At 42.0% G+C, this 1073071-nt stretch overlaps 6 protein-coding genes and 1 long non-coding RNA gene across 9 annotated transcripts in view; all 7 read left to right on the top strand.

The window, feature by feature from the left end:
- The window catches only part of LOC117519909 (CCR4-NOT transcription complex subunit 6), an 89882-nt gene extending 86231 nt beyond the window's left edge, over positions 1-3651 (top strand). Inside the window, exon 12 of the mRNA XM_034181182.1 lies at positions 1-3651. This exon is cut by the window's left edge and continues 872 nt beyond it. The gene's annotated coding sequence lies outside the window, so the exon portion shown is untranslated.
- A 22766-nt stretch (positions 3652-26417) lies between these two features.
- On the top strand, positions 26418-45243 carry LOC117520459. Its single transcript, XR_004563655.1, has 4 exons — positions 26418-26428; positions 36999-37005; positions 44056-44058; positions 45196-45243. It is a non-coding gene; the product is annotated as an uncharacterized LOC117520459 (long non-coding RNA).
- A 207220-nt stretch (positions 45244-252463) lies between these two features.
- LOC117519913 (A disintegrin and metalloproteinase with thrombospondin motifs 2-like) lies at positions 252464-802414 on the top strand. 2 transcript variants are annotated; one of them, XM_034181185.1, is made up of 23 exons: positions 252464-252599; positions 253498-253922; positions 513080-513251; positions 684330-684535; positions 765713-765796; positions 769394-769550; positions 776800-776905; positions 777065-777208; positions 778531-778663; positions 779373-779402; positions 780457-780570; positions 781624-781769; positions 782097-782272; positions 787920-788053; positions 788137-788260; positions 789213-789293; positions 789401-789564; positions 790798-790954; positions 791082-791217; positions 791434-791641; positions 792496-792625; positions 792738-792827; positions 798720-802414. In XM_034181185.1, the coding sequence occupies exons 1-23, from the start codon at positions 252512-252514 to the stop codon at positions 801158-801160; spliced, it is 5646 nt and encodes a 1881-aa protein (XP_034037076.1). In that variant the 5' UTR covers positions 252464-252511; the 3' UTR covers positions 801161-802414. The 2 variants fall into 2 exon arrangements, with proteins under 2 accessions (XP_034037076.1, XP_034037077.1); XM_034181186.1 differs by lacking the exon at positions 779373-779402.
- Positions 802415-809412: 6998 nt separating this feature from the next.
- Positions 809413-811710, top strand: si:dkeyp-72g9.4 (protein DEPP1). Its single transcript, XM_034182165.1, has 2 exons — positions 809413-809836; positions 810755-811710. Exon 2 carries the CDS (start codon positions 810757-810759, stop codon positions 811453-811455), a length of 699 nt encoding a protein of 232 aa, XP_034038056.1. The 5' UTR covers positions 809413-809836; positions 810755-810756; the 3' UTR covers positions 811456-811710.
- A 37031-nt stretch (positions 811711-848741) lies between these two features.
- Positions 848742-851077, top strand: LOC117520175 (C-X-C motif chemokine 6-like). 2 transcript variants are annotated; one of them, XM_034181488.1, is made up of 4 exons: positions 848742-849077; positions 849187-849304; positions 850497-850574; positions 850731-851077. In XM_034181488.1, the coding sequence occupies exons 1-4, from the start codon at positions 849014-849016 to the stop codon at positions 850795-850797; spliced, it is 327 nt and encodes a 108-aa protein (XP_034037379.1). In that variant the 5' UTR covers positions 848742-849013; the 3' UTR covers positions 850798-851077. The 2 variants fall into 2 exon arrangements, with proteins under 2 accessions (XP_034037379.1, XP_034037380.1); XM_034181489.1 differs by having other exon boundaries at positions 848750-849077; positions 850497-850578; positions 850744-851077.
- A 39579-nt stretch (positions 851078-890656) lies between these two features.
- LOC117520319 (putative monooxygenase p33MONOX) lies at positions 890657-928044 on the top strand. Its single transcript, XM_034181642.1, has 8 exons — positions 890657-890804; positions 894420-894511; positions 899656-899843; positions 901961-902063; positions 902276-902403; positions 910037-910176; positions 921111-921292; positions 927044-928044. Exons 2-8 carry the CDS (start codon positions 894484-894486, stop codon positions 927247-927249), a joined length of 975 nt encoding a protein of 324 aa, XP_034037533.1. The 5' UTR covers positions 890657-890804; positions 894420-894483; the 3' UTR covers positions 927250-928044.
- Positions 928045-992391: 64347 nt separating this feature from the next.
- On the top strand, positions 992392-1063016 carry LOC117520098 (glutamine--fructose-6-phosphate aminotransferase [isomerizing] 2-like). Its single transcript, XM_034181396.1, is given in 20 exon segments — positions 992392-992527; positions 994535-994642; positions 1009575-1009623; positions 1009625-1009680; positions 1016399-1016524; positions 1019562-1019620; positions 1020748-1020882; positions 1026372-1026433; positions 1038583-1038659; positions 1044185-1044302; positions 1044455-1044618; positions 1045397-1045492; positions 1046464-1046561; positions 1046702-1046822; positions 1046911-1047068; positions 1057710-1057824; positions 1059467-1059594; positions 1059712-1059879; positions 1060119-1060280; positions 1062795-1063016. Coding segments are annotated over 20 exon segments (2052 nt in total). The 5' UTR covers positions 992392-992520; the 3' UTR covers positions 1062840-1063016.
- The last annotated feature ends 10055 nt before the right edge of the window (positions 1063017-1073071 follow it).

Genomic DNA, 1073071 nt, shown 5'->3' on the forward strand with positions numbered 1-1073071 from the left:
GTGCTACAAGATAGTCTACACCTCTGATTCTGGCACTGGAGCGTTAGCAACCAAACCCACAGATGCCTCGAATGTGTCGTCTGTGAACTGCGTTACCCTGATTTATGAAGGAACGAGGTTACGAGCAACTGAGAGCAGCTACCATCCTCTTTCCAGACTTTTTTTTTTTTTAACCCACAGCTAGTATAGTTGTTAGGCTCGTCTTACGCTTCGGTGCTCAAATGTCCCATCTGCCACCTTGTGGGAAAGGGTTCATGCTGATAAGCAGCGCTGTTGTGGGGGGGCTTCCTTCTTCTTTGTCGTCTTGTTTTTTCTTGATTGCTTTTAGGCAGCGAGAGTGAGCGGTGGCTGATCCACAGGACTAAAACCAGCATTCCTCTCACTGTTTGGAGTTGCCATCCAACTCCTCACATGCAATCTGACACGGACGCAAACACACACACACACGCTCACATAATTTACAGGCAGATCTGTAGCACTGTCTCTGAGGCCAGTAGTGAGTTCCCCAGCCATACATCCCATACTCAAACGCAGTGGGTTTTTTTTCACAAGTGTTTGTACAGAATAGAAATCTAGACTCAGTCTTTACATGATTGTATATGAACCACAAAAGACCTGTTTTCTGGCGTTTTTTGTACTAAGAGTAAATTATGATCAGATTTGAGGAAAAAAAAAGATTGTATTGTAAACTATGGCTAAATTTTTATCCAGTTAATGTTGAGATGAATTGATATTACCAGCTTGTACAAAAGACGTAAGAAGAGGTTGTTCAGGGCGTTCGCAGTCAATTCTTTGCACTCCCTAGAGATAACTGTAATTAATATCAGTATTTTTTGTTTGTGCCCCCGCCCCTACCTCCGTCTCCACTGTTAGTTTAATTTGCCGGCATATTGCTGCAATTGTAAATAGACACTGAGTAAACGCTGCCTGATGCTTGTTGCCCATTAACAAAGCCATTGATCCACACTGCTGCCATCAGTTCAGACTAAGGAAGAGTCGCCGTGCGCCAGTGACTTATCATGACTGATAAAACCTAGAATTCTCACACGTACCAACAGAACATCGTGCCTCACTGTAGCAGTTGTCGTCTTGCACTATTTACATTTGATGAACGCCTGAACAACCTTTTCTCCTTTTATTTTTAAATACTGTTGAGACATTTGTGAAGATTTTATGTCCTTTTTGGATTTATTTTTTCTTTTTGTTAATGTTGATTTCCTTTTTTATGAGCTATGACAATGTAATGATGATGTGTATATCCTTGCTATTCATTGAGCTCTCTAGTAATCAGGTATGCTTTATCCACTGACCCTTTATTCTCTCCTTACGGAACATGAGCAGGACGTCTTATCCTTAAAACTCCGCTTTCTCTCAGATCATTGTGTAGCCCCTTTGTACCTTAGCACAGCTCCATGTCTGCACCCCAAAAGTATGGTCTGTCCATTACCGTCACACCGGAGTAGCCAGGCCAACCTGACACATAACGTTCCCACCATCGGACGTCGAGCTGTCTTTTCAATCCCCTTTGTCCATCCACTTTGTTCTCTTACCTTCGTCAATGCAGCTATCGTGCCATCAGTGGACGGTTTCCTCTACACTAGGAAGGCCGAAAGTCCGCTTTGGATTTACAAGAGATCAGGGGTACTGAGTGCAGCTCTTACTCTTGATGGCCAGATTAACACACTGATCAATCAGTTTTCTGAGGCAATGTTTTCAACACAGCAGTGATGAGCACTTATTAGATTCAGAAGCAGCTCTCCTCACACCTTGTCCTAACATATTAGTGAATAAAAATCTCCAAATTTTGAATTGAGTTAAAACCAAGAGGGGTATAAGTAAATGCAGATTATAAATTCATTTCTCAAATCAATTTGTCCCATTTATTTGCCTCCACATGCTTTTTTTGTGTGTTTCCCCCTCCCAGTGAAATCAGTGACTGTTTTTTATATATATATTTTGTACCTTGAATGGCATTAGTATTGTAGTCAGTTTGAGGATAGCCCTTCTTTATTTTTTCTCTTTTTTTGTAAAGTGTGAATAAAAGATGTATCTCATGTTTCCTTTCTAAAAAGATATTGAAATGTTGATGTGTAAATCATGAATTCTATGACAGTGTTATGTTTGCTACATTGTTTTTACTTTTTTTTTTCTCCATACTTTTTATCCCATCATAAATCAAAATCCTCTGTAGACATTGACATGCTGTCTCGATGGGTTGATTCGAGAAGTTGAATGTTCCTGATGATGCAATTTCGAATGAAGGATTGAGTGTTTAGTGGAAGAACAGAAACTGCATAATTGCTGTTGAAGTAACTGACAGGGATATTCCGCAGTCTTTTTTTTTTTTGAACATTTCGTAGCACTAGCTAGAGAGTGCTAGTGCCTCTCATTGAGGCAGCAGAGCTGTCTCATAGTACTGGAGAACTATGTTCCGACTGGTGTAAAATGTGTTTCTAAGACTAAGCTAATGATGTGCCGCTGGTCGCTGTGATGACTTTTTTTTTTTGAGTACTACTAGTCCATCTCACTTTGTTCTTGTGCATTGCAGTGGCTAAATCTGTTACGCTAGCTAGCTATTATTGATGGTCACTGATTGCACTCTTGTTTAATCGCGTCGCTTTTGATCAAGCAAAATTTTTCCAAATGCAAAGCTGAGAAAATGTCACCCTATGAGATTCAGCACGTCATCACATGTTGGCTTTATATTTTCCATTCATTGTGTTTTATAGCTGTCTTTTTAGACACAGCAACACCCCCCTCCCCAGGCTGCATCTCTTTGTAATGGTGCACACCAAAGCTTCTTATAGTTCATTTCTCTTGTAGAGCAACTTCTTTTCATAATTTTTTAAATCTGTAAGTCATAGTGTACATGAATTGTAGGGCTGTAAGGAAAGCACCTTTGTTCTTTTCCTTAAATTCCATTAAAAAAAATTTTGCATCCATATTCACACTTGTTACTGTCATTTGGGTTTGTGACTCATTTAAAATGCATCAATTTCCAAAAACATGGCAATAATGATGTCCTGAAATACACATTTAGAATGAGTTTTTAAACGTTTTATCTGGAAAATGTAGCCGTTTCACATTTCGAACTGTGCTAGTTTTTTTTTATATACATCTTCATTCTGACCTCCCATGCCTCTTCCACCACTCCCCCCCCCCCCCCCCCCCATCCATCCATTCATCCTGTATATTTGCTCATCACCTCTTCCCTGCCGACCTAGTAGTAATTGTTTAATGATCAGGATTTGTCTATCTGTAGTCAGCCGAGTACATATAATGATCTGTGTCACTGTGTTTATGCACTGGACCAACTATTGTTTACCATTCATGAAATACCAGCAAAAAAAAATATATATATATATATATGAAATGAAACATTTGCACAATGTTGTAGAATGTCCATTAACACAGATGAGAAATCAAGGCAGCTGTTTTCAGATCAACACATACTGTTTTCAGAAGAAACTGAATGGTAAACAATGCTATTTCTGTTGTACCCCTTAGCCATCCTCTCAGTACTCTTTGGACTAGTTTTGTTTTTTGTTTTGTTTTTTTATGTTGACTACAGGTTCTGCTTGTTTCCTTTACACCTACCTATGTATTTTCCTACTTCTGGTTGAAAATAAATTCTATATTATCTGTTTCAAACCGTGTCACCTCTTATTTACAGTGGATATTGAGAATAAATTCTGCATCTATTTTCCTTGTGGTGCCTCTTTGCTTTCTTACACTTTTGTATTTTCATTCTCAACCATGATTGCATCTGACTGTGTGTGGCAAGACGGTTCTAAAGTTTCTGTAGATTTTTATTTTGACCAAACTGCACCAGTCCTCGCTGCTTTCTCTCTGCCATGTTTACAACAGGGTGTATTAGAGAGATCATTTTTTTGTTGGAGCCTTCAAGGATGAACACTTGCTGTCTAAGTTGTCTGCTACTCAGGCACTAAGGTACGGTGCATCTGGAAAGTATTCAGAGCGCTAAACTTTTCTGCAATTTATGCTACAGCCTTATTCCAAAATGTAGTAATTTTTCCCCTCAAAATTCTCACAATACCCCATGATAACGTGTGTATGTATGTATATATATATATATATATTTTTTTTTTTACTTTTGCAAATTTATTAAAAATAAAAACTAAAGAATACATATTCACACCCTTTGCATAATACTTTGTTGATGTACCTGTGGTAGCAATTACAGCCTCAAGTGTTCTCAAATATGATGCAAGTTTGGTGCACCTATCTTTGGGCAGTTTTGCCTATTCCTCTTTGCAGCACCTCTCAAGCTTCAAAGCAGCAGAAATGTTTCTGTACGCTTTTTTAGATTTGTGCCTCGAAACAATCCTGTCTTGGAGGTCTACAGACAATTTCTTTGACTTCATGCTTGATTTGTGCTCTGACATGCACTGTCAACTGTGGGACCGTATATGTAGACAGGTGTGTGCCTTTCCAAATTATGTCCAATCAACTGAATTTACCCCAGGTGGAGTCCAAATAAGTTGTAGAAACATCTCAAGGATGATCAGTGGAAACAGGATAGAACTAAGCTCAATTTTGAGCTTTATCCTGTGAGGCTGTGAGTACTTAGGTACATGTGATTTCTTTGTTTTTATGGGTATTATGTGTAGAATTTTGAGTGGGAAAAGGGTATTTCATCCATTTTGGAATAAGGCTGTAACATAGCAATGTGGGGAAAAGTGACGTGCTGTAAATACTTTCTGGATGCACCGTATCACCAAAGCTGGGGTTTGACTTTCCTAGAGGAATCATAAATGAAAAGAGAATTTGACACAAAGGGCCAATTGCATTTAAGGTCCAAAGCTGTCTCAGGAGGACTTTTATAGTATTTGTAGACACATGGTGGAGCCAAAGGATTGCTCTTAGTAAGCACGAATTACACATCTAACAAACCACATCAACAGCTGAAGGTGTTTACCCAAACTGTTTGTGCCCAGTCACCAAGGCATGGTACAGAGTTCTTTGAAAGCAGGAGCCATCTGACAATTAATTAATTTGAAAACTAGATGTCAGAACTATCCAAATACATGACCTAATGTTTATAAGACTTAGTGGACCAAAAACAAGGCAAGATGGGGCATTATTTTTTCCCTCTCCTGTCCACATCCAAATGCAATGAAGTGATATGACTTAATTTTTGCACAAACCGATCTCACACGAAGTATACATATAGTTTGTCTGTATAAAACATGTTCAAATAAGACACCACCGTAAAGGGACAATACTTCAAAAGCTATTCCAATGTAGCAAAAATGCAATCCAGATTGAAGTATGTTCCTACAGCTTTGGTGAGTAGGTTGTCCCCCTTCTCCCGACCTGGCAGAACACTGGACTCAATGAGCAACAAGTCTGGCATTTGAATCCCACCAGATGCCCCAAAGATACGTCACTTGGTTACGCCAATAAGAACAAAACCAAAGAATGCAATAAAGAAAACTTACATCATTTCATTCTGAGGGTATGATAGTTCAATGGCCTGTTGAGTTCTCTGGTGTTTCCCTCTTGCTTAATGTTTGGAATATTCCTAGGCTTTGGAAAAGGCTAGGCATTTACCAGTTTAAATCAACTAACTGAATAGTAAGATAAATGAGTCAACCTCTAATTTGTTAAAACAATAACTCAAAAACAAACGCTATCATTTTGACTTCCACCCAATTAAAAAGGCATATAACGTGGAAAAACCTTTTTACATCTGGTGAACTTCAATGCACCATATCAACTGTAAAATCCACATTATTATGCTTATGTAATATCTCATAGGCACGTCTGCCACGTGGATGCTGGATTGATGTAGGATTAGGAGCAGGTGTGGCTGTCAGAGCATTTCCACACAACCCTGCCAGAAGGATTTTGTACAAATGTAGCCAAAGCAGACACTTCTTTTTCTCCCTGCATCTTTCATCATATTTGTGGTTTGAAAGTTCCATGCACCATGAAATAACTGTTTTGTCAGTTAAACTATGTGAACACTCATATGAATTTAACAAGAAACAGTGTCCTCCTGTGGCCACAAGGACCCTACAATTAGCCAAAGGGAATCACAAACAATTTGACAAGCTTGTCTGTTTTTATTTTGCATGTTAAATGATGCCAACATAGTCCAAAAAACAGCAGGATCACTGTTCTTTACCAGAACCCACAGTTCCAGAGCTGAATATGCAGTAGTTCTCATGCAGTTAATTCAGAAATTAGAAAAGCAGGAAATGTCCCCTGAGCAACATCAATCAAACCGTATAAACTGATGCAAATCAAAACGTGCTTAGATGTGATACCCAAAAACACATGACTCGGTTGCACATCCGGAAACTCTGCCTGTGAAGTCTTAGCAACGCTGGCTAAATAATCAACAGCTGGCTCCTCCTGGAGCAGACCAGCAATTCACAATGCATACGTGACATAAATGATATAAAATACAAAAATACCTGGTTTGTCTATGAGGTAGGAATAAATATCAGTATATTCAATGACCACCTGGCTGTTGTGTTTGCTGGGGATCATTTTTCCATTGTCCAGCTTTGACGAGATGCCAGTTCTGCTGCTGTTAATTTGGTTTTATATCGCTCCCAGGCAATATTATCCAAACCCTCTGAATAGTTGAAGGCCATACTAAGGTGGCGGTTTGTCAATGGGGGCACTAGGGCGCCGCCCCCTCTGAAATTTGACAGAGGAAAATCTACATAAAAGTCCTAACAACAGAAATATAACGAAATTCAAACTAATTACTTAAATCTGCAATTCAAGAGCAAATACAACTCCCACATACACACTGTATCTTGATGGTAAAACGCACCGACAGCCGCGGATTTTCACACCAGCGACCATACTTTCCCGCGCGCCACTAAGCCCAGGCAGTGGACGATCTCTTTTTGGCCGATCAATGATACACAGTTTCTGTATATTCGGTGTTAGTACGCGCCCGCGGCCGACGTGCTTGATGAATTCCTGTGCAAAAAGTCGTTCCCAGATAATTGTGATATACTCGTATTCCTGTGAGATAATGAGTATATCCCATCTAAATCAATTCTAAAATTTACCAGTAATAAAATTATAAAGATAACTGAAGTTTTAAGCGTGGCCGTAATAAATATTTAAGAAATTTAAAGTTTATGAGCAACTTCACCTATTACTGCTGAAGCACACTGTAAACACTGACACGATGGAGTATGAAACGGAAGAGTTCAGAAATATATGATCGGAATGGTTTGATTACTATTTACAGTTGGCAATGAAAGACTTGGGTGCTCACTTTGTGTTAAAGTCAGAACAAGAAGCTGCACTGAAAGAGATCTCTTTGGAAAAAGACACAGGTGAAAGTAGTCTGGCGAGCCATCTCACAATGCCAAAATAGCAGAGATGTCGCTCCAACGAGAGCGCCACGATGAGCAGTGTGACCAGCAACGGACCTGACACAGAAGTAAGCTGGCAGTGTCGTGGCTGTGACCAAGTCAATACTTGAAAAGGTATTGTGTGTGCGTGCATGCGTGTCCGTACACATGTATTTATTTTTTTAAATACTGATAAGGCTGTGTTTTGCTCATCTGAAAGTTCAACCAAGTCCGTCTTTCACCCATCTTGAAAATATGAGTTATCAATGAAAGGTGTGCGTTTGGAAAGTGTGCGAGCTGTTGCTCCATTACTGGAACTTATGTATTTATTAAAGAACAAAGTGGACGTTTTCACTAAATTGTTGCAGCTGTAACCATTAAATTAGTCCCAGTGTAACAGACTTGCAGAGGCATGAACCAATGCCCCTTCCCGATAAAAGAGCAGCACATGCCAGTGTGGCTTCAGAAGAAAGTTGAGAGCGAGTGTGTGTGTGCATGCATGCATGCGCCGGATACACAGCGCCTCAAGAAAGTCGGAATGCTAAAATAATAACAAACCGACTGGGAAAGTGCACTGAGCAATAGTTCAGCATATTAATGGAGTTGAATGTGTGTAAGGCTGCTGATGGAACTTAGAAGGGACTGTGAGGTTTTGAACCATCAGCTCCTCTGGGATCCAGTGTTCTCTATGGGAGAACCGTCGACTGATGCTGACTCTGGAGAAAAAGAAAGACATAAAGTTACACTTTGTGAAATTTTCGGATCTGGATCACCTCCCAAATTCAATGGAGTCTTCCATGGCTTAATATCTATCTGTGGTGAAAAGTTTGTCAAAATCCATGCAGTAGATTTAAGGTTCTGCTACTAGCCTATAAAATTGTTCACACACTGGCACCTCCCTACCAAGCTGACTGGATTAAACCCTACGTACCAGCCCGGCCTTTGCCTTCTCAGGATGCAGGACTACTTTGTGTCCCTAGGATGAATAAAAAGTCTGCGGGTCACAGAGCTTTTTCTTATAATACCCCTGTTCTGTGGAATGATCTCCCTGCATCAATAAAACAGTCTGATTCTTTCAAGTCCAGATTTAAGATGCACTTATTTTCCCTTTCGTATGGCTAGCATAGTGGCATAGTATGTTTCTATGCTTTTTGCTCTTTTAATTAATTTTATTAGGAAACAGAGCGGGTGCTGCCTTGACTTTATCTAAAGTCTGGATATTTTAGTGAAGCTTAGGCTAGTGGCCGGCGATCACCTTATATTTCTTTTGTTTTTCTTGTTACTTAATGCTGACAAATTATACTGTATTTGGGTGATTCTTTAACTACGGGCACTATTGGCCTTGTAAATGTAATTTCCACCACACCATTGCCTTACAATATAAAGTGCCTTGGGGCAACTGTTTGTTGTGATTTGGTGCTATATACATGTGCTCTGATGTCACTGTTTATCTCCATAGAAACTACCCAAACAATCTTTCATACAAACTGTTTAAAGGCACATTACAGTGTTGTGGTGGATATTACGGCAATAGTGTGGGACAACTACATTTTGTTTAAAAAAATCACAACAGTTGTATGACATTGAATACCCCAATTATGTTTTGATTATTTTACTGATATTTTATTAGAAAAAATGTTTTTTTACCATTCATTTTTATCATTGAAGATCAAAAGTCTGGGTGTGGGACAAGCACAAAACGGCAATATTTGCATATAATGATGCTGAAAAAAGGTGAAAAAGTCATCATAGACTACTATAACAAATTTCTTAAAACACTTTCATTGTAAAGATAACTATAAAAGTGTGAAATTTCCCCTTTTTTCTGTTTTTCATACAATATGATCAAAGGACATAATAAGTGCCCGTAGTCTAAGAATCACCCATTTATCTTTCTGATGCTTGATTATGCTTTTTTCTTTTCTCTCTGTTTGAGGTGCGGCTCCATCCAGAGATGGGTGTGGTATCTGTTCAGGAAACCATCCTGTGCACCGGCAACATTTCCTGTATGTTCGTTTTGTGAATTGTTTTGTAATTTGTGTCTGTAGTTTGGCCCAAGCAGATGGTCACCCCTTTGAGTCTGGTCTGCTTGAGGTTTCTTCCTCAGAGGGAGTTTTTCCTTAGCACTGTTGCTCTGGGGGTTGGTAAAGTTAGACCTTACTTGTGTGAAGTGCCTTGAGGCAACCTTCTTGTGATGTGGCGCTATAGAAATGAAAGTAAACTGAAATTGGAATTGAAATAGTTTTGACAGAATCCTGCTAACAGCCAGACAAATAAATAAACGGCGATGATTTTATTAGTAATAAAACACCGTCAATACAAGCAGTACCTTACATGAATCCCCCCACCCCTTTTTTTTAAAAGAACAAGTATAAAGATACACAAGTGGAAAAGCAATCATACATAAATAAATACAATTTATTAACAAATCAAGCAGACCAAAAATACCTCACTCACTCATCTCCAACCGCTTGCTCACAATTAAGCAGTGGTGGGCACAGATAACCAAAAAATTAACTTCGATAACAGATAATCAGATAACTGAAAAGTTATCTTCGATAAAGATAAAACAATAACCCCCCAAAAATGTATCGGAAGTTACAGATAACCGATAAATTCCAATATTATCTCTAGTACATTTACAACTACTAGTAAAACAAATTTAATAGCTTCTAATAATATTAAAATGAACAACAGACCTAAACAATAAGACCACACTTTTTTCTTTCAACATTCGGCCCCTGCTGGAAGCTCTTATTTATTACAGCCCTCCCAACACAGAGGCACCCTGAGAGCAGCCGTAAAGTCAGCTCTCTATCAACGCAAAAGCTCCGGTCATGCGGAGGGCTTGAAAAATAAAGTCATATTGAGTTATGGTGTTGATTTATAAATAACATTAATACTGATAGAATAACTCCATTAATTAATTAACATTAAAATGTCAAATCTTTTAATGTTGAATAATGCACTAATTCTGACGTTTTGTAACAAAGAGACAGATCGCAAAGGATTCTGGGTAAACGTGCCTCTGCTAAACACTGATTGGTTCAGTCATTCATTATGTAAACCAACACGTTAATGTGACGTCTGTCGTGTGTTGGTGTTTAAATGTGCTTTTGTAAAATATTCCATTTTTTTATTTGTAAAAACAGGCATTTTTACGGAGCTCTGGAAGTGTCATCGCAAGATTTTTTTGCATGTGGAGAGAATGTGCGCATGTTTGCGCACATTCTCTCCACATTCTCTCTTTACAACATTCATTTGATGTTGTAAAACGTGCTTTACAGTGTGCGAGATGATTTTTCATGCAGGAATTTTTTGGACCAAGTTTCAGGTTAATCGTGCGTCCTGCATCGTGTAGTGTTCATGGAGTATCAAGCTGCGGTCAACATCTGACGACCACCTCCTGATCGCTGATCGTATGGTCGAATGAGAATCAAACCTGTTTGATATATTATTGTGGTCGGCCGTCGTGAGGTTATCCTGCTGCTGAAAGCTACAAGCAGCAGCCAACCGTTCGCACTGTGCCTGTGCAAACACTGCAGAGCTGTCTTGTAATGTCATTATTATTATTATTATTATTTTGCAGTTGTTTTGTTTTTAAACTTCATTTGTAAAAAAAAAAAAAAAAAAGCCATTTGCAAAGCAAAAAAGTTGATTTGACAATCATCTGACATAACCGGGGTCAAAATAAATAGAACACTGCCATCTACTGGTTCCCAGACACTGCCATGAACACTACTTGCCAGTAGATGCTAGATGGCAGTAGAGGCTTTCAAAACAAATTCTAGATAATCCCTGTCTGCTCACATTTAAAATGCGTGGAATTTAACAAATGCAATTAAAAAATCAACGTCTATAAACGCAGAGAATATATTCAAGAGAGTTTTAGGCACTAGAGTTTAATGCTGTTGTCCGTAGAGCCTGAACAGAGTGTCTGAAATGCATTTGTCCTGTCGTGACGTACTGAGATTACATCATCCTACCCAAAATGCACAGCGGGGCAGAGCATGTGCTCACAAAACCTTAAAAATTAGCACATTACTTTAAAACTAAAACATATATCTGATATTTTTACTTTATGAAACTTCAGACATGACAGTAATTTTAAATAACTTGTCCAAAATTAGTTTGGTTAAAATTTGAACCATAAGTTAAAAATGTATGCCTCTGGATGACTTAGGTCATATTGCGAGCATATCAGTATGATGTTAAAGGAAATGATTTTTTTTCTTTTGGGACTGGTTTTTTTTTTGTTTGTAGAGAATTGAGATGCTTTTTATATAAGCAGTTCTCTTCTGTTTACAAAGGTTATAACTATGCGTCTGTTACAAAACTTTTAATAGGTGGGTGCTGAACTAATTTGAAAAATGCTTGTCGCTGTTCAGTTTTGTTTATTTTGTTTATCGGTTTAAAAGTTATCGGACAAAAATTAATTGGAAGATAATTGGTCCGGTAATGGTTTTTAAAGTTAAATTTTCTGTTATTGGATTATCGGAAGTGTGCCCACCATTGCAATTAAGAGTCGCAGGGGCTGGAGCCTATCCCAGCAGTCATAGAGCATGAGGCATGGTACACCCTGGACAGGACATCAGTTGACAAACAATTTATCACCATCAGATAAAATAAATTGGTCTCAAATATGATCAAAATGATCCTTTATGCCATAAAGCTGTTTTACTTGCTTTTAGAAACATACAGTAGTGTTCAGAATAATACTAGTACTATGCGACTAAAAAGATTAATCCAGATTTTGAGTATATTTCTTATTGTTACATGGGAAACAAGGTACCAGTAGATTCAGAAGATTCTCACAAATCCAACAAGACCAAGCATTCATGATATGCACACTCTTAAGGCTATGAAATTGGGCTATTAGTAAAAAAAAAAAAGTAGAAAAGGGGGTGTTAACAATAATAGTAGAATCTGCTGTTGACGCTACAAACTCAAAACTATTATGTCCAAACTGCTTTTTTAGCAATCCTGTGAATCACTAAACTAGTATTTAGTTGTATAACCACAGTTTTTCATGATTTCTTCACATCTGCGAGGCATTCATTTTGTTGGTTTGGAACCAAGATTTTGCTTGTTTACTAGTGTGCTTGGGGTCATTGTCTTGTTGAAACACCCATTTCAAGGGCATGTCCTCTTCAGCATAAGGCAACATGACCTCTTCAAGTATTTTGACATATCCAAACTGATCCATGATACCTGGTATGCGATATATATGGCCAACACCACAGTAGGAGAAACATGCCCATATCATGATGCTTACACCACCATGCTTCACTGTCTTCACTGTGAACTGTGGCTTGAATTCAGAGTTTGGGGTCGTCTCACAAACTGTCTGCAGCCCTTGGACCCAAAAAGAACAATTTTACTCTCATCAGTCCACAAAATATTCCTCCATTTCTCTTTAGGCCAGTTGATGTGTTCTTTGACAAATTGTAACCTCTTCTGCATGTCTTTTATTTAACAGAGGGACTTTGCGGGGGATTCTTGCAAATAATTTAGCTTCACACAGGCGTCTTCTAACTGTCACAACTGTCACAGGTAACTCCAGACTGTCTTTGATCATCCTGGAGCTGATCAATGGGTGAGCCTTTGCCATTCTGGTTATTCTTCTATCCATTTTGATGGTTGTTTTCCATTTTCTTCCATGCATCTCTGGTTTTTTGTCCATTTTAAAGCATTGGAGATCATTGTAGATGAACAGCCTATCATTTTTTGCACCTGAGTATAAGTTTTCCCCTCTCCAATCAAATTTTTAATCAAACTACGCTGTTCTTCTGAACAATGTCTTGAACGTCCCATTTTCCTCAGGCTTTCAAAGAGAAAAGCATGTTCAACAGGTGCTGGCTTCATCCTTACACAGGGGACACCTGATTCATGTTGTGTGGGCCGCTGGTCACTGTTTTTCGGCCGTTTTGACTTCCGGCCGTTTTGACTTCCGGATCACCTACCGCCCTGGGACCAAGAACCACAGGTCGGATGCCTTGTCCCGGGTGCATGAAAATGAAGTCAAAACCGAGCTGTCGGATCCACCGGAGCCCATCGTACCGGAGTCCGCTATCGTGGCCACCCTTACCTGGGACGTGGAGAAGACCGTCCGGGAGGCCCTGGCACGGAGCCCGGACCCCGGAACAGGGCCAAAGAACAAACTTTACGTCCCACCAGAGGCCAGGGCTGCCGTCCTGGACTTCTGTCACGGTTCCAAGCTCTCCTGCCACCCAGGGGTGCGAAGGACCATGGCAGTGGTCCGGCAGCGCTTCTGGTGGGCGTCCCTGGAGGCTGACGTCCGGGAATACATCCAGGCCTGCACCACCTGCGCCAGGGGCAAGTCGGACCACCAAAAGACACAGGGACTCCTTCAGCCGCTTCCTGTGCCTCATCGCCCCTGGTCCCACATCGGTCTGGATTTCGTCATGGGCCTCCCGCCGTCCCGGGGGTACACCACCATCCTCACGATAGTGGACCGGTTCTCCAAGGCGGCCCACTTCGTGGCCCTCCCGAAGCTCCCGTCGGCCCAGGAGACAGCGGACCTCCTGGTCCACCATGTCGTACGTCTGCATGGGATACCAACAGACATCGTCTCAGATCATGGTCCCCAGTTTTCCTCGCAGGTTTGGAGGAGTTTCTGCCGGGAGCTGGGGGCCACCGTGAGCCTCTCGTCTGGGTATCACCCACAGACCAACGGACAGGCAGAACGGGCTAACCAAGTGCTGCAGCAGGCCCTGCGCTGTACGACATCCGCACACCCGACAGCTTGGAGTGAACACCTGGCCTGGATCGAGTATGCGCATAACAGCCAAGTGTCCTCTGCCACCGGCCTCTCCCCATTCGAGGTGTGTCTGGGGTACCAGCCCCCTTTGTTTCCTGTGGTGGAGGGAGAGGTCGGTGTGCCCTCGGTCCAGGCCCACCTGCGGAGATGCCGTCGGGTGTGGCGCACCGCCCGTTCGGCCTTGTTGAGGGCCCGGACGAGGGCGAAGACCCATGCAGACCACCGACGGTCCCCGGCCCCCGCATATCAGCCCGGGCAGGAGGTGTGGCTATCTACGAGGGACATCCTCCTCCAGGTCGATTCCCCCAAACTCAAGGACCGGTACATTGGGCCCTATAAGATCCTCAAGATCCTCAGTCCCGCCGCAGTGAGGCTCTAACTCCCGGCTTCACTGCGGATCCATCCGGTGTTTTACGTGCCGAGACTCAAACCACATCACACCTCACCCCTCTGTACACCTGGCCCGGCGCCGCCTCCTGCCCGTATCATCGACGGGGAGCCGGCTTGGACAGTGCGCCGGCTCCTGGACGTCCGTCGAATGGGCTGGGGTTTCCAGTATTTGGTGGACTGGGAGGGATATGGACCCGAAGAACGCTCCTGGGTGAAGAGGAGCTTCATCTTGGACCCGGCCCTCCTGGCCGATTTTTACCGTCGCCACCCGGACAAGCCTGGTCGGGCGCCAGGAGGCGCCTGTTGAGGGGGGGGTCCTGTTGTGTGGGCCGCCAGAAGATTAGGTACTGCTGGCCCACCACCAGAGGGCGCCCTGCCTGAAGTGCGGGCTTCAGGCACGAGAGGGCGCTGCCGCCCCACAAGAGCGGTCGGGGTGACAGCTGTCACCAATCATCTGCTCCTCACCCCTAATAAAAGCAGGATGACACCTCCACCACGTCGCCGAGATATCGTTCTACCAAGGAGGTAACGTTCTCAGCCTGAGTGTTATCACTACTAACGTTGTTTCAGTGAATACGTTGTTGCAGCTGTTTTCCTGAGGAACCGGCGTATGCCGCGACTGCTTCGCTCTGCATCCCGCCAGTTAAGTGATTGACAGTAGCTACACGAGTGTGGATGAGAGTGGAGGTGGAATAACCACCATACTTGTTACGGGGTGTACACACACCCACACCTGACTGTTTTTGCTCTTCGCCAGCAGTACCAGATCCGACACGCGGAGACGGTGGCCACCTTGGGACTCGGAACTTGGCGGCTCCAGTATTCTCCTGGTTCGGTGGCGGAGGAAATCGTGTGGTTCCGGTTCTTCTCCAGACGGACGTCTCTTATCGTCGAGCCTGCCCACACGACACCTTGATTGATTGATTCTGTATTCGTTCTATAATCTGCTGTGTGTAGTTGTGGCATTCACAACAGTAAAATGTTCATATTTGACTTCTTCTATTGTCCGTTCATTTGCGCCCCCTGTTGTGGGTCCGTGTCACTACACTTTCACAACAGGATATCTCGGCCAGCGTCACGGACTCCGAGGGGCGTCACCCAGCAGTTGAACAGCCAATGGGAGAGCAGGGTGCACAGGCGTCTGCAGGAGACGTGATTGGTGAGTTGCAGCACATCCTCACCGCCTTTACTGCTCGGTTGGATCAGATGACCGAGCAAAACATCCTCCTGAACCGCAGGGTGGAGGCTCTCTCCACACAGGTGGCAGCGAGCGCTCAGGGCGCTGCTGCAGCTTCTCCTCCTGCCGACCCTGTGCAGGATATAAACGTTCCACTCGTCGTTCAACGACCCCTCCCACCATCCCCTGAAGCATACAAAAGCCCCCCAGAGCCGTACGGATGTTGTGTGGAGACATGCGCGGACTTTCTTATGCAGTGTTCGCTCGTCTTTGCACAACGTCCTGTCATGTACGCGTCTGATGCTAGTAAAGCAGCTTATGTGATTAATTTGCTTCGAGGAGAGGCACGCGCTTGGGCTACGGCGCTTTGGGAGCAAAATTCACGGCTCCTTCATATGTACACTGGGTTTGTGAGGGAGTTCAAAACCGTGTTTGACCACCCTAACAGGGGAGAGACCGCTTCAACTGTGCTGCTGTCAATGAGACAGGGACGCCGGAGCGCAGCCGCTTATGCAGTCGACTTCCACATTGTGGCTGCGAGGTCCGGCTGGAATAACGCTGCGCTCCGCGCCGCCTTCGTAAACGGACTGTCGTCGGTCCTGAAGGAGCACCTGGTGGCTAAGGACGAACCGCACGAATTAGATGGGCTTATCGACCTCGTTATACGGTTAGACAATCGGTTGGAGGAACGCCGTCGGGAACGAGACGAGGGGCGTGGCCGGGCACGCGCCGTCCCTCTTCCTTCCGGGTCCGAAATAGGTCCGCCCTTCCCATGCTCCACGGCCTCTACACTCCATGTGGCTACAGCTCCCCTTGCTGACGAAGCTATGGACACGAGCAGGGCCACATTCAGACCACCGAATAGACAGAGGAGGCTCGCCCGTTGGGCGTGCTTTGTCTGCGGCTCAATTGAGCATCAATTGAGAGACTGCCCCGAGCGGTTAAACACCAACGCCCGCCCCTAGAAACTGGGCTTCGGGTGGGCCAAGACATTCACGTGGGACACACACATATTTCCACACGACTCCCAGTTACAATCCTTAGCGGGGATTTAACCCTTCAGGCCCCAGCACTGGTAGACACAGGGTCAGAAAGGAATCTGCTAGACAGCAGATGGGCCAGGGAGGTAGGGCTCCCTCTGGTGGCGCTTCCTTCGCCATTGCAGGTGCGAGCACTGGATGGCACCCTTCTCCCTTTAATCACACACAAGACACTACCAGTAACTCTGGTGGTGTCAGGGAATCATCGGGAGGAGACAGAGTTTTTTGTGACTCCCTCTACCTCCCGTGTGATTCTGGGGTTCCCATAGATGTTAAAACACAATCCCCGGATTGATTGGCCGTCCGGGGTGGTGGTTCAGTGGAGCGAGACCTGCCATCGGGTGTGTTTAGGATCCTCGGTTCCTCCCGGTTCCCAGGCTAAGGAGCAGGTCAGAGTCCCTCCCAATCTGTCGGAGGTGCCGGTTGAGTACCACGATCTTGCTGACGTTTTCAGCAAGGATCTGGCACTCACCCTTCCCCCGCACCGTCTGTACGATTGTGCCATCGATTTGATTCCAGGCGTGGAGTTCCCGTCCAGCAGGCTGTACAACCTCTCACGACCTGAGCGCGAATCGATGGAGACCTACATCTGGGACTCCTTAGCTGCCGGGCTGATCCGGAACTCCACCTCCCCGATGGGAGCAGGTTTCTTTTTTGTGGGCAAGAAAGATGGCGGTCTTCATCCATGCATTGATTATCGGGGGCTGAACGAGATCACGGTTCGCAACCGATACCCATTGCCTTTGTTAGATTCGGTGTTCACCCCCCTGCATGGAACCAAAATATTCACAAAGCTGGATCTTAGGAACGCATATCACCTGGTTCGGGTCCGGAAGGGAGACGAGTGGAAGACGGCATTCAACACCCCGTTAGGTCATTTTGAGTACCTGGTCATGCCGTTTGGCCTCACTAACGCCCCCACGACGTTCCAAGCTTTGGTAAATGACGTCTTGCAGGACTTCCTGCACTGATTCGTCTTCGTATATCTGGACGATATACTTATTTTTTCTCCGGACCCTGAGACTCATGTCCGACATGTACGTCAGGTCCTGCAGCGGTTGTTGGAGAACCGGCTGTTTGTGAAGGGCGAGAAGTGTGTGTTTCACCACACCTCTTTGTCCTTCCTGGGGTTTATCATCTCCTCCAACTCCGTCGCCCTGCCTCCTGCCCGTATCATCGACGGGGAGCCGGCTTGGACAGTGCGCCGGCTCCTGGACGTCCGTCGAATGGGCCGGGGTTTCCAGTATTTGGTGGACTGGGAGGGATATGGACCCGAAGAATGCTCCTGGGTGAAGAGGAGCTTCATCTCGGACCCGGCCCTCCTGGCCGATTTTTACCGTCGCCACCCGGACAAGCCTGGTCGGGCGCCAGGAGGCGCCTGTTGAGGGGGGGGTCCTGTTGTGTGGGCCGCCAGAAGATTAGGTACCGCTGGCCCACCACCAGAGGGCGCCCTGCCTGAAGTGCGGGCTTCAGGCACGAGAGGGCGCTGCCGCCCCACAAGAGCGGTCGGGGTGACAGCTGTCACTCATCGGCTATGACAGCTGTCACCAATCATCTGCTCCTCACCCCTAATAAAAGCAGGATGACACCTCCACCACGTCACCAAGATATCGTTCTACCAAGGAGGTAACGTTCTCAGCCTGAGTGTTATCACTACTAATGTTGTTTCAGTGAATACGTTGTTGCAGCTGTTTTCCTGAGGAACCGGCGTATGCCGCGACTGCTTCGCTCTGCATCCCGCCAGTTAAGTGATTGACAGTAGCTACACGAGTGTGGATGAGAGGTGGAGGTGGAATAACCACCATACTTGTTACGGGGTGTACACACACCCACACCTGACTGTTTTTGCTCTTCGCCAGCAGTACCAGATCCGACACGCAGAGACGGTGGCCACCTGGGGACTCGGAACTTGGCAGCTCCAGTATTCTCCTGGTTCAGTGGCAGAGGAAATCGTGTGGTTCCGATTCTTCTCCAGACAGACGTCTCCTATCGTCGAGCCTGCCCACACGACACCTTGATTGATTGATTCTGTATTCGTTCTATAATCTGCTGTGTGTAGTTGTGGCATTCACAACAGTAAAGTGTTCATATTTGACTTCTTCTATTGTCCGTTCATTTGCGCCCCCTGTTGTGGGTCCGTGTCACTACACTTTCACAACAATTCACACCTTTCATTTTATATTTTAACAATAAATGAATGGATCATTAAAAATCTTCACGAATCAAATTCAAAAGACCTTTGCACAAGTAGAAGCTCTCCACTTATTGTGCTCAAATTCATATTTTAGAAATGACTCTGTCCTGATAATAACATTAAAGGCAATTACATATTTGGACGAAATTACAAGTTGAAATTACTATATAAAAAAAATCATCATGAGGTTTATGTCACAGAAAATCCTACTTTACAATCACACTGCAGTCATTGTTAAATTATTTCCTGTTGCATTTATAATAAACATTTGTATTTATTTAGTGTCTGTTTTTCTGGTTGAAATGAGATATAAATAATCTACCAGACTTAAAAGATGTATAATTTCCATGTTATTTTATTTGTCTAAAAATAAATGTCTGAGGTTCCTTATGTTAAACAAGAAATTATCTAACCTGAAATAACAGGTGGTTTTAATTTACAGATGAAAGGTTTCTAAATAACCATTTCTTGATTTAGTTATTTTAATTACAAGTGTTCTAAAAAATTTTTTAACAGTAATCAGAAATTTTGAGGTAACAAACAACAAAAACATTTCCAAGGATTTTTCTTCAGAAAACTACTCTATAAATAAGCAGTCCTGCCACATGTTTCTGTTTTGTACAGATCAGTGGTTTCTGCCACTAGTCTTCCGTGTTTTGGCCCGACGCATTGTTCCTATTGGACAGCGCGAAGGTACGTCACAGCTCAGAGCGTCGAAAGTTGGATTGGGTTGAACTTTGACCGCGTCAGCTTGCCGACAAGCGACAATGTGCTCTCCCATCAGAAGCATCGGTTTAGCTCGGCTTTTGATGCGACACTTCTGACGCATCTAAAAAGCAACGCGTCTCATTGAAAATAATGCTTTTTAGACCGATTTTTGACACATTTGACGCTTCCGACGTGTTCAGTGTGAAAGGCCCAATAGTCTACACTGCTAACCAGAGTAGCTTCATTTTCTCACCTACAAAACTGCCTCGACACGTTTGTGTCATAAACAAACCACAACACATGTCCACTTTCCACTGCATCGTCACTTTTTCTTTGCATTTTCACTTTGTTTGGGTGTAATTTGCTGAAAAAAAACATTGAAAATGCCATTGTTTTCCCCCAGAAGTAGAGAAATTACATCATATGCGTCATATTTTACCCCTTTAGCGCCCACCCTCAAACGAGACTACGGTGCCCAATTCTTGTAATAATATGATTTGTACAGTTAACTGGCCTAACAGATCACCCTTACTATAAACGGCCTTGTGCATGTGGCTCTTTTGTAGAGTGCTGCCTTTGCTGCAGATGTATGTACGCGTGCACACACACACACACACACACACACACACACACACACACACACACACACACACACACACACACACACACACACACACACACACACACACACACACACACAAACACACACCATTTTTAGATAACTGTAATTATGTTTCTTGTTTAATTGTAGTGTGATTTTTAAGGGCACACACTCACTGGCCACTTTATTAGGTACACCTCTTCAATTGCTTGTTAACACAAATAGCTAATCATCCAATCACATGGCAGCAGCTCTGTGCATTTAGGTATATAGATGTGGTGAAGATGACTTGCTGAAGTTCAAACCGAGCATCAGAATGGGGAAGAAAAGGGGATTTAAGTGACTTTGAAAGTGGTGTGGTTGTTCGTACCAGATGGGCTGGTCTGAGTATTTCAGAAAGTGCTGGGATTTTCTCACAGTCATCTCTAGGGTTTACAGAGAATAATCTGAAAAAGAGAATATATCCAGTGAGCAGCAGCTGTGTGGATGAAAATAACTTATTGATGTCAGAGGAGAAGAGGCAGACTGATTGAATGCGTGATGCCATCATGTCAGTATGGACCAATATTTCTGTTTCCAACACCTTGTTGAATCGATACCACGAAGAAGGTAGTTCTGAAACCAAAAGAGAGTTCAACCCGGTACTCGTAAGGTGTACCTAATAAAGTGGCCAGTGAGCGTATATAAATTTTCATCATGACGTTCAATAAGCAAGCAATATGCATAACACAGTTGTTAGCAGCACAACATATTTATGTCCTGCCTTTACACTTTGATGTGTTTTTATAGCATGTTTCAGTTATTAAGCCACTAATTATTTTTAGTTTAAGTGCACATTATGCATGTCAAAGTCATAAAATTGCTTGACCTCACCAAAACAAAACAAAACAAAAACCTGGCCTACAGCTGCAAAGCATTTTCTTAAACATGCTGCCTTAATTGAGCAGATTTAAACTGTTCAAAGTGTGTGTGTGTGTGTGTGTGGGGGGAGAAGAAGTGTTTGTATTTTGCAGCGCTGGAGGAGAGACAGATTCCTCTTTGCCTCGCTTCAGTGTCAGTGAAATATCTGTCTTGTGTTGACGTGGCAGGATGATTCCAAAGCCTGTAAAGTCCTTTGCAGATGTACGCTGTCTACCTCTCACTCGCTCCCTCACTCTCACTCCTTCCCTCTGGTCCCTACTTGTTTTCTTCCTGATTCTGGATCCTCTTTTATTCCTCCTTCTTCATTCAAACATCCTGTTCTTTCATCCTTGCCCTATGAAAGTCCCACTCATGCTTGTGTGTGTGTGTGTGTGTGTGTGAGAGGACGAGGCCAGCTGCCTGTGTGATGTTCAGCCAGCTCCCTTGAACATGCTCTCAGGATACTTGTTTGTGGATTCATGTTGTAAAAATTCAGAAATGAATACGTGAAATGACCTGAAATCTCCTCAGATGGCTCACTGAGTGGATATCACCAGTGCCGCCTGACCTCTGGCATGAGCCTGACCTTTGACCTCAGGACCATCCTGACATTGCTCTGCAGTGACAGAACAGCTTGGATCAGACGATGACTAACCTGAAGCAGATTTTTACTGTGGCTCTTCATAGAAACGTGGAGAAACACGACACCTCTTTTGGATCTGTTAAACACCACAGCCTTGAGTTTGTGAATATCTGTATGTGTGTTTTAGGAGCTTTCTTAAAGGGGCCATCCTATGAAAGCAATTCGGGGTTGGAAAGGCTCATTTTAGACTTCTGTGGCATATAATTCAAAAAGTATTTGACCTTCTTTTATCCCACTTAAAAAATGAAGCGTGCGAGCTGTCCTTTGGTGGCGAGGTGTAGGGAATCTTCTTGCACGTGTGAATTTTTCTCATCAGCAGTGCGCATCACTCGCGAGCAGTCAGCCTTAGAGTGAACATGCGTACTGAGCACTCTTCAGATTCTCATTTGCTATAACATGAGAGAACAACTTGAGCAAATGTATTGCATCAAATTTTGGCTTTGTGATACCCAAGTGGAAACCATTCGCAAGGTTCAGCAGGCTTTTGACGATAATGCCATGAGGATAATAAAAGAGCAGTATAACCGCTTGAAAAATGGGCACACATCAGTGGAGAGCGAAACATGTTCCAGTAGGCCATCCACAAGCAACTGATTGGCAGAAATGACAAGCGACTGACAGAATCTGGACTTTGGTCATGGATGTCCGTTGTGTCACCATCCAAGAACTTGCATTTGAGGTGGGGATAAGCACAGGTTCAGTACATTCCACTTTGATGGAGGATTTGTGCATTCAGAGAGTGTCAGCAAAATTTGTGTCGAAGCTGCTAACGGTGGAGCAGAACCAACTGCGTCTGGAAGTTTCACAAGACACACTGGAATGTGCAAACAGCTACACCGACTTCTTGAATGCCATCATCACTGGTGATGAGACATGGGTTTATGAGTAGGAGCCAGAAAACAAATTTCAGTCATCACAATGGAAACATCCAACATCACCAAGGCCAAAGAAAGCACAACTATTTCAAAGACATATTGACCTTTTTCTTTTGACTCCTTTGACTAAAGAGTATTATCGGGAGGTTCTACATCGCCTTTGTGATGCTGTGCACCATAAATGAGTAGATCTGTGGCCGAAAAATAGTTGGCAGCTCTCATGACAATGCACCTGCCCATTCTGCTCAGCTAATTCAGGCTTTCCTGGCCAAACACAACAGTCCTGTAATTCCTCAGACTCACTACTCTCCCGATGGCTCCCTCTGACTTTTGGCTGTTCCCCAAGATCAAAACAACACTAAAAGGGACACAATTTGAGTCCAGAGTAGACATCATACAGAACACAATGGCCGAGCTGGACACCATTCCAAAAGAGGCCTTCCAGAAATGCTTCCAACAATGGCGGAACTGCTGGGAGAAGTGTGTGCAGTACCAAGGAGACTCCTTTGAAGGGGATTAGGATTTCAGGTTCCCAGGTGAGTAATTGTATTTTTTACAGCCAAAGGTTGGATACTTTTTGAATGCACCTCACATGCAGCTCAAGTCCATATGTATCTCCCACAGACTGTATGTGTACTGGACGAACCCTCTGTTTTCTGAAGAGTAGGTTTGAAGCTCAAATGGGGTGCCTGTATATGTCACCATCATGGCTATGTCTGACTCCGCCTAACTCCCAGCCAATCCATAATTGGGTAAAGAGGTGGGGCTTGGGCAAGAGCAGTCTAATGACCACTCTGCGTGTTTGCGTGGGTTCCCTCCGGGTGCTCTGGCTTCCTCCCAGCCCCCAAACTCTGCAGACTGGGCGGTGTTTGTTTTATTATGGGTGATTTTGGTGTGGGCATTAACAGTTATGATCGACATACTGATTCAGTAACAGTGGAGTAACAGTGGTGTTAAGGTCACCAAGCTAGGGATACCTTAGAACTTGTGCTGATGGTGTGAACAGTGCTAACATGTTTAAAAAACACTAAAACTTCACTCAGTTGAAATAATAAAGCACATGCTTGTTAGATGGCACTTTAATTTTCTTTGAGTACTTTCAAGTCCAGATTCAAGACTTATTAGCTTTTGAGATTTTTATGTTTTTTTTTTTATTATTATTGCTTTATAGCACGTAGGGTGTTGGCCAAGTGGGTAGTGTGGAAGGCTCCTCGTTCAAACCCCACCCCTGTTACATTTCTCTATGTAATGTGGAGTTGCACCAGGAAAAGCATCTGGCCTAAAACTTATGCAAAGTCAACGTGTAAGGCTGATTCTTTAACTATGGGCACTATTGGCCTTGTAAATGTAATTTCCACCACACCATTGCCTTACAATATAAAGCGCCTTGGGGCAACTGTTTGTTGCGATTTGGTGCTATATACATGTGCTCTGATGTCACTGTTTATCTCCATAGAAACTACCCGAACAATCTTTCATACAAACTGTTTAAAGGGACATTACAGTGTTGTGGTGGAAATTACGGCAATAGGGTGGGACAACTACATTTTGTTTAAAAAAAAATCACAACAGTTGTATGACATTGAATACCCCAATTATGTTTTGATTATTTTACTGATATTTTATTCAGAGATATTTTAAAACATTAGAAAAAACGTTGCTTTACCATTCATTTTTATCATTGAAGATCAAAAGTCTGGGTGTGGGACAAGCACAAAACGGCAATATTTGCATATAATGATGCTGAAAAAAGATGAAAAAGTCATCATAGACTACTAGAACAAATTTCTTAACACACTTTCATTGTAAAGATAACTATAAAAGTGTGAAATTTCCCCTTTTTTCTGTTTTTCATACAATATGATCAAAGGACATAATAAGTGCCCGTAGTCTAAGAATCACCCGTAGGTCCACTTTGGAACTGCTGTGGTGACTCTGAGTGAAAACAAGGGAGCAACCAAAGGGTCTTACTTTTATTGCTGATAATTACATTTTATCTGTTTTAGTTATTTCATATGAGCATTATTGTATTGCAGTTTTATTTTCAAAATTTATCTTGTTCAGCACTTTGATTTATCCAAAGCACTATATAAATAAAGTTATTATTATATTATTAAGCTACACAAGTCATAATATCACAGATATAAAATAATCACAAAGGACAAACACAGTTGAGGTCACAGCAGCTACCATTCCCTTGCAGCAGAGCTGTCAACATCCCGGCCCTTAAAGTGATCTCATCCCTAATTATTCATGCTAAATAAAAAGTTACCCCCAGTACATTGTCATGAGTGGGGCAACTGGCTACAGAGACCAGAACAGTTTGGTACCAGGCTGTAAACATGTTTATTTATTGTTGTAATGTTGGAGATTTTAATATGGGCTTCCTCAGCAAGTGACTTGTTTTTGGATGCAGCCTCAAGTGGCTGTTCAAGGAACTGCAAGATTTGGCACTTCAGCGTTGGCTTCTTGTTTGAACACCCGAGGTTGCTGCTTCATTTGACCTCCTCTTTGCTGTGAGTCATGCCCACTGAGTTGCTCTGCTATTTGTGTGACATGCTCACAAAGACTGTGGGAAATGTAAATTTTAATCATTAAATTTTTTTATTTTTGAGCATTTCGAGAGTGTGCATGGGGCATTTTTAGGTACAGACTTTAATATTTGTTTTTAATGGATGTTCTCCTCTTTCCAACACCGGTCATATGAAAATATTGTGAGCAATTGAGCCTCTCAGTGCTCTCATCACTTTTAATGATCATTCCATTTGTGAAAATTTCCTTTTTTGGAAAATTTGTTGAGGAAGGAATGATGAGGGTAAACAGGGCAGGCGTACTGGGAGTTAAAAATCTATTCTAGCAGTGAAATAACACTGGTATTCTACTTCTCTGAACTCAAGGACAGTATGCAAAAAATACAGCGAAAATCTGTTCAATACCTTTTGAATTCATATGTACACAGACAGGGTAGCACGGTGGCTTAGTGGTTAGCACTGATGCCTCACAGCAAGAAGGTCATGGGAATCGATTCCCACCTGTGGGCTTTCTGTGTGGAGTTTGTGTGTTCTCTCCATGTTTGCGTGGGTTCCCTCCGGGTGCTCTGGCTTCCTACCACATCCAAAGACATGCAGGTTAGGTGGATGGGAAACTTTAAATTGTCCATAGGTGTGCATGCAGTTGTGAATGTGTTTGCTTGTCTACAACCCCAATTCCAATGAATTTGGGACGTTGTGTGAAATGTAAATAAAAGCAGAATACAATGATCTGAAAATCCTCTTCAACCTATATTCAACTGAATACACCACAAAGACAAGATTGTTAAAGCTTTGTAGGTGGAATTCTTTCTCATTCTTGCTTTATGTACGACTTCAGTTGTTCAACAGTCTGGGGTCTCCGTTGTTGTATTTTGCGCTTCATAATGCGCCACACATTTTCAATGGGCGACAGGTCTGGACTGCAGGCAGGCCAGTCTAGTACCTGCACTCTGTTGTAACACGTGCAGAATGCGGCTTGGCATTGTCTTGCTGAAATAAGCAGTAACGCCCCTGAAAAAGACATTACTTGGATGGCAGCACACCCCCATACCATCACAGATGCTGGCTTTTGAACTTTGTGCTGGTAACAATCTGGATAGTGTCTTACCTCTTTTGTCCAGAGGACATGACGTCCATGATTTCCTAAAACAATTTGAAATGTGGACTCATCAGACCACAGCACACTTTTCCACTTTGCATCTGTCCATTTCAAATGAGCTCAGACCCAGAGAAGGCGGCAGCGTTTCTGGATGTTGTTGATGTATGGCTTTCGCTTTGGATGGTAGAGTTTTAACTTGCACTTGTAGATGTAGCGACAAACTGTAATAACTGATACCTTTCCTTCTAACAACACTCAATAAGTATTTGGAAACTGAGGACACTAATTGTTGAAGCTTTGTAGATGGAATTCTTTCCCATTCTTGCTTGATGTGCAACTTCAGTTGTTTAACAGTCCGGGGTGTCTGTTGTCATATTTTGCACCTCATAATGCTACACAAATTTTCAATGGGTGACAGGTCTGGACTGCAGGCAGGCCAGTCTAGTACCCACACTCTTTTACTACAAAGCCACGCTGTTGTAACACGTGCACCATGTGGCTTGGCATTGTCTTGCTGAAATAAGCAGGAACATACCTGAAAAAGATGTTGCTTGGATGGCAGCATGTGTTGCTCCAAAACCTGGATGTACCTTTCAGCATTGATGGTGCAATCACATATGTGTAAGTTACATGGGCACTAACACACCCCCATACCATCACAGATGCTGGCTTTTCTACTTTGCGCTATTAACAATCTGGATGGTCTTTTTTCTCTTTTGTCCAGAGGACACAGCGTCCATGAGTTCCAAAAAAAATTGAAATGTGGACTCATCAGCCCACAGCACACTTTTCCACTTTGCGTCTGTCCATTTCAAATGAGCTCGGACCCAGAGAAGGTGACGGCGTTTCTGGATGTTGTTAATATATATCTTTCGCTTTGCATGGTAGAGTTTTAACTTGCACTTGTAGATGTAGCGATGAACTGTATTAACTGACTTTGGGTTTCTGAAGTGTTCCTGAGCCCACGCGGTAAGATCCTTTACACAATGATGTAGGTTTTTAATGTAGTGCTGCCTGAGGGATTGAAGGTCACGGGCATTGAATGTTCGGCCTTGCCACTTACGTGTAGAAAGTTCTCCAGATTCTCTGAATGTTCTCATTATATTATCGATGGTAGATGATGGAATCCCTAAATTCCTTGCAATTGAACATTGAGAAACATTGTTCTTAAACTGTTGGACTATTTACTCACGCAGTTGTTCACAAAGTGGTGATCTTCTCCCCATCTTTGCTTGTGAATGGCTGAACCTTTTGGGGATGGTTCTTTTACACCCAATCATTACACTCACCTGTTTCCAATTAGGTGTTCTTTGAGCATTCATCAACTTTCCCAGTCTTTTGTTGTTGCTGTTCCAACTTTTTTGAAATGTGTTGCAGGCATCCATTTCAAAATGACCAAACATTTGCACAAAAACAACAAAGTCTATCAGTGTGAACATTAAATATCTTGTCTTTGTGGTGTATTCAACTGAATATAGGTTGAAGAGGATTTTCAAATCATTATATTCTGTTTTTATTTACATTTTACACAACATCCCAACTTCATTGGAATTGGGGTTGTATATGTGGCCCTGCAACAGACTGGCGTTCTGTCCAGGGTGTACCCCGCCTCATGCCCCATGACTGCTGGGATAGGCTCCAGTCCTCGTGACACGTAATTGGAGTAAGCGGTTGAAGATGAGTGAGTGAGTGAGTGAGTGAGTGATGTACACAGACAGACAGCGGTAATCACATCATTTCTGCACCTCCACCTAAAATAAGGTAACTGAATTAAGTGGGATAAACTCGAAACAAATGGATGTGCAGGAGAGGCCGCGGAGGCATGTGTTCATGAAGTGTTTTTCTGAAGTGTATTGAAACAGTTTGCTTTTTCTTTTGGGTTATTTTTGGATTCCACCATGAAGATTTATTTTGACATCTGTAAGTTTCTATTTCCTGAACAAAATCTGTGAGAGAATCCTTCACCATGGCCGCCAGCTGAAACAAAATGGCAGGACAAACTCTGCTCTTTAGTATGTCATGAATGCTTTTCTGTTTGTTTATTTATGTTAACATACAAAAACTTTGTCAACACAGAATAAAAGGTGGACAATGACTTGACATATCTGTTGTACAATGACATGTATTGGAACTGGTCACAATTGTGATATAGAGCACCAAAGTGATGACATCACAGTCCCTTGACAACGGCTCGGTTGTTCTACACACTGTAGCTTGAGGGAAAAATTAATGTCATCACTACAGCCTCTTTAGCATCCCACTTTTCTGATGTGCTCTAATCACAACAGCAAAGCTGTGGAAAGCTGAAACTATTTTCTAGGTGACTGTGAGGTGACTGTGAGAGATTGTGTGAGCTAGCATAAAAGAAATAAGTTACAATGTTGTGATAAGTGTGGCCCTTCTAGATCGCTGTCGCTCTGAGTTTCATGATGACTGCAAAAAGTTGAGACACTCATGGCTAGAAGCATGTGAATGACATTGGGCTGCATCTGGCTGCTGCACATCATATCATTTTTCACAGTTATTGATTTAAATATTTTGAACTTGGCCAATGTGGGGTGTCAGAGTGCCAATCCCAAGCCCGGGTAAGTGAGGAGGGTACAAGCAGGAAAGGCATTTATTGGAAATTTTGACAAACCAAACAGGCAGACCACAAATTGAATTTCAATATCGGATCAGTCAAGGCCTGGATTTAACAACAACCAACACCGTTGCTGTTGTCCAACAGGGTGCCAATAGCAACTGGGCTTCTGTTGGGCAAATGGAAGAAGAGGTGGACAATGTATCCAGAGGCAGTGGAAGAGGGGGACTTTTTGCCATTATAACTAGTAAAGGGAGAGACTTGGCTGATATGATGGACAGGAGAAAGGTACATGAACTGTGTGTATGAGACCAAATAGAAAGTATGTAAGTGCAAGAGCATAGAAACTGTTGTGTTATGGTGTGGATGGGAGTACAAATGGTGTTTGGGTCATTCGAAAGGAAGAGTATATTAAGTGTGTTGGACGTGAAGTGAGTGAATGTGAACGTCATCAATGCATATGCCCCACGGGTAGATTGTACAAGAAGGAGAAAGAAAATTTCTGAAGTAAGTTGGATGAGGCAGTAGAGAGTGCATCCAAAGATAAGAGTGGTGATTGGAGCAGGTGTCAGTGGGCATATTGATGAAGGTAACAGAGGTCTCCTCCAATGAGACCTCTTCCACGAGGTCACTTTGATGGATGGCATGTTTTTTTTTAGCACTCTATACCTATAAACCTTGTTGGCATCCAACTTATTTTCCAATTTACTGTGTTGGGTAGTAATTGGAATGCATTTACATAAGATATAATGCCATTCCCATTTGCATTTTTGACTTCTGAGCTAAACGGAATATGGCATAAGTTATGTGCGAAACAAGAGCCAGTTGAGAGAGCCGCTAGTGTTGTGACTGGGAACTTGGTATTTTCAGCTCTGGGACCAAAATGCTGAGACTTTTCAGCCAATAATATGAATGAATGAATGAATGAATTTATCTATATTTTATTTATCTATCTATATCTGAGCAAGTTACTTTAAAAAGTAATTAGTTATAGTTACTAGTTACGTCTGCCAAAAGGAACTGAGTTAGTAACTAATAATTAGTTACTAGGGAAAGTAACTGTGGCATTACTTTTTTAATGTTCAAATATGTCAATGTATTTAGACCCCACCACCACCACCACCATCACCTTTAATGGTATTTTAAATTCAACTGTATGTTCAATGATCCATCCATCCATACATACATATGTCTTCAACCACTTATCCAGGATCCAGTTGTGGGGGCAACAGCTCCAGCAGGGGACACCAAACTTCCCTTTCCTGGGCCACATTAACCACCTCTGACTAGGGGATCCCGAGGCCTTTCCCCGGCCAGTGTGGAGATACAATTTCTCCACCTAGTCCTGGGTCTTTTCTGGGGTCTCCTCACAGCTGGATGTGCCTGGAACACTTCCCTACGGAGGCGTCCAGAAGGCATCCTTACCAGATGCTCGAATGACATCAGCTCCCTCCTTTCAGTGATTTCACCAGTGGATCGAGAGCTTCGCCTTTTGGCTCAGCTCCCTTTTCATCACAACAGTACGGTAAAGCAAACGCAATACTGTCACTGCTGTGCCGAATCTCCGGGCAATCTCATGATCCATTGTCCCCTCACTTGTGAACAAGACCCCAAAGTACTTGAATTCCTTCATTTGGCCAAGACTTCATTCCCTACACAGAGTAAGCAATCCATCATTTTCCTGCTGAGAACCATGGCCTCAGATTTAGAGGTGCTGATCTTCATCCCAGCCGCTCCACACTAGGCTGTGAACTGACCAAGTGAGTGCTGGAGGTCACAGGCCAATGAAGCCAACAGGACCATATCAGCTGCAAAAAGCAGTGATGAGACCATGAGCCCACCAAACTGAAGACCCTCCTCCCCTGACTATGTCTCAATATCCTGTCCAGGAATATCAAAACAAGATTGGTGGCAAGGCGCAGCCCTGGTGGAGGCCAACCCCCACCGGAAATGAGTCCAACTTACTACAGAAGACACGAACACAGCTCTTCCTTTGTGAGTACAGAGATTGGTTAGCCCTGTGAAGGGACCCCTCACTCCATACTTCCCAACACCTCTCACAGTATATCCCGGGGTACCTGATCATGCGTCTTCTTGAAGTCCACAAAACACATGTAGGCATACTCATGGGCCCCTTCCAGGATCCTTATGAAAGTGAAGAGCTCGTCGGTTGTTCCATGACCTGGACAGAACCTGCATTATTCCTCTTCAATCTGAAGTTCGACGATTGGCTGAATCCTCCTTTCCAGCACCCTGGAGTAGACTTTACCAAGGAGGCTGTTTTTTAACTATGGGGATGACCACCCTAGTTTGCCACTCTTTTGGCACTGTCCCAGACCTGCACGCAATGTTGAAGAGATGTCTCATCCAAGACAGTCCCTGCACAGCCAGAGCCTTCAGCAGTTCTGGACAGATCTTATCAGTCCCAGGGGCATTGCTGAGTTGTTTGACTTCCTCAGTGTCTTCAAGCAGGGAAAATGATGATGATCCCCCATCAGTTTCCAGCTGTGCCTCTATTATAGAGGGCACTCCAGTCTGACGCAGGAGTTCCTTAAAGTGCTCCTTCCAGCGCCGGATTACCTCCTCAGCTGAAGTCAGCAGTGTCCCATCCTTACTGTATGCAGTTTTGGATGGTTCCCTGTTTTCCTCTCCTGAGGTGCCTCACGGTCCTCCAGAAGCACCCTTGGTACCGACCAGAGCTAGTATGTACTGTCTCGTCTGGTCCGTCGAGGTCCTCGACTTTCACTGTCACCCATAGGACAATGTACTCGACACCAGCACTTCCCCCTGTGGGTGGTGAGCCGACAGGGTGGAGATGGAAGATCCAAGTTGCCTTTTCGGGTTGTGCCTAGCTGGGCTCTGTGGCAAGCCCGGCCACAGAGAAATTAAATTATGCTTGTTCACACATGTGTTTTTGCCTTTTATGTCAATGAGGGGAAAGTAATGTCTATAGTTCTAGTTGAAAAATACTAATCCTGAGTGTCTGTCTTGGCCGTTTGTGTGTGCCACCAACTTTGTGTGTTTGTGCATGAACTCTTGCCCAGCATTTTTGCTGTTTTTACCCCATTAACTCCAGAAAATTCAGTCATAGATAGTCCAAAATGTACCTTTTTGGAATCATTATGATCAGACAAATAATGAAGTATAGTTTTCAACATGACTGAAGCATTTTTACAGTTTGACCTCTGTGTAATTCTTCATTGACCCCTACCTGGCTACAGCTGCCACCCTGGGATGGTTATCACACATTTTTGTTTAGGCCATGGTACACTGAGGCTGGATTCTAAGTGTCGTTTCGTCACCTTACGTGGTGCGTAAATCTAGGGTGAGTAAGCGTGAATTGCCACCTCTGCTGTCGGCATGGGTGGCAAAGTGTTAAGTGCATATTTGTCCAAAGCACGTTCGAGTAGTGGATCTCGCAGTCTATTCCTCAAGACTTCGTTCTTCTACGATAGTCCAAGATTCAAAAATGGGCAAATTGTGAAAATGTGAAAATTCCCCCAACTTTAAGCAAAAAAAGCACTGCAAGCCATTTTTATTGTAATATTGAATGATTTTCATGAATAAAGCTGTGGAAAAAAATGTGTGCAGAGTGCATACAAGATTACAGCTGCCAGTGCCAATGTTCTTTACTAAATATTGTCTTATTGTTCTGATTGTCACATCTAGGACACGTTTAAGTGACTTTGTCCATCTTTCTTTGGGCAAGTTATACAAGTGAAGTGCCGCTCATGGTACACTGTATCCCAAACAGGAATTACCAAATTTTGAGTCCACAGTGAAACAGGACATGTCAAATGTAGAACACTTCCTGGATTAACACTTTGTGGATTGAGAGTAGAAGATATCCTGTGGAATCTCGTGGGAATTTAGTGGCAAGATGAGACTGAAACAGGAAGTGCCAAATTTTGAGCCCACAGCGAAACAGGAAATGTCAAATGTTAAACACTTCCTGGATTGACAATAGACGAGATCTTGGGGGATTTTACGGGAATTCTGTGGCAAGTTGAGACTGAAACAGGAAGTGCCAAATTTTGAGTCCACAGTGAAACAGGAAATGTCAAATGTGTTTAACTTTGGAAAGTTTTTTTTTTTTTTTTTAATAATTCTCCCCTAGTTTTGATCTGTTCTTTTGAATTAACTTGTTCTTTGGTATGTTGTTTACAATACAATAGTAAGATTGTATTTAATCCTCTGTAAGGTTTTTGTGTAATGTTTTGTTTGTCTCATTAAATTAAACAAAACAAACAAACAAAAAAAAAAAGTCAAATGTTGAACACTTGCTGGATTGACTCTTGTGAAACAGGAAATGGTGCTGTGTACCACAAAAAGTTCTAATCCACTTTAGTAGAAGAAGTAAAATGTTTGCCTCAGATTTGAAACTGAACACGTCATCTGAACCATGGACAAATGACACCAAATTTATATCATCAGTAAATGACCATATTTTATGCCAAAAATGAGGTCCAGGTTGTTAAAAGCAGCATTTTTTCCTTTAATTCAGGTTGCCTTATATATACGAGGGCTGTCAATAAAGTAACGGTCCTTTTTATTTTTTTCAAGAACTATATGGATTTCATTCATATGTTTTTACGTCAGACATGCTTGAACCCTCATGCGCATGCGTGAGTTTTTCCACGCCTGTCGGTGACGTCATTCGCCTGTGAGCACTCCTTGTGGGAGGAGTCGTCCAGCCCCTCGTCGGAATTCCTTTGTCTGAGAAGTTGCTGAGAGACTGGCGCTTTGTTTGATCAAAATTTTTTATAAACCTGTGAGACACATCGAAGTGGACACGGTTCGAAAAATTAAGCTGGTTTTCAGTGAAAATTTTAACGGCTGATGAGAGATTTTGAGGTGATTCTGTCGCTTTAAGGACTTCCCACGGTGCGAGACGTCGCTCAGCGCTCTCAGGCGCCGCGACGCTCCGCCACAGGAAAAACACCTCTGTTGAAAGCCTTAAGGACAAGTTGGAGCATGTCCTGCCTGTTAAACAATTTCTCATATACTCACTCCACTGAAAGCCATCAAAAGCCGCCTGGATTTTACAAATGGTTATCAACACGGAGGTGTTTTTCCACGGAGGTGTTTTTCCTGTGCCGCCGCACCGCGTCGGCTGCGTCCTGACGTGCGGATCCGTCCGCACGTCTTTCATTAAAAAAATCTCCTTTAACAGCGGAATATCCGGATAAAATGCTGAAACCGACTTCTTCTGAAACTTCTCTGTTCTCTCACGACGTCCTGGATCAATAGAGCCTGAAATGTGGAGGTTTTCAGCTTGAACAGGCTGACGACGGCGCCTGAGAGCGCTGAGCGACATCTCGCACCGTGGGAAGTCCTTAAAGCGACAGAATCACCTCAAAATCTCTCATCAGCCGTTAAAATGTTCACTGAAAGCCAGCTTAATTTTTCGAACCGTGTCCACTTCGATGTGTCTCACAGGTTTAGAAAAAATTTTGATCAAACAAAGCGCCAGTCTCTCAGCAACTTCTCAGACAAAGGAATTCCGACGAGGGGCTGGACGACTCCTCCCACAAGGAGTGCTCACAGGCGAATGACGTCACCGACAGGCATGGAAAAACTCACGCATGCGCATGAGGGTTCAAGCATGTCTGACGTAAAAACATATGAATGAAATCCATATAGTTTTTGAAAAAAATAAAAAGGACCGTTACTTTATTGACAGCCCTCGTACGTGTTTCTCCAGTGATTTTAAACGAGCAGGCAGCTGTTGATTCATAAGATATAACGTGAAAACACTCAGGCTGAAAGAAATACAGGTAATTTACTCCTCCTCTGTTCTGTATAAAACCTGTGTAACCTCTTCATTTTGCTCTCTGAAGGACTTATTTTTAAATAACCTCTTAATTTTGCTGTCTGAGTGACACACCAGTGACACAACTTTAGATAAATAAATCTAAAGTTATCTTCCTTAAAGTCAAACTGAAAGCAAATCTCTAAAACTTGATATAAATTAATTAAACATAAAATACAGCTTCCTGATGAAGTGGTGTAGAGGAGGATTTTCTTAAAAAGAAGACCCAGTAGTTCAGCTACAATTTGTCAAAAAGTACATCTGAGATGGAAGCCTAGATTTGAATTTTGCTGAAAGAAACATTTATATTTCTTCATAATTGATGTAAATAAAGTCCAAGACATATTCAGTGACTTGGAAATGTTCATATTGTCTGAAGAAATAAAACTGGGAATAAAACATTATTATTTACAGGTATTATCACGTTTTAGAGATTTGCTTTCAGGTTTAGTTTGAGGAAGATAATTTTAGAATTTTTTATTCTTTTTATTTTTAATATTTCTTGTATTCAAATGGCATAAAGAAAATAAATGTGTGAAATACCAAGTGTTCCAATACCTTTGGAGGGCACTGTACCCTAAATTTCTGATGATGAGTGCAAAATGAGTGTGGTATTATTACTGTTTTTTTTTTATAACCTCAAATTCCAATGAAGTTGGGACATTGTGTAAAATGTAAATAAAAACAGAATACAATGATTTGCAAATCCTCTTCAACCTATATTCAATTGAATACACCACAAAGACAAGATATTTAATGTTCAAACTGAAAAAACTTTATTGTTTTTGTGCAAATATTTGCTCATTTTGTAATGGATGTCTGCAACACGTTTCAAAAAAGCTGGGACAGTGGTATGTTTAACACTGTGTTACATCACCTTTCCTTCTCACACCACTCAATAAGCATTTGGGAAGGACACTAATTGTTGAAGCTTTGTAGGTGGAATTATTTCCCATTCTTGCTTGATGTACAACTTCAGTTGTTCTTAAACTGTTGGACTATTTTTTCATGCAGTTGTTCACAAAGTGGTGGTGGTGATCCTCACCTTATCTTTGCTTGTGAATGGCTGAGCCTTTTGGGGATGCTCCTTTTATACCCAATCATGACACTCACCTGTTTCCAATTAACCTGTTCACCTGTGGAATGTTCCAAACAGGTGTTCTTTGAGCCTTCATCAACTTTCCCAGTCGTTTGTTGCCACTGTCCCAGTTTTTTTGAAATGCGTTGCAGGCATCCATTTCAAAATGAGCAGATATTTGCACAAAAACAAAAAAGTCTATCAGTTTGAACATTAAATATCTTGTTTTTGTGGTGTATTCAACTGAATATAGGTTGAAGAGGATTTGCAAATCATTGTATTCTATTTTTATTTACATTTCACACAACATTCCAACTTCATTGGAATTGGGGTTGTAAGAATGTATAATTTTCACTGTTGCTGCACTTTGTGTGAAATCATAGTCATATCGTATATCATACTGAGACATGATAATTTGGCCATATTGTACAGCCCTCCTGTCAACTAGCTGAAATGTTTGAATATTAATTTACATCTACATTAAAAAATGCTTAAAGTGGCAGGGGGTTAAGAGGGCTGTAAATAGGGATGTCTGGCGGTGCGGAGTCATGCTCATGTTCCCCAGAACCATTTTACTGAAAAAAAGTCTGAAGGACCTAAATGACATGGTTAAATGGTGAAGAGCTTCCAGGCATGTGAGAGGCAAATAAAGAAAAAATGCTTCCCTCCACCTTCAGCTCCAGGCAGGTGGCCTGCAGCAGCCGTGAACTTCGCTGGCCGGACCTCCGGTCACTGCGTGTGCGAGGGAGGGAGGGAGGGATGTTTTTATTTCATTTTATTTCATTTCATTCATGTCATTTAATTAAGTCCTTGTTTACTTCCATGGGCATGGTTCTTCAACAAAAAGGAACAGAAGGACAATAATTTTTGTATTCTCTGCTCCTTATAACATGAATTTAATATTTTAGCAGACAAAAAGAAATCCATTTGTTTCAAGTCATCAAGCATCACTTAAACATCGTTACCAGTAACATGATTGTCTTACATTTCAACGGTACATTCATTGTATTGTCTAGACTACAGCCTATACCAGCAGTTACTGTATATAGGGTGAAAGGCAGAGTACACCCTGGACAGGACGGCAGTCTATCGCAAGGCCACATATAGACAAACCTCTGATCAATTTGAGGTTCTCACTTCACCTAACCTGCGTCTCTTTGGAAGAGAGAGGAAGCCAGAGCGCCTGGAGGGAACCCCCGCAAACATGGGGAGAACATGCAAGCTCCACACAGAAAGGACTAGGCGGGAAGTAATCCCATGACCTTCTTGCTGTGAGGAAACAGTGAAAACAGCACCTTCCTTGTATATCTCAACAACCAAGAAGCTTAGATGGATCAAACCTGATGGCAATATGACTTAGATAGAATTTGGAAGCAGGGGTGGTGGTCAAGTGGTTAGTCCACTTGGTTTCAGTGCGGTAGATTCCTGGTTCAAACCCCACCCCCGGAGAGTTGCATCAGGAAGGGCATCCGGTGTAAAACTTGTGCCAATTCAACATGCAAATCCACCTTGAATGTGCTGTGGCGACCTCGTGTGCAAACGAGGGAGCAGCCGAAGGGACTTACTAACAAGATGGTCCATTTGACTTTGGAGTAGTTGGGTCAAAGAACAAAGGTCAAGATTAAGAAAAACATGGTGTGAAAACACCTTCTTCATACATCTCAACAACCAAGAAACCTAGATGGATGATCTAAGACATATTGATCAGCAAAATACTTGCGATTGATTGTGTGACTTCACGGTCACATATGAAGTCATACATCATCCGAAACACCATTACATAAATATTTATGTTCACTTGAACACTTATAACTTTGTGGGTTGAGCACGCTGGATATGCATCAGCCCTCTGTTGGCTTTTATTTTAGGATTGTGCCACATGAGGTGCATTTGTTTTCCTTTTTGAACACGTGGCACCAACGACAGAAGAGCTAATCTCTTCAGCATGCACATGCTCCCAAGTGCATCTGTTTGCAAAATATTCCTGCTCACACGAACAGTTCCACACCATGAACACAGAGATTTAATTTCCCATGCCACGTACTGAGCTTCTCCTATTTATTTGTTGTTTTGGTGTCAGAGGTCAAACGTAGTGATCTGCTTGTCAGTGCTTTCATTGGTTCTGGCTTGTGGTTGGGGTTTTCCTTTTTTTTGGAATTCAAACTAAAACTTATCCATAATTCCTAAAATCTAAGTAGATGCAGGCTTCTGTTGGATGGATACAATGATGAGACACTTACGTATTTTGCATGCTTCTCTCAATAAATCAGTAATTGTCAAGTGACAGAGTCGCGCTTTCTCCCGTCTCCTCATCTGCCATTTAAGATGAGGAGTAGCCTGAGCCTTTTCAACAGGCGTCACGAAATTACATGTGAAAGTCAGAACTGCATCTGTTTTGTCACTGTTTCTGTTTTTCTCTGTTTTTGGTACTACGTCGCACAGCATCTGTCAAATGAAAACTTTCAGGAAGGGTCAGAATCCTTTGTTTCTCTGCAGAGAGATACCGCTACCTGACATCGCTCTGTCTCTGTCTCACTCAATTGCTGTGCTAATTGTTACTGAGGATGAGGAATAATTATCTGCCTCTCGAGCAGTGGTGTCAAAAGTACACACAATTGTTACTTAAGTAGAAGTATAGATACTGCAGTTTAAAAACACTGGTAAAAGTTGAAGTATCAACTTGACCTCTTTACTCAAGTAAAAGTGAAAAAGTATGTGCTCCAAAACCTACTTAAAGTATAAAAGTATAAAGTAACCTTTAAAAAAAAAAAAAAGGTAGATGCCACTATATGAATTGAAAGCTTAATTTAAAAACTGATTCGTTCTACATGTGGCCCAAGACCCAAAACCCAAAATTACTCCCCAACACCACCTGCACGAAAATGTTTCAATTCTAGAAGCTCTGAAATGCAATCTGGGACTATTCCAGACAATAAACTGCAGTGAGTGCAGCATCCATTTAGTGAGAAAAAAAACAACTTATTCAGATTCATTTCAGTAGTATTCTGCTCTTACTAGGATGCAGCAGTTTTCTAGTTTGGCAGATAGTTCTGGAGGAAATCACTGAAGAAATGAACACATTGACAATATGGTTTGACCGAAACAAACTGTCATTAAACTTAAATAAGACAGGAAACACTTATTTATTTCTGTATGTATGTATGTATGAATGTATGTATGTTCATTGTTGGTTGCTTTATATTTTATTTTCTGTTGTGTTTCTATTCAGGTTCTTTTTGTTTCTTTCTCTGAAATTGTATATAATTATCATTAGATTATTAATATATAAACAAAAATAAATTTAAGAAATATTACAATTTAAAAACAAATGCACCCGAACGTGATGAGAGCTGCAACAGCTTAATGCTAACTTTTAACATTGAAAATGCCATAGACATGCTAACGCGTTAGCGTTGCTCCCGTTTTTAAGTTATAAAATACATCTATCAACTGTTTCAGAAGACCATAACAGGTCGGTTTAACATAGAAAAGGTAAATAATACTCACAGAAGTATGCTCTTTAGGGTTTTAGCGGGGGAAAATTAAGCGAAAGAAAGAAAGAATAAACGAAACAATAGGTCGAAGCATTGCTTCAATCTGCGAACCACTGCTTCGATTGGTTCAAAATCCATTCCTTTATCTTCATTGATCCATGTTTCTGATATAGCAATTATGTTAAAAAAATGTTTAAAATTGACTTAAATATTCTTTAATGTTGTTAAAGTTTACATACAGACTTCTGCTGTTGAAATGGATTATTGATAATTTGTTATCCGTTTTAATGAGCCGATTAAACTGTTCATCTGTATAATAGCAACAACTGTCATTAATATCTGAGAAGAAATTATTGTCCGGGTCTATATCGTGCTCCAAGTCCAGTACATTGTGGTCTGTGTATTTAAATGTTCTCAGTTCTAGTTTTCCATGATCATCAATCCTGTGAGTTATATCTTTCTTGTCTCCAGATGTAGATGATGTAGTAGATGAATAGGTTCCTCTGGTCTGTGTCATGGTGTTGTGATGTGTTTGTGTCCTCATACCTTATTGATCGTATTTGTCCAGATCCTCGATGTTCCTGATTACCATAACCTTCGCTTGTTCTGGTGTTCCGTTCAGTTTGATGAATATTTTGCAGTTGGATGTCCATGTCTGTTGAATTTTTCCCTGCTTTTTTAAGAAACAAGCTTTCCTGGCGATGTCTGCGTTTCTTTTGGTCAGATGTTCATTGATGAATACGTTTGTTCCTTTGAGTTTCCGTCCCTGTTTTAACAATGCCATTTTATGTTTTCTGTTGACAAACCTCATTATAACTGCTCGCTTGTCTCCATCCTCTCTCCTGGGCAGGGTGTGGCACGCTTCAATGTTATTGCAGTCCATTTGAATACCTTTAGATTGCAGGAAGTCAGCCACTTCTTGTTCCACTGAGCTGGCCTCCCCTCCGCTGTCTTCTGAAACCGCCCGTATGAATTCCTGTAATAATAACGTCGTTCATCCTTGTGTACTGTTCCAACTCTGCAACACGGTTCTCCAGGTGCACCAGACGCCGGTCTTTCTCGGCATTCTGGATCCGGAGAGCCTTCACTTCTTCCACCAGCTCCATAATGGATTTCTGCTGCATTTTAACAACAGAGATGTCCTCAGACAAAAAGTCCATCGTCTCCCTCCTCCGCCGTCAGTGCCTTCTTCGGACCCATGGTCAGATAAATCCGCGCTGGCACCTCGGGCCTCGGTGAAGCCGCGCCGGTGGAACTGCGCTGACGCCTCGGGCACATCCACCGGCGCTGAAGCCAAGAGTAACGAGGCTGTTTGTTTTAAAAATGTAAGGAATAGAAAGTACAGATACTTGTGTGAAAATGTAATAAGTAGAAGTCAGAAGTAGGCAGAAAAATAAGTAATGGAGTAAAGTATAGATACCTAAAAAGTGTACTTAAGTACAGTATCAAAGTATTTGTACTTCGTTACTTGACACCTCTGCTCTCGAGGCCTGCGTATTCATGGAGAATGTGCATGCTTGATAGTGAGTGAGAATTTGAAAAGTCCACAGTTCTTGCAGGGACGATGACATTTTGCAATACTTTGTGTAAGTGCACGTGTGTACATAATAGGCAATCATTTTATTTTCCACCGTACCCCGAGAGTTCATGCAGAGAGAACACATCTTTCAACAATCATTATTTTCTTTACAACGTTTGCCAAATTATACAAATTTGTAGCATTTCCATTACACAACAACCTCTGGAATTTAGCAGTAGCTGGACTAATTTGTGAAAAAGAAGGAAAATCTAAAATGTATTAAAGAGCATATACCTCAACCAGGACCCAACAATGTGCAACATCTGAATCTAAACAAACAACACCATTTGTAGACAATAAATACACAAAATATATATTTTTGTATAATTATCTTGTGCATCAATCGTCCTGGTGTCACCGACCAAATGGTCCCCTTGCCTTCACTGCACCTTCACTGCGCATGTGTCATTTTGGAGCGTCAGCAGCAATTTTCTGATTATCACCTCATTTCTGCTTCAAACTGCACTCCAGTCATCATCTATTTCAGCGACAGATATCTGAAGCTTTTGTACAACAATCATTTCCACATGAATTCAGCATTATTTCATAATAAAAGAGGGAGGAAGTGATCAGAGCATCACAGCAGGACACAAAATGTTTGGTTTGGTTTGACAACAGATCTGCTGTGGCAATTCCTCACAAAATGGGAGAAGCTGATAGAAAGAAAAATTTCAGCAAGTGTGCCCTCCCTGCTGGACCAAAATGAGTTCTGATTCAAAAATGTTACAAAGGAAAAGATAAACTGTATCACAGTGTTACTTTGTTTTGAGCATTTTCTTATCTTGCACCGTGTTTGTAGAACATTTTGCTCATCGAGATAAGACAGTCCGATTCTCTCTGGCTGGCTCCCGCTGCCTCCTACAGTTACTCTATTTCATTGGTTGCAGAGCTTTTTGCACTGAGCACGTCTGTTTCCCTTCACTGCCTTTGAACTGTTTAACTTGCTACTGTGCTTATTTTTTGAATGTCTGTTTTTCGCCACATAAAATTCTAGTCATAAATAATTTTTAGCCCGTGTTTTTACTAACTAACATGGAAAACCTTATTTACTGTGCAAAAGGTGCGACTGTCACTGTAATTGAATGTGAGTAATATACATCAGCTTGAATTGGCGGCTGTTCAGAAAAACAAATATTCAGAAAATGCAGCTGTAATAAATGTACTGTATGATTTCATATACGTGAATTGCAATTTAAGTGTTTTAGGCAACACAGCATGTATAAAGTCCATACTTTTTTTGACAATATATCTGATTTGGATCAAAATGGGCAACGGCTATCAGTATTGTACAGTTAGGATGTGGAAAACAAAGCAGAATTAAGCAAAATTAAAGCAGAACAGCACCTATTTGAGGTCGTTAGCTGCATAAAGACACCTGTCCACCCCACACAATCAGTAAGACTCCAACTACTAACATGGCTAAGACCAAAGAGCTGTCCAAAGACACCAGAGACAAAACTGTAGACCTCCACAAGGCTGGAAAGGGCTACGGGGCAATTGCCAAGCAGGTTGGTGAAAAAAGATCAATTGTTGGAGCAATTATTAGAAAATGGAAGAAGCTAAACATGACTGTCAATCTTCCTCGGACTGAGGCTCCATGCAAGATCCCACCTCGTGGCGTATCAATGATTCTAAGAAAGGTGAGGAATCAGCCCAGAACTGCACGAGAGGAACTGGTCAATGATCTGAAGAGAGCTGGCACCACTGTTTCCAAGGTTACTATGGGTAATACACTAAGTCGTCATGGGTTAAAATCATGCATGGCACGGAAAGTTCCCCTGCTTAAATCAGCACACGTCCAGGCCCTTCTTAAGTTTGCCCATGACTATTTGGATGATCCAGAGGAGTCATGGGAGAAAGTTATGTGGTCAGATGAGACCAAAATAGAACTTTTTGGTCTTAATTTCACTCGCCGTGTTTGGAGGAAGAAGAATGCTGAGTACCATCCCAAAAACACTGTCCCTACCGTGAAGCATGAGGGTGGAAGCATCATGCTTTGGAGGTGTTTTTCTGCACATGGGACAGGATGACTGCACTGTATTAAGGAGAGGATGACCGGGGCCATGTATTGCGAGATTTTGGGAAACAAGCTCCTTCCCTCAGTTTGAGCATTGAAGATGGGTCGTCGATGGGTCTTCCAATATGACAATGACCCAAAGCACATAGCCAGGATAACCAAGGAGTGGCTCCGTAAGAAGCATATCAAGGTTCTGGAGTGGCCTAGCCAGTCTCCAGACCTAAACCCAATAGAAAATCTTTGGACGGAGCTCAAATTCCATGTTTCTCAGCGACAGCCCAGTAACCTGGCTGATCTAGAGAAGATCTGTGTGGAGGAATGGGCCAAAATCCCTGCTGCAGTGTGTGCAAACCTGGTAAAAAACAACAGGAAACATTTGACCTCTGTAATTGCAAACAAAGGCTACTGTACCAAATATTAACATTGATTTTCACAGGTGTTCAAATACTTATTTGCAGCAGTAACATACAAATAAATGTTTAAAAAATCATACATTGTGATTTCTGGATTTATTTATTTATTTATTTTAGATTATGTCTCTCACAATGGACATGCACCTAAGATGAAAATTTCAGACCCCTCCATGATTTCTAAGTGGGAGAACTTGCAAAATTGCAGGGTGTTCAAATACTTATTAGTATTTGAGCTCCCAGCTCTTTCGGCTGAGCTGGGAGGTCTATGAGAGACTCTGAGATGCTTTGTGAATTTGGGCCCAGGGGGCAGATCAGGGTCAACCAAATGAACTGTGAATTATCAACAAATATGTGAACAGTATCTCCTGAGTCATTGCCAGCATGTAATCATTTCATAAAAAACATGGATCCAGAAACCTTGACAGACCTCCAGATATATTACAGGTGACTGCTGTGAAAAAAAACCCATGGCTGTGAGAAATGATGCAGTCTTATCTTTTGTTCTGAATGTCAGACCAGGCTGCTGTGCCACCATGAACCTATTTATTAGCTTTCTATGAGGCTGATGAATGGCTTGCAATAGCGCTTGAGTTTCATGAACAGTTGCTGTTCGTTGCAGCTCCAAGACATCCCAGCAACACCGCCAGGCCTTCCTCCCAACAGCTACACCAGCATGTTTTAACACAGACAAACCAAACTCAATGAACTTCATGTGTGCGTGTAAGAATCAGTAAAAAACAAATAATCACCCTAATGACTGATCATGAATTCACATTCCCATAAAGTACAAATGAAGAACGTTGTGCAAGCTGGTTCTTTTGGAAGTCTCGGGGTGGGATGTTGTAAACGAAGATGACCTCAACATAACAGGCGCTCCATCGAGGCTGCATCTGTCATAAATAAATTTGAGGTGGATTTAATCGTTAGCATACGATTGTTGATCCTGTGAGAGTCTGTGGGAAAGAAGTGACGTTTAATGTGAGAAGAACCGCCATCTGCAGTTGTGTGTTTTACTGTTGTTTAGTCTGTAGTATTTATAGGTACAGCGCTGCACAGGTCGACTAATTATACTGTGAAAGTCAAAGGCGTGATTGCAATAATGACCAGTTGGCCTTCCAAATTCTTCCAAGCAGTTTGGTTCTCTGTTGGTCTTGTTAAAAGACACAATCAGGGCTTTTGTGTGTGTGTGTGTGTGTGTCTGTGTGTGCATATTTAGTTCTTTATGCATCTGTTTGCGTGTGTATTTCTTTTTTTAACTGTCTGCAAACATTCCTGTATGACCACTTTGTTGGGCACTGCATTTTTTTTTTTTTTTTTTGATTATGGAACACGTATTGACTTCTGCCGTGTGATCACCACCATCCCTGTACCTGTCTCCAAGAAGGATTATTCAAAAGATTTTAAAATGAAAAGTTGCATGATAGTTGCATGACAAATCTTTTAAGGAAGGAGAATCATTTAACCTTGGCCCTGAATCAATATCTGAATGTGGATTCTGGACAAAACCTTATGGAGCAACAGAGGATGAACCTATTAAATTTTGGCGTTGCTCGGGATCTGGATCTGGATTATGGATGCTGTCTTTCCTTTCTGTTACAGATGGGATATTTTCACCATTTTGATGAAATTCGTAAAAGGTTTTCATTTGATGATGAAAACACTTGCAGCAGTGAGGGAGAATCCATTCTGGATTCTCTTTTTTTGTTTGTTCTCAAAAATGTTGTTTTTAATATGAGGCATGAAGTGGTTTTCAACAAATCTGCACAAAACCTATTGGAATGATCAGCCTTATCAAAATTTTGGTGTCGATCTGGATGCAAATGTGGAATATGGATCATTTCTTCTTAGCAAAATGGAATATTTTCAGTGTGATACAATGACGCAATGTGATTTCTGCCCAGTACTCCAAATATCAAAGTGAAGAAATTCAATGAAGCGCGAGAGTAACTATGACTCTCTTAAGGTAGCCAAATGCCTCGTCATCTAATGAGTGATGCGTGTAACCCAGGTTCCACATCCTGTCTATTTCTCCTCTGCCTTTATCTCTCTCTCTCCCTCTGTCTGTCTACATTCTCCATTCCGTTTGGTAATCTCACGTTATTTATAATAATAGTAATAGTAGTAATAATAGTAGTAGTAGTCAGTCTCATGGGGTTTGGAGATACGTGTCTCTGACCAATCAGGGATCACTGTTCCAGTGACATCACAGGGCCACGTATGGAGCTGTGGCCAATTGAGAGTGCTTATTTACTCGCGGGTAGAGTGAATGGGGAAATGCTGTGGGGATACTGGAGGGAGCAGAGCTGCAGGTTAGTCTCGGTTATTTTAATTATCTAATCTTTGAAATTGCATCATGAAACTCATTGAACTCATGTTGTAACCTCAGGAGCCTTCTACTGCGACCTACGCTGGGTTACAAAACGTCTGCGTGAAGTATAAACTGCCAAAGGGGTGAGTGCTATTCTCCAGCTATGAGTGTTTTGCTAACGTTAGCCTAGCCGCTACCCCATTCATTTGTATGGGGTATGAGTAGCTGGCAGTCGGGAGGCTGCGTGTTATTTATTCATGTATTGACCCGTCTGTGCCAAAATGTATTTATTTGTACGTCTTGTTTAAATTATTTTAGGCACTAAGCACTTTATATTTGACCTTGAATGTGATTTTTGTCGTTGAATTAAATTGACTTTTGATTATTAGGAAAAGTTTCACTGCATTTAAGCTAATTTATGTAACTAATATTTATTGGATCTTAAAATGTATTTGATAAATTGTGAGTCATATTTGCATTGTAATTAAGTATATTTATAATGCTATTTTGCTAATTGTGTGTACACCGGATAGACTTGAACATTAGAAATACTAGTTGTTGTGTGGGCCGCCAGAAGAGGAGGTACTGCTGGCCCACCACCAGAGGGCGCCCTGCCTGAAGTGCGGGCTTCAGGCACGAGAGGTCGCTGCCGCCACGGACACAGCCGGGGGTGACAGCTGTCACTCATTATCTCATGACAGCTGTCACCCATCTACACTTCATCATACTACTCCCGGATGTCATCTTCACCTCGTTGCCGAGATATCATCTACCTGTGAAGGTAATATCCTCAGCCAGAAGCTAATTGTGTCTTAGTCTGAATTCATTTTGCAGCTGCTTTCCTGTGGAGTGCCTTATCAGTGAGGTTGGTGTAATCAGCGACGGCTTCGCTTCAGACCCCAGCCAGATAAGTGTTGAGACAGGAGCTGCACGAGTGTGTGTGAGAGGTGGAATCTCCACCATTGTTGTTACTGGGTGTACACACACCCACTTCTTATTGTTTCTGCTCCTTGCCAGCAGTACCAGATCCGACATTCGGAGATGGTGGCCACCTGGGGACTCGGGACTTGGCGGCTCCAGTATTCTCCAGGTTCGGTGGCGGAGGAAATCGTGTGGTTCTGGTTCTTCTCAGGACAGACGTCTTCTATCCTCGAGCCTGCCCACACATCACCATTGTGGATTGACTGTTTGCAAAATTCTGTATTCCTCTGTATTGTGGTTGTGCTCATTCACAACAGTAAAGTGTTCGACTCTTTCATTGTCCGTTCATTTACGCCCCCTGTTGTGGGTCCGTGTCACTACACTTTCCCAACACTAGTATTATTTGAGTTTGACTAATTTGGAGAACGTGTGACTAAGACATGGGTCCTGTTTTAAGCAGGCCACAATTTTTGATGGCAAGCTAAAGAAGGAGCAGGCCACGAGCCTAAAGACTGCACTTTTCAAGTGTGAAGATAGAGCCACTCCTGCCAGTCCGGTAGGGGGCTCCTTGCAGCCCACACACTCTATGAGCATTGAGCCCACTGCTCCACCTCACATAATTTGCCCTACAGACTTTTGCACTGAACTCCTCTGGATATTTTTTTTCCCTGCTCACTACAACCCCAGAGTGGGTTTGATGAACTTGGAGTGGGTGGGAAAATTTATTCTGTTGGGACTTTATCTCTTTATATGGATTTTGTTGTTATCCACCATTTCTGAATTATAGTTACAGATCCGTCGAGAATTTAATTATTTCTGTCGTGCGCGCTTGTGAATGGCCATTCGAATTTAAGTGTTTGTTATATGTTCTGTTTGTCTTCTTGTTTGTTGACTTTGCATTTTAAAAGAAAAATATATGGTACCAATCAAGCTAAACTTCCAGTCTCTGTCAACTCTCTCCCAGAATCGTTCATAGATCTTCTGGTCCACAAGCCCATATATATATATATATATATATATATATATATATATATATATATATATATATATATATATATATATATATACAGCTTGCATATATCATATGTGCTACATAAATCTTGGCGAGCCAGCCAGGAGCGAGTTTTGAACAGAGCTGAAGTAGTTTGATTGTGATTTTCAATTTATCATTTTAAAAATGGAAATTTTGGCAAAGTATGGGATTAAAATACCTAATGGTGTTTTAGTTAAATACTCAATGAATACAGATACGGACAAAGAAGTCATTGATTTTTTTTTTTTTTTGACACAGTATGGTGCGATGATGAAATTTGAAGTTGTTAAGGACTCTGATAGTGTTTTTCACAATTGCATTGTTGTTGAATTTCAATCCGGAAGTGCGTTGGCTGAATTGCGAAAAATTTTACCATACGAATATATTTGTCAAACAGGAAAGGTAACATATGAGATTGAAGAATTGTCACCTGTTTGTTTGAATTTGGAAACTGAATGTAAAATGCAAAGTTATCTCAGTGATTTGAAAACCATGGCTAAACTTGCGGGTCAGAATTTTTCAGACATCCATAAAAGTGTGATGTCTCTGTTGGGCCAGTCTGCTGGTGAGCCCGGACCCTTACAAATGAAGACTCCTTCCATTGAGGTTGGTGAGGAAACCGCAGCTGTGACATCACATACTGCTACCGTTCATATTGAACATAGAGTAACCACTGACCTGCAAGACAAAGGGGAGGAGCTGTCCAAGGCCCATCCTGATCCTGCTGTCCACGATATACCACGACGTTCACTGCCAGTCATATCCATGCCCAACATCAACCCACCTCAAGTGCAACGGTACGTGGTCGAGCATATTATGAAAAGTGACAATGCTGTAATGCATACATCTTCCCAAAGACTCAGAACATTTTCTGGCTGAATCCCTAGACCCCAACATGAGACAGATTATGAAACCTGGTGCTCTGGTGTCAATCTCCTGATGAAAGATCCTGCTGTATCAGATCTCCAGCACTCCAGGAGAATATTTAACAGCCTGTTGCCCCCAGCTGCTGACATGGTGAAACATCTCTGACCAGATGCACTCCCTTCGGACTACCTCCAAATTCTCGACTCTGCCTGTGGAACAGTCCAACATGGCGATGAACTTTATGCAAAATTTGTTGAAATGTTCCAAGATGCTGGGGAAAAGCCGTCCGCTTATCTACAGCGTCTGCAAGTGGCCCTGAACATGGCTGTGAAGAGGGGTGGCGTTTTGACCAAAGACTTTGAAAATCACCTGTTAAATCAATTCTGCCGGGGCTGTTGAGATATTGCCCTAATATCTGATCTCCAACTTAAACAGCGCAAGTCCCAACCACCATCCTTTGTAGAGCTACTGCTGTTATTTAGAGGAAGATCGAGAGGCCACTAAAATCCAGCGAATGAAGCAACATCTTGGCTCTAGCAAAACTCGAGCCGGCACACATGCTCAGTATGCATATGAATCCGCAGAAGAGAAAAGCACAAAGCACAAATTGACTACAATTACTCAACAACTCACACGTCAACTGACCAACATGCAGAAACAGTTGAATGCCCTCACCACTGCCCAGTCCAGGCAAACCCGGTCTGTTCCAGTTAAAGCCAGCAAATCCAGTCAGCACTCCGACCCCAGTCGATCTGCATCACGACCCTCTCAGTGAAACCCATCTTCAGGACCCAGGCTGGGATATTGTTACAACTGTGGCAAAGATGGGCATATAAAATTGAACTGTGACAATAATCCTAATCCATTGCTTGTTGCTGCAAAGAAGAAGCAGTTCAATGAGAAGCAGAAGAGATGGCACAGAATAAACCCTCATGGTTCTCAGTCATTAAACTAAATCAGGTTCTCGTTGAGGGACGAACAGGAACTGCAGAGGACCAACATAGTCCCACTATGCAGTCAATAGAGAAATGTATTGACTTGTCACATGCACCCTCTGCTAAATGTACCCGATGGCCACACGGGTTGATTGGTTTGAGATGTACAGGTCAAGTTAAAATAGCTGGTCAAGACATGTCCTGTCTTCTAGACACAGGATCACAAGTTACAACATTACCAATTTCCCTTTACAATCAACACTTTTTTCATCAACCTGTTAAGTCACTGAATGAACTGCTACAAGTAGAGGGAGCCGCCGGTCAAGCTGTCCCGTATTTGGGTTACATTGAAATGACAGTCACCTTTCCTGAAGAGTTCCTTGGCACTGACATTGATGTATGTACTCTGGCACTCGTTGTTCTGGATGTTCAGAGTGGATTCCAGTCTCAAGTCCTTATAGGGATGAACACTCTTGAGCCGCTGTATGATAAACATTTAAAAAGTGACTGTGCCAGTTTCAACCCCACCAAGCATGGCTACCGAGCAGTTCTTCATTTGCTCCAAATGAAGCACCAACAGACCCAAGGATCCAGTGATGCAATTGTGAGATTGGCCTCTAAGTCACCTGTTGTCATTCCAGGTGGCCATACCTTGGTCCTTGAGGGGGCTGTCTGTACCAGCATGCCACTCTTTGGTGACTGGGCTTTAGTGGAACAGCCATCCAACCCACTGCCCAGAGGCCTATGCGTGCAAAGTTGTCTTGTGTCTCTGTCAAATCATGCACCCCACAAGCTTCCAGTCATTGTATCTAATGAGTCAGAGCAACATGTAACACTCCCTCCACTCAGTGTTATTTCTGTTGTCACTGCCACACCACAGATACTCTCCCACAATATGTCTTCCAATCCTACAGATCTCAAAACTATAGACAAAGCCACACTCCACTTTGAATTTGGGAATTCTCCCATTCCTCCTGAGTGGAAGGATCGAGTCATCACCAAACTCATAGAAATATCAGAAGTGTTTTGTCATCAAGATCTAGACTTAGGCCACACCGATAGAGTTAAACATCATATCATATCATATCAAGTGCATGGGTGATTGACATATAAAGGAGGTCCTGGTATTTCTGGATGACTTGATCATCTTCTCCAACACTCTAGAAGAACGCGAAAGTCACTTGTTGAGGGTGCTCCATCGACTCAGAGACTATGGCCTAAAGTTGTCACTGGAGAAATACAAGTTTTTCCAATCCTTCATGCGCTACCTCGGCCATGTTGTCTCCAAACATGGAGTTGAAACTGATCCAGAGAAGATTTCAGCTTTAAAATCATGGCCTGTTCCGCAGACATTGAAAGAATTGCGGTCATTTCTTGGCTTTGCGGGTTACTATCGCAGGTTCATTAACGGTTATTCTGTTATCACTAAGCCTTTAAATGATTTGACAAAAGGTTACCCCCCTACTCGTCGTAGTGGCCATAAGAATCAAATTGCTGTAAAAAGACTGGAGGTGAAACAGCCCTTTAAGGGGAGATGGATGGAGCAGTGTCAGTCTGCTTTTGACACCTTGATTGCCAAACTAACAACAGCGCCGGTGCTTGGCTTTGCTAATCCTAGCCAAACTTACATCTTGCATACTGATGCGAGTACTATTGGCCTCGGCGCTGCTCTCTATCAGGAGCAGGAGGGGAAACTCCGTGTCATAGCTTATGCAAGCAGAGGGTTGTCCAGTAGTGAAGCAAGATATCCAGCCCATAAGCTCGAGTTTTTGGCTTTGAAATGGAGCGTAACTGAAAAGTTCCATGATTATTTGTATGGCTCCAATTTCATTGTGGTCACGGACAATAACCCTTTGACCTATATATTGACTTCTGCCAAGCTTGATACTGCTAGTCACAGGTGGCTTGCCGCACTGTCCACTTACGATTTCAAACTGCAGTACAGGGCTGGTAGTCAGAATAGAGATGCTGATGCGCTTTCCAGACACCCACATCCTGAGTCACCCGATCACTCCCAGAAGGGGTGGGATACGGTGCAACAGTTTACCAAAGAGCATGTGGAGGAGATGGGCAACGCCACCATTGAACTCGCTCCAGATGTGGTAGCGGCTATTTGCCACAGTAGTATGCTGAGAACTCAAAGTCCTGATAGCTCACCCATAGACTGCATTACTTTGGTGGAAACAATGAGTATGTCTGCTACAGCTATACAACCCCTGGCAAAAATTATGGAATCACCGGCCTCGGAGGATGTTCATTCAGTTGTTTAATTTTGTAGAAAAAAAGCAGATCACAGACATGACACAAAACTAGTCATTTCAAATGGCAACTTTCTGGCTTTAAGAAACACTATAAGAAATCAGGAAAATAATTGTGGCAGTCAGTAACGGTTACTTTTTTAGACCAAGCAGAGGGAAAAAAATATGGACTCACTCAATTCTGAGGAATAAATTATGGAATCACCCTGTAAATTTTCATCCCCAAAACTAACACCTGCATCAAATCAGATCTGCTCGTTAGTCTGCATCTAAAAAGGAGTGATCACACCTTGGAGAGCTGTTGCACCAAGTGGACTGACATGAATTATGGCTCCAACACGAGAGATGTCAATTGAAACAAAGGAGAGGATTATCAAACTCTTAAAAGAGGGTAAATCATCACGCAGTGTTGCAAAAAATGTTGGTTGTTCACAGTCAGCTGTGTCTAAACTCTGGACCAAATACAAACAACATGGGAAGGTTGTTAAAGGCAAACATACTGGTAGACCAAGGAAGACATCAAAGCGTCAAGACAGAAAACTTAAAGCAATATGTCTCAAAAATCGAAAATGCACAACAAAACAAATGAGGGACAAATGGGAGGAAACTGGAGTCAACGTCTGTGACTGAACTGTAAGAAACCGCCTAAAGGAAATGGGATTTACATACAGAAAAGCTAAACGAAAGCCATCATTAACACCTAAACAGAAAAAAACAAGGTTACAATGGGCTAAGGAAAAGCAATCGTGGACTGTGGATGACTGGATGAAAGTCATTCAGTGATGAATCTCGAATCTGCATTGGGCAAGGTGATGATGCTGGAACTTTTGTTTGGTGCCGTTCCAATGAGAATTATAAAGATGACTGCCTGAAGAGAACATGTAAATTTCCACAGTCATTGATGATATGGGGCTGCATGTCAGGTAAAGGCACTGGGGAGATGGCTGTCATTACATCATCAATAAATGCACAAGTTTACGTTGATATTTTGGACACTTTTCTTATCCCATCAATTGAAAGGATGTTTGGGGATGGTGAAATCATTTTTCAAGATGATAATGCATCTTGCCATAGAGCAAAAACTGTGAAAACATTCCTTGCAAAAAGACACATAGGGTCAATGTCATGGCCTGCAAATAGTCCGGATCTTAATCCAATTGAAAATCTTTGGTGGAAGTTGAAGAAAATGGTCCATGACAATGCTCCAACCTGCAAAGCTGATCTGGCAACAGCAATCAGAGAAAGTTGGAGCCAGACTAATGAAGAGTACTGTTTGTCACTCATTAAGTCCATGCCTCAGAGACTGCAAGCTGTTATAAAAGCCAGAGGTGGTGCAACAAAATACTAGTGATGTGTTGGAGCGTTCTTTTGTTTTTCATGATTCCATAATTTTTTCCTCAGAATTGAGTGATTCCATATTTTTTTCCCTCTGCTTGGTCTAAAAAAGTAACCGTTACTGACTGCCACAATTTTTTTTCCTGATTTCTTATAGTGTTTCTTAAAGCCAGAAAGTTGCCATTTGAAATGACTTTAGTTTTGTGTCATGTCTGTGATCTGCTTTTTTTTCTACAAAATGAAACAACTGAATGAACATCCTCTGAGGCCGGTGATTACATAATTTTTGCCAGGGGTTGTACCAGACTCCTATACCAATGAGTCACAAGGGTTGCCAGTTGTCCCATCACTGTCCTTGTCTGACATCAAGGAGAAGCAAAGATCTGACCTGGTTCTGAGAGAAGTTATCCACCAACTCAAAACTAGTGAGAAAGTTCCTCCCACAGTCAGAACTGCACTTCCAGACCTTCCTCTTCTGTTGCGTGAATACAACCGCCTTGAGCTCCAAGATGATATTTTGTACAGAAGGAGGCAGGATGGCGAACAGCAGACATTCCAGCTTGTGCTGCCTGAAGCGCTATGCCCAGTGGTTCTTTCCAGCTTGCATGACGACATGGGCCATATGCGAGTAGAGCGAACGCTTGACCTCATCCGATCTCGGTTTTTCTGGCCCTGCATGTCTGCTGATGACGAACCAAAGATCAAATCCTGTAACCGCTGCATACGGAGAAAAGCCCTACCAGAGTGAGCTGCACCGCTGGTGAACATCCAGATGAGTCGACCACTGGAACTGTTGTGCATGGATTATCTATCGCTGGAACCCGATAAGAGCAATACCAAAGATATTCTGGTCCTCAGAAGACCACTTCACTAAATATGCCATGGCTTTTCTAACTGCCAATCAAAAGGCAAAGACTGTCGCGAAATGTCTGTGGGAGAATTTCATTGTACATTATGGGTTCCCTGAGTGCCCGCATACAGATCAGGGGCCTGACTTCGAATCCCACCTGATTAAAGAACTTTGCACTATCTCTGGCATTAAAAAGTCCCACACTACGCCATATCACCCTCGTGGCAACCCTGTTGAGAGGTTCAACAGGACGCTCCTTGGGATGCTGGGTACCTTGGAGCCAGAGCAGAAGGCCAGGTGGAAGGAGGATGTTAAGCCGCTCATTCATGCTTATAATTGTACATGAAATGAGACTACGGGCTACACTCCATATGAGCTGATGTTTGGCCGCTGTCCGAGACTTCTTGTTGACATTGCTTTCCACTTACCAGTCAGAGATTTACCATCCCGCTCACACTCTCAATATGTGCAGAATTTACGTTCTCGGTTAGAGGAAAGTTACCAGCCTTTCGTTTAGAAATTCAGCAAAGTCGGCAGAAAGAAATGAGTCTCGGTTCGACCAAAGAGTAAAACCAGCTAGTCTGCAAGAAGGAGATCGAGTACTTGTCCGAAATGTAAAGCTGAGGGGCAAGCATAACTTGGAAGATAAATGGGAGAGGGACATCTACACTGTGGTTAATTGTGTTGGTGATCTTCCTATTTACTCTGTGAGGCCTGAAACTGATCCATCTGGGAAAATGCGCACCCTGCATCGTGACTTTCTTCTTCTGTGTGGGTTTCTCCCTGAAAGCAAAGAATCTGACCTGCCAGTCACTACATCTGCGCGTAGACCTTAAACCAGAAGTCTGCAGAAACTGGTTGAGGACCTGGAAGAGAGTCCGGATGAGGAAGAAGCAGCATGGGGTCCTTCGCAACTTCCGGCTCTACCAACTGTGAAGTTTAGTGTTGAAGGAACTCTTCCTGCACAGACAATACCCAGCACTGTTCCTGTTGAAGAATCTGAACCATCGTGTCACTCACCTGTTGAAGGGGAAGTGTCTCTGTCGTCTGAAGTTGTGGATCAATCAACGGCCATGGAAGAAGTTCTTCTGGAACAGGAAGATGAAGTGGAACAGGGATCTGCTCCTGAGCTGAGGCCATCTGAGGATTCTGAGCTAGGCGGCCCAGCAGAGACATCTCCTGACCCGATTGTCCAATCCCTTTGTTCCACTGAGACACCTATAATCATTCCAGAGTCTGAGGTTGGTATAGGGCCTGAGGAGGTTGTTCGTCGGTCTGTGCAGCAGTGCCAACCGCCCTCGCGTCTTCAGTATGCCACCTTAGGAAAACCCTTGATTTCGGCCGTGCAAGCTCTTTTTCATGGGTTAGCAGATGCTTTTGGTGAAGCTTTCACCGGGCCTGCATCCAATCATGTATGTTCTCGAGTTCATGTAGTTTGATCTGCACTGGAGTTGCAGGGATTTAAGGGGGGAGGGTGTAACCCAGGTTCCAAATCCTGTCTATTTCTCCTCTGCCTTTATCTATCTCTCTCCCTCTCTATGTGTACATTCTCCATTCCGTTTGGTAATCTCGCGTTATTTACAATAATAATAGTAATAATAATAGTTGTAATAATAGTAGTAGTAGTCAGTCTCATGGGGTTTGGAGATACGTCTCTCTGACCAATCAGGGATCACTGTTCCAGTGACATCACAGGGCCACGTACGCAGCTGTGACCAATTGAGAGTGCTTATTTACTCGCGGGTAGAGTGAATGGGGAAACACTGTGGGGATACTGGAGGGAGCAGAGCTGCAGGTTAGTCTCAGTTATTTTAATGATCTAATCTTTGAAATTGCGTCGTGAAACTCATTGAACTCATGTTGTAACCTTAGGAGCCTTCTACCGCGACCTACGCTGGGTTACAAAACATCTGCGTGAAGTATAAATTGCCAAAGGGGTGAGTGCTATTCTCCAGTTATGAGTGTTTTGCTAACGTTAGCCTAGCCACTACCCCATTCATTTGTATGGGGTATGAGTATCTGGCAGTCGGGAGGCTGCGTGTTATTTATTCATGTATTGACCCGCCTGTGCCAAATTATATTTACTTGTACGTCTTATTTAAATTATTTTAGGCACTAAGCACTTTATATTGGACTTTGAATGTGATTTTTGTCTTTGAATTAAATTGACTTTTGATTATTAGGAAAAGTTTCACTGCATTTAAGCTAATTTATGTAACTAATATTTATTGGATCTTAAAATGTATTTGATAAATTGTGAGTCATATTTGCATTGTAATTAAGTATATTTATAATGCTATTTTGCTGATTGTGTGTACACCAGATAGACTTGAACATTAGAAATACTAGTATTATTTAAGTTTGACTAATTTGGAGAATGTTTGACTAAGACATGGGTCCTGTTTTAAGCAGGCCACAATTTTTGATGGCTAGCCAAGGAAGGAGCAGGCCACGAGCCTAAAGACTGCACTTTTCAAGTGTGAAGATAGAGCCACTCCTGCCAGTCCGGTAGGGGACTCCTTGCAGCCCACAAATTTGTTCCATGCACTCTATGAGCATTGAGCCCACTGCTCCACCTCACATCATTTGCCCTACAGACTTTTGCACTGAACTCCTCCAGATATTTTTTCCCTGCTCACTACAACCCCAGAGTGGGTTTGATGAACTTAGAGTGGGTGGGAAAAAATTTATTCTGTTGGGACTTTATCTCGTTATATGGATTTTGTTGTTGTTATCCACCATTTCTGAATTACAGTTACAGATCCGTCGAGAATTTAATTATTTCTGTCGTGCGCGCTTGTGAATGGCCATTCGAATTTAAGTGTTTGTTATATGTTCTGTTTGTCTTCTTGTTTGTTGACTTTGCATTTAAAAGAAAAATATGGTACCAAACAAGCTAAACTTCCAGTCTCTGTCAACTCTCTCCGAGTCGTTCATAGATCTTGTGGTCCACTAGCCCATATATATATATATATATATATATATGTATATATATATATATATGACACATATACAGCTTGCATATATCATACATATGTGCTACATGCGCATGAATGGATGAACGAGATTCCCGCTGTCCCTACCCACTATATAACGAAACCACAGCAAAGGCTGAGCTCTGGATTTATTTATCCTTATTTTTTTACTTTTGTTTGAACATGATGCTACACATTTCTGAACACTATAATGAACTCCTCGAATGGTTTTCAGTTAATATGCACATAGCACAGTAGTCTAATCAGCCTTGTCTATGGTCAATCCATGCAATGTTCATCAGGATCCGGATGTGGAGGAATGGTACCTTGACACTTGCACAAATTTGATCCATGCACTGGCATGCAATCTGCCGTGTCAGAGAGTAAACTTGTTGTAAACTCATCGTAAACTGTGCGGGCTGCGTGCAAGTGTGCAAACAAAATTTTCAAATGTTAAAAATCTCTGGCATGCATTAATTTTGTGAACCACACGTGAACATTGTGCAAACAATTCAAAAACACTGTGTCACTATGTGTCACTGCATGTCGCTGCATCACAGCACAGCTCATCTGAGCGATTATGACGAGATGTTAAATCTATAATAAACAGAATTTTACAGATACTCATAAGAATAAATGAAAATGCAACTGTTATATCAAGCCATTACAATATAAATATTACAAATAATTACCTTTGAGATGATTCCAAATGCGTTCACCACATCATGAAGCACACCACAACAGCTGCAGCTGTGGAAAATTCCTCTCTGATTCCAGGGTGATTAGAGGGATTAGAGTGGTTTCATCAGCCAAGTTCTGAGAGCAAATGATTAATCCGCTACAAAATAATTATTTTATTTAACGCAGTGTCCAGCAACACAAAGCACAGCATCCAGCGGAACAAAGTAGGTCACACTGGTGTGATTAATTGCACAGCAGTGCAGGGGTTAAATGTGTGGAAATGTCAAGGTGCCTTACAGATAAGCTTATTAGCTCTCTTTTCAGTGCAAAATGGAATATTTTTCACACTGTGATCAGTTTCCCAGTCAATCTCAATAAGAGTAGTATCTCACTGTACGCGACTGTTGGAGAGCAGGTGGAGATGTGAATTTGAGACCAAACACGCAGATGAGTGACAGTTTTGCAGTTGGTATCTCACTGAAGTGGCTACTTGCACCTGAAATGATGACACGTTTGCATGCAGTGTTCAGCTCTTATTATCTTGCTATAATCCATGTGAATAGACTGTGGAAATTCCCCTGATTGTACCCAGTAATGACAAAATAAAATAAATAATAAAAAGTCAAACGTAGCTCCACAGAGATGGGGTTGGAGGGGGGGGGGGGTGACTGCAAGGTACAGTGCACTAATCGATTTGTGGACATAACAATGTCCACCTCCATTCTGACCACTGAGTGCGCAAACCTGTCGTCGTGTCTTCCATGCAAGTGGCGTTGAACATCCGTGAAAGTGCCACGCAGCATTTATGAGCAAATCCTTTACCTGTAAAGGACATGTCAGTGCTGCTCAAATTTCACGTGTGTGCTGCGCGGCCTGCCAGCGGCTCTCACACAGTATTTGGGTGGACTGCACAAGATTTGTGGCCGTAATTTGTACCGCCACTCCAGACAGCCTTCAGCGGACAGCCGGCCGCCATACGTGCACATGTTGGAGGACCAATTTAGTGAGATTGCACATGAAAAAGTTATCGCCTGTTTTCGTGCATTGTTGCATCTCCGCCTCCTCTCCACCAGTCGTGCGTCAGTGTGATACTACACTAAAAAATCTATTTGAAGAAGCTTGCTGTATTACAAGAGAAATTGCTACAAATAATAACTATCCTAATCCCAAAACACATTGCTCATGTTTCTACTGCAGCATTTGTTAAGGGACCAAGTCATCTGCAATGCCCACAGTTCACTTAACATGCAGAAACATACCCCGGGAATGTTTTTTTTTTAAAATCAACCGAAATTATAGTTTCTCAGAGCCTGCTGTTCCCCAGTCAGCTGTTAATCCAGGCCTCTGGTTCAGAGGTTCACAGTGTCATTGGTTCAGATAGTGAGGGCTTTGAAGGCCTCATGCCAAATACTAAGTAACTTAAATGCTGTTAGTACTTGTATTCATTGCATGTACACCCACTGTAACAACTTCTTGTTGTGAGTGCTTCTTTTTCAGTCATGTTCCTGTCATTGCTGAATGTCCCATTCATAATTAAAATAATAACAAGCTAAACCTATCAAAAACCCATGTGCTGTTGGATTCATGAAGATTAAACACAATTAAATTCAGAGCAAAGATGAAAAGATGACATTTAATGATTTTGGAAAGAACGGGCACCACCAGTGTGCTATTGTTCTGTTACCAGTAGCAGGAACAAATGCAAGTGTGTCTCCTAAATAATATTGGTAGCACATGTACCACTAGAAAGTATCCAGTCTGTAGTGTAGAGCATTTTTTTCCCCAGGAAAAAAACATTTAGGAAAGGCTCACATGGGTCGTATTTGAGAGTACCATATTTTTCAGACAACTTGGGCTTTTTTGTAACTTTCTTTGCTGATCCTGCAGTTTATATTTGAAAGTGATTTATATGTAAACTAGAGCACCACACTCAGAGAGTGCAAGCATCTTCCAACACTAGTTTCCAAATCCACAAATTTTTGCCTTGGAAAAAATTTTCAAGGTCAAAGACTTGTTAGAAGTGACTTTTCATAAGTTAAAACATAATACAAAATATAGATCAAAAGAGCTTTTTTATGTTAATATCAAACATCTGCTAAATCCACAATATGGATCAGAAGCTAGATGAAACTTAGTCTATTTATAGAGAGAGATACTTTACATGTCATTATCACATATGAAAGTGATTGAGGCACTTCTGACTGAGATATAATGTAAAAAGTACACCAAATACTTTTCAATATTAAATTCAAATGTCCACAAAAGCCACAATCCTGATCAGATCCGGATCAAATTTTGTCAGGTGATAGTGAATGCCAGTCTGCACCACACATTCAAATAATGGAGCAATTGGGGAATGTTTGATTAAGATATAATGTAAAATATACATTAATAGGGGTTTTCAATGTTAAATATAAATGGTCACAAAATCTGTAATCTGGATGAGATCCAGATCTGTCTTTGTCAGTTGATAGAGAATACCATTTTTCATAATGTTCTCACATATGAAAGAAATTTTATTTTTATTGCCAGAGTTATGAATTTTTGAAATATGTTCAATGTTAAAGATAGGGATTTTTTTTTCCAGTTTTCCAACTTTTTTCCTGACTGTATTTGACCTATAACCATGAAAATGAATGACTTCTTGCCTGTCACGATATGAATCTTCAGTAAAAAGTTCATAATGATGTATGAAAAACTGTGGGCTCCAGGCTGTTGACAAACAGGCAAACAAGCAAACGGGGCGAAAACATAACCTCCTCCAACTTTATTGGCGAATGTAAAAATACTGCATTATCGTCTATGACCACAAGATGGCACTGGCTACATGTATGACAAGCTGCTCTTGTATACTGATCAAAATGAAGCACTGACTGTCACAGGCTTGAAAGCAGAAGGTGGTGGCAATCCACTGTCAAGCTGGATGTCAGCCACCATAAAAGAAGAAGTTCTGGAGGAGGACAATGTGCTGGGTCTCAGAGAACAAGCAAAATTAATAAACCATGCTCTCAAACTGAGAGACCGCACTTTTGAATAAAGAGAGGGAATAACCTTAATACTATTGGGCACTCCACTTGTTTGCATTTTTGGGACACTCAGAGGACCACAAGGAGGACAGCCTGAGTAAGGTAAGGCTAGCTATAATGTTTTAAAAATATATAGTCATTTAAAAGTTGATTTACATTCAAAGAGCTAAACCTTCACACTTGCTCTTTCTTGATGTTTTCATCTATTCAGCAGCAACAAGAAGCAATTTACGCTTGCCTCATGCAATGACATGTATTAGCCCTTTAGTTTCTGCTCACTAATGTTGTGTTTCAAACTGGAGGTCAATGCCAGTGAGTATGGGGTGGTTGTAGTTTTACTGCCTAAAGATTACCAAGGTATCGAGTCTCACCACCTGGTGAGCAACTTCTCAAGGAAGCTTAAAAAGCACCAACTACACTACAGCTCTTATACTGACATTACAGTAGTTTGAAGTGAACTTTAGATGCATTGGTGTTGGTATTTTCAGGCTGTAATCTCAGTGTTTTTGTCTTGAATGCAAAACAGTAATTTGTGTTGCATGAGCATTTTGTCATTGCTTCTGCAGGACTTCAATATGGAGATCTCTTAGTAGTTTAAAAGCTGACACTTTGTTTGGTTGTGGGGAAAATAAAGAAGAAAGGAAGTGCTTAAAACTGGTTTTAACACCTCCCCACCTAAAGAAAGATTGATTTCTTGTGTTTGTCAGTACTTATATCATTATTATTACGTCCGCCAAGGACGTAATAAAATTTATTTATTTATTTGTCTGTTAGTCTGTCTGTGTCTGTTAGAAGGATTAAAACCACTGCACGGATTTTGACGAAATTGACACCACAGATAGATATTATGCCACAGAAGAACCGATTAAGTTTTAGAGGTGATCCAGATCCCGATTCTGGATCAAGTTTCACTTTATATGGGCTTTGAAGGTTTACTGTTAGCAGGAATACGTGAAAAATACTGCATGTATTTTGTCAAAATTTTCAATAGAGATACATATTAGACCATGGAAGACTCCACTGAATTTTGGAGGTGATCTGGATCCGGATCCGGACTCTGGATCAAGTTTCATTTTATATAGGCTTTGAAGGATTATGTTAAAACTGCTTCACAGATTCTCAATAAATTTGCACCATTGATAGATATTAAGGCATGGAAGACTCCACTGAGTTTTGGAGGTGATCAGGATCCAGATCTGTATTCTGGATAAAGATTTCACTTTATATAAGCTTTGATGGATTACTTCAAAACTACTTCACAGATTCTCACCAAATTTGCACCACAAATAGATATTAGGGGATGGAAGACTCCAATGAATATTGGAGGTGATCAGGATCAGGATTGTTGGACGTCAGAAATCTCTGATTATTTGTTTAATGTTAATTTACTGTCTTAATGTATTTATAAATTGTTTAGGTTCTTGTTATCATATACACACTATTATTATTATTATTATTATTATTACTTCTATTTTGTTATTTTTAAATGGACCACAATGTAAATAAGTGTTTTTCACTTTCTTGTGACATCCATGTATTTTTAATGTCTTTACACTTATGTTACTTACATTGAACTTACTAAATAAAATCCATGTTGAAACAGAGTCAGGAAGAGCATTGGAGGTAAAATGTTTGTCAAATCCCAATGAGGATCTGTACCTGGATCTGCTGTAGTGAACCTGAACTGGAAGCAGCCAAAAGACAAATAACAAAGTGGGCATCAGTGTTGAAACAAAAAAGGAGAGTTCTTCTCTGTACAGCTTCTGTACAGCACAAAAATCCAGTGCAACCAGGTAGGACCGACTTGTATAGAAGAGGAAAGAAGCTGATGTAACACACAGAAGTAGGTGCTGAAAAGTTTAATAAGGTGCTGAAAACATAGATAAAGACTAACGTTTCGATGTGCAAATCACATTTTCATCAGAGTCCTGAAAATACCTGGATGGTGCAGCCTAAATACTAACGAGAGCCAGGTTGCATAGAGTGCGTGACCATCCGTCAATCAAGGCACTCACTCAATTTATAATTAGTTCATAATTCGAGACACACCTTCCCAATTAAAAAAGAACAAACAAAATGACAATAATTGTCTTTACACATTATGACACCTGGCTCTTGTTAGTATTTAGGCTGCACCATCCAGGTCTTTTCAGGACTCTGATGAAGATGTGATTTGGACATTGAAACGTTAGTTTTTCAGCTAGTGCAGCAGACAAGTGAATATTTACTGAGGCATCCTTCAAATGGTGATTCAAGCACCAAATTTGGCACATATACTCCTTAGACATTACTCTTTTAAAAAGCCGGGTACCCACGTGAACTTTCAATAGGAGGCCAAAGAGGGGTCAATTGAAGTATTACACAGGGGTCAAAATTTAAAAATGCTCCAATCATATTGAAAGGTATTCCATATTATTTGTCTGATCATAAAGATTCCAAAAAGGTATAGTTTGGACTATCTGTGAATGAATGTTCTGGAGTTATGGGGTAAAAACAGCAAGAACAGTGACAAAGGTCAATTTCAATTTGTACAGGGGTCAAAAGTTAAAGTTGCTCCAATTTTGGTATAAAGTGATGCAAATTATTAGTTGGGTGAATACGGTTTTAAAAAAGAATAGTTTGCGTCATGTGTCATGCTTAGTTATCATGTTATAGGGTAGCATATGTCACATGTCATAGAATCTGTTGTGTGGGCCGCTGAAGAGGAGGTACTGCTGGCCCACCACCACCAGAGGGTGCCCTGCCTGGAGTGCGGGCTCCAGACATCAGAGGGCGCTCCCGCCTCACAGGAGCAGCCAGGACGACAGCTGTCATCCATCACGGGAGACAGCTGATCCCAATCAAGACGGAGGTATATCAGCAGGACGGCATCTCCACCTCATTTGCCGAGATATCGCCATACCTAAAGAGGTAACGTACTCAGCCGTTGTGTTGTCTTTCAGACAGTGAACATTGTTGCTTTGTGTTTTGACAGTAGTCAGTGAGTACTTGCAGCTGGAGACTGAGTTGGACTTTTCATCAACCTTTTGATAAGTACTCATACTCCTGCACATACCAGTTGTTGACGAGAGGTGGAGGTGGACTCTCCACCCTCCGTGTTGTGGGTGCAGCCGCATCCACACCTGACTGTTCTGTTTCCTGCCAGCAGTACCGGATCCGGCGAGCGGAGGCAGTGGCCACCTGGGAATTCGGGACTTGGCGGCTCCAGTATCCCCGGGGTCCGGTGGCGGAGGAGATCGGGTTGGTTCCGGTTCGACTTGGACAGACGTCTCCTATCGTCGAGCCTGCCACACGACACCTTTGAATTAGACTAAATCTCTCTATTGTTATCAGTTGTATTTGTTGTGCCCTTTTTCCACAACAGTAAAAACAGTGTTATTTGATTCCTCCATTGTCCGTTCATTGTCGCCCCCTGTTGTGGGTCCGTGTTCCTACACTTTCACAACAGGATATCTCGGCCAGCGTCATGGATCCCGAGGGGCGTCAACCGGCTGTTGAACGGCCAATGGAAGAACAGGACGCGCAGGCGTCCGCAGGAGGGGTAATCGGGGAGTTGCAGGGGATCCTCACCGCTTTCACGACTCGGTTAGATTTGATGACCGAGCAGAACGTCCTCCTGAACCGCAGGGTGGAGGCTCTCGCCACGCAGGTGGAAGCGCGCCCTCCGGGCGCCGCTGCGGCTCTCCCTCCCGTAGACCCTGTGCGTAGCGTTGACGTTCCACTGGTTGTTCAACGACCTCTCCCACCTTCCCCGGAAGCATACATAAGCCCCCCAGAGCCGTACGGAGGCTGTGTGGAGACGTGCACGGATTTTCTGATGCAGTGTTCGCTCGTCTTCGCACAGCGTCCCGTTATGTACGCGACCGATGCTAGTAAAGTAGCTTATGTTATAAACCTGCTTCGCGGTGAGGCACGCGCTTGGGCTACAGCGCTCTGGGAGCAGTCTTCACGGCTCCTTCTGACATACGATGGGTTTGTAAGGGAGCTCAGAACCGTGTTCGATCACCCTAATAGAGGCGAAACCGCTTCAACCGTGCTACTGTCAATGAGACAGGGGCGCCGGAGCGCAGCTGCCTATGCAGTCGACTTCCGCATTGCGGGTGCGAGATCCGGCTGGAATAGCGCTGCCCTCCGCGCCGCCTTTGTAAACGGACTGTCTTTGGTTCATAAGGAGCACCTGGTGGCTAAGGACGAACCGCGGGATTTAGATGGGCTCATCGATCTCGTCATACGGTTAGACAACCGGTTAGAAGAACGACGGCGGGAACGAGACGAAGGGCGTGGCCGGGCACGCGCCGTCCCTCTCCCTTCCGGTTCCGACCGCGCTCCGCCTCCCCCACGCTCCACGGCGCTTCTCGTCTGCACCTGTTCTGGTGCAGCCCGATCCTAGTCGCCAGTTGGTGGTTGAGGTGGATGCCTCGGACTCAGGGATAGGAGCCGTGCTGTCCCAGAGCGGGAAGACCGATAAGGTCCTTCACCCGTGTGCCTATTTTTCCCGCAGGTTGACCCCAGCCGAACGGAACTATGACGTCGGCAATCGAGAGCTCCTTGCGGTGAAAGAGGCTCTTGAGGAGTGGAGACATCTGTTGGAGGGAACATCCGTGCCATTCACGGTCTTCACTGACCACCGGAACCTGGAGTATATCAGGACCGCCAAGCGGCCTGAACCCCAGGCAAGCCCGCTGGTCACTGTTCTTCGGCCGTTTTGACTTCCGGATCACCTACCGTCCCGGGACCAAAAACCAAAGATCGGATGCGTTGTCCCGGGTACATGAAGATGAGGTCAAAACGGAGCCGTCGGATCCCCCGGAACTCATCATCCCGGAGTCCGCTATCGTGGCCGCCCTCACCTGGGACGTAGAGAAGACCGTCCGGGAGGCCCTGACACGAGACCCGGACCCCGGAACCGGACTGAAGAACAAACATTACGTCCCACCAGAAGCCAGGGCTGCAGTTTTGGACTTCTGTCATGGTTCTAAGCTTTCCTGTCATCCTGGGGTGCGAAGAACCGTGGCAGTCGTCCGGCAGCGCTTCTGGTGGGCATCCCTGGAGGCCGACATCCGGGGTTACATCCAGGCCTGTACCACCTGCACCAGGGGCAAGGCAGACCACCGCAAGACACCGGGATTGCTACAGCCGCTGCCCGTGCCTCATCGCCCCTGGTCTCACATCGGCCTGGATTTCGTCACGGGTCTCCCGCCGTCCCAGGGAAACACCGTCGTCCTCACGATAGTGGACCGATTCTCCAAGGCGGCCCACTTCGTGGCCCTCCCGAAGCTGCCAACGGCCCAGGAGACAGCGGACCTCCTAGTCCTCCACGTCGTCCGTCTGCATGGGATACCATCAGACATCGTCTCCGATCGCGGTCCCCAGTTCTCCTCGCATGTTTGGAGGAGCTTTTGCCGGGAACTGGGGGCCACGGTCAGTCTCTCGTCCGGGTACCACCCCCAGACCAACGGACAAGCAGAACGGGCCAACCAGGAGATGGAGCAAACCCTACGCTGTGTGACAGCCGCGCACCCGACGGCCTGGAGTACCCACCTGGCCTGGATCGAGTACGCCCACAACAGCCAAGTGTCGTTCGCCACCGGCCTCTCCCCCTTTGAGGTATGCTTGGGGTATCAACCCCCGTTGTTTCCGGTGGTTGAGGGGGAGGTCGGTGTGCCCTCGGTCCAGGCCCACCTACGGAAGTGCCGTCGGGTGTGGCGTGCCGCCCGTTCTGCTTTGTTAAAGGCCCGGACGAGGGCGAAGAACCATGCAGACCGGCGGCGGGCCCCGGCTCCCACGTATCGTCCTGGGCAGGAGGTATGGTTGTCCATCAAGGACATTCCCCTACAAGTGGACTCCCCGAAACTGCAAGAACGATACATCGGCCCCTACAAAATACTCAAGGTCATCAATCCCGCCACAGTGAGGCTCCAGCTTCCGGCCTCACTGCGGATTCATCCGGTATTTCACGTCTCCAGGATTAAACCCCATCACACCTCACCCCTCTGCACTCCGGGTCCGGCGCCGCCTCCTGCCCGGATCATCGACGGAGAGCCGGCCTGGACCGTACGCCGGCTCCTCGACGTTCGACGTGGGTCCGTGTTCCTACACTTTCACAACAGAATCCAATGGATGCTGATATTGTTTAACCTTTAGTTTGCAAACCAAGCACGCAACACAGTCAAAACTATTCCATTTATTAATCCTATTAGCTCAACCAGTAATTTGCACCACTTTTTACCAAAATTGGAGCAACTTTAACTTTTGACCTCTGTACAAACTGAAATTGACCTTTCTCAGTGTTCTTGCTGTTTTTACCCCATAACTCCAGACCATTCATTCACAGATAGTCCAAACTATACCTTTTTTAACCTGCAACCTCCCGAGTGCTTCTTTCGTTTAAAGAGTGATCAAACCCAGGACAGGTCCGGAGGATTCACAGCATGTTGATGATGTTTCTATCACAAGAGTGACGTGAAAGCAAAATAATATACATCAAACAGTGAAGAAGGGCCATTTACACAAAGATGCCAATGAAAATGTCAAACTGGAGAGATGACATTCAGGAGCATATACCAGTAAGGGCCAACAAAAACACCAGATAAATTAAAGAAAGACAGGAGTGATTTCCGCTACATACTTTTTGCATCATCTCGTGCCTCCTGCATGCTCTAATGAAGCATCACCCCGTCGCGTATACCAAACCGAGTATCTCTACTGGGTAAAAATTTCCTGTTGTCCTACACATGTGAAAGGTCAAGTTGACCCGAAGTCCAGAGTTTGTATTTTAAGATGGCTATAGTCGGACAGCTGCATGTAAACAACAAAGATTCCTGATCTAACCCCGCACAGGAACGCAAAACCCATTCACTAAGGTCTGGGCAGTAATTCAGGCCAGATCCAGCACATGTGCAGTGCGGATGTTATCAACATAGTTTGGAACTACAAGTGACACATTTTCAAAAACACTGCGTGCTGCGTTGAGTGTGTGCTGGATGGGTCAGTGGGGTTTAACAGCAGAAAAACAGTCTGCTGTGACCTAAAGATACACAATGCATCCTGCCTGTCTGTCGAGAAACTCACAACCTCAAGAGGTTCATCTGTATAAAACAGCCATGTATTTAGTTTTACTTCTGCCTGATACTTTTCATCAAAGGACCATCAAAATAGCAGAAAATGCAAAATAAACTTCCATAGATGAGTAATAATATTGATCATGCCTTGGCTGGCTTTATCCCAACTAGTTCTGTGGTGTGACTTAATGTGAGCATGTGGTGCAAAAAGGCATGTCAACATGAAATAAAACCAGGCAACAGATTTCTCAAATTATCTTACATAATGCCTGTAATGTCATCCTGTACAGAAGAGATCAGATTCTCTAATGTTTTGTTATTAACCTAAAATACTGAATGATTATACATCCCCTTATGTAGCAGATCTTATAAATTCTTATACTGTTGTGGTTCATGTCCCTGCTGTCTGTCCCCGGTGTTTTTTGGTATCTAGCGGTGCGTTCTCAGTGTTGTATTTATCCTACAGTAATTTCAGCTTTGGTTAAGTTTGTTCTAGAAATTGCTTCTGGGTCCATGCAACTCTTTAGTAGTTTTAGTTCCAAGTGTACACCTGTTTCAGTCTTGTTTACTCAACACAGGGGTTCTCAATCTGGTCCTCAAGGACCCCTGAACCTGCACATTTTCCATCTCTCCCTGTTCTGCCACAAGATGATTTACTAATTCAGGTGTTTGTTAGGAGTTGCTTGGCTGTGCTTAAAATTTTGGAGGTGATCTGGATCCGGATAGTGGATCAAGTTTCTCTTTAAAGGCTTTGAAGGATAACGTCAAAACTACTTTACGAATTCTCACCAAATTTGCACTACATATACATATAAGGGTAATGGAAAACTCCATTAAATTTTGTAGGTGATCGAGATCTGGATTCTGGATCAAGTTTCTCTTTATTGGTTTTTAAGGATTACGTCAAAACTACTTCATGGATTCTCACCAAATTTGCACCACAAATGCATATTAGGGCATGGAAGACTCCACTGAATTTTGGAGGTGATCCAGATTGGTGGATGTCAAGAATCTCAGATTGCTCTTGTTAGACAGTGTATTTGCAGGCTAAATCGTCCAGGTTTGACAGTGCCATTAGTGTTAATGAGGCTAGGTTTATTTCTAAATGTCCTAGTTTGGTTTTATTCTAATGGCTTGTCAGGTTTATCCTACATCCTGTTTTATTTTGAGACTGTATTTTCTGTTCTTGTTTGATTTGCTTTCTTCCTGTTTGTGCTCACATCTGAACTAATTTAGCCATTGCTGTTTCGATAAGCTTTTTTTTGCCATAGTGTTTCTGTGTTTGTCTTAAATGGTAAATGGACTGCACTTATATAGCGCTTTCCATCTGCATCAGATGCTCAAAGCACTTTACAATAATGCCTCACATTCACCCCGATGTGAGAGTGCTGCCATACAAGGTACTCACTACATACTGGGAATACTAGAGGATTAAGGAGCTTGCCCAAGGGCCCTTAATGATTTTCTGGTCAGGCTGGGATTTGAACCGAGGATCTTCTGGTTTCAAGCCCAACGCTTTAACCATTAGACCCAAGACCATCACTCTTCCAAGTCAAATTTCCTACTTTTGACCTGTATTTTCTTTTGTGACCTTTGACCCTGCTGTTTGATTTTTGAACTTTGTGCTTTAAAACAGTGATTGCCTGCATATGACCTTGTATGAAGATGGGCTTTGATTAAAGAGCACTGTTTGAGCATATCCTGCTGATTCTCTGCATGGGGGGGGGGGGGGGGGGGTGTCACATCAGAACCCAACCACAACATATACACTTCCTGAGAGCTGTATTTCATAACACAGGCTGACTTTGTACCACAAAGGTGAAAAAGAAGACAGGAGACCTTTGACAGCAGGCTTTTGTGGTGGCTGATGTTATGGTTTTGTACTTAAATAATAAACAGAAGTTAATTCAATATATGTGTTCCCTTTGAAATCAAAACTTATAATGTCTTTTCTCTTCAAAATAGGTGTTATGCATTATTTGCTATTCTTACGCCTAACATCTATCATTAACCTTGGTGGCTTAGGAGTTCAGTGTCAATGTACTCAAACTTTAAGCTGCAAAGCATCTGACTTTCCTGCTGAGAAGCAGGTTAAGACATTCTCCCACATATCTTTCATGCCCTCCTTTCACTAACATTGAGATTTGTACATTATAAACAGATGGAAATGTCTGGGATCTGTTTGTTGTGGTCCACCATGGCCACGTAGTCATCTGGACTTGTTCTTTTCTAATGAGTACCTTTTCTGTTTTTCTATTTTATGTTGTATTTCTGTTATTGATACAGTAAAACTCGCATATAATGGATTCAGGTAGACCACTGATTTATACTTCTGCAACTCCGTCACCATGCAATGAGACTGATGTGCGTGTTGTTGGGGAAAGTGAAATGCACGGACCCACACCAGGGGGCGTAAATGAACGGCCAATAGAGAATCCAATAAATACAATTTATTGCTGCAAATGTGCACAACAGGTCAAATAATGCTTTTAGTCTGTCAATATCAATAGAACCAAAGATGACGCGTGGGCAGGCCCGAGGGTAGGAGACGCCTAACCAGAGAAGAGCCGGGACCCACGATGTTCCACCGCCAACGGAGACCTGCAGCACACCGGAGCCGCCAAGTCCTGAGTCCCCAGGTGGCCACCGCTTCCAGCTGTCAAATCCGGTACTGCTGGCAGGAAAAGAGACAGGTTACAGGGTGGGTGTGTGTACACCCAGCAAACAAGTCAGCTGAAAATGCAGTTCCTTTCTGGGGGAAACCTCCACCTCCAAACACAGGAACACAGAGTACGTGCAGTGCCTTATGTATCACTTAATCAAGTCTGAAGTGAGGAGTGGAGACGCCAATTCCTCAACTTCCACAAACTCAGCTACAAGCTGTGTACAACAAGGTTAATGACTGCAAAAAGCTCAGATGCAAAAAACGTGTGCGTACGGCACAGAATGGCTGAGTTAGTTTACCTTCAGGGTAAGCTGATAACTCGGCAGAGTTCTGATGTCTCTCCCAGGCTTTTATGGGTGGTGGTGATGATATGATGAGTGACAGCTGTTAGCCCCTGGGCTCCTGGTGGACTCCTGCGGCAACTGTGCCCTCTGGTGCCTGAAACCCGAGAACAGGCAGGGTGCCCTCTGGTGGTGAGCCAGCAGTACCTCCTCTTCGGGCGGCCCACACAACACTTGTGACCCTTTTAAAGTTCTCTGTCATGTCTTTATGTAATTGGCTGCAGGAACAGTGGCTTTTTCTGGATTTTTTTTTTCTCTCAATGAGCTGCACTTCATTATACAATCATCGAGTTTCAAATCAGTGTTACGGTACGTTCAATTTCCTCCATGAATTGTGGGTCATTTAAGCGTTCGTGTTTAGAAGTTGGTCATATTTGCGGACTTTTCTGCCAAACGTATTTGATCCATGATTGAAGTGTATCTGATGGGCGCACTGCAAAAACTTTTAAAATGACAGGATAGGAAGGAGTGAAACCGGAAAAATGACAATCACATCCTTTTGTAGTATCTGTCATTTAACAGGTGCACGTCAGGCTTTAGAGAGTTCTGCAGAGGGCTGTGATCTAAAGTGGTTTGGTTTGTCATACCCAGGGATATGTGTCAAACTTAACACCATATTACAGTGCAGGCAACAAGCAGCATTTTGTAAATAATTGCCAGCCTTGAATTACACCCTGTCTCGTTTAAGTCCCATTGTAACAGTTTATCTTCCCCCCCGGGATACCTTACCTCCTGGAGGGAAGATGTCCTAGGATATCTCACCCCCCACCATGGATATCTTCCTACCCCCCCCCCCCACTCCGATATCTTGCCAAAACATGCACACGTACACGGCATTTATAATCATTAATATCTTCAATTTTTTTCCTTGTTTCCGGCTGTCATAATAAAATTATTAACTATCACTTGAATTAAATTACCTTAAAATCAATTATATGCTATAAAATTGTAGAAAAATATTTTGTACTGTACATATTATCTATATAGTAATAGCATTTTATGATTACATTAGTACTAGCAGAATATAGTTATATGATTACAAATAGATAAATCTTTAATTATAAGTAAAATGTTCATTACAGCAAACTATTGCTTTCATACTGGGTGTTGAAAAACTAGCACACATGTATTGTTTGTTTTGTTATCATACTGTCTGTATAATACAAAGTAAACAGAATGTTTGCAGGGTAGAGAAGGGTCTGTTCCAGGGACTTGTTCTTTTGAATACATTTGATCTTCACATAAACACAAACTCATTTTGGAGTTAATTCCAAGAGTGGAATATTGGAATGTTGCCTGTCAGGGGTGGGGGGAAGATTTCCAGGGTTGGGGGGGAAGTTATACCGTTACACCGTGTCTGAGCATGGTTTGAAAAACATAAATGGCTGGGCTTTTAATCAAGAAAACACAGTACTCACTTTTCCTCGAATCGGCAAATGTCAGTGCTGAACTTCACTTTGTACCTCTGTTACTGGGCACATATGTGAGGGAGTTTTAATGGAAATACATTACCATGGGGCCTGGACATTTTGTCTGATGTGATCGAAATTCGTTATGCAAAAAGCATTGGGACTTTTGCTTTTGTCCAGTGAGTGCGAATATCCATTTTATACGTTGACGGTTTAGATGAGTTTTACTGTATTAGGTTTCTTTATAACCATTTGTCTGTCCATAAAGATAATCTGGAATTTTCTGTCATTCCATGGAGACTTCCAGGGATAAAGAGTCTTGTATGCTGTGGACAGTGTAACATTTTGTGATTTTGGCCTATATAATTACAAATGAAGATAACTGAAAATTAGTGACAGATTTGACAGCGATAAAACAGTCCAGTTTGTGTGTTTAGTTCACTGCTATGAATCGGAGCAAAATGTTTAGCAGATGTACTGACAGCTGCCTGTGTGTCCTTTCATTTCTACATTTCATTACACTTCTTTGTTACTTTATCCTTTATGTGTGATCATCCTTGTCGGCTCATTTTGTCCTGCAAGAGTTATCGAGGCCAGTGTGTGAATGAGTTCATGTCGGTCTTCATCTGGATGAATATACACATTATTGTATTTACCACATGAACTTGAATCGCATACAGACCATTTTAATTTCATCGAATCTTACTCCTGCCAGAACATCTACATCTTACATCACTGTAGCACTAATTAATCTGCCCATCATGCATGCTCAAATAACACAGCACTCATTCTTTGGTACAGCATCAGCCTCTGCTTTAATGCTAGACAAATCCTCAGAATGCAACTTGGACACCATTACTGGTGTTATGATGGATGAGACACTGATGGTATGTTTGCAAAAGATGCTGCCAAGCAACATTCTCATACACCCCCACCCCCAAGGCACTGCCAATCACTCAATACTGTCTTTGGTATGATTAAGCACTATCTTTAGAGATCAAGCATGAAGACAACACTCCATAATTACAATCATCTTCACTTGTTTCAAAACAAAAACTAGATATTCTTTCAAAAAGGAGGGTCTGTCACTTCCCATTTCGTTCTTGGACAGTTGTGAAGGTAAGTTATTTTAAAGAGATCATCACGCTGGATTCATTCAGTCAAATCACAAAAACACCAAAGTGTCTTTTAGCCATGCAGACTAGTAACCACTGAGTTGAATGGCGATGTCACGAAACAATACAAGCTGCGACTGGACATGTACAATCGCTACATTAAACCAAATGTGTCAAGGAAGGATTGTATTTTGCATATTTTATTATTATTATTGTATTTTGTATTATTATTGTATTTTGCGTATAACTCCCAGTTTTGTACTAGTTTGAGAGCTCCTGCAACTTATATGTAGAACAATCCCATGTACATAATAATAATAATGATAATGACAATAATGACTATTTAGAAAGGACTTTCCAAGAATCAATGCACTTAAAAACCCCAATAATAAAATAATGAATGTCAACAATAAAATTACACTACAACAATGCACAAAAATCCCAGGTTAAAAAGTTGATTAAAAAAAAAGAAAAAGAAATCAAATGTACTCATGTTTTTATTGGTCTGCCATTTCTTTTTCTTTTGTCCATTTGAAACAGAGGTGTTAGGTAAATTAAATATGGCAATATTGTGATCAGAATCTATCTCCCCACCCACCACACACACACACACACACACACCACACACACACACACACACACACACACACACACACACACACACACACACACACACACACCCCTCCCATCTCAGGACTGAATCAAGGTTTATCAAGGTTTTAGTAATGGATTGATTAATTTTTCAGATCAGCCAAGAGAGAGAGACTCTTTGCTCTTGTGGTCCTAAAAACACCTAAGGTGTCCTATGTTTTAAAATGAAATGCATAGTGTAAAATTAAATATCACAATGAATATTCAATATTTTTCCCACCCCTATTGGGAGGGTCAAGACGCAGTGAGCCCATCCAAAACCTGATTCATAATAGCAGCATTAAATGGAGGTTGCCACTGTTATCTGTTATTAAATTGAGATTCCAACTCAATGTTTCAAGTGGACAGGCAGAAAAAGGGCACCCCCAGCAAGCACCCAACCATCACCCACCACACATAGCAACTATGGTTGTGCCAACACCCCCATAGATGCAAGGAACCTAGGACTTGAAATTCTATGGCCTTGAGCAGCCTGAGTGCTACAGAAAGGTTGTAGGTTCCAAAAGAGGCACATACAGGCAATCCCAAGGCACCGGAACTATCATCTGGGCACATAGTGGGTAGGCACCCCAAGATGAAGACCAGCCAAGAATTTAGGTTGAGGCAACAGTCTATAGTGTTGAGGGACATGTGACTCAACAGTCTCTGGATTCAACTTTCATTATTTTGTGTTTCACGTACAGCAACGCTAACGCTAAGGCGGCTGTTTATGTAATCATTGAGTCATATTTGCATTTCTTTTAAACCCAGGTCTGCATTCAGACAGACAGACCAACACTTTCTGGTTGCATTACACTCCTTGAAACCTACCGACATACCTTTCTTAGTTCCCATTGCAGTCTTTTAATTGGACTTCAGCTGGTAATGAACAGGTTGAGGTAAAAAAAAAAATCTTCTGCTGAATACTTGAGTTAAACTTTCAGTGATGATAGGACCAGTTCAGCTGATTATCAAAGTTAACATGTGTTAGCAGATTAGCTTTTCTGCAGATTAGCGGGAGGGTTTTTCAAGGTCAGGCAAAACCAAAGACATTTTTGTGAGTTTTAGGTAAAAGTTCATCATTTATAACCCCAGGCTAATAAATTTGAGATTTGTCATAACCCTAATGGACATCTTGATCATCATCTGATCTTGGAATGCTAAATCTGTACTGGGATCTTCCATATATACAATTTCCTCTCTTTAGGTCAGTTTTAAAGGTTTTAGAGGCAAATAAATAAATAAATAAAATCAAGTCAAGGCTAAATTCACAGAATAAAAGTCAATGGTTATTGTCATGGAGGCCAGCAGGAGTTGCTGTGCAATAATAGTCTATAAACCTCACTCCCCAAACAGCTATAAGGATTCTCTGGCCACAAGGACAGAGGCCCTGGATTTGGCCTTTTGGTTTAAAGAGTCTGCCTCCTATGCTGAAGATCGTGAGCTTGCTTCCCAAGAAGAGCAAGTGGGAGGAATCAAATACACAATGTAGTGCAAGCCACTACAGCATTATCAGAGCTAGCGTTTAGGTTAGGTGTGCCTAACCCTTCCATTTCAGGTTGATGCATTAACTCTTTTTCTCATGCTACCAAAAACGGTTTTTGGTAGAATGGCCTAGGCAGTGGGTCACCCCTTTGAGTCTGGTCTGCTTGAGGTTCGTCCTCAAATCATCAGAGTTTTTCCTTACCACTGTCGCCTGTGTGCTTGCTCTAGGGGTTGGTAGATTAGACCTTACTTGTGTGAAGAGAACTGAGGCAGCTTTGTTGTGATTTGGTGCTATATATACTAAATAAATTGGATTCTCCTTTTTGCATATACAACCCCAATTACAATGAAGAAGGGACATTGTGTAAAATGTAAATAAAAACAGAATATGATGATTTGCAAATCCTCTTCAACCTATATTTAATTGAATACACCACAAAGACAAGATATTTAATGTTCAAACTGACAAACTTTATTGTTTTTGTGCAAATATTTGTTCATTTTGAAATGGATGCCTGCCACACATTTCAAAAAAGTTGGAAAACAGGGCAACAAAAGACTGGGGAAAGTTGATGAATGCTCAAAGAACACCTAATTGGAAACACGTGAGTGTAATGATTGGGTATAAAAGGAGCATCCCCAAAAGGCTCAGCCATTCACAAGCAAAGATGGGGTGAGGATCACCACTTTATGAACAACTGCATGAAAAAATAGTCCAGTTTAAGAACAATGTTTCTCAATGCAGAACAGCGAGGCTTTGTAGTAAAGAGTTGCAGGTACTAGACTGGCCTGCCTGCAGTCCAGACCTGTCGCCCATTGAAAATGTGTGGTGCATTATGAAGCACAAATACGACAACGGAGACCCGAACTGTTGAACAACTGAAGTCGTACATCAGGCAAGAATGGGAAAGAATTCCACCTACAAAGCTGTCCTCAATTCCAATACGCTTATTGAGTGTTGTTAGAAGGAAAGGTGATGTAAGACAGTGGTAAACATACCACTGTCCCAGCTTTTTTGAAACATGTTGCAGGCATCCATTTCAAAATGAGCAAATATTTGCACAAAAACAACAACGTTTATGAATATGAACGGCTGATAGCTGTTCATATTCATAAACGGCTGTGATAGCTGTTTCAAGTCCCATATCCACGTAATAGCTCTCCCATTAAGATCACAAACAGAGCTGTCTGCTGTCATCACCCGCCGTCGCTTCCTCTCCAACTCTTCATGGTCACACTTCTCCAAAATCAGATAAACTTGTGCAGCTTTCTCCACAAGACACCCGGAGGAGTTTTCCACTGCAGTGACCACCCTTATCATGAGAATGTTTTTTTTTTGTTGTTGTTGTTGTTGTTTGTTTTTTTCAGCTGTGGGACCGTCATAGTCCTAAAAATGTTTTTTTTTCGCTCCTCCATGACGACAGCTTGGAGATAATGCACGTTAAATAACAGAAAACAAACACTAAAAGTAATCATTACAAAGTAATGCTAATAGCCAGGGGCTGCTAAGCAAAATGCACCACTGGAAGTGCATTTACTGGCCAACTTCAACACCACCCCCCCCCCCCCCCCCAAAAAAAAAAACCAGATGTTGATGATGCAATGCATTCTGGGTTGATTTTTTTTTTTTTTTTTTTTTTTTCTGTGTGCGGTAGGGAGAACTGGAGACATCTAGAGGAGAGCAAAGCCCCAAATTAGCCCAGTGGCGTGTCAAAAATGTCTATTTCCCACTTAGTGCTGCAGAGAAGCCCACGCAACACTCCGACAGGCAGCGCAGAGGTGGGAAATGTCTGTCGTGGAAGCAGCAGGAGCCTTTGAACTCACTCTTTCTGTTACACTACCGCCCAGGTCACCTGCAGTCGGTGCACCACCATCTGTTAACTCATGCCTGGTTACACCTGAGTGTTTGTTGTCAGAAACCAGTCTTATTAACTTTGACCCTGTCATGTTCGCTCACAAATGGCAACTTTCCATCTCAGCATCTCTCGCTACTGTAGCTTTTGCCGCGGCTTGAAGCACAAATGCCAGCTGAACACTGAGATGGCTCCCTCTGCTACCCTGACCTCCAAAAAGCTGAAAATGCAATGCTACAGAGAGCGGAGTCGGAGTGGAGGATGATGGATGGCTCTAAGGAGTCTAATAGTGTTGTCCCCCTCCATGGAACAAGAACAAATATCTGCCAGCGCTGAATGATGTGTGCGGCCTCTGCTCTCACCGTACGGAGCAGGAAGAAACAGAGCCAGAGAACGATGGGATACATTTCAGAAAAAGTGTAGAATAAGATGAGACCAAAAAGCAAAAGAAAATGCAGTAGAGAGAGAGAGAGAGACGGGGTTAGAGTGACATTGAGAGACGTGAGATCTCAGTCCATTCGTCCTGCTGCACTTCACACAGAGAGGGTAGAACTTGTTTTATCTGACTAATTTAACCCACAGACATCACACCTTTAAAGTGACACATGGTTGACAGTGGCCAAATTATTAGGACACACTCTGTGTGTGTGTGTGTGTGTATATATATATATATATATATATATATATATATATATATATATGTATATATAGTGTATATATATAATATATATATATATATATAATATATATATATATATATATATATCACCACACACTTTCTTATAATGTACGCCCAGGCCACAGTCTTTGATCTACATTTTCGACAGTCGGAGCTCGTGTCCAGAATACATAATGCAATCACAAGCTTGGCACGCCTGTCTCACACAGTAAATCCTGCAAACTTTGTTCATAAATTAATGGCCAAGTTGTGGCCCTGAGGGTTTAGGAGGAGACCTTTAGCTGAGCAAGGGCTGCGTCACACCTGTAATATAAATTAAGTGGGCAAGGGAGAGAGAAGGATGCACACCTGAAATGTTTCAAGCAACCGCTGTAATTTAAACTCTAATGATTTATTACTTCTGAATGGAGTAAAGCCAACATTTGAATCCTAAATTCCATCTCTGGTGACCTTATGGACAATGTGAACTTTTTTTTCTTTAAACAAAGTAGCAACGTGCGTTTCACTTCTGATCCTCTTTGTGCCTGAACCTTACCATGTCAGTGTACTGTTAAAGGTGAGATTTGCAGCAGAGCTCTGAATTTAAAGGATCATAATATGCAGCAGGCCCGGATGCAGGCATGGGCAGGGGTGGTTGGAGCCCCGAAATGAGGATCTTGCCCACCTAATCAATCAATACCTATTCTTATCATTGCATTCAGATTCAGCTACTGTCAGGGATTAAAGTGGACTGGAACAATCTGGAATTGCGTTATGGAACAGCAAACTAATAATGAATAATTCAATTCAAACTAGCAATAGTGCAACGCATTGTGAACATCTCATATTTTCATGTATTACATGGCCCTCCCTCAGCAGCATCAAGGTGTTCAAGAAATCAGAGTGTATTCTAATCCAGTTACATTTGTTCTGCAAATCTGATTGGTTAATTGTGTGAGATTTCAGACCATAAAATATTGCATTGACAGCAAAATCTTAAAACTGTTTCACATGTGATGTGTTACTCCGCCCCCTGTCTGCACGTGGTGCTACGCAGATGTAAATAATGGCGCTGCCAGCTGAAAGCGAGGGAAACTGCCGGAGCGACGCTGCCAAAATGGATTCATTTAAGCTACCATACGAAAGTATTGATGTGGATTCTGCTCACAGAATTTCCAGTTTGGAATGAAGACACTGTTCCTATGGAAGCTTTGACGAGCCGACCACACCCTTTGTCTGTGTAACAGTTTAATCGAACTATATTATTGCGAATTAAGATGTAGCCTTCAGTGGTGGACATGGATCCGTGCAAACGTTGGAATTGGATCAGAATGGGAATAGCCCCCTTGTGTCTGATTTGCGGATGTTAATGCTGGATTACGGTCAAAAATAGCCATTTTACCGGTTTAAAGTTTTACCGGCTAAGTGCCGGTAAAACTCAATTTGTGACCGTAAAATCCAGCATTAACATCTGCAAATCATCAGACACAACAGGGTTATACCCTAAATATCATCTTATGGGATGGTCCTGTCCCCTTGCCGTGCTTCATTTGAGTTGCATTCTTGAAAGGGTAGTTGTAAACAGCTAACTGATCATCTGCAGAGGAATGGTCTATTTCAAGAGTTTCAGTCAGGGTTTAGAATTCATCATAGTACAGAAACAGCATTAGTGAAGGTTACAAATGATCTTCTTATGGCCTCAGACAGTGGACTCATCTCTGTGCTTGTTCTGTTAGACCTCAGTGCTGCTTTTGATACTGTTGACCATAAAATTTTATTACAGAGATTAGAGCATGCCATAGGTATTAAAGGCACTGCGCTGCAGTGGTTTGAATCATATTTCTAATAGATTACAATTTGTTCATGTAAATGGGGAATCTTATTCACAGACTAAGGTTAATTATGGAGTTCCACGAGGTTCTGTGCTAGGACCAATTTTATTCACTTTATACATGCTTCCCTTAGGCAGTATTATTAGACAGCATTGCTTAAATTTTCATTGTTACGCAGATGATACCCAGCTTTATCTATCCATGAAGCCAGAGGACACATACCAATTAGCTAAACTGCAGGATTGTCTTACAGACATAAAGACATGGATGACCTCTAATTTCCTGCTTTTAAACTCAGATAAAACTGAAGTTATTGTACTTGGCCCCACAAATCTTAGAAACATGATGTCTAACCAGATCCTTACTCTGGATGGCATTACCCTGACCTCTAGTAATACTGTGAGAAATCGTGGAGTCATTTTTGATCAGGATATGTCATTCAATGCGCATATTAAACAAATATGTAGGACTGCTTTTTTGCATTTGCGCAATATCTCTAAAATTAGAAAGGTCTTGTCTCAGAATGATGCTGAAAAACTAATTCATGCATTTATTTCCTCTAGGCTGGACTATTGTAATTCATTATTATCAGGTTGTCCTAAAAGTTCCCTGAAAAGCCTTCAGTTAATTCAAAATGCTGCAGCTAGAGTACTAACGGGGACTAGAAGGAGAGAGCATATCTCACCCATATTGGCCTCTCTTCATTGGCTTCCTGTTAATTCTAGAATAGAATTTAAAATTCTTCTTCTTACTTATAAGGTTTTGAATAATCAGGTCCCATCTTATCTTAGGGACCTCGTAGTACCATATCACCCCAATAGAGCGCTTGGCTCTCAGACTGCAGACTTACTTGTAGTTCCTAGGGTTTGTAAGAGTAGAATGGGAGGCAGAGCCTTCAGCTTTCAGGCTCCTCTACTGTGGAACCAGCTCCCAATTCGGATCAGGGAGACAGACACCCTCTCTACTTTTAAGATTAGGCTTAAAACTTTCCTTTTTGCTAAAGCTTATAGTTAGGGCTGGATCAGGTGACCCTGAACCATCCCTTAGTTATGCTGCTATAGACTTAGACTGCTGGGGGGTTCCCATGATGCACTGAGTGTTTCTTTCTCTTTTTCCTCTGTATCCTCCTCCACAGCATGTCTTTTTCCTGGTTCTCTCCCTCAGCCCCAACCAGTCCCAGCAGAAGACTGCCCCTCCCTGAGCCTGGTTCTGCTGGAGGTTTCTTCCTGTTACAAGGGAGTTTTTCCTTCCCACTGTCGCCAAGTGCTTGCTCACAGGGGGTCGTTTTGACTGAAGTGGCTACTTGCACCTGAAATGATGACACGTTTGCATGCAGTGTTCAGCTCTTATTATCTTGCTATAATCCATGTGAATAGACTGTGGAAATTCCCCTGATTGTACCCAGTAATGACAAAATAAAATAAATAATAAAAAGTCAAACGTAGCTCCACAGAGATGGGGTTGGGGGGGGGGGGGGTGACTGCAAGGTACAGTGCACTAATCGATTTGTGGACATAACAATGTCCACCTCCATTCTGACCACTGAGTGCGCAAACCTGTCGTCGTGTCTTCCATGCAAGTGGCGTTGAACATCCGTGAAAGTGCCACGCAGCATTTATGAGCAAATCCTTTACCTGTAAAGGACATGTCAGTGCTGCTCAAATTTCACGTGTGTGCTGCGCGGCCTGCCAGCGGCTCTCACACAGTATTTGGGTGGACTGCACAAGATTTGTGGCCGTAATTTGTACCGCCACTCCAGACAGCCTTCAGCGGACAGCGGCCGCCATACGTGCACATGTTGGAGGACCAATTTAGTGAGATTGCACATGAAAGTTATCGCCTGTTTTCGTGCATTGTTGCATCTCCGCCTCCTCTCCACCAGTCGTGCGTCAGTGTGATACTACACTAAAAAATCTATTTGAAGAAGCTTGCTGTATTACAAGAGAAATTGCTACAAATAATAACTATCCTAATCCCAAAACACATTGCTCATGTTTCTACTGCAGCATTTGTTAAGGGACCAAGTCATCTGCAATGCCCACAGTTCACTTAACATGCAGAAACATACCCCGGGAATGTTTTTTTTTTAAATCAACCGAAATTATAGTTTCTCAGAGCCTGCTGTTCCCCAGTCAGCTGTTAATCCAGGCCTCTGGTTCAGAGGTTCACAGTGTCATTGGTTCAGATAGTGAGGGCTTTGAAGGCCTCATGCCAAATAAAGTAACTTAAATGCTGTTAGTACTTGTATTCATTGCATGTACACCCACTGTAACAACTTCTTGTTGTGAGTGCTTCTTTTTCAGTCATGTTCCTGTCATTGCTGAATGTCCCATTCATAATTAAAATAATAACAAGCTAAACCTATCAAAAACCCATGTGCTGTTGGATTCATGAAGATTAAACACAATTCAATTCAGAGCAAAGATGAAAAGATGACATTTAATGATTTTGGAAAGAACGGGCACCACCAGTGTGCTATTGTTCTGTTACCAGTAGCAGGAACAAATGCAAGTGTGTCTCCTAAATAATATTGGTAGCACATGTACCACTAGAAAGTATCCAGTCTGTAGTGTAGAGCATTTTTTTCCCCAGGAAAAAAACATTTAGGAAAGGCTCACATGGGTCGTATTTGAGAGTACCATATTTTTCAGACAACTTGGGCTTTTTTGTAACTTTCTTTGCTGATCCTGCAGTTTATATTTGAAAGTGATTTATATGTAAACTAGAGCACCACACTCAGAGAGTGCAAGCATCTTCCAACATAGTTTCCAAATCCACAAATTTTTGCCTTGGAAAAAATTTTCAAGGTCAAAGACTTGTTAGAAGTGACTTTTCATAAGTTAAAACATAATACAAAATATAGATCAAAAGAGCTTTTTTATGTTAATATCAAACATCTGCTAAATCCACAATATGGATCAGAAGCTAGATGAAACTTAGTCTATTTATAGAGAGAGATACTTTACATGTCATTATCACATATGAAAGTGATTGAGGCACTTCTGACTGAGATATAATGTAAAAAGTACACCAAATACTTTTCAATATTAAATTCAAATGTCCACAAAAGCCACAATCCTGATCAGATCCGGATCAAATTTTGTCAGGTGATAGTGAATGCCAGTCTGCACCACACATTCAAATAATGGAGCAATTGGGGAATGTTTGATTAAGATATAATGTAAAATATACATTAATAGGGGTTTTCAATGTTAAATATAAATGGTCACAAAATCTGTAATCTGGATGAGATCCAGATCTGTCTTTGTCAGTTGATAGAGAATACCATTTTTCATAATGTTCTCACATATGAAAGAAATTTTATTTTTATTGCCAGAGTTATGAATTTTTGAAAATATGTTCAATGTTAAAGATAGGGATTTTTTTTTCCAGTTTTCCAACTTTTTTCCTGACTGTATTTGACCTATAACCATGAAAATGAATGACTTCTTGCCTGTCACGATATGAATCTTCAGTAAAAAGTTCATAATGATGTATGAAAAACTGTGGGCTCCAGGCTGTTGACAAACAGGCAAACAAGCAAACGGGGCGAAAACATAACCTCCTCCAACTTTATTGGCGAATGTAAAAATACTGCATTATCGTCTATGACCACAAGATGGCACTGGCTACATGTATGACAAGCTGCTCTTGTATACTGATCAAAATGAAGCACTGACTGTCACAGGCTTGAAAGCAGAAGGTGGTGGCAATCCACTGTCAAGCTGGATGTCAGCCACCATAAAAGAAGAAGTTCTGGAGGAGGACAATGTGCTGGGTCTCAGAGAACAAGCAAAATTAATAAACCATGCTCTCAAACTGAGAGACCGCACTTTTGAATAAAGAGAGGGAATAACCTTAATACTATTGGGCACTCCACTTGTTTGCATTTTTGGGACACTCAGAGGACCACAAGGAGGACAGCCTGAGTAAGGTAAGGCTAGCTATAATGTTTTAAAAATATATAGTCATTTAAAAGTTGATTTACATTCAAAGAGCTAAACCTTCACACTTGCTCTTTCTTGATGTTTTCATCTATTCAGCAGCAACAAGAAGCAATTTACGCTTGCCTCATGCAATGACATGTATTAGCCCTTTAGTTTCTGCTCACTAATGTTGTGTTTCAAACTGGAGGTCAATGCCAGTGAGTATGGGGTGGTTGTAGTTTTACTGCCTAAAGATTACCAAGGTATCGAGTCTCCACCTGGTGAGCAACTTCTCAAGGAAGCTTAAAAAGCACCAACTACACTACAGCTCTTATACATTACAGTAGTTTGAAGTGAACTTTAGATGCATTGGTGTTGGTATTTTCAGGCTGTAATCTCAGTGTTTTTGTCTTGAATGCAAAACAGTAATTTGTGTTGCATGAGCATTTTGTCATTGCTTCTGCAGGACTTCAATATGGAGATCTCTTAGTAGTTTAAAAGCTGACACTTTGTTTGGTTGTGGGGAAAATAAAGAAGAAAGGAAGTGCTTAAAACTGGTTTTAACACCTCCCCACCTAAAGAAAGATTGATTTCTTGTGTTTGTCAGTACTTATATCATATTATTACGTCCGCCAAGGACGTAATAAAATTTATTTATTTATTTGTCTGTTAGTCTGTCTGTGTCTGTTAGAAGGATTAAAACCACTGCACGGATTTTGACGAAATTGACACCACAGATAGATATTATGCCACAGAAGAACCGATTAAGTTTTAGAGGTGATCCAGATCCCGATTCTGGATCAAGTTTCACTTTATATGGGCTTTGAAGGTTTACTGTTAGCAGGAATACGTGAAAAATACTGCATGTATTTTGTCAAAATTTTCAATAGAGATACATATTAGACCATGGAAGACTCCACTGAATTTTGGAGGTGATCTGGATCCGGATCCGGACTCTGGATCAAGTTTCATTTTATATAGGCTTTGAAGGATTATGTTAAAACTGCTTCACAGATTCTCAATAAATTTGCACCATTGATAGATATTAAGGCATGGAAGACTCCACTGAGTTTTGGAGGTGATCAGGATCCAGATCTGTATTCTGGATAAAGATTTCACTTTATATAAGCTTTGATGGATTACTTCAAAACTACTTCACAGATTCTCACCAAATTTGCACCACAAATAGATATTAGGGGATGGAAGACTCCAATGAATATTGGAGGTGATCAGGATCAGGATTGTTGGACGTCAGAAATCTCTGATTATTTGTTTAATGTTAATTTACTGTCTTAATGTATTTATAAATTGTTTAGGTTCTTGTTATCATATACACACTATTATTATTATTATTATTATTATTACTTCTATTTTGTTATTTTTAAATGGACCACAATGTAAATAAGTGTTTTCACTTTCTTGTGACATCCATGTATTTTTAATGTCTTTACACTTATGTTACTTACATTGAACTTACTAAATAAAATCCATGTTGAAACAGAGTCAGGAAGAGCATTGGAGGTAAAATGTTTGTCAAATCCCAATGAGGATCTGTACCTGGATCTGCTGTAGTGAACCTGAACTGGAAGCAGCCAAAAGACAAATAACAAAGTGGGCATCAGTGTTGAAACAAAAAAGGAGAGTTCTTCTCTGTACAGCTTCTGTACAGCACAAAAATCCAGTGCAACCAGGTAGGACCGACTTGTATAGAAGAGGAAAGAAGCTGATGTAACACACAGAAGTAGGTGCTGAAAAGTTTAATAAGGTGCTGAAAACATAGATAAAGACTAACGTTTCGATGTGCAAATCACATTTTCATCAGAGTCCTGAAAATACCTGGATGGTGCAGCCTAAATACTAACGAGAGCCAGGTTGCATAGAGTGCGTGACCATCCGTCAATCAAGGCACTCACTCAATTTATAATTAGTTCATAATTCGAGACACACCTTCCCAATTAAAAAAGAACAAACAAAATGACAATAATTGTCTTTACACATTATGACACCTGGCTCTTGTTAGTATTTAGGCTGCACCATCCAGGTCTTTTCAGGACTCTGATGAAGATGTGATTTGGACATTGAAACGTTAGTTTTTCAGCTAGTGCAGCAGACAAGTGAATATTTACTGAGGCATCCTTCAAATGGTGATTCAAGCACCAAATTTGGCACATATACTCCTTAGACATTACTCTTTTAAAAGCCGGGTACCCACGTGAACTTTCAATAGGAGGCCAAAGAGGGGTCAATTGAAGTATTACACAGGGGTCAAAATTTAAAAATGCTCCAATCATATTGAAAGGTATTCCCTATTTTTCTGATCATAAAGATTCCAAAAAGGTATAGTTTGGACTATCTGTGAATGAATGTTCTGGAGTTATGGGGTAAAACAGCAAGAACAGTGACAAAGGTCAATTTCAATTTGTACAGGGGTCAAAGTTAAAGTTGCTCCAATTTTGGTATAAAGTGATGCAAATTATTAGTTGGGTGAATACGGTTTTAAAAAAGAATAGTTTGCGTCATGTGTCATGCTTAGTTATCATGTTATAGGGTAGCATATGTCACATGTCATAGAATCTGTTTGTGGGCCGCTGAAGAGGAGGTACTGCTGGCCCACCACCACCAGAGGGTGCCCTGCCTGGAGTGCGGGCTCCAGACATCAGAGGGCGCTCCCGCCTCACAGGAGCAGCCAGGACGACAGCTGTCATCCATCACGGGAGACAGCTGATCCCAATCAAGACGGAGGTATATCCAGGACGGCATCTCCACCCATTTGCCGAGATATCGCCATACCTAAGAGGTAACGTACTCAGCCGTTGTGTTGTCTTTCAGACAGTGAACATTGTTGCTTTGTGTTTGACAGTAGTCAGTGAGTACTTGCAGCTGGAGACTGAGTTGGACTTTTCATCAACCTTTTGATAAGTACTCATACTCCTGCACATACCAGTTGTTGACGAGAGGTGGAGGTGGACTCTCCACCCTCCGTGTTGTTGGGTGCAGCCGCATCCACACCTGACTGTTTCTGTTTCCTGCCAGCAGTACCGGATCCGGCGAGCGGAGGCAGTGGCCACCTGGGAATTCGGGACTTGGCGGCTCCAGTATCCCCGGGGTCCGGTGGCGGAGGAGATCGGGTTGGTTCCGGTTCGACTTGGACAGACGTCTCCTATCGTCGAGCCTGCCCACACGACACCTTTGAATTAGACTAAATCTCTCTATTGTTATCAGTTGTATTTGTTGTGCCCTTTTTCCACAACAGTAAAAACAGTGTTATTTGATTCCTCCATTGTCCGTTCATTGTCGCCCCCTGTTGTGGGTCCGTGTTCCTACACTTTCACAACAGGATATCTCGGCCAGCGTCATGGATCCCGAGGGGCGTCAACCGGCTGTTGAACGGCCAATGGAAGAACAGGACGCGCAGGCGTCCGCAGGAGGGGTAATCGGGGAGTTGCAGCGGATCCTCACCGCTTTCACGACTCGGTTAGATTTGATGACCGAGCAGAACGTCCTCCTGAACCGCAGGGTGGAGGCTCTCGCCGCGCAGGTGGAAGCGCGCCCTCCGGCGCCGCTGCGGCTCTCCCTCCCGTAGACCCTGTGCGTAGCGTTGACGTTCCACTGGTTGTTCAACGACCTCTCCCACCTTCCCCGGAAGCATACATAAGCCCCCCAGAGCCGTACGGAGGCTGTGTGGAGACGTGCACGGATTTTCTGATGCAGTGTTCGCTCGTCTTCGCACAGCGTCCCGTTGTACGCGACCGATGCTAGTAAAGTAGCTTATGTTATAAACCTGCTTCGCGGTGAGGCACGCGCTTGGGCTACAGCGCTCTGGGAGCAGTCTTCACGGCTCCTTCTGACATACGATGGGTTTGTAAGGGAGCTCAGAACCGTGTTCGATCACCCTAATAGAGGCGAAACCGCTTCAACCGTGCTACTGTCAATGAGACAGGGGCGCCGGAGCGCAGCTGCCTATGCAGTCGACTTCCGCATTGCGGGTGCGAGATCCGGCTGGAATAGCGCTGCCCTCCGCGCCGCCTTTGTAAACGGACTGTCTTTGGTTCATAAGGAGCACCTGGTGGCTAAGGACGAACCGCGGGATTTAGATGGGCTCATCGATCTCGTCATACGGTTAGACAACCGGTTAGAAGAACGACGGCGGGAACGAGACGAAGGGCGTGGCCGGGCACGCGCCTCCCTCTCCCTTCCGGTTCGACCGCGCTCCGCCTCCCCCACGCTCCACGGCGCTTCTCGTCTGCACCTGTTCTGGTGCAGCCCGATCCTAGTCGCCAGTTGGTGGTTGAGGTGGATGCCTCGGACTCAGGGATAGGAGCCGTGCTGTCCCAGAGCGGGAAGACCGATAAGGTCCTTCACCCGTGTGCCTATTTTTCCCGCAGGTTGACCCCAGCCGAACGGAACTATGACGTCGGCAATCGAGAGCTCCTTGCGGTGAAAGAGGCTCTTGAGGAGTGGAGACATCTGTTGGAGGGAACATCCGTGCCATTCACGGTCTTCACTGACCACCGGAACCTGGAGTATATCAGGACCGCCAAGCGGCTGAACCCCAGGCAAGCCCGCTGGTCACTGTTCTTCGGCCGTTTTGACTTCCGGATCACCTACCGTCCCGGGACCAAAAACCAAAGATCGGATGCGTTGTCCCGGGTACATGAAGATGAGGTCAAAACGGAGCCGTCGGATCCCCCGGAACCCATCATCCCGGAGTCCGCTATCGTGGCCGCCCTCACCTGGGACGTAGAGAAGACCGTCCGGGAGGCCCTGACACGAGACCCGGACCCCGGAACCGGACCGAAGAACAAACATTACGTCCCACCAGAAGCCAGGGCTGCAGTTTTGGACTTCTGTCATGGTTCTAAGCTTTCCTGTCATCCTGGGGTGCGAAGAACCGTGGCAGTCGTCCGGCAGCGCTTCTGGTGGGCATCCCTGGAGGCCGACATCCGGGGTTACATCCAGGCCTGTACCACCTGCACCAGGGGCAAGGCAGACCACCGCAAGACACCGGGATTGCTACAGCCGCTGCCCGTGCCTCATCGCCCCTGGTCTCACATCGGCCTGGATTTCGTCACGGGTCTCCCGCCGTCCCAGGGAAACACCGTCGTCCTCACGATAGTGGACCGATTCTCCAAGGCGGCCCACTTCGTGGCCCTCCCGAAGCTGCCAACGGCCCAGGAGACAGCGGACCTCCTAGTCCTCCACGTCGTCCGTCTGCATGGGATACCATCAGACATCGTCTCCGATCGCGGTCCCCAGTTCTCCTCGCATGTTTGGAGGAGCTTTTGCCGGGAACTGGGGGCCACGGTCAGTCTCTCGTCCGGGTACCACCCCCAGACCAACGGACAAGCAGAACGGGCCAACCAGGAGATGGAGCAAACCTACGCTGTGTGACAGCCGCGCACCCGACGGCCTGGAGTACCCCCTGGCCTGGATCGAGTACGCCCACAACAGCCAAGTGTCGTTCGCCACCGGCCTCTCCCCCTTTGAGGTATGCTTGGGTATCAACCCCCGTTGTTTCCGGTGGTTGAGGGGGGTCGGTGTGCCCTCGGTCCAGGCCCACCTACGGAAGTGCCGTCGGGTGTGGCGTGCCGCCCGTTCTGCTTTGTTAAAGGCCCGGACGAGGGCGAAGAACCATGCAGACCGGCGGCGGGCCCCCTCCCACGTATCGTCCTGGGCAGGAGGTATGGTTGTCCATCAAGGACATTCCCCTACAAGTGGACTCCCCGAAACTGCAAGAACGATACATCGGCCCCTACAAAATACTCAAGGTCATCAATCCCGCCACAGTGAGGCTCCAGCTTCCGGCCTCACTGCGGATTCATCCGGTATTTCACGTCTCCAGGATTAAACCCCATCACACCTCACCCCTCTGCACTCCGGGTCCGGCGCCGCCTCCTGCCCGGATCATCGACGGAGAGCCGGCCTGGACCGTACTCCGGCTCCTCGACGTTCGACGTGGGTCCGTGTTCCTACACTTTCACAACAGAATCCAATGGATGCTGATATTGTTTAACCTTTAGTTTGCAAACCAAGCACGCAACACAGTCAAAACTATTCCATTTATTAATCCTATTAGCTCAACCAGTAATTTGCACCACTTTTTACCAAATTGGAGCAACTTTAACTTTTGACCTCTGTACAAACTGAAATTGACCTTTCTCAGTGTTCTTGCTGTTTTTACCCCATAACTCCAGACCATTCATTCACAGATAGTCCAAACTATACCTTTTTTAACCTGCAACCTCCCGAGTGCTTCTTTCTTCGTTTAAAGAGTGATCAAACCCAGGACAGGTCCGGAGGATTCACAGCATGTTGATGATGTTTCTATCACAAGAGTGACGTGAAAGCAAAATAATATACATCAAACAGTGAAGAAGGGCCATTTACACAAAGATGCCAATGAAAATGTCAAACTGGAGAGATGACATTCAGGAGCATATACCAGTAAGGGCCAACAAAAACACCAGATAAATTAAAGAAAGACAGGAGTGATTTCCGCTACATACTTTTTGCATCATCTCGTGCCTCCTGCATGCTCTAATGAAGCATCACCCCGTCGCGTATACCAAACCGAGTATCTCTACTGGGTAAAAATTTCCTGTTGTCCTACACATGTGAAAGGTCAAGTTGACCCGAAGTCCAGAGTTTGTATTTTAAGATGGCTATAGTCGGACAGCTGCATGTAAACAACAAAGATTCCTGATCTAACCCCGCACAGGAACGCAAAACCCATTCACTAAGGTCTGGGCAGTAATTCAGGCCAGATCCAGCACATGTGCAGTGCGGATGTTATCAACATAGTTTGGAACTACAAGTGACACATTTTCAAAAACACTGCGTGCTCGTTGAGTGTGTGCTGGATGGGTCAGTGGGGTTTAACAGCAGAAAAACAGTCTGCTGTGACCTAAAGATACACAATGCATCCTGCCTGTCTGTCGAGAAACTCACAACCTCAAGAGGTTCATCTGTATAAAACAGCCATGTATTTAGTTTTACTTCTGCCTGATACTTTCATCAAAGGACCATCAAAATAGCAGAAAATGCAAAATAAACTTCCATATGAGTAATAATATTGATCATGCCTTGGCTGGCTTTATCCCAACTAGTTCTGTGGTGTGACTTAATGTGAGCATGTGGTGCAAAAAGGCATGTCAACATGAAATAAAACCAGGCAACAGATTTCTCAAATTATCTTACATAATGCCTGTAATGTCATCCTGTACAGAAGAGATCAGATTCTCTAATGTTTTTGTTATAACCTAAAATACTGAATGATTATACATCCCCTTATGTAGCAGATCTTATAAATTCTTATACTGTTGGGTTCATGTCCCTGCTGTCTGTCCCCGGTTGTTTTTTGGTATCTAGCGGTGCGTTCTCAGTGTTTGTATGTATCCTACATGTAATTTCAGCTTTGGTTAAGTTTGTTCTAGAAATTGCTTCTGGGTCCATGCAACTCTTTAGTAGTTTTAGTTCCAAGTGTACACCTGTTTCAGTCTTGTTTACTCAACACAGGGGTTCTCAATCTGGTCCTCAAGGACCCCTGAACCTGCACATTTTCCATCTCTCCCTGTTCTGCACAAGATGATTTACTAATTCAGGTGTTTGTTAGGAGTTGCTTGCTGTGCTTAAAATTTGGAGGTGATCTGGATCCGATAGTGGATCAAGTTTCTCTTTAAAGGCTTTTGAAGGATAACGTTCAAAACTACTTTACGAATTCTCACAAATTTTGCACTACATATACATATAAGGGTAATGGAAAACTCCCATTAAATTTTGTAGGTGATCGAGATCTGGATTCTGGATCAAGTTTCTCTTTATTGGTTTTTAAGGATTACGTCAAACTACTCATGGATTCTCACCAAATTTGCACCCACAAATGCATATTAGGGCATGGAAGACTCCACTGAATTTTGGAGGTGATCCAGATGGTGGATGTCAAGAATCTCAGATTGCTCTGTTAGACAGTGTATTTGCAGGCTAAATCGTCCAGGTTTGACAGTGCCATTAGTGTTAATGAGGCTAGGTTTATTTCTAAATGTCCTAGTTTGGTTTTATTCTAATGGCTTGTCAGGTTTATCCTACATCCTGTTTTATTTTGAGACTGTATTTTCTGTTCTTGTTGATTTGCTTTCTTCCTGTTTGTGCTCACATCTGAACTAATTTAGCCATTGCTGTTTCGATAAGCTTTTTTTTTTGCCATAGTGTTTCTGTGTTTGTCTAATGGTAAATGGACTGCACTTATATAGCGCTTTCCATCTGCATCAGATGCTCAAAGCACTTTACAATAAGCCTCACATTCACCCCGATGTGAGAGTGCTGCCATACAAGGTACTCACAACATACTGGGAATACTAGAGGATTAAGGAGCTTGCCCAAGGGCCCTTAATGATTTTCTGGTCAGGCTGGGATTTGAACCGAGGATCTTCTGGTTTCAAGCCCAACGCTTTTAACCATTAGACCCAAGACCATCACTCTTCCAAGTCAAATTTCCTACTTTTGACCTGTATTTTCTTTTGTGACCTTTGACCCTGCTGTTGATTTTGAACTTTGTGCTTTAAAACAGTGATTGCCTGCATATGACCTTGTATGAAGATGGGCTTTGATTAACAGAGCACTGTTTGAGCATATCCTGCTGATTCTCTGCATGGGGGGGGGGGGGGGGGGGGTCCATCAGAACCCAACCACAACATATACACTTCCTGAGAGCTGTATTTCATAACACAGGCTGACTTTGTACCACAAGGTGAAAAAGAAGACAGGAGACCTTGACAGCAGGCTTTTGTGGTGGCTGATGTTATGGTTTTGTACTTAAATAATAAACAGAAGTTAATTCAATATATGTGTTCCCTTTGAAATCAAAAACTTATAATGTCTTTTCTCTTCAAAATAGGTGTTATGCATTATTGCTATTCTTACGCCTAACATCTATCATTAACCTTGGTGGCTTAGGAGTTCAGTGTCAATGTACTCAAACTTTAAGCTGCAAAGCATCTGACTTTCCTGCTGAGAAGCAGGTTAAGACATTCTCCCACATATCTTTCATGCCCTCCTTTCACTAACATTGAGATTTGTACATTATAAACCGATGGAAATGTCTGGGATCTGTTTGTTGTGGTTCCACCATGGCCACGTAGTCATCTGGACTTGTTCTTTTCTAATGAGTACCTTTCTGTTTTTCTATTTTATGTTGTATTTCTGTTATTGATACAGTAAAACTCGCATATAATGGATTCAGGTAGACCACTGATTTATACTTCTGCAACTCCGTCACCATGCAATGAGACTGATGTGCGTGTTGTTGGGGGAAAGTGAAATGCACGGACCCACACCAGGGGGCGTAAATGAACGGCCAATAGAGAATCAATAAATACAATTATTGCTGCAAATGTGCACAACAGGTCAAATAATGCTTTTTAGTCTGTCAATATCAATAGAACCAAAGATGACGCGTGGCAGGCCCGAGGGTAGGAGACGCCTAACCAGAGAGAAGAGCCGGGGACCCACGATGTTCCACCGCCAACGGAGACCTGCAGCACACCGGAGCCGCCAAGTCCTGAGTCCCCAGGTGGGCCACCGCTTCCAGCTGTCAAATCCGGTACTGCTGGCAGGAAAAGAGACAGGTTACAGGGTGGGTGTGTGTACACCCAGCAAACAAGTCAGCTGAAAATGCAGTTCCTTTCTGGGGGAAAACCTCCACCTCCAAACACAGGAACACAGAGTACGTGCAGTGCCTTATGTATCACTTAATCAAGTCTGAAGTGAGGAGTGGAGACGCCAATTCCTCCAACTTCCACAAACTCAGCTACAAGCTGTGTACAACAAGGTTAATGACTGCAAAAAGCTCAGATGCAAAAAACGTGTGCGTACGGCACAGAATGGCTGAGTTAGTTTACCTTCAGGGTAAGCTGATAACTCGGCAGAGTTCTGATGTCTCTCCCAGGCTTTTATGGGTGGTGGTGATGATATGATGAGTGACAGCTGTTAGCCCCTGGGCTCCTGGTGGACTCCTGCGGCAACTGTGCCCTCTGGTGCCTGAAACCCGAGAACAGGCAGGGTGCCCTCTGGTGGTGAGCCAGCAGTACCTCCTCTTCGGGCGGCCCACACAACACTTGTGACCCTTTTAAAGTTCTCTGTCATGTCTTTATGTAATTGGCTGCAGGAACAGTGGCTTTTTCTGGATTTTTTTTTCTCTCAATGAGCTGCACTTCATTATACAATCATCGAGTTTCAAATCAGTGTTACGGTACGTTTCAATTTCCTCCATGAATTGTGGGTCATTTAAGCGTTCGTGTTTAGAAGTTGGTCCTATTTGCGGACTTTTCTGCCAAACGTATTTGATCCATGATTGAAGTGTATCTGATGGGCGCACTGCAAAAACTTTTAAAATGACAGGATAGGAAGGAGTGAAACCGGAAAAATGACAATCACATCCTTTTGTAGTATCTGTCATTTAACAGGTGCACGTCAGCTTTAGAGAGTTCTGCAGAGGGCTGTGATCTAAAGTGGTTTGGTTTGTCATACCCAGGGATATGTGTCAAACTTAACACCATATTACAGTGCAGGCAACAAGCAGCATTTTGTAAATAATTGCCAGCCTTGAATTACACCCTGTCTCGTTTAAGTCCCATTGTAACAGTTTATCTTCCCCCCGGGATACCTTACCTCCTGGAGGGAAGATGTCCTAGGATATCTCACCCCCCACCATGGATATCTTCCCTACCCCCCCCCCCCCACTCCGATATCTTGCCAAAACATGCACACGTACACGGCATTTATAATCAATTATATCTTCAATTTTTTCCTTGTTTCCGGCTGTCATAATAAAATTATTAACTATCACTTGAATTAAATTACCTTAAAATCAATTATATGCTATAAAATTGTAGAAAAAATATTTTGTACTGTACATATTATCTATATAGTAATAGCATTTTATGATTACATTAGTACTAGCAGAATATAGTTATATGATTACAAATAGATAAATCTTTAATTATAAGTAAAATGTTCATTACAGCAAACTATTGCTTTCCATACTGGGTGTTGAAAAACTAGCACACATGTATTGTTTGTTTTGTTATCATACTGTCTGTATAATACAAAGTAAACAGAATGTTTGCAGGGTAGAGAAGGGTCTGTTCCAGGGACTTTGTTCTTTTGAATACATTTGATCTTCACATAAACACAAACTCATTTTGGAGTTAATTCCAAGAGTGGAATATTGGAATGTTGCCTGTCAGGGGTGGGGGGAAGATTTCCAGGGTTGGGGGGGAAGTTATACCGTTACACCGTGTCTGAGCATGGTTTGAAAAACATAAATGGCTGGGCTTTTAATCAAGAAAACACAGTACTCACTTTTCCTCGAATCGGCAAATGTCAGTGCTGAACTTCACTTTGTACCTCTGTTACTGGGCACATATGTGAGGGAGTTTTAATGGAAATACATTACCATGGGGCTGGACATTTTGTCTGATGTGATCGAAAATTCGTTATGCAAAAGCATTGGGACTTTGCTTTTGTCCAGTGAGTGCGAATATCCATTTTATACGTTGACGGTTTAGATGAGTTTTACTGTATTAGGTTTCTTTATAACCATTTGTCTGTCCATAAAGATAATCTGGAATTTTCTGTCATTCCATGGAGACTTCCAGGGATAAAGAGTCTTGTATGCTGTGGACAGTGTAACATTTTGTGATTTTGGGCCTATATAATTACAAATGAAGATAACTGAAAATTAGTGACAGATTTGACAGCGATAAAAACAGTCCAGTTTGTGTGTTTAGTTCACTGCTATGAATCGGAGCAAAATGTTTAGCAGATGTACTGACAGCTGCCTGTGTGTCCTTTCATTTCTACATTTCATTACACTTCTTGTTACTTTATCCTTTATGTGTGATCATCCTTGTCGGCTCATTTTGTCCTGCAAGAGTTATCGAGGCCAGTGTGTGAATGAGTTCATGTCGGTCTTCATCTGGATGAATATACACATTATTGTATTTACCACATGAACTTGAATCGCATACAGACCATTTTAATTTCATCGAATCTTACTCCTGCCAGAACATCTACATCTTACATCACTGTAGCACTAATTAATCTGCCCATCATGCATGCTCAAATAACACAGCACTCATTCTTTGGTACAGCATCAGCCTCTGCTTTAATGCTAGACAAATCCTCAGAATGCAACTTGGACACCATTACTGGTGTTATGATGGATGAGACACTGATGGTATGTTTGCAAAAGATGCTGCCAAGCAACATCTCATACACCCCACCCCAGGCACGCCAATCACTCAATACTGTCTTTGGTATGATTAAGCACTATCTTTAGAGATCAAGCATGAAGACAACACTCCATAATTACAATCATCTTCACTTGTTTCAAACAAAAAACTAGATATTCTTTCAAAAAGGAGGGTCTGTCACTTCCCATTCGTTCTTGGACAGTTGTGAAGGTAAGTTATTTTAAGAGATCATCACGCTGGATTCATTCAGTCAATCACAAAAACAACCAAGTGTCTTTTAGCCATGCAGACTAGTAACCACTGAGTTGAATGGCGATGTCACGAACAATACAAGCTGCGCACTGGACATGTACAATCGCTACATTAAACCAAATGTGTCAAGGAAGGATTGTATTTTGCATATTTTATTATTATTATTTGTATTTTGTATTATTATTGTATTTTGCGTATAACTCCCAGTTTTGTAATAGTTTTGAGAGCTCCTGCAACTTATATGTAGAACAATCCCATGTACATAATAATAATAATGATAATGACAATAATGACTATTTAGAAAGGACTTTCCCAAGAATCAATGCACTTAAAAAACCCCAATATACAATAATGAATGTCAACAATAAATACACTACAACAATGCACAAAAATCCCAGGTTAAAAAGTTGATTAAAAAAAAGAAAAAGAAATCAAATGTACTCATGTTTTTATTGGTCTGCCATTCTTTTTCTTTTGTCCATTTGAAACAGAGGTGTTAGGTAAATTAAATATGGCAATATTGTGATCAGAATCTATCTCCCCACACACACACACACACACACACACACAACACACACACACACACACCACACACACACACACCAACACACACACACACACACACACACACCCTCCCATCTCAGGACTGAATCAAGGTTTATCAAGGTTTTAGTAATGGATTGATTAATTTTTCAGATCAGCCAAGAGAGAGAGACACTTTGCTCTTGTGGTCCTAAAAACACCTAAGGTGTCCTATGTTTTAAAATGAAATGCATAGTGTAAAATTAAATATCACAATGAATATTCAATATTTTTCCCACCCCTATTGGGGAGGTCAAGACGCAGTGAGCCATCAAAACCTGATTCATAATAGCAGCATTAAAATGGAGGTTGCCACTGTTATCTGTTATTAAATTGAGATTCCAACTCAATGTTTCAAGTGGAACAGGCAGAAAAAAGGGCACCCCCAGCAAGCACCCACCATCACCACCACCACATAGCAACTATGGTTGTGCCAACACCCCCATAGATGCAAGGAAACCTAGGACTGAAATTCTATTGGCCTTGAGCAGCCTGAGTGCTACAGAAGGTTGTAGGTTCCAAAAGAGGACACATACAGGCAATCCCAAGGCACCGAGACATATCATCTGGGGCAATAGTGGGTAGCACCCCAAGATGAAGACCAGCCCAGAATTTAGGTTGAGGCAACAGTCTATAGTGTTGAGGACATGTGACTCACACAGTCTCTGGATTCAACTTTCATATTTTGTGTTTCACGTACAGCAACGCTAACGCGAAGGCGGCTGTTATTTAATCATTTGAGTCATATTTGCATTTCTTTAAACCCCGGTCTGCATTCAGACAGACAGACCACACTTTCTGGTTGCATACACTCCTTGAAACATACCGACATACCTTCTTAGGTTCCCATTGCAGTCTTTTAATTGGACTTCAGCTGGTAACTGAACGGTTGAGGTAAAAAAAAAAATCTTTGCTGGATACTTGAGTTAAACTTTCAGTGATGATAGGGACCAGTTCAGCTGATTATCAAAGTTAACATGTGTTAGCAGATTAGCTTTTCTGCAGATTAGCGGGAGGGTTTTTCAAGGTCAGGGCAAAACCAAATGACATTTTTGTGAGTTTTAGGTAAAAGTTCATCATTTATAACCCAGGCTAATAAATTTGAGATTTGTCATAACCCTAATGGACATCTTGATCATCATCTGATCTTGGATGCTAAATCTGTACTGGGATATTCCATATATACAATTTCCTCTCTTTAGGTCAGTTTTAAAGGTTTTAGAGGCAAATAAATAAATAAATAAATCAAGTCAAGGCTAAATTCACAGAATAAAAGTCAATGGTTATTGTCATGGAGGCCAGCAGGAGTTGCTGTGCAATAATAGTCTATAAACCTCACTCCCCAAACAGCTATAAGGATTCTCTGGCCACAAGGACAGAGCCCTGGATTTTGGCCTTTTGGTTAAAGAGTCTGCCTCCTATGCTGAAGATCGTGAGCTTGCTTCCCAAGAAGAGCAAGTGGGAGGAATCAAATACACAATGTAGTGCAAGCCACTACAGCATTATCAGAGCTAGCGTTTAGGTTAGGTGTGCCTAACCCTTCCATTTCAGGTGATGCATTAACTCTTTTTCTCATGCTACCAAAAACGTTTTTGGTAGAATGGCCTAGGCAGTGGGTCACCCCTTTGAGTCTGGTCTGCTTGAGGTTTCGTCCTCAAATCATCAGAGTTTTTCCTTACCACTGTCGCCTGTGTGCTTGCTCTAGGGGTTGGTAAGATTAGACCTTACTTGTGTGAAGAGAACTGAGGCAGCTTTGTTGTGATTTGGTGCTATATATACTAAATAAATTGGATTCTCCTTTTTGCATATACAACCCCAATTACAATGAAGAAGGGACATTGTGTAAATGTAAATAAAACAGAATATGATGATTTGCAAATCCTCTTCAACCTATATTTAATTGAATACACCACAAAGACAAGATATTTAATGTTCAAAACTGACAAACTTTATTGTTTTTGTGCAAATATTTGTTCATTTTGAAATGGATGCCTGCCACACATTTCAAAAAAGTTGGAACAGGGCAACAAAAGACTGGGGAAAGTTGATGAATGCTCAAAGAACACCTAATTGGAAACACGTGAGTGTAATGATTGGGTTATAAAAGGAGCATCCCCAAAGGCTCAGCCATTCACAAGCAAAGATGGGGTGAGGATCACCACTTTATGAACACTGCATGAAAAAATAGTCCAGTTTAAGAACAATGTTTCTCAATGCAGAACAGCGAGGCTTTGTAGTAAAAGAGTTGCAGGTACTAGACTGGCCTGCCTGCAGTCCAGACCTGTCGCCCATTGAAAATGTGTGGTGCATTATGAAGCACAAAATACGACAACGGAGACCCCGAACTGTTGAACAACTGAAGTCGTACATCAGGCAAGAATGGGAAAGAATTCCACCTACAAAGCTGTCCTCAATTCCAATACGCTTATTGAGTGTTGTTAGAAGGAAAGGTGATGTAAGACAGTGGTAAACATACCACTGTCCCAGCTTTTTTGAAACATGTTGCAGGCATCCATTTCAAAATGAGCAAATATTTGCACAAAAACAACAACGTTTATGAATATGAACGGCTGATAGCTGTTCATATTCATAAACGGCTGTGATAGCTGTTTCAAGTCCCATATCCACGTAATAGCTCTCCCATTAAGATCACAAACAGAGCTGTCTGCTGTCATCACCCGCCGTCGCTTCCTCTCCAACTCTTCATGGTCACACTTCTCCAAAATCAGATAAACTTGTGCAGCTTTCTCCACAAGACACCCGGAGGAGTTTTCCACTGCAGTGACCACCCTTATCATGAGAATGTTTTTTTTTTTGTTGTTGTTGTTGTTGTTTGTTTTTTTCAGCTGTGGGACCGTCATAGTCCTAAAAATGTTTTTTTTTTCGCTCCTCCATGACGACAGACTTGGAGATAATGCACGTTAAAATAACAGAAAACAAACACTAAAAGTAATCATTACAAAGTAATGCTAAATAGCCAGGGGCTGCTAAGCAAAATGCACCACTGGAAGTGCATTTACTGGCCAACTTCAACACCCCCCCCCCCCCCCCCCCCAAAAAAAAAACCAGATGTTGATGATGCAATGCATTCTGGGTTGATTTTTTTTTTTTTTTTTTTTTTTTTTTCTGTGTGCGGTAGGGAGAACTGGAGACATCTAGAGGAGAGCAAAGCCCCAAATTAGCCCAGTGGCGTGTCAAAAATGTCTATTTCCCACTTAGTGCTGCAGAGAAGCCCACGCAACACTCCGACAGGCAGCGCAGAGGTGGGAAATGTCTGTCGTGGAGCAGCAGGAGCCTTTGAACTCACTCTTTCTGTTACACTACCGCCCAGGTCACCTGCAGTCGGTGCACCACCATCTGTTTAACTCATGCCTGGTTACACCTGAGTGTTTGTTGTCAGAAACCAGTCTTATTACTTTGACCCTGTCATGTTCTCTCACAAATGGCAACTTTTCCATCTCAGCATCTCTCGCTACTGTAGCTTTTTGCCGCGGCTTGAAGCACAAATGCCACTGAACACTGAGATGGCTCCCTCTGCTACCCTGACCTCCAAAAAGCTGAAAATGCAATGCTACAGAGAGCGGAGTCGGAGTGGAGGATGATGGATGGCTCTAAGGAGTCTAATAGTGTTGTCCCCCTCCATGGAACAAGAACAAATATCTGCCAGCGCTGAATGATGTGTGCGGCCTCTGCTCTCACCGTACGGAGCAGGAAGAAACAGAGCCAGAGAACGATGGGATACATTTCAGAAAAAGTGTAGAATAAGATGAGACCAAAAAGCAAAAGAAAATGCAGTAGAGAGAGAGAGAGAGAGACGGGGTTAGAGTGACATTGAGAGACGTGAGATCTCAGTCCATTCGTCCTGCTGCACTTCACACAGAGAGGGTAGAACTTGTTTTATCTGACTAATTTAACCCACAGACATCACACCTTTAAAGTGACACATGGTTGACAGTGGCCAAATTATTAGGACACACTCTGTGTGTGTGTGTGTGTGTGTATATATATATATATATATATATATATATATATATATATATATGTATATATATGTGTATATATATATATATATATATATATATATATATATATATATATATATATATATATATATATATATATATATATATATATATACACCACACACTTTCTTATAATGTACGCCCAGGCCACAGTCTTTGATCTACATTTTCGACAGTCGGAGCTCGTGTCCAGAATACATAATGCAATCACAAGCTTGGCACGCCTGTCTCACACAGTAAATCCTGCAAACTTTGTTCATAATTAATGGCCAAGTTGTGGCCCTGAGGGTTTAGGAGGAGACCTTTAGCTGAGGCAAGGGCTGCGTCACACCTGTAATATAAATTAAGTGGGCAAGGGAGAGAGAAGGATGCACACCTGAAATGTTTCAAGCAACCGCTGTAATTTAAACTCTAATGATTATTACTTCTGAATGGAGTAAAGCCAACATTTGAATCCTAAATTCCATCTCTGGTGACCTTATGGACAATGTGAACTTTTTTTCTTTAAACAAAGTAGCACGTGCGTTTCACTTCTGATCCTCTTTGTGCCTGAACCTTACCATGTCAGTGTACTGTTAAAGGTGAGATTTGCAGCAGAGCTCTGAATTTAAAGGATCATAATATGCAGCAGGCCCGGATGCAGGCATGGGCAGGGGTGGTTGGAGCCCCGAAATGAGGATCTTGCCCACCTAATCAATCAATACCTATTCTTATCATTGCATTCAGATTCAGCTACTGTCAGGGATTAAAGTGGACTGGAACAATCTGGAATTGCGTTATGGAACAGCAAACTAATAAATGAATAATTCAATTCAAACTAGCAATAGTGCAACGCATTGTGAACATCTCATATTTTCATGTATTACATGGCCCTCCCTCAGCAGCATCAAGGTGTTCAAGAAATCAGAGTGTATTCTAATCCAGTTACATTTGTTCTGCAAATCTGATTGGTTAATTGTGTGAGATTTCAGACCATAAAATATTGCATTGACAGCAAAATCTTAAAACTGTTTCACATGTGATGTGTTACTCCGCCCCCCTGTCCGCACGTGGTGCTACGCAGATGTAAATAATGGCGCTGCCAGCTGAAAGCGAGGGAAACTGCCGGAGCGACGCTGCCAAAATGGATTCATTTAAGCTACCATACGAAAGTATTGATGTGGATTCTGCTCACAGAATTTCCAGTTTGGAATGAAGACACTGTTCCTATGGAAGCTTTGACGAGCCGACCACACCCTTTGTCTGTGTAACAGTTTAATCGAACTATATTATTATGCGAATTAAGATGTAGCCTTCAGTGGTGGACATGGATCCGTGCAAACGTTGGAATTGGATTAGAATGGGAATAGCCCCCTTGTGTCTGATTTGCGGATGTTAATGCTGGATTACGGTCAAAAATAGCCATTTTACCGGTTTAAAGTTTTACCGGCTAAGTGCCGGTAAAACTCAATTTGTGACCGTAAAATCCAGCATTAACATCTGCAAATCATCAGACACAACAGGGTTATACCCTAAATATCATCTTATGGGATGGTCCTGTCCCCTTGCCGTGCTTCATTTGAGTTGCATTCTTGAAAGGGTAGTTGTAAAACAGCTAACTGATCATCTGCAGAGGAATGGTCTATTTCAAGAGTTTCAGTCAGGGTTTAGAATTCATCATAGTACAGAAACAGCATTAGTGAAGGTTACAAATGATCTTCTTATGGCCTCAGACAGTGGACTCATCTCTGTGCTTGTTCTGTTAGACCTCAGTGCTGCTTTTGATACTGTTGACCATAAAATTTTATTACAGAGATTAGAGCATGCCATAGGTATTAAAGGCACTGCGCTGCAGTGGTTTGAATCATATTTATCTAATAGATTACAATTTGTTCATGTAAATGGGGAATCTTATTCACAGACTAAGGTTAATTATGGAGTTCCACGAGGTTCTGTGCTAGGACCAATTTTATTCACTTTATACATGCTTCCCTTAGGCAGTATTATTAGACAGCATTGCTTAAATTTTCATTGTTACGCAGATGATACCCAGCTTTATCTATCCATGAAGCCAGAGGACACATACCAATTAGCTAAACTGCAGGATTGTCTTACAGACATAAAGACATGGATGACCTCTAATTTCCTGCTTTTTAAACTCAGATAAAACTGAAGTTATTGTACTTGGCCCCACAAATCTTAGAAACATGATGTCTAACCAGATCCTTACTCTGGATGGCATTACCCTGACCTCTAGTAATACTGTGAGAAATCGTGGAGTCATTTTTGATCAGGATATGTCATTCAATGCGCATATTAACAAATATGTAGGACTGCTTTTTGCATTTGCGCAATATCTCTAAAATTAGAAAGGTCTTGTCTCAGAATGATGCTGAAAACTAATTCATGCATTTATTTCCTCTAGGCTGGACTATTGTAATTCATTATTATCAGGTTGTCCTAAAAGTTCCCTGAAAAGCCTTCAGTTAATTCAAAATGCTGCAGCTAGAGTACTAACGGGGACTAGAAGGAGAGAGCATATCTCACCCATATTGGCCTCTCTTCATTGGCTTCCTGTTAATTCTAGAATAGAATTTAAAATTCTTCTTCTTACTTATAAGGTTTTGAATAATCAGGTCCCATCTTATCTTAGGGACCTCGTAGTACCATATCACCCCAATAGAGCGCTTGGCTCTCAGACTGCAGACTTACTTGTAGTTCCTAGGGTTTGTAAGAGTAGAATGGGAGGCAGAGCCTTCAGCTTTCAGGCTCCTCTACTGTGGAACCAGCTCCCAATTCGATCAGGGAGACAGACACCCTCTCTACTTTTAAGATTAGGCTTAAAACTTTCCTTTTTGCTAAAGCTTATAGTTAGGGCTGGATCAGGTGACCCTGAACCATCCCTTAGTTATGCTGCTATAGACTTAGACTGCTGGGGGGTTCCCATGATGCACTGAGTGTTTCTTTCTCTTTTTCCTCTGTATCCTCCTCCACAGCATGTCTTTTTCCTGGTTCTCTCCCTCAGCCCCAACCAGTCCCAGCAGAAGACTGCCCCTCCCTGAGCCTGGTTCTGCTGGAGGTTTCTTCCTGTTACAAGGGAGTTTTCCTTCCCACTGTCGCCAAGTGCTTGCTCACAGGGGGTCGTTTTGACCGTTGGGGTTTTTCCGTAATTATTGTATGGCTTTGCCTTGCAATATAAAGCGCCTTGGGGCAACTGTTTGTTGTGATTTGGCGCTATATAATAGATTTGATTTGATTTTTGCATCAGTGATCCAATTTGTTGTGCTGCCTTGGTGTTTGCTCTGCCCTCTCTCTCCTTTTTTCCCGTGAGATGCACAATGGAGCTCCAGCACCTGTCAGAAATCATCCACACCTGTACTGAAGCCCTGGTTCTTCCACTCTACACTCACCAGAAACTCAGTTTGTGCCCTGTGGTAACCTGACCTCACTATCTCTTGTGATAGTTACTCCATGCTTACTCTTGTCTCAGCGTTATCAGTTTTTGATTCACTCTGGGATCCTTTTTTTTCCTGTGCTCAAAACTCACCAAACTTTGCAAAGTTGTCCCGCAGGATCCGAAATTCAATATTTGGGGTTTGCTCACATGCTTGCAGTGAAATGGCGAAATAGCGCCCCCTAAAAATTTCAAAAAACCCTCCCCATTATGGTTTTATGTCATAGCTTCACGAAATTCGGTACACATATTTACCATGCTGGGACGCACAAAAAAATCTCTTAACGTCATGGTGAAATGTCGACAGGAAGTCGGCCATTTTGATTTTAAGTTTCGATTTTGAGGTATTTTTTGCCATTTTTGGTAATTTCCACTACTTACATTTGAACAAATCCATCCTAGATATTTCATCCAATTGCCCTCAAATTTGGTATGCATCTTCATGACCCCATGCTGATCAAAAGTTATCAGAAGAATTTCTGTAGGTCAAACAACGTGGCTGCTAGGGTTCATCAAATTTTGGCGACCATTTCAGAGCATGCCTTTTCAATTCAAAAAGCTGTCACACCCACTTATATCATCATAGATCCTTCAAACTTGCTGGACATGAGGAGGGCTCCGCCCTGAACATCTGCATATACGAGGTCTGTTAGTAAAGTTAGAAAAGTATCCGACCTTATTATTTTTTTTAAAAACCATATGGATTTGAATCACGTGTGATTACATCAGCCAAGCTTGAACCCTTTTTCACGCCTGTCGGTGACGTCATTCGCCTGTGAGCACGCCTTGTGGGAGGAGTGGTCCAGCCCCTCGTCGGATTCCTTTGTCTGAGAAGTTGCTGAGAGACTGGCGCTGTGCTTCATCAAAATTTTTTCCAAAACTGTGAGGCACATCCGAGTGAATACCATTTGACAAATTAAGCTGGTTTGCGGTGAAAATTTTAACGGCTGATGAGAGATTTTGGATTGTTTCTATCGCTGTAAGGACTTCCCACGGAGCAGGACTCCTTTTGCACTGTTAAAGGAGATTTTTTTAATGAAAGACGTGCGGACGGATTGGCGCGTCGGCTTGCAGCTGGCGCAGCGCGCCCGCCACAGGAAAAACACCTCCGTTGGAAGCCTTAAGGACAAGTTGGAACATGCCCTGCTGTTAAACAATTTCTCAGATACTCACTCAACTGAAAGCCACCAAAAGCCGCCTAGATTTTACAAATGGTTATCAACACGGAGGTGTTTTTCCTGTAGCGGGCACGCTGCGCAGGCTGCGAGCCGATGCACCAATCCGTCCGCACGTCTTTCATTAAAAAAAATCTCCTTTAACAGTGGAATGTCCGGATAAACTGCTGATCCCGACCTCTTCTGAAAGTTCTTTATTTTCTCACGACGTCCTGGGTCAACAGAGGCTTAAATTTGGAGGTTTTCAGCTTGAAACAGGATGACGACGTCGCCACGGAGTGCTGTGCGACGTCCCGCTCCGTGGGAAGTCCTTACAGCGATAGAAACAATCCAAAATCTCTCATCAGCCGTTACAATTTTCACCGAAAACCAGCTTAATTTGTCGAATGGTATCCACTCGGATGTGCCTCACAGTTTTGGAAAAAATTTTGATGAAGCACAGCGCCAGTCTCTCGGCAACTCCTCAGACAATGAAAATCCGACGAGGGGGCTGGACCACTCCTCCCACAAGGCATGCTCACAGGCGAATGACATCACCGACAGGCGTGGAAAAACTCACGCATGCGCACGAAGGTTCAAGCTTGGCTGACGTAAAAACATATGAATCAAATCCATATAGTTTTTTTTTTAATAAAAAGGTCAAATATCGCCCCTTCGCCATGAAGTTACATTCTTCTTTTTGATGGCTTTAATTTTGTCATATCATCATGAAAATTGATACACAGGTCAAGCATGAAAACCTCTTACAGATCATAGGGGCGTTTCCCATGGATGGGGCAAAATGCCTCTATAGCGCCCTCTTACAACTTTGAAAAACCCCTCCCCATAGAGGTTTTTTGCAGTAGGGAAATGAAAATTGGTACACATGTGTAACTTGCATAGACATACAAAAAAAGTCTCTTGCACAATTGCTCTACTCCAAACAGGAAGTCGGCCATTTTGAATTTTCTTGTCATTTTTGCGTGATTTCCCCACGTTGTATTTGAAAAAACTCCTCCTTGGGATTTTGTCCAATACACTTCAAATTTCTTTCAGACCATCCACAGACTATACTGATCAAAAGTTACCAAAAGCTTTTTTCTATGTCGAAGGGTGTGGTCGCTATGTCGCCGCCATTTTGACCCTTTGCCGTGAAACATCAAGTAATGATAACTCCTTCATGCTTTGCCTAATTGACTTGAAACTTCACATGTGTAATGAGGGTCGGACCCTGAACACACCTGAGCGCCCCCTAGTGGATGAACCATCGACTTGTCATAACTCCTTAATGCATTGTCTGATTTGCTTGAAACTTGAACTGTGTGATACATGTCAGCCCCAATACATAACTGTGATGAGTGTCTGCCCATATGCACCTGCCCCCTCTGTTTGTGCTCTGAGCACCCCCTAGTGGATGACCCATCATCATGTCATAACTCCTTCATGCATTGTCTGATTTGCTTCAAACTTGAACTGGGTGATGGGGTTCGGCCCCTGAACAGAAATCGCGAAGGCACAGGGAGGTGGTGGAGTGGACACAAGGGCCTGTATATGACTGCTTGCACTCGTAGCTATTATTACTATTAGTATTCTATACTCTAACAATCTTAACACCAAATTTCACTTAAACTGGTTCAGGTGTTTTTCTGAGATATCTTGCTGACAGATAAACAAACAAACAAGCAAAATTTCTTATTATATTGGAACGAATTTCAAATCTGAACTCTTTAATGATAATGTTGTGTCCTGCTTTATCATTAATCTGAAAAATATTTGCTTTCAACCTTTAAATGATTTACAATTTTTGATTTTCAGCCTCAGATGATTTCAGTTAGAATTTTCACTAATGTAAGCAGAACTGCAGGAGGTCTCTCTTACCGGCCACATACCAGACGAACTTGTTGTGAAGGTTTCGTCTGGTTGTGTGCATTTGATGAACAGTGTTCCACCATCAGGCTGAAATCTTAAGCCTGTCCTCACTTTGACATCATGTTAGTTAGAGGACATTGCGTCCAAAGTCTGTTTTTCCTGTGCAGAGTTTAAGCTCCGTAGGGAGTAAGGCTGGTAATTCCACCCAAGTTCAGTTCTATTTTCACCACACAGATTCAGATTTCATGGGAAGAATCATCAGCAGTTTATTAAGATTAAACAGACATGCTAATATTTGTGCTTCAAGTTTGAGGGAAAAAACTTTGAAGTTCTTCATCTGAGTCGCATCTATCTCCTCAAATATTTGCTTGTGGTGACAGAAACAATCAGCAATTCTGGACACTTTCACAAGTTACATTAAATAATTATGAATCAATTTGGGCTTCTTCAAAATTTCACACAGAGTGCTCATGAAAAATTGACTTGAATTCTCTTTCTGTTATTTGTACATCATTGGCATTGCTGCTGTTGATGAGGGCTCCTTCAGAATAAACATGTGGCTTACACGCTTGATCTTTGACTTTGGATTCAAGGGCAAAGAAGCTTTAAGCTGTTTAGAAACCACAGGAGAATAATAATTATTACACACTTTAATAAAAAGTAGGTTTTTTTTCACTCCTGATTGGGCTATATTCCACCTGTGAATATACATTTTGGAAAAACGCACACAAGTAACAAACATAACGTAATTAATGCAAAAGTTAATTTGTTACTTCACCTCAAACAGTTCATGCATCCTGCAGGAGACCTGCATGTGGTAAACTGATCATAAGAGAACTTTAATTCCGGTAATAAACACTGACATTCTCTATACTCTCAGCTTCTCCTCAGTAACATATGGATTACAAATCTTTGTTTTGTTTCCCGTCTCTCAGTGATTCAGTCAGTGGCATTTTTGTGTCAAGTCATCAAGTAAACAGTTATGCAGTTAGCTTTTGCTGGAAATGTTTTTGCTTTTGTAAGGTCTTCTTACGGAGACCAAAACACTTCCAAATTAAGACAACATGAGTAAATGCAGTACACACTTGCAAATACAAAAACCCCCCCAAAAAACAACAACAACAAAAGACAAACAAACAAATGAAACACCTGCAACAAAATAATACTAGATAGTAGTACACAAACGTACGAAGTCATCACAAAATGTTTTGCATGTGGAGAGAATGTGCATACATTTTACTACAACGTGCGCACGTTTTACTGTATTGTGTGCAGAATTTACTATATTGTGTTCTCATTTTACTATAGTGTGCGCGCTTTTTAAGCATTGTAAAATGAACGCACAATTTCTAAAATGAGCGTACGATTTATTAAAATGAGGGGATGATTTAGTATAATGTGTACGATCTACTTAAATGTTGCCGCAATTTGTAAAACGTGCACTCAATATATTGTCTTGACACATGTAAACATGCTACAAAGAGTAGAATCCACTGCCACCACCTGTCTACATTGATCATCACTTAATGTGAACTGGAAACGTACAGAGTTAAGTTGGAATGATATTCAAAGATTAATTTAAATCTGTGCCAAATCAATGTGCAGATCCACCTTGAATTTGCTGTGGTGACCCTGAGTTCAAACGGGAGCAGCCGAAGGAACTTACCGTATTTTTCGGACTATAAGTCACACTTTTTTTTACATGTTTTGGCCGGGGGTGCGACCTATACTCGAGAGCGACTTATAAATGAAAATATACTGGTAGATTCTCAATTAATTTACCGTAATAAAACAATTTTACGTGACAGAGTCGCTCTATGTTTTAAAATGGCTACCAGAAACGGAAATGCAATGCATCATGGGCACTGTAGTATGGTGGCCGCCCTATAGGTCATGCCAGTCGCGATAACCAATCAGAGAACAGAACATTGGATGCCTATTCCTCACCTCACCCAGACAATGATTGTGAAACAGCATGTGAAGCAGACGAACACGGTGCTTGCTGTTATTCCGGGAAGGCTAACAAAACAGCTTCAGCCCTTGGATATCAGTGTGAGCAGAGTGTTTAAGTTGACGCTCAGAGCTGCGTGGGAGCACTGGGTGAGCGACAGCGGAGGATTAGAGTCTGCACTTTGAAGGAGCTGGCGTCGACACCACGGGGAGGTCATGAGCTGTGCAGGTAGGTGCTGCACCAACATCGGCAGCTGACACCTGGTGTGTACTATTGTCCACAGCGGGTAATATGTTAGAAAAGAACCGTTCAGTGATGGTGCGGGTTATGGTTCAGCTCGCAATGTGGTCCGCAAAATCCAAACATATCCTTAGATAAAATGCAGCTCACGAGAGGGCACTCAAGGCTTGTGTGACTGTTCCTGCGACCTCTGACTACCATATAAAATAAAAATTTCAACATTACTGATAACTTAAGACAACGGAGAAGGCCTGAAAAAATGCCACCAAAAAGAAAATCATACTCTGCAGATTACAAGTTGCGACTGGTGAATATGCATCCGAAAACGGTAGCCGTCACAATATTATCATCTGACTTTTCATGTTAACATACCTGTATGTCCATAGCAACTTATAGTCCAGTGCGACTTATTTATGGTTTATTTTTCTTTATAATGGATAAAGTGGCTGGTGCGACTTATACTCCGGTGCGACTTATAGTCCAGAAAATACAGTAATAACTTCAAAGTGAATCACTGTTTTAAATCAAATGAAACCTCTTTTCAAACATTGTAATAAAGACAACAAACAACAACCAACCAACACCGTTTTCCCCCCAAAATGAGATGTCCTCAGTTCTTTATGGATTTCAGTGAACTTGATGCACAGCCAGCTGCGACACCGAGTTTAGGGACCGTTGACAAATTACCACAGCGAAAGAAATGCTTTAATGAAAATTTAATGTCATATTCATGGTTTATTGTGCCACCAAACTCAATCACAGATCATGAGCTCCCTCTGTTTGTACTACAGCACTAACATTAGAAAAATGTGCGATTATATAATTTTGAAATTTTTTTATTATTGTAATACATTTGAATAAACAATCGTGTTTATTTAAAGCTGGAGTTTATTGATGTGTGAACTTAGTTTGGTGGCACTACAAGCTATAATTAAAAAGTTATGAGATTTTATTCAAATTTATTTCAATAAAAAAATCTTCAAAATTATATAATCATACATTTTTCCAATCAAAGTGCTGTAGTACAAAAAAAAAGGAGCTCGCTGATGTTTCTGTGTAGGCTCTCAGTTGTCCAGGTGGTTTCCATAGTAGAGAAGCTTGAATCTTCAACTGGACTGAGTTGCTTGACGCGAGGACGTTTTGCTTCAAATCGCAGAAGCTTCCTCAGCTAAAATTCTTGGTCTGGTAGTCCGACGTCTGGCTTGACTCTTGTAGAGAAGAACAAACAGAAGCCACAAAAGCTGGAGTTTTAAACCTAACCAGACCCCCCCCCCCCCCCCCCCCCCACCGAGAGGCAGACTGCTGTTGGCTAGTGACTAAACAATTGCTTTGATTAGCACCTATTGTGCTCTAGTTAGCACCCTCCTAATGACAGGGTAGCTGTCCCTCGTAACAATGGGACTGATGCCTCTCCTGAGCGTCTCCGGATGACGGTGAACTAACTCATTACCATGAACAAAAGACTGAAAACTGCTTTGACCTGAGTACCCACTTTTAAACAGGGGACAAAGCTTGTCTCAGACCCCCTCCCCGGTTAAGGCTGGTTTCAACTGTTTCACATACAATGCCTCCTTCACCCTCTCTCAAACCATTTCTTCTCTTGGCTAAGATTTTAGCTTCCTTGTCCTCAACGTGTGGTTAGTGTCTTTCAGGTGGAGATGACTGCAGACTGAGGTCCCCAGGTGGCCTCTTTGCGGTGCTGGTATAGCCTTTTGTGTAACGGCTGCTTAGTCTGACCTATGTAGTGTTCCTTACAGTTTTCATGACATCTGATAGAATACACTACATTGCTCTATTTGTAACTAGGGATCCTGTCCTTAGGGTGAACTAATTTCTGTCTCAAGGTCTTAACAGGTTTAAAGTAAACTGGGATTTTGTGCTGTCTGAAGATCCTCTGTAGTTTTTCCTCTACTCCTGCTAAATAAGGGAGAGACACTCCTCTTCTTCTTGGCTCCGTCTCCTGTCTGGTCTCTTTGTTCTCTGGGACTTCTGCACTTTATCCAGGGACCATCGTGGGTACCAACATATTGTGAGGGTTTTCCGGCCAATTTGCTGTTCTTTAGCCCTTCCCCCTGTAGTTGTGGGCACCTGTAGGGCTCTGTGTTGAAGAGTCCTGATCACCCTGAGCTTGTATTCAAGGGGGTGGTTTGAGCCAAAGAGCAGATATTGGTCAGTGTGAGTGGGTTTTCTGTAAACCCGTCTGGAGCTGCCTGTTCTCTCCAATCGTAACATCACAGTCAAAGAAGGCTAAATGGTTGTTTCTGGCATCCTCACGTGTGAACTTGATATTGGAGTCCACCTAGTTGATGTGCTCTGTAAAATCCTCAACTTCCTGTTGCTTGATTTTAACCCATGTGTCATCGACATATCTGAACCAGTGACTGGGAGAGATGACCATGAACGACGTCAAGGCTGTCTTCTCCACTAGCTCTATGTACAGATGTACTGTTTGTATTTCTTCATAATTCATGCAAATAATGTCCAAGATATAGTCAGCGTCTTGGGAATGTTCACGTATCCATCCCCTGACTTGTCCGAAGAAAACTGTATATAAAAGTAATGGTTTACATGTGCTATACTAAAGGGGGCACTTAATTATTCACACCATCATTTTGGCTTTTAGATTTTTGTTTCTTTTAATTCATGATGTAGCGATTACCTTTCACTTTAAGTTTAAAGAGCATGATTTTGGAAATTCTAATATACAAGGCCTGAATTTTTGTTTTGTTTTTTGATGTCCTAATAAAAATCGAAGATGTAAAGGGTCAAGGGGGCAAACACGTTTTCACAGCACTGTAAGTTAAAAGAAAAAACACATGGTCTCTGCATCTGTTTTTACTTTTATTGGACTGCTAAATAAAGTTTAGTGACTGCTGTCACCCCTCTCTAAGTGTAAACTGTCCTGTCTGCTCGTATTAGCGGCTCTTGGTGGGACTTTTACGGACCAGCCTGTCCCACCTTCTCCTTTGGAGTGGAATAAAACAACTCGGCTCTTCAGTGTTGCACTGCACGCACGTGTTAACCAGTCTGTCTGTCCACCTTTTTGTGGTGCAAATTTTGCAACACTTAGGCACCATTATTGTGGGTACTGTCTTCTCCAGCGGTTAGCAAAACTGCAACTTTTCAAACCACTTTTAACCGCTGAACTGTCGTATGCATCATTTGTCTGCTCAAAGGGGCTTTTATCATTGAAAATCATACTGTGCTCAAATTTTTAATGGGAACAACCAGGTGTTAAAATGAAGGAGCTGTGTAAGGTGCAAGCGCTTTACCTGCACACAGTCTCTCTCATCCTCTTCCGAACTCACAAGCTCCCTGCTTTCCTGGTTTCCATGGTAACCTGCGGTGAAGGAACAGAGAATCCAAGGACAGGTATGTTTGGAAATGAGAGTTTCTCGGCTCAAAGGTGTACTGAACCACTATCACTGACCCATCTCATCATCCTGTGGTCCAACGCTAATGGGGCTGGTGTTCATTTGAAGCACGGCAGCCTAAACATGACACACAGTTATTTGCGTGTTCGCCTGCTGTTAGTTGGTACATCTGCACACCATACTGTGTGAGTGTTTGCCACGTGTTTGGCTGCCTCACAAGAACAAACACAGACATACTCCAATATGGTGTCTGATTACTGTCCTGACTTCTCGCTGCAAAGCACGAACAAGTGCAGAGAAATAACAAGAGTAACATGACCAGTGTTTTATTATTTTTGTGAGAAAACCCCAAATCAACAAAAGAACTGAGAAGGGTACATCAAGGACACATTTTCTCCATTTTCCGGCTTACTTTGTGTCTTCTTGACGTTGTTACAGATATAATTTCAATTTTTTTAATATCTTATTTGCAGTGTTGTATAGTAACGAAGTAAAAATACTTCATAACTGTACTTAAGTACATTTTGGGAGACTTTGTACTTGAGTCTTTTTTTAATTTTGCTTACTTTCACTTTTACTTCACTACATTTCCAACCTTAATTGCATACTTCTACTCCGATACATTTTCTATGCGCCATGCCATTACTCATTTAAAAAACAAAAAAACAAAAACACACACGAAAAAAGTCATGTTTTCACCCAGAGACACCAACTGATTACTAGTGACTGCAACAAAGTCAGGCCGATTTGTCATGAAGCATGTCCGGTAGGCTTTTTTGCAGTTGCGTACTTGTGGGATGTTTGTCAGGAAAATGATGATTTCTCTGCATTGATTACAGACCTGCAGCGGGTCTGTAATCAACTTTTCTGCAGCGCGGCTTTGCTTTGAACCTTGAACCAATCAAAGCAGTGATTCGCAGGTCGAAGCAGTGCTTCGATCTATGATTCATGGATTTTATTTTGCTTTATCCTAATTTTTATCTCGCTAAAACCCTGAAGAGCAAATGTCTGTGTAATATTTAATATTTTTATGTTAAACCGACCTGTTATGGGCTTCTGAAACAGTTGATAGATGTATTTTATAACTTAAAAATGGGACCGATGCTAATGCGTTAGCATGTCTATGTCGTTTTCAATGTTAAATGTAGCATTAAGCTGTTCGCATCAGCACGTTTGTGTTGATTTTTGTTCGTTGTAAAAGAGTCCAATTGTAATTTTTTTAATTTATTTTTATTCATATATTATAGCAACATCAATAATAGTCTACATAATAGACAATAATAGTCAATAATAATAGACTAATAATGCTACAATACAATTTTAGAGAAAGAGACAAAAAGAACCTAATGAAACAATGAAAATAAATAAATACATATAGAAAATAAATGTTTCCTGTGAACACCTAGTGAGTAGCCTACTCTCGTTTAGGTTTTGAAACCTTGTTTCTGAAGTGTTTTTGTGTGATTTTCAGTATTTTCACAATTTTCAGTATTTTGACTAATACTACCAGTCATTTACAAGCCTAAACTTTTATATAAAAAAAAATGTCCGTTTTTGATTATTAACATTTACTTGTACTTTTACTTTCAATACTTGAGTACTTGAGTACATTTAGTACATTACTTGTCATACTTAAATACAATAAATACTAGATACTTTAAGACTTTTATTTGAGTAGCATTTCAATCGGTTACTTGAACTTCTATCAAAGTCATTTTTAATGGGTATCTGCACTTTTACTTAAGTGTGATTTTCTGGTACTTTATACAACACTGCTTATGTGGCGCACAGACGATTACATTTCTCAGACACATCTAGGTTTTGTAGGTTATATTTCAAATTGTTGTTAAACAGCATAAAAAAGGACTTTAACTTTTTTTTTTAGTTACTTGTTGAATACTTGGCTGCTTTTCAGCTACATACATAAAAACAAGAAAAACATCAAAAACTCAAGGAAAATTGTCAATACATGTCTGGAGTTTTGTCATGAAATTGCCTTCTGAATTTGAAGAGCATACTTGTATGTCATTTTGACTTTAAACATTTTTTTCCTTTAAAGGACAACTTTAACAGGTGTACATCTCTGACATATGCAGATCTAGATACATGAGGTGTGACAGAAATCTGGAGTGATCATTTTTATTATGGAACAATTCAATTCAGTGTCAATTTGAATTCTGTATGCTACTATGAAATCCAATGCCAGTCTTTTGTTTAATGTACAGTGAGGGAAATACACTCAACAAAAATATAAACGCAACACTTTTGGTTTTGCTCCCATTTTGTATGAGATGAACTCAAAGATCTAAAGCTTTTTCCACATACACAATATCACCATTTCCCTCAAATATTATTGACAAACCAGTCTAAATCTGTGATAGTGAGCACTTTTCCTTTGCTGAGATATCCATCCCACCCACGGTGTGTCACTATCAGATGCTGATTAGACACCATGATTAGTGCACAGGTGGCCTTAGACTGCCCACAATAAAAGGCCACTCTGAAAGGTTGCAGTTTTATCCACAGCACAATGCCACAGATGTCGCAAGATTTGAGGGAGCGTGCAATTGGCATGCTGACAGCAGGAATGTCAACCAGAGCTGTTGCTCGTGTATTGAATGTTAATTTCTCTACCACAAGCCGTCTCCAAAGGCGTTTCAGAGAATTTGGCAGTACATCCAACCAGCCTCACAACCGCAGACCACGTGTAACCACACCAGCCCAGGATCTCCACATCCAGCATGTTCACCTCCAAGATCATCTGAGACCAGCCACTCGGACAGCTGCTGGAACAATCGGTTTGCATAACCAAAGAATTTCTGCACAAACTGTCAGATACTGTCTCAGGGAAGCTCATCTGCATGCTCGTCGTCCTCATCGGGGTCTTGACCTGACTCCAGTTCGTCGTCGTAACCGATTTGAGTGGGCAAATGCTCACATTTGCTGCCGTTTGGCACGTTGGAGAGGTGTTCTCTTCACGGATGATGTGAAGGAGATGTGTTGCACTGCATGAGGCAAATGGTGGTCACACCAGATACTGACTGGTATCCCCTCCCAATAAAACAAAACTGCACCTTTCAGAGTGGCCTTTTATTGTGGGCTGTCTAAGGCACACCTGTGCACTAATCATGGTGTCTAATCAGCATCTTGGTATGGCACACCTGTGAGGTGGGATGGATTATCTCAGCAAAGGAGAAGTGCTCACTATCACAGATTTAGACTGGTTTGTGAACAATATTTGAGGGAAATGGTGATATTGTGTATGTGGGAAAAGTTTTAGATCTTTGAGTTCTTCTCATACAAAATGGGAGCAAAACCAAAAGTGTTGCATTTATATTTTTGTTGAGTATTTGAACATCCTGCGATTAGTTCTCCCACTTAGAAATCATGGAGGGGTCTGAAATTTTCATCTTAGGTGCATGTCCACTGTGAGAGACATAATCTAAAAAAAACAAAATCCGGAAATCACAATGTATGATTTTTTTAATAAATAATTTATTTGTTACTGCTGCAAATAAGTATTTCAACACCTGTGAAAATAAATGTTAATATTTGGTACAGTAGCCTTTGTTTGCAATTACAGAGGTCAAACATTTCCTGTAGTTTTTCACCAGGTTTGCACACATGGCAGCAGGGATTTTGGTCCACTCCTCCATACAGATCTTCTCCAAATCTTTCAGGTTTGGAGTTTCAGCTCTCTCCAAAGATTTTCTATTGAGTTCAGGTCTGGAGACTGGCCAGGCCACTCCAGGACCTTGATATGCTTGTTACGGAGCCCCTCCTTAGTTGCCCTGGCTGTGTGTTTGGGGTCATAGTCATGCTGGAAGACCCAGCCATGACCCATCTTCAATGCTCTTACTGAGGGAAGGAGGTTGTTGCCAAAATCTCGCAATACATGACCTCATCCATCCTCCCTTCAATACGGTGCAGTCATCCTGTCCCCTTTGCAGAAGAACACCCCCAGAGTATGATGTTTCCACCCCCATGCTTCACGGTTGGGATGGTTTTCTTGGGGTTGTTCTCATCCTCTAAACATGGTAAGTGGAGTTGATTCCAAAAAGCTCTATTCTGGTCTCATCTGACCACATGACCTTCTCCCATGCCTCCTCTGGATCATCCAGCTGCTCACTGGTGAACTTCAAACAGGCCTGGACATGTGCTGGCTTAGGCAGGGGGACCTTGCTGCCCTGCAGGATTTTAAACCATGACAGCATCATGTGTTACTAATGTAATCTTTATGACTGTGGTCCCAGCTCTCTTCAGCTCATTGACCAGGTCCTCCTGTGTAGTTCTGAGCTTTCTCAGAATCATCCTTAACCCACAAAGTGAGATCTTGCATGGAATCCCAGACCGAGGGAAGACTGACAGTCATCTTGCGCTTCTTCCATTTTCTAATAAATAATCATAACAGTTGTTGTCTTCTACCAAACTGCTTGCCTGTTGTCCTGTAGTCCATCCCAGCCTTGTGCAGGTCTACAGTTTTTTCTCTGGTGTCCTTAGACAGCTCTTTGGTCTTGGCTATGGTGGACAGGTTGGAGTGTGATTGATTGAGTGTGTGAACAGGTGTCTTTTATACAGGTAACAAGTTCAAACAGGTGCAGTTAATACAGGTAAAGAGTGCAGAATAAGAGGGCTTCTTAAAGAAAAATTAACAGGTCTGTGTGAGCCAGAATTCTTGCTGGTTGGTAGGTGTTCAAATACTTATTTGCAGCAGTAAAACACAAATTATTTTAAAAAATCATACATGATGATTTCCGGATTTTTTTTTTTTTTTTTTTAAGATTGTCTCTCACAGTGGACATGCACCTAAGATGAAAATTTCAGACCCCTCCATGATTTCTAAGTGGGAGAACTTGCAAAATCACATGGTGTTCAAATACTTATTTTCCACACTGTAGATACTAAATTTCCATGTTAAATTAGAATAAGAATACAAACCCAATTCCAGTGAAGTGGGACATTGTGTAAAATGTAAATAAAACAGAATACCTCGCCACGCTGTTGTAACCACGTTCACCCTGTGGCTTGGCATTGCCTTGCTGAAATAAACAGGAACGTACCTGAAAAAGACGTTGCTTGGATGGCAGCATGTGTTGCTCCAAAACCTGGATGTACCTTTCAGCATTGATGGTGCAATCACATATGTGTAAGTTGCCCATGCCATGGGCACTAACACACCCCCATACCATCACAGATGCTGGCTTTTCTACTTTGCGCTGCTAACACTCTGGATGGTCTTTTTCCTCTTTTGTCCAGAGGACACAGCGTCCATGATTTACAAAAACAATTGAAATGTGGACTCATCAGACCACAGCACACTTTTCCACTTTGTGTCTGTCCATTTCAAATGAGCTCGGACCCAGAGAAGGCGATGGCGTTTCTGGATGTTGTTGATATATATCTTTCGCTCCGCATGGTAGAGTTTTAACTTGCGCTTGTAGATGTAGCGACGAACTATATTAACCGTCTTTGGGTTTCTGAAGTGTTCCTGAGCCCACGCGGTAAGATCCTTTACACAATGATGTTGGTTTTTAATGCAGTGCCGCCTGAGGGATCGAAGGTCACGGGCATTCAATGTTGGTTTTCAGTCTTGCTGCTTACATGTAGAAAGTTCTCCAGATTCTCTGAATTTTCTTATTATATTATGGGCTGTAGATGATGGAATCCCTAAATTCCTTGCAATTGAATGTTGAGAAACTTTGTTCTTAAACTGTTGGACTATTTTTTTCATGCAGTTGTTCACAAAGTGGTGATCCTCACCCCATCTTTGTTTGTGAATGGCTGAGCCTTTTTGGGATGCTCCTTTTATACCCAATCATGACACTCACCTGTTTCCAATTAACCTGTTCACCTGTGGAATGTTCCAAGCAGGTGTTCTTTGAGCATTCATCAACTTTCCCACTCTTTTGTTGACACTGTCCCAGCTTTTTTGAAATGTGTTACAGGCATCCATTTCAAAATGAGCAAATATTTGCGCAAAAACAATAAAGTTTATCAGTTTGAACATTAAATATCTTGTCTTTGTGATGTATTCAATTGAATATAGGTTGAAGAGAATTTGCAAATCATTGTATTCTGTTTTTATTTACATTTTATACAACATCCCAACTTCATTGGAATTGGGGTTGTAGATAATAAAAGTGGTATTGCCTACCTTCAAATACATATTTCATGAAAAACCCAGAACCTTCTTCAGGTTTTTGCTATTTTGCTGCAACCACTGGGGGTGATTAAGCTGATTAATGTGGTTCTCAAAACTTTCATGAACACTTGCATGGCATTTCATGTTCATTTCATTTCATTTATATAGCGCCAAATTACAACAAAGTTGTTTCAAGGCGCTTCACACAAGTAAGGTCTAACTTTACCAACCACAAGAGCAAGCACACAGGTGGTGGTGGGTTGGAGTTCCTACTGGACACGAGCCTCGAGTGTCCTTGGTCCCACTGTGATAGGGTTTGCCAGGAGAGATCTTGGTATGAGGATGTTTCAAAAGAAACAAACCCCAGCTAAAACCTCCACAAAGCACCTATGCACCAGGACGTATGAAGAAAGCAATGGTGTAATTTCTCCCAGTGCTGTGGGGAGACATCTCTTCTGTGGCAGCACTCAGTTGGGTTATCCACCAGATCAGCGGTGTCATCCACCAGATAGTTCTGATCCTGGACCCCAGCAACAACACCATCAAAGGGCTAAAAGAATCCAGTGAAACTACATCATTGTAAAGTGGTCCATTGGGGAGAAGAAAAAGATCTTTCACTGCTTCGCTTACTCAGACATGAGAAGTGGGCAGGAGATCAAAGGCAGTATTTGAGGAGAGGATAGGTCACCATTATGAATGAATTTAAAAGGGTAAAAAGCATAGTACCATACTATGCTAGTATGCTAGTCATACGAAAGGGAAAATAAGTGCATCTTAAGTCTGGACTTGAAAGTCTCTACAGAATGTGACTGTTTTTGATGCAGGGAGATCATTCCATAGAACAGGTGCATAAGAGAAAGCTGTGTGACCTGCAGACTTTTTATTCATCCCAGGGACACAAAGTAGTCCTGCACCCTGACAACGCAAAGCCTGGGCCGGTACGTAGGGTATAATTAGGTCAGCTAAGTAGGGAGGGGCCAGTTCGTGAACAGTTTTATAGGTTAGTGGCAGTTGCAGAACCTTAAAATCTGATCTCACAGAGACAAGAAGCCAGTGAAGAGATGCCAAAATGGGTGTAATGTGGTCAAACTTTCTGCTTCCTGTCAAAAGCATGGCAGCAGCATTTTGAACCAATTGGAGACCCCTAATAAGGGACTGCGGTAAACCAGGAAATAGAACATTGCAGTTGTCCAATCTAGAAGAAATAAATGCATGAATCAGGGTCTCAGCATCAGCCATAGACAGGATGGGACGAATCTTTGCTATGTTTCACAGGTGGAAGAAAGCAGTCCTCGTAATATCTCTAATGTGGAGGTCAAAGGACAACGTAGGATCAAAAATTACCCCAAGGTTCCTCACTTGCCTCGGCTAAGCGTGAGCTGGTGAAATTGATGCTGATGTCTCACTGGACCAAGAACCATAATTTCAGTCAATCAATCAATCAATCAATCAATCAATCAATCAATTTTTTTATATAGCGCCAAATCACAACAAACAGTTGCCCCAAGGCGCTTTATATTGTAAGGCAAGGCCATACAATAATTATGTAAAACCCCAACGGTCAAAACGACCCCCTGTGAGCAAGCACTTGGCTACAGTGGGAAGGAAAAACTCCCTTTTAACAGGAAGAAACCTCCAGCAGAACCAGGCTCAGGGAGGGGCAGTCTTCTGCTGGGACTGGTTGGGGCTGAGGGAGAGAAACCAGGAAAAAGACATGCTGTGGAGGGAGCAGAGATCGATCACTAATGATTAAATGCAGAGTGGTGCATACAGAGCAAAAAGAGAAAGAAACAGTGCATCATGGGAACCCCCCAGCAGTCTACGTCTATAGCAGCATAACTAAGGGATGGTTCAGGGTCACCTGATCCAGCCCTAACTATAAGCTTTAGCAAAAAGGAAAGTTTTAAGCCTAATCTTAAAAGTAGAGAGGGTGTCTGTCTCCCTGATCTGAATTGGGAGCTGGTTCCACAGGAGAGGAGCCTGAAAGCTGAAGGCTCTGCCTCCCATTCTACTCTTACAAACCCTAGGAACTACAAGTAAGCCTGCAGTCTGAGAGCGAAGCGCTCTATTGGGGTGATATGGTACTACGAGGTCCCTAAGATAAGATGGGACCTGATTATCAAAACCTTATAAGTAAGAAGAAGAATTTTAAATTCTATTCTAGAATTAACAGGAAGCCAATGAAGAGAGGCCAATATGGGTGAGATATGCTCTCTCCTTCTAGTCCCCGTCAGTACTCTAGCTGCAGCATTTTGAATTAACTGAAGGCTTTTTAGGGAACTTTTAGGACAACCTGATAATAATGAATTACAATAGTCCAGCCTAGGAGGAAATAAATGCATGAATTAGTTTTTCAGCATCACTCTGAGACAAGACCTTTCTGATTTTAGAGATATTGCGTAAATGCAAAAAAGCAGTCCTACATATTTGTTTAATATGCGCTTTGAATGACATATCCTGATCAAAAATGACTCCAAGATTTCTCACAGTATTACTAGAGGTCAGGGTAATGCCATCCAGAGTAAGGATCTGGTTAGACACCATGTTTCTAAGATTTGTGGGGCCAAGTACAATAACTTCAGTTTTATCTGAGTTTAAAAGCAGGAAATTAGAGGTCATCCATGTCTTTATGTCTGTAAGATATTCCTGCAGTTTAGCTAATTGGTGTGTGTCCTCTGGCTTCATGGATAGATAAAGCTGGGTATCATCTGCGTAACAATGAAAATTTAAGCAATACCGTCTAATAATACTGCCTAAGGGAAGCATGTATAAAGTGAATAAAATTGGTCCTAGCACAGAACCTTGTGGAACTCCATAATTAACTTTAGTCTGTGAAGAAGATTCCCCATTTACATGAACAAATTGTAATCTATTAGACAAATATGATTCAAACCACCGCAGCGCAGTGCCTTTAATACCTATGGCATGCTCTAATCTCTGTAATAAAATTTTATGGTCAACAGTATCAAAAGCAGCACTGAGGTCTAACAGAACAAGCACAGAGATGAGTCCACTGTCCGAGGCCATAAGAAGATCATTTGTAACCTTCACTAATGCTGTTTCTGTACTATGATGAATTCTAAAACCTGACTGAAACTCTTCAAATAGACCATTCCTCTGCAGATGATCAGTTAGCTGTTTTACAACTACCCTTTCAAGAATTTTTGAGAGAAAAGGAAGGTTGGAGATTGGCCTATAATTAGCTAAGATAGCTGGGTCAAGTGATGGCTTTTTAAGTAATGGTTTAATTACTGCCACCTTAAAAGCCTGTGGTACATAGCCAACTAACAAAGATAGATTGATCATATTTAAGATCGAAGCATTAAATAATGGTAGGGCTTCCTTGAGCAGCCTGGTAGGAATGGGGTCTACTAGACATGTTGATGGTTTGGATGAAGTAACTAATGAAAATAACTCAGACAGAACAATCGGAGAGAAAGAGTCTAACCAAATACCGGCATCACTGAAAGCAGCCAAAGATAACGATACGTCTTTGGGATGGTTATGAGTAATTTTTTTCTCTATAGTTAAAATTTTGTTAGCAAAGAAAGTCATGAAGTCATTACTAGTTAAAGTTAATGGAATACTCAGCTCAATAGAGCTCTGACTCTTTGTCAGCCTGGCTACAGTGCTGAAAAGAAACCTGGGGTTGTTCTTATTTTCTTCAATTAGTGATGAGTAGAAAGATGTCCTAGCTTTACGGAGGGCTTTTTTATAGAGCAACAGACTCTTTTTCCAGGCTAAGTGAAGATCTTCTAAATTAGTGAGACGCCATTTCCTCTTCAACTTACGGGTTATCTGCTTTAAGCTACGAGTTTGTGAGTTATACCACGGAGTCAGACACTTCTGATTTAAAGCTCTCTTTTTCAGAGGAGCTACAGCATCCAAAGTTGTCTTCAATGAGGATGTAAAACTATTGACGAGATACTCCATCTCCCTTACAGAGTTTAGGTAGCTACTCTGCACTGTGTTGGTATATGGCATTAGAGAACATAAAGAAGGAATCATATCCTTAAACCTAGTTACAGCGCTTTCTGAAAGACTTCTAGTGTAATGAAACTTATTCCCCACTGTTGGGTAGTCCATCAGAGTAAATGTAAATGTTATTAAGAAATGATCAGACAGAAGGGAGTTTTCAGGGAATACTGTTAAGTCTTCTATTTCCATACCATAAGTCAGAACAAGATCTAAGATATGATTAAAGTGGTGGGTGGACTCATTTACTTTTTGAGCAAAGCCAATAGAGTCTAATAATAGATTAAATGCAGTGTTGAGGCTGTCATTCTCAGCATCTGTGTGGATGTTAAAATCGCCCACTATAATTATCTTATCTGAGCTAAGCACTAAGTCAGACAAAAGGTCTGAAAATTCACAGAGAAACTCACAGTAACGACCAGGTGGACGATGGATAATAACAAATAAAACTGGTTTTTGGGACTTCCAATTTGGATGGACAAGACTAAGAGACAAGCTTTCAAATGAATTAAAGCTCTGTCTGGGTTTTTGATTAATTAATAAGCTGGAATGGAAGATTGCTGCTAATCCTCCGCCCCGGCCCGTGCTACGAGCATTCTGACAGTTAGTGTGACTCGGGGGTGTTGACTCATTTAAACTAACATATTCATCCTGCTGTAACCAGGTTTCTGTTAGGCAGAATAAATCAATATGTTGATCAATTATTATATCATTTACTAACAGGGACTTAGAAGAGAGAGACCTAATGTTTAACAGACCACATTTAACTGTTTTAGTCTGTGGTGCAGTTGAAGGTGCTATATTATTTTTTCTTTTTGAATTTTTATGCTTAAATAGATTTTTGCTGGTTATTGGTAGTCTGGGAGCAGGCACCGTCTCTACGGGGATGGGGTAATGAGGGGATGGCAGGGGGAGAGAAGCTGCAGGGAGGTGTGTAAGACTACAACTCTGCTTCCTGGTCCCAACCCTGGATAGTCACGGTTTGGAGGATTTAAGAAAATTGGCCAGATTTCTAGAAATGAGAGCTGCTCCATCCAAAGTGGGATGGATGCCGTCTCTCCTAACAAGACCAGGTTTTCCCCAGAAGCTTTGCCAATTATCTATGAAGCCCACCTCATTTTTTGGACACCACTCAGACAGCCAGCAATTCAAGGAGAACATGCGGCTAAACATGTCACTCCCGGTCCGATTGGGGAGGGGCCCAGAGAAAACTACAGAGTCCGACATTGTTTTTGCAAAGTTACACACCGATTTAATGTTAATTAATTAATTAATTTAATGTCTTATCAGAGTTTAAAAGTAGGAAATTGCTGGACATCCAGCTTCTCACTGATGCAAGACAATCTTCTAAGGATGTTATGTGGATGCGATTACCAGCAGTTATTGGCACGTATACATGGTAAACATGTTTGGCTCCTTCTCACCTTATATTTCTTTCTGATTCTACAGGAGAATTTGGGGATCCCAAAAGTGACATCACATGCGTGACCCTGGGAATTCACAGAACAAGGCATGCTATAATAGTCTTATTTGAGGGTGGGCGATAAAGGGGTTAAATGAAAGAGCACATGACACAATAATTGTACTTCCCATCATTATTCACATTAAATCTCTCTAAAACTTACAGACACAACCTCTCCCATTTGCCTTGTCTTCCTTTCTCCACTGGGAACTGAAAAAACTGCACTTTTTGCTACTGCTTCGGTGATTGCCGCCGAAAAGCAAAACAATACGCCATCTTTATATGTGAAGTGATGCTGTGTTTGTGTTGTGCACTGGCAGGCTGTCCCGGGAAGTTGTCAAATCCCGCAATATCATGCAGGGGTTCAAATGAGACTGCACTGCCCTATTGTCATTTGCAGTGCAACACCATTACAATTCTTGTATTATTAGATGAAATTATGCCCGATGATTCAACATACAGCTACGCAAAGATAGTTCACCAAGCTGAAATGTGATAAGGTTTTGAAATGTTTTCCTGATCCATACCAATTTGAAGAGGCTGACATATAGACCTGACAAACTGAGTTTGAAATTTGGAAAAATTTGATCTTCAGTCCAGATTTATTCAGGCAAAGGGAAACTAGAAAAACCTGGAGGCCTAAAGGAGGTATGTATTGATTTTATATTTAATGGAGAACTTGTTTGGCTACATCTTTATGCTAAAAACAGACATGCTAAGTAATGGTGCACACATTTTATGAGACAGCGATTCATGCAGATGCTTTTTGTACATCACAGGTTTCCAATTAATATCCATAATGCCCTTGATCGTTAATTAAAATGCTTTTTGAAACTAAATTATATTTAAAAGACTTGTGTGAGTGAAATAGAGAATTTCCATCCTATTGGATATTGGGGACAGATTAAATATTAAATATTTATTGTATCTATCATCAGTTTGGTGACAGAATATTAACTTAGACACCACCGTTATTCATAAAGCTTAATACACCAGGGTTACACACTGAAAGGATACAGGTTTTGTAGCAGAGCAGCTGCTTTTACCACTCAATCGTCAATAACGTGAAAATGATACGACATGCTGCAACCAGAAGCAACCCAACAACTTTCACTGGTGTCTTCTCATGCATGTAGCATTTAACATTTAGCATGAAACTCAAAGCAGTACAGACATCAACAGGAGTCGGCACACACACACACACTCACACACACTGCAGAATAATCAGCAACACTTTCCACAATGTTCTAACTTCTTATAGCTCGCAGAATACCTCATAACCACCTGGAAAATAATTACAACTTTCCACATAAGATTTGTACTGATTTTCCCCTTCATGTCATGGTTTTGGCTCATTGACAAAGTATGACGCTGTTGTAAATGCAGCCCAGTCACATTTTTTTTTTTTTTTGTCCTTCCATCACGAAATGATTCAAATTTTCGTGACAGGGTTTTTTTTTAACTCACTATTACTAACCCTACTCCTACCCCTAACCCTCACCTTAACCATAACCTAACCCTACTCCTTCCCCTAACCATAACCACCCCTGCCCACCCTCCCCTGTACTTTTAATTACATGCAGCCATCACGGAATGAATTAGAATGAATTTGTGCTCCCATGACGACAATATGACAAACCAATAGATTAATGTATATTTCGTGCTGCTGAATCACGACAATCCGTGAGACTGGGTTGTGTAAACACATTAATATTAACCAAAGCAAGTTGTTTGCTTGGAACCAGCCGAGCGGTTCACAAGGACTTGTGATGTCATCACTTCTTTGTTCTATTAAATAATCTTTTAAGCCCTTCTGAATGTTCTGTATTAAATGGACACTGCTCGTGTTTACAAATGAAAATAATCAGATGTGAGATGAAGTCACCATCAAGTCACTCTCAAGTCATGAATCAGCAAGTCCCAAGTCAAGTCTCAAGTCAAGTCTCAAGTCATAATGACCACCAATTGGTTGGAATCAGATTGATGACTTGAGAATGACTTGACAGTGACTTACTCCCACCTCTGAAAATAATACAAAAGGACAGCATTTGTGGTAGAAAACGTAACTTTGAAGTGATCGCTATAAATATTCTCTCCCCATTCCCAATGGTTTTTTTTTTGTGACTGGGTTCCTCCTGTATTCGCTGTCAACGACTGCTTTCTCTTACTACTTAGGAAATCTGTGAAACGTCTTGGTTGTTTGTTTGTCTGTGTCCCTATTTGTAGAGCCAAAAGTGATGCATTCCTTCCCCATTGTCTGTTTCAATGTTTGATTGCTAAAATGTTGTGGAATCCTAGGGAGTACGGCAGTCCCAAATTGGCTGCGTTGACAAAACATGCTACTTTAGGAGTGGGATACTCGTGGAAATGACGTTCCATTGATTTCTTCTTCTACATAATACCTGCACAAACTGTACTGCCATTTTACTGGATCATCATCACTGTAAATAAATAAATAAATGCATGAATAAATAATAAATTGAAAAACACAAGTAATTTAAACATACCAGAGCTGTATATGCAGCCTTTTTTTTTTTAAGATAAATTGATTTGTGGTGATTACAATCACACAGCACATGAGAAGTCATTATATCAGGATTATATTTCAGTGTAAAGTAACAAGCTTTATTGCAATTCTATTGGCAGTAGCCCCAGATGCTGACACAGCCAAGTCATCACAGCAACAAAAAATCAAAATGTCAAAATAATAGAACCTTTGTTAATAACTATAAACCTAAAACATTATTTAATAAGGACTAACACTTATTGCATGCAGCTGTGCTGAGCTTCCAATGGCTTATTACGTCTGCCAAGGATGTAATAAAATCATTGTATATTTATTTGTCTGTCCATCTGTCTGTTAGTAGGATTACGTCAAAACTACTGCATGGATTTTGACAAAATCTTCACCACAGGTAGATATTGGGCCGTGGAAGACCCCACTGAATTCTGGGGGTGATCCAAATATGGATACAGATTCTGGCTCAGGATTTCACTTTGTAGGCTTTTAAGGATTAAATCAAAAATACTCCATGGATTCTCACCAAATTTGCACCACAGATACATATTAGGGTATGGAAGACTCCACTGAATTTTGAAGGTGATCTGGATCCGGATTGGCAGATGTCAGGAATCTCCATTTGCTCTTGTTAATTTTTTTATTTGTCTGCCTGTTAGCAGGATTACGTCAAATCTACTGCATGGATTTTGAGAAAACTTTCCCCACAGATATATATATTAGACCATGAAAGACTCCATTAAATTTTGGAGGTGGATCTGGATTCTGAATCAAGATTTCACTTTATATAGGCTTTGAAGAATTACATCAAAACTACTTCACGGATTCTCACTAAATTTACACCACAGATAGATATTAGGGCATTGAAGACTCCACTAAATTTTGGAGGTGATCTGGATCCGGATTGGCGTGCATCAGAAATCTTCGATTGTTCTTGTTACCCTGTGCACCACTACTAGTGCAGCAGACAGCTGAAACAATCCTGCAAATGGTGACAGAAGCTCCAAATTCAGCATAAATACTCCTCAGACATTAACTCTTTTGGGAAAAAAAAATTGGCTGCTTAAATCTTCAATAGGCATCCAGGTAGGGGTCAATTGAAGAATTACACAGGGGTCAAAATTAAAATTTGTTCCAGTCATATTGAAGTAGTTTGGACAATCAAAGACGGAATGCTATGGAGTTATGGGGCAAAAACAGCAAGAATGTGACAAAGGTTAATTTCAGTTTATACATGGGTCAAAAGTTAAAGTTGCTCCAATTTTGGTAAAAGTGGTGCAAATTATTGATTGGGTGAATAGGATTAATAAATAGAATATTTTTGACTGTGTTGGGTGCTTGCTTGGCCTGCAAAGTAAATGTCAATGTTGACTTCTGTTGGATTCTATTGCATGTGACATATGTTACCATGTAATGTGATAACTAAGCATGACACATGGTGCAAACATTCCTTTTAAAAGCCCCATTAACTCAACCAATAATTTGCATCACTTTTTACCAAATTAAAGCAACTTTAATTTTTGATCCCTGTACAAGCTGAAATTGACCTTTCTCACCATTCTTACTTTTTTATGCCATAATTCCATAACATTCAGTCACACAGTCAAAATATACCTTTTTTGGAATCATTGTTATGAGACAAATATGGTATATTTTTCAATGTGATTTTAATTTTGACCCCTGTGTAATCCTTTAATTGACACCTACCTGGATGACTATTGAAAATTCAAGTGGCCAATCCTTGTTTTTAGTTTTAAAAAGAGCAATGTCTAAGGAGTATTTGTGCTGAATTTAGTGCTTCTATCACATTTGCAGAATTCCTCTGTAAATAGTCTGTGAATGGTAAACTGACTACATTTATATAGCGCTTTTCCATCTGCATCAGATGCTCAAAGCGTTTTACACATCAATAACTCACATTCACCCCGATGTCAGGCTGCTGCCATACAAAGTGCCCATTACACACCTGGAGTAACTAGGGGATTAAGGACTTTTGATTTAATGATTAATAATCTTAATATTAATGATTAATAAGGGCCCTTAATGATTTTCTGGTCAGGCTGGGATTTGAACCAAGGGTCCTCTGGTCTCAAGCCCATCGTTTAACACTAGACCATCACCTCCCCTGTGATCTGCTGCACTATACATGATAAGGGTATTTAAATAATGTGCGTGCGTGCACACGCGCATGTGTACCATGCCTGCCACATTTCTCTGTGTAATGTGGAGCTGTGTCAGGAGGGGCATCTGGCGTAAAACCTGTGGCAAAAAATGGGCTTACTTTTTTTATGACAAAACATAGACTTGAACACACCGGCGTGTACATGGACCCCAGAGGGTTAACTGTCTATCATTTTCCGCTTCTTTCCTCCCCTCCACTTTTCTATTTCTGTTTTAACCTTTCCTTCCTTCTAATATTCTTCCCTGTGTCACTTCACACTTATTGCCTTCTTTCATCCTGCACAGGCGCTGTGTTTGTGTCAGGCCTTGGCATGAGTGGCACGTTTCCATATGGAAGTGATCAGGAGAAGATAAATAGCACATATGTGACCCCGGCTGAGGACTCTGTCGGGATAATGCCGTGTCATTAGTGGCAGTGAGAACGAAGCTCTGCTTTGCAAGGGAGGAGGACGGAGGATAAAGTTAGATGTAATTAGGTTAAGAAAAATGAGAGAGTGAAAGAGGAAAAGAACAAGCGATGGTGTTGAGTACATTGCGTCCTTTGTTTGTGTGTGTGTGTGTGTGTGTGTGTGTGTGTGTGTGTGTGTGTGTGTGTGTGTGTGTGTGTGTGTGTGTGTGTGTGTGTGTGTGTGTGTGTGTGTGTGTTCTGGCCCCTTGCTGATTAGGTCTCTGCTCTGATTTAAGGCGGACTTGGCAGAGAAGCAGGTACACGCTCACGCTTCAGTGTGCTTTAATGTTTGCTTTGAGCCTGACTCTATCGGGACCAACTTCAACAAATTGATTCTGTCAGAACATTTGGATAACAAGATCAGTCAGGATCCATTATGTTGTTATTCTAAAGTAATCCAACACTTTAATATACCTTCATAACATGTACTGAAATGACATCATGTTGAACTGCAAATCGTGTTTGGGAGAGTTTGAAAGACCAGTAATGGAAACATGCACAACAAAATAAATTCTCTTTTTTTTTCCACAGTGTATGAATCTATTTTGATTTTTACTATCATGGTGTGGCTGGTGGAATGGGTTTGTCAACCCACAGTTATTTTGGTTCTGCTTGTGAAAGTCATTGGAGTTTAACTTCATGTCCTTCAATGTATTTTCTATGCTTTTGTTATAGACAGGCAAGTAGTTCATGCTTATGTATGTATTTACTTTATTGGTGTTTTTTTTTTTTTTTTTAACTTTTTTATTTTATTTGCATTGCACTAAAGAGCAGAAGTCAGTTAAAGTCCTCTGGGCAGAAACCTTTTTTGTGTTGTTAATACTTGTATGCATTGTTGCAGTCCGTTTTGTTTTTTTGGTTTGTGAATGTTTTCCACAGTTGCAAGCACTTGAGTTTTGAAGTGTTACTGCCCCTATTGGCCTCTGTAAAATACCTTCTTTTATACAATATATTGAAGAATGGGTGAAAGAGATGGATGATAAACCTCTGAGCCAAACGATCATTTCATTTTGAGCATGCTTGCTATTTTCCGTTTCTGCTGCGTGTGTTTTAAGATCACTCTATTACATCAAGAGCAACTGTCATTCTGTTAAATACTAGATAATCATAATTGTGGACTTGAAGATGGCAATCTTACATTTGATTCAAATGACCTTGACCTTCAACCAAATGTTTGACCTTTGGCTGACCTTGCCATCTACCTAGGAATGTGTCACAATTGTTCCAAATTAGGTTCAAAATCAAAATCCTAGACCTTTGCCAAAATGAATTTTTCTAACAGAAATTTCCCTGCCAACCTTCACTTGCTCTGTGATCTTGGTCCCAGTTACTGACCTTTGGGAAATTTGACCTTGCCTGTAAAATTCCAAAACCTACCCCCATATTTGTTCCAGGTTTGATGCTGATTGGAGTGAAAGTTTTATTTTGACCTTTGACCCAAAGACCTTCACCCCAATGATTGACATGTGGTAAACCTGATGTTGCCTGGGCAATTCCACACCCCAACTCCATATGAGTGCCACTTTCCGTGGATATCTAAGTGGGTAAAAAATAAAAATCCTCATTTTGACCTTTCACCCCAAAGACCTCGACTTTTGCCAAAACAAACCCTTTTAAAAACAGTTTTGGGGTTGATCATTGTCCACATAGAAAGTTTGGTGGAACTCAATCACTCAAAGGATCCAGGAGATGTAGGGGACCAACCAGAGAGCTAAATCAAAATTTTGATCTTTGACCCTAATGACCTTGACCTTTGAAAAAACAAATCCCTTAAGGGCAGCTCTGGGGGTCAATGTAAAGGTTTGGTGAAAATTGGCTCAAGCCCCTTGGAGCAGTAATGGGGAAAACACACACACACACACACACACACACACACACACACACACACACACACACACACACACACACACACACACACACACACACACACACACACACACACACGGCACACCAGTCTTTATCTTGTTTTCTCCCATGGAAAGATCAAAATGTACAGGCACTGACTCCAGATGATGGTCCAAGAGACAAATTTCACAATGTTCATCTTATTTTTGTATTTATAATTAAAATCCTGCAAAAGTTTCTCTTTATTTTCCAGCATTATACAACAAAATCGATCGTTCATACATTCATTTTCCAGGTCTGCTTGCCCAGCCACATCTTCATCTTCCTCCAGGCATTTTATTGTGTTTTTTCCAGCTGCAAAATGACATGTCTAAAGTTGTCTTTTTTATTTCACATTTAAGACTTTACAAGTTGTTCTTTGGCCACAAAATGTCCCTTTCAAAACCAAGGCGCAAACAGTTAAATTGTTACCCCTCAGTGGATGAATGCCTCTGAAAAGTGTTTTATTATTATCATTATTACCATTATTATTATACAGGTTTGGCTGATTGTTTACACACATTTAGCAAAGGTTGGCTCACTGTATCAAAACTCTACACACAAGCAAGATAAGACACAACACTTGTAAAACCCCTCATAGCTCAAAATGAAACCCTACAATCAAAACCTAACAACCCCTTCTAAAATGTCATTCTAGTAACAAAATGTGACACACATGCAGCATTTTGGAACACTTTCAAATCAACAGCAACACACTGTGTTTTACACAAAACACCGACGTCAATATATTTTATGTATTTTTTTCTCAAACAAGAGCTCAAAGTTATATTTATCATAGTTATTCATCTTTTTTTTACAAAGAAATAGGAATTTCTTGCAAGTACCTAAAGAAAAGCAGAGTACTGTACAGTTCAAATTCAAAACACAAATCAAAACAATGAAAACAAGTGTTTACAGTGCTGTAGTTTACATACATGGTACGGTAACATCAGAATGGTAAATAGACTGCATTTATATTGTGCTTTCCATCTATATCAGAAGCTCAAAGTGCTTTACAGTGATGCCTCGCATTCACCCATTCACACTCATACACTGATGTCAGAATGATATTGCACTTGACAGTACTTCCCGCTGTGTGGTGGCTGAGGTTTGGGTGGACCCTTTGTCCAGCTTCCCTCAGTGTGAGGCCGTGATTCATCACATGGTCCACCAACGTTGCTCGAATTTCATCTGAATCATTTCTCCTTCTTGGTCTTTTTTGTCATTGTTCTTGTCCACATATCTCTCTTTGTCTTTGTCTTTGTCTTCCTCTGCCTCTTTCTCTGGGTCTTATTGACAAAATGTCTTACCTGAGCTGTATTTGTAGTGCCACTCGTCAGATTGGTGGTGAGTTTTCTGTGTGAGTGTTTTCAGATGTATACATAAGTATTTCCAATTACAGAAGTGTTTTGCATTTTTGTTAAAAATGTTTTCCCAGTGACAACAAGGTATTTTATCTTTGAGTTCAGTATCTACTTTAAGAAACTGTGTAATGTTCTGCAACAACTGTGTTGAAGATGTGCAAGCAATGTGCAAAGCAGAAAATGTGTTTAAGGTATTGTCACATTGTGTTTTAGTGACTGTTACAAGAAGTGTTGGATTTAAAGTTTTAGTCTAAGCATATGCTTTTTGAGTGTAAGCAGTTGGCAAAAACTGTAATGTCGGATGATGTCTGGAGCCAGACTGCCTTCAAAATTTTGTCAGTTTAAGTTTGTTATTTTTTGCACAAATGATGGAATCTCATAAAATGTCTATTTTGGGTCAAGGATGAATGCTGCAAAAATGGAATGTTAATAAGACTAATTTTTGGACAAATTAGCGATATTAGCTAACAATAGTGAACAATGGACATTGTGCTGCAATGCACCACGGGAGTTCAGGTTTTTGGGTTTTAAATGTTATTGTGGTTCATGTTAGTTTAACAGTGTTGTTAGTGTTATTGATTTATTGTGTTTTTGTAATTCAATTGGTTTAGTCAGTTTAGTGAAGTGTCATGTTGCTGTTACCATGAGTGAAAACTATAGTGTGTTTGATGTCTTCCGCTACCATCTCTGTTTGTCGGTGTGTGAAATTAAAGTATGTGCTTGCAGCAGAATGCAGAAAAGACAAAAAGCTTTCTGTGCGTGAGTGCATATGTGTGCATGCATGCATGCATGCGTATAACTTCCATCATGGACAAACTGTGGAGAGCTGACATTTGCTGTTTGGTATGCTTATGTATTTTGGGTCAGGATGAACGCAGCCAAAATAGACCAGTGGTAGGACCAATATTTTTGGAGAAATGACAGATACTACCTAACAACACTGAACAATAGATGTTGCTAATTACATTCTGGACTCACATGCCATTACAGCAGGCGGCAGTAAATCATCTATATATTGAAAGAGTGAGTGTGAGAGTGCATATAGAGAGTGCCAATCCCTTCCCCGTCCAGGACGCAGCGCGGCTTTAGCTGCAGCAGCTCCCCATTACCCCCAAGCTGGCTGCATGACCATGTGCTGCTGTGCGCTGTGAATACTTTCTGGATGCACTGTATATGCCCCCCCTTATCGATGATAGGTAATGGTAATTACACACACTTTCCCTAATGTCTGATGACTAAACACTGTAGAGATTGCAACATTCTCAATTTTTCCTTATTTCCACAGTAACTCTTTGAAATCTTGGATTTTGCTAGATACAGGTGAGGACCTTCCTATTTCAGCCATATTGGCATCTTTTAACAATAGTTTGCACTTATTCTTTTTATTTATATTTTTTAAACTTTTGTTCGCTGGCTTATGTTGCTGTCCATATGTTGGGGTCGCCACAGCGGATACAGCCAGAATCGCATTGGTATTTGGCACCAGTTTTACGCCGGATGCCCTTCCTGATGCAACTCCAGTGTAACCTGGAGAAATACACACAGCCCCGCTGGTGTTCCAAAGAGGTCTCCCATCCAAGTTCTAACCAGGTCCCGCACTGCTCAGCTTCTGGCGGGATCAGGCTTATACAGAGCAGATCGGCTGCAGCTGGCTTATACACATAAAAAAATTGTATCCAGCCATGAGGAAAAATACAATACAGTTATTAAAGACACATTTCTTTAATAATTATCATTTATTTAATAATTATAAGAAATTCATATCAAAATTTAATACTGGTCCAGTGCAACATGTCTGGGTGTGTTCAGACAGGCACATTTAAAGTAGGACTTTTGTTTGCATGCAATTTTTGAAGCTTTGTTGGTAATCACTGGGTCCTGGTAGCCGCCAAAGATATTGGAGCTACAAAAGATCACTGATTCACTTTATCACATCACACCACTTGCACAGTGTCTCAACAAAAATCTGCTGCTGCTACAAATACTGAATGGTTTGCACTACTGCACTTATCACTTTTACTATTACCTCAGACACTACACTGTAAATGGGTGATTCTTAGACTACGGGCACTTATTATGTCCTTTGATCATATTGTATGAAAAACAGAAAAAAGGGGAAATTTCACACTTTTATAGTTATCTTTACAATGAAAGTGTGTTAAGAAATTTGTTCTAGTAGTCTTTGATGACTTTTTCACCTTTTTTCAGCATCATTATATGCAAATATTGCCGTTTTGTGCTTGTCCCACACCCAGACTTTTGATCTTCAGTGATAAAAATGAATGGTAAAGAAACGTTTTTTCTAATGTTTTAAAATATCTCTGAATAAAATATCAGTAAAATAATCAAAACATAATTGGGGTATTCAATGTCATACAACTGTTGTGATTTTTTTAAACAAAATGTAGTTGTCCCACACTATTGCCGTAATTTCCACCACAACATTGTAATGTCCCTTTAAACAGTTTGTATGAAAGATTGTTTGGGTAGTTTCTATGGAGATAAACTGACATCAGAGCACATGTATATAGCGCCAAATGACAACAAACAGTTGCCCCAAGGTGCTTTATATTGTAAGGCAATGGTGTGGTGGAAATTACATTTACAAGGCTAATAGTGCCCGTAGTTAAAGAATCACCCAAATACTTGTACACTTGTCTGTCCTTATTGTCGAAATGTCTTGTCCTGTCATCACAGAGGGAAGGGGAGAAACAAAATTTTGATTCCTTGTATGTCTAGTACATGTGAAGAATTGACAATAAAGCCGACTTTGAACTGAAGTCACAAACCGTTTGAGTGTGGAACTGATGCCATGTTTGTTAATTATGATGTGAATTAAATTGGCTTAATTGCACTTTGTGTGACACAATCATCAGTGATGGTACAGACACAGAAAACCACGGAACAGAAGAGCAGAGAAAAGCACATTTATTGCCTGTGGGGCAAGACAGAAAAATCACGTTTTGACAAAATTAAGAGCATTTTAAAGGATGGTTCATTTACTGCCAGTGAATGTGAAAGTGTTAAAAATGGCATATAGGAAACAAAACAAGAAGTTCATAAACAACCTAATAAGAAGCTCATGCAGAAAGATGGCAGCAGAGAAGGAGAGAAAAAGAGCGAGCTGTTTGCTCAGACATTGATTTGGGGCCCCTCTGGGCTGCGCCTTCCATTTACCAATTTGTGTCTTTCCTTGCTCTCATCCTCACCTCCTCCCATCTTCTCTCGTTCTCTCAGCTCATTCGCAGGGAACAAACAACGTCGCTCGGGAACACCGGACCCTCGGTTGCCAGGCAACCACACACTGACTTGATGGAGTGGAAGCAACTTCAGAGGCCTCTGTGAGAACACTCTGAAGGTTATTAGACCTGAATTCCAGTAACTTCCACAAACCACATGGACACACATGCAAAGGTGGGAAATGTGTGATAAATGAACGCTTCTCACGAGGCGAAGTAAATGGGAACAGATGCATGAACCCACTCATCGTGTGTGCTCCTGTCACATATGATGACCTATTCAAAGTGAAGTTGATGTGTGATGGTTTTCCTGCCCTGTATTTTACTCCTGTGTCATGGACGCCAAACTTCTCTTTTACCGCCTCCTTTGGTTTTTTTTTTTATGAGGTACAGAGGGATGTCTCCCTCTGACCTCCCTGCTAAAGATGCGTGTGGTTTTGATAATAACAGAGTCACTTATTTATTAAAGGGGGAAACTGATTCACTGCTGCGCTCCTTATTTCACCACCATGCCTTCTCAGGCCGACGTATGGAAGGGCTGAAATCATGTGGCTCCTATAAAAATATATTTTTGCTACATTACTACTATAAATATTGAAGTTGGAAATTCTAATGTGGTTTGAATGCACAAACCACATCAAGATCGTGCTGGAACCTTGATTCTGTCTTGTGTATACATCTCAATGTGTGTCGTGTGGACCTAGATAGTGCTTTAAACTAGTTGTTTGTCAGTATTTGGTTTTGATGGCTTGTGCCAATTTTTTTTGAGAATTTGTGTTTGCTTTATGTGTGTGATCCAATACAACAATTAAATAATCAAGCTTCATACTGAATTGAAAGTTTTTCAAATTTCCTGTTTTCTCTGAGTGAGTGTTAATATTGGCACATTTACCAATGTTTCAAAATGTCAGTTCGACCATTAAGACTCAGGAGACTAGTGTTAGATAATATCTGTGCTAATTCCTTATTTTATGTTAGTGATCAAGTATTTGCTTTTTGTTATGTTTATCTGTCTCTGAGATCTGGTTTAAAGTTTAAACATAAGAGTTAAGTTTCACTTCCATCACGCATGTGCAAGTTTCAGATACAGGGAGGGCTCCCCATATCTGTAAAAGCCAGTAATATATAGACTAAACCACACCCACTGTAATGCCCACATTGTCTACAACTGTTGTACAAGCCATGTTCATTGTCTTTCACAAGATGGATGCCGTCTGTGAAGACCCAGGCCTGGTTTTCAACGTGACCTTCAGTAAATTCAAAATGAGGATTATAACATTTTGGTTCTTGGAAAGGGGCAAAATATTACATAAAGAATGGGGAGAAATTACATTAGAATCTGTTAAACATTTATTCCATAGATATAAATTTTTACAAAAGAGAGACAATATTTTGGACAGGTCCTGCACCTGAGAGCATCAGGGTACGTCAAACTCAAATCCTGCCATCAGAAGAAGGCAGGGGCGGAGCCTATCCCTCAGCATCCTTCAGGGACCAACTCTTGGTGGAGGGTGGAGGAGGGCGTGATGGTCAGCAACCAGGAGTGCCTAGCGACCCCAGTGGCAGACGGCGACCAACAGGAGGCAGTGGGGCAGAGGGGGGACAACCCTGCAACAGGGACCAACTGGAGGATGTGGGGTGGAAGAGGCAAAGTCCCGGACAGCGACTGCAAGCAGCATGAGAGGTGAGTCGGGATTGACATCTCTAAATGGCTTTGATGTTTCCTATTGGTTGCAGTTGATGACTAAATTGTGGAACAGCTGCTTCTGATTGGAGATGAGTTTGTTACCTATTAAGAGATGTGAATGAAAGCTTGAAACCTGAGTCTTACTTGTAGATTTTGCACTACACCAAATTTTTCATGGTTTTATGCAGCTTATTCTTATAACAAAAATTCATACATATTTATTCTTGTTTTCAAGCCAGAATTCGTACATGTCTCACACGTTATCTGCCGGGAGGTGGTGATGATGTCACAAATCAAATCAAAATCAAATCAGTTTTATTTATATAGCGCCAAATCACAACAAACAGTTGCCCCAAGGCGATTTATATTGCAAGGCAAAGCCATACAATAATTACGGAAAAACCCCAACGGTCAAAACGACCCCCTGTGAGCAAGCACTTGGTGACAGTGGGAAGGAAAAACTCTGTTTTAACAGGAAGAAACCTCCAGCAGAACCAGGCTCAGGGAGGGGCAGTCTTCTGCTGGGACTGGTTGGGGCTGATGGAGAGAATCAGGAAAAAGACATGCTGTGGAGGGGAGCAGAGATCAATCACTAATGATTAAATGCAGAGTGGTGCATACAGAGCAAAAAGAGAAAGAAACACACAGTGCATCATGGGAACCCCCCAGCAGTCTAACTCTATAGCAGCATAACTAAGGGATGGTTCAGGGTCACCTGATCCAGCCCTAACTATAAGCTTTAGCAAAAAGGAAAGTTTTAAGCCTAATCTTAAAAGTAGAGAGGGTGTCTGTCTCCCTGATCCGAATTGGGGGCTGGTTCCAGAGGAGAGGAGCCTGAAAGCTGAAGCCTCTGCCTCCCATTCTACTCTTAAAAACCCTAGGAACTACAAGTAAGCCTGCAGTCTGAGAGCGAAGCGCTCTATTGGGGTGATATGGTACTATGAGGTCCCTAAGATAAGATGGGACCTGATTATTCAAAACCTTATAAGTAAGAAGAAGAATTTTAAATTCTATTCTAGAATTAACATGAAGCCAATTAAGAGAAGCCAATATGGGTGAAATATGCTCTCTCCTTCTAGTCCCTGTCAGCACTCTAGCTGCAGCATTTTGAATTAACTGAAGGCTTTTCAGGGAACTTTTAGGACAACCTGATAATAATGAATTACAATAGTCCAGCCTAGAGGAAATAAATGCATGAATTATTTTTTCAGCATCACTCTGAGACAAGACCTTTCTAATTTTAGAGATATTGCGCAAATGCAAAAAAGCAGTCCTACATGTTTAAGATGCGCATTGAATGACATATCCTGATCAAAAATGACTCCAAGATTTCTCACAGTATTACTAGAGGTCAGGGTAATGCCATCCAGAGTAGGGATCTGGTTAGACACCATGTTTCTAAGATTTGTGGGGCCAAGTACAATAACTTCAGTTTTATCTGAGTTTAAAAGCAAGAAATTAGAGGTCATCCATGTCTTTATGTCTGTAAGACAATCCTGCAGTTTAGCTAATTGGTGTGTGTCCTCTGGCTTCATGGATAGATAAAGCTGGGTATCATCTGCATAACAGTGAAAATCTAAGCAATGCTGTCTAATAATACTGGCTAAGGGAAGCATGTATAAAGTGAATAAAGTTGGTCCTAGCACAGAACCTTGTGGAACTCCATAATTAACTTTAGTCTGTGAAGAAGATTCCCCATTTACATGAACAAATTGTAATCTATTAGATAAATATGATTCAAACCACTGCAGCGCAGTGCCTTTAATACCTATGACATGCTCTAATCTCTGTAATAAAATTTTATGGTCAACAGTATCAAAAGCAGCACTGAGGTCTAACAGAACAAGCACAGAGATGAGTCCACTGTCTGAGGCCATAAGAAGATCATTTGTAACCTTCACTAATGCTGTTTCTGTACTATGATGAATTCTAAACCCTGACTGAAACTTTTCAAATTATATTTAAGACCGAAGCATTAATTAATGGTAGGGCTTCCTTGAACAGCCTGGTAGGAATGGGGTCTAATAGACATGTTGATGGTTTGGAGGAAGTAACTAATGAAAATAACTCAGACAGAACAATCGGAGAGAAAGAGTCTAACCAAATACCGGCATCACTGAAAGCAGCCAAAGAGAATGATATGTCTTTGGGATGGTTATGAGTAATTTTTTCTCTAATAGTTAAAATTTTATTAGCAAAGAAAGTCATGAAGTCATTACTAGTTAAAGTTAAAGGAATACTCGGCTCAATAGAGCTCTGACTCTGACAGCACTGTAGCCTGGCTACAGTGCTGAAAAGAAACCTGGGGTTGTTCTTATTTTCTTCAATTAGTGATGAGTAGTAAGATGTCCTAGCTTTACGGAGGGCTTTTTTTATAGAGCAACAAACTCTTTTTCCAGGCTAAGTGAAGATCTTCTAAATTAGTGAGACGCCATTTCCTCTCCAACTTACGGGTTATCTGCTTTAAGCTGCGAGTTTGTGAGTTATACCACGGAGTCAGGCACTTCTGATTTAAGGTTCTCTTTTTCAGAGGAGCTACAGCATCCAAAGTTGTCCTCAAAGAGGATATAAAACTATTGACGAGATAATCTATCTCACTCATAGAGTTTAGGTAGCTACTCAACTCAACTTTTTTTTTATATAGCGCCAAATCACAACAAACAGTTGCCCCAAGGCGCTTTATATTGTAAGGCAAGGCCATACTCTACTCTACCCTGTGTTGGTATATGGCATTGGAGAACATAAAGAAGGAATCATATCCTTAAACCTAGTTACAGCGCTTTCTGAAAGACTTGTACTGTAATGAAACTTATTCCCCACTGCTGGGTAGTCCATCAGAGTAAATGTAAATGTTATTAAGAAATGATCAGACAGAAGGGAGTTTTCAGGGAATACTGTTAAGTCTTCAATTTCCATACCATAAGTCAGAACAAGATCTAAGGTATGAGTAAAGTGGTGGGTGGACTCATTTACATTTTGAGCAAAGCCAGTCGAGTCTAACAATAGATTAAATGCAGTGTTGAGGCTGTCATTCTCAGCATCTGTGTGGATGTTAAAATCGCCCACTATAATTATCTTATCTGAGCTAAGCACTAAGTCAGACAAAAGGTTCGAAAATTCACACAGAAACTCACAGTAACGACCAGGTGGATGATAGATAACAACAAATAAAACTGGTTTTTGGGACTTCCAATTTGGATGGACAAGACTAAGAGTCAAGCTTTCAAATGAATTAAAGCTCTGTCTGGGTTTTTGATTAATTAATAAGCTGGAGTGGAAGACTGCTGCTAATCCTCCGCCTCGGCCCGTGCTACGAGCGTTCTGACAGTGTGACTCGGGGGTGTTGACTCATTTAAACTAACATATTCATCCTGCTGTAACCAGGTTTCTGTAAGGCAGAATAAATCAATATGTTGATCAATTATTATATCATTTACTAACAGGGACTTAGAAGAGAGAGATCTAATGTTTAATAGACCACATTTAACTGTTTTAGTCTGTGGTGGAGTTGAAGGTGCTATATTATTTTTTCTTTTTGAATTTTTATGCTTAAATAGATTTTTGCTGGTTATTGGTGGTCTGGGAGCAGGCACCGTCTCTACGGGGATGGGGTAATGAGGGGATGGCAGGGGGAGAGAAGCTGCAGAGAGGTGTGTAAGACTACAACTCTGCTTCCTGGTCCCAACCCTGGATAGTCACGGTTTGGAGGATTTAAGAAAATTGGCCAGATTTCTAGAAATGAGAGCTGCTCCATCCAAAGTGGGATGGATGCCGTCTCTCCTAACAAGACCAGGTTTTCCCCAGAAGCTTTGCCAATTATCTATGAAGCCCACCTCATTTTTTGGACACCACTCAGACAGCCAGCAATTCAGGGAGAACATGCGGCTAAACATGTCACTCCCGGTCCGATTGGGGAGGGGCCCAGAGAAAACTACAGAGTCCGACATTGTTTTTGTAAAGTTACACACCGATTCAATGTTAATTTTAGTGACCTCCGATTGGCGTAACCGGGTGTCATTACTGCCGACGTGAATTACAGTCTTACCAAATTTACGATTCGCCTTAGCCAGCAGTTTCAAATTTCCTTCAGTGTCGCCTGCTCTGGCCCCCGGAAGACAATTGACTATGGTTGCTGGTGTCGCTAACTTCACATTTCTCAAAACAGAGTCACCAATAACCAGAGTTTGATCCTCGGTGGGTGTGTCGCCGAGTGGAGAAAAACGGTTAGAAATGTGAACGGGTTGGCGGTGTACACGGGGCTTCTGTTTAGAACTACGCTTCCTCCTCACAGTCACCCAGTTGGCCTGGTTTCCCGGCTGCTCGGGATCTGCCGGAGGGGAACTAACGGCGGCTAAGCTACCTTGGTCCGCACCGACTACAGGGGCCTGGCTAGCTGTAGGATTTTCCAAGGTGCGGAGCTGAGTCTCCAATTCGCCCAGCCTGGCCTCCAAAGCTACGAATAAGCTACACTTATTACAAGTACCATTACTGCTAAAGGAGGCCGAGGAATAACTAAACATTTTACACCCAGAGCAGAAAAGTGCCGGAGAGACAGGAGAAGCTGCCATGCTAAAGCTAGCGGATTCCTAAAAACACACAAAGTGAATAATGTGTAAATAATTTAGAGGTGATTCAGCAGAGGGAGTGCTTTAGTTAAGGCACGTGAAGATTACACTGTGAAACAAATCGTTATCTAGTTAACTAGATCAATCTAACTGCGCAGATTAAACAGCTAACAGATACAGCAAAACACCGCTGTGCTCCGGAACAGGAAGTGATACAATACCGCAGTGAGAGCCAACCACCAGTAGAGGCAAGCAAGAGCCAAGATGGTGGATTTTCCAAGTGAAAAACTTTTTTGTAAGTCATCCTGGACTTTTTATTATTGTTATTCTAACCCTAAACCTAATCCTAACCAAAACACACTTTTCTGAAAGTTAAATGCAAAATGCTCATTGTGCATGCCAGAAGAAATTTGAAGGATTATACATGAATTATCACGCTTAACCATATCATACGAAACATGACACAAGAATACATTGTTTTTTGGCACCTGTCTGCCTACAAATTGGCACAAGGGGGAGCTCTTGCTCACATTGTTTCATGGAATCCACTGAAGTGTTTAACTACAAACTTGTGTGAGTGACTGCAGATGTATTTTCTTAAAAAAGAAAAAAAAAAAAGCCTCATGTGTGTAGACATCAGTATTATGAAAAAACTGCACACGGCCATCCTTTTAATCAGTCAGTCAGTGCTGTAATTCATGAGGGAATACATGCTGAAGCTACAGAAACATGACAAATTAAAGGAAAGACATGAATAAATTGAAAGGCATGAGTGAGCTTATGAACTCAATCATACCAATCAAACAAACATTTTTATTTTATTTTATTTATTTTTTTTGGATGCTTTAGATAATCCAGGCTTCTTGGTTGTTGAAATATTCAAGTTTTTAAAAGAGGCATTTTTCAGACCATATTTTCCTTGACCTTTGATCAAACTACTCCAACATCAAATAATCTCAAGATATCTATCCAAGAAATATTCCCAAAAAGTTTAATTTAGTTAGGTTTGCTTGGTTGTTGAGAAAAAAAGTTTTGGTTTTTTTTCAGACCAAGTGCATTGTGAATGGTCACGAAATGTAAAAACCAATTAACATGGTAGTGAAGAAACACAAGAACTAAAAAAAAAAAAACAGTGAGCAGGAAGTAAAGCAACATGCGATAAACACTGAGGTGACATCATAATAAAAATAAATAAATAAATAATAAAAACTTACATGGAGGAGAATTACTTAAAGTGTGAGGAATATGCAACAGGGAAAAAGAGCATCACTATGGGAACGTGAGGAATGAATAACATAGAAGTAAACACGAGAGAGCAACAAACAACGTACAAGGAAATAAAACGAGAAACAGCAAAAAAACCAGAGACCAAAATAAAACGGCAGAAATGTAAACCATGACAAGGTGAGGTTTTTATAAAGTCTGGGAATTTGAGGATACTGTATATCAGTGTAATCTAAGAGGGTGTGGTCAGATCTGATGTCATATAGGAGAGAGAGGGAGTGATAGAGAGAGGCCTTCGAGTGGATGGCCCACACACACCTGCACCCCGGCTGTCACGGTCTGAGCACATAAAAGAGAATGAGAGAGCAGCAATGCCAAGTGGAATAGTCTGACCTGACTGTAATCCTGAAGGACTGCTCTCATCATAAACAAAGGCAATCACGCAGAGGTGTGTTACTTGTGTGTCTATCTGTGTGAGTGTGTATGTGTGTGTCTACATGTTCAGACTGTGTCTGCGTAAATGCATGGCTGTGTGTTTGACCCTGTGTGTGACCCTCAAACTGAGGCAGTTTGACTTATGTATAAGTGAACCATAACTCATCTGGAAGGGGAATCACCTTTTCCAATGTCTGTTATCAACATACGTCATGGACACCTTGGCTACAAACTTCCAAACTCAGTTTTGATATACTGCACATGTTCTATTTCATCAAACAGTGTGTGTGTGTGTGTGTTCCGTCAGAAAGTCAACTTTATTTTTATATGAAGTTATTTTAAATCAACAGCAACTAGATTAATTTAAGTTTTTCTTCACTATATCAGATATTCAGTGGGTCACAAGTTTATATAAATGGTTAATGGGCTGCATTTCTACAGTTAAGTGCTTTTCCATCTGAAGCAGATGCTCAAAGTGCTTTATAATGATGCCTCACATTCATCCTTTCATTCGCACATTCACACTGATCTGTGTCAACTGCACTTTGTGAGCAACTTTGGGACTAAGGACCCAGCCCAAGTGGTTTCGGGATTTGCGCACAGCCTGGGTGCATTGATACTTGCACAGTGTCCATAAATTGAGCGTTAAAAAAAGGCATCCGATGAGTGTAAACCAGACTGGACAAACTAAGTAATAAAGTAATAAATAATAAATACATGCCTTGCAATTCAGCTGTATCCCACTGATCTGACATCTCCTGAAGTGGCACACAGCAAGCACGTAGGATATCATCCTTCTGCCCAACGCTGCTTTGAACTTCACATGGCTTCGTAAGCTTTGAAACTAGTTCCCATGAGTTTGTGGACCGTCATTAAACATCTGCTTGTCATCATCAGAGTTCAACTGTAGGAACCCAACGGCCCTTCCTCTCCAAGCCTTCGAGGCCACAATATTCCAAAATCTGATAAAGCTGTGCGGCCGTACAGTTTATGAGATGGCTTATGTCTGAGGTTATGTAATTGAGGGAGGGCGCTCTCCTAGAAATAAACATTTGTTCTGAAGGTCCACCAGTACTTCAGGATCACAACTAAGGAATTGGTGAAGGGACTGGAGGCATCCAAGAGAAATGTGACATTGCCTATCTTTAAGAGTGCGCTCAATCACCATGTCCCAAAAAGACTCAACCATTGAGGAGGCATTCATCCAAAATTGACAAAGGATGTGGTCTTTGTCCTGGTGATCTATAAATGCAAAAGGCAATCTATGTATGTATGTATGTATGCACGGCCACAGTAATTATGCAATTGACACCAAACTTGGTATGGCGACTGGGAGCACCAAGGGGCAGTTCACTGGGGCCCTTAGGTTGAAAGCGCATGTGCACGAACACACATACACTCGGTCAGTCTTATATATTAGAATCACAACTGCTCACTGGAGCCCTTATTTTCACAGTTCACATGCTATTCAGGTCAGGTAGCAACCATCACACTTTACTTGCTGCATGGTAGTGGCTGGTGAGGATGGACTTTAATTACAATCCAAACAGGCCAGTGTGCACTGCATGCGAGTTAAGGTGTGCCTTTTTGACTTAAAGTGTACCTGTTGTGTACAGCATGCAGACTGGTGATATGGCTCCCAAGAAGCAAGGGACGTTCAGAGTTTGCCTGTGAATGTTATTGAAGCCTGTGGCAAGCTCTCTCGCTCCAGCTCTTTTTACCATATCAATGGAGCTATGGGGAGGGGCCGCTCCTCAGAGTGTAAATGGGCCTCGAAATGTGAAAGCTGCTTTCAGAGCAGGAGAGAACAAATGCACAGTCATCTTCGTAGAAGTATAAGTTTGTGATGTGATCTTTGTGTAATAGCAGACAGAAATTGCTTTGAGATGAAGACAAAATGCATAGACCATTTTGTATATATTGTTCAAAATGTGCATTTGTGTTTATTGTTTTAACCTTTTTGTTGTACAGTCTTTCACACAAGACCTCAAATTACCTTTAGAAAGTGTCAAAACAGTTGTTTATTACAGTTTGCTGTGTTTTGAATAAATGCGTGTGAAAATGATTTCTGCTTTATTTTTTCCTTTCTTATTTCTGATTGTAAACCTTTACTACACTTATAAAACATCACTATAGCATATATATTCGGAAAGTATAGGTTGCCCTGAAAAAAAGAGGCATAAAACTTGATTGTGGGAAGCAGGGAAGCTGTTAACAGCAATAATAAATCATTTATGCCAGGCGAGTGAACTGTCTAAAAAATGCCCTCGGACCCCATAGGGTTCATGTCTGTTTCGTGCTGCTGAATCACGACTTGCCGTGAGACTGGGTTGGGGCATTAGATTATAAAACCTCAAGTGCTAAACAGATGTAATGTAATACATTACATACTCCTGGTCCCCAATCGGACCGGGAGTGACATGTTTAGCCGCATGTTCTCCAAGAAATGCTGGCTGTCTGAGTGGTGTCCAAAAAATGAGGTGGGCTTCATAGATAATTGGCAAAGCTTCTGGGGAAAACCTGGTCTTGTTAGGAGAGACGGCATCCATCCCACTTTGGATGGAGCAGCTCTCATCTCTAGAAATCTGGCCAATTTTATTAAACCCTCCAAACCGTGACTATCCAGGGTTGGGACCAGGAAGCAGAGTTGTAGTCTTACACACCTCTCTGCAGCTTCTCTCCCCCTGCCATCCCCCCAATACCCCATCCCCGTAGAGACAGTGCCTGCTTCCAGACCACCAACAACCAGTAAAAATCTATTTAAACATAAAAATTCAAAAAGAAATAATATAGCACCTTCAACTGCACCACAGACTAAAACAGTTAAATGTGGTCTATTAAACATTAGGTCTCTCTCTTCTAAGTCCCTGTTAGTAAATGATATAATAATTGATCAACATATTGATTTATTCTGCCTTACAGAAACCTGGTTACAGCAGGATGAATATGTTAGTTTAAATGAGTCAACACCCCCGAGTCACACTAACTGTCAGAATGCTCGTAGCACGGGCCGAGGAGGAGGATTAGCAGCAATCTTCCACTCCAGCTTATTAATTAATCAAAAACCCAGACAGAGCTTTAATTCATTTGAAAGCTTGACTCTTAGTCTTGTCCATCCAAATTGGAAGTCCCAAAAACCAGTTTTATTTGTTGTTATCTATCGTCCACCTGGTCGTTACTATGAGTTTCTCTGTGAATTTTCAGACCTTTTGTCTGACTTAGTGCTTAGCTCAGATAAGATAATTATAGTGGGCGATTTTAACATCCACACAGATGCTGAGAATGACAGCCTCAACACTGCATTTAATCTATTATTAGACTCTATTGACTTTGCTCAAAAAGTAAATGAGTCCACCCACCACTTTAATCATATCTTAGATCTTGTTCTGACTTATGGTATGGAAATAGAAGACTTAACAGTATTCCCTGAAAACTCCCTTCTGTCTGATCATTTCTTAATAACATTTACATTTACTCTGATGGACTACCCAGCAGTGGGGAATAAGTTTCATTACACTAGAAGTCTTTCAGAAAGCGCTGTAACTAGGTTTAAGGATATGATTCCTTCTTTATGTTCTCCAATGCCATATACCAACACAGTGCAGAGTAGCTACCTAAACTCTGTGAGTGAGATAAATTATCTCGTCAATAGTTTTACATCCTCATTGAGCTCAACCTTGGATGCTGTAGCTCCTCTGAAAAAGAGAGCCTTAAATCAGAAGTGCCTGACTCCGTGGTATAACTCACAAACTCGCAGCTTAAAGCAGATAACCCGTAAATTGGAGAGGAAATGGCGTCTCACTAATAACTGTTGTAATTTGGCAGTATATAAATAAAATTGATTTGATTTGATTTAATAGAGCTGGGGAAACATCTGCAGAGACACTAAGAACATTATATATCCCACAGCATTGTCGTGACACACACTACATAAATGCCAATGCGTTGAAGCCAGTTTTCTGAGACTAGCCATGAATAGATTCATCTTTTCTTTGCCTTTGGGTGTTAAATTTGTATCTTTCAGGGATAAACTCCATTTTTAATCATAAAATGAGGGCGCAGGAGACTTATCAAGTTGGTCAACTTACATGCAGATGGTTTTAATGGCGAGCACAAGTCCATTAGCATGGTGTTCCATTTTCCAATGACTGTCAAAACACTGCTTTCTACTTTTTCATCAAAGTGGAGGTCTTCTCCATTCCCGAACGCAGTCGCCATTACGCATGCTCAGACTAGGGCTGCCACGACTAGTCGACTAGTCACAACTACGTCGACTATTGGAACCGTCGACAACTAATTTATTAGTCAACAAGTCGTTTATTTTATTTAAGTTTTTGTTTTTCTCTCAATTCATAGTTTTAGGCAGCGAGCCGTCCTGCCGTCATTTGGATGTTCAAATTTTGGGAAAGACGGCCGATTAAAACAGTAGCCGTCTTGTTCAAAGCTGTTTAAAATGCACAGTTTACAGACGGAGCTGTGTGTGTGTGTGTGTGCGCAGGCAGAGTCAACTGGCTGCAGACTGCGAGTGAGGAAACCATCAGTGCACTTGAGACAGCGAGGATTTTGAGACAGCAAGGATTTTAACCCGAGAGAACATGTAAAAAAAAAAATCTCACACACACACACACACACACACACAACAAAACCAAACAGTGGAGCTGCCTTTACTTCTCTTTCCACTTTTTCTACCCACGCGGTTCTGATGGCACTGACCTGTTCACACCATGTGTGCATTGTATACTGAATTTATGAGATCATGAGATGAAATAAACTGTCAAATATCCTTAAAACATCATTAAAAAAATGAGAATATATAAATGAACTGAGCAAAAATTACGCATACACGGGTTAAAAAGAAAACCCTGATGTGGAGAAGCTGATGTTCAGAGGCACAGATCACAAAAAGCAGCTGAGAACTCTGAACTTTAACAGCTGTTATTTTCCAAAGGTATGTATTTATTCAATCTTAAGCTTAATGCAGTGTTCAAGCACAAAACGTGACTGATGAGGAGAAAGAAAAATGACTTTTAAAAATGACTTCATCACACTAAAATGAACTGGAGTCAGAATAAAATACAAGCTGTTGATTTTTGTTATTTTTCAAAGTTATTATAAGCTGCAGCTATATGTTTTATTAATTTCAAAGTGAGTTACCTCTTATTTTATTCTGATTTATTTATACAAAAAATAGGGGGAGCCAAATCAGCCTGCATTGTTTTGTTGAATGAATGAATGAATGAATGAATGAATGAAAATGAATGAATGAATGAATGAAAATGAATGAATGAATGAATGAATGAAAACTGTTTATTTCGAACATTTGATACAACAACAATTACAAGATAGATCAGTAAAGACAACAACAAAAAAGTTCCTACTGTGTACCCAACATGTCCGAAAAGGGGTAGGGTGAAGCATCAGCTTATTTATCCCTACCCCTTCTTCCCCACAACCAGTAATACCCTTTGCCACATATACACATAAATTCCTACACACCTAAACCGATATCAATATATATATATATATATACATATATATACACATACACATACATATACACATCAACATACATACACATATACATATATACACATATATATACACAAACATAAATATACACCTACACATACCTACTTACATACAAAATACTATATATTTACAAGCCGAAGCAAAAAACAAAAACACCCTAACCCTCATTACCCTTCCTCCTCCCTATACCCAGAAAAAAACATATTTTGTACCGCTGTTTGAACTGGTTCATGCTTGGACATTGCTTGAGCCCCACTCCCAATCTGTTCCACATCCTCACCCCACAGACAGAAATACAGAAACCTTTTAATGTTGTTCGTGCCCACTGATGCTTTAAATTAAATTTCCCCCTCAGACTGTAATCCCCTGATCTGTTAAAAAACATATTTTTAATATTTGCTGGAAGTAAATTGTTTATTGCTTTATACACAATTTGTACTGTTTGAAAATGAACCAAGTCTGTGAATTTTAAGAATTTGGATTGTAAAAATAGTGGATTTGTATGATCTCTATAGCCAGTATTATGAATAATTCTTATAGCTCTTTTCTGCATTACTGATAGTGATTGTGTTGTACCTTTATAAGTATTACCCCATACCTCTGCACAGTACTGTAAATATGGTAAAACCAGTGAGCAGTAAAGAATGCGGAGTGAGTTGTGGTCCAGAATATGTTTCGCTTTGTTTAGAACTGAAATGCTTCTTGACAGTTTACTTTGTATATGTTTTATATGAGTCTTCCAGTTTATCTTATCATCTATTATCACCCCCAGAAACTTATTTTCATGTACCCTTTCAATATCTACCCCCTCAACTTGTAACTGAACCTGTATGTCTGTATTACAATAGCCAAATAACATGTATTTTGTTTTACATAAGTTTAATGATAATTTATTTCTGTCAAACCATATTTTCAATTTTCCCATTTCTATACTGATCCTCCTCAGTAACTCCTGCAAATCCCCCCCTGAACAAAAAATGCTTGTGTCATCTGCAAATAATACTAATTTTAATATTTTGGAAACATTGACAATATCATTTATATAAATTAGAAACAGTTTTGGACCCAATACTGACCCCTGTGGGACGCCACAAGCATTGTCCAAGCATGATGATGTATATTCCCCCAACTTCACAAACTGTTTTCTGTTACTTAAGTAGCTTCTCACCCAGTGCAACACCAACCCCCTAATCCCATACTGTTCAAGTTTATTGATTAATATGTCATGATTAATTGTATCAAAAGCCTTTTTAAGGTCTATAAATATTCCAACTGAATGTAATTTGTGGTCTATGGCGTTTGTAATCTTGTTCAGTTTATATCAAAGTTTTCCTGCACGTCTGAGTATTTTTTCCTTCTTTATAAGAGTTTGGTGTTTGCATTTGCTCCACAAAGTTTTAAAACAATAAAATGTTCACACTTTTCTTTATAGCAGTTTTGTAATTTCAGAAATGCAACAGAAACAACCATAAATCAGAAAAAGTTGGGACTACTGTATATGTAAAATGAAGATGAAAGTAAAAATGTTGCACTATTCCCAGTTTCTCCACTCACAGAAGTCAAAAGGTCTTCCAGAGTTGTGTCTTGGTGGCTTCTCTCACTTGTCTCCTTCCAGCATGGACATTTAGTTTTTGAGAACTGCTTACCTGACACAGATTTACTATAAAGTACCACACTGTTTGTATTTCTGAATTGTTGATGTAAATGAAGTCTAAGAAATAGTCACTGATTTGGAAATGTTCATGTTTTCATCCCCTGACGTTTCTCGGAAAATGCTGCAGGGTGAAAATGCACAGAGGGTGATCTACAGATATTCCTTGATTTGCATAACTTCTGCTTTTGTCAAAAGCTTATGTGCACACACATGCAAAGCCTCCTGCAGGTCCCGTTAAAATGTAAATATTGTGTTTGATTGACTAATTAATAGAGGGGCTTTATTGAACAAGTACAAATTGTATGTAAGACAACAGGATCTTAATAATTAATTAAACAACTGCAAATTATAAAGAACACAAGGCTCATACAGCTGAGGGTATTTTAGCAGTGCGTTAAATTTCAGTGTTGTGAGTCATCTTTTCACTCGTGACAAAAATTAATTTAATTAGTGTGTCTGGTTGAAAAGATCCATTTTGAAATCGGTGACACATATTGACTGCTACATCCCTCCTGTACAGTTGCTGGAGATGTGTTCCACAAAAAAAGTTCTAATTCATTTTAGTAGAAGAAGAAAAATGTTTGAGCTAGATTTGCATCTGAATACATTGTCTGAACCACGGTCGTTTTCTAATTTCTAAACTCATCTTCCTTAAACTCAGACCGATAGCAAATCTCTACAATTTGGTATAAATTTAATAAAAAATATAAAATACAGCTTCCTGATGGAGTGGTGTAGAAGAGGTTTTTCTTAAAATAAGACCTGAAAGTTCAGCTAATTTGGCCATATTCTGCAGCCCTACTGTGAATGAGCTGAACAGTTTGAATATGAATTTCAATCTACATTTAAAAAATGCTTAATCCAGGGTTTTCATGTATCCCATAAACCCTTGCGTGCCAGAGAGTCGCTGCAGTCAAAACAACATAGAGAATCCACATGATGACAATTGTAAATTAAAATTATACTACAAAAATGTATTTTTTAATGCTTTTCATCACGTTAATAAGAGACTGCATGCATGATACCCTGAAAACTTGCTAAAACAATTATAACGAATAATCCATGTCTGCTACGTTTAATCTGCGTGGAATTTAATAAACGCAAACTGAATTTCAGACATATATATTAGTCTTGAACAAAGAGGACAAACAGTGTTGTAAAGAACAATAATCAAGATGTTAAAGAGCAAACTTCACTTTCCCCCAGAATAACATGATCAGGAAGCAAGCGTAGCTCACAGCAGCTCCCATTGAAGATAACGGAGAGACAGCCTGATTATCGCATGTTTACATAAAACAAACGCAATAACAACGTCTATAAACCCAGAGAATATATTCATGAGAGTTTTAGGCACAATATAAAAATAGTTTTATGTTGTGATGTTAATGCTGTTGTCCGTGTGCAGCGGTTAAAGTGCAGCGTGATCAGAGCATCTCAATGCAGTTCTCAGTGTTACTGAGATCTCGCAGAGCGGCAACCTCGCCGAGGTTTTGCGGGATTTGAAACCTGAAAAGGGTGCATCTGGCAGGGGGTTAAGAGGGGAGCGAAGCCGCCCAGAAGCTGAAGATTTTAGCCATTCTTATGCTCCACAGAAGCATTTACTGAAAAAAGTCTGAAGGACCTAAATTACATGGTGAGGAGTTTTCCAGGCATGTGAGATGCAACTAAAAAAAATGCTTAAAATGGGGAGGTGGGGGATTAAGAGGGCCATAGTTGGGGGGGTCTGACGGGTGAAGGACCTAAATGACATGTTGAGATGCTGAAGAGCTTCACTCGTTTATCAATCAATCAATCAATTTTATTTATATAGCGCCAAATCACAACAAACAGTTGCCCAAAGGCGCTTTATATTGTAAGGCAAGGCCATACAATAATTACGTAAAAACCCCAACGGTCAAAACGACCCCCTGTGAGCAAGCACTTGGCAACAGTGGGAAGGAAAAACTCCCTTTTAACAGGAAGAAACCTCCAGCAGATCCAGGCTCAGGGAGGGGCAGTCTTCTGCTGGGACTAGTTGGGGCTGAGGGAGAGAACCAGGAAAAAGACATGCTGTGGAAGAGAGCAGAGATCAATCACTAATGATTAAATGCAGAGTGGTGCATACAGAGCAAAAAGAGAAAGAAACACTCAGTGCATCATGGGAACCCCCCAGCAGTCTAAGTCTATAGCAGCATAACTAAGGGATGGCTCAGGGTCACCCGATCCAGCCCTAACTATAAGCTTTAGCAAAAAGGAAAGTTTTAAGCCTAATCTTAAAAGTAGAGAGGGTGTCTGTCTCCCTGATCCGAATTGGGAGCTGGTTCCACAGGAGAGGAGCCTGAAAGCTGAAGGCTCTGCCTCCCATTCTACTCTTACAAACCCTAGGAACTACAAGTAAGCCTGCAGTCTGAGAGCGAAGCGCTCTATTGGGGTGATATGGTACTATGAGGTCCCTAAGATAAGATGGGACCTGATTATTCAAAACCTTATAAGTAAGAAGAAGAATTTTAAATTCTGTTCTAGAATTAACAGGAAGCCAATGAAGAGAGGCCAATATGGCTGAGATATGCTCTCTCCTTCTAGTCCCCGTCAGTACTCTAGCTGCAGCATTTTGAATTAACTGAAGGCTTAATGACATGTTTATGTCCGTGACATATACATATTAATTGCATTAAAATAAAAGTACACAAGTACTATCGAAATGTGTTTGTGAAAATGATAAACTTGACCATATTTGCGTGGTTTAAAAACTTTATAGCTGAGGAACTTGCATATAGGAAAAATTCAACAATTGTTTTCAGCTTTGGAAAAACAAAAAATCAGATAAAGCTAAAAAAAAAGAATGCAAATAATTTAAAGGAGAATTCTGACCTTTTTTTTAACCTAAGCTCTGTTTAAAGATTTTTGGGGGTCATCTTTTCACTCAATGTAAAAATGAATTTAATCACTGCATTATTAAATTAGAACCCAGATACCACTACAGAGTAACTGGTTAATTAAGGTTATTGGACGAGGGAATCAGAAACTGTGTAAATTGCTTCTTATCACCACTGACCAGGTGAATACGTCATGAGAAGTGTCACGCACAGTTTCCTTGTCAAAATGAAAGTAAACTTTTTAAGATGCCCAGTTATACAGGGAAACACTTATTTTCTTCATTCTCCACTGAGTTATTACAAGCAGATTGCCGAGGAGAGGCTCATTCCATAAGACCCAGCCCCTCATCATTCACAATCAGTATGTGTGTTGTCATTTCGGCTGTTCCCGTTTGTTCGAGGTCGCCACAGCTGAAATAGCCAGATCCGCATTGGTATTTGGCACAAGTTTTACGCCAGAAGCACTTCTTGACGCAACTCCAGTTTTACCCGGAAAAACACACACAGAGCCGCTGCTGTTCCAAAGAGGTCTCCCATCCAAGTAATAACCAGATATCGCACTGCTTAGTTTCTGAAATTTGACAGGATCAGGCTGACACAGAGCAGACCGGCTGCAGCATCATATAAAATCAGTAATGCACCAGTTAAATTCATTTTTGTCCTGAGTGAAAAGATGACATCGAAATTTAACACAATGCCAAAATACCCTCAGCTGTATGAGCCTTGTGTTCTTTATAATTTGCAAAATTGACAAAAGCCGAAGCTATGCAAATCAAGGAATTTTGTAGATAACCCTCTGTATTTGCTGGTGTTGAGACAAATTTAACGCCATAGGAAGTTAGCTACCAGTCTGTGACGTCACCATGCTAACGTCCGAGAAATATGTTCAGAGGTGTTATTAGGTTCCAAAAACTGCATTTTTGGTTTTAGAAGTGTTTATTTCTTGCTAGCTTTTACATAATATATGACAAAGAGGATATATTTACACACAAATGAAAGAGTTTTGCAGCTAGCTCCCAGCCTGTGGCATCACCATGCTAACGTCTGTGAAATAAGTTCAGAAGTGTTATTTGGTTCTATGGCGTTATTGGTTTTAGAACTGCTAGTTTTTACATTTGTGCGTTTATATACATTTGAGAAACATTTATATAAACACACAAAATGAAATGGTTTTGGAGAGACCAGCCACTGACGTCGCTGTAGAGTTCTACTCTGATTGGCTATCATGCCCGAAACTCAAAAACAAAACGGAACAGGTTCAAACAGAATGAGTTTTTAACCTCTGAAAATACCTCTTAAAAATATGTCAAGATTAGCCATCTTCAACCTTGTCCAGGGTCTGTGTCCCAAGAATGGTCCCTGTGAATTTGAAGACTGTGGCAGTAATACAACTGGACTTATGCTGTACACAGACAGATGGACTGACTGACAGACAGACAGATGGATGGACGCCGGGTCTCCGCAATACCCGATGGCCATTTGTTGGCCTCGGGTAAAAACAGGCTGAAAAATGTCCATATTGTCTTCTTACGTCCACGTTTATGCTCTCTCTTCTTTTAGGTTTTGTATGTTGCAGAGGTAGAGGGTTTTGGTTAATCTACATTAAAATACAGATTCAATTTAATGAATTTATACAGTGTAAAATCACAACAAAAGTGCTTCAAGCTGCTTCATACAGGTAAGGAGCAAGCAACCCCCTGAGCAAGCATGTAGGTGACAGTGGTAAGGAAAAATTCCCTCTGGCAATTTTTGAGGAAGAAACCTCAAGCAGAACAAACTCAGAGGGGTGACCCACTGCTTAGGCCATACTACCAAATCACAGAGACATAAAAATAAAACAAGTGTTGCACAGCACGAGGAGTTCATGACAGGTGGGTCCAGATAAGTCCAGAAAGCCTGTTTCTGGCTGTCAGTTCTGTGTTGTCCCGGGTATCATTGCCATTCACATGGTGCAGGACATGCCCCATCATCCATTCGTTCAACATGCAGCTCCAGAACTCCCTGGTCCTCGTCTCAGTGGTACCTCAGACAGAGAGAAAAAAAGAGCAGAATCAATCGGGCAGAGCTAACAGCACCTAAGACAGTTTTGCTAGCAACAAATCAACAGAGAAGCAGAGAAGGTACTAATGTGGTCACCGGCAACTGGCCCTATGAACATCTCTGGAGAGATCCGAAAATGGATGTGCATTGACGCTCGCCAACCAACCTGATGAAGCTTGAGAGGTGCTGCAAAGAGGAATGGCCAAAACTGCCCAAAGATAGGTGCACCAAGCTTGTGGCATCACATTTAAGAAGACTTGAGGCTGTAATTGCTGCCAAAGGTGCATCAACAAAGTATTGCACAAAGGGTGTGAATATTTATGTACATGTGATTTCTTAATTTTTTATTTTTAATAAATTTGCAAAAAATTCAAAAAGTTTCTTCATATTGTCATTATGGGGTGTTGTGAGTAGAATTTTGAGGGGAAAATTATTTTTCTCCATTTTGGAGTAACATAGCAAAATGTGGAAAAAGTGAAGCACTGTGAATATTTTCTGGATGCACTGTAAGGCACAGATGTTACCAGTGGTGTCAAAAGTACACACAATTGTTACTTAAGTAGAAGTATAGATACTGCAGTTTAAAAACACTGGTAAAAGTTGAAGTATCAACTTGACCTCTTTACTCAAGTAAAAGTGAAAAAGTATGTGCTCCAAAACCTACTTAAAGTATAAAAGTATAAAGTAACCTTTAAAAAAAAAAAAAGGTAGATGCCACTATATGAATTGAAAGCTTAATTTAAAAACTGATTCGTTCTACATGTGGCCCAAGACCCAAAACCCAAAATTACTCCCCAACACCACCTGCACGAAAATGTTTCAATTCTAGAAGCTCTGAAATGCAATCTGGGACTATTCCAGACAATAAACTGCAGTGAGTGCAGCATCCATTTAGTGAGAAAAAAAAACAACTGATTCAGATTCATTTCAGTAGTATTCTGCTCTTACTAGGATGCAGCAGTTTTCTAGTTTGGCAGATAGTTCTGGAGGAAATCACTGAAGAAATTAACACATTGACAATATGGTTTGACCGAAACAAACTGTCATTAAACTTAAATAAGACAGGAAACACTTATTTATTTCTGTATGTATGTATGTATGTATGTTCATTGTTGGTTGCTTTATATTTTATTTTCTGTTGTGTTTCTATTCAGGTTCTTTTTGTCTCTTTCTCTGAAATTGTATATAATTATCATTAGATTATTAATATATAAACAAAAATAAATTTAAGAAATACTACAATTTAAAAACAAATGCACCCGAACGTGATGAGAGCTGCAACAGCTTAATGCTAACTTTTAACATTGAAAATGCCATAGACATGCTAACGCGTTAGCGTCGCTCCCGTTTTTAAGTTATAAAATACATCTATCAACTGTTTCAGAAGACCATAACAGGTCGGTTTAACATAGAAAAGGTAAATAATACTCACAGAAGTATGCTCTTTAGGGTTTTAGCGGGGGAAAATTAAGCGAAAGAAAGAAAGAATAAACGAAACAATAGGTCGAAGCATTGCTTCAATCTGCGAACCACTGCTTCGATTGGTTCAAAATCCATTCCTTTATCTTCATTGATCCATGTTTCTGATATAGCAATTATGTTAAAAAAAATTTTTAAATTGACTTAAATATTCTTTAATGTTGTTAAAGTTTACATACAGACTTCTGCTGTTGAAATGGATTATTGATAATTTGTTATCCGTTTTAATGAGCCGATTAAACTGTTCATCTGTATAATAGCAACAACTGTCATTAATATCTGAGAAGAAATTATTGTCCGGGTCTATATCGTGCTCCAAGTCCAGTACATTGTGGTCTGTGTATTTAAATGTTCTCAGTTCTAGTTTTCCATGATCATCAATCCTGTGAGTTATATCTTTCTTGTCTCCAGATGTAGATGATGTAGTAGATGAATAGGTTCCTCTGGTCTGTGTCATGGTGTTGTGATGTGTTTGTGTCCTCATACCTTATTGATCGTATTTGTCCAGATCCTCGATGTTCCTGATTACCATAACCTTCGCTTGTTCTGGTGTTCCGTTCAGTTTAATGAATATTTTGCAGTTGGATGTCCATGTCTGTTGAATTTTTCCCTGCTTTTTTAAGAAACAAGCTTTCCTGGCGATGTCTGCGTTTCTTTTGGTCAGATGTTCATTGATGAATATGTTTGTTCCTTTGAGTTTCCGTCCCTGTTTTAACAATGCCATTTATGTTTTCTGTTGACAAACCTCATTATAACTGCTCGCTTGTCTCCATCCTCTCTCCTGGGCAGGGTGTGGCACGCTTCAATGTTATTACAGTCCATTTGAATACCTTTAGATTGCAGGAAGTCAGCCACTTCTTGTTCCACTGAGCTGGCCTCCTGCTCACTGGCCTCCCCTCCGCTGTCTTCTGACACCACTTGTGCGTAGGATCGAGGTTTAATATGAATTCCTGTAATAATAACGTCGTTCATCCTTGTGTACTGTTCCAACTCCGCAACACGGTTCTCCAGGTACACCAGACCCCGGTCTTTCTCGGCATTCTGGATCCGGAGAGCCTTCACTTCTTCCACCAGCTCCATAATGGATTTCTGCTGCATTTTAACAACAGAGATGTCCTCAGACAAAAAGTCCATCATCTCCCTCCTCCGCCGTCAGTGCCTTCTTCGGACCCATGGTCAGATAAATCCGCGCTGGCACCTCGGGCCTCGGTGAAGCCGCGCCGGTGGAACTGCGCTGACGCCTCGGGCAGCGCACATCCACCGGCGCTGAAGCCAAGAGTAACGAGGCTGTTTGTTTTAAAAATGTAAGGAATAGAAAGTACAGATACTTGTGTGAAAATGTAATAAGTAGAAGTCAGAAGTAGGCAGAAAAATAAGTAATGGAGTAAAGTATAGATACCTAAAAAGTGTACTTAAGTACAGTAACGAAGTATTTGTACTTCGTTACTTGACACCTCTGGATGTTACACTCTCTGAAAAAAAATACAGTTAAGAAGAGAGTGCTCCTTCTTACTTGTATTTTTTTTCAAAGTTATCTTATTGATATATGAACCCATCACATTAGAAGAGTCCAGGATTTAGCTCAAACTATAATTTGCCCATGTGCCTCTGGCCCATAAAGATACGTGTTACTAATCTATGCAGTACACGTGTGTCTGGGCTGTTGTGATAATACACCAAAAGCTAGTTTTGCACCTGATCGTAGTTCTGCTGGGGGGGATCTTGAGACAGCCATTCATGCTTTCATCAGCTCCATACTTGATTACTGTAATGCACTTTATTCGGGCATTAATCAGTCGTCTCTTGCACGTTTCCAGTTGGTTCAGAATGCTGCTGCTCATCTTTTAACAAACACTTTTAGATGTGAGCATATTACGCCCATCCTGTACTCACTCCACTGGCTTCCAGCGCATTTTAGAATTGATTTTAAAATTTTAATGTTTGTTTTTAAAGCTATTTATGGCCTTGCACCTCCCTACTTGTCTGAAATTTTAACTTTGCGCACCTACAGTAGGACATTAAGGGCGTCTGGCCAGCTTTACTTAGATGTTCCAAGGTCAAGATATAAACGCTGGGGTGATCATGCTTTCGCGGTAGCTGCCCCAGACTGTGGAATGAGCTACCTCTTGAGTTACGTACTATTCCTGACCTACCACTTTTTAAATCTAAGTTAAATACTTATTTATTTAAACTGGCTTTTAACACTTAGTAGGGAGGTGACATGTTCTGTTATTTTTATGTTCCTTTTTATGTGTTGTTTTAAAATTTTATTCTATATGTCTTTAATTTTTGTGAATTTGTGTTTTTAATGTTAAGCACTTTGGACACCAGTTGGTGCTGTAAGGTGCTTTATAAATAAATGTTGATTGATTGATTGATTGATTGATCCTCCAAAATGAAAGACCTACTTTGAAAGACATCCAGGGTACACCTTGTCACTGGTTAGCATCCAAGTCTCACATACAGACAGGAAGACATGAAGCACCAGCACCATCAAAATGTGGTGGACCTTCATTCTCCTACAAAGGTATCAACATCAGGAAACACCTCTGTCCAGTGACCTCATGACTCCATAAGTTCCACCCAGGCATCTGTTGACCTCAGTAACAGACAACCCAAAGATTAAATTCAGTTTCAATTTATTTTATTTATATTGCGCCAAATCACAACAAAGGTGCCTCAAGGCGCTTCACACAAGTAAGGTCTAACCTTACCAACCACTGGAGCAAGCACACAGGAATTTGGACTGGATAAATGCTCAAAATGCACAATGACAAAAGGAAAAAAGACAAAAACCGAAAACATACAATTGGATGAAGGGAGCTACATTGAAGACCTGGCTGCAGACTCCACATACAAATACTTGGGAATTGAACAAAGTAATTCAATTGAACACAAGAAAATGAGAACAAAAACAACAAAAGAATACCTAAATCGCTTAAAAAAGATCTGCAAAACACAGCTGACACCAAAAAATAAAATTACAGCCATAAACCAGTTTGCAATACCAGTGGTAACCTGTGGGTTTGGCATAGTGAACTGGCCACAATGCGAGCTTAATAAATTGGACACAAAAACCAGAAAAATGCTCACCCTCCACAAAATCACATACAGAAATCAGTGCATGGACAGAATATACCTACCTCGCAGAGAAGGCGGTATGGGTCTTACTGAAATCAACCAGGCCTACAGAGCATCGATAATAAGTATTGGACAGTACTTAAAGAGCTCTGAAGAAGAAATCATAAAAACGGTCACACAACACCACGAGGCCATAACTGAACGGACCTCAATCACTAAACTGGCAAAAAACTTTGGCGGAGAACTTCTATAAGAGAGAAAAAGCAACAGTCTCATGCCTGCAACAAAACTTGCAAGACAGACCAGAGAACAATACTGCAAAAGAGAAGGAAAACATCGAGTGGAAAGATGGAAACAACACAAAAGAGCCGGACGTTTCCAAGAAGAACTCGAAAAGGAATACATCGACAAAGTTGGATCAATGCAGTGGCTAAAAAATGGAAAACTTGGTTTGGATGGAGAAAGAATTCTGATTGGAGCACAAGATCAGGGACTTCTAACTAATGGCTTCAAAAAAATGGCAGGGATCTCACAAAATGATAAATGCCGATTCTGTCATACAGCTGTTGAGAGTGTAAACCATCTAACATCAGCATGCCAGATCCTCATGGCAGATGGGCATTATACATCCAGACATAACAAGATCTGTCAATATCTCCACTGGAAGATCTGCAAGGAACTGGAGATGGAAGTCAAAGAACATGTCTGGGAGCACGAGCCAACACCAGTCTCATCCAACGGAAAAGTAACGATCTTCTATGACAAAGAGATCCCAGCAGGAAGACACATTGAAGGAGGTGCAATCAAACCTGATATTGTCATCTGGAACAAGCAAGAGAAAACAGCCAAAATCGTTGATGTGACAGTCCCCAATGATTACGGCCTGAATCGAGCTGAAAGGGGAAAGATCTCGAAATACCAAGACCTGAAAAATGACCTAAGAACAACATGGTCATTGAAAGACATCGATATCATTCCAGTTGTGGTGCAACAGGCCTGATGAAGAAGAACCTGAAGAAATACCTTGATGCAATCCCCGGTCACCCAAGTGCACATGAGGTGCAGTTGTCTGCGAATAAGGGAACGATCACCATCTTGAAGAGAGCCCTCGGATACAATGCCAGATCTGGTTAAGATAACTATAGAACCTAGGGTGCAACTTTAGACCCCAGGTTTGGGGCCCATTGCATTCTACTAAAAAGACATCAAAGATAAATGAAAAACCAAGTGACAGTGGTAAGGAAAACACCCTCTGATGATGTGAGGAAGAAACTTCAAGCAGACAAGACTTAAAGGGGTGACCCTCTCCTTGGCCCATGCTATTGACAGAGTCGACAATATAAATATGCAGGAAATTTTTGGGAGTCCATGCTGGTGTACAGGACAAGACATGAATATTATTGCCAAGATGAGCAAATTATTCACTGCAGCCTATACTTCTGATGAAAGTCACTGAAAGCCTGGATCTTAGTCCTGATCCAGGACAATCACAAACTGAGACATTGCAATTCCTCACTCAACTTCTCAAGTTCTGACATTAGGAGATCCTTTGATTCTACAAAGATCACAGGATCGTCCACAAAGTCAAGGTCAGTAAAACCTTCCCCACTGACACAGGCACCGAAACCGCTGTCCTACACAACCCTACCCAATACCAAGTCCAGTTCAGTGAGGCAGCTAGTATGATATTATCATTATTGCCTTTTGACCATGTGGGAATAACCGGCTGAGTATGAATGAGAGAGAGTTTGTTCCAGTGAGGAGCAGACAGCTGACACGACTGCCAAATGACCCATGGACCTCTTGAAAGCTTCCTGCAGAGCACAAACAGACGTAGGAGGACAACATCTGAAAGTACATGCACCTTGAAGCCAAAATATTAACTGCAGGAGACTTTTCACTGCCGTTTATAGATGTAGGTCCACATTAGTGCACATGTGAATGAGTAGATGCGCTGGCCAAAACTTACATCCTGTGGTATTTGTTTGTATAATGAATACAAACTCGGGGTGAGTGTTTTTGTAACCACTCCTCCTGCCCGAATCCTATACTATTCAGCTGCAAAAATACTGGATCAATCCTGATGCTCATCCATCATATACTGTATCAGCTGCTGCCAAGATCCACACCATATTCACAAAAATCAGCTGCACATCATAGAAAGGACTGCAACAATAAATCAAAAAGACAAAGGTTTACCCCATCTACATGATGCAGGAAACAAGGAATTAAGAAGTCGCAGATTTCTTCGACACATCACAATCCTGTCGGAGAATTTTGTGGTATTAATCATTAATTTAATTAATTCGTAATTTATAATAATAATTAATAGTATTAAAAAGTAAATTAATGCTAATAATACTGATAATAATTAGTCAATAATAGTAATAATATTGTTAATTGATAATCATTAATTGATTGATTAGTAATTAATTCATTAATTAGTATTTAAACTAAATAAACACTTGAACTATATCAGTCTGTGTGGAATGAATGTATACATTATACAAGTTTCACTTTCTGAATGTAATTACTGAAATAAATCAACTTTTTCATGATATTCTGATTATATGATCAGCATCTGTATGTATGTTGTGGGCTGCATCTAGTTCTGTTAACCTTATATTTCTTTTTCAAATTCTCCCATTTTTTACATCCAGCACTATTTCCTTTAGAAATTTCTTTAACAAATAATATCAGTCTATTAAGACGTCAAGTTATGTTTTACACATATACGTGTGTGTGTATATATATTTTACAGCTTACTCCCATTGGTGAAACTTCTATTTTCTGCCTGAAAGCTTATTAGGAGACGAGTTTGCTCAGGGATCCCTGTTTGTTTACAAAATACACACGTGTTACAGACCTTGTAATCCAACAGCAGGGATCACTATTATCCAAAGATTCATGAACATACAAATTAACGTGCTTATTCTTTATCATGATTTTCTCCGTTGTGAGATAAAAAATTCTTATCGTAGCGTTCGTGTGTATATGCATTATAACGACTCAGCACGCGAGCGAAGTTACGATATTCTTCAGAACGACAATATACACAACATGCATCCAGCAGCATACACGTTACTGTCATAGGAAACTGCCTGTAAAGTTTTTTGGCAAGTTATAACTTTCTAAACAGTGCCATCCTCTGGATGGCATTTCCCTGATCTCTAGTAATACTGTGAGAAATCTTGGAGTCATTTTTGATCAGGATATGTCATTCAAAGCGCATATTAAACAAATATGTAGGACTGCCTTTTTGCATTTACGCAATATCTCTAAAATCAGAAAGGTCTTGTCTCAGAGTGATGCTGAAAAACTAATTCATGCATTTATTTCCTCTAGGCTGGACTATTGTAATTCATTATTATCAGGTTGTCCTAAAAGTTCCCTAAAAAGCCTTCAGTTGGTTCAGAATGCTGCAGCTAGAGTACTGACGGGGACTAGCAGGAGAGAGCATATCTCACCCGTGTTGGCCTCTCTTCATTGGCCTCCTGTTAATTCTAGAATAGAATTTAAAATTCTTCTTCTTACTTATAAGGTTTTGAATAATCAGGTCCCATCTTATCTTAGGGACCTCGTAGTACCATATTACCCCATTAGAGCGCTTCACTCTCAGACTGCGGGCTTACTTGTAGTTCCTAGGGTTTGTAAGAGTAGAATGGGAGGCAGAGCCTTCAGCTTTCAGGCTCCTCTCCTGTGGAACCAGCTCCCAATTCAGATCAGGGAGACAGATACCCTCTCTACTTTTAAGATTAGGCTTAAAACTTTCCTTTTCGCTAAGGCTTATAGTTAGGGCTGGATCGGGTGACCCTGGACCATCCCTTGGTTATGCTGCTTTAGACGTAGATTGTGGGGGGTTCCCATGATGCACTGTTTCTTTCTCTTTTTGCTCCGTATGCATCACTCTGCATTTAATCATTAGTGATCGATCTCTGCCCCCCTTCACGGCATGTCTTTTTCCTGTTTTTTTCCCTCAGCCCCAACCAGTCTCAGCAGAAGACTGCCCCTCCCTGAGCCTGGTTCTGCTGGAGGTTTCTTCCTGTTAAAAGGGAGTTTTTCCTTCCCACTGTTGCCAAGTGCTTGCTCATAGGGGGTCGTTTTGACCGTTGGGGTTTTTCATAATTATTGTATGGCCTTGCCTTACAATATGGAGCGCCTTGGGGCAACTGTTTGTTGTGATTTGGCGCTATATAAGAAAAAAGTTGATTGATTGATTGATTGAGTGTAATTTGTAATGAAAGCCATTTCATTTGTGCAGCTCTTTCGGCGCCATGTTTGTTTCTATGGAGACAGCAGTAAGCTCCTCCTACCCCTCTAAATGGAGTGTGCATCCAGATTCACTCTGTTTGAAGGGGTTTGTAGCCCTCCGCCTACCCCTCCGCCTCGCTCCAAAAAGACAACTGAGACACCCCTCTGTCTCTTGTGCCCGTGCAAAACGGAGGGGAAGGGGTAAGGGGAAGGGCTGAGGGGTAGAATTGAGTTTCAGCCTAAATTCTTGCAGGAACTGTGCTACCCAAAAAGGTTTTTTGCTCATGTTCTTCATGCGCTCCCATCATATTGAAGATATTAAAGACTGCTCTTAACCCACCTATGGCATTGAGCAGAGATGCTTGACGGGAAGACAATTATTATCAGCTTTAGGGCACAGGCAGGATCACTTTGTCAATACCTTCCAGCCGAGCTGAAATCATGAGCCAGGCGGATGTGCGACATGTTCTGCGCCGCAGAGGGTTTTCCAAGAAACGGTGAAGAAACGCATTACCAACGAGTTGCACTCGTTGCAGCAGAACATGACAACCTGCAAATTTAATGTCAAGTCCTTCAGCCCAGAACGACAGATGGTGCTCCACCAGTCTGTCACTGACAGGAACCTGAAGCTGGTAAAACTGCTGGTGTAATTTGGTGCAGATATCTGACTTGCCAACTGGGAAGGGTGAAGACCAGTCATTTATAGCAACACAGTTGTGCCAGATTTAAGGAAAATAAAAAGAAAATAAACAAGTTTGCAAGCATCACCACCACCAACCACTGCAAAGCAACCAAACACGGTGCTCTTCACACTCTCAAATCCAAAATGTGGCGCTGCTTTTACAAAGTGTTTCTTTGCCAAACAAATAAAGTAAATAAAACGAAACGGCCACATCGGCCAGTTTTGTCAGTGCTGAAGTGTTCCGCTTAAGTGTGTATTAACACTGATCATGCACTCCACTCCAGTAGAAGCCGATCTCTGTGTGTGTGCATCAGCGTGTGCACATTTGGAGGAGCCCAGATGGTCCCCTTTTCACCCTTCACAGTCTCCTCACACTCCGCACATTCAACCTGCCAACTTTTATTTTATTGTCTTTTAAACTTGTTTTATGTCACAGTCAAACATGGCACGTGATGCCCAGCATCACAGTCACTGCCAGTTCAGCTGGCTTTGAGATGCACTGACTCGCAATGCCTCTCATATAATGTATAATGATCATCATCTTAGCTGTAACATCATGTGCAGCTGTGCAGCGCCCTCTACATGGTGAGTCAAAGGCTCTGTGTGGTGCACCACTTTCTCCCATAATGTGCATATTCAGTGTGATTGCACAATGTTCCTGTCTAGTGCATATAATGATTGCATGCCACAGTCTTTGCACATTACAATATTTCCTTTGCACACCACGAACAGGATGCCAGTGAGTCCAGCTCATCGGGGGCACAATTAGGATGTGCCGACGTGATCAGACTGCTCCGAATGCCGGATGGGTTGCCAAGTTGGATGCCAGTTCGTATGCCAGTTTGAATGCCATTCGAGGAAGCAGTCACACAGCAGTGCAACCGCTGTACGAATATTCCCCATTTCAAATGCAGAATGACAGTAGTGTGCCTGTTCTCCGCATTCGTGCTGGTCATGGGAATTTGGTGTATTTTCTTAAATGCCACACGAATGCTGTCCGAAGAATTCGAATACAGCTCAATGCAGTTCGACTCCAGGTCGAATTGCACGAGTGATGTTCAAAGGACCATTTGCATGGCAGTACAAATGTAGTACAACTGCAGTGCGATGGCCATTCAAATTTTTTCCAGCCCAAGTGGAACACGAATGTGCCAACTGTTGTAGGAATGCTGAGGTCTTCGAGTGCAGTTTGCATGCATCACGAATTGCACGAATGTCGTTTGAATGTCAGCTTGAACGGCATTCGTGCAATTCATGCTCTAGTGTGACGGGGGTATTAACATAGTCAGGCGGCAGCCACGTGGCATGGAGTGGGGGTGTGCTACAGTTTCTTTTACCCAGCTCGACTGAAGCAGATACAGAGGTGTTGAAAAGGACTTTGTTTCAGCAGATGACACTAAGACATACATTGCAAAGATGAACAATGGCTGATCTTTTAATACATTACCTACCTGGTCCAGCTTTTTTTTACAGCTGCAGGTTGTGTGTTTTCTGTTATTTTGTTGCTCCTTTTTATTTTTATAGTTCCTTGTTGCAGTACTCCTTCCAGACGCTGAGCAGACTGAAATTACACTGTGAAAATGCCTTATTTGCACAAAGACTGTTTTGCCTGCAATACGGTGCATCTCACAGCGCTTCCCTTTTTCCACAGTTTGTTATGTTACAGCCTTATTCCAAAATGGATGAAATTCATGTTCCTCAAAATACTCAATGAGTAGCACGGTGACTTAGTGGTTAGCACTGTTGCACTTACTCACACCAGACCACATCTGCCAACTCTTGGAGATCTGTCTCAACACCACGTATTTCCTGTTTAGGGGGAATTACTACAGGCAGATTCATGGTTGTGCGATGGGGTCTCCGGTATCCCCCATTGTGGCCAATCTGTACATGGAGCGAGTGGAGAAGACAGCCTTGACGTCTTTCACAGGCATCTCTCCCAGTCACTGGTTCAGATATGTTGATGACACATGGGTTAAAATCAAGCAACAGGAAGTTGAGGACTTTACAGAACACATCAACTCGGTGGACGCCAATATCACGTTCTCATATGAGGATGCCAGAAACAACCATTTAGCCTTCTTGGACTGTGATGTTACGATTGGAGAGAACAGGCAGCTCCAGACAGGGGTTTACAGAAAACCAACTTACACTGACCAATATCTACTCTTTGGCTCAAACCACCCCCTTGAACACAAGCTCGGGGTGATCAGGACGCTTCAACACAGAACCCTACAGGTGCCCACAACTGCAGAGGGAAGGGCTAAAGAACAACAACGTGTCCGGAAAGCCCTCACAGTATGTGGGTACCCACGATGGTCCCTGGACAAAGTGCAGAAGTCCCAGAGAACAAAGAGACCAGATAGACAGGAGACAGAGACAAGAAGAAGAGTGTTGCTCCCTTATTTAGCAGGAGTAGGGGAAAAACTACAGAGGATCTTCAGACAGCACAAAATCCCAGTTTACTTTAAACCGGTTAACACCTTGAGACAGAAATTAGTTCACCCTAAGGACATGATCCCTAGTTACAAACAGAGCAATGTAGTGTATTCTATCAGATGTCAGGAAAACTGTAACGAACACTACATAGGTGAGACTAAGTAACGTTTACACAAAAGGCTATACCAGCTCTGCAGAGAGGGCACCAATGGACCTCAGTCTGCAGTTCATCTCCACCTTACAGACACTAACCACACGTTTGAGGACAAGGAAGTTAAAATATTAGCCAGAGAGAAGAAATGGTTTGAGAGAGGGGTCAAGCAGGCATTCTTTGTGAAACATTTGAAACCCAGCCTTAACCGGGGAGCAGTGTTGCCACAGTTACTTTGAGAAAGTAATCCAGTTACTGATTACTGATTACTCCTTGAAAAAGTAACTTAGTTACTTTACTGATTACTCAATTGTAAAAGTAATTAAGTTAGATTACTAGTTACATTTTTAGTTACTTTCCCCAGCTGCCGACAACAACCCACGTCAACATGACAATGATACCTGTTTTGCCAAAACTCACTTTATAGTCACCCTTTCTTGACTTCAATGAAAATAAATACTTGTTTTATAAAAAGTAAAATAAAGACCTCTTTCTTGACCTCATATTTAACTGCTGACAGCACTGTAACAGTAAAACTTGCAGTTTCAAACCTACATTGTTTATAAATGTAACTATTAAATTCTAACATTTTTCTAACATTTAAATTCTCTCTAAACATTTTACTTGTCAAAATTATTATTATTTTAAGCAATATTAGTAGTTGTAGTAAAAAACGGCTTCAAAACTGGACCTTTAATCTAGGGGTGTTGTGGGGGAGGGGGGCACATCCTTGCCCCACGCCCCCATTCCATCTGGATTTGCCCCTGCCTTGGCGTTTGAGCACAATGAATGGATAACATTTATTTATGCAGAAAACATGACCAGATTTACAGGTAAGAAAGTTTTATTGCGTTTTCACATCATGTGGTCCTCAGAAAGAGTTTAGGTGCATTTGAGTGGAAAATAGTGTTAGTTGTTGACGCGTCGCGGAGGATCACCTGTTTTTAACGAGACGATACGGAGCGGCTCAGCTCAGAATTCTAAATAAAGGAGGGAAAAAAGTATAAAAATGTCTTTGTAAAGCTCAGTGCAGGTGTGCTGATCACCGCGCTTTAAGAGGTGAGGACGAGTCGAGCAGCTGCAAAAAACCGTGGATGAAAAGCTCACAGCTCAATGAAAGTGGGCAGTTCAGTCGAACCCCGACACCCTGCCACACAGTGACATGGAGAAGTAACTTTAATCTGATTACTGATTTGGAAAGATTAACGCGTTAGATTACTCGTTACAAAAAAAGTGGTCAGATTAGAGTACGCGTTACCGGCATCACTGCCGGGGAGGGGGTCTGAGACACGCTTTATCCCCTGTTTACAATGGGGTACTCAGGTAAAAGAAGTTTCAGTCTTTTGTTCATGGTAATGAATCATTCACGTCATCAGGAGAGTCATCAAGGGAGCAATCAGGAAAGGCATCAATCCCATCATTAGGAGGGACAGCTGCCCTGTCATTAGGAGAGTGCTAACTAGAGCACAATAGTTGCTAATTAGAGCTATTTTTTAGTCACTAGCCTATAGCAGTCTGCCTCTCAGTAGGAGGGGTCTGGTTAGGTTTAAAACTCCAGCTTTTGTTGGCTTCTGTTTATTCATCTCTACAAGAGTCAGACAGAAGTCAGATTTCCAGAGCAAGAATTTTAGCTGAGGAAGCTTCTGCGATTTGAAGCGAAACGTCCTCGCGTCAAGCAACCCAGTCCAGTCGAAGATTCAAACTTCTCTACTATGGAAACCACCTGGACAACTGAGAGCCTACACAGAAATGTTAGCACTGTTGCCTCACAGCAAGAAGGTCATGGGATTGATTCTCACCTGTGTCCTTTCTGTGCGGAGTTTGCATGTTCGCCCCATGTTTGTGTGGGTGCTCCGACTTCCTCCCACATCCAAAGACATGCAGGTTAGGTGGATTGGAAACTTTAAATTGTCTGTAGGAGTGCTTGTTGGTGTGAATGTGTTTGTCTATATGTGGCCCTGTGACAGACTGTCTGAAGGTCTGTGTTTCCTTTCATATGCATGTGTGTGTGTGTGTGTGTGTGTGTGTGTGTGTGTGTGTGTGTGTGTGTGTGTGTGTGTGTGTGTGTGTGTGTGTGTGTGTGTGTGTGTTGGGGGGGTGTTGTAATTTTGTTGTTCAATTTTTAGATTTTTTTTTAATATATGTAAATATCAAAATATATCTTCATACTTGTACATCATTGTACCATTCATTGTGGTTTTCAATGAAAATATTTGGGGGAAAAAGATGGAAAATACAGGGGAAAATCCACTCCTTCAAGTTATTATTTTGCATGTGGGAAGTAATGCCGTGAAATGATAAGGTAAATTTCTAAACAGAGCAGATGACCCCTAGAGGGACGTGACATGGAGAATTCACCTAGATCAGCTTGCAGGCCTGAAGCTGACAAGATCTGGGCGTGGATCTGATGAAGAGTGGAACTGGAGTGGTGGAGACAGCTCAAATCAGTTTGACACTGAAATGACAGCTGACGGTCAAACAAGAAGGAACCGCTTTAAATTCAGACAGGTACAAGAGGATAACAAAGGCTGTGTATGAATCCATTTGCATGAAATAAATGAGCAGAAATGCTATCAGTCAACTGAGCAGCAGAGATAGAAGGAGGAAAAGGAAAGCAGAAACGAAAACATAAATGACTCATTTTTGTCAGTTGTTGCTTTATGAAGGAAATTTCACCACAAGACAAGATATTTCTGAGTGGAGTCAGCAGGGTTTTTCATATTCAAGGAGAATTTCAAATTTTTTGACTTTGGCTCTATTTTTAGATGTTTTGTGGCTCTTCTTTTCAGTAAGGAAAAAAAATAATATAATCAGTGCATTATTGATTTAGAACACAAATATGACTGTGGACGAACCAGCTACAACCCCTGGCAAAAATTATGGAATCACCGGCCTCAGAGGATGTTCATTCAGTTGTTTAATTTTGTAGAAAAAAAGCAGATCACAGACATGACACAAAACTAAAGTCATTTCAAATGGCAACTTTCTGGCTTTAGGAAACACTATAAGAAATCAAGAAAAAAAGATTGTGGCAGTCAGTAACGGTTACTTTTTTAGACCAAGCAGAGGGAAAAAATATGGAATCACTCAATTCTGAGGAAAAAATTATGGAATCATGAAAAACAAAAAGATGCTCCAACATCACTAGTATTTTGTTGCACCACCTCTGGCTTTTATAACAGCTTGCAGTCTCTGAGGCATGGACTTAATGAGTGACAAACAGTACTCTTCATCAATCTGGCTCCAACTTTCTCTGATTGCTGTTGCCAGATCAGCTTTGCAGGTTGGAGCCTTGTCATGGACCATTTTCTTCAACTTCCACCAAAGATTTTCAATTGGATTAAGATCCGGACTATTTGCAGGCCATGACATTGACCCTATGTGTCTTTTTGCAAGGAATGTTTTCACAGTTTTTGCTCTATGGTAAGATGCATTATCATCTTGAAAAATGATTTCATCATCCCCAAACATCCTTTCAATTGATGGGATAAGAAAAGTGTCCAAAATATCAATGTAAACTTGTGCATTTATTGATGATGCAATGACAGCCATCTCCCCAGTGCCTTTACCTGACATGCAGCCCCATATCATCAATGACTGTGGAAATTTACATGTTCTCTTCAGGCAGTCATCTTTATAAATCTCATTGGAACGGCACCAAACAAAAGTTCCAGCATCATCACCTTGCCCAATGCAGATTTGAGATTCATCACTGAATATGACTTTCATCCAGTCATCCACAGTCCACGATTGCTTTTCCTTAGCCCATTGTAACCTTGTTTTTTTTCTGTTTAGGTGTTAATGATGGCTTTCGTTTAGCTTTTCTGTATGTAAATCCCATTTCCTTTAGGCGGTTTCTTACAGTTCGGTCACAGACGTTGACTCCAGTTTCCTCCCATTTGTTCCTCATTTGTTTTGTTGTGCATTTTCGATTTTTGCGACATATTGCTTTACGTTTTCTGTCTTGACGCTTTGATGGCTTCCTTGGTCTACCAGTATGTTTGCCTTTAACAACCTTCCCATGTTGTTTGTATTTGGTCCAGAGTTTAGACACAGCTGACTGTGAACAACCAACATCTTTTGCAACATTGCGTGATGATTTACCCTCTTTTAAGAGTTTGATAATCCTCTCCTTTGTTTCAGTTGACATCTCTCATGTTGGAGCCATGATTCATGTCAGTCCACTTGGTGCAACAGCTCTCCAAGGTGTGATCACTCCTTTTTAGATGCAGACTAATGAGCAGATCTGATTTGATGCAGGTGTTAGTTTTGGGGATAAAAATTTACAGGGTGATTCCATAATTTATTCCTCAGAATTGAGTGAGTCCATATTTTTTTTCCCTCTGCTTGGTCTAAAAAAAGTAACCATTACTGACTGCCACAATTATTTTTCCTGATTTCTTATAGTGTTTCTTAAAGCCAGAAAGTTGCCATTTGAAATGACTTTAGTTTTGTGTCATGTCTGTGATCTGCTTTTTTTCTACAAAATTAAACAACTGAATGAACATCCTCCAAGGCCGGTGATTCCATAATTATTGCCAGGGGTTGTACTTAATGTTACTAGACAGGAAAATCAACACTCAGTAAATCGCTTCTTGTTGCCAATGAACAGGCAAAAACGTCATTAGAAGTGTGCCTCTGCACAGAAAGTTGCCCTAAGGATGTAAACATGCACATGTACCTCACTAAATGTATTTAAACGTTTTAAGACAACTGATTATACAGCCAGCTACTGACCCTTGCGTCTTAGCCACCAGCTGACGCCGGTGTCCATTAAGTGATTAGTGTTGGGAAAGACTAATTCTAATGGAGTTCTGCTCTGAGAAAACCACAATTTGGTTACCACCAATACCATCTTTCAACAAGTTAACAAGTATAAGACAACCTGGCTGGACCCTTGGTTGGATTACGTCATTGTCAGTCAAAGACTCATGATGTAAAGCTGAGTGTTGATCACAACATGGTCAGGAATAAAATGTCTCTCTCTGTCTAATTCCAAGGGTACAGAACAAAAGAGCCAAACCATTACTAAGAGAATGGAGGAAATATACATCCCAGATGACTTCAAGGGTATGGACATTAAAGCACAATGGAATCAGTTCAGAGATGCCACTTACTCTACCAGTGCTGATGTCTTGGGCTTGTTAAAATGTAGACACCAAGAGTGGGTTGATGAAAATGACAAAGAGATATCAGAGTGATTAGAAAAGATGTACATAAAACATAGATTGCAAACAAATTATTTGCCACAAAGACGTCATTATACCTTAATGTGAAGCACACTGTTCAGAAAATGCTGCATTAGATAAAAAATTCATGGTGGGATAGAAAGGCCAGTGAGCTTCAGGAAGCTGATGATAATCACAACAAAAAGCAATTTTATGAAACCCTCAGGGCTGTTTATGGTCCAAGTTCCAGTGGCACTTGACCCATTCACTCATCAGACAGTGACAATTTCTCAATGACAGGTCAGAGATTTTAAATTGCTGGGCAGAACACTTTAATACCCTACTCAACCACCCATCATCAGTGTCTGTAGAAGCTCCAGACATGATTCACCAGAGGTAATTACTGATGGAGCTAGAGCATGTACTGAGTGAATGAATTGACCTGCCAAAATATAGAGCAGGGTTGAAATTGTGCATACGTTACGTGTTTGTGGCCTTGGAAAAGACACTTTATCTGCATAGTCTCAGATCATCCAGCAGTTAAAGTGAGTACCAGCCTTGGCTGGGGAACTAAATGTGAGATGGAAAAGTGCCATACAAAATGCAGTCCTTCTTCTGTATCTACCACCATCACTGGACAAGGTCACCAGAGATATCAAACAGACCTTTTCAGGGAAGTCCTCTGGCACAGAAGGCATCCCTGCAGAGATATTAAATCATGACGACAACTACATGAGGTAAAAACTCATGCAACAGATTGCACGGATATGGGAAAAGAGATCAGTACCCCAAGAATTTAAGGATGCATCCATCTCTCACCAAACAACAAAGGTAACAATACCATATGTGACAATCACAGAGGCATATCTTTCCTTTCCATGACAGGAAAAATATTGGCAAGAATTTCCACCAAGTGCCGCCCCCGGTAGTGTGATCGCGCGTGGTGGTCAAGCCGTGCAATAGCACATTTCATATAGAGCCAAAATTGTATGCTAAAAAGCACTATTGCATGGTAAGTGAAACACAATGGCAAATGGTACAAATAATCCATGTCACATGACATACAAATCACCAATCAAATGACAAGGATCTACTTGGCCGTTATATAAATATAGCTGGTCAACAAAAGTGGTTCCATTTACAAGAATTAATTTGCATGACTATGTGTCAAACATGCAGGTATTGCACTCTCTCAGTGCCACCTTCTTGTTACAGTTGAAATGTGGTCATTTTTCTTATTTATATTCATTTATAAATACTACACATTTAGTGGGTTGTCAGTATGTATATAAAATAAGCCAAGACAATTTTGCACAATCTATATTATAATAGCCAAGTGGCCTCTGTGTGCCTGTGTATGACTTTGATTAATCAAAAACTGGGGGAGAGCTGACATTTGCCATTTGGCATAGTTATGTATTTTGGGTCAAGGATGAACACTGCAAAAATGGTAAGTTGACAGGACAAATATTTGTGGAGAAATTAGCAATTTTATTTACAAAATAAACAATGAATGTTGTGCTGCAATGCACCATGGGAGTTTGGGGTTTTGAGGTTTTAAATGTTGTTATTGTGATTTATGTTAAACAGTTATGTGGTTATGTTAAACTGTGCTAGTGTTATTCATTTATTGGGTTTTTGTAGCTCAAATTGGTTTAATCAGTTTAGATAAGTCTCATGTTGCTCTTACCATGAGTGACTTAAGTTTCATGTTGGTACCATGAGTGAAATGTTGTGTGGTTTTAATGTCTTTTGTCACTGTATTTTTTGTCAAATTAAAATCACTTGCTTACAGCAGCTGTGCATGCGTGCGTGTTGCTAACTACCTTCTGGACTCACGCCATTCCAGCAGGGTGCAGTAAGTCATCTTTATATTAAAAGCGTGAGTGTGGTGACTGATTTTAAGTTCAATGTAAGTACATAATATAATTTAAATAGGTTAAAAATACATGGATGACACAAGAAAGTGAAAACACTTATTTCCATTGTGGTCCATTGAAAAATCAAATGACAAAATAGCAGCAGAAATAAAATAATAATAGTCTGTATATGATAACACCAGCGGCTGTGTGTGTTTCTCCAGGTAACACTGGAGTTGTGTTAGGAAGGGCATCCGGCGTAAAACTTGTGCCAAATACCAGTGCGGATCTGGCTGTATCCGCTGTGGCGACCCCGAAAAAAAAGAAAACGGGAGCAGTCAAATGGACAACAACAGAACCTAAACAATTTATAAATACATTAAAAGAGTAAATTAACATTAAAATTCCATAATTAACAGGAAATAAAAGGGCTGAGTTCTTCTAAAAACTGTTGAGGTCTAAGGTTCTAAAAACATTCTGGACTCACACACCATTCCAACTCATTATACAAGCTTTGCTTAATTAATTACCACCCTTACCATAAAAATGTCAGTTACCTATTTTATAAACACTACCCAATCAAGATACCGTGGATCCCCATGGGCAACACACTAGTTCTGTATATTTGTCAAGTACTACACTGTAAAACTCAATGAAATAGTTGAACTCAAACCATTTGAGGAAACAGATTGCCTTAAACCATTTGAGTTTGCCAATGACTGAAAGAACTAGATTGCGGGTACAAGCGGCTGAAATGGGCTTCCTCAGGAGGGTGGCTGGTGTCTCCCTTAGAGATAGGGTGAGAGGTTCGGTCATCCGTGGGGAGCTCAGAGTAGAGTCGCTGCTCCTTCACATTGAAAGAAGCCAGCTGAGGTGGTTTAGGCATCTGGTAAGGATGCCTCCTGGGTGCCTCCCAAGGGAGGTGTTCCAGGCACATCCATCTGGGAGGAGACCCCAGGGAAGACCCAGGACTAGGTGGTGAGATTATATCTCCACACTAGCCTGGGAACGCCTTGGGATCCCCCTGTCAGAGGTTGTCAATGTGGCCCGGGAAAGGGAAGTTTGGGGTCCCCTGCTGGAGCTGTTGTCCCTGAGACCCAAACCCGGAAAAAGCAGTTGAAGATGAGTGAGTGAGTGTGATGAACTTAAATATAATTTTAAAAAATTTAATTGTTAAAGTTTTAATAATTTAATTTATAGTTAATTAAACTTATGTAAATCCAGTTTATGTTTGTTTTTTTTTCAATAAAATTTATGCCTAAAAATTCATTACATTTTGGATAAGATTTTTTGATGCATTCTTTGGTTTACTTGTTGACTCTGCGTTATGTTGTTATGACTCTGTCTACTTGCTCCCCTCGGGACGCAAACTCATGATCTCAGACATGGCAGTCAGACTCTTTATCCAGAAGGATAAAACCCAGGAGTCTGACCTTGTGACCAGAGTATTCTTTTGAGCTGTTGGGAGTGAGGTTTACTAACTACATACGTATGCAAAGTGACACCTGCTGGCCTCCGTTACATAAACTCAATTAAAATGAGTGAATGGAATGCACTGGAAATACATCACCAACACTTAAATGCCCCAAAACTTTAAATACACTTAAAGAAACTGAGTTGTTATGACAACAATTCATTTTTGAGTTAGTTTAATTAATGGAAATGAGTGACTATGACTTTTTTCAAAGTTTGAGTTACATTAACTTAATTATAGTATTAAAATTGAGTGTTTAGTTTAACAGTGTACACAATTTACAGATGGACATAAGAAAGGGAATAACAATTTCATTAAACTGACATTTAATTATCAGTCTGCACATTTAAACACCTGTCAGTCAAATCAGGAGTGATCATGGTTGTAAATACCTCCAAATCAAATATTAAAGGCCATGACTCACTCTGGAGAACTGTGCTTTGCTTGTACGAATGGCATTCAATTAAAATCCTTAAAGCCCCTATCTGCAGAGAGGGGATAGGGGACAATCACACAAGCACACAGCCACACATAAACATCTGCACATTTGGAGGGGATTTAGAGAGACAACTCCAGAGTCTGTCATCAATAAACTCAATTTAAACCGGATTTTATTCTGCTGCAGACGTGATTTCCATTAACACCTACCACTACAACGAGAACATGCCCTCTGTTGACCATTACAAAAAATGTGTGCACAGGCCAAAGATGAAGTCATAGTAACCATGCGCACACTCCTCTATCATGCACACAAACATTCTCTTTATGTACTCTGTCTGACAAACACACACACAAAGCAGGAACAAAAGAAATCCCTGCCTGTTTGTGCTGGCTGATCAGTAATGTATTCAGCTGCACACCTCTATTATTTACCAAGCTCCCTGTGTCTGGCATCTCCTTAAATGCCTCAGAATGTCCCAGCAAGAACCAGACAATTGCTCACCAGAATATGTAGAATGGAATAAAATGCGTAAAATCACAGCATGTCACAGAAGTAGTGATGGGCAACAACAGCAACAACTAGTATTAAATCAAATGGTGTAATCCATATCCATCGCTGTCGTTTTATAATGTTACATCTTTAATCTCCCTCGGGGTATAGATAAAGTGTCATCTTATCTTATGTAGTGGTGGTTGCGGAGAATCTTCCAGTATTGACAGAGAGGGCAGGATAAGCGTGGACAGGGAACAAAGCAGCTCAATACAGGATGATATCATTGGAATATGAGGCTTCTTCTTGATTGATTTCTTTCACAAAAGTCCAATATTTCTGTGGACAAATTTTCATTTTTGTTGTGGAGTATGAGAGTAAATTGAATAGAGAACTTCATCAACCTTGTCTGTGATTGTACATCATTAAGATATGTAAGGAAATACATCATCATTGTCAATTAAATAGAACCTTTTACACTGTTAAAAATACGGTACTCTCAAAAGTTATTTCAATAATACATTTGTATATTTACACTTGTATTTGGTCTTACATTACCTTATTAAAAACTATTCATACTAATGGCTAAAAAAAAAGGTGGAAATGCACATATCACAACAAAAAATTTTAAAATGAAAAAACTAAGAAATCACATGTACATAAGGAGTCACAGTCTTTGCCATGAAGCTCAAAATTGAGCTCAGCTGCCTCCTGTTAACACTGATCATCCTTGAGATGTTTCTACAGATTTGTTGGAGTCCACCTGGTAAATTCAGTTCATTGGACATGATTTGGAAAGGCACACACCTGTCTACATATAAGATCCCACAGCTGACAGTGCATGTCAGAGCACAAACCAAGCATGAAGTCAAAGGAATTGTCTGTAGACCTATGAGACAGACATGATTGTCTCAAAACTCAAATTTGGGGAAGGGTATAGAAATATTTCTGCTGCTTTGAAGGTTCCAAGGAGCACAGTGGCCTCCATCGTCTGTAAATCTTCAGATCTACCAGGACTCTTCCTAGAGCTAAAACTGAGTGACTGGGGAAGAAGTGCCTTAGTCAGGGAGGTGCCCAAGAACCTCCTCTGTGGAGAGAGTTGAACCTTCCAGAAGGATAACCATCTGTGCAGCAATCACTGAAAAAAGAGAATGTTTGAACCAACTTAAAAAGTGTTACCATTTGTAAAAAAAAACAAAAAAAACAAAAAAAAAAAAAACCTTGAATGAATTAAGTCCAAATAACTTAATTCATTCAGGTTTTTACAAATTCTAACAATTTTTTAAGTTGGTTCAAACATTCTCTTTTTTCAGTGATCCATCAAACAGGCCTGTATGGTAGAGTGGCCAGACAGAAGCCACTCCTTTGTAAAAGGCACATGGCAGCCCATCTGGAGTTTGCCAAAAGGCACCTAAAGGACTCTCAAACCATGAGAAATAATTTTTTTTTGGTCTAATGAGACAAAGATTGAACTCTGTGGTGTGAATGCCAGGCATCATGTTTGAAGGAAACCAGACACCATCCCTGCAGTGAAGCATGGTGGTGACAGCATCATGCTGTGAGGATGTTTTTCAGCTGCAGGAACTGAGAGACTAGTCAGGACTGAGGGAAAGATGAATGCAGCAATGTACAGAGACATCCTTGATAAAAAAAAACCTGCTCCAGAGCACTCTTGACCTCAGACTGGGGCTGTGGTTTATCTTTCAGCAGGACAATGACCCTAAGCAGATAGTCATGATATCAAAGGAGTGGCTTCAGGACAACTCTGACAATGTCCATGAGAGGTCCAGCCAGGGCCCAGAGCTGAATCCAGTTGACCATCTCTGGAGAGATCTGAAAATACTTTCTGGATGCACGGTATGTTATAATGGCAAATTATGCAAGACCATATTGGAATTCTGCTACTCAGCAAGACCTTGGGAAGTTTGCAAAGCCATTGCTCAGATGCAGAAGCATTCAATCTTTCATACTATTTTTGGATTTCAGAGAAGTTAACCCCAAACTATACCCATAGTCAATAGCAACCACAGAGTACAAATACAATAAAAACAAACAACAAAAAACAAAACACCAATTCCATAACAGGCACTTGCAGCTAAAAACATCTTGCAAATTTGAAAAAAGCTTTCAAACACAGGTAATACAAAAATGTAATTTGCAGCACATGTAACAAGTACTTCAAAGACATTAACGCATTATTCAGTACACTGCAGGATTCTCTTATTTGCATCAAGAGGCATCATTGGCCTTTCAAGAACATATGTAACGCTTATGTTCATGACTGGAGTTCACAAGAATACGACAGGGCAGGCTACACGGTATTTCTACAGGATTTGACAGAATATTTACAGATATGTCTATTTGCACAGGATTAGTATACACCGATGTAATTTCTATGGATGATGGCACATAAATTGCTGAATTTGTTAGTGACATGGACACAATCCCGAATACTGAAATAGTGCATTCAGACAGGACCAAAATCATGAAGAAACTCTGGTAATAATAATAATTACTTTGCTCCACAAGCAGCACAATGGCATAGTGGTTAGCACTGCTACCTCACAGCAAGAAGGTCACAGGTTCGATTCCCACCTGCATGTTCCCCCCGTGTTTGCGTGGGTTCTGTCCAGGTGCTTCCTCCCACATCCAAAGACATGCAGGTTAGGTGGATTGCAAGTTTTAATTGTATGTAGGTGTGCGTGCGGGTGTGAATGTGTTTGTGTGTCTATATGTGGCCCTGCAACAGACTGAAATCCTGTCCATTGTGTACCCTCCCTCATGCCCTATGACTGCTGGGATAGGCTCAAACCCCCGTGACCCTTAACTGGGAGTAAGTGGTTGAAGATGATTGAGTGAGTGAGTGAGTTTACTCCACATCTCTTATGTGTGGAATAGTTCAGGAGAGGTTTTACACACTAAAATCCATGCCCCCTGGCTAGGTCTATGCTTTATCAAATAATCCAGACAATTAAATAACATCTTGTCCCAACAGACTGGTTCCTTGCAGGTGATGAAACTCCATCTGCAAGAGTGCAGGAAAAAAGTAAACATTGTCAACCAGCAGCTCCAAAACACTAAGTGAGGAGTTAACACCCAGCACGAATTGCTTGCTTTGCCTGTCTAAACCTGTCTCGCTCCTGCAAATTCTCTACACTGGTAATAGACTAAATGAACCATTACCGAGAGGATTCACAGAATTGAACTTGGCTCCTGTCTGACACATATGAGGACAAACTGATCCAGAAAAACTTACCAGCATTTTCACCATCAATCTCATTAAATTCATTCCACAGTCAGATCTTCCAAATAATGTTCCAACAGGTCCTTTTTTGACTGTGGCCTGTCCACACCGGTGTGAAAGAAACACTAAATATGTGCAGACTGCTTCTGGCAAAGTGAGCAGGGTCACTTCAGATGAACACTGTCTTCCACTCAGCCAATTTTATTTGGTCACTTAAGCTGAGATGTTGCCCGTTATTTATATCAGATTTCAGCAGCATTTAGAAACATTGGACTGACACTTAAAGGAGCCATAATATGTCCTTCATCCAAGACTCACCACAAACTTCAGGGGGAAAGTGTTACTGCATTTTTCCCCGATCTAGTCAGGAAAATATGATGTTTACCAACACAGGAATGCCTTGATTACGTAGTTGTAGTTAATGACATGGAAAGTGACATGGTACATGTTTTACACAGTGGATTCAAGGTTAGCACTGTTGTCTCATAGCAAGAAGGTCATGGGTTCAATTCCCACCTGTGGCCTTTCTGTGTGGAATTTGCATCTTCTCCCCATGTTTGCGTGGGTTTCCTCCAGGTGAATTGGAAACTTTACAATTGTCCAGGTTTCCCTTGCAAAAGAGGTCTTGATCTCAATGGGACTAACCTGGTTAAATAAACAAATAATAATTACCACCTCATGCTTATATTGCTTAATTGATAAGTTGCTTCTTTTTCCATAGTAATGTCGGCTTTAATCTTGAATGATTTACTATAGGCATAGAACTGTGTGAGTGTTTGGTAACATATAGTAGATGCTGCTTCTGAGGATATTGGGAATTCATCTCGAGCTAAAATACAAATATGCTTATTTTCAGGTGGGATTAAAAACACGTGTGTTTTTGTTTGTTTGTTTGTTTGTTTGTTTGTTTTGTTTTTTAGTATTACATCCAAAAATAGAGATCTGATATGTGATGAAATTTAATTTATGTTCAACAAAGTGTCATTGTGGGTATCATAAGTCAACATGTTATAGGGGACTGCTCAGAAATGAGATTTATACAACTGTCTGAAGTGATGCTATAATTGTTTTTTAAGGGCATTTAGGTTATGTTTAAGGTTAAAGTGGTAATATTGTGCCACATTTTTATTGACCTTTTAGCAGGGGTGCCGAAAAGGGGAGAATAAGGAGACGGATTCTGGGGGCCCATGATTGACAGGGGCCCAGAGAGGCCCCTAATACAAATTTTAATACTGGCAAAATAATAAGGGGGGAGGGGGTGGTCCCGTAAGATTTCTTTTCATGGGTCCCAAAATCCCTGGAGGTGCCCCTACCTTTTAGTGATGAAAGTGTTATTGAAAGTGTCGGGCGGGATTTTACAGGGCAGTACTAACATGTAAATGTGTGACAGACCAAGAATGTAAACAGAAAAGCTCAGAGCACTGAGGGAGTGTTGTTTCATTCACTACACAGGATACCATTACCCTACTAAATCTTTACACAGAAAATACTTTGTAGGTATTATATTAATATGTCAAACTTAATTTAGGACATCTTTTAAAAACACAGCTGATGAGTGAATCATGATTGCTGCCCTACATGCCAATGACATAATGAGCACTAAGTAAGTAAATAAGTGAAGGGGATTACCAAAACAGTACGATAGCAACAATCAGTGACCTAATGTGGATGCTAGATGTTTTTGGTACGATGTCTCTTTGATTCAAAGCTTGAACCACAAAGCTTTTATAATTGCGCATGACAGTTGTCAGTGTAATTTATTTTATTATATCTTTTGGTTCATATACACTAGCCCAAATGAGTGTATCACATTGTTGTTCTTCTTCTTTCAACACTTCTGTAATTGCCACTGTCATGATTTGCCCCAGATCTGGCTTCTTATTTTGGTTTGGTCTCCGTTCTGTGTCCATGTCACCAGTCTTTGATCCTCTGTCTTTGATTTTCTGTTTGTTATATTGAGGTCAGTGGTTTTGTTTTCTGTTTATCATGCATTTTCTGTTTATCATACTTTAGTCACGAGTCAAGTTCCATTATAGTTTGTGTCCAGCGTTTGTTTTTCCCATCGTGTGTCCCATTAGTTGAATCACCTGTTTGTTTTGTTTTGTTTGTTTTTTATCATAGGCTGAATTAACTGTTTATTTTACTTTTGCCACTTGGGAGTTCCATTGTAGTTTAATCCAAGCCTTTATTTTATTGTTGATTTCCTTTAGTCCTTACTTTTGTTTGCTGGTTAATTCTTTGTTCTTTTGTGTTAGATCTTTTTTTTTTATTTTATTTCTTATTCATTAGAACTTGAGTTTTGTTCATCAGTGGTTTTGGCATTTTGTTTTGATCACGATGGTTTTAGGTTCACCTTTGAGTTGGGCCCTTTTCACTTTGCTTTTGTCTTACTGCACTCTCTTGTCTGGTGTTCAGGGTTTGGTATGGGCGTGTCCTGTCCTTTCTGTTTGCCACACCCCCCTTCCAGAATATTCTCCACACCTGTCTTGTTTCCCTAATTTCCTCCTGTGGATTTAAACCCTGCTTGCCTTATGTTCCCTGCCAGGTTGTTATGCTTGTCACCAAGTGTTTCAGCCCTCGTCCCAGCCTCAGTATCCGTGCTCTTATTTTGTGTTTGAGCCAACCAGCTGTGTATGACCTTGCCTCGTTTTTGTGACCTCGCTTTTGCCTCAGCTCTGATTGCTTGTCTCTCCACGCCACTGAACTCTGCCTGTTTTTGACCTCGCCATTGTCTGTACCTCTGCTTCGCCGACTCTCCACCCGTGTATTGACCCTGTGCCTGTTTTCAAGATAAAGCCTTTTTCTTACTCCAACGCTTGTCTCCGTCAGTTCTGCAGTTGTGTCCAGTCACTCTGTGCCTGTAAGCCTAATGCAGCCTGACAGCCACATGTGGAAAAATTAAAAAAACAAACAAAAAAGTCTAAAGTGCTCACATGGAACAAAAGAGGAATTTCAGGTGTTTTGTGAAAACAATGGAACATCCAGTTTATTGTCTGCCACAAACAGCCAGCATGTGAATGTAACATCATTTGCTTCTTCTGAATGAAGAATCTGGCAACACTGTATGCATTGATAAGCACAGATGCACAGGATGTGAAGACTTAGTTTGTATTGGGCGTTAAACTACATTACTTTTGCACCTTGGATGAGTAAAACATTCATTCATTTCCCAGTATTATCAGCCTAAATTAGGTTGCCATTAAAATGAGACATGAGATTTTACTGGGGCACAGCAGATCAGTACTGGGGCACACTCCCCAGTAAAAAATGGTCTGGCAACACCCATTCATTTTGATTTTGGTTGCGAAAGCACTGGTAATGGCACAATTTAAACCTGAAACAGTTGTTTAAGCCTGAAACAGTTATTTTTAGATTACTGTATATCACAGAATCCTACGTCTGGACTATTACTTGTTGGGTGAGACACGCACACTGAGCTGGTTTGCCTTCTGTGTGACACGGGTACATGGTCTGTGGAAGAGGGATAGAGAAACTCTTACCTCTCTCAGGGGGCATGGTGAGCACCAGCTACTTTCATTAAAATTAACAAGCACATAAAAGCCTTTTTATTAGATACTTTTGCCGACTCCTGGACCACAGCCATTGATGGCGGCAGCATACAGACCCAGAAACACAACAGGAACATGAAACACAACAATTGTTTCCAGCTACTGAGTGATACATTCGAGATTCTGTGCCATAAAAAGTGCATTCACATGTAGACTTTGTGCAGCAGACAGTAAAACAAATGTTCCAGTGAGAAGAAAATGACCAATTACAGCCACTGCTCACTGAAACAGCAACACACCATGTGCGTGTTATCGAAAGCTAAAATTCTCAACCTTTTCTGCTTACCACAACCGCAAGAGCGAACTGTACGTTCACTGAGAAAAGTGAAACACAGAGCACTTCATTCAAAGTACTTATTTACATTGGTCTAATGCAAAATTGTGGTTTCCAGTTTAAATCTGCTGGAATCACTTTACAAAATCATAAATATACATTGTGAGAAACTAAAAAAAACTTAGTTGTAACAAATTACATCAATTTTTTAAGTTGATCCAAAGTAGCATTTTTTTCAGTGTTGATTTGTGTTCCCCGATGGTCAAAAATGGACAGTGGGGTGTTAACTGTTTCACACCAGATCAGTAGATGAGATCGAAATTAAGCTGTAACATCACAAGAAGTGGCTTCTTTAAACAATCACAGTCAGAGCTTCCTTTTGTTAATGTTCTGCAAAAGCCTAAAACATGCATGGGCCAATTAAGTAAAGCAGTAAGTAAAGTTTTTGTCTATCAAAGTACAAAAAGCATAGAGCCTACACACTATGTATGACCTTTAACATGAACGTCCAGATCATGAGACATGATCTGGGTGCATTATTTCCCCTTATTTTTCTCCTTTCTGTATCTGCAGGAAATCTATACAATTTAATCAGATTTGCAAATCATTGTATTCTGTTTTTATTTACATTTTACACAACATCCCAACTTCATTGGAATTGGGGTTGTAGATCTCAATACACTGTCAACTTTAAAGTAGATCTCAGTTCAAAAAAGGTTGGCCACCCCTGCTATAAATGTATGCAGCTATCGCTTTCATCCTCGTTCACCTGCTTTGAACCGAGTTTATTTGAGCTGGGCCGCTCTCACACACTGCTGTGTGCTTTGGTCTGTCAGCCTCCTAAATATAATAAGGACTTTGTAGATGAATTTTATGATTTTCTGGTTGAAATTATGCCTAAATATGACCGTGTCCTTATTGTTGGTAATTTTAATGTTCATGTGTGCTGTCTGGATAAGTCAATGGCAAAGGACTTTTTAAACCTCATTAACTTAATCTTGTGCAGTTTGTGGCTGGTCCCACACAAGAACGCGGGCACACACACTTGATCTCGTTTTATCATGTGGTTTGCCTGTTCTTAACTTAGAGACTTGTGATGTTTTCGGATCACATGCCTGTATTATTTGAGGCTGCTCTGTCCTGTAATGCGATTAAACCTGCCGCTGCTGCTCGGTGCAGTCGCATCATTAACTCTTCCACTGCTGGTCAGTTCTCAGCCTCTTTTAACTTCAGCGTTGTCATTCCTGATGGTTTCATGGCTCATGGTTTCACTCCACCTGCCAGACTGTTAGACGCTGTGGCTCCATTAAAAAAAATCAGGCAGACTAAAACTAAAACTGAGCCCCGGCTAAATGACACGACTAGTGCTGTTAGACGCGAGTGCCGTAGAGCTTAACGCAAGTGGAAAAAGGATAAACTACAGGTGTCTTTTCAAATGCTAAGGGACTGCTGGCGTCGGTATCACACAACTGTGAAAATTGCTAAAAGAAACCATTTGTCTGATATTATTCTACGTGGTCTGTCCATAAATTAATGGTCCTTTTTATTTTTTTAAAAAACTATATGGATTTCATTCATATGTTTTTATGTCAGACATGCTTGAACCCTCGTGCGCATGCGTGAGTATTTCCACGCCTGTCGGTGACGTCATTCGCCTGTGAGCACGCCTTGTGGAAGGAGTGGTCCCGCCCCCTCGTCGGATTTTCATTGTCTGGAAATGGCGGAATGAAAAGGACTTTTTTTCCATCAGAATTTTTTCAGAAGCTGTTAGAGACTGGCACCTAAAAACCATTCGAAAAATGTATCTGGCTTTCAGTGAAAATTTTACGGGCTTCACAGAGAATAAGGACTTTAACTACAGCTTTAAGGACCCCTTTAAGGACGGTCGGTGCGCCGAGCTGCGACGATGCAGCACAAACCACTGGATCATTTCTAAGCTGATGGCTCTGTGGATACGAGACCGTCGTGTGCTTTTTCTCTGGTTATCACAAGACCTGGACATCAGCCATTTTCCGGCAGATTTCACTTTTAACAAGAGATTTTGTCATGGAAAGCCGCGCGGAGGGTTCGCGCATCATGACCGATTCGCTGATGAAGCGAGACAAAGGAACACCTCCGTTTCGGAGTGTTAGAGGACAAGTTGGGACATGTCTATCTCGGCTTTCAGTGCTTACCAGTCGAGTGAGTATAAAAGAACTTGTGGAGAGCTGGTCTCACAAGGCTCAGTTCTGGGCCCTCTCCTCCTCTCTCTATATATCCTTAAGAAGCATGGTATTCCTTTCCACTGTTATTTAGATGACTGTCAAATGTATCTGCCTCTGCACACTCTGTCGTTGCATTAGTCAAGTGTCTTGATGACATAAAAGCCTGGATGGCTCTGAACTTTTTAAATGTTAATGATAAGAAAACCAAAGTGATGGTTTTTGTGCACAGTAAAATCACCAGTATTAAATTAACACTACCAGTTAATTTAGTGTTAATTTAACACTGTTAGTGTTGGTTTTACACTGGTGACTGTGTGGCACCACTGGGACCTCCCTGCTAGATCTGGGTTTCTTGGCCCATTATATGAAGCCAACTATCACCTACCTAAGGGTTAGAGTGAACAATGATCTTAAATTCTACAGTCACATTAGGGTGGTTGTTAAACAAGTTTTTTTCATTTGAGACAGCTGGCCAAAATACAGCCAACTCTGTCGAGGCAACACTTTGAGGCAGTAATTAATGCCTTTCTTACTACTCGACTGGATAACTGTATTGCTTTGTATGTGAGCATTAATGTGTCCTCCGTCGCCTGTGTCCAGATGGTACAGAATGCTCTTGCACATCTTTTAACCGGCACATGTAAATATGAGCACATTTCCCCCATTTTAGCCTTACTCCACTGGCTGCCCATACATTTTAGGATTCATTTAAAAAAAATAGTTTTTAAATGCCTGAATGCTCTTGCCCAGCCCTACCTCTCTGAGCGCCTACACCCATATAAACCCTCTTGCTTTCTCAGGTCAGCTGATCAGCTGTTACTGAGTGTGCCTAAAACTAAGCGGAAGCTCAGAGGGACCTGGTATTCTCTGCTGCAGCTCCAAAATCATGAATCGACAGGCGTGAAACAATTCATGCATGCTCACGAAGGTTCAAGGTTGGCTGATGCAAGCACACGTGATTCAAATCCATCAGGTTTTTGCAAAAAATAAAAAGGTCCGATACTTTTCTAACAGACCTCGTATATTATATACTGTGCAGCACTTTGGTCCACTGTGATTGTTTTAAAGTGCTTCACTTCTTCCTACATAGAACTGCCTGATTTGTTGTGCATCATTGTCTTTGTAGTCAATGAAATTGAACCCATAATCCTGCGTGCAAAATAACGTGGTTGAGGCATACACATGCACACAAACGCACACTGTGAGCTGAGGCAGGTCCAAGCAAGGGCGGGAGAGCTATTGGCACCCCACTTCACTTCTTCTTCTTCTCTTTTTTTAAATGGGATCAAATTTACAATTGCGCTTGACCTCAGGTTTCTACAGCAAGTGAACAGGGTTGCCATGGTAAAACAGGCACCACCAATGTTGATCCGCCAGGGCCATCTTACAAGCAGACGAGCTGATCTATGCAAAGACAAAAATGCAATAAACAGGACATCAAACTGTGATTAATTTTATGTCTGTCACTGCAAAATAAGTGTCATAGTAAAAACATTTCTGAACACACATTTTACCAACAGCCGATGAGCTCTTTAGAGTTTTGTGTGAGCTTGGAGGGTGAGACAGCGAGAGCTGCATTTGTGACAAATGAAGAGTCTCTCACCTTCGTGTTTTGTGTGAAACAGTCTTAGTTTTAGCACCTCTGTTCACACAGTGACCTGTTTTTGTTTTTTCCCCAAGATGTGACTGACAAACATATCCCCCGTAATAGTGTATTGTCATCTTGATAAATCGTTTTTATATTATCCCATTCAAAATATTGTGCATTTAGCTTATGACATAATAACAACCACCTGAACATCTCTAAGGTCCCTTTCACACATAATGTGAATTTGGTCGAAGTGCGCATGAAGCAGGAATCGTATGCAAAACGTGTAAATTTGTAGCTGCCTCGAACGCCTCGCACACCTGATGCTAAAATTATTTGTGCACACCAGTGGCTGAAAGACAGAGTCTCCGCTGTGCGAGTCCATCGAACCCTCTCGTGGCAGGTGTCGGCCAAATTCCAGCTAACATGCACGAACATCTAACACCGCTTGTTTGGCACTTAGAAAATGTGTGGCCATTCGCACTATCATCATAAAAACATTCAGCAGACAATCACTGTCGAGCTGGATGTGAAATTTTCTAATTGCCCCACGACTGTGGAGTTGTCAAGTGCACATGTGACATGCCAAAGTTTCGGCTCCCCCCACAACACGTGTGCATGTGTCACATGCCCCCCACCCCGCACCCCCCCAACACATGCATGCATGTGGTTCACCCCCCCGCAGGTGAGGCATCTCTCATCTGATCACAGAGTGACACCTTGATCTGTGAGCTGATCGGATGGGGGCGTGGCAACTGTTGACAACTCTGGTCCTGGACATCAGAGCTGCAGAACACGCACCATGTTTTAACAGACACACGAGTGTGTGTGCTTGCTGTCCTCACAATTAAATATATAAAAACATATATTGCTTCTGCAACGGGCTGGAGAGCGCGCACATTGACAGGCTGTTCCAGCTGGACCGGACTGCCAGTTCATGTGGACATGCAGCAGGCGATCTGAATTTTACGTCTGTCTGACAGGACTAGAGTAGCGTATCGAGAACCGGTTCTTTTTGGGTGTTGTTAAGAATTGATTCGATCCACCCACATCAATAGCCTTTTTGCTTAATAATTCCCTTATCGGTCCTTCAAAGCGGCCGTTGTTTTTGAGGGTGTTTGTCGGGAAAATGTTCATTTCTCTATGTTGATTACAGACCCTGCAGTGGCTCTGTAATCATCCACATCTGCAGCGCGACTCCACTTTGAAGCGTGAACCATGAGCGGTGCTTCGATCTGCTGGCTCGTTGGTTTCACTTTGATTCACTGCTCTTCAGAAGTGGCAAGTCCGCTTCTTAACCCCTCTCAAAGCCATTAAAATGTCAATTGTGAGTCACTTTTGTGTGGATTAAAGTCACTAACTGGGACTCTTGTTGCAGTCAAGAAATGAGAATCGTGCTCTGTTCCATTGGCACAGCTCCAAACGCTGTGTGGCTCTCTGCTGAGACAGAGTCCAGTCAGAATTAATAACTTCAAAACAAACTGGCACTTTAAAATGACACCTCTTTCCTAACACTGTAATACAGACAATAAACTACAATCAACTATAAAACTTTTTTTTTCTCCCAAAATGAGCCGTCCTGCATTCTTTATGAATTACGTCCTGACACGCAGCACAGTCAGCTGCAAGAGCTCAGCTCAGATGTATGGAGCAGAGGTGGGATGAAGTCACCATCAAGTCACTCTCAAGTCATGAATCAGCAAGTCCCAAGTCAAGTCTCAAGTCAGCTTGCAAACAATTGGTCGTCATTATGACTTGAGACTTGACTTGGGACTTGCTGATTCATGACTTGAAAGTGACTTGACAGTGACCTCTGGTATGGAGAGACAATCATCCCAATAATGTCTGAAAGGAAATGCTTTTGACAAAACTGCAGATTTTGTTTATTTCTATTTATGTTCAGAGATCAAGGATCCACCATGTAGAGTTTATTATGTCCAGAGTTTAAGGATCAAGTGACCAATTTCATATATATTTACTTTAAGACTCAATAAAATGTTGTTGATGTAGAAAACCTGTAAAGCCTACTTTTAGTACACAGAAAATTCACAAGAGGTATCGATAAGGAATCGAATCAATAAGCGGAATCGATAATGGTACCGATATTGATAAAATCTTATCAATACCCATCCTTAGACAGGACAGTGAGTGGCATGCCGCAAGACTATATGACAAGCCAACAGTATGACAAATACACCACTTTCAGTCACATATCAGCAGAAATACATCGTACCAAATGCCGTTTGGTCAGTTATCACAGCACTTCTTTTTAGAAAATATGTTTATCTGCTTGTTGATTTTAACCATTTCACGCTCCTGTTATGAGACAGTGATTGTGGTGCAGTGGTAAAGTTTCAGGCTGGTAATTAACTAGGGTTATTTAACCATGGGTTCTGTATTGCATCCCCTTTTATATATTACGTATTAATATCAACCCAGTGATATTCATTAATTATACAGCTGGTTTTAATTTTATTTTCCTCCACATCAGCAGCGTGATGTGGTGCAGCTCATCCCACAGTGTGAGCAGCTGCAGCAGCTCGCACTGTGTTCCTGCTCAAAAGACACCATCACACCAGGAGGTTTCGTGGTGTGCTAATTTGAACTGTTTTGCACTGTTTCGCCGTAATTCGACCAAATTCGCACTATGAAGGGGCTGTAAAACTCCCTTAGTTTGCCAAACCACTGGATGAAGTTGTTGCTGAGGAGTAAATCATTTTCATGAACAAGAAAAGATGTACAAATATCTCCACCATTCTTTTCTTTATCATGTTTGGCCATTTCATGGAGGTCATTGTGTTGTCTTATCTGCCTCAAAGCTTATGTAAGATGTTGTTGGACAGTTAAGAGCTCAGAGAAGGTTGGGGTGGAAGAAGATTTGTTATGGTCACTTATGAAGCTACACTTTCCCAATAACTGAACTTGCATATTAAACGTGTTACCTGTGTTTATTACTGTATGGCCCTTTTTCCAGATACTTTTCACTTCACTCTTTCCAAATTTGCCACAAGGCAAACACCGGTCCAATATGACTCATTATTCTTTAATCCAAGATGCCGTTGTGCCAAGTCATGTTGATACATAAGCTTTCACTTGTGGGTTCATTCTGCAGAAAGTACATATGCCAAGGAGGGATTTATGATCTTTGAGCCCATAAACTCATTATAATCACATATATGTAAACCTGTCAAATTTTCTGGGGCCACACTTATCTCAGCTGTTACACACTCCAGGCAGCTCAACATTTGCATGTAGGCTTCTTATTCTATCCCATTGACAGTCCACATACTTAGATTACAAAATGAAAAATCTCTCCAATTTGTTGGCAAACAGAACAAATGATATATAAAGGATCATTCACCAAAGGTACAGCAAAAATTCCACATACTTTTGGCAGAATTTGCCTTTTGTTCTTGCAGATTTCAACCCAAACTGTTCAAAATGCTGGCATCCATTATGAGAAAACCCCTCATTGCTATGACGTGAAGGCGAGGATGGGGGTCACATGGTTTTGTTTATATTCTGTTGCTAAAGGGAATTCTCAGAAACCACATGGGTCTGACAGACAACAACAGAGCATATACCATTTTCACTTTTGGGCTTCAAAGGAAGAAAAGAGAAACAACAGAGGAAATCGACTATAAGGTGGGAGGGGGGGCAGAGATAAAGTCAAGGATCATTATGCCTAATAGATTATAATGAGGTAAGTGCTTTGACGCTCTATAAACAGCAAATTTCCTGTTGCATCTTTTGGAAAATGTAGACAAATGGTATGGCACTTAAGCAATAAACAAAAATAAAGAAAAGACACACACACATATGTATGTAAACGTATATATATATATATATATATATATATATATATATATATATTTTTTTTTTATATATATATATATATATATATATATATATATATATATATTTATATATAATATATACAGAGCGAAAGAGAGAGAGAGAAAATAGTTGAATTAAGTTGTTTGAACTTAATAAGTTTGATCTAACTTACAAAGAAGTTCAAACAACCTAATTCATTTAGACATTACCAACTGAAACGGGTCCGCGCGTCGGGACGCAGCCGGCGTGGTGCGGCGGCACAGGAAAAACACCTCCGTGTTGATAACCATTTGTAAAATCCAGGCGGCTTTTGATGAGTATATGAGAAATTGTTTAACAGCTGGACATGTTCCAACTTGTCCTTAAGGCTTCCAACGGAGGTGTTTTTCCTGTGGTGGAGCGTCGTGGCGGCTGCGAGCCGACGCTGCAATCCGTCCGCACGTCTTTCATTAAAAAAATCTCCTTTAACAGTGGAATATCCGGATAAAATGCTGAAACCGACTACTTCTGAAACTTCTCTGTTCTCTCACGACGTCCTGGATCAATAGAGCCTGAAATGTGGAGGTTTTCAGCTTGAAACAGGCTGACGACGGCGCCTGAGAGCGCTGCGCGACGTCTCGCACCGTGGGAAGTCCTTAAAGCGACAGTATCACCTCAAAATCTCTCATCAGCCGTTAAAATTTTCACTGAAAACCAGCTTAATTTTTCGAACCATGTCCACTTTGATGTGTCTCACAGGTTTAGAAAAAAATTTGATCAAACAAAGTGCCAGTCTCTCAGCAACTTCTCAGACAAAGGAATTCCGACGAGGGGCTGGACGACTCCTCCCACAAGGAGTGCTCACAGGCAAATGACGTCACCGACAGGCGTGGAAAAACTCACGCATGCGCACGAGGGTTCAAGCATGTCTGACGTAAAAACATATGAATGAAATCCATATAGTTTTTGAAAAAAATAAAAAGGACCGTTACTTTATGGACAGCCCTCGTACTTGCCATATTCCATAGTATATCAGTGTGCTTCAGCGTGCTCTTAACTTATATAAAACTTACCCATAACTTATTAGATGTATACCAACATATGTCAGTGTTTTTTCTTTTAAACCCGTTTTGGCTGTGGTAAATAATTTTTCAATTTATTTTCATTTATATAGCGTCAAATCACAACAAAGTTCCCTCAAGGCGCTTCACACAAGTAAGGTCTAACCTTACCAACCCCTAGAGCAGGCACACAGGTGACAGTGGTAAAGAAAAACTCCCTCTGATGATTTGAGGAAGTAACCTCAAGCAGACCAGACTCAAAGGGGTGACCCTCTGCTTCAGCCATAATACTGACACAATAGACAATACAGGAAATTATACAGGAAATTTGGAGAGATTTTGAATTTTGGGGATATTACAAAGAAGCTTTGTAATAATTATGCACACCATAATATAGGGTGTTAGTCGCTTTCAGACACACCCTTAGTGCTACACAAATGCATATACCTGAGAATGTTTACATCCAATAAGAATTTGGGTTTATAGCTTGGAATTGAAAAATATGCACAGAAATGATCATAAGGTCAGTTTGAAATCTCACCAGGACCTACAGAGGCTTTCATTATTTAAAAAAGGAAATAGTGGGATAACACTCTCTCAAAAATATTTTGGAAAATTCTTTCACTGTTAACCATCACAATGATATTTCCTTGTTGTGATCTCTGGGTTTCTGAAATATTAAAAAGAAGGAATGAAATTTGGTGCCGCGTCAACAAGAGTAAAAATTACATTCTTTTTGGTATGACTCAGTGATCAACACTACACGTGGACACATATAAGCGTGCATAAATCTGTGCAACAAGATGCCACATTCACAGCACACAAACACACTTGAATTGCAACCTTGGCAACTGTTTTTCTTTCTTTTTTTTAATTAGAGCAAAAGATCAGAGAAATACCAAGTGCCAATACCGCCGAGAATGAGAATATACCAACGGCGACCTTTTAGAGCTCCCTGATCTCTGATAATGTCATGAAGTAGCATCTTGTTCTTTTCTGCCACAAGTTTAAAGCCTCTGCCACGCCCCCACATGGACGCGTGCAGAACTGCAGACTAATAAGGAGCAGGGTATATTTATTTTTCTTAATTGTTGGAACAAGTGTGTTTGCACCAGACATGTGGCCAATCTGAAAATGGTTCAACCGCCTCATTAGACTGCGTCAACAGTTTGGGTTTTTTTTTTTACTGGATGCCAACAGTGTGTGGATACAGCAACATCAAACACTTAATAAATATCTCATATTTGCCATACATTGCAGTTGTAAACACCATGGTGGTTTTATGTCCTTGTAAAAAGCCCACCATGCACATTATAACACTGTTGAAGATGTGGATTTTGCGGAAAAAGTAAAATCTGTTGTTTTTTTCCCTCCCTTTAATTGGATCCAGTTGGAAAACAGAGATGTTACGAGGCACTCGCCACACTCAGCACCTGTAGCCACATACTGTTTTTCCAGAGTCTTACAGCATGCTGCTTTGGGTGATAAATCACAGTCTCTATGCCCACTGGGTGGAATCAACTTTTCTCTCTATGCGACCATGCTACGGTGAAAGGGGTTAGCGGTTAGCTGTAGACTTAGCCTCAGGCTGCAGGACAAAGGAGGATTTCTGTGTGTGGTGCTTGTACCCCGGTCAAGTGGAAATCATTTTTATCTCACTAAACCTGTTACATAAATGGGCTGCCTTTACACTGTCAGTTCTGGGAAGAAGAGGACAGAATAAGAAGATACACAATGGCCCACATGATAAAGGTGGCCTTTGAGTTTCCGTGCAGCTGGTAATGGCTGCGGTCAAATGACAGTCAAAGAAATGTTAGACCACTGAGACTGTTTATGACTTAAAGTAACACATTCACAGCATAAAAAGAACTTTATTTTTGTGTAGGCTGAAAGCATTTCCTTGCTAGCACACCTAAGTGCAGAAGCAGAAAAGTCGCTAAAAGATATGAAGATAATAGAAAGTGAAAAGGGCCAAATTTCCCCAAGGCTGTGTCAAAAAAGACTGGCAGAGAAAGAAAACCATGTTTTATTTTAGTAGACCAAGGGAAGAAAAGCAGAGTGTAAGTGTTACGTGTGTGCGCATAAGCAAGCTAGTTCATGTGCATGCTCATGTGTGCGAGATCTCACGCCCATGCATAGCTGCCAGGGTTGGCCTGGCTGGTGGCTTATGTTTATTTAGCTGTGAATTCTTCCTTCTGATCCACTGACTCACAGACTAAGGCTTAGGCAGACTTTGTGCTCCGAAAAAAACACTAAACTGGAGCATACATGCCCAAGACCACAGCATCACTGCAACATCATCTCTGGGCTTCCTGATGAGAAAAGAGATGCTAATGAGCCGTAAAAGTGGAATTTTCAAACCACTGTGGGTAAAACTCAATTCATATCATATTGTGGAGATGCTCACCACAAATAATTCGTAGTTACACAGAGATTGTGGTTTTGCCAGTGACCTTTGTGCCCCAAACACCACACAAGCCCAAGAGCGCCTCTTTATTTGCACACACATGCTGCTAGTTGTCTCGGCCTCACAGCTACTGTGTGTTGCTCCTCTGGCTCCACCGCTAGCGTAAGCTGCTCCTCAGATCTCTGGACAGCTTAGGAGTGCTGCTACTCGTCCATTGGGCCTGTTCTTGTCACTTTGACTAGACTGGAGGGCCGCAATCTCTGTGTCAAGAGTGATGTAAGTCTTGTGCCTAGTCAACAGGTACACATTTATTTTGGAAAAATGTAGCTTCTACCATTAAAACTCAGGAGCTAAGACACTTGAATATTTATTTAATAGATTTACATTTTACGAATACAAGATAGTCTTTTGGGGCGAATCCCCATTCTTGATGTGTCGGGGAACACTGAACCAATTGAATCCTGCCTTCGGAAGAAGGTGGGGCGGAGCTCTCCTCTCGATGCTGGACATGGTGGTGGTGAGGTGGAAGGCACGGTGCAGGATAGTGACCACAGTGCATACAGGAACCAAGTGAAGGTGACAAGAGGAGGCAGAGGCGAGGCCAGCGACAGACTGGTAACAATGGGAGGTAGCGGAGCATGGAAGTGCCACAGGAATCAAGGTGGGGCAGAAGAGGCAACGCCTGCAAACAGCCAAGAGGTGCATCAGGATTGACATCTTTAAATGGCTTTGATGTTTTTTAGTGGTTGTTGTTGATGACAAAATTATGACCAGCTGCTTCTGATTAGATGTGCAGGTGTTATTAATTAGCAAATGTGAAGGAAAGCTAAAGCCTGAGTCTTCTGGGTACAAGCTACGCTACGAGGAGATATCAAAAAGTTTTGAGTCTCAAACAGAAAGAGCAAGATATTTGGATTCAGAATGTTTTATTTTTCAACATAGTCCCCTTCCAAGTCCATACACTTGTTCCATCTAGTTTGCTAGTCATTATATCCGATTGGTACAACTCAACATCTTGGTCTCCTAACCAGCCCTCCGCTGCAGCAGTCAGCACATCGTCATCCTCAAATCTCAGGCCTTGAAGGTATTTTTTCAGCTTAGGAAAGAGGTGGAAGTCAATAGGGACTGGAGAATAGGGTGGGTGAGGAAGAAGTTCATAGCCACACTCGCGCAGAGCGTCCATGGCAACCCGGCTGGTGTGAACTGGTGTGTTGTCCTGGTGAAGCAGAATGCCACGACTGACACTGGAGGGTATGTCTCTTCCACACAGTGTTATGACTCAACAAATCAACTGAGCAATATGATCCTACATGTACTAAATAGCTAAGCCATTGATGTAGATCAGGTGTGATGTATTGTAATATCCGACTGGGAAAAATGTGCCAGGCTCAAAACCTTTTGACATCCCCTCGTACACTATATATTGTATATACGAGGGCTGTCAATAAAGTAACGGTCCTTTTTATTTTTTTCAAAAACTATATGGATTTCATTCATATGTTTTTACGTCAGACATGCTTGAACCCTCGTGCGCATGCGTGAGTTTTTCCATGCCTGTCGGTGACGTCATTCGCCTGTGAGCACTCCTTGTGGGAGGAGTCGTCCAGCCCCTCGTCGGAATTCCTTTGTCTGAGAAATTCATATAGTTTTTGAAAAAAATAAAAAGGACCGTAACTTTATTGACAGCCCTCGTATTATATCTGTATATTTCTTCTACCCATTTTGGATTTTCATCCACACCAAATCTCAGTTTTAGGTCGCTGACACTAGCGCTTGTACAAATCTCCAGCCAAGGAGAAGAATTTGGAAAATGCTGGTTTCAGTGTTGGCATGTAGAGTTTTTGCCTTTTTTTTCCAGGCTTCTGATTGGCCAGCATGGCTATATGGTAATGCTGCATTCACTTGTTGACTGCTGGAAAACCCTTTTGATCTTAAAACCACCTTTTTTGCCATCATTTGTAAACCAGATCCTCTACTTTACTGAAAAATCACACAATTGTTCCTGAAACTTGTATTGTTCACCTCAAGGACTGTGCCCGTGCACTTTTTTTTCCAGCTGCACACAATAAAATAATTCACTGTATAATCAGACAAGTTCTAATTGTTTTTGGCAAACATGTTGGGCTATTAGTCTACTTGTTTCTGAAAGGAAAAAAAAAATCTCTGCTTTACACCAAACTTTTGTGTGTTCAAAACACGTTTCTTCCATGTAATGTGTTTCACCAAACCATTCCACAAACACTTTTCAATAAGTAATGCCAGCAGCAGACAACATTACTTAATGTGCAAGTGCATGATGATGCTGCCGTGCGAACCGGAGAAGTACGTTATTACGGAGGGTGGAGGAGAAATGGGAATGTTTGATTTTATTGTATTTGCCCTTTTTTATTTTAAATTGGGAACTTCCTGCTGGGGTTAATCAAATGTTCTTGGAGGCTATGTAAGGGCTAGAGGCCAGACATTCTCCACCCATGATCATGATACAAGACTGCTCTGCTGATCTGTCTCAGTTTTTCGTGTCTTTGCTTGCTGCCGTCCATAACACACACACACACATGCACGCATGCACTTGTAAATCCACAAGCTCTCAACAGGTACTTGGTTACAAGAACAAAAACATCCACTTGCTTTATGTCGTGAGACGGCTTTTGCATTAGTGCATCTTGCCATCCTCGCACTTTTATGGCAGTTCTGAGTTCTGCTCCCACACAGGCATTTCAGTTTCCCTTGCTGATGTCAGACATTCTGCCAGTAATTTCCCAAACTTTAGCAGTAAAGACGATGAAACAAAGCCAGGATGGAAAGTTGCATAGTTCTGCTCTCAGTTCAAAGGGATGCTGCCAAAACTGTCGAGCTGCCTTGGACTTGTACATGTGAATTTATTGTCTGATATCAGGAACAAGAAAAAAGAAATTATAAATACTGTATGTGTGTGTGTGTGTGTATATATGTATATATATATATATATATATATATATATTTAAGCTTTTACATTAAACAGAACTCAAGTGCTTGAAAAGTGTTTGAAATGCAGATTTAAAATTTAGAAATCTGTTTAATTTTTGGGATGTTATGAACAGTAATAAGGTTATGTGTTAGAGGAACTGTGTTGAAAATGAAATATGTATATTATATTTTGATGTTATAATAAGTTACATATATTTATATAATGTCACTCATACCATTTGATTAGTAATAGTTTACTGATTGATATGAGCCTCACCTCAGCTTTTGAACTGTATTATTTGTGGAAATATCATAGGAAATGTGTTTTTTGAACAATATTTTTGATGGCCTTGACCTTGACATTTTACCAAAATAAATAAACCGGAGTCACTCACCTAAAGTATATTCCTGCCATTTCTTCTTAATTCTGCAACAGGACATATAGGTTTGCCAAACAGAATGTTGACCTTAAGAAGTCCAAAAATGGCCTTTTTGTGTCACAGGATTCTAAAATTAACTATTTCAGGCTTCACTTTTGCTAAAAGTGGGAAGATTTTGTCTGCACATTCATGGAACAGTGAGACTTTGAGGTGTTTTTAACATGAGAAGCCAACAATATTTAGCAGTTAAAGTTTGCACAACATGAATATTTCAAATGAGGAAGGAGTCTGTTGTGATATAACTGAACATGTTTCAACTGTTCTGCAGGTCTAGTTGTTAGTGGGGAATCACAGGTATTTAAACTGACTGAGTCTTAGATACATGGATGTGAATCAACATGAAACTAAGACAGAGAAACTAAACCACTAGAACCAAATGATGTAAATTAAAGTAGCATCACTCTTTTGCTTTTTGATGCCTGAAATATGATGCATAAAATGTTTGCAGCAAGCAAGAGGAGGAAAAAGATAATGAAAAGAGCAAAAATTTATAATCTTATTTTCTTTCAACATTTGTACTGGGTCATTGTGTTCTTGGCAAGAGCAGCTTTTGAGGTTTGGAGTCTTGCAGAAGAACACTTTAGCCACAAGAGATTGAAAACCAGCTTTCAGTTATTGGCTAGCCAATTCTCCCAAATGAATGATAGCCAATAATAAAACCATGAAATCATCTCTCTGTCATCCAACAGAAGAAAACTCCCTTGGCAAATGATGGGGTCATGTTATTCATTTGTACTTGTACTGAGGACCAAGATTAGAGTTCTTTATGCGTCCGGGTTTACTGTATGGCTGTGAGACTTGAACCACTGATTTAAGGTGATGACTGGATGGCTTTGGTACAAGGTCTCTTCAGAGGATCCGTAGGTGCTACTGACTTTGTGTCAAACGAACTGTTGCTTAGGGAGACACAGGGGGAAGGTGATGTACTATAGATTAAAGCGGGAGGGCTTGTGTATAGAGGACCCTTGGTTTAAATCCCTGTCAGTCTGGAAAATCTTCTCTTCTGTCTCTTGCGCAAGGTCCTTAATCCCCAAGTTTCTCCCAGTGCATAGCTTGCATGGCAGCACGCTGACGTCAGTGTGTGTGAATGGGTGAAGGGGTGAGGCATTATTGTAAAGCACTTTAAGTGTCTTCGGATGGAACAGTGCTATAGACATGAGGGTACTTCAAACAGTTCTTGGCCTCACCCGAAAACAAAAGTATCTGGAGACTCAAGATGTAACCTTCTTCTGCAAAGTCATAGCCAAGCCTGAACATTGGTGGACCAAGTGCCTTGAAGTTAGCGAGACTATGTTTAAAAATAATACAAGAACAATCTTCTTCTTGTGATGTTTTCCAGGTGAGGCCAAAAACATTATAAGGTGTATCACCTGCATTATGAGGAATCATCAGCTACAATCATTTTGGCCATGTGGGCCATTTCTCTAGGTATGATCCAGCAAGCGCCTGTCTCAGTGTTGAGGACCCCAGCATCTGGAGATGGACAAGGGGATGCCTACATTTTGACTGGCTGTGATAGACAGATGATTAGTTTCAAGATTTGGGGATGGGCCGGATTGTCTGCCTGGGTGGCTGCCATCCAAGGCCAAAGGTTGTACCATAGTTTGGTGAATCCAGCGACACGCTGCACTAGAGCAGGCTCCCAGACCTAAGCTGGCCTGATGTTATTCACCTTATAAGTACATTAGTATGGGTCAACAAGTGTCTTAATAATAGACAGGAGGGTGTTAATAACTCAACTTTTTATGCAACTCTAACCAGCTTTAAGTTCTGAATAATTATGGGTATGGCCTCTTTGAATAACAGCTAGTGTTCCAGCGAGTCGAGGGTCCTGCTAGCAGAGGCTGCTAGTGTCTGTGGACCCGACCGCATTGGCATGTGCATTTTCTTACAAATATCTGTGATAATACGGTTTACTTTGTGATTAAGTGCAAGACCAGACCATCGACAAAGTCTGCGTTCTAGTACCACCCCAATTCCAATGAAGGTGGGGCATTGTGTAAAATCAGTGGTGTAGTCTACATTTTTGAAGTGGGTAGACTGTGTTTTTTGCCCGTCATCAACCCTGTGCATATGCGCCCCCGGTTATTAACATTTTTAACACCATAACAACAAATAGATCTATACTTTCCATCTGATCATTTATATTCTATATTTGCCACTATAAATGTGAGAAATGTGTCAGAATGTAAGTAAGTAATTTGCACAAATTGCAAAATACAGTATACAACAGTAAATCTAAAAGAGTGATTAAAAAATACAAAGATCAAATACATTTATTTTTTGGCATCTGAAAACCTAATTTAACAAAGAAATATAATCAGGTGATAAACCAGGAATAAACAATGTTTAAATCCAGCCAAAAGTATCATATGCAAGCTACTGCAATTTTGTTGTATCACTTGTACAATGACAATAAAGCCTATTCTATTCTATTCTACTGTGTGTTGTTTAAAAGTAAATAAGAAAACTTTAAGTCACAGTCACTCAAAAAAAAGTGACTGTGACTCCTTGTTATTAAGAAAGAAAAGTTCTCTTAACAGTAATAAGGAGCAGATTATTGCCTCCCAACTAAGTATATTGCAAGAGTTCACTTTTCCTCCCTCTATTTAGTACGGGATATGAGCCTGTACTGCCAAATTCAGCAGCTGCAAGATTCACCCTTCATATAATCCGCATGCCCCCATGTTGTTTGTGTACAGTTTAGACGCATAAACAAAAACAAAACAGAACACACACATGAGCATGCACTGGCTGCAGAGCCTCACGCCTCCTACCACAATGTCTGTTGAAGTTGACAGTCCATCACCAGGTCCAGACGGGGGACTGGAACCTGTAGGCTTTGTGGTCCATAAGGAAACCTACCCAGTATAAACAAGCTAGTATTAGTATACGTTAAGTTCTATTAAAACAGCAGCTAGGCTGAAGGACAGAAGCTAGCTCCCAGAAAATTCACATACAACAATGAAAATATGGTAGATGCTTTACTTTGCAGAAACCTTTTCAACCCATGACAAAAACATTGTAGACCAAATCAGTGGCACAAAAGTATAGTATGAAGACAACCATGCAACTAATACCGGAGAGTATGTCACTTACCAATTCCAGTCATTTTAAAACTACACTATCCAACAGCCAACGGGACTCAAGCTCAAAAGACATCTGTAGATTACGGGCAAAACTCTATTATTTTTTAAAAAGCTGTTTCATTTTATATTTTAACAACAAATGAACGGATCATTAAAAATGTCCATGAATCAAAGTCAAAAGACATTTGCACAAGTAGAAGCTCTCCACTTATTGTGCTCAAATTCATATTTTAGAAATGACTCTGTCCTGATAACAACATTAAAGGCAATTACATATTTTGGCGAAATTACAAATTGAAATGACCATTAAAAAAATTCATCATGAGGTTTATGTCACAGAAATCCTACTTTACAATCACTGCAGTCATTGTTAAATTATTTCCTGTTGCGTTTATAATAAACATTTGTATTTATTTACAGTGTCTATTTATATCTCATTTCAACTAGAAAATCAATCTACCAGACTTAAAAAAATGTACAAATTTCCATGTTATTTTGTCTAAAAATAAATGTCTGAGGTTCCTTATGTTAAACAAGAAATTATCTAATCTGAAATAACAGGTGGTTTTAATTTACAGATGAAAGGTTTCTAAAGAACCATTTATTGATTCATTTAGCTATTTTAATTACAAGTGTTCTAAACTTTTTTTTTTTAACAGTAATCAGAAATTCTGAGGTAACAAACAACAACAAAAAACATTTCCAAGGATTTTTCTTCAGAAAACTGCTCCATAAATGAACAGTCCTGTGACACCTTTGTTTTGTATAGATCAGTGGTTTCTGCCACTAGTCTTCCGTGTTTTGCCCCGACACGTCGTTCCTATTGGACAACGCAAAGGTACGTCACAGTTCAGAGCATCGAAAGTTGGTTTGGATTGAACTTTGATGCGTCAGACTGCCGACAAGCAGCAACGCGCGCTCCCATCAGAAAAAACAATCTAAAAAACAACGCGTCTCATTGAAAATAATGCTTTTTAGACCGTTTTAAGGCCCATTAGCTGCAGCAGGTGGACGTTTTCGAAAAAAATCTAAGACCGTTTTAAGCCTGTTTTCATTTTTTCGGGTAATAATCACCATTGATACTTTCTCTAGCATTCTTCTTGTTTGTGTGCGGCTTTCGCGCTGATTAGCTGGTAGCCCAGCCCCCATCTATCTATGAGCCAATTAAAACTGTTATCTAGCAGAGCGAGCGGGGGGGGGGGGGGGGGGGGGATGGGACACATACGGTGCACTCTGCAGTGATGGACGCCTGATGGCTGTCTTTTAAAGGGAGAAAATAAAATTACAGTCAATAAGCGCTCATTTTATTGACACTGTCACATTCCTCAGGGCAATTTGAAGTGGGTAGACGGAAATTACGGGTCTTTTTAGGTGAGTAGACGGCGTCTACCTGCGTTCCACGTAGACTACACCACTGTGTAAAATGTAAATAAAAACAGAATACAAAGATTTGCAAATACTCTTCAACCTATATTCAATTGAATATACCACAAAGACAAGATATTTAATGTTCAAACTGGTAAACTTTATTGTTTTTGTGCAAATATTTGCTCATTTTGAAATGGATGCCTGCAACACGTTTCAAAAAAGCTGAGACAGGGGCAATAAAAGACTGGGAAAGTTGCTAAATGCTCAAAGAACACCTGTTTGGAACATTCCACAGGTGAACAGGTTAATTTGAAACAGGAATTGGACTTGCACTGAGGAACTGGGGTTGTATTTCCATTAAGTGAAATTTTTGTGCTATTCAATTTGTATGTTAGCACCATTACCACTAATTGCAGACTTGGTGACGTTAACTTTGCTCATGTTGCCACAGTTACTGAGCCTTCATTTGTTCCACACAGGTCATGCTGGTCTTGCCCATACTACATATATCCAGTGGTGGGCACAGCTAACCAAAACGTTAGCTACGATAACTGGTAATCAATTAACTGAAAAGTTATCTTTTATAACGTTAAAACTGGTAAACAATCAATTAACTGAAAAGTTATCTTTTATAACGCTAAACTGAACTAAACCGGAAGCTACAGCTAACCAATAACTTTAAATTTTGCCTCCCATACACTCTCAGCTACTAACAAGACAATTTTTAGTTTAAACACCGCCAAAGCTTCTAATAGAATCAAAGGCGATCACAAACCCAAACACAGCCAATGAGCCAGCACTTCTATCTTTGTGCATTCTGCCCACTGCTGTAGGGAAGCGTCATTACCTAAGTGGTCCAGCGATGAGGCAGAGGTCTTGAAATGGAAAGCAGGTTTGAATTATGGTTTTGATTTATAAATCAAATTTTTCCGGATAGAATAACTACATTAATGTAAACTCTTAAAATGTACAAAGTGATATATAACACATATCGGTTCGTTTTAAAGTAATGCACTAATTCTGAAGATTTGAACATTAACACACAGATGCCCAAAGAGATTACGGGTAAACCTAGCCCCGCTCATACTGATTGGTTGAGTCATTCATTCTATGTAAATCCAACACAAGTGAATCAATGTAACATGTTGGTGTTTACAAATAAATGTGCTTTTGTAAAATATGTCATTTTTTTTCATTTGTATAAAAAAAGAAAAAAGAAAGAAGATCGCGCTAGACAGCGCCTAAGCGCACGCGTGATGACATCACAACTCTATCCAGTTAGGGACACAAGGTTTCCTTCAATAACAAGAACTGTCAAAAAAACTTTCTTGTGTGTGGTTGGAGTTGTGTGGCGATAGGAATAGCCTTTTGAATGCTTTAATAACGATGTCAGTCACATAAAGAAATTAAATAATAGTGAAAACATGTTCATTGTGCCCATTTGGTCGTTGAACTTTGCGGTGCGGTGTCATAATAACACATCAATCAGTCACTCCGTGCAGCATCATAACAATGAATCAATCAGTCGCTCCATGCGTTGTCATAACATCCGATCGGTTAGCGGCTCCATGCGGCGTTATAACGGATCAATCAGTTGCTTTGTGAGGCATCATAACATCCGATTGGTTAGCAGCTCTGTGCGGTGTCATAATGGATCAATCAGTCACTTTGTGAGGCATCATAACATCCAATCGGTTAGCGGCTCTGTGCGGCATCACAACGGATCAATCAGTTGCTCTGTGAGGTATCATAACATCCGATTGGTTAAGCCTGGCTCACATGGCAAGATAATTAGGCCGATATCGGACCCAATCCTCCCCTTCCAACAATATTAAGGAGGCCCCGACAATCGTGATGACCCTAAATATAATCTTATCACATATTCCTGCCGTGTGTGGTGTGTTAAGAGTGCTTTGATCTGCTCGGAAGGATGTGAGGAGCTAAATGTGACGTGCAGCCAATCAGAAAGCGAGGTGTTTGACCTGGGAATGTTTGTGTGTGAAATCTGCTCGTGTGTGTTGGTTTTACCCGGTGGCTGACACCACACACTGTACAACTAAACCTGTCAGATCTGATTTTTTTTTTAATCTCCATGTGTGTGGTCTCTCAGGTTTTGGAAACCTACAGATAATTTTAAAATCCTGCGGTCGATAACACTGTGATATAATCGGTCGCCAGTAGATGGCAGTGTTCTATGCATTTTGACACTGGTTATATCACACAGTCTGAATCACAATTTAACAGAGTTTTCTGCTTTGCAAATGCTTTTTTTTAACACAAATGAAAAAAATGACATATTTTACAAAGGCACATTTATTTGTAAACACCAACACATGTTACATTGATTCACTTTTGTTAGTTTTTACATAGAATGAATTAGCCAACCAATCAGTATGAGTGGAAGTTTACCCATAATCCCTTTGGGAACCTGTGTGTTAATGTTCAAATCTTCAGAATGAGTGCATTATTTTAAAATTAAGAGATATGTATTATATATCCACTTTGTACAGTGGTCCCTCGTTATTGCTGGAGTTACGTTCTAAAAATAACCCGCGATAGGCGAAATCTGCGAAGTAGTCAGCGTTATTTTTTACAATTATTATAGACGTTTTAAGGCTGTAAAACCCCTCACTACACACTTTATACACTTTTCAAAGAGGCATTAACATTTTCTCACTTTTCTCTCCTGTGTAAACACTCTCAAAGTTCAAACCTTAGTAGAAAAATAAGTCCAGTATTATAGAATGAAACCAAAGATCAAAACCTGTTTTCAGGCCCAAACATTTGTTTGAGAAATAAAAATAGAACATTTTCCTATAAATATGATGGCTTTTAGAACTAACGAATTTAATTGTAACAATCAACCTACGAGGTTGGACACATACGAAATTATTAATAGTGACTCACCAGTATTTCACAGTTCCTCTGATTGTGCCTCTGCGTCCTGGCGCCGCTCCGCAGCGTGTTTTTCCACTGAGTGACACCTCGGTGCAGGTTTCTTTTTCCAAGTGATGAACACAGTTATGGGTAGTTGTTGGCGCTCTTTTTTCTTCTGGGCGAGAAGATTCTTATAAACAGACACACGCAGAACACAATGCGTGTCCTGTTTCTTCGCTCACTGCCTCCGGTGTTACCGTTGCGGGACGGATGCGGGACCCGCAAAGAATCCAAGTCATTAAAAACATGCAAACCTCTCTCAATGGCCACGGAGCTCTGCGGCTGCGGTTACCGAGACCATGCAGCGCTGTGGATTTTTCCGCAAGAATTCTATCCTTGTGGGCTAGTGGAGCACTCTGCATCAAAATAGCGAGCGTAGTCTCTGGACCTGTTGCCAGATTTTGGCCGCAACTCCGCACACTCGGTAAGCGCATCGGAGGCAGTGAGAGCAATCGTGGTGATGCCGACCTGCCTGTCTGATGAGGACGCAGAACACAATGCACTGTTAAAAAAAAAGAAGCATGCAAAATTGTACTAAAAAAAAATCTGCGAAACTGCGAGGCCACGAAAGGTGAACCGCGATATAGCGAGGGACCACTGTACATCATAAGAATTTACATTAATGTAGTTATTCTATCTGGAATAATTTGATTTAGAAGTCAAAACCATAAGTCAAACCTGCTTCCCATTTCAAGATGGTGACATCTGGAGCCATTTGAGCTTTTTCAGAGAACCTACAAGTGATGTCACTGAGGGTTTGTCCAATATACCTCCAGACTATGGCCTCTGAACCACCTACTGTGTGTGCATGTCTCACAGCACAGATGGCATATGTCACGGAAGTCTAAAAAAGTTGTTTCAAGACTAAATATACTCTCTGCTCCAAGCAGTGCACTTCATGTACAGTCACAGCATTGCTGTGTGACTTTTTAGATGTTTCCCTGAAAGCACCAACCATATTTTTTCTTCAAGAGGTAGATAAAAACAGATTTTGCACAACATGAGTCCTTTGTGTAAAACTCTACTGCACTTTGCATGGAGGTTTTGACCATGCAAACACACCCAGGCGTTAAAAATTGCTCGCTGTTATACAAGTGGCCGGCTGGGTAGAAATCAATCAGATAAAGTAGGTCAGGAGAGGAGAGGGAGATGCAAGAGGTCTCAAGGGAGAAGGCCTTTGTTCCACATGCACAGTGAATACAGAGGAATGCATCAACAGAACGCCTCTCGCCTCCCCCTAAGGAGCAGGAGCCACATCAGGTACCTGCTGCATGTCTGCGTGTGATGCATGAACACACACAGACGCATCATTTCTCCCATGGGTTTGGCGGTGCAAGCACGTGAGCTACACATCTGATCGTGGCGTCAAGCGAAGCGTGACAGTGCTGACCATTCCATCTCCACCAAAACCACCATGCTAGAGCTGATCCAGATGGACATGTGACTACGGTACGCCCTCAGTAACACAATAAAAATGCATCAGTGTTGGTCACTCAGAAGCCTTTTCTTCATATCATCTCTAACATGGTGAAATAATGAAAGACCCAATTAAATCATCTACTTTCCTAATTATGGAAAGATGCATTGTTGGTGTACATGGTTATTCATGCTGATTTTTTTTAATTATGCATCATTATGTTCTCACTCAGCATTTATCAATATTTATTTTTAGCTGTTCAAGTTTATGCAGCACGGTGGATAAGTGCGTAGTACTGTTGCCTTGCAGCAAGACGTTTGTGGGTTCAATTCTCACTTGGGGCCTTTCTGTGTGGAGTTTGCATGTTCTCCCCCGTATTTGTGTGGGTTCTCTCCGGGTGCTCCAGCTTCCACCCACATCCAAAGACATGCAGTTTAGGTGACTTGAAAACTTTAAATTGACCGTAGGTGTGTGTGTGAGTGTGAATGTCTTTGTCTGTCTGTATGTGGCTGTGGGATCCAGAGTGTATCCTGCCTCACACCTGTGACTGCTGGGATAGGCTCCAGCCCCCTGTGACCCTTACCTGAGTAAGCAGGTACAGCAAATGGATGGATGGAGGTGTCGAATTTGAAATCATAAGTTATATAACAATTTGATTATGCCTTGACACAAATTATTTTGCATCTTCAGTTGTTTGTGTATGTATTTGTGTGCATGTGCACATAAGACAATCTGCTTCTCCGGATGAGCTGCAGGGTAGTTCCATAAAGTTTAATTATATGTTGCAGTCCCAGTGGAAGGGCTGAGATTAAACTAAATTAAATTGTGTTGGGGTGCATAAAATGTTTCTGTGCTGCAGAGGATACACACACATGCACACACAAAGGAAGTGTGGTGTGCTCTAATGGTGGGAGAAGCCATGGCACCGTTGTTAACCGTGCTTCAGTTGCTGTTATTCTGATCCTCATTATATTTGCCTCTGTGGCTGCTCTGTGTCTATTGTTGAGAATGTGCATGCAGAAAAACCTTCAGCTATATCTTAAATAGTCATCTAAAAGTGCAGAAGAATCTACCGCATAGGACTGACAGAGATCCTTTCTCAATTCTTTATTACACCTGTGTGCTGTAGCAGTTCATATATACAGCAGCAGATAAGAAAATATTCAGAGCGGAATCCTGCATATGGTGTATAAGCATCAAATTCGGCACAAATACTCCTTATGCCGCGTTCACACCGGATGCCACGCGACGCCACAAAGTCATCATTTGCTGCAGGAGCTGCATCTGGATGACAGCCGCCTCTCCAAGACCCAGTTTGAGGACCTTCTGTCCCGTTCGCGCACGCACATGTGAAGAAAAAAAAACTGGCTGCTGCTGCAGTTCCTCGCTCTCCTCTCCAACTCTGTCATAATTGTGTTATAAACCAGTCACCATTTGTTTTATTATACATCTGTGTAGTTAATAAAATTATCTTCACCGACGATTCGTTCGTTCGCCCACATGTCAACAAAGAAAAACTGGCTGCTGCTGCAGTTCATCGTTCTCCTCTCTCTAACTCTGTCATAACTGTGTTAAATAAATAAGGGACAAATGGGACATAAGTCCTGATCAAAGGCTGATTGCCAGAGACAGGACATGTCCACATCAAGTTTAAACTCCAGACATCTCCATGTCACTACAGTCACTACTACCAGGCCCTGATTAGTTATGGCGGCACGACAAGATGAAAAAGTTCAGATTTTTCAATTGGGGGAAGAGGGCGACGCGACGCGACGCTTTATTCGCGTTGCTTGATTTGCATCCATCGCATCGCATTGTGTGGCGTGAACTTTTGTGGCGCCACAGCGCGTTCTTCCATAGGGAATACATGGCAACCTGTCACCGCCGTCACTCGCGTGGCGTTCGGTGTGAATGCGGCATTAGACATTAAATGGACTGCAGTTAAATGGACTGCATTTATATAGCGCTTTTCCATCTGCATCAGACCCTCAAAGCACTTTCCAAATAATGCCTCACATTCACACCGATGTTAGGGTGCTGCCATACAAGGCACTCACTACACACCGGGACTAAAGACCTTGCCCAAGGGCCCTTAGTGATTTTCCAGTCAGGCTGGGATTTGAACAGAGGATTTTCTGGTCTCAAGCCCAACGCCTTAACCACTAGACCATCACCTTCCCTATCAATTGAAGAATTACACAGGGGTCAAAATTAAAAGATGCTGTAATCATATTGAAAACTATACCACATTATTTGCTTGATCATAAAGATTCCAAAAAGGTATAGTTTGGACTATGTGTGACTGAATGTTATGGGGTAAAAACAGCAATAATGGTGACAAAGATCAGTTTCAGTTGCTACAGCGGTCAAACGTTAAAGTTGCCCCAATTTTGGTAAAAAGTGATGCAAATTATTAGTTGAGTTAACAGAGTATTAAAAAGGAATAGTTTGGACCATGGGTCATGCTTAGTTATCATGTAACGGGTTGACATATGTGACATGTCATAGAATCCAATGGACGTTGACCTTGTTTGACCTTTACTTTGGAGACCAAGCATTCAACACTGTCATAACTATTCCATTTATTAATGTTATTAGTTCAACCAAGTTGGCTGAGTTTTCGGTCGACTTCCACATGCTCGCTGCGGAGGTTGGCTGGGACTCTTCTGGCGTCTCTTCGGAGTATTTTTGTTAGGGGGCTCTCTGATCCTCTTAAGTATGAACTAGACATCCAAGACAAACCTGAGGATCTTTACAAATTAATTTCTTTGATAATCCGTTTAGACACTCTGTTAAGAGAAGGATGCTGGGAGAAAGGCAGTGGGCCAGATAGGTCCACCTCCGTTCGGGCTCCTCCCCGTTCTTGCCTGACTCCGTCTGTTCTGCCATTCCCTGAGCCCTCTTGCTGTGACTCATCAGCTCCCCCTGCCGAGGAACCTATGGAACTCTGGAGGGCCAGATTATCCCAGAAGTAGAGAAAACGGAGACTGGAAGCTGGAGCATGCATTTATTGCGGATCTCAGGGACATGTCCGCCTTAACTCCCCCATTCGGCCTGTTAGGATGGGCTCACTCGTCATGTCCGGGTTGCGAATGAGATGTGCTAAATTCACGGGTGGGTCATCGGGGTGGGTGCAAATCCTGGCCACGGTTCTTATCAGAGAGTCCTCCATTTCAGTTCCTGCACTGGTGGACACTGGGGCTCAGGGCAACTTTCTCAGTGAGAAGGTTGTTACTGAAGGCCAAATTCCTGTTTTTCTGTTGTCTATCCCTCTTTCGGTCACATCCCTGGATGGGACTCTCCTTCTGTCAGTGACCCATGAGACTGAACCTGTCACTCTGGTAATCATCGGGAGCAAATCCAGTTTTTTGTTGTTCCATCCATGTCTCCCTTAGTTCTTGGGCACCCCTGGGTAATCAAGCACAGCCCCCAAATTAACTGGCCATCCAGGGCCATTAACCAGTGGAGTGAGGCTTGTCACCATGGGTGCCTGCGTTCCGCAAATCCTCCCAGTGAGACCATCCCAAAATCAGTCTCCTGAGTGGTTCCTAGCTCCTCCTGAGTCGCATGACTTTCACGGGTTCATAGCAGCTCCTTGCCATAGTGATCCGGTCCCCTCTAAGGTAACTGCTGTCACTGATTGGCCCATTCCGTCCACCCGCAAGCAGTTGCAACAATTCTTGGGGTTTGCAAACTTATTGACTGTTTATCCACGGGTATAGCCAGGTCACAGCTCCGCTCACTGCATTAGCCTCTTCAAAAGTCTCCTTTCACTGGTCATCTGCAGCAGACAATGCATTCAACACTCTAAAACACCGCTTCTCCACAGCACCTATTCTCACTCAACCTGACCCTGAGAAACAATTCTTCATTGAAGTAGATGCCTCAGAGTTAGGGCTAGGTGCAATGTTATCTCAGAGGACTGTGGAGGCCAACCGGATGCACCCATGTGCCTTTTTCTCCCAGCGCTTAACGCCACCGAGAGAAATTATGACGTGGGCAACTGGGAATTGTTAGCTGTTAAAGAAGCCCTGTCAGAATGGAGACACTGGCTGGAGGAAGCTACAGTCCCATTTATTATGTGGACAGATCATAAGAACCTGGAATACATCATAACAGCTAAACGCTTGAATCCCCGACAGGCCAGGTGGGTGCTTTTCTTCACCCGGTTTAAGTTCACCATTACCTTTTGTCTAGGCAAAAAGAATGGCAAACGAGATGCCTTGTCCTGGATTTACCTGCCCACTACCTCTATGACAACTGAAGCCCCGAGTTCCATCATTCCGCAATCCACAGCAGTGGGGGCCCTAACATGGAAGGTGTGCAAAGTTGTCCAGGAAGCTCTGACTCGCCACCCTGATCCTGGCAGGGGACCTCCTGGACATACCTTTGTGCCCCCTGAGGCACGCTCAGCTGTGATTCAGTTTTTCACACCTCCAAGTTGGCATGCCACCCGGGAATTCACAAAACCTTAGACCTAACCTGCCGCCACTAGTGGTGGCCATCCTGTCAAGCCGATGTCCGTAGCTTTGTTCTGGCCTGTACAGTCTCTGCCCATGGGAGGGCTCCTCACCGGCCCCCCGCTGGCTTACTCCAGCCTCTTCCTCTCCTAGGACGCCCTTGACCCTGCATTGGACTGGACCCCTCACTCCTGAGGGATTTCTACCAGTGTCACCCGGATGAGCCAGGGAAGGCGCCGGGGGCTCCCATTGAAGGGGTGGGGGGTAATGTCAGAGTTTCTCCCAGATCCTGGTTTTATTCTGTTTTCAACCAGTTGTCATGTGTGAGTTTTTTTCCCCCAAATGGCACTCTCTGTGTGTGTGTTCCACACCAGTTGCTCTTCTCCACTCATCTTTGCCGCTCATCTGGAGCGGATGAGTGGCTGATGAGTGACAGACTATATAAACTTTGACTTTCAGATCAGTAGTTGCCAGATTCTTGTGTGGAATTCCATGAAGCCTGATTCTTCAAGGAGCCATGCCAGATACTTACGTTGCAATTTGCATTGCATGTTCCTTGAGATTGTAGATTCCATGCTCCTTGATCCAGCCACCTAAGCTCTTCATGATCCAGGACCCAGACTGTTTCCAGGAGAACCAAGCCTGATTGCCTCTCTGTGACCTTGGCCGCATCTTCCTTCTGCTCCCATGCACTTAAGACGTCAGCGCTTCCCGCAGCTAAACCTCAGGTAACCTGGCCAACTCTCTAATTCCCCACATGAGAATGAACTGTCTTTCCTGGTGTTCCAGATGATTCCTGCGCAGCTTCCACGCTGCCCTGGTTCTGGCTACCTGCACAGCAACATCACTTTGGAAGTCCTCGGCTCTCTGCTCAGAGCACGGCCAGTTAAGTTCCTTCTTGTCTCAGTGGAACCATGTTCTCACTTGTTCCTGTCTGTGACTGTGCTATGATAAAGAACTGTTCCAAGAACTCTTCCTAAGAACTGCATGAAGTCTGATATCAAACTGTATTGAGCCCAGCTGTTTATGTCCTGCTTAATTGGACCTGCATCACAACACGCAGCACTTGACCTCTGACCTCTGGATACAAATTAGGAACTGTGGATACAATTTATGAACTGTTAATGATTCCTGAACAGTAAACCTTATTTCCTAAGAAGAGAACTTTATTTCCAAGCTTCTGAAGAATCCTGTGTTAAGCCTTTTGTGAACAGTGACTGTTGGTGGCTTCAGTGTTATGAGCGCATTCACTCACCATCTGTGTCTTCATTCCCCTAGTTCCTGGTCACAGAGGCGAGCGTTCCACCTAGTCCTGGTCCCTGAATCACCTTCCTCAGTTTATCTTCAAGACTGGCTCGGGATACTGCAGCTCCCTATTTTCATCACCAGGAGGCGGGCCATCTCTCATTCTGCAGGCACCCCCAGCGCAGCATTAATTATTTTATTGTTACCAATAAATATCTTTTCCTTTGTAATCCTTCCCGTGCCCTGCTCCCTAGCATTTGGGTCCATTGCCTGATACGGTCCGGTTCTGCCCGGACCTCTAACCATAACAAATGTGTTCCTTTAAATGCAGATTCTGGAACAGTGTATAAAACTTGAGTGTTTCAAAGGTTTCACAACAATGTAGAGCGTTTTTTTGAATAATTTGCAATACAGGTAAAAACAGTTGTTGTCATCCTCAGTCACATGATCCACCCACACATATGTTCATGATGGCAATCATCATCTGCACCAAATCTCACCTGTTTTTAGAATTTAGCATTCTACATATACCTATTTTTTTTCCTTCAAAAATCTTGCAAAATTCACAAAAATATTGAAAAATACTATATGTTTCAGTGGAGGCATGGGTTCTCTGAGTACCGTTTGAGTTAGTTTGTGACATTACTTATTTAACTTGGGCCTGTATTTTTGCTATCCAAGACCATCGTTGTTTCCAGCACAGGGAACCTTCATGAAGTGACGCTCAAAGAGATGTTATTCCCACATAAGAATAAATGCAACTGTTTTGTTAGAGTAGAGGCTTGCTGATCTTTTCCCCTCCATATTTTGTTTTGTTGTTTCTGCATGTTCAGCAAATCATATTAATTGACACTCTCAGGGATTTTATTTGCTTAAAGTTTAGTTCTTCCGTCAGCTATTGTATTTTGTCAGATGGTGTCTTAATTTTGCATTGCTTGCCAAACATTGCTGATAATGTTCACACTTATCTTAATGAAATGAATCTATGTTTGCAGTGGGAAGCTCCAGATATCATTTGTAGTGTTCGGGTTTTGGCTCTGTCTGCAGTTTAACTGACTCTCTGTTTCCAAATAGCATCAAAACACTCCACCAGCTTAATTAGGATTAGAGTGGTGATTATGCTTTATTATCAAAGCAATAATAGTACAACACATCTTACATGTAGCTTTGTTAATCCGGAGATAAGTGTTTGTAACAGAGACAAAAATAGTCTGGAACACTGTGGGGAGTTTTTTTAAAATCCACATTCTTATTATTGGCTTCTTTTTATTCTTTTCTCTCTTTTTTGCAGGTGAACTTTGTCTTTTTCTGTTTGTATTTTTTCACATGTGACATTTGTGTTTTCTAAAAGTGATACAAATCAGCAAACTGCTGCCTGGTTCATGTTTTCTTTCTCCACTGTTTGTATGTTTCTCTTTCTCTTCCTTTGTCTCTCCCTGATTCTTTTTCCTCTCTCTTTTTGCCATATCTGCACTTCTTATCAGTGTGGTCCTGCATGTATCATTGTCAGTCTTCAGTTATTTGTTAAGATACCCCCTGCACCCGCAATTACCCTTTGCCCCCTTTTTTTTTTATTCTTTGACTTCACACCTTTATGCTGAGTCTGGGAGCATGCGCTAGCGCCACGTGTTGTCACATCCACCAAACCTCGGAACCACCCTGGGTCCTGGATGGCAACCACCCAGGCAGACAACCGGTCCATCCACACCTCTCGAAAATAAACATCTATATGCCACAGAAAGGTGCAACGTGGACATTCCCTTGGCTGTTTCCAGCCGCTGGTGTCCTCCACAATGAGGCAGTTGCATGCTTGTTCATGTCCAGAAAAAGATGCCACATGGTCCAAACGCCAAAAGATGACGCCATGTCACAATGCAAGGAATCCTCTTCAGCTGAGTCTCCTTAAGTAACCACTCATTTGACACAAATTTCAGTGGTACCCAAGGATCCTCTGTAAAGACCTAGTACCAAAAACATCTAGTTGTCTTCGTAGGTCACTGATGAGCATCCACGTCTCACAACCATATAGTAAGACAGGAAGCACTAGAACCCTAAGCACTTTTACCTTCATTTTGCAAAGATCACAGGCCGAGGACTCAGAGAGATTTCAACACTTTGGCCACAAACAGATACACTATTGATGGCCGGGTCTAACAAATCTTTAAAAGCCTGGATGGGGTCACATGTTTCACCTGATTGCAGTAGATAGATGGTTACTTTCAAGAGGCGGTGATGGACCAGTTGTCCGCCTGGTTGGTTGCTATCCAGAACCCAAGGCAGTTCTGTGGTGTAGTGGGTGCAGTAATGCAATGCATGCTCCCAGACCTATCATAAACCTGGCCACATTTTAGAGCATGCCTAGAATTTTACAAAGCCTGCAATCTAAAGATTAACAATTACTAATATCCTGTATGTTAACACAAAAGGAGTATTACATTATAAATGTCATGTAGTCTATGGACAGCAACCCTCGTGCTAATACATACTGCATCAGTAAAAGCCTTTTGCAGCCATGCGTCACTATAACATCAATATCACACCAATCTCTGTAGAAATGGATGGATCAGATGTGAGTGTGCCGGTCTCGGCCGTGACCCCATGTTATGGAGGTGAAAAATAAGGATTCCATTCAATTACTAGACCCTCACTCCTCCTTGCACTCTGCCAAGCTCATAATCTATCAACAATACGGTACAGAAAGTATTCACAGCACTTCACTTTTTCCACATTTCATGTTAGTCTTATTCCCAAATGGATTAAATTAATTTTCCCCCTCAAAATTCTACAGACATAATGACAAGATGAAAAAAGTTTTTTTTGACATATTTGCAAATTTATTAAAAATAAAGCGGAATAAAATGGAAATGGATAAAAATAATTAAAAAAAAAAACTCTAAGACATCACATGTACATAAGTATTCACAGCCTTTGTCATGAAGCTAAAAATTGAGCTCAGGTGCATCCTGTTTCCACTGATCATCCTTGAGATGTTTGTACAGCTTAATTGGAGTCCACCTGGAGTAAATTCAGTTCATTGGACATGATTTGGAAAGACACACACCTGTGTAGATATAAGGCCTCATAGTTGAGAGTGCATGTCAGAGCAAAAACCAAGCATGAAGTAAAAGGAATTGTGTGTAGACCTCCGAGACAGGATTGTCTCGAGGCACAAATCTAGGGAAGGGTACAGACACATTTCTGCTGCTTTGAAGGTCTCAATGAGCACAGTGGCCTCCATCAGCTGCAAATGGAAGAAGTTCAGATACACCAGGACTCTTCCTAGAGCTGGCTGCCTGTCTAAACTGAGCGACTGGGGGAAAAGGGCCTTAGTCAGGAAGGTGACCAAGAACCTGATGGTCACTCTTTCAGAGCTCCAGCATTCCTTTGTGGAGAGAGGAGAATCTTCCAGAAGGACAGCCATCTCTGCAGCAATCCATTCAGGCCTGTATGGTACAGTGGCCAGATGGAAGCCACGCCTTAGTAAAAGGCACATGGCAGAGTTTGCCAAAAGGCACCTGAAGGACTCTCAGGCCATGAGAAACAAAATTCTCTGGTCTGCTGAGACAAAGATTGAACTCTTTGGCATGAATTCCAAGCATCATGTTTGGAGTAAACCAGGCACCATCCATACAGTGAAGCATGTTGGTGACAGCATCATGCTGTCGGGAAGTTTTTTCCAGCGGCAGGAACTGGGAGACTAGTTAGGATTGAGGGAAATATGAATGTAGCAATGTACATCCTGACATCCTGGATGAAAACCAGCTCCAGATCGCTCTTGACCTCTGGGACGATGGTTCATCTTTTGGCAGGACAATGACCATAAGCACACAGCTAAGATATCAAAGGAGTGACTTCAGGACAACCCTGTGAATTTCCTTGAGTGGCCCAGCCAGAGCCCAGACCTGAATCTGATTGAACATCTCTGGAGAGATCTGAAAATGGCTGTGCACGACACTCCCCATCCAACCTGATGGAGTTTGAGAGGTGCTGGAAAGAGGAATGGACAAAAGTACCCAAAGATAGGTGCACCAAGTTTGTGGCATCATATTCAAGAAGACTTCAGGCTGTAATTGCTGCTTGAGGTACATCAACAAAATATTGAGCAAAGGGTGTGAATACATGTACATGTGATTTCTTAGTTTTTTATTTTTAATAAATTTGCAAGCATTTCTAAAAACCTTTTTTCATGTTGTCATTATGGGGTGCTATGAGTAGAATTTTGAAGGAAAAAATGAATTTACTCCATTTCGGAATAAGGTTGTAATATAAAATGTGGAAGAAGTGAAGCGCTGTGAATACTTGCCGGATGCACTGTATGCGCGCCTCTCTTGTTGTTCAATCCATACCCTCGCTCTTCTGAAAGCTAGAAAGGTCTCTGAGGGATTATCCCACCTCCTGAGCAGCATTGTGACTAAAAGTGCTTTTGCCTGCTGTAAAGAAATGTTAGCTGTGTCTGTATCTGCTTCGATAATGCAGTACGCTCAACTTCATAGTGTTAAGACACTTATGGAGCAAAAAACATGTACTTTAATGTATTCATTTTACTTTTAAGTGTTTTTTTTATCTTCATTGTTATATTGTTATTGTTAATACTACTGTACATATTTGATTTTATTGTTAAGTAATTGTTTCAAAGGAGTTTGCATTTTCACTTTCACATTGTTTATTACTTGAAACTGCTTTTGTAAAATTTGTGAAATTGTACATGGAAAAAAAAATATGGCTATAATCTTGACTTCTGGGGGTGCTTTAAAATTTCAAGTCTTTTTAAGTGGACAGTTGACTAGTTTATTGATGACAGTGTGGACATGGTTCTAAAGATTATGGACCTGTGTTTGATTTTAAAGGTTAAAGGTGGTCAGACTATGTTAGAGTACAACTGAAGAAGCAACACCTTTATCCTTTCAAGCCCTGTCAGTTAATCAATTATTCACTGATTGCTCCATTAGTCCATTATTGAATTAATTAACAACTGTTCTGATGATTAGTTAACTGTTTAGAATAATTTTAAAAAATCCAAATTTTCTGATTTCACCTTCTTAAATATGAATATTTTCAACAACCACAAATCAGAAAATGCTGAAAAGATGAAAAATGTAAATGCAAACATGCCTTAAAGGTTTGCAACAGTACAGAGTTGTTGTTGCATTATTTTATTTCAAAATTATTGGGGACAGGTCATGTCTGCAGTCAGGCCACTCCAGCACCCATATCCTCTTCTTCCACAGCCATGTCTTTGTAATGTGTGCAGAATGTGGCTTTACATTGGCTGGTTGAAAAATGCATTGACTTCCCTAGAATATATGTTATTTTAAAGGGATCATATGTTGCTTTAAAATCTCAATGTGCTTTTTTGCATTAATGCTGCCATCACACAAGTGTAAATTTCCGTATCTAAAATCCAGGGTCTGTCATGGTATGGGGTTGTGTCAGTGCTTTTGGCAGCTGTTGATAACAGTCTGGATGGTCCTTTTCATCGTTGGTCTAGAGCTCACGGTGTCCATTTCTTATCAAAAAGATCAAAAATACTGATTCATCTGACCACAATCCACATTTCCACTGTGTGGTACTCCAGCACAGATACCAGAGAAATCAACCTTCTGATCAAGGTTAACGTAAGGCTTCTTTTGTGCACAGTAAACTTTTAACTGGCATTTGTGAATGCATCTGCATATTGTAGTGCTTGACAAAGGTTTCCCCAAGTAATTACGTGTAGTTATTCAGTTATTGATGAATTCAGGTTCTTGACTCAGTACCATCTGATGGATTGGAGTTCACAGCTGTTCAGCTTTTTTGTTGTTTCTTTTTTGTTGTTTCAAATTCAGCAGTTGCTTGTGGCAAAATAATTAATTATATCCACACAAAAGATTAATTCTTCCCTATATACACTCAACAAAAATATAAACGCAACACTTTTGGTTTTGCTCCCATTTTGTATGAGATGAACTCAAAGATCTAAAACTTTTTCCACATACACAATATCACCATTTCCCTCAAATATTGTTCACAAACCAGTCTAAATCTGTGATAGTGAGCACTTCTCCTTTGCTGAGATAATCCATCCCACCTCACAGGTGTGCCATATCAAGATGCTGATTAGACACCATGATTAGTGCACAGGTGTGCCTTAGACTGCCCACAATCAAAGGCCACTCTGAAAGGTGCAGTTTTATCACACAGCACAATGCCACAGATGTCGCAAGATTTGAGGGAGCGTGCAATTGGCATGCTGACAGCAGGAATGTCAACCAGAGCTGTTGCTCGTGTATTGAATGTTCATTTCTCTACCATAAGTCGTCTCCAAAGACGTTTCAGAGAATTTGGCAGTACATCCAACCAGCCTCACAATCGCAGACCACGTGTAACCACACCAGCCCAGGACCTCCACATCCAGCATGTTCACCTCCAAGATCATCTGAGACCAGCCACTCGGACAGCTGCTGAAACAATCGGTTTGCATAACCAAAGAATTTCTGCACAAACTGTCAGAAACCATCTCAGGGAAGCTCATCTGCATGCTCGTCGTCCTCATCGGGGTCTCGACCTGGCTCCAGTTTGTCGTCATAACCGACTTGAGTGGGCAAATGCTCACATTCGCTGGCATTTGGCACGTTGGAGAGGTGTTCTCTTCACGGATGATGCGAAGGAGATGTGTTGCACTGCATGAGGCAAATGGTGGTCACACCAGATACTGACTGGTATCCCCCCCCAATAAAACAAAACTGCACCTTTCAGAGTGGCCTTTTATTGTGGACAGTCTAAGGCACACCTGTGCACTAATCATGGTGTCTAATCAGCATCTTGATATGGCACACCTGTGAGGTGGGATGGATTATCTCAGCAAAGGAGAAGTGCTCACTATCACAGATTTAGACTGGTTTGTGAACAATATTTGAGGGAAATGGTGATATTGTGTATGTGGAAAAAGTTTTAGATCTTTGAGTTCATCTCATACAAAATGGGAGCAAAACCAAAAGTGTTGCGTTTATATTTTTGTTGAGTATAAGATGCCTGAGCCCATTGAAGCTGACCCCCCACCCAGATTAAAAAAAAAAAAAACTCCAAGCAAGCAGGCTGAGTTTGCCCTGTAATTTCTGACGGTACATGAACGCAGCTGCAGCAGCAGCACTCAGAAGCAGCTTCTGCACTGTGTGAAAACATTCAGCTGGTCGAACAAAGTCAAACTGAACCCAAACATTACAAAAACTAAGCAAATGATTAAAAAAAAAAACATCAAGAATGACAGCAAAACAAAACACGGACAAAGTGAGGTCTTCGTTGCTCTTCGTTCAAATTTTTCAAGTTTGAAAATCCTGATGAAGCGCCAGCTGCAGGAATGAAGCTGAGTGAAGGTTAAACGATGCCAACAAAAGTCAACGAAAGTCCAGATTTCATGTTTCGTTAGGGCTTCGTTGCCCTTCGTTAAGTGCCATGTGACTGGGCCATTAGGCTTACACCTTTGCCCTTGACAAACAAAAATTCCTCCAGATTCCTTGAATCATTTAAAATCATGCACTGGGCACGGAGGAATATGCAAATCCCTTCCAATCTTTCTTTAAGAAACATTGATTTTAAACATTTCAATAATCTTCTCATGCAGTTGTTCACAAACTAGAGATCATCTGCTCATCTTTGCTCCTCAAATTACAATTTCAACCACCTTTTGACATTACCTGTTTGAAATTATTCCACTATCTATTTATTTATTTATTTATTTTTATCTCATTGCGAGAACTTAAAATTGCCACATGGGTGGTGGCCAAGTAGTTAAGTATGGTTACCTCCACTGTAGAAGCTTCCTGGTTCAATGCCACCCTGGTGACCCTGAGTGAAACAAGGGAGAAGCCAGAGGGACTTACTGGAACCTAAACTGGGCTTGTCCATATGCTTTTTTGTGTGTAATGTGTTGCCAGCCTGAAATACAGAAATGGATGTATATTAACAAAATCTAGTTGACCACACAAATATGTTGTGTTCATGTTCTCTGCAATGAAATAGCCATCAAATGAAATATTATATAAGTGCATTTTTATATTTGCATTTTCAGTTTGTCCCAACTTGTTTTGATTTGTGGTTGTAGTTTATTTTACTAGTTTATTTACTCATCTCTGGCAGTAAACTGAATATTGTTGTACTATGGACACAACAAGATGTTTGAAGGCATCATCTTGGGTTCTGGAAAACATTGACATTTTTCATTATTGTCTGACATTTTCTAAACCTAACAACTAATCACTTAATTTATCAAATAATTGATTGATTAATTGATTATGAAAATAACTGTTTATTGCAGTCCTGATATCCTTTTAGGTCAATTCCTGTGGCTTGATTTCTTACTGTGATGGTTTCAAGAAATATTCTGAAGCACATTTGAATTTTCCTCAAAGCCTAATCGACTCTCGCCCAACCTGAGGACCATCGCTTTAGAAAATGTTGTCATAATCTGTTCATTACTTTTTGAGATGTCTTGATGACACACAGATGGGAGTGATCACATAAACTCCACTCACCTCTGTGTGCTGCCACATTTTTGTGTGTGTGTGTGTGTGTGTGTGTGTGTGTGTGTGTGTGTGTGTGTGTGTGTGTGTGTGTGTGTGTGTGTGTGTGTTTGTTTGTTTGTTTGTTTGTTTTTTAATAAAAGTGAATTCATGTTTTGTCTTTGGGCTTCACAAAATAAATGTGGCTACCAGATTTCTCAGCAAACTGTTGTATGATTGTTGGTCCAACTGTCAATATCCAGCAGCTTGTGTTATGTAGCAGAGCGGAAGATGTTTTCAATCTCTTTGTGAACTCTGTGACCTGGTTTTTGAGGCAAGAGCTCATGTGCAAGAGATTCCTTCTTACTTTCTTACATAAACACTTCCTTTGATAATTACAGTAGCCTTTCTTGGGCAGGACTGTAAGCTTCCTGTGGTCAGGTTAAATTTGGTTGCCACAGTGCCACAGTTGTCAGAAGCACAGTCTATCTCTGCAGGCGTGCCTGCTTCTTTGTGGACCGACAGAATGCCGAAAACACAACCAGAATGGACCTCAGTTATCCAGTACCATTTAATTGGAGGAAAAATGTCCACTGACCTGGGCACTGGCACAAGTCAGGTTAGACCAGAGATTTTCATCATTCGGATTTAAAATAAGATTTAATCTTATGAAGTGAGCAAAAGATTAAGAAATAATCATTTCCTGCTGAGAGAGCAGAGGAACTTAGATGAGTAAACAAGCTTAGTTACAGTGCATCCAGAAAACAGCGCTTAATTCTACTCACAACACCTCATAATGACAACATGAAAAAAGTTTTTGTTGAAATTTTTACAAATTTATGAAAAATAAAAAAACTAAGAATTCACATGTACATAGGTATTCATGTAACAGAGGCCAGCCGGAGTCGCTGTGCATATGTAGTTAGTCAACCTCACTTCCCAATCAGTAGAGGTGGACGATACCGGGAATTTTTGGTATTGATTCGATACCAAGTAAATACAGGCCCAGTATCGCCGATATCGATACCAATACTTTTTCATATTTAAGCTTCATAGATCCAAAGGATCCAAAAGACCTAGGATAGAATTTCGCCAAACATTGTATATGACAACAGAATACTTTATTATCACAATCAACATTTTTGTTTAAAAAAATATCACTCAACACAACTTAAAGCAAAATCTCCTGAGGTAGAGGGCTGACAAACCATAATACAAGGGTGCGCTGCTCCGTGTTGTGTGACACAGCACAGAGCTGCTCTTACAGACAGAGAGTAGACTTTGATGAATCTGCATGCGCAGCAGTGTGTGTGGGAGAGAAAAAAGCTTGAGTATCAATCTTTTTACACAAGAATCATTCAATATCAATACCAGCGTTGGTATCGATATTATTGATATTAGGATCGATCTGCCCACCTCTACCCAACAGGCTCAAAAGGATTTGGGGTTTTAATGTTCTGGTTAGAGAGTCCGACTCCCATGCCGGAGATCATGAGTTTGCATCCCGAGGGGAGCGAATGGGCAGAGTCATAACAACACAACGCAGATTGCAGTTGCTACATTCGCACCCTTTGCTCAATGCTTTGTTGATGCACCTTTGGCAGCAATTACAGCCTCAGGTCTTTGTGAATATGATGCCACAAGCTTGGTGCACCTATCTTTAGGCAGTTTTGTCCATTCCTCTTTACCGCACCTCTCAAGCTCCATCAGGTTGGATGGGGAGCATTGGTGAACAGCTATTTTCAGATCTCTCCAGAGATGTTCAGTTAGATTCAGGTCTGGGCTCTGGCTGGGTCACTCAAGGACAATCACAGAGTTGTCCTAAAGCCACTCCTTTGATATCTTGGCTGTGTGCTTAGAGTCATTGTCCTCCTGAAAGATGAAGCTTCGCCCCAGTCTGAGGTCAAGAGTGCTCTGGAGCAGGTTTTCATCCAGGATGTCTCTTTACATTGCTGCATTCATCTTTCCTTCAATACTGACTAGTTTCCCAGTTCCTGCTGTTGAAAAACATCCCCACAGCATAAATGCTGCCATCACCATGCTTCACTGTAGGGACTTTCCTCCAAACATGATGCCTGGAATTCATGCCACAGACTTCAATCTTTGTCTCATCAGACCAGAGAATTTTGTTTCTCATGGTCTTAGAGTCCTTCAGGTGCCTTTTGGCAAACTCCAGGTGGGCTGCCATGTGCCTTTTACTAAGGAGTGGCTTCCGTCTGGCCCCTCTACCATACAGGCCTGATTGGTGGATTGCTGCAGAGATGGTTATCCTTCTGGGAGGGTTTCCCTTCTCCACAGAGGAATGGTGGAGCTCTAACAGAGTGAACATCGGGTTCTTGGTCACCTCCCTGACTATGGCCCTTCTCCCCTGATTACTCAGTTTAGACGGTTGGCCTTCTCTAGGAAAAGTCTTGGTAGATCTGAACATCTTCCATTTATGGATGATGGAGGCAGCAGTGCTCATTGGGACCTTCAGAGCAGCAGAAATGTTTCTGTACCCTTCCCCAGATTTGTGCCTCGAGACAATCCTGTCTCAGAGGTCTACAGACAATTCCGTTAACTTCATGTTTGCTTCATGCTGTGACATGCATGGGAGCTTATACAACCCCAATTCCAGTGAAGTTGGGACGTTGTGTAAAATGTAAATAAAAACAGAATACAATGATTTGAAAATCCTCTTCAACTTATATTCAACACCACAAATACAAGATATTTAATATTCAAACTGATAAACTTTATTGTTTTTGTGCAAATATTTGCTCATTTTGTAATGGATGCCTGCAACACGTTTCAAAAAAGCTGAGACAGTGGTATGTTTACCACTGTGTTATATCACCTTTCCTTCTAACAACACTCAATAAACATTTGGGAACTGAGGACACTAATTGTTGAACTTTTGTAGGTGGAATATTAATCTGTCTACAAATCATGTGCAATAACAACTTGTTTATAAATTCTAGCACTAGTGTCACCTTATGCTCCTATTTTTTAATCCCAATTATTGTATATATAGATATATATGCATATATATTTCTGTATATGTATATATATTTTTTATTTCTTAATTATTGTATTGTGTGTATTATTACTATTGTTTTATCTTTGCACACGCTGTCTAACGCACATTTCCTTTCTACGTGCACTCATTTTGTGTGTTTATTAAGAGCTGATGTAACAAGTGAATTTCTTCATTGTGAGATCAATAAAGTCTTATCTTATCTTATCTTACCCATTCTTGCTTGATGTACGACTTCAGTTGTTCAACACTCCGGGGTATCCATTGTCGTATTTTGCACTTCATAATGCGCCACACATTTTCAATGGGTGACAGGTCTGGACTGCAGGCAGGCCAGTCTAGTACCTGCACTCTTTTACTATGAAGCCACGCTGTTGTAACACGTGCAGAATGTGGCTTGGCATTGTCTTGCTGAAATAAGCAGGGACGGCCCTGAAAAAGACATTGCTTGGCAGCATGTGTTGCTCTAAATCCTGGATGTACCTCTCAGCATTGTTGGTGCCATCACAGACGTCTAAGTTGCCCATGCCATGGGCAACTTAGACATCTGTGATGGTATGGGGGTGTGTTAGTGCCCATGGGCACTAACACACCCCCATACCATCACAGATGCTGGCTTTTGAACTTCGCGCTGGTAACAATCTGGATGGTCTTTTTCCTCTTTTGTCCGAAGGACACAACATCCATGATTTCCAAAAACAATTTGAAATGTGGACTCATCAGACCACAGCACACATTTCCACTTTGCGTCTGTCCATTTCAAATGAGCTCGGGCCCAGAGAAGGCGGTGGCATTTCTGGATGTTGTTGATGTATGGCTTTCACTTTGCATGGTAGAGTTTTAACGTGCACTTGTAGATGTAGCGTTGAACTGAGTTAACCGACAATGGTTTTCTGAAGTGTCAGTTTTTAATGCAGTGCCGCCTGAGGGATCGAATGTCACGGGCATTCAATGTTGGTTTTTGGCTTTGCCGCTTACCTGTAGAAAGTGATTACATTATGGACTGTAGGTGATGGAATCCCTCAATTTCTTGCAATTGAACGTTGAGAAACATTGTTCTAAAACTGTTTGACTATTTTTTCATGCAGTTGTTCACAAAGTGGTGATCCTCGCCCCATCTTTGCTCGTGAACGGCTGAGACTTTTGGGCACGCTCCTTTTATACCCAATCATGACACTTACAGTTAGTGTCCTCAGTTCCGAAATGCTTACTGAGTGTTGTTAGAAGGAATGATGATGTAATACAGTGGTAAACATACCACTGTCCCAGCTTTTTTCAAATGTGTTGCAGGCATCAATTTCAAAATGAGCAAATATTTGCACAAAACAATAAATATCAGTTTTAACATTAAATATCTTGTCTTTGTGGTGTATTCAGTCGAATATAGGTTGAAGATGATTTGCAAATCATCGTATTCTGTTTTTATTTACATTTTACACAACGTCCCAACTTCATTGGAATTGGGGTTGTATGTAGACAGGTGTGTGCCTTTCCAAATCATATCCAATCAACTGAATTTACCTCAGGTTGACTCCAATTAAGCTGTAGAAACATCTCAAGGATGATCAGTGAACACAGGATGAACCTGAGCTCAATTTTGAGCTTCAAAATTGGCAAAGGTTGTGAATACTTACGTGTGCATGATTTCTTAGGGTTTTTGTTTTTTTTTGTTTTTTGCAAAAATCTAAAAAAAAGAAACAAACCTTTTTTCACATTGTCTTTATGGGGTATTGTGTGTCGCCATTTAAGGGGAAAAAATTAATTTCATCCATTTTGGATTAAGGCTGTAACATAACAAAATGTGGAAAAAGTGAAGCACTGTGAATACTTTCCGGATGCACCGTAATTGGGAGGTCTAGCTGCTTTACTGAGGTCTGGAAGAAAACCAACTCTATCACCCTGTCCAAGCCAATTTCCCTGAGAGGAAATTGACTTGGACAGACAGTAACAACCCAGGAACCATCAAGTCAAAGGCCTGCCATGAACTGGAAGCTGCTGAAAAATCAGTGTCACTATTTGCAGTCAAGCAAACTTTACATCACCATGGACTGAGATGATGCCATCCAAGAGAAAAGCACCATTTCCAAAATCAACACAGTGAAGCTCAACTACAGTCTACAACTGACCACAAATTCCTATGCTTAACATTTGGAAAGCAACCAATTTCTGTTATGTGTCGGACGCAGCTCGGAGAACCGACCAGCGTTTGAAGGACCCAGTATGAAATAAGCAGAGCACGGTACAAAGGCTAACTGAATTTAATACATAACAGTGATACAAAAAATAACAAAAGAAAGTGCGGTCTGGCGTGGTGCGCTCCCAGCAGCGCTAACGGTCCGGAGCCAGAAGCTGTTTGGACCCAAGGACCCCGCCGACACCCCCCAGGTGGCCGCAACAAACCGAGTCTGTGAAAGAAGGAACCATTATGTGAGTCCACACTCTACACACAGAGAGAACACTTAAAGGTGTACACAAACAGCAAACACTTCCTGGCTTGATTACTAATCAGCTTCCCAACCTGCAGGCATGGAACATCCAGTTCACAAAACTCCACTGCAGTGGAAGCCGATACATGACTAACATACAGCTCAATATAAAAAGGTGTGAGGGACACCACATTTACTGACTGTATAAATGTTAGTCACAAAATCTAACGTACCTCAGGAAGTGTGCTGACGAGCGTGAGACCTCACCCCCTCCTCTTTCACAGACCGTGCATCAACCCTGGACGTTCTCTGCATCCACTGATGATGAGATGGCTCCCGAGACGACGATCTCACCTGTCTGGTCACAAGGTCGAGTCTCTGGCAAATACACACTGTATACTCCAGTCTTAAATGCCACCATGTTCCAATCCATATAGATGCACCTCAGCTGTGAGTCCTGACGAGCCGCAGGTGATCAGGGTGAGGTCCTGATAACCTCAGCAACACAGCCACTCAGTCCCAAATGCAAGCCACCTGGAAGGAAAAACAAAAGACAGAAACAAAAAGGCAGCCAGGCCCCCCAGCCATACAACACATTTCACTGAATTCCACCAATTCTGCAAAGAAGACAAGTCAAATATCAAAGCAGAATTCTGCAAGAAGCTACTTGATGGCTACCACAAACGTCTGAAGAAGGTAAATCATTTTATTATTTTTGTTTTATTTCCTTTATTGTAGTTGTATGTTCATACAACAAAATTTGTCCTGTCCATTTAACCCATCCTAATTCAAGTTAGACACAATCCAACCACAGTGGGCAGCCACAGTTTGGCGCACGGGGACCAACTCCAGATGTAGAGACACTGCTATGGTCAGGGGCAGAGAAGGAAGCAGACCCAAAATAAGCATGTTTTTTGATTGTGGGAGGAAACCGGAGCACCCGGAGGAAACACACACAGGTGTCTCTGTATGTGGGAGATTCAGTCAAATAAATGGTAAATGGACTGCATTTATATAGCACTTTTCCATCTGCATCAGACGCTCAAAGCGCTTTACAAATAATGCCTCACATTCACCCCAATGTGAGGGTGCTGCCATACAAGGCGCTCACTACACACCGGGAGCAATAGGGGATTAAAGACCTTGCCCAAGGGCCCCTCGTGATTTTCAAGTCAGGCTGGGATTTGAACCGAGGATCTTCTGGTCTCAGTCTCAAGCCCAACACCTTAAACACTAGACCATCACCTCAAATATTACTTGTGCTGCTTGTATAATTTTGACTTTGTGTTCTTTTCAGAAAACTGAAAATAAATTACAATTTGTGCACCAAATTCTTTTTCTTTTTAAAAGCTGTATCAGTTGGACAGGGGGACAATTCAAAGAAATAACCAAAAAGCCAGTATTGCTGTGACATTCATACCCATGAGTGTGTAAATTTCTGACAAAAAAGTATCCACTGAATGTACCCACCTAGAGCATGGACTCAATATGACATGTAATTAGTTAATGCAACAGTATAAATGATATGTGTGTGAAAGATGGAGAAACCAGCTCAACACTCACCTGAGGGTGGTCCTGCAGCGAAGGGTGGCGTATTGGCTTTGCTCGAGCATAAGTAAAAGTGTTATTGACCTTTGGGTCAAGCTCTATGGGCTTTCACAGTACTCCACCAAATGAAAAGTGAAAGGTATTGACATACTCACTCCGTAAATCTCATTGAGAAAGCACAAAATAGTGAAAACAGCGCTGCTGAAACCAATGGGTTAAGATGGTAAAAATCATTAGTGCATTGTTTGTGTTTAATGATTGACAGTTGTGTCTGTTTCGCAAGCTGTCTTTCCAACCTTTGTAACATAATACGTAGTAATTATACAAATAGTTTTCCAAATGCATAATGATTTTTGGATTCATATATCTGGTGACACACATCATGCCTGATTTTCCACATGGCACAAAGGAGCATACAGCACAACATTTTTCAATGGCACAATGAGCCACAAACTAAACAAAAACCTGATCTAAAATCCACTGCACTGTTTCTGGTAAAGGCTGTCATCAATAGTCAGTTTTGCACGGTAGGTTCGCAGCACTCCTACCCTCTGCACACAGTGATGCACATTATTGCATAGTAACATGAAACAGAATTGATTAAAAATTGTCACTGAAATAAAATTAACTAATTAAAAAAAAACCTTTAATACTGTATCTCTGGTTTACACCTTTTATTTTTTGTCCCCTTGGTTTTTTTTTACTCCCCTTACTGAATGGCGGACAGCAACAACAGAATGATCATTAGGGGCATTAAATTTTAACAGGGTCCAGCCTTACACATGGTTAAAACAAAGATGTAGACTGTTGACAATACTAAATTAACACAAAACACATAAACACTAGTCATAGACTGCACCCTTTAAAAAACAACAAAACAACTCACTCAATCCGTCTGCATCGGAATATAGGGTGTACAGTGTACACCAGAGTGTAAATGTGAACAGTTATTACCTTATCATTACCAGTGCTGCATGTGAGGCCTCACAGTGTGGACTTCCATCTATTCATTCAATATATGTAAATAAGTATAAAACAGGGTGAGAAGCTCAAATATCCGGGAGGGACTCAGAGTACAGCCGCTGCTTCTTCGCATTGAAAGCAGCCAGCTGAGGTAGTTCAGGTACCTGGTAATGATGCCCCCTGGTCGTTTCCCTGGGGAGGTCTTCCAGGCATGTCCAACTGGGAGAAGGTCCAGAGAAGACCTAGGACATGCTGGAGAGATTATATTTCCCAGGTGGCTTGAGAATCCTTGGGATCCCCTGAGAAGAGTTACAGGACTTAGCAGAGGATAGGGATGTGTGGGATGAGCTGCTTGCTTTGCTGCCACCGTGACCCAGACCCGAATAAATGGTTGAAATCAATGAATGAATTGATCTATCCAAATGCTGGTCTTTAGTGCTGCATGTTCCAAACTTTCATATCTGAGTTGAAAAAACATATTACCCCAAAGCAGAATAAAAAAATGTTCCTGATACCTTATTATTTCTCCCCTTATTTGTGCTAGTTCTGAATCTGTTAAAACCATTGTCATTGGTTACTTTTTCAGAATTTGCTTTAACTTATTGTTCATGTTGATTCCAAACAAAGTCTATTTATACTTTGTGAATGAACTGTTATTTATTATCTGGCTAAACCATGTTTCATTACTACCAATGGTCAGCATCTTCAGTGTTCTGCCCACTTTGTTCTTTTATCTCCAACTGTCTCCAGAGTGCACCATCCTCTTTGAAGGTGTCATACCTTTTTATCCAAATTTGGTTTTCTGTTCAGTTTCCTTCAAATTACTCAGGATGTGTCCAACTGAAAGCATATACAAAGCAAACAAAATAGGTCCCAGGACAGAACTTTGGGACACACCACAGGACAGAATGGCAGAAGAGGAAACAAAGTTGGTGTCAGCAATTGAGAAACTCCTTCAAAGGATCGGTTGCATGTTATTTAACGTCCCGGCTAGCAACACAGTATCCAAGTATTCATGATTGTAAGTCTATCTGCACACATGCTGTAACTGGTTGCTGATTTATTTTTTTGGTAAATATCCTTCTTACTCAGCGAGTCAGCAGGTGCATTTCCGAAAAAGATCTTATTCGGCATTTCTTGCCATTTCTCGGCGTGTGACATACATTTTAGCAAATGTTGACACATCCCTATGGCTGACATACATAAAATGAATGCTGGTACATCTGATAACAAAGCTTCTGAGCTTTCATTCAAAAGTGATTGCTCGGATTTACATATGCTGTAAAGACAGGAGATGACATACTTCACCCAAAAACTCTTAATTTTTTGAGAGTCTGTTGGATTTTGGATCCTAACGTGTGGTGACTCTGCTGTGTCACAGGATCCTATTTTATTGCTGTCATGAATGCGTACGTGGAATGTTTCCACAACACTGTTTTTGCAGGCTGCCTGAACAAGCAGATGTATTTCTTACACTGGAAAACATCAGAATACATTATTTTCAGGAGATAATGGACTTTCTATCCACCATGCTAGAATCGTGAGAGAACGTTGTGAGGGGCTGATGGCGGAGCTACCATGGGAGCACACCAAAATTGCAGAGATGATCAGGGAGACAGCCACTTTTGGAAATGGCCAAGAGAGTCAACAAGCTGTGGCTCATGAGGAGTGATCTGGACACAGCTGTCTGCACCAGCTGAGATTACCCTTTTTCTTCTTTCTTTTCTAAATCAATGCGAAAATGTCTCATGCTGATGGCTGTGGTCTGTCCCCGCATACAGAGGTGGGCTTAATCACAGCGGAACCGTGGAGGACATCTGTCCACAGGAGGATGGCGTGGACCTGGACATGGTTCTCCACAGTGGTCGGCAGAGTTAACCAAAAAGTTAGCTTCGATAACCATTAATCTAATAACTGAAAAGTTATCTTTTATCATGCTAAACCGATAAACTGCTAAAAAATTTATCTTTATTTTTCTAAATCAGTGGAAAAATGTCTCATGCTGGTGGCCGTGGTCAGCCCCCGCACACAGAGGTGGGCTTAATCACAACGGAACCTTGGAGGACATCTGTCCATAGGAGGATGGCGTGGACCTGGACATGGTTCTCCACAGTGGTGGGCACACCTAACCAAAAAATTAGCTTTGATAACCATAATCCGATAACTGAAAAGTTATTTTTATGACGCTAAACCGATAAACTGCTAAAAATGTATCTTTATTACAGATAATCGATAACCGCTGCTGGGTAAATTCAAGGATCACAAACACATAAGAATGCAAAAAAAAAAAAAGAATAAATAAAAATAAAACCCCAAACACTGTCATCATCTTTCAAAAGCAATAAAACATAGTATTATAAGTACGAACTAAAAAGCTGCTGCTTTTTCACATGCTTTGAACCCTGCGGCTTAAACAACCGAAATACATCCATTAATGCATTGACTTGCAGAGTAAAAGACACGTAGTAAATATAAATTCTTACCTGTTAGTTTCAGTGGGATCCATCTGAAGAAATAATCCACATAAATCATCCTTTTTGTGTCTAAATGGTGAAGAAAAAGTCCCTCTGTACACAGCTGCGCCATGAGAGCTCCTCTCCCCCACCAAGTCTTGGCGATTAAATTATACCATCAGCCACAAAGAAATAAAATAAAACAACATTAAAATTAGTCCATTTTGTTTTTGTGTTGAGCGGACGATAACACTCACTGTAACGTCCAAAGTGAACCTGAACTACACTACCCACAATGCTCCCTGCATCGACTGGCCAATCACGTTTTGTGCTTAATGATGATGTCATCAGCAAGCAACAGGCAGCCAGTCTGCCACAAATGCACAACAGACAGACTAAAATTTTGATTTTAGGGTTTACAAACGTTTTTGACCATTAAACTTTGCTCACTTTACCAGCAAAAAAATGTTATTGTAACGAAATTTGTCGGAAGATAATTGGTCCGATGATGGTTTTAAAACTTATCTGAAAAGCTAATCTGCTAGCAAAAACATTAGTTTTGATAATTATATGTTATCAATTAGCTGAACTGTACCCACCACTGGGTCTCCAACTGGCAATCGTGCACCATCCGTGCGTGACAGTGCCAGTTGGAACCTCTTTGATGGAGTGGACCTGGACATTATTCTCCAGCTGGCAAGCACCCACCACCCGTGTGTGACAGTGCCAGTTGGGACCTCTTTAATGGCATGGACCTGGACATTATTCTCCAGCTGTCAATTGTGCATGATCCATGTGTGATGACGTCTTTGATGGTGTGGACTTTACATATTTAATCTTGGAAATCATTCTACAAGTGGGTGAGTGCCCTGTTCAGTTTTTTCCTTTTGTATTTTGTTCTCATCAGTGGAGCTGGTAGGCTTTGTTATTTTTATTTTACTTTGAGAGAGTCTGTCAGATTTTGGATTGGATTGGATCTCGACATGTGCAGAGTCTACTGTTTAATGAAGCAGCACACGGTTTTAATCCCGTTATAGCTACCACTGTGAACATGCATGCAGAGCTCTCTGCTGTTATTCAGGCTGCCTGATCACACAGATGTATTTCTTAGGTTTTTCGCAGTTATATTGATAACAACACTTATAAGTGTGCACAAAGCTGAGCCTCTAGCAGAGATTGTTTTTTGGGCTGTGTTCATGATTAATGGATGTGCACACATACTAAGTCTTCTCACAGTGGAGTGGCTGCTGCTTTTACCATGACTGCATCAAAATGTACAGTTATCACTTAAAAATGTGTCATCATAAGACATCATCACACTTTTGTTAATTATGCAGTTAATCTGCAATTAATCTCTGTTCTTAACTTTAGCAGCTACATTCCATTCAACTGCACAAGACCATAAACACCGGTGGTGGGTTCAACCTGTTCTAGAGGTGGGTGATACCGGGAATTTTGGTATTGATCCGATACCAAGTAAATACAGGCCCAGTATCGCCAATATCGATACCGATACTTTTTCATATTTAGGATCCAAAAGACCTAGGATCGAATTTCGCAAACATTGTACATGACAACAATACTTTATTATCACAATCAACATTTTTGTTTAAAAAAAATCACTCAACACAACTTAAAATCTCCTGAGGTGGAGGGCTGACAAACCACAATACAAGGGTGCACTGCTCCATGTTGTGTGACACAGCGCAGCGCTGCTCTTACAGACAGAGAGTAGACTTTGATGAATCTGTGTGCGCTGCAGTCAGTGCGTGCGGGAAAGAAAAAAGCTTGAGTATCGATCTTTTCACATGAGGATTGTTCAGTATCAATACCAGCGTTGGTATTGATATTATCGATATTAGGATCGATCCACCCACCTCTAACCTGTTCTACCAAGGTATGAATGGGAGGAGAAATACTGCAGAGGTTATCTTGCAAAGAGTTTTGGGTGTCCAACAGAGTGATGAGTGTGAAGATGAAATTCATCAACTTTTCAAAGTAATGAAGAGTGTCGAGAGGAGAAGGAAAGTGTGCGGGCCGGCTGAAATAGGTGGAGTAGAGTGTCAACAGTGATTTGCTATGTAAGTGTCTGCAAGGGTGAAAGGGAAAATTTAGCGACGTGTTCTGTCATGGAATTTTCATACCTTATCATGTAACCACTCAGAGTCACTATGAACACCTGTCCTTGCTCTCATAAAGCATGCTAATACATGCAAACACATGGTGGCCTGCTGCCTGACCTTGCAAGGCAAGCAGAAGTCATTGGAGAGACAGGCTGTGGTGGCTCTGCGGGATGCAGTATGGCATATGTTCATTCCATATAACCCTGAACACATGCAGTGAGTGAGAAAAAAGTGCATCAGGAATATGCATTTGCGCACCAGTTACTCAAGCCAGTAAAACTTTATATTTCACCATCCGAGCACTAATTCTCCCTTTCATTTTAATACAATTTATTAAGCACATTGCTCTGAAATAATATAGTGGGGGGAAAAAAATTGTAATACAGTAAGGGGCAAGCATGGCTGTTATTTGTGATCCATTGTTGCTAAGTTCACATTTTTAGAAAACACTTGTTTTCTGACAATGTACTTGAACACTAATGTACCTGGCAACTTATTTATGGAAACACAGGCAGCCAGCTAACATAACAAGTTGTAATTAGAATCCATATTACCATTTAAAGAACTGCAGCGGAACAAAAAATATATATTTTCTGCACTTTTCTGACTGCGTGGATCTAATGTATTTCTTCACACACAATCTGTTTGCAAATGCAAAAGCAACACCCACCTCACAGACAAACATGCACACATGTGCCTGCACACACACACACATGCACAGCATAAAACATTGCCCTGCCAAACCTTGCTATAATAATCTCCACAAACACATGACTTTGTTTGTCTGGAAAAAGGGATATTATTATCTGTCTCTCCCTTGCTCCTTCCTAGCGTACTTTTTAAGGTACAGGGCTTGGTATCTCCATAGCAACAGCACAGCATCCAGGAGCGTTTGGTCGGGGAGGAGGTGGTGGGCGTTGTGGAAGGAGGCACAGGTCGGGGAGTGGGGCGAGATGAGCGATGGTGGTGGTGGGTGTCGTCTGGTCATAGATGTAGATGCACTGTGATGTTTTCATGTCTGTAGGACTACAGGCAAACAGGGTGTGACTTTGTGGTTTGCGCGTGTGCACGGGTGTTGCTCTGTGTGTGGATCCACGGAGTATGCCAGCCTGATGTGATCGCAATACTTAGATGAAGAATGATGTCTCACTTTCGAGCCCATTCGCAGGCTGTGCCCCTCATTCTCCTGCACTTGAGGGTCAGTATCTGCGTTTAGACAGCAGACACCTCCAGGTATTCCGTGTGTGACTGAGTTCAGGTGTTCAAACTGTCCCAGAAACGTCCACTTCTACACTTTTCTACCATTTCACACTCCCTCTCTCTGTCCTTCAGTCTTTTTGGCCTTTACTTTGTCTTTCTTCCCTTCATCTCTCTTTTTACCTTTACTTTTAGTTCTTTCTTTAAAGGGGTCACATTGTGAAAAGTCTGTTTTTTATCTAAATTTCATGTTTAAATATGGATGGTATTTCATGTTAAAGATCATCCAAGTCCCTCAAAATTACACAGAAATCTGTCACTACAAGAAAAAGTGGATGTGAAACAGCTCATTTGATACTGCTGTGACATATGTCCCACTCTGTGTCGGAACAGCAGCTCATTTTCATTTAAAACATAAAGCACACAAGCAGTTTGTTTCCCAAACTAGATTCACATGTTGACAGTGCAAAAATAGTATTTTTTCTATTTCTTTGTGATTGATTAAAAGTGAACTTCAAGAAATATTCAGTGTCTTGGAAATGCCCTTGTACCCATCCCTGGACTTGTAGAAAGCCAAATGTTTGGAAGAGTGATGATACAGTTGTGTTATATTAAATATTGTACATATGTACTTATTCAGTCCGTTACTTTGGTTTCAACATTTGTGAGATTAAAGAGGATCCTTTTTGAGGGACTTTTATACAGTGAAATATAGATGAACGAGTGAATGAGTGAGTTTGTCCATCCTAGTGAGCTTTTGTAGGCAATAACTCAATATCGATAAAAGCCATCATCTTGTAACTCAGTGAATGAGAAAAGCACATGAGGATGAAGCCGTTAGACAGTGAATACTGTATTTTCTGCAGTGTAAGTCACACTGGAGTTAAGTTGCACCTTTTTTCTGCATTATCAGCTTTTTAATGCAGGATTTCTGTGCATTTAATCTTTTTCATTGGATTTTTTTTTTTAATTTAGTGATTTGATTCTTGGGAAGGCCCTGTATAAATAGTTATTATAATTACTATTAATAACAAATACATCCTTTTTTGGTGTATTAGTCACACCTGGATATAAACCACAGGACCTCCCAAACTGGAAAAAACAAAACAAAACAAAACCCTTTACTTTCCAGAAAATACAGTAATTTTGATTCACCACATCAATCATTTTTATAATATTCACGAGATGTGTCTGCTACCTGCTGGATGCGGTTCAAGCCTTCACTTGAACATCAGAAAAGCCAGGAACTGTGCCATCAGAACTTTTCTTTGGTACTGCGAATTATTGATGTCAACCTCGAAATGCTGTTTCATTTCAGAACCTTTGCAAACTGGAACATTTTTTTTTTTCTGGAGTCTGTATCAAGAGGAAGACATTCTGAATACTGACACCTGTTGGAAGGTCTGTGAAAGTGCATCCATATCCAATTATGAATTTCATATTTAAAGGCTACATATTTAAAGGTTAAAAGGAGGAAATGGTCGAGAGCAGCCTTTATGAAAGAGCGGTCTGTGGACCACTGGTGGTCCGTGAGGGTCCCCTAGTGATCCATGAGTATATTGGTAAAATATCATATTTTAAATTAATATCATATTCTTACTAAAAAAGTGTTTCTCAAACTGTTTAACAATGACTCCAAAGTCCAATAGATAGTAGCATATACATATTATTTTCATTGTTATTATATTATTAACTCAACTTGTATGTAAATTGTTTTTGTTTTTGGGTATTTGGGGAGTTAGGTGGGAGTTTTTTTTTTTACTGGTTAAGTAGTTAGATAGTGGGTTAAGTGGTTAAGTAGGAGGGCTCCAGGTGTGCAGTTCAGTGCCTTGCATGACCCTTTAGTATTTGCTTCCGATGGAAAAGTGCGATAGAACTGCAGTCCATTTACAGTTGGCAGAGAGACTATGTGTTCTTTTATTTGTTGCAATGACAAAATAAAGATATGTAACAGGTCAAGGGTGTGTAGACTTTTGCAAAACTGCAAATAGACACAAATGCAATATAATTAAAGAACACAGTCATTCCTAAATGACCGTTGCTCTCATTAATAGCTTCCTAACAAATAATAAAACAATAATCAAGGAAGGTAGTCTTAAATAATCACTCAGTCTTCATTCTGGTTACTTAGATTGTTTTGTAGCATCTCACTATACTATACTCACTATTGTGCACCAATCCATATTTAAAGTTGTCATCACTGCCTTCTCTGTCTCAGGATAACGTTTATCATCATTATCATAACTAACAGCTATGTCAAGCATGTCTTTCGTAACCTGTAGTCTTAACTGACATGTAGCCTTGTGACATGGTGAACAAGTAAAGAGAAAAAAAAAAAATATATATATATATATATATATATATATATATATATATATATATATATATATATATATATACTTTACTAGATACAGTCCTGGTAATTGTTGTGTGGGCCGCCAGAAGAGGAGGTACTGCTGGCCCACCACCAGAGGGCGCCCTGTCTGAAGTGCGGGCTTCAGGCACTGGAGGGCGCTGCCACCTTCCAAGAGCGGCCGGGTTGACAGCTGTCACTCATCGGCTATGACAGCTGTCACCAATCATCTGCGCCTCACCCCGCATAAAAGCAGGACGACACCTCCACCACGTCGCCGAGATATCGTTCTTCCAAGGAGGTAACACTCTCAGCCTGAGAATTCCTAAACGTTGTTTGTGGATACATTGTTTGCAGCTGTCTTCCTGAAGGACCGGCGTATGCTGCGACTGCTTCGCTCTGCATTCCGCCAGATAAGTAATTAGACAGGAGCTGCACGAGCGTGTGATTAGAGGTGGAGGTGGAATAACCACCATCCTTGTTACGGGGTGCACACACACCCACACCTGACTGTGTTTGCTCTTCGCCAGCAGTACCAGATCCGACACGCGGAGACGGTGGCCACCTGGGGAACTCAGGACCTGGCGGCTCCAGTATCCTCCTGGTTCAGTGGCAGAGGAAATCGTGTGGTTCCGGTTCTTCTCCAGACGGACGTCTCCTATCGTTGAGCCTGCCCACACGACACCTTTATTAATTGACCTTGTATTCATTCTATAATCTGCTGTGTGTAGTTGTGGCATTCACAACAGTAAAGTGTTCAAATTTAACTTCTCCTATTGTCCGTTCATTTGTGCCCCCTGTTGTGGGTCCGTGTCACTACACTTTCACAACAGGTAATACTTGGTTTGTAGTGTTTAGTGGATGGTACAGGCTGAAACCACCATTCCAGATTGTTCGAGGTCAGCCTGGATCTCTTTAGGTGTCTTGCATAGTGTTTTTGAACACCAATCTTCACAAATTTATCTCATTTTCTTCTTGGCACCGCATCATGGAAGCATCTTAACATTTTCCTGACAATGAAGATTCTTAATAACATAACTGTATAATAAAGATGAGACGGACGCTGAGGTAAATACAGTGTACACTTTAATGATCATAACCGGAACTTCCTTTACAGCCACACACTGCAAAGTATTCTGGGTAGCGTAGTCTACCCCGCTACAGCTCCTCCTTTTAGCTAAGCACATCAACCATGTAAATGTCTCTGGAACTCTTTTCTTTACATATTAAACTTTCTTATGGTTTATTTTATCAAAACACATTTCTCTCTTAAACCCTGTATTAGACTGAAACATTCAGATTACATTTCTCTCTTAAACCATGTAATCCATATCAAAACCTGTAAATGTGACGCTTTAATGTAAACCATGAACCATGTTACAGCTGTAATACAAACTAAACAGACATCTCATTCACATTCCATACATTGTTTTCTTTCTTTTTTTTTTTTTTTTCCACAGGTCAAGCCTCTCTGGAGCCTTGGAAACTCTGCCTGACTTGGTGGTGGTTACAGAGGGATTCTCCGTGGCTCTCAAGTGAAGTCTGTTTCTCCTTAGAACCCCCTTGTCAGTTTCCACCAAGTATGATCTTGGCATGTCTGCAGTCCCAAGCACAGTCCCTGGAGCTTTCTCTGTGGTGATCCACACCTTTTGTCCTGCATTGAGCTCTTGAAGTGGTCTGCCCCGGTGGGGACGATTGTAGTGTGATGCTTGTTTACGTCGTCCTTCCTCATCCTCCCTGCAGAAAGCCTCCAAGTTGAGACGTCTCACATCTTCCACGCATGTAGGCTCAGGCATCTGTAGGATAGCCTTCACCTTGTTTGGATCTGGCTCAATTCCTTTTGAGGACACCTTGTGACCGACGAATGTGATGTTCTCTTGTGAAAACTCACACTTCTCATTAAGCGTAAGTCCTTCCTCCTGCATCTTATGCAGCACGCGGTGTAGTCTCTCGTCGTGTTCCTGTCTGTCTCATCCATACACCAACACATCATCTGCATGACATAAGACCCCCTCAAAACTCTCGAACATCTGTAACATTCTTCTCTGAAAATGTTCAGGAGCGGATGCAATTCCAAACGGGAGTCTGTTGAAAAAGTATCTCCCGAATGGAGTGATGAAGGTTGTGAGGGCCCTAGCCTCTGGAGTTAACGGAATCTGCCAAAATCCTGACCTTGCATCCAGTTTTGTGAAAACTTTGGCGTCTGACATCATTGCCAGTGTTTGGTCTACAGCCGGAAATATGTTGCGTAATCCGGATGCAACGTGGAATCTATCAAATCTTCGGATCCATCTCGGCCAATCAGACGGCCTCGAGAAGTCGAATGGTTCTGGCTGTGTTATTTGTACTGAAACCGCCATGACAAGTCTTTTCTGTTTCACGTTTTGGAATGGCTAGTAAGTTCCCTGTAGCTTAGCTGAGTTTCCCACTCACCAGCTTGTGCAGCTTCACTGGCGTTCCCCTCGCTTTTGTGTGCTTATCAAACTCCACCGTTTCTTGCAGGTATATCCCTCTTTCGCCGTGTCCGCAAACGACTTAGCTTTTCATCTAACTCCGTCTAGGAGATATGTGTCCTTTGCCACTTTCTGACACCATGTATAATAAAGATGAGACGGACACTGAGGTAAGTACAGTGTACACTTTACTGATCATAACCGGAACTTCCTTTACAGCCACACACTGCAATGTATTCTGGGTAGCGTAGTCTACCCCGCTATAATAACTAACCGTTGAAACAGAATCTTCTAGTTCTTTGGCAACTGTCCTGGGCCCTTTGGTATTGAATTCATTTTGAGAGTATTTCTGATGCTCTCAGGTAGCTCTATCAGTTTTGTTGTAAGGTAAGAAAAACTACAAACATTCTGTTCCTTTTTATACAGTTAGGCCATAAATCTCACAATCCCTTTCAATCATGGTTCCACATCAGTTCTTAATGGCCCCATCACACATACACCAGTTGAGGCCCAATGGCGTCAGAATGACACATCCGGCCACAGTCGAGAAGTATTGAGGTGCAGTCTGAAGACTGACGGATGGCAATCTCTGAGCAGTGTACATATTAGGTTCCATTCGCTCGGCTGTCCCATTTACAGTTTTTGCATCATCTGATCTCAGTCTACGTCAGGGGTGCTCAAGTTCGGTCCTCAAGAGCTACCTTCCTGATACTCTTAGTTGTCTCCCTGCTCCAACACACCTGAATCCAATGAAAGGCTCATTAAAAGCCTGCTAACGAGTCTTTCATTGGATTCAGGTGTATTGGAGCAGGGAGACAACTAAGAGTATCAAGAAGGTAGCTCTCGAGGACCGAACTTGAGCACCCCTGGTCTACATATTCTGGCAGCATCATAACAGCTTTTTAAACTATCTGATCGTGGTTGATTGAGCTCTGAGATCAATCGGTCACAGCAAAGCCTGCCAGCATGTTGCGCCACGTGTGTCCATCTCCACTGGACCCCGGCCAGGGAGGGCAAAGGAAATGTTGATATGTAATAACATGTATGTGGCACGCATTCATCATGTGCAGTGGGTGTGAACAGTGTGCAATCAAACCAAAAGCACTGTGTGCTGCTGCGCAGTAATGCGTCATTGCACGCATCAAAGGTGAATGGCTCTCACCGCTGCAATATACGAGGTCTATTAGAAAAGTATCCGACATTATTTTTTTTAAAAACCATATGGATTTGAATCACGTGTGATTACATCAGCCAAGCTTGAACCCTCGTGGGCATGCAAGAGTTTTTTCATGCCTGTCAGTGATGTCATTCGCCTGTGAGCACGCCTTGTGGGAGGAGTGGTCCAGCCCCCTCGTCGGAATTCCTTTGTCTGAGAAGTGCTGAGAGACTGGCGCTGTGCTTCATCAAAATTTTTTCAAAAACTGTGAGGCACATCCGAGTGGACACCATTCGACAAATTAAGCTGGTTTTCGGTGAAAATTTTAATGGCTGATGAGAGATTTTGGATTGTTTCTATCGCTGTAAGGACTTCCCACGGAGCGGGACGTCGCGCAGCGCTCAGAGGCGACGTCGTCATCCTGTTTCAAGCTGAAAACCTCCAAATTTAAGCCTCTGTTGACCCAGGACGTCATGAGAGAACAGAGAACGTTCAGAAGAGGTCAGAATCAGCAGTTTATCCGGACATTCCACTGTTAAAGGAGATTTTTTTTAATGAAAGACGTGCGGCGCGCCCACCACAGGAAAAGCACCTCTGTTGGAAGCCTTAAGGACAAGTTGGAACATGCCCTGACAATTTCTCAGATACTCACTCAACTGAAAGCCACCAAAAGCCGCCTGGATTTTACAAATGGTTATCAACACGGAGGTGTTTTTCCTGTGGCGGGCGCACCGCGCCGGCTGCGAGCTGACGCGCCAATCCGTCCGCATGTCTTTCATTAAAAAAATCTCCATTAACAGTGGAATGTCCGGATAAATTGCTGATTCCGACCTCTTCTGAAAGTTCTCTGTTCTCTCACGACGTCCTGGGTCAACTGAGGCTTAAATTTGGAGGTTTTCAGCTTGAAACAGGATGACGACGTCGCCTCGATGAAGCACAGCGCCAGTCTCTCAGCAACTTCTCAGACAATGAAAATCCGACGAGGGGGCTGGACCACTCCTCCCACAAGGCGTGCTCACAGGCGAATGACGTCACCGACAGGCGTGGAAAAACTCACGCATGCGCACGAAGGTTCAAGCTTGGCTGACGTAAAAACATATGAATCAAATCCATATAGTTTTTTAAAAAAATAAAACGGTTGGTTTCTTTTCTAATAGACCTCGTACATATTATTACTTGATCACCATCTAAACTCCGTAGGAGGTGTGACGTGGAACTGTGTCGCCAGTCCATGACAACATGAATAAACATGAAACTCGCCTCGAGCACGGAACCAGGATCATTGCACAGCGCAGGGCGCACAGGAGCCAAACCACAGTTGGTGGTGAAAAACCTCTCACCCGGCTGCTGTGTGCTGCAAACTACCACAGCAAAAAAAAAATCCCATGTGATAATCCATCCGACGTCAAAGTGTACAGAGATGCATTGTGCTGCTGAAGTGAGGAAAAAAAAAATTTAAGTTCGTCGGAAAAGCTGCGTCTGATGCATGGTGTGAAAGCTTAGCCCACTGCCAGCAAACTTTCAGCAAAGGTGTCCAGTGGCTGGCATTGGCATGCATGTGCATCCCATGCACATGCTTAGCAGCTCATTCAGCTGATATAAACACACACACACACACACACACACACACACACACACAGCTGAGTGATCATTTTAGCATCTGTTCTAGCACGCACACGCACATGAGGTCAGTAGCACTGGGACAAGGAGGACGAGCACAGATGTGATTGCATGAGTGAGTGAGTGACCACAACAATGCCAGCTTTGGGTCCTGTGCAAAGGAAGGACACAGTGCTACCTCCCATTCTGTCCTGTGTTTGCCATCCAGACGTTTGGATATCAGGCAGTCTTCAGCACCTTTTATGGCTGTCTGACACCAGTCTGTGTCATCTAAACTGTTGTCTAAATATGCTTTGGATATGATCGTGCAGGTGTGAACAAGGTTAGTCTGGATGGGAACCGCCCACAGTCTACATGCCTGATGCCACTTTTCCTCCTGACTGTGTCCGGATTATGGCCATATTTGCCGTGTTGGGCTTGTTCCTGCACATTCTTGCTATGTGTGACGGGGGCTTTAGCAAGAATCAAGCCGACCCAGGCCGAGTGTCAAACCCCCCCCCCCCCCCCCAAAAAAAACAGGATTCCTGCCACATCGGGGAGGGAATAAGGATTGTGGAGGACAGCCATCTCACTATACTCAGACTGCGCTTTGACCTGCCCCAACTGATTCATGCACACGCCATGCACATTAAGCCTCTGAGCGCAGTACAAATGTAGGTGGAACACATTAGGATACCTGGACAGCTATCAGAATGCAGTGAGAATATGACGAATGCACTTACATTGTGTACAAGTGAGGTCCGATTGTGGGTCGAAGAAATATAATCCAGCAGCAGCCTTATTACAAAATGTATGAAATTAATTTTTTTCCTCAAATTTCTACACACAATAACCCCATAATGATGATGTGAAGAAATTTTGAGAGTTTTACAAATTGATTAAAAATAAATAATATAATATAATAAAAATAATAATAATAAAAAACCTAAGAAATCACATGTCCATAAGTAGTCACAGCCTTTTTGAAATGAAGCTCAAAATTGAGTTCAGGTGCATCCTATTTCCACTGATCATCCTTGAGATGTTTCAATAGCTTAATTGAATTGTCCACCTGGGCTAAATTCAGTTGAACATGAAGTCCAAGGAATTGTCTGAAGACCTCTGAGACAGGATTATCTTGAGGCACAAATCTGGAGAAGGGTTCAAAAACATTTCTGCTGCTTTGAAGATCCCAATGAGCACAGTGGCCCCTATCATCCGTAAATGGAAGAAGTTCAGATCCACCAGACCTCTTCCTTGAGCATGCTACCCATCTAAACTGAGCAATCTGGGGAGAAGGACCTTAGTCAGGGAAGTGACTACGAACCCAAAGGTCACTCTGTCAGAACTCCAGCATTCCTCTGTGGAGAGAGGAGAACCTTCCAGAAGAACAACCACCTCTGCAGCTATCCACCAATCAGGCCTGTATGGTAGAGTGGCTGGACAGAAGACACTCCTGGGTAAAAGCCACATGGCAGCCCACCTGGAGTTTGCCAAAAGGCACCTGAAGGACTCTCAGACCATGAGAAACAAAAGTAACTGGTCTGATGAGACAAAGACTGAAATCTCTGCGTGAATGCCAGGTGTCATGTTTAGGGGAAACCTGGCACCATCCATACAGTGAAGCATATTGGTGGCAGCATCATGCTGTGGGGATGTTTTTCAGTGACAGAAAAAGTGACAGAAACTGTGAGACTAGTCAGGATTGAGGGAAAGTACAGAGTACAGAGGATACAAGAGGCATCCTGGATGAAAACCTGCTACAGGGCGCTCTTGAAATCCGACTGGGGTGATGGTTCCTCTTTCAGCAGGACAATGGCCGTAAGCACACAGCCAAGATATCATAGGAGTGGCTTCAGGACAACTTTGTGAATGTCCTTGAGTGGCCCAGCCAGAGTCCAGACCTGAATCCGATTGAACATCTCTGGAGAGATATGAAAATGGCTGTGCAGCGACGTTCCCCATCCAACCTGATGGAGCTTGACAGGTGCTGCAAAGTGGAATGGGCAAAACTGATCAAAGATGGGTGCACCAAGCTTGTGGCATCATATTTAAGAAGACTTGAGGCTGTAATTGCTGCCAAAGTTGCATCAAAAAAGTACAGAACAAAGGGTGTGAATACTTATGTACATGTGATTTGTTGTTTTTTATTTTTAATAAATTTGCTAAAACTTCAAAAACAAAATGTTGTGAAAGTGTAGGAACACGGACCCACAACAGGGGGCGCAAATGAACGGACAATGGAGGAGTCAAATAACACTGTTTTTACTGTTGTGAAACAAGCACAACAAATACAACCGATTACAATATGGAGATTGAGCTTAATTACAACGGTGTCGTGTGGGCAGGCTCGACGATAGGAGACGTCTGTCCAAGTCGAACCGGAACCAACCCGATTTCCTCTGCCACCGAACCCCGGGAATACTGGAGCCGCCAAGTCCCGAATTCCCAGGTGGCCACTGCCTCCGCTCGTCGGATCCGGTACTGCTGGCAGGAAACAGAAACAGTCAGGTGTGGATGCGGCTGCACCCAGCAACACGGAGGGTGGAGAGTCCACCTCCACCTCTCGTCAACAACAATCAAGAAATGTAGGAAGGTGAGTACTTATCCAAATGCTGTCTGGTAGTCAGCTGTCCTACAGATAATCAACAAGAATACACTTAAAGTCACACGTATGTGTAAGCTGAGATTGTTACCTCTTTGGTAAGGCGATATCTCGGCAAATGAGGTGGAGATGCCGTCCTGCTGATATACCTCCTTATTGATTGGGATCAGCTGTCTCCAGTGATGGGTGACAGCTGTCATCCTGGCTGCTCCTGTAAGGCGGCAGCGCCCTCCGGTGCCTGGAGCCCGCACTCCAGGCAGGGCACCCTCTAGTGGTGGTGGGCCAGCAGTACCTCCTCTTCAGCAGCCCACACAACAGGACCCCCCCCTCAACGGGCGCCTCCTGGCGCACGACCGGGAGGGCCGGGTCCAGGATGAAGCCCTTCTTCACCCAGGAGCGTTCTTCGGGGCTGTACCCCTCCCAGTCCACCAGATACTGAAAACCCCGGCCCATCCGTCGGACGTCGAGGAGCCGGCGCACGGTCCAAGCCGGCTCACCGTCGATGATCTGGGCAGGAGGTGGCGCCGGACCCGGAGTGCAGAGGGGTGAGATGTGATGAGGTTTAATCCTAGAGACGTGGAATACTGGATGAATCCGCAGTGAGGCCGGAAGCTGGAGCCTCACTGCGGCGGGATTGATGACCTTGAGTATTTTGTACGGACCGATGTATCGTTCTTGCAGTTTTGGGGAGTCCACTTGAAGGGGAATGTCCTTGGTGGACAACCACACTTCCTGCCCAGGACGATACGTGGGAGCCGGGGCCCGCCGCCGGTCTGCATGGTTCTTTGCCCTCGTCCGGGCCCTTAACAAAGCAGAACGGGCGGCACGCCACACCCGACGGCACTTCCGTAGGTGGGCCTGGACCGAGGGCACACCGACCTCCCCCTCAACCACCGGAAACAATGGGGGTTGATACCCCAAGCACACCTCGAAAGGGGAGAGGCCGGTGGCTGATGACACTTGACTGTTGTGGGCGTACTCGATCCAGGCCAGGTGGGTACTCCAGGCCGTCGGGTGCGCGGCTGTCACACAGCGTAGGGTCTGCTCCATCTCCTGGTTGGCCCATTCTGCTTGTCCGTTGGTCTGGGGGTGATACCCGGACGAGAGACTGACCGTGGCCCCCAGTTCCCGGCAAAAGCTCCTCCAAACATGCGAGGAGAACTGGGGACCGCGATCGGAGACGATGTCTGATGGTATCCCATGCAGACGGACGACGTGGTGGACTAGGAGGTCCGCTGTCTCCTGGGCCGTTGGTAGCTTCGGGAGGGCCACGAAGTGGGCCGCCTTGGAGAATCGGTCCACTATCGTGAGGATGACGGTGTTTCCCTGGGACGGCGGGAGACCCGTGACAAAATCCAGGCCGATGTGAGACCAGGGGCGATGAGGCACGGGCAGCGGCTGTAGCAATCCCGATGTCTTGCGGTGGTCGGCCTTGCCCCTGGCGCAGGTGGTACAGGCCTGGATGTAACCCCGGACGTCGGCCTCCAGGGACACCCACCAGAAGCGCTGCCGGACGACTGCCACGGTTCTTCGCACCCCAGGATGACAGGAGAGCTTAGAACCATGACAGAAGTCCAGAACTGCAGCCCTGGCTTCTGGTGGGACGTAGAGTTTGTTCTTCGGTCCGGTTCCGGGGTCCGGGTCTCGTGTCAGGGCCTCCCGGACGGTCTTCTCCACGTCCCAGGTGAGGGCGGCCACGATAGCGGACTCCGGGATGATGGGATCTGGGGGATCTGACGACTCCGTTTTGACCTCATCTTCATGTACCCGGGACAAAGCATCCGATCTTTGATTTTTGGTCCCGGGACGGTAGGTGATCCGGAAGTCAAAACGGCCGAAGAACTGTGACCAGCGGTCCTGATATACTCCAGGTTCCGGTGGTCAGTGAAAACCGTGAATGGCACGGACGTTCCCTCCAACAGATGTCTCCACTCCTCAAGAGCCTCTTTCACCGCAAGGAGCTCTCGATTGCCGACGTCATAGTTCCGTTCGGCTGGGGTCAACCTGCGGGAAAAATAGGCACACGGGTGAAGGACCTTATCGGTCTTCCCGCTCTGGGACAGCACGGCTCCTATCCCTGAGTCCGAGGCGTCCACTTCAACCACTAACTGGCGACTAGGATCGGGCTGCACCAGAACAGGTGCAGACGAGAAGCGCCGTTTCAACTCCTTGAACGCGGCATCGCACCGATCCGACCAGGTGAAGGGGACTTTTGGTGAGGTCAGGGCTGTCAGGGGGCTAACTACCTGACTGTAGCCCTTAATGAACCTCCTGTAGAAATTAGCAAAGCCGAGGAACTGTTGCAACTTCCTACGGCTTGTGGGTTGGGGCCAGTCTCTCACCGCCGCAACCTTGGCCGGATCAGGAGCGACGGAGTTGGAGGAGATAATGAACCCCAAGAAGGACAAAGACGTGCGGTGGAACTTACACTTCTCGCCCTTCACAAACAGCCGGTTCTCCAACAACCGCTGCAGGACCTGACGTACATGCTGGACATGGGTCTCAGGGTCCGGAGAAAAGATGAGTATGTCGTCTAGATATACGAAGACGAACCGGTGCAGGAAATCCCGCAAGACATCGTTAACCAACGCTTGGAAAGTCGCGGGAGCGTTTGTGAGACCGAACGGCATGACCAGGTACTCAAAGTGACCTAAGGGGGTGTTAAATGCCGTCTTCCACTCGTCTCCCTTCCTGATCCGAACCAGGTGGTACGCATTTCTAAGATCGAGCTTGGTGAAAATCTGGGCTCCATGCAGGGGTGTGAACACTGAATCCAACAGGGGCAACGGGTATCGGTTGCGAACCGTGATCTCGTTCAACCCCCTATAATCAATGCATGGACGAAGTCCGCCGTCTTTTTTACCCACAAAAAAGAAACCTGCACCCATCGGGGAGGTGGAATTCCGGATCAACCCGGCAGCTAACGAGTCCCGGATGTAGGTCTCCATTGATTCGCGCTCAGGCCGTGAGAGGTTGTACAGCCTACTGGACGAGAACTCACTGCCCGGAACCAAATCAATGGCACAATCATACGGACGGTGGGGGGGAAGAGTGAGAGCCAGATCCTTGCTGAACACATCAACAAGGTCGTGGTACTCCACCGGCACGTCCCCAGACTGGGCGGGACTCTGACCTCCTCCTTAGCTTGGGAGCCGGGAGGAACCGAGGAACCTAGACACACCCGATGGCAGGTCTCGCTCCACTGCACCACTACCCCGGACGGCCAATCAATCCAGGGATTGTGCTTCAACATCCAGGGAAATCCTAAAACCACACGGGAGGTGGCCTGGGTCACAAAAAACTCGATCACCTCCCGGTGATTTCCTGACACCACCAGAGTTACAGGAGATGTCTTATGCGTGATCGGAGGGAGTAGGGAGCCATCTAGCGCCCGAACCTGAACAGGCGAGGTAAGCGCCACCAGAGGGAGCCCTATCTCCCTGGCCCATCTGCTGTCCAACAGATTCCCTTCAGAGCCCGTGTCCACCAGTGCTGGGGCCTTCAGGGTTGAGTCCTCATAAAGGATCGTGACTGGGAGTCGTGTGGCAATGTGGGTGTGTCCCACGTGAATGTCTCGGCCCACCCCTAGCCCAGTCTCTAGGGGCGGGCATTGGAGTTTTAACCGCTCGGGGCAGTCTCTCACATGGTGCTCTATGGCACCACAAACAAAACAAGCTCCGTGGGCCCGTCTCCTCTGTGCATCCGGTGCCCTAAATGTTGCCCTACTCGTGTCCATAGCTTCGTCAGTAGGGGGAGCTGTGGTCCCACGGAGCGCAGGGGCCGTGGAGCGTGGGGAGGGCGGAGCGCGGTCGGAACCGGAAGGGAGAGGGACGGCGCGTGCCCGGCCACGCCCTTCGTCTTGTTCCCGCCGACGTTCTTCTAACCGGTTGTCTAACCGTATGACGAGATCGATGAGCCCATCTAAATCCCGCGGTTCGTCCTTAGCCACCAGATGCTCCTTAAGAACAAATGACAGTCCGTTTACGAAGGCGGCGCGGAGCGCAGTGCTATTCCAGCCGGACCTCGCAGCCGCGATGCGGAAGTCGACTGCATAGGCAGCTGCGCTCCGACGCCCCTGTCTCATTGACAGTAGCACGGTTGAAGCGGTTTCGCCTCTATTAGGGCGATCGAACACGGTTCTGAGCTCCCTCACAAACCCATCGTATGTCAGAAGGAGCCGTGAATTCTGCTCCCAGAGCGCTGTAGCCCAAGCGCGTGCCTCACCGCGAAGCAGGTTTATTACATAAGCTACCTTGCTAGCATCGGTCGCGTACATGACTGGACGCTGTGCGAAGACGAGCGAGCACTGCATAAGAAAATCTGCGCACGTCTCCACACAGCCTCCGTACGGCTCTGGGGGGCTTATGTAAGCTTCAGTGGAAGGTGGGGGGTCGTTGGACGACCAGTGGAACATTGCTGTTACGCACAGGGTCGACGGGAGGGAGAGCCGCAGCAGTGCCCAGGGGGCGCGCTTCCACTTGTGCGGCGAGAGCCTCCACCCTGCGGTTCAGGAGGACGTTCTGCTTGGTCATTAAATCCATCCGAGTCGTGAAAGCGGCGAGGATCCGCTGCAACTCACCGATCACCCCTCCCGAGGACGCCTGCGCGTCCTGGTCTTCCATTGGCCGTTCAACAGCCGGTTGACGCCCCTCGGGATCCATGACGTTGGCCGAGATATCCTGTTGTGAAAGTGTAGGAACACGGACCCACAACAGGGGGCACAAATGAACGGACAATGGAGGAGTCAAATAACACTGTTTTTACTGTTGTGAAACAGGCACAACAAATACAACCGATTACAATATGGAGATTGAGCTTAATTACAACGGTGTCGTGTGGGCAGGCTCGACGATAGGAGACGTCTGTCCAAGTCGAACCGGAACCAACCCGATTTCCTCTGCCACCGAACCCCGGGAATACTGGAGCCACCAAGTCCCGAATTCCCAGGTGGCCACTGCCTCCGCTCGTCGGATCCGGTACTGCTGGCAGGAAACAGAAACAGTCAGGTGTGGATGCGGCTGCACCCAGCAACACGGAGGGTGGAGAGTCCACCTCCACCTCTCGTCAACAACAATCAAGAAATGTAGGAAGGTGAGTACTTATCCAAATGCTGTCTGGTAGTCAGCTGTCCTACAGATAATCAACAAGAATACACTTAAAGTCACACGTATGTGTAGGCTGAGATTGTTACCTCTTTGGTAAGGCGATATCTCGGCAAATGAGGTGGAGATGCCGTCCTGCTGATATACCTCCTTATTGATTGGGATCAGCTGTCTCCAGTGATGGGTGACAGCTGTCATCCTGGCTGCTCCTGTAAGGCGGCAGCGCCCTCCGGTGCCTGGAGCCCGCACTCCAGGCAGGGCGCCCTCTAGTGGTGGTGGGCCAGCAGTACCTCCTCTTCAGCGGCCCACACAACACAAAAACTATTTTCATGTTGTCATTATGGGGTGTTGTGAGTAGAATTTTTAGGGAGAAAAATAATTTACTCCATTTTGGAATAAGGCTGTAACATACCAAAATCTGGGAAAAGTAAGGCGCTGTGAAATTGACAGCGCTAATGCTTTCCAGATGCACTGTGTCATCACTTCTACAGCCAAGGTGTCTTCAGACAACTCAGGGGATGGATACTGAATATTTCCAAGTCACTGAATAGTTTTTTTTTTTTGTATAAAATCTCATTGCACAACACTGTCAACAGTATCAAAAATTCCTATGCCATGATCCCCTACAGCAAAATGTAGGTGAATCTACACTCAATGACCACTTCATTGGGGACACCTTGCTACTAGCATGTTTGTCTTTTTCCCTATATTGAAAGTCCCTGCTTTAATGTGAAGATTGCATATGATGCTTCATATGTTTTTTTCTTACTTTTCTCTAAGTTTTACTTGAATAGGATCAAGAAAAATGAAATGAGCTGTGCAAAAGTTTTAAGTACTCTAGAATTTGGACAAAATGCAATGTTTTCCCACTCATAAGAGTTCAAATGTCATTTGAAATAAAATAGTTCAGATTTTTTTTAAGATGCATAGCGGTCACACACTTGTATCTTTTTTAAACCATTGTTTATTAATTTCCAAATATTACATATATTTATTACATTTTCCTGATTTCATTTGTGCCTAAAACCTTTGCAAACTGCTGTAATTTTCTTTTCTATTAGTGCACATCATTATAATAGTGGTCAGAAGGAGTAAACGATGTGCCGAATGAGGGCAGCGGAGGTTACAGGGCCTGTGGTAGAACGTTTTTCTTCTTGCTGTAAATTGGACCCCTGGGCCTTGCAAACGTGGATGAACTTATCCGCTGCGCCACAAGGGGCGCTGCTGCTGCGTATCTAACCTGGGACGACTTGACGGGATGTTTAAAAGTTTATTACAAGCCGTGCGTGACACGCGTACAGCAGTTCGGATGATCCCCGGAGAGAGCCGTGGATTTTTTTAAAATGCAAAAAAAAAAAAAAAAAAAAAAAAAAAAAACAATGAAAAAGAAGACAAAAAAAAGAGAAAAGAACGCTGTCATCTTCGAGGAAGAGAACTGCACGTGGAGTGTGTGCGCGTGCCGACGGCGCGAGCGGATTTGTGTGTATGTCGGGGGAGGGTGCGCGCTCGGAGTTCAGAGAGAGAGAGAGAGAGAGAGAGAGAGAGGAGGAGGAGGAGGAGAGCTCCGTCTCTCCCGGTGCACTTGGCAGGCTTGTTGCGGGCTGCCGTGCTGTTGCTGTCGTGGCGGGGCTGCTCGCGCCAGGCGGGGAACTTCACCACACTGGAGTCCGGAGTCCCACTCTCTCACCTGCGCAGTTCGGAGCTGCCATGGCTCTCCTGCCTGGATTTACTGTCCTAATCATCCTGCCGGCCTTCCTGCTGCGCACCCACGGCCTTTACATCACCAGTAGCGTCGGTACGTCCACTTTAAACCTGCTCTGTGTTTGTGTTGTTTGCTGTCAGCTGTGCGCGCTCGCCCGCTGGAAGTCTGTCCGGGCGAACTGTCCGGTGTCTCCTCATTTTTTCTTTCTGTGTGTGTGTGTGTGTGTTTTTTTTGGGGGGGGGCTTTACGCAACTTCTGTACGTCCCGCCGTGGCGCTTGCAGGGACTTTCCAGAGATAATGTTGCATCTCAAGGTGCAGAAGTAACGTTTCCTGATTCGGCATCTATCGATCTGTCACGTGATATCAGCCTATCGATCACAGACTTATCAAATCGTTCTGTTTCACAGCAGAGTTAAGCTCACCTTAAGTTCACTTCAGTCTGGTTAGAAATGTAATAAACAGGAGCTGTGAAACATCATTTACACTTTTTTATGAGAAACTGCAGTTTTTGGCAGTTGGAGCAGGCTGACGGTGAGAAATCCCTAATTAGCAGTTTGATCTTGTATCTTGGCTCTCTTGTTGCCTGTGGAAGGGCACAGAAGGTGTCAGGATCGCAGCGTGCACTGCTGAGGCTGCCGTTTCCAAACGCACCAGGTTCGTTTCTAGGTTCATGGGTGGGGCTGTGCGTGTGTCAAATATTGCACAGTTAATCTTCACTGATTTGTTGCTGTGTTCCCTGTGAATAAAGAATTCCATGACATCCTTTATTTGCACACTCACCTGTTTTCCACCCCCTTGATTAAACCCACAGTTCTACATTTTCTCCACTGTTTATGACTCCTCTCCTCTCTGATGGTTTCTTGTTCATCAGCCTTTCTCCCTTTATCTCCATTTATCCTCATAAAAGTGAATTCTCTCTCCCTGCTCGATCCTCCCCTCTCTACTCGCCCCCTTTACCCTCCACCCTGTCCTCTGCTGGCCTTTCCCTAGACTCCCTGCAGCACGTCCTGGGGGAGTATGGACTGGTGAGGCCCATCAGTGTGGATGCAGAGGGTCGCTTTCTGTCTCACACAGTTTCGGCTGACCACATGGCAGGAGGACAGTCCCGTAGGCGCCGGAGGAGGGAGGTAGGAATAGGCGACGACAAGTGGGAAGATGCGAGGTGGCTCTATGAGGATGAAGAGCCTATGGCCCGTCGGGAAACGCTTTATTACAATGTCACTGTCTTCGGCCGGGAATTCCACCTGCGCTTGCACCACAACAGCAGGCTGGTGGCCCCCGGAGCCAAGATGGTGTGGCACGATGACAGCGACAGCACACAGCACTCTGAGCTGCTGCATGATGACTGCTTGTACGTGGGTGACATCACAGACACGCCAGGAGCCACTGTGGCCATCAGCAACTGCGACGGCCTGGTGAGTCCATGACCTGTGTTACTCTTTGCTGTTTGCTTTAGTGTTGTTGTGAACATGCTGTGACACAACAAGAGAGCAAATCATGCATGGCTGAGCTCCTGTTGTGCAACAAGAGGTCACTGACCCTTGACCCACTAGCCCAAAGGTCATCAGTGGGCCATATATAGTTAGATTTGTACTAGTGTTGTCCTTAATGTCTGGTTGTAACACACTGTCTGCCATGTTTTCATCCCTCTGTCCGGAGTCCCTTTGGGTTTCCTCATGCACAGGGAGATTATTAAAGGAATGCACAGTTGTTTCACAGATAATGTTTCATGTTTCTTCTAGTGTACGAATAATGCTTTTGCAATAAGATTCCGTTTACTTGTGCAGCCTACTGCTTTGTAAATGTGCGCAGTACATACCAAGTATGGCTCAGCATAAAAATGTCCAGCGGTAATACATTGAGGACACTTCGCCTGGTGCCACATCCATGCTAATCCCTCTGATTTAAGGTGGGCTGGTTCCTGTGAGAGCTCTGCATGGCATTTTCCAGTTTAAAGGAATCAAACCAAATGACGAACACTTCCTGATTTGTGTTTTTTGACATCAGTTTGACTGCAGAAGCATATTTGTGGCATGGGCACATTTTCCTGAGCTCAGTCCAACTTGCAAGTGTCTCATTGTTAAGGATCCCATCGGTTGGGTGAGGCCAAGGACATGCCCACATTTCACCTGGTAATGAAATAAGCTAAAAACTCAAAAAAAGTTGGCAGAACTCAAATAAATTTAGGTAACAGATAACCTTATTTTAAAGTCCACATACTTAAAAATAAGTTATTAGAACTCACATATGTGAAGTTGTGTACATTTTCATTGCACCTAATTAAAAAATTAAAATGACTAATTACACTAACCCATATATTTTCAGTCCACTTACAGTGAATAGAAGTTAACATTTTTAAATGTAAAAAACCCACAATATTCACATGGTACTCAGGGCTGAATTGCAGAGTCAACACAGTTCTTTGATAGATTTGGGATTTGAGCACACTGAGGCTTACCCTCTTTTTCATGGGTACTTTGAGATACTCTGAGATCAGTCCTCCAACTTTCCTGTTTCAGAACAACATGTGCTACCATCTGCCTCAAAGTGGTTTACTTTTTCTCATAAATTAAATGAATTAATTTAGTTAAAATAAGTTTTCAGTTAACTAAAGTTTAATAACTTGGTATTTTTGGGTGCATAATCTTAAAAAAAAAAGGTTATCTCAATTTTTTTTTTTTTGTTCTGCCAACTTGCGGTGTAGTTACAGTGTGGATGGCTGCTCGTTTGCCTGGGATGAGGATTTTGCATTGGCTGTAATATGAAGAGAAGAACCTGCAGTAAGTGGAGCAGGGGTGCCATGATTGTCGTTATGCATGTGTGCAGTTGGCGAAGTTGCTACCATGGGAACTGGTGTGCTTGGCTTGGTTTGGCTTGGTCTGCTTTATCTTGTAAATCCATTCATGATAGTTGAATTCAAAGTGGGTCTGTCCTGGATCAAGATGACGATGAGTTAAAAAAAAAAAAAAGAATTTGCTGGATGGCTGAGTGTATGAGACTGAAGTGAGACAGTAATAGTGTGGGGAACACACATGAAAACTGCTGAGAGGTGACGGGGACAACTGTGAAGCTGCAGCTGCATTTAGAAAAAGTAACGGAAAGATGTTCATTAGTCAGCCAGATCAGCAGCAACTGGATCTGTTTAGGGTTGAGGACACTGGGGACTGAGCCCACAGCTGAGAGAGCAAGCAGGGAGCCAGGATAGCTCGGGTCTGACATGCCCACTTAGTGTGACACCAGCCGGCGGCAACTTATTACTGCTGCTGCTGCCCACTCTGACCTGCTGGCACTTTGTAGGAATGGTTACTTTGCTGTGAGTAACAGATGATCAGTCATCTTTGGCACATTGTAGCTGATTGTTCTCAAGACATGACACCGTCTTTCTTCAGCAATTGGTGCAATTTTTGGAATTGCTGAAACTTGTGTATTACACTTAAAGCTATTTTAATTTAGCTTAACTAGTGCACATAAATTACTGAGACTTCTTCAGTGGCTTCTACAAACAACTAAAGCTGTTTTTGTTTGTATTTTTCACACAGGTGGCCCTCTTGTGTTGTGCTGTTAGTGATGTCTGTTGCTCTTTCTCTGCAGCTACTTTTACACAAAAAGTACGAGACTTACTTAGGAACTAAAGTATGTGGTTCTTTTGTGGAGTGGAACTGTGTTGACTTGCAGTGTTTCTCACTCTCAAATTTCATTTTAAATATCGTAACGATAATATAATTTCCAGAAAGTGACTGATATTTTTTCCTCTCTTGGAGCTCGATTGTTGAGATGTTTAAATTTTTGGGGCGTTGTTGCATTATTTATTTATTTTTTTGTTTCTTTCTTTCTTCTCCTGGAATGCTTCCAGTTGTCTGATGTTCTCTGATATTCTGTGCTTCTATAAAACATCAAACACTGAAAGGCTTTGATTTTGGCTCAACGTGTGTTTGCATAAGCCTACTGACTCTTATCATTTTCTGTTTTCTATGAACCACAATTGTGCTGTTTTAAAGCTAGAAAACATTTAGCTTTTTACTATTTTGAGAAAATTATGGATTGCTCAGTATTAACAGCCCATCCAGAAGTTCATGTACCACTGGAGAGTACCTACACTGGACTAGGAACTAAAAATAAAACCTCAAACAATTGTAGCAGTGTCATGTGAACTTTTTGACTTGTATAACTTGGTGAGAACTGTGCATTCATGTGAGCAAAGGACATGCACGTGGCCTAAGGTGGTAAGAATTATTATTATTATTAACAATGTGTTAATCAGTAGTAATGCAGTACTGCAGAAAATGGTGATACTGCTTGGTATTTAAGCTCTAAGTATGTCTCAAATGCAGTGAAATGGTAAATGGACTGTAAGGCTGCAGCTATCGATTGTTTTAGTAATCGAGTATTCTATCGATTATTCTGGCGATTAATCGAGTAATTGGATAAAAAGTACTTTTGCGTTTTAAAACATTAACAGTCCAGGACTCTCCCTAAACAATGGCACAATGTCACTCCGTCATCATGGAGATTGTCAAATTTAGTGTATCCCTTTCTGTGTTCCTGGGTAATTATTTATTTTTTCACATCTTTACAAGTTTTGGATCTTTCCTGGTGTCAGGAGCTCAGCCAAAGTTGGGCCAAAGTCTTGACATTTTGTTGAAATGGCGATGGGTTGTGGCTTTCTGGTTTTTGTTTTCCCCAACTTGTAAAATGTAACCATTTTTATTTATTGATTGATTTATTAAGGTGGTGGACTGGGTCCCTGCATGAATTTCTTTTTAACACTCTCTCTGTGATTCAGCCAGTGCATTTCATTTTCAGCTGGAGGTTGAACATGCAAGCCTCACAATCACTGTTTTTTTCTTATTATCATCATTTCGAGTTCCCATGTTTGTGAAGCATTGTGTGTTGCCCAAAAAAGTGAAAATTAAAAAAACGAAACACTCATTTGCGAGTCTAAGCAAAACACAGAAGAAAGAGTGGACTTCTTCCAGAGACTGTCTGTGGCCAGGACGTATGAAGGGTCAAAGTGATCAAAATTAATTGAAATATTGAATGTGGTAAATATGAATGCAGTAAAACATAGATTGTGGTAAAAATGAAAGCAGTAAAACTTTGAATGTGGTAAGTATTGACTGTGGTTAAAAAATCAAAAGGGTAAAACTGGACTTGATAAAAATGGAAGGTGTGAAGTACTAAACATCAAAATGAGTGACGTAAAAAACAACATCTGATTAATATTGCCCCTTTGAAAATTAGAATCGTTAAATTTGGATGCCATTAAAATCACATTATGGTAAATATTAATCTTATAAATATGTCTTAAAAATATAACATTGGCTAATTTAATTCACTGCCTCGATTTTAGTACCTCTACGTCACCCACTTCCATTGTATCATATGCTGTACTCGATTTAATGTTGAATGTTTTCATTCACTGCCTCAATTTTACCACCTCCACTTTACACACTTCAGTTTTATCATTCACCGCATCAACTGTGCAATTTTGCTCACTTCCGGTGGATCGGAATACGGCAGCAGCCACTGTTGCAACAGCGGAAATTTGTAGTCCAGAGCCACTGCGCATGTCACTGACCGCGGGGTGGCGCCATTGGGAGTCGCAGGCGAAGAGCGCCCAAATGTGGTGTAGAGTTCAGTCACTGAACTATAGTGTATAGTAGTGAGTTCAGTGGCTCTATTCTACTCAGTTTGGTTCCAGGCGCGTCCTTTTCCACTACAAATAGTACCTCCTCAACGTGGGCGGGGTCAGCAGAGCAAACTGCAGTGACGTTGTTTTATACGCGACACAAACATAAACAATGGCGGACTCCGTGTGTTTGCTGCTCTGTGAGTTTTTAAGAGAAAGTTGCTGGCGACGAGACGAAACACGCTTGAGAAGTACAGAAGACTTTGGGAATTCATACAACAATATGAAGACAAGAAGATACGAGCTGTTAGAGAAGAAGAGAAAGCATGATGGTAAGCTAATCGTCAGCTCATAAATAAGTAATAACTGCAGGCTGTCGCTATTAAGTATTAAAATTGTTGTCAAAATAAAGCGTTAATTTAGATTAATTAAAGCACCTATCACACTTTGCTCAATTTTGTCTAGACGTCAGTGACTTGGTCTGTAAATGAAGACACGTTTCTGAGAGCAATAAATGTGTTAGATGTCAATACTTTTTACACTGAAGTAACTTGCTTTGATAACTATTGTTAAAAATCAAACTTGGGAGTTTGTGCATTTACTGACGTTCATGTACAAAATGTTAATTTGGTTTTAATGACCGTTAATTAACGTCGTCACTGAACTCGAACAAGTTAAAACGCATTAAAAACGTTTGATTTGTTTTTCATCCAGATTTTAATGTTCAATGGACAAATTTAAATATGAAATCTCACAATTATTAAAGGAGTCATATTGTGCAGAAAGAATCAGCTTCCAAACTCCCACAATTCTGTTTTTATAGACATTCTTTATAAGACAGCCTTTTATTGTCATTGTACACATAAATACAATGAAATTTGTCTGCATTTAACCCATCCAAATTACAGTTACACACTTCTCCCAATTTAAGGTCAATTTACAGCTTAATACCTGCTTGATGTGTAACAGAAATAACCCACACCGTTTACCAGATTATTAAATGCCCCAAACAGATTTTTTAAAATATACTTGCAATTAAATGATTCATTTTGATTAACTAATCACAAACCATGTAATCAATTACATTATTTTTTTAATAACCTGACAGCACTAATTAAAATATGTATGCTGTATGCGTGTGTTTCAGATGGTTTTCTCAGAGACACTGCTGCAAAAGCTCATGCCACGGAATGGGATACCTGTCATTTGCCTACACGTCATACACCGCTTATGTTTCACTGTGAATTTTGAATAAACTTTTGTACTTTTTGCTAAAATGTCTCCACTTTTGTGTAACATCAATTTGATTTGTAAAAGTTACCAAGGTTTACTGATTTAAATTAAATGCTCACAATTTGAAAAGCTGTTTAAGCAAAATCCAGTAGTAAAATAAGTTTTACATTTAATGGGGTCATAAATGTAAATGGAAGTAAACAGACAGTAAAACTGGTTGTTCAAAATATCTGAATTAATTACTTCTGGTTTGGTATAAGTCATCCAGCAGAATTATACACCACAGTACAGTGGTTTGTGGTAAAATGTTACATCACATCAAACCCTAAACCGAGTATAGCCAGAATTCCTTGATGTAATGGTGCCTTCACTGAAGTGACTAAACCTTTTCATGTTGAATACCATTTGCTAAAATATCAGTTTAGACATGATTATTCCAGCATCTTTGTAAAGATTTAGCCAGGTGTAATGTGCAGTGTCTTCTGGAGTAGCAAATCCCAAATTAAAATTCTTAGAAATGAACCACCAAAACATCAGTGACAAAATGTTTATTATTGTTGACCCAGCCAGAAATGACGAATTATGATACAATCACATAAGTCAAATTGTTTACTGCAACTAAAAGAAGAGCAAATACTAAAAATAAATCTGTGCAACACAAACTATACAAAAATTCCATGTGTCTATAGTCCTGGGGTGGGGGCGAAGGACACACACCCCAGTCATGCATCGCGTGGATAAGCTTGCCCAGCACGTCAAGGATTGCCCGATTAAACGCAGCTTCCACCTCCATTGCTTCTTCGAGGATCAGTCGGATGTGTCGATCACACTGAACCCAGTTCAGCTTCAACCTCAACATCGCTGGATGGACAGATTCTCCTGCTGGAACAGGCTCCTTTTACTCTTGCCTGGACAATAATGAAGGTAGAAATGGGAAGTGATTAACAAAAGCAAGTTTAAAAAAAATTATATATACACACACACACACACACACACATATATATATATACCATTCAGAAGATTCAGACGGCTTTCGGTGGCTTTTCAGTCGTTTGATTATCCGAGAAATTGTGGACGAGCTGGGCATGTCACAGCATGTCCTGTGAGGCTTCAACACGGTGGCGCTTTTGCTGCGTCATCAGCTTCATGCCGATGAATTTCACTGCAACTCTTTTCATGGCCAAATCTTCTGTCACAGTGGAATGTGCCGAAAAAGTGCTGATGTCCACCTCTTCCGCAATTTCTCGGATAGTCACACGACGGTCCCACATTACCACAGCGTTCACTTTGGAAATGATCTGGTCATTTCAGCATGTTGATGGCCGACCGGAGTGTGGCGCGCTCTCCACCATTGTGCGGCCGTCTTTAAACTGGTTGTACCGCTCCTTAATCTGTGTGATGCCCATAGGATCGTCACCGAAAGCCGTCTGAATAATCCGAATGGTTTCCACCTGGCTGTCGCCCAGTTTCTGGCAAAATTTGATGCACTCGTGCTGCTCCAGTCGTTCTGCCATTTCCTTGCAAAGAAAAAATGACGAGAAACTCCACCCGTCCTCACACAAAGGCTGCTTACCAGCAAATGACGCAATCGACAGGCGTGAAAAAATTCACGCATGCGCACGAAGGTTCAAGGTTGGCTCATGCAAGCACGTGATTCAAATCCATCAGGTTTTTGAAAAAAAATAAAAAGTTCCGATACTTTTCTAACAGACTTTGTACGTACATGCAGAGTGACACCCCCCCCCCCCCCCCCCCAAAAAAAGAACTGTAATAAATAATAAAAAAAAAAACTTTCAGTTTCTATATGATCATTCTCCAGACTTTCAGTTATCTTGGTCACTTTGTATAAAAGTTATGTTTTTTTCAAAATTTTGCTCCAACAAATAGACCATTTGGAGCATAATTTGAAAGAAAATGACTTTCATGCAAAGCAACTAGGATAACTGAAAGTTTCAGTTTCAGTTTTTAGTGGGATTTTTTTTTTTAACAATATTTTTATGGCTTTTTTTTTCTTTTTTTCATGGCTTTCTTTCTTTTTGTGTGTGTGTGTGTGTGTGTGTGTGTGTGTGTGTGTGTGTGTGTGTGTATATATATATATATATATATATATATATATATATATATATATATATACACTCAACAAAAATATAAACGCAACACTTTTGGTTTTGCTCCCATTTTGTATGAGATGAACTCAAAGATCTAAAACTTTTTCCACATACACAATATCACCATTTCCCTCAAATATTGTTCACAAACCAGTCTAAATCTGTGATAGTGAGCACTTCTCCTTTGCTGAGATAATCCATCCCACCTCACAGGTGTGCCATACCAAGATGCTGATTAGACACCATGATTAGTGCACAGGTGTGCCTTAGACTGCCCACAATAAAAGGCCACTCTGAAAGGTGCAGTTTTGTTTTATTGGGGGGGATACCAGTCAGTATCTGGTGTGACCACCATTTGCCTCATGCAGTGCAACATATCTCCTTTGCATAGAGTTGATCAGGTTGTCAATTGTGGCCTGTGGAATGTTGGTCCACTCCTCTTCAATGGCTGTGCGAAGTTGCGACGACGAACTGGAGTCAGGTCGAGACCCCGATGAGGATGACGAGCATGCAGATGAGCTTCCCTGAGACGGTTTCTGACAGTTTGTGCAGAAATTCTTTGGTTATGCAAACCGATTGTTTCAGCAGCTGTCCGAGTGGCTGGTCTCAGACGATCTTGGAGGTGAACATGCTGGATGTGGAGGTCCTGGGCTGGTGTGGTTACACGTGGTCTGCGGTTGTGAGGCTGGTTGGATGTACTGCCAAATTCTCTGAAACGCCTTTGGAGACGGCTTATGGTAGAGAAATGAACATTCAATACACGAGCAACAGCTCTGGTTGACATTCCTGCTGTCAGCATTGTGCTGTGTGATAAAACTGCACCTTTCAGAGTGGCCTTTTATTGTGGGCAGTCTAAGGCACACCTGTGCACTAATCATGGTGTCTAATCAGCATCTTGATATGGCACACCTGTGAGGTGGGATGGATTATCTCAGCAAAGGAGAAGTGCTCACTATCACAGATTTAGACTGGTTTGTGAACAATATTTGAGGGAAATGGTGATATTGTGTATGTGGAAAAAGTTTTAGATCTTTGAGTTCATCTCATACAAAATGGGAGCAAAAACAAAAGTGTTGCGTTTATATTTTTGTTGAGTGTATACGAGGGCTGTCAATAAAGTAACGGTCCTTTTTATTTTTTTCAAAAACTATATGGATTTCATTCATATGTTTTTACGTCAGACATGCTTGAACCCTCGTGCGCATGCGTGAGTTTTTCCACGCCTGTCGGTGACGTCATTCGCCTGTGAGCACTCCTTGTGGGAGGAGTCGTCCAGCCCCTCGTCGGAATTCCTTTGTCTGAGAAGTTGCTGAGAGACTGGCGCGTTGTTTGATCAAAATTTTTTCTAAACCTGTGAGACACATCGAAGTGGACACGGTTCGAAAAATTAAGCTGGTTTTCAGTGAAAATTTTAACAGCTGATGAGAGATTTTGAGGTGATTCTGTCGCTTTAAGGACTTTTCACGGTGCGAGACGTCGCGCTGCGCTCTCAGGCAGCGTCATCAGCCTGTTCAAGCTGAAAACCTCCACATTTCAGGCTCTATTGATCCAGGACGTCGTGAGAGAACAGAGAAGTTTCAGAAGAAGTCGGTTTCAGCATTTTATCCGGATATTCCACTGTTAAAGGAGATTTTTTTAATGAAAGACGTGCGGACGGATCCGCGCGTCGGGACGCAGCCGACGCGGTGCGGCGGCACAGGAAAAACACCTCCGTGTTGATAACCATTTGTAAAATCCAGGCGGCTTTTGATGGCTTTCAGTGGAGTGAGTATATGAGAAATTGTTTAACAGGCAGGACATGTTCCAACTTGTCCTTAAGGCTTTCAACAGAGGTGTTTTTCCTGTGGCGGAGCGTCGCGGCGGCTGCGTCCCGACGCGCGGACCCGTCCGCACGTCTTTCATTAAAAAAATCTCCTTTAACAGTGGAATATCCGGATAAAATGCTGAAACCGACTTCTTCTGAAACTTCTCTGTTCTCTCACGACGTCCTGGATCAATAGAGCCTGAAATGTGGAGGTTTTCAGCTTGAACAGGCTGATGACGCTGCCTGAGAGCGCTGAGCGACGTCTCGCACCGTAAAAAGTCCTTAAAGCGACAGAATCACCTCAAAATCTCTCATCAGCCGTTAAAATTTTCACTGAAAACCAGCTTAATTTTTCGAACCGTGTCCACTTCGATGTGTCTCACAGGTTTAGAAAAAATTTTGATCAAACAACGCGCCAGTCTCTCAGTAAATTCTCAGACAAAGGAATTCCGACGAGGGGCTGGACGACTCCTCCCACAAGGAGTGCTCACAGGCGAATGACGTCACCGACAGGCGTGGAAAAACTCACGCATGCGCACGAGGGTTCAAGCATGTCTGACGTAAAAACATATGAATGAAATCCATATAGTTTTTGAAAAAAATAAAAAGGACCGTAACTTTATTGACAGCCCTCGTATGTATATATATATATATATATATATATATATATATACACACACACACACCATATTTGGGAAATACATTTTGGAGCTAATAGCTACGTGATGTGAGACATTATTCTTACCAGTGATGACACATTGCTGTGTGGTGCTGGACGTTGATGGTCGAACCCTCCTTGCTTATGGAACTGGATTCTTCAACAAAAACACAAAATCACAAAATGTTAAAAAAATACAGTAATGGCACTAAATTAGATGTAAACGTTTGTTGTCATGCTGACTTTAGGTGTTTTTCTGTCAGAAGTTAATACTTAAAAGCGGAGCACAGAGTTAGCTAGCTCCCTAGTTAGCAGTCAGCTAGCTCACTGTGTCTGCATACACAAGACAACGATGTTACTTTAACACAAGTTTAGACTCAAAATCATGGTTTGTTAAAGTGTGCTTCCCACCAATAGGATAAGTAACGTTAAACGGTGCTTTCAAGCAGACTACAGACAAAGTCACAAAAACACTTACCATCCGTTGCTTCCAACAAAGCCGTGGGCGAGTCGCAGTCATCCTGCCTCCGGGTGCTCATCGGTTGGTGTCCGTAAACAGCGTTCCTGTGGTCGAACCGTTTCCAGCCCTTACAGTCTGACCTACTCCGGTCGTTGTGGTCCTGTAATCACTTTTAAGCTTTTTTAGCTGTTCTCTGCATTGCTGTAATGTCCGGTGAGCCGGGTGCTGCCAAAAACTGGGAGATTTTCTCATTTCAGGTTGCTTCATCCACCTCTCTGTATTCTCTCCTCCGCCACCAAACACAAACGTCCACAACTCATCCACGGACCAGTGCGAGTAAAAAAAAAAAAAAAACCTCGCCGTGAAACTAAAGGAAAAAACGGTTTCTGTAACGCCGCTGTGACTATTTAAAAATGGCGGGTTTGATTCTCGTCTCGGACGGCGTGCTCATGACTCATCCAGTGATGACATTCTCTGACCAATCAGTGGCTGGCAGCCTGTTGACGTCACATTTTAGTATCGGCTCCGCTTGCTTGGAACCGCTCCTGAGCAGGTACTAAAAAAAGCACTCAGTACCAGGTATTAATCCTAATAGAAAAGCAAAAAAAAAACGAGTAGAGTCGAGCCGAGTAGTGCTACTTTTGTGAAGTAGAAAAGCGCTTTTAGATTTGGGCACTCTTCGCCTGTGACTCCCAATGGCGCCACCCCGCGGTCAGTGACATGCACAGTGGCTCTGGACTACAAATTTCCGCTGTCGCAGCAGTGGCTGCTGCCGTATTCTGATCCACCGGAAGTGAGCAAAATTGCACAGTTGCCACGGTGAATGATAAAACTGAAGTGTGTAAAGTGGAAGTGGTAAAATTGAGGCAGTGGATGAAAACATTCAACATTAAAACGAGTACAGCAAATGATACAATTGAAGTGGGTAAAGTAGAGGTACTAAAATCGAGGCAGTGAATTAAATTAGCCAATGTTATATTTTTAAGACATAATATTTCTAAGATTAATATTTACCATAATGTGATTTTAATGGCATCCAAATTTAACGATTCTAATTTTCAAAGGGGCAATATTAATCAGATGTTGTTTTTTACGTTGTTAGATAAAATGTACTGTACAAACATGATTATCATTTATTATCTTTTATTACATCTGCTCCTTTTGTATCTTAAATTCTGCAAACTGTTTACAAACAGGAGCCAGGTCAGCCTGTTTACGGTTTGACATTTAGCAAGCTTCAGCAAAACCACTCACTCTGTACCTAAGATCGGAATGATTCAGTTGATTGCAAATGTATCTGCATATGACTAATAGCACATGTTGTAACCATGGACTCAAGCTCTGCTGTGTCTCCCCTGTGCAAAGCTCATTAAAGACATCTCAACTCTCTGAGTTCTTTCTTGTATGTCTAGGCGAGGTCAAACCTGACATATGTCACTCATTTTCATGTTTAGTACTTCACACCTTCCATTTTTATCAAGTCCAGTTTTACCCTTTTGATTTTTTAACCACATTCAATATTTACTGCTTTCACTTTTAACCACATTCAAAATTTTACTGCTTTCATTTTTACCACATTCAAAGTTTTACTGCTTTCATTTTTACCACATTCAAAGTTTTACTGCTTTCATTTTTACCACATTCAAAGTTTTACTGCTTTCATATTTACCACATTCAATATTTCAATTCATTTTGATCACTTTGACCCTTCATAGGGACGGAGCTGTGTGAGGGCAGTGCTGAGCCGCTTACGCCGGGCAGAGAGAGGCAGCACCCGACTGCCGTGCCAAACTGTTTTTTTTTTTAAAAAACAAACACACTGCTTTGCTTTAAATGCACAGTAAGCTATTTCAGATGATCAGTGTAGACCATCTTTTTCCTAAAAGGCTTGATTTCACTCTGTTTGTCGCGTTGGAAAGCTGTAGCTTTTGTGCTAATTTGATTAGCGCTTCCTCTAGTCTTCTTCTGTTTGTTTTTCTGGGGACATTACAGTGCCACACACAGGCCTGGCATATGTACTACAACGTTAAACGAAGCTTCGAGGCACATAATTTGCCTCGAACATTTTTTGTAATCGAATTATTTGAATTACTCGACTAATCGTTTCAGCCCTAATGCACTGTATTTATATTAGAGCCCGACCGATATATCGGCCGTCCAATATTATCGGCCGATATAAACCCTTTTCAAAGTACTCACTATCGGACGAAATTTTGCCGATAGAACGCCGATAATTTCTCATAAACAACAGTTACTGAGATAATGATTGTGTCGGCAGTGTAAAATGTCCTTGCACCATTTGTCCAATAGATGGAGCTCTGATGCCATTCAACTGAGAGCTGCTTACACCCATGCTTAAATGTGTTCATCACCGGCCCCTGTAGTTCACTGTCACACTACACTGATCGGCTGACAAAAGCATACAAGTAAGTTTATAAGGATGTTGTTTGTAATAACTTTGCGATTACATTCACCCCACATTTCTCCTGTTTCAGTTCAACTAAGTTTGATTAACTCAGTTTATGTACTCAACAAAAATATAAACGCAACACTTTTGGTTTTGCTCCCATTTTGTATGAGATGAACTCAAAGATCTAAAACTTTTTCCACATATACAATATCACCATTTCTCTCAAATATTGTTCACAAACCAGTCTAAATCTGTGATAGTGAGCACTTCTCCTTTGCTGAGATAATCCATCCCACCTCACAGGTGTGCCATATCAAGATGCTGATTAGACACCATGATTAGTGCACAGGTGTGCCTTAGACTGCCCACAATAAAAGGCCACTCTGAAAGGTGCAGTTTTATCACACAGCACAATGCCACAGATGTCGCAAGATTTGAGGGAGCGTGCAATTGGCATGCTGATAGCAGGAATGTCAACCAGAACTGTTGCTCGTGTATTGAATGTTCATTTCTCTACCATAAGCCGTCTCCAAAGGCGTTTCAGAGAATTTGGCAGTACATCCAACCAGCCTCACAACCGCAGACCACGTGTAACCACACCAGCCCAGGACCTCCACATCCAGCATGTTCACCTCCAAGATCATCTGAGACCAGCCACTCGGACAGCTGCTGGAACAATCGGTTTGCATAACCAAAGAATTTCTGCACAAACTGTCATAAACTGTCTCAGGGAAGCTCATCTGCATGCTCGTCGTCCTCATCGGGGTCTCGACCTGACTCCAGTTCGTCGTCGTAACCGATTTGAGTGGGCAAATGCTCACATTCGCTGCCGTTTGGCATGTTGGAGAGATGTTCTCTTCACGGATGATGCGAAGATGTGTTGCACTGCATGAGGCAAATGGTGGTCACACCAGATACTGACTGGTATCCCCCCCAATAAAACAAAACTGCACCTTTCAGAGTGGCCTTTTATTGTGGACAGTCTAAGGCACACCTGTGCACTAATCATGGTGTCTAATCAGCATCTTGATATGGCACACCTGTGAGGTGGGATGGATTATCTCAACAAAGGAGAAGTGCTCACTATCACAGATTTAGACTGGTTTGTGCACAGTATTTGAGGGAAATGGTGATATTGTGTATGTGGAAAAAGTTTTAGATCGTTGAGTTAATCTCATACAAAATGGGAGCAAAACCAAAAGTGTTGCGTTTATATTTTTGTTGAGTATAGTAATGTGTCAAATGTGCTTAATTGCGTCGGTCACGCTTTTTATTAAGCCCACGTTGTGTAGGCCTTATTTCTAGCATGAAAAACTTTCGTTTACTGCTAAGAGGTTGAAACATTCAGATTGACTTGTCGTCCGGAAGGGTTCTGGGAATTACTGCCGTTTGCCATTAACCCTCTGGGGCCAATGCTGTTGTGTACGATGGCTGGGACCAAGCTTTATTAAATTGTAAATACCTTTTTAATGATATGAGATAGAAACTTACTTTTTGCTGAAAAGTTAACTCCGCGGACTTTCAGTCCACCGGTGGCCATCTTGGTACTCCTCATAGAAGATGCGTGATGACGTGCGCAATGTGAGTGTCCAATCAGAATTGGTTCTCCGTCACATGGTTTTCCAAAATCCAGTCGTAGGGCAGATTTACCTCATGTGATATCGCAAAGATCATTTTCTTACTAGTTGGCCCGTTTGAATAGCCCCATAACTGCTCCAGTTGCATTTTTGCATTTTTGAACTTGGGAATTCTTCTCTGTTATAAAGTTAATCAATATGAGGACAAAGCTTCAGCTTTTAGGTCATACCTTTTTGTTAAAGGTCCAAAAAAGAACATTTTATTCATTAAAAAAAAAAAATAATAATATCAGCTGATATATCGGCTATCGGCAAATCAGCCGATTTAACGATTATCTGCATTTTTTCATCCAAATATTGTTATCGGCATTGGCCTCAAAAAATCCATATCGGTCGGGCTCTAATTTATATAGCGCTTTTCCATCTGCATCAGATGCTGAAAGCGCTTTACACATCAATGCCTCACATTCACCCCGTTGTGAGGCTGCTGTCATGCAAGGCACCCACTACACATCAGGAGCAACGAGCAGGATTAAGGACCTTGCCCAAGGGCCCTTAGTGATTTTCCTCTGCTCTCAAGCCCAACACTTTAACCATGAGGCTATCACCTCCCCAGTGGTGGGCTATGCATTTTACAGTGAGATATTTGAGCTATTCTTCTGCAGTAAAATTCATCATCACAAATAGACATGGGATATATTCCAGATCTCTGTCATTGCCAAAGAAATGAGAGAAAACACAACAGCCAAACACATTTGCTCATACAACCACCAACCACACAAAAATGCCATAAACATAAATAACACAATCAAATTTCAACACAACCACAGAGCCAGGTTACAGAATCCTTCACTCCACACCAGCGGCAAAGATCTGTAGAGATCAAAAGAAAGTCAAGATTCATAAAGTCTATTACATTAGCCACATCTGCTCTTTACTTGATGATAAAGTCTGTTTGTCATTCTTTCTTTATAAAGAGATTAGTGCTGTCAGGCAATTTAAAATATTAATCTAATTAATTACAAGGTTTACAATTAATTAATCTAAATTAATTACATATATAATTTTTTTAAAATATCACCCCTCAATTTGCAAAACACATACACAGGCTCTCAGAAACAGGAAAACGAGGAAAAAAAATTCACTCTTAAAAACAATTACAAAAATATTATAATGTCTAAAAATCAGCTGTGCAGTCTATGAACTTTGCAAAAATTTGGCATCATGATTTATTGATGCACTACAAATTGTATTTTGAAAATAATTATCTCTTCAATTAAGGTGAATGGTGTGTGCGTGTGATGTGTCAATTTTGACTTTGCATATAAGGGTTTGTTTTTGTTGTGATTTTGGAATACAGCTATGTGTGTATGTGTGTATGTGTGTGTGTGTGTGTGTGTGTGTGGGGGGGGGGGGGTGACATTTAATAATCTGAGGTAAAATTAGAGGATCTGAGGGTTGTTTCCGTTAAACAAGCTGTGACATAATTTCTGCCTAAATCAGGAAAATATCTGTGAAAACACTCATCGAAATGTCAGACTTTGGAGATGTTGAACATTAAATATCACACACACACACACACACACACACACACACACACACACACACACTCATCTTCAACCGCTTAGACCAAGGGTCGCGGGGGGCTGGAGCCTATCCCAGCAGTCACATAGCGCGAGGCGGGGTACACCCAGGACAGGACGCCAGTCTGTCACAGGGCCGCAAACAGACAAACAAACACATTCACACCCACTCGCCCACCTACAGACAATTTAAAATTTCCAATCCATCTAACCCGCATGTCTTTGGATGTGGAAGGAAACCGGAGCACCCGGAGGAAACCCACGCAAACACGGGGAGAATATGCAAACTCCATACAGAAAGGCCACGGGCAGGAATTGAACCCATGACCTTCTCGTTGTGAGGCAACAGTGCTAACCTCTAAGCCACCGTGCTGCCAAATATCAAACACATGAAAATGGAAAAAGCGATTTGGGAAAATATGACCTCTTTAATAGTTATCTTATTGAATCCAAAACCATAAGATGGTAACAGTTATTAAAGCACATTACTTTGATATGGAAAGTATTTAACAGATATATATTTCACCTACATGTGCCACTGAGTAGCTTTTATTCCTCATGTCAAAGGTCAAAGGTAATCCATGCACTGCGAATGTAGTGAAAGCGTTACTTGTCCTTCCTGCTATGTATTGAAAATAAAGGCACAGACATCCAAAGCAATAATTGCTCTCAAAAACACTCTTTATTTCCAGACCAAGTCAGTGACAAACAAAAAGTATCCAAATGTGATTACTCAAGATCAAAAAATTTACATGCTGTGGGTGCTATAATTATTTAATCTAATTTGTCACATTATTTTGACAGCTATTCACCTTATTCAGGAAGTCAGGGTAGGTGGCTCCATTTTGTCAAATAACTTCCGGTTTGCCACTGCGTCTGATGATTAGCTACGTGGGAACACAGTACGCTAGAATTGTCCAAACATGAGCAGCATTATTTGTTCAGTTCTTGGGTGCCACAACAACTGGAATAAGAGGAAACTATCTCTTTCAGAACAATATTTTTAACATGGAAAGTAGAGATCTGAGTGCTGTGGATGAGCATTTAACTTGTTCCCTCCTTCATTGAAAGACGAGGATCTCTGGTGCTAGCTAAAGGCGCTGAATTTGAAAAATCCACCCAAACATCCCCATGTCTGTTGTTCTGTTTATTTTATGGAGAAAACCCCACACCACTGGATCTTTACCCAGAGAAATGGTTGGACTACAGCGCTCCGTTGAAGAAGCCACGGCGGATGCTATTGAGATAAACAGGTAAGCTGTGTTTGTAGCTTTAGCTGCTGTCTAATTTACTTATTTTTCTGGCGTTTGATACAACCAAGCACTGCATGAAATATCACCATATGTATATTAATGTTGCGTAATCTTGGCATTACGGTGATACTACTTGTCGGGTAGTTTTTTTTAAGTTGATTGTGCTTTTATACAAGCTCCGCGCCGCTGTGCAGCACGGAGCTCGTAGTTCCTCATAGTCAAACTGTCCACGCCCAGTGACAACACAAAGAAGTTAAAAATAATCGAGAGCCACTTTTTCATGTCATCTTCCCACTCTGTTATGACCCGTGGATAAGCCAGAGTCGATCCCTTTGAGCTTTTCAAAAAGGTTTTTGCTTCTACCCATGTAATATCTTCCATTGTTCTATATTGAAAACACCGCTCACCGGAAGTCCTAAGACAAAACGGAAATACCTTTGTTGTAAAAGTGGGCTGGGCTGAATAAGGTGAATAAAAGAGATTAATGACATGGTTGTATAGTACACATCCATCTCAGTAAATTCACAGCAAATTTCTTTTCATTTCTCTCTTGTGCAATAAAAAACATAGCTCATTTAAAACATTTACAAAAAAAAACCCCTCTACATCTAAAATCTAAATGCCAAGAGAGAGAGAGTTTAGATTAATTTGGACTTGAATTACAATGCTGTGTGCTTCATCTCAGTTAGCTAACAATATTTTAAATCTAACTATTCAACAATAGGGCTGAAACGATTAGTTGAGTAACTCAAATAATTCGATTGGAAAAAATGTTCGAGGCAAATTCTGTGCCGCGAAGTGTCGTTTAACATTGTAGTACATCTGCCAGGCCTGTGTGTGGTGCTGCCACGTCCCCAGAAAAAAAAAACAGAAGAAGACTAGAGCATAACAGCTAATTAACAACGGTAGCGACAGCTTTCCAACGCGACACACAGAGTAAAATGGATCCTTTTAAGAGAAAGAGGGTCCACACTGATCATCTGAAATAGCCTTACTGCGCATTTAAAGTGAAGCAGTGTGTTTGTCTAGTTTTAAAAAACACACGGTCCGCTCCACGTGGGGAGTGACTATTGACCCGGTGGCCGGCTGCTGTCTTTCTCTGCTTGGTGCGAGTCACAACTTCATTCCCGGCTACACTGACAAAAGGCAGAACTCCAGTCTTTCTTCTGTGTTTTGCTTTTTAATTTTTGCTTTTTTGGGCAACAAACAACACTTCACAAACACGGTAGCTTAAATAAAATAATAATAATAATAATAATAAAGAAAAATGGAATGGGAGGCTTGAATGTTCAACCTTCATCTCAAATGCATCTGCTGAATTGCAGAGAAAGAGGGATTTTAAAAGATCATGCAGGGACCTAGTCCACCAACCTTTATAAAAAAAAAAACTTAAAAATGGTTAAATTTTACAAGTTGGAGAAAACAAAACAAAACAGAAAGCCACATCCCGTCAGCATTTCAGCAAAATGTCAACACTTTGGAGCAGCGATATTGTACCATTGCTTAGGGAGAGCCCTAGAGTATTGATGTTGTTTAAAAACGCAAAGTATTTTTTATCCAATTACTCGATTAATCGCCAGAATAATCGATAGAATACTTGATTACTAAAATAATGGCAGCTGTAGCTTTATTCAACAAACATGGCTCTACGATCAAACCACTGCTGACCATCCGCAAGCTAGCTAGCAGGCCACAGTGTCAAAGAACACACCCAACTTAGCAAACAAAAAGTCTGATTGGTTAAAGAATACAGCGGTCCACAGCATTGTCTCCACTGGTTTAAACAATTGAGGTTTTCACTCAGAGAAGAGTTTTCCACCCAAAGATAGTAGAGAGAACTCTGATTGGATAAAATGAAGCTCTCATCTGCATGAGCTGATCTGGAAGCAGCACAGCTCAGGAAGCGTAACAATGTAAACATTTTGTTTCTATGAATAAATGTCAGTAAATCATAAATAATTGGTTGGAATAATTTTTTTGTAAAATATATGTAACCTGAATGAAAATATTAAATTCTGGAAATAATTTTTCTGATTCTGACAGTATCTAGGCCAACACACAAGGCCTTATGGCTCACTTGTGCTCAAAGCATTTTAGTTTGAAGTAAACAAATATATAATATAAACATTCAAGTCAAGACAGTCTACAGGTTTTTTATACTGCCAGAGACTTATAGCTTGGCACATTTTGATTAAAACTTAGAAAATGTCCTTAATCCAGTTAAAAAGAAAATAATGGTGTAAGAACAGCTAGTGTTTTCATTGTTGCCACTTAAATCCTTCCAAGGCTGTCCCAAAACATGCTATGATGACTAAATGATGTCCTTTGTCTTTCCCTGCTCAGTTACTTTGCATTCCAACTGAAGCCATGTGCACTCATGTTTCCTTTGCACCTTGGGTGCTAATTAATTGATGTCTGACATCTCCCATGGGCTAAGTCAGAAACTCTGCAGAGGTCATTCTTTTTAAACACTGGAGCCAAAATAGCTTCTGTCTTGTGCTTTAAAAGATACATTTGTTACAAAAGATGTTTGTCATGCATGAAAATACAACCCCAATTCCAATGAAGTTGAGACCTTGTGTAAAATCTAAATAAAAACAGAATACAATGATTTGCAAATCCTCTTCAACCTATATTCAGTTGAATACACCACAAAGACAAGATATTTTGAAATGGATGCCTGCAACAAGTTTCAAACAAGCTGGGACAGTGGTATGTTTACGACTGTGTTACATCACCTTTCCTTCTAACAACACTCAATAAGCATTTGGGAACTGAGGACAGTAATTGTGAGTGTCATGATTGGGTATAAAAGCAGCATCCCCAAAAGGCTCAGCCGTTCACAATCAAAGATGGGGCGAGGATCACCACTTTGTGAACAACTGCATGAAAAAATAGTCCAACAGTTTAAGAACAATGTTTCTCAACATTGACTTGCAAGGAATTTAGGGATTCCATCATCTACAGTTCATAATATAATCAGAAGATTCAGAAAATCTGGAGAAATTTCTACACGTAAGCGGCAAGGCTGAAAACCAACATTGAATGCCCGTGACCTTTGATCCCTCAGGCGGCACTGCATTAAAAACCAACATCATTGTGTAAAGGATCTTACCGCGTGGGCTCAGGAACACTTCAGAAAACCATTGTAGATTAACACAGTTCGTTGCTACATCTGCAAGTACAAGTTAAAACTTGACCATGCAAAGCGAATGCCATACATCAACAACATCCAGAAATCCCGCCGCCTTCTCTGGGCCTGAGCTCATTTGAAATGGACAGATGCAAAGTGGAAAAGTGTGCTGTGGTCTGATGAGTCCACATTTCATATTGTTTTTGGAAATCATGGATGTCGTGTCCTCCGGACAAAAGAGGAAAAAGACCATCCAGGTTGTTACCAGCACAGTTCAAAAGCCAGCATCTGTGATGGTATGGGGGTGTGTTAGTGCCCATGGCATGGGCAACTTAGTTGAACATGCCTAGAAGATCTAGAAGACCTCCTTAGGAAGACGACCACTGGACATCCTCGCCAAGTGCCTGAGCCACCTCAGTTTGCTCCTTTTGGGAAAAATGTAGAGGGTCTGCAGTATTCCATCACTGTGCCGTGGTCTTGTTTAACCACGATGGGATTTTCAAAACTCAGCTCATCTGTTGTGAACTTTGACATACTTTGGTAATCCATTGGATTTCCATGGAGCCTGTAACATTGTTATACATACTGTGACATCACTGGAACATTTTCCAGAAGCACCAATATTGTGCTAAAGTTATAAAACAGGCATGCTGTTGTTCTTGTTGCACATGTCACATGATACAAGTCTGGTTTGTTACATCATCAGACTAAATGCATCACACTTATGGACAGCTGTGATCTTCACACGCTGGTTTGTCGCGCTTGTAAACTGTGACCTTCTCAGATGCATATCAGAGAAAGTAAGAATGAATCTTTATGGATTAAATACTTCACGACAAGGTTATGTATGTAAAATTCTCAAAATATTACACCATTATTAATGGCCTTCTAATGGCTTTCAGTTGAGAGAGGTGTCTCTCTTGTAGGAATACCAGTGGTCATGTTCTGTTTCGTCCCTATCTGTAAACTTTCAGAAAATGGACAGAGATAGAGACAAAATCTGAACAGAATCTGGACAGAAGGCTCTGGCTGTATCTGTATGTTACTGGCTGTATCTGTATGTTAACACTGAGCATAAATGAGTCTTTAGCTCTGCAAAACTGCTTTTTTTTTTTTTTTTTTTTTTTTAAACAAGGCAGAGCCACGTAGCTCCGTCCTGCTGTGTCCACTTCCTCAGGGACCCAGACACCTGGTTAGAATCTTTTCTGCCATTCACAGCCCATTCAGTCTCCAGTTGGCCGTCATCCAGGCTGTGTGTTGAGGGGAGGAAGAGCCAAGAAAGGGGAGATACAGTTCAGACCAGCTTACAACAAAATAATAAAATGACAGGGGAAGGAAAATGAAGAGGCCAAGGTGTATAGATTTTAAGAAGCAACAAATGAGCAGAATGAAGAGCGGGAGAGGGAAGGAGAAAAAAAGAATATCTTTGAATACACAGCCTTGGAGAGAATCGGGTGATTCTGAGCAAAGGCCATGACCAGCTGTGGATGTTTAAGAGGAAGCAGCACACTTTGCTGTACAGCATGAGAAGTGTGGTTGGTGCATCTGCAAGCGTTTTAGTACTAAATATGTGCAAGATGAAATTAAATTAAATTGCTGCTGAGGCACCCGCATGCACACAAACGCATAACAACGTGCAGAATGCAGGAGGAGTGGAACTTGTTTTAATCAGACAAGAAAATCTCATAAGCCCTGCAGGTTTCCACTGCATTATGTATAATGTATGCATGTGTGTATATGAGGACTGAATGCTTTCTCATGACTTTAAAATATTTACTGGGAATAAATTACCTCTTTTTCCTAGAAACCATGGTTTCTAATCATAACCCAGAATAATTTTTTGAAACACATAAGTATTAATTTGTAATCAAGTAAATTGCAATAGTTTTAGGCACCCTAGAATTTCAGTTAAAAAATGGATTCTGTGATAGTATTTATGAATAGACTTATGTATTTATATTTGTGGGTCAACAGAAAAAAATCTAATATTCAAACATCTTAACAAAACCCAAATGTGAGATTTTGTTTCATTTCTTTAACTAATTAATTGTTGAGTAATGAACCTAATTTTCCATAAAAACAAAATAAAGGCTTAATTTTCTTCCTAGTATATGGCATCACTAAGAAAGCTGTGGATGATCACTCAAGTAGTAAAGCAGTTGTAACATCCTGTTTAAATACAACTTGATTTTTTTCATACTATGGAGCCACTGAATAACAAAATGCATCGTTAAAGATGAAAAGTAATTGCATGTTTTATTGACCTCGGCTCCAAATAAGAAATTGCTGGGACAGCAGGGAAAATGGAAATAATAATAATAATAAAATCTGGAGTGACTCTCACATTTACCTGGACTTCCGTTCAGTAAAAACCCACATTTTTCATGTTTTGTGTGGCTAACTTCATTTCATTTGTTAACAGGGTGAACACAGAAACACTCCTTGGTTTCATATATTTATAATATCAAAAGTCCCATGAATTATTTTACAGTTTTGAAGAAGAATCTGCAAAAGAGAAAAATAAAACCTTGACGAGTTTCTGCAACTGTTGATATGAAAATATCAAAATTACTCATGTGACTTTTGATATGATACATATTTGAAACCAATGAGTGTTTTTGTGTTTACCCTGTATATCCATTCCTGCATTTCAAGTCTGCAACACATTTCCAAAAAAAAATAAAAAAATACACTGAGATTTTAGAACAACATACACAGCATTCAAGATAATATAATATTCAAGATAACAGTGATTGATTGTTTCAACAAGACAATGGAAAACCAAATTCTGCACACATTACAAAGGTGTAACTATGGAAGAAGAGGGTACAGGTAGTGGACTGGCCTGCCTGCAGACCAAACCTGTATAAAACAGAGAATGCGTGGAGAAATTTGAAACAAAAATGCAACAATGACAACCCCATACTGTTACACACCTTAAGATGTGTTTGCAGGAAGAATGAGGCAATGTAACACCTGACATGCTTCTTCTCCAAAATATTGTTTAAGTGTCATGAGAACGAATGGCAACATTACAAAGTGGTTAAAGCTTTTGTGTCACAACTTTTTTGGGATGTGTTGCATGCCTTAAATGCAGATGAAGTTGACCAAACAAAATAGGAAATCTTGGGTTCATACTGTCTGCAATTAAACAAAAGTCAAAGTAAATGTAAACATCACTGCATTTTATTTATTTATTTATTGTACCTTTGCATTTCCATACTGTCATGACTTTTTTAAAAAACGGGGGTTGTATTTTTTCAATATTAAAATAGTAACTGTTTTTTGTTATTTTTTAAATACTTCAGGGACATCTAAGATGCATACAATTGGGTATCGAGAACCGGTTCCTTTCAGGTATCGTTAAGAAATTATTCGATCCACCGACATCAGTAGCCTTTTTGCTTAATGATTCCCTTAGCGGTCCTTTAGAGTGGCCGCTGTTTTTGGGGGAGTTTGTCAGGAAAATGATAATTTCTCTACATTGATTACAGACCCTGCAGCGGGTCTGTAGTCAACTTTTCTGCAGCGCGGCTTTGCTTTGTACCTTGAACCAATCGAAGCAGTGATTCGCAGATCGAAGCAGTGCTTCGATTTGCTGCTTTGTTCATTCATTGTTTTATTTCGCTTTATCTTAATTTTTCCCCACTAAAATCCTAAAGAGCATATGTCTGTGAGTAATATTTACCTTTTTTATGTTAAACCAACCTGTTATGGTCTTCTGAAACAGTTGACAGATGTATTTTATAGCTTAAAAACGGGACTGATGCTAACGTGTTAGCATGTCCATGGCATTTTCAATGTTAAAGTTAGCATTAAGTTGTTTGCATCTCAGCATGTTTGTGTGCGTGTTTTCTGTATAATAATTAATGGCTCAGCGTTCGTTGTCGTAAAATTCAAATTGTATTTTTTATTTTTATTCATATATTAATAATAATAGCAACAACAACAATAATAGAAATAATAACTCGTAATAACTAATAATGCTACAATACAATTTTAGAGAAAGAGACGAAAAGAACCTGATGAAACAAAACACAACAGAAAGATGAATGAATGAATGAATGAATGAATGAATGAATGAAAACTGTTTATTTCGAACATTTGATACAACAATTACAAGATAGATCAGTAAAGACAACAACAAAAAAGTTCCTACTGTGTACCCAACATGTCCGAAAAGGGGTAGGGTGAAGCATCAGCTTATTTATCCCTACCCCTTCTTCCCCACAACCAGTAATACCCTTTGCCACATATACACATAGATTCCTACACACCTAAACCGATATCAATATATATATATATATACATATATATACACATACACATACATATACACATCAACATACATACACATATACATACACATATATACACATATACATATATACACATATATATACACAAACATAAATATGCACCTACACATACCTACTTACATACAAAATACTATATATTTACAAGCCGAAGCAAAAAACAAAAACACCCTAACCCTCATTACCCTTCCTCCTCCCTATACCCAGAAAAAAACATATTTTTGTACCGCTGTTTGAACTGGTTCATGCTTGGACATTGCTTGAGCCCCACTCCCAATCTGTTCCACATCCTCACCCCACAGACAGAAATACAGAAACCTTTTAATGTTGTTCGTGCCCACTGATGCTTTAAATTAAATTTCCCCCTCAGACTGTAATCCCCTGATCTGTTAAAAAACATATTTTTAATATTTGCTGGAAGTAAATTGTTTATTGCTTTATATACAATTTGTACTGTTTGAAAATGAACCAAGTCTGTGAATTTTAAGAATTTGGATTGTAAAAATAGTGGATTTGTATGATCTCTATAGCCAGTATTATGAATAATTCTTATAGCTCTTTTCTGCATTACTGATAGTGATTGTGTTGTACCTTTATAAGTATTACCCCATACCTCTGCACAGTACTGTAAATATGGTAAAAACCAGTGAGCAGTAAAGAATGCGGAGTGAGTTGTGGTCCAGAATATGTTTCGCTTTGTTTAGAACTGAAATGCTTCTTGACAGTTTACTTTGTATATGTTTTATATGAGTCTTCCAGTTTATCTTATCATCTATTATCACCCCCAGAAACTTATTTTCATGTACCCTTTCAATATCTACCCCCTCGACTTGTAACTGAACCTGTATGTCTGTATTACAATAGCCAAATAACATGTATTTTGTTTTACTTAAGTTTAATGATAATTTATTTCTGTCAAACCATATTTTCAATTTTCCCATTTCTATACTGATCCTCCTCAGTAACTCCTGCAAATCCCCCCCTGAACAAAAAATGCTTGTGTCATCTGCAAATAATACTAATTTTAATATTTTGGAAACATTGACATATCATTTATATAAATTAGAAACAGTTTTGGACCCAATACTGACCCCTGTGGGACGCCACAAGCATTGTCCAAGCATGATGATGTATATTCCCCCAACTTCACAAACTGTTTTCTGTTACTTAAGTAGCTTCTCACCCAGTGCAACACCAACCCCCTAATCCCATACTGTTCAAGTTTATTGATTAATATGTCATGATTAATTGTATCAAAAGCCTTTTTAAGGTCTATAAATATTCCAACTGAATGTAATTTGTGGTCTATGGCGTTTGTAATCTCCTCAACTGATTCTATTAATGCAAGTGATGTTGAACTATGTGCTCTGAATCCATATTGACTATCAGTAAGTAATTTATGTTTATTTATGAATTTGTCTAATCTATTATTGAATAACTTTTCTAATAATTTGGAAAATTGTGGAAGCAAAGAAACAGGTCTATAATTTGTGAAGTGGTGTCTATCCCCAGTCTTATACAGTGGCACAACCTTAGCTATTTTCATTTGATTGGGAAATTTACCGGTTTGAAATAAGTTACAGATGTATGTTAATGGTTCTACAATCCATTCAATGACCTGTTTTACCACCACCATATCAATTTCATTTAAATCGGTAGATGTTTTATATTTACAATTATTCACAATGTCTATAATTTCATTTCCATCCACTGCTGTGAGGAACATTGAACAGGGATTTCTTTCTATGAGATTATTATCCCAATCCTCAGGTTGGGAATCGGGAATTTTTTCTGCCAAGCTTGGTCCAATATTTACAAAAAAATTATTAAAACCGTTGACTACCTCATCCTTATTTTCCTTCTTGACATTATTATCAATGAAATACTGAGGGTAACTCTGTTTTTTATTACCATTTTTGATAATGCTATTTAATATATCCCATATTCCTTTAATATTGTTTTTGTTATTATATAATATGTTACTGTAATATTCCTTCCTACATACCCGTATAATATTAGTTAATCTATTTTTGTATTTCTTATATCTATTTTCTGCCTCTTTAGTCTTTAGTTTTATGAATTCTCTATACAGTGTATTTTTCTTATTACATGCATTTCGTAACCCTTTCGTCATCCATGGTCGAGCTTGGATTTTTTGTTTTCTGTAGTCTTGTTTAATTGGACAATTTTTATCATATAATGATGTAAATATTTGTAAAAAAGTTTCATATGCACTATCAACATCACTTTCACTGTATACCTTTTCCCAGTTTTGCTCCTGTAAATCCTTCTTTAGTGTGTTCATGTTTTCCTCTGTCCGCACTCGCCTGTATTTTATTTTCTCCTCTGGCTGATTCCGCCGATGGTTTCTATTATAAACGATGAAAACTGGTAGATGATCACTAATGTCATTGATTAATAATCCACTCACAGTGTCATTCTCAATATCATTGCTGAATATATTATCAATTAAGGTGGCACTATGGGATGTAATTCTGCTTGGCCTGGTGATTTTTTGGATATAAACTCATACTGTACATTATACTGATAAATTCATCTGTTATTTTATGCTTATTTGGATTGAGCAGATCAATATTTAAGTCACCACAAATGAACATCCTGGTGCTCTATATATACAGCTGACTAATACATTTTTGCTTTTTTCTTCACATATTTCAATAGTTATACATTCTAATAAGTTATCAATCACAGTTGTCATATTGTCTACTATTTTATAATCCATGTTCTTATCCACATACACAGCCACTCCTCCTCCACTCTTATTTTTTCTGTTTACACAATTAAATTCATATCCATCCAGTTCAAAATCCATTCCTTTATCTTCATTGATCCATGTTTCTGATATAGCAATTATGTTAAATATTTTTTTAAACTGACTTAAATATTCTTTAATGTTGTTAAAGTTTGCATATAGACTTCTGCTGTTGAAATGGATTATTGATAATTTGTTATCCGTTTTAATGATCCGATTAAACTGTTCATCTGTATAATAGCAACAATTGTCATTGATATTTGAGAAGAAATTATTGTCCGGGTCTATATCGTGCTCCAAGTCCAGTACATTGTGGTCTGTGTATTTAAATGTTCTCAGTTCTACTTTTCCATGATCAGCAATCCTTTGAGTTATATCCTTCTTGTCTCCAGATGTAGATGAATAGGTAGTAGATGAATAGGTTCCTCTGGTCTGTGTCATGGTGTTGTGATGTGTTTGTGTCCTCATACCTTATTGGTCATATTTGTCCAGATCCTCGCTTTAAGAAACACTATTGTTCATATTTGTCCAGCTCCTCGATGTTCCTTATTGCCATGACTTTTGCTTGTTCTGGTGATCCGTTCAGTTTGATGAATATTTTACAGTTTGAAGTCCATGTGTGCTGGATTTTTCCCTGTTTCTTCAAGAAGCGTGCTTTCCTGGCGATGTCGGCATTCCGTTTGGTGAGATGTTCATTGATAAATACGTTTGTCCCTTTCAGTTTTCTTCCTTGTTTTAACAGTGCTGTTTTGTGTTTTCTGTTGATGAATCTCATGATGACGGTTCGTTAATCACCGTCATTTCTCCGGGGCAGAGGGTGGCACGCTTCAATGTTATTTAAATCCATTTCTATACCTTTAGATAGGAGGAAATCAGCAACCTGTTTTTCCACAGAGCTGACCTCCTGTTCACTGGGCTCCCCTCCGCTCTCATCTGTTACCGCCCGTGCGTAGGACCGTGGTTTGATATGAAGACCTGTGATGATGACGTCGTTAATTCTGGTGTACTGCTCCAATTCAGCCACTCTATTTTCCAGCTGCACCAGATGCCGGTCTTTCTCGGCATTCTGGAGCCGTAATGCCTTCACCTCCTCCACCAGATCCATAATTGATTTCTGTTGCTGCTTCACAACAGAAATCTCCTCTGATAGAAAGTCCAGAGATTTTTTAATATCGTCACCTTCCTCCGCTGTCAGAACCTTCTTAGGCCCCATGGTCGGCTTATGAGCAGCTTGTTGATCGCCGATGTTAACAGCCTGCGTTGTTTGTCACCGGGATGGATCTGCACTGCGCTGGTGCCGCGCGGCCTCGGTGTTTCCGCGCTGATGGATCCGCGGTGGCTGCACGAGGCCTCGGGGAAGCGGCACTCGTGACGCGCGGCTCTAATGACGCAGCGCGCGGCCTCAGTGAATTCACCACGTTGGGCGGGCCTCGGACGTTGTTGCTGTCCAGTCGCGGGGCTAAGTTGCCGGTTGAGGTGGTATTCCCACTGTCCGGGTTGGCAAACACCGGCGTGGCAGATGGCAACTACAAACACCACCTCTGAAAACTCAGGTACAAACTTTTTGCAGCTCGCTCTGACGACACGCAGCTCTGACTGACTGTCCGACTGACTGACACAATGCACAATGTGACTGGTTTGGCGAAAAGCAACTAACAATGAAAATAAATAAATACATATAGAAATAAATGTTTCCTGTGAACACCTAGTGACTCTTACACCTCCACTTCATCCCTGTTTTATTTAAGTTTAATGACAACTTGTTTCTTTCAAACCATATTTTCAATTTGTTAATTACTTCAGTGACTTCGTCCAGAACTATCTGCCAAGCTAGAAAACTGCTGCATCCCAGTAAGAGCAGAATACTACTGGAAAGAATTTGAATAAGGAAAGTTGGGTTTTTTCTCACCTAAATGGATGCTGCACTCACTGCAGTTTATTGTCTGGAATAGTCTCAGGTTGCATTTCAGAGATTCTTGAATTCAAACATTTTCATGTGGGTGGTGTTTGGGGGTAATTTTGGGTTATAGCCTTTTTTTGTTTTTCACCACTTTCATCCCTGAATATGTCAATCGTGAGTCACTTTTGTGCGGATTAAAGTTACTAACTTGGACTCCTGTCTTGTTACGAGAAAGAAATGAGAATCGTCCTTCGTTCTGTTCACACAGCTCCAAATGCTGCGCGGCTCTCTGCCGAGTCAAGTTAGAATGATAGAGTCCAGTCGGAATTAATAAATTCAAAGTGAAACGCTGTTTAAATCAAATGATACCGCTTTCCAAATGCTGTAATACAAACAAACTGCAATCGATCAAAACGTTTTTTCCTCCCAAAATGAGATGTCCTGTGCTGACGTGCAGCAGCCAGCTGAGCTCAGAGGTATGGAGAGACATTCATGCCAAAATATCTGAAAGGAAATGCTTTTGACAAAAACTACAGATTTTGTTTATCTCTATTTAAGTCCTGAGATCAAGGATCCACCATGTAGATTTTATTTAAGTCCAGAGATAAAGGATCCGGTAACCATTTTCATATTTATTTACTTTAAGACTCAATGAAATGTTGTTGATAATAAAATTATAAAATAAAATTGTTATCGAAGTGAAGATATCGGTATTGGTACCGGTATCAAAAATCTTTGATTGATACCCAGCGCTAGATTGATGCAACACTCTGAGCAGTGACATTAATCAGCCTTTTCTGCAGAACTTTAACTCAGATTGCATCATTGTTTGAGTGAGAGTAGGATTGTTTAGTCCTAGGAGTATTTAACTGTGGCATTGAAGATGTGTTCTGGACTCAAGGCTACCTGTTGAGTGCTCCTATGCACTCAGTTTTTGAAGATGAAGGCTTGCGTGGCATAGGTTATCTGAAGCAAACTTGTATCAGCACAGTCAAACTGAATCACATCTGCATCCCTGACCTCTATGTATTTACTTCTTTGAAATACCTGCACTCAGAGATGGGAAGAGACAACCTGTCATCATCAAAGTGGTTATATTACATAAAAAAAAAATTGTGGCTATGTTTTCTCTTCATTCAGATGTTATTTTAATTAATGTGTATTTGTGTGCATCCACACATAATGTAATGTGAGTAAGGTTTAAGATAGGAAGGAAATAAAGAATGTACCTGGACCATTGATGCAAACACAACAGTGTCACCTGTTGTTGAAGTATTACTGTCTAAGGATCTGTCCACATAGAGATGAGTTTAGGTGTATCAGCGTTTGGTACACACGGAACCGGCATTTTTGGAGTCTGTAAACTACTTTTTCAAAATGGACCCCAGAGTGGATAAATCTCAAAATGCCACCTTTGCATTTTTGTGTATAGAATCAATATGCAGCTTTTGTGAAATGAAGATGTCATAGCCCCACCTCTCTAACCTCAGCCTTAACCCTGGCTGCAAGACGTCATGTCTTTCTTTGTTGGATGTATCGGATACTGCGTCTGAAACACGTCCATTATATTGGTGTCTTTGAATTGACATGATTCCCATTCATTTCTCTTGTCGTTTAGTTGACATATAATCCAGCAAGCAGAAGTTCAACCTCTGTGTGTGCATGCTTTACATATAAATCTGTTTTTTTTTTAGGGATTGTTACAGCTCCACATTCAGGCCTGGCATATCTGTTACCGCATTCTAAATATTTTTCAGTTGTTTCATATGTAGTATGGAGAAAGTTTCTTAAAATGGTGCCATGTTTACCGAACACTTTTTGAAAACAACAAAGAGCAAGATTGTATGGGGAAAGTTCCATTTCTATGTGAACAAGATATAAAAGTTACAAGGTTTATCCAGCATAACCTCTTCTCTCTTTATCACTGAAATGAGGGCTGTTTAGTCATTCAACAATCTCATCATGTTAAATGAAGTATGCTGTTGCCTAGCTGAACTGCTTGCTTGTTATTTGCAGACACTGGACCTTGTCAAGATCATGAATTCCAATCAATTCAGCCACACATGCAAACTATAAGCTGACATTTTAGCATTTATTCAAGGAAACAGTGCAGCTGTTCTCCGTGTAAATAACATACACTTTGGACAAGGCAGATTTAGTACAACCCCAATTCCAATGAAGTTGAGACATTGTGTAAAATGTAAATACAAACAGAATACATTGATTTGCAAATCATCTTCATCCTATATTCAATTGAATACACCACAAAGACAAGATATTTAATGTTCAAACTGATAAACTTTATTGTTTTTGTGCAAATATTTGCTCATTTTGTAATGGATACCTGCAACACATTTCAAAAAAGCTGGGACACAGATGATGTAACACAGTGGTATGTTTACCACTGTGTTACATCACCTTTCCTTGTAAAAACACTCAATAAGCATAATTTGGAAACTGAGGACACTAATTGTTGAATCTTTGTAGGTGGAATTCCTTCCCATTCTTGCTTGATGTACGACTTCAGTTGGTCAACAGTCTGTGGTCTCTGTTGTCGTATTTTGCGCTTCATAATGTGCCACACATTTTCAATGGGTGACAGGTCTGGACTGCAGGCAGGCCAGTCTAGTACCCGCACTCTTTTACTACGAAGTCATGCTACTGTAACGTGCAGATTGTGGCTTGGCATTGTCTTGCTGAAATAAGCAGGGACATCCCTGAAAAAGACGTTGCTTGGATGGCAGCTGTGCTGCTCCAAAACCTGGATGCACCTTTCAGCATTGATGGTGCCATCACAAATGTGTAGGTTGCTCAGGCCATGGGCATGAACACACCCCCATACATCACAGATGCTGGCTTTTGAACTGCGCTGGTAACAATCTGGATGGTCTTTTTCCTCTTTTGTCCGGAGGACACGACGCCCATGATTTCCAAAAACGATTTGAAATGTGGACTCATCCAACCACAGCACACTTTTCCACTTCGCGTCTGTCCATTTCAAATGAGCTCGGGCCCAGAGAAGGCGGCGGTGTTTCTGGATGTTGTTGATGTATGGCTTTCGCTTTGCATGGTAGAGTTTTAACTTGCACTTGTAGATGTAGCGACAAACTGTGTTAACTGACAATGGTTTTCTGAAGTGCTCCTGAGCCCACGCGGTAAGATCCTTTACACAATGATGTTGGTTTTTAATGCAGTGCTGTCTGAGAGATCGAAGGTCACGGGCATTCAGTGTTGGTTTTCAGCCTTGCCACTTACGTTTAGAAAGTTCCCCAGATTCTCTGAATCTTCTGATTATATTATGGACTGTAGATGGAATCCCAAAATTACTTGCAACTGAACTTTGAGAAACATTGTTCTTAAACTGCTGGACTATTTTTTCATGCAGTTGTTCACAAAGTGGTGATCCTCACCCCATCTTTGCTTGTGAACAGCTGAGACTTTTTGGGGATGCTCCTTTTATACCCATTCATGACACTCACCTGTTTCCAGTTAACCTGTTCACCTGTGGAATGTTCCAAACAGAGGTTCTTTGAGCATTCATCACCTTTCCTAGTCTTTTGTTGCCCCGTCCCAGCTTTTTTGAAATGTGTCACAGGCATCCATTTCAAAATGATCAAATATTTGCACAAAAACAATAAAGTTTATCAGTTTTAACATTAAATATCTTGTCTTTGTAGTGTATTCAATAGAATATAAGTTGAAGAGGATTAGCAAATCATTGTATTCTGTTTTTATTTAAATTTCACACAACGTCCTAAATTCATTGGAATTGGGGTTATTATTGTTGATACACCCAGGCCCCACACTCCAACTTTAAAATAAAAAGAAAGCTCACTCAACCCATTGGTGTCAGAATGCACACATAGTGAGAGTGCCATTACAGTTACAATGATCTATAACCAGAATTCTGTTTTTCTTCCTCTTTTGCATGTTTGAGTCATCGTTGTTCTTTATTTGATCTCTGTTATTGTTAGAATGCTTCAGGTTTCTTACTAAAAAAACAAAGCAAAAAATCCCGGGGGGTGGCATCCTTTGCTTTTTCTTCACTTCATGTAAAGTAATAAAAAAATTGATACATTTTTCTTTGTTTTGATTTGAAATAGAATGTGCAGTGTTCCCAATGCATTTGTGTTCAGAAAATAAAAGCTGTTATATGGATTTTGAGCTTTACTCAGTTTTTTGAGCATACTGCTATTATTTTGAACACAACAGTACATCTTGGCTTATGCACGATTGTTACTAAGCCGTCTTCTCTCATAGTAACATAGCAGTGGATGAACCAGGTGTATATCCAACTGTCAAAGAATTCATCACACATCCAGCCTTATGTCTCTTTTGTCTGCTGATTGCGTATGTGTGTGTGTTGTGCATACAAACTGTTTTCAGTGCCAGAAAGCCTGTCACTTCTAACGGAGCCTTCTTAATAGCAAGATACAGTCGCTTGACGTGTCCTAAAGACAGTAGCAGGTGTTACTTTGATTGGCTGATTTTTTTTTTTTTTAAACCCACAACACGTCGGTGAATGATAAATAAGACTTTCTGTCACCCCTTTGCTCTGAGTACTCTGGTTGTGCAGAGAATTCCTACTGCCTAAATAGCAATATGTGGGCAAACATATGCCCAAATGATTTTGCGCTATGCCCGGTCTATGGCTCTAATTTGCCACGGAATGTGAAGATAGGTCCCTCAGACTAAGAGGTTGAACATGTAAAATGCAGTGTTGTTTATCCACCTGATTTCCCTCATTTGGAAAAGAAATGGTTTTGTTGAGGAATCCGTGTTTCTCAGAGGATCATTTTGTTCCTGGGCTTCCTTCTGCTAAGGCCTCTGTGTCTGAACCCTTGCGACTACTTTTAGCCTTTTTTTTGCCTTATCTATAGTATTTGTTTAGATATTTGTGAGTTGGTATCTGCATTGGCCTCATCTTATTTGCTTGTGTGTGCGGTCAGATGCACTGGTGTGTCTTTGGGATTGTATGTGGAATGTTGAGTGTCAGCAGAGCTTGTGTCCACAGAGAGGCAGAGATGAGGTGATAGAACTGCTTAGAAAAATCACTGTGTAAAATATGCCACAACTCCACCGTTTGATTTCCTGATTTAATTTTTTATTTCCGTCTGGATCCTTCCGTTGTAAGGCAACAACAACAGCAGATCAGGTAGAGAGCCACTCTGGGATTTGGCACAAGTTTTTCGCCAGATGCCTTTCCTGATGCAACTCCAGTTCTAAGTGTAGAAACACATGTACAGCTCCTGGTGTTCCAAAGCAGTCTCACAGCCAAGTACTCATCAGGACCGACTCTGCTTGACGTATGATCAGGTGTGGTCTGAGCAGCATGGATGCATAATTCCTTGATTTAATAATGATGTAATTTATTCATTCATTTATTTTCGGAAACTGCTTGTCCTGTTAAAGGTCACTGGATGAGAGTGGGGGTCTATCCCAGAGGACAGTGGGAAAGACGGGGTACGCCCTGGTCAGGATGCCAGTCTATTACAGGGCCAACACATAGACAGACAAACTCATTCACACTCTCATTCACACTTTCAGTGCATCCAGAAAGTATTTGTAGCACTTCACTTTTTCCACATTTCATTATGTTACAGCCTTATTCCAAAATGGATGAAATTATTTTTTTCCCTCAAAATTCCACACATAATACCCCATAATGACAATGTGAAAAAAGATTTTTTTTTTTTTTTTTAGATTTTTGCAAATTTATTACAAACAAAACCAAAAACAAACAAAAACTAAGAAATCACATGTACATAAGTATTCACAGCCTTTGTGATGAAGCTCAAAATTGAGCTCAGGTGCATCTTGTTTCCACTGATCATCCTTAAGATGTTTCTACAGCTTAACTGGAGTCCACCTGGGGTAAATCCAGTTAATTGAACATGATTTGGAAAGGCACACACCTGTCCACATTTGACAGTGCATGGCAGAGCACAAACTAAGCATGAAGTCAGAGGAACTGTCTGTAGACCTCTGAGACATGATTGTCTTGAGGCACAAATCTGGGGAAGGGTACAGAAACATTACTATTGCTTTGAAGATCCACAAAACACAGTGGCCTCCATGATCTATAAATAGAAGAAGTTAATTTCCACCAGGACTGTTCATAGAACCAGTGCTTAATTTGTAAAGTGGGAGGTCCCGGAGCACAGAGGATGGGTGGCTCCGGTGCAGAAAAAACAAAGAAGGGTGGGGGGGTGGGGTGGGGGGTTGGGCGGGCTTGCGAACAACGCTGTGCGCCACGCCGAAAATAAACTTGGCATGTATTGTAGGCCTAATAACACTAGTCACACCAAATCCGGATAGAGTACAAATTCCTGTACAGTGGTCCCTCGTTTATCGCGGGAGTTACGTTCCCTGCATTCACACCGGGCGTGACACGAGCGACTGCAGCCACAGGTTGCCATGTAATTCCTATGTAATGACACATTTTGGCGCCAAACCGCGCAGCGCGACGCGATGGACGCGAGTGAAGCGATTTTGAGCATTTTGCGCGTTTGTGGCACGATATTGCGTGGCGTCACGTTGTTTTGCCCTCCTCCCCAAGTTGAAAAATCGGAACTTTTTCGTCTCTTCGCACCGCGATGACCAATCAGGGACTGGATATGTAGTGACGTGGAGATGTCTGGAGTTTGACTGAGGATGTGAACATGTCCTGTCTCTGGTAGCAGCCTGTGAGCAGGACTTATGTCTCTTTTGTCCTTTATTTCACAATTATGAGAGAGTTTTTGGAGTGAGCAGCAGCACACAACAGCGGGAGCGGAGTTTATTTTTAATTTTATTTTACGTGCGCGCGCGAGGGAATCATCCATGGAGATTATTTTACTTATTAACTACACAGATGTATAATAAAGCAAATGGTGACTGGTTTCTAAAGACAATTATGACAGAGTTTTTTGGGAAAGAGCGAGGAGCGGCCTCACAGCAGGCCGCGGTGTTTCTTTCTTTCTTTTTTTTTCAATGTGTGTTTTTCATTTTTCATGCGTCCTAATCCTGGCTGAAGACAGACGCGGGCTGTGTGTGTAAGAAATATCTCTTTGCTTTTTCTGCCTCATACACCGGCGCGGCTCCACCTGAAGCCTGAGGCGTCAGCGCAGTTCCACCGGCGCGGCTTTACCGAGGCCCGAGGCGTCAGCGCACATCCACCGGCGCGGCTCCACCTGAAGCCCCAGGCGTCAGCGCAGTTCCGCCGGCGCGGCTCCACCTGAAGCCCGAGGCGCCAGCGCACATCCACCGGCGCGGCTCCACCTGAAGCCCGAGGCGTCAGCGCAGTTCCACCGGCGCGGCTTTACCGAGGCCCGAGGCGTCAGCGCACATCCACCAGCGCGGCTCCACCTGAAGCCCGAGGCGTCAGCGCAGTTCCACCGGCGCGGCTCCACCTGAAGCCCGAGGTGTCAGCGCAGTTCCACCGGCGCGGCTCCACCTGAAGCCCGAGGCGTCAGCGCAGTTCCACCGGCGCGGCTTTACCGAGGCCCGAGGCGCCAGCGCGGAGTTATCTGACCATGGGTCCGAAGAAGGCACTGACGGCGGAGGAGGGAGACGATATCAAGAAGTCCCTGGACTTTTTGTCTGAGGAAATTTCTGTGGTTAAAATGCAGCAGAAATCCATTATGGAGCTGGTGGAAGAAGTGAAGGCTCTCCGGATCCAGAATGCCGAGAAAGACCGGCGTCTGGTGTACCTGGAGAACCGTGTTGCGGAGTTGGAACAGTACACAAGGATGAACGACGTTATTATTACAGGAATTCATATTAAACCTCGATCCTACGCACGGGCGGTGTCAGAAGACAGCGGAGGGGAGGCCAGTGAGCAGGAGGCCAGCTCAGTGGAACAACAGGTGGCTGACTTCCTGCAATCTAAAGGTATTCAAATGGACTGTAATAACATTGAAGCGTGCCACCCCCTGCCCAGGAGAGAGGATGGAGACAAGCGAGCAGTTATAATGAGGTTTGTCAACAGAAAACATAAAATGGCATTGTTAAAACAGGGACGGAAACTCAAAGGAACAAACGTATTCATCAATGAACATCTGACCAAAAGAAACGCAGACATCGCCAGGAAAGCTCGTTTCTTAAAAAAGCAGGGAAAAATTCAACAGACATGGACATCCAACTGCAAAACATTTATCAAATTGAATGGAACACCAGAACAAGCAAAGGTTATGGTAATCAGGAACATCGAGGATCTGGACAAATATGACCAATAAGGTATGAGGACACAAACACATCACAACACCATGACACAGACCAGAGGAACCTATTCATCTACTACCTATTCATCTACATCTGGAGACAAGAAGGATATAACTCAAAGGATTGCTGATCATGGAAAAGTAGAACTGAGAACATTTAAATACACCACAATGTACTGGACTTGGAGCACGATATAGACCCGGACAATAATTTCTTCTCAAGTATCAATGACAGTTGTTGCTATTATACAGATGAACAGTTTAATCGGATCATTAGAACGGATAACAAATTATCAATAATCCATTTCAACAGCAGAAGTCTATATGCAAACTTTAACAACATTAAAGAATATTTAAATCAGTTTAAAAAAATAACATAATTGCTATATCAGAAACATGGATCAATGAAGATAAAGGAATGGATTTTGAACTGGATGGATATGAATTTAATTGTGTAAACAGAAAAAATAAGAGTGGAGGAGGAGTGGCTGTGTATGTGGATAAGAACATGGATTATAAAATAGTAGACAATATGACAACTGTGATTGATAACTTATTAGAATGTATAACTATTGAAATATGTGAAGAAAAAAAGCAAAAATGTATTAGTCAGCTGTATATATAGAGCACCAGGATCTAGTATTGAAACATTCACTGACTGTATGGGAAAAATGTTCTCAAAAACTAATCAAAAAACTGTGTTCATTTCTGGTGACTTAAATATTGATCTGCTCAATCCAAATAAGCATAAAATAACAGATGAATTTATCAGTATAATGTACAGTATGAGTTTATATCCAAAAATCACCAGGCCAAGCAGAATTACATCCCATAGTGCCACCTTAATTGATAATATATTCAGCAATGATATTGAGAATAACACTGTGAGTGGATTATTAATCAATGACATTAGTGATCATCTACCAGTTTTCATCGTTTATAATAGAAACCATCGGCGGAATCAGCCAGAGGAGAAAATAAAATACAGGCGAGTGCGGACAGAGGAAAACATGAACACACTAAAGAAGGATTTACAGGAGCAAAACTGGGAAAAGGTATACAGTGAAAGTGATGTTGATAGTGCATATGAAACTTTTTTACAAATATTTACATCATTATATGATAAAAATTGTCCAATTAAACAAGACTACAGAAAACAAAAAATCCAAGCTTGACCATGGATGACGAAAGGGTTACGAAATGCATGTAATAAGAAAAATACACTGTATAGAGAATTCATAAAACTAAAGACTAAAGAGGCAGAAAATAGATATAAGAAATACAAAAATAGATTAACTAATATTATACGGGTATGTAAGAAGGAATATTATAGTAACATATTATATAATAACAAAAACAATATTAAAGGAATATGGGATATATTAAATAGCATTATCAAAAATGGTAATAAAAAACAGAGTTACCCTCAGTATTTCATTGATAATAATGTCAAGAAGGAAAATAAGGATGAGGTAGTCAACGGTTTTAATAATTTTTTTGTAAATATTGGACCAAGCTTGGCAGAAAAAATTCCAGATTCCCAACCTGAGGATTGGGATAATAATCTCATAGAAAGAAATCCCTGTTCAATGTTCCTCACAGCAGTGGATGGAAATGAAATTATAGGCATTGTGAATAATTGTAAATATAAAACATCTACCGATTTAAATGAAATTGATATGGTGGTGGTAAAACAGGTCATTGAATGGATTGTAGAACCATTAACATACATCTGTAACTTATCATTTCAAACCGGTAAATTTCCCAATCAAATAAAAATAGCTAAGGTTGTGCCGCTGTATAAGACTGGGGATAGACACCACTTCACAAATTATAGACCTGTTTCTTTGCTTCCACAATTTTCCAAATTATTAGAAAAGTTATTCAATAATAGATTAGACAAATTCATAAATAAACATAAATTACTTACTGATAGTCAATATGGATTCAGAGCACATAGTTCAACATCACTTGCATTAATAGAATCAGTTGAGGAGATTACAAACGCCATAGACCACAAATTACATTCAGTTGGAATATTTATAGACCTTAAAAAGGCTTTTGATACAATCAATCATGACATATTAATCAATAAACTTGAACAGTATGGGATTAGGGGGTTGGTGTTGCACTGGGTGAGAAGCTACTTAAGTAACAGAAAACAGTTTGTGAAGTTGGGGGAATATACATCATCATGCTTGGACAATGCTTGTGGCGTCCCACAGGGGTCAGTATTGGGTCCAAAACTGTTTCTAATTTATATAAATGATATTGTCAATGTTTCCAAAATATTAAAATTAGTATTATTTGCAGATGACACAAGCATTTTTTGTTCAGGGGGGGATTTGCAGGAGTTACTGAGGAGGATCAGTATAGAAATGGGAAAATTGAAAATATGGTTTGACAGAAACAAATTATTAAACTTAAGTAAAACAAAATACATGTTATTTGGCTATTGTAATACAGACATACAGGTTCAGTTACAAGTCGAGGGGGTAGATATTGAAAGGGTTCATGAAAATAAGTTTCTGGGGGTGATAATAGATGATAAGATAAACTGGAAGACTCATATAAAACATATACAAAGTAAACTGTCAAGAAGCATTTCAGTTCTAAACAAAGCGAAACATATTCTGGACCACAACTCACTCCGCATTCTTTACTGCTCACTGGTTTTACCATATTTACAGTACTGTGCAGAGGTATGGGGTAATACTTATAAAGGTACAACACAATCACTATCAGTAATGCAGAAAAGAGCTATAAGAATTATTCATAATACTGGCTATAGAGATCATACAAATCCACTATTTTTACAATCCAAATTCTTAAACTTCACAGACTTGGTTCATTTTCAAACAGTACAAATTGTGTATAAAGCAATAAACAATTTACTTCCAGCAAATATTAAAAATATGTTTTTTTAACAGATCAGGGGATTACAGTCTGAGGGGGAAATTTAATTTAAAACATCAGTGGGCACGAACAACATTAAAAGGTTTCTGTATTTCTGTCTGTGGGGTGAGGATGTGGAACAGATTGGGAGTGGGGCTCAAGCAATGTCCAAGCATGAACCAGTTCAAACAGCGGTACAAAAATATGTTTTTTTCTAGGTATAGGGAGGAGGAAGGGTAATGAGGGTTAGGGTGTTTTTGTTTTTTGCTTCGGCTTGTAAATATATAGTATTTTGTATGTAAGTAGGTATGTGTAGGTGTATATTTATGTTTGTGTATATATCAATCAATCAATCAATTTTTTTTTTATATAGCGCCAAATCACAACAAACAGTTGCCCCAAGGCGCTTTATATTGTAAGGCAAGGCCATACAATAATGATGTAAAACCCCAACGGTCAAAACGACCCCCTGTGAGCAAGCACTTGGCTACAGTGGGAAGGAAAAACTCCCTTTTAACAGGAAGAAACCTCCAGCAGAACCAGGCTCAGGGAGGGGCAGTCTTCTGCTGGGACTGGTTGGGGCTGAGGGAGAGAACCAGGAAAAAGACATGCTGTGGAGGGGAGCAGAGATCGATCACTAATGATTAAATGCAGAGTGGTGCATACAGATCAAAAAGAGAAAGAAACAGTGCATCATGGGAACCCCCCAGCAGTCTACGTCTATAGCAGCATAACTAAGGGATGGTTCAGGGTCACCTGATCCAGCCCTAACTATAAGCTTTAGCAAAAAGGAAAGTTTTAAGCCTAATCTTAAAAGTAGAGAGGGTGTCTGTCTCCCTGATCTGAATTGGGAGCTGGTTCCACAGGAGAGGAGCCTGAAAGCTGAAGGCTCTGCCTCCCATTCTACTCTTACAAACCCTAGGAACTACAAGTAAGCCTGCAGTCTGAGAGCGAAGCGCTCTATTGGGGTGATATGGTACTACGAGGTCCCTAAGATAAGATGGGACCTGATTATTCAAAACCTTATAAGTAAGAAGAAGAATTTTAAATTCTATTCTAGAATTAACAGGAAGCCAATGAAGAGAGGCCAATATGGGTGAGATATGCTCTCTCCTTCTAGTCCCCGTCAGCACTCTAGCTGCAGCATTTTGAATTAACTGAAGGCTTTTTAGGGAACTTTTAGGACAACCTGATAATAATGAATTACAATAGTCCAGCCTAGAGGAAATAAATGCATGAATTAGTTTTTCAGCATCACTCTGAGACAAGACCTTTCTGATTTTAGAGATATTGCGTAAATGCAAAAAAGCAGTCCTACATATTTGTTTAATATGCGCTTTGAATGACATATCCTGATCAAAAATGACTCCAAGATTTCTCACAGTATTACTAGAGGTCAGGGTAATGCCATCCAGAGTAAGGATCTGGTTAGACACCATGTTTCTAAGATTTGTGGGGCCAAGTACAATAACTTCAGTTTTATCTGAGTTTAAAAGCAGGAAATTAGAGGTCATCCATGTCTTTATGTCTGTAAGACAGTCCTGCAGTTTAGCTAATTGGTGTGTGTCCTCTGGCTTCATGGATAGATAAAGCTGGGTATCATCTGCGTAACAATGAAAATTTAAGCAATACCGTCTAATAATACTGCCTAAGGGAAGCATATATAAAGTGAATAAAATTGGTCCTAGCACAGAACCTTGTGGAACTCCATAATTAACTTTAGTCTGTGAAGAAGATTCCCCATTTACAAGAACAAATTGTAATCTATTAGACAAATATGATTCAAACCACCGCAGCGCAGTGCCTTTAATACCTATGGCATGCTCTAATCTCTGTAATAAAATTTTATGGTCAACAGTATCAAAAGCAGCACTGAGGTCTAACAGAACAAGCACAGAGATGAGTCCACTGTCCGAGGCCATAAGAAGATCATTTGTAACCTTCACTAATGCCGTTTCTGTACTATGATGAATTCTAAAACCTGACTGAAACTCTTCAAATAGACCATTCCTCTGCAGATGATCAGTTAGCTGTTTTACAACTACCCTTTCAAGAATTTTTGAGAGAAAAGGAAGGTTGGAGATTGGCCTATAATTAGCTAAGATAGCTGGGTCAAGTGATGGCTTTTTAAGTAATGGTTTAATTACTGCCACCTTAAAAGCCTGTGGTACATAGCCAACTAACAAAGATAGATTGATCATATTTAAGATCGAAGCATTAAATAATGGTAGGGCTTCCTTGAGCAGCCTGGTAGGAATGGGGTCTAATAAACATGTTGATGGTTTGGATGAAGTAACTAATGAAAATAACTCAGACAGAACAATCGGAGAGAAAGAGTCTAACCAAATACCGGCATCACTGAAAGCAGCCAAAGATAACGATACGTCTTTGGGATGGTTATGAGTAATTTTTTCTCTAATAGTTAAAATTTTGTTAGCAAAGAAAGTCATGAACTCATTACTAGTTAAAGTTAATGGAATACTCAGCTCAATAGAGCTCTGACTCTTTGTCAGCCTGGCTACAGTGCTGAAAAGAAACCTGGGGTTGTTCTTATTTTCTTCAATTAGTGATGAGTAGAAAGATGTCCTAGCTTTACGGAGGGCTTTTTTATAGAGCAGCAGACTCTTTTATATATATGTGTATATATGTGTATATATGTATATGTGTATATATATGTATATATATATATATATATTGATATCGGTTTAGGTGTGTAGGAATCTATGTGTATATGTGGCAAAGGGTATTATTGGTTGTGGGGAAGAAGGGGTAGGGATAAATAAGCTGATGCTTCACCCTACCCCTTTTCGGACATGTTGGGTACACAGTAGGAACTTTTTTGTTGTTGTCTTTACTGATCTATCTTGTAATTGTTGTTGTATCAAATGTTCGAAATAAACAGTTTTTCATTCATTCATTCATTGTTTATGTGCGCGCGCGAGCGAATCATCTGTGGAGAATATTTTATTAACTACACAGATGTATAATAAAACAAATGGTGACTGGTTTCTAAACACAATTATGACAGAGTTTTTTGGGGGAAGAGCGAGCTGCAGCAAGCAGCAGTTTCTTTTTTTTTTAAAAATTGTTTACATGTGCGTGCGTGAACGCGACAGTTGGTCCTCAAACTGGGTCCCGCAGAGGCAGAAGGACCGCTGAATGCAGCCGTCATCCAGACGCAGCTCCTGCAGCAAATAATGATACTCTCTGTATTGGGAGCTTTTCACAACAACTCGCTCCATGTGATCAGGATCCGTCATGATGACTCGACGCCGAGCGGAATGGAAGCTCCTCCTCTTTGATGATGCACCGGGGCGAATTTTCGCAGCGAAAGTCCACCCAAGCAGAGCAACACACCGGGCGAAGGAGGCGTGTCCGTCGCCACGCGACCCCCGCGAATTTGTAGCGTCTGATCGCGCCCGGTGTGAACGCGGTGGAAATCCGCGAAGTAGCGCTATTTTTTACACTTATTATAGATGTTTTAAGGCTGTAAAACCCCTCACTACACACTTTTCTCAAACAGGCATTAACTTTTTCTCACTTTTCTCTCTTGTGTAAACACTCTCTTTTTTCTTCTGTGCGAAAAGATTATAAACACACACACGCAGAACACAATGCGCGGCTCTCCCTTCACTCACTGCCTCCGGGGGTACGGATGCGGGACCCGCAAAGAATCCAAGTCCTCTCTCGGTGGCCACGGAGCTCTGCGGGTACAGTCAACTTCCGGATCAAAACAGCGAGCGTAGCCTCTGGACCTGTTGCCAGATTTGGCGCAGTTCTGCACAGCAGACAGGAGGGCGGCGGTGTGATTGGCAGTGAGATCAATCGCTGTGATTTTTTTTTTTATATTTTGTTAGTCAAGAGAGGTGGCGGATCTCGGATCCAGTATAAATAGCTGGCGGAGCCAACGTCACAGGTTCCGGAGCGCACGTCCGAGGTTCCGGAGCACGCTCCGGCTTGCTCCCCCTCAAATTATGCCCTGCATAGAACTGTCTAAACTTAGTGATCGGGAGAGAAGGGCCTTAGTCGGGGAGGTGACCAAGAACCTGTCTGTCTGTCAGAGCTCCAGCATTCCTCTGTGGAGAGAGGAGAACCTTCCAGAAGGACAACCATCTCTGCAGTCAGGCCTGTATGGTAGAGTGGCTGGACGGAAGACACACATGGCAGCCCACCTGGAGTTTGCCAAAAGGCACCTGAAGAACTCTCAGACCATGAGAAACAAAATTCTCTGGTCTGAAAGGTGCATTTACACATAGGCATGATGCATTATGAATGTCATATTTGCGTCATTTTTGCCACATTCCTGACATTCTTAACATGACTTAATGCATCTGAATAGGTTTCTTAATAGTGCGTGTTGGTTCGTGATATTCGTGATTTCCGTGGAGCATGTTTTTGGCTGTCAAAAAATCTTCCACAAATGTTATGCACCACCCTCATTTCGCCTCATGACGTGGAGGTCGCAACTGAGCGTGTTGATCCGTCTTGATTAGTGATGATCCTTAATAGAGCGTGAAAGTGTTCTTTTCTGACGTGCACACAATTAAACCCTGCTGCCCTGCATTCACTTTCATTGCTGCAGTATTCTGAAGGAGGACAGTGATGCCAAGTCCGCTAAAAGTCTCGTTCCAATGCTCCTGAGCGCGCTCCTGCAGGTGTTACACCTGCTGCATGTGCCTGATGTCTGGGAAAACGAGCAAGGCGAGAGCCGCGTGAAGCCACACATTTGGCTCTCTCCGTCTCCTCCTCCTCTCTGCGCCACTCCGTGGCACAGAGCCTAACAAAGCAAGCAGTCACAAAGTTCTTCTGCTGTGGCTGTTGAGGAAAAACTGCAGTGATCTGAATTGTTGGGTGTGTGTGTGGAGACAATTATTCGCCTCATTCACAACATGACAGAACTTAACGATGCGCTGTTAACGTGTGATAACGCGCAACAATGCGGAACATTATTCTTGACCATGCGTAATGGTTCCTGATAATTCTTCAGCAACACGTGCCATTAATCGTAATGCGTGGTAAAAGGTTGCAGCAGTTCCTGAGGAGACCTGACGCCTCTGCCCCAAATCATCACATTCGTGATAAGCGACCAAGAATGTATACTTCATGGCATTCGTGACGTACTGTCATTATGTGTAAACACAGCAGAAGAAACAAAGATTGAACTCTTTGACATGAATGCCAGGCGTCATGTTTGGAGGAAACCAGGCACCATCCCAACAGTGAAGCATGGTGGTGGTGGCGGCATCATGTTGTGAGGATGTTTTTCAGCAGTAGGAACTGGGAGACTAGTCAGGATTGAGGGAAAGATGAATGCAGCAATCTGCAGAGACATCCTTCATGAAAACCTGCTCCAGAGCGCTCTTGACCTCAGACTGGGGCGAAGGTTCATCTTTCAGCAGGACAATGACCCCTAAACACACAGCCAAGATATCAAAGGAGTGGTTTCACGACAACTCTGTGAATGTCCTTGAGTGGCCCAGCCAGAGCCCAGACCTGAATGTGAGTGAACATGTCTGGAGAGATCTGGAAATGGCTGTGCACCAACACTCCCCATCCAACCTGACGGAGAGGTGCTGCAAAGAAGAATGGGCAAAACTGCGCCAAGTGGCACCAAGCTTGTGCCATCATTTTCAACAAGACTTGAAGCTGGTAATTGCTGTAATTAGTGCCAAAGGTGCAACAACAAAGTACTCACACCCACACCCAGTCTACTTACGTACACATGAATACTTATGTACATGTGATTTCTAAGTTTCTCTATTTTTAATACATCTGCAGAAAATTCCCCAAACCTTTTTCATGTTGTCATTATGGGATGTTGTGAGTAGAATTTTGAGGAGAAAAATATATATTTTTTTCATTTTGGAATAAGACTGTAACTTAAAAAAAATGTAGAAGATGTGAAGCACTGTGAAATGGAGGTCGACGGAAGTTGGAGCACTGGGAAGGAACCCATGGAAACATGAGGAAAACTTGTAAATTCCACACAGAAAGGACTAAGATGGAAATGATCCCAGTACCTTCTTGCTGCAGATCCATATCAGATCTGCATGTCATTTTGGCACAGGTTTTCTGCTGGATACCCTTCTTCATGCAGTTTCAAATCAATAAGTGTTTGAACAAGTGGTCTTGAACCAGAAACTTTCCATGGTGGAAGCAAGCACACCAGCTTCTTGTACCACCATGCTGGATGTAATTTATTGAAGCTTGTAAATTGTCATGTTTGGTTATAAATTCACTATTTAAAGTCTGGGTGACAGATAGTAGTTATTGAGCTCATTATTGTCCATATCTATGTTCTCCTCTAGTATCAGACTCTATACTTTCAGAAGGACTGCAGCATTAATTAGTAGTTTCTGAAAATGTCAGGGCAGCTTTAGGCTTCTGTGGGAACAGAGCATCACAGGACAGAAATGAGATCTGAGAAATAGTTGTCATGTTGCTGGATGGAGGAGAAACGGTAATTGCCATTATGATGAGGTTGGCTGCAGAAATCCAGGTGGTTACACACCTGGTTGTCCAGGTAGGTGTTTCTACAAATGCGATTTTCGCCTGCATGTGCACATGAACGCATCACAAGCTTGTGAATCAGGTACTCCAAGAGGAACACATGATTAGTGCTGAATTGAAAGGATTGATTTGCTGATTTTAAATCGATTCTCATTTTAATTACCACAGATTGATTCATATTCATATTTTTATATATATATATATATATATATATATATATATATATATATATATATATATATATATATATATATGCACTTTCCACTGTGTGCCTGAAAAAATGACACTGCAGTTGGTCCGTTACACTGTTTCTGATCGTGTGAAAATGATAATTTCTCTACATTAATTACAGAAATTACCCGCTGGTTCTGATTAAAAAAAAAAAAAACAACAAAAAAAAAAACAGGGCGTCCCCAATGTATTCATCAGCCTCTGTCAAAGCTGTTTAAAGATGTCAATCATGACTGCCTGGACTCTTCTCTGTTGCGGACAAGAAAAGACAATCGTTCACCGTTAAACAGAAAAAAAACTACTTAAACGGTGACCGTTTAATTCACACAGTAGTTTTTTTTTCCATTCCTCATAACCTGCCTTTTCCGTGAGGCAGTGCGTGAATGCTCTTTGGTGTGGACTTACTTTTCAGTCAGTCTTTTCCATCAGCACTCGCTGCGCAGCTGTGGGAAACGTTCTTCTGCAGCGCGTCGTGCTGCTGATGCAAGTATTTGTAGGGGAGATCGGGACCGTTGTGCCTGGAAAATTTTTAAATTTATAACCCTCTGAAACACTGTTGCCTGCATTTTGAGGGCCAAATTTTGTGAAGTAAAGCCATAGGTTTTTTTTTTGTTGTTCTTTTTATTACAGCCTTACTTTAAAGCCAAAAGAAACAAGGCATCAGGCCAAAACATGGAAGCGTGTAGAAATGTGCATGTCAGGAGCAATGAACCAGGTGTAGAGACCTCTGGCACCCCCTTTTGGCTGCCCTGGATGTGTTCTGTAATTCTGCTCAGCATGTTTTTAAAATAAACATGCTAGACTATCATTCTGGGAGGGGATTGGTCCATCCCATCAGTGTTTTAGCCATCATTATTAATTACCAATACTTCATTAATTTGCTGTCAAATATCAATATAATACTAGTATTAATATGTTGCATAACTAGACAATCAGTTCACAGCCCAAAAACGGTTTTTAATAACACGAACCCAAATCAATATTGAATCGAATCGAAATAATCGATTCTGAATCTTAAAAATCGGAATCCAATCAATTCTTGAAATTTGAATTGATACCCAGCCCTACACATGATAGCGTATATGAAATATTCCATAGACAGGGAAAGGCAAAACCCCTGAACTCTCTTTACAGGCTTCATGACAAAACCCTTTGTGAGCATTTCTTTTATTTTCTCCTTTCCTTTCTCCTCTTGCTCTCACTCTTTTTCTGTGTTTCGTGTTTCTTGGCCAGCAGCGGTAGCAGCAAGCAGGCGAGATCTCCTAATGATGGGATTAAAAGAGTCAGGAAAATGACAAAGAAGAAGAAAAAGATGGAGACAGACAGCTTTTTGCACTCACAGCTTCAGAACTCCAGCAAAAAAGAACAAGGCAGACATAGGCAGTGTTCCTTCACTGAGCAGTTGTATTCTGTTTTTAGCAGCAGTTCTGTTCCCAAGCGTTGATCAGACAGTCGGTTTTACACGGTTAAGGGTGTTGCCCAGTGTGCCCGCTGTCTGTGCAGAAAATAAAGTTTGGAACTAAAGATGCAGAGCATTCACTTTAACTTTCTCCCTTTTTCCTACTTTAAGGGAATTACCTTTTGTTGGCTTCAGTCTGTTCTGTTATTACTGCACAGCGCTAGTGGGCAGCGTTTGAAGGATTTTCTTAAAAGGTAGATGTGAAATTTCAGCTGCAGCTTGCCAGAAGGCGCATGGGGGGATTTGAGTCTGTACCTGATCAGTTTTCTTGAATAAAATCCTTTCCTGGTCAGTTACACCATGAAGGTGTAACTGGTGGTGCAACAGACAAAATAAGGTCATCCTTTATTAGTCCTGAATGGGTAAATGTGCAGTGACACAGCAGCAGTAGTTACAGAATTGTGCAGCAGTAGGGCAGAGTAAAAGAAGAAAAACACAAATACCTAGGCATGTTAAATCTAGAGAATGAAAAATAGAACTATGGACATTGTAAGCATGATGCAAATAAGAAAAGTTAAAAGTTTGCATACCCTGGCAGAATTTATGATTTATTTTTTGGTCATTTTTCCGAGAATATGAATGATAACACAAAAACTTTTTATTCACTCATGGTTAGTGCTTGTGTGAAGCCATTTGTTGTCAAACAATTGTGTTTACTCTTTTTAATCATAATGACAACAGGAACTAACCAAATGAGACAACAGACACTAACCAAATGACTCTGATCAAAAGTTTATACGAGGTCTATTAGAAAAGTATCCGACCTTATTATTTTTTCAAAAACCATATGGATTTGAATCACGTGTGATTACATCAGACATGCTTGAACCCTCGTGGGCATGCGAGAGCTTTTTCACGCCTGTCGGTTACGTCATTCGCCTGTGGGCAGTCTTTGAGTGAGGAGTCGTCCACCCGCTCGTCGATTTTTTTCATTGTTTAGGAATGGCTCAGAGACTGTTGCTTTGTTTGATAAAAATTTTTTCAAAACTGTAAGGCACAACTGAGTGGACACCATTCAATAAATTCAGCTGGTTTTCGGTAAAAATTTTAACGGCTGATGAGAGATTTTGGTCTGGTAGTGTCGCTTTAAGGATGGTCCACGGCGCCTGACGGCGATCTGCGCTTCGAGGCGGCAGCGTCTCGCCATTTCAAGTTGAAAACTTCCACATTTCAGGCTCTGTTGATGCAGTAAGTTGTCAGAGAACAGAGAACTTTCAGAAGAAGTCGGCATGAGGAGTTTATTCGGACATTCCATTGTTAACGGTCATTTTGTAATGAAAGAACGTGCGGGCAGAGTCGCATGTCGGGCTGGACCCGACCGCGGGGGGTCGCGGCAGGAAAAACACCTCCGTTGGAAATCTTAACGGGCAAGTTTGAACATGCCCAAACTGTTAAACAATTTCTCAGTTACTCACTTGTTGAAAGCCATTAAAAGCCGCCTGAATTCTACAAATGGTTTTCAACACGGAGGTGTTTTTCCTGTCGCGGCGCACACAGATTTGCCGAGTCATCACGGAAACGACTCGGCGAATTTGCGCGTACGTCTTTCATTAAAAAAATGTCCTTAAACAGTGGAATGTCCGCATAAATTCCTCATGCCGGCCTCTTCTGAATCTTCTCTGTTCTCTCACGATGTCCTGGGTGAATTAAGCCTTAAATTAGGATGTTATCAGCTCGAAACAGGCCGACGACAGCGCCTGGAAGCGCTGCAGGACGTCCCGCTCCGTGGGAAGTCCTTACACCGACAGAAACACCCCATAATCTCTCATCAGCCGTTAAACTTTTCACGGAAAACCAGCTTAATTTCTCGAATAGTGTCCACTCGGATATTCCTCACAGGTCCAGAAAAAATTTTGATAAAGCAACGCGCGCCGTCTCGAGCAGCGTGTGAAACAAAGGAATTCAGCCGAGAGGGCGGGACCACATCTCACTCAAGGCCTGCCCACAGGGAAATGACGTCACCGACACGCGTGAAAAAACTCATGCATGCGCACGAGGGTTCAAGCATGATTGGTGTAATTGCATGTCATTCAAATCCATATAGTTAAAAAAAAAAATAAAAGGGTCGGTTTATTATCTAAGAGACCTCGTATACCCTGGTGATTTTGGCCTGATAACATGCACACAAGTAGACAAAGGGCTCCTAGGCTTTTCCAGTACCTACCTTTTTGAAGGTAGGTACTGGAATCATCCACCCTGATGCCAGGCTGGTAGGCAAACTGTAGCAAGTTCAGTGATGATCACTCTAGGGACCTCAGGTAAAGAAGGACCAGGTGCTGCAGAGTCTTCATTAGGTGAGTTATTGGGCCGGCCTGTAGCTGCTGAGAACTATGGGGTGTGGGATCTGTGGCACCAGTGCCATACTTTGAGTTTCTTAATGATTGATATACCTGAAGCCGAGCATATATTAGGTGACATAGAAATGATTATCAAATCAACCAAATCAATTTTATTTATATAGCACCAAATCACAACAAACAGTTGCCCCAAGGCACCTTATATTGTAAGGCAAGGCCATACAATAATTACGGAAAAACCCCAACGGTCAAAACGACCCCCTGTGAGCAAGCACTTGGTAACAGTGGGAAGGAAAAACTCCCTTTTAACAGGAAGAAACCTCCAGCAGAACCAGGCTCAGGGAGGGGCAGTCTTCTGCTGGGACTGGTTGGGGCTGAGGGAGAGAACCAGGAAAAAGACATGCTGTGGAGGGGAGCAGAGATCAATCACTAATGATTAAATGCAGAGTGGTGCATACAGAGCAAAAAGAGAAAGAAACACTCAGTGCATCATGGGAACCCCCCAGCAGTCTAAGTCTATAGCAGCATAACTAAGGGATGGTTCAGGGTCACCTGATCCAGCCCTAACTATAAGCTTTAGCAAAAAGGAAAGTTTTAAGCCTAATCTTAAAAGTAGAGAGGGTGTTTGTCTCCCTGATCTGAATTGGGAGCTGGTTCCAGAGGAGAGGAGCCTGAAAGCTGAAGGCTCTGCCTCCCATTCTACTCTTACAAACCCTAGGAACTACAAGTAAGCCTGCAGTCTGAGAGCGAAGTGCTCTATTGGGGTGATATGGTACTATGAGGTCCCTAAGATAAGATGGGACCTGATTATTCAAAACCTTATAAGAAGAAGAAATTTAAATTCTATTCTAGAATTAACAGGAAGCCAATGAAGAGAGGCCAATATGTGTGAGATGTGCTCTCTCCTTCTAGTCCCTGTTAGCACTCTAGCTGCAGCATTTTGAATTAACTGAAGGCTTTTCAGGGAACTTTTAGGACAACCTGATAATAATGAATTACAATAGTCCAGCCTAGAGGAAATAAATGCATGAATTAGTTTTTCAGCATCACTCTGAGACAAGACCTTTCTAATTTTAGAGATATTGCGCAAATGCAAAAAAAGCAGTCCTACATATTTGTTTAATATGCGCATTGAATGACATATCCTGGTCAAAAATGACTCCAAGATTTCTCACAGTATTACTAGAGGTCAGGGTAATGCCATCCAGAGTAAGGATCTGGTTAGACACCATGTTTCTAAGATTTGTGGGGCCAAGTACAATAACTTCAGCTTTATCTGAGTTTAAAAGCAGGAAATTAGAGGTCATCCATGTGTTTATGTCTGTAAGACAATCCTGCAGTTTAGCTAATTGGTGTGTGTCCTCTGGCTTCATGGATAGATAAAGCTGGGTATCATCTGCGTAACAATGAAAATTTAAGCAATGCCGTCTAATAATACTGCCTAAGGGAAACATGTATAAAGTGAATAAAATTGGTCCTAGCACAGAACCTTGTGGAACTCCATAATTAACCTTAGTCTGTGAAGAAGATTCCCCATTTACATGAACAAATTGTAATCTATTAGATAAATATGATTCAAACCACCGCAGCGCAGTTCCTTTAATACCTATGGAATGCTCTAATCTCTGTAATAAAATGTTATGGTCAACAGTATCAAAAGCAGCACTGAGGTCTAACAGAACAAGCACAGAGATGAGTCCACTGTCTGAGGCCATAAGAAGATCATTTGTAACCTTCACTAATGCTGTTTCTGTACTATGATGAATTCTAAAACCTGACTGAAACTCTTCAAATAGACCATTCCTCTGCAGATGATCAGTTAGCTGTTTTACAACTACCCTTTCAAGAATTTTTGAGAGAAAAGGAAGGTTGGAGATTGGCCTATAATTAGCTAAGATAGCTGGGCCAAGTAATGGTTTGATTACTGCCACCTTAAAGCCTGTGGTACATAGCCAACTAATAAAGATAGATTGATCATATTTAAGATCGAAGCATTAATTAATGGTAGGGCTTCCTTGAGCAGCCTGGTAGGAATGGGGTCTAATAGACATGTTGATGGTTTGGAGGAAGTAACTAATGAAAATAACTCAGACAGAACAATCGGAGAGAAAGAGTCTAACCAAATACCGGCATCACTGAAAGCAGCCAGAGATAACGATATGTCTTTGGGATGGTTATGAGTAATTTTTTCTCTAATAGTTAAAATTTTATTAGCAAAGAAAGTCATGAAGTCATTACTAGTTAAAGTTAAAGGAATACTCGGCTCAATAGAGCTCTGACTCTTTGTCAGCCTGGCTACAGTGCTGAAAAGAAACCTGTGGTTGTTCTTATTTTCTTCAATTAGTGATGAGTAGTAAGATGTCCTAGCTTTACGGAGGGTTTTTTTTATAGAGCAACAGACTCTTTTTCCAGGCTAAGTGAAGATCTTCTAAATTAGTGAGACGCCATTTCCTCTCCAACTTACGGGTTATCTGCTTTAAGCTGCGAGTTTGTGAGTTATACCACGGAGTCAGGCACTTCTGATTTAAGGCTCTCTTTTTCAGAGGAGCTACAGCATCCAAAGTTGTCTTCAATGAGGATGTAAAACTATTGACGAGATACTCTATCTCACTCACAGAGTTTAGGTAGCTACTCTGCACTGTTGGTATACGGCATTACAGAACATAAAGAAGGAATCATATCCTTAAACCTAGTTCAGCGCTTTCTGAAAGACTTCTAGTGTAATGAAACTTATTCCCCACTGCTGGGTAGTCCATCAGAGTAAATGTAAATGTTATTAAGAAATGATCAGACAGAAGGGGGTTTTCAGGGAATACTGTTAAGTCTTCAATTTCCATACCATAAGTCAGAACAAGATCTAAGATATGATTAAAGTGGTGGGTGGATTCATTTACATTTTGAGCAAAGCCAATTGAGTCTAATAATAGATTAAATGCAGTGTTGAGGCTGTCATTCTCAGCATCTGTGTGGATGTTAAAATCGCCCACTATAATTATCTTATTTGAGCTAAGCACTAAGTCAGACAAACGGTCTGAAAATTCACCTAGAAACTCACAGTAACGACCAGGTGGACGATAGCTAATAACAAATAAAACTGGTTTTTGGGACTTCCAATTTGGATGGACAAGACTAAGAGTCAAGCTTTCAAATGAATTAAAGCTCTGTCTGGGTTTTGGATTAATTAATAAGCTGGAATGGAAGATTGCTGCTAATCCTCCGCCTCGGCCCGTGCTACGAGCGTTGTGGCACTTATTGTGACTCGGGGGTGTTGACTCATTTAAACTAACATATTCATCCTGCTGTAACCAGGTTTCTGTAAGGCAGAATAAATCAATATGTTGATCAATTATTATATCATTTACTAACAGGGGCTTAGAAGAGAGAGACCTAATGTTTAATAGACCACATTTAACTGTTTTAGTCTGTGGTGCAGTTGAAGGTGCTATATTATTTTTTCTTTTTTAATTTTTATGCTTAAATAGATTTTTACTGGTTATTGGTGGTCTGGGAGCAGGCACCGTCTCTACAGGGATGGGGTAATGAGGGGATGGCAGGGGGAGAGAAGCTGCAGAGAGGTGTGTAAGACTACAACTCTGCTTCCTGGTCCTAACCCTGGATAGTCACAGTTTGGAGGATTTAAGAAAATTGGCCAGATTTCTAGAAATGAGAGCTGCTCCATCCAAAGTGGGATGGATGCCGTCTCTCCTAACAAGACCAGGTTTTCCCCAGAAGCTTTGTCAATTATCTATGAAGCCCACCTCATTTTTTGGACACCACTCAGACAGCCAGCAATTCAAGGAGAACATGCGGCTAAACATGTCACTCCCGGTCCGATTGGGGAGGGGCCCAGAGAAAACTACAGAGTCCGACATTGTTTTTGCAAAGTTACACACCGATTCAATGTTAATTTTAGTGACCTCCGATTGGCGTAACCGGGTGTCATTACTGCCGACGTGAATTACAATCTTACCAAATTTACGCTTAGCCTTAGCCAGCAGTTTCAAATTTCCTTCAATGTCGCCTGCTCTGGCCCCCGGAAGACAATTGACTATGGTTGCTGGTGTCGCTAACTTCACATTTCTCAAAACAGAGTCGCCAATAACCAGAGTTTGATCCTCGGTGGGTGTGTCGCTGAGTGGGGAAAAACGGTTAGAAATGTGAACGGGTTGGCGGTGTACACGGGGCTTCTGTTTAGGACTACGCTTCCTCCTCACAGTCACCCAGTCGGCCTGCTTTCCCGGCTGCTCGGGATCTGCTGGAAGGGAACTAACAGCGGCTAAGCTACCTTGGTCCGCACCGACTACAGTGGCCTGACTAGCTGTAGAATTTTCCACGGTGCGGAGCCGAGTCTCCAATTCGCCCAGCCTGGCCTCCAAAGCTACGAATAAGCTACACTTATTACAATTACCATTACTGTTAAAGGAGGCCGAGGAATAACTAAACATTTCACACCCAGAGCAGAAAAGTGCAGAAGAGACAGGAGAAGCCGCCATGCTAAATCGGCTAAGAGCTAGTAGCTGCGCTAAGCTAGTGGATTCCTAAAAACACACAAAGTGAATAATGTGTAAATAATTTAGAGGTGATTCAGCAGAGGAAGTGCTTTAGTTAAGGCACATGAAGATTACACTGTGAAACAAATCGTTGTCTAGTTAACTAGATCAATCTAACTGCGCAGATTAAACAGCTAACAGATACAGCAAAACACCGCTGTGCTCCGGAACGGTAAGTGATACAATACTGCAGTGAGAGCCAACCACCAGTAGAGGCAAACAACAACTTTATGCAGCCTATGAAGATCTCCATGGCTGTGATGGGAGAAACTGTGCATTGTGCAAATTTTGTCTGTCGTATCACCAGTTATATAGTTTAATGTTGGCGTGGCACACAGAAGGATTTATTTAGACATGATATTTTAGCTACGGTTTGCCAGAAGGCACATGATACACTCATGCTAAAGTTTGATCAGTCTTCTTGCATTGTCTTGGTGGAATCCCTCACTTGTCTCCTTGCACATTCAAACAGTTTTGAGAACTTCCTACTCCGGATAGGTTTACCATGGAGTACCATACTGTGTGTATTTCCTAATGATGAATTTAAATGAAGCCCAAGACATATTCAGTGACTTGGAAGTGTTCACGTATGCATCCTCTAACTTGTCTAAAGAAAACTGGCTGTAAAAGTGTTGATTGGTATTCCACACAATCTGTATTATTAACCCTTTAATAGTCTCACATTTTTCAATAGAATGTAGTAGATAGCAATATGCTGAACCAAATGGTTAAATTGACCATTGAAGGGTTAAAATTTAATTTGTGAAATTACCTGTGATGTTGCAAAATGAAAATGCCATGAAAATTTTATGGATGATTTTAAAGTTGCCGCTTAAGCAGCGCCTGCGCACATGCGTGATGACTCTTTCTGGTAAGGGAGACACGGTTTGCCGCTATTTTTTCTGCATGCATTGCTTTTCGTCCCACACATGGACGAGTTACGTACAGCTTGTTCGATCTTTAGTTGTTGATCCGTTCAGATATCGTCAACGTTCATTCAACATGTTGGATTTGGGAGGTTGGACGACAGTCAAACGGAACACTGATGGTACATAGGGATGGGTATTGATAAGATTTTATTGATATCGATGCCATTATCGATTCTGCTTATTGATCCGATTCCTTATCGATTCCCTTATCGATACCTCTTGTGAATTTTGTACTAAAAGTAGGCTTTACTTTTTTTTATGTATTTCATTAAGTCTTAAAGTAAATAAATATGAAAATGGTCACTGTATCCTTGATCTCTGAACATAAATTAAAAAAATAAAAATAAACAAAACGGTGTTTCGCTTCGAAGTTATTAAGTCCGACTGGACTCTATCATTCTAACTTGACTCAGCAGAGAGCCGCGCAGCGTTTGGAGCCGTGTGAACAGAACGGAGGACGATTCTCATTTCTTTTTTGCAACAAGACACGAGTCCCAGTTAATAACTTTAATCCGTACAAAAGTGACTCACGATTTCACATATTCAGGGATGAAAGTGGTGAAAAACAAAAAGCTGAAACCCAAAATTACCTCCCCAACACCACCCGCACGAAAATGTTTGAATTCTAGAAGCTCTGAAATGCAATCTGGGACTATTCCAGACAATAAACCAGTGAGTGCAGCATCCATTTAGGTAAGAAAAAAAAACAACTTTCCTTATTCAAATTCATTCCAGTAGTATTCTGCTCTTACAGGGATGTAGCAGTTTTCTAGTTTGGCAGATAGTTCTGGAGGAAATCACTGAAGAAATTAACACATTGAAAATATGGTTTGACCGAAGCAAACTATCATTAAACTTAAATAAGACAGGGATGAAATGGAGGTGTAAGAGTCACTAGGTGTTCACATGAAACACTTATTTATTTCTGTATGTATGTATGTATGCATTTATTTATTTATGTATGTTCATTGTTAGTTGGTTTTATATTTTCTGTTGTGTTTTTATTCAGGTTCTTTTTGTCTCTTTCTCTAAATTGTATATAATCAGATTAGTTATTATTACTATTACTGTTGTGTTTGCTATTAATATATAAACAAAAATAAATTAAAAAAATATTACAATTTGTAATACATTTGACTCTTTTACAACAACAAACGCTTGACAGCTGCAACTGCTTAATGCTAACTTAACATTGAAAATGCCATAGACATGCTAACGTGTTAGCATCGGTCCCGTTTTTAAGTTATAAAATACGCCTACCAACTGTTTCAGAAGACCATAACAGGTCAGTTTAACATAAAAAAGGTAAATAATACTCACAGCCATATGCTCTTTACGGTTTTAGCGGGGGAAAGCGAAAGAAAACAATTAATCAACGATTCAATGATCGAAGCACTGCTTTGATCTGCGAATCACTGCTTTGATTGGTTCAAGGTTCAAAGCAAAGGCGCGGTGCAGAAAAGTTGATTACAAACCCGCTGCAGGGTCTGTAATCAATGTAGAGAAATTATAATTTTCCTGACAAATACCCCCAGAAACAACTGCCACTCTGAAGGACCGATAAGGGAATCGTTAAGTAAAAAAGTTATTGATTTCGGTGGATCGAACCATTTCTTAATGATACCCGAAAGGAACCGTTCTCGATACCCATCCCTAATGGTACAGGAACTCCGCAAATGATGAGGAACTGTCAAGACAGAAAGCAAAATGGAATATGGATGAATTGAAGTTGCTGTCGGGATTCGTACACATTTTTCAACAGTTTGAAAATTCTGACGAAGCGCTGGCTACAGGAACGAAGCTGGACGATGGTTAAACGATGTCTCTGAAAGTCAATGTACAACCCCAATTCCAATGAAGTTGGGACGTTGTGTAAAATGTAAATAAAAACAGAATGCAATGATTTTCAAATCCTCTTCAACCTATAGTCAATTGAATACACCACAAAGACAAGATATTTAATGTTCAGACTGATAAACTTTTTTGTTTTTGTGCAAATATTTGCTCATTTTGAAATGGATGCCTGTAACACGTTTCAAAAAAGCTGGGAGAGTGGTCTGTTTTCCACTGTGTTTCATCACCTTTCCTTCTAACAACACTCAATAAGTGTTTGGAAAAGAGGACACTAATTGTGAGTGTCATGATTGGGTATAAAAGGAGCATCCCCAAAAGGCTCAGCCATTCACAAGCAAAAATGAGGTGAGGATCACCACTTTGTGAACAACTGTGTGGAAAAAACTGTCCAACAGTTTAAGAACAATGTTTCTCAATGTTCAGTTGCAAGGAATTTAGGGATTCCATCATCTACAGTCCATAATATAATCAGAAGATTCAGAGAATCTGGAGACCTTTCTACATGTAAGCGGCATGGCCGAAAACCAACATTGAATGCCCCTGACCTTCTATCCCTCAGGCGGCTCTGCATTAAAAACCAACATCATTGTGTAAAGGATCGCACCGCGTGGGCTCAGGAATACTTCAGAAAACCAGTTCGCTGTAGAAGTGCAAATTAAAACTCTACCATGCAAAGCGAAAGCCATACATCAACAGCCTCCAGAAATGCCGCCGCCATCTCTGGGCCCGAGCTCATTTGAAATGTACAGATGCAAAGTGGAAAAGTGTGCTGTGGTCTAATGAGTCCATATTTCAAATTGTTTTTGGAAATCATGGATGTTGTGTCCTCCGGACAAAAGAGGAAAAAGGCCATCCAGATTGTTACCAGCGCAAAGTTCTAAAGCCAGCATCTGTGATGGTATGGGTGTCTGTTAGTGCACATGGCATGGGCAGCTTACACATCTGTGATGGCACCATCAATGCTGAAAGGTACATCCAGGTTTTGGAGCAACACATGCTGCATCCAAGCAATGTCTTTTTCAGGGACGTCCCTGCTTATTTCAGCAAGACAATGCCAAGCCACATTCTGCACATGTTACAACAGCGTGCTTCGTAGGAAAAGAGTGCGGGTACTAGACTGGCCTGCCTGCAGTCCAGACCTGTCGCCCATTGAAAATGTGTGGAGCATTATGACGCGCAAAATACGACAACAGAGACCCCGGACTGTTGAACAACATCAAGCAAGATTGGGTAAGAATTCCATCTACAAAGCTTCAACAATTAGTGTCCTCAGTTCCTAAATGCTTATTGAGTGTTGTTAGAAGAAAAGGTGATGTAACACAGTGGTAAACATACCACTGTCCCAGCTTTGTTGAAATGGCATCCATTTCAAAATGAGCAAATATTTGTTCAAAAACAATCAAGTTGATTAGTTTGAACATTAAATATCTTGTCTTTATGGTGTATTCAATTGAATAAAGGTTGAAGAGGATTTGCAAATCGTATTCTGTTTTATTTACATTTTACACAACGTCCCAACTTCATTGGAATTGGGGTTGTAAGTCCAGATTTCTTGGTTCATTTTGGCTTCAGTGTCCTTCGTTAGCCATGTGGCTTTACATCGACATTCACACCACTGCAGCACTCCTTCTCATTCCTTGTGGGTTAACAACAACAATGACAACAAAATTACTTACTGATATGGTGTGGAATTTGCCTCCAGTGGCCATTTCATTCCCTGGAAATCTGACAGCTGAGCCGTTGTTTCTAACGACGCCAAACACATGAGCAAGAGGCTCCCTAACCGGAAGTCTCGGCTTCAAGAAGCTGGCGCAACTGGAAAATTAACCGTTCCACAATATTTTTTATTAAACCCCTTGAGTTAAAGCTGAACGTCTGCACCACAAGCACATCTTGTTTGTTAAACCTTATCTCTGTTGTGGTAGTGTGCAGAGAAAAGACCACAAAAATTGTCTGAATGGTTGTTAGTATCTGTCATTACTATTAAAGGTTTTATGCACATGTAAGATTTTTGACCACTTTTGCATAATTGCGTCAACATATTTTAATTAGAATTTCACTGTAAATAAAGTATTTTGAAAGCACCTCAGCAATACAATGGCACCACAAAAACATGGATAACCACAGTCTAGTATTCGCATACTCTTCTGTAACAGCATTGTTGGTGAGAGTGTGTTGTCAGAGGGGCAGACCAATCACAGTCATAGCCCCAGTACTGTATTAAATGGCAACGACAAGGACACTTGTGCTTGTCGTGGCCCTGGAACACGCTCAGTCATTAGCTCGGCTTTAGGAGTCAATAGAGGAGGCAGCCCTGGGCTGAGTCAAACCATCCATCTATCTGGCCAGTGTGGCGGTTAAGCTCAGTCAGGCGTGGAAATTCACTGGGCCCTACAGTGTGTTATTCCACCCTGGGTCACAAGATAAGCAGCTCTCAACTGTAATCAGCTCAAATTGAAATGATGACATCAATTACCGCACGGCACACAGCTGTTATTGACCCCGGCCTCACTGACTGTGTGCGGAAACCAAGCGAGTGGAGCGGTGTGTGAGTGGCGGAGCGCCTGCAGGAGCCGCAGGGATGGAGGGAGGGCCCGGTGCGGAGAGAGCCGACTGCTGGAGCATGATATGAATGGAGAGACAGACAGAGAGAGAAACGTATTCTTGGTATTTGATTGTAGGTTCCACCCCGCAGTGTAGCTCCACTCAAATACGCAATTACTCAATCTAGCACTATTATCGGACACAAAGAGAAATAGAGTAAGAGAGTCAGAAAGAAAGCGGGCACATTCCGAGGAATACAAGCAAGGAGTGCTTTTACCAGAGCTGTGATTACTGCCACTCACTCAGGGCACTTTACTAGTCCGCGGTGCCGCGGTGCGCTAATGCTCTGTCATTCACAGAGGGCTGGCTGTGTGAGTGGGAGAAATTACAGGATTCACCAAAGAAAACCCACGTCAGTGGATCCCTAATGATTATAGGGAAATTCTTCCATGATGTCACAAGTACAGCAGGTTATTTTCGTTTGATGCTACCATCATGCGGTCTGGAGAAGCACACTAAAAGGAAATCCCATGGGTACGGCAGAATCTACAGTATCTGTGATGCAATAGTGAAATACACATTTCCTCATAATAAATTTATTGTCATTGTTATAACAGCACATTCATTAGTGATCATGTGGGTGGTATGTGGAAAAAATAAGTGCAATTGTATTTTTTGTTTTTTTATCCGAGGCCAAAATTTGGCCTTCTGGTATTGCGAAGGCCTTGCACCCATCCGTCTGCCCACCTGCCCGTTTGTCTGTCTGTCTGTGCTCGGCATAAGTCCAGTGCCATAACTGCCACAGTCTTCAAATTCACAGACAGCATTCTTGGGACACAGACCTTGGACAAGTTCAAAGATGGGTAGCCTTAACTTATTTTAAGAGGTCAAAAGGTCACATTTTGTTTCCTAATTTTATGCTCATACAGCCAAGGGTATTTTAGCATTGTGTTATATATATATATTTTAAGATTCTTTTCAGATATTTTCACTGTGTATCATTGTATTTTTTATTATTATTATGGATGTTCAGATTCAATCGCAGCAATTAGATTCCAGCCCAATCAAGGCATTTTTTTTTGATTGATCAGTATTGGATATATTCAACACTGGTCACACAAATCAGAGCTTGTCCCATCTGACTCCATTTCATAAGCTTCACACCATCACAGTGACAGAACTTCACCATGCTTATGACTTATTATGCTACTGTTGTGGAAATTCCAGGACAGTGTCCTTGAACACCACACAAACCATTTAAGTATTTTAGCAGCGCTCAATTGTTCAAATATCACCTTAAAACTGTTCAGAGAGTCAGAGAAGCTTCAAAGTTCCAAAACAACAATTTTATTTGCTGGAAAAGGAAGCAAATTCAGAGTCCCCTAAAAAAACAAACAACAAAAAAAAAACACCAGGACTGCTTCGAGACACAGTGGGTGACGGTCATTTTTACCCATGGTCATGAAATATGGCCGTCGGGTATTGCGAAGATTTTGCGTCTGTCCGTCCGTCCGTCTGTCTGTGCTCAACACAAGTCCAGCCCTATTACTGCCAGAATCTTAAAAATCACAGGGATCATTCTTTGGACACAGACCTTGGACAAGTTCAAAGATGGGTAACCTTGATGTTTTTTAAGAGGTTAAAAAGTCACATTCTGTTTCATTCTGTTCGTTTTTTTCCAGGGGTGGGGGTGACAGGCAATCAGAGTAGAGCAGCGCCATGATGTCAGTGGCTGGTCTAGCTAGCTGAAAACTCTGTTTCTTTTGTGTGTAAATATAACCTCTTTGTCATATATTATGTAAAAGCTAGTGAGAAATAAGCACTTCTAAAAGTGAAAACCCTGTTTTTGTAAACTGATAACACCTCGAGTGATTTGCAAGACATTTCATGGACGTCAGCGTGCATGCTAACTCAAAGCTAACTTCCACTCTTGTCAAAAGCTAATGTATGGGCACATGCATGCCCTCCGACAGACACCGTTAAAACGTAAATATTGTTTATGATTGATTGCTTGACAGAAGGGCTTTATTGAACGTGTACAAATTGTCCATAAGACAATACGATCTTAATAATCTAAATAACAATAAAGTGAGCTGTGTCTAAATGGGGTCTCCAACATGTCACTCATGAGCTACCAGTAGTTGGCAGCACCTTTAGAAGTAGCTCACCAAAGGGTTTGTGAATTTTACATAAATATGAAAACTTGATTGGTCACTTTGTAAACTTACTTAAGAGCCCTTCAGGACTCACGGCAAAATGGCTTGTATGAGCAAACGGTGTCTTTTGAACAGGAACACAGTGCGAGCAGCTGCACCACATCATGCCGCTGATGTGGAGAACAATAAAATAAACCCAGCTGTATAGTTAGTGAATATCACTGGGTTGATATAAATAATACATAAAAGGGGACGCAATGCAGAACCCCGTGGTTAAATAACCCTGGTTTTAAAAAAAGTCACTCACAGGATTTGAACCCGTAAGCTCTGATTACCAGATGGAGACTTTACCACTGCGCTACCATCGCTGGCCTGTAATCAGTGCGGAAAAATGCCTGAAATCAACAAAGACATAGCCGAGGTACGCTGTGTCCGGCTGCTGTAGCCAGGCACAAAGGCGAAAGATGTTTTATATATTTCCACGTGAGGACGGCAGGCAGAGACACGCGCCTCATGGAGGAATGTTGTAAGTTCATATCCTTCCAAACACGCAACGTGTTCTCAAGTTGTGACGTCTAGGAGCAGAGATCTTTACATCCGCAGCTGTGAGCAGACCCCCCCGTTTATTCAGCGCCCTGACCAACGTGTCACTCTGTGTTATGTGATCATTCATTTTCAGTGGTGGGCACAGTTCCACTAATCCGCTAATTATTGAAGCTTATGTTTTCATTATCGGATTAGCTTTTAAGATAACTTTGAAAACAATCATGGACCAGTTATCTTCCTCTAATTTTTAGATCGCTAAGATGTTTTTGTAGATGAAGTGAATAAATCATAAATAGTTAAAAAACATTTGTCGAGTCTGATATCAAAGATTTCAGCACTTATCTGTTAAATGTTTTGTAGCACATAAACAGCCATATTCTCTGTAAACAGAAGAGAGCTGGTTTCAGGAGAAACTGCTCTATCCTCTGCAGTCAGAGAAGAGCTGGTCACAAGATAATTGCTCTTGACACCATGCTAACTCACTGGCAATATCAACCAAGTCATCCAGAGGCATATAGATTTAACTTATGGTTAAAATTTTAACGTAACTAATTTTGGACATGTTATTAACGTCACTTCTGAAGTTTTATAAAGTGAAAACATCAGCTATATGTTTTAGTTTTAAAGTATTGCACTAATTTTGAAGGTTTTAGTGTGGACATGCTGTGTCCAGGTGCATTATGGGTAATCTCAGGACAGTCACGACAGGAGAAATGCATTTGAGACACTCTGATCAGGCTCCACACGAACAACAGCATTAAACTCTTTGTATATTGTGCCTAAAACTCTTGTGAATATATTCTCTGGGTATATAGACATTGTTATTGTGTTTGTTTTATGTAAAAATGCCAGAAGAAGCTCAGGTTGCTTCTCCACCCAGATTAAATGAAGCACATGGATTATTTGGAATATTTTTTTTGGCAAGTTTTCATGGTCTCTACTGCCAACTACTAGCCAGTAGTGTTCATGGCAGTATTTGCCCTAAGTATTGAGATATCCCATAATCCTTTGCACGCCTGAGAGTTGTTGCTGCCTCTTGTAGCAGCTAAAGAAATAAAAATGTACATTTTTGTTGTATAATGTTCATTTACAATTGTCGTCGTGGATTCTGTTGTTTAAACTGCAGCAACTGTCTGGCGTGTGAACAAAAAAAAAACAAAAACTGGTATGCAAATGATTATGGGTAAAGGTCTGAACATCTGGGCACCAATAGATGACAGTGTTCTATGCATTTTGTCTCCGGTTATATCAGATGGTTGCATAATCACAACTTGACTTTTGGCTTTTGCAAATGGCTTTTTTTTTTACATATTAATAAAATGGCATATTTTACAAAAGTACATTTATATGTAAATACCAACACACACGTCACGTCACATTAACGTGTTGGGTATTTACATAGAATGAGTGAGTCAACCAGTCAGTGTTAGCGGAGGCTCATTTACCCATAATCTCTTTGGCATCTGTCTGTGTTTGTTACAAAACTTCAGAATTTGTGCATTATTTAAAATGAAAAGATATGTGTTATATTTTACCTTTGTACAAATGACAGAATTGACATTAATGGTGTTATTCTATCCGGATTAAATTTTTTAAAATGAAAACCATAAGTCAAAACTGCTTTATTTTCCAAGACCTCTGCCTCATGGTGACAGTGCTGTATCCTGTTAAGGAATAATGGCTTGTTTTGTTGTGTAGAGTTGAGCTTAGCTCCTCTCAGGTGCTTCACTGCTGCAAAATATGTAGTAAACAGGAGCTTCCAGCAGTGGGCAGGGTGCACAAAGACAGAAAGGCTAACTCTGTGTCTGTGGTTGATCATGGTGTTAAAACTCAAAATCAGCTTGTTTGTAGTTGTTGCAAGTGTACCGGAGACAATAATGAAAGTTATCGGTTAGCTGTAGCTTCCGATATTTATGTAATTGCATATGTAGGTGTTGTCATAATTATTTGTATACCTGTCCTGGCGGTGGATTCTGTGTTTGTAATGTGTGCACTGAGCTGTCATCCAGCTGTTGGTGTGCTGTGATCAGCAACATGCACCTCCCTGTTCTGTGTCTTATCAGACCTCACGGTCCGGCCCCCATGTGATCTGATCTGTATATGTATATAAGCGTTTTATGCAAGGGTGCTCCCTTGCATACATGTGAGACACATGCACCACGTGTGTGGCTTTTTGCAACTCCACAGTCGTGGAGCACTTAGACAAATTTCACATCCAGCTCGACAATGATTGTCTGCAGACTGTTTTCATGCTAATAGTGTGAATGGCCACACATTTTCTAAGTGCCAAATGAGCAGTGTTAGATTTTCTTGTGTGTCAGGTGGAATTTGGCGGACACCTGCCGCAAGAGGGGTCGATGTGCTCTCACAGCACACACTTTGTCTTTTCAGCCGCTGGTGTGCGCAAATAGTTGTAGCAGCAGGTGTACGAGGCGTTAAAGGGAGCTAGGATGTTACACGTTTTGCATACGATTCCTGTTTCATGCGCACTTCATGCTCAGTTTGACTGCATCCGCACTATGTGTGAAGGGGCCCTTAGATTTATATCCAGTTAAATTCACATGTGTCCTGTCCCCCTTCTTACACATAATGTTTATTTGCCAATTAGCTGTCAATCAAACAGTTGCGCTGCTGTCAATGAGTCATTGTTGGGTTGATGTTTGTCCGCTTGACACTGGCGAGTGAACAGTGCTGTTGGATTCGTGCTTCATGTCCCTCTCTTGCCTGACATGGCTAGCGAATTTTCACCCACATTTAGAATGAAATCTGCTTTAAAAGCAACGTATTTCAGTGATATTCATGTGGTGGCAGACACGCTTTTGCTGATTCAGGGTTCGTGTTGGTCCTGAAGTGAAATCAGCAAAGCTTGGCACCATCTATTATATGTACCACATCCCCCCGGGATGTCCAGCTCCGAGTTGGTGGGGAAGTAAGCGTTATCTCGCTGTGTCTCACAGCGCAGTGATGACATGAGTTTTACAAACTTATTTACTTTTTCTTTTTCTTTTAAAGTCTGTGCACCTCCAATGTCTGTGTAAAAGCCATACCTGTGGCAAGTAAAATAAAACTAAACTATACTAATGATTTTTTCCCATATACACCTAAAGTCTCTTTCTGAGGACGACATGAGATACACACATGGATAAAACCTTGTTACCTGTCAATCAGAGTGTATTTTCCATATAAGTAAAGTCGTTTATCCGTGTGGGTTATTTTCCTGCTCACAGACAGTGAAAATCTGTCACATGGCTATAGACAGTGGGGCGAGGGATGGGAACAGCCCTCCTCACCCCCTGAGGGAGTAAAGAACCACTTTTGAATACAGTTTTAAGGCATTTTGCACATATTAATACTGCTACAATAACCAATAATAATAACAATATATTTAAACAACTAAAACTTTCCGTCAGTATTACGCTGAGTGTCCACGTTTTTACATCTACAGTTCTGTGCCCAGTGGAATTGAGGAACCATCTTTAAAAAATTGGTTTACTTTGAAAAACAAATTAAACGGAAAGCAGGAAAAAGCAGCAAAGAAAAAAATGCATATGTAAAAGCAAAATGCACATGGGAGTGAATTAAATGTTTGTGATGTTTAATGCAAAATGTAAGATATAAACACCAACAATTTGTAAATTTTCAGGCAAAACAAGCATAGTGAACTTCTTTGGGTTAAAAATAAGGTACGAAAAGAAATGTTACAAAACATGAGTAGCTCTCGCCCATTTTCCATCCATTTTCTTCCGCTTTATCCGGAGTTGGGTCGCGGGGACAGCAGCTCAAGCAAAGCCGCCCATACCTCCCGATCCACAAACACCTCCCCCAGCTCCTCCGAGGGAACCCCGAGGCATTCCCAAGCCAGCCAAAAGACGTAGTTCCTCCAGCGTGTCCTGGGTCTTCCCCAGGGCCTCCTCCCAATGGGACGTGCCCAGAACACCTCTCCAGCAAGGCGTCCAGGGGGCATCTGGAAAAGGTGCCCGAGCCACCATAGCTGGCTCCTTTCGACATGGAGGAGCAGCAGCTCGACTCCGAGCTCCTCCCGAGTGACTGAGCTCCTCACCCTATCTTTAAGGGAGCGCCCAGCCACGCTGCGGAGGAAAATCATCTCGGCCGCTTGTACTTGCGATCTCGTTCTTTCGGTCGTGAGCGCAAATCTCATGACCATAGGTGAGGGTCGGAATGTAGATCAATTGGTAAATCGAGAGCTTTGCCTCCCTGCTCAGCTCTCCCTTCACCACGACAGTCCGATACAGTGACCGCATCACTGCAGACGCTGCACCGATCCGTCTGTTGATCTCACGCTCCATCCGTCCCTCACTCGTGAACAAGACCCCGAGATACTTAAACTCCTCCACTCCTCCACTGATGGAGGATGTAGAGCTGGTCCAGTGTGCCGCGACCAGGATGAAAACCACACTGCTCCTCCTGAATCTGAGGTTCGACTGTCGGTTGGATTTTCCTCTCCAGTACTCTGGAATAGACCTTAACGGGGAGGCTGAGGAGTGTGATCTCCCTATAGTTGGAACACACCCTCCGGTCCCCCTTCTTAAACAGAGGGACCATCACCCCAGTCTGCCAATCCAGAGGCACTGTCCCCGACCACCACGCGATGTTGCAGAGGCGTGTCAACCAAGACAGTCCCACAACATCCAGAGACTTAAGGTACTCAGGACGGATTTCATCCACCCCAGGAGCCTTGCCACCGAGGAGCTTTCTGACCACCTCAGTGACTTCGGCCTGGGTGATGGATGAGTCCGCCTCTGAGTCCCCAGTCTCTACTTCCTCTTCCTAAGACGTGACGATGGGATTGAGGAGATCCTCGAAGTATTCCTTCCACTGTTGGACAACATCCCCAGTCAGGGTCAACAGCTCCCCACCCACACCGTAGACAGTGCCAGTGGAGAGTTGCTTCCGCCTCCTGAGGTGTCATATGGTTTACCAGAATTTCTTTGAGGCCGACTGATAGTTGGTATGGCGGCGCTGGGGCCCCACCCTGGAGGCAGGCCTGGGGTTGGGGATTGCGCGCGAACACCTGGTGGTCGGGCCTTAGCCCATGTGGCCCGGCCGGGCTCAGCCCGAAAGAACAACGTGGGCCCGCCCTCCTGTGGGTTCACCACCTGCAGAGGGGGCCATGGGGGTCGGGTCCAGAGAGGTTTGGGTGGCAGTCGAGGGCAGTCGCCCATTTTCATTTTGAAAAAATAGCTCTCAGAGGAAAAATGGTTGGAGACCCCCGCTATAGACCCACTAGGGTTCTGTTGGAGGCATGCTCCCTCTATCAGAAAATTTGGCACATTTTAAAGTTAAATGCATCAATCTGGTAATCTTTGAGAGCAAAATTATGTTGCGAGAACTTTGAAGAACTTTGTTCTCTTTTAAAATTGTGCTCTAGAAGTAATTTAATTGTAAACATATTAGCAGTATAGACATGAATGATGATGATACAGTAAAAACAGGAATAAACCGAGATTTCTGACATCCCCCAATATGGATCTGCATCACCTCCAAAAATTCAGTGGAGTCTTCCATGCCCTAATGTCTGTCTGTGGTGGAAATTTGCGGAGAATCCGTAAAGTAGTTTTTTTTTATTTTTTTAAACATAATCCTTCAAAGCCTATATAAAGTGAAATCTTGATCCAGAATCTGGATCCTGATCACCTCCAAAATTTAATGGAGTCTTCCATATCCTAATATCTATCTGTGGTGAAAATTTCATCAAAATCTGTGCAACAGTTTTGATGTAATCCTGATTACAGACAGACAAATAAATAAATGCCAGTGATTTCATTACATCTTTGGTGGATGTAAAAAAAAAAGAAAAAAAAAAGAAAAGAAAAACACTGTTCACAAATGGTTAAGATACAGAATCAAATATTGCTGTTATGAACCAACAGCAATGGACAAGAGACAGCTCCAGGGGGTGGATAATTCATAGTACTTAATATTACGTACAGCAGTCTTTAAGCACACACAATAGGCAGAAGTGGTGGCCAAGCAGTTAAGTGTACTTCTTTTTAGTGCAGAAAGTTCCCATTTCAGGGCCTGTATTGTCCATGTAATATGGAGTTGTCAGGAAGGGCATCTGGTGTAAAACCTTTGCCAAATCAAAATGCAGATCCAACTTAGATATGCTGTGACGAAAAGGGAGAAAGAAGCTTAGGGACTTAACGAAAATATTGTATGTACAAAATACCACCCGATTTCATCCTCTATTATGTTTGTTATTATGTATGTTTGTTATGTCAAAAATGTTTTTAACATTTCAGTGGATATCAGAAAGTTGACTTGGTATGGAGCTGTAGAATAACCATTAAAAAATGTTTTCAACTCCAGCTGTTGTACAGCAAAAACAGCTTAACTTCCTTCAACATCCACATCTTATGTGCTACTCTTTTCTTGTGTGCTTGTTTTGGCTTTTTGTGGAAACATCGCTGCGTTATTAACAAACATTTTTAGTCTTTAATTAAAAGGAAAAAAGAAAATAAGAAATAACAAGAAAACGCCTTTTGTTTCTATTTTCAGTTTAAGGATCAATTAATGATCCTTAAACTGTCCTCTAACACTCCGAAATGGAGGTGTTCCTTTGTCTCGCTTCATCAGCGAATCGGTCGTGACACGTGAAGCCTCCGTGCGGCTTTCCATGACAAAATCTCTTGTTAAAAGTGAAATCATCTGGAAAATGGCTGACGTCCAGCTCTTGTGATAACCAGAGAAATTGCACACGACAGTTCCGGCTCCACACAGCTATCTGTTTAGAAATGATGTGGTGGTTTCTGCCTCTCGATGGCGGCTCGGAGCACGTGGGCCATCCTTAAAGCTGTAGTAACACTTCTTATTCTCTGTGAAGCCCGTAAAATTTTCACCGAAAGCCAGATACATTTTTCGAATGGTTTCCAGCTGCCTGTCTCTAACAGTTTCTGAAAAAATTCTGATGGAAAAAAAGCCCAAATCATTCCGCCATTTCCTCGCAATGAAACAACGACGAGAGGGGTGGACCAGTGCTCACTCAAAGCCTGCCCACAGGCGAATGACACAACCGACAGGCATGAAAAAACTCACGCATGCGCACGAAGGTTCAAGCTTGGCTGACGTAAAAACATATGAATCAAATCCATATAGTTTTTGAAAAAAATAAAAAAGGTCCGTTACTTTTCTCACAGACCTCTTATTTCACTTTCAGTGCATGACATGGGCACACCAGTACACAACAGGAACATACAATACATATTTAAATGTCCAGATTGTCATTGAAACATTCTTGGCCAACTGATACAGGAAAATACCATTGATAGTCTTCTGACCACTGTGGACAACCACGTATTCCATGGTCAAATGGTGTGATGATGTCATATGAGTGAATACAGACAAACAGTGTTTCTCTTGACCTTTGTGTTGTGTTTTGCCCATGCCATGTTTTTTGTTGTGTTTGTGTTGTTTTTGTCTTTGTGCCTCTATTCATGTTCTCTCTTCTATATGCTTGTCTCTATTCAGGTGGGTATTGCAACTTGTGGGTGCACCACATTCATCTTATAAGTGTTTAAAATTCACATGCAGTTTGACAGCACACATGGGTTTGTTCCATGGGTCAAGATGGTCTAGAGCAGGGGTGGCCAAGTTCGGTCCTCGAGAGCCACATTCCTGACACTCTTAGTTGTCTCCCTGCTCCAACACACCTGAATCCAATGAGAGACTCGTTAGCAGACTTTTAGTGAGCCTTTCATTGGATTCAGGTGTGTTGGAGCACGGAGACAACTAAGAGTGTCAGGAAGGTGGCTCTCGAGGACCGAACTTGGCCACCCCTGGTCTAGAGGCTAGAGAGTCTAATGGCTTGTGTCCAGAGGATCCTTGGTTTGATTCCCCGCCAGAGAAGAAAATCACTGAGGTCCCTTGGGCACAGTCCTTAATCTCCAAGTTGCATCTGGTGTGCAGTTGAGCACCTTGCATGGCAGCATTGGTGTGTGAGTGTTTCGGACCAAAACTTATCGGAAAACAATTAGTCCGATAATGGTTTTCAAAGTTATCTAAAAAGCTAATCCGATAATGAAAACATTATCTTCGATAACTAGCAGTTAGTGGATTAACGGAACTGTGCCCACCACTGTTATAGGTGAATGTAAGGCATCAATTTGAAGTGATTTGAGCTTCTGATTCAGATGGAAAAGCACTGTATAAATGCAGCCCATTTTATTGTAGTGTTTCCTAAGCTCTGGGCCAGCAATCCATGTTTATCTGCATCAAATAATGCCCAGTATGTTGTCCAATACATTTATTTGTCCATGTAGCCTTTTTTTTTCAATTTAAAATTCCTTTTGATACACATCACAGGCTGAGGGATTTGTGTTCAAAATGATATCCAATATGTTTTCCAGTGCACATTTATTTCTTTATCTTCCTGATTTTTACCTCTGCCAATGTAGTTGGGCTGAGGTTATGTTTTTGCCCCTGTTTGTTTGTTTGTTTGTTTGTGAACATCCTGGAACCCACAATTTTTCATATATTGTTATGAAATTTTTACACAGGATTTATATCCTGATAAACAAGAACTGATTCACTTTTCAAGGCTGTAGGTCAAAGGTCAAAAGTCAGGGAAAATATTGGACAAATCCCTATCCTTCAACACTGAACAATTTGCAAAAGTTCATAACTGTCAAAAAAGATCAAATTTCTTTCATATTTGAGAGCATTGTGTAGGATGGTATCCTTTATCGACTGACAGTTTGATCTGGATCTGATCCGGTTTACAGATTTTGTAGCCATTGAAAATCCCATTTAATGTATATTTTACATTATATCTTAATCAAACATGCCCCAACCATGCTCATATTTCAAAGTGAGGTGCAGACTGGCACTCACTATCACTTGTGTCAGTACTAGGGATGTCCCGATCAGGTTTTTTTGGCCCCGATCCGATTCCGAGTCATCTGATTTTGAGTATCTACCGATACCGAGTCCTGATCCGATACTTTAAAAAACTGAATGAACAATGAACAAATGCTAAATATATAATATTTTCATTTTAATCACCTTATTTTATTATTTATCCCTTAAACAGTGCACTTCTCCTTGAGGTAGTTTGAACAATCAAGTAATAATCTACAAGACTTAAAAAATGTACAAATTTCCATGTTATTTTATTTGTCTAAAAATGAATGTCCAAGGTTCCTTATGTTAAACAATAAAATATCTAATCTGAAATAACAGGTGGTTTTAATTTACAGATGAAAGGTTTCTAAAGAACCATTTATTGATTTTAGCTATTTTAATTACAAGTGTTCTAAACTTTTTTAAACAGTAATCAGAAATTTTGAGGTAACAAACAACAACAAAAACATTTCCAAGGATTTTTCTTCAGAAAACTGCTCTATAAATGAGCAGTCCTGTGACACGTTTCTGTTTTGTACAGATCAGTGGTTTCTGCACCGATCTGTTTTGTACAGATCAGTGGTTTCTGCCACTAGTCTTCTGTGTTTTGGCCCGACGCGTCGTTCCTATTGGACAACACGAAGCTACATCACAGCTCAGAGCATCGAATGTTGGATTGGGTTGAACTTGTTCTGTTTTTTCTTTTGTTCAATAAAAAAAAAGATTGGGTCGAAGTTCGGCCACGCCAGCTTCCTGACCATTGGCAATGCGCGCTCCCGTCAGATGCGTCGCTTTAGCTCGGCTTTTGACACGATGCTTCTGACGCCTCTAAAAAGCAATGCGTCTCATTGAAAATAATGCTTTTAGACCAATTCTTAACGCCTCTGACGCTTCCGACGCATGAAAGGCCCATTAATCTGCAATAATGAGCTTGAAATAGCGCTGGTCAAAATAATGAGGATAAAATCTATATCAGATTCCTGATCGGGATGCAACGTCCGATTTCGATCAAGTCTGAAACCACGTGATCGGGCCCGATTTCCGATCACGTGATTGGATCAGGACATCCCTAGACAGTACACACTGAGATGTGCACAACTGCTACTGAGTTGTGTGCTGTGTTAAATTGAGGTCCATGAAGCAAGGATAGTCGACAAGTGGTTAGTGTAGTTGGTTTCAGTGGGGACCTTCAACAAACTGGGGACCAGTCCTGCTCTTTTCTCCATGTAATGTGAAGTTGCGCCAGGAAGTGCATCTGGTGTAAAACTTGTGCAGATTCACCTTGGATTTGCTGTGGCCACCCAGAGTGAAAAAACAAGGGAGCAGCTGAAGTGAGTTGCATGTATAGAAAGGAACATGAGACTTACACTCGGGAAAATAAGTATTTGATCCACTGTCCATTTTGCAGGTTTTCCCACCTACAAAGAATGGACAGGTATGTAATTTTTATCATAGGTTCACTTCAACTGTGAGAGACAGAATCTAAAAAAATCCAGAAAATTACAGTGTATGATTTTTAAATAATTAATTTGCATTTTATTGCATGAAATAAGTATTTGATCACGTACCAACCAGCAAGAATTCTGTCTCTCACAGACCTGTTATTTTTTTCTTTAAGAACCCCTCTTATTCTGCACTCTTTACCTGTATTAATTGCACCTGTTTGAACTCGTTAACTGTATAAAAGACACCTGTCCACACACTCAATCAATCACACTGCAACCTATCCACTATGGCCAAGACCAAAGAGTTGTCTAAGGACACCATGGTCAAAACTGTAGACCTGCACAAGGCTGGGATGGACTACAGGACAACAGGCAAGCAGCTTGGTGAGAAGACAACTGTTATGATTATTTATTAGAAAGTGGAAGAAACACAAGATGACTGTCAATCTCCCTCGGTCTGGGATTCCATGCAAGATCTCACTTTGTGGCCTAAGGATGATTCTGAGAAAGTCCAGAACTACACAGGAGGACCTGGTCAGTGACCTGAAGAAAGCCGAGACCACAGTCACAAAGATTACATGAGTAATACACGACGTCGTCATGGTTTAAAAACCTGCATGGCAGCAAGGTCCCCCTGCTCAAACCAGTACATGTCCAGGCCCATTTGAAGGCCCAGTGGCCATCTGGATGATCCAGAGGAGGCATGGGAGAAGGTCATGTTGTCAGATGAGACCAAAATAGAGCTTTTTGGAATCACCTCCACTCGCCGTGTTTGGAGGATGAGAACAACCCCAAGAACACAGTTCCAACCGTGAAGCATGGGGGGTGGAAACATCATTTTTGGGGTTGACAGGATGACTGCACCGTATTGAAGGCAGGATGGATGGGGTCATGCATTGTGAGATTTTGGCAAACAACCTCCTTCCCTCAGTAAGAGCATTGAAGATGGGTCGTGGCTGGGTCTTCCAGCATGACAATGACCCCCAAACACACAGCCAGGGCAACTAAGGAGTTGCTCCGTAAGAAGCATTTCAAGGTCCTGCTGAGCCAGTCTCCAGACCTGAACTCAGTAGAAAAGCTTTGGAGGGAGCTGAAACTCTAAACCTGAAAGATTTGGTAAGATCTGCTGCAGTGTGTGAAAATTTGCTAAGATCTGCTGCAGTGTGTGAAAATTTGGTCAAGAACTATCTGTTTTTCTCGTGGATCAAATATTTATTTCATGCAATAAAATGCAATGAATTATTTAAAAATCATACAACGTGATTTTGTAGATTTTGTTTTTAGATTCTGTCTCTCAGTTGAAGTGTACCTGCGATAAAACGTACAGACCTCTCCATTCTTTGTTGGTGGGAAAACTTGCAAAATTGACAGTGGATCAAATACTTATTTTCCCCACTGTATACTCTGGGGCAACTTATATATGTTCTTTTCTTCTTCAAGAGGTGTTTCTTTTTTTTTCTTTTTTTTTTTTGGACAGGTGCAACTTATGCCCCAGAACATACAGCAGTAGAAAGCCTGAGCGCAATTTGTGGTTGAATTTGTTTGACGAGCAACAGAGGTAGTGGGTGGTGGACAACACACACCTCTTTGTGGGTATGGTTCTCTCTTGCTATGTTTTGTCTATTATCTGCCACATCAAAGCAAATCAGTGCTGAGTTGATGTTTCATGCAAAATTGGGTTTCACTTAAAATTTGTCTAAAGATGCATTGTCTCCATGTTGGTGTGACTTAAAGGTAGGAGAATAGCTAATCTCGTATTATACAACAGCTGAGTGGATCCTTGTCATTTGATTGGTGCTTTGTCACGTGACTTGGATTATTCGTCCCGTTTGTGTTAATTACATCTAGAGTGCAATTTGGTTCCATGTAGTGTGCAAATTTGGTTCCATATGTTTGGTACCATTGCACTCTGCGCACGCACACACACACACACACACACACACACACACACACACACACACACACACACACACACACACACACACACACACACACACACACAACAAATCCAATGCGCTGTAAGCCGTCTGGAGGACCTTGAAATTCATGACGTGTTTTTTTTCACTGTACTGAGGAAGTACACAGTTTTTTTTTTTTTTTTTTTGAAGTACATGCGCGCCCAAGCGCCATCCTGTTTGCGTGCGTGTGCGAGCGGGACGGTGCTTATCTTTAAAACAAACATGGCGGAGTTTGTAAAGCTGAAAAGCTGACATGATTTTTCGCTGGACTGAGGAACTGCACAAAGTATTTATTTATTTATTTATTTTTTTGACTCCTATTTAAAGTTCGTGTTGGACTTTAGCAGCAGTGGAACACCAAAATGAAAGTCCTTTTTCTGTTGTTTATAAATTATTAAAATATCAAATGGCAAGGATTTATTTTAGCCCTTATATAAAACAAATAATGAATGTTTTTACATTCTTTCAGTGGAATGAATGGTATGTTCCAGCTTTCATCTCATGAAAATTCATACCATTGAACTCATAAACATTCATTATTTGTATATTCTGTAATATGAAAAAAGCATCATGTCTAATGCTGATTGAACAGTTTGGAGATCAGCTATGGTTATATTGCTTGAACTGTGCATTATGTCTAAAGTGAAGATGGATTTAGTGAGCAATAGAGCACAGAATGGGTAATAGCTTCATTCAGAGCCAGTGAAAATACAATAGAATAAAAACAACTCAGGTCAGGCCCTGCTGGAAATTTCTTCTTTCCTGCCAGACCACCGGCTCACCTGTCATTCAATCAAACAGCCAATCCCGTATGGCCTCAGGCACATGCAGAAGACTGATCGATCTTGGCCACATCAGCAGTTCTTCTGCTAAACAGACCTCAGCAGCCTCAGTAGCGCTTGAAAACAGGACAAAACATCTTCCCTCGTCTTAAAAAGCCTCCTACCTTCCTGCCCGGCCGTGCTGACCCGCGCATGTCTCTTATGACAGGACTGTTTCACCTCACAGACACCGCATAGGGTGACTTTGTATTCTTAAAGTTTACGAGCGGCAGGAGGTATTTCCAAACACGATCTTCATACAGCACGAGAGCATGAAAGTGAGAAGATGAGAGGGAATGAGGTGCAGAAACAGAGCAATATGAGGCAGGATGGATGGTGAGTGAGGTGGGATCTTAATATGCCCAAACTGAAACAAGAATAACAGCGAGATCTTAACTATCATCATGTGCTCGGAGCAAAGTCTGAAGGTGTGGAACGTGGAGAGAGGACAAGACAAGAAAGAAAAAAGAAAAGAGGTTCTTCTTTTTTAACGTGAAGAATTCTTTCACTCAGCTAAGGTCACTAGCTGACCCTTCCGTGAGGTCATGCACTTGCCTGAACAGCAGCTTTCTTTGCACAAGCATATATTTGAACCAGCTGCCATCAAACCATCTCTGCATTTTGTCTCATCCTGATAAACCTTCTTCTTTTTGTTCTTGCTTTGCTGTCTTGCTTGTATAAATGTTTCTAAACGGAACATGGTTTGTATGTCTGCCTCTCTGTCCGTCTGCATACAGTATCTATGGTTGAAAATCATTTTCCTTAGTGCTTGGTGCAGGCAGCTAAGTGGCAAGAATCACACTTCATAAGAGAAACTTACACCCTCCTCATCTTACTAAAGCTGCTTGATCCCCCCCCAACGGTACAGGAATAATCACTTTTCCGCTCTAAGTATGTTTGGGGAGGGTTTCGTCATTGCATGAAGACCTGGGGAATTGTTAATGTACCAGCATATGTAATAGATTATATAATAATATATTGTATTCTAATAACTGACTCTGTGGGGGCTGGAGTGAAGCTGCAGAAACAAAGAAACACATCTCGTGCTTTGATCATTGTGACTGATCATCTGCCAGTGTGAATAAGGAACACTTTGGATTCTGCCTTACAATTATATAATTTGTTTGCCGACATGCAATGAAAAGTTTGAGATGACCGTGCCCATATGCATATCACTGTGTTCGGAGTGAATTGTCGTGTAGCTGGTAGGGACACAACACATCGTGGCACGGTACAAAGATACAAGGTCTATTAGAAAAGTATCCAACCTTATTATTTTTTTCAAAAACCATATGGATTTGAATCACGTGTGATTACATCAGACATGCTTGAACCCTCGTGGGCATGCGAGAGTTTTTTCACGCCTGTCGGTTACGTCATTCGCACGTGGGCAGTCTTTGAGTGAGGAGTTGCCCACCGTCTCGTCGATTTTTTTCATTGTTTAGGAATGGCTCAGAGACTGCTGCTTTGTTTAATCCAAATTTTTTCAAAGCTGTAAGGCACAACTGAGTGGACACCATTCGATAAATTCAGCTGGTTTTTGGTAAAAATTTTAACGGCTGATGAGAGATTTTGGTCTGGTAGTGTCGCCGTAAGGACGGCCCATGGCGCCTGACGGCGATCTGCGCTTCGAGGCGGCAGCGTCTCGCCGTTTCAAGTTGAAAACTTCCACATTTCAGGCTCTGTTGACCCAGGAAGTCGTCAGAGAACAGAGAACTTTCAGAAGAAGTCGGCATGAGGAGTTTATTCGGACATTCCCTTGTTAACGGACATTTTGTAATGAAAGAACGTGCGGGCAGAGTCGCATGTCGGGCCGGACCCGACCGTGGGGGGTCGCGACAGGAAAAACACCTCCGTTGGAAACCTTAACGGGCAAGTTGGAACATGCCCAAGCTGTTAAACAATTTCTCAGTTACTCACTTGTTGAAAGCCATCAAAAGCCGCCTGAATTTTACAAATGGTTTTCAACACGGAGGTGTTTATCCTGTCGCGGCGCACACAGATTCGCCGAGTCGTCACGGAAACGACTCGGCAAATTTGCACGCACGTCTTTCATTAAAAAATGTCCTTAAACAGTGGAATGTCCACATAAAGTCCTCATGCTGGCCTCTTCAGAATCTTCTCTGTTCTCTCACGACGTCCTGGGTGAATTAAGCCTTAAATTTGGATGTTTTCAGGTCGAAACAGGCCGACGACGGCACCTGGAAGCGCTGCAGGACGTCCCGCTCCGTGGGAAGTCCTTACACCGACAGAAACACCCCATAATCTCTCATTAGCCGTTAAACTTTTCACCGAAAACCAGCTTAATTTCTCAAATAGTATCCACTCGGATATTCCTCACAGGTCCCGAAAAAATGTTGATAAAGCAACGCGCGCCGTCTCGAGCAGCGTGTGAAACAAAGGAATTCAGCCGAGAGGGCGGGACCACATCTCACTCAAGGCCTGCCCACAGGGAAATGACGTCACCGACGCGTGAAAAAACTCACGCATGCGCACGAGGGTTCAAGCATGATTGGTGTAATCGCACGTCATTCAAATCTATATAGTTAAAAAAAAAATTAAAAGGGTCGGTTTATTGTCTAATAGACCTCGTATAATCACATGTATCATGCAGCTGAAAAATGGATATGAAGTAAATTAAATTAATAAATGCATCTGATTTACAGTGGAGGCTTTGATGCTTTAATCTCGAGATGTGTGTAAAATTGGTGTGACATGCTACATGGTGGCACCCTGTCAGTACAAACTACACACAACGTGGAACAAGATTTGCTTTTAATATCTAAACTTTACATCAATGCCTCACATTCACACATGCTTATACAGCAGTTTGAGCGTGCAGCCATTCAAGGTGTCCACCTGTTCACCAGGAGCAACTTGGGAATGAAGGAAATGGCTCAAGGGCACCTTAGTGGTTTCATTTCCTATGTGATTGGGAAATTGAACTGATGATCTGCTGACCACAAGCCCGCTTGTCTAACCTCCATGCCACTACCTCCCAAGTACCTCAACACACAACTTCTGCATGCAGTACACACCACAAACATAACTTGTGAAAGGCATTGGAGAGCCAAAACGTACCCTGTGTGCCCATGAAAATAACTTTTTTTTTTTTGGACAATAGTGATGTCAGCATGATGTCACTTATAATGTTTAATGACAAATAATTAGGTGATTGGTATATGCTCTATAAGATCACCTTTCTGGCCCTGCTGGTATTATGGAAATATTTTGGATTTTTTTTTTTTTTGGACAAAATTTTTGATGATCTTGACCTTGGTCTTTGGTCTTTGACTGATCTGTTCCTAAAGACAATCATTTAGAAAAACTCACTCAAGTTCATTCATTCATAGCATTCATATTAGAGGTGCACCGATCAGGATTTTTTAGGCCGATCACTGATCACTGAAATTTTGATCGGCCGATACCGATCAAGGCCGATACCGATCAAGTACATATTTGGATCATGCCCAAAATAAGAATATAGGTCTAATGTATAGGACTATTTTTGCATTAAAACTTAATGATGAAAACAAAAAACATGCATTCAAATAAAGACACTAGAATAAACTGCCAACTTTTGTTTTATTACACTGACTTTGTTCTGCCAGCAAGCTTTTTATTTTCCATGTTTCATGTTGCTCAGGTTACAGCCTACAGAGAATACGTTGAGAATGTAAAATACAGCCCTCATTCTATGGGGTTAAAATTGTCTCAATATTTGTAAATGCACACAGGGTGATCTACAAATAATCATTGATTTGCAAATGTGTTCAGATATCCACAAATGCAAATTTCATATTTGTAACTTGTAAATTGGTCTTTGCAAATAATGTTGTATTTGCAAATATAAAACTTAATTTGTAAAAAAAAAAAAAATTACATTTGTAAAACTGGAAATTGTATTTGTGAATTGAGTTTCAGCATTTGTGGATCACCAATTACATGCATTCATCGCTTTCCTCTGTGACGTAATTTTGAGACATTCTTTTCGCGAAATCCACAGATCCACAAACAAATGCCTACTGATTCACAAATACACACTCACGCACACTGGATATCCACTAGATGGCATTGTGGTTCCATTCATTGCACAGCAGTCTATTTAGATCTCTCAGAGCCATTTGACTCATTTTGATTTCTGATATGAGCTGGATGGACATGGACTACATTAGATGATGGCGACTGCTCTCCTTGTCCGTCCAGCTCATATCAGAAGTCAAATTAGTTTACGTCAAAGAGGAAAGCAAAAACAAAAATAAACAAAATGATGTTTCACTTTGAAGTTATTAATTCAGACTGGACTCTATCATTCTAACTTGACTCATCAGAGAGCCGCGCAGCATTTGGAGCTGTGTGAACAGAACGGAGGACAATTCTCATTTCTTTCTCGCAACAAGACAGGAGTCCCATGTTAGTAACTTTAATCCGCGCAAACATGACTCACGATTGACATATTCAGGGATGAAAGTGGTGAAAACAAAAAAAGCTGAAACCCAAAATTACCCCCCAACACCACCTGCACGAAAATGTTTGAATTCTAGAACCTCTGAAATGCAATCTGGGACTATTCCAGACGATAAACTGCAGTGAGTTCAGCATCCATTTAGTGAGAAAAAAACAAAACAACTTTCCTTATTTAAATTCATTCCAGTAGTATTCTGCTCTTACTAGGATGCAGCAGTTTTCTAGTTTGGCAGATAGTTCTGGAGGAAATCACTGAAGAAATTAACACATTAAAAATATGGTTTGACCAAAACAAACTGTCATTAAACTTAAATAAGACAGGGATGAAGTGGAGGTGTAAGAGACACTAGGTGTTCACAGGAAACATTTATTTCTGTATGTAAGTATTTATTTATTTATGTATGTTCATTGTTAGTTGCTATTAAATATTTTCTGTTGTTTCTATTCAGGTTCTTTTTGTCTCTTTCTCTAAAATTGTATATAATAAGCATTAGATTATTAATATATAAACAAAAATAAATTTAAGAAATATTACCATTTGAAAACAAATGCACCCAAACGTGATGACGGCTGCAAATGCGTAATGCTAACTTTTAACGTTGAAAATGCCATAGACATGCTAACGCGTTAGCATCGCTCCCGTTTTTAAGTTATAAAATACATCTATCAACTGTTTCAGAAGACCATAACAGGTTGGTTTAACATAGAAAAGGTAAATAATACTCACAGACGTATGCTCTTTAGGGTTTTAGCGGGGGAAAATTAAGCGAAAGAAAGAAAGTATAAACGAAGCAACAGATCGAAGCATTGCTTCAATCTGTGAACCACTGCTTCGATTGGTTCAAGGTTCAGAGCAAAGCCGCGCTGCAGAAAAGTTGATCACGGACCCGCTGCAGGGTCTGTAATCAATGTAGAGAAATTATCATTTACCTGACAAACACCCCGCAAAACAACTGTGCACTGTTGTGATCGGTCCTTTTGATTGGCGCATTTTGCCGATCACCGATCAAACCGATCAAGGCATGGTCGGCCGATAATGATCAGTGGCCGATCGATCGGTGCACCTCTAATTCATATCAAGTGTTTTGTGAAAGTTGGCCTGTGACCTCACATCTGGCGGACTGGTGCAAAGCCTGGAACCTGACTGTGTGGTATTGTTTTGAAACACAAGGTTCAGTCAGATCGGCACACAGAAATGATCACACAGACTGCATTTTGCTAGAATAAAAAGGCGTATATTTATTCCCCACAAAAGCAGTTACATCAAACACAAGTGGTTGCAGCGCATTTTTCTCTTACCGTGACGCCTTTAAGGTGGAGAGCCAACACCTTCAGCAGAGTGCGCCTGTCAACCGGCTGGGCGTTCGTACGTTAACCCGCAGCAGACTCTGTTGAAGCATGGTTCTACTCCCTCTTTTCTAGTGTGTCCGCGAAGGGAGGGTGAGTGGCCAACTCAACCTCCCTGGCGCACATAATTTCTTTAATCAACAGGCATCTGAAAGTTATTTTCTCTATTACAAAGACATAATAAAAGCAGTTCTTCACTCCCAGTTCAGAATGATCCCAGCATGCTTCACTCCCAGTTCAGAATGATCCCAGCATGCTTCACTCCCAGTCGTTAGTGGCTACAAAAACAAAGTCGTGCTATCAGTGTAATAATAACAAGTACATCCAGCTCTTCGCTCCCAGTTCAGACTGACCCCAGAGTGCTAAAACAAAATTAAATTCTCAGGGTTACGTTAAGACAGGTGCAAAACAGCACAATAACATTTATTATACAGGTATCCTCCTCTTGTTTTGGATGTTATGAAGTGCTACATTCTTATGCTATATGATGAGTTGGAGGTGCAAATGTATAGAAATAGAGCTCCTCCACATAGTGTAATTTAGAGAACTAAAAACTTTGACTGGAGGAAACCTCAACTTTAATCAGTACCTCTGTCTATTACTAATATTTTTACTTGTATTTTGTAGCTACATGAGAAATATAGGGGTTCCACATTCTCAGTTACTTAATTGTGGCTTCCTTTTTATCACCCCAGTATGAAATATGGGGAGATATTGCAATCAGCATCTCCATCTGCTTTCGCTTGTTAGAACCATTTCATCAGTTTTGCTCATATTTAGTATAAAGGTGTACTTGGGTGATCTCTGACACCAGTCAATTATGATGATCTTGAGGTCAATTTCAAGGTCACCGCGAGATATTCAAGATATTGTCATTACCACCCTTGTTAGTGTAATATCTCAAGAACCAGTTGACCAGTTTCATTCATATGCAGCGTATCATCCACACAGCAAAGAAGGTGATCGACTGCAATCTGCCATCCCTTCAGGACCTGTACACCTCCAGGACCCTGAGGCAAGCAAGGAAGATAGTGGCCGATTGCTCTCATCCAGGACACAAACCTTTTGTCAACCTCTCCTCTGGCAGATGGCTGAGGTCCATCAGGACCAAAACCTCAGACGCAAAAACAGCTTCTTTCCATCTGCAGCTAGAATAGTAAATAATGCGAGACCCCATTTACCCCATATACTTTTGCACAGCCCCATCTCACTACGTTATATTTACGAGGTCTGTTAGAAAAGTATCCAACCTTTTTATTTTTTTCAAAAACCTGATGGATTTGAATCACGTGTGCTTGCATGAGCCAACCTTGAACCTTCGTGCGCATGCGTGAATTTTTTGACGCCTGTCGAATGCGTCATTTGCTTGTAAGCAGCCTTTATGTGAGGATGGGTGTAGTCTCTTGTCGTTTTTTCTTTGCAAGAAAATGGTGGAACGACTGGAGCAGCGCAACTGCATCAAATGCCAGAAACTGGGCGACAGCCAGGTGGAAACCATTCTGATTATTCAGACGGCTTTCGGTGACGATGCTATGCTATCACACAGATTAAGGAGCGATACAACTGGTTTAAAGACGGCTGCACAACGGTGGAGAGCGCGCCGCACTCCGGGCGGCCATCAACATGCTGAAGTGACCAGATCATTCTAAAGTGAACGCTGTGGTGATGTGGGACCATCGTGTGACTATCCGAGAAATTGCGGAAGAGGTGGACATCAGCACTTTTTCGGCACATTCCACTGTGACAGAAGATTTTGCCATGAAAAGAGTTGCAGCGAAATTCATGCAGATGGCTTGAGCACAAAGCTGATGGCGGAACAAAAGCGCCACCGTGTTGAAGTCTCACAGGACATGTTGTGACATGCCCACCTCTTCCACAATTTCTCGGATAGTCACACAACTGAAAAGCCACCGAAAGCCGTCTGAATCTTCCAAATTGTTGTGTGTGGGCCGCCAGAAGAGGAGGTAATGCTGGCCCACCATCAGAGGGCACCCTGCCTGAAGTGCGGGCTTCAGGCACGAGAGGGCGCTGCCGCCATGGACACAGCCGGGGGTGACAGCTGTCACTCATTACCTCTTGACAGCTGTCACCCATCTACTCAACGTCCTCTCACTCCATAAAGACCAGACGTCATCTCCACCTCGTTGCCGAGATATCATACTTCATTGGAGGTAATATCCTCAGCCGTTTTACAATATTGTTTGTATATTGTGAGTGTTTGCAGGAGTACCGGTACCGCTGTCAGTGGAAGCTGAGAGAGCGCTAGAAGGCACTCTTTTCCCTGAGGAATCTTCAGTACTCTGCAAGTTATTGAGTGAGAGGTGGAGGTGGCATTCCCACCGCTGTTGTTACTGGGTGTACACACACCCAGACTTGACTGTCTTTGTTCTCGCCAGCAGTACCAGATCCGACAGTCGGGGACGGTGATCACCTGGGAATTCGGGACTTGGCGGCTCCGGTATTCACTGGGTTCTGTGGCTGGCGGAAATCGTGTGGTTCCGGCTCTTCTCAGGACGTCTTCTATCCTCGAGCCTGCCCACACGTCACCTTTTTGGATTGACTGTAATGATATTCTGAGATTGTCTGTATGTTCGTTGTGCACAATTCACAACATTAAATTGTTATATTTTGGCTCATCTAGTGACCGTTCATTTGCGCCCCCTGTTGTGGGTCCATGTCACTACACTTTCCCAACACAAATGGCGATTCAAATCCATCAGGTTTTTGAAAAAATAAAACAGACCTTGTATTTAACAGTAAACATAGTCTTGTCTATTTGACTCTTTTACTTCTTACAGAAGTATTTTTTCCTTTTCTTTTTTCATCATTGTTGTTTACATGGTCTATTAGAAAAGTATCCGACCTCATTATTTTTTTCAAAAAACATATGGATTTGAATAACTTGTGATTGTGTCGGACAAGCTTGAACCCTCGTGCGCATGCGTGAGTTTTTCCATGCCTGTCGGTTGCGTCATTCGCCTGTGAGCAGGCTTTGAGTGAGGAGTGGTCCAGCCCCCTCGTCGGATTTTCATTGCCAGGAAATGGCGGAATGATTTGGGCTTTTTTTCCATCAGAATTTTTTCAGAAACTGTTAGAGACTGGCAGCTGGAAACTATTCGAAAAATTTATCTGGCTTTCGGTGAAAATTGTACGGGCTTGGTAGAGAATAAGGAGTGTTACTGTCGCTTTAAGGACGGCCCCCAGTGGCTGTGGGGTGCGCCGCGCTCCGAAGCCGACATCGACAGGCTGAATGACCATTTCATTTCTAAACGGATGGCTGTCTGGATCCATGACCATCGTGTGCCATTTCTCTGGTTATCACAAGAGCTGGACATCAACCATTTTCCGGCAGATTTCACTTTTAACAAGCGATTTTGTCATGGAAAGCCGAGCGGGGCTTCGCGCGTCAAGATGGATTCGACTCAGCTCCGCACCGTGGAAAATTCTACAGCTAGCCAGGCCCCTGTAGTCGGTGCGGACCAAGGTAGCTTAGCCGCCGTTAGTTCCCTTCCAGCAGATCCCGAGCAGCCGGGAAAGCAGGCCGACTGGGTGACTGTGAGGAGGAAGCGTAGCCCTAAACAGAAGCCCCGTGTACACCGCCAACCCGTTCACATTTCTAACCGTTTTTCCCCCACTCAGCGACACACCCGCTGAGGATCAAACTCTGGTTATTGACGACTCTGTTTTGAGAAATGTGAAGTTAGTGACACCAGCAACCATAGTCAATTGTCTTCCGGGGGCCAGAGCAGGCGACATTGAAGGAAATTTGAAACTGCTGGCTAAGGCTAAGCGTAAATTTGGTAAGATTGTAATTCACGTCGGCAGTAATGACACCCGGTTACGCCAATCGGAGGTCACTAAAATTAACATTGAATCGGTGTGTAACTTTGCAAAAACAATGTCGGACTCTGTAGTTTTGTCTGGGCCCCTCCCCAATCGGACCGGGAGTGACATGTTTAGCCGCATGTTCTCCTTGAATTGCTGGCTGTCTGAGTGGAGGTGGGCTTCATAGATAATTGGCAAAGCTTCTGGGGAAAACCTGGTCTTGTTAGGAGAGACGGCATCCATCCCACTTTGGATGGAGCAGCTCTCATTTCTAGAAATCTGGCCAATTTTCTTAAATCCTCCAAACCGTGACTATCCAGGGTTGGGACCAGGAAGCAGAGTTATAGTCTTACACACCTCTCTGCAGCTTCTCTCCCCCTGCCATCCCCTCATTACCCCATCCCCGTAGAGACGGTGCCTGCTCCCAGACCACCAATAACCAGTAAAAATCTATTTAAGCATAAAAATTAAAAAAGAAAAAATAATATAGCACCTTCAACTGCACCACAGACTAAAACAGTTAAATGTGGTCTATTAAACATTAGGTCTCTCTCTTCTAAGTCCCTGTTAGTAAATGATATAATAATTGATCAACATATTGATTTATTCTGCCTTACAGAAACCTGGTTACAGCAGGATGAATATGTTAGTTTAAATGAGTCAACACCCCCGAGTCACAATAACTGCCAGAACGCTCGTAGCATGGGCCGAGGCGGAGGATTAGCAGCAATCTTCCACTCCAGCTTATTAATTAATCCAAAACCCAGACAGAACTTTAATTCATTTGAAAGCTTGACTCTTAGTCTTGTCCATCCAAATTGGAAGTCCCAAAAACCAGTTTTATTTGTTATTATCTATCGTCCACCTGGTCGTTACTGTGAGTTCCTAGGTGAATTTTCAGACCGTTTGTCTGACTTAGTGCTTAGCTCAAATAAGATAATTATAGTGGGCGATTTTAACATCCACACAGATGCTGAGAATGACAGCCTCAACACTGCATTTAATCTATTATTAGACTCAATTGGCTTTGCTCAAAATGTAAATGAATCCACCCACCACTTTAATCATATCTTAGATCTTGTTCTGACTTATGGTATGGAAATTGAAGACTTAACAGTATTCCCTGAAAACCCCCTTCTGTCTGATCATTTCTTAATAACATTTACATTTACTCTGATGGACTACCCAGCAGTGGGGAATAAGTTTCATTACACTAGAAGTCTTTCAGAAAGCCCTGAACTAGGTTTAAGGATATGATTCCTTCTTTATGTTCTCTAATGCCGTATACCAACAGTGCAGAGTAGCTACCTAAACTCTGTGAGTGAGATAGAGTATCTCGTCAGTAGTTTTACATCCTCATTGAAGACAACTTTGGATGCTGTAGCTCCTCTGAAAAAGAGAGCCTTAAATCAGAAGTGCCTGACTCCGTGGTATAACTCACAAACTCGCAGCTTAAAGCAGATAACCCGTAAGTTGGAGAGGAAATGGCGTCTCACTAATTTAGAAGATCTTCACTTAGCCTGGAAAAAGAGTCTGTTGCTCTATAAAAAAAACCCTCCGTAAAGCTAGGACATCTTACTACTCATCACTAATTGAAGAAAATAAGAACAACCCCAGGTTTCTTTTCAGCACTGTAGCCAGGCTGACAAAGAGTCAGAGCTCTATTGAGCCGAGTATTCCTTTAACTTTAACTAGTAATGACTTCATGACTTTCTTTGCTAATAAAATTTTAACTATTAGAGAAAAAATTACTCATAACCATCCCAAAGACATATCATTATCTTTGGCTGCTTTCAGTGATGCCGGTATTTGGTTAGACTCTTTCTCTCCGATTGTTCAGTCTGAGTTATTTTCATTAGTTACTTCCTCCAAACCATCAACATGTCTATTAGACCCCATTCCTACCAGGCTGCTCAAGGAAGCCCTACCATTAATTAATGCTTCGATCTTAAATATGATCAATCTATCTTTATTAATTGGCTATGTACCACAGGCTTTTAAGGTGGCAGTAATCAAACCATTACTTAAAAAGCCATCACATGACCCAGCTATCTTAGCTAATTATAGGCCAATCTCCAACCTTCCTTTTCTCTCAAAAATTCTTGAAAGGGTAGTTGTAAAACAGCTAACTGATCATCTGCAGAGGAATGGTCTATTTGAATAGTTTCAGTCAGGTTTTAGAATTCATCATAGTACAGAAACAGTATTAGTGAAGGTTACAAATGATCTTCTTATGGCCTCAGACAGTGGACTCATCTCTGTGCTTGTTCTGTTAGACCTCAGTGCTGCTTTTGATACTGTTGACCATAAAATTTTATTACAGAGATTAGAGCATGCCATAGGTATTAAAGCCACTGCGCTGTGGTGGTTTGAATCATATTGATCTAATAGATTAGACAGCATTGCTTAAATTTTCATTGTTACGCAGATGATACCCAGCTTTATCTATCCATGAAGCCAGAGGACACACACCAATTAGCTAAACTGCAGGATTGTCTTACAGACATAAAGCCATGGATGACCTCTTATTTCCTGCTTTTAAATTCAGATAAAACTGAAGTTATTGTACTTGGCCCCACAAATCTTAGAAACATGGTGTCTAACCAGATTCTTACTCTGGATGGCATTACCCTGACCTCTAGTAATACTGTGAGAAATCTTGGAGTCATTTTTGATCAGGATATGTCATTCAATGCGCATATTAAACAAATATGTAGGACTTCTTTTTTGCATTTGCGCAATATCTCTAAAATTAGAACGGTCTTGTCTCAGAGTGATGCTGAAAAACTAATTCATGCATTTATTTCCTCTAGGCTGGACTATTGTAATTCATTATTATCAGGTTGTCCTAAAAGTTCCCTGAAAAGCCTTCAGTTAATTCAAAATGCTGCAGCTAGAGTACTGACAGGGACTAGGAGAGAGCATATCTCACCCATATTGGCCTCTCTTCATTGGCTTCCTGTTAATTCTAGAATAGAATTTAAAATTGTTCTTCTTACTTATAAGGTTTTGAATAATCAGGTCCCATCTTATCTTAGGGACCTCATAGTACCATATCACCCCAGTGGAGCGCTTCACTCTCAGACTGCAGGCTTACTTGTAGTTCCTAGGGTTTGTAAGAGTAGAATGGGAGGCAGAGCCTTCAGCTTTCAGGCTCCTCTCCTGTGGAACCAGCTCCCAGTTCAGATCAGGGAGACAGACACCCTCTCTACTTTTAAGATTAGGTTTCCTTTTTGCTAAAGCTTATAGTTAGGGCTGGATCAGGTGACCCTGAACCATCCCTTAGTTATGCTGCTCTAGACTTAGACTGCTGGGGGGTTCCCATGATGCACTGAGTGTTTCTTTCTCTTTTTGCTCTGTATGCACCACTCTGCATTTAGTCATTAGTGATTGATCTCTGCTCCCCTCCACAGCATGTCTTTTTCCTGGTTCTCTCCCTCAGCCCCAACCAGTCCCAGCAGAAGACTGCCCCTCCCTGAGCCTGGTTCTGCTGGAGGTTTCTTCCTGTTAAAAGGGAGTTTTTCCTTCCCACTGTCGCCAAGTTCTTGCTCACAGGGGGTCGTTTTGACCGTTGGGGTTTTTCTGTAATTATTGTATGGCCTTGCCTTACAATATAAAGCGCCTTGGGGCAACTGTTTGTTGTGATTTGGCGCTATATAAATAAAATTGATTTGAATAAATAATAATAAATTTTATTTGTATGCTAGCCATATCAAAGGAAAAATAAGTGTGGCTTAAGTCTGGACTTGAAAGTATCTACAGTATCTGACTGTTTTATTGACGTAGGGAGATCATTCCACAAAGCAGGTGCACGATAAGAAAAAGCTCTGTGACCCGCAGAATTTTTATTCAATTAATACAGGTAAAGAGTGCAGAATAAGAGTGCTTCTTAATGAAAAATTAACAGGTCTGTGAGAGCCAGAATTCTTGTTGGTTGGTAGGGGGTCACATACGTATTTTATGCAATAAAATGCAAATTAATTATTTAAAAATCATACAATGTGATTTTCTGGATTTTTTTTTTTTTTTAGATTCTGTCTCTCACAGTTGAAGTGTACCTACAATAAAAATTACAGACCTCTCCACTCTTTGTAGGTGGGAAAACCTGCAAAACTGACAGGGGGTCAAATACTTATTTTCCCCACTGTAATATGAAAATTTAGTATGATAATGTAAATATCAATTTGAAACAGCTCCAGAAAAGCTTAATATCAGTCCGCCCATTTTCTAATCACCCTTACACTCTTATTTCAGTTAAGAGTCATTGTGGGTGGGGGGGTGGGGGAGCCTATCTCAGCAGTGGTGGTGCAAGGGAGGCGGGGTTCACCCTTTACAGGCTGCCAGTCTTTTGCAGGGCTGATACATACAGAATGGCAGTCACACCTATGGTCATTGTGGAGTCACCAATTCACCTAACCAGCATGTCTTTGGAAGTGGGAGGAAGCCAGAGCATCAGTCGGGCACCAATGCGAACACAGGGAGAACGTGTAGCATTAGTACAGGCTTTAGTGTGTTTGTGTTATTAAAGATGAAATTGTTTCGATTTGTACTAAGTACGAGGCTTGATTTGGACCAAACCTGTCAGAGTTTCCTTGGGTGACCGTGACACAAAATTATATTATCTGTTCCACAAAATTCCTTATCTCATTGATAGAATTACAAAAGGTACATATACAGCAGGTTACGCAAGTTTGCTAGACAGAGGTGTTTGTCCAGGTGATGCCTATATCTTTGCAGGAGAATGAAGGTCCAAGTCTTTTAGGTCCTGGTGCTTCCCGTCTTACTGTATGGTTTGTGAGACTTGGACTCTTAATCAGTGATGTAAAGCAACAACTGGATTACTTTGGAGGCTTCTTGGGTACCATTGGAATGGCTTTATGACCCCTGACTTGTATGGTGAGGCGTCATCAATTACACAATTTTGGCCATGTGGTGCATTTCTCTTTGAATGATACACCATGTAGGTACCTCAGTGTTGGTGACCCCAGAACCTGGAGAAGGCCAAGGAGACGCCTAGCAGCGAGAGGCTAGATGGCTATTTTTGAGAAGACGAGTTGGACTGGATGTCTGCCTGGGTGGTTGTAATCCTCGAAGTGAAGCATGGCACCAGTGCATGCTCCCACACACGCTCCATCTCCTTCCTCAGTTCCTAAGCTATGATCCTGAGGTCACGGTTGAGGTTGCCGCTTAGTGTGGTTGAGGTGTGGCACCAGCAAATGCTTCCAGACTTGATTTGACCTGTACAGTAGGTTTTGGGTGGGACCTGACAAACGCACCAACATGACGATTCGAGAGGAATCAGCGCTTTTACACTCAAAACTGTTACAAATGTTTGACATGAAGCGTCTTCAGCCATCAGTATGGATAATGACAAACAGCTGTTGGTATTTATTTTATTGGTCATATCCAGAACTGTTGACCTTTAAAGCTGATACCTCCCTGCCAAATGATGGCCCAGCTTCCCTTACTGTGTGATGATTGACAGCCTGACTGCTGTCACAAAGGGGAACCTTTTTTCCCCTCACAAGCTCATCACCTGCTTTTCTCTTTCATACATGCCGACGCTCAGACACACTGGGGAGATGGGTGTTATTGTCCAGTTGTGCTCTATCTCTGTAGTTCATTTCTAATCCTCTGGTAGCTCTTTACTTCCCCTGCACTGGGATTCACCAGGCAAGTCCACATTGTGGTCAGATCAGGAAGACAGACAGCATGGTGATGGAGTTGGGCTGCTGGAGGTGAGGCAGAAGAGATGATGAAGGGATAGAACAGAATATCTTCTTTCAGCAGCTGGGTGTATGCTAGCAGGGCAGGCGTGGCTGCAGCTGATTGTGATGTGAAGTGACAAGGCCCTCTTCGCTGTCCTTTTTATTGGTGGGTGACAGCGTGAAGCTGCCATCCTCCAATTCTTTCTCACTCCATCATTTTGGTTCTCTGGCTCTAGCCCTTTATTTATCTAGGCCCCTCACTGTCTTTTTCTTATTTCACACATGTAGGCATGATTTTGTGCAAAGACATGTTTACAGGCGTGCAAACCATTCATTTAAATCCATTTTGTACAATTAAAATTAGCAGGAAACAACTGTTTGCTAAGGAGGACAATAAGGACTAGACATTTTCAGCAAATTAATATAGATCAGTTAGTATTTTTGAAACAGATATTAGCGAGGATTCAGCACAGTGATTTGCGCTATTGCATGAAGGTCCTGGGATCGCTTTTCACCTGGACCTTTCTGTTTGCATGTTTACATGTTCTCCCCGTGTTCATGTTGGTTCCCTCTGGGTGCTCCAGCTTCCTTCTGCTTCCACAGACATGCAGATTAGGTCTATCTATTCGTGGCGCTGCAATAGATTGGTGTCCTCCAGTCTGTCAGACATCGCACAATTGGTCAAGTACTTCTTGTCTTATGACTGCTGGGACACCCCCTCCCTCACCCCCCATGATCCTTGTTTGGAGTAAGCGGTATTGGAAATCAAGAAATGAATGTGGAGTTCATGGGTTCCCGTCATCTTTTCAACAGCAATGTGATTTCATATATATATATATATATATATATATATATATATATATATATATATATATCTATATATATATACGAGCTCTATTAGAAAAGAAACCGACCTTTTTATTTTTTTTCAAAAACTATATGGATTTGAATCATGTGCGATTACATCAGACAAGCTTGAACCCTCGTGCACAACCCTCGTACACAGCCGCTCATCGCACGGCGCCACAGAAAAACACCTCCGTGTTGATAACCATTTGTAAGATTCAGGCGGTTTTCGATGGCTTTCAGTCAAGTGAGTATCCGAGAAATTGTTTAACAGCTGGGCATGTTCAAACTTGTCCTGTGAGACTTCCAACGGAGGTGTTTTGCTGTGGCGCCGCGCCATGAGTGGCTGGGTGCCGACGCGCGAATCCGTCTGCACGTCTTTCATTACAAAATCTCCTTTAACAGTGGAATGTCCGGATAAACTGCTGATCCCGACCTCTTCTGAAACTTCTCTGCTCTCTCACGACGTCCTGGGTCAACAGAGACTTAAATTTGGAAATTTTCAGCTCGAAACAGGCTGACAACCGCGGCTCAGGGTGCGGCGCACCGTCCGGCGCCATGGGCTGTCCTTAAAGCGATAGTAACACTCCTTAATCTCTCATCAGCCGTTAAAATTTTCACCGAAAACCGTCTGAATTTCTCGAATGGTGTCCACTTGGATGTGCCTTACAGTTTCTGAAAAAAGTTTGATCAAGCAAAGCGCCAGTCTCTCAGGAAGTTCTCAGACAAAGGAATTCCGAAGGGAGGAGTGGACCAGTGCTCACTCAAAGCCTGCCCACAGGCGAATGACGCAACCGACAGGCGTGAAAAAACTCACGCATGCGCACGACAGTTCAAGCTTGTCTGACGCAATCACACGTGATTCAAATCCATATAGTTTTTGAAAAAAATAATAAGGTCGGATACTTTCCTAATAGACCTCGTATATGTGTATATATGTATGTATGTATGTATATATATATATATATATATATATATATAAATAAGAATAACCTCAGGTTTCTTTTCAGCACTGTAGCTAGGCTGACAAAGAGTCAGAGCTCTATTGAGCTGAGTATTCCATTAACTTTAACTAGTAATGACTTCATGACTTTCTTTGCTAACAAAATGTTGACTATTAGAGAAAAAATTACTCATAACCATCCCAAAGATGTATCGTTATCTTTGGCTGCTTTCAGTGATGCCGGTATTTGGTTAGACTCTTTCTCTCCGGTTGTTCTGTCTGAGTTATTTTCATTGGTTGCTTCGTCCAAACCATCGGCATGTTTATTGGACCCCATTCCTGCCAGGCTGCTCAAGGAAGTCCTACCATTATTTAATGCTTCAATCTTAAATATGATCAATCTATCTTTGTTAGTTGGTTATGTACCACAGGCCTTTAAGGTGGCAGTAATTAAACCATTACTTAAAAAGCCATCACTTGACCCAGCTATCTTAGCTAATTATAGGCCAATTTCCAACCTTCTTTTTCTCTCAAAGATTCTTGAGAGGGTAGTTGTAAAACAGTTAACTGATCACCTGCAGAGGAATGGTCTATTTGAAGAGTTTCAGTCAGGTTTTAGAATTCATCATAGTACAGAAACAGCATTAGTGAAGGTTACAAATGATCTTCTTATGGCTTCGGACAGTGGACTTATCTCTGTGCTTGTTCTGTTGGACCTCAGTGCTGCTTTTGATACTGTTGACCATAAAATTTTATTACAGAGATTAGAGCATGTCATAGGTATTAAAGGCACTGCGCTGCGGTGGTTTGAATCATATTTGTCTAATAGATTACAGTTTGTTCATGTAAATGGGGAATCTTCTTCACAGACTAAAGTTAATTATGGAGTTCCACAAGGTTCTGTGCTAGGACCAATTTTATTCACTTTATACATGCTTCCCTTAGGCAGTATTATTAGACGGTATTGCTTAAATTTTCATTGTTACGCAGATGATACCCAGCTTTATCTATCCATGAAGCCAGAGGATACACACCAATTAGCTAAACTGCAGGATTGTCTTACAGACATAAAGACATGGATGACCTCTAATTTCCTGCTTTTAAACTCAGATAAAACTGAAGTTATTGTACTTGGCCCCACAAATCTTAGAAGCATGGTGTTTAACCAGATCGTTACTCTGGATGGCATTTCCCTGATCTCTAGTAATACTGTGAGAAATCTTGGAGTCATTTTTGATCAGGATATGTCATTCAAAGCGCATATTAAACAAATATGTAGGACTGCCTTTTTGCATTTACGCAATATCTCTAAAATCAGAAAGGTCTTGTCTCAGAGTGATGCTGAAAAACTAATTCATGCATTTATTTCCTCTAGGCTGGACTATTGTAATTCATTATTATCAGGTTGTCCTAAAAGTTCCCTAAAAAGCCTTCAGTTGGTTCAGAATGCTGCAGCTAGAGTACTGACGGGGACTAGCAGGAGAGAGCATATCTCACCCGTGTTGGCCTCTCTTCATTGGCTTCCTGTTAATTCTAGAATAGAATTTAAAATTCTTCTTCTTACTTATAAGGTTTTGAATAATCAGGTCCCATCTTATCTTAGGGACCTCGTAGTACCATATTACCCCATTAGAGCGCTTCGCTCTCAGACTGCGGGCTTACTTGTAGTTCCTAGGGTTTGTAAGAGTAGAATGGGAGGCAGAGCCTTCAGCTTTCAGGCTCCTCTCCTGTGGAACCAGCTCCCAATTCAGATCAGGGAGACAGATACCCTCTCTACTTTTAAGATTAGGCTTAAAACTTTCCTTTTCGCTAAGGCTTATAGTTAGGGCTGGATCGGGTGACCCTGGACCATCCCTTGGTTATGCTGCTTTAGACGTAGATTGTGGGGGGGTTCCCATGATGCACTGTTTCTTTCTCTTTTTGCTCCGTATGCATCACTCTGCATTTAATCATTAGTGATCGATCTCTGCCCCCCTTCACGGCATGTCTTTTTCCTGGTTTTTTCCCTCAGCCCCAACCAGTCTCAGCAGAAGACTGCCCCTCCCTGAGCCTGGTTCTGCTGGAGGTTTCTTCCTGTTAAAAGGGAGTTTTTCCTTCCCACTGTTGCCAAGTGCTTGCTCACAGGGGGTCATTTTGACCGTTGGGGTTTTTCATAATTATTGTATGGCCTTGCCTTACAATATGGAGCGCCTTGGGGCAACTGTTTGTTGTGATTTGGCGCTATATAAGAAAAAAGTTGATTGATTGATTGATTGATATATATATATATATATATATATATATATATATATATATATATAAAGCGCCTTGAGGCAACTCTGTTGTGATTTTGCACTACACTTACAGAAATATTTAACCCTAGCTTTTAAGATTTATGTAATTTTATTATATGACAAATTCCCATTTACTTTTTTCAATAATTTAAATACAAACCTACCAAATAAACCTTACATGATGCATATTCATTACTGTAATAAATCCTATTCATTTGAAATGCATAATCCTCAGCTTTATGTATTTAGTATTAATAAAATATAATTACTCTAAATCAATAATAATGACAGTATTTATTTAAAATACATAAAGTATATTGTTTCAGTTGCATAATAATTATGTTACCTATGCCATTCATCTTGTATAGGTAACATAATTGTTGTGTGGGCCGCTGAAGAGGAGGTACTGCTGGCCCACCACCGCCAGAGGGCGCCCTGCCTGGAGTGCGGGCTCCAGGCACCAGAGGGCGCTGCCGCCTCACAGGAGCAGCCGGGGTGACAGCTGTCACTTATCACCTACGACAGCTGTCACCAATCATCTGATCAGCAGTGGTATATCAGCAAGACGACATCTCCACCTCTTTGCCGAGATATCGCTCTACCTAGGAGGTACAGTACTCAGCCGACTGTGTTGTCTTTTTGACATTAACACTTTGTTACTTTTGTGCGTTGAATAGCAGACATTTCTTCCGACGAGAGGTGGAGGTGGTTTTCCTGCCATACGTGTTGCTGGGTGCAAACGCACCCACATTTAACGGTTTTTGTTCCTCGCCAGCAGTACCAGATCCGACACGCGGAGGCAGTGGCCACCTGGGAGTTCGGGACTTGGCGGCTCCAGTATTCCCGGGGTTCGGTGGCGGAGGAAATCGTGTGGTTCCGGTTCTGCTTTGGACAGACACCTCTTATCTTCGAGCCTTCCCACGTGACACATTTTGTGAATTGACTTCTTTGTCTATTATTGTAATCTGTTGTGTTTGTTGTGCTTATTCACAACAGTAAAGTGTTGTTATTTGACTTCCTCCATTGTCCGTTCATTTGCGCCCCCTGTTGTGGGTCCGTGTTCCTACACTTTCACAACAGGATATCTCGGCCAACGTCATGGACCCCGAGGGGCGTCAACCGGCTGTTGAATGGCCAATGGAAGAGCAGGGCGCACAGGCGTCTGTAGGAGGAATGATCGGTGAGTTGCAGCGAATCCTCACCGCTTTTACGGCTCGGTTGGATCTAATGACCGAGCAGAACGTCCTCCTTAACCGCAGGGTGGAGGCTCTCGCCGCGCAGGTGGAAGCGCGCCCTCAGGGCGCTGCTGCGGCTCCCCCTCCTGTCGATCCTGTGCGCAACAGTGACGTTCCACAGGTCGTTCAACGACCCCTCCCACCTTCCCCTGAAGCATACATAAGCCCTCCAGAGCCGTACGGGGGTTGTGTGGAGACGTGCGCGGACTTTCTTATGCAGTGTTCGCTCGTCTTCGCACAACGTCCCGTCATGTACGCGACTGATGCTAGTAAGATAGCTTATGTGATTAATCTGCTTCGCGGTGAGGCACGCGCTTGGGCTACAGCGCTCTGGGAGCAAAATTCACGGCTCCTTCTGACATATGATGGGTTTGTGAGGGAGTTCAGAACAGTGTTCGATCACCCAAATAGAGGAGAGACCGCTTCAGCCGTGCTGCTGTCAATGAGACAGGGGCGCCGGAGCGCAGCTGCTTATGCAGTCGACTTCCGCATCGCGGCTGCGAGGTCTGGCGGGAATAGCACTGCCCTCCGTGCCGCCTTCGTAAACGGACTGTCGTTGGTCCTGAAGGAGCTCCTGGTGGCCAAGGACGAACCGCGGGATTTAGACGGGCCTATTGATCTCGTTATACGATTAGACAATCGGTTAGAAGAACGCCGTCGGGAACGAGACGAAGGGCGTGGCCGGGCACGCGCCGTCCCTGTCCCTTCCGGTTCCGACCAAGTTCCGCCCTCCCCACGCTCCACGGCCTCTACGCTCTGTGTGGTTACAGCTCCCCCTGCTGATGAAGCTATGGACACGTGCAGGGCCACATTTAGGCCACCAGATAGACAGAGGAGGCTGGTCCGCGGAGCGTGCTTTGTTTGTGGCTCAATAGAGCATCAAGTGAGGGACTGCCCCGAGCGGTTAAACACCAACGCCCGCCCCTAGAAACTGGGCTAGGGGTGGGCCAAGACATTCACGTGGGACATACCCATATTGCCACACGACTCCCAGTTACAATCCTTTATGAGGATTTAACCCTGCAGGCCCCAGCACTGGTGGACACGGGCTCTGAAGGGAATCTGCTAGACAGCAGATGGGCCAGGGAGGCAGGGCTCCCTCTGGTGGCGCTTACCTCACCTGTGCATGTGCGGGCACTAGATGGCTCCCTACTCCCTCTAATCACACATAAGACACCACCAGTAACTCTGGTGGTGTCAGGGAACCACCGGGAGGAGATCGAGTTTTTTGTGACTCCTGCCACCTCCCGTGTGATTCCCCTGGATGTTAAAACACAATCCCCGGATCGATTGGCCGTCCGGGGTAGTGGTTCAGTGGAGCGAGACCTGCCATTGGGTATGTTTAGGTTCTTCGGTTCCTCCCGGTTCCCAGGATAAGGAGGAGGTCAGAGTCCCGCCCAATCTTGGGACGGTGCCGGTGGAGTACCATGACCTTGTGGATGTGTTCAGTAAGGATCTGGCGCTCACCCTTCCCCCGCACCGTCCGTACGATTGTGCCATTGATTTGGTTCCAGGCGTTGAGTTCCCGTCCAGCAGGCTGTACAACCTCTCACGACCTGAGCGCGAATCAATGGAGACCTACATCCGGGACTCTTTAGCCGCCGGGTTGATCCGGAATTCCACCTCCCCGATGGGTGCAGGTTTGTTTTTTGTGGGTAAAAAAGACGGCGGACTTCGTCCATGCATTGATTATAGGGGGCTGAACGAAATCACGGTTCGTAATCGATACCCGTTGCCCTTGTTGGATTCAGTGTTCACGCCCCTGCATGGAGCCCAGATATTCACTAAGCTAGATCTTAGAAATGCGTATCACCTGGTTCGGACCCGGAAGTGAGACGAGTGGAAGACGGCATTTAACACCCCCTTAGGTCACTTTGAGTACCTGGTCATGCCGTTCGGCCTTACAAACGCCCCCGCGATGTTCCAAGCATTAGTTAATGATGTCTTGCGGGATTTCCTGCACAGATTCGTCTTCGTATATCTAGACGATATACTCATCTTTTCTCCGGATCCTGAGACTCATGTCCGGCATGTACGTCAGGTCCTGCAGCGGTTGTTGGAGAACCGGCTGTTTGTGAAGGGCGAGAAGTGTGAGTTTCACCGCACCTCTTTGTCCTTCCTGGGGTTTATCATCTCCCCCAACTCTGTCGCTCCTGATCCGGCCAAGGTTGCGGCGGTGAGAGACTGGCCCCAACCCACCAGCCGTAGGAAGCTGCAACAGTTCCTCGGCTTTGCAAATTTCTACAGGAGGTTCATTAAGGGCTACAGTCAGGTAGTTAGCCCCCTGACAGCCCTGACCTCTCCAAAAGTCCCCTTCACCTGGTCGGATCGGTGCGATGCCGCGTTCAAGGAGTTGAAACGGCGCTTCTCGTCTGCACCTGTTCTGGTGCTGCCCGATCCTAGTCGCCAGTTTGTGGTTGAAGTGGACGCCTCGGACTCAGGGATAGGAGCCGTGCTATCCCAGAGCGGAGAGGCCGATAAGGTCCTTCACCCGTGTGCCTATTTTTCCCGCAGGTTGACCCCGGCCGAACGGAACTATGACGTCGGCAATCGAGAACTCCTTGCGGTGAAAGAGGCTCTTGAAGAGTGGAGACATCTGTTGGAGGGAACGTCTGTGCCATTCACGGTTTTCACTGACCACCGGAACCTGGAGTATATCAGGACCGCCAAGAGGCTGAATCCCAGGCAAGCCCGCTGGTCACTGTTCTTCGGCCGTTTTGACTTCCGGATCACCTACCGCCCCGGAACCAAAAACCAGAGATCGGATGCCTTGTCCCGGGTGCATGAAGACGAAGTCAAAACGGAGTTGTCGGATCCACCGGAACCCATCATCCCGGAGTCCGCTATCGTGGCCACCCTCACCTGGGACGTAGAGAAAACCGTCCGGGAGGCCCTGGCACGGAGCCCGGATCCCGGAACTGGGCCGAAGAACAAACTTTACGTCCCACCAGAGGCCAGGGCTGCAGTCCTGGACTTCTGTCACGGCTCCAAGTTCTCCTGTCATCCAGGGGTGCGTAGAACCGTGGCAGTTGTCCGGCAGCGCTTCTGGTGGGCGTCCCTGGAGGCCGACATCCGGGATTATATCCAGGCCTGCACCACCTGCGCCAGGGGCAAGGCTGACCACCGCAGGGCATCGGGATTGCTCCAGCCGCTGCCCATGCCTCATCGCCCCTGGTCCCACATCGGCCTGGATTTTGTCACGGGCCTCCCGCCGTCCCACGGCAACACCGCCTTCCTCACGATAGTGGACCGATTCTCCAAGGCGGCCCACTTCGTGGCCCTCCCTGAAGCTCCCGACTGCCCAAGAGACAGCGGACCTCCTGGTCCACCACGTCGTCCGGCTGCATGGGATTCCAACAGACATCGTCTCCGATCGCGGTCCCCAGTTTTCCTCGCAAGTCTGGAGGAGCTTCTGCCGGGAACTGGGGGCCACGGTGAGTCTCTCGTCCGGTTATCATCCTCAGTCCAACGGGCAAGCAGAACGGGTCAATCAGGAGGTGGAACAGGCCCTGCGCTGCGTGACGGCCGCGCACCCGGCGGCCTGGAGTACCCATTTGGCCTGGATCGAGTATGCCCATAACAGCCAGGTGTCTTCAGCCACCGGCCTCTCCCCTTTTGAGGTGTGTCTGGGGTACCAGCCCCTGTTGTTTCCGGTGGTTGAGGGAGATGTCGGTGTGCCCTCGGTCCAGGCCCACCTGCGGAAGTGCCGTCGGGTGTGGCGCGCCGCCCGTTCTGCTTTGCTAAAGGCCCGGACGAGGGCAAAAGCCCATGCAGACCGTCGGCGGACCCCGGCCCCTGCGTATCGGCCAGGGCAGGAGGTGTGGTTGTCCACAAAGGACATTCCCCTAAAAGTGGACTCCCCTAAACTACAGGATCGTTACATCGGTCCCTTCAAAATCCTCAAGGTCATCAGTCCAACCGCAGTGAGGCCGGAAGCTGAAGCCTCACTGCGGATCCATCCTGTTTTCCATGTGTCCCGGATAAAGCCGCATCACACCTCACCCCTCTGTTCTCCGGGTCCGGCGCCGCCTCCTGCCCGGATCATCTATGGCGAGCCGGCTTGGACTGTGCGCCGGCTCTTGGATGTCTGTAGGATGGGCCGGGGCTTCCAGTATTTGGTGGACTGGGAGGGGTACGGACCCGAAGAACGCTCCTGGGTGAAGAAGAGCTTCATCCTGGACCCGGCCCTCCTGGCCAATTTCTACCGCCGCCACCCGGACCAGCCTGGTCGGGCGCCAGGAGGCGCCCGTTGAGGGGGGGGTCCTGTTGTGTGGGCCGCTGAAGAGGAGGCACTGCTGGCCCACCACCGCCAGAGGGCGCCCTGCCTGGAGTGCGGGCTCCAGGCACCAGAGGGCGCTGCCGCCTCACAGGAGCAGCCGGGGTGACAGCTGTCACTTATCACCTACGACAGCTGTCACCAATCATCTGATCAGCAGTGGTATATCAGCAAGGCGACATCTCCACCTCTTTGCCGAGATATCGCTCTACCTAGGAGGTACAGTACTCAGCCGACTGTGTTGTCTTTTTGACATTAACACTTTGTTACTTTTGTGCGTTGAATAGTAGACATTTCTTCCGACGAGAGGTGGAGGTGGTTTTCCCGCCATACGTGTTGCTGGGTGCAAACGCACCCACATTTAACTGTTTTTGTTCCTCGCCAGCAGTACCAGATCCGACACGCAGAGGCAGTGGCCACCTGGGAGTTCGGGACTTGGCGGCTCCAGTATTCCCGGGGTTCGGTGGCGGAGGAAATCGTGTGGTTCCGGTTCTGCTTTGGACAGACGCCTCTTATCTTCGAGCCTGCCCACGTGACACATTTTGTGAATTGACTTCTTTGTCTATTATTGTAATCTGTTGTGTTTGTTGTGCTTATTCACAACAGCAAAGTGTTGTTATTTGACTTCCTCCATTGTCCGTTCATTTGCACCCCCTGTTGTGGGTCCGTGTTCCTACACTTTCACAACAATAATAGGATTTATTACAGTAATGAATATGCATCATGTAAGGTTTATTTGGTAGGTTTGTATTAAAATTATCTAAAAAAAGTAAATGGGAATTTGTCATGTAATAAAGTTACATAAATCTTAAAAGTTAGGGTTAAATATTTCTGTGAGTGCATATAAATGGAAAAAAAAAATCTCTCTCTCTCTCTCTCTCTCTCTCTCTCTCTCTCTCTCTCTATATATATATATAAGGCATGTAGAGATTAATCAATACAAATTGGTCTCTAGATACAAACGTGCGCAATACGAGTGCATCGATTCAGAGTGCATTGATTCATTTGACGGGTTGAATCATGTTGCATTGCTCACTGCCTGCTTTTTTCGATGCACATTGAATGCACCGTGGACAGAAGCCAGAAAGCCCATTTCTACCACAACAAACATGATGACATCAGTAGCCTTTTTGCCTAACTTTTCCTTTATCGGTCCTTCAGTTTGGGACACCGGAGTGGCCATTGTTTTTGAGAGTGTTAATCGGGAAATGATAATATCTCTACGTTGATTGCAGAATGCACTGGGTCTGCTTGAAGCTCAAAACAACGAAGCAGCGCTTCGGCCCACTGTTCAACGATTAGTATGAACGATTTGCTTCCTGCGGCAGGTCCACAATGTCTTCATTAACCCCTCTCAAAGGCATTTGTGTGGATTAACGTCATGAACTGGATCTCTTGTCTTGTTGCGGGCAAGAAATGAGAATTGTCTCTGGCACGAGCACCAGCCGGTGTGCGTAAACTGAAGTTGTCCATCAGGGAGTGAGGAAAATAAGTATTTGAACACCCTGCTATTTTGCAAGTTCTCCCACTTAGAAACCATGGAGGGGTCTGAAATTTTCATCTTAGGTGCATGTCCACTGTGAGAGACATAATCTAAAAAAAAAATCCGGAAATCACAATGTATGATTTTTTAATAATTTATTTGTATGTTACTGCTGCAAATAAGTATTTGAACACCTGTGAAAATCAATGTTAATATTTGGTACAGTAGCCTTTGTTTGTAATTACAGAGGTCAAACGTTTCCTGTAGTTATTCACCAGGTTTTCACACACTGCAGCAGGGACTTTGGTCCACTCCTCTATACAGATCTTCTCCAAATCTTTCAGGTTTGGAGTTTCAGCTCCCTCCAAAGATTTTCTATTGAGTTCAGGTCTGGAGACTGGCCAGGCCACATCTTTACCCCACAAAGTGAGACCTTGCATGGAATCCCAGACTGAGGGAGATTGACAGTCATCTTGTGTTTCTTCCACTTTCTAATAAATAATCATAACAGTTGTTGTCTTCTACCAAGCTGCTTGCCTGTTGTCCTGTAGTCCATCCCAGCCTTGTGCAGGTCTACAGTTTTGTCCCTGCTGTCCTTAGACAGCTCTTTGGTCTTGGCTATGGTGGACAGGTTGGAGTGTGATTGATTGAGTGTGTGAACAGGTGTCTTTTATACAGGTAACAAGTTCAAACAGGTGCAATTAATACAGGTAAAGAGTGCAGAATAAGAGGGTCTTCTTAAAGAAAAAATTAACAGGTCTGTGAGAGCCAGATTTCTTGCTGGTTGGTAGGTGTTCAAATACTTATTTGCAGCAGTAACATACAAATAAATTATTAAAAAATCATACATTGTGATTTCTGGATTTTTTTTGTTTGTTTGTTTGTTTTAGATTATGTCTCTCACAGTGGACATGCACCTAAGATGAAAATTTCAGACCCCTCCATGATTTCTAAGTGGGAGAACTTGCAAAATTGCATATATATATATATATATATATATATATATATATATATATATATATATATATATATATATATATATATATATATATATATATATATGTATATATATATATATATATATATATATATATATATATATATATATATATATGTGTGTGTGTGTGTGTAAAATCTCCCTCTCACCCCCCTGGGGAGCTTGGTATGTGTGTTCCTCAAGCTTGAGTCCTCAAATTTGAAGGATCGGTGCAGTGTCTTAGCTGTTCCCAGGACTGCGCACTTCTGGAAAGAGACCTCTGATGTTGTGCCTGAAATCTGCTGAAGCCACTTTTCCAATTTGGGAGTTACAGCTGCTAGCACTCCTATTGGCACTGGGGCCACTTTGGACTTAACCTTCCACATCTGCTCCACTTGCTCCTTCAGCCATTGGCACTTCTTGATTTTCTCGCACTCCATCTTTCTGATGTTGCTGTCAGATGGGATTACTGCAACGATCCCAACTGCGGTCTTTTTTCCCTTGTCAACCGCTACTATGTCTGGTTGATTGGCCAGGAGCTGCTTGAATTGGAATTGGAACTGCTGGTCTGTCTGGAATTTGAAGTCCTACAGGTAGAGGGCAGGTTATTTCTGTTACATATACCACAGAGATGTTAAACAAGCTGTTTCAGTCATGAATTCTGCAGAAGAATATGTATCTGTAAAAACACTATAGAATTGTGGGACTTTCGAGATGTTGAACATTAAATATCAAACACTTAAAAATATGAAAAACAGATTAAAAACTGATTTGACATAATCTGATCTTTAACAATTACCATACTCGTGCATCTGAGTGCCAGGGCATTCCATGCACACTTCTGCCTGAAGAAGGGGTGGGCAGATACACAAACATGACAATACTACATTTGTCAGAACGTCCTTTTCAATAACATCTCTGACAGTCACAAGTAAAGACTAAATCATAACTCAACTTGTTTGTGTCCGTTTTTGTACAATTCCTGTACAGATCCTCTTTTCATTCATTGAACGTGTTCTTCTCAGCTGATGTCTGCCGAGTCTGTTGGGAAAGTTGTGTACATGCTCAAAACTTTTTTTCAGATGGTTGTTTCGTCCTGTCCTTGTTTATAACTTGCCAGTGGATGTCAAGTCGACGTTAAGCTGCTTTCCAATGTCGGCTGCAGAAAAACCTTCACATACAGAATTCAGACGTAACCTTCTCAAAGCTGGCCATTGTTCTGGAGAGTGTTGCCACAGTAACTTTGAAAAGTTACTTAATTAGTTACATTTCACAGTTACTTTATACAGTAACTAAATTAGCAGCTGCAGACAACTTATCGGCAGCTGCACGTCGAAACATAAAGTATCAAAGTGTGATTAATCGAGATTAAAATAACGTGTTATAGGTGCTGGAATTAATCTAAATGAACAGATTATTTTGATCTCTCTATCTACCTAACCAGCAATTGATTGATTGACCAATATTGTTATATATCTGGATCTATAAATTGGTTAATGTGTGACCTTAAGTGCCATAATTATTGTGTCATATGATCAAGGCCTTGAGCTTAACCACTTTGCTTCTGATGCTTTTTTCTCATGGTATTTTCTTCCACAACTCTCTTGTTCCCACCCAGTGCATAGAGGTCATAACCCCAGCTGAGTTCCAAGCTGTTGCTGCTTTATACTGACTGTTCTTTCTCCTTGAATGACCAGTGAGCTCAGTCTCACTATGAGGATGTCAGCTGTACCCCGGGTTGGATATTAAAATAATGCAGCTCACAGTTAAATGATATAACAAACAAATGTGTGCATATGGATGGTTCACAGAAAGAACCTCTGTGGTTCATAGAACACCTGGTGACTAAGGGCATGATTGTTGGATGTTTTTTCCGCTCAGTGCTCTTAGGTCATCCAGTCCAAACACATGAATTTGTGACTGTAAAATGGGCAATTCTATGGTAATGAAATTACAACAGCAGCAAAATCTGGACATATGGCATCTAACCACGACAGATTAGCTCAGATTGTAATTCCGTTACCATAGAATTACCCAAATGTCTGAGGGGGCAATTGAATGGGGATCCCTACTCAGATGGTACTGTGCAGTGGCTTTACTTTTTACTTGCTATCCTGTCAGAGTTCACTGTCACTCTTGCAAAAACAACCCACTTTCTTCTAACATCTACTGGTTTCTGTTGCTGCAGGCACCAACTTAAATTAGGGAATAACCCTGTTGTGTCTGATGATTTGTGGACATTCATGCTGGATTAACCATCCCATTGCTGGTAAAACTCAATTTGCGACAGCATTATTCCATTCTAATCCAATTCCATTGTTTGCACGGTTTACTTTTCTGTAAGTAAGTTTGTCGGTGAATCGTTGTGAAAGGGTGTGGTTGGCTCGTTAGAGCTAACTGACGCAACAGTGTCTTCATGCCAAACTGGAAATTCTGTGAGCAGACCCACAGATTTCTCCATCTCATCAGTTGCATTGAGTGAAATCCATCAATCAGTCCAGTTAAATCCATTAAATCCACGCATGTCGAGTTTGTCGTCGCTGCACTACTTTCTGTCGGTCTCAGGTGAGAGTGCCATTAGTGACACCTGTGCAGCAATGCAGTTAGGGGGCGGAGTAACACATCAAATGTGAAACAATTTTAATATTTTGCCACTGTTCACGCGATGGTCTGAAATCTCACACAATTAACCAGTCAGATTCACTGAAAAAATGTAATTGGATTACAATGGGATATTACTGCTTACAACTCATTTTCCAGAATGTACATTTCACAGTACAAGTATTTTAATATCAAAATATCTGCACAGCAAGACTTTTACTGTTAGTGGTGCATCTTAGCTAAAATTTCCATAAAAATTGTTAATTTTGTGATAAAAGCATTTTGCCACACATATTCTAAATTATCCATCCATCTATCTATTTTCTTTTGCTTATCCTAGGTCGGGTCGCGGGGGCAGCAGCTCAAGCAAAGCCGCCCAGACCTCCCGATCCACACACACCTCCCTCAGCTCCTCCGGGGGAACCCCGAGGTGTTCCCAGCTGAGAGACGTAGTCCCTCCAGCGTGATCTGGGTCTTCCCCGGGGCCTCCTCCCAATGGGCCATGCCCGGAACACCTCTCCAGCGAGGCTTCCAGAGGGCATCCGGAAAAGATGCCCGAGCCACCTCAGCTGACTCCGTTCGATGTGGAGGAGCAGAGGCTAGACTCTGAGCTCCTCCCGAGTAACAGAGCTCCTCACCCTATCTCTAAGGGAGCGCCCAGCCACCCTGCAGAGGAAACTCATCTTGGCCGCTTGTACTCGCAGTCTTGTTCTTTTGGTCATGAGCCAAATCTCATGACCGTAGGTGAGGGTTAGAACGTAGATCGATCGGTAAATCGAGAGCTTTGCTCCCCCATGCAGCTCTCTCTTCACCACGACGGTCCGATACAGCGACTGCATCACTGCAGACGCTGCGCCGATCCGTCTATCGATATCACGCTCCATCCGTCCCTCACTCGTGAACAAGACCCCGAGATACTTAAACTCCTCCACTTGAGGCAAGGACACTCCGCCGACCTGAAGAGGGCAAGGCACCTTTTTCCGGTCGAGAACCATGGCTTCGGATTTGGAGGTGCTGATCTTCATCCCGGATGCTTCACACTCGGCTGCAAACCACCCCAGTGCATGCTGAAGGTCCTGGTTTGATGAAGCCAACAGGACCACATCATCCGCAAACAGCAGAGATGAGATTCTGTGGTTCCCAAACCGGACCCCCTCTACACCCTGGCTGCGCCTAGAAATTCTGTCCATAAAGGTAATGAACAGAACTAGTGACAAAGGGCAGCCCTGGCGGAGGCCAACGTGCACTGGAAACAGGTTTGACTTACTACCGGCAATGCGAACCAAGCTTCTGCTGCGGTTGTACAGGGACCGGATAGCCCTTAGCAAAGGACCCCAGACCCCGTACTCCCGGAGCACCCCCCACAGGGTGCCTCGAGGGACACGGTCAAACGCCTTTTCCAGATCCACAAAGCACATGTGGCCTGGTTGGGTGAACTCCCATGAACCCTCGAGCATACGATGGAGGGTGTAGAGGTGGTCCAGTGTGCCGCGACCAGGACGAAAACCACACTGCTCCTCCTGAATCCGAGGTTCGACTATTGGTCGAATTCTCCTCTCCAGCACCCTGGAATAGACCTTACCGGTCTGAGAGGTACTGACTAGAGAGAGATATTCTAAATTAACTAATGTTTATTTTCAGATATGGAGCCATCCTGGAGCTGACCTCTGAGCTACAGGGGTCAATAAAGAATTACACAGGGGTCAGAATTTAAAAATGATTTTTTTGGACTATCCAAACTCTACCCTATTGGAATTGAAAATTTTTACCCCTGTGTAATTCTCAAATTCCATGCTTTTATCACAAAATTAACAATTGTTTTGCTATGTTACGGAAGTTACTGAAACGTGTGGTGAACACTGCCATCTACTGGCCAATAGATGGCAGTGTTCATGGCAGTGTGAAGAGCATTTGCCACACATTCACTAAAAGTGATGAATCTCTTAGCAAACAGAATTTCATTTTCAGTTTCCAGATTCCCCTTTTTTTTTACAAATGAAAAAAAAAACATGACATATTTACAAATACAGATTTATTTGTAAAACACACCACACGTTTCAGTATAAGGTTATACAATAAACCAATCACTGATGTCAGGAAACTAATGTTCCCATAATGCATTGCGGCATGTGTGTCTAAACGCCAAAATCTTTCAAAATTAGTGCATTACTTTAAAACTAAAACATATGGCTGATATTTTCACTTTGTAAAATGACAGATGTGATGTTAATTTCAATAATTTGTCCGGAATTAGTTTGTGTAAAATTCTAACCATAAGTCAAAACTGTCTGCCTGTGCATGACTCCAGTGATATGCCGGCAGGCCTGTATGGTGTGAAGATAAATGATCTTTTTTTTGTCCTCCCTCCTTTCTCTCTGGTCACCAGGTTTCTTTTGCTGAGAGAAGGCTGATCTGAGACAGAAGCGCTGACTCATTGTTGTGTCAGTAGCTGCCAGTGTACTGAATTCAATACTGAAAGTTATTGGTTTAGCTTTTATCTGTAACTTCCGCTAATTTTTTTAGGGATTTATCAGTTAGCTTTATTACAGTTAACTTTTCAGCTAGCAGATTAAAGTTTATCAAAGCTAAGTCTTTGGTTAGCTGTGCCCACTACTGGTTCTGACAAGAATAGTTGTTTTGGCCAAATGCATTTGTCTTGAAACTCGTGACTAAAATGTACAACGTACGGCCGTATGCCACCCACTCGATTGCCCTCTCCACTCACTTGGTTGCTCCTATACTTTGAAAAATTGTCCTGTACACAGATATAGACATAATGCATAGATTCACTACATACTGATCAATTACTCCGATGTTAGCACAATGTACTTTTAAATGATGGGCTAAGAACCTCTTTTGCTTAAGTTTGCTTTATTTATTTAATCCAAGTCAGTCATTGTTGTGGCCTTGAACTCCAAAAATGACATATTTTCCACATCCCAAGACAAGCGGGACCATGGAACAACTACATTCTCTCCTGAAAAGTACATTTTTCAGATGTACCCTAACAAGCACACAGTAAGCTCCAGATGTGTGCCTTATGGGCTATCACACAGTTTTTGATCTGGTAAGAATAAAATTTGTTCCATTTCACTGTGACCTGAAGGTTTACAGAAGTCATTTATGATAAAACACTGGTTGTGGCAACTGGAAGGTTCAATCAATCAATCAATCAATTTTTTTTTTATATAGCGCCAAATCACAACAAACAGTTGCCCCAAGGCGCTTTATATTGTAAGGCAAGGCCATACAATAATGATGTAAAACCCCAACGGTCAAAACGACCCCCTGTGAGCAAGCACTTGGCTACAGTGGGAAGGAAAAACTCCCTTTTAACAGGAAGAAACCTCCAGCAGAACCAGGCTCAGGGAGGGGCAGTCTTCTGCTGGGACTAGTTGGGGCTGAGGGAGAGAACCAGGAAAAAGACATGCTGTGGAGGGGAGCAGAGATCGATCACTAATGATTAAATGCAGAGTGGTGCATACAGAGCAAAAAGAAACAGTGCATCATGGGAACCCCCCAGCAGTCTACGTCTATAGCAGCATAACTAAGGGATGGTTCAGGGTCACCTGATCCAGCCCTAACTATAAGCTTTAGCAAAAAGGAAAGTTTTAAGCCTAATCTTAAAAGTAGAGAGGGTGTCTGTCTCCCTGATCTGAATTGGGAGCTGGTTCCACAGGAGAGGAGCCTGAAAGCTGAAGGCTCTGCCTCCCATTCTACTCTTACAAACCCTAGGAACTACAAGTAAGCCTGCAGTCTGAGAGCGAAGCGCTCTATTGGGGTGATATGGTACTACGAGGTCCCTAAGATAAGATGGGACCTGATTATTCAAAACCTTATAAGTAAGAAGAAGAATTTTAAATTCTATTCTAGAATTAACAGGAAGCCAATGAAGAGAGGCCAATATGGGTGAGATATGCTCTCTCCTTCTAGTCCCCGTCAGCACTCTAGCTGCAGCATTTTGAATTAACTGAAGGCTTTTTAGGGAACTTTTAGGACAACCTGATAATAATGAATTACAATAGTCCAGCCTAGAGGAAATAAATGCATGAATTAGTTTTTCAGCATCACTCTGAGACAAGACCTTTCTGATTTTAGAGATATTGCGTAAATGCAAAAAAGCAGTCCTACATATTTGTTTAATATGCGCTTTGAATGACATATCCTGATCAAAAATGACTCCAAGATTTCTCACAGTATTACTAGAGGTCAGGGTAATGCCATCGAGAGTAAGGATCTGGTTAGACACCATGTTTCTAAGATTTGTGGGGCCAAGTACAATAACTTCAGTTTTATCTGAGTTTAAAAGCAGGAAATTAGAGGTCATCCATGTCTTTATGTCTGTAAGACAATCCTGCAGTTTAGCTAATTGGTGTGTGTCGTCTGGCTTCATGGATAGATAAAGCTGGGTATCATCTGCGTAACAATGAAAATTTAAGCAATACCGTCTAATAATACTGCCTAAGGGAAGCATATATAAAGTGAATAAAATTGGTCCTAGCACAGAACCTTGTGGAACTCCATAATTAACTTTAGTCTGTGAAGAAGATTCCCCATTTACATGAACAAATTGTAATCTATTAGACAAATATGATTCAAACCACCGCAGCGCAGTGCCTTTAATACCTATGGCATGCTCTAATCTCTGTAATAAAATTTTATGGTCAACAGTATCAAAAGCAGCACTGAGGTCTAACAGAACAAGCACAGAGATGAGTCCACTGTCCGAGGCCATAAGAAGATCATTTGTAACCTTCACTAATGCTGTTTCTGTACTATGATGAATTCTAAAACCTGACTGAAACTCTTCAAATAGACCATTCCTCTGCAGATGATCAGTTAGCTGTTTTACAACTACCCTTTCAAGAATTTTTGAGAGAAAAGGAAGGTTGGAGATTGGCCTATAATTAGCTAAGATAGCTGGGTCAAGTGATGGCTTTTTAAGTAATGGTTTAATTACTGCCACCTTAAAAGCCTGTGGTACATAGCCAACTAACAAAGATAGATTGATCATATTTAAGATCGAAGCATTAAATAATGGTAGGGCTTCCTTGAGCAGCCTGGTAGGAATGGGGTCTAATAAACATGTTGATGGTTTGGATGAAGTAACTAATGAAAATAACTCAGACAGAACAATCGGAGAGAAAGAGTCTAACCAAATACCGGCATCACTGAAAGCAGCCAAAGATAACGATACGTCTTTGGGATGGTTATGAGTAATTTTTTCTCTAATAGTTAAAATTTTGTTAGCAAAGAAAGTCATGAACTCATTACTAGTTAAAGTTAATGGAATACTCAGCTCAATAGAGCTCTGACTCTTTGTCAGCCTGGCTACAGTGCTGAAAAGAAACCTGGGGTTGTTCTTATTTTCTTCAATTAGTGATGAGTAGAAAGATGTCCTAGCTTTACGGAGGGCTTTTTTATAGAGCAACAGACTCTTTTTCCAGGCTAAGTGAAGATCTTCTAAATTAGTGAGACGCCATTTCCTCTCCAACTTACGGGTTATCTGCTTTAAGCTACGAGTTTGAGAGTTATACCATGGAGTCAGACACTTCTGATTTAAAGCTCTCTTTTTCAGAGGAGCTACAGCATCCAAAGCTGTCTTCAATGAGGATGTAAAACTATTGACGAGATACTCTATCTCCCTTACAGAGTTTAGGTAGCTACTCTGCACTGTGTTGTTATATGGCATTAGAGAACATAAAGAAGGAATCATATCCTTAAACCTAGTTACAGCGCTTTCTGAAAGACTTCTAGTGTAATGAAACTTATTCCCTACTGCTGGGTAGTCCATCAGAGTAAATGTAAATGTTATTAAAAAATGATCAGACAGAAGGGAGTTTTCAGGGAATACTGTTAAGTCTTCTATTTCCATACCATAAGTCAGAACAAGATCTAAGATATGATTAAAGTGGTGGGTGGACTCATTTACTTTTTGAGCAAAGCCAATAGAGTCTAATAATAGATTAAATGCAGTGTTGAGGCTGTCATTCTCAGCATCTGTGTGCATGTTAAAATCGCCCACTATAATTATCTTATCTGAGCTAAGCACTAAGTCAGACAAAAGGTCTGAAAATTCACAGAGAAACTCACAGTAACGACCAGGTGGACGATAGATAATAACAAATAAAACTGGTTTTTGGGACTTCCAATTTGGATGGACAAGACTAAGAGACAAGCTTTCAAATGAATTAAAGCTCTGTCTGGGTTTTGGATTAATTAATAAGCTGGAATGGAAGATTGCTGCTAATCCTCCACCCCGGCCCGTGCTACGAGCATTCTGACAGTTAGTGTGACTCGGGGGTGTTGACTCATTTAAACTAACATATTCATCCTGCTGTAACCAGGTTTCTGTTAGGCAGAATAAATCAATATGTTGATCAATTATTATATCATTTACCAACAGGGACTTAGAAGAGAGAGACCTAATGTTTAATAGACCACATTTAACTGTTTTAGTCTGTGGTGCAGTTGAAGGTGCTATATTATTTTTTCTTTTTGAATTTTTATGCTTAAATAGATTTTTGCTGGTTATTGGTAGTCTGGGAGCAGGCACCGTCTCTACGGGGATGGGGTAATGAGGGGATGGCAGGGGGAGAGAAGCTGCAGAGAGGTGTGTAAGACTACAACTCTGCTTCCTGGTCCCAACCCTGGATAGTCACGGTTTGGAGGATTTAAGAAAATTAGCCAGATTTCTAGAAATGAGAGCTGCTCCATCCAAAGTGGGATGGATGCCGTCTCTCCTAACAAGACCAGGTTTTCCCCAGAAGCTTTGCCAATTATCTATGAAGCCCACCTCATTTTTTGGACACCACTCAGACAGCCAGCAATTCAAGGAGAACATGCGGCTAAACATGTCACTCCCGGTCTGATTGGGGAGGGGCCCAGAGAAAACTACAGAGTCCGACATTGTTTTTGCAAAGTTACACACCGATTTAATGTTAATTTTAGTGACCTCCGATTGGCGTAACCGGGTGTCATTACTGCCGACGTGAATTACAATCTTACCAAATTTACGCTTAGCCTTAACCAGCAGTTTCAAATTTCCTTCAATGTCGCCTGCTCTGGCCCCCGGAAGACAATTGACTATGGTTGCTGGTGTCGCTAACTTCACATTTCTCAAAACAGAGTCGCCAATAACCAGAGTTTGATCCTCGGCGGGTGTGTCGTCGAGTGGGGAAAAACGGTTAGAAATGTGAACGGGTTGGCGGTGTACACGGGGCTTCTGTTTAGGGCTACGCTTCCTCCTCACAGTCACCCAGTCAGCCTGCTTTCCCGGCTGCTCGGGATCTGCCAGGGGGGAACTAACGGCGGCTAAGCTACCTTGGTCCGCACCGACTACAGGGGAAATAGATGATTTTCTCAGTTATGCTCAGTGGTAATGTCATTGTTTACTGTGTACTTTCTATTTGCAGATTGTGGATTCATAATGGCCTTTATAAATTATCTGTAAATATATATTTGCAAAATATCTTGTACAGGGTGAATTGTTTTCATCTGCTACGTGTGAATGTGCTCAGAGATAATTGTGTTGCAATTGTGCAGACAATAAGCTGAGCCAGGCGATATAAAGCTAAGCAACACTTATCTTACAGTGATGAATAAGACAACTAAAGTGATATCAGGGATAATTCATCTGTGAAAATTTACCCAACTCTTTCCTTAAGCAAGGACCATCTTCTCTTTGCATTCACTCAACTGCATGGGAAAACAGTTACAGTTGTGCTCATAAGTTTACACACCCTGGCATTATTCTTGAATTTTTGGCCATTTTTCAGAGAATATGAATGATAACACAAAAGTTTTTTGTTCACTCATGGTTAGTGATTGTGTGAAGCCATTCATTGTCAAACAACTGTGTTTTTGCCATTTTTAAATCATAATGACAGCAGAAACTACCCAAATGACCCTTGTCAAAAGTTCACATATCCCAGTTCTTAATACCATGTATTGTCCTCTTTACCATCAGTGACAGCTTGGAGTCTTTTGTGGTAGTTGTGGACGAGGCTCTTTATTTACTTTGATGGTAAAGCTGCCCATTCTTATTGGCAAAAAGCCTCCAGTTCCTGTAAATTTCTGGGCTCTCTTGCATGAACTGCACGTTTGAGATCTCCCCAGAGTGGCTCAATGATATTGAGGTCAGGAGTCTGAAATGGCCACTCCAGAACCTTCCCTTTATTCTGTTGTAGCCAATGACAGTTCAACTTGGCCTTGTGTTTTGAATTCTTGTCATGTTGGAACGTCGCAAGTACATCCCTTACACAGCTTTCGGGCTGATGAGTGCAAATTTTCCTCTAGTATTTTCTGATAACATGTTGCATTCATCCTGTCATCAATTTTGACCAGGTTTCCTGTGCCTTTGTAGCTCACACATCTCCAAAACATCAGCGATCCACCTCCATGCTTCACGCTAGGAAGGGTGCACCTTTCATCATAGGCCTTGTTGACTCCTCTCCAAATATAATGTTTATGGTTGTGGCAAAAAAGTTCAGTTTTGGTCTCATCACTCCAAATAACTTTGTTCTCTGTGCTGTTTGGCGTATTGTAAGTGGAATACTTTGTAGCATTTGTTCTGGCAACTCGACCATGCAGCCCATTTTTCTTCAACTGCCTCCTTATTGTGCATCTTGAAACAGCCACACCACTTTGTTTCAGAGAGTCCTGTGCTTCAGCTGAAGTTATTTGTGGGTTTTTCTTTGCATCCCGAACAATTGTCCTGGCAGTTGTTGCTGAAATTTCTGATGTTGGTCTACCATGGTTTGGTTTCCCTCATTTTGAACACTGCTGATGGGCATTCTTAGGCACTTGGATATCCTTTCATGTCCCTTTCTTGTTTTATACAGTTCAACTACCTTTTCCTGCACATCTTTTGATAATTCTTTTGCTTTCCCCATGACTGAGAAACCAGAAATGTCAGTGCAGCACTGGATGAAAGATGCAAAGGTCTGTCAGGAGCCCAGAAACTCACTGACCTGTTATACACACACTGATTACAAAGAAACAGATTATACATGAAGATGGTTACCTTTAGTAGCCATTCAAACCTGTTTATGTCAACTTGTGTGCATGTTAGCAGGTCAAAATCACCAGTGTATGTAAACTTGTGATCAGGATCATTTGAGTAGTTTCTGTTGTCATTATGATTTAAAAAGTGTAAAAACAGTTGTTTAACAATAAATGGCTTCACACAACCACTAACCATGAGTAAAAAAAGAGTTTTTGTGTTATCATTCATATTCTCTGAAAAATGGCCAAAAAAAAAAAATCATAAATTCTGCAGGGGATGCAAACCTATCAGCACAACTGTAATCCAGGAAAGGATTTTGTCACAAATGAAAGCATAAACCAACAAGTGCATTCATAAAATAAATGAGCATTGTTGAATTTGTCAAGAGGAGTTAAACAATTGCAGAAAAAACTGACTGTTGCGTGGAATGTAGATGCTGGATAGTTTGATTAATCATCTTATGACATGTAGCACTGCAAAGCCCCATGCGGAGAGTTTGGATTTTGTGTTGATGCGTTAGTAAATCTTTGAAATTCATATCATTGCTGAGGACTGAGGACACTAATTGTTGAAGCTTTGTAGGTGGAATTCTTTCCCATTCTTGCCTGATGTACGACTTCAGTTGTTCAACAGTCCGGGGTCTCCATTGTCATATTTTGCGCGTCATAATGCACCACACATTTTCAATGGGTGACAGATCTGGACTGCAGGCAGGCCAGTCTAGTACCCACATGCTTTTACGACAAAGCCATGCTGTTGTAACACGTGCAGAATGTGGCTTGGCATTGTCTTTTTGGTAAAAAACAAACCAAAACAAAAATAAATAAATTAATAATGCAGTGCTAAAATACCCTTGGCCGTTGTGTTCTGTATTGTTTGCAGTTGTTAAGTAATTATTAGGTTCCAAAAACTGAGTTTGCAGTGAGCAATCAGACTGTGACGTCACGGTGCAGCTCTACTCTGATTGGCTGTCACCCTCGCCACTCACGCTAATGTCTGCTATATGTCTTTTAAATCACTTCAGAGGTATTACTAGGTTCTAAAACAGCGTTTTCAGTTTTAGAAGTGTTATTTCTTGCTCACTTTTACATAATATATGACAAAGTTTGATTAATCATCTTATGACGTAGCACTGCAAAGCCCCATGCGGAGAGTTTGGATTTTGTGTTGATGCGTTAGTAAATCTTTGAAATTCATATCATTGCCACTGTTGTCTGTTTTTATTCACTATTCTTGGCAGAATTACTGTATAACTCCTGTTTGACCTTTCCATAATTGCGTAGGGTGAAGCTCCAGTAACAAGCAACCCTAAAGATACCATTCAAAGTGCCATTCTGTTCTTTTCTGGAGGTGAAAATTGAGATTTATTTGTGTCACTCTTGTCTTTCACTTATCTGCATTCTTTGTTACTGCAGTGCAAATTAATGTACGTGTTTGTAATTGTCTGTGAGCTTTAATGAAGTGGGTATAAATGACTGTAATGTTTTACGAATCGCTGACAAGCAATTTTAAAAGCGACACTAATTTATGTGAAGTTGTCTGAGATTTTCACTTTCATTGAATAAATTTTGCTAATCCACTTTGTAATTGGCATTCAGTTTTATATAAAAGCCATTATCTGTTTGAGATAGTATTATGCCTCATGCTGCAGGACATTGCTGCTGTCTTTGGGAGGCAGCTATTTCTGACGCCAATTTCTCAGTGTCTTTGGGAGAAGGGGGCGGGAGCAGCGTGGATTGAGAGGTAATTTGGTTAGGAGAGGTAACTATGAGATATAGCAGAGACGAAGGCAGGCTTTTTGACATTGCCACTCGCTGGTGCTGTGCTGTGATATATAATGGCAATACGAGAGAGAACACACACAGCAGATGAAAAATAACACACACACACGTGCATATAATGTGAACATATTACAACCCCAATTCCAATGAAGTTGGGACGTTGGGTAAAATGTAAATTAAAAACAGAATATAATGATTTGCAAATCTTCTTAAAAACCTATAAAAATCTATATTCAATTGAATACACTGCAAAGACAAGATATTTAATGTTCAAACTGATAAACTTTATTGTTTTTGTGCAATTATTTGCTCATTTTGAAATGGATTCCTGCAACACGTTTCAAAAAAGCTGGGACAGTGGTATGTTTATCACTGTGTTACATCACCTTTCCTTTGAACAACACTCAGTAAATGTTTTGGAACTGAGGACACTAATTGTTGAAGCTTTGTAGGTGGAATTCTTTCCCATTCTTGCCTGATGTACGACTTCAGTTGTTCAACAGTCCGGGGTCTCCATTGTCATATTTTGCGCGTCATAATGCACCACACATTTTCAATGGGTGACAGATCTGGACTGCAGGCAGGCCAGTCTAGTACCCACATGCTTTTACGACAAAGCCATGCTGTTGTAACACGTGCAGAATGTGGCTTGGCATTGTCTTTTTGGTATAAAACAAACCAAAACAAAAATAAATAAATTAATAATGCAATGCTAAAATACCCTTGGCCGTTGTGTTCTGTATTGTTTGCAGTTGTTAAGTAATTATTAGATTCCAAAAACTGAGTTTGCAGCGAGCAATCAGACTGTGACGTCACGGTGCAGCTCTACTCTGATTGGCTGTCACCCTCGCCACTCACGCTGATGTCTGCTATATGTCTTTTAAATCACTTCAGAGGTATTACTAGGTTCTAAAACAGCGTTTTCAGTTTTAGAAGTGTTATTTACATAATATATGACAAAGTGAATATATTTACACACAAACGAAAAAAGTTTTGCTACGTCACTGTGACGTCACCACACTAACATCCACTAAATGTTTTGTAAATCCTTCCAGAGGTGTTATCAGGTTACAAACACAGCATTTTCAGTTTTACAAGTGTTTATTTCTCGCTAGCTTTTATATAATGTATGAAAAATGTGTTATTTCTAGTCAAATAACGAAGCCAAATTAGCACCTTTCAATAGCAGGAAGCGTTGTCACCACGCTCATGTGCTAACGTCCGTGAGATCATGCCATAAAAATTAGGTTCAGAATGGGACATTTTAACATCTTAAAATCGGTCAAGGTTAGCCAGCTTTGAACTTGTCCAACTACAACCCCTGGCAAAAAATTATGGAATCACTCGCCTCGGATGATGTTCATTCAGTTGTTTAATTTTGTAGAAAAAAAGCAGATCACAGACATGACACAAAACTAAAGTCATTTCAAATGGCAACTTTCTGGCTTTAAGAAACACTATAAGAAATCAAGAAAAAAAGATTGTGACAGTCAGTAACGGTTACTTTTTTAGACCAAGCAGAGGAAAAAAATATGGAATCACTCAATTCTGAGGAATAAATTATGGAATCACCCTGTAAATTTTCATCCCCCAAACTAACACCTGCATCAAATCAGATCTGCTCGTTGACATTGACCCTATGCCATGACATTGACCCTATGTGTCTTTTTGCAAGGAATGTTTTCACAGTTTTTGCTCTATGGCAAGATGCATTATCATCTTGAAAAATGATTTCATCATCCCCAAACATCCTTTCAATTGTCCAAAATATCAACGTAAACTTGTGCATTTATTGATGATGTAATGACAGCCATCTCCCCAGTGCCTTTACCTGACATGCAGCCCCATATCATCAGTGACTGTGGAAATTTACATGTTCTCTTCAGGCAGTCATCTTTATAAATCTCATTGGAACGGCACCAAACAAAAGTTCCAGCATCATCACCTTGCCCAATGCAGATTCGAGATTCATCACTGAATATGACTTTCATCCAGTCATCCACAGTCCACGATTGCTTTTCCTTAGCCCATTGTAACCTTGTTTTTTTCTGTTTAGGTGTTAATGATGGCTTTTGTTTAGCTTTTCTGTATGTAAATCCCATTTCCTTTAGGCGGTTTCTTACAGTTCGGTCACAGACGTTGACTCCAGTTTCCTCCCATTCGTTCCTCATTTGTTTTGTTGTGCATTTTTCGATTTTTGAGACATATTGCTTTAAGTTTTCAGTCTTGACGCTTTGATGTCTTCCTTGGTCTACCAGTATGTTTGCCTTTAACAACCTTCCCATGTTGTTTGTATTTGGTCCAGAGTTTAGACACAGCTGACTGTGATCAACCAACATCTTTTGCAACATTGCGTGATTATTTACCCTCTTTTAAGAGTTTGATAATCCTCTCCTTTGTTTCAATTGACATCTCTCGTGTTGGAGCCATGATTCATGTCAGTCCACTTGGTGCAACAGCTCTCCAAGGTGTGATCACTCCTTTTTAGATGCAGACTAACGAGCAGATCTGATATGATGCAGGTGTTAGTTTTGGGGATGAAAATTTACAGGGTGATTCCCTAATTTTTTCCTCAGAATTGAGTGATTCCATATTTTTTTCCTCTGCTTGGTCTAAAAAAGTAACCGTTACTGACTGCCACAATCTTTTTTTCTTGATTTCTTATAGTGTTTCTTAAAGCCAGAAAGTTGCCATTTGAAATGACTTTAGTCTTGTGTCATGTCTGTGATCTGCTTTTTTTCTACAAAATTAAACAACTGAATGAACATCATCCGAGGCCGGTGCTTCCATAATTTTTGCCAGGGGTTGTATGTCCCAAGAACGTTCCCTGTGAATTTGAAGACTGTGGCAGTAATAGAACTGGACTTATGCCGAGCACAGACAGACAGGCGGACAGATGCCAGGTTTTTGCAAAACCCGATGGCCATACATTGGCCTCGGGTAACAAACAAACAAGTGAAGTTGTATGAAATCATTTTCTTGATGTTCTTAAGTAATTTATTGTTTCTTTTCTACCGATGGTGTTGTACATGACATTTGCTGAGTAGCTCTGCAGTTTGCAAGTCAAACCAAAGGTGCATCAGCACTGATACCCCCGCTCCCCGCCCCGACATTGAGACAGTAAAATTGAGTCTGTGGACTCCACTTCCAGGCTCTAGTAAGTGGGGGTAATATAGAATCCTGGTGTGTTTTCCCAGTCGATGAAATTTCTGGTTTGGCCCATATGGGGTGTGAATTACAATGTGTTCCTCAGTCTGTGCTCAGTGCACATCTGTGTGCGTGCGGATGAAAGCTACATCTGAGAGTGTCTGTTGGAACAGATGCATATATTTATTTATTTGAAAGTGGAGGGATTCCCCTGCAATCATTGTTTAGATATCTTGCCTTGTATTTTATGTTTATCCTGGTGAGTTTTCTCTAAGGAAACTGGAAAACTGTGTGTACTTGCATGTGTACAATGTGAGTAATGTTGAAAATGGAAGTACAGGCTTTGGATGTGTTTCTTCCTATTTGATAGTGCTTCATTGATTCATTGTTTTATTTCGCTTTATCTTAATTTTCCCCGCTAAAACCCTAAAGAGCATATGTCTGTGAGTAATATTTACATTTTTTTATGTTAAACCGACCTGTTATGGTCTTCTGAAACAGTTTATAGATGTATTTTATAACTTAAAATGGGACCGATGTTAACACGTTAGCATGTCTATGGAATTTTCAATGTTAAAGTTGCATTAAGCTGTTCGCATCTCAGCAGGTTGTGTGTGCATTTGTTTTCTGTATAATAATGGCTCAGCGTTCGATGTCGTTAAAGAGTCAAATTGTATTTTTTTCATTTATTTTTATTCATATATTAATAATAATAGCATCAACAACAATAATAGTAATAATAACTCTTAATTAATAATGCTACAATAGACAAAAAGAACCTGATGAAACAAAACAACAGAAAAGATAAAACCAACTAACAACGAAAATAAATAAATACATATAGAAATAACTTTCCTGTGAACACCTAGTGACTCTTACCTACACTTCATCCCTGTTTTATTTAAGTTTAATGACAACTTGTTTTGGTCAAACCATATTTTCAATTTGTTAATTTCTTCAGTGATTTCCTCCAAAACTATCTGCCAAGCTAGAAAACTGCTGCATCCTAGTAAGAACAGAATACTACTGGAATTAACTTGAATAGGGAAAGTTGTTTTTTTTCTCACCTAAATGGATGCTGCACTCACTGCAGTTTATTGTCTGGAATAGTCTCAGGTTGCATTTCAGAGATTCTTAAATTCAAACATTTTCATGTGGGTGGTGTTGGGGGTAATTTTGGGTTGCAGCTTTTTTTGTTTTTCACCACTTTCATCCCTGAATATGTCAATTCTGAGTCACTTTTGTGCGGATTGAAGTCACTAATTGGGACTCCTGTCTTGTTGCAAGAAAGAAAAGAAAACCGTCCACCGTTCTGTTCACACAGCTCCAAATGCTGCGCGGCTCTTTGCCGAGTCAAGTTAGAATGATACAGTCCAATCGGAATGAATAAATTCAAAGTGAAATGCTGTTTAAATCAAATGACACATCTTTCCAAATGTTGTAAAACAAACTGCAATCGATCAAAATGTTTTTTTTTTTTTTTCCCCAAAATGAGACGTCCTGCACTGACGTGCAGTAGCCGACTGAGCTCAGCTCAGAGGTATGGAGAGACATTCATGCCAAAATGTCTGAAAGGAAATGCTTTTGACAAAAACTACAGATTCTATTTATTTTTATTTATGTCCAGAGATCAAGGATCCAGTGACCAGTTTAAAATGTTGTTGACATAGAAAACCTGTAAAGCCTACTTTTCATGCACAGAAAATGTACAAGAGGTATCGACAAGGGAATCGATAAGGAATTGGATCAATAAGAAGAATCAATATCGCTAAAATTTTATCAATACCCATCCCTACTCATTTGTAGGTCTTAAAAAAATATTGAAGGGCCGTATTACACCCTGGGGAAGGCAATGCACAGCATAAGTGTCATTGATAGTTTCCAACCAAGTTGTCTTTTTTTTGTAAGTGCTTTAATGCTTCTGTGGATGCATGAGTGTGTTGGTCTTAAATGAGGTATGGTCAGGTGCTGTGCACATTGCTGCCATAAGGCATCAGAAATGAATTGCATCATAGATGAAGAAAAAACATGTTTATATGTTGCATTATTCAGACACGGCATATGTGGGCAGTTTCATGAAGGCAAATTAATATAGTATGAAATTACCATAAAAGGGAAATGGAAAAAAAAATCAGAATGAAATAAAAGGCATCAGAGGGCTGATGCCTGCCCTGCTTACTATACACACCATGATATAAATGTACACAGTAAATTTTGCAAAGTAAATTTTACTCTGCCGGGATTGGGTCCCAGTCCAGATACAGTTACATACTGTATACTCTACCACAGCTCTAATTCAGCTCTATCACATTGTAAAATCAGCACTTGTTGGAGTAGAAACACTTGATTTGACAAGACGGCAGAGCTGATTTCACTCTATAATAGAGTGTATTTTGCTCTATTTACACTGGGACCAAATGTTATCCCAGCAGAGCATATTTTACTCAGCAAAATTTACTGTGTACAAGTAAATATACAGTGGGGGAAATAAGTATTTGATCTACTGCCAATTTTGCAGGTTTTTCCACCTACAAAGAATGGAGAGGTCTGTATTTTTTATTGTAGGTACACTTCAACTGTGAGAGACAGAATCTAAAAAAAGAATCCAGAAAATCACATTGTTTGATTTTTAAATAATTAGTTTGCATTTTATTGTATGAAATAAGTATTTGATCACCTACCAACCAGTAAGAATTCTGGCTCAGATGTTTCCTGTAGTTCTTGACCAAGTTTTCACACACTGCAGCAGTGATTTTGGTCCACTCCTCCATACAGATCTTCTCCAGATCTTTCAGGTTTGGAGTTTCAACTCCCTCCAAAGATTTTCTATTGAGTTCAGGTCTGGAGACTGGCCAGGCCACTACAGGACCTTGAAATGCTTCTTACAGACCAACTCCTTACGTGCCCTGGCTGTGTGTTTGGGGTCATTGTCATACTGGAAGACCCAGCCATGACCCATCTTCAATGCTCTGACTGAGGGAAGGAGGTTGTTTGCCAAAATCCTGCAATACATGACCCCATCCATCCTCCCTTCAATATGGTGCAGTCATTCTGTCCCCTTTGCAGAAGAGTATCCACAGAGTATGATGTTTCCACCCCCCATGCTTCACGGTTGGGATGGTTTTCTTGGGGTTTTTCTCATCCTCTAAACACGGCAAGTGGAGTTGATTCCGAAAAGCTCTATTTTGGTCTCATCTGACCCATGACCTTCTCCCATGCCTCCTTTGGATCATCCAGATGGTCACTGGTGAACTTGAAATGGGCCTGATCATGTGCTGGCTTGAGCAGGGGGACCTTGCTGCCCTTCAGGATTTTAAACCATGACGGCATCGTGTGTTACTAATGTAATCTTTGTGACTGTGGTCCCATCTCTCTTCAGGCCATTGACCAGGTCCTCCTGTGTAATTCTGAGCTTTCTCAGAATCATCCTTACCCCACAAAGTGAGATCTTGTATTGAATCCCAGACCGAGGGAGATTGACAGTCATCTTGTGTTTCTTCCACTTTCTAATAAATAATCATAACAGTTGTTGTCTTCTCACCAAGCTGCTTGCCTGTTGTCGTGTAGCCCATCCCAGCCTTGTGCAGGTCTACAGTTTTGTCCCTGGTGTCCATAGACAGCTCTTTGGTCTTGGCTATGGTGGACAGGTTGGAGTGTGATTGATTGAGTGTGTGAACAGGTGTCTTTTATACAGGTAACAAGTTCAAACAGGTTAATTAATACAGGTAAAGAGTGCAGAATAAGAGGGGTTCTTGAAGAAAAATGAACAGGTCTGTGAGAGTCAGAATTCTTACTGGTTGTTAGGGGATCAAATACTTATTTCATGCAATACAATGCAAATTATTTATTTAAAAATCATACAATGTGATTTTCTGGATTCTTTTTTTAGATTCTATCTCTCACAGTGGAAGTGTACCTATGATAAAAATGACAGAGCTCTCCATTCTTTGTAGGTGGGAACAGCTGCAAAATTGGCAGTGGATCAAATACTTATTTCCCCCACTGTACGCTCGTCTGTAATGGTGTTTTTGACAACATATGAGTAAATCCTATGACTTCTGTTTGACTTGGGGTTTCTTGGTTGTGGAAATGTACAAAAAAGTTGTTTTTTTTTTTTTGCTATATTTTCCTTGACCTTGACCTGTGATCTTTGACCAAGCTACTCCAAAATGTTATCACATCTAGATATCTATCCAAATGATGGTCCCACCAGGTGTGAAAGAAATCAGTCCAGCCGTTTTTGTGTTAGCTTGTGCGCGCGCACACACACACACACACACACACACACACACACACACACACACACACACACACACACGTATGTGTAGTGCAGATAGCTAAGTAGAGTTCGACACGAGCTTGTGCTGCGTGCTTTAGTCTGTGTGCATTATTAAATCATGAAGATAGGGCCCAGAATGTTTAAAGGAACCCTTTGTTGTGTCAGCCTTTTGTTTAAATTCTTGCTTATTTGTTTTTACAAGAAACAAAAAACATTATCCTTATCTTAGCCTTAATTTAACCTTGCGGTTAACCTTCAGGTCACAGCTTTTTGTCGCCAAATATGAGCTGAGAGTGAACAAAATAATTGAATAAACACGTTTTTGTGATACAAACCTGCACCCAGACAGAGGGGCCCATGGAGCATGCCTGGGAATATTGTTTCTCAATTTGTGTGTGAGGACGGTGGATACACAGGTGCTGGCGGAGGCCCTCCTTTGTCATGGAAACACCAATTTTTAATCTGTTCTTCAAACCAATGAACATTTCACATCAGATAACTAACTCTGATGAATGCATGCACCATCATATAATTGAAAAGTGTAAATTGCATGCTAAATGCAGGTGTGAACATTTCATATAGTATCTAGATGTGTATGAAAGACAGAATAAAATTATCTGAGGTGCAAAGGATGAAATAACACCTGGATTGTTATTAATATGTGGTTGGATAGGTGTTGTGCTGAAGTCAGCATGCTACAGTGGGTCTTGGAAATGAATAATACAACCTTTATTTCACACGTGTAGAATCCATGTTTGTGCATGTTTGAATTTTGTGAATTTGTCTGATTCATGTCAAAGGAAAACGATCAACTGCCTTCATAACATTCATTTACCTATTCATGTTTTATAAATTTAAAATATAACAAAGTGAAAATGGAGAAGTTAACTCTTATTTGATGTGACAAATAAGTCGTTGAGAAACTTGGCCACACCTATTTTATAGATCATTACAGGCGGCTCCCACCGTATCCTTGGCTACCAGTAGTAACCTTGGTGATACTGGTGGAGATATGCTGCAGTCAGTGGGCGTTGCCAGGGCGTGATATGAAAGCATAGATAGAGCGGTGTGCATGCGTGAGCATGTGCATGTGTGTTCATGTGTGTGCATGTGTATGAGTGCCTGTCTCAGAACCAAATAGCAGCCGCTGCCTGAGCTGTCGTTTTGACGTATCCTTTGATGACGACGCCATTGGCATTCGAGCAGACACACACACACACAGGAAAGGCACAGACACACGGGAAAGGAGACGGAGGAGAGTTTGAAGGGAAAAAATATTAAATATGCAAGTGGAACGTTTTAGTTCAGGTTCACTATCTAATGTGTAATAATTAATAAAGGCCATAAGAGGAGAGGCTGTTCAGCTCTGAATGAAATATCATATGTCCGGGGCCCAGATCAATTGATCGATTGATCTATTATCCTTTTAAAGCGAATTTGTTACATTGATATGAATTTTAGGTCGTGGGGGGGTTGAACACATGGATATTGAAGAGGCTTCACATAATGATACTTGCTCATTTTTTAATGCTTCCTTGTTCACCAAGCAGGTTGTGATTTTTCCAATATTTTGTCTGTATGTGGCTCGGACAGCACAGTTAATGGATTTCTTTATTCATTTGTAAGTGTGTAATGTTTTATTGTGAAGAAGGGCTTTAATTCTGGGAATGACTTGGATACAGGAATTGTTTTTTCATTATCATCATATGATGTGCAGTGCCATATACGCTCTAATCATTGCCCACACATTATTTGGTGTTGTTTTAGCTTTCATTTTGTTTTGTTTTTTAATTTTGTTTATATTTTATTTTAAACTTTATTGTGAAGTGCATTCTATACATTGATGCGGTGGTTAAATGTTTTTGATGATTGGTGCCAGTTTATTAATGGAGCACACCTTTTAATGTAGCAAATGATAATTTATAGTTACAGCTGTGACGAATATATTGATGTCTTGGGTGCTATAAATAAGCAGCATGTCTAATAGCTATGTCCTCTGCTGTTGTTAGACCATGGTAATGTGATTCTTTGAATTTTTGCTTCTTTTCTACCTTTCTTTTTTGTACAATATGCAAATGGCTGATTGAGGGTATATTTGAAGTTGTGGACAGATGTTTACGTAAAACCTCTCAAGACAGTTTTCCCCTACGGCACATATTCCATCATTAAGGGCCCCTTCACACTTAGTGTGAAGTTTGGACGAAGTGCACATGACGCAGGAATCGTGTGCAAACCGTGTGTGTTGTTTATATCCGTTTTATTGTTTTTTGTACTGTTTTTCAATCTCAATTTATTTATAAAGCACTTTAAAATGCACCAACAACCAAAGCGCTGTACACAACAAAAACAGGCAAGTTAAAATAATTTAATAAATAAAAAGTTACAGTTAAAAGCAAAAACACACACACACACACACAAAAAAAACAGTGTCAAGCTGTGTTAAAAGCCAAAGAGAAAAAATGTGCTTTAAGAGACAATTTAAAAGCAGAGAGAGAATCAGCCTGCCTAATGTGCAAAGGAAGATCATTCCACAGTCTCGGGGTAACGACTGAAAAAGCTTGGTCACCTCTACGCTTCCTCTTTGACCTTGGGATAACCAACAGTGACAAATCAGCTGACCTGAGTGAGCGTGAAGGGGCATATAAATGGAGCAGGTCAGACAGATATAGCGGGGCAAGGCTATGAAGACATTTAAAAACAAATAAAAGAATTTTAAAATCTAAAACGAACTGGGAGCCAATGAAGTGAGGCCAAAACCGGTGTAATGTGCTCGCACCTTCTAACACCAGCCAAAAGTCGAGCAGCAGCATTCTGCACCATCTGTAGGCGAGTAAGCAGAGTCTGATTCAGCCCAATATAAAGTGCTGTTTTTAAGCAATATGTAGCACTGTGCCCAGGACAAATTTCCCTTTGTTGACAATAAAGTTTTTTTTTCTATTTCTAATGTCGTCCCTGCCTCTAACGCCTCCGACACCTGTTGCTACAACTATTTGTGGACACAAGCGCCTGAAAGACAAAGTGTGTGCTGTGCGAACACATCGCACCATCTCGCGGCAGGTGCCAGCCAAATTCCAGCTGACACGCATGAACATCTAACACCGCTTGGATGACACTTAGAAAATGCGTGGCCAGTCGCACTCTTGGTACGACACCAGTCTGCAGACGACCACTGTCATACTGGGAGTGAAATTTGTCTAAGTTCCACACGACTGTGGAGTTGCCAAGATGTGGCGTGCCGTCGGCCTCCCCCCTACAACACGCCTGTATGTGCCCCCCCCCCCCCCCAACATTTTCATGCATGTGGTTCTCCCCTGCAGGCGAGGCGCATCTCATGTGATCACAGAGGTACACTTTGGTTTGTGCGCTGAACGGACAGGGGCGTGGCAGTTGTTGACATCTCTGGCCCTGGACATTAGAGCTGCAGAACAGGCACCGTGTGTTGACGGACACTTGCTGTGCTTACATCGAAAATATAAAAACATACATCGCTTGCAACGGGCTGGAGAGCGCGCACACTGACAGGTCCAGCTGGACCGGAGCGTCAGTTTATGTGGACACGCAGCAGGCAATCTGAACGTCACATCTGTCTGACAGGAGAGTGAGTGGGGCACCGCAGGACCATATGACAGGCCAACAGTATGACAAATACGCCACTTTCAGTCACATATCACAATTCAGTCACATATCAGTCACAATCTCTACTTTTAAGATTAGGCTTAAAACTTTCCTTTTTGCTAAAGCTTATAGTTAGGGCTGGATCAGGTGACCCTGAACCATCCCTTAGTTATGCTGCTATAGACATAGACTGCTGGGGGGTTCCCATGATGCACTGTTTCTTTCTCTTTTTGCTCTGTATGCACCACTCTACATTTAATCATTAGTGATCGATCTCTGCTCCCCTCCACAGCATGTCTTTTTCCTGGTTCTCTCCCTCAGCCCCAACCAGTCCCAGCAGAAGACTGCCCCTCCCTGAGCCTGGTTCTGCTGGAGGTTTCTTCCTGTTAAAAGGGAGTTTTTCCTTCCCACTGTAGCCAAGTGCTTGCTCACAGGGGGTCGTTTTGACCGTTGGGGTTTTACATAATTATTGTATGGCCTTGCCTTACAATATAAAGCGCCTTGGGGCAACTGTTTGTTGTGATTTGGCGCTATATAAAAAAAAAATTGATTGATTGATTGATTGACATATCAGCAGAAATACACTGTAGCAAACGCTGTTTGGTCAGTTATCACAGCGCTTTTCTTCTTTTTTTGAGAAAATTCCTTGGTCTGCTTGTTGATTTTTAGCCTTTTCACGCTCCTTTTACAAGAAAGTGATTGTGGCGCAGTGGTAAAGTTGCCGTCTGGTAATTAGGATGTGCGGGTTCAAATCCTGTGAATGTTGTTTTTTTTTTAACCAGGTTATTTAAACGTCGAGTTCTGTATTGTGTCCCCCTTTATGTATTATTTATATCAACCCAGTGATAATCACTAATTATACAGCTGACTTTTATTTCATTTTCCTCAAAATCAACAGTACCATGTGGTGCAGCTCGTCCCATGGAACACAGTGTGAGCTGCTGTTCCTGCTCGACTGACACCGTCGTGTGCACGAACCGTTGCACCGTCGTGCACGCCTGCTCATCGACGTGATGTTTTGTGGTGCACTCATTTCGAACCGTTTAATGCTGTTTCATCATTTTTGTCCACACTTCGCACTATGTGTGAAGGCGCCATAAGCAGTATATGATTTATGTTTTCCTTCACTGAGTGTCAAAGGTTTGAATACACCAAGATGAATTCCTCCTTATCCAACAAGCAAAATTCAGCATATTGGTGAAATTACCTTTAAAAGCTTCTGAGTGGCTAATTCACATAATTTGGGGTCAGTTGGGGAGCCTTTGATTGTATATGTGACCTCACTATAGAGGCAGTAGGCGGAAAATATTAATATTTAAGCCAAGGCCTCTGGAGAAATATTTTAGATCTTAACAGGTTCTCTAACTCCTTACGCACCATTTCCTAAACAGCCACATATTCACGAGCAGCTGTATAGTTGGTTATAGGAGGCCCTAATTGAACAATCAAGAATTAGTGAATTTTTGTGATTAAAATGGTGGGTTTGTGAGGATCCTGGATTCAAATACCCATCAGACTGTAAAATTACTAAGGGCCCTTGGGCAAGGCTCTTAATCCCCAGGTTGCTCACAGTGTGTAGTTGAGCGCCTTGCATGACAGCATTCTGGCATCGGTGTGAGTATGTGAATGTATGAATATGAGGCATCATTGTAAAGCAATTTGATGTTCTGATTCAGATGGAAAAGCGCTATAGGAATGCAGTACATATTGTTCTGAGGGTGTGCCAGGGTCGTAATGAAAGAACTGATGAGGGAGATGGAGCAAGTCTGCTCCAGCCAGGTGAAGAGTGGGCATTCCCTAGGCCTTCTCCAGCCACTGGGGTCCTCATCACTCAGGCACCGACAGTATGTGCTGGATCATACAGTACTTTGAGAGATGCAAGTTGGAGAGATCAAATATAAATGTGGCCATCATCCTCCTTTAAGAGAGCACTTCATCACCACAGCATGAAAGTCTATTGACCAAGCAGGATCCCATAATCTAAAATTGTCTTCAAACAGCAAGACAAATGTTTACCGTTGATCACCAGGACAAAGGCCAAGCCAAGCCTTTTTGTAATGTTGATTTATAATCATACAGATATCATTTTTCTGTAGAAGGTCAGAAGAGCTGAGTTTCACATGGGAAGGTGATGCAATATAGTTATTACCAGAGTTTCTCAGTGATTGTAGTACCTTGTGAATGCACCATTTGAGTCATTTTTACAGACTACACACTCCCATCAAAAAAGATTGCCTTCTGTCAAACAGTTTGTAGAAATTCCCTCAGGTTATACTACCCCTGTGTGAATAGACACATCAGTAAATATTCCATCACATCCTGTGGAAAAGGAGTTTGTACAGTTTTTCTCAAGTATGAAGGTGCTTGATGAGGCATTTGAAGCTCAATCAACCCAGTCACAGTAGTATTCACACCTGAGTTTAGTTACAGAAAATTTTGCATTAAATCTGTTCACAGAAATTGTAGCTACAGTCTCTGAAATTATGATCCTGTTTATGTCATCATCTCAGCTTGAAGTCTACTTGTGCATTTTGATGCAGATGTTTGTTAGACATCACTTGTTTTCAGTTTCACAGATGTGACCCTCCCAAGTGTAAAATGAACAGCATAAGAAGGGCAATGTGAGAGTGTCCAGACTGTTCAGATTTAATTATGCAGTTGGAATCAGACAGGATCAGAGTGCTGGAAGAAGGATGGGCGGCTGAGAGGGGTGAGACAAAGGAGGGGAACGGCAGAGACAAGACTCGTGCGTGAAATTTGCTCCTAAAGCCTTCCACTCAGCGTGTTGTTTCTTGTCAGGTAATATTCCACAGGCTTCCTGAAAGTCCAGGGCTTGTCTTCTTATAATTTATAGTAAGGGTGAAGGTGTAGTCTCTTTCAATTTTTCACATCGCCAAAATTTACTTTGTATTGAAATCTAGTTATCAGGGCTGTGAAAACTCCGTGGATACGAGGAATTCTGCAGATTTCAACATGGGGGGGGTATTGGTGTTGTACTCTGTAATCGTGATTGTCACTGAGGTTTTTAAAATGCCTATCGCAAAGCGGTCTTTTTTACGACATCGTGCAACTGTTATACGTCCGCGGACACTGATCTGTGTGTTACAAATACAAATCTGTGTTCTCAAATCTGCGGAAGTCCATGGAAAAAAATCCCTCTCTCAAACCGTGGCTGTTGTGGCAGTTTTGTCGTAAAGAGGGACTGGTTGGTTGCTACAGCGATGATCCAAAACACTGTTCTTTAAGCTAAACCTAGCATGTGGACATCACATACTTTAAGAACCATCAAGTTTTTAAAAGAAGAATTTTGCGGCATGTCTGTGTCATGGAGCGACGTCGGAGAGAGGGAAGATGGCGAGAAATGCGGTTTGAAAAAGTTTAATAAGGACAAGAATCTGTGGAATTGGCGCTGGGTTGAATTTAAAGTTCATCGTCATGAACACAGATAAAAGAAACGGGAAAAGCTCACTGCATCTTGTGCCCTCAAGAAACACGGTAAGAATTTTTTGTCTCTGGAAAATATACATTGTGCTGTTCAAACAGGATTTCAGACAAGATTATGTGACGTTTTCGAATTAATGTAGACTTTCTTTCATGGATTTATAGGAAATCACACAAGGATATAAGTGACTTTTTTACTATAAAGTATGTTATTGATATTGTACCATGATTTTCAAAATATTCTACAAGCTTTAGCTGTGGTTTTTGAAATGCTTTAACAGTCTTTTCAGTCTTCATGAATTTCAAGCAGTTTAATTGTTCTGACTTAATGCATAATTTGGTTTACAGTTAAAAGGAAAATCATTCCCGGTCCTAGTTCCACATCATATTCTGTTATTTCAACATTATCATTGACAGTTCAAATGAAAGGTTGAATCTAGGATCATTTAAATATGCACTTCTTTTGAGATTTTTTCTTCCAGGAGATGCTGAAAATGGATCATTAGATACAAAACTAACTTGGTTTCTGGGGTCCCGCTGGCCCTAAACCCCGGCCTGGGCCCCCCCAGACCCCTGCAAATTTGACTCAGATTTCACAATTTTCATTTCACAGCCTTGAGTTGTGCTTGTTAGGTAACTTTATTTCTGTGGTATACATCAAAATGAAAGCTAATTTTATCAAAAAGGTATATATTTTGGGGGAATGCCATGGCAGATGTAGTACATTTATTGTGTGTGGTGTTGCAGACAGCATGGAGGAGGAAGATCACCTGTGCATGTGTAAATTCATGATGCATTCAATGGTAACTGGAATATCAAAGCTTCTGATTTGCAAGGAAAAATAATCAAAAGCTATGATAAATTGTTAGTCTCCTCAAATCTCATTTTGGCAAACCAAGTAAAATTATTGTAACTGTAACAAATGGTAGTATTGACAACTGACACAGCAGACATGTGTTACTGTTGTCTTTGTTGTCCAGCAGATATCCAGCAAAATTGGTCCAGATTTTAGTTATAATTCTTTCCAACAGGATCTCTGGTCATCCGTGTTTACTAGCTGGTTTTCTTCTCTGTTTTTTTGATTAAATTTTCTTCTTTCTTTTTTACCACTTTCAATCATAATTTCCATACAAACAAATTTTGTTCATACTAGTGATATGTTTGTGAAGTTTTATTTGAATAATAAGGAACGAAATCATCATGTTGCACAAGAAAATCCTTTTGATAAATTGTCAAATTTGAAAGGGACAACACCTTTAAAGTCAGCCTGAAATGGAAAAAAACAAAACAAAACGATTCTTCACTTTCCTATATTATGTTCACTGCTGGCAAAAGTAAATGTCGAAAACATACCCAAACAAAATTGCTTGATTTATGTTTATAATGAAAAAAACAAGAAAGTAATTTTGATGACATGCCCTGTGCTCAATGACATATACATGGTATCCTATGAAGTTGTACCTGTCCATTACACCCTCAGTTGTAGTATCTCTTGCAACCAGTAAATATTGTTACCAGAGGTGAGTTACGATGTCATTTGACAAAATTATTTCCACTACAGAAAGTGTCACATGACTGAATTTATGTGTAACAAAGGTGATGTGGGTGGAGGCGCTCATACAGATCATGCACCACTCCAAATAAAGGTAGTAGACAGTGCCGGTTCTCTGACAATGCTCAGTCAAATTAGCAATAACCCAGATCTTTAAATGTGGAAGATCTCCCAGTGGCATACATGTGCTACTCCGCACGTTCTTACGTCATTGCTTTGATTTCCAGACAACAATAATTTTGTATCTTTGATTTTTGTAATCAGGTCAATCTGTGAAACTGGGCTCAAAGTGTGACAGAGCTGAAAACAACACTGACGTAATGATGGTTCCAAGGATAACAAAGTGGACACAATATAGACTAGAACCAATCAAGAAGGCAGGTGTTTGCTTTGTAGAGTGTAGGATCAGGAGCTGGCCTGCCAATATGTAGACTCATGTTTGAATCCCGCTCATGCTGCCTGTGTCCTTGGACAATACACTTCATTTTTTCTCAGTCCACCCAGCTGTTAATGGGGGAGACTGGTGTCCTGTCCAGGGGGAGTCATAGACTTTCATCTGCTGGACGCAGCAGAATCTGTAGGTAAGCACCGGTTTCACCGACCGAATGGTCCCCCCTAAAAATGGCCCGCCCTGCCTTCACTGCAAATGCGTTATTAGCCGCAGTTCACGATAATCACCTCGTTTTTGCTTAAACCTGCACTCCAATCATCATCTATCTCAGCAACAGATATCTGAAGCTTTTGTACAACAATCATTTCCACATAAATTCAGCATTATTTCATTATAAAAGACAGATGAAGCGAGCAGAGTGCAGTGGCTACACAAGCTGCTAGCTGATGCATTCACTGCGCGCTTGTCATTTCAAAGCTTCACCGAGTTTCGCCTCGTTTCTGCTTAAAACAGACTCGTTTCTGCTTAAAACTGACTTTAGAATGATTTACGATTTACAGGGCTTGACAATAAGGCAATTTATGCAAACACAAAATTCTTATACTACATGATAAAAACCTTAAAGTGAGTAACCTTTGAAAAAAATGTCGGTAGGTATCTGATAGGAATTTTTTCAACACTCAGACATTAATACAAAAATAAATTTATTTCTTGATCATTTACAAAATTAATATGTTAAATTTCATAAACCAAGTTCCCTTGCTAATGTTGTCACCGTGGGGTTTCCACAAGGGCATACTGATTAGACTTTTAAACTGGCGTATGAAATCATACCACATTGTCTACCAGGACATGGTATATTTATACTTACTTGTTAGCATATTCTGGCATGGCCCTACAAGTTCCACAGAAGACAACCTCACTCTCCTCATCACGCTCCAGCTATGGCCGTCTTTTCTTCCAGGAAGTTTGCCAAGTTTTCCTCACCCTTTTCTTCTCATATTCAGCATCAGCAGCCTTCCTCTTCTGTGCTTGTTTTGAGGGTGATAGCTGTTCTTTCCTTTGCTTTCCTGGTTTCTGCCCAGGGGCAGGAGGTTTCAAGAAATTCATAATATTCACTGCGCTCGATCTTGCTTAAGCGAAAATGACGCGTCGATGTTGAAGCGAAATTTGTGCCACATCAGAAGATGCGCCTGCAGACGAAGTTTGTCTGCACCGAAGTCGTGCAACATGTCCTGTCTCTGGTAGCAGCCTGTGAGCAGGACGTATGTCTCTTTTGTCCTTTATTTCACAACTATGACAAGAGTTTTTGGAGGAGCAGCAGCCCCACAGCAGCGGGAGCGGAGTTTCTTTTTCTTTTTTTTTCTTTTTTTTTTTTAATTGTTTACATGTGCGCGCGTGAACGGGACAGTTGGTCCTCAAGTTGGGTCCTGCAGAGGCAGAAGGACCGCTGAAAGCAGCCGTCATCCAGACGCAGCTCCTGCAGCAAATAACGATACTGCCTGAATTGGGAACGTCTCATGACGTTTGTCAGCTTTCCACAACAACTCGCTCCGTGTGATCAAGGTCTGTCATGTTAACTTGACTGACAACCGGAGCCGGCGAGCTGAATGGAAGCTCCTCCTATTTGATGACGCACTGGGGCGAATTTTCGCAGCAAAAGCAGAGCGACACACCGGGTGAAGGAGGCGCGTCCGTTGCCACGCGACCCCCACGAATTTGTAGCATCTGATCGCGCCCGTTGTGAACGCGGCATTAGACTAATAAATCTGCCCAAAGCGATTTTAATTCTTACTGGCCCATACGGACCAGTGAAATATGAACTTCACTGGCCCGTGGTGGCCCGGAACATGTAAAAAAGGCCACCGGGCCATCGGACCAGTGCTATTGTCGAGCCCAGATTTACCTTGTCATCTGATGGTTAATAATCACATTATTCCCTTTGATCTCTTTGGGTGAAGAGACTCAGACTCAGACGAGCTGCTGTGGTCCAAAATGACGCATGCACAGTGAACCCATTTTTTTGGGGGGGGGGGGGGGGGGTTCGGTCTACGACACCGGCACCAATGACCTCAGGGCTGATATGAGACTTACTTCGTCTCGCAATGCTACCAAATGAAAGGTCATAAACTGTGATGTTCCATGTGTCATAAAACCAACATTGGCAGTGAATAAATTTAACTAATTTCACCTACATAACCAAGTGAATTTTCAACACAGAAATCTTCTGAAATGTTTTTACAGAATACTTTGTTTTACAAATGATTATTTCTGGGGAAATTTCCCTGGTATACTTGCATTACAGCCTACTGGAACACTGCAAAATTATTATTATTTTTTCCTGATTAAAATTCTTCTGTCCTCCTGCAGATATTTTGAAATTATGGACAGATAAACCACAAAAAACTAGAGCACCGCGGTCGTAGCCATAAACCTCCACCAACACTAGTTTCCAATTCCACAAAATTTTCAATGTCCAAGTCCTGTTAGAAGTGGCTTTTCCTAAGCTAAATTAGATGTGATAAAATTTCAGGTATGTCAGTTCATGCACTTGAATCAAAGTTTGTTTGTGGTTTTTGCAATTTTTTTGGTTTCTGAATTCTTTTTCAGATAATTTTCACAGAACTTTGGTTATCTCTGCTATGCCATAATTTGTCATTGCTTTTTGGGGCTTAGTTTCTGACTGATAACTGGAAGATAGACAAACAATTTATAGATCAGTATGTCTGATATTTATATTTGCAAGCTGTTTTTCTTTTTTACTTTCACTTTTAATACTCTGTGTGCTTCTTGCCCTGTGTGCTGCTATACTATGCTGCTGGGACCTCAATTTCCCTAATGGAGTCTTTCCAAGGGATCAGTAAAGTTCTATCTAATCTCTAGTCTAATCTAAACAGGCATCCGATTTTGGTGGTGTAGGTAAATCCATAACAGAAAAATGAGAGTGATTGAGGCACTTCTGATTGAGATGCAAAATGTACACCAAATGGGCTTTTCAGTATTAAATTCAAATGTCCACAAAATCCACAATCCAGATCAGATCCGGATCAAACTTTGTCAAGCGATAATGAGTGCCAGTGTACACCTCATGTTCAAATATGACAGTGATTGGGGCATATTTGATTAAGCTCTCTGACCGTAACTCAGAGGATTCCACTTGATGCGGAGCCACTCGCTGTTGTGTTGGTGCTGTGTCTGGAGTATTTCAATACAAACAATTGGAATAATACGGCTTGTGCAGTGAAACCTCATAACAGATTTTTTTTAATACAGCTCTGTTGCAATATTCACTCATCTTATTTAATGTTGTATGCTTATGGTGTTACTTTTAGCAGCTGTCAGTAGTCTGATCCGGTAGGTCCACTTAATGAACAATAACTGAGGACATACATGGCTCATAACTTTTACTGGCCACACCAAAGTAAATCATGAAAAGAACCACAGCACAGTCTCCAAAAATATGATGTAATAAACACCGAACCAAGGTTACCCTGTTAGCTGGTGCTTCGGACTCAAAGAGAAGGGTGTGTTCAGGCTCCACCCCTTTATGTATTAATGAGTTCATCGTGAATCAGCGTGAGCGGGGCTCTCCACATTCCCCAACATTGCCCGAAATGACACCAGACAAGGGTGTCTTCCGGGTCTCTATAGAAAACCAATGAATGATGTCATGTAGGATTTGTCCAGTATATATACGGTCTATATGGTCTTATGCAATCATGCAGATGGACCATAGTGTGAGGTTTTGAGATTACTTCTTACCTGACGCACTTGCTTATTAATGCACGATCACGCTAACATCCTTAAGATGTCTTGTAAATCACTTTGGAGATGTCATCTGGTTTCTAAAACAGCATTTTTAGATTTAGGGTTAGGGTTAACCCTAACCCATGTCCGAAATTAGTTAAGTTAAAATTTTAACCATAAGTTAAAACTGTATGCCTCTGGATGCCAGCGTATCAGTATGGGTTCAGAAGAAATTAGCTTTTTTCTTTTTTGTGACCAGTTCTCCTTTGCTTGCAGAGGATAGAGCGTTTTCTTCTGGAAACAGCTCTCTTCTGTTTGCAGAGGATAGAACTGCACATCTACTATAAAACATATAACAGGTAGGTACTCAACTGATTTTAGACTTCATAGATGTTTGTAACTGTTAAGCTTTGTTCACCACACCTGCAAAAAGATGTTAGCGGTCTAAAAATTATCGGACCAAATTTTTTTTGAAGATAATTAGTCCTCTGATGGTTTTCAAAATTATCTGAAAAGCTAATCTGATAATGAAAACATTAGCTTCAATAATTAGCAGTTAGCAGATTAGCGGAACTGTGCCCACCACTGATATTGGATGCACTTTCTGACACAATTCCAGGTGTACATGGAAGCTAAAAGCTTGCACTCCTGTGCCGCTTTTTATCCACTTTACAATGATCTTTTATTTCCTGCGCATTGCTCCTACCTCTGCTATCTACACCAAATCCCCAAGGTCTCATTTTATCCTGCCATTCCTGCCTCTCTTTCCTGATGATTGATTGAATATGATGGAAATTGAAAAGATGTGGCAGTTTTCCCAGTCCTTCTCCCTGGCCTGTCCAACAGTGGTTAGGCTAATTCAAGCTAATGAGGGAGGTTGCGTTTGATGTATAGATGTAGGCAGCCAGAGTGAGCGTATCTGGGTCATGATGTACACATGTGACATGAATAGCTGCTAAACTGTAAAACATGGTCTTGACCTTTTGACTGCTTTATCACCATGGTTTAAGAAGAAAAAAGTCCTGCTGCTGGTGTTCATCCCCCCGACACCATAGTGTGAAATCGATAAAAGTCTGCAACCCCCCTGGATCGGTCAACAGTCCAACACAGATTATTTCCCCAGCCAAGGCTGGTACCCAGTTACACCTGGCTGGACAGAGGACACAGCTAGGTAACCTGATCGGGACTCAAACCCAGGTCTGCATCAACAATTTTACCCCACTGAGCTCCCTACTCCCCAAGGAGTGGTCAAATCCTGATTCTGTTAGTGTTGCATGAATTTCAAGATATGTTTCTGCATGTTCCTTGCTTTATAACTCTGTTTTTCTAATGCAGACTTTCACCTGAGCCCTGTGAAACCCATTTATAATCAGCCATGTAGCCATGTAGCCATGGATCTGGAAACACCTGTGTTTCTGTTCTCAGTGTCAGTAAATCTTTCCTTTCAAAGATGCCAGTTTTATTTGAAAGCAGTTCTGTTACATTATAGCATTAACACGGCACTTTCCTTGACACATCTTGACGCGTCTTCGCAGAGCAAGTGAAAAATTGTGAGAGATGTTGTGAGGCTTTTCAAATGGCTGGCCGATCTGACACAGCTTCAGTGAACACGCCATGTCCTTCTCTCTAGTGTCTTGTCTGCAGTGCAGAGCAGTTCTATTTACTAATCACTGTGTGGCCTTCTGCAAGGTTTCTGGCATAAAGGCAAGTTGACCTCCAGAATGCTTCTCTGTTTTGTGAGTGTGTGTACATGGTTGATCACTGAGTGCTCAAGGGCACAAGGGTGAGCAGAAATGCAGAAAGTCAGTGTTTCTGTCCTGGCAATTGGCAACACCACCAGTTTGTGCTGCTCATTCAGTGTAAAGTTAATGCCCCGGCCGTAAAACCAGCTGTTAATGATTCATAAAATGTACTTTATATTTATGCGTCATGTGACTATCTGTTTATCACCTCTCAGTCTGATTGGCTGTTTGGCCACGGATGCTCACAGCTGGTGAGATCTGAGTGGACAGGGTTGTGGTATTGAGTGAGCTTGTGAACAAGTTCTAAACCAGATAATTAACTTTTTCTGGTACAAATATGACTTCACCATCACAGAACCATCTTGTTAGGAGCCTCTTTCACACAGAGAGATTTGCTGATAATGTCTGTTACTTTGGTTAACATCTACAGTCAGATGCTTCATTGTTTGGACAGTGACACAATTTCTGTAATTTTTTCTCTCAACACCGCCACAATGGCAATGGAATGAAACAATGAAGATGTGCTTGAATTATAGACTTTTATCTTTAATTCCACGGGTTGAATAAAAATATCACTTTAGACATGGGATTGCAGGCATTTTTGTGGCCAAGTGGTTAATGCGCTTGGTTTCAGTTCAGAAGGTTCCGGGTTCAAATCCCACCCCTGCCACATTTCTCCATGTAATGTGGAGTTGCGTCAGGAAGGGCATCCGGCGTAAAACCTGTGCCAATTCAACATGCAGATCCACCTTGGATTTGCTGTGGCGACCCCAAGTGCAAACAAGGGAGCAGCCGAAGGGACTTACTTTTTTTCAGAGGTCAAAGGTCGGTGGTTCTGTCCTTTTTTTTCCATGAAGCCACCCCCACATTTGTATGGAAGAAAGGTTAACTCCCCCCCCCACCATCACCGCTAGCCTCAGCAAATCCTTCCGTGTATCGCATCAAGGAAAACAGTGATTCTCTCCTTTTTGCGTATTGACTAGTTTGTTGTTTTTGGCAGAAATTAACTTTAACACACATATAAATTTATGTGCTGTTATAATTTTAACAACTTCAGAACAGACACATCCTCACTGCCCCCCCAAATTTTCCATGAGATTTGCCTGACTTTGGAATGATGGACCAACCAGAGCAGGCAAGTTATTAATGTGTCTGTTCCTTCACAATATAAAGACACAATCTTGTGGGTTGAAGCTGATGTAAAGTGGGTGTGTACTGGGTTGGTCGATCACTTGTTCAGTATCCAGTGAGTTATAAGATACCACCATCCGGTGTCCGGCACTAAATATTGCCCCCCCAGCTGTCAAATCATGCCTATACTCAAGCGAGAATCTTTTACACCTGAGAGCGTAAATGAGGACTCTTTCAAAGACAAAGGATGTTAACTTACTTTGTGAAATACAACCCCTGGCAAAAATTATGGAATCACCGGCCTCAGAGGATGTTCATTCAGTTGTTTAATTTTGTAGAATAAAAGCAGATCACAGACATGACACAAAACTAAAGTCATTTCAAATGGCAACTTTCTGGCTTTAAGAAACTCTATAAGAAATGAAGAAAAAAAGATTGTGGCAGTCAGTAACAGTTACTTTTTTAGACCAAGCAGAGGAAAAAAATATGGAATCACTCAATTCTGAGGAAAAAATTATGGAATCACCCTGTAATTTTCATCCCCCAAACTAACACCTGCATCAAATCAGATCTGCTCATTGACATTGACCCTATGCCATGACATTGACCCTATGTGTCTTTTTGCAAGGAATGTTTTTGCAGTTTTTGCTCTATGGCAAGATGCATTATCATCTTGAAAAAATGATTTCATCATCCCCAACATCCTTTCAATTGTCCAAAATATCAACATAAATTGTGCATTATTGATGATGTAATGATCTCCCCAGTGCCTTTACCTGACATGCAGCCCCATATCATAAGTGACTGTGGAAATTTACATGTTCTCTTCAGGCAGTCATCTTTATAAATCTCATTGGAAGGCCACCAAACAAAGTTCCAGCATCATCACCTTGCCCAATGCAGATTCGAGATTCATCACTGAATATGACTTTCATCCAGTCATCCACAGTCCACGATTGCTTTTCCTTAGCCATTGTAACTTGTTTTTTTCTGTTTAGGTGTTAATGATGGCTTTTGTTAGCTTTTCTGTATGTAAATCCCATTTCCTTTAGGCGGTTTCTTACAGTTCGGTCACAGACGTTGACTCCAGTTTCCTCCCATTCGTTCCTCATTTGTTTTGTTGTACATTTTTCGATTTTTGAGACTATTGCTTTAAGTTTTCTGTCTTGACGCTTTGATGTCTTCCTTTGTCTACCAGTACTGTTGCCTTTAACACCTTCCCATGTTGTTGTATTTGGTCCAGAGTTTAGGCACAGCTGACTGTGAACAACACATCTTTTGCAACATTGCGTGATGATTTACTCTGTTTTAAGAGTTTGATAATCTCTCCTTTGTTTCAATTGACATCTCTCGTGTTGGAGCCATGATTCATGTCAGTCCACTTGGTGCAACAGCTCTCCAAGGTGTGTTCACTCCTTTTAGATGCAGACTAACGAGCAGATCTGATATGATGCAGGTGTTAGTTTGGGGATGAAAATTTACAGGGTGATTCCATAATTTTTTTCCTCAGAATTGAGTGATTCCATATTTTTTCCTCTGCTTGGTCTAAAAAAGTAACCGTTACTGACTGCCACAATCTTTTTTTCTTGATTTCTTATAGTGTTTCTTAAAGCCAGAAAGTTGCCATTTGAAATGACTTTAGTTTTTGTGTCATGTCTGTGATCTGCTTTTTTTCTTACAAAATTAAACAACTGAATGAACATCCTCCAAGGCCGGTGATTCCATAATTTTGCCAGGGGTTGTATACACACTCAAAAAAGGTTGCATATTAAAGCATTATTTTCAGGCAGCGGTGGCCAGGTGGTTAAGTGTGCTTATTTCCTGTGCAAAAGCTTCCTGGTTCAAGAGCACCCCCTTCTGTTCTCCATGCAATGTGGACATTAGGGATGTGGAGATTAATCGATACGAATCAGATACAATCGGGTGCGATGGGAGTGTATCGATTCATTCCGTGTGCATTGATTCAATTGACGGATAAAATCGCGATGGATCGGTTGCTGCGTGCTTGCATAGATTTTTCCGACACACATTGAATGCACTACGGACGGAAAGCCTGAAAGCAAAGCACATTTCTCCCACAGCAAATCTACTACAAAATGGAGGCCCGGGGCAGCGGTGCAAGCAGTTTTAGGAGATTTTGGCGCATCTAAAACATTTAAATCAGGTGTTTGGAATTATTTTGGCTTTTTTTTTTTAAAAAAGATGGGAAACTTGACAAGACACAGGTCATTTGGAAAGAATGCCGTGGCTGCCGCCGCGCCCCTAACTCGCAAAAGTGGTGAGGAAAGTATCTCAAATTACTTTTGCGAATGTGGCACTCTGTTAATGAGTGACTCACTTTGTCACTCATTGAGAGTGATGTTGTCTTAAGCCCCGTTTACACATAGACGGTAAGAGGTCCCGGAAGCGTCCCGGAAGAGTTTTTGGCCGTCTTAAGGATCACACGCCGTTGCTAACGCCGGCACTAGGGGGCGTGGCTTAGTTCCGGCTTTACCGGGAATCGTTGAAAAAATTATTCAACATGTCGAATAATTCCGGGAGCGCTCCCGGAGAATTCGCGTGATGATGGAGACAACACGAACAATGGCGTTTGATACTTCTTAATCACCGTTACATCTTGTCCCTTCCTGTAGTGCCGCAGTTTACGCCGCCATAATTGGTGGCCAGCGTTGTATCCCTAATCAACGGCGTGTAAAACGGCGATAGAGCCCACATCGGCGTCCTCAAGGGCGTTTTAACCGGCGACAGAGGCAGACAAAACGGCAGCGCTAGCGGACAGTACGTCGTTCTAAACGCCACCTCCCGGTTAATGGCGTTCCAAACAGCCGATAGGCGGCGGTCAATATAAAAACGCTAGCGCGCTGCATGCAGGCCTCTCACTCGCGGCCAGCTCCAGATATTTTTGCAGAGAAGCTCCAGTAAAAGAAAATTGGCAGTGGCAAGGACTTACCAAGAGGTCTGGTTCAGAAGTAGAGGGTAGCCCTGTGGTGGAGACGGAGCAACACTTTGAGGAGGGTAAAAGGAAGGAGAAGAAAAGGCTGAGTATGATCTCCCTCCCCCTGCAGTGACAGAGGCTTCAGCCTATTATACTCTGGGGGCGGTGCCTATATGCAAAAGTTCCTGGAGTAACGCAGGATTTGCCTGGATAAATCCAGCGGTACACAGGGCATTATCGGTGGCAGCAGACCACCGCCGTTCTCACGCGCGTCTTAACCTGCGATTGTAAAGGATAGAACTGGGTATTAACCCCCGTTGCCTGATGTGTGCCGGATGCTACGGCGTCAAAACGCCATTTTATTCGGCGGATTTAGCGGTGTTTTATCCACGTATTTGTGGATAGTACGGCGGCCAAAACGCCGGCGAAATGCTCCGGCCCTTTCCACCGCGAAAACAGCCGGAACTACCGCGAACTTTGGTCTACGTACTGCCCGCCGACAAAACCGTCTATGTGTAAACTAGGCTTTAATGTTTACTGTTTAAGTTCTGACAGTGTGATCAAACAGGTTACAAATATGAGGGAACTGATTCCTGTTCCTTAATGTTGAATCTGGTAAATTTGCTGCTTATAAGGAGTAAAACAAATTCTCTGTCTCTAGTAGAATCAGTATAAGACCATAGTATCAATCGATCAATCAATTTTTTATATAGCGCCAAATCACAACAAACAGTTGCCCCAAGGCGCTTTATATTGTAAGGCAAGGCCATACAATAATTATGTAAAACCCCAACGGTCAAAACGACCCCCTGTGAGCAAGCACTTGGCTACAGTGGGAAGGAAAAACTCCCTTTTAACAGGAAGAAACCTCCAGCAGAACCAGGCTCAGGGAGGGGCAGTCTTCTGCTGGGACTGGTTGGGGCTGAGGGCTGAGCTACTTATTTTCTCTTTAAATTTTTGGTATAATTTCTTTGCTTCATGTTGAATTGCATCATATTGCACCAAATCGCATTGCATCGTATCTCTTTGTGAGGAATTGAGTCGCCATCAAATACATATCAAATCACATCGAATCGGGAACAGAGGTGAATCGTATCGTATCGCATCGTATCGTCATGTATCGCTATACAGTGAGGAAAATAAGTATTTGAACACCCTGCGATTTTGCAAGTTCTCCCACTTAGAAATCATGGAGGGGTCTGAAATTTTCATCTTAGGTGCATGTCCACTGTGAGAGACATAATCTAAAAAAAATCTGGAAATTACAATGTATGATTTTTTAATAATTTATTTGTATGTTATTGCTGCAAATAAGTATTTGAACACCTGTGAAAATCAATGTTAATATTTGGTGCAGTAGCCTTTGTTTGCAATTACAGAGGTCAAACGTTTCCTGTAGTTTTTCACCAGGTTTGCACACACTGCAGCAGGGATTTTGGTCCACTCCTCCATACAGATCTTCTCTAGATCTTTCAGGTCTGGAGTTTCTGCTCCCTCCAAACATTTTCTATTGAGTTCAGGTCAGGGCACTCCAGGACCTTGAAATGCTTCTTACGGAGCCCCTCCTTAGTTGCCTTGGCTGTGTGTTTGGGGTCATTGTCATGCTGGAAGACCCAGCCATGACCCATCTTCAAGGCTCTTACTGAGGGAAGCAGGTTGTTTGCCAAAATCTCGCAATACATGACTCCATCCAGCCTCCCTTCAACACGGTGCAGTCGTCCTGTCCCATTTGCAAAGTAGTAGTAGTGTATCGAGATGCGTATCGAATTGTTGTCAGTGTTGAGATTCACATGCCTAGTAGACTTGCATCACGAAGGGCATCCGGTGTATATCTGGTGCCACAACAACATTGATCACCTTGGATCTGCTGTGGTGACCCTGAGTGAATTCAAGGTAGAAGCTGAAGGGACTCACTCATTCAAAATATTCAGAAACAGTTTCTGAGCTCTTGACTCAAACAGCAGTGCTGTTATTTATGGAGTTTCATTTGTTGGTTACAGATTCTGGATTTGGGGTTTTGGTTTCTCAGTATACAAAAGTGTCCAAAGTTTGGCTGTGAAAATACAATTTCTTTCCTCTGGGTCTGAAATCCTAATCCCCTTCAAAGTACTTTCCTTGGGACTGCACACACTTTTCCCAGCAGTTCTGCCATTGATGGAAGCATTTCTGAAAATCCTCTTTTGGAATCGTGTCCAGCAGGGCTGTCACGTTACACCTGATGTCTTCTCGTGACTCAAATTAAGTCATATTTGTGATGGTGTTTTGATCTTGGGCAACAGCCACAAAACAGAGGGAGCCATGTCAGGGGAGTAGGGAGCCTGATGAATCAAGGAGTGTTGTGTTTGGCCAGGAAAGCCTGAATCAGCTAGGCAGAATGGGTGGGTGCATTGTCATGATGGAGCTGCCAACTTTTCACCGCCTACCCATCTGGGCATTTGCAGTGCACATCATCACAAAGGTGATGTAGGACCTCCTGATGTTGGCGGCTGTTGTTTTTGAGGGTGTTGGTTGGGAAAATGATAATTCCTCTACGTTGATAACAGACCCGCTGCAGGGTCTGTAATCAACCGTTTCTGCAGCACGACTCCACTTTGAAGCGTGACCCAATGAAGCAATGCTTCGAGCCGCTGGCTTGTTGGTTCTTTGATTCGTTGCTCTTCAGAAGCGGCAAGTCCGCTTCTTAACCCCTCTCAAAGCCATTAAAATATGCTAATCATGAGTCACTTTTGTGTGGATTAAAGTCACTAACTGGGACTCTTGTTGCAGTCAAGGAATGAGAATTGTCCTCCGTTCCGTTGGCCCAGCTCCAAACGTTGCGTGACTCTCTGCCGAGACAGAGTCCGGTCGGAATTAATAACTTCAAAACGAATTGCCGCTTTAAATAAAATGACACCTCTTTCCAAATGCTGTCATACAGGCAATAAACTACAATCGACTAAAATGTTTTTTCCTCCCAGAATGAGACGTCCTGCCTTTTTTATGAATTACATCCTAACATGCAGCACAGCAGCTGCAAGAGCTCAGCTCAGATGTATGGAAAGACATTAATGCCAATAATGTTGGAAAGGAAATGCTTTTGACAATAACTACAGTTTTTGTTATTTCTATTTATGTCCAGAAATCAAGGATCCACCATGTAGAGTTTATTATGTCCAGAGTTTAAGGATCCAGTGACCAATTTCACATTTATTTACTTTAAGACTCTATAAAATGTTGTTGACATAGAAAACCTGTAAAGCCTACTTTTAGTACACAGAAAATTCACAAGAGGTATCGATAAGGGAATCGATAATGAATCAGATCGATAAGTGGAATCGATAATGGTATCGATATTGATAATACCCATCCCTAGTTGTACCTGTTAGCCCATATCTCATTATCAGTTGTGACAGTGTTCAGGAAGTCAGGGTCATTGTTTCCACATTCCAGTGTGTCTTGCGAGACTTCCAGATGCAGTTGCTTCTGCTCCACTGTTAGCAGCTACGACACAAATTTCGCTGACACACTCTGAATACCCAAATCCTCCATTAAAGTGGAATGTACCAAACCTGTGCTTATCCCCACTTCAACTTCAATTTCATGGCCGCTGACATGATGATATCCAAGACCAAAGTCCACAATCTGACAAAAACTTGGTCATTTTGGCTTGTGGGTGGCCAACTGGAATGTGTGGAGCGAGTGGGAGGAGTCAAAATTACAACGCAGAGCAAGCCGCTACACTTATCCAGACAGAAACGCCAAGGTGCCATTTTCAGATTTGTCCACTCTGGGACCCGGTCTCAAAAAGTAGGATCAGTGTGGACAAAATGCCTATACAGGGTGGTCCAAAAAAATGCCCTATTTTCTTTTTGATCTCATTTTTTACTCAGATGAGATATTTTGAAAACATTAGCACAATGATGGGAGATTATGTCCTTCAAATCTGATAGAAATTGAAACATTTTTGGTGGTCTGTCCTTAATAGTTGATAATATGTTCTTTCCAGGCTCCTCTTTGACGAATAACTTCAGCAACACGAACGTTGAAATTTTCCAGTGACTCGTCCAATCATGTCAGCTGGTATGTGCCTGATTTCCCTTCTTATGTTGTCTTTCAAAGCTGCCAGTCTCCCGAAATTTGGCCACCAAACGTTCAGTTGTCCTTCTATCAGGTACTTTGTTCCTGCCAAAATCTCTCCTGCATTGTCTTTGTGACAGAAGCACAGATTTTGTGGCAAAGTAGGCCTCAATGATTTTTATCCGCTGCTGCTTAGTATACTGTCCAGCTTGATCCATATTGGTGTCTCCCAGAATCTCCCAGAAAAGAATCTCCCAGGCCCGCTGTCTACACCACCTTGAAAAATACGGCAAAATGTTGTAAAACACAAATTTGGGAGGAAATACAAAATAGGGCGCTTTTTTTGGACCACCCTGTATAATTCCTAACTTTTGCGGATATGCCTAAACTCGTCTCTGTGTGGACGGGGCCTGAGGGAGTTGATTCTTGTTGGTGCAGGAGTCTATCCAGCCAGCAGGCAGCTTGGCCAGCAGACCACTGAGCTGAACAAGAAAAATAAATAAATCACCAACTGAACCTGTCCAGTTCTCCATCTGCCAGAGCTTCAACAGCTGCTAAAGATGTCCCCATGAACACTGTTGCTGCAGGATTTAGCATCCTCATATCATGGAAGCATTTCGTGAGAAGCTAATAGAGCCGTGCAATAATGCGAAAAGGACGGGAGAAAAATGCACACATAGTAGAAGATGATAGCATTTATTGTTTTTGAGTTATAATTCTAACAAGCTGGAGGGGATAGATTCATTCTTTTATGATTCTTTCACTCCATTTTAGAGGCTGAATCGTTTTTTCTGACATTTATGTTATTATTACTGTTAAACATGAAAATGTCTAAACCTGAAGCCAATTTGAAAGCTTGATGGTTCTCACCAAATGCCATGAAGTAAATAATGTGTATCATATGCTCAGGAGTAATTAGGCAAAAATTGCTGAAAAGGCCATAAAGGGTTTAAACAAGCATGTTGTTTTAAGGCGTCTCAGTTATTCTGTTATGTAAGAGGAAAGCTTTTGTTCCTTACAAATGGTAATTTGTTCACCAAATTAAGAACACATTACAGCATTATTGTTAGATGTTGCTATGTAACGGTTTTTCACATGAGGCAGCACCCATAAATGATCTTACAGACACTTTAATGAGTTTCATTATTGAAAAACAACAATGAATAAGATGAGTTAAATGTTTAGGTAAGTATAGAGGGTTTTCAATCACGTGACCGATTTGCTGCAGGACAGGTGTCGTCTCCATTCTGGATTACAAGGAGGCTGGCACGTGATAGAAAAGTGGAGAGAATGTACAGTTATTATGATGCTTTAAATGCTCAAGATAAAGCTATTTATCGTGATAGATGTGTAGCAGTTGGTTCTGTTATGTGTCGGACGCAGCTCGGAGAACCGACCAGCGTTTGAAGGACCCAGTATGAAATAAGCAGAGCACGGTTCAAAGGCTAACTGAATTTAATACATAACAGTGATAATAACAAAAAGGTGCGGCCTGGCGTGGTGCGCTCCCAGCAGCGCTAACGGTCCGGAGCCAGAAGCTGTTTCGGACCCAAGGACCCCGCCGACACCCCCCAGGTGGCCGCAACAACCGAGTCTGTGAAAGAAGGAACCATTATGTGAGTCCACACTCTACACACAGAACACTTAAAGGTGTACAAACAGCAAACACTTCCTGGCTTGATTACTGATCAGCTTCCCAACCTGCAGGCATGGAACATCCAGTTCACAAAACTCCACCGCAGTGGAAGCTGATACATGACTAACAAACAGCTCAATACAATAAGGTGTGAGGGACACCACATTTACTGACTGTATAACTGTTAGTCACAAAATCTAACGTACCTCAGGAAGTGTGCTGACGAGCGTGAGACCTCACCCCCTCCTCTTTCACAGACTGTGCATCAAACCTGGATGTTCTCAGCATCCGCTGTTGATGAGATGGCTCCCAAGACGACGATCTCACCCGTCTGGTCACAAGGTCGAGTCTCTGGCAAATACACACTGTGCACTCCAGTCTTAAATGCCAACATGTTCCACTCCATCCAGATGCACCACAGCTGTGAGTCCTGACGAGTCGCAGGTGATCAGGGTGAGGTCCTGACAGCCTCAGCAACACAGCCACTCAGTCCCAAATGCACGCCACCTGGGAGGAAAACCAAAAAACAGAAACAAACCGGCAGCCAGGCCCCCCCCAGCCATATAACAGGTTCAGTGGATCCGTATCTTATACCAGTTAGTGAATTTAGTGGTGATGTAATGAACTGGCCGACAGTGTCACACTGCGATATTGTGAACTAGGAAGCTGCCGACCAGGTCAGCCTCGCTGGCCTCCTGCAGAGCATCACAGCGGAGCTCTGAAAGCGGAAGTCGTCTTGAAGTCCTGAGCGATTTCTCTCACCAGGTGTTAGAAGGGCAGCTTGTGGATCAGCAGCTCGGTGCTCGAGGACCACAATGTAAATAAGCATCCGTATTGGAAGCGTTCTTGTGTTATCCTCAGCGGTATTTTTATGTACGAGGTCTGTTAGAAAAGTATCCGACCTTTTTATTTTTTGCAAAAACCATATGGATTTGAATCACGTGTGATTGCATCAGCCAAGCTTGAACCTTCGTGCGCATGCGTGAGTTTTTTCACGCCTGTTGGTTGCATCATTCGCCTGTGAGCAGGCTTTGAGTGAGCACTGGTCCTCCCCCCTCTTCGGATTTTCGTTCTTTCAGGGATGATTTTATGGGCATCACAGAGATTAAGGAGTGGTACAGCTGGTTTAAAGACAGCCCACAGCAGCTGAGGGCGCGCCGCGCTCCGAGCGGCGATCGACAGGCTGAAACGACCAGATCATTTCCAAAGTGAAGGCTGTGTTGATCCGGGACATCGTGTGCCTACCAGAGAAATGGCAAGAGAGGTGGACATAGCACTTTTTCGGCACATTACACTGTTACAGGAGATTTTGTAATGAAAGACGTGCATCGGAATTCACGCGTCAGGACAGAGCCGCGTAATGGCGCAGAACAAAAAGCACCTCCGTGTTGGATGTCTCACGGGACATGCCCAGCTATTCCACCATTCGGAAGATTCAGACGGCTTTGGGTGGCTTTTCAGTCGAGTGAGTATCCAAGAAATTGTCGAAGAGCTGGGCATGTCACATGTCCTGTGAGACCAACACGGAGGTGCTTTCATTCCGCGCCATTAGCGGCTCCGTGGCGAATTCCTCCGCTCCTGTTTTCATGACAAAATCTCCTTTAATAGTGGAATGTGCCGGAAAAGTGCTATGTCCACCTTTTCTGCCATTTCTCTGGTAGTCACATGACGTCCCGGATCAACACAGCATTCAGTTTGGAAATGATCTGGTCGTTTCAGCCTATCGATCGCCGCTCGGAGCGTGGCGCGCCCTCTGCCATTGTGCGCCGTCTTTAAACCGGCTGTAACACTCCTTAATCTGTGTGATGCCCATAAAATCATCCCTGAAAGCCATCTGAATTTTCCGAATGGTGTCCACCTGGAGGTCTCTCACAGTTTCTGGAAAAATTTGATGCAGCACTGCTCCAGCCGTTCAGACATTTTCCTCACAATGAAAATCCGACGAGGGGGGACCAGTGCTCACTCAAAGCCTGCTCACAGGCGAATGACGCAACCAACAGGTGTGAAAAAACTCACACATGCGCACGAAGGTTCAAGCTTGGCTGATGCAGTCACACGTGATTCAAATCCATATGGTTTTTGCAAAAAATAAAAAGGTCGGATACATTTCTAACAGACCTCGTATTCTTATATAATTTTATTGCAGAATAAATAAAATAAAATTCTGGGAGCAGTGGATTTCTGGTAGCGGCGGATCTCTCTCACCGCCACTGTGCCGTGAGGCTTCTTCACACGATGTTGAAGCTTCTGCAATTGTTCGCCAAATGCACGTAGCATATTACAGCAGCCACCGCGTCGTAATCCAGAATGGCCACGGGAAACAAATGACGTGACCGATACATCACATGAAAACCCTCTATTGCACTACATCAAATAATTATTCATCCTTATGTTTGGAAATTTTTAATTGTATTTATTTATTTGATGTATCAAAAGCATTTTAAGATATGATAATGACAGCAAGAGATGGAGGCTTAGTCGTAGAGTTCCTAGGTTCGATTCTGTGACTCCTCGTGGGAAAAATCGTATCCAGGATCAGTGGGAAGGGATCATTTTAATCACAGATTCTTTTGAAGTTGTACATGCTGGGTTTATTTTTTTATAGGGTGGGCATTTCTTAACAGCAGATGGCTTAGGCAGGTCACAAACTAACCCAAGCAGAAGACGTTAACTATGAGAAAATAAAATGTCCTCATTACTGGAATTTTCTTTGTTGGAAACATAAGTATCTGCTTCACATAAAAGATGAATGAGAAATGCTTTGTTTTGTTTTTACTGACTTCCACTCACTCCTTTGTCCATTTTATTGCCCTTCTGTCCTCTTTTTCAGACTTGTTCTCACAAACCACAACATGAAACTCATCTCACGTAGCCTTTTTATTGCCAGCACTGACAAAAGGAATGAATTCCTTTCAATTCGTGCCATAGACAACTACACACACACACACACACACACGCACGCACGCACACACCCACACACATACCTGCATGCATGTCATCTCAGTATCCAGTCCAATCTGCCGCTGTGCCAAGGTGGCACCACATCTCACGTACATGCACCGTGCTATGAGATGCTTGTTCTGTTGAACATGTAGATCATGGGGAGTCTTTGCTTGACAGCAGGAGTGAGAAGGTTGGGTCCAGTGAGATTGTTTACAGGAAATAGAAAAAAAACTCATGAAAGTATGAACATGAAGAAAAGCTGAGTATGTGGCACTGGTAGCGCACCTTGTTGTGATCAAAACAGGGAAGCTGAGTGTCAAGCAAAATCTCATCATTCTGAATCCCTTTTGGTCTTCATTTTGAGCCGTGTATCATCTTACACTGATTTTCTTCTCCTAATCTTTCTAAACATTGTTTGCTCTTCTCACTGTCATTTATATTAGCTTTGAATTTACCATTCACTCTTTCTCTCTCCCCCCCTTTTTTTTTAGTTGGAATCACCTTTTCTTTTCATTGTACTTTTTTGCTGTTTAAGGTCCTCATCAGCAAAGAGAGAACAGTTTAATTTACACCCCAACACACAATTTGCTGTAATCTGACAACACAACCCTTAAAGTGTTGATCAGGTGCTTGTCTACATCTTCAAGTTAAGTCAACACTCGTTCTCATTCCACAATATCGTCGGAACATACAGTGGAGTGAAAAAAATGTGTTCTTTGCCAAAGGGCAACACAGAGGTCAGGGGAAAAAGTGTTGACACTTGTGAAGTCTGTCTTCTTCATGAATGTGTTGCAGGATTTAGAAGAGCTGGTTTGAATACTGTGTTTACTGTGGGCTGTAGGATTTTTTTTGCAAGACTTTCACCAGATGGTGGCGTAGCTCATCAGAACGTTTTCATTGGTGCATCTGTATTTTGACGTCAAAATGGAATGCTGAGAAATTTTCAATTTTATTCAATTTAAATATGCTTATAATTCGCCAAATCACAGCAAAAGCCGTCTCAAGGTGCCTTACACAAAACAATTCAACATAAAATTTAAATAAATAATTAAAAATGAATAAAAAATTCAAATACATAATTAAAACAAAAGTAAAAGAATAAAACAGATAAAAAAAAATTAAAACTAGTCATAAGAAAGAGAATAAAATAGGTTTTCAGTCTTGACTTAAAGGTGTCCACGGACTGTGACTGCCTCACGGTTGCAGGAAGACTGTCCACAGCGTGGGTGCATGATGAGAAAAGGCTCTTTGACCTGCTGACTTCTTCTTCACCCTGGGAACACAGAGAAGTCCCACATCCTGTGACTGCAAAGCCCGGGCCGGCACGTAGCGTTCCACCAGATCAGCCAGATAAGATGGCGCCATGATTGTGAAATGATTATGTTCAGTAGTAATCATTATGAATTTAAAATGATTATCAGTGGAATTGGGTGACACTGGTTCAAGTTGTATTCACATTACAGGAGGGAAAATAACTTGATTATTTGATTCATTATGATGCAGACATTGGGCGATTCAGAATTTATTCACAAATGTCAAAAATCAGTATCCGTTTTATGATTGTTAATTGCAGGGGTAGGAATGTGGCTGCTGGCCATTGTCAACAAGCACTTTTTATGTTACTTATGTAAATCTGTATTTCTTCTTTTACTCAAGTCATTTTGTGGTTATGTCCTTTTTACTTAAATACATTTGCCATATGGCTTCTTTACAGCCGGAGACAACAATTGGAGCAGGTGCAGATCTGCTATGAATCATTGAAACCACTTGCCTTTGGATTGTGATAAATGTGACAAACCATACCATACCCTTTATTTATATAGCACATTTCACAAACATAGTTTCCAAAGTGCTGTACAACAAAACACACACACACAAAGAGGACCACACACTCACGCGGTGTTAAAAGCCAAAGCATAAAAATGGGTCTTTAGACGAGACTTAAAACACTTTACAGTGGGGGCTATTCGGATGTTAAGGGGCAAATCATTCCACAGCTGAGGGCCCACCACAGAAAAAGCCTTGTCCCCCCCGGTTTTAAGTCTCGTCACAGGCACCACAAGCCAGAGCTGACCCTCGGACCACAAAGCACGGGGAGGGTGATAAATTTGGATGAGGTCCGAAATGTATGTCGGGCCATTCCATTCAAAGCTTTAAAAACAAACAATAAAATCTTAAAATCAACTCTAAAACAAACTGGAAGCCAGTGCAGAGATGCCAAAACCGGAGTGATGTGCTCTCGCTTTCTGCTACCAGTTAAGAGACGCGCAGCAGAATTTTGGACCAACTGTAAGCGAGAAAGTGCATTGTGGCTGATGCCGATAAAAAGTGCATTACAGTAGTCTAAACGAGAGGAGACAAAAGCGTGCATGACTTGTTCGAAAGCATTAAAAGATAAAAAAAAGGTTTGACAACCACGTTTACCTGCTTGTCAAATTTAAAATCTTTGGCAATAATGACGCCGAGGTTGGTGACAGACTGTTTCACGTGCTGTTTAAGAGGGCCCAAGTCCAAGAGGGGGTCAATATTTCCAAATAAAATGACCTCTGTTTTATCCTCATTTAGACTTAAAAAGTGGGCCCACCAAGCCTTGACATCACTCAAACAATTCAGAAGAGGCGCCAAAGGGGCAGAAGCAAGTTTTTTGAGTGGCAGGTAAATCTGGCAGTCATCTGCGTAAAATGATACTGTAAGCCATGATTTTTAAAGATTTGACTCAGTGGGAGGAGGTGGAGGGCGAAAAGAACAGGTGCTAGGATTGACCCCTGCGGTACTCCATAATTTAGAGACACAGAGACGAGGTGAAATCCCCCATCTGACAGAGCAGCTCCTCCCACTTAGATAAGACCTGAACCACTCCAGGGCGCTCCCCCTAACCCCCACACAGTTTTCCAAATGATTTAAACAGTTGTGTGGTCGACTGTGTCAAATGCAGCTGACAAGTCTAAAAGGACTAAAATGGCAGAATCACCAGAATCATCACTAAAACAAGTCATTAAAAACCTTTAAAAGTGCCGACTCTGTACTATGAAGAGCTTTATAACCTGACTGAAAAATATCAAAAATGCCATGTGCTTCTAAGAGAAACTGCTGCTGCATAAGAAGACATTTCTCTTAAATTTTAGCCAAAAAAGGCAGTTTGGTAATTGGCCTAAAATTACAAACATTCGCAGAATCAAGGCTAGGTTTTTTTCAGAAGGGGCTCAATAACTGCCTCTTTATGAAACAGAGGAACAACACCAGACAACAGACTGCTATTTATAATGTCAAGGACATTAGGGCCATAGTTCTCCAGACTTCTTGAACAGTCGAGGAGGAACAGGGTCAAGTGGACTTGAAACAGGCTTAAGTTCACAGACAATTTTAGACAGACATGCAAGAGACACTGGTTCAAAATGACAAATAATAGAGGAGCATGGCATGTCTGGAAAAGGGCTACATGAAGACGTCTGAATATTGGCTCTAATTCTTTCCACTTTCTCAGTAAAAAAGTGCAAAAATGCATTACAGGTGTCAGGTGTTGATTTTAACGCGGGGGGGGGGGGGAGTTTAAGCACTGTCTCAATGGTTTTAAAAAGAACATGTGGATTATTAACATTATTGGAGACCACCTCAGAAAGATATTTAATCTTTTCATCTTTCACCATGTTCTGATATGTGAGCCAAGTCTCCTTTAAAATATCATGATACTTGCAGTCCATCTTTTTTCCACATGCGCTCAGCTCTTCTACACATGCGCCTGGCTTCACGTGGCCTTTCATTCATCCACGGCACCCATTTCATTTTAGGGCACACGGCTTTAAGTGGGGCTACAGCACTGAGAACATTGCTGCAGGTAGAAAGAAAGTCTTCCGTTAGTTACTCCGTATTTCCACTGGCAGTTACTTTCACCCTCTCAACAACAAAGAGCGAGGAGAAACGAGCCGCTGTTTCAGGCTTAAGAGTGCGACACAAGCATGCAGGAGCAGGTACATTCAGAGCATCACCGTCACTTAAAATCAAATCAAATAAAATGGGAACAGTGGTCCGATACAAACGTGTTACCCACAAATAAATTTTCAATCTGTACATTGTATGTAAGAACAAGATCCAACGTATGTCCATGAATATGAGTGGCACCCGTAATATGTTGGATGAAGTTAAAACCATCAGTTAAATCTAAAAACTCTCTAGACAAGGGTTTAGATGAACAGCAAACATGCAAATTAAAATCACCAATTAAAATCTTGTCATAATCTGACATAAAAGCAGCAACACACTCAGCGAATTCTCTGATAAAATCCTTATTATATTTAGGAGGCCTATAAACCACGGCACACAACACTGGCTCCTTTCGTCGCAGGGTGAAACAACTCAGTTCAACAGAGGAAAACCGAACGTCCGACAGTGGCTTGAAACATAAACAGCTATCCAATAAAGTAGCAATCCCTCCACCCCGACCAGAAACTCTCAGGGTGTTAATAAAAGTACATGACAGAGGTAACAGTTTGGAGAAAACGGAGGACTCACCCGCGTTTATCCACATTTCCATCAAAAAAAAAAATCCAAATCTTTCGAGGTAAAATAGTCCTGGAGGATGAAAGTTTTATTAGCCGCAGATCTTACATTTACAAGTCCACACCTCAGCGAGGTGAGCCCCTATGCTGTGATTTGGATCCCCTACTCTATAATTTAACCAGCATTGGGGGGGCTTTTTTTTCCTTTTTTAAAGGACATGTTGCATGTTATTTAACATCCCCTTTAGCAACACAAAGTGGCCCTCAAAATGCAGGAAATGGTGTTTCAGAAGGTTATAAATTTCAAAATTTTCTTGGGGGGATGCCCCCAGACCCTCCGACAATGCTTGCGTGTACAATGCTCGTTGCACAGCTATAGCTGAAGCCCTACACTGTAAAATCCCACAGTGTAGGTGTTCATTTGGTTAGTCTGTTTTTTCTTTTAAAAGCATAAAGCTGTGGAATTCATTGCCGCCCGAGCTCAAGAACGTATCTGATTTTAGGATGTTTACCTCCAGGCTCAAGTTTTGGCTTAAAAGTCACCAGTGTTGCTCCCACTTGCAAATAGCATTGTTAGTGAAAGAGTGAGTTAAGGAAGGATTGAATGGAGGAGTGAGTGTATTAACCCACAGAAATTCAGTTTTAAGTTTTTGTAAATTATGAATGTGTGTTGGTAAGTGTGGAAATGTAAGAGAATTTTACATGTGAGAAGGTGGATTAATGATTGAATGAAATGGTGAATTAGGTTGTTTATTATGTACATTGTCATTTATTTACATTTTAGAATTATAAATTATGTAAACTGTAGAATTATGTATCAGGTAATTTGTAGAAAGACCCAGCCAAGGACAACAGTTGTGAATTGAAGCTGAAACCCTTTGGGCATCGCATCAGTTGCAGATACTGCTTGACCTATGTTGACTGCATTGTCCCTGTCAAATAAACAAATAAATGAAATGGAATGAAAAAAAAAGTCCCACTAAGTTCCCCCCTATGCTGTGAAAAAATCCTGGTGAGAACCCTGGTTATGTGACAGAGCAGTTGTTGAGCTTTTAAGAAATTTTCCCCATATAATAATAAGCACATTGAAGGCTCAGCTGCAGGTTCCATTGAAAGTAGACAGATATTGTGCTTCATAAAGGGCTTAGAAAGAATCCAACTAAATTATTTGCTGAGTATCATGGCTGTTATTATAGTTAATCACCTAAAATAGTCTCCACCACAATTTTGTTTTATTATGCACTGTAGCAGATTGTGTTAGAGTGCACTGTGCACCCATGTCCCGCTGAACTCAGTCTATCATCATAAAAGATAGCTAGATCAGATTAGCTACAGCAAAGTAATAAGTAACTTTTCATATTCTCATAAATGAACATCACAAACACAACTTGGTGTTTCTCCCACACTTTAGATCACATCACTCTGCTGAGAAAGCTGAACCATAACCTTCTTCAATAATTACAACCCAGGTGGGATTTGAATCCACAATCCCCAACTCCAAAGGCTCAAAATGAAGACCAAAAGGGATTCAGAATGAGATTTTGCTTGACACTCAGTCCTCTTCCCTGTTTTGATCACAACAAGGTGCCCTGCCAGTGCCACATACTCAGCTTTTCTTCATGTTCATACTTTCATGAGTTTTTCTATTTCCTGTGAACAATCTCACTGGACCCAACCTTCTCACTCCTGCTGTCTTGTCCATTAGTCCACTGGGCAAGGCTGGATTTTCAGCAACCTTACTATCGTAGTGGTTACTGTACCAACTTTGGGAGAGTTTCTACATATTAGTGTGTGTGCATTTAACACAATAGAATAAGTGCAAGAAGTGGATTTTTTTTTTTATAAGTTTTCTTGAAATAAGTCAGGCTAAAATTTTGAAATTAGAACAAAGACTATTTTCAATAAATCTTGTTTACATTGGTATCTTAAATTAATAGTTCTGTAACCTTTAAGCAAGTGTTTTACAGATATCACCCTTGTATCTCATTAACTCAGCCACATGACGTGTGCAGCCAGTACATTCTGAGTGCTTGTCCCAATCCCAGAAAAATGAGGAAGGTAGAAGAAGGCAGGGCATTAACCTTAAAGTTTGTCAAATCTCAGCCACATGGGGTTGTGCAGCCAGTGCACTCTGGGTGCCAGTTGCAAGTCCGGATAAATAAGTAAGGTTGTGTCAGGAAGGGCATCTGAAGTAAATAAAGCCAAAAACAAAGATGCAGAGTACAGATTGAATTTCCATACCGGATTGGTTGAGGCCCAGGTTAACAACGACTGCCACAGGTGCCGTTGCCCAACAGGGTGCCGTCTAAAATTTGGGTACTGCTGGGCGAAGAAGAAGAGGAGGAAGAGAATGTGTAGTACATCCAACGGGAGTTCAATGATGTGTGATGTGAGTTTGTTGGCACTTCAGACCATAAATGTAACTCTACTGAGTTTTTTTATCAAACCATTTCCTTTTGCCTTGGTAATTTGTTGACAATTCCTGAGCATTTCCTTTCACCGTGTTAATTTTTGACAGTCCCTCAGCTGCAGTCTGGCACCTGGCTGGACGTCAAGATCAGTGTAATTCATAAAGAACGGAGGACATCTCATTTTGCGTTAAAAAACGGTTTTGGTCAGTTGTAGTTTGTTGTCTGTATTACACCGTTTGGAAAGAGGTGTCATTTGATTTAAAACGGCGGTTTGCTCTGAAGTTATTCATTCCGGAATGATCTCCAACTTTACTGGGCAGCAAATCCCACAACACGCACACGGAGCAGAGGATATTATATTATTATTATTGTTTTGTATATAACGGCTGAGTGGATCCTTGTCATTTGATTGGTGCTTTGTATGTCACATGACATGGATTAATTCATCCCATTTGTGTTGCATTGCATTTAGAGTGCAGCTTGGTTCCATTTAGAGTGCAAATTTGGTTCCATACATTTCGTACCATTGCATTCTGCACACACATGCACACGCACACCCGTGATCACGCGCACACGTGATCACGCATGTACACACAAAACAAATCCACTGTGCTGTCTGGAGGCTGTTGGCAGGAAGTTGGAAGGAAAAGCTGGAGTCATTTCTACTGTGATTTTTTTTTTTTGTTTTTGCTGCACTGAAGATGTACACAGTCTTTTGTTGGTAGTACACGCACACACACATGCCGACCAGGTTGCATGTGTGTGCGCGACGGGTACAACGACTCTCCCGAGACATAATTTGATTGAGTTAACTGATGCTGCTAATTCTTTAACACACACAAAACAAATCCACTGTGCTGTCTGGAGGCTGATAGCAGGAAGAAAGACTGAAAAGCTGGACTCATTTCTGACGTGATTTTTTTTTTTCGCTGCACTGAGGACGCACACAGTCGACCAACATGGTTGCGTGTGTGTGCGCGCGCACGGGGGACAATGACACGATGACTTGATTGAGCTAACTGATGCTGATAATTCTTGTAACAAACACAAACACACACACACACACACACACACACACACACATACAAAATCCACTCCACTGTAAGCCGTCTGGATGCATGAAGATCTGTTCACATGAAATGCTGATGTGATTTTTGGCTGGACTGAGGAACTACATAAAGTCTTTTTTATTGGAAGTCCAAAGTCAGTGCACAGCATCACTGGACGACACGTTAAAGTGGAACACCAAAATGTAAGTCCCTTTTCTGTTTTTTATAAATTAATAAAATATCAAATGACAAGGATCTATTTTAGCCATTATATAAATCAAATAATGAATGTTTTTACAATCTTTCAATGGGACGAATATTTAATTCAGTTTGCCGAGTTGAATGGTTTGTTCCAGCTTTCACCTCATGAACTATTCATACCATTGAACTCATAAACATTCATTATTTGTATACTATTGCATGAGGGACAGTAACTTCAGTTTATGAACTGGCGAACCAGGAGATATTAATGGTCCAGACCATGCCAGAGAACCGTGTCATGGGTTGCCTGACTAAAAAAGTCATGTTCATGAGGAATGAATAAAAACTCTGGTGTGAAACTGTGGATGATTCTTGCTTCTGCCTGCAACAACAGAATAGAGTCCTGTTTAGTGACTTTAATCAGCAGAAAGATGAGTCACGATTAACATCTTTAAATGGCTTTGACAGAGGTTGAAGAATAAATTGTGGACTTGCTGCTTCTGAATCACAAAAAATGTAAGGGCCCAGTTGCAGTGTTTTTTTTTTCAGGTTATAACACTAGCAAGAACCTTGGGCTTTGACGAAGGTTGATGAATCAAATCAAAAAAACATTGCGAGATGGCGCCACAGTATAATGGCACTATGATGAGACTATCACAGCGTGGTGCTGTTATTCCATTGTCTGGGGAGAACCCTGTTACATGTATAAAGTAAAAGCGTCTCCCGTAGAATGCAGGAGATGTAAATTCTAATGCCCACCTCTCGGGGAGGTGATGGTCGAGTAGTTAAGCATTGGGCTTCAGACCAGAGGATCCTTGGTTCAAACCCCATCTTGAGTGAAATATCACTAAGGGCCTTTGGACAAGGTCCTTAATCCCTGAGTTGCTCCAGGTGTGTAGTGAGCACCTTTTATGGCAGCACCATGACTTCGGTGTGTGAGTGTGTCTGTGTGAATGTGAGGAATAATTTTAATGCACTTTGAGTGTCTGATGCAGATGGAAAAGAGCTATATAAATGCAGTCCATTTACCCTTTCCATCACTCCTGACCAATGCAAAGAAGAGAATTATAGGCAATAAAATGATGTGGTGGCTTTTTGATGGGCTGGCGTGCACTCATAATGTGGTGTCATCTCTGCTGCACAATAGCCTTGAATCTCTGCAAATTAAGAATTGAGAAGTTCAGTGTTGACAGCAGACACCAAGAAACGAGATAAATTTCAGGACATAGAAAAAATACATTTCACCATTACTCGAACAGGGTGGAAACTGTTGGCTTCTTCTTTGGGGCTTTTTCTATGCCACACTTTCTGGGCTGTATGTGAGGCTGCCCCCAGTGGCTTGAAAATAGGCTTGAGTTGTTTGATACCCCATAATTCTCAGCATCAGCCAGAGATTAAATACATAATTAATAAGATGAGAAAATCCATGTGGTAGGATTGTGGAAGACTTCCTAAAATCAAAGTAATTGTACATTAATGATTTTAACATCTTCCAGAGATTTGAAAAATAATGCTCATGGTGGTGTTTCAGTTGGCCTCTATCAAAACCTTCATATTCACAGACAGAATGTACAGACGGACTCACACATCTTACAAACACACACCACACACACACACACACACACACACACACACACACACACACACACACACACACACACACACCCACACACACACATACATAGAGGCAGACAGAGAAAAGATCAGAGATCAGATGTACACAGAGGGTTCAGTGCAGACAGTGTTGCTCACATCTCTATTGGTGTCTGGACCAGAGTAGGAGACATCAGGTAATTAAAAAGAAAAGTGAGAGAAAGAACAAGAGGGGGAGTCAGAGAGAAGGGATAGTGGGAGGGAAAGAGCGAAAGAGGCCAGTAGGGAAAAAGATAATGGACGACCTCATGCAGCTTTGTCTGAAAACAAAAATTGTCATTAGCGGTGTTGCCAGCAACTGCCATGTTAATCCTGTAAAGTTGGCATTCTTCAGCTGTACATTTTTTTAATTACTGCATATCTACTGTAGACTCTATATATGTTTGGTTGAGCATCGATATCGAAGATGTCAAACTTGTGCATTCCTTTGTTGGTGGGTGTGGATGCGGCTGGGTAATATCCAATCTGGGAGGCACACATGCAAGACAATGTGTGTGTGTGTGTGTGTATGTATATATATATATATATATATATATATATATATATATATATATATATATATATATATATACACGAGGTCTGTCCATAAAGTATAGGTCCTTTTTATTTTTTTCAAAAACTATATGGATTTCATTCATATGTTTTTACGTCAGACATGCTTGAACCCTCGTGCGCATGTGTGAGTTTTTCCACGCCTGTCGGTGACGTCATTCGCCTGTGAGCACTCCTTGTGGGAGGAGTCGTCCAGCCCCTCGTCGGAATTCCTTTGTCTGAGAAGTTGCTGAGAGACTGGCGCTTTGTTTGATCAAAATTTTTTCTAAACCTGTGAGACACATCGAAGTGGACATGGTTCGAAAAATTAAGCTGGTTTTCGGTGAAAATTTTAACGGCTGATGAGAGATTTTGAGGTGATACTGTCGCTTTAAGGACTTCCCACGGAGCAAGATGTCGTGCAGCACTCCCAGGTGCCGTCGTCAGCCTGTTTCAAGCTGAAAACCTCCACATTTCAGGCTCTATTGATCCAGGACGTCGTGAGAGAACATAGAAGTTTCAGAAGAAGTTGGTTTCAGCATTTTATCCGGATATTCCACTGTTAAAGGAGATTTTTTTAATGAAAGACGTGCGGACGGGTCAGGAAAAACACCTCCGTGTTGATAACCATTTGTAAAATCCAGGCGGCTTTTGATGGCTTTCAGTGGAGTGAGTATATGAGAAATTGTTTAACAGCTGGACATGTTCCAACTTGTCCTTAAGGCTTTCCTCCTATATGGTCTTATGCAATCATGCAGATGGACCATATTGTGAGGTTTTGAGATTACTTCTTACCTGACGCACTTGCTTATTAATGCACGATCACGCTAACATCCTTAAGATGTCTTGTAAATCACTTTGGAGATGTCATCTGGTTTCTAAAACAGCATTTTTAGATTTAGGGTTAGGGTTAACCCTAACCCATGTCCGAAATTAGTTAAGTTAAATTTTAACCATAAGTTAAAACTGTATGCCTCTGGATGCCAGCGTATCAGTATGGGTTCAGAAGAAATTAGCTTTTTTCTTTTTTGTGACCAGTTCTCCTTTGCTTGCAGAGGATAGAGCGTTTTCTTCTGGAAACAGCTCTCTTCTGTTTGCAGAGGATAGAACTGCACATCTACTATAAAACATATAACAGGTAGGTACTCAACTGATTTTAGACTTCATAGATGTTTGTAACTGTTAAGCTTTGTTCACCACACCTGCAAAAAGATGTTAGCGGTCTAAAAATTATCGGACCAAATTTTTTTTGAAGATAATTAGTCCTCTGATGGTTTTCAAAATTATCTGAAAAGCTAATCTATATGAAAACATTAGCTTCAATAATTAGCAGTTAGCAGATTAGCGGAACTGTGCCCACCACTGATATTGGATGCACTTTCTGACACAATTCCAGGTGTACATGGAAGCTAAAAGCTTGCACTCCTGTGCCGCTTTTTATCCACTTTACAATGATCTTTTATTTCCTGCGCATTGCTCCTACCTCTGCTATCTACACCAAATCCCCAAGGTCTCATTTTATCCTGCCATTCCTGCCTCTCTTTCCTGATGATTGATTGATATGATGGAAATTGAAAAGATGTGGCAGTTTTCCCAGTCCTTCTCCCTGGCCTGTCCAACAGTGGTTAGGCTAATTCAAGCTAATGAGGGAGGTTGCGTTTGATGTATAGATGTAGGCAGCCAGAGTGAGCGTATCTGGGTATGTACACATGTGACATGAATAGCTGCTAAACTGTAAAACATGGTCTTGACCTTTTGACTGCTTTATCACCATGGTTTAAGAAGAAAAAGTCCTGCTGCTGGTGTTCATCCCCTGACACCATAGTGTGAAATCGATAAAGTCTGCAACCCCCCTGGATCGGTCAACAGTCCAACACAGATTATTTCCCTAGCCAAGGCTGGTACCCAGTTACACCTGGCTGGACAGAGGACACAGCTAGGTAACCTGATCGGGACTCAAACCCAGGTCTGCATCAACAATTTTACCCCACTGAGCTCCCTACTCCCCAAGGAGTGGTCAAATCCTGATTCTGTTAGTGTTGCATGAATTTCAAGATATGTTTCTGCATGTTCCTTGCTTTATAACTCTGTTTTTCTAATGCAGACTTTCACCTGAGCCCTGTGAAACCCATTTATAATCAGCCATGTAGCCATGTAGCCATGGATCTGGAAACACCTGTGTTTCTGTTCTCAGTGTCAGTAAATCTTTCCTTTCAAAGATGCCAGTTTTATTTGAAAGCAGTTCTGTTACATTATAGCATTAACACGGCACTTTCCTTGACACATCTTGACGCGTCTTCGCAGAGCAAGTGAAAAATTGTGAGAGATGTTGTGAGGCTTTTCAAATGGCTGGCCGATCTGACACAGCTTCAGTGAACACTCCATGTCCTTCTCTCTAGTGTCTTGTCTGCAGTGCAGAGCAGTTCTATTTACTAATCACTGTGTGGCCTTCTGCAAGGTTTCTGGCATAAAGGCAAGTTGACCTCCAGAATGCTTCTCTGTTTTGTGAGTGTGTGTACATGGTTGATCACTGAGTGCAAGGGCACAAGGGTGAGCAGAAATGCAGAAAGTCAGTGTTTCTGTCCTGGCAATTGGCAACACACACCAGTTTGTGCTGCTCATTCAGTGTAAAGTTAATGCCCCGGCCGTAAAACCAGCTGTTAATGATTCAAAAGTACTTTATATTTATGCGTCATGTGACTATCTGTTTATCACCTCTCAGTCTGATTGGCTGTTTGGCCACGGATGCTCACAGCTGGTGAGATCTGAGTGGACAGGGTTGTGGTATTGAGTGAGCTTGTGAACAAGTTCTAAACCAGATAATTAACTTTTTCTGGTACAAATATGACTTCACCATCACAGAACCATCTTGTTAGGAGCCTCTTTCACACAGAGAGATTTGCTGATAATGTCTGTTACTTTGGTTAACATCTACAGTCAGATGCTTCATTGTTTGGACAGTGACACAATTTCTGTAATTTTTTCTCTCAACACCGCCACAATGGCAATGGAATGAAACAATGAAGATGTGCTTGAATTATAGACTTTTATCTTTAATTCCACGGGTTGAATAAAAATATCACTTTAGACATGGGATTGCAGGCATTTTTGTGGCCAAGTGGTTAATGCGCTTGGTTTCAGTTCAGAAGGTTCCGGGTTCAAATCCCACCCCTGCCACATTTCTCCATGTAATGTGGAGTTGCGTCAGGAAGGGCATCCGGCGTAAAACCTGTGCCAATTCAACATGCAGATCCACCTTGGATTTGCTGTGGCGACCCCAAGTGCAAACAAGGGAGCAGCCGAAGGGACTTACTTTTTTTTCAGAGGTCAAAGGTCGGTGGTTCTGTCCTTTTTTTTCCATGAAGCCACCCCCACATTTGTATGGAAGAAAGGTTAACTCCCCCCCCCACCATCACCGCTAGCCTCAGCAAATCCTTCCGTGTATCGCATCAAGGAAAACAGTGATTCTCTCCTTTTTGCGTATTGACTAGTTTGTTGTTTTTGGCAGAAATTAACTTTAACACACATATAAATTTATGTGCTGTTATAATTTTAACAACTTCAGAACAGACACATCCTCACTGCCCCCCCCAAATTTTCCATGAGATTTGCCTGACTTTGGAATGATGGACCAACCAGAGCAGGCAAGTTATTAATGTGTCTGTTCCTTCACAATATAAAGACACAATCTTGTGGGTTGAAGCTGATGTAAAGTGGGTGTGTACTGGGTTGGTCGATCACTTGTTCAGTATCCAGTGAGTTATAAGATACCACCATCCGGTGTCCGGCACTAAATATTGCCCCCCCAGCTGTCAAATCATGCCTATACTCAAGCGAGAATCTTTTACACCTGAGAGCGTAAATGAGGACTCTTTCAAAGACAAAGGATGTTAACTTACTTTGTGAAATACAACCCCTGGCAAAAATTATGGAATCACCGGCCTCAGAGGATGTTCATTCAGTTATTTAATTTTGTAGAATAAAAGCAGATCACAGACATGACACAAAACTAAAGTCATTTCAAATGGCAACTTTCTGGCTTTAAGAAACTCTATAAGAAATGAAGAAAAAAAGATTGTGGCAGTCAGTAACAGTTACTTTTTTAGACCAAGCAGAGGAAAAAAATATGGAATCACTCAATTCTGAGGAAAAAATTATGGAATCACCCTGTAAATTTTCATCCCCCAAACTAACACCTGCATCAAATCAGATCTGCTCATTGACATTGACCCTATGCCATGACATTGACCCTATGTGTCTTTTTGCAAGGAATGTTTTTGCAGTTTTTGCTCTATGGCAAGATGCATTATCATCTTGAAAAATGATTTCATCATCCCCAAACATCCTTTCAATTGTCCAAAATATCAACATAAACTTGTGCATTTATTGATGATGTAATGATCTCCCCAGTGCCTTTACCTGACATGCAGCCCCATATCATAAGTGACTGTGGAAATTTACATGTTCTCTTCAGGCAGTCATCTTTATAAATCTCATTGGAAAGGCACCAAACAAAAGTTCCAGCATCATCACCTTGCCCAATGCAGATTCGAGATTCATCACTGAATATGACTTTCATCCAGTCATCCACAGTCCACGATTGCTTTTCCTTAGCCCATTGTAACCTTGTTTTTTTCTGTTTAGGTGTTAATGATGGCTTTTGTTTAGCTTTTCTGTATGTAAATCCCATTTCCTTTAGGCGGTTTCTTACAGTTCGGTCACAGACGTTGACTCCAGTTTCCTCCCATTCGTTCCTCATTTGTTTTGTTGTACATTTTTCGATTTTTGAGACATATTGCTTTAAGTTTTCTGTCTTGACGCTTTGATGTCTTCCTTGGTCTACCAGTATGTTTGCCTTTAACAACCTTCCCATGTTGTTTGTATTTGGTCCAGAGTTTAGGCACAGCTGACTGTGAACAACCAACATCTTTTGCAACATTGCGTGATGATTTACTCTGTTTTAAGAGTTTGATAATCCTCTCCTTTGTTTCAATTGACATCTCTCGTGTTGGAGCCATGATTCATGTCAGTCCACTTGGTGCAACAGCTCTCCAAGGTGTGTTCACTCCTTTTTAGATGCAGACTAACGAGCAGATCTGATATGATGCAGGTGTTAGTTTTGGGGATGAAAATTTACAGGGTGATTCCATAATTTTTTCCTCAGAATTGAGTGATTCCATATTTTTTCCTCTGCTTGGTCTAAAAAAGTAACCGTTACTGACTGCCACAATCTTTTTTTCTTGATTTCTTATAGTGTTTCTTAAAGCCAGAAAGTTGCCATTTGAAATGACTTTAGTTTTGTGTCATGTCTGTGATCTGCTTTTTTTCTACAAAATTAAACAACTGAATGAACATCCTCCAAGGCCGGTGATTCCATAATTTTTGCCAGGGGTTGTATACACACTCAAAAAAGGTTGCATATTTAAAGCATTATTTTCAGGCAGCGGTGGCCAGGTGGTTAAGTGTGCTTATTTCCTGTGCAAAAGCTTCCTGGTTCAAGAGCACCCCCTTCTGTTCTCCATGCAATGTGGACATTAGGGATGTGGAGATTAATCGATACGAATCAGATACAATCGGGTGCGATGGGAGTGTATCGATTCATTCCGTGTGCATTGATTCAATTGACGGATAAAATCGCGATGGATCGGTTGCTGCGTGCTTGCATAGATTTTTCCGACACACATTGAATGCACTACGGACGGAAGCCTGAAAGCAAAGCACATTTCTCCCACAGCAAATCTACTACAAAATGGAGGCCCGGGGCAGCGGTGCAAGCAGTTTTAGGAGATTTTGGCGCATCTAAAACATTTAAATCAGGTGTTTGGAATTATTTTGGCTTTTTTTTTTTAAAAAAGATGGGAAACTTGACAAGACACAGGTCATTTGGAAAGAATGCCGTGGCTGCCGCCGCGCCCCCTAACTCGCAAAAGTGGTGAGGAAAGTATCTCAAATTACTTTTGCGAATGTGGCACTCTGTTAATGAGTGACTCACTTTGTCACTCATTGAGAGTGATGTTGTCTTAAGCCCCGTTTACACATAGACGGTAAGAGGTCCCGGAAGCGTCCCGGAAGAGTTTTTGGCCGTCTTAAGGATCACACGCCGTTGCTAACCCGGCACTAGGGGGCGTGGCTTAGTTCCGGCTTTACCGGGAATCGTTGAAAAAATTATTCAACATGTCGAATAATTCCGGGAGCGCTCCCGGAGAATTCGCGTGATGATGGAGACAACACGAACAATGGCGTTTGATACTTCTTAATCACCGTTACATCTTGTCCCTTCCTGTAGTGCCGCAGTTTACGCCGCCATAATTGGTGGCCAGCGTTGTATCCCTAATCAACGGCGTGTAAAACGGCGATAGAGCCCACATCGGCGTCCTCAAGGGCGTTTTAACCGGCGACAGAGGCAGACAAAACGGCAGCGCTAGCGGACAGTACGTCGTTCTAAACGCCACCTCCGGTTAATGGCGTTCCAAACAGCCGATAGGCGGCGGTCAATATAAAAACGCTAGCGCGCTGCATGCAGGCCTCTCACTCGCGGCCAGCTCCAGATATTTTTGCAGAGAAGCTCCAGTAAAAGAAAATTGGCAGTGGCAAGGACTTACCAAGAGGTCTGGTTCAGAAGTAGAGGGTAGCCCTGTGGTGGAGACGGAGCAACACTTTGAGGAGGGTAAAAGGAAGGAGAAGAAAAGGCTGAGTATGATCTCCCTCCCCCTGCAGTGACAGAGGCTTCAGCCTATTATACTCTGGGGGCGGTGCCTATATGCAAAAGTTCCTGGAGTAACGCAGGATTTGCCTGGATAAATCCAGCGGTACACAGGGCATTATCGGTGGCAGCAGACCACCGCCGTTCTCACGCGCGTCTTAACCTGCGATTGTAAAGGATAGAACTGGGTATTAACCCCCGTTGCCTGATGTGTGCCGGATGCTACGGCGTCAAAACGCCATTTTATTCGGCGGATTTAGCGGTGTTTTATCCACGTATTTGTGGATAGTACGGCGGCCAAAACGCCGGCGAAATGCTCCGGCCCTTTCCACCGCGAAAACAGCCGGAACTACCGCGAACTTTGGTCTACGTACTGCCCGCCACAAAACCGTCTATGTGTAAACTAGGCTTTAATGTTTACTGTTTAAGTTCTGACAGTGTGATCAAACAGGTTACAAATATGAGGGAACTGATTCCTGTTCCTTAATGTTGAATCTGGTAAATTTGCTGCTTATAAGGAGTAAAACAAATTCTCTGTCTCTAGTAGAATCAGTATAAGACCATAGTATCAATCGATCAATCAATTTTTTATATAGCGCCAAATCACAACAAACAGTTGCCCCAAGGCGCTTTATATTGTAAGGCAAGGCCATACAATAATTATGTAAAACCCCAACGGTCAAAACGACCCCCTGTGAGCAAGCACTTGGCTACAGTGGGAAGGAAAAACTCCCTTTTAACAGGAAGAAACCTCCAGCAGAACCAGGCTCAGGGAGGGGCAGTCTTCTGCTGGGACTGGTTGGGGCTGAGGGCTGAGCTACTTATTTTCTCTTTAAATTTTTGGTATAATTTCTTTGCTTCATGTTGAATTGCATCATATTGCACCAAATCGCATTGCATCGTATCTCTTTGTGAGGAATTGAGTCGCCATCAAATACATATCAAATCACATCGAATCGGGAACAGAGGTGAATCGTATCGTATCATCGTATCGTCATGTATCGCTATACAGTGAGGAAAATAAGTATTTGAACCCCTGCGATTTTGCAAGTTCTCCCACTTAGAAATCATGGAGGGGTCTGAAATTTTCATCTTAGGTGCATGTCCACTGTGAGAGACATAATCTAAAAAAAATCTGGAAATTACAATGTATGATTTTTTAATAATTTATTTGTATGTTATTGCTGCAAATAAGTATTTGAACACCTGTGAAAATCAATGTTAATATTTGGTGCAGTAGCCTTTGTTTGCAATTACAGAGGTCAAACGTTTCCTGTAGTTTTTCACCAGGTTTGCACACACTGCAGCAGGGATTTTGGTCCACTCCTCCATACAGATCTTCTCTAGATCTTTCAGGTCTGGAGTTTCTGCTCCCTCCAAACATTTTCTATTGAGTTCAGGTCAGGGCACTCCAGGACCTTGAAATGCTTCTTACGGAGCCCCTCCTTAGTTGCCTTGGCTGTGTGTTTGGGGTCATTGTCATGCTGGAAGACCCAGCCATGACCCATCTTCAAGGCTCTTACTGAGGGAAGCAGGTTGTTTGCCAAAATCTCGCAATACATGACTCCATCCAGCCTCCCTTCAACACGGTGCAGTCGTCCTGTCCCATTTGCAAAGTAGTAGTAGTGTATCGAGATGCGTATCGAATTGTTGTCAGTGTTGAGATTCACATGCCTAGTAGACTTGCATCACGAAGGGCATCCGGTGTATATCTGGTGCCACAACAACATTGATCACCTTGGATCTGCTGTGGTGACCCTGAGTGAATTCAAGGTAGAAGCTGAAGGGACTCACTCATTCAAAATATTCAGAAACAGTTTCTGAGCTCTTGACTCAAACAGCAGTGCTGTTATTTATGGAGTTTCATTTGTTGGTTACAGATTCTGGATTTGGGGTTTTGGTTTCTCAGTATACAAAAGTGTCCAAAGTTTGGCTGTGAAAATACAATTTCTTTCCTCTGGGTCTGAAATCCTAATCCCCTTCAAAGTACTTTCCTTGGGACTGCACACACTTTTCCCAGCAGTTCTGCCATTGATGGAAGCATTTCTGAAAATCCTCTTTTGGAATCGTGTCCAGCAGGGCTGTCACGTTACACCTGATGTCTTCTCGTGACTCAAATTAAGTCATATTTGTGATGGTGTTTTGATCTTGGGCAACAGCCACAAAACAGAGGGAGCCATGTCAGGGGGTAGGGAGCCTGATGAATCAAGGAGTGTTGTGTTTGGCCAGGAAAGCCTGAATCAGCTAGGCAGAATGGGTGGGTGCATTGTCATGATGGAGCTGCCAACTTTTCACCGCCTACCCATCTGGGCATTTGCAGTGCACATCATCACAAAGGTGATGTAGGACCTCCTGATGTTGGCGGCTGTTGTTTTTGAGGGTGTTGGTTGGGAAAATGATAATTCCTCTACGTTGATTACAGACCCGCTGCAGGGTCTGTAATCAACCGTTTCTGCAGCACGACTCCACTTTGAAGCGTGACCCAATGAAGCAATGCTTCGAGCCGCTGGCTTGTTGGTTCTTTGATTCGTTGCTCTTCAGAAGCGGCAAGTCCGCTTCTTAACCCCTCTCAAAGCCATTAAAATATGCTAATCATGAGTCACTTTTGTGTGGATTAAAGTCACTAACTGGGACTCTTGTTGCAGTCAAGGAATGAGAATTGTCCTCCGTTCCGTTGGCCCAGCTCCAAACGTTGCGTGACTCTCTGCCGAGACAGAGTCCGGTCGGAATTAATAACTTCAAAACGAATTGCCGCTTTAAAAAAATGACACCTCTTTCCAAATGCTGTCATACAGGCAATAAACTACAATCGACTAAAATGTTTTTTCCTCCCAGAATGAGACGTCCTGCCTTTTTTATGAATTACATCCTAACATGCAGCACAGCAGCTGCAAGAGCTCAGCTCAGATGTATGGAAAGACATTAATGCCAATAATGTTGGAAAGGAAATGCTTTTGACAATAACTACAGTTTTTGTTATTTCTATTTATGTCCAGAAATCAAGGATCCACCATGTAGAGTTTATTATGTCCAGAGTTTAAGGATCCAGTGACCAATTTCACATTTATTTACTTTAAGACTCTATAAAATGTTGTTGACATAGAAAACCTGTAAAGCCTACTTTTAGTACACAGAAAATTCACAAGAGGTATCGATAAGGGAATCGATAATGAATCAGATCGATAAGTGGAATCGATAATGGTATCGATATTGATAATACCCATCCCTAGTTGTACCTGTTAGCCCATATCTCATTATCAGTTGTGACAGTGTTCAGGAAGTCAGGGTCATTGTTTCCACATTCCAGTGTGTCTTGCGAGACTTCCAGATGCAGTTGCTTCTGCTCCACTGTTAGCAGCTACGACACAAATTTCGCTGACACACTCTGAATACCCAAATCCTCCATTAAAGTGGAATGTACCAAACCTGTGCTTATCCCCACTTCAACTTCAATTTCATGGCCGCTGACATGATGATATCCAAGACCAAAGTCCACAATCTGACAAAAACTTGGTCATTTTGGCTTGTGGGTGGCCAACTGGAATGTGTGGAGCGAGTGGGAGGAGTCAAAATTACAACGCAGAGCAAGCCGCTACACTTATCCAGACAGAAACGCCAAGGTGCCATTTTCAGATTTGTCCACTCTGGGACCCGGTCTCAAAAAGTAGGATCAGTGTGGACAAAATGCCTATACAGGGTGGTCCAAAAAAATGCCCTATTTTCTTTTTGATCTCATTTTTTACTCAGATGAGATATTTTGAAAACATTAGCACAATGATGGGAGATTATGTCCTTCAAATCTGATAGAAATTGAAACATTTTTGGTGGTCTGTCCTTAATAGTTGATAATATGTTCTTTCCAGGCTCCTCTTTGACGAATAACTTCAGCAACACGAACGTTGAAATTTTCCAGTGACTCGTCCAATCATGTCAGCTGGTATGTGCCTGATTTCCCTTCTTATGTTGTCTTTCAAAGCTGCCAGTCTCCCGAAATTTGGCCACCAAACGTTCAGTTGTCCTTCTATCAGGTACTTTGTTCCTGCCAAAATCTCTCCTGCATTGTCTTTGTGACAGAAGCACAGATTTTGTGGCAAAGTAGGCCTCAATGATTTTTATCCGCTGCTGCTTAGTATACTGTCCAGCTTGATCCATATTGGTGTCTCCCAGAATCTCCCAGAAAAGAATCTCCCAGGCCCGCTGTCTACACCACCTTGAAAAATACGGCAAAATGTTGTAAAACACAAATTTGGGAGGAAATACAAAATAGGGCGCTTTTTTTGGACCACCCTGTATAATTCCTAACTTTTGCGGATATGCCTAAACTCGTCTCTGTGTGGACGGGGCCTGAGGGAGTTGATTCTTGTTGGTGCAGGAGTCTATCCAGCCAGCAGGCAGCTTGGCCAGCAGACCACTGAGCTGAACAAGAAAAATAAATAAATCACCAACTGAACCTGTCCAGTTCTCCATCTGCCAGAGCTTCAACAGCTGCTAAAGATGTCCCCATGAACACTGTTGCTGCAGGATTTAGCATCCTCATATCATGGAAGCATTTCGTGAGAAGCTAATAGAGCCGTGCAATAATGCGAAAAGGACGGGAGAAAAATGCACACATAGTAGAAGATGATAGCATTTATTGTTTTTGAGTTATAATTCTAACAAGCTGGAGGGGATAGATTCATTCTTTTATGATTCTTTCACTCCATTTTAGAGGCTGAATCGTTTTTTCTGACATTTATGTTATTATTACTGTTAAACATGAAAATGTCTAAACCTGAAGCCAATTTGAAAGCTTGATGGTTCTCACCAAATGCCATGAAGTAAATAATGTGTATCATATGCTCAGGAGTAATTAGGCAAAAATTGCTGAAAAGGCCATAAAGGGTTTAAACAAGCATGTTGTTTTAAGGCGTCTCAGTTATTCTGTTATGTAAGAGGAAAGCTTTTGTTCCTTACAAATGGTAATTTGTTCACCAAATTAAGAACACATTACAGCATTATTGTTAGATGTTGCTATGTAACGGTTTTTCACATGAGGCAGCACCCATAAATGATCTTACAGACACTTTAATGAGTTTCATTATTGAAAAACAACAATGAATAAGATGAGTTAAATGTTTAGGTAAGTATAGAGGGTTTTCAATCACGTGACCGATTTGCTGCAGGACAGGTGTCGTCTCCATTCTGGATTACAAGGAGGCTGGCACGTGATAGAAAAGTGGAGAGAATGTACAGTTATTATGATGCTTTAAATGCTCAAGATAAAGCTATTTATCGTGATAGATGTGTAGCAGTTGGTTCTGTTATGTGTCGGACGCAGCTCGGAGAACCGACCAGCGTTTGAAGGACCCAGTATGAAATAAGCAGAGCACGGTTCAAAGGCTAACTGAATTTAATACATAACAGTGATAATAACAAAAAGGTGCGGCCTGGCGTGGTGCGCTCCCAGCAGCGCTAACGGTCCGGAGCCAGAAGCTGTTTCGGACCCAAGGACCCCGCCGACACCCCCCAGGTGGCCGCAACAACCGAGTCTGTGAAAGAAGGAACCATTATGTGAGTCCACACTCTACACACAGAACACTTAAAGGTGTACAAACAGCAAACACTTCCTGGCTTGATTACTGATCAGCTTCCCAACCTGCAGGCATGGAACATCCAGTTCACAAAACTCCACCGCAGTGGAAGCTGATACATGACTAACAAACAGCTCAATACAATAAGGTGTGAGGGACACCACATTTACTGACTGTATAACTGTTAGTCACAAAATCTAACGTACCTCAGGAAGTGTGCTGACGAGCGTGAGACCTCACCCCCTCCTCTTTCACAGACTGTGCATCAAACCTGGATGTTCTCAGCATCCGCTGTTGATGAGATGGCTCCCAAGACGACGATCTCACCCGTCTGGTCACAAGGTCGAGTCTCTGGCAAATACACACTGTGCACTCCAGTCTTAAATGCCAACATGTTCCACTCCATCCAGATGCACCACAGCTGTGAGTCCTGACGAGTCGCAGGTGATCAGGTGAGGTCCTGACAGCCTCAGCAACACAGCCACTCAGTCCCAAACGCACGCCACCTGGGAGGAAAACCAAAAAACAGAAACAAACCGGCAGCCAGGCCCCCCCCAGCCATATAACAGGTTCAGTGGATCCGTATCTTATACCAGTTAGTGAATTTAGTGGTGATGTAATGAACTGGCCGACAGTGTCACACTGCGATATTGTGAACTAGGAAGCTGCCGACCAGGTCAGCCTCGCTGGCCTCCTGCAGAGCATCACAGCGGAGCTCTGAAAGCGGAAGTCGTCTTGAAGTCCTGAGCGATTTCTCTCACCAGGTGTTAGAAGGGCAGCTTGTGGATCAGCAGCTCGGTGCTCGAGGACCACAATGTAAATAAGCATCCGTATTGGAAGCGTTCTTGTGTTATCCTCAGCGGTATTTTTATGTACGAGGTCTGTTAGAAAAGTATCCGACCTTTTTATTTTTTGCAAAAACCATATGGATTTGAATCACGTGTGATTGCATCAGCCAAGCTTGAACCTTCGTGCGCATGCGTGAGTTTTTTCACGCCTGTTGGTTGCATCATTCGCCTGTGAGCAGGCTTTGAGTGAGCACTGGTCCTCCCCCCTCTTCGGATTTTCGTTCTTTCAGGGATGATTTTATGGGCATCACAGAGATTAAGGAGTGGTACAGCTGGTTTAAAGACAGCCCACAGCAGCTGAGGGGCGCCGCGCTCCGAGCGGCGATCGACAGGCTGAAACGACCAGATCATTTCCAAAGTGAAGGCTGTGTTGATCCGGGACATCGTGTGCCTACCAGAGAAATGGCAAGAGAGGTGGACATAGCACTTTTTCGGCACATTACACTGTTACAGGAGATTTTGTAATGAAAGACGTGCATCGGAATTCACGCGTCAGGACAGAGCCGTAATGGCGCAGAACAAAAAGCACCTCCGTGTTGGATGTCTCACGGGACATGCCCAGCTATTCCACCATTCGGAAGATTCAGACGGCTTTGGGTGGCTTTTCAGTCGAGTGATATCCAAGAAATTGTCGAAGAGCTGGGCATGTCACATGTCCTGTGAGACCAACACGGAGGTGCTTTCATTCCGCGCCATTAGCGGCTCCGTGGCGAATTCCTCCGCTCCTGTTTTCATGACAAAATCTCCTTTAATAGTGGAATGTGCCGGAAAAGTGCTATGTCCACCTTTTCTGCCATTTCTCTGGTAGTCACATGACGTCCCGGATCAACACAGCATTCAGTTTGGAAATGATCTGGTCGTTTCAGCCTATCGATCGCCGCTCGGAGCGTGGCGCGCCCTCTGCCATTGTGCGCCGTCTTTAAACCGGCTGTAACACTCCTTAATCTGTGTGATGCCCATAAAATCATCCCTGAAAGCCATCTGAATTTTCCGAATGGTGTCCACCTGGAGGTCTCTCACAGTTTCTGGAAAAATTTGATGCAGCACTGCTCCAGCCGTTCAGACATTTTCCTCACAATGAAAATCCGACGAGGGGGGAGGACCAGTGCTCACTCAAAGCCTGCTCACAGGCGAATGACGCAACCAACAGGTGTGAAAAAACTCACACATGCGCACGAAGGTTCAAGCTTGGCTGATGCAGTCACACGTGATTCAAATCCATATGGTTTTTGCAAAAAATAAAAAGGTCGGATACATTTCTAACAGACCTCGTATTCTTATATAATTTTATTGCAGAATAAAATAAAATAAAATTCTGGGAGCAGTGGATTTCTGGTAGCGGCGGATCTCTCTCACCGCCACTGTGCCGTGAGGCTTCTTCACACGATGTTGAAGCTTCTGCAATTGTTCGCCAAATGCACGTAGCATATTACAGCAGCCACCGCGTCGTAATCCAGAATGGCCACGGGAAACAAAATGACGTGACCGATACATCACATGAAAACCCTCTATTGCACTACATCAAATAATTATTCATCCTTATGTTTGGAAATTTTTAATTGTATTTATTTATTTGATGTATCAAAAGCATTTTAAGATATGATAATGACAGCAAGAGATGGAGGCTTAGTCGTAGAGTTCCTAGGTTCGATTCTGTGACTCCTCGTGGGAAAAATCGTATCCAGGATCAGTGGGAAGGGATCATTTTAATCACAGATTCTTTTGAAGTTGTACATGCTGGGTTTATTTTTTTATAGGGTGGGCATTTCTTAACAGCAGATGGCTTAGGCAGGTCACAAACTAACCCAAGCAGAAGACGTTAACTATGAGAAAATAAAATGTCCTCATTACTGGAATTTTCTTTGTTGGAAACATAAGTATCTGCTTCACATAAAAGATGAATGAGAAATGCTTTGTTTTGTTTTTACTGACTTCCACTCACTCCTTTGTCCATTTTATTGCCCTTCTGTCCTCTTTTTCAGACTTGTTCTCACAAACCACAACATGAAACTCATCTCACGTAGCCTTTTTATTGCCAGCACTGACAAAAGGAATGAATTCCTTTCAATTCGTGCCATAGACAACTACACACACACACACACACACACGCACGCACGCACACACCCACACACATACCTGCATGCATGTCATCTCAGTATCCAGTCCAATCTGCCGCTGTGCCAAGGTGGCACCACATCTCACGTACATGCACCGTGCTATGAGATGCTTGTTCTGTTGAACATGTAGATCATGGGGAGTCTTTGCTTGACAGCAGGAGTGAGAAGGTTGGGTCCAGTGAGATTGTTTACAGGAAATAGAAAAAAAACTCATGAAAGTATGAACATGAAGAAAAGCTGAGTATGTGGCACTGGTAGCGCACCTTGTTGTGATCAAAACAGGGAAGAGGACTGAGTGTCAAGCAAAATCTCATCATTCTGAATCCCTTTTGGTCTTCATTTTGAGCCGTGTATCATCTTACACTGATTTTCTTCTCCTAATCTTTCTAAACATTGTTTGCTCTTCTCACTGTCATTTATATTAGCTTTGAATTTACCATTCACTCTTTCTCTCTCCCCCCCTTTTTTTTAGTTGGAATCACCTTTTCTTTTCATTGTACTTTTTTGCTGTTTAAGGTCCTCATCAGCAAAGAGAGAACAGTTTAATTTACACCCCAACACACAATTTGCTGTAATCTGACAACACAACCCTTAAAGTGTTGATCAGGTGCTTGTCTACATCTTCAAGTTAAGTCAACACTCGTTCTCATTCCACAATATCGTCGGAACATACAGTGGAGTGAAAAAAATGTGTTCTTTGCCAAAGGGCAACACAGAGGTCAGGGGAAAAAGTGTTGACACTTGTGAAGTCTGTCTTCTTCATGAATGTGTTGCAGGATTTAGAAGAGCTGGTTTGAATACTGTGTTTACTGTGGGCTGTAGGATTTTTTTTGCAAGACTTTCACCAGATGGTGGCGTAGCTCATCAGAACGTTTTCATTGGTGCATCTGTATTTTGACGTCAAAATGGAATGCTGAGAAATTTTCAATTTTATTCAATTTAAATATGCTTATAATTCGCCAAATCACAGCAAAAGCCGTCTCAAGGTGCCTTACACAAAACAATTCAACATAAAATTTAAATAAATAATTAAAAATGAATAAAAAATTCAAATACATAATTAAAAACAAAAGTAAAAGAATAAAACAGATAAAAAAAAAATTAAAACTAGTCATAAGAAAGAGAATAAAATAGGTTTTCAGTCTTGACTTAAAGGTGTCCACGGACTGTGACTGCCTCACGGTTGCAGGAAGACTGTCCACAGCGTGGGTGCATGATGAGAAAAGGCTCTTTGACCTGCTGACTTCTTCTTCACCCTGGGAACACAGAGAAGTCCCACATCCTGTGACTGCAAAGCCCGGGCCGGCACGTAGCGTTCCACCAGATCAGCCAGATAAGATGGCGCCATGATTGTGAAATGATTATGTTCAGTAGTAATCATTATGAATTTAAAATGATTATCAGTGGAATTGGGTGACACTGGTTCAAGTTGTATTCACATTACAGGAGGGAAAATAACTTGATTATTTGATTCATTATGATGCAGACATTGGGCGATTCAGAATTTATTCACAAATGTCAAAAATCAGTATCCGTTTTATGATTGTTAATTGCAGGGGTAGGAATGTGGCTGCTGGCCATTGTCAACAAGCACTTTTTATGTTACTTATGTAAATCTGTATTTCTTCTTTTACTCAAGTCATTTTGTGGTTATGTCCTTTTTACTTAAATACATTTGCCATATGGCTTCTTTACAGCCGGAGACAACAATTGGAGCAGGTGCAGATCTGCTATGAATCATTGAAACCACTTGCCTTTGGATTGTGATAAATGTGACAAACCATACCATACCCTTTATTTATATAGCACATTTCACAAACATAGTTTCCAAAGTGCTGTACAACAAACACACACACACAAAGAGGACCACACACTCACGCGGTGTTAAAAGCCAAAGCATAAAAATGGGTCTTTAGACGAGACTTAAAACACTTTACAGTGGGGGCTATTCGGATGTTAAGGGGCAAATCATTCCACAGCTGAGGGCCCACCACAGAAAAAGCCTTGTCCCCCCCGGTTTTAAGTCTCGTCACAGGCACCACAAGCCAGAGCTGACCCTCGGACCACAAAGCACGGGGAGGGTGATAAATTTGGATGAGGTCCGAAATGTATGTCGGGGCCATTCCATTCAAAGCTTTAAAAACAAACAATAAAATCTTAAAATCAACTCTAAAACAAACTGGAAGCCAGTGCAGAGATGCCAAAACCGGAGTGATGTGCTCTCGCTTTCTGCTACCAGTTAAGAGACCGCAGCAGAATTTTGGACCAACTGTAAGCGAGAAAGTGCATTGTGGCTGATGCCGATAAAAAGTGCATTACAGTAGTCTAAACGAGAGGAGACAAAAGCGTGCATGACTTGTTCGAAAGCATTAAAAGATAAAAAAAAGGTTTGACAACCACGTTTACCTGCTTGTCAAATTTAAAATCTTTGGCAATAATGACGCCGAGGTTGGTGACAGACTGTTTCACGTGCTGTTTAAGAGGGCCCAAGTCCAAGAGGGGGTCAATATTTCCAAATAAAATGACCTCTGTTTTATCCTCATTTAGACTTAAAAAGTGGGCCCACCAAGCCTTGACATCACTCAAACAATTCAGAAGAGGCGCCAAAGGGGCAGAAGCAAGTTTTTTGAGTGGCAGGTAAATCTGGCAGTCATCTGCGTAAAAATGATACTGTAAGCCATGATTTTTAAAGATTTGACTCAGTGGGAGGAGGTGGAGGGCGAAAAGAACAGGTGCTAGGATTGACCCCTGCGGTACTCCATAATTTAGAGACACAGAGGACGAGGTGAAATCCCCCAGTCTGACAGAGCAGCTCCTCCCACTTAGATAAGACCTGAACCACTCCAGGGCGCTCCCCCTAACCCCCACACAGTTTTCCAAATGATTTAAAACAGTTGTGTGGTCGACTGTGTCAAATGCAGCTGACAAGTCTAAAAGGACTAAAATGGCAGAATCACCAGAATCAGTCACTAAAAACAAGTCATTAAAAACCTTTAAAAGTGCCGACTCTGTACTATGAAGAGCTTTATAACCTGACTGAAAAATATCAAAAATGCCATGTGCTTCTAAGAGAAACTGCTGCTGCATAAGAAGACATTTCTCTTAAATTTTAGCCAAAAAAGGCAGTTTGGTAATTGGCCTAAAATTACAAACATTCGCAGAATCAAGGCTAGGTTTTTTTCAGAAGGGGCTCAATAACTGCCTCTTTATGAAACAGAGGAACAACACCAGACAACAGACTGCTATTTATAATGTCAAGGACATTAGGGCCAGTAGTTCTCCAGACTTCTTTGAACAGTCGAGGAGGAACAGGGTCAAGTGGACTTGAAACAGGCTTAAGTTCACAGACAATTTTAGACAGACATGCAAGAGACACTGGTTCAAAATGACAAATAATATAGAGCATGGCATGTCTGGAAAAGGGCTACATGAAGACGTCTGAATATTGGCTCTAATTCTTTCCACTTTCTCAGTAAAAAAGTGCAAAAATGCATTACAGTGTCAGGTGTTGATTTAACCGGGGGGGGGGGGAGTTTAAGCACTGTCTCAATGGTTTTAAAAAGAACATGTGGATTATTAACATTATTGGAGACCACCTCAGAAAGATATTTAATCTTTTCATCTTTCACCATGTTCTGATATGTGAGCCAAGTCTCCTTTAAAATATCATGATACTTGCAGTCCATCTTTTTTCCACATGCGCTCAGCTCTTCTACACATGCGCCTGGCTTCACGTGGCCTTTCATTCATCCACGGCACCCATTTCATTTTAGGGCACACGGCTTTAAGTGGGGCTACAGCACTGAGAACATTGCTGCAGGTAGAAAGAAAGTCTTCCGTTAGTTTCCGTATTTCCACTGGCAGTTACTTTCACCCTCTCAACAACAAAGAGCGAGGAGAAACGAGCCGCTGTTTCAGGCTTAAGAGTGCGACACAAGCTGCAGGAGCAGGTACATTCAGAGCATCACCGTCACTTAAAATCAAATCAAATAAAAGGGAACAGTGGTCCGATACAAACGTGTTACCCACAAATAAATTTTCAATCTGTACATTGTATGTAAGAACAAGATCCAACGTATGTCCATGAATATGAGTGGCACCCGTAATATGTTGGATGAAGTTAAAACCATCAGTTAAATCTAAAAACTCTCTAGACAAGGGTTTAGATGAACAGCAAACATGCAAATTAAAATCACCAATTAAAATCTTGTCATAATCTGACATAAAAGCAGCAACACACTCAGCGAATTCTCTGATAAAATCCTTATTATATTTAGGAGGCCTATAAACCACGGCACACAACACTGGCTCCTTTCGTCGCAGGGTGAAACAACTCAGTTCAACAGAGGAAAACCGAACGTCCGACAGTGGCTTGAAACATAAACAGCTATCCAATAAAGTAGCAATCCCTCCACCCGACCAGAAACTCTCAGGGTGTTAATAAAAGTACATGACAGAGGTAACAGTTTGGAGAAAACGGAGGACTCACCCGCGTTTATCCACATTTCCATCAAAAAAAAAAAATCCAAATCTTTCGAGGTAAAATAGTCCTGGAGGATGAAAGTTTTATTAGCCGCAGATCTTACATTTACAAGTCCCACCTCAGCGAGGTGAGCCCCTATGCTGTGATTTGATCCCCTACTCTATAATTAACCAGCATTGGGGGGCTTTTTTTTTCCTTTTTTAAAGGACATGTTGCATGTTATTTAACATCCCCTTTAGCAACACAAGTGGCCCTCAAAATGCAGGAAATGGTGTTTCAGAAGGTTATAATTTCAAAATTTTCTTGGGGGGATGCCCCCAGACCCTCCGACAATGCTTGCGTGTACAATGCTCGTTGCACAGCTATAGCTGAAGTCCCTACACTGTAAAATCCCACAGTGTAGGTGTTCATTTGGTTAGTCTGTTTTTTCTTTTAAAAGCATAAAGCTGTGGAATTCATTGCCGCCCGAGCTCAAGAACGTATCTGATTTTAGGATGTTTACCTCCAGGCTCAAGTTTTGGCTTAAAAGTCACCAGTGTTGCTCCCACTTGCAAATAGCATGTTAGTGAAAGAGTGAGTTAAGGAAGATTGAATGGAGGAGTGAGTGTATTAACCCACAGAAATTCAGTTTTAAGTTTTTGTAAATTATGAATGTGTGTTGGTAAGTGTGGAAATGTAGAGAATTTTACATGTGAGAAGGTGGATTAATGATTGAATGAAATGGTGAATTAGGTTGTTTATTATGTACATTGTCATTTATTTACATTTTAGAATTATAAATTATGTAAACTGTAGAATTATGTATCAGGTAATTTGTAGAAAGCCCAGCCAAGGACAACAGTTGTGAATTGAAGCTGAAACCCTTTGGGCATCGCATCAGTTGCAGATACTGCTTGACCTATGTTGACTGCATTGTCCCTGTCAAATAAACAATAAATGAAATGGAATGAAAAAAAAAGTCCCACTAAGTTCCACCCTATGCTGTGAAAAAAATCCTGGTGAGAACCCTGGTTATGTTGACAGAGCAGTTGTTGAGCTTTTAAAGAAATTTTCCCATATAATAATAAGCACATTGAAGTCTCAGCTGCAGGTTCCATTGAAAGTAGACAGATATTGTGCTTCATAAGAGGGCTTAGAAAGAATCCAACTAAATTATTTGCTGAGTTCATGGGCTGTTATTATAGTTAATCACCTAAAATAGTCTCCACCACACATTTTGTTTTATTATGCACTGTAGCAGATTGGTGTTAGAGTGCACTGTGCACCCATGTCCCGCTGACTCAGTCTATCATCATAAAAGATAGCTAGATCAGATTAGCTACAGCAAAGTAATAAGTAAACTTTCATATTCTCATAAATGAACATCACAAACACAACTTGGTGTTTTTCTCCCAACTTTAGATCACATCACTCTGCTGAGAAAGGCTGAACCATAACCTTCTTCATAATTACAACCCAGGTGGGATTTGAATCCACAATCCCCAACTCCAAAGGCTCAAAAATGAGACCAAAAGGGATTCAGAATGAGATTTTGCTTGACACTCAGTCCTACTTCCCTGTTTTGATCACACAAAGGTGCCCTGCCAGTGCCACATACTCAGCTTTTCTTCATGTTCATACTTTCATGAGTTTTCTATTTCCTGTGAACAATCTCACTGGACCCAACCTTCTCACTCCTCTGTCTTGTCCATTAGTCCACTGGGCAAGGCTGGATTTCAGCAACCTTACTATCGTAGTGGTTACGTACCAACTTTGGGAGAGTTCTACATATTGAGTGTGTGTGCATTTAACCAATAGAATAGTGCAAGAATGGATTTTTTTTTTATAAGTTTTCTTGAATAAGTCAGGCTAAAATTTTGAAATTAGAACAAAGACTATTTTCAATAAATCTTGTTTACATTGGTATCTTAAATTAATAGTTCTGTAACCTTTAAGCAAGTGTTTTACAGATATCACCCTTGTATCTCATTAACTCCGCCACATGACGTGTGCAGCCAGTACATTCTGAGTGCTTGTCCCAATCCAGAAAAAATGAGGAAGGTAGAAGAAGGCAGGGCATTACCTTAAAGTATTGTCAAATCTCAGCCACATGGGGTTGTGCAGCCAGTGCACATCTGGGTGCCAGTTGCAAGTCCGGATAAATAAGTAAGGGTTGTGTCAGGAGGGCATCTGAAGTAAATAAAGCCAAAAAACAAAGATGCAGAGTACAGATTGAATTTCCATACCGGATTGGTTGAGGCCCAGGTTAACAACGACTGCCACAGGTGCCGTTGCCCAACAGGGTGCCGTCTAAAATTTGGGTACTGCTGGGCGAAGAAGAAGAGGAGGAAGAGAATGTGTAGTACATCCAACGGGAGTTCAATGATGTGTGATGTGAGTTTGTTGGCACTTCAGACCATAAATGTAACTCTACTGAGTTTTTTTATCAAACCATTTCCTTTTTGCCTTGGTAATTTGTTGACAATTCCTGAGCATTTCCTTTCACCGTGTTAATTTTTGACAGTCCCTCAGCTGCAGTCTGGCACCTGGCTGGGACGTCAAGATCAGTGTAATTCATAAAGAACGGAGGACATCTCATTTTGCGTTAAAAAACGGTTTTGGTCAGTTTAGTTTGTTGTCTGTATTACAACCGTTTGGAAAGAGGTGTCATTTGATTTAAAAACGGCGGTTTGCTCTGAAGTTATTCATTCCGGAATGATCTCCAACTTTACTGGGCAGCAAATCCCACAACACGCACACGAGCAGAGGATATTATATTATTATTGTTTTGTATATAACGGCTGAGTGGATCCTTGTCATTTGATTGGTGCTTTGTATGTCACATGACATGATTATTCATCCCATTTGTGTTGCATTGCATTAGAGTGCAGCTTGGTTCCATTTAGAGTGCAATTTGGTTCCATACATTTCGTACCATTGCATTCTGCACACACTGCACACGCACACGTCCTCATGATCACGCGCACACGTGATCACGCATGTACACACAAAACAAATCCACTGTGCTGTCTGGAGGCTGTTGGCAGGAAGTTGGAAGGAAAAGCTGGAGTCATTTCTACTGTGATTTTTTTTTTTTTGTTTTTGCTGCACTGAAGATGTACACAGTCTTTTGTTGGTAGTACACGCACACACACATGCCGACCAGGTTGCATGTGTGTGCGCGACGGGTACAACGACTCTCCCGAGACATAATTTGATTGAGTTAACTGATGCTGCTAATTCTTTAACACACACAAAACAAATCCACTGTGCTGTCTGGAGGCTGATAGCAGGAAGAAAGACTGAAAGCTGGACTCATTTCTGACGTGATTTTTTTTTTTCGCTGCACTGAGGACGCACACAGTCGACCAACATGGTGCGTGTGTGTGCGCGCGCCGCACGGGGGACAATGACACGATGACTTGATTGCGCTAACTGATGCTGATAATTCTTGTAACAAACACAAACACACACACACACACACACACACACACACACACATACAAAATCCACTCCACTGTAAGCCGTCTGGATGCATGAAGATCTGTTCACATGAGAATGCTGATGTGATTTTTGGCTGACTCGAGGAACTACATAAAGTCTTTTTATTGGAAGTCCAAAGTCAGTGCACAGCATCACTGGACGACACGTTAAGTGGAACACCAAAATGTAAGTCCCTTTCTGTTTTTTAAAATTAATAAAATATCAAATGACAAGGATCTATTTAGCCATTATATAAATCAAATAATGAATGTTTTTACAAATTCTGTCAATGTGACGAATATTTAATTCAGTTTGCCGAGTTGAATGGTTTGTTCCAGGCTTTCACCTCATGAACTATTCATACCATTGAACTCATAAACATTCATTATTTGATACTATGTGCATGAGGACAGTAACTTCAGTTATGAACTGCGAACCAGGAGATATTAATGGTCCAGACCATGCCAGAGAACCGTGTCCTGGGTTGCCTGACTAAAAAAGTCATGTTCATGAGGAATGAATAAAAACTCTGGTGTGAAACTGTGGATGATTCTTGCTTCTGCCTGCAACAACAGAATAGAGTCCTGTTTAGTGACTTTAATCAGCAGAAAGATGAGTCACGATTAACATCTTTAAATGGCTTTGACAGAGGTTGAAGAATAAATTGTGGACTTGCTGCTTCTGAATCACAAAAAATGTAAGGGCCCAGTTGCAGTGTTTTTTTTTTTCAGGTTATAACACTAGCAGAACCTTGGGCTTTGACGAAGGTTGATGAATCAAATCAAAAAAACATTGCGAGATGGCGCCACAGTATAATGGCACTATGATGAGACTATCACAGCGTGGTGCTGTTATTCCATTGTCTGGGGAGAACCCTGTTACATGTATAAAGTAAAAGCGCTCCCGTAGAATGCAGGAGATGTAAATTCTAATGCCCACCTCTCGGGGAGGTGATGGTCGAGTAGTTAAGCATTGGGCTTCAGACCAGAGGATCCTTGGTTCAAACCCCAGCTTGAGTGAAATATCACTAAGGGCCTTTGGACAAGGTCCTTAATCCCTGAGTTGCTCCAGGTGTGTAGTGAGCACCTTTTATGGCAGCACCATGACTTCGGTGTGTGAGTGTGTCTGTGTGAATGTGAGGAATAATTTTAATGCACTTTGAGTGTCTGATGCAGATGGAAAAGAGCTATATAAATGCAGTCCATTTACCCTTTCCATCACTCCTGACCAATGCAAAGAAGAGAATTATAGGCAATAAAATGATGTGGTGGCTTTTGATGGGCTGGCGTGCACTCATAATGTGGTGTCATCTCTGCTGCACAATAGCCTTGAATCTCTGCAAATTAAGAATTGAGAAGTTCAGTGTTGACAGCAGACACCAAGAAACGAGATAAATTTCAGGACATAGAAAAAATACATTTCACCATTACTCGAACAGGGTGGAAACTGTTGGCTTCTTCTTTGGGGCTTTTTCTATGCCACACTTTCTGGGGCTGTATGTGAGGCTGCCCCCAGTGGCTTGAAAATAGGCTTGAGTTGTTTGATACCCCATAATTCTCAGCATCAGCCAGAGATTAAATACATAATTAATAAGATGAGAAAGAATCCATGTGGTAGGATTGTGGAAGACTTCCTAAAATCAAAGTAATTGTACATTAATGATTTTAACATCTTCCAGAGATTTGAAAAATAATGCTCATGGTGGTGTTTCAGTTGGCCTCTATCAAAACCTTCATATTCACAGACAGAATGTACAGACGGACTCACACATCTTACAAACACACACACACACACACACACACACACACACACACACACACACACACACACACACACACACACACACACACACACACACCACACACACACATACATAGAGGCAGACAGAGAAAAGATCAGAGATCAGATGTACACAGAGGGTTCAGTGCAGACAGTGTTGCTCACATCTCTATTGGTGTCTGGACCAGAGTAGGAGACATCAGGTAATTAAAAAGAAAAGTGAGAGAAAGAACAAGAGGGGGAGTCAGAGAGAAGGGGATAGTGGGAGGGAAAGAGCGAAAGAGGCCAGTAGGGAAAAAGATAATGGACGACCTCATGCAGCTTTGTCTGAAAACAAAAACTTGTCATTAGCGGTGTTGCCAGCAACTGCCATGTTAATCCTGTAAAGTTGGCATTCTTCAGCTGTACATTTTTTTAATTACTGCATATCTACTGTAGACTCTATATATGTTTGGTTGAGCATCGATATCGAAGATGTCAAACTTGTGCATTCCTTTGTTGGTGGGTGTGGATGCGGCTGGGTAATATCCAATCTGGGAGGCACACATGCAAGACAATGTGTGTGTGTGTGTGTGTGTATGTATATATATATATATATATATATATATATATATATATATATATATATATATATATATATATATACACGAGGTCTGTCCATAAAGTATAGGTCCTTTTATTTTTTCAAAAACTATATGGATTTCATTCATATGTTTTTACGTCAGACATGCTTGAACCCTCGTGCGCATGTGTGAGTTTTTCCACGCCTGTCGGTGACGTCATTCGCCTGTGAGCACTCCTTGTGGGAGGAGTCGTCCAGCCCTCGTCGGAATTCCTTTGTCTGAGAAGTTGCTGAGAGACTGGCGCTTTGTTTGATCAAAATTTTTTCTAAACCTGTGAGACACATCGAAGTGGACACGGTTCGAAAAATTAAGCTGGTTTTCGGTGAAAATTTTAACGGCTGATGAGAGATTTTGAGGTGATACTGTCGCTTTAAGGACTTCCCACGGAGCAAGATGTCGTGCAGCACTCCCAGGTGCCGTCGTCAGCCTGTTTCAAGCTGAAAACCTCCACATTTCAGGCTCTATTGATCCAGGACGTCGTGAGAGAACATAGAAGTTTCAGAAGAAGTTGGTTTCAGCATTTTATCCGGATATTCCACTGTTAAAGGAGATTTTTTTAATGAAAGACGTGCGGACGGGTCAGGAAAAACACCTCCGTGTTGATAACCATTTGTAAAATCCAGGCGGCTTTTGATGGCTTTCAGTGGAGTGAGTATATGAGAAATTGTTTAACAGCTGGACATGTTCCAACTTGTCCTTAAGGCTTCCAACGGAGGTGTTTTTCCTGTGGCGGAACTTCGTGGCGGCTGCGAGCCGATGCTGCAATCCGCCCGCAGTGATGTAATTGGTGACCACATCAGTAGCCACATCTAGGCTGTTTCTGTGTTATGAGTTTCCTGCAGATGTTAAATGGCCACAACCTCCTCAGAAAGTACAACCTTCTCTGTCCCTTCCTGTACAGGTGGTTGGTGTGAGTTGTCCAGTCCAGTTTGCTGTCCAGTCACAGTCTGAGGTTCTTGTAGGAATTCACAGCCTCCACCTCAGCTCCCTCGATCAGAATTGCTCATGGACTTAGCCTGGACTTCCCAAAGTTAATGACCAGCTCCTTTTTCTTTGAGGTGTTGAGCTGTAGATGGTTTGTGTGACATCAGGCAGCAGAGTCCTTCACTAGGCTCTTGTACTCCTCTGTCACCCCTGATGCAACAAACAATGGCTGTGTCATCTGCGAACTTCTGAATGTGATACAGCTCAGAGTTGTAGCAGAAGCCAGAGGTATACAGGGTGAAGAGAAGAGGGACCAGCACTGTGCCCTGGAGTGCTCCGGTGCTGCTGATCAGAATGTCAGACATGGGGTCCCTCAGCCTGACATACTGTGGCCTGTCGGTGAGGGAGCTGGAGCTCCAAGTAACCAGGCAGGGGTCCACTCACATCCTCTTCAGTTTGTCCTGGAGCACAAGGGGCTGGATGGCGTTGAGGGCACTTGGGAAGTCCAGGAAGAGAATCCTCACTGTACCATTTCCCTTATCCAGGTGCGAGTGGACTTGTGTAGAAGGTAGAAGATGGCATCCCCCACACCAACACCTGCCCTGTATAGTAGAGAAGCTTGAATCTTCGACTGGACTGAGTTGCTTGACACGAGGACGTTTTGCTTCTAATTGCAGAAGCTTCCTCAGGTAAAATTCTTGCTCTGGTACTCTGACTTCTGTTTTGACTCATGTAGAGAAGAATAACAGAAGCCAGCAAAAGCTGGAGTTTTAAACCAAGCCAGACCCCTCCTACCAAGAGGCAGACAATTGCTCTAATTAGCACCTGTTGTGCTCTAGTTAACACCCTCCTAATGACAGGGTAGCTGTCCCTCATAACGATGGGACTGATGCCTGTCCTGACGCCTCTCCTGACAACGTGCATGACTCATTACCATGAACAAAATACTGAAACTGCTTTGACCTGAGTACCCCATTGTAAACAGCAAAGTGTGTCTGACACCCCCTCCCCGGGTTAAGGCTGGGTTTGAACTGTTTTACATACAACGCTTCCTTCACTCCCCTCTGAAACCATTTCTTTTATCTGGCTAAGAGAAAAGAGCAAGAATTTTAGCTGAGGAAGCTTCTGCGATTAGAAGTGAAATGTCCTCCCATCACGCAACTCAGTCCAGTTGAAGATTCAAGCTTCTTTACTATGGAAACCACCTGGACAACTGAGAGCCTTCACAGAAACCTGCACTGTATGCAAACTGCAGACAGTCCTGGGTGGGTTGCACCTGGGATTTGAGGAAGTTAAGGAAGAGCCGCTTCAAAGTCTTCATCAGGTGTGAAGTGAGTTCCTCTGGTCGGCAGTCATTCAGCTCACTGGGCCAGTTCTTCTTATGAACTGAAACCATGCATGAAGTCTTCCAGAGGGTGGGGACTCTCCCTAGCTGTGGTTTTACCAGTTTAGTTGCGCACGTCTACAGTAGTCTGAGACACACCTTGTCTGGGCCTGTCGCTTTCCTGGGATGAAGATTCCTCAGCTGTCTTCTGAGCTAGTCCACAGAGATGTATGGAGGAGGTTATGTTGAGGTGTGGGAGGAGGAGACTGGGGCTGCTGCTGTGATGTCTGGGGGAAGATGTGATGAGGGAAGCTTGTGTCAGGTGAAACACAGTCTGCCCATGCCTACTCACAGTGTACTGGTACAGTTTGAGCGGAGTTCCGAATCCATCCAGAGAGAGCTCTGAGTCCGTAGTTGTATTATCCAACCAGGTTTCATTAAGACAGATCAGGTTTGCTTGTCTGTACTCCCATTGGCAAGTTATGTTTACATGTAGTTCATCTAACTTATTCTGTAATGAGTGAACATTGGCCAGTATGATGGAGGGGTGCCGCGGGCATTTCGATGTGCTGGTGAGCCTCTGCCGAACTCCTCCTCTCCTGCCCCACTTCTTTCTTGAAGTATCCCACTGACAATCGAGGTTGGAGTAATATTGTCTCAGTTCTCCACAGTTATAGAGATTCGGTGCTGAGTACTCTATATTCCGCAAAAGCAGTAGATCATCTCGGGAGTTCTGCAAGATTCCAATTCCAAGTCTCCCAACTGTTATGAGCAATCCAGCTGTCCAAAGTAGCAGCAGTAACAGAAGTAAACACTTCATCACTTCAGCCTTGCTGGAAACTCTTTGATCAAACTGCTAATTTAAGTAGGTGTACAACATACCATTTAATCAAGCACTGCAACCAAACAAATACAAGACTAAAGCTTAGACAGACAAAATGCACGACAGGATGCATGAGAGACATTCTCCACCTGTCACCATTACAGCACCAGCCACACACCTTCATGCTAGCCAACGGTAGCATGAAGGCTACCTTGGTTTGGGTGTTTGATTAATGCATATTTTTGTGGACTGGGTGGTGGGTCTTAAAACAGGTGGCTGGGATGTAGGTATTAAAAGTTAGGACTGTCATATTGCCTCAGTGACCGTGGCACCAGCGGAGCTAAAGTCACCAAGCTCTCAATACCTCCTAATGAGTACTAATGGTGCTAAAATACAAATTAAGTAATAGAAAAATTTCACTTACCAGAAATACTGGAGCACTGACTTCTTAGGTGGTCCACTGGCACAATTAACCATCCAGGAAGCCATGTTATGTCATATATTTTTAATAAAATGCTAAGAAAGGACAAGCACAACTGAGTACACAGCAGCTAGCAGCCACCTACTAGCAGAGTCTGCCGCTACCCGTGGTTGTCTGCACCTGACACACCCCATCTGTCACTAAATGCAAACACGCTCCTAATTATTCTCAATTTTATGGGGAGTAAAATGCCTTATGCATTTGAGTCATACAAAACGTGACCCCCGTTGTAATAAACAGGAAACCAACTTTTGTGCTAGGCTGTAAAACACATTTATTTCTGCTGTAAATTTTGGATAATTTACTATCATATATCATATATATATCATCGGGTGCTCGAGGGTTCATGGGAGTTTGCCCAACCAGTCCACATGTGTTTTGTGGATCTGGAGAAGGCGTTCGACCGTGTCCCTCGGGGCACCCTGTGGGGAGTGCTCTGGGAGTACGGGGTCTGGGGTCCTTTGCTAAGGGCTATCCAGTTCCTGTACGACCGCAGCAGGAGCTTGGTTCACATTGCCGGTAGTAAGTCAAACCTGTTTCCAGTGCACGTTGGCCTCCGCCAGGGCTGCCCTTTGTCACCGGTTCTGTTCATTATTTTTATGGACAGAATTTCTAGGCGCAGCCAGGGTGTAGAGGGGGTCTGGTTTGGGAACCACAGAATCTCGTCTCTGCTGTTTGCGGATGATGTGGTTCTGTTGGCTTCGTCAAATCAGGACCTCCAGCGTGCACTGGGGCGGTTTGCAGCCGAGTGTGAAGCGTCCGGGATGAAGATCAGCACCTCCAAATCCGAGGCCATGGTTCTCGACCGGAAAAAGGTGCTTTGCCCTCTTCAGGTCGGTGGAGTGTCCTTGCCTCAAGTGGAGGAGTTTAAGTATCTCGGGGTCTTGTTCACAAGTGAGGGATGGATGGAGCATGAAATCGATAGACGGATCGGTGCAGCATCTGCAGTGATGCGGTCGCTGTATCGGAGAGCTGAGTAGGGGGGCAAAGCTCTCGATTTACCGATCGATCTACGTTCCCATCCTCACCTATGGTCATGAGATTTGGCTCATGACCGAAAGAACGAGATCGCGAGTACAAGAGGCCGAGATGAGTTTCCTCCACAGGGTGGCTGGGCGCTCCCTTAGAGATAGGGTAAGGAGCTCGGAGTCGAGCCGCTGCTCCTCCACGTCGAAAGGAGTCAGTTGAGGTGGCTCGGGCATCTTTTCCGGATGCCCCCTGGACGCCTCACTGGAGAGGTGTTCCGGGCATGTCCCATTGGGAGGAGGCCCCGGGGAAGACCCAGGACATGCTGGAGGGACTACATCTCTCGGCTGGCTTGGGAACGCCTTGGGGTTCCCCCGGAGGAGCTGGGGGAGGTGTGTGTGGATCGGGAGGTCTGGGCGGCTTTGCTTGAGCTGCTGCCCCCGCGACCCGACTCCGGATAAAGCGGAAGAAAATGGATGGATGGATGGATACTATCATATACCTATAAATGATACGCCAATATGATTGGATAAAACACTAAAGAATAAATAGCAATACACCGTTTTTGCGGATGGGTAATATTTTTCATACCACCCGAGTAAAACCCACAAAATGAATGTCGCCTTGGTAATCAGCCAATCCGGACAGCGGAGCGGCGCCACGATGAAGAGGCACAGTCAGAGGAACTGTGAAATACTGGTGAGTCACTATTAATAATTTCTTACGTGTCCAACCTTGTAGGTTGATCATTAAAATTAAATTCGTTAGATCTAAAAGCCATCATAATTATTTATAGGAAAACGTTCTATTTTTTTCTACTAAGGTTTGAACTTTGAGTGTTTCACAGGAGACAAAAGTGAGAAAATGTTAATGCCTGTTTGAGAAAAGTGTATAAAGTGTGTAGTGAGGGGTTTTACAGCCTTAAAACATCTATAATAATTGTAAAAAATAACGCTGACTACTTCGCAGATTTCGCCTATCACGGGTTATTTTTAGAACGTAACTCCCGTGATAAACGAGGGACCACTGTATATGATAATGATAAAACCATATATATATATATATATATATATATATATATATATTTATATATTTATATATGATAAAACCATACATGTATGTCTGTATGGTTTTCTTCAGGGTGTTTAAAGCAATATTCATTGGTGATCGACTTGATAACTGATAATATTTGGGTCAGTGGCAATTGATTCTCTTTTGGAACCAGCTTGAAGCAACCTTCTCAAAAAACTGCATGTTTTGGCATTTCTGTCTCGTCTTAATTTTTTCAACACAGGAGGATCCTGCTTGATATTTTACAAAAATAGGTTTGAACTTTGAGTGTTTCACAGGAGACAAAAGTGAGAAAATGTTAATGCCTGTTTGAGAAAAGTGTATAAAGTGTGTAGTGAGGGGTTTTACAGCCTTAAAACATCTATAATAATTGTAAAAAATAACGCTGACTACTTCGCAGATTTCGCCTATCACGGGTTATTTTTAGAACGTAACTCCCGTGATAAACGAGGGACCACTGTATATGATAATGATAAAACCATATATATATATATATATATATATATATATATACATATATATATATATATATATATATGATAAAACCATACATGTATGTCTGTATGGTTTTCTTCAGGGTGTTTAAAGCAATATTCATTGGTGATCGACTTGATAACTGATAATATTTGGGTCAGTGGCAATTGATTCTCTTTTGGAACCAGCTTGAAGCAACCTTCTCAAAAAACTGCATGTTTTGGCATTTCTGTCTCGTCTTAATTTTTTCAACACAGGAGGATCCTGCTTGATATTTTACAAAAACAGTTTATCACTTTCAACATGCATACATTCATATGTGCATGCATGTGTGTACATGTCTATAATTGCCTGCACAGTATTGATGTGCATGAGTATCTCTCTCGTGGTTAAATATTAAGCTGGAGCTGTCAGACTCGCTCGGAATGAGTGTGGCTTCCACACTTGTCCACCTCGGGCTCCCAAGAGCAAAAAGACAGGGAGCCGGTAGGGAGCGGGTAAAAAAAAAAGCACACACACACATGACAACAGAGTGTTCAGTTCATATTTCACAAGCGAAATGCTAACAGAGTTCAGTCTCTCTTCCCACATCGCTTGTCCAGTCATCTGTCTTGTCAAGAGAAGACAGACAAAGATGGACGCAGCATGTTTTCATTTTCTGTTTGTTTTCTGTTGTCATGGCAGCAGAAAGCAAAGTTATCTTGTGTCAGGTGAGTGTTGGTTGACCCTCATCTTTGAAGCCGAGGAGCGCTTCAGCAACACGTTGATGGTTTGGACGGTTCACATTCACACACCCACACAGGCTCACACACATGACAGGGACACACACACAAACATGCATAAACACACACGCACACATCTCAGATCATAAAAATTGATGGAACCCTGCCAGTCCCGAGACCATCGTCCCCTTTAACATCCAGTCATTACCACCATAGACAAAAATACGCGTTTCATATTTGATGGCACTTAGTCAGCAATTAATGCCTTTCTGTTGGGAGATCAAAAACGACGCTTCAAATCCATCACAAGGTTCAGGCCTGTACATCAGGAGCAACTTGAGCTTCAGTGTCACAGAGAGAAGAAGCGAGGGATCAATCAATCAATCCATCCACCCTATGATTGATGAACAATTCATAGCTGTCACTTACACTCAGGTCCACAAGTAATTGGACAGTGACACAGTTTTTGTAATTTTGCCTCAGTACACACCACAGTTGAATTGAAATGAAACAGTCAAGATGTGCTTGTAGTGTAGCTTTAAGAGGTTTACAAAAATATCACATTAACTATTCAGGAATTACAGCCGTTTTTATACACAGTGCCTCCGTTTCACATACTTGACTGGACTAACTAAATTTTAGTATTTTTGTTTGTTTTGTTAAAACAAACAACAACAGCAAAAATTAACACTTATGCTACCAGGTTTCTTTACACAAACAGTTGACACAATCTGGATTGACAGATCAGTATCGTGGCCACTGAATATGGCTTGGACTTCATTCACAAAAATCATTAAGAAATACAAACAATATAGTCAGGTTTGCTATGTTCAGGTACTAGCTTTCATTGAGATTTGTAAAACTATACATTTTTGAAAAGTGCATACAATAGCCAATCAGAAAATAGATTATTACCTTGTACATGTGGGTCATGCTATATTTATGGGTGGTTATCTTGGATTTGTATATGTGACTTTGTCCACGTGTACATTTTTTACCATTGGCCAAAATATGGCTATTATGTATTGCGAAGACTTTGCATCTGTCCGTCCGTCTGTCCGTCTGTCTGTGTGTGCTCAACATAAGTTCAGTCCTATTACTGCCAGCGCCTTCAAATTCACAGGGAGCTTTCTTGGGACACAGACCTTGGACAAGTTCAAAGATGGCTAACTTTGACCTATTGTAAGGGGTCAAAAGATCACATTTTTTCTACACTACACACTCTTTCATTGATTATATGCTCATATGGCTGAGGGTATTTTAGCATTGCGTTATAGTTAGCATCAATCGATTCCTTATCCCTGAAAAGTGCATTTAGTCACTAGGATCAAGATCCTAGATCGTCCGGAACCCCAGATTTTGAAAAAGTCAGATTTTATGCCGCCATTTTTACAAATCCAAGATGACTACCATGGTGGCTTCTAGGGGAAAGGGAATCATCCATTTTTTGATTGGCTACAGCATTCACTTTCTAAAAATTTACATCCATACCATTTTTTAGTCACGACAGGGGATCCAATAAAGATCCACATCAGGATTTCGCACGTTTTACACCAAATGCCCTTCCTGATGTAACTCCAGTACTACCCCGAGAAATACACACAGCCTCTGGTCTTCCAAATAGTACTTAGCCTGGACTTAGCCTGTTCAGCTTTGAAGAACTGATACAATCCAGTGTACAAAGAGAAGATTGGCTGTGGACATGACTAAATAAATATTCTATGGAATGAGTGATTGGAGTAAGCAGTTTACAAAGATTGGCAGACCATTCAAGAAGAAGACTATTGAGGGAAGCCAGCAAAACGCTCAAGACACTTCTGAAGGATTTATCGGCTTCTACGGCTGTATTTGGAGAAACTGTGCAACTTTTGTTCATTGCACAACCCGTCACAGTGTTATGGTGGAGAGGAATAGAGACTTGTTTTCACAGAAGAAAATATAACACAATGCTAAAATATCCTCAGCCGTATGAGCATTGTCTTCTTTAAATTGTAGTTTTTTAATCAGTATCTCAGTGCAAACTATATATATGAACTTAATTATATATTTATTGTTATTTACATTAATTAGTAAGATCCTGTTGTCGTATTTACAATTTTAACATGTTCAGTCAAGCCCCTCTATTTTGCCATGTGATAATTTCACAAGGACCACAATAGAATAGACCACAATATACCACAATAAGCCTTTATGCTTTATTGTGTTATTCGTGTATCATTGATATATTCACCTCTGTATGTTTATATTGATGTTGCAGAATAAACTCCATCAATCATAACCAATATTTTATTTCCCTTTTAACAGCATCTGCAGGAGGGTGTGTGTGGGCTCATACATGAGCTTTTGACAAGAGGGGAAGTTACTTTTGACCGCTTGTGATGTGCGTGCATGCTGACATCTGCAAGATGTCTTGTAAATCACCCCCAAAAAACAAAACAGACAGATTTGCATGATTCATAGCATAAAAATAGGAAACAGAATGTGACCTTTGAACTTGTCCGAGGTCTGTGTCCCAAGAATGTTCCAAGACCCTGGCATTTATAGGACTGGACTTATGCTGAGCACAGACAGACAGACGGACAGAAGGATGGATGACCGGACAGACGCAAAGTCTTTGCAATACCCGATGGCCATATTTTGACGGCCTCGGGTAAAAACACATCAAATCAAGGGTGCTGTGTGCCTTCTGACATACTGTCATTGAAATTCCACATCTTTTTAAGAATCTCTCTGTGCCGCTCCCCTGTGAAGCTGTGTAACTGGTGATGCAACATGCAGAAGCTGCATGATGCACGGTTTTTCCAGTCACAAATACAAAAGCAGATAATTCCTTTAGAGGTGTCGTGGTGTCTTGTTGGCTTCCCTCACTTGCCTCGTTATTGCATGGTTACTCAGTTTTTGAGAACTGCCTCCACCTGTCAGATTTATAGCCCTTCACTTTTGAGGTAAATGAAGTCCAAGACAGAATTAGTGACTTGGAAATATCCATGTGTTTATTCATTGTTCAATTACTTATGGGCTCTAAAAATGGAGACACTACATATTCAAATGGCCATAATTCCTTAATGGTGAATGCAACATTTTTGGTAAACCCATTGTATTATCGCTGACAGTCTACGCTGCAAGCACATCTTCATTGGTCCATTTCAGCTCCACTGTGGTGGTTTAGAGGCAAAATTACAAAAATGGTTACGCTCTAAATACTTACGGACCTGACTGTATAAGGAGGGAAATGGAAGGATAGAACGTGGAGTCAGGGAGAATCATTAAAATAAAAGTTTTCTTGTCATGAAAAAAGCATAAGGCAGTACCTGAAGCAAATATGGGAAAAGAGGCACTTGCTCATGCTCATAGTTTCTTCTGTCAACAAAGTGAAGAAAAAGGTCTTACATGCTGGGCCAATCATGAATTAGTAAAATACAGTCACACATACACATTATTCACACAGTGCTGTCCATTTGAAGTGCACTCTACCTAGTGCAGAAACGATGTAGAAAAGTGACATGGCCCTCTCGCTCTGTCTTTTTCCTCGGCTGCAGCTGATTTGATGTGAGCGACTTTCTAATTCTGTACATTTGCTTAATATTTCAACAGCTGAGGTGCCTGTGCTTAACCTAGCCACTGCACTAACATGTCATTGACCATTAGTGCTAACCTGCTGCTTCTGCTGCTCTGCTTTAGCCACATCTCCCAACTTAATGGTCTTCATTTTTCACCTTCCACTCCTAATCCCTTTAAAAGCATCATTTTACAGTTTCTCTGTTCATTAATTTGATTGCATAGAAAATATCAACTCTTGGTCATCAAGAATTGTTTGTGATTTATCAAGAAAAAGAGATTTTTCACTTCTTCCATCTTCTGAAATGTATTTTCTTTTATTCTGTGTTTTAAACTGATTTTAAATTATTGCACAAGTGACAGTAGAGTGATTTAAAATATTTCACAGGTTTTAAGCATTTTTTATGGCCGTATACCAACAGCACATTGTTTTAAAGGAATCATGTTATGCACCTTTTCAGCAAGCTAATTTAACTCATCAGATGTCTTAAAAACAGGGACATCTGTCCAACTGTCTCATAAACCACGTGGATGTGTCAGACAGAGTCCAGGCTGGGATTTTGGGCATGTCTCACAAAGCTAGTAGAAGGCCAGATGTGGACTTTGGTTACATATGTTACAGAAGTTTAAAACGAGATCTTTCCAGCCTGAATTTTACATTCTACATGCACAGGTGGCTGAGTTTTAGACCCCTGCCACACATAACAAGAATGAGGCCGAATGGTGTCAGAATGAAGTGTTGAGGTGCGGTCTGAAAACGCTGGACAGCCGTCTCAGAGCAATCAACATGGGCAGGCCCATTCGCGCAGCTGCCTCAAATGTTTTGCACATGTGCAAAACACTCAGGGCACAGTCCAGGTGGGACACCCATCAAACGGCAGTCAACGTGCAGTCTGAGTCCAATCCCACTGCAATCTACATATTCGTAAGGTGTCATAACAACATTCGGAACAATCTGATCGCGGTCAGTGGAATCCCAAAATGGATCTGGCACGTCAGAACCTGCCAGCATGTCGTGCTTGTTCCACGTATGTGTACCTCCACTGGATCCCGTTCAGGAAATGTTGATATGCAACATGTATGTGGCACGCATCCATCATATGAAGTTGACTGTTGGGAAAGTGTCGGTACACGGACCCACAACAGGGGGCGCAAAGGAACGGACAATGGAGTAGGTCAAATAACAACACTTTACTGTTGTGAATGTGCACAACAAATACAACAGATTACAACAATAGATCAGAATCAATTCACAAAGGTGTCGTGTGGGCAGGCTCGAAGATAGGAGACACCTGTCCAAAGCAGAACCACACGATTTCCTCCGCCACCAGACCCCGGGAATACTGGAGCCGCCAAGTCCCGAACTCCCAGGTGGCCACTGCCTCCGCGTGTCGGACCTGGTACTGCTGGTGAGGAACAAAAACACAATTAAAGGTGGGCGCGTTTGCACCCAGTAATCCGCATGGCAGGAAAGCTACCTCCACCTCTCGTTGGAAAAAAGGTCTGTTATCACTCACAAAAATCACAAAAGGTTACTGTCAAGCAGTCAGCTGAGAATATTACCTTCCAGGTAGAACGATATCTCGGCAAAGAGGTGGAGACGTCGTCCTGCTGATGTACCCCTGCTGATTGGTAATAGCTGTTGCAGGTGATGCGTGACAGCTGTCACCCTAGCTGCTCCTGTGAGGCGGCTGCGCCCTCTGCTGCCTGGAGCCCGCACTCCAGGCAGGGCGCCCTCTGGTGGTGGGCCAGCAGTACCTCCTCTTCTGGCGGCCCACACAACAGGACCCCCCCCCTCAACGGGCGCCTCCTGGCGCCCGACCAGGCTTGTCCGGGTGGCGGCGGTAGAAATCGGCCAGGAGGGCCGGGTCCAGGATGAAGCTCCTCTTCACCCAGGAGCGTTCTTCGGGGCTGTACCCCTCCCAGTCCACCAAATACTGGAAGCCCCGGCCCATCCTACGGACATCCAAAAGCCGGCGTACAGTCCAAGCCGGCTCGCCATCGATGATCCGGGCAGGAGGCGGCGCCGGACCCGGAGTACAGAGGGGTGAGGAGTGATGAGGTTTAATCCGGGACACATGAAACACAGGATGGATCCGCAGTGAGGCCGGCAGCCGAAGCCTCACCGCGGCTGGACTGATGACCTTCAGGATCTTGAATGGGCCGATGTAACGGTCCTGTAACTTGGGGGAGTCCACTTGGAGGGGGATGTCCTTTGTGGATAACCACACCTCCTGCCCAGGCCGATACGCAGGGGCCGGGGTCCGCCGACGGTCTGCATGGGCTTTTGCCCTCGTCCGGGCCTTTAGCAAAGCAGAACGGGCGGCACGCCACACCCGACGGCACTTCCGCAGGTGGGCCTGGACCGAGGGCACACCGACCTCTCCCTCAACCACTGGAAACAACGGGGGCTGATACCCCAGACATACCTCAAAAGGGGAGAGGCCGGTGGCTGAAGACACCTGGCTGTTATGGGCATACTCGATCCAGGCCAAATGGGTACTCCAGGCCGCCGGGTGTGCGGCAGTCACGCAGCGCAAGGCCTGCTCCACCTCCTGGTTTACCTGTTCTGCTTGCCCGTTGGTCTGAGGGTGGTACCCGGACGAGAGACTCACCGTGGCCCCCAGTTCCTGGCAGAAGCTCCTCCAGACTTGCGAGGAGAACTGGGGACCGCGATCGGAGACAATGTCTGTTGGAATCCCATGCAGCCGGACGACGTGGTGGACCAGGAGGTCCGCTGTCTCCTGGGCTGTTGGGAGCTTCGGGAGGGCCACGAAGTGGGCCGCCTTGGAGAATCGGTCCACTATCGTGAGGATGGTGGTGTTACCCTGGGACGGCGGGAGGCCCGTGACAAAATCCAGGCCGATGTGGGACCAGGGGCGATGAGGCACGGGCAGCGGCTGGAGTCAACCTGATTCCCGGCGATGGTCAGCCTTGCCCCTGGCGCAGGTGGTGCAGGCCTGGATATAATCCCGGACGTCGGCCTCTAGGGACGCCCACCAGAAGCGCTGCCGGACAACTGCCACGGTTCTTCGCACCCCTGGATGACAGGAGAGCTTGGAGCCGTGACAGAAGTCCAGGACTGCAGCCCTAGCTTCTGGTGGGACGTATAGTTTGTTCTTCGGCCCAGTTCCGGGGTCCGGGCTTCGTGCCAGGGCCTCCCGGACGGTTCTCTCTACGTCCCAGGTGAGGGTGGCCACGATAGTGGACTCCGGGATGATGGGTTCTGGTGGATCCGACAACTCCGCTTTGACTTCATCTTCATGTACCCGGGACAAGGCATCCGATCTCTGGTTCTTGGTCCCGGGACGGTAGGTGATCCGGAAGTCAAAACGGCCGAAGAACAGTGACCAGCGGGCTTGCCTGGGGTTCAGCCGCTTGGCGGTCCTGATATACTCCAGGTTCCGGTGGTCAGTGAAAACCGTGAATGGCACGGACATTCCCTCCAACAGATGTCTCCACTCTTCAAGAGCCTCTTTCACCGCAAGGAGTTCTCGATTGCCGACGTCATAGTTCCGTTCGGCCGGGGTCAACCTGCGGGAAAAATAGGCACACGGGTGAAGGACCTTATCGGTCTTCCCGCTCTGGGAAAGCACGGCTCCTATCCCTGAGTCCGAGGCGTCCACTTCAACCACTAACTGGCGACTAGGATCGGGCTGCACCAGAACGGGTGCAGACGAGAAGCGCCGTTTCAACTCCTTGAACACGGCATCGCAACGATCCCACCAGGTGAAGGGGACTTTTGGTGAGGTCAGGGCTGTCAGGGGGCTAACTACCTGACTGTAGCCCTTAATGAACCTCCTGTAGAAATTTGCAAAGCCGAGGAACTGTTGCAGCTTCCTACGGCTAGTGGGTTGGGGCCAGTCTCTCACCGCAGCAACCTTGGCCGGATCAGGAGCGACGGAGTTGGGGGAGATGATAAACCCCAGGAAGGACAAAGATGTGCGGTGAAACTCACACTTCTCGCCCTTCACAAACAGCCGGTTCTCCAACAACCGCTGCAGGACCTGACGTACATGCCGGACATGAGTCTCAGGATCCGGAGAAAAGATGAGTATATCGTCTAGATATACGAAGATGAATCGGTGCAGGAAATCCCGCAAGACATCATTAACCAATGCTTGGAACGTCGCGGGGGCGTTTGTGAGGCCGAACGGCATGACCAGGTACTCAAAGTGACCTAACGGGGTGTTGAATGCCGTCTTCCATTCGTCTCCCTTCCGGATCCGAACCAGGTGATACGCATTTCTAAGATCCAGCTTAGTAAAGATTTTGGCTCCATGCAGGGGGGTGAACACGGAATCTAATAATGGCAACGGGTATCAGTTGCGAACCGTAATCTCATTCAGCCCCCTGTAATCAATACATGGACGAAGTCCGCCATCTTTCTTGCCCACAAAAAAGAAACCTGCCCCCATTGGGGAGGTGGAGTTCCGGATCAGCCCGGCAGCTAATGAGTCCCGGATGTAGGTCTCCATTGATTCGCGCTCAGGTCGTGAGAGGTTGTACAGCCTGCTGGACGGGAACTCAGCGCCTGGAACCAAATCAATGGCACAATCGTACGGACGGTGCGGGGGAAGGGTGAGTGCCAGATCCTTGCTGAAGACATCAGCAAGATCGTGGTACTCAACTGGCACTGCCGTCAGATTGGGAGGGACTTTGACCTCCTCCTTAGCCTGGGAACCGGGAGGAACCGAGGATCCTAAACACACCCGATGGCAGGTTTCGCTCCACTGAACCACCACCCCAGACGGCCAATCGATCCGGGGATTGTGCTTTAACATCCATGGGATGCCCAAAATCACGCGGGAGGTAGAAGAAGTCACAAAAAACTTAATCTCCTCCCGGTGGTTTCCAGACACCACCAGAGTTACTGGTTGTGTCTTGTGTGTGAGTAAAGGGAGGAGGGTGCCATCTAGTGCCCGCACCTGCAATGGCGAAGGAAGCGCCACCAGAGGGAGCCCTACCTCCTTTGCCCATCTGCTGTCTAGCAGATTCCCTTCTGACCCCGTGTCCACCAGTGCTCGGGCTTGAAGGGTTAAATCCCCGCTCAGGATTGTGACTGGGAGTCGTGTGGCAATTTGTGTGTGTCTCACTTGAATGTCTTGACCCCCCCTAAGCCCAGTCTCTAAGGGTGAGTGTTGACGTTTTGGCCGTTTGGGGCAGTCTCTCTGTGTGTGCTCTGTTGAGCTGCAGAGAAAACACTCTCCACGGATCAGCCTCCCCATTTTGGCCCTGTGCGTTTCCCTAACAACGTCACCAGGGGGAGCTGTTGCCCCACAAAGCGCTGCGGCTGTGGAGCGTGGGGAGGGCGGCCCCTTTCGAACCCGGAAGGGAGAGGGGCGGCGCGTATCCGGTCACGTCCTTCGCCTCGCTCCCGACGGCGTTCCTCTAACCGATTGTCTAATCGTATAACGAGATCAATAAGCCCGTCTAAATCCCGCGGTTCGTCCTTGGCCACCAGGAGCTCCTTCAGGACCAACGACAGTCCGTTTACGAAGGCGGCACGGAGGGCAGTGTTATTCCAGCCGGACCTCGCAGCCGCGATGCGGAAGTCGACTGCATAAACAGCTGCGCTCCGGCGCCCCTGTCTCATTGACAGCAGCACGGCTGAAGCGGTCTCTCCTCTATTTGGGTGATCGAACACTGTTCTGAACTCCCTCACAAACCCATCATATATCAGAAGGAGCCGTGAATTTTGCTCCCAAAGCGCTGTAGCCCAAGCGCGTGCCTTGCCGCGAAGCAGATTGACATAAGCTATCTTACTAGCATCAGTCGCGTACATGACGGGACGTTGTGCGAAGACGAGCGAACACTGCATAAGAAAGTCCGCGCACGTCTCCACACAACCTCCGTACGGCTCTGGAGGGCTTATGTATGCTTCCGGGGAAGGTGGGAGGGGTCGTTGAACGACCTGTGGAACGTCACTGTTACGCACAGGGTCGACAGGAGGGAGAGCCGCAGCAGCGCCCTGAGGGCGCGCTTCCACCTGCGCGGCGAGAGCCTCCACCCTGCGGTTAAGGAGGACGTTCTGCTCGGTCATTAAATCCAACCGAGCCGTGAAAGCGGTGAGGATCCGCTGCAACTCACCGATCATTCCTCCTGCGGACACCTGTGCGCCCTGTTCTTCCATTGGCCGTTCAACAGCCGGTTGACGCCCCTCGGGATCCATGACGCTGGACGAGATATCCTGTTGGGAAAGTGTCGGTACACGGACCCACAACAGGGGCGCAAAGGAACGGACAATGGAGTAGGTCAAATAACAACACTTTACTGTTGTGAATGTGCACAACAAATACAACAGATTACAACAATAGATCAGAATCAATTCACAAAGGTGTCGTGTGGGCAGGCTCGAAGATAGGAGACACCTGTCCAAAGCAGAACCGGAACCACACGATTTCCTCCACCACCAGACCCCGGGAATACTGGAGCCGCCAAGTCCCGAACTCCCAGGTGGCCACTGCCTCCGCGTGTCGGACCTGGTACTGCTGGTGAGGAACAAAAACACAATTAAAGGTGGGTGTGTTTGCACCCAGTAATCCGCACGGCAGGAAAGCTACCTCCACCTCTCGTTGGAAAAATGGTCTGTTATCACTCACAAAAATCACAAAAGGTTACTGTCAAGCAGTCAGCTGAGAATATTACCTTCCAGGTAGAATGATATCTCGGCAAAGAGGTGGAGACGTCGTCCTGCAGATGTACCCCTGCTGATTGGTAACAGCTGTTGCAGGTGATGCGTGACAGCTGTCACCCTAGCTGCTCCTGTGAGGCGGCTGCGCCCTCTGGTGCCTGGAGCCCGCACTCCAGGCAGGGCGCCCTCTGGTGGTGGGCCAGCAGTACCTCCTCTTCTGGTGGCCCACACAACATTGACGTGGACATTGCACAATCAAACTGAAAGCACCATCTGTCACGGCGAGTGAGTGCATCATTGTGCACGTCAGAAAAAAAGTACTCACCATTAAACTGGTTAAGTCTTATTTAGGTTCCGATGCCCATTGGTGCTCATCTCATAAGCAGGATTTGAACCCAGGTCAACATTTTGGCACGCCAGCTCCTGCTTCACTCAGCAACCCACTCTGCTTACTGTACATTCTGTCGTTAATTCACTTTAAATGTCTTTTAAACCATTAGCTGTATCAAGGTTTTAAACTGCTGTAATCCAGTGGCAATTTAGTTTAAACTAGATTAACTCTAATCATATTAATTCCAGTAACCCGGGTTTAAAGTGTAGGTGACACCAAAAAATGTGCACAAATAATCACTAAAAAATGATGAAATGTTGAGATTTTAAAAAATCCTGAGCGATAAAAGTTGATAATTGCGCAGGTGGAGGATAAACAACTGTCTGAAGCCTGCACTCTATTTCAGCCCTCAGGCGCGCATTTTTTTTTCTAGTGGGGAGCTTTTTGTTGAAGTCCATTCTGAAGGTGATTTTGTCTGACAACAGTGATGCGTTCAGAACACAGAATGGTGATTATAAAAAACTTAATAAATAAATAATGCAGGGGATTTTGGCATGCAGGTGGAGATGATAAACTGTTCTTTTTTGTTTTGCATTTTTCCATTTCATTGGTCGTAATCAACTAATTTTAAAAAATAATTTGTAAAAAAAATAATCATTCTTGTTTGAAGAAAGTTGGTTAAACACCCACACAACATTTAATTATTTTTAAATTAAAGTTTATTAAATACCCACCGGAAGTAAATTAATTCCATGACCCCCAGCACATTGTAAAAAGCAAAAACTGATGTTTTTCACCTCTTCCATGTTTGGCTTGTGAGGATGTCATCCATTTGGTCTGCCCTCCACAGAGGACGCTATCACCACAGCTCTCCACACCATGCTGAGCCACCTGGAACACCAGGGGAGCTATTTGAGGATGCTCTTCCTGGACTTCAGCTCAGCCTTCAACCACATCATCCCAGAGATCCTGGTCCAGAAACTGACACATCTGCGCATCTCCACCCCCATCTGCAAGTGGATCAAGGACTTCCTCACAAACCGCCCACAGTCCGTGAAACTTGGCCCCCACCTTTCCTCCACCATCACACTCAGCACCGGTTCCCCTCAAGGCTGTGTACTGAGCCCCCTCCTGTTCACCCTTTACACTCATGACTGTTCTTTGACCCATCTCTCAAACACAATCATAAAGTTTGCGGATGATACCACCGTGGCTGGGCTCATCTCAGGAGGGGATGAGTCTGATTACAGAGATGAGGTCAATCGACTGACAGCGTGGTGTTCAGCTAACAACCTGCCACTGAACATCACAAAAACAAAAGCAATAATCCTGGACTTCAGGAAGGGCAGGGTGGACCCAGCCCCGCTCTACATCCATGGGGACTGTGTGGAAAGTGTCAGCTCTATCAGGTTCCTGGAAGTGCAGCTCTCTGACAGCCTCTCCTGGACTGCCAACACCACAGTGGTGGTGAAGAAAGCCCAGCAGCGACTCCACTTCCTGAGGGTGCTCAGGAGGAACAATCTGGAGGAGAAGCTGCTGGTGTTTTTCTACAGAGCCACCATTGAGAGCATCTTGATGTACTGCATCACAGCGTGGTATGGGGGGTGCTCAGCAGCAGACAGGAGAGCACTGCAGAGGGTGATCAAAACAGCCCAGGAGATCACTGGTTGCTCTCTGCCCAGCCTGGAAGACATTGCCAGCTCTCGCTACCTCAGCAGAGCTGCCAGCATCAGCAAAGACACATCCCACCCCGGGAACCACCTGTTGACGGACTACCCTCCGCCCAACGGTATAGGTCAATCAAAACTAGAACAAACAGACTCAGGGACAGCTTTCTCCCCAGAGCGATCACTGCTCTGAACAATAACAAACCACTTTAACCTACACTTTTCAAGGTCCTTGTGCAATATCTGTAACCATGTACAATATTTCCAGTGCAATATTATTCCACAGTTGTAAATAATTCTCATTTTATATTTTACTTTGGTCCACATTTTATTTAGTTGTGCATATATTTAAATAATTTATTGTTAATATTCATGATCTTTTATTTGGCGAACAATTACTCACACCTCGGAAAAGCACCTTTTGGAGCTGCATTCAAATCTCGTTGCAATGCAAATTACAATGACAATAAAGGCATCTCTGATTCTGATTCTATTGTGAAAGACTCTTTTACATGAAAGAGGAAATGTTCTGTGACGATGTGGCTAGCTTTGTACAATTCCTTGTCACAGTCGTGGTCAAGGAGCTACTATCAGTTTATGTTCATTTTTGTCTGACAAAAGTCCTTTTTCCATCCTGCAAAATGAGTTCCTTGTTAGCTGATGTCTGCAAAGTTCGTGAGAAAGTTTTGTGCATGTTCAAACTTTGATGGGAGTTCAGACAAATAGTCTCTGCTGACTGGATGTTTGTTTGCCATTTTGAGTGTGAAGAAGTGTTGCACAGTGAGACACATGCAGCATTTCTGGACCGAACACGGTCCACTGTTTTCAGGGAGAATTTCAGTTTCAATTTATTTTCATTTATATGGCACCAAATCACAACAAAGCTGCCTCAAGGTGCTTCACACAAGTAAGATCTAACCTTACCAACCCCTAGAACAAGCACACAGGCGGCAGTGGTAAGGAAAAACTCCCTCTGATGATTTGGGGAAGAAACCTCAAGCAGACCAGACTCAAAGGGGTGACCCTCTGCTTGGGCCATGCTTGCCACACAATTGACAAATCAATTTATAAAACAAACATACAGGAAAATTTGCTGGTGCACAGGACGGGAGGGTTGCAGAAGTAGACACCACACCCATCTCTGGATGGAGCCACACCTGAAACAGAGAGAAAAAACACAATCGGGCATTGTTAAGACAACAAATACAGTATAATTTGTCAGCATTAAGCAACAAGAAAAAAACAGAATAAATAATAAGGTGATTGCCGGCCACTAGCTCTAAGCTTCACGAAAAGACCCAGACTTTAGATAAAATTGAGGCCGCGGCCCGCTCTGTTTACTAATAAAATGAATTTAAAAGGTAAAAAGCATAGCGCCATGCTATGCCAGTATGCTAGCCATACGAAAGGGAAAATAAGTGTGTCTTAAGTCTGGACTTCAAAGTCTCTACAGAATATTTTATTGACACAGGGAGATCATTCCATAGAACAGGGGCATGATAAGAGAAAGCTGTGTGACCCGCAGATGTTTTATTCACATTAGGGACACAAAGTAGTCATGCACCCTGAGAACATAAAGCCAGTATGTAGATTTTAATTAAGTCAGCTAATTCATCATCATCTATAGGTTAGTTGCAGAACCTTAAAATCTGATCTCACAGGGACAGGAAGCCAGTGAAGAGATGCCAAAATGGGTGTAATGTGGTCAAACTTTCTGCTTCCTGTCAAAAGACTGGCAGCAGCATTTTGAACCAATTGGATACCCCTACTGGTGGACTGTGGTAAACCAGAAAATAGAACATTGCAATTGTCCAATCTTGAAGAGACAAATGCATGAATCAGGGTCTCGGCATCAGCTATAGGCAGGATGGGATGAATCATCACTATATTTTGCAGGTGGAAGAAAGCAGTCCTCGTAATAGCTCTAATGTGGAGGTCAAAGGACAACGTAGGATCAAAAATTACCCCAAGGTTCCTCACTTTGTCAGTGTGATGTATGACACGAGCCTAGGCTAAGTGTTAGCTGGTCAAATTGATGCCGATGTCTCACTGGACCAAGAACCATCATTTCAGTCTTATCAGAGTTTAAAAGTAGGAAATTGCTAGACGTCCAGCTTTTCACTGGCAATCTTCTAAGTATTTTATTTGGATGAAATTACCAGTAGTTATTGGGACAAGCTGATGAGAATTTCTGCACTTTTTTTATCTTAATGAGCAGGAATCGTGGAGAGCATGGATTATTGCCTGGATTTAAACAGGTGGGAACTTTTTGAAGCTTTCATGAGTTTTCTGTTTTAATATAAACTAGGTTGGCCAGATGTCCTCCTTTTTGCCACAAATTGAGATGGTTTCCGGCATGATATTGGCACTCCGGTTTCATTTTTGAAATACGTGTTTGAAACATGCATTTTTAAAAGACGCATTTCAAAAGTGAACATGAAAACAAATTGACACAATGCCTTGCATCAATTTCTTTGACTTGTTCCAGCATGTTCAAGGATTTACCGTCCACGTCATGAGGGAACAGGTGACGTATGTGGTTTTAATTACAGACGGGCATTTTTAAAACTTCTCAAACATACATCGCAAACATGCAATGAACATAAATGTCTTCCTTTAACTCCTACTCAGTGTCTTCCACTCATAGAGTTCACCCGCTGGCAGACACAACACACGACGGCTGGATCAATGGTGAGAACAACAGGAACGGCCTGTCGACTGAGGCACAGTCTGAGCTCAATCGATCCACAGGCGGTTCTTATTGGTGTACACTCTGTTTTGGCTGGCTGGAACACACACACATTGTACATCTACAAAAACTCCACAGACAGACTGACACAGACGTGAGTCATAAGCTCTTGGAAGGCATCTTTTGTAGTGGCTTTGGTTCTCGTTGCTAATTCGTCTCCATCACATAGATGTTGTGGGGATGTCTGTGTATGAGTCGTCTCTGAGCATAGACGTGAGCGTCTCTGGAAAATATAGAGGGAGTTGACAGATAAAACAGACACTTTTATGAGTCCCAGTTCTGTCCTTAACCTTCCAAAGATTCACACTGAAATAAAATGATGCAGAAAAATATGCAGAAGACAGGAAGGTTTGGTGGGTGGGCAGATGAGGACCACCTTTGCTTTTCTGTGCTGGGTCTGAATGACCGTTAAAGTCTGTCAGTGACATCCAGGTAGGAGAAATGCTGACATGTACTTGAAAGCAAAAGCAGCTTGACTTTTTCAAGATGTTTCATCCAAGTGACCTCATCATTGAAAACCTATCATGTCAAGAAACCAAACAATATGCGAGGGAGCGTATCATTTCTCAGTGATGACACGGTGTGCAAAATCAAAGTCCTTTCCGTGAATTCAAGATTTTGTTCATCGGATCAGCTTTCATGATGTGATAGTTTCTCTGAGCACCTAAACAGCAATGTAAAACTTTGATATACAGTAGTGTTCAGAATAATAGTAGTGCTATGTGACTAAAAAGATTAATCCAGGTTTTGAGTATATTTCTTATTGTTACATAGGAAACAAGGTACCAGTAGATTCAGTAGATTCTCACAAATCCAACAAGGCCAAGCATTCATGATATGCACACTCTTAAGGCTATGAAATTGGGCTGTTAGTAAAAAAAAAGTAGAAAAGGGGGTGTTCACAATAATAGTAGTGTCTGCTGTTGACGCTACAAACTCAAAACTATGTTCAAACTGCTTTTTTAGCAATCCTGTGAATTGCTAAACTAGTATTTAGTTGTATAACCACATTTTTTCATGATTTCTTCACATCTCACATCATTGATGGTTGTTTTCCATTTTCTTCCACACGTCTCTGTTTTTTTTGTCCATTTTAAAGTGTAGATGAACAGCCTATAATTTTTTGCACCTGCGTATAAGTTTTCCCCTCTCCAATCAACTTTTTAATCAAATTACGCTGTTCTTCTGAACAATGTCTTGAACGTCCCATTTTCCTCAGGCTTTCAAAGAGAAAAGCATGTTCAACAGGTGCTGGCTTCATCCTTACATAGGGGACACCTGATTCACACCTGTTTGTTCCACAAAATTGGCGAAGTCACTGACTGAATGCCACACTACTATTATTGTGAACACCCCCTTTTCTACTTTTTTTTAATTAATAGCCCAATTTCATGGCCTTAAGAGTGTGCATATCATGAATGCTTGGTCTTGTTGGATTTGTGAGAATCTACTGGTACCTTGTTTCCCATGTAACAATAAGAAATATACTCAAAACCTGGATTAATCTTTTCAGTCACATAGCATTACTATTATTCTGAACACTACTGTACTATAGTTTGAGCAAAGGCTGTCTTTCTGTCTGTTTCCTTACTCCTCCCTTGTATTTTCATTGACTTGGCAAAGGGTAAAGTCATTGGGTTGAAAGGGCAAAATTGCGTTTTTTTTTTGTTTTTTTTTTTAACTCCAGTGTCCACCAAACTTGGCACACATTTCTAGGTGGGTTCGGGAACTGTCCAGGCCAAATCAGGTTTGCAACATGTCAGTTACTGAAGTCAAAGTCATTGGGGTTAGTGGTCAGATTGTCATTGGCCTTACTGTCTTCATGCCCATGGGTCCTATTTACCTAAATTTGGTGGCTGCTGGATAAACATGATGAAAACATTCTTTTGCTTTGAAAAGTAGTGTGTGCTCTCACAATATGGATGGTTGGAGGAGCTCTTCAGAAACAATGCATGCACACAGATATCCATGTGCTGCGGTTCTGCCATCACATAGCTGTTACAAACAATCAAAAGTGGCCATGGGGGCCCTACAACTGTCAACAAGGTTTCACAAGCACATTGATAGGCCTGTTTGACTTTATTTTGTGTTATGGCCATTTTGTATATTAAAAGATCGCAGCATGGCCTAAAATAGGTTAACTGGCCCTTACCTGTATCTATCAAAACTCAAATCTCAACTCATTCATTGACTCGCCATCTCACTCATTGTCTAACTTCCTCTCTCTCACTCACTCACTCACTCACTTACTTATTGTGTCACTCACAGACTCACTCACAGATTCGCTCACTGACATCCTGCCTCACTTACTGACTTACCGACCTACCCTCTCATGCAACATCTCACTCACCAACTCTGTCTCATTCATTGTGTCACTCACAGACTTATTCACCATCTCACTCACCAGTTTACTCACATACTGAGAGTCATTCAGAGTCACTCATGAATTCACTCACTGGCTCATCAACTGACCGACTCGCTCACCATCTCACTCACTGAATCGCATAGTTAAATGTGTGATGTGGATTTATAGTGGTGTTAAGGTGGAGTAGAGCCTGCACCCATAGCTGCATGCACTGTGTAGCCTCTGCAGCAACGCAGCACTGATGTAGTAGTTTTAATTGTAAACATAAAACCCCAGTTCCAATGAAGTTTGGACGTTGTGTGAAATGTAAATAAAAACAGAATACAATGATTTCCAAAACCTCTTCAACCTGTATTCAATTGAATACACCACAAAGACAAGATATTTAATGTTCAAACTGATAGACCTTTTTTTGTGCAAATATCTGCTCATTTTGAAATGGATGCCTGCAACACGTTTCAAAAAAGCTGGGACAGGGGCAACAAAAGACTGGGAAAGTTGATGAATGCTCAAAGAACACCTATTTGGAACATTCCACAGGTGAACACCATTTTGTGAACAACTGTGTGGAAAAAATTGTCTGACAGTTTAAGAACAATGTTTTTCAACGTTCAGTTGCAAGGAATTTAGGGATTCCATCATCTACAGTCGATAATATAATCAGAAGATTCAGAGAATCTGGAGAACTTTCAACACGTAAGTGGCAAGGCCAAAAACAAACATTGAATGCCTGTGACCTTTGATCCCTCAGGCGGCACTGCATTAAAAACCAACATCATTGTGTAAAGGATCTTACAGCATGGGCTCAGGAACACCTCAGAAAACCATTGTCAGTTAACACAGTTCCTCGCTACATCTACAAGTGCAAGTTAAAACTCTACCATGCAATGTGAAAGCCATACATCAACAACATCCAGAAACGCCACCGCCTTCTCTGGGCCTGAACTCATTTGAAATGGACAGACACAAAGTGGAAAAGTGTGCTGTGGTCTGATGAGTCCACACTTCAAATTGTTTTTGGAAATCATAGATGTTGTGTCCTCTGGACAAAAGAGGAAAAAGACCATCCAGATTGTTACCAGCACTAAGTTCAAAAGCCAGCATCTGTGATGGTATGGGGGTGCGTTAGTGCCCATGGCATGGTCAGCTTACACATCTGTGATGGCACCATCAATGCTTAAAGGTACATCCAGGTTTTGGAGCAACACATGCTGCCATCCAAGCAGCATCTTTTTCAGGGACGTCCCTGCTTATTTCAGCAAGACAATGCCAAGCCACATTCTGCACGTGTTACAACAGTGTGGCTTCATAGTAAAAGAGTGCGGGTACTAGACTGGCCTGCCTGCAGTCCAGACCTGTCACCCATTGAAAATGTGTGGTGCATTATGAAGTGCGAAATATGACAACAGAGACCCGGGACTGTTAAACAATTGAAGTACATCAAGCAAGAATGGGAAAGAATTCCACCTACAAAGCTTCAACAATTAGTGTCCTCAGTTCTCAAACGCTTATTGAGTGTTGTTAGAAGGAAAGGTGATGTAACACAGTGGTAAACATACCACTGTCCCAGCTTTTTTGAAACGTGTTGCAGGCATCCATTTCAAAATGAGCAAATATTTGCACAAAAACAATAAAGTTTATCATTTTGAACATTAAATATCTTGTTTTTGTGGTGTATTCAATTGAATATAGATTGAAGAGGATTTGCAAATCATATTCTGTTTTTAATTACATTTTACACAACGTCCCAACTTCATTGAAATTGGGGTTGTATGTACTCCAAGCCTCAAATTTGCTTTTAAAAACTGAATTAAATTATGTAAGTATGATTTTGTAAGTGTATACTCTTCTGGTTGACATGGCTTCATAAGACGCAATCTGTGTATGTGACAGCTCAGTGGTGCTTTCATTTGGTTAAGTCCAATACCGAACCATAAATCTGGGCCACGCTAAATTAATTAATGTGAGTAAAGCAGCTCTTCCACCTGGCTGAGTTCAGTGCCGAGGTTTCCCAAGCAGCTCCTCAGCATGGCTTGTGTGTGTCCTGGAGGGACGTCAGCATGCTGCTCAGAATAGATGAGCACAAATCAGGAAGGGTTGGTTAAACTTGTCAAAACATTCATTGAACTAGGCTGGACCACTAAAGCTCATGCTGAAGTACCTGGTAGAGGCTCAGCGGACTTTAGTGTCCAGTTTTCATGGAAAGAATTACCCTGAGGTATCAAAAGCTGAAGACAGAGAGTACACAAAGTTTGCCCAAAGTTACACCAAGTTGTGCCGGGCCTGCCAGCAGCTGGAAGTCCACCGGGCTCACAACCACCCCACCCTTTTTGTTGAGTGTTGTGTTGCTTAGGAGGACTAGCTTGCAAATATGACTTGGCAAGAACTTTTTGCAGAAATCAGACATAGGTGCACTGAATTGTAGCTCGGCCTCTTAATGCATGAAAGAGCACCAAACCCATACAGGTGTAACAGCGGCTTCATAATATATTTCAACTAAAACAACGTCACCATCACCTTCAGTAACTTCATGTCACCCTAGTAATAATACTAATAATTAAAATCAATTTTTAAAAAGTTGTTTACTTCAATCCTTGCTGGTCGTGTGTGGTAGTGCATTTTTAGGCCCTTCAAAACTAGTCCACCTTTGCAGGTGGTGACAGTGTTTGATTTTTGGTCCACGTTAAATTGAGATCCGAGCCTATTTTGTGTGTCTTCGTTAATTAAAGCTGAATTATTGATACCGCTGTGAATAATTCAAAGGGGATAGTTAGATATAGAACTCATGGTAAACATAGGTGCAGCAAAACAGCAGAAAACCCAGGCAGAGTAAATTAAATGGAAACAAGCGGGGACAGCGTGGCCTTTACTCCGCTGGCTTTTTGCCAGCTCTCTTACTCTCGTTGCCTTGCCCCCTTCCTGTTTCATTCCCTTCTCTCCACGTTTATTCCCATCACTTCACACCTGATGTCTCTGTCCTTGACTGCAGAGATCTCTGTCTCTCTTCATTCCTTACCTTCTGCCATGCTCCCTTCCTTCCTTCCTCGTCTTCCTCAAGTGCATCCTTCCTTGCGCCCTTCCTCCCTGCACCTGCTTTCTACTCATATTTTCTGTGCCGCACCCATTATAAGCCCCCACCTTCCCCTGTTGCTATGACATTACCTAGATGTAGCAGTGTCAGGTTTGTCTTGAGGGATGAGACTAAAGAGCTAAGTCTTGCTCTTTTCATTTAATTACTCCTCCTTCTCCTTCTCCTGTGTGCCTCACCCCATCCCTCTAAGCCTTGTTCCGCTGTATATCACACCCTCCTGTCCTCTCTCCCTCGTCCTTATGCCTCTTTGTCTATTCCTCTGTTTCTACCTGTCTTTCCCATTGGCTCACTTTGTGCAGCTCTTCTTCATGCTCTTCATGCCAGAAAAAGACAGAAGAAATATAAAACATCATGCCCACGTCCTTTCTTTCAAACTATTTGTACTATGTCTTATCTTGCAGAACTCCACCTATTAGTCTCTTCCCTTTGCTGTTGTTTTCCTGTTTCTTTATGTATGTAAATCCTTATGAATAAATATGTGGATAAATCCTGCTGTACACACAGTAAATACAGAACGCTGGTTGTCTAGTGCTGTTTGTGTGTGTTTGGCCTAGGTTTGACCTCGATTACCACAACGATGGTGAGGGTCCTCATTAGCGTTTGACTGGCGGAAACAGTCAGGTAATGAGGGAGCAGCATTGTCCTTAGGCACATGCACGGAGGCATGCACGTATACACGCCAATGCACCACTTTGTGCGAGTAATTGCGTGCACCTGCAGACACCTGTGCTTATGCATAACCCTCACATTTACTCTGAGTACATCTCAGACTCATGGCCCCCCTACTCAGTTGATCTTCCTCACCTTCTGTTTAGTGTTTCCTCTCTAACACACAATCCCCCCCCCCCCCCCCCCCCCCCTCACATGTTCCACCAGACAGACCTGGCAGACCACACTGCCCACTGAGTGCACGAAACTTCACAGCGTCGCCCTCTGGTGGTACCACTCACACCTGTGTGAGAAATGACGTTCACGCTCCATGTGGAATTTCATGTTTAATTTGCTACACTTTTACATTAAAGTAGTTGGTACATAAAATTGAGGTTTTTTTTTTATTCTGATTGTATACGTGCAGCTAGGAAATAGTTCTTTTCAGTATGTTTATATGTAATTCTGCAGCTGAAAATTCCTGTTGTCTTTACTTTAACACGCAGACAGCCAAAAGATAAAGATTACTTTTTTCCATTTAGTCCAAAATCCCAACAGCTGGTGTTTGAAAACCAGTCAGAACTTCTTTTTTTTTTTTTTGTTAATCTTGTTTACACCCGCTTTTCATTGGTTCAAAACCAGCTAAAAAGCAGTTGTGTCATTTAAACTTTTTAAAATCCCATTTCATTGTTATATAAATGTGTGATCATAGGTGTAGAACTCTTAAAATAGTCAAATTCTTATTATTTGTTTTTTTTTTCTGAACTAATGAAACAATACCTTAAAGCATTGTAGAAATTGGATACTTCACAACCAAGTTAAGTCTAAGAGCATGTGTCGGTGCCACACTTTGCTGCATCCACAACACCACAGACCGGCCTTGGGGTTGGACCGGTTGTTTGCCAGGGTGACTGCCATCAACGACACCATGGAACCACCTTGGGTCTTGGATGGCAGCCACCCTGGTAGCCACCCTGTCTGTCCCCACTTCTCGAAAATAACCATCTATCTACTACAGCCAGGTGAAGAATGGGCATCCACTTGGCCTCCTCCGGTCACTTGATTCCTCGATACTTAGGCACCTGCGTGCTGGATCATGCACAGAGAAGCATGCAGCATTGCCAGAATGTCAAAGCTGATGCTCCCTCACAATGCAAATGATTCTTTTCATCTTAGTTTCTCTAAGTAACCCTTCGTTTGACACAAAGTCATGAGTTACTTACTAACAAAGCAGAAGAACGAGCCCCTCATTGACAGTTGGTTTCCACGGACTAGGGAGCAACGTCCTCACAAGCAAGTAGCTGTGAGTGTAATCAGTGGTTTTCAAAGGTTTCTTTACATTTAGTGAGCTAAACATGCTCATGATCCTTTCTATGCTACCAGATAATTTTAATGACATTTTCGCCTCTTCATTGTCCATCCAAAGTGCTGAACTGACTGTTTTTAGCTTGGCCTGAAGGCCTACATTCTATAGCTGTTTAAGCCATGATGGTGTAAGTCTTCTTATTCAATAATGGGCATATTATCATCATTTTTGTCCCAAGTGAAAAGTTGAACCTACAGTAAAACCATATTTTAAATAGGGCACAGGTTAAAAAAATGTGTAATTTAATTGAAATGAGGTAACCAGCCATCCTTTTGTGAGACCTGCTTACTCCAGTTAAGGGTCACTGGGGACTGGAGCCTATCCCAGCAGTCATATGGTGTGAGGCTTTGGGGTAACCAGTTTCCTCAAATTGTTTGAGTTGAACAAACCAGTCTTTTCCGTCTGTGTAATTGCCATCCAGGATCCAGGGCGGGTCTGTGGTCTGTGGGCTGACTCCTGGCCAGGCAAACTGTAATTTTGTCATTGCAGCTGTGTATAGAATAAGTATTGTCTTTATTTTCGCACACACACACACACACACACACACACACACACACACACACACACACACACACACACACACACACACACACACACACACACACACAGAGTGGTACACTGAGTTTCATACCCTGCACTGTAGTACTGTAAATGTAGGCCTTGGTCATTTTTGCAAAAAAAAACTAAAACTATTGTTGGTACCATCACCAGCTGCATTTTTTTGAAAAAATTGTAAGGTCAAACTTACCCTCAATATCTCACGACAAATGGACTGGGGATTTTGAAAATTTGTGCTGTTATCACACTTTAATGTTTTTATGGTTTCTTTCAGTGGTGATAACTGCCTCTACAAGCAGCAAGGAAAATTCCAGTTTAATTTGAATTGTTTCTGAATGATTAATCGTCCTGATTGATTGGGTTGATTGAGGAACGTTTGGTTGCATTTAAGGACTTAGCTGAAGAACCTTTGCTTTCTTAATTTTAAGAGCAAGAGGAAGACTATCAAAAGATTTAAGATGAGGCTTCCAGAGCACAATTTTTGATCAAATCAGGTTCCTCCTTTGGAGTCATCTCATAAAGATTCACGATGCCACAGGAAACTGAACAGTCTATTATACAAAAATTTTGGAACCTTGGGACCACACAGACTTCACAACATTGAGGAAGAAAGCCAGGGGGCACCCTCACCAGATTCACAAACCACCTCATCTGGCTTCTTTCAATGCAAAGAAGCAGTGGCCTACTCTGAGACACTCTCGGATATTTGAGCTCCTCACCATGGCCCTGAGAGTACGTCCAAATACCTGACAGAGGAATGTTATTACCACTGCTTGTATCTGTGACCTTGTTCTTTTGGTCATTACTCAAAAAAAATGATCATAGTTGAAGATAGCAGAGTAAATCCACTGGTAAATCAATAGTCTTGCGTTATTGCTCAGCTGTGTCTTGACAGAAGTACACAGAGGTTTAGACGCAGCCCTCATCTGTCTATCGATCTTGCACACCATCTAACTCCCACTTGTGAACAAGACCCTGAGATACTTGAACTACCCCAACTCGTGGCAGTAACTCTCCCCTGACCCAGAGGAAACAATCCACACTTTTCCAACAGAGGACCATGGTCTTCATGGTGTTAGAGTTTGAGGTGTTAATCTTCATCCCAGTCACTACACACTCTGCCTCAGACCTGCCCAGTGCACATCAGAGGTCACTGTCTGATCAAACCAACAGAACCACATCATAGGGAAAAAGCAGAGATGTGATTTTGGGGTCACCAAATTGTAGATCCTCCAGTCCCTGGCTACACCTTGAAATCCTGCCCATGACATCACAAACAAGATTGGTGACAAGTGACCGGCCTGGCTGAGTTCAACACCCACCGGGAACAGCTGCCAAAAATGGGGACAAAACTTATACTTTGGCTTTATTAGAGACCAGATTGCATGATGCAGTGGTTCCGGCACCCTATACTCCTGCAGCACCCTCCAGAGCACACCTCAAGTTACTCGGTTGTAACAAATGTACACTGGTTGGTCATACTCCCAAGCCCCTTCTAATATTCTTGGAAGGGTAAAGACCTAGAGGTAAGGGTAAAGAGCTTCCATGAGCAGGATGGAACCTGCTTCACTTTTTCTGAATGTGACATTTGAGTAGTGCTCTAAGTCTCCTGTCTAGTACCCTAGCATAGGCTTTCCTGATTCCTTTTTAGTTGGAACACACTTGCTGGTCCCCCTTTTTTAAAGATGGGGACCCCCCCCCCCCCCCCCCCCCCCCCAGTTTGCAGCTGTTGGCAATTGGCAATTTGGTCCCAGTGTCAGGAGACAGACAGAGGGCAGCTGAAGAAGACTGTTTATGATTGACAGCTAGAAGGGAGAGAGTCACTTCACCTGGAATAGGGAAACAGCGGCCTGCTGCTGGAGCTGGGTTTGTTGGCGACAGGGAGAGAGCTCGCAGGTGTGTGCCTGGTGGTTGAGTCTGCAGCTGTGGGGCTCAGTCAGGCTCAGCCCCAAAAACAACAACATGGTGTCACTTGCATGTGGGCTCACCACCTGTCACCTGGGCCTGGTGTAGCACTCTACAGATTGTGGACAGGGCCAAAAAGCCTATGCAATTTTTTTTTTTTAACAGTTTTGCACAAATTGAATTGCACTCATGCAGATGTATTTACAGCTTTCCCAATTTTGCTGCTGTCGGAACATTTGAGCTGAAATCCAGAGGCCTGTCACCCCAATCCCAAAATATCTCCTTTGGCTTTAACCAGCTTGTACTGTATGTGTGTGTGCATGTGAGGTTGGTGTGCAGAGCTGTGTGCTGTGCCATGAATGTGCATGCTAATTCCTTTGCTTGCATGTGGGGTCAAAAGGGTGGAGAGCAGGGGGCAACTCCCAGTCACAGCAAACATTTGGTTGGTGGTTGTTGCTTCCCTGGGAAAACCTGATTGGCCATCAGGTCCAGCAGTCAGCATGTTGAGCAGGTAGGGGAGGCTCTTCACTCTGCTCTGTTGCTAGGTTACAGGTATACCCAATAGATGTGGAGATAAGGAGATAGAGTAGAGATAAGGATGGTGATGGGTGTGGATCTGTGGACGTGTCGCTGCAGCTGTGTATGTTAGGAAGGGGTCGATGTGACGGAGGGTCAGGAGCGTGGAAGAAAGAGCGAAACGGAAGAGGAAAGACGAGTCAGAAAGGACGGCTTTTAGAGTTATTTCACACAAGCAAACATCATTACCTTCATTATGATGAACAAAAACTTGACCAAATAATTGTGGTATAAATATAGGGATGTGAATTTGGCACAACAAATATTTTGAAACAGTTGTTCATATATCTTACCTAAAATTACAATATCATGTAGGTACAATCTTTTTTTTCTCCATGCATTGTAGTTATAATTACAGACTGACGGATCCCAGGCCAGTGGTTGGTTTGTAATTCAACAGAGTGCTGCGTATTAATCATAGGCTGCTTTAAACAACGGTGCTCTGAGAACAGCTGTTCCACTGCACTTAGATTGCAATCATATAGTGGTCAGTCGCCACTAATCGAGGTCATTTATCAACCCAGAAGACCACACACAAATCATGTGCACTGACTGACATCCACCCATGCGCGCGCGCACACACACACACACACACACACACACACACACACACACACACACACACACACACACACACACACACACAAGCTGATCGATGGCAGGCTTGGGCCGGAAAGAGGGATTGATGGGTGTTTGGCTGGTCCTCTGTGTGTGTGTGTGTGTGTGTGTGTGTGTGTGTGTGTGTGTGTGTGTGTGTGTGTGTGTGTGCGTGTGCGTGCGTGCGTGCGCTGGCGTGATTATATTGATGGTGCACACACAGGTTAAATATCCCATCACAACCATGTTGTGTTGGACCACAGTTGTTTCTACAACATGAGCTCTGAGTGCTGAGCTTCATGATGCACACTGCTTCATAGTTAATTTCTCACCCCAGTGTAGTACAAGCATATGGAAACATTTTGGTATATCATGAGTTGTATATATTACTTTTTATGACTATATAAATGAAAGAATTTTGGTTTCTTAATGGCCTCTTCACATATATCACAAAGTTGGGTGAATGAATGGCCAAAAAAGGCAGAAAAACACCTACAGTAGTGTTCAGAATAATAGTAGTGCTATGTGACTAAAAAGATGAATACAGGTTTTGAGTGTATTTCTTATTGTTACATTGGAAACAAGGTACCAGTAGATTCAGTAGATTCTCACAAATCCAACAACACCAAGCATTCATGATATGCACACTCTTAAGGCTATGAAATTGGGCTATTAATAAAAAAAAGTAGAAAACGTGGGTGTTTATAATAATGGTAGTATCTGCTGTTGATGCTACAAACTCAAAACTATTATGTTCAAACTGCTTTTTTAGCAATCCTGTGAATCACTAAACTAGTATTTAGTTGTATAACCACAGTTTTTCATGATTTCTTCACATCTGCGAGGCATTAATTTTGTTGGTTTGGAACCAAGATTTTGCTCGTTTACTAGTGTGCTTGGGGTCATTGCCTTGTTGAAACACCCATTTCAAGGACATGTCCTCTTCAGCATAAGGCAACATGACCTCTTCAAGTATTTTGCCATATCCAAACTGATCCATGATACCTGGTATGCGATATATACGAGGTCTATTAGAAAAGTATCCGACCTTATTATTTTTTTCAAAAACCATATGGATTTGAATCACGTGTGATTACATCAGACATGCTTGAACCCTTGTGGGCATGCGAGAGTTTTTTCACGCCTGTCGGTTACGTCATTCGCCTGTGGGCAGTCTTTGAGTGAGGAGCCGCCCACCCTCTCGTCGTTTTTTCATTGTTTAGGAATGGCTCAGAGACTGCTGCTTTGTTTGATCAAAATTTTTTCAAAACTGTAAGACACAACTGAGTGGACACCATTCGATAAATTCAGCTGGTTTTTGGTAAAAATTTTAACGGCTGATGAGAGATTTTGGTCTGGTAGTGTCGCCGTAAGGACGGCCCACGGCGCCTGATGGCGATCTGCGCTTTGAGGCGGCAGCGTCTCGCCGTTTCAAGTTGAAAACTTCCACATTTCAGGCTCTGTTGACCCAGGAAGTCGTCAGAGAACAGAGAACTTTCAGAAGAAGTCGGCATGAGGAGTTTATTCGGACATTCCATTGTTAACGGACATTTTGTAATGAAAGAACGTGTGGGCAGAGTCTCATTTCGGGCCGGACCTGACCGCGGGGGGTCGCGACAGGAAAAACACCTCCGTTGGAAACCTTAACGGACAAGTTGGAACATGCCCAAGCTGTTAAACAATTTCTCAGTTACTCACTTGTTGAAAGCCATCAAAAGCCGCCTGAATTTTACATATGGTTTTCAACACGGAGGTGTTTTTCCTGTCGCGGCGCACAGATTCGCCGAGTCGTCACGGAAACGAATTTGCGCGCACGTCTTTCATTAAAAAATGTCCTTAAACAGTGGAATGTCTGCATAAAGTCCTCATGCCGGCCTCTTCTGAATCTTCTCTGTTCTCTCACGACGTCCTGGGTGAATTAAGCCTTAAATTAGGATGTTTTCAGGTCGAAATAGGCCGACGACGGTGCCTGGAAGCGCTGCAGGACGTCCCGCTCCGTGGGAAGTCCTTACAGCAACAGAAACACCCCATAATCTCTCATCAGCCATTAAACGTTTCACCGAAAACCAGCTTAATTTCTCGAATAGTGTCCACTCGGATATTCCTCACAGGTCCAGAAAAATTTTTGATAAAGCAACGCGCGCCGTCTCGAACAGCGTGTGAAACAAAGGAATTCAGCCGAGAGGGTGGGACCACATCTCACTCAAGGCCTGCCCACAGGGAAATGACGTCACCGACACGTGTGAAAAAACTCACGCATGTGCACGAGGGTTCAAGCATGATTGGTCTAATCGCATGTCATTCAAATCCATATAGTTAAAAAAAAAATAAAAGGGTCGGTTTATTATCTAATAGACCTCGTAGACCCAAAACCATAGTAAGAGAAACACGCCCATATCATGATGCTTGCACCACCATGCTTCACTGTCTTCACTGTGAACTGTGGCTTGAATTCAGAGTTTGGGGGGTCGTCTCACAAACTGTCTGCGGCCTTTGGACCCAAAAAGAACAGTTTTATTCTTATCAGTCCACAAAATATTCCTCCATTTCTTTTTAGGCCAGTTGATGTGTTCTTTGGCAAATTGTAACCTCTTCTGCATGTGTTTTATTTAACAGAGGGACTTTGCGGGGGATTCTTGCAAATAAATTAGCTTCACACAGGCGTCTTCTAACTGTCACAGCACTTACAGGTAACTCCAGACTGTCTTTGATCATCCTGGAGCTGATCAATGGGTGAGCCTTTGCCATTCTGGTTATTCTTCTATCCATTTGGATGGTTGTTCTCTGTTTTCTTCCATGCGTCTCTGGTTTTTTGTCTATTGCAAAGCATTGGAGATCATTGTAGATGAACAGCCTATAATTTTTTCCACCTGCATATAGGTTTTCCCCTCTCCAGTCAACCTTTTAATCAAACTACGCTGTTCTTCTGAACAATGTCTTGAATGTCCCATTTTCCTCAGGCTTTCAAAGAGAAAAGCATGTTCAACAGGTGCTGGCTTCATCCTTAAATAGGGGACACCTGATTCACACCTGTTTGTTCCACAAAATTGACGAACTCACTGACTGAATGCCACACTGCTATTATTGTGAACACCCCCTTTTCTACTTTTTTTTTACTAATAGCCCAATTTCATAGCCTTAGGAGTGTGCATATCATGAATGCTTGGTCTTGTTGGATTTGTAAGAATCTACTGGTACCTTGTTTTCCATGTAACAATAAGAAATACGAGGTCTATTAGAAAAGTATCCGACCTTATTATTTTTTTTCAAAAACCATATGGATTTGAATCACGTGTGATTGCGTCAGACAAGCTTGAACCCTCGTGCGCATGCGTGAGTTTTTCCACGCCTGTCGGTTGCATCATTCACCTGTGAGCAGGCTTTGAGTGAGGAGTGGTCCAGCCCCCTCGGCGGATTTTCATTGTCAGGAAGTGGCGGAATGATTTAGGCTTTTTTTACATCAGAATTTTTTCAGAAACTGTTAGAGACTGGCAGCTGAAAACCATTCGAAAAAGTTATCTGGCTTTCGGTGAAAATTTTAAGGGCTTCACAGAGAAAAAGGACTGTTACTACAGCTTTAAGGACGGCTTTAAGGACGCTCGGTGCGCCGCGCTCCGTGCCGCCATCGAGAGCCACAAACCACCGGATCATTTCTAAACGGATGGCTCTGTGGATCCGAGACCGTCATGTGCACTTTCTCTGGTTATCACAAGAGCTGGACATCAGCCATTTTCTGGCAGATTTCACTTTTAACAAGAGATGTTGTCATGGAAAGCCGAGCGGAGGCTTCACACGTCACGACCGATTTGCTGATGGAGCGAGACAAAGGAACACCTCCGTTTTGGTCTCACAGGACGGCTTTGAGATGGTGTTCAGACAGCTGTCGGTGGTTTTTCCATCGAGTGATTATCCGAGAAATTGTAGATGTGCCTGGACATGCCAGAACATGTCCCGTGAGGTTTCATCACGGCGTTGCTTTGCGCCATGCTGCACCTCCGCGACTCGCGGAATTCCTCCGCACGTCTGTCTCAATGTGCCGAAAAAGTGCTGATGTCCACGTCTTTTCACAATTCCTGTGCTAGTCAGACGATGTCCCAGATAAAACACAGCGTCCAGTTTGGAAATGAACGGCACATTCGACTGTTACAGGAGTTTTTGTCATGGAAAGAGGAACGCAGGCTACGCACGTCGCCGCGGTGCCACATGGCACACAGCAACGCTGTGATGAAGCCTCACGGGACATGTTCTGGCATGTCCAGGCACATCCACAATTTCTCGAATAATCACTCGATGGAAAAACCACCGACAGCTGTCTGAACGCCATCTCAAAGCCGTCCTGTGAGACCAAAATGGAGGTTTTCCTTTGTCTCGCTCCATCAGCAAATCGGTCGTGACGCGCGAAAAAAGTTTCTGAAAAAATTCTGATGGAAAAAAAGCCCAAATAATTCCGCCATTTCCTGACAATGAAAATCCGCCGAGGGGGTGGACCACTCCTCACTCAAAGCCTGCTCACAGGCGAATGACGCAACCGACAGGCGTGGAAAAACTCACGCATGCGCACGAGGGTTCAAGCTTGTCTGGCGCAATCACACGTGATTCAAGTCCATATGGTTTTTGAACAGAATAATAAGGTCGGATACTTTTCTAATAGACCTCGTATACTCAAAACCTGGATTAATCTTTTTAGTCACATAGCACTACTATTATTCTGAACACTACTGTAATTGATGAACTTCAAAAAATTCCAGTCACAGCCAAATTCCAGCCACTGTTCAAATCATACACAGCCACAGCTGTGTATGATTCAGTGGTGACGGTTTCATGCACACTCTAGTGCACGCACACGAACACAGTGTGACCATGTGAGGGATGTTACACCACATCGCGCTCACTAGGGATGGGTATTGATAAGATTTTATTGCTATCGATACCATTATCGATTCCACTTATTGATACGATTCCTTATCGATTCCCTTATCGATACCTTTTGTGAATTTTCTATGAACTAAAAGTAAGCTTTACAGGTTTTCTATGTCAACAACATTTTATTGAGTCTTAAAGTAAAAAAATGTGAAATTGGTCACTGGATCCTTAAACTCTGGACATAATAAACTCCACATGGTGGATCCTTGATCTCTGGACATAAATAGAAATAAACAAAATCTGTATTTATTGTCAAAAGCATTTCCTTTCAGACATTATTGGCATGAATGTCTTTCCATACCTCTGAGCTGAGCTCTTGTAGCTGACTGTGCTGCACGTCAGGATGTAATTCAGAAAGAATACAGGACATGCAGGACAGGAATGCAGGACAAAGATGGCGGTATGGCGGTAGATGGCGTCACTGCGCATCGATCATTTCAGTGTGTCACAGAATTTCGCTGAGTTTTCTGATTAAAACAGTAACAGTAAGTAAGAAATCAGTAAGAAAAATAGAAAGTAAGTAAAGTAAAGATCGGACTGGCCACGAAGCTAACGGCGACCTACCCAGGCCGGCTGCGTGCCATCCAGGCAGCGGCGTTAGCGGAGGTGAACCATCCAGGCTCGCGGCGTCGGCGGAGGGAACCATCCAGGTCCGCTGCGTCGGCAGAGGGAACCATCCAGGCCCGCGAGATCGGCAGAGCGAACCATCCAGGCCCGCGGTGTTGGCGCAGGAGGCGACCCATCCAGGCCAGCGGCATCAGTGGAGAAGGCGAACCATCTAGGCCAGCGGCGTCGGCGGAGGAGGTGATCCATCCAGGCCGACGGCGTCGGTTGCATCCGGGGTGGCGACGGCTGCACCTGAGGCTGGAGACGGCTGCATCCGAGACTAGCAACGGCTACATCCGAAGCTAGCGGAGGCTACATCCGGGGCTAGTGTGGCGACATCTGAGGCTGCGGCGGCTGCAACTGAGGCTGACGGCGTCTACGACCGAGGCTGGTGGCGGCTATATCTGGGATCAACATCGGGGAAGGTTGGTGTGTGGCGACCGAATTTGTGGTGGTGGAGGTGGTGGAGATCACGAGTGGGAATTGCTTTCCAATTAATAGTGGCCTGTACTGAGCTACAGGAGTTAACATGGCACCAACCAGGAAGACAGAGAAATTGGAGGAAGACTTGGAGGAGATAAAGACCTCATTGAATCGTATTTCAAAAGACATGTCCAATTTAGACAAGTTGATGAAGGAGATTAAGGAGCTCCAAAATCTTGTTAAAGAAAAGGACAAGATTATTAAGAAACTTGAGCAATGGGTGGATGAACTTGAACAATATACTAGAAAAGATGATGTTATAATAACTGGTTTGGAAACAAAACATCTGTCGTACGCAAGGGTGGTGGATTCTGGTGGAGCCAGTGGGGAGAATTACAAATATTAGAACACCAAGTTACAAATTTTTTAAATCAAAAAGGTGTTGTCATACATCAAGACACTATTTCAGACTGTCACACAATTCCATCCAAAGACAGTAAAAATAAACTACCAAATATAATAATATGATTTATAAGCAGAAAATACAAAAATGAATTATTAAGCCAGGCAAAGAATCTGAAAGGAACAAATGTATATATAAATGAGCATCTAACGAAAAAAATGCAGATATTGCCAGTGAAGCAAGACTATCAAAAAAACAGAAACATATTGTTGCTACATGGGTCTGGAACTGTAGGGTTTGGATTAGAGTGAAAGAAGGAACAAAGGATATACAAATCAGAGACATGGAGGGCCTTACAAAGTACAGACCTGAGCAGACAAATGAATATGACGTCAGTTGGTAGTATGACCAACAACAAATCAGATTATACATGGAAACAGATGATAAAATATATGACATAGACACCAATATTGATGAAAGTATATTTGACTTGACTACAATTGGTTGTGAGTATTATACGGAAAAACAGTTAAATAGTGAAAAAATTACTGAAGATACCCTGTCACTCATACATAAAAACATTCGAAGCTTGTACTATAAAATGTCAAAAATAAAAGATTATTTAAACCAGTTTAAAAATAGATTCAGCATTGTTACAATCACAGAATCTTGGCTTAAAAATGACCTCATGGCTGATGTTCAAATGGAGGGATATGAGTTATATTTTGTAAATAGAAGAGAAAAAAAAGGCTGGAGGTATTGCTTTGTACATAAAAACAGATCTGACATGTAAAATTATAGATGATGTCATAGAAATTGTGACAGTGGAAATTGTACATGAAACATCTAAAAAATATTCTAATCAGTTGTGTATACAGAGCACCAGACTCTTGTGTTGTGAAATTTACAGATAAAATAATAGAATTATTCCATCAAATCAAAAACAAAACGCTCTTTATGTGTGGAGACTTTAATGTTAATGTGGAAAGCTCCAGTTGCCAAAGAGTAAGTTATTTTGTAAATTCAATGAATAGCTTGGGTTTATTCCCTTTGATAACAAAACCAACCAGAATTACATCGCAAAGTGCAACTGTAATTGACAATATATTCACAAATAGAACAGATGGAATTATTAAGAATGGGATATTGATGACAGATCTCATTGATTATTTACCAGTTTTTCAATATTTAAATATAAAAATAGGTACAAAAAAACCTGTTATAACTTTAAAAGAGATAAGTCATTAAAAGCCTTAGAGGCATTAAATTATGATCTTTAAAATCAAAATTGGGAAGAGGTTTATGTCGGTGACGTTAATGTAGCATATAGTTCATTCATGAAAATACTGATGAACTCATATAATAAAAATTGTAAATTAATAAAAACTAGTAAGAAAAGAGTAAATAAACCATGGCTGACCAAGGGAATAAAAAACACTTTTGTAAAGAAAAACTATTTATATAAGTGTTTTTTAAAAATGCAAACAAAGGAAACAGAACACAGATACAAAAAATATAAAAATAAACTATTGACAATAATTAGGAAACAAAAAAAAGATTATTATAGTGAACAATTGAATAAGAGTAAAGATAATATGAGGGCAACATGGGGAATTATAAAAAGTGTGATGGAAAGTGACGGAGTGAAATCAACTTTTCCGAATTACCTTGTCAAGGAAAATAAAGAGATAAATGATATAAAAGAAGTTGTAAATGAGTTTAATGACTATTTCTCAAAGGTGGGATCAAATCTGGTGGGAAATAAACCAGTAGTAGAAGATAAATTAAATACAATTGTAAATACGGTCAATAGTATTTTCCTTGACAATGTGGAAAAAGTTGAAATAAGGAATATTGTAAAAAACTGTGTAAGCAAAAGATCAACTGACTATGAAGATTTAGACATGACTGTAAAACGTATAATAGAAACTGTTATTGAACCATTCACTTACATTTGTAATCTGTCTCTGTCAACAGGAATTTTCCCAGACGAAATGAAAATTGCCAAGGTAGTCCCATTATATAAAAATGGAGACAAACATAACGTTTCAAATTACAGGCCAGTGTCATTGCTTCCACAGTTTTCTAAAATTATGGAAAAGGTTTTTGTGACAAGGTTGGATAAATTCGTTGAGAAACATATTTTAAATAATGCTCAGTATGGATTTAGAACAAAACATTTGACAGCTATGGCAATTATGGAATTAACAGAGAAAATATCTTCAGCAATAGATAATAAGGATTATATGGTAAGTGTTTTTATTGGTTTGAAAAAAGCTTTTGATGTTATCAATCATTCAAGATTGCTTCACAAGTTACAACAATATGGAATAAGAGGGATTGCACATCAGTGGGTAAAAAGCTACTTAGAAAATAGAAAACAGTTTGTTCAGATAAATAATACTTAATCAGAATTGTGTAATATTATGTGTGGAGTACCACAAGGGTCGATACTTGGACCCAAACTGTTTATTTTGTATATCAATGATTTTGTGAATATATCTAACGTACTTGGTAGCATTTTATTTGCTGACGATACAACATTATTTTACTCTGGATCAGATATACAGGAAGTAGCACAAGTGATAAATACAGAGTTGGAAAAAGTGAAATATTGGTTTGATATAAACAGATTGTCACTTAATTCTAATAAAACAAATTTCATATTGTTTAATGACAGAGTTAAAAAAATGATTGTGTCATTAAAAATAGATGGAATGGACATTCAAAGGGTAAAAGAAACGAAATTTTTAGGAGTTATGTTTTGATGAAGATTTTAAATTACGTAAAAGGAAAGATAGCGAAAGCCATTGCTGTTTTGCATAAAGTTAAATATTCATTAAATAGTTATGGATTATTAACATTGTACAATTCATTAATTGTTCCATATTTGACTTATTGTTTAGAAATCTGGGGATCAACATGTACAACTTATACACAACCTTTATTTATTTTTGCAGAAAAGAGCTTTAAAAGTGATTGGCAACAGTCGATTTAGAGATCCATCTAATCCATTGTTCATTAAGTATAGGGTACTTAAATTTCATGATTTAGTTGATTTGAAATTACTACAAATAATGTACCAAGCGAATAACAATACCTTACCAATAAACATTCAAAATATGTTTGAAAAAAGAGTAAGTAGTTATAATTTGAAGGGCATAGAAGTCTTTAAAAAACCAAGATTCAGAACCAAGATAATGGAACGGAGTATTGCAGTGAATGGTGTAAAATTCTGGAACAACCTCAACAAAGAAATCAAAGAATCAAGGTCGCTTAAATTATTTAAAAAACGTATTAAACTTGATGTATTTCGTAAGTATTAAACTATGAAATAAGTCAGTGGGCTGTGACAAAGCCAAAAATGTAATCTGTTAATAATGTTTAGAATGTTTGAAGTTTAAAATGTAATCTATTAGGGATGTAGTCTTTTAAATAATGGTTAAAATTAGGAAAGAAGTCGGTGGCATGTGACAGAGTCATAGAAATGCAATGATGTCGATTGATGATGCTTTGCAAGATTGTATTGTAAAAAAGGGGCAGAATATATGACTTGTTCTTCCAAACTGCTCCTTTTCGTTCAGTGGTTTGTAATGTTTTGTTAATTTTGCTTTTCTGTTTTTCTTTTAAATGAATGAAATAAATCCTCAATACAAAAAATAAAAAAAATCTCATTTTGGGAGGGAAAAAAGATTTTAGTTGATTGTAGTTTATTGTCTGTATTACAGCGTTTGGAAAGAGGTGTTATTTTATTTAAAGCGGCAATTTGTTATGAAGTTATTAATTCGTTCGTATTCGTATTAATTCAATCGTTTCTTGATTGCAACAAGACAAGAGTCCCAATTAGTGACTTTAATCTACACAAAAATGACTCACGATTAACATATTTAGTGGCTTTGAGAGGGGTTAAGAACCAGACTTGCCGCTTCTGAAGAGCAGTGAGTCAAAGAACCAACGAGCTAGCGGATCGAAGCACTACTTCATTCGTTCACGCTTCAAACTGGAGTTGCACTGCAGAAACTGTTGATTACAGATCCGCCGCAAGGTCTGCAATCAACATAAAGGAATGATCATTTTCCCGACAAACACCCTCAAAACAACAGCTGCTCTGAAGGACCGATAAGGGAATCGTTAAGCAAAAAGACTATTTATCGGTGGATCGAATCATTTCTTAACAATGCCCGAAAAGAACCTGTTCTCGATACCCAACCCTCGCGCTGGCTGATGTGCTGATATCATGAGCACATCAGCCAGCTCCGTGCCTCCAGCTGTCCAGCGCTCCAAAGGACACTGCGTCATGTGGACTATAACTCACGTGGTTGATGTGACATTTGGATTGCCAGCTGACCGTTCACATGATCAGATGGATATATTCACATGGGGCAGCCTGACTGATGGTATCTGCAGTGCGCACTGAGGTGTTGCTGGACACATTGAAAAGGTGATATGTGTTTTTATTTTTTACCATGTCAGGAGAGCATGCCGACACATGCATTACAAAACAGATACATAACTAAAATAAAACAATAATTAAATACATACATTAATTAAATAAACACATTAAATACATGGGCCTGCATTTTCTAAGTGTCCTGCAACTGCTGTTGGACGTTAGTGGGTGGACTCTGGCCGAGTGTGGGTTGAATGGGCATTCGCCCGCCATTCGCCCTCGTTCAGCCTGTTGTGTTAAAGCTGACTTGATCTGGATATTCGGCCAAGTTTTGACGTTGCTGAACATTTTGTACAGCCCCTCGGCTGCAGTCCGAGGCATTTGAATGCAGTTTGAATTTGCATACCTGTCGTCTGAATCCTCTTTCATGCGCCATTCTGCCTCATTCATGCTATGTGTGAAGGGGCCTTTCTGGATGCACTGTAGACAGACAAACACATTCCCACTCACACCTTTAATTTAGTTTCCAATTCACTAAACTGCATGGCTTTGGAAGCGGGAGGAAGCTGGTGCTCCCAGAAGGAACCCACACAAACAAGGGGAGAACATGCAAACTCCACACAGACAGGACCATGTGGGAAGAGATTCCAGGTCCTACTTTCTGTGAGACAACAGTGTTAACCACTAACTAGACATTCAACTGTCTTAACCCTGAGTTTTATCGAGGAAAAATTGCTTTCCAATTGAACTTATGATAAAGGCATGTTTTTTCCTTTTTTTTTTCTTTTTGTTTATTTTTACAAAAGCTACAGGAATGTGATCAACAGCACTTGAAGTGTCATCACAGATCTTATGATAAAACTTGTTCAAAATATTTTCTGTAGCTTTTCCAGAAAAAAGACATTATTCTTTTAATATTACAGTACATCAACAAAAACTCTCAGCATTTACTAAGCAGAGATGCACATTTATGTGACAGAATATGTCATTTCCATACATAAGTTCAGGTTTTATTGTTGTGCTCAAACCTGGGTATTCTTCAGATGTAATTCTTACTTCATGAGTTTATAACTGGGATTCACCTGTGTTTTGTGTCCACAGCTAAAGCGAGTAGTTGACTCACTCAGATACAACACAGAATCTTCTGCTGCAAAAAGTATGGAAGATTTGGGACACGATTAACCCTCTGGGGTCAGAGGGCATTTTTTGGACAGTTCACTCACCTGGCATACATGTTTTATTATTGCTGTTAACAGCTCTCCCTGCATCCCACAATCATGTTTTATGTCTTTTTTGTTTTTCTGTTCTTTCATAGTATATATGCTTTTGTTGTGTTTTATAAGTGTAATAAAGGTTTACAACATAGGTGTCAAACTGATTCCAGAAAGAGCCAAGAGGGTGCAGGTTTTCTTTGTCACCACCCACTGCACCAGGTGATTTCACTGATTAACTGATTCCATCTGCTCAAAGTGATGTTAATCAGTGAAATCACTGAGGAGGTGAGGAGCAGTCCCTCTCCCTCACCCCATTGATATGGTAAACAGTGCTTTACACCAGAGGGAGAGAGCCACAGAGTAATCCAATAACATTCAAATGCAAACTAGTGGAGCAATCCTGATAGTTACACACTCTTTGTTTGAGCATGTGAGATTGTTATGCGAGGCTCTCCGTCTGATTTCACTTTCACTGTGCGTAATGGCGCAGAGCGCATTGGAGGAGTTAGGGGGCTATTCAAACGGGCCAACTAGTAAGATATCACTCCTGAAAACGATCTTTGGTTTATCATGTGAGGTAAATCTGCCCTACAATTGGATTTTGGAAAACCATGTGACGGTGAACCAATTCCGATTGGACACTCACATTCTGCACGTCATCACACAGCTTCTATGAGGAGTACAAAGATGGCCGACGGTGGATCAAAAGTCCACGGAGTTAACTTTTCAGCAAAAAAGTACGTTTCTATCTCATATCATTAAAAAATTATTTATAATTTAGTAAAGCTTGGTCCTAGCCGTCGTATACGACAGCGTCGGCCCCAGAGGGTTAGACACTAAAACTAAAAAAAAAAAAAACACAAACCAAAAAAATCTTTGCAAGATGCCAATCTTAGTTGTCTACATTTAAATGAATAAAGATAAGATCCATCCTGGAAGCACGGTGGATCAGTGGTTAGCATTGTTGCCTCACAGCAAGATGGTCACGGGATTGATTCCCACTTGTGGCCTTTATGTGTGGTGTTTACATGTTCTCCCCGTGTTCGCATGGGTTCCCTCTAGGTGCTCCGACTTCCAGATGACATGCAGATAAGGTGAATTAGGAACTTGAAATTGTCTGTAGGTGTGAGTGTGTGTTTGTTTGTCTATATGTGGACCTGTGACAGACTGGTGTCCTGTCCAGGGTGTACCCCTGCTTCATGTCCTGTGACTGCTGGGATATGCTCCAGCCCCCTGTGACCCTTAATTTGAGTAAGCAGTTGAAGATGAATGAGTGAAGATCCATGTGTTCCATATCAATATTTCTGGCTTCTTTTTGTCATTGCTGTCTTCATCTGCTGTATGGCTGTGACTTTACACTGAGCCAGTGTCAGCTTCTCCAGCTGCTTTCTCAGGAAGGGGGCCCACAACATCCTCCTGATCTTAAGCCTGATGGAAAGAAATTCTCACTCTGTTCTGTACAGAAATACAACAGCTACCAGTCATGTCCCTTTATGTCTTTGATGTGCTATGCATTTCTCACTGTATGTTTGTCTCAGTGTTTCACTTTTTTTGCACTTTAATTTTGCCAAAAGGACGAGAGCAGCACAAATAACTTTGAAACACATTCCCAGTACACTTTTTACAGGCCCATTGAAACATGCAAAGTAATCTGTGTACTAACTGCAACTCCATCTGTGCACACAGCGACAAGCTTCTTTTTCCACTGATCTCCTCGAACCACTGCCACCAAACTGTCTGAGGTAATTTGGCTTCATTACATAAGCTGTGGAGCGAATAAACATTTCCACTTTTGCTAAATGGCCGCCTACCGGAGGTGGATGCATGAAAATTAAAATCCTAAAATTAAATTGAATTTTCTGTGAGGCGCTTTAACAATAAACTGATCTTTACAGTTTTGGCTCCTGCTGCCACGCTGCGGGAACTATAGAAAGTAGTTACTTCTGTTTGTGCCTGTGTATGTCCGTATATTGTGTTTTCTGTGCAACACATTTAAATAAATATGAAAATTAAGTTTTTTCTGAAGTTTTTAAAAGTACACAAAGTGCTTGTACAATGAAGATTGTAAAATATTTTCAGTGGTGTATCTTTGGTGAAATGTATTTGCCTTAATGGACAAGAAATTGGACATACATGACCCCTCTGTGTAAAATGTGGCCCCTAAATGGCAAAATCATTCCTCCACTAGACTCAAGATACTTTGGATATATAGTCAAAGGTCACCAACCTTGATGCTGTTGGATGGAATGTTCCATGACGTTTGTCCTCAGACCATTTAATGACACAGAGTGGATTTGACCTGAATGTTTTGCGTACATACCCAAAAGATGTCATCATTTGTGTACAGTTTAAACTGATAAAACTAAGATCTTCATATCTCTGTCTGGGACAACAGGCGCCATGAAATATTCTGTTCTTTGCTTTTCATGCTGACACAGACACATCCAGCACAAAGTTTTGATATAACACATACCGCTCACATATAACAATGTGAGGATTTCACCTGCATACAATGTCAAATGCAACACTCTTCATCCAATCACATAACCGCACTGATCCACGCAGCAGTGCAAGGCCCGCCCACCTGGGGATTGGCCGAGCGCAGGCTTAAAATGCAGGCAGACCTTAATGTTGGGGCTCTTGTTTGCAACATTGCATGGGATTCTGCTTCACTTTTTCAGAGTTGAATCAGAAGAATGCAGATCTGTAGGATAGGAGACAGACTACTAATATATAGACTTGATTCCAGGTGTTTGCTTTAGGGTCCTTGTCTGTGTCTTTGGACAAGGCATGTCAACTGAATTGTTGACAGTCCACCTTGTTGTAACTGGGTGCCATACTTGGTTGGGGAACCTTGTCATCGACTGGCATGCTGTACAAGGGAAGTCTAGCTTCTGCTTCACCTTGCAGTATTTGGGGCCTATACAAGATCAAATCAGGGAGGACGAGTGCCCAAACATGTGGCCCTTTCCTCTGGGGTACTAATTCAGCAAGGGATACTAGTCTGTCATTTCTGTGTTTGAACCCTGGGTTTCAAACACTAAACCTACAAAGTAGAAGTAGATTTTAAGTTTTATTCCTTATTTCACCTTATCTCAAGGTAAAATTAGGATTTTCAGGGATTAAACAAACAGCATCCTAGGCATGCAGTTCCTTGGGGATTACTGGGAGTGCACAGCCCCAGGGGATGATGGTAGTGTTGAGCATTTCTTTGGCATTGTCACACACTGCTCTCCGCAAGCCATCTCCTGTCTGGAATACACTTTCCAGTGTTGATGATGTAGCTTTGATCCAACACTGTAACTGCTGTGGTTGTGACCTGCCATCCTTGGCAGCAAAACAACTGCAGGTGCTTCAATGCGACATTGTGCAAATGCAACAATCGTGACAGGTGAAGATGCTAACACTGACTAGATCGTTTAACCTTCCTCACAGTTCTTCTTCCATTTCCTTGCTGGGCAGTCTAACAATATCACTCTCTGGGAAAGGTGTTTGACTCAGATAGGTGGAAATGGAACTGGATGACTTGGAGGAAATGTTTTGCTGTCATCCAGTGAAGAGCTGATTACAGTGTGGTTGTCGTGCATTAATAAATTGTTCATTTTCTAGTTCTGTTATCACATGCTTTAAAAAAGAAACAAACATTTTTCCCTCTCAACACTTGTTTTCAGCATCACGTCTCTCAAGTTGACTTGTTACAGTTTCTTCTTCAACGAGTCTCTTCATTCTTATCTTTTACCCTTTCGTCTGTTTCCGATATTTATGTTCTTTTTTGTGGAAAAAATTAGAAGGAGAGAATTCCTGTCCTGATGAATAACAGCAGGAATCTTCAGAGAAACTGTGAATGGAATGCTGAGGCATCCTGCCTTGCAAACTGTCCATCTTGCCTGTGTCGTCTGTCTCTCCTGTTTCAGACGGCCTCACTGAGACAGCGCTCTCAGCCTGAACCTGATTTTCCACAGATAATGTGGTCAGTCTAACCAGGTCTGAGATGCTCCTGCTATTCTTAGTGCCATCACATTGAAAGTCTGTATGCTGTGATGTGGTTTGAGCTTTGTTTGTCTTTTTCCCTCTACATCTGGACTTACGCACGTCTTCCCTCTCACACTTCACCGCTAAGCATGATGGGAAACAGAACCAGATTGAGTATGGGCAGATGGGAACGGCGGACGAAAAGAGTAGGAGAAACTGGTTAAAAGGGAGTTTTTCCTTCCCACTGTAGCCAAGTGCTTGCTCACAGGGGGTCGTTTTGACCGTTGGGGTTTTACATAATTATTGTATGGCCTTGCCTTACAATATAAAGCGCCTTGGGGCAACTGTTTGTTGTGATTTGGCGCTATATAAAAAAATTGATTGATTGATTGACTGGTGAGAAAAAAATAAAGACATTCAGACTGTGTGGGAGCCAAAGAGTACAGAGAGCAGAGTACCGTGGAAAGGAGATGATGGAAGAGTGGAAATATGGAAAATGAGACACAGCACTTAACTCTTAAGTATTTTACTGGGGGTCAAATTCTTAAGAGGGAAGATGTTCATGGAGATAACTGACTCAGGCATTGCAGGTGAAGGAGCTTTCTCCCTGTTTGTTGACCCGTTCCTTTTGGGACTTCATCAGTTTTACCTCCTGGCATACACAGAATTTGGCAGAGGGTTTTTGTCAAACCTCTTTCTGTCTGCCCCCCAAATTTACTGAAATAACTCTGGGGGGAAAAAATCAATCAATCACACTCCAACCTGTCCACCATGGCCAAGACCAAAGAGCCGTCTAAGGACACCAGGGACTAAACTGTAAACTTGCACAAGGCTGGGATGGGCTACAGGACAACAGGCAAGCAGCTTGGTGAGAAGGCAGAACTGTTGGCGCAATTCTTAGAAAATGGAAGAAACACATGACTGTCAGTCTTCCCCGGTTTTGGGCTCCATGCAAGATCTCCCCTCGTGGGGTAAGGATGATTCTAAGAAAGTCCAAAACAACATAGGAGGACCTGGTCAATGACCTGAAGAGAGCTGGGACCACAGTCACAAAGATTACATTAGATTAGATTAGTAACACATAGGGTTGGGTATCGAGAACCGGTTCTTTTCGAGTATCGTTAAGAAATGATTCGATCCACCGACATCAATACCCTTTTTGCTTAACGATTCAATTATCAGTCCTTCAGAGCAACCGTTGTTTTGGGGGGTATTTGTTGGGAAAATGATCATGTCTCTACTTTGATTACAGAACCCCTGCAGGATCTGTAATCAACTGTTTCTGCAGTGCGGCTCTTCTTTGAAGCTTGAAGCAATGAAGCAATGATACAACCTGCTCCTTCGTTGGTTCTTTCTTTTATTTCGCTTTATCTTTATTTTTTCTTAAAACCCCAAAGAGCACATCTGTGAGTAATATTTACCTTTTTTTATCTTAAACCGACCTGTTATGGTCTTCTGAAACAGTTGATAGATGTATTTTATAACTTAAAAATGGGGCCGATGCTAATGCGTTAGCATGTCCATGGCATTTTCAATGTTAAAGTTAGCATTAAGCTGTTCGCATCTCAGCGTGTTTGTGTGCATTTGTTTTCTGTATAATAATTAATGGCTCAGCATTTGTTGTCATAAGAGTCAAATGTATTACAAACTGTAATGTTTTTTAAATTTATTTTTGTTTATATATTAATAATAATAATAATAACAACAACAACACCAATAATAGTAATAATAACTAATAATGCTACAGTACAATTTTCGAGAAAGAGACAAAAAGAACATGATTAAAACACAACAGAAAAGATAAAACCAACTAACAATGAACATAAATAAATAAATACATATAGAAATAAATAACTGTTTCCTGTGAACACCTAGTGACTCTTACACCTCCACTTCATCCCTGTTTTATTTAAGTTTAATGACAGTTTGTTTCGGTCAAACCATAGTTTCAATTTGTTAATTTCTTCAGTGATTTCCTCCAGAACTATCTGTCAAGCTAGAAAATTGCTGCATCCTAGGAAGAGCAGAATACTACTGGAATGAATTTGATTAAGGAAAGTTATTTTTTTTTTTCTCACCAAAATGGATGCTGCTCCTCTGCACTTTGTCTGGAATAGTTCCAGATTGCATTTCAGAATTCATTTCTAGATTGCATTTCTAGAATTCAAACATTTTCGTGCAGGTGGTGTTGGGGGGTAATTTTGGCTTACAGCTTTTTTGTTTTTCAGCACTTTCATCCCTGAATATGTCAATTGTGAGTCATGTTTGTGCAGATTAAAGTCACTAACTGGGACTCCTGTCTTGTTGCGAGAAAGAAATGAGAATCGTCCTCCGTTCTGTTCACACAGCTCCAAATGCTGCGCGGGTCTCTGCCGAGTCAAGTTAGAACGATAGAGTCCAGTTGGAATTAATAAAATTCAAAGCGAAAAGCTTTTCAAATCAATTGACACCTCTTTCCAAATGTAATACAAACAAACTGCAATTGATCAAAACGTTTTATTCCTCCAAAAATGAGACGTTCTGTGCTGACGTGCAGCTGCCAGTTGAGCTCAGCTCAGAGGTATGGAGAGACATTCATGCCAAAATGTCTGAAAGGAAATGCTTTTGATAAAAACTACAGATTTTGTTTATTTTTATTTATGTCCAGAGCTCAAGGATACAGTGACCAATTTCATATTTATTGACTTTAAGACTGAATAAAATGTTGTTGACATAGAAAACCTGTAAAGCCTACTTTTAGTACACAGAAAATTCACAAGAGGTATTGATAAGGGAATCATTAAGGAATCGGATCAATAAGCAGAATCGATAATGGTATCAATACGATAAAATATTATCAATACTCATCCCTAGTAACACACTACGGTGTCATGGTTTAAAATCCTGCAAGGCACGCAAGATCCCCCTGCTCAAGCCAGCACATTTCCAGGCCTGTTTGGTGACCATCTGGATGGTCCAGAGGAGGCATGGGAGAAGGTCATGTGGTCAGATGAGACCAAAGTAGAGCTTTTTTCCTCTACTTGCACCCACCTTGTGTGTTGTCTTAAGAGCTGACGTAAGATGTGAATTTCTCCTCTGTGAGATCAATAAAGTCTGTCTATCTATCTATCTATCTATCTAGCTATCTTTTTGGAATCAACTCCACTTACCATGTTTAGAGGATGAGAACAACCCCAAGAACACCATCCCAACCATGAAGCATGGGGGTGGAAACATCTTTTTGGGGGGTGCTCTTCTTGAAGGGAGGATGGATCGGGTCATGTATTGCGAGATTTTGGCAAACAACCTCCTTCCCTCAGTAAGAGCATTGAAGATGGGTTGTGGCTGGGTCTTCCAGCATGACAATGACCCCAAAACACACAGCCAGGGTAACTAAGGAGGGGCTCCGTAACAAGCATTTCAAGGTCCTGAAGTGGCCGAGCCAGTCTCCAGACCTGAACTCAATAGAAAATCTTTGAAGGGAGTTGAAACTCGAAACCTGAAAGATCTGGAGAAGATCTGTGTGGAGGAGTGGACCAAAAATCCCTGCTTGCAGTGTGTGCAAACTTGGTCAAGAACTACAGGAAATGTCTGAGCTCTGTAACTGCAAACAAAGGTTTCTGTACCAAATATTAAAGTCTGTTTTTCTATTGTATCAAATACTTATTTCATGCAATAAAATGCAAATTAATTATTTAAAAATCATACAATGTGATTTTCTGAATTTTTTTTACATTTCTGTCTCTCACAGTTGAAGTGTACCAAGGATAAAAATTACAGACCTCAACATTCTTTGTAGGTGTGAAAAGTGGCAAAATTGACAGTGGATCAAATACTTATTTGTACTTAAAAATACATCATGGTCAAAAACCATGTCACCATGATAACTCATGCTCACTTCCAGGTGTCGCTTTCATATCAGATGCACAAGCTCTCTGGACCAAAATCTTGGACGAGTTTGCATGTGTGCACTCGCTAACCTTTGTCACCCATTTAACTATTCATGACTTTTGGGGTCCATTGGACCCTATGGAAATTGCTTTCTCCATATTGTGCGCACTGAAATCCTGAATTGGGTTAAAAGAGTCCACGATCAAAACCCTATCACCACCATAATGCACACACATGCACAAAAATGTAGGTATATGCTTTCATATTTTTATGTATTACTAGCACTTTACACCGGCGGGGTACACAAACGTGTGCCACTTCTTAACTGATATGTTTAAGAGAGAGTACATAATGTGTATTTATATGTAGGTCTGTGGCTGCACTATATGATCAAAAATACTGGACGAAGAGGAACACTTTGTAAATGAGGTGGAGAAAACAGGGAAAGTGAAATGAAGAGAGACTGACAGAGGGATGCCATGTGTGACTGTGTTTGTGTTCTTACAATACAAATGTGCATGTGTGAATGTGTTTTCGCTGGTGTGGCAGATTTTAGAGACCACTCTATAAAATGAGGTGAAGCCGGTGACACGGCTGCTTCGCTAAATCCACCGTGGCTTAAATTACTGCAGAGCAAAGACGACAAAGGCATGATAAGGCACGTCAGCTCGTCTCCATGTTTACGGAGCACAAATATTGTTGGCCTCGTTGCATTTATTCTACTCATTCTCACAAATTTATGATTAACATACTCAGGCAATCCCCTCATTCTTCAGGACATTAAACAAACAATTAACACCACTTTGTGAATCTGTTATCCCTAATTGCGGCTGTCTTGTTTTTTTTCCTGTTGCTTTTTATGTTTTCCTAGGAGAGTACAGAGTAAATGCTTGCCAAGGGTCATAAATATCTGATATATTTAGCATCGCTCAATGTTTTAAGGAGCTTTCCTTCAAAGTGCCGCCATAAAGGCCACATAAATCTACATTACTTCTAGAACCATATTTGTAATCCAACAAAACAAAACGGTTGGCTTTCTGTGAGCTTGGCAGGAGAGCATAAAGTACAATTTGTTGCTGATGTGATTAAGCATAACGCCATAAATAATTTTGCAGTGATGTGTCTTCTTTTCTCTTTCTCTGAAGTGTCTTATTTTGTGAATCAGCCTTCCTCATAGTCTCAATGAAGTGTAGGGCAACACCGTATGAGCGATTCAGTATTAAAGCTGTTTTTGTGCTCGGATCTCTCTGTGGTTGTTTGATTTTTTTTTTTTTTTTTGGTCTGGCCTGCATGCCTGTGGATGTGTGCCAGCAATTGTGTGTGAAGTTAGCCAGCAGTAGCAGAATGATGAATCACATCAAACACACAGACACTTTGGACTGCAGCTGAGGGGCCCAAACCAAGTGTTACTTTGATCCACGCCACAACATCCACCATTCCACTTCAGCACAGTTTTTGTGCTGCTCATCTGTCCCACGTGTCCCACAGGACACGTATGCAGGATACTTTTGGATCTTCAAGTGGAGCTTAGTGTCCTTTCCCACACAGACGGTAGTGCTGCTGGAAGAAATTTTGAGGAAAGGTTGTGGGTCTTGAACTATATCACTGCTCCTTGAAGGTAACGTATGGTCCATAGGTTTGGTTGCCAGTGACACGGTTTTTTATAATTTATACATTTTATACCAGTATAAATATATTTTATACCAGTCATTAAGAAATGTAAAGAGTATGGTCTGGAGGTGGCAATTCTCAGAAACTGACTGTGCAAAAAGAAGACGAGTGAGGGCAGCCACCAAGACACCCATGACAACTCTGAAGATGTTTCAGGCTTTGATAACTGTGATGGGAGAAACTGGGCACAGTGCAGATTTTTCAGTTATGTCGTCAGTAACACTTTCATGGTGTAGTAGAACAGAGAATGATTAATTATAGGTAAAACCAACATGAAGCACAATATCTTCAACCTGCTATCATGTTATCATCTATAATCATGCTATTATCTCCTCCTCGCTTGCGGGAGGAGTAACAGGAAGACAGCGGCCAGGAAGGAGAAGAACAGTAGGAGCCAGTATTCTAGTACTGATCCGTATGTCTGGTATTCCTATTTGTGAATTTATATTTATATTTGCAATATTTATTTTATTTTTTTACTTCCGCTTTTGATGCTCTGTGTGCTTCTTACCATACAATGCTATTGAAACCTCAATTTTGGGATCAATAAAGTTCTGTCTAATATAATCTAATGCAGAATCAGAAAGTAGTTTCATCATAGAAGAACAAAAACCTTGTCTGAAGTAGAGTGCAGTGTATGAAACAGAATTGAAAACAACCATTAAATAAAAGTAAATACAAATTCTCATTTTACTGCTTCACTGTGTCTGGGAACCTTGATGGCTGCTCTCTCTTTTTGATGCACTACAGCCAGAATGATTAATGCTTCAGAAACCTCTCACTTCAGTCTGCTGATGAAATAGCAGTGTGGCAGGTTCCAGCGCGCCCTGGCTGCTGAAGAGGATAGTATTGTGTCATATTGTGAAAAAGCATGTTGAATAAATGAATGAATGAATGAAAGTTTTATTTGGACATGCAAAACAAAACAAATAATGAAGGGGAGGTGATGGTCTAGTTGTTAAGGTGTTGGGCTTGAGTCCAGAAGATCATGGGTTCAAATCCCCGCCTGACTTGGGCAAGGCCTTTAATCCCCTATTGCTCCCGGTGTATAGTGAGCGCCTTGTATGGCAGCACCCTGACATCGGGGTGAATATGAGGCATAATTGTAAAGCGCTTTGAGCGTCTGATGCAGATGGAAAAGCGCTATATAAATGCAGTCCATTTACCATTTATGAAAAATAACAAGAACATATAAAAGCAACATAAACAAAACAAAAGAACAATATCAACATCATGTGTCCAAAAGAAGCATGTGCTTATTCAATCCTGCCCCTTGTCCTATCTAAGTCCTTTTATCATCATTTGATTTCAAAATACTCTATCAAACAAATTTGCAACTAATAATAAACAAGCTCATCTTTCTTCATCAGACATGTTATTGCTTTACCTTTTACAGTTGAATATAGTTTGGGTTTATGTTAACCATTCATTCATTTGGTCATTTTGTGATCCTGCTTATTTCAGTTGAGGGTCACAGGAGGGGGCTATGCCAGCGAAATTCAGGTTTTACCCTGGACAGGCCACCAGTATATTGCAGTGCCATATTAAACCTGCTCCACCTAAAGCTTACTGTGTGCATGTAAAATATAACCTGCTTTAAACACATAGTCACACATAGTACGAATAAGTACAATTTAGGGTGAATCACGGCAGAACAGCGTGTTTGAGCGAACCACCAACACATTTAGCCCACAGGCAGGCGCAAACGATGCCACTGCGATGGTTTTGTGCACACGGGAACATAGTGTGAGCAGCTGCGCAATGTGTAACCACATCGCTCCGCTGCTGTGAAAATAAAAAATATAACAAATGCATGCCACCCACGAGATTCGAACCTGCAATTTCCAAAAGATCTGAGTTCCAGCCAGAAACATTACCACTGAACTACCATCGCTGTCCTGTAAAAGGTGTGGAAAAATGCCTGATATCAAGAAGGACATGGACGTATTCAAGAAAAAGTAAAATCACACACCATATAAAAACACCGCATTTTATTGAATCCCTCTTATCAAGGGGGTAATACAAATATGATCCGTCTGTTCCTCTGTAGATGACCCATGGGCACAGATGTGCAATCATGAAATGACATGAATGAGAAGCAGGACACTCTTATCATGTCCACATGTGCTGGCAACAAGTCCTGCCGGCGCTGCATGCGTGTCCTGCCCAACACGTGTGGCATTGTGACATTCATATCACCCGCTGTGTGTTATGATCTGATGGTCTGTTTCACTTGGGGTAGCCTGTCAAACTGCAGCCTGTCGCAACAGCGATATATGTTTTTATGCATGTCCACGTGAGGACAGCAAGCAGACACACGTGTGTCACAGTGGACAGTTGTTAGTTCATGTCTGTCCAAACATGGTACGTGTTCTCCAGCTGTGACGTCCAGAACCACAGGTCTCCACAGCTGCTCCTGTCAGCGGACACACCCCCTGTCAGTTCAGCGCGTACACACCAATGTGTCACTATGTCTGTTTGCAAAGCCACACTCATGGGGCACTTAAGCCTCTTTCACACCGGGCCCACTTCGAGTTGTGTCGTGTGGCGTCATGACAACGCCACGTGGAAGCAACCCAGTGCCGAGACGATATAGCTCAATGGCACAGCAGTGCAAGGGACGCAAAGGACAAAGCGAATCGGACGCCAAAAATTAAATGTTTAATTTTTTCTACGTCCTGTGCTTGATGCAGAAATTAAGTGGTTTCAGCGCAAGTCAGGGCAACGCGACGGTACTCAATGTGACTGGAAGCCACACCCTCACAATACAACATTACCCGACGCCAATTTATGATTTATGATTATGAATGCAGTGAAACTACACACTCAAAGAGCACAGAAAAAAATGCTGCTGAATGCAGCTGCTGCAGCAGCTCCGCGCTCTTCTCTCACAAATGTGTTTAAATAGAGTCCATAAAAGTCCTGCTCACAGACTGATTGCTAGAGACAGGACATATGTCCACATCCAGTAAAAAGTTCGGAAATCTCCAGTCCACTGACGGATGATTTGTTTGTGCGCGCACATGTGAACAATTAAAAGAAAGAAAAAAAACTGTCTGGCTGCTGCAGTTCGTCACTCTCCCCTCAAATTCTCTCATCACTGTGTTAAATAAAGGACAAAAAAGGACATAAGTCCTGCTCACAGACTGATTGCCAGAGACAGGACATTTCCACATCAAGTATAACTCCAGACATCGCCACATTTACTCATGGATGGTTCGTTTGCACACGTGTGCACACGCAGCTCACGGTCAAAGGAAGAAAGATAAACTATAACAGAACTCAGAGCGCAGACCTGCAGCTCAGCCCAAGAACAAATATAAACTAGAAGAGGAATCAGAGTGCACAGTCTGGCTGCAGCCAAACTGTGCACACTGATTTCGCTGTGCAGAGGACCTGCAGGCTACGTCCTCACCTCCTCTCTGCCCCCCCGCTGGGCGCACCTGACGCAGACATTCCTGCGTTGTCATGTCGCCACACAAAGCAACTCGAAGCAGCCCTGGTGTGGAAGGGGCTTTAGACAGATTTCACATCCAGCTTGACAGTGATTGTCTGCTGACTGTTGTCATGCTAATACTGCAAATGGCCACACATTTTCTAAAGCCCCTTTCATATTGGCGTATTCGTAGAGCTGCTCATTGCAGCATATCATGTACGCTGAGTTGAGCAGTTCTACGCCCACTTTTAGCAGCTCTACATTAAGTTTTTGCTCCCTACACAGTAGTATTCTACGCCCACTTTTAGCAGCTCTACATTAAGTTTTTGCTCCCTACACAGTAGTATGTTGAGGGCTACACGCGTAGGATGGAAGAAATTAAACATGTTTAATTTTCTTCGGCGCGGAGCGCTGAACACAGTTTTAAGTGCGACTGCGCAACACAGCGTTACTGCATGCAATCTGTGCAACACAGCGCTCCTGTACACAACCAAAAACTGAGTGCGTGAATCCAGAGGAATCAGCTGAAAACATGATCACACAGCCCACAGCACCTGTGTGTGATCAGAACAGGGAATCAAACCTCAAACCAGAAATCCAGAAACACAACAGAAACAGCATGTTGGTCGCTCACCCTCTCTCTCGCGCGCGCGCGCTCTCCCTTACTTTCTCTCTGTCTCTCTCTCTCTCTCTCCCTGTGTCTGATCAAACCTGTGACTTTAAAATAAACGCGCACTCGCTGCATGTCGGTGCACTCATCAAACGCCCTGATCGATCAGGTCTGATCAAACCTGAAAAGAGCTGTGACTCTTTAAAATAAACGCGTACTCGCTGCATGTCGGTGAGATCATCAAACGCCCTGATCGATCAGGTCTGATCAAATCAGCGGACCTGATCGGAGCAACCAGAGGTTTAAAAGTTTAACGAGTCATAGTGTTTCGTTTAGGGCAGCCTTTACCACAGCCAGACTCAGCAGCATCTGGACACAATGAAAGTGATCCACCACGACAAAATAATAATAATAATAATAATAGCTGTAGTAATAAATAGTTGTAGCAACAGGTGTATGAGGCGTTGGAGGCAGCTATGATTTTACACATGTTGCATACGATTCCTGCTTCATGCACACTTCATGCACAGTTCGACCACATTCGTACTATGTGTGAAGGGGCCCTAAGGCCTGAGACCGTTCATGACACACATCTTATTTTTCAGTCAGTCTGAAGTTGATCCAAGAGACCTCTACAGACCTCTGCAATTGTAGTTGATCATTGTTTAATCTGTAACACTGCCTTAGGCCAACCTTTCCAGTCAAGTATGGGAGCATGCATTGGTGCCGATCTTTGCTGCATCCATGACACCTCAAAATCGCCTTGAGTCCTGGATGCCAAAAACACAGGCATACAGCTGGTCCATCCCTACATCTCTAAAATAACCATCTATCTACTGTAGCCAGGTGAAACGTAAACATCCCATGACCTTCCTCAGCACTCAGGAACCTATGTGCTGGATCTTGCATAGTGAAACGGTCTGCATAGCCAAAGTGTTGACACTGATACTATGTCACAATGCAAGTGATATTCCTCATCTTAGTCTCTGTAAGTTACTGCTCGTTTGACATAAAGTCATTCCAGTGGTACCCAAGGATCCTCCAAAGAGACAGAGGACCAAAGACATCCAGTCCTTGCCTTAGGCCACTGGTTATTGTCTAAGTCTCACAACCCTATAGTAAGACAGGCAGTACCAAGACCCTGAAGACTTGGACCTTCATTCTCTGCAAAGATATCTGCATCATTAAGCACTTCTGTCCAGCAACCTCATGACTTCCTAAGTTCTTCCCAGGTGTCTTCTGATCTCAAAGGTCAAGGAACTAGAGTCTTGAATGTCACTCCTGAGATAAGTGAATGTGTCTGCAAGTTCAACACTTTCACCACATACAGGTACACTTCTGATGGCTGAGTCCAGGAAGCCATTAAAAGCCCAGATCTTAGTCTTGATCCCCGACAGTTGTAAACCCAGGCACTCTGATTCCTCCAACCTGTGCTGCTTTTTGAAACTGGTCATGGGGAGGTGATGGTCTAGTGGTTAAGGTGTTGGGCTTGAGTCCAGAAGATCATGGGTTCAAATCCTCGCCTGACTGGAAAATCACTCAGGGTCCTTGGCAAGGCCTTTAATCCCCTATTGCTCCCGGTGTGTAGTGAGCGCCTTGTATGGCAGCACCCTGACATCGGGGTGAATGTGAGGCATAATTGTAAAGCGCTTTGAGCGTCTGATGCAGATGGAAAAGCGCTATATAAATGCAGTCCATTTTACTCCAGGTGTTTGGAAAGCTTTTTCAGTTGTTCTAGACAAAATGTTTGGACAAGTCCACCCATAATGCCTTCAGCTCAGATTTGGCTACTCCTGCTGTAGAGGAGAATCACACAATGCTCCTTGCCATGGGAATGTGTGCAGATGCTTTGATGGTTTATTCACATTGGTTTTTCAGTGTCTAGTTCTTCAGCTCCCTCACACCTTCCTCTCCCTCTAACCCCTCACCCCCAACTATGCCTTGTCTGATCGATCCAACCATGTCTCCCAGCTCCACATGTCATTTTTTTTTCTATGACACAGCTCTCCCCTCCTCACTGCTTGGTATTCTGGAGCGAGAGCACATGCACCATCGCAGATCCGTCAGCTCAGATCATCATGCTGCACCACAGCTCTGAGAAATGGAAGGATGAGAGAGAGGTGGAGAGTAAAAGAGGGGGGAAAATGGGTAAGGAAGGGAGAGAAAGGGCAGGTCAGCGGCTTGTCGACATCCTTCCGGGACCAAAGCTTGAGACTGACAGGGAGAAAACAAAGGAGGGGGAGAGAGAGAGACACAGAGACAGAGACAGATAGAGAGAGCAGAATGGAAGAACACAAGAAGAAAGCAGGAGAAACAACCTTTTTATTTGAAGGGCCACTTCTCTTATTATCAATTTCCTTTAAAATCAGCCTCTTGGAGATATTGATGGAGCATGAAAGTTCTTATTCTCAATTTTCTTTCTGGCTCAAAGGATTTAATTGGGAGTATATACACTTATATCCGCACAAGAATGAGTTGCTAAAGTGGAAGCGTTTTCGTCAATCTTATCCTCATATTTGCTGTATTTCTTACAATCAGAATTCTGATTGTAAGGGCCCTTGTCCCACTGGCGTTTAGGAGGATTTGCGCATGGATTGCGCACAAAATTGGCCCATATTCACCAAACATCCGCAATATCCGTGTAACATGCCTGTATGAGTCAGCCGTCATCCAAACACGCCCGTGATCATCCGCAGAGGCACGCATGTCCGCAGCCAGGATTTTTGAGCTGTTCAAAAATCTGAATGCTGATGACATCCGCCTTACATACTCCATATATACTCAATTCATACACAATACATACTCACTCTGTGTGCTGTATATCTGCCGTTAACTGCTGATATCCGCACCTGACAGGGATTTGCGGCTTGGCAGTGGACCGGGACAGTGTGTAAAACAGATATACATCGTGCCCATCATGTCCACATCACAAACTAAAATATGTTGTAGCGAATGCATACAAATTGGCCACGAATAAAGTGTTTTTGTTACATCTGCTTTGCAGCTTATTTGCGGACAATCTGTGAATGCAAAACAAACACGTCACGTAAACCCAAAGTACTATATGTGGCAGAAAGCGACATACCTGTCAGTCAGTGCTGGTCCGGCTGTGTAAATCCTAGCTGCTGCAATCCCCGACTTTTATTTAACACCAACAAAAGGAAGAGTTGCTGTTATAGCCACAACTCACGCTGCAGTCTGTTTTCTGTGACACTCTCAAAAAAAAAAAAAAAAGAAGAAAAACACTGTCTCACACCCCGAGCAGCTTCCCCCCTCCCGCTCCCCAAACTCATGAACAGTTAACCCTCGCATGACAACACTCTGTGATCAACTGCTCCAGAGCCTGTATTGTTGGTGTGAATAGTGATGCCGACGGCCCGAGTGCGCTTATTTTATGACCACAGTGCAGATGCCGTGCACGTGCAACACGTGCGCGATGCATTCATAATACACCCGTAATACTGCCGTGATAATCTCCATGTGTCGGATCCGTAACATGCGTTATATAACCGTGATTGTTCATCATATATTCGCTCTATATTATTAATATATCCGTAATTCATACTGGGACATTTGTCATTTTTGGCCATTTTTGTTGCGGACGACAACGAACGCCCGCAATTTCTGTGCTCAATTCATGCGCAATTAATCCTCTCCCCAGTGGGACAGGGCCCTAATGCTGATGATCCTGTGCTGCACAGATGCATTATGGATACAGATTTTTTCTGAGAATAGAAAAGGTGTGTCATAGTCTGTTCATTTGGACAGGAGTGTTCGCTGAACACAGGTGCAACCGTGATGTAGTTTGGTTTGGCTCTTATGGACCTTTCACAGTGCACGCATTCAGGGCATTACACACGTCACGCATCACTCTAAAAGCCATTATTTTCAATAAGAAGTCTCGAGCTAGCACAACGCGCCACCAGGAGTGCGCATTGCCGCTTGTCGTCAGGCTGCCACGGTAAAAGTTCAACCCAGTCCAGCTTTAATTGCTGCACACTGTGACATAGCTTCATGCTGTCCAATAGAAACGAGGCATCAGGCCAAAACATGGAAGAGGACAGTTGTTTTTGTTTTTGTTTTTTGTTTTTTTTGTGGCAGAGGACACAGTGTAGAAATGCATCGCAAAACTGCAGTTTTCTGAAGAAAATCCTTACAAAAGTTTTTTATTTTTTATTTATTTTACCTCAAATTTAATTTCTGATTACTATACATTTTGAAGTAAAAAATCTTTCATCAGAAAATTTGTAATTAATATAGTTTTAAGTAAACAAAAAAGATTCTTTAGAAATCTTTGTTCATCTGTAAATTAAAATCATAACTTACCTGTTGTTTCACATGAGTTGATTTCTTTTTTGACAGTACAAGGAACCATGAACATTTATTTGTTGACAAATAAAATAGTATGAAAAGTAACTTGTACATTTTTAAGTCTGGTAGATTCATTCGTTCATATATGCATTTCAACCAGGAAAAATAAACACCGTAAATAAGTATTCATTGTAAACACAGCAGGAGATCATGTAACAATGAATGCAGTGTGTCTTTTAATTAGGATTTCTCAATGTGACATAAACGTCATCATGAAATCATTTTATTTTTGTAATTTCAACATTTAATTACATCCTCATTGACTATGTGATTACTTTTAATGCTGTAATCAGGACATAGTAAATTCTAAAATATGAATTTGGCTATTCTAGTGATTGTGAAGGCTTTGAACTTATGCACAATAGGGGCGGGGCTTCTTTTACCTCTGCAGATGTCTTTTTGACTGAACCTCGACTTCATGGGCATGTTTAATGATTCATTCATTTAATGTTAAAATATAAAAGGAAACAGCTTTTTCAAATAACAAAATAGTTGCTCTTTAAAGAGCCTTTGTTTTATTTAGAAGCGTAGCAGCAGCTGTTGATTTTCAGAGACGACAGGTGAGCTGGACTCTCAGGACATTTAACCAAATTAAGGTCTCCTCTGCAGCTTGGACCTCTTAAGTTTTTGAAGCCAATTATCTCACATTTTGAAGAGCAGAAATGTTCTCTTCTTCTGTCTGGGCTTCAGGTTTTGGTGTTCAGCTCCATCACTGGAAGTTTTTGAAGGTTCTCTGCACGGCAAATGTTGAAATGTTCCTTATGTGGGACAAGTGAGGAATTATATTTCTTAAAATATAAGAAACATGAAACATCCATCCATCCATCCATCCATCCATTTTCTTCCGCTGTATCTGGAGTCGGGTCGCGGGGGCAGCAGCTCAAGCAAAGCTGCCCAGACCTCCCGATCCACACACACCTCCCCCAGCTCCTCCGGGGGAACCCCAAGGCGTTCCCAAGCCAGCCGAGAGATGTAATCCTTCCAGCGTGTCCTGGGTCTTCCCCAGGGCCTCCTCCCAATGGGACGTGCCCAGAACACCTCTCCAGCGAGGCGTCCAGGGAGCATCCAGAAAAGATACCCGAGCCACCTCAACTGACTCCTTTCGATCTGGAGGAGCAGCGGCTCGACTCCGAGCTCCTCCCGAGTGACCGAGCTCCTCACCCTATCTCTAAAGGAGCGCCCAGCCACCCTGCGGAGGAATCTCATCTCGGCCGCTTGTACCCGCAATCTCGTTCGTTCGGTCATGAGCCAAATCTCTTGACCGTAGGTGAGGATCAGAACGTAGATCGATCGGTAAATCGAGAGCTTTGCCCCCCTACTCAGCTCTCTCTTCACCACGACGGTCCGATACAGCGACCGCATCACTGCAGATGCTGCACCGATCCATCTATCGATCTCACATTCCATCCATCCCTCACTCGTGAACAAGACCCCGAGATACTTAAACTCCTCCACTTGAGGCAAGGACACTCCACCGACCTGAAGAGGGCAAAGCACCTTTTTCCGGTTGAGAACCATGGCCTCAGACTTGGAGGTGCTGATCCTCATCCCGGTCGCCTCACACTCGGCTGAAAACCACCCCAGTGCACGCTGAAGGTCCTGATTTGACGAAGCCAACAGAACCACATCGTCCGCAAACAGCAGAGATAAGATTCTGTGGTTCCCAAACCAGACCCCCTCTACACCCTGGCTGTGCCTAGAAATTCTGTCCATAAAAATAATGAACAGAACCGGTGACAAAGGGCAGCCCTGGCGGAGGCCAACATGCACTGGAAACAGGTTTGACTTACTACCGGCAATGCGAACCAAGCTCCTGCTGTGGTCGTACAGGGACCGCATAGCCCTTAGCAAAGGACCCCGGACCCCGTACTCCCAGAGCACTCCCCACAGGGTGCCCCGAGGGACACGGTTGAATGCCTTCTCCAGATCCACAAAACACATGTGGACTGGTTGGGTGAACTCCCATGAACCCTCGAGCACCCGATGGAGCGTGTAGAGCTGGTCCAGTGTGCTGCGACCAGAACAAAAATCACACTGCTCCTCCTGAATCCGAGATTCGACCATCGGTCGAATTCTCCTCTCCAGTACTCTGGAATAGACCTTACCGGGGAGGCTGAGGAGTGTGATCCCCTATAGTTGGAACACACCCTCCGGTCCCCCTTCTTAACAGAGGGACCACCACCCCGGTCTGCCAATCCAGAGGCACTGTCCCCGATTGGCACGCGATGTTGCAGAGGTATGTCAGCCAAGACAGTCCCACAACATCCAGAGACTTAAGGTACTCAGGACGGATTTCATCCACCCCAAGAGCCTTGCCACCGAGGAGCTTTCTAACCACCTCTGTGACTTCTCCCTGGGTAATGGATGAGTCCGTCTCTGGGTCCCCAGTCTCTGCTTCCTCTTCGGAAGATGTGACGTTGGGATTGAGGAGATCCTCGAAGTACTCCTTCCACCGCCCAACAACATCCCCAGTCAGGGTCAACAGCTCCCCACCCGCACCGTAAACAGTGCCGGTGGAGAGCTGCTTCCGGCTCCTGAGACGTCGGACGGTTTACCAGAATCTCTTCTTCGAGGCCGACCGATAGTTCTCCTCCATAGCCTCCCCGAACTCCTCCCAGACCCGAGTTTTTGCCTCTGCGACCACATGGGCTGCGGCACGCTTGGCCTGCCAGTACCTGTCAGCTGCCTCTGGGGTCCCACCTACCAACAAAGATAAGTAGGACTCCTTCTTCAGCTTGACGGCATCCCTTACTTCCGGTGTCCACCACCGGGTTCGGGGATTGCCGCCGCGACAGGCACCAGAGACCTTGCGACTACAGCTACGAGCAGCTGCATCAACAATGGAGGTGAGAACATGGTCCACTCGGACTCCATGTCTCCAACCTCCCCCGGGATCTGGGAAAAGCTCTCCCGGAGGTGGGAGTTGAAGACCTCCCTGACAGAGGGTTCCGCCAGTCGTTCCCAGCAGATCCTCACAATATGTTTGGGCCTGCCAGGTCTGACCGGCTTCCTCCGGTCAGACCTGGCAAGCCGGAAGCCGGTCAGAAACATGAAACAGATTAAAAATAAAAATCAATGCATTTTAAAATGGTAATAAAAGCCATAATGTAATGCCTCCTAATATTTAATTAACCCCTTAAGCCCTAGAACCTATTTCACCAAAATCACATACCCATACAGGTCAAAAATGCAAAGGTTTTGATCAGCTAAAAGACAGGTCCTAGGGGATGCCGTGGATGCAAAAAAAAATGAAATTTGATTTATGTCTTTATTTGCTTGGCGTTTCAGCTGTGGTTAGTTGATATGTGATTGAAGTGGATACTTTTGTAGAGGAGACTTCGCTTGACATTTTGATGTATAAAAAGTGTATGTTGGTGTCAGCATTGGTTAGTTATGAGTGTTCAGATGTTCCAAAACAGGGCAAGTCCCCAAATTTGGGGACTCTAGGGTTTAAGAGGTTAACCAAATCAAATAGGGGAGATGATGGTCTAGTTGTTAAGCGTTGGGCTTCAGACCAGAGGATCCTTGGTTCAAAACCCAGCCATACCGGAAAATCACTAAGGGCTCTTGGGGAGAGTCCTTAATCCCCTAGTTGCTCCCGGTCAGCAACCATTGGTGTGTGTGTGTCTGTGTGAATGGGTGAGTGCGAGTCATAAGCTTTGAGCTTGTGATCCAAATGGAAAAACGCCATATAAATGCAGTCCATTTATCACCAAAATACCACATATCCTATTACAGACCCCAGAATTTTAGTCTTTCTCTCACACTTGCACACACACACACTTTGCAACTTTTCCATGTCACGTTCAGGCAGGTTTTCTAAATCACGGTTTGCTGAATTTGAATGAAGCTAGCCACAAGAATGTATTGTTGCAAAAAACAGAAAATATTTAGAGCACAATTTGGCTCAAGGTAGCATGTGGGTGGGGCGACGTCAAAATATGCAAATAACACGTGCAATGTGAAAGGACCTTTACTTCTTCACTGTGAACACTTTGGTTTGTCAGGGATTATCAGGGATGTGCTCTTGTCTCAAATGTCTTTCGTGCTTGCATAGACTGGGTGTTGACTAGGGTTGTGGAGTGTAGTGACATGGGTGCCTTTAACAGAGTGGAAAGGTTCACTGACCTTGACTTTGCAGATGATGCTGTGATCTTTGTGGAATTACTGAATGACCTGGCTGGAGCTATTGATAAATCAAGTGAGGAGTGTCTGGCTTTGTGCCTGTCCTGCATCAAGAATAAAATCCAGGCTTTCAGTGTTTTCTTGGATTCAGCCATCTGGGGTGTGTGTGTGTGTGTGTGGTGTGTGTGTGTGTGTGTGTGTGTGTGTGTGTGTGTGTGTGTGTGTGTGTGTGTGTGTGTGTGTGTGTGTGTGTGTGTGTGTGTGTGTGTGTGTGTGTGTGTGTGTGTGCGTGCAATTGGTCAGAGTATCAAACACTTTGAGATAACTTACTGTTAGTGACATTCATGTTTCAGAGAACACAGTCTTTGAGGTTGGCTGTGAGACCAAGACACTAACGCAAATCTTAAGGCACCTTGACACTTCCACGAAATTGATCCCTGCACTGCCATGCAGTTCGTTGTGCCACTGTGTCCTGCTTTGTCCCACTGGACGTCCCACTGGATGCCATGCTTTGTCCCGCTCTTAGAACTTGGCTGATGAAACCATTCCCTCATTGCTCCGACAGTCACAGAGAAATTATCTACAGCAACGGGTTGTCTCGTGTGTGTCGTGCCGTGGAGAACGCATTTGGAATCTTGTCTCAAAGGTCATTATTTATTATATACACATTGTAATGGATTGGTAAAACAGTTGCATGTTCATTCTTTCTTATGAGTTAGATAATGTATCTGTCAAAGTATGTTTATCAAAGATGTAACATCTCATAATCATTGAGATGCACTGCGCACAATGACATGCATTGACACACAGTGTTTTTAAATAGGTTGCACAATGTTCACAACTAGTTCACAAAATTAATGCGTGCCAGAAGTTTTGAATATTTCAAAATTTTCTTTGTGCACTGGCACGCAGCTGCGCACAGCTCATGCACAGTTCACAACAGTTTTTGATGTGCCAGTGCGTGCCAGTGCAGGGATCAAATTCATGCAAGTGTCAAGGTGCCTTTACACTTAGCTGAATTCTGCTCCGAGTCAACCATGCAGCATCACGACATGCTGCTCAGTATAGACCAGTTCCAGTTGGGAACATTCGTGAAAACGATCTGTTTTGAACAAAGGGATGCTGAAGCAGTTAGAGAAAGGTGTTTTCACATCCCTTCTGCATCTAGGCAAAGTTTTAGAAGACACAATGGATTCACAAATGCGCAATATACCTGGTTATACATGTCTGACAGACTGCAGCTGTGTCTTGAGCTTTCAGGACTCCCAGTGCAGTTCTATGTGGTGGCGGATTTGGCAGCATTCAAGTTCACACAAGTGGATGCTCCCAAACTAACCTCCAGTGCAAAAATTTTATGTTCATCTCAATATCTGACATATGCTGTGAGGCTTAAAGCGTGATTCATTTAATGTTCTATCCCTTTTATAAAGCTATAACATCAGTATTAAATCAGACTGCAGCTTAAAAGTGATATATATGTATTAGGGTGGTCCATAAAAATGGTCAGTTTTTTTTTCAAAAAACTTCAAGTCTCACCCTCTAAATTTGTTGTACCTAACATAAAAACACATCATGTACAATTTCATAAAACTCACAGCCCTTAAAGATTTTGCTCGCAATAAGTCATATAGTATGGTCATTTCCAGATATTTCCAAATGATTTCTGTCAGTTTAATATTGATATGTAAGGACAGAAATTATGGCAATACATTGGAAAATCAAATCTTTTCATATCCCATAAAATAGTTAACACTAAAACATGAATTGTGAGATGCAGTTCTTCTCGTACATGTATCATGCTCCTACAATACCTACATACTGGGATAGCGAAGATTTTGTAACAATCAAACATTGCATTTTCATTTTATTGATGAAATACTGTTTCATTATTGATAAATTTAAATAAGTCTATGCTTTATATATTTCCACATATATTTTGATCTAGCTCCAAACAATAATATTCTTTATGCCTTGCAGTACTTAATATTCAAAAATGTATGAATCAGCACAAGAACCAATTATACAGCTGTGTAACATAAGAGAACATCCTTTACATGATAATGATATTTAAGTTGCTTGCATCATGACCAAGACTTGCTGCCGTTTCAGTCAGAATATAGGTGGCACTTCTGTCTGTTGTTTTGGTCCTATCCAATGCTGCTGCAAGTCCTGGTGTTACAACAGCTTTAATTTTACTGGCTTTTTGTGGCACTGGCATAACAAATTCTTCATCTGGACTTTCTGTGTTCTCTTCACTCTGGCTGGAGACAGTGTCAGGTAGTGAGACATTAGATGGTCCAGGCTCCTCCAGTTTCTCTTTGTATTTTGCTTCTGCAGCTTTCCTTTTTTTCTGCTCTTTGTTCTTTGGCAGTTTGTATTTTATCGATGCCTGTCATGCATCCTCTACCTTTCTCTCGCTGAGCAAGTAGGAACTGTCTGTCATCTTCAAACTTTATCATTGTTAGGACATCCTGATGTGCCATGTCAAACAAGTCCTCCAAAGATTCACAAAACACTGTTTCATCTTTCTTCTGCTTGTCTGTATTGCGATTCTTGGTCTTTTTCAATGTTTTCCATTTTCCGAACACCTTTTCTAACTTTGTGATCAGATGGCTGCTTTGCCCTCAGTGGGATTCTAGCTCTCTCCCAAAAAGGAATTGCCATGTCTATAGAGGTCACAGCAGCATCATGGACAGTTTTCTTCAAATCAGTGTGTTTGAAGAAAAATACCTTGAGTATTTGCCCATTTGAGGGCAATTTGTTTCCCTTTATTTCAGTCTATGGAACCAATAAGGTATACAAATGTTCTACTTCTAGTAGCTGACATGTTTTACTGAAGTTTCCAGTTAATGGTTAAGCATGTTAAGTCAGCAAGTGTCTCTTTTTACATTTATCTCATGTTAGATTCACCATCACCAAAGATCTGAAAGAAAAGAAGCTGTGAATTGAAGCAAAATTTTCAGCTTGTAGCCTAAAATAACATTTTTGAAAGTATGTTGTTTGTGAGAAATATTTAAACCCAGGTATAGTTTTAAATTGAATATAAAATTATACTTTAGTTACACTCAGGTGGTTAACTTCTATCCTCTTTATAAGTGTTGTGATTAGATACTGGATAATGGATAACCTATTGCACGGGCACTCGGGCAGCGATAATTGATATATTTACAACCTTCAGCTATGATGTGCTACCTCTAAATATTAATGTATGACAAAAATATTTGGCAGGCTTTTTTTTTTTCCCCAAAGCAACATAAAATGAAGGGGTGAGAGTAATGAATTTCCAACTTTTATTTTTTTGAACCACCCTAATATATATATATATATATATATATATATATATATATATATATATATATATATATATACTCCCACTCATTTAATAGGATAATGTAGTCAGGGCATTTGTGGCAGGTCATTATGCTCCGAGGGGGGATTTCCAACTTGACTTTCTTTCAGTTGAGTCCACACATAACTTTTCATCACACATTCCTCGCTAGTGCAGAGAATATTTTTTTGATTTATTTCATAATAAATGTTCACTTTCCACTCCTCAACACGACCATCATCGCTTCACAGTCAAGGGAAAAGTGGAGGAGCCTTGATCATATCAATGTCTTTCCTCATCTTCATTTATTGCTCTTTAATTTGCACTCCTCTTCTCCGTATCCTCTCTGCGGGTTCCCCCCGTTGGATTCCCTCTACAGCAGTGCATTGCTTTGGTAATTACCGTTATCTTAAACAGACAGATGGAATAAAAGAGAGTGACGGGCAATTTTCCCTGTACTTGCTTTCTCTGTGTTTGCGTGCAACATTTATATTTATTTTTTTGTTTTTGCACACATGAATTGTCAATGTGTGCTTCTTTTCTTCTTTTCATCTCTTTAAGGGGACATGCATGTCACTCCCTGTGAATTTGAGCTTGTATACACTGATGTGCATTTGCAGGCGTGCCTGCAGGCTGAACATTCGGAATTGCCTGACAAAATGCGTTAGTCCTGGATGGGAGTGGGATAGTTTCATCTCCTGCTGTTATGTTGGTGCCAGGTGTCACTCAGAGCCTCTGTTGAGCCCCAGGAGGAGTCTACTGTTCCCTCCACATCTATTTTTTTTTTCATTATTTTTTAGCCGAAACCAAGTATTTATTTCTTGAAATTGTTAGAGCCCCCCTGCAAAACAGAATGAAAAGGAAGGACAGAAAAGAAGGGGAGCTGCAGTGGTTTGATAAGGGCCTAGCATGCATTAACATGATGTCAGAGTTCGTGTCTAGGCATTAATGCCCTCTAATTAATTTTCCACACGCTCAATCCTTCTCTCTCTATTTCAGGCTGGTGTGATCAGAACGGAGCAAGAGGAGTTTTTTATTGAGCCCATAGAGAAGGGTGATGGCAAGATCCAGGAGGAGAAGGGAGGAGGCGGAAGGACGCACGTGGTGTATCGTTCTTCAGCCATAAAGAAAAGGCCAATCAGCAGCACGGCGGCAGACTATCACTCCAGAGGTCAGTCTGCGGCTCCCACTGTCCTATCCTTCACTTGGTGCCTCTCATGCACACTTCAGCACTTCAGCAGTGCATATTCAGTGATAATCCTGTGAAGGCCTTCTACTCTGTAATTCCTGTGTTTTAAATGTAACCGTCAGATTGTGTGATTATACACATGCAGCTGTGTGCGAAATGACAAATTCACACTCCAGTACACTCATGTCACTTTCTGTTCCTCATCTGGTAGCATGTATGTCTTCTGCTTGCTTGTAGAACTGCCAACTACGATAGATTCCTTGCATACCCTTGGCAAATTTGGGATGCTGAGCGGCTTTTTGTTTTCCTTAGGATAACAAGTTCCATACAGGTTGCACGAAAAAAAGCATTTTAATATCAACTCCATGAAGGCTGCACAGTGCAAATACTTCATTGTGAACGGTGACATATGTTAGCAGACAAAAGGTTAAAGATAACAGTTTTAAATATTATAAACACGTACATGTTAAAGTAGGGCTTGGTGAAATGGCAGTCATTTTGATCATGATTTTTTTTTTCCCCTTTCGATCAATATCGATATTTATCATAACATGCAACTGTGCTGTGAGTTTGAAGCATATCCTTATAATGTCTAAAACCAGAGGGTTCCTTAAACTTTACACTATAGTTTATAAAAAATAGAATAGCAGGGTAAACATTAAACAACATGCGTAATTTGTAGAAACAAGTTATCTTAGTTTATAACATTAAAATAATTTTCAGCTGTTGGAAAAGATTTAGGTTTCTTAATTGGCACAGATCAATGACACATTTTGCATATTATGTTAAGCCACACTTTCTTGTTTTTAAGGATATGCATTTTCTCACAGTCGCACTTGTACACAACCCAGCATAAAGTATTTTGCTCGAGTTTCCCTGTGCAGCAAACAGAGTACTAGAAAAATGGGTGACCTTAGTACCGAGAGACGTGGTGCCAACCAGACATAGTGGTGGTTGACAAGGGAAAGAAGACCACAGTTGTGATTTGTTAGCCCCGTTGTTCTCCCTCAGGACTTGCAGACTTCTAATCTGTATGTGGCACAGATGTACACAATTCCTAACACTTAGTTGTGCCTCTCAGTGTAGGTTGTCCCACATTGCATTTTGCATCCTGCCACTATGTGCTGGACTGTCTCTGGGGCGCATTTGCACAGCTTGCAACTTGGGTCCTTTCAGGTGTGGTAGACGCTTGCCTCTATGTTTCTGGTGCTTAGGGCTTGTTCATGTGCTGCCATAATCTGCTTTAGTCCAACCTTTTCTAGCCACTGGTAGGAGTTTTTGATGCCAATCACTTCCTCTATCTGTTGATGGTATACTTGATCTTTCATGATATTTCCTCCTCCTGTTTCTTATCATCATCTATCTTCAGCTGTCTGAGACACTTGTAGCAGTTGATCTCACATCCCAAAAATGCTCAATGGGTGACATGTCTGGTGAGTATGCTGGCCATGCAATAACTGGGATGTTTTTAGCCTCCAGGAATTGTGTACAGATCCTTGCAATAGGGGGCCGTGCATTATCATGCTGCAACATGAAGTGATGGCCGTGGATGAACGGCACAACAATGGGCCTCAGGAGCTCGCCAGAGTATCTCTGTGCATTCAAAATGCTATTAATAAAATCCACCTGTGTTCATTGTCCATAAAATACTCATGCCTATACCATAACCTCACCGCCACCATGGGCCACTCAATTCACAATGTTGACATCAGAAAATCACTCACCCATACAATGTCCACATGTTGTCTTCCATCTGCCCTGAACAGTGAAAACGGGAACTCAAACGTGAAGAGAACACCTCTCCAATGTGCCAGACGCCATCGAATGTGAGCATTTTCCCACTCAAGCCAGTTACAACGATGAACTACAGTCAGGTCGAGACCCACATGAGGATGACGAGCATGCAGATGAGCTTCCCTGAGATGTTTCTGACACTTTGTGCAGAAATTCTTTGGTTCTGAAAACCGATTGTTGCAGCAGCTGTCCGGGTGGCTGATCTCACACAGTCTTGGAGGTGATCATGTTGGCTGTGGAGGTCCTGGGCTGGTGTGGTTAGACATAGTGTGCGGTTGTGAGGCCTGTCTGTCCTGTACTGTACTGTCAAATTCTCTGAATTGACTTTTGGAGAGATTTTGGAGAGACTTTTGAGATTGGCGCGTGAGATCGATAGACGGATTGGTGCAGCGTCTGCAGTGATGCGGTCGCTGTATCGGACCGTCGTGGTGAAGAGAGAGCTGAGTAGGGGGGTAAAGCTCTCAATTTACCGTTCGATCTCCGTTCCGATCCTCAACTATGGTCATGAGATTTGGCTCATGACCGAAAGAACAAGATCGCGGGTACAAGCGGCCGAGATGAGTTTCCTCCGCAGGGTGGCTGGGCGCTCCCTTAGAGATAGGATGAGGAGCTCGGTCACTCGGGAGGAGCTCGGAGTCGAGCCGCTGCTCCTCCACGTCGAAAGGAGTCAGTTGAGGTGGCTCGGGTATCTTTTCCGGATGCCCCCTGGACGCCTCGCTGGAGAGGTGTTCCGGGCACGTCCCATTGGGAGGAGGAAGACCCAGGACACGCTGGAGGGATTATAGCTCTCGGCTGGCTTGGGAATGCCTTGGGGTTCCCCTGGAGGAGCTGGGGGAGGTGTGTGTGGATCGGGAGGTCTGGGCGGCTTTGCTTGAGCTGCTGCCCCCGCGACCCAACTCCTAATAAAGCGGAAGAAAATGGATGGATGGATGGATGGATGGACTTTTGGAGACAGCTTTTGGTAGAAAATGAACATTCAATTCACGGGCAACAGCTGTGGTGGACATTTCTGAAGTCAGCATTATCTCAGCAAAGAAGTGCTCACTAACACAGGTTTAGACAGATTAGTGAACAATATTTGAAAGAAATAGGTTTTTTGTGTGTCTAGAAAATGTTTTGATCTTTGAATTTAGCTCATGAAAAACACGAAGCAAAAGCAGTGTTGCATTTATATTTTTGTTCAGTGTATATACATATAAACGGGATTTAGAATCTGGAAAATAGAGTAGTTGTATATACAAGCTGAGTCGCACCTGTCCATCTTTGCACTAATGATTCAGTGCAGTGATATATGGAGATATATGTCTGATGGTTAAGGCAGCGCTAGCTTATTAAGCTGCCTGGCTGATTAACAATTCACAGCTGGCACACTTTTCAAGTAAATGAACTGAATCAACGTGACGGGTCATTATTTTAGATGACTATAATGCTTAGATTTTAACACAGTGTGTCAGCTTATGGGTTAGATCAGAGGAAGAAGATTTTGCTTTCAGTATAGCTTTTAATTCTTTTAATCACTGCTCCAGGAGCTATGAGAAACGCAGCATTCTGTGGCAACAAAATGTTTTTTTAATTTGACATTTCTCAGTCTATTATTCCTCATTAATAGACACCTAGTTAAGCTGCTCCCGCTCAGTGACTCACTTTAGTAAGATACAAAAAGCACAGAGACACGTTCTGTGCTTTTGATCTTTTGAAAGTTTCGTAAGGCCTGATTGCAGAACACGGTGTGCATGCACAACAAGGATGTCAAAGACAGCAGCAGGTGAGACAGTAGATGTGCTTTCACGCAGGACATAACACACTTTTTTTAAATTTTCAAAATGAAATGCAAATCACTTACCGCATGTTGAAATTCTTGCAGCATACAAAAAAATTCATTCAGAGGTTATTGTTTGTTGTTCACATTGTTGAGTCCTGCAACTTATTTTTAGCCCATTTGCTATGGTCACTAACTGGACAACAGCACACACACACGGTTTCTTTCGTATCAATGAATCTTCAGATATATTACTTAAGTTAAAGTGATTGCACAGAATCATCATAGAGACACACCTTAGGGCCCCTTCACACAGTGCAAATTTGGTTGAATTGCACATTAAGGGCACATGAAGCATGAATCGTATGCACTCCGTGTAATTTCGTAGCTTCTTCCAAAGCGGCTGAAAGACAAAGTGTGCGCTGTGTGAATCCATTGATCCCTGTCGCGGCATGAACAGCTAACACCACTCGCATGGCACTTAGAAAATGTGTGGCCATTCGCACTCTTGGCACTACAACAGACTGCAGACAATCACTGTCATGTCTAAGTGCCCCACGGGTGTGGCTTTGGTGTGTGCGCTGAACTGAGAGGAGGTGTGGCCGCCGACAGAAGTGGCTGTGGGGATCTGTCATTCTGGATATCCCAGCTGGACAGTACTGTGTTTGGACATGCATGGACTAACAACTGACCACTGTGATGGGCGTGTGTCTGCTTGCTGTCATCAAGTGGACAAAAATAAAAACATATATCACTGTGGCGACGGGCTACAGCAAGCACACATGGACAGGCTGCCCCCAGGTTGAAACGGACCGTCAGATCATAACACGCAGCTGGCGATCTCACTGTCACATCACCCACGTGAGCTCTGTGCCACATAATGTGGTGTCCTGTGGCGCGCCATCCACAAGACACGCATGTCAGCAGGACACATGTGCGGGCCGGCTGGACGCCACCAGCAGATGTGGACATGAATGAGATGAGCAAAGTGCTTCTCATTCATGTTATTTCATGACTGTATGTGAGTGACTATGGGTCATCTACAGAGGAACAGACGGATCATATTTGTATTGCCCTGCTTGATAAGAGGGATTTAATACAATGTTATGTTTTTATATGGTGCGTCATTTTTATTTTTTCATACGTCCATGTGGTTCCTGATATGAGGCAGTTTTCAGCACTTGGTAAAGTTTCTGACTGACAATCAGAGCTTTTGGAAGGTGCGGGTTTGAATCCCGTGGTTGACGTATTTATTTTCTTATTGTTTCTTCAGCTGCGTGATGTGTAACCACATCACACAGCTGCTGGGTAAAAGCTGCTGTGTTTCTGTGTGCACGAAACTGTCGCAGCATGTATTTTTTTTTTTTTTTAATTCATTATTTTATTCATTATTACTTATTTTTTCCAGCTGCATGATGTGTAACCACATATCACTGAATGAACCGTTGCACCCGCATCGTGCGCGCCTGCCCGTTGGCGTGATGTTTCATGGTGCGCTCATACCAGCTGCTCTGACAGGTGTCGCCCTGGAGTTGTACATATTCACACTATGTGTGAAGGGGCCTTTAGCTTATAGCATGGAGATGGTGTCTCTAAAGCCCCTTTCATGGACTAGCCCCTCCCTACTTTGTTGACCTACTTAAGCCCAATGTACCGGCCCGGGCTCTGCGTTCTCAGGGTGAAAGGCTACTTTGTGTCCCTAGAGTGAATAAAAAGTCAGCGGGTCAAAGAGCTTTCTCTTATCATGCACCTGCTTTGTGGAATGATCTCTCAGCATCATTAATCATCTGTAGAAACTTTCATGTCCAGACTTACTGATCTCAGTGGGACAGCTGTGGTGTGGACACTGAACTTTGAACCACCTAGCAACAGTACTAGCTTTTATCAATGTCTATGCTTCCCGTCTTATTGACTGTTTTTGGATCCGTTTAAAAATCAAGCATAATCAACACAAATTTCATGATGGTAGTTGGACATTTAATGAATGGCATATGGAACTTTTGGAACTTGGAAATATCAAAGTTTGCAAAGCAGTGAGAAGCCCAAAGCAGCTGTGTGTCACTTCTCAGCCCAGTCTCACTTTTTTTTTTTCATCCTCCCGTCACAAAATGATTCAAATTTTTGTGACAGGGTTTTTTTTAACTCACTATTACTAACCCTATTCCTTCCCCCAATCCTAACCTTAACCATAACCTAACCCTACTCCTTCCCCTAACCATAACCATAACCACCCCCCACCCCCACTGCACTTTTAATTAAGTGCAGCCATCATGGAATGAATTAGAATGAATTTGTGCTCCCATGATGAAAATTTTGCACTTTCTGTGACAATATGACAAACCAATCGATTAATGTATATTTCATGCTGCTGAATCACAGCAATCCGTGAGACTGGGTTGCACTTCTCCTGCTGCAAACGCCTCAGCTTGCAGTCTCAACAGGAACAAATGAAACAATCAAGAAACAGTCAGATTTTAAGGTTCTGCTACTAGCCTATAAAATTGTTCACGGACTGGCACCTCCCTACTCAGCTAACCTAATTAAACTTTACATACCGGCCTGGGCTTTGCGTTCTCAGGGTGCAGGACTACTTTGTGTCCCTAGGGTGAATCAAAAGTCTGTGGGTCACAGAGTTTTCTCTTATCATGCACCTACTTTGTGGAATGATCTCCCGGCATCAATAAAACAGTCAGATTCTGTAGAAACTTTGAAATCCAGACTTAAGAAGCACTTATTTTCCCTTTTGTATGGCTAGCAAACTGGCATAGTATGTTACTATGCTTTCTACCCTTTTAAATTAATTTTAATAGTAAAGAGAGCAGGCCACAGCCTCAACTTTATCTAAAGTCTGGGTCTTTTAGTGAAGCTTAGGGCTAGTGACCGGCGATCACCTTAGTATTTCTTCTGTTTTTCTTGTTGCTAAATACTGATAAATTATACTATATTTGTTGTCTTTCTGCCACCAGATTCTGTTTTTTTTCTCTCTGTTTAAGGTGTGGCTCCATCCAGAGATGGGAGTGGGTGTTTTTCTTCTACAGGCCTCCCATCTTGTGCACCAGCATGGACTCTCAAAATTTCCTGCATAAATTCCTGTATTGTCTGTTGTGTTGATAGCATGGCCCAAGCAGAGGGTTGCCCCTTTGAGTCTGGTCTGCTTGACATTTCTTCCTCAAATCATCAGAGGCAGTGTTTCCTTACCACTGTCACCTTGTTTGCTCTAGGGGTTGGTAAGGCTAGATCTTATGTGTGTGAAGCACCTTGAGGCAACTTTATTGTTATTTGACACTATACGAGGTCTATTAGAAAAGTATCTGACCTTATTATTTTTTTCAAAAACCATATGGATTTGAATCACGTGTGATTGCGTCAGACAAGCTTGAACCCTCGTGCGCATGCGTGAGTTTTTCCACACCTGTCGGTTGTGTCATTCGCCTGTGAGCAGGCTTTGAGTGAAGAGTGGTCCAGCCCCCTCGTCGAATTTTCATTGTCAGGAAATGGCGGAATGATTTGGGCTTTTTTTCCATCAGAATGTTTTCAGAAACTGTTAGAGACTGGCAGCTGGAAACCATTAGAAAAATTTATCTGGCTTTCGGTGAAAATGTTACGGGCTTGGTAGAGAATAAGGAGTGTTACTGTCGCTTTAAGGATGGCCCCCAGCAGCTGTGGGGTGCGCCGCGCTCCGAAGCTGCCATCGACAGGCTGAACGACCATTTCATTTCTAAACGGATGGCTGTCTGGATCCGTGACCATCGTGTGCCATTTCTCTGGTTATCACAACAGCTGGACATCAACCGTTTTCCAGCAGATTTCACTTTTAACAAGAGATTTTGTCATGGAAAGCCGAGGGGAGGCTTAGCGTCACGATGGATTCGCTACTGGAGCGAGACAAAACCACCTCCGTTTTGGTCTCACAGGACAGCTTTGAGATGGCGTTCAGACAGCTGTCGGTGGTTTTTCCATCGAGTGATTATCCGAGAAATTGTGGATGTGCCTGGACATGCCAGAACATGTCCCGTGAGGCTTCATCACGGCGTTGCTTTGCGCCATGCGGCACCGCCGCGGCGCGCGGAATTCCTCTGCACGTCTGTGTCAATTTGCCGAAAAAGTGCTGATGTCCGTGTCTTTTCACAATTCCCAGCTGTTAAACAATTTCTCAGATACTCACTTGTTGAAAGCCATCAAAAGCTGCCTGAATTTTACAAATGGTTTTCAACACGGAGGTGTTTTTCCTGTCGCGGCACAGACGGATTTGCGGCGTCGTCACAGAACTGACTCGGCGAATTTGCCCGCACGTTCTTTCATTACAAAATCTCCTTTAACAGTGGAATGTCCGCATAAACTCCTCATGCCGACTTCTTCTGAAACTTCTCTGTTCTCTGACGACGACCTGGGTGAACAGAGCCTTAAATTAGGATGTTTTCAGCTCGAAACAGCCAGACGGACGCCACCTCCGACCGCGCCGCGCCGATCCGCTTTGTGAGCTGTCCTTAAAGCGAAAGAAACTCCACAATCTCTCATCAGCCTTTAAACTTTTCACCGAAAACCAGCTGAATTTCTCGAATAGTGTCCACTTGGATATCCCTCACAGGTCCTGAAAAAATTTTGATAAAGCAACGCGCGCCGTCTCCAGCAGCGTCTCAGACAAAGGATTTCAGCCGAGAGGGCTGGACCAGTGCTCACTCAAAACCTGCCCACAGGCGAATGACGTCACCGACATGTGTGAAAAAACTCACGCATGCGCACGAGGGTTCAAGCATGTCTGGTGTAACCGCACGTGATTCAAATCCATATAGTTTGTTTTTTTTTATAAACTGCCGGTTAGTTTTCTAATAGACCTCGTATATATACACTCAACAAAAATATAAACGCAACACTTTGGTTTTGCTCCCATTTTGTATGAGATGAACTCAAAGATCTAAAACTTTTTCCACATACACAATATCACCATTTCCCTCAAATATTGTTCACAAACCAGTCTAAATCTGTGATAGTGAGCACTTCTCCTTTGCTGAGATAATCCATCCCACCTCACAGGTGTGCCATATCAAGATGCTGATTAGACACCATGATTAGTGCACAGGTGTGCCTTAGACTGCCCACAATAAAAGGCCACTCTGAAAGGTGCAGTTTTATCACACAGCACAATGCCACAGATGTCGCAAGATTTGAGAGAGCGTGCAATTGGCATGCTGACAGCAGGAATGTCAACCAGAGCTGTTGCTCGTGTAATGAATGTTCATTTCTCTACCATAAGCCGTCTCCAAAGGCGTTTCAGAGAATTTGGCAGTACATCCAACCAACCTCACAACCGCAGACCACGTGTAACCACAACAGCCCAGGACCTCCACATCCAGCATGTTCACCTCCAAGATCGTCTGAGACCAGCCACTCGGACAGCTGCTGAAACAATCGGTTTGCATAACGAAAGAATTTCTGCACAAACTGTCAGAAACCGTCTCAGGGAAGCTCATCTGTATGCTCGTCGTCCTCATCAGGGTCTCGACCTGACCCCAGTTCGTCGTCGTAACCGACTTGAGTGGGCAAATGCTCACATTCGCTGGCGTTTGGCACGTTGGAGAGGTGTTCTCTTCACGGATGAATCCCGGTTCACACTGTCCAGGGCAGATGGCAGACAGTGTGTGTGGCGCCATGTGGGTGATGTCTGATGTCAATGTTGTGGATCGAGTGGCCCATGGTGGCAGTGGGGTTATGGTATGGGCAGGTCGAAGAACACAGGTGCATTTTATTGATGGCATTTTGAATGCACAGAGATACCGTGACGAGATCCTGAGGCCCATTGTTGTGCCATACATCCAAGAACATCACCTCATGTACAGCAGCATAATGCACGGCCCCATGTTGCAAGGATCTGTACACAATTCTTGGAAGCTAAAAATGTCCCAGTTCTTGCATGGCCGGCATACTCACCGGACATGTCACCCATTGAGCATGTTTGGGATGCTCTGGACCGGCGTATACGACAGCGTGTACCAGTTCCTGCCAATATCCAGCAACTTCGCACAGCCATTGAAGAGGAGTGGACCAACATTCCACAGGCCACAATTGACAACCTAATCAACTCTATGCGAAGGAGATGTGTTGCACTGCATGAGGCAAATGGTGGTCACACCAGATACTGCCTGGTATCCCCCCCAATAAAACAAAACTGCACCTTTCAGAGTGGCCTTTTATTGTGGGCAGTCTAAGGCACACCTCTGCACTAATCATGGTGTCTAATCAGCATCTTGGTATGGCACACCTGTGAGGTGGGATGGATTCTCTCAGCAAAGGAGAAGTGCTCACTATCACAGATTTAGACTGGTTTGTGAACAATATTTGAGGGAAATGGTGATATTGTGTATGTGGAAAAAGTTTTAGATCTTTGAGTTCATCTCATACAAAATGGGAGCAAAACCAAAAGTGTTGCGTTTATATTTTTGTTGAGTGTATATATATATATATATATATATATATATATATATATATATATATACGAGGGCTGTCAATAAAGTAACGGTCCTTTTAATTTTTTTCAAAAACTATATGGATTTCATTCATATGTTTTTACGTCAGACATGCTTGAACCCTCGTGCGCATGCGTGAGTTTTTCCACGCCTGTCAGTGACGTCATTCGCCTGTGAGCACTCCTTGTGGGAGGAGTCATCCAGCCCCTCGTCGGAATTCCTTTGTCTGAGAAGTTGCTGAGAGACTGGCGCATTGTTTGATCAAAATTTTTTCTAAACCTGTGAGACACATCGAAGTGGACAGGGTTCGAAAAATTAAGCTGGTTTTCAGTGAAAATTTTAACAGCTGATGAGAGATTTTGAGGTGATTCTGTCGCTTTAAGGACTTTTCACGGTGCGAGACATCGTGCAGCGCTCTCAGGCGGCGTCATCAGACTGTTCAAGCTGAAAACCTCCACATTTCAGGCTCTATTGATCCAGGACATCGTGAGAGAAAAGATAAGTTTCAGAAGAAGTCGTTTCAGCATTTTATCCGGATATTCCACTGTTAAAGGAGATTTTTTTAATGAAAGACATGCGGACGGGTCCCGACGCGGTGCGGCGGCACAGGAAAAACACCTCCGTGTTGATAACCATTTGTAAAATCCAGGCGGCTTTTGATGGCTTTCAGTGGAGTGAGTATATGAGAAATTGTTTAACAGGCAGGACATGTTCCAACTTGTCCTTAAGGCTTTCAACAGAGGTGTTTTTCCTGTGGCGGAGCGTCGCGGCGGCTGCGTCCCGACGCGCGGACCTGTCCGCACGTCTTTCATTAAAAAAATCTCCTTTAACAGTGGAATATCCGGATAAAATGCTGAAACCGACTTCTTCTGAAACTTCTCTGTTCTCTCACGACGTCCTGGATCAATAGAGCCTGAAATGTGGAGGTTTTCAGCTTGAACAGGCTGACGACGCCGCCTGAGAGCGCTGAGCGATGTCTCGCACCGTGAAAAGTCCTTAAAGCGACAGAATCACCTCAAAATCTCTCATCAGCCGTTAAAATTTTCACTGAAAACCAGCTTAATTTTTCCAACCGTGTCCACTTCGATGTGTCTCACAGGTTTAGAAAAAATTTTGATCAAACAAAGCGCCAGTCTCTCAGCAACTTCTCAGACAAAGGAATTCCGACGAGGGGCTGGACGACTCCTCCCACAAGGAGTGCTCACAGGCGAATGACGTCACCGACAGGCGTGGAAAAACTCACGCATGCGCACGAGGGTTCAAGCATGTCTGACGTAAAAACATATGAATGAAATCCATATAGTTTTTGAAAAAAATAAAAAGGACCGTAACTTTATTGACAGCCCTCGTATATATGGGTCAAGGTTCAAGGTTTCTTTATTGTCCCCGTGGGGCAATTTGTTTGCAGCAGTAATTACAAACTCAAACAAACACAACAACAGTACAACTAAAAAATTTACAAATGTGCATTGAGACAGCGAATAGCATTTGGAATCAAGGACTTTTTGTTATGTTTCGGACGCGGTTGGAGCACCGACCCAGCGTTTGACAGGACCCAGCATAAAATAAGCAGAGCACGGTTCAAAGGATAACAGAATTTAATAAACATAACAGTGAGTGACGTGCTAAACAACTAAAACGTCCGCGGTCTGGTGAGGTGGAAACACGGCGCGCTCGCAACAGCGCAAACGGTCCGGAGCCACAGCAGTTCGGACCCAGGGACCCCGCCAACACCCCCCAGGTGGCCGCGACAAACCAAGTCTGTGAAGAAAGAAAACATGGAGGTGAGTCCAACTCCACACAGAGAGACACAACTCAAAGGTGCACGCAATCAGCAAACACTTCCTGGCTTAAATCTATACATCAGCTTCTCACCCTGCAGGCATGGAACAACTCAGTTCAAATCTCCACTGCAGCAGAAGCTGATTAGACAATTAGCATAACATGACAGCTCACTAACACAAGGTGTGAGGGACACCAAATCCACTGTCATTACTCATAAAAGTCACCAAAACCAAATTACCTCAGGAAGTGTGCTGAAGAGCGTGAGACCTCACCCAATCCTCCTTCACAGACTGTGGCGTCAAACTGGAGCGGTCTCTGCGTCCGTGATGGTGAGATTGTTCTCCTGACGTCGATCTCACACGTCTGCTCACAAGGTCAAGTCTCTGGCAATCACACACTGTGCATTCAAGGTTTAAATGCAGCAATCTCTGATCAAGACAAAATACACCACAGCTGTGAGTCCTGATGACCTGCATGTGATAACAAGCCTCAGGTGTTCAGGGTGAGGTCCTAATGCTCAGCCACTCAGTCCTGAATGCATACCACCTGTTGGGAGAAACAGAAAACAGAAACCAAGCCAGCCAAACACCCCAGCCCACAACAGTACCCCACCCTCACGGGAAGCCTCCCGGCGACCACACGGACCTGGGCCAGAAAAAACAAAGCCCCCCTCCAGGGACCATGGCTGGAATGTTGACTGGGAACAAAAAACACCTCCTGCAGCTTCAGTTTCAGCTCCTCGTGCTGACGATCCAGGTGGGAAAGGCCCGTCTCCTGGAGCTGTGCGTTACTGTGCTCTGACGACAGCTCCATCATCAGCTGCTCCACCTGCAATGTTAATTTCTTCATGCAGTCATTGATCATCTCAATGTTGAGCTTCTCTAGTTCTTCCTTCAGCTGGATAATGCACGCTTCCAGCCGCCTCTTCTCTGTCAACAGGGAACTTTGTGCCGAGACTATCACTCTCATCCTGGAGCTCATCCTTTCTCACCCTGAGCCTGTCTGCAGTAGACTGCTCCGCAGCTGACACTCCAGTGCAGAGATATCCTTTGTTGACTTTAATGGTCTTGCCCTCTGTTTCATTTAGCAAACCTGTTAGAGTCTCCACCTCTGACTGCATCTTTGCGTTCATTCCTGTCGACTCTTACTTTAGTTGTTCACTTTACATATTTTTGGCCAGGAGTTCTTGAACCTGTGCACTCAGCCTTCTTCCGACTGTGTGTTAAAGTCTGCTTAGTCATAAAACAAAAAAAGAAAAGACAAACACAAACAACCATACCAACCCCCCCCCCCCTCCCCAGAGGACCGTCCCATCAAACCCCGGGAAGAGGAGAAGAGAAAAACAACCCAAACTTAAGCTTGCAAAAAAAAAAAACTTTAACACCCCCCCCCCCCCCCCCCCCCCCCGGACAACATGTAGGGACCAACACCCCCCAGAGGACATCCCGCCAGCTCCAGGAGTAATAACCACAGCCGAGGTCCCTCTGGGATCCAAAGTCACCCACGGGGACTCCCAGCGCCTCCCAGAGGACCGTTCCATCAAACCCCAGGAGACGCCCCCCCTCATGACTAACAGACCCAGCCCCGGCTGTCTACAGCTAGATGGACCCACAGCCCTTTCCCCCCCAGAGGACACCACAGTCACACCCTGAGGGTGGAAACTGGGGGAAAAAAAAAACATACAAACAAAACAACAACCCCAACCCCACCCCCTCGGCACAGTGGAAACTGGAAGTACGTCCAGTGTCACCAACCACGACTATACCCCAAAAGTCAACCGGGAGGAGTGGAACAGCGGTAATGGCGTACGGCACAAGACGGCGCCACCCCTCCGACTTTTAAACCAGCCACCAGCTGCGGGTATATTCCACTGCCCCAAACCTCAGCTACGCCGATGGCTTACGGCTCAAAGGTGCGCTGATTCCGGAGGTGGAACAGGGAATCAACAAAAAAAAACACCCCGAACCCCCCCCCCCTCCCAGATGCAGAGGTTACCTGGGAAACGCCCAGCACAACCAAACTGCACCACCCCAACAACACCGACAACATACAGCTCACACGGCTGGGGCCAGAGGAGAAGACAGGGAACAATAAAAACAAAGAAAAAAAGAAAAAAAGAAAAAAACAACCCAATTACCCCCCCCATCACCCCCCAGAGGACCGTCCCATCAAACCCTGGGAGGTGAAACCAAAAGAAATAAAAAAGAAAGACCAACAGACAAACATAAAGTCACCTGGGTCCAACTATGCTCCAGACAGCCTGTATTTCAACTCCACCAGACCACTGACAGTGCTATAATCCACAAAAACAACAAATTAACCCCTGATAAAAACACCACATACTAAAACAAGAAACAGATAATAGACCAATTAAAAAAAACTAACATTGGCCTCCATTGTCAAGTGCAAAGAATGGAAAAACGTATTTTCCATCCTTTGAACCTAGACGGTAATGTGACTCTGTCACCAACAGAGGGAGCCAAAGTGCCAAATAAGAAAATCCCTGTGGTAACAGAGTAAAAACCAATACACACTGCTGTAAACGACAGCAGGTTATACCAAACAGCTTAAAGTGCAAACTAAATACCACCATGGCTGCTACAACAGGCGTCGGAGCCAGCTGCACGGGAGGAGACGGGGCTACAACCGTAACAGCGGGGTGCGACGCGACCCAAGCTGTAAACTCCACCATGCGCGCACCAACGCGCACAACCAGGGCGGAGAGTACCCGCAACTGATCCCGGATCAATTCCAACATCTGCTGCAGCCTTCCCGGCAAAAATACCGTCTCTGCTTCCGCTGGTCCATTGTTAAATGGCCAGAGACTACTGTTATGTTTCGGACGCGGTCAGAGCACCGACCCAGCGTTTGACAGGACCCAGCATAAAATAAGCAGAGCACGGTTCAAAGGATAACAGAATTTAATAAACATAACAGTGAGTGACGTGCTAAACAACTAAAACATCCGCGGTCTGGTGAGGTGGAAACACGGCGCGCTTGCAACAGCGCAAACGGTCCGGAGCCACAGCAGTTCGGACCCAGGGACCCCGCCAACACCCCCCAGGTGGCCGCGACAAACCAAGTCTGTGAAGAAAGAAAACATGGAGGTGAGTCCAACTCCACACAGAGAGACACAACTCAAAGGTGCACGCAATCAGCAAACACTTCCTGGCTTAAATCTATACATCAGCTTCTCACCCTGCAGGCATGGAACAACTCAGTTCAAATCTCCACTGCAGCAGAAGCTGATTAGACAATTAGCATAACATGACAGCTCACTAACACAAGGTGTGAGGGACACCAAATCCACTGTCATTACTCATAAAAGTCACCAAAACCAAATTACCTCAGGAAGTGTGCTGAAGAGCGTGAGACCTCACCCAATCCTCCTTCACAGACTGTGGCGTCAAACTGGAGCGGTCTCTGCGTCCGTGATGGTGAGATTGTTCTCCTGACGTCGATCTCACACGTCTGCTCACAAGGTCGAGTCTCTGGCAATCACACACTGTGCATTCAAGGTTTAAATGCAGCAATCTCTGATCAAGACAAAATACACCACAGCTGTGAGTCCTGATGACCTGCATGTGATAACAAGCCTCAGGTGTTCAGGGTGAGGTCCTAATGCTCAGCCACTCAGTCCTGAATGCATACCACCTGTTGGGAGAAACAGAAAACAGAAACCAAGCCAGCCAAACACCCCAGCCCACAACAGTACCCCACCCTCACGGGAAGCCTCCCGGCGACCACACGGACCTGGGCCAGAAAAAACAAAGCCCCCCTCCAGGGACCATGGCTGGAATGTTGACTGGGAACAAAAAACACCTCCTGCAGCTTCAGTTTCAGCTCCTCGTGCTGACGATCCAGGTGGGAAAGGCCCGTCTCCAGGAGCTGTGCGTTACTGTGCTCTGACGACAGCTCCATCATCAGCTGCTCCACCTGCAATGTTAATTTCTTCATGCAGTCATTGATCATCTCAATGTTGAGCTTCTCTAGTTCTTCCTTCAGCTGGATAATGCACGCTTCCAGCCGCCTCTTCTCTGTCAACAGGGAACTTTGTGCCGAGACTATCACTCTCATCCTGGAGCTCATCCTTTCTCACCCTGAGCCTGTCTGCAGTAGACTGCTCCGCAGCTGACACTCCAGTGCAGAGATATCCTTTGTTGACTTTAATGGTCTTGCCCTCTGTTTCATTTAGCAAACCTGTTAGAGTCTCCACCTCTGACTGCATCTTTGCGTTCATTCCTGTCGACTCTTACTTTAGTTGTTCACTTTACATATTTTTGGCCAGGAGTTCTTGAACCTGTGCACTCAGCCTTCTTCCGACTGTGTGTTAAAGTCTGCTTAGTCATAAAACAAAAAAAAGAAAAGACAAACACAAACAACCATACCAACCCCCCCCCCCCCCTCCCCAGAGGACCGTCCCATCAAACCCCGGGAAGAGGAGAAGAGAAAAAACAACCCAAACTTAAGCTTGCAAAAAAAAAAACTCTAACACCCCCCCCCCCCCCCCCCCCCCCCCCCCGGACAACATGTAGGGACCAACACCCCCCAGAGGACATCCCGCCAGCTCCAGGAGTAATAACCACAGCCGAGGTCCCTCTGGGATCCAAAGTCACCCACGGGGACTCCCAGCGCCTCCCAGAGGACCGTTACATCAAACCCCAGGAGACACCCCCCCTCATGACTAACAGACCCAGCCCCGGCTGTCTACAGCTAGATGGACCCACAGCCCTTTCCCCCCCAGAGGACACCACAGTCACACCCTGAGGGTGGAAACTGGGGGAAAAAAAAACATACAAACAAAACAACAACCCCAACCCCACCCCCTCGGCACAGTGGAAACTGGAAGTACGTCCAGTGTCACCAACCACGACTATACCCCAAAAGTCAACCGGGAGGAGTGGAACAGCGGTAATGGCGTACGGCACAAGACGGCGCCACCCCTCCGACTTTTAAACCAGCCACCAGCTGCGGGTATATTCCACTGCCCCAAACCTCAGCTACGCCGATGGCTTACGGCTCAAAGGTGCGCTGATTCCGGAGGTGGAACAGGGAATCAACAAAAAAAAACACCCCGAACCCCCCCCCCTCCCGGATGCAGAGGTTATCTGGGAAACGCCCAGCACAACCAAACTGCACCACCCCAACAACGCCGACAACATACAGCTCACACGGCTGGGGCCAGAGGAGAAGACAGGGAAGTAAAGAAAATAAAAAAAAAAACTAACCCAAACCCCCTCCCCCTCCCGGGTGCAGAGGTTACCTGGGAAACGCCCAGCATAACCAAACTGCACCACTCCAGCAACGCGGACAACGTATGGCTCACACGGCTGGAGCCAGAGGAGAAGAGAGGGAACAATAAAAACAAAGAAAAAAAGAAAAAAAGAAAAAAACAACCCAATTACCCCCCCATCACCCCCCAGAGGACCGTCCCATCAAACCCTGGGAGGTGAAACCAAAAGAAATAAAAAAGAAAGACCAACAGACAAACATAAAGTCACCTGGGTCCAACTATGCTCCAGACAGCCTGTATTTCAACTCCACCAGACCACTGACAGTGCTATAATCCACAAAAACAACAAATTAACCCCTGATAAAAACACCACATACTAAAACAAGAAACAGATAATAGACCAATTAAAAAAAAACTAACATTGGCCTCCATCGTCAAGTGCAAAGAATGGAAAAACATATTTTCCATCCTTTGAACCTAGACGGTAATGTGACTCTGTCACCAACAGAGGGAGCCAAAGTGCCAAATAAGAAAATCCCTGTGGTAACAGAGTAAAAACCAATACACACTGCTGTAAACGACAGCAGGTTATACCAAACAGCTTAAAGTGCAAACTAAATACCACCGGGGCTGCTACAACAGGCGTCGGAGCCAGCTGCACGGGAGGAGACGGGGCTACAGCCGTAACAGCGGGGTGCGACGCGACCCAAGCTGTAAACTCCACCATGTGCGCACCAACGCGCACAACCCGGGCGGAGAGCACCCGCAACTGATCCCGGATCAATTCCAACATCTGCTGCAGCCTTCCCGGCAAAAATACCGTCTCTGCTTCCGCTGGTCCATTGTTAAATGGCCAGAGACTACTGTTATGTTTCGGACGCGGTCAGAGCACCGACCCAGCGTTTGACAGGACCCAGCATAAAATAAGCAGAGCACGGTTCAAAGGATAACAGAATTTAATAAACATAACAGTGAGTGACGTGCTAAACAACTAAAACGTCCGCGGTCTGGTGAGGTGGAAACACGGCGCGCTTGCAACAGCGCAAACGGTCCGGAGCCACAGCAGTTCGGACCCAGGGACCCCGCCGAAACCCCCCAGGTGGCTGCGACAAACCAAGTCTGTGAAGAAAGAAAACATGGAGGTGAGTCCAACTCCACTCAGAGAGACACAACTCAAAGGTGCACGCAATCAGCAAACACTTCCTGGCTTAAATCTATACATCAGCTTCTCACCCTGCAGGCACGGAACAACTCAGTTCAAATCTCCACTGCAGCAGAAGCTGATTAGACAATTAGCATAACGTGACAGCTCACTAACACAAGGTGTGAGGGACACCAAATCCACTGTCATTACTTCATAAAAGTCACCAAAACCAAATTACCTCAGGAAGTGTGCTGAAGAGCGTGAGACCTCACCCAATCCTCCTTCACAGACTGTGGCGTCAAACCTGGAGCGGTCTCTGCGTCCGTGATGGTGAGATTGTTCTCCTGACGTCGATCTCACACGTCTGCTCACAAGGTCGAGTCTCTGGCAATCACACACTGTGCATTCAAGGTTTAAATGCAGCAATCTCTGATCAAGACAAAATACACCACAGCTGTGAGTCCTGATGACCTGCACGTGATAACAAGCCTCAGGTGTTCAGGGTGAGGTCCTAATGCTCAGCCACTCAGTCCTGAATGCATACCACCTGGTGGGAGAAACAGAAAACAAAAACCAAGCCAGCCAAACACCCCAGCCCACAACACTTTTTAAACCTGTTAGTTCTACACCGAGGGACAACATAACGGCGGCCAGATGGGAGCAGTGAAAACTCATGCCAAAGAGGATGAGAAGGGTCAGCTATAATAGTCTTAGCTTTTTTAAGACATCTGACCTTAAAAATTTTATTAAGATCATTAAGTGAGCCTCTGGTGATTTTACAGCACACCTTCACAATGTCCATAAGACAGTTTCGCTGCTTGATGGATAAACAATGAAACCAACAAATGTAAGAAAAGGTTAAAATAGATTCGATAAAACATGACTAAAATATTTTCATAAAGGAAGTGTCCACATGAAAGTTCCGAAGCTTCCGTAAAAAATACATGCGCTGGTTGGCTTTTTACAAACTGCATCCACTTGGGGCTCAAAGCACAGTTTATCATCAATGATGGTCCCCAAGTATTTGTACTGTTGGACCTGCTCTACACACTGGTCATTTATGAGAGCTATGTATGTATATATAGAGATATGTACGTATATATAAAATTTTCTAACTGGTTAATAATGTTGCCTGTCAACTGTGGGACACTGAAAACACTGTATATGCTAGACCTGTCAGTGGCACTGTAGTGCTCCCACAAAATGATGGTACAGTGTACTGTATCAGGCAGCAGAAGCTAGAACATTTCAAAACAAGACACTGAGTAAAGTAATGCCTTTGAAGAGAAAGAGGGTCTGTACTGATCACCTGAAATAGACTTATTGTGTATTTAAAGTAAAACAGTGTATTTCTTGTATTTTTAAAAGACATGGCATTGTGATGCTCTCAGCCTCGCAGAAAAGCCTGTGGAAACCCACTGCTCCACATTGATTGGCTCAGCAGCAAAACCTACAGTCCTTACACAAACCTTCAGACAGTTTGTGTATTTAAGATATTAAAACCATTCACACACTGAGTAAATATAAAGTCTTAATCTGACCTTTTACATCATTTCAGTCAGATTCATCATCACAGCCTGACATGAAGACGTTCTTGATTTGGAAGATGATGTCTGGGAAATACTTTAATTCCTTATTGTGGAAATTATTGAAGAAACGAAGCTTTTTTAAAGAAGTGCCTCAGTGTTGGTCTGTTCTGGGTGCGTTTCTCAGCTTGAACCAGAGAACCCCAGCTCTTTGTCCACTCAGCAACAAAAAATATTTCATTTAAAAGTTGAATTATATTCCCGCCATCGTTCAGCCATCTGATGTATCTTCAGCCTTGTTTGCGACGAAAATAAATCCCATTTGATCCACCAAGAAAACAAACAAAAAGCATAATAATGATCCGAACAAATACAGTGTTTTTAAGGATGTCCATCAATGTTTGTCTTTTCCGGGTGCGTTTCTCAGTATGACACACAGGACGCCAGTGCTTTGTCCCACCAACAACCAAAATATGTGACGGGCAGAAGTGAACCTCACAGGGTATACTTCTTCTGTTGAGTTCATTGGCGGGTTGCAACTGACACGGTGCATTACTGCTCCCAACTGTTTGGGTATGGAGCATTCATGGAGTCTTCACTGCGTCATTGTCAAGAATGGAAAAAACATTGTTTTAAATAAATAGTTCTGTCCCGGAACATAAAAAAATAAAATAATGTTTCTGGTTTTGTTTTCATTCCTAGAAAAATACCTAAAGTTTCTGGTTTTCATTTTCATTCCACTAACTGGTTCAAAGCCTTGATTTATGTCATTATATAAGCAATGACTACTTTTTATACATCTTTCACTGGATTGCATATATAAATATATATATACACTGGGGCAAATAAGTATTTGATCCACTGCTGATTTTGCAAGTTTTCCCACCTACAAAGAATGGAGAGGTCTGTAATTTTTATCATAGGTACTCTTCAACTGTGAGAGACAGAATCTTAAAAAAAATTGAGAAAATCTCATTGTATGATTTTTAAATAATTCATTTGCATTTTATTGCATAATCCAATAGAAAACCAGACCCTAATGTTTGGTACAGAAACCTTTGTTTGCAATTACAGAGCTCAGACTTTCCTGTAGTTCTTGGCCAAGTTTGCACACTGCAGCAGGGATCTTGGTCCACTCCTCCATACAGATCTTTCAGGTTTGGAGTTTCAGCTCCCGCCAAAGATTTTATATTGAATTCAGGTCTGGAGACTGGCTCAGCCACTCCAGGACCTTGAAATGCTTCTTACAGAGCACCTCCGTAGTTGCCCTGGCTGTGTGTTTCAGGTCATTATCATGCTGAAAGACCCAGCCATGACCCATCTTCAATGCTCTTACTGAGGGAAGGAGGTTGTTTGCCAAAATCTCATGATACATGACCCCATCCATCCTCCCTTCACTACGGTGCAGTAGTCCTGTCCCCTTTGCAGAAAAGTATCCCCAAAAATTATGTTTTGGGGGAGGTGATGATCTAGTGGTTAAGGTGTGGGGCTTGAGACCAGAAGATCCTGGGTTCAAATCCAGCCTGACTAGAAAATCACTAAGGGCGTTTGGGCAAGGTCTTTAGTCCACTATTGCTCCCAGTGTGTAGTGAGTGCTTTTATGGCAGCACCCTGACATTGGGGTGAATGTGAGGCATAATTGTAAAGCACTTTGAGCGCCTGATGCAGATGGAAAAGCGCTATATAAATGCAGTCCATTTGCAGTCCATTTACGAAGGTAGGCTGAAAAGTTCTATGGCTCACTATAATGCAGTTAATGCATTACTCCTTCATGGGGAGCTTTTCAGCCTACCCTCGTAAGTTTCCACCTCCATGCTTTACAGTTGGGACTAGGGATGGATGTTGATAAGATTTTGTTGATATCGATACCATTATCGATTCCGCTTATTGATCTGATTCCTTATCGATTCCCTTATCAATACCTAGGGATGGGTATCGAGAACCGGTTCTTTTCGATTAGCATTAAGAAATGATTCGATCCACCGATATCAGTAGCCTTTTTGCTTCACGATTCCCTTATCGGTCCTTCAGAGCAGCTGTTTTTGAGGGTGTTTGTCGGGAAAATGATCATTCCTCTACGTTGATTACAGACCCTGCAGCGGCTCTGTAATCAACCGTTTCTGCAGCGCGGCTCCACTTTGAAGCATGAACCAATGAAACAGTGCTTCGATCCACTGACTCATGGTTCTTTGATCTGCTGCTGTTCAGAAACGGCAAGTCTGCTTCTTCAATCAATCAATCAATTTTTTTATATAGCGCCAAATCACAACAAACAGTTGCCCCAAGGCGCTTTATATTGTAAGGCAAGGCCATACAATAATTATGTAAAACCCCAACGGTCAAAACGACCCCCTGTGAGCAAGCACTTGGCTACAGTGGGAAGGAAAAACTCCCTTTTAACAGGAAGAAACCTCCAGCAGAACCAGGCTCAGGGAGGGGCAGTCTTCTGCTGGGACTGGTTGGGGCTGAGGGAGAGAACCAGGAAAAAGACATGCTGTGGAGGGGAGCAGAGATCGATCACTAATGATTAAATGCAGAGTGGTGCATACAGAGCAAAAGGAGAAAGAAACAGTGCATCATGGGAACCCCCCAGCAGTCTACGTCTATAGACTTAGATACTACTATACTACTTTTAATACACAAAAATTCACGAGGTATCGATAAGGGAATCGATAAGGAATCGGATCGATAAGCAGAATCGATAATGGCATCAATATCGATAAAATCTTATCGATACCCATCCCTATCGATACCTCTTGTGAATTTTTTTTCTAAAAGTCGGCTTTACAGGTTTTCTATGTCAGCAGGTCAAAGATCTTTTTGTTATTGTGCACCCGCTCTGTGGACCGGTCTTCCTGTGACCGTGGGGCAATCAGAGTCCGTGGACATTTTTAAGTCAAGACTTAAAGCCTATTTTTATTCTCTTTCTTATGAATATTTTTATTTTTTATCTATTTTATTTTACTTCTGTTTTTAATTATGTATTTGAATTTTTTAATTTTTATTTATTTTTATTTTTTTATGTTGAACTATTGTATGTGAAGCGCCTTGAGATGGCTTTTGTTGTGATTTGGCGCTTTATAAGCCGATTAAATTGAAATTGAATTGAAATTGAACAACATTTTATTGAGTCTTATAGTAAATAAATATGAGATTGGTCACTGGATCCTTAAACTTTGGACATAATGAACTCCACATGGTGGATCCTTGATCTCTGGACATAAATAGAAATAAACAAAATCTGTAGTTACTGTCAAAAACATTTCCTTTCAGACATTATTGTAAAGAATGTCTTTCCATACATCTGAGCTTAGCTCTTGCAGCTGGCTGTGCTGCACTTCAGGGTGTAATTTATAAAGAATGCAGGGCGTCTCATTTTTGGAGGAAAAAAAAAACTTTTTAGTCAATTGTAGTTTCTTGTCTATATTTCAAGGTTTGTAAGAGGTGTCATTTTATTTAAAGCAGCAATTCGTTTTGAAGTTATTAATTCCGACCGGGCTCTGTCTCAGCAGAGAGCCGCACAGCGTTTGAAGCTGTGCCAACAGAACAGAGGACAAGTCTTGTTTCTTGACTGCAAGAACACATGAGTCCCAGTTAGTGACTTTAATCCACATAAAAGTGACTCACAATATTTTAATGGCTTTGAGAGGGGTTAAGAAGCAGACGTGCTGTTTCTGAAGAGCAGCAAATCAAAGAACCAACGAGCTAGTGGATCGAAGCATTTCTTCATTGTTGACGCTTCAAAGTGGTGTCGTGCTGCAGAAACGGTTGATTATAGAGCCACTGCAGGGTCTGTAATCAACGTAGAGGAATGATCATTTTCCCGACAAACACACTCAAAAACAACAGCTGCTCTGAAGGACCGATAAGGGAATCGTTAAGCAAAAAGGCTATTGATGTCGGTGGATTGAATCATTTCTTAATGATACTCGAAAAGAACCGGTTCTTGATACCCAACCCTACTTGGGACGGTGTTGTTGGGGTTGTTCTCATCTTCCAAACACAGCGAGTGGAGTTGATGCCAAAAAGCTCTATTTTGGTCTCATCTGACCACATGACCTTCTCCCATGCCTCGTCTGGATCATCCAGATGGTCACTGGTGAACTTCAAATGGGCATGGACATGTGCTGGGTTGAGCAGGGGGACCTTGCTGCCCTGCAGGATTTTAAACCATGACAGCATCATACAGTAGTGTTCAGAATAATAGTAGTGCTATGTGACTAAAAAGATTAATCCAGGTTTTGAGTACATTTCTTATTGTTACATGGGAAACAAGGTACCAGTAGATTCAGTAGATTCTCACAAATCCAACAAGACCAAGCATTGATGATATGCACACTCTTAAGGCTATGAAATTGGGCTATTAGTAAAAAACGTAGAAAAGGGGGTGTTCACAATAATAGTAGCATCTGCTGTTGACGCTACAAACTCAAAACTATTATGTTCAAACTGCTTTTTTAGCAATCTTGTGAATCACTAAACTAGTATTTAGTTGTATAACCACAGTTTTTCATGATTTCTTCACATCTGCGAGACATTAATTTTGTTGGTTTGGAACCAAGATTTTGCTTGTTTACTAGTGTGCTTGGGGTCATTGTCTTGTTGAAACACCCATTTCAAGGGCATGTCCTCTTCAGCATAAGGCAACATGACCTCTTCAAGTATTTTCGCATATCCAAACTCATCCATGATACCTGGTATGCACCACCATGCTTCACTGTCTTCACTGTGAACTGTGGCTTGAATTCAGAATTTGGGGGTCATCTCACAAACTGTCTGCGGCCCTTGGACCCAAAAAGAACAATTTTACTCTCATCAGTCGACAAAATATTCCTCCATTTCTCTTTAGGCCAGTTGATGTGTTCTTTGGCAAATTGTATCCTCTTCTGTACACGTCTTTTATTTAACAGAGGGACTTTGCGGGGGATTCTTGCAAATAAATTACCTTCACACAGGCGTCTTCTACAACCCCTGGCAAAAATTATGGAATCACCGGCCTCGGAGGATGTTCATTCAGTTGTTTAATTTTGTAGAAAAAAAGCAGATTAATCAATCAATCAACTTTTTTCTTATATAGCGCCAAATCACAACAAACAGTTGCCCCAAGGCGCTCCATATTGTAAGGCAAGGCCATACAATAATTATGAAAAACCCCAACGGTCAAAACGACCCCCTATGAGCAAGCACTTGGCCACAGTGGGAAGGAAAAACTCCCTTTTAACAGGAAGAAACCTCCAGCAGAACCAGGCTCAGGGAGGGGCAGTCTTCTGCTGAGACTGGTTGGGGCTGAGGGAAAAAACCAGGAAAAAGACATGCCGTGAAGGGGGGCAGAGATCGATCACTAATGATTAAATGCAGAGTGATGCATACGGAGCAAAAGAGAAAGAAACAGTGCATCATGGGAACCCCCCACAATCTACGTCTAAAGCAGCATAACCAAGGGATGGTCCAGGGTCACCCGATCCAGCCCTAACTATAAGCCTTAGCGAAAAGGAAAGTTTTAAGCCTAATCTTAAAAGTAGAGAGGGTATCTGTCTCCCTGATCTGAATTGGGAGCTGGTTCCACAGGAGAGGAGCCTGAAAGCTGAAGGCTCTGCCTCCCATTCTACTCTTACAAACCCTAGGAACTACAAGTAAGCCCGCAGTCTGAGAGCGAAGCGCTCTAATGGGGTAATATGGTACTACGAGGTCCCTAAGATAAGATGGGACCTGATTATTCAAAACCTTATAAGTAAGAAGAAGAATTTAAATTCTATTCTAGAATTAACAGGAAGCCAATGAAGAGAGGCCAACACGGGTGAGATATGCTCTCTCCTGCTAGTCCCCGTCAGTACTCTAGCTGCAGCATTCTGAACCAACTGAAGGCTTTTTAGGGAACTTTTAGGACAACCTGATAATAATGAATTACAATAGTCCAGCCTAGAGGAAATAAATGCATGAATTAGTTTTTCAGCATCACTCTGAGACAAGACCTTTCTGATTTTAGAGATATTGCGTAAATGCAAAAAGGCAGTCCTACATATTTGTTTAATATGCACTTTGAATGACATATCCTGATCAAAAATGACTCCAAGATTTCTCACAGTATTACTAGAGATCAGGGAAATGCCATCCAGAGTAACGATCTGGTTAGAGACCATGTTTGTAAGATTTGTGGGGCCAAGTACAATAACTTCAGTTTTATCTGAGTTTAAAAGCAGGAAATTAGAGGTCATCCATGTCTTTATGTCTGTAAGACAATCCTGCAGTTTAGCTAATTGGTGTGTATCCTCTGGCTTCATGGATAGATAAAGCTGGGTATCATCTGCGTAACAATGAAAATTTAAGCAATACCGTCTAATAATACTGCCTAAGGGAAGCATGTATAAAGTGAATAAATTTTAAATATTTTTTTCCTCTGCTTGGTCTAAAAAAGTAACCGTTACTGACTGTCACAATCTTTTTTTCTTGATTTCTTATAGTGTTTCTTAAAGCCAGAAAGTTGCCATTTGAAATGACTTTAGTTTTGTGTCATGTCTGTGATCTGCTTTTTTTCTACAAAATTAAACAACTGAATGAACATCATCCGAGGCCAGTGATTCCATCATTTTTGCCAGGGGTTGTAATTGTCACAGCACTTACAGGTAACTCCAGACTGTCTTTGATCATCCTGGAGCTGATCAGTGGGTGAGCCTTTGCCATTCTGATTATTCTTGTATCCATTTTCTTCCATGCGTCTCTGGCTTTTTTGTCCATTTTAAAGCATTGGAGATCATTGTAGATGAACAGCCTATAATTTTGTGCACCTGCGTATAAGTTTTCCCCTCTCCAATCAACTTTTTAATCAAACTACACTGTTCTTCTGAACAATGTCTTGAACGTCCTATTTTCCTCAGGCTTTCAAAGAGAAAAGCATGTTCAACAGGTGCTGGCTTCATCCTTAAATAGGGGACACCTGATTCACACCTGTTTGTTCCACAAAATTGACGAACTCACTGACTGAATGCCACACTGCTATTATTGTGAACACCCCCTTTTCTACTTTTTTTTACTAATAGCCCAGTTTCATAGCCTTAGGAGTGTGCATATCATGAATGCTTGGTCTTGTTAGATTTGTGAGAATCTACTGAATCTACTGGTACCTTGTTTCCCATGTAACAACAAGAAATGTACTCAAAACCTGGATTAATCTTTTTAGTCACATAACACTACTGTTATTCTCAACACTACTGTATGTTACTAATGTAATCTTTGTGGCTGTGGTCCCAGCTCTCTTAAGGTCATTGACCAGGTCCTCCTTAGAATCATCCTTACCCCACGAGGTGAGATTTTGCATTTAGCCCAAAACCGGAGAAGACTGACAGTCATCATGTGTTTCTTCCATTTTCTAATAATTACGCCAACAGTTGCTGCCTTCTCACCAAGTTGCTTGCCTGTTGTCTTGTAGTCCATCCCAGCCTTGTGCAAGTCTACAGTCTTGTCCCTGGTGTCCTTAGACAGCTCTTTGGTCTTGATTGATTGAGTGTGTGAACAGGTGTCTTTTATACAGGTAACGAGTTCAAACAGGTGCAATTAATACAGGTAAAGAGTGCAGAATAGTAGGGCTTCTTAAAACAGGTCTGTGAGAGACAGAATTCTTGCTGGTTGGTAGGTGATCAAATACTTATTTTATACAATAAATGCAAATGAATTATTAAATCAAACAATGTAATTTTTCAGAATGTTTTTTAGATTCTGTCTCTCACAGTCGAAGTGTACCTACGATAAAAATTACAGACCTCTGCATTCTTTGTAGATGAGAAAACTTGAAAAATCAACAGTGGATCAATTACTTATTTGCCTCACTGTTCGCAAAAATCACCTGCCTTTTACTGTTTATGTGTAATGTCCTGAAAGACATTTTACAAAGTTGCCTCTGTACCCTACCACAATGGAGTTGAAGTGACACCATCATGAAGTGCTTGTAGTGTAGAATTTCTTCTATAATTCAAGGGGTTTTACAAAAATGTTCCATTCACCATTTACAAATTACAGCTATGTTTAAACACAAATCCTCACTTTTCACAGGCCATAAGTAAAAGTAATTCGACAAACTAATTATAAGGGTTATTATGAACACACACTTTACAGCCATTTTTCTTGAGACAAGTCAGGGGAAAGATGCATGACCATTTTCAAGCATTTGCATCATTCATTAAAAAATACAAGCAGTATGGAACTGGATGGTAAATCTGATCACGGAAGGAGACTGGTGAGGGAATCCATCAAAACACCCATGTCAACTATGGAGGAGTTCTAAACGTCTATGATCAAATCTACTATAGGCTCAAGTCTCCTTCAGAGTTGGCTGGCTCCCGTCATTTGTCTCCATTTAGCGCAGTCTTTCAGTTTTTGAGATCTGCTGACTCCATACAGATTTACCACACAGTACTATGCTGTTTGTATTTTTTTAATGGTTATATAAATTCAGTCTTAAAACATATTCAGTGACTTGGAAATGGCCATGTAGCCATCCTCTGACTAAGACAACTGGCTGTAAAAGTGATGATTTTCATGAAAATTAATCCTAATGTTTATTTTTTGGCCAAGGCCATCAAATATGGCCATCGGATATTGTGAAGGCTTTGCATCCGTCTGTCCGCCTGTCCGCGTTCAGCATGTCCAGTCCTATTACTACTAGTCTCTTCAAATTCACAGGGAACAATCTTGGGACACAGACCTTGGACAAGTTCAAAGATGGCTCACCTTGACATATTTTCAGAGGCACCGTTACGTCTCTGGCTGGTCCCCCTGTGGCAGCTAATTCAACATGGCGGAATCCGCTCCGAAACTGCTGCGTTTCTGTGTAAATCTAACATGTTTCTCAAATATTATGTAAAAGGTAGCAAGAAATAAACAGTTCTAAAACTGAAATTGCTACTTTTGTAACTTGATAACACCCCTGGAGTGATTTACGACACATCTCACGGATGTTAGTGTACACGTGCATCAGGCATGGCAGAATCTGTTCCAAATCTGCTGCATTTCTGTATAAATCTAACATGTTTCTCATATATTATGTAAAGCTAGCAAGAAATAGACACTTCTAAAACTGAAAATGCTGTTTTTGTAACCTGTTAACACAGCTGGAGTGATTTACAAGACATCTTGCGGATGTCAGCATGCATGCGCATCACACAATGTCAAGGGTAACTTTCGGTCTTTCCAAAATTTCATGTATGCGCACACGCACGCCCTCCTGCAGATGCTGTTAAAAGGTAGATGCTCATACGGCTGAGGGTATTTTAGTATTCCATTATATTTCCAATTACTTATGGCCTATGAAAATGCAGTGACTATGAAGATAGATGGCAGTAATTTCTAAATTGTTAATGCTGTATTTATTATTAAACCCAATGGTTTTAAGCTAAAACTCTTATCGCCACTGTAAGCACATAATTGTGTCACTCTGCAAATACTTATGCACGTGTCTGAAGGTGATAGTGGTGCAGCTTAGCTAAAATTTCCATATAATATGTTCATTTTGTGATAAAGGCATGGAATTTGGCGCACATATTCTAAACTAACTAATGTTTATTTTCAGATATTGAGCCATCCTGGAGCTGATCTCTAATGAGCTACAGTGTTATGTGCAGATGCGAGTTGAGGAGCGGACCAGCGTCTGACTGAACCCAGCGCTAAAATAACCAGAAAGCGGTTCCAAAAACAAAACAAGTTTATTTCCCGTCTGTGCAATAATTGTGTACGACATAAATGTGCGGTTGTCTGGCGAGGTGAAGGACGGCACGCTCTCCAGCGCCCAAATGGATCGAAGCCCGACGCTTCTGGACCCAGACTCACCGCCGAACACCCCCCAGGTGGATACGACAAACTGACTCTGTGAAGGATGGAAAAGGTGAGGTAAGTCAACAGCTACAACAAATATCCTTCAAAGGCACACACTATCAGCAACACATTCAGGTCTGAATTTAAGCTTTATGTAAATGAGCAGCTTCTCACAACAGGTGGAGGATCATCATTCCGTACGCCACGGCAGTGAGAAGCGAGCTGCACAATTCTTATCAATGTTCAAATATACTGCGTAACAAAATACCAAATTACTGTTAACACTTATTCAGACAATCATCACCTCTGATGTGTGCTGACAGACTGGATTAAAAACACTGGATTAAAAACTACTGTGTGTGATTTTTGAAGAAGAGAGTAAATGCTATGTCCATTAAATATTAATGTTTTTAACATTTTCAGTTATTTAATTTAATAAATTAGAAAGCACCCCAAATTAGTTAAAATAAGGCTTGCCAAGAATGTTTTAGTGGTATAAAACCCTATAGCTTTGGGGTGCAGCGGAAACTATGAGACTCCATCACAAAATTTTCCCGACAGTAAAATACTAAAATAGTCCTAGCTTGGACCCTGATTCAGTCATAGATAGTCCAAACTATACCTTTTTGGAATCATTACGATCAGACAAATAATGTGGTATTGTTTTCAATATGATTGGAGCATTTTTAAATTTTGACCCCTGTGTAATTCTTTATTGACCCTGTAGCTCATTAGAGGTCAGCTCCATGATGCCTCCATCATGTCTGAGTTAATTTAGAATATGTGTGCCAAATTCCATGCTTTTATCACAAAATGAACAATTCACTATGCTGCCCCAATATAAGTAACAGTTGATATTTACATGTTTGCTGGGGAAAACCTTATTCCTACATGAGTCACAAGTGATCTGAAAGAGTGCGACGATCTGTTTATCAACCAATCCGTGAGGCTAAAATATTGCTAATGATTTGATCCTCTCTAATCATACAGGTGTGAGTCAAAGTGCTTTCTTGGAAGTATACTGCGATGGCTTGGATCTGCGTCTTTCTGTTGTGAGCTAGTTGACTTGAATGTCTAATAATATACAGACAGAGAGAGTTTCCATAGGAACACCCAGCGAGAACACACACACTGCAATAGAGTAACACAGATCTGTTCCCACTGTTACTGATACATGGAGGCACATCCGCATTCTCAATGCATGGTCGCGCACGCACTGAAACATGCGCCGAAGCTTGCAAACAGCCACGTGTTCAACATGCATCTTGCAGACACGCAAACGCACACACAACGCACCTCAATACTCCTTTTTGCTTTTGAATCTTTCTAATGAAGAGTGGGGTGCAGATCAATAGCGTAGGATAGAACAGGCGACACTGTGTCTGTGTGTGTGCACACATTTCTGCGCATGCACGTACAGCGTGGGCATGAGTTCTGTGGTCGTCTGGCTTGGAGAGCTGGGATTTTCAAGGCTAAGCTGACAGACTTTAAGTTTTTTCATTTTTTTACTGTGCTGATCTCTTATCACAGCTATTCTAGACCACCACATTAGGTAAACAGATGTTTACCTGACAGTTGTTTAATTATATCACAACAATAACAGAGGGAACATATTCTAGATCTTCTTGTACTCTTTACTTAGACAAACTATTCTCCCTGCAGACCAATCAAAGACCTTTAGCAAATTAATTAATAATCAGTCAATCATTTCTGGATGTCTCTGTTTGCCAGGCCTGCCTAATTCACAGCTAGTTATTGAATGTTGGATTAAATTCCTGGCCACGGACTGAGGGAAGGAAGTTATATTTAGCAAGGTAATAGAGGAGCTGATGAAGGAGAGAAAGAGCAATAAAGATGGACTGAGATGAATTGGGTTCTTACACCTTAAACTGAGGAGGTGTGAATCAATGTCCTAAGTGGACAGGGCAAGCTTCACTATTAATGTGGCACATTTATCAATTAATTGCTGTGGTGATGGAAAATGAAAGATTGCTGTTCATTTTTGCCAGGTGAAGAGCTCTCCATCATTCTTTGTCTTTTATTTCTCTGAAAACTTCTTACATTTCATATCTTGTTTTTTTATCAGCAGTTTTTATCTATGTCTTGCGGTTTTACATGTTTCATTTCCTTTTCCTCTGTTGCCTCTTTTCCTCACACTGCGGTTGTCACTTGTAAGCAAAAACCCTCATCTTTCTTTTTGCAGCTCTTTTTTCTCTCTGACACCAGCAGGGGTTACATGAAGCTGGACAGTGAGGGTGCAGTTTAACACAGTGTTTTGTCTGCATGTGTCTTCCACCTGCTACGTACTATTACGAAGTATGTTTGTCTACAAATGGAGTGGTGATAGGATACTAGAGGGCTTTTTCCATAAATCCCATTTCCATAACCAAATTCCTGACTAAGGGCCCCTTCACACACAGTGCGAATACGGACAACTCCAGGGCGACTCACGGCGGTAGACCTCATATGAGCGCACCACAAAGAGTTTGTGCACATGGGAACACAGTGCCAGCAGCTGCTGTGAAGAAAAAAAAAATTAAAAAAAAATACATGCTACAACAGTTCCATGCACACAGGAACACAACATCTTTTTCACAGCAGCTGCGCAATGTGTAACCAAATCACGCAGCTGTGAAAATAAAAAAAAAATAAAAATTACATGCCACCCATAGGAATCGAACCCGTATCTTGCAAAAGCTCTGATTGCCAGTCAGAAACATTGCCACTGAGCTACTGTTGTTATACTGTGAAAGCTGTGGGAAACTGTTGTAGCGCCATGGCCTTGATGCGCCTAATTAAATAAAGTACATTAATGTTTCAACAACAAAAACAACTAGGAGACAGACTGTGCTTTCCACTCTCTGGAGAAATTCCTAAGTCATCTGGAGATCTTCAGATTTTGGAGACTTCCCCCGATGGTCCAACACTGCTTTCCAGAGGAAAACAAAACCGTAATTCAAAGTGTTTCAAAGGGGAGCCCTCAGCTTTTATCAGTGAATTTTCGGTCATTATGAATTACATGACATTATAATTGCTTCATGTCAGAATCTGAGCTTCTCCAGGCCAGGAAAACCCAAAGTTTATGATCAAACTAAGGCAGGAACCTCTCAAGCCTGCAAAACCTTCCCCCCATGATAACATGTGGTCATAAACGTTGTCTTGACAATCAGCTTTTATCTTGAGTTTAGATAACCCATGGTCACTGACATACAGTCATGAAATTACATGAATGAGGTGTTAGATGTTCGTGTGTGTCACCTGGAATTTGGCCGACACCTGCCGCGAGAGGGCTTGATGGGCTCGCACAGGGCATACACTGTCTTATTTGCGCTGGTGTGCACAAATAGTTGTAGCAACAGGTGTACGAGGTGTTAGAAACAGCTATGATTTTACACGTTTTGCACACGATTCCTGCTTCATGCACAAATTGACCAAATTCGCACTGTGTGAAGGGGCCCTAAACATCATGCAAAAAGTGACCAATTTCTTATGAAGACATGTTTTCACGATTGCTTTTTATTTTTTTAAACAAGGAAGGGTGGATGGTGGACGGATGAAGGAAATCAGGAGCAGGTGTGGTTGATCATGGATCTTGAAATGATCTATGAATGTTTACAATCCACCTAACTTGCATGTCTTTTGGATGTGGGAGGAAGCCAGAGCACCCACAGAGAAGCCAAGCAAACACGAGGACAACATGCAAACTCCACACAGAAAGGCCACACACTTTCCCACAGAAAGGTGGGAATTGAACCTACAAACATCTTTCTGTGAGGCAACAATGCTAACCACTAATCCACTGTGCTGCCCACACTGATTGAAGCTTGAGGTTTCTGAGCGTTTATCAGAGGCAGGTGAAACCAAGCTAATTTCCACATTTGTATGACTTAATTTCTCTGAGCATATGGCAACAAAAATAAAACAAAATCCATCAGTATTTTCATAATTCTTTATTTGGAATTGTCAGCCCACTTGACATTTTATTTTCTAGTGATACGCACTTTAAGTTTTTCTATAATGTCATACACGACACGTCATGAGAATACTTTGTTGTTTTTGAGATATTTAAAAAAAAGCAGAGGGGATGGATTAATTCACTGGCTGCATTCTGTTGGAAACAAACAGCTTCGTAAATAATTTTACACCCTTGTGTTGGAGCATTGTGATGTTTTGTTTAGTCTTGTGTTTTGTTGTTGACTTGTTTTCATGTGATCTCTGAGATCTGCATTGTTCTCAAGGCATGAAAGCTCCCTGCAGCATTTGGAGCAAGACAGTTGTAATCAGCTGGTGGGCTGACGCTGGGCGGAGGAGCGAGGCAGCTAGACAGGACATAGGCACAAAGCTACTGTTTGTTTTGCCCCTCAGGCTTTGCTGGTTTGTGCTGTTCTCCTATATTTTATGCTATGCCAAGTTGCAGATGTGGGCAGTTGGGAGCCATTCTTAGTTTTGTGGTGTTCTCCTGCCTGAGTACATCATTACAAGTCATCCAGAATGTTTCGGTGAGTTATTTTAATTTGTTCCTCGGCAAAGGTGTTATGACACTTTTTCTTTTTTTTGGTTCACCTACACTGGTACCTTGAAAAATTCAGAGTTATTTTAAGATTCCAATATATCACAAAAAAATATAAATGCAACACTTGGTTTTGTTCTCATTTTTCATGCATTGATGTAAAAGGTCTAAGATTTCTTCATTGCACACAAAAGCTTGTTTCCTCTGCCAACAAAGATGGAGGAGGTTATGTTTACCCCCATTTGTTTGTTTGTTTGTGAACAGCCTGGAGCCCACAATTTTTACAAACATTATATTGTATTTATATTACATTTTTACAAACATTACATTTTTACTGAAGATTCATATCCTGATAGGCAAGAAGTGTATTTTCAAGTACAAAGGTCAAAAGTCAGGAAAAATCTTGAAAACGTGGGAAAATCCTTATATTTTATTCAAAAATTCATAATGCTGTCAAAAAAGATAAAATTTCTTTCATATTTGAGAGTGTTATGTAGGAATGTATCCTGTATCGGCTGAGTTTGACCTGGATCTGATCCAGATGACAGATTTTGTGGCCATTTAAATTTAACATTGAAAACCTCATTTAATGTATATTTTACATTATATCTTAATCAAATGTGTCCCAATCACTCTCACATTTGAAGGTGAGGTGCAGACTGGCACAAACTATCACCTGACAAAGGTCTGATCTGGATCTGCTCCAGATTGTGGATTTTGTGGGCTTTTGAATTTAATATTGAAAAGCCATTGCATTATATCTCAATCAAAAGTAGAGAAGCTTGAATCTTCGACTGGACTGGGTTGCTTAATGTGAGTACATTTCGCTTCTAATCGCAGAAGCTTCCTCAGCTCAAATTCTTGCTCTGATAGTCTGACTTCTGTCTTGACTCTTGTAGAGAAGAAACTAGAAGCGAAACATACTCACGTTAAGTAACCCAGTCCAGTCAAAGATTCAAGCTTCTCTACTATGGAAACCACCTGGACAGTTGAGAGCCTTCACAGAAACATCTCAATCAAAAGTGCCTCAATCACTCTCATTTTTACCTTTGCCAATGAAGCTGGAAGTGGTTATGTTTTTGCCCCTGTTTGTTTGTTTGTTTGTTTTTGTTTATTTCTTTGTGAACAGCCTGGAGCCCATAATGTTTCACATATCATTATAAAATTTTGAACATTCATAATCTGATAGGCAAGATGTGATTCCATTTTCAAGTTCAAAGGTCAAAAGTCAAAGTCAGGAAAAATGTTGGAATATTGGAGAAATCCCTATCTTTAACATTGAACAAATATATAAAAAAAATCATAATTCTGTCAAAAAAGGTCAAGGTTCTTTCATTTTTAAGAATGATATGCAGGATGGTATCCTTTATCGACATCAAAGTTTGATCCGGATCTGATACAGATTACAGATTTTGTGGCCATTTAAATTTAATACTGAAAACCTAATTTAATGTATATTTTTACATTATATCATAATCAGACAAGACCCAGTCACTCTCACATTTGAAGGTGAGATGCAGACTGGCACTCACTGTCGCTTGACAAAGTTTGATTCGGCTCTGATTGCGATTGTAGATTTCATGGACTTTTCAATTTAATATTGAAAAGCCCATTTGGTGTACATTTTGCATTATATCTCCATCAGACGTTCCTCAGTCACTCTCATTTTTCTGTTACGGATTGATCTACGCCACCAAAATTGGAGAGAGGTTCCAATTTTTTGCCTATTTGTCTATCTTCCACTTTTCAGTCGGAAACCAAGTGCCAAAAAGCAATGGCAAATTGTGAATAGCAAAGATAACCAATGTTCTGTTAAAATGATCTGAAAAAGAATTCAGAGATCTTAAAAGTTGAAAAAAAGAAAACCCTGACAACACCACAAGAAAACTTTCATTCAACTGCATGAAGTAAATACATACTCCTAACATTTGATCACATCTAATTTAGCTTATAAAAGTCACTTCTAACAGGACTTTGACCTTGAAATTTTTGCAAGTTAAAATTTTGTGGAATTCAAAATGAGTGTTGGTGAAGGTTTGTGCTCTAGGAGCGCAGACGGGATGTCAATGCAATTCAAGTTCCTCTTGAATTGCATTGACAAATGTGTTAAAATATGTGTTAGTGAGTACTTTGCCTTTGTCAAGATAATCCATCTGCCTGGTAGGTGGATGGACTATCTTGCTGCTGATTGAACAGCATGAGTATTGCACACTCGTGTGCCTTGAAATGATATCACTAAATGCCCTCTCTAAAATGTGACGTTTTATCACTCAATACAATGCCATAGAAATCACAGGTTTCGGGGGAGCCGGTAGTTGGCATTTTGACTGCATGAATGTGCACCAGAGCTGTTGCACATGAACTGAATAGTCACTTCACTACCATAAGCTGCTTCCAATGGCATTTCCAATCAATCTCACAACTGCAGGCCCCCACATTCAACTTCTCAGGATCCACTGCACATTTCAAAGTGGGCTTTTATTGTGGCCAGTCCATCACACATCTCTGCAATAATAATGTTGTTTAATCAGCATATTGATATGCCACACAGCCGGGTGGATGGATTATCATGGCAAAGGTGAAGGGCTTACTGCTGACATGGATTTAAACAAATTTGTGAGCAAGTTTTGAAATAAATAAGCCTTTTTTTGCACATAGAATAAATCTTAGATCTTTTACTTCAACTCAATTAAAATAGGAGCAAAAACTAAAATGGTGCATTGATATTTTTTTGAGTATGAGTTAATGAATAATAGTACATCCTTTGACCTCCAAATTGTTCTCTGAGAGATACTAATTGGAAAATCAGTTGTTCCTTGCTCTAGCCTCAAAACTACATGAGACTTGTGCTTTTGAGTTTCTGGCTCCAAAACTGTGGAAGACTTTCCCCACTCCACTTAAACCCATTGACTTAAGACTCACCTCTTCATAATCTTCCAAAACAGGCTTCACCCATGCCAGGAACACAACTTAAAAACACATGCGTATTCTACAATGGAGACAGCATCAGGAATGTTTGAAATATTACAAGACATACCATGACATGTTTTCGAACATGCTCGCAACAACAGGTGATGTTTGGAGATATTGTTTGAGTTGGGAACATTTTTCAGACAGTATTGGTGGTTTTAAACACAATAGAGTTGTGATTTGCTACATTTAAGATGGTGTTGTCATAATATATTTTTGCACAACACATGTACAGTAGTGTTCAGAATAATAGTAGTGCTATGTGACTAAAAAGATTAATCCAGGTTTTGAGTATATTTCTTACTGTTACATGGGAAACAAGGTACCAGTAGATTCAGTAGATGCTCACAAATCCAACAAGACCATGCATTCATGATATGCACACTATGAAATTGGGCTATTAGTAAAAAAAAAGTAGAAAAGGGGGTGTTCACAATAATAGTAGTGTGGCATTCAGTCAGTGGGACGTTCAAGACATTGTTCCGAAGAACAGCGTAGTTTGATTAAAACGTTGATTGGAGAGGGGAAAACTTGTACGCACGTGCAAAAAATTATAGGCTGTTCATCTACAATGATCTCCAATACTTTAAAATGGACAAAAAAAACAGATACACGTGGAAGAAAATGGAAAACAACCATCAAAATGGATAGAAGAATAACCAGAATGGCAAAGGCTCACCCATTGATCAGCTCCAGGATGATCAAAGACAGTCTGGAGTTACCTGTAAGTGCTGTGACAGTTAGAAGACGCCTGTGTGAAGCTAATTTATTTGCAAGAATCCCCCACAAAGTCCCTCTGTTAAATAAAAGACGTGCAGAAGAGGTTACAATTTGCCAAAGAACACATCAACTGGCCTAAAGAGAAATGGAGGAATATTTTGTGGACTGATGAGAGTAAAAGTGTTGTTTTTGGGTCAAAAGGGCCACAGACAGTTTGTGAGACCAACCCTAAACTCTGAATTCAAGCCACAGTTCACAGTGAAGACAGTGAAGCATGGTGGTGCAAGCATCATGATATGGGCATGTTTCTCCTACTATGGTGTTGGGCCTATATATCGCATACCAGGTATCATGGATCAGTTTGGATATGTCAAAATACTTTGAAGAGGTCATGTTGCCTTATGCTGAAGAGGACATGCCCTTGTGTTTGGGTGGGTGTTTCAACAAGACAATGACCCCAAGCACACTAGTAAACAAGCAAAATCTTGGTTCTAAACCAACAAAATTAATGCCTCGCAGATGTGAAGAAATCATGAAAAACTGTGGCTATACAACTAAATACTAGTTTAGTGATTCACAGGATTGCTAAAAAAAAGCAGTTTGAGAGTTTGTAGCATCAACAGCAGATGCTACTATTATTAGCCTTAAGAGTGTGCATATCATGAATGCTTGGTCTTGTTGGATTTGTGAGAATCTACTGAATCTACTGGTACCTTGTTTCCCATGAAATATACTCAAAACCTGGATTAATCTTTTTAGTCACATAGCACTACTATTATTCTGAACACTACTGTAATCAGTGGTGGGCACAGATAACCAAAAAATTAACTATGATAACAGATAATCAGATAACTGAAAAGTAATCTTTGATAAAGATAATCCGATGAACCACCCAAAAATGTATCGGAAGTTACAGATAACCAATAACCGATAAATTCCAGTATTGTCTCTGGTACATTTGCAACTGCTAACAAGCTAAATTTGAGTTTTAACACCATGATTGCTTTTGGAAGCATAAAGAGCTACATTAAAAGACATATGTCGCCAAACAATGAGTTAGCACTTCTATGTTTGAACATGCTGCCCCCTTCTGGAAGCTAGAGGGCTGCAGCACTGAAGCACCCTGAGAGCAGCCACAAAGCCAGCTCTTTACCAATCACAATGCTCCGGTCAGGCGGAGGTCTTGAAAAATAAAGGCATCCTGACTTATGGTTTTGTGTGAATACTGATAACTCCATTAATGTCAATTCTGTAATTTGTACAAAGTTAAAATATAACATACTGTATATCTTTTAATGTTGAATAATGCACTAATTCTGAGGTTTTGTAACAAACACAGCCAGATCGCAAAGGATTCTGGGTAAAAGTGCCTCTGCTAAACACTGCTTGGTTCCATCATTCATTATGTAAACCAATACGTTAATGTGTCGTGTGTTGGTGTTTACAGATAAATGTGCTTTTGTAAATTATTCCATTTTTATTTGTAAAAACAGGCATTTTTATGGAGCCCTGGAAGTGTCATTGCAAAATGTTTTGCATGTGGAGAGAATGTGCGCACTTTTTATTAGTACCGTGCGCACGTTTTATGATGTTATAAAACGTGCACTCAATATTGTGTTGACACATAAATGTTGGCTTTACACTGTGTGAGTTTTGGCCCTTTTTCAGATGATTTTTCATTCTTGTGAGAAATGTTTGGACCGGGTTTCAGGTTAATCGCGCATCCTGCATCGTGTCTTGTACATGGAGTAACAAGCTGCGTTCAACATCTCACGACCACTTCCTGATCGCTGATCGTATGGTCGAATGAAAATCAAACCTGTTTGATATTATTCTGGTCGGCCGTCGTGCGGTTATCCTGCTGCTGAGGGGCTACAAGCATCCAACCGCTCGCACTGTGCCTGTGCAAACACCGCAGAGCTGTCTTGTAATGTTTTTTGCTGTTGTTGTTGTTGTTTTGTTTTTAAACTTAATTTGTAAAAAAAAAAAAAAAAAGCTCACAAAACCTTAAAAATTAGCACATTACTTTAAAACTAAACATATATCTGATGTTTTCACTTTATAAAACTTCAGGCATGACAGTAATTTTAAATAACTTGTCCAAAATTAGTTTGGTTAAAATTTGAACCATAAGTTAAAAATGTATACCTCTGGATGACTTGGGTGATATTGCCAGTGTATCAGTATGGTGTTAAAGGAAGTGATTTTTGTGTGTGTGTGCATGTGCAGTTCTTCTTTGCCTACAGAGAGTAGAGTGATTTCTCCTGAAACTAGCTCTCTCCTGTTTGCAGAGGGTAGAACTATACATCTCTTAGAAAACTTTCAACAGGTAGGTCTCAACTGATTTTAAATTTTAAAAATGTTTGCTGCTGTTCAGCTTGGTTTACTGCATTATCGGTCTAAAAGTTATCGGACGACAATTCATCGGAAGATAATTAGTCCGATAATGGTTTTTAAAGTTATCTACAAAGATAATCCGATAATGAAAACATTATCTTCAATAATTATCTGTTATCGGATTATCGGAAGTGTGCCCACCACTGACTGTAATAAGGAAATGTTAAAAAAGCATCTGAAAGCTGAAAATCAAAGTTTAAAAAAAAATGAAAGATATCAAATTATTATCAAGCAGCAATGTCATTCCTGGCCCCAGGACACTGCAATTAGTGACAAGCCTTCATAAATCACATGCAAACAAAAGGTCTGTAGTGTTTGCACTGAAATTTTTTTTTCAGACCCAGTGATACTCACAGCAAAAATTTACATCATGAAGTGCATACAGCAAAATGGCATATTGTGAACACCATGAGCATGATTTATTGCTACACTTAATATTATATAATAAAGATTATATCAATTAATAAATAACAGTGTGTGATTTCATCATTATTGCCTGCCAAAAAAAAATACTATAACAAAAGTATGCTAAACACTGAGATGAACAAATTTTAACTTAGGTAGCGCACTACTCTGATTCCCAGCAAAATTGACATGGTTTTCCTTTATTTTGAAGGCTTGCACTCGAGCTTCCTTCTCCCCCTTCCTCTCTCCCCTCTCTACCTTCTCTCTCACGGGCCATTTGTGTCTCTCGTGCCCTTTCTCCTCACCTGTGTTTTTCATGTCTCCAGAATTTTAGAGAAAAATGTCTCTATATTCAGCTTCCATCACACACATTGTAATGTTTTTACCTTTTAGGCAGCGGCATGCTTACTTATAGCTGACTTGCATCTTATTCAATTAAATGTACATAATTTAAAATTTAACCCTCTGGGGTCGACGCTGTCGTATGCGACGGCTAAGACCAAGCTTTACTAAATTATAAGTAACTTTTTAATGATATGAGATAGAAACTTACTTTTTTTTGCTGAAAAGTTAACTCCGTGGACTTTCGAGCCAGCCATTGGCCATCTTTGTACTCCTCATAGAAGCTGTGTGATGACGTGCGCAATGTGAGTGTCCAGTCCTTGAATTGGTTCACCGTCACTGGTTTTCCAAAATCCAATCGTAGGGCAGATTTACCTCACGTGAAAAGCCAAAGATCGTTTTCAGGAGTGACATGTTACTAGTTGGCCCGTTTGAATAGCCCCCTGGGTGCTCCAATGAGTACATACTATTAGTACATACTCAGTGTGCCCTGCGCAGTTATGCACAGCGATCAGTGAAAGCAGGAGCAGACAGAGAGCCTCTGATGACGATCTCACGTGCTCAAACAAAGAGTGTGTAACTATCAGGATTGCATGTGAATGTTACTGGATAACTCTGTTGCTTTCTCGGCGTAAGCACTGTTTACCATATCAGTGGAGAACAAAACGCATAGACCATTTTGTATATATTGTTCAAAATGTGCATTTATGTTTATTGTTTGAACCTTTTTGTTTTTCAGTCTTTAAAACAAGATCTCAAATTACCTTTATAATGTGTCAAAACAGTTGTTATTATAGTTTGCTGTGTGTTTGAATAAATGTGTGTGGAAAATTATTTTTCGCTTTATTTTTCCTTGCCTATTTTTGATTGTAAACCTTTATTACACTTATAAAACACAACAAAAACATATATAACATATATTTTTGCCTTCTTGCTCTCAGTCGGGACGTTCGCATTTTTCTCTCCTCCTCCCTCCCCAACTTTCCTGCTACTGTAGCATGTTTTGTCTGTGAGGCTGCCAGCCCTGCTCCTCTGGAAAACGGCAAAATGGATCTGATCAAGTGGTCTCTGAACGCAATTGATACTGTTTTTTCTACAAGGCACTCGGGAGCGGAGGACCCGACCTGTCCTGCCGGGACACATGTGGCGGGTTATGTGATGGACAGCTGGCGGAGGTGGCAAGTCATGTGCCTGTACATGTTGTCTGTGGAGGACGTTGAAGATGTTTACTTATTTGGAGCTGTGGTGACCGGGTTTCTGCTGTCTGGAGCGGCCGCAGCACTGGTTTACCGGAAAATTAAGAAGGTGGAGGCGGCATTAATTGGCCCATCCAGGCTGCCCCACATGATTGATTCGATTGGAAGGGCAGTGTCAGCTCAGTTGGCGGGTGTCAACCACATGTTGGAATCCATCTCGGGGAGAATGGCTGCACTGGAAAACCGCTTTGATCATCAGTAATGACCACATCTCTCCTCTATTCAGATGTATTTGGGAGCCACTCTGAAGTTTCAGACTGTGGATTCTGCCAGGCGTCTGTTAATCTGGATATCTATTTGGTTCCAAAACAGCAGCTGTCCTTCAAGGCTGCTGGGATAAAATCCTCCCCCCGAAGAACACTCCTGATAGCCTCGCTCCTCGTCTCCCCCGCCTCCTTGTCTTCCACTGCCACCCTCCCTTCCCAGTCCTGAGATGTTGAACTGTGGGACCTTGAGACTCCGGTGGACTGATTCAGGACTGGATCCCCCCCAGGATGGACAGATAAGGCCTGATGGCGCCTCAAGGGCGGCCTTTCCGGGCTGTCTGTCTGGACACTGGACACATCCAAGTCTCAGCTGTTGTCTGTCGTCTGTTGTGTTTTTTTTTTTGTTTTGTTATGACTGTTTTCTGTGCTATGGGTTTTTTTGCTCTCCAGTGGGGCTGCGGGTTCAACGCAACAGCAATGGAGGTTTTTTCTTCCCAATTCTTTCCTTGTGTGTGCTTTTATATGTGTTCATGTACCGGACCGGCTTATGTGTGTTGTTGTTTGTTAAGTGTGTCATGAGGCCGGTCAAGGTTTGCTCAGTCCTGCTCGTGACCTACGGCAGGGATATACATCTGGAGCTGGTCCCCGGGCGCCAAAAAGGTGACCTCTGCTCCTAACTGGCAGTTAGGATGGGTAAAATGCAGTAAACTCATTTAATTGTGCAGGGAACATGTTCCTATGTGCATATGACAATAAACTTCTTTTGAATCCTTTGAATCCTTGAATCCTTGAATATATATTCTGAAAGCACAAGTTGTCCTGAAAAAAAGAGACATAAAACTTGATTGTGGGATGCAGGGAGAGCTGTTAACAGCAATAATAAAACATTTATGCCAGGCGAGTGAACTGTCCAAAAAATGCCCTCGGACCCCAGAGGGTTAAATGGGCTTGCATCTCCTCAAAGACACAGAGGTGGACTCACGTTTATGAGCAGTGGCACACAGTGTTCAAAGTGCAGAATTCACCTAAATGAGTTTTGATTCGGCTGATATCAGCCTTTCGCAAATATCGATATGTGTTTTTTTTTTTTGCTGTTATGACAACTTTTATTTTACAGAATAAATAATGCAGAAAAAATGCATTAAGCATTGGAAATGGTGTGAATACATCTTAAATAGGCATTTTTTTTCTCTTATATTTGGTAAACATTAGCGAGAAGTAAACACTTTGTCCCATTGTGCGAACATTGCTATTCAAACTAATGTATTGCATTCATAATAGGTAACATAAGTATTTAACACGTCACCATTTTTGTCAGTAAATATCTTTCAAGCAGTGCTATTGACACAAAATTTTCACCATGTCAGTAACAACCCAAATAATCCATACATAGAAATGAATCAAAACAAATAAGTACAGAAATAGTGTAATCATGTGAAATACCACAGGAAAAAGTATTGAACACATGAAAAAGGGAGGTGCAAAAAAGGCCAACACACAGCTGCAATCTATCAGTAATTAGAGCACAGCCCTGCCCTTGTCAGTGCAAATTAATATCAGCTGGTTCAGTTCCAACTGATGGCCTATAAAAAGTCATCCCATTACCAAGGTATGACACAAGAATTATCTTGTGATTGGTGAAAGAGCTCTCTGAAGTTCTTTGCAACCTTATTGTTACAAAACATACTGATGGCATGGTTACAAAAGATTTTCTAAACTTCTTCTAAATGTTCCAGTGAGAAATGTTTGGGCTATAATCCATAAGTGGAAAGAACATCATTTCACCATAAACCGGCCACGACCAGGTGCTCCTTGCAAGGTTTCTGACAGAGGAGTGAAAAGAATTATCAGAAGAGTTGTCCAAGAGCCACCACTCATGTAGAGCAACTGAGCAATTGTTTCAAAGAAAACAATAAGTAAAGCACTCAACCGCCGTGGCCTATATGCACGCTCACTACAGAAGACTCCATTGCTGAAGAAAAAGGCATGTTGAAGCTCATTTAAAGTTTGCTGCACAACATTAGACAAGTCTGTGAAATACTGGGAGAATATAGTCTTGTCAGATGAGACCAAAACTGAACTCTTTGGATGCCATAATACACACGATGTTTGCTGGTCAAATGACCTCAAAAACACCATTCCAACAGTGAAGTTTGGAGGCGGGAACACTGTGGTGTGGGGCTGTTGTTACCAACATCTGGTGAAAATCTCATGTCCTTAGGACCTTTAGAAATATATATTTACAGAGACAAATGGTGCTGTGTTCAATACTTATTTTACGCACTGTATGTGTGAATGGCTCTTGATTCAAAATCAATTGATCAAACAGTGTGAGTGTTGGTTTTTGTTGTAATCTCAAACCTTGTAACTTGTACTGCAAAGAAAAAAGGATGTTCTCACTGACAGCATCATTTCTGTGAGTGAAATTCAAAACAATTTTTCCAAGCATCCTCATTTCAGTGTTGCCTTGGTTCTTTGATTTGTACTCTGAAGATACTTATTGAATGTAAAATGTTGTGGTGCATGTTGAAATCCATTACATTTGAATCTAGCTTCATTGTCATAGAGGAATCTATGGCCATGGTGTCAGATACAGAATTTAATATAGTCCAATTGCACTGGAAATACAACTGTCAACAGGTCATTAAGGTCAGAACAGTCCGACCAGACATTGAAGTCTGCAGTGTGTGTATGTCTAGTTCTACACAGTACTTCGTCCTGAAACCAGGAAACAAATCACAAGTCACCTGACTCATCTTTGGTGTCAAAGGTAAGCTTCATCAGATATTCTTCTTGTTAGACTCCCCAAAATACACTGCAAACCCATTAAAGCTGCCGGTTTGTTGTGACATCATAAGGTGTCTTTATTTGATGTGGTTAAAATATCCTTTAGGCGAATATACACAACTCTGTCCCACCCAACATATCCTTACCAAAGTGAGGTCCTCTCTGCAAACAAACTCAGAAGGCGTATGTCTTGTGTATCCCTCGACTGCTGTTTTAAGCCCTTAGATGAGTAGTTTTAAAGGAAAATTCCTTCACTGCATTTAGACTAAGTAAACAATGCCATTTGCCAAGGGCTGTGTGAAGCTGTGCAGCTTTAGCAGTGAAAACCACAAGCTTATTGTGAATTCCAAAGTCTGGAAATAAACTTTGTGTTGTGTGTTGGGGGGGGGTTTGGCTGGACAAGGTTGGGTTGTTTTGTGTTTATTTTCCTTCCCAGGTGATTTGGGGCTGTTCTCTGAGGAAAATGTGGTGCAGAAGAGTCTCTCTCCTCTGTTACGATGATTGGCTGCACCTGTTGCATTCTCGTGCGGCTCTCTATCAGGACAATCCACGACACCTGTGATGTTCACGTGCAGATCTGAGGACTTCCAGCTGGTACCAATGTAGTGATGAAGAACTACATTTAAACCAGCAGTGAGTTGGATAAGATTTCCGGAGAACACGACCTTGTGACAACCGTGTGGGGACGCTGAGGGCTGTTTCAGAGTCTGACATCGTGCCTGTGAAGGAGGACGAGGGTGAGAGGCAAACGTTGTCAGCACACGACAGAGGTGAATATTTTGAAAGGTTTATCCGTGAATGTAAATTGGCGTTTATACGCAGCTATAAGTAATTATTGGTGGAAATTGTTTGGCGTGCTTCTCACGGCAGTGGCATGCGGATTAATGATCCTCCACTAACTAAGTTTTGAAAGCAGACCTAAACGTGTAGCTGATAAGTTTGCCTCTAAACAATATTTCGTAGTAATAAGTGTTGAATAATCTCATCTCTGTTCCTCCTTCGCAGAGTACAGTCTGGGAAAGTCACCTGGGGGGGGGGGGTGTTGGTGGAACTCCTGAGTCCTGAACGTTCGGACTCCGACTGTTGAGACGCTGAGAGAGCGCGCCGCCTTTTCACCTCACCAGAACTATAATTATTTAGTATTTCATGTATAGCACAAAGGGAGAAAAATAAATGTGTTTTCTTTTTGGAACTGCTTCTGATTATTTCATGCTGGGTTCAGTCAGATACTGGACCGCTCCTCAATCCGCGTCTAATCCATAACAGAATTCTCCGGCCAAACCAATATGGACCCAGCGGCAGAAGCAGTTCCATTTCAGGAGAAAGTCCAGAAGCACCTGGAGATGATTCGGGAGCAATAAATCATCACTGCTAGAATCCTTTGATGAATTTTCCCGTGAACTTCGTTTGGTTTTTGATCATCCAATGAAAACAAATATCGTGGTTCAACGATTGCTGAACCTCCGACAGGGCGACGAAGCGCAGCTGATTATTCTGGGATTTCGAGTCTTTTCCACTCAGTCTGGTTGGAATGCTGCCTGCTTGAGGGGGGTTTGTAGACGGGTTGAATGACTCCCTGAAAGACAAGCTAGCCGTCCGTGACGAACCGAAGGATTTAGATGAGTTAATATCCTTGGTTATTCGTCTAGACGATCGGATTAAGGAGCGTGGACGAGAGAGAGGGCGAGTGTCCGAGCGGGGTGTTTTGTCTCGGGTTTTCCCCGACACAAGTCCGGACCGCCTCTTCTTCGTTCCTCTGAGACTCCTCCGAAGGGACCTCTAGCTCCTCTAGTGGACGAACCAATGCAACTTGAAAGGGTCAGAACAGCCATATTGCCCGGTCAAACGAGCGTCAGGAGACAGCATCATAACATGGCTCCAGGTGTTTTGTGGACATTTTTGTGGGATATAAATGGGAGTTTTGTAAACCAGGTTTTGTGTATAGCACTTGAGGTAGTTCTGGTGGGGTGAACAGGCTGGCTGTCGGAGTTCGTTTGGACTCAGCTAAGCATGTGGTTTTTTTTTTATTGTTTATAGTTATTTAATTTTTGTTGGTGGAATGGGTCGTTTTATTTTGTTGGTTTTTATTTCCCTGTCCCCTAACCCCAGCCTCACACACTTCTGGCCGTTCGTCTTTGGTGTTGTGAGGTGGTGCAGGTTGGTTGCTGGGCATTCCCATGAGGACCTCTGCACCTGGGGGGGCCCAGGGCTCTTTTCTTAGATTTAGTTGTTTCCCGGTTCCTCTCCAGCCTCAGCGTGCCTCTGACCATTCGCCATTGGCATTGCTGAGGTGTCGGGCAGTGGGGATATACTCCAGTCGGAGTGGTGGGGCCGATCAGTGCCGTACGCCTTTTCCGCTGCCCACCCCTCCCGGTAGGCTGGAGTATAGTCGGGGGGTCGACACCGGCCGTCTTGCCGGTTTTCCCCTGCCCTTGGGGGTGGAGCTGGGTTGTGTTTTTCCTATTGGCTTCTCCGGCTTAGTAGTCCTGTGCCGATTGCCACGACGTGTTTCCCGACAGACCTGGAGGGTCTTTCGGGCTGCTGGGGAGGTCAATGGGGCTTTCTGTAGTTTTTGTTTGCTCCTGGGGTGGTTTTTGGAAATCCCTGGGGGTTTGGGGTTTTTGTTTCCTCCTGTTTCCCCCCGGGGTTTGATGGGAGGGTCCTCTGGGGGGGAGGTTGACTGTGGGGCCGACCGGCCATGTTGGGCTGGGGTGGGGTTCCTGGGTTGTGGGGGTGTCTCCTGGGGTTTGATGGGACGGTCCTCTGGGGGACGTTAAGGCTCCCGTGTATGCCTGGGGATTCCTGGATGGCTCCTGCCGTGGTCGTTGCTCCTGGGGTTGACGACGATGTCCCCTCGGGGAAGTCTTTGGAGGACTGTAAAATACAGACTGTGTTGGTGTTTCATGTCCAAAATGGAATATGTCTAATTATGAAAAGGATGTTACCCAGTTATTTTTTAAAGATCTATACGGGTGTCTTTGTCTATTACATCACGCCACTTTGTGCACTCCCTTCCTCACTGTCTTGCTCCATATATACTCTTTGTTCACTAGCCACATCCCCTTTCTAGACCCTTCTCCTCACGTGCACCTTGTTAACACTAGCTTATTTAATCTCCTCCCAGCTACCACCCCTTTGCCAGTTTGTTGTCGCTTTTTGCACACATCCCAGCATTTTGTTCTCAGTCCTGTTTTGCCAAGCCATGTATCGATTGTTGCTCTGCTTTTCCTCGACCATGTTTTTGCCTAGTCCTTGATTACTGTGTTTGCTCGTGCCTTGACCCCTGCTTGATCATGACTGCATTTTTGTCTGACCCCAGTTGTACCTCTGCTTCGCTGCTTGACCACCTGTGCACCGAACCTAAGCCTGAAATAAAGACCATGTATTTTCCTACTCCAACAAGTCTGGAAGTCTGCATTGCAGATCCAGCTGCTATGGATGTTGGGCAGTTGCCCGTCCTGACAACGGGAAGTACAGTGTGACCAGTTACTTGTTGATTTAGGAAATGTACTACTTTTTCAACTGAGCTGCAGTGATCATTTTTATTTATTTAGGTTCAATTTTGTTACTGTTATCAAATGTATGATCTTTAGTATTTCTTGTTTGGTAAATAAATATATATATATATATATATATATATATATATATATATATATATATATATATATATATATATAATGTTAATTCTACTCATTTTTCTCAGTGAAAGCTGGTGTTCATCAGGGACTTGTTGCTCTCAGGCTGTTTAGTGCTTGCATGGACTGGGTGTTGTGTCCGTTTTTGGCAACCAGCAGCAAGATGCTTTACAAGAATATGGTCTAACCTTAAACCAACCAAATAAACAAAAACAAAAAAACTAAAAAATTAAAAGTGGTTTTTCACCATTTAAGAACCTCTTTTTTTGGAGGGGGGGGGGGGGTGTAGGGCTGGCTGTGTAGATCCTGGATGTGTGTGTGTGTGTGTGTGTGTGTGTGTGTGTGTGTGTGTGTGTGTGTGTGTGTGTGTGTGTGTGTGTGTGTGTTGGAGGGGGGTGAATGATCACAAAAGAAACAACCAGATGATCAGAAACACTGCTGAAATGGGGAGTTCCAAAATCTTTGAAAACTTATAATAAAAGCATGAATTGGGGTCATCCAAATTTACATTTTGTATTTATCTTGGTTTTATATACAGTAGTGTTCAGAATAATAGTAGTGCTCTGTGACTAAAAAGATTAATCCAGGTTTTGAGTATATTTCTTATGTTTCCTGGGAAACAAGGTACCAGTAGATTCAGTAGATTCTCACAAATCCAACAAGACCAAGCATTCATGATATGCATGCTATGAAATTGGGCTATTAGTAAAAAAAGTAGAAAAGGGGGTGTTTGAACATAATAGTTCTGAGTTTGTAGCGTCAACAGCAGATGTTACTATTATTGTGAACACCCCCTTTTCTACTTTTTTTACTAATAGCCCAATTTCATAGCCTTAAGAAACCTGGATTAATCTTTTTAGTCACATAGCACTACTATTATTCTGAACACTACTGTATTTGAAATGGCATTTGCACTGTTTTTAGCAAAAGACCAAATGTGGGTAAAAATGTCCAGTGATGGACTAAAGACTAACAACTATTAAATATTTTGTCCACCAAGAGTCAGAAGTTAGTGTTCTGATAAAAAAAATAAAATATAATGTTAAAATAGGTTTTACTAGGATTATCTCTAAATTTAAATTATATGTATTTTCAAATATTGAATGCAACATTAGCTGCTTTCTACATAATCTGACAAATTATGCAAAACTGTCAAAAATATGTGACACAGCAATCGAGTATTAGTTTTTATTTCACATTCATTTTCCTCACTACGATCATAATTTTATAAAAAATGCATAATTTTAAAAAAAAATGCTGTTTCAGCCAGTTGACACATTTCAATTACATCAATGTAATGCTATATAATAAAAATGCCATTACAACGGGTTTTACATATAGTCACTTGATCAGCAATGTGGAATAAAACATACCTGCATAAACATAAATATGTGCGCACACACACACCGATACATTACACATATGTGTGAGTTTGTGTTGGCTCAGGTGTGCCTCTGGGAGGAAATTACAGTCCTCAGAAGGGAAGTATTTCAGCAGCCAGCTGCTTCTTCCTTCTTTGTGGCCAGTGGCTCCATCCCTGGAGAGCGTGTATAGGTTATTACAGCTGTCAGCGTGCACATGCAGTCATGCATTCCTGCATACGTGTGCATCCCTCACCTGTTTTGCTCATGCTGAGTGACAGTATTTGTGTGTAATTGCAACCCAGTCTCACGCCATTTCATGATGGCATCACGAAAGTAAATTAATCTAAGGATCGTGATACTGTCACGAAACGTACCACATTTTTGTGATGGGAACACAAAATGCGGGGTGATGGGGGTGTCTGTGGGGGTTAGGAATTAGGTATGGTAAAAAAAAATAAAAAAAAAACGCAAAATGTGACTCACGAAAAAAAAGAGTGACTAGGCTGGTAAGTGACATGTGGCTGCACTGCGCGTTAGTGTGTGTGTGTGTGTGTGTGTGTTCTCCCTCTGGCTCGTCTGAGTCCTCACCTACTACTCTGCTCCCAGTAGGCCTTGCATTGATCCATCACTCAGCGCACCTCAGTGGTGCCTTTACACAGAGCGGGACTCCAGAAATAATAGCAGGGTGCGGCCGACCTCCCCTCTGCTTTGCAGCCACCGCTGCTGCTTTGTCCAACGTGTTCTCTCTGTGTGTGTTTGTCTGCGAGACAGCGAGAGTGAACGTGGCAGGGATGAGGTGATCCTCAGCTGGATGAAGGGATGTAGCTTTATTATAGCCTTAATAATTGCAAGAGTGAGTCCCTGTAATCATGGTGATTACAGTGTTTTGACAAGATTAGCACCTTTCTTACCCTTTGAGGTTCAGGCTTCATGTGGCAAGCTGTTTATGTTGGGAGACCGCCACATCTCTAAGTGTGTGCATTGAAGATCACCATCATGCTGGCTTGACAAGGGTGACGAGTCAAGGTTGGAAATGGCATAAGGCAAATGTTGGAGTAGATTATAGCGGTGTAGTGGAGTAATGAAGGGTGGGGTGATTGCAATTAATATGTGTGTGATGACTTTACAGAACCACTTCAGACATTCCAATTAACCATCTAAGCCTTGTGAAGTTCTGAAGCGACACAAAAACTTGTGCAGCTCATCCTTTGAAATTAATGCTGTGCATGTATATTAAGAAAACCCCCAATGCAAATATTCTGATTTGATCTTTGTAGACATGATATACAGTGAGCATAACTTTGGAAAATTAAGAGAAAATGCAAATATTATGAAATACATATGCACACAGTCAGTATTCATTTTCAAATGTCCTTCAAAATGATGGAAAAAGTATTTACAAGGATCAAGGAACAGGATTCAGTCCCATGTTCCTTGCCACTCTGTGACCAATGCAGTCTGGCTTCACATCCAAGAAGTCAACCACTGACTGCATCCATGCTTTCTGAGTACTTATTGAAAACAAGTAGCAACATCAGGAGCCAGTGCTTCTTGTAGCAGGTACCTCAGTCGATGAGAGGTCTGCCAATATATATGGCCCGGGTTTGAATGTCACTCATGCAGCCTATGTCCTTGGACAAGTCACTTCATTTGCATTGTCTCAGGTCACCGAGCTGTAAATGGGTACTGGCCTTGGCTGGGGATGTAACCTGCCTCGGCCTGACGGTACATCCACTTCACGCTGTGGAATCCGGAGATGAGCACTAGCACCAATGGGCCTCAGGGCCTGTATAGGACTTGCTGCTTCTTTAAACCTGTGTGTATTTCAACAAAAGATATGTTTCAATTTATTGGGCTGCATTGTAAGACATCCTGAAAATTTGCAGGATCAAAACAAATTTGCTGGTCATTGTAGCCAGGCTGTACTCAGGTACTATGTATAATTAATTCTCGCATTTATAAGGGATGTGTTCTTGCTCATACACTATGCTTGGATAGAATAAGTGTTTGGTAGAGTTGTGGAGTTCAGCAACTTTGATGTTTTTGTTGTTTTAGTGAACCTAAATGCTCTGACTCTTTTCTTAGAAATAGGTGGAAATTTTATATTTATAATTCTATAAAATATTAATTTAATAATGCAGATTTTAAAACTGAAATAACCAACAACAAAAATAGTCTGGAGGTCATAAATTTGAAGATTTCTAGGATGAATTTACGGATATGACTTTTTTGTGCACCTAATCCCGTCACATCTCAGAAATTAAACAACGTGAGTCTTGATCTGTACTTGGTTACTTCAAAAGTACCAATTTTAAAGCTTGGCGAACTGTGACAATGCATGGGAAGTGCCTTGTCTAAGGACAAAGAAACATACCATGAATGGGAACTGGCCATCATGTGAAATTGTCCATAGTGGGTGCCCAGTAGTGAACGATCCATCGCATTGCTGTTTACTGTGTGCAGAAAACATAAATGATTCACAGCTGTAATTCCTTTTTTGTCAGGTTTTGGCCCTGTTTATGCTCCAGTTTTCATTTGTCCCCTTTTCTTTTTCCACTGTCTGCCCCAGTGTCGCCAACCAAATGGTTCCCCTAAAAATCGGTCCGCCCTGCCTTCACTGCGCATGCGTTGTTAGCCACAGTTCACCGATTATGACTTTGTTTCTGCTTAAAACTGCTCTCCAGTCATCATCTATCTCAGGGACAGATATCTGAAGCTTTTGTACAACAATCATTTCCACATGTATTCAGCATTATTTCATCATAAAAGATGGAGGAAGCAATCAGAGCGCCGTGACTACACAAGATCCTAGCTAATACGTTCTCTGCGCGTCCGTCTTTTCAAAGCATCATGGAGTATCGCCTCGTTTCTGCTTAAAATGACCTTGTTTCTGCTTAAAACTGACTTTAGAATGATTTCAGAGGGTTTACCTTGTCATCTGATGGTTAATAATCCCATTAATCCATTTGATCGCTTTGGGTGAGAAGACTCTGTCTTAGACGAGCTGCTGAGCTCCAAAATGATGTATGCGCAGTGGAGTCAGAGCGGACCAATTTCTGTGGGCGGACTGTTCGGTCTGCGACACCGGTCTTGATTTAATAGTTGTTTTATTGTTGTCACTTGTTTAGTATTATTCCCTCTCTGTGTATTATACTTTGGTCACTCGTTTTGTTTTCTGTTTATCATTTATCTTCAGTGTTTTTATAGTCTGGGTATGTTCTTTTAGTCTTTGGTGGTATTCTGTTTATCTTTTATTTTGTGTTCAGTCTATTGCATTATCTGTTATACTGTTTTGTTTTCTGTTCATCATTTATTCTCTGTTTTGCTTATAGTTTGTTTTGCCAATTTGTTTTCTCTGGTGGTACCCTTTAGCCATTGTCAGGTCCATTCTAGTTTTGCTTTAGTACTTATTTTCTGATTGTCCACTTTTCAGTTCTTATATTTATGCTTCATGCATTGTTTTTCATATTAGTATTTTATTCCGCCTTTGGTTTTTGATTTATCTTTGTTCTCATTTGTCTTCGTCCCACTTGGTTGTTTTATCACTTCATTCTCTTGCACCTGCTCTTGTGTTTTTGTCTTTCACTCTGATTAAGACTGCTTAGTGTTTTCCTTTCTTCACTCTCTTGCACTGGCTCTTAACTCATCTTAGTCCTCCTGCCACACCCCTTTTCCAGACTCTTCTCACGTGTTTCTGGTTACCTAATCACCACCTTTTCTATTTAAGCTGTTTCCATTCACCACTTCCTTGCCAGTTTGTTGAACTTGTTCACTTACCAGCCTTCTTGTCACAGTCCTGTTTTGTCCAGCCTTGTTTTTGATCCAGCGCCTTTTGCCTCAGCCCTGATTACATTGTTTGTTCATGCCATTGGATCCTGTTGTTTTTGACTACATCCAGAGGTGTCAAATCCAGCTTCAGATAGTAAAAGTCCAGCCACGTATTTGTTCCAAACCAGCTGATTGTAATTAGTTCAGCTCTTCAGACAGGTGGATGAGCTAATTATTGATTGCCTGTTTTAGTTGCACAGGTAGAAGCAACACATGGAAGGGTTTTTACTTTCTGAAGCCGGATTTGACACTTCTGATTACATCTTTGCCTAGCACCTGTCTGTTACCACTACCCCACTGACTGCTTACCAGTGTACCGAACCTTGGCCCGAATTAAAGATTAAGTCTTCTTTTACTCCTATGCCTGGTCTGATATTCTGCATGTTGTGTCTGCTAACTTTCTGTACCACACATCCTTGGTTCCTGACATTTTTAATATAGTCTGCTGTGATTTTCACTGGGGACTCGGCTCAATGTTATTTCCATTGGTCACATCTTCTTTTTCTGCCATCTTTGCTAACCATTGATATGTCAGTGTCAAAACTGGAAGTGCCTCTCATGAGTGAGTGCTCACACCCTATATTGTGAATCACTCCCAGCCACTCCTATTTTTGTGTTAATGTGTTGTAGAGTGTGTGTGTGTGTGTGTGTGTGTGTGTGTGTGTGTGTGTGTGTGTGTGTGTGTGTGTGTGTGTGTGTGTGTGTGTGTGTGTGTGTGTGTGTGTGTGTGTGTGTGTTATACCGTATAGTCTCAAGTATAAGACAGGCCTGATTGTAAGACCCCCCCCCCCCCAACAACGAGTTGTTAAACAGTATGTATAAACTCTGTGGGAGGAGCTATGACTTAAACCACATACAATGTGGGATGATAGTGTGGCTCCCTTTATTTAGATTTAAAAAAATCTCTCTTGATACAGTTTGAGCAGCAAAAGTAATGTGGGTCCAAAATTACTGGGGGGAAACCACTACTTTATGCCAGTAGGTGCAGTCAGGGGAGGAGCTCGCTTCGATGCAGGAACACATAGGGGTACAAAGTTTCATGGGAGGATGTTAATAATGATTAACAATTGTGATTTCTTCTGGTATTTGTAAATGATTTATGTAGTTCCCATGGCGATGTTGTTAAAGTTGTGTAGACAGGTTATTGTCATGTTAAAATGCAGAGAAACAGTATTCAGCAGCATAGTGCAAGAGAAGCACACATGCTTTTCAAGGATTTTTTTTATGGCCACTGGCTGTTTTAATCTGCAGGTGGTAGAGAATTCTCCAAGACATAACCCAGCTCAAAGTCATGAGGTGAACATTGTGGTTTGAAGATCTCATCCCTTAGAGATGTGGCAACAACGTGACAAAAATTGTTCAGTCTTTACTGAAGTCTGAGCTCTCTGAATGTTTTATTGTTTAAAAAGCAAACTGTGCATCACTGCTTGATTAAAAAGCTTTGGTTTTAAGAATCATATATAGAAGTTGCAAACAGGACTTTTATTTTTCAGGTTTAAATTCAGAGTCTACATGTACCAGCAGGTACAACTTGATGACTACAATGAATAGACCTCCCTAGAGGTGGCCAGTGCTCTGCGTTGGCATCAGTTATATAACCAGACAACTTTGGGGACAGAAGCTCATGGAAGATGAGATGGTGTGTGACTTCCTACCTCCCACTACTGTCACAATAACGCATGCACGCTATTCTCATGCACACACGCACACATGCAGTGTTAAATCCTGTGCTCCTCTGTGAAGTGTGGGAGCCACTGCTGTTGCTGAATACTCCTGTTAATGTGTCCGCTTCAGCAGGAAAAACATGACTTTGTTTTCTCCCGTTAAAAACCTTGATTAACCCTTGGTTAAAATGCAGGTTTTATTACTGGGTATGACAGATTGGATCTGTTTCTAGGACTGTGTGGGCGTGTACAAACTGTACTTGACTGACATTCCGCTGAGGCTTCGAATAGTTTTGTTGCATTTCTCAGGTTTGGACAATGTGCACATTTATCTAGTTTCAAGTGCTTGGCATGGCTCCACCCAGGTTTAGCCTGAGCAAACGTCTAAGCGACTAGGATGGAAAACAGCTGTGTGGGTGTGAAATGTGAAATAATGCTGGCCAGAATGAGAACCCACTCACTGAAACATGGTGCAAGTCGTAATGTGCATGTAAAGAGGATGTAAAGCTATGGCAGCTGATTCAGAGGTTAATGGAGCCTCTCAGGTGAATGAGGCTTTCATCGCCCTGGAGACCCAATATGTTCACCCACTGTTACATCAGTTACCTCATTTTATGTGCGCTGACGCGTGCAGTCATTATCTACATCACTGAGGAAGAAGAAACAAATCATTACCGGAAAGGTAAAGTGTTTGATTTTGTCCTTTCAATAGTGTTCAGTGATCAAATATAGATTTCTGTGATGAATGAGATGGATCTGAGATCTTGGGGTTTGCATCTCTCCTTTATATGCTTTTAATATATAGATGTTTTACCACCTCCTGCTGGAGTGGTGTGTGAGTCCAGAATGTAATCATCAATGTCCATTGTTCAGTTTTGTTAGCTAATATCCCTAATTAATATTAGACCAATAAACTTTACAATTTGGCAGTGTTCATCCTTGACCCAAAATACATAAGCATACCAATGGTAAATGTCATCTCTCCACAGTTTCTTCATGATCAAAGTGATACACAGGCAAATTCTCTTTTAATATATTGTGGTGAGCTGCACGGAACAACGAAAACCAAGCCAGAGCTTTTTGTCGTTTTGTCTACATTCTGCCCCAAGCAGGTGCTTTTATTTGTATACACCCACATACAGAGACAGTGTCAGAAGACATCGAACACACTACACATCTCACTCATGGTAACGGCAACATGACACTTAACCAAACTGACTAAATCAATTGAGCTACAAAAACACAATAAATCAATAACGCAAACAACGCTGTTAAACTAACAAGAACCACATTAACAACATTCAAAACCCCAGAATTTTAAACTCCCATGGTGCATTGCAGCACATCCATTGTTCACAGTTGTTAGATAATATCACTAAGTTTTCCAAAAATATTAGTCCTATCAACTTTCCATTTTCGCAGCATTTATCCTTGACCCAAACTACATAAGCATACTAAATGGCAAATGTCAGCTCTTCCCAGTTTCTCTGTGATCTAAGCCATACACACACATGCATACATGCACACAGAGGCCACTTGTCTATTATAATATAGAATAAGCAAAAAGTGGCATTGCTTACCTTCAAATACATATTTAATGAAAACCACAAACCTTCTTCAGGTTTTTTTTCTACTTTATTGCAGTACATTGGCAGGGGTGGTGGCCAAGCGGTTAAGTGCACTTATTTACACTATGAAAGGTTCCCAGTTGAAACCCACCCCTACACATTCTCCATGTAAGATGGAGTTGCATCAGAAAGGGTATCCGGCGTGAAACTTGTGCCAAATCAACATGCAGATCCACCTCAAATCCGCTGTAGTGACCCCACTAGAGAGCAGCTGAACGGATTAACATTGCAGTACATTGCATCTGCTTGCCCTTTGTTTACCACTGGGGGCATCACCACATGCAGTAATAGAAAGTTGTTGTTGTTGTTGTTGTTGTCCATTCGGCTACTACCGTTTTGTTCAGGGTCACCACAGCGGATGCTGCCAGATCTGCATTGGTATTTGGCACAGGTTTTATGCCGGATACCTTCCTGACGCAACTCCAGTGTTACCTGGAGAAACACACATAGCCTCTGGTGTTCCAAAGAGGTCTCCCATCCAACTACTAACCAGGTCCCACGCTGCTTAGCAGAGAAAAAGCCCAGAAAAAGAAGCCAGTAGTTGTTAACATAGCATAGCTTTCCTGATTTTAAAGTTTAAATGGATATATTTATCCATTGTACCACCTACCATTACCAGGCATGTTGATTTTGTTTTTACCTCACAAGAGACTCTCACCAACATTTAAACTTTTACAAGAGATTGAGGACATGGAAATAGCCCCATAACAGCCAATCCACCAATTTAGAAATCAAGCCAGTGACTGATTCATAGTATATTTAGATTAATACAGGGTATGTATCCATGTATCAATGTATCTTTCACTTTATAATTGATTTTTGATCAAGTATCGTACCTTTTTATTTTTTTTAACTATATGGATTTGATTCATATGTTTTCACGTCAGACAAGCTTCAACCCTTGTGCGCATGCGTGAGTTTTTCCACGCCTGTCGGTGACGTCATTCGCCTGTGAGCACGTCTTGTGGAAGGAGTGGTCCCGCCCCGTCGTCGGATTTTCATTGTCTGGAAATGGCGGAATGATTTGGGTTTTTTTTCCATCAGAATTTTTTCAGAAGCTGTTAGAGACTGGCACCTGGAAACCATTCGAAAAATTTATCTGGCTTTCGGTGAAAATTTTTCTGGCTTCACAGAGAATAAGGACTGTTACTACAGCTTTAAGAACGGCCCACAATGGCGCCGCGCTCCGAGCCGCGACGACAGGCACGAACCACCGGATCATTTCTAAATGGATGGCTGTGTGGAGCTGGGACCGTGCACTTTCTCTGGTTATCACAAGAGCTGGACATCAACCATTTTCCGGCAGATTTCACTTTTAACAAGAGATTTTGTCGTGGAAAGTGCGCGCTGTTCGAGCGAGACAAAGAACGCCTCCGTTTCGGCGTGCCAGAGGACAAGTTCAGACATGCCCAGCTCTCCACAATTTCTCTTATAACTCAGTCGACTGGTAAGCATTGAAAGCCGAGATAGGCATGTCGGATGATGTTGATGTTGAGTCCTGACAGGTCATGTTGTGATTGTCCACAAGCTGTCAATTCCTGACCTTTAGTGGTGTGTGTACTACCATCTGACGTGTGTGCTCGTGCTTGTTAAAACTGCAACAATTGGAAATGCAGTATTGCTGGTACCACTTCATCATATTAGCTTTGTTAGTGCTCATTTTTCAAGGTGTAAATTGAAATAATTGGCTTTATGTCTCATCATTAGTATGCCAGACATTATGCTGTGTGTGCCTTCTTCTGAATACAATAACTAAATGCTAGTACATGTTACACACATGGTGTTGACTTCATAGGTAGTCCTTTAAGCCCCGGTCACACGGCACTAAAGAAGGACACCAAAGCCAAAACGAAACAAGAAATCTGGGCTTATGCTGACTTTCAGAGACATCCTTTAACTGTCGTCCAGCTTCGTTCCTGCAGCTGGCACGTCATCAGAATTTGCAAACTGTTGAAAAATGTGAACGAATCCCGACGACAACTTCAGTTCGTTCGTGATCTGTTTTGCTTTCTGCCGTGATGGTTCCTCATCGTTTGCATAGTTCCCTTACCATCAGCGTTAAGTTTGATTGTCGTCCAACCTCCCACGTCCAACATCTTGCACGAACATTCACGATATCTGAACAGATCAGTAACTAAAGATCCAGCGAGCTGAACGAAAAGCAACATTGTCATACAGAAACAATAGCGGCAAGAACGTTTTATCAACTACTTTAACTATTTACGCACGTTCACATGCCGTCTGTGGCTGGAGAGGCTGTGCACACACACACACACACAAATGGCTGTGCGCCATAGACGGCTGTGCGCACATCCACATGCCTTGGCTGGAACGTTCCAGCCACAGACAGCATGTGAACATGGGTGTTGCCACACGTTGTTTTTGTGAAGACAGACCTGTGGTCAAGACAACTCTCGCACCTGCAGGTGCTGTTGAGAGCGCATGTTGGCTGCATACGTGATCACAGGCTGGCGCTCGGTCTGATACCAGCTGTCAGGTAATGTCATCATGAATGTTTTTTGATTTTGTTTAAAGCATCAAGGTTGGCATTCGATTCGTTTTTCTTTTGTTAGTTTCAGTTTTGTGCCGTCCTTTTATGCGCTCTGCACTCGCAGGCTTTTCGGCAATGGGAGAGGTACCCGCTCATTCGTCCACTTTTTTTGTGACTTTAGGACTTTTTTCCTTCGTTCAGCGATCACCATGTGCCGTGTGACCGGGCCATAAGGCATAGATGAGCTGTATGTTTTTGGGGAGTTCTGTGCATGAAATTGTACTGTATGTAAATGAGGAGAACATGGATGTGACAGTGTCCACGAGCAGCCCTGTCTGGACAGTAGATCTTGTCTGCACCTGCACCGGAGCCAGAATTAAATGTAACAGAACTTACATTAATTTATGTTGGTCAGCCACATAATAACCATATCAAAGCAGATCAGTGTTCTGTGACAGCCATAGTTTGGGAATATCTGTTCTGCTGTGGAATGATCAGCATCTAATGAGTGTGTAATTGATAGAACTGTGCACATTAGTGGAAGCCCTTTGCTTTTATGTAGCGTGTCCTCTGCAGCTGTGGTCACAGTCATGCTGAGACAATTATCCAGCATGCTGGTGTGTCTTCACCACCATGGCCTTTGTGTGCGTCACAGTGCAGTTCTGTGTGAACTCTACCTCTCTGTCCATATGCATCATCCTACAGCAGTGAGAGAATGAGATGGATCATTCTCCACTGCAGATGTGCTGACGGCAGAGAAAAGTTTGTTCATTGGCATATTACCCACATTCCCCCTGTGATTCTTTCTCTCTTCCGACATCTTGCTCCCACTCTTAACTCTGGGAGATTTCTGTAAAGATTCCCAGTCAGGTTGACAAGCCCCAATGTTCTGGCTTGTGATGGTTTGTGTGTGTTATCTACCTGCCATCCATACAGTGCACATATACTGTGTCATCACTGCACTCTCCATCCTGCACTTTGTCTTTTTATTCTGTATTACATCATTGATTCTAAATAATCATTGAAACACTCACCACTTTCCTCTCTTCATCCAATTTTTGTTTCTCTTTTTCTTCTGAAGAATTTGATGTCCATTGAGTGGTTATGCAGAAATGTTTACCCTCTCCTCCTTCTTTAGCATCAACCTCTCAACCCTATTATGCCAGAGCTCTTGGTGAGAGTCTATTGTACCTCCATTAATGGAAAATGTCTACCAGGTGGAGATATTGCTCTATTTCAAGAACCTTGAGTACAGGCTTCTGTGGGGCACAACAGCAACCAAACCTTTTGCTTATGTTACTGGATTTATAAATCCATCAGGTATGTTTGGCCGTAATGGGTGGCTGGTGCAATGGTCAGTTCTTGTGCCTACAGTCATGATAAAGTGAGTTTTTGTATGCAAGCTCCTTATGCATAATTTGAAAAGGTGTTTAACCTAGAATGACTAATGTCCAAAACTGGTGTATTCCCACACTGTTTAATAATGATTGGTGTAAATGAAGTCCAAAACATATTCAGTGACTTGGAAATGTTCATGTATCTATCCCCTGACTTATCTAAAGACAGCTGGCTGTAAAAGTGATGGACATAGGGTCTTGAACTCTCTGTGTGGATTATTTATAATCTGAAAGAAAGAAGATAAACTTGCATTTACAAATGTGTAGATAAACGGTTACAACACCAAGCTGTCTGGAGCCTGCTAATTAAAACTTGAGAGGATGTGAAAAATAAATTGTTCTATGCCAGATAGTTTTTTCTTATTTGTATTACTGTTATAAATAATTTTAAATTTAATTTAATTGTTGATGTTTTTATTTTTTAATTTAACACCTCTATATAATACTGGCACGCAGACGCAGTATAACAATAACATACTGTATTATTTTTCATGTTTATGCATAATTATCTGATGTTTCCTTCATACTGTGATTGAGATTGAATGATACCAAGAGAGAAAATTTTTCTGGAGGACATGGAAAACACGCAGCAGCTGATGGTGTCTGCCTGTGGCAAGCATGTTATTTTCTCTGTGTGGATAGTTAGGGATGAGATTGCCAATAAATAGTAGCCAGTGGCCTTCAGTATCACCAGTGGTGAGAGATTTGCAGGGAGCCCTCGTACCTGATTGGTCCAGCCTCGAGGAAGAGAACAAGCCATCTCGTTAATCAGGGAACACTGTGGGGACACAGTGTGTCTGTCTGCCACACACCCTCCAGAGGCTCTGTGTGTGTGTGTGTGTGTGTGTGTGTGTGTGTGTGTGTGTGTGTGTGTGTGTGTGTGTGTGTGTGTGTGTGTGTGTGTGTGTGTGTGTGTGTGTGTGTGTGTGTGTGTGTGTTCCATATTATGTCAGGCAATTGAGACAGCAGCAGCACCGAACTGATGGATGACAGCTGACTTGGCGTTAAAGGCCACAGGACCAGCCGTGGCTAAACTTGTCACATCGCAATCCTACCTGCGCTCACATTCCTCCTAGCACCATTGTTCACCTTCAGGACTGCCAAATAAAGTCTAGTGTGTTGTCAAGTTAAAGTTGTCACTCTGCCATCTCAGATAATGTGATAAATTAGGAACTTTTTCAAACATATGAGCTGTTTTTTTCATTGACATCACATAGCCAAGCACATTGGGTTTTGTTTTTTTGTTTGTTTGTTTTTTCTTTCAAGCTTGTGATGAGATTTATTTGTTCTGCAGATGTACAAGACCCAACAGTGACAGAGGTTTTTACGAACCCAGGTCCAAAGTAATTATATGAGCCAGTTCAGATCAGGTCAGGTCTGGGAGCATCCATCGAACCATAGAACTGCCTTGGGTCCTGGATGGCAACAACCCAGGGATACAGCTGTTCCAGGACAGCAATTTAGCTTCTTCATGAGAGCAAAGGTTGAAAATAAATGAAACCTGAATGCTTTCAGATGGTGAGAATGCAGACACGATTGTGCTTTGCAGCGGTTATGGTAGTCCATCCTCCCACAGCAGCCACCACAGGACATTGATGGACTCAACAGCTAAAGCGAAAATCTGCAGTCCTCGTGGAAACAGTTCTGGCTGTTTCAAATATTAAAACCATTTGCACACCGAGTAAAAATAACGTCTTAATCTTACCTTTTTCATTGGTTTCATGATCACAGCCTGACAAAAATGAAATGTCCTGATTTTGGAAAATGACATCTGGAACATAAGTCCTTGTCATGGCTGAAGAAATGCAGCGTTTTTAAAGACGTCCCTCTGTGTTTGTCTGCTCCCGGTGATTTTCTAAGCCTGAACCAGAGAATGCCGGCACTTTATCCCATAACAAGATAATTAACTTTTTTAAAAGTGGAGAGCATCACAGCTCCTGATCACAATGAAAATAAATCTTGTGATCCAAAATTAAATTAAAAATATTTTAAATTACTTGGTTTGGCCTCTGTGTGACAGGGGTGAGGACACGTGACAGCGTACACATGCTCAATTATGTGCATGTAAACATCTGCATGCTCCGCTTACCAAACAAGAGGGTAGCACTGGCGGTGTAAATGCAAGCCAAGCCAGACTTTGATCGTTCCAACCCATACCATGCCGGGCCGTACCCCGACCTGGACTGCTCAGTGGAAACAAGGCTGTCCGTCAGCATACGCGTGCTAAATCGTCATAGTGTGACAGGCCCATAACACCTGATTACATTGGAAGAAACAACTAGTTATTGGCTTTGAACAAGAACCCATAGTTTTTTTTATTTTATCTTTATGTACATAATGACACTCACCTTGTATCCTATGTGAAATACAGCAAAATAATGCATTTGAAGTGGCGATGAAGTGGATGCATTAGGATTTCGGCAATGCATTCGGGACTTGACGCACATTAGTGGAAATACCCTGGATCTGGTTCTTGCACGTGTTATTGCTGTCACGAATATTGACATCATGTCTCTTACATCAGTGGTCTCTGATCACTCACTTATTAAGTTTACAGTTTTGCTGCTGTCTTTAGTGGAACAACAACCTTATATATCACTACGGCAATGCATCAACTCCTCAACTAAGACTGAACTCGAAGCAAGACTGCCTGATGTCTTAGCTTCACATTTGGCAAATACCCAATCAGTAGACAGACTTGTGGATAGTTTAAACTCAGTGCTCAAAACTACACTTGACATGATTGTGCCACCTGTGTTAAAACCACGCTCTCCCAAATCATAGTCACCTTGGTTCAATGATTACCTGCGTGACCTCAAGCATAAGGCAAGAGGTCTAGAACGGAAATGGCGTTGTTCAAAATTAGAAGTATTGCATGGCGTGATGTTATCTTAGACTATAAGCATGCACTATTGGCTACAAAGCGGACCTATTACTCTGATTTGATCAACAAAAACAAGCATAACTCGTTCGACACAGTGGCAGCACTTATTCATGGACAACCACCTGCAGTTCGGCCTCCTTTTACAGCATTTCCTGGATTACTTTGAGAAGAAAATGGAACACATCAGGTTAAACATATCCCGGCATGCCTTAACCCAACCACTACACCCTTCTATTGAGGTGGGCGCCATTACTGAGGTATTACCTAGATTCCATAGAGACGGCTCTCACTAAAGTGGTGAATGATCTTCTGCCTCCAATCGATTCAGACACCATCATGGTTCTGGTGCTGTTAGATCTCAGTGCTGCATTTGATACTGTGGTTCATCATATTCTACTTGATAGGCTGGAAAATCATTTTGGGATTACTGGGAGTGCCCTTGCATGGCTGACATCATACTTGACCAGTCGTTCTCACTGGGTTTTGTACAGTAACACTACCGCTAACCTTAGTGACATGAAATTTGGGGTTCCACAGGGGTCCATCTTAGGCCCCCTGTTTTTCTGCCTTGGGCACATATTATGGTGCTTTGGGATTACCTTTCACTGCTATGCTGATGATACTCAGTTATACATGCCGATAACTGCTGGTAATCTCGTTCACATAAAATCCTTAGAAGATTGCCTTGCAGCAGTGAGAAGTTGGATGTCTAGAATCTTCCTACTTTTAAACACTGATAAGACTGAAATGATGGTTCTTGGTCCAGTGAGACATCTGCATCAATTTGACCAGTTAACACTCAGCCTAGGCTCGTGTGTCATACATCACACTGACAAAGTGAGGAACCTTGGGGTAATTTTTGATCCTACATTGTCCTTTGACCTCCACATTAGAAATATTACGAGGACTGCTTTCTTCCACCTGCGAAATATAGTGAAGTTTCATCCCATCCTGACTATGGCTGATGCTGAGACCCTGATCCATGCATTTATCTCTTCTAGACTGGACTACTACAATGTTCTATTTTCTGGTTTACCACAGTCTAGCATTAGGTTCTCCAATTGGTTCAAAATGCTGCAGCCAGACTTTTGACACGAAGCAGAATGTTTGACCACATTACACCCATTTTGGCATCCCTTCACTGGCTTCCTGTCCCAGTGAGATTAGATTTTAAGGTTCTGCTACTAGTCTATAAAATTGTTCATGGACTGGCACCATCCCCACTTAGCTGACCTAATTAAACCTTACGTACCGGTCTGATCTCCTTGAGGTTTCTTCCTCAGAGGGAGTTTTTTCCTTATTACTGTTGCTCTGGGGGTTAGTAAGGTTAGACCTTACTTGTGTGAAGTGCCATGAGGCAACTCTGTTGTGATTTGGCCTATATAAATGAAAAAAAAAATTGAAACTATGAAACGTGTAAAGGTTAACACTGAACTGGCACAGCTTTTGTTTTGTGTTGAACATGTGAGTAAGTAAGTAAAGTAAGTAAAATTTATTTCTAAAGCACATTTAAACTGTTTACACTGACCAAAGTGCTGTACATAGTTAAAATTAATTAATTAAATAAATAAATAAATAAGCAAGAAATATTCAAAGAAACAAAACAACTGATTACAACATCAGCAGCAAGATACAAACACAACAGTCATTGACATGACAAGACATGGCATAACCAGTTAACGGTTAATTAGTAGGGAATGCTAGTGTAAAAAGGTATGTCTTGAGCTTGGATTTAAAAACAGTAATAGATGGGGTATCTCTGATATCAGGAGGCAGATGGTTCCACAGTCGGGAACCAGCGACTGCAAAAGCTCTGTCCCCTTTTAACTTGAGACGAGTTCGGGGGACATGAAGGAGACCTTTACTGGAAGATCTCAGAGACCTGGGAGCAACAGCAGGATGAATGGCATTAGCTATGTAGTTAGGGGCCAGGCCATGAAGAGCTTTAAAAACCATTAACAGTAATTTAAATTGGATCCTGTAGTGTACAGGAAGCCAGTGTAATGTGGCTAGGACAGGTGAAATATGTTCATGTTTTTTCCTGTTAGTAAGCAACCTAGCAGCAGCATTTTGGACCATTTGAAGCTGTGACACCAGTGTTTGAGGGAGACCAAAGTAAAGAGAGTTACAGTAGTCTTGACGTGAAGTTATAAAGGCATGGATAACTTTTGTGTTATGACAAAAGTCTACACTTTCACTGTGAATCGCAATAAGTGGAGAGCATACCCGAGTCTTTGGCATTCAGCAAATACCTGAATGAAATCCAGTATTAGATCAAAGAAATTATGCAGCACTGTGGCCCAAGCAGGTAATAGGCTTACTTCTCAACCAGACAGACCCTGGTTCAAGGCCATCCATGCCCCATTCTCCTTGTGCGTTTGGAGTTGCATCAAAAAGGGTATCCAGTGTAAACATGTACCCCCAATCAACATGTGGATCTGCTGAGGTGACCCTGAGCAAAGCAAAAGAATGCAAACGCAGGCTTTCAGTATAAGATCACCATAATTATATATATTTTAGGGCAGCCAAAATTAACACAAACTCATTTTAACACACCTACTTTTTTTTAATGTGCAACTAACCCTCACTGTGCCCTGGAGTTTGGGAAATCAGGAAGCGATGTAACAGTCATGGTGTGCACAGTAGAAGAAACAAACCTCCCTGTGCAGAAATGCCCAATCAAGGCATTTTTTTTTAGATTGATCATTTCGGAATTACTTTACACGAGTTCCCATTTATACAAATGCATGTGCGCTGTCTCTGTTTCACTATAAGCCTGGTGTCAGCTCTTTCAACTGTGCACGTCAGTGTTGCTCTGCTTCATAAGCATGGAGCGGTAACAGGCTCAAAGCTGCTACGGTCAAAGCTTGAAAAAGTATTTGACTGTTGTTGTGAACTGAGTTACCACAGCCCGAAGTATGTTGAGTTTCAAATACCACTTGCTGGCAAAGCACACGGGTGATACAGAGAGCCCTCCTCCACTTCACCAAAGGCAGACCACATTTGATAGTTTGCAACGGAGACACCTGGACAATTCTACAACCTATAAAATTTCAACACTGACAGCTAAATGGGTAGCTACAGCTTGCAGACTGAATAACAGTGTGTTGGATGAAGATCTGCTTGAAATAATTCACATCATATCCAACAACTGCTCATTTATAACCTATTTGTCTATTTCCCATCTTGATAAGTGTATTAAGGTGCATTTACGAGACCAAAAAAGTGTGAATAATATGCGATGACTATCTATGGATAACCATGCGATTAAATATTTTAAGCGATTGACAGCTTTTATTTTTATATAAATCAGCAAGACAGTGTAACATTTATGAAACAAATACATTTTATGTTTATTATTCAAGTTTCTTTTAACTTGTTTGTCTCTGCTTGTTCCCGTCCTACCTTCAGCTCCATCAGCTGCTCTGTCCTGCAGGTAGCCCTGGGGCTGCCAGGTGTGCGTGGATGTGTGCTTTGGAGATGCGCTCATTGTCTATAAATTACCACGTTTGTGTTTTTTTGGACATCTGCATGGTCCCTCTGCATGCACCACCATCGCATGTTTCCCAGCAACAAGCAAACACTCCGCTCCCATAAGTTTGCCTTTTTAACTTCTCGCTGTGCAGAAAGTAAGACTGTGTCTCACTGTCTTTGATTGAACTATACTTTTTGCTGGGTACTTTCCACCTGTGTTTTTACAGATACCAAAATTTTTGTAATGTAATGCATAGTGTGGGAAACGACAATAATTGTGAGAAAACAGACTTTCTTCTGTAGGAAGCGTACAAATGTGGACAGCTTGTTAGATCAGAACTCCCGCCGAGTGGCCGTGTCGAAGCAAAATGATTATTTGCCAGAAACTGAATACACTCCACACTGCTCCATTTGTTCACAGGACACGCTTTATGGCAGTGTCAACATCCAAAACTGGCTTTCACTTTGACAAATACTGTCAGGGTTTAAACAACTGTATGTGTTTATATTGAATAAAGTATTGATTGAAATATATTTACATTGCCAGCCTGTACAGTTTTCCCTGTACATATTAAAATATGAATACTTCTTAATGGAATTACAATGGCGTGAATGTGGCATTAATGTTACGAATCAGTGATGCAGACAGCTAACCTAAAAAGGTAAAAGCTAATTCACTAAGCTTAAAAGTTGGCACCATAAGGCTAAACCAATAAACCAGTAAAACATTTAACTCAGGCTACTGATAATTGCAAACTGTGTTCTTGTATGATATAAATTACCTTTGGGTGGGGGTTGCTTGTTTGTTTTTGGCTCTAAAACCCTGACAAACAGGCGTAACAAGCTGAAAATTTTGTTATATGTTAAAAGTATTAACATGGAGGATCCCAAAACGACTTAGCCTGCCAATATCCACAACCCTAACTTCAGTGAAAAGCCTTGCTACATAATTGGGCCATCCATACATCCATTTTCTATGCCTGCTTACTGCAGTTATGGGTCACAGGGGGGCTGGAGCCTATCCTAGCAGTCATAGGGCAGGACACCAGTCTGCCGCAAGGCCACATATAGACAGACAAACTCATTCATACCCACGCGCACGGTCGATTAAAAGTTTCCATTCACCTAAACTGCATATCTTTGGAAGTGGGAGGAAGCTGAAGCACCTGGAGGGAACCCATGCAAACACAGGGAGAACATGCAAACTCCACACAGAAAGGCCCTAGGTGGGAATTGAGCCCACGACCGTCATGCTGTGAGATAACAGTGCTAACCTCTATGTCACCGTACTGCCACCACACTAAACCAGCTGACTCTAATTTGTTGATCTCTTCAGGCAAGTGGATGAGCTAATCAGGGAAATCACCTGTTTTAGGTGCACAGGGAAAAGCAGACATGGTAGTAGGACTTGATAATTTTAATAATAATACTCGGGTTTGATCTCCTGCTCCCTCACCTCCTCGAGGTAATTCTGCCTTCGCACAATGTGTCGGTTTCTCGTACCCGATTATTGTATGAGCTGCATTGGGAACAAATAAATTTTAGGGTTTACAAATATTTTTGACCACTTAACTTTATTATAAAAATAGCTAGCTGATTTAAAGGTATAGGAGCTAAATATAGTACAAGGTAATAACCCACTAATGGTTTTCAAAGTTAGCTTAAAAGCCTACCCACTAGTGAAAATGTTAGCTTTGCTAATTAGCTGTTAGCTGATTAGCTGAACTGTGCCCACCACGGATATACTGGTTGCTTTTGTCATTCAGCATTCTAATTTGGCTAAGTATGCACCATGCAATATTCACAAATAAATGTATGTATAAAAACTATTAAACCAGTATTATGGTAGGTCACAGCGAAAATAATTTTCCCATCTATATTCTTGGTGACATATCGAGGAGCCGTCCACAGGGTCAGAGGAAGTGAAGGGAAAGATGATGTGCTGTATTTAAACGAATGAAATATGAATAGAGTCAGCCAATTAAAGTAAGGCCAGTCAGAGTGTCCCAGGAATCTAGAGCAGATATTAGCACGGCGTTAACAAGATGATTTCCATCAGATATAGCCAGACAATGCAGGTAACAACAGCCGAAGCCTCAGAGACTCGGGGTGGGTGGGCAGCTGGCTCGAAGCTCAGCACAACTTTCTGTCTGTGTTTCAGAAAAGAGCAGACAGGCCTGAAAAGATGCACAAAGCAGGATAGTGATGACCATTATTTTTAGAAGACATTTTGCTCATGCAAATACTTCTGTCTCTGCACGCTTTTTTGAGTGCAGTGTCAAAATTGTTGGACTCAAAACTTCTCAATTATTTGGGTAAATGTTTCCTTTTAATAAAAATGGTGGTGTTCCCTAATTCTATAATAGTGTCAGGCTAACTTGAACGGCATGGCTGGACACAAATGCAGGATTCAGATGTCAATAAAACAGGGTTTAATAAGAGTTAAGGCAGGGTTCGGTATACAGGTAGGCAGGCTAAGACAAGCAACTGGATCTGAAGCATTTAGGCAGAGACAATGTAAAAAAAAACAGGCAGGCAGGTCAAAAAACATGGGTAGGCAAAAACAGAACAAAATGCTGAGAAGAAAAAGTGCTCAAAAGTGGCTCAAGGCTCAACAATCTCTCAACTAGGTATGGTGAAAGGTGTGGCTTAAAGAGATGGAGTGATTAGCAGGAAATGCAGGGCAGGTGTGTGTGGAAAGATTTGGAAAGGGGTGTGGCAAGCAGGAGAGAGGATCACAAGGGAAATGCCCATCACCAAGCAGAAGACAGCAGACAAGAAAAGTCTCTCCACTAAAACCCAAAGCAAACATGACAGTGACAGAAAATCGGCAGAAACAAAATACAGAAAAGACACTTTGAACAAACCCCAATATAACAGAAAGTGGCTTCCATTCTTATATGTATAATATGAACACAACTTCTTCTGGGTATTAACACTGTTTTCCACAGTAGTCTTCAGCAGTGTCCAGCAGGTAGTTTGTTAGTGGTTGTGGTTAAAGGACTTAAGGAGTTGACCAACCAGTAGGCCTGGGTTCAATTCCTAGTTGCAATATCTGTCTGTCTCCTTGAATAAGGCTGGGCATACACTGTACAATGTTTTCAATCGTTGTACTTGGCTCCAGCCCAAACTGTGCGACAAAACCGCAGGGTTTAAAAGTTCAGAGCGCACAATTCATGTTCTCACACTGTACGGCCCAATGCTCTGATGTGATCTGACTGCTCACATTGTACATTCAAAAACCACACGTCAGAAGCTTTTTTTCTTTAAAAAAAATTATTTCATGCCTGTCAGTGCACACAGTGGGCCTCATGTATCAATGTTGCACACTTGTGGCGTAAATTTACGGCGTAAACTTGAAATACACCAAAGTCTCCGAGACGTGTATCAAGCAGTGCGCACCTGCCCATTTCTGGCGTACGCCTGACGTGATCTTGATAAATATGGCGGGTGGAAATGATCGTAATTATAATAAACACGCCCATAAATATTCAGACTCTGCTTCAGACACACCCTCATTTTACGACATGGAAGCCGGAAAGACGGCAATGAAAAAGAACTCCACCAATCACGACGCGTGCCAATAGAGCGTCAAAAGCGGCTGTCGTATCAATTGTTTTGTAGTATATAATCAAAAAAGTGTTACAGTGGTCCCTCATTAATCGCTGGAGTTACGTTCTAAAACATAGCCCGTAATACACGAAACCGCGACGTAGTCAGCGTTATTTTTTGCAATTATTATAGACGTTTCAATGCTGTAAAACCCCTCACTACACAATTTATACACTTTCTCAATCAGGCATGAACATTTTCTCACTTTTCTCTCGTGTGTAAACACTCTCAAAGTTCAAACCTTAGTAGGAAAATGATACCAAACTGTTTTCAGGCCCAAACATTTGTTTGAGAAATAAAAATAGAACGTTTTCCTATAAATAATTATGATGGCATTTAGAACTAACGAATTAATTTTAACGATCAACAAACGAGGTCATACACATAAGAAATTATTAATAGTGACTCACCAGTATTTCACAGATCGGGCCTCTGCGTCCTGGCGCTGCGCCTTTTCCACTCACACCTGGCTGCAGGTGTCTGTTTCCGTGTGACAAACACAGTTATGAGTAGTTGTTGGCACTCTTTTCTCTTCTGGGCAACAAGATTCTTATAAACAGATATGTAGAACACAGAACACTGTAAAAAAAAAAAAAGGCATGCAAAATTGGACTAAATACTCCGCGAGACTCCGAGGCCATGACAGGTGAACCGCGTTATAGCGAGGGACCGCTGTATTCTCTTTTCACATGTCAATAATTCTTGACGTGGATATTTGCTTGCTCAATTAATAAGACACGTCTAATCTGTCAGATTTCTTTATTTTTTAAATGTATTTCTGTATTTATTTTATTGTGACAACCGAATGGAGACGACAAAACCTGGTTGCAGCACGGGCAAATTAAGGGAATGACAAAACTACAGTTGTTATTATCAATTTCATTGTCTAAAATGATCACACCACATGAAGTTAAGCTCAGCGCTGCTCTGGCTCCAGGCTCGAAGTCTGGAGAAAAAGGCGAGCAGTGCTGTCTTTGCAGTCAGCGCTGTGGCCACGGAGCGTGCTCCATAACAATCCCGCAAAGGCGGGATTTGTATTGATTATTATGTAGTATAATCAGGAAAGTGTTATTTATGTAACATATGCATTGATTTGTATAATGGCACTGTTTATCATGTTGATTATCTTCATTTTTATGTGGATTCCAGCGCTGGTTCATTTTGGTGTATAATTTACGCCACCTCTCGACCTGGTGTATATTTTCAGCGCAGCGTACGCCAATGACCACATTGATAAATGCCAAGTACCGCAGCCCTTTTGGCGTACACCCCATATACGCTCAAATATCGCCGTACGCAACAATGATACATGAGGCCCAGTGAGTGAAATCAGGTGAGGGGAGACTGAATGGTTGGCTGGTGGTTGGCTCTCACTGCGGTATTGTATCACTTCCTGTTCCGGAGCACAGCAGTGTTTTTCTGTATCTGTTAGCTGTTTAATCTGCGCAGTTAGATTAATCTAGTTATCTAGATTACGATTTGTTTCCCAGTGTAATCTTTACGTGCCTTAACTAAAGCACTCCTTCTGCTGAATCACCTCTAAATTATTTACACATTATTCACTTTGCGTGTTTTTAGGAATCCGCTAGCTTAGCGTAGCTACTAGCTCTTAGCCGATTTAGCATGGCGGCTTCTCCTGTCTCTCCCGCACTTTTCTGCTCTGGGTGTGAAATGTTTAGTTATTCCTCGGCCTCCTTTAGCAGTAACGGTACTTGTAATAAGTGTAGCTTATTCGTAGCTTTGGAGGCCAGGCTGGGCGAATTGGAGACTCGGCTCTGCAACGTGGAAAATTCTACAGCTAGCCAGGCCCCTGTAGTCGGTGCGGACCAAGGTAGCTTAGCCGCCGTTAGTTACCCCCTGGCAGATCCCGAGCAGCCGGGAAAGCAGGCTGACTGGGTGACTGTGAGGAGGAAGCGTAGCCCTAAACAGAAGCCCCGTGTACACCGCCAACCCGTTCACATCTCTAACCGTTTTTCCCCACTTGACGACACACCCGCCGAGGATCAAACTCTGGTTATTGGCGACTCTGTTTTGCGAAATGTGAAGTTAGCGACACCAGCAACCATAGTCAATTGTCTTCCGGGGGCCAGAGCAGGCGACATTGAAGGAAATTTGAAACTGCTGGCTAAGGCTAAGCGTAAATTTGGTAAGATTGTAATTCACGTCGGCAGTAATGACACCCGGTTACGCCAATCGGAGGTCACTAAAATTAACATTAAATCGGTGTATAACTTTGCAAAAACAATGTCGGACTCTGTAGTTTTCTCTGGGCCCCTCCCCAATCAGACCGGGAGTGACATGTTTAGCCGCATGTTCTCCTTGAATTGCTGGCTGTCTGAGTGGTGTCCAAAAAATGAGGTGGGCTTCATAGATAATTGGCAAAGCTTCTGGGGAAAACCTGGTCTTGTTAGGAGAGACGGCATCCATCCCACTTTGGATGGAGCAGCTCTCATTTCTAGAAATCTGGCCAATTTTCTTAAATCCTCCAAACCGTGACTATCCAAGGTTGGGACCAGGAAGCAGAGTTGTAGTCTTACACACCTCTCTGCAGCTTCTCTCCCCCTGCCATCCCCTCATTACCCCATCCCCGTAGAGACGGTGCCTGCTCCCAGACTACCAATAACCAGCAAAAATCTATTTAAGCATAAAAATTCAAAAAGAAAAAATAATATAGCACCTTCAACTGCACCACAGACTAAAACAGTTAAATGTGGTCTATTAAACATTAGGTCTCTCTCTTCTAAGTCCCTGTTGGTAAATGATATAATAATTGATCAACATATTGATTTATTCTGCCTTACAGAAACCTGGTTACAGCAGGATGAATATGTTAGTTTAAATGAGTCAACACCCCCGAGTCACACTAACTGTCAGAATGCTCATAGCACGGGCCGGGGCGGAGGATTAGCAGCAATCTTCCATTCCAGCTTATTAATTAATCAAAAACCCAGACAGAGCTTTAATTCATTTGAAAGCTTGACTCTTAGTCTTGTCCATCCAAATTGGAAGTCCCAAAAACCAGTTTTATTTGTTATTATCTATCGTCCACCTGGTCGTTACTGTGAGTTTCTCTGTGAATTTTCAGACCTTTTGTCTGACTTAGTGCTTAGCTCAGATAAGATAATTATAGTGGGCGATTTTAACATCCACACAGATGCTGAGAATGACAGCCTCAACACTGCATTTAATCTATTATTAGACTCTATTGGCTTTGCTCAAAAAGTAAATGAGTCCACCCACCACTTTAATCATATCTTAGATCTTGTTCTGACTTATGGTATGGAAATAGAAGACTTAACAGTATTCCCTGAAAACTCCCTTCTGTCTGATCATTTCTTAATAACATTTACATTTACTCTGATGGACTACTCAGCAGTGGGGAATAAGTTTCATTACACCAGAAGTCTTTCAGAAAGCGCTGTAACTAGGTTTAAGGATATGATTCCTTCTTTATGTTCTCTAATGCCATATACCAACACAGTGCAGAGTAGCTACCTAAACTCTGTAAGTGAGATAGAGTATCTCGTCAATAGTTTTACATCCTCATTGAAGACAACTTTGGAAGCTGTAGCTCCTCTAAAAAAGAGAGCTTTAAATCAGAAGTGCCTGACTCCGTGGTATAACTCACAAACTCATAGCTTAAAGCAGATAACCCGTAAGTTTGAGAGGAAATGGCGTCTCACTAATTTAGAAGATCTTCACTTAGCCTGGAAAAAGAGTCTGTTGCTCTATAAAAAAGCCCTCCGTAAAGCTAGGACATCTTTCTACTCATCACTAATTGAAGAAAATAAGAACAACCCCAGGTTTCTTTTCAGCACTGTAGCCAGGCTGACAAAGAGTCAGAGCTCTATTGAGCTGAGTATTCCATTAACTTTAACTAGTAATGACTTCATGACTTTCTTTGCTAACAAAATTTTAACTATTAGAGAAAAAATTACTCATAACTATCCCAAAGACGTATCATTAACTTTGGCTGCTTTCAGTGATGCCGGTATTTGGTTAGACTCTTTCTCTCCGATTGTTCTGTCTGAGTTATTTTCATTAGTTACTTCATCCAAACCATCAACATGTTTATTAGACCCCATTCCTACCAGGCTGCTCAAGGAAGCCCTACCATTATTTAATGCTTCGATCTTAAATATGATCAATCTATCTTTGTTAGTTGGCTATGTACCACAGGCTTTTAAGGTGGCAGTAATTAAACCATTATTTAAAAAGCCATCACTTGACCCAGCTATCTTAGCTAATTATAGGCCAATCTCCAACCTTCCTTTTCTCTCAAAAATTCTTGAAAGGGTAGTTGTAAAACAGCTAACTGATCATCTGCAGAGGAATGGTCTATTTGAAGAGTTTCAGTCAGGTTTTAGAATTCATCATAGTACAGAAACAGCATTAGTGAAGGTTACAAATGATCTTCTTATGGCCTCGGACAGTGGACTCATCTCTGTGCTTGTTCTGTTAGACCTCAGTGCTGCTTTTGATACTGTTGACCATAAAATTTTATTACAGAGATTAGAACATGCCATAGGTATTAAAGGCACTGCGCTGCGGTGGTTTGAATCATATTTGTCTAATAGATTACAATTTGTTCATGTAAATGGGGAATCTTCTTCACAGACTAAAGTTAATTATGGAGTTCCACAAGGTTCTGTGCTAGGACCAATTTTATTCACTTTATACATGCTTCCCTTAGGCAGTATTATTAGACGGTATTGCTTAAATTTTCATTGTTACGCAGATGATACCCAGCTTTATCTATCCATGAAGCCAGAGGACACACACCAATTAGCTAAACTGCAGGATTGTCTTACAGACATAAAGACATGGATGACCTCTAATTTCCTGCTTTTAAACTCAGATAAAACTGAAGTTATTGTACTTGGCCCCACAAATCTTAGAAACATGGTGTCTAACCAGATCCTTACTGTGGATGGCATTACCCTGACCTCTAGTAATACTGTGAGAAATCTTGGAGTCATTTTTGATCAGGATATGTCATTCAAAGCGCATATTAAACAAATATGTAGGACTGCTTTTTTGCATTTACGCAATATCTCTAAAATCAGAAAGGTCTTGTCTCAGAGTGATGCTGAAAAACTAATTCATGCATTTATTTCCTCTAGGCTGGACTATTGTAATTCATTATTATCAGGTTGTCCTAAAAGTTCCCTAAAAAGCCTTCAGTTAATTCAAAATGCTGCAGCTAGAGTACTGACGGGGACTAGAAGGAGAGAGCATATCTCACCCATATTGGCCTCTCTTCATTGGCTTCCTGTTAATTCTAGAATAGAATTTAAAATTCTTCTTCTTACTTATAAGGTTTTGAATAATCAGGTCCCATCTTATCTTAGGGACCTCGTAGTACCATATCACCCCAATAGAGCGCTTCGCTCTCAGACTGCAGGCTTACTTGTAGTTCCTAGGGTTTGTAAGAGTAGAATGGGAGGCAGAGCCTTCAGCTTTCAGGCTCCTCTCCTGTGGAACCAGCTCCCAATTCAGATCAGGGAGACAGACACCCTCTCTACTTTTAAGATTAGGCTTAAAACTTTCCTTTTTGCTAAAGCTTATAGTTAGGGCTGGATCAGGTGACCCTGAACCATCCCTTAGTTATGCTGCTATAGACGTAGACTGCTGGGGGGTTCCCATGATGCACTGTTTCTTTCTCTTTTTGCTCTGTATGCACCACTCTGCATTTAATCATTAGTGATCGATCTCTGCTCCCCTCCACAGCATGTCTTTTTCCTGGTTCTCTCCCTCAGCCCCAACCAGTCCCAGCAGAAGACTGCCCCTCCCTGAGCCTGGTTCTGCTGGAGGTTTCTTCCTGTTAAAAGGGAGTTTTCCTTCCCACTGTAGCCAAGTGCTTGCTCACAGGGGGTCGTTTTGACCGTTGGGGTTTTACATAATTATTGTATGGCCTTGCCTTACAATATAAAGCGCCTTGGGGCAACTGTTTGTTGTGATTTGGCGCTATATAAAAAAAATTGATTGATTGATTGATTGATTGATTGAATGTATATGCGCGCGCGTGCACACACAGCAGACAGCAACATGATCAATGAGAGGACGGTAAAAAAAGAAAACATAAACATTTATCACAGGTGTTGCTACTTACACTGTTGTATAAATAAACTATATTTCATACAGTCATACAGTTGTACAAGGTGCAGCAACTTACTCCCTCATCTGTCATAAATCCTGTTGTTGTCTGCTGTGTGTGTGTGTGTGTGTGTGTGTGCGTGCGCGCATATATGTTCAGTCTCCCACCGCCTCATTCCACTCTGTGTGCGCTGATAGGCATGAACTTTAATATGATATTAGGTTATTGCGAGGGAACACACACAAAAAAAACCACAAGACTTTACATGAGATCACTGTTTGCTCTCTCCGGTGTTTGCACATGCACAGTGAGCGAGGTAATCAGCGCGTAGACACTGGTAGTGCTGCTTCAACAGCGCGCAACCCTCACGAGTCACGACGGCCGACCAAAATATCAAACAGGTTTGATTTTCATCCGACCATACGATTCCTGATCGGGAGGTGTTCGTGAGATGTTAAACGCAGCTTGTTACTCCATGTAGACTGCACCATGCAGGACGCACGAAGCTGAAACTTGGCGCGATCCAAAAAATTCTCGCACGAGTGAAAAATCGGCTGAAAAAGGGCCAAAACTCGCACAGTGTAAGCCCGCCTTCAGACACTTCTTCTGTGTTGTCCCAATCCACCCATCTGTACTTGGGTACCAGCCTTGTCTAGTAAACTAATGTGTTGGACTGGTGTCCTCTTTTTGAGGAGTCAGAGGATTTCATCCACTTCACAGTATGGTAGCCCTTGATAAGCACTAGCCCGATAGGCCTCACAGACTGAATAGGACTTTCTTTCTTTCTTTCTTTCTTTCTTTCTTTCTTTCTTTCTTTCTTTCTTTCTTTCTTTCTTTCTTTCTTTTTCTTCTTCTTGTAATGGCTCCACATCAACCTCTCAGCAAACAGTGGCCGCCAAAGCTGCCTGAGGTGAAACATTGTTGGAGTAAGTTGAAAATTTTGCTGAAGATTGTGCCCTTTAAATTCCACAAATGCGCCGTACTTGACTATAGTCCAGGATTTTACTGGTGTATGGCACAATCACTTTCTGCATCCACGTGATAATTTAAATTTTTAGACCAGTGTGCCCATAGGTGCACAGATGAGCACACTTGTACTTCTGATTTAAAGGACTGGGCACTTAGTATACAAACCACAAATAACACTAGTGTTGGGAGGAAGATAGGGCCCTTTTTGTTGGTGAACATGAACTCTGAATGTGCAGACATTTCTTTCGATTTGGATTTACAATAAACTGTGCAAAGTTATACTAACTATGTAAGTACATCACATCCATAAAGATCACGAGTGTTGCTTGCACAGTACACTGTGCATGCTACAACTGTAACCTGCTGACTCAGCAGTACTGAAGGACACACAGCACGTGGTATCACACTCCTCCTTCTACCCACAGCCGCTCTTTCTGTCCTTTTTCATAAGCTATCTAATGGCATTCTTAGCAGTAGGTTGCAGAGTTATCCATTACACTCCGGTGGATGTTGATATCTGCCCATGTTTTTATCCCCTGCTGGCTGAAGGCCTGATGGGGGATTATGTCTTGGCGACTTCCATCTGCCTGTCTGTCTCTGTCTGTCCGGCTGTCCGTCCGTCCCAAAAAGGGTATAAGCATTCTGAAATCAGCTCCAGGGGCAGATCTTTTCGTGTACTAAATAAATTAAAATCCCTGTCAGTTGCCACTTCTGAATGCTCTTTTCAGCAACAAGCGTGTCTCAGCCAGATACATTCATACCAGACCATGATTCAGCAAGATGTATCAAAGGTGTTCACTTTTTTAACCACAGGAATTTCAAATGTTCTCTGTTACTTGTCATCGTAATGTCATAGCATCACATTTAAGACTGTACAATACAAGTTCAAATGAATAAAAACACGTTGTAAAGGGTTTTTTTCTCTGTGGTGTATTTTGTGGGAAAATAGGCACTAAAATGCAGAAAATAGCACCTAAAAATTTACATATATCTGAGTTTTGGGGGGTGCAGACCCCCAGATCCCACAATCACACGTTCCTAATTCACAAATTCACTCCCCCTTTTATAAAATCCTGACTCTGTCCCTGACCTCCTCTCACTTTTTTCTGAGTAATTTCATGAAACTCGGTACAAGTCCTTGTTATAGGTTGGTAATACGCATATTATCATATTGTTCAAGTTGTGCCCATTTTACCAGAGTGATGGCCCTGGAGTAACAAACTTAGACACTGCCAGTTTCATGAGTTGGTGTCTACATTCTGAAATCAAGAGCACTCTTGTTGTATTGACCACAGTGTGTAGCGTTTAGTGCTAAGCTATCTTAAGCCAGCTGTGGCTAACATGCCTCGTGCTCGGCTTAACTGAGCCCGTCTGTGTGGGTGATTCTGTATATTTGTGAGCCCGTGCACACGTCTGCTTCTTATCCATATTTAATTCATTTTATATGGCTTCTTCTGTTGTCTATTCACACAATAGTCACATTTTTTTTCCTTTTTTCACCCTCACGTACTAAAGCATACCTTGACAAAATCTGACATGGGATTTATCACCATATATTAACCTTTAACATTTTTACCGTTATGTAATTCAATATGATTCAATTTACTCCAGTAATGTAATATCAGTAATCCGTTTGGAGCAATTCACGGTGTAATACGCCAGTGACAGGCAGAACAAATACTTGGCTCACACTTTTTGTGTAGGCAAGCTTCCATATGCGCACACGCACGTGTCAGCATGCACCCACATTCACACTGCGGTATACAGAGAGTAATCAGCGCCTCTGTTATTAATGAGAGACGATCAGGTCATTAATATTTAAGCAGTGTCACGGGGGCTACTGACACTGGAGCACGCATGTGTCTGTCTTTGTATGTGTGTACACATATAGAAGAGGGGCACAGAAAGTTTCCTCAGGCAGTGTACTGAGACCTATACTCCATTGCAATAGGATGGAAAGAGATGGAGACATATAATACAGAGAGGGGAGGAAGACAGTATAGAATCTGTATTTTCTTGTCCTTTTTGGGAGAGCTGCAACTAATAACATACTGTCATTGTTGATAAATCTGTTGATTAATGTTGTGATCACTTGGTTTATTGACTGCAAAAAAGGAAGAAGCCCATTTTAGTTTTGCAAAGATCAATTCAGCATCTTCATGCTTTGCTGTAATACCAGTATATGCACAAATGTGTATCTGAGGCAGTAAGTAGTACTGCTGGTAAATGGGCTGCATTTCTGTATTGCTTTAACCTCTGATGCAGATTCAAAAGTGCTTTACAGTGATTACCCATTTTATTTCAGACACACACACATTGATTTTTGGTTAAAGGTTATAAAACATGATGCACAAAAGTATGTTTTATGTGGATTTTGCACATATCCCATGTATTTTCGGCTGGGGGGGGGGGGGGGGGGATGACATCACAGGCACAACAATGGCAGATCATCCAAACGAAAATAAAACGTGGTAAGTCGTCTTTTCTGTTTTGTTATGTTTATTCTAACCCTGAATGGGCCTTAAAGCCGCGGTCCCACCGAATAATGAAGGATGAAGAAGGAGCCACGCACCCTGTTTTTTTTTTTTTTTTTTTTTCGTGAGCTATCGTGGTAGTATAATGGCTCAGAGTGGCTCTTAGAAGCATTATCTTCAGTTAACGAGGCTGCTGTCTGAGCGTGGCGCTAATTTCAAGATGTTCAAAATTTAGCAACAACAGCATGGCGCAGTTTGTGTTCAAGTTACTGCGATGGCTTAGAGGCATTTTCGTGGTGCTTACGAGTCTGCAAAAAGTCCATTATTTGTGCGCCTGGCACCTTTGCAGGACCTGAGAGGCTATTTTTGGAACAGCTCTCCTCTTGCACACACAATTCCACCTGCTCTGTGCACTGGACTCTATATAAAATAATTATTTTGTAGTGGATTAATCATTTTCTGTCAAACCTTGGATGCTGAAAACACCTCTAATCACTTCTAGAATCAGAGGACTGTTTCATCTGGACACTTTTTTCCTCTTTCCTGCTCCATGTGGAATATATTTTGAACAGCTTAAGGTAATTATTTTTAATGTTTTTTGTTGGGAAAGTGTAATGATGCGGACCCACAACAGGGGGGGGAAATGAGTGGACAATGAATGAGCCGAAAATAGAACACTTTACTGTTGTGAATGTGCACAACGAAATACAGACAATTACAGAATTTTGGTATGTAGTCAATCTACAAAGGTGACGTGTGGGCAGGTTCGAGGATAGAAGACGTCTGTCCAGAGAGGAGCCGGAACCCACACAATTTCCACTGCCACCGAACCCGGAGAATACTGGAGCCGCCAAGTCCCGAGTCCCCAGGTGGTCACCGTCTCCGGCTGTCGGATCTGGTACTGCTGGCAGGAAGCAGAAACAATCAAGGGTGGATGTGAGCACACACCCAGCAAACAGTCAGCAAAAACAGTCTTTAGTTTCACACGGAGGGAAAACCTCCACCTCCAATCCAGAAACTCGGCACGTGCAGTATTTGTGAGTACTTATTAAGTTTGGCGTGGGGAGCGAAGACGTCAGCCCTCCACGTACCACAAACCCAGCCTCCAGCTGCAAGCACTCACAGGAATGACTGCAAAAAGTACAGAAGCAAAAACTGTATGCGTATGACTCATAAATGGCTGAGCTGATTACCTTCTTGGCTTGAAGATATCTCGGCAGGGAGGTGGAGTCGCTGCCTGGCTTTTATGGAGAAGATGATGATGAGGTGGTGATGAGTGACAGCTGTCAGGTGGTGATGAGAGACAGCTGTCACTCCCGGCTGCTCCCGTGAGGCGGCTGCGCCCTCTCGTGCCTGAAGCCCGCACTTCAGGCAGGGCGCCCTCTGGTGGTGGGCCAGCAGTACCTCCTCTTCAGCGGCCCACACAACAGGACCCCCCACTCACCGGGCGCCTCCTGGCGCCCGACCAGGAATGTCGGGATGACGGGTGTAGAAGTCGGCCAGGAGGGCCGGGTCCAGGATGAAGCTCCTCTTCACCCAGGAGCGTTCCTCAGGTCCATACCCCTCCCAGTCCACCAAGTACTGGAACCCCCCGGCCCATCCGACGGACGTCCAGGAGCCGGCAAACCGTCCAAGCCGGCTCCCCGTCGATGATCCGGGCAGGAGGCGGCGCCGGTCCGGGAGCACAGAGGGGTGAGGTGTGGTGTGGTTTGAGCCTGGAGACGTGGAATACCGGGTGGATCCGCAGTGAAGCTGGGAGTTGGAGCTTCACTGTGGCCGGACTGAGGACCTTGAGGATGTTAAATGGGCTGATGAATCTGTCCTTAAGTTTCAGGGAGTCCACCTGGAGACAGTGGCAGAAGACACCTGGCTGTTATGAGCGTACTCGATCCAGGCCAGATGGTTGCTCCAGGCCGTCGGGTGCACGGATGTCACACAGCGGAGGGTCTGTTCCAGTTCCTGGTTGGCCCACTCTGCCTGTCCATTCGTCTGTGGGTGATACCCGGACGAGAGGCTCACGTTGGCCCCCAGTTCTCTGCAGAAACTCCTCCAGACTTGTGAGGAGGACTGAGGACCACGATCCGAGACAATGTCAGTTGGTATCCCATGCAGACGGACGACGTGGTGGACCAGGAGGTCTGCGATCTCCTGGGCCGTTGGGAGCTTCGGGAGGGCCACGAAGTGGGCCGCCTTGGAGAATCGGTCCACTATTGTGAGGACGGTCATCATGCCCTGGGAGGGCGGAAGGCCCGTGACTAAATCCAGGCCGATGTGGGACCAGGGGCGACGAGGCACCGGAAGCGGTTGAAGGAGTCCTTGAGTCTTAGTGTGGTCTGCCTTGCCCCTGGCACAGGTGGTACAGGCCTGGATATATTCCCGGACGTCGGCTTCCATAGACGCCCACCAGAAGCGCTGCCGGACCACTGCCACGGTTCTTCGCACCCCTGGGTGGCAGGAGAGCTTGGAACCGTGACAGAAGTCCAAGACCGCAGCCCTGGCCTCTGGTGGGACGTACAAATGGTTCTTCGGACCGGTTCCTGGGTCCAGGTCCGTGCCAGGGCCTCCCGGACGGTCTTCTCCACGTCCCAGGTGAGGGTGGCCACGGTAGTGGACTCAGGAATGATGGGCTCCGGTGGATCCAACAGCCCTGTTTTGACTTCGTCTTCGTGTACCCGGGACAAGGCATCCGATCTCTGGTTCTTGGTCCCGGGGCGATAGGTGATCCGGAAGTCAAAACGTCCGAAGAACAGTGACCAGCGGGCTTGCCTGGGGTTCAGCCTCTTGGTGGTCCTGATATACTCCAGGTTCCGATGGTCTGTGAAAACCGTGAATAGCTCCGAAGCTCCCTCCAACAGGTGTCTCCACTCCTCAAGAGCCTCTTTCACCGCAAGAAGTTCTCGATTGCCCACGTCATAGTTCCGTTCAGCCAGGGTCAACCTGCGAGAAAAATAGGCACAAGGGTGAAGAACCTTATCGGACTCCCCGCTCTGGGACAGCACGGCTCCTATCCCTGAGTCAGAGGCATCCACTTCAACCACAAACTGGTGGCAAGGATCGGGCTGCACCAGAAGTGGTGCAGTCGAAAACCGACGTTTCAACTCCCTAAACGCGGCTTCGCACCGATCCGACCAGGTGAAGGGGACTTTTGGGGAGGTCAGGGCTGTCAGGGGACTACTAACCTGACTGTAGCCCTTAAAGAACCTCCTGTAGAAATTTGCAAAGCCGAGGAACTGTTGCAGTTTCCTACGGCTTGTGGGTTGGGGCCAATCTCTCACTGCCGCAACCTTGGCCGGATCAGGGGCGACGGAGTTGGAGGAGATGATGAACCCCAGGAAGGACAAAGAACTCACACTTCTCGCCATTCACAAACAGCCGGTTCTCCAACAACCGCTGCAGGACCTGACGTACATTGTGGACATGGGTCTCAGGATCCGGGGAAAAAATGAGTATATCGTCCGGATATATGAAGACAAATCGGTGCAGGAAGTCCCGCAAGACGTCATTTACCAAAGCTTGGAAAGTCGCGGGGGCGTTAGTGAGACCGAACGGCATGACCAGATACTCAAAGTGACCTAATGGGGTGTTAAATGCTATCTTCCACTTGTCTCCTTTCCAGATCCGAACCAGGTGATACGCATTCCTAAGATCTAATTTGGTGAAGATTTGGGCTCCATGCAGGGGCGTGAACACGGAATCCAACAGGGGCAAAGGGTATCGGTTGCGTACCATAATCTCGTTCAGCCCTCTGTAATCAATGCATGGACGGAGTCCGCCATCTTTCTTGCCCACAAAAAAGAAACCAGCACCCATCGGGGAGGTGGGGTTCCGGATCAGCCCGGCAGCTAATGAGTCCCAGATGTAGGTCTCCATTGATTCGTGCTCAGGACGTGAGAGGTTGTACAGCCTGCTGGACGAGTACTCAACGCCCGGGATCAAATCAATGGCACAATCGTACGGACGGTGCGGGGGATGGGTGAGCGCCAGATCTTTGCTGGAAACGTCAGCAAGATCGTGGTACTCGATCGGCACCGCCGTCAGATTGGGGGGGACTTTAACCTCCTCATTAGCAATTAAACCGGGGGAACCAAGGATCCTAAACACTCTCAGTGGCAGGTTTCGCTCCACTGAACCACAACCCCAGATGGCCAATCAATCCGGGGATTGTGTTTTACCATCCACGGGAAGCCCAAAATCATGCGGGAGGTAGAAGGAGTAACAAAAAACTCCTCCACCCGATGATTCCCAGACACCACCAGAGTTACTGATTGTGTCTTGTGTGTGATTAAAGGGAGAAGGGTGCCATCTAGCGCCTGCACCTTCAATGGCGAAGGAAGCGCCACAAGAGGGAGCCCTACCTCCCTAGCCCATCTGCTGTCCAGCAGATTCCCTTCTGACCCCGTGTCCACCAGTGCTGGGGCTTGAAGGGTTAAATCCCCGCTCAGGATCATAACTGGGAGACGTGTAGAAATACGTGTATGTCCCACGTGAATGTCTTGGCCCACCCTTAACCCAATTTTTAAGGGCGGGCGTTTGTGTTTAACCGCTTGGGGCAGTCTCTCTGCAGATGCTCACTTGAGCCGCAGAAAAAGCACTCCCCGCGGGCCAGTCTCCTCTGTCTGTTAGATGATCTTAATTTGGCCCTGCTTGTGTCCATAACATCGTCAGCAGGGGGAGCTGTTGCCACACGGAGCGCCGAGGCTGTGGAGCTGAGGGAGGGCGGAACCTTTTCGGACCCGGAAAGGAGAGGGACGGCGCATGCCCGGCCACGTCCTTCGTCTCGCTCCCGATGGCGTTCTTCTAACCGATTGTCTAATCGTATAACTAGATCAATAAGCCCGTCCAAATCCCGCGCTCATCCTTAGCCACCGGGTGCTCCTTCAGGACCGACGACAGTCTGTTTATGAAGGCGGCGCGGAGCGCAGTCGTATTCCAGCCGGACCTCGCAGCCGCGATGCGGAAGTCGATTGCATATTCAGCTGCGCTCCGACTCCCCGTCTCATAGACAGCAGCACAGTTGAAGCGGTCTCGCCTCTGTTAGGGTGATCAAACACCGTTCTGAACTCCCTCACAAACCCAGTATGAGGTAAGGAGCCATGAATTCTGCTCCCAAAGCGCCGTAGCCCAAGCGCGTGCCTCACCTCGAAGCAAATTAATCACATAAGCCACCCTACTGGAGTCTGACGCGTACATCACGGGACGCTGTGCAAAGACAAGCGAACACTGCATCAAGAAGTCAGCGCACGTCTCCACACAACCTCCGTACGGCTCTGGGGGACTTATGTATGCTTCAGGGCATGGTGGGGGGGGTCGTTGAATGACCAGTGGAACGTCTATATTCGGCACCGGGTCAGCAGGAGGAGGAGCTGCAGCAGCGCCCTGAGCGTGCGCTTCCACCTGAGCAATGAGAGCCTCCATCCTGCGGTTGAGGATGACATTCTGCTCGGTCATCAGATCCAACCGAGCAGTAAAGGCGGTGAGGATTTGCTGCAGCTCACCAATCACGCCTCCTGCAGGCGCCTGTGCACCCTGCTCTTCCATTGGTTGTTCAACAGATGGTTGACGCCCCTTGGGATCCATGACGTTGGCCGAGATATCCTGTTGGGAAAGTGTAATGACACGGACCCACAACAGGGGGCATAAATGAATGGACAATGAATGAGCCGAAAATAGAACACTTTACTGTTGTGAATGTGCACAATGAAATACAGACAATTACAGAATTTTGGTATGTAGTCAGTCTACAAAGGTGACGTGTGGGCAGGCTCGAGGATAGAAGACGTCTGTCCAGAGAGGAGCCGGAAGCCACACAATTTCCACCGCCACCGAACCCGGAGAATACTGGAGCCGCCAAGTCCCGAGTCCCCAGGTGGTCACCGTCTCCGGCTGTCGGATCTGGTACTGCTGGCAGGAAGCAGAAACAATCAAGGGTGGGTGTGAGCACACACCCAGCAAACAGTCAGCAAAAACAGTTTAGTTTCACAGGGAGGGAAAACCTCCACCTCCAATCCAGAAACTCGGCACGTGCAGTATTTGTGAGTACTTATCAAGTTTGGTGTGGGGAGCGAAGACGTCAGCCCTCCACGTACCACAAACCCAGCCTCCAGCTGCAAGCACTCACAGGAACGACTGCAAAAAGTACAGAAGCAAAAATTGTATGCGTATGACTCATAAATGGCTGAGCTGATTACCTTCTTGGCTTGAAGATATCTCGGCAGGGAGGTGGAGTCGCTGCCTGGCTTTTATGGAGAAGATGATGATGAGGTGGTAATGAGTGACAGCTGTCAGGTGGTGATGAGAGACAGCTGTCACTCCCGGCTGCTCCCGTGAGGCGGCTGCGCCCTCTCGTGCCTGAAGCCCGCACTTCAGGCAGGGCGCCCTCTGGTGGTGTGCCAGCAGTACCTCCTCTTCAGCGGCCCACACAACAGTTTTTTTATAGCTTGATAAAACAGTTCCTAGCTGTAAAAGTATGTCTGTATGTTGATGTTTGTTGTATGTAAAAGTATGTTGATTTAATATCTTGTTAATGGATCACATGACCTCCGCTGTGTGTGCTCACTGAGGCAGGACCTGAGAGGCTATTTTTGGAGCGGCTCTCTTGGGCACACAATTACACCTGCTCTGTGCACTGGACTCTATATAAAATAATTTCAATTCAATTCAATTTATTAACTTATATAGCGCCAAATCACGATAAAGTTGCCCCAAGGCGCTTCACATAATTCACAACAACACAAATTAATCTCAAATCAAAATTAAAAGCAAGAAAAGCACAGTAAAAAGATAAAACACAGTAGAATAAAAAGAAATTACAAAGCAAACACAAACAGATTAAATAATTAATGATAAGACGGTCTAAAAAAGTGGGTCTTCAGTCTTGATTTAAAAATCTCCACCGTGTCAGACTGCCTAATAACAGCAGGTAGATCGTTCCAAAGAGCCGGACCACTGTAGGAGAAGGCTCTATACTCCACAGACTTTTTGTTCATCCTTGGAACACACAGAAGCCCTGCGCCCTGCTAACGCAAAGGCCTCGCAGGTACGTAGGGCTTAACCAAGTCTGCCAGGTAGGAAGGTGCCAGTCCATGAACAGTTTTATAAACCAACAATAAAACTTTAAAATCCGATCTGGCAGAAACCGGTAGCCAATGAAGGGATGCCAGAATGGGAGTATTGTGGTCAAACCTTCTCCTTTGTGTCAAAAGTCTGCTAGCAGCATTCTGTACCAACTGAAGTCCTCGAATGCTAGACTGCGGCAGGCCAGAAAATAAAGCATTACAATAATCCAATCTAGAAGAGACAAACGCATGAATCAGAGTCTCAGCATCAGCCATAGACAGGATGGGGCGAATCTTTGCTATATTTCTCAGATGAAAGAAAGCAGTCCTCGTAATGTCCCTAATGTGGAGGTCAGAGGACAACGTAGGATCAAAGATTACCTCAAGGTTCCCCACTTTGTCAGTATGATGTAATACATGAACCTAGGCTAAGCGCCAGCTGATCAAATTGATGCCGATGTCTTGCTGGACCAAGAACCATCATTTCAGTCTTAACAGAGTTCAAAAGTAGAAAGTTGCTAGACATCCAACTTCTCACTGCTGCAAGACAGTCCTGTAAAGATTTTATGTGGCCAGGATTTCCAGCAGCTATCGGCATATACAACTGAGTATCATCAGCATAACAATGAAAAGCAACCCCGAAACGCTGCAAAATGTTCCCAAGGGGTGCCATATACAGGGAAAAAGCAGGGGACCCAGAACGGATCCCTGTGGAACCCCGAACTTCATGCCCTTAAAGTCAGAGGTAGTGTCATTGCACAAAACACAATGGGAACGACCAGACAGATAAGACGTCAGCCATGCAAGAGCAGTTCCAGTAATCCCGAAACAGTTTTCTACCCTATCAAGTAGAATATGATGATCAACTGTGTCAAATGCAGCACTGAGATCCAACAACACCAATGCTGTAGTAGTATCCGAGTCCATTGCTCGCAGAAGATCATTAACTACTTTAATAAGTGTTGTTTCTGTGGAGTGATGTCTTCTTAAAGCAGACTGCAGTGGCTCAAAAAGGTCATTCTCAGTAAGATAGTCCACAAGCTGCCGTGAAACTACCTTTTCCAGAATTTTAGAGCAGAATGATAGATTTGATATCGGCCTATAATTTTTCAATACACCAGGATCAAGATTAGATTTCTTGAGTAGTGGTTTAACCACGGCAGATTTAAAACAATTTGGAACAGATCCAGAGTTTAAAGAAAGGTTAACAATTTCCAGCACAGTCGGCCCAAGAATGGGCCAAAGATGCTTAAACAATTTTGTTTGTATAGGATCAAATAAACAAGTTTTGCTTCTAGTAGACATCACGAGCTTCGTCAGCACACCTTGTGAGATACTGTTAAATTCCGTGAATCTAGGTAGCACCTCAGTAGTAGTCCCCAGCTCAGTAGCTGAATACAACGATTGGACCAAAGTATGCTGAGATGTGCTCAACCTAATATCTTCTGTTTTCTTTTCGAAATAGTCCAGAAGGTCCTGTGCTGAAAAAGGAGAACGGCCAACAGGTGGCTGTTCATGAATAAGAAATGCCACCGTATCAAACAAGAACTTTGAGTTATGCTTGTTTTTGTTGATCAATTCAGAATAATACGCTTGCTTTGTATCCAATAAAGCATGCTTATAATCTAAAATAGCTTCACGCCATGCAAGGTGAAACACCTCTAGTTTGGAACTACGCCATTTCTTTTCCAACCCTCTAGCCTTCTGCCTAAGGTCACGCAAATAACTGTTGAACCAAGGTGTCTGTGCATTGGGAAGGCATGGCTTTATTAGAGGAGGCGCAATCTTATCTTGCCTCTACTGGTGGTTGGCTCTCACTGCGGTATTGTATCACTTCCTGTTCCGGAGCACAGCAGTGTTTTGCTGTATCTGTTAGCTGTTTAATCTGCGCAGTTAGATTGATCTAGTTATCTAGATAAGGATTTGTTTCCCAGTGTAATCTTCACGTGCCTTAACTAAAGCACTCCTTCTGCTGAATCACCTCTAAATTATTTACACATTATTCACTTTGCGTGTTTTTAGGAATCCGCTAGCTTAGCGTAGCTACTAGCTCTTAGCCGATTTAGCATGGCGGCTTCTCCTGTCTCTCCCGCACTTTTCTGCTCTGGGTGTGAAATGTTTAGTTATTCCTCGGTCTCCTTTAGCAGTAACGGTACTTGTAATAAGTGTAGCTTATTCATAGCTTTGGAGGCCAGGCTGGGCGAATTGGAGACTCGGCTCTGCACCGTAGAAAATTCTACAGCTAGCCAGGCCCCTGTAGTCGGTGCGGACCAAGGTAGCTTAGCCGCCGTTAGTTCCCCTCTGGCAGATCCCGAGCAGCCGGGGAAAGCAGGCCGACTGGGTGACTGTGAGGAGGAAGCGTAGTTCTAAACAGAAGCCCCGTGTACACCGCCAACCCGTTCACATTTCTAACCGTTTTTCCCCACTCGACGACACACCCGCCGAGGATCAAACTCTGGTTATTGGCGACTCTGTTTTGAGAAATGTGAAGTTAGCGACACCAGCAACCATAGTCAATTGTCTTCCGGGGGCCAGAGCAGGCAACATTGAAGGAAATTTGAAACTGCTGGCTAAGGCTAAGCGTAAATTTGGTAAGATTGTAATTCACGTCGGCAGTAATGACACCCGGTTACGCCAATCGGAGGTCACTAAAATTAACATTGAATCGGTGTGTAACTTTGCAAAAACAATGTCGGACTCTGTAGTTTTCTCTGGGCCCCTCCCCAATCGGACCGGGAGTGACAAGTTTAGCCGCATGTTCTCCTTGAATTGCTGGCTGTCTGAGTGGTGTCCAAAAAATGAGGTGGGCTTCATAGATAATTGGCAAAGCTTCTGGGGAAAACCTGGTCTTGTTAGGAGAGACGGCATCCATCCCACTTTGGATGGAGCAGCTCTCATTTCTAGAAATCTGGCCAATTTTCTTAAATCCTCCAAACCGTGACTATCCAGGGTTGGGACCAGGAAGCAGAGTTGTAGTCTTACACACTTCTCTGCAGCTTCTCTCCCCCTGCCATCCCCTCATTACCCCATCCCCGTAGAGACGGTGTCTGCTCCCAGACCACCAATAACCAGCAAAAATCTATTTAAGCATAAAAATTCAAAAAGAAAAAATAATATAGCACCTTCAACTGCACCACAGACTAAAACAGTTAAATGTGGTCTATTAAACATTAGGTCTCTCTCTTCTAAGTCCCTGTTGGTAAATGTTATAATAATTGATCAACATATTGATTTATTCTGCCTTACAGAAACCTGGTTACAGCAGGATGAATATGTTAGTTTAAATGAGTCAACACCCCCGAGTCACACTAACTGTCAGAATGCTCGTAGTTTTATTTGTTATTATCTATCGTCCACCTGGTCGTTACTGTGAGTTTCTCTGTGAATTTTCAGACCTTTTGTCTGACTTAGTGCTTAGCTCAGATAAGATAATTATAGTGGGCGATTTTAACATCCACACAGATGCTGAGAATGACAGCCTCAACGCTGCATTTAATCTATTATTATACTCTATTGGCTTTGCTCAAAATGTAAATGAGTCCACCCACCACTTTAATCATATCTTAGATCTTGTTCTGACTTATGGTATGGAAATAGAAGACTTAACAGTATTCCCTGAAAACTCCCTTCTGTCTGATCATTTCTTAATAACATTTACATTTACTCTGATGGACTACTCAGCAGTGGGGAATAAGTTTCATTACACTAGAAGTCTTTCAGAAAGCGCTGTAACTAGGTTTAAGGATATGATTCCTTCTTTATGTTCTCTAATGCCATAGACCAACACAGTGCAGAGTAGCTACCTAAACTCTGTAAGTGAGATAGAGTATCTTGTCCATAGTTTTACATCCTCATTGAAGACAACTTTGGATGCTGTAGCTCCTCTGAAAAAGAGAGCTTTAAATCAGAAGTGCCTGACTCCGTGGTATAACTCACAAACTCGTAGCTTAAAGCAGATAACCCGTAAGTTGGAGAGGAAATGGCGTCTCACTAATTTAGAAGATCTTCACTTAGCCTGGAAAAAGAGTCTGTTGCTCTATAAAAAAGCCCTCCGTAAAGCTAGGACATCTTTCTACTCATCACTAATTGAAGAAAATAAGAACAACCCCAGGTTTCTTTTCAGCACTGTAGCCAGGCTGACAAAGAGTCAGAGCTCTATTGAGCTGAGTATTCCATTAACTTTAACTAGTAATGACTTCATGACTTTCTTTGCTAACAAAATTTTAACTATTAGAGAAAAAATTACTCATAACCATCCCAAAGACGTATCGTTATCTTTGGCTGCTTTCAGTGATGCCGGTATTTGGTTAGACTCTTTCTCTCCGATTGTCCTGTCTGAGTTATTTTCATTAGTTACTTCATCCAAACCATCAACATGTTTATTAGACCCCATTCCTACCAGGCTGCTCAAGGAAGCCCTACCATTATTTAATGCTTCGATCTTAAATATGATCAATCTATCTTTGTTAGTTGGCTATGTACCACAGGCTTTTAAGGTGGCAGTAATTAAACCATTACTTAAAAAGCCATCACTTGACCCAGCTATCTTAGCTAATTATAGGCCAATCTCCAACCTTCCTTTTCTCTCAAAAATTCTTGAAAGGGTAGTTGTAAAACAGCTAACTGATCATCTGCAGAGGAATGGTCTATTTGAAGAGTTTCAGTCAGGTTTTAGAATTCATCATAGTACAGAAACAGCATTAGTGAAGGTTTCAAATGATCTTCTTATGGCCTCGGACAGTGGACTCATCTCTGTGCTTGTTCTGTTAGACCTCAGTGCTGCTTTTGATACTGTTGACCATAAAATTTTATTACAGAGATTAGAGCATGCCATAGGTATTAAAGGCACTGCGCTGCGGTGGTTTGAATCATATTTGTCTAATAGATTACAATTTGTTCATGTAAATGGGGAATCTTCTTCACAGACTAAAGTTAATTATGGAGTTCCACAAGGTTCTGTGCTAGGACCAATTTTATTCACTTTATACATGCTTCCCTTAGGCAGTATTATTAGACGGTATTGCTTAAATTTTCATTGTTACGCAGATGATACCCAGCTTTATCTATCCATGAAGCCAGAGGACACACACCAATTAGCTAAACTGCAGGATTGTCTTACAGACATAAAGACATGGATGACCTCTAATTTCCTGCTTTTAAATCAATCAATCAATCAACTTTTTTTTTAAATAGCGCCAAATCACAACAAACAGTTGCCCCAAGGCGCTTTATATTGTAAGGCAAGGCCATACAATAATTATGAAAAACCCCAACGGTCAAAACGACCCCCTGTGAGCAAGCACTTGGCTACAGTGGGAAGGAAAAACTCCCTTTTAACAGGAAGAAACCTCCAGCAGAACCAGGCTCAGGGAGGGGCAGTCTTCTGCTGAGACTGGTTGGGGCTGAGGGAAAGAACCAGGAAAAAAAGACAGGGGGCAGAGATCGATCACTAATGATTAAATGCGGAGTGATGCATACAGAGCAAAAAGAGAAAGAAACAGTGCATCATGGGAACCCCCCCACAGTCTACGTCTAAAGCAGCATAACCAAGGGATAGTCCAGGGTCACCTGATCCAGCCCTAACTATAAGCCTTAGCGAAAAGGAAAGTTTTAAGCCTAATCTTAAAAGTAGAGAGGGTATCTGTCTCCCTGATCTGAATTGGGAGCTGGTTCCACAGGAGAGGAGCCTGAAAGCTGAAGGCTCTGCCTCCCATTCTACTCTTACAAACCCTAGGAACTACAAGTAAGCCTGCAGTCTGAGAGCGAAGCGCTCTAATGGGGTAATATGGTACTACGAGGTCCCTAAGATAAGATGGGACCTGATTATTCAAAACCTTATAAGTAAGAAGAAGAATTTTAAATTCTATTCTAGAATTAACAGGAAGCCAATGAAGAGAGGCCAACACGGGTGAGATATGCTCTCTCCTGCTAGTCCCCGTCAGTACTCTAGCTGCAGCATTTTGAATTAACTGAAGGCTTTTTAGGGAACTTTTAGGACAACCTGATAATAATGAATTACAATAGTCCAGCCTAGAGGAAATAAATGCATGAATTAGTTTTCAGCATCACTCTGAGACAAGACCTTTCTGATATTAGAGATATTGCGTAAATGCACAAAGGCAGTCCTACATATTTGTTTAATATGCGCTTTGAATGACATATCCTGATCAAAAATGACTACAAGATTTCTCACAGTATTACTAGAGGTCAGGGAAATGCCATCCAGAGTAAAGATCTGGTTAGAGACCATGCTTCTAAGATTTGTGGGGCCAAGTACAATAACTTCAGTTTTATCTGAGTTTAAAAGCAGGAAATTAGAGGTCATCCATGTCTTTATGTCTGTAAGACAATCCTGCAGTTTAGCTAATTGGTGTGTGTCCTCTGGCTTCATGGATAGATAAAGCTGGGTATCATCTGCGTAACAATGAAAATTTAAGCAATACCGTCTAATAATACTGCCTAAGGGAAGCATGTATAAAGTGAATAAAATTGGTCCTAGCACAGAACCTTGTGGAACTCCATAATTAACTTTAGTCTGTGAAGAAGATTCCCCATTTACATGAACAAACTGTAATCTATTAGACAAATATGATTCAAACCACCGCAGCGCAGTGCCCTTAATACCTATGACATGCTCTAATCTCTGTAATAAAATTTTATGGTCAACAGTATCAAAAGCAGCACTGAGGTCCAACAGAACAAGCACAGAGATAAGTCCACTGTCCGAAGCCATAAGAAGATCATTTGTAACCTTCACTAATGCTGTTTCTGTACTATGATGAATTCTAAAACCTGACTGAACCTCTTCAAATAGACCATTCCTCTGCAGGTGATCAGTTAGCTGTTTTACAACTACCCTCTCAAGAATCTTTGAGAGAAAAGGAAGGTTGGAGATTGGCCTATAATTAGCTAAGATAGCTGGGTCAAGTGATGGCTTTTTAAGTAATGGTTTAATTACTGCCACCTTAAAAGCCTGTGGTACATAGCCAACTAACAAAGATAAGTTGATCATATTTAAGATTGAAGCATTAAATAATGGTAGGACTTCCTTGAGCAGCCTGGCAGGAATGGGGTCTAATAAACATGTTGATGGTTTGGATGAAGTAACTAATGAAAATAACCCAGACAGAACAATCGGAGAGAAAGAGTCTAACCAAATACCGGCATCACTGAAAGCAGCCAAAGATAACGATACATCTTTGGGATGATTATGAGTAATTTTTTTCTCTAATAGTCAAAATTTTGTTAGCAAAGAAAGTCATGAAGTCATTACTAGTTAAAGTTAATGGAATACTCAGCTCAATAGAGCTCTGACTCTTTGTCAGCCTGGCTACAGTGCTGAAAAGAAACCTGGGGTTGTTCTTATTTTCTTCAATTAGTGATGAGTAGAAAGATGTCCTAGCTTTACGGAGGGCTTTTTTATAGAGCAACAAACTCTTTTTCCAGGCTAAGTGAAGATCTTCTAAATTAGTGAGACGCCATTTCCTCTCCAACTTACGGGTTATCTGCTTTAAGCTACGAGTTTGTGAGTTATACCACGGAGTCAGACACTTCTGATTTAAAGCTCTCTTTTTCAGAGGAGCTACAGCATCCAAAGTTGTCTTCAATGAGGATGTAAAACCATTGACGAGATACTCTAACTCCCTTACAGAGTTTAGGTAGCTACTCTGCTCTGTGTTGGTATATGACATTAGAGAACATAAAGAAGGAATCATATCCTTAAACCTAGTTACAGCAAACTCAGATAAAACTGAAGTTATTGTACTTGGCCCCACAAATCTTAGAAACATGGTGTCTAACCAGATCCTTACTCTGGATGGCATTACCCTGACCTCTAGTAATACTGTGAGAAATCTTGGAGTCATTTTTGATCAGGATATGTCATTCAAAGCGCATATTAAACAAATATGTAGGACTGCTTTTTTGCATTTACGCAATATCTCTAAAATTAGAAAGGTCTTGTCTCAGAGTGATGCTGAAAAACTAATTCATGCATTTATTTCCTCTAGGCTGGACTATTGTAATTCATTATTATCAGGTTGTCCTAAAAGTTCCCTAAAAAGCCTTCAGTTAATTCAAAATGCTGCAGCTAGAGTACTAACGGGGACTAGAAGGAGAGAGCATATCTCACCCATATTGGCCTCTCTTCATTGGCTTCCTGTTAATTCTGGAATAGAATTTAAAATTCTTCTTCTTACTTATAAGGTTTTGAATAATCAGGTCCCATCTTATCTTAGGGACCTCATAGTACCATATCACCCCAATAGAGCGCTTCGCTCTCAGACTGCAGGCTTACTTGTAGTTCCTAGGGTTTGTAAGAGTAGAATGGGAGGCAGAGCCTTCAGCTTTCAGGCTCCTCTCCTGTGGAACCAGCTCCCAATTCAGATCAGGGAGACAGACACCCTCTCTACTTTTAAGATTAGGCTTAAAACTTTCCTTTTTGCTAAAGCTTATAGTTGGGGCTGGATCAGGTGACCCTGAACCATCCCTTAGTTATGCTGCTATAGATGTAGACTGCTGGGGGGTTCCCATGGTGCACTGTTTCTTTCTCTTTTTGCTCTGTATGCACCACTCTGCATTTAATCATTAGTGATCGATCTCTGCTCCCCTCCACAGCATGTCTTTTTCCTGGTTCTCTCCCTCAGCCCCAACCAGTCCCAGCAGAAGACTGCCCCTCCCTGAGCCTGGTTCTGCTGGAGGTTTCTTCCTGTTAAAAGGGAGTTTTTCCTTCCCACTGTAGCCAAGTGCTTGCTCACAGGGGGTCGTTTTGACCGTTGGGGTTTTACATAATTATTGTATGGCCTTGCCTTACAATATAAAGCGCCTTGGGGCAACTGTTTGTTGTGATTTGGCGCTATATATAAAAAAAAAATTTTGATTGATTGATTGATTGATCAAGTGTGATTTTTAGCACTAAATTCAGGCTATCTGCAAGACTGTCTACCGACTGAAATTTCATCAAGCTTGAAGTTAGGATTTCAGGTAGTCTCGCTTCGAGTTCAGTCAAAGTTGAAGGTTTAATTTGTCGCCGCAATGATAGGCAAGGTTGTTGCTCCACTAAACGCGGCAGCGTAATTGTAAACCTAATAAGCGAGTGGTCAGAGACCGCTGATGCAAGAGTCAGGATGTCGATATTTGTGACAGCAAGGCCACATGCAAGAACCAAATCCAGAGTATTACCACTGATATGCGTTGAACCATGAATGAACTGCCGAAATCCTAGTGCATCCCTGATTTCCATAAATGATTTACTGAGGGGATCAGAGGGCTTATTTATATGAATGTTAAAGTCACCAATAATCAAAATGTTGTCTATAGTAGTTGAAAGACTAGAGATGAATGCGCCAAATTCATCTAAAAAATCAGAATATGGGCCAGGAGGCCTATAGACAGTGACAATATAACATAGCTGATTTCCAGTTTTATGACCTTGAGAGTACTTAGCATCATGGGCATAACGGAGAATCAGATGCTCAAATGAATTATATTTATGACCCCCAACAGTTACTAAAGTAAACCTGGATTTATAAATAAAAGCAACACCCCCACCTTTCCTCACATCACGTGAAACGTGACTAAAAGTGTACTCCGGTGGGCAGGCCTCATTCAGAGGAAGGACAGCTGTGGATTTAATCCAGGTTTCACATAATCCAAGCATATCCAGGCGATGATCCACAATTAAGTCATTCACCAGCAATGACTTCAGAGACAATGACCTGATGTTAATGAGACCCAAACTAAGGATCTCGGTGGGATCAGCTGATTTTAACGAAGTCATGCAGAAATCCTGCTCCTCAACAGCCAGTGACGCAGCATGTTTCAGCGGCCGGAGGAGCTCAGGTGAAACGCCGCATCTGCGAGCCCGCAGACAACAGCACCGGCGTAAAAACTCCGCAGCCCGGCGAGAGGCAACAGCAGGAAGCTGCGGCACAAACGGGCACAGCTTTAGCAGAGCCGGTCCGGTCATCAGAGAGGACAGTTCAGGAGCAACAGGACGAATCCAGCAGCCTCTCGTGCGCGACGCGCGCTCCCACGCCCAAAAATATCGTCCATCCCACAGGAGGCGAGGATCAAACCCTCTAGGGAAGGCTGCCAGGTAAAACTTAAATTTCACTGATGCACCGCTCCGCTTTCCGTGCCTTCTAAAGAGCCTCCTCCGGAAAGGAGCGCAAGGAAAACAGCAGGTGAAGCAGGACGTCCGCGAGCACAGGTGGCAGAGCAGGGGGGGCCCTCCCAGCCCGGACCCAGACGACAGCAGCGGCTCACAAAGAGCATTAATGTCCAAGAGAGACTGGTGACCATACACAAGCAAGGCAGAGGTGAACACACAGAGCAAAAACTCAGCACCAAATAACGAAAAAATCGACGAGCGGTAAACACAGGGCTGATGGCATGCCAAACACACAGGTGCCATCTTGCCACCAAACAAAACCAAACCATTAATTATTTTCTGTCAAGCCTTGGATGCTGAAAATACCTCTAATCACTTCTGAAATTAATGGATCACATGAGCTCTGCTGTGTGTGCGCACTGAGGCAGTGACTCATCATCACGCTTCAAACGAGCATTTAGGCAGAACACCAGCTCACAAAAGAGTGATATTTCAGTCAATATTGGACGAACACAAAGTTAAAATTTGGGTGACTGTGTGAAAGTGGATGTGTGTTTAAAGCCATGGAAGATAATAACTCCAGTGGAGCAGCTAAGAGCAGGAGCTGTGCAGCAACACAGGTGGAGAGCGCGCAAAAGCCCGATTTTGAAGACATAACTCAAAGTTAAAGTTAAAGAAATAAAGAAAGATATATATATATATATATATATATATATATATATATATATATATATATATATATATATATATATATACTGAAAACGATCCACCGGTGTATATAATAAAACGGCCACCTCATTCTATATGCAGAACGGCACCGCGCGCAAAAGAGCGCTTTTGCAGAATAAACGGACGAACACAAAGTTAAAAGTGGATTCACGCTGTAAAAATGATTGTGTTTAAAGCCAGGGAAAAAATAAAGCCAGCAAGCCACAGATGGAAAGGAAGCCACTTAGAAAGAGCACAGAGGCAGCTGTCCATGAAAGGACAACAGCTGCGTGCGTGCAAAAGAGCGATTTTGCAGAAATAAAAGGACAAACATAAAGTTTTGTGTGTTTAAAACTGCAGAAGAAAAGCCAGAGAGCCACGGAGCCAGCGAGGAGCACCGAGGTGGCTCTCCAGGAACCCGTGGTTCGGGTCTAGCTAGTCTGGTGCATTACAGGTGGACAGCAGCCTGGTGCACAGCGCACGACTGCGGAACTGTGCTGGAGTGTCTATTTTTGGACTGCGTTTAAAAAAAAAAAAAAAAAAGAAGGGACATCTTTAAATGCTGCTGTGAATCTGTGAATTGAAAACCCACACTTTGAAGGGACCAGGTGTGGGAGGGCTGGAGGTTTGAACCAAACTCATGCCTAAACGTGTGCCAACATGGCGTTATCATGGCGCTATCATGGCACTACGTGGCTTAGTGTGGCTGATGCAAGCCATTCGAGGCTGTAATGCCAGGTCGGTCGTGGCTCACTAGAGGCTGCTACGCGGCACATGCGGGGTACAGAGAGGCACATAGTGGCACCTTCTTAGTGGATACGTGATAGATCAAAACGTGGGTCATTCTTCGAATAATCACCCCACACCCATGCGTGGCTCCTTTTTCAGCCTTCATTATTCGGTGGGACCGAGGCTTAATACTAGCACACGAATGAGCCCAAATCCCATCCGAATGAGGACTCGAGTCACATTTGGGCAAATTCGAGCTGCATTCCAAACAGTCAGGCAAATTCGTGTAGCCGGCTCAAATACAGTAGTGTTCACAATAATAGTAGTGCTATGTGACTAAAAAGATTAATCCAGGTTTTGAGTATATTTCTTATTGTTACATGGGAAACAAGGTACCAGTAGATTCTCACAAATCCAACAAGACCAAGCATTCATGATATGCACACTCTTAAGACTATGAAATTGGGCTATTAGTAAAAAAAAGTAGAAAAGGGGGTGTTCACAATAATAGTAGTGTGGCATTCAGTCAGTGAGTTCGTCAGTTTTGTGGAACAAACAGGTGTGAATCAGGTGTCCCCTATTTAAGGATGAAGCCAGCACCTGTTGAACATGCTTTTCTCTTTGAAAGCCTGAGGAAAATAGGAAAATGGGACGTTCAAGACATTGTTCAGAAGAACAGCGTAGTTTGATTAAAAAGTTGATTGGAGAGGGGAAAACCTATACGCAGGTGCAAAACATTATAGGCTGTTCATCTACAATGATCTCCAATGCTTTAAAATGGACAAAAAAAACCAGAGACGCATGGAAGAAAACGGAAAACAACCATCAAAATGGATAGAAGAATAACCAGAATGGCAAAGGCTCACCCATTGATCAGCTCCAGGATGATCAGGATGGTCTGGAGTTACCTGTAAGTGCTGTGACAGTTAGAAGACGCCTGTGTGAAGCTAATTTATTTGCAAGAATACCCCGCAAAGTCCCTCTGTTAAAAAAAAGACATGCAGAAGAGGTTAAAATTTGCAACTGGCCTAAAGAGAAATGGAGGAATATTTTGTGGACTGATGAGAGTAAAAGTGTTCTTTTTGGGTCCAAGGGCCGCAGACAGTTTGTGAGATGACCCCCAAACTCTGAATTCAAGCCACAGTTCACAGTGAAGACAGTGAAGCTTGGTGGTGTAAGCATCATGATATGGGCATGTTTCTCCTACTGTGGTGTTGGGCCTATATATCTCATACCAGGTATCATGGATCAGTTTGGATATGTCAGAATACTTGAAGAGGTCATGTTGCCTTATGCTGAAGAGGACATGCCCTTGAAATGGGTGTTTCAACAAGGCAATGACCCCAAACCCACTAGTAAACAAGCAAAATCTTGGTTCCAAACCATCATGAATAAAAAAAATAATGAATAACTGTGGTTATACAACTAAATACTAGTTTAGTGATTCACAGGATTGCTAAAAAAGCAGTTTGAACATAATAGGTTTGAGTTTGTAGCGTCAACAGCAGATGCTACTATTATTGTGAACACCCCCTTTTCTACTTTTTTTACTAATAGCCCAATTTCATAGCCTTAAGAGTGTGCATATCATGAATGCTTGGTCTTGTTGGATTTGTGAGAATCTACTGAATCTACTGGTACCTTGTTTCCCATGTAACAATAAGAAATATACTCAAAACCTGGTTTAATCTTTCTAGTCACATAGCACTACTACTGTTCTGAACACTACTGTATGTAGCTCTTGTCCAAAACAGTCAAGGTGCAGTCGAGCTGGAAAAATATCGTACAGCAGTCGAGATGGACTCCAACTGCAATCTGACTGCATACTAAATAAACCCATGGCATCAAAATAGCATTTGAAACAGTCTGACCGCGTCCGAGAGAAATCCGCCATGGGCACGCATGCCTAATCCTGCTGGCATGTCCAACACTACACCCCCGTGCATCCCGTTCAGGGTGCGCAAAGGAAATATTGTAATGTGCAATGTCTGTGGCACGCATTCATTTTGTGAACTAGACATCAACGTGCAGCTGGACACGGTGTAAGGTCCAGAATGAGCATGATATCATGGAGCCATTGTCAGTCCACCTCATGTGTCAGAGGATGTGTAATGTCATGTTCTCATGGCTGGTAGACCCTGACCAGATGGCCGCCGTGCACGACATGCGGTGCCTGTGATCACCGGTGTAACGTCCAGAATAACCATGATATCACAGAGCCATTGTCAGTAAGTCATCCATGTGACATGGGTGTGAAGTGAAATGGTGAGACCGCCATGATTGGAGGGCAGATGCGCCGTCCACTATGAAATAATTATTCCATATGACGCCCAGGGTTTGCCTTTTAGAATAAATAGTTGTGTGTCTTAAAGGCACCAAAATCTGAAAAGTTTGGTGCCCCTCAAAAAAGTTCAATGCCAAACCTACCGCTTTGCAGCTTGCCCCCCCAGAAAATTTTGATATAAAAGGATGCAAATGGTGCATTCTGGTGATATCTGGGGCAGAATTGGGGTGAAATTATGGGAGGGAATTTTTGTGTTTTTGGAGTAATGTTTTCTGAAATTTAGAAATTTTCTAACCTTGTCAGAAGCTGAGATGAGCCCATGCCAATATGCACAGGCAGATTGGCATGGGGTCATCTAAGCTGCCGATGTTTTATTAAACATCCAGCCCATTAACAATCATGTCTGCCATGAGTGTTGATTACACTTGTGATTACAGAAAATCTATTAGCAGTCATCATGGTCATCTGCCATTCTCTGCAGCACTTCACTGTGTTCTTCCTCAGAATCAGAATTAAACTCAGAATCTAAGGCAGAATCTAAGCCAGAGTCAGAGTCTGAGTCTACATTAGAGGCTTCAGCTGTATAGGCAGCAGCAGGATCACCAGCAGCCTCTTCATCAGCATCCACTGCCACCGTCACAGAACCAGAACTGGTGGTAGTGGCAGCAACCTGCACGTGGGTGTCCTTGAAGGCTGGCCGCCTTGATCTCTCCCCTGATGACAGGAAGAGGTTGATGGCAGGAAGTTGTTCGAAGTCACAGATGTCAGGGGTGTTCAACTTGACATTCACCACATCTGTCATTGTTTCTGCAAGAGAGTTTAATCATGAGTTATTAAGCATATGACAAAATTTGGGAGATGGCAGACAGTATATACAATTCCTGTACAAAACTTCACCAAAGAATAATTATAAGCAGATTCATAATTGTAGAGCTGTGAATTTATAGTGCAAATAAAATTACCAATATGAACATTTGCCTGATTTCAGTTTGTTCCTGGTGTCCGTCTTCACCAATTTCATCACAAGTCCCATTCACTCTCGGCAGAACTCCGGGCAGTGTAAGAACCAAGTCCATCAGGGCCAGAATAATTGGGCACTTATCCTTTTAGGAATTGTTTACCATTTCCCAGTCCAGATCAGTAATTTTATAGCTGAAATATACGAGGTCTGTTAGAAAAGTAACGGACCTTTTTATTTTATGCAAAAAATATATGGATTTGATTCATATGTTTTTATGTCAGCCAAGCTTGAACCTTCGTGCGCATGCATGAGTTTTTTTCATGCCTGTCGGTTGCGTCATTCGCCTGTGGGCAGGCTTTGAGTGAGCACTGGTCCACCCCTCTCTTCGTTTTTTCATTGCGAGGAAATGGCGGAATGATTTGGGCTTTGTTCCATCAGAATTTTTTCAGAAACTGTTAAGAGACAGGCAGCTGGAAACCATTCAGAAAATTCAGATGGCTTTCGGTGAAAATTTTATGGGCTTCACAGAGATTAAGGAGTGTTCCTACCGCTTTAAGGACGGCCCACAGCGGCTGAGGGCGCGCCGTGCTCCGAGCCGCGATGGACAGGCAGAAACCACCAGATCATTTCTAAACGGATGGCTGTGTGGATCCGGGACCGTCATGTGCAGTTTCTCTGGTTATCACAAGAGCTGGACATCAGCCATTTTCCGGCAGATTTCACTTTTAACAAGAGATTTTGTCATGAAAAGACCCGCGGAGGCTTCGCGCATCATGATGGAACCGCTGATGGAGCGAGACAAAGAGCGCCTCCATTTTGGAGTGTCAGAGGACAAGTTGGGACATGCCTATCTCGGCTTTCAGTGGCTTACCAGTCGAGTGAGTATAAGAGAAATTGTGGCGAGCTGGGCCTGTCCTAACTTGTCCTCTGACACTCCAAAACGGAGGTGTTCTTTGTCTCGCTCCATCAGCGAATCCGTCGTGACACGCTAAGCCTCCGCGCGGCTTTCCATGACAAAATCTCTTGTTAAAAGTGAAATCTGCCTGAAAATGGCTGATGTCCAGCTCTTGTGATAACCAGAGAAATTGCACACGATGGTCCCGGATCCATACAGCCATGCGTTTAGAAATTAAATGGTCATTTCAGCCTGTCAATCATGGCTCGGAGCGCGGCGTGCCCTCAGCCGCTGTGGGCCGTCCTTAAAGAGGTAGTAACACTCCTTAATCTCTGTGTAGCCCATAAAATTTTCACAGAAAGCCATCTGAATTTATCGAATGGTTTCCACCTGGCTGTCTCACACGGTTCCTGAAAAAATTTTAATGCAACAAAACGGCAGTCGTTCAGACATTCTCCTGACAATGAAACAACGACGAGAGGGGTGGACCAGTGCTCACTCAAAGCCTGCCCACAGGTGAATGACGCAACCGACAGGCATGAAAAAAACTCACGCATGCGCACGAAGGTTCAAGCTTGGCTGACGTAAAAACATATGAATCAAATCCATATATTTTTGCATAAATAAAAAGGTCCGTTACTTTTCTAACAGACCTCGTATGCAGAATAAAGTATAACTTTTTAGAATTTTAACTCCTGCCAGGACACTGACCCCCTCCCAGATATATAACGGCCAGGCCCTTAAAGTTGAAATTTTATTTATTAGCAGACAGTATAGATATAAACAGATATATATACTAAATATACTTGTACACAGTACTGAATGAAAAGTCATAAACATTCTTGTTATATAAGAATGTTTTCAGTTCTGTGCACTCATGTTCCACCTGGGTTATGTCCACTCCATTCTGCTCCAGCCGTCTCTGAAGTGGTCCCCAGTACCTCTATTTCATTGTCACCAAATTCTACAATTATACATTTTAAATTTTATTTAATGCACAGGAATCAAAACATTCAAAACACCTGAAATTAATGGTCAGTAAGTATTTCTAACAATGTTAACCAAAAAGGCAAAGTCAGTTAATTGTCACAGTCAGCAAATTTGCATCAGCATCAGCATACCCTCATCAAAAGTAGGGGGCCCTGTGGAGAAATCTGCTATTCTGCAGGCAGCTAAAACTCCACTGTCCACATCTGCGAACCAGTTCTCTATGCACCCAAGAAGACTGTCAACAACAGTCCCCACAGTCTTCTGAAACTGCTCCTCCTTCAGCTCTCCCTCCAGCTTGTGTCCTTTGAATTCGGACTGGTCAATTATAGTGCATAGCTGTGGGCCTGGCCTATAAACATTGTGCGGTGTTGAGAAAGCAGTGAAGCATTCAAGCGTGACTAAAGTTAGTACCATTTCAAACCATATTTATAAACAAATCCATAGCCCAAGTACCAGTGCCAAGTACATTTGTAGAGATAGAGTTAAAAGTAAGCCTTCTACACAGCCCAAAGCACCAGTTTAAAAAATAAAAAAAAAACTGTCCACAACCAACAAGCAATTAAAATTATATTAGGAACTTTTATTACCTGCTTTTGTATTTCTTGATGGTGTTAGTTGTTGCCTGGATCTGCTCATAGCATGTGTGTACACTAGCGTCGCGTCGCTGAAGAACCTGAGACAGTCGGCTTAGTGCTTCCAGGATGTCTAGTAGGAAGTGGCTAAATGTCACCAAAGTTCCTGATTTCAGCAGCTTGCTGTAACACCTGGCTTTCACAGCAAGGTTGTCACTGCCCTTTGAAGCCTGACATTTGTTAAACAGTTTTCATAATATATTTATTTTGACTGGTTAAATAGCAAAAATAAGCATTCAATTACTTGAAACAAATTATTTATTACAAATTATTTATAGAAATTATTTATATTTATATATAAATTATTTATATCATTTATAGAAAATACTGCCTAAAGATGACCATTAATAAGGCTAATGCCAGTATGAATCGCACCTGATCCAGATGCAAGACAAAGGCTGGATAACCAGCTAGCATCTTCTTTAGGGCCAAGACTGTGTGCATAACCCATCTGGGGTGAGTAGGCACAACAACTGATAGGTCCAAGGCCATGAATGCGGTCTTCAGGTTTGATCTCTGAAGTGGACTCTTATGATAATAATAGTAGAGACCTGATAATACAGGAGTAATTTGTTTTATAACTATAAAATGTTGTGTTTTTTTGTATGTGCATTACAACAATAAGATCTACAGACTACAGTCTTACATAAGACAAAAATCTACTAATTAACTGTACATATGTATATAAGTTCGACATATGTAAATGCGTTCTGACAGCACTGTAAGCACAATATTGCCTCCTTCACACATCTGTACACTTTGCAGGATGTCATCCAATGGTTTTGCAAAGTTAACCAGATACAGATACAATAATATTTTACCTGAGAGCAGTGTGATGAGTTTGTCATACAGCTTGACTGGCTGGAGAGCTTCTTTGTATGCACTTTCCAGTCTGTGCACAAGGCAGACCACCAAGTAAACAGATTCTGATATGTCTTGCCGCATGAAGGAGATAACACCACCAATCAGTCCAGTATTGACTCTGGCTCCATCACAGCCATAGCCACAGATCTTCTGGAGTATAGTGTCCATGGGCATCCTGCAGAAGGCATTTCCCAATGCTTTTTTTATGACCTCATAGATCCCAGCTGCATTAGCTTTGCTCACAGACACCAAGCCAATAAAAATGACATGGATTACACCATGGTGAGCAAAGCGTATATACACAATCTCGTTTTCCACCACGGACACATCAGTTGACCCATCGCTTAAAACAGACGTGAATTTGGCTTCCTTTACCAGATCTTAGATTTCATAAAGTCTTCACCTTGCTATGGCACCAACAAATTCTCTGCACTTCTTATCAGTTCTGTAGGTGGAACCCATTTCCAGTCCCTTCATGCTGTCCAGTTCGGCCATCCACACATAATCTGTGAATGGCCGGCAGTGATGCCGGTAACGCGTTACTTAGTAACGCGTTACTCTAATCTGACCACTTTTTTTAGTAACGAGTAATCTAACGCGTTAATCTTTCCAAATCAGTAATCAGATTAAAGTTACTTCTCCATGTCACTGTGCGTTACTATTATTTTTCATTGTGGGTCGATAGCAGCATTAAACTTGGTCTGTGGGCAGGAGGTCGGGGTTCGACCTGAACTGCCCACTTTAAGCGAGCTGTGAGCTTTTCATCCACGTTTTTGCAGCTGCTCGACTCGTCGTCTCCCTCTTAAGCACGGTGATCAGCACACCTGCACTGAGCTTTACAAAGACATTTTTATACTTTTTTTCCTCCTTTATTTTAGAGCTGAGCTGAGCCGCTCCATATCTGCACGTTAAAACAGCTGATCCTCTGCGACGCGTCAACAACTAACACTATTTTCCACTCAAATGCACCTAAACTCTCTTTCTGAGGACCACATGATGTGAAAACACAATAAAACTTTCTTACCTGTAAATCTGGTCACGTTTTCTGCATAAATAAATGTTACCCATTCTTTGTGCTCAAACGCCAAAGTAGGGGCGAATCCAGATGGAATGGGGGCATGGGGGAGGGATGTGCCCCCCTCACAACACCCCTAGATTAAAGGTCCAGTTTTGAAGCCTTTTTTTACTACAACTACTAATACTACTTAAAATAATATTAATTTCGACAAGTAAAATATTTAGAGAGAATTTAAATGTTAGAAAAATGCTAGAATGAATTTAATAGTTACATTTATAAACAATGTAGGTTCGAAATTGCAAGTTTTACTGTTACAGTGCTGTCAACAGTTAAATATGAGGTCAAGAAAGAGGTCTTTATTTTACTTTTTATAAAACAAGTATTTATTTTCATTGAAGTCAAGAAAGGGTGACTATAAAGTAAGTTTTGGCAAAACAGGTATCATTGTCATGTTGACGTGGGTTGTTGTCGGCAGCTGGGAAAAGTAACTTAAAAAAGTAACTAGTAATCTAACTTAGTTACTTTTACAATTGAGTAATCACTAAAGTAACTAAGTTACTTTTTCAAAGAGTAATCAGTAATCAGTAATTGGATTACTTTTTCAAAGTAACTGTGGCAACACTGATGGCCGGCCATGCTTCATAAGTGCATGGGCATTTCTGAAGTACTTAACAAGTTTGTCCACATTTGACTTGTGCATCTTCAGAATTCCTTCCACTGCCACACTTTCACCTGGCTTTGCATGCTTAGCTTTTTGTCTGGCAGCAACCCTCTTGTGCCCATCACTGTTGGCATGCTTTGCCAGGGGTTGATGATGGAAAGTCTTGGACCCAGTTACATACGAACCTGAAGCAAGCTTGGCATAGTTGTTCACCATCCCTGACTGATGAACTTTCTTGGGGTCGAGATTCCCATACTTGGCTCGGCAGATCTTGCAGAACATCTGTTCACCATCATACAATAGCCATTTAAATATTTCCTGCCAGCTCTGTTTGAAATTTCTCGGTCGGATCTTCTTGTATTCCCTTTGTTTCTCCTTTTCCTCTTCTGTTCTAGCACATGTTTTGGCGATAGCTGACCCCCTGTGTCCACATTTTGTGGATTTTCTGTCCGAAGTTTACCGGTTTTCAGCCACGCATCCAACATGTTTGAATGTCTCTACAGAAGTAGTTGCTTTCAAACTGCCTTTCATACACGGGTGCTGATTGGCCGAATCGAGTGGCTGCAGCCAATAAAATTGCGTGTTATGCCGCGTTCACACCGGGCGCGACCAGACGCCACAAATTTGCGTCGGTTAGGCGGTGACGGACGCGCCACCATCCGCCCGGTGTGTCGCTCTGCTTTCGCTGCGAAAATTCGCCCCAGTGCGTCATCAAATAAGAGGAGCTTCCATTCCACTCGCCGGCTCCGGTTGTCAGTCAAGTTAACATGATGGACCTTGATCACACGGAGCGAGTTGTTGTGGAAAGCTGACAAATGTCATGAGACGTTCCCAATTCGGGGAGTATCATCATTTGCTGCAGGAGCTGCGTCTGGATGACGGCCGCTTTCAGCGGTCCTTCCGCCTCTGCGGGACCCAGTTTGAGGACCTCCTGTCCCGTTCACGCACGCACATGTAAACAATTAAAAAAACTCAACTGCTTGCTGTGGGGCTGGTGCTCGCTCTTCCCCAAAAACTCATAATTGTGTTTAGAAACCAGTCACCATTTGCTTTATTATACATCTGTGTAGTTAATAAATAAAATAATCTTCATGGACGATTCTCTCACGCGCGCACGTATAGAAATAAAAAAACTCTCCGCTCCCACTGCTGCGGGGATGCTGCTCGCTCTTCCCCCAAATACTCTGTCATAATTGTGTTTAGAAACCAGTCACCATTTGCTTTATTATACATCTGTGTAGTTAATAAATAAAACAATCTTCACGGACGATTCGCTCGCGCGCGCACGTAAAAAAAAAAACTCTCCACTCCCCCTGCTGCGGGGCTGCTGCTTGCTCTTCCCTCAAAAACTCTGTCATAATTGTGTTTAGAAACAAGTCACCATTTGTTTTATTATACATCTGTGTATAGTAAAACGCGGCATTACAAGCAGAGGAGATGACGTTTTGTGTATGTGTCGGTCTCAGAAAGACGAATTCTGCACAAATTTTGTCCAAATTTGATCGATTTCTGTACAGTTATCTAATAAAAAAGGTGGATTCCAATCGGGAATGCAAGTCTAGAGAGTTGTGTTCCCGCCCCCAAAGTAGCGTGCCACGGGTTCCCGGGTAACCGTTAAAATCGAACCCTGATGACGCCGCGGTGCTCTTGCGTGTGCCCACATCATGTGATTGCTTCAGTGCACGTGCATGTGGCTGGATCATCTGATCACCTCGGTGCACCTGCGTGGGCTCACATCATCTGATTGCTTCGGGGTGCGTGCATGAATCAATCTGGACAGCAGGAGTCTGGCTGTCTGCTAAACAGCTGATCACCTGGAGAGAGAGAGAGAGAGAGCATATGCGATGGATGTAGTCCTATCTCACATATATGGATCTGTACACATGATATAATCCGCAGAATACATATTATGTCAGCAACTGATATACGTCAGTGAATGATGGCATTTGTAATGATGTTGTGATGATGACAATTGTACCCTGCAGCTGCAGTGGCGGCGGAGGACCATTCTGACTGGATGTGACGTGGCGTGCTTCAAATTCACCACAACTGTGATCAGATTGTTTCGTACGCTGTTTTGACGCCATGAGAATATACTCAGGTCACGCTTTCCACATAAATACACAAATTCTTGATTGTTCCTGCTCAGACTGAAAGCCAGAGTCCACCTCGATATATTTCAATCTCATACGCACCTCAACATTAGAGAGCACATGCTTTACATTTGGGCAGGCTGCGGCGACTGTGCCCGAATGTTTAGACAGTGGGCCGAATTTCCAATCGTTTGCCATTCTAGTGTGATGGGGTCTAATGGGGTATTCTTCTTACTGCTTTCTGACAGCATGTTGGGATACATACTGTGTTCCACCTGCATTTGAACTGCATTCAGGAGCTGTTGCACACTGCATGTGCATGGATCATTCGAGACGGTTCGGGGCATGCTCTAAGTATTCAGGCGGCCTTATTAATTGTGGTTTTCCTTATTCGGCCTGATTCGGCCTCATTCATGCTCATTCGTGCTAAGTGTGAAGGGGCCCTAAGCAACACGCAAATGTGCATTTGTGAGTAAAATGAATTTTGCACATGCATGGATAGAATCCATAGGAATATACAGGAAATGTCATGCTTAACTTTCATATTATGCCATTTGAAATGCGCCATGAGAATATGTTCTCTTGGGAGCAGCCAGGAATTACGGTCCTTACATAATTGAAAAGGAATTGAAATTATGGTCCTCTGGTTACAAGCCCGATGGTGTAACCCAGAGGTGGGCAATAAATGTGCCATGAAGTGTCCAAAGTATTCCAGAAAGGGCCAAGAGTATGCAGGTTTTCTTTGCAGCCACTGACTCCACCAGGTGATTTCACTGATTAACATTAATTTGAACAGATGGGATGAGCTAATCAGTGAAATCACCTGCTGGAGTCTGTGGCTGCAAAGAAAACCTGCATCCTCTCAGCTCTTTTTGGAATACTTTGGACACCACTGCTCTAATGTATAGATTCAATATAATACACCAGTTTTGGATTCCCAACCTTTTTTTGTCACACCTCCTTTTCACGTCTGGAGCTTGTGTTGATGCTGCATGTTCATCACATTATAGAACTCGCCCTGGTACTGATCAGCAGTCCATTCCCATTTCCCAAAATTAGCCTTTACCTGTTGCAGTCATGTCATACATGTGTTTCCCCCTTGGCCTTGTCCATTTGTTGGGGGACTCAAGACACAAGCACGTTGAATGCTCAGTAAAATGTACCATACAATCTATAGTGTCATAATCAGAATCAGAAATCAGAATCAGAATGCCTTTTATTGTCATTATACATTGGTACAAAGAGATTAATTGATACTTCCTCTGCATTTCATGGTAAAACATTCCATTTGTGCTTTCTTGGTTAACAGCTTATTTAATGCAACAACATTCCAGCAGTACCCAATAATTTTCCAGAGAGATCTAATACTAGAGACAACCAGGCTTGCCTTAGGTCACTGGGTTCCAGGTTTTGCAACCTTACAGTTTGACTGGAAAGACCACAACTCTACAGTGTTGAATCGTCATCTTCTCCTAAAGGTATCAACATTGCCATATACCGCTGGTTGGCATCCTCATGGCTGCCCTCTTTTTGGGGCAGAAAAAACATGTTGATCTGACACATCTTAATGTCTTGAATCGTTCAGAACCAGTTGCACCCAATGTTTAATTTTGCTTTCATAGTTTAAGTGGCCTGGGTGTTGATGGTTTTTGATGCATAGGCTATGCTCAATACACTCATGAACAATCCTGTCAGAATTCACCTGGAAGACGTTGTCCTCAATGTTCCTCAGGTGATTTTATCTTTGGCTTTCCGTTCTTATTTGGAAAGGTGCTATCAGCTGTGTGCACTAACCCCATGCTTAAAGGTCACTTGGCACATATTAAGTGTACATAAATATGTGCTCCTTGTTAAAAAAATGTCTTTGTGACCTTTGTCATTATTTTTAATGTCCTACTGCTGTACAAACTGTTGAAGAGGAAGAAAATTTTTGGATGCGTTGCCACAGACCTGTTATGATTTTGTCCGTGACATCTTCATTTCATAAAATTGCATATTCTCCTTTCCCTGGTCAGTCAGCACACTGACATCATTGCTCCACAAAACAGAATTTGCTCTGTGATTACTATTATACTTTAGCACTGTAAGTAATATTATTTTATAATGATTTTAATGACCTGCAAACAATATGTCTCACACTTTTCCAGATTTGCACGTACTTATGTTCTTAATAAGAGCTTTGTTTATTATTATTATTTTAGCAGTTCTTCCTACCACATGCTATAGTCACATCCGTATCACCTTAAGGGGTGCTCTATTATTGTTTCCTTATTTTGGCAAGAGTTACCATCAGCTGTACCACCGCTTATTTTGTAACTGGTGCAGCATTCATAAAATGAGCATTAAAAATATATCCAATTAGCGTAAACCAGACTGGACAAACTAAATTGTGTATAAATAATAAATACTTACCTTGCAACACAACTGCATCCGACTGATTTTACTTCTCCTTGGTTGGCCCTCAGCAGCCACGGAGAATTCTGAGCTGCTGTCCGACGCTGTTTGTTGCTTCACATGGCTTCGAAAGCTTTGATATTTCCAAGTTGCACAAGTTCAACATGAAGGTCATTCAATGTCTAATTGCCATTGTCATATTTGTGTGTCTTGATTGTTTCGTTTGTTCCTGTTGAGATTGCAAGTTGAGGCGTTCACAGCAGGAGAAGTGACACACAGCTGCTTTGGGCTTACACACTGCATTGCAAACTTTTGATATTTGCAAGTTCCAAGAGTTCCATATGACATTCATTAAATGTCCAACTGCCATTGTGAAATTAGTGTTGATTGTGCTTGATTTTTAAAAAGGTCCAAAAACAGTCAATGAGACAGAAAGCATAGACATTGATAAATGCTAGCAGTGTTGCTAACTGGTTCAAAGTTCTGTGTCCACACCACAGCTGTCCCATTGAGATCAGTAACCTGACGTCTCCCCCTCACCAACCCTTCCAGGTCATACTCTTGCAAATCATATAAACCCAGCTTAAAGTTCTCCAGCGCTATGTTGAATTTCCGTTAATTGGGCTGCCAGAAGGCAGCGTTCGCACTGATGCAAAATCAAAGCTGTGCACAAGATATAAAATGTAACGCATTCAAAATGTTTGAAATTGATTTTTACAATAACATCTCTATTTTTTTGTTTGTTTAATTTTTCTGCTAACAGCGAGGCCCCATGTCTGTCTGTGTGTGCTCCGCCAGAGGTAGGAGGGGTGCGGCGGGTCAGCTTGCTGTGTGTTTGAGTGTCTCACAGCATGGTGACGATACAGTGAGCAGAGTGCAGTGGTTTACAAACATATTTTTAAACTTTTCTTTTCTTTTAAAGTCTGCTTTGAGTGTCTCTGTGAGTGTCCTCACTGTGCTTAAAACACAGCTGCAGAACCCGAGACGCGTTAACAACAAACACTAACGCTTTTTCTTTTCCTTTCCCAAATACGCCTAAAATCTCTTCCTGGTTATGGCATGACATAAAATATGCTCAGAAAACCTTATTACCTCTCAATCAGGTCACGCTTTCCACATAAATACACAAATTCTTGATTGTTCCTGCTCAGACTGAAAGCCAGAGTTGAATCCAAACGGAAAGAGGGTGTTGTGCCATCTACAACACCCTTGATTAAAGGTCCAGTTTTGAAGACATTTGTCATAGTACTACTACGTAATAATGATAATGATAATAATAATAATTTTAACAACTAAAATGTTTAATCAGTATTTCTCTGGGCCTAAGTTTTACTGTAGTTCTGGACTAAGTCTAATTGATGAGCCATATAAAAATAAGATTACTTAATTGAACTTTTCTGCATAGCTAAGGGCCCTGTCCCACTGGCGTTTAGGAGGATTTGTGTATGGATTGTGCACAAAATTGACCCATATTCGCCAAACATCCTCAATATCCACGTAACATGCCTGTATAAGTCGGCCGTCATCCGAACACGCCCGTGATCATCCGCAGAGGCACGCATGTCCACAGCCAGGATTTTTGAGCTGTTCAAAAATCTGAATGCAGATGACATCCGCCTTACATACTCCATATATACTCAATTCATGCACTCTATGCGCTGTATATCTGCCGTTAACCACTGATATCCGCAACTGACGGGGATTTGCGGCTTGGCAGCGGACTGGGACAGTGTATAAAACAGATATATTGCGTGCCCATCATGTCCACATCACAGACTAAAATATGTTGTAGTGAATACATACAAATTGGCCACGAATAAAGCGTTTTTATTACATCTGCTTTGCATTTGATTTGCGGACAATCTGTGAATGCATAACAAACACATCACGTAAACCCAAAGTACTATATGTGGCAGAAAGCGACATACCTGCCAGTCAGTGCCGGTCCGGCTGTGTCAATCCACAAAGACGTAGCTGCTGCAATCCAGGACTTTTATTTAACACCAACAAAAGGAAGAGTTGCTGTTTACCCACAACTTGCGCTGAAGTCTGTTTTCTGTGACACTCTCAAAAAAAAAAAAAACACCATCTCACACCCCGAGCGTCTTCCCGCGCCCGCTCCCCAAACTCATGAACAGTTAACCCTCGCATGACAACACTCTGTGATCAACTTGTCCAAGTCCAGCAAATGCTCCAGAGGCTGTATTGTTGGTGTGAATAGTGATGCCGATGGCCCGAGTGCACTTATTTTATGACGGCAATGCAGATGCCGTGCACGCACAACACCTGCGTGATGCATTCATAATACACCCGTAATACTGCCGTGATAATCTCAATGTGTTGGATCAGTTTCCTCACTACATGCGTTATATAACCGTGATTGTTCATCATACATTCGCTATATATTATTAATATATCCGTAATTCGTACTGGGACATTTGTCATTTTTGGCCATTTTTGTCGTGGACGACAACGAACGCCCGTAATTTGTATACTCAGTTCATGCGCAGTTAATCCTCTCCCCAGTGGGACAGGGCCCTAAAGTTGGATGTGAAGCAATTTCTTTTTTTTAATGTACTATAGTCTTGTTCACCAGGAGAAGAATTTGCTGTTTTCTTAGTTCTCTCCACCTTGTTTTACCTTAAACTCTAGGACACGATCACAAAAGGGTTTCTATAAAAAGGTAGATGGTGAACAGCTTATAATTTGGCCATGTAAAGAATTTCAGTCAGAAGACTTCTTTTTTTTTTCTTTTTCTTTTTTTTTTTTTGCTTTAATCCTTGTAAACCTATGTGACTTTCTTTTAAAACGTGCCAAAATAATAAAACAAAGGAAGCTTCAACTGTGGCATTTTTGGCCTTGTGGCACGTTTCTTTGGGCATGACCCTGTGTGCATGTTCTTATTGCATCCATCTTAAAAATAGGGCACAATAAATTGATTTAAAACTATTTAGCATGTATTTTTCTGTCATTGACTAATCATTCAGCTCGACTCCGCTTCTTTACTTTGCTGTTTTTGTTTTGTGGAGGATGAAGAGGCGTGAAGAGGAAACAGCAGAAATCCTATTACAACACATTGAATAGGACAGGGCTTGGAGATTCCTGTGTGCATATTTCCACATTGACCGCGTGAATTATTCGAAATGAACACAATTGGAGATTATGACTGTTTGGACTGTCTTGTCCTCCACACTGAAGTGATTGTTGATAGTGGATACATAAAAACAACAATATAACAGTCGAAGGATACGGAACATAAAGGGAAGACTCCTATTCAAGAGTTCAGTAATGACCTGTAAATAATGACATTAGCTCTTGCTCTTTCTTCTCTCTCACTCTTTCTTCCCCAAAGCCTCTTTCTGCAGGATTAGTGGGCATTACTTGCTCTGCTGAGCGACGTGAATGAGGCAGGATTTAGAGCCAGCCCCTAGATTGGGAATGCAGGGTAAATATTCCTTTATAACTTCTTTATTAAATCGTGGCTCTGCTTCACCCCTCTGAGCTGGTCAGCTTAGTACCTGTGACCAGCTGCTCAAAAGCCAGCATGAAGGATTTAGTGTGGTCGGCACAGTTCAGGTCATCAGCTAACAGATAATTGGCGAAGCTAAATTTTCCATGAGCACGTAAGCTTTTCAGCCATTAATGGTGGCCATAATTGCAAGTCTTCCACCTAAGTTGAGTGCAAACTTCCACATAACTGTCTGATATTGAAGTCAAGCACAAGTTAATCTTGGGCACCGAGCAGTCAGCAGTCTGCGGGACTTCAACTGAACCCCAAAGGAAGTCACAGTTTGTTATTAATCTGAGTTCACAAACTGAGCACTTCTGTTGACCTGAACATTCTGCAGACATCTCAAGCATCTTCCCACAAGAACATTAGTTTAGCTGCACCACCAGAATTAGGATACTATATCCAGTACTGCCAATCTGGACATTTCAACGGGGTTGTCACAACTCATATCTCAAGACTCATGTTTGCAAAAGTCTTCTGACGTAAGTCAAAGTCTTTCTGGGAAAATATTATATAGATGAAACCAAAGTAGAGTTGTTTGGGAATAGGGTCCATCAGTTTGTTTATAGGTGACAGGAATGAAAATAACACCTTACCTACAGTGAGACATGGTAAAGGATGTATCATGCTTGGAGCTGCTTTTCAAAGCTCACATCCATTAACTGAAAAGAATTAAGGAAAGGATGAAAAGGGTTCATATGCAAACCCAAGTAATCCAGTTTTTTAATGGAGAAAAATGCAGTTTAAAATGGGAAATTAAAGGAAAATGCATTCAAAAATGAAGATTTTCATAAATAAAACGAAAATGGTATATTCAAATTGTTTCATATTTTGCACACTGATACACTACCAGTCAAACATTTGGACACACTGAATGGGAAAGTGTGTCCAAATGTCAGACTGATACTGCAGTTACCTCAGAGGCAAAGGGCATGTTGGCCTCAACTAACATTTGTGGTTTTGAAGATCCTGGGTTTTGCATCTGAACCCTTCACAGATTGTTTTAAACTGGTCAGCAGTGAATTCTAACCTAAATGCTATTGAAACGTTTTGGAGACTGTTGAAATCTGCCTTTGCAGACTGTACTTCTGTAAACATAGAAGAGCTTGAAAGTACAGAAACAGCAAAGTGGCAAAAACTACCAGCAAACAGGTGCAAAAAACTTCTACATGTCTGCAGCCCAGCAAACATTTTTAGGATGCCACTGTTGTAAAAGGCAGAGCAGACAGCTCTGTGGGATAGTAGTGAGGCTTCCAATATATACACCCCAGTCTGATTCCAGATGTGTGCTCTAAGCTGATAGTCCGTGTCCTTGGAAAAGATCTTCCATCTGCAGTCCAGTGAGAGTCATTTACTTATTTTATTTTCATTTATTTCTCATTATAGTATAAGCATCAGCCTGATGGGCCTGTAGGACTTGTTCAATGCATCTATTTTCAAAACCCATTTGTTCCAAATAAAGGTTGTGGGGAGGGATTTTTTTTTTTTTTTCATCAGTAATCTTTTGTTCGGTTTACCTAGAAGCAGTTTATCATTTTGAAACCAAACAATCTCTGCAGAGTTGTTTAGAGAATCACGCTGAGGTTTTTTCCTTTCACTCTATCAGGAGGATGACACTGTGATAAATGTATGATTTCACAATCTGTCATTTCACTTTCACACCTTTAATTTGTTGTGAATCATCTTATTGTTTGAATGTTATTAGATGTCATGTGACAACCCCCAACTGTATGAATGTATTAACATACTGTAAGCAAAATTTGGACAATTAATAGTTGGTGTATCTGAAAGAATTAACTATAAGTTGATGTGTATATTAATTCATCTTCAGAAATAAAATATTTTCTTTAACTCGAATAATTCAAAGTCTTAAATATGAGATATTAAATTTGTTGTCAAACTGTTTTGTCAGTGCAAATGAACACATTTTAATTCTGTTTTGCAATGCTATTACTGTTGGGAAGGTGTCGTAGCACGGACCCACAACAGGGGGCGCAAAGGAACGGACAATTAATAAGCCAATAAGTAACAATTTAATGTTGTGACAACACACAACTAAATTCACACAAAAATATAAATTGACAATTAACACCAGGTGACGTGTGGGCAGGCTCAAAGATAGAAGACCCCCGACGAGAGATGAGCCGCGTCCCACACGGCTTCCACCACCAACGGTCTGAAGAACACCGGAGCCGCCAAGTCCCGAGTCCCCAGGTGGCCTCTGTCTTCGGCTGTCGACCCTGGTACTGCTGGCAGAAACAAAGACAGGATGGATGAGTGTGAATTCGCACACTCAGTAATCCCACAGTCTGTACACAGTTAGGAGGGAGAACCTCCACCTCCCAGTAGGAACACACTAGCAGCTCCTGTTACCACTTATCTGATTGGAGTGTGAAGCGAAGCCGTCGCTGATCACACCAAACGCCAATCCCACAGATAAGGCAGACACAACAGGATAACGGCTGCAAAAGAAGTTCAGATTATTACTCAACGATTTGAGTCAGCAGAGAAAATTACCTCTTCGGTAGTTGATTTCTCGGTGGGGAGGTGGAGTTGCAGTCCGGCTTATGTAGGTGGTGTGAATGAGTGACAGCTGGTGTGATGAGTGACAGCTGTCACTTCTTCTGGGTCTGGCGCCCTCTCGTGCTTGGAGCCCGCACTCCAAGCAGGGCGCCCTCTGGTGGTGGTGGGCCAGCAGTACCTCCTCTTCAGCGGCCCACATAACAGGACCCCCCCTCAATGGGCGCCTCCTGGCGCCCGACCTGGCTTGTCCGGGTGTCTCTTGTAGAAATCGGCCAGGAGGGCCGGGTCCAGGATGAAGCTCCTCTTCACCCAGGAGCGTTCTTCAGGTCCATACCCCTCCCAGTCCACCAGATATTGGAACCCCCGGCCCTTACGACGGACGTCCAGGAGCCTGCGGACTGTCCAAGCAGGCTCCCCGTCAATGAGCCGGGCAGGAGGCGGCGTAGGTCCAGGTGTACAGAGGGGCGAGGTGTGGTGTGGCTTGAGGCGGGACACATTGCACACAGGGTGGATCCGCAGTGAAGCTGGGAGTTGGAGCTTCACTGCGGCCGGGTTGATGATTTTGAGGATTTTGAATGGTCCTATGTATCTGTCTTTCAACTTCGGGGAGTCCACACAGAGAGGGATGTCCTTTGTTGAAAGCCACATCTCCTGCCCGGGCTGGTATGTGGGGGCCGGGGAACGCCGGCGGTCCGCATGGGTCTTGGCCCTCGTCCGGGCCTTTAACAGGGCAGAGCGGGCGGTCCGCCACACCCGGTGGCACCTCCTGAGGTGGGCCTGGACTGAGGGCACACCGACCTCTCCCTCCACCAGCGGGAACAATGGGGGCTGGTACCCCAAACATGCCTCAAAAGGGGAGAGGCCGGTAGCAGACGAGACTTGGCTGTTATGGGCATACTCGATCCAGGCCAGATGGTGACTCCAGTCCGCCGGGTGCGCGGAGGTGACGCAGCGAAGGGCCTGCTCCAACTCCTGGTTAGCCCGCTCTGCCTGGCCGTTTGTGTGGGGGTGGTACCCGGACGAGAGGCTCACGGTGGCCCCCAGCTCCTTACAGAAACTCCTCCAAACTTGCGAAGAGAACTGGGGACCACGATCTGAAACAATGTCCGATGGTATCCCATGCAGCCGCATGACGTGGTGGACCAGGAGGTCTGCCGTCTCCTGGGCCGTCGGGAGCTTCGGGAGGGCCACGAAGTGGGCCGCCTTGGAGAACCGGTCCACTATCGTGAGAATGACGGTGTTGCCCTGGGACGGCGGGAGGCCCGTGATGAAGTCCAGGCCGATGTGAGACCAGGGGCGGTGAGGCACCGGCAGGGGTTGGAGGAGTCCTGAGGTCCTTCGATGGTCTGCCTTGCCCCTGGCGCAGATGGTACAGGCCTGGACGTAGTCCCAAACGTCGGTTTCCAGGGACGCCCACCAGAAGCGCTGCTGGACCACTGCCACGGTCCTACGCACTCCGGGATGACAGGAGAGCTTGGATCCGTGACAGAAGTCCAGTACGGCAGCTCTGGCCTCTGGTGGGACGTACATTCTGTTCTTGGGGCCGGTCCCCGGGTCCGGGCTCCTTGCCTGGGCCTCCCGGACGGTCTTCTCCACGTCTCAGGTGATGGAGGCCATGACAGTGGACTCGGGGATGATGGTCTCGGTGGGGTTCGACAGCCCCGCCTTGGCTTCTTCTTCGTGCACCCGGGACAACGCATCCGATTTTTGGTTTTTGGTCCCGGGGCGGTATGTGATCCGGAAGTCAAAGCGCCCGAAGAACAGAGACCAGCGGGCTTGCCTGGGGTTCAGCCGCTTGGCGGTCCGGATGTACTCCAGGTTCCGATGGTCCGTGAAAACCGTGAAAGGCAACGACGCCCCCTCCAGCAGGTGTCTCCACTCTTAAAGAGCCTCCTTCACCGCGAGGAGCTCCCGATTGCCGACGTCATAGTTCCGTTCAGCTGGGTTCAACCTGCGGGAAAAATAGGCACAAGGATGGAGAACCTTATCAGCCTCCACGCTCTGGGACAGCACGGCTCCTATCCCTGAGTCAGAGGCGTCCACTTCCACTATGTACTGGCGATCAGAACATTCTGCTCGGTCACCAAATCCAGCCGAGCCGTGAAGGCGGTTAAGATCTGCTGCAGCTCACTCAACACGCCTCCCGCTGACGCCGGCGCTCCTGGCTCTTCCATTGGCCGTTCAAGCTCGGGTTGACGCCCCTCGGAATCCATGACGAATGGCCGAGAAATCCTGTTGGGAAGGTGTCGTAGCATGGAACGGACAATGAATAAGCCAATAAGTAACAATTTAATGTTGTGACAACACACAACTAAATTCACACAAAATATAATTGACAGTAACACCAGTGACGTGTGGCAGCTCGAAGATAGAAGACCCCCACGAGAGATAGCCGCGTCCCACACAGCTTCCACCACCAACGGTCTGAAAGAACACCGGAGAGCCGCCAATTCCCGAGTCCCCAGTGGCCTCTTCTTCGGCTGTCGACCCTGGTACTGCTGGCAGAAACAAAGACAGGATGATGAGTGTGAATTCGCACACTCAGTAATCCACATCTGTACACAGTTAGGAGGGAGAACCTCCACCTCCCAGTAGGAACACACTATCAGCTCCTTTACCACTTATCTGATTGGAGTGTGAAGCGAAGCCGTCGCGGCTCACATCAACGCCAATCCCACAGATAAGGGCAGACACAACAGGATAACGGCTGCAAAAGAAGTTCAGATTATTACTCAACGATTTGAGTCAGCAGAGAAAATTACCTCTTCGGTAGTTGATTTCTCGGTGGGGAGGTGGAGTTGCAGTCCGCTTATGTAGTGGTGGTGAATGAGTGACAGCTGGTGTGATGAGTGACAGCTGTCACTTCTTCTGGGTCTGGCGCCCATCTCCGTGCTTGGAGCCCGCACTTCCAAGCAGGGCGCCCCTCTGGTGGTGGTGGGCCAGCAGTACCTCCTCTTCAGCGGCCCACATAACAATTACTGTTATTTCAAAAATACTGTTAATTTGAGAATATCAGCTTGTTTCTCTTGTAGTCATACAGAAGTGACAGGCGTAATCAAAATAATCTCATTTAAATAATATTAACATTAAATAGATAAGATAATTATAGTGGGCGATTTTAACATCCACACAGATGCTGAGAATGACAGCCTCAACACTGCATTTAATCTATTATTAGACTCTATTGGCTTTGCTCAAAAAGTAAATGAGTCCACCCACCACTTTAATATACTTAGATCTTGTTCTGACTTATGGTATGAAATAGAAGACTTAACAGTATTCCCTGAAAACCTCCCTTCTGTCTGATCATTTCCTTAATAACATTACATTTACTCTGATGGACTACCCAGCAGTGGGGAATAAGTTTCATTACACTAGAAGTCTTTCAGAAAGCGCTGAACTAGGTTTAAGGATATGATTCCTTCTTTATGTTCTCTAATGCCATATACCAACACAGTGCAGAGTAGCTACCTAACTCTGTAAGTGAGATAGAGTATCTCGTCAATAGTTTTACATCCTCATTGAAGACAACTTTGGAAGCTGTAGCTCCTCTAAAAAAGAGAGCTTTAAATCAGAAGTGCCTGACTCCGTGGTATAACTCACAAACTCATAGCTTAAAGCAGATAACCCGTAAGTTTGAGAGGAAATGGCGTCTCACTAATTTAGCCTGGAAAAAGAGTCTGTTGCTCTATAAAAAAGCCCTCCGTAAAGCTAGGACATCTTTCTACTCATCACTAATTGAAGAAAATAAGAACAACCCCAGGTTTCTTTTCAGCACTGTAGCCAGGCTGCAAAGAGTCAGACGCTATTGAGCTGAGTATTCCATAACTTTAACTAGTAATGACTTCATGACTTTCTTTGCTAACAAATTTAACTATTAGAGAAAAAATTACTCCTAACCATCCCAAAGACGTATCATTAACTTTGGCTGCTTTCAGTGATGCCGGTATTTTGGTAGACTCTTTCTCTCCGATTGTTCTGTCTGAGTTATTTTCATAGTTACTCTTCATCCAAACCATCAACATGTTTATTAGACCCCATCCTACCAGGCTGCTCAAGGAAGCTCCTACCATTATTAATGCTTCGATCTTAAATATGATCAATCTATCTTGTTAGTTGGCTATGTACCACAGGCTTTTAGGTGGCAGTAATTAAACCATTACTTAAAAAAGCCATCACTGACCCAGCTATCTTAGCTAATTATAGGCCAATCTCCAACCTTCCTTTCCTCTCAAAAATTCTATGAAAGGGTAGTTGTAAAACAGCTAACTGATCATCTGCAGAGGAATGGTCTATTTGAAGAGTTCATCAGGTTTTAGAATTCATCATAGTACAGAACAGCATTAGTGAAGGTTACAAATGATCTTCTTATGGCCTCGGACAGTGGACTCATCTCTGTGCTTGTTCTGTTAGACCTCAGTGCTGCTTTTGATACTGTTGACCATAACATTTTATTACAGAGCTTAGAGCATGCCATAGGTATTAAAGGCACTGCGCTGCGGTGGTTTGAATCATATTTGTCTAATAGATTACAATTTGTTCATGTAAATGGGGAATCTTCTTCACAGACTAAAGTTATTATGGAGTTCCACAAGGTTCTGTGCTAGGACCAATTTTATTCACTTTATACATGCTTCCCTTAGGCAGTATTATTAGACGGTATTGCTTAAATTTTCATTGTTACGCAGATGATACCCAGCTTATCTATCCATGAAGCCAGAGGACACACACCAATTAGCTAAACTGCAGGATTGTCTTACAGACATAAAGACATGGATGACCTCTAATTTCCTGCTTTTAAACTCAGATAAAACTGAAGTTATTGTACTTGGCCCCACAAATCTTAGAAACATGGTGTCTAACCAGATCCTTACTGTGGATGGCATTACCCTGACCTCTAGTAATACTGTGAGAAATCTTGGAGTCATTTTTGATCAGGATATGTCATTCAAAGCGCATATTAAACAAATATGTAGGACTGCTTTTTGCATTTACGCAATATCTCTAAAATCAGAAAGGTCTTGTCTCAGAGTGATGCTGAAAAACTAATTCATGCATTATTTCCTCTAGGCTGGACTATTGTAATTCATTATTATCATGTTGTCCTAAAAGTTCCCTAAAAAAGCCTTCAGTTAATTCAAAATGCTGCAGCTAGAGTACTGACGGGGACTAGAAGGAGAGAGTATATCTCACCCATATTGGCCTCTCTTCATTGCTTCCTGTTAATTCTAGAATAGAATTTAAAATTCTTCTTCTTACTTATAAGGTTTTGAATAATCAGGTCCCATCTTATCTTAGGGGACCTCGTAGTACCATATCACCCCAATAGAGCGCTTCGCTCTCAGACTGCAGGCTTACTTGTAGTTTCCTAGGTTTGTAAGAGTAAATGGGAGGCAGAGCCTTCAGCTTTCAGGCTCCTCTCCTGTGGAACCAGCTCCCAATTCAGATCAGGGGAGACAGACACCCTCTCTACTTTTAAGATTAGGCTTAAAACTTTCCTTTTGCTAAAGCTTATAGTTAGGGCTGGATCAGGTGACCCTGAACCATCCCTTAGTTATGCTGCTATAGACGTAGACTGCTGGGGGGTTCCCATGATGCACTGTTTCCTTTCTCTTTTTGCTCTGTATGCACCACTCTGCATTTAATCATTAGTGATCGATCTCTGCTCCCCTCCACAGCATGTCTTTTTCCTGGTTCTCTCCCTCAGCCCCAACCAGTCCCAGCAGAAGACTGCCCCTCCCGAGCCTGGTTCTGCTGGAGGTTTCTTCCTGTTAAAAGGGAGTTTTTCCTTCCCACTGTAGCCAAGTGCTTGCTCACAGGGGGTCGTTTGACTGTTGGGTTTTACATAATTATTGTATGGCCTTGCCTTACAATATAAAGCGCCTTGGGGCAACTGTTTTGTTGTGATTTGGCGCTATATAAAAAAATTGATTGATTGATTGATTAATTGTGTGAAACACTTGACTGCATGTTTGAAAATCATCTGTTAATATTTGGTGTTCGTTTACATTTTAATTGCGCTTTGGATTTGTTTATACCTTGTAACTGATTAATTAAAATGCTCTGGATCACACACGTCATGACACCATACATTAAGAGTAATTTTCTCGTCTCTCTCGAGGGAAATCCATCATCATTGAGTCATCTTCTGTAAACAACACAGGGAAATTAATGACACCTTTAGTGCTTTGAACATATTTGAACATGGAGACGTTATAAATGACTCATTATTAGGTTTAAAAAAATTTGTGATTATCCCATCAAATAATCACAGTGATTGCTCCCATATTGGCCATCTGCCTGTGTGTACAGTGATTTGATTATCTGGGAGCTTCATTAGGACAGAGAGATGGGGGCTGCTGGTTGCTCCCCTAATCCTCCCTGCTAGAGTATAGAGTTACCTTTGTATGGAAGAGATTGCATTGATTAGCTCTGTGCCTGTGAAGTTTGTGTGTGGGGGGGGGGGCATTCGTGTTTCCTCAACTTGTGTGCTATACAGTAGTGTTCAGAATAATATTAGTGCTATGTGACTAAAAAGATTAATCCAGGTTTTGTGTTATGTGTCGGACGCAGCTCGGAGAACCGACCAGCGTTTGAAGGACCCAGTATGAAATAAGCAGAGCACGGTACAAAGGCTAACTGAATTTAATACATAACAGTGAAAATGTGATAACAAAAAGGTGCGGCCTGGCGTGGTGCGCTCCCGGCAGCGCTAACGGTCCGGAGCCAGAAGCTGTTTCGGACCCAAGGACCCCGCCGACACCCCCCAGGTGGCCGCAACAACCGAGTCTGTGAAAGAAGGAACCATTATGTGAGTCCACACTCTACACACAGAACACTTAAAGGTGTACAAACAGCAAACACTTCCTGGCTTGATTACTGATCAGCTTCCCAACCTGCAGGCATGGAACATCCCGTTCACAAAACTCCACCGCAGTGGAAGCTGATACATGACTAACATACAGCTCAATACAATAAGGTGTGAGGGACACCACATTTACTGACTGTATAACTGTTAGTCACAAAATCCAACGTACCTCAGGAAGTGGTGCTGACGAGCGTGAGACCTCACCCCCCTCCTCTTTCACAGACCGTGCATCAACCTGGACATTCTCAGCGTCCGCTGCTGATGAGATGGCTCCCAAGACGACGATCTCACCCGTCTGGTCACAAGGTCGAGTCTCTGCAAATACACACTGTGCACTCCAGTCTTAAATGCCAACATGCTCCAATCCATCCAGATGCACCTCAGCTGTGAGTCCTGACGAGTCGCAGGTGATCAGGGTGAGGTCCTGACAGCCTCAGCAACACAGCCACACTCAGTCCCAAATGCACGCCACCTGGGAGGAAAACAAACAGACAAACAAACCGGCAGCCAGGCCCCCCCCAGCCATATAACATTTTGAGTATATTTCTTATTGTTACATGGGAAACAAGGTACCAGTAGATTCAGTAGATTCTCACAAATCCAACAAGACCAAGCATTCATGATATGCACACGCTTAAGGCTATGAAATTGGGCTATTAGTAAAAAAAAGTAGAAAAGGGGGTGTTCACAATAATAGTAGCATCTGCTGTTGACGCTACAAACTCAGAACTATTATGTTCAAACACCCCCTTTTCTACTGATCTACAGATGATCAGAAACACTGCTGAAATGGGGAGTTCCAAAATCTTTCAAAACTTATAATAAAAGCATGAATTGGGGTCATCCAAATTTACATTTTGTATTTATCTTGGTTTTATATACAGTAGTGTTCAGAATAATAGTAGTGCTCTGTGACTAAAAAGATTAATCAAGGTTTTGAGTATATTTCTTATGTTTCCTGGGAAACAAGGTACCAGTAGATTCAGTAGATTCTCACAAATCCAACAAGACCAAGCATTCATGATATGCACACTCTTAAGGCTATGAAATTGGGCTATTAGTAAAAAAAAAAAAAAGTAGAAAAGGGGGTGTTCAACAAGGATTCAAAGGATTCAAAGAATTTTATTGTCATATGCACAAAGGAACATGTTCCCTGCACAATGAAATGTGATTACTGCATTTAACCCATCCTAATTGCCAGTTAGGAAGCAGAAGTCGCCTTTAGGCGCCCGGGACCAGCTCCAGATGTATGTCCTGCCTTAGGTCAACAGCAGGGCTGAGCAAACTATTAACAATAATAGTAGTGTGGCATTCAGTCAGCGAGTTTGTCAATTTTGTGGAACAAACAGGTGTGAATCAGGTGTCCCCTATTTAAGGATGAAGCCAGCACCTGGTGAACATGCTTTTCTCTTTGAAAGCCTGAGAAAAATGGGGACATTCAAGACATTGTCAGAAGAACAGCGTAGTTTGATTAAAAAGTTGATTGGAGAGGGGAAAACCTATACACAGGTGCAAAAAAAATTATAGGCTGTTCATCTACAATGATCTCCGATGCTTTAAAAAGGACAAAAAACCAGAGATGTGTGGAAGAAAACGGAAAACAACCATCAAAATGGATAGAAGAATACCAGAATGGCAAAGGCTCACACATTGATCAGCTCCAGGATGATCAAAGGACAGTCTGGAGTTACCTGTAAGTGCTGTGACAGTTTAGAAGACGCCTGTGTGAAGCTAATTATTTGCAAGAATCCCCGCAAAGTCCCTGTGTTAAATAAAAGATGTGCAGAACTGCTTACAATTTGCCAAAGAACACATCAACTGGCCTAAAGAGAAATGGAGGAATATTTTGTGGACTGATGAGAGTAAAATTGTTCTTTTTGTTGTGTGTTGGAGGGGTGTGGCTGGACATTTTGGTGTTCTTTTCTTTTCTTTGCTCTCCAGGTGGCATGAAAACTGATTTGTCTGTGGAGAAGGTGCTGGCTGAAGAGTCCTTCACCCTCATCAACATCATGTGCAGCACCTGTGAATGGTGCTCACGTGCAGCCTTAAAGACTTTCAGCTGAAGCAGATAATTGGATGGCGTTCTGCATTTAAGTCATGTGTGATTCAAGCAGAACTGCCGGGAACTCGACCTTGTGATGTTCGTTTGTGAGACGCTGAGGACCGCGCCTGGGTTTGACACATCGAGCCCGTGAAGCAGGAAGGGTGAGGGACACATGCTGTCAGCACACATCAGAGGTGATTAAGTGTTTGACTAATTGTTGATAGTAACTTGGTATTTTGTTACGCAGTATACTTGAATTGTGATGAGAATTGTGCAGCTTTCTTCTCACTGCTGTGGCGTGCGGACAATCAATCAATTTCAATCAATCAATTTTTTTTATATAGCGCCAAATCACAACAAACAGTTGCCCCAAGGCGCTTTATATTGTAAGGCAAGGCCATACAATAATTATGTAAACCCCAACGGTCAAAACGACCCCCTGTGAGCAAGCAGTTGGCTACAGTGGGAAGGAAAACTCCCTTTTAACAGGAAGAAACCTCCAGCAGAACCAGGCTCAGGGAGGGGCAGTCCTTCTGCTGGGACTGGTTGGGGCTGAGGGAGAGAACCAGGAAAAAGACATGCTGTGGAGGGGAGCAGAGATCGATCACTATGATTAATGCAGAGGGGTGCATACAGAGCAAAAAGAGAAAGAAACAGTGCATCATGGGAACCCCCCAGCAGTCTACATCTATAGCAGCATAACTAAGGGATGGTTCAGGGTCACCTGATCCAGCCCTAACTGTAAGCTTTAGCAAAAAGGAAAGTTTTAAGCCTAATCTTAAAAGTAGAGAGGGTGTCTGTCTCCCTGATCTGAATTGGGAGCTGGTTCCACAGGAGAGGAGCCTGAAAGCTGAAGGCTCTGCCTCCCATTCTACTCTTACAAACCCTAGGAACTACAAGTAAGCCTGCAGTCTGAGAGCGAAGCGCTCTGTTGGGGTGATATGGTACTACGAGGTCCCTAAGATAAGATGGGACCTGATTATTCAAAACCTTATAAGTAAGAAGAAGAATTTTAAATTCTATTCTAGAATTAACAGGAAGCCAGTGAAGAGAGGCCAATATGGGTGAGATATTCTCTCTCCTTCTAGTCCCCATCAGTACTCTAGCTGCAGCATTTTGAATTAACTGAAGGCTTTTTAGGGAACTTTTAGGACAACCTGATAATAATGAATTACAATAGTCCAGCCTAGAGGAAATAAATGCATGAATTAGTTTTTCAGCATCACTCTGAGACAAGACTTTTCTGATTTTAGAGATATTGCGGAAATGCAAAAAAGCAGCCCTACATATTTGTTTAATATGCGCTTTGAATGACATATCCTGATCAAAAATGACTCCAAGATTTCTCACAGTATTACTAGAGGTCAGGGTAATGCCATCCAGAGTAAGGATCTGGTTAGACACCATGTTTCTAAGATTTGTGGGGCCAAGTACAATAACTTCAGTTTTATCTGAGTTTAAAAGCAGGAAATTAGAGGTCATCCATGTCTTTATGTCTGTAAGACAATCCTGCAGTTTAGCTAATTGGTGTGTGTTCCTCTGGCTTCATGGATAGATAAAGCTGGGTATCATCTGCGTAACAATGAAAATTTAAGCAATACCGTCTAATAATACTGCCTAAGGAAGCATGTATAAAGTGAATAAAATTGGTCCTAGCACAGAACCTTGTGGAACTCCATAATTAACTTTAGTCTGTGAAGAAGATTCCCCATTTACATGAACAAATTGTAATCTATTAGACAAATATGATTCAAACCACCGCAGCGCAGTGCCTTTAATACCTATGGCATGCTCTAATCTCTGTAATAAAATTTTATGGTCAACAGTATCAAAAGCAGCACTGAGGTCTAACAGAACAAGCACAGAGATGAGTCCACTGTCCGAGGCCATAAGAAGATCATTTGTAACCTTCACTAATGCTGTTTCTGTACTATGATGAATTCTAAAACCTGACTGAAACTCTTCAAATAGACCATTCCTCTGCAGATGATCAGTTAGCTGTTTTACAACTACCCTTTCAAGAATTTTTGAGAGAAAAGGAAGGTTGGAGATTGGCCTATAATTAGCTAAGATAACTGGGTCAAGTGATGGCTTTTTAAGTAATGGTTTAATTACTGCCACCTTAAAAGCCTGTGGTACATAGCCAACTAACAAAGATAGATTGATCATATTTAAGATCGAAGCATTAAATAATGGTAGGGCTTCCTTGAGCAGCCTGGTAGGAATGGGGTCTAATAAACATGTTGATGGTTTGGATGAAGTAACTAATGAAAATAACTCAGACAGAACAATCGGAGAGAAAGAGTCTAACCAAATACCGGCATCACTGAAAGCAGCCAAAGATAACGATACGTCTTTGGGATGGTTATGAGTAATTTTTTCTCTGATAGTTAAAATTTTGTTAGCAAAGAAAGTCATGAAGTCATTACTAGTTAAAGTTAATGGAATACTCAGCTCAATAGAGCTCTGACTCTTTGTCAGCCTGGCTACAGTGCTGAAAAGAAACCTGGGGTTCTTATTTTCTTCAATTAGTGATGAGTAGAAAGATGTCCTAGCTTTACGGAGGGCTTTTTTATAGAGCAACAGACTCTTTTTCCAGGCTAAGTGAAGATCTTCTAAATTAGTGAGACGCCATTTCCTCTCCAACTTACGGGTTACGGGACAAGTGATCCTCCACCTGTTGTGAGAAGCTGCTCATTTGCATAAAGCTTAAAATACAGACCTGAATGTGTTGCTGATAGTGTGTGTCTTTTGAAGGATATTAGTTGTAACTGCTGACTTACCTCACGTCTTCTATGCTTCGCGGAGAGTCGGTTTGTCGTGTCCACCTGGGGGGTGTTTGGCGGTGGTAGTGGGTCCAGGAGCGCCGGGCTTCGATCCTTTTGGGCGCTGGAGAGCGTGCCAGCCTTCACTCCACCAGAAGGACGCTATTTTGGTTTTTACACTTTGTTGTGCACCAGCGGGTGAAATAAATAAATTGTTTTTGTTATTGGAACCGCTTTCTGGTTATTTTTAGCGCTGGGTTCCGTCTGACGCAGGTCCGCTCCTCAACCCGCGTCGACACATAACACTTTTTGGGTCCAAGGGCCGCAGACAGTTTGTGAGACGACCCCCAAACTCTGAATTCAAGCCACAGTTTACAGTGAAGACAGTGAAGCATGGTGGTGCAAGCATCATGATATGGGCATGTTTTTCTTACTATGGTGTTGGGCCTATATATCGCATGCCAGGTATCATGGATCAGTTTGATATGTCAAAATACTTGAAGAGGTCATGTTGCCTTATGCTGAAGAGGACATGCCCTTGAAATGGGTGTTTCAACAAAACAATGACCCCAAGCACACTAGTAAACAAGCAAAATCTTGGTTCCAAACCAACAAAATTAATGCCTTGCAGATGTGAAGAAATCATGAAAAACTGTGGTTATACAACTAAATACTAGTTTAGTGATTCACAGGATTGTCAGATAGCACTACTATTATTCGGAACACTACTGTAAGAGCTGTCTGTGGTTGACAGAGAGATGAAGAAGGTATGCAGATTTATGCTTTATACAGGATTGTGTCTTGATTTCATCCTTGTGCAAATAAAAATTTGGAGGAGTATTTAAGAATCACCCTGTCTGTCCCTCTGTGTCACCCTGTCCATTAGTGTAGCCTGAAGTTTTGTCTGGCCTGTGTGGGTTTTGTGATATTTATTACTCATTCTGCGCAGTACTACTCTGTTTCTGAGACATTGTGCAAACTTGTATGGTGCACAGCTGCATTTTATTGTAGTTTGGGTACCAAAAAAAGTAGTGGTAATTTGGATAATAAATCCTTCATTCGTGTTTTCCAGGAAAGTAGCAAAGCAGGAAATTGTGTCAGTAAACAGAATGCACACAGATGCACGCTCACAGGGTGACAAGCAGACACATGCTGTACTGTAGCAGTGTTAGCACAGAGATGTTTGCCAAGTTGCCAAAGGATGACCTTGTTTGTGTGACTTCCTCAGCACGTTTGGACGTTTCTTCTGTTCCTCGTCCCCATTGTCACATTTTCCGCACAGATGCGGCTTTCTTGTGTTTGTTTGTTGGCTGTTCTGTCTCGTAGCGCTAGTTGGAGGTGTGATCATTATACAAACCTCTGTCAAAGAACGCGACAGCCGATGATGGAGTAGAATACATTTGATGCACTTCTTTGTCAGCGCTGCTCTCTGTGCAGAGCTGGCTTTGTAGGAATGATGAATGGCTCTTTTAATTGTTTCTAATTGATAACTGCTCGGAAAGAGTGTTACGAAACACTGCCAATTTAGTAACACCGATACACTGTAGTGCCTTATTAATTCTCGCCCGTCTGGCTCAAGCACTGTGCAACTGAAAAGAACTCTATCTGTGCATCCGTGGGCTGACTAAACAGTAATATTTTTTGCTGTAAGAGCATGCCAGTGTTTAGATGCCAAAACACTTTTATTTTTATTCAGCTCACTGTGTCCAATTCTTTGGCATGTTTCATCTCTCTCCATGCTTTATTTTTTTGTAATGTTACAGGGTGATCTGCACTCATTGAGTATGATGTCAAGGTGCTCGGGGTTTGTAGATCTGGGTTGTTTCCTGGCTTATGTATTTCTCATTAACAGTTTGTAATCAGATTTTACTGTATGATAAATCCTTGTCTTTGCTTTCCTTTTAGCGTTAAAATTCTGGCTTTGCTCTGCTGGCGAGCTACTTGCTGAGACCATTTGCATACATATTGTCTCATACCTTAAGATGCACTTTATCTTTCACCAACTCTTACACTATTTCCCCCTTCTCATGCACTCTCTCAGAGGCACTGAATTAGAAAAGAAGAAAAGTATGAAAAAAGGAGAACTTTGGGGTATTTTTTTTTTCCAATGTATGTATGTGACACTGCTTTTGAGTCGCCTCAGATGAGTTAATTGGTTATGTGACTCGTCGACGCCAAAGCATTTCCATTTGCACTGTATGACTGTAATATATTTTAGTATGATATTTGTTTTGAAATTGGCTTGTAGTATCTAACACCTCATGCTGAACATGCTGAATGACCAGATCATTCCAAAGTGAACGCTGTGGGTAATGTGTCGTGTGACTATCCGAGAAATTGCGGAAGAGGTGGACATCAGCACTTTTTGGGCACATTCCACTGTGACAGAAGATTTTGCCATGAAAAGAGCGGCGGCGAAATTCATCAGCACGAAGCTCATAGCACAGCAAAAGTGCCACCGTGTCTCACGGGACATGTTGTGACATGCCCAGCTCTTCCACCATTCGGAAGATTCAGACGGCTTTTGGTGGCTTTTCAGTCGTGTGACTATCTGAGAAATTGTGGACGAGCTGGACATGTCACAACATGTCCTGTGAGACTTCAACACGAAGGCGCTTTTGCTGCGCCATCAGCTTCGTGCCGATGAATTTTGCTACAACTCTTTTCATGGCAAAATCTTCTGTCACAGTGGAATGTGCCGAAAAAGTGCTGATGTCCACCTCTTCTGCAGTTTCTCAGATAGTCACACGACGGTCCCACATCACCACAGCGTTCACTTTGGATCTGGTCATTTTGTCATTTCAGCATGTTGATGGCCGCCCGGAGCGTGGCTCGCTCTCCACCATTGTGCGGCCGTCTTTAAACCGGTTGTACCGCTCCTTAATCTGTGTGATGCCCATAGGATCGTCACCGAAAGCCGTCTGAATAGTCCGAATGGTTTCCACCTGGCTGTCGCCGTTTCTGGCAAAATTTGATGCAGTCGCGCTGCTCCAGTCGTTCCGCCATTTTCTTGCAAAGAAAAAACGACGAGAGCCTACACCCATCCTCACACAAAGGCTGCTTACAAGCAAATGACGCAATCGACAGGTGTGAAAAAATTCACGCATGCGCACAAAGGTACAAGGTTGGCTCATGCAAGCACGTGATTCAAATCCATCAGGTTTCTGAAAAAAATAAAAAGGTCCGATACTTTTCTAACAGACCTCGTACATGTCTGTTTGTTAATAAAGAAATATTTATTACAATAAACAGGACGTTAAAGTGCGAACTTCACGTTCCCCCGAATGACATGAACAGGAAGCGATCGCAGCTCACAGCAACTCCCATTGAAAATAATGGACAAACAACCTGATCTGACATTTTTACATAAAACAAACGCAATAACAACGTCTAAAAACCCAATTAATATATCCAGGAGAGGTTTAGGCACAATATACAAAGAGTTTTATGTTGCGATGTTAATGCTGTTGTCCGTGTGCAACGGTTTAAGTGCAGCCTGATCAGATCGTCTCAGTGCAGTTCTCAATGTTAATGACAGCACGCCTTTTTTGTTTGGAGCCGGAAGTTAAAAATCACATGATGCATTACATCACACTTAACAACCAGATATGTTATGGGTGACTTTTACATAAGTTAAGAGCATGTTGGAACATGCTGATATATGTCGTAATACAGTGAGTACATCGAAAAATTTTGGGAGTGCGCAACATTTTTGATGCATGCCAGTGTATCGAAAAATTTGGGGCGTGCACAACATTTTCGATGCATGCCAGTACATCATACATCCCACATACACGGGCCATAGGCTGTAGGTAAGTTAAACGATTGTTGACACAGGTTTTTTGTAAGTTATGCTGTAAGTTGAAATACATCCATTGAATTGACATTTGAATGCCATTCGTGCAATTTGTGCTGCATTCGAACTGCACTCGAACGCCTCGTACAGCATTCCTACAGCAATCGGCACATTTGTGTGTCGCCTGTGCTGGGAAACATCTGAACAGTGGTGGAGTCAGTTGTACTGCATTCGTACTGCAATCCCATAATGCCGCAGAATATGGCCAAGGGGTGCTATATAAAGTGAGAAAAGCAAGGGGCCTAACACAGACCCCTGTGGAACCCCAAATTTCATTTCCCCAAAGCCAGAGGTAGTGTTATTATACACAACACAATGAGAACGACTGAACAAGTAAGACGTGAACCAAGCAAGGACACGTCCAGTCATCCCAAAGTAATTTTCCAGTCTATCAAGTAAAACACGATGATCCACAGTATCAAACACAGCACTAAGATCTAAAAGCACGAAAACCATCATGGTGTCCGAATCCATTGCACGCAGAAAATCATTCACCACTCTAATAAGCACTGTCTCTGTGGAGTGATGTTTTGGTTAAGTTTAGGGTTACAACAATAATAATAATAATAAGAAGATAAGTGGTTAGCACTGCTACTATACCTGACAGTAAGAAGGTCTCAAGTTTGCATCCCACCTGGCCCTTGTGTAGCTCGCATGCTGTCCCTGTTTTTTGTGTGGGTTCTCTCCAGATACTCTGACTTCTTCTCACTTCCAGTGACATGCATGTTAGGTGGATTTCTGACTATAAATTGATCATAGGTGTGAGTGTGAATGAATTTCTCTGTCTACGTATATGTGTCCACCCTGAGACAGACTGCCAGTCTGTCCAGGGTGTACACCACTTGCTCAGTGACTGCTGGGTTAGGCTCCAGTGCCCATAACTGGAATAAGCTGTTTCAGAAAAATTGATGGATGGACTTAGAACATTTTTTTCCTTTTGTCAGTGACATTATCACAGCCTGCTGGTAAAGGAACGCGTGGGATATGTATACATTTGCCTGAAAAATACAGTGGAGCAAATAAGTATTTGATCCACTCTGGATTTTGCAAGTTTTCCCACCTACAAAGAATGGAGCAGTCTGTAAGTTTTATCATAGGTACACTTCAGCCGTGAGAGACGGAATCTAAAAAAAAGCAAAATCAGAAAATCACATTGTATGATTTTTAAATAATTCATTTGCATTTTATTGCATGAAATAAGTATTTGATCCACTAGAAAAACAGACCTTAATATTTGGTACAGAAACCTTTGTCTGCAGTTACATAGCTCAGATGTTTCCTGTAGTTCTTGATCAAGTTTGCATGCTGCAGCAGGGATTTTGGTCCACTCCTCCATACAGATCTTCTCCAGATCTTTCAGGTTTGGAGTTTCAGCTCCCTCCAAACATTTTCTATTGAGTTCAGGTCTGGAGACTGGCTCGGCCACTCCAGGACCTTAAAATGCTTCTTACGGAGCCCCTCCTTAGTTGCCCTGGCTGTGTGTTTGGGGTCATTGTCATGCTGGAAGACCCAGCCATGACCCATCTTCAATGCTCTTACTGAGGGAAGGAGGTTGTTTGCCAAAATCTCACGATGCATGCCCCCATCCATCCTTCCTTCAATACGGTGCAGCCATCCTGTTCCCTTTTCAGACAAGCACCCCCAAAAATGATGTTTCCACCCCCATGCTTCACGGTTGGGACAGTGTTCTTGGGGTTGTTCTCATCCTCCAAACACGGCGAGTGGAGTTGATGCCAAAAAGCTCTGTTTTGGTCTCATCTGACCACCTTCTCCCATGCCTCCTCTGGATCATCCAGATGGTCACTGGTGAACTTCAAACCGGCCTGTACATGTGCTGGAGTGAGCAGGAGGACCTTGCTGTCCTGCAGGATTTTAAACCATGACAGCATTGTGTGTTACTAATTGTAATCATTGTGACTGTGGTCCCAGCTCTCTTCAGGTCATTGACCAGGTCCTCCTGTGTTGTTCTGGACTTTTTCAGAATCATCCTTACTCTACGAGGTGAGATCTTGCATGGAGTCCAAAACCAAGGAAGACTTACAGTCATCATGTGTTTCTTCTATTTTCTAAGAATTGCGCCAACAGTTGCTGCCTTCTCACCAAGCTGCTTGCCTGTTGTCCTGTAGCCCATCCCAGCCTTGTGCAAGTCTACAGTTTTGTCCCTGATGTCCTTAGACAGCTCTTTGGTCTTGGCCATGGTGGATAGGTTGGAGTGTGATTGATTGAGTGTGTGAACACGTGTCTTTTATACAGGTAATGAGTTCAAACAGGTGCAATTAATACAGGTAAAGAGTGCAGAATAGGAGGACTTCTTAAAGAAGAACTAACAGGTCTGTGTGAGCCAGATTTCTTACTGGTTGGTAGGTGATCAAATACTTATTTCATGCAATAAAATGTAAATTAATTATTTAAAAATCAATGTAATTTTTCTGAATTTGTTTAGAAACTTACAGACCTCTCCAATCTTTGTTGGTGGGAAAACTCGCAAAATCGACAGTGGCTCAAATACTTATTTGCCTCACTGTACGGATGGGTTTTTGTGCATTACTTTTTTGTATGTTTTTGTGCAAACTGGTTGTGAGAATAGGCTAAACAGTGATGTTTGCTGCATCTGGTCAAAAAGATCTCATGTGATGCCTGTTTAATTCATTCCTGCTGTTGTCTGTGTAAGCCGCTAACTGTTGCCACACTGAATACAGTGAGGTGTCACTGTGCACATGCGTGGAGTAACAGGAAGTGGAAAGCGCTTATGTGAGGTGTAGTAGGAGTCCTCTTGGACTGGTGCTATGTTAAGGGAAGTACACATCATTTGCTAATGTTTGGGTTTCTGACCAGTTACAGTAGTGGCTTTTGTAATCCCTTACAAACATTCTGCCTGTCTGAACTGTACTGTCTGTGCAACCCCTGACCTCTACTGGCATTTATAGACACTTACTTCACTAGAATAATTGTATACTTCTTTTACTTTCTTTTTCTTTTGCATGTAGCCCGCCTCGTGAAATAAAATGAAATAACTTTTCTTAAAGTCGATATGATAAAATGTGAATTAGAAAATCAGATAATTTTATCCTGTCACTTGCCTATGAGTTGTGTTATGTTTTCATTGGTTGTCTTCTTTTCGTTGCTGGAGATGGTTTTCTCTCCTGGTTTCATAAGAGACCTTTATAAATGCCTGGGTGCTGTTGATTTTTTTTTTTTTTTTTTTTTTTTTTTTGCCTGACAGAGACAGACACAGTAAAGGACAGGCAGACAAGTTTCAGTCGAGATGAGACCTGCCGAAAGCTCTATATCAGCCTGGATTTGCTGTCTTATTGCACACTGAGGCTCTCCAGTTTACACTGAGCTCGTTGGATCCAACCACAAAGGAGACTGTGAATGGCATTGATTGAATTATCTGAGATGTGTTTATGATGTTTATATAATCTTGTTAATCTATGATGCAATTGTGAGGAGTAGTGAGGGGTCAGAGAAGAATTTATCAATCTGGTTTTGACTGTTGTGGCAATTTTTGCTAATTATCTTCATTTCAAACCACGCATAAGGTAAACTTTATGAACAAATGGCTAAGATACAGTCGGCGGGGCACAATAGGACACAGGGGGAATCAATGTGTGCTGCAGCATCTTCCTGACAGCAATAGCCCTGTGATTTTTCTGACTGACACACAGTTATGTAAGAGATGAGAGCTAAAGGTTGCTTCGACTCCAGCCACCATAAATCTACCCAGACAGTAAGCCTCGGTGAGGATAGGTTGCCCTCTGGCCTGTTGATTAAAAATGCCTCTTCATGCAATATTAAAAATGGTCATCTACTCAACTTTAGTGAGAACGATTCATCAGCCTGGATATTATAGATCTTGAAAAACATCACGTGACAATTACAGGATTGGTGGATAAAACTAAATGGTTCTAACCTGAAGCAGGTATGAATAAATAGGTAAAGTTCATTGCTCAATGTTTGAATAATTACGATGGTCTTCTGAGAGCTGTCCGTGTAAAAATGAGCTTGCCAATGCAAATCTCGGTCATTAATTGTAGTATGATTGGAAACGTGTTTAGAAATGATGAGTCTTCTGCAAGGGGGTGAAATCTGTGAAACCGTTGCTTATCTAACCAGATGCTAATAAAGCTTTAATATTTTGTTATTCAGGTGGGAAATTGGCAAAAGAAAAAAAAATCTGAAAGAACATCAAAGAACATTAGCAAATTCGTTCATGTTCTGACACTTATCCTGGTCTGGGTCGTGGTGACAGAAAATCAAGCAGCTCTCCCCACACTTCCCTATCCTCGGCCATGTCACAAACCACTAACAGATAACTATCAGAAAAAAATTCTCCAAATCAGGTGGTAATGATAATCCTTTCTGCTTTCAAATTTAAAAATTTATAGCAGCAAGGAACAGTTACATGGCAATAAACAGGAAACAGGAAACTAATATACTCAACACAACACTAACCAAGATAATCCATCCACCTGTCAGGTGTGGTGCATCAACATGCTGATTAAACAGCATGATTATTGCACATGTGCCCTGGACTGGTCACAGTAAAAGCACCCTCTAAAATGTGGGCTTTTATCACACACAATGCCACAGATGTCACAGGTTTTGAGGGGCTGTCCAATTAGTATGCTGACTGCAGGAATGTCTACTAGGTCTATTCCCTGTAAATTGAATGTGCATTTTACCAGCATCATTTTACTAGCAAGTCACCTTCAACGTCTCACAATTGCAGACCACATATAACCATGCAAGTCCAGGACCGCCACATCCGGCTTCTTTGCCAAATAATGATATATTTTCAAGATCCATAGCAGCTTTTAGAGTGGCCTATTATTGGGTACCGCAGTCTTGTTTGATCTTGGGCGCTAAAGGTTTAAAAAAATTACACATATGATGCAATAATCCAGCATCTGAGGACAGTCCTCGTATGTCCCCATGAGAAACATACCAATTTCTCAGAGTTTTTGGGCAAATTACACAGCAAGCAAAGTGAAAATGCAAAGAAAAAGTGACGACGCGGTGGAAAGTGGACGTGCTGTGGTTTGTTTATAACCCAGAGTTCAAAGATGTCAAGGCAGTTGTGCAGGCGAGATAACGCAGCTACTGTGGCTAGTGTGTAGGCTCACGCTCACCAACACGACCTCTCCCATTTGACTTGTCTTCCCTTCTCCACTAGGAATCGGATAAACCTGCACTTTTCGCAACTGCTTCGGTGATTGCAGCCTAAAACAAAACAGTACACCATCTTTCCATGTAAGTTATGCTGTGTTTGTGTTGCATAATGGCAGGCTGTCCCCAGAAGTGGTCAAATCCCATACCACCACACAGGCAGAGGTGATTCTAGGGTCTGTTGGGGCCCCAAGCAGAAATTCACTTGTATACTATTCACTTGTAAATAGTATATATACTATTTACAATTTGTTGTAAATAGTATATTTACAACAAATTAGTATATAGTTTTTTTCACAAGTTACAAATAGTGAAGTTACAAACACATGAATTTTTCACCATTTGAATAATTCTGTTATGTGTCGACGCGGGTTGAGGAGCGGACCTGCGTCTGACGGAACCCAGCGCCAAAACAACCAGAAAGCGGTTCCAATAACAAAACAATTTATTTCCCCCCTTCTGTGCAATACAAAGTGTACAAACGTAAAATGCATCTGTCTGGCGGAGTGAAGGACGGCGCGCTCTCCAGCGCCCAAAAGGATCGAAGCCCGGCGCTTCTGGACCCACGTTCACCGCCAAACACCCCCCAGGTGGACACGACAAACCGACTCTGCGAAGGATAGAAAAGGTGAGGTAAGTCAGCAGCTACAACTAATATCCTTCAAAGGCACACACTATCAGCAACACATTCAGGTCTGAATTTAAGCTTTATGTAAATGAGTAGCGTCTCACAACAGGTGGAGGATCATCAGTCTGCACGCCACGGCAGTGAGAAGCGAGCTGCACAATTCTCATCAATATTCACATATACTGCGTAACAAAATACCAAGTTACTGTTAACAATTATTCAGACAATCAAATCACCTCTGATGTGTGCTGACAGCATGTGTCCCTCACCCGTCCTCCTTCACAGGCACGATGTGTCAAACCCAGGCGCGGTCCTCAGCGTCTCACAAACGAACATCACAAGGTCGAGTTCCCGGCAATTCTGCTTGAATCACACATGGCTTAAATGCAGAATGCCATCTCATTATCTGCTTCAGCTGAAAGTCTTTAAGATTGCACGTGAGCACCATCCACAGGTGCTGCACATTACGTTGATGAGGGTGAAGGACTCTTCTGCCAGCACCTTCTCCACAGACAATAAATCAGTTTGCATACCACCTGGAGAGCAAAGAAAAGAAAAGAACACCAAAATGTCCAGCCACACCCCCCCAACACACAACAAATTCGGTAATAATAATTCAATAATAATTCAATGATTATAAAAAGAAGAAGAAAAAACAGAAACTTGGCATTAGACCTTGACATTAAATGTACATTAGACCTTGACATTAAATGTAAATGTACTGTACAAGTTACACTCACAGTCATCAGCTGGCAAAGATGAAACATCATCGCATTGGCTCTCTTTACTAGGCACCACTGGTGTAAAACACTTCAGCAATGATCCTAAATAAATGTATATAAAAGGGAAATAATGGATGATAAATAGGCTATAATAGTCACATATCCATTACATTGATTTAATATTTCCACATTATTTTAACAATTCTTCAGAAACACAGTTCTTTGTTTATTGTAGACTAAAACCAGTGGTTTAGTTTCAACAAAGGATTTGTGAAATCGGCAGTGGTTGGTTGCTGAAAAATACTTTTGGTTTATGCCAAGATGCACAACTTAAAATGCAGTTGCAACTAAAACAAACAAAAAAAAAAGCCAGACTAGTGGCCTGTCATAGCTTGGCTGATAACAGCTTTCATCTCCAGTTGACAGTTTAGCCCTTTCCAAACAACTAGTGTGTGTGCTGTAAACCAATAACATGCCAAATTTAAAAACAATACATAAATTAAGTTTTCTGGTCTGAAAGTATTCAAGTGTCTTCAACTTTTAGCTACTGCCTGCGTTCTTCCAGCCTGATAACGACAGTGGTAGTTTATCTGCTGCGCGAGGCTGACCACTCATGGCATGCATGGCACACAGTTCGGTGTGTGGGGGGAGCCGAACTTTGCTGTCAAGTTAAACCAAGCAACTGTAGTACTGTAGTACTGTAGTACAGTCATTAAAATCAACATAGAAAAGTATGGCCATGCCAAAGCGAATTAAGCTAGACTAGCACCATTCTATATCATTTGTTATATTTCGACTGACTTACCACTATCTTGCTTTTTCCTCTCCTCTTCCTCTTTTTTCTTCTTTCTTTTCTCACTCCCGGAAGGATAGTTCCTCTTCATTTTCTTATAGCTGTCATTATCTTGTTTTGATAGTTTGTTAATTTGCAGGTGCAGAGACAATTTGCATACACACGGACGTGCAAGTCAATGACTTTTCAAAATGCAAGTGTCTACTTTCGACTCACGACTCGCAAATCCCGACTCTCTTTCGCCACCTAGTGGATCGGGGGCCCCAAGCAGCTGCCTGCCTTGTCTGGTGACAAGATGCGCCTTTGCACACAGGGGTTTGAACGAGACTGCGCTGCACCATTATCACCAGTCCAAGCCATATCCGTGCAATGATCATGCTGCTTAATCAGCATGTCAGTATGACACACCAGCCAGAAGTATTGAATATCTTGGTAAAGGTAAAGTTGTCATTAACATGGATTTGAAAAATATATTTACACAGAATTTGAGGAAAATAGTAAATTTTGTGTGCCACAGAGGCCATCTTTGGTCTTAAACTCATGAAAATTGGGAGTAAAAACAAAAATGTTGCATTTATATAGTTGAGTATAAAAATGCAATGTGATATAGTGCAGACATTGAAAACAATAAGCACAGAAGTCAAATACACAGCATTTGTCAACCTAATGATGAGTCTGTTAATTAAATTAACATTCTTAAAAATCACAGTGATGCTTTTCTGTGTGTTCCATTAGTCTGCAGGATTCTGTGTCCTCTCCTGGTGAGTTGGCAATTTGGATTTTGTCATTGCTGGTTGCAATTTGGTGTCCCTTCAGGGTTTCACTTCTTTGGTGAAGGGGATTCATCTTCCCCTGCTTTCTCAACCTTGTTAGCTTGCACTAGCAACCGGGAGACAGTGGGAGCAACCAGATTGCTTTTCTTTTTTCTTCAGTCTTCCAGTCACGCGCAAAATGTGAAAGGCCATTTTGGCAGCTGTGTTAATATGGCGGTGCAACGTGGTGACATCCATGAGAGCACCTGCTCACATGTAGATATGAATGGTCCATCCAGTTTTAACTTCTGTAAAAGCACTGATTCATTATTGAAGGCAGTTATACACTAATGACCAGATGGTTATGAATGCTATATTCCCTTTCTGGTAATAGGCTCCCCCCAAATCCTAAACACTGTAGCTTTAAACTAATCTCTGCTGACATTAAACAGAGTTCTGCTTTTTACAATAATGCTCTTTTAGTGTGCAACCTTCGCTGCTTTGATGTTAAAATGCCTTTATTGTAAAGCCTGTTCAGAAATCAAGGACAACAGAAAGCACCTTGGAGTGTCAAATATGTAGCAGATACCCATGGTTGTTGACAATTCTGAAAAAGAAAGAAAAGTAGGAGACATACATAAAACAAGACTCTGAATAACCAAGGACATGAGCTTATCAGACTGCAAATTTGCCATTGGCCAGTCACTATTAAGAAAGCTGGCAGTACTTGCCCTTTTTAGAAATTTAATTTTGAATGTATCTATTTTTTATGAGTTGTCTTTTGCTTGGGTAAGCACCATTTTTTAATCAAAATAGGGATTTTGTTGCTTTCTTATTATTGTTTATAGTGATATGATATAACTCTAATGCTTCTCCACTTGGGTATGCTGTAATGTACAAACATGATTCAGTAGCAAGTAACGATTGCTTTGACATTTGTTTGCACTCCAGAGATACCTTGAACTGTACCGTTGCTGCCCGTCACAATTAATTGAAATCCTTGAATGTGCAGATGGCTTTCTGGGGTTGGATTAAAGCCCTTATTGAGACCTGAAACCATATCAACCCCATATTACTGAGCATGGAATGGGCATAATAACACAGGTACATTGAAGCAAAAATGGTTTTAATCACTAACAGAAGAACATGTTTGTGTGTGTGTGTGTGTGTGTGTGTGTGTGTGTGTGTGTGTGTGTGTGTGTGTGTGTGTGTGTGTGTGTGTGTGTGTGTGTGTGTGTGTGTGTGTGTGTGTGTGAGATGATGGTATTGTGATCACTTCAAAAGATTATGCAAGTTGCATTGGATTTGGCATAAAGCATTCTGCTTGTAGAGCTAAATCTCAAATGGCACAACATATATGAACATTTGATCTTAGAACATAAATGACCAGAATCTCATGAGGATGGAGCATAACATGGAAAATGGTGTTTGCATAAATACAAAGTTTGTTAGAAAAACTGGTTGTGTAGTTGATATATGAGATAATTATTGAGAAACAACTTATGCTATTCAGCGAGTGCAGCTGCAACATCAGTGGTCTTCTTAATAAAAAAGGAAGTTCCTTTGTGTTTCTCTGCATGCCTAATTCATAATTTATGGAAGATTGTCATGAATTTTTTTTTTTAGAAAGATGGCCATCACCATGGTTCAGATGTTCAGCATCAGCAAGATCTAAACTACAAATGTTAACCAATGGGCATGAAATAATCAAAACTTAATATTTGTCAGTCTGGTGAGCAGAAATGCATGATGTCATGCTGCAGAGCTGGTATGCTGTTCTAAACAGGGCGACATACAGTAATCTTCAAAAGTATTAGAATGGCATTTTTAGAAAATTATTATTGCTATGCCCAGTGTGTGTGCAATGCCTTCAATTCTTCATACTGCATATAATCACCTATGCACCAACGTAGGGGGCACACTATTGTTAATGTCTTATTTTGCTGTCTGTCCCTCTGGTTGCATTGTAATCTACACGGTGTAGACTAGACTGAACACACTAAGTAATAAATAGTAAATACTTACTCGCAACACAACCATATCCTACCGATTTCACTTCTCCTGAAATGTCACACAGTAACCACGTAGAATACCATCATGCTGTCTGACACTACTTCAGGCTTCACACGGCTTTGAATCCTTGCAACTCCCAAGTACCGAGAGTTTGACAGCCAGCCAGTATAAATCTGATTGCCATCATCACATTTGTGTTTCTTGATTCATTAATTTACCCAACCACAGTCAACAAATAGTTAAGCATCGACGTCGCTAACACAAAGCAGCGATAACTCCTTTGAAGTTCCGTGTCCACACCACAGCTCTCAGGTTGAAATCGGGAACAGAGCCATACACTGTCGTTACTTGCTGCTGCTTCCTCTCTGAGCCTTCATGGTCACACTCTTCCAAAATCAAATAAACATGTGCAAGACTGCTTTTCTCCCATACACAGCTCTCTGGTATTAATGTTGGCTTCTCCTGTTTAACAGCTCCTGCAGTCTTCACAGGTAAACCTCAAGGCTAAATCCAACAGTAGAAATTCAAAGCTATTTAATGCAAAAACATCAGTTTATAATGATTAATCAGTCATATGACCCGCAAACGTGGGTCAGCTGAAACACTGTTCACTCACATGTTCCTCTCTTTCGGCGTGCCTATAAAATGGCTGGACTAATACATAAGATGCTGTGTTGTTTTACACATCCAGATGTAAGTACTAGGAAATAAAAGCCGACACGCTCAAATTTCTTTTTATTTTTATATTTTAGGGACAGCTCCAAAAGTCTTCAGTGAACAGCAAAAACAAACAAATTGGCTTCACTGTTGTTGTGGATCAGTGGATTTCCTGATTGCTGCATTTGATAAGCTGAGTGAGGAGTCGTGTGCCTGGGTTTGCGATAGTCCTGGATCAAGACTAAGATCCAGGCTTTCAACGATTTCCTGGACTCAGCAATTAAAAGTGTATCTGCATGCAGTGAATGTGTCAAACTTGAGAGATTCACTTTTTCATGTTTCTGGGTCTTTGGTCTTTGAGGTCCAGAGATATCTGGGAAGAACTTCCCTGCTTCCAGCCTTCTTTAGCTTTTTTTTGTTTGTTTTTTAGCTTTTTTTTTTTCTTATTGGAAAAGCGCTAAGAAAGCACCTGCAAATGCTTCATCTCAGTGGTTTTGACATTTTCAGTGGGAGGGGAGGGACAGCTTTCCTTGTGGCATTTGTTTCTATGACAATAAACAGTCAGTGATGAGCATATAATGTACTGTGACAAAAAAGTACCCGCCCTCAGCAAAGACTCAAATACTGTTCAATCTGCTATCACAGATATGTTGTTTTGTCTCAATTGTGATAGATTTTGAGTGACAAATCAGCAAAAAAACAACCTCTTCTCCCAGTTGTCTGAAAGTTCAAGGTTTTTCAACTTAAAAGCACTTGGAGCTGGTGCACAAAAATGTGGTCTGCTCTGGTGCCCAGAAAAAAATGCATGTGGACATGGGGCAGTCATGACTTAGGAAGTATGACATCATGTTTGACAGAGGTATTTGGCGATTCTGATCTCTTTGCAGTTGAACATTTAGGGCATAGGTGTCAAACTAATTCCAGAAATGGCCAAGAGCGTGAATCAGAATCATATTTATTGCCAAGTAAGTTCTCACATACAAGGAATTTGATCTGGTGTCATTGGTGCATAAACAACAATAAAAGAAAATACTTCTGTGAGAAGTAATAGGTGCATAAACAACAATACAAAGAAAAGGAAAAAAAACTTCTGTAACAAGCAAAGGAGCCAAATAGACAAATGGCAAAGCTAAGTTTCCTGTCAAATTTGACAGGAATATATTTATAGATACACTGGAATGGTGGAATAGGGCTGTGCGGGCATGCAGATGAACAGTTAGGGATGATCAGTCTGTACTTTGTGGGAGTGGGGGCAGGGTAAATGGGGGTCTCTGGGATTATTTATAAGTCTAGGCACGGACAGAATGAAGCTGTTTTTGTGTCTTGGGGTTTTAGCCCTGATGGACCTCAGTCATCTGCCAGAGGGGAGGGCAACAAAAAGTTTGTGTCCTGTGTGAGAGGGATCAGCCACTATCTTCCTTGCTCGCCTCAGGGCCCTGGAGGTGTACAGGTCCTGTAGGGATGGCAGATTGCAGTTGGTCACCTTCTCTGCTGCATGGATGATACCCTGCTCCTGTCCTTAGCAGTGGCAGCAGCAACACAGACGGTGATGGAGGAGGAGATGATGGAACTCAGTGTTGGCAGTGTAGAAGTTCACCATCGTTGTTTTTGTCAGGTTGAATTTCTTTAGCTGCCACAGAAAGTACATCCTCTGTTGTGCTCTTTTGGTGAGACAGCTGACGTTCAGCTCCCACTTGAGGTCCTGGGAGATGGTGATCCCCAGGTAGTGGAAGGACTCTACAATGGCAACTGGGGAGTCACACAGGGTGATGGGGTTGGCCGGGACTGGGTTCTTCCTGAAGTCAACATCCATCTCCACTGTCTTGAGGGCATTGAGCTCCAGGTTGTTCTGTTTGCACCAGGACACCAGGAGATCGATCTCTCGTCTGTAGGCAAACTAGTCCCGATCAGAGATGAGTCTGAGGAGGGTTGTATTGTCGGCGAACTTTAGGAGGTTTACAGACTGGTAGCTCGAGGTGCAGCTGTTGGTGTACAGGGAGAAGGGTAGAGGGGAAAGAACGCAGCCTTGGGGAAAGAACACAGCCTTGGGAGATCTGGTACTGATGGACCGTGTGTTGGAGACTTGCCCTCCCAGCTTCACATGCTTCCTTCTGTTGGACAGGAAGTCAGTGATCCACCTGCAGGTGTAGTCAGGCACACCAAGCTGAGAGAGCTTGTCCTGCAGCAGGGCCGGAATGATCGTGTTGAAAGCAGAACTGAAGTCCACAAACAGAATCCTGGCATAGATGTGTGAGGACAAGGAGCTTGAAGGTCTTCATCACCACAGACGTCAGGGCAATGGGTCTGTAGTCATGAAGTCCTGAAGTTCTTTGTTTTTTTGGAATGGGAATGATGGTGGAGGTTTTGAAGCATGCCAGTAGCTGGCATGTCTCCAGTGAGGTGTTGAAGACGTCTGCAAACACCGGGGACAGTTGGTCTGCACAGTTCTTCCACATGGATGAGGAGACAGAGTCAGGTCCGGCTGCCTTGCATTGGTTTTGCGTTCTGAAGAGTTTGTTGACATCTCTCTCATGAATGGAGAGGGGGTGGTGGGGGAGGGGGTGCTGGTAGGTTGGAGATATTGGTTGTTGCTGGGGATGGTGGTAAGACTAAGAACATTTTCTTTGCAACCATCTACTCCACAAGGTAGTTTTATTGATGAACTCATCCCATCTGCTCAAAGTGATTAATCAGTGAAAAACCTGTTAGACTGGTTGGTTCCAAAGAAAACTTGCACCCTCTTGGCACTCTCTGGAATCAGTTTGACAGTGGTAATTTAGGGTCTTCATCATCATCTATGACATTTTGTCCGTGTGGTGAAATTCTCAGGCTATGATCCACCACGCAGGTGCCTCAATGTTGAGGATCCCACTAACTGGAAAAGACCAAGGGGGCGCCAATGTTTCACCTGACTGGCAGATAGATGGCTACTTTCATAAGGTGGTCATGGCCTGGTTGTCTACCATGTGGTGGTTGTCATCCAGGACCCAAGGTGTTTCCACAGTGTGGTGAATGTCTTGAGGCATTGCACCAGCACATGCTCCCGGTCCTCACGTGACCTTGCTGTTCCAGTGCCATCAGGGTGGGCTGTAAATTTCACACTTGCTTTTCTCTTTTCTGGCTGACAGTGTCCATGGCCAAACTACAACTAGTCATTATTGCTGTGGAATGTGGAGCACAACGACGTGCCACACCTTTCACCAAACTCTCCTGCTCAGTAGTAAAATGTGGCTTGACCTGAATTATCATCATCATTCTGTCTCTCTCATTGTGGCCCTTACTCTCTCGACCCCATTCTCCTGCTGTATGCATCGAGAAAGCAGACATTCTTGACATTTTGTAAAGGTTGAAAGACAAAGAGCCTTTGTCTCCTAATGAGGCTGTGCTCTGTACCCCACCTGAATGAGAATACTGGAAAGGACTCAAAGAGAGGGGCTGTTGTGTGTGTGTGTGGAGATGTCCAGGAAAAGGATCGAGGAAGAACACATTGACAGTTCAGCTGCGGGAAGGACAGTTATCACGAACAGCTCCTTAAATAAAGTATCCGTGAATATTGTTTTATTCAGTTCCATAGAAGTATGTGAAAAGTTATTGCATTCTGATTTGCAGGTGAACAGCAGAAAGTGCAAGGTATTGCCATGAGAAGCATATATTCTCATATTTTGCCTACAGTCACAAAGACGTGGACAAAAGACTCATATCCTCCATCACTGCAGAAGGAACATGCAGGGTCTTTCTGGTGGTTTCTCATCTCTCGTTCTCTCATATTGCTTTAGCTCTGTGTCTCACCTCCTTCATTGAGTCTTTCAGTCTCTTATGCACGTCTTTCTTCCACTTTTTTCTGCAAAAATTCATTCCAAAAGAGCTGAAACAAGAGAAAAAATAGAGTTACAGAGAGTTTAAACAAAAGCAGGAGGTGTGGTCAAATGCAGAGGGTTGAACAGGAAGAGCTCACCACCTTGTCCTGCACCGTTCAGTGTTTGGTTTAGCGGCTTCTCCTTTGCTGGTGTTACTTTAATTTATTTCTACTTTAATCCATCCACATGGAATACAGCTGTAGCCCCATGTTATAAAAATGTTCCTGTAGTATTTCATTTGTCATTTAAAAGACACTCAGATTACGTCTACAATCGCCAGTAGGAGCCACACCACTTCAAAATCAGCATAACACTGGCAAATGCACAATGTTGTTGGTCTTTCTGCTGTATCCATTTCTTTCTTTTTTTTCCTGATACAACCCTAGTTTTAGCCCCTGGTCTTCCTAAGAGATCTGATGGGATCAGGCTCACACAGAGCAGAGGGGCTGCACAGCACTGGCAAATGCACAAATCATTGACAAAGACAAAAAAAAAAAAAACTCCCACTTGCATCAATTCAACAACTGGTAGCTACATCAAAAGTAAAAATCCTTGTAAACATAAAGAACGTACATGTATAACTTTCAGCACATGCAACAATTTAAGTTGGTAATTGCTGCAGATTCAGACAGCACACACAAACGGCAAAAGGCTTTGCCAAGTTTCACGACACAACATAAGTACCAACAACATAACGGAAGTACTGACAAAACTACAGAAGTACTAACTATGGCATCAGGTCAAGTTGTAGCGCCTACCAGCTTGCAGCACACTAACTCGTAGCACCCGCTTGGTCAACTCGTGGCACCTTTTCATTGGTCAATTCAAGAACCCGGCAGGCATTTCTGTCCAAATCCTACCCGAACCACACGCTGTTAAAGTTGCTATTGTTTCCATCCTAAACAAATCCTGCAAACAGGAAGAAAGCTGTTAGAGCCTGTATTATTATTATTTTTTATTATTAACAGAAATGACCGTTTGCATCATGTGAAGCACACATGTTGGCAGCACCCAGAGTAAATAAAGAAATTTAATTTTACCTGTTATTTCGTCCTTTCACCTGGATTCATCATCACAGCTTGACGAAAACTCTTATCTACATAAGACGGTCTTGTTTTGGAAGATGACATCTGCAAATACTTTAATTCCTTATCATGGAATTTTCTTGTGAAAAGTGCTACAAGTTGACCAAGGGGGTGCAATGAGTTGGTGTGCTACAAGTTTGTAGGTGATATAAGTTGACTATAAACCCTAAGAACACAAACAGCAGTTTCTGCCTGGAAGACTTTAACTGACTTCTACTCTTTGGTGCAATGCAAATAAGGATGCAGGATAGGTTAATGACACAATTCCAAAATGCTCTGTGGGCTGGACCATCTAATTTCAGAATGGTTGGTTCTGCCTTCGCTGTCTCAGAAAGCCATTCCTTCATAGTATGTAGCTTTTGAAGGATGTGGCCTTTGGATGAGACGCATCCAAAGATTGGAGCATTGTAGTGCACTGAATGTTTCATCACTTAAAGTCCTCCGGGCAGACACCGTTGATTGTGTTGTTAGTCATGTGTTGTGAAGCTTTGCAGAGCCTTTCTGTGTTTGGGTGTGTTGCATGTCTTTGTAGCAGACACACTGTCAAATTAAATTATGTTCTCTGTGTTTTCAAGCTGTTTTTTTTTTTTTTTTGCCAATCTACAATGTGTTTTTTGTGCAGTAACCTTTGGTTGTATTTAAGCACATATTTTTTGCTCTTGTCGTGGTTTGGAAGTGTTCGGCCATCAGCCACCGTGTAGGTCAGGTCTAGATGCATGCACCGCTACAACACTTCAGTGCATCTACCACAATACAGACCTGCTTTGTGTTCTGGTTGGCAACCACCCAGGCAGATATTGTAATTTTTTATTTAAAAAAATATTTTCTTACAATTTTTGTCATGTTAGCTCTGTATTTTATGTATGTATGTCCTTGGCATGGAATTATTCTACATCTATACATGCAAACATGGTTCTCTAGCCTACACATAACTCCTTTTTTGTTTTTGGGGTTTTTTTTGGGGGGGGGGGGGTGATGGTTGGATAGGTATTTCAGCTGCCTTGAGGCACTGGTCAAAGGTTGACATGAGAAAAGATCTCCATTGCAGAAATTCTGCTGATGCTGGAGGGTGGCATGCTTCATGAAGAGGATGAGGGGCCATTTGGAGTTTCCTGTCTGGAAAAGATGAAACCACAGGATGAATGGTGCAATGGTGCATTGGCGAATGGTCGTCACACACTTTTAATTTTTAAAAGAAACTTCAATTTTGCATAACCATTTGAAAAGTTACATGCCATTTTATGTTTTGTGTCGACGTTACATAAGCAAAAGTAAAAAAAAAATAAAAAAAATAAAAAATCAAGATGTCTTTAAAAGCAGGTGGTGTGGTTATGACATCAGGGTCGTTAAAGATGGCTCCGACTACAACGAGCCAAGGGCTGTTATGATGTGCACGGCCCTAAATCAGCCTTCCTCCACTAACAAGGAAACAGTAAGAAATCTTGTGACTCAAGTTGTTAAACAGATGAAATCCTGTGTTTAATAATGACCCTGTTTCTGTGTTTTTTCTGGCTGCTCTGTCAGTGAAATGTAGGCAGATATGGGATCATATTCAGACTTCCAGATTCATTCTCCTAGCGACTCAGGAGCCATTATTAGCCAAGCGGTCGTTGTTTTACCCATGAGCCCGTTGCCTTGGAAACCTTGCATAAGAGGGAGTGGGAAAGCGGGATGCCCCTTGCTGATTGGGAGACAAGGTGGCAGATTTTGCTTTCGCTTCCCTCTTTCGCCCCTCATTTTCACCATAGCTTTCGCTTACGCCGTGTTCCTTTCCCTCCTTTCAGCACTTATTCTAAGTGCATGTGTCAAAACATTGCAGCTGCAAGTGTCCCCACATGTCACATGTTGAATCAACTCACCATGAGTGCCACCAAATAAAGCTCAGTAGTCAAAAAGCAGCCAATCTATTACAGTTAGAGAGCTCTCCCTGCAAGCAATCTTCAGCTAAATTAAAACTCCTGTTGGAACAGTGATTTATAGCCCAATTGGCTGTTTGTCCACACACTGTGTATACACCCTCATATACACTGACACACCTGCGTGCACACCACAGGATGCATGCACACTACAGCAGTATTGTGTATCACCGTTTGCTGCAGGAGGCCTTGGTTGGAGTCACAGAGAATGCTGCTTTGTCAAATCCTCTGAGGCCACATGTTCAAGAGTCAGACCTGGCATCACGAGGGAGCGTTTGGGGGCGACGCCCCCTCACGTCATCAACCCCGCCCCTTCGGATGTGAGCGTTATCAAAAAATAAAAAAGAAAGAAAAAGAAATACTGGAAAATATAGCAAAATATTAGTTATTCAATAATATCACGTATTTAACAAATAAACCAAATTAATTAACTAAAGTAATTAATTTTAAAACAAACGGATATGGCGTGTGTCTGTGTTCAAGCGATTTGGTAGGTTGAGGGTTGCGCTTGTCAGTGCGGCAGAGGGCAAGGATCCTGAGTCCAGCGATTATGGCAAGGTGGACGAACTAAAGCATGCTCGATTTATTCAAGCAGTGTCAGAGCTGGAGTTCCTGGGATTCGTCAAGTCCACCAAGCAAAAGGCAGATCATGCAGAACGACTCACTTGGGGAGGGTGTTAAAGCTGCGTTTACACATAACGATGACAAGTCACGAATGCCACGAAGTGCACATTCTTGGCCGCTGATCACGAATGTGATGATTCAGGGCAGAGGCGTCAGGTGTCCTCAGGAACTGCTGCAACCTGTTACCACACGATACGATTAATGGCACGTGTTGCTGGAGAATTATCAGGAACCATTACGCACGGTCATGAATAGTGTTTTGTGTTGTTGCGCGCTATTGCGCGTAACAGCGCATCGTTAAGTTCTGTCATGTTGTGAATGAGGTGAATTGTCTCCACACACACACCCATATTCATCCAACCAAATTCAGATCGCTCCAGTTTTTCAGAAGAACTTTGTGATTGCATGCGTAGTTGGGCTCTGTGCCATGGAGTGGCGCACATGCACAATTGCGCTGTGTTTGCGCTTGTGATGGAGGGCTGTATGTGGGGTTAATCTACTGTCTCGTGTCGTTTCTCAGATCAGTTGTTGGTTTGGTTTTGTGGTATGTAGGAGATCACTTGACCGAGGGTCAATACATTCAAATAATAATTAAAAAATACTGTCATCACTCTTTACTCTTAAGCCCCGGTCACAGCCCACCGTGCGTTTTTTTTCGCTGTACGTTTTCTGCGGATGCTACGGCAACTACGTTTTTGTGAAAACGTACGGCGGTAGTAGCAAGAGGAGGGAGGGAGTACGTTCAACGCACGTCTCTAGGAGTGTAACGATAAAGAGAGTTGACAATAAAGCAGTGTGTGTGTGTGTGTGTGGGGGGGGGGGGGGGGGTCACTTTTCTTTTTTATGAGCGGGACCGGAGCGGCAGGTGTTTTCGGTGTCGGCGATGCATGAGCATGTCCAGCCTGCAGCGGTCAGTTGTACGAGTGTTTACTTGCCTCGAAAAGTTACAGCTAGTTAACAGACTGAAGCTGTGGAGTGTGTGTTGCTGACGTTTGGAAATAAAGTCCAAGTTCAAGTGAGAAGCTGCGTTGTGCATGCAAGTCAAGCTGCAAGCTTTTTTGCATTTGCGCAATATCTCTAAAATTAGAAAGGTCTTGTCTCAGAGTGATGCTGAAAAACTAATTAATGCATTTATTTCCTGTAGGCTGGACTATTATTATTTTATTTTATATTATTTATTCTGCTATTATTTCACATAATAGCAGGATAATAATAGGATGATATTAGCTAAACACTTTGTGTGCAAACATGTCATCATTTCAGCTGCGAGTGGCGTTAGACATCCGTGAGAACACTTTGCATCTGCAAGGCTGTGCTCAGCATTCTCTTGAGTGCTGCTTGAATGTTGTGTGGCACTCATGCAATATGTAATGGCCTGGTCACATGGCACACAGCATTTGCTGAACGAAGGAAAAAAGTCACAAAGCCACAACTCGTCATGAAAAAGTGGACAAAGGAGCCGGCACATCTCCCATCACCGAAAAGCCTGCGAGTGTAGAGCACATTAAAGACCAAAAAGAAACTAAAATTAACAAAACCGCACTTGGTAAAGTTTCTGGCTGCAATTACATATATATTTATTATATATTTGCACAATATCTCTAAAATTAGAACGGTCTTGTCTCAGAGTGATGCTGAAAAACTAATTCATGCATTTATTTCCTCTAGGCTGAACTATTGTAATTCATTATTATCAGGTTGTCCTAAAAGTTCCCTGAAAAGCCTTCAGTTAATTCAAAATGCTGAAGCTAGAGTACTGACAGGGACTAGAAGGAGAGAGCATATCTCACCCATATTGGCCTCTCTTCATTGGCTTCCTGTTAATTCTAGAATAGAATTTAAAATTCTTCTTCTTACTTATAAGGTTTTGAATAATCAGGTCCCATCTTATCTTAGGGACCTCATAGTACCATATCACCCCAATAGAGCGCTTCGCTCTCAGACTGCAGGCTTACTTGTAGTTCCTAGGGTTTGTAAGAGTAGAATGGGAGGCAGAGCCTTCAGCTTTCAGGCTCCTCTCCTCTGGAACCAGCTCCCAATTCGGATCAGGGAGACAGACACCCTCTCTACTTTTAAGATTAGGCTTAAAACTTTCCTTTTTGCTAAAGTTTATAGTTAGGGCTGGATCAGGTGACCCTGAACCATCCCTTAGTTATGCTGCTATAGACTTAGACTGCTGGGGGGTTCCCATGATGCACTGAGTGTTTCTTTGTCTTTTTGCTCTGTATGCACCACTCTGCATTTAATCATTAATGATTGATCTCTGCTCCCCTCCACAGCATGTCTTTTTCCTGGTTCTCTCCCTCAGCCCCAACCAGTCCCAGCAGAAGACTGCCCCTCCCTGAGCCTGGTTCTGCTGGAGGTTTCTTCCTGTTAAAAGGGAGTTTTTCCTTCCCCGTGTCGCCAAGTGCTTGCTCACAGGGGGTCGTTTGGACCGTTGGGGGTTTTCTGTAATTATTGTATGGCTTTGCCTTACAATATAAAGCGCCTTGGGGCAACTGTTTGTTGTGATTTGGCACTATATAAATAAAATTGATTTGATTTGATTTGAAGTCTGTTGGCCTCCATAGTATGTGGTGAGTGCCATAATCCGTACTGCCCACGTACGGATTTGGTTAATTCAATAGTAATTGAATGAAAATGTGCTGCTTTGAATCCGTACTGAGGCAGTACTCACAACGTGCGTCATCTGTATTGCTGGTGAATCCGCAGCCTGACCGCAGCGAAAGTTCTGCGTGCACTAAAACCTCTACGGCGTGTCTGCGTGTGTCTGCGTGCTCCTACATTCGTACTGCGGCAGTACTTACGACATACGGATCTCCAAATTTAGCCCACGTTTTTGCAAGTAGACTGCACGCACGTGCAAGTATGGCAGGTTGTGACCACGGCTTTACTCAGTCAGTCTCTTACAACGGTGTAGTCTAAATACATGAGCTTTCCAGGAGCGCACCCAATTCATTACACACGGTCAGAGGCACGTCCCCTCCGGTGCGCACTTTTTGGTGGGGGGGCCGACCCCGCCCCGTGATAAACTCATCGCCCCTTAATATTTTTTTTTCTGGCGCTGGGCTTGTCAAGAGTGCATGACGTGGCCTTCCATGGCTTCTGTACAAGTAAGGCTGAGATGTGTCTACATACCAGAGGATGAGAGAGGGAGGGATGATGAGGGAGGACAGCAAGTGTGGGATGGATGGCCTTGGATCTAGAGACAGAACAATTTATCTTCTCTGTACTCACTGACTTCAGCGATTTGCCTTGCTAAACCAGACGGTTAAAATTTAGTACAGTTATTTAAAAGCCAAGATTGTGGTTTATGCAAAATGCCCAAAGAGCATAATACACATTTTCATTTAAATGTCTTGTAACATGAAATACCTGATTGTGTGGTGCAGCTTTGCTACTTGTTGTTACAGACCAGGAAATGCGAGGAGGAAAAGGAGAAGGTGCTCCCATCACCTGAACCTGTGCTTCTAATTTTTTACTGTATGATGCCTTTGAGAGATTAATTTTGGAATTACAGGGGGAAGATGTGGCAGGTTAGTTTAATTTTTTAATGCCCCATGTAAAGTGCATCATGTTACTGTGTTGTTCAGGAGTATTCCACCTGCTGTGAGGCATTAACCCTGAGGTTTTGTATCGCAGGTGATATAAAATTTTACTTTTGGGATGAATAGTGGTACACATGAGTTCAAATAGCAAATAACACAGACATTTGATGCCAGTCTTGTACATTATTATCATTGAATATTGAAAGGTACATCAATCTGTGTTGCCATAATACATTTATTTATACCATGGTCAGTGAGAATTCCATGTTTAACTGGCGTGCATTATTTTTGTGTATATGCACACGTAGTTCGGCGAGTTAAGTCACCATAGCAACGCGCAAATCAGTTGGTGCAGATCAGCTGTGTTTTGACAGGTGAATGACAGAAACACGATAAAACATGGATTTCCACATTAATTTTAATATTTTTGACCAAACTAAAACTTTGAGGAATGGAAAGAGGAGGAGAGCAAACGAGAAGAACAGCAAAAGCAACGGCGTAACGATTTAACATCGGACGAACCGGACAAGATTGAACATGGGAAAGAAGAAGAGAACAGTTCTACCCTTGCGGGCTGCCGGAGCGCTCCGCATCAAAACAACGAGCGAAGTTTCTGGACTTGTTGCCAGAGTTGGCCACAGCTCCACAAAGCAAAGAGGGGGGCAGTGTGAGTGGCCCGCTGCCGCGCGAGCCCACAGACATGGTAAGCACATCGGCGGCAAAATGTCTTGAGACTGGCATAAAATAGTCCCAAATACTTACGCATTTTTAGCAAGTTCTGTTAACTTAAATAAATATTGTGTGTTAACTCACTGTATGGGACCATGGTATAAGCGAATTAAACAACTCAAAGCCATGCATTATACAGTTTGAATGCACTTTGCGGAGTAACACCACTCCGCTTCGCATCGTGTTGTTTTAGACTCCGCGTCGTGCATTCAAAACGTATAATGCACGGCTTCTCTCTTAATCCTTACATACAGTACATACAAGTGCATACAAGTGAAGTGTGCCTGACACTAGCTTGACAACATCACAATTTTAAGGCTGTTCACAATTATGAATACATGTTTTGTGACAGCCAAAAATAGCTGCAGAAGAAAACATAAAACCCACGCCTCATGCGCTGCATTCATGCTCCATCTGTGAAGCATGCAATAATGTCCAAGGAGCACAAACACAACGTATAATGTATGACCATCTTTAATGACAATGATAAATGACACTCTGATCAGTATAATTCACATTACACCCAATACACAATTAACTGAGTAAATGCAACTCCATTGTGCTGTGTGTCTTACTTTGCAACAGTTTAGCACCGTGTGAAAAGTGGAGTTGGACATGCCCCAAATGCACTTCCACTATGCATGTTATTCCATGTGCTGTCCTTCCTTCATCAATACAGGGCCCCTTGATTCTGTTTATTCAGTTCTGGCCAACAACAATATCAGCTACACCATCAAGATTACCAATCAAGCACAGAAACTAGGATGTATTCTCTGTTGTGGACAGTCACTATTATTTGTCATTTAATCCAAAATGTCACCCACCATTATGTCACACTAACTCCTAGACTATATACACATTGGCCGTGGTTTTGCTGTGTGGGGAAAATGGAGAAAAATAAGGGTCACAATATCCAAAGAAACATTAATCCTCTGCAATGCTGTCTATTAGCAGGGTTATTTGTAAAAAAAACAAAACAATAAATACATAAAAAACAAGAGCAATCAGAGATTTCTGACATCCGCCAGTCCGGATCCTGATCACCTCCAAAATTCAGTGCAATCTTCCATGCCCTAATATCTATTTATGGTGCAAATTTGGTGAGAATCTTAGCACTTTGAGAGTCCATGGAATGTAAAGTGTGTTACAAATAAAATGTATTATTATTATTATTATTATTATTAGAATTTGTGAAGTAGTTTTGAAGTAATCCTTCAAAGCGTATATAAAGTCAAATCTTGATCTAGAATCTGGATCCAAATCCAGATCACCTCCCAAATTCAGTGAAGTCTGTCATGCCATAATATCTATCTGTGGTGCAAATTTGGTGAGAGTCTGTGAAGCAGTTTTAATGTAATCCTTCAAAGCCTATATAAAGTGACATCTTGATCTAGAATCCAGATATGGCTCCAGATCACATCCAACATTTAATGGATTCTTCTGTGGCCTAATATGGATCTGTAGTGAAGATTTCATCAAAATCTGTGTACTAGTTTAGACGTAATCCTGCTAACAGACAGATAGACAGACAAGTAAATAAATAAATAAACACTGATGATTTTACTACGTCCTTGGCGGACGTAATTATTGTCTTAAAATATGAATAAATTCACTCTTGGTCATGGTGCAAATGTAAAGGCCCCTTCACACATTGTGCGAAGTTCGGTCGAATGCGGCAAAACAGCGCGAAACAATTCGAATTAGTACACCACGAAACATCTCGCCGACGGGCAGGCGTGCACGATCCCAGTGCGTGGGTTCATGCACACGATGGTGTCTTTTGAGCAGGAACACAATGCGAGGTTCACCACATCATGCCGCTTATGTGGAATAAATAAAAATAAAAACCAGCTGGTACCCGTGGAACCACATCACACCACTTATGTGGAATAAATAAAACATAAAAACCAATTGGTACCTGTGGAACCACATCGCGAAGTTCGGGCGAATGCGGCAAAACAGCGCGAAACAATTCGAATTAGTACACCACGAAACATCTCGCCGACGGGCAGGCGTGCACGATCCCAGTGCGTGGGTTCATGCACACGATGGTGTCTTTTGAGCAGGAACACAATGCGAGGTTCACCACATCATGCCGCTTATGTGGAATAAATAAAAATAAAAACCAGCTGGTACCCGTGGAACCACATCACACCACTTATGTGGAATAAATGAAACATAAAAACCAATTGGTACCTGTGGAACCACATCGCGCTGCTGATGAGGATTAAATAAAACATAAAAACGAGCTGGTACCTGTGGAGCCACATCGCGCTGCTGATGTGAAATAAAAAAATAAACATACCACCGACGGGATTTGTACCTGTACTTTACTGATTGCCAGCCTGAAACTTTACCACTGAGCTACCGTCACTGGCCTGTAAACGGTGCATGGAAAATGCCTGAAATCAACAAAGAGATGGATGTATTTTAAAAAAAACATACACCATAAAACACACAGCATTTTATATTGAATCCCTCTTATCAAGCAAGCACTGCAAATATGATGCATCTGTTCCTCTGTAGATGACCCATGGTCACAGACATACAGTCATGAAATGACATGAATGAGAAGCAGTTTGCTCTTCTCATGTCCACATCTGCTTTCACGTGTGCAGCTGGCTCACACCCATGTCCTGCCCGACACGCATGTCTTGTGGACGGTGCGCCAGAACTGACACCACATCATATGGAACAGAGCTCACATGGGTGACATGAAAGTCAGATCGCCTGCTGCGTGTTCTGATCTGATGGTCCATTTCAACTTGGGGGTAGCTTGTCAGTGGGCTGCAGGGATGGAGCGCGCGCACGCTTGTTGCAGACCACAACATATATTGCCACAGCGATATATGTTTTTATTTATGTCCACGTGATGACAGCAAACAGACACACGTGCATCACAATGGGCAGTTGTTAGTCCATGTCCGTCCAAACACAGTACGTGTTGTCCAGTTGGAATGCCCAAAATGACAGATTTCCACAGCTGCTTCAGTGAGCGGACAGACCTCTTGTCAATTCAGCACACACACCAAAGCCACACTCGTGGGGAACTTAGACAAATTTCACTGCCAGCACGACAATGATTGTCTGAAGACTGTTGTCATGCCAAGAGTGCGAATGGCCACACATTTTCTAAGTGCCAAGCGAGCGGTGTTAGATGTTTGTGTCAGATGATATTTGGCCGACACCTGCCGTGAGAGGAGTCGATGGGTTCACACAGTGCACACTCTGTCTTTCAGCCACTGGTGTGCGCAAATAAGTTGTAGCAACAGGTGTACAAGGCATTCGAGGCAGGGACAATTTTACACATTTTGCACACGACTCCAGCTTCGTTCGCACTTCGACCAAACTTCGCACTGTGTGTGAAGGAGCCCTAAGCTACTACATTTCCAAGCAATTAACATGTAAGCAGTTAGCCAAGCTAGCTGATAGGAATGTCTATATTTCACAATATTTTGATGAAATAAATCTTTCGGAACATACTGTATGTTCAGGATTTTGCTGCACATACGGTCTGAGAATTGTTGTGTGTAAATTGCTGTGTAAAAGGTTAAGCTAGCTGGGTTTTTCAGGCTGACCGCAGCACTTTTCACAGAGAAAGAAGAAATATGGGCTATGCTATAATAGATGGATTCTTTGTGTAAGTTGCATGATTTCCAATATGTAACAAGCAAAGCAAAGAGTAGGATGGGTGGCCCCTGTGTGAAGCAGACATATTATTAATCCATGTGTTTAGCAAGCACCATCTGCTGTTTTTATTCTAATGGGACTAGAAATATTTGGTTGATTAGGAGAAGGATCTGTGAAGGGTAGCAGCACCGTTACAACCATAACAAGGAACACACATGCTCAGGTTTGTCAACTGGTGTCTTGGACAGCAAACAGACACCGTCAACACTGCTCAAATAATTACATGTTCATATGGATGAGAGTGTGTAGCATAGGTACACGTGTTTAAACAAAACATACACTAGCCAAACAGATGCAAAAGAATGCAAATATTGTGTTGAACCTGTTGAAAATGTTGATTTTCACAAAGTGTTTGATTCAATCAGGAATTCATGGGATCCCTAAGAAGTTGTTCAACATCATATCTACCCAATACACAGGTACTGAGTCCTGTGTAGAACGGGGCAGGGGTTAGAATCTCTGAATTATTCCCAGTGAGTACTGCCATTTGTCAGGGGTGTTTTGTGGCCCTTTACACTGTTTAGGGTGATTCTTTAACTACGGGCACTATTGGCCTTGTAAATTTCCACCACACCATTGCCTTACAATATAAAGCGCCTTGGGGCAACTGTTTGTTGTGATTTGGCGCTATATACATGTGCTCTGATGTCACTGTTTATCTCCATAGAAACTACCCAAACAATCTCTCATACAAACTGTTTAAAGGGACATTACACTGTTGTGGTGGAAATTACGGCAATAGTGTGGGACAACTACATTTTGTTTAAAAAAATCACAACAGTTGTATGACATTGAATACCCCAATTATGTTTTGATTATTTTACTGATATTTTATTCAGAGATATTTTAAAACATTAGAAAAAACATTTCTTTACCATTCATTTTTATCATTGAAGATCAAAAGTCTGGGTGTGGGACAAGCACAAAACAGCAATATTTGCATATAATGATGCTGAAAAAAGGTGAAAAAGTCATCATAGACTACTAGAACAAATTTCTTAACACACTTTCACTGTAAAGATAACTATAAAAGTGTGAAATTTCCCCTTTTTTCTGTTTTTCATACAATATGATCAAAGGACATAATAAGTGCCTGTAGTCTAAGAGTCACCCTTTAATGCTTGCATGGACTTGGTGATTGGGTAGGGTTGTGGAGACAAGTGGCTTAAGCTTTTTTGACTTTGACTTCACAAAGGTAGTTGTAAATCTTTGCAGAGCCCATGGATGTCTTGATTACAATAATTCAGAAGCTGAAAGAGGAGTTTAAGTGTCTGGGTTTAAGATGGTCCTTGATCAAGACTAAGAGCCAAGGTTTCCATGACTTCTTGACTCAGGCATCAGAAGTTATCTGTCTGCGGTGAGAGTGATGAACTTAAAGAGAGTTACTAATCTCAGCAGTGACAATCATGTCTTTGTCCTTTGTCTTTGAGGTTGATAGATGCCTGGGAAGGATTTATGGCAAGATGACATCCTTGGACAGAGGTGTTTGGCAATGCAGTATCTGCAATACAATGTGCAGTATCTTTGTAGGAGAACAAAGGTCCTGCTGCTTCTCATCTTACTGTATGGTTATGAGACTTAAATAATAACCAGTGACCAATGGCGATGACTGGATGGTACTGGATGGTCTTTGGTACTAGGTGTTTTCCTTCGATATGTTCGATTAGCACTTTGAGATTTCTTTGAAATGTAAGGTGCAATACAAATAAAATGTATTATTATTATTTATTATATCATTGAAACACTGGATACAGCTGGTTACGTTTGGAGACTCAGGTGAGATGTATCACTTGTTTAGTGAATGAATGCCAAGTTCAGAATTTGGGCCATGTGGCAATTTTCTCTCAGCATGTTGGAACACACAGGCGTCTCAGTGTCGAGGGGGTAGCGGAGACAAGGGGACGCCTACATTTCATTTGGCTGTGACAGATGGCTATGTTTGAAAGGTGAACATGAACCTGTTGGCTGGCTGGGTGTTTGCTATCCAGGACCTGGGGCAGTTTTGTGGTGTGGTGTGGTTTTAATGGTGATGCACAGCATTGTCACATTCATGGACCTGACTTGACTAGTTTGGTACATATATATATATATATATTAGTGTAGAGTACGGTGCCGGGGTTGTTTCCGATGGTGGGAGAGATCATCTGGACAGTTGCCGCACGCCTTAACCTGGGCATCCCCCGCCACAGTCTGCCTGCTCCACTGGGTGCGTGGGGCTTTAGGGCTGTGACCAGCCTGACCAGCAGACTGTAAACTCTGCACCAGACAAACCCAGAAGCATCAAGAAAAAGAAGCCAGCACTCAGAGTGAGCTGCTGGAATGTTAGAACTATGATCCCCGGACTGTCGGCAGACCTCCAAGAGATCGATGATGCGCGGAAGATGGCAGTGATCAACAATGAACTTCTGAGGCTCAGTGTTGACATCGCCACACTGCGGGAGACTCGCCTGGCAGAATCCGGTACACTGCATGAGAAGGATTACACCTTCATCTGGAGGGGGAAAGCCGCAGACGAAGTTGGCTTTCCCATCAGAAACTCTCTGCTGCAGATGATACAGCCTGGTGAGAATGGAACAAAGTAAATCTACACCCTCCGTCTCGTCAGTGTGTACACTCCCACCCTCTACTCCCCACAGGATGTGAAGGACAAGTTTTATAACCAGCTGCAGACCGTCATTCGTGGAACCCCCAGCCAGGAACCTCTGATGATACTTGGCAATTTTAACACCAGAGTGGGTGCTGACCATGACTCCTGGTCCTCCTGTCTTGGTCCTCAGGGTGTTGGCAGCATGAACAAGAATGGGCAGTGGCTGCTAGAGCTGTGTATTCTCAATGAACTGTGCATCACTAACTCTTTCAGACCAAGGTGCACCACAAGGTGTCGTGGCGCCACCCCTGCTCCAAACACTGGCACCAGCTGGACCTGATCATCACACGGCGATGCCACTTGCAGAATGTGTTGCTCACTCGCTCCTACCACAGCACTGACTGCGACACTGACCACTTCCTCATCTGCTCTAAAATCAGATTGCAGCCAAGAAAGTTGCACTGGTCCAAGCCCCCAGGAAAGCCACACATCAACACCAACTCCACGCAGTCCCGAGATGTGTCCGAGTTGTTCTGCCGGTCCCTCAGAGATGCCCTTCACTCCGACCCACCAGATGGAAATGCACAGCTGAGGTGGAGCCGCCTTTGTGACACCATTCATGACACTGCCTTCTCCATCTTTGGGAGGAAAACTAGGAAGTCCCCAGACTGGTTTGAAGACAACTCCATTGAGCTAACTGCTGTCACTGAGAAGAAGCATGCGGCAGCCCTGGACTACAAGCAGAACCCCTCCCAGACATCACTGCAGACTCTCAGAGCAGCCAGAAGTGAAGTACAGAGGACAGGCAGGTGCTTTGCCAACGACTTCTGGTTAGAGCTGTGTGAGAGCATTCAGCTTGCTGCTGATACTGGCAACATCACCGGTGTCTATGATGGCATTAAGAAAGCCATAGGCCCGACCAAAAACAAAACAGTGTCAGTCAAGGCCATAACTGGCGAGACCATCACAGATAGAGGAAAGCAGATGCAGCGATGGGTGGAGCATTGCTCAGAGCTCTATAGTAGGGAAACCATCATCACAAGTGGAGGAGTTGAGTAAGGCTATTGACAGGCTACCCGCCGGAAAAGTACCAGGCATGGATGGAATCCCACCCGAAATCATCAAGTGTGGTAAAGATGCTCTGCTTGACCAGCTGTATGAACTCCTCTGTCAGTGTTGGGAGGAAGGCGAGGTACCTCAGGACATGAGAGACTGCAACATCATCACTCTTTACAAGAACAAGGGGGATAGGAGTGATTGCAACAATTACCAAGGTATCTCCCTCCTCAGCATTGTTGCCAGGGTCCTCTTGAACCGCCTACAGCAGCTGGCTGACAGAGTGTGCCCAGAGTCACAGTGTGGCTTCAGATCCCAACATTCCACGATTGACATGATCTTCTCACTGAGACAGCTGCAGGAGAAGTGCCGAGATCAGAGGCAGCCCCTTTACATCACCTTTGTTGATCTAACTAAGGCGTTTGACATTGTGAGCCACGATGCATTATTCAAGGTTCTTGCTAAGATTGGATGCCCCCCCAAGCTCCTTAGTCTTTCCACACGGCATGAAAGGCATTGTCCAGTTTGACGACTCGTCATCGGAGGCCTTTCATATCAACAGCGGCGTGAAACGGGTGTGTCCTCGCTCCAACATTATTCGGCAATGATGCTGAAGCAGGCCTTTGGTTTGTCGAATGAGGGAATCTATCTCCACACCAGGTCAGATGGCAAGCTGTTCAGCCTGTCCCGACTGAAAGCAAAGACCAAAGTCCGTGAGGTTCTCTTCAGAGATATGCTTTTCGCTGACAACGCTGCCCTAGTAGCACACTCGCACACACACAGTTGCAGCACCTGTTGGACAGCTTCTCAAGTGCCAGTTCAGGATTTGGTCTGACAGTCAGACTGAAAAAGACCTATGTGATGGCTCAAGGCGTTGATGTTGCCCCACAAATCAGCATCAGTGACTATGAGTTGCAGGTGATTCAGGAGTTCACCCACCTTGGTTCCACTGTGACTGACAACCTCTCCATGGACCCTGAGATTGGCAGACGGATCAAGCAAGCATCAGTCACCTTTGCCAGACTATCAAAGCGTGCATGGGAAAACCGCAAGCTGACAGTGTACACCAAGGCTGCCATCTACAGGGCCTGTGTCCTCAGCACCTTGTAGTGACTCTTGGACCCTATACTCCAGGCAAGAGCAGAGACTCAACACCTTCTACATGCGCTGGACATCAAGTGGTCAGACAAGGTGACCAACAATGAGGTGCTCGCCCACGCTGGACTCTCCAGTCTTTACACACTGCTTCAGCAGCACCATCTCCGCTGGCTCAGACATGTTTCCCGTATGCCTGATGGGAGGATCCCAAAAGATCTGCTCTACGGCAAGCTTGTCTCTGGCAGCCGTGCGCAGGGACGCCCCCATCTGCATTTCAAGAACGCATGCAGATGAGACATGAAGGCGCTCGAGTTGGACCCCAACAACTGGGAGCAGGCTGCCACACATAGAGGCAAGTGGAAGAAGGAGCTGCACCAGGGTCTCCAGACTGGCGAAGCTAAACTCCAGCAGGCAGCCAACGAAAAGCTTGCTTGTTGCAAGCTCCGCCAGCCTACATGCCCCAGTGATCCAACAACCTTCAAATGCAGCCACTATGGCAGAGACTGCCACTCCCGTATTGCTCTCTACAGCCATACCAGGAGCTGCTTCAGCTCCAATTGACACCATACGGACCCTTACTGACCCTTACGGACCCTCAGAGCTGCGTCAGTCACAGTCAGTCAGAGCTGCGTGTCGTCAGAGCGAGCTGCAAAAAGTTTGTACCTGAGTTTTCAGAGGTGGTGTTTGTGGTTGCCATCTGCCACGCCGGTGTTTGCCAACCCGGACAGTGGGAATACCACCTCAACCGGCAACTTAGCCCCGCGACTGGACAGCAACAACGTCCGAGGCCCGCCCAACGTGGTGAATTCACTGAGGCCGCGCGCTGCGTCATTAGAGCCACGCGTCACGAGTGCCGCTTCCCCGAGGCCTCGTGCAGCCACCGCGGATCCATCAGCGCGGAAACACCGAGGCCGCGCGGCACCAGCGCAGTGCAGATCCATCCCGGTGACAAACAACGCAGGCTGTTAACATCGGCGATCGACAAGCTGCTCATAAGCCAACCATGGGGCCTAAGAAGGTTCTGACAGCAGAGGAAGGTGACGATATTAAAAAATCTCTGGACTTTCTATCAGGAGATTTCTGTTGTGAAGCAGCAACAGAAATCAATCATGGATCTGGTGGAGGAGGTGAAGGCATTACGGCTCCAGAATGCCGAGAAAGACCGGCATCTGGTGCAGCTGGAAAATAGAGTGGCTGAATTGGAGCAGTACACCAGAATTAACAACGTCATCATCACAGGTCTTCATATCAAACCACGGTCCTACGCACGGGCGGTAACAGATGAGAGCGGAGGGGAGCCCAGTGAACAGGAGGTCAGCTCTGTGGAAAAACAGGTTGCTGATTTCCTCCTATCTAAAGGTATAGAAATGGATTTAAATAACATTGAAGCGTGCCACCCTCTGCCCCGGAGAAATGACGGTGATAAACGAACCGTCATCATGAGATTCATCAACAGAAAACACAAAACAGCACTGTTAAAACAAGGAAGAAAACTGAAAGGGACAAACGTATTCATCAATGAACATCTCACCAAATGGAATGCCGACATCGCCAGGAAAGCACGCTTCTTGAAGAAACAGGGAAAAATCCAGCACACATGGACTTCAAACTGTAAAATATTCATCAAACTGAACGGATCACCAGAACAAGCAAAAGTCATGGCAATAAGGAACATCGAGGAGCTGGACAAATATGAACAATAGTGTTTCTTAAAGCGAGGATCTGGACAAATATGACCAATAAGGTATGAGGACACAAACACATCACAACACCATGACACAGACCAGAGGAACCTATTCATCTACTACCTATTCATCTACATCTGGAGACAAGAAGGATATAACTCAAAAGATTGCTGATCATGGAAAAGTAGAACTGAGAACATTTAAATACACAGACCACAATGTACTGGACTTGGAGCACGATATAGACCCGGACAATAATTTCTTCTCAAATATCAATGACAGTTGTTGCTATTATACAGATGAACAGTTTAATCGGATCATTAGAACGGATAACAAATTATCAATAATCCATTTCAACAGCAGAAGTCTATATGCAAACTTTAACAACATTAAAGAATATTTAAGTCAGTTTAAAAAAATATTTAACATAATTGCTATGTCAGAAACATGGATCAATGAAGATAAAGGAATGGATTTTGAACTGGATGGATATGAATTTAATTGTGTAAACAGAAAAAATAAGAGTGGAGGAGGAGTGGCTGTGTATGTGGATAAGAACATGGATTATAAAATAGTAGACAATATGACAACTGTGATTGATAACTTATTACAATGTATAACTATTGAAATATGTGAAGAAAAAAGCAAAAATGTATTAGTCAGCTGTATATATAGAGCACCAGGATCTAGTATTGAAACATTCACTGACTGTATGGGAAAAATGTTCTCAAAAACTAATCAAAAAACTGTGTTCATTTGTGGTGACTTAAATATTGATCTGCTCAATCCAAATAAGCATAAAATAACAGATGAATTTATCAGTATAATGTACAGTATGAGTTTATATCCAAAAATCACCAGGCCAAGCAGAATTACATCCCATAGTGCCACCTTAATTGATAATATATTCAGCAATGATATTGAGAATAACACTGTGAGTGGATTATTAATCAATGACATTAGTGATCATCTACCAGTTTTCATCGTTTATAATAGAAACCATTGGCGGAATCAGCCAGAGGAGAAAATAAAATACAGGCGAGTGCGGACAGAGGAAAACATGAACACACTAAAGAAGGATTTACAGGAGCAAAACTGGGAAAAGGTATACAGTGAAAGTGATGTTGATAGTGCATATGAAACTTTTTACAAATATTTACATCATTATATGATAAAAATTGTCCAATTAAACAAGACTACAGAAAACAAAAAATCCAAGCTCGACCATGGATGACGAAAGGGTTACGAAATGCATGTAATAAGAAAAATACACTGTATAGAGAATTCATAAAACTAAAGACTAAAGAGGCAGAAAATAGATATAAGAAATACAAAAATAGATTAACTAATATTATACGGGTATGTAGGAAGGAATATTATAGTAACATATTATATAATAACAAAAACAATATTAAAGGAATATGGGATATATTAAATAGCATTATCAAAAATGGTAATAAAAAACAGAGTTACCCTCAGTATTTCATTGATAATAATGTCAAGAAGGAAAATAAGGATGAGGTAGTCAACGGTTTTAATAATTTTTTTGTAAATATTGGACCAAGCTTGGCAGAAAAAATTCCTGATTCCCAATCTGAGGATTGGGATAATAATCTTATAGAAAGAAATCCCTGTTCAGTGTTCCTCACAGCAGTGGATGGAAATGAAATTATAGACATTGTGAATAATTGTAAATATAAAACATCTACCGATTTAAATGAAATTGATATGGTGGTGGTAAAACAGGTCATTGAATGGATTGTAGAACCATTAACATACATCTGTAACTTATCATTTCAAACCGGTAAATTTCCCAATCAAATGAAAATAGCTAAGGTTGTGCCGCTGTATAAGACTGGGGATAGACACCACTTCACAAATTATAGACCTGTTTCTTTGCTTCCACAATTTTCCAAATTATTAGAAAAGTTATTCAATAATAGATTAGACAAATTCATAAATAAACATAAATTACTTACTGATAGTCAATATGGATTCAGAGCACATAGTTCAACATCACTTGCATTAATAGAATCAGTTGAGGAGATTACAAATGCCATAGACCACAAATTACATTCAGTTGGAATATTTATAGACCTTAAAAAGGCTTTTGATACAATTAATCATGACATATTAATCAATAAACTTGAACAGTATGGGATTAGGGGGTTGGTGTTGCACTGGGTGAGAAGCTACTTAAGTAACAGAAAACAGTTTGTGAAGTTGGGGGAATATACATCATCATGCTTGGACAATGCTTGTGGCGTCCCACAGGGGTCAGTATTGGGTCCAAAACTGTTTCTAATTTATATAAATGATATTGTCAATGTTTCCAAAATATTAAAATTAGTATTATTTGCAGATGACACAAGCATTTTTTGTTCAGGGGGGGATTTGCAGGAGTTACTGAGGAGGATCAGTATAGAAATGGGAAAATTGAAAATATGGTTTGACAGAAACAAATTATCATTAAACCTAAGTAAAACAAAATACATGTTATTTGGCTATTGTATTACAGACATACAGGTTCAGTTACAAGTCGAGGGGGTAGATATTGAAAGGGTACATGAAAATAAGTTTCTGGGGGTGATAATAGATGATAAGATCAACTGGAAGACTCATATAAAACATATACAAAGTAAACTGTCAAGAAGCATTTCAGTTCTAAACAAAGCGAAACATATTCTGGACCACAACTCACTCCGCATTCTTTACTGCTCACTGGTTTTACCATATTACAGTACTGTGCAGAGGTATGGGGTAATACTTATAAAGGTACAACACAATCACTATCAGTAATGCAGAAAAGAGCTATAAGAATTATTCATAATACTGGCTATAGAGATCATACAAATCCACTATTTTTACAATCCAAATTCTTAAAATTCACAGACTTGGTTCATTTTCAAACAGTACAAATTGTGTATAAAGCAATAAAAAATTTACTTCCAGCAAATATTAAAAATATGTTTTTTAACAGATCAGGGGATTACAGTCTGAGGGGGAAATTTAATTTAAAGCATCAGTGGGCACGAACAACATTAAAAGGTTTCTGTATTTCTGTCTGTGGGGTGAGGATGTGGAACAGATTGGGAGTGGGGCTCAAGCAATGTCCAAGCATGAACCAGTTCAAACAGCGGTACAAAAATATGTTTTTTTCTGGGTATAGGGAGGAGGAAGGGTAATGAGGGTTAGGGTGTTTTTGTTTTTTGCTTCGGCTTGTAAATATATAGTATTTTGTATGTAAGTAGGTATGTGTAGGTGTATATTTATGTTTGTGTATATATATGTATATATATATATATATATATATAAACCGATATATTGATATCGGTTTAGGTGTGTAGGAATCTATGTGTATATGTGGCAAAGGGTATTACTGGTTGTGGGGAAGAAGGGGTAGGGATAAATAAGCTGATGCTTCACCCTACCCCTTTTCGGACATGTTGGGTACACAGTAGGAACTTTTTTGTTGTTGTCTTTACTGATCTATCTTGTAATTGTTGTTGTATCAAATGTTCGAAATAAACAGTTTTCATTCATTCATTCATTCATTACTAGGTGCATTTTCATGGTCTTCTGAGACCGAAGGATGCCATATATACACTCAACAAAAATATAAACGCAACACTTTTGGTTTTGCTCCCATTTTGTATGAGATGAACTCAAAAATCTAAAACTTATTCCACATACACAATATCACCATTTCCCTCAAATATTGTTCACAAACCAGTCTAAATCTGTGATAGTGAGCACTTCTCCTTTACTGAGATAATCCATCCCACCTCACAGGTGTGCCATACCAAGATGCTGATTAGACACCATGATTAGTGCACAGGTGTGCCTTAAACTGTCCACAATAAAAGGCCACTCTGAAAGGTGCAGTTTTGTTTTATTGGGGGGGAGGAACCAGTCAGTATCTGGTGTGTCCACCATTTGCCTCATGCAGTGCAACACATCTCCTTCGCATAGAGTTGAAGAGAACACCTCTCCAACGTGCCAGACACCAGCGAATGTGAGCATTTGCCCACTCAAGTCAGGTCGAGACCCCGATGAGGATGACGAGCATGCAGATGAGCTTCCCTGAGAGGGTTTCTGACAGTTTGTGCATAAATTCTTTGGTTATGCAAACCAATTGTTTCAGCAGCTGTCCGAGTGGCCGGTCTCAGACGATCTTGGAGGTGAACATGCTGGATGTGGAGGTCCTGGGCTGGTGTGGTTACACGTGGTCTGCGGTTGTGAGGCTGGTTGGATGTACTGCCAAATTCTCTGAAACGCCTTTGGAGACGGCTTATGGTAGAGACATGAACATTCAATACACGAGCAACAGCTCTGGTTGACATTCCTGCTGTCAGCATGCCAATTGCACGCTCCCTCAAATCTTGTGACATCTGTGGCATTGTGCTGTGTGATAAAACTGCACCTTTCAGAGTGGCCTTTTATTGTGGGCAGTCTAAGGCACACCTGTGCACTAATCATGGTGTCTAATCAGCATCTTGATATGGCACATCTGTGAGGTGGGATGGATTATCTCAGCAACGGAGAAGTGCTCACTATCACAGATTTAGACTGGTTTGTGAACAATATTTGAGGGAAATGGTGATATTGTGTATGTGGAAAAAGTTTTAGATCTTTGAGTTCATCTCATACAAAATGGGAGCAAAACCAAAAGTGTTGCGTTTATATTTTTGTTGAGTATATATATATATATATATGCGTGTGTGTGTATGTATACTTGAGGGTATTGTCTTATTAATTTATCAACGATTCACATACTGCATTTTTCAGAATACACGCTGAGCAATATAGTATGTAGCATGTATGTCTCGTTGCATATGCTTATTTTTTGTGTGTGTTTTTTCACTCCTAGGGTCAGACCTTGGTGGTCTAATGGAGCTGGAGACTTTATACCGCGGCATAGAGCAGAGTATCAACCATACACGAGCAAGGCGCACACGCAGACAGAGCCTGGACAGGGCGTACAACATCGAGGTGCTGCTGGGTGTTGATGACTCAGTTGTCCAGTTTCATGAGAAGGAACACGTCCAGAAGTACCTGCTCACACTCATGAACATCGTAAGTGCTTTTGTCACACACAGTAACATTGATAGATGTAGCAGAGTAGAATCAGCATGATTGAATGAAAAGCACCTAATTAGATGGCATGTGTTGTTTGAAGGACTGAAGTGATAAATCCTCAAGTATCACATCACGTAACTATACATCCACAATGTACAAATGTATTTGCAAATGTTAAGGACAAATGTTAAGCTTATAGTTAGGGCTGGATCAGGTGACCCTGAACCATCCCTTAGTTATGCTGCTATAGACGTAGACTGCTGGGGGGTTCCCATGATGCACTGTTTCTTTCTCTTTTTGCTCTGTATGCACCACTCTGCATTTAATCATTAGTGATCGATCTCTGCCCCCCTCCACAGCATGTCTTTTTCCCGGTTCTCTCCCTCACCCCCAACCAGTCCCAGCAGAAGACTGCCCCTCCCTGAGCCTGGTTCTGCTGGAGGTTTCTTCCTGTTAAAAGGGAGTTTTTCCTTCCCACTGTAGCCAAGTGCTTGCTCACAGGGGGTCGTTTTGACCGTTGGGGTTTTACATAATTATTGTATGGCCTTGCCTTACAATATAAAGCGCCTTGGGGCAACTGTTTGTTGTGATTTGGCGCTATATAAAAAAAAAATGATTGATTGATTGATTGATTGATTGGTGTATAACTGAATACAGTTGTGGTCAGACATTTACATACACTCATCATTGACATGGTCACGTTGTGCTTTTAATGGTTTTTTTTAACTGTTTTCTCATCAGGGTGGAATGATTCTACAGCATACATCATTAATGCCTCTAAAAACCAAGAAATGGGTTTGCTGCTTCACAGCTGCATGAGCTGCCTACTTTTATGTTTAGGAAGTGGAGCTTGTGACAGCATTACAACAAAAAAGCATGAAACTATTATTTGACTGATATTTAGAAAAGTTTCTCAGAGCATGCCTCTAAACTCCTAAAGTTAAAAGTAGTTGAAACTTCATCTATGGCAGAATGTTTTATAATGAAATCAGTATAGTTCTGAGCATGACGTTATACTACTTTTGCAAATGTAAGTGATTCTCCAGTTTACAGAGGATTTCTCTTGGGCATTTGTGACATAATTAAGGGCCCCTTCACACATAGTACGAATAAGTACAAATCAGGGCGAATCACGGCTAAACATCTTGTATGAACAAACACATGGAGCCGACATCAACAGGGACACATGGTCGGGCAGGTGTGAACCATCCCGCTGTGATGCATGCATGCCTACATGCATGAATGTGTGGTTAAAATCCTAAAGCCTGATTTATGCTTCAACAGCTCCGTAATTCTGTGGCCATGCAATGATGTCAGTGTGCGCGTTACCCTTTTAAAGTTCTCCATCATGTTGGTGGCCAACTTATTGCAATTTTCCACAAGAATAGCGGGTTTTTCTGGATCAGTTTGTCCCTCAACGAGCGCCACTTCTTTATACAATCACCAGCCTCAAAACCAGTGTTACAGTATGTGTAATTTCCCTCCATGAATTGCAGGTCATTTGAGCATCTTTGTAGTTTTTATACTCCATATTATAAAGTTGGTCGTATTTGCAGACTTTTCTGCCAAAAATATTTGCTCCATGAAAATTAATCAGCGAGCACACTGCAAAAACCTTTAAAATATGATGGGAGAGGAAGGAGTTAAAACGTAAAAGTGACAAATCACAGACCTTTTGGTCTGTGTCATTTGGGAGGTAGAGGCCTCTGATCTAAAGCAGTTCTCTCTGGTTCGCCACACCCAAGGATGTGTGTGAAACGTAACACCATATTACAATGCAGGCAGTGTGTAAAGTGGATGAGAGCTAAGACAGGACATCAGTCCATTGCAGGTTACTTCTGCAGCTAAGGCCGTTACCCATTTACAGCTGGGTGGACTGGGACAATGCAAAGTAAGTGTTTTGTCCAAGCACACAGATGGGTAGCATGACTGGAAATTGAATCCAGGTCTCCAGATTGGCAGTCCAAGTCCTTCATGACCTCCTGTACACAAATTGTCTTATAATCAGGGGACATGTTATAACTGAAGCATTATGCAATTACTGTTCATTTACTGACGTGTTAATACTTGCAAAGGTTTCAAAGAACATCAATAGAAAGTCATAAATTTAAACATTTGTTAAAGCTTCATCTATGAGGCAGAATGTTTTATAAGGAAAAACAAGAACTAGTCCTGACTTTGATGTTAAATTAGTCTTCCAGCCAATGGAAAACATACTGGGCATTTGTGGCATAATTAGCACTGCAGTCTTCATGAAACATGGTGTACTTGAAACCAAAACAGAACTGCCCAGTTCCTTATTCCACTGAGCTACCTGCCCTCCAAAAAAAAAAAGAATTTAGGGGCGAAGGTCATCTTGTATATGCTCTTACTGATCAGTTAAGCCTGGGTCCCACCGAATAATGAAGGATGAATTATGAGCCACGCAGCGGGTTTTCTTTGCTATGAGAGGGTTTCTTCAACTATCGTGGGAGAATGGTGGCTCTGTGTGGCTCTTAGAGACATTATCTTCAGTTAACAAGGCTCCTCTCTGAGGGTGGCGCTAATTTAAACAAGTTCAAAATTTTGCAACAACTGCGTGGGGCAGTTTGTGTACGAGTTACTGCGATGACTTAGAGGCATGAGCGTGGTGCTTACGAGTCTGCTCAAAGCCCATTATCCGTGCACCTGGCAGCTATGCAGGACCTGAGAGGCTGTTTTTGGAGCGGCTGCGCTCTTGCGCACAGAATTCTACCTCCTCCTCTGTGCACCGGATGCTGTATATAAAATAATTATTTTGTAGCAGATTAATCATTTTCTGCCAAACCTTGGATGCTGAAAACACCTCTAATCACTTCTGGAATCACAGAGGACTGTTTCATCTGGACGCTTTTTTTCCATCTCTTTCCCTGCTCCATGTGGAATGTATCTTGAACAGCTTAATGTAACTATTTTTAATGTTTTTATAGCTTGATAAAACAATTCCTAGCTGTTAAGGTATGTCTATGGTTGATTTAACCAAGGCATTTTTTGGACAGTTCACTCACCTGGCATAAATGTTTTATTATTGCTGTTAACAGCTCTCCCTGCATCCAACAATCAAGTTTTATCTCTTTTTTTTTTCAGGACAACCTGTGCTTTCAGAATATATATGTTTTTGTTGTGTTTTATAAGTGTAATAAAGGTTTACAATCAAAAATAGGCAAAGAAAAAATAAAGCGAAAAATAATTTTCCACACACATTTATTCAAAACACACAGCAAACTATAATAAACAACTGTTTTGACACTTTATAAAAGTAATTTGAGTTCTTGTGTGAAAGACTGAACAATAAAAAGGTTCAAACAATAAACACAAATGCACATTTTGAACAATATATACAAAATGGTCTATGTGTTTTATTGTCCATTGATATGGTAAACAGTGCTTTACGCAGAGAAAGCAACAGAGTTATCCAGTAACATTCACATGCAAACTAGTGGAGCAGTCCTGATAGTTACACAGTCTTTGTTTGAGCACGTGAGATTGTCATCAGAGGCTCTCCATGTGCTCCTGCTTTCATTGATCGCTGTGCGTAATGGCGCAAGGCGCACTGAGTATGTACTAATAGTATGTACTCATTGGAGCACCCAGGGGGCTATTCAAACAGGCCAACTAGTAACACATCAATCCTGAAAACGATCTTTGGCTTTTCATGTGAGGTAAATCTGCCCTACGATTGGATTTTGGAAAACCATGTGACAGTGAATTAATTCCGATTGGACACTCACATTGTGCACGTCATCACACAGCTTCTATGAGGAGTACAAAGATGGCCGATGGCTGGTTCTAAAGTCCGCTGAGTCAACTTGTCAGCAAAAGAAGAGTAAGTTTCTATCTCATATCATTAAAAAGTTATTTATAATTTAGTAAAGCTTGGTCTTAGCCGTCGTATACGACGGCATTGACCCCAGAGGTTCAATATCTTGTTAATGGATCACATGAGCTCCGCTGTGTGTGCGCACTGCGCACTGAGGCAGTGACTCATCACGCTTAAAAGGAGCATTTAGGCAGAACGCCAAGACACAAAAGAGTGATTTTTCAGTCAGTATTGGACAAAGTTAAAATTTGGGTGACTGCGTGAAAGTGGATGAGTGTTTAAAGCCATGGAAGAAATAACTCCATTGAAGCCACAAAAAGCAGAGCAGAGTTATGCAGCCCCACAGAAGGAGAACGCTCAAAAGACCGATTTTGAAGACATAACACAAAGTTAAGTTGTATCACGGTGACTTGTAAGCTGCTGAAGATATATATATATACACTCAACAAAAATATAAACGCAACGCTTTTGGTTTTGCTCCCATTTTGTATGAGATGAACTCAAAGATCTAAAACTTTATCCACATACACAATATCACCATTTCCCTCAAATGTTGTTCACAAACCAGTCTAAATCTGTGATAGTGAGAACTTCTCCTTTGCTGAGATAATCCATCCCACCTCACAGGTGTGCCATATCAAGATGCTGATTAAAAACCATGATTAGTGCACAGGTGTGCCTTAGACTGCCCACAATAAAAGGCCACTCTGAAAGGTGCAGTTTTGTTTTATTGGGGGGGGGATACCAGTCAGTATCTGGTGTGACAACCATTTGCCTCATGCAGTGCAACACATCTCCTTCGCATCATCCATGAAGAGAACACCTTTCCAGTGTGCCAAACGCCAGCAAATGTGAGCATTTGCCCACTCAAGTCGGTTACGACGACGAACTGGAGTCAGGTCGAGACCCCGATGAGGACGACGAGCATGCAGATGAGCTTCCCTGAGACGGTTTCTGACAGTTTGTGCAGATATTCTTTGGTTATGCAAACCGATTGTTTCAGCAGCTGTCCGAGTGGCTTGTCTCAGACGATCTTGGAGGTGAACATGCTGGATGTGGAGGTCCTGGGCTGGTTTGGTTACACGTGGTCTGCGGTTGTGAGGCTGGTTGGATGTACTGCCAAATTCTCTGAAATGCCTTTGGAGACGGCTTATGGTAGAGAAATGAACATTCAATACACGAGCAACAGCTCTGGTTGACATTCCTGCTGTCAGCATGCCAACTGCACGCTCCCTCAAATCTTGCGACATCTGTGGCATTGTGCTGTGTGATAAAACTGCACCTTTCAGAGTGGCCTTTTATTGTGGGCAGTCTAAGGCACACCTGTGCACTAATCATGGTGTCTAATCAGCATCTTGATATGGCACACCTGTGAGGTGGGATGGATTATCTCAGCAAAGGAGAAGTGCTCACTATCACAGATTTAGACTGGTTTGTGAACAATATTTGAGGGAAATGGTGAAATTGTGTATGTGGAAAAAGTTTTAGATCTTTGAGTTCATCTCATACAAAATGGGAGCAAAACCAAAAGTGTTGCGTTTATATTTTTGTTGAGTATATATATATAATATAGAAAGTGATCCACAGGTGTATGTAATTAAAGCGTCCACCTCATTGTGTATGCAGAATGGCACCGTGCGCAAAAGAGCGATTTTGCAGAAATAAATGGATGAACACAAAGTTAAAAGTGGGATCACGATGTGAAAATGACTGTTTTTAAAGCCAGGGAAAAAATAAAGCCATCGAGCCACGGAGCCAGCGACCAGCACAGAGGCAGCTGTCCAGGAACCCTTGGTTTGTTTCTAGCTGGTCTGGTGCATTACAGGTGGACAGCAGCCTGGCGCACAGCGCACAACTGTGGGACTGTTCTGGAGCATCTATTTTTGGCCTGCATTTAAAAAATGGGACATCTTTAAATACTGCTGTGAATCTGTGAATTGAAAACCCACACTTTAAAGGGACCAGGAGTGGGAGGGCTGGAGGTTTGGACCAAACTCATGCCTAAACATGCGCCAACATTGTGTTATCATGGCGCTATCACAGCACTACGTGGCTTAGTGTGGCTGATGCGAGCCATTCAAGGCTTTAATGACAGGTGGCTCACTCGAGGCTGCTACGTGGCACATGCGGGGTACAGAGAGGCACATAGAGGCACCTTCATAGCAGATACGTGATAGATGAAAACGTGGTTCATTCTTCGAATAATCGCTGGCACACCCATGCGTGGCTCATTATTCATGCCTTATTATTCGGTGGGACTCAGGCTTTACTGAGTTAACAGTTTAAAAATGTTACCATTATTACTTCCGCCAAGGAGATCATGTTTTTGGTGCTGTTTGTATGTCATTTAGCAGGATTACACATAGACTATTAAACCCATTTTCTTGAGCCACTGGAAGAAACATTAACTTTTAGAGTGTATCCAAATTTGAATCCAAATAAGGAACAAATCTTTATGAAGAAAAAAAACTCAGGCCTATGTAGAGTACTAATATCTACATCAGGGGTGCCCAAGTTCGGTCCTCGAGCTCTACCTTGCTAACACTCTTAGTTGTCTCCCTGCTCCAACACACCTGAATCAATCAATCAATCAATCAACTTTTTTCTTGTATAGCGCCAAATCACAACAAACAGTTGCCCCAAGGCGCTCCACATTGCAAGGCAAGGCCATACAATAATTATGAAACACAGTCTACGTCTAAAGCAACATAACCAAGGGATGGTCCAGGGTCACCCGATCCAGCCCTAACTATAAGCCTTAGCGAAAAGGAAAGTTTTAAGCCTAATCTTAAAAGTAGAGAGGGTATCTGTCTCCCTGATCTGAATTGGGAGCTGGTTCCACAGGAGAGGAGCCTGAAAGCTGAAGGCTCTGCCTCCCATTCTACTCTTACAAACCCTAGGAACTACAAGTAAGCCCGCAGTCTGAGAGCGAAGCGCTCTAATGGGGTAATATGGTACTACGAGGTCCCTAAGATAAGATGGGACCTGATTATTCAAAACCTTATAAGTAAGAAGAAGAATTTTAAATTCTATTCTAGCAATAACAGGAAGCCAATGAAGGGAGGCCAACACGGGTGAGATATGCTCTCTCCTGCTAGTCCCCGTCAGTACTCTAGCTGCAGCATTCTGAACCAACTGAAGGCTTTTTAGGGAACTTTTAGGACAACCTGATAATAATGAATTACAATAGTCCAGCCTAGAGGAAATAAATGCATGAATTAGTTTTTCAGCATCACTCTGAGACAAGACCTTTCTGATTTTAGAGATATTGCGTAAATGCAAAAAGGCAGTCCTACATATTTGTTTAATATGCGCTTTGAATGACATATCCTGATCAAAAATAACTCCAAGATTTCTCACAGTATTACTAGAGATCAGGGAAATGCCATCCAGAGTAACGATCTGGTTAGACACCATGCTTCTAAGATTTGTGGGGCCAAGTACAATAACTTCAGTTTTATCTGAGTTTAAAAGCAGGAAATTAGAGGTCATCCATGTCTTTATGTCTGTAAGACAATCCTGCAGTTTAGCTAATTGGTGCGTATCCTCTGGCTTCATGGATAGATAAAGCTGGGTATCATCTGCGTAACAATGAAAATTTAAGCAATACCGTCTAATAATACTGCCCAAGGGAAGCATGTATAAAGTGAATAAAATTGGTCCTAGCACAGAACCTTGTGGAACTCCATAATTAACTTTAGTCTGTGAAGAAGATTCCCCATTTACATGAACAAACTGTAATCTATTAGACAAATATGATTCAAACCACCGCAGCGCAATGCCTTTAATACCTATGACATGCTCTAATCTCTGTAATAAAATTTTATGGTCAACAGTATCAAAAGCAGCACTGAGGTCCAACAGAACAAGCACAGAGATAAGTCCACTGTCCGAAGCCATAAGAAGATCATTTGTAACCTTCACTAATGCTGTTTCTGTACTATGATGAATTCTAAAACCTGACTGAAACTCTTCAAATAGACCATTCCTCTGCAGGTGATCAGTTAGCTGTTTTACAACTACCCTCTCAAGAATCTTTGAGAGAAAAGGAAGGTTGGAGATTGGCCTATAATTAGCTAAGATAGCTGGGTCAAGTGATGGCTTTTTAAGTAATGGTTTAATTACTGCCACCTTAAAGGCCTGTGGTACATAACCAACTAACAAAGATAGATTGATCATATTTAAGATTGAAGCATTAAACAATGGTAGGACTTCCTTGAGCAGCCTGGCAGGAATGGGGTCCAATAAGCATGTTGATGGTTTGGATGAAGTAACTAATGAAAATAACTCAGACAGAACAATCGGAGAGAAAGAGTCTAACCAAATACCGGCATCACTGAAAGCAGCCAAAGATAACGATACATCTTTGGGATGGTTATGAGTAATTTTTTCTCTAATAGTCAAAATTTTGTTAGCAAAGAAAGTCATGAAGTCATTACTAGTTAAAGTTAATGGAATACTCAGCTCAATAGAGCTCTGACTCTTTGTCAGCCTGGCTACAGTGCTGAAAAGAAACCTGGGGTTGTTCTTATTTTCTTCAATTAGTGATGAGTAGAAAGATGTCCTAGCTTCACGAAGGGCTTTCTTATAGAGCAACAAACTCTTTTTCCAGGCTAAGTGAAGATCTTCTAAATTAGTGAGACGCCATTTCCTCTCCAACTTACGGGTTATCAGCTTTAAGCTACGAGTTTGTGAGTTATACCACGGAGTCAGACACTTCTGATTTAAAGCTCTCTTTTTCAGAGGAGCTACAGCATCCAAAGTTGTCTTCAATGAGGATGTAAAACTATTGACAAGATACTCTAACTCCCTTACAGAGTTTAGGTAGCTACTCTGCTCTGTGTTGGTATATGACATTAGAGAACATAAAGAAGGAATCATATCCTTAAACCTAGTTACAGCGCTTTCTGAAAGACTTCTAGTGTAATGAAACTTATTCCCCACTGCAGGGTAGTCCATCAGGGTAAATGTAAATGTTATTAAAAAATGATCAGACAAAAGGGAGTTTTCAGGGAATACTGTTAAGTCTTCTATTTCCATACCATAGGTCAGAACAAGATCTAAAATATGATTAAAGTGGTGGGTGGACTCATTTACTTTTTGAGCAAAGCCGATAGAGTCTAATAATAGATTAAATGCAGTGTTGAGGCTGTCATTCTCAGCATCTGTGTGGATGTTAAAATCGCCCACTATAATTATCTTATCTGAGCTAAGCACTAAGTCAGACAAAAGGTCTGAAAATTCACAGAGAAACTCACAGTAACGACCAGGTGGACGATAGATAATAACAAATAAAACTGGTTTTTGGGACTTCCAATTTGGATGGACAAGACTAAGAGACAAGCTTTCAAATGAATTAAAGCTCTGTCTAGGTTTTTGATTAATTAATAAGCTGGAATGGAAGATTGCTGCTAATCCTCCGCCCCGGCCCGTGCTACGAGCATTCTGACAGTTAGTGTGACTCGGGGGTGTTGACTCATTTAAACTAACATATTCATCCTGCTGTAACCAAGTTTCTGTTAGGCATAATAAATCAATACGTTGATCAATTATTATATCATTTACCAACAGGGACTTAGAAGAAAGAGACCTAATGTTTAATAGACCACATTTAACTGTTTTAGTCTGTGGTGCAATTGAAGGTGCTATATTATTTTTTCTTTTTGAATTTTTATGCTTAAATAGATTTTTGCTAGTTATTGGTGGTCTGGGAGCAGGCACCGTCTCTACGGGGATGGGGTAATAGGGGGATGGCAGGGGGAGAGAAGCTGCAGAGAGGTGTATAAGACCACAGCTCTGCCTCCTGGTCCCAACGCTAGACAGTCACAGTTTGGAGGATCCCAAAAAATTGGCCAGATTTCTAGAAATGAGAGCTGCTCCCTCTAAAGTGGGATGGATGCCGTCTCTCCTAACAAGACCAGGTTTTCCCCAGAAGCTTTGCCAATTATCAATGAAGCCCACCTCATTTTTTGGACACCACTCAGACAGCCAGCAATTCAAGGAGAACATGCGGCTAAACATGTCACTCCCGGTCTGATTGGGGAGGGGCCCAGAGAAAACAACAGAGTCCGACATTGTTTTTGCAAAGTTACACACCGATTCAATGTTAATTTTAGTGACCTCCGATTGGCGTAACCGAGTGTCATTACTGCCGACGTGAATTACAATCTTACCAAATTTATGCTTAGCCTTAGCCAGCAATTTCAAATGTCCTTCGATGTCGCCTGCTCTGGCCCCCGGAAGACAATTGACAATGGTTGCTGGTGTCGCTAACTTCACATTTCTCAAAACAGAGTCGCCAATAACCAGAGTTTGATCCTCGGCGAGTGTATCGTCGAGTGGGGAAAAACGGTTAGAGATGTGAACGGGTTGACGGTGTACACGGGGCCTCTGTTTAGGGCTACGCTTCCTCCTCACAGTCACCCAGTCAGCCTGCCTTCCCGACTGCACGGGGTCTGCCAGGGGGGAACTAACGGCGGCTAAGCTACCTTGGTCCGCACCGACTACAGGGGCCTGGCTAGCTGTAGAATTTTCCACGGTGCGGAGCCGAGCCTCCAATTCGCCCAGCCTGGCCTCCAAAGCTACGAATAAGCTGCACTTATTACAAGTACCGTTACTGCTAAAAGAGGCCGAGGAATAACTAAACATTTCACACCCAGAGCAGAAAAGTACGGGAGAGACAGGAGAAGCCGCCATGCTAAAACGGCTAAGAGCTAGTAGCTACGCTAAGCTAGCGGATTCCCAAACAGGGAATCCGACACTAGACAGGCTGTGGAGCAGCACAGGTAACGCACGACAACAGTGCTAAAATAAAATAAAATCCACTAGACAGGCTGTGGAGCAGCACAGGTAACGCACAACAACAGTGCTAAAAAATAAAATAAAATAAAAATAAAAATCCACAGGACAGGCTGTGGAGCAGCACAGGCAACGCACGACAACAGTGCTAAAACAAAATAAAAATCCACTAGACAGGCTGTGGAGCAGCACAGGTAACGCACGACAACAGTGCTAAAAAATAAAATAAAAATAAAAATCCACTCGACAGGCTGTGGAGCAGCACAGGTAACACACGACAACAGTGCTAAAAAATAAAATAAAAATCCACTGAACAGGCTGTGGAGCAGCACAGGTAACACATGACAACAGTGCTAAAAAATAAATAAAATCCACTGAACAGGCTGTGGAGCAGCACAGGTAACACATGACAACAGTGCTAAAAAATAAAATAAAAATCCACTGAACAGGCTGTGGAGCAGCACAGGTAACGCACGACAACAGTGCTAAAAAATAAAATAAAAATCCACTGAACAGGCTGTGGAGCAGCACAGGTAACGCACGACAACAGTGCTAAAAAATAAAATAAAAATCCACTGAACAGGCTGTGGAGCAGCACAGGTAACGCACAACAACAGTGCTAAAAAATAAAATAAAAATCCACTGAACAGGCTGTGGAGCAGCACAGGTAACACACGACAACAGTGCTAAAAAATAAAATAAAAATCCACTGAACAGGCTGTGGAGCAGCACAGGTAACGCACGACAACAGTGCTAAAAAAATAAAATAAAAATCCACTGAACAGGCTGTGGAGCAGCACAGGTAACGCACGACAACAGTGCTAAAAATAAAATAAAAATCCACTGGACAGGCTGTGGAGCAGCACAGGTAACACACGACAACAGTGCTAAAATAAAATAAAAATCCACTAGGCAAGCTGTGGAGCAGCACGACAACAGTGCTAAAAAATAAAACAAAAATAAAAACGAAAGCGTTAGCAAGCTAGTTAGCCTGCCAACGCTGATGAAGGCCAGCTGATAAAAGAGCTCCGTCGCGATGCTTCGACCGTTAGAGGTCTTCCTTAGGCGTTGGAGCACGGTGAAAAAGTAAAAAAAAAAGTAAAAAAGTAAAAAAGTCTTGAAAAAGACTGTTAATTCAAAGAACTCAAACAGCTCAGCTCTACATTATCTTCCATGTTAATGGTTTCTTCCTTGGCCTATACCTCACCCTTTCAAGTTTTCATAGTTTTTGCATAATCCTGCTAAAAATTTATCTCTAAAACGTAAAGATATGTGTCAAGTGTTGGTGGAGGTATGTGCTCTCAGAGCACTCTCTAAGAAAAACTGAACAACATCTGTGTACAACTTAACTCTTTCTTTTCTTCCCAGTCTGCATGCATCTGTTGTCTGACCCCAACACTGAGATCATGCAAAGTGAATATTACTTAAGTTACATATTGTGAAGTTGGCTTTATGTGAGCCTGAGCTTCTCAGATATCAAAAGCAAAGGAGGGTAGGTCCTAGCTTGTACTTGGACGGAAGACCTTGTAGGAAGACCAGGGGCTGTGCATGTGTTTCTCCCAATAAAACCTGAGTTGGCATGTTATGTGTTGACGCGAGTTGAGGAGCGGACCTGCGTCAGACAGAACCCAGCGCTAAAAATAACCAGAAAGCGGTTCCAACAACAGAAACAATTTATTGTTCACCTGTGCATAATAATGTGTACAAAACTGAAACAACGTCCTTCTGGTGGAGTGACTGTTGGCACGCTCTTAAGCGCTCAAAAGGATAGAAGCCCGGCGTTCCTGGACCCACTACCACCAGACAAACACCCCCCAGGTGGACACGACAAACTGACTCTCTGTGAAGCAAAGAAGAGGTGAGGTAAGTCAGCAGTTACAACAATATCTTTCAAAAGACACACGCTATCAGCAACACATTCAGGTCTGTATTTTTTTAACTTTATGCAAATGAGCAGCTTCTCACAATAAGTGGAGGATCACTTATCCGCACGCCACAGCAGTGAGAAGCAAGCTGCACAATTCTCATCACAGTTCCAGTATACTGCGTAACAAAACACCAAGTTACTATCAACAATTAGTCAAACACTTAATCACCTTTGATGTGTGCTGACAGCAGGTGTCCTCACCCTTCCTTGCTTCACGGGCTCGATGTGTCAAACCCAGGCGCGGTCTTCAGCGTCTCACAAACGGACATCACAAGGTCGAGTTCCCGGCAGTTCTGCTTGAATCACACATGCCTTAAATGCAGAATGCCATCCAATTATCTGCTTCAGCTGAAAGTCTTTAAGGTTGCATGTGAGCACCAGTCACAGGTGCTACACATGATGTTGATGAGGGTGAGGATTCTTCAGCCAGCACCTTCTCCACAGACAAATCAGTTCTCATGCCACCTGAAGAGCAAAGAAAAGAAAAGAACACCAAAACATCCAGCCACACCCCCCAACACACAACATGGCATCTGGCATAAAATGGGGCAGTCTAAAGAGAGTGCAACACATTGTAATATTTGGCTTGTGTCCCATGTTAAATTTCTGACCATGTAATTAGTAAATATATCAAAAGACTTTTTTCGTGTAACTGTTCAAGCCTACAGGTTTTCAAATGTCCAAGAGCGATCGAGTGGCAGCTGCGGTGAAACCATTAAATGGGAAAAGTGCTCCATTTAAGTTGAATAAAATAAGTCACAGAGAGGTCACAGACAGAGGGTAACACACATGCACACTCTCGAATGCAATGAGGATTCAATTCCCCCCTGACATGTTCTCATCCAGCAATCAGCTGGCAGTAATCCTTTCTTCTCTATCTGAATATGATGAGATTTCATTTGTGTGTGTGCTGGTGAGCCCCGCCTTCTGACGGGAGTCCTACATAATGTTTCATCAGGCTTTGTGTCATGTCATCGTTCATCTTGTGTGTGTGTGTGCGTGTGTGTGTGTGTGCGTGTGTGTGTGTGTGTGTGTGTGTGTGTGTGTGTGTGTGTGTGTGTGTGTGTGTGTGTGTGTGTGTGTGTGTATGTCAGAGTGAGTGAGTGAGAGACAGAGAGGTTTGGAAACAGCAGGCAGTGTGCTCCAGGCTCCAACACTTAACCAAGCAGTTCCACTCCCAGGTGTGTGTGTATGTGTGTGTGTCCTGGTGACTGCAGACTTTTTAATCTTTGCAAATTAAACCCAGAGTGAGAGAACTATTCAAACACAAACACATGCGTCTAGCACTGCACCCACACTGCTTGTGTGTGTTCGCATGCACGCTTCTGTTTGCTTTTTTTTTTTTTTTTTGCTCTTTGTTGTGACCCACTGTGCAAGGAACCAATCTCCGACTGTTAAGCAGGTGCGAGCACACTGCAACAAATCCTTCCACACCTCTTTGTCTCAGCTCTCAGTGCTTGAGAAAGAACAAGAACTGCTGTGCTCTCTGCCTCCAGTTTTAGATATTTGTTAGACAATATAGGAGAAGGGAAAACGCAGCGCTGTCGCAGCCCCACTCTAATCTGTGGGGAAGATATAGAGAGACGGAAGGAGACAGAGTATTTTAAACAGCACATTTGGAATAAATTACTGACAGTCAGATAAACAGAAATAAATAAGGGCTGCCTCCCACGCGTGGCATCTGGGCGACTTTCTTCTTGAAAGTTTGCTTTGCTCACTTCAGGTTGGGTGTGCTTGCTCTCCCCTCTCTCGCTCTCTTTCTCTCGTTTATTTCATTCCTTCTCCGTCTTCCTATCACTTAGTTTCTCAGCAGCACTGACTCGCTCCACACTGAGCTCTTTTGCATTGTTACTCCACACTGACTTGGATATGTTATACCAACAAATCTTCAAAATAAAAAAAACCTTTCTGTTATGAGTAACAACAAAGATTTATGAGAAGTCACACTTTAGGTATATTCTAGGGAGAGATTTGCACATACATCGAGAGAAGACTGCAGCTGCATAACCATGTCTGAGACACAATCACACATTGTTGAAGTTGTACTTGAATGATTTAATTCATTTTGTTGGATTTGTTTTTAAAGTCTGTGAAAAGAAAGGATGTCCATAGCTGATCCGAGGGAATTGTTATCAGGGTCAATCGAAGTGTTTTCCAAAAGTTTGTATCTGCATTGCGAAATCTAGTACTTTTTCGTTCATTATTTGTTTACTCTGGGTGCACCAGCTGTCATAAACAGCTTGGATTGCTCTATTAAAATGTCACTTGCACACAATGTTTTCATGTTCAGATTTTCAATAACTCAACAGCAGTGCAGCACTGCAGGAAGTCCATGAGCGACTACTTACCGACAGCAAAAATCCATTAAGAAAGGTGTGATAATGGTGTATTATGTGATTGTTATAAATGTATAGCCTTATTAACCAGAAAAAAGACATTCTTATTAAAGGAGTCATATTGTGCTTACCTACATTTTCTACGAGCAAAGTTACACATATATAAGTTATGCATATACACCATAAACTGTATATATACTGGACAGTTCTCTGTCACACCATGGGCGGTCCAAATGTTGCTTTCTTGGCTGTATCTAAAGCTGCCTAACAATCCTGCCAACCCGTAAATGAGCAAAGAAGTGGAGCATGGGCAAGACAGGCATGAGATGAGTGGGATGAATGAAGCACAAAAACACACCCAATTTTGCTATTGTCATACAAGTAAAGTGAAGCAGTGGCTAACAGACTACCTTTGATTTGGGTATTTTATTAACATATTTTTTGTGGACTGAGTGGTGGTGGGGAGCGGTTATAAAAACATGTGACCAGCATACTGCCTTAGTAACCATTGCACCGTCAGTGGACCTAATGTCACCAGGCTTCATACTAGTTCGTTCTAACCTGGTGGTAATGGTACTAACATGAATTAAATATTAGTATGAGTGAAGTGTCGCGCAGCGGTGCAAAGCTCACTCATGGTACAGGGCGTCCTAAACAGGAAGTGCCAGTTTTCAAATCCACATTAAAACAGGAAATGTTCAAATGTCAAACACTTCCTGGATTGACAGACGAGATCCCATGGAATCTCGTGGGAACTCAGTAGCAAGCTCACAATCAAACAGGAAGTGCCAACTTTTCAGTCATAATGAAACAGGATGAAAACAGGATGTTGAACACTTCCTGGCATGGGTGGAGCTAGAGTGAAGGCCAGGGTGTGACTGGACTCCCCTGAAATCTGATTGGACACAGATGATTGACATGTCACAGCACCACACGTCTGGTTGAAAGACCTGCATTTTCAAATCAGTGAGTCACATTGACTGCTAGGTTCCTCCTGTCGAGTAGTTTATGCTGTGTACCACAAAAAGTTCTAATCCACCTTAGTAGAAGAAAAAAATGTTTGCCTCAAATTTGAACTGAACACGTCGTTTGAACAATGGACTTCTAATCACACCAAACTTATATTGGTGAGTAAACAACCATATTTTATGCCAGAAATGAGGTCCAGGTTGTTAAAATAAGCATTTCTCCTTTAATTCGGGTTGGCTTATGTACACATGTTTAAGCTAACAGACAGCAGCTGGTTCATGCTCTGTTGGTTTGTTAGTGCAGCAGATAACTGAAATAGTCCTTCAAATGGTGATACAAGCATCAGATTCAGCACAAATACAGCTGGAGCAAAATTAATGGAGCAACTTTAACTTTTGACCCCTGTACAAACTGAAACTGACCTTTGTCACCATTCTTGCTGCTTTTACCTCATAACTCCATAACATTCAGTAACAGATTGTCCAAACTATACCTTTTTGGACTGTTTATTATCAGGCAAATAATGTGGTGTAGTTTTCTATATGATTGGAGCATCTTTTAATTTTGACCCTTGTGTAATTCTTCAGTTGACCCCTACCTGGCTGCCTATTGAAAATTCAAGTGGCCAATCAGTTTTTTCAAAAGAGTTAATATCTATGGATTATCTGTACCAAATTTGATGCTTGTATCACCATTTGCAGGATTCCACTCTAAATATTCTCTTATCTGCTGCACTATATATGAGATGTAAGATGCTGTTCCTCGGTGTTTCTCAATTGCCCTCAAAAGTGTTGGAACACTTGGTATTTCACACATTTTAATTTGTTTATTCCATTTCAGATACATTTTTTTTTCTAAAATTATCTTCCTTAACTCAAACTGAAAGCAAATCTCTACAACTTGATATAAATTCATTAGGAAGCTGGATTTTATATTTTAATTAAGTAGTGTAGAGGAGGAAAAGAAGATCTGAAACTTCAGTTACAATTTGACAGAAAGTACATTTGAGATGAAAGCCTAGATTTGATGTTTTGGTGAAAGAAACTTTTGTATTTCTTCATAATTGATGTAAATAAAGTCCATGACATATTCAGTGACTTAGAAATGTTCATGTTTCCATCCCCTGACTTGTCTAAAGAAAACTGGCTAGTAATCTAACTTAGTTACTTTTCCAATTGAGTAATCAGTAAAGTAACTAAGTTACTTTTTCAAGGAGTAATCAGTAATCAGTAATTGGATTACTTTTTCAAAGTAACTGGCAACACTGCTGTCCAATTTCACACCAACGTATACATAAAACAGCCATGTGTTCATCCCACATGTAGACGAATCTGAAATCAGTACTGACACTCATTGATGTACCCAAAGTACATCTAGAGAGTCCTGTTCAGTTTGACCACAGGAGACTAACATTGCATATATCAATAAATATGATCCATCCCACTAAGTGAACCATCCAAAGAAGTAATTTCACCGTTTCTTTGAAGTAGCAGGAGGTGGAAAAATCACAAGTCAGAATTTCAATACATCCACTTGGGAAATGATTCACAATATTAATACCAGCATTTTGGCATCAAAATTAATCCTATATCTTGAAAATAACCCCCCCACCCTTTGAATGTAACAAAGTATGGTCTATTTTCAATTATCTGGCTATTCCGCTTTGTGTAAGGTTTGTCCATACTCTTCAAAATCTTTATAAACACAATTCTTTCACAGAGGTTTTATTTCAGTAACACTGTGTGAATAACAGAACTTAGGAGAAGGCCATGCTCTTCAAAAACTTTTAAAACATAAACCATTGTCAAAGGTTTTATTTCAGTCACACTGTGAATAACAGAACTTAGGAGGAGGCCATGCTCTTCAAAAACTTTAAAAACATAAACCATTGTCAAAGGTTTTATCAAATTCTTTAGCCTGAGATCTTGTTTTTGGCTTGGCCATGACACTTGATTTACGACAACTTGCCATGCTGTGACTTGAAATTACATGTGTAATTGCATAATCACTGTAATAATATCAGTACTTACGAGGTCTGTGAGAAAAGTATTGTACCTTTTTATTTTTTTCAAAAACTATATGGATTTGTTTCATATGTTTTTACGTCAGCCAAGCTTGAACCTTCATGCGCATGCGTGAGTTTTTCCACGCCTGTCGGTTGCGTCATTCGCCTGTGGGCAGGCTTTGAGTGAGCAGCGGTCCACCCCTCTCGTCGTTGTTTCATTGCGAGGAAATGGCGGAATGATTTGGGCTTTTTTTCCATCAGAATTTTTTCAGAAACTGTTAGAGACAGGCAGCTGGAAACCATTCGAAAAATCTATCTGGCTTTCGGTGAAAATTTTACGGGCTTCACAGAGAATAAGTAGTGTTACTACAGCTTTAAGGACGGCCCACAATGGCACGCGGCGCGCTCCGAGCCGCCATCGAGAGGCAGAAACCACCACATAATTTCTAAATTGATGGCTGTGTGGAGCCGGGACCACCGTGTGCAATTTCTCTGGTTATCACAAGAGCTGGACATCAGCCATTTTCCGTCAGATTTCACTTTTAACAAGAGATTTTGTCATGGAAAGCCACGCGGAGGCTTCGCGAGTCACAACCGATTCACTGATGAAGCGAGACAAAGGAACACCTCCGTTTCGGAGTGCCAGAGGACAAGTTGGGACAAGCCCAGCTCTCCACAATTTCTCTTATACTCACTCGACTGGTGAGCACTGAAAGCCGAGATAGACATGTCTCAACTTGTCCTCTGGCACTCTGAAACGGAGGTGTTCCTTTGTCTCGCTCCATCAGCGGCTCCATCGTGATGCGCGAAGCCTCTGCACGGCTTTCCATGACAAAATCTCTTCTTAAAAGTGAAATCTGCCGGAAAATGGCTGATGTCCAGCTCTTGTGATAACCAGAGAAATTGCACACGGTGGTCCCGGCTCCACACAGCCATCCGTTTAGAAATGATGTGGTGGTTTCTGCTCTCGATGGCGGCTCGGAGTGCGCCGCGTGCCATTGTGGGCCGTCCTTAAAGCTGTAGTAACACTCCTTATTCTCTATGAAGCCCGTAAAATTTTCACCGAAAGCCAGATAAATTTTTCGAATGGTTCCAGCTGCCTGTCTCTAACAGTTTCTGAAAAAATTCTGATGGAAAAAAAAGCCCAAATCATTCCGCCATTTCTTCGCAATGAAACAGCGACGAGAGGGGTGGACCACTGCTCACTCAAAGCCTGCCCACAGGCGAATGACGCAACCGACAGGCATGGAAAAACTCACGCATGCGCACGAAGGTTCAAGCTTGACTGACGTAAAAACATATGAATGAAATCCATATAGTTTTTGAAAAAAATAAAAAGGTCCGTTACTTTTCTCACAGACCTCGTATGTAGCTTTTGTGACTTCTCTAAAACAAGTACGACCAAGTCAGGAGCATTATACGAGGTCTGTTAGAAAACTATCCGACATTTATTTTTATTTCTTTTAAAAATGCATGCGCAGATGATTCAAATCCATATAGTTTTTAAAAAAAATAAAAAGGTCGGATAGTTTTCTAACAGACCTCATATATCATAAAATTGAATGTTGTGTTCAATGCAGGGTTCATCAAAACTAATCATGAAGTCAAAACAATTACATTCTAATATTTCAAAAGATGTTAAAATTACAGTATATATTGCAGTTTTCTTTTTTGCATAGGGTGGGTTTTTTTTGTCATGGTAGACACCCACTTCCTATATGAAATATCTCCCAAATTACACAATGCACAATCTCTGAAGTGGATGTAAGCATATTTGAAAAAAAAAATATTTTCTACCATTACCACCTCCTGCTATCGAAGCCTTCATTTTGCTATGGGGCCCGTAGCCATCCGGCTTGAGACACCTGGATGAACAACTCACACTTGCAGCCCTTCTCTAACCCACCATAGCCACAATGATGGACTTTGTTGAGAGAACAGAATAGAAATTAATGAGAAAGGCAAATCACATTACCATCAATTTAACACCCATTTGTGTTTGTCGATAGAAGAGTCCTATAATACGCTATTACTTCCAAAGAATTAGAGTTAATAAATAAATAAAACTGAACCCTTTCCCATGGGAAATGTCACTAATAGAAGCAGTAGGCAAGCCAGTGAACCAATACAGCTAATTATAAACTAATTAGAAGTCAGAGAGAACATATAGGCTTTAGTTTGGATTTAAAATACTCAAAAGAATCAGTCATATCTCAGTGGGTAGACTATTCCACAGGAAAGATGTACAATAAGAAAAAAGCTCTGTGACCTGTATTCTGAGAACACAGTACACAGGTGGGTACATAAGGCTTCATAATATCTACCAGATAAGATGAGGCAATGCCATTTAGAATTGGAATTAGTGGAATCAGTGATCCATCATTGTCTTTCTGTGCATGTGTAGCTGCAATTACATGTTTGCATTTCCAACACACCCATTCAGTGGGTAACTTCCCACCAGTCCTAGGGTCCACTAGTCCAAGGGTCCACTAGTCCTCATTCTAGTGTTAAGGAGAGCATGTTGAAGTTGTTTTTACATTTATGGTAGGCTATATGCTGCACTAAAGTAGGCTAAGTAATGTTACAAAGTGTGACAATAGAAAAAATAAACATTTAATTATGGTGAATTACCATTCTTTGTTTATTTTCAATTCAAAAGTTTTATAGGCAACAGTACAATTAAAGGTGATTAATGGTATGTTAACAAAATCATGTTTTATTTTTGTAAAGTGAACAAAACTGGATCTGGTTTGTTAGCTTTTTGTAAGTATTACATTTATTTGTGAACTTTAAAATCAGTTTAGGGTTGTAATACAGTGGGGAAATAAGTATTTGATCCCCTGTCAGGTTTGCAGGTTTTCCCACCTACAAAGAATGGAGAGGTAGGTAATTTTTATCGTAGGTACACTTCAACTGTGAGAGACAGAATCTAAAAAAAAATCCAGAAAATCACATTGTATGAGTTTTAAATAATTAATTTGTATTTTATTTCATGAAATAAGTATTTGACCCCCTAGAAAAACAGAGCTTAACAATTGGTACAGAAACATTTGTCTGCTATTACAGAGGTCAGACATTTCCTGTAGTTCTTGACCACACTGCAGCAGGGATTTTGGTCCACTCCTCCATACAGATCTTCTCCAAATCTTTCAGGTTTGGAGTTTTAGACCCCTCCAAAGATTTTCTATTGAGTTCAGGTCTGGAGACTGGTCAGGCCACTCCAGGACCTTGAAATGCTTCTTACGGAGCCCCTCCTTAGTTGCCCTGGCTGTGTGTTTGGGGTCATTGTCATGCTGGAAGACCCAGCCATGACCCATCTTCAGTGCTCTTACTGAGGGAAGGAGGTTGTTTGCCAAAATCTCGCAATACATGACCCCATCCATCCTCCCATCAATACGGTGCAGTCCTCCTGTCCCCTTTGCAGAAGAGCACCCCCAGAGTATGATGTTTCCACATCCATGCATCACAGTTGGGATGGTTTTCTTGGGCTTGTTCTCATCCTCTAAACATGGCAAGTGGAGTTGATTCCAAAAAGCTCTATTCTGGTCTCATCTGACCACATGACCTTCTCCCATGCCTCCTCTGGATCATCCAGATGGTCACTGGTGAACTTCAAACGGGCCTGGACATGTGCTGGTTTGAGCAGGGGGACCTTGATGCCCTGCAGGATTTTAAACCATGACAGCATCATGTGTTACTAACTCAGCCACATGGGGTGTGCAGCCAGTACATTCTGAGTGCCGGTCCCAAGCCCGGATAAATGAGGAGGGTTGCGTCAGGAAGGGCATCCGGCGTAAAACAAGCCAACCCAACTATGCAGACTTAGAATCAAATTCCCATACCGGATCGGTCGTGGCCCGGGTTAACAACGTCCGCCACCGGTGCTATTGCCCAACAGGGTGCCGGTGGAAATTGGGCTACTGCTGGGCGAAGACGATGAAGAAGAGGAGGAAAACGTTGCCACGAACAGCGGGAGAAGAAGAAAACTAGAAGGGTGGAAATGAGAGTGGGGACTTTGAATGTTGGTAGTATGACTGGTAAAGGGAGAGAGCTGGCTGATATGATGGAGAGGAGAAAGGTAGACATAATGTGTGTGCAAGAGACCAAGTGGAAGGGAAGTAAGAGCAGGAGCATCGGCGGTGGGTACAAGTTGTTGTACCATGGTGAGGACAGGAAGAGAAATGGTGTTGGGGTCATTTTTAAAGGAAGAATGTGTTTAAAAGGTGTTGGAGGTTAAGCGAGTGTCTGACAGGGTGATGAGTGTGAAGTTGGAAATTGAAGGGGTGATGATGAATATCATCAGGGCATATGCCCCACAGGTAGGTTGTGAGATGAAGGAGAAAGAAGATTTCTGGAGTGTGTTAGATGAGGTGGTGGAGAGTGTGCCCAAGCATGAAAGAGTGGTGATAGAAGCAGACTTCAATGGGCATGTTGGTGAAGGGAACAGAGGTGATGATGGAAGTAATGGGTAGATATGGTATCAAGGATAGGAATGGGGAAAGGACAGATGGTAGTTGATTTGCAAAAAGGATGGAAATGGCTGTGGTGAATACCTACTTTAGAAAAGGGGAGGAGCAAGGGTAACATATAAGAGTGGAGGAAGGTGCACACAGGTGGATTACATTCTTTTATAGGAGATGCAAGCTAAAAGAAAATCACAGACTGTAAGGTGGTAGCAGGAGAGAGTGTCACTAGACAGCATAGGATGGTTGTTTGTAGGATGACTTTAGAGGTAAAGAAGAAGAAGAGAGTGAGAGCTCAACAAAGGATCAGATGGTGGAAGCTGAAGGAGGAAGACTTCCACCTGGAAAAGTACTGCAGATGTGGTGAGGGAGACAGCTAGGGCAGTACTGGGTATGACATCTGGACAGTGGAAGGAAGACAAGGAGACTTGGTGGTGGAATGAAGAGGTCCAGGAAAGCATAAGGAGAAAGAGGTTGGCGAAAAAGTTTTGGGATAGTCGGAGAGATGAAGAAAGTAGACAGGAGTACAAGGAGATGCGGCGTAAGGCGAGAAGAGAAGTGGCACAAGCAAAGGAAAAGGCATATTGCGAGCTGTACAAGAAGTTGAATAGTAAGGAAGGAGAATAGGACTTGTACCGATTGGCCAGACAAAGGGACAGAGCTGGAAAGGATGTGCAGCAGGTTAGGGTAGTAAAAGATGCACATGGTAATGTGCTGACAAGTGAGGAGTGTGTGCTGAGAAGTTGGAGGGAATATTTTGAAGAGTTGATGAATAAAGAAAATGAGCGAGAGAAAAGGCTGGATGATGTGGTGAAAGTAAATCAGGAAGTAAAAGAGATTAGCAAGGAAGAAGTGAGGGCTGCTACGAAGAGGATGAAGAGTGGAAAGGCAGTTGGTCCAGATGACATTCCAATGGAGGCATGGAAATGTCTAGGAGAGATGGCAGTAGAGTTTCTAACCAGATTGTTTAATAAAATCTTAGAAAGTGAGAGGATGCCTGAGGAGTGGAGACGAAGTGTGCTGGTTCCTATTTTCAAGAACAAGGGTGATGTGCAGAGCTGCAGTAACTACAGAGGCATAAAGCTGATCAGCCACAGCATGAAGTTATGGGAAAGAGTAGTAGAAGCTAGGCTTAGAAAACAGGTGAAGATCTGTGAGCAGCAATATGGTTTCATGCCGAGAAAGAGCACTACAAATGCAATGTTTGCTCTGAGAATACTGTTGGAAAAGTACAGAGAAGGACAGAAAGAGTTACATTGTGTGTTTGGGACTTAGAAAAGCTTATGATAGGGTGCCAAGAGAAGAGTTGTGACATTGTATGAGGAAGTCTGGAGTGGCAGAGAAGTATGTTAGGGTAGTGCAGAACATGTACAAGAATAGTGTGACAGCGGTGAGATGCGCAGTCGGAATGACAGACTCATTCAAGGTGGAGGTGGGATTACACCAAGGATCAGCTCTGAGTCCTTTCTTGTTTGCAGTGGTGATGGACAGGTTGACAGATGAGATCAGACAGGAGTTCCCATGGACTATGATGTTTGCAGATGACATTGTGATCTGTAGTGAGAGTAGAGAGCAAGTTGAGTCTAGTCTGTAGAAATGGAGATATGCTTTGGAGAGAAGGGGAATGAAAGTCAGTAGAAGCAAGACTGAGTACATGTGTGTGAATGAGATGGAGCCCAGTGGAATAGTGCAGTTACAAGGAGTAGAAGTGGTGAAAGTAGATGAGTTTAAATATTTGGGGTCAACTGTTCAAAGTAATGGAGAGTGTGGTAGAGAGGTGAAGAAGAGAGTGCAGGCAGGGTGGAGTGGGTGGAGAAAGGTGCAGGAGTGATTTGTGACCGAAGAATATCAGCAAGAGTGAAGGGGAAAGTTTACAAAACAGTAGTGAGACCAGCTATGTTGTATGGTTTAGAGACAGTGGCACTAACAAAAAGACAGGAGGCAGAGCTGGAGGTGGCTGAGCTGAAGATGTTGAGATTCTCTTTGGGAGTGACAAGAATGGACAAGATTAGGAATGAACATATCAGAGGGACAGCTCAGGTTGGACGGTTTGGAGACAAAGTCAGAGAGGCGAGATTGAGATGGTTTGGACATGTGCAGAGGAGGGACCCAGGGTATATAGGGAGAAGGATGCTGAGGATGGAGCCACCAGGCAGGAGGAGAAGAGGGAGACCAAAGAGGAGGTTCATGGATGTGCTGAGAGAGGACATGCAGGTGGTTAGTGTGACAGAGGAAGATACAGAGGACAGGGTGAGATGGAAACGATTGATCTGCTGTGGCGACCCCTAACGGGAACAGCCGAAAGACAAAGAAGAAGAAGAAGAAGACAGCATCATGTGTTACTAATGTAATCTTTGTGACTGTGGTCCCAGCTCTCTTCAGGTCATTGACCAGGTCCTCCTGTGTAGTTCTGAGCTTTCTCAGAATCATCCTTACCCCACAAAGTGAGGTCTTGCATGGAATCCCAGACCGAGGGAGATTGACAGTCATCTTGTGTTTCTTCCACTTTCTAATAAATAATCATAACAGTTGTTGTCTTCTACCAAGCTGCTTGCCTTTTGTGCTGTAGCCCATCCCAGCCTTGTGCAGGTCTACAGTTTTGTCCCTGATGTCCTTAGACAGCTCTTTGGTCTTGGCTGTGGTGGACAGGTTGGAGTGTGATTGATTGAGTGTGTGGACAGGTGTCTTTTATACAGGTAACAAGTTCAAACAGGTGCAGTTAATACAGGTAAAGAGTGCCGAATAAGAGGGCGTCTTAAAGAAAAGTTAACAAGTCTGTGAGAGACAGAATTCTTACTGGTTGGTAGGGGGTCAAATACTTATTTCATGCAATAAAATGCAAATTAATTATTTAAAAATCATACACTGTGATTTTCTGGATTTTTTTTTTTTTTTAGATTCTGTCTCTCACAGTTGAAGTGTACCTATGATAAAAATGACAGACCTCTCCATTCTTTGTAGGTGGGAAAACTTGCAAAATTGACAGGGAGTCAAATACTTATTTTCCCCACTGTATACACCATCAAAAAATACAAAGATGTTAGGACCAGTGGAACCTCCCCATGCAGTGTGTGAACAGTTTTTATTATATTGACTGTTACACACCTTTTTTCTCAGCATCTTGTTTTGTTGCTGTTGTGTCTTTTTCATGTTTTTGCTCTTTCCTGCTGTGAATGGCTACAGAAATGAGAAATTTGTTGAGGCCAGACCCTTGTGTGTGTGTGTGTGTGTGTGCGCGCGTGCGTGTGTGTGTGTGTGCTTGTGTGTGAAGGCTAGGGGGCATCTGAAGGACATGTCTGAAGGACAACAAAGCACTCTACAGAAAACCACGAAACTGTCTACAAAGTTCAGCTGAAGTGTGTGCAGATGTGAGTGCATGTGGGTGTGTGTTTTGTAGGTTTAGATGGGTCTACTTCCCACTCCTTTCCCAGTGTTAACTTTTTTAACAAAGATGCATCAATAGACAAATGAAGTGTCTGAACGATGAACAAGCGTCTCAATTAATTATAGTTCATTTAACATTCAGATGAGGTTTTTTTTACAAATGTAATACTGTAAAACAAATTAGCCTAAAAAAATGTGCAACAAACACAAGAAACATCAATAATTTTTTTTTTTTTCCCTGTCTGCATATATAGTAATGGTAATTGCCACAGTGGCAGAACCATTTATGAACATTAATACACATATATCAATCAATCAATCAATTTTTTTTTATATAGCGCCAAATCACAACAAACAGTTGCCCCAAGGCGCTTTATATTGTAAGGCAAGGCCATACAATAATTATGTAAAACCCCAACGGTCAAAACGACCCCCTGTGAGCAAGCACTTGGCTACAGTGGGAAGGAAAAACTCCTTTTAACAGGAAGAAACCTCCAGCAGAACCAGGCTCAGGGAGGGGCAGTCTTCTGCTGGGACTGGTTGGGGCTGAGGGAGAGAACCAGGAAAAAGACATGCTGTGGAGGGGAGCAGAGATCGATCACTAATGATTAAATGCAGAGTGGTGCATACAGAGCAAAAAGAGAAAGAAACAGTGCATCATGGGAACCCCCCAGCAGTCTATGTCTATAGCAGCATAACTAAGGGATGGTTCAGGGTCACCTGATCCAGCCCTAACTATAAGCTTTAGCAAAAAGGAAAGTTTTAAGCCTAATCTTAAAGTAGAGAGTGTGCCTGTCTCCCTGATCTGAATTGGGAGCTGGTTCCACAGGAGAGGAGCCTGAAAGCTGAAGGCTCTGCCTCCCATTCTACTCTTACAAACCCTAGGAACTACAAGTAAGCCTGCAGTCTGAGAGCGAAGCGCTCTATTGGGGTGATATGGTACTATGAGGTCCCTAAGATAAGATGGGACCTGATTATTCAAAACCTTATAAGTAAGAAGAAGAATTTTAAATTCTATTCCAGAATTAACAGGAAGCCAATGAAGAGAGGCCAATATGGGTGAGATATGCTCTCTCCTTCTAGTCCCCGTCAGTACTCTAGCTGCAGCATTTTGAATTAACTGAAGGCTTTTAGGGAACTTTTAGGACAACCTGATAATAATGAATTACAATAGTCCAGCCTAGAGGAAATAAATGCATGAATTAGTTTTTCAGCATCACTCTGAGACAAGACCTTTCTGATTTTAGAGATATTGCGTAAATGCAAAAAAGCAGTCCTACATATTTGTTTATATGCGCTTTGAATGACATATCCTGATCAAAAATGACTCCAAGATTTCTCACAGTATTACTAGAGGTCAGGGTAATGCCATCCAGAGTAAGGATCTGGTTAGACACCATGTTTCTAAGATTTGTGGGGCCAAGTACAATAACTTCAGTTTTATCTGAGTTTAAAAGCAGGAATTAGAGGTCATCCATGTCTTTATGTCTGTAAGACAATCCTGCAGTTTAGCTAATTGGTGTGTGTCCTCTGGCTTCATGGATAGATAAAGCTGGGTATCATCTGCGTAACAATGAAAATTTAAGCAATACCGTCTAATAATACTGCCTAAGGGAAGCATGTATAAAGTGAATAAAATTGGTCCTAGCACAGAACCTTGAGGAACTCCATAATTAACTTTAGTCTGTGAAGAAGATTCCCCATTTACATGAACAAATTGTAATCTATTAGACAAATATGATTCAAACCACCGCAGCGCAGTGCCTTTATATATATATGCAATTTATTCTTGCAGGACAGAAGGTATGTAGCGCGTGAGTGAATGTGGTGTGCGTGTGTGACCCCCATTCGCCCCTTCCCGATCACCCTACAAGATCCTACTCAAAACCGACTTACAACGTCTATCAGGAGGAACTGACCACCAAAACAACACGAAGATAGACAAAAATGAAAGACAAGTGGTGAAAGCAATAACTGTGAAGTGAGACACAGAGGAGACGGGGCCCCAACATAAAACATGCCAGAACAAGCCACCACACATGAACAAGCAGTGACAGCGACAATCTGTTGTCTAGTTAGTGAGCATTCATTCCCTAATCTAGGACATCAGAGTCTTGATCCCCTTGAGAGCACCCAAAACCGAATTGTGGTGTCGGCCACGAATACATAACCAGCCACACACAGAGACCTAGATCACAGCTATATATCCGATCACAACTGTGGCTGGTGTGTTGGGCCAAGATAAAAGTACAGAACCCTACCATAAGACATGGACCACTCCGGCGCGTCGGAAGCCATGCGGCCGACTGCAAGCGACAACGGAAAAGGACGCAGGGCCCCAGGAGGAACCAGGTGAAAAAGGGAGGCGGAAGGGCACAGGGGCCAGGAAGGGCAGCCACCAGAGCCACCGGGGCAGCACGACAGACCAACAAGGGAGCGGACCGACGGCACCGGAACGCACCCCCGACATTCCCCCACTCCCCCCAGCGGAGGCACAGGAAGTAACCCCACACCCGAGGGAAGCACGCAGGGCACCGGCAGGGCCCAACAAGAGGGGAGAGCCCAGAACCGCACCACCCTGCTCACAGCCCCAGAGGGAGTAGCGAGCGGCGGCGGGGACGGGGGGCAAAGGAGCCACCGCAACTGAACCCAGAGCGCAGGCAGGGACCACCGTCACACGAGGGCGGGGCCCGGCCCCCATGAAAGAGGCGAGACCCACCCCCCGGGCCACAAAGCACACGAGGTCCCCCCGACACCCGAGAACCCCCAGATAACCCCAGCCCCCAAACCACCCCCACACCAGATCCCACCCCGGAACCAAGCCCAAGGTCAGGAACCGCCTAAGCGAGAACAGGGCAACTCCCCACCCCACAGAAACCGCGGCCCCCAAACCCACGCAGCCATCCGCTCCCCGTGCCAGACTCCTGTGCCCCACCGCCACCACCCAACCCCCCCAATGAACCGCAGAACCCCGGGCCCCACAAGTCCCAGAGCAGGGCTCCAAGACCAAGGCACAGCCGGCAAGGCAGACCCTCCACCCCAGGCCCCAGACCCCTACAGCCATCCAGGGCCAACCCCACGTGCCACACTCACTCTTCCTACTAACCCCACCATAATTGTTATGGTTAACTCACTTGTTGTGTGCAACCCCCTAAGTGAGCAAAGATATACATCCATCCATCCATCCATCTTCTTCCGCTTATCCGGAGTCGGGTCGCGGGGGCAGCAGCTCAACCAAAGCTGCCCAGACCTCCCGACGAGATTCTGTGGTTCCCAAACCAGACCCCCTCTACACCCTGGCTGCCCCTAGAAATTCTGTCCATAAAAAATAAAAAATAATGAACAGAACCGGTGACAAAGGGCAGCCCTGGCGGAGGCCAACGTGCACTGGAAACAGGTTTGACTTACTACCGGCAATGCGAACCAAGCTCCTGCTGCGGTCATACAGGGAACCGGATAGCCCTTAGCAAAGGACCCCGGACCCCGTTACTCCGGGTGTGCCCCCCGAGGGACATGGTCGAACGCCTTCTCCAGATCCACAAAACACATGTGGACTGGTTGGCCGAACTCCCATGAACCCTCGAGCACCCGATGGAGCGTGTAGAGCTGGTCCAGTGTGCCGTGACCAGGACGAAAACCACACTGCTCCTCCTGAATCCGAGGTTCGACCATCGATCGAATTCTCCTCTCCACTACTTTGGAATAGACCTTACCGGGGAGGCTGAGGAGTGTGATCCCCCTATAGTTGGAACACACCCTCCGGTCCCCCTTCTTAAACAGAGGGACCACCACCACGGTCTGCCAATCCAGAGGCACTGTCCCCGATCGCCACGTGATGTTGCAGAGGTGTGTCAGCCAAGACAGCCCCACAACATCCAGAGACTTAAGGTACTCAGGACGGATTTCATCCACCCCAGGAGCCTTGCCACCGAGGAGCTTTCTAACCACCTCGGTGACTTCGGCCTGGGTAATGGATGAGTCCGCCTCTGAGTCCCCAGTCTCTGCTTCCTCTTCGGAAGACGTGACGACGGGATTGAGGAGATCCTCGAAGTACTCCTTCCACCGCCCGACAACATCCCCAGTCAGGGTCAACAGCTCCCCACCCGCACCGTAAACAGTGCTGGTGGAGAGCTGCTTCCGCCTCCTGAAGCGTCGGACAGTTTGCCAGAATCTCTTCAAGGCCGACCGATAGTCCTCCTCCATAGCCTCCCCGAACTCCTCCCAGACCCGAGTTTTTGCCTCTGCGACCGCACGGGCTGCGGCACGCTTGGCCTGCCGGTACCTGTCAGCTGCCTCTGTGGTCCCACCTACCAACAAAGATAAGTAGGACTCCTTCTTCAGCTTGACGGCATCCCTTACTTCCAGTGTCCACCACCGGGTTCGGGGATTGCCGCCGCGACAGGCACCAGAGACCTTGCGACCACAGCTACAAGCAGCCGCATCGACAATGGAGGTGGAGAACATGGTCCACTCGGACTCCATGTCTCCAACCTCCCCCGGGATCTGGGAGAAGCTCTCCCGGAGGTGGGAGTTGAAGACCTCGCTGACAGAGGGTTCCGCCAGTTGTTCCCAGCAGACCCTCACAATACATTTGGGCCTGCCAGGTCTGACTGGCTTCCTACCCTCCCAGCGGATCCAACTCACCACCAGGTGGTGATCGGTCGACAGCTCTGCCCCTCTCTTTACTCGAGTGTTCGAGACACGTGGCCGAAGGTCAGATGATACGACTACAAAGTCGATCATCGACCTCCGGCTCAGGGTGTCCTGGTGCCACGTGCACTTATGGACACCCTTGTGCTCGAACATGGTGTTTGTGATGGACAAACTGTGACTAGTACAGAAGTCCAACAACTGAACACCACTCGAGTTCAGATCGGGGAGGCCGTGCTTCCCGATCACCCCCCTCCAGGTCTCACTGTTGCCGCCCACGTGGGCATTGAAATCCCCCAGGAGAACAATGGAGTCCCCAGTCGGAGCACTATCTAGTACCCCTCCCAGGGACTCCAGGAAGGTCGGGTACTCTGCACTGCCGCTCGGCCCGTAGGCCGAGACAAAGAGCAAAGATAGTGTTGCATTAAAGCAGGGCAGGAGACGGCAAGTGGCAGACTGCCGTGGGAGGCTGCGGTACACTGGTGCACCACAGCCTGCCCTGCAAACGCACCACCGACTCTGAAAAGTGAGTGTGTTTACTACTTGTGTTGAAATATAGTGTGTGCATTAAAATGGCAGGGCAGGAGTGGCGGATGGAGATCAATCCATACCCAACACCTGGCCGCAGAATAATATGATCCCTATAATGTGCTACTTAAACCCCAGTATGATGTGCGTGTGTGTACTGTGCTGGCATTAAAAGGGTGTGACATGTGAGCCCCAACCCCAAGCGGTCGGCGGAAGGAGAGGCGCGGTGCAGGGGGCGGGCCACACACACCGGCCCCACCGGGCACCACGGCCCAACTCCAGACCCGCAGAGGCACCAGAGAGACCACGAGACGTAGGGGAGGCGGGCAGCCCCGGAGGAGCACTGGAAACACCGGGAAAGAACAAACCAACAGGGGGGAAAGGGGGCCAGGCAGCCAGAGATGGGTGAGCCACCCCACCTGGCGGCCCCAAGCCAGGGAGGCACCAGATGAGACCCAGGAGAGACAGGGGCAGCCGAGGAGCCAGAGGGAGACAGGTGGGCCCCACAAACACGGGGGAGAAACAGGGGCACGGGGGGCCACGTGCAATCCGGCCACGGGGAGAGGCGCCCACCCCCCCCAGGCACCAGACCCCGGCCCACCAATGGACAGGCGAAGGATTCCATAAATCCTCAGTTAAAGGAAGTATCATTGATTTTGACCAATTAATAGAGTAATCTGATAGTTGTGAGAACGTAGTGATCAATTTAAATACTTCTTGTAGTGATTTTGAGGGTTCTTGGAGATATAGTATGATATCATCATTGACATAGACATTGACATAGACATTGCAGAGTTGATACCCTTTATGTTAGCACTCTGATGTATTGCAGCCACAAGTGGTTTGATAAATATTGCGAAAGCAGTGATGAGAGTGGGCACCCTTGTCTAGTCCCTCTTTGCAATGTGAAACTTTGAGAGGTAATCTCATTAGTTGTGACTGTGGCCTTTGGTGAGTTATATAGCGTTGTGATCCAGTGAATAAATGATTCTCCAAAACCAAATTTATGGAGGACTCTAATCAGGAAACTCCAGCTGACTTTATCAAAGGCTTTTTTTGCGTCCAGTGACACCACTATTGCCTTTATATTGCTACGCTGTGATTTGTCAATAAGAATGAGAAGTCTTCTGACGTTACTGGTAGAATGTCGACCCTTAATGAACCCAGTTTGGTTGTTATGTATTATTGATGGTAATATTTTTTCTAAGCGAGATGCCAGTGCCTTACTGATGATTTTTATGTCAGTATTTATTAATGATAGCGTGCGGTAATTTGAAGTCAGAGTAGGGTCTTTTTCTGGTTTTAATATAAGTTTTATTGCTGCAGTATTCATATGAATGGGAATCTGGCCTTTAGTCCAGATTTCTGAACAGTCCTAAAGATTAGTGGAGCCAGTATCTGCCAAAAATGTTTCAGGAATTTGGGAGGAAAGCCATCTGGGCCCGGAGCGCTGCCAGTCGGCATTTTGTCCAAAGCTGCATGTAGTTCTATGATAGTTAGAGGTGTGTCTAATATATCTGTGTGTTCTTTAGATAGCTGAGGTAGGTTTAGATTGTCGAGGAATGACTGGATATCTACTGGATTAGGTGTATTCTCCGATGAATATCGATTACTGTAGTAGTCCTTAAATATCTGATTAATTTATTTAATTTTATTTAATTATTTAATTCAGACAATGTTTGATCACTTGCTTCTGCAGCATATTTATTTGTTAAATGTTTAATTTTTTCTTCAAGGTCATTTTCTAATTTATGTTCCATTTTACTTTTATAAGAAGAATATGAGATAATTTTCCCTCTGATTACTGCTTTTCCTGTTTCCCAAAGCAAAGAAGGAGAAACACTCGGAGAGTCATTTCTTTCTATAAAGTCTGCCCACTCTTTCCTTATGATTTTGTCAAATTCGCAGTCCTTTAAAAGTGAGGTGTTAAAGCGCCATGAGTGAGATGGTTTAATAGTGGATTCTATTTGTATTGAAAGTGACACAGGAGCATGATCGCTGCTAGTGATGGAATGAATTTTAGAATTTAGAAACATCAAGTAATTAATTATTCACTGTTAAACTAATACCTATGTCAAACCTGCACAGCATGCAGAATTCTAACTCATACATGTGACTCTTTGAATTCCTTCATTGCACTGAGCTGTTTTTGAGGGTGTATGATGTTCAGCTGATGAAACACACATATACCAAACAATTCTGATCCAGCTCAGCACAGACCCAGATGCACTGTTTTTTTAGTTCATGCAGAGCAGGTAGCTCAGTAGATAAGGAGTTGGTCTGCCAATATTATATGTAGATCTGTGTTTGATTCCCAGTCACACTGCCTGTCTGTATCCTTGGAAAAGGCAGTTCATCTGCATCATCTCAGTCCACCCAGCTGTAAATGGGTGCCAGTCTTGAACGTGGAATTACACTCCATCAGACTGGCATACCATTCACGGGGATAGGGTCCTTTTACACTTACATAGTTGGGTTTGGACCTTCATACTTTTCAGTTTGGTACAAACCAAAATGGCAGTTGTGAAAGCTGCCTCAGACAGCAGGACCAAAATTTGTTTTGACCAAAAGAGGTAGTTTTGGTCTACGGTCTGGTTTGTTTGCCACATGAAAACACTTTTTTGGTAAAAGTAATATTTCAGTAAAAGTTGAAAACTGTTTGCTTTTGATGCCAAGTACCGTCGCTTACAACAGTGATAGTGTAGTTGCAATGTTGCATTCATTTTCTCTATTCAAATGGAACAAGCCATCAAATTGACAACAAGCCAATGTCAGAAGCATGCACATGTACAACCCCTGGCAAAAATTATGGAATCACCGGCCTCGGAGGATGTTCATTCAGTTGTTTAATTTTGTAGAAAAAAGCAGATCACAGACATGACACAAAACTAAAGTCATTTCAAATAGCAACTTTCTGGCTTTAAGAAACACTATAAGAAATCAAGAAAAAAAGATTGTAGCAGTCAGTAACGGTTACTTTTTTAGACCAAGCAGAGGAAAAAAATATGGAATCACTCAATTCTGAGGAAAAAATTATGGAATCACCCTGTAAATTTTCATCCCCAAAACTAACACCTGCATCATATCAGATCTGCTCGTTAGTCTGCATCTAAAAAGGAGTGAACACACCTTGGAGAGCTGTTGCACCAAGTGGACTGACATGAATCATGACTCCAACACGAGAGATGTCAATTGAAACAAAGGAGAGGATTATCAAACTCTTAAAAGAGAGTAAATCATCACGTAATGTTGCAAAAGATGTTGGTTGTTCACAGTCAGCTGTGTCTAAACTCTGGACCAAATACAAACAACATGGGAAGGTTGTTAAAGGCAAACGTACTGGTAGACCAAGGAAGACATCAAAGCGTCAAGACAGAAAACTTAAAGCAATATGTCTCAAAAATCGAAAAATGTACAACAAAACAAATGAGGAACGAATGGGAGGAAACTGGAGTCAACGTCTGTGACCGAACTGTAAGAAACCGCCTAAAGGAAATGGGATTTACATACAGAAAAGCTAAACGAAAGGCATCATTAACACCTAAACAGAAAAAAACAAGGTTACAATGGGCTAAGGAAAAGCAACTGTGGACTGTGGATGACTGGATGAAAGTCGTATTCAGTGATGAATCTCGAATCTGCACTGGGCAAGGTGATGATGCTGGAACTTTTGTTTGGTGCCTTTCCAATGAGATTTATAAAGATGACTGCCTAAAGAGAACGTGTAAATTTCCACAGTCATTGATGATATGGGGCTGCATGTCAGGTAAAGGCACTGGGGAGATGGCTGTCATTACATCATCAATAAATGCACAAGTTTATGTTGATATTTTGGACAATTGAAAGGATGTTTGGGTATGATGAAATCATTTTTTCAAGATGATAATGCATCTTGCCATAGAGCAAAAACTGCAAAAACATTCCTTGCAAAAAGACATATAGGGTCAATGTCATGGCATAGGGTCAGTGTCAATGAGCAGATCTGATTTGATGCAGGTTTTAATTTGGGGGATGAAAATTTACAGGGTGATTCCATAATTTTTTCCTCAGAATTGAGTGATTCCATATTTTTTTCCTCTGCTTGGTCTAAAAAAGTAACCGTTACTGACTGCCACAATCTTTTTTTCTTGATTTCTTATAGTGTTTCTTAAAGCCAGAAAGTTGCCATTTGAAATGACTTTAGTTTTGTGTCATGTCTGTGATCTGCTTTTTTTCTACAAAATTAAACAACTGAATGAACATCCTCCGAGGCCGGTGATTCCATAATTTTTGCCAGGGGTTGTACAAACCAATCAATATCAAGAACGGGGAGGCACAGGTAATGATATAATGAAAAGTTGTTTTGTGCAAACGCAACATCACTGTATCAAACCAAACAAACATGAACCTTGGTTCACACCTTGCTCTGGACTTTCAGGTGTGAAAACCATAGACTCTCATCTGTTTCATGCACCAATGAACCCCAGGGATTATATAGGACCTACTCTTCACTCCCACTCCCACCAGTTTTATTTGTTATTATCTATCGTCCACCTGGTCGTTACTGTGAGTTTCTCTGTGAATTTTCAGACCTTTTGTCTGACTTAGTGCTTAGCTCAGATAAGATAATTATAGTGGGCGATTTTAACATCCACACAGATGCTGAGAATGACAGCCTCAACACTGCATTTAATCTATTATTAGACTCTATTGGCTTTGCTCAAAATGTAAATGAGTCCACCCACCACTTTAATCATATCTTAGATCTTGTTCTGACTTATGGTATGGAAATAGAAGACTTAACAGTATTCCCTGAAAACTCCCTTCTGTCTTATCATTTCTTAATAACATTTACATTTACTCTGATGGACTACCCAGCAGTGGGGAATAAGTTTCATTACACTAGAAGTCTTTCAGAAAGCGCTGTAACTAGGTTTAAGGATATGATTCCTTCTTTATGTTCTCTAATGCCATATACCAACACAGTGCAGAGTAGCTACCTAAACTCTGTGAGATAGAGTATCTCGTCAATAGTTTTACATCCTCATTGAAGACAACTTTGGATGCTGTAGTTCCTCTGAAAAAGAGAGCTTTAAATCAGAAGTGCCTGACTCCGTGGTATAACTCACAAACTCGTAGCTTAAAGCAGATAACCCGTAAGTTGGAGAGGAAATGGCGTCTCACTAATTTAGAAGATCTTCACTTAGCCTGGAAAAAGAGTCTGTTGCTCTATAAAAAAGCCCTCCGTAAAGCTAGGACATCTTTCTACTCATCACTAATTGAAGAAAATAAGAACAACCCCAGGTTTCTTTTCAGCACTGTAGCCAGGCTGACAAAGAGTCAGAGCTCTATTGAGCTGAGTATTCCATTAACTTCAACTAGTAATGACTTCATGACTTTCTTTGCTAACAAAATTTTAACTATTAGAGAAAAAATTACTCATAACCATCCCAAAGACGTATCGTTATCTTTGGCTGCTTTCAGTGATGCCGGTATTTGGTTAGACTCTTTCTCTCCGATTGTTCTGTCTGAGTTATTTTCATTAGTTACTTCATCCAAACCATCAACATGTCTATTAGACCCCATTCCAACCAGGCCGCTCAAGGAAGCCCTACCATTATTATGGTATTATGTATTATGCTTCGATCTTAAATATGATCAATCTATCTTTGTTAGTTGGCTATGTACCACAGGCTTTTAAGGTGGCAGTAATTAAACCATTACTTAAAAAGCCATCACTTGACCCAGCTATCTTAGCTAATTATAGGCCAATCTCCAACCTTCCTTTTCTCTCAAAAATTCTTGAAAGGGTAGTTGTAAAACAGCTAACTGATCATCTGCAGAGGAATGGTCTATTTGAAGAGTTTCAGTCAGGTTTTAGAATTCATCATAGTACAGAAACAGCATTCGTGAAGGTTACAAATGATCTTCTTATGGCCTCGGACAGTGGACTCATCTCTGTGCTTGTTCTGTTAGACCTCAGTGCTGCTTTTGATACTATTGACCATAAAATTTTATTACAGAGATTAGAGCATGCCATAGGTATTAAAGGCACTGCGCTGCGGTGGTTTAAATCATATTTGTCTAATAGATTACAATTTGTTCATGTAAATGGGGAATCTTCTTCACAGACTAAAGTTAATTATGGAGTTCCACAAGGTTCTGTGCTAGGACCAATTTTATTCACTTTATACATGCTTCCCTTAGGCAGTATTATTAGACGGTATTGCTTAAATTTTCATTGTTACGCAGAAGATACCCAGCTTTATCGATCCATGAAGCCAGAGGACACACACAAATTAGCTAAACTGCAGGACTGTCTTACAGACATAAAGACATGGATGACCTCTAATTTCCTGCTTTTAAACTCAGATAAAACTGAAGTTATTGTACTTGGCCCCACAAATCTTAGAAACATGGTGTCTAACCAGATCCTTACTCTGGATGGCATTACCCTGACCTCTAGTAATACTGTGAGAAATCTTGGAGTCATTTTTGATCAGGATATGTCATTCAAAGCGCATATTAAACAAATATGTAGGACTGCTTTTTTGCATTTACGCAATATCTCTAAACCTCCGGTCCCCCTTCTTGAACAGAGGGACCACCACCCCGGTCTGCCAATCCAGAGGCACTGTCCCAGATCGCCACGCGATGTTGCAGAGGCGTGTCAGCCAAGACAGTCCCACAACATCCAGAGACTTAAGGTACTCAGGACGGATTTCATCCACCCCAGGAGCCTTGCCACCGAGGAGCTTTCTAACCACCTCGGTGACTTCTGCCTGGGTAATAGATGAGTCTGTCTCTTGGTCCCCAGTCTCTGCTTCCTCTTCGGAAGACGTGACGATGGGATTGAGGAGATCCTCGAAGTACTCCTTCCACCGCTCAACAACATCCCCAGTCAGGGTCAACAGCTCTCCACCGGCACCGTAAACAGTGCCGGTGGAGAGCTGCTTCCACCTCCTGAGGCGTCGGACGGTTTTCCAGAATCTCTTCGAGGCTGACCGATAGTCCTCCTCCATAGCCTCCCCGAACTCCTCCCAGACCCGAGTTTTTGCCTCTGCGACCGCACGGGCTGCGGCATGCTTGGCCTGCCGGTACCTGTCAGCTGCCTCTGGGGCCCCACCTACCAACAAAGATAAGTAGGACTCCTTCTTCAGCTTGACGGCATCCCTTACTTCCGGTGTCCACCACCGGGTTCGGGGATTGCCGCCGCGACAGGCACCAGAGACCTTGCGACCACAGCTACGAGCGGCCGCATCAACAATGGAGTTGGAGAACATGGTCCACTCGGACTCCATGTCTCCAACCTCCCCCGGGATCTGGGAGAAGCTCTCCCGGAGGTGGGAGTTGAAGCCCTCCCTGACAGAGGGTTCCGCCAGTCGTTCCCAGCAGACCCTCATGATACGTTTGGGCCTGCCAGGTCTGACCGGCTTCCTACCCTCCCAGCGGATCCAACTCACCACCAGGTGGTGATCGGTCGACAGCTCTGCCCCTCTCTTTACTCGAGTGTCCGAGACACGTGGCCGAAGGTCAGATGATACGACTACAAAGTCGATCATCGACCTCCGGCTCAGGGTGTCCTGGTGCCACGTGCACTTATGGACACCCTTGTGCTCGAACATGGTGTTCGTGATGGACAAACTGTGACTAGCACAGAAGTCCAACAACTGAACACCGCTCGGGTTCAGATCGGGGAGGCCGTGCTTCCCGATCACCCCCCTCCAGGTCTCACTGTTGCCGCCCATGTGGGCGTTGAAATCCCCCAGGAGAACAATGGAGTCCCCAGTCGGAGCGCTATCTAGTACCCCTCCCAGGGACTCCAGGAAGGTCAGGTACTCTGCACTGTAGGCCGAGCAGCAGTGCAGACTAGCCGACCTTCAGAGTACCCGACCAGTGCAGAGTACCCATTAATATGTATGGATGAACTGCAATTCATCCATACATATTAATGACAACACAGTTCACATATTTTGATAAACATCCCATCTCACTTGGCTGCAGCTGTTAGAGACACGAATTAGTGACCAGACACGCAAATGTGTGAGAAATTTGCAGTTTATATCTCACTGAAGTGGTACAAATGGCACATCAGCACTTGTAGGCTGTATTTCACATGGACTCTCGTCGAAGAAGCTAACTTAAGCCCCCGTCACACGGCACTAACGAAGGACACCAAAGCCAAAAAGAAACAAGAAATCTGGACTTGCGTTGACTTTCAAAGACATTGTTTAACCGTCATCCAGCTTTGTTCCTGTAGGTGGCTCTTCATCAGAATTTCCAAACTGTTGAAAAATGTGAGCGAATCCTGACGACAATCTCAGTTCGGCCGTATTCTGTTTTGCTTTCTGTCTTGATGGTTCCTCATCATTTGCGTAGTTCCCATACCGTCAGCGCTCTGTTTGATTGTTGTCCAACTTCATCCATCCTCCCAAGTCCGACGTCTTGCACGAACATTGACGATATCTGAATGGATTAATAACTAACTAATAACTAAAGAGCTGTATGAAAGCAACGTTTTCATACAGAAACAATAGCGGCAAGAACGTTTGATCAACTACTTTAACTATTTACATACGTTCACATGCCGTCTCTGGCTCCAACGTGCATGTGCACACACACGTTCAAACTTGTTGTCAAGACAATGCAGCTGCACTGCACAGACCCGCTGCAGAAATGTTTACAGCATCAAGGTCGCCGTTTGCTTTGTTTTTCTTTTCAAATAAAATCAAATCAATTTTATTTATATAGCGCCAAATTACAACAAACAGTTGCCCCAAGGCGCTTTATATTGTAAGGCAAGGCCATACAATAATTACGGAAAAACCCCAACGGTCAAAACGACCCCCTGTGAGCAAGCACTTGGCGACAGTGGGAAGGAAAAACTCCCTTTTAACAGGAAGAAACCTCCAGCAGAACCAGGCTCAGGGAGGGGCAGTCTTCTGCTGGGACTGGTTGGGGCTGAGGGAGAGAACCAGGAAAAAGACATGCTGTGGAGGGGAGCAGAGATCAATCACTAATGATTAAATGCAGAGTGATGCACCACAGAGCAAAAAGAGAAAGAAACACTCAGTGCATCATGGGAACCCCCCCAGCAGTCTAAGTCTATAGCAGCATAACTAAGGGATGGTTCAGGGTCACCTGATCCAGCCCTAACTATAAGCTTTAGCAAAAAGGAAAGTTTTAAGCCTAATCTTAAAAGTAGAGAGGGTGTCTGTCTCCCTGATCTGAATTGGGAGCTGGTTCCAGAGGAGAGGAGCCTGAAAGCTGAAGGCTCTGCCTCCCATTCTACTCTTACAAACCCTAGGAACTACAAGTAAGCCTGCAGTCTGAGAGCGAAGCGCTCTATTGGGGTGATATGGTACTATGAGGTCCCTATGATAAGATGGGACCTGATTATTCAAAACCTTATAACTAAGAAGAAGAATTTTAAATTCTATTCTAGAATTAACAGGAAGCCAATGAAGAGAGGCCAATATGGGTGAGATATGCTCTCTCCTTCTAGTCCCTGTCAGTACTCTAGCTGCAGCATTTTGAATTAACTGAAGGCTTTTCAGGGAACTTTTAGGACAACCTGATAATAATGAATTACAATAGTCCAGCCTAGAGGAAATAAATGCATGAATTAGTTTTTCAGCATCACTCTGAGACAAGACCTTTCTAATTTTAGAGATATTGCGCAAATATATAATAAATATATATGTAATTGCAGCCAGAAACTTTACCAAGTGTGCTTTTGTTAATTTTAGTTTCTTTTTGGTCTTTAATGCGCTCTACACTCGCAGGCTTTTCGGTGATGGGAGATGTGCCGGCTCCTTTGTCCACTTTTTCATGACGATTTGTGGCTTTGTGACTTTTTTCCTTCGTTCAGCAAATGCTGTGTCCCATGTGACCAGGCCATTACATATTGCATGAGTGCCACACGACATTCAAGCAGCACTCAAGAGAATGTTGAGCACAGCCTTGCAGATGCAAAGTGTTCTCACGGATGTCTAACGCCACTCGCAGCTGAAATGATGACATGTTTGCACACAAAGTGTTTAGCTAATATCATCCTATTATTATCCTGCTATTATGTGAAATAATAGCAGAATAAATAATATAAAATAAAATAATAATAAGTAAAGAATAAAGAAATAATAATAAAAAGCACAGAGGGGAGTGTGGACTGTGCACTCACTGACTTGCAGAATGATGTCCCTGCTGGATCCACTGTCTTCTCCTCCCTTGATTGTCCAGTATACAATCCCACACTTTGCCCAGAATGAACCGTCGGACAGCTGCAGGATTTTAAAATTATCTTTTATTGTGCTCCTCAATTAAAAAAAAAAATACAAAAAACATTCAATGCATGAGTCCGGAAACCGTGAACAGGAGTCCTGAAGCCTGCTGCAGCTGTGCGCACAGCCAGGCTGGCAGCAGCTCAGTCACTTCCAGAAGCAGCTGTTCCTCTCCAATCATCTCCACTATTTTGGGGTGTTTCTAGGGCAGCTTGTGCATGTCTGGTACCTGGAGTGTCAGATTTTTCATTTTTTTCCTCAATTCACTCACAATGTCCTTTCATGGCTCACCTGCCGCTCTCACAGTTCTCTCACGAATCTTGCACATTAGGACTCTCAGCAAGTACATTCGGAGGGTCACACGACACCAACGACAGCTCTTGGAGCAACGCTCTGCGAGTCAAGTGAGAGAAGAGCACTACCCAGTGAGTGTTGGGCGAAATCAAGGAATTTCCCTCGCAATTGCCGTTCGCACCGTCACAGCCCAGTGAGATAGCTCCCTTAAAGGCCCCTTCACACATAGTGCGAATATGTACAACTCCAGGGCGACATCCGTCGGAGCAGCTGGTATGTGCACACCACGAAACATCGCGCTGACGGCCAAGTGTGCATGATGCTGGTGCGACGGTTCATGCACATGGGAACACATTGCCACCAGCTGCATGATGTGGTTACACATCATAAAAAATAAATAACAAATTAAAAAAATACATGTGTCGACGGTTCCGTGCACGTGAAAACACAGCAGCTTTTTTCCAGCAGCTGCGCGATGCACAGCTAAAAAAAAAAAAAACGTCACCCACGAGATTCGAACCCGCGCCTTCCAAAAGTTGTAATTGCAGCCAGAAACTTTACCAAGTGAGCTACCATCACTGTCCTGTAAAAGGTGCTGAACACTGCCTCATATCAGGAAGCACATGGACATACTTAAAAAAATAAAAATGACGCACCATATAAAAACATTGCATTGTATTAAAACCCTCTCATCAAGCGGGCAATACAAATATAATCCATCTGTTCCTCTGTAGATGACCCATGGTCACCGACGTACAGTCATGAAATCACATGAATGAGAAGCAGTTCGCTTGTGTCATTCATGTCCACATCTGCTGCTGCGTCTTGCCGACACGCATGTCTTGTGGACGGCCGCAGGACACCACGTCATGTGGAACAGAGCTCACATGGATTCACATGTTATGATCTGATGGTCCATTTCAACCTGGGGGCAGCCTGCCCATGTGCGCACCGTGCATGCAAGCACACATGCGCTTGCTGCAGCCTGTCGCCACAGTGATATATGTTTTTATTTTTGTCCACTTGATGACAGCAAACAGACACACGCACCTAACAGTGGTCAGTTGTTAGTCCACGTCCGTCCAGACACAGTACTGTCCAGCTGGGATGTCCAGAATGACAGATCTCCACGGCTGCTTCTGTCATAGCCACACCTCCTGTTAGTTCAGCGCACACACCAAAGCCACACTCGTGGGGCACTTAGACAAATTTCACTGTGAGTACAACAGTGACTGCCTGCAGAGTGTTGTCGTGCCAAGAGTGCGAATGGCCATTTTCTAAGTGCCATGTGAGCGGTGTTAGATGTTTGTGCATGTCAGCTGGAATTGGGCCAACACCTGCCGCGAGAGTGTTTGATGGGCTCACACAGCACACACTCTGTCTTTCCGCTGGTGTGCGCAAATAGTTGTACAAGTGTACGAGGCATTCGAAGCAGCTACGAAATGACACGGTTTGCATACGATTCTTGCTTCATGCACGCTTAATGTGCAATTCAACCAAATTCGCACTGTGTGAAGGGGCCCTAAACTAAGGCCAGCTCAAGAGCATTATATCATTGCTCTTGTGTTGGAGTATTAAATAAAATATGCAGTGCCATAAAGCCCCGATTCAGGCTTTAATGAAAATATTTAGAGAAGTAAAGTGAGTGTGTGCAAAGTAAGTGAAGAAGGTACTGCTGATGAGGGGTGGAAAAAATTGTTTCCACACATACTAGTTGAGACTGAAGTGCACATTATTTGTGACATATGTCACCAGTATGCAGAAGGAGACATGTCTAAAAGTGAGGTGGAACTGCAGATCACCGAAATGCCTAGAAGGTGTAAAAAGTCAGATTAACAACCGGTATGAAGAGTTATAGATAAGGAAGGATGCTTCAGGTAATAATGGACATCTTGTTAGCTGACAGAGTCACAGCTCTAACGGCAACTGTCAGGCTGATATATCAAATTGTGACATTCAGTTTTTAAATATTCACATGCAACTTGGAAAAAGTACACATACAGCATGGCACTCTGTAGGCTGATCCAATAATGTATGTAAGACCCATGCCAGGTTTTAACATGATGACTCTGTTCTGTCTCATCAGCAGCTGAGAATGTTTTTATTGCATATTTGCAGTGATTTTCACCACCATAAGGAGTTGAATAAATTCCAAAGTACAGAGTGTAGTGTATGGTGCTGTGGAATATTAATATTATTTATTCATACAGACAAATATCATAAAATATTTTATGTGGAAATTTGCTGTGGTGTGTCTTTAAATGATCAGCAGATTAAAGAGAAAATGGCTTCAGCCTTATTTGGTTTCACTCAACTCCTTTCTTCATTTATGTCCCTACATGGAGGCATTTTTAATACTGTTAGAGTTTCGATGCGAAAGTTTTAGGCAGGCTATCTGTAAGTCATAAAATTAATAATATTAACATGACACAAGTTACTTATTATTATTATTATTATTATTATTATTATTATCATCTATGCCTGGAACTCTTCAAATTAGTGTTCATTACTTTCCATTTCATGAAGGCATTTTTTGGAAAAATCACAAAGAATAAAATTGTGTGCACCTGGTTAAATATCAGTAGAAAAGAGTATTCAGGAACGGCACATGTGAGTGGTAATATAGGGACAATTCACTTTAGAAATACTGGTTACGCCTCTTTGCCCCGAGTTACGCCTCTTTGCCCCGACTTGCGCTGGAACCACTTTCTTTCTGTGTCAAGCACAGGACGCCAAAAAATTAAACAGGTTTAATTTTTTGTCGCCCAACTTGCTTCCTCCTTTGCGCCCTCGTGCTGTTGTGGCACCGAACTGCATCATCTTGGCACTGAGTTGCTTCCATGCGGCGGCGTCATAATGACGCACGGCGCAACTGGGAGCAAACCGGGAGCACCCCCGGTATGAAAAGGGCTTTAGTAGGTGGAATTCTTTCCATTGTTGCTTGATGTACGACTTTAGTTGTTCAAGAGTCCAGGGTCTCCATTGTCGTATTTTGCGCTTCATAATGCGCCACACATGTTCAAGGTCTGGACTGCAGGTAGGCCAGTCTAGTTCCCACACTCTTTGACTACGAAGCCATGCTGTTGTAACATGTGCAGAATGTGGCTTGGCATTGTCTTGCTGAAATAAGCAGGGATGGCAGCATGCGTTGCTCCAAAACCTGGATGTACCTTTCAGCACTGATGGTGCCATCACAGGTGTGTAAGTTGCCCATGCCATGGGCACTGTCAGGAACTGTGAGGATATGGCACGACAGGCAGGTGGACACAAATGCAGACTCATCACTCAGAGGTGGGATTTAGAAAAAGCTTTAATCAAAAACAGGCTCCGGTCGATACACAGGGTCACAAGCAGGCAGGTGGCGGTACAGACCGTCATGAGGCAACAGTGTGGTCAATAACGAGCAGAGTTCCAGCATGGGCAAATAGGTGTATCACAGGAGGCAAAAACGGAGTCAAAAAACAAGCAGGGTTCAGACACAGAGAAGCAGGTTAACTGGCTCAGGCAAAAGGCAAGGTGAAGACAGGCGAGGGTCATACACGGTAAGAAAACAGACTATGGCAGAACAACGAGAGAACGAGGCAATATGCACAACAACAAGTGAGTGGTGGAAGACAAGGGGTTTAAAAGCAGCGGATAATCGGCGTGATGAGATGCAGGTACAGGAAAGAAGGCGTGGCTGGACGAGACAAGAGTGGAGTGATAGTTGGACGTGTCAGACAAAAGCAGCAAAAAGAGGAATATGACAGTGACAGAACAAATGTTAAACAATTAGGAAATAATTATACCTAAAATCCAAATGTGAGAAACAGAATAAACAAATGAAAAGGCAGAAACAGAACAACAGAAAATTAAAGGCTGGATCAAAACTAGAGAAGAACTCAACATGTGGCAGGAGTGTACAGAAAAACCTGAGGGACTAATGTGCTCAAAACAGAGCGACTGAATAACCAGAAAATAAAAGACGAAGACTAAACTAGAACAGAACTCGGTAAGTGGCTGACATGACAGATAATTCTCAAAACCTAACTTGATAACACAGAATGACTAAATAAGAAACAGAAACTAAACTAGAACCAAACTTGACGTGGCTGAAGTGTAACAGATCATAAAACCAATACTAAAGTGTAAGAAAACAGAAAATGAACACTCAGGGACAAACAGAAGGACAAAGAGAGGGAAACAAATGAAGACTGGGGGACAAAAGCAGATTCTGGGCAGGTCCAGGGCTAAAACATGACAGGCACTAACAACCCCCCCCCCAATACCATCACAGATGTTGACTTTTGAACTTTGCACTGATAACAATCTGGATGGTCTTTTTCCTCTTTTGTCTGGAGGATACAACGTCCATGATTTCCAAAAACAATTTGAAATGTGGACTCATCAGACCACAGCACACTTTTCCACTTTGCGTCTGTCCATTTCATTTCATGGGGGCGACCATGTGGACGGACACAGCCAGAAACTGAGGCAAGGGACCTATCAGGAGGATCACCAAAAACTGAAGCCGTGAGACCTGGAGGACTAGGAGCAGAAACAGAATCAAAAACAGTGGAATCAAGGGTCTTGCATAAACTGGCAAAACGGGAGGGACAAGAACCCCCAACAGGGCCACGAGCACAGTCAACCTGCTTCTGCTGGGAGCAACAAAAATGAGGAAACAAATTAAACAACCAAGCAATCAAAAGCATAAAATAAATAAACACATGAATACAATGAAAAGAAGGAACACAGATAAACGAGACAGGAAACAAAAACCAGAGTATCTCTGAACCCAAGAACCATAGTACCTCAAATACTAAGAAAAACTTAAGAACTAAACCAAGAGATATGCAAATGTTGTTTCGACAGATGGACACCATCCACTTGCTCATGGAATGCAAAAACTGAAAAAAATAGTTACAAAAAGCAATGTAGTGAGAGCTGTATACAGAAGATGGATTAGAAAAGGTGCCAAGTGGAGGCAAAAATTGCATTGGCCAAACACACAGAAACCCAAAAAATGTGCAAAGAGAAAAAACAAGAAAGCAAAACATATACAACCCCTGGCAATAATTATGGAATCACCGGCCTCGGAGGATGTTCATTCAGTTGTTTAATTTTTTAGAAAAAAAGCAGATCACAGACATGACACAAAACTAAAGTCATTTCAAATGGCAACTTTCTGGCTTTAAGAAACACTATAAGAAACCAAGAAAAAAAAATACTGTCTGACTTCTGTCTTGACTCTTGTAGAGAAGAATAAACCAGAAGCCAACAAAAGCTGGAGTTTTTTAACCTAACCAGACCCCACCTACCGAGAGGCTGACTGCTATAGGCTAGTGACTAAACAATAGCTCTAATGAGGCTAGCTCAGGGGAGGCTTCTGTCCTGTCATTAGGAGAGTGCTAACTAGAGCACAATAGGTGCTAATTAGAGCTATTGTTTAGTCACTAGCCTATAGCACTCAGCCTCTCGGTAGGTGGGGTCTGGTTAGGTTAAAAAGTCCAGCTTTTGTTGGCTTCTGGTTTATTCTTCTCTACAAGAGTCAAGACAGAAGTCAGACTACCAGAGCAAGAATTTTAGCTGAGGAAGCTTCTGTGATTTCAAGCGAAACGTCCTCACGTCAAGCAACCCAGTGCAGTCGAAGATTCAAGCTTCTCTACCTCACAGGTGTCAGGCAACAATGGAGCTCCTGCTCCTGTGTCAGATGTGGCCGGGTATTGCAGCAGTTGCACTCGGCGTTTACGTGGTATTGGCACCAGGAGCGGGGGCGTGGCCGAAGGTGATGCGGAGATATGCCTCGGTGCGGGTATGGGTGGCTGGCACGTCGAGTGTGATGTGAGCGCTGAAGGCTGACTGGGAGGCGGTGAGGACAATCAGAGAAATGAGGCAGCTGCGTCAGACAGAGTGATTGATGAGGGTGTGTCATAACAGAAGTCATTAAGCTCTGATTCAAAAAGGAAGTCCATGGGATCTTCAGTATAGGGAGGAACTCGACTCTGCTTGAACCCTCTCTTCATCTGAGCCAGATCCGGGTAAGCAGACACAATATCAGGTTCTGTTTGCAGGATCTGGTCAAGTGCAGACAAAATCCGTTTTCTGTTCTGCCCTGATATTCAAAAATAAGTCTTGAATCTTGAAAAATATATTTGCCGTGTCTTGGAGAGCCAGCCCTTCAGCTTCGGATGACGTGTCATCTTCAAGGTCAATCCATTCTGATTCACTTTCATTCAGCGGGGGGTGGGCCGGCAGGTGCAGAGCTGGTTCTTTAATCCAGTCTGGGAGCTTTTTTGCTAAGAATAAGTTGTCCAGATCTTCTAACTTAGGAAACAGATCAGACAGCCAGGAGTTTGCCTCTAGAGCTTCCCACGTTTGATCTAAATAATCAGATTTCTCCCTTGGAGAGATGCAGTCACGAAAGCAGACAAAAATGAACTGTTGATCTGAGAAAATCCTCTTGATTGCAGCCATATTCGGGTTTGAACTGCTTACTGGCATGACGGAATCTGAGTCCGCTGTGTCCGGGTTCTGGCTAGTTCGTCCTGTCAGGAACTGTGAGGACATGGCACGACAGGCAGGTGGACACAAATGCAGACTCATCACTCAGAGGTGGGATTTAGAAAAAGGTCGATACACAGGGTCACAAGCAGGCAGGCGGCGGTACAGACAGTCGTGAGGTGGCGGCATGGTCAGTAACGAGCAGAGTTCCAGCACGGGCAAACAGGTGTATTGGAGGAGGCAAAAACGGAGTCAAAAAACAAGCAGGGTTCAGGCACAGAGAAGCAGGTTAATTGGCTCAGGCAAAAGGCAAGGTCAAGACAGGCGAGGGTCATACACGGCAAGAAAACAGACTATGGCAGAACAACGAAAGGCTTGGAACGAGGCAATATGCACAACGAACTAGCAGTGAGTGGTGGAAGACAAGGGGCTTAAAAGCAGAGGATAATCAGGGCGTGATGAGATGCAGGTGCAGGAAAGAAGGCGTGGCTGGACAAGACAAGAGTGGAGTGATAGTTGGACGTGTCAGACAAAAGCAGCAAAAAGAGGAATATGACAATGACAGAAATAATAAACTAAAATTCAAATGTGAGAAACAGAATAAACAAATGAAAAGGCAGAAACAGAACAACAGAAAATTAAAGGCTGGATCAAAGCTAGAGAACTCAACATGTGGCAGGAGTGTACAGAAAATAAAGACGAAGACTAAACTAGAACAGAACTCAATAAGTGGCTGACGTGTGACAGGTAATTCTCAAAACCTAACTTGATAACACAGAATGACTAAATAAGAAACAGAAACTAAACTAGAACCAGACTTAATGTGGCTGAAGTGTAACAGATTATAAAACCAATACTAAAGTGTAAGAAACAGAAAATGAACACTCAGGGACAAACAGAAGGACAAAGAGAGGGAAACAAACGAAGAGTGGGGGACAAAAGCAGATTGTGGGCAGGTCCAGGGCTAAAACATGACAGGCACTAACACCCCCCCATACCATCACATTTGCTGACTTTGAACTTTGCACTGATAACAATGTGGATGGTCTTTTTCCTCTTTTGTCCGGAGGACACAACGTCCATGATTTCCAAAAACAATTTGAAATATGGACTCATCAGACCACAGCACACTTTTCCACTTTGCGTCTCTCCATTTCAAATGAGCTCTGGCCCACAGAAGGCGGTGGTGTTTCTGGATGTTGTTGATGTATGGCTTTCACTTTGTATGGTAGAGTTTTAACTTGCACTTGTAGATGTAGTGACGAACTGTGTTAACTGACAATGGTTTTCTGAAGTGCCCCTGAGCCCACGTGGTAAGATCCTTTACACAATGTCAGTTTTTAATGCAGTGTCACCTGAGGGATTGAAGGTCACGGGCATTCAGTGTTGGTTTGTGGCCTTGCTGCTTACATGTAGAAAGTTCTCCAGATTCTATGAATCTTGTGATTATATTATGGACTGTAAATGATGGAAACCCTAAATTCCTTGCAATTGAACATTGAGAAACATTGTTCTTCAACTGTTGGACTATTTTTTCACGCAGTTGCTCACAAAGTGGTGATCCTCGCCCCAGCTTTACTTGTGAACGGCTGAGCCTTTTGGGGATGCTCCTTTTATACCCAATCATGACACTCACCTGCTTCCAATTAACCTGTTCACCTGTGGAATGTTCCAAATACAGTAGGTGTTCTTTGAGCATTCATCAACTTTCCCAGTCTTTTGTTTCCACTGTCCCAGCTTTTTTGAAATGTGTTGCAGGCATCCGTTTCAAAATGAGCAAATATTTGCACAAAAACAATAAGGTTTATCAGTTTGAACATTAAATATCTTGTCTTTGTGGTGTATTCAATTGAATATAGGTTGAAGAGGATTTGCAGATCATTGTATTGTGTTTTTATTTACATTTCACACAATGTCCCAACTTCATTGGAATTAAGGTTGTACCTGTGACCTTGAAAAGACCTGTGTTACATGTTTGTCCACCAAGTTTGATTGAAAGTCCTCTTTGCATTTTGAAGATACGAGACGGACAAAAAAACAAAACAAAACATGGCCATTACAATAGACAGACACTAGCTTGAGTTTGTTTCTCCACAATAACTAAGAACACCTCATCTAATTGAAACATTTCTTGGTGGTGTATTGGGAGAGGCTTGGGGAATTATTACTTCCCTTCCTGACCACATGATGGCAGTGATGCAGTCTGTTCTGAACTGTTGTGCAGATGTTCACAGCAGATGTTCAAAGAAATGCATCCAGCTCAAACAGTAAGCTTTGGCAGTCCTAAATGAGGACATTTGGAGCATGAATAAGTTGCAGTTCTTTGACTGAGCAGAAATAGACATGTTTATAGACTGGTACCGAAAAATGGTTTTGGTCTCACGTATAGAGAGTTTCCCCATGGCAACTGTTCGGGGGGATTTATTTTATTTTTTTATAACTTCTTTTGTTTAAGACATTTTTAGGCGTAACTTTATCCATAATTAGGGACGTGGCCACTTTGAGTGATAGCTTATGTACTGTCCCTGAACCGAGAATTCATATTTAGAGCATTGGTCACTCAGAAGGGAAGGACTCACTAGTCCGAAGGATTCACTAGTTTAAGGTTTGCTCGTCCGAACGTTCAGTAGTCTGTGTGTGTATTTACTTCAAATTAAGCCAAATATCACAGTTCACAGAGTCACCTGTGAAGGTTGGATAATTCACTCTCGCATCACAGCTGAAAGAAATGTCTTTTTAATTGAAACAAAAAACACATGTAAGTATACAGCTAGTTGTGTAGCCTACTGACACTTGGCATCAAAATATATTAATTTATATAACAGCTGAGTGGATCCTTGTCATTTGATTGGTGGGTTCTGTGTCACGTGACATGGATTATTCATACCATTTGCCATTGTGTTTCATTGACCGTGCAATAGTTCTCTTTTAGCGTGCAATTTTGGTGCTATATGAAATGTGATATTGCCACTGCGCATGCTGACACTACCAGGTGCGATGTTTAGCTAAACATGGCAGAGTTTGTTTTGCTGGAGGACGACGAATTGAAGGAGCTAATTGATGCTGCTAATTCTTCTAACACGCACACACACTCACACACACACACAAAAACAAATCCACTGCACTGTAAGCTGCTGGAGTCATGACAAGCTGTTTAAAATGAAAAAGCTGGACAAATTTCTGATATGATTTTTTGCTAAACTGAGGAACTACAGAGTCTTTTTTTTTTTTGAAGTACACAAAGTCCTCACGGACTATATCGTTGCAATTTTGGACTCCAGTTTAAAGTTCGTGTTGGACTGTTCATGTCAAAGCACCAGTTAGAACACCAAAATGTAAGTCCCTTTTCTGTTGTTTATAAATTAATAGAATATCAAATGACAAGGATCTGTTTAACCGTTCTATGAAACAATAATGAATGTTTTTTCATTCTTTCAATGGTACGATATTTAATTCAGTGAAAGCTGTAATGTTCCATTCAACTCGGCTTGCCTTGTTGAATGGAACATTCCGTCTTCACCTCATGAAATATTCGCACCATTGAACTCATAAGCATTCATTATTTGTATATTATTGACCTGAACCTTCAGACGAGTGAACCTACGGACTAGTGAGATGTTGCACTCAAAGTAGCTAGCTGTGGCTGCTAGCTACTGCTTAGGATTGTGTCTGTCTATTTTTTTTTTTTACAGCATTTTCTTACAAATATCTGTAATCATATGGATTCTTGTGTGGTGAATTCTTCCAATGGATCATCTAAGACAGGGCTGCCCAAGTTCGGTCCTCGAGATCTACAGTACCTTCTGACACTCTTAGTTCTCTCCCTGCTCCAACACACCTGAATCCAATGAAAGACTCATTAGCAGGCTTTAATGAGCCTTGCACTGGATTCAGGTGTGTTGGAGCAAGGAGACAACTAAGAGTGTCAGGAAGGAAGATCTCGAGGACCGAACTTGGGCACCCCGATCTAAAACATCTGTGCTTCAGTATTGCCATCAAGTGAAATTATCATCTTATTTAATGTTGCATGCTCATGGCCTTAGCACTTTTAGCAGCTATCAGTAGCTTGATGATATTCAGGACAACTTAATCCATGATTACTGAGGAGCTAAGCAGGTTGGAATTTTTAATGTCCACACCAGAGCAAACCATTAAGAAAAGCACTGTGTAGTCCCCCAAAATATAATTTAATATAGACTCGAACAAAGGGTAGCTGTTGACTTAGCTTGTTCTGACTCAAAAATGGGGGTGTTCAGGCTTCGTTCGTCCTGCCCAGGTCTTACATCATCACACCCACGCACCACCTCCACCGCTTTACGGGTTGGTAGTGATGTAGCCAGAACAAGCACTGTCAACATAGTGACACCCAGAGCAGCAATTTTGGGCTTCATAATGGCTATTCCGGGTCTGGAAAACCCACTGGTGATGTCATCTAAGGTTTTCCAGTTTATACAGTATATGATCCAGATTAGTGAAGACCACATCATTTGGAAGAATCATCAGGCTTGAAATATGTGGTCTTCTGCTGTTGCCAGTGGTTTTAGACTGAGCAGTGTTTATCTGGACGTGGTCTCGGTAAAGAGTAATTTGTCGTCTTCTGTATTAGTGGTATGCCAAACAGTAGTTATTTGCATTACTGCCACCAATATGGGAAATCCGCAAATTCAAATCAATAATTTACAATACTGGAATTCAAAACAATGCATTGTGTGTGAAATGCTGATGCGCATTGTGGTTCTCCTTGTTACTCCATGGCCGCTGTTGGGGGCAGCTCTGGTTCCACGTTGGAGCAGGAGGTGCTTGGACCTGTAATATTTGCTCATAAATCCAGTTATAATTATGTTTGTAAAGCATCTTGTAATGCTTTCAATTGCTGATTGAGTTTTTAATACTCATACTATCTCTTTAATTTGCATGTTTTCTCAGTGTGCCCTTCTTTTTATCTGACGGTCATGTTTTTGTGGCCTGCATCACTTGCAACACAGACAGTCAAGTTCAGGCAGTGTGTATAATTGGAGGTCAGCCATGACATCAGGTGTGCCCTTCAGAACCTCAAGACTACAGCCAGATGCATTAACGAGATACACGCCTGTGCAGTTGTTAACGTGTGTGTGTGTGTGTGTGTGTGTGTGTGTGTGTGTGTGTGTGTGTGTGTGTGTGTGTGTGTGTGTGTGTGTGTGTGTGTGTGTGTGTGTGTGTGTGTGTGTGTGTGTACATTGTGTTAGTGTTTACGGGCAGCATGCTGAACACATCCCAGTAAATATATGTGTGAGTTTGGAATTATGAATTGCTCTGGCATTTATATCCTCTACCATGCAGCATCTGTGCATGAGCAGTCCAAATGTATGCAACCATTAAAGTGCACAAATGTGCATAATAAAGTATGAGTTTGGACCATATGACACTGCGTGGCATCTGCGTATGTGTGCGTCTCTCATTAGGGTGATGCTTGTAGTTGGATGGTCACATGGAAGTCAACCACTAGTAATTGGCCTAACTGTTGTCAAGGAAACAGACTGTATCTGGTCCCATATTAGATGACCCGCCTATGTGTCCCTGTTGTTTCAGACAAGCAAATATAATAAAATGTACACACTTATGCACAGATGTGTAATCTCACACCCCAAAGTCATATATACTTTGTTAGTTTGCCAAGACAATGAGGAAGTTAGCAAGAAGGGTTGGGCCCTACTCTCATGAGCGCCACTAGCTTAGCTTATGGCAAGCTTGTCAGGGCCTGACTGTTTATCTGGTTGGTTGCGGGGTTTTTGGTTTGTTTTATTCTCATTTGCTTTTGTATTATTTTTCTGTGTATTCTGTTCTTGTGGGATTTTTACTGCTGGGGTCTGTCTGTGGTTTTCTCTCCTCTCTGTCTCTCTCTCTCTGTGGCCACACCCCGCTTCTGGTTCTTACCATGCACACCTGTCTGTGATCTGCTGATTGCCACCTGGGGCTTTATTAGCTCACGGGTGTGTTGGTTCTTTGCCAGTTTGTTGCGCCTTGTGCCTTCATACCAGCTCTCGTTCTCGTGTTTCGTGTTTTTCTGACCACGTCTAGCCTGATGATCTTTGTACTGCTGCTGTGCCTTTTGGACTGCCTTCCTGTGTACCGACCATTGCTTTCCTTTTCATTAAGTCTTTTTGCAGCCAGAGCTGTGACAGTGAGCCTTGCCTTTGTCTCCTACCAAACCTGCCTGTCAAAGCTAAAAGTGGATGCTCATTTTGGCCAAACAACTAACCAGTTTCTGGGTATTCTGTGTTAGTACACACCCGCGGCTGACGTGCTTGATGTATTCCTGTGCAAAAAGTAGTTCCCAGACCTGCGATGACAAAAGCATCAGGAGTATATTTGGCACAAGAACTTGTGTATCTTGTGTGTTTTATGCCTAAATGATCGTGAGTCAATACTCATACTCATCCAGCAGCATCTTCTCGTTGGCAAATTCAGCGCTGGGTCAGTCGAAGTAGTCCGGTGAGCTATCCCACAATGCCAAAATAGCAGAGATGTCGCTCTGAGAGCGGCACGCTGCAGGGTGGGGTTGGGCACTCAACTGAAAATACATCGGAGGTCACAATTTGAACCTCTCACTGACTTAATCGTGTTCATGCTGGTTAATTCAGTTAATGCTGCAGGGCTTTCAATAGAAGCCATCAAGTATTGGTATTTGACGTAAACCCAATCGTATTTGATGCTTACATAATCTGTACCCATCCCTGACATAAATGGATGCAAATTCAGTCACTTGATTTGTGATGGGCATGTTTTGGATGTGACATATTAATCAAAGCGTCATCTGTCATCCCTTTTAACTGTGTGAGGTCCATGGATGCGCAGATGCATCAAAGCATACTTTTGTCATGTTTCTATTAATAGATCAGTGACGGAATGTCAAGAAGACTTTTGACCACTTCCTGAAACCAGAAATTCTCATCTGTAAAATTAATCTCTCTTCTAGTCAGTCTTTGCCTCACAGCCAATCTTCAAGGCCAGAGAATGTCCCATGGTCTGTGCCCTCTCTCTGCCTGCTGCAAGACGCTCCACTCTGGCTGCAGCATCTGTTAGTGTTAGATCATCACTCAAATGCACTCAAAGGCTCATAAACTCCAAAAGAATGGGTCTGTTGACCTGAAAACACTTTTTTTTGTCTCAGAGATGAAAATCATTGTGGAAAAACACATGGAAGTATTATTTTCCTCAGGAATGGTGCAGCAATTTTTGCTTTTTTTTTCAATGGCAGCAAAGGAATTATATGAAAGAGCATGTAAGTGATATTATTTCATAAATATACTATTTTAGAATGTTACTGATCACTGCCATGTAGTTCCCAACAGATGGTGTTTTTTATGATTATACATGTTTTTAAAATTGTTTTCATATATTTCACTGCTTTTGTGTAGAGCCCGACCGATATCAATCAATCAATCAATCAATTTTTTTATATAGCGCCAAATCACAACAAACAGTTGCCCCAAGGCGCTTTATATTGTAAGGCAAGGCCATACAATAATTATGTAAAACCCCAACGGTCAAAACGACCCCTGTGAGCAAGCACTTGGCTACAGTGGGAAGGAAAAACTCCCTTTTAACAGGAAGAAACCTCCAGCAGAACCAGGCTCAGGGAGGGGCAGTCTTCTGCTGGGACTGGTTGGGGCTGAGGGAGAGAACCAGGAAAAAGACATGCTGTGGAGGGGAGCAGAGATCGATCACTAATGATTAAATGCAGAGTGGTGCATACAGAGCAAAAGAAACAGTGCATCATGGGAACCCCCCAGCAGTCTACGTCTATAGCAGCATAACTAAGGGATGGTTCAGGGTCACCTGATCCAGCCCTAACTATAAGCTTTAGCAAAAAGGAAAGTTTTAAGCCTAATCTTAAAAGTAGAGAGGGTGTCTGTCTCCCTGATCTGAATTGGGAGCTGGTTCCACAGGAGAGGAGCCTGAAAGCTGAAGGCTCTGCCTCCCATTCTACTCTTACAAACCCTAGGAACTACAAGTAAGCCTGCAGTCTGAGAGCGAAGCGCTCTATTGGGGTGATATGGTACTACGAGGTCACCAAGATAAGATGGGACCTGATTATTCAAAACCTTATAAGTAAGAAGAAGAATTTTAAATTCTATTCTAGAATTAACAGGAAGCCAATGAAGAGAGGCCAATATGGGTGAGATATGCTTTCTCCTTCTAGTCCCCGTCAGTACTCTAGCTGCAGCATTTTGAATTAACTGAAGGCTTTTTAGGGAACTTTTAGGACAACCTGATAATAATGAATTACAATAGTCCAGCCTAGAGGAAATAAATGCATGAATTAGTTTTTCAGCATCACTCTGAGACAAGACCTTTCTGATTTTAGAGATATTGCGTAAATGCAAAAAAGCAGTCCTACATATTTGTTTAATATGCGCTTTGAATGACATATCCTGATCAAAAATGACTCCAAGATTTCTCACAGTATTACTAGAGGTCAGGGTAATGCCATCCAGAGTAAGGATCTGGTTAGACACCATGTTTCTAAGATTTGTGGGGCCAAGTACAATAACTTCAGTTTATCTGAGTTTAAAAGCAGGAAATTAGAGGTCATCCATGTCTTTATGTCTGTAAGACAATCCTGCAGTTTAGCTAATTGGTGTGTGTCCTCTGGCTTCATGGATAGATAAAGCTGGGTATCATCTGCGTAACAATGAAAATTTAAGCAATGCCGTCTAATAATACTGCCTAAGGGAAGCATGTATAAAGTGAATAAAATTGGTCCTAGCACAGAACCTTGTGGAACTCCATAATTAACTTTAGTCTGTGAAGACGATTCCCCATTTACATGAACAAATTGTAATCTATTAGACAAATATGATTCAAACCACCGCAGCGCAGTGCCTTTAATACCTATGGCATGCTCTAATCTCTGTAATAAAATTTTAGGGTCAACAGTATCAAAAGCAGCACTGAGGTCAACAGAACAAGCACAGAGATGAGTCCACTGTCCGAGGCCATAAGAAGATCATTTGTAACCTTCACTAATGCTGTTCTGTACTATGATGAATTCTAAACCTGACTGAAACTCTTCAAATAGACCATTCCTCTGCAGATGATCAGTTAGCTGTTTTACAACTACCCTTTCAAGAATTTTGAGAGAAAAGGAAGGTTGGAGATTGGCCTATAATTAGCTAAGATAGCTGGGTCAAGTGATGGCTTTTTAAGTAATGGTTTAATTACTGCCACCTTAAAAGCCTGTGGTACATAGCCAACTAACAAAGATAGATTGATCATATTTAAGATCGAAGCATTAAAATGGTAGGGCTTCCTTGAGCAGCCTGGTAGGAATGGGGTCTAATAAACATGTTGATTGGATGAAGTAACTAATGAAAATAACTCAGACAGAACAATCGGAGAGAAAGAGTCTAACCAAATACCGGCATCACTGAAAGCAGCCAAAGATAACGATATGTCTTTGGGATGGTTATGAGTAATTTTTTCTGTCATGAAGTCATTACTAGTTAAAGTTAATGGAATACTCAGCTCAATAGAGCTCTGACTCTTTGTCAGCCTGGCTACAGTGCTGAAAAGAAACCTGGGGTTTTTATTTTCTTCAATTAGTGATGAGTAGAAAGATGTCCTAGCTTTACGGAGGGCTTTTTTATAGAGCAACAGACTCTTTTTCCAGGCTAAGTGAAGATCTTCTAAATTAGTGAGACGCCATTTCCCCTCCAACTTACGGGTTATCTGCTTTAAGCTACGAGTTTGTGAGTTATACCACGGAGTCAGACACTTCTGATTTAAAGCTCTCTTTTTCAGAGGAGCTACAGCATCCAAAGTTGTCTTCAATGAGGATGTAAAACTATTGACGAGATACTCTATCTCCCTTACAGAGTTTAGGTAGCTACTCTGCACTGTGTTGGTATATGGCATTAGAGAACATAAAGAAGGAATCATATCCTTAAACCTAGTTACAGCGCTTTCTGAAAGACTTCTAGTGTAATGAAACTATTCCCCACTGCTGGGTAGTCCATCAGAGTAAATGTAAATGTTATTAAGAAATGATCAGACAGAAGGGAGTTTTCAGGGAATACTGTTAAGTCTTCTATTTCCATACCATAAGTCAGAACAAGATCTAAGATATGATTAAAGTGGTGGGTGGTCATTTACTTTTTGAGCAAAGCCAAGAGTCATAATAGATTAAATGCAGTGTTGAGGCTGTCATTCTCAGCATCTGTGTGGATGTTAAAATCGCCCACTATAATTATCTTATCTGAGCTAAGCACTAAGTCAGACAAAAGGTCTGAAAATTCACAGAGAAACTCACAGTAACGACCAGGTGGACGATAGATAATAACAAATAAAACTGGTTTTTGGGACTTTCAAAAACCAGTATAGTTTTTAGTTATAGCGGCCAGCCGATATTATTGGCCGATATAAGCCCTTTTAAAAGTACTCACTATCAGCCAAAATTTTGCCGATAAAATGCCATAATTTCTCATAAACAGAACAGTTACTGAAATAATGTTTGTGTCGGCAATGTAAAATGTCCTTGCACGTTTGTCCAGTAGATGGAGCTCTGACTCCATTCAACTGAGAGCTGCTTACACTCCTGCTTAAATGTGTTCATCACCGGCCCCGTCCTGGTGCCACGTGCACTTATGGACACCCTTGTGCTCGAACATGGTGTTCGTGATGGACAAACTGTGACTAGCACAGAAGTCCAACAACTGAACACCGCTCGGGTTCAGATCGGGAGGCCGTGCTTCCCGATCACCCCCTCCAGGTCTCACTGTTGCCGCCCTGTGGGCGTTGAAATCCCCCAGGAGAACAATGGAGTCCCCAGTCGGAGCGCTATCTAGTACCCCTCCCAGGGACTCCAGGAAGGTCGGTACTCTGCACTGTAGGCGAGCAGCAGTGCAGACTAGCCGACCTTCAGAGTACCCGACCAGTGCAGAGTACCCATTAATATGTATGGATGAACTGCAATTCATCCATACATATAATGACAACACAGTTCACATATTTTGATAAACATCCCATCTCACTTGGCTGCAGCTGTTAGAGACACGAATTAGTGACCAGACACGCAAATGTGTGAGAAATTTGCAGTTTATATCTCACTGAAGTGGTACAAATGGCACATCAGCACTTGTAGGCTGTATTCACATGGACTCTCGTCGAAGAAGCTAACTTAAGCCCCGTCACACGGCACTAACGAAGGACACCAAAGCCAAAAAGAAACAAGAAATCGGACTTGCGTTGACTTTCAAAGACATTGTTTACCGTCATCCAGCTTTGTTCCTGTAGGTGCTCTTCATCAGAATTTCCAAACTGTTGAAAAATGTGAGCGAATCCTGACGACAATCTCAGTTCGGCCGTATTCTGTTTTGCTTTCTGTCTTGATGGTTCCTCATCATTGCGTAGTTCCCATACCGTCAGCGCTCTGTTTGATTGTTGTCCAACTTCATCCATCCTCCCAAGTCCGACGTCTTGCACGAACATTGACGATATCTGAATGGATTAATAACTAACAATAACTAAAGAGCTGTATGAAAGCAACGTTTTCATACAGAAACAATAGCGGCAAGAACGTTTGATCAACTACTTTAACTATTTACATACGCATCATCACATGCCGTCTCTGGCTCCAACGTGCATGTGCACACACACGTTCAAACTTGTTGTCAAGACAATGCAGCTGCACTGCACAGACCCGCTGCAGAAATGTTTACAGCATCAAGGTCGCCGTTTGCTTTGTTTTTCTTTTCAAATAAAATCAAATCAATTTTATTTATATAGCGCCAAATTACAACAAACAGTTGCCCCAAGGCGCTTTATATTGTAAGGCAAGGCCATACAATAATTGCGGAAAAACCCCAACGGTCAAAACGACCCCTGTGAGCAAGCACTTGGCGACAGTGGGAAGGAAAAACTCCCTTTTAACAGGAAGAAACCTCCAGCAGAACCAGGCTCAGGGAGGGGCAGTCTTCTGCTGGGACTGGTTGGGGCTGAGGGAGAGAACCAGGAAAAACATGCTGTGGAGGGGAGCAGAGATCAATCACTAATGATTAAATGCAGAGTGATGCACCACAGAGCAAAAAGAGAAAGAAACACTCAGTGCATCATGGGAACCCCCCCAGCAGTCTAAGTCTATAGCAGCATAACTAAGGGATGGTTCAGGGTCACCTGATCCAGCCCTAACTATAAGCTTTAGCAAAAAGGAAAGTTTTAAGCCTAATCTTAAAAGTAGAGAGGGTGTCTGTCTCCCTGATCTGAATTGGGAGCTGGTTCCAGAGGAGAGGAGCCTGAAAGCTGAAGGCTCTGCCTCCCATTCTACTCTTACAAACCCTAGGAACTACAAGTAAGCCTGCAGTCTGAGAGCGAAGCGCTCTATTGGGGTGATATGGTACTATGAGGTCCCTACGATAAGATGGGACCTGATTATTCAAAACCTTATAACTAAGAAGAAGAATTTTAAATTCTATTCTAGAATTAACAGGAAGCCAATGAAGAGAGGCCAATATGGGTGAGATATGCTCTCTCCTTCTAGTCCCTGTCAGTACTCTAGCTGCAGCATTTTGAATTAACTGAAGGCTTTTCAGGGAACTTTTAGGACAACCTGATAATAATGAATTACAATAGTCCAGCCTAGAGGAAATAAATGCATGAATTAGTTTTTCAGCATCACTCTGAGACAAGACCTTTCTAATTTTAGAGATATTGCGCAAATATATAATAAATATATATGTAATTGCAGCCAGAAACTTTACCAAGTGTGCTTTTGTTAATTTTAGTTTCTTTTTGGTCTTTAATGCGCTCTACACTCGCAGGCTTTTCGGTGATGGGAGATGTGCCGGCTCCTTTGTCCACTTTTTCATGACGATTTGTGGCTTTGTGACTTTTTTCCTTCGTTCAGCAAATGCTGTGTCCCATGTGACCAGGCCATTACATATTGCATGAGTGCCACACGACATTCAAGCAGCACTCAAGAGAATGTTGAGCACAGCCTTGCAGATGCAAAGTGTTCTCACGGATGTCTAACGCCACTCGCAGCTGAAATGATGACATGTTTGCACACAAAGTGTTTAGCTAATATCATCCTATTATTATCCTGCTATTATGTGAAATAATAGCAGAATAAATAATATAAAATAAAATAATAATAAGTAAAGAATAAAGAAATAATAATAAAAGCACAGAGGGGAGTGTGGACTGTGCACTCACTGACTTGCAGAATGATGTCCCTGCTGGATCCACTGTCTTCTCCTCCCTTGATTGTCCAGTATACAATCCACACTTGCCCAGAATGAACCGTCGGACAGCTGCAGGATTTAAAATTATCTTTATTGTGCTCCTCAATTAAAAAAAAAAAATACAAAAAACATTCAATGCATGAGTCCGGAAACCGTGAACAGGAGTCCTGAAGCCTGCTGCAGCTGTGCGCACAGCCAGGCTGGCAGCAGCTCAGTCACTTCCAGAAGCAGCTGTTCCTCTCCAATCATCTCCACTATTTTGGGGTGTTTCTAGGGCAGCTTGTGCATGTCTGGTACCTGGAGTGTCAGATTTTCATTTTTTCCTCAATTCACTCACAATGTCCTTTCATGGCTCACCTGCCGCTCTCACAGTTCTCTCACGAATCTTGCACATTAGGACTCTCAGCAAGTACATTCGGAGGGTCACACGACACCAACGACAGCTCTTGGAGCAACGCTCTGCGAGTCGAAGTGAGAGAAGAGCACTACCCAGTGAGTGTTGGGCGAAATCAAGGAATTTCCCTCGCAATTGCCGTTCGCACCGTCACAGCCCAGTGAGATAGCTCCCTTAAAGGCCCCTTCACACATAGTGCGAATATGTACAACTCCAGGGCGACATCCGTCGGAGCAGCTGGTATGTGCACACCACGAAACATCGCGCTGACGGCCAAGTGTGCATGATGCTGGTGCGACGGTTCATGCACATGGGAACACATTGCCACCAGCTGCATGATGTGGTTACACATCATAAAAAATAAATAACAAATTAAAAAAATACATGTGTCGACGGTTTCCGTGCACGTGAAAACACAGCAGCTTTTTTCCAGCAGCTGCGCGATGCACAGCTAAAAAAAAAAAAAACGTCACCCACGAGATTCGAACCCGCGCCTTCCAAAAGTTGTAATTGCAGCCAGAAACTTTACCAAGTGAGCTACCATCACTGTCCTGTAAAGGTGCTGAACACTGCCTCATATCAGGAAGCACATGGACATACTTAAAAAATAAAAATGACGCAACCATATAAAAACATTGCATTGTATTAAAACCCTCTCATCAAGCGGGCAATACAAATATAATCCATCTGTTCCTCTGTAGATGACCCATGGTCACCGACGTACAGTCATGAAATCACATGAATGAGAAGCAGTTCGCTTGTGTCATTCATGTCCACATCTGCTGCTGCGTGTCTTGCCGACACGCATGTCTTGTGGACGGCCGCAGGACACCACGTCATGTGGAACAGAGCTCACATGGATTCACATGTTATGATCTGATGGTCCATTTCAACCTGGGGGCAGCCTGCCCATGTGCGCACCGTGCATGCAAGCACACATGCGCTTGCTGCAGCCTGTCGCCACAGTGATATATGTTTTTATTTTGTCCACTTGATGACAGCAAACAGACACACGCACCTAACAGTGGTCAGTTGTTAGTCCACGTCCGTCCAGACACAGTACTGTCCAGCTGGGATGTCCAGAATGACAGATCTCCACGGCTGCTTCTGTCATAGCCACACCTCCTGTTAGTTCAGCGCACACACCAAAGCCACACTCGTGGGGCACTTAGACAAATTTCACTGTGAGTACACAGTGACTGCCTGCAGAGTGTTGTCGTGCCAAGAGTGCGAATGGCCATTTTCTAAGTGCCATGTGAGCGGTGTTAGATGTTTGTGCTGTCAGCTGGAATTGGGCCAACACCTGCCGCGAGAGTGTTTGATGGGCTCACACAGCACACACTCTGTCTTTCCGCTGGTGTGCGCAAATAGTTGTACAAGTGTACGAGGCATTCGAAGCAGCTACGAAATGACACGGTTTGCATACGATTCTTGCTTCATGCACGCTTAATGTGCAATTCAACCAAATTCGCACTGTGTGAAGGGGCCCTAAACTAAGGCCAGCTCAAGAGCATTATATCATTGCTCTTGTGTTGGAGTATTAAATAAAATATGCAGTGCCATAAAGCCCCGATTCAGGCTTTAATGAAAATATTTAGAGAAGTAAGTGAGTGTGTGCAAAGTAAGTGAAGAAGGTACTGCTGATGAGGGGTGGAAAAAATTGTTTCCACACATACTAGTTGAGACTGAAGTGCACATTATTTGTGACATATGTCACCAGTATGCAGAGGAGACATGTCTAAAAGTGAGGTGGACTGCAGATCACCGAAATGCCTAGAAGGTGTAAAAAGTCAGATTAACAACCGGTATGAAGAGTTATAGATAGGAAGGATGCTTCAGGTAATAATGGACATCTTGTTAGCTGACAGAGTCACAGCTCTAACGGCAACTGTCAGGCTGATATATCAAATTGTGACATTCAGTTTTTAAATATTCACATGCAACTTGGAAAAAGTACACATACAGCATGGCACTCTGTAGGCTGATCCAATAATGATGTAAGACCCATGCCAGGGTTTAACATGATGACTCTGTTCTGTCTCATCAGCAGCTGAGAATGTTTTTATTGCATATTTGCAGTGATTTTCACCACCATAAGGAGTTGAATAAATTCCAAAGTACAGAGTGTAGTGTATGGTGCTGTGGAATATTAATATTATTTATTCATACAGACAAATATCATAAAATATTTTATGTGGAAATTTGCTGTGGTGTGTCTTTAAATGATCAGCAGATTAAAGAGAAAATGGCTTCAGCCTTATTTGGTTTCACTCAACTCCTTTCTTCATTTATGTCCCTACATGGAGGCATTTTTAATACTGTTAGAGTTTCGATGCGAAAGTTTTAGGCAGGCTATCTGTAAGTCATAAAATTAATAATATTAACATGACACAAGTTACTTATTATTATTATTATTATTATTATCATCTATGCCTGGAACTCTTCAAATTAGTGTTCATTACTTTCCATTTCATGAAGGCATTTTTTGGAAAAATCACAAAGAATAAAATTGTGTGCACCTGGTTAAATATCAGTAGAAAAGAGTATTCAGGAACGGCACATGTGAGTGGTAATATAGGGACAATTCACTTTAGAAATACTGGTTACACCTCTTTGCCCCGAGTTACGCCCTCTTTGCCCCGACTTGCCGCTGGAACCACTTTCTTTCTGTGTCAAGCACAGGACGCCAAAAAATTAAACAGGTTTAATTTTTTGTCGCCAACTTGCTTCCTCCTTTGCGCCCTCGTGCTTTGTGGCACCGAACTGCATCATCTTGGCACTGAGTTGCTTCCATGCGGCGTCGTCATAATGACGCACGGCGCAACTGGGAGCAACCGGGAGCACCCCCGGTATGAAAAGGGCTTTAGTAGGTGGAATTCTTTCCATTGTTGCTTGATGTACGACTTTAGTTGTTCAAGAGTCCAGGGTCTCCATTGTCGTATTTTGCGCTTCATAATGCGCCACACATGTTCAAGGTCTGGACTGCAGGTAGGCCAGTCTAGTTCCCACACTCTTTGACTACGAAGCCATGCTGTTGTAACATGTGCAGAATGTGGCTTGGCATTGTCTTGCTGAAATAAGCAGGGATGGCAGCATGCGTTGCTCCAAAACCTGGATGTACCTTTCAGCACTGATGGTGCCATCACAGGTGTGTAAGTTGCCCATGCCATGGGCACTGTCAGGAACTGTGAGGATATGGCACGACAGGCAGGTGGACACAAATGCAGACTCATCACTCAGAGGTGGGATTTAGAAAAAGCTTTAATCAAAAACAGGCTCCGGTCGATACACGGGTCACAAGCAGGCAGGTGGCGGTACAGACCGTCATGAGGCAACAGTGTGGTCAATAACGAGCAGAGTTCCAGCATGGGCAAATAGGTGTATCACAGGAGGCAAAAACGGAGTCAAAAAACAAGCAGGGTTCAGACACAGAGAAGCAGGTTAACTGGCTCAGGCAAAAGGCAAGGTGAAGACAGGCGAGGGTCATACACGGTAGAAAACAGACTATGGCAGAACAACGAGAGAACGAGGCAATATGCACAACAACAAGTGAGTGGTGGAAGACAAGGGGTTTAAAAGCAGCGGATAATCGGCGTGATGAGATGCAGGTACAGGAAAGAAGGCGTGGCTGGACGAGACAAGAGTGGAGTGATAGTTGGACGTGTCAGACAAAAGCAGCAAAAAGAGGAATATGACAGTGACAGAACAAATGTTAAACATTAGGAAATAATTATACCTAAAATCCAAATGTGAGAAACAGAATAAACAAATGAAAAGGCAGAAACAGAACAACAGAAATTAAAGGCTGGATCAAAACTAGAGAAGAACTCAACATGTGGCAGGAGTGTACAGAAAAACCTGAGGGACTAATGTGCTCAAAACAGAGCGACTGAATAACCAGAAATAAAAGACGAAGACTAAACTAGAACAGAACTCGGTAAGTGGCTGACATGACAGATAATTCTCAAAACCTAACTTGATAACACAGAATGACTAAATAAGAAACAGAAACTAAACTAGAACCAAACTTGAACGTGGCTGAAGTGTAACAGATCATAAAAACCAATACTAAAGTGTAAGAAAACAGAAAATGAAACACTCAGGGACAAACAGAAGGACAAAAGAGAGGGAAACAAATGAAGACTGGGGGACAAAAGCAGATTCTGGGCAGGTCCAGGGCTAAAAACATGACAGGCACTAACAACCCCCCCCCCAATACCATCACAGATGTTGACTTTGAACTTTGCACTGATAACAATCTGGATGGTCTTTTTCCTCTTTTGTCTGGAGGATACAACCGTCCATGATTTCCAAAAACAATTTGAATGTGGACTCATCAGACCACAGCACACTTTTCCACTTTGCGTCTGTCCATTTCATTTCATGGGGGCGACCATGTGGACGGACACAGCCAGAAACTGAGGCAAGGGACCTATCAGTAGGATCACCAAAAACTGAAGCCGTGAGACCTGGAGGACTAGGAGCAAGAAACAGAATCAAAAACAGTGGAATCAAGGGTCTTGCATAAACTGGCAAAACGGGAGGGACAAGAACCCCCAACAGGGCCACGAGCACAGTCAACCTGCTTCTGCTGGGAGCAACAAAAATGAGGAAACAAATTAAACAACCAGCAATCAAAAGCATAAAATAAATAAACACATGAATACAATGAAAAGAAGGAACACAGATAACGAGACAGGAAACAAAAACCAGAGTATCTCTGAACCCAAGAACCATAGTACCTCAAATACTAAGAAAAACTTAAGAACTAAACCAAGAGATATGCAAATGTTGTTTCGACAGATGGACACCATCCACTTGCTCATGGGAATGCAAAAACTGAAAAAAATAGTTACAAAAAGCAATGTAGTGAGAGCTGTATACAGAAGATGGATTAGAAAAGGTGCCAAGTGGAGGCAAAAAATTGCATTGGCCAAACACACAGAAACCCAAAAAATGTGCAAAGAGAAAAAACAAGAAAGCAAACATATACAACCCCTGGCAATAATTATGGAATCACCGGCCTCGGAGGATGTTCATTCAGTTGTTTAATTTTTTAGAAAAAAAGCAGATCACAGACATGACACAAAACTAAAGTCATTTCAAATGGCAACTTTCTGGCTTTAAGAAACACTATAAGAAACCAAGAAAAAAAAATACTGTCTGACGTCTGTCTTGACTCTTGTAGAGAAGAATAAACCAGAAGCCAACAAAAGCTGGAGTTTTTTAACCTAACCAGACCCCACCTACCGAGAGGCTGACTGCTATAGGCTAGTGACTAAACAATAGCTCTAATGAGGCTAGCTCAGGGGAGGCTTCTGTCCTGTCATTAGGAGAGTGCTAACTAGAGCACAATAGGTGCTAATTAGAGCTATTGTTTAGTCACTAGCCTATAGCACTCAGCCTCTCGGTAGGTGGGGTCTGGTTAGGTTAAAAGTCCAGCTTTTGTTGGCTTCTGGTTTATTCTTCTCTACAAGAGTCAAGACAGAAGTCAGACTACCAGAGCAAGAATTTTAGCTGAGGAAGCTTCTGTGATTTCAAGCGAAACGTCCTCACGTCAAGCAACCCAGGTGCAGTCGAAGATTCAAGCTTCTCTACCTCACAGGTGTCAGGCAACAATGGAGCTCCTGCTCCTGTGTCAGATGTGGCCGGGTATTGCAGCAGTTGCACTCGGCGTTTACGTGGTATTGGCACCAGGAGCGGGGGCGTGGCCGAAGGTGATGCGGAGATATGCCTCGGTGCGGGTATGGGTGGCTGGCACGTCGAGTGTGATGTGAGCGCTGAAGGCTGACTGGGAGGCGGTGAGGACAATCAGAGAAATGAGGCAGCTGCGTCAGACAGAGTGATTGATGAGGGTGTGTCATAACAGAAGTCATTAAGCTCTGATTCAAAAAGGAAGTCCATGGGATCTTCAGTATAGGGAGGAACTCGACTCTGCTTGAACCCTCTCTTCATCTGAGCCAGATCCGGGTAAGCAGACACAATATCAGGTTCTGTTTGCAGGATCTGGTCAAGTGCAGACAAAATCCGTTTTCTGTTCTGCCCTGATATTCAAAAAATAAGTCTTGAATCTTGAAAAATATATTTGCCGTGTCTTGGAGAGCCAGCCCTTCAGCTTCGGATGACGTGTCATCTTCAAGGTCAATCCATTCTGATTCACTTTCATTCAGCGGGGGGTGGGCCGGCAGGTGCAGAGCTGGTTCTTTAATCCAGTCTGGGAGCTTTTTTGCTAAGAATAAGTTGTCCAGATCTTCTAACTTAGGAAACAGATCAGACAGCCAGGAGTTTGCCTCTAGAGCTTCCCACGTTTGATCTAAATAATCAGATTTCTCCCTTGGAGAGATGCAGTCACGAAAGCAGACAAAAATGAACTGTTGATCTGAGAAAATCCTCTTGATTGCAGCCATATTCGGGTTTGAAACTGCTTACTGGCATGACGGAATCAGAGTCCGCTGTGTCCGGGTTCTGGCTAGTTCGTCCTGTCAGGAACTGTGAGGACATGGCACGACAGGCAGGTGGACACAAATGCAGACTCATCACTCAGAGGTGGGATTTAGAAAAAGGTCGATACACAGGGTCACAAGCAGGCAGGCGGCGGTACAGACAGTCGTGAGGTGGCGGCATGGTCAGTAACGAGCAGAGTTCCAGCAACGGGCAAACAGGTGTATTGGAGGAGGCAAAAACGGAGTCAAAAAACAAGCAGGGTCAGGCACAGAGAAGCAGGTTAATTGGCTCAGGCAAAAGGCAAGGTCAAGACAGGCGAGGGTCATACACGGCAAGAAAACAGACTATGGCAGAACAACGAAAGGCTTGGAACGAGGCAATATGCACAACGAACTAGCAGTGAGTGGTGGAAGACAAAGGGGCTTAAAGCAGAGGATAATCAGGGCGTGATGAGATGCAGGTGCAGGAAAGAAGGCGTGGCTGGACAAGACAAGAGTGGAGTGATAGTTGGACGTGTCAGACAAAAGCAGCAAAAAGAGGAATATGACAGTGACAGAAATAATAAACTAAAATTCAAATGTGAGAAACAGAATAAACAAATGAAAAGGCAGAAACAGAACAACAGAAAATTAAAGGCTGGATCAAAGCTAGAGAACTCAACATGTGGCAGGAGTGTACAGAAAATAAAAGACGAAGACTAAACTAGAACAGAACTCAATAAGTGGCTGACGTGTGACAGGTAATTCTCAAAACCTAACTTGATAACACAGAATGACTAAATAAGAAACAGAAACTAAACTAGAACCAGACTTAATGTGGCTGAAGTGTAACAGATTATAAAACCAATACTAAAGTGTAAGAAACAGAAAATGAACACTCAGGGACAAACAGAAGGACAAAGAGAGGGAAACAAACGAAGAGTGGGGACAAAAGCAGATTGTGGGCAGGTCCAGGGCTAAAACATGACAGGCACTAACACCCCCCCATACCATCACATTTGCTGACTTTGAACTTTGCACTGATAACAATGTGGATGGTCTTTTTCCTCTTGTGTCCGGAGGACACAACGTCCATGATTTCCAAAAACAATTTGAAATATGGACTCATCAGACCACAGCACACTTTTCCACTTTGCGTCTCTCCATTCAAATGAGCTCTGGCCCACAGAAGGCGGTGGTGTTTCTGGATGTTGTTGATGTATGGCTTTCACTTTGTATGGTAGAGTTTTAACTTGCACTTGTAGATGTAGTGACGAACTGTGTTAACTGACAATGGTTTTCTGAAGTGCCCCTGAGCCCACGTGGTAAGATCCTTTACACAATGTCAGTTTTTAATGCAGTGTCACCTGAGGGATTGAAGGTCACGGGCATTCAGTGTTGGTTTGTGGCCTTGCTGCTTACATGTAGAAAGTTCTCCAGATTCTATGAATCTTGTGATTATATTATGGACTGTAAATGATGGAAACCCTAAATTCCTTGCAATTGAACATTGAGAAACATTGTTCTTCAACTGTTGGACTATTTTTTCACGCAGTTGCTCACAAAGTGGTGATCCTCGCCCCAGCTTTACTTGTGAACGGCTGAGCCTTTTGGGGATGCTCCTTTTATACCCAATCATGACACTCACCTGCTTCCAATTAACCCTGTTCACCTGTGGAATGTTCCAAATACAGTAGGTGTTCTTTGAGCATTCATCAACTTTCCCAGTCTTTTGTTTCCACTGTCCCAGCTTTTTTGAAATGTGTTGCAGGCATCCGTTTCAAAATGAGCAAATATTTGCACAAAAAACATAAGGTTTATCAGTTTGAACATTAAATATCTTGTCTTTGTGGTGTATTCAATTGAATATAGGTTGAAGAGGATTTGCAGATCATTGTATTGTGTTTTTATTTACATTTCACACAATGTCCCAACTTCATTGGAATTAAGGTTGTACCTGTGACCTTGAAAAGACCTGTGTTACATGTTTGTCCACCAAGTTTGATTGAAAGTCCTCTTTGCATTTTGAAGATACGAGACGGACAAAAAAACAAAACAAAACATGGCCATTACAATAGACAGACACCAGCTTGAGTTTGTTTCTCCACAATAACTAAAGAACACCTCATCTAATTGAAACATTTCTTGGTGGTGTATTGGGAGAGGCTTGGGGAATTATTACTTCCCTTCCTGACCACATGATGGCAGTGATGCAGTCTGTTCTGAACTGTTGTGCAGATGTTCACAGCAGATGTTCAAAGAAATGCATCCAGCTCAAACAGTAAGCTTTGGCAGTCCTAAATGAGGACATTTGGAGCATGAATAAGTTGCAGTTCTTTGACTGAGCAGAAATAGACATGTTTATAGACTGGTACCGAAAAATGGTTTTGGTCTCACGTATAGAGAGTTTCCCCATGGCAACTGTTCGGGGGGATTTATTTTATTTTTTTATAACTTCTTTTGTTTAAGACATTTTTAGGCGTAACTTTATCCATAATTAGGGACGTGGCCACTTTGAGTGATAGCTTATGTACTGTCCCTGAACCGAGAATTCATATTTAGAGCATTGGTCACTCAGAAGGGAAGGACTCACTAGTCCGAAGGATTCACTAGTTTAAGGTTTGCTCGTCCGAACGTTCAGTAGTCTGTGTGTGTATTTACTTCAAATTAAGCCAAATATCACAGTTCACAGAGTCACCTGTGAAGGTTGGATAATTCACTCTCGCATCACAGCTGAAAGAAATGTCTTTTTAATTGAAACAAAAAAACACATGTAAGTATACAGCTAGTTGTGTAGCCTACTGACACTTGGCATCAAAATATATTAATTTATATAACAGCTGAGTGGATCCTTGTCATTTGATTGGTGGGTTCTGTGTCACGTGACATGGATTATTCATACCATTTGCCATTGTGTTTCATTGACCGTGCAATAGTTCTCTTTTAGCGTGCAATTTTGGTGCTATATGAAATGTGATATTGCCACTGCGCATGCTGACACTACCAGGTGCGATGTTTAGCTAAACATGGCAGAGTTTGTTTTGCTGGAGGACGACGAATTGAAGGAGCTAATTGATGCTGCTAATTCTTCTAACACGCACACACACTCACACACACACACAAAACAAATCCACTGCACTGTAAGCTGCCTGGAGTCATGACAAGCTGTTAAAATGAAAAGCTGGACAAATTTCTGATATGATTTTTTGCTAAACTGAGGAACTACAGAGTCTTTTTTTTTTTTGAAGTACACAAAGTCATCACGGACTATATCGTTGCAATTTTGGACTCCAGTTTAAAGTTCGTGTTGGACTGTTCATGTCAAAGCACCAGTAGAACACCAAAATGTAAGTCCCTTTTCTGTTGTTTATAAATTAATAGAATATCAAATGACAAGGATCTGTTTTAACCGTTATATGAAACAAATAATGAATGTTTTTTCATTCTTTCAATGGTACGAATATTTAATTCAGTGAAAGCTGTAATGTTCCATTCAACTCGGCTTTGCCTTGTTGAATGGAACATTCCGTCTTTCACCTCATGAAATATTCGCACCATTGAACTCATAAGCATTCATTATTTGTATATTATTGACCTGAACCTTCAGACGAGTGAACCTACGGACTAGTGAGATGTTGCACTCAAAGTAGCTAGCTGTGGCTGCTAGCTACTGCTTAGGATTGTGTCTGTCTATTTTTTTTTTTTACAGCATTTTCTTACAAATATCTGTAATCATATGGATTCTTGTGTGGTGAATTCTTCCAATGGATCATCTAAGACAGGGCTGCCCAAGTTCGGTCCTCGAGATCTACAGTACCTTCCTGACACTCTTAGTTCTCTCCCTGCTCCAACACACCTGAATCCAATGAAAGACTCATTAGCAGGCTTTAATGAGCCTTGCACTGGATTCAGGTGTGTTGGAGCAAGGAGACAACTAAGAGTGTCAGGAAGGAAGATCTCGAGGACCGAACTTGGGCACCCCGATCTAAAACATCTGTGCTTCAGTATTGCCATCAAGTGAAATTATCATCTTATTTAATGTTGCATGCTCATGGCCTTAGCACTTTTAGCAGCTATCAGTAGCTTGATGATATTCAGGACAACTTAATCCATGATTACTGAGGAGCTAAGCAGGTTGGAATTTTTAATGTCCACACCAGAGCAAACCATTAAGAAAAGCACTGTGTAGTCCCCCAAAATATAATTTAATATAGACTCGAACAAAGGGTAGCTGTTGACTTAGCTTGTTCTGACTCAAAAATGGGGGTGTGTTCAGGCTTCGTTCGTCCTGCCCAGGTCTTACATCATCACACCCACGCACCACCTCCACCGCTTTACGGGTTGGTAGTGATGTAGCCAGAACAAGCACTGTCAACATAGTGACACCCAGAGCAGCAATTTTTGGGCTTCATAATGGCTATTCCGGGTCTGGAAAACCCACTGGTGATGTCATCTAAGGTTTTCCAGTTTATACAGTATATGATCCAGATTAGTGAAGACCACATCATTTGGAAGAATCATCAGGCTTGAAATATGTGGTCTTCTGCTGTTGCCAGTGGTTTTAGACTGAGCAGTGTTTATCTGGACGTGGTCTCGGTAAAGAGTAATTTGTCGTCTTCTGTATTAGTGGTATGCCAAACAGTAGTTATTTGCATTACTGCCACCAATATGGGAAATCCGCAAATTCAAATCAATAATTTACAATACTGGAATTCAAAACAATGCATTGTGTGTGAAATGCTGATGCGCATTGTGGTTCTCCTTGTTACTCCATGGCCGCTGTTGGGGGCAGCTCTGGTTCCACGTTGGAGCAGGAGGTGCTTGGACCTGTAATATTTGCTCATAAATCCAGTTATAATTATGTTTGTAAAGCATCTTGTAATGCTTTCAATTGCTGATTGAGTTTTTAATACTCATACTATCTCTTTAATTTGCATGTTTTCTCAGTGTGCCCTTCTTTTTATCTGACGGTCATGTTTTTGTGGCCTGCATCACTTGCAACACAGACAGTCAAGTTCAGGCAGTGTGTATAATTGGAGGTCAGCCATGACACCAGGTGTGCCCTTCAGAACCTCAAGACTACAGCCAGATGCATTAACGAGATACACGCCTGTGCAGTTGTTAACGTGTGTGTGTGTGTGTGTGTGTGTGTGTGTGTGTGTGTGTGTGTGTGTGTGTGTGTGTGTGTGTGTGTGTGTGTGTGTGTGTGTGTGTGTGTGTGTACATTGTGTTAGTGTTTACGGGAGCATGCATGGCTGAACACATCCCAGTAAATATATGTGTGAGTTTGGAATTATGAATTGCTCTGGCATTTATATCCTCTACCATGCAGCATCTGTGCATGAGCAGTCCAAATGTATGCAACCATTAAAGTGCACAAATGTGCATAATAAAATATGAGTTTGGACCATATGACACTGCGTGGCATCTGCGTATGTGTGCGTCTCTCATTAGGGTGATGCTTGTAGTTGGATGGTCACATGGAAGTCAACCACTAGTAATTGGCCTAACTGTTGTCAAGGAAACAGACTGTATCTGGTCCCGTATTAGATGACCCGCCTATGTGTCCCTGTTGTTTCAGACAAGCAAATATAAATAAAATGTACACACTTATGCACAGATGTGTAATCTCACACCCCAAAGTCATATATACTTTGTTAGTTTGCCAAGACAATGAGGAAGTTAGCAAGAAGGGTTGGGCCCTACTCTCATGAGCGCCACTAGCTTAGCTTATGGCAAGCTTGTCAGGGCCTGACTGTTTATCTGGTTGGTTGCGGGGTTTTTGGTTTGTTTTTATTCTCATTTTGCTTTTGTATTATTTTTCTGTGTATTCTGTTCTTGTGGGATTTTTACTGCTGGGGTCTGTCTGTGGTTTTCTCTCTCTCTCTGTCTCTCTCTCTCTGTGGCCACACCCCGCTTCTGGTTCTTACCATGCACACCTGTCTGTGATCTGCTGATTGCCACCTGGGGCTTTATTAGCTCACGGGTTGTTGGTTCTTTGCCAGTTTGTTGCGCCTTGTGCCTTCATACCAGCTCTCGTTCTCGTGTTTCGTGTTTTTTCTGACCACGTCTAGCCTGATGATCTTTGTACTGCTGCTGTGCCTTTTGGACTGCCTTCCTGTGTACCGACCATTGCTTTCCTTTTCATTAAGTCTTTTTGCAGCCAGAGCTGTGACAGTGAGCCTTGCCTTTGTCTCCTACCAAACCTGCCTGTCAAAGCTAAAAGTGGATGCTCTCATTTTGGCCAAACAACTAACCAGTTTCTGGGTATTCTGTGTTAGTACACACCCGTGGCTGACGTGCTTGATGTATTCCTGTGCAAAAAGTAGTTCCCAGACCTGCGATGACAAAAGCATCAGGAGTATATTTGGCACAAGAACTTGTGTATCTTGTGTGTTTTTATGCCTAAATGATCGTGAGTCAATACTCATACTCATCCAGCAGCATCTTCTCATGTTGGCAAATTCAGCGCTGGGTCAGTCGAAGTAGTCCGGTGAGCTATCCCACAATGCCAAAATAGCAGAGATGTCGCTCTGAGAGCGGCACGCTGAGCAGGGTGGGGTTGGGCACTCAACTGAAAATACATCGGAGGTCACAATTTGAACCTCTCACTGACTTAATCGTGTTCATGCTGGTTAATTCAGTTAATGCTGCAGGGCTTTCAATAGAAGCCATCAAGTATTGGTATTTGACGTAAACCCAATCGATTATTTGATGCTTACATAATCTGTACCCATCCCTGACATAAATGGATGCAAATTCAGTCACTTGATTTGTGATGGGCATGTTTTGGATGTGACATACATATTAATCAAAGCGTCATCTGTCATCCCTTTTAACTGTGTGAGGTCCATGGATGCGCAGATGCATCAAAGCATACTTTTGTCATGTTTCTATTAATAGATCAGTGACGGAATGTCAAGAAGACTATTTTGACCACTTCCTGAAACCAGAAATTCTCATCTGTAAAATTAATCTCTCTTCTAGTCAGTCTTTGCCTCACAGCCAATCTTCAAGGCCAGAGAATGTCCCATGGTCTGTGCCCTCTCTCTGCCTGCTGCAAGACGCTCCACTCTGGCTGCAGCATCTGTTAGTGTTAGATCATCACTCAAATGCACTCAAAGGCTCATAAACTCCAAAAGAATGGGTCTGTTGACCTGAAAACACTTTTTTTTTGTCTCAGAGATGAAAATCATTGTGGAAAAACACATGGAAGTATTATTTTCCTCAGGAATGGTGCAGCAATTTTTGCATTTTTTTTTCAATGGCAGCAAAGGAATTATATGAAAGAGCATGTAAGTGATATTATTTCATAAATATACTATTTTAGAATGTTACTGATCACTGCCATGTAGTTCCCAACAGATGGTGTTTTTTATGATTATACATGTTTTTAAAATTGTTTTCATATATTTCACTGCTTTTGTGTAGAGCCCGACCGATATCAATCAATCAATCAATCAATTTTTTTATATAGCGCCAAATCACAACAAACAGTTGCCCCAAGGCGCTTTATATTGTAAGGCAAGGCCATACAATAATTATGTAAAACCCCAACGGTCAAAACGACCCCCTGTGAGCAAGCACTTGGCTACAGTGGGAAGGAAAAACTCCCTTTTAACAGGAAGAAACCTCCAGCAGAACCAGGCTCAGGGAGGGGCAGTCTTCTGCTGGGACTGGTTGGGGCTGAGGGAGAGAACCAGGAAAAAGACATGCTGTGGAGGGGAGCAGAGATCGATCACTAATGATTAAATGCAGAGTGGTGCATACAGAGCAAAAAGAAACAGTGCATCATGGGAACCCCCCAGCAGTCTACGTCTATAGCAGCATAACTAAGGGATGGTTCAGGGTCACCTGATCCAGCCCTAACTATAAGCTTTAGCAAAAAGGAAAGTTTTAAGCCTAATCTTAAAAGTAGAGAGGGTGTCCTGTCTCCCTGATCTGAATTGGGAGCTGCTTCCACAGGAGAGGAGCCTGAAGCTGAAGGCTCTGCCTCCCATTCTACTCTTACAAACCCTAGGAACTACAAGTAAGCCTGCAGTCTGAGAGCGAAGCGCTCTATTGGGGTGATATGGTACTACGAGGTCACCAAGATAAGATGGGACCTGATTATTCAAAACCTTATAAGTAAGAAGAAGAATTTTAAATTCTATTCTAGAATTAACAGGAAGCCAATGAAGAGAGGCCAATATGGGTGAGATATGCTTTCTCCTTCTAGTCCCCGTCAGTACTCTAGCTGCAGCATTTTGAATTAACTGAAGGCTTTTAGGGAACTTTTAGGACAACCTGATAATAATGAATTACAATAGTCCAGCCTAGAGGAAATAAATGCATGAATTAGTTTTTCAGCATCACTCTGAGACAAGACCTTTCTGATTTTAGAGATATTGCGTAAATGCAAAAAAGCAGTCCTACATATTTGTTTAATATGCGCTTTGAATGACATATCCTGATCAAAAATGACTCCAAGATTTCTCACAGTATTACTAGAGGTCAGGGTAATGCCATCCAGAGTAAGGATCTGGTTAGACACCATGTTTCTAAGATTTGTGGGGCCAAGTACAATAACTTCAGTTTTATCTGAGTTTAAAAGCAGGAAATTAGAGGTCATCCATGCCTTTATGTCTGTAAGACAATCCTGCAGTTTAGCTAATTGGTGTGTGTCCTCTGGCTTCATGGATAGATAAAGCTGGGTATCATCTGCGTAACAATGAAAATTTAAGCAATGCCGTCTAATAATACTGCCTAAGGGAAGCATGTATAAAGTGAATAAAATTGGTCCTAGCACAGAACCTTGTGGAACTCCATAATTAACTTTAGTCTGTGAAGACGATTCCCCATTTACATGAACAAATTGTAATCTATTAGACAAATATGATTCAAACCACCGCAGCGCAGTGCCTTTAATACCTATGGCATGCTCTAATCTCTGTAATAAAATTTTAGGGTCAACAGTATCAAAAGCAGCACTGAGGTCTAACAGAACAAGCACAGAGATGAGTCCACTGTCCGAGGCCATAAGAAGATCATTTGTAACCTTCACTAATGCTGTTTCTGTACTATGATGAATTCTAAAACCTGACTGAAACTCTTCAAATAGACCATTCCTCTGCAGATGATCAGTTAGCTGTTTTACAACTACCCTTTCAAGAATTTTTGAGAGAAAAGGAAGGTTGGAGATTGGCCTATAATTAGCTAAGATAGCTGGGTCAAGTGATGGCTTTTTAAGTAATGGTTTAATTACTGCCACCTTAAAAGCCTGTGGTACATAGCCAACTAACAAAGATAGATTGATCATATTTAAGATCGAAGCATTAAATAATGGTAGGGCTTCCTTGAGCAGCCTGGTAGGAATGGGGTCTAATAAACATGTTGATGGTTTGGATGAAGTAACTAATGAAAATAACTCAGACAGAACAATCGGAGAGAAAGAGTCTAACCAAATACCGGCATCACTGAAAGCAGCCAAAGATAACGATATGTCTTTGGGATGGTTATGAGTAATTTTTTCTGTCATGAAGTCATTACTAGTTAAAGTTAATGGAATACTCAGCTCAATAGAGCTCTGACTCTTTGTCAGCCTGGCTACAGTGCTGAAAAGAAACCTGGGGTTGTTTTTATTTTCTTCAATTAGTGATGAGTAGAAAGATGTCCTAGCTTTACGGAGGGCTTTTTTATAGAGCAACAGACTCTTTTTCCAGGCTAAGTGAAGATCTTCTAAATTAGTGAGACGCCATTTCCCCTCCAACTTACGGGTTATCTGCTTTAAGCTACGAGTTTGTGAGTTATACCACGGAGTCAGACACTTCTGATTTAAAGCTCTCTTTTTCAGAGGAGCTACAGCATCCAAAGTTGTCTTCAATGAGGATGTAAAACTATTGACGAGATACTCTATCTCCCTTACAGAGTTTAGGTAGCTACTCTGCACTGTGTTGGTATATGGCATTAGAGAACATAAAGAAGGAATCATATCCTTAAACCTAGTTACAGCGCTTTCTGAAAGACTTCTAGTGTAATGAAACTTATTCCCCACTGCTGGGTAGTCCATCAGAGTAAATGTAAATGTTATTAAGAAATGATCAGACAGAAGGGAGTTTTCAGGGAATACTGTTAAGTCTTCTATTTCCATACCATAAGTCAGAACAAGATCTAAGATATGATTAAAGTGGTGGGTGGACTCATTTACTTTTTGAGCAAAGCCAGTAGAGTCTAATAATAGATTAAATGCAGTGTTGAGGCTGTCATTCTCAGCATCTGTGTGGATGTTAAAATCGCCCACTATAATTATCTTATCTGAGCTAAGCACTAAGTCAGACAAAAGGTCTGAAAATTCACAGAGAAACTCACAGTAACGACCAGGTGGACGATAGATAATAACAAATAAAACTGGTTTTTGGGACTTTCAAAAACCAGTATAGTTTTTAGTTATAGCGGCCAGCCGATATTATTGGCCGATATAAGCCCTTTTAAAAGTACTCACTATCAGCCAAAATTTTGCCGATAAAATGCCAATAATTTCTCATAAACAGAACAGTTACTGAAATAATGTTTGTGTCGGCAATGTAAAATGTCCTTGCACCGTTTGTCCAGTAGATGGAGCTCTGACTCCATTCAACTGAGAGCTGCTTACACTCCTGCTTAAATGTGTTCATCACCGGCCCCCGTGGTTCACCGTCACACTGCACTGATCGGCTGACAAAAGCATACAAGTAAGTTTATAAAGATGTTGTTTGTAATAACTTTGCGATTACATTCACTCTATTCGTATACGGCAGCTGGGACCAAGCTTTACTAAATTGTAAATAACTTTGTAATGATATGAGATAGAAACTTCCTTTTTTTTGCTGAAAAGTTAACTCCGCAGACTTTCGATCCACTGTCGGCCATCTTGGTACTCCTCATAGAAGATGTGTGATGACGTGCGCAGTGTGAGTGTCCAATCGGAATTGGTTCTCTGTCACAAGGTTTTCCAAAATCCAATCGTAGGCCAGATTTACCCCACGTGATATGGCAAAGATCGTTTTCAGGAGTGATATCTTACTAGTTGGCCTGTTTGAATAGCCCCCTAACTGCTCCAATTGCATTTTTGCATTTTTTGAACTTGAAAATTCTTTTCTGTTATAAAGTTAATCAATATGAGGTCAAAGTTTCAGCTTTTAGCTCATACCTTTTTTGTTAAGGGTCCAAAAAAGAACATTTTATTAATTACAAATAAATAATAATAATATCGGCTGATTTATTGGCTATTGACAAATCAGCCGATTTATCAATTATCTGCATTTTTTTCATCCAAATATCGTTATCGGCATCAGCCTCAAAAAATCCATATCGGTCAGGCTCTACTTTTGTGACCTGAAGACTTTAGTAACAGTTCAACCACATGAATAAATATATTGTTTTTGTTTTGTTTTGTTTTTCTAAAAATATTCTTCATATTTTCTGTTGTAGTGCCAAATTATTTCTTTTCGACACTTCGCAATACAAATATATATCTCACATTCAGGAGACCTAGATTGTTTTGAATATTTTGATGTGCAACACATGGGCATTATACTAAAAAAAAGTACATTAAAAAGAGAATTACGGAATTATGGTACCATAAAGAAAAGGCCCTTGGACCCCTGAGGATTTAGAGACAAGTTCACCAACCAATGCCAACCAGTGCATAAGACAATATATCAAACAGGTGGCATATGTGCAACACAGAAACACCTGTCAAAGAAATCACAAAATGCTGGAAACCATGCAGATGCTGTGGTTGCTTCCAGAGCTGGATAAACACTTGATTAAACAACTGCAATCTGTAAAAATTCATTCTCAATATGCGGAATTCTTCCCAGTCCAATCCTCCATACGACATGAACATAAGAGCCCCATCACACTTAGTACGAATGAGCAGGAATCAAGCAGAATCAGCCAGAATGAGAAAAAAGCAAAACTTTGAGGTGCAGTCGGGAGGGACAGACAGCCAGACAGCCATGTACGAATGCCGTTCAACTACTTAGAATGTGGGCAGATCCCGCCTCGAATGAATCGTGCACTTCCAATGCATATGCTTATGAATGCAGTTCAGCTGTAGCTGGAACACAGAAGGAATATCCAGAGTGCTGTCAGAATGTACTGTAGTAAGAATAACAAGAATGCCCTTGAATGCCATGCGGGTGTGGGTCAGTCACGAGCGCTGTGGTCCGCTATCTTTTGGAGACCTGCCGTGTCTTCCTGTTGCCTGGTATATGCATCCCAGTACACACTTTAAACACCACAAATACATGGCCCGGGATGTGAAATCTTTTAAACATTAGTAAAACACCTCCGCTGTACCTGACCGCACCTCATTTTGAGAGGAAGATGCCCATGGGTGTACAGATGAGTGTATGTGTACAGCACTTGCATTGCGCTGTGCGCTGCTTTGCGCCAAGGTTTGATTTTAAAGTCGATGTGAGACATAGTATTAGCTTGCTCTAACTTTATCCTCTTTTTCTTTAAAAAAACACTCCACCTCACTAGCTGTTTGTTCCACTTGTTTTCTAAGAATTCACTATTCAAAGCTCCTCATATCTGCGCTCGCCACGCTGAGCTCCCTCACGCTCAGCTTCCCATCTCCTTCCCTCTTTCTCTCCTCTCTCTTTTCATAGCGTTCCTCAACTCTCTCAAACCTTTCTCTTACAGGATGGATCTACAGTTTTTATTCTGCGTCTCTGTACCTGTGTGTGTCTATACAGGATGTGTGTGTCGTCGTTTCCGCAGCGTGTCCATCAGCCGTCTCATTATGGCTGTCAGTTTTTACATCCCTTTGCCTCATTAAGCACCGCACACAGCCACTGAGGACAGCAAGCCCCAACTCCCGTGTTAATTTACCCTTCTGTCTGTGCTGTCAACCACCGCCCCCCCACATACACATACACACACAGAGTGTGTATGTCTTGTGCTAGATGCTCTATATCTCCCTTATCACACATTACCTTGTTTCCTTGCATTAGTGCTTTCCTTCCTTTGCCTGCTTTGTCCTTCATCCCCTATCCATTTATACTCCTGGGAAGCAGAGTTCCATGCACTCTTCTCGCTTGTTCCATTCTCTTTTATCACTGTGGTGATTGAGATATTGAGAAGCTTTAGACATGTCCTCTCGTCTTCCTCTTGCTTCCATTTTGCTGGTTTCCCTGAGACTTGTCTCAGACTCGTCTTTCCTCTTGTGTGCCTCCAGGTGAATGAGATCTATCACGACCAGTCGCTGGGAGCAAAGATCAATGTGGTGCTGGTGCGGATTATCATGCTTGGCTATGGAAAGGTAAGACACAACAGGATACGTGTTGTGCTGAGAAGTGTTTCCTGGATAGGCGATGCCTTGTCTCTGGCTTTTGTTGTTGTTTTGTTTTTTGTTTTGTTTTGCTACAATTGCTTTTAGTGTCTACTGTAAGCACAGCCAACAGCACTGCCACACACACTCATCAGTACGCAACTGCTGCCCGGAGCCTGTTATTCCAGTGGACTGAGCAAGAGAGGAACTAAAAGCATGCGGCATCTCAGGGGAGTGTTTTCAAGTCGCACACCTTCACAGTTCAGCACCAAAGCACACAAAAACCCCGGCCTGTTATGCAATCAGCCTTCCTCCCAGTACAGTAGACTGCAGTACAGGATCATGGGAAGTCCAGGAAAAGATAAACAATCAATGTTAACCCTCCCTTATTCATAAACAGACCGGACAGACGCGTAGCATCCTTTTGTGCTCCACTGTAACTCTATCTGCCTGTCTGTGCTAAAGAGAGGAAGAGATGAAGAAAGGGAACGAGAGATGGAGCGGATAGACGAGGGCAGGGTTTACCCCACAGGATGACAGAAATTACTTTACTGGTAGATATGTGCGCTGTTGTAGACTAATTATTCTGCTGTAGCCTTATCTCTTCTGTCTCCATGTCTACAGTCCCATTGGAGCTCCTAAGCAATCTCTCTCTTGCTCTCTCTTTCTGTCATACACACACTCACACACACACACACACACACTGTCCTGCATTGGTCATTCTGGGCCAGCCCTTATGGAGCTTCAGCCAAAGCTCCGGCTGTCCATCATCCCCAATTACCGTGGCAACAAAGCTGCACCCAGACAGCCTGCAGATTGGCTATGGGACCCTGAATACAGGCGCACCCACACTCCCACGCTTATACACATTGAAGCACAACATGTACATGATACGCCATGATGAGCACATGTGCATCTGAGCAACTTGTTTCATGCACACAGTTACAGTTTGTGCACGTGGACAAGCACCTGGTGAACATGATCTGGCACATGTACAGTGCACCCTGTCTGAGGCGTGTTTGTGCAGACTTCACGTCGCATCACATGCAAAAGAGGCAGACCATATATGTCTTGAGTGCAGCACTCTCACACATCATGTGCACGTGTATCCTTAGCTGTGTGAATCGACTGTATTTTGTCTACACCTGAAAACTGCAAGGAAAGAACACATTCGAAGAGAGAGAGAGAGAGAAGGCTGGAGGTACATATGAGGGTGAATGTATGGAAGGAGGGGAGCAGCTCCTTAAAAGAGGAATAGCAGACTGCAGATCCTCATCCAGCACCATGACCCAAACCCTTTTGGTACCCTCCTGGAAATGTTCTGCTTCATTTGAATCGTATGGCTCAGATTCTATCTGCTCTTCTCAGTACCAACATGTGTTTATGACCGTTCTGTGTTGCAAAAACTCATTGCATGTAACATAATGTCATGATGCCAAACTCTGTGTCTGGCAACAAGGAAAACAGCTACACTGAGTAAAAACCTATGTAGGCTTACATTGATCCCCATGGAACATTGATCAGAAATTGATAAAGATTCAAACTGATCAGCAGAATTGATAATGGCAATATTGATACAATTTTATCACTTCCTATCCCTATCTCAGAGTAGAACTGAGCCAAGGTGACATACTGATGTGTCTGTCAAATGTATAGAAAATGTTTTTGGATTGAAATAGTCCATCAGTCAATGTAAATATTTAAAAGAAATTGTCTAAAATCTTCAGAAATGCATTTAATTTATACTTAGCTGGTATAAAATAGGAAAAAGCTTGTTGCCAGTTTTACTGAGGTGACTTATGGTGTTTCAGGAGAAAAGGGACCTTTAAAAACAAAAGCAAAACAAAAATCATGCCCCAAATTTTTGTCACATTGTTTATTTGTTGATATAGTCTCTCAGCGTCACTAAGTTCATTCATTCATTCATCTTCTACCACTTAGTCCAATTAAGGGTCGCGGGGGGCTGGAGCCTATCCCAGCAGTCATAGGGCGCAAGGCAGGGTACACCCAGGACAGGACGCCAGTCTGTCGCAGGGCCACAAACAGACAAACAAACACAGACACACACACCTACGGAACACACACACACACATCCACCTAACCCGCATGTCTTTGGATGTGGGAGGAAACCAGAGCACCCGCAGGAAACCCACACAAACACGAGGAGAACATGCAAACTCCACACAGAAAGGCCAAGGGAATTGAACCCACGACCTTCTTGCTGTGAGACAACAGTGCTAACCACTAAGGCACCGTGCTGCCCCATCACTACGTTGCAGTATAATAATTATTGTGATCATACTTTCCTTGCTCCTTGTGTCCTTTATGAGCCCCTTTGAGGTTCTCGTCCTCACCTTCCTCATCATCCTCTGATTCTACTAAAGTTGTATTTCGTCTCCTCCACAATGACACAATTCTATACAAGCCAGCATACAGCTGGTGCAATTTTCATTAACATTTGTTTGAAGATGGTCAAAATATTATTTTAAGAATGTATTTAGCTTTTTTCCCCCTCAATCTGAAACATACAGATGGAACTTTTTGACATGTGATAAGCCAGTTGAATTCAAAACGAGAAAAATCTGCGTTTTATAACACTCCATTTATTGGATATCAGCAAACCATAAAATCATGACAGAAAAATTGGAAACAACAAATTTTGTGTTCAACATATTCCAAAGATGCATTTTAGTACTGTTTCAAAAATTCTACCCACAATTTATATAACATTAGCAAATGGACTAAAAAGGATAAATAAAAAAAATGGTTGAGAGCCATGGTGACAACTTAGTATGTCAAAACTTTTAATGCCAACTGGAATAATAGACTGAGTTATGGAAGCAGTCCTAGGAGGACACATGGATCTGACTACCCTCAGGGCACAATGGTGATGAGCACAAACATGAGAGATAAACATAAGGGATGTCTTGATGTATAAATTTGTGCCACAAGGTCTCATTAATAGGCTGGTATCTTCTGTATTTTTTTTTTATTCAATCATTGTTTTGTTGAGGGGCAGCACGGTGGCTTAGTGGTTAGCACTGTTGCCTCACAGCAAGAAGGTCGTGGGTTCAATTCCCGTGGTCTTTCTGTGTGGAGTTTGCATGTTCTCCCCATGTTTGCATGGGTTTCCTCCGGGTGCTCCAGTTTCCTCCCACTTCCAAAGACATGCGGGTTAGGTTGATTGGACTCTTTAAATTGTCCGTAGGTGTGTGTGTGGATGTGTCTGTGTTTGTTTTGTCTGTTTGTGGCCCTGGCCCGGGTGTACCCCGCCTCGCGTTCTATGGCTGCTGGGATAGGCTCCAGCCCCCAGCGACCCTTAATTGGACTGAGCGGTAGAAGATGAATGAATGAATGAATGATTTGTTGAGATTGCATGCTATATTGTTGTTTGTGAGTACTTTGTGCATGTGTTGCAGGCATCAACAACTCACAGGATGAGCTGACAGTGTGCAGCATTATGACACTGCCCCCTACGGAGCTAAATGATGCATTGTTGTATCAAAACTGATATTTCAAAAAGTTTTAATCCACCGTTTGTGCACAGTGTAAATTTCTCTAACTCACTCGCTCTCTTTTTCTCCTCAGTCCATGAGTCTGATAGAACTGGGGAATCCATCACAGAGTCTAGAGAATGTGTGTCGCTGGGCCTTTCTGCAGCAGAAGCAGGACACAGGGGACGCGGAGTATCATGACCATGCCATCTTCCTCACGCGACAGGAATTTGGCCCCACGGGCATGCAAGGTAATGAGACACTTAGAACTGTAACATACACACACTCACACACACAGAAAAACAAATCAGCATGAGCAGTAATCATTCTCCAAACCTTTTAAATTATTAGTTTAAACCTAATAATTACACATAGAAATCTGCCCTCAGTCTTCCCTTTGCTTGGTACAGCTGCACAGTGCGAGGTGGGTTTGGTGGTTGGTGGTTTTCTGTGCAGCAGAGCGCAGGCTAAAAGGCAGGCCCAGGGGAGAGGCCTCTAAAGGCAGTGGCCTAGCTTTCCAGAAACCCTTCAGCTGCCCTTGGGGTCAGCCTTCAGTAGCAGAAAAATCAATAGGCACAGCAGGGCCAGCCACAGTGCCACAATTAAAGGCACTATGGGACACAGCAGCACACCGGGAGCTGTTAACCGGCGTATGCAGAGGAGGAAGGAGATGTGTTAGGATGAGGTGCACATTCATTTACTCTACATGTGTACGTGTGGCTCTGACTGTATATCTTTCATTCAAGTCAGTGATATCTACATGTTTACAGCTCTTCTGTTTGGTCTTCAGCACACGTCTCCACTCATCAAAGTGATTTCTTCAGCTTTTGCTTGTATATTGTTGTGTGGATAATTCCCACTTTGTGCATGTTATGAAGGTAATTTCAAAAATGAACTAGAATAGCACTTGGTACACATAAAACAAATCTCTCTTGTTCTTAGATATTATCACTGTACTAATGCCAAACTTTTTTTTTAATCTTTGCCAAGGAGGTAATGTTGTTAGTGATGTCTATCTGTCTGTTTCTTTGACTGTTAGCAGGATTACGCACAACCTACAGAACTCATTTTCATGTAACTTGGTGGAAAGGTGGGGTAAAGGGCCAAGGAGGAAACCATTAACTGTTAGAGTGGATTACATGAAGGGGCAGATCCAGCAATTTAACACTATGAGACAGGCAGTTATAAAAAAAAAACAAAATGCCTGAACCTGCTACCTTAATCGGATCCACTCCAAATGTTAAGGGTTTCCTTCTTAGCCCATACCTGTCCCTTCCACCAAGTTTCAAGAAAACGGACTAAAGTGATTTTTGCAAAATCCTGACAAAAGTCAGTCAAACAGACAGCCAGCACTGCAGACATTCAATTCAATGCAATTTGTTCATTTCAGTTTATTAATTTTATATAACACCAATTCACAACAGTGTCACCTCAAGGCACTTCACACAAAACAATTAAAAGAAAAACCAAGATGAAATGAATTAAAAGATTAAAAAAGCACAATTAAAATATTAAAAAGCACAATCAAAGAGTAAAAAAATGAAAAGCATAGTTACACAATATGCTAACCATAAGAATGAGAAAACAAGTGTGTCTTGAGTCTAGACTTGAAAGTCTTCACAGAATGTGACTGCTTTATTGACGCAGGGACATCATTCTACAGAATGGGTACGATAAGAAAAAGCTGTATGACCCACAGACTTTTTATACACGCTAGGGGCACAAAGTAATCCTGCATCCTGCGAACGCAAAGCCCGGGCCGGTACGTAGGGTTTAATTACATCAGCTAGGTCAGGAGGTGCCAGTCCGTGAACAATATTCTAGTAGCAGAACCTTAAAATCTGATCTCACAGAGACAGGAAGCCAGTGAAGAGACGCCAAAATGGGTGTAATATGGTCAAACTTTCTACTTTGTGTTAAAAGTCTGGCAGCAGCATTTTGAACCAATTGGAACCCCTAATGCTGGACTGCGGTAACCCAGAAAATAGAACTTGCAATAATCCAATCTAGAAGAGATAAATGCATGGATCAAGGTCTCAGCATCAGCCATAGACAGGATGGGACGAATCTTCACTATATTTTGCAGATGGAAGAAAGCAGTCCTTGTAATATCTCTAATGTGGAGGTCAAAGGACAACGTAGGATCAAAAATTACCCCAAAGTTCCTCACTTTGTCCGTATGATATATGACACACGAGCCTAGGCTAAGCGCTAGCTGGTCAAATTGATGCCAATGTCTCACTGGACTAAGAACCATCATTTCAGTCTTATCAGAGTTTAAAAGTAGGAAGTTACTAGACATCCAGCTTCTCACTGATGCAAGGCAATCTTCGAAAGATTTTATGTGGATGAGATTACCAGCAGTTATCAGCATGTACAAAACATTACCTCCTTTCTGGTGGCAGTAATTAAAATGTGCACTTGGAGAGTACCCACTTCAGCTGGAATACTAACACTGGCCAACGCAGTTTTTCTTGGATGGAGTTTTTCAACGGATTTTGTGTAATTTGGGGGCACTGAATCCGAATCTGGTGTTAGTTTTTGCCAATCGTGTTTTTGAGATATGAAAACATATTTCTCATATCAAGCATTGAAGCAAAAGCTGCAGTCTTGCCCACCTCTTTGGCGCCATAAACAATATTACAGCTCTTGTACATATTTTGCAAACCTGGTTTAAAAACTATGCTTTTGAAGGTGCTTTGTGCATGATTAGTGGCATCAAACTCGTAAGTGAATGAGCAACGTTTGTGTCATCCATCAATACGGACCATGCAGACTGGAAAAAAAACATGATTTGATAGAGGAAATCTGAGCTCAGATTCAGATTCAGCACCCTAAAATGACCTTAAATCAGTTCTCAAAGTCCATGCAAGATTTTTTTTTTTTTTGACCAGTAATTGTCATGATTTCACCAAAAAGACTAATTCCAAATGGATCCTAAAAACATTTCTGTCTTCTTCAGTCTGTCCACTGTAGCATGATTTTCCATCTTTCTTTTTTGGTGTAACATCCTTACTGCCTTCTCATTACAAAGTCCACTCTCGGTGGTGATGTTCTTAGTCCATGCTGTTTTTGGATGGTGTCTTCTGTTATTTGTAGCTTCTTCTGCCTTATGAGATGGCCAAAGTATTTCATTTTACATATTTGATTCATTGTTCATTCCATGTAACTGTTTCATTTGGGAACTTTTCCTGCCATGAGTTTGGTAGCATCCTCCTGTACATCCACATTTCATATCTTTGTGCTATAGTTTCCTTTTACCACCTCTTGTAATAGGCATTCTCCATATGTCTTTCTCACGTTTTACATATTGTGTTGGTAAATTTCAAAATCTCACTCCATGTCTGTAAATAGTATTATTGCATTTGGTTGGTTTATTCTTTAATATATCATGACTTTTGTTGTCTTTCAGCTTGTCTTCATCACATGCTCTTTTTTCTGACTCATTTATTTGATCTGTTTTTATCTTGGAGTTGTTGGTTTTGAGCCAGTGGAACTGTAATACAGAATTTTGGCACAATCTGTTCTTTAACTTTTTAGTTGTTGCCTACACATCCAGACAGGCATAAGGCCCTATCGTACACCCACAGTGCAGCGCACAGAGTACAGCACAGTGCAAGTGTCATCGCCAATTTCCAACTAACACAGTTGTTATATTCGCACTCAGTGCCCATGTTGTGTAAGCAGCAAGAGCGCCTGAGCTCATCAGTGGACCCACGGACGTGTTTGTTTTAAAATCAGGTGTGGTCAGGTGCAGTAAGGCAACTTTATTAATTTCTTCTCCTCAGGGAGCTTTGGTGCCTGCTCCCATAAATGATCTGCTCATGCATGCTGCATACAGATCCTTTTCCTCACCACGGAACCTTTCACTTGAGTCTAAATAGCAATGCAACAGGTTGCAGCACAGCTTTTAAAGGGAATGACAGGTGAGAATCTGATTGCTGTAATTTACACCTCACTCAAAACACACCCATAGTGACTAAATACAACACATTTGGGCCCTGTGCTTTGCTCAGATTATATGCTGTGTAAGATCCCCCGACACTTGCACGACTTGGATGCACGCACTTGCACGCACATCGTGACGATCCCACCCGCTGTGTTCCCACCTGGACGCCGTGCTTTGTTCCACCGGCTGCCACGTGCTGTGCTCTGGACCCTGCGTACGAGGTCTGTCCATAAAGTATAGGTCCTTTTTATTTTTTTCAAAAACTATATGGATTTCATTCATATGTTTTTACGTCAGACATGCTTGAACCCTCGTGCGCATGCGTGAGTTTTTCCACGCCTGTCGGTGACGTCATTCGCCTGTGAACACTCCTTGTGGAAGGAGTCGTCCAGCCCCTCGTCGGAATTCCTTTGTCTGAGAAGTTGCTGAGAGACTGTCGCTTTGTTTGATCAAAATTTTTTCTAAACCTCTGAGACACATCGAAGTGGACATGGTTCGAAAAATTAAGATGGTTTTCAGTGAAAATGTTAACGGCTGATGAGAGATTTTGAGGTGACACTGTCGCTTTAAGGACTTCCCACAGTGCGAGACGTCGCACAGCGCTCTCAGGCGGCTTCATCAGCCTGTTTCAAGCTGAAAACCTCCACATTTCAGGCTCTATTGATCCAGGACGTCGTGAGAGAACAGAGAAGTTTCAGAAGAAGTCGGTTTCAGCATTTTATCCGGATATTCCACTGTTAAAGGAGATTTTTTTAATGAAAGACGTGCGGACGGGTCCGCGCGTCCCGCGACGCTCCGCCACAAGAAAAACACCTCTGTTGGAAGCCTTAAGGACAAGTTGGAACATGTCCAGCTGTTAAACAATTTCTCATATACTCACTCCACTGAAAGCCATCAAAAGCCGCCTGGATTTTACAAATGGTTATCAACACGGAGGTGTTTTTCCTGTGCCGCCGCTCCGCGCCGGCTGCGTCCCGACGCGCGGACCCGTCTTTCATTAAAAAAATCTCCTTTAACAGTGGAATATCCAGATAAAATGCTGAAACCGACTTCTTCTGAAACTTCTCTGTTCTCTCACGACGTCCTGGATCAATAGAGCCTGAAATGTGGAGGTTTTCAGCTTGGAACAGGCTGATGACGCCGCCTGAGAGCGCAGCACGACGTCTCACACCGTGGGAAGTCCTTAAAGCGACAGTGTCACCTCAAAATCTCTCATCAGCCGTTAAAATTTTCACTGAAAACCAGCTTAATTTTTCGAACGATGTCCACTTCGATGTGTCTCACAGGTTTAGAAAAACTTTTGATCAAACAAAGCGCCAGTCTCTCAGCAACTTCTCGGACAAAGGAATTCCGACGAGGGGCTGGACGACTCCTCCCACAAGGAGTGCTCACAGGCGAATGATGTCACCGACAGGCGTGGAAAAACTCACGCATGCGCACGAGGGTTCATGCATGTCTGACGTAAAAACATATGAATGAAATCCATATAGTTTTTGAAAAAAATAAAAAGGACATATACTTTATGGACAGCCCTCGTATATAAAATAATTATTTTGTGGTGGATTAATCGTTTTCTCTGTGAGTTAGCTGTTGAAAACAGTTCTAATCACTTCCTGAATCACAGAGGAGCACTCCAGCAGCAGCCATTCGCACGCACTGAACGAGACAAAGAAAGCATTTGGAGCCATCTAAAAAGGTCATTATTTGTCATGTTTACATTGTCATGGCTTGATAAAACAGTTGAATGTTCTTTCCTTCTTGTGTGCAGCTGTAAAAGTATGTTTATGATAGATTTAACATCTCGTTATAATCGTTCAGACGAGCTGCGCTCTGATGCGGTGCGCTGACACAGCCACTCACACTGTTCACTTCTTCTTTACTCTCCTGCACAACACAGTACATGCAAGTGGGGGCATCAAAGTCATGCAAGTGTCAGTGAGCCTTAAGTAACAAAGTAGAGATGGACATGCCCATTTGCCTACGATCCTATGATTCTTACAACATGTTCTATAGATTTTCAGGTTAGGGCCCATAATCTCTGCCCTCCTCTATCAGGTGTGGAGGTGATTAATGCTTAACATTCTATTTCACTTCTGCCCACATGTTTGTTGGATTGTTTGCAAGTTAACTCAAAATCTAAGGGCCCTGTCCCAGTGGGGAGAGGATCAATTGCACATGAATTGAATACACAAATTACGGGCGTTCGTTGTCGTCCGCAACAAAAATGGCCAAAAATGACAAATGTCCCAGTATGAATTACGGATATATTAATAATATATAGCGAATATATGATGAACAATCACAGTTATATAACGCATGTAGTGAGGAAACTGATCTGACACTTTGAGATTATCACGGCAGTATTACGGGTGTATTATGCATGGCATCTGCATTGCGGTCATAAAATAAGCACACTCACTCCTTTCAGCATCACTATTCACACCAACAACACAGGCTCTGAAGCATTTGCTGGACTTGGACAAGTTGATCACAGAGTTAATGTTCATTTTGTCATGCGAGGGTTAACCGTTCATGAGTTTGGGGAGCAGGAGGGGGGAGCCGTTCGGGTGTGAGACGGTGATTTTTTTTTTTTGTTTTTTTTGTTTTTTTTTTGAGAGTGTCACACAGAAAACAGACTTCAGCGTGAGTTGTGGCTAAACAGCAACTCTTCCTTTTGTTGGTGTTAAATAAAAGTCCTGGATTGCAGCCGCTATTACGTCTTTGTGGATTTACACAGCCGGACCGGCACTGACTGGCAGGTATGTCACTTTCTGCCACATATAGTGCTTTGGGTTTACGTGACGTGTTTGTTATGCATTCACAGATTGTCCGCAAATCAGCTGCAAAGCAGATGTAATAAAAACGCTTTATTCGTGGCCAATTTGTATGCATTCACTACAACATATTTTAGTTTGTGATGTGTACATGATGGGCACGCAATATATCTGTTTTACACACTGTCCCGGTCCGCTGCCCAGCCGCAAATCCCTGTCAGTTGCAAATATCAGCGGATAACGGCAGATATACAGTGCATTGAGTGAGTATGTATTGTGTATGAATTGAGTATATATGGAGTATGTAAGGCGGATATCATCCGCATCCAGATTTTTGAGCTACTCAAAAATCCTTGCTGCGGACATGCGTGCCTCTGCGGATGATCACAGACATGTTTGGAATGACGGCCGACTCATACAGGCATGTTACACGGATATTGCGGATGTTTGTCGAATATGGGCCAGTTTTGTGCGCAATCCATACGCAAATCCTCCTAAACGCCAGTGGGACAGGGCCCTAACTCAAAAGTTGAGTAAAGCCTCAGCCCTGACCTGGGATACACACATTACAATAATTACATTAAGTGAAAGGGTGACAAAATAATTAACATTGCAGAATTTGCTATTATGGGCTTGAGTGGAGGTATCGCTACTTCTACAGTATAATTCACGTCTCTACCATTGATTATTTTGCTCATAAAGTGCCACATGCAGTGATTCTGAGTTGCCCTTGTTACACAGAAAGCTGACTATGTATCTCTCTTACCTGTTGCCTAGGTTATGCCCCTGTGACAGGCATGTGTCATCCGGTGAGGAGCTGCACTTTGAATCATGAGGATGGCTTCTCCTCAGCTTTTGTGGTAGCACATGAGACTGGACACGTGTAAGTGCATTCTGTAACCATGTCTGCAGGAGCACTGTCTTTGTTTTGCTCTATCTGCCACTTTAGCTGCAGACAATACTTCCTCCCACACAATTCTGATTTGGCTCCTTTCTTTTTATTTATCTTCTCATCTACTCCTCTGCTTCTCTCTCTGGCCAGGTTGGGCATGGAGCACGATGGCCAGGGGAACCGCTGTGGAGATGAGGTGCACATGGGCAGCATCATGGCCCCGCTGGTGCAAGCTGCCTTCCACCGGTTTCACTGGTCCAAATGCAGTATGCAAGAGCTGGGACGCTACCTTCAGTGAGACACGCCCACATGCGCGCACACACACACACACACACACACACACACACACACACACACACACACACACACACACACACACACACACAAAATAATGACATTATAATAACTTTTAAAGTTCAGTATTGACAGACAGATTTTAGACTAAAATTAATTAGATTGGTTTGTACTTGAAAATGTAACATTTTACATTCCAGGTTATTTTACCTTACATGCCAATGTTTTGTTCTACAGACTGGTTCAGTGCTTTATTTGTAGCTTTGCTAACAAACAAATCAAAGGGCCGTGTTTTGCTGCATACACTGTTCGGCCATATCATTGTAACCACCTGCCTAATATTGTATAGGTTTCTTTTTTGCCGTAAAAATAGCCCTGATCCATCGAGGAATGGACTCCACTAGATCTCTGAAGGTGTGCTGTGGTATCTGGCACCAAGATGATAGGAACAGATCCTTTAATTCTTGTATGCTGCGAGGTGGGGTCTCTCTGGAATGGACTTGTTTATCCAGCACATCCCAAAGATGCTGGATCGGATTGTTCAGCTTTGGTTAAGAACTGACCACTACAGATGAAAAACATCCCACAAGAGTTGCCGTTTTGGAGTTTTGGTCTGGCTCACAATTTGGCCCTTGCTCAGTTCAAGGCCCACCATGTCCCATTCTCCTCCTACAAACTGAAGCTGTATTAGAAAAGCCAAAACAATATCTTGATCCCCATACATAGCCTCCCATGGTGAGTAAAATGGGAGCAGCCCAGAGAAATCTTACGTATTGGGATTCAGTTTGCAATAAGTGACAACTACATTCAGATTTTACACGAATAGTTAGTTTAAAAGCAGTATGGTCATGATAATTCAACAGAAAAAGGATGTTAGTTTCACTGGTTTAAAATAAAAAAAAAATCATATATAAATTACAACAGTTTTATCCCATAAAAATTACAGGTTGTTTATTTATTTGTTTTAAACAGGATTATTTTTGGCAACCACAGCTACCAATTGATTTTTTTTAATAAAACCTTTTTTTTTTTACAATGTTGCATTGACAATTGACTCAGGCTGTCGCTGAATCCCATCTTGTCCCTGTATTTTAACTCACATGGCTCAAAATCCTAAATTGTTTCCAGAATAGGCGCATTTTGATTGTGTTGGTGATACAAGATTGTGAAACCTTTAGTTGAATGCTGAGGAACAAATTTACAGTGGTGCAGAAGAAAATCTGTTTTGTGACTTAACTGGAAGAAAAGTTGAAATGGACCTTAACAAACCTACGCTAAACAGGCAGTAAATGAAAATTATTATTATATTATCTTTTTTACAGTTCCTATGATTGTCTCCGGGATGATCCTTTTGACCACAACTGGCCATCGCTGCCTCAGCTTCCTGGTTTGCACTACTCCATGAACGAACAGTGCCGCTTTGACTTCGGGGTGGGCTACACCATGTGCACCGCGGTAAGACATCTCAGTAGTCTGACATTGTGAGTGACACACTCTAGCACACTCAATTCAGTAGTTACAGTTTAGTTTCCAGAAACTTGTTGAAGCTCTGACATAATGTTAATTATTACGAGTCATAGGTTAACTCACTTTGAACTCAATCTGATGTTTCTGAGCTTTAGGGAAAAAAAACACCAGTCAGGGTCACAGTGTGACAGGTGCATTCATGTGGCAATTGTTGAACTCTTTCAAAGTGACACGACCCCACCGTTGACATCTGTCTCTGATCTCCACAATAAAATCAGACTCACACATATAGCAGCTATTCATATTCTTCTGATGTCCTCTGCTTTCCTCTCCTGGCCACTGGTGGGATTGACATCTTGCTTAAAAGCAGGTAATTGGTTTTGACAGCTATTGCTTTTTCCTAATTCTAATAATAATTTACACATTTTCTTGATACCACAGTGCCTTTACATGACCCAGACACATGCAGTAATATTTTGCTGGGGAGAAAAAAAAAAGCATTCCTCACTATAGACGAACTTGGCGACACTCACCTGCAGCATCTACTGTTCTGTGTTACACTCACGCTTTCTATGACTGTGAAGCCACTGTGGCACGCTGTTGGGGAGCTGTTGCTTAATAGACAAACGCTTGTTGGGGGGCTTTGCACACATTGCTAGATTACCCTCTATTTTCTTGTCAAACCCATTCCCCTCAGCTACAAAAGGCGGGCCAGTCAGGAACGCAGGTAAGGTAACTCCACCTCCTGGAAGACATGTGGCCCGTCATTTGTGTTCTCAGATTTTTGTTTCTATTTGTCCACTGAAAAAAGTAAATGTTGCTCCTTATTTTTTGTTTATTTGTTTATTTTACTGTACTTTGGTTCTCTGTTCTATCCATTGTCACATTATGGACACTAGTCTGCAGGATTCTAAAATATTAATATTTTCGGGAAAGAGGCAAAAATGGCCAAAAACTCTGATTTGTTTATTGGTTCAGAGGCTACGGTGCAGCTCACCAGCTGAAATAATAACATACCCAAACTGTTTGCCTGTGAATGTGTATTAAATCACTGCGGTACTGGCAGGAAAAACCTCATTACATTGGCACACTCGTGATTATAAATGAGTGGAAAAGCTTGGAAAGATGTCTTTCCCATTCCACGGAAAAAGGCTGAGACACAACAGAGGCAGTTTTTCCGTGACCAGATTTTAGGATCCTCCAGTCTGATGTCATTGGTGATTATCTGCCACTGTCTAGTCATTGATTGTAACTTGTGCTCTGACCTGCAAAGGTCTGGGGTTATGATGGGTTGGGTATTCTGTGGAAAGGAGGGAGGAGGGCATGACCCCTCAGACACTGGACTGCCGGATTTTTCCTCCCCAGTATCCTCATCAATGATTTATATCAGACAAGGGGAAGAAATTGATCCTGGGGGCATTATAGTCTCTGCGATCTCATCTTTTGGCCATTCAACCGTTGCCCTCTACCCTCTGAACCTGTAACCTAATTTAACTACAGGCTATGTCATTTTGAGAGTCTTGTCTCTCGCTCATCCTTTGGTTTAGTTTGCATGATTGGCTGTTTGTGGTACAGTACAAAGTTGTTGTTTTTCACTGATAAGAATATTAATGTTGTGGTTACTGTTCTTGTAATATGTATTTTATCATTTTCAGTATCCGGTCTCATTTCAGCTGTGTTATGATGGCTGAATGGTGTCGTTGATGGTCAGATTGTTATCCACTGTGTGCAATCGGTGTTACAGCTTGTCATTGTAAGGAGTCTGTCTCTGTGCCCCGCAGTATCGCACGTTTGACCCCTGTAAGCAGCTGTGGTGCAGCCACCCAGACAATCCCTTCTTCTGCAAGACCAAGAAGGGACCTCCCATTGATGGTACCATGTGTGGGAATGGGAAGGTATTCCAGCACTGCCATAGACAACCTGCCACTCTGCATTTTGTCAAGACTAGGGATGGGTATTGTTAAGATTTTATTGATATCGATGCCATTATCAATTCCGCTTATCAGTCCGATTCCTTATCAGTTCCCTTATTGATACCTCTTGTGAATTTTCTGTGTACTAAAAGTAAGCTTTCTATGTCAACAACATTTTATTGAGTCTTAAAGTAAGTAAATATGAAATTGGCCACTGGATCCTTGATCTCTGGACATAAATTAAAATAAACAAAATCTGTAGTTTTTGTCAAAAGCAATTTTTTTTTTTCTTTTGGCATTATTGTCTTTCCGTACCTCTGAGCTGAGCTCAGCCGGCTCTTGCACGACAGTGCACGACGTCTCATTTTGGGAGGAAAAAAAAAACCATTTTGATCGATTGCAGTTTATTTTTTGAATTACAACGTTTGGAAAGAGGTGTCATCATTTAATTTAAACAGCGATTCCCTTTGAAGTTATTAATTCCGACCGGACTCTGTCTCAGCAGAGAGCCGCACAGCACTTGGAGCTGTACAAACGGAACAGAGGACGAGTCTCTTTTCTTTCTCGCAACAAGACAGGAGTCCCAGTTAGTGACTTTAATCCGCACAAAAGTGACTCATGATTGTCATATTTTGATGGCTTTGAGAGGGGTTAAGATGCGGAGTTGCCACTTCGGAAAAGCATCAAAGCAAAGGGTCGGAGCACTGTTTCATTGCTTCAAGCTTCAAAGCAGATCTGCACTGCAGAGAACTGGTCATTTTCCCGACAAACACACCCAAAAATAACGGCCGCTCTGAAGGACTGATAAGGGAATCGTTAAACAAAAAGACTATTGATGCCGGTGGATCAAATCATTTCTTAACGATACCTGAAAAGAACCAGTTCCCAATACCCAAGCCTGGTCAAGACACATTATCCAGTTGAACCTTTAGACTTTTATTTAAACACCCATATTGACTGAGGAAATAATTTATATCTAATAATAATATCTAATAATAATTTTTATCTGGATCTTGTATTCTTGGCTCGTTGCAGCATTGCTTTAAGGGTCACTGCATCTGGTTGACCCCTGACCTCATTAAGCAGGATGGAAATTGGGGATCATGGAGTGAGTTTGGCCAGTGCTCCCGCACCTGTGGTGGAGGAGTACAGTTTCGCACACGCGACTGTGACAATCCGAGGTACGAAAGAATGTTTACGTTGGCATGAGAGAGATGAAATAACTAGAAATGATTGATCCTGGAAATTATTCCAAATTTAGCTGAAGCCCCCCCACCACCACCACCACCACCACCACACACATACACACACACACTCTGGTTAGCACTAACTGCAGCAAGGTAGTTGGCCCTGTTAACATTAGATATAAAACACAGTTTGTCTCTTTTAAGTGTGGTTTTCTGGGGGGAATAAGATAGAAAATTTGCTGACCTTTACTGTTCAAATACAAATGTGACTAAAAACACCCCCTTAGTATTGATGCTTCTTTTGCACTGTCAACCTTCCAGACCGGCCAATCAAGGCCGTACATGCATAGGCACTAGATACCAGTTCCAAATGTGCAATACCAATGAGTGTGAGGATATCTACAGCGACCCCAGAGAGGAACAATGCCATGCTTGGGATCCTCGTTTTGACATCCACAGCAACAAGCACCAATGGCTGCCTTATGAACACCCAGACCGTGAGTACACACACATATTTGGAAAATGACAGATACAACATTGGCACAAACACCCAAGAAAAAACTCCAAACTGATAGTGATGTTAAATTATTTGAAAATGCACCTTGTCAGGTCAAGTCTGGGAGCATGTGCTGGTGCCTTACATCACCATTTTCAACATACTATGGAACCGCCTTGAGTCCTGGAAGACAGCCACCCAGGCAGAGAACCGATCTATCCCCACCTTCCGAAAGTAACCATCAATCTACCACAGTCAGGTGAAGCGTGGGTATCCTCTCGGCCTTCACCTGGGTGCTGCGTCATGCCCAGATGACCATACCACGTCTAAAATATTACAGCTGACACAATGTTAGTGGTAATGGCTCATGCAACTATTATGCCATGAGTCATTCCAAAGTCATTCCAGTGGTACCCAAGGATCCTCTGAAGAGTTACTAAAGACAGCTATCACCTTAGGCCACTGGTCTAAGTTTAAAGATGTGTCAGGCCCCTAAAGACTTGGTCTTTTCTTCTCCTGCAATGGTACTGGCCTTGGCATTAGCATTGGCATTGACACCTCTGTCCATGGACTATGAATTAGAAGAAGAAGAATTATGTGCTATATACACTCATCCTTGAGGCACAGTAGTGCTGATGCTTATCTCTGGATTCTGTAGCAGGAAGTCTTTGACTTCCCCTGAACGGTACATCAGTCCAACTCAAGTTTTTTCCCTAGCCAAGATTAGTACCCATTTGGACTGAGACAATGCTCATTAAGTGTCTTGTCCAAGGATGCAGACAAGGACCATGATTGGGAATCAAACCCTAATGTACATGTTAGTTCAGCTCTTTGTCCATTGACCTACCTGCTCCACATGTGTATGTATGTACATATGTATTCCAGTTTATGTTAAGCACATCTCTGTGGATGAATTTTGCTGGCTACAAATAATTTTTTGAGTATTTTTCTTGTAATCTTTAAAATGTCTAAAAATTTTGCAAAAATGCCACTATTTCCAGTATTTTCAAAGTGTATTTTCAGCATTTTATCCGGATATTCCACTGTTAAAGGAGATTTTTTTAATGAAAGATGTGCGGACGGGTCCGTGCGGACGGGTCCGCGCGTCGGGACGCAGCCGGCGCGGCGGCACAGGAAAAACACCTCCGTGTTGATAACCATTTGTAAAATCCAGGCGGCTTTTGATGGCTTTCAGTGGAGTGAGTATATGAGAATTGTTTATCAGCTGGAGATGTTCCAACTTGTCCTCAAGGCTTCCAACAGAGGTGTTTTTCCTGTGGCGGCGGCTGCGAGACGACGCTGCAATCCGCCTGCACGTCTTTCATTAAAAAAATCTCCTTTAACAGTGGAATATCCGGATAAAATGCTGAAACCGACTTCTTCTGAAACTTCTCTGTTCTCTCACGACGTCCTGGATCAATAAAGCCTGAAATGTGGAGGTTTTAAGCTTGAAACAGGCTGATGACGCCGCCTGAGAGCGCTGCGCGACGTCTCGCACCGTGAAAAGTCCTTAAAGCGACAGAATCACCTCAAAATCTCTCATCAGCTGTTAAAATTTTCACTGAAGACCAGCTTAATTTTTCGAACCATGTCCACTTCGATGTGTCTCACAGGTTTAGAAAAAATTTTGATCAAACAAAGCGCCAGTCTCTCAGCAACTTCTCAGACAAAGGAATTCCGACGAGGGGCTGGACGACTCCTCCCACAAGGAGTGCTCACAGGCGAATGACGTCACCGACAGGCGTGGAAAAACTCACGCATGCGCACGAGGGTTCAAGCATGTCTGACGTAAAAACATATGAATGAAATCCATATAGTTTTAGAAAAAAATAAAAAGGACCTATACTTTACGGACAGACCTCGTATGTGTGTATGGGGGGGGGGTCGATACTGCTTACCTTTGACTTTATATAGTCAACTCAGTGTTCAGTTTGTATTTGATTGTTCATAACACTTTTCCATCTGTCACACACAAAGGGTTTTATGATGACACACACACACACATTGATGTCAGCATGATGCCATGGAAAGTGCTTAATTGCACACCAGGAGCAACAAGGATTTAAGGATCTTCCTCAAAGGCACCACCATACTCAGTTTAATGTTTAACCTCCAGGCCAACACCTCTCCTAATGAGGCATCACCTCGGACATAATGCAATTATTAAGTCAGGATACAAGTTGGAATACTTTGACATTTAAGCGATCTTCTGTTGTATACTGTATTTTGTATTTTGGGACAGGTCTTGATAAAATAGCAGTATCCTGACAGTTTATGATTTTTTTTTTTTTTTTTTTTTTTTTAAGCATTGTAAAATGTATGGAGATGCATGTGGTCTAATAGTTGGTCATCAAATGTGGTGGCAGAAAATATGAAGATAAGGGGGGTTTTGGAGGAGTTTTATGTGTAGGTTGTTTTTCTATAATGGTCATCTGGCTGTGCTACTGAGTCTGATTACAGCTTTCAGGCATGTCTACACCCTCTAATAAAAACAGACCATGCCTTTGAAAATCTCTTTTAAACCAAAATTCTTTGAACGTGTCTCCATGTGAGCTTCACTAGCCACTTGTTTCTCCACTGGGCTGCTAGCAGGGAGACGGTTCCAGACCGTGCCTCGTTAGAGCGTATCGTGTTCACAATGAGATCTAAATGTAAAGTTTTCCAGTTAATCTCTCAAATTGTCCGAAACATTGTTGAGAAGCGTGTCCATACACCTGTCAAACCCACACCGCCATCTCTAACTGTTGTAACTGCTATACTGATAAGTATTAAATTATCCACCAACTAAAGGGCAGCCCGAGAGGAAAGTGCTGAGCTGTGGCCACATCTAATCACAGGTCAGCACACACACACACTTTTCCGTCACTCTTATTTCTAAATGCCATATTTTTCACCAAACCTCATAGGGTTTTAATATACGAGGTCTGTTAGAAAAGTATCGGACCTTTTAATTTTTTTCAAAAACCTGATGGATTTGAATCACGTGTGCTTGCATGAGCCAACCTTGAACCTTCGTGCGCATGCGTGAATTTTTTCACACCTGTCGATTGCGTCATTTGCTTGTAAGCAGCCTTTGTGTGAGGACGGGTGGAGTCTCTCGTTGTTTTTTCTTTGCAAGGAAATGGCGTAACGACTGGAGCAGCGCGACTGCATCAAATTTGCCAGAAAGTGGGCGACAGCCAGGTGGAAACCATTTGGATTATTCAGACGGCTTTCGGTGACGATGCTATGGCATCACACAGATTAAGGAGCGGTACAACCGGTTTAAAGACGGCCGCACAACGGTGGAGAGCAAGCCACGCTCCGGGCGGCCATCAACATGCTGAAATGACCAGATCATTCCAAAGTGAACGCTGTGGTGATGCGGGACCGTCGTGTGACTATCCGGGAAATTGCGGAAGAGGTGGACATCAGCACTTTTTTGGCAACATTCCACTGTGAAAGAAGAATTTGGCCATGAAAGAGTTGCAGCGAATTCATGCTGATGGCTTTGGCATGAAGCTGATGGCGCAGCAAAAGCGCCACGGTGTTGAAGTCTCACAGGACATGTTGTGACATGCCCACCTCTTCCACCATTCGGAAGATTCAGACGGCTTTCGGTGGCTTTTCAGTCGTGTGACTATCCGAGAAATTGTGGAAGAGCTGGGCATGTCACAGCATGTCCTGTGAGACTTCAACACGGTGGCGCTTTTGCTGCACCATCAGCTTCATGCCAAAGCCATCGGCATGAATTTCGCTGCAACTCTTTTCATGGCCAAATCTTCTGTCACAGTGGAATGTGCTGAAAAAGTGCTGATATCCACCTCTTCCACAATTTCTCGGATAGTCACACTGTGGTCCCACATCACCACAGCGTTCACTTTGGAATGATCTGGTCATTTCAGCATGTTGATGGCCGCCCGGAGCGTGGTCCACTCTCCACCGTTGTGCGGCCGTCTTTAAACCGGTTGTACCGCTCCTTAACCTGTGTGATGCCCATAGGATCGTCACCGAAAGCCGTCTGAATAATCCGAATGGTTTCCACCTGGCTGTCGCCCAGTTTCTGGCAAAATTTGATGCAGTCGCGCTGCTCCAGTCGTTCTGCCATTTCCTTGCAAAGAAAAAAACGACAAGAGACTCCACCCATCCTCACACAAAGGCTGCTTACAAGCAAATGAAACAATCGACAGGTGTGAAAAAATTCACGCATGCGCACGAAGGTTCAAGGTTGGCTCATGCAAACACACGTGATTCAAATCCATCAGGTTTTTGAAAAAAATAAAAAGGTCCGATACTTTTCTAACAGACCTTGTACTCTTCCTCTGAGTGGAGCAGGTATACCTCAGTGGGATAAGGAGCTGGGAATATTTAGACTTGCGTTCAATTCCTGTCTGTGTCCTTAGACAAGAAATATTATCTATATTCTCTCAGTCCACCCACTTGCAAACAGGTACTAGTCTTGACTTAGGAAGCAACCAATGATGGACTGGTGTCCCATCCAGAGGGAGTCATTTGCTTCACGCTAATTTACCCGGTAATAAGCAACGGCAACTTTGGGTTTATAGATGACTTGTTTCTTCTTATTCTTCCTCCAGTGATTGCGTGAACATATGTAGACGGACATGTACATGAGAGTGAACAAAAATACATAACAGCTGGTGAAAGCGAATTCCATTCATGGCCTGTCATCTCCTGATTTCCGGATGATGTGAGGAATAGTGTCTGAGCTCAGTTTGAGATCAGAAAGAAATTACTAGTGTCCTCTGGGCAAGGTCCTTAATTCCCAAGTTGCTCCTGGTGTGCACCTGAGCACTTTGCATGGCAGCACGCTGACATCAGTGTGTCAATGGATGAATGTGAGGCATCATTGTAAAGTGCTTTGGAAAAAGGTGCTATATAAATGAAGTCCATTTTCCCAGCACCAGTGCTGCTCTGCGACCACCTGATCCCATCAGATCTCAGAAATGAACCAAAGTCGGTTGTGGTTGCTATTTGTCTGGAAGACCGCTCGGGAACAGCAGGAGCTGCGAGCAGGTTTCTCCACATAGACTTGAGTTGCATCAGAAAGGACAAAACTTGTGCCAAACCTTAATCCACATCTGTATTTGATGTGTACCCAAAGGTACTGGGGTGAGAAACATGAAGCGCGATGCTCCTTTGTGTGTTTGTTGTCATTCTGCTGGTCCGCCCGTCCTCTTTGGTCTGTCACGTTGTAGCTGTACATGTCAGTGTCGTCTTGGACTTTCAGCGTGTGAGTGATCGCACTGTTACCACACACAGCTTTGATCGATGTCTCCCAGGACTGCTGGCAGAGCTTTATTATTTCAGATCACTGAAGGGAAGGGTCAGAAGGGAATTCCCGTATTGTTCCTGTAAATTCTCAGTTTATGTCACTTAAAGTGTGGTTTTGCTGCATATTATTTCAAGCACATTTTCCACCTTCTAACTGGTGTCGGAGCCCTACAGAAAAAACAAAAACACTCCGTTTGGAAGGAAGTTGAGGAAATGGTTGTAGTATGACTCAGTCAGATAGACTGATAGACTGAGTCTTATTCTGACTCACTGAAATCTGATTCACAACACATACAAATTACAAATAAGTACACAGATTTTCTACGAGTGTTCAAGTCATTAAGAATCCTAACTTTCTATGTGTTTGTGCCTCCCAGCTAACAAACGCTGCCACCTGCATTGCCAATCCAAAGAAACACGAGATGTGGTGTATATGCAGAGAATGGTCCTGGATGGCACCCGCTGCTCATACAAAGACCCGCACAGTGTGTGTGTGCGTGGAGAGTGTGAGGTGAAGTGCTTTTAATTCTGTATGGGTACTGGAGCGAGGCTGTCTGTTCTCGTGTGCTAAACCCTCCGTGTCCTCATCAACAGAAAGTGGGCTGCAACGGTGTGGTCGGTTCCTCAAAGCAGGAGGACAAGTGTGGAGTTTGTGGAGGAGACAATTCCAACTGCAAAACCTTCAAAGACACAATCACTCGCACTGCAAAGAAACAAGGTACGTTTGCACAACCAGAGCAGTTCTCCAATTTTCAAACTGATGAGTACAGCAGCTGTCTATTATGACGGCAGGGACAAACTCAAGAGTTGGTTTGTGTTAAAAATCTGTACTCTGTCAGGTATTTGTTAGGTAAATGCCGCCCTCTACAGGGTGACTTGTATCACTGTTCAAATTTCATGTTTCAGTGTGAAAAAACAAAAATATTGTGCAGGAAACAGTCAGGAATTACAGCCATTTTTATATGGAGTCCCCTTGCTTTCAGAGTCCATAAATAATTGGACAAACTAAAACACAGGCAAATGAATCTATTTTACAACCATTTTTTCCAAACAAGTCAGAGGATGGCTACATGAACATTTCCAAGACACTGAACATCTTGGACTTCATGACCTTCAGTTGTTAACAGATATAAACAGTGTGGTAACTCTGTTAAGAGATGGCCATGCTCAAAAATCGAGTGAACACATAAACAGATGAATGAGGGAAGCCATCAAGACAACTAGACAAGAATATCTTTGTATGTGCCACTCCGTCATGAAGCTGTATGCATTATGCTGTTTTTCCATTCACAGCGACAGAAGCCTACAACCCCTTGAGAGTTGTCATCCATGTCTTGGTGGTTTCCGTACAGTAGTCTCCTTCTTTCATGGTCACTCAGTTTTTGAACTTTGAAATGCTCCTGTATCCAACTTCTACCTTGTTGACAGAAAACTGTCTGTAAAAGTGATGATTTTTGTTAGCAGTAAGTTTTATATTTAGTTTATTGAATTATTTATTACCTCTGAAACTACATATAAAAAGGCTTAATGTGATATTTGTACTTGGCCAGGGATACTTTCAACATTAAAATGTTTTTTTTTATGGAATATCTGAAATTGTACATCAGGAAATTGCTTAATAACATTTTGATGATGTTTCACTCATTTACCAGATGTGTATTCAATTTCAGCTTTCCTCAAAGTTCTTGAAATTCCCAGAGGAGCAAGACATTTGTTGATCCAAGAGCTGAAAGCAACCTCACACACTTTAGGTATCTGACAGAGTAGACTTCCATTCAGTATGCATGCATGTGTGTAATTACAGTAATGATTTGTATGTGTTGGAAGTGTACTGATCATGTTTCCCACCCATCTGCAGCTGTGAAGAACGTAGCATCAGGACTGTTCTTCTTGAATGGGGACATTGAATACCCAGAATCCCGCTCTGTTATAGAGAAGGGCGTGGAGTGGGAGTATGAAAATGACAAAGACAAGGAGACGCTTCAGACCACCGGCCCACTCAGACATGGAGTTTTGATTTTGGTACACATTGCAACAGAAGCACACATTTCCTCTGGAGATGTTTGCTAAGCCACACTGTACAGTATAATGTTATTATATAACGGCTGAGTGGATCCTTGTCATTTGATTGATGGATTGTATGTCATGTGACATGGATTATTCGTACCATTTGCAGTTGTGTTTCATTTACCACACAGCAGTTCTTTTTAGCATGCAATTTTGGTGCTATATGATGCTGAAATATGCTATTGCACGCCCCGACAACCACGCGCTCACACTACCAGGGGCGGTGTTTAGCTAAACATAGCGGAGTTTGTTTTGCTGGCAGAAGACGATTTGAAGGAGCTAATTGACGCTGCTAATTTTTCTAACACAAAAAAAAAAAAGCTAATTCACTCCGCTGTAAGCCGTCTTGAGGCATGAAGAGCTGTTAGGATGAAAAACTGAACAAATTTCTGACGTGATATTTGCTGGACTGAGGAACAACACAAAGTTATCACAGACTAACTGCTTTTCCAAGTTGACTGCGAACAATTTTGGACTCCAATTTAAAGTTCATGTTGGACTGTTGATGTCAAAGCACCAGTGGAACGCCAAAATGTAAGTCCCTTTTCTGTTGTTTATAAATTAATAACATATGAAATGACAAGGATCTATTTTAGCCATTATATAAAACAAATAATGTATGTTTTTTCATTCTTTCAATAGAACAAATATTTTATTCAGCGAAAGTTGGAATGTTCCATTCAACTCAGCTTCGCCTCGTTGAATGGAACATTCCATCTTTCACCTCATGAAATACTTGTGCCATTGAACTCATAAACATTCATTATTTGTATACTATCACTTGCAGTAAAATGGTAAATGGACTACATTTATATAGCGCTTTTTCCATCTGCATCAGAAGCTAAAAGCATTTTACATTTATGCCTCACATTCACCCATTCACACAGACACACTCACACACAAATGTCAGGGTGCTGCCATGCAAGGTGCTCACTACACACAGGGAACAACCAGGGGATCTAGGACCTTGCCCAAGGACCCTTAGTGATTTTCTTGTCTGGCTAGGTTTTGAACCAAGGATCCTCTGGTCTGAAGCCCAGTGCTTACCCACTAAACCATTACTTCCTTCAGTTACCAACACAAGTAATATCAGTTAATATTGTGCATTCAGGTTTGTTGCATGTAAGACATTTGTCACACAGATATAAATGGCCATTTTCCTGACACAATAACCATCTTTTTCTGTAGATGAAGCTGCACGGAGATGAAGATGTGAATTTATCTTACAAGTACATGATGAACATGGACAGTGACTCTGCCATTCAAGACAACATGCTGGTGGAAGACAGTGCCTACGAATGGGCCCCAAAGAAGTGGTCTTACTGCTCGAAGCCATGTGGTGGAGGTACAGTGGTGCAGACAAAATACTGCAATGTTCTGCTTTGATGTTTGAGCTGATGCATGCATTTTCTACAATTGCTTTTTTTTTGTATGTGTGTTTGTGTGTGTGCATGCTAAAATATGCACTGTAGGAAAGCAATATTTGCGATACGGCTGCAGACGGAAAGTAGATAGCAAGATGGTGCACAAGAGCTTCTGCAACAAGTCCAACATGAAGCCAAGAGGAGACAGCAGAGACTGCAACCAGAAACCGTGCCCCCCTCCGATGTATGCATTTTGTGGAAGCTTCCCTTTTTGAATACATTTGTGGAATTATTAACAGTTTAATATGATTGTATTTTTTGCTGAATGTGTACTAAACTGAAAATGAATTTCATTTTAATCTGGCACTTTTTGATGCAGGTCTCACCTTATGTCTGTTTGCACTCAGTTAACTCTTTCTTCACAGTTGTTTACTTAATCGTTTTGGCATTTGTCATCCAGTTGGGTGGCAGGGGAGTGGCAGAACTGCAGCAAACCATGTGGAAAGACGGGCCTGCAAGTCCGCTCCGTCAGCTGTGTTCAGCCATCAGATGACAACACCACACGCTCAATCCATAATAAACACTGCAACGACAACAGACCAGAATCCCGCAGGCCCTGCAACCGATACCCCTGCCCTACTGAGTGGAGAGTTGGACCCTGGTCACAGGTGCACAAATTGAATTTTTATGTTATTTAAGGTTTTGTTTGTTTTGCTTTCATGATAACTAGAAGGGCAGTCATGTGAGTGCATTACATGCACCGCATACCTCTACAGCTAAAAAATAAAAAAATAAAAAAATGCATGTGTCAAACAAATCTATTACATTTTACTTTAAATATCTGTTTCACTCTAACAACTGTAAAATATTTTTGATGCACTGCACTCAGTGATCTACACTGGTGACCTCATTTTGTAATGCAAACCCAAACTGTCTTTTACCTCCCACATCATATTACGTTATATTTATGTCATAGTAACTCACAGAGCAACAAGATGCTAACATCATGAGTCAAAATTGAAAATAAGTAAGCATTTGGAGGTTTTCTCCAGAATAGTTCTGGACATGTGGCTGCTCAGCCTTAAATATTTCAGGGCAGCACCTGTCTCCGGGGGCCAGAGAAGCAGGTTGCGAGGCAGGGCCCTGCCTCTTAGCCCCGCCTGGCCTTTCGGCCGCTTGCCCGCCCACATGCCTAGGCCCAGATGCTGCCGCCACCACTGCTGAGAGTCAGCCTACGTGGTTGATCCTGCCAGTAGCATATGCCTGTCTCTGATTATTAATCTGTCTCCATTTTCACAAAAGTCTGTCCACATTCAAACTGTCCAGTCAAACAGCATTAAGATATTGTGCAAAGTCTCATTTTACTTGGAAATACTGTCCAATAGATTGCTGGAAACGCTCCATCAATTCAATGTAACTTCAACTTTAATAAAATGCATTGCATAACTTTGGAATTCATGAGCCAGTGGGATCATTTTGACCACATTTCCACAGTAATTTGGTTTGTGTTTCTTGTGTGCAGTGCTCAGTGACATGCGGTAATGGGACCCAGCAGCGGCAGGCTCTGTGCCACACCAGGGACAACACCATTGGCCTGTGCCTGGACAGTAAACCTGAAACCATCAGAACCTGTCGTCTGGATCCATGTCCAAGTGAGTGCTATCACCATGAAATGCTGACCTCAAAAATATTCCAAGACATAGTGAAATAGACCTTGATGCCAATAAAAGAAGTAGGAAAAAGTTTGTCCTTCTTTCACCACAGAGGGCTCTTCTGATCTCAACAAGAATGGCAACATCCTGACCTACTGGCTCTCTCGCCACAAGAACTTCCCCATCCAGAAGATCTCCTCACGTAAAACCTCCCTCTATAGCTCCCAGCCCGGCCTCCACAGCTGCAGCCGCAGCTGTCTGTCTGTCCTCTGCTGGGCCCTGCCCATCTCTGTCCTCCTGTCTTTGCAGGGCCAGCCCCGACTGGCCCCCTGACCCGCCCCCCCTTAACCTACGTCCCATGCCTGTGCCCAGTTCATGAGTGGGCGGCAAAGCTTTCGCTTCTCTTTTTGGGGGGAGGATGTTGTGTCTCTCTCTGTCTCTGAGACGGCTCTGACTGGGGGAGGTCTCTGGCTCCTGTGTGTGCTGGTTGGTTCTCTCTTGCCCTGTCTTTCTCTCCCTGTCTCTCTCTCTTCCTCTATCTCTCTCTCTCTCTCTCCTTTGTGGAGCATTGTGTTGTAACCGCCGGCCAGTCGAAAACTCAAAAGATCAACAAAAAAAAAAAATATATATATATACATATATTTGGTGTGACGAGGAATCAAAAAGTGAGGTGAACAGGTGTTTTTACTGGCACCTGCCTGAAGAAGAGCCGACCGCGTGTGAGGGGCCCCTCTGCATATGGCGGCCAGGTTTTGCGCGAGCTAGCTGTGTTTTGACATGAGTTAGCACTCCTGAGATGCAGCTGCGTTCTTTTCTTTTTGTGGCGCACTGTTATCATTGGGAGAAACAGGTGTGAAAATAAACAGGAAAGGTATATAAATATATCTATTAAAAAAAATTAAAAAATATGAAAGCTTTATTGTGAATGTGATCTTGTCACAATGAGGACATCTTTGCTAAAGTGCTCATTTTACATCGTGGTTCCACCTGGAATGAGAACGTCTCATTCTGCGTTCTGCTCTCAGATTGACAGGAACTCAGCACAGGGACATGAAGTGACATCAGTAAACCTTTTGATTTTTTGGGGAAGAGGGAACTACGAGGTGAAAATTCTTGGAGTAAATGCTAATTTGATGGGTGGAAAAAACAAACAACAACAACAAAAAAAGGGTAGTTGGGTAGTTTTACCGCTTGAGGTTGCTTCCCATTTCACCTTATCATCAGCCATTCTCTCTTTGACTGTTATACTAAAGTTCAATAAATGCAGCTTATTTGTGCTTGCAAACTTTAAACAAATACAAATACATCTATGAATGAACATACATACATACATACATATACATATATATATATATATATATATATACATATATATATATATATATATATACATATATATATATATATATGTGTGTGTGTATAAACTATATATATATAAATTAAAATCTATATGAGTCACAATAATATTAATAATGTTTTACCACGAATAAGCTGTAGCTTATTTGCCTAAACCTTTGGACTGCTATTGATCGCTTCGATCCTTGACTGTTATGTGTATTTTTTTATTAATTTTACATAAATACAGATAAATATTTAATAAAGGTAAAGTGTTTTAGGGGAAAGGGTTTGACCTACATTATGCAGGACTTGGTCAGTTAGTTGCCTCTCCATTCTCTCAGATGGATCAGTGGTTTACTGTCGCTTCTTCTCTTCTTTAAGACTAGATTACGGTTTGTCATGCACATGTTGCAGCCATCACATGTATGTATGTATGTATGTATGTATGTATGTGCGTCTGCTTGTAAGCTCAGGTGACTGACTAATCGGATTTGTGAATGAGGGTCTAGTATCGGTTGTGAAAGTGCAATTTGTGTCTGTGTGTGTTTATGTGTGCACGAGTGTAAGGGTTCTTCATCCTTTAGGCTTTTACACATTGCGATACAGAAATACCTCATAAACTTTGATTTTAGAGCGTCAGATGATCTCATTTTATTTTGATGAACATTAACCACATGAACAATGCCTTATCTTGGATTGAATGTAATGGCATTTATCTGTGAAAGAGATGGCTTTACTCAGTCAAAGTTTCACTCCGAATAGAGGCAGCTTCAAACCAACGTAACAAACTCACACCCGCCAACCATTGAACCTACCAAGGTCATGTTGGACCAAAGTCCGGCTACTGGAAATGGTTTACAAAGGGCCTAGGGAATCAACTTATGTGGCATCAAGGAAAAAAAATCATTTAAGACATGTCATTGTATTGTGATCACATATTTCTGTTGTGACTATGTAGCGAGCTATCCAAGGTTTCCTTCTGCTGGAGTTGGACTGTTTGAGACCAAGCCAGACCTAGCAGTGCGACACTGTATATAACATTGGTGTTGACTGTATTTAATAATGTTCATGACTGTTATCTTCTTCTATAATATTCTATACTATGGGTAACTGTTTTGTGGCTTCACTGGCCTGCTGCGTGGGGCTGGCTAACGTTTGGCTAACGTTGAAGAAACTTTCAGATGGACTACGTGCACTGCGTCTATATGCACTTTGATTTTTCAGGGAAATTTTATTAATGTTTTGTAAATGTTTCATATGACACTTAACGTGCCATTACGGTTTTTACATCATCATGGAAATAATGTGTTTTATTTAACAGCAAATATCATTTATGTACTTCATATTTTTCCCCCAAATTGATAAACAGATTGACTGGTTGATTTCCAAGTAATGAAGTGTTTTACCAAAGTGACTGTGAACTTGTAACTTTCAATACAGTTGAATTATTTTTCTTAAAAAAAAAGAGTATATCTATATATTGAACAGGGGGTGGGAGCATACATCTCATTGTTTCAGTTCCTGTCATTCTCAACAGCAAAGTTGTATCAATAAAAATGTTTTAAAAAGTGTGATTTTTCTCTCACCAGGAATGTTCACTGGCTAAAGGAATTATAGAAACTGTTAGGAGCATATATTATGACTTTATTTAAAATTTTTATTTATTTATTTATTAGCATTACACAAGACATTGTACAGTATAAAAATGTAAATGATGCTCACTTGAAACAAGACCCGTGCATATTGTCATGAGCACATAGGGCTCAAATTACAGATTTTTTTAGGATCAAAGGTCAAAAAGAGTCTTACATAAAGATAAAGATCAGAAACAGTAACAATAGTTAGTTAAATGCATATCTTATTTATATGTAATGTACAGTAAGTCTGGCAACCTTCTTTTTCCTTTTCAGTTGCTCTGGAATTGTCTGACTGCTCTAAATGTTTGGGTTTTTTTTTTCTTCTTCTTCCTTCTTGCATCCTTTGCTAATGGTCTGGCTTTACTGCTGTACTCTGCACGGTGTGGAGCCTCGCACAAACTCTCACAGGTGTATGCATGTACTGTATGTAGCAACAAACATGCACACAAATGCAAATTTAACATGCTCCTATTGTCATGCATTCTTGCAAATGTAGTATGTCACAGTCCCTACAAAAAAAGTATTCATCCCCATTGGGAATTTTTCTATGAATTTGTTAATTTATAACATACCATCAAAAGGAAAAAACAATCAAGCTTCTTTATGCAGTTTTTTTAATTGTGCTGCTCAATCTCAAAGTGAAATATCTACATTAGCTACAATAAATAAAAATTCGAAATAATAGATTATGAATGTATTCACCATTTCATAACATCTGTTTTTCAGCTCAGGTTTCATGCAAACTTCATCATGAACATTAAAATGTGCACATGACATGAGGATATTCAGTGTCCTACATACAGCAAATATGACATTTAATATGAATGGTAAATGGACTGCATTTATATAATGTTTGTCCATCTGCATCAAACACTCAAAGCGCTTTACAATAATTTTCCGGTCAGGCTGGGATTTGAACCGAGGATCCTCTGGTCTCAAGTGACTGACTAAATGAAGTCCAGTTAAGACGTGTATTCATACTACACACAATTGAAAGTGCACAGTGAAACAAAGCTGATTTGCTTTTTACTAAATTTTTAACTTCTGAAGCCAAGTAACTGTAAAAGTGGTAATTTTGCCAAGTTATAACAGGTACAAGGGAAAAGTACTGTGCATATGAATTCTATTTTTGCCATATTTTATATTTTTGTCTTTTTTGGATCATGTTGTAGTTTTTTTCTTTGAGATTAAATCATATTTTTTGTCAAAAGAAGCTTGAGTTTTTTTTTTTCCTTTGATTTGATGTTATAAAACAATAACAACATGCAGATCCATATCAAATCTGCTGTGGCAACCCTGAGGAAAACGCAAGAAGCTGAAAGAACTTACTTTTTAATGAACAATGAGTTGAATACTTTTTACAAGTGCTGTATATGTACAACATTGTATCAGCACATACGGTGCATCCGGAAAGTATTCACAGCGCTTCACTTTTTCCACATTTTATGGTACAGCCTAATTGAAATGGAGTAAATTTATGGAGTAAATAAACAATTTTGCTCACAACACCCCATAATGACAACATGAAAAAAAGTTGTTTTTTTGGGGGGGATATTTTTGCAAATGTATTTAAAAAAAAAAGCGATCACATGTACATAATTATTCACACCCTTTGCTCAATACATTTTCGATGCACCTTTGGCAGCCATTACAGCCTCAAGTCTTCTTGAATATGATTCCACAACCTTGTTGCACCTATCTTTGGGCAGTTTTGCACATTCCTCTTTGCAGCACCTCTCAAGCTCCATCAGGTTGGATGAGGAGGGTCAGTGCACAGCCATTTTCAGATCTCTCCAGAGATGTTCAATCAGATTCAGGTCTGGGCTCTACCTGGGCTACTCAAGGACATTCACAGAGTTGTCCTGAAGCCACTCCTTTGATATCTTGGCTGTGCGCTTAGAGTCATTGTCCTGCTGAAAGATGAACCGCTGAGGTCAAGAGCACTCTGGAGCAGGTTTTCATCCACGATGTCTCTGTACATTGCTGCATATTCATCTTTCCCTCAATCCTAACTAGTCTTTCAGTTCCTGAAAGACTAGTTAGGATTCAGTTCCTGAAAGACTAGTTCCTGAAAGACTAGTCAGTTCCTGAAAGACTAGTGGACATGATGCTGCCGCCATGCTTCACTGTAGGGATGGTGCCTGGTTTCCTCCAAACGTGATGCCTGGCATTCACACCAAAGAGTTCAATCTTTGTCTCATCAGACCAGAGAATTTTGTTTCTCATGGTCGGAGAGTCCTTCAGGTGCCTTTTGGCAAACTCCAGGTGGGCAGCCATGTGCCTTTTACCAAGGAGTGGCTTCCATCTGGTCGCTCTACCATCCAGGTCTGATTGGTGGATTGCAGAGATGGTTGTCCTTCTGGAAGGTTCTCCTCTCTCCACAGAGGAATGTTGGAGTTCTGACAGAGTGACCATTGGGTTCTGGGTCACCTCCCTGACTAAGGCTCTTCTCCCCTGATCACTCAGTTTAGAACAGCTCTAGGAACAGTCCTGGTAAATCTGAAAGTCTTCCATTTACAGATGATGGAGGCCACTGTGCTCATTGGGACCCTCAAAGCAGCAGAAATGTTTCTGTGCTCTTCCCCAGATTTGTGCCTCGAGACAATCCTGTCTCTGAGGTCTACAGACAATTCCTTTAACTTCATACTTGGTTTGCGCTCTGACACGCACCGTTAACTGTCAGACCTTATATAGACAGGTGTGTGTCTTTCCAAATCATGTCCAATCAACTGAATTTACTCCAGGTGGACTCCAGTTAAGCTCTAGAAACACCTCAAGGATGATCAGTGGAAACAGGATGCACAATTTTGAGCTCAATTTTGTGCTTCATGCCAAAGGCTGTGAATACTTATGTACATGTGATTTCTTAGTTGTTGTTGTTGTTTTTTTTTAAATAAATTTGCAACAATTTAAAAATAAAAAAAACTTTCCACATTGTCATTATGGGGTTTTGTGTGTAGAATTTTGAGGGAAAAAAAATGAATTTCATCCATTTTGGAATAAGGCTGTAACATAAAATGTGGAAAAAAATGAAGTGCTGTGTATACTTTGTGTATGTACTGTACCAGTTATTACCTCCGGCTGTGCCAACTCTTAGCTCTTTATTCTTTCCTTCACAGGCCAACATTGTCATGGAGACCGATCGGTGTTCTGTGGAATTGACACCTTGAGGCGTTATTGCGCTCTACCAGACTACCGACGCATGTGCTGCAAGTCCTGCAGCAATATAACCGTCACAGACCTTTTAAACAATATCACCTTCAAACCTGCGCCAATACGGTCAACCAAGCCCAGTGTTACAGCACATCCACCTACCAACAGCCAGAACTCCACCATCCATGTCACCACAGCTGTCACAACCACTATTACTCATCCTTGGTTAACCATACATCCACCGGTGTCAACCATTCCTTTCCCTCAGTCCACTCTGACCTCAGTTGATCTGACAATTAGGTCTCATCTACCCACTTCCACAAGTGCTACTGTCCTCCCTACTACCTTTTCAGTGCTAACCGCCTCAGTTCCCACGATCTCACCCACCCTTACTGCTGATCTCCAACCTCTTCCTGCCCCAGATAGAGATGATGGCACAGACCCAGTGTCAGACAATCTGGCCACAACAGATGCTACAGCAATGCTCAGTCCAAACGGTTCACTTCCTGCAGAAAATGGTACAGACACTATAGTCACATTCACGTCTAATAACCCAGATCCAGAGGTACAGAATTATATCACAATAATTCCAGTTCTGACAACCACTGCAGACCCTTCAGCAATAAACAGCACAAATGTGATCAGTCCAACAGAAAATACTATAACAGTGGACACTGTGCTAACATCTAAGGCCAAAGAAAAAAGTCCATCAAAGAAAGTCCCCAAAAAATTGAGTCCACCAAAGACAGACTCAACAAAGCTTATTGCACTAAAAAATAACACAAAAAAAGATGGTACACAAAAGATGAATCCAAAAAAAGTGACTCCATCAAACACAACTCCTAAAAAGAATACTGTAGGAAACACTACTCCCAAAAACAATACTGCAGGAAACACTAATACAACAAGTATTACTCCCACAAAGAATATCCTATCAAACACCACTCCCAAAAAGAATACCCCACCAAACTCTTCTCCTAAAAAGAATACTGTCAGAAACACTACTGCAAAAAATGCTGTTCCCCAAAAGAATACCCCAGCAAATACTACTGCAACCAACAATACTCTCAAAAAAAGTATTGTGTCAAACACCACTTCCAAAAAGAATATCCTAGCAAACACTTCTCCCAAAAAGAATACTGTAGGAAACACTACTCCCAAAAAGAATACTGCAGCAAATACTTCTGCAACCAACACTACTCCCAAAAAGAGTACTCTAGCAAACAGCAATCCCAAAAAGAATAAGCCTGGAAACACAACCACAACAAACACGGGTTCCAAAAAGAAGACTGCAGGAAATACTACTCCCAAGAAGAATACTGCAGGTAGCCCTACTCCAAAAAACACCCTCTTAAACAATGTTCCAAAAAAGGAGGTTCCACCAAAGAGTACTCCCAAAAAGGACACAAAGCCAAAGAACAAACTTACAGAACAAACTCAAACAAAGACAAGCCCAAAAAAGAATTCCAAAACAGGGCCCAAAAAGGTCATAAACTCACAGGCCAAGGAGAGTCAGAAGAAAGCCAGTGTGAAAAAAGCTAACACAAAAAATAAAACACTTCCAAACATGTTGTCATATACTACTGTTCCATCTCCATATACAAAGCCAGAACACTTAAGAGAGCATGTTTCTTCCACGAGATCCTCCAGCATTAGTCTATATGCTACCGAACCAAGCACACTATTCCCTGAAACCAGGTTCAACATCACATACATTAGTAATGATACAGCAACCACAGATCAACCACCATTGTGGCACCATAATGATGGAGTTGTAACTCCTGGCACTTTTGGTGATGTGATGACATCCACTGGAAATGTTCATTATGAAGAGGTTACAATGCCAGGTGGAATCATGCCATATACTGATGACACAATGCTAAGCAGTGATGATGTTGCAGTGACCAGTGGGGCCATTCTTAGTGGTGATGGGGTTACAGTGTCCTATGGTGGTGTAGCAGTGGCCAGTGAAACCATCGTGCTAGATGATGGCCTCACCATGGTGATTCCGACCATCAACAGCAAGCCCGTGACAGATCTCACTTCCTTGCCATACTTAGAGCGGACTGAATACATTCCTGTAAATGCACCTGTTCCATCAACTATGTCTGATCCAACCTCTACCTCACCTCCCCCAACATTCATCCAAACAACAGAGAAACCAGTCGTCATAACCACTGCCAATACAGTGGCCCCTCAGAGAAGATCTGACGACACCAGTGAGAACAATTCCATTGATGTCTTAGACAACATCATCACAATTACAGCCAGTGACATCTCTCAAAACAACTTGATCCCAAGGCGCCGGGTCAACCTCCACGAGAGAACCAAGAACAAACGCATTCAGGAGCTTCTGGAGGAAAAACGGAACTTTCTCCTCAGGATGAAAAGAGGCCATGCAGTATGATTGACCAAACTATTTCCTTTCTCTTATAGAGATGAACATTTTCTGAACAGAATTGTGTTAAACCCCTTTGAACTCATGGTTGTTTGTATCGGGACTTTCTTACCTGCTGTTGTGCAGACAGATTATCAGCCAAATGTTTAAAGAATTTAGAAAACTGCTTTAAAGCTTGTATTTTACAGTATTTGGAGCACATCACCTTGCCTGCCAAAACACAATAATGACAGCTACATGTATAGATTGACCAGCACTTTACAAAGCCAAACTTTAACCCTCTGAACCACCCACAGTCAGTTTGAGGATGTCAGACACATTAAGAGAATCTGTAGATATGATTTTGTCTTGTATATGAAATAATATTAATTATTTCCACTTGAACATCAACAAATCCTCACTGGAAAATGCATGTTCATCCGGTCATATTACTGCCTGTGACTGCAGCCCACTTTCCCCCAAACAGAAATAAATACCTCTCAACCCAAAAGATCATGTAGTGGAGCACAAGATGACTACCCTATTTTTCAGTATAGTATTTTTCAGACTGTAAGTCATGTTTGGTTTATTTATGGGTTCTCCAGTGTGGCTTATACAGAAAAAAGTCATGCTTTCCTTACTAAGAATAATAATTATTTATATAGGGCTTTCTCAGGAATCAAAGCAGTAATTAAACTAAATTCCAATAATGAAAGAATACCTGCCAATAATAAAATCTGTAATTCAGAAAAAGGTGTATTTTATATATGCTCATAAAATTTCATCAAGATCCATTCATAACCTTTTGAGTTCAATGTTGCAACATTCTTCTGGATCCCGGATCCAGAATATGTTCTGATTAGACTCAAAAATGACAAATATTTCCTGGTACACTGATAAAAGAGAATAGTTGAATAAACTTAAAGTAATTGTTTTAATTGGTAACATCTAAATGAATGAAGCTGTTTGAACTTAAGTTTGTAAGTTAAAGTTGATATTTGGCACTATATAAATGAAAAGTTGAAATTAAAAATTGATATAACTTATTAACTTAGCGCCCGGTCCCACTTGCGGTTAGGAAGATTTGCTTAAGAATTGCGCACAAAATTGGTTCATATTCGCTAAACATCCACAATATCGGTGAAACATGCTTGTATGATTCGGCCGACATCCACACACGTCTGCAGGGATCTGCAGAGGCACGTTTTTCTGTTGAAAAGATTTTTGAGCTGCACAAAATTTTGGTTGCGGATGACATCCGCCTTACATACGCAATACATACTCAATCTATGCGCTGTATATCTGCCATTATCCGCTGATATCCGCAACTGACAGGGTATTGCGGCTTGGCAGCGGACTGGGACAGTGTGTAAAACAGATATATAGCATGCCTATCACGTCCACATCACAAACTAAAATAAGCTGTGGCGAATGCATACAGATTGGCCACGAATAAAGTGTTTGTATTACTTCTGCTTTGCATCTGATATGCGGACATTTTGCGAATGCATAACAAACAGAAATCAACATACCTGGCAGTCATTGCCAGTCCAGCTGTGGAGACGTACAGATGTAGTTATGGATCCCCAAAGATGTAGTGTGATAGCTGCTGCCATCCAACAACATACAAGTCAACGTGTCCAAGTCCAGCAATTGCTCCAGAGGCAGTGGTGTTGGTGTGAATAGTGATGCCGAAAGGCCCGAGTGCGCTTCTGTTATGACTGCAGTGCAGATGCCGCGCAGTACAACCGCTGTTGCCGCCACATGTGCATGATGCATTCTCAATACACGTGTTATACAGTAGTGTTCAGAATAATAGTAGTGCTATGTGACTAAAAAGATTAATCCAGGTTTTGAGTATATTTATTATTGTTACATGGGAAACAAGGTACCAGTAGATTCAGAAAAGGGGGTGTTCACAATAATAGTAGTGTGGCATTTAGTCAGTGAGTTTGTCAGTTTTGTGGAACAAACAGATGTGAATCAGGTGTCCCCTGTTTAAGGATGAAGCCAGCACCTGTTGAACATGCTTTTCTCTTTGAAAGCCTGAGGAAAATGGGACATAGTTTGATTAAAAAGTTGATTGGAGAGGGGAAAACGTATACGCAGGTGCAAAAAAGTATAGGCTGTTCATCTACAATGATCTCCAATGCTTTAAAATGGACAAAAAAAAAAAACAGACGCGTGGAAGAAAATGGAAAACAACCATCAAAATGGATAGAAGAATGACCAGAATGGCAAAGGCTCACCCATTGATCAGCTCCAGGATGATCAAAGACAGTCTGGAGTTACCTGTAAGTGCTGTGACAGTTAGAAGACACCTGTGTGAAGCTAATTTATTTGCAAGAATCCCCCGCAAAGTCCCTCTGTTAAATAAAAGATGTGCAGAAGAGGTTACAATTTGCCAAAGAACACATCAACTGGCCTAAAGAGGAATGGAGGAATATTTTGTGCGCTGATGAAAGCAAAATTGTTCTTTTTGGGTCCAAGGGCCTCAGACAGTTTGTGAGACGACCCCCAAACTCTGAATTCAAGCCACAGTTCACAGTGAAGACAGTGAAGCATGGTGGTGCAAGCATCATGATATGGGCATGTTTCTCCTACTATGGTGTTGGGCCTATATATCGCATACCAGGTATCATGGATCAGTTTGGATATGTCAAAGAGGTCATGTTGCCTTATGCTGAAGAGGACATGCCCTTGAAATGGGTGTTTCAACAAGACAATGACCCCAAGCACACTAGTAAACAAGCAAAATCTTGGTTCCAAACCAACAAAATTAATACCTCGCAGATGTGAAGAAATCATGAAAAACTGTGGTTATACAACTAAATACTAGTTTAGTGATTCACAGGATTGCTAAAAAAGCAGTTTGAACATAATAGTTTTGAGTTTGTAGCGTCAACAGCAGATGCTACTATTATTGTGAACACCCCCTTTTCTACTTTTTTTACTAATAGCCCAATTTCATAGCCTTAAGAGTGTGCATATCATGAATGCTTGGTCTTGTTGGATTTGTGAGAATCTACTGAATCTACTGGTACCTTGTTTCCCATGTAACAGTAAGAAATATACTCAAAACCTGGATTAATCATGTTAGTCACACAGCACTACTATTATTCTGAACACTACTGTACATCGATGATTGTTCGTCATATATTCACTATACATTATTAATATATCCGGAATTCATACTGAGACATTTGTCATTTTTGGCCAGTTTTGTTGCGGACGACAACGAGCGCCCGTTATACTCATTTCATACGCAATTAATCCTCTCCCCAGTGGGACCCAGACTTAAGTTCAGCCAACTTAATTGATTCAGGTGATACCAATTGAAACAACTTTTTAAGTTGGTTCTTTTGTCAGTGTACATTCACAAAATCTCTTCACAAAATGCTACCAAAGTTTGTTATTCATGCTTTTTTTGAATTAAATGCTTCTGAATGCTTTACACTTCTTCTGGATCAAAAATCTGTTCCAAATCAAATTCAAAATAAAGCCCCTCATTTTCTAGTTCATTATCTATCAGCTCATTACATTACAAATAAACATCTTACTACTTTTTGAGTTAAAAGTTGCTGTGTGCCAAACATTCTTCTATATCTTAGTTCCATGATATATTCTTATTGACCTCCAAAGATGAATCACTTATTTCCCATATTTATCTGCTCACCAAACCAAACTTCACTGAAATCATTCATTACTTTTTGAATTATCTTACAAGTTAAACAGACAAACAATGGTGACAACCTGACCTCATTAGGGGAGGTAATAAAAAATGATTACATGTATTCCCAAGAATTGGGAAATTTCCAGGATTCTCTTATTTTGAGGTTGTTTCCAGCAAAGAATCTATTGCAGATAATAAGAATCAATTTCAGTTTGCTGGAACTACACTGGCAGGCCTACGTGTAATATCTTCCACCTAGTTGTACCACAAACACATATCACTGTATTGATGCCATGGTTTCAACTGGCAGCTCTACAGTTGGAGTTTCACTGCTTAAACTTCCTAAATTGTGTCACATTATGCCCAAATTAAGTGATTAAATGCAACTGCTTTGCACCACTTTGCCATATAAACAGCAAAATGGAGTTGAACACATCCTGAGTGCACTTGCACTATGCACTTTAGACTGTGTTATAGAAGAGGCCCAGTGTGACTGTAGAGGGTCACCAGATCAGTTCAACTTAGACTTAAAATTCCACTTAGATGAGTGCTAAAACATATAAAGTACCCAGTAGCAAGTCTTGTAGTTGGTTTTGAATAAACTTCTTTATGTCTTCCACCTGGATGATTGACAGTCTCAGTTTATGAAAATCAATCTGCAGACAGACCTTGAATGTTCAGCACTCAGCAACTGGAGCTTTGGGTTACTGAAAAAAAAATAAATAATTCCATAAACCAGAATCTCCTTTGGGTTGATTTTAATTCCTGATAATACTCGTATTGCTATGCCTTGTCCAAATGTTTGACTTCATGTGGTTTCTTGTTTCTCAGGAAGTTAGCGTTACAAAAACCTTTGAGAAATAGTAAACCTTCGGTGCTTAAAGAATTTTGATTGTGCAATTTGATACCTCAGTAACAGAGATTTTAAAACTTAAATGATATTGTTGCTATTTTTGCAACTGTATGTAGATGATGTTGATGATTAAATCATCTTTTGAATTTGTGCCAAAGAGTTGTGGTAAAAATTGGTGTATGTGCACCTTGTGTATGACCATATTGTGATGTGGTGGCATGAGTGTTTTCTGCTGCCACAGTTCATGTTATGGCAGTTCCACCAGATGGCTCCAAATACATTCTGCTCAATATAGCAACTTTAATGATCGGTCAAGTTCAGTGTTTTGTTTTTTGTTTGTTTTTTTCTGATGACACCAGTGTTCCTGTCAAAGTCATCATCTATTCATTTACGTACAATGTGCAAAAAACTAAAAAAAAAAAAATATATATATATATATAAGTTTAGTAAGCCTTATTTTTTATGATTAATATTTTCTTTTAAAATATTCTCTCAAAGTTTTGTTACTGGTAAATTTTTAACTTGCAGAAACTGCAAAAGCACCTATGGCTTTCTCTGTATGATATGTGTACATATGGAAAAGAGCTTAATGTTTAATATTTATTAAAGTTTAAGCGCCATGGTATTTTGCAAATCAACTGTGTTGTGTAATTATTATTTTTAAATGGGCAAATATGCTGCTTCATCAACAGCCAAAAAGATTCACTCACTCAGATATTCTTGATTATAAACTAAAGGTACACTTGATTTTTTTTTTTTTTTTTTAAATTAACACTGGCAGTGTTAAAATCAGACTACCATGCTATGGTCCTACACTGACCCAGTGTGGGACCATATGTCACTGTTAATTTAACACTTGCGATTTTGCTGTGGAGCTGTATATACACACTCACACTCATCTTCAACCGCTTATGCAAGATTGGGTCGCAGGTGGCTGGAGCCTATCCCAGCAGTCACAGGGTGTGAGGCAGGGCTGCACCCTGAACAGAATGCCAGTGTCTCGCAGGGTCACATATAGAAAAACAAACACATTCACACCCGCAAGCACACCCACTGACAATTTAAAGTCTCCCATCCACCTAACCTGTATGTCTTTTGGATGTGGGAGGAAGCCGGAGCACCCGAAGGGAACCCATGCAAACACATAATTACAATATTGTGGAAAAGTTGATTTATTTCAGTAATTCCATTCAAAAAGTGAAACTTGTATGTTATATTCATTCAGTACACATAAGCTGATATATTTCAAATGTTAATTTATTTTAATTTTGATGATTAGAACTGACAACTAATGAAAATCCCAAATTCAGTATCTCAGAAAATTAGAATGTTACTTAATACCAATACAAAAAATGATTTTTAGAAATGTTGGCCAACTGAAAAGTATTAACATGAAAAGTATGAGCACGTACAGCACTCAATACGTAGTTGAGGCTCCTTTTGCCTGAATTACTGCAGCAATGCGGCATGGCATTGAGTCGATCAGTCTGTGGCACTGCTCAGGTGGTATGAGAGCCCAGGTTGCTCTGATAGTGGCCTTCAGCTCTTCTGCATTGTTGGGTCTGGCGTGTCGCATCTTCCTCTTCACAATACCCCATAGATTTTCTATGGGGTGAAGGTCAGGCAAGTTTTCAGGCCAATTAAGAACAGGGATACCATGGTCCTTAAACCAGGTACTGGTAGCTTTGGCGCTGTGTGCAGGTGCCAAGTTCTGTTGGAAAATGAAATCTGCATCTCCATAAAGTTGGTCAGCAGCAGGAAGCATGAAGTGCTCAACAACTTCCTGGTAGACGGCAGCATTGACCTTGGACCTCAGAAAACACAGTGGGGACCTTGATTTCCAAAGGAAATGCAAAATTTACTTTCATCAGAGAACATAAGTTTGGACCACTCAGCAGCAATCCAGTCCTTTTTGTCTTTAGCCCAGGCAAGATGTCAAGTCCGCAGTCTTCCCCATGATTGTGTAGCCTATGGAACTAGACTGAGAGACCAGTTAAAGGCCTTTGCAGGTGTTTTTAGTTAATGAGCTGATTACAGTGTGCCACCAGGTGTCTTCAATGCTGAACGTTTTCACATTCTAATTTTCTGAGATACTAAACTTGGGATTTTCATTAGTTGTCAGATATAATCATCAAAATTAAAAGAAATAAACATTTGAAATATATCATTCTGTGTGTAATGAATGAATATAATATACAAGTTTCACTTTTTGAATGGAATTACTGAAATAAATCAACTTTTTCACGATATTCTAATTATATGACCAGCACCTGTACAAGCTCCACACAGAAAGGCCACAGGTGGAAATCGAACCCATGATCTTCTCACTGTGAGACAGCAGTGCTAACCACTAAGTCACCATGCTGCCTGTAACTGTACACGTCCTTACAATTTAATTAAATGTTTTTTTTTTGTTTGTTTGTTTTGCATCACAAAAACAAAACAGACATCCCAATAATTAAATTCAAAATATTACTTTTAAAATATGGCACTTTCTTAAACTGCATATTTGAATAACATGTCCACCAAAAATACACCTACCAACAGAATTAACCTTACAATTAGGGAATGTAGCTTTCTGGGCATGTCAGTGTTGTAGTCAAGACCCAAACTCTCAAGGCCAAGACCAAGGTCAACACCAAAGCTTGAAGCCTCAGTGGCTAGGCACAACTTTTAAAAAAAATGGATGTCTAGACCTGTTATATTACATAGAACTTGCATTAGACTCATAATGTAACGTCACACAAATCAACCAAGCTGTTGAAAAGTTTACTTTGGAAAAAAATTGCAACATTCCATATGCCTTGAAAATGTGTTGAATTTTCTTGAGCTCCCCAAGGCTGTGAACCCTCAAACACAAGCCATCCAAGACCAAGACCTGGGTGGTGTTGAACAACTGCCTTAATGTAGCTAAAGGGCAAGGTTAAGCATTACAGCATTCCAACCCAGGTGCATGTTTTTGTACTATTAGTCATACTAGTCATGCTGTGTGAACACAGATCATTTTAAACACTCGTCGGGACACACATTCCTATTGTGAACCGTGTACATCACTGAAAAGCCCAATACAGTGACCAACCCAATAGAGTGAACAAAACACAGGTGTGTGTGTGCGTGCGTACGTGCCATTAGACATCTTTTATAGGGTGGATGCAGAGTGAATGGGTATTCTGCTGCTTCAAAGGTTCATGTGCACAAATGTTGACCTTTGTTGCTTGAGGTTTATTTATGATGATTGTTAAAATAGATGCCTTTGTGCCAACTTAAAAAAGAACTAATAAACTAAATATAGCACTACTTATTTGTTACTTACAGGATAGGTTGTACAGGAGAATTGTGATGGAGGGATTTCTGTGAGAGTGAAAAGGAAAATTTATGAGATGGTAGTGAGACTGGCTATGTTGTGTGGTTCATGGGCAGTGGCACCAAAAAAAAAAAAAAAAAAAACATGTTGGAAGTGGCAAAGCTGACAGGATGAAGGATGAGAACATCAGAGGAACAGCTCAGGTAGGATGGTTTGGAGACAAAATGAGAGAGGCCAGATTGAAATGGTTTCGACACGAGCAGAGGAGGGATGCTGAGGATGGAGTCACCAGGCAGGAAAAGCAGAGGAAGCCCAAAATTGGAGATCCATGGATGAGGTGAGGGAGGACAAACAGGTGGGTGATGTGACAGACGAAGATGCAAAAGACAGGGTGAGATGGAGAAAAATGCGGCGACGCCTAACAAGACCAGCCCAAAGATGAAGTTGTGAAGCACTTTGTATGTATGTTGAGAAAGTACATACATAATCTATGATTGATTGATTCTTATATATCTCTCTACTTCTGGCTCACTTTTGTCTGCGGGTGTTTTTCTCTCCATTCGTGCACTCAGCCAATGGCATTGCTCGGACTGTGGAAATGGATGGTGTGTCTATATTTAGAAGCAGGGAAGGAGGGCAAAGCAAAAGTAAGCCGTGGAGAGGGAGGGAGAGAAAGAGGAGGCAAGTAAGGAGAAGATCAATCTGCATTCTGCCGCTGACTGGAGTCGGAATCGGTTGGAGCTCCAGACTGATTTGAAGGAGAAGCATTATCACATCATCGATTCCAAACAACACACCATCACTGCACAACAACACCTGGCTTTGCAAGAGCAGAGCGGACAAGAAATTTATTTGGCCTCAAGGAAAACCAAGCAGGTAAGCCGAGCAAGCAAATTCTGCAGAAATATCTGATCATTATCTAATCATTAATGGTGAGAATGAAAGAAGAAAAATGACACAGATTCTGCTGTAGAGGCATTTTTAGTGTGTGTGCATAGAAGGTGTCTAAATTTAGCAGTGGCTACACCTTGGGAGTAAATGGGAGAGGCTGATAATTTTGGTTTGGCATGCACTATTTTTGGCATGTGGTAAAGCCTGAGAATACACTGTGGGCTGTACTCAGTTAAAACAATATGGGTTTGCAGAAGAAAACAGGCTGACACATGGTTTGGTTTTATATAGCTGACCTGCTTTTTAAAAATCCTCAGCTCTGCTTCATATTTGGGAGTGTTTGTATTTTTTATTTTTTATTTTTGGTGTGTTTGCACTGAGACTCCGTGGATGAGTGTCTCTGAAAGGCACAAAAAGACTAATATGTAATTTGAAAACAAAGCTCTAGATGTTACAGGAATGGACGTTGTGTGAGATCTGTGTCGGATCAGTGGTTGAGGAAGGTTCCAGTGATGTAAACAGTGCAGCTGCATTCATTCATTCATTCATGCGCTCATAACTTAAACTGACACGGTCTTCCTGCAGTCACTTCATCCACTCCGGTTTTGCCCACAACGAATACCGTAGTGTTGTATTATTTTTATTTTATTTAATGAATAAATTACACCTTTTTCTACATTATCAGAGTTCACTTACATTTTTTCTTTATTACTAGTAGATATTTTATTTAGTGCTTGATTCTGGGAAAACCTTTATAAATAGTTATTATTGTTGTTATTACCTAAGAATGCATGATTTTTGGGGGTGTAATACACACACACACTTTACTCTGGAAAATATGTTTTTTTAATTCAGTATATTAACGTGGCACTAATATGACAGACAAATCGTTTTTTCTCTCAGAGATGCGGCCAAAGTCCAAACTCTTGTTCAAGCGACGTCTCATGCTGCCCACGATCAAAGAAGGGGACACTGAGGAGACAGTGAGAGACTGGAAAGAGAATAACACACTCAGCATGACGGGTCATTCCGTCTCCTCAGATGACTACCTCCTCTCCATCTGCCACCTGGCCCACCCCACCTTCCCCATCAGGGATGTTTCCCCTGATAACGTGTGCACATGCCTGCAGCTGACACAGCACGGTGGGAAAAGGCCGTCGTCCTTCAGGGTCAGCCGCAGTGAGGAGAACCTGTCGTCCAGGTGCCTCGGCAACTCTGATCCTTTGGAGTACCTCTATGGACACCAGAGTCACCTCTCTGTCCTCTGCAGCAGCCAGCCAGGAGCTATGAGGAGGGCGTTTTCAAGACAGAATGGGCCAGTATGGGAGGCTCGCACCCGGGCTCACAGCATCCCAGCTGCTTCCCCCACAGATCTCCCGTGGCAAAGCAAGAGCAGCTGCTCTCAGCTGGACGCCATCGCCGATGCATCTCCTCTGAGCTCGGGGGAGGAGGAGCGACAGAATCCCACCATCAAACCATCCCTGATCTCTCGGTGGATCTCTGACTGCAGGTCGGCTTGGGGGGATGCACGTGCACGAGCCTGCATGCTGCCCTCCATCGCTGAAGTACAGACGGTGCAGAAACGCCACCCACCACTTCTTTAAAGATCTCACTGTTGTCAGCGTCACAGAGACACGAGATGTTTGATGCCGTTGCATATGAGGAAAAGGTGGAACATTTTGAATGGAGAATGATGTTGTAATGATCTGTGATGTTCTGATTGTTATTGTGGTTGTTTGATGTTATGAGCTATGATAGTGAACATGCAAAAAATAGTGAAAAGTGACAAACCTGCAAAATCATTTTATACCTTGCTGTTTTTGTGGTGTAATATGAATAAATACATTTATATATATATATATGTATATTGTCAAAGTGTGAGGAGTGTTTTTCTGCATGGCACAATCTGTGTTTTTGTGTAAACACTTAGCAGATGAACTCCGCTCTCAGCTCTGATGGTACCAGAGCTCTGGGGTTTCTATGGTAACTGTCGTGGGATCCGGCACGAGTAAACATCACTGTGGAGAAGCAGAAGCCGAACGATGACCACTGAGCCTCCGCATGCCATGAAAGATGTGGACTATCTGTCGGTGACAAATGCATGTCAAAATCGTAACGGTTACTGTTACGAAATAATCCTATTTCGACCTGAACTCAGACGTATGATGCTATACATTTTCTGTCATGAGAAAAGAAAATTCTGTTATTGTGAGAGCTAACTGAGAGAAAAACTAGTACTTCAACAGCACAAACCAAAAAAAATAAATAAATAAATAAATCACACACTAGATGTTGTTTAGCATTTGATACACTAGAGGGCAGGTTTTAACCCCCAAACCCTCACAGACTTAAATGACGTCACCTAGAAAGTGATTGAGTAAAAGAGGCTGCACATCACCTTATGCACTGAAAAAAAATTTACTCCTACATTTAAGATTGAACCATTTTAATTGCATATTAGATTTTCTTAACCATTTAGATTGCAGTTTTAACTTAATAAATTTAAGGCATATTATCGGTTCATATACGTGATACAAAATGAATTTCTTCATGATAAATATATTGTATAATGTATTTAAAACATCAGTAGCCTGCTATTACCTCTCATTTTTAGCTGTCTCATTTATACTTAACTGACATATTAACTTCACATGAAGTTTATGAATTTTTATATGGTTTTGTTTGTTTTTATTTTGTGACAGCCAAAGCATCTTCATTCATTTTATGCCACTGATCTTGGTTTGGGTCACGGTGGCTGTAGACCAAGCAGCTCATCCCAAACTTCCCTATCATCTGCCAAGTCCTCAAACTCTTACTGAGGGATCTTGAGATGTTGCCCAGGTCATAACCTCTGGGTTATTTCTGGTAAACTCAAGTTTGATGTCACAACACTATGAACTGTGGGATTCTCCTTATGCTGCTTCATTTGCATGCGGAAGTCAATAATTGGGACATCTAATGGAATTATGTTCCAGTGCATCTGCTCAGGAAAAAGACACTGAGCTCCTTTCTGAGGAGTACTGTGATGGGTTTGTGACACACTGCCATACTGACAATAACACCAAGGTCCAGAAATCAATTTTACCCGTCAGCAGTGTTGCCAAAGCAACTTTGAAAAGTTACTTTATTAGTTGCTTTATACAGTTATACAGTTATATTTTACAGTTACTTCATTAGCAGCTGTGGACAACTTATCGGCAGCTGCTGAATGTAACTAATAAAGTAACTAGTACTCTAACGTGGTTATTTTTAAGATTGAGTACTCAGCAAAGTAACCATTAGTTACATTCCTGATTACACAATCTTAAGAGTAACCAAGTTAGATTACTAGTTACCTTATTAGTTACATTACTTACTAGTTGCAAGTTGTCGGCAGCTGCTAGTAATGTAACTGCATAAAGCTGCTAATGAAGTAACTGTATCAACGAAAAAAGTAACTAATAAAGTAACTTTTCAAAGTTACTATGGCAACACTGCCCGTCAGATATGTTTATTGCAATAACATGGCATCAAACATGACAAAGGAGTAAAAATTAACAAAAGGGTTGTGTTCAGCACCCACTAGGTGCACAGTCATATTCCTGTGACTTAAGATCAGCAAAGTCGGTGAAGCGCATTGATGGCAGCGTTGTTGTGATTTGGCGCTCTCTAACTGAAATTTATTGAATTGAAATTGAAAGTCAGTCTATACAGATTCTGCCTGAGTGTCCGACTTGAACGGCTGTTCCATTACACTTGTCCAAGTTTCAGCTGGTTTATTTCCAAATTCAGAGTACAATCAAACAACATTACACAGCCGGTGACGAATGCACTGTGTGACCTGGAGTCGGTCCCCGGGCACCTCTCAGTGGCTGCCCACTGATTCTAGTGTGATCAGATTGTTTTGAAAAATGTCCATGATTAGGATTAGGATGGGTTAAATGTAGCGACACAAATTCCTTCAGGGGATTAATAAAGCACAAATGTATTATTGATAATTCCCTTAGCCAAAGTGTGCAGAAATGCCAACTTGTAGAAAGTGGGAAAACAAGGCTCAAAATGTCTGCCGAAGAGCCATTGTGCACTTGATGTTTTGACAGTGAGACAACCTTAAACCCTCACACAGTTAGTGCTTCAAAGTCTGTGAGTCCATAATGTTTTAAGATTATGGGGAGAAACCTCAAGCAGACCAGACTCCATGAGGTGAGCATCCACAGCTTAGCACATCAGTTGAACTTGTATTTGTTTTGTACATATTTAAAATTTTCAGGAGTTCAGGGCAGCTCGAGGCCCTGCACAGCAAAATTTGACATGTAACCCACCGGGTAAGCATGTCACTCTGGAACATCTGCTGTAGGCAGCATGCCAAGTGCACGATGTATGTACGAGGTCTGTTAGAAAAGTATCCGACCTTTTTATTTTTTTCAAAAACCATATGGATTTGTGTCACTTGTGATTGCATCAGCCAAGCTTGAACCTTCGTGCGCATGCGTGAGTTTTTTCACGCCTGTCGGTTGCGTCATTCGTCTGTGAGTAGGCTTTGTGTGAGCACTGGTCCACCCCTCTCGTCGTTTTTTTATTGCGAATAAATGTCTGAACGATTTGGAGCTTTGCTGCATCAATTTTTTTCCAGAAATTGTGAGAGACCTCCAGGTGGACACCGTTCGGAAAATTAATATGGCTTTCAGGGTTAAACCGTTTCCAGACGGTTTAAAGACCGCCCACAACTGCTGAGAGCGCGCCGTGCTCCGAGCGCCGATTGACAGGCTCAAACCCCGCTGAAACAACCAGATCATTTCCAACTAGCACAGGAATTGTGAAAAGACGTGGACATCAGCACTTTTTCGGCACATTGAGACAGACGTGCGGAGGAGTTCCGCGCGTCGCGGTGGAGCCGCATGGCGCAAAGCAACGCCGTGATGAAGCCTTCCAGGACATGTTGGGGCATGTCCAGCTCATGCACAATCACAATCGGATAATGCGCACGAAGGTTCAAGCTTGGTTGATGCAATCACACGTGATTCAAATCCATATGGTTTTTGGAAAAAATAAAAAGGTCGGATACTTTTCTAACAGACCTCGTATGTGTGACTGTCACTTTAAGGTGGCTTCAGGTCAACTAAAGTGTATTCAAAGATTAAACAGCGGCAGCACCTTAAAAAATGCTTTAATTTCTATTTGAAGACAAATGTGGTTGCTAAAGGTCATCTTGAGATGGGTGAGCATGATGGCTGCAGACATAAAATATCTTTTGAAACTTTCAGAACATTGAACCTGCAGCATGTTGGAGCAGGTGAATGTGGGTGGCAGGGACTTTGAGGATGGACTGACTGATGCTCGCACACTGTGGGAAGGCTCAGCTGGTGATATTAAAAAAAAAAAACTGTTTTTCCAAACAGCATAAAGCAAGTTTGTTAGTGAAGAAATCAAAAATGTGTAGAACTAGAGCACAGCACTAGTTTCCAATTCCACAAATTTTTACCCTGGAAAAATCTTCAAGGTCAAAGTCCTGTTAGAAGTGACTTTTCATAAACTTAAATATAATACAAAACATAGATCAAAAGAGCTTTTGAAGGTTAAAATCAACTATCCGTTGATCCACAGTATGGATCAGATGTGGATCTAACTTAGTCTATTCATTGAGTTGGCAGTTTGTACCTCATTCTCACAATGTCCACAAAATATACAATCTGGATCAGATCCAGTGTCGCAGACTGAACGGTTCCCCCCTAAAAATGTTTCCATCCTGCCTCCACTGCGCATGCGTCATTTCGGAGCTCAGCAGCTCATCTTAATCTGACTCTTCACCCAAAGCGATCAAAGGGAATAATGTCATTATTAACCATCAGATGACAAGGTAAAACCTCTTAAATCATTCTAAAGTCTGTTTTAAGCAGAAACTAAGTGATCTGTGACACTTTGAAATGATGGCAGTACAGTGAACGCAGCAGGAGGCTTGTTGTGACTGCAGCGCTCTGGTCGCTTCCTCAGTCTTTTATTTTGAAATAATGCTGAATTTATGTGGAAATGATCGTTGTACACAAGCTTTAGATATCTGTCGCTGAGACAGATGATGACTCAAGTGCAGTTTGAAGTAGAAACGAGGTGATAATCGGTGAAATACTGCCGACGCTCCAAAATGACGCATCACACTTTGTCAGGCGATAGTGAGAACATCTGCACCTCACTATTAAATATGAGAGTGATTGGGGCACGTTTGAGTAAGATATAATGTAAAATATACATTACATGGTGTTTTCAATGTTAAATGTCCACAAAAATCTGTAATCTGGATCAGATCTGGACCAAACTTTGTCAGCCGATAAAGGATGCCATCCTACATAATGCCCTCAAATATGAAACAACTCTGATCTTTTTTGACAGCGTTATTAATTTTTTAAAATTCATTCAATGTTAAAGACAGGGATTTTTCCAAGATTTTTCTTGACTTTGACCTTTGACCTATGACCTGGAAAATTTAATCAGTTCTTGCAGAGCCAGATATGAATCTTCAGTAAAAGTTTCATAAAAATATATGAAAAATTGTGGGTTACAGGCTGTTCACAAACAGACAGACAAACAGGGCTGAAAACAGAACATTCTATAACCTGATAACCTTTGTTGCCGGCGGATATAAAGTATACTGACTTATACAGTGACGTGTCACAGACAGAGCTGGTGAATTGTTATAGCTGACCTTTTGACCTCTCAGTCTCTGTGCCTTCTTTCTTTTTACACTTAAACCTTTATTAGATCAAACAGACTGAAAGAGAGAAAGGAGTGATGCAGCACAGGTCTCGTTAGTCAGTAATGAAACTGCACTCCGCACTACATATCATCATCATTGTCATCTTCTGAGCCACTATGGTTTAATTTTAAGAGATAATTCCCAGTACAGCTATAAGCAACAAATTCTCACCATACCAACGGACATTCACGGCAGAGGTCTGGGACGTTCTCCTCTTAAACTGATTAAAAGGACTCTTAATTCACGGCCTAACACTGGAGAGTCATTAAAGCTGTATTAACTGGCAGACAGACGGTGCCGATCATAACAGTTTTATCACTGTTATGTCTCTGTGACATCATAAAGTGCAACTGTTAAAGAAAGAAGAACTTCACATGATAGACAATAGGGGCATAATGATTTGATATGTTGTTTGGTACAGTGGACATGAGAACTACAACATTAAGATGCTTGTTTGTTTTGTTTTTTAGTATTATTATTATTATTAAATGACAGAAATTGGACTTCAAAACAGGGCTCAGTTACTTTCAGCATGCATTTAAAACGTGTTCTCATCAACAGCAGGGATTAAAGCAAACAAATAAATTAATCTTATGACTGAAATTCTTCTTAAATCCTGTGTGACTGCGTCAGAGGATTTAAGGTAAAATAAGGTGGAGACAGCTAAGAAAACAATCAGAATCAATCGAAATCTTTTAAAATACAAAAGATTTAATACAAGCTGTATTTATTTTTCCTGGTCAAAAAAGGATGAGCAGAAATTTAAAACTAGAAGCACTCAGAGAGTGCAAACCTCCGCCAAGGCCATAGGGTCACTGACCCTAAAGAGATTCCCTCCTTGGCACAGTGATCTATTCAACAATTCAGTGTTACAACCAAAACTATGATACATACACTTTTCTTTCCTGTATATTTGACATCCTTGACTATGAAAACATACCACTAGAACTTGGAATCACTTTTATGTCTTTATTAGTTGAAAAGTTATTGTATAAAAACGATTTTTCGGTAATGGCGGTTTTCTTCTGGATCTAGCTCCATAACAGTCAAATCTGATGACACCTTACTGAATCAGTACAGATTCAGCTCCAGTTTGGTGTTAGTTGTGCATCTCTAGCCTCATTTGTCACCTCACACTGACACATTTTCTATTTTCATATATTTTTGCATATTCTGGATCACCAGATCCGGAATCCGGATCCGATCATCACCAAACTTTGTTGTTTGATAGAACATTTGACTATGTTACACCCTAATTTTTTTCAAGCTTTTCTGCCTTGTTTTTGTGGAGTTAGAAACTAGAATGTCAAAATTCCCCCTATCCCGCAATGGTGAAGAATCCTTTAAAAAATTCCTGGATCCGGATCGTGATCTGGATCACCACTAAAATTTAATCACTTGTTCCTCTTGTCATTTCCAACCACTCCACAAAATTTCATCAAAATCCGTTCAAAATGTTTTGAGTTATCCTGCTGACAAACAGACAGACAAAAAATTTATTTTTGTCTCTTTCTCTAAAATTGTATATAATAATCATTAGATGATTAATATATAAACAAAATAAATTTAACAAATATTACAATTTGAAAACAAATGCACCCGAACGTGATGACAGCTGCAACTGCTTAATGCTGACTTTTAACATTGAAAATGCCATAGATATGCTAACGCGCTAGCATCGGGATCCGGATCGTGATCCGGATCACCACTAAAATTTAATCACTTGTTCCTCTTGTCATTTCCAACCACTCCACAAAATTTCATCAAAATCCGTTCAAAACTTTTTGAGTTATCCTGCTGACAGACAAACAAACAAACAAACACGACCGAAAACATAACTCCTTGGCGGAGGTAATAACACATAACACGACGCTAAAATGCCCTCGGCCATATAAGCATTGTCTTCTTTATAATTTGCAGTTGTTTAATTGGTATCCCAATATATATATATATATATAGTTATACATTTATTGTTCTTTACATTAATTATTATCATTATTAATAATTAAAGGCTATTGTCTTGGTGTCTGCAGGAGGGTGTATGCATGCGCATACATGAGCTTTTAACAAGAGGGGAAGTTAGCTTTGAGTTAGCATCCACACTGGCATCTGTGAAATGTCTTGTAAATCACTCCAGAGGTGTTATCATGTTGCAAAAACAACATTTTTGTCATGATTCTACCCGTTCTGACCTCTTCTTATGGTTTTGTTTCATGCCTGTATCTATGCCCTCCCTCTTTGATCCTCAGTCTTTGATTTTCTGTTTATTGGACACCACAGTCTCATTTGAGGGTGGGCACTACAGGGGTAAAATATGACGCATATGACGTAATTTCTCTACTTCCAGGGGAAAAAACATGGCATTTTCTCTGAGTTTTTGGGCAAATTATATGCAACCAAAGTGAAAATGCAAATAAAAAGTGACGATGCGGTGGGAAAGTGGACATGCGTTGCAGTTTGTTAATGGCTCAGAGCACAAACATGTTGAGGCAGTTTTGCATGCGAGAGAACGTAGCTATTCTGGTTAGCTGCGTAGCCTAACACTTACCGACCGACACAATGTCTCCCATTTGCCTCACCTTCCCTTCTCCACTGAGAACCAAAAAAAAAAAAAAAATTTGTGAGTGCTTTGGTGATTGTACCCGAAAACAAAACAGTACACCATTTTTCCATGTGAAGTTATGCTGTGTATATATTTGCACAACAGGCTGTCCCCATAAGTGCTCAAATTCCACAATATCATGCAGGGATTAAGCGAGACTGCGCTGCCCCATTATATTGTAGTCACTGGTTTGGTTTTCTGTTTATCATTTTCTGTTTATCATTCTTTACGCATGTGTTTATTGTTGTTTTATCGATTAGAATTTGCCACATGTGACTTCTGTTCTAGTTTTGTCTTGGCCTTTATTTTCTTGTTGATCCCTTTTCAGTTCTTACATTTGTTTCCTGGTTTAGTTCTTTGTTCCTTTGTATTGGGTCTTCTTTATTTATTTATATATTAGGTCTTGGGTTTTGTTTGTCTTTGGTTTTGGTATTTTATTTGGATCACTGTGGTTTTAGGTTCATCTTTTAGGTTGGGTCCTGTTCACTTTGCATTTGTCTTACTGCACGCTCTTGTCTGGTGTTCAGGGTTTGGTATGGGTTTGTCTTGTCCCTTCTGTTTGTCACGCCCTCTTCCTGATTGTTCTCTCACACCTGTGTCTTGATTTCCTAATCACCAGCTGTCCTATTTAAGCACTTTGCTTTCTCTACCTCTCTACCAGTTTGTTGAATGTGCAGTTGTGTTCCAGCTGTTTCCACAGCCTTGTTTTTGCCTGCCCATTCTGACCTTGCTTTGTTTTTAACCTTGATTTTGTCTCTGCCACTGAACTCCACCACGCTGTGTATTTTGAACTCTGCTTCCTTCTTGGACCATGTCTCAGCCTCTTGCTTGCTTGTTATCTCCACAGGGCTGCTCTGCTTGTCTTCAATATTAAACCTTTTTTCCTTACTCCATCATCAGTGTTTGCAAGTTTGCATTTGTGTCCTACTCCGTTTGAGCCACACCGCTAAACCTGACAGTTTTCAGTTTTAGAAGTATTTATTTCCCGCTAGCTTTTACATAATTTATGACAAAGAGGTTATATTTACACACAAACCAAAAGGGAGTTTGCAAGTAGCTAGACCAGCCACTGACATCACGGTGCCACTCTAGTCTGATTGGCTGTCACCCCTGGTCCTCAAAAAAAAAAAAATAAAACGAACAGAATGAAACATAATGTGACTATACCTCTTAAAATAGGTCAATGTTCGCCATCTTTGAACTTGTCCAAGGTCTGTGTCCCAAGAACGTTCCCTATGATTTGGAAGACTCTGGTAGTAATAGGACTGGACTTAATTCTGAGCACAGACAGATGGACAGATGGATGGACGGGTGAAAAGACTTCCATTACCAAAAAATAGTACTGATAAGTATATAAAAAGTAAACTGGAAGTATACTTGAAACATACTTGCATGTACTACTTTTTGGTAAGGGTGGCCATATTTGATGGCCTCGGGTTTAAATGGTTTGATTTTCTCTTCAATTTAGAATAGGCTAATAAAAAATAAACAGTAAATACAATACAATGCTAAAATACCCTTGGCTGTGTGAGCATTATCTTCTTTATAATTTGCAGTTGTTTAATTGGTATCCCAGTGCAAAGTATATATTTTGACAAGAGTATAAGTTAGCTCTGAGTTAGCGGACGTTAGCGTGCACACTGACATCTGCGAAATGTCATTTAACTCACTCTAGAGATGTTATCACGTTAGAAAAGCTGTGCTTTCAGTTTTAGAAGTGTTTATTTCTCACTAGCTTTTACATAATATATGACAAAGATGTTATATTTACACACACACACACACAAAACAGAGCAGCTAGCTACCGGCCTATGATGTCACCACGCTAATGTCTGCTAATTTGTCTTGTAAATGACTTCACAAGTGTTACTAGGTCCCAAAAATCGCGTTTTCAGTTTTAGAAGTGTTTATTTCTCACTAGCTTTTACAGAATATATGAGAAACATGTCATATAAACACATAAATGAAGCGTTTGTAGAGAGACCTGCCAATGACATCACGGTGCCGCTCAAGTCTGATTGGCTGTGACCTCTGCCACTTAAGAAAAGAAACAGATTGAAACAGAATGTGACTTTTTAACCTCTTAAAATAGGTCAAGGTTAGCCATCTTTGAACTTGTCCAAGGTCTGTGTCCCAAGAATGTTCCCTGTGAATTTGAAGACTCGGGCAGTAACAGGACTGGATTAATGCTGAGCACAGACAGACGGATGGACGCAAAGTCTTCGCAATACCCGATGGCTATATTTGATGGCCTCGGGTAAAAATAAAAATGACCCTATTTCTCTTATTCCAGACATGTAGGGTGAGGTCAAAAATCTGAAACTGTCAGAGTGTGAGCACCAACACTGGAAGGGTAACCCCGTCCCACAGGTGGGGATCTGGGGGGGGGGATTCCCTTGGGAAATTTTTTTGAAAATGGTGCATTTTTGAGCACAATTGCAAGGATGAATCAAACAAAAAGTCCATATTTGCTCACAAATATTTTTGTGTTTTACATGCACAGAGTGAGGGTCATGGTAGCAGGAAAAAACTACTCATTTCCATTACAACAACTTTCCATTCATGACGTAGAAGTCAAGCAACAGCTGGGACACAGTTATATAAACTTTGAAACTGCACAACAATGCATGTAAACTGAATGAACAATATTCAGTTAAACTTATTTGAAATGATATTCAATAGTAGAATAAATGTGTCATTCATAGTTGTGCAGATTCAAAACATTGAGGTTTTAGATGATGTGAGGTAAAATATAACTTTTAAAATTGCATGCCTGTGCTGCTTTATCATGTATCAGTGAGAATGAAATAGCTTAGATTGAACTAAGTTATTATTGAGCCAGTATGACACCTGAACCACTTGGGGACCCAAATCAACACTCTGAATTTAATGCGCTCGGTGCATGCATCACTTCCTTGTTTGTTGCTAGGATGGTACACTGTTTCTGGTTTTGGAAGTGTCGGTGTTATGGCTGAGCCCGTGAAGTTCACTTGGTGTCTCTTGGAATTCCCAAATTCACTGTTAATGATGTGCGTCGTATCGTCAGAGCATCAAGTACAACGCCACAGAATAAACTTGAAAAAGGATTAAAGTTTTACGTTTCGTCCCACCTCTGCAATTTTGAAGGTAAGTCGCTGACGCTAATTGAAGTTAGCCTGAGGTGGGAGTTAGCACCTGACTGTTGTTTTTTGGTCACGAACCAAATAACCATCCTGTTTCAGGTTAACCATGTTTGTAGAAATGCCCATTTTTGTATATTTGTATATTTGATTGAAGTATCAGGCAAAAACAAGGCCAACGAGGTAACAGTGAGGGTCCACTGCTACAGGTCTATGAGGAAAACAGATGCACCACATCAGCTGAGAGTAGGACTGGTTAAAATGGCACAAGTTCTGTTCAGTGTCAATGTTCAAAGTTCTGTTGAACATGTTCAGAAGTTCGTTCAACACAAGTTCTACCTTTTTACCCTTGCTCTAACTTAACATTAACAACTTTGTTAATCATAGGCAAAGATGTTGGTAGCCGATGCAGGTGAGTAGCTGAGATGGAATCAATAAGCAGGTGAGGCAATTTGGTCCATTTGGCAAAGCAGTAGAGAAATAATAAACAAATGGGAGGGATTTTTTACATTTTGAGCTATTAGCATCTACCTCTATGCCTCAAAAGCAGAAAATAGTCCACCTCAACTATTAACTATTGTTAAAAGCAGAAAATAGTCCACCTCAACTATTATTAAAAGCAGAAAATAGTCCACCTCAACTATTAACTATTGTTAAAAGCAGAAAATAGTCCACCTCAACTATTGTTAAAAGCAGAAAATAGTCCACCTCAACTATTATTAAAAGCAGAAAATAGTCCACCTCAACTATTAACTATTGTTAAAAGCAGAAAATAGTCCACCTCAACTATTGTTAAAAGCAGAAAATAGTCCACCTCAACTATATTAAAAGCAGAAAATAGTCCACCTCAACTATTAACTTTGTTAAAAGCAGAAAATAGTCCACCTCAAACTATTATTAAAAGCGGAAAATAGTCCACCTCACTATTAAACTATGTTAAAAGCAGAAAATAGTCCACCTCAACTATTATTAAAAGCGGAAAATAGTCCACCTCAACTATTAACTATTGTTAAAAGCAGAAAATAGTCCACACTCAACTATTGTTAAAAGCAGAAAATAGTCCACCTAGCTATTGAACTATTGTTAAAAGCAGGAAATAGTCCACCTCAGCTATTGTTAAAACGCAGAAAATAGTCCACCTCAACTATTAACTATTGTTAAAAGCAGAAAATAGTCCACCTCAACTATTGTTAAAAGCAGAGAATAGTCCACCTCAACTATTAACTATTGTTAAAAGCAGAAAATAGTCCACCTCAACTATTAACTATTGTTAAAAGCAGAAAATAGTCCACCTCAGCTATTAACTATTGTTAAAAGCAGAAAATAGTCCACCTCGCTAATTGTTGATAATAGCAGCAAATAGTCCACCTCAACTATGTTAAACGCAGAGACTAGTAGCACCTCAACTATTAACTATTGTTAAAAAGCAGAAAATCGTCCACCTCAGCTATAACTATGTAAAAGCAGACAAATAGTCCACCTCAGTATTGTTAAAAGCAGAGAAAATAGTCCACCTCAACTCTTACCTATTGTTAAATGCGAAAATAGTCCCCACTCCAACTATTAGGAGAAAGCAGAAAATAGTACCCCCTCAACTATTGTTAAAAGCAGAAAATAGTCCACCTCAAGCTATTAACTATTGTTCAAAGCAGAAAATAGTCCCCCTCACCTATTGTTAATAGCAGAGACTAGTCCACCTCAACTATTAACTATTGTTAAAAGCAGAAAATAGTCCACCTCAACTATTGTTAAAAGCAGAAAATAGTCCACCTCAACTATTAACTATTGTTAAAAGCAGAAAATAGTCCACCTCAACTATTGTTAAAAGCAGAAAATAGTCCACCTCAACTATTAACTATTGTTAAAAGCAGAAAATAGTCCACCTCAGCTATTCTTCAAACTGCATGTTCTAACTTCTTGTCACCTTAACTTGTAAACACATTTCCTACTGTATCAATGAATGTCTTATCTTTTCATGGCTCCAACTCTTATACTTAACACATTATGATGACACTCTTCACGAAGCAAAATCTGCACTGTTCTGTTTTGGTGGCACAAAATAAATAAATAAATAAAATAAAATGAAGGCTTATTTCACCTCTGTGTGTAAGTATTTCATCTGGACTGAAAATTACATTCAGATTGAAAAATATGTTTCACTTACAGACCTAGATATCTAACATGAGCTTGCTCAGTGAACTAGTAATGTGAAGAGTAATGAAGAAGAGTACAAATGTTACATGAGACAACAGATGAGTGGCCTACACCACTGACAACAGGACAGGGCAGGTTTTGCTCCTATTGCCATTGCAGTCCATCCTTTCATCCATCAATTTTCTTCCGCTTTATCCAGATTCGGGTTGCGGGGGCAGCAGCTCAAGCAAACCCGCCCAGACCTCCCGATCCACACACACCTCCCCCAGCTCCTCCGGGGGAACCCCAAGGTGTTCCCAAGCCAGCCGAGAGATGTAGTCCCTCCAGCGTGTCCTGGGTCTTTCCCGGGGCCTCCTCCCAATGGGACGTGCCCGGAACACCTCTCCAGCGGGGCATCCAGGGGGAATCCGGAAGAGATGCTCGAGTCACCTCAACTGGCTCCTTTCAACATGGAGGAGCAGCGGCTCGATTCCGAGCTCCTCCTGAGTGACCGAGCTCCTCACCCTATCTCTAAGGGAGCACCCAGCCACCCTGCGGAGGAAACTCATCTCAGCCACTTGTACTCGCGATCTCGTTCTTTCGGTCATGAGCCAAATCTCATGACCATAGGTGAGGATGGGAACGTAGGTCGATCGGTAAATCGAGAGCTTTGCCCCCCTACTCAGCTCTCTCTTCACCACGACGGTCCGACATAGCGACCGCATCACTGCAGATGCTGCACCGATCCGTCTATCGATCTCACACTCCATCCATCCCTCACTCGTGAACAAGACCCCGAGATACTTAAACTCCTCCACTTGAGGCAAGGACACTCCACCAACCTGAAGAGGGCAAAGCACCTTTTTCCGGTCGAGAACCATGGCCTCGGATTTGGAGGTACTGATTTTCATCCCGGACGCTTCACACTCGGCTGCAAACTGCTCCAGTGCACGCTGAATGTCCTGATTTGACGAAGCCAACAGAACCACATCGTCCGCAAACAGCAGAGACGAGATTCTGTTGTTCCCAAACCAGACCCCCTCTACACCCTGGCTGTGCCTAGAAATTCTGTCCATAAAAATAATGAACAGAACCGGTGACAAAGGGCAGCCCTGGCGGAGGCCAACGTGCACTGGAAACAGGTTTGACTTACTACCGGCAATGCAAACCAAGCTCCTGCTGCGGTCGTACAGGGACCGGATAGCCCTTAGCAAAGGACCCCGGACCCCGTACTCCCGGAGCACTCCCCACAGGGTGCCCCAAGGGACACGGTCGAACGCCTTCTCCAGATCCACAAAACACATGTGGACTGGTTGGGCAAACTCCCCTGAACCCTCGAGCACCCGATGGAGCATGTAGAGCTGGTCCAGTGTGCCGCGACCAGGATGAAAACCACACTGCTCCTCCTGAATCCGAGGTTCGACCATCGGTCAAATTCTCCTCTCCAGTACTCTGGAATAGACCTTACCAGGGAGGCTGAGGAGTGTGATCCCCCTATAGTTGGAACACACCCTCCGGTCCCCTTTCTTAAACAGAGGGACCACCACCCCAGTCTGCCAATCCAGAGGCACTGTCCCCGATCGCCACGCGATGTTTTAGAGGCGTGTCAGCCAAGACAGTCCCACAACATCCGGAGACTTAAGGTACTCAGGACGGATTTCATCCACCCCAGGAGCCTTGCCACCGAGGAGCTTTCTGACCACCTCGGTGACTTCGGCCCGGGTAATGGATGAGTCCTCCGCTGAGTCCCCAGTCTCTGCTTCCTCTTCGGAAGACGTGACGATGCGATTGAGGAGATCCTCGAAGTACTCCTTCCACTGCCTGACAACATCCCCAGTCAGGGTCAACAGCTCCCCACCCGCACCGTAAACAGTGCTGGTGGAGAGCTGCTTCCGCCTCCTGAGGCGTCGGACGGTTTGCCAGAATCTCTTCGAGGCCGACCGATAGTCCTCCTCCATGGCCTTCCCGAACTGGAGCTGGAGACAGTCTTTTCAAGATAATCAATTTTGCCTCTGTGTTTTTCACATGACATTACGTGATTCAAATCCAGTTGTTCTGATCAACAGCATCTGCTCCTGTGTGGCTGGTTGTGGGATCTGCAACCACTTAGTTGCATTGCTTTTCCAGACAGCCCATTATTCTGAATGTGGCATGTCTGTCGCCCCTCCTGTCCTGTCGTGCACAGAGATTCAAGATTCAAAGATTCAAAGAAATTTTATTGTTATATGCACAGAAGAACATGTTCCCTGCACAATGAAATGTGTCTACTGCATTTAACCCATCCTAACTGCCAGTAGGAGCAGAAGTCGCCATTAGGCGCCCGGGGACCAGCTCCAGATGTACATCCCTGCCTTGGTCAACAGCAGGGCTGAGCAAACCAACACCGACCCATAACAAACAACACACACACAACACACAACACATAGGCCGGCCCGGTACATAAAACATATATATGAAAGCAAAACACGAGGGAAAAGGAGAAAAAAAACCCTCATAGCCTCTGCATTACACAGCGGCAATGAGGAAAAAAAATCCCCATCAGCACAGAAAAACAATAATCACACAGACAAAAACAAGGACACACGATGACAACCGAGATTTGAAAAGGACCAGTTTATCAGAACACTCCGGAGGCAGCCTGTTTGGCACCGTCAACGGCCTTGTCTGACAATCCTGGAGGGGGAGGGAGCAGCCCTGCGCAGTCTGAGTAGTCCTGAACAGTTCTAACACAGTCAACGTCAGAGCTGGAGAAGCTGAAGGGAGGGGGGAAGACCAAGAAGCGAGGCTTAAGTGTTGATCTTCTGAGGAGGTTTTATCACAGCGACCTTGAAGTGCAGCTGTATTTGGGGAAGCCAAATGAATAGCCAGATTAGCAGACGCCTGAAAGATTCCACAGTTCTGAGAACAGAGTGGCTCTCAATGCATCTGAATGTAGAATGTGGTCTTCACAGACGGTCAGAGCGGGTTTCCAGGGCTGCAATCCTGCTCGAGATATTTTCCAACGCGCGGTTAACCCCCGCTGACTACGCAGCCACTGCCTTCCCAATCGAATCAATCATGTAGGGCAGCCTGGAAGGACCAATCAAAGCTGCTTCCACTTTCTTGATTTTCCGGTAAACCAGCAAAGTGCCCGCTCCACACATCAGAAAGCCGGGCACCACCAAGCCAAATATGTACACATCTTCGACGTCCTCCACAGAAAGCATGTAAAGGCACATGACCTGCCATCTCCTCCACGAGTCCATCACGTAACCCATCACATGCGTCCCGGCAGGACAGGTAGGGTCCTCCGCCCCCGAATGTCTTGTAGAAAAAATAGTGTCAATTGCGTTCAGAGACCACTTTAACAGATCCATTTTTGTCGTTTTCCAGAAGAGCAAAGCTGCAGCCTCACAGACAGCACGCCACAGAAGCAGGAAAGATAAGGAGGGAGGGAGAAGAGAAAAGTGCGTCCGTCTCGGCCGAGTGCAAGCTGGCAAAAAAAAAGACAGAGCAGAAATGGCACAAACCCAGAACAATGGTTTGTCTCACTTGAATTTTAATTTATCTTTATTTGTCACAGGTGCACACATAGCACATGCATCAGTAGACACCATCAAAGACAACAGTTACATTAGCATGCAGTCTTGCCGAGTCCCACACACACAAAATCCACAGCAACAAACACACTCTTCACAGAAGTGCATCCTATAAATAAAGTACGTGTTTACACCACAATTATTGCACCATTGCCCTGATATTGCACAGCCCTCTATCAAAGTTTGGATAAGTCATAAAATGCCTTTGACATTCACATTATCATGTTATGTTGCGTTGTTGCCTTATTGCTCCATTGCCCTGTTAAAATATTGCACATCCCTCTAAGAATAAATGAATGAATAAATACACTCAACAAAAATATAAACGCAACACTTTTGGTTTTGCTCTTTTTTATGAGATGAACTCAAAGATCTAAAACTTTTTCCACACACACAATATCACCATTTCCCTCAAATATTGTTCACAAACCAGTCTAAATCTGTGATAGTGAGCACTTCTCCTTTGCTGAGATAATCCATCCCACCTCACAGGTGTGCCATATCAAGATGCTGATTAGACACGATGATTATTGCACAGGTGTGCCTTAGACTGTCCACAATAAAAGGCCACTCTGAAAGGTGCAGTTTTATCACACAGCACAATGCCACAGATGTCGCAAGATTTGTGGGAGCGTGCAATTGGCATGCTGACAGCAGGAATGTCAACCAGAGCTGTTGCTCGTGTATTGAATATTCATTTCTCTACCATAAGCCGTCTCCAAAGGCGTTTCAGAGAATTTGGCAGTACATCCAACCAGCCTCACAACCGCAGACCACGTGTAACCACACCAGCCCAGGACCTCCACATCCAGCATGTTCACCTCCAAGATCGTCTGAGACCAGCCACTCGGACAGCTGCTGAAACAATCGGTTTGCATAACCAAAGAATTTCTGCACAAACTGTCAGAAACCGTCTCAGGGAAGCTCATCTGCATGCTCGTCATCCTCATCGGGGTCTCGACCTGACTCCAGTTCGTCATCGTAACCGACTTGAGTGGGCAAATGCTGACATTTGCTGACGTTGGAGAGGTGTTCTCTTCACAGATGAATCCCGGTTCACACTGTCCAGGGCAGATGGCAGACAGTGTGTGTGGCATCGTGTGGGTGAGCGGTTTTCTGATGTCAATGTTGTGGATCGAGTGGCCCATGGTGGCGGTGGGGTTATGGTATGGGCAGGCGTCTGTTATGGACGAAGAACACAGGTGCATTTTATTGATGGCATTTTGAATGCACAGAGATACCGTGACGAGATCCTGAGGCCCATTGTTGTGCCATACATCCAAGAACATCACCTCATGTTGCAGCAGCATAATGCACGGCCCCATGTTGCAAGGATCTGTACACAATTCTTGGAAGCTGAAAATGTCCCAGTTCTTGCATGGCCGGCATACTCACCGGACATGTCACCCATTGAGCATGTTTGGGATGCTCTGGACCGGCGTATACGACAGCGTGTACCCGTTCCTGCCAATATCCAGCAACTTCGCACAGCCATTGAAGAGGAGTGGACCAACATTCCACAGGCCACAATTGACAACCTGATCAACTCTATGCGAAGGAGATGTGTTGCACTGCATGAGGCAAATGGTGGTCACACCAGATACTGACTGGTATCCCCCCCCCCAATAAAACAAAACTGCACCTTTCAGAGTGGCCTTTTATTGTGGGCAGTCTAAGGCACACCTGTGCACTAATCATGGTGTCTAATCAGCATCTTGGTATGGCACACCTGTGAGGTGGGATGGATTATTTCAGCAAAGGAGAAGTGCTCACTATCACAGATTTAGACTGGTTTGTGAACAATATTTGAGGGAAATGGTGATATTGTGTATGTGGAAAAAGCTTTAGATCTTTGAGTTCATCTCATACAAAACGGGAGCAAAACCAAAAGTGTTGCGTTTATATTTTTGTTGAGCGTAATTTGGAAAAGTTGATTTCTCTCCATCACTTTCAATCACACTATTTATAATGCCCCATGTTGCCTTTATATTATCTTTATTCTTATTTAATTGTTCACTATAATAATCTTTTTTTGTTTCCTAATTATTGTCAATAGTTTATTTTTATATTTTTTGTATCTGTGTTCTGTTTCCTTTGTTTGCATTTTTAAAAAGCACCTATATAAATAGTTTTTCTTTACACAAGCATTTTTTATTCCCTTAGTCAGCCATGGTTTATTTACTCTTTTCCTACTAATTTTTTTATTAATTTACAGTTTTTATTATATGATTTCATCAGTATTTTCATAAATGAATTATATGCTACGTTAACATTTCCGACATAAACTTCTTCCCAATTTTGATTTTTAAGGTCATAATTTAATGCCTCTAAGGCTTTTACTGACTTATGTCTTTTAAAATTTATAAGTTTCTTTTTTTTCTTGTACCAATTTTTGTATTTAAATATTGAAAAAACTGGTAAATGATCACTAAGATCTGTCATCAAGATCCCATTCTTAATAATTTCATCTGTTCTATTTGTGAATATATTGTCAATTACAGTTGCACTTTGCGATGTAATTCTGGTTGGTTTTGTTATCAAGGGGAATAAACCCAAACTATACATTGAATTCACAAAATCACTTGTTCTTTGGCAACTGGAGCTTTCTATATTAATGTTAAAGTCTCCACACATAAAAAGCGTTTTGTTTTTGATTTGATGGAATAATTCTATTATTTTATCTGGAAATTTCACAATGCAAGAGTCTGGTGCTCTGTATACACAACTGATTAGAATATTCTTAGATGTTTCATGTACAATTTCCACTGTTACAACTTCTATGACATCATCTATATTTGTCATTTCTTCTACAATTGTACATGTCAGATCTGTTTTTATGTACAAAGCAATACCTCCGCCTTTTTTATCTCTTCTGTTTACAAAATACAGCTCATAACCCTCCATTTGAACATCAGCCATGAGGTCATCTTTAAGCCAAGATTCTGTGATTGCAACAATGCTGAATCTATTTTTAAACTGATTTAAATAATCTTTTATTTTTGACATTTTACAATACAAGCTTCGGCTGTTTATATGTATGAGTGACAGGGTATCTTCTGTAATTTTTTCACTATTTAGCTGTTCTTCCATATAATACTCACAACCAATTGTTTTTAAGTCAGATATACTTTCATCAATGTTGGTGTCTATGTCATATATTTTATCATCTGTTTCCATGTTTGATCTGATTTTTGTTTGTCAAATTACCAACTGGCGTCATACTTAATTGTCTATTCAGGTCTGTATTTTGTAAGTTTCATCATGTTTTTGATTTGTATACCATTTGTTCCTTCTTTCACTCTAATCTAAACCCTACAGTTCCAGACCCATGTAGCAACAATGTGTTTCTGTTTTTTTAGTAGTCTTGCTTCCCTAGCAATATCTGCATTTTTTTTCCGTTAGATGCTCATTTATATAGACACTTGTTCCTTTCAGATTCTTTGCCTGTCTTAATAATTCATTTTTGTATTTTCTGCTTGTAAATCGCATAATAATGGTAGATAGTTTATTTTTACTATCTTTGGATGGAATAGTATGACAGTCTGATATAGTGTCTTGATGGATGACAACACCTTTTTGATATAAAAAATTTGTAATTTGTTCCAATGTTTGAAGTTCTTCAGGTGGTGCATCCTCCCCATTGGCTCCACTAGAATCCACTACCCTAAGACCAATGTTTTGTTTCTAAACCAGATATTATAACATCGTCTTTTCTAGAGTATTGTTCAAGTTCATCCACACGTTGTTCAAGCTTCTTAATAATCTTGTCAATCAATCAATCAATCAATCAACATTTATTTATAAAGCGCTTTACAGCACCGACTGGTGTCCAAAGTGCTTAACATTAAAAACACAAATTTACAAAAATAAAACACATATAAAATTAAAAAAACAACACATAAAAAAAGAACATAAAAATAACAGAACATGTCACCTCCCCACTAAGTGTTAAAAGCCAGTTTAAATAAATAAGTCTTTAACTTAGATTTAAAAAGTGCTAGGTCAGGAATAGTACGTAACTCAAGAGGTAGCTCATTCCACAGTCTCGGGCCAGCTACCGCGAAAGCATGATCACCCCACCGTTTATATCTTGACCTTGGAACATCTAAGTAAAGCTGGCCAGACGCCCTTAATGTCCTACTGTAGGTGCGCAAAGTTAAAATTTCAGACAAGTAGGGAGGTGCAAGGCCATAAATAGCTTTAAAAACAAACATTAAAATTGTAAAATCAATTCTAAAACAAACTGGAAGCCAGTGAAGTGAGTACAGGACGGGCGTAATATGCTCACGTCTAAAAGTGTTTGTCAAAAGACGAGTAGCAGCATTCTGCACCAACTGGAGACGTGCAAGAGACGACTGATTAATGCCCGAATAAAGTGCATTACAATAATCAAGTCTGGAGCTGATGAAAGCATGAATGGCTGTCTCAAGATCACGTCTACTGAGAAAGTGCTTTATTTTAGCCAAAAGGCGAAGTTGGAAAAAACTAGCTTTGACAACAGAATTTATCTGTTGATCGAACCTCAAACAGCTGTCAAATGTCACTCCCAAATTCTTGACAGCTGGTTTTACATAGTTAGCCAAAGCACCAAGCTTTGGCTAACTATGTAAACTCTTTAATCTCCTCCGTCAACTTGTCTAGATTAGACATGTCTTTTGATATACGGTATAGTGAGGTCTTTATCTCCTCTATGTCTTCCTCAAGTTTATCTGTTTTCTTAGGTGGTGCCATGTTGACTATCGTGGTTTAGTACTGGCCACTATTAATTGTGAAACAATTCTCACTTATAGTCTCCACCACCACAGGTCTGGTCGCTGCACACCGACCCGCCCCGATGTTAACCTCGGATATAGCCGCCACCAGCCTCGGTTGTAGCCGCCGTTAGCCTCGGATGTAGCCACCGCCAACCTCGGATGTAGCCGCCGCTAGCCTCGGATGTAGCCACCGCCAACCTCGGATGTAGCCGCCGTTAGCCTCGGTTGTAGCCGTTGCCAGCCGCGGATGTAGCTGCCGCCAGCCACGGATGTAGCCAGCTCTCCACAAGTTCTCTTATACTCACTCGACTGGTAAGCACTGAAAGCCGAGATAGGCCTGTCCAAACTTGTCCTCTAACACTCCGAAACAGAGGTGTTCCTTTGGCTCGCTTCATCAGCGAATCGGTCGTGACGCGCGAAGCCTCCGCGCGGCTTTCCATGACAAAATCTCTTGTTAAAAGTGAAATCTGCCGGAAAATGGCTGATGTCCAGCTCTTGTGATAACCAGAGAAAGAGCACACGATGGTCTCGTATCCACAGAGCCATCAGCTTAGAAATGATACAGTGGTTTGTGCCGCGACGTCGCAGCTCGGAGCGCGGCGCACCGACCGTCCTTAAAGGGGTCCTTAAAGCTGTAGTTAAAGTCCTTATTCTCTGTGAAGCCCGTAAAATTTTCACCAAAAGCCAGATAACTTTTTCGAATGGTTTCCAGGTGCCAGTCTCTAACAGCTTCTGAAAAAATTCTGATGGAAAAAAGTCCAAATCATTCCTCCATTTCCAGACAATGAAAATCCGACGAGGGGGCGGGACCACTCCTTCCACAAGGCGTGCTCACAGGCGAATGACGTCACCGACAGGCGTGGAAAAACTCACGCATGCGCATGAGGGTTCAAGCATGTCTGACGTAAAAACATATGAATGAAATCCATATAGTTTAAAAAAATAAAATAAAAAGGACCGTTACTTTATGGACACACCACGTATATACAGTTGGGGCCAAAAGTTTATATACCGTGGCAGAAGTTTAGTTTTTTGGCCATTTTTCAGAGAATATTAATGATAACACAAAAAACTTTTTTTTCGCTCAGGGTTAGTGGTTGAGTGAAGCCATTTATTGGCAAAAAACAGTGTTTACTCTTTTCAAATCATAATGACAACAGAAGCTACCCAAATGAACCTGATCAAAAGTTTACATACCCCTGTTCTTAATACTGTGTATTGCCCCCTTTAACATCACTGACAGCTTGGAGTCTTTTGTGATATTTTGTGGACGAGGCTCTCTGATGATAAAGCTGCCACTGAATATGTTTTGGAGTTTATTTACATCAATTATGTGGAAATGCAAACAGTATGGCACTCTATTGTAAATCTGCATGGAGTAGACAGTTCTCAAAAACTGAGTGACTATGCAAGAAGGAGAAGAGTGAGGAAAGCCACCAAGACACCCAGACAACCCAGGAGAAGTTATGGGCTTATGTGGCTGTGATTGGAGAAATTGTGCACAGTGCAAGCTTTGCATTTTGTATTACTACTTTAGCTTCATAGTGGAGTAGAGCAGAGTAGGATTGTCTTTCACCAGAACAGATCAAATCCAGGCTTGCATCTCAGATGTGCCTTCTGACAAATTATAGCTAAATTTTCAGGTCTTCTTTTTAAGAAAATCCTCTTGGGGGCTATGTCTAGGTTAGAAGGCTGTCTAATACTCAACAAAAATATAAACGCAACACTTTTGGTTTTGCTCCCATTTTGTATGAGATGAACTCAAAGATCTAAAACTTTTTCCACATACACAATATCACTGTTTCCCTCAAATATTGTTCACAAACCAGTCTAAATCTGTGATAGTGAGCACTTCTCCTTTGCTGAGATAATCCATCCCACCTCACAGGTGTGCCTTAGACTGTCCACAATAAAAGGCCACTCTGAAAGGTGCACTAATCATGGTGTCTAATCAGCATCTTGATATGGCACACCTGTGAGGTGGGATGGATTATCTCAGCAAAGGAGAAGTGCTCGCTATCACAGATTTAGACTGGTTTGTGAACAATATTTGAGGGAAATGCTGATATTGTGTATGTGGAAAAAGTTTTAGATCTTTGAGTTCATCTCATACAAAACGGGAGCAAAACCAAAAGTGTTGCGTTTATATTTTTGTTGAGTGTAAGTCACTGTGCTGTACGTGTGTGTGGGGGGGGCAATGTGCTGTGTGTGTACTGTAAGTATGTTGAGGAGACTTACTATTGACAAGCAGTGTACTGTGTGCATGTGGGAGAGGTGGGTGCTAATCTATTAGGATAAGGGCAACAGGAAAACATTTACCATTACACTGCCACAGTGAGGGACCAGATCAGTCTTTGCTGCACTCCGTGCTCTTGTAACCCGTACAATGTTGACTGTGGCTGGCTCAATTTGCTTCCAAAGCCCATGAGATGGGCATGACTTGCAAACCTGTTGAATATATTTAATGTATTGGTTATGTCCAAGGACACATGAGGATGTATCTGTAGAAAAAATAATAATTATTATTATTTTTATTGCAGAATGGGCATTTGTATTGCTGTAATTGTGTTTGCTGCCATATCCAAGGTTAGGCTATAGGCCTATGACATACAGAATACAACAGCATAGGAAAGCTATGGTTAGACCTCAATATTGGCATCTGAATTTCCTATGGGACAAATAAAGTACTATCTTATCTTCTCTCATCTCATCTTAAGGACATTTAAAAAATAGGCTATGGTCAGTACTTGGACCACACACACACACACACACACACACAAACATTGTTTTAAGCCCTAGCCTATTGCTCTATGGAGTCAGACACGGTGGATATTTTATTTACCTGGTATAGAATCGTATATCCTCATCAGAGGTAGAAAACCGCTCTAAACTGAACTTGCTGCTAATGGCTATCTCCTCGATTTGTTTCCGGAGCCTTGATACCTCCTCGCGTAGCTCATCACTCTCATTGAGGGACGCTCTGTTCTTTCCCATACTCCAGGTCGTGGCATTGGGATAGTATAGTTATTCCAATGGAAAAGGAGAGGAACAGCTCCAGGTCGTAGTCGTTGTCGTCCAGCAGAAGTGGGAGGTTCGATCAAATCAGCAGTGACAAAGTGTCGCGGACACACTCAGGAAGTACTTGTGATAATAAAATGGTCTCTCCTGATCTTAACAACCCACTGTCTCTGCAATTCCGAGTCCTTTGGAAAATTGTGGAAACTCAGTAGTGAATTGCACCTACTTGATGCTGTGCAGAATGGCACACAGCAGTGGTGATTAGCCCGACTATCTGTGCGTTGCTGAAATGATAACTTTGTCCGTTTACATGTCATGTTTGCCTAGAACATGTAAACGGAAAACATGACATGTAAATGTATGAAGGTAGGTAGAAGCAGAAGTACAAGTACACGGCTAACGAGCACCAAAGTGCCGGCTGTCTTGCTATGGCCACCGGCACCAGATGTTTACAACCATCCTGACACCTCAGCGGAAGTTATGTCACATTCTGGTGTGCACACAGCCCATTGTTTCATTGTCATTTTAAGTTGTTAGCAGTCATTTCCAGGTTTCTCACAGTAAAGTCAGGACGCATTAAGTGAGTGGGTGACCAGCTTTTTAAGTACTGTCAACACATAGAAAACAAAGGGATTCATCTTTCAGCTAATACCCAGTACCAAAGGAAAAAAACATCAGTTCATGAACAGAAAAAATTAAGGAAATTATATTTTTTTTCAAGAATCAATTAATTTTTGCAAAGAGCTGACCATTGATTGTTGCTTTGGTTTGGTCTGAACTGTTCACTGTAGGCTGCTTAAATGCCACATGAGTTCGCATTGCACACACATTTTTCTTGTACGACGACTAATGTTCACTTCAGGAGATGTACAACCAGCTTCATACCTGACTGTAAATGTGTCAGCACATAGCTTTAGTCTGATCCGCATGTCTTTGTCCAACCAGCTCAGTGTACATAAAATAACATGTGGCCCTCGGCTAAAGTTGCTCAGGGGAAACGAAGACTTACAAAGTGAGTTCCACATTTACAAAAATGTTCCACACGTGCAATACCTGTAAAAAGACCTGTACCAAAAATTTGTGGTACAATTACGTGTATGTTACACCCCAAATATACCCACATGCAGCTACAAGAACATTCATACATTTAGATTTTTTTGTATTTTGCATAAAAATTTGTGTAACAGACAATGGAGCGGGAACATAAGAATTTAAATTTTCTGTGCCACTACCAGTGAAGCACCAACAAAAGACATTATACTTTATCCTGTGCTTTTCTTTTCTTTTTTAACATTTATTTTCAAATTTTCTTCTGTGGAATTTTGAATTTTGGGAGTTTTGTTGATTTTTTAAATTATTTTTTTGCTGTTTTATTTATGATAGTGAGACACCTGAAAGAAAAATAAGTGAACGTGTTTCAAACCTTTTATGTAACCAGGGCACTTAAAAAAAGACATGTTGAGTCATTCTGAGAAAATATACACACGAAGAACAAAGTGAAAAATGAAAGCCAGAAAGAATAGCAGTAGCAATGATCATGTTCCTTTTATTCCTCATCCTTGATCTTTGAGCGACCTTTGAACCTGAACACTAACCTTTGATATCACTCTCTAATCTTTGATCCTGGCCTTTGAACCTGAACACTAACCTTTGATACCGATCTCTAATCTTTGATCCTGACCTTTGAACCTGAACACTAACCTTTGATACCGATCTCTAATCTTTGATCCTGACCTTTGAACCTGAACACTTTAAGCTACAACAGCCACATATAATGCATCTTTTTTGTTTTTCTGTTTATTTTGTGAATTGTAAACTGAAGTAAAACTATTATGTTCCTTTGTAATGCATACTACAGAGTAATACTGCTTCTTCATTTATCTGCGTGCTCACGACTGCAGAGTGATTTAACCACACTGGGAAGTGAAACATCCATTAAAAAACCTGAAACATATTTTTACTCGTGAGCTTAAAACATTTGAGGAGCACAAAAAGTCATGCAGTTATCACTGAAGTTTCTCCAGTAGTTCTTCACTTTATGTGCAGTTACAGACTACAGATTTACACATAAAACAACAAATAAACATACAAAAGAAATTGTGCAGCAAGAACTCATCACAGCGGCTGAAACAACACATAATGAGACTGTCTCTTAGTCTTCATATCTTTATCATTCTTTTTTTGGCTTATCTTTTTTCAATCTGCTCTTCATATCTGTGTTTTCTCAGAAAGAATGACTGAAAATGAAAAGAGAAGTGCAACCACAGCCTGGAGTAGCCTCCAGTCTGCAGAGGAAGAATCTCTTCTGACGCTATAGTTCCTGTTCGTTTAACGCGTTTATTTGAGAGGTGTTGATGATGTCGTTCCTCATAAAGGAAATACGTTTTAAGCCAGTAATCTCCCATACCCACATTCACCCACTATGCTACAAACAGTTAGAAATTTTCCACCCATGTTGGTCACAGATATCTGACGCCACCGGACACCACGCTCATTCTTTTTTTTTTTTTTCTATGAGACCTTTCGTTCTGATGTGACCTTTTCCCAACTCAGATGTACTGCCACCTCTGCAGTGAAAGGAAATATTAACATTTATTAATGCCAATCAGCCCGATGAAACATAAGCTGAGATTGTCACATGCTGCATGTGGTGTTCCACTGATCAACCACAGAGAGAAAGCTCCAGTGTGACTCACACATGCTTCACACACACATTTTCTGTGTCGCAGGATGGCAAAATGTAATGACAAGCTCTCATTTATAAACAAAGAGAAGTCAGTCGTCTGCTGACCAGCTGACAATGACAACAAAGTAAGTACAATATGCAGGAAGATCCTGAAACAGACGAGGAACAACCATCTTAAAACAGCATTTTGTCTGTTATCTCAATTGCTACAATGTAGAAGCATGAAGTTAGACATGTAACATCAGCCAAAAAGGAAACCTTATTGGAAAAGATGTAACTGGGGAGGTGATTTGTGTTGGAAAAATTGAGTACAGTAATTAGAGCAAACCATACATACATACATCGTCAACCGCTTATCTGGGATCAGGTCGCAGGGCCATCAGCTACAGCAGGGGGCCCCCAACTTTCCTTTGCTGTGCCACATTGACCACCTCTGACTGGGGGATCCCGAGGCGTTCCCAGGCCATTGTCAAGATATAATCTGTCCACCTAGTCCTGGGTCTTCCCCGGGGTCTGCCCCCAGCTGGACATGCTTGGAACACCTCCCTAGGAAGGCCCCCAGGGTGCATCCTTACCAGATGCCTGAACCACCTCAGCAAGCTCCTTTCAACGCGAAGGACCAGCAGCTCTACTCTGAGCTCCTCACGAATGACCGAGCTTCTGATCCTATCTGTAATGGAGACACCAGCCACCATCCTAAGGAAGCCCATTTCGGCCACTTGTACCCGCAATCTAGGTCTTTGGGTCATGACCCAACCTTCATGACCATAGGTGAGAGTAGGAATGAAGAGTGACCAGTAGATCGAGAGCTTCGCCTTTTGGTCCCTTTTTGTCACAACAGTATGGTAGAGCAAATACAACACCATCTCTGCTGCACCGATTCTCCAGCCATTAGGCCAGTCTCACACTCCATTGGCCCCTCACTCGTGAACAAGACCCAAAGGTACTTGAACTCCTACACTTGGGGCAAGATCGCATTCCCTACTCGCAGTAGGCAATCCTGCTGAAAACCATGACCTCAGATTTAGAGGTGCTGATTCTCATCTCAGCCGCTTCACACTCAGCTGTGAACCAATCCAGTGAGTGTTGGAGGTCACAGGTCAATGAAGCCAACAGGACCACATCATCTGCAAAAAGCAGTGATGAGATCCTGAGCCTACCAAACTGGAAACCCTCCTCCCCCTGGTCATGCCTCGATATCCTGTCTGTGAATATCACAAACAAGATTGGCGACAAGGTGCAGCCCTGGCGGAGGCCAACCCCCACCGGAAATGAATCCGACTTCTGCTGAGAACCTAAACGCAGCTCTTGCTTTGTGAGTACAGAGATTGGATGGTCCTGAGAAGGGACCCCCACACTCCAAACTCCCGCAGCACCTCCCACAGTATCTCCCAGGGTGCCCGATCATACGCCTTCTCCAAGTCCACAAAACATATGTGGACGGATAGGCATACTCCCAGGCCCCCTCCAGGATCCAAAGCAACTGCACTGATACCCTTGAGAGGAGTTGGCCTTGGTCCTGCCCCAGACAAATTCTGGAGTGGTTAAGTTCCAGTGACAACCAACCAAGGTCAGCTCCTCTCAAGCGTATCAGTGCAGTTGTGTTGCTCTAATTGCTCTGTGAACCCCCCCCCCCACACACACACACACAGACACACACTGTCCTGGAGTGTAGGCCCAGATTCCCCAGGAAGGAATCTCATTTCCGCTGTTTGTATCTGCGACCTTATTCCTAAGGTCATTACTCACATTTCATGACCATAGGTGAGAACAGGAGTGTAAATCAACTGGTAAATTCAGAATCAGATAGATCAGATCACGTATTGCAGTGGTTCTGGTACCCCATACTCCCACAACACCCCCCTCCCCCAGGACACCTCAAAAGACCCGGTCATATGCCTTTTCCAAGTTCACAAAACACATGTAGACTGGCTGGACATACTACCAAGACCCTCCAAAATCCTTGCGAGGGTAAAGAGCTGGTCCACCGTTCCATGACCAGGATGGAACCAACATTGCTCTTCCTGAATCTGAGATTCAACTAACGGTCTAAGTCTCTTCTCTAGTACCCTGGCACATGCTTTCCCAGGGAGGCTGAGAAGTGTGATTCCTTGATAAATGGAACATACTCACTGGTCCTGTTTTTTAAAGATGGGGCCACCACCCTAGTTGGCCAGTCCAGAGGTACTGTCCCCGACTTCCACGCACCATTGTAGAGTCATGTCAGCCATGACAGCCCAACAACATCCAGAGACTTCAGCATCTCAGGGTGAACCTCATCCACCCCCGGGGACTTGCTACCGAGGTTTTTTGACTACCTTGGTGTCTTCTGCTTGTGTGATGGCACCAAATCCACCTGTGTCTGACATCCCTGCTTCCTCAGTGGAGGGCATGTCATTTGGGTTGAAGAAATCCTCAAAGTGTTCTTTCCACCATCTGATGATATCCTCAGTCTGGTTTAGCAGCTCTTCTCCCCCGCTGAACAAGGCCTGGGCTAAAAACTGCCTCCTTTTCCTGAGTTGCCTGACAGTTTGCCAGAACTGCAATGAAGCTGACCAAAAGTCATTTTCCATGGCCTCTCCAAACATCTTCCACACGAGTTTTTGCCTGAACCACCACTGAGGCTGCTGTTCTTCTGTCCTCTCTGTACCCATTCGCTGATTCTAGAGACCTCTGTGCCAACCAGACACAAAAGGCCTCCTTCTTTAGCCAAACACAGCCACAGAAGTCCATCACTCCTGAATATGTCCAAGAAATAATGCGTGACTTGGAAATGCCCATGTATCCATCCCCTGACTTGTCCAAAGAAAACTGGCTGTAAAAGTGACGATTTACAATAAATTTATCAAAGGGTGCCAATAATTGTGTCCAGCATACATTTTAAGTTAGGATTTTTTGTTTCACTTTATGAACACCATTTTGTTTTCTTCTTGTTGCCAAATAACTTTGGACATTTTTTTTTAAATATATTGATTAAACAAAATTGCTTTCTTTGCATTTATTTCTGATCATATATTAAAATGTCTACATAAAATATAGTTCAATTTGTCCATGTGTGTATCTTATTCCTCAACAATACTTTGTTCACAATATCATATTATAACTTATCAGATCATTTTATAAATGTAGTGTTTCTGAAGTCTTGGCATGTTGGAAAAAGATCTGCTTTCAGAATTAACAGACAATGTACTGTCCTTTGTCTTTTTCATCCTTTGTGTCCTGGGGGTGGACCAAATGACAAAGTAGGACTCATTTTTTTATTATTGTTAAAAATAAATTAAATTTAAAGGAAACGCTGCTTTTTCATTTTTTTCTTGTTTCATTTCCTGTTCTGTGATGACACAGAGAAGAGCGGTTCTCTGAATGGACTTTCCCTCTGTCCAGAACAGAAAGTGGACATTTAAGTGAAAGTCACATTAAACCAACCTTTCTGCTGAAACCATACTTATCCTTGCAGAACCAGAGACCTCAGACACTTCATCGACCCAGATGTTAACAATTACATCCATATTATAAGTTCACACCACAAATGTCATGACAGTACCTCATATCTTCACTGGAAATAAATTAAATCATTCCAGCCTTCATTTTCCCCTCTTGAGTTTTGGTACATTTAATTTTCTGCTACATGCTCTAAATGTGTTAACCACAGGTGGAAATGCTACAGTATACATGCTATCTGATGCTGCAAAGATCACCAGCCCCCACGTGGTGCAAAATACCAGAGTGAAGTTGGTTATCTCTTATGAATAGTTTTTATTTTTTTTTCTGTTTTATTATTTTACTTCTGTTTTTAATTATGTATTTTAATTTTTTCATTTTTATTTAAAAAAAATTTATCAATCAAGTTTCAATCAAGTTTTATTTCTATAGCACTTTACAACAGTTTTCACTGAACCAAAGTGCTTTCCAATAGCACCAGCTAGAGATAAAAAAAACAACAGTACGAAAAACACAATAAAACACAATAAGAGCATCCAAAATAGAATAAAAATAGACAATAAAGTGTCAAAGTAATTATGTGCAAAAAGCTGCCCTGAACAAATATGTTTTTAACTTAGCTTTAAACAGAGGCAAGCTATTAATGGACCTCAGTTCAGGAGGTAATGCATTCCACAACTTAGGACCTGCTACTGCAAAAGAACTGTCACCCCATTGCTTGGACCTGGACCTGGGAACCTCCAGAAAGTTTTGGTCAGCAGACTGAAGTGCTCTGACATGGTTGTGTGTTTTTAACAGGTCACATAAATAAGAAGGTGCAATGCCATTTACAGCTTTAAAAACAAATATTAACAGTTTAAAATCAACTCTAAAACGGAATGGAAGCCAGTGCAGGGAGTAAAGTACAGGAGTGATGTGGCTGTGCTTCCTGGTGTTGGTCAACAGGCGAGCAGCAGCATTCTGGACCAGTTGGAGTCGGTTTAGAGAGCCTTGAGTGATACCAACATAAAGTGCATTGCAATAGTCAATCCGGGAGCTGATAAAAGCATGCATAGCCTTTTCAAGGTCATTTTGGCTTAGAAAGGGTTTGACTTTTGCCAGGAGTCTCAGCTGGATAAAACTGGCTCTTACCACACTGTCAATTTGTTTCTCAAATCTTAAACAGTCGTCAAACAGCACACCAAGGTTCCTTACCACAGCCCTACAATAAGGAGCCAGGGAGCCAAGATCTGGATCAGAGTTAGTTTTAGCTCCAAACAGAATACACTCTGTTTTGGCTTCATTAAGGTGCAGAAAATTCTGAGCCAGCCAGTCCTTAATATCCTTAAAAAAAGCTATGTATGGAGTCCAAAGCACTTGTATTATTAGGCACAACTGGCATATAAATCTGGAGGTCATCGGCATAAAAATGAAACTGAAGATTGTGTTTGGTGATGACTGAACTCAGTGGAAGCATGTACAAAGAGAACAAGAGCGGTCCGAGGATACTGTCCTGGGGCACACCAGTGGTCAGAGGAACTGTGGAGGAGGAGAAGTCATTAACCATCACCCTGAAAGTCCTGTTGGTCAAATAAGACTGAAACCACTCCAAGACAGTCCCCCGGAGGCCAACCTGCTGGGACAGACGTGTGAGGAGGATTGAGTGGTCCACAGTATCAAACGCAGCTGTTAGATCCAACATCACCAGCAGCACAGGTTTTTTAGAGTCCAACGATAAAAGAATGTCATTTTGTACTTTTAAAAGAGCTGAGTCAGTGCTATGTCGAGATCTAAAACCCGACTGAAATTAATCTAAAACAGAGCTGTGTTCTAAAAACGATTGCAACTGATTAAAAACAACTTTTTCTAAAACCTTAGATAAAAACGATAAGTTTGATACTGGTCTAAAATTAGATAAAACTGAGGGATCTAGGTTGGGCTTTTTAAGAAGAGGCCTAACTACAGCATGTTTAAAATGGGCTGGAACTGTCCCGGAGCTGAGGCAGCTATTAATAAAAGAGAGCAAGCTCGAGCAAGCTTTTATGTTGAACTATTCTATGTGCGGCGCCTTGAGATGGCTTTTGTTGTGATTTGACGCTTTATAAGCTGATTAAATTGAAATTGAATTGAAATTGAACAACATTTTATTGAGTCTTAAAGTAAATAAATATGAAATTGGTCACTGGATACTTAAACTCTGGACATAATAAACTCTACATGGTGGATCCTTGATCTCTGGACATAAATAGAATAAACAAAATCTGCAGTTTTTGTCAAAAGCATTTCCTTTCAGACATTATTGGCATGACTGTCTTTCCATACATCTGAACTGAGCTCTTGCAGCTGGCTGTGCTGCACGTCAAGATGTAATTCATAAAGAATGCACGATGTCTCATTTTGGCAGCGTTTGGAGCTGTGCCAAGGGAATGGAGGACGATTCTCGTTTCTTGACTACGAGAAGACAAGAGTCCCAGTTAGTGACTTTAATACACACAAAAGTGACTCACGATATTTTATGGCTTTGAGAGGGGTTAAGAATCGGACTTGCCGCTTCTGAAGAGCAGCAAATCAAAGAACCAATGAGTCAGTGGATCGAAGCATTGCTTCGCTGGTTCACGCTTCAAAGTGGAATCGCGCTGCAGAAACGGTTGATTACAGAACCGCTACAGGGTCTGCAATCAATGCAGAAAAATGATCATTTTCCTGACAAACACACTCAAAAACAATGGCTGTTCTGAAGGACTGATAACGGAATCATTAAGCACAAAGGCTATTGATATTGGTGGATCGAATCATTTCTTAACGATACTTCAAAAGAACCGGTTCTCGATACCCAACCCTATGCATAATTTCGGAAATCGGACTGAAATTGCGAATATCTGTTGAAATTTCTGTCCAGCCCAGTCCAGACACTTAATGGCCAAAAAAAAAAAAAAGTTCAGTATTTGGTCAGAATGGTGTTCATTTGGTCAAATGACATGAGTAAGGGCCCCTTCACACATAACACTAAAGATGCAGAAACCGGAAGAAAATCCGCCAACCAAAAATGAAATGGGGATCCGTGAAACATTCCACCTGCTGTCGGGATGGACGCACAGTCAGACAGGCGTACGCAATACCGCGGTGATGGTTTTGTGCATGCTCGTGTTCGCGTGCATGAACACAGTGCGAGCATGTGGAAAGTCATGCACACAGCAGTGGAGCAAATCAATTAATAAAACACCACAATTTATAATATTTAATTCCTGTTATAACGAGCAGATTTAGCCTCCGTCTAGATGTACACCAGGAAGTAATGAAATGACGTGGATTACTGTTCTCTCTTTTATGTTTTACATGAATTACCTGATGCGCTCCTCTCATGAAGACATCAGCCGGGCTCCCGTCTCATGAAGTGTTGGCTCCCGTCTCATGAACACATCAGCTGGCATGGTGTGTCCAGCGCACAGTGTTCCGCTGGTGACGGGGTTATTATTACAACCCCTGACAATAATTATGGAATCACCGGCCTCGGAGGATGTTCATTCAGTTGTTTAATTTTGTAGAAAAAAAGCAGATCACAGACATGACACAAAACTAAAGTCATTTCAAATGGCAACTTTCTGGCTTTAAGAAACACTATAAGAAATCAGGAAAAATAATTATGGCAGTCAGTAACGGTTACTTTTTTAGACCAAGCAGAGGGAAAAAAATATGGACTCACTCAATTCTGAGGAATAAATTATGGAATCACCCTGTAAATTTTCATCCCCAAAACTAACACCTGCATCAAATCAGATCTGCTCGTTAGTCTCCATCTAAAAAGGAGTGATCACACCTTGGAGAGCTGTTGCACCAAGTGGACTGACATGAATCATGGCTCCAACACGAGAGATGTCAATTGAAACAAAGGAGAGGATTATCAAACTCTTAAAAGAGGGCAAATCATCACGCAATGTTGCAAAAGATGTTGGTTGTTCACAGTCAGCTGTGTCTAAACTCTGAACTAAATATAAACAACATGGGAAGGTTGTTAAAGGCAAACATACTGGTAGACCAAGGAAGACATCAAAGCGTCAAGACAGAAAACTTAAAGCAATATGTCTCAAAAATCGAAAATGCACAACGAAACAAATGAGGAACGAATGGGAGGAAACTGGAGTCAACATCTGTGACCGAACTGTAAGAAACCGCCTAAAGGAAATGGGATTTACATACAGAAAAGCTAAACGAAGGCCAACATTAACACCTAAACAGAAAAAAACAAGGTTACAATGGGCCAAGGAAAAGTAATCATGGACTGTGGATGACTGGATGAAAGTCATATTCAGTGATGAATCTCAAATCTACATTGGGCAAGGTGATGATGCTGGAACTTTTGTTTGGTGCCGTTCTAATGAGATTTATAAAGATGACTGCCTGAAGAGAACATGTAAATTTCCACAGTCATTGATGATATGGGGCTGCATGTCAGGTAAAGGCACTGGGGAGATGGCTGTCATTACATCATCAATAAATGCACAAGTTTACGTTTGATATTTTGGACACTCTTCTTATCCCATCAATTGAAAGGATGTTTGGGGATGATGAAATCATTTTTCAAGATGATAATGCATCTTGCCATAGAGCAAAAACTGTGAAAACATTCCTTGCAAAAAGGCACATAGGGTCAATGTCATGGCCTGCAAATAGTCCGGATCTTAATCCAATTGAAAATCTTTGGTGGAAGTTGAAGAAAATGGTCCATGACAAGGCTCCAACCTGCAAAGCTGATCTGGCAACAGCAATCAGAGAAAGTTGGAGCCAGATTGATGAAGAGTACTGTTTGTCACTCATTAAGTCCATGCCTCAGAGACTGCAAGCTGTTATAAAAGCCAGAGGTGGTGCAACAAAATACTAGTGATGTGTTGGTGCGTTCTTTTGTTTCTCATCATTCCATAATTTTTTCCTCAGAATTGAGTGATTCCACATTTTTTTTCCCTCTTCTTGGTCTAAAAAAGTAATCATTACTGACTGCCACAATTTTTTTTCCTGATTTCATATAGTGTTTCTTAAAGCCAGAAAGTTGCCATTTGAAATGACTTTAGATTTGTGTCATGTCTGTGATCTGCTTTTTTTTCTACAAAATTAAACAACTGAATGAACATCCTCTCAGGCCGGTGATTCCATAATTTTTGCCAGGGGTTGTACAATGTGGGGAAATCCCGCAGTGACACGCGCCTCACAGTCATTCTCAGCATGGCACGATATTCACCAACATTGCGGTGCGCTGACGCAGCAGTCAGCTGAAGCGATATGTTTTAATTTATTCCCACGTGAGGACAGCAAGCTGACATCCGCGCTTCATGGTGTAGTGCGATGTCATATCCTACATGCCACTACAGGTGTTCCCCAGCTGTGACTTGCGAGCACAGATATCTGAACAGCTGCAGGTCACAGGGAGACACCCCAACCCCCCCTTTGTCTGCGGACGTCATTGCTGTGGGGGAAAATAAAAAATAAAAACCACACACCATAAAACAACACCGCAATTTATAATATTTAATTCCTCTTATCGAGCGGACAATACAAGTATGAACCTCCTGTTCCTCTGTATATGACCCATGGTCACAGATGTACAGTCATGGCATGACATGAATGAAGCAGTGCATTCTTATCATGTCCACATCTGATGGCCCGGCATGTCCAGCCGGCCCCACGTGCGTGTCCAGTGAGCAGCACGCATGTCCAGTGAGCGGCGTGCGTGCCCAGCTCAGTTTCCAACTGCAACGCAATTTTTTCAGTCAAAGCCTATATTACCCATGTCATTTGACCAAATGAATGCCATTCTGACAAAAATAAAATAAAATAAAGGAATTTTTTTTTTGACCGAATAAGTGTCTGGACTGGACAAATAGATATTCAGACAGATATTTGCAATTTCAGCCTGATTTCCAGTTGTAACGTAGTTTTTTCAGTCAAAATCTACATTACTCATGTCATTTGACCAAATGAACACCATTGTGACCAAAAATTATTATTTATTTTTTTCAGCCGAATAAGTGTTTGGACTGGACTAGACAGAAGTTTAGACAGATATTTGCAATTTCAGTCCGATTTCCTAAATTATGCATCTCCGTGGATCCACTGGACATCATTCATACCAAAAATAATAATAATTAAAAAAATTGCAGAATAAGTGTCTGAGTAACTAGTAACTGGTAACCAACTTCACTCTGGTGTGCAACCTAGGTAACATTCCACACACACACACACACACACACACACACACACACACACACACACACACACACACACACACACACACACATAAACAAATTTGATTTACAGTTCCATTCATAAATCCGGTTACCACATGGTGGAATTTAGTGCTAGTACTTTGCTTTTATGCATCTAATTATTATTTATATTATTTAAAGAAGTGCAAACTAATGTTTAAAATGACCATAGACATGATCATACAGGCTAACTAGCACAGTATGTTTTGGGGCAAAAATGTGTCTGTTGATTTTCTTTTGTAGTATTTTGTTTACTTTATACTGTCTATGTCTGATGAATTATTTGAGGTGTTGAGGGCTGCTGGCATATCACAAAGATTTTCAATGAAATATAACCAAATGGGTAGAATTTGATAAGTACACAGTTCTTCCTACTTCTTTTCTCACTGAAAGTGTGCTGTTACTTTTGGGGATTTTCCAAAAAAACAAACAACAACAACAACAAAAAAAAAACGCTGACATTAATATTGTGATATTTTACTTATTATAAATATCACATGCCTTTGTAGAAACCATGTAAAATGTTTACTGGTAAAGACACATCGTCTTACATTCAACTGATATGTGAAGTATTAAATATGAAAAGTACAGCAATCTAAGAGAAACATCAGAAATAAAACTAGAGGATGTAGAGTGGGATGTGTGAATGATCTAAGAAACCTCTTTTCTGATTACTTGTGGTTGTGAAGTTTCATTTTCCACTGTCCAAAAATTCCCTCAATCACAGGAAGGATATGAGGCGTACGCTTCAGTGCATATAAGATGACCTTCAGTCTGTACCCCTCACAGTGCACTGCTTCTCCTTCTATCTTCAGCTCAAAGAAGATTTGCAGTGTCAGTGTCATCTCGGCCACAGAGGCAACGAACTATGTGCAGCATCACTAAAGTCCTTCTGCTCCTGGCCGTCATGGTCTGCATCACTGCAGCTCAGCGTAAGTTATTATCCTTTATCATTACATAGGACTTTTAATTAATATAAATAAACTGAAAAATCTAGAATTGTGATTAATTTTCTGTCTGTCTCTCTTGCTGTCTCTCCAGGCCATGGAGGAGAACAGTGTCTCTGTCAAGGTCTCAGGAACATGGTTAACATGAAGTCGGGCGTAAAAAGCATCCAGATGTACCCAGCAAGTGTCTTCTGCAGCACAGTGGAGATTGTGTAAGTTATGATCAAAACAGTTTTGAGAAATAGAGAGCAATGTAATATTGCTCTTACAGGAATTTTTGATGAACAGGTTGAAGTACTTGATAATACTATTCTTTCACATAAAATCATTCATATCCTCTTAAATCATGCATACAGGATTTGTGAAATTACTCAGGGTACTAAACCCTAAAGCACCATGAAGCCCAAGCGGGAACATCCCACCAGTCCAAAGGTTCACTAGTCCGAAGGTTCAAGTCAATATATGAATATATTTTAATGCCAAGTAGGCTGCACTACTAGCTGTGTGCTTTTCGTTTTAATTAAAGAGTTTCTTGCATCTGTGATGTGAGAGTGAATGTTACTTTAATTTAAAAAAACTTTGCTGGTTGTAAAGATGCACCATACAATGAAAATGTCATACACAATATCCCATAATTAAGACTTTGCCTTTTAATTAAAATGCCAAGTATCCAGCCTTCATGGGTGACTGAATTGTGATGTTTGGCTTAATTTGGCGTAAATACACAGACACTAGTGAACCTTCGGACTACTGTGCATTCGGACAAGTGAACCTTCAGACTACTGAACCCTTCCCAAATTTGAATAGGAAAGTCTTTTTTGCGCACTCTAGTCTAGTGCTTTACAATTAGCTTTTAGTTAGCTTGATATTCAGCTCTATATTCTGTCAGCTTTTCTACTGTTCTCTTTTCTGTTAGCATAGCAGAGATTAGTTTTAGGTTTAATTTTATGTTTGCCATATTTTATATTCAGCTTTTCAGTTAGCTGTGTATTTTGCTACCTTTCAGTTAGCTTGATATGCTCTTAGCCTTTCAGCTTTATATTTATGAAGGTATTATTTGTATTTGCTTGTCTGTTAGCCTTAATAGTTATTTCATTAACAGCACAGTAAAATACTGGTTAGCACACTTGCATCACACCAAAAAAGGTTGAAGGAACCTGGTTTCACCAGTTTCTGATGAAAAGTGTTTGTTTTGCATTAGGGATCCAAGCTACCATATAGACAGATACAGATTTATTTATTGTCATTGTAATAAGTACTATATATATGTTTGGGTCTGGGATGGCATCTTCCAGTTTTTAAGATAATATGATCATATTCAAACATTTAATTACCTCTGCTAGCCTTGATGGTAACAGAGTGCTTGAATTCATGTCTACTGTCCATTGTGTGTTTTTTCAACAGGATAACCCCCATGAGAGGCATGCAATACTGCCTGAACCCGAACACTAAACAAGTGAAATTCCTCTTGTCAAAGCTCATGTGAGTTTATAGCAACAATCCAACCACCATTGTCAGAATTCACTGACTGACAGTCAATATTTGTGCCAAAATTTGACTGAATCAGTGTTCAATAACAATAAGAAATGCATGATGCATCAATGTGTCTTACGTTTGTGTCATTGTGTTTTTTTACAGGGAGACAAGAAAGAGTTCTACCACAGCCAGGCCTAATGAGCACCGTTCTACGACGAACACCAACTAAATATTGTCAGTCTGTCTTTGGCTCACATGACAACCCCAACAAAGCACCTTCTGTTTGATAATGTGAAAACATTGAATGCTTATTTTATGGAACTACTTTTTAGAAAAAAGTATTTATCTATTTATCTTGTGCTTATCTGCTGTTATGTGTATATAGATACCTATGGTGTTTATATAGATACCTATGTCTCTGTTACTTGTCATGTCACACAATTTGTTTTTGGAAATAGTTTATATTTTTGAAAATAGCAATAAAGAGTTCATATTTTTTAAACTTAAAATGTGTAGAATTTTATTTCATTTACACAGTATGTCAAAAATGGTGCTAATTGTGAACAGTAAAGAAAAATGGGAACCAAATGAAACTGGAGGATGACCAAGCCACAGTGGCATCTACCATAAATCAAAGCTTCAAGTCAGACTTTGATACAGCTTGAGACAGGCACCATTCATTTTTAAAAATGGTTTCAAAATTAGCACTGTTGCCTCACAGCGAGAAGGTGATGGGTTTGATTCCCACCGGTGGCCTTTCTGTGTTGGGTTTTGCGTGTTCTCCCTGTGTTTGTGTGGGTTCGCTCCGGGTGCTTCCTCCCACATTTTGAAATTGGTGACACATATTGACTGCTAGGTCCCTCCTGTACAGTAGTTGGAGCTGTGTTCCACAAAAAGTTCTAACCCACCTTAGTAGAAGAAGAAAAATTTTTGAGCAAGATTTGAAGCTGAACACGTCATCTGAATGACAGACTCCTTGTTATATATTGGTGAGTAAACGGACATATTTTATGACAGAAATGAGGACCAGGTTGTTAAAAGCGGCATTTCTCCTTTAATTTGGGTTGACTTATATATACGTGTTTCTCCGGTAATGTTAGCTTATCAACATGAGCAGGCAGCAGCTGATTCATGCTCTGCTTGCTTATTTGAGATGTAAGATGCTGTATGAGTGTTTCTCATTTGTCCTCAAAAGTCTTGGAACACTTGGTATTTCACACATTTTAATTTGTTGATACCATTTCAAATACAAGAAATGAATAAAATTATCTTCCACTCAAACTGATAGCAAAATTTCTACAACTTGTTTTAAATTTAATTAAAAAATATACAGCTTTGTGATGGGGTGGTATAGAGGAGGATTTTCTTAAAAAGAACACTTGAAAATTCATGCATTTTGCTATATTGTGCAGCCCTACTGTCAACTAGCTGAAAGGTGCAGTTGGGGGGTCTGAAGCTGAAGATTCTTAGCCATGCTAATGCTCTCCAGAGACATTTACTGAAAAAAGTCTAAAGGACCTACATGACATGGTGAGATGCTGAAGAGTTTCGCTCCTTCATGTCTGCAACATATACATATTACAGCCAATAAAATCAAATATTACAAAATGAGGAAAACATATTTCAAGATACTTATAAAATGCACAAGTGTGTGTAGATGTTTGGTCATTTGTCATAAAACCCTCATATTTTCATGATGTCAAAGTGAATTTAGATCATTTATACTGATTTTGACCCAACATTCAATTTGGTTATGATGTTATAAATCTGCTTGCACGTGGTTGACATTGTGCACTCCAGACATGATACAAATACATGCCTGATTCAAAACCACATTTTGGGAGGGGCTTGGAATTTGGCAGTACAGTGCATGCAATTGTCCATGATATGAGAGGAAACTGGGCTGCAAAATGAAGGCTTTGGAAAAGCATGAATTATTTGTTTAATTCTATAACAGCGACTCCCTGTGGTGTAATAATAAAAGGCTAAACAGGAGCTGTATTTTCTGGTGCTCTTTTTACTCTGTAACAAGCAGCGTTGTTCGCAACTTAAGCATATAAAACTATGGTTACTGCCCGATTATTGGCCATTATCTGATGATTAAGTTGTCATGTAAACGGCAAAATCCAATATGCTTTATCCCATAAGGAACCGTAATCTGATTATGACAAATTGGATTAGCACACCTGGATTTATCCCCAATACTCCAATTTCTTTGGTACATGTAAACCATTAATCCGATTTATTTTGTTCTTTTACCTTTGCACATGTGTAAAAGCAGTTGTCCAGATGTACAGCGAGATGGACTGTCGTTTTGTTGGGCCTCGTAACACCCTTCATCAGATCACAAAGTTCAGAGTCTCTTATCCTGGCTAGCATGGGACGTAACTACAAAATTGCTGGGAGGCTGCAATCTGGTTGATCCAGATTTAACGTTGTGTCCATGTGGTAGCGACATGGACACAACGTTACAATGACTATGTGAGGCAACAGCGTTAACCACTAAGCTACCATGCTGCCCCCATGTAAACCCGATTTTTCTAATTATCGGATTACTGAAATGCATGAAAACACGTCAGATCAGATTATTTCAGTTATCTGATTATTATGGTCATGTAAACGTGCTCAGATGTTCATTGCGATATGCTTTTACCTAGTGGTTGATCTATGTTACTGCATCAAACCGCAAATATATTTTATTTTAATGTTGTTATTATTATTGTGTGCATAACCGGTTGGTTAATCAGTTACTTACAAATCTTGATTGATTTGATTTTGATTATCTGTGCTAATTTTGGCTTTTGTACATCTTAAACAATTATATCTGAGTAAAATACGAAGTTCTGCTGAAACAGGTTACAACCAAACTGTTCGGTTGGAACCAGTGCAGCTTCTCTTTATGTTCTTTAAAACAGCTTTGTAAGATGACGTTTTAAGAAAACAATTTAAATAAAGTAACCTTGAATTTTTTTTCTTTGAACTTTAAAAGTGTTTGCATCACTTAGAATTCTGAAGTCTTTTTGAGACATGTGACTATCACGTGACTGCAATGTATAATGTGGGATATACTGTAATATACTCAATTATTGTTGAGTGAATAATCCAACCAATCATTTTCTATATCCGCTTGACCTTGACATTGGCCAAGGGTCACAAGGGGCTGGCGCTTGTCCCAGCAGCCATAGGGCGTGAGGCGAGGTACACCCTGGACAGGACACCAGCATACAGTAGTGTTCAGAATAATAGTAGTGCTATGTAACTAAAAAGATTAATCCAGGTTTTGAGTATATTTCTTATTGTTACATGGGAAACAAGGTACCAGTAGATTCTCACAAATCCAACAAGACCAAGCATTCATGATATGCACCCTCTTAAGGCTATGAAATTGGGCTATTAGTAAAAAAAAAGTAGAAAAGGGGGTGTTCACAATAATAGTAGCATCTGCTGTTGACGCTACAAACTCAAAACTATTATGTTCAAACTGCTTTTTTAGCAATCCTGTGAATCACTAAACTAGTATTTAGTTGTATAACCACAGTTTTTCATGATTTCTTCACATGTGCGAGGCATTAATTTTGTTGGTTTGGAACCAAGATTTTGCTCATTTACTAGTGTGCTTGGGGTCATTGTCTTGTTGAAACACCCATTTCAAGGGCATGGCCTCTTCAGCATAACGCAAAATGACCTCTTCAAGTATTTTGACATATCCAAACTGATCCATGATACCTGGTATGTGATATATAGGTCCAACACCATAGTAGGAGAAACATGCCCATATCATAATGCTTGCACCACCATGCTTCACTGTCTTCACTGTAAACTGTGGCTTGAATCACAGGCCCCCAAATCACAGTCACCTTGGTTCAATGATTATCTGCGTGACCTCAAGCATAAAGCAAGAGGTCTAGAACGGAAAATTAGAAGTATTTCACCTTGCGTGGCGTGATGCTATCTTAGACTATAAGCATGCATTATTGGCTACAAAGCGGACTTACTACTCTGATTTGATCAACAAAAACAAGCATAACTCAAAGTTCTTGTTCGACACGGTGGCAACATTTATGCATGGACAACCACCTGTAGTTCGCTCTCCTTTTGGGAAGAAAATAGAAGACATCAGGTTAAACATACGAGGTCTGTTAGAAAAGTATCCGACCTTTTTATTTTTTTCAAAAACTATATGGATTTGAATCATGTGCGCTTGCATCAGCCAAGCTTGAACCTTCGTGCGCATGCATGAGTTTTTTCACACCTGTCAGTTGCATCATTCGCCTGTGGGCAGGCTTTGAGTGAGCACTGGTCCACCCCCCTCATCGGATTTTCATTGTCAGGGAAATGGCTGAGCGATTGGAGCAGCGCTGAATCAAATTTTCCAGAAACTGTGAGAGACAGCCAGGTGGAAACCATTCGTAAGATTCAGAGGGCTTTCGGTGAGGATACTCTGGGCGTCACACAGATTAAGGAGCATTACAACTGGATTAAAGATGGCCCACAGCGGAGGAGGGCGCGCCGCGCTTCGAGCGGCCATCAACAGGCTGAAACGACCAGATCATTTCCAAAGTGAACGCTGTGTTGATCCGGGACGCCGTCTGACTATCAGAGAAACTGCAGAAGAGGTGGACATCAGCACTTTTGCGGCACATTCCACTGTTACAGGAGATTTTGTAATTAAAGATGGAATTCACGTGTCGGGACGGAGCCGCAATGGCACACAACAAAAAGCACGTCCATGTTGGAAACCATTCGGAAGATTCAGACAGCTTTTGGTGGCTTTTCAGTCGAGTGAGTATCCGAGAAATTGTGTAACAGCTGGGCATGTCACAACTTGTCCTGTGAGACTTCCAACCGGATAGTTTTCTAACAGACCTCGTATCCCGGCATGCCTTAACCCAGCCACTACACCCTGCTATTGAGGTGGGCGCCACTACTGAGGTATTACCTACATTTACAGAATTTGATAGTATCGCACTGGGCATGCTGACAAAACTCGTAATGTCAACAAAAAGCACAACCTGTTTATTTGATCCTATACCAACAAAACTGTTTAAGGACCTGTGGCCCACTCTTGGGCCGACTGTGCTGGAAATTATTAATCTTTCTTTAACTTCTGGATCTGTTCCTAAATGTTTCAAATCTGCAGTGATTAAAGAATTACTTAAGAAACCTAATCTTGACCCTAGTGTATTGACAAACTATCGGCCGATATCAAATCTATCATTTTTCTCTAAAATTCTGGAATAAGTGGTGTCATGGCAGCTCGTAGACTATCTTACTGAGAATAAGCTCTTTGAGCCACTGCAGTCTGCTTTTAGAAAATATCATTCCACAGAGACGGCTCTCACTAGAGTGGTGAATGATCTTCTGCTTACAATGGATTTGGACACCACTATGGTTCTATTGCTGCTAGATCTCAGTGCTGCATTTGATACAGTGGATCATCATATTCTACTTGATAGGCTGGAAAATCATTTTGGGATTACTGGAACTGCCCTTGCATGGCTGACGTCATACTTGACCAGTCGTTCTGTGTTTTGTACAGTAACACTACCTCGAACCTTAGTGACATGAAATTTGGGGTTCCACAGGGGTCTCTCTTAGGCCCCCTGCTTTTCTCCCTTTATATAGCACCCCTTGGGCACATATTGCGGCGTTTTGGGATTACCTTTCACTGCTATGCAGATGATACTCAGTTATACATGTCGATAACTGCTGGTAATCTCGTTCACATAAAATCCTTAGAAAATTGCCTTGCAGCAGTGAGAAGTTGGATGTCTAGAAACTTCCTACTTTTAAACTCTGATAAGACTGAAATGATGGTTCTTGGTCCAGTGAGACATCGGCATCAATTTGACCAGTTAACGCTCAGCCTCAGCTTGTGTGTCATACATCACACTGACAAAGAGAGGAACCTTGGGGTAATTTTTGATCCTTTGTTGTCCTTTGGCCTCCACATTAGAAATATTACTAGGACTGCTTTCTCCCACCTGCGAAATATAATGAAGATTCGTCCCATCCTGTCTATGGTTGATGCTGAGACCCTGATCCATGCATTTATGTCTTCAAGATTGGACTACTGCAATGTTCTATTTTCTGGTTTACCGCAGTTTAGCATTAGGGGTCCCCAATTGGTTCAAAATGCTGCAGCCAGACTTTTGACACGAAGCAGAAAGTTCGACCACATTACATCCATTTTGGCATCCCTTCACTGGCTTCCTGTCCCAGTGAGATCAGATTTTAAGGTTCTGCTACTAACCTATAAAATTATTCATGGACTGGCACCTCCCTACCTAGCTGACCTAATTAAACCTTACGTACCGGTCCGGGCTTTACGTTCTCAGGGTGCAGGACTACTTTGTGTCCCTAAGGTGAATAAGAAATCTGCGGGTCACAGAGCTTTCTCTTATCGTGCCCCTGTTCTGTGGAATGATCTCCCTGCGTCAATAAAACAGTCAGATTCTCTGGAGATTTTCAAGTCCAGACTTAAGACGCACTTATTTTCCCTTTCATATGGCTAGCATACTGGTACAGTTTTGTTTTATGCTTTTTGCTATTTTAATTCATTTATTAGTAATTGGAGCGGGCTGCGGCCTCAACTTTACCTAAATTCTGGGTCTTTTAGTGAAGTTTAGGGCTAGTGGCCAGTGATCACCTTAGTATTTCTCTGTTTTTCTTGTTGTTTAATGCTGGCAAATTATACAGTATTATTTTGTCTTTCTGATGCCTGATTCTGTTTTTCTCTCTGTTTAAGGTGCAGCTCCATCCAGAGATGGGAGTTGTATTCGTGTTGGCGATCCTCCTGTCCTGTGCGCCGATAGCATTTCTTGTATATTCGTCCATGAATTGTTCTGTGAATTGTTCTGTAATTTCTGTTTGTAGCATGGCCCAAGCTGAGGGTCACCCCTTTGAGTCTGATCTGCTTGAGGTTTCTTCCTCAGAGGGAGTATTTCCTTACCACTGTTGCTCTGGGGGTTGGTAAGGTTAGACCTTACCTATGTGAAGCGCTTTGAGGCAACTCTGTTGTGATTTGGCGCTATATAAATGAAAATAAATTGAAACTGAAATTGAATTCAGAGTTTGGGGGTCATCTCACAAACTATCTGCGGCCCTTGGACCCAAAAAGAACAATTTTACTCTCATCAGTCCACAAAATATTCCTCCATTTCTCTTTAGGCCAGTTGATGTCTTCTTTGGCAAATTGTAACCTCTTCTGCACATGTCTTTTATTTAACAGAGGGACGTTGCAGGGAATTCTTGCAAATAAATTAGCTTCACACAGGCATCTTGTAACTGTCACAGCACTTACAGGTAACTCCAGACTGCCTATAAGTTCTTGCACCTGTGTATAAGTTTTCCCCTCTCCAATCAACTTTTTAATCAAACTACCCTGTTCTTCTGAACAATGTCTTGAACGTCCCATTTTCCTCAGGCTTTCAAAGAGAAAAGCATGTTCAACAGGCGCTGGCTTCATCCTTAAATAGGGGACACCTGATTCACACCTGTTTGTTCCACAAAATTGACAAACTCACTGACTGAATGCCAGATTTCAAATTTTCAAATTAATTTTATTTATATAGCGCCAAATCACAACAAACAGTTGCCCCAAGGCGCTTTATATTGTAAGGCAAAGCCATACAATAATTACGGAAAAACCCCATCGGTCAAAACGACCCCATGAGCAAGCACTTGGCGACAGTGGGAAGGAAAAACTCCCTTTTAACAGGAAGAAACCTCCAGCAGAACCAGGCTCAGGGAGGGGCAGTCTCCTGCTGGGACTGGTTGGGGCTGAGGGAGAGAACCAGGAAAAAGACATGCTGTGGAGGGGAGCAGAGATCAATCACTAATGATTAAATGCAGAGTGGTGCATACAGAGCAAAAAGAGAAAGAAACACTCATTGCATCATGGGAACCCCCCAGCAGTCTACGTCTATAGCAGCATAACTAAGGGATAGTTCAGGGTCACCTGATCCAGCCCTAACTATAAGCTTTAGCAAAAAGGAAAGTTTTTGTTATGTGTCGGACGCAGCTCGGAGAACCGATCAGCGTTTGAAGGACCCAGTATGAAATAAGCAGAGCACGGTACAAAGGCTAACTGAATTTAATACATAACAGTGATGTAATACAAAACAACAAAAGAGTGTGCGGTCTGGTGTGGTGGTGATACGGTGCGCTCCCAGCAGCGCTAACGGTCCGGAGCCAGAAGCCGTTCGGACCCAAGGACCCCGCCGACACCCCCCAGGTGGCCGCAACAAACCGAGTCTGTGAAAGAAGGAACCATTATGTGAGTCCACGCTCTACACACAGAGAGACCACTCAAAGGTGTACATAAACAGCAAACACTTCCTGGCTTAATTACTAATCAGCTTCCCAACCTGCAGGCATGGAACATCCAATTCACAAAACTCCACTGCAGTGGAAGCCGATACATGACTAACGTACAGCTCAATATAATAAGGTGTGAGGGACACCACATTTACTGACTGTATAAACGTTAGTCACAAAATCTAACGTACCTCAGGAAGTGTGCTGACGAGCGTAAGACTTCACCCCCTCCTCTTTCACAGACCGTGCATCAAACCCTGGACGTTCTCTGCATCCACTGATGATGAGATGGCTCCCGAGACGACGATCTCACCCGTCTGGTCACAAGGTCGTGTCTCTGGCAAATACACACTGTATACTCCAGTCTTAAATGCCACCATGTTCCAATCCATATAGATGCACCACAGCTGTGAGTCCTGACGAGCCGCAGGTGATCAGGGTGAGGTCCTGATAACCTCAGCTACACAGCCACTCAGTCCCAAATGCAAGCCACCTGGAAGGAAAACCAAAAGACAGAAACAAAAAGGCAGCCAGGCCCCCCCAGCCATACAACAGTTTTAAGCCTAATCTTAAAAGTAGAGAGGGTGTCTGTCTCCCTGATCCGAATTGGGAGCTGGTTCCAGAGGAGAGGAGCCTAAAAGCTGAAGGCTCTGCCTCCCATTCTAGTCTTACAAACCCTAGGAACTACAAGTAAGCCTGCAGTCTGAGAACGAATCGCTCTATTGGGGTGATATGGTACTATGAGGTCCCTAAGATAAGATGGAACCTGATTATTCAAAACCTTATAAGTAAGAAGAAGAATTTTAAATTATATTCTAGAATTAGGAAGCCAATGAAGAGAGGCCAATATGGGTGAGATATGCTCTCTCCTTGTAGTCCCTGTCAGTACTCTAGCTGCAGCATTTTGAATTAACTGAAGGCTTTTCAGGGAACTTTTAGGATAACCTGATAATAATGAATTACAATAGTCCAGCCTAGAGGAAATAAATGCATCACTCTGAGACAAGACCTTTCTAATTTTAGAGATATTGCGCAAATGCAAAAAAGCAGTCCTACATATTTGTTTAATATGCACATTGAATGACATATCCTGATCAAAAATGACTCCAAGATTTCTCACAGTATTACTAGAGGTCAGGGTAATGCCATCCAGAGTAAGGATCTGGTTAGACACCATGTTTCTAAGATTTGTGGGGCCAAGTACAATAACTTCAGTTTTATCTGAGTTTAAAAGCAGGAAATTAGAGGTCATCCATGTCTTTATGTCTGTAAGACAATCCTGCAGTTTAGCTAATTGGTGTGTGTCCTCTGGCTTCATGGATAGATAAAGCTGGGTATCATCTGCGTAACAATGAAAATTTCAGCAATGCTGACTAATAATACTGCCTAAGGGAAGCATGTATAAAGTGAATAAAATTGGTCCTAGCACAGAACCTTGTGGAACTCCATAATTAACCTTAGTCTGTGAAGAAGATTCCCCATTTACATGAACAAATTCTAATCTATTAGATAAATATGATTCAAACCACCACAGTGCAGTGCCTTTAATACCTATGGCATGCTTTAATCTCTGTAATAACATTTTATGGTCAACAGTATCAAAAACAGCACTGAGGTCTAACAGAAAAAGCACAGAGATGAGTCCACTGTCTGAGGCCATAAGAAGATCATTTGTAACCTTCACTAATGCTGTTTCTGTACTATGATGAATTCTAAACCCTGACTGAAACTCTTCAAATAGACCATTCCTCTGCAGATGATCAGTTAGCTGTTTTACAACTACCCTTTCAAGAATTTTTGAGAGAAAAGGAAGGTTGGAGATTGGCCTATAATTAGCTAAAATAGCTGGGTCAAGTGATGATTTTTTTAAGTAATGGTTTAATTACTGCCACCTTAAAAGCCTGTGGTACATAGCCAAGTAATAAAGATAGATTGATCATATTTAAGATCGAAGCATTAATTAATGGTAGGGCTTCCTTGAGCAGCCTGGTAGGAATGGGGTCTAATAGACATGTTGATGGTTTGGAGGAAGTAACTAATGAAAATAACTCAGACAGAACAATCGGAGAGAAAGAGTCTAACCAAATACCTGCATCACTGAAAGCAGCCAAAGAGAACGATATGTCTTTGGGATGGTTATGAGTAATTTTTTCTCTAATAGTTAAAATTTTATTAGCAAAGAAAGTCATGAAGTCATTACTAGTTAAAGTTAAAGGAATACTCGGCTCAATAGAGCTCTGACTCTTTGTCAGCCTGGCTACAGTGCTGAAAAGAAACCTGGGGTTGTTCTTATTTTCTTCAATTAGTGATGAGTAGTAAGATGTCCTAGCTTTATGGAGGGCTTTTTTATAGAGCAACAGACTCTTTTTCCAGGCTAAGTGAAGATCTTCTAAATTAGTGAGACGCCATTTCCTCTCCAACTTACGGGTTATCTGCTTTAAGCTGCGAGTTTGTGAGTTATACCATGGAGTCAGGCACTTCTGATTTAAGGCTCTCTTGTTCAGCGGAGCTACAGCATCCAAAGTTGTCCTCAATGATGATATAAATCTATTGACGAGATAATCTATCTCACTCACAGAGTTTAGGTAGCTACTCTGCCCTGTGTTGGTATATGGCATTGGAGAACATAAAGAAGGAATCATATCCTTAAACCTAGTTACAGCGCTTTCTGAAAGACTTCTACTGTAATGAAACTAGCCACACTACTATTATTGTGAACACCCCCTTTTCTACTTTTTTTTTTTTTACTAATAGTCCAATTTCATAGCCTTAAGAGTGTGCATATCATGAATGCTTGGTCTTGTTAGATTTGTGAAGCCTACTGAATCTACTGGTACCTTGTTTCCCATGTAACAATAAGAAATATACTCAAAATCTGGATTAACCTTTTAATCACATAGCACTACTATTATTTTGAACACTACTCTATATGATATGATGGAAAAATGTTGAAATTTTCATTTAATATTATATCATTCATATATGAATTAGAGAAGAAGACACAGAATTTCCCAGTTGGGCTTCACAGGGGCCAATATGGCACCAAAAAAGTGTAGTGAAAGAAAGGTGTGCCAATGAAGAACTTATATGAATTGCCAGAAATGGGTATGTTTTCTTTCAAAGGTAACTAACTGTAAGACCAGAATTTGTAGTCTAAAGGTATAATTTGAGTGAGATATCAAAACAAAAAATCTGTTGTGTGTTGGGGGGGTGTGGCTGGACATTTTGGTGTTCTTTTCTTTTCTTTGCTCTCCAGGTGGTATGCAAACTGATTTATTGTCTGTGGAGAACGTGCTGGCAGAAGAGTCCTTCACCCTCATCAACATGATGTGCAGCACCTGTGGATGGTGCTCACGTGCAACCTTAAAGACTTTCAGCTGAAGCAGATAATGAGATGGCGTTCTGCATTTAAGTCATGTGTGATTCAAGCAGAATTGCCGGGAACTCGACCTTGTGATGTTCGTTTGTGAGACGCTGAGGACCGCGCCTGGGTTTGACACATCGTGCCTGTGAAGGAGGAAGGGTGAAGGACACATGCTGTCAGCACACATCAGAGGTGATTGATTATCTGAATAATTATTAACAGTAACTTGGTATTTTGTTACGCAGTATATTTGAACTTTGATGAGAGTTGTGCAGCCCGCTTCTCACTGCCGTGGCATGCGGACTGATGATCCTCCACCTGTTGTGAGAAGCTGCTCATTTACATAAAGCTTGAATTCGGACCTGAATGTGTTGCTGATAGTGTGTGCCTTTTGAAGGATATTAGTTGTAGCTGCTGACTTACCTCACCTTTTCTATCCTTCGCAGAGTCGGTTTGTCGTGTCCACCTGGGGGGTGTTTGGCGGTGAACGTGGGTCCAGAAGCGCCGGGCTTTGATCCTTTTGGGCGCTGGAGAGTGTGCCGTCCTTCACTCCGCCAGACCGATGCAGTTTTTGTTTGTACACTTTGTTATGCACCAAAGGGGGAAAATAAATTTTTGGACTCTTTCTCTCCGATTGTTCTGTCTGAGTTATTTTCATTAGTTACTTCATCCAAACCATCAACATGTTTATTAGACCCCATTCCTACCAGGCTGCTCAAGGAAGCCCTACCATTATTTAATGCTTCGATCTTAAATATGATCAATCTATCTTTGTTAGTTGGCTATGTACCACAGGCTTTTAAGGTGGCAGTAATTAAACCATTACTTAAAAAGCCATCACTTGACCCAGTTATCTTAGCTAATTATCCAATCTCCAACCTTCCTTTTCTCTCAAAAATTCTTGAAAGGGTAGTTGTAAAACAGCTAACTGATCATCTGCAGAGGAATGGTCTATTTGAAGAGTTTCAGTCAGGTTTTAGAATTCATCATAGTACAGAAACAGCATTAGTGAAGGTTACAAATGATCTTCTTATGGCCTCGGACAGTGGACTCATCTCTGTGCTTGTTCTGTTAGACCTCAGTGCTGCTTTTGATACTGTTGACCATAAAAGTTTATTACAGAGATTAGAGCATGCCATAGGTATTAAAGGCACTGCGCTGCGGTGGTTTGAATCATATTTGTCTAATAGATTACAATTTGTTCATGTAAATGGGGAATCTTCTTCACAGACTAAGGTTAATTATGGAGTTCCACAAGGTTCTGTGCTAGGACCAATTTGATTCACTTTATACATGCTTCCCTTAGGCAGTATTATTAGACGGTATTGCTTAAATTTTCATTGTTACGCAGATGATACCCAGCTTTATCTATCCATGAAGCCAGAGGACACACACCAATTAGCTAAACTGCAGGATTGTCTTACAGACATAAAGACATGGATGACCTCTAATTTCCTGCTTTTAAACTCAGATAAAACTGAAGTTATTGTACTTGGCCCCACAAATCTTAGAAACATGGTGTCTAACCAGATCCTTACTCTGGATGGCATTACCCTGACCTCTAGTAATACTGTGAGAAATCTTGGAGTCATTTTTGATCAGGATATGTCATTCAATGCGCATATTAAACAAATATGTAGGACTGCTTTTTTGCATTTATGCAATATCTCTAAAATTAGAAAGGTCTTGTCTCAGAGTGATGCTGAAAAACTAATTCATGCATTTATTTCCTCTAGGCTGGACTATTGTAATTCATTATTATCAGGTTGTCCTAAAAGTTCCCTAAAAAGCCTTCAGTTAATTCAAAATGCTGCAGCTAGAGTACTAACGGGGACTAGAAGGAGAGAGCATATCTCACCCATATTGACCTCTTCATTGGCTTCCTGTTAATTCTAGAATAGAATTTAAAATTCTTCTTCTTACTTATAAGGTTTTAAATAATCAGGTCCCATCTTATCTTAGGGACCTCGTAGTACCATATCACCCCAATAGAGCGCTTCGCTCTCAGACTGCAGGCTTACTTGTAGTTCCTAGGGTTTGTAAGAGTAGAATGGGAGGCAGAGCCTTCAGCTTTCAGGCTCCTCTCCTGTGGAACCAGCTCCCAATTCAGATCAAGCAGACAGACACCCTCTCTACTTTTAAGATTAGGCTTAAAACTTTCCTTTTTGCTAAAGCTTATAGTTAGGGCTGGATCAGGTGACCCTGAACCATCCCTTAGTTATGCTGCTATAGACGTAGACTGCTGGGGGGTTCCCATGATGCACTGTTTCTTTCTCTTTTTGCTCTGTATGCACCACTCTGCATTTAATCATTAGTGATCGATCTCTGCTCCCCTCCACAGCATGTCTTTTTCCTGATTCTCTCCCTCAGCCCCAACCAGTCCCAGCAGAAGACTGCCCCTCCCTGAGCCTGGTTCTGCTGGAGGTTTCTTCCTGTTAAAAGGGAGTTTTTCCTTCCCACTGTAGCCAAGTGCTTGCTCACAGGGGGTTGTTTTGACCGTTGGGGTTTTACATAATTATTGTATGGCCTTGCCTTACAATATAAAGCGCCTTGGGGCAACTGTTTGTTGTGATTTGGCGCTATATAAAAAAAAAAAATTGAATTGAATTGTTTTGTTATTGGAACCGCTTTCTGGTTGTTTTAGCGCTGGGTTCCGTCAGACGCAGGTCTGCTCCTCAACCCGCGTCGACACATAACAAAATCCGCACAACCTGATGTTTTGTTTTGATATCTGTCTCTTTTTTTGATCCAGCACACCTTTTTATACGTCTTGGATGTGCGTGTCTTTTATCATTTGAGTGAAACACTTAATTTGTGAAGAAAATGAATACTGGATTTAAAATGTGGGATTTTCCAGAGGAATAAATATTCATGGCTCAGGATGTGTTGACCCAGAGACGAACCGACTGGCCTGGTAATTTTCCGTGACAAAGGGTTTTTAACACCTCCACCCTGACCAAGAGTAAATCCACTGGTGGGGAATGATGTCATTAATAAGTGATTTCATTGGTGTAAGTTTAGAAAGGTCACCCTTATTGGGTGGAGTCACTGACCCCTGAAGTGCATAAAAATGCATTGTCCAGTGTAAATTCTTCGTGCCTGTAACATGATCTCTGTGCTGCTTCCTTTCGCCGGCAAAATAAAAACTGTTGCTTTGAAACTTTGACCCTCTGATTTTTGTTTACACCTTTAAGGAAATTATTTTATGATTGAGCAGCGGAAAAAACTTTGACTCATGTCTGGTGAGCAGGGACTTTGTCCTAAATTCTCCACAACAAACGTACCCCCAGAGAGTGAAGGAGGGGGCTGAAAATTTGAACCCCATCATTTTTGGACAAGTGGGACCCTTTTGAAGCCAAAACAGTAAAAAAAAAAAAAAAAAAAAATTATTTTGGGAAAACTATCCTATGGGAATACATCCCATATTGCACTACCCCCACTTCAAGCAAAATTTTGTGTGGAACGTCCAGAGTGGTATGGTGTGTGTGTGTGTGTGTGCGCGCGCGCGCAACTTTACAGAGTGCGTCATTGAGACAGAAAACTATACTGTGCAAAATGTGACAGACATGACATATTGACATAATACTGACTATAATGTAGTACAGTTCACTATAAATCTCTTGAAAAGGCACTTTATTGTTACAGAGACACTTTTCATAGATTCCGAAACACACTGATCCACATCCAGATTTGCAGGTTTCAGTCCGGTTATCTTGTGGTCGATCCTTCTCTGTGCAATTGTGCAGAAAGAATTCCAAAGGCAGAGACACTGGTGACTCGTATTTTTATGTTCTCTTTGGATGGGAAAGATTTCTTCCAGGATCAGACCTCAGCACATTCCTCCTTGAGGTAAAATGCGAGAGAAAAGAAAAAAGAAGGACGTTCTAATGTGCTGTACGACACTATGAAAACAAGCACACAGTAAAAATGACAAAAAGTAATTATTTTTTAAAATGACCAGGGTGTACCCCACCTCTCACACAGTGACCTCCCATGACCCCTAACTGAAACAGCGTGTTTCGAAAAAGAATGAATGACACTGCAGTTTATTTAGTGCCGTGCTTCAGGACATCCATGGCACTACGGAAACCACTTGGATCTGAATGGCAACAATGCAGGCAGACAAACGGTTAACTCCCACATCTACCTGCTGCAGCTGAGTGAAACGCTCGCGTCCTCTTGGCCTTATAGGTCCTGAGCGCTCAGGCACTTATACGCTGGATCCCGTACAGAAAAACACGCCACATGGCCAAAATGTCCAATCTGATGCTCCCTCACTTACATAGTGAGTCAGCTGGGGTTTTTTTTATTTATTTTTATTATTAAGGGATTATTCAACATTAATTCTCTTTTAAAAAGTTCCTTATAGAGATTGACAGTTTTATGACATTTGAGAGAGTCTACAAGCTTAATACTGATTATATATTGTTCAAATTCAGCCAGAAGTCTGTCTAAATTGGGGTTAAAACAGTTGTTGTGCATGCGTGTGCACACACACACACACACACACACACACACACACACACACACACACACACACACACACACACACACACACACACACACACACATTCTCAAAGTAAAAAAAGTACTTTCACTGAAAGCTCCATTGAAAAGAACACAAAGCAAAAGATGAAAAAACTAGGCATTCATCACGAAATGCCCCGCGCGCAGTACTATTTTCCATGTAAAGTGCAGTAATATGTACATGTGTGGGGTCGGTATTTGGTTGAACCCTCATGTGTTTGATGTAAACTGGGATACACAGTGGAAAAATTGGAGATTAACATTATATTCATTTAGAGGATGGGGCCAACAGTGACCATAAAAAGTCTGTAGCCTTTGAACAAATGCAACTATTGGTAATTTTTTAAAAGTAGGTCAAGGTCACCGGCCGAGGTACATTGCGGCGAACAAATTTCAGGCGAAGGATTTGACAGTTGTGACCATTGGTGACCTTGAAAAGTAGGTCAAGGCCACTGACCTTTGAACCCATGTGAAGTACTCCTCCAAGGCATGTACCCACCAAATATGAAGTTTTTACAAGCAATGGGTGCCGAGGTACATTGCGGCGAACAAATTTCAGGCAAAGGATTTGACAGTTGTGACCATTGATGACCTTGAAAAGTAGGTCAAGGATTTGACAGTTGTGACCATTGATGACCTTGAAAAGTAGGTCGAGGTCACCGGCCTTCAAACCCATGTGAAGTACCCCTCCAAGGCATGTACCCACGAAATATGAAGTTTTTGCAAACAATGGGTGCTGAGGTACATTGCGGCGAACAAATTTCAGGTGAAGGATTTGACAGTTGTGACCATTGGTGACCTTGAAAAATAGTTCAAGGCCACTGACCTTTGAACCCATGTGAAGTACTCTTCCAAGGCATGTACCCATCAAGTATGAAGTTTCTGTTGCAATAGGTGCTGAGCTACACTGCGGCAAAGGATTTGGCAGTTGTGACCATTGGTGAGCTTGGAAAGTAGGTCAAGGTGACTGGCCTTCAAACCCATGCGAAGTACTCCTCCAAGGCATGTACCCACCAAATATGAAGTTTCTGTGAGCAAAAGGTGCCGAGCTATGTTGTGGCAAAGGATATGAGAGTTGTGACCATTGGTGACCTTCAAAAGTAGGTCAAGGTCACTGGCCTTCGAACCCATGCAAGTACTCCTCCAAGGCATGTACCCACCAAATATGAAGTTTTTGCGAGCAATAGGTGCTGAGCTTTGTTGTGTCGAACAAATTGTGGCCGGACAGATGGATGGACAGACAGACAGACGAACAGACGGACAGATGAACTGATGAAGAGACAGACAGACAGAAGGAAGGAAGGACGGACGGACAGACAACCATTATGCTATATGCCTCGCCTCATAAAAACATTCCACTCACCCAGTGTAAAGATTTCCAAATTAGTCCACAACAAAAAGAAGCCCCCACACACACACGTCACGCGCAATTGCGATTGCCAGCCATGGTCCACTCTTCATCACTCGGATCCACAGCCAGAGATCATTTTCAAGTTCCACTCGGCAGAGAATAATGTCCAGGTCCACTCGCTCCCAGGATCTGATCGCACAGGCTTAATGCCCGATTGCAGCTCTTCCTTCAACTCAACTTCTGTCAGGATTGTGGCAAATTAGATCGTCCATTAGGTCCTGAAAATAGAGTCTTCTGAGTTTTTCCAATCGGACACGTACATCTGTGTGTCCAGGCACATCTGCAGCAGTAAACCGACAGCTGCGGCACAAACAGCAGCCTCACGACTCTTTATGTTCTAAAATCCGACAGACTCTGAAAAAGTTAAGAGTTTTGGGGTGAAGTGTGTCGTCTCCTCTGTAAATCTGAGCCACTGCTTTCAAAGAAAAGATCCGAAGCTTCGTTATCGGACATAACCTTATTTGTTTCCCTTTATCTGTCTCTGTCTGGCATGGGCGCAATATGGTGGTGGATAGGGGGGACATGTCCCCCCCACCTTTTCAACCAGGGTTACAGAATATGGTATGTCCCCCCCACCTTCTGACATATATATGTGTACTTGAAACATGCTATGTCAGTCTTATGTGCAAAACCATGTCAGAATAGTATCTTTGTTTCTGCAAGTTTGTATTTTTAGCAGCATTGACTTGTTTACAACACCTGTTTCTTGTTTGTCAGATACTGAATTTTCTGGGACTGCATTTGCCCAGATTTGAAACCAAAAATAGTTGCCTCTAGGGACTAGTGTCTACACATAAGTATCAATGGACCATATGCTAATTTACTAAATTCTGAAAGTTAGAAAAAGAAATCAGAAAAGCTATCTGGGACCTCAGAAAGCCCATCTGCAATTATTGCTTGATCTCCAAAATCAGTCTATGCAAGCGAAATTATGTTCAGTATGAGTGTTGTCATTAGTGCCACTTTGAAAATTAAATTCATGATAAGTCATTTATCCTAAACTTATGATCTGTTGTTTTTTCAAACTTATGCAAAAACAAATCTTGAGAAAAAAATACAGTATGCGATAGTTAATAATTATTAAGAGCCTGTTCTTTCATATTTATGGACACATTTTATCACATTGCAGTTGTTTTTTTTTAATGAAAACTCAACCTATCATTCTTTTTGAGTTCTACACATGTGGTGATACCTTATTTACACCAGGATGTTAATAAAATCAATGCTGGCTATTCTCAGAATAAAGTGCTTATATCCACAGTTTCAAATTGTATAAGTCAAATGGTGTCCACTTTATGGTCTTCTCAAAACATTAAAATTACTGTTCTGGATGCTCAGAATGTATCTGAGCTTATCTAGAAACCGTTCTGGGGGCCTAAAGCGGCCCCCAGACCCCGGCCTATGAGCTTCGCACTTTGTCCCCCCAATTTCTAGTTCTAAATTGCGCCCTTGCTGCCTGGGATGTTTCTGTTTTGCTCTTAACAACATCACACGCAGAGAAATTGTCGCGGCTCGTCTTTTTGGTCTTCTCAGGATGTCGTCTTTTAGATAACACAAACTAATTGCAAGTGATATGCTAGAAAGAGGACACAACACTTTAGAATAATTCAGCCTTAAGCAAGATAAAATGCACAGAGTTTTTAAGTTTATTTAAGCCTTCGACACAAAGCTTAGACAAACTGAGTCCTCTAGAGAGACTGAATATGACAACCGCGCTCGTCTATTTATTGGAGACCCGCGGGCATCGCTCCTCCTTCGACTTTTTTATTTATTTCATTCCCAAGACATGGTTTTCTATTGGAAGCGTCCTCTAGTGAACCCTAAGCAGGTGTTAGGCCATTATTTCAATGTGACAAACGCTCCCATTAAAACATGAAGGATTTACAACTGATTTTTTTAAAAGACCTTCAGCCACAGGTGCAGCTGGCCTGAGGCCCCCTCCGCACGTGGCCTCAGCCACACGTGCAGCTGGCCTGAGGCCCCCGCACGTGGCCTGCGGGAAAGCACCTAAAAGGCCTTGGAAAGCCCCTGACAGACTAAATGACTAATAGAGCCCTTTTTTTGGGTTGAACACCTGCTAGTTCAACCAGAGGACATACAGTTCGGATCAGGACACTTGATAGTTCATCACAGTTCAAATATGGACCTAAAAATTCTTCTACAGTCCCTCCTCTGGGACTCGAAAGAGTCCCATTACATCAACTATACTCTTGGGTTGTTTACTGACAAGACATCCTCATTTGTGCATTGCAATAAAAAAGAAAAACACATCACTCGAGTTACTGATAACTCTGGTGCGGATATGAATATCAGTGATACTTCACACGGTAAATATATTGCAGTGCAGGTGAACCTACATACTAAGGCACAAGGTGAGCAATTAGCTGGATTATATCAACACAAGGTGACATTCAAACATTGAGTTTTGGTGTAATTCAAGGCACTTAAAATGGCCACATAAAACAAGTTACATCAACCTCTTAATCATGGCAAAGTAAAGGCTTCACATTGACATCAGTGCAACCAATCATCTTCTGGCATCTATTGACTCACTCAACCAGAGGCTCCAACCCATTATACTTGGTTCTACATATTATTTTGTTAAAGCGTCACACATTTATTATTTAAATGCATCAAATAACCCCTACGTTACCACTATTTAGTCAACCAATCAAGAAACTATTCTAAGGTTAGCGCAGCTATGTCTAGTTAAATGATAAACACAATAAATGGTTTCCCTTCATGTCCGTCCTTAAGTCATTTGCCTTAGTCAATCATATAATGGTTTTCATTATAGGCCATTTCTCAACATTCTCCACTTTGTTTTTCTTCTTTTTCAGCTTGTTTTCTAATGCCCGTTTTGGCCAGACACCAAATTTAGGCAATGCATGTCTCTTGAGGCATGCTATAATTTAAGAAAAAAGGGGTCCCTATGGTGCATCTTTACTACTAAATCTACAAACACGCCGTGTAAGGGTCCCCTTTTTATAACTTTGCAATGTGATATCTATGTGTATGCATTTAGCTTTATCTGTGTTACGCAGATGATGGTAAGGACAGACATTTACCCAACTTTCGTTACTAACATATATCCTTCTTTGTTTTTAGTTACACTCAGATTTCTGAAACCAGTCCGCAATTCAAACTCAAGAACCAAGATCATAGTCCGTGTTCAGTGCCATTACGTCAGTCCGCGCTCCTCAGCATTTACTCAGCATCTGAAGTTTTGGGAGAAGTTGGGGAACATGGGGAGGTTGGCCTTTCAGGGGTAGTGGGGGGAGGATCAGGAATTCTGGCTTTCAGACAGTCGTGCAGTTCTCTGATGGATCTTTCCAGCTCCTTGTGCTGCTTGGCCAGGTTGTACAGGGCCCCCAGAGAATTCTTGCCCACATTCAGGGTGGTGGTGGCCAGTCCTAGCTGCTCCCTTTCCATATGCTCCATCATGCTGGCTAGCATGTCCATACTAGACTGAAGACCACACAGTTGAGTATGGAGGCCCTCCTGAGCACAAGAGATGTTGGCATTGTCACGGTGTATCCTGAACAGGTATGCAGCTGTCTGACTTAGTTGTGGCATGATTTCCTCAAATAGCTCATGGGGAATGTGATTTGTGAGGGGCAGGAGCTGCTCCAAGGTTTTTGGAACAGACTCTTGTGGAAGACGAAGCTCTCGAACCAAGATTGCCATGTCCTGTGGGGTGACCATGACCAGATTAAGGTTGTGCAGTCCAGGGGACAGGAAGTACAAGGGGGAAGGCATTTCGTGTGTGGGGGGAGTATTGTTGATGTCGCACAGGCAAGTGGGTGGGACACTCTGGGCATTTAGCAGCCTGTACAAAGCTCCCCTCTGTCCTGGTGGGTGAGTTCGGCTAAGGTCTACCCCTGCTGATCCTCCTCCAGAGGTACTGGGCTGATCAGAATATTTCTCCTGCCTTGGGGGTGGAAAGCTGGGGACAGGTCCTAGCAGTGAATTGGGTCTAGGATGCACTCGGGCGGTTGCTGCATATGGCCGACCTTGGCTGCCTCCCCTGGAGGGTATCGTTGCCCCTGGCACATGTGACTGTCTCCATGGCATCTGCGGAAGGGGTGTGTTCCTGAGTCCAAAGGGTCCTTCAGGTGATGGTGGAGTCCTCGGGCCGACTCTTGCTGCAGGCAGATTCTGTGAAGCCGTCATCGCCAGGTGCTGGAACGATGAAGAACCTTCTGTTGCCAACTGGTTTAGCTGCTGGATGGAAGGCGGCTGTGGCGACCAATCATGTCTCGACCATCCCTCCTGCATATCCTCTTCTCCAAACAGTTCTGAGAGTCCAATCAGACTTGATAGAGGCAGATCAGGCATAGGTCCCTGATCAGGGGAGTCTGGTCTCTCAGCCATACTCCTGTGTCCTAGTAATATACATATACGTTCATTATTACAGCTCCATGTCATTCTTTCAGATATTGTCTATCCTATCCCTCATTTTTGTGGGTGCATGTGTGTGAATGTAAATGTGCGTGCATGTCTTCTTCCTCGTCTACAATATCACCAAGCACGGTCCATCCCAGTCCTCCCTATCTGGGGTGTACGCCACAATATTAGGGAGCTGGGGCTGTCGGGGAGGATAATTGGTATTTCATCCATTTCATATATTCTGGTTCTCTGTCTGTTTCGTTTGTGCTTTCTTCTAGGGCTCGGATGGCTAACAGTGGGAGCTGTCCTACTGTGGATGAAAGCAATTTATTGACCAGAAATTTTATCAAGGGAATACCACAACATATTACCAGCAAGACCGCCACCCCTGTTAGTGCCAAGATTACACCTATCTGGTATAACCAGTCTTTCCATGATATCCACCCTCTCCTTAGAGTCCCAAACAGTGAAAACAGTGGGCCAATATTCATTCCATTCCCTACAATGTATCCAGAATCGTCAGTTTCATTTCTCCCTCCTATGGAGTTACTTAACAGTTCCTGTTGCATCTCTTCAAGTGTGATTAAGAGCTCTGTCAAATTTCCGTCTTCCCCTGTACGCATGGGAATAGCTGTGCAACATTCGGTGGCTTTGATCATAATACAAACTCCTTGTTCATCAGCCATCATCATCTCGATAGCTAATCTATTTTGCATTGTCATTAGCGAGGTGGCGTGCAGTTGTTCGGTTAAGGCTCCTACTGCTGCCAATGTCCAGTTCAGGTATCTTTGCTGATTATACCACAAGTAATTAATCCACTGCACCTCCTGGAACCTAGAACGGATTTTTGGAGTAACCCCGAACAGAGCCAATGCCCATCCCCATTTATCCGCATCTTCATCTGCTTTAACTCTGCTACTGTCTATGGCTTCTAACTGTCGGGGTATCCCTTCTGGTATCCCGTTTCTTACTGTGATGTTGTAGTCTGTTTTAAACGTCATTATTCCTCTTTTCTTACGAAGTTTCTGTGGCATGGGTTGTATTGAATTTGGCATTTCAATTACTGTTATAGCTCCTGTGAGCATCACAGGAGCACAAAGGCCCTTCCAATTAGGGGACAGCGATGACAGGAGTTTCCTTCTTTGTCCGCATATCCAAAAGATGTCAGCTAAGGGTACCGTTCCCTTAGCTAAATTTGGAGTAGATACCCATGAAGCATGGGTGAGATTCAGTCCAATTACCGACCCCCCTGTGGCCGGTACTATTTGTTCACACTGTATGCCTGCTGCTGGCAGGGTGTGACAGACGGTAATGTTCCATGCTGTTTTGGCCGGTTTGTATTCTTGCTGCTTTTGCATACACTGTATGTGGTGTTTTGGCTGGGTCGTCCCTACCTGCCAATCGCTTATGTATTGTGCTACTAAGCCTTTAGCTATACAGAATGGGTGTATCATCCCTTTCTCTATTTTAATCATAGGTGGAACGGTTCCTTCTGTACTTAGGGGCACTGGACAAAGTTTACTGTCGGCAGCATATTTTTCATCACCTACTGCCATTTTCATAACACATTGTGTATAGCATTCTGCTTGGTCTGAGTTATGTTGGGGACTCCTATAACAGTTGTTGATATCAGGTAGGGGTTTAGCCTGAGGTATCACACCTTTCCGGTGACAGGCTATGCAAGGCTTTTCACTGATCTGCCTAGCCGAAAATTTCAACCATTGGTAAAATAAATTGGTCTTCAACCCTTGTGTGCGGGCTAGGTCTGTACTGGGATCCCATCTCCCTAAGTGACTGCTTGTTTCTAGGCTTCTAATTGTCCTCTTTTTCCTTGGTTTGATTTTTACCCATTTTGTGGCTTCATGTACTGTAACAGTTACGTCTTGCTTGGTTTCCCTGCATCCTCTTTTATCACAAATTACCTCTATGTTGAGTGTTCCCTCCTCTTCACATTTGATGCTAATGGCTTCGCCTAATATGTAATCCCCCAGCTTTCCCTGTATTCCTATGTTCTTGTAGGCTTTTGATTTAATGTATACCAAATTATATGTTTTTCCTGTGTTTAGAATGCCTTGTTTAGCTGCTATTGCGGCCATGGCCACGGCACAGTCCGTTGTATATTTTGGATGTCTATTTTCTCCCATACTGACCACCAGTAGTATTGTCAATCCCTTGAATAATTCCTTAATCATTGCTCTGATGACTGTTGAGATGTGCTACTAGATGTGCTACTAAGTGAGCCGTCACTAGATGAGCTGTCACTAGGGATGTGTGGTGTATCTGTGCTTTGTCTGGGTTGTACTTCCTGCGGTTCTTCTGTCGGTAAATCTACTGAGTTGCTGTCCGAGTCTGATGTCTCCTGTGGCCTGTCTATCTGTCGGTCTGTATTTCTGTCTGTCTGTTGGCCTACGTCTCCAGTTGTCTCTGAGTCTGCATCTGAGTCTGTCGCTGCTCTATCTGGCAGGGATCCACTACTCTCTGAAGCTGTGCGTCGTCTTTGTTCAATCAGTCTCTGTGAGCGCCTTGGCCGGTGTTCGCCTGGCTGCAGGGAGGCGTGGCCTTCCCTCGGTGCTTCTTCTGGCTGCAGGGAGGCGTGGCCGTCCCTCGGTGCTGCTGTAGGGTCTCTGGCTCTGGCTTCTCCTGCTTCCCCCCTTGGCCCGGCGGCTCTGCCAAGACGAGCTTGCCGAGGCCGCAGGGGCGCTGGGCCACCAACCCTACAGCAGTGGTTTAAATGAAACCGTGTCCTTACCGTCTACTTTGACTGCTGTACGTGAGGCAAGAATAACTTTAAAAGGACCTTCTCGGCAGGGCCTGTCCCACTTCTTTTTGAACACCTTGACGTAAACCAGATCACCAGGCTGGATGCTCTGATTTTCAAGTGGAATCTCTGCTTCTCTGTCTTCTGTAGCACCTTTGACCTGCAAAAAGATAGTTTTGTGTATTTGGGTTAACCGTCTCAGATAATTATGCCATTCGTCTTGTAGCTGCTCCAGCGATGGTCCTTCGTAGGGTCCTCTCAGGTATGGAATAGGCATCGGCCGACCTGTAAGAGCTTCAAATGGTGTCAAATGGGTTAGTCGGTTAGTTTGTGAGCGCATTGACAATAAAGCAAGCGGCAACGCATCCAGCCAGGTTAGTTTGCCATTGCTGTCTGCTATGATTTTTGCTAGTTTGTTCTTTAAAATGCCATTAGCCCGTTCCACTGCCCCATTTGATTGAGGGTGATAAACACACCCAAACTTCTGTTTGATACCCAATTGTTTGAATGTTTCTTGTGTAACCTTGGCTACAAAAGCCCTACCGTTGTCAGATGAGATAGTATCTGGAATGCCAAATCTTGGAAAGACATCTCGGCACAAGAATTTGGCTACCGTTTTATGGTCTTGATTTGCAGAGGCTACTGCCTCAATCCATCGGCTGAATCTGCATATCACTACCAAAACATATCTCATTCGTTTAACTCGATTTTCAGCTCCCATGTCTATGAAATCCATCATAAGATGTCTGAATGGCCCATCAGGGACCGGAATGTGGGCTAAAGGGGCTGTGAATGATTTCCGGACCTTGTACTGTGCACATACCTCACACTCATTCAACAAACGGTCCACTGTTGCTGCCATATATGGTGACCACCAGACAGCTTTTAGTTTGTTCATAATTTGGACTCGCGAACAATGATCGGGTCCGTGGGCCCAAATGATTGCATGTCGTAATAAATTGGTGGGTAACACAAAATGTCCATGACTACTGCGCCACAGCTTGTCCGCTGGCCCCTGACTGCGTGTCTCAATAGCGCCTCGTTTAACCCACATTCGTTTTTCTTCTCCACTGGCCCTACTTTGAGCCACTATCAGTGCGTCAAGTGAAACCAGTGGGGCACAATCTTGGATGGTTAGCAGGGGAAACATATTTTCTCCTTGTGCTCCTTTGCGAGCTGCGTCATCTGCTAGATTGTTACCTTGAGCTATGATGTTATTATTCTTTTGATGACCTGCACATTTAATGATGGCTACCTCAGACGGTAATTGGAGAGCTTGTAACAGTTGGGAAATCGCTTCTCCATGAGTGACAGGGGTGCCATCTGCTCTCAGGAATCCCCTTTGTTTCCAAATGTTTGCATGTACATGACATACGCCATAAGCGTAGGCTGAGTCTGTGTAGATATTAACACGTTGATCTTTAGCTATCTGGCAAGCCATAGTTAAGGCTTTGATTTCTGCCAGTTGGGCTGAACAAGGCTGATCAATTCCTTGGGACTCCAGTAATTCAAAGGTCTCGCCATCCGTGTTTAGTTTAACAATCCCCATACCCGCATGCAATCCCGCGGCATCCCGAAAGCATGAGCCATCCACGAACAGGGTTAGATCTGCATCTATGGCGTGATTATACAAATGTTCTCTGGCTCTCAAAAATTTCTCTGTCTCTGCCACACAGTTATGTGGAGTACCATCTAACGGTGTGGTCAATTTGGTGGCAGGATTCACCGTGTGACAACGTTGTATTGTTATTTCTGGAGCGGACAACACAACTTCATATCCAGTGCGTCTAGCTTGTGTTAAGACAAAACGTTGACTGGTTAGCAGGGCATGTAACTGATGCGACGTGTACAACGTTACTGCATGTCCCATGATTATGGATGATGCTTTTTGAAATGCAAAGGCAGCTGCTGCTAGACCCTGATAACATGGTGGCAATCCTGTTTCAATGTTGTCAAGCTTTGTACTATAATAGGCCAATGGTTGTTTTCCTTCATTTGTTTCCTGCATTAGTACAGCACAAGCATATCCAGTTTTTTCAGTAACATACAAATGGAAAGGTTTCCCATAATCTGGGTTACCTAACGCGGGAGCAGATTGCATGTCTGTTTTTAGGGCCTCAAAAGCTCCCGTTGCCTGATCTGTCCAGACGAGGAGAGCTGCATTGCTTGTTTGCCCCACTGCTCTAATCATGGCACGCAAAGGTGCAGTTTTTATAGCATAATCACAAATCCACGGCCGACTGTACCCTGCCATCCCAAGGAATGAAAGCATCTGTCCCACTGTTTGGGGTTTGGGAGCCTTGATTATAGCCTCCACTTGGCTTGGGGCTATACATCGCGTGGTCCCACACAACTGTCTTCCCAAGTATTCTACTTGTTGTTTGCAGAACTGCAATTTGTCCTTACTTACTTTATGACCTCCATCTGCCAATGCATGCAATACAATTAATGAATCTTTTTCACACTGTTCTTGAGTCTCTGATGCAATAAGGAGATCATCCATATATTGCACCAATGTACTGGGTATGTCAAGGTGTTGTAAATCTTCAGCCAGGACTTTGTTAAAGATGGCTGGGGACAGGTTCAGTCCCTGAGGTAGCCGTGTATACGTTAGCTGTTGTCCCAGAAATGTGAATGCAAACAAATGTTGTGAGTCTGGGTGCACAGGCACACTGAAATAGGCTGAACACAGATCGATTACTGTGTACCATTTTGCTCCAGCAGGGATGCTTGATAGTATAGTATGCGGATCAGGTACTATAGGTGCATCCATTTCTATAATTGCATTGATAGGACGCAGATCATGTACCAGCCGATACTCTTTGGTATTGTTTTTAGGGATAGGGTAGATAGGAGTATTGCATGGGCTTGCAGTTTTTATTAAAACTCCAGCTGCCAATAGTCCCTTGATTACTGGTTTTATGCCTTCAATAGCCTGAGGTTTTAATGGATACTGCCTTTGGTGAGGCAGTTTTGCGCCCGGTTTTACTTTTATTTTTACTGGTAAGGCTGTTTTTACTAGTCCTACATCCGTTTTGCTTTTGGATCACACCACTGGTGGTATTTGCTCTAACAATCTCTCTTGTTGGGCCGATAACACCATCTGTCCCTCTGGTCTAGGATTGAGCTCCACTTTTTGAGCTATAGCCTCATCATTTACTTTTAAATTAATTCGTATAAACTGCTGGTCTTTTGACAGATGTACTTGTGGACTTTCCATGTTTTGCCATTCTTCAACTTCTGAGGCTGTCTTTACCATTGGACCTAGGTCATGGGATTCATACTTTTCTGAGACTAAAAGGGTCACATGAGGTGTGGCATTCGGCACTTGATACCATTGTTGTTCAGCTGAAGTTAGCTTGACAGAAGCTGCGGCCCCTTGGGGGCCTAAATAAATTTCTGTGGTGGTTATGTGAAACAGCCGTTGATTCATCAATGTATCCCAGCAGCATGCATAGTCAGTTTGTTCTTGTTTGGCATCGAACATCAGGGTGACATGTAAAGGTAAACTAGGTGTACATACTGCTTCATAGTGTTGTTCTGCCCAGGGCTTCCATTTTTCCCATTCCAGTTGAAGATTTGAATTTTCTGGTTGTAACTTCAGCCAGTATACCATGGGTTGCACAGGTCGGACCTTGTTTTCCATGTCCATAAGCACCATAATGTTGGTGAGTGCTTCGTCAGGAAAGTGTATTTGCAGTCCTTGATGGGTACACACTATCTGGGTTTGTAGCTTACATAAAATGTCTCTTCCCAGCAAATTCACAGGTGTATTTTGTGAGTATAACAGGGGTGCTTCAATTGTTTTTCCTGCAATCGTTACAGGAAGTGGGCGTGTAAAAGGTATTATTTGAGTTTTCCCAGAGAAGCCGATGGTCTTAATTACAGACCCAGAGAGGGGGAGATGAGCGCCCATTTTCCCTATGCAAGAGTATGTTGCCCCTGTATCCACCATGAAAGGGAAATCTCTGTTTTGTATATTAACGGTGACGGTTGGCTCTTCCTTAGGTATCATCGAAATAGCCAATGCCACCGTTTCCCCCTCTGTCTTCTCTAGGCCTCCCTATTGCCAATAGGCAGAGGGTCCAACCCAAGGTCGGGCCGGACAATTTCTCATTCGATGTCCAGGTTGTCCACAGCTCCAACACTCATTAGAGGGTTGATCCCCTATTGGGGGTGTTGGTCCCATAGGCGGTCCCGCTTGACTGTTCCTGGGAGCTGAGTTCTGGAATCTGCTTCCAAATGAAGGTTGGCGAGATCCTCTTCGCCACCCTCCTCTTTGACCTTGAAAGTTCCGTGACTCTCCTCTCCACCCATGACTGTAGGTGGGTCCATTTCCGGGTGTGCCAGTGCTATGGTAGTGATAGTGATGCTCCACTGGTGCTGAGACTTCTCCTGCAGCAGTGCTCCCTGCTGCTCCTTGGGGGCTCTGTGTGGCTGTTACCACAGGTGCCTGTAAGGTGGCAGCAGTGTTTGCCGTAGGGCCTGTGCTTGCCGACTCAGAAGGAACAGGGGTCATCATTGGTGCCTGGGTCTTTGTTTTTTCTTTCTTGACTTTGGTTAGCTCTCCCAACTGCATCTGCACCAATTTTTTCGTCAGGGATTTTGCTGCATCTTCTTCTTTTTGTTTTTCTTTCTTGTAGATTTCAAGATGGTGACAAATATGCTCAGAGTATAAAGCCCAATTCATTTTTGATAGTCCCACAACTCCATCTAGGGCTTTCTGAACCTCATCTGGTAGAGCCTTTTTTACAGTTATTTTAAACAGGATTTCAGTTGCTGGAGAATGGTTCCATGCATTTCCTGTTTCCTCCGCCCATCTCTTCTGGAATCGGTGCAGGAACTTCTTTGGGCACTCTTCAGGTGTCCACTCCTCATCATCCAATTTAGAGGGATCCAAGACCTCAGGGTACTTTCTTCTCAGTCCTTCCCACATGGAGTTTCTATAGCGATTAAAGGGGACTTCATCATGTTGATTTGTGCCCATCATTTGTGTTAGTCCAACCTTTCCTGCTAATTCTTCAGTGTCATGTTTTCCCATGACATGCATTAGCAAGGCTTTTATGTCACCTAAAGACAAGGTTACCCCTGCAGTGCCTTCTTCTAAGGCAGTTATCCATCTCCCAGCTCCTTGGGTGATGTCTGGCAGTCTGTTGGCCAGCCCCACCATGTCTGTCCAGCTCCATGGGGTATACACATGATGACCATTTCTAACCACCAATGGGCATATGAGGTCTTCGTCCTCCTCTTCTTCTGTGCGGACTCCATACTGTCTTCCAGATCGAGTGCGACTGACTGGTTCCAGGCAGTCCATCCAGTCGGTTATATTCTGTTCTAAAGCCGCTATGTCTTTGGCTACACATTGTTGTCTTTGCCTGAGTCGGGCCTCTTTTGCACTCTCAATGATGATCTCACCAGAAATTTTTCGGGTGGGTGGCTGTATAATGTGATTCCCTTGATTGGGCGTCGACTGTTGTAATATTCTTCTTTCCTCGGTGTCCCTATGTCTTTGTATTCTTTCCTTCGCTAGCCGAAGTTGCTCAGCTAGTTCTTCATTATCTCTTCTGGCCAGATCCAGTGTGTCACAGAAGCTCTTGTGCCACTCTTCGGAGCCTCTATAGCCTGTGAAGGTCCAGTCGGCTGACTTATGGTGGGAGGGGACGGTTTTCAGTGGACCTCAATGTGCAGGCGGAGCCTTCAGGTCTCTCTCTTTATCCTCGTCTGCCTCCGTGTCACTGTTATTTGTGGCCTCCCCTGCTGGTCGTGGTGAGCGACCACTTACTTTCGGACTTGGAGACCTTGTATGATCCATTTGACAGACTGAGGACTTGTCTCCTTGTGGCTCTCGAGCTTTTAGTGTCAGTGTGAATTTGCCCTCCACATCCATGCCTTGGTCCTCTTCACGAGTTCCTAATACAAATTGTCCAGCTGTCTTCCCCATATCATGACGTTTATATGGGGGTGGCTCTGCTTCCCAGCTCGGTGCACTGGCTTTAGTCTCTTTGGATCTTTCCTCTGTCATTTTTTCTCTTTTCTGCTGTAGCCTCTGTGCTTCCTGCTTGAACAAGGCCAAAACTTCTTTTTCTTCAGTGCGTTTTTTGTTGTTTTTTACGTTCTTCTGCTGATCTTTAATTTCTTTTTTCTGTATTTCTACCGCAACTGCTTCACACATCACCGGATCAAATGATCCCTCCAAAGGCCATTGCCTGCCCCCATGTGACCTTTTGTGCCACTTTCTCATACATTGGTTGGCCTTAGTGCGTTTTCCTGGATATTTTCTTAGTACTAAGTCTAGCGGGGTACTTTCCCGACCTTGACCTTGAGAGTTACCCATGTAACCCTGACAAACGCTATGTGAGGTGTTTCTATGGTGTTCTGGTAGTCCCTCAGGGGCTGTCCTGATCCAGACCAATAACTTGCTGGCTGTAACACCTGTTTTGTATTTTAAACCCTTAAAAGGATTAAATTTCCAACTGCTATGCCCGTCTTCTTTTTCTTTAACTAAATATGAAAATTTACCTGTTTCCCACCGAACCTTCCTTGGGACCACAGTCAGAGTCAACCTAGGAAACAGTTCTTCACCTGGATCGGTTGGCAGTGTTATTAAATGATTTAATGGTATGCTAATTTCTTTATTAGGATCAGCACAAAGCAGCTCCAGCCACGGGGTTAAACCCTGATGCCACAGACGTCTTATCAGCAGCTCCCAATTAATTAGAGGGAATTGTTCTTTCTTTTGCTTCAGATTGATTACCTTAGTAATCTGCCATAATTTCTGATTGATCTCTTGTTCGTCCTGCCAATGTTCTGCTCCTACCCTGTCAAAATAGGTCCTTTCCAGCCAAAAATGTGTCCTGATTCCCTGGGTTTCGATGTCTCCGTCAGTCAAGTAATGTTCTGGGAGTATTATTTCATCATCACTTAAGTCTCCCATCAATGACTGTCCCAAGCATTGATCAGTCTGTCAGCTTTTTCACTATAATCTAAGCTTTAACTCTTTTGATTTATAACCAACTTTATTTATTTAATCCTCTTACAACCCTAACACTTCCTAATGTCTTTGCTCCCGACTTTCTTCTATTTTCCTTCTAATTTTTTAACTTTCTGCTTCTTCTTTCTTTTTCTGCTATGTTTGTTTATTAGTTTTCTCTCTTTGAAATAATATCTACCTTTTCTGTATTTACATAGCACTCTTCTGTCTTTTTCTTCACTGTCTCTGTTTCACACTTTACTCTCTGCCTGTCATGCACCTCCCAAGTCCTCCTGTTGGGTCTAAATACCTCCCCCTCGTACTCTTTCACATTAATCTTGTATGTCAGCCAGCCTGCAAGTTCTCACAGCTTTACACAGATTACTCTCCACTCTCCCACACACCAATCTTCAAAAGCTTTATACACAAAAATTATTAAAAACAACTTTCTATATATCTCTATCTAGACTTCTGCCACTTTTCACTCCGCGGCTTTAAACAACCTTTTTATTCACTTAACACCAATGTGTTCTGTTTAAGCATGTATCTCTTCTTCACGTTAGACAGCTTCTCCGGCGCTGTCAGCAACTTCATATATTACTTTTTTCAAGCCCTCTTTGAGCGTACAATATTTCATTTACTTCTACACCTTACCGCGCCTCGCGTGCGTATCCTGTGCTTAATATATTATTTTCCACCAGCTCCTTTCTGAGCATACAATATTTCATTTACTTCTACGCCTTACCGCGCCTCGCGTGCGTATCCTGTGCTTAATATATTATTTTCCACCAGCTCCTTTCTGAGCATACAATATTTCATTTACTTCTACGCCTTACCGCGCCTCGCGTGCGTATCCTGTGCTTAATATATTATTTTCACAAGCTCCTTTCTGAGCATACAATATTTCATTTATTTCTACGCCTTACCGCGCCTCGCGTGCGTATCCTGTGCCTTTCTGCACTTTCTTCTGCCTTTTTTTTTTTTCACTTACTGAGCTCCTCGTGAGCTTAATGTGCCTTTGCACTGAAAATATTCTCTTTTTCTTTTCTTATAAAAAAACTCATATTACTGTGTACTTAATTACTTATTCTTCTCCCACGCCCCACAAGCGTGTATTTGGTGCCTTACTGCACTATTTTCTGCTTCATTAATTCTCATGTATTCTGCACTAACTCTCTATTTATTTTATTATTTTTTTATAGTTTTTCTCTTTTCTTAAAAAATGACGTCCTTTATTGAGCTCTTTTACTTACTGTCAGCTGTGCTTCTTTGCACTTTTCTCTTTAAATCTCTTTATCACGTACGGTATTTCTACTGCGCCCCCTCAGGCGCTTATCTTGTGCTTTCTCTGCACGTATTCTCTTGTTAAACTCTTTTTTCTCACTTATTTCACTTCAGTCTCTGTTAAACTCTTTAAATAACCTTGTATTACCTTGTATCTATTTGTCAGTATACTCCCCTAAATTAACCCCTACAGCGCATGCTATCAGCCGGCACGTTAGTAACGAATTTCAACACCAATTATTCCCCAAGCGTCCAGGTTAGTTCTCCACGCACTCTTTCCGCACCAGAGTTCATGAACATTCCTGAACTTTCACTCACATAGACATTCTTTTTCCCGGGAACACACACACCTTCTGAGCATTTTATCTACAAGGCCTGATAATTTTCAATCTTATCTTTTTTTAGTCTCTTATCAATTTTCTTAGTCCAGGTTCTTTTGGGTAAGAGGCAATTAAAAAATATCACCTGTCAACTTGGGCGGAAATCCCGACTCACTCCTCCAGATCGTGCAGAAATTATAAAAGGTTTCTGCTTACCTTTTAGTCGTGATCACTGTTATTTACGGTCTGGAGGGATGAGCTGGACTGCCCCAGGCTGCCGGAATGCCCCTGGACCCTCCTGAAGCTGGCTCGCCAAGTTCTGTCGCGGCTCGTCTTTTTGGTCTTCTCAGGATGTCGTCTTTTAGATAACACAAACTAATTGCAAGTGATATGCTAGAAAGAGGACACAACACTTTAGAATAATTCAGCCTTAAGCAAGATAAAATGCACAGAGTTTTTAAGTTTATTTAAGCCTTCGACACAAAGCTTAGACAAACTGAGTCCTCTAGAGAGACTGAATATGACAACCGCGCTCGTCTATTTATTGGAGACCCGCGGGCATCGCTCCTCCTTCGACTTTTTTATTTATTTCATTCCCAAGACATGGTTTTCTATTGGAAGCGTCCTCTAGTGAACCCTAAGCAGGTGTTAGGCCATTATTTCAATGTGACAAACGCTCCCATTAAAACATGAAGGATTTACAACTGATTTTTTTAAAAGACCTTCAGCCACAGGTGCAGCTGGCCTGAGGCCCCCTCCGCACGTGGCCTCAGCCACACGTGCAGCTGGCCTGAGGCCCCCGCACGTGGCCTGCGGGAAAGCACCTAAAAGGCCTTGGAAAGCCCCTGACAGACTAAATGACTAATAGAGCCCTTTTTTTGGGTTGAACACCTGCTAGTTCAACCAGAGGACATACAGTTCGGATCAGGACACTTGATAGTTCATCACAGTTCAAATATGGACCTAAAAATTCTTCTACAAAATGCTGAGAATTACCAAGTGAGACATTTTTCCAAAAATGCACCTGTTTTCTTGCTTTGGAAGAGGAATAAAAACATCAGAAACCACTAATGATGAGCGCATGTGCGCAGGGAGACATACAATCATGAGTACCTTGATGCTGTGTTGCTAACTGGGATGTTAAAAAGTATGTGCAACATGTCCTTTAATACATACGTAAATTGATCCCTGTCCAAAGTCAGTAGATTGGCAGATTTTTACAATGTTTGCTTTGTGTTTATTGTTTCCAGGATGATATTGAGATGTTTTACTTTCATTTAAAATGAGCTCAAACAAAATATTTCACATTAAAATTTTTAACCATTCATAGAAGAACCATCTTACCTTCAAACCCAGCGAAAAGGTCCAACTGCTGCTGAGCCTAAAGACAATCAATTAAAAAGAAGTTTCCACTTTAGGAAAAATAATGTCTTGATGACGTTTGCTGTGTTAGTTTTGGTGGAATCAGCTGTCACATGTGGTTGATTACATTCTGATCTGAGCTGTCGATGGACCCATCAAACAGATTCTCACTGCAACTAAAGAACAAGCGAGTGTGTCGACTGGTTCTTGAATATGTGACCCGACTGAGGAAAGTCAGAATAAATCATGTTTGCGTGTATGTTTTTACTTACAGCCACGCTACAGGCTCCGTGTCTATGGTCATGTTAAGTTTCACCACAGGAATGTCGACATTCTAGAGACACAAAAACACAACATACAATTATTGTAACATCTGTCCACATCAGTCTCATATAGTGTGAAGAACTGACGACCCAACAATCTATGAAACACACACACACACACACACACACACACACACACACACACACACACACACACACACACACACACACACACACACACACACACACACAGAGGCTGAGAAGCTGCTAATGACCCTCGTCCAGGTTGAATTTTCGTCATTTCTGTCTCATCTTACTTCATATTTTGCACCGATCACATTCTTTGAATGATCTGAATATTAATTTACTTAGAAAAGTTGTTTGGTTCTGTGTTTTAATTAATTCAGAAGTAGAAGGTTCAGTCAGAGAGGTCACAACTGCTCCAGAGGGACAAGTTATCGCTTCAGACAACCACCAGGGGGCAGTCACGATTCTTTCTCAGCTTTGAGATGTCAAAGCTCAAATTTAGGGCCAGATTGAGATAAAAAATAATAAAAATGTGTTCTCAGTCTAATGCAGTAAAGAAGGTGTTTTATGGTGTTTGTCATCAGGACTGAGCTGATTACCAGCATTGATCGATTCTCTCCATTTTGAAGGTCTGTGTCCTGAGAAAAAGTACATGAAAACATATTTGGAACATTGTTTTCTTCACACTGTTCACTATCTAAAAATATTCAAGCATCTTAATTTCACAAACGCGACTCATAAACACATCATTTCTAATTTTTAGAAGCTAAAAATCCCTAAAAAGAAACGTTCGGAGTTTTATTGCGAGATGCTTCCACCTACTGGTTCATCTGTGTTACTGCATCAAATCGCAAAAAAAATAAATAAATAAATAAACGCAACACTTTTGGTTTTGCTCCCATTTTGTATGAGATGAACTCAAAGATCTAAAACTTTTTCCACATACACAATATCAGCATTTCCATCAAATATTGTTCACAAACCAGTCTAAATCTGTGATAGTGAGCACTTCTCCTTTGCTGAGATAATCCATCCCACCTCACAGGTGTGCCATATCAAGATGCTGATTAGACACCATGATTAGTGCACAGGTGTGCCTTAGACTGTCCACAATAAAAGGCCACTCTGAAAGGTGCAGTTTTATCACACAGCACAATGCCACAGATGTCGCAAGATTTGAGAGAGCGTGCAATTGGCATGCTGACAGCAGGAATGTCAACCAGAGCTGTTGCTCGTGTATTGAATGTTCATTTCTCTACCATAAGCCGTCTCCAAAGGCGTTTCAGAGAATTTGGCAGTACATCCAACCAGCCTCACAACCGCAGACCACGTGTAACCACACCAGCCCAGGACCTCCACATCCAGCATGTTCACCTCCAAGATCGTCTGAGACCAGCCACTCGGACAGCTGCTGAAACAATCGGTTTGCATAACCAAAGAATTTCTGCACAAACTGTCAGAAACCGTCTCAGGGAAGCTCATCTGCATGCTCGTCATCCTCATCGGGGTCTCGACCTGACTCCAGTTCGTCGTCGCAACTTCGCACAGCCATTGAAGAGGAGTGGACCAACATTCCACAGGCCACAATTGACAACCTGATAAACTCTATGCAAAGGAGATATGTTGCACTGCATGAGGCAAATGGTGGTCACACCAGATACTGACTGGTATCCCCCCCAATAAAACAAAACTGCACCTTTCAGAGTGGCCTTTTATTGTGGGCAGTCTAAGGCACACCTGTGCACTAATCATGGTGTCTAATCAGCATCTTGATATGGCACACCTGTGAGGTGGGATGAATTATCTCAGCAAAGGAGAAGTGCTCACTATCACAGATTTAGACTGGTTTGTGAACAATATTTGAGGGAAATGGTGATATTGTGTATGTGAAAAAAGTTTTAGATCTTTGAGTTCATCTCATACAAAATGGGAGCAAAACCAAAAGTGTTGAGTTTATATTTTTGTTGAGTGTGTGTATATATATATATATATATATATATATATATATATATATATATATATATATTTTAGAACAGATAGAATATAACAACAACATCAAACTCTTAGACTTAACCTTTATTACTTCTGTTAAATGCCATAAATGTTTTCCACTCTGACACCCTGGTGCAAAACCTTAGAAATTACAAATTCACAAGTGGAAATCTGTATGGATGCTCCTGTTTGGCACAAACCAGACTTCAAGATCAATAAAGGAACTCTTCACATGATGTTAGTACATGGGAACAGAAAGGAATCACATACCTTCATCACCTCTTTCAAAATAACATGATCGTGTCATTTAATAACTTAATGCAGAGGTTTGGAATTATAGGAGGAAATTTTATTCATCACCATCAAGTAAAGTATGTAGTGTCAAAATTTCAGATACATCAGTGCCCACCACAACCACCCACATTAGTGTCAGGCATCAAGAACCTTTCTCCAATAAAGAAAACACTTTGCACTCTTCCCCTTGTGTGTGAGGCTGTTTCCTGTGCCCCTGTGGGGTGTGGTTGTTTGTCCTGGTATGTTGTATTGTTGGGGTTCCACATCTTCAGTGTCTCACATACTTCATCACCTCACTGTTATTACTGTCACCACTTGTCTTTTGTTCTTGTCTGTCTTTATGTTGTTTTGATGGTCAGCCCTTCCTGAAAGAAATTGTCACACCACGTTCACTCACACACTGTATGCTATCTGTCTTGCAAGATCACACACACACACACATATATACGAGGGCTGTCAATAAAGTAACGGTCCTTTTTATTTTTTTCAAAAACTATATGGATTTCATTCATATGTTTTTACGTCAGACATGCTTGAACCCTCGTGCGCATGCGTGAGTTTTTCCACGCCTGTCGGTGACGTCATTCGCCTGTGAGCACTCCTTGTGGGAGGAGTCATCCAGCCCCTCGTCGGAATTCCTTTGTCTGAGAAGTTGCTGAGAGACTGGCGCGTTGTTTGATCAAAATTTTTTCTAAACCTGTGAGACACATCGAAGTGGACACGGTTCGAAAAATTAAGCTGGTTTTCAGTGAAAATTTTAACGGCTGATGAGAGATTTTGAGGTGAGACTGTCGCTTTAAGGACTTTTCACGGTGCGAGACGTCGCGCAGCGCTCTCAGGCGGCGTCATCAGCCTGTTCAAGCTGAAAACCTCCACATTTCAGGCTCTATTGATCCAGGACGTCGTGAGAGAACAGAGAAGTTTCAGAAGAAGTCGGTTTCAGCATTTTATCCGGATATTCCACCGTTAAAGGAGATTTTTTTAATGAAAGACGTGCGGACGGATCCGCGCGTCGGGACGCAGCCGAGGCGGTGCGGTGGCACAGGAAAAACACCTCCGTGTTGATAACCATTTGTAAAATCCAGGCGGCTTTTGATGGCTTTCAGTGGAGTGAGTATATGAGAAATTGTTTAACAGGCAGGACATGTTCCAACTTGTCCTTAAGGCTTTCAACAGAGGTGTTTTTCCTGTGGCGGAGCGTCGCGGCGGCTGCGTCCCGACGCGCGGACCCGTCCGCACGTCTTTCATTGAAAAAAATCTCCTTTAACAGTGGAATATCCGGATAAAATGCTGAAACCGACTTCTTCTGAAACTTCTCTGTTCTCTCACGACGTCCTGGATCAATAGAGCCTGAAATGTGGAGGTTTTCAGCTTGAACAGGCTGATGACGCCGCCTGAGAGCGCTGCGCGACGTCTCGCACCGTGAAAAGTCCTTAAAGCGACAGTCTCACCTCAAAATCTCTCATCAGCCGTTAAAATTTTCACTGAAAACCAGCTTAATTTTTCGAACCGTGTCCACTTCGATGTGTCTCACAGGTTTAGAAAAAATTTTGATCAAACAACGCGCCAGTCTCTCAGCAACTTCTCAGACAAAGGAATTCCGACGAGGGGCTGGATGACTCCTCCCACAAGGAGTGCTCACAGGCGAATGACGTCACCGACAGGCGTGGAAAAACTCACGCATGCGCACGAGGGTTCAAGCATGTCTGACGTAAAAACATATGAATGAAATCCATATAGTTTTTGAAAAAAATAAAAAGGACCGTTACTTTATTGACAGCCCTCGTATATATATATATATATATATATATATCTGTGTGTGTGTGTGTGTGAGAGCTCTCTGTTATCTATTTTTTTTCCTCGTAATTATGAGATCTTTTCTCGTAATTGTGAGATCCTGATCTCTTAATTATGAGATCAGTGGTCTAATTTTTTTTAATCCAGTGAATTCATTACGGTTCTGTATGTTTTTGCTGCCATCCTTGATAACGGTTTTTCAGAATACTGGTCAATTCCAAAGGCACGTACAACTTATACAACATATTTAGATTGTTGTTTATTCCACCAAGCACATTACATAGATTTGACAGTGTAATGTGCAACAGCTTTTTTTAATGTTCCTTGCAGATATGTGAAATTAGTATGGAAGCACATTTGCATTCACTGGATAAAAAATAAAAATAAATGAGACCCTTGATCTTGTAATTACAAGAAAAGATCTTGTAATTTAGCTTCATTTTTATTATCATTAAGTGGGGATTCTCTAAATGTTATTCCATTTCAGGTCCTTATTGGGAAAGGTTTGTGAAATTTCTTGATTTAAATCTGTGCATCACTCCTACATGCTCAAAATGTGTTCAGCTGGCATAATTTTCCTCTAAAAATGTGGGAGTGATGCACACATTTAAATGAAGTAAATTCACAAAGCTTTCAGTGCTCCGTAACTTTTCCTGTTACATAACAGAATGTTTTGGTACAATCTGGCCTTTACTTTTTACATGTCCAAAAGTCATGGATCAACCCAGATGAGCAAACACATTATTTGTTCGGTGAGCAGCAGAGGAGACGCTGTCTGTGGTAAGTAAACACAAATGAACAAAAAATAATATATTATAAAACGGTTAGCCCACACTGTTGTTACCTTTTTTCATAACCTGTAGGAAATCACGCAGCAGATATCTTGTTACTTGTAATTTCCAGTGTCAGGTTATTTAGTAACTTTTCTTCCCACGCGTCCGTGGTGTGATTCCACTTCTTGTTTTATTGCAAGTCACTCTGCTCCACAGACACTTGCAGTGTCTGTCAGTCCGGGTACACAAACCTACAACAGTCTCGGTTCTGCCATGATTTGCAGCTATATTTGATGAGTGGGCTCGTCATTTATTTAATGAGAACAAGGTGGATTTTAGTGGACCGTGAACTCAGACAAGAGCAACCAGGAGCACCGATAACAGAGGTACAATGACACCAAACTACTCCAGTTTATCTCTTCAAATGGGTATCTCTTCCAAGATACAGCAAACACAACATACCGCATATAGGAAAAATCGACCCAGAATGCATTGGCTTGTCAATGTCCATTTTTTATTCACAGCTGGCCAAAGGTCCAAAGGGGGATTATGTCATCCTAATTTCCGTCTGTCTGTCTGTCTGTTCGTCCCAAGATAGTGCAGCAGATAACTAAAACAATATTTCACTTGGTGATACAAGCATCAGATTTGGCATAAATGTTCTTCATAAATCAGTGTTTCAGAAAAAAGTGCGGGCCACTTGAAAATCCAATATGGCGGCCAGGTAGGGGTCATTGAAAGCTATTGAAAGCTATAACACATTATTTGTCTGATTATAAAGATTCCAAAAAGGTATAGTTTGGACTATCTATGACTGAATGTTATGGAGTTATGGGGTAAAAATGGCAAGAATGGTGACAAAGGTCAGTGTCAGGGTCAAAACACAACAACAACAAATGATAATATACATTGGGAATATAAATATATAAGTTGTGCTGGTGATAATACGATGATATTATGATTATATTGTGATGATATTCAGTCAGGCGCATAATTACTCTGTCAGTTTCAGTTTGTACAGGGGTCAAAAGTTAAAGTTCCTCCAATTATGGTAAAAACTGGTAAATTATTGGTTGAACTAATAGGATTAATAAATGGAATAGTTTTGACTGTGTTGAATGCTTGGCTTCCAAAGTAAATGTCAAACAATGTCAACGTCCATTGGATTCTATGGCATGTGACATATGTTACCCTGTAATGTGACAACTGAGCGTGACACATGGTGCAAACTATTCTTTTTAAAATCCTATTAACTCAACCAATAATTTGCAACTTTAGCTTTTGTCCTCTGTACAAACTGAAACTGACCTTTGTCACTGTTCTTGCTGTTTTTACCTCTTAACTCCATAACACTCAGTCATAGATAGTCCAAACTATACCTTTTTGGATATTTATGATCAGACAAATAACGTGTTATACTTTTCAATATGAATGAAGCATTTTTAAATTTTGACCCCTGTGTAATTCTTCATATTGAATTTTCAAGTGGCCAGCACTTTTTTCTCAGACACTGATTTATGAAGAACATTCATGCTAAATCTGATGCTTGTATCAGCAAGTGAACAATTCTGGCCAAAAGTCATACTTATCTGCTCCACTAAGAAGGGCATAAGCGTACTGAAATCAACTGCTCTCACACTTTTAGGAGGAATTTCATGAAATTTGGTACAATAGGTTGGTAACACACATATTTTCATAATTTTCCAGTCAGGCTTATTTTATTGAAGATATGGTTTATGATTAACAAAGCTAGACTGTCAGTTACATGCTTGGGTGCCTGTATTCTGAAATCACCTCCTGTCACATTTTTAGCAGGAATTTCATGTAACTTGGTACAGATCCTTGTTGTAGGTTGATTCTATGCATCTTTTCATACTGTTCCAGTTGGGCTCATTTTACCAAAGATATGGCCTCTGATTAACAAAGCTTGATTCCATCAGTTTCATGCTTGGGTGCCTGCATTCTGAAATCAACTCCTATCATATTTTTAGTAGAAATTTCATGTAAGTTGGTAAAGATCCTTGTTATAGGTTGCTAAATCACATACTGTAATTTTGTACAAGATTGACACATTTTGGCAGAGTTATGGCTTTTGATTAACAAACCTAGACACTGCCAGTTTTATGAGTTGGTGACTGCATTCTGAAATCAACTTCTCTCACATTTTTCGGAGGAATTTTGGGAATCTTGGTACAAATCCTTGAAGTGTTATCAGAATGTAGCAAGCACTTGTACCAAAGCGTTTGCCAGCGGAGGATATTGTGCTCTCAGAGCACTCTTCTTCTTTTTTTTTTTTAATCTTTTCCAGTCTGCCAAATTTCCGGACATTACATGGGGTTTTTAATGTTAAATTTAAATGGCCCCAAAAATCTAATCCGGATCAGATCCAGATCAAACTTTGTCAGTTGATAAAGGATGCCATCCTACATAATGTTCTCAAACATGAAAGAAATTTGATCTTTTTTTGACAGAGCTATAAATTCTAGAAAATTCATTCACTGTTAAAGTATACAGATTTTTCTAATTTTACAAGATTTTTCCAGCCGATATATGAAAAATTGTGGGTTCCAGGCTGTTCACAAACAAACAGGAGAAACAACATAACCTTCTCCAACTTTGTTGGCAGAGGTAATGAAGCTCAGATTTATTTTCTCAGCTGTGTTCAAAACCTTCAAAAAATTTTAACAAGTCAATTTTTCACTCGTTTCTATGGAAGCCCATTTGTGCCACTTGAAAAAAAGTTTTTTTGATTAATTGCGAGATAGTATCTCGCAATTCTGACTTATTATCTCACAATTCTGAGTTACTATCTCGCAATTCTGAGTTATTATCTCGCAATTCTGAGTTATTATCTCGCAATTCTGACTTATCTCACAATTCTGAGTTACTATCTCGCAATTCTGACTTATTATCTCACAATTTTGAGTTATTATCTCGCAATTCTGAGTTACTATCTTGCAATTCTGACTTATTATCTCACAATTCTGAGACACTATCTTGCAATTCTGAGATACTGTACATTACGAAATGCATTGCCTCCTACCCCACATGGTCATTCCATGGATTCGATCATTGAAAGCTATTTTCGGTGTGGTTTCACAAACAGTGAGATTCGGACGCTATTACATGAGGAGTATGACATTGAAATAAGCCTCCGAACTTTACAAAGAACTTTGGCAAGGACCCATCTCTGGAGCAGGAGAAATAATACTATCTTAGAATTGCGACATACTATCTCGCAATTAATCAAAAAACCTTTTTTTTTTCAAGTGGCACAAACGGGCTTCCATAACCATGTGGAGTAGGGGGCAATGCATTTCGTAACATAAAGTATCTCAGAATTGCAAGATAGTAACTCAGAATTGCGAGATAATAAGTCAGAATTGCGAGATAGTATTTCAGAATTGCGAGATAATAAGTCAGAATTGCGAGATAGTAACTCAGAATTGTGAGATAAGTCAGAATTGCGCGATAGTAACTCAGAATTGTGAGATAATAAGTCAGAATTGTGAGATAAGTCAGAATTGCGAGATAGGAACTCAGACTTGTGAGATAATAAGTCAGAATTGTGAGATAGTAACTCAGAATTGTGAGATAATAAGTCAGAATTGTGAGATACTATCTCACAGTTAATCAAAAAACCTTTTTTTCAAGTGGCACAAACGGGCTTCCATATGTTTCACTGCCAGATTTATTTTATTTTTGGCATGAAAACAATATGTTAATTTGTAACAGCATTCCAGAGACCTGTTGTTCTCTCACATTTTGACATAATAAACACATTTCTTAAGATACCTACAGATGGTTCGAGCACATCTTGAACTATTACAAGTAAATGCAAGTGTCACTTTGTTCTGTGACATGGTACAGTTTTATGTATTAGTTGGACTGCTTCCCACAGCTGTTGCGTGAGATCCGAGTGGTGTTGTAACTGTACACTTTGCTTCCATTGGGTCAGCCCAGTGACTTTATGTCTTGTCATGAGATCAACTGTGCTGCAGGTTTGGAGTCCGAAGCCAAGCAGACGTGTGCCTTTGCTGGTGACGCATCTGATCAGACCTCAACATGTCCTCAATACAGGGAGAAATTCCAGGTAAAGCAGGAATTTGTGAAAGTTGCTGACAATGATAATTAGAAAGTATAAACTGTAAAGTGACTTTGGGAGCACACACATCCACTAAGGCTGAAAAATCCTGGAAATCTGCATTCCAATTACGTCAGGTTCTGCCCCGGCTCGGGGCTTATGTCTGCATTCTCGGTTTAATTTCCACAATGGGTTTTTGGTTTTTCTTTCCATATGTTATACTTTAGACTAGACTGGGTAGACTACCCACCCAGTCTACATGTGTTTTGTAGACTTGGAGAAAGCATATGATCGGGTACCCCGAGAGATACTGTGGGAGGTGCTGCGGGAGTATGGAGTGAGGGGGTCCCTTCTCAGGGCCATCCAATCTCTGTACTCGCAAAGCGAGAGCTGTGTTCAGGTGCTCGGCAGTCAGTTGGACTCATTCTGGGTGGGGGTTGGCCTCTGCCAGGGCTGCGCCTTGTCACCAATCCTGTTTGTGATATTCATAAACAGGATATCGACGCATAGTTGGAGGGAGGAGCGTTTCCGGTTTGGTGGGCTCAGAGCCTCATCACTGCTTTTTGCAGATGATGTGGTCCTGCTGGCTTCATCGGCCGGTGACCTCCAACAGTCACTGGATCGGTTCGCAGCTGAGTGTGAAGCGGCTGGGATCAGCACCTCTAAATCTGAGGCCATGGTTCTCAGCAGGAAACCAATGGATTGCCTACTCTGGGTAGGGAATGCAGCCTTGCCCCAAGTGAAGGAGTTCAAGTACCTCGGGGTCTTGTTCACGAGTGAGGGGATGATGGAGCGTGAGATTGACCGGAGAATTGGCGCAGCAGGGATGGTATTGCATTTGCTCTACAGTACTGTTGTGACGAAAAGAGAGCTGAGCCAAAAGACGAAGCTTTTGATCTACTGGTCAATCTTCGTTTCTACTCTCACCTATGGTCATGAGTGTTGTGTCATGACCGAAAGAACTAGATCATAGGTACAAGCGGCCGAAATGGGCTTCCTCAGGAGGGTGGCTGGTGTCTCCCTTAGAGATAGGGTGAGAGGTTCGGTCATCTATGGGGAGCTCAGAGTAGAGTCGCTGCTCCTTCACGTTGAAAGGAGCCAGCTGAGGTGGTTCGGGTATCTGGTAAGGATGTCTCCTGGGCACCTCCCAAGGTAGGTGTTCCAGGTACATCCATCTGGTAGGAGACCCCGGGGAAGACCCAGGACTAGGTGGATAGATTATATCACCACACTGGCCTGGGAACGCCTCGGGATCCCCCAGTCAGAGGTGGTCAATGTGGCACGGCAAAGGGAAGTCTGGGGTCCCCTGCTGGAGCTCTTGCCCCCGCAACCCAAACCCATAAAAACCGGTTGAAGATTAGTGAGTGATGTTATACTTTATCATTTTAGTCTCAGTTTGGTTGTATTTATTGCTTTTGTTTCATGCTCTCATTCTTTGGTTTAGTGATCATGTGTTCTCTTGTTTTATTTCTTAGTTATCTTCAGTGTCTTCTTGTCAGGTTGTCTTGTTGTTTTGTTTGTCATTTATTTTCTTTTCAGCTTATAGTCTGTTTTGCCAAATTATTACCAGTTATTGCATTTACTTTTATACTTTAATCATGATCAGTTCTGTTATAGTTTTGGTTATTGCTAGTTTTATTGTTTTCCACTTTTTGACTTGTCACATTATTTCTTAGTTTTGCCCCTTTTGTTTTACTCACATTAATTATTGTCTTGTCTTGTACACGTCATGTTTTTTTTCACCGTTAGTTTTCCTGTCACTTAGTTCTCTTGGTCCTGTCTGCTTTGCTTTCTTTTCCCCTCACTATCTTGCAACTGCTTTAGTGTTTGTCAGTGATGCCCCTTAAAGAGCCTTGCACACACTTGCACCTCATTACACCTTGATTTGTATGCCCCTTATTTAAGCCCTCACAGTTGCTCTACTCACTGCCTGACTGTTGACTTGTTCACTCTCTTGCCTTTAGCTCATGTCTGGCTTGCTTCTCAGTATTCTGACCTTGCTTGTTTGCTCCAACCTCTGCCTTGCCGTAATCTTGTTGTTTTTTTTTTTAACTCTGCCTGTTTTTGCCTGCTATATTCCTTGACACAGTTTGTATGGCCTCAGCTCATTTTTTGGACCACGTCCCAGCCTATACCCTGCCTGATACATCTGCCTTTATATCTGACTATCTGACTACCAAATCAACTGCCTGGTTACTAGATAAAGCCTTTTATTCATCACAACCAGCCATGTCTGTGAGTCTGCATGTGTCTCCTACTGCGTCCAGTGTCACGCTACCACGAGTCCTGACAGATTAACAATATTATTTCATGTTTGCACATTAGGGATTAGGGAGCATAAGGCACATCTGTGCAATAATCATGCTGTCTAATCAGCATCTTGATATGCCACACCTGTGAGGTGGGATGGATTATCTCAGCAAAGGAACAGTGCTCACTAACACAGATTTTAGACAGATTTGTGAACAATATCTGAGAGAAATAGGTGTTTTGTGTGTCTAGAAAATGTTTTAGATATTTGAGATCAGCTTGTGAAAAATGTGAGCAAAAACATAAGTGTTGCATTTATATTTTTGTTCAATGTATGATGCATATTATGTGGTTTGTATGAAAGAGCTTCAAGAAATGTTATTTTTTTTTTTTTTTAAATAAAAAAATGGATGTGTATCCTCTGGACCACTGGGATAGGCTCCAGCACCTCACAACCCTGAAATGGAAAACATGGGTTTCGAAGATGGTTGGAAGAAATCCTCTGTCCTGCAGTCTTTAGTTCAGGGTTCAGGGTTTTTAATTTTCTCTTTGGAACATCCACCGTTTTTATGTCCAGCAATTTTCAAAGAATCACCTCCTGGGGAAATAAATAAATATAAATAACACATTTTTGCCAGCTTCTATACATACTGCAAGACAACTTATAATGTCCAAAAGCCAGAGTTTACTTGGTGTGGATCAGACAAACAGAGAAAGGAATGAAAGAAATTTGCAATTTTGTGACATGTTGATAATGTAGCTGCATTTTCGCTGGTTTAAAAGTGTGTGAGAGGACATTCATAATGGGAAGTTTGACAAATTGATTAAACTGTTGGGAAAGTGTAGTGACACGGACCCACAACAGGGGGCGCAAATGAACGGACAATGGAGGAAGTCAAATAACAACACTTTACTGTTGTGAATAAGCACAACAAACACAGCAGATTACAATAATAGTCAATGAAGTCAATTCACAAAAATGTGTCGCGTGGGCAGGCTCGAAGATAAGAGACGTCTGTCCAAAGCAGAACCGGAACCACACGATTTCCTCCGCCACCGAACCCCGGGAATACTGGAGCCGCCAAGTCCCGAACTCCCAGGTGGCCACTGCCTCCGCTTGTCGGATCTGGTACTGCTGGCGAGGAACAAAAACAGTTAGATGTGGGTGCGTCTGCACCCAGCAACACGTATGGTGGAAAACCACCTCCACCTCTCGTCGGAAAAAAGGAAACAAAATATCTGCTATCCAACACACAAAGTAACAGGTATTCCTGTCAGGAAGTCAACAAAGTCGGCTGAGTACGTTACCTCCTCGGTAGAGCGATATCTCGGCAAAGAGGTGGAGATGTCGTCCTGCTGATATACCACTGCTGATCAGATGATTGGTGACAGCTGTTGTAGGCGATAAGTGACAGCTGTCACCCCGGCTGCTCCTGTGAGGCGGCACCGCCCTCTGGTGCCTGGAGCCCGCACTCCAGGCAGGGCGCCCTCTGGTGGTGGTGGGCCAGCAGTACCTCCTCTTCAGCGGCCCACACAACATAAACTACAGTAAGCCCCATCAGCTTGTCCCTTGTTTTCACTCGGGGGGTCACCACAGCATATCCAAGGTGGATCTACATGTTGACTTGGCACAAGTTCTACATCAGATGTCCTTCCTGACACAACTCCACATCACATGGAAAACAGGCAGGGGTGGTCTTGAACCAGCAACTTTCCGCACTGAAAAGTACACGCACTTGTTTGGATTAGTTAGGATTTTCTTTCACCAAAACATTAAAGTTTAACATTAAGTTTATACTCAGATGTACCTTCTGGCAAATTGGAGCTGAACTTTCAGGTCTTCTTTTTAAGAAAATCTTCCTCTATACCTCTTCATCATGAAGCTGTATAAATGAGGAAACAAAATGCAAACCATGCACGATGCACAGTTTCTCCAATCACAGCCACATAAGCCTATAACTTCTTCTGGGTTGTCTGGGTGTCTTGGTGTCTTTCCTCACTCTTCGCCTTCTTGCAGTCACTCAGTTTTTGAGAACTGTCTACTCCACACAGATTTACCACAGAGTGCCATACTGTTTGTATTTCTTCATAACTGAGGTAAATAAAGTCCAAGACATATTCAGTGACTTGGAAATGTTCATGTATCCATCCCCTGACTTGTCTGAAGAAAACTGGCAAGAAAACTAATTATTTACTGATTATTATTCCATTACTTATGTAAACCATCATCTTGGCTTTTATATTTTTAACTAATTGTAGAGATTTGCTTTCAGTTTGAATTTAAGGAAGATAATATGACATGCAGGTCAGGTGGATTGGAAACTTTAAATTGTCAGTAGGTGTGAATGTGTTTTTGTCTTCATATGGCCCTGCAATAGACTGGCGTGTTGTCCAGGGTGTACCCCGCCTCATGCCTTGTGGCTGCTGGGATAGGATTGAATTTTAATTGGAGAAAACAGTTGAAGGTGATGAGTGAGTGTATTTTTTGCTTTTTTTTTGTATTTGAAATGGCATAAACAAATTAAAATGTGTGAAATACTAAGTGTTCCAATACTTTTGTAAGGCACTGTATGTTCCAAAGCAGATGGCCACCCCACAGAGTCTGATTTGCTTGAGATTTTTTTTCCCTGTAATCAGAAAACACCTGAGGGAGTTTTTCCTTACCACTGCAGTCAATGTGCTTGCTCACAGGATAAGTCAGGATTAAACAGTATACACATAGAACCTTCTGCTGACTTACATATATTGTGACTTGGCGCTGTACTGAATTGGGGCTGGATATTAAGACATATGATTTATCATATGATACCGATAATTACAGTATCTACTTTCAGAAATTGAATTGTAGCTTTCAATAGACATTTGACAAAACATTTTCCCAGTTTCAATTTTCCTTCTGTCAGCTCTGGAGCCAAGCACACAATTCGGAATAGTCGCTGCCTTGTCGTCTCCCCGTATAAGGCTTCGTCGTAACAAGAGCTATGGTGATCGCATGAATGTGCCATTGCTATCACCACCTGCAGACTGGTCTGGCAACATATTATGGAAGGATCCTGTTTTCCCACAGCACAAATACAGGAAGTCTGAAGAGGTACTTATCTAAATACTTTGAGAAATATTAAGGGAATAACCCTGTTGTGTCTGATGATGTGTCAGATGTTCATGCTGGGATATACAGTCAAAAGTAACGCTTTATCGGTGATGCGTTAGCGGAGCTGATAAAACGGATATTTTCAACCGTATATAATAGCATGAACGTCGGACACATCATCAGACACGGGGGTTATTCCCATTCTAATCCAATTCCATTGTTTGCAGGGTTTATTTTTCTGTAGGTAATTCGGTCAGCGAGGTGAGCAAGCCGTCTCTCCAACAGCGGTCAGGGCGCGGAGTAATCCATCAAATGTGAAACGGTAATTCTGTATCAGAATCCACCTCAATAGTTGCTTAAATTCACACAGCGGCGGAACGTGACTCTCTCTCACTCTGAGCTAACAGTGCTAACCGCTAGCAGAGCGGGCAGGCGGTGTTCTGACAAATTGTGAGTCTCGAAAGTTCCGCGTCCCAACAATACTGCGCATGTGCAGTTGCATGTGGAGGACAGGCATCACATTCAACCAGTGGTGTCAAAAGTACACACATTTGTTACTTAAGTAGAAGTATAGATACTGCAGTTTAAAAACACTCTGGTAGAAGTTGAAGTATCAACTTGACCTCTTTACTCAAGTAAAACTGAAAAAGTATGTGCTCCAAAACCTACTTAAAGTATAAAAGTATAAAGTAACCTTTAAAAAAAAAAAAAGGTAGATGCCCCTGTATGAATTGAAAGCTTAATTTAAAAACTGATTCGTTCTAGATGTGGCCCAAAACCCAAAATTACCCCCCAACACCACCTGCACAAAAATGTTTCAATTCTAGAAGCTCTGAAATGATATCTGGGACTATTCCAGACAATAAACTGCAGTGAGTGCTGCATCCATTTAGTGAAGGGAAAAAACAAACAAACACAACTTTCCTTATTCAAATTCATTCCAGTAGTATTCTGCTCTTACTAGGATGCAGCAGTTTTCTAGTTTGGCAGATAGTTAAAATCACTGAAGAAATTAAATTGAAAATATGGTTTGACCGAAACAAACTGTCATTAAATAAGACAGGGATGAAGTGGAGGTGTAAGAGTCACTAGGTGTTCACAGGAAACATTTATTTATGTATGTATGTATTTATTTATGTATGTTCATTGTTAGTTGCTTTTATATTTTCTGTTGTGTTTCTATTCAGGTTCTTTTTGCCTCTTTCTCTAAAATTGTATATAATAATCATTAGATTATTAATATATAAACAAAAATAAATTTAAGAAATATTACAATTTGAAAACAAATGCACCCGAACGTGATGAGAGCTGCAATTGCTTAATGATTTTAACATTGAAAACGCCATAGACATGCTAACGCGTTAGCATCGCTCCCGTTTTTAAGTTATAAAATACATCAACTGTTTCAGAAGACCATAACAGGTCGGTTTAACATAGAAAAGGTAAATAATACTCACAGAAGTATGCTCTTTAGGGTTTTAGCGGGGGAAAATTAAGCGAAAGAAAGAATAAACGAAGCAACAGGTCGAAGCATTGCTTCAATCTGCGAACCACTGCTTCGATTGGTTCACGGTTCAAAGAAAAGCCGTGCTGCAGAAAAGTTGATTACAGGCGCACATGACGTGATATATATATATATATATATATATATATATATATATATATATATATATATATATATATATATATAAACATTAAACTGAAGCCAAGAGTAACGAGGCTGTTTGTTTTAAAAATGTAAGGAATAGAAAGTACAGATACTTGTGTGAAAATGTAATGAGTAGAAGTCAGAAGTAGGCAGAAAAATAGGTAATGGAGTAAAGTATAGATACCTAAAAAGTGTACTTAAGTACAGTAACGAAGTATTTGTACTTCGTTACTTGACACCTCTGCATTCAACAGTAATGACATCTCCTCAGAACACCAGTCAGGACGCGGAGTTACGTCTAATATTTTGTTCGGTTTCACAGATATTATACGCCTGATTATGTCACACGATTAACCAATCAGATTTGTGGAAAAAATGTAATTGGATTAGAATGTTTCTTGAAGGTATTTACTTGCTGTCCCATTGCTAGTGAGTAAATGAATGCTAACAGTTTAACCTTGTGTGTCAGGAAGGTGACAATGATGGGAATTTGTTGACTTTTGAAGCACCAACGCAGACAGTGCCTGTGGTGAAAGCCAAAGCCTCCACTGACATGAACTCACTATTGCTCAGTAAGCCACACGAACCCACCTCCTGTTCACAATATTGACTGTGTCATAGATGAATGAAGTCAGATAAGCTCCATACTCTCAGGCTCTTTCTGCTCCGACTGGTCACATGCTTGCTGCCACACCCGCCAGATAAACAAATCTGCGCCATGTACATGAACCATTTGCTAATTTTAACTCCACTGCTGACTGCACGTACGCTCAAATGCTCACAGGTAGGAGCCAGGAGGACTTCCAGAGGTTCGAGCACCAGGCAGGACTGACAGACACTGGATATTATCCCCGAAAGGGTCTACCTGCTGATGAAAGCTGCTTTCACAGGCTACCTGAAGGCACCGATCCAGTGAGTATCATGTGAGCCGTACCTGCATCCAGGAGGACTGAAAACATGAACTTTTGGTTGCATTAAGGTTAGAGGAATAAGAGATTTTTTTTTTTTTTACTTTATATTTTGAAAAAGAAGCAGTGGCTTGATGGCCACCAGATCTTGACTTTAGAAATGAAAGAAACTAACAAATTAATTTCAAGCTATCTGTAACTTCATCCACACATGCTCCTAATTTCCATCATCTATAGTTATTCCCTGTGACAAGCCCAGACATGTCCAGCAGATGGCAACCATCAACACATGGCAGAGGTCTATGGTATATCACATAAGCAAAACTAATGCTGCATTCCATTTACCTTGGAGGTTGTAAGTCACAAGTGGGAGTGATGTCACACTCAAGGTGAATACGTTCCAGTTTCAACACGACCCCACAAGTCTGAAAATAAGTTGGACATTCCCAAGATTTTGGAGTACGGAGTGCAGCAAATCTATGTGGTCCACTAAAGAGACCTCATGGAAAAGGACAGATTGTCCAGAAGTTACATAGTGTTTTAAATTACTGCTCGGTTTGATGTGTGGTGTAGACAGATGTTAGCGACATCTCCCGGATTAGCCAATCTTAGCTAAACAACACATTATGCAGTACATCATGCATAAAACTCCACAGTAACGTGTTCACAGCAGGACAGTATTTTGTGCACAATTTCTTAAACTGGACACACAACTAAAAAAAAACAGATTTTATCATTTTAACCTCAATATATGCTCTTTTAATTTGGAGACTTACAAGATGATATAAATCATTTTTAAATAAGTTATCATGTACACAAATTGGAGAGGATGAACACATTTCTATTCATTCCATTGCCAAAGCCTTGGAACACATTTTATTCAGTAAGTTTGGACAGTTTATTAAATATTCTGATTTGTATTTATTTCTGAACATATTTTAAGTTCTGTACTTAAAATATGGGGTGCCAGTAATTCTGGCACCCCATATTTTGGACTTCGTCATGGGACTACAGCCACACAGCTAATATAGCAACACAAATAGCTGTCTGTCAGTAATGTGAGCAGGTGAGTGACTCGTGACTTGAGTCATTCAGGATTAATTCAGTTGCCCCACCGCCTCAGCCCTTGTTCATGTATATGTTCCACAACATATGCAAATCAGAAATATTCTAGAATTGAACCTAAACCATATTAGAATTCTGCTACAGCACAAGACTTCTGGGAGGAGATGGTCTAGTGCAGGGGTGGGCAATCATGTGCCATAAAGGGCCGAGACACTGCAGGTTTTCCGTGCAACCAATCGCCTCAGCAGGTGATTTCATTAATGATCAGGTGTCTCACAGGTGATTTCATTGACAACCAGGTGTTTATGTTCAGAGCAGAAGCTCATCAGCAACCCACCAGCCCTCGATGCCCACCCCTGGTCTAGTGGTTAAAGAGTTGGGCTTTTGAGCAGAGGATCCTTGGTGCAAATCCCAGCCTAACTGGAAATCACTAACGTCCCCTAGTTAATTCCCTAGTTGCTCCTGGTGTGTAGTGAGTACCTTGTATGGCAGCACCCTCACATGGTGTGAATGTAAGGCATTATTTTTAAAGCACTTTGAGCATCTGATGCAGATGGAAAAGCATGATATAAATGCAGTCCATTTACTTCTGGAAGTGTCTTGTGCTCCCAGAAGTGGAATTGAAATTGACAAACCTTTTATGTATTTCAGGAAAAATTACAACCTGTATGCTAATGTTAACCGTAACCCAAGCCCACAACCAATACATCAGATTTCGAGCCTCATTTCCTACTCCTGGAAAATACCACAGTCTTCTCAGAAGACTGTTTGCTAGTGTAACTTTTCTGATCAATATATCTAACGCTCGAATGTGGACAAAGAAAATACTGCCAAGTGCACACCAGTGGAACTGGCTGTATGTTCTGATAAAAAATTCTGTCATGTATGGATTTTTAAGATTTAAGAGTGTTTTTATTGTCATGTGCACAGTATAAACAGGCGGTTATACCACACAATAAAATTTTTACACTGTTCAATCTCCCTAGAAAATCTGCATGTAGAATGTTCACATCAGATGATTTAAAAAATTATACAATACATATTATTAGACTGAATAATGTAGTTTATACACTATTTAAAGGATCTGCAGTTTAGAGGATGTGCGGATGTACAGTTTATGCAGTAATGGCAAGTTTGTGCAATATTGTGTAGTTTTAAATAACATTCCTGCTGTGCAGAAGTCATAAGGTGCATGGATGCATAAATAGTGAACAGAGCCAATATAATTCTTAGAGGATGATAGTAATAATGATGAGGAGAAGAATGACAGTGAGTGAAATAACAATCACTCAGGTGGTGGAGGGGTCAGTATGTAAGAAAGGTTTTGAGAAGCCTAATGGCCTGTGGGTAGAATCTGTTCCCCAGCCTAGTAGTCCTGGACTTCAGACTCATGTAGCATCTGCCTGATGGTAGGACTGTGAAGAGTAGGGGAGGTGATGGTCTAGTGGTTAAGCGTTGGGTTTGAGACCAGAGGCTCCTTGGTTCAAATCCCAGCCTGATCGGAAAATCACTAAGGGGCCTTGGGCAAGGTCCTTAATGCCCTAGTTGCTCCCGGTGTGTAGTGAGCACCTAGGGTGGCAGCACCCTGATGTGAGGCATTATTGTACAGCGCTTTGAGCGTCTGATGCAGATGAAAAAGCGCTATATAAATGCAATCCATTTAAGAGTGAGTGTTGGGGGTGTGTACTGTCCCTGATGTGGTTGTGTGTCCTACGTAGGACTCTGGTTTGGTAAATGTCCTGCAGTGATGGGAAGGCTGCCCCAGAGATGTACTGTGAGGTCTTAATCACAGGCTGGAGAGCCTTCCTGTCTTGGACCATGCAATTACCATACCCGACTGTGATGGCAGTGGTGAGGACACTCTCAATTGTACACCTGTAGAAGTTGCTGAGAATTTTGGCTGACATACCATATTTTCTGTCTTTTCATAAACTACAATCTGTGTTGGGACTTCTTGATGATCTGTTGGGTATTGTAAGACCGGGTGAGATCATCACTGATGAGAGTGCCGAGGAATTCACCCTCTCCACCTCTGTGTCATCAATGTATAGTGGTGTGTGCTGCTTCCCACTCTTCGTTGGATCAGTAAACATCTCTTTGGTCTTGTCTGCATTGAGGTAAAGATTATTTGCTGTTTTGCAGTTGTGAATATCATTCCAGCTCATGGTCTGTGACTCACATAAGAGGTCAGTTTCAGCAGAGTTCCAGTTTAAGGCACAATGTAAACAAACTTCATGAATTATGGACAACAAGACTGCATCAGGTCATGGCAGAAGTCCATCACAGGTGCTACACCTCCTCTAGATAACCCTTTTAAAATTTGGGAGAAGGTGTCATCATCATAATCTCCTGTGAATTCGCTGGATCAACACCATCCACATCCTCGCTAGCCATTGTTTACATGTGCTGTGACACACCGGAACTCTGCTGGTGCCGCAGTGCATTCTGGGAAGCGCAGGGGGCTGCCAGGGGGATTATGGGAAACGTTAAAATACTGAATTGTTGGCGGCTCCCGGCCAGGTCTGCCACCTCTCTTCTATATGCTGTCTCGTACCCACCAGTGATCAGACCGATGACTGTACTGTCAACTGCAAATTTATTGATGCTAGTGTTGTTCTGGGAGGCTACACAGTCATATGTGAAGAGTGTGTTTTGCATCACATTTTGAGGGCTCTGGAAAGGTTTTGGCCTGGAGGCCAGAGAGATAGGCTTCTAACCATAGGATCATCTGACTGATTCCACATCAAACAGGGAACTCACGAAAATGTCCTTGTGCAAGTCCCTTAATCATCAAGTTGCTCCCAATGTGTAGGGTGTGTGTGTGGGTGTGTGTGTGTGTGTGTGTGTGTGTGTGTGTGTGTGTGTGTGTGTGTGTGTGTGTGTGTGTGTGTGTGTGTGTGTGTGTAAATGTGAGGCATCATTGGAAAGAACTGAGCATCTGCATCAGATGATAAAGCTGTACAACATGTCTATTTTTTAAATGATGGCCTATTAATCTGATCTGGTAGCGCATAAACTACATATGTGTTCATAAAATAAATCTCGTAATCTATATCAATAGAATATGTTACATTCTTTCAGCAGTGTTGCTTGGTAACGCCCTTTAATGAAACGAACGTGGCTCTCCTATTGGTTAGTCTCGACCAATAGGAGAGCGCCTAACAAAAGAGGCCTGCTATTGCCGTGTCCCGTTTGCACGGGTTGTTTTTTTTTTTTAAATACTCATCTCTTTAGTTTGTTACACAAACTAATTATGGCTAAACTGAGGAAACCTATCGGACTGGAACATTCAAGAAACCGCATCATAAAAAGGTACGTTTCTTTATGTATCTGAAGCTAATGGCAAATGCCGTTATAACTTAGGCCACATGTGTATGCTAATGCTAACAACGCTAACAGCAAAGCAACGTTGTTGGCTATTAGGCTAATCTATGAAAAATAGCTGTTTTGACCTACATGTGTTATGTCCCAATCAGGAGCATGTATAGTGACCTTAACGTCGGCTTTTAATGGTGACTAGCTCGGTGTCACGCACGGTTAGAGTATCCTCGTTCCTGTTAGCTAACATGAACTACACGCCTAACTAGTACATCGCTTTGTATTCAAAAACATCGACTTTTGATCCGTAACATTTTTCCGTATCTTTGAAAGTCTGCTGTCTTTCTTCTTTTTTTTATCTGAAGACGGGATATGTGGGAATTTCTGTCCCAGATCGCCTCAAGTAAAAACCGTAAAACTGAGTGTGGTTGGTGTTTACTATCTTCCGTTACTCCACTTTATAAATCACCAAAGGAAATAGGTTTCAGTTCTGATATGGGCTAGTCTGGCGTGGGGAATCAGAGCTAAAATCTAAGAGTTAAAGGTTATCTGGGAGTATTCCCTGTTATTCATTTGCATGATGGTAAATAACAGGTCCCCTGTTTGCCTTGAGCAGAATACAGGGCTCTCACGTTATGGATAGGAATTTGCCCACATTGAAGATTCAGCATAGTTATTGAAATACAGTTGTAAGTTAACCTAATTGGTTTATTTGTATTGTGATAATATTTTTGGACAGAAAAGTAGTGTAGATCATTTTTTCTTTCAATGTGTTGGTTGTGCAGGTGTTGTAATATCTTTCAACTGACTTTTATTTTCATTGTCAGTTCAGTCTACGAAAACCCAGGAAAAAGTTAAAAATGTCTTTCATATCCTGTGGTGACATCATTAGGTGCTTTTTGGTGCCCACAACACTAAAAAAAAAGCATTATACCTAATTTAAGACATAAGAACTTCGTTCATGCTTTCAAAGAAATGAATAGTTTATTTAAAATTTACAGTGATACAAAACAAAGAAAAAGCAGCAAATTTTAATTTTTGAGAGGATGGAACCAGAGGCTGTCAACATTTTGCTTGGTGAATGTCTTTTTGTGATTGGACAGTTCTTCATGCAATTTCCTGGTTCAGTTTCTGTCAGTTGTGTAAGAACAAAAATGAGCTAACCTGTACTTTATGCTTCTGTTCTGAACAGTTTTCAGTTTATTGCCCCAACTGTTTTTAAATAATAAAGCTTCTTGGTTTAGTTCTGATATCAGTTCATCTTATTGTGGTCTTTGGCAGTAATGCTCTTATTTATCAACCATCATCCTTGGTAAGATTCTCTCTCTTCACACCCACACTAAATCAAAGGTGATTGGCTCTGAGTATCTGTGACGCACTTCATTGTTTTTGTCAGCTGCCAAGTCCACAAAAACATTGCTGACCTTTTGAAGTGTATGTATGTATAGAGAGGGCTTACGCTTTTAATAAAACCAGTGATGCGTTTGTCACAAGCATTCTGTTTATATTTTGTGAAATATGTGACAGAACTTTGTTGTTTGGGCAAGGAGCATACTTCCAAACCCTTTCTCCTTCATGTTGTATTGTTCAGGGTTGTTATGCACTACACTGAATGGGCCTCATGTATCAATGTGCGTACGGTGATATTTGAGCGTATATGGGGTGTACGCCAAAACGACTGCGCTACTTGGCATTTATCAATGTGGTCGTTGGCGTACGGTGCGCTGAAAATATACACCAAGTCGAGAGGTGGTGTAAATTATACACCAAAATGAACCAGTGGTGGAATCCACATAAAAATGAAAATGATCAACATGATAAACAGTGCCATTATACAAATCAATGCATATGTTACATAAATAACACTTTCCTGATTATACTACATAATAATTAATACAAATCCCGCTTTTGCGGGATTGTTGGTCTCGATCACGATCCGTGGCCACAGCGCTGACCGCAAAGAATGCGCTGCTCGCCTTTTTCTCCAGAACCTGGAGCCAGAGCAGCGCTGAGCTTAACTTTGTGTTGTGATCGTTTTAGACAATGAAATTGATAATTACAACTGTAGTGTTGTCATTCCTTTCGCCTGTGCTGCAATCAGGTAATGTCATCGCCATTCGTTTGTCACAATAAAATAAATAAAGACATACATTTTAAGAATAAAGAAATCCGAAAAATTAGGCGTGTCTTATTAATTGAGCGAGCAAATATCCACATGTCAATAATTCTTGAAAAGAGAATACAGTGGTCCCTCGCTATAACGCGGTTTACCTTTCGCGGCCTCGTCGTTTCGCGGATTTCTTTAGTCCAATTTTGCATGCTTTTTTTACAGTGCATTGTGGTCTGCGTGTATGTTTATAAGAATCTTCTCGCCCAGAAGAAAAAAGAGCGCCAACAAGTACTCGTAACTGTGTGTGTCACTCGGAAACAGACACCTGCAGCCAGGTGTGAGTGGAAAAAGGCGCGGCGTCAGGACGCAGAGGCGCGATCTGTGAAATACTGGTCAGTCACTATTAATAATTTCTTATGTGTCCAACCTCGTACGTTGATCGTTAAAATTAAATTCGTTAGTTCTAAAGGCCATCATAATTATTTATAGGAAAACGTTCTATTTTTATTTCTCAAATAAATGTTTGCGCCTGAAAACAGTTTGGTCTTATTTTTCTAATAAGCTTTGAACTTTGAGAGTGTTTACACATGAGAAAAAAGTGAGAAAATGTTCATGCCTGATTGAGAAAGTGTATAAAGTGGTTTTACAGGGGTTTTACAGCTTTGAAACGTCTATAATAATTGTAAAAAATAACGCTGACTATGTCGCGGTTTCGCGTATTACGGGCTATTTTTAGAACATAACTCCCGCGATAAACGAGGGACCACTAACACTTTTTTGATTATACTACAAAACAGTTGATACGACGGCTGCTTTTGACACTCTATTGGCACGCGTCGTGATTGGTGGGGTTCTTTTTCTTTGCCGTCTTCCTGGCTTCCATGTCGTAAAATGAGGGTGTGTCTGAAGCGGAGTCTGAATATTTATGGGTGTGTTTATTATAATTACGATTGTTTTCACCCGCCGCATTTATCAAGGTCACGTCAGGCGTGCACCGGAAATGGGCAGGTGCGCACTGCTTGATACATGTCACGGCAACTTTGGTGTACTTCAAATTTACACCGTAAATTTACGCCACAAGTGCGCAATTTTGATACATGAAGCCCAGTGTCTTAATATTTTGTTGTAATTTCTGTTTCTGCAGAAGTTGAGAATGCCAAGTGGGGAGCTCAAGGAGGACAGGCTAACAACATCAGCTCAAACAACACCAAGTGGCACCCCCTCTGTCACCTCCAGTGTAACCCTCTGTGTTAGTCCCTACGCATCACCTTGTGTTAGCCGCAGGTTAGTAACATGCTGTTGAAATGGTTTTTGGATCCAGAGTGATGTACAATATGGGAACATCAATAAAAGAAAGACCATTATTGCTATAGTGGCAAAAAAACCCCACTATAGCACAATTTTAAAAAATAGGTAGAAAAATATCTTGATTACAAATCCTAAATATGATTGTGTGTTTTTCAGGCCAGGGCTATTCTGGGGTCACTTCCCTATGTGTAATGGAGGAGATGTGCAAAGTATGGTTCAGTGGGGTAACGTGAATATACCTTCAGTTGTGTGTTCAGCCAATCATCACAGTGTATTTGGAACAGATGGGTTTCACTATAATATTCTGCAAGCTCACAATGGCTTTGTAACCTGTTCTCGGCTGATTCATTTCAGGAAATTTCTCATCTGTTTTGGATTTTGTTTCCTCTCTTTAATGTTGACATTGACACACAAGAGTGCAGCTTATTGAAAGCCTTGAGTGTATTTTTTTATTGAATAGTGCTGTTTAGCTTCATCAAGGCTGTTGTAATTCTCCTAACCACATATAGGTAGAGTCACTCTAGAATGCATTGTTTAATCATCCTTGGGGGGGATTCAGTCAGCCAAATTTGTGGTCCCATTGTTTATAATGATTGATGTCCATGTTTTATTTTTACATAACTCTACAAGAAAGCCACCTAAGTTTATCTGATTTTGCAGTAGTGTGACCACAAAGACTGGTACAGTAAGTGATGTCGGAATGGTGATCTCAACAGGACAGCAGTGGTGTTGATAAGGATCTTTGAAGCAGTTAACATGACGAGCTGTTAGTGATGTCTATGCTTTCCTGCTTTTTGACTGTGGTTGGACAAATGAAAGAATCAGGAAGCACAGATGTCTCGATGGCAATCAGATGTTTAATGACTGCCATTTGGAACTTTGAAATATCAAATCATATGAACCCCTGTGAAGCAAAAAACAGTGTGGGACAGCAGGACAATATTCTCTGTGATTGCTGTGTGCCACCTCAGGAGAAATAGTCAGTGGATGCAGTTGTGTTGCAAGGAACGCATTTATTATTTGTTACTTCAGACAACTTTATTGATCCCAAAAAAGGGCAATTACGTTTACACTCCAATTACCTCAGACAAGATACAGCAATTAATCCACAATTATTACTTGTTTACTGTAATAATGGCACACATCAAAATTAAAGACAACACATATACATTTGACATTGTTTATGTGCACTGAACTTGAAGTAGTCCGTCTTCCGAATTGAGGCAAAGTGGGTGAAGGCCGCAGCAGGAGGGGCCCGCGCCGCCCAGCCTGGGGGTTGAAGGCTGCAGCAGTAAAAAAAAAACAAAAAAAAACACGCTGCCTTCGAGGTGGCAAGGAGGAAGCCAGGGTGGGGGGAGTGGAGAGACACGGGGGGGGGGGGGTATAGGGATGGAGGGAGGGAGACATCTGTCGTGTGCAGATGAGTTAAATTTCTGTCGATTTCTGTCCGTGTGTGTGTAAAGTCTGATGTTGCTAGGCAACAGCAGGCTGGTGTGTCCCGTCTGGTTTACATTTATTGAATGCATTTTTTTATGTTGGCTGTTCAAGTTAGAGCACAACTAGAAGAATGGCTGACTGTGAATCTCCAATATAAAGCAAATAATAATGTACCCCTGCTGTGGCCCAAATGTGACTATATGCATTAGGGAGACTTGAGCTTGTTTATGTTTATTACCTCCGCCAAGGAGGTTATGTTTTAGGTCGCGTCCATTTGTTTGTTGGTTGGATTGTTAGCAGGATTACTCAAAAAAAAAAAAAATCCTCAACGGATTTCAAAGAAATTTTTACCAGGGGTGTATCTTGGCCTAACTTAGAGGTCATTAAATTTTGGTAATGATCCAGAACACGATCCGGATCCAGTAATTTTTTTTTTTATGGATTCTTTATCATAGGATAGGGCCAATTTCAACATTTTTGTATCTAACTTCATGAAGACGGGTCACAAAGGCTGAACAAAAATGAAGTTACGACACAACAATAATTTAGCATTTGTTTCTCCTCATTGAATAAACTTGTTATAAGAAAATAAAAAAATCTTGTGTAGTTCATGCAGTTTCTCTTTATAAATACATTTGCTCAAGATCTAAGGGTTTAACCCTTTGGGGCCGAGGCCGTCATATACGACGGCTGAGACCAAGCTTTACTAAATTATAAATAACTTTTTAATGATATGAGATAGAAACTTGCTTTTTTTTTTTTTTTGGCTGAAAAGTTAATTCCGCGGACTTTCAGGCCACCATCTTTGTACTCCTCATAGAAGCTGTATGATGACGTGAGCAATGTGAGTGTCCCATCGGAGTTGGTTCACCATCACATGGTTTTCCAAAATCCAGTCGTAGGGCAGATTCACCTCACGTGACACACCAAAGATTGTTTTTATGAGTGATATGTTACTAGTTTATTATACTTTGCTGTGTGTTTTGAATAAATGTGTGTGGGAAATTATTTTCTGCTTTACTTTTTTCTTTCTTATTTCTGATTGTAAACCTTTATTGCACTTATAAAACACAACTATAGCATATATATTTTGAAAGTACAGATTGTCCTGAAAAAAAGAGACATAAAACTTGATTGTGGGATGCAGGGAGAGTTGTTAACAGCAATAATAAAACATTTATGCCAGTCAAGTGAACTGTCCAAAAAATGTCTTTCATGGCCTAATTTGTATCTGTGGTGAAAATTTGGTGAGAATCCGTGAAGTAGTTTTGATGTAATCCTTAAAAGACTGTATAAAATAAATCTTGATCCAGAATTCGGGTCCAGATCACCTCCAAAATTTAATGGGGTCTTACATGGCCTAATATGTGTCTGTGTTGAAAACTTTGTCAAAATCTGTGAAGTAGTTTTGATGTAATCCTTCAAAGCCTGAATAAAGTGAATCTTGATCCAGAATCTGGATCTGGATCACATCCACAATTCAGTGGTCTTGCATGGCCTAATATCTATCTGAGGTGCAAATTTGGTGAGAATCCGTGAAGTAGTTTTGACGTAATCCTTCAAAGCGTATATAAAGGAATATCTTGATCCAGAATTCGGATCCGGATCACCTCCAAAATTTAATGTGGTCTTCCATGGCATAATATGTATCCGTGGTGAAAAGTTCGTCAAAATCCGTGCAGTAGTTTTGATGTAATACTGCTAATAGGCAGACAGATGGACAAATAAATGCAGGTGATTTTATTGCGTCCTTGGCGGACATAAAAATTGGCGGCACTTTCAATACAGTACTGTTTATCCATTTTTATGTTACCAGTGACCCTCTTTCTTTTGTACATACTTTGTTTGATTCCTGTGAGAACAGTATACAGCTGGCAGTCCATGGATGGCACCACTTACTTAGTGTACCTCCCACACCTCCTACAGTAAACACTGCTGGACTTCTTAGCATCCTGTGGGAGTGGGCATTTTGGCTGAAATCATGTGATTTGTTGTTAATCCTTTTACCAGTTTTTAACAGAAGTTGGTTTAAAGGCCTACTATGCAACCATTTTTTTTGATAATTTAACAAATTTTTGTACTAAAGTGACTGTTTCATCAAATCAATGGGGAGAAAACCAAGTAGCTAATAGATAAGGTTTTGGCAAAATGTCAGATCTAAAATATGAATTCAAATGTCTGTTCATGACAGCCATTCATGGATCATTTTAATGACCTATGAAAGTCAACAAAAAACTTATGTTAAATAATACTTTGTCCTTCTGTCAGTCTTTATACAATGAAAAAATGTGAAAACTATGAACATTTTGGAAAAATACACACTAGTGTAGGTCTAAATATATTCATTACATCAACATGAAATGTACAAATTGCCTCCAAACTAATATTCAAGCATCTATTTTGTCAAAGATATCATAGCCATAACATTTTATGAGTAATTTTAATTTGTTAGAAAACCGGGGGTGATAACAGTAGGCCTCTTTTTTATATATATATATTGCAATAAAAATGGATTTGAAAGAACAATTTATCAATGTTGATTCAGACTTGCTTTGATTTAGAAAATGTATTCCTTTTTGTAAATTGACAGAACATTGGCTTTCCTTTGATATGACACTTGTGTCTTCTGTAATTTTTTGAGTTTGAGTTCTCAGGGGCCAAATTTTAGGGCGTTCTCCATGCTTTCACTTTTAAATAAAGAGTCAAGCTTGGCACATTTTAATTTATATCCAAAATGCATTTGTAATATCCAGATGCATATTCCACAGTGTTGAGCTTGGTTTTGATAATTCTACCAACTCAGTTCCTTTCGTTGGCATTTGTGTGTGTGTGTGTTTGTTTATTCTGATCATTCCAGTCTGCATCAGCTTTAAAAAGATGCACATTAAGTGCATGTGCCATTGCCTTTGAACAAGGCCGCGTCTTTCTCTGGGTGATGGCCACCCGCAACTCAGCGATTATAATGTGTCTAACTCATGGGGTACCCAACCCTGCTCCTGCATGGTACCTGTCCTGGATATTTTCATGTCTTTGCTGTTATACTCACACCTGATTATTGAACTTTGGTGTTTCCCAGGTTTTGATTAACACCTCAGTTAATTGGTATACCGCATTCACACCGCACGACACGCGACACTAGGGGTGTCGGAAAAAATCGATTGACGTCCGAATTGCGATTCTTATTTATTACGATTCTGAGTCCAAAATGTCCAAGAATTGAGTTTTTTAAATGCATTTTTTTAAACATAATCTTGCTTATTCGCCGTGTGTACTGTTTGTAAGGCAACGGCTTCCGTACTACAGCATCCCCGCAAGGGGGGGTGGTCCAGCGTGCTTCAAACACTCGTGCGCTGCAGAGTTCAGTGGCTGTAGCTTAGCATGGTGGACGAAGAGCTAATTCAGCCAGCACCGTCTTTGCTGAAGGCAAATGTTTGGGCACATTTTGGATTTTATTATTTGCTGCGTACAAAGGAGCTTGACATGACTTATGTAGTGTGCAGAATCTGCAAAATGAAAGTCAAGTACTTTGGAAACACTTCAAATCCGCAAGCCCACATGCTACGCTATCACCCGGAGCTAAAAGAGGGGAGCAGCGGTCTCTGCCAACTACTGACCAGCGCTTCACTAAACTGCCAGCCAACTCCGAACGAGCAAAGCAGATAAGTAACTTTACATCTAGAATCACTTGACTAACTTTGTAAAGCTGCATTTTCTTAAACATAAACATTTTTTAAGTCATATAACTATTTCTCAGAGCTCTTTGAATCAAAAATCGATTCTGAATCAAATAGTCACCCCAAGAATCGGAATCGAATTGAATCGTGAGTTGTTGTACGATTCACATCCCTACGCGACACCACAAATTCGCGTCTCTCGCCTGGTGATGGACGTGCCACCATCGTCTGGTGTGTGGCTCTGCTTTCGCTGCGAAAATTCGCCCCAGTGCGTCATCAAATAGGAGGAGCTTCTGTTCCGCTCGCCGTCAAGTCAACATGCTGGACCTTGATCACAATGAGCGAGTTGCTGTGCTCTATTTGTTGTGGAAAGCTGACAAACGTCGCCAGCGGCACCGTCCCTGGGTTCACAACATCCTCATGAGACATTCTTAATTCGGGGAGTTTCATTATTTGTTGCAGGAGCTGCATCCGTGTAACGGAGGCCAGCAGGTGTCGCTGTGTAGATGTAGTTAGTAACATCACTCCCAACAGCTCAAAAGGATTCTCTGGTCACAAGGCCAGAGCCCTGGCTTTTAGCCTTCTGGTTAGAGAGTCCGACTCCCATGCCGGAGATCGTGAGTTCACGTCCCGAGGGAAGCGAATGGGCGGAGTCATAACAACACAACGCAGAGTGTAGCCGCTACAATGGTGCCGTGTACCCGGATGGGAGTAAGTTTAGGGGGGGTGAGTGTAACGGAGGCCAGCAGGTGTCGCTGTGCAGATGTAGTTAGTAAACATCACTCCCAACAGCTCAAAAGGATTCTCTAGTCACAAGGCCAGAGCCCTGGGTTTTAGCCTTCTGGTTAGAGAGTCCGACTCCCATGTCGGAGATCGTGAGTTCGTGTCCCGAGGGAAGCGAATGGGCGGAGTCATAACAACACAACGCAGAGTGCAGCCACTACATCTGGATGACGGCCACTTTCGGTGGTACTTCAACCTCTCCAGGACCCAGTTTGAGGACCTCCTGTCCCGTTCACGTGCACACATGTGAACAATTAAAAAAAAACAAAACAAAAAAAAAACTGGCTGCCGCTGCAGTTCCTCGCTCTCCCCTCAAACTCTGTCATAATTGTGTTATAAACCAGTCACCATTTGTTTTATTATACATCTGTGTAGTTAATAAATAAAATAATCTTCACGGACGATTCGTTCGTGCACGCACGTGAAAAACAAAAAGCTGGCTGCAGCCGCTGCGGCGGTGCTTCTGCTCGCTCTCCCCTCAAACTCTGTCATAATTGTGAAATAAAGGACAAAAGGGACATAAGTCCTGCTCACAGGCTGACTGCCAGAGACAGGACATGTCCACATCAAGTATAAACTCCAGACATCTCCACGTCACTACATATCCAGTCCCTGATTGGTCATTGCGATGCGACAAGATGAGAAAGTTCAGATTTTTCAACTTGGGGAGGAAGGCAACGCGACGCGATATTGTGCCACAAACGCGCCAATTGCTCAAAATCGCTTCATTCATGTCCGTGTCGCATTGCGTGCCTTGAACTTTTGTGGTGCCACAACGCGTCCTTCCATAGGGATTACATGGCAACCTGTCGGCGTCATCGCTTGCGTGTCGTCCGGTGTGAATGCGGCAGTAGTCAGCGGAGCAGGGAGAATTAGAAAATGTGCAGAGCAACCCTGCATCACATTGTTTTTTTTAATATTTTCATGTCTGTGCCGTTGCTCCCAGTCATAGAAAGTCCAGTAAAATGTGTTTAAATATTGAATGTTGTCAGATATCCACCTGCGTAATGAGCCCAGAGCCACGTGGCAGTGACAGTATTGCCAGATGCAGAAGTTTTCCAGCCAAAAAGCTGTTTAAACACTCCAACAATGCACACAAACCACCCAAAATGTTACATCTAACTGTCCTTGTTACTTTGGCAAGTGTATTGTATAAAGCAGTGCGCACAAAGCAGAATAGATCCAAAAACACCCAGTCTGGCAACACACAGTTTATACACACTTTTCAATCTTGGTTTTTGGGGAGCCAATCATTAAACTATCTGGAGCCGATAGTTTGTCCTCTGTTACATGCTCTGTGACAAACCTTGTTTAAGAAATGAGCGAGAAGTCAGAAACAATGACCGACACAACTATAGTGTTTAGAGGGATTATTAGGATGACAAAAGCTTCCCGTATGCTAACATGGGATCATTTCCAGAATATCATGTGCCATGGGGCATTATCAGTGTACTATAAAGAGATAAATGCTTTAGCATGTCATCCCTTTTTAAATGAGCGTTTAGCGCAAGCATCCACCATTCGTGCAAGGATTACCTACACAGGTAATTGTATGCATGACCTACAGTGCATCTGGAAAATAATCACAGTGCTTCCCTTTTTCCACAGTTTGTTAGTCTTATTCCAAAATGGAGCAAATTAATTTTTTCCTTCAAAATTCATCTCACAACACCTCATAATGACAATATGAAAACAAGGGGGGGGGGGGGTTTGTTTGTTTGTTTCAGTGTTTTTGTTTTTTGCAAATTTATTAAAAAAATAATAAGGAATCACATGAAGTATTCACAACCTTTGCTCTGTATTTTGTTGATGCACCTTTGGAAGCAGTTACAGTCTCAAGTCTTCTCAAATATGATGCCACAAGCTTGGTGGACCTATCTTTGGGCAGTTTTTTCCATTCCTCTTTGCAGCACCTCTCAAGCTCCATCAGCTTGGATGGGGACCGTTGGTGCACAGCCATTTTCACATCTCTCCAGAGGTCTGAAAATCTTCACATTCAATCTTTGTTTCATCAGACCAGAGAATTTTGTTTCTCGTGGTCTGAGAGTCCTTCAGGTGCCTTTTGGTAAATTCCAGGTGGGCTGCCATGTGGCTTTTACTAAGGAGTGGCTTCCATCTTTCCACTTTTACATATAGGCCTGAATGGTGAATTGCTGCGAAGATCGCTGACCTTCTGGTAGGTTCTCCTCTCTCCGCAGAGGAATGCTGGAACTCTGACAGTGACCATCAGGTACTTGGTCAGCTCCCTGACTAAGGCTCTTCTCCCCTGATCGCTCAGTTTAGACAGGCAGCCAGCTCTAGGAAGAGTCCTGGTGGATCTGAACTTCTTCCATTGACAGATGATGGAAGCTACTGTGCTCATTGGGACCTTTAAAAGCAGCAGAAATGTTTCTGTACCCTTCTCCAGATTTGTGCCTTGCGACAATCCTGTCTCGGAGGTCTACAGACAATTCCTTTGACTTCATGCTTGGTTTGTGCTCTGACATGCACTGTCAGCTGTGGGACCTTATATGTCGACAGGTGTGTGTCTTTTCAAATCTTGTCCAGTCAACTGACTTTACCCCAGGTGGACTCCAATTAAGCTTTAGAAACGTCTCAAGGATGATTAGTGGAAACAGGTTGCACCTGAGCTCAATTTTTTTAGCTTCATGGCAAAAGCTGTGAATACTCATGTACATGTACAACCCCTGGCAAAAATTATGGAATCACCGGCCTCAGAGGATGTTCATTCAGTTGTTTAATTTTGTAGAAAAAAAAAGCAGATCACATACATGACACAAAACTAAAGTCATTTCAAATGGCAACTTTCTGGCTTTAAGAAACACTATAAGAAATCAAGAAAAAAAGATTGTGGCAGTCAGTAACGGTTACTTTTTTAGACCAAGCAGAGGAAAAAAATATGGAATCACTCAATTCTGAGGAAAAAATTATGGAATCACCCTGTAAATTTTCATCCCCCAAATTAACACCTGCATCAAATCAGATCTGCTCATTGACATTGACCCTATGCCATGACATTGACCCTATGTGTCTCTTTGCAAGGAATGTTTTTGCTGTATGGCAAGATGCATTATCATCTTGAAAAATGATTTCATCATCCCCAAACATACTTTCAATTGTCCAAAATATCAACATAAACTTGTGCATTTATTGATGATGTAATGACAGCCATCTCCCCAGTGCCTTTACCTGACATGCAGCCCCATATCATCAATGACTGTGGAAATTTACATGTTCTCTTCAGGCAGTCATCTTTATAAATCTCATTGGAACGGCACCAAACAAAAGTTCCAGCATCATCACCTTGCCCAATGCAGATTCGAGATTCATCACTGAATATGACTTTCATCCAGTCATCCACAGTCCACAATTGCTTTTCCTTAGCCCATTGTAACCTTGTTTTTTTCTGTTTAGGTGTTATTGATGCCTTTCGTTTAGCTTTTCTGTATGTAAATCCCATTTCCTTTAGGCGGATTCTTACAGTTCGGTCACAGACGTTGACTCCAGTTTCCTCCCATTCGTTCCTCATTTGTTTTGTTGTACATTTTTCGATTTTTGAGACATATTGCTTTAAGTTTTCTGTCTTGACGCTTTGATGTCTTCCTTGGTCTACCAGTATGTTTGTCTTTAACAACCTTCCCATGTTGTTTGTATTTGGTCCAGAGTTTAGACACAGCTGACTGTGAACAACCAACATCTTTTGCAACATTGCGTGATGATTTACTCTCTTTTAAGAGTTTGATAATCCTCTCCTTTGTTTCAATTGACATCTCTCGTGTTGGAGCCATGATTCATGTCAGTCCACTTGGTGCAACAGCTCTCCAAGGTGTGATCACTCCTTTTTAGATGCAGACTAACGAGCAGATCTGATTTGATGCAGGTGTTAGTTTTGGGGATGAAAATTTACAGGGTGATTCCATAATTTTTTCCTCAGAATTGAGTGATTCCATATTTTTTTTTCCTCTGCTTGGTCTAAAAAAGTAACCATTACTGACTGCCACAATCTTTTTTCTTGATTTCTTATAGTGTTTCTTAAAGCCAGAAAGTTGCCATTTGAAATGACTTTAGTTTTGTGTCATGTCTGTGATCTGCTTTTTTTCTACAAAATTAAACAACTGAATGAACATCCTCCAAGGCCGGTGATTCCATCATTTTTGCCAGGGGTTGTAATTTTATTTTTTAATTCTTAATAAATTTGCAAAAATCTTAAAAAAACATAATGACAATGTATTACCAGTTATCCATCTTCATGATGAAGTGGTATAGAGGAGGATTTTCTTAAAAAGAAGACCTGAAAGTTTAGCTACAAATTGCCAGAAGGTACATCTGAGATGCAAGCCTGGATTTCATCTGTTTTGGTGAAAGAAAATCCTTCTCTGCTCTACTCCACTATGAAGCTAAGAGTAGTGATGCAAAATGCAAAGCTTGCGCTGTGCATAATTTCTCCAGTCACAGCCATGTAAGTCTATAACTTCTTCTGGGGTGTCTTGGTGGCTTTCCTCACTCTTCTACTTCTTGCACAGTCACTCAGTTTTTGAGAACTGTCTACTCCATGCAGATTTACCATAAAGTGCCATATTGTTTGTATTTCTTTGTAATTGATGTAAATAAAGTCTGAAACGCATTCAGTGGCAGCTTTATCATCAGAGAACCTCGTCCAAAACTACCACAAAAGACTCCAAGCTGTCATTGATGTTAAAGGGGGCAATGCATGTTATTAAGAACAGAGGTATGTCAACTTTTGATCAGGGTCATTTGGGTAGTTTGTGTTGTCATTATGATTTTAAAAAGAGTAAACCTGGTTGTTTGACAATAAATGGCTTCACCCAACCGCTAACCGTGAATGAAAAAAAAAGTTTTGTGTTATTCATATTCTCTGAAAAATGACCAAAAAAAAAAAAAAATCCGCCAGGGTATGTAAACATTTGTGCACAACTGTATGTGTGATATATCTTGGTGTTTCTGGTCCATCTTTCTCGTGTGTTGATGTTCTGCCCTTACTGTCCTGACTTACAGGGCCGGGTTAAAGCCGACTCTTGCTCCCATTCTTCCCACCACAGAAGTCACCGCTCCAAACATAAACCCAGACATGGGAGGAAATGAGGGAGGAGGTGGAGGAGTAGAGAAGTGGAACTTCTTTGGAACTCGGTCTTTGGTCACAAAATCCCCCACTGATCCAGGCTCTGAAACCAGCATAGGTGAGTAATTTATATTTTGGTCCTGATGGTTTGCTGTGCATTTATTCATTAGTTTTATTGAAGCAAAATATGCAAATAAAAGATTTTGGGCCCCATCTTACAGCCACTGTAAAGCAGAACACACAGCACAAGTGTCATTGCCAGATTGGACAAATCTGCTCTCTTGCCAGAAAACCAAATTTCTGACACAGTCCTCCACCTAAATACCAATGCACATGACTCTTCAAGGCAGTGACATGGCAGTCTGGTAATTGATCAGTCCCTCCAGAAAATAAATGTGTGTGTGTGTGTGTGTGTGTGTGTGTGTGTGTGTATATGTATATATATATATATATATATATATATATATATATATATATATATATATATACACACGAGGTCTGTCCATAAAGTATTGTACCTTTTTATTTTTTTCAAAAACTATATGGATTTCATTCATGTTTTTACGTCAGACATGCTTGAACCCTCGTGCGCATGCGTGAGTTTTTCCACGCCTGTCGGTGACGTCATTCGCCTGTGAGCATGCCTTGTGGAAGGAGTGGTCCCGCCCCCTCGTCGGATTTTCATTGTCTGGAAATGGCGGAATGAAAATGACTTTTTTCCATCAGAATTTTTTCAGAAGCTGTTAGAGACTGGCACCTGGAAACCATTCGAAAAATTTATCTGGCTTTCAGTGAAAATTTTACGGGCTTCACAGAGAATAAGGACTTTAACTACAGCTTTAAGGACCCCTTTAAGGACGGTCGGTGCGCCGCGCTGCAACGATGCGGCACAAACCACTGGATCATTTCTAAGCTGATGGCTCTGTGGATACGAGACCGTTGTGTGCTCTTTCTCTGGTTATCACAAGACCTGGACATCAGCCATTTTCCAGCAGATTTCACTTTTAACAAGAGATTTTGTCATGGAAAGCCGTGCGGAGGCTTCGCGCGTCACGACTGATTCGCTGATGAAGCGAGACAAAGGAACACCTCCGTTTCGGAGTGTTAGAGGACAAGTTGGGACATGTCCAGCTCTCCGCAAGTTCTTTTATACTCACTCGACTGGTAAGCACTGAAAGCCGAGATAGACTTGTCCAAGATGGGTCATGGCTGGGTCTTCCAGCATGACAGTGACCCCAGACACACAGCCAGGGCAACTAATGATAATTCCATAATTCCATTCTTATTCCATAGGAAGCGTTTCAAGGTCCTGGAGTGGCCTGGCCGGTATCCAGACCTGAACTCAATAGAAAGTCTTTGGAGGGAGCTGAAACTCCAAACCTGAAAGATCTGGAGAAGATCTGTATGGAGGAGTGGACCAAAATTCCTGTTGCAGTGTGTAAAAACTTGGGTCAGGAACTACAGGAAACATCTGACCTCTGTAATTGCAAACAAATACCAAATATTAAGGCCTTTTTTTCTACTGTCAGATACTTATTTCATGCAATAAAATACAAGTTAATTATTTAAAAATCATACACGGGACATGCTGTGACATGCTCACTTCTTCCACAATTTCTTGGATAGTCACACGACTGAAAAACCACCGAAAGCCGTCTGAATCTTCCGAATGGTAGAAGAGGTGGGCATCATTTTTTGGAGTCCAGCATGTCCTGTGAGACTTCAACACGAAGGCGCTTTTGCTCCGTCAGCAGCTTCGTGCCGAAGCCATTGGCATGAATTTCGCTGCAACTCTTTTCATGGCCAAATCTTCTGTCACAGTGGAATGTGCCAAAAAAGTGTCGATGTCCACCTCTTCCGCAGTTTCTCGGATAGTCACACGACGGTCCCGCATCACCACAGCATTCACTTTGGAAATGATCTGGTCATTTCAGCATGTTGATGGCAGACTGGAGCGTGGCACGCTCTCCAGCGTTGTGTGGACGTCTTTAAACCGGTTGTACCGCTCCTTAATCTGTGTGATGCCCATAGGATCGTCACCGAAAGCCGTCTAAATAATCCGAATGGTTTCCACCTGGCTGTCACCCAGTATCTGGCAAAATTTGATGCAGTCGCGCTGCTCCAGTCGTTCCGCCATTTTCCTTGCAAAGAAAATCTGATGAGAGACCACACCCATCCTCACACAAAGGCTGCTTTCAAGCAAATGACGCAATCAACAGGCGTGAAAAAATTCACGCATGCGCACGAAGGTTCAAGGTTTGCTCATGCAAGCACACGTGATTCAAATCCATCAGGTTTTTACAAAAAATAAAATGTCGGATACTTTTCTAACAGACCTCATAACATACCAGACCTCAAACCAATTGTGATGTACAGTTTACACCACATGCAGTAGATTGTTGAGGCGGGGTCCTTTTTAAATTTTAATGTAAACAAGATCATAAGCATCTGACATGAAAAAGCACGATTGGATATAACGATAAAGAATTTTATGCTGAAATGGAATTTTGTTTATACACTTTACACACAACTATACAGATGACTGTCAGATTTGTAAAGTTAAAATCAGGGATGAAAATAATTATTCTTCTTCGCCAGTTGCCTGTGCCAATTTTTTTTTTTTAGATCACTGATCAGCAGCGTTCATCACTGAATTTAGTTTTTCGTCTTCTTTTTTGTTTACATCAGGCAGCTTGGGCAGCTATTTCTACAAAAATTATGGAATCACCGGCCTCGGAGGATGTCCATTCAGTTGTTTAATTTTGTAGAAAAAAAGCAGATCACAGACATGACACAAAACTAAAGTCATTTCAAATGGCAACTTTCTGGCTTTAAGAAACACTATAAGAAATCAGGAAAAAAATTGTGGCAGTCAGTAATGGTTACTTTTTTAGACCAAGCAGAGGGAAAAAAAATATGGAATCACTCAATTCTGAGGAAAAAATTATGGAATCATGAAAAACAAAAGAACGCTCCAACACATCACTAGTATTTTGTTGCACCACCTCTGGCTTTTATTACACCTTGCAGTCTCTGAGGCATGGACTTGAGTGACAAACAGTACTCTTCATCAATCTGGCTCCATCTTTCTCTGATTGCTGTTGCCAGATCAGCTTTGGAGGTTGGAGCCTTGTCATGGACCATTTTCTTCAACTTCCACCAAAGATTTTCAATTGGATTAAGATCCGGACTATTTGCAGGCCATGACATTGACCCTATGTGTCTTTTTGCAGGGAATGTTTTCACAGTTTTTGCTCTATGGCAAGATGCATTATCATCTTGAAAAATGATTTCATCATCCCCAAACATCCTTTCAATTGATGGGATAAGAAAAGTGTCCAAAATATCAACGTAAACTTGTGCATTTATTGATGATGTAATGACAGCAATCTCCCCAGTGCCTTTACCTGACATGCAGCCCCATATCATCAATGACTGTGGAAATTTACATGTTCTCTTCAGGCAGTCATCTTTATAAATCTCATTGGAATGGCACCAAACAAAAGTTCCAGCATCATCACCTTGCCCAATGCAGATTCGACATTCATCACTGAATATGACTTTCATCCAGTCATCCACAGTCCACGATTGCTTTTCCTTAGCCCATTGTAACTTTGTTTTTTTCTGTTTAGGTGTTAATGATGGCTTTCGTTTAGCTTTTCTGTATGTAAATCCCATTTCCTTTAGGCGGTTTCTTACAGTTCGGTCACAGACGTTGACTCCAGTTTCCTCCCATTCGTTCCTCATTTGTTTTGTTGTGCATTTTCGATTTTTGAGACATATTGCTTTACGTTTTCTGTCTGGACGCTTTGATGTCTTCCTTGGTCTACCAGTATGTTTGCCTTTAACAACCTTCCCATGTTGTTTGTATTTGGTCCAGAGTTTAGACACAGCTGACTGTGAACAACCAACATCTTTTGCACCATTGCGTGATGATTTACCCTCTTTTAATAGTTTGATAATCCTCTCCTTTGTTTCAATTGACATCTCTCGTGTTGGAGCCATGATTCATGTCAGTCCACTTGGTGCAACAGCTCTCTAAAGTGTGATCACTCCTTTTTAGATGCAGACTAACGAGCAGATCTGATTTGATGCAGGTGTTAGTTTTGGGGATGAAAATTTACAGGGTGATTCCATAATTTATTCCTCAGAATTGAGTGAGTCCATAAAAAAGTAACCGTTACTGACTGCCACAATTTTTTTTCCTGATTTCTTATAGTGTTTCTTAAAGCCAGAAAGTTGCCATTTGAAATGACTGTAGTTTTGTGTCATGTCTGTGATCTGCTTTTTTTCTACAAAATTAAACAACTGAATGAACATCCTCTGAGGCCAGTGATTCCATAATTTTTGCCAGGGGTGGTATAAGGGGTCCGAGCTGTGACTGCGCTCATGATCCTTTTGTTTTCCCCATGCTAATCCTTAACGTACATATGTCTGTGAGTAATACGTACCTTTTTATGTTAAACTGACCTGTTATGGGTTTCGGAAACAGTTGATAGATGTATTTTATAACTAAAACGGGAGCGACGCTAACGCGTTAGCATGTCTATGGCATTTTCACTGTTAAAGTTAGCATTAGAGTCAAATGCGTAACAAATTGTAATATTTATTTATGCATTGTAATCATAACATAATAAAAAGTAAAACAGGCCATATAAAGTTTGTTAAAAAAAAGGAGTGTGAAGAAGTCTAAACTTATTGAATAATATTTCAATATTTTTTCTTAATTATTATTTTAACTTGGATGTGTGTCTTATGTACTACTTGTGCAATTAGTATTACTATAGTTTTAATTATAATGGATTTTAACTTTTGATGTGTGCTTTTTATGTCCTATTTGTACAAACGTTTTATCACACAATAAATGTTATGTTATAAATACCACCCCTTCTCTGCTTCCTAAAAAGTACTACTGATAACAATTATGATGATCATAATAATAACAGCAACAGCAGTAATATTAATCATGCTACAATACAATTTTAGAAAAAGACAAAGATAAATAATAATGTGAACACCTAGTGACCCTACACTGTCACTGCATCCTTATATTCTGTGAAAACATTTTTTATATGTTGTTGAATCTTTGGACACTGCTTTAACTCCTCACCGACACTGTTCCACAGTCTCACTCCACAAAATGAAATGTAGAATCTTTTCTTGTTTATACAAATTTAATTAATTTTAAAGTTCTTTTTCCCTCTTAATTCATATATCTCCTTTTGATCCCTGAACAATTTCTGTATGTTTTTTGGTAAAAGGGTGTTTATGCTTTATACAACATCTGTGCTGTTTGGAATTTTACTATTTCTATTTTTGACTTTAAGAAGAGTGAGTGAATGTGGTCTTGATAGACGACATTATGAAGGACCCGTATTGCCCTTTTTTGAAGAATAGTTAGTGATTTTGTTGTACTCATATAGTTATTGCCCTATATCTCTACACAGTAATTGAAATCTGGTGAAACAGTGGAACAGTATAGGATGCGGAGTGATTTGTGATCCAGAGCATGTCACTTTAACACAGAAATGCTTCTTGATAATTTTGTTTGTATGCATTTCATGTGTGGTTTCCAACTGATTTTCTAGTCCTAGTAAGGGCAAAATACTATTATAGGAATGAATGATCAGTTTTTTTGTTTTTTTTTTCTCACCAAAATGGGTGCTGCACTCCCTGCAGTTTATTGTCTGGAATCGCCCCAGATTTTCGGGGGGATAATTTTGGGTTTCAGGTTTTTGTTGTTGTTGTTTTGTTTTTCACCACTTTCATCCCTGTAAAACACTCCATCACTTGAAATGACTTTTTAATGACTGCTTGGTTTGGCTCGTGTAATCTGCTACTATTTATGTTGTTGTCTTCTCCATTACAGGGTTTTCACTGCAATCTTACTTGGGCCTGCAGAAGTCCTCCACCATGGATTACAGCAAGTCTCAGGTCAACCTGAAGGTGGAAGACCCTGCCAACTTTATACCCCCCAAGATTGAAATCACAGGCATTGAGGCCAAATGCGTACCATCACGGCCACACAAACTTAAACCTCGGGACTTGAATGTTTTGACTCCTTCGGGTTTCTGACACCAGACCAGCCCTGTAGTTACCTCTATTCCCTCATCCTCTTATTTTTTTTGTTTTGACATGTTCTGGTTGTTTGATTCCTTCGTTTTCTCTGCCTCCCTGTGATCCCACTGTGACAGAGCAGATTTAGGACCACCTGCAGTATGTTATTAAATGGTTAATACCACTGCAGTTACTCCTCCCAGCAGGTGCCCTCGGATGGATTATGGCTTGACTTAAGTTTTTGAAACAACTTGTCAGATTTTTTTTTTTTTTTTTTGCGTCTGTCTCTCTTCCGGTTATCACCACTGACCAGAGATTTCAATCCATAATGCTCAGTTATAGGTTGTCGTCCTTTTTTTTTCTTTTTTTTCTTTAAATAATAAACTCAGAGTTGTAGCTGTGTAGTGTTTGAGCAGAGTATAGTGTAGTATGACTGATGCTGTTAGCCTGCTGGATTGTTTGCATTGGTGTTTGTGCCACTGACAATCAGATCTTGTTAATGTGTGAAACCATTTTATTTGATATTTACCAAAAAAAAAAAATGACTGCTCACTTGAAGTGATTTATTGTTTCAATTTTAAACTTTTGCTTTTAATCATCGTTTTTCAAAATTGTTGGTACCAAAACTTTTATTTTATATTGCATCACAGTAATATTTTAATATTGTTACACTGCAAAGCATTGCATTTTTGTGTCACAGTCAAATGAATGGATAGTTTTATGAAACAAAATACTGAATACCAGTGATTAATTGCACAAGGAGTTTATCTCCCATTTACATCTGTAAATAAATATGTTGTTTAAAATGTGAAACTGGTGTTTTAATTTAATAGTTCTGTGTGTAAATAAGTTTTGGAAACTTGTTTATCATCTATTTATACTGTAGTATTATTAATAACATTGTAGAACTAGACATTTTAGATGTGGCAGAAAATAAATTTTCTTCATTAGACAGTCTTTGGCCACAAGATGGCAGAATAAGATCAACATGACGCATCGTCCCGTGTGCGTACGTGTGAGAGTGAGACTTTTATGGACAAAATTGCTGAAATGGTAACCACATGTTCAGCAACACTCATGATGCAGTTAGTTGATGTTTTCAGCAATCATGCTCAAGATAGATGAGTCGAAAAGGCCATTAGTGTGGACACAATGTTAATTAGCGATTTCCTAATGATACCTGATTTAATTTAAGAATGTCACGAAGGCAAATGCAGAGCTGAAAGTGCTTCAGCACAGATACAGTCTGGCCTGTCAGACTTTCTATTACTTCAGGAATAAAGTAAAATGGGCAAGATTAATGTTCCCTCAGACACCGATTCCCAAAGTGTGGGCAGTGGCCCCCGGTGGGCTGTGAGCACATTTAAAAAATAAATTTTCAGAATTTTTAATCTTTTGTAATGAAGTTTAAAATGACCTTTAACAAAATAAATTCAAGTAATGACATAATTCCATTGGATTTAATTTATGTTGTTCAGTTATCTGGCAGCATGTTGGCTTAGTGATTAGCATTGTTGCCTCACAGTAAGAAGGTCATGGGATGGATTCCTGCCTGTGGCCTTTCTGTGTGGAGTTTGCATGTTCTCCCGTTGTTTCCATAGGTTCCCCCGGGTGCTCTGGTTTCCTCCCACATTTAAAGAAATGCAGGATAGAATTGGAAACTATAATTGCCCAGGTTCATTGTAGTCAGTTACTTTGAAGACTTCCTACAGTTACTTCATTAGCAGCTTTATACAGTTACTTTATTAGCAGTTGCCAACAACTTGTAACTAATGGGTAAAGTAACTCGTAAGATTGAGTAATCAGCATAGTAACTAATCAGCAAAGTAGCTAATGGTTATTTTTCTCAGTACTCAATCGTAAAAATAACGAAATTAGATTACTAGTTAATTTATGTGGCTTCCTTTTTTTTCCTAACATGATCCAAGGATTTGGGTAGATTCCAAATCCTGGTGTTAAGTTTGGGAATGGTTACTCAAATGACTTCTTTTCATGGCAAGCTTTGTAACCTCATTAAGTCTGATGTCATTTATTACGCATTGTCTGCTGCCCTTGTTACACCATTCAGACAAATCAAGAATGTGTGCAGTCAGGGCTACAATAAGTTACATAGTCATATCATTTTTGAAATTTTGTGTCTATAACCACCACAATGGAATTGAAAAGAACAAGTGAGGAAAGACAACCAGACAACCCTGTTGGAGTTACAGGCTTCTGTGGCTGTAATTGCAGAAACTGAGCATATGTTGCGCAACTTTCACTAGTAAAGTAGTGTTCAGAATAATAGTAGTGCTATGTGACTAAAAAGATTAATCCAGGTTTTGAGTATATTTCTTATTGTTACATGGGAAACAAGGTACCAGTAAATTCAGTAGATTCTCACAAATCCAACAAGACCAACCATTCATGATATGCACACTCTTAAGGCTATGAAATTGGGCTATTAGTAAAAAAAAAAAAAAAAAGGGGGTGTTCACAATAATAGTAGGATCTGATGTTGATGCTACAAACTCAAAACTATTATGTTCAAACTGATTTTTTAGCAATCCTGTGAATCACTAAACTAGTATTTAGTTGTATAACCACAGTTTTTCATGATTTTGTCACATCTGCGAGGCATTAATTTTGTTGTTTTGTAACCAAGATTTTGCTTGTTTACTAGTGTGCTTGGGGTCATTGTCTTGTTGAAACACCCATTTCAAGGGCATGTCCTCTTCAGCATAAGGCAACATGACCTCTTCAAGTATTTTGACATATCCAAACTGATCCATGATACCTGGTATGCGATATATAGGCCCAACACCATAGTAGGAGAAACATGCCCATATCATGATTCTTGCACCACCATGCTTCACTGTCTTCACTGTGAACTGTGGCTTGAATTCAGAGTTTGGGGGTCGTCTCACAAACTACCTGCAGCCCTTGGACCCAAAAAGAATAATTTTACTCTCATCAGTCCACAAAATATTCCTCTATTTCTCTTTAGGCCAGTTGATGTGTTCTTTGGCAAATTGTAACCTCTTCTGCACATGTCTTTTATTTAACAGAGGGACTTTGCGGGGGATTCTTGCAAATAAATTAGCTTCACACAGGCATCTTCTAACTGTCACAGTACTTACAGGTAACTCCAGACTGTCTTTGATCATCCTGGAGCTGATGAATGGGTGAGCCTTTGCCATTCTGGTTATTCTTCTATCCATTTTGATGGTTGTTTTCCATTTTCTTCCACGCGTCTCTGTTTTTTTTTGTCTGTGTGTGTGTCCATTTTAAAGCATTGGAGATCATTGTAGATGAACAGCCTATAATTTTTTGCACCTGCGTATAAGTTTTCCCCTCTCCAACTTTTTAATCAAACTACGCTGTTCTTCTGAACAGTGTCTTGAACGTCCCATTTTCCTCAGGCTTTCAAAGAGAAAAGCATGTTCAACAGGTGCTGGCTTCATCCTTAAATAGGGGACACCTGATTCACACCTGTTTGTTCCACAAAATTGACGAACTCACTGACTGAATGCCACACTACTATTATTGTGAACACTACTGTAGTTATACAGCTTCAGGGATATCTACAGTAAGTGAACCTACTTTCATGTTCACATGTGATTATGGTTTGAACTCATTTTTTAATCACGTCCTGGTTGTTGGAAAATAATTCATTCACACATGGGCCAGGGATCCAAAAGGGTACACTTACATTTAATAACAGGCTCTTGATTGTTGATGTTTGGTTTTCAACATGCTGCCAAAATACTGAAAAAGAGCATATTCAAAATGGTCTTGCACATACACCATGCAACAAGGTATAAGCTTTAAGCATTTTGGAGAAATTTCACCAGTCTTCAGAACACATTTGACTTATGGACATTGCTATCGACTTGTGTCCTTGCAACTCCGTGGGACGCGCCAGGCAAAATAAAGTTGAGTGCTTCCACAGACAAAGCGCCAGCAGGGTGGGGGTGTGCGGGAGTCAGCCAGATCCAGAAATGAAGGGTGGAGTGGCCCAGCCGTCATGACATAAGGCAGATGCCTTCGTCTTTGGGTCTGACATGACGTAGGTACGAGTCCCCATACAAGTCTTACTCACAGATGTGTGGTGATGAGCACCACCCTGATTTCACAACCAGACCAGACTGCATGTCAAAACAAATACTGGAATTGAACATATTACATTCTTACCCACCTTCGTGATGAAAAATGCTGTGCAGAACAGCTAATACATTTTGGTCTCAGGGGAGCTGTTGTGTTCTGAGAAGGATGGTGTGAAAAATGGATGCAACACACAACTTGTGCTGGAGATGTTTTTTGCATTGAAGTTGTAAATATGAAAAATGTACCTATGAAATAAAATATGTTTATATGTAAATAGAGTATTTTAGACAAATGCTCCCACTGTGGGTGGGTTATCCCTGAACAATGTGCTGTTTCAGAAGGAAATAATGTTTGTGTGTATAATTACACAGAATGGAATTAGCTGACCCTGTTTGTTCAAAATTGCATGTTTGCGTGTATTAGTCTGGGTCAAATACAGGAATTAATCATTATAGCTGGTTAAATAAGATAAGATGAACTTTATTTATCCCCAAGGAAGTTATTTTGCCACACGGGCATCGCTCCCAGTCACTGGTTCAGATATGTCGATGACACATGGGTTAAAATCAAGCAACAGGAAGTTGAGGACTTTACAGAACACATCAACTAGGTGAACTCCAATATCAAGTTCACACGTGAGGATGCCAGAAACAACCATTTAGCCTTCTTGGACTGTAATGTTACGATTGGAGAGAACAGGCAGCTCCAGACAGGGGTTTACAGAAAACCCACTCACACTGACCAATATCTGCTCTTTGGCTCAAACCACCCCCTTGAACACAAGCTCAGGGTGATCAGGACTCTTCAACACAGAGCCCTACAGGTGCCCACAACTACAGAGGGAAGGGCTAAAGAACAACATGTCCAGAAAGCCCTCTGTGGTTACCACGATGGTCCCTAGATAAAGTGCAAAATGTTGTGAAAGTGTCGTGACACAGACCCACAACAGGGGGCGTTAATGAACGGACAATGGATAAGCCAAAAGTAACAATTTAATGTTGTGAATCGCACAACGACGTACAGACAATAACAATATGGTGGACTGTCAATTATACACCAGGTGACGTGTGGGCAGGCTCGACGATAGAAGACGCCTGGCAAGAGAAGAGCCGGATCCCACACAGCTTCCACCACCAACGGAGCTGAAGAACACCGGAGCCGCCAAGCCCTGCGCCCCAGGTGGCCGCTGTCTTCAGCAGTCAGACCCGGTACTGCTGGCAGAGAACAGAGACAGTCCTGAGTTCGCACACTCAGTAATCCCACAGTCTGTATACAGTTAGGAGGGAAAACCTCCACCTCCAATCACACACTCGTGCAGCTCCTGTCTAACCACTTATCTGGTTGGGGTGTGAAGCGAAGCCGTCGCTGATCACACCAAATGCCAATCACACAGATAAGGCAACACTCACAGGAAAACGGCTGCAAAGAAGTTCAGACTATTAGTCAGTGTTAAGTGCAGCAGAGAATATTACCTGAATGGTAGCTGATTTCTCGGCGGGGAGGTGGAGTTGCAGTCCGGCCTTTATGGTGGTGGTGATGAGTAGTGGATGAGTGACAGCTGGTACGGATGATGAGTGACAGCTGTCACTCCTGGTCGCTCCAACGCCCTCTCGTGCTTGAAGCCCGCACTTAAAGCAGGGCACCATCTTGTGGTGGTGGGCCAGCAGTACCTCCTCTTCAGCGGCCCACACAACAGGACCCCCCCTCAACGGGCGCCTCCTGGCGCCCGACCAGGCTTGTCCGGGTGACGGGTGTAGAAGTCGGCCAGGAGGGCCGGGTCCAGGATGAAGCTCCTCTTCACCCAGGAGCGCTCTTTGGGGCCATAACCCTCCCAGTCCACCAGATACTGGAACCCCCGGCCCTTTCGACGGACGTCCAGGAGCCGGCGTACCGTCCACGCGGGCTCCCCGTCAATGATCCGGGCAGGAGGCGGCGCTGGTCCCGGGGCACACAGTGGTGAGGTATGGCAGGGCTTGAGTCTTGACACATGAAACACGGGGTGTATCCGCAGTGAAGCTGAAGCTGCCAGCTTCACTGCGGCCGGACTGAGGACTTTGAGTATGGGAAATGGTCCGATGTACCTGTCCTTTAGTTTGTGGGATTCCACCTGCAGGGGGATGTCCTTAGTGGATAGCCAGACCTCCTGCCCGGGCTGGTATGCAGAGGCCGGGGAACGCCGGCGGTCTGCATGGGCCTTAGCCCTCGTCCGGGCTCTGAGCAGGGCAGAGCGGGCGGTACGCCACACCCGACGGCACTTCCTCAGATGGGCCTGGACCGAGGGCACCCCGACCTCTCCGTCCACTAGCGGAAACAATGGGGGCTGGTACCCCAAACACACCTCAAACGGGGAGAGGCCGGTGGCAGATGAGACTTCGCTATTATGAGCGTACTCGATCCAGGCCAGATGGTCACTCCAGGCCGTCAGGTGCGTGGAGGTCATGCAGCGGAGGGCCTGCTCCAGTTCCTGGTTCGTCCGCTCTGCCTGCCCGTTCATCTGGTGGGTCTGGGGGCCAGACGAGAGACTGACGGTGGCCCCCAGTTCCCTGCAGAAACTCCTCCAGACCTGGGAGGAGAACTGAGGACCACGATCCGAGACAATGTCTAATGGAATCCCATGCAGACGCACGACGTGGTGGACCAGGAGGTCTGCAGTCTCCTGGGCCGTCGGGAGCTTCGGGAGGGCCACGAAGTGGGCCACCTTGGAGAACCGGTCCACTATCGTTAAGATGGTGGTGTTGCCCTGGGACGGCGGGAGGCCCGTGACATAGTCCAGGCCAATATGAGACCAGGGGCGACGAGGCACGGGCAGAGGCTGGAGGAGGCCTTGGGCCTTGTGGTGGTCGGCTTTGCCCCTGGCACAGGTGGTGCAGGCCTGGACATACTCCCGGACGTCGGCTTCCATATACGCCCACCAGAAGCGCTGCCGGACCACTGCCACGGTCCTTTGCACCCCTGGATGACAGGAGAGCTTGGAACCGTGACAGAAGTCAAGGACCGCAGCCCTGGCCTCTGGTGGGACGTACAGTTTGTCCTTCAGACCTGTCCCCGGGTCCGGGCTCCATGTCAGGGCCTCCTGGACGGTCTTCTCCACGTCCCAGGTAAGGGTGGCCATGACAGTGGACTCGGGGATGATGGTGTCAGGGGTGTCTAACGGCTCGGTCTTGACCTCCTCTTCATGCACCTGGGACAGGGCGTCAGATCGTTGATTTTTTGTCCCGGGGTGGTAGGTGATCCGGAAGTCAAAACGCCCGAAGAACAGTGACCAGCGGGCTTGCCTGGGGTTCAGACGCTTCGCGGTCCGGATGTACTCCAGGTTCCGATGGTCCGTGAAAACCGTAAATGGTACCGATGCCCCCTCCAACAGGTGTCTCCACTCCTCAAGAGCCTCCTTCACCGCAAGAAGTTCCCGATTGCCGACGTCATAGTTCCGTTCAGCTGGGGTCAACCTGCGGGAAAAGTAGGCACATGAATGGAGAACCTTGTCAGACTCCCCGCTCTGGGATAGCACGGCTCCTATCCCTGAGTCAGAGGCGTCCACTTCAACTACGAACTGGCGCTTGGGATCGGGCTGCACCAGAACCGGTGCAGTCGAGAACCGGCGTTTCAACTCCCTAAACGCGGCTTTGCACCGATCCGACCAGGTGAAGGGGACTTTTGTGGAGGTCAGGGCTGTCAGGGGGCTAACAACCTGACTGTAGCCCTTGATGAACCTCCGGTAGAAATTTGCAAAACCGAGGAACTGTTGCAGTTTCCTACGGTTCGTTGGTTGGGGTCAATCTCTCACCGCCGCAACCTTGGCCGGATCAGGGGCGACGGAGTTGGAGGAGATTATGAACCCCAGGAAAGACAAAGAAGTGCGGTGGAACTCGCACTTCTCGCCCTTCACAAACAGCCGGTTCTCCAACAACCACTGTAGGACCTGACGTACATGCTTGACATGGGTCTCAGGATCCGGAGAAAAGATGAGTATATCATCTAGATATACGAAGACAAACCGATGCAGGAAGTCCCGCAAGACGTCATTAACCAATGCTTGGAACGTCGCGGGCGCATTGGTGAGGCCGAACGGCATGACCAGGTACTCAAAGTGACCTAACGGGGTGTTAAATGCCGTCTTCCACTCGTCTCCCTCCCGGATCCGAACCAGGTGATAAGCATTCCTAAGATCCAATTTCGTGAAAATTTGGGCTCCATGCAGGGGCGTGAACACTGAATCCAACAGAGGTAACGGGTATCGGTTGCGAACCGTGATCTCGTTCAGCCCTCTGTAATCAATGCATGGACGGAGTCCGCCGTCCTTCTTGCCCACAAAAAAGAAACCAGCACCCATCGGGGAGGTGGAGTTCCGGATCAACCCGGCAGCTAACGAGTCCCGGATGTAGGTCTCCATTGATTCACGTTCCGGATGTGAGAGGTTGTACAGCCTGCTGGACGGGTACTCAGCGCCCGGTATCAAATCAGTGGCACAATCGTACGGACGGTGTGGGGGCAGCATGAGTGCCAGATCCTTGCTGAAGACGTCAGCAAGGTCGTGGTACTCGGCTGGCACCGCCGCCAGATTGGGGGGGACTAAAACCTCCTCCTTAGCTGTCACACCGGGTGGAACCGAGGATCCTAAACACTCCCGGTGGCAGGTTTCGCTCCACTGAACCACAACCCCAGACGACCAATCAATCCGGGGATTGTGTTTTAACACCCATGGAAAACCCAAAATCACTCGGGAGGTAGAAGGTGTTACATAAAACACAATCTCCTCCCTGTGATTCCCAGACACCACCAATGTCACTGGCTGTGTCTGGTGTGTGATTAGTGGAAGAAGGGTGCCATCTAGTGCCCGCACCGGCAATGGTGATGGTAAGGCCACTAGAGGGAGCCCAACCTCCTTTGCCCATCTGCTATCCAGCAGATTCCCCTCCGACCCCGTGTCCACCAGTGCTGGGGCGTGAAGGGTTAGATGCCCACTCAGGATCGTGACTGGGATACGTGCAGATCATCGGGGTCTCCCCACGTGGGTGTTGTGACCCACCCTTAGCCCAGTCTCTAAGAACGAGTGCTGCTGTTTTGACTGTTTGGGGCATTCTCTCTGTGTGTGCTCGGTAGAGCTGCAGAGAAAACACTCTCCACGGATCAGCCTCCTTTGTCTCTGATCTGATCGCTTTTTGGCCCTGCTCATTTCCCTAGCAACGTCAGCAGGGGGAGCTGTCGTCACGTGGAGAGCCCTGACAGCGGAGCGTGGGGAAGTCGGCTCCCTTTCGGACCCGGGAGGAAGAGGGACGGCTTGTGCCTGACCACACCCTTTGTCTTGCTCCCGTCGGTGTTCTGTTAATCGGTTGTCTAACCGTATAACCAGGTCGATAAGCCCATCTAAATCCCGCGGCTCGTCCTTCGCCACCAGGTGCTCCTTAAGGAACAGAGACAGTCCGTTTACAAAGGCGGCGCGGAGCGCAACAGCATTCCAGCCGGCTCGCGCTGCCGCGATGCGGAAGTCGACTGCATACTTCGCTGCGCTCCAACGCCCCTGCCGTATCGACAGCAGCACGCTTGAAGCGGTCTCGCCTCTATGAGGGTGGTCGAACACCTGTCGGAACTCCCTCACAAACTCAGTGTAAACCGTTAAGAGCCGTGAATTCTGCTCCCAAAGCGCCGTAGCCCAGGCGCGTGCCTCTCCTCGAAGCAAATTTATAATGTAAGCCACCCGGCTAGCGTCTGACGCGTACATGACGGGACGCTGTGAAAAGACGAGCGAGCACTGCATCAAGAAGTCCGCGCACGTCTCCACACAGCCTCCGTACGGCTCCGGAGGGCTTATGTATGCTTCAGGGGAAGGTGGGGGGGTTCGTTGAACGACCAGCGGAATGTCTGTTTCTGGCACACGGTCAGCAGGAGGAGGTGCTGCAGCAGCGCCCTGAGCATGCGCTTCCACCTGGGCGGTGAGAGCCTCCATCGTACGATTGAGAACACTGCTCTGCTCGGTAACTAAGTCCAACCGAGCGGTAAAGGCGGTTAAGATGTGCTGCAGCTCACCCAACATGCCTCCTGCTGGCGCCTGTGCACCTCGCTCTTCCATTGGCTGTTCAAGCGATGGTTGACGCCCCTCGGGATCCATGACGCTGGCCGAGAAATCCTGTTGTGAAAGTGTCGTGACACGGACCCACAACAGGGGGCGTTAATGAACGGACAATGGATAAGCCAAAAGTAACAATTTAATGTTGTGAATCGCACAACGACGTACAGACAATAACAATATGGTGGACTGTCAATTATACACCAGGTGACGTGTGGGCAGGCTCGACGATAGAAGACGCCTGGCGAGAGAAGAGCTGGATCCCACACAGCTTCCACCACCAACGGAGCTGAAGAACACCGGAGCCGCCAAGCCCTGCGCCCCAGGTGGCCGCTGTCTTCAGCAGTCAGACCCGGTACTGCTGGCAGAGAACAGAGACAGTCCTGATGAGTGTGAGTTCGCACACTCAGTAATCCCACAGTCTGTATACAGTTAGGAGGGAAAACCTCCACCTCCAATCACACACTCGTGCAGCTCCTGTCTAACCACTTATCTGGTTGGGGTGTGAAGCGAAGCCGTCGCTGATCACACCAAACGCCAATCCCACAGATAAGGCAACACTCACAGGAAAACGGCTGCAAAGAAGTTCAGACTATTAGTTAGTGTTAAGTGCAGCAGAGAATATTACCTGAATGGTAGCTGATTTCTTGGCGGGGAGGTGGAGTTGCAGTCCGGCCTTTATGGTGGTGGTGATGAGTAGTGGATGAGTGACAGCTGGTACGGATGATGAGTGACAGCTGTCACTCCTGGTCGCTCCGACGCCCTCTCGTGCTTGAAGTCCGCACTTCAAGCAGGGCGCCATCTTGTAAGTAAGTAAGTAAGTAAGCTTTATTTATATAGCACTTTTCACAGACCAAGGTCACAAAGTGCTTCACACGATATAAATAGACAATAAAAACAACACATACAAATATAGAACAATAAAATAAATTGACACTAAAATGCCAGTTTAAAAAAAATGTGTCTTTAGTTGCTGTCTAAAAACATCCACAGAGTCTAGTGAGCGAAGAGAACAGGGAAGTTCATTCCAGAGGCGAGGTGCCACAGCTTTAAAAGATCTGTCCCCTCGAGTTTTAAAACAAGTTCGGGGAACCATCAGCAGGTTCTGATTGGAAGACCTCAAACACCTGCTGGAAACATAAGGCTGGATCAGGTCCTTAATGTATTCCGGTGCCTGTCCATGTAGAGCTCTAAAGGTCAGCACGAGGATTTTGTAATTTATCCTGTAAAAAACAGGGAGCCAATGTAAAGACTTGAGGACAGGAGTAATATGCATTCTCCTGTGGGCGCGGGTAAGAAGTCGTGCAGCAGAATTTTGCACTACCTGCAGGCGGGCCAGCTCTTTCTTACTGAGGCATGTAAAGAGACTGTTACAATAATCACGTCGTGAAGAAACAAATGCATGCACAATCATCTCTAGCTCATTAAAAGCCACCATTTTGCGTAATTTGGAAATGTTTTGAATTTGGAAAAAACAGTTCTTAACGAGCTGCCTGGTGTGATGTTCCAAAGACATCCCTCCATCCAAAATGACACCCAGGTTACGCAGGCTGCCTTTAACAGAGCTGCTCAGATTACCAAGGTGATTCTTAATGACAGACATAGCACTATCTGGAGCTACAATCAATGTTTCAGTCTTATTAGAATTCAACTGCAGGCTGTTTTCAGTAAGCCATTCTGTAATTTTAGTGAGACAACTAATGAGAGAACAAATTTTCTGTGCTTCAGTTGTCTTAAAAGAACAGTACAGCTGCAAGTCATCGGCATACAAATGATAGGACACATCACAGAACTGCTGGATCAGCTTACCAAGAGGAAGGATATACAGCGGGAACAAAATCGGACCTAGGACTGAGCCCTGCGGGACACCCCACAAAAGATCAGCAGATTCAGACATCACATTGTTCACAGAAACACTAAAAGTTCTACCAACCAAGTAAGAGCTAAACCACTCTAATACAGGACCTGACATGCCAACCGTATCCCGCAATCTATTAATCAAAATGCCATGGTCAACGGTATCGAATGCAGATGACAGATCCAATAAAACCAGCACAGAACATTTACCACTATCAGCGGCCATCATAATGTCACTAGCCACCTTCAACAGGGCAGTTTCAGTGGAATGAAACTCACGGTATCCGGACTGAAATGTGTCATAGATGTTGTTAGTCTGCAAAAATGATTTAAGTTGGACACAGACCACCTTTTCCAAGACTTTAGCCAAAAAGGGGGTCTTTGATATTGGCCTAAAGTTCTTCAGTTCCATAGAGTCCAATCCTGCTTTCTTTAGCCGTGGTTCCACAACAGCATGTTTAAAAGAACAAGGAAACACACCAGTCGACAAGGACATATTGAAAATTTTAACAATACAAGGCCCAATAGAGTCAAAAACATTCATAAACAATCTAAAAGGAACTATATCCAAAATACCAGAGGTTGGTTTCATTATGTTGATGACAGATAGAATGTCCTCAATTGTAACAAGCTTAAAAGAGGTCCAGCATTGAGTGGGAGGTCCCAAATACCGGGAATCACAACAAGAGGGCAATGAGAGCGGCAAACTATCTTTTATGACTCTGACTTTGTCAATGAAGAAATTAAGGAACTCATCACTACTTGTTTTAGGAAGAACAGGAGTTACAGCAGCAGCAGCAGGTGACACAATAGAGCTGATTGTGTCAAAGAGCACTTTGGGATTTCTCTTATTTGAGGCAATCAGCCGATAAAAATAGCTTTCCCTGGCCTCCTCTAACATCTTATTTAAGGAGGATATTAGATCTCTTAAATGTAGCCTGTGGACCTCCAATTTTGTTGATTTCCATAAACGTTCAATCTGGCGACATAATCTCCTTTGATTCATAATCGCATCATTGATCCAAGGACAGAATCGGCCACAGGAAACCTTATTAGCCCATTACTTGTGGTGGTGGGCCAGCAGTACCTCCTCTTCAGCGGCCCACACAACAAAAGTCTCAAAGAACAAAGAGACCAGACAGACAGGAGACGGAGCCAAGAAGAAGAGGATTGTCTCTCCCTTATTTAGCAGGAGTAGGGGAAAAACTACAAAGGATCTTCAGACAGCACAAAATCCCAGTTTACTTTAAACCTGTTAACACTTTGGGACAAAAATTAGTTCACCCTAAGGATAGGATCCCTAGTTACAAACAGAGCAATGTAGTGTATTCTATCAGATGTCAGGAAAACTGTAAGGAACATTACATAGGTGAGACTAAGCAGCCATTGCAAAAAAGGCTATACCAGCACCGCAGAGAGGGCACCAGTGGACCTCAGTCTGCAGTTCATCTCCACCTTAAAGACACTAACCGCACATTTGAGAACAAGGAAGTTAAAAACTTAGCCAGAGAAAGGAAATGGTTTGAGAGAGGAGTGAAGGAGGCATTTCATTCAAAACAGTTGAAACCCAGCCTTAACCGGGGAGGGGGTCTGAGACACGCTTTGTCCCCTGTTTACAATGGGGTACTCAGGTCAAAGCAGTTTCAGTCTTTTGTTCATGGTAATGAGTCATTCACGTCATCAGGAGAGGCGTCAGGGGAGCCATCAGGGGAGCTGTCAGGAGAGGCATCCGTCCCATCATTAGGAGGGACAGCTGCCCTGTCATTAGGAGGGTGCTAACTAGAGCTATTGTTTAGTCACTAGGCTATAGCAGTCTGCCTCTCAGTAGGAGGGGTCTCGTAAGGTTTAAAACTCCAGCTTTTGTGGCTTCTGTTTATTCTTCTCTACAAGAGTCAAGACAGAAGTCAGACTTCCAGAGCAAGAATTTTAGCTGAGGAAGCTTCTACGATTTGAAGCGAAATGTCCTCGCGTCAAGCAACCCAGTCCAGTTGACGATTCAAGCTTCTCTACTATGGAAACCACCTGGACAGCTGAGAGCCTTCACAGAAATTATTTTGCCAGAGTACAGAAACAGTAAATAGTGAACTTGTTTTTTCTTTTAACAATAAATTACAACAAATTTACGCAAAATGACTGGAAGACATTTGCAGAAGATGTTTGACAATACTGCACATAACATAACATATACATAACATGAGCAGCTTCTTCAGCATCCTCCTCTCTGACACCTACAACACAGACTCAAATACAACCCCAATTCAAATGAAGTTGGGACGTTGAAATGTAAATAAAAACAGAATACAATGATTTGCAAATCCTCTCCAACCTATATTCAATTGAATACATCACAAAGACAAGATATTTAATGTTCAAACTGATAAACTTTATTGTTTTTGTGCAAATATTTGCTCATTTTGAAATGAATGACTGGAACACATTTCAAAAAAGCTGGGACGGGGCAACAAAAGACTGGGAAAGTTGATGAATGCTCAAGGAATATCTGTTTGGAACATTCCACAGGTGAACAGGTTAATTGGAAACAGGTGAGTGTCATGATTGGGTATAAAAAGAGCATCCCCAGAAAGGCTTAGCCGTTCACAAGCAAAGATGGAGTGAGGATCACTACTTTGTGAACAACTGTGTGAAAAAATAGTCCAACAGTTTAAGAACAATGTTTCTCAACGTTCAATTGCAAGGAATTTAGGGATTCCATCATCAACAGTCCATAATATAATCAGAAGATTCAAAGAATTTGGAGAACTTTCTACACTTAAGCGGCAAGGCTGAAAACCAACATTGAATGCCCGTGACCTTCGATCCCTCAGGTGGCACTGCATTAAAAACCGACATCTGTGTAAAGGATCTCACCGTGTGGGTTCAGGAACACTTCAGAAAACCATTGTCAGTTAATCGCTACATCTACAAGTGCAAGTTAAAACTCTACCATGCAAAGTGAAAGCCATACATCAACAACATCCAGAAACGCCGCCGCCTTCTCTGGGCCTGAGCTCATTTAAAATGGACAGACGCAAAGTGGAAAAGTGTGCTGTGGTCTGATGAGTCCACATTTCAAATTGTTTTTGGAAATCATAGATGTTGTGTCCTCTGGACAAAAGAAGAAAAAGACCATCCAGACTGTTACCAGCGCAACATTCAGAAGCCAGCATCTGTGATGGTATGGGGGTGTGTTAGTGCCCATGGCATGGGCAACTTACACATCTGTGACAGCACCATCAATGCTGAAAGGTACATCCAGGTTTTGGAGCAACAAATGCTGCCATCCAAGCAATGTCTTTTTCAGGGACGTCCCTGTTCATTTCAGCAAGATAATGCCAAGCCACATTCTGCACGTGTTACAACAGCGCGGCTTCGTAGTAAAAGAGTGCAGGTACTAGACTGGCCTGCCTGTAGTCCAGACCTGTCGACCATTGAAAATGTGTGGCGCATTATGAAGTGCAAAATACGACAATGGAGACCCCGGACTGTTGAACAACTGAAGTTGTACATCATGCAAGAATGGGAAAGAATTCCACCTACAAAGCTTCAGCAATTAGTGTCCTCAGTTCCCAAACGCTTATTGAGTGTTGTTAGAAGGAAAGGTGATGTAACACAGTGGTAAACATACCACTGTCCCAGCTTTTTTGAAATGTGTTGCAAATCAAATCAAATCAAATCAATTTTATTTATATAGCGCCAAATCACAACAAACAGTTGCCCCAAGGCGCTTTATATTGTAAGGCAAGGCCATACAATAATTACGGAAAAACCCCAACGGTCGAAACGACCCCCTGTGAGCAAGCACTTGGCGACAGTGGCAAGGAAAAACTCCTTCTTAACAGGAAGAAACCTCCAGCAGAACCAGGCTCAGGGAGGGGCAGTCTTCTGCTGGGACTGGTTGGGGCTGAGGGAGAGAACCAGGAAAAAGACATGCTGTGGAGGGGAGCAGAGATCGATCACTAATGATTAAATGCAGAGTGGTGCATACAGAGCAAAAAGAGAAAGAAACACTCAGTGCATCATGGGAACCCCCCCAGCAGTCTAAGTCTATAGCAGCATAACTAAGGGATGGTTCAGGGTCACCTGATCCAACCCTAACTATAAGCTTTAGCAAAAAGGAAAGTTTTAAGCCTAATCTTAAAAGTAGAGAGGGTGTCTGTCTCCCTGATCTGAATTGGGAGCTGGTTCCACAGGAGAGGAGCCTGAAAGCTGAAGGCTCTGCCTCCCATTCTACTCTTACAAACCCTAGGAACTACAAGTAAGCCTGCAGTCTGAGAGCGAAGCGCTCTATTGGGGTGATATGGTACTATGAGGTCCCTAAGATAAGATGGGACCTGATTATTCAAAACCTTATAAGTAAGAAGAAGAATTTTAAATTCTATTCTAGAATTAACAGGAAGCCAATGAAGAGAGCCCAATATGGGTGAGATATGCTCTCTCCTTCTAGTCCCTGTCAGTACTCGAGCTGCAGCATTTTGAATTAACTGAAGGCTTTTCAGGGAACTTTTAGGACAACCTGATAATAATGAATTACAATAGTCCAGCCTAGAGGAAATAAATGCATGAATTAGTTTTTCAGCATCACTCTGAGACAAGACCTTTCTAATTTTAGAGATATTGCGCAAATGCAAAAAAGCAGTCCTACATATTTGTTTAATATGCGCATTGAATGACATATCCTGGTCAAAAATGACTCCAAGATTTCTCACAGTATTACTAGAGGTCAGGGTAATGCCATCCAGAGTAAGGATCTGGTTAGACACCATGTTTCTAAGATTTGTGGGGCCAAGTACAATAACTTCAGTTTTATCTGCGTTTAAAAGCAGGAAATTAGAGGTCATCCATGTCTTTATGTCTGTAAGACAATCCTGCAGTTTAGCTAATTGGTGTGTGTCCTCTGGCTTCATGGATAGATAAAGCTGGGTATCATCTGCGTAACAATGAAAATTTAAGCAATGCTGTCTAATAATACTGCCTAAGGGAAGCATGTATAAAGTGAATAAAATTGGTCCTAGCACAGAACGTTGTGGAACTCCATAATTAACCTTAGTCTGTGAAGAAGATTCCCCATTTACATGAACAAATTGTAATATATTAGATAAATATGATTCAAACCACAGGCATCCATTTCAAAATGAGCAAATATTTACACAAAAACAATAAAGTTTATCAGTTTAAACAATAAATATCTTGTCATTGTGGTGTATTCAATTGAATATAGGTTGAAGAGGATTTGCAAATCGTGTTCTGTTTTTATTTACATTTTACAGAACTTCCCAACTTCATTGGAATTGGGGTTGTATGAGCAAATTGAAAAGGGGAGCAAAAATAGTGTTCTGGTACAGTCAGTTCCATCAGTGTTTGGACAGTGACAAAATTCTGAAAAAGTCAGTGACTGTCAAAAAAAGAGAAGTGATGGAAGCCACCAAGACACCCATGGCAATTCTGAAAGACTTGCAGGCTTCAGTGGCTGCAATTGGGAGAAACTGTGCTTGGTGCAATGTTTGTCAGTTGCACCACCAGTCATCATTTTATGGTGAATTGGCACAGAGAAGGATTTTCGTTCAGATCAAATCTAGGCTTGCACCTCTCATGGCAAACTGCAGCTGAAATTTTACATCTTCTTTTGGAGAAAATCCATCTCTGTGCCAATCTACTATGAAACTGTCTAATTGATTAAGCAACAAACAGGAGTTGTATTGTGAATAGTTTCTCCCATTCCAGCTACTAAAGCCAAAACTCCTTCAGACTTTTCATAAGAGTCTTGGTGGCTTCCTTCACTCGTCTCATTCCTGCACAGTAGAAACTCGGTTTTTAAGAACTGTCTCTTCCAGATTTATGATGCAGTACCATACTGTTCATATACTCAACAAAAATATAAACGCAACACTTTTGGTTTTGCTCCCATTTTGTATGAGATGAACTCAAAGATCTAAAACTTTTTCCACATACACAATATCACCATTTCCCTCAAATATTGTTCACAAACCAGTCGAAATCTGTGATAGTGAGCACTTCTCCTTTGCTGAGATAATCCATCCCACCTCACAGGTGTGCCATACGAAGATGCTGATTAGACACCATGATTAGTGCACAGGTGTGCCTTAGACTGCCCACAATAAAAGGCCACTCTGAAAGGTGCAGTTTTGTTTTACTGGGGGGGGATACCAGTCAGTATCTGGTGGGACCACCATTTGCCTCATGCAGTGCAACACATCTCCTTCGCATCATCCGTGAAGAGAACACCTCTCCAACGTGCCAAACGCCAGCAAATGTGAGCATTTGCCCACTCAAGTCGGTTACGATGACGAACTGGAGCCAGGTCGAGACCCCGATGAGGACGACGAGCATGCAGATGAGCTTCCCTGAGATGGTTTCTGACAGTTTGTGCAGAAATTCTTTGGTTATGCAAACCGATTGTTCCAGCAGCTGTCCGAGTGGCTGGTCTCAGATGATCTTGGAGGTGAACATGCTGGATGTGGAGGTCCTGGGCTGGTGTGGTTACACATGGTCTGCAGTTGTGAGGCTGGTTGGATGTACTGCCAAATTCTCTGAAACGCCTTTGGAGACGGCTTATGGTAGAGAACTGAACATTCAATACACGAGCAACAGCTCTGGTTGACATTCCTGCTGTCAGCATGCCAATTGCACGCTCCCTCAAATCTTGCGACATCTGTGGCATTGTGCTGTGTGATAAAACTGCACCTTTCAGAGTGGCCTTTTATTGTGGGCAGTCTAAGGCACACCTGTGCACTAATCATGGTGTCTAATCAGCATCTTGATATGGCACACCTGTGAGGTGGGATGGATTATCTCAGCAAAGGAGAAGTGCTCACTATCACAGATTTAGACTGGTTTATGAACAATATTTGAGAGAAATGGTGATATTGTGTATGTGGAAAAAGTTTTAGATCTTTGAGTTCATCTCATACAAAATGGGAGCAAAACCAAAAGTGTTGTGTTTATATTTTTGAAAAATTGAAGATTTGTATTAAAAATAAGCCTTTGTCCAATTACTTGTGTGGGTAAAAATGACTGTAATTCTTAAATGTTTATGTGATATCTTGATTATTTCATTTCAACTCCGTTGTGGTAGTATACAGATACAAAATTACAAAAGCGGTCATTTTCCACGTTTATGGACTTGACTGTAGCTCCTGAAACAAGAACAATGAAAAATTATTTTCCTCCAAAGATATTATGATAATGTTGAAAGCACAGATAGGTCAGTTCAATTTAATTTATTTATACAGCATCAAATCGTAATGTAACTCACCCCAAGGTGCTTCACAAGAGGAAGATCTAACCTTACCCAACTTCGAAGCAAGCACATTGGCAGCAGTAGTAAGGGAAAAGCCCCTCAGACATTTTTGATTACAGGAAGAAACCGCATACAGATCAGACTCACTGGGAAGACCATCTGCTTCAGACATGCTACGAATAACAAAATAGCGAAGCAAAGCACAACAGAGAAACGTAAACATGCAAAAGACAGAAATGTTGCAGTACATCAAGCCCAGTGGTCACAACAACAGATGGCTCAAAAAAAAAAAAAGGGGGTCTCAGTAAACAGTCTATTATTGGGAAGTTGGTGTTCAAAGACAGTTTATTCATAGAAGAAACATTCTTTAGATTTGGTACATTAGAGAGGTCTTCAGCATGCTCTGGATTTCCATAGTACCTTGTAGCTCTCACATAGCTTAGTTGTGGAAGCATCAGATGGATGGTTTGATGGACAGAAGGATCTATGAAGCCCAATGCTCTGTGATTTATGTGATTTAAACATCAAAACAGCCCAAACAGTCTGGTGCCCAGGGAAGGAAACAAAGAAAAGAAGAGGAGGAAAAATAGGACCAAGATAGAGGAACAGTAAAAATAAGGAAGCAATCACTGGGCCGGTCGCTAAGACTGTAAATGGTTGGCTGCAATGCATTATGGGAGTTCAGGGTTTTGGCGTTTTAAGAGTTGTTATTCATGTTAGTTTAACAGTGTTGTTAGTGTTTTTTATTTATGTTTTGTAGTTCAATTGGTTTAGTCAGTTTGGTTGAGTGTCATATTGCTGCTACCATACATGCAAAGTGTTGTGCTGGGGTGCCTAAGTTCAGTCCTGGAGATCTACCTTCCTGACACTCTTAGTGCCAGGAAGAATCATTAGGCTCACTAAATGCCTACCAACGAGTCTTTCATTGGATTCAGGTGTGTTGGAACAGGGAGACAACTAAGACTGTCAGGAAGGTAGAGCTCAAGGACTGAACTTGGGCACCCCTGGTGTAGTGTGTTTGATGTCTTTTGCCATTGTCTGTGTCTTCGTGTATAAAAATAAGAAGACCTTCTTGTGGCAGAGAGCTGAAAAGACAAAAGCTCTGGCTTGGTCTTTGTTCTTCCATGCAGCTTGCCACAATAAAATGATGAATTATTTTTTCCGTTGCGGAAGCTAGCAGTGTTAACATGCCTTCATCCAGGGTTTGCTAATTCCTGTGGCATTTTTGGGTGAGGTTCGCTTAAACTGACCTACACAAAATAAACTGTTTCGCTGGGGTGGGAACAGTTGGTAGAGACTTTGATCAGAGTTTCTGCCTGTCATTTTGACATGCATTGATCGTCGAGAGGAATGTGTGTGTGTGTGTGTGTGTGTGTGTGTGTGTGTGTGTGTGTGTGTGTGTGTGTGTGTGTGTGTGTGTGTGTGTGTGTGTGTGTGTGTGTGCGTGCGTGCGTGTGTGTGTGTGTGTGTGTGTGAGTTGGGGGGAGAGCCATTAAAAATTATGCTTACGGCGCCAAATTGGTTAGGGCTGGCACTGCTTGGACAGAGAACAAAGCAAAAATCAATCAGCCAGGATGAACAGTTCACAGTTACACAATCTCACAACAAAATAATAGAAAAGTTGTAACATCTTCACTGACAACATTGCCCCACAGCTTACAGTGCATCCGTAAAGTATTCACAACACTTCTTTTCCCACATTCTCTTATGTTACAGCCTTATTCCAAAATGAAGTAAATTCATTTTTACCCCTCAAAATTCTTCTCACAACAACCCATAATGACAACATGAAAAAAGTTTTTTCATATTTCTAAAAACAAACAAACAAAAAAGGTAAGAAATCACATTTACAGTTGTAGGCAAAGGTTTGGGCACCCCTGATAATTTTCATGATTTTCCTTTATTAATCATTGGTTGGCTGGATGAGAAATTTCAGATAAATATATCATATAACAGATGAACACAGTGAAATTTTAGGAGTGAAATGAAGTTTCTACTATTTTCAGAAAGTGTGCAATAATTATTTAAACAAATTTGGACAGGTGCATAAATTTGGGCACCCTTGTCATTTTATTGATTTGAATACATTTAGCACTAACTATTAGAACACAAATTTGGTTTGGTAAGTTCATTGACCCTTGACCTCCTTACACAGGTAAATCCAATCATGAGAAAGGGTATTTATGGTGGCCATTTACAAATGTTTCCCCTCTTTGCATCTCTTCTAATGAGTGGGAACATGGGTGCCTCTAAACAACTCTCAAATGACCTGAAAACAAAGATTGTTCAACATCATGGTTTAGGGTAAGGATACAACAAACTATCTCAGAGATTTCAGCTGTCAGTTTCCACTGTAAGGAACATAGTGAGGAAATGGAAAACCACAGGCACAGTACTAGTTAAGACCTGAATTGGCAGGCCAAGAAAAATCTCAGCTAAGCTGAAGTGATGGATGGTGAGAACAGTCACAGTCAACCCACAGACCTACTCCAAAGACCTACAACATGATCTTGCTGTAGGTCGTGTCTCTGTGCATCATACAAATACATAGCACACTTTGCACAAAGAGATGTTGTAATGCAGAGGAAGCATATCTGTGTACACACCACAAACAGAGTAACTTAATGTATGTTGAAGCACATTTGGACAAGTCAGCTTCATTTTAGAATAAGGTGCTGTGGACTGATGAAACTAAAATCGAGTTATTTGGACATAACAAAGGGCAGTGTGCATAGCAAAAGAAGAACACAGCATTCCAAGAAAAACACTTGCTACCTACAGTAAAATCTGGAGGTGGTTCCATCATTCTATGTGGCTGTGTGGCCAGTGCAGGTACTGGGAATCTTGTTAAAGTTGAAGGTCACATGAATTCCAATCAATATCAGCAGATTCTTGAGAACAATGGTCATGAATCAGTGACAAAATTAAACTTGTGCCGGGGCTGGATCTTTCAACAAGACAATGACCCTAAACACTACCCAAAATCTACTAAGGCATTCATGCAGAGGAACAAGTACAATGTCCTGGAATGGCCATCTCAGTCCCCAGACCTGAATATTATTGAAAATCTGTGGTGTGATTTTAAGCGGGCTGTCCATGCTCAGAATCCAACAATTCTGACTGAACTGGAGATGTTTTGTAAAGAAGAATGGTCCAAAATGCCTTCAACCAGAATCCAAACTCTCATTGGAAGCTATAGAAAGTGTTTTTATAGGCTGTTATTTCTGCAAAAGGAGGATCTACTAAATATTGATGCATTTTTTTCAGTTGGGTTGCCCAAATTTAATTTCTATAAATCCTACAAACTTAATTTCACTTCTCAAATATCAGTGTGTTCATCTGCTATATGATATATTTAACTGAACGTTCTGATCCAGAAAGCCAGTGATTTATAAAGGAAAATCATGAAAATTATCAGGGGTGCCCAAACCTTTGCATCCAACTGTACATACGTTTTCACACCCTTTGCTCAATAAACTCAGTAAACTGCCAGCAATTACAGCCTTAAGTCTTCTTGAATATGATGCCACAAGCTTGGTGCACCTATCTTTGACAGATTTTTTTTAGGGTCATTGTCCTTCTGAAAGATGAACCGTTGCCCCAGTCAGAGGTCAACAGCACTGTGGAGCAGGTTTACATCCAGGATATTTCGGTACATTGCTGCATTCATCTTTCCCTCAATCCTGATGAGTCTCTCAGTTCCTGCCGCTGAAAAACATCCCCACAGCATGATGCTGCCACCACCATGCTTCCCTGTAAAGAATGGTGCCTGGTTTCCTCCAAACATGACACCTGGCATTCACACCAAAGAGTTCAATCTTTGTCTCATCAGGCCAGAGAATTTCATCCACAAAGGAATTGATTGAAGCTGGAACAGATTGGATCCGTGTAAACTTTCAACACTAATATTTCGGAATGTGCAGGTGTCAGGGTAAGTGTAATACTTTCCTTGCAAAATTTTATGTATTTTAATTTTACTAGGTCAGTATCTAGGTAAGAAAGATATTTTAACACGTATTTTTCAAGCTTTTTTCTGTGTTCACTCGCGTATTTACTTCCGCATTGAAAATGCACACAAAAACACTTCCGCACTTCATCAATATTTTGTCTGGTTTAGGGGGAGGTGATGGTCTAGTGGTTAAGGTGTTGGGCTTGAGTCCAGAAGATCATGGGTTCAAATCCCCGCCTCACTGGAAAATCACTAAGGCCCCTTGGGCAAGGCCTTTAATCCCCTATTGCTCCCAGTGTGTAGTGAGTGCCTTGTATGACAGCACCCTGACATCGGGGTGAATGTGAGGCATAATTGTAAAGGGCTTTGAGCATCTGAATCAGATGGAAAAGCGCTATATAAATGCAGTCCATTTTCCATTTGCCATTTTACCATTTAGAAAGTGAAGCTCGCTTTTCATGACAGCACTTAAGCATGACGACGGCAGTCTAGTTTTCATATACGGCTCTGTAGCTCTTGGTCACCTCCCTGACTCAGGCCCTTCTCCCCCGATCGCTTGGTTTAGACAGGCGGCCAGCTTTAGGATGAGTCCTGGTGAAGACGTGCTGAGCAGCTCGCCGAGGTGTTTACTAAGATCTTTAACCTCTTGTTACAGTCTCAAGGGGAGGAATACATCTCCCCCTTTACATTCACAAGGAAGTTGTGGAAAGTGTGGAGAACGTGAAGTTCCTTGGCATCAGTGTTTCTAACCAGCTGTCCTGGACCGCCAACACCTCAAACCTGGTCAAAAAGTCTGAACAGAGACTCTTCTTCCTCAGGAAGCTGAGGAAGGCCCAATTACCCCAGGGACTGATGCTCAACTTTTATCGGAGTATCATCTAGAGCATCCTCACGAACTGCATCACGGTGTGGTTCGTAAGCTGCTGAGAGGAGGGCCCTGCATAGGGTGGTGAAGTTGGAATGGAGTTTCCTCACCTTGACACACTCTGTGCTAGCAAACTGAGGACAAAGGCTAGAGACACTGTAATGGACACAACACACTCTGGGAACTCCTTGTTCGAACCGCTACTGTCTGGGAAGCGATTCAGAGCAATAAAGGCCACCACAAATCGTCTGAAAGACAGCTTTTACCCTAGAGCCGTGGCCTCCAACACACCCCATCCGCCTGCTCGGACATGAAACACACACAGCTTATAAACTGTGGGTGGAACTATACGGACTAAGATTTAAGCTATACGCTACACTTACCGTCCTCACCTGAAATTCTGCACAGCGAATTGTTGCACAAACTACTTTAGGTATTCACACCAAACATTGTGCATACCTTTTCCATCTGCATATTATATTTTGTAGAATTGATATTTTAATATTTTTTGTATTTTTATAAGGAGGAGCTAAGGGAAATTTCATTATACATTGTATAATGACAATAAAGTGATTCTGATTCTGGTGGATCCGAACTTTCATTTACAGATGATGGAGGCCACTGTGCCTTCAAAGCAGCAGAAATGTTCCTGTACCCTTCCCAGGTTTGTGCATCAAGACAATCCTGCCTCAGATGTCTACAAACAATTCCTTTGTTTTCATGATAGGTTTGTGCTCTGACATGCACTGTCAACTCTCGGACCTTATATGTAGACAGGTGTGTGCCTTTCCAAATTTTGTCCAATCAACTGAATTTACCCCAGGTGGACTCCAATTAAGCTGGAGAGACAACTCAAGGTTTATCAGTGGAAACAGGATGCACCTGAGCTCAATTTTGAGCTTCATGGCAAAGGCTGTGGATACGTACATAAATGTGATTTCTTAGTTTTTTTACTTTTAATAAATTTGCAAAAATCTAAAAAAAATATATAAATCACATTGTCATTATGGGGTGTTGTGTGCAGAATTTTGAGGTAAAATGAATTTCATCCATTTTGGAATAAAACTGTAACATTACAAAAAATGTGGAACAAGTGAAGTGCTGTGGATCCCTTCCGGATGCTCTGTATGTGCACTATAAATGGTCTGCACAACCAAATTTGTAATGTGCATAAAGTTCAGCTCTGAGGGAGATACTGGAAGCTAATCTGTCCAGGAGTGGTGTAGTCGTGTTCTGTCACAGTGCCAACAAGAACATGCCAGGAAGTCCAGGCACCAGTCGTATTTAGTGGATTTGTGTGATAAAAGCAACAGATAAAAGTCCATTTGTAATAAAACTGACAGCCCACAATGTCCTTTGACTGACAGTAAAAGCTCCTCTGATGCAAGACATATTTTATATATGAGGTGCATGCCACAATTTGGAAGTTTACAAAAATGTTGCTGTGGTGAGAATGTATTTATTAGCAGATTGAAACTTTCTCTGCTTCTTCATGACTTGATTGTGCAACCAGCTTCCACTGATTACATATGACTCAGGTGCTGTTGTTCTTGAGCAATCTACACCATGACAAGGCAATCTGGTGGGAAAAAAAACCCAGAACAGTTTTGGTTTCCTGCCATGGATGGAGTCCTTGGTGATGTTTGAGACTGGGCGGTTTCACTGTCATAGTGTGCGTGTTACGCCATCGGACCTCAGTACAACATCTGGACTTGATTCACAGTGAGTTGGCCCAGAGGTGAACCCACCAAGCTACAGGAAGATGAATGGAAACAGGGCCCAGAGTAGAGCTCATGGCTGCCTTCAGGTTTTCAAGTATATTCTGTCCAAGTAAATCTCGGTCATGTCCACTACCCAGAGGTAACGTAACAGTGTGATACTATCTTAACACAGATGTAACTCAATGAAAATCAGCTGTTTATGTAAGGCTCATGCCATGATAAGCTACAAGGATGGTAATGAGTTTGGCTCACTGTCCAGTTCAACCCCAGCAGAGCTAAACTGACAATTTTACACAAGGTAGGGAGCAGTAACAGCCATCATTTCTATAGTAGTTGACTTGATAAATATGTGTTTCTAAAGTGGTGGATCCAGAGGCTTTTCTTTTCTTTGTGGAGGCATGATTAGTTTGTGGTGAGGCAATAGAATGTGGAGTAAATGTGTGGAGCAGCAAAGTAGGGTATGGTTTTCGTGTGTGTGTGTGTGTGTGTGTGTGTGTGTGTGTGTGTGTGTGTGTGTGTGTGTGTGTGTGTGTGTGTGTGTGTGTGTGTGTGTGTGTGTGTGTGGACAAGACAAGTCAGAAAGAGCTGTATGGATTTTCTTCAAACTTGGTGGGAATATGATGTGGATAGATATCAAGAGGTGATTAGATTTTGGATGGGATTAGTCAAAGAGCACAGGTCTAGGAAAATATGCTCCAAAACACCTTTATATATATATATATATATATATATATATATATATATATATATATATATATATATATATATATATACACACACACACACATCAATAACAAAGAAGCCTTGATGGGTGATCCAAAGCATATATTGATCAGCAAGCTATTTGTGAATGACTGGTATGAATGACTTCATAATGAGGTCACATAGACTTTGAGCATCTGATGCAGATGGAATAGTGCTATATAAATGCAGTCCATTTACATAGAAGTCATATGATGATGTCATACATACTCAAAAACACCATTACCGACATGTTTACTCAAATCATTGTGTATAGAGCACATAAGGTATGCATTAACTCTCTGATGCCCTTTATTTATTATCTTGCCAAAATGAAGTTTTGTAAGATATGTTACTCAGTTTGTATGTTTTTTTTTTCCACATTTAACTCACTCTGCAGCACACACTTTACACTGCAGCCTTTTGCAACTTCATATATAAGAGTCATGTGCAGATACCTTTCAGCGCACAAAAGGGTCAAGGTCACAGGAAGGTCAAACACTAAATACAACAAAACAACTTTCCTAGTCACAATTTTTTTTTTTTTTAATTTTGCCTCAAAATCTGGCAGGACTGTAGTGATTGGCCTTGCCCATAAGCCATTACCTGTGATAAGCCATCAACCTTGACCTTCAGGGTTTACCTTTAGGTCAAAGGTGACCTAAATTTGGTCAAATTTCAATTTTGAGAAAAAAACATGTCATGTAATACACATTAAAGGCCTTGATAAGCAGATCCATAATATATCAAAAGTTTAAAGGTATGACATTATCATGAAAAAACTTACAATTTTTTTTTTTTTTTTTAAGGGTGTGATGGAGCATGTAAATCATCAATGCAGACTCTTGTAAGATGACATGTAGCAGTTCTATGGGGCTATCTTTCAGCACACAAAACGGTCAAGGTCACGAAAGGTCAAAAACTAAAATTGCTGGTCACAATGTGTGCTTTTTTGCCTCCAAATTTGGCATGAATATAGTGAATGGCCTTGCCCGTCAGTCTCTCTTCATGGTGGTTGGTCCTTCCTTATGATTGTCTCTCTTGTTCATCTTTTGGCAAGATACCGGTCAGAGTGACAGTTTTCATTTATTGATTGAGTGATTTATCTTGAAGATTTTTTTACAAATGACAGATCTGACCTTTTTTGTTTGTTTGCTTGTTGGACTCTAGAATATTAATGGATTCTGAGAGACAGAACTGTTGTCAACGTTTTGGTCTCTGTCTCTTGTGAGCTGTGTCTTACTGAACTGCAAGAAATTATAGAGAATGATTCATCTGGATCTAGTTGGCAGGGATACATTTCTTTTCTTTAACTGCAAATCAAGCTTGTGTTGAATGCAACCGCAAGTATTTGCTACTCTGACAAAACACAAAAGTGATCAGCAGGAGGAGGTCTCTGCATCTTTTATTGTAACACAGCCGTGTTTTGAGCCTGCAATAAATGTGCCTGCTCTACTTTGTTGTGTTCATCAGGCATTTTGCTGCCATCCCCCACAGAGAGACAGAATCAGAGCGTTTTGCTGGGCCGTCCTCTCCAAACCCTGTAGGCTTTAACTCAAAGCAGATGTGGAAGGGGAGATCCCCTAAAACAGTCAGCTGGAGGTGCACAGCTCACTGTAGCTCCACATCCCAGACATGTAATCTGAAAATTCATTGATAGAAGCTGCACAATCCTTGAGACCTAGACTGAACTGTAAAGAAGACACCAATGTAACACCTGCAACACATGCTGTAAAACTGACCAAAGTTCACAATATTTTTTATACTTTCAAACTCTATCTAGCATTGTTTCATTATGGAGTGTCAGATGACAGAATGTCTCTGTTCCCGCTTATCTCCCAGAACTGACAGCTACGCAAAGTCCATGACGTTGTACACAGATCCACTGTTTAGAATAGTCAAGTTTTTAGAAACGCTGAATTGGTTTATACCAGTATGAACACCCTTTGCTCAATACTTTGTTGATGCACCTTTGGCAGCAATTACAGCCTCAAGTCATCTTGAATACAACCCCTGGCAAAAATTATGGAATCACTGGCCTCGGAGGATGTTCATTCAGTTGTTTAATTTTGTAGAAAAAAAGCAGATCACAGACATGACACAAAACTAAAGTCATTTCAAATGGCAACTTTCTGGCTTTAAGAAACACTAAGAAATCAAGAAAAAAAGATTGTGACAGTCAGTAACGGTTACTTTTTTAGACCAAGCAGAGGAAAAAAATATGGAATCACTCAATTCTGAGGAATAAATTATGGAATCACCCTGTAAATTTTCATCCCCCAAACTAACACCTGCATCAAATCAGATCTGCTCATTGACATTGACCCTATGTGTCTTTTTGCAAGGAATGTTTTCACAGTTTTTGCTCTATGGCAAGATGCATTATCATCTTGAAAAATGATTTAATCATCCCCAAACATCCTTTCAATTGTCCAAAATATCAACGTAAACTTGTGCATTTATTGATGATGTAATGACAGCCATCTCCCCAGTGCCTTTACCTGACATGCAGCCCCATATCATCAATGACTGTGGAAATTTACATGTTCTCTTCAGGCAGTCATCTTTATAAATCTCATTGGAATGGCACCAAACAAAAGTTCCAGCATCATCACCTTGCCCAATGCAGATTCGAGATTCATCACTGAATATGACTTTCATCCAGTCATCCACAGTCCACGATTGCTTTTCCTTAGCCCATTGTAACCTTGTTTTTTTTCTGTTTAGGTGTTAATGATGGCTTTTGTTTAGCTTTTCTGTATGTAAATCCCATTTCCTTTAGGCGGTTTCTTACAGTTCGGTCACAGACGTTGACTCCAGTTTCCTCCCATTCGTTCCTCCATTTGTTTCGTTGTGCATTTTCGATTTTTGAGACATATTGCTTTAAGTTTTCTGTCTTGACGCTTTGATGTCTTCCTTGGTCTACCAGTATGTTTGCCTTTAACAACCTTCCCATGTTGTTTGTATTTGGTCCAGAGTTTAGACACAGCTGACTGTGAACAACCAACATCTTTTGCAACATTGCGTGATGATTTACCCTCTTTTAAGAGTTTGATAATCCTCTCCTTTGTTTCAATTGACATATCTCGTGTTGGAGCCATGATTCATGTCAGTCCACTTGGTGCAACAGCTCTCCAAGGTGTGATCACTCCTTTTTAGATGCAGACTAACGAGCAGATCTGATATGATGCAGGTGTTAGTTTTGGGGATGAAAATTTACAGGGTGATTCCATCATTTTTTCCTCAGAATTGAGTGATTCCATATTTTTTTCCTCTGCTTGGTCTAAAAAAGTAACCGTTACTGACTGCCACAATCTTTTTTTCTTGATTTCTTATAGTGTTTCTTAAAGCTAGAAAGTTGCCATTTGAAATGACTTTAGTTTTGTGTCATGTCTGTGATCTGCTTTTTTTCTACAAAATTAAACAACTGAATGAACATCCTCCGAGGCCGGTGATTCCATAATTTTTGCCAGGGGTTGTATGATGCCACAAGCTTGGTGCACCTATCTTTTGGCAGTTTTGCCCATTCCTCTTTGCAGCACCTCTCAAGCTCCATCAGGTTGGATGGGGAGCGTTGGTGCACAGCCATTTTCACATCAAGGACATTGACAGAGTTTTCGTGAAGCCACTCCTTTGATATCTTGGCTGTGTGCTTAGGGTCAGTGCTCTGGAGCAGGTTTTCATCCAGGATGCCTCAGTACATTACTGCAGTCATCTTTCCCTCAATCCTGACTAGTCTCTCAGCTCCCGCCTCTGAAGAACATCCCCACAGCATGATGCTGCCACCACCATGCTTCATTGTAGAGATGGTGCCTGGTTCCTCCGAACATGACGCCTGTCATTCATGCCAAAGAGTTCAATCTTTGTCTCCTCAGACCAGAGAACTTTGTTTCTCATGGACTGAATGTCCTTCAGGTGCCTTCTGGCAAATTCCAGGTGGTCTGCCATGTGCCTTTTATGAAGGAGTGGCTTCCGTCTGGCCACTCTACCATACAGGCCTGATTGGTGGATTGCTGCAGAGATGGTTGTCTTTCTGGTAGGTTCTCCTCTCTCCAAAGAAGAATGCTGGAGCTCTGACAGTGTGACCATTGGGTTCTTGATCACCTCCCTGACTAAGGCCCTTCTCCCCTGATCACTCAGTTTCGACGGGCAGCCAGCTCTAGGAAGAGTCCTGATGGATCTGAACTTCTTCCATTTACAGCTGATGGAGGCCACTGTCCTCATTGGGACCGTCAAAGCAGCAGAAATGTTTCTGTACCCTTCCCCAGATTTGTCTCGAGGCACAAATCTGTCTCGGAGGTCTACAGACAATTCCTTTGACTTCATACTTGGTTTATGTTCTGACATGCCCTGTCAACTATGGGACCTTATATGTCGACAGGTGCGCTGTAAGAGAAAGCTCTGTGACCCACAGACTTTTTATTCACCCTAGAGGCACCCTAAGAACGCAGAGCCCCGGCCGGTACGTAGGGTTTAAGCAGGTCAGCTAAGTAGGGAGGTGCCAGTCCATGAATAATTTTATAGGTTAGTAACAGAACCTTAATGGTATTACTGTTTGGAGGGGTCTGTTGTTTTGCAAATGGTGAATCTTCCCAGGTGATGTGTTGTACAGTAGTGTTCAGAATAATAGTAGTGCTATGTGACTAAAAGGATTAATCCAGGTTTTGAGTATATTTCTTATTGTTACATGGGAAGCAAGGTACCAGTAGATTTAGTAGATTCTCACAAATCCAGCAAGACCAAGCATTCATGATACAGTGAGGAAAATAAGTATTTGAACACCTTGCGATTTTGCAAGTTCTCCCACTTAGAAACCATGGAGGGGTCTGAAATTTTCATCTTAGGTGCATGTCCACTGTGAGAGACATAATCTAAAAAACAAATCCCGGAAATCACAATGTATGATTTTTTTTAAAAATAATTTATTTGTATGTTACTGCTGCAATAAGTATTTGAACACCTGTGAAAATCGATGTTAATATTTGGTACAGTAGCCTTTGTTTGCAATTACAGAGGTCAAACGTTTCCTATAGTTTTTCACCAGGTTTGCACACACTGCAGCAGGGATTTTGGCCACTCCTCCATACAGATCTTCTCCAAATCTTTCAGGTTTGGAGTTTCAGCTCCCTCCAAAGATTTTCTATTGAGTTCAGGTCTGGAGACTGGCCAGGCCGCTCCAGGACCTTGAAATGCTTCTTACGGAGCCCCTCCTTAGTTGCCCTGGTTGTGTGTTTGGGGTCATTGTCATGCTGGAAGACCCAGCCATGACCCATCTTCAATGCTCTTACTGAGGGAAGGAGGTTGTTTGCCAAAATCTCGCAATACATGACCCCATCCATCCTCCCTTCAATACGGTGCAGTCGTGCTGTCCCCTTTGCAGAAGAGCACCCCCAGAGTATGATGTTTCCACCCCCATGCATCACAGTTGGGATGGTTTTCTTGGGGTTGTTCTCATCCTCTAAACATGGTAAGTGGAGTTGATTCCAAAAAGCTCTATTTTGGTCTCATCTGACCACATGACCTTCACCCATGCCTCCTCTGGATCATCCAGATGGTCACTGGTGAACTTCAAACGGGCCTGGACATGTGCTGGCTTGAGCAGGGGGACCTTGCTGCCCTGCAGGATTTTAAACCATGACAGCAACATGTGTTACTAATGTAATCTTTGTGACTGTGGTCCCAGCTCTCTTCAGGTCATTGACCAGGTCCTCCTGTGTAGTTCTGAGCTTTCTCAGAATCATCCTTACCCCACAAAGTGAGATCTTGCATGGAATCCCAGAGATTGACAGTCATCTTGTGTTTCTTCCACTTTCTAATATATAATCATAACAGTTGTTGTCTTCTACCAAACTGCTTGCCTGTTGTCCTGTAGTCCATCCCAGCCTTGTGCAGGTCTACAGTTTTGTCCCTGGTGTCCTTAGACAGCTCTTTGGTCTTGGCTATGGTGGACAGGTTGGAGTGTGATTGATTGAGTGTGTGAACAGGTGTTTTTTATACAGGTAACAAGTTCAAACAGGTGCAATTAATACAGGTAAAGAGTGCAGAATGAGAGGGCTTCTTAAAGAAAAATTAACAGGTCTGTGTGAGCCAGAATTCTTGCTGGTTGGTAGGTGTTCAAATACTTATTTGCAGCAGTAACATACAAATAAATTATTTTAAAAAATCATACGTACATTGTGATTTCCGGATATATATATATTTTTTTAGATTATGTCTCTCACAGTGGACATGCACCTAAGATGAAAATTTCAGACCCCTCCATGATTTCTAAGTGGGAGAACTTGCAAAACCGCAGGGTGTTCAAATACTTATTTTCCTCACTGTATGCACACTCTTAAGGTTATGAAATTGGGCTATTAATAAAAACAAGTAGAAAAGGGGGTGTTCACAATAATAGTAGTGTGGCATTCAGTCAGTGAGTTCGTCAATTTTGTGGAGCAAACAGGTGTGAATCAGGTGTCCCCTATTTAAGGATGAAGCCAGCACCTGTTGAACATGCTTTTCTCTTTGAAAGCATGAGGAAAATGGGACGTTCAAGACATTGTTCAGAAGAACAGCGTAGTTTGATTAAAAAGTTGATTGGAGAGGGGAAAACTAAAACGCAGGTGCAACAAATTATAGGCTGTTCATCTACAATGATCTCCAATGCTTTAAAATGGACAAAAAAAAAACAAAAAAAAAAACAGACACACGTGGAAGAAAATGGAAAACAACCATCAAAATGGATAGAAGAATAACCAGAATGGCAAAGGCTCACCCATTGATCAGCTCCAGGATGATCAAAGACAGTCTGGAGTTACCTGTAAGTACTGTGACAGTTAGAAGATGCCTGTCTGAAGCTAATTTATTTGCAAGAATCCCCCGCAAAGTCCCTCTGTTAAATAAAAGACATGTGCAGAAGAGGTTACAATTTGCCAAAGAACACATCAACTGGCCAAAAGAGTAATGGAGGAATATTTTGTGGACTGATGAGAGTAAAATTGTTCTTTTTGGGTCCAAGGGCTGCAAACAGTTTGTGAGACAACCCCCAAACTCTGAATTCAAGCCACAGTTCACAGTGAAGACAGTGAAGCATGGTGGCGCAAGCATCATGATATGGGCATGTTTCTCCTACTATGGTGTTGGGCCTATATATCGCATACCAGGTATCATGGATCAGTTTGGATATGTCAAAATACTTGAAGAGGTCATGTTGCCTTATGCTGAAGACGACATGCCCTTGAAATGGGTGTTTCAACAAGACAATGACCCTAAGCACACTAGTAAACGAGCAAACTCTTGGTTCCAAACCAACAAAATGAATGCCTCGCAGATGTGAAGAAATCATGACAAACTGTGGTTATACAACTAAATACTAGTTTAGTGATTCACAGGATTGCTAAAAAAGCAGTTTGAACATCGTAGTTTTGATTTTGTAGCAGGTGCAGGTGCTACTATTATTGTGAACACCCCCTTTTCTACTTTTTTTAATAGCCCAATTTCATAGCCTTAAGAGTGTGCATATCATGAATGCTTGGTCTTGTTGGATTTGTGAGAATCTACTGAATCTATTGGTACCTTGTTTCCCATGTAACAATAAGAAATATACTCAAAACCTGGATTAATCTTTTTAGTCACATAGCACTACTATTATTCTGAACACTACTGTACATCCGGCTCGCTACAATCCTAACCACAATGACTGCTATTACGCCCCAACTGCATTGGATGTAAATTATCAGTGACTCTTTTTGGTGCTATGTGCACCATGTAGCACATAGGGCTCCTTATGTTGGTTTTTACTTTTTCTTTTCTGTATACTGAGTGTCACTTGCTGCAGGTTGAACATGCACAAAACAGAACAATGACCATTGTTGCTGTAGGTTTATGCCTTAATACACAGATGCATAGTATTCACAGCACTTTTTCACATTTTGTTATGTTACAGAATTATTCCAACATGGAGAAAATTCATTGCATTCCTCAAAATTGTACACACAATCACCCATAATGACAATATGGGTGATTTGAGTGACAATATTTTTCCTTACCACTGTTGCCTGTGTGCTTGCTCTAGGGGTTGTTAAGGTTTGACCTTACATGTGTGAAGCACCTTGAGGCAACTTTGTTGTGATTTGGCACTATACAAATGAAATAAATAAAATGTTCCATACAATACTTTTTAATATCTCAGACTACTTACCCTGTGTACTGACATCCTGCCGAATGCACATTGCTATCTTCAGAAATGATAACCACACCTCGTAGGGTTACTCACTGACGCACTCTGCCTTGACTCTAGGACACCTGCTGTAAGCATCACCAAACATCTCTGTACAGCGACCTCATGACTCATAACCTGTTGACAGATGTTCCCCAATCTCAGAGACTGAGGATCCAGACAAATGAACATTTCTGCCAAGATAACTGAATATCTGTCTCTACAGGTTCTGCACTTTCCCTGTAATTAACAGTAGTGGGAATTTGTTTAGTCTTTATTAGTGTTAATATCATTAAAGTCATTTTCACTGAATCATACAGGAAATAACATTAAGACCAACTCTGTAAGGTGAACTGAGGCTAATCCAAATCAACAAGAACAAATGTTGTAAAGTTCCAAAGTAAACGAGTATATGAAGACTTCAGATGCAAAAGCCAAAATCTCCTCTTTTTTTAATGCAGTAAAATGCAGTTTAAAATGTGGAATTGAAGGAAAACCCTTTAGAAAATGCACAGATTTCCATAAATAAAAAGAAAATGATGTATTCAAATTATTTAATATTTTGGACACTGAAATGCATGTTAGCCTCAACTAAACATCTGTGGTTTTGGAGATACTGGGTACTGCATCTGAACTCTTCATATGAATTCTGTTAAGTTTGATTTTTTTTGCTTTGATTAGCTGTGGGAAAAACCTTGATGGTTGCCTCTTAATGTTTTTTTTTTTTTTTATCACCGGTTATGAACAAACCTTTGCTCTTTGGAGCAGATAAAGTCATGGAGCGCACATACGGTAATTACGCTTAATAATCCCTTAAGCCTCGAGAGGAATGTCATCCTCTGACTTGTGTTCTCACTCATGCACATTCACAACACAAATCAACTAAACTTCACTGACATAGAAAAATACATCTATAAAATTTGTGATGAAGAAGTTATAACTGTATAGTGTACAAACATTTATGGATATATTTCAAACGTTTTGTGGCTCGTGACCCCATTCTTAAACATAACGACTCATGTCCTTTAAAATATTGATATTCCTTTCTGATTCAATATATTCATTCAACTTTTTAATGACATTTAAATTACAAAATATTTTAGGTAAGTTTGTTAAACACTAACAAATTTTCATTTTAATTTACAGTAAACTACTGGCAGCTGGAGTTGCCAGTTTATATTCTTGCAAAAAGATTACAGTGCAGCCCCATTGTTAAATTAGAGTGAGCAGCTGTAGCTGCTGTACATAGGCAGCCCCCCCCCCCCCCCCAAAAAAATACAAAACAGACAACAACCAAAACAAGAGCATTCAGAGATTTCTGACGTCTGCCAATCCGGATCCCCCCCCCCCCCACCCCAATTCAGTGGAGTCTTCCATGCCCTAATATCTATCTGTGGTGCAAATTTGGTGAGAATCCATGCAGTAGTTTTTAAGTAATCTTGCTAAAAGATAGACTGACAGATAAATAAATAAACACCAATGGTTTTAGTATATCCATGGCAGATGTAACAAAACTGTAAAGCATTTGGATCAGATGTCACTGGTCTTCTTTCATTTTGCTCAGGGTCACCACAGAAGGTTTAGTTTGGGAGCCACAGGTTGATTTGTTTTTTGTTTGTTTTTTCAGTGCAAATCCAGCAGTGCAAGAACAATGGGACCATGGCCGACCTTGAACAGGGGACAGTCTGCTTGAGAGGGAAGTACAGTAACTGCATGCCTACTCAGTTTTAAGCAGACATGATATGTCTGTTTTGACTTGAGTAGATTATGTCAGTAGGCAAAAACAGATGAGTTAATCTGACCAATATTACATTACTGCAGTGTACAGTGTGTGTGGTGGTGCACAAAACTAGTTTATTTGCTTCCCAAACTAAATATCCCTGGTTCAAGGCCCATCATCTTTGTACAGCTGGAGCTGGGTTGTGTTAGAAAAGCCAAATCAACATGCGGATCCCCAAATTGAACTTCATGTGGTAATTCTGAGCAAAATGAAAAAAGCCCACTGAAACCTCTTTGAATTGTTTCACTTTTTTTTTTACTAACAGAATTAGTCTGGCAACCACAACTGCTTACTAACATTTAACAGTGGGACAGGACTGTAATAGTTTTACATAATAAACTGTTGTATGTTACAGTAGGCACACTGCAGAATAACAGTACAGTAACACTGTAAAATACAGTAATCCTGTAGAATAGCTACGAAAACATTGTAGAATAACAGTACAGTCACACTGTAGAGTACAGTAACACTACAGAATAACAGTACAGTGACACTGCAGAGTACAGTAATACTGCAGAATAACAGTACAGTAACACTACAGAACAGTCCAGTAACACTGTGGAATAACAGCACAGAAACAGTGTACAGTAACACTGTAGAATAACAGTACAGTAACACTGCAGAGTACAGTAATACTGCAGAATAACAGTACAGTAACACTACAGAACAGTCCAGTAACACTGTAGAATAACAGCACAGAAACAGTGTACAGTAACACTGTAGAATAACAGTACAGTAACACTGTAGAGTACAGTAACACTACAGAATAACAGTACAGTCACACTGTAGAGTACAGTAATACTGCAGAATAACAGTACAGAAACAGTGTACAGTAACACTGTAGAATCATAGTGCAGTAACACTGTAGAGTACAGTAACACTGTAGAATAACAGTACAGTAACACTGTAGAGTACAGTAACACTACAGAATAACAGTACAGTAACACTACAGAACAGTCCAGTAACACTGTAGAATAACAGCACAGAAACAGTGTACAGTAACACTGTAGAATAACAGTACAGTAACACTGTAGAGTACAGTAACACTACAGAATAACAGTACAGTCACACTGTAGAGTACAGTAATACTGCAGAATAACAGTACAGAAACAGTGTACAGTAACACTGTAGAATCATAGTGCAGTAACACTGTAGAGTACAGTAACACTGTAGAATAACAGTACAGATACAGAGTAGAGTACAGTAACACTGTAGCATAATAGTACAGTAACACTGTAGAATAATAGTGCAGTAACGCTATAGAGTGCAGTAATACTGCAGAATAACAGTACAGTAACATTACAGAATACAGTACAGTAACACTGCAGAGTACAGTAATACGGCAGAATAACAGTACAGTAACACTACAGAACAGTCCAGTAACACTGTAGAATAACAGCACAGAAACAGTGTACAGTAACACTGTAGAATAACAGTACAGTAACACTGTAGAGTACAGTAATACTGCAGAATAACAGTACAGTAACACTACCGGACAGTCCAGTAACACTGTAGAATAACAGCATAGAAACAGTGTACAGTAACACTGTAGAATAACAGTACAGTAACATTGTAGAGTACAGTAACACTGCAGAGTACAGTAACACTACAGAATAACAGTACAGTAACACTGCAGAGTACAGTAACACTACAGAATAACAGTACAGTAACACTACAGAACAGTCCAGTAACACTGTAGAATAACAGCACAGAAACAGTGTACAGTAACACTGTAGAATAACAGTACAGTCACACTGTAAAGTACAGCAACACAACAGAATAACAGTACAGTAACACTACAGAACAGTCCAGTAACACTGTAGAATAACAGCACAGAAACAGTGTACAGTAATACTGTAGAATAACAGCACAGAAACAGTGTACAGTAACACTGTAGAATAACAGTACAGTCACACTGTAGAGTACAGTAACACTGTAGCATAATAGTACAGTAACACTGTAGAATAATAGTGCAGTAACGCTATAGAGTGCAGTAATACTGCAGAATAACAGTACAGTAACATTACAGAATACAGTACAGTAACACTGCAGAGTACAGTAATACGGCAGAATAACAGTACAGTAACACTACAGAACAGTCCAGTAACACTGTAGAATAACAGCACAGAAACAGTGTACAGTAACACTGTAGAATAACAGTACAGTAACACTGTAGAGTACAGTAATACTGCAGAATAACAGTACAGTAACACTACCGGACAGTCCAGTAACACTGTAGAATAACAGCACAGAAACAGTGTACAGTAACACTGTAGAATAACAGTACAGTAACATTGTAGAGTACAGTAACACTGCAGAGTACAGTAACACTACAGAATAACAGTACAGTAACACTACAGAACAGTCCAGTAACACTGTAGAATAACAGCACAGAAACAGTGTACAGTAACACTGTAGAATAACAGTACAGTCACACTGTAAAGTACAGCAACACAACAGAATAACGGTACAGTAACACTACAGAACAGTCCAGTAACACTGTAGAATAACAGCACAGAAACAGTGTACAGTAACACTGTAGAATAACAGTACAGTCACACTGTAGAGTACAGTAACACTACAGAATAACAGTACAGTCACACTGCAGAGTACAGTAATACTGCAGAATAACAGTACAGTAACACTACAGAACAATCCAGTAACACTGTAGAATAACAGCACAGAAACAGTGTACATAACACTGTAGAATAACAATATAGTAACACTGTAGAGTACAGTAACACTACAGAATAACAGTACAGTAACACAACAGAGTACAGTAATACTGCAGAATAACAGTACAGTAACACTACAGAACAGTCCAGTAACACTGTAGAATAACAGCACAGAAACAGTGTACAGTAACACTGTAGAATAACAGTACAGTAACACTACAGAATAACAGTACAGTCACACTGTAGAGTACAGTAATACTGTAGAATAACAGTACAGAGACAGAGTAGAGTACAGTAACACTGTAGCATAATAGTGCAGTAATACGGCAAAATAACAGTACAGTAACATTACAGAATAACAGTACAGTAACACTGCAGAGTACAGTAATATGGCAGAATAACAGTACAGCAACACTACACAACAGTCCAGTAACACTGTAGAATAACAGCACAGAAACAGTGTACAGTAACACTGTAGAATAACAGTACAGTAACACTGTAGAGTACAGCAACACAACAGAATAACAGTACAGTAACACTACAGAACAGTCCAGTAACACTGTAGAATAACAGCACAGAAACAGTGTACAGTAACACTGTAGAATAACAGTACAGTCACACTTTAGAGTACAGCAACACGACAGAATAACAGTACACTAACACTACAGAACAGTCCAGTAACACTGTAGAATAACAGCACAGAAACAGTGTACAGTAACACTGTAGAATAACAGTACAGTAACACTGTAGAGTACAGTAACACTACAGAATAACAGTACAGTCACACTGTAGAGTACAGTAATACTGCAGAATAACAGTACAGAAACAGTGTACAGTAACACTGTAGAATCATAGTGCAGTAACACTGTAGAGTACAGTAACACTGTAGAATAACAGTACAGATACAGAGTAGAGTACAGTAACACTGTAGCATAATAGTACAGTAACACTGTAGAATAATAGTGCAGTAACGCTATAGAGTGCAGTAATACGGCAAAATAACAGTACAGTAACATTACAGAATACAGTACAGTAACACTGCAGAGTACAGTAATACAGCAGAATAACAGTACAGTAACACTACAGAACAGTCCAGTAACACAGTAGAATAACAGCACAGAAACAGTGTACAGTAACACTGTAGAATAACAGTACAGTAACACTGTAGAGTACAGTAATACTGCAGAATAACAGTACAGTAACACTACCGGACAGTCCAGTAACACTGTAGAATAACAGCACAGAAACAGTGTACAGTAACATTGTAGAGTACAGTAACACTGCAGAGTACAGTAACACTACAGAATAACAGTACAGTAACACTGCAGAGTACAGTAACACTACAGAATAACAGTACAGTAACACTACAGAACAGTCCAGTAACACTGTAGAATAACAGCACAGAAACAGTGTACAGTAACACTGTAGAATAACAGTACAGTCACACTGTAAAGTACAGCAACACGACAGAATAACAGTACAGTAACACTACAGAACAGTCCAGTAACACTGTAGAATAACAGCACAGAAACAGTGTACAGTAATACTGTAGAATAACAGCACAGAAACAGTGTACAGTAACACTGTAGAATAATGGTACAGTCACACTGTAGAGTACAGTAACACTGTAGAATAACAGTACAGTCACACTGTAGAGTACAGTAACACTACAGAATAACAGTACAGTCACACTGCAGAGTACAGTAATACTGCAGAATAACAGTACAGTAACACTACAGAACAGTCCAGTAACACTGTAGAATAACAGCACAGAAACAGTGTACATAACACTGTAGAATAACAATACAGTAACACTGTAGAGTACAGTAACACTACAGAATAACAGTACAGTAACACAACAGAGTACAGTAATACTGCAGAATAACAGCACAGTAACACTACAGAACAGTCCAGTAACACTGTAGAATAACAGCACAGAAACAGTGTACAGTAACACTGTAGAATAACAGTACAGTAACACTACAGAACAGTCCAGTAACACTGTAGAATAACAGCACAGAAACAGTGTACAGTAACACTGTAGAATAACAGTACAGTAACACTGTAGAGTTCAGTAACACTACAGAATAACAGTACAGTCACACAGTAGAGTACAGTAATACTGCAGAATAACAGTACAGAAACATTGTACAGTAACACTGTAGAATCATAGTGCAGTAACACTGTAGAGTACAGTAATACTGTAGAATAACAGTACAGAGACAGAGTAGAGTACAGTAACACTGTAGCATAATAGTACAGTAACACTGTAACATAATAGTGCAGTAATATGGCAAAATAACAGTACAGTAACATTACAGAATAACAGTACAGTAACACTGCAGAGTACAGTAATATGGCAGAATAACAGTACAGCAACACTACACAACAGTCCAGTAACACTGTAGAATAACAGCACAGAAACAGTGTACAGTAACACTGTAGAATAACAGTACAGTAACACTGTAGAGTACAGCAACACAACAGAATAACAGTACAGTAACACTACAGAACAGTCCAGTAACACTGTAGAATAACAGCACAGAAACAGTGTACAGTAACACTGTAGAATAACAGTACAGTCACACTTTAGAGTACAGCAACACGACAGAATAACAGTACACTAACACTACAGAACAGTCCAGTAACACTGTAGAATAACAGCACAGAAACAGTGTACAGTAACACTGTAGAATAATGGTACAGTCACACTGTAGAGTACAGTAACACTGTAGAATAACAGTACAGTCACACTGTATCAATCAATCAATTCAATCAATCAATTTTTTTATATAGCGCCAAATCACAACAAACAGTTGCCCCAAGGCGCTTTATATTGTAAGGCAAGGCCATACAATAATTATGTAAAACCCCAACGGTCAAAACGACCCCCTGTGAGCAAGCACTTGGCTACAGTGGGAAGGAAAAACTCCCTTTTATCAGGAAGAAACCTCCAGCAGAACCAGGCTCAGGGAGGGGCAGTCTTCTGCTGGGACTGGTTGGGGCTGAGGGAGAGAACCAGGAAAAAGACATGCTGTGGAGGGGAGCAGAGATCGATCACTAATGATTAAATGCAGAGTGGTGCATACAGAGCAAAAAGAGAAAGAAACAATGCATCATGGGAACCCCCCAGCAGTCTACGTCTATAGCAGCATAACTAAGGGATGGTTCAGGGTCACCTGATCCAGCCCTAACTATAAGCTTTAGCAAAAAGGAAAGTTTTAAGCCTAATCTTAAAAGTAGAGAGGGTGTCTGTCTCCCTGATCTGAATTGGGAGCTGGTTCCACAGGAGAGGAGCCTGAAAGCTGAAGGCTCTGCCTCCCATTCTACTCTTACAAACCCTAGGAACTACAAGTAAGCCTGCAGTCTGAGAGTGAAGCGCTCTATTGGGGTGATATGGTACTACGAGGTCCCTAAGATAAGATGGGACCTGATTATTCAAAACCTTATAAGTAAGAAGAAGAATTTTAAATTCTATTCTAGAATTAACAGGAAGCCAATGAAGAGAGGCCAATATGGGTGAGATATGCTCTCTCCTTCTAGTCCCCGTCAGTACTCTAGCTGCAGCATTTTGAATTAACTGAAGGCTTTTTAGGGAACTTTTAGGACAACCTGATAATAATGAATTACAATAGTCCAGCCTAGAGGAAATAAATGCATGAATTAGTTTTTCAGCATCACTCTGAGACAAGACCATTCTGATTTTAGAGATATTGCGTAAATGCAAAAAAGCAGTCCTACATATTTGTTTAATATGCGCTTTGAATGACATATCCTGATCAAAAATGACTCCAAGATTTCTCACAGTATTACTAGAGCTCAGGGTAATGCCATCCAGAGTAAGGATCTGGTTAGACACCATGTTTCTAAGATTTGTGGGGCCAAGTACAATAACTTCAGTTTTATCTGAGTTAAAAAGCAGGAAATTAGAGGTCATCCATGTCTTTATGTCTGTAAGACAATCCTGCAGTTTAGCTAATTGGTGTGTGTCCTCTGGCTTCATGGATAGATAAAGCTGGGTATCATCTGCGTAACAATGAAAATTTAAGCAATACCGTCTAATAATACTGCCTAAGGTGAATAAAATTGGTCCTAGCACAGAACCTTGTGGAACTCCATAATTAACTTTAGTCTGTGAAGAAGATTCCCCATTTACATGAACAAATTGTAATCTATTAGACAAATATGATTCAAACCACTGCAGCGCAGTGCCTTTAATACCTATGGCATGCTCTAATTTCTGTAATAAAATTTTATGGTCAACAGTATCAAAAGCAGCACTGAGGTCTAACAGAACAAGCACAGAGATGAGTCCACTGTCCGAGGCCATAAGAAGATCATTTGTAACCTTCACTAATGCTGTTTCTGTACTATGATGAATTCTAAAACCTGACTGAAACTCTTCAAATAGACCATTCCTCTGCAGATGATCAGTTAGCTGTTTTACAACTACCCTTTCAAGAATTTTTGAGAGAAAAGGAAGGTTGGAGATTGGCCTATAATTAGCTAAGATAGCTGGGTCAAGTGATGGCTTTTTAAGTAATGGTTTAATTACTGCCACCTTAAAAGCCTGTGGTACATAGCCAACTAACAAAGATAGATTGATCATATTTAAGATCGAAGCATTAAATAATGGTAGGGCTTCCTTGAGCAGCCTGGTAGGAATGGGGTCTAATAAACATGTTGATGGTTTGGATGAAGTAACTAATGAAAATAACTCAGACAGAACAATCGGAGAGAAAGAGTCTAACCAAATACCGGCATCACTGAAAGCAGCCAAAGATAACGATACGTCTTTGGGATGGTTATGAGTAATTTTTTCTCTAATAGTTAAAATTTTGTTAGCAAAGAAAGTCATGAAGTCATTACTAGTTAAAGTTAATGGAATACTCAGCTCAATAGAGCTCTGACTCTTTGTCAGCCTGGCTACAGTGCTGAAAAGAAACCTGGGGTTGTTCTTATTTTCTTCAATTAGTGATGAGTAGAAAGATGTCCTAGCTTTACGGAGGGCTTTTTTATAGAGCAACAGACTCTTTTTCCAGGCTAAGTGAAGATCTTCTAAATTAGTGAGACGCCATTTCCTCTCCAACTTACGGGTTATCTGCTTTAAGCTACGAGTTTGTGAGTTATACCACGGAGTCAGGCACTTCTGATTTAAAGCTCTCTTTTTCAGAGGAGCTACAGCATCCAAAGTTGTCTTCAATGAGGATGTAAAACTATTGACGAGATACTCTATCTCACTTACAGAGTTTAGGTAGCTACTCTGCACTGTGTTGGTATATGGCATTAGAGAACATAAAGAAGGAATCATATCCTTAAACCTAGTTTAAGGATATGTTACTGTAGAGTACAGTAACACGACAGAATAACAGTACAGAAACAGTGTACAGTAACACTGTAGAATCATACTGCAGTAACCCTGTAGAGTACAGTAACACTGTAGAATAACAGTACAGTAACACAGCACAGTAACATTGTAGAATAACAGTATAGAGACAAAGTAGAGTACAGTAACACTGTAGAATAACAGTATAGAGACAGAGTACAGTAACACTGTAGAATAACAGCGCTGAAACAGTGTAGAGTACAGCCACCCTGTAGAGTAATAGTATAGTAACACTGTTGAGTAAAGTAACACTGTAGAATAACAGTATATAGACAAAGTAGAGTACAGTAACACTGTAGAATAATAGTACAGTAACACAGCACAGTAACATTGTAGAATAACAGTATAGAGACAAAGTAGAGTACAGTAACACTGTAGAATAACAGTATAGAGACCGAGTACAGTAACACTGTAGAATAACAGCGCTGAAACAGTGTAGAGTACAGCCACCCTGTAGAATAATAGTATAGTAACACTGTTGAGTAAAGTAACACTGTAGAATAACAGTACAGAGTACAGTAACACTGTAGAATAAGGGTGATACTTATGATCTATGGTAAAAAGGATTCACTCTCTTGTCACACGTGCCTCAGTGTTGAGGACGCCAGCAACTGGAAAAAGCCACGGCAATGCCTGCACTTTACCAGACTGTGCCAAATAGAAGGTTACATCCAGGATATGAGGGCCGGTTGCCCACCTGGATGTATACTGTCCAGGTGTGGTAGATGCAGCAATGTCAGGGATCTTTGTGAAAATCAGTGTCTCTTAAATTAAGCAATTGTCGAAGTTGAGCAGACAGCTCACGTTGATGAACAATGCTGTCTTGACACAGGTTGTAAAAAAATGAATGTTATCCTTTAACCCTGATATATGACTTTAGTGCCCTGCCTGAACTGACACAGCAGCTGCACTGTTTCTGTTCAGCACCAGCAGACACACACACACACACACACACACACACACACACACACACACACACACACACACACACACACACACACACACACACACACACACACACACACACACACACACACACACACACACACACACACACACACACACACACACAGGACTACATGAATGTGCTACCAAATCTAACTGAACTGGATATGTTGTCTCAAAGTGTTTCAGAGAACTTCTAGAATTAAGCTTGTAATGGCAGGGTGAACGGGTTTTGGCAGAACAATGCCTTGTAATTAGGGATTTTATAGTTATTCTGTCATGTGTGCGCTGCTTGACATTAAAAGCATCTGTTGGATGGATAAACATAAATGATTCCTTATTTTGAGACTGTGTGACTGAATGATGGAGTGTTGATTACTTCGGGGGGGGACACCCAAAGACAAAAGGCCAAATTTTAAAATGAACAGTCCTTGCTGTTGTTTACCCAGTGTGAGAAAGTGTGAGATGAAGACATGAATATGGTCAACACCCATTTCACATGGACACTTAAACGATCACAGATCTTCTTTGCATGCACTATCAGTCTGGCTCTCTCTCTCTCTCTCTCTCCTGCTCACTCACTCACTCTTTGAGATGTCTATAAACTTGGGAGCATCTCTTTGTCTGTGCTTACTGAACTTGAAATTGACTTGTAAATATGTAGTGCATAGTATATTATACAAATAATGAATGTTTATGAGTTCAATGGTATGAATATTTCATGAGCTGAAAACTGGAACAAACCATTCAACAAGGCGAGTTGAATGGTTTGTTCCAGCTTTCACCAAATTAAACATAAAAACATTCATTATTTGTTTGATATAACAGTTAAAATAGATACTTGTCATTTGATATTTTATTAATTTTTAAACAGAAAAGGGACTTATATTTTGGTGTTCCACTGGTGCTGAAGTCCAACATGAACTTTAAATAGGAGTCCAAATTGTGACGTGTAGTCCAGTGATGCTGTGCACTGACTTCGTACTTCCCCTGCCAAAAAAAAGACTTTGTGTAGTTCCTCAGTCCAGCGAAAAATCACGTCAGCTTTTCAGCTTTTCATCCTAACAGCTCTTCATGCCTCCAGACGGCTTACAGCAGAATGGATTTTGTGTGTGTGTGTGTGTGTGTGTGTGTGTGTGTGTGTGTGTGTGTGTGTGTGTGTGTGTGTGTGTGTGTGTGTGTGTGTGTGTGTGTGTGTGTTAAAAGAACTTGCACAGTCAGTGAGCTCTATCAATTCCTCATCCATGAGCGCGCTCCCTTACACAAGTGGGACGGCACTTGTGCGTGTGTGTACTTCCCCCCCAAAAAAGACTGTGTACTTCCTCAGTGCAGCGAAAAAAAAAAAACATCAGAAATTAGTCCAACTTTTCTTTCTAACTTCCTCCTTAACAGCTCCTCATGCCTCCAGATGGCTTACAGTGCAGTGGATTTCTTTTGCATGTGTGTGCACAGAGTGCAATGGTACCACACGTATGGAACCAAATTTACACGCTATATGGAACCAAATTGCACTCTAATTGCAATGCAACACAAATGGGACGAATAATCCATGTCACGTGACAAAGCACCAATCAAATGACAAGGATCTACTCAGCCATTATATAATGTTTTATATAACTTATCGACATACGTATGGTAACTACAAACAGTTCAATAATTACACCAAAGGTTGAACTCTTTCTGTTTTGCACAGATCCAGAGGTTTGTGTACAATAAAGTCAGGCTAATTTCTCCTGATTTACATCAAACTTTATGACTTCCAAGTGTTACTTTGACTCTCCAGGTAATATTAGAAGGAGCAGGAGTAGTCAAAATGATATGACTACAGTCTCTGAGTATGTGGATGACCTCAACAATGTTAGTCCATTAACATGTTGTGATTAATCATTTATATATTATATAGATTTATCTGTCAGTAAATGATACATATCAGGAACTGATACTGTTCTTTTAAGGTTACTGAGTTTCATAGTATAACTGATTGCTTGACTGAAATCAAACAATGGTTCACTTGTAATTTTCTCAAGTTTAAATGCTGACAAAACTGAAACTTTGATCATTGTCCCTGAAAACAAGATTCTCAAAATTCATGAAAATATAACCTTCTTAGGCTCATCTGTTCAACTGAGTCTTAGGAATTGAGTCTTTGGGTGTTGTTTTTGACAATTCAGTGTCCCTCAAGCATCATTTAAAACAGATGGTTTGAAATTGCTTTTGACATTTAAGGAATATTTAACCATTAAACAGGCAACGTGCACCAGGAGATACACACTCTTTAACATCCTGTAGGAGGTGTACTGGGAGGTTTTCACTAATAAAGTTAGCATTTATCAAAAGTCTTGTCTGATATTAGCATGTAGAACACATCATTTGGGTCAGGCTATCTTTCATCATTTTGTCAGCCTGATCAGAAAAACTCATGGCCACCAGTGGTGGAGAACCTGCTTCCTTGGGGGTAAGTAGTCATGTATTGTGACAGTATTGTTATGTGTCGGACGCAGCTCGGAGAACCGACCAGCGTTTGAAGGACCCAGTATGAAATAAGCAGAGCACGGTACAAAGGCTAACTGAATTTAATACATAACAGTGATACAAAAAACAACAAAAGAAAGTGCGGTCTGGCGTGGTGCGCTCCCAGCAGCGCTAACGGTCCGGAGCCAGAAGCTGTTCGGACCCAAGGACCCCGCCCACACCCCCCAGGTGGCCGCAACAAACCGAGTCTGTGAAAGAAGGAACCATTATGTGAGTCCACACTCTACACACAGAGAGAACACTTAAAGGTGTACAAACAGCAAACACTTCCTGGCTTGATTACTAATCAGCTTCCCAACCTGCAGGCATGGAACATCCAGTTCACAAAACTCCACTGCAGTGGAAGCCGATACATGACTAACATACAGCTCAATATAATAAAGGTGTGAGGGACACCACATTTACTGACTGTATAAATGTTAGTCACAAAATCTAACGTACCTCAGGAAGTGTGCTGACGAGCGTGAGACCTCACCCCCCTCCTCTTTCACAGACCGTGCATCAAACCCTGGACGTTCTCTGCATCCACTGATGATGAGATGGCTCCCGAGACGACAATCTCACCCGTCTGGTCACAAGGTCGAGTCTCTGGCAAATACACACTGTATACTCCAGTCTTAAATGCCACCATGTTCCAATCCATATAGATGCACCTCAGCTGTGAGTCCTGACGAGCCGCAGGTGATCAGGGTGAGGTCCTGATAACCTCAGCAACACAGCCACTCAGTCCCAAATGCAAGCCACCTGGAAGGAGAAACAAAGGACAGAAACAAAAAGGCAGCCAGGCCCCCCCAGCCATATAACAAGTATCTCCTGATCAAACCTCACCATTGGGGTTTCAAGATCTTCTTTCGAGCAGGTGTGTCTGGGATAGTGTATGACTTTGATAGACTGGAAAGAGCACATTTGGCACCCCTTCAAAGTCCCACCGGTGGTACCTGTGCTTCTTTTGGCAAATGGCTGATATAGCCACCAACAATGGATGGCTGCTGTATCGGCGAGATGCCAAAAGCATTGGTGTGCAAAAGCACAGAAAGTTCAAGGAATTCAGGCTGGAGATTGCAGATGCCCTTATCCAGAGTGGAAAGAAGAAGGGAAGGCCTTCCAGGGGAGGGGAGGAGAATGTGTACAGCCCCACCAGATTCATACAAGGGCCAAAACCCCCAAGACCCATGGTTGATGTCCGCCATGATCAAGTGGATCACTTCCCAGCTTTCAGAGACAAGGGAAGGTGCAGACTTTGCCCGGATGGACAGACAACAATCTACTGCACAAAATGTGGTGTTCATCTGTGCATCATCACTGGGAAAAACCCACGCAACTGCTTCCAAGCGTTCCATAAAAAATGAAATATGGACAGGAAATGAGGAACATTGTTCATAGAGTTCCCACCATTATGGAAAACCTGGATCCATAAAACTTTCTCCAGTGTTCAATATGCATCATTTGAGAAAATGAAATTGCTGTGTTGTTTTGTTTTTATGTAATCTTCAATGCACAAAAAGTTCAATATGTTCATCATGAAATATTCCATTTTTGTGTCATTTTTTAATGAGATTGCTTTGATATGAGATTGGTAAAAATAAATAAAATCAACATTGAAAGTGCTATGTGTAATGCTAATGACCAAGTAACAGAAATTTAAAATCTTCATCAAATTGAACATTTATATGTTTATCATTTGGGCTCCATTTATACCTCAACAGGGCAAGGTATCCTGGGAGATACAACTCATAAAATCCAATCTATTGAATATATACATACATACATACATACACACACATATATATATATATATATATATATATATATATATATATATGGGAACATTTTTCTTATAGCCTAAAGAGATGAGTGATAACATTAAATTATTTTTTGCAACCCATTTTCCACCCATGCCTGTTTTAGGGTTAAAAACTCAGACTGCTAGTGATCTAGAGGTTAAGCATTGGGCTTGAGACCAGAGGATTCTCGGTTCAAGACCTGACATCAGGGTGTGAGTGTGTTACTGTAAATGGGTAAATGTGCGGCATAATTAGAAAGCACTTTGAGCATCTGATGCAGATGGAAAACTGCTATATAAATGCAGTCCATTTACTGCTGGTGTCAAAGGATGAACTGGAGATCAATTTCAATTTATTTAATTTATACAGTGCCATATTACAACAGAGCTGCCTCAAAGTGCTTCACACAAGTAAAATCTAACCTTACCAATGTCTAGAGCAAGCACACAGGTGACAGTGGTAAGGATAAAATCCCTCTGATGATATTGAGAAAGAAACCTCGAGCAGACCAGACTCAAAATGGTGACTCACTGCTGATGATTATTCATGGCTTTGCCTCTTCTCATTTGGTTTATTGTAATGGTCTTTTTACTTGTCTCAACAAATCAGCATTGGAACAAGTTCAGACTGTGCAGAATGCTGCTGCAAGAGTTTAAACTGGCATGAATAAAAAACTCTCATTACTCCAGATGGGGTCCTCTATTCAATGGTCACCAGTAAATTTTAAAATTAATTTAAAATTTTTAGTTTTAACTTTTCAGGCCCTACATGAAAGTTCCCCAGTACATCGCAGACCTGCTGAAACCTTATTCTTCTTCCCAGGTCCTGATGGTCCCAAACACATGTTTTAAAACCCATGGGGATAGATCGATTCAAGTATTCGCACCAAGACTCTGGAATGCTTTTCCTCTGTTTTTACACTGCACAGACTCCACTGGCTCTTTTAAATAGCAATTTAAGACACTTTTACATAGACCCATCCTTGACCCAAAAATACATAAGCACGCCACACAGCAAATGTCAGCTTTCCCTAGTTTCTCCATGATCAAAGCCATATATACATACACACACACACATGCATGCATACACTTACACAGAGACCACTTGGCTTTTAATATTTAGATCATTTTGAAGATGCTCCCATTGCCATTCCTGTACCAACAATGCTAAAGATTTGGGCTTTCACTCCACCATGCCAGAAGTGTCCAAGTCCAATAAAGTCCAAGACATATTCAGTGTCAGCTTTGCCATAAGAGAGCCTCATCCACAACTACCACAAAAGACTTCAAGCTGTCAATGGTGTTCAACGGGGAAATAAACAGTATTACTGCCAACTGCTTACACCCAAAAAGTGAATGCTTAGACTAAAACTTCAAATCCAAAACTTCTTGTAACAACAGCTATAACACAATGTGACAAGACCTTAAACACATTTTCTGCTTTGCACTTTGCTTGCAATTCCTCAACACAGATGTTGCAGAACATTACACACGGTTTCCTACATTACATACTTAACCCAAACATAAAATACCTTGTTATCACTGGGAAAACACCTCTAATAAAAATGCAAAACACATCTGGTAATTGGAAATACTGCTGCACACACCTGAAAACACTCAAAGAGAAAGCGCACCACCAATCAGTCTGACCTTTGATACTACAAATAGAGCTCAGGTAAGACATTTTGTTAAATCTGCAATCATGGAGGCCATAAGACCCAGAAGAAGAGGACAAGGAAGAGAAAGACAAGGGGTGATACGTGGACAAGGACAAGGACAAAGACGAACAAGACCAAGAAGAAGATATGTTTATCCAAGCAACTTTGGTGGACCATGTAATCAACCACGGCCTCACACTGAGGGAGGCTGGACAAAGGGTCCACCCAAACCTCAGCCGCCACACAGTGGCGTCCATCATAAGAACTTTCAAACTTGAAAACAGGTATGTCTTCAACATTACTGTTTTTGTTACTCTATTTTACAGTATTACAGTACAGGATTGCACAGTACCATGCATTGCTCCTTGGTGAACAAATGTGGATAGTACTGTCAAGTGTAATATCATTCTGATGTTACTGCACCATGTATATGTACAGTATCAAAGTACAGCCTCATCAATGACATCTTGTGGTTGCATTTTCCACAGAGTGGCTAGACGACCTCCTCAGGGTGGACAGCAACGCTTGTTCACTCATGAACTAGAACTTGCAGTTGTGGAAATAGTGCGAAGAAACAATTCCATCCGCCTCCGTGAAGTACAACAGCAAATAATTCAAGATGACAATATATTCAATAACATTAACCAGGTCAGCATTTCCACAATCAGCCGGATGTTGCAGGGTTCCATTTGAAAGGCACAGCAGAGGCTCGAGTATGTCCAAGTAAGTGTCATTGCACCTTACATACACTGTATTGTGATATGTTCCAGTAATGGTTGTTACAGTAACTCTGTGAAGCGCTGTGTAGATGTGTGTGTGTGTGGGGGGGCCTTCTTGTAGATATAGGTGTCTGCACAACCTCATGAGTACATTTACATCAACGAAGCCGGTTACAAGGCATCTGGGTCGTATATATATATATATATATATATATATCATATTATAGGCCAGAGGGCAGTTGTTACTGTACCTGGGCAGTGTGGGGGAAATATTACCTTGTGTGCTGCCTTGGGTCTGAGAGGAGTTCTCAATCATCATGCAACCTTAGGCCCCTACAACGCACCACCACTGAACTCTACACTATGTGGAATGATGGCCGTCACGGCTGAGCGAGTGAAGCCAAACCGCTGCATTGTCAGCCATCTTGCGTCCCCCAAAAGGTGCAAACGCCGCACACTGGAATCAGGTCGATATAGTATAGGGTCAAACACCAATTTCTGCAGAATGAAGCCCTTCGTCGATATTAAGCTCTGTTAAGGCCATTTATAAGGCTTGTACACACAGTGTAGTTTTTGATAGATTACTAAAGTAAATAGAAACAAAAACTTGTTAAATCTGTGGACATTATAAGCTCTTGCAATGCAACACTATTTGAATACTTTCTATCATATTATACGCTTGTGAGCATGCACAAAGCCCCCCCACCACCACCACACACACAAACATAATGTTCATTTGACACAACACACACACACTCAAAACCACCCCCAAACGGTGCACATCAACCACAATCAAATGCACAAATACTTTTTAATATCATGCACACACAGAAAGGTACACATGTAATTGGTCAATCAGTTAAAGCAAATATTAGAATGTATTTTAGTTTTGCAGAAATAGGAACATTGCAACAAATCAAAATCACAGGTGATGTAAAGCAGTCAATCCATTCACACATGTCAATGTACACTCTGTCAAATTGAAAATTAACCATGTGACAGCTTTAGTGTCTGAAACTACAAAATACAAAAAAAAATACAACTAGAACAATAGCCCAATTTGAAATGAGCTGTTTACAGTTGTTTACATTTCAAAACTTTACAGCATCTGATTAACACATTTTGAAAAATACCTTTTTATGTATGTACAGAGCATGTACGCACTTTCATCATCAGATGGAGCAGCATCTTATTTGGATCCAAAATAAAAAATAGTATAGTAATATTATTTGATAATGCTCTGTAGAAGTTGACATTTTCAAAGAAGCCAGACCAAGTTAGAGGCTAAAAATTTCAAAATGTATATTACATGTATTATATGCATTATACAATATATGTATTATTATTATATATATTATATTATATGTTTTACTGTATAATATATGTATTATATGTACATTACTGAATAATATATATTACTGAATCTGGCCTGTCAACTTCATGGAAAACTCATAATAATAAAGCAAAACTAAAAATCCTGAAAGTCCTCTCCCACGATTTTCACGAGTATCACGATTCGTGCAATTAGTTGCAGCGCAAGACGACATTTTGCGGTGCAAACAAAGCTAAATCAAATCAAACAAAACTAAATCTGTGATTATTAATCTAAACTGTGCGTGTGTGACTAGCGTCTTTTTTATATCGGCGTTCAAAGTTCTGGGGGACACAAGATGGCGTTTTCTGTATTTCCGCCGGCTTCACGCCTCAGCGGCAAATCAAGGTACAGTGATCGATCGGGCCCATTCCACGTAGTGTATAGTTCAGTGCACACCACACATGATTACTTTTTTGGATGACCTACATCGTGTAGCTGAAACGCACGGACCTGAGCAGCCCATTTTTGTTGTCATGTGGGACAATGTTACTTTCCATCGGATTGCTCAGATCCAGGACTTGTTCACAACCCATGAAAATGTCACAGTGCTGTACTTGCCCTCTTACTCCCCTTTTCTCAACCCGATGGAAGAATTCTTCCCAGCATGGCTCTTCTGCAAGCAAAAGAAGAGGCATGCGGGCATGTCGAGGTGGGATCAATTCAGGGCTGGATTAGGCACACGATGCGATATTACTCTCACTGTTTAGCCCAAGAGGACATCATCTGTGATGTGGATGAGGTCCTTTGGCCAGATGTAGACAGAAGGCTGGATCCATAACACTGTAATCCTCCCATGCTAAATACTACTGTAAACACTTGTTTTCATTGTTTTGATTTATGATTTGGATTTTTAACTTCATTTAGGTATTTCTAAGGAATTTCTATTTCTTTATAAAAACAAAAGTAAACAAGACAGAACTGACACTGTGTTGCTCAATTCTGTAACTTTCAGCTCTTGCTTGAAAAAAGTAAATAAATCTATTTTGACTTCAGTATTTTGTGTAAAACACATCAGTGTGTTGCTATTGATTTGAAAGTGTTTCAAAATGGTGCATGTGTGTTACATTTTGTTGCTAGAATGACATTTTGAGAAGGGATTGTTAGGTTTTGATTGTAGGGTTTCATTTTAAGCTGTGAGGGGTTTTACATGTGTTGTGCAAGGTTGGGTAGGATTACTTTGAAAGAATACATGTGGATTACATGTATGTATGTACACTCAACAAAATATAAACACAACACTTTTGGTTTTGCTCCCATTTTGTATGAGATGAACTCAAAGATCTAAAACTTTTTCCACATACACAATATCACCATTTCCCTCAAATATTGTTCACAAACCAGTCTAAATCTGTGATAGTGAGCACTTCTCCTTTGCTGAGATAATCCATCCCACCTCACAGGTGTGCCATACCAAGATGCTGATTAGACACCATGATTAGTGCACAGGTGTGCCTTAGACTGCCCACAATAAAAGGCCACTCTGAAAGGTGCAGTTTTGTTTTATTGGGGGGGATACCAGTCAGTATCTGGTGTGACCACCATTTGCCTCATGCAGTGCAACACATCTCCTTCGCATAGAGTTGATCAGGTTGTCAATTGTGGCCTGTGGAACGTTGGTCCACTCCTCTTCAATGGCTGTGTGAAGTTGCTGGATATTGGCAGGAACTGGTACACGCTGTCGTATACGCCGGTCCAGAGCATCCCAAACATGCTCAATGGGTGACATGTCCGGTGAGTATGCCGGCCATGCAAGAACTGGGACATTTTCAGCTTCCAAGAATTGTGTACAGATCCTTGCAACATGGGGCCGTGCATTATCCTGCTGCAACATGAGGTGATGTTCTTGGATGTATGGCACAACAATGGGCCTCAGGATCTCGTCACGGTATCTCTGTGCATTCAAAATGCCATCAATAAAATGCACCTGTGTTCTTCGTCCATAACAGATGCCTGCCCATACCATAACCCCACCGCCACCATGGGTCACTCGATCCACAACATTGACATCAGAAAACCACTCACCCACACGACGCCACACACGCTGTCTGCCACCTGCCCTGAACAGTGTGAACCGGGATTCATCCATGAAGAGAACACCTCTCCAACGTGCCAAATGCCAGCGAATGTGAGCATTTGCCCACTCAAGTCGGTTACGATGAGGAACTGGAGTCAGGTAGAGACCCCGATGAGGACGACGAGCATGCAGATGAGCTTCCCTGAGATGGTTTCTGACAGTTTGTGCAGAAATTCTTTGGTTATGCAAACCGATTGTTTCAGCAGCTGTCCGATTGGCTGGTCTCAGACGATCTTGGAGGTAAACATGCTGGATGTGGAGGTCCTGGGCTGGTGTGGTTACACGTGGTCTGCGGTTGTGAGGCTGGTTGGATGTACTGCCAAATTCTCTGAAACGCCTTTGGAGACGGCTTATGGTAGAGAAATGAACATTCAATACACGAGCAACAGCTCTGGTTGACATTCCTGCTGTCAGCATGCCAATTGCACGCTCTCTCAAATCTTGCGACATCTGTGGCATTGTGCTGTGTGATAAAACTGCACCTTTCAGAGTGGCCTTTTATTGTGGGCAGTCTAAGGCACACCTGTGCACTAATCATGGTGTCTAATCAGCATCTTGATATGGCACACCTGTGAGGTGGGATGGATTATCTCAGCAAAGGAGAAGTGCTCACTATCACAGATTTAGACTGGTTTGTGAACAATATTTGAGGGAAATGGTGATATTGTGTATGTGGAAAAAGTTTTAGATCTTTGAGTTCATCTCATACAAAATGGGAGCAAAATCAAAAGTGTTGCGTTTATATTTTTGTTGAGTGTACATACATTTAGATTACTTGTAATCTGATTACTTTTGGATTACATTTCAAAGTAATCCTATCCAACCCTGGTGTTTTGTCTTATCTTGTTTGTGTGTAGAGTTTTGACACAGTGAGCCAAATTTTGCAAAATGTGTGTAAGCAATTGGCAAAAATTGTAAGAACAGGGGTATGTAAACTTTTGATCAGGGTCATTTTGGTAGTTTCTGTTGTCATTATGATTTAAAATAGTAAATACAGTTGTTTGGCAATAAATGGCTTCACACAACCACTAACCATGAGTGGGAAAAGAAGTATTTATGTTATCATTCATAATCTCTGAAAAATGCCCAAAAAAACAAAAATTCTGCCAGGGGATGTAAACTTTGGAGCACAACTGTACCAAAGAGTTTCCAATTCACTTAATCTGCATCTCTTTGGAAGTGGGAGGAAACTTGAATCCCCAGACAAAACCCGTGTACACACAGAAAAGAACTGGGCCGAGGTGAATTTGAACCACAGACCTTCTTGCTGTGAGGCAAGAGTGCTAACCACTATTCCACCACACCGCTGCTTCTTTAGGTGGAAAACCAACAAGTACAGACTTGGCAGATAACGTTACAGAGAGTCAACCCACATTTTTTGAAGCCCTGTCTGGGCCTGATTGGAAATAAATTGGTTAAATCTGGTGAACATTGACTAACAGCTCATCATGTGGATTAAACAGAGTCACAATGAACAAACAGGTCTGAGTGTGAGTAAGGAAGGAGTTATACAATATTACATTAATAAACCTGTGAGTCGACAACAAAATAACAACCTAAAGTTAATTATTAATTTCTTGTTTGTTACTTGTGTGTGTGTGTGTGTGTGTGTGTGTGTGTGTGTGTGTGTGTGTGTGTGTGTGTGTGTGTGTGTGCGTGTGCGTGTGTGTGTGTGTGTGGTGGAAATAGTCTCCTGTAATCAGGTGTCTCACATTTATTCAGGAATGAGATTCTAATTTGTGCATATTTCCATTACTAATGAGACCACAGGTGGTCAAATATATGAATGTGTTTAAAAATATATTCATTCCTGACAGTTTCTTACATTTTATGCTTTAGGATCCTCATTAATTTCTTCTGAGGGAAAGCTATTCATCCTGAAATCCCCCCACACAAAAACATATTCAAATAACAATAAAAAGCAACCATTGTGGTGTGATCAGCCTTTTTTGTCACAGTATAAAATAGCTGTAATATCACTCTGAGAGAACATATGAGGGATCTTCTAAAAGGTCGCTCGGAAACAAAGTGTTTGGATGCTCAACCTCCTTCCGCGAAGGAATAACCAGTTTTGAACATCAGTGGACTAAGTGCATTGCAGGAGACTATGTTGAAAATAATGCAGAACAGTCTTTTCTCCTGTGATGTTTTCTGGGCGAGGCTGAGAACTTTTTCAAGCACCCCGTAGCTCTGATGGCAGATTAACCAAACCCATTTTAATTCCGTCACCCAACAGCGGCCCAACTCCCCTTAAGTCCTCATGAGACGTCCATGTAGTTTTACTGCAAACACCAATAAAGTGGGCATTTTTTAACAGCTTGATGCACCCAAGTGTGACTCTGTCCTGGTTCACATCTCTATGGAAACCAATAAAGAAGAAGAAGTGTGTGTGCTAAGATTAGAAATGTGTGTGATAATCATAAAGTGGAGTTTTCATATGTTGAGGAAGAGATTTAAAAAGAAGTCAGTGGCACAGCCAGAGATTAAAAGGAAAAAAAAAAGAATTAATTACCTTTTGGGGATTTTTGAGACCTTGTGGAATTGACTGATTATATGGAAACAAAATCTGTACACCAATGAAAATAACACTATGTAACAAATTTTTATTTTTATTTTGTTCCTGGGTACACAGTGTGTTTTCCTAACCTGTTATGCCTTAAATAAATAGAAAATAGCTGTTATTCCACAGAAACTTTGCTTCTGTGATCAGGACAATGATATTTTGAAATTTGTCTGTTTTCAAGAATATTCTCGATTCGCCTTCACTACTACTGAGTAGTCTTCTAGAATATTCTTTAACTGCTAGAACTGTCCAGAATTTCTAGAAGTTTCCAGAATTATCTAGAAATTTCAAGAAACTTTTAGAACTTTCTAGAACGTTTAAAAAAATAAAATCAAAGTTTGTGCTGAATGTAGTCATTTTTCCATAGACTTCAGACATAAGCAGTTGAAATATAAGACTTAGAAGCCAGGAACAAAAATCGTGTTACATAGTGTAATTTGCTTACAATTTGACATTTAATTATTTCATATTTAGTAAGTTCCTGCAGCTTCTCCCATTTTTCACTTGGGGTCACCACAGCAGATCCAGTATTAATCTGCATGTGGATTTGGCACAAGTTTGACAAAGGATGACCTTCCTGATGCATTTCCACTTTGCATGGAAAGTGGGCAGAGGTGGTCTTAAACAGGGAACCTTCTGCTCTAGAAACAAGTACAGTAATCATTTGGCAAGCAAGCTGGCTGTTTGGTTAATATTTATAAAGGGTGATTAAAGCAGTACGGCGGCTTAGCGGTTAGCACTGTTGCCTCACAGTGAAAAGATCCTGAGTTTGCTTCCAACTTGGTCCTTACTGTGTGGAGTTTGTATGTTCTACCCATGTTTGCATGGGTTCCTTCCCACTTTATGAGAGATGTAGTTTGGGTGAATTGCAAATCTTAAATTGCACGTGAATGTGTTTGTCTTTCCATATGTGTTGGCCTTGCAATGGGTTGGGGGTCTGTCCAGGGTGCACCCTGCCTCTTGCCCAGTGATCACTGCTATAGCCTCCAGCCCCTCAGGAATTACACCAGAAATGAGTGGCTCTGCTTATTGAATACAACTCTAAATAAAAAAGTAGGACAATATGGAAAATTCAATTCAAATAAGTTGAAAAACACTTTACTTTCTATTTAATTCCCGTCAGTCTGAACCACAGATATTTCAGGTTTTGTGATGACCATTTCATCCATTCTTACATTTAAGGACTGCAACATTGGGGCAATTTAGGGCTAGTAATAAGGCCATGTTAGGTAATTTCAACATGTGATTGTAATCATAATTTGGTACAAAAGCTGTATCCATGAAAAGTTTTTGAGGAGCAAAGATGGGCAGAGGAGCTCCAGTTTGTCAACAAATGTGTGAGAAAATTATTGAAATTCTTAAAAATATGTTCCTCAAAGCAAGATTAGAAGGGATTTGCATATTTCTCCCTCTACAGTGCATAATTTCATTAAATGATTAAATGAATCTGGAGGAATTTCAGTGCGTAAAGGACCACAAGCACAAGCCTAAACTGAATACCTGTGATTTGTGATGCCTCAGATGGCACTGCATCAAGAACAGTCATACATTAATAGCTGATATAACAACATGGGCAAAAAATTGCTTTGGGAAGCCTTTGTCAAGTGCCACAATACAGAGTTACATTCACAAATGCCACTATAACTTTAATGTGTAATAAAGAAGCCTTATGTTAGCCGTACCCTGACTTCTCTGGGCTATGACGTATCTGGGTTACACCATCACACAGTGGAAACGTGGATTGTAGTCAGATATTCAAAATCTTTTTTAGAAGAAATAGACACAGTCTGCTCCAGACCAAAGATGAAGAGGACCATCTACACTGCTATCAGCAACAAGTCCGAAAGCCATGGTTGTGTCAGTGCCCTTGGCAAAAATAATTTACATTTCTGACATATCAGCATTAATACAGAAAAGTACATTGAGGTTTTTGAGTAGCATATGCTGCCTCAAGATGACATTTACAGGGATGTCCATGCAATTTTCAACAAGACAGTGCAAAACCACATTCTGCACATGTAACCGGGTTACACTGCATTGTGTTCACTTGTTCCCGCTGTGTACCGGGCTGCTCCTGGGCCACTGCAGACTGAGAATGGCATGGAACGAGACTATTTGAGGGGAGACGTTCATGGCTATTAGCTCTGATTTCCCTCTGGAATGTACTGATACGCTCCTGTACTTCACTTGTTGTCCACTCCTCCGCAGCTTTAAAACTCAGTCTGTTGGCGAGAACTGGATTTGGGCAGTATTTAATGAACATCATCGAGACTTCATGGCCCGGGTCCTCAACACCCCTACCTTGTCTCTGTAGGCACTCATGAGCAATGTCAATAGCTTTGTTCAGTCGGATCCAGTACTCCATCACACTTTCATTTGGGAGTGGCCTAGTGTTGTAAAAGTCAGCCATGGGCATGGCGGAGTAGGCTAACTCACCAAAGTTTTGTTTTAGTATATCAAATATTACACTAGGTGTCTGGGAGTCATATGGTAAGGACTGGTTGCGTAGAGTAACCTTCACCACATCTCTAGCTTTCCCAAGTAACTTAGCTAATACCTCAGATTGTTGCTGTTGTACTGGTATTGCTCTTTTTGTGAGGTAAAGCTCTACCATTTCAACCCACTCATTTACATAACATTTGTCACTTCCATCCCCTCTAAAGACAGGTGGGTTTTTAACATCAGACTGCATAATGAGTTTAACACCAGACAGATTCAATTCAGAAGGTGTACTGTTCTGAGCTGTTTGGAAAGTATCATTAGACTGCGAGCGTGAGCCAACATTGCTCTGCAGCTGAGCAGCAATAGACTGACCAATTTGATTAGCTAAGTCTGATATTAAAGTGCCAAACTCAAAATCACCAGCAACATGTGGGTTTAAATCAACTTGTGAAGGCTGTACTCGAGTAGAACTGAACCTAGGTGTTCTCAACATGCCCACTCGGGGGGTCTGGGTAACATCTCTAAACACCATCATCTGCCCCAGAATTAACTTTTCTGAACATGGTGAATAAAACACAAATCAAATATGATATAAAAAACAAAAGTGTAGCAGATAATCACCAAAACGCTACATCTGTCTTCAAAAGACGAAATTAGACTAAACCACATTAACCCAAAGTCATCTAACCGCACAATGTTGAGCAAGGAGGAAACTTGTGAAGAGCTGAGCACCCCCGGTGGTCAAGCTGGCACCGACGCTTCTGGAATCCAATGGGTCATGGCACCATTGTAGCGGCTGCACTCTGTGTTGTGTTGTTATGACTCCGCCCATTCACTCCCCTCGGGACGCGAACTCACGAGCTCCGGCATGGTAGTCAGACTCTAACCAGAAGGCTAAAACCCAGGGCTCTAGCCTTGTGACCAGAGAATCCTTTTTGAGCTGTTGGGAGTGAGATTTACTAACTACATCTGCACAGCGACACCTGCTGGCCTCCGTTACACACACATTACAAAGGAGTGGCTGCAGAAGAAAAATGCTAAGGGTACTGGACTGGCCTGGCCTGCAATCCAACAATAGATTAGATTAGATTAGATAGAACTTTATTAATTCCTTGGGAAAACTCCCTTAGGGAAACTGAGGTTCCAGGAGCATTGTACAACCCCTGGTGAAAATTATGGAATCACCGGCCTCGGAGGATGTTCATTCAGTTGTTTAATTTTGTAGAAAAAAAGCAGATCACAGACATGACACAAAATTAAAGTCATTTCAAATGGCAACTTTCTGGCTTTAAGAAACACTATAAGAAATCAGGAAAAAAAAATTGTGGCAGTCAGTAACGGTTACTTTTTTAGACCAAGCAGAGGGAAAAAATATGGAATCACTCAATTCTGAGGAAAAAATTATGGAATCATGAAAAACAAAAGAATGCTCCAACACATCACTAGTATTTTGTTGCACCACCTCTGGCTTTTATAACAGCTTGCAGTCTCTGAGGCATGGACTTAATGAGTGACAACAGTACTCTTCATCAATCTGGCTCCAACTTTCTCTGATTGCTGTTGCCAGATCAGCTTTGCAGGTTGGAGCCTTGTCATGGACCATTTTCTTCAACTTCCACCAAAGATTTTCAATTGGATTAAGATCCGGACTATTTGCAGGCCATGACATTGACCCTATGTGTCTTTTTGCAAGGAATGTTTTCACAGTTTTTGCTCTATGGCAAGATGCATTATCATCTTGAAAATTATTTTATCATCCCCAAACAGCCTTTCAATTGATGGATAAGAAAAGTGTCCAAAATATCAACGTAAACTTGTGTATTTATTGATGATGTAATGACAGCCATCTCCCCAGTGCCTTTACCTGACATGCAGCCCCATATCATCAATGACTGTGGAAATTTACATGTTCTCTTCAGGCAGTCATCTTTATAAATCTCATTGGAACGGCACCAAACAAAAGTTCCAGCATCATTACCTTGCCCAATGCAGATTTGAGATTCATCACTGAATATGACTTTCATCCAGTCATCCACAGTCCACGATTGCTTTTCCTTAGCCCATTGTAACCTTGTTTTTTTCTGTTTAGGTGTTAATGATGGCTTTCGTTTAGCTTTTCTGTATGTAAATCCCATTTTCTTTAGGCGGTTTCTTACAGTTCGGTCACAGACGTTGACTCCAGTTTCCTCCCATTTGTTCCTCATTTGTTTCGTTGTGCATTTTCGATTTTTGAGACATATTGCTTTAAGTTTTCTGTCTTGACGCTTTGATGTCTTCCTTGGTCTACCAGTAGTTTGCCTTAACAACCTTCCCATGTTGTTGTATTTGGTCCAGAGTTTAGACACAGCTGACTGTGAACAATCAACATTGTTTGCAACATTGTGTGATGATTTACCCTCTTTTAAGAGTTTGATAATCCTCTCCTTTGTTTCAATTGACATCTCTCGTGTTGGAGCCATGATTCATGTCAGTCCACTTGGTGCAACGGCTCTCCAAGGTGTGATCACTCCTTTTTAGATGCAGACTAATGAGCAGATCTGATTTGATGCAGGTGTTAGTTTTGGGGATGAAAATTTACAGGGTGATTCCATAATTTATTCCTCAGAATTGAGTGAGTCCATATTTTTTTCCCTCTGCTTGGTCTAAAAAAGTAACTGTTACTGACTGCCACAATTTTTTTTATTGATTTCTTATAGTGTTTCTTAAAGCCAGAAAGTTGCCATTTGAAATGACTTTAGTTTTGTGTTTTGTGTCACCTCTGTGATCTGCTTTTTTTCTACAAAATTAAACAACTGAATGAACATCCTCTGAGGCCGGTGATTCCATAATTTTTGCCAGGGTTGTATAGCAGCACACAGGGTAAGAAGCACACAGAGTATTAAAAGTGGAAAAAAAAGAAAAACAATTTGCAAATATCAATACAAATACACAATATAAATACCAGACATACCCGATCAGTACTGGTTTACTGGCTACTACTGTTCTTCACATTCTCATTCCCGACCTCTGTCTTCCTGTTACTCCTCCTCCCCCCAAGTGAGGAGTTGCGCAGTCTGATGGCCTGAGGGACAAAGCAGTTTTTCAGAGAACAGAGAATGTGTCAAAAATTTTGAAATGAAAAATGCGGCAATGAAGACCCAATACTGTGGTACATGTACACAAGTTATAACACCTGAAATACAGCTTCCCTTTTTATCCTGAATGCCAAAACATTTAAGTCTTGAGAGAATGAATGGCAACATTACAAAATGGTTAAAGCTTTACCATCCCAACTTTTTGTCTTCTTTCTTTTCTTGGAATGTGTTGCAAGCTGGTGAGGCTTAGTGGTTAGCACTGTTGCCTCACAGAAAGAAGATCATGGGATTGATTCCCACCTGTGGCCTTTCTGTGTGGAGTTTGCATGTTCTCCCTGTATTTGTGTGGATTCCCTTCAGGTGCTCCGGCTTCCTCCCACATCCAAAGACATGCAGGTTAGGTGGACTGGAAACTTTAAATTGTCTGTGTGCATGCGGGTGTTAATGTGTTTGGTTTGTCTATATTTTGCCCTGCAACAGACTGGTGTCCTGTCCAGGGTGCACCCCGCAAATGTCAGAATCACTTTGGGGGGGCTATGGAGTTTGGGGGGGAGCAGCATTTTCCATGCCATCCCAATTTGTTCTGATTTGGGGTTCAAGACAAGATAGGTTTTCATTGAGAGTTGGGGTTTTAAATCTAAAATTAAATATGTAAACAAATAAACAAACAGGATGACAATTAAATAGTGAGTATAGTGACTTCACTCTAATAAATGAAACACAGGGGTTTTAAATGTAATTAATACTATTATTTTCAACATACTTGCAATTGTTAATTTTAGGGATTTAAGTAATAATGTTTCATTTGATTTAATTAATTTCAACTACAATATTGTTTTGCACTTAACTGACAATGCTATGTGGAAAAGGTTAGCTTAACTTTATCAATTAAATTCAACGTTTTATTTCTTAGAGGTCACCCCTTTGAGTCTGGTCTACTTGAGGTTTCTTCCTCAAATCATGAGAGGGAGATTTTCGTTTAACTTTACTTGTGGCAGCTTTGTTGTGATTTGGCGCTATATAAATAAAATCAATTAAAATTGAATTGAAAAGTGTAAAAAAAAAAAAAGAAAAAAAAAGCAAAAAACAAACTGGACCCTACACCATCGTCTCCCGCAGACGGACGGATGTCAGGGGGACAGTGACTAACTAGTTAATTGTCTTCCCCATCTGCCACAAAATTGGAACTCAAGGCTCAGAAAGTGATGACAAACTTCTTTTTTATTTCATTCTCAAAGACAGAGTTGCAGTAATATACGTAAATGTAAAGCAGCACCTGTTTTGTGTCTCACAATCACATTAAAAAAATGTGCTGACATTCACTGTTTGCTGAGCTGAGTCGGCTCCTGTGACAGATGTTGCGCACGGCAACAGGACACGGAGGGACCGGACTGGGGAGGTGTCAGAGGAGGCTGGCTCTCCATGACTCGCAGTGGGAGTGGACCCAGAGTATGCAGTCGATCTGGATTTGACACGAGAGAAGCAGCATCACTAGGGCCAGGAAACCAAAAGTCATCCACAACCGAACGTCCACGGTGAGCCATGTGCGGTAAGTTCAGCTTTCTATTCCGATCCGCTCTGGATGGAAGAGATTATGCATTAAAAATATTCTGGTAGAGCAGTAAATCACTAAATTTAAATCGCGGGCGGTGATCATAGTTAGTTCCTTGGGAAAGTTCCGTCCAGTTGAAGCTCCGGACGCGTTTTACGCACCGCCCGGAGCTCCTACGTGTCTGTTTTCACTGTGGGTGTTACCGACTCGACAATCTGATCGTTCCAGTGACTTAAAATAACGCGCGTGATTACTGATGAAAGTGACTTTGACTCACTGGAGGAAACCGTGCGCGAGTGCGTCGGTGCCCTGCTGTGAGACGTCCAGAGGCGTCAGTAAGTCTTTAAACAGCTCGATCAGATTTCCTCGTGGCTGCCAGTAATAAGGGGCCGAAGTTATGGAAGCTTTTACCGCAGGCCGCCAGCCTGACTGCTCCCAACACTGCGCGCAGTGTGCGCCCGTCAATGGCCAGCTGTGTGCGCGCATTCCGAGAGAGAAAGAGACAGAGAAAGAAAGCAAGCTGTGGATGACGTGTTTTATTTGAACTTTAAAGAAGCATCACCCTGTTTCAGATGCACTTTCTGCTTCCACACACAGCCCAAATGTGCTGCTGCGTCAAAGAAATCAACTTCTAGGCTTGAAAAGAACTGAGATAGCTTTTCTATTTTTGGACTTGTTGAAAAGTGTTTTTAGAAAACAAACAAACAAAAAACAACATGGTTGAAAACTCTGCAGACTGGAGAAGTCTCCCTAACTCTGAAGGAGGTATATAGGCTTCTGTTTTTGTGATTGGAATAACTGTGCACAGTGCAACCTTTGTCTGTTGGATCACCAGTTACACAGCTCGGTGGGGGAGTGGCACAGACTGTCAGCTACAGTTTGCCATAAGGCACATGGAAGACTCAAGCCTAGATTTGAGGTCTTTTTTTGAATGAAAATCCTTCTCTGTTCCGCTCCACCATGAAGCTGTGTAACTAGATATGTAACAGGCAAAAGTTGCACTGTGCACCGTTATTCCAATCACAAGAACAGAAGTCTATATACCTCCTTCAGAGTTGCCATTTATAGTGAAATGAAGTTTATTAAGGGAGACAGTCCTTTAGAGTTGTTGTCATGGACATCTTGGTGGCTCTCCTGAGTCTCCTTATGTAGTCACTCAGTTTTTGAAAACTGTTAACTCCAGTCAGATTTACAGTACAGTTTGTTTGCTTAATTATTCATTTAAATTAAATTAAAGGCATATTCGGTGACTTGGAAAGGTTTATGCATCTGTCTCCTGAATTCTCTAAAGAAAACAGTCTGTAAAAGTGATGACTTATTCCTTGTATTTAGAATCATATTTTTCTGTTTACTCATGGCCTCCAAAAATGAAGGGAGTATTTATAAAATCAGTAATTTGTAAATGTTTAATGTGATTATTTGGTGAAACATACACTACAAGAATATACAGTTCTCCAAAAAAAAAAAAAAAAAAAAAAAAGAACAGCGACCGTGTAAGAAGACAAATGAGTGGAGCCACGAAGACACCAACTACAACTCGGAAGGAGATATTTGTGTTTGCAACTTTAACTGGAGAAACTTGCACAGTGTGCAAGTTTGGCCTGTTGCGTTATCAGTTATACAGCTTCATGTTGGAGCGGAATTATTTAAAAAGAAGATGGAATTTCAGCAACAGTTTGACAGAATGCACGTGGGAGAGCTGAGCTGAGATCGGATCCGTTTGACGACATTTGGCTGTTCTGTCCTCATTGTACAAACAGCCCTGACACCTCTAACTATAACTTCATTAGTAATGTGTCCGGCTGAAGAACTCATGGTAAAGCAGTTATTTTCTCTCATTTCTTTAACAGTTCTATAATAACACACATTAAGTTATACTCTATATTTAATATCTGCCTCAAGGGAATGAAAGATGCCACTGTGCTACTGCTGGGAAAGAAAAAAAAACCCGGCAGGGTGGAACATCTCAGAAGGGTGAAGTTGTTTCTCTTTCATTTCTAAAAGGAATCTTTGCCTACCTGAACTACCAAGTTCCTCACACTAGGAAGGAGATATTTGAGATGCTGGTGAAGGGGCTGCACCGCCTGGAGTACAGAGGGTACGATTCAGCAGGTAGGGCACTCTGCTGCGCACGTGCACACCAACGTCACGCACAAAAGCTCACAGTTCTTCATGGCCACACCTGCACATCAGATCCGGTTCCCAAAGTTAAATATAAATTTCACTGTAGTTGGATGAAGAATATTTTTGACAACTGTGGAAGAGTCCAACTCATGGATCTCCAGGTATGTCAGATTCTCAGGATTGAATTGTTATGGCTTGTCACAGGTACTTCTGCATAGTAGTAAGAACAGTTTTCAGAAAACAGGTCAATTTCAACATATTTTTTTCTTTGTTTTGTATAAAGAACCCAGTTTCTGGATGACTTTCTGAAGCCATTATTTTTTATTTGTGTGTGTGTGTGTGTGTGTGTGTGTGTGTGTGTGTGTGTGTGTGTGTGTGTGTGTGTGTGTGTGTGTGTGTGTGGTGTGTGTGTGTGTGTGTGTGGTGGGGGGGTGGTCTTAAAGTCAGGGGATGAGCCTTCCAGTTGTGCAGGAATGACTGAGTGAAGCTTGCAAAGCTGAGCAGCTGCTCAAATGCAAACTTTCTGCAGCTTGTCTGTGCAGCACAGTCTCACGGCAGTTTGTGAGAATGTGTTACGGAAACTACATTAATCTATGGGTATGTGCCAGGGCCACTTTTTGTGATGTTGGAACAAATTCATGTTGTGATGGGGGCACAAAATGTGGGGGTGACGGGGCGGGGGTTATGGTTAGAGTTATTGGAGGGTAGACACTTATGCTATGGTTATGGAAATATAAGAAGGGGAAGATTATAAATCGCAAAATTAAAAAACAGTGTCACAAAAATCAGGCACTTTTCGTGACTGGGTGTCAGAGTTGTAATCTGTAAAAAAAAAGCAAGTCAGTTAACTAACACAAAGAATGATCACGCTAGAGACTGAATTTCATTTCCTGATCAGGGAGAGCCAGCATGACACTGTCCATCAGTCAGCTCTGAAGGGCCCGCCCACTCTGCTCCTGAATTTATTTACACACAGACATATTACAAAACAATATACAAGGCACAGCTGCGTTTCTTCAGTCAATTCATATTTGTATCACTTCGCACCTGGAAGGCGCCCCGTGGTCTTGCTCAGACAGATAGTAATTGTTCTTCAAATTGAAATATTACAGCGCCAGCCTTGAACTAGTGTACAGGCTGTGTTATTCTTTGCTCAAGGCCAAAATATTAATCTGTGCTCAATAAAAACATAGCTCTAGCAAAACAGTCTGCACATTCATTAAGCAAAAGGACAAATGTTACTTTTCTCATGGGAGCAGTTGTAATGATTTCTTTTTCTCATGGGAGCAGTTGTAATGATTACTTCAACAGTTCAGTGTATATTTCTGCTTTGACAATGAGTGATTATTTAGAAGAATAATGGTGCATGAACTCTCACACATGCATATATGTATATATGGAAAATAGAGAACAGAATCAAAAACAAGATCAAAGGCAGTACATCAAAGTAAAGACATTAATATTTGATAATAATATTGCTAATATATAGAAAACGCTGTCATTATTCCCCCCTGTTTATCGAATTTAATGTCTACATTCTCAACATCATCACTGTAGAAACGTCAATAAACTTACAAACAGTGTACCTAACCATCATTTTGCCCCGTTTGGATGGGGTGACATGATTCAGCATCCAATAGCAATAACGCAATATAGTAACGGGCCAGTTATAAACCATTAACTGTGGTGGAAATCATCCATTGAGCCATTGATCAAGCAAGAGGACAAATCACAATACTTAATAAGCTAGTTACCCCAGAACATTCAATAGTAAGAATTTAATAGGAAGTACATTCATCATACAACACCATTTAACGTTTTCCATCAGATACACATCCGTCGAACACATTTATTTGTATAAATATTTAAACTGATTAATATTTGGACATCGTTGGAGTTTCTCAGGTAGCTTATTACAATTTTTTGGTCACAAATAGAGACACAGAAGCATTTCCTGGTCATCCTTGTGCCCACAATTTTTAAAACGATACAAACCCCTTAAATCATATATTCCTTCTTGTTGCATAAAATATCCTTGAATTCTGAGAGGTATTTGCTTAATTAATTTTTTTTTTTTTACTTTATACATCAATCAAACAGCCTTAAATGAAATCATGTCACGGAGTTTTAAAATTTGTGATGTAATAAACAGTGGATTGGTATGATCCCGATAACCTGCATTATAAATTATTCTTAATGCTCTTTTTTGAAGGTTGAATAATGGTTGTACTGTAGTTTTGTAGTTATTGCCCCATACTTGCACCATAAGTCAAGTAAGGTGCAATCAATGAGCAGTACAGAGTATGTAGTGATTTACCATCAAGAATGTGCTTTGCCCTGCTTAATATTGCCATACTTTTTGATACTTTCTTTTGACTATGTTGAATATGTGCTTTCCAGTTGATTCTGTCATCGGTGACCACACCTGACAACTTGTTCTCTTTGACAGGTTCCATATTTACCCCCTGTATGTTTAACTGTATTCGTCCATCTTTTTATGGTTTCCAAATAACATTATTTCAGTTTTTAGACCAATTTAGTGACAGTTTGTTCATATCGAATCATCTCTTCAACGTTATCATTTCTGATCCCAGATCATCTAGTAATTGTTGCAAATTATCCCCTGAACAAAATAAGTTTGTAACATCTGCAAAGAGGACTGTTCCAAACAGATCCGGGACTTTACATAAATCACTGATATACAATATGAATAACTTTGGTGCCAACACATAACCCTGAGGAACTCCACAAACGATGTCCAGATATAAAGAACAGCAGTCCCCAAGTTTAACAAACTGTTTCCGGTTTTATAAATAGCTTTTAATCCAATTCAAAGCCACTTCTCTGATCCCATAAAGCTCCATCTTTTGAAATAATATGTTGTGATTGATTGTGTCAAAAGCCTTTTTTTTTATTATTATGTCAGCTAATAATCCTATCACTATTTTCCTTTGGTCCACATGTTTATTAATCTCTTCTATTGCATCTAAACCCATATTGACTATCATTAAGCAAGCTGTGCTGTTCAATAAATTTATCCAATCTGTTATTGTAAAGTTTTTTCCAATATCTTTGAAAATTGTGACACTAGAAAGACACAGGCCTATGGTTAGTAAAAAGATGCTTGTCACCAGATTTAAATAAAGGTATCACTTTCTTCTGGTCTGAATTGTAACATGGTTCATATATTTTTTATACCACCACACAGTAAATGCCACAGTCACAGCAATAATTGTCAAAATCATCATCAGGGTGCGAAGTTTGCATCCTGCTCTGGCAGCAAAGCTCTCCATAGCTAAAACAGTGTTTTGAACAACCTGTTGATATTTCTCTCCTTCTGTCCCTGTGTTGTTGTTGTTGTTGTTTTTTTTTTTTTTTTGGTCTTTCAAGGGACAAAGAGAAACTACAGTTCTGATCTTAAAGATGTCTTCTTTTTTTGGTGAGAGTTCAAAAGGTGCAGTTTGTCTGGGCTTAGGGGCTGAAGGTGACAGTTCACAGTCAGTTCAGTTCAGCAAGGGACTGAGGGAATCTGGAACTTTTTTTTAATGTTATTTCCCTTCAGCTGTAGTGCATAAATCTGTACTATCATCAGTATGTGTAAGGCATGCTGCAAGTGGAATTAAAATAATGTGTCATGTACTCTGTCCTGTGCCCTGTTCTTGACGTTTTCTTCAAACACAGGGGCACAGGAATAGAACAGGATTCTCTTGTCTCCCGTTCTCAAAGATGCAGTTTCGTCTGCTTCTGTCTCCTGGTCTGGTCACGTCAGTACTGTATTTCAAGCTTGTAGTACGTCTGCTTCTGATCCTGGTTCAAGTTGACAGGCCTCTCCTTGGTCACAGCTGGTTACTCATCTACTTCAGGACCCTGGTATCTGCTTCAACCTTTGGTCTTTGTCTTTGTTCACTCCTGGTCACTCTCTGTCTCTGTTATGACGCGCTTCCAGCCGTTGCTGGGCCTATAGGCCATCAAGCCGACACTGTTACACGTCACTCCCCTTGTCTTGTTCGGGATCTTTCAGGTATCTGTCTTTTGCAGTGGGATAGATGCACCCAAGATGACCTCTCTGCAATTTTCACTGCAGTGGGGGTGGTTAGCAGCACTTGGAATGGACCTTCCCACCTCGGAGATGACCAGTTCTTTCTCTTAATAGTCTTTATCAGCACCCAGTTGCCAGTCTGGATCTGATTCTCAGGGCCCTGCACAGAAATAGGAGAGTCTGGTATCTTGTTAGCGTGTATGACATTCTTATGGGATAACACACGTCTCATATAATCAACTAATCCCTCATCCTCACTATCAGGCCCAACTATTTTCTGAAAACCTGGTATTCTTTAGGGCCTGCCATACAAAATTTCAAATGGCGTAAGGCCAGTCTCTGAGTTGGGTGTTATATGCATGTACAGTTTCACCAAATCCAAACAATAAACCCAGTTTTTTCCTGTTTCTTTCATACATTTTCTGAGCTTACTTTTAATTGTCCCATTTGTTCTTTCCACTATTTTATTTACAAAATGTGTACCATTATCACTGTACATTTTTTCAGGTAGTCCATGTCTTGGAATTATGTCTCTACAAAGTATTTTTGCAACTGTCAGAGCATCTGCATGTTTAACAGGGAATACCTCTACCCATTTGCTATATGCATCAATCAATACTAGGCAATTATTTTTTTTCCCTTCACATTGGTTCAGTTCAATAAAATCCATATGGATTATTTGGAATGGGTATTGAGGTGTTGGAAATTTTCCTCGTATTAGCCTCTCATTCCCCTGCGGGTTACGCTTTGCATAAATTAAACATGCTCTGCAGTAATGTTTTGCATATGCCTGAAATCCAAACGTCACAAAATGATTATTTAACCAGTCCAACCATCCCAGCCGTAGAAACGGGACATGGTCCATGACTTACGACAGCTGCCCACTTGAAAAGGCTGCGGGTAGGACTGGTTTGTTTGAGGATTAGGCATACACACCATCAACGGTTTTGGTGGACATTGTGATGCATTAATTTGCCAAAATTGATTGATTGGATGAATGATAAGCATTGATTAATATCGATTATTACGTGCAGGCCAATCTTAATATGACAATTCAATTCCTGACAATGATCCAATACTCCAATTAGATCAATACACCGCCTACCATGTAGGCATACGGGCAAATTTGACCCCACCACAGTATCCCAGTGCCATATCCTCATGTCCTAGTGAGTCACAGTGTCACAGAGACAAGGTCGAATAATCGTGACTGGGACTGCCTTAGGTTTGTCCCGGGTTTAAGATAGGATCTTACCCACTATGGGCTCGCAACCTTCCATACTGGGCAGGGGTTCCAAGGGGTGGGGGAACACCCATTAAGAGGTGTCATGTCAAAACAGTTTTGATTGCACAGAACATCAAACATGCAGGATCATTGAAAGTGAATTGAAGATCTTTTAGCAATTTATCCCAGAATAGAACTGGTGGATTAAAAAAATGCTTAAACACCAATAATAAATAGAAATAATGACAGAATCTGATACATAAACAATGATTGGTTCGCAGGAATAACTATGGGTCAGGATAGACAATAATCATGTGAAAAGTTGTCCAACAATCTCTATCCTTTAAGGCCTAACTTAATCTGCATACATCAACTAATAATAAGCACTTCATTGGTCATCAATGCTTCATGAAACCCTGCAGCTTCTTGTTTGCTTTGCAGCAGGTGTTAGTTGCATGTCATGAGAGTTCACATTATTTCAGTCAGAACACAGGATGACAAATATTGAGTCATTATTATTTGTTGCTTCTACTTGCTGTCAGTTCACCCTCACCAACATTAATGCGTCTAACAGGAGCTCTATAAACATGTTACAATAATCAACATAGTCTTAGTGTCTCACACACTGTACAACCTTCTGCTCTGCTCTTTCGGCTGGAGTGATAAGTACACTTTGTTTCCAAAACAAACCACACTTCAAAAAATAGAACACTGAAGTATTTGGTAAAGTCAATGCAACGTAATGCAAAACAACATTAATGCTGGAATTGATTACATCAAATAAACAATATCTCTCTAAATTTAACAGTAACAAACACTTTTAAAACACTGGTATCAATTACATGTAAGCAATTACATGTAAAATCCCTGTATTTCCTGTGTTAAAGCACAACAAAACATTGCTGCAGTGTTTCTCAATTTCTCAAGTTGTGGGGGTGTGGAGTGGCAGGGAGAGGAGGAGGAGGAGGAGGAGAGAAGTGAGCATTTAGAGCTTCCCTCAGCAGCTGTGTGTGTACACGCTCCTCCTCCAACACCCAGACCAGGAACAGAATACCACAACTGCCACAACAAACAAGCAAAATAAACCAACAAATAACCCCCCCCCCCCCCAAAAAAAAAAAAAAAAAAACGTCCACAGTCCAAGAGACCTGTGTTACATTACACGCAACATATTATACACACATGTAGACCCGTAGACCTCAACAGAACTGTTAATTACAGTGGACTGATAGAGACTCTTTTTTTTTTAAATGGTCCATCAGAGAATCTACCAGAACCACGTGCTCCCTTCTGTCTGTTATGTCATCAAAATAATTAGTGGATCAGTCAATCAACAATTTTCAATCTTTAGCAGTATTTAATAGTATACTGGGGAACTGATTCATAGAAATGTTTTATAACCCAAAGTCTTCATTGCCAAGATGAGCCTGTTTCCAGCAAGTTCATGAATACCCGCTGGAACTCATTGATCTAAGTGGTCAGTTCCACAGTAGCTCATTCATGATTACTGAGGCAAGATTGGCCAATACTGCAATGTTCAATTGAAGCAGTCAATCTGAATTTCTTCTTTTCCCCCAGACAGAAAAGAATCAACCCACACAAATTTCAAACCAACACCACACAAAAATATTCACACAACAATAAATCCAATTATTAATCACTCTACTGAAATATAATCTTGATCAGTTTTGCTTAAAATCCAGTGTACAAAAATCAACCATATTTTAACCACTTCATCCCAGTTACATGATCATTCAATATGGAAAGTAGGAAGACGATAGTATTTATTGTCTTTGAGTTATCATCTTAATAAGCTGAAAAGTTTTATTTCATCAACAGATCTATTTCAGATTTCTCCCTCAAAATACTCTATCTTTTACCCTGGACACCAACTCACACCATATACACGTAAAAAATTGATTAATGTGCACTTATTTCTCAGTATCTTAACTCCCACACTTTAAATGTTGGAGCGCCAGTGATTGTGACCTTGGCAGTTTTATCTAAAACAATTCACAATAATTACACACATCTGTCTATATAGCAACAGCAGAATAAAGTAAGGAAAAAATTGATAACAAGTATAATCTTCTAGAAAAGAAAGAACTGCAACCTTATAGTACATAAACAAATTCATGTTGAAAACGGAGAACTCCTTACTTTGCGAGTGTGTACATTCACGCGCAAGTGTCCATTCTTCCCACACTTCCAACATGTCAATTCCTCTTATCTCACGGGCACGGGCTTTGCCTCTGGCCACTCTGCAGTGCTAACCTTTGCCCTTTCCTACAAAATACACTTCTTCCTCACATATCATTATGACTGCTCCGGCAGGTTTAAAAACTGCTGTGTTTGGTGCAAAAGCATGGTCTGCTGTATTTTTCACTCCACATCTCTCTTGCCTTTTTGTAAATCACTGGTGTTTTCTTTTATGGGATCAAATGACTTTGTTGTGGGGTTTAACTGTAATTTTCCCAAGAAGATAACTGTCTCTCGCCACATTAAGTGTTCAGGTGATGCTGGATCTTTGGTCATCATCTGTGGTCTCGTGAGTGTAGGGAGGTGGAAAAGGCGCACTTGCTGTAGCTTCAGCATTATCTGCGGCTGGGTAAAGAGCTGCGCCTGCATTCTGCGGAGAGGGCCTCTGGCTCCTCCCAGTGTCTCGTTATCAATTTCATTTTTATTATAAAAGATGCTCTTAAGGTCATCTTGTCCCTGCTTCAGTTTGTTTTTGACTTTATTCTCAGCCTCACGCCGCCTGTAGGCTTCACTTTTCCACTTTAGTGCAATTTCTAACCCACACTTTTTTTGCTTTTTTGCAGAGTCCTTAACTTTCCTCTTTATATTATCCACTAATTCTGTTGTTGCTTCTAGCTGTAATTTCCCTGAGAAATTGAACTGTTTTTGCCAGTAAAATTTAACGCATTTACAGCCAGGCCTTAGCCTCACACCTTACAGTGTTTAAGCCAAGAGACAAACCAAAAAGACATTACGGGGTTTTTTCCTCGCGGTGGTCCTGGTCACATGCACACACGTGCACATCAAGAAAAGCAGTCTCACCCGTGATCACACTCTGTCACCACCGCTGAAGTCCGAATGCCTTCACCCCGGTAAGCGTCGACACATTAGGGAGGAGACCCGTCCCCCCCGGAAAAGGGTCTGCTGGAACTAGTCCCGGCCATGGCCACGGTCTTCCAACGGGGTTCTCCGTCACGGGCCGACCAACCGGTCCTATTGGCACCCGGCTTTCTAAGGACCAAGATGTCAGAGTTGTAATCTGTAAAAAAAGCAACTCAGTTAACTAACACAAAGAATAATCATGCTAGAGATGGAATTTCATTTCCTGATCAGGGAGAGCCAGCATGACCCCTCGTCACTGTCCGTCAGTCAGCTCTGAAGGGCCCGCCCACTCTGCTCCTGAATTTATTTACACACAGACATATTACAAAACAATATACAAGGCACAGCTGCGTTTCTTCGGTCAATTCATATTTGTATCACTTCGCACCTGGAAGGCGCCCTGTGGTCTTGCTCAGACAGATAGTAATTGTTCTTCAAATTGAAACATTACAGCGCCAGCCTTGAACTAGTGTACAGGCTGTGTTATTCTTTGCTCAAGGCCGAAATATTAATCTGTGCTCAACAAAAACATAGCTTTAGGAAAACAGTCTGCACATTCATTAAGCAAAAGGACAAATGTTACTTTTCTCATGGGAGCAGTTGTAATGATTACTTCAACAGTTCAGTGTATATTTATGCTTTGACAATGAGTGATTATTTAGAAGAATAATGGTGCATGAACTCACACATGCATATACAAGGGTAGGCTGAAAAGGTCTAAGGCTCACTATAATGCAGTTAATGCATTACTCCTTCATGGGAAGCCTTAGAACTTTTCAGCCTACCCTCGTATGTATATATGGAAAATAGAGAACAGAATAAAAAACAAGATCAAAGGCAGTACATCAAAGTAAAGACATTAATATTTGATAATAATATTGCTAATATATAGAAAACCCTCTCACGGGGGCACAAAAAAATACAGAAGACTGGGCTGGTCTGTGGAGATTCTCAGTCATCCAGGTCACAGTGTCCAAGTGAGTTGAGTGAGCTGACAACCTACTTGGATTTTTGCAGCTCATTCACACGTCCACTGTAAGTCCCTTCGGCTGTGGGGTTGCCACAGCAAATCCAAGTTGCATCTGCATGTTGAATTGGCACAGGTTTTACGCCGGATGCCCTTCCTGATGCAACTCCACATTACATGGAGAAATGTGGCAGGGGTGGGATTTGAACCCGGAACCTTCTGAACTGAAACCAAGCGCATTAACCACTTGGCCACCACCCCTGCACCAAGTTGTAATTACATAACTGTCTGATATAACCAGTGTTAAAATAAATAGAACACTGCCATGATCCACTGGTGCCCAGATGCTTAGTACTTAAGCTGGGCTTACACTGTGCGAGTTTTGGCCCAAAGAACACGTAACTATGCGCCTGTTCTGGTGGTTGGCAGCAAATTTATCAATGACAGCATCAGTGTCCAGCTGTTTTGCCCTCTTGTCAGTCGCTATTCACAATATTGGCAGAATTATTGGGGGGCTGAGAGCGGGCTTGGCTCATTATTGGGGGGGCTTAAGCCCCCCCCCAAGCTCCCCATTGGCTCCGCCACTGGTAACCCAAGAATGTTCCCTGTAAATTTGAAGACTGTGGCAGTAATATAACTGGACTTAAGCTGAGCAGAGAGAGACAGACGGACAGATGGATGGTCATATTTGATGGCCATGGGGTAATAAACATAATTTCCATGCTTTTTGAAGAATCATGGGAAGTGAACAGGAACCTGATTTCAGGAAAATCAGTTCCTGGTCAGTTAAATAGTTACTGAATGAGCACCAAGCTGCAGGTATGAAAGGGCCGTACATCTGCTCATGATCCCTCTTCACAGGCTCCAAACTGAAGTCAACAAGTCGGGATAAGTTCCACACACAATCTGCTTTTTAAATTCATGTAAGATTTTTTTCATGTAAAACTATCCAGTGACATTTGAAAACCCTCAGTTGGGGAAAAAACCTGTTTACCCAGTAACATTAAACAGTACCTTGTCCCTTCACATTCCATTCTATAGTCTCTTTAAATTACACATTTTGTGCAAAAGTTTGAATCACAGTGATCTATTCTAAGGACAGAATGAGGTGTGACTGGTATAACAGGTGTCACGTGCAGTGGTATGAAGCAGTGGCACATTTGCCATGCAGCTGCACCTTTGATACTAAAACCTGATTGACGTGGCGTCATGGACCATGGAGAGGTGCTGTTTTACAGGGGATAAATATTTAAAATCCATCTGCTCCTTTACAGGAATAACTCATTCATAGTCCTGTTTACACACAGATAGGTGCACACATGCAGGTGGCACACACCCATATAAGTATGCTCTAGTTTGTACATCCTCATGTTTGTACATCCTACTGGAGCAGGAAGAAGCCATTGTATATGAAGAGTTCAGGTGCAAAACCGAGTAAACACCATGCCCACGGAAAATGAGATAACCACTGCAAGTGAAAGCTTACTGAGGCTCATATCCGAGAACAAAAGCAATTCTGCTGCAACACCCCATAAATCCTAAGGCAAATGCAGGTCAAGATGCAGTTTGTATGCAGAACCTCGTAAGCGCCATCCCAGTTTGTGTGCAAAACCACACAGTGAACAGCGCACCACTCACTGGCATGTATCTCGGTCACGTGATGCAAAGATTGCGGCGCCCACGAGAGCTTCTCTGATGCTGCATTTACACATAACGACGGCACGTCACGAATGCCATGAGGTATACATTTTTGGCTGCTGATCACGAATGTGATGATTTGAGACAGAGGCATCAGGTGTCCTCAGGAACTGCTGCAACCTGTTACCACGCGTTATGATTAATGTAATGTGTTGGTGGAGCATTATCAGGAACCATTATGCACGGTCAAGAATAATGTTCCGTGCTGTTGCGTGCTATCTACTGCTTCTTCAGCACACTGCAGCAATGAAACTGAATGCGGTGCAGCAGGGTTTAATTGTGCGCACGTCAGAGAAGAACACTGTCACGCTCTATTAAGGATCATCACTAATCAAGTCGGATCAACACGCAGATCAACATTTCGACATGAGCCGAAATGAGGGTGGTGCGTGATATTCGCAGAAGATTGAGCAATTAAGTTTGAAGTTTAGTTAGTGTCAGCTCTTACCATTAGGCCCTGTTAGTTGCCAGTGAGTTAGCCACTAGAGAGTGTTTCTTCTTTTCAGTGTGTAAGTATCGCCCCTTGTGTTTAACAATAAAGTCAATTAAACTTTATATGTGTGCCCGACATCGATCACTGCTGCACAAACCTCAGGGTAAGCCCACGTGAACATCTCCCATTGACCTCCATTCATTTTGTCTATAGGACAAACGAATGGAGAATCTTCAAAGTTGAATTCTGAGAAATGCCCAAGTTGCCCAAAGGGCAAACAAACAACTTTTACTTTGATAACCTATAGAATATGTTACTGTATAAAAGTTCACTGTATTCAAAATTTCCAGGTCAACCTTTTGTCAATTAAACTAGAAATTGCACATTTTTTGCAATTTCACAAAAGTCCATGTGTTAGGTGGCACCCCTAAAGCTCAATGGAATTCCTCAAAACTTTTCAGAAGTCATTTTTATGTCAAATGGAACAAATTGCAATGCCAGCCAAATTGATATTTTGAAATTCAAATTTCCCATTCAAATTTGATGCACCCTAATATACAGCGATTAGTGCATATGTTACAAATAGTGAATGTCCTTTGCATGATTGAACTATGAATGAGCTATGCTTATTACTCCTTTAGTTTCATTTTATTAGGAAACAGAGCAGCGATCCCCTTAGTATTTCTTCTGTTTTACTTGTTGCTTAATGCTGACAAATTATACTGTATTTCTTGTCTTTCTGATGCCTGATTCTGTTTTTTTCCTCTCTGTTTGAGGTGTGGCTCCATCCAGAGATGGGAGTGGTGTCTGTTTCTGCAACCCTCCCGTCCTGTGCACTGGCAAAATTTTCTGTATATTCATTTTGTGAATTGTTTTGTAAATTGTGTCAGTAGCATGGCCCAAGCGGAGGGTCACCCCACTGAGTCTGGTCTGCTTGAGGTTTCTTCCTCAAATCATCAGAGGGAGTTTTTTCCTTTCCTTCCTGTGCTCGCTCTGGGGGTTGGTAAGATTAGACCTTACTTGTGTGAAGTGTCTTGAGGCAACTTTGTTGTGATTTGGCGCTAAATAAATGAAAATAAATTGAAATAAATTGAAATTGAATGAAAAAAAAAATCCATTATTTGTTTTATATAATGGCAAAAATAGATTTTTGTCATTTGATATTTTTTCCTTTAGAAGCAAGACAAAAGGGACTTACATTTTGGTGTGCATCAGAGTGTTCACACCTAATGGAGCGTTGCAGTGCCATGAACCCTCTACTGGGGCTGCAGGTTTAGGATGCTGCCACAAACAGTCCAGTGCAGGATTTAACATGGCTTTGAATGCCAGAAATGTTGAGACTGAGCACCTGGATGAACCTGGAATCTCATACATGTAGCCACTACATTCTTCATCCTCATTTTGTCTTCTGGACTTGGTAAGCATGTCTCTGTGCGTAATGTAGTGAATATTCTGCTCATCTGTTTGCATTACAAAGTCATCTGCTTTCATATCCCTCAGATTTTCACATCCTCTATAGGCGAAATATATCATAATGTCCATGAAGACCTTGTTCTGTAAACTTAGCGGTGTTGTGATAGCAGGCCACTCGTATGGGCGTGTGCTGTGGTCACGGTGTGCAATAGCACAAAATGTATAGCACCAAAATTGCACGGTAAATGTAACACAATGGCAGACGCTGCCAGTAATCCATATCACGTGACATATAAACCACCAATCAAATGACAAGGATCTAGTCAGGCATATATATATATATATATATATATATATAATATGAGGAGCATCCATGAATACATCAGAAAGATACCCCCCACACAAACATCGACACACACACAACCTGCCAAGAGATAAGCTGCTACAAGATTGCCTCAGACAGCTGAAGACAGATGGTGATATGGAACAGGATGAGGAGGTCATTAGAAACACAGACAGTGATAAGGAGCAGGAAGAGGCGATATCATGGAAGACCAAGTCCTTCTATAGGATGTACCATTGACAGATAGAGGACATGGCTGACATCAACAAATCCTACCAGTGGCTAAAAAAGGCTGGCCTGAAGGACAGCACAGAGGCTCTGATTATGGCAGCACAAGGCCCTGTGTGCCAGATCCATAAGAAGCAGGAGTCTACCACAACTGACAGGACCCAAGGTGGAGGCTGTGCAAATGGGCCCCAGAGACAGTCCAACACTAGTAGCAGAGGACACAAGATGTAAACTGGGATAGCGCACACTGAGAGACACAACCCAGTGCTGTGAATAGTTACTGCTGGTGTTTATTTATTGCAAAGTCTGTTTATTGCCACTTGTGTATATATAGCTGTACTTTACGCTCTTTATACTGAGGTTTGCGGATGTGCTAGTTGGAGTTGCACACATGCAGGGCTCCTCCATGATGAGGTAAGGTGGCTCGTTCCTTTCCTCGCTGCCTTATGCCTTCAACTATTAGACAGGTAATTTTACTGCTGTGGGGGGCAGCAGGGGGAGCATCAGTTGCCAGTCCCATCAGTGACTCAAACTGGCAACCTTTTAACCACTGAGCCATCACAACCCAGCTGCAGCTATAAATCACATAAATAATGAAATAATAATGAATATAAAAATGCAGCAAGCCGCCTATTTTTGCACAAGAAGCATTTTTGCTGTGGGAATGTACACAGAGCCCAAAGCAGAAAGCCAGGGTTAAAAAAAAAATCAAGTTGTTAATCACTCCCTCTGTCAATACTTTGTATGTATTAATGTCGGTTAGGAACCTGCTATCCAGCAGTAAGTGTAGTGCACACTCAAATCCTCCATTGTCATTTGACGAGGAGGTTTACAGTTGACACGTGTATACTACATATGCAGCAAAAAGTTTTTATTTGCCATGATAGGGCTTTTTTTTAATGGTTCTTCCTATTTAATAAATGCATATTTGTGCCAGTACCCTGGTTTCTCAAAAGCTGCTACTGTTTTCATGGACATCAAATATGTTCTTTGAGTTTTCCCCACAATAGTTGTTCTTCAGTTGCCAGGGTCCAGCTCCCTCATGGGTAGTGTAGTGTAGTCCACCTGCACACTGTTGAGGTAGTAAATCATTTGGATAACCATTTGATTCGTACTAAATGCATACTGAGTGTTCGGATATCCTAAAGATTGTAACGTACTACTTTTTGCCTACTATGTATAGTAAGCTATTATGAGCATTCAGATTTAGTCACTTGTGGAGCCAATTAGATCTGATCGCAAATTCAGGATTTGTTGCGCCAGCTCACACAGTGATTCATAGTTGGGTTTGCAGGGATTGAAAACAAAAGTAAGATCATGTGGCTAAAAACTAGTTTTTCAGGACAGGGTTTTAAGTTGAATATTTGCAAAGAAAAGAGAAGAAGAAAAACTGTTTTTGTCTGCCTTTTCGTATAACATAAAAAACTACATATTTCCAGTTGTGTTGTTTCCAGGTATCGCTGTGGATGGCCCCAGAAAGACACCCAATGGCATCAACACCACCAATCTGTTTGATTAAGAAGAAGGGAAAAGTCAAGGCTCTGAATGAGGAGCTTTACAGTAGGTTCCTTCTCCACATTTGATTTTAATGTCTCAACATGACAGTTTTTTAATCAGTTATGATCATAATTCCTCTCCAGATTAGTATTTATTGTCCTGTTTTATTTTGATGTAATTATGTCAAGATTCTTTTTATTTATTGGCAAATTTCAAACTAGCTTTCAAGGTGCATGCTGCCACCTACTGTATGGGAGTGTGTGGAATCATAGCATTAATTATTCTAAGTCAATACAATACAGAACGTGGAACAATAACATTTAAAATAAAATGTACAACAATATATTAACACTATTAGGAAACTACACAAGTCTGATGTCGCACATTTAAAAGACTTTTAAAGGACTGAACAAGAGCACTCTGTGGGTGCTGTAGTTTATTTATAGCCTAAAACCACACACTCATGCTCTATTTCTGGCTTTCCCAACAGTCGATCGTGGTCAACGTGTCGATCGTGGGCTGAGTTCCAGTCAATCATATGAAAAATAAAACAATCTGGACTCATTGAGAGGATTTAGTGCTGCTATAACGGACTGATGCAGCAGGTGGCAGCAATGCACCAATAAGGATGGCTGGCTGCTGTTAAACGCCAAAGAAGAAAAAGAAGAAACACCATAAAGAAGAAGAGCAAACATTGTTACTAAATTTAGCAACTATACAGACTTTTTTTTTCTTTTTTTAATCAACTAGCGAAAAATGTACCAACTTTTCCTGGTGGTGTTGGAGTCTATTGGAGACTGGGATGTGAAAGCATATTTCTCCTGAATGAGTAGCGGTTGCTGCCGTTGCCACAACAATATATGCTGACGTTCATGGCCATACTGCGGCACATACTGGCGCCAGGGACAATATGTGCCATGAACATTGGTACATATTCTCATGATATGCCGCAACAGTTTTGTGTGTGTGTGTGTGTGTGTGTGTGTGTGTGTGAGAGAGAGAGAGAGAGAGAGAGAGAGAGAGAAAAGTCATAATAATTTTGTGTTTTATTTGTGTATATAGATGGCTTTGTAGCCATTTTTAAGTATTTCTGTTTTTTTTTGTTTGTTTTTTTCCTGGTTGTCATGGGAACCACAATGGAAATAGTCTGTGCTTTCTAGTGCCATCCTTGGCAAGTATATGTCTGTATAATGTCATTGTTATTTCATATCATGTATTTTTGCCAAATCAATCAATCAGTCAATCAATCAAAGAGAGAAAGAAAGCGAGAGAGATGTGCACAAATTAGATCCCGCGGACCTCATGCATTAAGGCTGGTTGGATTCGGTCACCTGAATCGGATTCAGGAGGAGCAGTGTGGTTTTCGTCCTGGTCGCGACACACTGGACCGGCTCTACACGCTCCATCAGGTACTCAAGGGTTCATGGGAGTTCGCCCAACCAGTCCACGTGTTTTTGTGGATCTGGAGGAAGGCGTTCGACCGTGTCCCTCGGGGCACCTGTGGGGGAGTGCTCCGGGAGTACGGGGTCCGGGGTCCTTTGCTAAGGGCCTATCCGGGTCCCTGTACGACCGCAGCAGGAGCTTGGTTTGCATTGCCGGTAGTAAGTCAACCTGTTTCCAGTGCACGTTGGCCTCCGCCCAGGGCTGCCCCTTTGTCACCGGTTCTGTTCATTATTTTTATGGACAGAATTTCTAGGCGCAGCCAGGGTGTAGGGGGGTCTGGTTGGGAACCACAGAATCTCGTCTCTGCTGTTTTGCGGACGATGTGGTTCTGTTGGCTTCGTCAAATCAGGACCTTCAGCGTGCACTGGGGCGGTTTGCAGCCAAGTGTGGAGCATCCGGGATGAAGATCAGCACCTCCAAATCCAAGGGCCATGGTTCTTGACTGGAAAAAGGTGCTTTGCCCTCTTCTTGCCCCCTCCTCCACTTGAGGCAAGGACACTTGCCTCAAGTGGAGGAGTTTAAATATCTCGGGGTCTTATTCACGAGTGAGGGACGGATGGACGTGAGATCGATAGACGGATCGGTGCAGCATCTGCAGTGATGCGGTCGCTGTATCGGACCGTCGTGGGTGAAGAGAGAGCTGAGTAGGGTGGCAAAGCTCTCGATTTACCGATCAATCTACGTTCCGATCCTCACCTATGGTCATGAGATTTGGCTCATGACCGAAAGAACGAGATCGCGAGTGCAAGTGGCCGAGATGAGTTTCCTCCGCAGGGTGGCTGGGCGCTCCCTTAGAGATAGGGTGAGGAACTCGGGTCACTCGGGAGGAGCTCGGAGTCGAGCCGCTGCTCCTCCACGTCAAAAGGAGTCAGTTGAGGTGGCTCGGGCATCTTTTCCAGATGCCCCCCTGGACGCCTCGCTGGAGAGGTGTTCGGGCACGTCCCATTGGGAGGGGGGCCCCGGGGAAGACCCAGGACATGCTGGAGGGACTACATCTCTCGGCTGGCTTGGGAAACGCCTTGGGGTTCCCCCGGAGGAGCTGGGGGAGGTGTGTGTGGATCGGGGAGGTCTGGGCGGCTTTGCTTGAGCTGCTGCCCCACGACCCGACTCCGGATAGAGCGGAAGAAAATGGATGGATGGATTCGCGCGTAAATCTGTGGATCAGCATTAATGCAGTGTAATCCTCATGTGATTGTTTCTGCCGGCAGCAGCCCGAATCATCTTCGTCTGGCTTACAGGGCAATATAATATCATGGCACCTTAAATGAACTTCACAGCAAAAAGCACCTGTTTAAATGTCCTTAAGTCTCACTTTGGGGATCACATGACCACACGACAGTCATTTTCTGTTCAACTGCGCACTTTGGCAAACCCCATGGTGTAGAAGGGAGGGCGCGAGAGGACTCAGCAACAACACGCACAGTGAATATTTCATCTGAAGTTGTCACCATGCTTCTGCACAGTGCGAGGGTTCAGGGTTTCCAACACGCCCTGTTGTGTCACCGCCATCAGCAGCAGAAGCCGCAGCAGCACTGGCATTTTTATTATACTGAGCAACTATCACCCGAGCACTTTGAATAATTCACCAACATGCCAAAAGTCATGCTGAAACGATGTGGCATTCTGCAGGCTGCACAGAAGCAGCTTTGCGTTACGCATCACCAGTCAGTCCAGGATGCCTCAAACCATCTTCCTCTGTCGTGTGCGCACTGGTCGCAAAAAGTCCTGGTGCTGTCAAGAAGGCTGGCAAGAAAATAAATGTGACACTTTTCATGCGCTCAGAATGATAAAATGCTAGAACCGAACCCGGTGCGCATCCATGGGAAGCCTACTTTTTAGACCTCTGTGCGCTGGCTGCCTGCAGCCTCCCGCGGGCTTCCCCCCCGCCCTAGGGGCCCCACTCAAAAAAAAATAAAAAAATTTGGGCTACGACCTTAGATCAGACAACACCACCCGCTGAATTTAAACAGCATCATAAATAAATAAATAAATGCCAATGATTTATTACGTTCTTGGTGGACGTAATGAGAGCGAGTGAGAAGTGCGTGTGTGTACGTGAGATAGAGAAAAAAAAATTCATAGTTAAACATCAAGTTTTACGTCTTGCTCTGATGACCAGTGACAATATGTGCTTTAACTGTCAGTATATATTGTCTCTTGGGACAATATGTGCCGGTGCCTTTGACCAGTGCATATATCGTCGTGGCAACAATATATGCACTGTGTCAATATATGCTGTAACAATCCACCAGCCTCCTGCACTCACACGGAAAAGGAGACACACAAAGTTAAGACGAACAAACAAAAGGAACTAACTCCGCTAGAGTGTCTTTTGGGTCACTTTTGTCAGTTCAGAGTCCATGAATCAACAGAAGAAAGTTCCTTTGTATTTTTTAAAAATATGTAGGGTGTTTTTTTACTCACTTTTTGTCTCTCATACAATGTTATTCCTTTCTCCTAGAGTGTCAGATTCTTTATTGTCATTGTAACCAGTACAACAAAAATTAAGTGCACGCCTTTCAGTGCAAATATAACAAGTCTAAGCCTGAGGTAAACCACATGCTGACTCGAAAGGTCTGGTGCAGGAAAGAAAAATAAATATAAAATTTAACCAAATGAAAGAGGTACCACCCCCAGTTCAAATGAAGTTGGGACGTTGTGTGAAATGTAAATAAAAACAGAATGCAATGATTTGCAAATCCTCTTCAGCCTATATTCAATTGAATACACCACGAAGACAAGCTATTTAATGTTCAAACTAATAAACTTGTTTTTTGTGTAAATATTTGCTCATTTTGAAATGGATGCCTGCAACACATTTCAAAAAAATTGGGACGGGTCAACAAAAGAGTGGGAAAGTGATGAATGCTCAAAGAAGACCTAACTGAAACAGGTGAGTGCCATGATTGGGTATAAAAGGAGCATCCCCAAAAGGCTCAGCCGTTTCACCAAGCAAAGATGGGGTGAGGGATCACCACTTTGTGAACAACTGCATGAAAAAATAGTCCAACAGTTTTAGAACAATGTTTTCTCAACTTTCAATTGCAAAGGAATTTAGGGATTCCATCATCTACCGTCCATAATATAATCAGAAAATTCAGAGAATATGGAGAACTTTCTACATGTAAACATTGAATGCCCGTGACCTTCGATCCCTCAGGCGGCACTGACATTAATAACCAACATCATTGTGTAAAGGATCTTACCGCAAGGACTAAGGAACACTTCAGAAAACCATTGCCAGTTAACACAGTTCGTCGCTACATCTACACGTGCAAGTTAAAACTCCACCATGCAAAGCAAAAGCCATACATCAACAACCATCCAGACACACAGCTGCCTTCTCTGGGTCTGAGCTCATTTGAAATGGACAGATGCAAAGTGGAAAAGTGTGCTGTGGTCGATGAGTCCACATTTCAAATTATTTTGGACATCATGGACGTTGTGTTCTCCGGACAAAAGAGGAAAAAGACCATCCAGATTGTTACCCAGCGCAAAGTTCAAAAGCCAGCATCTGTGATGGTATGGGGGGTGTGTTAGTGCCCATGGCATGGGCAACTTACACATCTGTGATGGCACCATCAATGCTGAAAGTACATCCAGGTTTTGGAGCAACACATGCTGCATCCAAGCAACATCTTTTCCAGGGACGTCCCTGCTTATTTCAGCAAGACAATGCCAAGCACATTTTGCACATGTTACAAGCAGCATGGCTTTGTATAAGGAGTGCGGGTACTAGACTGGCCTGCCTACGTCCAGACCTGTCACCCATTGAAAATGTGTGGCACATTAGGAAGCGCAAAATACAACAACGGAGACCCCGGACTGTTGAACAACTGAAGTCATACATCAAGCAGAATGGGAAAGAATTCCACCTACAAAGCTTCAACAATTAGTGTCCTCAGTTCCCAAACACTTACTGAAGTGTTGTTAGAAGGAAAGGTGATGTAACACAGTGGTAAACATACCACTGTCCCAGCTTTTTTGAAACGTGTTGAAGGCATCCATTTCAGAATGAGCAAATATTTGCACAAAAACAATAAAGTTTATCAATTTGAACATTAAATATCTTGTCTTTGTGGTGTATTCAATTGAATATAGGTTGAAGAGGATTTGCAAATTATTGTATTCTGTTTTATTTACATTTTACAATGTCCAAACTTCATCGGAATTGGGTTGTATGTCCAGAGCACAAATTAAGGAAGATAAAAGCAAATTAGGCAATGACGTAATTTGTTGTTACCAGTCCTAGGCCTGCATATGCTATTCTTTACACCACACACATTTACTTCAATAATGTATTCTTATTGTTAAAACTTTACCTTTGTGCCAAAAAATTATATTGGTACACAGTATATTATGGTGACGCTATGGCTTCCAATATGGCTTGGGGAGAGCTTGATACACTTTTAACTTTAAAAGTAGATCTTGGTTCAAAAAAGGTTGGGCACCACTGCTCTATTCCAACAGTGTGCTTAATTAAAACAAAACAAAACAGAGAAACGGCTTAAAACATAATTCTGACATGCCAAGTCATAATTATGAAATGTTACAGTTGTATGCAAAAGTTTAGGCACCCTTATCATTTTCATGATTTTCCTTTATATTATAAATCATGGTTGTCTGGATCAGACATTTCAGTTAAATATGTCATATACTTGTAGCAGGCAAACACATTGACATTTAAGAAGTGAAATTAAGTTTATAGAATTTACAGAAAGTGTGCAATAAATCTTTAAACAAAACTAGGCACTTCCATAAATTTGGGCACCCTTGTCATTTTATTGATTTAAATACATTTAGCACTAATTACTGGAACAAAAAATTGGTTTGGTAAGCTCACTGACCCTTGACCTCCTTACACGGGTGAATGCAATCATGAGAAAGGGTATTTAAGGTGGCCATTGGCAAATGTTTCTCCTCTTTGGATCTTCTAATGAGTGGCAACATAAGAGCCTCTAAACAACTCTCAAATGACCTGAAAACAAAGACTGTTCAACATCATGGTTTAGGGGAAGGATACAAAAAGCTATCTCAGAGATTTCAGCTGTCAGTTTCCACAGTGAGCATAGTGAAGAAATGGAAGACCACAGGCAGAGTACTAGTTCTCCTCATTACACAGGTGAATCCAATCATGAGAAAGGGTATCTCATATTTTTGAGCTACTGGTAGATACCCTAGGATATCTTTCCCCCCGGGGGTAAGATATCCAGGATCAAAATAAAGAAATACTATGAATCCTACATTGTATTTCAAAGATGCTCATTTGTAAGCATTACCTTTTCATTCAAATTCCTTGCAGCATCCTCGGTAACATGTTTTTATTTTGCTTGATTAGAAAATGATTCCATGAACTTGGATGAGATGCTGTACACACACTTTGGCCTTGCTCACACTCGATGGGCCACACACGGAGAGCCGAGTGCTGTCAACAGCCACCCCCATCGCTCTGACAAGGATAATGGTAAGATGAATCCAAGTGCACTTGCACATGCTCATGCTCAGAACACATCATGAATGAATAATGGCACACATGGATATTTCGTTGTTTTTTTTTTTTTGGGGGGGGGGGGGGGTTGTGGAACACATTAATTTGGTTTGGTCATTATTGTGATTATGTAATTATGTCACAAAAATACTCTATTTCACAAGAAAAACAAAAAATGACAGCCCAGTCTCACACTTTTTTTGTGATGACATTACAAAATGTGTCACATTTTGTTTAATTCACTATTTTTAACCATAACCCCCGTGGCCTACCACCCCCTGCATCACCCCAAACTCCTGACACTACCATCATGAAAATGTAACACATTTTATTAAGATATCACGGCCTAATCGATCAAATAACCTTATATGATGCCATCACAAAGTGGCCTGAGATCAGTTTGGAAAATGACCATAACCATAACCATAGATATATAATCAGCAAACCCTCTGTGATGTTTTTGAAGAGCAGGTCTATACTCAAATGGGGCAGCTCCAGATCTTGCTATCTTGCCAGTGCCTGACTCTGCCTTACTCCCAGCCAACCCATAAATGGGTAAAAGAGGTGGAGCATATAAAGGCTGGCATTGCCTGGGTGGGGTGAATGAAGCCAAAACATGCCCCAGTGTTAGCCCTCAATGGAGCATGCTAGCAGCTCTTTCCTAATTCTTCAATGCCTTAAGCCCTGGTCCCATTGAATAATGAAGGATGAATAATGAGCCAGGTAGCCTGTTTTTTTGGTACGAGTCCAGTTATTCAATAATTGTGGGAGAATAGTGGATCCGAGAGGCTCTTAGAGGAAGAATATTTGGCTAATGAGGCTCATCTCTGTGCGTGGCGCTAATTTCAAGATGTTCAAAATATAGGAACAACAACGTGGGCAGTTTGTGTGTGAGGTACCATGAGGACAAACCTGGCGCCTACAAGGACAGGACAGGCTATTTTGGCTCAGCCCTCTTGTGCACAATTCCACCTGCTTTGTGCGCTTGACACTGTATATAAAATAATTATTTTGTAGCAGATTAATCATTTTCTGTCAGAGCTTGGCAGTTGATAACACCTATAATCGCTTCTGGAATCACAGAGGACTGTTTCATCTGGACCCTTTTTTCCTCTCTCTCTCTCTCTCTCTCGTGCGCTGAGGTGGAGAACGTATTTGGAACAGCTTAAATGGTAATTATTTCTAATGTTTATATTGTAATAGCTTGGTAAAACAATTGCATGTTTATTCCATCTTTATAAGCAGCTGTAAAAGTATGTTTATGATAGATTTAACATCTTGTTATGGATCAGATGAGCTTCGCTGTGTGGGCACTGACACAATGACTCATACTCAGGAGGAGCATTTACGCAGAACGCCAGCTTGCATAAGAGTTATTTTGCAGTAAATAACTGATGAACACAAAGTTAAAAGTTGGATCACGGTATCAAAATGACTGTGTGTTTAAAGTTGTGGAGGAAATAAAACCAGCGAAGCCCCAGAAGAAATAAAGCCAGCAAGAAGTGCAGAGTCGACTGTCCAGGAACGCAGAACGCCAGTGCACAAAAGAACAATTTTGCAAACATTAACAGACGAACACAAAGTTAAAAGTTGGATCACGGTGTCAAAATAAACCCAGCGAGAAGAATTGCAGAGGCGACTGTACTAAAGCGTCTTTTTTCGATTGCGTTTAAAAATGGATGCTGTGAATTTAAAACCCACACTTTAAAGGGACAAAGTGTGGGAGGGCTGGAGGTTTGGACAAAATCCATGCCTGAACATGCACCGACGTCAGGATATGTGGCGCTTCATGGATTATATGTGGCATATGCAGTGACACGAGCCACTCGAGGCTGGACAGGGCTCAAATGATAGGTCAGTCGTGGCTCACTAGAGGCACATGTGAGGTACAGAGAGGCACATAGCAGTGCCTTAGTAGTGGATACGTGATAGCTTAAAACGTGGATCATTCTTTGAATAATCGCTGACACACCCATGGGTGGCACAGAGGTTTTTAAGGCTGAACATGGCATACAGTAAGTTATACAAAAATTCACCCCTCTACAGTGGTTATGAATGTGGAAACTAGCTATAGAGGCCAAAACCTTTTTGCATGAGGCTCTATGGGATTTATGTGCTTCTCTGCAGGGCCCGCCTCAATGGCCATTCAAGGAACTGCAGGTTTTAGCAATTGTGCATTGGTTTCAATGTTGACACAAGAGATACCACTTGACCATAACATAACCCATGCTATAATTCAGTGTAGTTATACAGTGTCATTAGGCATGGCAGATTATCCATTATTTATAACTTGTATATGTAGCTGCTTTATCTGTTCACTGACTCACTGTTTCTGCAACATCAGATGGAACTTTTCACACACTTCTGGTCGATAAACTTAATGCATTTTATTTTTATTCATCCTTGACACAATGTTGATTGCATCTCTACTCAAACACAACATGGCATTTTTAGAAAGAGTATTATGTTTGTATTAAGATATTGAGAAAGCAGCCTGTAGGTGAAGACCGTACCTCTAAATTACCAATATGAGACATTGCTTCTGTGTCTCATTATGTGGTGTTTGGCCACAGCTGGGTGGAGGAGCAGTTCTTAAATTTTCACTTTTGGTTAAGGCAAAAATGTTTTGATCCAGTTAGATCCTCTCAAGCAAAACGCAAATATCAAGTTAATGTGTGAATAGTGATATTTTGCATTCAACTAGGTCAAACTGATGGATAAGTTAATTACGTGAAAGATGTTTACATTTTGTACATATAGTATGTCGAGTAAAACTACAACTTGGTGTATTCATGTGAATTTCTAGTAGTAAAAGTAACTTATCTCAAACGATTACATTCTCATACATTCATGAGGAAATCATGAGGATATGTAACCCTTCTAATTATATTTGTTGCTTTAGTGTTAAAAGGACGCAAATTAAGAATTTTATTTATTTTTATATGTATATGGATGGATAAAATGTCACTCCACCTCTTTTTAATTCTTTCATTTTCAATGTATTTTTCTGCAGAGTTTGTTGTTATCCACAATGGCATCATCACCAATTACAAAGAGCTGAAGAAATATCTGGTAATACTCATTCCATCACACAAATATTGTGTTAACTGTAGGGTTTGTGCACTTTTGTGTGCCTGGAAGTGGTACAATAGCTCCGGTTACAATCACTGGCTTGGGTTCATTCTTCAGTGGTGTATTGTTCCATCTCTCACTCTCCTCTCTCTGTTAAAACAGTAGGTAGCAGCACCTCAAGCGGAGAAAAGGTGATTTGTTCTCTTTCCCAGTGTTTAAAGGCAGATGAATGAATGAATTAGCAAACACTGTTAGGCGGTTAATTGTTTGCTAAAGTGTTATTGGGCACTTTACATATTTGCATATTACCTTTGCCAAAACCATTCAAACTCAGTTTTCCCTAACTGCACATACTCCATCATTCATTCATTCATTCATTCATTCATTCATTCATTCCTGCCACTTATCTGGGACTGGGTGACAGTGGCAGTCAAGCAAGAAGCTCATCCCACACTTCCCTGTTCTTAGCCAAGTCCTTTAACTCTTCCTGGTGGATTCCAAGGGGTTCCCAATCCATCTGCAAAATATAATCCCCCCAGTGTGTCCTGGGTCTTCCTCAAGGCCTTGCCTTGTTTGATTGTGCCTGGAAGACTTCCCGAGGTAGACACCATGGGGCATCTTCAACAGATGCCCAACTACCAAGGCTGGCTCCTTTTGATGCAAAGAAGTAGTGGCTCTACTACAAGTCCATATCAGATATTCCATCTTCTCACCGTGTCCCTGAGTGCAAGCCCCCAGTACCCGATTGAGGAAATCTCATTTCTGCCGGTTGTAACTGTGACCTTGCTGTTTGGTCATTACTCAACATTTTTGACCATAGGTGAGGATAGGAATGCCTTGGGATCTTCCAGGAAGAGTTAAGAGAACTTTGGAAATGTGGGATGAGCTGCTTGGAGGGCTGTCACTGCAACCCTGACCCCGAACAAGAGGTATAAAATAAATGAATGAAAGAAAGAATGAATGAATGCCTTAGGTTTTACTTCATGTTTGCTTTTTTGACACAAATCTAATCCCATAAAGAGCTGGTCTGTATGGATCCTGCATGAACATGAGGTGGAGAAACACAATATAGCCACAGTTCACTCACACATTTCAACATATGACTGTGTGTTTCGTATCCACTCTAGATCAGCAAAGGATATGAGTTTGAGTCACAGACAGACACAGAATCATCCCGAAACTTATCAAATATGTTTATTGACAACCGAGAGAGTGACAGCATCACCTTCTCTACGTTGGTAGAGCGGGTCATTCAGCAGCTGGTGAGTTCACACACTCACACACACTCACACCCCAACATCTGTAAATGGTCAGTACTCCAAAAATACACCTACCACAGTTCCAGCTGTGCAGGCAGTGTTTGGTGTTTAGTCATATTGTAAGACCTCCTTCCTGTGAGGCCAACCACAAAAATGTTGAGGCATTTTAGAATCTAATTCTACACTGCAGCTTTGACTTATAACCTTTCAACTATTGTAAACAGCTCCCATGAATCCGTGTGCACATCATCAGCTGTGACATCACCACTTTGAGAAGGTGATTTTTGTTTTTACAGGTGAGATGATGAACATGTTTTCCATTATGTGACTTTCACTGTTCAGAGTTTTGGGTTTTAGTGGGCTCCCTCCTTCTGTAGAGGAACACTAAATGCAGTGGTGGGCACAGATAACCAAAAAATTAACTTCAATAACAGATAATAAGATAACTGAAAAGTTATCTTTGATAAAGATAAACCGATAAACCACCCAAAAAATGTATCGGAAGTTACAGATAATTGATAACCGATAAATTCCGGTGTTGTCTATGAGACATTTGCAGTTACTAAAGAGCTGATATTGATTTTTAACACGATCGCTTTTGAAAGCATCGACAGCAGTAAAAGACCTAAAGAATAACCAAGAATGTTTGACCATACTGCCTCCTGCAGGAAACGCACAGACAAATCCTGAGAGCACCCACGAAATCAACTCTTTACTAATCATAATCATTTTTCTTTCAACATTCTGCCTCTGCTGGAAGGTCTTGTTTACCACAGCGCTTCCACCACAGCGGCAACCCAAGAGCAGCCATAAGGCCACCTCCCTATCAATTTCAACACTCCGGTCAGGTGGAGGTCTTGAAAAATAAAGTCATACTAACTTATGGTTTTTTGAAAATACTGATAGAATAACTCCATTAATGTCAATTCTGTCATTTAATACAAAGTTAAAATATAACATTTATCTTTTATGTTGAATAAGGCACTAATTCTGAGGGTTTTGTAACAAACACAGACCACAAGCATTCTGGGTAAAAGTGCTAAACAGTGATTATGTAAATTCATTATGTAAACCAACATGTTAATGTGGCGTGTGTCGTGTGTTGGTTTAAGATAAATGTGCTTTTGTAAAATATTCCATTTTTATTTGTAAAAACAGGCATTTTTACGGAGCCTGGAAGTGTCATCGCAATTGCATGTTTTAAAACTTTTATGATGTTGTAAAATGTGCACTCAATATTAGTGAGTAAGTAGTAAATTTATTTATATAGTGCCTTTCACAGACATAAGGCCATGTACACACGTTGTTGGGTATTTGTAAAACCGAATATCTTACCCTTTCAGTTTGGGGGAAAAAAACTTCATCCACGCTACGTTGTTTAAAAAAAAAATCCATCCACATCGAACCGTATAAATGTGTTGTAAATAGTCTGCCAAACCATTGGGTGGCGGTACTGATTAAAATTCTATCCAATCAGGAGCCTTATTCTCTTGTCGTCACTTCCACAAAAACTAAAAACATGGCGCCAACCTCGTTCGTGTGGACCGATAAGGAGTCGGAATTACTTCTAACCGTAGTTTTAGAATACAAAGTTAACAATATATGCACACAAAAGCGCCAGGACAATGGACAATACCAACACTTTGAGAGCAGCCAGGTACCCAGACGTTTAATACTGCCATGAACACTCCTGGCCAGTAGATGGCAGTAGCGGCCTTGAAAAAAATGTCATACAAATTCCAGATAATCCGTGTCTGCTACATTTAAGATGCATGGAATTTAACAAACGCAAATACAATAACGTCTATAAACCCAGAGAATATATTCACAAGAATTTTAGGCACCAGAGTTTAATGCTGTTATCTGTGACCCTGAACAGAGTGTCTGAAATGCATTTGTCCTGTCGTGAACGTCTGAGATTACCTTATGCTACCCATAATGCATTGCTGCCTGGCACAGCATGTGCTCACAAAACCTTAAAAATTAGCACATTACTTTAAAACGAAAACATATATCTGATATTTTCACTTTATAAACTTCAGACATGACAATAATTTAAATAACTTGTCTAAAATGAGTGGTTAAAATGTGAACCATAAGTTAAACATGTATGCCTCTGGATGACTTGGTGACATTGCGATTATATTAGTATGGTGTTAAAGAAAATTACTTTTTTTGTTGGTCACCAGTTCTTTGTATATAGACAATAGAGTGGTTTCTGTTGCAGAGAATAGAACATGCCTATTAGGAAACTTTTAACAGATAGGTCTCAACAGCTTTAACAGTTTGAAAATGTTTTTCACTGTTCATCTTAGTTTAGTACATTATCAGTCTAAAAGTTATCAGACGGGTAATTCATCGTAAAATAATTAGTCCGATGATGGTTTTTAAATTTATCTAAAAGATAATCTGATAATGAAAACAGTATCTTCAATAATTATCTGTTATCGGATTATCAGAAGTGTGCCCACCACTGACTAAATGCAATATAATGGGAAGCAGATAGTTTGACCTCGCTAACGGCCTCGACCGCAGCTCCTTCCCCTCTTCTCCTTCTCATTACTTTGCTCGCACCCCCACCTCTGACACACAGACGCTCCTGCTTCTAACCAGGGGCAGCACTGGAATCAGTACTTTCGAAAATACAGCTGATGTTATACAATAGAGGTCTTATTTCTCTCGCCCACCTCCATGTCCCCCCGCTCCCTTCTGCCAATCCCACAAGACCAGCCAGCAGCAGAACATTTCACTTGTGTTCACAAAATGCTGGATGTTTCTGTTGAAGATTACACTTTTTCTACAACCACATGACTACTTTGTTTTTTGGGGTTTTTTTTGTTTGCATTTTGAATGTTACTTGTTGCCTCCACCAAGAACATGTTTTCTGTTAGTTCATTTGTTTTCACAGTTATTAAAAATATTGTTTTTATAGGTATTTTATTTCATAAAATATGATTAAGAGTGTTCTAATAGCACATACATTCAACAAAAATATAAACGCAACACTTTTGGTTTTGCTCCCATTTTGTATGAGATGAACTCAAACATCTAAAACTTTTTCCACATACACAATATCACCATTTCCCTCAAATATTGTTCACAAACCAGTCTAAATCTGTGATAGTGAGCACTTCTCCTTTGCTGAGATAATCCATCCCACCTCACAGGTGTGCCATACCAAGATGCTGATTAGACACCATGATTAGTGCACAGGTGTGCCTTAGACTGCCCACAATAAAAGGCCACTCTGAAAGGTGCAGTTTTATCACACAGCACAATGCCACAGATGTTGCAAGATTTGAGGGAGCGTGCAATTGGCATGCTGACAGCAGGAATGTCAACCAGAGCTGTTGCTCGTGTATTGAATGTTCATTTCTTTACCATAAGTCGTCTCCAAAGGCGTTTCAGAGAATTTGGCAGTACATCCAACCAGCCTCACAACCGCAGACCACGTGTAACCACACCAGCCCAGGACCTCCACATCCAGCATGTTCACCTCCAAGATCGTCTGAGACCAGCCACTCGGACAGCTGCTGAAACAATCGGTTTGCATAACCAAAGAATTTCTGCACAAACTGTCAGAAACCATCTCAGGGAAGCTCATCTGCATGCTCGTCGTCCTCATCGGGGTCTCGACCTGACTCCAGTTCGTCATCGCAACTTCGCACAGCCATTGAAGAGGAGTGGACCAACATTCCACAGGCCACAATTGACAACCTGATCAACTCTATGCGAAGGAGATGTGTTGCACTGCATGAGACAAATGGTGGTCACACCAGATACTGACTGGAATCCCCTCCCAGTAAAACAAAACTGCACCTTTCAGAGTGGCCTTTTATTGTGGACAGTCTAAGGCACACTTGTGCACTAATCATGGTGTCTAATCAGCATCTTGATATGGCACACTTGTGAGGTAGGTTGGATTATCTCAGCAAAGGAGAAGTGCTCACTGTCACAGATTTAGACTGGTTTGTGAATAATATTTGAGAGAAATGGTGATATTGTGTATGTGGAAAAAGTTTTAGATCTTTGAGTTCATCTCATTCAAAATGGGAGCAAAACCAAAAGTGTTGCATTTATATTTTTGTTGAGTATACATCCGCCAACACTTAACTCATATCTTTGTAACTATTCGAGATCCATGTTAGCAGGGTTTCACAAAACCTATGGCACAGATTTTCTCGAAACGTGGTGACAAGGTGGGGGTATGGGTCAAGGAAGAGACCATTAACTTTTGGAAAGGAGTCAATTCAGCGGACAGATCCAAGAATTATTATTATTTTTTTTCAGTTTCTTTAATGTTGCAAGATAGGACTTTTTCAACTTTTTTGTGAGTTTCTCAAGAGAAAATATTACTCTTCTATATATGCCTAATTTTTGTTTTTCATAAAGATATGTCTTTGCATTTTCTATTGAGAAATTTGGAAAAATGTTGAAAAATACCGTACTTAGCAATATTACTTATATAAAAGGGGGGGGGGATGAATTAGACCATAAACCTGTGAGTTATCCTGGCTTTGATCACAGCCAAACCAGGGTGAGCTGACATTTGCTTTTGGTATGCTTATGGATTTTGAGTCAAGGATGAACGCTGCAAAAACGGAAAGTTGATAGGACTAATATTTTTTTTGAGAAAGTAGAGATTATAACTAACCAGTAAACAATGGAAACTGTGCTGCAGTGCACCATGGGAGTTCGGGGTTTTGGGGTCTGTAAATGTTGTTATTGTGGTTCATGTTAAACAGTTTTGTGAGCGTTATTGATTTTTTTGTAGTTCAATTGGTTTAGTCAGTTTAGTTAAGTGTTATGTTGCTGTTACCATGAATGAATGAAGTCTCATGCTCCCGGTACCATAAGTGGAAAGTGGAGTGCTTTTAATGTCTTCCACCACAGTCTGTTTGTCAAATTAAAAGCACCCGTTTACAGCAGAATGCAAATAGACAAAAAGCTCAGCATTTGTGTGTGCAATTTCTGTTTTTACCCCATAAATCCATAACATTCAGTCAGATAGTCCAAACTATACCTTTTTGGAATCTCTGTGATCAGACAAATAATGTGGTATAGTTTTAAAAATGATTCGAATATCTTTTAATTTAGACCCCTGTGTAATTCTTCAATTGACCCCTACCTGGCTGCCTATTGGAAATTTCAGTGGACACCCTGCCTTTTCAAAAGGGCAATGTCTAAGGTGTATTTGTGCCAAATTTGGTGCTTGCATCACCATTTGAAATATTTTTTCAGTTATCTGCTGTACTGTTGCCTCCTAGGCCAATTAAATGAATGCCCATAACAAGTATTCAGCTTTCTATAAACAGTTTTGACTTATACCTGATAGACTAAATAAACTGATATGTACATGAAGGATTTGGGTGCCAATGCTTGCTGCGGGTTCAAGGGAATTATCAGTGTTGGTAGAGACAACCACCGTCCTTTTTTCACGTGTTTTCACTCTTTCGAAAGCTCTATGTCTCCTCTGCTTCTCTTTATCTCAGGAGGGGGCCTTCGCTCTCGTGTTCAAAAGTCGTCACTTCCCCGGCGAGGCTGTAGCAACCAGGTTAGTAAGCAGCCAGTCACACTTAAAAACACATGTAGTGATGCACAAATGACTCATCTCCGTTCTTACCACTGTGAAGCAATCAAAAATACTGGGAGACTCTTTATATCCACCCAGTGTTGACCAGCATCATTACTGCTGACACATATTATGACTCTAATGTCCCACTGATGATGAGTTCCATCGTGCGAGCGGGTAAATTCCACCCTGACCTCTTGTGTTCATTCATCCACCTTCTCTCTCTGGGGTCTCTGGACTGCAAGCCTCACACTGCCGACTTCTCTGTGACTCATTAAGACTGAGACATGGGTTTCCTGTGTCGGGTCCGAGACGTGCCCCTGCCAGCAAGACGTCTTGTTAATCGCTTCTCATCACTTTATTTTGCTTTATAGCTTTTTGCCGGTTCAGTGAGCCGTCACGGATCAGGGCAACTGCCTGTTGGGGAAGAGACATGGTTAGTTGTAAGCATGAAAGAGCAGGGAGGAAGGAAAATGAAATGAAGAAAGATTATTGGGTTATAATTCATACTTGATTCTAGCAGGAGACTTGACCGTGCCAGTACGGCCAAGTCTCCCTTTTTGGCACAGCTTGTTAGAAATTTTGTGATTTTTTTTATTATGTATTTATTTATTTATTTTTGTTTTTCTTATTCAACTCATTTTCACTACTTTTATGCCCTATTATTATATGCATAGTATGCAGAAAATGGTCATGCTTTTGTCCACCTGTATGCCTGTTTGTGTCTGCCTTTTGGTGAAATCAACCTTCTGATTATGATAATTCACTTACAATACATAATAGACATTTGATACTTTTAAAACAGGTATGCACTGAGGAGAAGATGAGCTGGTTATGTTTTAGTTTTGTTTGAAGCATAGATTAGGTTGAAGTGATTTTTCTTCTGAATAGGACATTTCATTAACAGGGCATGGTAGGGACTTTTTACGTATACCATAGGCATCCCATGTGTGAGCATGAGTTGATTACATTTTAAGGATTTTAACAAAGAAGAAAATAGACAGATTTTTTTATTCAGAATGTGTGCATACTATGCTGGACATCACCACAAAGGAGTTAAAATGAAACAATCAAGTTGCGCTTGTTAATGGGGTGTTTTTCTGACCATGTTTTCCTTGGCCCTCACCTTTGATCAAACTATTATAAAAATCGAATCACCTCTCCATATCTATCCAAGTAATATTCCCACCAAGTGTGAAGGAAATTTGTGCTGTCAGTTTTGACTTATACTGTTCAGACACACACACACACACACCAGTGAAAACAATACCCTGCTTTCTCTTTGGCTTGTAGTTGTATAACCAGTGATGCAACAGAGAAAGTTTTCTCCAATCACAGTCACAGAAGCCTGCATCTCGTTGAGAGTCATTCTTACTATCTTGGTGGCTTTCCTCACTTGTCTCCTTCTTCTGAGGTCACTCAGTTTTTGAGAATTAATTTGATTTAGCACACAGTACCATATTGCTTGCATTTCTTAATGATTGATGTGAATGTGAAGCCCAAGACGTTTTCAGAAACTCGGCAATATTTATGCAGTCGGGAAGTATTCGGGCATCTGAGAAGTATTCACACTGCTTCACTTTTTCCCCATTTTGTGGCGTTACAGCCTTATTACAAAATGGATGCAATTCATTTTTTTCCTCAAACTTATACACACAGTACCCCATAATGACAATGTAAAAAATGGTTAAATGTTTGAGATTTTTGCAAATTTATTAAAAAGAAAAAACTGAGAAATCACATGTACATAGGTATTCATGTATCCATCACTTGACTTGTCTAAAAAAATCCCTATCAAAATGATAATTTGTACAACAAATAATACTTATATTTAGTCTGTCCAATAAGGCCTCTAAAATAGGAGTGTGCATAAAATTGTTAATGTGATACTTTTGTTAACTGCAGTTAACTGAATGAAAAAAATACCTGCTGGAAAAATATATCTTGTTTCATTTAAAATTTATTGTAGTGAACAAAATTACAAACACTGGGTGCCTGTCCAAATACTTATGGACTAGAGTGGAGGACTCATACACAGTACAAATATGACTATTATGCTGTTAATTTGCAGTACTTATTCTGAGAGACATAACTGAAGAATTTAAAATGTACCTGTTATTCTCTGCTATAATGCCAGCTAATCTGAGACTATAATGTTTCCATTTGCAAATAGTACTTTTTTCTTTATTTCATAATATTAGGGCGTCTGACACCGAGTGAGACATTGTGCAATTTCGGTAGCTCATGTTTGCTTTTTGCTCTTAGTAACAATCAGCACTGAAAAACACTCACGTGAGATTTTTTTGCAGCTAATGGACCGTCAGCGTTATTTCACAATTGTCAACGTCATAAAAAGACAAGCTTTTTTCCATGCTTCACTTGTTCTCACTTAGTTGTTCTTCCTTTCTCTCTTCATCTCCCACAGTCCTTATCCTCTGCCTTTCATTCCTATCATTCCCATTTTCCCTTCTGTCCGTGCCATAGGGTGAACACTGCAGTGGATCTCAACCACATGTTTCTGTTTGTAAGCCTCCCTCCTTTAAAACAACAGGCAGCCTTATGTCAGTGTAGCTGAGCCCCAGGGACAGCAAACTGGATAGAAAGGAAGCAGACAGATAAACAGATGAATGAACAAGAGATGCATCTTAATAACGCGCATAGAGGAGTTTGTTTTCAGAGTCACTTTGCACTTTGATCACAGCACACGTGGGTGAATTTTGATGTATTACAGGACTGGTCACAGCCTCTTAGAGTAGTGACGTATATACGGTGCATCCAGAAAGTATTTATATTCATTCATTCATTCACTTTTTCCACATTTTGTTATGTTACAGCCTCATTCCAAAATGAATGAAATTCTTTTTTTTTCCCCTCAAAATTCTAATCACAACACCCCATAATGACAATGTGAAAAGCATTGAATTTTTTGTAAATTAAAAAAAAAAAAAAAGAAACAAAGAAATCACATGTAAGTAAGCTTGGTGCACCTATCTTTGGGCAGTTTTGCCCATTCCTCTTTGTAGCACTTCTCAAGCTCCATCAGGTTGGATGGGGAGTGTTGGTGCACAGCCATTTTCAGATCTCTCCAGAGATGTTCAATCGGATTCAGGTCTGGACTCTGGCTGGGCCACTCAAGGACATTCACAGAGTTGTCCTGAAGCCACTCCTTTGATATCTTGGCTGTGTGCTTAGGGTCATTGTCCTGTTGAAAGATAAACCATCACCCCAGTCTGAGGTCAAGAGCGCTGTGGAGCAGGTTTTCATCCAGGATGTCTCTGTACATTGCTGCATTCATCTTTCCCTCAATCCTGACTCGTCTCCCAGCTCCTGCTGCTGAAAAACATCCTCACAGCATGATGCTGCCACCACTATGCTTCACTGTAGGGATGGTGCCTGGTTTCCTCCAAACATGATACCTGGCATTCACACCAAAGAGTTCAATCTTTGTCTGAGACCAGAGAATTTTGTTTCTCATGGTCTGAGAGTCCTTCAGGTGCCTTTTGGCAAACTCCAGGTGGGGTGCCATGTGCCTTTTACTAAGGAGTGGCTTCTGTCTGGCCACTCTACCATACAGGCATGAATGATGGATTGCTGCAGAGATGGTTGTCCTTCTGGAAGGTTCTCCTCTCTACACAGAGGAATGGTGGAGCTCTGACAGACTGACAATCGGGTTCTTGGACACTTCCCTGACTAAGGCCCTTTTGCCCCTTTTGCTGAGTTTAGATGGGCAGCCAGCTCTAGGAAGAGACCTGGTGGATCAGAACATCTTCCATTTACAGATGATGAAGGCCACTGTTCTTATTTGGACCTTCAAAGCAGCAGAAATGTTTCTGTACCCTTTCTCAGATTTATGACAGGAGACAGTCCTGTTTTGGAGGTCTACAGACAATTCCTTTGACTTCATGCTTTGTTTGTGCTCTGACATGCACTGTTAACTGTGGGACCTTATATGTAGGCAGGTGTGTGTCTTTACAAATCATGGTCAGTCAACTGAATTTACCCCAGGTGGACTCCAATTAAGCTGCATAAACATCTCAAGGATGATCAGTGGCGACAGGATGCACTGAGCTCAGTTTTGAGCTTCATGGCAAAGACTGTGAATACTTATGTACGTGTGATTTCGTTGTTTTATATATATATATTTGCAAAAATCTAAAAAAAAACTTTTTTCACATTGTCATTATGGGGTATTGTGTGCAGAATTTTAAGGGGAAAAAATGAATATTATCCATTTTGGAATAAGGCGCTAACATAACAAAATGTGGAAAAAGTGAAATGCTGTTAATACTTTCTGGATGCACTGTATTACTGCCATTGCCACTCAAAGAGCACGCATAGATTCAGCTGCAAAAACTGTTTGAGGAGGTCTCTCAAACTGTAGGTCATCCATGGGCCAGATTTGGCCTCTGACATCTTTTCACTGGCTGAGAAAATATAGTGTTACATTTTACAATGTTAGTGTGAACCCTGATATGCAGGCAGAGAGAAGGCAGGAGGTAAGTGCAAAAACACAGGTGATTTATTATCCCAAAAGTGGCAAACTGTCCAAAGACAAAAAGGAGGCATGGGAAAAAGGGTCCAAAATTATACAAAAAACAGAGTCCAAACAGAGTTACAAGGAATGTATTAAAAACACGAGTGCACAAAAGCACATAAAACAGTCAATCACAGAATACTCACAACGCGGAAACCAAAATGAAGAAAAGCGATAGGGAGAATTCTCCTCACTGCATATAGTCACATCCGAGCCACTGTAGAGGACACATTTTTATTTTGGAGAGCTTTACAGTCAGCCATCCAGTTGCACTGTAACTGACATAGACAGCATTTAAAATATGTGCATCCAATAAGTGTAAACCAGTCTAGCCAAACTGAGTAACAAATCATTAATACATACTTGCAGTGCAGCTGCAAGGTGGCACGACAGAATAGTGGTTAGAACTGTTGCCTCTCAGCGAGAAGGTCATGGCATTGCTTCCCAGCTGTGGCCTTTCTGTCTAGGGTTTGCATGTTCTTCGCGTGTTCGCGTGTGTTGTCTCCGGGTGCTCTGGCTTCCTCTCACTTCTAAAGACAAGCAGGTTATGTGAATTGGGAACTTTAAATTGATCGTGGGTGTGTGAATGTGTTTATTTGTCTACATGTAGCCCCAAAATAGACTGATGTCCTGTGCCCTGACTTTCACCCTATGACTCTTGGGATAGGCTCCAGCCCCCCGTGACCCTTAAATGTAGTAAGCAGGCACAAGGAATGAATGAAATACAACCACATCTCACTGATTTTGCTTCTCTTTATGTAGCACACAGCAGTCACGGTGAATATTTTGCTTTGGGCTGTTTTGGGTTTCACAGAGCTTTGTAATCTTAAATATTTCAAAGTTCCACAAGTTCCAAATGACAATCATTATTATATATTGTCACCTTTGTGTCTTTTGATTCTTTTATTTGTCCAGCCGCACGCAGTAAGCCTGTAAAAATAGGCATTGCTAACAGTTAGCAGCACTAACTGTCCTATGTCTGTTGCTCACAATAAAAACACTCAAAAAGCTGTTATCATTGCATTATGTGGCACTCATTAGCATTGTACTGTGTGACGCTAGTGACTTTTCATGCTAACATTAGCCCATCAGCACGGCATTATATGACGCTAGCGACTTTTCATGCTAACATTAGCCCATCAGTACCATATCATGTGACAGTAGTGACTTTCCAAGACACATCAATGATCAAATCCATCGTGAACAACTGCTGTTCTCAAGGTCGGTCATCCAGACATTTAACCTTGAAATGCGGCATTTCTCGGTGAGAACATCACCGAACTCTAAACAAATACATGTATGTAATTTGGTCACTTCTCAAATGGTTAGACTCATCAATAAAGTCAACTTAACGCACAATGGTTCATTTTAGGTCAGCTTGGTGTATAAATCTCATAGTTCCAGGCAATGATAGTTGTCAGCTGGCCTTTAGAAGCAAGTTAGAGACAATTAAAAAACGGCTGATTTCAATAAAACAGCCAGCCAGAGTGTGTTACCGCCGAGCGGCTAGTCATGAAAGTACGAATTCTTGCCTTTGGATTGGCCACTTTGCTGAAGTGATTTAGTGCCTTGAGAAAAGATACCTGTTGCTCACAATGGAGGCAATCGGCTCATGCTAACGTCACACCTGATGCCAAGCTACAACATATTATATAAAGACTGTAATTGAGTAAAATATCCGGATTCAGAGCGTGCCATAGCACAGAGTCGGCACTTTTAAAAGTGCAGAATGACATCCTGTTGTCTCTGGACTCCAAGATACCTGCGCTATTGGTTATGCTGGATCTCACTGCAGCATTTGATACAGTGGACCATTCCATCCTGCTGACCCGCCTGGCCGAGCAGGTGGGTCTCCAGGGACCTGTACTGAAGTGGTTCAGGTCATATCTTTCAAATAGGTCCTTTACTGTTATGATTAATGACCAGTGGTGGGCACACTTCCGATAATCCGATAACAGATAATTATCGAAGATAATGTTTTCATTATCGGATTATCTTTTTAGATAACTTTAAAAACCATTATCGGACCAATTATCTTCCGATTAATTTTTGCCCAATAACTTTTAGACCAATAAACAAAGTAAACAAAGCTGAACAGCGACAAGCATTTTTAAAATTTAAAATCAGTTCAGCACCTACCTGTTAAACGTTTTGTAACAGATGTACAGTTATACCCTCTGCTAACAGAAGAGAGCTGCTTCTATGAAAAGCATCTCTATTCTCTGTAGACAAAGGAGAAATGGCCAAAAAAAGAAAATAATAATAATAATAATTTCCTTTAACACCATACCTACAACCCCTGGCAAAATTTATGGAATTATGGAATCACCGGCAGTGACCGGCATCGGAGGATGTTCATTCAGTTGTTTAATTTTGTAGAAAAAAAGCAGATCACAGACATGACACAAAACTAAAGTCATTTCAAATGGCAACTTTCTGGCTTTAAGAAACACTATAAGAAATCAAAAAAAAAAATTGTGGCAGTCAGTAACGGTTACTTTTTTAGACCAAGCAGAGGGAAAAAAATATGGACTCACTCAATTCTGAGGAAAAAATTATGGAATCACCCTGTAATTTTTCATCCCCAAAACTAACACCTGCATCAAATCAGATCTGCTCGTTAGTCTGCATCTAAAAAGGAGTGATCACACCTTGGAGAGCTGTTGCACCAAGTGGACTGACATGGCTCCAACACGAGAGATGTCAATTGAAACAAAGGAGAGGATTATCAAACCTTTAAGAGGGTAAATCATCACGCAATGGTGCAAAAGATGTTGGTTGTTCACAGCCAGCTGTGTCTAAACTCTGGACCAAATACAAACAACATGGGAAGGTTGTTAAAGGCAAACATACTGGTAGACCAAGGAAGACATCAAAGCGTCAAGACAGAAAACTTAAAGCAATATGTCTCAAAAATCGAAAATGCACAACAAAACAAATGAGGAACGAATGGGAGGAAACTGGAGTCAACGTCTGTGACCGAACTGTAAGAAACCGCCTAAAGGAAATGGGATTTACATACAGAAAAGCTAAACGAAAGCCATCATTAACACCTAAACAGAAAAAAAACAAGGTTAAAATGGGCTAAGGAAAAGCAATCGTGGACTGTGGATGACTGGATGAAAGTCATATTCAGTGATGAATCTCGAATCTGCATTGGGCAAGGTGATGATGCTGGAACTTTTGTTTGGTGCCGTTCCAATGAGATTTATAAAGATGACTGCCTGAAGAGAACATGTAAATTTCCACAGTCATTGATGATATGGGGCTGCATGTCAGGTAAAGGCACTGGGGAGATGGCTGTCATTACATCATCAATAAATGCACAAGTTTACGTTGATATTTTGGACACTTTTCTTACCCCATCAATTGAAAGGATGTTTGGGGATGATGAAATCATTTTTCAAGATGATAATGCATCTTGCCATAGAGCAAAAACTGTGAGAACATTCCTTGCAAAAAGACACATAGGGTCAATGTCATGGCCTGCAAATAGTCCGGATCTTAATCCAATTGAAAATCTTTGGTGGAAGTTGAAGAAAATGGTCCATGACAAGGCTCCAAACTGCAAAGCTGATCTGGAAACAGCAATCAGAGAAAGTTGGAGCCAGATTGATGAAGAGTACTGTTTGTCACTCATTAAGTCCATGCCTCAGAGACTGCAAGCTGTTATAAAAGCCAGAGGTGGTGCAACAAAATACTAGTGATGTGTTGGGGCGTTCTTTTGTTTTTCACGATTCCATAATCTTTTCCTCAGAATTGAGTGATTCCATATTTTTTTCCCTCTGCTTGGTCTAAAAAAGTAACCGTTACTGACTGTCACAATTTTTTTTCCTGATTTCTTATAGTGTTTCTTAAAGCCAGAAAGTTGCCATTTGAAATGACTTTAGTTTTGTGTCATGTCTGTGATCTGCTTTTTTTTCTACAAAATTAAACAACTGAATGAACATCCTCCGAGGCCGGTAATTCCATAATTTTTGCCGGGGGTTGTATATGCTGGCAATATCACCTTAGTCATCCAGAGGCATACATTTTTAACGTATGGTTCAAGTTTTAACCAAACTAATTTTGGACAAGTTATTTAAAATTACTGTCATGTCTGAAGTTTTATAAAGTGAAAATATCAGATATATGTTTTAGTTTTAAAGTAATGTGCTACTTTTTAAGGTTTTGTGAGCACATGCTGTGCCCAGCAGTGCATTATGGGTAGGATGATGTATTCTCAGTACGTTCACGACAGGACAATTGCATTTCAGACGCTCTTTTCAGGCTCCACGGACAACAGCATTAAACTCTAGTGCCTAAAACTCTCGTGAATATATTCTCTGGGTTTATAGACGTTATTGTATTTGCGTTTGTTAAATTCCACGCATTTTAAATGTAGCAGAGAAGAATTATCTGGAATTTTGTTTTCAAGGCCTCTACTGCCATCTACTGGCCAGTAGTGTTCATGGCAGTATTCGCCCTAAGTACTAAGCATCTGGGCACCAGTAGATGGCAGTGTTCTATTTATTTTGACCCCGGTTATATCAGATGATTGTCAAATCAACTTTTTGGCTTTGCAAATGGCTTTTTTTTTTTTTTTTTTTTTTTACAAATGAAGTTTAAAAACAAAACAACAGCAAAAGATAAAATAACATTACAAGACAGCTCTGCGGTGTTTGTACAGGCACAGTGCGAGTGGTTAGATGCTTGTAGCTTTTCAGCAGCAGGATACCCTCACGATGGCCGACCTGAATAATATCAAACAGGTTTGATTTTCATTGGACCATACGATCGGCGATCAGGAGGTGGTCCTGAGATGTTAAACGCAGCTTGTTACTCCATGTACACTACACGATGCAGGACGCGCGATTAACCTGAAACTCGGTCCAAAAAATTCCTGCATGAAAAATCATCTTGCACAGTGTAAAGCACGTTTTACAACATCATAAAACGTGCACACATTCTCTCCACATGCAAAACATTTTGCGATGACACTTCCAGGGCTCCGTAAAATTGCCTGTTTTTACAAATAAAAAAAATTTAATATTTTACAAAAGCACATTTATCTGTAAAAACCAACACACGACAGACGTCACATTAACGTGTTGGTTTACATAATGAATGACTGAACCAATCAGTGTTTAGCAGAGGTACTCTTACCCAGAATCCTTTGCGATCTGTCTGTGTTTGTTACAAAACCTTAGAATTAGTGCATTATTCAACATTAAAAGATATATGCTATATTTTAACTTTGTACAAATGACAGAATTGACATTAATGGAGTTATTCTATCGGTATTAATGTTATTTATAAATCAAAACCATAAGTCAGCATGACTTTATTTTTCAAGACCTCCGCCTGACCGGAGCGTTGTGATTGATAGAGAGTTGGCTTTATGGCTGCTCTCAGAGTGCTTCTGTGCTGGGAGCTCTGTAGTAAACAAGCGTTTCCAGCAGGGGCAGAATGTTCAAAGACTAAAGTGTGGTCTCATTATTTGGGTCTGTTGTTACTTTTAATATTACTAGAAGCTATTGTGGCATTAAAACTTAAATTTGTATAATTAGTAGTTGTCAATGTACCAGAGACAATATTGGAATTTATCGGTTATCTGTAACTTACGATACATTTTTGGGTGGTTTATTGTTTTATCTTTATCGAAGATAACTTTTCAGTTATCTGATTATCTGTTATCGAAGTTAATTTTTTTGGTTATCTGTGCCCACCACTGTTAATGACCTCTCCACTTCACCAGCTCCTCTGACCTCCGGTGTGCCACAGGGTTCAATTCTTGGCCCTGCCCTTTTCTCATTGTACATTATGCCATTAGGTTCTGTTATTGCCCATCATGATGTGTCCTTTCATATGTACGTGGATGACTTACAAATCTATCTGCCTGTGACTTCTTTTTCAGACACACAGTCCATTAATTCCTGTCTCATTGACATAAAGTGCTGGCTATCACAAAATGTTCTCTGTCTGAACGAGTCAAAAACTGAATTCATCCTCTTTGGATCTTCCAGCCATGTAAATTCAGTTAAAAACATCACTTATTTTGGCTCTCAGCTCAACCACACTGTCAGGAATCTGGGTGTGATTTTTGACTCAGATTTAAAATTCAATAAACAAACTGACTCTGTGGTTAGAGCAAGCTTTTTCCAACTCAGACAGTTAGCTAAGGTCAAACCTTTACTAAACCGCGGAGACTTTGAGAAAACCATCCATGCTTTTATCAGCTCACGTTTGGACTGTTGTAATGCTCTATACACTGGACTTAGTCAAGCCTCTCTTTACCATCTACAACTGGTGCAGAATGCGGCTGCTCGCCTCCTCACCAGTACTCGCAAACACGACCATATCACACCAGCTCTTTACTCCCTCCATTGGCTCAGTTCAGTTCTGAATACAATTTAAACTCTTGATGTTCATCTTTAGTTCAATCCATGGCCTCGCACCGCCTTACCTCAGTGACATTTTGACCCCTCACCAGCCCAGCAGAGCCTTGCGCTCCAACACCTGCTGGTGGTTCCGAGGTTGAGGTATAGACAATGTGGCGATCGTGCCTTTGCCGTGGCAGGTCCTAGACTCTGGAACTCTCTTCCTCTGGAGTTACGCTCCATCTCATCCCTGCCCCTGTTCAAAGCCAGGCTGAAAACGTATTTGTTTCAACTGGCCTTTGACACATAGAGCTGTGACTCCCTGGAAATTGACAACTGTAATATATTTTAGATGTATATGTTTTATCTTATGGTTGTTTTTAACGGTGTGCAGCACTTTGATCAACTGATTGATTGAAATATGTAAACAGTGCAAGAGGCAGGGCAACATGATGACATCATTTATTAATTCCAAACTGCAACTGGATTGATTATATATATATATATACTCAACAAAAATATAAACGCAACACTTTTGGTTTTGCTCCCATTTTGTATGAGATGAACTCAAAGATCTAAAACTTTTTCCACATACACAATATCACCATTTCCCTCAAATATTGTTCACAAACATATATATATATATATATATATATATATATATATATATATATATATATATATATATATATATATATATATATATATATATATATATATATATATATATATGTGTGTGTGTGTGTGTGTGTGTAATTGTGAATGACTTCAGAACATGTTTCACACTATTTTTCCAGTAATTGCTGTAAAAAGTCTAATAATTCAGCAGATTACAGCCACATTTACTGACTACAATCATAATAAAGTATAATTTATTAATGAACTCATATTTTGTAAATAGGATGACTAAAGCCTGCTGAAATTGCTGAAATTCTAAGTTCATTCATTTAATTAAATAAATTTACAAAAATACATATTTTAAGTATTTTTATTTTGGAGAATTTCGGATAGATTGGAGTAGATTTATCCACAGGCATTGCCCTATTCATAATAAAAGATGAAGTTTGAAGTTGTATAAAGCAGAAAAAAGTAAAGGAAAAGAGGTCAAATGTGCTCATGAGTTCCAGGAGTTATTTTTAAGGATAATCCAGGAGGATAAGAGATTTTCCACAGTAAAACGTGTGCGTGTGTGTGTGCGGGTCTCATTCTTTGTGCCTGCTTCATTCTTGTCCTGGCAGGAGGGGAAGTCCACTGCTCATTGGTGTGCGAAGCAAGTATGAGCTATCAACCGACAGCATCCCCGTCCAGTACAGTGGTAAGCTCTGTTCCGCTCCACCTGCCATTATCCGCTTACACTGCACCCTGATTCTCCGAATGCACGCACATACTCAGGTGCACAAGTGCACAATGCACATTTTGGAAGGATGAGATAAACATTGTTTGTACACCTGCGCTCAGCAGTGCATTAACAAGCAGAGTTGTAGTCTTACACACCTCTCTGCAGCTTCTCTCCCCCTGCCATCCCCTCATTACCCCATCCCCGTAGAGACGGTGCCTGCTCCCAGGCCACCAATAACCAGCAAAAATCTATTTAAGCATAAAAATTAAAAAAGAAAAAATAATATAGCACCTTCAACTGCACCACAGACTAAAACAGTTAAATGTGGTCTATTAAACATTAGGTCTCTCTCTTCTAAGTCCCTGTTGGTAAATGATATAATAATTGATCAACATATTGATTTATTCTGCCTAACAGAAACCTGGTTACAGCAGGATGAATATGTTAGTTTAAATGAGTCAACACCCCCGAGTCACACTAACTGTCAGAATGCTCGTAGCACGGGCCGGGGCGGTGGATTAGCAGCAATCTTCCATTCCAGCTTATTAATTAATCAAAAACCCAGACAGAGCTTTAATTCATTTGAAAGCTTGTCTCTTAGTCTTGTCCATCCAAATTGGAAGTCCCAAAAACCAGTTTTATTTGTTATTATCTATCGTCCACCTGGTCGTTACTGTGAGTTTCTCTGTGAATTTTCAGACCTTTTGTCTGACTTAGTGCTTAGCTCAGATAAGATAATTATAGTGGGCGATTTTAACATCCACACAGATGCTGAGAATGACAGCCTCAACACTGCATTTAATCTATTATTAGACTCTATTGGCTTTGCTCAAAAAGTAAATGAGTCCACCCACCACTTTAATCATATCTTAGATCTTGTTCTGACTTATGGTATGGAAATAGAAGACTTAACAGTATTCCCTGAAAACTCCCTTCTGTCTGATCATTTCTTAATAACATTTAAGGCATTTAAGGTGGCAGTAATTAAACCATTACTTAAAAAGCCATCACTTGACCCAGCTATCTTAGCTAATTATAGGCCAATCTCCAACCTTCCTTTTCTCTCAAACATTCTTGAAAGGGTAGTTGTAAAACAGCTAACTGATCATCTGCAGAGGAATGGTCTATTTGAAGAGTTTCAGTCAGGTTTTAGAATTCATCATAGTACAGAAACAGCATTAGTGAAGGTTACAAATGATCATCTTATGGCCTCGGACAGTGGACTCATCTCTGTGCTTGTTCTGTTAGACCTCAGTGCTGCTTTTGATACTGTTGACCATAAAATTTTATTACAGAGATTAGAGCATGCCATAGGTATTAAAGGCACTGCGCTGCGGTGGTTTGAATCATATTTGTCTAATAGATTACAATTTGTTCATGTAAATGGGGAATCTTCTTCACAGACTAAAGTTAATTATGGAGTTCCACAAGGTTCTGTGCTAGGACCAATTTTATTCACTTTATACATGCTTCCCTTAGGCAGTATTATTAGACGGTATTGCTTAAATTTTCATTGTTACGCAGATGATACCCAGCTTTATCTATCCATGAAGCCAGAGGACACACACCAATTAGCTAAACTGCAGGATTGTCTTACAGACATAAAGACATGGATGACCTCTAATTTCCTGCTTTTAAACTCAGATAAAACTGAAGTTATTGTACTTGGCCCCACAAATCTTAGAAACATGGTGTCTAACCAGATCCTTACTCTGGATGGCATTACCCTGACCTCTAGTAATACTGTGAGAAATCTTGGAGTCATTTTTGATCAGGATATGTCATTCAAAGCGCATATTAAACAAATATGTAGGACTGCTTTTTTGCATTTACGCAATATCTCTAAAATCAGAAAGGTCTTGTCTCAGAGTGATGCTGAAAAACTAATTCATGCATTTATTTCCTCTAGGCTGGACTATTGTAATTCATTATTATCAGGTTGTCCTAAAAGTTCCCTAAAAAGCCTTCAGTTAATTCAAAATGCTGCAGCTAGAGTACTGACGGGGACTAGAAGGAGAGAGCATATCTCACCCATATTGGCCTCTCTTCATTGGCTTCCTGTTAATTCTAGAATAGAATTTAAAATTCTTCTTCTTACTTATAAGGTTTTGAATAATCAGGTCCCATCTTATCTTAGGGACCTCGTAGTACCATATCACCCCAATAGAGCGCTTCGCTCTCAGACTGCAGGCTTACTTGTAGTTCCTAGGGTTTGTAAGAGTAGCAGCATGTCTTTTTCCTGGTTCTCTCCCTCAGCCCCAACCAGTCCCAGCAGAGGACTGCCCCTCCCTGGGCCTGGTTCTGCTGGAGGTTTCTTCCTGTTAAAAGGGAGTTTTTCCTTCCCACTGTAGCCAGGTGCTTGCTCACAGGGGGTCGTTTTGACCGTTGGGGTTTTACATAATTATTGTATGGCCTTGCCTTACAATATAAAGCGCCTTGGGGCAACTGTTTGTTGTGATTTGGCGCTATATAAAAAAATTGATTGAATTGAACATATTAATTTTCTCACTTGTAAAGTACTGAGAATGATATTGTTTCTGCAGATAATCGCCTCACATATCTGGATGTGATTTATGTCATGATGTAATATGTCATGTTATCTACATGTGATGGCACTTTGATCTTGATGATCTGTGATGCCGGTAAATTATTCTGTTCTGTCTGATCCCTTTGGGGACACACAGCTACGCCAAAATGATTTGAAATTAGCGCTTACTTAGGGAGATTCAGATGAGGACTATCACTTGTTTTGTGAAGGAGTGTGAGCTAGGACAGTTTGAACATGTGTGTTTCTCTGAGTGTGATCCAGCATGCAGGTGCCTCATTGTTGAGGACCCCAGCAGCTGGAGAAGAGCACAGGTCTGCAGCAGATAGATGGCTCTTTTGGAGAGGTTGCTGTAGATTACTGTGGTTATCTGCCTGGGTGGTTGTGATCCAGGGCCCAAGATGGTTCCAAAGTGAACTCCCTCACCAAATCGTCAGGTGGGCACCTCGTACCCCTCAACACATCGTCTCTGCGACTCAGAATGTGCACAACGTGTGAGACAACTTGTGAGGGGTTGACACACACTTTCTCTTTTATATGATCGGAGAGGAGCAGCGCTTCTGGAAGCGACTCCACACTCCAGCAGCCTCTAGCCACTCAGCTCTGTAGCCGGCTGGCACCTACGTGACGTGCACATGCATGAGCGTCATGTCCGGCCATGGACAAGCTGCGCAGACTGGATTCATTGTGGTTACCTCTATTTATTTTTCTGAGGACAGACGTGGAATTACGTTTAATGCTTCGTCAGTGCACACCTCACGTGCACATGCTGTTAGACCTGTTCTATCCAGCCATAGATGACCTGCACAAACTAGATTTATTGTTTATTTATTTATTATTCTGAGGACAGAAGTGGATTTAAGTTTAATGTTCCTGGCCACCCGCTGTGCATGCGTGCACGCCGCGCTGGACAGGCGATGTTCGCCTCTGGCTTTATTCTTTTTATTTTTATCAGAACACTTCCAAAAGATCACCATGCCTGTGCATCCTGTCCTGCCACAGTGGACCGGCTGTGAGCACACAGTCCAGCTGTGCAAGCGCACTGGACGCATCCTGTCCGGGCACTGAGGAGTGCGCAAACCGGATTTTCTCTTTTTATTTATTTATTTTTCTGAGGACTGTAGTGTACTATTGCCAGCCGGCGACAGGGGCCGCGAACTTCACCTGATTGGGGAATGTGGATGAGGTGATCCAGATTTATTGTTTTATTTTCATCGTCTGTAAGGACTTCATTTAACCAAGTTAGTCCCATTGAGTTCAAGATCTCTTTTACAAGGGACACCTGGACAATTATAAAGTTCCCAATTCACCTAACCTGCATGTCTTTGGATATGCAGGTTAGGTGAATTATAATGTTGCGTCTCTGCCTCCTCTCCACCAGTCGTGCCTCAGTGAGATACTACCAAAACCAAAATTTCTCGAGAATATGTGAAGTTTTGTCTTACTGGGTGCAATGTTGAGAAACGTTGGTATCTCAGAATCCAAAAGATGAAGAACCACACCCTATTTTTTTCTTGGTCAGGCACAAAACTTCTCAATCACCCCTTGTATTCCATCTGTCACATTTTATCCTGTGGTCAGAATACTGAAGAAAAAAGGAGAGTTATGTGGTTGCTCCCCTGTACACTGTGTACTGCTTATTAGTGCAGGTTAACAATTTTGAGAACCCCTATGTTTCTGAAATGGAGGATAATAGATTTTGCTCGCAAGAGAAGAAAACGGACCATGAATTCCTATTGCCAAAGAAGCTAAAACTTGAAGGGAAACAAAATAGTGATGAGTGACATCACAGTGCATTCTGAAATCTCACCACAAGATGGCACTAAATCCTACACACTGTAGCTTTAACTTCTCCCCATCTAAAATATGACAGTCACCATTTCAAGCCAGGCAAAATATTTGAAAAAGTGGATTCTAGAAAACACCCTATTTAACAAAAATACTAGTAAACGATATATTTCCAGATCTATTGACATCACAGTAAACTGTGTTTTTGCAGTAACTGAAACAAATAACTGGGCAGGGTGTTCATCAGCAGTTTTGCAGGCTCATCTTTCTGCACATGCTAATAGTCGAATGACGTCACCCTCTCCTCAGAGTCGTAAATGTGTATCGTGTTAACAGAGCGTTTGAAAGTCCTGTTCACTTTCCCAGTGGATTACATTTTCACTGCAGCACAATGTTGCTCTAACTGCTGCTTTTCTTCCCATGTAGGCCAACAAATTCACACTGAGTCTCTTGGCTTGTATCACTGGTGCGCTCTTATTTATTAAAAAACCTGCACAGAAAGCCATTTTCCTGGATAATTTCGACGTCGAGGTCATAGCAATCTTTTGTTTAAACATTCTCATGTACAACCATGGAGATAGATATATATATACATATAGAGCGCAAGTGATAGTCAGATTTTCGTTTTTGTAACCTCTCACAGAACAGTGTTACATGCCGCTCATATTTTGCAGACTTCTTTCCTGGTTCCTCCTGTGCTTGTGTTGTCTTATCTGTTGGCTTAGGATTTCTGATTTTTAATTGCACATGTGAGCAGAGTCCAAAGGTCATGCTATGTAGTCATGGAGAAACCAGCAGGGTGTGTTCTTTTAATGGGTGAAAAAGTTCTCTGAATTATTCTTTCACCCACCCTTCTCTATTTTATCTCTATTTTAAATCTCTACTACTATTTCAAATCTCTATTTTAAAAAAATTGTATACAGTTGGTGTTATACTGTCACGGCTGCATTTTACAGGAAGTCATAATTATCATCTCAAAAAAACAGCTCTTCAGACAGTATCAAGTATAAAAGTCTTTCCTGAAGCTCGTTTATTTGAGTACATTCAGGTTAAAATCCACCAAAATCTCCTTTTCTCTTTCAGCAACATTTGTTGGAAATGGAAATTAGTCTTGACCTCTGACCCTTGAACTGGTTGATTTTTTTTGTTTGTTTTTTTGATCCCGTAGGCCGTGTCAAGGAAGGTGTCCAGGAGTTAAACAGCCATAATCTTTCTGACTGTTCCGATGCCATTAACGCTGTGGGTGATGGCCGGGCGGTGGAGTATTACTTTGCATCTGATGCCAGGTGAGAAGCTGTTTACATGCATATATCTCTATTTGGTTTTATTAAAGTTTGCATCTTCTCTTCAGTCTTTCATGAGCAAGAAGAATTTCAATAAATGTAGCTCCCAGACCTGCTTACTTCATTCGGATTATTCTCTCCTTTTTGTCCTGCAGTGCCATCATAGAACACACCAACAAGGTGTTGTACATGGAAGATGATGACGTCGCCGTGGTGACTGGGGGGAAACTGTCCATCCACAGGATGAAGAGAAAAGCCGGTGACGACCCAGTCAGAGCGATCCAGACTCTACAAATGGAGCTGCAGCAGATCATGAAAGGTGACATCATAGTGAAATAATACAATGTGGGCATTTATTGGACTTTATTTTTAATTTACAGAAAAGAACAAGTCAGCTTGCAAAAGAATATTTATGCTTGTTTGCCCTCTGCTGGCTGAACACATTCAAAAAATCAAACCGCAATTTCTGATTCAGTGTCTGGGAACCACACAGATCTCATGGAGGTCTTTGCCATGTACATGTCCCTTCTCTTCCTAAAAGCACGGATGTTTCATGTGTGTTTTCTTTATTTTTTGTTTGTCTGTTTTTTAAGCATTCATGCAAACACCTTCCAAAAAACAAACAAAAAAACATAAAAAAAAAATACACATCTTGTATTTTTACCAACACAATGGAAATACCAACCTCATTCACTTTGAGTGCAAAAAAAAATGTATAGAAGGTATTTTTAAAAACTAAGTTAAACTGAACTGAATTTACAATGTATTGACGTATAAATCTTACGTATAAATCCTGGGACCTGCCCACTTGATGACCATGTCAGATTGAATAAAAATCATCATGGTAATATCAGAGAGTCTGTCATCAGCAGGAGAGCGCAGGTCATGTCACCTGCACACAGTGATGAGCTCCAAGACACATAGAAACATATTTAAAAAGGTCAATATGTCATTTTATATATATCTTTATCGGTGGTCTGTCCAGCACTGAGCTCTGAGACTGTCCTCCTGTTTCCCATCAAGTGGTGGCTAAGTGGCATCACGCTTAAATTCCTAAAGATCAACTTGTGATTCTGTGATTGTTACTGTTTTTGCAGGTAACTATGATGCGTTCATGCAGAAGGAGATCTTTGAGCAGCCGGAATCAGTGGTCAACACCATGAGAGGCCGGATTTGTTTTGACTCTAACAAAGGTGACCTGTGACCTCTTGAACCAAATCACTTACAATTCAGACTTGTACACTGAATCTGGATTTGATTTGAGATAAAATGTGATGCATGTCTTTCTTATCATTCTGAAAGTCTGAATTTTAAAAAAAAGCTGTAATTAAGGTGCTCTTTAAAGTGATTTCTAAATGCCCCACATGTCCTTTCTATATGCTCTTAATATAGGCCTAATATGGGCCCTGGGACCTATATGGAGCTTCTTCCTATTCTTTACTTGTTTATTATGCCTTTGTGGACATCACATACACGATACAAACTTGGAACACCATCCATCCAATTCATTTTCCATTCACTCCAATTAAGGGAGCTAGAGCCTATTCCAGCAGTCATAGGGCGTGAGAAGAGTACACCCTGGACAGGACAAAGACAGATACAAAAAATATTATATATATATAAGACAAGAATGTCTGAGAAGAAAGGAAACCCATTCCATATTGAAAAATAGACATGAAATAAATTTGATGATGTCATAAGGAAACAGTGTTAGAGATGATCAAAGGCAAATCTATATTCCAATCAAGAAGAGGGATAAATGAAAATATTTTATGTTGTAAAGTAACAATTAGCCAAATGATCACAGGAAACCTACTTCACATTGAGGAGGGATGAAGGAAATATTTCACAATGTCATAAAGCAGCAATGTTAGATAGAAGAGATCCATTGGGAATCTATTTCACAATGAAAAAGTGAACATTTCAATGCACATCTGGAAGATCAGTTCCTGCCCCTATCCAAATTCCAGCTCCCATCAGAATTTTGTCAGAATCTGTCCTTGAATTTTGGACACATCTTGCAGACAGACAGACAAACAGTTGGTGGCAGGAAGTATGTAGTGTAATCACTGCTTTCACAACTTGTGTTTTGGGTCTGAGAAGCTGTTAGCTGCTTGAAGTGGTCATGACATTGAATCTCCTGCCTCATTTTCTGGTTTCTCAGTTATTCTGGGTGGGCTGAAGGACCACCTGAAGGAAATCAAGCGATGCAGACGCCTAATCATGATTGGCTGTGGAACCAGCTTCCACGCTGCAGTGGCTGTAAGTGGACCAATCAGGAATTTGAAGTGTGATGATGACTTTTTTTTTTTTTTTGTCAAAGATGACACTGCTTCATTGAAAGAGCATTACAGTGATGAAGCTGCTTTTTCCTCCCCTGTCTTTGTTTTGCAATTTTTCAGACTCGACAGATCCTGGAGGAGCTGACGGAGCTTCCGGTCATGGTGGAGTTAGCCAGCGACTTCCTGGACCGCAGCACTCCTGTTTTCAGAGATGATGTTTGCTTTTTCATCAGTCAGTCAGGTAAGATCAACCTTTGACACTCAAATGTCTCCAATGAGAGTTTGGCAGATCTGGTCACAAGCATATATATATGTTTTCATTGCCTCAGGAGAGACTGCCGACACCTTGATGGCTTTACGCTACTGTAAGGAACGTGGAGCTCTGACCGTTGGTATAACCAACACTGTGGGCAGCTCCATTTGTAGAGAAACAGACTGTGGAGTCCACATCAATGCTGGACCTGAAATAGGAGTAGCCAGCACCAAGGTAAAGTTAAATGTACTGTAAGGCCTGAGTGTTTATAAAAATAAAAAAACCCTTTGAGATCCATTCTGCTAAACATAATACATGCAGATCAAAACTTCCTCAAAAAGATATTTGGTATTTTCTTTGTAATATAGTACCATTCAAAACATTCAAATCTTTTCTTACTGAGGGCCCTGTCACACCTTGACGATTTAGCCAGTGTATGCCGACTGTAGTAAAAATGCTGACATATGCTGGTGTATGTCTAATAAATTATGCAGCTGTCACACCTTGATGTTTTATCCAGCGTATGCTGACAGCCCCGTTCCCAACGAGTGGTTCAGGTCGGTACTGCACAGTATGATATGTGTCGGAATGGTTAAGTCTGGCTTGGTTTGCGTTTGCAGTGGAAACGCTGTTTATCAGGTTGAACAGCTAAATATTGACAAGCACATAATTATCGAGTGCATGTACACTGTTGCGCGGCATCTCTTCTTACTTTTGTCTTGCTGAAGAGTCGACTGATGCCTGTGGTAAACGCTGACATGAATCAAATCAATTTTATTTATATAGCGCCAAATCACTACAAACAGTTGCCCCAAGGTGCTTTATATTGTAAGACAAAAGCCATACAATAATTACAGAAAAACCCCAACGGTCAAAACGACCCCCTGTGAGCAAGCACTTGGCGACAGTGGGAAGGAAAAACTCCCTTGTAACAGGAAGAAACCTCAAGCAGAACCAGGCTCAGGGAGGGGCAGTCTTCTGCTGGGACTGGTTGGGGCTGAGGGAGAGAATCAGGAAAAAGACATGCTGTGGAGGGGAGCAGAGATCAATCACTAATGATTAAATGCAGAGTGGTGCATACAGAGCAAAAAGAGAAAGAAACACTCAGTGCATCATGGGAACTCCCCAGCAGTCTAAGTCTATAGCAGCATAACTAAGGGATGGTTCAGGGTCACCTGATCCAGCCCTAACTATAAGCTTTAGCAAAAAGGAAAGTTAAGCCTAATCTTAAAAGTAGAGAGGGTGTCTGTCTCCCTGATCCGAATTGGGAGCTGGTTCCACAGGAGAGGAGCCTGAAAGCTGAAGGCTCTGCCTCCCATTCTACTCTTACAAACCCTAGGAACTACAAGTAAGCCTGCAGTCTGAGAGCGAAGCGCTCTATTGGGGTGATATGGTACTAAGAGGTCCCTAAGATAAGATGGGACCTGATTATTCAAAACCTTATAAGTAAGAAGAATAATTTTAAATTCTATTCTAGAATTAACAGGAAGCCAATGAAGAGAGGCCAATATGGGCCTTCTTGTCCCCGTCAGTACTCTAGCTGCAGCATTTTGAATTAACTGAAGGCTTTTCAGGGAACTTTCAGGACAAGGACAACCTGATCATAATGAATTACAATAGTCCAGCCTAGAGGAAATAAATGCATGAATTAGTTTTTCAGCATCACTCTGAGACAAGACTTTTCTAATTTTAGAGATATTGCGCAAATGCAAAAAAGCAGTCCTACATATTTGCTTAATATGCGCATTGAAGGACATATCCTGATCAAAAATGACTCCAAGATTTCTCACAGTATTACTGGAGGTCAGGGTAATGCCATCCAGAGTAAGGATCTGGTTAGACACCTTGTTTCTAAGATTTGTGGGGCCAAGTACAATAACTTCAGTTTTATCTGAATTTAAAAGCAGGAAAATAGAGGTCATCCATGTCTTTGTCTGTAAGATATTCCTGCAGTTTAACTAATTGGTGTGTCTTCTGGCTTCATGGATAGATAAAGCTGGGTATCATCTGCGTAACAATGAAAATTTAAGCAATGCTTTCTAATAATACTGCCTAAGGGAAGCATGTATAAAGTGAATAAAATTGGTCCTAGCACAGAACCTTGTGGAACTCCATAATTAACCTTAGTCTGTGAAGAAGACTCCCCATTTACATGAACAAATTGCAATCTATTAGATAAATATGATTCAAACCACCACAGCGCAGTGCCTTTAATACCTATGGCATGCTGTAATCTCTGTAATAAAATTTTATGGTCAACAGTATCAAAAGCAGCACTGAGGTCTAACAGAACAAGCACAGAGATGAGTCCACTGTCTGAGGCCATAAGATGATCATTTGTAACCTTCACTAATGCTGTTTCTGTACTATGATGAATTCTAAACCCTGACTGAAACTCTTCAAATAGACCATTCCTCTGCAGATGATCAGTTAGCTGTTTTACAACTACCCTTTCAAGAATTTTTGAGAGAAAAGGAAGGTTGGAGATTGGCCTATAATTAGCTAAGATAGCTGGGTCAAGTGATGGCTTTTTAAGTAATGGTTTAATTACTGCCACCTTAAAAGCCTGTGGTATATAGCCAACTAATAAAGATAGATTGATCATATTTAAGATCGAAGCATTAATTATTGGTAGGGCTTCCTTGAGCAGCCTGGTAGGAATGGGGTCTAATAGACATGTTGATGGTTTGGAGGAAGTAACTAATGAAAATAACTCAGACAAAACAATCGGAGAGAAAGAGTCTAACCAAATACCAGCATTACTGAAGGCAGCCGAACATAAAGATATGTCTTTGGGATGGTTATGAGTAATTTTTTCTCTAATAGTTAAAATTTTATTAGCAAAGAAAGTCATGAAGTCATTACTAGTTAAAGTTAAAGGAATACTCGGCTCAATAGAGCTCTGACTCTGTCAGCCTGGCTACAGTGCTGAAAAGAAACCTGGGGTTGTATCAGACTGTATCCCCCGACGACTCTTTAAAGAGGTCTGGGGAACTATCGGCCCTGATGTTGTTGTTTTGGTCAACAGCAGCCTTATGTCAGGAAAGGTTCCTGCATTTTGTAAGCAGGCTGTAGTTGAGCCTCTTTTAAAGAAAGCGAGTCTTGATAACGCTGTTATCTCTAATTATAGGCCCATATCTAAGCTTCCTTTTATTTCAAAGATTTTGGAAAAAGCTGTTCTTGTACAACTACAAGAGTTTTTAGAAACGAACAACATTTTAGACAGTTTTCAGTCAGGTTATAAATTATTTCACGGCACGGAGTCTGCACTTTTAAAGGTTTTTAATGACCTGTTTTTAATTACTGATTCTGGTGATTCCGCCATTCTGGTGCTTTTAGACTTGACTGCTGCCTTCGACACAGTTGACCATGTAACTCTTTATCTCTTCTTGAGAACTGTGTGGGTGTCAGGGGGACAGCCTTGGACTGGTTCCATTCTTACCTTACAGGCCGTTCATTTGCTGTCAGGCTGGGGGAGTCCACCTCGTCTTCTGTTCCTCTGAACTGTGGAGTCCCCCAGGGTTCTATTCTTGGGCCTATTCTCTTCACCCTATACCTTCTCCCGTTAGGTCAGGTGTTTAGAAAACATGGCATATCTTATCTTTATGCAGATGATACTCAAATTTATTTGCCTATTAAGAAGAACTCTAGCAGCCCCCTGACACCCTTGCTTGTGTGCCTGGAAGACGTCAGGGCTTGGTTGGCTCAAAATTTTCTTAGCTTAAATGAGAACAAAACCGAGGTGATGGTGTTTGGGCCCAGTGTTGGTTCCACAGTTCGATTAGACCTGGGCCCTCTCAGTCAACACATGAAGCCCACAGCCACCAACCTTGGCGTCATTATGGACTCTGATCTTAAACTGGACAGGCAGGTCAAGGCGGTTGTTAAATCCAGCTTTTATCAGCTTCGTCTTTTAACCAAAATTAAATCAATTTTATCCTTTTCTGACTTGGAACGCGTCATGCATGCTTTTATTTCTTCACGCCTGGACTACTGCAATTCACTTTTTTATGGAATTAATCAAAATACACTTCACAGATTGCAGTTAGTCCAGAACGCTGCTGCACGCCTCTTAACTGGGAGCAAAAAACATGAACATATTACACCTATTCTTGCGTCTTTGCACTGGCTCCCTGTTAATTTTAGAATTGATTTTAAAATTTTATTATTTGTTTTTAAAGTTTTAAATGGACTGGCCCCACAATATATTGTAGACCTCCTCCAAATTTACTCCCCAGCGCGTGCTCTGAGGTCTGAGGGCCAGCTCCAGCTTGTGGTGCCTAGGACGAGACTTAAGACCAGGGGAGACAGGGCCTTCTCTGTGGCTGGGCCCAGACTCTGGAATGCTCTGCCTCTCCACGTTCGAACAGCCCCCACAATGGAGTGTTTTAAGTCTCATCTGAAGATCCACTTTTATTCTCTGGCTTTTAGCTCTGCATGAGTTGTATGGTCCTCTGTTGTCTTTGGCCTAGTATTTTATTTATTTATTGTTTTATTGTTTTTGTTTGTTTATTTATTAGTATCTGAGTGGGTTTATTGTTTTGTATAGTTGTATAATTATTTTTATGTGCAGCACTTTGGAAACTGTTCTGTTTAAATGTGCTATATAAATAAAGTGGATTGGATTGGATTGATGGGCCATGTGATGGGTGGGATCTCTGATACCACTTCTTTTTGGAATCTATCTATCTTGAATGAGAAGAGAGAGGCATTATGAAAAAGGAAACTATTTTGTAATAAATTTAGTTGAGCATTTCAACAGCAATCGTAATATTATTAGAATTAACATCATTTGGATTGGACTTCTGATTTAAGGCTCTCTTTTTCAGAGGAGCTACAGCATCCAAAGTTGTGCTCAATGAGGATGTACAACTATTGACGAGATAATCTATCTCACTCACAGACGTTAGGTAGCTACTCTGCACTGTGTTGGTATATGGCATTGGAGAACATAAAGAAGGAATCATATCCTTAAACCTACTTATAGCGCTTTCCGAAAGACTTCTACTGTAATGAAACTTATTCCCCACTGCTGGGTAGTCCATTAAAGTAAATGTAAATGTTATTAAGAAATGATCAGACAGAAGGGGGTTTTCAGGGAATACTGTTAAGTCTTCTATTTCCATACCATAAGTCAGAACAAGATCTAAAGTATGGTTAAAGTGGTGGGTGGACTCATTTACATTTTGAGCGAAGCCAATTGAGTCTAATAATAGATTAAATGCAGTGTTGAGGCTGTCATTCTCAGTATCTGTGTGGATGTTAAAATCGCCCACTATAATTATCTTATCTGAGCTAAGCACTAAGTCAGACAAAAGGTCTGAAAATTCACAGAGAAACTCACAGTAACGACCAGGTGGACAATAGATAACAACAAATAAAACTGGTTTTTGGGACTTCCAATTTGGATGGACAAGACTAAGAGTCAAGCTTTCAAATGAATTAAAGCTCTGTCTGGGTTTTTGATGAATTAATAAGCTGGAGTGGAAGATTGCTGCTAATCCTCCCCCTCAGCCCGTGCTACGAGCAGTCTGACAGTTAATGTGACTCGGGGGTGTTGACTCATTTAAACTAACATTCATCCTGCTGTAACCAGGTTTCTGTAAGGCAGAATAAATCAATATGTTGATCAATTATTATATCATTTACCAACAGGGACTTAGAAGAGAGAGACCTAATGTTTAATAGACCACATTTAACTGTTTTAGTCTGTGGTGCAGTTGAAGGTGCTATATTTTTTCTTTTTGAATTTTTATACTTAAATAGATTTTTACTGGTTGTTGGTAGTCTGGGAGCAGGCACCATCTCTATGGAGATGGGATATTGGGGGGATGGCAGGGGGAGAGAAGCTGCAGAGCGGTGTGTAAGACTACAACTCTGCTTCCTGGTCCCAACCCTGGATAATCACGGTTTGGAGGGTTTAATAAAATTGGCCAGATTTCTGGAAATGAGAGCTGCTCCATCCAAAGTGGGATGGATGCCGTCTCTCCTAATAAACCAGGTTTTCCTCAGAAGCTTTGCCAATTATCTATGAAGCCCACCTCATTTTTTGGACACCACTCAGACAGCCAGCAATTCAAGGAGAACATGCGGCTAAACATGTCACTCCCGGTCCAATTGGGGAGGGGCCCAGAGAAAACTACAGAGTCCGACATTGTTTTTGCAAAGTTACACACCGATTCAATGTTAATTTTAGTGACCTCCGATTGGCGTAATCGGGTGTCATTACCCAGAAGACAACTGACTATGGTTGCTGGTGTCGCTAACTTCACATTTCTCAACACAGAGTCGCCAATAACCAGAGTTTGATCCTCGGTGGGTGTGTCGCCGAGAGAGGAAAAATGGTTAGAGATGTGAACGGGTTGGTGGTGTACAGGGGGCTTCTGTTTAGGACTACGCTTCCTCCTCACAGTCACCCAGCCGGCCTGCTTTCCCGGCTGCTCGGGATCTGCTGGGGGACAGCTAACGGCGGCTAAGCTACCTTGGTCCGCACCAACTACAGGGGCCTGGCTAGCTGTAGGATTTTCCAAGGTGCGGAGCCGAATCTCCAATTCACCCAGCCTGGCCTCCAAAGCTACGAATAAGCTACACTTATTACAAGTACTATTACTGCTAAAGGAGGCCGAGGAATAACTAAATATTTCACACCCAGAGCAGAAAAGTGCGGGAGAGACAGGAGAAGCTGCCATGCTAAACCGGCTAAGAGCTAGTAGCTGCGCTAAGCTAGCGGATTCCTAAAAACAAAGTGAATAATGTGTAAATAATTTAGAGGTGATTCAGCAGAGGGAGTGTTTTAGTTAAGGCACGTGAAGATTACACTGTAAAACAAATCGTTATCTAGTTATCTAGATCAATCTAACTACGCAGATTAAACAGCTAACAGATACAGCAAAACACCGCTGTGCTCCGGAACAGGAAGTGATACAATACCGCAGTGAGAGCCAACCACCAGTAGAGGCCTCATGAATGAATGAGGTGTTTGACTGTTTCAACTTTTAAAATAAGTTAATTGTTTTGTTGTGGCACAAAGCACCGGCATTCTCTAGTTCAGGCTGAGAAACGTAACTGGAGGAGAAAAACCACCGAGGGACTTGCTTTAAAAGATTACGTTTCTTCAGCCACGACACGGAATTAAAGTATTTTCAGACGTTTTCCAAAATCAGGACGCTTTATGGGGATAGGTTTTCATCAGGCTGTGATAATGAATCCAACTGAAAGGAACAGGTAAGATTAAGACCTTATACGAGGTCTGTCCATAAAGTATCGTACCTTTTTATTTTTTTCAAAAACTATATGGATTTCATTCATATGTTTTTACGTCAGACATGCTTGAACCCTCATGCGCATGCGTGAGTTTTTCCACGCCTGTCGGTGACGTCATTCGCCTGTGAGCACGCCTTGTGGAAGGAGTGGTCCCGCCCCCTCGTCGGATTTTCATTGTCTGGAAATGGCGGAATGAAAAGGACTTTTTTTCAATCAGAATTTTTTCAGAAGCTGTTAGAGACTGGCACCTGGAAACCATTCGAAAAATTTATCTGGCTTTCAGTGAAAATTTTACGGGCTTCACAGAGAATAAGGACTTTAACTACAGGTTTAAGGACCCCTTTAAAGGACGGTCGGTGCGCCGCGCTGCGAGCTGCGACGATGCGGCACAAACCACTGGATCATTTCTAAGCTGATGGCTCTGTGGATACGAGACCGTCGTGTGCTCTTTCTCTGGTTATCACAAGACCTGGACATCAGCCATTTTCCGGCAGATTTCACTTTTAACAAGAGATTTTGTCATGGAAAGCCGCGCGGAGGGTTCGCGCGTCACGACCGATTCGCTGATGAAGCGAGACAAAGGAACACCTCCGTTTCGGAGTGTTAGAGGACAAGTTGGGACATGTCTATCTCGGCTTTCAGTGCTTACCAGTCGAGTGAGTATAAAAGAACTTGTGGAGAGCTGGACATGTCCCAACTTGTTCTCTAACACTCTGAAACGGAGGTGTTCCTTTGTCTCGCTTCATCAGCGAATCGGTCGTGACGCGCGAAGCGTCCGCGCGGCTTTCCATGACAAAATCTCTTGTTAAAAGTGAAATCTGCCGGAAAATGGCTGATGTCCAGGTCTTGTGATAACCAGAGAGAGCACACGACGGTCTCGTATCCACAGAGCCATCAGCTTAGAAATGATCCAGTGGTTTGTGCCTCATCGTCGCAGCGCGGCGCACCGACCGTCCTTTAAAGGGGTCCTTAAACCTGTAGTTAAAGTCCTTATTCTCTGTGAAGCCCGTACAATTTTCACTGAAAGCCAGATAAATTTTTCGAATGGTTTCCAGGTGCCAGTCTCTAACAGCTTCTGAAAAAATTCTGATGGAAAAAAAGTCCTTTTCATTCCGCCATTTCCAGACAATGAAAATCTGACGAGGGGGCGGGACCACTCCTTCCACAAGGAGTGCTCACAGGCGAATGACGTCACCGACAGGCGTGGAAAAACTCACGCATGCGCACGAGGGTTCAAGCATGTCTGACGTAAAAACATATGAATGAAATCCATATAGTTTTTGAAAAAAATAAAAAGGTACGATACTTTACGGACAGACCTCGTATTTACTTCGTGTGTGAATGGTTTTAATATTTGAAACCGTCTGGTTGCATGAGCAATGCAGCTTTGAGCCAATCAATGGATAGCGTCACTGGACGTATTTCGAGTTATGAGTAACTTAGAATAAAGTGTGTCAACAATTGCATAACTTACTTCCAACTTATGTCCTGCATATGTTGAGTGTACGAGGCATATGCTGCTATACGTCAAAATTATTGTGCATGCCAAAAAAGTTTTCAAGGTACTCAGCGTATTAAGCGTAAGCGTGCTTCACTGTGCTCTTAACTTATACAAAACATATGAGACGCACACCCACGTATGCCAGCGTTTTTAATACAGTTGGCATACACTGGCTAAATCATCAAGGTGTGACAGGGGTGTTACAAACCCAAATCAAAAAAGTGGGGATGATATGGAAAATAAAATGAAAAACAAACAGATTGATCCTTGCATTTATTTCGAATTGTTTCATTGCAGATGGTAGGAAACCAAGATATTTCATTGTTTGTGTTTTTTGTTTTTTTCCTCATTCTCCAAAAAATCTCTATAAGGGACAGGTCAGGACAGCAGAGAGGCCAGTCATGTATCTATGCCCTGTTCTTCTGCAGTCATGCATCTCTAATGTGTGTGCAGAAAGAAGATTTGCATTATCTTGTCGAAAAAAAATGTAGTGAACATTGATGCACCAGGTTAATAAAAAAAATAAATAAAAAAAATAAAAAAAATCAGTTTTGCCTATATAACATCCCATAGAAGTGTTTGCCACCTTTTGGATGGTTGGTGGATGCCGGTTGGATTATGAAAAATTATGAACAGCTGTGTTACTTGCAGCCCTGTGACAGACTGGCATCCTGTCCAAAGTGTAACCCACCTCGTGCCCTATGACTGCTGGGATAGGCTCCAGCTTCCCCCGACCATTAATTGGAGTAAGCAGTTGAGGGTGTGTGTGTGTGTGTGTTACTTGCATGTTGTTTGTCTGCCAAATGCTGAAACACTGAGCATGTTGTGTGCTTGTCGGTGCCCTCTGCCCTTCATCTCAGCATCAGTTAACACGTTAAACTTGCAATCAGGGGTGCCAAAAAGGGGAGAATAAGGAGAAGGATTCTAAAGGGCCCATGATTGACAGGGGCCCAGAGAAGCCCCTAATACAATTATAATACTGAAAAAATAATATGGGGGTGGCCCAGTAAGATTTCTTTTCATGGGGCCCAAAATCCATGGCGACACCCCTGGAGGCCCCAAATACAATTATAATACTGACAAAATAATATGGGGGTGGCCCAGTAAGATTTCTTTTCATGGAGCCCAAAATCCATGGCGGCACCCCTGGAGGCCCCTAATACAATTATAATACTGACAATATGGGGGTGGCCCTGTAAGATTTCGTTTCATGGGGCCCAAAATCCATGGCGGCACCCCTGGACGCCCCAAATACAATTATAATACTGACAAAATAATATGGGGGGTGGCCCAGTAAGATTTCTTTTCATAGGGCCCAAAATCCATGGCGGCGCCCCTGGACGTCCCAAATACAATTATAATACTGACAAAATAATATGGGGGTGGCCCAGTAAGATTTCGTTTCATGGGGCCAAAATCCATGGCAGCACCCCTGGAGGCCCCAAATACAATTATAATACTGACAAAATAATATGGGGGGTGGCCCAGTAAGATTTCTTTTCATGGGGCCCAAAATCCATGGCAGCGCCCCTGGAGGCCCCAAATACAATTATAATACTGACAAAATAATATGGGGTGGCCCAGTAAGATTTCGTTTCATGGGGCCCAAAATCCATGGCGGCGCCCCTGGACGCCCCAAATACAATTATAATACTGACAAAATAATATGGGGGGTGGCCCAGTAAGATTTGTTTTTATTGGGGCCCTAAATCCCTGGCAGTGCCCCTGCTTGCAACTCCCAAGGAAAAACATTATACCCATTATTTAGGCAAATATGGGACAAAATATACAACAGAACAGGGAAGTAAAATCAGTCAGAATGGATAATGCAGATTAGTGGCAGCTAACACAAAACTGTTCTGGAACATTTCCAAATCTTTGCAACACCCATTTCGAAAATTGTTCTGGAGTCTGCATACATAACAAGACATTGCATGCTGTGCTGACACCTGCAAACACTTCCACCTACTGCACGATGCGGGAATGTGCGTCTATATCAAATTATGAATTTCATATTTCAAAGCTACAGCCAATGCAGGGTCTGGATGTAGATAGCTTCATGTTGTTGTTTATGTTTAGATCTAAACACGAGGCTTTTCTCTGTAATTTAGGCCTATACTAGCCAGTTTGTGGCCCTCATCATGTTTGGCCTGATGATGAGTGAGGACAGGTTGTCCCTGCAGCAGAGAAGATTGGAGATCATTAACGGCCTCCGGCTGCTACCAGGTCAGTGTGTTCGCAACCACCATCTTCATTCTCTTCATCTTTAGGCTGGGGCCCTGCTAGACACAGATATAATGATTATTTGACATTAACACTTTGGGATGATTTTTGAGCCATCATTGTCTTTTTAACCTGCATATTAGAGAAGTGGCCAAGGCTGCCCGTTTCCATTTACACACCTTGCAGAGACTAGGCCGATCCTGTCTGTGGTGAATTTAAACTGTTTTGCCCTCCTCAACTGAATACAAAAATTGTATTGTTTTCTGTTTTACCACATAAGTGTATGAGATTCCTGTCAATTATTCCGAGTACAGCTGCTTGAATTTTAATTAGAACTAGGAGATTTGATGGCATCACACTGGTTCTGGCCTCCCTTCTTTGGCTTCCTGTGAAGATGAGATTTTTAGCTTTTGTTGTTGGATTGTAAATTTCTGAATGATTGTGCGCGTCGCATGTTATGGAACATGACTTCAAACACACTGTTTTGTTTTTTAATGTTATAATCAGTATACGATCTTAAGTTATTTTAAATAAATTTATTGGGTATTTAAATTATGCATTTTTTCTATTTGCACTTCATTTTCTGTTTTTATGTTTTGATGATCTTTGATCACCTTGACCAAAAGTCCTATAAAAATAAAGTTGTTATAATTATTATTAGGAGTTGTAGCACCTGTGGGCATGAAGGAAGTAAGAGCTACAACAATCAGTCATTTGACCCCAGTGGCCTTGACTTTCACCCAGAGGACTGATCTCTGGCTGACCTTGAAAGGCCCCAATTCGCCAAGCTGTGCCACATTTAGTCCAAAAGGGTTTGAAAATCAAATTCCTTGACCTTGACCAAAATATATTATTCATGGGCAATTGTTTTAGTCAACCTTTACTGATATTCACCTTTGGTGAAAATCAGAAACAGACCTGAGAGAAGAAGGCCAACAAACTGATAGGCAGACGTGACCATGGCCCCAGTAACTGGCCTTTGGCAAATTTAACCTTGCTGGGCAACTGTGGAACTTTTGGTGCAAATCAATACCACTTACATTTTGATCTTTGACCCAGTAACCTTGACCCCAAAGATTGGCCTTTATGACCTTTGGCAAATTTAACATTGCTGGACAATTCCAGAACACACCTCGATATGTACGCCTAGTTGGTGGAAACAAAAGTTGGAAACTTATATTTGGATTTGCGATCCCAGTGCCCTTGACATTTTCCCAAAACAAAACCTTTAAGAGCAATTCTGGGCTTGACCTTCATCCACATACCAAATTTTTTGGAAATGTGGCAAAGGATCAGGGAGGGATACAGGGACGAACAGACAGACAGATGTTGCAAAATTTAGTAGTAGTTGTATGTTTGTGTAGAATTGATGTTGGTAAATGGACTGCATTTATATAGCGCTTTTCCATCTGCATCAGATGCTCAAAGCACTTTACAATAATGCCTCACATTCACCCCGATTGTCAGGGTGCTGCCACACAAGGTGCTCACGACACACCGGGAGCAACTAGGGGATTAAGGACCTTTGTGCAAATTAACCATAGAATACTCTTCAGTTTGTTAAAAACCCTGCATATTTTATGCTCCTGCCACTATAATGGATACTTCCATCTCATCATGATGCTTTCTCCTCCTGCTGTCCTAGAGCTCATACAACAGGTTCTGGCTCTGAATTCCAAGATCAAAGCCATTGCTAATGAGTTATACCAACAAAGGTCTCTTTTGGTCATGGGTCGAGGTTTCAACTATGCTACCTGCCTCGAGGGGGCGCTGGTAAGTCAAAAACGCTATTGTGGATTCTGTCAAAAACTGCAGTAAACCATCAAGGAAATAATGTGTAATATTTCTGCTGCTCTGTCTTCATTACTAAGCTAATAATTTCTATCACAGAAAATCAAGGAGATCACATACATGCACTCAGAGGGGATCCTAGCTGGAGAGCTGAAACACGGTCCTCTGGCCCTAGTGGACAGAGACATGCCAGTCATCATGATCATCATGAAAGACTCCTGCTACGTTAAGTGCCAGAATGCTCTGGAGCAAGTCACTGCCAGATCGGTATGCCCTGAAAAACTACACCACAAGATAGTAAAATAAATTTAATTTTCTAGGTTAATGTCATACAGCTTCAACTTTATTCCAGAGCCTCTCGGATAAAGTCAGTGAGATGCAATAGCGTGCACGTGCAAGGCAGCGCAGAATATCGTCCTCATACTCAATCACAATCAATGCATTATGTCAAATGATGAACTCAATTTATGAGACTGAATGTCCGGTTGTGCCCATCTCCGCTTCAGGGTCGACCAATCATCCTGTGTTGCCAGGACGATAAAGAGGTGACAAAGAAGGCCTACCAGACCATTGAGCTGCCACATACAGTGGACTGTCTGCAGGGGATCCTCAGTGTCATCCCCCTGCAGCTCCTGTCCTTCCACTTGGCTGTGCTGAGAGGAAAAGACGTACGTAGTTAACATGGCTTCTGTTTCCCCCCACAAACATCTATGCAGGTTATTACTGTAGTGTAAATGAGGAAAACACAGATTTGTGTGTGTGTGTTCAGTTATATTTTCAGCAGGGAGGTATATAAACAGCCTCATTCCAAAACTTTGTGTGAGGTATTTTAGTTGCAAATGGTTTGCTGTATTTTCTGGAGTATAAATCACATTTTTTTTACTTTTACCAAAGTACAAATAACATGGAAATTAAAGGGAAATATTACATAGATAATCATTCACCTTATTGAGGTTTCAAATCTCGCAAAAGCCCATAGAGTTTGCTGCTCTGCGAGATCTCATTAACATTAAGAACTGCATTGAGATGCTCTGATCAGGCTGCAGTTTAGCCGCAGCACACGGACAACAGCATTAACACTGCAACATAAACCTCTTTGTATATTGTACCTAAAACTCTGGTGAATATATTGTCTGGGTTTTTAGATGTTGCTATTGTGTTTGTTTTATGTAAACATGCGAGAAGCTCAGGTTGTTTGTCCGTTATTTTCAATGCGAATCGCTGTGAGCTACGATCGTGAACTTTGCTCTTTAACGCCATTATTGTCCTTTACAGCACTGTTTGTGCTGTTTGTTTCAGAATAATATACGAGGTCTATTAGAAAAGTATCCGACCTTATTATTTTTTTCAAAAACCATATGGATTTGAATCACGTGTGATTACATCAGACATGCTTGAACCCTCGTGGGCATGCGAGAGTTTTTTCACGCCTGTCGGTTACGTCATTCGCCTGTGGGCAGTCTTTGAGTGAGGAGTCGCCCACCCTCTCGTCGTTTTTTTCATTGTTTAGGAATGGCTCAGAGACTGCTGCTTTGTTTGATCAAAATTTTTTCAAAACTGTAAGGCACAACTGAGTGGACACCATTCGATAAATTCAGCTGGTTTTCGGTAAAACTTTTAACGGCTGATGAGAGATTTTGGTCTGGTAGTGTCGCCGTAAGGACGGCCCACGGTGCCTGACGGCGATCTGCGCTTCGAGGCGGCAGCATCTCACCATTTCAAGTTGAAAACTTTCACATTTCAGGCTCTGTTGACCCAGGAAGTCGTCAGAGAACTTTCAGAAGAAGTCGGCATGAGGAGTTTATTCGGACATTCCATTGTTAACTGACATTTTGTAAAGAAAGAACGTGCGGGCAGAGTCGCATGTTGGGCCGGACCCGACTGCGGGGGGTCGCGACAGGAAAAACACCTCCATTGGAAACCTTAACGGGCAAGTTGGAACATGCCCAAGCTGTTAAACAATTTGTCAGTTACTCACTTGTTTAAAGCCATCAAAAGCCACTTGAATTTTACAAATGGTTTTCAACACGGAGGTGTTTTTCCTGTCGCGGCGCACACAGATTCGCCGAGTCGTCACGGAAATGACTCGGCGAATTTGCGCGCACGTCTTTCATTACAAAATGTCCTTAAAGAGTGGAATGTCCGCATAAAGTCCTCATGCCGGCCTCTTCTGAATCTTCTCTGTTCTCTCACGACGTCCTGGGTGAATTAAGCCTTAAATTAGGATGTTTTCAGGCCGACGACGGCACGACGTCCCGCTCCGTGGGAAGTCCTTACACCGACAGAAACACCCCATAATCTCTCATCAGCCGTTAAACTTTCACTGAAAACCAGCTTAATTTCTCGAATAGTGTCCACTCGGATATTCCTCACAGGTCCAGAAAAAATGTTGGAATTCAGTTTGTGTTGATTAAATTACATGCAGGTTAAACATAGCAGACACAGAATATTTGGAATATTTGTTTTAGCAAGTTTTTAGGATTTCATGCAGCAGTCTCTTATTAACGTGATGAAAAGCATAAAAAATTACATTTTGGTTGTATAATGTTCATTTGCAATTGTTGTCATTGGATTTCTCTATGTTGTTTAGACTGCAGCGACTGTCTGGCGCGCAAGGGATTATGGGATATCTCAATAGGGCGAATTTAAAAATATCCTGAATCTGCATTTGGCTCAAAATGTAATCAACCTTTCCTTGGTCCAAGATTGATCACCACACCAAATTGTATTGAAATGCATTCAACCTGTACAACCTAAATGAGTAAGTCCCTTCAGCTGCTCCCTTGTTCTCACTTGGGGTTGCCACAGCAGATCCTAGGTGCATCCGCTTATTGATTTGGCACAGGTTTTACACCCTTCCTGATGCAACTTCACATTACATGGAGAAATGTGGCAGGGGTCTGTTTATTGGGTTTGAACCAACCTTCTGCACTAAAACCAAGCACACTAACCACTTGTCCACCACCAGTAAAAATGAAGGTGAAACACAAAAACTACTTTAATGCCTGCCAGTAAAGCCTTTATGTGTTTGAAAATTTCAGTCTATATGAGAGTGAATGTCTGTGCAGATGTACCTTTAATGGCGGCTACATCACCACTCTGTGGTAGTCAGTGTGTTTTCAGTGTGCCATGTTATTAGTCAGAGGACATTCAGACTAACAAGCCACATTCTCTTTTTCCAGGTTGACTGTCCCAGAAACTTGGCCAAGTCTGTGACTGTGGAATAATGACAGTTCACAAAGCACAGCACAGGGGAGAGAAGGCTTGTTGATCTCAAGTGCAATTGTGTGTGTGTGTGTGTGTGTGTGTGTGTGTGTGTGTGTGTGTGTGTGTGTGTGTGTGTGTGTGTGTGTGTGTGTGTGCAAACTGGTATAGGTTTGAGTGTCAGTGAGGGGTAAAGAAAACAGACAAAAAGGGTAAAGTATTGGGTACAATGTCTTTTTGTAACAGAAATGTGAAAACCATCTACAGTCAGCCTCATAATTATTTTGGACAGTGACCATTTTTGTCATTTTATACCACGTGGCGGTGCCAAGGGGGGGCTTAAGCCCCCCAATAATGAGCCAAGCCCCCTCAGCCCCCCCAATAATTCTGCCAATGTGAATTGGTACTAAATCTTTGATATAGATGATTTATGTAAGGTTGATTCCATGCATTGTCTTGAGCACCATTTCAGTGAATTCATTTGTATACCTACACTCAACAAAAATATAAACGCAACACTTTTGGTTTTGCTCCCATTTTGTATGAGATGAACTCAAAGATCTAAAACTTTTTCCTCATACACAATATCACCATTTCTCTCAAATATTGTTCACAAACCAGTCGAAATCTGTGATAGTGAGCACTTCTCCTTTGCTGAGATAATCCATCCCACCTCACAGGTGTGCCATATCAAGATGCTGATTAGACACCATGATTAGTGCACAGGTGTGCCTTAGACTGCCCACAATAAAAAGCCACTCTGAAAGGTGCAGTTTTATCACACAGCACAATGCCACAGATGTCGCAAGATTTGAGGGAGCGTGCAGTTGGCATGCTGACAGCAGGAATGTCAACCAGAGCTGTTGCTCGTGTATTGAATGTTCATGTCTCTACCATAAGCCGTCTCCAAAGTCGTTTCAGAGAATTTGGCAGTACATCCAACCAGCCTCACAACCGCAGACCACGTGTAACCACACCAGCCCAGGACCTCCACATCCAGCATGTTCACCTCCAAGATCGTCTGAGACCAGCCACTCGGACAGCTGCTGAAACAATCGGTTTGCATAACCAAAGAATTTCTGCACAAACTGTCAGAAACCGTCTCAGGGAAGCTCATCTGCATGCTTGTCGTTCTCATCGGGGTCTCGACCTGATTCCAGTTCGTCGTCGTAACCGACTTGAGTGGGCAAATGCTCACATTTGCTGGTGTTTGGCACGTTGGAGAGGTGTTCTCTTCACAGATGATGCGAAGGAGATGTGTTGCACTGCATGAGGCAAATGGTGGTCACACCAGATACTGACTGGTATCCCCCCCCAATAAAACAAAACTGCACCTTTCAGAGTGGCCTTTATTGTGGGCAGTCTAAGGCACACCTGTGCACTAATCATGGTGTCTAATCAGCATCTTTATATGGCACACCTGTGAGGTGGGATGGATTATCTCAGCAAAGGAGAAGTGCTCACTATCACAGATTTCAACTGGTTTGTGAACAATATTTGAGGGAAATGGTGATATTGTGTTTGTGGAAAAAGTTTTAGATCTTTGAGTTCATCTCATACAAAATGGGAGCAAAACCAAAAGTGTTGCGTTATATTTTTGTTGAGTATATGTGCAAGTTTACTGAACTTGCATCATTCTAAGTGATGTGTGTGTGTGTATGCATTGATACCACATTTTAGAGGAGCACGGGTGACTAAAACATATACCTTGGTATTTATAAAGCAATTACTATATATTGTTCATTTTGACACTTTGTGGAGCTCCTCCAACTTTTACCTCAGCCCCCCCAACAGACATTTTCTGGCGCTGCCACTGTTACACCACTGCAATGGAGTTTGAATTGAACAATCAAGATGTGTTTGTAGTGTCGACTTTCAGCTTGAGTTCAAAGGGTTTAACAAAAATAAATAAATAAAATAAAAAAATCAAATGAACTATTTAAAAACTCCATGGTGTACAGGGGCAAAATTACAAAAAAAGGAAATGTCCAAATACTTATGGACCTGACTGTACAACACTGCTGATGAAGTGCCAGTGGCCTTAAGGCTGTGATAAGTGTTCCATAAGGAAATAAAAAACACATCCAAAGCAACATACTGTGCCTCTTTCAAATTTTCAGTTGAGCCAAAAATGTACCAAGTTAACTGACATGAATCAATATGTTATATTGACATGTTTACAGCCGTGCAATATTGGGACCAAATATATATTATGAATGTACACAATCCTGGTGAAAGTGGATTTTTTTTTTTTGTTTTAAACTGATGGCTTCTGGACTCTTTTTCATATTGAGATATGTGGGAATTAAACATGTATTTTCTCTTGACTTATGGAAAATATTTTCTTAACTTTTTTGTTGCACACATGTGATTATTGTGCCTGATGGGGTTACAGGATGGACCAGTAACCCTATGATTTTTTTTTTTTTCTCAAAAGGTACAAGAAGGAAATTCCAGTCTATCAAACATTTGCATTATTACTTGATACTTTTGATGTTTTGCTATTATATCTTCTTCTAATTCCATTAACATTTAAAACATTTTTACTCTGTCACAGAATTGTGGCATCCATTGTCAGTTTGCGCTATGGCATGAACCCTTTCCCCAGACATGTCTGATTTCTTCTTATTTATATCACAGAATTTGCATTTTAAAAGACATTCAAGACATTTATTTAAACTACACCCACATCCCGAAAAATATACCGTGAGTCTTATTAGTAATTTTCAACTATTTGTATGGTTTATAATATTAATTATTATAATCTGTATTTATCTGATTTTATTTTAAAGGGGTATAAGAGATGGATTTGATTTTTTTCAATCTGTGATTGTATTTTATACTGTATATTTTTTATAGCAAATAGGCACTATCAATCAATAAAAGAACATTCTAATGAAAATGATCAGTTGCTTTTCTGTTTATTTCTCCTTTCTTACAAATTGACATAATGACAACACACTAACTCAAATATATTTTTTAAATCTGACATAATAAATCAAAACAAGCATTTTACTAAGTCTGCACTATCTCTTTTCTCCATCCTCATAAAGGAAATTATTACATCATGACAGATTACCAATTATATCTTAAATCCCTTGGGAGTTTGATTCTCGTGTGAAAACATGATATTTACAATTACAAACACCAGGGGACTGTACTACGAAGTGGGGTTACTGGCTTATCAGGGTAACTTTGGGAGTAAGTTGATGACGTGTGGAGTAACTTCCCGGTTAACCCATACTATGAAAGGTGGATAGGTTTTGACCGAGGTATGCTGCCACGGCAATTTACGCTGTGTGCCAAACCTGCTCTGAGCAGGTTATGTTCTCGGTTAGCTTGAGGTTTTCGCTTAACCACTCCCTTTATAAGTACCCGCCCATCCACCTTCAATCACTCCGAAAGACAATGCTGGCCTACCTGGATGAGCCGTTTGATATTGGGCTTGATATTGAATTGTGAGGGTCTCTCTTTGCAGGGCGAAGGCTTTTAAAGACTGCCAGAATCTGCTGACATACCCGGACGATATTCTCCATGAAAGATATAGATTATCAGCCAAGGGAATTTGTTATCTTTGTCATCTGATCGGGCCAGACGTCTGTAACATCACCCATCGTAGCAATGCCCTGATGATCGAGCAGATAATGTGCCTTGCACTTAGATATTTTGCCAGTGGACAATTTATGTATTCCATCGGTGATGCTGAACATCTGAGCAAGAATACTGTATGTCATATGATTCGCAAGGTAGTACTTGCTCTATCTAAACTGTTGGATGCATTTGTTGTTTTCCCTGGCCATTTATCCGCAATGCAAATCAAAGAAGGGTTCTATGCAAATCGCGGGTAATTTGTTGTGTGGGCCGCCCGGAGAGGAGGTACTGCTGGCCTACGCCAGAGGGCGCCCTGCCTGTAGTCGGGTTTCAGGCACCAGAGGGCGCAGTTACTACCCAGGAGCCAGGACTGACAGCTGTCAGTAATCATCATCACTGCACCATAAAGCCTGGAGGAGACCCCACATCTCTGCCGAGATATCTGTTTACCACAAAGGTAACCTTTTCAGCCTCTCTGTGCCGTTTGCACATATTGAATGCTAACCTGTTTGCAGTCGTCACCTACCGTAACTAACAGCTTGGAGCTGGTGTGTTGGATATTTGGAGGAGTCGGCGATTCCGCTCCTAAATCTCTTCGTGTTCAGTAGGCACTGCATGAACTGGTTTTCCTGCTACCTGAGAGTGAAGGACTTGTCACTCCAGAAAGAACTGAGTTTGCTGACTGCTTACTGGGTGTCCACACACCCACCATTAACCTGTTTTTGTTCCTGCCAGCAGTACCGGATCTGACAGCTGGAAGCAGAGGCCACCTGGGGACTCGTGACTTGGCGGCTTCAGTATACTGCAGGTCTTCGTTGGCGGCGGAACCTTGTGGGCCCCGGCTCTTCTCTGGATAGGCGTCTCCTACCCTCGGGCCTGCCCACACGTCACCTATTGTATTTTGTGATCGACTGTCTAAAAGCAGTATTTGACCTGTTGTGCACATTTGCCACAATAAATTGTATTTATTGGATTATCTATTGACCGTTCATTTGCGCCCCCTGTTGTGGGTCCGTGCATTACACTTTCCCCAACATAATTACTAATATCAAAATAGGTGTAATACATGTCCAGGCAAAGTGGGGCTTATCAATAATTTCTCCTAGGTTTCCCAAGAGTAATAGGAGCCATTGATTGCACGCAAATCCCAATCAGTGCACCCCTGGGAGAGCACGAGGGCGATTATGTCAATCGCAAATCTTTTCACAGTATTAATGTGCAGGTATAGCCGTTCTATTCGGGCTATTTCATATACCCATTATCGTGTAGTCCGCTCTAAGCTCACCTTCTTTTCACTTATTTCAGCCACATAAGGGTTGCTTTGGTTTGGGTGATTTTTCTAAATATTCTAATATACAATTACTATAATTACATATTTCACATTGTTTTTCTCCCCACATGGGGCTGTCCTGTTGGATAACCTTCATTCCAAAGTGATATATGAACTATGTTAACAGAACGACCATTAATGGCTTTAAATCCTTAGATAGGTAGCCTATTTAGGAAACATTAAATTAACCTAACATTTATTAGTAGGCCTATGCCCACTTCTGAATCGTGTTGCATCTGGGCGTAATTAATGAAGAAGGTCATTATTTTACACATATCAGACATTCCACAGGTTAATCATCTGTAACAGATTTGGAGAACAATTGAATTGCACTTAAGCATTTACCCGATCAGCAATATGTTGCCAACAAGCCTGTCTTGCTTTATTGGCAGACGATGTGTTCGATTTCCCCCTTAACGTTAATTTAAATTCTTCGTAGCTCCGCATAATAATCGTGCATTCTTCTCCGGTAAAGTAAGGTGACCGCGCCCATCATTGAAAAAATGGTGACGTGTGCTGCACTGCCCCTTTTATGTGAACACACAAACTCCAATTAGGTTAACACAGGTTCAACAAATCAACATCTTAATCAGTGTCGTAGTACCGATTAACACCACTTGAGAACACCAGGTTTTGTCAACCCCGGTTTAAGAAGTTAACCCTGGGTTACATCTGAGTAAGTTAACCCGCTTCGTAGTACAGGCCCCAGGTATGTGATTTTTATTATTATGAGTCAGAGATTTTGCACAGGGCAGCATGGATTAGTGGTTAGCACTGTTGCCTCACAGCAAAAAGGTCATGGGCGATTCCCACCTGTGGCCTTTCTGTGTGGAGTTTGCATGTTCTCCCTGGGTTTGTGTGGGTTCCTTCCTGGTGCTCCAGCTCCCACATCCAGAGACATGTAGGTTAGTTGGATTGGAAACTTTAAATTGTGCGGGTGTGTTTGTTTGTTTATATGTGGCCTTGTGACAGGGTGTACACCGCCTCATGCACAATGACTGCTGGGATAGGCTCCAGCCCGTGACCCTTAACTGGAGAAACCTGTTGAAGGTGAGTGACTGAGTGAGAGATTTTGGCACAAGTTAGCCTCTAGAATGTGCACCATCAAACACTTTATTTTTATTTATGTCCTTTACATAATGTTGATTTGACACACAATCTGTCGTGCAATTTAAACACAGACACAAGAAAACTTGATAAGTAGATTTTTGTTATTTTAGCATAACTCATCTTCTTTGTCTTTTCTCCCATTTAGGGTCATCACAGCGCATCATCCTTCTCAATCTCACCCTGTCCTCTGCACCATCTTCTGCCACACCAACCACCTGCATGTCCTCCCTCAACACATCCATAAGCCTCCTCTTTGGCCTCCTCTTGCCTGCCCACTCCATCCTCAGCATCCCTCTCATGTACCCCATGTTGCTCCTTGGCACATTTCCAAACCACCTCAGTCTTTACTTTTTCCTAATCCTGTCCATTCTCGTCATTCCCAAAGAAAATCACAGCATCACCAGCTTTGCCACCTCCAGCTATGCCTCTTGTCTTTTTGTCAGAGCCATCAGCTACAAACCATACAAAATGTTTGTTTGCATGACAAAAAGCTCAACCAGGTGAGCCCCATTCCACCATTCCCTAAAAATAAATAAATAACTGGCTGTGTCCCTGTACACTATGAGACCACTTACAGCTGTCTCAATTCAGTTTATTCACAATATAGCACAAAATCATACCATAATTCGCCCCAAGGTACTTCACAAGGATAAGGTCTAACCTTACCAACTCCCTGAGCAAGCACATAGGCAACAGTGACAAGGAAAACTCCCTCAGGCTTTTTTTAGGGGTAGAAACCTCAAGGAGACCAGACTCATGGGTGTGGCCCACTGCTTAGGCCGTTCTAAAAAGATCAAAGATCAAATAAACAAAGGGCAACAAAGAATTTTCAAACATGCAAAACAAGAACAGAAAAACGTCTGATAAAAGTAAATTTACAGTTTTACAAGTTGTTGCCTCCTAGCTACACTAGCTATGTATCCATCATGTAATAGGTAATATACTAATAGAAGTTAGTTGATGATTGGTCAGTTGATGGGCCATGTGATGGGTGGGATCTCTGATACCACTTCTTTTTGGAATCTATCTATCTTGAATGAATGAATGAGAAGAGAGAGGCATTATGAAAAAGGAAACTATTTTTGTAATAATTTAGTTGAGCATTTCAACAGCAATCGTAATATTATTAGAATTAACATCATTTTTAAAAAATTATAATTGTGGTTAAAGATTATTTAAACTATTGTTTACGCACGATTGTGTGAAAACTCCCATGTTTGAAAAAAAAATGCAATGTGACCTTTCTTCCTCTTCTTACTTTTGCTATTACTGCTCATACTACCACTAATGTTATTATTATATATTATTATGACTAGTACTGATAATAATAATATAATAATAGCCCTTAATTGGAGTAAACGGATACAAATGACTGACTGACTGAAATTTATTAAAGATAACTGCAAGTGTGACTCAGACACCTTTTAAGCAGCAGAAAAGTAATGAATGATTAAATACTTTTACCACTGCTACTACAACTACTACTATGAATAATAATAATAATAATAATAATAACAAAACAGCAATGAAAAAAGGAAAATAAGGTAATTATTTTTTTTCCCAATTCAATATATGAAAATGTAACAAAGAAAAGTTTGATTCAACTTCAGCCACGAAACTTTTCCCCCACGTAGCACGTTGCGTGATGACGTCACTCGCGTGCCCTCCGCTTGTTGTGGCGGCGTCGTGTATTCCTCCGCACCGTCACTGTGCGCTGTCGAATTTTGGGGACATCCATCCGGGATTGACAGCTGGCTCAGACGGTGTCATAAACTTTTTGAAGCCTGGGTTTTTGTCTTATAGACGGAGGGAGCGTGTCTTCTGTGTTTTCGATGCGCGGGAGTGCTCTGGGAGCGGCGACGGGAGAAGGTAAGTCCCGCCGCTGCGCCGCCGCCTCCGCTCGGTCCGAGCTGTCCTCAGCTCCGGCTGCACTACCGCAGAGCCCCCGTCAGAAGTGAAAAAGAGGCGAGCAAGGCCCGTTGAGCCTGCAGCCGGACAAACAGTGTAATTCCGCCGGGTCGGTGTTGCTGGGACTTGGCTGAGGCGGCTCATTGATATGGTGGTGGTGCGGCCGTGCTGACTTCATACCCCTCTGTGGATTTTAAAGCACGCACGCTGGCTGTGGAAATTAGTTAGTTTTTAGACCGATTTGTTTTTTTCTTTTTCCACTTAACGTACCAACTATTCGTTGTACAATTGTATTCTGGTCATTTTGGTGCCCAAAACGAACCATCTGGTTGGCTCCTCTTGTTCTCCAAACCCAGGAAGTCAGAAACAGCTGTCCATCCAGACACACCATCAAATGACAAATTTACGATTTTAACATCCTTACTGTTATATTGTTACCAAAGGACTGTCTGAGCGCTATGCTCTTTTTTATTTTTTTTTAATGGGACAAGCCTTTTTCCCTCTACAATTTGCTGACTAGGAAGTCAGTGGGTATCAATGGTGCACCTGCAATAGAGCTCTAAATGAAGTAACCTTTATTTTCTTGAACCTTAAAAATTGCATTATGTAGTTATTAATGTATTTTGGGGAGCGGTTTTGTTAAGTTTTTGCGAGATTTAATGTGAATAATGATAATGAGGCTGTCCTCAGAAGTACAATTTTTGCGTCATATGCTCTTTCATTTAACCCCTTTATCGCCTACCCTCAAATGAGACTACGGTGCCCAATTCTGCACCAGACAGACAACTAAGAAGCAAGGTCCTTCATCCCCAAGTCGTTCCTGGTGTGGAGATGAGTAACGCATGGTAGCATGCAGACATCAGTGTAAGTCAGAGATGAAAAATCTCCACTTTTTGGTGGATTTCCACTTTTTTTGCCAGTTGGCTGGGTCATTTTTGAGATCAGTGCAAATCTGTTGTGTTGTAAGTTCCCCTTATTTGTATCTGTATAATGTTATCTAGGTCAGGCATCGATTTGGACATCTCACTCCCCAGGCCTGAATATTATTGAAGGTCTGTGGTGTGATTTTTTTTTTTTTTAAGCAGGCTGTCCATGTTCGGAAACCAACAAACCTGACTGGACTGGAGGTGTTTTGTAAAGAAGATTGGTCCAAAATACCCAACCAAATCCACTCACATTGGAAGCTATAGGAAGCGTTTAGATACTATTTCTGCCAAAGGAGGATCTACTAAATATTGATGTATTTTTTTCTGTTGGGATGTGCAAATTTATGCACCTGCCTAATTTTGTTTAATTATTGCACACTTTCTGTAAATCTGAGAAACTTCATTTCACCTCTCAAATATCACTGTTTGTCTGCTATATGATATATTTAACTGAAATTGCTGATCCAAACAACCAATGATTTATAAAGGAAAATCATGGAAATCATCAGGGGTGCCCAAACTTTTGCATACAACTGTGCATTCTGAAATGATTCATATTGTAATACATGGCGATGCTCTGGATAAGTTACTACAAATATCAGTAGAGATGAGAGTACAACTTGTGTGCTACCAGGGTTGTCTAATATTATATCAGATTATGCTGATAATTCTGCAGACAGTAGGGGAAACCAGGGCACGGTGAGTCACGGGGCACAGTGAATCAGTAGCTGTATCTGCAAGACTACATATATATTTGCAGCAGTTATGCCATATTTTTATGCATAAACATACCCCTTATAAATTAGTATTTTGTTTTTGGATATATTAAGGGTAAAACTAAGTGGCAAGTGAAGTCAGTTTTTTCGTATCAAAAGTAAATTTTGTGGATGTCAGTGTCTTTGTATTTATTTCTCACAACAGAGGAAAGACGGCCCAAAAAAATTGTATTAGTTAGAAGACTACCCCGTCCAGCTGAGAGTATGTGTTATGTCTTCTCCAGACTATCACCTGTTTGATAACATGACTCGTGTGTCACATGCACCTTGGGCACAGTGAATCAGTCAAGAAAGTGATTTACTAAGCCCAGTATCAAGTCGATGACAAACATTACTTGTTGAAGCTTATACATTTATTTTTCCATAAATTATTTCTATAATTTGTGGAAATGGCTGTGGTGAATACCTACTTTAAGAAAAGGGAGGCGCACAGGGTAACCTATAAGAGTGGAGGAAGGTGCACACAGGTGGACTACATTCTTTATAGGAGATGCAAGCTAAAAGAAATCAGAGACTGTATGGTGGTGGCAGGAGAGAGTGTCGTTAGACAGCATAGGATGATTGTTTGTAGGATGACTTTAGAGGTAAAGAAGAAGAAGAGAGTGAGTGCTCAA

This window comes from Thalassophryne amazonica, chromosome 11, assembly GCF_902500255.1.
Source record: "Thalassophryne amazonica chromosome 11, fThaAma1.1, whole genome shotgun sequence".
Taxonomy (NCBI): domain Eukaryota; kingdom Metazoa; phylum Chordata; class Actinopteri; order Batrachoidiformes; family Batrachoididae; genus Thalassophryne; species Thalassophryne amazonica.

Excerpts from the sequence above, each read along its gene's own strand:
- LOC117519913 (XM_034181185.1), top strand. The coding sequence starts at position 252,512 with ATGGCTCTCCTGCCTGGATTTACTGTCCTAATCATCCTGCCGGCCTTC. Across the intron at positions 769,551-776,799 it reads TGGCCCCACGGGCATGCAAG|GTTATGCCCCTGTGACAGGC; the intron begins GTAATGAGACAC and ends CCTGTTGCCTAG. Across the intron at positions 782,273-787,919 it reads GCCTTATGAACACCCAGACC|CTAACAAACGCTGCCACCTG; the intron begins GTGAGTACACAC and ends TGTGCCTCCCAG.
- si:dkeyp-72g9.4 (XM_034182165.1), top strand. The coding sequence starts at position 810,757 with ATGCGGCCAAAGTCCAAACTCTTGTTCAAGCGACGTCTCATGCTGCCC.
- LOC117520319 (XM_034181642.1), top strand. The coding sequence starts at position 894,484 with ATGTCCTCAATACAGGGAGAAATTCCAG. Across the intron at positions 894,512-899,655 it reads AATACAGGGAGAAATTCCAG|CTCTGGAGCCAAGCACACAA; the intron begins GTAAAGCAGGAA and ends TCCTTCTGTCAG. Across the intron at positions 902,404-910,036 it reads TACCTGAAGGCACCGATCCA|AAGTTGAGAATGCCAAGTGG; the intron begins GTGAGTATCATG and ends CTGTTTCTGCAG.
- LOC117520175 (XM_034181488.1), top strand. The coding sequence starts at position 849,014 with ATGTGCAGCATCACTAAAGTCCTTCTGCTCCTGGCCGTCATGGTCTGC. Across the intron at positions 849,078-849,186 it reads CTGCATCACTGCAGCTCAGC|GCCATGGAGGAGAACAGTGT; the intron begins GTAAGTTATTAT and ends CTGTCTCTCCAG. Across the intron at positions 850,575-850,730 it reads TTCCTCTTGTCAAAGCTCAT|GGAGACAAGAAAGAGTTCTA; the intron begins GTGAGTTTATAG and ends GTTTTTTTACAG.